We start from the raw sequence: 1,153,433 nt of genomic DNA on the forward strand, positions 1-1,153,433 counted from the left end.
GGCAATTTTTTTACAGAACACATAATGCAGAGATTTTTTGGGGGTATGTTATTTAATACCTAATGCTGTGCAATGCAAAATATAATTGTTCACTTTTTTTTTTAACTATTTTCTATTTTTTTTTTCGCCAAATTATATGCTTCTAGTCTTCTATACAATACAATATACGAACAATATTGTCAACAGTATCATATTTGAGCAGGTCGCTTGTCACCTAAACACTACAGCTCACAGGTTGGGAAAATCTGACATGAAAGTAGATAATACGCTTAAGTTTTATTTATATATATAATTTTCACGGGGCGTACAATATTGTCGACAGTATGATATTTGAGCAGGTCGCTTGTCACCTAAACACTACAGCTCACAGGTTGGGAAAATCTGACATGAAAGCAGATAATACGCTTATGCCTTATTTATATATAATTTTCACGGGGCGTACAATATTGTCAACAGTATTATATTTGAGCGGGTCGCTTGTCACCTAAACACTACAGCTCACAGGTTGGGAAAATCTGACATGAAAGCAGATAATACGCTTATGCCTTATTTATATATATAATTTTCACGGGGCGTACAATATTGTCAACAGTATTATATTTGAGCGGGTCGCTTGTCACCTAAACACTACAGCTCGCAGGTTGGGAAAATCTGACATGAAAGCAGATAATACGCTTATGCCTTATTTATATATAATTTTCACGGGGCGTACAATATTGTCAACAGTATTATATTTGAGCGGGTTGCTTGTCACCTAAACACTACAGCTCGCAGGTTGGTAAAATCTGACATGAAAGCAGATAATACGCTTAAGTTTTATTTATATATATAATTTTCACAGGGCGTACAATATTGTCAACAGTATTATATTTGAGCAGGTCGCTTGTCACCTAAACACTACAGCTCGCAGGTTGGGAAAATCTGACATGAAAGCAGATAATACGCTTATGCCTTATTTATATATAATTTTCACGGGGCGTACAATATTGTCAACAGTATCATATTTGAGCAGGTCGCTTGTCACCTAAACACTACAGCTCACAGGTTGGTAAAATCTGACATGAAAGCAGATAATACGCTTAAGTTTTATTTATATATATAATTTTCACGGGGCGTACAATATTGTCAACAGTATTATATTTGAGCAGGTCGCTTGTCACCTAAACACTACAGCTCGCAGGTTGGGAAAATCTGACATGAAAGCAGATAATACGCTTATGCCTTATTTATATATAATTTTCACGGGGCGTTCAATATTGTCAACAGTATTATATTTGAGCGGGTCGCTTGTCACCTAAACACTACAGCTCGCAGGTTGGGAAAATCTGACATGAAAGCAGATAATACGCTTATGCCTTATTTATATATAATTTTCACGGGGCGTACAATATTGTCAACAGTATTATATTTGAGCAGGTCGCTTGTCACCTAAACACTACAGCTCGCAGGTTGGGAAAATCTGACATGAAAGCAGATAATACGCTTATGCCTTATTTATATATATAATTTTTCACGAACGTACAATATTGTTAAGAGCGTTAGTTTCCGTAGAGCTCTCTTTTTCCATCTTTCCTCTATACAGTGAAGCTGTAGAAGACACAATTAGCTAACCTAGCATACAACATACCTTCCTAATTAATATGGATATTGTCACACATTCCTCTTATTTTATACTGTTGTAAATAGAAAAAATTATGTACGGTAAATATTTTGTACATTATAGGAAAAAAATGCAAAATATCCCCCAACTTTAATTCGAATCGAGTCGAATTTTTACATATTCTCACGCCGGCACATATTGTCCTAGTAGTTGTATTTACGGTGGGATAAACCCGAGAAAGTATGAACTCTCCTCAAGCAGGTTTGGCTATACTTAAAACTAGCTTAACATGGCCATATGAGTTTTTTGCTCTAGTGTGAAACCCCGTATAATCCAAGATTTTTGTAAAAAGCCCTCATGGATTCCATGAGAAAGTATGACCCCCTCAGATTGATGAGGCTACACTTATAAAAGGCACTTTTGTGAGATTGTTGTCCATAAATTTGTTAAAAATATGCCCCTCTTGTGGCCACACTTAAAACTAGGCCACCCACACACACACACACATATTTACTTCTGGTTTAAGTTCAATTGGGCACCAGCTTCAATTTGTTTATCTAATATTAAAACAATGTAATTCTTCTAGAATTGCTCCGTGACTCTCTCATTTCTTACGTCATAAACATATGATTTTTCACCTATGAGAATAACACTACAAATGGTGTCTTCAGGTAAAGCCTCATGGAATTCACAGATAATTTTAATGTTTGTCCTGTCATTCACCACAACCTGTTTCCTTTTTGAAGTGTTGATTACAAACATGGGTCTCCGTGCTTTGAATTCATCTGGTGAGTAATACATATCAGTACTGCCAGTAGTGACACGTTTGAAAGCCGAAAATGCCTCATATAATTTAAGAAAATCATCCTTGGACATGTCTAAATTGTAATTTTCTCTAGGAAATACCTCATTTCTGCCATTTTTAAGATATATGTTCTTGATGTTGCAGCTATCAAATTTACTTGAATTTTTTTCCTGATTGTTGTGTCTCCCAGTCTGAAACAGTACCACCACAAAATCAGGCATGTCGTATTGTATGCTGGAGAATGAATTTGTGGCATCAAACTCATAATAAGAACCAGATGCGGGCTTCTGTACGCATTGATATGTGTAAAATTGCAGAGGAATCTGTGGATTTTTTAGGATATCAGCTTTGTATTTAAGAGCATAACTGGCCTCATATTCAACAACCGGGATTCTTAGCTCCATAGTCTGAATAATGCATTTGCCTTCATCAGGTAAGGTATTAGGCAGAGATTCTCCTGTAGGGTTTAATGTGCTGTACCTCATCAAAGCATTGTTATCATTTGCAGCTCTTCTAAATGTGATTCTTAAACCACCCTTCCACATAATATCTTTGTAATCCGAGAAGAATCCTGGCAACAGGCGCATAGGGAACAGCACTGTGTGGTTTTTAGATAATATTTTATCACCAGCCTCAAATCCACCTATTTTGTAGTAAGAAGCCTCGGTTTTGGATAATTTTAGTGTGGCCAAAGCTGTGGAGGTAATGCCGGGATAATCCACTCTGTTTATAACAACGCCATGCTTTCTGATCTCAATTTCAGAGAACAGATGCGGCACAAAATTGTCCACCAATCTTATATTTGAATTTGCCGGATAATCTGTTCCATCGAGCTTTACAACATCAAATTTGATGTATAGATCTGCTCTGTGGGGGTGTATAAAGCCGTCCCCTACATCAAGATCAACCTCAATCTCTGTGTTGGGTTGATTTAAATTTGCAAATGTCCTCCTGTTTGGGGGGAATGATTGTAGCTCATAACTCTCAATATTTTCCATTGTATGTATTTTTATTTAAATGTTAATCTCTATGATTGCAGTTGTTGTGGCTCCAGCAAAATCAACTAATTCTTCTTTTTCATTAGTGACCATCAATTCAATGTAATCTATTCTATTATGGCACACAGGAAAATATAATGTTGGGGATGGATTGTAGATGATTGGCTCCATAAATTCGGAATTAGGTTTGAATGTTGCAATGATGCCGGTTTGTTTGTGAGTGCCTATGCCATTTGATTTGGTGATCATACCCTCAGCCACATTACAGTGAATATTCAGAGTCTCTATGGCCAAGAATTTAGGTATATTCATAGCAGTGTGTTTGATGGCCGCTTCAAGTTTTGTGTTGTTCTCAAAGCCTAACAGCTCTCCTATAGTACCCAGATCCACTGTTTCTGTGGCAGATACAATCTCTACTCTGTGAGTGACAGAATTTTGACTTAACACTACACCTCTGGGTAATTGAGCATTTAGAGTGGACAGATTATACTGCCCTGGAGTGATGACAATTTTTTGATCCCCTACTGCAATTGTGTTGTTGTGGTGTGTAATATTAGGTATCAAGTACATGCCATAAAATGCTCTGAGAGCTATTGTTTTGGGATACACTATGTTATCATGTAATTTGAGTTTCAATATTGAATTTTGGCTGGTGAGATGGAATACCCCCATGATGTTTTAAATACCACAAGGCCTTTTGAAAATTTTCAATTGATGGTTTATTTATTTGAGACATATATCTGAGAACAGATAAACACAAATGTCCACAATTAACATCTTTGAAGTTTTGAACACGGGCATTATTGTAATAAAGATTAGCTGAATTTAGATATTTTACTAAATTTTCAGGAGGAACACCTCCAAATGAATCAAACACAAATGCCTCATCTTTTAAATATTTAAGATAACAGATCCAGTGGGTGCCCTGATTTTTGTACTTATCCAAATTAACTATGCCACACTCTTTGTTGAGTGGTTGTTCTGGTAAAGAATCAGACATGTACACACCTCTAAAATTTTTGATGCCCAGTGGCTTGATTAAAGCTTCAATATCTTGGTTTGTAAGCGGCTCTTGTTTTTTTTAAACTTATTCATGGCTCTCTTAACACCTTTGCCTTTTTTCTCCATGGCCAGGTTATGGCGCCTCTGCTCATCTAATTCTGCCCTATTTTTCTTGGCATCTATTACTGTTTTTGCTATGGCAGCTGATCCCCCAGCCAAGCTCCCCACAGCCCCGAGAGCAGCTAAGATGGCAGGGATGGTAAATATGAATCCCCCCACATGTGATTTTTTCCTGGATTGTTGTAATTTTTTTAATTGGGGGGTACTAAGCAACAATTTCATACCATGTCCCTTGGCAATACAAGAGCTTTTTTTCTTGCGCTGCTTTTTGGTTAAAAGACTGTCAATAGTTTTAAGAGATTTGAGACCTGCATAAGGTATTTGATACATAACACCCTTGGCCTTCATTGTAGGTTTATTATATATATATTCACAACCCCCACCCCAGTTTTTGTTTGGTGCTCATAGCTATGGTGGTTCCCAATGCTGCTATTTTTTCACTCAAAGAAGCATCTTTGCTTACAAATCTACCAAATGCAGCCTCTTCTAATTTCTTGTCTGCAACATGTCTTTTGTCAAGATCAGTATGTGTGTTGTATGCTATGTCATGGTCTCTACAAGCAGCATCTAGGGGATTAACACCAGGATCCCCTCTGTTTAATCTATGATCCAATTTTGTACCTGGACCACAATACTGATAGCCTGGAATGTGTAGTTCAAATGGCAGCTTGTTTATAATGTCATTAACCAGGCCCCGACCCTCAGAAATATTCCAAAATTTGGGGGGTAGAGTATTAATAATTTTTATGAGATATCCAATGCCCTTAGTGTCATTCACTATAAAATTAGACAATTTTGTGCTTATCATGTCCATAATTCCAACCTTTTCATTGTAAAAATTGTGGTTGCCAGCATTTTCCTCCCCAGCTATCACCAATAACCTATCTACAAGTTTCCTGACATCATCAACCCACACAAATTCTTTAGGCAGGGTGTTGTATTGTTTGATTCCACTGCCAGTCTTGATCTGTGACCATATGGGCTTGATTAAATTATTGTATTTTGCCCCACTGCTAGACTTGACTCTTTTTTGTGTGGGATCATTGTTCTGGTATAGAGCATCTGATTTTATTAATATTTCTTTGTAATGTTCATAATCTTGATCTGTATAGCTGCCAGGCCTTTTCCTAGTCATCAGTTCCCACAACCCAGGTGTGCCGGGATATTTAACAAAACCACCTCTTTGTCCAAGATGAGATTCTGAATATACAATTATATCATCTCCCATAAATGTTACTCTGAAATTGCCAATTCTATGTATGATGCTACCATCAAGCTCTGTGTCAGCATATAAGCCAAAAACCTCATCTTTATTGTCTTTAGGTGTGGTTAAATATTTTTGAGCAAGAAGACCCAATTCAATAGGATCCTGAGTAGCTTCAATTCTTCTAGGAGCAATAGGACTAGGTGTATGAATGCTGGAAAGTGGGGTGAATGGATAATCTAATATGTTTCTTGCAGCTACAGGTACAAGCTCTGTGATCAAATCTTGATTTTGCTCTGTAACAGTTTTGATATTCTTACCTAAATTATTAATAGCATCAATTACAGGCTGTTCTGTTTGTTTGTGTTTTTCATAAATTCCTCGGTTCTGTGATTTCCATCCCTTAAATCTTTTTACAAGATAATCTCTTAACTTAAGATCATCAATGATTGGCCTTTTCATGGTTGTTTATATACGTCTCTACGTCTAGAAAATCGTTGATTTTATTTCTGTATTTGCCACTATTGGGTGTTCTTGTCATATCAATTGTGACAAACCCATAACTGTCCTGGTTCCAGTACTTGCTGCAAAACTTGGAAAAATCATTGTAGCTCAAGTCCCCACCTACATATTCATCATGTATGTGTTTGAGGTTGGTATGATCTTGATGAAACACACATATAAAATTGCTGTTGTCTCGGATTAGCTGCTTCGGTATTTTAGAAAAAGTCTGTGCCAGGTAGAAGCAATCAATGTTTTTGTGTCGGCCCTGTGTAAAGAAATTTCTAACCTTGTTTTGATTATCCAGTATAATGTCATCAAACACAACAACAGAATTATCGAGACATTCGTGAAGTGGCTTAACATCTGGTTCAAAAGTGGCAATATCCAATCCATCATATAGCTTCATCAACTGCTGATATTTTAATTGTTCCAAGCTCTTAGAGAAGACATACAAGTGCTTGTTTTTCCAGTCTAACCAGTTGGGTGCCAATAAAAAATTATCAACCATTAGTGTAGTTTTACCACATGCAGATGGCCCAACAATAAGACATCTAATATTTTCAGGCAGCAATTTGCCATTTCTTTTAATCTGCTGTTCAGGTTCTGGCAGCCTTTTTATAACATCCCAGGTGCTCATATTATCACTTTGTCTGCATCGATCCAGCTGTTTTCCGGATGACCCAGCCATTTGACAAGTAACTTGTTGTCTTTTCTGCGGATTATTTTTTCTATGAGATATGTGTCAGGCTGTTTAGTTTTGCTGAGCTCTTGTTCATAGAACCTGCCTTTGAGAATTTCTCCTCGGTGATCTTTTATTATATATGTGTTAAGGGTCCCGGGTTTAACTTGAACCACTGTAAAGAATTCAGTGCTCCAGTTTCTCGTAAAGCCTCTTTTGAATAAGTGCTTATATTTGCTGATTCTTACTTGATCCCCCACCCTGTATTTGGCCTTTCTTGTTGTTGGCTGGTATCTAGGATAATAAACAGTCCTGATCAATTTTTGCTCATCAGATGAAGTTACTTCAGAGGGTTTCATGTTGATTGTGGAATGGACCGAGTTGTTATATTTATGTAGAAGTTCTGGAAGAATATTAAGCCATTTATAATTACCTTGCAGGGTAAATTGTTTATACATAAGATTTTTTAGGGTTCTGTTGAATCTCTCTACAATTGAGGCTTTGAGATCACTGTAACTCGAATAATGTTTTATTGCCTGGCTTTTAATAAATTGTTGAAACACTAAATTATAAAATTCTTTGCCATTATCTGTTTGCAAATAGCGCGGTGATCTTCCTGAATGATTGATGATTGTCCTGAGGGCTTCTGTAACACATTTTCCAGTCTTGGATTTGAGTGGCACAGCCCAGGCAAATTTTGAAAATGTGTCTATGACAGTGAGTAGATACTTGTAGCCCTTGTTGATTTTGTCTAAGTTTTTCAACTGTCCACTTGCCATTTCAATCAAGTCGCTCTGCCATAAATCATCTATGCCCTTTGTGACTACTGGGAGTCTCTTAAAATTATGTCTGGCCTGTCTGTGTAATTCATCAACAACTAGACATAATATGTAAACAAGAATATTGCAACTATGGGGTGTTCAGCAGCTGATACTGCAGGATTTTCTAAATATAATTTGTCTCCTATTTGTATTTTAAATTCCAAAGTGCCATCATCTTCAGTATAGGCTGTTTCTAATGTATCGGGGTCTGTAAAATCCTCTAATTCTACACTGGTGATTTTTGGTTTGTTGTCAGCATTTGTTATTGATAAGGTGGGGTAGTGGTGTGCCTGTGGTTGAAGCCAATATTTGATCTTGATTGGTCTCAGTGTGCCCCCAACAAAAAACTGGTAATAAAATTGTGCAGGGGACAGCATATATATTTTGCCACCTGGTGTAAATGGAGAATCATATTCTTTGTTGGGGATGCTGTACAATTCAAGAATTACTGTATGTTTTGGATTCTCGATTATGCCTGTTATTTCTTTTTCTGCTGTGAGCAATCTGCTTGTTACAGATTCAAGGTGCTCATTGATGGTCCTAACAACATCATCGTGGCCTGGCTTGATTTTTATGTCCACAATAAGTTTCTTGTATTGTTGCACAATTTCTTGAAGCTGGGTGGCAAAAACAGACAGGGCATTTGCTTGATTGGATTCCATGGTCCCTAGCTGTTGCTTGATATTAGCTACAATTTGCTGTAAATTTTCAACAACTGCCAATTTTGAATTTTGAGCAGTAAGATCATGGACCTGTCTTCTGATATCCTCAAACAAGGCATGCAGTTCATTAATATGTTGATTGGTTGGTAGAGTGGCCACTGTCTGTGTGAGATGTTTGATCTCTGTCTGGATATTCTTGATATCTTCTGATTTCAATATGCGATTCACAGCTCTCTTAATATTTTTAAGTTCCTGTGATGTGGGAAGATTTGATACTGTATTTTGCAAAAATTCAAGTGCCAATTTTACATTGTTTAATTCAGAAGCATCAGCCACATTTTGCATAGCATTTTGGAGCAGGGCTATATCTGCCTGAGAGGGTGTGGATTGTTGTAAAATTTCAAGTTTTGTTTGGATATCATCGATCAAGTGATGAAAATGAGATAGTTCAGATTCAGTGTTGAGGTTTTCAAGCTTTGTGATTTGTTGCTGGACACTGACAAGGGTATCTACAATTCCAGGCAATCGGGATTCTAGTACATTTGCCAAATCACTTTGCACTGCTGCTATTGTACCTTCAAGATGGGTTATGGTACTTTGAATTTTTCCAAAATCTTCATATGTTTCAAGTTGCAGCTTAATATTTGCTACACTCCGAGTTATTGCACTCAAAGCATCAGAAGATGGCAAGTTGTTCATAAAATTTTCAAGTGTCTCAATTTTTTCTTTAACCTCGGCTATGGCATTGTGCAGAGGGTCCAGATTAGGTATTTGGAGTGACTGAATCTGTTCTTTTAGAGTGGAAATCACTAGATCAAAATCTTCTTGTGATTTTATGCTTTTGACAATTGTTTGGAGCTGTGCCTGGACATTATTTATCTGCTCTTCCAATTGTTGTTTCAATTGCTCGGAGTTGTTAGCCTGGGTCTTAAATTTGGCTTGAAGAGCTGCTACAGCTTCTTCTAAACTTTGAAAATTATCTAATGTTGCAAGGTCAGTATATTTCTGAAGCAGCAATTTGAGTTCAGAATCAATTTTAAGAAGAGGGTCCATGCATTGTGATTGCAAATTTGTAATTTCTAATTGAAGACTGGCATTGAGTGTGGTTTGTAAAGCTTGTAAATCACTTCTTAATTTCTTGACTCTGACATCAAGCATCAGAATCTCATCACTGTGATCTTCATGCCTTGTATGGCCAAATATATCATTAGGCATTTTTGTTTTAGTGGTTATTTATTATAGAGTATCTGATTCTTAATTCTATAAAAAAGGGTATAAGCTTGTCATATGACCCAGGGACCTCAATATATAAGCAGTCACCAGCAGAAACAGTATATACAGTGCCAGAAACCATGTTTGAGTGCTTGATTCTATAAATATTTCTCCCTACTGAAATCTTGACATCACCCTCAGGGGTTGTAATAAATTGCAATTGACCACCTACAGGTAATTGGTAATGATTTAAATTATTGTTAAATATGTACAATATTTTACCTGTTTCTTCATCAACATCTGTAAGTATGCTGTTCAGATGAATAATTAACAAGCCACTCAGTTTAGATATCATATCAGAAGAGGGTTGTGGTGTTGGCAGGTCCATAATAGCCTGTTTTTTGAACCCAAATAAGTTCATAGGCATGTTTATTTATTTCAAATCATGCTCTGTAATTGGGCATTGTTTCCCATTTTTCAAATCACAATGCCCCCAAGGTAAAGTATGTATGCCACATGATAAAATGCATCTCTTATCATCATGTGGGTCCAGGGCCACTTTTCTTACAACATTTGAAGTCAACAAGTGATCCTCACTCTGAATTCTATTTTCTGATGTTCTGATTGAATTCTGGGATTTGAGGCAATTTTTATAATCTTCAAATTGGAGATCTTTTTCAACAGCTACTTTGCCAATGCCCTTGGCCTTTTTGGCAACAGCGCCACTACATGTTTTAAAACTATACACCTTGGCACTTAACCCAGCAAATTCCACAATAGCGTCACCACATGTCTCATCTTTTAACTTGCCAGGTACCTTTTTGTTGTGGGGTTGAATTATTGTATGTTCACTGGTATCAAAGTATTGAAACAATTCAGGCTGTGACATATCTTGATAAACATCTTCTGTTTGAATATCAAGAATAAAACTATCCGTATCCATGTACAATAATTTTACACGATCACCATAAAAAGGTTTCAACACATCATAATATAATATTAACATATGTAATTTGGACAATTCCAATATCACAGCCCCTACATAAATAGGTTTATCAAACTTAATCTTTGTTTTCATCATGTTGAAAAGTGCCATGTGCTCATCATAAATTCTTCTATAATTGAAGTTGGGCTTTGCAACCAATTTTTTGCTCCGGCTGGGGTCAGTAATTATTTTAACATCGGTATGTTTCCTGACATTTTCAATTGTTTTGCCATACACTGAATTCACCATCAATTTAAACAATGCCTTATCAAATTGGCTCTTTGCAGATGTTCGAAGCTCTGTATTTGTATCAATGTATGGTTTCAACCATTCTGAGTGTCTGAACCTTAAGACTTTTCCAATTTTGGTCACTTGAACACCATGTTTCATCAGGAACTGGAGGTTTTTGTAATATGTAACATATCCCTGTTTTGGCTCCAGTGTCATCATGAGCTTCTTCTGTTTAGAGCCAGGTGAGCACTGAACCTCGGGAATTGGGGGCAGATCAGAAAATTTATTGTGCAAATGATCTGGAATTATCAAATCAACCTCTAAGAAGAGGCCATAGTCACTGTCATCAAAATCCTGAAGATCTTCAATATTGAAATCTTCAACCCACTCAAGCCCTGCATATGGCAGTTTTTGCATCATGGCATGACCATAGAGGCTGTTTGCATCCACATACAGTATATAATTTGATGGCCGTGCTGGATCATAATCAGGCAGCATAATATGCTTGTTATTTGCTCTGGCATATCTCTGGGAACATTGCACCATCCCTCCTCTTATACATTTCTCCATAAACAGATACATATCTTGATCTTGGATCAGATCCAATTGCATTTTAGTGTTCAAAAACATTGAAGACCATGCTAGGCCCGGGGCACTGTAAAAATACACTGGGTCCAGTCCATAATTTTGCATGGAAGATTTTCTGAATGCCTGCAATATATCAGCTAAGAGGGTGACATCAAGTTTCAAATATGCCATGTGATAATCACCAAATGTCTTGCATTTTAAATTGTTCCACATCAACTGAGCATGGTGATAATCTTCATCACTGATTCCAGATCCTCTGATTTTGCTGTAAAACTCTTCTTGTGGTGGCAGGGAACACTCATCAAATTTAGAAAAATCTGTAACATAGTCATATGGATATACACCCTTCCGCCTAATTAATTTCAGGTCCTGATTTGGAAACAATGCACGTGTGATTTTTAATTTATCATCAGGTAATTGAGAGGCCAGTGTAGCCAGGCTAGCAGATAAAAATCTGTAAGAATCAAGAAATCTTATGTGAATAGGAACACCATCAACTTTAATTATCTTGCTAATAGATATATATTTCTCATCATTTTCAGCTAAAATATTTAAATTCTGCTTCTCAAACCCCTCGTACCTGATCAGATGATGGAAATCATAATTGGATGCTCCATGGCAAAATATGGGGACAAATCTTGGTCTCTTGATCTTAATATTACAGCTATTACACAGGGCCTGTTTATATCGACCATCTGTATGAGAATGGTGATGTACCTTGATATTTGTATCTGAAAATTCAGAATCACATACCGGGCATTTTTCTGCATTGTTGAAATCTTCAATCTGTTCCTCTGTTAAAGGCAACATGGGTTTTGATTTTAATAAGATGTTATATGCTATGTCACGGCACTCATTTTCTATTCTATGTGCAAATATTTTGATGGCATCTGGTCCCATGTATGAAAATTCTTTACTAACAACACCATCCTGTACAACCACATAACAAAAGCTGGAAGGTTCATGCAGCTGGTATGGTGTAATTGAAGATTCTTCGGGATCTGGATTGCAGAATGCAAGAGATTTGAGATTTGATTCAGAATCCCAGACAATATATGCTGGGTGTTCCAACAAGGCTTCATACTTTTTGAATTTGCAATTTTCACTTGGATTGGGCATCACCATATGAACAGGTTTATGGTTGCCACAGTATTTCAGATGCTCAATTAACTTGTTTTTAGCAATTTCTGCATTCTCTTCCCGAACCCCCTTCACCATTTTTTGACCATAAAATACAGTTAAACATCTTCTGCACAACTTGAATATTTTTTTATATTTGTCTAGTTGTGTTCTGACTAAAGCTTCAAGATTATGTATCAGAGTGTAATGATATGTACCATCCTTTTCAATTAAGAGCAGATCAATCGGAATTGCAGATTCATCATCAAGTGTACTGATTCTGAGAGGATCTATCAAGCAATTGCCAGTGGAACAAGTAAATACATTAATAGATAATTGTTTGCCATCGATGTGCCTGGCCTTTTTTTCAAATTTATCAATATTCTGAACTGACATTGGATATTCCAAACCCTCCATTGCATCGTCAAAAATATGTTCATGCTGTTTGTAATAACTTATTCTCTCAGGATGCCTTGAAACTAGAAACAAAGCAGCTAATATACACCACAGAAAACATTTCTGGTCGGTATTTTCTATATTAACCACGGCTCTTCTGTTTTTAATATTGGCAGGTAATGGCACATAAGTGGAACCTTGTAATGGGCTGAATTCAGAAATATTAACATATAACTTGTGTGATGAACCGCATAGGCTCCATCCTGACTCTTTTGCTGCAAATTCAGAGTGTTTAATATTCAATTGATCCATCAATCTGCTTATTATTGTGTCTAAATTTGCATTTGAATATACCGGTACAGTTTCTGTTATGTGGGGCTGTGTAAATTTTGTAGCGTTTGGTTTCTTATATTGTACAAACAATTTGAGGGAGAGCTTATAAGAGCCATTTTGTGCATTTAGAATTGCCTGCACTTTAGGATTTATACTGTTCAAGAAATTCTCAATGCCGCATCTTGGCTCTGATACAAACCGGTGATCTCTTAATTGGCTATTAAAACTGCTACGGATAGGTTCATAGCGTGGCTGCTTTGCTGCTCTGGCATTAAGAGGTGCTTCGTGCCTTCTTTTCAGACCAGATGTGGATGGTTGTGCAGAGCAAGTATTTTTATGTGTATATGTGAAATATTCCATGTTATATTTTCTATTGCATTTGGGGCAAATTTTTGTGGGAGTTCTGTATTTGTCTGGGTTACAAATCTTTTGATGCTTGGCCCAATTGGGGCTGGATATATTTTTATTGCACTGATTACAATATTTTTGATTCGGCATTTTTGCTGTTGTTTATTATATACAATTTCCTGGGTTTCAAATCAAAATTCTATGCTGGATAAAAATATCAGTTGGGCTTCAGCACTGTACTTTGTGTGTGTGTATGTATATATGTGTGTATACACTTAATATTTTTGGCTTTGGTATTTATATACAATTTCTTGGGGTTCAAATCAAAACTCTATGCTGGATCAGTTGAGTTCAGCACTGTGCTTTGTGTGTGTGTGTATGTGTGTATGTGTATTAATATTTTTGGCTTTGGTATTTATATACAATTTCTTGGGGTTCAAATCAAAACTCTATACTAGATCAGTTGGGTTCAGCACTGTGCTTTGTATGTGTATGTATATATGACCTTACTTGGGTTATTCCGCCAAATTATATGCTTCAAGTCTCCTATACTTTGGTGGAGCCTGTTCAGGTTCTGCCCCCCCCCCCCACTTGTGGGTTCCACTGCCAATCCAGCAATGGTGAAGAATCTGCACTGTGCCCTGGCTTTTATAGTTTTACAGAGCCAATAGAAACACTGTGGGGGTGCATTCAGAAACATGAGCTATTCTCTAACATTTTTGCCGAAGTACTTTCTTCTGAGTGTATCCCGTTTTTCTGCTGAGCGTACATGCAATCCATACCGCAGCGCCATGCCTCAGCGCCGGGGAAGCGGAATTGTCTGGAACTAATCGATCAGAATAAAACTGCCGGAGCTCTAATAAGACTCAATGCAGGCAAATAGGACTGTGCACCGTGGAATAGAACTGTGCACCGTGCGGAAAGTATCGATCCCACCGCTTTGGGGCCGTCATGCGCACATATTGTTCAAGTATTGATCTTATACCCTCTCGGTGCTTGATTTTATATATGAACAGATTACAACAAATAAACTAAATGTAACAAATGCAAAATATCCCAGTTTCAATTCAATCCATTTATCTGAATCGAAGAAACCAACAATTCACATATCCCCATATCATTGTATGCTTGTCCTATTGGTACCTCTTTTGCTGTTGAGCAATTTTCTTGAAGAGGCAATTTTATTGAAAAAACCTAATAGAACAAGATACAGCGGTATGAGAAATATGTGAATTAAAGATATTTTAGTAATATACGACGTCTTAAGAAAGGAATATTCAGCTCCAAAGTACTTTGTCTAATGCTTGCTACCATTTCCCTATTACTGGCAAAAGAAGTTAAAAATATTGACATAATGAAAAAAATTGACTTGTTCCCAAGTGTTCACCGAGTTCAGGCATTTGCACATAGATGGCTCTGTTGTCACAGAGCAATTCTAGAAGAATTACATTGTTTTAATATTAGATAAACAAATTGAAGCTGGTGCCCAATTGAACTTAAACCAGAAGTAAATATGTGTGTGTGTGTGTGTGTGTGTGTGTGTGTGTGTGTGTGTGTGTGTGTGTGTGTGTGGTGGCCTAGTTTTAAGTGTGGCCACAAGAGGGGCATATTTTTAACAAATTTATGGACAACAATCTCACAAAAGTGCCTTTTATAAGTGTAGCCTCATCAATCTGAGGGGGTCATACTTTCTCATGGAATCCATGAGGGCTTTTTTACAAAAATCTTGGATTATACGGGGTTTCACACTAGAGCAAAAAACTCATATGGCCATGTTAAGCTAGTTTTAAGTATAGCCAAACCTGCTTGAGGAGAGTTCATACTTTCTCGGGTTTATCCCACCGTAAATACAACTACTTGTCCTATTTGCTTCTTTTACTTGCCTTGCTTAATTAACTCTCGCTAATTAGCATTTTTTTGGAAGAAGTCAACTAGAACAACATATGGCGGTATGAGAAATATGCAAATCAAGGAACATTTTAGCAATATATGGGCCCTAGCAATTAGCTTTATCGACTAAGAGTACTCTTTTAAACGTCTTTTGCTGATCGTATTACTAAACGAGGACGTTTAAAATTTTTGGGTGTTGAAAAAGTTTGACCCTACTTTTTATTTCTATTGTTTGCTAATAGATGGCGCTAATAATACCCCCTCCCCTCCCTCTCCCCTCTTCTCCTCTGCTGTATGACAAATAGCACAAACATAAAAATCAAGATTTTGGAGAGCAAAACATAAAATTTGCATGCATCTGGTGTCGAACTAGGAACTTTTATCTTTCGGGGAGTCAACATTATTTTTTACTCAGTCGTCATATAACATGAACATACGCAAATATTCACATGTGCTTTTTATTATTTTGTGTTCGGTAAGTACAAGTATATTCTTACATAAATTATTGTTTAATTTAATAAATTGTAAACTCGGAGCCTGCTATACTAACACTCCTTCTGTCTATTGAAAGCGAATGTTGCGTGCATACGGAAATAACACAGAAAAAAAAGCGGATGGAAGCAATTTAAAATCAGTAGAGCAAGGTCAGTATTACGAGAGCGTGAAAACATGTGCTTTCATTCAACTTCGAAAAATAAGAATAAATATATGCATACAGAACACATATGCTTTCTTTTCACAGTTGTAAAAACATATAAATTGTACATGAAGTAAGTTACGGGAAGGCTCTCTCTTTTATGTCTGTGTATATGTTGTACAATTAGGTACAAGTTGTTGTACAATTAGGTACAAATTGTTGTACAATTATTTTCCCCAGTTGTCCAGTTGGAGTTGGGGGGCATAACACTGGTACTATTTGTAATCACAGTGCTTACTCATGTATTTTGTTTAATATTTTATTTCAAATTCACTGTCAGAAACTAGTGTTGCGAGTTCCTGGATGTAGGTTTACCTACTCTGTTGGTTGTCACTGTCAAGCTTCCAGTATTCGTACAGCATAAAAAGCTATAACCCCCCTCTCAAAATATATACATTGTATACGCCAAGATGCCCAATAGCCTAGCAACACATCATGAAAAAACATGCCAAGAGGACCCAGTGGGTTTATAAGTCAGTGCTGCCAATTCCTATTTGTAGGTTAGCTTAGCCAGTGAAAGATCATATAGTAGAATTTTTGTAGAGTGGGTACGCAACACCGACGAGCCTCAAATAATGATTTCAAGCCTCAAATAATAATTTCGAGCCTCAAACAAAACATCCAATAAAATTGCCAGATGTAAACAGAGGGCAATAGACCCCCTCATAAAAGGCTACAGTAAACCCACAGTGTCGCCAACACTAGGCCCCTCAAAATATACATCATAAAAAGCTACGACGAGCCCCACACGATGATTCGAGCCTCAGTGAAAAAACCCAGTAGGTTAACAACACTGTCAAACTACGGCAGTGTTGCCAGATGTAAACAGAGGGCAATAGACCCCCCTCATAAAAGGCTACAGTAAAAAAACCCACAGTGTTGCCAACTCTGCCCCTCAAAATATACATCATAAAAAAGCTACGACTAGCTCCACATGATGATTCGAGCCTCAAAAAAAAATTCAGAACTCTCATGTACGCTGAGGCTAGTAAAGTTAACATACACCGTAAAAAGCTACGCCTCGCCCGAACACATGTACACTCACACAAAAAGCTAAAAAATTATACACCGTGAAAAACTACGCCGAGTTAAAAACACTGCTGGTGAGGTTAACATACACCATAAAAGGCTACGCCTCGCCCGAGTTGGCAACACTGCTTGTGAGGTTAACATACACCGTAAAAAGCTTCAAAATATCAGTTGGTGAAATTTTCGTGGGGTGAGTTGGCAACACTGAGCTCCAAATGATGATTCGAGCGCCAAATGAGGACTCAGAAATCTCTAAATGCTCCTACTCATAGCCAGATCTATCAGTCTCAAACCATTATCATTCGAAAATTCATGCAAAGTTTCCTTTCCTATAGTGTCTTGGAATGCTTCTTCGCGTCCAACCTTGGCATTAAAGTTTCCCATTATTATCTTAATGTCATGTTTTGGTATACGATCGATTACCTGATCCAGCTGCTGGTAGAATCCATCCTTTTCATCTTCTTCTGCCACTTCCGTTGGGGCATATACACATACTAAGGTAATGTTGAAGAACTTGGCTTTCATTCTCAGCGTACATAGCCTCTCATTTATTGGTTTGAAGTTCTTTACTACAGTTTTATATTTATTGTTTAGTAGGAATCCTGTGCCACCTCTTGTACTTTCACTGCTTCCACTATACATTAATGTATAATCCCCAGTAGATAACATTCCATTTCCTTGCCACCTGATCTCCTGCAATGCCGCTACTATTATTCTGTATTTCTTCATTTCCTCCTTTAGGTTTTGCAATGCACCTGGTTTACTTAATGTTCTAACGTTCCATGTGGCCAGGTATATATCATTCTTCCGTTTACGTAGTCCTTTAGCATGCCTGTGTCTTTCCATAGAATCCGTCCGGCTATCATTGTTTCTGAGTTCGGTAACAATGTTTGTTTTATGGGATAGGGTCGTTAACCCCATGCTCAACCCCCAACCTGGAGGACCAGGGTTTGTATCAGGTTTGCTCCTTTAGAACAGTTGCCATCACTACGGCTGAGGAATCCGCTCCATCCCCCTCGTAACCCTGAGGACGGGACCCTTAGCAGTTTCTACCTCCCGTGTCAGGAGGACCTGTAGCTCACGTCGGCAGGGGTGTTACTCCCTGAGATAGGACTGTCTCCAAGAGAGTTCCTACTCGTTACTGTTGTTTGGGACTGGGTAGGAATATTGGGATAGGATACAATAGGTAAGATGGGGTGTTGTAGAACGCCTTAGTCTGGCTTCTCTTCTGAGATCTGTCCAGCATGGGTGACCCTGCTGGTAGAAAATCTACCGCTGGCATAGCTCTCAGCCTCAACAAAGCACACAAACTCCTCCGCCCGCACGGTCAGTGCTGCTATAAGGCGGCGTTCCCTGGAGGGGACAGAAATATACAGTTATTCTATTTTGTTAATAAGTTTGACATACCTTGTTCAAGAAAAAGTTTAAAGTTAACTGAAAATATTAGTCATAAAGTTTATGTTGATTCACATCTCACATAAAGCTCTATTTTTTTTAATTTTGAAAACTGTTGAATCATTTATTGTATGGATTAACTTTAAATGGAAGAACAAAACAAAAACATAACCCCATTCCCGTATTTTCCACTGAATTATTTCGATCAAAGGTAGTTTTTACTTCGATTCCGTTCGAATACGCACTATTGCTCTTGTCTCCTCTTAAGGCGGGCGCTCTTCATGCTGGCAAGGGAAGTGGGGAGCGGGGAATATGCAGCAGACCAACCAGACAACAGCGGTGACGCCGAGAGTTACGACGTCACGGGTAGATGTGGTGCGTGCACCTCGTTATACAGGCTGCTGTGTTTCTCATCGCGCTGGATTGGTCGCTTCCCCGCTCGCCAGCATGTAGACCGCCTGCCTTTAGACTAGACAAGAGCTATAACTGAGATTTATTTCTGTTATTAATAATAAAAGTACTTTATGCTTTTATTAAACTTGAAATACACTATGCCAAGTCAATTTCGAGCCCTCCCAAATATCCCGACACCCATGCACATATAGAATTTGCGTAAGATGCTGAATTATCGTTTCAGTTTCGAATATTCAACCCCTTAGCATATACTGTTGGTACAGTCAACGGCAATAAAAATTGAGCATCTAGATCCTGAAATACTGACTTCCCTGCAATGCGTTACGTGTGTTGCCTAACTCTACAGCGCTGGTAGGAGTTGCCATTGACAATTTACTATTAAAATCAACTTATCGCCGTAGAGATAGGCAACAAACATAATGCCATTCAGGGATCTAGGTGTCCCATTTTTATTGCCGATGACTAAGTTCCATTTTCTAGAAAATCATTCTCTTCGAAGTTCCAAGAAACAATCGAACAGGTCTATCCCACGTCAGGACGTTGATGTAGAATTAATACTAACGGATTAACCATGACTTTCCAAGAAATATGTATGGAACATCAATTGTGGGGAAATATCACTCACGACCAAAAGGCTAGAATATTCAAATATGCGTGGAAAGCACCACTTTGTGAAACTGGACCTCACCAAGACTCCATCCGGCCTCGAACTTCACTAAAAGGGAGTTTCCATGGCAACCAACGGCTTCCTATCGTAGCCGTGCGGAACGAAAAATTTTCCCCTGCAGCATTTCGGATTGGGACTAAAAAAAACAACTTTAAACTTCATCCGAAATAAAAAAGAAAGAAAAATGTGCAGTTGGCAAAAGAATGGTCAACGTTTTTCAATCCAATTACGGCCCTTGTTAGGAAACATCTTTTTCTCCAGCTCATATATGCATTTGTCTCTCGTTAGGTGAACGAAATGTAAGCGTTCATTCGTATAATCCTTGTGATTTATATTTTAAAATCGTGAGCTCTTGAAACCAGCTTGAATTGAGTAAAATATTGGATAACTCAGGCAAAGAAGTTGGGCAAGGATTGTACAGGGTGTCTGACAAGTCACTATCAGAATTTAAGTATTATAGCTTCTTGATTTGCTAACCGATTCTTTTGAAACTAGTGTTATAGTATAGTATAATATGGTCAACATTGAGGACAGCCGACAATGTCGCCATTGAATACTGCATGGAACCACTTTCGCTCGCTTGTACTCGTTCGAGTCTCCCACGCTCGAGAGTCTACAATATTATCATTTTAATGTGATAATAATCGTAGACGCATGTAAGTAAAGTATCCATCCTGGCAGTTTCAGCCCACAATCATCCATTTCATTTTCATATACCACTCTATCTCTCTATATATAAAAATGGATGTATGTGTATCTTGAAACTAATGATTTTGCAATCATAAGCAACAACGCATCTTAACGTTAATCTTAACGTTGTAACTCGGGGTAAATTATTTGATATTTTTAAAAAAAATGTTGACAAAAGATAAAACTTGACCAAATACAAGAGAATATTAGATGCCTATTTCGGACACATGGAATCTTTACATCATGAACTACTAGGGTGAATCAAAACGTAAGTTACACCCGACCCGTGTTCCTGTACTAAGAGAGATAAAATAATCACGCTTGGTGGCAAAACTGTCTGGAATGTTGTCTTCACACACCAGAGGCAGCCGTGATTCAGCGGGTTTAGTATGCGAGTAGTCACAGTGTGAGTATGGCGCGTCGTATTGAGGTGGCGTCCACTCTGTTGAGGTGCACTCTGTTGTCCGATTTTTGTGGGTACAAAGGCATAATCGGAGTGAAATCCATAATCGAGGTGTATGGTGAGAATGCGATGTCACGCCCCATGATCGCAAAATGGTGCCAGATGTTCGAAGAGGGAGGATCGAACGTGAACGACGAACCGTGTGTCGGCGGCCTGCAACTGTGAACACTATCGACAACGCGGAGCGTGTGAATGCAATCATTTTTGTTAAAATTAAAGAGATTGCAAGTGAACTGAACATACCCTATGGTAGTGCGTCTATGCTGATTCGTGATCAGATGGGTTACCGTAAACTGCGCTCTCGCTGGGTGCCGCGCTTGTTAACCGACGGGCACAAAAATCAACGTTTTGATGCTGCGCTGTCATTTCTTCGGCGTCATTCCACGGATGGTCCGCAGTTTCTGAGTAAAATCATCATAGGAGATGAGTCCTGGGTGCACCAATACACTCCCTAGACAAAGAAGGCATCCATGGAATTGAGACACAAGGATTCGCCACCACCAAGAAAAGTAAAACCTGTCCAACGGTTCGAAAGGTCATGCTGACGATATTCTTCGATTCCGAAGGCGTTGTTTACAGTGAGTTTGTGCCCCGAGGAACATCAATCAATGCCGCAACGTACTGTGAGACTTTAAAGAAGCTGAGATAAGCCATTAAAGATCGAAGGTCCGGAAGATTGAGTGATGGGCTTGTTGTTCTTCACGACAACGCTACCCCTAATACAGCTGGTGTCACGCAGGATTTACTGCAGAAATTCAAGTGGGAAGTGTGGTCTCGCCCTCCCTATAGCCCCGATTTGGCACCCTGTGACTACCACCTTTTCGGTCCTCTCAAACAAGACCTATTAGGTCAGTGTTTCGCGTCAGATGAGGAAGTGCAGGAAGCAGTCTCAAAGAGGTTCAAAGAAATTGGACGGAATTTTTACGCACAAGGAATCGAAAAACTGGTCACACGATACGAAAAATGCTTGGAACACATCGGTGAGTATGTCTAGAAAAGTTAAATGTTCATGCGTTTTCGTCTAATATTTTTTTCTTTCTAATGTGTTTTGTTTGTTTTTTTACAGGGGGGTGTAACTTACTTTTTGATTCACCCACGTATTTCTGTTATTTATACTTTGTTACTTAACTTGTATTTTTTCGTAGGGACCGAATCACATGGAATTGTCCTAAACATTTCTCATTTTCAGCAACATCTTGAAGAAATGTGAACGCTACTCTTACCTTTATCATTATAATTGCCTCTGCAATTGAGCACACAACACTTATACACCATACCTTTTGTACATTTTGTACATTTAACCATATTTACTCGAATACAGTTCAAAAATTTTCATTACAATTCCATATTCACTAAAAAGGTCCAACATTGATTCCCAAGAAGTAACTCAAACATGGCGGCTATCTCGCCTCCAGTTGCTGACGCTTAGTCACGTGATCAGAGCAAGCCATCAGGCTTTCAGATAGAGAAGGTAATGGTAAGACACCCCTGGCACCCCTAGGGGTGGAGGTGGGAGGGGGTGACATGTAAAAATAATCGAGAACAACCGATATTAGTATGGAATCCATAGTTTTCGTGGTCGCTAAGGTGAATAGTGACACTCCTAATGCCGTTCAATGTATTTATTCTTGCTCTTGGAGGTGGAACTAAAAATGTTGTTCATAAATTGTTGTTAAATTTATATTATAGTGAATTTGTAAAAGATATTACTTTATAATTTGTATACTGTACTTATACTTTTAAATACCTGTAAATAAAATTAATTACATTTTACGCTATAGTTAGAATTCATTGAACACCCAGGTAACGCCGGGTAATCAGCTAGTTGGTAAGATAAACTAACAAATTAGCATGGAGATAATGATAATTTCACTGCATCTTTCACTTGGAAAGTGAGGGCCAACCAAGGTCCGTCGAAGCCCACTTTCCCCCGCTCTAGAAGGTCTGGTCATAACAGCTCTTTTTGTCAATCCCCGTGTTTACAACTTCGGCAGGGGTTCTGTGACGTCATCAGCATGATACTCTCTGCGTGTCTGCTATTTTCAGCACTGTAAAGCTTGCAACGCTCTTGTTTCTAAGAGAAAAAACACATACTGAAGAGCATCGCAAAACAACTTACACAGAATACATGAAAGTAATGGTGTACAGAAGAATTATAAGTATGTAAAAGCATAAACTTACCCACGGCTAATGCTGGAAAGAACTGGAAGAAGAGCAGCTCTGGGTCCATTGTTTTTGTTTCATGGCATTTCTCCTTTTTATTTCTTGGGTCCTGCGATTCAGATATCGAACTCGGAAAAATGTTCTTGCTCTACAAAACAACTTGAGGATCTTCGGATCTTCATGGGGAAACCGATTTTTCAGAATTTCCAACAGACTGCTTACTACTTTTGCTCCCCGATTTATTGTTTTTCCGTGGAACTGCCGGAATATTCCCTCACACTCTTTTATAACTTGCATCCAATTAGGAGAAGGAGACACAAGGCCACCCCGTGACAAAGTTTCTATCCATCCTCCACCCGATGAATTTGATGCACAAATTTCACCAGCTTCGACATTCCTACATTTTCTTGCGATTTAGCCCGCAACATACCGCAGAGCCTCCTTTTCTTCATTTCTCATCAAGTAAAGCATGTCACTGTTTTCATCTGGCAAGTCTACAGATGATGACGTAAAGGTCATTTGTTGTCTTTGGTCAGTTGTTTGAGAATCGACGAGACCATCAAACAATGAAGCAAGCATCGTGGTCTCCCCAGCATCTTCCACAGGAGCACTCCCAGGATGAGGCAGGCGGCAACCTAGTATCAATAAACGCAACCTTTTTTGTTCACGATAGTTTTCACTTTCTTCCGCTCCCTTGTTTTTAAAGCCACTTTTGACTGCAATACCTTCTTATACCTTGCTTGCCATTTTTTCAAATTGATTTTAAGGTTTTTGATTTCCTCATGACAATTATTTATATATGTCTTCAGCTTTTCATTTTCCCCACGAAGCACTTCCAATTGTTTTGTGTTTTCGATTTTTTCACTTTCTATTGAACAAACGAATGACAACACAGATAAAGGCTTTTGTTCTTGAGGTGGCACGCTGCTGTTCACTAATAATTGTTCACTTACCTTAGAGAGAATCCTTTTCCTAGCACATCTTGCCTTTGCACGTCTTGCACGAACGCTGTTGTCGTCACTGACCTGCACATGTGTGACTGGAAGTAACAATGTAGGAATGGCATCTTTCTTCAGTCTCTTCTTTGGTGTAATTCCTAATAATTCCGACTTTAAATCGCATTCATAACATTCTGGTGAAAAATGTGAAGAACAAATACTCGAGTTAGCAACCTGAAATTTGTCTTTTCGATAACATTTGCTCTCCCAGATTTTTCGGAACTTCTAGTTGGGAGGAAATTTATGGTAAACAATATCAAAATTTTTAGTTTTCCTGAGATAGTTTTCGACATGTGCTCACAGCACAGTTAGACATTATTATTATTATCACTCACATTACAATATGAAAACACAACAAAATGACTAAAAATACACGCGAATACACGAATACAAGAGCAATTAAAGAACACAGAAACACGTTTCCCCTGCTAAAACTAGCGGATACTAAACTTCCCCAGCGATCTGACATGTCTATGACGTCACAGTTTTACAACCACCTCGGCTTGCTCAAAAGGCGCGTTATGAACGGACCTTCCAAAGCGAGCGGCAAACACAGGTCAACGGACCTTGGGGCCAACTACCACAGACAAATAACGGTTATACGTTTTCTACCGGGCTTCGAGTGTATGCCGCTCGTTTTGGCGTTCGAGCGAAATGCTCTCTCTGCAGCACTCCAGTCCTCACAGGTATACAGTAAAACCTGGTTAATGCGGACCCCAATAAACCGGACAGGAAAGAGCAAAACAAATAAAAAATAATATATAAAAATAAAAGCGGAATGCAAGGTTTTAAATGTGGCTAGAAGTCAACAAGAGAACTTCCCAAAGATAAGGCAGTCAACCACTGATCAAATTCTGTTTCCCGCAGACTTTGTACTGTACTGTATAGTGTATTTAGGCCTATGCCCTTTAAATACACCATAATAAACGTGTTTTGTTGCTATAAACGGAGTTATAATGCACTTTCTACTGTTCTTTTAGGTTATTTTAGTTAATCCGGACTTTCGTTAAACAGGTCAACTTATCCCCCCATTAGTCCGCATTAACGAGGTTTTACTGTATTCACAAGGTGTTCACAGATATCCAGGTATCGAGGGTCTCATGAAAGGGAGCTCTCAAGATATGCAACTGCAACAATTTTCATGAAATATGTATCTTTTAAGCGATAGAAGACACATTACATCCAAAAACTGTTTCGTGAAGACTGTGACATGAGGATGGAATTTGCAGAAAATTTTCTGTCGGGGCATCTTGAATGGCCCCAACTGTTTGGCTACATTTTGTGATCGGATGAGGCTGTATTTTATGTTGAGGGATTGTGGTAAGAATCTTCACATTTATGTTTTATGGCACAGGGACGTCCGAATAGAACAGTATGATCCATTATCACATATTCCACACTTGTTATACTTCTTTGATTATGAAAATGTGTCGAGAATATTGGGGTTTATGCGGGTTTTGAATTCTGCCAAACAAACACTCAAGGAGTGGATTGTACAGCATCACTAGTTGGAACAGAACTGGTTAGCAAATAAAATAATTTATAATCATTTAAAAATAGGGGGCTACTTATCAGACACCCTGTAGGATAGGATGCATAAGTATTACGAAGCAAACTGTCCACTACAATGTTTATTATATTTGTTTTCCCCAACGCTGTGTAAACATATATGAATAAGATCTCCATCGCTTCTTACCAACTTACCAACCCCTCTCTTGTTCGATGTGATCAATTGCTTAGTCATTGAAACGTCAGAGAACGCATTTCTCTGCAATACCTTGCGTAATCAGTACGATTGGATTGATATTTCCTTAATCTCATCCCACGCCTGAGGATTCCGCAATTGTAAGTGGCCACTGACGTCACGATCACAGCAGAGGCCTTCACTATTAACCTTCGAACGAGAAAATACTTAAGAGAGATTTGATGAAACTCGCTCTTTCGAGATGGAAGAGTTTCTAATGTTTGTAATTTAATTCGAGATGTCACGTTGTCTTTGACTATTTTTGGTTCGTCTCAAGACAAAATAGGAGAGGAATATGGGAAGAACAAAGTTAAAACGCAGATAATATAAGTTACTTCAAAGCTGTGTTCAATGCATAAATCGGTAATGAACTATAAATTATATGTATAATCAATTTCGCAACTTGGTTTCAAATGTGTCTTCTCTGGATGTTAAGGTGAAAAGATATACGTGAAATAGTCTAAGGAACGGTTATTGCAATTCGTCATTAATAATTGTGCGCGAAGACTTCAGTGTTTTGGGTGGCTGCATTCATTTGGAACGTAATAATCGAACTAAAAATAAGTTATTGTTGACGAAGTGGATCTTGTTGCACTTGGAATGGAAAAGAACGAAACAGGTGTAAGGGTAATTGATGCGAACGATTTTTTTTAAAAATAGAAATCATTCAAGCAAAGGCAACTCCTTTTTTCGTCATTTCTTATTTGTTTTAGTTTAGTTTTTGTTTTAAGTCCACTTTATGCACTGTAAGGCTAATCGGGACTGGAACTACAATTTAAAGTAGTATCCGAACCACGATGTGCCTCCACGGATATCGAAACCGGGATCCCTTGATTACAAGGCGACGATGGAACCAATGCGCTATCGGGAAGGCCTTTTTGTTTGGTGTAATAAAATATGAAGACTTATATTATGTACCATAAACATAAATATAAGGCATGGGAGTCATTGTATATTTATTGCATTACAGTCAAGGATCACTGATCACTTCTGGTTAATGGCGAAGGAACACTCGCAAATAACACTCATGCCCAGGCCGGGATCCGAAACTGGGATCCCTGGCGTAGTAGCACGCTGTGCTAACCAGCCTTCCACACAGATCGGCTCAATAGGAAGTAACTCACAGCAGGATTGTTAGAAAGGTCCAGGAGCTCATAAATTCCAATGGGTTCTATTGGGTTCCGCTACAAGAACGGAATCTTTTTTTCTGGCATAATTTAAATTCGGTCCAAGTTGCCTATTCTTCCATTTCAATCAATACGGAACTTAAATCGCATTTAAATTGATCCGGAAAAAAGGTTCCTGGACCGAATTGAAATACTTTAAACACAAAAAGGTTCTTTAAGGTCTAGTACCCATTTTCACTCGCCCACCCGGCGTCGAACGACATGGGTACCAGGGGGAAACCCTGGGGGGTAAAGGCTATCAGGGGCGTGATGCTGATCACATCATACCAACTCACGACCGGATCAAGAAAGTGTGGGGCGTTACCCCCACATGGTGTGGTGCTAAGCACAGGGGAGCACTGTACTTCTTTTTTTTACCCATTTACACTTGATGATTTTCTCCTCCGGACGGGAATTTATTTACAATACATAGGTCTATAGATCTTTAACAACTCTGACTCACAGTTACTTCTCAAGTGCCAGTAACTGTTACTTAGTTGCTTTTAAAGTGAGTAACTGTAACTCTGCTACTTTGTGAACAGAGTAGCAACTGTAAGTCAGTTACTTTTAAAAAGTAAGTTTCTAAACACTGGCACAGACATGGCAGAAACCATGATACCTCATGACCATCTCAGAACACCTTGTCGCAAGTTTAAACTTTCGTTTCCCGATTTGCATCTACAACCACCATTTTTCCTCCACGTTCCACGATTAATAATGGTGTGAGAATGGCGGTCATGCCTGACGTTCCGAAATTAACATCGATTGGCCATCGCTCAAAGCCTTCGCCCTTTGACACGTGGCTAAACAAAGGAACACCGGAGCTATTTTTAGCCTTCTCCACGTGGAACGCACCACTCTTCCTGCGATCCCAATATTTTGTAGTCACGCAAATATCTCTCCCTCTACCTCACCCCAATTTCTCCCGTTCTGCCATTTATTTTCTCTTTCTCCTAACCTGTATGTTGGGCAAAGAGTTATGAGACAAGGGCGTATTTCAAGGAGGGTTCAGGAAGTCCAGATCCCACGAGAGCCTTACCCCTACTAAAATTAAATAATGAAAATATACGTCATTATCATTCGTTGTATAATAGAGGGTAGTAGTCCAGTTTAGACAGTTCACAAACCTCTTGTGGTGAGCTGAAGTGGTGAGCAGTGTTGCCAACTCCTCACTCGAAAAAATCACCAAGGTTTTTGTTTTTGGGTCTAACCTAACCTAAAGCAAGGAGCTGGCAACCTTGCTTGAGGTATTTTCTCGCAGTGTTGCCAACTCCTCACTCGAAAAAATCACCAAGGTTTTTTTTTCTTGGTCTAACGTAACCTAAAGCAAGGAGGTGGCAATCTTGCTTGAGGCTTGCCTTACAGTGCATAAAGCAAGGTTGCCAACCCACTGGTACTTTTGCTATAGCCTTTTACAAGAAAAAAAAAAAAAAAGAAAGGGAAGAGTTAAACAACCGACAGCTTACCCACAGCTTTTTTTGCTCTAACCTAACCTAAAGCAAGGAGCTGGCAACTTTGCTTGTGCAATCAACCCGGTCGATCGCCCTCAAGTGGAGATAAGCGTTGCCAACTCCTCACTCGAAAAAAAATCACCAAGGTTTTTTTTTGCTCTAACCTAACCTAAAGCAAGGAGGTGGCAATTTTGCTTGTGCAATCAACCCGGTTGATCGCCCTCAAGTAAAGATCAGCGTTGCCAACTTCTCACTCGAACAAAAAAAAATCACCATGTTTTTTTTTTTTGGTCTAACCTAGCCTAAAGCAAGGAGCTGGCAATTTTGCTTGAGGCTTGCCTTACAGCGCATAAAGCAATTTTTGCCAACCTACACACACTAAACAAGGAGAGCCGACAACAAATATGTACTGCCGTAAAAGAGAGAGAGATGGGTGGATGGTAATATAGTATGTGTGTGCGTGTGCGCGTATAATATGTAGCATTATTAACTAGAGTGTGTTGGCAATTTACTTACAACTAAAAAAAAAATAGAGATGCCAACTTTGCTATAAAATGAAGAGAGAGAGAGAGAGAGAGAGATTTATGGCTGGCAAGAGTAACGAGCGAATGCGCCATATCGTAATTTTCCAACTCCGTATATCGCGACCTTTGTAAACCTACCTCTCTCGGGGGAATATTGTAACGCAAACAAACAAACAAAATAATAATTGTTGTTTTTTAGGAGGCCTGGCCCCTATAACCTCGCCAGGGTGCGTGGTGCCCAACCAAAAATGTAAAAGTTTTCTAATGGCTGCGGTTATAGATTACCGCACCTCTGTAGAGTTTCACGTGTTTTTTTTTTTTTTCCCCCAAACTTCCATGAAACCCTACAGAGGACCTCCGTAATGCATGCAACGTGTACTAACGACTCTAGTGTTATTTGATGTTGTGATATTTTTGGATATAGAGTTTTATTGTGAGATATAGATAAAAATAATTATGTTTATTATAATATTTTCTTGATGAAGATGGAGAATATGTGTGTGTTACAAATAAAGTTGCATGTTTTTTTCTAGTGTGTGTGTATGTGTTTTTGATGTTTCGACAGCATCTGAAACGATAAAAAAAAAATTTTATTGTTAATTTTCACGTGTAAAAAAACAACAACAAATTTTTTTTGTGCAAATTTTCTGATTGTCTCGTGCTATAGTGCAAAAAAGATATTGTAGCTGATAGCTAATGAAATTAATATTTGTAAGTGATCTGAACTAGTGAAATTCGTATTGTGCTATTGTAACTGATTGTGCTAGTGCAGAAAATTTCTTATTGTGCAAGAAAATAGATGTTAAAAAACTTGTTAAAACTGCTCTGTGACCCTCTCGTTCTTCACGTCGTAGGCAAAGGACTTCTCTGCAATCAGGATGACACTGCATAGGGTATCCTCGGGCAAGGCATCGTGGGACTCGCAGACGACCTTGATGTTGGTTCGATCGTTGACCACAACCTTCTTCCTCTTAGATGTGTTGATGATGGTCATGGGCCTCCGGGCTTTGAATTCGCTGGGCGTGTAGTACATGTCCACGCTTCCCTCGGTCACGCGTTTGTAAGCTGTGTAAGCTTCGTAAAGTTTGAGGTAATCGTCTTTGGTTACGTCGAGGTTGTAATTCTCGCGCGGGAACACTTCGTTGCGACCGTTCTTCAGATAAACGTTCTTGATCTTGCAGTCGTCGAACTTGCTGGAATCTTTTTCCTGATTTTTGTCCCTCCCGGTCTGAAAAAGCACTACGACGAAATCTGGCATGTCGAACTGTATGTTGTTGAACTGCGTCGTCACGTCGAATTCCATGTGACTTCCCGACGCCATCTTCTGCACGCACTGGTAACCGTGAAAGTGAATCAACACCTGCGGACTTTTTAAGATCTCCGCTTTGTACTTGAGGGCGTAGTTCGTTTCGTATTCCACCACCGGCATTCTCAATTCCATGCTCCGGATGACGCACTTGGCCGCTTCGGGTAAAGTATTGGCTATCGGCGTGGTGCCGTCCGGACCCAAAGTAGCGTATCGCATCAGTGCGTCGTTGTCGTTGGCTGCTCTTCGAAATGTTACTCTCAGTCCTCCCTTCCACATGATCTCCTTGTAGTCCGAGAAGAAACCAGGCAGCAGACGCATGGGAAAGAGCACCGTGTGACTTCTCGTCGATATTTTGGTCCCGGCTTCGAATCCCCCGGCCTGGTAGTATGCTGCGTCCGTTTTGGATAATTTCAAAGTTCCCACTGCCGTCGACGTGATGCCTGGATAATCGATTCTGTCGATGACGGTGTTGTGTTTCCTCACCTCCACCTGCGAGAACAGGTGAGGCACGAAGTTGTCCACGAGTATCAAGTTTGCTGCTGCGGGAAACGTGTCTCCGCTTTCTTTCTTCACCACGTCGAATTGAAGGTAGAGGTCCGCTCTGTGAGGATGAATGAACCCATCGCCTACGTCAACGTCGTATTCGATCTCCCTGTTCGCCTCGTTGAGATTGGCGAACGTGCGACGGTTGGGAGGGAAAGATTGCAATTCGTAACTTTCGATTTGCTCCATTTTACATGTATGGTTATTTATTATACGTTGATCTCCACGATGGCCGTCGTAGTGGCACCTGCGAAATCCACCACGTCTCCTTTCTCGTTCGTCACCACCAACTCTATGTCGTCTATGCGGTTGCGACATACTGGAAAATAGATCGGCGAAGAGGGCGTGTAGATGATCGGTTCCATGAACTCGGAACTTGGTTTGAAAGTGGCTATGATTCCCGTCTGCTTGTGACTTCCTAACAATCCGTCCGAAGATTTCGTGATCATACCTTCGGCCACGTTACAGTGTACGTTCAGAGTCTCTATGGCCAAGAATTTAGGAATGTTGGTTGCTACGTGCTTGATGCCAGCTTCGAGTTTGGTGTCGTTCTCGAAACCTAAAAGTTCTCCCATGGTGCCCAGGTCCACGGTCTCCGTCGCGGATAGGATTTCCACTCTGTGCGTGACCGAATTTTGAGAAAGGTATGTGCCTTTGGGTAATTGAGCTTGCAAAGTGGAAAGATTGTATTGTCCTGGCGTGACGACGATGTGTTCGCTTCCGACGCTAATTTTGTTGTTGTGCTGGGTGACGTTAGGTATGAGGTACATGCTGTAGAATGCACGCAGAGCCACGGATTTAGGATAGACGATGTCGTCGTGCAGCGTGAGTTTCAAGATTGAAGATTCGCTCGTGAGATGGAACACGCCCATCCTAGTGATGCTGTTTGAGGTTCCACAATGCTTTCTGGAAATCCTCGATCGTAGGGTTATTTATTTTAGAGAGAAACGCGAGCACGGAGAGGCAGAGATGACCGCAGTTCACGTCTCCGAAATTTTGAATGCGTTCGTCGTTGTAGTATATGGAGGTTTTGTTCGTTTTCAGATAATGAATTAAATTTGCAGGTGGAACACCTCCGAAAGAATCGAAAACGAATGCTTTATCATTGTCGTTTTTGTGGTAACATATCCAATGCGTGCCTGGATTTTCTTGACCGTCCAAGTTGACTACTCCGCATTCTTTTTTTTTCACGGTTGAAGGTAACGAGTCGGACATGAAAACTCCTCTGAAGTGTTTGATTTGTAACGGTTCGATCAGAGATTCAATGTCTCGGTTGGTGAGTGCTTCTGTTTCTTTTTTTTAAACTTTTTCATCACGCCCTTCCCCTTCTTCTCCATGGCCAGATTGTGACGTTTCTGTTCTTCCAATTCCGCCTTGTTCTTCTTCGAGTCGATGACGGTTTTTGCGATGGCGGCACTTCCGCCGGCTAAACTTCCAACGGCCCCCAATGCTGCCAGGATGGCCGGGATGCTGAATATGAAACCTCCGATCTTTTGCTGTTTCCGCGAACGCTGCAATCTTTTCAATTGAGGTGTGCTGAGCAGCAATTTCATTCCGTGTCCTTTCGACAAGCAAGAACGTTTCTTCTCGCGTTGTTTCTTGGTGAGTAACCCATCGAGAGCACCTAGATTTTTTAGATTGGAGTATGGTATCTGGTACACGACACCCTTGGGCTTCATGTTGATGCTCTATGTGTTATTTTCACGGCATGTTATTTATATATATATTCTGAGATTTTTTTTGTGTAGTTTTTTTTACGGTATGTTATTTATATATTTTCAAGGCCTCGCAGTCGTTACACAAATTCTATTACGTGCTTCGTTTTCTTGCCAAGAAGTTCCTTTGTCCCCTTGTACACGATTCGAGTTTTGTTCTCGATTAAAATAGATAGCTTCTCGTCGGATAACATGTTAGCGTATCGATCTGGTAAAAATAGACTGTATTGTGCGTTGAGCAACAGGCGTACCTTGGGACCATACTGGGTAGAAACGATTGAACCGGAAGTTATCGTGTAAGGTTTGTCGACTTCCAATTCCTGAATTTTTACATACTCGACTGACAAATTTAGCATTTGTTTTAATGCTTGGAGATCACTTATTTTTTCGGTCGTCATATCAAAGAAAAATTTCAAAGTGTTAGAGAGAAATTTAATTGTTTTTCACGATGTGTGTTATTTATATATACTGAAGATTATTTTTTTTTCACGATGTGTGTTATTTATATATCAAGTTTTTTTTGGCACGTATATATATTATTATTTTTTTAACAGAGGAAGAAAGTTCGTGCTTCGGAAAACGCGAGGATGTGCGTAGTGATATCATCCTTCTCCTGCATAGACTTGTACCAATCATCAGTATACTGTCTTCTTCCCTGCATCGCCTCGTACAGTTCCTCCGACCTATCGTCCAATTTTTGCCCTGCAGCCGAAACCAGAATGTTGAGATCATCGCACCTCAGGCCGCTGATCTCCCGAAGAAGGTCCTTGAGAACCATTTCACAAGAGGTGCGAAATTCCGGCATCGTTCTTGCTATGTTTACAAGTTTATTAACATCTCCGTTTACTGCGTGTTTAAATATTTTACATAGTAGCTCGGGCGGCAAATCAGTTATGCAAGCCATGTTGTTTTTTTTTTACTGTATGTTATTTATATACCCCACCCCAATTTTTGTTTCGTGTTCATGGCGATGGTGGTGCCTAGTGCGGCGACCCGTTCACCCAGCGATGCGTCTCTGCTCACGAATCTTTCGAAAGCTGCGTGCTCTAACTTTCTGTCTGCTTCGTGACGTGCATCCAGATCCGTCTGCGTGGTGTTGTAGGCGATGTCGTGATCTTTGCATGCGGCGTCCAACGGATTCACACCCTTGTCTCCTCTCTCCAATCTTTTCTCGAGTTTGGTACCCGGTCCGCAGTACTGGTAGCCAGGTAAATGCATCTCGAAAGGTAACTTGTTGATGATGTCGTTCACGAGTCCCTTTCCTTCGGCAACGTTCCAGAATTTCGGAGGCAGCGTGTTGATGATTTTGATCAGGTAACCTATGCCCTTGTCGTCGTTCACGATGAAGTTGGAAAGTTTCGTGCTGATCATGTCCACGATGCCAACCTTCTCGTTGTAGAAATTACGGTTGCCTGCATTCTCTTCGCCGGCTATCACCAACAATCGGTCCACGAGTTTCCTAACGTCGTCCACCCAAACGAATTCTTTGGGTAACGTGTTGTAGCGTTTGACGCCGCTGCCTGTTTTGACCTGGTTCCAAATCGGTTTGATGAGATTCCTGTACTTCTCGCCGCTGCTCGATTTCACCCTATTCTGCGAGGCGTCGTTGTTCTGGTACAAGGCATCCGTCATGATCAGAATTTCCTTGTAACTCTGGTAATCTTCGTCGGTGTAATCTTTCGGCTGCTTTTTGGCGACGAGTTCCCACAGTCCAACCGTACCCGGATACCTGTTCCAACTATCCTTGTCGCCTAAATTGACTTTAATGTCGTTGCCTTCGAAGGTCACCTTCGATTTCCCAATCTTCCACACCACACCGCCGCCTTCGCTGGTTTCCATGCTGGGGTACAATCCGAACACTTCATCCTTGTCGAATTTCCCCGTGCTCAGGTAGTCTCGTGCCAAAGGTCCCAACTCGATCTTATCCGAAGACGACGACGTGCTGCCTATGGCTCGACGTCGTACAGGTGCATCCTTCAGTTCGAACGGCGTCGAAGGAATGCTCGAAATGGGTGTGGGTACGGCGTAACTTTTAGCTGCGAGCGGTACGAGTTCATTGATCAAATTTTTATTTTGTTCCGTGACACTTTTAATTTCTTTACCTAGACTGCTGATGGCATCGATCACGGGTTGATCCTGACGTTTCTTCTCTTCGTAGAATCCGCGATTCTCGGATTTCCAACCTTTGAAGCGTTTCGCGAGGTAATCGCGAAGCTTGAGATTTTCGTCTTCGATTTTTCGTTTCGTCATGACGTTATTTATACACGTCGTTTCTCACAACGTTGCAACGTTTAGAAAGTCGTTGATTTTGTTTCTGTATTTTCCGTCGTTGGGTTTCCTCGTCATGTCGATCGTCGCGAATCCGAAATCGTCACCGTTCCAGCAAGTAGAGCAGCCTTCCGAAAATTGATTGTAGTTCATGTCTCCGCCTACGTAGTCATCGTACGCATGCTTGAGGCTGGTGTGATCTTGACGAAACAAACATATGAAATTGGCGTTGTCGCGCACTAACTGTTTTGGAATTTTGGAAAACGTTTGAGCTAGGTAAAAACAATCCATTCCTTTGTGACGACCTTGCGTGAAAAAGTTGCGAATTTCATTTTGATTTTCCAGGATGGCGTCGTCGAACACAACGACTGAATTTTCACGACAATCGTCGAGTGGTTTTATTTCCGAGGCAAACGTTGCAATGTCCAGACCATCGTACAGTTTCATCAGTTGCTGGTATTTGGATTGCTCCAAACTTTTCGAGAACACGTACAGGTGCCTGTTCTTCCAATCTAACCAATTCGGTGCGAGGAGAAAATTGTCCACGAGCAGTGTCGTTTTCCCACACCCCGATGGACCTACGATCAGACAGCGGATGCTGTCGGGAAGCAACTCACCGTTCTTTTTTTTTTTTCTTGTTTGACTTTCCGGATCCGGTAGACGCTTCACCACGTTCCACGTACTCACAAGATCACTTCGTTCGCGTCGATCCAACTCTTTTCCGGAAGTCCCAGCCATTTGACAAACAGTTTGTCACCTTTCCTACGCAATACTTTCTCGATGAGGTACGTGTCGGGGTGTTTTGTTTTAGAGAGTTCCTTTTCGTAAAATCTTCCTTTCAAAATCTCGCCGCTACTATCTTTTATTATATACGTGTGTTGGGTTCCAGGTAGAACTCGAACCACCGTAAAAAGTTCCGTGCTCCAATTTTTTGTGAATCCCTTCTCGAAGGTGCGTTTGAATTTGCTGATCCTCACCTGGTCTCCAATTTTGTATTTAGCTTTTTTTGTCGTGGGAGTGTACTTTGGACAGTAAACGGTAGAAATTAAACGCTGCTCGTCAGATTTCGTAACGTCGGCTGGCTTCATGCCTATTGTTCTGTGTACCGTATCATTATAAATATCGACGAGTTCCGGCAGGATGTCGACCCATTTGTAATTTCCCCGAAGCGTGAATCGTTTCCACATGTGTGTTTTCAAGGTTCGATTGAATCTTTCCACGATGCTGGCTTTGATGTGACTGAAGCTCGAATAATGTCGAATGCCATGTTTTTGAATAAATTTTTGGAATACGGCGTTGTAAAATTCTTTACCGTTGTCCGTTTGCAGAAACCGTGGTCGTCTGCCACCGCTTTCGCGAAAAATTGTCTTGAATGCTTCCGTGACGCACGTTCCCGTTTTCGCCTTCAAAGGTAGAGTCCATGCGAATTTCGAAAACGTGTCTATGACGGTGAGAAGGTACTTGTTGCCCTTGTTCAATTTATGCACGTTTTTCAAATTGCCGCTACTCATCTCCACGAGGTCGCTTTGCCAGAGGTCGTCGATGCCCTTGGTTACCACAGCCAAACGTTCGTAGTTGCGGCGTGCAGGTTTATGCAATTCTTCGACGATGGCTTGCCTAGACATTTTTTTTAGAGATTACGTTTCAAGAGAAGCACAAGCGTGATGGGATTCAAAGAAGGTGGTACTTCACTCGTGTTTTGAATGATCAGCTTATCGCCGGCACTCACGTCGAAAACGGTGAGATCTTCGTCTTCGTGTATTTCATATATGTTGCGCGTTTCGTTCCAACGTGCCAGAGGAATGTTTCCTGCTTTCTGGACACCACGATTCGATATCAAAGTCATGGTGGGAACGCTAGCTTTTCTGCCGTGAGACCAGTACGAAAATTCGTTTATCTGAATCGTGCCATCGAGGAGAAACTTGTAGTACGGATGATAAGGATGCAACATGTACAGTTTGTTACCTTCGACGAACGTGGAGATTCTTTGTTGATTGGGTACGCTGTTGATTTCGATGGCTTGCAGAGAATGCAGTTTAGCGAATTTAGTGTCGACGCTAACGAGGTTACTGTGAACTTGTCCGAGTTTATTTTCGATGGGCAGCAAATGCTCGACTATGGTATCCGTTACGGTAGAAAACGACGGTTTGATTTTCACTTCCACGTTCAACTGCTTGTAGTTTTCGTTGAGTTCTTGCAACTTGGCACCGAAAGAGGTCAGCGTCGATTCCTGCGTGGATTCCAGCACTCCGACTTGATCTCTGATGTTGACGACGATGTTCTGAAGGTTCTCGACTTGATTCAATTTCGAGCTCTTCTCGGTAAGATCGTTCACGATGCTTCGCATCTCTGTAAACTGTGTGTGAAGGTCGGCGACGCTCTGCGAAGTGGGCAGCGTCGACACCAGCGAGGCAAGTTCGTCTCGAATCTGTTCCACGTTCGCCGTTTCCGTTTCTAGTCGTTTCAGCATTCGAGATATGTTTCTTTTCAAAGCGTGCAATTCTTTGGAGGTGGGGAGATTGGCCACCCTACTCTCGAGATCGCTCAATGAACTTTTGATGTCGCTCGAATCGGATAGTGCCGTCACCGCCGTTTTCAATTTTTCCAAATCTTCGCTCGAAGGTACGCTCGTCCGTAACGATTCCAAGTCACCCTGTATGTTGTCGAGTACGTGATGAAAATGAGCGAGATTCGTTTCGACGTTCAAATTTTCTAAATATTCGATCTTCTGCTGAACCGTGCTCAACGTGTCTTGAATGCTCGTCAACGCTCTCGCTTCGGCGTGAATATTTTTAATTTCTTCGTTGATCAATTCCAAGGACGCCTGAAGTGTAGCGATGGTGGTTTGAATGTGTTCGAAATCTTGATAGGCCTCCAATTGAATTTTTATGTTCGCGACGCTTTTACCGATGACCTGCAGTTCGTCCGACGATGGTAGGTTCGTCATTGTATCTTCCAAAGTCTGCAACTTGGATTTAATTTCTTCCAACGTGCTGGTGAATTCTTCTTGTAATTTGGAAACGACGACATGCAAGCGTTCTGCGTCTATATCGTTCACCACGGTTTGAAGTTCAGAGAAATTCTTTTCTATTGCGGAAGTTCGTTCTTCGATTTCGAGTTTCAATTTTTCCAAATCTTCATTTTTCGATTGAAATTGCTGTAATTTGGCCAAATCATTTTGAAGCGAATCCACGCTCAACTGTATATTTTGAACGCTGTCGTAAGAAGGTACGTCGACATAATTTTTTATCAGCGTTTTCAGTTCGGAATCGATTTTCAGAATGGGGTCGAGACATTGCGTTTGGAGCGTAGCGATTTCCGACTCTAAACTTTTGTTTAAGGTTTCCTGCAAAGCGATCAAATCGGTCCTCAACTTCTTAACTCGAATGTCCAACATGAGAATCTCTTCTGCGTGGTCCACACGCTTGGTGTTGCCGAAAATGTCGTTAGGCATTTTGTTAACGGTTATTTATAATAGGATAGACGATTCGTAATTCTACGAAGAGAGGAATAAGTTTGTCGTAATCTCCGAGGAGTTCCATGTAAAAATAATCTCCTGCAGACACATCGTACGTAATGTTAGAAAGCATCTTGTCGTGCTTGATTCGAAAAATGTTCTTGCCGGTAGAAATTTTGATTTCGCCTGCGTTCACCGGATTCACGGTGATTTGAAGTTTCCCGTCGATCGGAATTTCGTAGAAATGTAAATTGTTATTAAAAACATAAAACATCTTGCCCACATCGTCATTCAGTTTCGTCCAAATGCTGTTGAGATGAATGATCAACAGACCGTTGAGTTTAGGTAACACGGAAGGTAAGACTTCATGATCTGGTATGGTTTCCATAATGATCTGTTTTTTGAAACCGAACAAATTCATAGGCATGCTGGTTATTTAAGAATACGGTCAAAGTTTTTTTTTGTAATGACAGTCAAAGTGTTTTTTTTTTTTTTTTTTTGTTTTGTTTTGTTTTATGAATCTTCTGTTGAAGATGGACATATGTTGCAGGTTTTGCTTTCTGCTAAGCTATAGTGCCCCCACGGCAATGTGTGAATACCACACTTGAGGACGCACCTCTTATCGTCGTTGGGATCCAGGGCAATTTTTCTAACTTTGTTTGTGGTGATGATATGGTCGACGCTCTGGATACGCTGTTCTACTCTTAGAACCGACGATCTGGTCTTGAGGCAATCGACGAAGTCCTCGAATGCGAGATGCTCCCGAACCACCTGTCTGCCGACACCCTTGGCCTTCTTGGTAACGCTGCCCTCGGCTTTGATGGCATAGGCCTTGGCGCGAAGACCTGCAAACTCGAGAATTACATCACCGTCCTTCTCGTCTTTGAGTTTGCCAGGTACTTTTTTGTTTCGGGGCAGGATGCCGTACTGGTTCGGCTGGGGATAGCCCGAGGTGTCGAAGAGGTTAACCAAAGCTGGTGTCGTGACTATATCCCTGTATGCATCGGCTGAGTGGACGTGGTACACCAAGCTGTCCGTGTCCGTGTAGAGAAGCGAGATGTTGTGGCTATAATGTGGACGTAATATGTCGTAGCACGTCTCGAACATGTGCAGCTTGCTCAGGTCTAATACTGAGGCACCAACATAAATTGGCTTGTCGAGTTTTACCTCACCCTTCCTCATATGCACCAGAGCAAGCTGCTCGTTATAAATGGTCCTCGATTTGAATAACGGGTTCGCTACGAGCCTGCGACATTGTGCTTTCCTCGTTACCAATTTTATGTCCATGCGATTCCGTACATTCTCCATAGTTTTGCCAAACACCGCATTGTTCATAAGCTTGAAGAAATCCTTATCAAGCTCGGACGTGGCTGCGGTGCGGTGTTTGGTGTTGACTTCAATATATGGCTTCAACCATGGAGAATGCTCGAACTTGAGGATGCGGTGAACTGCGCAGACCGTGACCCCTCGCTGCATCAACCACCGGAGATTCTGGTAGTGCAGGACATAACGCTCTTTGGGCTCGAAATCCATGACGAGCTTCTTCTGGTTGGAATCGGGTGGACACTTGAACTCGGGTGTAGGGGGAAGATCGCAGAACAAATCCTGCAGCTTCTCGGAGAACTCAAGATCCACCTCGGCGAAGAACCCATGTTCCGAATCGTCGAAGCTTTCGACGTCGAAGTTGGAAGGGTCAGCCCACTCGAAGCCTCTAAAAGGGAGTGGCTGCATCATGGAGTGTCCGTAGAGGTTATTGACGTCCGTGTACATGATGTAGCTGGACGGTTGTGAGGGGTCGTAGCCGGTGGCCATGTGGTGATTGTTGGCGCGCGAGTGTCGCTGCGACACCTGGACCATTCCACCCCGCACGGCACGTTCCACAAACAGCATCATGTCCACGTCCGAAAGAAGCTCCAGCTCGATCTTCGTCACCAGAAACATGGCTGACCACGCCAGTCCGGGGAGACTGTAGAAGTAGGCAGGGTCCAGCTGGTAGATCTTCATGGCGGTCGCACGGAACGTCTGGAACACGTCGGCGAGGAGCGTCACATCAAGTCTGAGGTAGGCGTCGTGGTAGTCCCCGAGAGTTCGACAGCCCAGCTCGCGCCACATGGACTGGGCGTGGTGATATTCCTCGTCGGTGATGTTCGACCCTCGCAGCTGACTGTAGAACTTCGCCTGGGGAGGTAGCGTCGTCTCCGCGAACTTGGAAGGGTCTGTGACGTATTCGTAGGGATAGACTCCCTTACGCTTGAAGAGGCCGGCGTCCAAGTTCGGAAAATTTCCGGAGGTAATAAGCATTTGCTCGTCGCTAAGCTTCCCTGCGAGAGCATCGAGGCTGGCCGGGAGGAACCTCAGGGAGTCGAGGAAGCGAAGCTCGACGGTGGAGTGTGATCCTGAAATTCGCACCCACTTGCTCACACTGATGTAACGCTCCTCGTTCTGCGCCAGGACGTTGATTCGCATGTCGTCGTACCCAAGATGCTTGACGAGGTGGTGGAAGTCGTATCCCGAGCCATTGTGAAAAAACACAGGGATAAATCGCGGGTCCCGGGCCATGAGGTTGCATCCGTTGCACCAAGGACCAACATACCTACCGTTAAAGTGATCGTGGTGTTGGACTTTACGGTTGTTGGTGGTGTACTCCTTGACGCAGACAGGGCAAGCGATGGCCTCGTCGTGTCTACGTTGATCGTCGGGGGACAGTGGGAGTATAGATTTGGGGGCCAACAGTACCTTCCCTATCTCGTTGGCCTCGACAACCATCCTCTCGAGGAAGTGTTTGGCTGCGTCGGGACCACGGTACACGTAGGGCTCAGGAGCAATGTGCTGGTCACGTCGCACCACAACGTATGCATAACTCGAAGCCTCGTGGAGTTGGTAAGGGGTGGTGGAAGAAACTTCAGGGTCGGGATCGCAAGTGGACAGGGGTTTGAGGAAGGCCTCGAAATCCGCGATGATGATAGCGGGGTGCTCCACCATGGCACCGTGCATGTGGAAACGCTCCACGGTGCCAGGTTTGGGCAAGACTGTCACACCAGGCTCGTTGGCATTGCAGTAGATCTTATGGCTGGCAAGCTTCTCTCCAGCGATGTTGGGACCTCTGATGTGCTGATAATCCTGCTGTTTTTGATTGTCAAAAGTTGACAAGCACCTTCGACAAACTTCTATGCTACCATCATGCTTGCTTTTTTGGCTCGACACCAACCGGGAGAGCGAACGGATGAGGGTGTAGTGGTGATGGGTCTCGTCCTTGATAAGTAGGAGATGGATTTCCTGCGCACCATCAACGTTTACGTCACTCACCCGGATGGGGTACACCGCATTTTCGTCAGTGAGACCGTAAACGTTGATGGCCAACCGCGCACGAGCCTCGAACTTTCGAATATCCGTGACCTCTACCGGGTAGTCGATCCCAACCATCGCATCTTCCAGTTCCGACTCGTAGGGTAGGTAGTGGTTAACTCGGCGTGGTTGGTTTTTCCAGTGGACAGGGTGTAATGCTGCAAGCACCGACCAGAGAAAGCACTTGGCATCACTGTTTTGAATGTTCAGGACAGCCTTCTTTGCCGCAATGGTAGGTGGTAAGGGGACGTAGCTGGAGGCGGAGAGAGGTATGAACTTGCAAAGTTTGACGCACAGTTCGTGAGGCTCGCCACACAGCGAACCCCCCGAGCCTTTAGCTTGATGTTCTTCTTGTTTTGCCACCAGCTCATCGGCAAACTGGTTGTAGATGACCTCGAGGTTGTCGACATCCGCCAGATGCAGCGTCTTCGCCTTGGTGTTGTGGCAGAAGCTGTAAATTTCGTCGGACGGCTTCTTGTACTGGCAACGTAGCGATGCGTAGAATTTGGTGGAGTGCATTGCAAGCGCATCGCCGAGGATGGAAATGATTTTGGCTTGCACGTTCTCCAAAAAGCTACGCACGTCGCATGAGCCCTCCGAAGTGATGACAAAGTCCTCTAACAACCGCTCGAAAGCAGTCTGGTTAGCTTTCGCCACAGGCTTGACGCGTTTGGCGGATGGTGGCGAGTCGGCTTCCGCTTTCCTCTTGGTCGAGCTGGTCGACGGTTGGGGAACAGGTGCTCCGACGACAACTTTGCATGATGTTATATGCCTCTTCAAATTATTAATGGTAATAGGTATACCGCACCTGGACATGATTTTTTAGCGGTTACACGCTTACCAGGTGCGCAGGTACGACAATGTCTTGCAAAATGTGCGCTTGATATGGCTATCTTGCACACAGGGCAACTTTTCTCAGATTGCATTTTTTGGGGGGGGTATGTTTATTTATATGTGATCTGTTGGTGGTAGAGTGTTTACAAAAAAATACCTTGCGAGAAAAATTTTGTAGGCTAATTCTAATTAGTGTTAGTTTGAGGGGTTTATTTATATATGGGTGGCGTTGTTTTCCTCAAATATGTACTTTAATAAACCCTGTAAAAAATTTTAAAAAATATATAAGAAGTTTGAGAAAAAAAAAAACACGTGAAACTCTACAGAGGTGCGGTAATCTATAACCGCAGCCATTAGAAAACTTTTACATTTTTGGTTGGGCACCACGCACCCTGGCGAGGTTATAGGGGCCAGGCCTCCTAAAAAACAACAATTATTATTTTGTTTGTTTGTTTGCGTTACAATATTCCCCCGAGAGAGGTAGGTTTACAAAGGTCGCGATATACGGAGTTGGAAAATTACGATATGGCGCATTCGCTCGTTACTCTTGCCAGCCATAAATCTCTCTCTCTCTCTCTCTCTCTTCATTTTATAGCAAAGTTGGCATCTCTATTTTTTTTTAGTTGTAAGTAAATTGCCAACACACTCTAGTTAATAATGCTACATATTATACGCGCACACGCACACACATACTATATTACCATCCACCCATCTCTCTCTCTTTTACGGCAGTACATATTTGTTGTCGGCTCTCCTTGTTTAGTGTGTGTAGGTTGGCAAAAATTGCTTTATGCGCTGTAAGGCAAGCCTCAAGCAAAATTGCCAGCTCCTTGCTTTAGGCTAGGTTAGACCAAAAAAAAAAACCATGGTGATTTTTTTTGTTCGAGTGAGAAGTTGGCAACGCTGATCTTTACTTGAGGGCGATCAACCGGGTTGATTGCACAAGCAAAATTGCCACCTCCTTGCTTTAGGTTAGGTTAGAGCAAAAAAAAACCTTGGTGATTTTTTTTCGAGTGAGGAGTTGGCAACGCTTATCTCCACTTGAGGGCGATCGACCGGGTTGATTGCACAAGCAAAGTTGCCAGCTCCTTGCTTTAGGTTAGGTTAGAGCAAAAAAAGCTGTGGGTAAGCTGTCGGTTGTTTAACTCTTCCCTTTCTTTTTTTTTTTTTTTTCTTGTAAAAGGCTATAGCAAAAGTACCAGTGGGTTGGCAACCTTGCTTTATGCACTGTAAGGCAAGCCTCAAGCAAGATTGCCACCTCCTTGCTTTAGGTTACGTTAGACCAAGAAAAAAAACCTTGGTGATTTTTTCGAGTGAGGAGTTGGCAACACTGCGAGAAAATACCTCAAGCAAGGTTGCCAGCTCCTTGCTTTAGGTTAGGTTAGACCCAAAAACAAAAACCTTGGTGATTTTTTCGAGTGAGGAGTTGGCAACACTGCTCACCACTTCAGCTCACCACAAGAGGTTTGTGAACTGTCTAAACTGGACTACTGAGGGTTATTCACGGCTTTGAATAAGAATACTAAACCAAATTTATGCACACTACTACTTATAATAATATATTAATCAGGGACTCTACTTTCATCAACTGGATGTAACATCTTTTTTATTATTCAATACATATTCAATTCTTTATCTATTTGACATTAATTTACTTGCCAAAATATCTCTATTCTTATACGGTCTTTATATCTATTCATGTTAAATTAATAATAAAATATTAATGTACATATTAAATTTATAGACCAATAAATTATATTAAACATAATTATCATTTCTGAGATAATTGTTTTGGACCCCCCCCCCCCGAAATATATTTCTATGTAGGTGACTGTTATGAGGGATATAAAGCATAGAAAGAGGCATCTTAAAAAATAAAATCTCAAGTTAAGGTGTAACTACTATTATGAGTTTTATTCTATTGTCATTGAATTACATATTCAGAATGTCTATCGATATTACGTAATCAGGAACATGGGAGTAACTTGGAACCTAACTTTGGGGGAGCAGAATCGAACCTGGGGCATAACATTGGGGGTTTTCGATCGCATAAAAATTATTTGCTAAATTACTGTTGCGTTTGCAAAATGAAAAATAATATTTTTATTTATTACTTTGCCCATAACTTGTAAATTTTAACAAACCTGAAAATTGGGGAGGGCAAGTGCCAGCCGTCTTCCCGCCAAGTTACGCCTGTGATCAGAAACATCGTAACCCGTAGAGTGTGGGGTGACTTCATGCATTCAGTCATCCTTTCATCCATCCAAATATCCTACAGCTCGACCAAGATTAGAAAATCCCAGGCAAAGTCGTGCACTAAAGTGGACGGACAGTCATTTGTTTTCTCCTTTCGCTTCCCCTTCGATTGTGACAGAGTTTTGTCACAGGAATAATTTCCCTAACATGCTTCAATGCCAAAAACTTCAATAATGTTAAATATGACGTCCCTGCATTCCATGTGTACGGTTTTCCCCTACGTGATGAGCCGACCTCCGTGGGAGTGTTTAGCACAGCTCCCTACGACGCCAGGAATCCCGGATTAGATTCCCGATCTGGACATGGGTTTTCTTTCAAATTCAACTTCAAATTCTTTATTTACGTGGGCGAGGTTCAGCCTGAGGCTGTTCTGCCACGTAACCCGTGTCATCGATTACTTTTAAATTTACATTTCTTATACATATGTTATTACAGTATTAATACAGTGTACAATAAACTGTATGATTTAGTTACAAAATCTATTGATAAAGTAAAGGTAATAAATGTATGAATAAAATGATACAAAAATTGTGAAAAGACAACAACATAAAAATAAAATAAAATGAATAAGAAATAAATTTTAAAAAGAGATGTATTTGAAGACAATCTCTGCTCTGCCAAAAGAAAATTCTTTACTTCATTTCGGAAAGATTCTATTTTAGATATGCTCGACATGGTCTTAGGTAGGGCACTCCATATTTTTGCAGCAAAATATGAAAACGACGACTGATATGCCTGTGTGTTGCAGAGTGGAAGGTTAAATTTGAAATTATTTCTTGTATGGTGGCTGTGAATACTGGTGCGAGGGATCAACATGTCTGCCAGATAAGACGGCTTGCCAGATGTAATAATTTTATGTATAAGGCAATATTTATGCAGTAGTCGCCTACGGTACATATTGAGGATATTCTTATTATTTATGGAAGGTAAAATATGTTCACGCCTCGGGATGCAAAATATGAACCGCATGCACGCATTTTGGCATTTTTGAATTTTTGCTTGTAAAGTTTTATTTATTCTACCAGAGTACACTACGTCACAATAGTCGAGAAATGGATATAAGTGTTTCAACTATTCGCTGCTTGATTTCTGAAGATAATACTTTGTTAAATTTAAACAAGATTCTAAGTGTTCAAAAATGATTTATTGATTTGGCGGCAAATATGCTCATCCCATGATAGACGAGTGTCAAATATTAGTCCAAGACTTTTAACGACTTGAGCTCCAGGTATGACATCATCGTTTATTTGAAATTATGTGATCTTGTTATCTGTGTAGTGCCAAAACGGTACGTTTCTGGACATGGGTTCCTTATCAAAACTGGATCTACTAAGTCCCCTCCACAACCCTTAGAAGTATATAATAGGAATTCTGAATCACCCTGTATACTGTGGAGTAAAGAGAAGTAATAAGTCTTTAGTAGTTCACTGTGTGCGGGCATGGGGGTAGGTTACATATGCATTATATGATGTGTAAGTGCAGGCGCAATTGTTAACATATAAAGGTTAATGTAGTTGTTGGGACAATATTAAGTTCTTTAGTTTTTTCTTAAAAACATAAAATGCAATAATACTTTGAGGCTCAAAGCCTCTCAGAAAATGTTCTTCCATTCCCTTCACTGCAGTTTCTCTTGAGACTCGTTTCCACAGTTTATAACTTCACTAGGGAGCGAGTTCGTCACTTTCCGTTATTAACTCTCCGGGTCAATTTTCCTACTAAGGATGTTATTAACATATTAGTTCCTCGCGCTAATTACTACTTGCCGGCCCGGTTCCTTTGAGACAGACTAAATGAGTGCGTACAAAATGCATTCGTCCGAAATGAAAAAGAAGATGCATCGTCGGAAAATTTCTCTTACAGAGGCAAGAAGCATCCTACTGTGTATTTACAGTGAGTATCAAATTTTGTAGCTATAAATAGTCTATTTCAAAGTCTTCGGGTACAGTTATCTCGGGAAGTTCAACAGAAGTCCATTCCCCTATCTTCAAGTAGTTTGAAACACATTTCAAATTTCGACATTCTTTTGTTTGCCTGCAGCAAACTTGTATTCGTATTCAATTCGCCTTCCATAGTTTTTGCTAGGATGTCATTTGATTTCCATGTCCGAAGTTCCAAACTGGTTCATAATGGTCCATGTTGTGATGCATCTTTTGTGTGTTTCAGTTTTGTTTTAAGTACTCTTTTATGCACAAATAGGCTAATCGGGACTGGATCTGAAGTATAAGGTGGAATCCGAACCATTATGTGCCTCCGGGTATCAAACCTAGGGCTCCGAGGCTACAACGCGGCGACGTTAACGCTACGCCATCGAGGAGGTCCGATGAATGACTGAATGACTGAATTTGCAAGCAACGCTTTACTTAACGAGTGATGTGTTTGATTGAATGAATGTTTGAGTTTCATTTTATGTCCACTTGATGCACAGAAAGGCTAATCGGGACTAGACCTACAGTTTATATTGGAATCCGAACCACTATGTCTCTCCACCAGAAATCGCACCCGAGACCTATTGGTTGACTACAATGAGACGACGTTACCACTACGCCACCCCGGAGGCCAGAGTTGTGTGTATCTAGATGTAAACAATGATAGTCTACATCTACAGATATATAATGTACACTATGTAATACGTGAAAACGATGTAGCTAATCTAGATAAACAACATGGTAACGATGGAAGGATTAACAATAGGCGTTGTGTAGAAGTTAAACAGAGGCAATCTGCGTTTCGATTGTTGAAAGAGTGTAAGAAGCCGTCTTTTTTACAATTCCGAACAATTATGTGCTACGTAACAAACACATAAACTGTTTATATATACTGTTTATATAAACTGTATATAGACTGTTTTAAAAGTTTGTTACCAATAAACTGATTTATGAGAATATATCGAGATGTTCAACTAGGATATAGTCTGTTAGCATTTATAAGAAAGTGTAAAATGCGATTGTAAAGAGGAAAGTTTAATTTTATAATCTTACTAGGCCTATATTAACTATTGTGAAATAAGGGGGGTAGACATAAGATGTAGGAATATATTTATATAGGCTATCCCAAGAACGAAAAAATCCATGGACAAAAAATGATTTAAAAGCCATTGGGTCCAAAATAAAAGAATGAATGAATGAATACTGAAATAAGTGTCTCTTGCAATTGCCACGTGTTTGTTGTCTGCAATTTACCTTTTCCCAAATGTACAGTCACTGGCAATGAAAATGGGGCACCTATGCAAAGCGTTATGTATGTTGCATAACTGTACGGCGATTGCAGAACTTTCTGTTGAAAACTTGCTATTGCTCATCCCCTTAGAGTTAGGCAACACGCACAACGTCATGCAGAATGTTGAGGATTTCAGAAACTAGGTCTCCCATTTTTATTGCCGGTGACTGTACATGCCTGTCGTGGACTAACGTGATTAGCAAAATGACGCTTTCCAATAATTGTAACGAGTTACTTATTTAACCAAGTAACTGTAACTCGGTTATTTTAAAAAAAGTATCCGAACACTGGGAAACAGGTGTAACTTTTTGCACTTTTGTTTAACACCGAATTTGCTTGCAGTTCGGATGGCGATGCAAAAGTAGGAACAACCACAAAAGAAACTGGCAAGAAAGAATGAGCAGTAGCGTGATCGATCCGTCCACGTTATTGGCCCACATTAGTCTTCCGAGTCGGATTTCGCGTAGGTGATCCTTCACAGTCAAGATTCTGATACGAAGCATTGAATCTAGAAGCTTTGTAGGCTTTCGGGTTGTGCTACGCGCCTCGAATCTTTAAGGAAAATATATTGTTAGCAATAATGTTGAATATATATCTAAGACTTTAAAAAAAAGGACGGTCACGTCAGAAGAAATCTCTCCAACCCGAAATATCGAAAGCAATTGCTCTGGACTCGAGTTCCAGAACAGTTTGTTCATGTCAGTTTCGAGCGAATGTGTACAACTGTAATTTGAAAGCGACATCGTTTGGAGGAAGACGATATCTATTTTACTACGCGACTCTGGATGTTTTTCAATTTTCTGAATTTAAGTCACATTTCTTCATCTATAGGCAAAGTTTCGGCGGTGAGAATGAATTGATCCGGAGTGATTAGCACAACGCATTACGACGCCAGGAGTTCGAATACCGGCCACCAGGGCGTGGGTGTTCTTCGTGAGTGTCCCTTCATCGATTTTATCACATCATCACTCATTCTCATCTTCGCGATCAACAAACAGTGGCTGAAAAACGAAGTAAAATAAAGAAAACCAATCAATCAAAAAATGGAATTGATGCAAGGCCAGACTCGAACCAGCAACCACTCAGCGTTCTCTACTTCTATGTTGGATATTTTTGTCACTTTGCGTTATCCACGAAGATGAGAATGAATGATGAACTGATGAAATTGGCGATAGAACAACCATAAAGGTGCATCATTATCTGACCAGGGTTTTCAACCAGAGACCTCCGAGTTCATAGCACGTAAGAACTTTTTTCTCTTCTGTAACGTGCTGTGTACGCCAATGATTATGAACACTCATGTGGTCCTCCCCTGTGACGTAGTGCTGATTCCGTCACCTGGAAATCAAGGAGTGCCTGGTTCGATACACATAGTGGTTCGTATTTCGTTTGAAACTGTAGGTCCAGTCCCGATTAACCAATATATGCATGAACCGAACTCAAAATAAAATAAATAAAACTAAAAAATGAAACATTTTGCAGTGATAAATACATTTAGAGAATAGTACTTATCAAAGGTTACTACAAAACTGAAACAAACCTGTAATTATTCAGGCTTACTTTCTCGTCGTCACATTAGAAACTGTCGCACGTGTAGTCAATATGTACGCTTATCATATACATACCTTTACATAAAATCATAAAATCACCATTATCTGATATGCAATAATGACTTAATAGTCAAGCAATTCAATATACGGCTTCAATCTTAGATCTCTCCAATCACTAATGTTGCCAGAGAGTTTCGTTCTGGTTAGTTCAAAGGTGGTGACATACAATATTTGCAGGTAGAGTCTACTTTGTTTCGTTTGGCTACTTAGATTCCTTTCTCCCTCTCTCTCTCGCTATTTATCTATCCATCTCTTTCTTTTAACCTCCACAATTGTTTGTCATCCATGTTGAGAGACAATAACATGTTTTAATTTATGTTTTTAGATTTTGAGAAGCACGGTCTTTTTACGATGCCTCTGAGGAAGTTTTCAGTATCTCCTTACTTTTTAATATGCTGTGTATGTCCTGTGCACGTCTATTTAAAAGCCTTGCACTTTTAACCATTCTCATGGCTGCATTTACGCCCCGTTTTTAAATATGAGGCAAATATTTTAGATAAGGGGATTTTCCCCGTATTCTTGATGCAAAATGGCCAGATGTGCCTACACACTCAACAAAATATTAAATTATAATGAAAATCACTCTCCCCCTCTCTTTATTACTCTCTCTCTCTCTCTCTCTCTCTCTATTACTCTCTCTCTATTACTCTCTCTCTCTCTCTCTCTCTCTCTATTTCTTTCTGTCTCACAATCTCTCTCTCCCCCTTATCTCACATTTTCCCTCTTGTTTTGCCCTTCTCTCTCTATTTATTTTCCTTCCAACCTACGTCTCTCACTTTTTCCTTCTCTCTTCCTCTTCCTCCCTCCCCCCTCTCTCTCTCTGCAATCGCTCTCTTCTTCTACATAATTCTCTCCCTATATATACGGTATCTCTTTCTCTCTCTTTCGCTCTGTCTTTGTCTTTCTCTCTTTCTCCGTCTCTCTCTTTGTCTTTTTCTCTCTCGCTTTCTCTCTCTCTCCCTCCCTCTTCTCTCCTTATTATAAGTGATTCCGAAATGTTCTCATATCGGCTATTTGAGTTGCCTAGGACTCACTCTCCCCCGCCCCATTCTATTAAGAAACTTATAAACAAAAACCTTTCGTTTTTTTAATACTTAACAGCTACTTACAACATTATTCGTATGACCTTCAATTTTCTTATGTATGTTATCCACACTTGAGAGTGATTTGGTAACGTGTAAAACACCACGTGTTTCTAAGCATGAAATTTAACAGAGAAAAATACAATTCTCAATAATTGAAAAACCTTTAGCTAAACTTCGATGCGTGCCACAATCATAAAAAAAAAGATAGGTCGCAGATGAATGTGCCGGTGACGTCAATGTGACGCCTGCAAGACGACTTTCAATCAAGGAACGACAAGGTGCCATAAAAATCAGGGAAAGATGCGAAACCAATGAGGAAAATCGTCAGAGAAGGATGATTTTTTGTTCCCTGCCGGAAAAATAAAGTTGCCATTGTCTCGATTAGCTTTAGCGTTCGGTTAACTGAACCGGCAAAATCGAGAACCTTCTCTCTTGGCAAGAACAATCGTTCAAGAAAAGCAAGCCCTTCACTTTTAGGAAGGTTCTGCAGCCCTTTAGGAGTTTTCATGACTTTATTAACATTCAGGCAACCAAGCCGCTTTGAGCCGTTGGAATTTCCTCTGGAACGTTCCAGTAACGGCTTTGTTCTTGGCTTCTGGAAGCTAAGTACGAGTTCCAAAACTTGATTAGCATTTTTGATGCTGGAGACCCGATTCTCTGCTCCTGAGACAATACACAGAGCTTATGATTTCTCTCCTTAGGGAGCCGGATGTAAGAACGCCAAATCCCCAGTCAAGGACAGGCTGGTCTCAAAAGCAATGCACAGTAAACAGCATTTGCGTCAATCGTCTACCAAATATATTTAAAAATAGACCCCTTCTGTGCTCTTATTTCTTTTCAAGAGAATGCAAACAAGGTTTCCTTTCATTTAACCTGACGTTTTAAAAATGTCTTGGACAGGCATTGTAGGAGATATAAGGACACGTTTTTGCACTATGCACAGGTAGACTAATCGGGACTGGGCCTACGGTTTAAGGTACGATCTGAATCATTATGTGCCTCCACCGGTAAAGTGTTAAAGGAACCAAGGAAGATATGTACACACACACACACACACACAGGCGCACCCAGTAATTTTCTAGGGGAGGGGTAACCAAATGAAAAATATGAAAATTAAAAAAAAGTGGTGTGGTTCTTATTCTCAAGCAACAACTTTAGTATGGCATGAATTGGAAGTCCTACAAAAGTGTGCATTGTGCATTGATAAATGCTGCTGTGCAGTTACAAACAGTGATTCCTGTTATTTGAAAATGGTACAAAGATCAGAAATTTTCCAATATAAAATTGTGCAAAAATTTAATTTTCTGTGTTACATAATGGCCCAAGTGCGGCAATGCAGACACACACACATACTTTTTTTAGGCAGTGCACAAAGGTACGCCGCTCCTACACTTCCTTATAGGTTAGAATAAAACTAATAATATCATATTTTAACCAAAGGAAGCTGCATGTTTGTGTGTGAAACTACATGAATGCACGATCATTTATGAGCATACCACAACAACAATTTGGGTAGTTATTATGATGAACATAAAAACACACCAACTTGAAGAGTATTGAAACCTTTCTTACCACGCACACACACACATATAAAAATAGATTTGCATAAACTTTGTAGGTTAGAAGCTATCTATGCGGTGGCCCTAATGGCGTAGTGATAACGTAGTTGATTTGTAATCAAGGGGTCCCCGGTTATGTAACCAATGGAGGCACATAGTGATTCGAATCGGAGTTAAAGTTCTAGGTACAATCTCGATTAGCCTATCTGTGCATAAAGCGGACTTAAAACAAACTTTAACAAACTTAAAAAGTATGTAAACCGTTTTTAATGATCAGACAAAGCAATGGCCAAACAGATATATCAAGTCGTAACTCTCGCCTAGATTACGACATAGACTTGTATCCAAGAATTCTGGGTTCGATTCCCCCGCAGAGGCACATTATAGTGTTCAGAATATCAGCTGTAGATCTTTTCTCGGTTATCCTATCTGTGTATAAAGTAGATATGAAATACATAATCTCTATACTATTTATCAACTAGCAAGAGCAATTAAAATGACTGGAATAATAGTAACATCGTCGCCTTGTAATGAAGGTGTCCCGGGTTCAATACCCGGTGGTGGCACATAGAGTTTCGATTCCGGTTTAAAATGTAGGTCCAGTTCCAAACAAATAAGAACAATTCAAAGTAAGTTTTGTTTCAACAAACTATTATTAACTACTCATTGAATCTTGACTTATTATCAGTGAGCGGATCACAATTGCATAAGAGTACTTTCTTATCAGAGTTTGCTAATTGCCACTCTAAAATACTTGTTCCGACATGAACTTTGCTAAATTTAGTAACACACCCAATGCAATATCGTTACAGACAACCAAGTTGCAGTTGAGAGGATTACAAAATTAAGACCTCGTTGCAAAATTTCCGATACAGAATAGAAAAAATTGATGCCACGCACTAATGAAGTAGGCACGCTCGAGAAGTTTCTATAAAAGATAACTGGTTCAAAATAATGAAACATCCTACAAAGGTTTAAATTTAATGAGAGTCCAGAGTTTTTCTGAAGTTTTGAAGAGAAAGTGCTCCCCAGGGGAGTGGGGCGTAGGGGCAGTTGCATTATTCCGAGTTCTTGGATGTTTGGAAATGCTCTCCAACGGATATGTTTAAGCAGGGAACGGATTTAGAGGTAAATACCTTCATATGATGATAAAGTAAATGTTATTGTGTATTATCTTTACCAATCGTAATATGTACAGTAAGTTACATTGAATGATTTCGTTTATTTTACTTCGCTATCTACTACTTTTGGCTAATTGCAAAGATGAGTGATGATATGATGAAATTGATGAAGGGACACTGGCAAAGAACACACATGCCCAGGCCGGGACCTCTAGCGTCGTAGCGCGCTGTGATAACCACTCCATGCATGTACGCTCTAAAAATGCTCTTCGTATTTTCCAAACCTTTACATACCTTAGCTTTTAGCACATATTCCAGTTATTTATTTTTACATGTAATTTCCATATTTTCAAACATTCTCCGACATATATTCCATATTCATGCAATTAGTATAGTCGACGCGCTAGCTACGTTAACGACCGGCTGGCTTTGAAGTCGACGGAGCGCGCTCACCAGCTCCAACAATCACATTCAACGCACAGTGTTGCCACACATCTACTCTCCACATCTAATCTACACCACCTTGTCCTTCCGCGCACAACCATCTTCCCGCGGTCTCCACATTGAAGTTTGCAAACTACGGCAACAGCGTATCCGCAGTCATGTGACTGAGACTCCACGCGAAGTAAACAAGCAGAATGACAGCTGCGCCCATTGGCTCAAGGACACCACGTGGAGTAGACGAGCAGAATGACAGCTGCGCCCATTGACTGAAGGTTGAGTGTCATTGGACATAAACAACTCGCCCCCTAATTATCCCCACCCACGTTTGTGGCGGCGGATTCTTTAGTTCTTCGACGTTAACGAAGTAAACGCGTGGACTATACAGTACATTTTCCCTAAGGGAGAATTCATATCAAAGCGACAAGCGAGAGGCGACAGGTGTCGCTTGAGGATTTTAACAGTCGAACTCTGCCATGCCGCTACGGTGTGAAAAGTTGCTGCTGATTGACTCGATTGTCGCTTCGGTCTGAAATCTCCCTTATTATATTAAATATCTAAGGTTTTCCGTTCATCTGAATTCTGCTCGTTTTGCACTCCATGTTTATTTTAAATCTTGAGATTAGACAATGCATCTGTTATTCTAGTATTCTTGTCATCAAAATAGAATGAAAGCTCAAGCTTTCGCTGTGAAATTCGTTGATTATTTTAAATATACTCACATTACTTGGTGCGATATGAACGCAGTTTAGGGACAGCAGAAGGAGATTCACGTTTCAGCACTTAAAATAAAGTTAATCCATTGTTATGGTAACAGAAACTAAAGAACATTTTGTATTTGAAGTTTGAATAGCAATTAATGTCATGTAAGCCTAATTAATTTAATTTATATGGTGAACCGCTGCTTAATGAAAATTACCATATTCGCAATTGTAAACTCATATTTAATTCCATATGTTTATTAAAATAAATATATATATACATATCTAATACTTTTTAGTACAATTATATATTTGGTCTAGGAATTAATTCGTGCGCCTGGACAAGAGATGGCGTAACGAGCGTATCGTCCCACAATTCTGTGTATCCACACATGCGTTGAAAACTCCTGTCAGCGCGCATCGTTCGTAGTATAGGGCATTGATTGACGCGTCAACAACAGCATTTTGTAGTCAACTAAACATGGCGCAGTTCGTGCCAGATAAAGTGTTTTTGCGGGGTGTTCTGCTTCATTACTTTAACATGCAGAAAAGTGCTACCGAAAGTCATCGTATTTTGGTGGAAGTGTATGGTGACCATGCGCTAGCTGAGCGAACGTGTCAGAAGTGGTTTGCACGGTTTAGAAGTGGTGATTTCGGCCTGGAAGACCAAGAGCGATCTGGACAGCCAAAAAAATTTGAAGACGAAGAATTGAGAGCATTGCTCGATCAGGATTCGTGTCAAACGCAGGAAGAACTTGCAGAAGCATTAGGCGTTGATCAAACAACAGTTTCCAAACGCCTCAAAGCCATGGGAATGATTCAAAAGATGTCACATTGGGTTCCACATGAATTGAAAGACAGAGACGTTGAAAGACGAAAAACCATTTGCGAATTGCTGCTTCAAAGTCAGAAAAGAAAGGGGTTTTTGCATCACATTGTTACTGGGGATGAGAAGTGGATCCATTACGAGAACCCGAAACGAAAAAAGGCCTGGGTGAAGCCAGGTGAACCAGGTCCATCACAACCGAAACGAGATATTCACTGTGCAAAGGTTATGTTGTGCATATGGTGGGATATGAAAGGTGTAGTGTACTATGAGCTGCTGCAACCGGGTGCAACTATTAATGGAGAACGTTATCGACGACAATTAATGCGTTTGAAGCAAGCTCTGGCCAGGAAACGACCAGAATGGGAGAACAGACATGATAAACTTATTTTTCAACATGATAACGCTCGCCCACATGTCGCAAAACCGGTCAAAACCTATTTAGAAAATGTCGGATGGGAAGTTTTACCCCACCCGCCGTATTCACCAGACGTTGCTCCTTCGGACTACTACTTGTTCGATTGCTTGAATAACGATTTGATTGGACAGCGGTTCAAAGATATCGAAAAATGGGTCTCTGACTGGATCGCTTCAAAGGATGAGGACTTCTTTCGCCACGGAATCCGTAACTTGCCTGACAGATGGGCGAAAGTGGTGGCTCGCGGTGGACAATATTTTTCTTAAGGTATTTATGTATTTTGTGTTTGAACTACAGCTTCAATGTGTGCGTACCAACCGCACGAATTAATTCCTAGACCAAAATATATAAATCCGTTTCCTGTTTATAAGGCATTATGAGTGTAATCATTACAGAATTGTGTCCAAAGAAACAGTACTTTCTTTTCCTTTTTTTGTATTACGTTCCGTTTTAAATTAATATAGTCTAATCGTGACAGGACCTATAGTTAGAAGTGGGATTCAAACCACTGTGTAACGTTTTTTCGTCCAAAATCTAGTCCCTTGTTTACAAGGCTACGAAGTTACCAATACACCATAGGGAAACCCCGCGAGCTACAATAATATTTCTGATTAATAAATTGTGTTTACTCAGATGTGAACTGTTCATGTAACTTTAGGTGGTGAAAAAAATGGGCTATCTTGAGAAAACATTGGACACTAAGTGGGCATTCTGTCCAAAGCAGAAAGAGCAATTAATTCTCTGAGGTATGCTTGCCAGGCTAAACCTTAGCCTCCTCAAAGCCTTAGGTTGAATCTGATTGGTGAAATAAAGCAACTGAATCCTGTCTACGGGAAATTATTTCAATGCAACCACAATACCTTTAGTCTGTCTATGGTGATGCCGCTTCGAATTCACAGCTCACTGGTCTTCGTGTCTATCTCTCTCTCTCTCTCTCTCATCTATCTCTCTCATTCTCTCGCCGAACGATAATCGAATGGCTCCAGAAAGAAGTTGGGCAAGGAAGGAAGGAAGGCACCTGGGGGGAGGTATAGGATTCAATTGCTATTCAATGATTCTGCATTGCAGCAGAGGCGAACAGGATGGATTGAATTTCAGCGAGAATTGGAAGGAAGAGGAGAAGAAATTGAAGAATGAATTGACGGATGGAGATGAAACAAGGAAGCTTTTAGTTTGGTTTAGGGACGGGATCACAAACCTGAAGTTTCCCAGATGCTACTGCGGAGTTCTATTTGCCTCAGCGGCGAAAGTAAGAAAGAAAGGTAATAAAAGAAAGTAAAGAATAAATATATTCTTAAGTACTTCTAGTCAGCAACCCACAATTAGTTGGCTGGCAGGGCCACATCCACCCACTTAAAATTGATTTGTTCCGCATTATTATTTCGATTATTTCACTTTTTATTCAACTTTATTATTTCGATTATTTCACTTGTTATTCAACTTTATTATTTCGATTATTTCACTTGTAATTCAACTTTATAATTTCGATTATTTCACTTATTATTCAACTTTATTATTTCGATTATTCCACTTTATTACTTCTATTACTTCACTTATTATTTCCCTTTATTATTTCGATTATTCCACTTATTGTTCCTCTTTATTATTTCGATTATTCCTTTTTATCGTTTCGATTATTTCGCTTCGTTATTTCGATTATTTAACTTTATTATTTCGATTATTTCACTTTATAATTTTGATTACTCCACTTTAATATTTCGATTATTCCATTCCGGAATTTCGAATATTCCACTTTACTTGTTCGATTATTTCACTTTATCTGAAATTAGATTTGAAACTACGAAAACTAATTTTTGATCTCTTTCACCAGACATCGATTCTGGCTGTTTCTTCTTGACATTCGGGGTTGTTCACAAAAATTCTCTTTCCATTATGTACCTGCGTCATCATTCTTCAATCAGTTCCTTTTCTCCCTGAACAATAATAAATTGTTATTCAAGAAATGCTCCACAATACGGTGTAAAGAGGAGGAATTCCTGGTGATAAACAAGTTTCTCAAATATGGAAGAAGGAAGTCGTCTGCAGAAGATGTTCTCTGACGTCGTGTTTGCACTGAATGAAAGAGCCCCGAGGCCCCAAAAGAGAAAAAAGGGGTAAGGGAGGGGAGAACTCGATGGGAAGCCAGCAAAGAGTTTTGACAAACTCGTCTGAAGAGCTCTCAGGTAAAATCGTAAGTACGGAGCTCCATCTTCTGTTTACAGAAGGCCGCGAGGTGAAAATATCAGCGTTACTCTTCAGGCTTTCAGACGAAGTTCGTTAATCCACAGACCGAAATGCGAAGAGGAAATTATACAAGGAAGGCAACTTTCTTTATTTTTTTCAAATTCGATTTGTTTCCTTTCATCAACTTCTCAACCCACGTTGCGATTTAGAAGCATTCTTAGGACTTTTGTAAGGAATAGAAATACATGCACACACACACACATATTATGGCTGAGCCGGTACCGATGCCGATGTATCGGTATCGGAAAGTATGCGTTGGATCTACCGATACCAGCCGATACTTTTACAGCATTGTGGCCTGTCAGGGGGTCAGCAAAAATGACCCTCGACACTTTAAAGGAGTCTGATTATTCTCGAAAATATGTTAAATTGAAACTTGCTTTTCATTTTGCACAAAAAAAAACTGCATTTTGTGATTACGTGACATCTATTTTGATATTCTGATGTAATTCTTGAATATTCAAAGCAAATTTCTTGGTAAATTGATACATAGAATTGAAGAAGAATATTTACACACCAATAGTGATCAATATTTGGAACAATTTTTTATTATTGCAAATTTTCAATTATCAGTATCGGTGGGAATCGGCAAGAATATCGGTATTTCTATCGGTATCGGTTCAAAGTGGTATCGGCTCAGCCCTAAATATATATATATATATATATATATATATATATATATATATATATATAGTAACCCGTAGCTCTACAGCCCTTAAGGGCCTTGGGCTACCTCCCGACTGCCAGTCTCCCTTCCACAATCCTGCCTAGAGGTGTGGAGTTCTTCAACCGGTAATGGGGTGACGTGGGGTCTGCACGTCGAACCCTCGGCCGTTACAGGATATTTTTATGTCCGGGTTACGCTATTCACACTCACACACAGGGACGGCGAATTGCCCAATTGATTGCGCGCGTGAACAAATTCAAGACGTTGTAAGTGTTTAGGAAAATATGAATGCTTCAATAAGAAACAACATATTCTTGTCTTGACTCTGTGCATATTTCTCGCATGAATATTGTCGATATCAGAAAGGCTAACAAATTTTCCTAAAAGAAATTTCGCTGTTTTTGGATTTACATTAGTTAAGTTAGTAAGATAAGGAAAATCGTTAGGAAATATGTTGATGAATAATACCTATCAAATTAATCTCTTTTTTTTTTTAAACTTGAAACAAGATCCAATTAATACTTATGTAACTAGAAGTAGCGCAGCATCTGGCTATAGTCCAAGCGCACGTTTTCCGAGGTGGAGAGTAGAAAATCATAAAGAATAAAATAAATAAACTATCTTAAAACAACCAAACACGCAAATAAAAACACCCTCTTCGCGGTGTGGGAAAGAAAAACTAAATCGGGAGAGAGTGGGAGGGGAGAGAGAGAGTTTGTGAAACTCATATGTATACTTCATATCTGCCCACCCTAATTTGACAATATATGGTTACTGCCCACCCGATCAAAAGTTTCTAGCGCTGCACCTGTATACACACAAGCACAGTGGACTGTTTTTAATTCGAAGTCGAAGGGGACACTAAGAGAAATTCGAATTAACAAAAACATGCATTTTTGAAGAAAAATCAATAAATTCCTCAGCTTTAGAAAGAACCAATGGTGCTTATTGGTATGTTCCACTCACGGGATTGTTTACACCACTTATAAACACACTATCAATGTTTGGAAATTCACCGTCTCTTATACGTATCTTCTTTCCTCCAATACCAGCAAACATAAACTTTCTCTTCCCTACAGCTGTCTGAATCGTTGCCTAGAATTATCCGAATAAAAAGTTCGAAAATTCGAATTACATATCATTTTTTAACATCGGTTTTAATGTGAATTTCATGTATGTATATTGTACGCGTAAAAACAATTGTTTTAATCTCTTTTCCACACATATACACTTACATCCGAATATGCATACAGGGTGAGTCAAAAGTGTTTAATCGCGTCTGTAAAGAAACAAACGGGTTGGCACACCCCAATCCACTGTTCAGACACATGACGTGTGTGAGGGGAAAAACCGTTTAGGTCATGGTACCAATATGGCTGCCTTCTTGAAATCCGCCATCTTAGAGTCAAATTCATATTCTAAAATGAAAGGTGGTTATGTGACACGTTAAAATGGGCTAGAATTTGACGAGAAATACGATTATGAGTTCAGTTTTATTCATGATATTTAAGAGTAGTCACTGAAATACTCCACCGCCACCAACCAAGTATAAATTTTTGAAATGCCACACCCTGCATATAACCAAAGTTCTTACATATTTTTCGATGCATCTGAAATTTGTAATTTCGAAATTGATTCTTGAAAAGGATCTCTCCGAAAGGTGTTGGATCTGGGGAAGATGAATCCCATGCAGTTTGCATACCCAGCTTCTTCTCTACAACTACAGTAGAATCTTATCATCTCTGGCACAGAGAACAAAATTAATGACTTCCGTTCATAAGATACCAGCACCAATGTTATAAATACGGATCATATAAGAGAATATATGAAAAAAAATTACACAACGTGAAATCAAACACCAAAGCAATTATTGGGACTACGGTTGGATTGCTTTATCACCAGTGAAATAGAAGAAAATACGACCTTTTGGAGACGTCGATTCTTGTGTTTATTTTGTGAGCCACTTAATCGTGTTCATTACGATACCGTGGTTATCTATCCACCTTGACCTTCCTTCAGTATCCAATGTGAGGATTAATTTCGAGGGTGTTCATCCACTGCTAGATGACAGGAAGTGTATATGGTACGTTTTGGAAATATGGGGGAGGGTCAAATGAAAGCCTTAATTGGTTTTTATGTTTCATTTCGTAGATTTCTGTGAGTAGAGTTGCACAAGTTTGCTGCATTACAACACACACACATTGCTTATCTATAGTATGAATTAGTGTCTGTATATATGAAGACGAAGAATCTTTGAGATGCAAGTGCAGTCACTTATGAGGCACTGCGAAGGTTTTTCCATTCGTTTGAGGCCACTGTCAAGCTTTCTCCTCCATCCTTAAACCTTCTGGTGTGGTAAGCATGCATAGAGATATTAAATTTTCATTTGCCGGAGAATTTATATAAGCTTTAGTCTTACAGAGGGTAAGAAACCACTGCTCTTCGCTAGTGTGTGGAGGAAATACGATCTTTAAAATGACAAAAATGGCGTTTTGAAGCTCAGTTGATGTGTTATAGCCTTGAGCTCGATTTGTATATAACAGTTCATACCTCATGTAACTTTGAGCTGTAGTTTGTCCTATAAGTTTGGTCGTACTATTAAAGTTTTCATACGATTCTCCATATATTTTTTTGTGGTGATACATTATTAATAACAATAACAATTAAATGATTAAATTAAAAATAGTATACGAACCTCGGTGGCCAAGTCGGAAGAACGTCTAACTGACAAGAGTGGAAGAACTGGCTTCGATTACTGGAGACGGATGTAACTGCATACGGGGCTTGGTAGTATTCCAACAAGTACTTTTGGAGTACTCACTCTGAACGGTGGGACATGTATCCTACAAGAAAGATTGATAAGTTGTCCGATTGCCTATAAATGAAATTGCCTGTCTCCCTCCTCCCTTTATTTAGAAAGCTAGATAACAGCTACGAGGGCACTGCACTGGTCAAAGGTAACATTTAAAATATCCTGACTTTTAAACGTAACAGAGGCTGTGAAAATTGTGATATATCTTGAAATAACATAACTACACCCACAGCCCTGAATACGTCTATATACTGAAGGTTTCGAAATTACAATCTGAACTATATAGAGGTTGATCCAAGAGCGTACTGACCCATGGGGCAAATGGCTATATGATCCACACCGTAATAATAACTTGTGCCTCCTTGAATTGATTGATTTGCTTTACTTTACTTCGCTTCTTGTGCCACTTGTGGCTAATTTGCGAAGATGGGGATGAGTGATGATATGATGAAATTGATGAATGGACGCTCGCAAACATCCATGGCCAGACCGGGATTCGAATCCGGGACCCTTGGCGTGCTAGGGCGATGTGCTAACCACTCCGCCACGGAGGTCGGCTGTGCCTCTTTGAACTCGATACTCTTAAAAAAAAGAAGGGTAATACAGAATGGACATATTTAGTTATTCTTGTGAAATTTAGTAGAGAGCACATTCAACAACTAGTATTTAGAAATTCGTAAAAATGAAAAGATATTACAATTAGAATGTTTCTTATTTTACGTCACTTTTCTGTATCTTTAATCAAATCCGGGAGATTTCATTACATGAAACTGATGAAGGGTTCAAGATCTCAACACAAAAACTTAGATTAAGAAATTGTGAGGCGACCACTCAGCCATGAATTCTAAATAGGATCCCTTTACCAATAGTATTATTAGTGAAGCACAATTTGGAAAAAATAATAATATTACAGTAAAACCTCGTTTATCCGGACCCCGATAAGCTGAACTTTGCTTAATCCGGACAGGCAAAAGGTAAAGAAAAAGAAAAGAAAAGCAGAATGCAAGGTTTTAATGTGACTAGAAGTCAGCAACATAACTTCTTAAAGAAAAGGCAGTCAACCAGAGATGAAATTATGTTTCCCGCAGACTTTGTACTGTACTGTATAGTGTATTTAGGCCTATGCTCTTTAAATACACCATAATAAACGTGTTTTGTTGTGTTATTGTTTTAAAGCACTTTCTACTGTTCATTTAGGTTATTTCAGTTAATCCTTACTTTCGTTAAACCGGTCAACTTATCCCCACCATTAGTCCGGATTAACGAGGTTTTTACCGTATTCTGAAAGGAACAAATGTATCGTAATTGTAAAGTGCATGACAACGTGTAAGTTATATAACAATAAGTTGTAAACTCATATTTTTCTACAATAAAAGCAGGACATGTGAAAAGGAGGAAAATATATTATTATACAATTTGGTTAGAATTACAAAATTTAGCAAAGGTTCGAACCCATTTGCTTATATTTACCAAATAATTTACTCAAAATTATCAAATGTTTCCATGCGTTTCTGTTCAAGACAACCAAATAAAGTTTAACCAAATGTATTAGGTTAATGAAAACCGTTCTGATTTGAGAATATCATCTTTTGGATGTTCTATTGAAATTATCATGTGCAATATCTAGATTTAAAATTCAATCAACCATCAGGGGAAGCAAATCTGAACGGGAAAGTAAATAAAGGAACGCTGAAGAGGATAATTTCCTGTTACCTCGTCAATTTCTCCTCCCTGTTTTATGCGAACCGCAAATTTTGACTTCCAAGCACATCATGGGGGTTAACTTTTTTTTCTCCTCCACTGCCGGAACAGACAAAATCAATAGCGGATTACTCTGACGGGGCTTAATATGATGTGAACTTTAACCTTTTGTAAACGCCTCGTTTGATTCCGAAGTAAACCTAATGGGGAGTGTAACGGTCAGTTTGTCTTCCTTCGATTCCCCGAAATTTCCTAGCTGGAACATGTTTTTGCCGGCAGGATAATGGCGTAAAAATGATGAGCAAAGCCCGGATTTCTAAGTACTAACAACTGCCCACACAGGTAGCCAAAAAGCACTATGATTTGGGAAGAAGATGCGATAATAGGCACTATACTTCAGAACACTAAAATGCGAGCCTCATGGTCACGCGTAGCTCGGTGATGTTGCCATGTTGGCCTGACACTCTCTTATTTGCATTACAATATTTTATACGTTTACGTTATGATTTTATACTTTATTATGTTTTATATTTTTTCAATACTTTTCAGTAAATATATAAAATGAGAAAATAACAATATAAACTCTGAACGAAGACACAAAACATATAAAATACTGAGCACAATTCGAATCATCGATTTTTTTTAGCAACGAAAGTTCCATTTTGTTCTCCTGCCTTTTCAGCAGATTGACATTCTCCACGATCATAAAAACTATAACCAGACCCACACACTACTTCCTTCTGAAACTAATCTAATCCGATTATATTATTTTCTCTGTTGTAGTAGACGGTCTCCGTGGCGGAATGGTCAGCTCATCACGCTACGACGCTAGAGGTCACGGTTTCGCGGGGCATGGGTGTTATTTGTGAGTGTCCCTTCATCAATTGTCATCATATCATCCCTCATTCTCATCTTCGCGATTAGCCAAAAGTGCAGTAGCGGCTTCTGCACATTCGCACGTGCACACCCAAATAAATCTCTAATGCAATTAATTTTTATTATACTTATTCACTGAACACTGTCTCCTTCAAAACATCAAACGTTCCGACGCCCCATCGGCTTCGCTTTACCAGCGGCTGCCGCTGAGATCCGTTCGCTTCGCCCAAGTCGCCGTGTGCTCGTTTGCCGCTGTTTGCAGCATACAAGAAAAGAGAAGGGATTTGCTCTTCTAGCTTGGCAATATTATGGGCTTCACGAGCACTGCTAGCGCTGTGTTCACAATGCAGTGTTGCAATCCCGCTCCATTCGAGATCGTGTGGCGGACTAGAGGCAACCCACACATCATCGTAAATTAAGGTTGTTGTTTTTATTTTTTAAACAAGAATTTCTTATGTATCTTCGCCCACACTGTTCCGAGCATGGCAGGGGCAAGAAAGAAGGGAAGGAGAGAGGGAGACAACTGAAAGCGAATCGCGTTCTTTAAACAATGGCTTGCATTGCCTTTGCATATTAGTAGCGTCGAATAACATGGGTACCTGGGGGAAACCCTGGGGGGTAAAGGCGGTCAGGGGCGTGATGCTGATCACATCACCCCCACTCACGACCGGATCAAGAAAGTGTGGGGCGTTACTCCCACACCCCCTATACGCCTTCATGGCGTGGTGCTATGCACAGGGGAACACTTTACCTTTTTTACATTTTGGTCAAAATAAACTGTCCTTGTGGCGCTGTAGTCGAATTATCCACCCGCGCAGGGAGAACGTGAATCAGTCAGCTGTTTCCTTTGTGCGGCAAAATTGTTGCAACTTCAAAAGCTCGTTCCTGTTTCATTGCAAAGTGAGCATGATGAAAGGGAAAACTGCATAGCGAAAGCAGAGACGTAATATTTAACGTTGTTGAATGTTTGGAGAGAAGTTAGCAAAGCGCGCAGCGACTGCAGTAATAAGACAGATAAGGCGGAAGGGAAATAAAAATTCAAGCACGAAGCAGGGCAATGTTGACCGAGTGAGTACTATCACTTTCTTTAATATTTATTATTCTCTTGATTTTGTAGGTTTGGTCAGTCTGTCATATAAAGATTACAACTGATTTTCTGCATGCGGTCGTTGGACCGGCTACCTTGTTTGCAGGAGTGGCTCAAGATAAAATTTGCACCCGGGCGAGGTGGAATTTTGGCGCCCCCTACTTTCTTCCCTGATCCTTCTACTTTCCACCTTCCTCCAATATAAATCATAACCATGTTATATGTTTACGGTTTTAATGACGAAAAATAATAGCCTTATTTAAAAAATACTTTAATGCTGTTAAAGAACATGTTTATTGTAGGTATGCGTGTATTTGATACCTACATAATGACATCAAAACAATAATAATCTCTTAGCTTAAATTGCTACATTATTGTGCAATATACTTATTATGTTATTCAGCAGTAGCTTATTCAATTAATTCTTGTAAACAATAAATCCAACTCTTTTTAATATCAATAGCCACGTAATCGATGGAGGCACATAGTGGTTCGGACTCCTCCTCTGTAGGTCGTCTCTGTCACGTCCCGGAAAGGGTAGCACCAGTCCGGCTTAGGCCAGGGTAAAACATGAGATGCTCAGGGCAACTAAAACTGAATTATAACAAGGAATGAAAGGAAACAACTAATTTAACCGACTACAGAAGGTACGAACCGACATATATTCTGAAAACGTTGACATAATACATTTCAGATACTGGATTAATTCTCTTTATACAATTTCAGATTAAAATGTTCGCCTTTAAACATTCTTCCACTTTCTTCTTCTAATATATATATATATATTTCCACAGGCTTCTTCTTCTATGGATTAATCAGCTTCTTCTTATATACGAACTTCTTCTACGTTCTTCTTCTATGGCATGGGATGATGGTTTTCTTCTTCTGTAGGTTTCATCTTCTTATATGAAATTCCCCAGGCTTCTTCTTCTATACGGACTTCCATCTGCTTCTACTTCTAGGGATTAATCAGCTGTTACGTTCCTAGTAACTTTCCTCACCCTTTACTCCTATAGCCGGGAGCATTGAGGCTCTAAGGGTCTACACTGAAACCTATCTTCAGGATAGGTGCAGAACAAATCCAACCAACGTCGTGAAGTTTTAATGAAATGTTTATTTACTGCTTGAGTACTTACAGCCAGTGGTTAGGTAATTCATAACTTACTAGAAAGGTCAAACTAGGGTGGCCCAAACTTAGGTTTTACAGAAGAGCGGCTTGCACCTATTCACTTCTTCCTAAATTGGAACTTATATCCCATTCGGCTAACCTAGGTTTTACAGAAGAGCGGCATACACCTATTCACTTCTTCCTAGATTAGACCGTTCCTATTTGGCCAGTCTAGGTTTTACAGAAGAGCGGCTTGCACCTATTCACTTCTTCCTAGACTGACACCAGAACAGACCTCCTTGCAGACCAAACTGCTTCGTATTTATACCCGAAGTTCCAGCCTCGAACACCTGTCTTTAGGTAATTTCTTATTACAATATTCCAAGTTACAACAGAAGGATATTTGAAAAATACATAGTTTGGCTATTAATAATTTACAAAGAAAGTTTACATATTCATTTGAGTTAACAATTATTTCTTTAACGTTGATAAAATCTTACATTTTGGAATTATACAAATTTAAATGTTTCGCCATTATTTAATGACAATTAGGTTAGTTCATCAAACATGGATAATCTTTGATTGGCAAATCTATATTTACATCATAATAAATGCCCGTTGTCTTGAACGAGCCGACTTCATTAGATTGTTACAGAAAGGTGAATACATTAGTTCAACAACGCATTGATTGGCGCGTTCATATTTGCGTCATAACCCGAGCCATACAACATGTAGTATCATGGACATTAATAAGGACTCGAGGTAACACTATATAGATTTTTCTTTTAACATGGAATCTCAAAGTTACAAAATAAGTAAAGTCGTAACACAGCTTCTTCTTCTATGAGAAGATTCCACAGACTTACACTTCTATGGATTAATCACCTTCTTCTTCTATGCAACTTTTATGTTCTTCTTCTATGGAATGGACTGATGGTCTTCTTCTTCTATGGACTTCTCAGCTTCTTCTTTTATACGGAATTCCCCAAGCTTCTACTTCTATGGACTACTAGGCTTCTTCTTCTAGAGTCTTCTTCTATGGACTACTCGGCTTCTTCTTCTAGAGTATTCTTCTATGGACTACTCGGCTTCTTCTTCTAGAGGCTTCTTCTTCTGATAATTTTCTGCTTACATCTGCATGCGTGTATTCTCAGATTACAACCCTTTATCTGCATATACTTCTGGGATTACAACCCTTTATATGCATACATCAATTCTTCTGGGATTACAACCCTTTGTCTGCATACATTAATTCTTCTGGGATTACAACCCTTTATCTGCATACATCTATTCTTCTGGGATTACAACCCTTTGTCAGCATACGTTAATTCTTCTTGGGTTACAACCATCTAACTGCGTACATGTATTCTTCTTGGGTTACAACCATTTGTTTTCATGCGTTACTACCTCAAATAGTTATATGGCTCCCATAGGGCCGCTACCTAGCTTGCAGCGCCACCACCTAATAGGAGGAGAAAAATGGGGTAACCAAGGGGCGCCGCCTGTCCCGCGCTCACCTTGATCCGGGTCTGCAATATATGCGCCTACACGGAAGTGCTTGGTGGCTGCCTATGACTTGGTGCCACACCGGGGAAACAACCAAAAAGTCCTGCAAGAAATCTCATTCTTGCTCGAACAATAGATACAAAATCGTAATCACTTTCCGACTTCTTTAACTTCTACATACAGTATTATCATATAGGCTATACATGGTGATCATTTGTTTTTCTCGCCTTAATCCCATCTCATTATTATTCTCCGTTCATAAATTAAGATAAACATAATCCATTACAATATTTACAAGCACTTTCATTCCATTCTCACACTCATTGTTTCTTTAATCACCGTTCTTAATACATTCGTCGCGTACTGCCATCTATCGGCTATTATATCAAACATCCACTCATTTTCCTCACCATGCGGGCACGTGACATCTCTATTTGCTTTTCTGTGCATAGTGGACTTAAAAAATAAACTCATGCTTAGGATTTGACTCCAATCAAGAAGGATGCCCCGGGTAGTCGCCCTGCCCTGCTTGTTAGATGTATGCAAACAATATTCTTCTTCACTATTATCAGCAGAGCGAGAGAGAAATTTCTTACTAAATATTTTGCAAATCGAGAATAACATTGATTATTGTATACCGGCATTTCTATGTTTTTAGTGATTTTGTCAGGTTATCGAATGTTGAATTATCTATACCCAATAACATAGCTCATCTCGTGATCGTCGGAAAATTCACAGATATTTCATTAATACTTTTTACATTTTTCATGAAGTAAACTTCTTACATAGCTTCATTTTCAGTAAAAGGTGTCATAACTTGGGTTGGCGATACATTTAGCATCATTATGAACGCAAGAACGGGAAGGAGTATTTGAGAGGATGATAAAACACTTCTTCTGGACGCGAGGCTCAGGTGCACACCCATAAAGTCAGACCACCGGCCGCCGCTGCGAAAGTGGCAGAAAAGGGAGGTAAACTAAATCACTCAATCAATTTATTTTGTAGTATTTTAGTATGCCCCTTTGAATGCTTTGAACAGTCGTTCTGCACATTCCACATGCGTCTCTAGTCAGTTTTCGATTGATTGAAATTAATAATATATTTCTATTTCTGGAATTACAGATAACGTTTGAAAAAAATAGTACACATGTGCAATAACACTCTTACCTGGCTTACTGACAACGTGCCAGCCGAATTATTTCTATCGTTGCTATGCAGTACTAGGGTTATTTTCATTGTCTTCATCACTATTAGGACCCCGCTTTATCGAATCGTTGACATTGTCGGATGAAGCTACAACGCCGCCAGGCGGGGGGCAAAGAGGGGGAGCGGAAGGCGGTTGACCTTCAAGCTCACATTTTCGTGTCCCGCAGTTTAAAAATAAAAGGTCATGGGCAGCTGAAAAGTTCCCGGACTTTCCCTCTGCTCTCGCTCTGTTTCTCGCTTTCTCCTCTTTTCTACCGTTCACGCAACCTTGATCCACAGGTTCTCGAGACAGGCTGTACTCGCGAGTGTATGTCATTGGCACGATGGTCACTGAAGATCTGTTTTAGAACAACAGATCTCACGACGATCGTCACTGTTTCGCTGCCACCTACAGACGAAGATGCAGTCATCAGAGTGAAACAGAGTGTCGCCTCCCCGATCAAGACAGCATGCTTGCGTCAAACCCAAGAAAAGTTCATGAGTTCATACAGCCTGGACAGACTGTTAATGACCATATCTATGTGGAAGTCTTGCAGAGTTGTACGATGCAGTTCGGAGGAAATGGTGCGGAAAGTGGCAGGGAGAGTAGTTTTTGCATCGCGGTAACGCATCGAGCCACACATGTTCCAACCACCCTACTCTCCGGATCTCACTCCGAGTGACGTTTCCCTGTTCCCTACCCTGAAAATGAGCCCCAAAGGGGCGCGTTTTGCAGTAAAGTGAATGCGACGGCCGAACTCCGGAATATTGCCAAAAAGAAGCATTCCAACTGTGCTTCCAACAATGGCAGGACCTATGGAGCACGTTTGTATGTGCACAAAGGTCATATTTAGAAGGTGAATTGGTAAACGTTGCCATATGCCCTACCATTGCAGTGATATGGCACAATTTCGGGAACTAGTTGTTGTAAAATACGAACTTCTAATGTTGTGAATAATAAAAAAAATATATAATTCACCCCCTCCGATAAAAAATATCCGTTTTCCAAGGACTCGTAGAATCGATCTTAGTTCGTTCATTCGTTCATTGCTTTATGTGTCCATCACAGGACTGAAGTCCCATAATACGTTTAATTATGCTCTAAATGAGAAAAAGGTGTTCGCCTTGATCTTCGGCGTTTACCAGTGTAAAACGCAGATACAGTCGGGGCTGGCCTTAGGTGGGTGCAGGGCCTGGGAGATACAATATACGCACTGCTTTGCTCCCGAGAGAGACCTCCCTGTCAGAGGTCTTAAAAATAAGAAATTTTGTTCCTTAACCTTAAGTACAGATCTCTTATTATTAACAAACAATTAATTTATATTTCTAGAGCTAAAACAGATCATGTTGAAGTTCAAAACCAACAATTATGGAAGGCTAATAAAAGTTTCGAAAGTAATGTTTCTTTTCATTTCCGATGCACCATTGGTGCGAAGGTTCATTGTATTTATTTACAAAGCTATTATTTTACGTATCAAAGTGGCAATTTTGATTATATCCATCTGCATTCTATTTTGTTTACTTTTCATTGTAGTGAATTTACATTATTTCAAAAAATAATACAACTTGTACATTCACTTCATGATTTGAACGAATAGTGCATATGAACTATTTTTTATTCAAATATTGATTGATTTCGTTTATTTTACTTTGCTTTTGTGCCACTTTTGGCTAATTGGGAAGATAGGGATGAGTGATGATATGATGAAATTGATGAATGGACACTTACAAACACCCATGTGCAGGCTGGCATTCCAACCCGGGACCCCTGGCGTGGTAGCGCGATGTGCTAACCACTCCGCCAGGGGGGGAGGCTGATTCAAATATTTGAAATGAGTTTCATGGGTTAGTACTCTATTCAGAATATAATTTCAGTATTATTTTTTAATGTGTCAAAACAATCCATGATATCGATAGAAATCAGATTAGTTTCTTACGTGGAAGCACCATCGTCCTATAAACTCGTAATATACCGTACACATTATGTTAATCTGGTGCGGGGCCTCGGGCGAGTGTCCTAGTTGCCCCTCCTCAGGGCCGGCCCTGGATACAGTGACCCCTCTAGCTACTGCATTACCAAGAAGAAAAAAACACGAGGCATCCACGTGGAAGCTTTATGCGTGCTAGAGTTAAACTCCCCTTCTCTTATCGTTTCCTCACTATATGCAGATGATGGGTACGAATCAGTGTTTTCATTTCGTGCGTGAATAAATTTTTCTACCCGAACACCATCTCAAGAATTTTTTACGACCGGGCAATCCCAAACATGCGTGACGCACCTGGTGTTTGCTTCGCATCCACATCCATAAAAAATAAACGCAACAAGCGTCACTGAAATTTTGGGTAATCAATACTTTACCTGGAGAATCGATTTCCGGTTGGCGAGGAAACACGTGGACGAACTTTAGGAATATCTCCTTCAGGTAGACTCCTTACAGGAAGTTGCGTAACGAGAAGAAACGCAAAAGCAACGGTGAGGAATGGATTTGATTGTAGTCGTTGAAAGGATCTCATTGTTTTGAAGAGGGTAGGGTTGACATGCTAACTGATCAATCTGCCCAACTCTGTGGCTGAGTGGTTAGCACAACTCGTTACGACGTCATGAGTACCAGGTTCGAATCCCGGCCTGGACATGGATGTTCCTTGTAAATGTCACTTCGTAAGTTTCATGTATCACCACTCGTCCTCATCGTCACGATCAGCCTAAAGTGGCAGACAAGCGACGCTAAACAACAAAAAGTAAATCAAATCATTGATCAATTTAAGTGAAGGCAAAGAATAAGAATTGCTTAAAGTAGGTATACAGTGATGATTTAAATATGGAAGATGTTGTCGGAAAAATGACTACGTTGTTGCTGTACACACATCTGGAGGCTCTGCTCAAAGTTCCGCATTGCCCTTTTGCCAACATTTCGTCTGGCGCAGCTGTAATTCCTTCACGAATGGCAACTTTCAACTCGTCGACTGTACGAGGTTTGCGAACGTAGACTTTCGAATTGATGTAACCCCACAGAAAGACGTCGCAGACAAACAAATCAGGGCAGCGTGGGGGCCAAGAGATATCCTCGAAACGTAATATTACGTAGTGGGGAAACATCTTTCCGACATCATCTTCCTCACTCTATACTTATCCAAACTGCATTTCTTACAGATAGTTTTGGTGTTAATAAAACGTTTGTATCTTGAAAATCAAAGACGTTACACTTATTCGAAAAACATGCGTTCCTTTTAGGCCACCTTGTACTATAAGTCTCTACTAAGGAAAGACTGTCAGAACGAAAGCGATATAAACAAAACACCGTGACTTGTGAGAAAGTGATTTTTTGATTATCGATTATAATATATGTGCATGTACGTATATGTGTGTGTGTGTGTGTGTGTGTACATACATACATATAAATATAGGGCCTCCCCGATGGCGCAGTGGTAGCGTCGTCGCGTTGTAATCAAGGGTTCCCGGGTTCGATACCCTGTGGAGGCACAAGTGGTTCGGATCCCACTTTAAACTGTAGGCCCTGCTCCGATTAGCCTTACTGTGCATAAAGTGGACTTAAAACACCAACTCAACAACAACAAAATACATATAAATAGTGAAGTGCTGGCCTCTGTGGAGGAGTGGTTAGCACATCGCGCTAAGACGCTAGGGGTCCCGGGTTCGAATCATGGTCTGGGCATGGATGTTTCTGAGTGTCGATTCATCAATTTCATCATATCATCCCTCATTCCCATCTTTGCAAATTAGCCAAAAGTGGCACAAAAAGCGAAGTAAAATAAAGCAAATAAAAGCAAATAATAAATAAATAGTAAAGTAGAAAACAAAGACTGATTAGTGTTTCTTTTCTTGAAACCTTTCGCACTGTCACTACAAGGGGTGGAGTTCCGACATTTCCGACACCGCCATTTGCGATACTAAGGCAAAAACTGTTTTTTCCCGTCATAAGCGACACTGCTTGGATTTTCCCCTACGATTTCTAATTTGTTTACCAGAATTAGCGACATTTGCGTACGTGCAGCAGCAATAGCGTCTCTGAAGAAAGTATTTCCCGAGGCTCAGATCAGTGGTTGTAATTATCACTTTAACCAATGTTTGTGGCGAAAGGTGCAGGAGTTGGGACTGACAAACGATTACAAAACAGATCCAGACGTGCGGCTGTGTATAAGAATGTGTTCTGCTCTGGCTTACCTTCCTGTGGCTGACGTCGATGATGGATGGCTGTGTGTGTGATGGAAGATGCGCCAAACCACGACATATTGAGAAAAGTTTTTGGATAATTTCGTTGAACAGTGGATGAACAACTCTGTTTCCGACATTTCGATGTGGAACTGCTCCCAACAGGGGCGCAGGACTAACAATGCAGTTGAGGGATGGAACCATACAGTTAATGTATTTACGGAAAAGTCAAGTCCTAACGTGTAACAATTAGTGAAGACTTTAAGATTAGAAGCTGTGTACATACAACGACTACTTATGTGAGAGGAAGGCCTTGAATCTTAAAGGGAAACGTAGACGACGTCAGTACATTACATTAGATGAGAGAATACAAAGAGGGTTTGCCGACTATAGAGATCTTAAGCGCTTTTTGAGGAGAATGGCGTACGTTCAGAAATGTATGTTCATGTATGTAAAAACTTACTACAGTGCACATAAAAGGCAGATTCTTCAGCAGTCATACTTTTTCGTAAATTTCTCTAAGGTTATTGCTTAGTAATTAATGACATTCTGTACCATATTAAATGAGTAAACAAATATGTATAATTTGCACTGTACGTCTTGATAAACTGCTAACTTGTTAACTTGTAGTAATGACTATCAAAAATGGGTCAAAATTCCAAAGGAAAAAGGTCTAGTCTTGACACTTGTTTACGCAGGGGGAAGCTGATAGAGCTATAGCTCTCTCCGAAATTTTGAGAAAATAAAAATTTTCAAATAAAAGCAAAAAGAAATCGGCGAGAAAACAAAGTGGTAAGTGCAACCCCGCCTTAGTAATTACCCCCGATACCATTTTTGTCCTTGAATAACATTTAAAACTAAGGTTAGAAATGATTTTGCGAAATATTTAACAGTGTGAACGTAGCATAATACCAACCTTTACAAATCCAACCCTCTCCGAAAAAAAATTGCGTACGCTAAAGCGTCTTGGTGCGACCCCTAGTAGCGGTAATTCGTTAGGGGTGTTGCGAACAAAATTTAAAAACAGAATTGAAATATATTTATTATATTTTTCGGATGAGAGCTTTACCAAGCGACTGCAGAAAATAATTTTACTATCTTGAGCCCCAGTCTTTAAACTTTTCTGAATTCACCTTTGTCTCGCTGGTTCAGATAAACATAATTGTTTATGTACGGTTGATTACTAGTTTATATTACGATGTGGCTTCCAATTAAACAACTAATATTGATTTTCCTGTCCTCATGGGCGTACCTAAACATATCCAAAATTACTGAAATTATATTCTTAACAACGAACTGCATAAAAATCGTGTTCAAATATTTCAAACAAAAGCAGTTAATACATAGTGTTCGTTTAATTACAGAATGAAATCATGAAGTGAAAACATTATTTAATGTAAAGCAATGCAAATTACTATAGCCTAAAAAATTTAATGAAAAGTAAGCAAAAGAGAATTATAAAAAAATACCATTTCGATAGGTAAAATAAGATTGATTTGCTTTATTTCACTTCGCTTTTTGTGCCACTTTTGGCTAATTTTCGAAGATGGGGATGAGTGGTGATATGATGAAATTGATAAATGGACACTCACAAACATCCATGTCCAGGCCAGGATTCGAACCCGGAACCCCTGACGTCGTAGCGCAATGGGCAGGTAAAATAAGAGTTTGATACTGAACACGCCCAGGTTTGTAATTAAATACAATGAACGTCACACCCTGGCACGTCGGAAATCAAAAGAAACACTAATTTAGAAATTGTTTTTAGCCTCAGATAATTCCTGGTTTTAATATTCAATATGTTATGCTTATTGCTCTTAGGTAATATACATTGTTTATTAATTGTTATAATATGTATATTGTGATTATGTAGGAAACCTGTACTTTAGACTAAGGAACAAAAATTTGATTTTTTAAGACCTCTGAAAAAATTTTGGTTATTGCATGCCCAGAGCTTTCACCCATAGCTCTATAGGTTCTGTCTATTGTAGGGAAACTCAGTTTTGTTATTTTCAAAAATCCTCTCTTGAATGAATGTGTAATACAGGTATTCTCTCGTATACGTCATTCCTCGGATGTTTTGCGAAAGTCAGAGCGAGAGAGAAACGCAGGCAGCGTAAATAATTCTGTTTGTTCTGAATCAATGCTAGTTAGAAAGTGAGATAGACTGGCTGTAACGTAAACATTGTTTTCAGTTGACATCGCGTGCGAATCGAATCTGTTGAGAAACGAGACTGAATGGATTACGCCTACTGCTCTATTTGGCACCTCTGTTGCCTTCAGAACTGCGTTGACTAGGAAGACACAATGTCATTTAGTGTAGATTCGTTAAGTATAAAGGGAGCAATATTCTTCATATTCTCAATTAAGCGATTGTTAGAAATTCCAGAAAATATTTTGCAAGCATGGCTTGATTATTGTTTTCCCCGTCAGGTCTGTCGATGTTTTCCCGATGTTCATTGTTTTCATTTGTCTCAGTGAAATGTTTTCTTCTTTTTTATCATTGTTATCGTTAGTTTCTTACATTAGTCTATCTCTTTCTCTATGTGTGTCTCTTTGACTAAGACTTCTATTGTTCTCTCTTTCCCTCTACATCTCTCTCTCTTTCTCTCTCTCTCTCTCTCTCTCTCTCTCTCTGGTTACAACATCTGTTTTTCTTTTCTAACCCTTTCTTGCTCTTTCATCTCTTCGCATTTCTATCACTGTCATCTCCCTCTCTCTCACACTTTATATATCTGTCTCTTCTCTTTATCTATCTATCTCATCTCTCTATCATTAGCTATCTATCTCTCTCTCTCTCCCCCTCCCTCTACCAGTAAGTAAGATAGTAGCGAAGAAGCTAATACAGGAATCACCGCTAACAACCCTTAAGATAGTGAAACTGAGTATGCCACAACTTGAACTGATTCAATTCAATATCTTCTTCAGCAACTACTCTCGGATAATAATTTTAAGACTGATGAATTCAGAATCAAACAGAAATACAGTATCAAACGCAGGACGTGTTCATGCCTTTTCTCGCAAACAAAATATACACAATCAATAATCATTAATTGTAATACTTCTAAATATATACATAAAAACTTATTTGTGTTTGCGGTCTAAGTCTTCTCGAGTTCAATTAGAAACTACGAATTTCAGTAAAGCGTGACTTTAGCGATTAAATTTAAATCCTTTCACTTAGCATCCAGAGAAGGCACACATTTTGAAACAGAGTTGCCAAATTTAGCTCTTCCCCCACGTTACAAGTTAACAATTTAAGTGTCGTAAAGTAAATGTTGATAACGTTACTTCTATCTAAAAAGTAATTCTGCTACAGTATCAGCTACTTTCTTTTAAAAGTAACTAGTTACAGTTAAATTTCTCGAAGAATGTAACTCTTACTTCTAAACACTGATACAAGGTTTACATGCCAAGCAACCTTCATGTTGCGTATGTAGCAGAGGCTCTGTCGCCCTCGTACACGTGCCACATTACAATGGAAAAAAGTGAGAGGTGGGGAAGAAAAGAGGGGAGGGAAAAGACGCCTACCCCAAACGCGACTGCTCAGCTAGACGCTACATGAAACATGACAGCAGGCATCGATTTTCACTTGTCCTTTTTCCCTCGTCCTCACCTTTCACGTGAAAAGAGGGGGTTGAGAAAATATCACTGAAGGGTGTCTGCGAAGGGTGGTGAGGTCGGCCCTTCCGTGCAGGCAACAGGAAGGGTGTTCCAAGGTCGCCGGGGTATGCCGAGGATTTACGCTGGCGGCACGTGAACCAGTCCTCAGAGGAAGGGTTAGGAATTAATCGATCCGGGCTTCCAACCCTTGTTCTCCCAAGTTTCCCCCTTTTTACTCCTGTTCCGCTTTACTCTCAGTGTTTCCATAAGCGAATAAATGTTGCAATGTACTCGTTTATGGTGTCGCCGTATAGTTAGGCAACACACATAACGCCTTGCATTTCAGAATCTAGGTGTGTAATTTTTATTGCTGGTGACTGTACGTACACTCATCTCGATAGTTCCGCACTTCATTTCCTTATAGAGGTGGCCCTTTACGAAAACACCCAAATGTTAATCTCCGTTCCACGTAGTACACTCTGGACTGTATTTTGCAAACTAACAAGGCTCTGGCGTCTAGATTCACATATTCGCGCGTTATACATTCTTGACCGCTCAAATCTTCCACTTTACGTACCTAGGTATAAGGGTTGCCCAAATGAAAGTGAGACTCTTGGTATTTTTCTGTAATGATTTATTGGTTGGAATATTTGAACATACAGGAAGTAAAAGTGATCTATGGGTGACATATCCTCTACACATAGTCACCTTGTCTGTTCAAGCAAGTGTCCCAGTGCGTCATAAGGGTATGGATATCCTAATCGAAGAACGTTCGTGGTTGACTGCGGAACCAATCTTCACTTTTTCTCGACGAGAAGGGCTCATTGCTTTTGGATTAGCAACCACATACTGCACTACCCTAAACATTCTGAAATCGGCCCTCAACAAGACTAAGCGACCTGGCATGTTGTCAAATGGGGTTCTTCTGTTGCACGACAGCACACACACTCTCATGTTGTTTAGGGTAATTAGTATGTGGTTGCTTTGACAGTCCCACCTGCGTCCAGCTAATCCAAAAGCAATGGGCCCTTCTCGTCGAAGAAAAAATTGAAGATTGGTTATCCATACCTTTGTGACGCGCTGGGACACTTGCTTGAACAGACAAGGTGACTATGTGTAGAGGATATGACACCCAACAAAAGTAATTTAACCCACATCATCAAAACCAAATAATGAAAACAAGAATAAATTAAACACATTCCTATACACCCATGGATCACTTTTACTTCCTGTATGTTCATATATTCCAACCAATAAATCATTACAGAATAAACCAAGAGTCTCACTTTCATTTGGGCAACCCTTATATTTCCCATTAGATCAGAGATCTACTATAATCTTCTGTGGGGTTCGTGTTGCAGTCACTATATTGTTGTTATTGTTCCTTCAACTATCTCATCTTATCACCAGTCATTCTCATCTTTGCGATTATCCAAAAGTGACAGAAAAGCGAAGTAAAATAAACAAAATCATTCATTCGTTTCTTTATACACCATTATTGTTCAACGCAGTTTGACCGACATTATTTAATTACTTTTAAGTGTTTACCAGTGGCGTCTCGACCCTTGGGGCTTCCGGGGCTTAGCCCCTAAAGAAAAACGGACGTATTGACGTAATTATCAATCACCATAACGCATAACTATCACACAGTCTTTTAGAAGGCGATTTTTACCCACGTAAATTCATCGTCTGTTGCAATGGATACGACAGCGCTCCTAGCGGCATTGATGTCAATTATCGCTTTCCGGAGCACGTCGCAAAGGAAGGCGTGGCCTACACCCACCTACGCTACAGTCAAGGTCACATGCTAGCAGAGAGAGAAGGGAAGAGTGCAATGGATTTAAGTGCTGATTCGGGGCTAGCTCCGTTGCGTCGCGTCGATCTCGCGTGTTGTACTGTAGTGTTGTGGTGGCTTTCATTCGCTATGTTTGAGTGAGTTTGGCAGGGTTGATGTTCGAACACAAATTGATGAAGGACATAGGCTGTCAATTACAAGACACAATGAATTTGTCCGGGAAAATAGGCATATATTAAATAGAATTATCGATTGCTTAAAATTCTGTGATCGACATTAATTTGCTCTACGAGGACATGATGAAAGAGAACAATCTTTAAACAGAGGCATCTTCGCAGATTTATTATCCCTTCATAGAAGAGGGAAAACTAAAAAACTATTTTAAATTCTTTAAAAAAATAAGTCCAGTTTTGTAGTTTAGAAGAAGATAAATACCCGTTTTTTTTTGTAATTCATGTAATTTGTCATTACATTTTAAATTCTTTCAAAAAAGTAATTAAGTCCAGTTTTGTAGTCTAGAAGAAAAAAAATACCTATTTTTTGTAATTCATGTGAATTGTCATTATATTTTAAATTGTTTAAAAAATAAGCCCCTGCCAAATTTGAGGCCACGAGACGCCACTGGTATTTACTGTTTAACATGATTAGTATTTTGTATATTTTTCTACACAAACTGTTTGCTATTTTTGCCTATAAAAATTATTGAATTTTGAATCAAGATAATTTAAGTGTGTTCACAATTTACATATTACATTTCCTTTCCTATGAGCTTCACTGCATCAGTACATATATTTTGTTTCCTTTACTTTCCTTTCTTAGAGCCTAATAATGATTACAAGAGTTATGTGCTTTCACCAAAAGTAATTCCGATATTTACAAAAATCCTTATGTACATTATTCTATAAGTTATGTATTCAAATCGTGATTTAAATCAACCTGATTCAAATCAATTCACTTTGGTAGCAACCCTCATCTAGTAGGTCTGAGGTCGTCTCTGCCTCATTCAAGATAGTGAAACACAACTACCACAATTACATGGCAAAAGACTCAATCATTACCCATTGACGCATCCAAAGCTAACCTTACGAAAGAATCAATCACTTTAGGCAACGATAGGGCAGAATCAAAGGAACGAGACGGTTCCCTAAAGGTAATTAAGGAGAGGAAAGACGGTGGCAAATGCCTCCCACACTGCTCCTAATTGCACTATGGAGTAACTCAGTGTTTCTTGTTCCCGTTTGGAGAGATAACGTTCCTGTTCTTGATCATTGCGTGTTTCCGTCATTCCCATTTGTGTCTCTCTCATTTTGGGTTGCTTTTCTGCCACTTTTGCCCAAAAAAATTGACATTTTGAAATCTTTAAACATCTGTTGATCAAAAACAATTTTACCCAGAGAGTTCAAATTGGTGTCATTCTCTTATGTTTTAATGAGCTTTAATTTCAAATGCTGTATGACTGTGGTATTTGAATTTTGTAATTTTTCAAGAACTCAATTTTTTTGAAAATCTCAAAAATATTCCTTTCAATTATTTGAAAAAAATGTTTTAAAGACATCAATTAATTACATTTTATAATGGGCCGGCAATCGGTTTGAAACAGACCCATGTTCATGCAAGGAATATTTTTCCCAACCCTCAATAAAAATGCTGAAGTTCCGCAAGTGGCCAGAGTTGATAACCATGTCAGGTTTGCAAATGCTAATTAATTATCTTTTTTATTATAATGTGCATGAAATTTGTTAAATGTGTATACTTCTATGATAAAACCGTAACTATAAGCTGAGTGGTTGATGTTGAAATCTATTTTATAATTTTTGAATTTGTAAAATTTTGCATTTTTTCCCTCTTAATAGGTACTATGAATAAACAAAAAAGTCTTAAACATATAAATCCTAAATGTTCAATTTTTTATTGGATGAGTTGACATGGAATGACCTACGAACGAGGCCACGCGTACAACAGTGTCACCAATTAACTCCAAATTTCACAGAAACGATACAGCAATCCAGCATATTGCTTTGGCTTAGGAAGCTTTAAGAAAGATTTCAGACCGAAGCGACAAGAAGCAGACGACACGAGACATAGGGATATTTCACACCAAAGCTACAAGCAACACGAGTCCCATCCAGTATGTAGGAAAGCATTCACTGCGCATGCACAATCAACAGGCCGAAGCAACACGACGCACGCTATTGGGAAAACGGCCCAGTCCGAGCGACACGGGACATGTGCATTTTGCTCAAGCACTAAAATTGTAGTTTCACTTCTGGTTGGAAATTTTAAAAAAAATACTTTTAAAATATGTAAATCTTTTCAAAATTTCATCCTTAAGTTGTCTTTCCTCTGGAAAAAGTTTGGGTACTCCTTTGTTTCAAAGGTAAAGCATCATATTCATCCCTGCTTAAATTACCAACCACAACAACGTACATATACGCCGCTGACTTCTTGAAATTACAGCGATGCATGAAGTTTCTCCGCCGGCCCCCGTGGTGGAATGGTTAGTACATCGCGCTACGACACCATGTGTCCCGGGTTCGAATCCTGTCTTGGGTATGAATGTTTGTGAGTGTACATTCATGCTCTGAAATGCCAGACTGGGGTTCAGGACTTGGGTTCTGTGAGCGTATAATAAAAATACTTCGAAAGAGCAGCTGGAAAGCCAGAACGGAATCAACTATGACTCCACGATTAAGCATGCCTGTCTCACTGATCCGGGAATTGTCATTGATAAAGTTGTACGTGTAAATATAAGGGTGGAAACCAGAAACTGCACATTAATGGTAAATGTTATATTTTCAATGTACACAAATCGTTTAAAATTGTACATATAATGTAATATCACTTACGAGATTCACGTCCTCTGTTCTGGATCCCAAAACAGATATCATATCACATAAAAAAAGGTAAAGTGCTCCCCTGTGCTTAGCACCACGCCATGAAGGCGTATAGGGGGTGTGGGGGTAACGCCCCACACTTTCTTGATCCGGTCATGAGTGAAGATGATGTGATCAGCATCACGCCCCTAACCGCCTTTACTCCCAATGGTTTCGACGCTGGGTGGGCGCCGGGGCCGCTTCCAACGTTAGAAAAGATCCCGGATTTGAACCGGCCGGTGATCGAACCCGGGACCTTGAGCATGGTAGTCAGACGCGTTACCGACTGATCCACCGCGTCCAATAATAATATAATATAATAATAACATAATGTCAACAATTATTTTATATAGTATGTATACTATTGTAATCTATTACTTTACTTGTTACAAAATGCAACCAAATTGTAATAAATAGAGAAAATATAGTCGAAGGAACTGTTAAATTCAGAGCAACTGACGTCCTGGTATATTTTTAAGAATCAGTACAACAAGCGCACACCCTCGAATGTATGCGGGTGGAGGCGGGCTTACTTCAGGGATCCCCCCCTTGTCCATTGATCAATTTCGTCATATCATCACTCATCCCCATCTTTGCAAAGTAGCCAAAAGTGGCACAAGAAGCGAAGTAAAATAAAGTAAATCAAATCAATGAAGTTTCTCCAGTAAAAAGTTTGCAACACTGCTTCTTACTTTCATTGATCGTGACTACATCCCTGTATCAGTGGGGGGTTTAGGACGCGGGAAAATAAACGTAGCAAAGGAAGCGAGACGGGCGGGAAAAATCGACAGGGGATTGTTTCAAAACACCTTGCTCAGCTGAAGCTAAAAATAGAAAAAAAGGACGCAAAAAAATGGAAGGAGAAGAAAGTTTTGCGTGGGAGAAAGCAAACAGAAAATCGCAAGGAGCTAAGAAAATATAAAAAAGTTCAGTGAAAGCTATTTTGAGAGACAAATGCACGTCGCGTGAAAAGAGATGCCCTTTTTGACTGGAATGGATATGTGAGTCGGTATTTTACCAAAAAACTTTAAATATGTGTGTGTGTGGTGGGGGGTATATACAGGGAGAGAGAGAGTCAAATAAAAAACTTTAAAATCCAACAAACTGTATACAGCTCAAATTTACATGAGGTATCAACTGTTATTTATGAAACGACCTCAAGGCTACAACACTGATCAAGTGAGGTTTACAACGGCATTTTTGGCATTTTAAAGATGGTGTCTCCTCCACACTTTGAAGCCTAAAGCTTCTCCGACAGCAATGAAAATTCAATATATCTGCATGGTTACTGCACCAGGAGAAAGTTCGACAATGGCCTCAGTTCGCAGGCAGATGGGTGGAAAGCCCTTCGCAGTGGCTCGTCATAAGTGATTGCATTCTACAACTATATCAGCAATGGGTCGGTCCATGCTAAAATGCAGCAAACTTGTGCAATCCTTCATGCAGAAATGTACGAAACAAAAATAATGTAAGGTCTTAATTGGGCTCTCCATCGTGTATAAATATAATGTGGGTAGAGCATTGTTTCTGAACCGCCGGGTACCGGAACCGCCGGTACCGGACCCTGGTATAAATTATGCCTGGCCGCGAGAAGTTCTCCTGAACTTTGCGACTTGCAGCCCAAGCTGGCAATCACCTGGAAAGATGACCTTTCGTTCGGGCTTCACCACCGACAAGAAAAAAATCCTTTCTTGCCGGTGCTGGTGATAAATGAAGGTCGCTGAGAGAGGACTGTACCCCGTGCAGCCTCCAAATTTGTATTTTAACGATTTGGTCTTTTTCGAGTTTGAGTAATAGGAAATGGTTTCTCGACAGTAACGGTGAATGATCAATCGATCTACCCGGGGGGCGTGATATTTCCCACCTCCAAATTTGTAGTTGACGGACGGGCAACACGAATTTAGTTTGCGCAGCATTTTTCATTAACAAATATATTGAACTGTAAATATTCTGATTTTTTGGAATTTTGCTGTCTCCGAAATGGAACATGAAAATAAGCACTTGCCAAGTAAATTTAATGATACTGGCCAGAGGAAACTAAAAGATTCCATTGGTCGTTGTCAACTAATTTAAACCAAATTATAAATATGCCAACAAACCAAGACATCATCGAACTAATACTCTCTATAATTATTCCATAATTTATTTATTCATATTAAATTCCAAAGGTAGATATTAATTAGATCATGAAGTTAAAAGAAATAGAAATCTATTTACTACGAGTAAAATTGTTGGGATCGGGACATCGGCTTTTATCGCGCCGCAGGGTCACAAAGTTTGAGAACCACTGGGCTAGAGGACATTACGCGACAGCCACCGTTAAATACAGTCTTCCACTGATGATATATTGATTATTTCTCTAATAAGAACATATAACTAAATCTCATGATTATCAATTTCCCTGATTTAGTACTATTTTTTTTAATCCACTAACTCACCTCTAACCAATATGGCGTCATTTCACATCGAATACCCTAATCGACCAACCTGTATGTATTTACCTTGGTTATATTTACGCGGAGAACTGGCAACATGGCACTTGGATGCCATAACAAATGGTGCTGCCATCTGTTATCGAAAAGGTACCGCAAAATCGGCTTTAGTTCCCCCTTAATTGCAAGGAGAGTAATCCAATTACAGGTACGGTTAACCTAAAAGCAACAGCGAGTTACTGTTGTTGCGCTTCAGAATATTAACTTGTGGAGAATAATTCACGCGCACTCAAATAGAATACTACGCCTTCTGAGTAAGATAACAACCACACAAAACACCACAAGAACACAAAATAAAGAGCGAGTTACACAGAATGACAATCTTTCCATTACAAGTACAATTTCCTGCTTTCTCGAGGGTGTTCACTTTTATATCTTACGCCTAAACAGCAAAAGCGGATATTTTAATAGCTATGCGTTTTTATTATAATAATCTGCAGCTATAGATTGTGGGAGAGCTGTAGCCAAACACGATTTAAACTTAAGAAATATTAAGTCTTGAGAGCAGACTCAGACGAACTATAAAAAACTCATGTCGCTATCATATTATGGGCCTAAAGGGTATCAAAGTCAAGTTTAAGATCTCGTGTTGACATGTTGACATATAATCTAAAAATGATCAGTTCTGAAGCGAAGATAAGGCACAAAAGAAAGGCTGCGAAACAGCTGATAAATGTGTTGGCTTTACAGACCAAACAATAGCAGCTTGTATGACATTGAATACCAGAAATATAAACATTTGAACCGAATAACCCTTGTCTTATCAGTCTAAACATGTCCAGTTTTTCGTGGAGTATTGTCATTCAAACTTTGCACACTTTGTTGTTTAGAGAACTTCGACCTGCTGAATAGACAGAAAAAATAGGTTGATCTCAAGAAAATGTAACTGCATAATTTTGGTTAAGTGAATCATGTGGAAATGTGATCTTAAAAACGAAATGAGCATGTGTGTACAAAGTTCACAACAACAGGAACAAGGAAAGTTTCGAAGACGAGAGGTTATAAATGTAACAAATTATTTATTGCACGATGTCGTACCACAGGACGATTAAAGCTAGCAAAGGAAGAAGAGAGGTAGTGCGTGTCAAGAGGGGGTGGGGATTTTGAGGATAGCGTTGTATGGCACACCACGAAGAAGTCAGAAAAAACTACTAGAAGCTTTAGAAATGTGGCTATTGCAAAGAATGGGGTGTAGGAAATGGAGCAATGATGGGAGTAAACAAGAAAAGAAAAAAAAGTGGCTAGAACACGGGGCAAGAAGGAACTATCTGCTAAAAGACGCACTGGGAAGAATGTTTAAGGGAGAATTCTCACCGAAGCGACAGGCGACACATGTCGCTTGGGAACGAACAAAAACGTTTCACACCGTAGGGGCATGACAGGCCTGCGTTCGAATGATGAAATCCTTAAGTGGAATATGTCGCCTGTCGCTTCGATGTGAATTCTCCCTGAAAAGAAAGGATCCAGGGAAGAAGAAGATATCAGATGACAGATAATTTTAAATGAAGTTGATCCTATGCAGACAAGCGTAAATCCCAAGATCGGAAAGCCCGGAAGTTTCAGTGGAAAACCTGCCTACTAAGCCAGAGAACTATCAATGAATGAACGAATTGACAATATCACATGAAAAATTCTACTTCTTATTAACTTTGACACACACAGAGAGAGAGAGAGAGAGAGAGAGAGGGAGAGAGAGAGAGAGAGAGAGAGAGAGAGAGAGAGAGAGAGAGAGAGAGAGAGAGAGAGAGAGAGAGAGAGAGAGTTTGTGTGAGATGTCAAACAAGGTAAACTTCACGACCTAAACTTTTTTCTAACTTTCAAATAATTTTGTCGAACGAAGAATAGAAGAGTAACAGAAAAGAAGAGCAATGAACTTCAGCATTGGAGTAGCTACATATCGCGCTGTTTTGGGCGAGATTGGAATGTAAGCCCCCCCCCCACCCCCATTCATTCTTTAAATTTGAAATCTCAATGTGAGTCGATACAAAATCTTCAGGCAACATATGTCAAAAAAATTGGTCAAATTTAAATAACAATAATATAAAATACTGATTACGTATTAATATTAGGATTAGCACATTGTTTTCTCCATAGAGTCTTGAATGTAAAATTTTCAGTTGATTCGTATCTTTCCATATCTTGGAAGCAATTTAAGAAACATTGATTGTTATTTCCTTGCAAGATCAAATCATTATCATTTTGATCCTTTCTCGCGGAGCCACTAAAAGGCCTACTCTGCCTGTTTGGTAATCCGGCACTGTATATTAACATCAGTTGCAACACTTTTCCTTATATTAGCAGACACTAAATTCTGTGGAGTCAACAAAGTGCACGATTTGGCAACCTTCAGTGCGTATTTGATGCCTAGTACAGTGGGATCCATGAGTATCACCGTGCAAATTGTCCATGACTATTTTCATTAATTTTTCTCATGCATCCTACGTGTTTTTAAGCGATGGATTTTTATGTATGCTGGTGCAGAAGTTGTCTGCAGCTTGTTTTGAGTTTTCATTTAATTCTTGAAGCTCTTATTGGGTCTAATAAAGTGCACGAACATGGTGATGGACAATTTGAACGGTAACACTCATTGATCCCACTGTACAAGCGTAAACGATCACTTCCGAGTTTCATTTCATTAAAATGCATAACATGAACAATCACAGATCCGATACGAGAAGTTATTTTATTCATAGCTTATTTATAGCGGCGTAGCTTTTAAAATCAGACTGCTACCTCCCCGTTTATTTAAAATATTAAATATATGACGTATTAATTCAAATTGTAACTTTTACTAGAATTTAAAACCGAACAAGAATAGAATATTGTAGTTCTATCGCCCACAAAAATAACCTTTCCATCAATTTTTCTCACTTCTATTTATTACATTTTTTTTGTATAAGCGTCATGGAACGCGAGGCCCCGGGTGGTCGCCCACTTCACCCACCCCTTGCTACGCCTGTCAACTTCAGTATATTAACTGTTTGAAATTTTGAAAAATTGAAGAAAGCCAGTTGAATTGGACAATCATTCATCTGGTGTATCGCATAGAAGAGTGTCCCCAAGGCTACAATAATAAAGTGGCAATAACTATTATTTTCAGTTATATAAATAGTATTTTTTCTTATTATATCTATTATTCAAGTTTATGTAAATGGCTTGTAACCCTACAAAAAATTCTGGCGACAACAAGGGGGGCGGGGAGTCAAAAGGCCTTCGTGAGATAATCTTAGTAGAGATAATATTGCCAGTATAAATGCAATGTATATAAAATAATATCAAATATCAAAAAATACTATGACTTACCTGACCGAATCATGAATATACAGTTCTGAAATACTTCTTTCCATAATTAAACATTTCTTCTCATCTTTCGACTGGAATTATTTCTTCCCATCAGCAAACAGTTGCTGAGTCGCTCTACGATAGATATAATAGAGCAGATTTTTTTGGTTCAGAAATATTTAGAAATTATATGTTTGTATGTATGTATGTATATATATATTTATGCAGTTCTTAGGATCGGTTGGCATATTGTGAGACAGTCGACGGGAACTAGTGTGAGCACTTGCTTTGAGGCATTCTGCAAGTCAATATCATGTTTTCTTGTTCATGCTCTCTGTACTTTGCAGTATACAGTTACCCACAGGAATACATCAAACAATTATTTCAGACAAATATCATTTTTTGCAGTCAAACATAGCACACACCCTATCTCTTTCACGAATGGAGATAAGTCCAAAATGAGTTCGAATTGTCGTTTGTGGGAGGATTCTATCCTAAATTGATGTGTCATACATAGCTACCTACCCCTTTCCATTTGAAAATATTGTGTGATATCCAATATTGCGGAATCCAAGATGGCTGCCATGATGGCCACACTCACATTCAATGCAGTTTCCGCACCAATACCCACTTGCAACATGTGATTTTCCTCTGTTCACGCTTCTCGTTATTACTTGCCTGTCCCGATACTTTTGACTAGCCCTGTATAATTATTACAATATACAGGTGAATATACGAGATATTCGAGGTATACGAGATATTCGCATATTGTAATGTAACGTACACACAATTTGGAATTCAATAATATAAGTTGTACTTATTATTGTTGTTATCCCAGCTTATCTAATTGTATTTTAGTTATTTATATATCTTAAGGTAAACCGGGGTATTAAGGACCACGTGGCATTAAGGACCGTGTGCTAGGATTTCGTAAAAAGCTCAAAGAAATGCGAAGCAGCAGGCGTACCTGCCGTGTGCACGGTGTATGATCCTCTTTGGTTTATGTAAATAGTACTCTGCACACAAATGGCATGCAAGCTGCGTAGTTAAGACCGGGTAAGGAACCATTTAAAAGGCAGACGCGCGAAAACGCCATAAAGAACTGCTAAGCGGCTGTATGAAGTTAAAGGCGCATCCTGGAACGTCTACTACATTAACAGCTGCAGAAGAATCACAATTAGAGGAGTGCTTCATTCTATTTGCTCAGTGGGGTTTTGGAATGAACAAACAAGACTTGTGTGACGTAGTTCAAGATTATTGTGTTTCGAAAAAGAAGGACGTACCATTCAAAAGTGAAGCAGTCCTTGATACCTCTTAAGCTGGTCCTAATTGCCCCAGCAAAGGGGCAATTGGGACCATACAACCCAAGGTTATTAGAAGTATAGGTTGGGCCAATCCGTTGTTTACTCGTAATGACGAAACGACGGTAAGAGGTGAATTTATCCATGAAATGAATTCCAAATCTATGCGCTAGTGTTGCACTATGCAGATAGGAAACCATGCCAGAAACTGAACACACGAAATGGAGTACACAAATGAGCATTTCCACCCATTTACATTTTGTGGCTTCAGACAAATTGAAAATAAATATAGATAGGTACTTATTGTTATGCGGGACAGAATATTTTTGATCGGAACGGGAATTTTTTTTAAATCCCGACATTCGGGACGGGAAATATTCGCAATTTCTCGACTAGTCGGGAAATCTCAAATTCTCATTTTCACCTTAAGTGATTTTCTTTGCATTTCTGGAATGAAAAACTAACAATTTCCGATAAGTTCCAGACACTTGCAATGTAGAAAACGTCAAGAATTAATACCGTTTTAAAATGACCATTCGGTATTTCCCGACTGCTCGGGATCCAGAAATTTATTAGGGAAGTCATTTGCTGAAGTCGTGATAGGGACGGAATTTTTCTTTCCTATCCCGGTCCCGACTTTCAGAGATACCGCACACCACTTGTTATTATTATTTATTTTAGTTCAGCACAAGATACATCTTCCAAGTACGTTGAACATAATATATACGTTATATACGTTTTTCAAAAGGATTCTTCGGTCACCGAGCTTTGGATTCGTGTGGAAACGCTAACGTGAATCATGCTAATGCTAGAATCTGCAGTGCGCATTTCTGCCCAGAAGATTATGTACGTAATCTGAAAAGTCAACTTTTAGGTTTATATCGAAGAAAGATCCTTAAGCAAGATACCTTCGACTCCTTATTATGAGCAGGAATGTTGGGAGTACAATCCTGGTAAATACTTCGCCTATCATTTCTTTGCCATTGGTGTACAATTCTCTCTCGCTTTTTCCCTACATATTCACATAAAGCAATAAAAATACAAACTGCTAACTTTTCATTCCATTTTGGTTATTTATTAAACGGTACGTCTTTGTATTTATATTTGATAAATTTACTTTGCTCTTCCGGCCATTTAAATCAATTGAGATTATGAAGAAGTGATAAAATAGATGAATGTCCAATCACAGTTCCCCTTACTTACAAGAGCGACCACAAGAAAAAGAACCTTCCTCCTCTTCCGTTCAACTCGGACTATAAGAGAGCATGCTCCACTCTCCCCCTCCCCTCCACACTGGAGTACGGTGCACAGGAGTCGCGAGTCTGCGCAGGTTTCTTTGCTTGTGGTTCCACTATAATAGTAATATAAAATTGTACACTCACCTCACTTAGTTCTCCGGCAGTTTGTTTCTTTATACATCATATTTGGAGAAGATACAATTCAATCTATAGTTGTACGTACACTGTATATAACACACCTTATTACTGACTTCCTTGACCCTGGATGTACAGGGACAAGGAAAACAAAGAAATGAGCATAATTTTCTCTTCGGTGAAGATGTTGAACCTAAACAAAAAAAAAATCAAATAATGAATTCGACAATGTAAATTGATGAGATTTAGTAAATCATTTGATGAAGTGAACTAATTCTGAGTGGACTAATCGCAAACGACATAATCAGCTCAGATCCTATTACTTCTTCATGGTATTTGACGTAAAGTTCCCGCCCAACCGTTTGACGGCGTTAGTGGTTATCGCATCTCCTTTTCCACAGCCTGTAGTACACATCATTATCTAGACATTGTTCTTGTTCTGGTGTTTAATATCTGCATACTGCAACACTGTCGTTTTGTCATTTCACGTGAATTCATATTGAAGTGATGCATTCACTTGGCCGGTTACACGTCATCGCACGCAAAAACTTCAACCGTTACCATGGTTTTGGGCCAGGGCTGATACAACCTACCTTTCAGTTCATTGTTGTTTTGCCTTTGCATTATATTCCTACTAGTTTGTGTTGTCATTAATGTAAACTAGAAGATATACATTCCAGAATTTATCCAGTTTGTGTTTTCTTGAACAGCTCCTGATGAATTTCTTCAATGAAATATCAATTTGGTGGTCCTTAATACCCCGGTTTAGATAAATCGCGACGATATGGATGAAGAATGAATTGAGGAATAAATCGCAAAAGAATATAATTTCTGGAATTCGAACTAGTTTCCCTCTTTACTTTATTTCAAGAAAGAAAATATCCTGAAGGAATTACAAGTGAATTCAGTACAGAAACTGGTTAGCCTCTGAACACATATTTGAAACCAACTCCGTAAAAAAATCGAAATAGTGGCCGAAATGTATCTCATTTGTAAGGGGAACGAGGAGTGATCTATGTTCATTTTTCGAAGGTAGCAAAGCACAAGTAACATTTGTCGGCTGCTATGCATTTCAAAACACTCTAAAGTTGTTATGTTGTACAGTGGGATCCATGAGTATTACCGTGCAAATTGTCCATCACCATGTTCGTGCACTTTATTTGACCCAATAAGAGCTTCAAGAATTAAAAGAAAACTCAAAACAAGCTGTTGACAACTTCTGCACCAGCATACGTAAAAATCCATCGCTTAAAAACACATAGGATGTAAGAGAGAAATTAATGAAAATAGTCATGGACAATTTGCAGGGTAATACTCAAGGATCCCACTGTACATACAGTACATTACGAAAAGTTCTCAGTACTAGTTTGCTGCAAGAATATTGATTTGTTATCAGTGAATGATGACTAACTTTAGAATACGAAACTTCGGCATATTTTTATTTAAAGGAAAATTAATTTCTCAGATATATTATCTTTATCATTAGTGGTTTTCTGCGGTTTATTTTACTTGGAATTACATAACAGCAACAGACACGGAAGGCTAGCCTAAATATTTTTCAATTGCCTTTATGTATGTTTCTGACCGTGAATGAAATATAGATTGTACATGATTGACTTGCTAATAATGAGATCATAATTTGATGAAAAATCAGTGAAAAGATTTTACGAGATTCACACACAAAATTTGAAATATTCTCTGCATTTTCAACTATATATTTAACTTAGATAAACGTAAAAGATATGTTAGGAGTTTTTAGCAAAAGGCGATAGTAATTTTGAATTCAGAGCAATTTTGACGATCGTTGACAATCAAAAAAGTGAAATAATGTCAATCAGAATTATTTGCTTTAGAAAACTTGCATATACCATAATTATGTAAGAATATGTTTTTTAAATAACGTGATTAAATGAAAATACACATACCATTAAATATATTCCACAAAATTAAGTATAAAAACCTAAGAACTATTTTCTTAATTCCTCCTTCATGAAAAGGTTCTGGAAAATTCCACGCAGTGCTGGCAGCACTTCTTCCAAAGATTTTTCTCTTCACAAAAATGTAACATTTGCAGATCTCGTTTTGGAAATATGATTAAATAGTATAATATTGATAAGGAAATTTGATCTAATATTAGATTTATGTAATAGAGAATAGCTATAGCTGGAAAGAAATATACTTCAGAAAAGAAATAAATTTAGTGAATAGTTTCAGTCGATGCTTACGTGAAAAGCTTAATTCCTGACAACGAAGGGAAGCTACTGTGACAGTAGCGACATCTATGAGCTCAGTTTCAGGTTTCAAATCCTCCAACTGCATCTAACCAAGAATATCATAAAAATTACTACACTTTTGTTTTTCGGAGCTTTTTCAATTACAATTCACTTCTTTTCTTAATAATGATCTGCAATTGATTCCCAAATTCACTTCTTCCGAAATTCTTGTGAAATTCGGTAACTTTACAAAACTCAAGATGTTAATATAGGTTACTTTCACACTTGCACAGAGTTGTGCCTAGGACTTTTTTAAAGGGTGAGGTGAGGGGGTGGCGACGGTAATGGCAATGGTCTTGCACATATTTACCCGTCTTTACAATTTTCTTCCTTATCAAGAAAACATAATATAATCCAACAGTGGTGGCGATTAAGGGGAGCGTGGGGCAGTTGCCCCCACTTTTTGCATCTTTTGCCTACGCGCTATGATAAACCTTATCTACCAAGGTTAAATAAACTGTCTTTGTACCTCCAGTTTTTTTTTTACCCTGCTTGCCCCTCCATGGAAAAAATCTTGCGGACGTCCGTGATGCGACATGACACTTTTTTCTTTACCTTCACATATTTTTTCATGTTTTCATGTATCCAACTCTGTCCACAGTACTCATTGGAATGCATACCGAAGCAAAATCGCGTGTTGATATGAAATGCTGGAATTAGGCCAAATGCTAACTTTCCACCAGCAACGCTTCTTGCGCATTGTGCTAAATGGCTCTACACGTGGAGAAGCCACGTGGAACTTTTTCAAAAGGGTGACACGTGGGAACAGTGCCAGGTCGTGACTGGGCGATAGGTCCCCACGGCTCGGGACTTGTTAATGATTTATCGATAAACCTCTTTTATACTTTTCTTACCCCTTTCCATATCCCTGATATTGATCGCTCCCGCAAGAAACACGGACAAATTGGGCTTATGAATGGTGCCTTATTTAAATAAAAGGTTGAAGAAAGATAACTTTAAAAATATTGAAGTTGTTTTCACATGTCAGTAGCACTCAAGTCCATGCACAAAACTTTTTTTCAGGGAAGGGCAACTGAGTTATTAGGGGCTAACCCCTCTCTATAATCATCAATTGCAAAAAAAAAACACCCCCTCTCTTTTTTTAATGTTTAGTTCTTATATATTCTTGCATTGTTTTTTTTTATTATTAGCCTATATCTATTTGGATTATTTTACATATTTTTTGTCGAGTTTTGTTAAGATGATTTGATAACATGGAAACGTTTCGCATAAAAATAAGTAATAATTGATTGGCTTTATTATACTTCGCTTTTCTGCCACTTTTGGCTAATCGTGAAGATGAGGATAAGTATGATGAAATTTATGAAAATACACTCCCAAAGAACGCCAATACCCAGGCCGGGATTCAACACCGGAACCCCTGGAAAAAGTAATTATCAAATTGCAGTTTGTTGTGATCTTTAATGGAAAGAGACACATGTAACCAGGGCTCGAAATGGACCGGAGCGGACTGGAACGGCATTCCGGTTCGTGAATATTTGGAACCTTCCCGTTTCGTCTCGTCAGAAATGTCAATGCAGCGTTCTATTTCGTTTTTTTTTTTTTTTTGTTTTTTTAGATAATTCTTTAATTTTCCTTTTCAGTTTGAACTCAATTATTATAATACTCCTTAGCCTAATAGTAAATATTATAGCATTCATACAAGCTTACCTTAAACATGGAAATGTATTGTTTACGCGAGGGGCAGAGTATGACTGCGTCTGTGTTGCTTAAGTTGGATACAAGTACCGAGCGCTGGAACTGCAACTAAGCACACCATCTGCAAGATTTCGTATATTCATGGATTTTTCTTTATCAATGCTTTCCTGTCGTCCTATCTCCTTTGCCCCGATTAACCCAAAAGTAAAATTTCAAGTTCGTCAAACAATAAATCCAATGCTTGATCACAGGCAAAATAAAAATACTGAAATATATTTCACTTGCACAAATTGATTTTTTGCTACATATTATTAAGACAAAAGTATTGAGGATGTTCACATTTAATGATTTCTTTTATCTGTTTTGGGCGGGCTGACTACCATTCACGATTTCAGTCTGTTTAAATTTTAAAAAGAAGAAAATCCCAGAAGCCTCTTTTCCAACGTGTTTTGCGTTATTTTATATTTATAAATATTTTAATATTAAATATTAATTTTAATACAGCATGCCATTTCATTAGCTGTTAAAATCGTCGCGGTAGTAATTAAACACAGAAAAAGATAACACCGTGTTAACGGAAAGCTGAAGTGATTTATTTTACTTCGCATTTCTGTCACGTTTAGGTTTCGTATTTCCCATTCAAGCCCTGCATCATTCATCAAGTGTTTTTAATTTATTAGTCCACTCCACAAAGTACTTCATAATTCTATGTAAACAGTTCATTATGAATATTTCAATCAACTTCATGTCTAGAACCTTACATTTTGTGTGAGAAATGTCATATATGAAACGATGCAATGACCCAATGGAGGTTTACCCTTCAACCCCTCCTCTCACCTCTCTTGCCAATAACAACTACATGATAACCAAACACCATGGCCATCAATAGAGAAACAATTTTATTGTTACTAGTTATTTATTATGAACAAAAACTTATAAATTATAACCAGTAAGGTTTTCTGTGCAAATATTGACTTGATGTTCATGTAATATAATCATTGCAGCCCCAATAGTTCCCAAGATAATGTAGCAAAACCCACGAGAGAAAACAACAAAACCTATTCGGCATAACTATGCGGTTCGCGTGCATTATATACAGAAGGTGCAGACAAAGAGAGCATTGAATAAAGGCATTTTATTAGCACCTTTTCTTGCAGCTTTTTTGAAACCTTTACAGAACCTTTTTTACCCATTCCTGACCATAATTTTGCACCTTAAAATCCTTTCCCTACAAGCTGAACTCTCTCTCATAAAATCGTGTCTATCAAATAGACAGCAGATGGTCAGTATAAACAGTAAACAATCAGATCTTCTGAATATTGAAAGCGGAGTCCCCCAAGGTTCTGTTCTTGGTCCTTTCCTTTTTAACATTTATGTGAATGATCTACCCAGCTTCATACCCCATAAAACAGTTTTGTATGCAGACGATACTACTTTCCTCACAATTGGCAATAACAAATTCATACTTAAAGAACTGGACGAAGAAGTAGAAGAGAAGTCCACTCTCTGGTTTGAAACTAATCAATTGACTATTAATCAACACAAAACAGAGAAAATAATCTTCACCCTAAATAAGGACATTGAATGTACCTCAGTAAAGCTTCTTGGTCTACATCTAGATTCAAAATTATCCTGGGATGTGCAAACAAACAAATTATGCTACAAACTGGCCAGTCATCTTTTTATTAAATAAACTTAGATCCTGCGTAAGTGAAAATTTATTGGTACAATCTTATTATGCTTTTCTTCATAGCCACTTAACATATAGGGTTTTATTATGGGGTAACTCGTCAACTGCTGGCAATGTATTCATTTGGCAGAAAAAAGCAGTAAGAAATATGGCTGGAATATTCAACCAATCTGTTTCATGCAAACCTCTATTCAAACAATATAAAATAATGACTGTTCCATGTAAAAAGGTAAAGGTAAAGTGTTCCCCTGTGCTTAGCACCACGCCATGAAGGCGTATAGGGGGTGTGGGGGTAACGCCCCACACATTCTTGATCCGGTCGTGAGTGGGGGTGATGTGATCAGCATCACGCCCCTGACCGCCTTTACCCCCCAGGGTTTCCCCCAGGTACCCATGTTATTCGACGCTGGGTGGGCGCCGGGGACGCTTCCAACGTTAGAAAAGTTCCCGGATATGAACCGGCCGGGGATCGAACCCAGGACCTTTAGCATGGTAGTCAGACGCGTTACCGAATGAGCCACCGCAGCACCGACTGAGCCACCACTGTTCCATGCCTATACATATTTAGCTGCCTAATGTTTATCAAAGAAAATATTCATAAATTCCACATAAGACATTCTGTACACAGACACAACACAAGATTCAGTTATAAGTTGGACACACCATCAACCATGCTAAGCAAAGTACAAAATAATTACAAACACATGGGAATAAAACTCTTCAACCAGCTGCCAGGGACAGCTCACTATGCGCCTGTTGAAAAATTTAGAAGGGTGCTACAAGACTGGCTAAGAGAATGGGTTTTCTGCTCAATAGATTAATTTATTCTGCACTTAAAAGAAGATTTAAAATTCTAGAACTTTTAATATATGTAATACTATCCTTTCCATACTCACCCTATGTATTTATTATTTATGTAGGATTGTTTATGCTACTCTTGTATTGAGTTTTATATTTAGATATATATACACTATTCTTATATTATGTCTTATATTTGTATGTTTATACTATTCTTGTATCATGTTTTATATTTGTACCAATGACAACATCTATTGCATTCTTGTAATGCTTAATGATGAATAAACATATTGATATGACCAGTAGCTGCCATTGAGTGTCAAAACTGAGGGAGGCAAGGATGGTTTACTTTCTATTGGTAGACAAAGGTTAGCATTAAGAGTCTATAGTGCGGGGGTTAAAGTGGCAAGAAGTGGGGTGGCAATTCTTCTCAAGGTAGAGTACCTATATAATACAGGTATGCATCTAGAACTATGTATATTTGGGTAGGGGTTTGAAAATATCTCTCTCACATGTAGCAATAATAATAATAATTTATATAAGTTAATGATTAATATTATTATTAATGCATATTAATAATGTAATATGAAATAGGTAAATTAATTATAATAATTATTGTTATTATCACAAGAACAGATAAAAAGGTAATATAAGAATGATATATTATCGCATGTATCCATTATCTAGTTTATGTCTTATTTGTATATAAACAGTCATCCTACCAAAGAAATTATTGAATAACAAAAAGTTTGTTAGGTCCAGCCAGTGAAAGTAAAGTCCCTATCATTATATTTATACGTATTCTACTTAGTAGTAGTGATATGCATACATTTTCACAAGCACTGTCAATGTGAAGCTGTAAAATCACAATCTGACCTTATCTTTATGTGTAAGTTCTGGGGAAATAAATCAACTTATACAACATTAAACAAGTTTCTTTGCTTACTTAATTTTGGACTTGGTTAGTGTTTCTGGAGGTCCAGACACCCTTGGCCCCTGCCTACCCTGTCCTTGCTACAAAGGTATGGTCACTTTGGATTCGGTTTCAGCCGATCTTTTATACACTGGCATAAATGGCCGTTTAGTGCTGCATCGAGGGATTTTTGCTCGAGCATCCAATACATGCATGATGCTAGCGTATGGAATTGACAGCTTCTTTGCTCGAGCGAATAATGCTCGAACAGGCAAAACAATTGGTATACACTCGAAGCTCAGTCGTTCACGAATAACCGTAATTTGTTTGTGGTAGTAGACCCTCAAATATGAATCGTGATGCATTGAAATTGAACATAAGTAAACATAGTCATTATCTCCATGTTAAAATGTAGTTTAGTCTATCTTACCAATAGATAGCAATATATGAAAATGAATAATGATTATGGGCTGAAATTACAAGGGCGGATTTTTACACATACCATAAACATAAATTATTGTCACATTGAAATGATATTTGATTCTATATACTCAAGCTTGGGAGACTCGAATGATTGATTGATTGATTTGGTGTTTTAAGTCAACTTTAAAGACTGTAAGGCTAATTGGGACTGTACCTACAGTTTAAAGTGGGATCCGAACCACTATGTGCCTCCACTGGCTATCGAACCCGGGACCCCTTGATTACAAGGCGACGGGGACTCAAACGAGTATGATCGAGCAAAAGTGGTCACATTCAGTACTCTACTGGGCAGTTACATTGTGGAGCCGAGTTACTCTGGCATGCACGGACGTGCTTCACAACCACCAGTACAAACCAATCATTTTGCTTTTTTCAGCCGAATTCGCAAGAATTGTAGTACTGTACACTCTTCATACATGACTTCTTGCATTGTTTCACTTCAAACATTAATTTTGAACCAGTGAGTAACAATGGGTGTAATGTAAGGATCGAGATGAGATGGCATTTTCAGAAAAGTGACAAGTTCAAAACTTCTCTCCCATACATTACACTACGGAAAAAATGCATTTTTGAACACCTAGGATCGAGCTGTCCTCCATGGTAGAGTAGTACAAAGCCAGAAGTCTCAGGTTCAAACCCTGGTCAGGCATGGGTGCATTCTTGACCATTGTAAATAACTCAAAGAGAGAGCAATGTGATGTAAGGTAACCAAAAGAATAAAAACAAAAAAGAAAAATGGATTGAACTGAATGCATTCATGGACCCAACTGCTTAGCAGGCTCTGGCTATGAAAGTTTTGTTGCACCCTGTCATTGGCATGCTAAGGGGGGTTGGGAGCATAGGTCTGTGCACGGGGGTGGGGGAGGGCAAATGCCCCCCCCCCCAAATCATGGACGTCTGCAGGTTTTTTTCCATGAAGAGACAAGCAAGGTATTTTACCATGGGGCATATTACCCTGATAATAGTGTTGCCCCCTCAAAAAACACCTCTCAATTTTGAAATTCGCATTCCTGCATTCCCATTATAATAATTAATGTAAATTATTATGACTGAAATCAAATTAGACTTGTGAAAATGTACTTTTAGGTTGACATTCGTTTTCTAAGGGGAAATATGGCCATCCTTGCCCCCTTCCAGATGTTCATGCCCCTTATTATTATATTTTCACCTAGAAATTTAGGATAGAAGAATCTTATAGCCGTTATTAAACAATATTATACTCTTAAAGAAAAGGAAGCATTTCCAAGCCGATGAAAGTTCAAAGCAACTACAGGGGAAGGGGATGGTGGCGCAAACAGAGGGTTCAGGGGGCATTACCCCCAACCTTGGAGGGAAATCAACTTTAAGGGGCAAACATGGAAGTGAAAGAAAGCAAGAATAGCAGGAGAAAAGTGTACTCAAGATGGAATTAATTTTCACGTCTTTCTGCTCTCTCGATTTAAAATTTTATAAACATTTCGCAAAATATTCTTGTTCGCTTCGCTTGCAGTATCTGCTTTTCCTGCAGTATTATCAACTTCTGGATGCCGAAGATCTAAATGAAAAAAAAAATGTAAAACAGAATGCCATGGCGCTCCATGAAAATTTTTGTGCCATATTAAATCAATATTGTTTTCATTTTGCAAAAATTAGGATCTGAAAATTTCCTTGTTCGCTTCGTTCCCAATTTGTTGTCTATAATACATTGTAAATTACCAGGGAGGGAAGTACTGCTGCTAAACGGTTTTATCTTAAATGCATAAACAATTCTTTAAATCCTTAAATCTACGCATGAACAACTGTTTGGAGGAAAAGGAGCGCTCACATTTCATTTATATGATTTTTGCTGTTGGTTAGTTATGAGGTGTATGAATTGATTATGTATATATATGTGGGGGGGGGGTGTATATATACAAACACCTATCCAGGCAATAAAACAAACAGTGAGATAAAACTAGGTTTTTCTTTCCAGACTGAACTTTCATCAAGGCTTTTGCCCCCCCCCCCCACCCCCTAATCAGAGGGTCTGCGCACGCCTATGGTTGGGAGTTGGTGGACATCCTAACCCCCTTCCTCTTTTGACCTAGTATTCCTAAAAAAACAGAACATCAAAGGCAGGAAACGATGGCATAATGAGAGCGGACTATTAGAAAAGTATACATAACTGTCACTTTTAACACTTCAGGTTAATCATGAGAACGATGACAAATGGGTTAGATGAAACTGATACAGGAACAACTATGTATCAAATCTTGGACCCAGAACTTTTGGAAGCAAGATAATGAGTACTCAGCACACATGACCACTAAATGAATACTCTATGCACTTTTATCAGTGTACACTTATGTAACATATGTACATATAATTTGTTTAAAGTGAAAGTTTTGTAAAATAAAAATTATATGAATGCCCTTTCTGCACATACCTCGTAAATATTTTTTTTCTTTTTAAAAAATATGATTGATTGACTGATTTGCTTTATTTTACTTCGCTTTTTGTGTCACTTTTGGCTAATTTGCGAAGATGGAGATGAGTAATTATATGATAAAACTGATGAATTGACACTCACAAACATCCATGTCCAGGCTGGGATTCAAACCTGGGACCCCTGGCGTCGTAGCACGATGTGCCAACCACTCTGCCACGGGGGCCGGCTTAAAAATTAGGAAAGTGATGGGTAGTAACAGAAATACAAATTAACTCATTGTTAAATGAAAATAGCATATTGTGTGTAATTTTAATGAGACAAACAATAATAATTTTTCAGATTTATTAACATGTTTAATACTATACATTCAACCATCATTAAGAAGCACAGAGTTCAATACACTGTGAATATATACCCTGTAAAAAATACCATGACAGCACACCACTCATTCTCATGAAAGTTTATAGAAGATATAATAGAAATTACAACATTGGTTCCAGAGAGAATATCACGGCAGAGAAAAAAAATACACAACAAAGACCTGAAAATGTTTCAGAATGTAAATTGCAGATCACAGATATGGACATTTTACAACAAAGATTCAGCCAACACAATTGACATTACCGGTATCCAGTTTCCAAATAATACAAAGGTAAGACTTCGGAAAACTTCTGACTGGATGTCTACCACCAAAATTCATTTTAATACAATATTTACTTAGACATGGGTATTGTTAGAATTTTTTGTAGGGGAATGGGGGGGGGGAGTACAGGGCACTTGAATAGCAGAAATAGTAATTATTATCATCATCATGTTTTTTCATTATATTTTTAAATTCCATACAGTTTGTGTTCTAAAACGTGTAGTTATTGTATTATATCATTAACCTTTATGTTGAAGAAAGAGTTTTAAAAGTTACCGGGAAATTTTACTCATAAAAGATTATGTTGTGACCTCTTCTAATTTTTAGAATTTTGAAAACTGCAGAACCATCTATTCTTTGATCTAAATGGTAGATGAAAATATAACCTGGTTCTTGTATTTTACACTCAATTTTCTTGATTTAACGCATTTTTTACTTTGTTCTTCTGTTCGAGTACTATTTAACTGAACTTTTATCTGTTGTTAACAATAAAAATAACAAGCTTTCCTTTCTTTCTCTCTCTCTCATTCTGTTTTTCTGTACCTTGAAATAGGGAGAACTGATGGACCTGTTCAACTCCCTCCTCCTTTCCGACCAACATCCCAACGTCATTTAGTAATTATACTTATATATAAGAAAAAAAAAATCAAGCAAAAGAATCATACAAAATTCATAAACATTTGTCATTATAAGCAAAAATCATGCTTAATATTAATAATTCATGCACAGAAGTCAACTGGCCAAACAACATTTTTTGTGGAATACTATCGAAACTTGAGCAAGAATCCACACAAATGAATTTCATTCTAAAGTAAAAACTGTAATGTGCAATTGTATTCATGAACACAAAATAATTTCACAGTACAAAAATTTATTTTGCATATTTACCACAGTTTCTGTACCTTAAGGCTTACTTGATCTTGTATTTTCAAAGCAAATATGTATAGCATCCATCTATATTATATATTAAAAGAAAAAGACAGTCTTATTATGAACAATGATGCAATAGGCTAAATTCTTATTTTTTTTTTAACTTACTCCTAGAATGCAAGAATAATAGTGTAAATATATTCTCACTTTCCTAGGGTGACCATAATATTTTTGCCCAAAAATGGGACATCCCAAATAGGTCAGTTTACCCTCCCCCCTTAAAAATCGGTTAGGCCTAATTATAACATTATTATTGTTGAGTAAAGTATGGATCACACGAATGATACATCATAAACATGAATGAAATAAAAAGGTAATAATTATCATAATCTCGGTATAGCTTACATAGTGTCTCTGTAACCTTTGATGTTAGTCTTACACTCAAGCATTTATCAGAACAACCATTCTTTCTTGAGAACAGCATTATTCCATGACTGTACTGAAACTACATGTATGCTTCTAGACCATGCTCATTCACAGCTCTTATAACGGAATAAACAAAACCATACAACCTGTAATGTGAGCTAACAGTAAACTACTGTCTGTTAGAACATTCTCTATGACAATGAAACATTCTGATTGTTATAAAGTGTTCGAAACATAGTTTATCTGTTTGACCATGACGCTAGTTTAAAAATTGCATCAACATTTTTTTTTTAGATTGAAATGTTTCAAACTCCTACACTTTTATAAAATGGGACAAATAGTCATTTTTTAATAACATCAACAGTCTCTGAAACGGGACTGTCCCGGTCAAAATGGGACATATGGTCACCCTACACTTTCCATTTGTAATATGAAATAAGCCTATGATGCTTCAAAGTTATTTAAACAATTTAGACAATGATAATGGAATCCACACGGAAATTAGCCCGAATGATCTATGCAAAATAATTCTAATTTTTCAGTATTTGAAAAATCAAAGTGTCTTACTTCATTGAATGACATTTCCTAAAATGTCGATGCTGTAATAAGCCCAAACTCCAGTTAATTAAACACTTAAATTAAAAATTACGCTCATTATTAAAATTATTAATAATAATTTTCAGTTACGTTAAAATTATTAATAATAATTTTCAGTTACGTAATATTTGTGAATGGTATTACCTATTTTGATCAAGTATACTCATTGGAAATTTAAATATTGTTTCACATCAAATGTACACCATCAATAAATGTTGCACTAATATCAGTAAAAATACCCAGTACTATGTTACATATTCTGTTATATGAACATAGTGAACATAAATGGAGGGAAATACATAAACTGCTCCTCGTACCAATAAATTATATGCATACATTTCAGCTTATGCATTACAAACTGAACTAACACAAGCCCATACATAAAATTGATTTTAACTGGTTGCTTGACAAACTTCCGGCACAACAGAATTTCCTTATAACAGATACTGTCACAAGAAACTAAAAATTCAAATATGAATAAAAATTAGATCAGAGAGATTAACTGTTATCAGGTGATAGTTATACTGGTATATCTATTTACCCGTAAATTAGCTAATCCAATATCTTGTCACTTTATTACCATCTTTATCTATGTAAAGATATGTACCTTGGTTTTTAATGCAAGAAATGTGCAGTTTCATTTTCCAAGTCAAAACCCTTAGGAATCACCAAAAGGTTTCTCATGGAATGTTTGCTATTTAATATTGTTATTGATATTATTTTTAAAAAGGATCAGTAAAAAAATCATATTGGCCCCATTTCTAAAAGCCTATATAAAAAAAAAATATTTAATGAATTCCGGTGTGTGTGACAATCATTTTAATGCAATGAAAATTACTGTTAATATTGTCCTATATCGACAAACAAGAACATAACTTTCACAAAATGAAAAACCTTAAACCTACATCATTCATTGTTAACTGCAAATCCCAACAATAGCACAGCAGGAACTCAACATGAAAATACAGGAAAATTAACCCCCTGTTCCATTTCACTATAAACCATACATTGGTAGAACATTTCCAACACAAAAAAAAATCCACCACTTTGTAAATTGCAAGAAAAAATACTTAATAACAAAATTACAAGATGTTAACAGGGTAAAAACCAACAAAAAAGGATCACAGATGTAGACTACAGCTATTAAACTAAAAGCTGATTCGAATATCAATGAACACTAACCTTGTCCCATTGTTATGTGGGTAAAGCAATAACTTGAGGCCTGGTATTACTGTTGTACAATACTAGTAAAGGAATACTTTACTTGCTTCAAGCCAATCCTACTATAAATTATTTGTACTGCTACTCTTTTTAATATGATAATTCTACATTGTTGTGCTGTTTCTTATTTCAATGATGTTGCATTCACCAGAAGATTTGGACACAACTAAACAATATAATCAAAATCAATAAAAAATACTCAGTTATCTCTAAGTCTGTCCACAAAGCACAGGAGACTGGTGGGTGCTGGTCCAATCTGAACATGCATGTGAGATATACACACATATATATATTCTAGTGATGCTACATTTGTGATACTACCATGTCAAAATATCAGGCAGTACACTTTAAAAATAAATAAAGGAAGTTCACTACAGAAATACATAATCCTTCAAAATCCCTGGACAATTAAATTACCAAATTCAATGCAAGGGTTTCACGATCAACTCTCATTGTTTCAAATACCCTGAATTACATTTTTGTAACAGTGTGTGTCATTGTTGGAGAAAGTACCAGAAGATTGGTACAAATTTCTCTCATGACTTGAAATACAATAAAGACTAAACCTACAATTGTACTAGAATTCATTAATTATAATAATTCCTAATTACTATTTGAATGGCATTATTGCTGTAAATCCCTCAATTAAATCTAGTTCCTTGTACAATCAGGCTCAAAAGTTTCTGGGTTTCGCTTAATGCATTGTTATTTTTGAGGCTGTGGGTAATTAGTAGGATGGCAATTTGCAAACACTAAAAGTGGTTTGTGCTCTAATTGTGCTTTAGTTAGCTCAAAAAATAACAACACATAGCATATCCTTATTAGATATGACGAGTAAGGAAACTTTTGAATTTGACTGTATGTTGAATATACACATCAACAAACTAATAATATGTGTGCTTCGAATCTGTCAGGATTAGAAATTAACGTTTTTTTTTTTAAGAAAAGGTATAAGTGTGCCAATATCCCATGGCCAAAGAATGTAGTCATATACAGTAAAACCTCAATAATTCGGACCTCGATAAGCCAGACTTCGCTTAATCCGGACAGGCAAAAGGGAAGGGGGGGGGAAGCAGAATGCAAGATTTTAAATATAGCTAGAATTCAACAAGAGAACTTCCCAAAGAAAAGGAAGTCAACCACTGACGAAATTCTGTTTCCCGCAGACTTTGTACTGTACTGTATAGTGTATTTAGGCATATGCCCTTTAAATACAACATAATAAACGTGTTTTGTTGCTATAAACGGAGTTTTAATGCACTTTCTACTGTTCTTTTAGGTTATTTCAGTTAATCCGGACTTAAACCGGTCACCACCCCATTACTCCAGATTAACGAGGTTTTACTGTACATATAATGTCAGCAACCCTTTTAATTGAATGACGCAGTAATGCTCATCATACATTTTCAAGCAGGACCCAACTACTTCCCCAATGAATTCACAATGGATGGATGATATTCAACTTGACGTCATAACGCAGTGCATTTTGGAAAGAAACAGCATGAAGTTGTGCAGATTCGCGGGTGTTAAGGAAAAAGTATGAGAAGCTTTCTTACAGGGAGAAAATTTGCGATATTATATAGATATACATTTCTCATACGATCATGATAATCATATCATGAATCACTTTGGCATGTTATTTATTCAGGATCTGATCTGTTTGTAGAACATTTTGTGGTGAGTGAGATTTTCCGCAATGAATTGTGGGGCAGAAGTTGTTTGCTTAATATCATCCACTGGCTCAGCATTGAAAACCTACCCCAATGGCCATGAAACTAGAAAGAAACGTCCCGGTACTACATGCAGGGAATACAAAATGAGCCTGTAATATTTTATTTCCACACACAATTTGGTAATGATCAGTCACCATACAGCCTTGCATAGTTCAGGCAGTGCACATGCCTTTGTGTGTGGAAGGGAAGGGGGTAAGGAGGGCCTCTCAAAGGGCTGATTGTTCAATTTGTAGTATTTAAAAGATATAAAACTTTCTAAAGATGGGACTGAAAAGTGTGACCAATGTTTCCATGAAGAGCATAAGTTCATGTTAAGCATACAAAATGTCCTCAATAATGTAATATTAATCATCATTGGCATTGTCATCAAATAAATTGTTCAATAATCAATGGGTTCCCTGTTGAGTGTCAAACATTTTGAGCAATAAAAAATTAACACAATCAGAACAATGCAATATAATCAAGTAACCAGTGCAAAATATATTGGTGGAAGAGACTTGCTAAAATAGCAAGTAGAGTTCAAAAGAAGAGTCTGAATTAGCGCATTAAAAAAAAAACTATCTTACTATTTCTACAGTATTCATCTCAAGTGTGAAGATGTAACCATATTATTAGTATTTATTTCATTTATTTAATTTCTTGCATATTAACTGTGTTGGTATTAGCGTTACGTCTTGTTGCATTGTTACGTGTAAAATAAACTTGCCACTGGATACTACAAAGAAAAGTTATAAAATTTGATTTACATAGGACTCCACTTATTCTCTTCAGAGGGGGAAGGGTGCTTCAAAGCCAGTAAACCACCACTGCGGTAAGGCACGAACTTTCCCTCCAAAGGAAAAATGACAATGTCTTCACTGATTTTTCCAACAAATATTGATGTCATTTTGTATTACAAAGAAGGACTGGAAAGCAAGAGCTTCTTCCATGCCCCCTGAGTGTAGGCAAGAGCTGAACCAGCATCTACTCAAGCCAAAAAGTTGCCTGATACAACCATTACACTACTCGAACTACTGCCAATAGAAATAAAACCACAATAAAATAAAATTTTTAGGTTTTTGATAATCATGGATTGATGAATTTACATTAAAAGTTTTTCTTTATAATTGTCATGAAGTCATTATCACTGTAAAATAACAAATTTAAAAATTATAAATTGAAATAATACAGTTACTAGTGGAGACAACTGATCCACTGAATTCCATGCAATTCATACAGAAGAAATACACAATTTGTGCAATTCTAGGTGAAACAAAAACTTTCCAGATGAAAGCAAAAAAATACATGTAAAGTATTAATGACGAAGAAAGATTAATGAAGTATTGCCATACACTTTCAATCATTAAACATTAAGTCACCTTATCTTCGACATGCACTAGTGGTCGAATTTTAACATCAACAGCAGAATTAGGGTAAAATAATACAAAAAATTATCTAAGGGTATATCTTTCCAATTGTGCCATCAATAAGCATAACACAAGACTAAAACGAATGAGAAAATTGAAAACGTAGTTACTGCAGATTTTATGTTTTACAAACATAATTCTTGACACATGCTAGTTTGCTTGTACTTTTCCAACTTCAATGGAGGAGTTAAAGTACTTTCCAAGGTACACACAATATGAACTACATGTACAGATGAAGAATATAATAAAAGTATTCATGTAGAGAAGTAAAATTTTGCCTTTCACGATAAAGTTCAAAATAAATTTATATTTGCAACATCTGCAGTTTTGTTACAACAATCAAAATTAAACTAGTTAATTACATTACTCAAATTAATCAACGGAAAATCTGTTACAGCTATTTCATTTAGCTACAAATCTCAAATATATTTACCTGAATGATTACTTCGCTTTCACTTTAATAAATAAAAAAATCAATTTATTTCTCTGCTCTTTATTTATGCATTAAGTTAATTTACTGCTGACAGATTTCTTAGCACACATATAGTTTACCTTATACCTTTAAATATAATTAAATAATATGCAATGAAGAAAATATATCTACACCTGATACCAGTTGTGTGTATATAATTTCTTTGTAAAGCTTATTTTTGACAATACAACAGAACAAGTTGTACCTAATCACCAGTGCATCAATAGGTTCGTAACGAGTTTCAGAATCAACTTACCAAAACACACAACTTTTAATTATTTAATGTGCAACTATTGAAAATGAATAAACACACAATGACGTAAAATTTCATGCAGCTTTAAAATGATTCAAGACTTTCACACATTTAATTAAATGCTACAGAAGAACCAAACACTACATTCACTGGGAGGGGAAAAAAACCTTGCCTGGCAAAAGGCAAGTGCTAACTTATTCATATGTGTATTCTGAAGCAATGTATTATGCATAACTAAATATGCACACCCAGATTAACATAAAGCATATCAACCAACCTTACATATCCAAATCAAATATCAAATCATTCCTGAAACCAAGATTTTTCACGTCCTGGCTTGGCTTGTTGTCAGTCTTGACGGTATGGTCATCTGCTCTGAGGGTAGACTTCTGTGAATTTCCTTTGGCCTGATCGAGTTCCGGACTAAGGCTTCCTGGCATCAGATCTGCAGTTTGAGTGTCGTTCTTTCTACTGCCGCTAAACTGCTGGGGAAAATCTTCATTGCGATCTGATATTTCTTCAATCAAACACTTCTCAGTCGTTGCTTCAACTCCATGCAATTCTTCATAAATACTGTTCACAATGTCATCATCTTCATCTGTGAGGGATCCTATTTCCAGGCTTCCATTGGTTTCAATCCCTGCTTCCGTCTCTCCTTCAGAATTCTCACTCTCACTCATCCTGCGTGCACGTGCTCTCTTTTTATTACGAGCCTTTTTCTGATTCTTCCTCCTCTGGCCCAATATACTGGAATTTGTTCTGATAGAAAAGTACAAATAAAATCAAAATTCAATAAGACAAGGATAAGGAAGTCAGTAAATATATAATTGAACAATTCCACAAAAATGTCAACCTTGATGGTCAAAATTATATATCAGTGAAGAGCAATGTGCTGTTCATTGTTTTAAGGGAGAACATCTTTAGATTGTAAATATACAATACATGATGGATGCGTTAAACGTGGTTTAAGTATTACATACGTGAAGTTACACATTGCGAATTGGATAGTCTTTTTCAGATTAATTTCAAAGGCTTACATGGGATAAAACGAAAGAAGGACGTACCACTATCTTCCTCCTGATGCCATGCCCTCAGTGAGTGAAGACAGTGAGCCTTCGAACCAATTCGCACAATACATGTGTTTCTGAACTCTAAAATTTGACTGTAAACTATTACCTCATCAATAGAGCTCGGATTTTTATGTAATATCAAAGTACAAAATATGTACATAACTATGTAACAATAATTGATAAAATATGTACCTAAATATGTATTATCATAAGAATATGTAGCTAAATATGTAGTATTAAAGAATATGTAATATTAATAACAACTGAGTATCTAAGCAATTTCAAGAATTCTGCTAGATATATATTTTATTTGAACATATTCAACATAATTTTAAGGGCGTTAGTTGTTCACATTAAAATTTATATCAAATGTATATAACTCAAAAAAGCACAGCAACGTGTACATATTCAAGAAACCAATTTTGTCAATTATTAATTACTTTTCACTTCGCAAATTATTGTATAATATGAAAATATGTAAGAGAGCTCTTTGCAACTTTCGAAACAAATTGTAAAAAGAAGCATATACAGAAAGAACAATCAAATGAAAATACATAGCTACTTTTGCACTTTTTGTACTAGGGAACATATTGTGTAATTCGCTACGTACAGGAAAGTAGCTTTCTTGTCCACCAATGCTGTTTCTAGGTGCTTTTTGTAAACCTAAAAGAAAACGAATATATAACAAGAAGGTGCAGGAGAGGGGGGGGGGACTCCAGCATCTTTCGATAAATAACAGTTCCCTTTTTATTTTGTTATCTTCAGCCTGTCTTTCGACTTGGAAGTCAATTTTAGTAGAATGCAACAATCATCTAACGTCCTGCAGTCATTTGTGAGTTTTCTCTTAATTTGTTGGACAGCTTTTAAACAAAAATATTTTTTACTTTAAGCTACATACGTATTTCTGCTGTTAAAAATGTAAAAAAAAATATTTAAGTTTCATATGACCTAAAAATCCGCTCCCTAGTGTGGCTGTGTGGGAGCTCCTTGAATTTGCATTTACCAGAGAATTTTTAGAAACTTTTTGGCTACCAAAAGACAAGAAACACTGCTCGTCACTGGTGCAAGTGCATGGAGGAGGCGGCATTTTTAAAATGACAAAAATAGTGTTTTGATCAGTGTTGCAGCCTTGATGTCATTTTGTAAATAACAGATGATACCTAGGGAACGGAACTTTAGGTAAATAGATGTAAATAGATACTCCCTCGTTTTTGCCAAAATTCTGATCATACCCTTACATGTCAACACAGCTAATTTTATTTTATATAAAAGCACATATTTTCCAGTTTTCCGTATGTAAATACATATTTTGCAAATTTTCATTTTAAATACAGAAAATCACTTATTGACTTCAGCTACCTCGAAATCCTCAAAGAAAAAATGTTTATTCTCCGCACCTCTTTCATATCGAGAGTGCTAGGTTTCTTTCGTCTTTGAACACGCTCGCTGGCAGACTTCTGGTACCTTGTCTACGATCCTATTGGGGGAAAATATTACCCAGATGAGGCAAGCGTACAACGTAATGTAGAGCTTCGAGAGTGTTTCTGCTTTTGTCATGTTCTGATTCGGTGCTTGTGCAGCAGTGTGTGTTTTCTTGTGTGATATGCCAAAAGTTAAGCAAGTGTTTCATCTCGTTTGGAACAGTTCTGTAAAGAATATAAGGATGTGTTTTCAACTGATGGCAAAGTGTTATTTTGCTAACCGTGTGATAAATCTATCGCAGCTGATCAACATTCGTAAATTATGCAGCATTTAGGTAGCAACAAGCATGTTGTTGCTTCTTCACGTTTGAGCAGCAGACAGGCACTTATCGAGCAACAAACTCCATCTACTTCTGGGGAACCTTCAAAATTGTCCGCTTTTTCAATGGACTTGTGCAGAGTTTTTGTGTCTGCAGATATTCCACTGTTCAAATTAAAGAATCCTGATTTATGAAACTTTCTCACGAAATATACGAACTTCGAACCACCTGACGAATCAACGTCGTGAAAAACATATCTGAAAAGGTGTTACGAGCAAACCTTACAATATACTCGCCCACAATGTGTGCATCAAAATATTTGGGTATGTATTGACGAAACTACATACTCCACCGGTAGAAAAGTGAAAAATGTGATTGTGGGAGTGCTAAATAACGAAACTGTCTCAACGAAAAATTATTTGCTAGTGTGGAGAGAGCTAGCTGTAACGATAGCAAGGCTTTTTAACGAAACAATGCAGCCGGAAGGCATAAAATTTGACAATGTTCTTCTCCTCATGACAGATGCTGCAGCTTACATGAAAATAGCTGCAGTAGGCCTTGCCGTTAGCTACCCCAAAATGGTGCACGTTACATGTGTGGCTCATGCGTTATCATAGAATATGTGAAAAGATAAGAGCTCTTTATCCCAATATCGATAAACTGGTTTCAAATGGGTAGAAAGTTTTTATCAAGTCACTTAGAAGAATAGACATTTGTAAACTACACCAGTAGTTACATGACGGGGCACTTGTTTGGATGCAGCTGTATATTATGCCCAGAACTTTGAAAAATTTTCATCTGTCATAAATGATCTCAACAAAGAAGAAATAGAAATATAGAAATTCTGCAAGAACCGTTGAAGGATCCCTCCTTAAAAGTCGAACTGGCATACATCTCAACAAACCTGTCCTTTTTCTCTAATCCATACGAAAGCTTGAATTGTCCGCAAACACTTTGGCAGCATCCGTGGGTGAAGTCCGTATAGAAGAAACAAAACTGAAAGAACTCACTGGATCTAACGCACAAGTGCTAATGACTAAACATACAGAATTTTTTGGGAAATACCAAGGTTTTCAAACTTTGTGCCAAATTGCACGTGTTTTGGAAGGTGAAATAGAGGAAGAGGAAGCTTTGGAAAACTTCAGCGTTAGTGACATTTCGTACTTCAAATATACAAAAATTGTTTCTTGTGATGTGGAGCGATATTTCTCACAATATAAGATGCTTTTTAGAGATAATGGTCACAGATTTACAATGGAGAATTTGGAATTAACTATGGTGATCCACTGCAACTCTTCTAAAAAAAATAGCTCGCTAAGAGGTAAGCATTTAGAAACTGATTTCAGGTGTTTAAAATGCATGGAATATTTTGTTTCTGTTACCAAATGTTTTCTTATTTATTTTTGTCACATATTTTCCTGTTTCTTTTGCATATTTTCAACATTTATGACATAACAAAATGAATATTTCTGAGTTTTTTAGCACATAAAGTTCCGTTCCCTAATGATACCTCATGTAAATTTGAATAAAGCGTCGACTCTTACAGATGGACATGGTTAATTAAGAAGTTTAGAAAGAGCAGGAGGAGATGGGAGAAAAAGAACCTGAGCCGCCTGTAACTGGTTGCTATTAACCGTGGGTAATAATTATGGAACTTGGCCTGAAAAAATGCTTTATACAGTCTGTCATATATGCAACTTTTGTCAGACTTAAGATTTCCATTTGAGCCTTCATTGAACATATGCAAATATTCATTGTAAAAATTTAATTTGTTATATTTCTTTGAATTCAAGACCCCATTGAATGTTAGGTGTACTTAAATACTACTTCAGCTTTTGAGGGAAAAAAAATACTTCCAATTTAAAATGCATCACTACTTTGTTAGAACAATAACATACAGTACTACATATATACCATGGCCGTAGGCAGAAAAAAAATTCGGGGGGGGTTCATTCATAATTGTTCCCATGGGCGTCACCAGAAATTTGAATAATAGAGATAATAACAATAATTGTACAATAATAATTAAAATTTCATAATAATGAAACAATTTTATTCCATAATAATAATACTAATAATTATTATTATTATATTATTGTTATATCCTTGAGGGGGCTTACTCAATCCAGCAGATGAGTGAATATCCAGCACAAGTTTCTTTCTTTCTTTTTTTACGTTTCATACAGTGTGTACTGAAATGCACAATTATTATACTTCGTAATTAAACTTTAGATACCTTCAAGAGAAAAGCTTTAAAAGTTAGATGGAAATTTTAGTCATAAAGTTTTTGTTGTTTGACTTTAAAATTAAATTTTTGGAATTTTGAAAAGTGTGGAACCAGTTATTCTTTTTAAAAACTTAGCTTGGTGCATGGATTGTAACCTCAATCGCGAACGTAATGCGCTACAAAACTGGAGATCCTAGGTTTGAACTCCTATCAAGGGGGATTTTCGACTTTATCGGACAAGGAATTTAAAAGCTGGAAAGGGAATTTTGGGACAATCATAAGGGAATCTTCAGTCTATATTCCTTGTGACGCAGGAGCAACACTGGAAAGATGACAGCAGAAGTGATAATGGAGGGGTCGCGGGTTGGTTACGATTCTGAGAATAAATCCAGTTTCATTCAAGTTTCAGAATTCCAAATGTATGAAAATTCTAGCACGATCGTTTCAACATTGTCTCAATGTAGCCTATTTTTGTGATGCTTCGAAAAAAAAAATTGAAAATTTGTTACACATTTTGGTTTCTGAACTTCAATTAATCCAACATGTCAGAAGTTTCGGGGGGGGTTTGAACCCTAGAAACCCCCCCTCTAAATACGGCCATGATATATACTATAGTTACATTATTGTTAGATTTAGAATTAACAATACTACCATAAGAAAATTTTGTTAAGGGTGACTTTTATCAATACTGGTATTTCAGTAACACATTGAGGAAAAACTTTGATACTGAAATTGGCAAAGACTTCATTCTATATTACACTAATGCCCATACAGTGGAACCTCGATTTTACATTTTTCAGGGAACCAAGCTGAAAAATCTTCTGTCTTTAGATTCCTGCCAGGTAATACCATGAAAAGAAACTAACACGCCATATTGAAGACCTTACTATAGAGCTGGAACAACGGATACAGCAACAAATTTGGATATCATACAGGTCCTTTAATGCACTTCACATCATACAGGGTGGCTCAATAACTCACTTAACACCCCCAGTACAAGGCCACTGCGGCATGGAACATGAAAATGGTGATGACCAATCGTTATCAGGCCAAGGGGGAACCACACTGCCGCCACCTGCGTGGTCGGTGGCCATCTTGATATCCGCCATCTTGAATTCAACTTCAGAATTTTAAATGGGATTGGGGTGATATGATATATCAAATCAGGCTAGAATTTCACGAGAAATGCAATGGTGAAGGGGTTTTTTTATGTATCTTTAACCAGTAAAAAGTTATGACTGAATTCTTGTTTGCTCCTTTTTGAAGTGTTACAAAAATTCCTTAAAATTTGTTTAGCGCATCGGTAACACATCAAGAAAGTGATGTCTAGGGAGAGAAGTTCGCATGCCATTGCACAACATTTTAATCGGATACATACATGAAGAGCTGCGCATTATGAGTGGTTGTCGTGAACAATTTACAGTCTGACGCTTCCATTGAATTAAAAGTCCTTCACAGTGATAAGGCTAATGTTTATGTTCATAAGGAAGTTCATAAACAGAATATTCAATGCTCTTTATCTGATAACCCATTTTCGACAGATCAAAGCTGAATCGTTAGTGCTGGTAAGTTAATGGTGTGGCATGCTGTGTGGAACACGACTGTTAAGTCAATTTTTCATCAACAGAACCTTAAATGCTTAGGGCTACTTGGATTTGTTAAATAAACAGGTTTTTTCATCCTTGCTTATGGAAGAAGGTACTTTTACAGAGTTTTTTTCAATAGGGAGGAACACCAGAACACTATGGGAACGTTGTGAAGCAGTTTCTGTCCAAAGTTAGTTATCAGATGACAAGGGTCGCATATTCTGTTTATGAACTTCCTTATGAACATAAACATTAGCCTTGTCACTGTGAAGGACTTTTAATTCAATGGAAGCGCCACACTGTAAATTGTTCGCGACAGCCAGTGATAATGCGCAGCTCTTCATGAATGTATCCGATTAAAATCTTGTGCAATGGCATGAGAACTTCTTTCCCTAGACATCACTATGATCTCGATGCATTACCGATGTGCTAAACAAATTTTAAGGTATTTTTGTCACATCTCGAAAAGGAGCAAATTGGTACAAGAATTCGGTCATAACTTTTTACTGGTTAGAGATACATAAAAAAAAACCTTCACACCACTGCATTTCTCGTGAAATTCTAGCCTGATTTGATATATCATATCACACCCTTCCCATTTAAAATTCTGAAGTTGAATTCAAGATGGCGGACATCAAGATGACCACCGACCATGCGGGTGGAGTCAATGTGGTTCCCCCTTGGCCTGATAACGATTGGTCATCGCCATTTTCACGTCCCATGCCGCAGTGGCCTTGTACCCAAGTGTGTTAAGTGACTCTTTGAGCCATAACTTTGTGGTATTGTTAACTCTGCAACAATTAAAGTTAGGTGAAAACAAATGTCATAGTTGTTTTCCTGGTGAAATTCTAGCCAATTTTGATATGTCGCACGACCCCCTTCCGATTTAAATTTCTGAAGTTGATTTCAAGATGGCGGACATCAAGATGGCTGCCGACCATGCAGGTGACGTCAATACGGTTCCCCTTTGGCCAGGCAACGATTGATCATCGCCATTTTCACGTTTCATGCCGCAGTGGGCTTGTACTGGGGGTGTTAAGTGACTTATTGAGCCACCCAATACAACAATTAAATACGTTTGCACACACACTGATCAATACAAAAGTCCACATCTGACAGGCTAACTGAAAATGTCCTTCCTGCTGCCGCAAGCCGACATGCACCATGCCACTGTGTTATGAATATCGCACTCCCAGAATTCCGCTCGCTCACAAGAAGTTCCCATCGGGAGTAAAAAAAAAACAAATGAGGAGCAGAAAGCTAAATTACATACAATCTGGAAGTGGCACAATCTTGCTGAGAGCCCTTCGGTACACTCCATCCTTGGTGCGAACCACGACTACACGAACTAAATTGTCTTTCCCTGGAAACACTTCTTAATGCCCATTTTCCAGGATAATGGGGGTAGGATGTCTTCTTTCAGAAGCACAAGTAGTCCTGGTTGCAGGTTGGGCTGCGTGGTTGTCCACTTCTGATGCTGTTGCATACCGTGAAGATAATCTCGGGACCAGTTTATCCAAACCCTTTGTTGAAACTGTTCAACTTGTTGCCACCTGGAAAGTCTATTTTCCTTGAGATCAGTTAAGTCTGGTTGAGGAAAGGAAGAGAGTGGACCACCAATAAGAAAGTGGCCTGGAGTAAGGTAATTAAATTCTGGTCGAGAGTTTAAGCTAGCTTCGATTTGGCACAAAAGAGTTGACAGCTCTTCGTATGTCAGTACAGCATTCTTGGCGACTCTACGAAGATGGTACTTCATGGATTTTATGGCTCTTTCCCAGACACAACCGAATGATGGGCTACGTGGAGGTGAATTTTTCCACTGAAAGTTTTCTTGTGCTGCATACCTTTCAATATCTTCATTGAATTTTTGCAATTGAAATAGCAATTGAAGCTTCTGAAGTTCGTTCTTCGCTCCCTGAAATGTTGTAGCATTATCGCTGCGTGTATCAATCATTCATGCTCTGATGCAATTAGTAGACGGGCGAAGTGACTCTTTGGATGCAAAATGATTTGATGCTTGCTGCTGAATTTCAAGTCCCTATTTTCTAGCCTACCTCCAACACAAAGAATTCTCCGATTATCCAGAAAGGGGTGTAAGTCCTTGAGGATACTTTTGTTGGATACTTGCCCCTTGGCAGTGAGATCATTTATCTCTTGATGAAAGAACGAAATTTGTTAAGACACATGTTTGAGTGGCATCTTCAATGTCAATTGAAGTAAGTGGATCGCATTGTTTGTTACTTGCATTTTTACAATTGCGAATGAATCTTTTACAGAGCGCTACAATCCTTAACAATTTGAAACATTTAGAAAAATTGTTTATCATCACCTCTGATTGCAGATGAGACACCAGTGTTGTTACAGGAAGCTTTCATTATTTAGGAACATCTTTGTTGTTCAGACTTGTGTCAGATGAGCATGTTTCATTTTCTTGCAACCAAGCTGGACCATGAAACCATAGTGAATGATGAAGAATATCTTGAGGTTTAACTCCACGGGAGATTAAATCCGCTGGATTATCCTTGGATGAAACATGTCTCCATTGGTAGGTTTGAGTAAGTTCCTGAATTTGCGCTACTCTGTTGGATACAAAAGGCCTCCATATGCTTGCTGGCGATCTGAGCCATGCCAGAACTATTTTTGAATCTGATTAAGTCTCAAAATAGGCAGAATCTTGTTGAGTAATTTGGCCAATAAGACTGAAGTGCATAGTTCCAATCTAGAAAGAGTGGTTTTCTTGATCATGGCAACCCGTGATTTTGAGCACAGTAAGTGCACTTCGGTGTAACTTTCTTCGTTCGTTGAACGAACATACAAGCAACTGCCATAGTTTTTCTCCGATGCATCGGAAAAGCCATGCATTTGTATATTCTTGACACAACCAGGTGCTAGGATGAAAAGTGGTATTTGCATTTCACTGATGATTGATAGCTGCGAATGAAGATTAACCCATTCAACTTGCAGATTTTCTGGAAGAATATCTGGGTAATAACACTGGCTACTTGACGTTTGGTTGGTTTGTGTGACATCATGTTAACAGACCTTGTTCCAATGTTAATCATGAAAGTGTCTGCTGAGGGATTCCATGAAACTCCTAGAGTTTTCACAACTTCTGTATGAAAATGAATAAGATTTTGAGTCTCTCGGAGTGATTCTAGAATAGCGTTGAGTACTTCAGTGCTGTTGGAGCACCACTTTCGTAAGATGAATCCTCCTCTTTTGAGAAGTTCTGATAGATCTTGATAAAGTTGTAACGCACCTTGCATGCTACTGCTTCCTCCAACGTAATCATCAACATAAAAATCATGCTGTAACACTTGAGATGTGTGTGAGAAGTTAACTCCTTCGTCTTCGGCTAGATGTGTGTGAGAAGTTAACTGCTTCGTCTTCGGCTAATGGCTTCAGACATCTGATTGCTAAAAAGGCACTTGATGTAAGCCCATACGAGACTGTATTCAATTGAAATACTGTTATGAGTTCCTGAGGAGAGTTTCTCCACAGAATGCATTGCAGTGGCCTGTCATCTGGATGTATGTCTATCATTCTATACATTTTTGCTACATCAGAAACCAATGCCACCTTGCGAGTTCGGAATCTCAGAACAATGGAAAACAAATCTTCCTGTATGGTAGGTCCAACCATTGATTCACCGCTTGTTGAATTAATTAGGTCTTGTTCTCTCTTCAGGCTTCATGATGGTAAATAAACCTCTGCACCAAGCAGAATCTGTATTTTGCCCGACAAGCAAAAGTTTGGGTATGCTCCTGTGATCCTGTGAGGTAGAATACCCCCTCGTATCACATGGATGTACCATCGAATCTTTCAGAGATTCCATAATGGCAAATAATTTAAGTACTGATGCAAGAAAATGGATGTTAAATTTTTTGGTGTCTGGCAATTTTATCTTCATGTCAAGCCACAATCGCATAACTAAATAATTAATATCTTGATTACTATTCGTATCCTTAATTAAAAGAGTATTGGAAGTCTGGAAATGCTGAAACCGTTAGAAGAATGGGTTCAAACATTTGGTACTCAAGCTCCAAAGAGAGAAACCATGTACCGAATTCGTGACAAATGTGATAGACCCCATCTTGTTGCATTAAGAATTGAACCAGTGGTATCACATTTGTCACGAATGCAGTAAATGGTTTGTCTCTTTGGGGCTTGAGTACCACAGGATATTTCATACTGCCTCTAATTAAAAAACACAAACACCATAGTTATAATGAACACCATTGTTATAGTATAACCCTAACACAAACCCTATTCCACCTACTGTCCACCAACTTTTGGTTTGCTCTGTATATATTCGGATTGACGATGCCATTGAATGAAAAGTGCACCTAAATTTTTAACATCTGCAACTCAATAAAAAAGGTGCACCTTAGATCAGAAGAAATATGGTATGTATAAATATTTGGTTTCTGGACATACCTGTAAACCTGGCGGGATACAACCTCGCTGAAGCGAACAGTTTTTTTCACTTCGTCTCCCTCACACTCTTCTTCAGGAATGCAGTAATCCGACCCTGGGGACATAGCAATGAGCTCTTGTGATGAGCAGGCGTAGTCATCAATGCTCGACTCTGACAGGCTGCGACTCACTCTTACACGCTTCAAGATTCCCTTCCTTGCTGGACCAAATCTCTGCTGATCATTAAAATAATTACATATAAGAAAATAGCAAGATGTAAATTAATGCAAATCAAAAATTACAAATTATGTCACATTACCAAAATAATTTTGGTAAAAATAAGCAGAGTTTAATTTATTCTGTGTTTTACTTTAAACCAGAACAATCTTTTTTTTTCTTTAACACAAGTCACAAAACTTAATAATGTAAGTGAACAAAATGTGTGAAAGTTAGCTTAAATTACTACATGTAAACCCTGTCCCAGCTAACTGAGAAGCAGGGCCGCGTAGAGCGGCAGAGGAGGAGGAGGGAAATCGAGTAGTGAAATTGCAGCGTTGCCAACCATATGGTCCTCATCGTACGTGTACGGAAATTTCATGGTATGTATGGACTTACGGTACACACCTTAGTCCGTACGCTAAACGTACGGCTTGTCAAAATTTGCACTTGTTGTTTTATCCCTAATATTTCCCTAAGAAATTCTTAAACCAAGCATATGGAACTGGAGACAAAAATACGGTCCGTTTGCCATGTGCATATCGTATTATCGTTTTCAAAAGTTTGCAATGCTGCAGAGCGAAGTAGGGAAATTGGGTAACTCAAGTCATCCATTATGCAATCCCGTTTCTCTCACTGTTCATTGGTGGAGCCATCTTGCGTCACTACTTGTGCAGAGACTTGTTCTCGTTCGCCTAGTCTACAGTTAGCTGGTACAGGGTTTAGATTGCAGCACAAGCTTACCCAAAACTGATTAAGGGGAAATTGTGGAACAAAAATTAGAGCACTGTAAGGTTTGGAAAATTATGAACAACTAACAAGCGTTCTTGGGCAACTAGGCAGTTTAAATCAGCATTCTCATTGTGGCAGAGTTAAATAATTACCAAATTCAAGAGATTAACAAAAAGAAAGTACAGTAACTATTTAACAGGCAGTGGAAATAAATATGTGTGAGTGAGTATATTAAACATTTTTACATTCTTACAACGAATGAAATATTCAAATAAAATATGTGTAAGGTTTATTAAGTAAGAAATGAAATCCATTTTCAACCAAAGGAGAGTTTATTTTACATCTTACCTTAAGGGTTTTAGACTATATTCCAATTCAATTTCAAATTTAATCATAAACTTTCTTAAAAACAAAGAAATTGTCCCAAGTTTATCAAATACAATAAAACCTCTTATTTGTCTCATCTAAGAGATCAAACTGAACAAAAGGGGGACAAATTACAGATTCAGCAATGCAAGTGAGATAAAGTAATTTATGCTTGCATAAAAAAAGGATAAAGAAGGAAACTAGAAAACCCCAAAGGAAGGAAGTGACCCACACAAAACACTTCAACCCACTATACATTACCAAACTGTTGTTAACCTATGCGAAACAAAAGTGAAGAAGTGATATTGAGTCTGCATTGGGAGAGAGTAAGGTCTGTGCAATTACTCCCATCATAGAATAATTGAGAAGATGAGGGTGAATGGTGATGCAGAGAGATGGATGAAGGAAGAGTCACAAACAAATATGGACGACCCAACACAAGCCCCACCCAGGGAGGATTATACTGGTTGAGAGTCCAGACGCCAAAAGACTAGAACTTGACAGCGGCTGCCGAAAAATCAAAGCAAGCACAATGAAATCAAATATCCACTACAAGCAAGAAGAAGATGGAATAGAAGATAAGTAAAAGACACTCTCCACACGGAACAGCCAAGACAAATTAGTCAGTCAGTCAGAGGCTTGTTAGTCTGCAAAATTAAGTCCACGGTGTACCTATTAAAATAGTCAAGATGCATAGGATGGAGGATAGGAGTAAGGACATGTGGACGTCAAAGAGAAAGATGGTATGACAATATACTGCAAGATGTGAAACAAGCAGGTATAGGGACCTTGAGTAAAAAAGTTGGCAATAGAGAAGCGTCAAGGTAAAGTCTTTTGGCAGCAAAAGCTCAGCTAGGAGCGGTGCTGCTGTTAAGAAAAAGAAATTGAGGAGATTGAATTTAGATTCTGTACTGTGGTTGGTGCCCTCTGGGTCCTGGTGTTTCATTCATGGATGTTGTGCTTTTATGAAGAAGTGGATTCCAAGCATGACTGAGCTTAAGTCACTGTTGAGATTCATGACTCTCAGGGAATGGTTATGGGTTCATTTTACTCTTCTGTACCAGTAAGAGTCACATTTCTCTATGATTTTGGTGTCTGAAAATAAAATTCTATGGCCCTTGGGGATGCTGTGTTCTGGTAATCCTGACTTTTCTGGAAGAGTCTGATGTAACTTTTCTGTTTCTTTTGTAGCTATTATGATGCATCCATTAACAACTAACTAACTCTTTTTAATCTAATGGACTACGTTTCATATCCATATAATACTACAGGCAAAATTATTGTTTTGTATATTTTAACTTTCAGTTTCTTGGATATTATATGCAAGATAAAAGTTTATGAAGAGAAAAGTAACATGCATTTCCTGAATCAAGTCTGCTTTTTATTTCCTCTTTGATATCATTTTCATTTGTTCGTATTACTCCAAAGTACTTGAATTTGGAAACTGATTCAAATGAGTTCTTATCAATTATTAAATTTTAAATATTACCTAACACTTACTTTTGGCTTGTAAGCATATATTTAGTCGTCTTTTAGCTAACTTCCAAACCTATCTCTTCAACTGCTTTTTAAAAATATTTTAGCACTACAGTAAACCTCGTTAATCCAGACTAATGGGGGATATAAGTTGAACGGTTTAACGAAAGTTTGGATTAACTGAAATAACCTAAAAGAACAGTAGAAAGTGCATTAAAACTCCATTTATAGCAACAAAACACATTTTTATGGTGTATTTAAAGGGCATAGTCCTAAATACACTACACAGTACAGTACAAAGTCTGCAAGAACAGAATTTCATCAGTGGTTGACTGCCTTTTCTTTTTGGGAAGTTCTCTTGTTGACTTCTAGCCACATTCAAAACCTTACATTCTGCTTTTCTGTTTTTCCTTTTGCCTGTCCGGATTAAGCAAAGTCCAGCTTATCGGGGTCCAGCTTAACGAGGTTTTACTGTATGACTAATTGTATTTACATCATCCGCTAGTAAGTCTGCATCATCTGCATATGCTAACAACTGAGTCAGATCATTTAATGGTGCATCCTGTTCAATCTATGGTGTCCCACATTCACAGGAAATGCAGTATACTACTGGTATTCGAATTCCAGACTGAGTGGCAGTATACGGATGGTACCTTACCCACACCAGGCAAGAATTATGCTCAATTTCTCAGAGGTGTGTCCAATGAATGGGAAACTAGTTGTAATGATGTGTTCCTTCCTAGGAATGGTACGAAAAGAAGACTGTGCAGTGTGGAATCAATTCCTCTAAGAGTCAAGTTCCCATATGGAGCTAGTCCGGGATGTGGAGAATTGCTCCTTCTAAGGGCCACACAGTTGTCCATGGTTGGTCTCTGCTGTAAAAAAGCCTTGTCGATGTTTCTGATATTGTATCCGTTCTGTTCTACAGTGGATCCAAGATGGATCAATTCAGATTGTGGATTTTCCTAGCCCAAAATGTTTTCTATTATATGGGTTAGGGTGTTTAGAATGGCAAGATGTTGTGCCTTGCGATGGAAACTGAGGACATTCCAGTACAGGTTAGTGTGGGTAGGTTTCATATAGACACTGAGTGTGCCATCCAGTTTGCAGTGATTGGGATGTCCAGCAATGGGAGGAAGCCATTCTATCTCTATGGTGAACTTGATATTTGGGTGGTGGCTGTTGAGGAATTCGAGGAAGCTCTGTAATGCCAATATACCATGTGACCAAATGACAAAAAAATAATCAATGTATCTAAAGAAGCAGGATGGTGAGTGTGGGGGGTTCTTCGTGGATTAATGTTCAAAATATTCCATGTAGATGTTCACAATGGCTAGTGATAGTGGCTTGGTAACTTCATCCGATCATTTATAATATTCTCCATTGCAGAGAAAATATGTGGAAGTGAGCATGTGGCGAAAGAGATCAACTATGACTGGTGGGAAGTGGCTTCCCAAAAGTTGCAATGTGTCTCTGGTGAACAGCGAGACAAAATCAAGCTTACAAGGAACTCGTTGCATGCAAGCTTTAGTTTGTAGATTTCCTGGATGAATTCGTGACATGGATGTTCTCACTGCCCAACCAGAGGTTGAAGCAGGAATGTGAGGTATTTAACAAGGTGGTAGGTTGGACTGTCTATAGCAATAACTGTAGTTCCCACAAGTTATCAGGTTGGGTCGAAGATCTTCAGTTACGTTGCATTTCTTGAGGAGTAGGTCTGCGAAGGGGCAATTATCCACAAACCAAACCAGCAGCAGATGGGAACTGATTCATCAGTGTCCAGCCATCCGTAGGTAGCAACTGAAGTTAGGTGCCCCCAGCAGCAGATGGGAACTGATTCAACAGTGTCCAGCCATCCGTAGGTAGCAAATGAAGTTAGGTGCCCCATTACTACCGCAGTACCACCAATGGATACATCTGAAAGAATTCTTACTCAAGGTACTGCTCACAATCAAAGCCCTATTCAGGTCAGCCAAAAGAGATGTGGAACTCGGAATACTATGTGAATGTGGGGCACCTACATTGGACAAACACAAAGCACAATGAACAGCAATGAAAGGGGGCATAAAAGCTACATCAGACTCTTCCATCCAATGAAGTCAGGATATAACAGAACACAGCATCACCGAGGATCACAGAATTTTATTTTCAGGCACCAAAATCACAGTCAAATGTGTCGATTACTGGGACAGAAGTGTATAATAAGTCTTACGTGGGTTATAGACAGAAGCATTTCCTTTAACATTTTTACTAGCATAAATCTATGTAAATGCTTCTAAAAATTTTATAGCTGATAGTACTTTACTCAGAAACATTTCATGTAACATTTAGGTTAGCTTTTGCGATTACAATGTATAATATATACAGAACGAAAGGCAAATCGAGTTACACCATCTACTGTGAGTGCACGGTGTTTACAATTGAAACAACTAAAACATTTTTCCATATGTGTACTGTATACATTATAAAGTATGTATTTAAGCAGCACCATTGCATTGTAAGTAAAAACGTTTTGTAGAAAACTGTATTCCTCTTGGTTGAATAGTTATCGGCTTCTAAAAATGTGAAGTGATACATTGTTTACATCTCACTTGGCCGCCATTACATCTGCACTCATGAACTAGAGCTCACTTCTGATTGGTTATGCCCCGAAAAATGCTATGGAAATAGGACCGATTATATCTTTGAGAAATGCCGTGAAATATGCCATGGCATCTGAAATGCCATAAAATTTTTCACTTTACGTGGTAACATTTTGGACATTGCATAAATGTTAAGGAAAGTGGGCCTTAGCCATTGCCCGAGAAAGCACAACACTCAACAGAAATGTGGACTCTGCTCCTCGATTAAAGCTCAGCATCCTCAAATGAAACACTAGGATTTAGTTGATCGATTGATATTTATAGTATGCGCTTATCAGCACGTAGGCTATTTTTGCCCATCATGCAATATGGGTATAAGCACCTTAACTAAACAAAATTGAGAAAAGACTCCTAAGAAGAAAAGAAAATATGTCTGTTAAAAACTTCCTTACTCAAGTTAGAAAAGCCGGCCCCCATGGCAGAGTGGTTAGCACATTGTGCTACAATGCCAGGGGTCCCAGGTTCGAATCCTGGCCTCAGCATAGATGTTTGTGAGTGTCCATTCATCAATTTCATCACATCATCAATCATCCCCATCTTCACAAATTAGCCAAAAGTGGCACAAAACGCAAAGTAAAATAAAGCAAATCAATCAATTTAGAAAACTAAATCATTCATTCATTACTTAACCAGAACAACAACTGTACTATCTCTGAAGGCAAATCACCTTACCTAGGTTAAATCTGGGGCTCTCAAAGGGCACTCAGCACACAGAAGAACAAACACAACCCCACACTCCTGGGTGTGGGTCACTCATCCTTGACTTCATGATTCTGTTCATGTGATTGTGTAGGTAATACTCAACCCACGCATTATATTTTCTTGCATTTATTTGAGTGTCCTCTTAACTCACAAACTAAAATGTTCCTAAATGGATTTCTAGAAAGCAGGATCTACTACTGTCATTTTAAGGGGAAGTGTTTTTTAAAGTTGATTATTAAGGTAGATACGATGTTTGAAAAATATTATGAACAAGAATTTTCAGAAACCCATGTATTCTTTGTGGGGAATCAACTTCAACTTAAAGTAACGGCTAATGAAATGGAAGTTTTGACATTTCCACCTGCCAATTATTACTTCAGTCTGTCCTTCTTCTGTTGATATATTTTTCTATGCCATCGAAAGTTTGATATTCCCAAGAGAACAAATAAAATAATACTTCCATAAGAGCAATGGATTTCTCCTTGCCTCCTACAGCCATCCTGGCAGTGTTTGTTGCCAAACCTGATGCACATAAAAGAGCTAAATTCCACCGTAAACGGAGTAAAAACTTTTAAGGAGCTACATTTACGAAACTGGGGAAATTTTAGGTGTCAAATGAGTGGGGGTGTGGGTGAGGGGGTGCTGTTATTACCCTTAGCTTTAAAGTGAAGGCAATTTATTCTTGGTTTTCACCGTATAGATCCGGCGGCATCACCCATCTCAATAATCCACCGATGGTTGTATGAAATCTAAAATAAAGTATTCCCGGATAACAACATTACGGCCTCTTCACGTCAGCCAAGGCGCTATGAAAAAAGTAGCTGGGGATGTAAGAGGGGGTGCGGCGACGTAGCCAATATAACAATATCACGTCACACATACTTATAACATGTATACTTATGACTGAAGTTGTCTTTGTAAGCTGGAGCCAGTGATGGCATCATAGTGGGGCAGGGACGGGTGCCAAACCAATGCACGAAAGAACCAGATCTGGTTCCAAAAAAGTGAAGCTGGCAACAGTGATCGGCAGCCGAAGAGAGAAGGGCCTAGGGGAAATTGTCCCTGTCCCCTTTAAGCCACTTTAATGAGATGCAACAAACAATGGTTTTGAAAATTGATTTTCAGAAATCGATATGATCCAACCAGGGCTGGTTCTAGGTGTATGCAGGGCTTGGGGCATACAATATACGCTGGGCCTACAACTAAAAATTTTCAGAAATTTTTGTTCCTTAGTCTGGAGTACAGGTGTCCTAAATTATCACAGTTTAAACACTATTACAAAAACAAAGAACTAATTTATACCTTTTGTATTATTACCTACGAGCAATAAGAACATGTTGAAGGTTAAAGGTGAGAATTATGGGAGGCTAAAGTTTCTAAATTAGTGTATCTTTTCATTTCCGATGTGCCACTGGTACAACATTCATTATTGTATTTAATTACAAAACTGGGTGTATTGAATATCTATCGAAGTGGCAAGTTTTAATCATATCCAATAGCTAGAGGCATGCATATTTCGTTTTTGAGGGAAACACAAAATGTGACATAGCACATTGTGATGTTCACTTTTCAGATTTTTGAAAAGGTGTGACATAAATTTTCCTACTAAATTTTGTCACAAAATGATGTGAAATTATCTGCAAAAATCAAAATAAACTCTTAAATACAAAATTTAGAGTTTATTTACCGACAAGACACTATCTGAAGTCTGAATTATCCAGTGAGTTATGCAAATCATGGAAAATTGATTGATTTTGCTGAATATATTTGAGAAGCAAAAATGGACATCTTTACACAGTAAAAAAAAGTAAAGTGCTCCCCTGTGCATAGCACCATGCCATGAAGGCGTATAGGGGGTTTGGGGGTAACGCCCCACACTTTCTTCATCCGGTCGTGAGTGGGGGTGATGTGATCACCATCACGCCCCTGACCACCTTTACCCCTCAGGGTTTCCCCCAGGTACCCATGTTATTCGACACTGGGTGGGCGCCAGGGCCGTTTCCAACGTTAGACTTTACACAAGAATAAACTTAATGATCTGATAACTACATGAATGCACTATTAGAAGGGAAATGTTTATTTTGAGTACTAAGCGTAGATTTTAAAATCAAATTGAGGGTTATATTCAGAATTTTAACACTGAAATGCCAATTTACACTTTTGATCTCGAAGAATATGTAGCACTCTGTATCATAATGCTCTCTTGTTTACTTTTCACTAAATTTGGTATCCAAGGATGAGGAAGACCCTGATAGAGGGTTGAAAGGTCACGTTAAGTGTTTCTTTTTCTTTAATGAAATAAAGACTGCCTTAGTCAGCATATGTAGTGCTTTTTCTGTCATGGAAACAAGTGTGACGATTTTTATACTCCTCAAATAATTAAATTAAAATTATGTAAGATATCGTCGCAAGTCAGACTGCGTTTGCGATTTTCATCCTTCAATTGTTCGCCACAAATACTTCACGTAAAGGCCAGATGGTTCTGCCCTTCACCACAGTCCCTCCTAGTCATTGCGAAACAGCCACACACACTCTGTCCCTCGATGCACTTAAAGCAAAATAACTTGACAGTTGACCTCTTCGCAATGCACATGACATCAGAAGCAGCAAGTGGGGAATGGGAAATAGCGGTCAGAATTCTTCGTCATGGTTTTAATTCTACATGAACTGTACGTGGTACCTTGAGGCTTTCTACTACCTGTATTTATTGAGTATACGCCAATTGATGGAAAACGAGAATTGCTTGAATTGTCATTGCATCTAGGGTGTCCACAAAGCATTAGATTAATCCCGACCACAAGAGAGAAAGAATGAGCAGTTGTAGTTTCTACCATCTGTAATACCAATTTGAGATATGGGTTTCTTGTTGCAGAGAGGGGCCACGACATGCAGACCTGGCTGCTTCTTCCTACCTTCTCTCATGGTTGAATTATGATTCAACGTGGCGAAAGGACAGAACACGAAACAGGTATGTGTCAGTGACAAGTGGTGAACTAGATTCAACCAGATCCCCATTGCTCCGTTCAAAACCATCAAATTGCATCCAACGTTGTTACGTTCATACTGCATTAAAAGTTCGAACAAATTGTAGATTGTTGTACAAAGATTTAACCCTGTGTTATGAACTACTATTTATCTTAAAAGCGATTGCACATAGCAGATCTGGACTCCTTAGCTTTGAAATTCACTTCCTTTGCTTATTTAAGTAGTCGCATTATTATTCCCCACCACCCTTTTTACTTCTGATAGTTAAACTGCCAATTGCTACTAAACGCTTGTCTGTGTGTGTGTGCCGCGTTCTTATTTGTCAATATAGTTACAAGCAATAAAGTAGAATAAAATGACTAAACTGACTGAATTAGTGAAAGTGGAACATAGGCATGGTCCCAAAAGATTAGTCATGGTTGACCGTGAAAACGATATAGGCAACCAGTGGTGTGCACAGGATTTTCAAAAAGTAGTGTTTATATTCTGTTTTTTTTCTGTTAGTTGGCCCTCATTTTGCTATCTTTTCCTACTTTTGTGATATTTTTTTTTTTTAGGAATACTGGGCCAAAGGCTGGGGGGGGGGGTTATGACCCCCACCAACCCACCTTGGGCATGCCACTGTAGGTGATGTGCATTGATCTTAACAAAAGAGCAAAATACAGTTAACCCTATTGTTCCTTACAAAATTCTTATTAATAATAAATTAAATCAATTTGTCCTTTTACGAGGATCTGCAATGAGAGTCAGGTATTGAAATACAATTATGCATTTTGAGTAGTAATGTAAAAGACAGTTGCAATACACATATAACTTTAATGATCTTGAATGATTAAATACATATACAAGGTTTGATTTGTATACTAGTTAAGCATGAAGAAGTTTTAGATGTTAATGTATTAATATAGTCGAGTACGTATTTATGCTGGGAAGTGTATTTATAAATGAACTTTACATAATATTGAACATTTTTCAAGGTTTATATTTTTTATATTTGTTACTTGTTACCAGAGAGAGATCTGACTGTTAAGATGTTTATCCTCATGCAACTCAATTATAAATAAACATTAGTCAAAATCATACTACTATTTGTCACATAAATACTCCATGGTAAATGAAATATTTTTACGTAGACTTAGAAACGGTAATGAAGAAGTGAGTAGGATTGCAATTAATTTACTATTGCTGTTAAGACTTGTAATTGCATTACTGAATGTGTTGGACTGATCTTATCAATTAATTGAATGCAGTTTGACATATTCACTACTGAAGCATATTGGATTTGGTTGTAGCATCCCAATTCTTTGTGAGACTCAACAAGAGTTTTGAAGTGGTGCAGTGAGCTATTGCTTCACACCATACAGAGAGATTTTTGTACATACTAGTTTTCAGCTATCATACCCACAGCTTCTATTGTGCTCCAAAAACTACATGCCCAACTAGTACGTTACACAAGGCTTAATCTTGTTACTTAATACTTACCCAGTCATCACTTGATTCAGACACCGTTCTGAGCTTCTTTGGCTGAGCAGGCTCACTTAGCAACGATGGTGTAAAAACATCTTCCGATGTATTGCTGTCCCTACTCTCACCCGAACTATGGCGTTCTTTCTCATCTTCGTCTTTCATAAAGGAGTAGTCCTCATCACAGCTTGAACTGGCATTGCCATTTCCATTGGAATTTTCTGAGAGCTATTAAATACAAAGAGGAAGTGACTTATATAACTTTCATTAATAGAGTTAAAATACAATGTTATATTCACAGAAGCCCTAATAATACTGAAATTAAGTTTTATTTGTGTTTGTAACCACACAAAAGCTTAGAAACAAAATGAGGTACTGTCAACATAAATCTAGATGAAAGGTTTATTTTTATTAATATTATTTTGCACTATTAGTACCTCTCTAAATTAACTCTGTAATAGATGGTTATTGTATAATACAAAAAAATTAAAAATTCATATCCTGCTTTAGTACTCAATGTGTATACATTAGCTGTGCTGTATTAAATTAAATTAAAATTCTAAATAATCTACATATTTAGCATCGCTTTTCTGCCCCCTTTTGACTAATTGCGACGATGAGTATAAGTGATAAGATGAAATTGATGAAGCTACCCACTGTTATATATCATAGCATAACATTTCAAATATGTTGTTACTATTATGCATGGTTAACTGGCAGCTGTAGCTAAGTTTTATAGTCTGTGCATAGCAACTGTATGTGAACTTCGATTATGTGTGTCTTTATATGTTAAAAATGTAAATCCATCTTGTTATAAGTTACAGTATATCTATTTATGAAATTACGCTCTTGACATGTGTATTTCTTTTTATGTCATGAAGATTAAGACATAACAAAAATGGCAACAGGGATTAAAGAAATTAATAATAAGTACTGTAAGTAGAATTATAATCACTACTGTCGGATTAAAAATTAACCAGGAGACCTACATAAAAGCGAATTACATACATCAAAATTTAGCTTATTCAATTCTGCGTTAATCTATGCTAAACAATTTTTTCTCCCAGTATGCCTTCTATTTTTTTATCATCCTGAGAACAAAAAAAAAAAAAAAAAGTGCCACCTCTTTTTCAGTTTTGCAAGCTAGCTAGCATATATATATATATATATATAGGGGAGACCGGGGTAATTAGAACATGGGGTTATTGGAACATGTTAATGTAGAATAATTTAAAACGAAAAGACTGGTGTAATAACATTTCATACCTATGTACCTACACTAAACCTACATGCAGAAAATTTGTTATTGGAATAACTACACAAAAGTAAGTTTTATTTGACTTTTATTATACACCTGCAAAAAATGATGTGACGCATGTTTGGTGTTTCTCTGCTTCTGAATATACTGGATGTGAATGAAAGAACCCTTGCAAAATTTTCTTCACCCCTATAATAAAACATAAGGGCACACATCTTTTCATGTGAGTTTGGTTGTCTATGGGCAATTTGCCTGGTTTTTATAAGCAAAGTTCTTATTACCCCAAAAATTTCTGCAAAGGGGTTATTAGAACATTGCGTAATTTGCTTGATTTTGCTTGGGGTAATTAGAACAGTCATGGGGTAATAAGAACATCATCTTGAAATACCATGAAACGTAACTACTTTTGGAACAACCTGCTTTTAGACTGGAACAGAACCAATCCTGGTGCTCGTTTGCCGAAGTCTGTCTTTGCTCAGTACATAGGGAGAGTGTGGTCTAGGAGTTTCAAGAAATCATACCTAGTGTCGGGATTTAAAACTACTGGTCTGTTTCCACTGGATGAATCCATGTTTCCAGGTGAAGAATTTGACCCCCTTGCCCTAGCACGATTTCGTAATCAAAGTCAAGAAGACATACAACCTGGATCAACAGTTGTTGCTGATGTTCAGATGACTCAGAATTCACGAAATACAACTGCCTCCACTGACATCCCACCAGGAGCAGTTCAAGACCACTCCTTCCTCTTCCATTACTTCAACAGCAATGCCAACGCCTTCAGATGTTGAAAATGTTCTGAATAGAAGTACTACACCACCATCCCAGTATCTGTCTTTTGAACAATTCATCAGAGAATCTCTTAGTAAACAACACAGACCAAGCGGACAAAATCCAAGAACAATGTCTAGTGGTAATCTATCAAGAGTACGCCTTTCTGATCAGTATGGCGAAATTCTAACAACTGAAGATGCTATGCAGCGACTGAAAGAAATGTCTACTAGGCCTACCAGTGCCAAAAAAAGAAATCGCCCTACTCAGAAAAAAATACCCACAGGAAAGACCAAAAAAGACAAGAAAAGAATGTCCCTTCAATCCAGCTCTACTTCTTCAGAAAGTGAAATAGACCTATCTCTCAATGATGAAAACAGCACCGACATTGAAGATGACGTGGAGCCACAGGCCGAAAGTGAACCAGGCCCAGCAGCTGAAAATCAGCCAGGTTGTTGTTGTTGTTGTTGTATGTATGTATGTATGTATGTATGTATGTATGTATGTATGTATGTATGTATGTATGTATGTATGTATGTATGTATGTATGTATGTATGTATGTATGTATGTATGTATGTATGTATGTATGTATGTATGTATGTATGTATGTATGTATGTATGTATGTATGTATGTATGTATGTATGTATGTATGTATGTATGTATGTATGTATGTATGTATGTATGTATGTATGTATGTATGTATGTATGTATGTATGTATGTATGTATGTATGTATGTATGTATGTATGTATGTATGTATGTATGTATGTATGTATGTATGTATGTATGTATGTATGTATGTATGTATGTATGTATGTATGTATGTATGTATGTATGTATGTATGTATGTATGTATGTATGTATGTATGTATGTATGTATGTATGTATGTATGTATGTATGTATGTATGTATGTATGTATGTATGTATGTATGTATGTATGTATGTATGTATGTATGTATGTATGTATGTATGTATGTATGTATGTATGTATGTATGTATGTATGTATGTATGTATGTATGTATGTATGTATGTATGTATGTATGTATGTATGTATGTATGTATGTATGTATGTATGTATGTATGTATGTATGTATGTATGTATGTATGTATGTATGTATGTATGTATGTATGTATGTATGTATGTATGTATGTATGTATGTATGTATGTATGTATGTATGTATGTATGTATGTATGTATGTATGTATGTATGTATGTATGTATGTATGTATGTATGTATGTATGTATGTATGTATGTATGTATGTATGTATGTATGTATGTATGTATGTATGTATGTATGTATGTATGTATGTATGTATGTATGTATGTATGTATGTATGTATGTATGTATGTATGTATGTATGTATGTATGTATGTATGTATGTATGTATGTATGTATGTATGTATGTATGTATGTATGTATGTATGTATGTATGTATGTATGTATGTATGTATGTATGTATGTATGTATGTATGTATGTATGTATGTATGTATGTATGTATGTATGTATGTATGTATGTATGTATGTATGTATGTATGTATGTATGTATGTATGTATGTATGTATGTATGTATGTATGTATGTATGTATGTATGTATGTATGTATGTATGTATGTATGTATGTATGTATGTATGTATGTATGTATGTATGTATGTATGTATGTATGTATGTATGTATGTATGTATGTATGTATGTATGTATGTATGTATGTATGTATGTATGTATGTATGTATGTATGTATGTATGTATGTATGTATGTATGTATGTATGTATGTATGTATGTATGTATGTATGTATGTATGTATGTATGTATGTATGTATGTATGTATGTATGTATGTATGTATGTATGTATGTATGTATGTATGTATGTATGTATGTATGTATGTATGTATGTATGTATGTATGTATGTATGTATGTATGTATGTATGTATGTATGTATGTATGTATGTATGTATGTATGTATGTATGTATGTATGTATGTATGTATGTATGTATGTATGTATGTATGTATGTATGTATGTATGTATGTATGTATGTATGTATGTATGTATGTATGTATGTATGTATGTATGTATGTATGTATGTATGTATGTATGTATGTATGTATGTATGTATGTATGTATGTATGTATGTATGTATGTATGTATGTATGTATGTATGTATGTATGTATGTATGTATGTATGTATGTATGTATGTATGTATGTATGTATGTATGTATGTATGTATGTATGTATGTATGTATGTATGTATGTATGTATGTATGTATGTATGTATGTATGTATGTATGTATGTATGTCTTTCTTTCTTTCTTTCTTTCTTTCTTTCTTTCTTTCTTTCTTTCTTTCTTTCTTTCTTTCTTTCTTTCTTTTTCTTTCTTTCTCTCTTTCTTTCTTTCTTTCTTTCTTTGATAAAAAATGGATGCTCCAATCGTGATGAAATTTTAGTATGGTGTAAGCAGACAGGTTTTGAAAACAATTCTTAATTTTCAAATTTTTTAAATGTCTAAAAAACTGTTCTTTTCAATTTTGCAATTTGGAATTCAAACCCGGGACTCCTGGCACCATAGCATGCTGTGCTAACCTTCTGCCACGGAGGTTAGCAGATAATCTTCTCCAAGTACAATGCCACAAATAATATATTGTTCTCTATGGTGAGAAATTAATTCATAACAGTTTATTTGTGGAGCTGAGGGAAATATCAATGTTTATATGAGTATATGAGTGCCAGGACATAAATTTTGCACTCCAAATTCACAATGCCAACCTACAGGATTGTTGATCATATTTTTTTTTAGACTTGTTAATGAACTGTGAACTATGACTATATAAAGTTTTTTGAACATTTTCGTCAATTTTTCCAGCAATGGTTTTCTAAACTGTGGAACAAGACTTGTTATGGACTCTTTTAATAAAATATAGAAAAAAAAACATTAGAATTAGTATAGTTTTATATGTACATAATGACATAAAAATGTAGCATAATTATTACTTACTTCTGGCAGTGATTTTACATTCTTCTTGGAATTTCCTCTCTTGTTCTTTTGTCCATTGTTTTCCTTCTTGTCTTGCACACTGTCACTAGGTGTAACTTCAATCACTACCTTCCCATCAGTCTTGATTAACACATTGGTACCTATCTCTGAGGATCCATGTTCAGTTTCAGGCTGGAATAAATTGAATTAATACTGAATCAATACTCAATATATAACACACAGTGAAAAACATTATGGACATCAAATGAAAACCTTAATTAGTTTTTAATTTTTAATCTAGTAGATTTCTGCATGTAAAAATGCACAAGTTTGCTGCATTTTAGCATAGACCCATTGCTGATCCACATATATATTTTCAAGTCTGTGTTAGCCGCCACCATGTGCATGTGGATTGAGGCCATTATGGAACTTCCTCCTCTATTTGTAAAATTGCTGGCATGGTAAGCATGCATAAAGACATTGAATTTGCATTTGCCGTAGAATGTCTATAAGTCTTAGACTTCAAGAGGGCAAGAAACCACTGCTCTTCGCTGGTGCATGTGTATGCAGGAGGCGCCATCTTTAAAGTGACTCACTTGATCAGTGTTGCAGCCTTGAAGTCGTTTTGAAATAACAGTCAATACCTCATGTAAATTTGAGCTGCTTACAGTCTGTCCTGAAATTTTTGTCAGACTTGTTTCTTGCTTAGGATTGTAGAGTGACTAGTTATGTAAGATTGTTATGTTGTGTGTGTATGTTTATCTTGGCTCAAGAAAGTTCTGGGAAACTAGGATGAAATGCCGATAGAAAAATAAAATAGTATACTATTTTGCATTTATAAAAAGTGGTTATGCGAACATTAAGAAGAACCTAGATAACACAAGGTGAATGAAAAACCACATTGTCACCATATTACAAAGAAGATTGATTAATTGAATTAGGTTGTTTTACTTTGCTTTTCTGCCACTTTTGGCTAATTGAGATGATGAGGATGAGTGATGATATTATGAAATTGATGAAAGGACACTCACAAAGAACACCCATGCCCAGGCTGGGATTCAAACTTAGGACCCCTGGGACCAATACACCATGAAAGTTGGAATATTATAAAGAAGACTGTGATAGAAATTTCACTATATTTTGTGTAGCAATTAATTTTAAAATAAAATAAAAATACCTGAGCACTCTATACTGCGTGTACAAATTTCAAATATTCATTTCCTTTATTGCAAATCAGAGATGTTGATCAACCTCTCTTGTATGTTGAAATGTCATCTGATGCTAGTTAATAAAAAGAGTGAAAGAATTTATTGTATGAAATATTTATTGTAAAATGCAGTGAAAAAGCTTTTGTTACTCAATTGAAACACTGATATGGGTGTCAACTAATCCTCAGTTTATCCAGAATTTTCCTTAGGGAGGATATACAGTCAATCTTAGGGGTAAGGGTTGTAAAGGTATACCAAGAAATTGTTTTAACTTTTTGTGAAAAATTTTAGGGGGTGTTGGAAAAAATTACTAGGTGTTAGTAACACTTGGTTAAAGCAATGAATTAACTCCACACAGCCTTTTTAGGTCATTTCTCACTATTTTTTACCATTTTTATTGCATTTTTCTCCATTTTTTGGGCCTTTTTTTTCTCCTCCTTTGTTTTGTGAATTTTAAAATGCATTTTCTAACAATTTCCTGACATGGTCCTTTTAGCAAGTTCACCATTAACCCATTAACTGTGGCGGAGCTATACAGGGTATACACAAATGAATGGTGCGGTAATAAATGTCGATAAAAAATTTATTTTTCAACTTCCGTGGTTGCAGCAAACAGTGTTAGAAGCGGAAACTCAGTTTTTGATATGGGAGTTAAAATTACAATCTTTTTGATATGCCGATTCCAAATATGGCCTCCATCAAGTAAGGATTTTCCACAAAAAATCACATTCTCCCTTGGCTCCGTCGTGCACCGGATCTTACGCCATGCGATTTCTTTTATGGGGGTTTATTAAAGACAGGGTTTATGCACAACCAATGCCAACTTCCATCCAGCAACTTCGTGATTGGATAATGCTTGCAGTACCGGACATTACAGTGGACATGTTACACCGTGTCTGGAACGAGTTTGATTACTGCGTTGATGTGTGTCATATGAGCAGGAGAGCCCACATTGAAGTGTAATTTTAACTCACATATCAAAAACTGGGACAGTTTCAGCTTCTAACTGTGTTTGCTGCAACCACGTAAGTTGAAAAATATTTTTTATTGACATTTATAACCACACCATTCATTTGTGTATACCTGTATATACACATTCTAAAATTGGCCCATTTTTGCAGAGTATCTATATATAGACAGTATTTCAAAATTAACGGTTCTTGTATTGCGGAAAGTCATTTTTATAGACACATTTTCATGCTCTTATTAGTCTATGTGGGCTATTGGCAATAAAAAAATCCATTGTTGATGCTTTCTCAGTTCCGGAAAAATATTTTTTTGCAATATGGAATTACAGCTGCGGTGTTGTAGTTGGTAGAGTGTCTGACTGCAATGCGGTTCGACTCCTGGGGTGGATGTTCTGAGGTCAGAATTTTACCGGGCCAGTCTCTGCATAAAGCAGCTCTGGGGCTCACAGCCTCAAATCAAGGTGTACCTGGGGACAAACCTCGAGGGTAAAGGTGGGCGGAGCATGGTGCTGATAACATCACCTCCAAAATGTCCACGAGATCAAAAATATGTAGTGGGGGTGTGAGGCCCTACCCTCACATATCCTAAATGTGCCTTCAAGGCATGGTGTTGCTGGGGGGGACCTTACCTTTTTACTTTACCTAATATGGAATGTTTATTTGCAGTAGAGTCTATGTAAAGATTGTTTTCCTTAGCTTCATTTTGCGACAAGTCTTGTTATAGTTATTTTTTTGCATTATTTACGATGACACAAATTTGCAATTGCATCTACAGGGAGGTCACAAAGTAGGCGTACCCCCCCCCCCTTGCGTATTTTCGACACTACAATGGTTATGGTTGAATGCTTGATATGAACACATACCTGATGGTTTAAGTGTAATGAACATCGGTATGGAGACCTTCTTTTTCATAGCACAGCCGAACTCTGCACCATACTTTGGCACATTTCGTGATGCAAGTGTGAATAAGACCTTTTTCCGGGCAGTGACGTTTCCCTCAATATGTTCTGAGGGCCACGAAGAAGTCCCAGAAGTGGTTAATCAATGACACAGGTATGTGTTCATATCAAGTAATCCAACTATTACTATCCTAGTGTTGAATTTTTTTGTTGTGCTTCTCTTCAACGTTGCCACAGGGAAGGGGTTAATTGAAAATACAGACAATGGAAATGTACAATATTATTTTAACTGAAATGTTAGGCAATGCATTAAATAATTTATAGTGGTAAATTTATTTTTCCTCCAGAAAACTTAAAATAGCTACGTTGTGTGAAGCCTACTTTGAAGTTCTTTTGGTGGCCTCTATTATCGCTTTAATCGGTTGTTTTTAAAGTAAAATTAGTCACAAAATTTTAAAAAATAATAATAATCTGATGTACACGAAACAACCATATTTTCAGATGCTGGCAGACTACTGTATCATGGTAGATCTACTCTGAAAGAAGGTGAATGACTTATACAGAAAAACCTAGTGGTGTATTTTATGTAACCTTAAAGTACATATTAAGAAAACTAAATTAGCACTAAACTTCTTTTTCCCTTTGCTTCAGTAGTTTAAACCACCAAACAATGGGTTTTATCGAATTATTCAACTACTCTCTTGTAATTTATGAAAAATCAAGCTTTCATTTTCAGAGCAAAAATTATTTCAGGTAATTTTTAAAAATAAATTGGTCACTATTTAAGAATTTTAAGGTCATTCTATGGGTCATATGACATTTTTTAGGTCATCAACTTGCAAGCCCTAGTAATAACACAGCCCATTCAATCCATGGCAAGAGAATTAATACCGAAAATTACTGTTGGTCTAGATAATTGTGACAACAGAACTTAACAAAAACTATGTAAAAATTTTATGCAAACTATAATTATTACTATTTTGATCAAGTCAAAAACATCTATAACTCATTTATTTCGTCCTTTTTAACATTGCTACTTACTTATTCTGCATTGCGGAACATTCTATAAGGTGTAATTATGAATTTCTCACGAAAATAATTTCAATATTTCATATTATGAGTAATTATTGTTGTTCCATTTTTTCGCTTCCGTGACACACAATATGGCGCGAGCATTCTGGATCATTGTGCTTGTGTTTTGTCAATTTAGAGTGGGTATGCAGTGTTTCCAACCTTCTAAACCAAAAAAATACCTACTTCTGTGTTATTAATTTTCTATTTTTCCCCGTGTTTGAAATTATGCTAACACCTAAAATTTGGGGTCATATAACCATTGACAGTAAGGTTAGGTTAGGTTGGGTTAGGTTAGGTTAGGCAAGCATAGCTAAAATTTGGGGTCACGTCATCTTCTTGAAAAAACATGGGGTGGTTGGAAACAGTGACAGGGGGTTACGTCATCAAACGCACGGAACATCCGGTTCTCGTAAAGGAAGTACATGGAAGGAACGGCAATTGCGATATTTTTATACATATAAACATGAATTATCACTAAAAAAGATGAAACGATGACAGAAAAACCATTCGGGAACTTCAACAATGCTACGGAAAGTGATTTGCATAAGTAGTTTCTTCTGTAAAAATGAAGAAATCCGTTTTGACTATACCTGCCGCAAAATTAGTTTGGTATTGACACTTGTGAACCACGTGTTGAAATTGGATCTACGTCACTGCGGGAGGGTGGGTTGCTGGCATGCGAGCCAATCAAAATCTTCCCAGTGCTTCACCCAGGCCCTGGTTACCTAGCAACAGAAAACTTTTTTCTCGGTGTTGCCGCTTATCGGGCGATTCTTCCTGCGATCAGATTTCATGTTGTTGGGAGAGGACGTCTTGTTTGTTTGTTTAGTGTTTATTGAATTTAGAGTATTCTTTGTTGTACATAGCGTGTTATTTTAGTGTGTTATTTTTTGTACATAATTTTCTGTTTTCTCCTTGAGTGTGTCATGAGCTTGTGTGAAGAATGTCAAGCACAGGAGGCAATACTCAAGATGACAATGTACCAAAGAGGCCATGCACTAAAAGAAAAAGCAATTCTTCTCAAAGGACAAACGTGGGAGATGGTTTGTTCTGAGCGCAAATAATTTGAGCAAGAGAAAAACAATGGGGGTCCAATCATTTCTGTAAATAAAGTTCTGGACAGGACTGCTGCTGCTTTCGGCATGTCTAAGAACACTATTGTTACCATAGGGAAATAAAAATATAATATGGTAGAAATAAATAAATAAATAAATGTGAGGCTTCAAAATTGGAAACAGCAGGAAAGAAGAGGAATATCAGTAAACGCGTGACAAATTTAGATACTTTTCAGCAAGATACTATTCTCGCCATATTTACTCTTATTATAGGAGGAAAGATCATCCCACTGTTGGGAAACTGCACGTTTCGTTGAAAGATTCGGCATTTTTTCAAGGTGGGGAAATATCTTTAAGGACAGTCATAAAATATCTGGGATTCTCATACAAAAAAAAATAATGGACACAAAATAAAGTATGGAGGCATATGGAGATGTGGAGGTAGAGCTCCACACATTCTCGACCTCGACCTAGGCCATATTATGGAGGTGATGCGGTGATGTGGTTCACCAACCGCCTTTACCACAGGTTTGCCCCAGGTACTCACTTGGGCTGAGTCGACCCCGGAGCCGCTCGGGATATTTGAAAAAGTTCCACAAACCACCGCGGTAGTGTTGCCCACGAGACGAGACTTTGGCCTGTCTCGTCTTGTGGAAATGCTGTCTCGTCTCGAAAATATTCGTTTGTCTCATGACACATGGTCAATCTCGTCTCGTCTCGAATTTTTAAAAGCCTGTCCCGTCTCGTCCCGTGGGTCTCACGCGTGAAAGTCAGGCGCCCCACCAACTGGACTTTGTGCACTTCAGTTGCGGTATCGGGCAGAATTTAACGGCGACTTCGGAAAGAAATAATTATTGAAAGTGTATATACAGAATGGATTGAAAAGGTAACCTGTAAACAATGCTCGTTTCGTTAATTCGTTCATGTTGTAAGGGAGATGGAAATGAATAGAAAAAACAATAACACATTCATCATTGTTGTCATCATTGTTATTCCATTTTCCTCGAAAAACAGTAACACATTTCATCATTGTTGTTCCTTTTCATAACACGCTTTCCTCGACACAGCGTCAGACGGCTGCAGTGCGTACTGTACCGCATGATATGACAAAACCGTGACACTTGTTCCTTCAGCTCTCAATACCAAACTAATTTTGCGGCAGGTATAGTTCAAAGCGTTACCCTATAATTATGTAATATTATTTTGGCCCCATTGTTCCCATTGTTTATTTCCGAACTAATCGTGATACATAAACTTTTTTACATGGTTTAATTTCCATTTATGTATCTTAATACATTCAGAGTCATTTGTCTTGAATAAATGTCTGAGGAATGGAGCATGTGTTCTCTCGAAAAAACATGGAAAAATGTGTTTAAATGCTTGTAACAACCATGAACTACATGAGGAATAATTCTACAAAGCATGCAATACATACATGCACGAAAATTACTTGAGTCTTTGTGATTACTTGCTTGTTTTCTGGAGAACGAATTTTATCTTCTGTATACTCCTGTAAGATTACTTTTTCGAGCAGCGATTCGTTTTACATACATGGGGTTCAAAGAAGTACAACAGCCATAAATACTTGCATTTTTAGGTTAGGTGGTCAGGTTTACGGCTCTTAGCATTAAAATGAGGGCCGTAAATGTTTTCAACAACTGATCACGTAATATCTGGTCTCAAGTACAAACCCCCTTTCTAGCCTTGAAGAAAAATCTGCTCAAATTGCATGTCTGAGACGACTGTAAACCAAGAATAGCTACTCAGAACCAAGAACGTATACTCACATCAGCTACTTTTCAAATCATAACTACTTCTCAGGTAAATAATACTTAGGAAGCTTTTAACTATGCTAATTAGTTTCTCCAAGATCAAACTTCCTTCCACAATCCTCTCCAGTATGCGAGGCCTCTACGGTGGCGGTAGCAGCGTTGTCGCCTTTTAATCACGGGGTCCCAGGTTCGATACCCAGTGGAAGCACATGGTGGTTCAGATCAGACTTTAAACTGTAGGTCCAGCCCTGATTAGCCTTGCTGTGCATAAAGCGGACTTAAAACACCAACTCAATCAATCAATCTAGTATGCTAAAAGAGTTCCTACTACTCTATAAAACTTGCGAAAATCATTAAACATTGCTTTCATTGTAGAATTCTTCTAGGTTATAGTTGTTACAAGAATTTAATGCTTCTGGATAGCATCCACTTCCTCCATCAGATATTTATTTGTAGATTGATCAATGTTACAGTTATTACAGTTACAACCATAGTTTTATAAATGTTATAACAGTAACATTGATCAAACTACAAATAAATATCTGATGGAGCACATATTCTCCAAAAAATTAAGGCTATATGTTTTTAAAAAAAAAAAAAAAAAAACATGTTTAAATGCTTGTACAGGGTATTTACCAGTCAAGAAAATCATGTAAGTCAGAAAAAAGCAAAGAAAGGTCAAGGAATTATTCATGTGGTAAAGAATTTTTGCTATCACAATGATTGATTCATTAATTTAGTTTATTTTACTTCGCTTTCCTGCCTCTTTTGGCTAATCCCGAGCATGAGAATGAATGGAGGTTAAGATCATATTCAGTTTTTTATCTTAATCAGCCTTTTAGGATGGGTTTTTCATTAGATATTTTTCTTTTCATAATAGATAATTTCCAACTTTACCTAAGTAGGGGTCGATTAAATAAAGGTTAACAAAAAGTCATGAAAAAGTTAAGAATTCTTGAATTTGTTATTTTGCTAGACACTCTGTTGAAATAACCATAAACTAAAAGAATTACGTAAATATTTTGTTTTGGGGTACATACATATAATGATTTGTTGCACTCTCCTCAGTGCAGTGGAATTTCTCAGCTCCACACATTGCAATTTATAATGTAAAAAACTTCATTTCGAACCTATAAGTTCAAAACTTGGCCTGAATCTGCAGGGAGGAAAAGGGGTGAAATTAGTGGAAATTCTCTTAACCCATTTACATTCTTATTTTCTTTTCACTTTCATATTTTGCAATAACTAACAAAAATCTTTGATACTAATTTGCTATTCCACAAACAGATTTCTTCATTTTTACACAAGAAACTACTTACGGTAATAAGTTCCTGTAGCATTGTCTAACATCTGGAAGGTGTTTTCTCTCATGTGGGAATGCAGGCCTATCATAGCGGAAATTCATTATTTTTGTTGAAAATTAATTCTCCGACGCACAATAGCCTTTTGCACGAACACCTCCGTAGATTATCATAGTTAAAGGCAAGCATAGTTAAAATTTTGTTCGGAAAATAATGCAAAGAAGCTTAAAAAAAAATTTCACTTGACGAGTATTTTTTGGGTTACAAAGGTTGGAAACACTGCATCGACAAAACACAAGCACGACGCGTGATGATCTGCGAAGGTGTACGCGGCATACTGTTTCTTAAGGAAATGAAACAACGCAAATAAAGAAGTACTCTTAACGTGAAAAATTGACGTTACTTTCATCAAAAAAATGTGAATACACCTTCAAGAATGTTCCGCGAAGCAGATAGATAAGTATGAATGTTAAAAGTGGCGAAACGAACAAGTTACATGTGTTTGTGGAATAGTAAATTTTTACCAAGAACAGCACACAATAATTATTGGCATTACCTTGACAGGATGATCTCGACTCCACACTTACCATCCTTACCACATCGCCCCCTCTCCCTTTCCTAAAAAACGGTGAGAAAGATGAAGGAAACTTTAATAAAAATACAAAACTTACATACCTTGGCTTCAAGTAGCTTCACTTTAGCATGTGCTGGTTCTGGCAGGGTATATTTCTCCAAATTATCCTCGGACACTCCAACATAAATTTCACTGCAACTTTTCACCTTCGACTTGAAGCCTAGTGGAACTTGCACTATCACATTATTATCCCAAACTTCCACAGATGCATTTTCATCCTCAACTATCACATCAGTTAAAAGTTCAAAGCAAAATGAATAATGGAAAGGTACAAATCCGGAACCCATGGATGTGAAGCAAACATACATCAAATTTAAACCACACACTTGTTTTTGTACTGAATCAGGATCAACATTTTTAACTTGCAATGTAAATGCAATAACATTATCAAACACAATGCATGTATATGTTGGGAAATTATACTGTATATCTGGTTTATGGATGTGCACCTTTTTCAATCCATTTGCATTGCTGCTGTTTGTAGTCCGGTATGTTTCATCCACTCTACTTGAATCATTACTGGAACACACATTATTTTCAATCTCTTCAATTAAAGGAGATCTTTCGCAGTTATCATCTTCACCACTACTTGATTCAGTAGTCCGAAAATTAAGATCACTTTCAACACCACTGTCTTCTCGACTAAGATCCACAGTAGGTGGGCACTTTACAGGTAATGTTATCATAAGCTTTCTCTTGCTTTTATCAAATTTTGCATTTCCATCTTCTTCATTTACAGGGTACGGTAGTGTTAGTTGCAGCTCATATTTTGCTGGTTTTTCACTTTTAAGAGAAACTGATTTTTCAGTAACATCCAATTCTGCTTCAGCAGAAGAACTTAACAATGGCAAATCAATTTCAACTATTAATTCCTTTGGTCTTGTGGCATGCATTTTGGCAGTTTTGGAATTCTCACAATCCTGGATATCAACAGCATGCCTGTATTTTATCAGGTACTTTGGTCTTGTATACTGGGGCTTTACACATTTTTGCTTTGGCTTTTCAATCACTTCTGTGTCATTTTTCTTGTTATTGGCATTTGCAGAACTACCTTCTGGTTTTGGTGGTGGTGGATAAGGATATTTCAATAATAAATCATCAGCATTTAATTCTCTGGGGCCTTCTGCTGATAACTTCCTTATAACAGTTGCTTTAGGAAACCCCTTATATGCTACTTTCGGAAATTTAACATTTGTTCTATCAAGACTTACATGAAAATTTTGTTCAACAGCATCTAAAGCGGTATCGGTCATTAGTTTCTTAAATCCCTTATTTTTTTCTGCCAAAGAATGTGCATCTGGGTGGTATATAACGTCGTAGATTACACATTTATTTCCCTTTTTATCAAGATCTTCCTGCGGAGGTGCTTGGGCATAAGGTACCGACCACTTCAACCCTTGACGCCCAGATTCTGTACTAGGTACACTCTTCGGTTTACCAACATTAATATTCTTACAAACATTAATAAATGCCTTCTTCGTGCCGTCAACACTTGTTTTGATAACGTACCCCGGTTCTGGGTTTAAGAAGGTTACATCCACACCTCTTTCATTTTCAAGCTGAGTAATTTCTTCTTGATATCTTTTCCTGTTTTCGGGACTTCTAATTTCTTCAGCGTACTCACACAGTAGTTTCCGAAATTCCTCTTTTTTCAGTGCTTCCTGTATTTGTTGTACTTCTTCCCGGGTCAGATCAAGATCATCCCGGTCGTTCTCCATGTACCTCGCCATGTTTGTTTATTTTGTTCATTGAGTGCCTCCATTATCACTCAGCATTAGAGCAAAGTATCGTAGCAAGATCATAGAAGCCATTTAATGTTCAGTGATAGCAATCGCCATTTTTCCAAATATTCAACATCAACTATCTGAAGTTAACTCTGTGGCAGATGATATTTATCCTCGTTTATGTAAAATAAATCCTTTATATTATATTTTCCATATCTATTTACGTATAATTTTAAAAATAAATTTGCCTATCGGGGGTTAAGTATGAGAATATGAATTTCAATTGCTGTTCCCAACGCAACGAACTTTTAGTTCGTGATCTATAACTAAATCCTCTTTCAATGTTGTATGATACTGGAGAGTTTCGCTGCAGCCGAACCAGAGAAACTTCCTTGGAAACTTCTAGAGGGCATGAGCTGACGTGGGTAAAGTTACGTAAAAATATAATAAATAGTTTAAATGGTTTATTCGTGTTGCTGTTGTGACTACAAATTCGAAAAAAAAAAAAAAACGTTTTCTCTCAATGAAGTTGAATTTCACTGCATGTACATAAATGAAAAGTAATGTGTACAGTAAGAACATTTTATTTAGATTTTGATTTGATAACTAATCAGGTGATAGAATGAAGATTAACAGAAATAGAGGTCAGTGGTTGTGTTTTGTTCTTCAAGTTTTGTTATGATGAGGAAGGAAGTTAACTTGTTTGGTTGTCACAGCGTTGTCAACAGGGGCGGCGCGAGGAGGTGCTTGATTTTCTTCCGCACCCCCTAACCCTTGTCATGTCGTCATATTGAGTGCCGAATGTTGAGTATAGTGATGGGTCGTTCGTGAACGAGTCGTTCAAAAGTAACGACTCTCTCTTGTGAGCGGTGAACGACTCGTTCACCAGAATTGAACGACACGTTCAAAGAGTCGTATGTGTGCCACGACTCCTCCGCCCGCCAAGCAACTATTATTCCATTATTCCCTCTCCTTTCCACGAATTTTGCGAGGAAGGCGCATGCGCAAGTGTATACTCGCCTGGCGGCCGGAATTTTTGAAAGAAAGCAAGTCGATTCTGCGGGCAGCAAATGGGGACTGGAGAGGAGTGGGAGGGGGGTCCTCTCTGTTCCTTTTCCCTACCCCTAGTTGAGTAAAGCTGGCTGAAACGTGCCGTGTACGATGAGAGGGGAAGGAGCATGCTCGCGAGTCGACTCTTTCCTTCGTTCAAAGAGTCGTGGCACACTTTAGCGACTCTTTGAACGAAGGAAAGAGTCGACTCGCGAGTGTTGTTTGCGGAGAGAGAGCGCGCAACCTCAGCCCATGACGGGCAGCGAAGAACAGCCAACAAATTTGTCCTGTAGTTTCAAGTTCGGCCAAACCATTAGCGCTAAAATTACAAGAAATTAAATGTTAGTAAAAATATTAGGGGAGTCTTGTAAAAATTTTGAGAAGGTGTTAGGCACAGACCTCTTGATTACAATATTCCGATTAGCCTATTTTGAGTTGTTATTGTTTAAGTCCACTTTATGTGCAGATAGGATAGTCGGGACTGGACCTACAGTTTAAAGTGGGATCCGAACCTCCACTTTGTATTGAACACGGTGCCCCTTGATTACCGGCGACGTTATCACTACGCCATCGGGGAGACCCGATTAGCCTATTGGAGCATAAAAGTGGACTTATAACAATTTTTGCCAAGCAGACCATTTTAATACATGACAGCGTTAACCACTATGCTATTAGGGTGAATCAGAAAAGGGGGGCAGTAATTTATAATTTGCAACACAAAATACTTAGTGTGGAAAGCGATTGTTACTTTTAATTATTTTCTAAAGCGCCGGCCTCCATGGTGGAGTGGTTAGTACACCTCATTACTCGTCCTGATCTTCGCGATTACCCAAAAAAGTGACAGAAAAGCGAAGTAAAATAAACCAAATCAATCAACCAATCATTATTTTCTAAAGCAAGATCAAAGACAATAAACACCTTTTGTTTTCTGTTACTCCAAATCCAAAAATGACGTAATACAAGCAGCAAGCACAAGCAGGGCACGAGGCCGATATTCGGTGGAAACACATAGCGGCTCGGGATACCACTTTTGCCCAGGCTTTGCTCTTCTGCCACTTTGGCTAATCGCGAACATGAAAATCAGTGATGATATAATGAAATTGATGAAGTGACACTCAATTCCGAGATTCCTCTTAGCGCACTGTTCTAACCACTCCTCCACAGAGGCGACTGAAATTGTTGGAAGTGAATCAGTTTCACAAGTAGCAGGACATTACAAAATCGCAATGAAAACAGGGCCAACCCTTCCAAAGTTGGTGAGATGATGAGAGACACTCTGTGTAAAATGTACTGTCCGAGAATCTCGTCTCATTGGAGTAACGATACCGATTTATGCTTTGAAATCGATAAGCGAACAAGACCAGACAGGTGTTTTTAACTTGAAATCAAATCGCGAACAAGATATGCATTCTCATTCACGAGTTGAAACGATGTGCCAAGTCATCTTGTCTCACCACGATACTCGATCGAGTTGCTCTTCCGCTTCGTGCACATGTAAACCTTTTAATTTACACGTTCAATTTTATTTATCCAAGAAAACAAATCTGTTAACATGAGAATGAACAGAAGAAATAAGCTACTAGTTATTTTCCCATTAAGGAACAAACAAATTTTAAAATGCTATAATTTCTTATAAATTAGCATGGAGTAATTATATTTTATAATTTATTAATTCAATTTTAATATTTTAACTGCCTAACACGCTTTGTTGTATTTTATGCATCTTTTATACCTAATTACTTAGTATTGACAGCGAGTATGAATGAATTTTACGTACAGATAGGCTAATCGGGACTGGATCTACAGTTTAAAGTGGGATCCACCAGGTATCGTTACAAGGCAACGACGGAGGATGGATGGTGATTAGAGTAATTGACAAGAGGTTAAATACAGATTACCACTCATCTCTTGGCTGGGGTTCGAACCCGGAACTTTCGGTGTCAATAGGCTTACTTTGAGGAGGCCGACACCACTTATCTGTCACTCCAAGATTATTTCAAGCTGGCCAACATAGAAACCAAGAAACAAAGAACATGCACCATGGAGTATGTTTTATTTATGTTATTCAGCCATCCTTTCATTCCTTGTTAAATCCTGGTAAGGAAATCGCTTCCTGTCTCGGATTCGATCCTCTGTGGAGGCACCTTGCCCAGTGATTTAGACCCCAGTTTAAAATGTAGCTTCAATCCCGATTAGACTGAGCATATAGTGAACTTTAAACATTTTCTGACAAAATCGTTTTCATATGACGTGAAATATTTCATTAACATTAACGTGTAAATATTTTACTAATGAAAACAGCATTAAAGAATAAATATAGAAGTTTAATCATAAATCTCATCGTACATGATACTGCAAAAAAGCTTTTATTGAATGACTGCAGAATTAGGAACAACTACGTAAGATGGACATGGGTCATGTTCACGAGTGATATAAACAGCTGTTGCCATCTGCGGTGAGCCTACGTGTTAAGGTGTTTTACTAGTAGAAAGCAACATTAAAAAAATACATACGTATAATTTGGCCCGCTTTATAGAAATTCGATCATACATTATGATATTGGCAGAAACTTATATTGAATGACTGTAGAACAACAAAAAGCTATGGACATGGCTATGGGATGGACATGGATAATGTTCAAGAGCGATATATATTTCTTAAACACAGCTGTTAGCCATCCGCGGAGAGCGAGCGGGTGGATCCTACTTTAAACTGTAGATCCAGTCTGCTGGCGAGACTGCCGCACCCGCGCCTTGTGTAAGAGAGCTCGCGACTCGCGAGCGAACGATGAGTGAGGAGAAGAGTCGCTAAGGCGAGCGAGTCGTTAAGGTGCTTAATGACTCTTCGTGCCGACTCGCGAGTCGTGAACGATGAGGGAGGAGAAGAGTCGCTAAGGTGCTTAATGACTCTTCGTGCCGACTCGCGAGTCGTGAACGAATGATGAGGAAAGAGTCGTGGGACTGTGCTGTGACTCTTCGTGCTGTTTCAAGAGTCGTGAACGAGCGATGCTCGTGGAAATGCAAGCATGTGTCGCAGCGCAGATCTGGAGTGCATTTTGTTGCGATATTAAAACCAGTGATCGAATGCAAAAAAGGAAGAATATGTAAATGCACGTTATTACTAATAAAAGGTTGATATAATTATATAGCATTTCTGTGTATGCTATCGTACTGCATAATTTGCATTATCCGCAGTATGAAATGTAAACTGAAACAAGATACAAATATAGAAAATCTCACTCATGAGACAGAGTAATGAAAACAAGTATGTGCAATAAATTTTGTTTGTGTGTGTGTGTTTACTGTCTACACATATATGTATATCCACACACATACAGAATCGTATTTGTATTTTTCTTATTTTATGCCGCTTTTCTTCAAATTTTAAGTAATCGCGACGATGAGGATGATGCATGATGATATAGATGAAGGGACACTCGTAAAGAATATCCTTGCCCAGACCGGGACTAGAACCCGGGAACTTCTGTGGCAAGATCAAATGCCGATTACTTAAGAATCTTGGCCATCTAGTCGGCTACACGCACACACACATGCACAAAAATTCAATACAATTTATTAATCTTGAAGGACGTACGTTGTGTTCGTTTACTTAAATACAATCATCTGCTTCAACACCTCCTACCCCCTTCCCCCTCTTCAGGCATGTGTTTCGAGAAAAAGAAGCTTGGCGACTCTTTTGAACGACTCATTTGAACGACTCTTCTCAGTGAGCGAGCGCTCATGAGTCGACTCGCACAAATGAACGGCTTGAACCCATCACTAGTTGAGTACTGAAGTAAGACCGTTATTATTGCAACAGACAAGCACTGAAAGAGATGCCGATACACATACTTTCCTGTACTGGCGGCAGCTTCTAATTATAAAGAGCAGTGGTCGTTTTTAATTTCGTCAGCATTGTTGTTATGAATATTTATTCGTTTGTTTCTTCTATTCTATGGTTTCTTCAAGTGGTCTGGTTGGTTTTCGGTAATTGCCTAGAGCTTAATGTGAGTTGTTTATTTTCCTCCTGCTTGTTCTTCCTCGCACTGAAGCAAAAATTTCAGCTGCGTTCAAAGGTAAGGTATCGGGAAATTGTAGTTATTAATGCGAGTTGTAACGTGAATGGTAGTTTTCTTGTTAACACGTTCTATGTATTTGTTCCACGTAACATATCTAATTAGTAAACGTACTATTTCAGTTTTTTCTTTATTTATTAAAAAAAACTGTTAGGAAGATGCCCAATGTTCACGAAGAAATTTTACAGTTCGTTGTTGGATAGTGCGGCAGAAGGGATTTTCACGAAGACGAAGTTGCTGTGCCCTTCGCGTTCTGTCCTGAAGTAGCGGACGGAAGGTACATACTATGTATTTTGTAGTACCTCCATTGGTTACATTGAAAAGGTTCAAAAATGGTTTTTAAAGACAAGGGTAATTTCATTTTGTATTTCACTACATAGTTCAATAATGTATCTGAATGTTTGCACTGTATGACCACCAAGGGCGGATTAAAGTGGGGGGGGGGGCGTCGTTGGCGACTTCCACCGAGGACTTATTTTAATTTTTCACAAATAGCCAGACCCGATGGCTAAGTGGTTAGCACATCGCGCTGCGACGCCAGGGGTCCCGGGTTCGGATCCTGCTCGGGCATGGTTGTTTGTGAATGTCCATTCATCAATTTCATTACCCATCCCCATCTTCGTAAATTTTCCAAGAGGCACAAACCGCGAAGTAAAATAAAAACAAATCAATCAAAATCAATCAATCACAAATTGATAAATAATTTACACCTATATATGAAATATACCACATAGTGTCAGTTAAGAAACATAAATAGCGGAATAAAGGGAGATGGCGAGGGCGCCCCACTACCCGAGGGGCGACAGATCTTTATTCTTCAATAATATGTACAGTTGAAATGCAATAAGGCAAATATTGTACCTAGTCTTACCATAAATACTGTCACAAAGTTTTAAGTAAATTTACACAAAATGCTGAGAGATATTTTAATATCCTAATAACATTACTGAAATGGATGCATGATAAATAAAAATCACAAATCAATATTCAAAATGGCCACCCTTAGCACGCACACATTCCGTAAGTCTTTGTGGCCACGCATCAATTGAATTACGCAACACATCGACTGGAAAATCAGCAACTGCCTTCAGAAGAGACCGAGCGTTTTAAACTTTCAATATTGGGATATCTCTCCTTGCAAGCCATCTCCTGAAGCTTGTACAACAATTTGTAGTCCAAAGCAATGGCGCAGGAACGTTTTTCATTTGGGGGGGGGGGTACAAAATTCAGCCTCCCATATATATTCATTCATTCATTCATTGTTTTCTGCCTAATTGGCAGGTTTTTCACTGCAATCTCCAGCTTTCCCTGTTCTCTGCCTTACGCTTCGTAATAGCATACGACCCAGTTAATTTAATATCATCCATAAGCTGATATCTCTTTCTTCCACGGACTTTTCTTCCTTCAACCATTCCCTCCAAGGCATATATATATATATATATATATATATATATATATATATATATATATATATATATATATATATATATGTGTGTGTGTGTGTGTGTGTGTGTGTGTGTGTGTGTCCAATCAGCTGTAGCAATAATAATAATTAGGATAATTATATTTAATTAAATTAATATATTAATTAATTAAATATGTACATTAATTAATACTGTATTGTTATTATTACATGAATAAGTAAAAGAATGGAAATATAACAGCAAGTATTCATTATCTAGCGTACGTGTAGTTAAGATCGCCAAGATTTGCACAAAATCAACTGCCCTGGCAAGGAATTTAATGTCAGATAGAAAAAGAATTGAATATTTATTGAATAACAAAAAAAGGAGTTAGATCCAATTAACGAAAAGTAAAGTTCCTGATTAATATTTCATGGATATTATCATTAGTAGTGTGCATAAATCTTTGGAATCCTTCAAAGCCGTATGCGGCAAATTCCTTGCCTTCCAATAAGTTCAGCGGAGAAAACCATCGAGTATACAGGGTGCAGCAGATTTCATTCGTGAATAACAAAGCAACGATCGATGTTATGCAAAATTTTATTTCACAATTGGAAAGAACAAGGATTACCATTTTGTTTCCCATATGTACCGAGACAACTCCATGAACGCCCCTACTTTTTTGAGGAAGACGGCACGCTGTTAATGTAACGTCTGACCGTTATGTATGGATGTTACGCAACTTCCTGCAGCCGCAATCGAACGAACGTGGCAAATTGGCTGTGTGGTTCCAACAGGATGGTGCCACAGCACGCGTATCGATGAACGTGCTACGTGAAATTTTTCCAGGGCGTCTGATCTCACTTCGAAGTAACCTTCCATGGCCAACTCGTTCCCCCGAGCTCGCACCCTGCGAATTCTTTCTGTGGGAGCAGGCACGTATCCAGGAATTCCTTTCGGGGGGGCTTAACACCATTTTTTAAGGGGTATAGTAAGATCCTCACAATTGTATGTTTAAGATCAGTGATGGCAATTGGGTTCCAAAAGGGGGTGGGGGCGGACGGCGGTGCAAGGAAAGTTTACTTTCTCTTGGTAGACAAGGCTTAACATTAAGAGGCCATAATGTTGAGGCAAAAAATGGGGAGCAACTATCCCTTAAATCGTCGCCACTGTAAGGCTGTCAATTTAATCAGAACGTGAAATCGGAACATTTTTTACCACTCGACTCCTCTGTTTCCATGCATTAACATTGTTTGCCGGAACCATCTCAGTATGTGTGTTTGTCCATTTCTTCTCATCAAGCATAAAAACATCTATGGTGTCTTTGAGTGTTTTTACGAAGCTGTTACACATGCACGGGATGGACAATCCACTCGACAACGCGAGATTCAAATTGCGGGCTGCGAACTGGACGCAGACAGCTCTCGAATATTTCTCTCTGATTCGAGCCTGAACAGCACTAACGTGTCTTGTCCTCCCATGTTTGCAGCTCTTATAAAAACCGAAACCCACCAAATTGTTCAGATTCAGGCCTTAGCACTCACAAGTGTTCAAAAATGCCTGTCACAGCTTCCGGAGTCTTGTTTGTCATATACCGACACGAAACAAAGGAAGTCTTCCCGAATATAGCTGGATCACGAAAGAATTAATGCACAATGAAAACCCTTCCGTTCCCAACACATCTAATGTTTCGTCTCCCAGTATGATCAAATGCTTATTCATTTATCTCCAGTGACGTGCCCAAGGGAGGGTTGGTGAGGTCATAACCCCATTTGACCCAGTATTCCTTTTTTTAAAAGAAAAAAGAAAAAAGAAGAACGTCAAAGACAGGATAAAAATGGCAAAATCAGGACTGACCACCAAAAATAGTATGCGTAGGCCCTCTCCCTTCCGAAAATCCTGGGCACGCCACTCTTTATCTCTGACACATTTTTTTAAAAAATCAACTCACCAGAAGTTTTTATCATTCCGTATTGGAGATTGAAGTAAGATGCGTTCTTCCTACAGGTTTGGATATGATCCTTTAGGCTGCTGTCGTCTGCCTGCCTTCACACCTAACCTTAACAAGGCCCTAATTTTCCATCCTTGTGACTTGGATTATCAAGACTTAGGAAGGTTTCAGACCGAAAGGAACACGCGATACATGTTGATTGGAATGGGCCAATCAACAGCAACGTTTCACACCGTAGCGACACAAAAGACCACACAAATCTAATTTCGACTTGTGAAATCCTCAGGCGACACGGTGTGAAATCTCCCTTATTAGGCCACTGTCGTTGTCACCTCGAAGTAGTAGCTGTTGTTGACCACAGAAGAAAAAATTCTCCTCAATCAGTGGGAATGCTCCTCAGTTTTCTTCTCTCTCCTATATTTTCTGTGCTTGTTCACTATACAGGCAACACCTTACGATTTGATATACGCAGGACATGTACTATGTAGACATTTTAACGAGAAATCGGTTGAAGTCAAGGATGGCTAGGTGGCTCAGTTGGTAGAGTCCTGATTCGGGTCCTAGTAGAGCCTGCAATTTCCGCCTAAAATGTCTACATATGGAACATCTTCTTGCTTTCTCTTCTCGACATTCATAAAATTTTTGGCTGTCTCTTTATGGTAGTTAAGTGTTTGAATGTATTTTGAACCCAGTAGGCTTAAACAAAAGTATTTTTTTATACCATGAAATTCTCTGACTGCATATACGAAATTTATTTCTTGCAAAACTAAATCATCACTCAAAACTTTAATTTTCAGTTGATCTGCAGCTTATTTCTGTTTTAATAAACCACTCCAATATCCGGTACTGCTGAAATATTCACTTTAGAGAGAGAGAGAGAGAGAGAGAGAGAGAGAGAGAGAGAGAGAGAGGCGCCTTGATCTCTTCGGCCCTCGACCCGAACTAGCACTAAATTGAGGCCCCGGAAGTTCTACTGTCGTCAATGTCTTCATTTTCGAATCACTATCATTAATCGATTCTTTGTAGAGATGAACCGAAAAATTGAATCCGCGTATTTATATCCTAATTATATTCTAGAACGTTCCGCAGATAAAACGATTCGTTAATATTGCCAGTAGTTGACTCCTTCTCTCATTGAAGAACATACTCTCTCCCGCCTTCCAGAGATTAGAAATTACAACGAATCGCTCTACGTGTGGCGCTACCTTTGTTGTGCAGCTTCCAAATGCTGACAAGTTTCTACATAGTGCTCAAGTGCGCTGCGACAACACCGAAAGCGCAAGAAAAGTTTACGTGCAATATTATCAACAACTGGGTTATAGAACATTCTCTGTCTTGCCTCGATAATTGTCTATCTCCTTAAATCATCGTCACATTATTCAAAAAGCCAAAAACCTAATTTTATCTAGTGAAAAATAAAAATCCCGGGGGGGGGGGGGGGGGCTCGAGCCACCTCAGCCCCACCTTGGATAAGTACTATTAACAATAACAGGGTTATAGAACATTCTCCGTCTTGTCTCGATAATTATTTCTCCCAAATTATCATCACATTATTCAAGAAGCCAAAATCCTAATTTTATCGAGTGTAAACAGAAACATTTCCTGAAGGGGGGCTCGAGCCTCCTGATTCCCACCTTGGATACGTGCTATTGACAATAATAGGGTTATAGAACACTCTCCGTCTTGTCTCGATAATTATTTCTCTCAGATTTATAAATTTATTATCTTCACATTATTCAAGACGCCATAAATCTAATTTTATCTAGTGTAAAGTGAAAAATTTCCTGGGGAGAGGGTCGAGCCCCCTGTGCCCCATCTTGGATACGTGCTGTTATCAATAACAGGGTTACGGAACATTCTCCGTCTTGCCTCGATAATTATTTCTCTCCTTAAATTATTATCACATTATTTTATTTCACACCACAAGAAACCAAAAACCTCATTTTATCTAGTGTAAACCTAAAACTTTCGGGGGGGCTCGAGCCCCCTAAGCCCCCCCCTCTGGATACGTGCCTGTGTGGGAGTACCTGAAGACTAAAGTTTACCAAGGAAGTCCGAGGACAGCCAATGATCTGAAAGATAGTACCAGACAGGAAAGAGCGACAATACCGACCAGACATGACTAGGAGGGTAATGCAGAACTTCAGGCCGAGACTTCAGAAATGCGTACACTGTGCAGATCGGCACACAAATGGTGACTTGTGGCAATTTTGACAAAAAAATAATTGGAACATTTTGTTCTTTGCAAATGTGCAATAAAAAGTAAACCTTGTTCTTTCCAACTGTGCAATAAAGTTTTGCATAACATCTATCGTTGCTTTGTTATTCACAAATGAAATCCGGGAGATATTTCTGCCGCACCCTAACTTTTAATTGTTACGCTGTTCAAGCATGGTATTGGCATTGATGGAAATTGAGTATAACAAATGCTAAACAATTATATTTTGATAAATTACTTTCACTACTTGGTAAGTCTTTCAGGGGGAAGGGGTCCGGACCCCCTGGACCCCCACAAAAACGTCCTTGATACCTAGTTATAATGTGAAGCCATGAGAAATATTCTCTTTTAGAACAGCACACACGAATGTCCTGTTATTTAATGCAAAATATGCATACATATTTTTCGTTGTTTTTGTTAGAAATTAAGTTTTTAAAAAAACAACAGATTTTAAAATCAGATAACAATTCTGAAACATATAAGGCTAAGCTCTGGACCTCATTCTGGGCTTATTTGGATTTCACGGAACGAAAAATCAGGAGTGAGGGGGATCTTGAGCCACCCCAACCAGCAATAATCATCTCCCACCCACTGGATATAGAAACTACATTATATAGAGTTCCACTTCAGTTCCGTTCATTCTAATTTTCAAAGTCCCATAGCTACGCATAAAAATGTCTTTAAACAATTTATGGCAGATGTGTGCCACATCCATTGCCTTTTAGAAGCCATGTATTTGGTATTTTCTCAGACATCTATAGGCTGTTGTATTAAGAAAGAAAAAAATGAGTTCAGATGGTTCCCAATCAATTCGAAAGAAGTCTAACTTCGAAATATTTGTGAAAAATTTGACAAATCATTTATTTGTAATATAATTAGCTGCACCTAATGACGCTCTTCAAGTACTGAAAGTAATATCATTCGGTACATTTACAAAACCGAAATCCTTCAGCTCTCAGAAGTAGCAAGGAAGGCCGTACGCTCAAAAGTTTATTCTTTCTTTTCAATTTTTGGTGGACAATGTGAAGAGCCGGCCAAGGTTTATTTTCGTATGTAGTGGTATTAAATGCAGATACATGCATGTGTTTTAGGATGACATGTCAATTTCTCGTTTATGTGAAAATGTAAACTTTAATGTAAGCAGATGCATGTGCGCGTCACAGTTAAAGATTTTCGCATCTACAAAGAAAATCCAAAACACATTCCCACCTCGCCGTACTCCGTGGCGGAGGGGTTAGCATAGCGCGCTATGACGCCTGAGGTCCCAGGTTCGAATCCTGGCCTGCCCATGGGTGTTATTTTTTAGTGTCCACCAATTTCATCATATCATCATCACTCATCCTCATCTTCGCGATTAGCCAAAAGTAGCAGAAAGGCGAAGTAAAATAAACCAAATCAATCAATCAAATATTCCCATCTTACTCCCAGAGACCTTGTAAATCCAATCCAAAATCTACCAATAGAACCTGCAGTGAGTCTCATTTATCTCGTGCATTCATCTGACTAATGTAATTTTCTTACAATTTGACTTTAGAGTTTAACATAAAATGGCGTTGTGTTTGTGTTGCATTCGATATCACAATTAGATTTTAAGCAATTAATCTCCAATTATAAGTATACCTAATACATAGGTAAAAAGTAGTCCCCCCTCTAATAAAATCGCAAATTGCACCCTGTTTAAATGTCTAGGAAAGATTTCATTTCACCTAGGAATTATATCGCGATACGATGCGTCGAGAATTGTCACAGCCTCATCTCGTCTCCTGTGTGGTGAGGTCCTTCTCATTCTTGTTTGTACTTATTTTTCTTTCGGTTTCCACTCTGAAGTTATGAAAACTTATTCCAAATTCAACTCATTCTCAGATAGGCTAATCGGCACTCTATTTTTTAAAAAATATATATCTTAATATATAAGTTTAAGTATAGTTTTCCCAACACCCTCTTACAAATTCATGAAAAATATGGGTGAGGTAGAGGAATGTATTGTACCCCCCCCCCCTCCCCCAAGTTGGTCTGTCGTGTCTCGTCTCGTTCGTGTAAGTGTTCCGTTTCGGAAAATTCCATTAAAAATATTCAAAAGAAAATGGGGTCAGTCATATACTCTTCTGATGAAGATTTGTATCATATCTTCGAATCGAAGCGACCACTGCTTTAGAAATGTGTACCCCCCCCCCCTTACGCAAAGCAGCAATCGTCTGCAGCGTAATTGTCTGAGAGTCAATCTGATTCCATCGTCCCACACACATTTTAAACAATTTTCATCTCCTTAAAGAGGTTTCCAAGAACTTAGGTCAATGAACTAACTAGTAGCAAGCACAATGTAGTATAAGAAGTTTACAATTAAATGTTTTGAATTTCTGTGGTAAGGACTATAATGCTTAAAATTTATAAACAATAATACATTTTTTATTGGGCGAATTGATAATAGGTAATTTTAACAGTAGCACCTTCCGTCTGCTGTAAATTACGAAAGGGGGGTACAGGGGGTACAACTCGATTTACGGATTTAGGGGGGTACAATACCCCCCTTCAAAAATTTGCGGGGGTACAATGTACCCCTGTACCCCCCGTTCCTGCGCCACTGGTCCAAAGGGTATAGGTCTGGACTTGCAGAAGGCCAATCTTAAGTGGAAATGAAGTCTGGAACATTTGCTATGAGGGCACGCTCCATTTCTGTGAAAAAGGGGTGAAAACATCTGCCAAAGTGTACCAGCAGACAGTGCTTGAGAGACTAGTCAAGAATGTCAACAACACTCTCTTCCATGGTCAGAACTGGAGCTTCCAGCAGGATTCAGCCCCAGCATATGAGGCCCGAACAACACAGCAGTGGCTGGAGGCAAATGTTCCAGACTTAATTTCCACTTCGGATTGGCCTTCTGCAAGTCCGGACCTATACCCTTTGAAGTACAAATTGTGGTCCAAGCTTCAGGAGATGGCTTGCAAGAAGAGATATCCCAATATTGAAAGTTTAAAGCGGTCTCTTTTGAAGGCAGTTGCTCATTTTCCAGTCGATGTGTTGCGTAATTCAATTGATGCGTGTCCACAAAGACTTACGGAATGTGTGCGTGCTAAGGGTGGCCATTTTGAATAATGATTTATGATTTTGATTTGTCATGCATCCATTTCAGTAATGTTATTAGGATATTACAATATCTCTCAGCATTTTGTATCAATTTACTTAAAACTTTGTGACAGTATTTATGGTAAGACTAGGTAATATTTTACGAAGAACTACCGTTATGGGGGAGCAGGGAGTTTTACGGCGAGTTACTAAAAGAGGGGCGACGGAAGATAGGGACGATGAGATACAAGGGGCGAACAAAGATAAGAATGGCGAGTGATAGGGGCTACGAAAGATAGGATGCGACGGAGAGACAGGGGGCGAACAAAGATAAGAATGACGAAGAATGGGGGACGAGAGACAGGGGCAGACAAGGTTATCATATCTGGTTGCTCTTCGTCGTGGCTTCCTGTAGTTTCCGGTGTGCCCCAAGGAAGTTCTCTGTGGCCCCTGTGTTTCTCTCTCTTCATGCATGACATTCACGAATATATTTCTTCCGAATGTTCAGTATTATTGTATGCTGATGACTGCAAATTATTCCGAAACATTACCTCACTTCAAGACACATGCTATATCCAAGACAATCTCAAACACATTGAACGCTGGTGTCAAGACTGGAATCTCAAATTAAATCCGGATAAATCTGTTGTCATGAGGTTTACCCTAAAATCCAATAACACAGTGCCATCCTACAAGTTATGCAACCAGGTTATTCCGTTCGTACGACAGCACAAGGATCTTGGTGTCATTTTTGATAGCATACTGACTTTCAACCATCACATAGACTACATAACTTCGAAAGCGATGAAAACACTTGGACTAATTTACAGATTTACAGACATAACACACGTTTCTGCCCTCAAAACCTACTTTACATGTGTGTTGTTCCTATTCTTGAATATGGCTCCTGTATTTGGTCAATGGCATGTGAAAGCAATTTAAAGAAAACAAACAAAGTAGTAAGTTTCTTCGTCAGAATAGTCAACCACAGATGCCCAGCCCTTGCAAACTTCTCCAAACAAGAAATTCTATCCACTCTACAAATTCATGACCTTTCTCTTCGCCGTCAACTCTCAGATTTAACACTACTCTTCAGAATCTTTAATGGACAACTTTTCACCAGCGAACTTTTGCCACTTCTTAATATCAGAATCCCACGTCCCAACAGTAAATGCAACAACTTCTTTTACATTAAATCTTCAAGGCTATCTTTAGAACAAAGATCACTTCTCTACAGGCTACAAACCATTTACAACTCATTAAAAGACGCTCCGGGCTTCCATTTATCAAAGCAGACTTACAGAACCGCGTGCATAAAGCAGCTGAAGTGTAAATAATATTATATTTGCCCTAGTTGTTATTATTCTTGTTATATATGTATATGTGTATGTATGTGTCCATCTTATTATTTTGTTTATTTCTTTTCCGGTTGATATCCTGATGTAAAATGGATTTTTCTGTATTCAGGACTTTTCAAATAAATAAATAAGAATGACGAGAGATAGGGGCGACGAAATATAGGACGCGACGAATGATAAGGGGGCGAACAAAGATAAGAAATACGAAAGATAGGGGCGACGAAATATAGGAAGCGACGAATGATAAGAATGACGAAGGATGGGAGTGACAAAAGATAAGCGACGAATGATAGGAGGCGAACAAATATAAGAATGACGGGAAATAGGGGCGACGAATGATAAGGGGGCGAACAAATATAAGATTGATGAAGAATGGGGGTGACGAAAGAAGCGATGGATGATAAGGGGGCGAACAAAGGTAAGGCTGACGAAGGAAGGCGGAGGGGCGACGAAAGATAAGCACAAAATGAACTTAAAGGGAAGATAATATTACTAGGGTGAATCAAAGAAGTCTTGAGGTGACCGACCGCCCCTTCACAGAGGATCTAGAAAAGATTCCCGCCACCTCTGCCTCCTCATTCATTATTTTCATGCGCAGTCACTGTGGAATGGACGTAGCTAGGGCAGGGAGTGAGAGCAGCTGACATGTACCCCAGCATCAATAGGGCGATGATGAAAAAAAATTAGGCAAACTACAACTATCAATGTTAGTAGTTTGCTGCAAGGGAAGGGCGAATTAAAGGTTTGATGGGGCGACCATTCTTCTCCTGCGCCCTTGACAAGAACTTTTTTTTTGTGTTTAGTTATTGATAAATTTGCAAAGTTGGAATGAAATACATCAAACATTGTGGCATTCTATGACATACCCAAGAACTTAAAAATTAGCAACCATGGAAGGTGACACAGCAGTGCTTTTCTTGCCTATTGGAGCAAGACATAGATTAAACTGCTCCACTGTTCCAGACAGTAACATCTATTGTATAAAAAATCAATTTATTGTGATTTTTGAGAAATGTATTACAGTCTTTATTTTATTGAAGTTAAACAACTTAGAATGGTTGGTGTGCTCAGCAAACATTGTAGTATTTTATACAGTGCTATAAAAACCGGAGGTGCAATGCAAGTGTCGTTTCAAGCTTTGGGGCCGTGGGCGCCAGCTTTTAAAAAGAAATAGAATGAATATCCCTTTTCTTTTTGTTCCACAGTTAAATAAAGATGAAATTCGAGAAAACAATAATATATCACTTATTTAGTAACACAGGCTTGTACTAAACTAAGGTACGTGCAGCAGGACGCCGCAAAGTGGAATAGAGGGTTTCCGAGCCTGTAAAAAAATCGTTTCTTTGTCCTGCGGTCCTCCTTGATTTATCAAAATACGAACTTCAAAAGTGTACCAGCGACGTTAGTTCTAATCTTGTACACCCAATACATTCAGACACTATACAATGGAAGATATAACAACAGTGGCGTGCCCACTATTTTCGAAAGAGGGTGTACGTCCTTTTTTAGAAATATGACTCCCATCAACCCCCTCTGATCACAAAACTCGAGACCATTCGCGACGCTACTACTTTCATCCTACAACACGACTATTATTACACTTCTTTTCCGGATTTATTTACTGCTTGTTTGATCTTCCTTATTTTACCTGTGACTGTTACCTCTGCAGAACGTACACTTTGCAAACTTCAGACAATAAAATATTATCTGCGGAATATTGCTCCTTAGAAGAGATAAACAAACATGTCCGTTTTGAACAGTGAACACAGGCAAACGAACGGCCAAACGTTGAACACGCTGTGAAACACTTATCTCATGACAGAGCACGCACGCAAGCGAATATTTCAGGTTTTCAAATAATTATATTACGCTGAATTTAATATCGTTACTTATTTTTTGTATCTTGATTGTTCGATATGTGTTAAGTACACATTCATTACTTGTTTTGATGTAAAATGCAAACTTTCTTCAATGTACATCCGCCACACGATGTGGAATTTCTGACTTAAAAACATTACAAGCATGCAATTCATAATTGTAACCGCCCTCATAGTAAGGTGACCAGATTTTTAAAACATCAAAACGGGACAATTTTCATATTTTCCTTTAGGAAGAACGGGACTTCAAAATGTCCACATTTTAACAACTGTTTTTCATAAATACTTGTGTTTGATAATTAATTTACAATATAAATACTGTGTAAATAACTTACATAATATGGTGATGTGCACTGCACTCCAACCAAGCAGTCATTTAGCATTTGAAGTCATTCATTGATATTTTACCGATGAATGGATCTTCTTCAGAACTGAAGTTTTTGCGTTGCTTCCTGACAAGAAGAAGGGTACCTGCATTCGCCTATTTGAAGCTATCCTTAAAGTAGTACCGGAATGGGCTTTTAAACATTCTAAAAATAACTTAAAATGTCCATGGATTATCCGTACAGGTCCATGGTGTCCGTGGGTCACTTATGACCCCCTGTCGTGCATGCCGAGTATGAGGCTATACGGTAGGGCCCACCTCTATTTTCGTAGAGGTAGGTGCCAATTAAAGAGGGCGCAGTCCTGGCTGGTGCTAACAATGGACCTTATCGCACTGTAAAGCTAAGCAATGAACATTAGGTTTTAAAGCTTCATTAAAGGATGGTAGCCCTCGGACGAAACGCTACTCGGTCAGGTAACCGTAAGCTGCTTGTTCCTGGAATTCGGACGAAACGCTACGCCACGGTCCACAAACCATTCATGTAGGAAAACACTCGTTCAGTTGGGACATTAGTAAACAGAGAAGAAATTCCAATATTTTAAGAAAATCGAAATCTGAAATAATTTATACGCAATAATCGCTAGGTGATGTTTTTTCCAGTTTTAATTTTTCCAATAGTTGGCGTTCTGGCGTTACGTAGTAATTCTATGCCGATAAGTCGTTGTCACAAAAATGAGGACATTTTGGCGTCCCGTTTGATGTTATAAAAAAATCGGGTCGGAGTAAAAAAAGGACTGTCCCGACAAATATGGAACGTCTGGTTGTGTTACCTCATAGCGCTAGAAATACTATGGCTGTGTGGGTGGGGGGTGGGAGCAAAAGCATAACAAATGGTTGAGCCTCCAACGTTTTAGTTACTTACGACAGTGATTTTATGACATATGTGGTAGGACCGTAGTTTGTGAGGGAAGTGTGCTGGGCGCCGAACGTTGATTTACAAGCTGAAGTCAAAGTATAGCAGGAAGTAATTAGAATATTCCCTCGGCTTCAGCGATAAGTGGAAACAAGAGTTGTGTGAAAGATATTGATAAAATATCTTTATTCATTTGAATGAGATTTCTACATTTTCCGTGTTCTATATTAACTTAATAACCCCCCACCACCACCACACACACACACATATAACACTGTTAAACTTTTGTAAATGGACTTGCTTTATAAAGCTTCCGCTGATAACCCGTGACGCTCCTCCCGCCCCCCGGAGATCAATTCTGGCTAAGGGCCTGAAGTGAAATATGCTTGTGTATTTTTTAATTATATTAGTTTGTTTCTTCTGAGAAATAAATCTGTCTGCAAGTATACGTTGAAACTACTAAAATATAATTTTAAAAAACTGATATTTATTTCCCATATCTTCTTCCCACAAGAAGTAGCTGAAAGTTATTGAAAATACAAATTTGAGGTAGGAAATTGTAAATTTGCGCTTTATTTTTAACGAGAGTGCTACGAGCGCTGTTTAAAATCTAAAGTGCTTGTAATATCACCCTATAAGGGATTAAATAAAGATGGACACCAATCTTGTGATGCGAATTGCTCACCTCGAAAAGCCCAAATGAAAACAGCATGAAAAAATTATCGCAAACTGACTGCTGTGCAGTCACAAGTAATACGAGGCAAATGATTGATTGTGCCAGCAATCTGTTCTCAAACGTATGTTGTATTCCTGCTTTTCTTATTTTGCGTCACTTTTCTGCCTCTTTAGGCAAATTGTAACGATGAGCACGAATGATGGTTAGATGAAGGGGCACTCACAGAGAAACACCCATACCCACCACTATATGAAATTTATGGATACTCACAATGAAATGAAATTAAACACTGAAGCCCAGGCCAGGATTTGAACCTGAAATTTTCGGTGGGGTTGACCGCTCAACCACCTTGACCACTAAGGTAGGCTCATGTCTTAAAATCACAATGATTGGATTTCTTACCAGTGAACTCAATAAGAATGCCCTAGATAAACTTTTCTTGCAAACTTGTGCGGTGGAGAATTTTCATTTTAGAAAAGAGGAGTAATGTAAACAGGTAGACAAAGTCATCTATGATCTACAACCAATGTATAATTTAACGTGTAGATGATGGCCTTGTCTCATAGGCGTAGTTTCGTCCTTCCACTTGGGGAGTCTTAACTGGGTCTAATATTATTTATGCGAACTTCATCAAGGTCATTCTCCTTGTGAAACAGGCATGAACGTCCACAGGATTTTTTCTAGGGAGGGGCTTGTAATGTAGTTTTGTTCCAGAGGGTTTCTGCAATACTATTTCAATAATTTACATATATTACTGTGACTGAAATGAAATTATGTGTGTGTGAAATATATGATTTTTGGTTGACTTCCATTTTTCACGGGGGACGGCCGTCCTTCCGGATGTCCATGAAAACAGGTGATTCGCACACCATCTTATCCAAAAGAAATGGAATTGTGTTTATGCCGAGTGTTACTTCTATGGAAGGAATAAATACACTCTTATAGATGGTTGCAAATATATTAAAGAACACATTTCTTCTTTAGGAAAAAGAAGGTATAATTATAGTGCGTTATTATTGGTTAATACTGTGTTCTTAGTAATGAACAAATTATAATGCTGCAAGGCAAAGCACTGAGAAAAAAGGTAAAGTTCTCCCCTGTGCATAGCACCACGCCATGAAGGCGTATAGGGGGTGTGGGGGTAACGCCCCACACTTTCTTGATCCGGTCGTGAGTGGGGGTGATGTGATCGGCATCATGCCTCTGACGGCCTTTACGCCCCAGGGTTTCCCCCAGGTACACATGTTATTCGCCGCTTCCAACGTTAGAAAAGTTCCCGGATTTGAACCAGCCGGGGATCGAACCCGGGACCTTTAGCATGGTAGTCAGACACGTTACCGACTTTTTTTTTTTTCTTTTTAAATTTTCTTTATTGAAATTAGCTGCTTCTTACACAGATTTTACATTTGGACGTCAATTTCAAAGGATCACATGTAGGAAATTTGCATACAAGGCTTTACAGGTTATCTGATCATTGTGATAATATTGTTCACTGGCATAGAATTTGAATGACAGTTTTTGTACATGAGGTTGGTTGCCAAGCACATAATAGACATAATGTCCTATGAGAAATTGCACTGCACGTGTTCTTGTGAGAGGAAAATACTGAAACTCTGGAGTTAATATATGGTTCACCGTGAAGTCATTCGGAGAGCGGTGGCATATGATTCCAAGTAACTTCTTAAGGTGTTTCCAATGTTCCACGACTGTCACACATGTCGTCAGTCGATGCACTAAGGTGTCGTCCTGTGCACATTTGGTACAATGGGAGTTGTCTGCCGTAAGGTATCTCTGCAATCGTACTCTAGTGACGATAGCATCGTGTACAGTTAAGTACCATATGGAGCGCACTCGAGTGGGGAGGTTGGTCGCCGATATGTTTCTCCACACGATGTTCCAGCGCACACTGGGGAATAATGGGACAATACGCGGAATATGTTCCATCCGGTTTTGCAGCATTTTTGATAGAGATTTGACTGTTATATCAGAAGGATCCACACTTGGAAGGGACATCAACATGTAACAAATTTCCACTATGGTTGTTCGTAAATAGAGAAATTTAGTGGGTATAACACCTGGGTAAATTGGGGCACATAGTTCCACTTCATCCAGCATGGAGCGTAGCACACGAGCCGTAATGCTATCTTGATTCTGGACTATCATGGTGATATGGCGGTGCAAAAATAAGGCTTGCGCTTGTCGGTCGATACTCAGCAGGTTTAGTCCTCCAAGGCGAGTTGGTAGGCATAGTGTGTTATGAGCTACATGGAACAGGTGACCGTGCCAGAGAAAGCGTGTGATCATTCTCCGGATTCTCGCAGCCGTTTGGGTAGGCACGGGTAGTATTTGCGCCACATACCATAGTTTCGAGAGTGCATAAGTGTTGACATATTTGATTCTAGCGCTTAGTGACAGTTGGCGGAGTCGGTTGAAATGTAATACTGCTTGTATTTTGGGCACTATGGTTTGAAATGTGTGGTTGGAAGTCTCGACCAGGTTTCTCGAGAAATAGATCCCGAGTACTTTCAATACGTCCGTCACGTTCATTGGGACAGATTCTGTCCAGTTCCTTGCCATTGTCCCCAAGGGTAGTATATTTGATTTTCTCAGGTTGAGACACAAGCCTGTATTTACTCGTAATTGTTCCAAGATTTCCATTAGGTTAACATAATCCTGATGATCACGCACCGCCACTGTGACATCGTCGGCGTATGCAAAAACTCGGTAGGTCATGCCATACGCTTGTATTCCTTGTAGTCGTTGATTTATGTGGTGTAGGAAGGGACTAAGAGCTGTACAGAAGGCGAGGAGTGAAAAGGGGCAACCTTGCCTAACAGAGCGTTGAAGAACAAACGGCGAGGATAATGTTCCATTTACACACAAATGTACCCGAGCCTGGGTGTATAGGCTCTTTATCGCTTCTACGAAGGATTCTCCGCATCCAACCTGAGTTAAATGCCGAAATAGATAATGATGATACAATGAGTCAAATGCTCCTTTGAAGTCCAGGGCTACTAGAGCTGCTTCCGAGTCTGGGGCTTCATTCATTACAGTAACGATGTCTCGTATGCTAGTGAGAACGGTTGTTATATTCCCATTAGTTCCGTGCACAAATTGATGAGGGCCTAGTAGGGTAGCTGCATAGTGTTGTAGTCGGCGCGTTAATATTCGTGCCAATATTTTATAATCGGCACATAACAAAGTGATGGGGCGATAATGTTCAGGTGTTAAGGGATGTATCACTTTCGGGATTAAGACCATGACCCCTGTCGAGCTTGTACGACCTAACTTCTTCTGCTCAAAACAGGCATTGAGCCACCGCATAAGCAGGTCTGCCATGGTAGGCCAAAATGTTTGAAATAATTCAATCGGTAGTCCGTCTATGCCCGGGGTTTTTCCTTTTTGGGCTTGTTGGATGGCCGCTTCCACTTCTTCCTTAGTGAACGGTTGGTTTAAGATGGCTTCATCTTCCCCTGATAGCGTGGGGATATCGGGGTATGTCACGTGTTCTTCTTCCGCCTGGGGTGCCTTAAATTGTGCTGCATAGTGTTCATATAGGCATGCACGAATGTCTGAGGGTTGTGTGAGGCATTCGTTCCCTTGTTGCAATCTCGTTATGAGTTTCCTTTTCCCACTTCGCAGTTCTGCGCTTACATGGGCAATACTGGCTTGTTCTTGAGGGTCAATTGTTGGGAGACGACTTCTCACCACGAAACCTGCCATTCGCTCGTGGTGCATCCTCAGTAGGACCGATTGTATACGTTTCAGTTCCTGCAGGACTGGGTCGCCCCGTATGAGTTGTTTCGTCAACTCGTGGAGTACGCGATAATAGAAGTTGTATTTCTTATGGAAATCCGTATGCATCATACGTGTGTATGCTATACAAAAATGTTTGATTGACGGCTTCAGGAATGTGTCCCACCATGTGATGATATCAGTTTGGCGCCTGCTCATATTTTCCCATTCCTTCCACTTTTGTTTGAAGGCTGTTCGAAATTGTTCATCTTGGAGAACCCGACTATTAAGTTTCCAGTATCCCCGTCCCCGAACTGCAGTTTTGGCGTCGATTGCCATGTCTAGTTGCACACTGAGGTGGTCGGTGAAGCAAGTGGGAAAAATCTTTATAGATGACACTTTGGGTAATAAGTTCGCACTTACATAGAAACGGTCTAATCGACTGGCCGAGTCTGGACGTATGAAGGTGAATCCTTCCAGTTGTGGGTGCTTGGTTTCCCAGACATCTTTTAGGTGAAAGGCCTCGACCAGGGTAGAGAGACTAAGGGATGAGTTAAACCCTGGATATTGATCTTGTCGTCGTAACACACAGTTAAAATCCCCAGCAAGGACAATATGTTGATGGTTGCCCCCTAAAGCTGTCGCCACTTCTGTTGCATAGAAAGTGTTTCGTGCCTCGCGGGCCACTGATCCTGAAGGCGCATAGATATTACAAAACCAGATTTTACCTATTTCGACGCACGTAATTCGCCCAGAGGGATGCAGGAAAGTTTTGTTAACAGGTATACCTTGTCGTACCAAAATGGCAGTACCTGTGGCGTTGTATGTGAAATTATTATATATAGTGTAGTCGTGGCCACATGTAAAATCGTCTGTGCCGACCTCTTGAAGGAAAAGAAGATCGAGAGCACTTTGCTTTATATAATCGGTCAAGGCATGGTGTTTGACTGTAGAGGATAGTTTGTTCAGATTTAGTGTGACAAAATGATACACGGGAGCCGTCATATAACACACTAATGATATAAACAACCAAAACATTGCATGTACTTACAGGTTTCCTGAAGAATCGGTATTTAGAGTGGTCGTCATCGTGGGGTTGGGGGGTGTTTCCAAAGGGTTGGGCACAATTGGGGTCAGGGTATACTTCACTGGCGATGGTGAACGCTGTTCGTTCGTTTTCTTCGCCGGGTGGGTGAGATTCTGGTCTGTGCTACGTTGCTTCTTCCTCTTCTTCTTTCCCAGTATGGGTGAAGCTGGGGTCGGCAATGATGGGGGTTCTAGAGTCAGGTCCATGTTTGTCGTCTGCGAAGAATCTGCATCTACTGGTGGTGAGTTCTCGATGGTTTCCTCAGGAGTCATCTGCGTAGTATGGATAGTATCGTCATTGGCAGATACTGGAACCTCCATGGAATCGACACTAGGCAGGGTGCTGTTTTCTTCGGTCGGCGTTAAAGGGACACCTTGTATTATATCGGAACTGGCATCTACAGTTGATTCAGTTTGCGTCTTGGTTGTTGGAACTGGAAGTACTGACCGATCATTGTGTATCACTTCTTCAGCGCTGTTGAGGTTGAATGGGGCGGGTCGCACTCTCCCTGCGTACGAGTTATCACTTGTGCGTGCTGTTGGCCTCTGGCGACTAGGGCATTGGTTAAAGAAATGATCGACCGCGTCACAGTAGGAACACGTACGCTCTTGACCATTGTACGTGACCCAATATCGGCCGCCACTGATCGTAACATATGAAGGTATCGCACGGGACAAGTTCATCTTTTTAATTTTCTTCCGGTTCTCACTGGGTATATGTGGTCTTTCGAATACGTTTCGTCATCAAGGAATATCACCTGTCCATAGTTAGTTAGTACAGAATAAATTGCTTCATCTGACATTTCACTCGGCACGACGTGCAGCCGCACTATCACATGATTTTCATCTGCCCACGTCATTATCACTTCATGTTCGCCGTCATCGTCATTATACATATACACTCCTTTCGACTCGCGTAATAACTGTTCACCCGTTACTTTAGACAATAATTTCACAAAAACACATTTTCTATAATAGTCTACTTCTATACTTACAACCTGTTCTGGTTTCAGTTGCAATTTCGTACTTATCCAGCGATGTAGTTCATTTGACGTTGGCTTATATCTCACTTCTCTAAAGTTCAATTTCAACGTGTTCACTCGCTTAATGGCCATTTTCAAGACTTCAGTTTTGTTCGACTGGACGATTACGTAATACACGCACGCTGTCTCAATTACACGCTACGGGAGAGAGCACCGATCCAACTTCCTCCTTCCGCGGTTCGCGCGAGACTACTGAGCCACTGCAGTCAACCAAAAAGCACTGAGAAGCACTTGCAATTAGTTCCGTGGGGGGAAAAATATAAGATTTTACAGAAATTACATCATTGTCTTATCTAGGGGCTTTCTTTTGCCTTTCTGTATAAATTCCTGAATACTTCTTTGCAGTCCAATACAGTTTCTTTTTCTATGTCCAATAGTATCTTGCCTTATGGTTGACCTTAGACATAATTTCAGACGTCTCATTGCAGAAAAAGACTGTTCAGTTGTAGCAGAGGCGGCGCCAGAAATTTTTCACCGGGTGGGCAGAAGCTGTATATTGATAGATTAGGGTGGGCAGGTATAAATGTAAGGCCATATACATATATGTATCACATACATGTATATGTATCCCTTCCTCTCTTACACTCCCGATTTCCCTTTTCTTATTTACTCTTTAATGCCTTCTTATATCTTTCTCAGCTTGATAACTCTTTCTCCTTTTCACCTCCTCTCGTTCCATATACATATATGTATCACATACATGTATATGTATCCCTTCCTCTCTTACACTCCCGATTTCCCTTTTCTTATTTACTCTTTAATGCCTTCTTATATCTTTCTCAGCTTGATAACTCTTTCTCCTTTTCACCTCCTCTCGTTCCATTCTTCAAATGTTTCTCTTAACTGGCACACACACACAAACATGTGTGTTTGGTGTCTTTCATCTTTCTTTTCTAATATATTCTCGCATCTTGTTCCACTTCTTTGTCTCCGATGGACACAATTATTTCAAGGAAGTGTAGGTATACAGTCATACGTTCTCACATTCTTTCATTCATGTCAATGTAGTGAAATAAATGTGAATCGGGTGCATTACATTTTGTCCATCAAGTGCAAAACATACAAGGCAGATACTCAATTTTATATAGCTATCCGGCGACAGTGATGGAAAGTGTGATTGTAGACAATGGTGAAGAATGAAATTACTTTCTCGTAATTTAAATGCATGTTCCTGATCATTTAATATTCATCATATGAGTTTTTGACTGAAACTTCGTGGTTAATGATCACTTTTCTTGGCTTACAAGGTTATTGCAACTGACAAATATCTGAATGTATGTTTGCAGTAACGACGATCGGGTGCCAAAACTTGGGAGCAAGAACAGTTTCTTTTTTGGTAGAAAAGTCTTAGCATTAAGAGGCCATAGTGCAGATGAAATAAGTGGCATAATGTGGCTGGGGGAAACTCCCCCACTTGTTCCTCCAAATCGCCGCCACTGGATATTTGGATTAAAATTAATATCACACACACACACGCGAAAAAAAATTCTTTCTTCATTCTGCATAAAGTATCCCAAGGCTTATGAATGGCTATTTTGATAAGACATCGCCCAAAAGTAATAATCAAGTAACATTGAAAAATCTGTTAAGAATTGAAGAGATTATTTGCTTGTTAAGTTGCTATTCGTTTTCTGAAGTTAGTCTTCGTTACTCATGCGGGAGAAGTGATGCACGTGTGGTTAGATAAACACATGCACTGAGGTAACAAATAGTTTACATTTTGTAGAATGTGATTTCGGACACAAGGAATTCATCGAAATTGATCACCATACCCGGTAATTCATCTCTTTTTCACAGATGACTTGGGTTCTATGGCGCGACCTTTTCGAAAGCGCTCAAATGTCAACCTGTATCCTTCCCAGCATAACCTGGAAACTTTAATCTTGCAGGTGAACGAATCTCTGGCGCCTGGAACCACAGTCAAAATAATATTTTGTGGTGGGTTGTATTTTCAGTGTCTGCGTGCATTTGTTTTCGTCCTTCGCCACTTTCACCTAATCACCATTGAACCTCATCGTCGCCATTAGCCAAATTAGCAGAAAAGTGACTTCACATAGAAGAAATCAGTCGAATCAGCAACAACTTACTCTTTCAAAAGTGGAGTTTCATTAGTTCATATCCTTCGAAAGTTGAGGTGGTAGTTTCATTTTCAAATTGTTTCATTCTTGGATCAACGTGAACAATAATGTTGTTTTCCGAAAGTCTCAAATATTTGTATCTGGCAATACACACTCTTAAATGTGGTGATAAAATGACACGTTTCCTGTAAGTTCTCTCTGTATATTTTTTTTTCTCCAATTGCATAACGTTGTCTCCTTATAATGAATAGGTTCTGGCTTCTACTGCCAGCTCCCCTGGTGGAACCACAATGCACACTGGTTAGGACTCCACTTTAAACTGTAGGTTTAGTCCCGATTAGCCTTAAAGTGGATTTAAAAAGAAACAAACAAGTTTTTCGAATGGATACTTTGTGACACCTTTTTTTCTTTACTTCATCTGCATCTACAGATTCTGTCGATCTTTTCGGCTGAATCTCTGATGCTTCTAAAAGTTAAACCATTCTCATCGTGATTGATTAGTTCTCTGATGCCCTCAAAACAAAGCTTTCCTACTAACACTTTTCTTCTTTTAATTCTACGTAAGTTAATCACAAGAAATATCGCATCATTATGTAACTGATAGGCTATTATCAATTCAATAATTCTGTAGCTTTTTCCAAACCAACTTAACTGTTACATCACAGTTAATACACCTCGGTATTGTAGTGATTATTGTGATTACTTCTTATTAGTATTTATTAGCAGAACGAATACAAAGTTGTTTTTTGTATATCACGTAGATATTTGAAGATGACATGTATGTAAAATTTGTAATGAAATAAAGAAAGAGACACTCTGGAATTTCAATGTAGACGTAATTACAAAGTCGAAATAATTTATTGTGTTGCTGGAGGAAGCAACGCTGAGATGGGGTTTTTATTTGTTTATTTAGAGATTACTTTAATCGGGATTTATATATGTGAAGGCCCGGAGCTTACAACACCAAGACCCCACCCCAAACCCCTCCACAGTTTCAGTTATAACTTTTCGCCAAGCTACATGAGGTGGTTAGTTATACGTATTTCTACATTTTTTCATCACATCCGAAGTACCTAATTTTTTTCTTTATGCAGTACTTTTCCAAGCAGTTTTCCTCAGTGAAGGGCCAGAGCTGCAGCCCTCAAGGTCACCCTAAATCCTGATCTCATTTTGACCATACCCTGCATAATTTTGCACCTCCTAAGTCTACTAGCTGCTTCTAATCATAGAAGTATTCAATTGATGACAGTTTATTTGGTTTTAAGTTCTCTAGTATTTTTTGTTTTGCATTCTAATGACAAAGTTAAGACAGCTTTTTATGGGATGATGATATGTGAACATTTCTAGTATGCATAATATTCATGAGTAAAATATACAAGTAATGAATGCCAGAATATACTTATTTATTGAAACATTCACATATCCCCAAGTGTATGTACTTAGTGAATTTGATTGGGTGGGCAATCGGGTGGGCACAGGTGGGCGCTTGCCCACCCGTGCCCACCCCTGTCGCCGTCCCTGAGTTGTAGCCGAATATAATGGCATACACTGTGCAATATTCAACTTTTTTGTACAATAAATGAATATCTACCCAGGGTGCGATGTGTGCTCCCAGCCTTTTGCTTCCTCCAATTTACGCCATGCTTTCGAATATTCAGAAAATGTATACTGGAGAAATGAATTAGGGGAACGAAAAATTCCGAACTGTTACAAAATTGAGATCTTGGCAAATTATTTAATTATTCTCGACAGGCGCGCTGTTCTTGATCTGAACATTATGTTGGTGTAATGATAAAGTCGACCATTTATTAATGAGAAGGTCTGACTTAAACACATTATTAGAAAAGAGCATACTTATACTACTCGTAAATAATCGGATGAAGAATACAGAAAGTTGCAATTTGGGTGATGTATTTATTCAATTATCCTCTAAAAGTAAACTTTTAAAAGAGGGTTCACAACATAACAACTTTTCCCTCGCCAGGTAACTTCAAGAGGCCACCAAGTATGACAAGTTTTAAAAGATACATCCTTTAATTTTTTCCTAAATTCAATATTCTAAGTTTGTTCACCCGACGCCTGACTTTTACTATGAACAAACTCTTTAATAAAAACGAATATAATCACTCTGTCATCTTTGTTTAATTTCACAAACAGTATGAGCCACTGGCGTAAGCAGGACTTTTTTGGGGGTGGGGCTGGAATTGTAAGGGTGGATAGTACCTACACCCAACGGCGAAAGAAACAGTAGGCGAATTGTCCACCACCATTTTCATTCGGTCTATATTACACATTGTGATGACAATGAATGAAATAATGATGGCAATAAGCAGAACCAATATAGTTTCATTCGTTAAAACAACACAGGATGTAGAATAAAAAAATAATGAAAATGGCGGTGGACAATTTGCTTACCATTATCTTTGCCGTTGACTATACCTGCTTTCTAGGAAGTCATATATTTCGTATATTTAAAACTTTCCACTCTCAAACGTTAAATTTGGGGGTCAGTTTAAGGGGAGTTTAGATTTACCACTCTGGGTTTTTCTGAGTTCTTCATAGCTTTTATTTAAAAATGTTGAGAAAACTCAAAAATTCGGAAGGAGCTACATCCCTGAAGCATATCATTAGAAGTGATCCAGAAGATTCACCCGTCACTAAGAGAGTTGAACAACTCTCAACTGCACCACCCTAGCACAATGGAAGATGCAAATAAGTCCCGCGCATCTGCATACATATCGTGACATGGCGCAACGTACACAAAAGACTTGAAAAGGAGCGATTATGAACTGTAATGGTCACTTAATAAAGTGATTACGCGCGATTGAATCGCATTCATTTACACATTTACATTTACACGACATTCAGATGTACTTCTTTAAATGACTAGTACGCATGTACTAGTATGCAGGAACTGAATGACCAGTACGCACTTACTTTATGTAATTTCACTAATTTTTCTGACGCCTTTTTCACATGAGAACTGCTATTCTATTCAAGTCTTTACGGCTCTTTTTCATGTTTAAAAAAGTCAATTGTAGGAGGTCATTATTGAAAAACTCAATTTACAATATTCCCTGGCGCACGCAGAGGAGGCTAATGGGGCTACAGCCCCCCCCCCAAAAATTTTGAGAAAATCCATAGTTTTCAATGAAAGCAGTAAAGAACTCGGAAGAGACCAAATTGTTAACTAAAACCGCGATTACAATATTTTGTCTTTGAACAACATTTAAGACAAAGGTTAAGAATGGTAATTATGAAATATTTTACATTACGACCTCCGCCCCCGTTGGAAAGGAGATGCGTAATATCCAGCTTTACAATTCCAGCCCCCTCCGAAAAAGAAATCCTGCATATACCAGTGTGCCAAACTGCTATTGTTTGAATGCACTCCAAGGGGGAATATCAAGAGAAATAACTGTGATATATTATCTTTGAATTTTGAATTTATTGAACATAATTGAAAGTCTTTCCTTCAGTGTCACTGTCTCACCACAAGAGTACCACATGGAAGGTTCATGATGAATTTTCAATTTTTTTGTGTGTGCCTTTTCTCTTTCCTTATTATTTTGTGCATATGTCGCATGCGTTTGGGGGGATAATGGCAGGCTCTGATGGGCTTAGCCCCCCTAACCCCTACCTAACTACGCCTATGAGTGTCTATTCCTCTACTCGACTATTACAAATTATGATAAGTTGTTAAACTATATTCACAAAGTTCCGCGGGGAAACACTTATAGAGCAAACGTAATTTGCAGTTTGCTTGGATTCTGAAGAATAAATATTATGAAGATGACAGATTGTAAAAAAAAACAACCGCGAGAGCATTTTTTTGAGAAATCGTAATTTGAATCGTAGGTTTAAAAACTGGGATGATATTTATTATGCAAAAGCACTGAACGTATCCATAATTTTGACGTTCTTCACATTAATGCTGCTACAAACAACTCCCGCTCTCTGAGGGCCAGGGCCTACCAAGTAACTTTTCTTTGGGAAACCCGTGGGCCGTAGTCTGCGCATCGAGTCCCATCGCCGCTGTTTTCTGGCTTTAGAGACTACCACATCTTTTCAAGTATCTCCGCAATTGTTCTCACGATGCTGGGTAAGAAAGGTAAAGTGCTCCCCTGTGCTTAGCACCACACCATGAAGGCGTATAGGGGGTGTGGGGGTAACACCCCACGCTATCTTGATCCGGTCGTGAGTGGGGGTGATGTGATCAGCATCACGCCCCTGGCCGCCTTTACCCACCAGGGTTTCCCCCAGGTTTCCGCCGGGGCCGCTTCCAACGTTAGAAAAATTGCCCTATTTGAACCGGTCGGGGATCGAACCCGGGACCTTTAACGTGGTAGTCAGACGCGTTACCGCTTGAGCCACCGCGGCTGGGCCAACCCAAAATTTTGGGGGTTCCCGCCGGGACCGTGATCGCTCGCTCCAAAGCTAGAGCGCTTACCACTGTGTTACGAGAGAGCCCTCTTCACTTAGGTATGGACGGCGTAGGTTCGAATCCGCTGTTAATTCATCACATTCGGAATGACGTTTTATATGTACGACATGTTTTGTGAAATGGGGTAATGCATTAATCTTTTGGGTTTATTAAAGGACGCTCTACTGAGGATGCGGTCAATCGTGTGATAACATCTATAAACCAAACTCATTATAAGTATGTTACTGGAATTACAATTGACATTAGCGGAGCGTTCAATAATGTATGGTGGCCATACTTACTACAAGAACTAAGGAGGTTGCAGATTCCTAAGCCTCTATACAGTTTAATCTGTGATTACCTGAAAGACAGGAGAATACAGTTCGTTTGGGGACATGAGACGATCTGCAGGAGTGTCAACAAAGTCTGTCCTGGGGCCAGTCCTTTGGAATATAACCTTGGAACCACTACTGCTGGCTCTCAGCAGGATGGATGAGATCATAGATAGTGTTGCTTATGCAGATGATCTATTAATCATAACCGGATCGAACAATCGCAAAGGTTTGGAGTTCAATGCTAACAAGATCTTGAATCAAGTGGCCATTTGGTCTGAGGAATCTAAGTTGACCATAGCTAAGGAGAAGACATATCAAATCCTCCTTAAGGGAAAACTGGCTCGAGCGCCTATATTCAAGTTTCAGAACTCTTCAATTAAAAATGTTCAAGTCATCAAATACCTTGGAATTCAAATGGAAGCTCAAACGAGCCTAAGAGCTCATGTGAACAGTGTTACAGCTAAGGCCAAGTCAGCTTTACACAATATCTTAAACATGGGTAATACTGCATTTAAGATACCATTCAAGATCGCAATGCTGTATTATAAAGCGATATTTGTTACAACTATATGTTATGCATCTTCTACTTGGGCTTTCCTTTCTAGGAAGAAAGTTGTCCGGGACCGTCTGAGATCGGCACAGCGCAACGTCTTGTTGAGAATTCTTGGGGCCTTTCGCACAACGTCAACTATGTCAACTATAGTGCTAGCTGGTGTCTTGCCTCTTGATTTTGAGGTTCAAAGACACGCTTCTAGATATTGGTTTCGGAAGGGAGACCAAGCTAAGATATTCATGCTCTTGGGAATTAATGTGAATACCATGCAGGACATTGACCAGGTTCTACAAAGCAAATGGCAACAGGAGTGGAGACAATACTCGGGATCAGTACACACGAAGCTATATATGCCTGACGTTAAATTCTGGACAAAGAACTCACTCTTTAAACCAACTAAAGGATTGATACACCTCATTACAGGGCATGGCCCTTATAAGGCATATTTGAAACGCTTTGGCCTCAGTCTAGATGACCAGTGCCAAGTATGTAAGACTACTGATACTCCAGAACACGCTGTGTTTTATTGCAATAAATTTCAAGACCCCAAAATAAGGGAATTTAGAGCTAAGCTAGAACCAGACCTTGTAAGACAACAACTTACTTGTCAACGAACCTTTCCTACAATTAATGCTTTGGCTGAGCTGATATCTACGCTTGAGGAAATGGAATTCAAACACCATCAAGAGCCACGAGCCCGACAAGTGGTTCCAATATCATCATTTATTGAAAACATGGAACCCACTGGAACTAAGACTAGATCGAGCATGAGACTTGCTGCCCAATTAATGGGAGAAAGCAGCTCTGCACAAAATAATTGCTTAAATGAAATAAGATAGTATGAAGAAGGACCGGCTTCCCTGAATAGAAGAAAACACTACATTACATCCCTCAGAAGAGAACCTGACATACTAGAATTGGATGACTGAAACCACTATATATATTTCCAGTATCCAGATGCTGTCTACCAGTTGAGGACTGCGAGTAGAAGATTGAAGACAGAAGAGGAGGCTTGAGAACTCCCTATTCTTCGGGGATGTCTCTTCAATATAACTCTTATGAATATCTACTTGTCTTCTGATCTAAGGATTCCTCATTCATTAAGTGCCATTATTATTATCTTATTTATGGGATCTAAGGGTTCCTCTAATATCTTATTCTATATTCTCATTCTTATATTGTATTCTTATATATTCATTATTTTATTTCTATGTTATATGTATCTTTATATTTCATATCTTGCTTATTGTTTGAAGCTACTCAATTTCACAATATTAATTTTTCAAAAAACGTCTTGGTTTAAATCTTAGGTACCAAGACTCAGAGCACTTGCCTCTTCTCTCTTACGTACCTTCTGACCTCTCCTCTTACCAAGTTAATCCTTATACCCTATTCTGGGATACGGATACCACACTCAGATAAGATCAAGAAAGAAGATCTGAGTGAGAGGGTACCAAAAGTGAGAGTGGCGAGTGGAGGCGGAGGATCGCCGCTCCGTATCAATCTTTCGGGTTCCTGGAATGGAATTAACTTTAGAAAACGGTCACATAACATTGATGCTTCAGTTTCGCATTCTACATGTGTGACATTATGTGAAATTCATATATTTTTTTATATATTCAGCACTGCCCAATCATATACAGGGTGGCTACAGACAAGCAGAAATGAAATTCCCTGACTTTTCCAGGTTTTCAAGGACAAAATTTAGATTTTTCCCTGTTTTCATGTTGTTGTTTTTTTGCAAATGTAAATAAGAATGTCATACAGATCCAGGCATATTGATTGATTGATTTAGTTTATTTTACTTCGCGTTTTGTGCCTCTTGGCTAATTTGCGAAGATGGGGATGAGTGAGTGATGGAATTTATGAATGGACATTCACAAACAACCAAGCCCGAGCGGGATTCGAACCCGGGATCTTTGGCGTCGCAGCCGATGTGATAAGCACTTTTTTCTACAAAAGGGAATACCCCTATTCGGCAGTATCCCCCGTCATTCGCACATTCGTACACTTTCACACATGTCAATTTCCACTCTATTCACATTGTTTCTCATTATTCGGACCCATAGCGTTGCAGCGCGATGAGCTAACCACTCCCCCTTCCGTCATTCACACATTTTCTCTACTTTCACTTATATTAATATTACTATTTTCTCGGTTTTTCTCATTACATACAAACACAAACATCCATGTCCTAGCCGAGATTCGAACCCGGGACGTCTGGCATTGCAGCGCGCTGTGCTAACCACTCCGCCACAGAGGCCGACACCACTCGGCCACAGGGTCCAGCTGATTAGCTTCCACGAAATTGACTTCATTTCTATATGATTTGCATTCAAACTGCAAAATAGTGAAGCTAGGTAGGAATTATGGGATTTTTCATATGCAGCCAGTTTTTCAATAAAATATTTGATTATTTTTAAAGTTACGACTAAATGAGATTAGAGTGAAGTGATCGATGCAAAAAAGAATTTTGTAATTTTTCAATCTCAAACATGCAGTTATACTGGTGAAAAGGGTATATATGTATTGAAAATTAAATGCAAAGCAATTTACGTAATGGAAATCTACTGTATTGTAAAGGTGCGTGATTTAGCTAACCAAATATTAAAATAGGAACACGCTGTTGATAACAGCTTCCGAAAGTTTATGTACGAGGGGTGTCCAGAAAATAGTTCCAATGGCACCTGTATGCGGTGCTAGGAGTCGGAGCGCAACACGCATATGCAGGCATGAAGAAGTGTCATGTGTCTGTAATCTGTTGCAGTAAAACGCAGCCGTTTTAGGACAGTTCTAGGTTAAAGGTGGCAGCTCTCATACAGTCTCCCACCGACTGAGAGGTACGTGTGGTAATTAGATTTTGGCATACTCAGAATCCAGCATAGGGCCACAAGCATGTGCGTGAGGTTTAGTACGTATTTGCGTGACAGTTTGATATATTGGAATCGATTTTTGAGGAAGTTATTTTCCATTATTTCTCACTCGACAAATGCCGATGTCACGACTCCCCTGTGGTGGTAGGTGACCACTCGATCTTCACCAAAATGGCACCACTTAGCGTGGTGATTCAAAATACATCTCGCGCAACAAATGCTTAAAAAAATTCCCGTCCCGATCCCGACTTCGGGAAACGACTTCCCGACTTTTCGGGATCCCGAGCAGTCGGGAAATAGCGAATGGTCATTTTTAAAAGTCGTTAATTCTCGGCGTTTTCTGCATTGTAAATGTCTGGAACTTGTCGGAAATTGTTAGTTTTTGTACCAGAAGTGCATAAAGAATCACGTAAGGCGAAAATGACGTGTAGAACTCAAGATTTCCAGAGCTTCGGGAAATTTCGAACATTTCTCGTCCCGAAAATATCCCGAATTTGTCGAGAAATTGCGTTCCGAATGTCGGGATTTAAAAAATTCCCGTCCCGACTCAAGAAATTCTCTCCCGCTCAACCCTAGTAAATTGTTCTGAAAGAAGTTAAGAAAATCCTGGGAAATATTTGATTGAATGTGGCTGTTTTCTCTTGGATAAAAAGTTGGAAAACTTGTATGTTCTAGATACACATTTTATTTCTTTAAGCCTAAAAAAGAAAAAAATGTTGGATTTTCAGGTATTTTTCGTTGTTTAAGCCCATTTTTAAAATTCGCGAAATATGCCAACAATTCACATTTTATGCCAAATTCTCGTTATTTCGCTATTTTGAAAGGGTGAAAAATGTGTCCACCCATCACTGCACATTCATAAACACTACTTCGCAGCAAATACATTTTTCACTATTATCGCGTTTGCGAAAAATCAAGGTCCCTACTAATTGGAACTTACTTCCTGGACGCCCCTCGTATAAATCAGCAGATTGAAAGTGAAAATTTAGCAGGTCTGTCAGAGAAAAATTACTGAAGAAAGTTATATGCTTTTAGAATTGAATGATTCGAGTAATTCTGCTCCTCGGTGCAACATAATGGGAACCCACAACAAGGTAGTTTTCAGAAAAACGCGATTGAATATTTTAGAACTTCATTAATTTCGCAAATATAAGTTGAAGCTCTTGAAACTCTACTTACTGATAAAATGAACTTTCAAGAACCATATACCCTATAGTCCAAACATGAGACTCCATTAATCACGTTAAAAAGAAACAAAATTGATGTACATGTTGTGGGAAAACATGGACGTGGCATACCATTATATTGCAGAACCGATGGTTACCATGCTTGTGCTACAAAAGTTATCAAAGAAATATGTATGGTAATATGAATAATGCAAAAGGAACTATTATTTTATTTCGAAAAGCGAAGTACAAACCAATATTACTAATGTTTTATCTTAGCATGTGAGGATGATTGTCAGTTTCTATAATCTTAAGCAATCAGGATTGATGATATTAATACAAAATGAGCACAAATTGAGACAGTCTAATGATGTATAAAAACCTCTTTTACATTGTTTATTGTTTGGAATGATTAATATCTACAGTCAGTCTTCATCTTTAATTTGTGCATCAAAATGCAGATTGCAGAAGAAACAATGATACACTGGAGGCACGTACAACAGGAGATACTCTAAGTCCTCATGCTTCTTTACAAAAATTGGAACCTGAGAACTGTATTTACGTGCAAGTTTAGTAAAGTCGATCTTGGGTCTAGGTCCATGTTTGCCAAGGGGAATGTCATGCCATGTTTTCATATCACTGTAGGTGTTTTTAAATTTTACAGTCCAAGGATCATCCTTTGTAAACTGAAATGAACAAGCATCACGGAATTTTTAGCTCTAGACCATCAGTAGCAACTTTTCGTTTTGTAAAGTTTGAGGACAGTTCACTTATATGGAAGAAATCCATGTGTTCCATTATTCTATATGCTTTAACAAATGCAATATCTTCGTCAGAAATTTTGTTCACTCTTGTTCCATGTGTTCCTCATTTATCTTGAGGTGATGTGGTTTCTTCATTCAGTTGCAACTTTTTCTGGAGATTTTTCATTCTTCCCCGATGCTGTTGTAATCCTAAAATACTTAGGAAAGCTGTTTTACATACAATTACAGGTTCTCCGGAAGATCCTTTGAGTGAATACGTTATTGACCTCTGTCTTCTAGATTTTTTTCTTCTGTACATAGTGTCTCTTTACTGGAATCAATTTCATACAAGAGCAGATGTATGAATTTTGGAGATCAAAATTTATGAGTTTCCAAAACTCTGCAGACAACTTTTCTCTTTGACAGGCAGTCAATTCTTTGAAACACTTTCTAGAACACAAACAGTCTTCTCCTTGAATAACCGCTTTGACTTATTTCTTCGAAGATGATATGTACTCGCATCCACTGTTGCACAAAAGTTTTCATTTGTTCCTCTCCCACTAGTTGAGTTTACATTTTCTTTGGCGTTTCCTAGGCGACTTCCCTTGTGGATTAATCTGGAGACCGGATGGACCAGCAACTGCATCATCTGAGACCATGGGCACGATCTGCAATGAACAAACCGAAAAATTTCCCAGTAAATCAGGAGCAAGACAATGGTATTCAACACAACAATAATATATTGGTGTAATATAATGGTATGCCACAAAACTACTGGATTGACTATATAATAAACCCAATAATACATACACTTTCTTCGTCATCTGTGGAACTTCCATTGTTTCATGGTTTGTATGATGATTCACTATCTTCCAAATCACATTCTTCTTCCGGAAATTCACTTTCTAATTGCTCCGATAGACGCACACCCTTCACTGAATTGGTGGCCATCTTGCCTTGTGGGTTACCACTATCTTGCTACGAAAAAGTGATGATGGTATATATTAGTACACGCTAGAAAATGTAGATGGCAGTGTCGATTGCGAACTCTGACAATGCAGGACGAAAGGTAGGGTCATGTAAGTTTGCAAAACAACCATAACTCATTTTTTGTTAATTTGTGGGTTCCCATTATCTTGCACCGAGGGGCAGAATTGTGATATTAAAATATTTTCGTATTTAGTATTATAATTTTATTTCATAACATTGGACATTCCACGAGTTTAAACAGACAGAACCGAAGGAGTGTGTGTGTGTGGGGGGGGGGGGGGGGGTGAATTGCAATACGAGTGTTGCAGAAAACTTGAGGTTTGGAGCATAGGCATGTGCACGGGGGGCGGGGGGGCAATCGCAATATACTTTTAGGTTGATATTCATTTTCAAAGGGGGAGGTGTGGTCATCCTTGCACCCTTACAGACGTTCCATGCCCCTACATTATTATACTTTCACCTAAAAAATTTAGTGCAGAGGAATCTTATAGCTGATATTAAACGATATTATAGGAAAAATTAAGTATTTTCAAGCCCATGAAAGTTCAAAGCAACTATGGGGGAAGGCACAGACTTCAAAATTTATACAACTGAAAATACATTTCATAAAATTTTCTTGCTCGCTTCGTTTGCAATATCTGCTTTTCTTACAGTCTTGTCAACTTCATAGCCTTAGCTAGCGGGCGGTGGGAGTTGTCTCTGGGCACCGAACAATCTGAATGAGAAAAATTGTAAAAGAGAATCCCATGGTCTCCCATGGACATTTTTGGCCCTATGAAATCAATTCTGTTTTCAATTTGGAAAAATTTTCTTGCTCCCTTTGCTTGCAATCTGTTTTCTGTGATGAATTGTAAATTGCCAGAGAGAATTAAGAACAACTAAGTGCTTCATACAGTTTGGTTTGGAGAAAAAGGAGCGCACACATTTCAGATACCATTCATATCATTTTTGCTGTTGGTTTTTTATATATATGCGCGCGCGCCCACACACACAAATACCCAATGCAATAAAACTAAAACAGAGATAAAATGAGGTTTTTCTTCCCTGACTGAACTTTCAAGGCTTTTGCTCCCCCTAATCAGAGGGTCTGCGCACGCCTATGGTTTGGAGCATCATGCACTTGTCAAATTTATATGATGTTTACCAATGCAGATTTCTGTTTTACTTTTTCGTGACACCAATTTGTTGGATTCTTCTTGACATGGAATTAGAGTTCCATGTCATTGTAAACGAATGTTAACTTTGCAAAACCAGTATTATGCCTGGATGATGAAAGATAACCTTGGTACGCTTTTCTACATTGAATAAGAGTGAGCCAGAAGAGTAATAAAATTCCAGCAGCACATTTGCAGTGGTGCACCAGACTAAGACTCCATTTTTGTTGGATGTTGCATCCAATAAACGTCGTAAACAACGAAAAATGTCATACTGGAACATCCAAGAAACTGTCGGATGTCGCAGAATGACAAGTATCGAACTGCTACGTTCGACAAAAATCGTATGCATATAAGGAGACAAAAAGTTTGTTCAATGAAATGTCGTACCACACCAAACAAACTTGAATGTACAAGTCTTTGTTTATGCATGGAATTTTTGTCAGATGATGTAGTCTGAAGACAACCAACAAAAATCAATTCCATAAGAATGCCATGCATACAATTTTTGTCGCACGTTGTAATGAACATTTTGTCGAAGTTCAACATAAGTCGGACAGCAATATCTGACAAAAATCGTATGCATCAATGGAGCCTGAATGTTCATCCGACAAATGCTGTACCACGACATTCAACAAATTGTAGGATTGCTTAGCACCCTTTTTGTTTCCATGTTCCTTCAGAATGTCTGACAAAATGCCATACTATGACATCTGACAACTATCAGACGGTGCCACAGTGGTGATGTCCCCCCACCTTCCATCTGTAGTCTGTTCTGTCCCCTTACTACTTCCATACAGACAAGATCGATTGATTTTATTTTACTTCGCGTTTTGTACCTCTTGGCTAATTTGCGAAGATGGGGATGAGTGACGAAATTGATGAATGGACATTCACAAACAACCATGCCCAAGCGAGATTCGAACCCGGGACCCCTGGCATCGCAGCGTGATGTGCTAACCACTCAGCCACAGAGTCTGGCCATACAGACAAGAAAATGATAAGTCAATGCATTTTCCACATTTTGAGGCTTATCAATTTTTTCTGCCCCTCCGGAAATTTGTCTCTCTCCCTCCCCTCCCCATCACTGGTTTCTGTTCTGGCACCATGGTTGTGTTGTGCATAAAAGGGGCCTAAAAGGTGAGGTCGAGATTTAGCAACAAGATTTCCTGTTCCCATGCAGCGCTACATAACGACATCTTTCAAAGCAAACACCTGTCACATTCATTCCATTACATAAAAAAAGTCAATAAAGACAAAATTCCCTGACTTTTTTTGACCTCTCAAATTCCCTCACTTTTTCAGGTCCGTCGCCACCCTGATATAATTGTCTTAGAGGCATTATCTGGTCACTATATGACATTTGCAAACATACTCTTGCAGCAAGTCTTTTTAACGTTCCATCATGTCCATCACATGGGCTTTTTCCATGTACAGTGAAAAAAAAAGCCATTTAGCTCAGTGGCGTCTCCTGACCCTGAACTTCAGGCGTTGGCAAAGAAAGAATGTTAACCCCTCCCCCTCTCATTTCTGTGAACCAATATTACAAATTTTCTCCGTACCTTTTTGGTGTAATTTTATAAATATTTAGAAAAAACATTAGATTACATAAATTATTTTAAATGAAGTAAATACTTCATTTAAAGTATTAATATATTTGAAGGGTAAGGAGAAAATTAATATGTTTAATACTTCGCCATACAATTAATTTTTAAAGCACGAATTTGCAACCAGAGGGGTTGGTGGAACTCCTACCTATCACCCCTAAAAAAACACCGTGGACATAGGAATGACCCGTTCATTGAAAAATTGCTAAAATGCACATGCACATTCCCGGTTTTTCCCCTTACCCTTCATTTATCCTTCCAAAAAGTAAATTTTGAAAAATCAAATGCTCATTACTTAGAGTTACTTGAAATCCAGCTCTATTCTTCTTTCTTTAGATAGAAATGCGCTGATCACCGCCTCATAAAATTTGGATTTATCCCCTTCTCGCAGCTTAGAAAGTAATTCTTTCTCGATGGAGATAAGACTTAATTTCGTCATCCGGTTCTGAGTTTGAGTAGATCGGCAGAATATGTGGAATCCTCTTCAGTGATGAGAATGATCTCTCGACAGATGACGTCGTGGAAGAAATTGTTGCGATCGACACTGCTAATTTATACATTTCAGTAAACCCACCCACTAGATTCGTGTCCAGTAAGTAGATAATTTACAATCTCAATTGGTGTTTTCTCTGATCCTTCAGTGGAAGCATACCAAACAAAGTTCATTCTATAGTTTGGTTAATTTAAACAGACTGCCATAAATTTCCTGCAATTTATGTACGAGATGGTGAGGAAAGTTTTCTCTTTTATTCAAGTAGCCCCGTTTTGTGGGATTTAGTAAATCAAAATATTGCAATTTTTCAAATGATGCGAATCTAATTGTTATCTGGTTGCTGATATTATCAATGGTTTTTTAGTCTAGAATAATAAACCTGTCCAACAGTAAAATTTATTCACCACATCACACCCGCAAAGCCAGTCTGAAATTTCATAGAGTTCTTTTCGAAAATGTCTCTCAAAACCTTTTCCAGCACCACTTTTTCCTTCAACACATGTTGACATCGTGAGATTCGGACATGGTCGACCATTGTCAATCACTTGTTACTTCTCTGAATACGAAAGCGAAGAAAATGAATTACTCCCTCTGTCCCATAATTATTGTCCGGTACACTTTTGTTTGTTGTCCCATAATAATTGTCCGATAGGCAAACTGTGACATTGGTGTATACAGAAGAAGAAAATTAAACACGGGAATGAGTCATACAACGTTATTACTCAAGGATCAGTACAAATTTGCCGATCAAGTGTCCAAAATAACATAAATAAAAAGTCACCATTTTGGCATACCGGACTATAATTATGGGACAGAGGGAGTATTTAAATACTTTTGCACAACACTTTCACTATTCGCCATCTTAAAATAATCACATCACTTCACACCACACGTTTAAAAAATAATGCACAACAATCAGGAGCAAAACAACGCGGAACGCGGGGTGAATGAAAGCCAAACCGTTGGGAACAAATACAACGCCTTGAGAAGCTAACCAGTGCTAACCATGCTCGTGGGTGGCAGGGTGCGCATGCGCGGTCATGCTATGTTTTGGCAGTGGTAAGACGTTGGATTTCCTCGCAACGCCCTGCCCGTCACGGACCGATCTGCCTGCCTGACAACCACTGCGCGCTGCGCCGCGTTCGAAAACTACCGGGCGCTCGAGACTGACAATTGAAGAAAAACGCTCAAAATCGTAATTTATTAAAGTACAGATACTTTCTTTTTTATTTCATTTTCCTTTGGCTGTTGACACACGACTTACACACCCAGAGAAATCGCCACTGATTTAGCTGGTACAGAAAAATTATCATGGTAGACAACATTGATGAAGTTTTTGCGATTTTTGTAGTGTGCTGATGGTCCACCAGAAAAGTAAAATATCTTGGCCAGGTTGTCAGAAGCAAATTTATCCTTCAAAAATGTAATAAGTACTTTCTGGAATAAGTTAACTAATGCTGTATCATGTTTAAGACAATCTGATATGGCAACCAAATTTTCAGTTATGACTGTCGGGTGTTTCCATGTAAATTCATCCAGGCCATTTCACCCATCCCCGATTTTGATGAAAATCGGTATACTTACAGAACTTTTAATGCTGATTACAAAAATGACATATTTTTTTTAGATTGGTCAAGGGGTTCAGAAGTTACGTGCTTTTTAAAATCTCCATGTACGCCACTTGCAGCTCCACTTTGAATGACACACAGTGGGTTATAAATGATAGTATCTTCCCTCAGGTTTGCAGTAGAAACTTCAAGTTTGTTTTGTTTTGTTCAGAATAGTTTAAGAATAACCATGTATATTTATGTATAGTTTCATGTATTCTTTTAGAAAAATAAATGACTAACTTCAAGAGCAAATTTCGTGCAATGCCCCTCCTTCAATTTCCCCCCAATTTTATATGTAGGTAGCTCAGTGTGTGTACTAATGCCTATTGGAAAAATTGGGATGGGCGGTACAGACAGAGGATGATAAAAAAATAATTTGAATCAAATGACATTAAAAGTTAATCTCATTAAAAATGCTTATGTATTTAGCACAAAGCCTGAAGTACAATAGGTTTTAAGGTGTGATATTCAAAATTTCTGTTCACTATGTGTGAAGATAAGCATAGGCGTAACCTGGCGGGGGCAAAGTGAAGCATTTGCTCCCTCCCAAATTTATATTAAAATTTACAAATAATAATTGCAGTGGACCCCGATTTCAAGTTCCTCGATTTTACATTTTCGTGCATTTTAGATTCAATCTTGGTGGTCCCAACATAGTAAATTGCTAAGAAATTTTCCTCTGTTTTACATTTTCTGGCAAGAATTCTCGCTGCCTGTGACATTGTTCGAACGAGCACGGGGTTGTTCCAATGGGTATGCCAAAACTTTGTCCGACGATGTCATACCTGCAGCAAAACTGGGGGATGCCACTTTGAACAACTGTTGTGAATGTAGCAGCTTGTGAAACTTGTGCAGGTAATAAAAGTATTACATCTTCATACACCGATTTTCACTTATAACTTTTGACGAAGTAGTTTCCAGACCAGCGTTCCTTATCTCAAATTGATACATGTGCCCTTCTCCATCATCCATGAAAGAGAGATCAGCATGGAAACACCCTGTATATATAATGAAGAACATACTTGCTCCAAGCACCAATCTTCTTTATCCATAAAAATAGGACGAGTTCATGGAAATGTTTTAAAAGTAATTTTGGCAGAAGAAAAACAGATATCTACATAAATCACAGCTTTTGACTCGCTTTATTGCACAGTGTAAATATGTGCGAGAACAGAAAGTCAAAATTTCAATATGAACAAGATCAGATTCAGAAAACTTATGATGCACATGTTGAAATTTCTCACAGAATTTTTTGTACAACTCAGCAAAAAAAATTTCTTAGCCTTTTTAAATATTATTATTACACAAAAACTCTAAAGTGTTCACCCTGTTAACATTTATTTACAACTTAAGTTATCAGGTGGGGAAAAAATTTATTATACAAAACAAGCATCTTTCCAATTCAAATAGCACCCATTTTCATAACCGAACCTAAAAGATATTTCTGTCAGCTGCACTTACTAAACGTACAGCATGTGACAAAATTATTTACTCAAGTCATTTCTTTATCTCTTGTGACATATGTAGGCTTAAGAAAAAAAATATTAAAAATTTTGAGTGGTTAATGATTTATATTCCACTAGATATTTGTTATATATAAGTAAATATTTTTGTCACTCACTGTATCGTTTAGTGTACAAAAGTGGTCCAGATGCAAATTTAACATTAAATACCTGTGGATTAACGTCTCTTATCGGACACTTTCCCAGTAAAATATGAATGATTCATGGAGTGAAATTCTGATTAAATTTTCCTTACTAAACAACATGCGACTGTAAGCAGATTCCGGAAAAAAGTTTTTAGTGTCAGTTCATAGTTGATGAGAAAATCTACACTTCATATATTTTCAATTTTAATTTCATATGTTGCAATACAAGACTAACTGTAATATAAAGATATACTCTACCATAGTTTTCTGTTTGAATGACTTTATAACCTCAAATCAACTTTTTAAAAATTTTCCTAGCTTGTATTGTAAAAAATAAAAGACTGTAAAATGAGTATCAAATTTCTATTTACATTTTTCTTTCTTTGTGTAGCTTGGATTTCTTTTCTTGTCGTGAAGCCAGGCAACACTGCATGTCCATGCATTACAAAGTAAATGTTTCTGTAAATAATAATAGAACATCTAGGTTCCAGATAGGTGTGAGCGAACAGCATTTATAAAAAGAAAGATATTCAAGAAATATGAAAATTTGATTTGATTTGATTTAGTTTATTTTACTTTGCATTTTGTGCCTCTTGGCTAATTTGCGAAGATGGGGATGAGTGATGAAATGATGAAATGATGAAATTGATGAATGGACATTCACAAACAACCAAGCCCGACCGGGATTCGAACCCGGGACCCTTGGCGTCGCAGCGCGATGTGCTAACCACTCGGCCACAGGGTCGGGCAAATATGAAAATTATTATATCTTGAAGGATTGTTGTAATTTGCAAGTTATCTGAAAGTACTGAGAAAAATATACAAGTCCACTTTATGCACAGAAAGGCTAATCTGGACTGGAACTACAGTTTAAAGTGGGATCCGAACCAGTGTGTGCCTCCGCCAAGTATGGAACCTGGGACTCTTGATTATAAGGTAACACTGTTACAACTATGTCATCAGGAAGACCTAAAGTTACTATTTTGAATGATATTTTATGTAAATAAATATAATTAATAACCAAGTTTATCAATTATGAAATCAAAGCTAAATTTACTGGATGTTCGGATCTGGAAAAATTTTGCCAGAATTTCACTCCGATCAGTGACCTTGAACACTTGCATCTTCCTCTTGGTGCTTTTTTTAGTTGGTTTTCGTATTCCCATTGCTATCAATTCATGCAATCTGTGCTGAGTATGCTTCTCCGAGTGCACTCTTTTGTCATTATTTTTACCTGCGATTCCCTTGGATTAAACTTTTCCCGTTCTGTTGTGCATCAAATGTGAGCAGTCATATTAACAAATAAACTCAGTTATTCTCTTAAAACTTCTGAAGCAATTGTTTCATGAAATTGTAAAATCTATCATGCATTTTCTCTTAAAAAATAACATCTAAATGAGCATGACAGATGAATGCATTATTTTTTAAAACTTTTCTTTACAATCATTATTTATATTCTGTATAATCTATTGTGGCACCAAATGCCATTAGCTAAACTATCACTTTAATATCTCTGCATATTGACCAAGGAAAACCCCTGTGAACGATTGAGTACTTTGTATGTTGTAAACCAGAGACGCAATGTTGCATGGCACATAGAGAAGATCTATAGACAATTAAATCAACTTTTCAATGTTTCTTTCTCTTTTCACATTAATTACATCATAACATGTATATCATATATATATATATTATATATATTTGTATTTATATACATTTGAAAACATTGTTGTTTTTTATTTCTTCGCACTATGGTATAATTAAATGTCTACAATAATTCTAACAAATCTGGTCTCTTTGGTATGACTAGTCCATCACACACTTTGTTGTTGATTTCTTCCTTTTCTTCAATTTTTTTTTATTCCTTGTTCGCACACGTTTGCTACAAAGCTTTGTCAACATTATTTTTTCACAGCACTTGGTTACAAAAATACAAAATAAAAGGACCCACAAAATATACACCAATATGGCTCCAGGAATACACACAAGACTCGAACACATCCCATTACAGTTGTCACATGTATTCCACATGATTGTGTTGGCAATATTACAGAGATATTTATTATACATGTGCCAGTTATCCACAGGTTTTTCTTTTTTTATCATTTTTGAATTTTTTTTACTTATGGAGACTATAATGCTATCTATTAGTCTAGGTTACTTCTTTTGAGCTTTATAACAGGTGGTGAGTGCCTCAATGATTGTTCTTCACCTAATATTGATGTACATTGGTTTTTCTCAACAATTAAACATTTCAGCAACAATCACATACATAAAAATGACTATGTACTTTAAGAGTTACTGAACAGAACAAAATAAATTGTACTTTTTAGTAAACATTTCTAGTAAAAATGGCTAGAAATATGCCAATCAGTGGCTGCACTTATTATAGTACTTTCTTTCACAGAAAACAGGCAACAATTAATGCACATTAGATTTTTAACAGGCCTAATTAATTAAAACTCGTCATCTTTTGTGTTTCTGAAACAAACTAATAAAAAAGTTTTAAACAATCTCATGCTGTTCCACAAAGGTACAATAATAAAATCTACTCTGTCTTGCTAATTTCCACCACTGTATATACCAGAAGCTACAATTTCAGAAAACAACTATTTAAAAAACAAACAAATATAAACAATAAATGTCACACACAAGAACAAAATCACAGGCGTATTTTACGTGGTGAAGCTGTTGAAGCAAAGTGCGTCAGACTTCTTAAGGTTCATATAACATACACAAACTTAACACTTGGAGATAATGTTTAGTTCTGAATCTCATATTGGAGTTGGCAACACTGTGAAGTCCTGTAGTGCTGATTTTACTGTCTCGTACAAGGGCCTGTTCTCTTCACAATAACTATCTGTACAAAGAGTCTGCAACTTGGTTAAGTACGTATCAAAATTGTCATGTCCTATCTTCTCCTGGTTGTTTGGTAATCTCACGTGTTCCAGCAGAGTAATAACATTGTTGCGAAGGCTTTCGTAATATTCATTGAGATTATTATTTCTTTGAGCAATAACATTAGTCTCCTGAAAGAAGTAGAAAAAATATTTGTTAGCTTACATTATGTACTAGGAATGCAGTAATGTGTGATTTTTACAACTACCTGACTACACAGGATCAATGCCTACCAAGTGGGTTTTCATTTGATGACACGTTAACACAAGGGTGGGGATTTTTTTTTCTCGCTCAAGGGTGTACCTCAAGAGAACAGGGTACCTTTGTGCTCCCTCCCCCTTCCCCCAGTATTCATTATGTAAAGTTCCCCGTGCATATAGCACTGTGCCATGAAGGCACATTTAGGGGATGTGAGGGTAGGGCCCCACACGTTCTCGAACTTGGCTATTTTGGAGGTGATGTGATCAGCAACATACTCTGGCCACCTTTACCTCCCAGGTATCCAATGATTTGAGGCTGGGTAAGTCCCAGTGCCACTTTATGTAGGGACAAGGCCAGAAAAATTCCGACCTTAGATCACACATCGTGGGAATCGAAACTGCATCTCCTGCGTAGCAGTCAGATGCTCTTCAGACCACACCACTAAATTTTTGTTACACATAGGATTAGGAAAATAATGATGTCACAAGCTCTGTAGATCATGACTACATAACCCCTTAAGGGTCACCTTTCAGACTTCTAAACCCCCTCTGCAGCACATATGAATAAAAAGATGATAGGTATGAGCCTCCATAGTAACGTCACTGCCTTGTAATCAAGGGGTCCAAGGTTCAATACCTGTTGGTTCTGATTCCACTTTCAACTATGGGTTCAGTCTCGATTAGCATATATCTGTGCACAAAGTTGACTTAAACAAAAAAAAAAAGCTCAGACTCAAGATCATAGGTAAAAAAAATAATTATCGACCTCCTGCAAAAAGTTTATAATTCACCACTGATAGGACTTGGCATAATGGATAAGCAGCACCATTGTCCTGGAACCATACAGCATCACCATCTTTGCTAGTGCTATGGTGTATGGCACCATTCTAGATGCATTGCGCTATGTATCAAGGTGATGCCAATGTCATATTTTACCCTTTTTCTAAATCGTTCAACTTAATTGAATTGATACACAAACTTCAAAGTCTATAGTTTAATCATGGGATCAGTAGATCAGTAGATGATAGAGTTGGAACAGTGCTGATGATTCTACTGATCCAGTATTTATTATGAACAGCCTGTGAGAGTAACTTGCATTATGTTACTGGTCTAGTAAACTTGAAAGCAAAATTCATGATCACTATACATTAGATGTTTATTTCTCTATCGCAAAGCTTAACAAAGTCACCTGGTTCTGAAACCGTGAGCACAATTTTGCCATTTTGCATTATATTAGTGAAACATTGATTTTATTGGTATTGGCTGGGCCTCCTCGATGGCATAGTAGTAATGTCATCACTTTATACAAGGGTGTCGAAAATTTGATACACGTTGGAGGCACTTGAAAAATATTTTGTTTACAATCCTAATGAAATGAGTAATAATTATCAAAATTTCTACAAAACAGATTTTCTTATGAATTTCTACATGTCCTCAGTTTCCTTACAGAAGAAATCCTCATCTTTGGAAAACCTGCTTCCAATTCTGATGGCAAGAAGTTCTTGTCATAGGACGGAAATCCTTTTACTCAAGGTCGCCTGAGGTTGCGAATGAACCACGTGATATTCTCGCCAAGTCCTACTGGACAAAAAGTTAAGGAATTAATCTATCACTCAACAGTGACTATATAGTCAAAGCAAGAACGCGTGTGTATGTAATTACAAATCTTACCATTTTTCACGTTATTATTAATATTTTCTTTTTTAGTAGTATCATATTATCATCTTATGAAAATATTGAGTATTTTATAGTTCTCTTAACACATACATGAACTACTAGACGTTCCGATTTTTGTAAGCATCAAGACATATTTTGATTAACGTTGTTAAAGGTAAAAAAAAGGTAAAGTGGTCCCCTGTGCTTAGCCATGCCATGAAGGAATATAGGGGGTGTGGGGGTAACGCCCCACACTTTCTTGATCCGGTTGTGAGTGGGGGTGATGTGATCTGCATTACGCTCCTGACCACCTTTACCCCCCAGGGTTTGCCCCAGATACCCATGTCATGCGATGCTGGGTGGGCACCGGAGCCACTTCCAGGTAGAAAAATTCCCGGATTTGAACCGGTCAGGGATCGAACCTGGGACCTTTAGCATGGTAGTCAGATGCATTACCGACAGAGCCACCATGGCCACATTGATTAACATTGTTAGGCTCTTCAATATTGAAATGTTTCTGATAAAAGCAAACTAAAAAAAAAAATTCATGTTGAGGGAAAAAAACAACAGAGTTGAAAATATAAGATGCAACTCGCTTACGTCTTATAAAAAAATTATAACGAATATTGTAGCCAATGTTGTGCTTTCAAAAATTATTCTCAAACTCTTTGAAACAATAGTGGAAACAATAGGGCAGTTTTAATAATCACACATTATGAACTCCCCCCCCCCACACACACACACAAACAAAAAACAACAACTATTGGCTGAGTGAACATGCATTCAAAATGTCAGTATGAGTTTCTAAGTAGGATGCCTTAACCAACTACTCTAGCTATATCACTCTCTCTCTCCCCTCAAAATGCTCCTCCAGACCGGTAGGCACGTTTTGTACACACCCACTTCTTGCAACTTTACATTTCAAGAGGTCTTTTGTCATATTTCCCCATAAATTATAAGTTTGGTTTTCGGCCATTAATATTTTTATATCCTTACATATGTTAGTTTTGTGAGAATGTAACCAGCTCCTACAAGCCAAGAACTGAGTCGGGAAGACTGCCACAATGATCGACAGTGTTACAAACTGTGAAGTTTCTTTGTCGACATGGTAGAACACATAATTAAGAATAACACATGTCTTGTCTATGTGACCAAATACCCTATTGTTATTGTGTTCATTTCTGGCTATATATGCATTTTGTGTGTGTGTGTGCTTATGTGCATGCACATTTGTGTATTTCTTTTCAGAATACTTTGTATTAAAAAATTCAGCACGTAATGTTTATCAAGTTGAAAATGAATATTCATCATCATTTTTTTGGAGCCAACATACCAATCATCTTTCACCAAGTTTTACAAGACCGATCCTTCAAGTTATCTGCAGTAACAGCAATGTTGATGAATAAAGCACGAGCAAAGAATGTGTTGTGATATATATCAATTGCTTAATTATTTGTAATTATTCGTCAGAAATAAGTAAATACATCAAATACATATCTGTTGTAACATCACCAAGACTTCGACGTACTGGTGATGCTACTTTCTCGTACGTGAGGTTTGCTACACTGCCCTGCCTTGTCACATTGTGCAGATTTGGACTTTGAAATTTTCGAGGGTGGGTGGTTTTTTTTCGCTCAAGGGTATACTTGAGGGCAGAAAGTCAATACCTCATGTCCTAATCAGTGCATGAATTGAGGGCAGGAATGCTATCCCCCACCTGTTCATTTTCATAAAGCACACCTGTATTGCCTCCATTTTGATTCATACAAGCATCCTTCCTTCTTGTCAAATCATTAAGAACCAATTCAATTAGTCACAATGTTAATATTGTGATAAGAGTTTAAAAACTTTAATGTTTCCACAAAGTAAACCAAAACTTCATTTCTATTTTCACATTCTGCTCGCTTTTCACCAATAATTTAAAAATGTATTTTGCACTAAGGTCAGTTAATTAATTAATGCAATAGTTAATCATATACGAGGGCAACCTACAATGGCACCACCAGGTGGCCCGTGAATCACTAGGAAGCAGAGCATCACGCAGCGTGATTGGCATCCCCCCTACAACTACCACCACCACTGCCAAGGCCAACACTTCAGTTGAAGCTGAGTGACAGGTTTGTAGAGATGTCTGCTACAATCAACTCTCCTGCAAAGTGCGAGGTGCATAGTGTGATTCGATTTCTACAGGCAGAGGGGCACAATCAGTGTGGCTGCATACTGTGAGACATTGCCCAGACTACGCAGAGCCATTCAGAACAAACAGAGAAGCATGCTGTCTTCAGGCATTGTGTTGTTTCATGATAATGCCAGATTGCATGTTGCTGCGTCAACCCAAGACCTTCTTCAATGATTCCACTGGGAAGTGTTTGATCACCCTCCCTACAGCCCAGACCTGGTGCTGAGTGACTTCCACCTTTTCCTGGCGATGAAAAAGGGGTTGGGAGAACTGAGCTTCCACACCAACAAGGAGCTTCGGGACACCATGCAGACCTGGCTTAACAGACAGGCGGCACCTTTTTTTGCAGAGGGTATTGGAAAGCTGGTGCATCGGTGCGATAAATGTCTGAATCTTCTTGGTGATTATGTAGAAAAGTAGATTATACGTGTATGTAACTTTTGCCAATAAACCCATTTTGCTATTCACTGTGGTTTTGATTTCATGGCCTATCAGAGGTTAAAAAAAATAGCCCTCATATTTGGATTTTCCATAAGAAAAGATGTGTAAAATTATTTTCAATATTTTAACAAAACCTAAGATGTCTCAAGGGCTGGATTATTTATCATCTGCCTTACCCTTTAAACCAATCACTTTCTGCATGACACCTTTTCCGAAGTAGGTGTCATATTACACAAGGCTCTAGACATGATTGACTTGTATTGGGCAAGTACTTTGAGAACCTCAAGTTCTATAGAATGGCCACACAGTACTTTGCATAGTGAACCAAACATATTTATAAATTTCTCTTTCTTTGTGCACTAGTGATCATAGTGCAAAAAGATCTGAATTATAAACAGCTGAAAGGTGCACTGTATTGTGAGCAATAACATACACATGTGCACAAGTACTTTACTTTTTGATACTTAAAAACATTCTGGTTGAACTCAGTTAAGTTCTGTTTGCACAGCATCTAAATAAACTTAATTTATTTAAGATCTTTGTTGTCTACCATATACATTCCGACATGAATGCAAGGGCGGGTAGGGCTCCCCACATTCACAATCTCTGACATTTGGGCAGGTGATGTGATCAGCATCATGCTCCAATCACCTTTACCCTGGGCACCTAGTTATTAGGTCCTGCACCATGGCTGTACAGTCGAAGGCATCAGGCTTTGGGCTTAGGCACGTTGGTTCAGGTTTCCTGGGGGAGAAGTGTAACAACTTTTCTCCCGAGATTTTGGCCTGTGTATAGGACTGGTGGCCACCCACCATCTTGAGGAAATTGGGGAGCTACAAATGAGTAGCATAACCCAGTCATGGAAGCCTACAACAACAACTGGGGATTCATTGTGCTACCCTGTAACTGGTTGGATTATCACCCACTTCTGCTGAGGCATGTGGGACTGAGGGTGGCATTTGGTAGGCAGGCCTTGCCCCCCCCCCCCCCCCCCAGGGCTGCTGAGCTTGTAAAAATAATAATTGTAAACAACTATTAAAGTCTGCATGAACTCCACAGTCTTCATGCAGGGATATTTCTGGAAAATTATCGTTTGAAATCACCCACTCTGGGAATCAAACCTGGGTCCTCCTCCAGGTAGTTGTATGTTTCTACCGACTGTTTGGCTGCAGAAGATGCACCTAGCTCAAATGGATGAATTGAAATGCAAAATGTAAAGTAAGTAGAAATAACTGGAAAACTGTGCTGTGGATTTGTTATTGTAATTGTCTTGTTTTACATCACTTTTTGGCTAATAAGGACAATGACGATGAGTGATAATTATATAAAATTGTTGAAGGGACATTCACAAATATCGCCCATGCCCAGGCTAGGATTTGAACCTGGTAACTTCGGTGGCTAGATCGAATATCATCCACTTAACATGCTCAATGCTATGAGATTTAGATCTGCATTTTGCTTGTATGCATTCAGCTGTTTATTACCACTCACTTTGTTGTATGTTATTTATGAAGGCCATTAAAATTTAAAATAAATAATTCTGAAGTTGAAAGAATTGTTTTCATAGAACTTCCTTTCTTCTATGTTCCATTTGCCAATGAATACTTGTGTTCATAGTCACAACTTTCACAGAGAGACTTCAACATTGGACTGTCCCTTGTTTCTGCAGGATGATTCGAGGAACATAAAACGCACAGTAGTAGTTACTTACGAGAAATTTAGAAGATTTAGCACTTCCGCATTGCACAATTTAATGGTTCAATCCTATTAATTTCGAAGATCCACTGTCTTCATTCACAAAAGGGTACAGCGTTTGAAGCGGAAGTGCGAAATCTTCTAAATTTCACGTAAGTAATTTTAAACCGCGTTTACCACAACCATCATGAGCACAGTAGTAGATTTTGGAATTTTACAGATATCCAATCTAAAAGATTGTTGCATGGTAGCTTGTGATACCCGATGCACAGGCAATATCTGTACACAGTATGAAGTCAAACTGGCTTTTTCTACTTCCATGTTCTACATATAAATTAATCGGTATTTTCTATTACATAATTTCGTATTTTCTTCCAGTCACATATATTGTTTATATTTCATTGTAGCATTACTGCATTTGTCCTTGGAAACTTGATCATATAGGCTTTTCTTTTTGGATTGAACGACTTAACTTGCTTGTGTCAAGATGTCACTGTGACTGTCATAGGTTGACTTTGACTTTTGTTATATACATAATTTGTCTGTCACTTTTGGCTAATCACGACGATGAGGATCAGTGATGATATGATGTAAATGATGAAGGGACACTCACAATCAAACCTGGGACTCCTTGCATTGTTAGCAACCACTCTGCGACAGAGATTGGCGACTGTCATACACGCAACTGTCACACCACATGTAATCATGTTGCACCATGGTTGATCACCGTGCTATCTGTATGTGCTGGTAGGGTTTCCCATTAGCACCAAACACCTGTCCCACTTGTTCCCTGATTGCATTGTGTCGTTTACCTATGCATCTGTGTGACAATCATATATATAGTATTTGTGTTTCTGTATGGTTCTAAAATCTACCACTGTGCAGCTTTCTTCTTTCATCATCTTGAAGAAGTCCCACACCGTGGCTGTGTAGTCTAAGGCATAAGCTTTGGGCTCCAACTATGTTATGCACGCAGGTTCGAGTCTCCTGTGGGAAGCATAACAACCTTTCCTGAGATTTTGGCCGGTGTGTGGGACTGGTAACCACCCATCATCACAAGAAAACTGGGGAGCTAGGGATAAGCAGTGTACCTCTATCATAGAAAACCTACAACAATGACTGGGGGTTCCTCGTGCTGACCACATGTCACCTCGTATCTGGTGGTAGCTCGGTAGGTTGGGCTGTTATATCTCATATTGAAAAATATGTCCAAAGACAGCCTGATGGCATTCTTTTCCTTGTAAGACAAAACCTATAGCAGTCACCTAGTTGCATATATGAATTTAGGAGGTGAGTAAGAAACCATTCAGATTCTTCATGGAGCATTTTCAATTTTATATCATATTATGTTTTATACTGAGAGCCACAGAATAGATTTCAGCAACATAGAAATTAGTGCCAAATCATTCAACTATTGGGACTGTGTTATCAAAAAAGTAATAGCCGTTCATGGGAAAAAGCATATCAATTGCTACATGTGTCTCAAATGGGACCCAGCATGGCTGGCGATAGTCAACTGGCAGTGCGGATGCAGTAGACAAGGCTCTTAATTTGTCCACCAGCTACAATGGGAACCTCTCATTTCAAACATACATAAACCAGATTAAATGCTTAGCACTGCACTTCTACCCTGAAGATGAGAGTGACAGCTTTTGAAAGCTTTGAAACCCTTCTCGAACTCACCTAGTCAATAACCCTGGAGAATGATCATGGTGGAACATTGGTAAATTCTATATCAATACTTTTTCCATATCTGCACAAATTTAATTTATCTGATTGAAGTTTGTTTAAAGTCCATTTCATACACATAAGCCCATCTTTGACTGGACCTAGTTTAAAGTGGGATCTCAACCACTATGTGCCTCCACTGGTTATTGAACTCAGGACCCCCTTGATTGCAAGATGATGGTGCTATCACTACATCAGTGGGAAGGCCCTTATTTCCTTGACTTGAAAGGTGCAAAGAAAATCAAGATTAGATGTGATCTGGTGGATCACTTGGTGCTCAAGTGTAACACTCAATTATTTTTTATAGAGCTTACATAATAATATACTGTAATCTCAGTTGCTATTGAATATCATTAACCCTTTGAAGAGCAGATTCTAGAAGGAATGGGTTAAAATAGGAACCGTAATAATAACTCTTTCATAGCCATTTTTTCCCTGGTGTTCAGTTGTCTTGAAATTTGAATATTCTCAAACAAGTTTTGTGCTGAACATAAATAGTATGTCATTTCTTGTCATGAAATATTTAATGTGAAAATCATAGTCATATATAAATTGTCTTTGTCTTGCCTGACAAAATTTCTGTTATTAATTTTCAAATAAATTAAGATGCTTACTTGTGATTCCAAAGTAGATTTTGCCACCAGGATCTCAGAGGGAACAATAGTGGAATAGACCTATACATGATACTCTCCTATTACATATAATACTGTTTCAGATGAAGAAATTTCTATAAATCTGGAAAATCAGGAAGAAAGAATGAAGGGAAACATAAAAGAACCATATTGAATGCTGGAAATTTTCTTAAAACCTCCCTTCTTTTTTTCTCACAAATAGGAAGAAGTTTATGAGGAGACTATGCATATTAAAGGTCTATGAAAAGTTCAATGATAGAACACACCATTAAGGGAATATAAATTAGATGATGTTCATCAATGGATAATAACAAGAAACCATGTTGAAATGTTTTTAAAAGCTGTGAATTGTATAATTACAATATAAAAACAATGATTAAATATAATGCTCAGTCCAATTTACATTTTATGGTTTGAAGAGCAAAGACAAAGATTCACAAGTAAAAAAAAAAAAGCATACAGACTATATAAGATTTCAACAAAAGTAGATTACCTGCGTATTTAATGTACATAAGGCATGCCTTCAAAGGGTTAATGTGCGAATACTGTCACATAAATAACTGAGTGATTTTTATCACACTGTGCACTTCTTCATTCAAAACAATAGCACCATTTCCCACAATATCCTCATTTCCAAATGCAGCCTGCAAGCCAGTCTTTGCAATAGGTTTCAAAATCACACTTTAAGCTCGCGTCACCTCCATATCTTATGTAAACATCCATCTGTGTAGCGTCATCAGTCTAGGAAAAATCCAAAAATGTATAATAAGGGGCAATATTTGTTTTCACATCATGGTGCAATTGAAATCTCCATTCTGCCCTACCATACACATTTGTATCTTTGTTAATAATACTGCGTACACACATTAGTGAATTATTCCCTACGGCAGCATATTTATATGGTTGCTCATAGCCAATAATACATAATCTCATACAAGATTTTTTTTAGATACAGCTGAGTTATCACTATAATAAGCTAGGACAATAGTGCAGTTCTTGATTAAGTAATTCAATCGAAGTGACAAAATAAAATCCTATCAGATCAATATTATATAATTAAATCAATATACTAGGATTGCAACATAAGATGGTATATACGTACATGATAAAGGCATATTTACTAGAGTAAGCAAATCTTCAAATATAACAGTTGGTAGTATATATGACAATGAAGATTATATGCCACTCAGAAGCAGAGCACACACATATATAAAAATATGGTATAATAATTATTGCGATCCCACTTTAGATAACTCATTGTTTGAGGAGAAGGTGATAAACAACAATAAAATTATTGGTACCACCATACATGTAATGGACAATTTCAACTCTTGACGAAATAATGTTAAAAATATGAGGGAAGGATAATCTTTTGGAGCAACATAGTTGTGAAACGCTTAATTGTATCTGCAATTCTATTTACTATTTCTTTTCTATTAATTTTAAGAACTGACTGTCTTCATGATCTAACTTTCAAAGGGAATATGTATATATTACAACAAGGGCTGTCTTTTCTGTTCATTGCATATTAACCTTATCACACACACACACAAATACAGAAGGAAGTAACAGTAACACGGCAAGTTGGAAATACGAGGCGCAGCAAAATGGGATGTTCTGAATCTTCTTCCACAGCGGACATCCACACTTACCTTTCCCTTTATGTAACACCCCATCTTGTATTGTGGATACTGGCAGGAGTGAAAAAACATAACCAATACTTTCAAGTTTGTTCTTATATTTATTAACTTTGAAAATGAAAATTACCTCTGCTAAGACAATGGTGGCAGCACATTGACAAAAACAGTTTTGCAGTCTAAATTAGTCTTAATGGAGGTGTTTATATGAACTATTTATTCACATTATGGTACTTTAGATGCAGAAAGATATTTATATACACACAAAATGTACTTATGCTATGCAGATACGAAAATACATTTCATATGTAGTATATAAAAATGAACGACTTACTTTTTAAATGTTTTCCTTCGTGCTATTTTCCGGCTTTAGAAACATATCTGTATTCATAATTACAACACAATTTTTATTTACCATATTTTGAGCAGAAAATTTGTAGACACATACACCAACATACATTACCCTAACATATCTTAGGCTAATGTAGCTCAAAACAAAAATGAATAACAATGTAACTGAATAAAAAACAAAAAATTAAAGTCTTCATGAAGTGTTCTTTATTCTAATGAAGAAAATAAGTACAAGCCAACCAGCTCAGTGGCTGAGAATATTAAGTGGTTGATTCTTGATCTTGTCACCAAAGTTCCAAGTTTCGAGTTCCAGTCTGGGCTAGGGTGTTCTTTGTGAGTGCCCCTTCGTGAATTTAATTTAATCATCACTCATCCTTGTCACAAATAGCCAAGAGTGGCATAAAAGTGATGCAAAATAACAAAATTACAAATACAATAAGTACGAATAACGCTAGGTTACTAGCATAAGATAGCACGTAAGTTAATATTTCATTAAAGTTACTTTGGTTCCTAAATCACCAACATTAATGGAATATTATTCACTAATACTTTACGTTTTGTATTCTTCTTGCTTAATGTTGCTATTCTTCAACTTTTGGCTAACTGTGACTTAAAGCAGAACTCAAACTCACTTTCTGGTATCAAAACAAGGGAATACATAGGCACCGGGAAGAGAGGGAAAGGGTTTGAGCCAATCAGTAGATCTCACCTTGGAAACTGCTTTTATTAATTTTAAATTAGAAAAAAGCAATATGCTTACGATGTTCATGGTCAATAACAGAAATATAGTTCAATTAATTAGCATTCTAGGAGAATATCCAAAACAAAACAAAATGAGTTAGCTCAAAGAATTGAGTGCGAAATGAAGGAGCCAAGTCAGAACTCCATGTTTTTGTATTCTACCACTTAATCAAAAGAATAAATGGTTCTATGAGTTTTCAAAATTATAGAAGAGAGATTTTTAGGTGAGAGGTCACATGGTTATGGTCACAGCCTGCAAATTTACTAGCTTAAATTTATCTCTAACTTCCAAAGCTTTCCACTTAACATCGTGTGCAAATGTTAATTAAATATAGCATAACCAACCATTTCAATATATTGAGGGTGTGAAGTGTAAAAATAAATAAAAGCAACCCACTGGATATTCACTAATCTGGTGTATCGAGTAGAAGAGTCTCTCCAAGGATATAATAATAATAACATTAATAATAGTTTGGCACCAAAATTATTTATAGATATTAGTTGAAAATAATTATTATAGTTATTAATTTTTAATAATAATAATAATGTTGAATTTTGTATCAACAGCCTGACCTCTCCTACAAAAAAATCTGGCAACACCTGTGTGGACATCTTTTGTACAACAATGTACTTGACTAGAGAAGTTATGTACAGTTTTAATGCTTTATCTGAATGTTCCAAGAGAGTCCTCTGTGGTACAAACTAAAACTTTTATGGACAATTGTCTGTTGACGTCAGCCTAAATTACGAGGGAAATTCCGAAAGTTCGTGGATTGGCAACACTGCGCCGATTCTGTGTAAGCAGAGTCTGTGATTCTTGCACGTGAAGATAACCTGTGGTGTGCTTTGTTAATGTACGAGTGAACCAAAGCTCAGCTGTTGTTTGTTTGCTCGCTATAAAAGTCAAACTGCAGAGTGTATTACAATGGGGGATGAGATGATATACCCATAATTACCAGACAAAGGATCGCTATTGAATTTTGTGTGAAGTTACGCAAAAGTGGCCAGGAAACATTTGAGATGATCACAGAAGCTTACGATGACGAAGCAATGGGCAGATCGGCCGTATTCAAGTGGTGGAAGCATTTTAAGGAAGGTAAATGCAATGAGCAGGATAAGGCAAGAAGTTGGCGTCCATTAACATCAGTGAACAATGAGAACATTGTGAAAGCAGAGACATTGTTGAAAGAAGATAGACGTTTATCGATTCATGAATTGGCAGCTAAACTGAATGTTGGTGTAGCAAGATGTTATGAAACACCTGAAAATGTCTTGTGTTTGTGCACGTTCACTGAACTGCTTCATGAAGAATGGTTTCTCCTGCAGGATAACGCTAAGCCACATGTATCATGGCAAGCTATGGTAGCTTTGAAGAAAATTGGTGGGCAGTCTCTAGATAATCCTCCATACAGCCCAGACCTTGCACCCTGCGATTTATGAACGTTTCCAACACTTATGTAAGAGTTATGGAGAAGGAAGTATAGCACAGACCAACTGTCACATCCACTAACTTGCATCGACTCTCAGAAAATGCTCTGCAACATGTGTTTGAGAAGCTAGTGCATCGCTTGTATCAGTGTATAGAGTGTGAAGGGTGCTATTTCTAAAAGAAAACTCACACCAACCCTCGTACTGACTCGGACTCCAAATAGTGATCTCAGTCCACAAACTTTCGGAACAACCCTCGTATATGAAGTGAAACATAGCGAATCCTTTAAGGCACACAAAATTAAAACTGCAGATTACTGGTTATGAAGGCTAAGAATTTAAAATTAATCAAATTCCTTCACAGTTGATACACACACTGTTCAGACTGTTTTTGGCCGACAAAATTTCCTGAATTTTCCCATGTATTTTAAAGCAGCGTTGTACTGTATACTGCTTTAACATACTAATATATAAATGTTAATTCTTCGACATTGCATGCTAATCAAATGCAGTTTAATACTACTCTGAATGTTAGTGACAATTGATCTTATTACCATGTTAACTGGACATTATCCATTGATTAGTGCATATATATCTACGTGTGTGTGTATCAACAAGCTTGTTGGAGAAAAAATATATAATGTGCTTTTTCAGTCCCTTATCCTAGGAGCATAAAACCATCCAATTTCTTCAGATTTTGAGTGTTTTTCTGGATTCCCAACTCAGTAAGAACCCTGTAAACAGATTACATGTATTTCCAAGCTGATAATTCCAATTTTTTGTGCAATTTAACCCTTTTGATTTCAAAGACAGTTTTTTTAAAAATTGGCTTGCATAAAAATAATTCTAATTGAGTAATACTTTCACCATGATTCATTTTCCATTCAAAACCCAAATTAATACCCCCTTACACAGGTATTATCAATTCCTCATCCACAATTTTTATGCCACTGTGTGAAACTGTCAACAGCAACATTCAAACTCACGCACACATACATAGAGGGCCTCCCTGATGGCATAGTGGGAGCATCATCAGCTTGTAATCAAGGGGTCCTCGGTTTGATACCCAGTGGAGGCACATAGTGATTCGGATCCCATTTTAAACTGTAGGTCCAGTCCCAAATCAATCAATCATGCACACATACATACATACTACTACAGTAACGTACCCTGAATCAACAATCCCAAGATAAAGCTGTGGACCTACAAATTAACATACTACATATGCTGAGTTTCTGGCTGTACACTACGAGACAGAATTTCTTGCACTGTGAAATTACATTTGAAGCTTACCCCTTATAAACTATGTTGGATGAGAATGCCAATTCTCTGAAGGCTGCTTTGGCATGAAGCTATGGGATGTGACTGGGGTCACCGGTTGCTTGGAATGCAAGTGTTGCGATGGAAAATCTGCCAATGTACAGTGTGCAGACCTGTCTCTGTGTTCCAGACTGAAGTTGTCTGATTTAGCGAAGGGTGAGAACTTGCAATTTCTGTTCTGGAATACCACAGAATCGCTATTAGTGTATTGTATGTATGTATGCATGAATTCGAATGAGATGATTCTTTAATTTTTGAATATATATATACACATTCAGTTCTGAAGTGATATATAAACCTTCAACTGACTTTTATAAACTGCCTTTAGCATTATAATGGAAGATTCTAATTTTCCTGAAGTTTTTACTTTGACATTTTTGAAAAATCAAAGGCACTTAATAATAGTAAAATCTCTTTAGTAGTTTTTATTATTAATTTTGTTAGTTACACTGATATTTGTATATGTTGCTTTACAAAATACACTTGAATGGAAAATGGTTCATAACATATTACGATCAGTCTGACAATATTATTTGTCAATACTATATGCACTATAATTACATAGAACTGTCCCATGCTAATCTGGGCTCACAATGCAACACTTTTGTTTTAAAAATACCAGTTTGTACCACTACAATCTTCTCTTAGTACATTTAAAACACAAATATGAGTGCGCTAGTTTCTCAGACAAGCTTGTGCACTGTTCAGAAAATATTAATCCCTTTAAGAGGGTCGTTACTACTTGAGGTTATGAAAATTAAGTGGATATAACACATACAAATGATGATATAAAGTATTCCGTGGTAGTTACCATCCATGTATTATTTTAAGAGCTGAGCTGAATTATTTTAAAAACTTAATTTTGTGATCTTAATTCTCCTCGTCTGCAATTCGAATCTTCAAGTAAATACAAACTGGATATTTTTAACTGCTTATTCAAGTTATCCTATGATAAAGTATCTTGAAAGTGTATATATTTTATCATAATTTTTTTTTATTTGAAGGATGATTAGATTAAATGGACACATACAATGAAACACCCAGGCAAGGGCTTGAATGTGGAACCTTTGGTGGTAAGATTGAAAACCAATCACTCAATCTGCTCAGTCTCCAAGGTATCTTCTTTGAGAAGTATGTATTTTAAAGTTAGAGAGAGACAATGGTTAACGCTGCAAACATGCCCTAAACATAAGACAATTTATCCTAGTTTTGATATTAATAAAGCATTTAATAATGTAAGTAAGCTTGCTACAAGAGTACAATGGGAAGCTGTAAGCTTGCATGAGACTTGAATCAAGCCAACTAGTGTTAGTATCCTACTGGCTTTGACAAGCTACAAACAAGCTACCTCGAGCTTGCCACGAGCTTTTGTGCTATCTGGTTTATTAAGAATCCCATTCGCCATTATGTTATCCATCATGTATTTCCCTTTACTTTACCCACAGCTGTCTATGAATATCAACTGGTGGAACAGATGCTCATGAAATGGTCAGAAGGCGTAATGAACCAGACTTGCATCTAGAGGGAGGCTAGCAGTGTAGAGATTTGCCTGTGATAATTGATTTTACAAAAAAAAAATAATAAATTTCTATGATGTTATAATTATTCATGGCTGAAGGATAAATCATCACTGAATTCATATAAGTAGATACATTTGAAATCTGCCTCTTTTTTATTTCACCACATCCAGAATTTTCATCAAAGTGAAGATAGTCATAAATCTTTTTTTGTCTAAATTTATCTTGAGATTTATTTTTAAAATATGAAGGAATAGTAATATAATTGAAAGCAAAACTCACCTTATCCCCCTGTCTCAAATGGGCTTCCATGGCAGTAATGTCCGACCTGAGCCTCAGCATTTGGGACTCCACCCTGGCATTTTCTTTCTGAAGTTCGGTGATTTCCGCTTCTAGCGTAAGTAGGTCCTCACCGCCCGGAGTCTCCATCATACCTGCACAAGGAAACACTGACAGTTCTGTCCCAAGAACATACAGTGTTACAGCAGCATATTAATTCCAAGCCATCAGTAAAGTTCCAACCTTAAAACAAACTTACATGGTAATCTTGTGCAACACGAGAACAACTTCTTAAAATAACTCTTGACACAGTTGGCACATTTGCGCTAAATCTAGTAACATCTGCTGGATGTTTACTGACTGTTGTTCATGAGTTTCTTAGATCATTATTTTAGAATTTGGGGAGGAAACTTAAAAACAAGAACGGTAGTGAAATTGTGCATGATTAGTGGTGTATTATATAAATCTTCTTGACAGTCTCACATATTGAAATAAATATTTGAGAGGCTTGTCATAAATTTAAGGATTACCAATACTACTAATATTTTCATCATGTGTGTGTACCTACTTGCCTTACAGACAATCTGCGAGGCAAAGAACAATAAAATACACAAATATTATGTACATGAAATGTACTGGGGATCCACCCCCACCCTCTGATTCTAACACCCAGGCCTAGTAGTGTTGCTAACCCAATATGTGATGTCAAAAAAAAAAAAAAAAAAAAAAACAGGAATAATGTCTGGGACATGTAAGAATTTTTAACCTCTATTGCCTGCCTGCAACTCAACTTCAGAAGAACTCTTTCTGCAAAATTATCTCCTGGACAAATTTTGTTTTTGAAATGCTAGTTCAATGCAACAATATTGTACTAGTAACATTGAGTCACTGCTAAAATCTGGAAATCGATCATTAAGCAAATGAATTGCTGACATACTATATTCAATAGCTCCATTTCTGTTGAGCCAAATCCTGCCCCAAATCCAGGTTTCATGTCTCAGAGAACTCATCACAGGCACTGGAAATTACTGCGATATAATAGAAATTGACAGAACAAAATACATTATTATGAAAAGCATTCACATGGACGCAATTGTTATTTTATTCGTAAAGTTATGGTCCCGCACCATGGCCATGTGGTTTAAGGCATCATGCTTAAGACTCTGGCTAAGGGCTGCGCAGAGGTTTTAGTCTCCTGGGGGAAGCATAACAACTTTTCTCCTGAGATTTTGACCTCTGTATGGGACCGGTGACTACCCACCATCGTGAGAAAATTGGATAGCTATGAATGAGTAGCGTAATCTGGTTACGGTAACATACAACAATGGCTTGGTTCGTTGTGCTGACAACACGTCACCCCATAACTGATTTAATGATCTCTCACCTCAGCAGGTGGGAGTGAGATCGGCAGTAGGTAGGTAGGCCCTGGCCCTGACAGGCTGTTGCACCTTGGGTTATTAATTTGTGAAGTTTTGAAAACATAGGGATTAAACTTGCCAATGTTTCTGCTTAGAAGTGGATAGTCTCAAATGGTTTGGTGTTTCCATGGACGAAGAGTCCCAGAAAACACTTAATTTGCCCAAAGTGTTCTGGTTGCATGATATCCATATAAACAGGAACGTTGCACAGTGTAGAGGGTGCAGATAGACAATGATATTAGCCAGTAAACTTCTCCACTCTAGCTCACTATGCATCCTGTGTATCTTCATTGCAAAAACTCTTTAAGTTTGTCTCAAAGCATGGTCAGTTTACTTACAGAGCAGAAGATGTGATTCATTATATGTATAACCAAAATGTTGCAGTTACATCTGTATAATTATTGATCATTCTCACTTTTTCCTAGCCAGACAGTTCAATTAATGTTACTGTCATTATGCAGTAATTTTTATTTCCCCAAAATATAATTTTACTCAACGTTATTGCTTTTGTAATTATATTTTTGTGTGTTTTGTTTAGGTATGGATTTTTGCAGCTAATCCTGTATATCATGCAGAAAATTTTGGAACAATCACAACACAAAAGGAAAAAAAAAAAATACAGTGCCACTCAAAAAAGCTTGTGTTCTGCATAGACACACCAACGCAATGTCTCTAAACTGGTATGTGCAACTAAATTATGCACGCTTTCATGCATGCACAATATCCACACATATAACACACAAAACAAAACTGTGTGAGTGAAAACCAATTCTAGAATGAAAACAAATTTCTTTGCATAATAGAGTATATTTTTGTGTTTTTGTTGTAATAAGTAGAAGCAAGCCTCATACATAATGAGAATTTAAACCTAATAATTGTTTCTGAATCTGTTTCGTGATCTTAAATGTATGTTCGTATATTTTATTTTACAAATAAAAGAAAGAAAGAAAATTATAACACAGCATTATTATTTTCATTAGACAATATTGTTTTTAAAATTCTATATAACAACTGTCAAACTATTACAATATACAATAGTAGCCCATACTTAATATTATTTTTAATTTCTCAAAGATCACGCTTTGACACAGTTCCCTACGACTTTCTTGCATTACAAATATCAAGGTAAACACACACACAGAGACACATTTACATTGATATTCATTGTTTTTGGAAAATCCACGGAAACTGCGACAAATCATCATCTTCAAGAAAATAAAGCCATTTATAAGTGTGAACTATTTTTTTAAAAAATATAATTGAACAACTACAGATTATAGCTACTTCTTTCCAGTTATTATAATTTCATACAAATAAGGACATGTTGTCCTACATGTGTTTAAACTGAATGTTTGGACATAATTTCCTCCCATAAAGTGTTGAACTATGTAACTATGGATGAAGGAAAAATCAAACAACAAAGCACCACACCTAACTAGACTGCAATAAATTATTTTCTCGAAAAATAAATAACAAAGAGCTATTAAAAATCTCATGTGATGAATAATACAATTAGCAAAATGGAAATAAAAAGTGGACGATGCATAGCTTTTGTGCAGTAACTACTGTATAGGCTTGTACTCTTACCTTCAAAAATATACTGAATCTTCATAACTCATTGACAGGTAAGAGGCTGATCAGAAATGCAGAAAATGAAGCAAGAAAGGGAAATATGTTATTACTGAAGAGAAATTTTAGTAATGGTGTTTGTACAAGTGTTAAGGAACATTTTTTTTTAACAGAATGTGGGTTTATCTGATAAGCATGTGCTATGTGATGCTCTACAAACTAAAAGTTGAATTGGGTTTATCACAGAGCTCCTTTGAAGGATGTAGTGTGATGACATCTTAAATAATGCTTTCTACATTAATTCTGTTATTTCTGAAGAGATGACTGAAATGTTGATTGAGAAAGAAAATACAACTTGTAATTGTCTTAAGTTTTGGTATTATCTTTACACTACACTTATGATTAATGATGAAAACTTTGTTCTCACACTGGTGATATAATTCACCAACAGCATTTTTTCCAAAATTAATCACTTTGACTCATGTTGAGAAAGATTTGGCGTACACGTTAAACTTTCTTTTTACTGTGGATGAGAGATTTGATTGGTGAAAAAAGTATTTTTTTGTACATGTATGTGTTGGTGTATGCATGTGTGTGTAAAGGAATAAATAATTTCAGAACCCCAACAACCAAACAATAAGATTTCACGTTATATTTAAGTAGTACATGGTCAGCACAAGGTAATTAAAAAAAATGGCACAATTGCAGTTGCTAATTGCCAGTGGTGCCAACTTATATAGGCTTGTGGAACTCAAGCACAATCAATAATTCATCTATTATTACAGTTAATTTTAGAAATAATGTCCTTGTACTTAAGAAAACAAAATGTACATTCAAATAATTTCTGACTGACATAATAATGTATTACATCTCCAATATAATAATAATTCCTTTATTTAGCGGGCGAGGTTCAGCTTTTCAGTGCCCTATATTATTTACACTACCCTTGGTCGCATGGTTGTTAGGAAAGTAAGGGTTTACAACCAAGATAAGGATTAATAAGCACTAAAAACTCAGAATAGGGAAGCAAATGAAGCACCAGAAAATACAAGCATCGACAGATTTTTCATAATTTTCCTGAATTAGGCACTTCAAAAGCTGTTAACTTCTAAATGGGCACTTACGACTAAAATAGGCATAACATGCACTGTAAAATTCATGTATTCATTTCAGAAAGGACGTAAAATGTGTTTTAAATGTAAAACCCAACATTTTCTGGCTAAGGAAGAAAAAAGGCATTTTAGGGCCAATCTTTAGCTTACTTATGGCATATATTTTTGCTTAAAATTATAAATCAAATCTCTGAGTTCAGCCCAGCCAATGTTTTTTCAAAAGTTGGTGAAACTGCTAATCAATCCACTTAAATTGGTTGCGATTAACTACTTTGACTTGATCCGTGACTTTCACAAACACACAAAGAACGGTTTCTAACTTTCAAGAAATTATAGCCTCAAGAGGGGAAACCATAAATGACATATTACAATTATAAGACTGAGTTGAGGGAACAAAAACCAGGCAATGAATGCTGGAACAACTATCAACGTGGTCATGTATCAATCAGATATTAACATGCCAAACTTATAAAGTACACAAAAGCTTTGTACATGTATGTATATTCTTATCAGTTCAAAAAGAAAGCACATCAAAAGCACACACAGTAAAGTAAAGTAAAGACAATAAAAGTATTGATATTACTATTAATACCATCTGTCTATGTTTTAATAATGTTAAAAGATATGGGTTACTTTAAGACACGTCTGTTATTTGTCTGAAACATCACAATAATTATGTTGCCTCTTTGGGAAGTAATATAGTAGTAAGTATATGTAACTGCTTCTTTTCCCAGTCCTGATATCCTCCAAGTATTTCTTTTCTGCCACTTTTGGCTAATTGCAACAATGAGAACAAGTCATTGTGTGAGAACCAGAGGGACATAACTCCAATTCATAAAATTTACAGGAGATTGATTGAATTGTTGTTTTAAGTCAATTTTATGCACAGGAAGGCTAATCGGGACTGGACCTACAGTTTAAAGTGGGATCTGAACCACTATGTGTCTCCACCGGGTATCGAACCTGGGACCTCTTGATTACAAGGCAACAACGGTACATCTGCGCCATTGGGGAAGCCCCCAAAATTTACAGGAGAGAGGAAATAATGTATTCTTAGGAACATGTCTGACTTGAAAAGAGTAAATTGGAGATATGTGACTCCATCTTACTGCTCAGTATTGGAACTGGAGACATGTTAATCTGACTCCAAATGCAGCTCTTCAGAGGAGTTTATTTAAATAAAACTGCATTTTTGGAGTTACTTTCCTCTGGTTCTCACACGTCGAAGTGAATTATTAATGATGAGTGTGGTAAATGCAGTTTTAATATTGTATAGGTGATAATTTTTTTTACTTTAAAATAGGGCTGGGTAGACACTGACACTGATGTATCAGTAGCAGAAATTATTGGTTCAAATTCAATCACTGATTCTTATGAATGCTATTTCACAGTGTTCATATTCTGTGTGTATTACAAATGTATTGTTATTTTATTCTGTGCCAAAATTGTATGGTAAAAGTGAATTTTCAAAGTGGCAGCTATTTTAATGTTCCAATTATTGGCTAATCAAGTAAAAACTCAGTCAGAACTTTAATTGTTACACTATCCAAAGCATTATCATCTCAGCCCTATTTATAATTACAAATTCATTACAGGAATAAAATACTAGAGCAATTAAACATGCCAGCCTCTGTGCAGGAGTGGTTAACGCATCGCACTACGATGCCAGGTGTCCCGGGTTCGAATCCCAGCCTGGGAATGGGTGTTCTTTGTGAGCGTCCCTTCATCAATTTCATCATATCATCACTCATTCCCATTATCGCGATTAGCCAAAAGTAGCAGAAATGAGAAGTAAAATGACCCAAATCAATCGAACAACATTTCAATGTTGGTATGAATCCAAAAGCTGGACCTACCTGGACCTTTCGGATACATGTTGACCTCTTCAGGTGAGAATTTTGTCTTCTTTATTGCTTGGCCTGCCATTGGACAACCAGATAGACTCCTGTGCGTCAAGAAGGATCCATTGATGTGGCCTGTACCATCACATCCTGGTGTCGGACAATTCACACCTTCAAACTTCATAGCAGCCTTATGCTGTTCCGCACTCGAGCCATTCTCCAAAACTCGCAACTTGTTCCTGTTGGCAATCGGGCACCCTGAAGCACTGGAATCAAAATAGATTTGCTTGCTTCAAAGGGCGTGCCTTTAAAAATGTGATACTACATACTGCAGTACAAACTGTGAACCTATACTTATAAGTGGAGTGTAGGCATGGACTAGTAAAAAGCACATTGTGGAGATGAGTTATTGAAGAGTGCATTAGAGAAAACTAAAAGAGACTAAATAGGTAAGGCACTTCAGGCTTGGGTATATGTAAAGGATGTGCTCAGAAAGATCTTCCAGCAACAGCACACAGCCGATCTCTGTGACAGAATGGTTAGCACAGCATGCTACCACGTTATGAGTCCCGATTTCGAATCCCAGCATGGACATGGATGTTCTTTGTGAGTGTCCATTCATCAATTTCATCATATAACTAACTCATCCTCAACGTCGAGATTAGCCAAAATAAGCAGAAAAGTGACGCTAAATAAAAAAAATCATATCAAATCAAAGCTAGAGAATATACTATGTGAGGAATAGGAAAATGTGAGAACAGCAAAAATCTGGTCTAGGAAAAATAGGCAGTGGAAAGTGTGAGAAGATAAGATTTGAACAAAGTAGAAAGAGAGAATGATGATGAAATGTGTGATTAATATTTGTGTTTTTGTTATTGCTTTTCTACTACTTTGACTAATCACGCTGATGGTAAGTGATGACCAGTTTACAAGTAACACTTACTTTTTAAGGAATTCCAACTGTAACTAGCTCCTTTTAAAAGTAAGTGTCTATCTGTAACAGAGGTACTTTTTGCATTAGAAGTAACATTATCAAGTTACTTTTACAGTTGTTTCATGACTCTTGTTAACTTGAAAATTTCCAATGTGGGGTCAAGAGCTCAATTTGGCAATCTCTGTTTCCAACTATGTGTCTTCTCTGAAGGTAAATGGGTTACCTTGGAATCTCCTAAGGCAAGGAAGCTGGCCTCCTGTGCCTACCTAATTTAGAATATCCACACTTTATATTTCATTTCTAACTGTGCACAAAAAATTTGGCATTTTGTTATATTAATTTCAAATGTGCTAGTCCACGTAGAAAGAAGTCACTGTCAAGGAGAATGAAATAGGTGCAAGTAGAATTTATGCCACAGCATGCAAAGGACCATGGCAGCCATATGAACAATTTTTCGAATTAAAATCATTCAAGCAAGCTGAATTTGATGTAATAATATAAATATATGAAGACTTATATTATGTACCAGAATCATAAACAAAACACATGTAAGTCTTCATATATTTACTTACCGTATTTGCCAGCAGATAAGATGCACCCCTTTTTCGTACACATTTTTGAGGAGAAAGCTTTATCACTGAATATTATAATTAATTTACAATATTTCAAATATAAAGTAATATATAGGTCTGCTTTCAACAAATAATTTTACGTAATCTAACTGGGAAAGCATACATTTTATATTCTTCGTCAAACCCCAGACATTCCTTTCCAGAGTGAAATGAAGAGTCACTGAAACCTCTTCTAAATCGGAATCCGACTCCTCATGCAAAATAAATTGTCCTCTGTATCATCCAGTACATTACTAATGCCACACTTCTTAATTGATCTAGCCGCTGTCTTAGTTTTTACAGAAAAGTTCCCATGAGAAATGAAGGTACTCAAGAACTGAATATTGGCACATAAGACACAGCCTGTTTTTCAGACCTATGTTTAAAGGAAAAAAGTGAATCTTATACACTGGCAAATACAGTATTTACAATTAATAAACACTGATTGTGTGTAATTTGTTTGCAAGAAAAGTTCCAGAAGGAAGTAACGGTAAAAGTAACTTACAGTTACTTTTCAACTACCAGTAACTGTAACCCAGTCACTTGTAAAAAGTAACTTTCCGAATACTGGTGATGACTAGATGAAACTCATGATGGGGACACCCGCAAAGAACACTCAATCCCAGACCAGAATTCAATCATGCAACTTTTGGTGGAATAGATCACTCAAGGCAGTCAACAATTGAGGCAGAGATGAAGTGCATTGAAAACAGATGTAAAGGATTCTTAGCAATTATATTAACCTGTACAACACACAAAACGCAGATCAAGTGTAAACAAAACCCACACTTTCAAACATAATTTGTCAACTTAAATCTCGCCACAAAAATTCCGAAGTTAAAAATCCCAGCATGGGCATAGATGTTCTTTAGGAGTGTCCCTTCATCAATTTCTTCATCACTCATTCTCATCAGTGCAATGAGCAAAATTGGCAGAAAAGTGATGCTAAATGACAAAAATGCAAAAACTCAATCATATTTTCATTTGTATTATTGCAAGTCAAAAGTTTGATAAGTAATATAATTTTATATCTTCTATTTATTTTCTCTAACACATGCTTAATTGAAAGTAAAATAAACACATGCATCTTCTCAATTGAAAATTTTATTTAGCATGCCAAACTGTCCTTAAACTTTAACCAGACAATACAGATATTTAAATGAACACCAGACAATACAGATATTTAAATTTGATGAACTAATTCAATAACTAATGATATGTGTGATTCTAAAAGCAAACAAATAAAGAATATATAACAAATAAAATGATATTACACTTAAAGGTTACACACAGTGAACAAAAGTTTAAAGCAAACAGCTTCTATAAAAATCAACCTCTAGTGCTTTTATACCTACCTTCTGTGAGACAAAAATTTCCCTGTCGCATGCCCAGAACCATCACAGCCAGGTATAGGGCATCTATGTGAGCATGGGAGAATTTAAAGACACAAGTAAATACAGGAACATATTTAAGTCACTGATTGGTAGCAATGAAAGTTCAATTCTTGAACTCTGTCTTGTTACAAGTATCAAAAATTCAGTTTTAACTATATTTGTGGCTTGGTCAGTATGATGATTGCCATAATATGAATTACAGGGTGGCACATATTGTATCTATCAATACCAGTTGGCAACTCTGTCGGAATGCAGCTGTCCATGCGCAGAATTCTCCCATGCTTAGGCAGCTGCAAGTCTCGCAATCAGTCTGCCATGGAATGTTCGCCTGTTCACAAACAAATTGTGGCAGTTGAGGCATTAATCCGAACTGGTTCCATTCAAGAGATGCAGCAGGGGTGCAGAGATTATACCCACTTCAACCTGGTGACCTCTGTTTCTGCATGCTGTCATTGGCTCTCTATTGACTGACTCATCGTATCATGTGACTGGCACGAGCAGATAGCAACCCTCATTGAATCATTGTGCTACATCTCCTGAATGGAACTTATTCGGATGAACATCTCCACTGCCACAATTTGTGTCTGAACAGGTGAACTTTCCATGGCAGACTGATTCCGAGACTTGCAGCTGCCTAAGCATGCGAGACTTCTGCGCATGCACACCTGCATTCTGACAGGGTTGCCAACTGATATGTGTAGATACAATATGCGCCACCCTGTATGTTTTTATTCATAAAAGTAAGAACTAAATGGCAGAACTTTGTAGACTATTTATAGACTTACAAGTATATCAGATCAGTACAGCTATCAGTCATTTTATTGATAAACGGGTACAGCAACACTGATGAATCTATGGATCTGACACATTCCTAGTACAGGGTGTCTTAAAAAGAACTCTGGAGTTTTGTTTTAAAGTTGTTTAATTCATTCTGAATCATGCGTGTATGTAACATATTTTATGGAAGTAGAATGTTTCATTACCTTTAATGTAATTCAATGTGTGCACCATTTACAGCCCTACAGACATCAAACCGAGAGCCCACATTTGTGTAAGCATATCTATAGGAATTCCATCTATGGTTGTAGTTATTCTTTGGTGCAGGTGGTCAAGTGACTGGATTTTTCCTTCATACACAATGTCTTTACGTAGCACCAAAAGACCATTGCCATGAATTTGGGATTTTTACGGTAGCCAAGGAATGGGACCTGCTCCGGCTATTCATTTCCCTCGGAATCTTTTGCATGGCTTCTATGAACAGCTTAGCCATTGCTACTGTCTGATGGGGAATGTGTATAGTAAAACTTGCTTGTTTCCACACAGTACAAATCTCCAGATCAGATCCATGGATATTGTGAATATCCATTAGACGTCCACAGGATGTCTCATTTTGGATATTCGTAAGACTTCCATGGGATATCTCATCCTTTATTCAGAGAATGTCCTGACCTGGATATCCAGAGAATGTTCCATCCTGGATATCCATGAGATCTCCAGTGCTGGATAGTCATGGGATATGCAGTATATGTTCACATATTATTCAAAAATTAACATACATGTTTTGATATCCGTGGAAAGGTTCATTCACTATATGTTAGTATGCAAACTCTGTGATGCAGTTTAAAATAACTCACAAACTTCCTCCTTAAGAATCATGTCATTTAAATGCCCACTATCTCACCCAGCGAGTCACGTATGCACGCAAGATCAGCTGAAAGTTCCTTTGCTACCTTTGTTTCTTGCTTCTTCATACCAGTTGGGACGTTGCAGTGCTTAAATGCGTTAGTGAGGAATGAGCTCAAATTCGGCGCATATTCCTCTTATTATGAATATGCATGTGAATGTGTAACATTTTTTGTACGTGTAGATGTGTGTGTGTGTGTGTTTGTGTACATACATTCATGTGTCCGTGCTTGTATGTGTGTGCAAGACAGGGGAGTACTTGTTATAGACATATGTGTGTACGAGATCTTTGATATGCATAAATCTAGTTCAGGAATGTTCTATTCGAATCCAAAATATGTGTGAAAAATATCAGGATAATAAAAAATAATCACAACTCTTGGGCAAACTTCAGTTTTTATGTGGGAAAGGTTGGGTTTATGTTGAGCCAACGGTTGTTGCCAATTCTTGCCCAACCATGAAAAAGTGAGTCTAAACCAGTTTTAAAAACGAAAATTACATCTTTCAACAGTATGCTGTAAATTCCAGAGTGTAAATTAAGTCAAATGTAACAGTGTTTCTTCTCGAATATTTCCGTCACAGTACGTACTGGAAATATAATATTTTGTTAATGAAAGTACAAGCTATTTTTAACTTAAAGTCACTCACGAGTCCTTTCTCAGCTGCCATGGATGAAAGATATCTCTGTGCTCGGAATTACTTAGTTTGTCTCTGTTCAGCTGTAGCAGAAAAATAACATTCTTACAGGTATTCTTGTGAAGGTGTTTCAATATCCATATATGTAAATAAACAATGATATGTGTAAACTCTACAAAGTTTTTTGTGCTACCACTTGAAGGTACCTTAAAAACAATAATACTATATGCATGAGAAAGTGCTGCGTATTTTTTATTTTACACAAATAATTTGTGCTAGAGTTTATATTTGATCTCACAATAAATTAAATATTTCATAACACAAACCTATCTATACTTTAGTTTTCAGGACGTTGGCCCAATGTAAAAAAAAACAAAAACATATGGTCCAATGGTATGTTCTTACATTTGGCCAACTATTTTCAGTACGGTTGGCCCAATGTTGGGCCAACCACTTTTGGTTACTTAGGTCCAACACTAGTCCAGAATATATCCTTATGCACAATCAAATAAAAACATCCAGATAACATCCCGTTCATGTGAACCAAGTCACACTGATGTCCGAAAAATATATAAAAGTGATGCATAGAATGTCCAAAACATGTCCAAATATGTTATGGAATGTCCATAACATGTGCAGATATGATCCATAGAATATCCAAAAATGATGCACAAAATCTCCAAAATGTATTCAAAAATGATCCACAGAATAGAATCTCCAAAACATATCCAAAAATGATGAATAGAATCTCCAATCCAAAATGTATCCGAAAATGTTCCACAGAATTTCAAAAACATATCCAAAAAATATCAAGAGAATATCTAATCATATCCTTCCTGGATGTCCTGTGGTTGGACAAATGGATATCCAATGGATGTCTACTATCATGGATGTATCCATAGGATATCTGTAAGATGTCTTCTGGCTATTTGTGTGCTGTATGGGTTGTTGCTTCATGATTCCCTCAAAACACCATTGCATGCTGCAACAAAAATAAACCCCAGAGTTCTTTTTCAGATTGCAGCGTACAATACTTAGAAATTGTTAGGGAAAATATGACTCTCTTTGCTATTTATAATGAAATGTATGCAAATCAACCCAACTCACCGTAGAGGTTCAGAGTCCTGGCCATCTCTGGGCTTACTCTTGGGCTTGTTGGCTCTTGGACAACCAGACAGGCTACGATGGGATGAGTAATTCCCCGTTACATGACCTGAACCATCACACCCTGGTGTTGGACACTTAAGTTCTTGAGAATGAGCCTGGATTTGTGAGCGGTCTGCCCTGGGACATCCTGACAAACTGGAAGAAAACAAGGAACACAAAAAGTTAATCCAACGAACATCACACCGTGTAAAAAATGCACAGCTGACAACAAAAACACATCAAGTACAACATACATACACCACATTAAACGTACACGTATAGTAACATATAACTCCAGAAGGCAAGGACCTGATATCAGCGAATCATTCCAAAAGTTAAAAAAAGTTTCTGAGAAAAGGGTTTCCCCATGGAAGAATAAAAAAAAACTTGCATAGGATTTAACAGGGTGTTCATGAAATAAAGGTCTGTTCTCATTAATGACATACGTTTTTGAGTTTTTGGTTTTAAGTCCACTTTATGCACAGTAAGGTTAATCGAGACTGGACGTACAGTTTAAAGTGGAATCTGAACCACTTGTGCCTCCACTGGGTATCGCGCCCAGGATTCCTTGATTACAAGACGAAGACGTTACCACTACGCCATTGGGGAGGCTTTAATGACATGCATCTTTGCACATGCATGTGAACTGTGAAACACATCTGTGAAGGCAGATAATGCAAATTTTACTGCTGAGGAAGCATAAAGCTTGATACGATGTTATTCCATCTTATTTTTACAGAATAATGTGCCATTCAGTATTAGACTTATTGTCTTTAATTACTGTCATAGAATCCTTAACATGGCATTAAAAACTTCTTATGTCACGTGCCAGCAACATTCTTGTTAAAAACCATACAAAACAAAAAAGTGACTTTTATCATGTCTATTTGTTTTGTGTGGGTTTCTAACAAGAATTCTTTATATATTTATATCGATTTAATTTTCAAATGAAATCACTGGAAATAACTCGTTGATATTCAAAAAATTGTAATTCCACCTCAGAAGTCAGGGATAAATGTACAATTTTCAGCGCGCAAATGGAAAACAAGAAAAGGGGAAGGAAAGTTGCCAAGTGCCATCTCAAACAGACCCAAACTTTATGAACACCTTGCATGCTCAAGTGAACTGCTGCCCACTAAAGGAACTAAAATTTTGTTATGGTGGAACTTCATTGCCGTGTCTTTATGATAAAACATTGAACAACAAAATAAAACTACTGTTCACAAACAAACATACGACTGTTGAACGATTGATCAATTAAAAAAAAAAGGACTTTAAAGATGCAATTTTCTTTGAGCAAGTATGAATTGAACACAGAACTTCCAACAAATGGATTTTGGACTGACTATATAAACATTTAGCAAGCCACTACCATGTACACTTTATTGACCACCATAATAGTAAAAATTCTTGCCTTCTGTGGGTAGCGTAGTTCCCTGAGACATGACCCATGCCATCACAGCCTGGTGTAGGGCACTGAATCAGCTCCTTACCATCCCTTCCCCTTGGTGCAGGGCGGGCAAAATTGAAGGATTGCCTGCGTACATTTGTACTGTGCAATAATAAGATTGCATTTAATAATCTCAATAGGAAGCACCAAATAGGTTGAAATACAGAAGTTATTATGATAACTGAGAGAGACAGACAAAATATAGAGAGAGAAATAAAAAAGAAAATGTCATAATTCAGACAGAATATGTGGCAAATATGGAAACCTAGTGTCACCCTTATACTAAAGATTTAACAGCATCGAATGCTTATGGAAATATGTATGAAACCAAAGGACACAAACTCAAGAATTGCCGAAGGCAAATATTCTTCCAAATCAATTCTATCATCTTTATTAAATCATTATTTTTTCAGCCTTCTACATTTTCCCCCTTTAGAACAGCAACGTGGTATTAGTATAATCATAATACCTCTTCCCTATTGACATTACACATCCATATTCTCTCTCATAGTTCAGCCATATTTTGTAAATTTCTGTAATAGAATAACTTTAGATTTTTTTAAACAATATATTTAAACATTACTGGACACTTTGAAACATGACGGATGAGTCATACAATTATATCAGAGGGCATATCATCCCACAGAAGAAATTTCAATTACTAATATATCCAAAGTATAATGTTAAAAATATTAGCTGCTTTCATTTTTCTGAGTGGAAAAAATATTCCAAAGTTCACTGTCGTTCTATAAATTCTCTCAAAATTTTTAACAATTAATTCCATAGAATATCGGGTAACCATAAATGAAAATCATTTAAGAGAGACCTGATCACCAATTATTTGCTCTTCACAGGAAGCTGTGATAACAAGATATTCAGAGAGAGCATCATTCATTATTATTAACATAACCTAGAACTGGAATTTTAAATGATAATTTTTCTACTTTTAGTACCCATACTTCTGAGAAAGAATTCAATCTGAGATAAATCTTAATGATGTGTTGCAGAATTTGGAGGACATATCTGATGTAGAATGTGTGTGCGCACTGCATGGTACATTTCAAGACTGATTATGAACATTCGATATTCTTTCAGTAAAACAATCACAAACTGAAGACAAATTCCTGTTATTTATCACATCCTCTGGTTTGTTCTTGATCATGTTGTACAAAGATTTGGAAGAATATTTACCCCAGACAAAAGGTGGCTGTCCTAGCACTGAAAATAGAATAAAATTTATAACCAAACCTCTAGCCTGAAACATATGAAAATTAATCTTCAATATATACACAAAAACAGTTCAAATTGTTATAATGAGTAAAGCTAACCAATCCCTTTCACCAACATTTCAATGATGTCATAATACACAGAATATTTTCCAAGACAAAAATAAATGTAAAGAGGCTAAACTACAGTTAGTTACATACATACACCAGTTATGGATGTGCAAGGAACACATTACAGATTAGAGACATTCCATAACCCACCAATATTCCACCACTACCTTTTTCTTTAGATTATGTTCCACCAATCATACTTTAGTTCGATACATCTGAACAGACAATGCATACTGAAAGACCCCATGAAATGTGAATATTTTCAGTAAGTAGACAACAGTTGCACATCTAAAGCTCTACCAACAGTATTGAGATTTCATACTTTAGTTAACACCCAACAAGAACCCCCAGGTAACACTTCACAACCTAATATCTGTATCTGTTAACCACCCTCCTCTTTGCTTCAGATTCAAAAAAAAATCTTTCTAATCTTTCCAATACCATGGCCAGTAGATACAGTTCTTTATCTTAGGAGGGACTACTTTTGGTGTTCTTCTTTTGTGATGCCATTTAACGTTTTCAAAACACTTGGATTTGAGCCTGAAAGTCAAAACAACTGCACAGATTTAAAGAGGAAATATCTCTCTCTCTCTTAACACTGCAGTAGTCATGCAGAAAAAACTGTCATTATTGATTGTGTGGATCACAATTGTGATCCATAGAATATTTTTGTTTCTGCCCATTAATTGTCAAAATTTCTCTGCTTTTATAGGAAGAATGAACTTTTTGAAGTATTCTGGTTCGCTTAACAAAACGTTATGAGTTATTTCGCTCAACACATTACAGTAGAGAGTAAATTCTAAATCTAGTGCATTACATTTGAATTGGATGAAAGCAAACAAAAATATATATCTTAAAATTTTGCTTTTGTTATTACCTTTCTCAAAATGAGAAACAGGATTTTGGTGGTCTAGACACACAAAATGCTTATATTTACAACAGGTTTTAGAAACACGTACTTATATATATATATATATATATATATATATATATATGTAGAAATACTACGTGCCCGAAAACACTTCCATCAATGGTCACGTGGATGTATTTCAAATAATGGCTGAACGAACATAGTTCCTGTTCCAGGAAGGCAGACTGGGAGCCAAGGTCAAGAGTGTTGTCAAACTGCAGTAGCACTTGAAAATATACAAGTGGATCACTACTGTGATCCACACAACTACTGCAGTGTTAATTGTGTCATGTACTTCAGGTACATATGAATGGGTGTGTGAAGTTATCCTTTAGAAGGTAATTGTGATCACATTTAGTTTGTGTCTACTGCTTTATTTATCATTAGTTACACTAAAACTTTTCCAAGTTTTTTTTTTAAAAAAACTTTGTGTTCAATATAATTCTCTTGGAGAACATTTTTACCAGTTTATTTTTATCCTAATGTGTTCAAGCCCAGGGGAGGAATACATAAACAGATAAAAAAATATTCAAAATCTCAACTTTCTTCTAATGCATAGAATGATCAGGAATAATTTTAGGTCAGAATAAAGCTTTGGGTACTGGTGGCCATCCGTAAACCTGTGAGAAAGTGGAAAATTTTGCATGCTTTATGAAGTGTGTGTCTCGTATGAACATCTGTCGTAGTATTTAGTGAACTAAGAAAATTGTGATTTTATGTGGTATCAGTTATGATGTCATGACAATATTCTTCGAAAATTCATGTGTTTTGTGCATGTGGAACGAAATTTGCCTTTGAAAAACTGGTACAGGTTATGAGGAAAGCATATGCTAGTCATACATTGGTACTAAATATTTTGCATATTTGCGATTTCTGAATCTGGAAATAAATTTCAGGCTTCGTAAAGCATGTGTCACTTGATACATTTCACCCCTGCAACAACTTAACGGGAAGTGCACATTTTCAAGGTTTACATGTAATTTTGTTACAATGATTTTCTTCCATATGTGATCGATTCGATTTATTTGGCAAGAAGGTATTTGAAGATATTGGTAATTTTACATTGTTAGGTTAGGAATGTTGATTTGATGCTGATAGTAATTGTACATTATTCTTCAAATTTTCACGTGCTTTTGTGCACGTAGGATGAAATTTGCTTTTACAAACTGGTGAAAGTGGGCCATGATGCGAGGAATTGGACGTATGATGGTGATGCTTCCGTGCTAAATAAATAAAAAAAAAGCAAAGTGCTTCCCTGTGCTCTGCACCACCCCATAGAGGTGTATAGGGGGTTAGGGCCCCACACTTTCTTGATCTCGGCTGAGCTGGGGATGATGTGATCAGCACCACGTCCCTGGCTACCTTTACCCCCAGAGTTTCCTCCAGGTACCCACTTTATATGATGCCGGGTGGGCACCGGAGCCGCTTGAACAGGTTGAAAAAGTCCCAGTTCTCCCCTGCCGGGGATCAAATCTGGGTCTCTTGCATGGTAGTCAGACACCCTAACGACTGAGCTACTGTGGCTACATATCTCACTTATTTCTGGTTTCCAGGGATGTAAGGGCTGACCCTTCGACATAGTACACCCAAATGTCAAGCTCACTTCCACATAGTAGGCTACACCCTGGACTGAATTTTGCAGACTAACAAGGCTCTGGCATCTGGATCTATGGCCAGTATAATCCTTATAGGACTCTGTGTATGTGTGTTGCTCTGTGGTTTTGTCCTTGCATGTTCTGACCTAATACGATTTAGTAATACTACCACATTCCTTGTACTTTTCACTTTTCTGAACCAGGGTCTGATTCTATTGACATTAACTATGTTCTGATAAAAACTGCCTGCATTTTGAAATTCACTTTCACACCATTCCTTCCAGTTTTACTTCAATTTTTTTCTTCATTCTTGGTAAAAGGTCTGCGAACCATGTTTTCAGTTCTGGGACAGGTTGAATTTCCTTTGCTTGATTTTCATTCAAATCTACTACGTATATCGTTTCCCAAATTTTGGTAATGTGCCTTAACCCAGGTTAAATGAATTATCTTTCCTGTGTTCCTTAAATCCTGTAAAGTTTTTATGCAGTTTATAGTGTATGTAGAGCATTTAAATAATAAATCATTATTAGACTGTATTGATATTTAATACACTAATATTAGTATATTTTTCTCTTGCAATTTGTATGTATAAGTTAGTGTTTGGTAAATCGCATAAGCCTCAACAGTAAAAATGGAAAAATCTTCTGGTAAGTGTGTCAATATTGTATCATTTTAATGTACATCATATACGGCAGTCCTACACCTTGATTACTTTTCGATCCATCTGTGTAAATAAAATAATAATATTTCCATATAATCATATTTTGAATATTGTTTTGGAAAATAAACCTCTTTATATTCACAAACAGGATCATCTAGGGTATAAATGAGTTTTCTCCTTACTTTCAATAATTTATAATGTTCTTCATAAATTAGTATTCATCATATATCTGCAATCATCCTATATCTTCACAGTTTAACCAAGTCGAATAGAATATCATTAAATGGATGGATTTCATTTTTTCCTATAGCTCAGGGTCCATTCACACAGGGCCGCATTTACGTGCAGACTATCTAGGCTGCAGCCTATGGGCCTGCGCCACAAAGGGGCCCATACCACCAAAAGAAAAAAAAACTGTTTAAAATTTTTATTTTGAATAGACTAAAATACAATAAAATGTCTTTGTTTTAATACTGTGGTATTATATAATCATAGAAGACGTTTTTGACTTTTTGGAAGCACTTGATGTATATTTTACAGCTTCGACTAACAGATATAAAGTTCTAACAGATTGCTTTAAAAAAGCAGGAACTGAAAAATCCATTCTCGTGCCAAAAAGGACAACAACAACACGTTGGTCATGCCAAGCAGATTCTACAAAGGTCCTCTTGCGAGGCTATAAAGAAATAAAAAATGAACTTTTTGAAATTTCAGAGGACAAAGAAGATCAGGACAATCACGTGTTACTGCTCTAAGTTTGCATAACAAAATGTCAAAGATGGAAATGGGTCTCTACACAGTATTTTGGGATGACATCTTGGGACAAGTAAACAAAACTAGTGAAACTCTGCAGAACCCTACCTAGATTGGACGTGAACATAGCCGTCTCAGCACTGACATCACTAACAAGTTTCATAGGAACAAAACGGGATAATATGAAGAATATGTTGTGAAAGCTGCTGAATTCGCTGACGAACTGAGTATGAGAGTGAAACATAGCGCAAGTCAAAATAAACGTGCATTTGGCATCTCTTGACTGTGTCCAAGCACCAGAAGTTGAGCTGACCCCATCAGAAACATTTCGAATCCAGAGTTTACTTCCTGTCATAGATCAATTTGAATCTTCATTGCGGCAGAGGCTTAAGGCATACAAACTAGTTGATAACCGTTTTGGGTTTCTCAACAAGTTGGATACACAATGAAGAAATAATTGCAGGAGCTAAAAACTTAGTAGAAACATATAACAATCAATTGGGAAATGAACTTATTCAGTTCAAGGCTTTTTACCACGAGTTTCAAAAAGATGATGAGGAAAATGAAAAAGTCATTAGTCAGGAGAGGTGGATGTATAAACTCCTCCTAGAAAAAAAAGTCAAAGATTTTTTCCTAATATCGAGGTCGCTCTAAGAATGTACCTGTCACTTATGGTCACAAACAGGAGTGGAGAAACGTCATTTTCAAAATGGTGACAAACAGCAGTGGAGAAAGGTCATTTTCAAACTTGAAGTTGATCAAAACAAGCTTCGAACCTCATGTTAGAAAGCAGGCTCAACGTTTTGGCTTTGCTCAGCATTGAAAGTGATATTTTAAGACAACTAAGTTATGAATTTAGTATAAGTAGCTTCATTAGTATGAAGTGTAGGCACAAACCAATTAGCCACTAAGATTATTTGACACTTCCATTTTAAGTCTGATTGTTTGGAAAAGTACTGTATTTGAAGTAAATCTCGTAAGTAAAGTTTGCTTGTTTGTTACATTCCTTTTTTTTATCTTGCATTTGCCTAACATGTTTTTCTTAAAATTACAATATGTTATTCTTAAAATTAAAATATTATTTTCAATTGAAATATTATTTTCAAAAATTTGCTTAACATGTTTACTCAAAATTACAATATGTTATTTTTAAAATTAAAATCTTGTTTTCAATTGAAATATTATTTTAAAAAGAATTCCCCCCGGTAGGGCCCGCACCACAGGTTCAGTCTAGGGGTCTACAGATCCTAAATACGGCCCTGCATTCACTGCCTCCATAATATGTTTAAAACAAAAGTGTTTAAAACAATGTGTTTTATAGACCGTGTTAAAAATGTAAACATAAACATTGGTGTGGTCTTGCCCGGTCCCCCCGGAACTTCCGGTTTAGGCCAGTCCCCGTTGTTGCCAGTGCAGATTCGCCGGCATACGAAGTAAGAAATGAGCTCTTGTTTTCATCAGTTGTGCGATGATAGTCAAGAAAGGTATTTGTTAAAGTTCTATGAAGGAGTGGACGTCTAGAATCCGTCGGATGATCAACTGCAGAGCAGATTATTAAAATATAACGTGTCTTTGTGGCCGCCAGTTGTATAGCACACTACGTACATGCAAGTAGCTCATGTACACACACGACGAACGTTTAGATATATTGAATTATTTTGTAAATGGAAAAGTGAGGGAAAGATAATTCTATAAAACTAGTGATATTATTATATTATAAAGTATGCTTAAGTGAATCTTTGCCAACAAATCTGCAGAAGTAATGACACATAACAAATGCTAGTAAATATTTGTACTTTCAACGTCACCTTTCATCCTGAGGAATTTAGGGAAAACCTATGATATGGCATGCCACTTTCACTTGCACAAATTTACTTCAAGCAACAAGGGAGTTTTCAGAGTGAAGCGACAAGCAATATCGGGATTTCGCACAGAAGCATTCTATCTAAAGCAAACCATTCACCAGTCACGCTTGTGCAAATAACAGGCAACACAATGCGCGGTATTGATAAAACGGCCCAGTCCAAGCGACACCTCCAATTTGGTTTCCAAGAGAGACGTATCGCTGCAGTCTGAAAGCTTCCTTTCGAACCAATTCACCACTAGAAAATGCACGTGTCGCTTAGACTGGACTGTTGTTTTCTCAGTATCATACATCGTGTCGCCTCGCTCTGTTGTACTCGTATGCAAGGTGAATTGTTTCCTTTAGAGTAAAGAGGCTGTTGCTTGTCGCTTCGGTGTGTAATCTCCGTGCCACTTAAAATAAAGTGAATCTTCAGTGATCAATGAAGCTGCACGTGTCGTTAAGATTCCCAATGGCGTGTATTGTGCCGCCTGAGACTTGATTTCCCATGAGCGGTAAATGCTTATTTATAGACTAAATGGGCCTGTGTCGCTTGTTACTTCGGTACGAACCACTCCTGTCGCGTGTCGCTTCAGTTTGAAACCTCATTAAGAGGCGTGCTTTTCACCACAACCCAATACGCAAATAAACGATCAACATGCTTGTAACAAAATGCAAGTCGTAAAAATCCTTTCCGGGTACCAATCTTTTCTCGTTCTGCTTGTATCAACATGTTTCGTCTCTCTACGTCCTTCAGAAACTTACGAAGTGATACTTGACTCAATAAATTTGTTCCCGATTGAACTGTGCAACTATATGCTACACAGCTGACACTCTATTTCCTTGTAAAAGAACCTCCACTTTGCCCTTTCGTATTAACGTCCATAGCATCGTAAGCGTAACCGGATGTTCGAGGGGGACCAGACGAGTGCGCATGCTCCGCAGTAGCTCCGCCTTTAACACCGTCTATACATGTTATTTTTTTAGAAGTGTTTAAAACACATTTTGGTACTTGATATTTTATAGTCTGTGATAATTTCTTTTGTTTGACAACCCTGTCTTTTCATTGAATCTGTGTCAATTAATCCGTGCTTTACGGGTCTCACTTATCGCACAACACTTATCGTCACTTGAGCAACCTTATGTTCTGATATCATGAGAGAAAGCTTTTTAATTTTAGGCTAAATGCCTACGTTGTTAAGTTTTAGGCAGGCTAGCTATGTATGCACAAGGTAGCAAAACTGTTGTGCGACAAGATGGACCCGTGCTTTACTATAGAAGTCGAAACATCTCAGTTCTTTGTTTCGTATCGTCCTGTAAGTAAGCTGGTAACTATAATATCTGAATACACACTGCGTGATTTTGATCATGACGTGAATTTTTTTCTCTTGCGATACGATTCATTGGTTTGTATAACTGAATGAAGCGCAGACGCTTACTGTATAGGAAGCAGGAAATATTTCACCCTAATTTTTCCAGGACGAGGATAGTATTTCTATAATATTTAGTTTCTTGAAATTTAGATGAATATGAATCCTAACCTACTTCAACAGTGGCGGAAAAAGTGGAGCTATAACCTCCAACTTTTGTCCCTGCAGTAGAGTTGTGCGGGATCCCGAAAAGTCGGGACCGGGATTGAGAAAAAAAATCCCGTTCGGATCCCGACTTTTCGGGATCCAAAGCAGGAGGGAAATACCGAATGGTCATTTTAAAAAGTCGTCAATTCTCGTCATTTTCTTCATTGTAAATGTATGTCTGGAACGCATTGGAAATTGTTAGTTTTTGTACCAGAAGTGCAAAAACACGCACATAAGATGAAAATTACGTGTAGAATTCGAGATTTCAAGAGCTTAGGGAAATTTCGAACATATCCCGTCCCGAAAATTTCCCGACTTTGTCGGGAAATTGAGAATTTTCCCCGTCCCGAATGTCGGGATTTAAAGAATTTCCTGTCCCGACCCAAAAAATTCTGTCCCGCACACCCCTTCCCTGTAGTATGGTAAACCTTATCTCCAAACGGAAATAATCTGTCCTTGCCGCCACCGTACTTCAGTAATATAGTTTCAAAAAAATGAGTATTTTTCTTTAACGACTTTAACTATAATTTACTGGGAAAAGGTTTACTTTCTTTTGTTTAAAACATGTTTAAACGTGTTTTTTTAAACTCATGTTTAAAACTATGTTTAAAACAAAAGAAACATGTTTTATATAAAAAAAGTTTGGTTTGTTCTTTTTAAAAAAACACAAATTTTGCCAACCCTGCTCCATATATATTGCAACATTGGGTACTAAATTCCACCTTAGAATATTTCTCTTTCTTAAAACAAACATGGCCTAATTTGTAAGATATTTTAAAAGGAAGATGAAACAAAACGGTTTATCAGCTGTGACGTGCGAAGGGCATTATTACAACCTATACTTCTAATAACCTTGATTACAACTATAGCATGGCCAAGCATGGATGATGACAAACTTATATTTTATAGTTTTTTGTTCTTTATATGGTTGGAATATCTTTGGGAATCATATCTATTATTACGTCAATGCTTGGTTTACTGGAACGAAACCCAAGTCCCCGAAATATTGAAGTCAGGTTTTGACGCTGACTCGTACAGTAAATCACGTTTGTATGCTTTGGACATCGCTTCTTACATCGCAGTGAAGGAATTTGCAGGGATCGTCACACTGACTGGTTGCATTGTGTTTGATGGATTTTATATCTGTTGGAAAATGTCCGGGGATTTGGTGAGCCAAAAGTATAGTGAAGTGACTCGTGAAGTGTTACAAACTTTAGTTTTTGTATGTATTTTTGAAATATGTGAAATAGCATTAAGCCTCCCGTTTTCGCTATATTTTATTTTCGTGTTGGAGAACAGATATGGTTTCAACAAGCAAACGATTGGATATTATCTATCCGATGCCTGGAAAGCCTACGTCTTAGAAATGATAATCACCCTTCCTCTTGTTGTGGCAATGATATACATTGTAAACGCTGGTGGTCGCTTTATGCTTCTGTATTTATGGACATTTTCCATTTGTGTGATGCTGATTTTGTTTTTCTTGTACCCTATGTTAATAAGCCCTTTACTTGATATGTCCAAACCGTTACCTGATGGAGAGTTGAAGACTAAGATTCAGGAACTGACAAATCAAGTTGGTTTCCCTTTGTACGACATATACATAGAGGAAAATTCAAAACGGTCATCCCACAGCAATGCCTACTTTTACGGCTGCTGTAGAAGCAAGAGGATTGTTCTGTACGACACGCTTCTGAAGAAAGACTTGAGGAAGGATAAGGGCAAAGGGGAGAATGCTGAAAGTGATGTCAAGTGTCACAGTGACAAAGGCTGCAACACAGATGAAGTGGTTGCCATCGTGGCCCACGAACTCGGACACTGGAAATCCAACCATTCAATAAAGAGTGGACTTCTGACGGCAATCAGCGTGTTCTTGCTGCTTGTCTTGTACTCGCTGTTGTTCCAGTACAAACCCATGTACGAGGCTTTTGGTTTTCACTATGAAGCGCCGGTATTTGTAGGTTTTGTCCTGGTTGGATTGGTAGCTTCTCCTTATTGTTCAACCCTCGAGTTTTTGTCCAACATCATGAACCGCCAGTTCGAGTTCGAGGCCGATAGATTCACGAAGAAATTGGGTAAAGGCAAGGATCTGCGGTCGGCCTTGATGAAGCTATATGTGGACAATTTGTGCTTTCCTGTCAGCGATTGGATGTATTCAACTTGGCATAGTTCACATCCATCTCTTTTGGAGAGGCTTCAAGCTATTGACTCAGAATATTGAACTTTTTTAGACGTATTTATAAAATAAAATATTTTGTACTTTTATATCAAATACCTGTCAATGTCAGCTACATTATGTGCCTTCTATGCTAAACAATATATTAGTTGTATTTTTACACATTTTTATAATGTCTGTGTTTCCTTCAGAATGGTATGTCATATACGTGTATACGTTGTGGTGTGCAAAAAGGAAAGAAATCAGTTTTGAGAAAAGCTTGCTCTTAATAATTCCAGGGGTTTGCGATTTATATTCTCAACTAAAATCTATCACCATCGACAAGCGTATCTATTGCTTTAAGTTTAACTGCATAAAAGTGTCAAGTTTTGATCAGCAAGACACGAGATTTATACAGTACTATGTCTATTAATATCTCAAAATGAAAAGGAGGAGTATGGTAGACGTAAACGTACCGAAATTTCCCCTACGTAGTACTGAAGGAAGTCATTAAGGTTTATTTTAGAAATTTTACGTCGCTTTTCTACCTTTCCAGGATAATCGCGACTATGAAGACAAACGACGAAGACGAACATACCTCTCCCGTGATTGAACCCTGAATCATTGATTTCCGCTTCTGTAGTGAAGTGGATGGTTCAGTTTTTAAGGAGCGCGTAACATATAAAATAACCTTTTGCATTAACACGCACCCTTCTGCATGTTATATATTTTTAAGATTTAGAGAGATTGATTGATTTGCTTTATTTTACTTCGCTTTTGTGCCACATTTGGCTAATTTGCGAAGATGGGGATGAGTGATGACATGATAATATTGATGAATGGACACTCACAAACATCCATGCCCAGGCCAGGATTCGAACCCGGTACCCGCGATGTGCTAAACACTCAGCCACGGGGGGCGGCTAAGATTTGGATAGATAGATGCATTTGGCACTTGCGGGCATATGGATAAAGCCATTAATCTGCTTTCTTCCTTGAATCTTTTTAGAAACCAGTAAGTCGAATAGATTGACCAATCAAGGTTGACAAGTATTTCCATGCACAAGGGATGTAAGGGGGTGACTTTTCCTCTAAGTGCCCAATTGTTAACATCTCTTCCACGTAGTACACCGTGGACTGAATTTTGCAGACTAACGAGGCTCTGGCGTCTGAACTCATAGCCAGCCTCTCTGTGGCCTGTGCGGTGTCCTGTTCGTGTTTGTGATTGTTCTTTCATTTTTTCATCTTATCATGTTCAGTAGTGCAACCACAGGTGGGGGCAGGGAGGGCATTGCCCCTCAAACCTTGGGCTGAAATGAGTTCTAGAGGGTGCAAGGGGGGCAAACATTGACGGCCAAGTGTACCTGCAGGGGGAAATTACCGCTCATAACTTCAAATTTTATGCAAATAAAAATACTTTCCTAAAGTTTTCTTATTTTCCTGTAGTTTACGGTTATTACAAGCATAAGAAAACAGTTTTTTTTCTTTGTGACGTTTCAGGAGAACACACGCTCCTTTCATCAGACATTTATTTTCATTTTGACTAAAGATACAGTTATAACAATGGTTAGTAATTTTTAAACAAAAAGAATCTGTTATATAATGGATGTTGTCAATGTTACATTGTTGTAATATAGCAACTTAACTGTGAAAAAAACAGTCTATTTTATTTTTATTTTAGAATTTTTTTATAAATTATAAATTTAAATTATGAATCCCAAATATCATCAGGTAATTCAAATTCATCATTGTTTTCACAAAGTCTCTTGATGTTTTCTGTTACATTAAATTTTAAAGATGCTTGTAATAACCGTAAACTACAGGAAAATAATTCTATCATGCAAGCAATGCGTACATACAAAAACTAAAGTTTTCTTGCTCGCTTCTTTCGCAGTGCCTGCTTTTCTTAGTCTTATCATCAAGTTGTAAACCTTCGAGTTCAGCGGGAAGCAATTTAAGTAAAAGGCACACTAATTAATTAATTAAATAATGTCAAGGATAACTGCACTCAAGCCATAAGGAATAATAATAATATTATAATAAATATTGTCTCAGGGATCGTGTTTATACAGTTGGACCTTTAAAGCGAGGTAAATTTGTTTATATAGTTACATTATTCAATCTTGTAAATTACGTAACACAAGAAAATAGGTTTGAAATCTATATAATTAAATAAAATCAATTCACGTTATACAAGCTGCCCTCTCACACACAAACCACACACTCACTCACACATTCATCGCAGATAACACAATACTAATCCTACTACAAATACTTTTACTTTTCTGGAATAATATTATTGTTTAGCTTTCAGTTAAATACTGTGGTCAACAACTTTTCTTACTCAAAGTAATGTGAGTTTTAAAAGACTGATAATTACATTTACAATTACTCAAATGATTATTATTTATTTAGGGTTTGGATCAATTATAAAATTACTTTCTCAGTTGACAAATGAATCATTACGGCGAAATGTTAGTATGCGTAGTAGAAAATGTTTATGTCTATTTGGCTACGGAATATTGTGTAATCCAATATTTAGAATCACGCGCCGATATTATGGATAAAAATGCTTTTCTCACCTTACGGCTGGACTTGGGTCATTGCTACTTGGGGGGTCATCTCAGACGAACACTCGATTAACGGGATCACTTTCACTTCCAGAAATTAACGTACAGTTGTCAACCAGCATTTCTTTCATTTTTCCTTTCTCTGGTGTAATCTTAATTGAAGCCAGGATCTTCAGTTCGCACAACAATGGATTGGCATCTCAACAATGGTTTGTCATCTCAACAATGGATTGTCATCTCAACAATGGATTGGCATCTCAACAATGGATTGGGGCTTTGGGTAACACTAAGATCACTCGTTCTCTTTAGGTGGTTCAGACTTCTGCAACAGTCTCGTATGCTGATGTAACAACACGGTATTTTTTTTTACTTTAAAACAACACTTGAATGCAGTTTGATTTCAGGCTACTATTACGGATCAAAGTTACACTTCCACTGTTCACGATATCTCACACATTGAAATCAGAGCTCATCTGGTTACGAATGCGGCGGTTCGCTTCAAAGAGTTCGGGCGACGTTTCTAAGATGTTATGCAATAATCGGGCTATAATTTATCACGGCGGTAATCAAATTCTCGCGACGACAGATGGATTTTTGTCGCAGACGTAGGCGCGATCGGAAGGGGGAAAAACCCTTGCGGCTCTTTATCGTTCTACTCGCCCATAATGTGGTTGTTCAACGTGTCGAAAACTAACCAAGACACTTTCGCGAAATCAACTAGCGCGGATGCGCTCCGAACGAATATTCAACTAGCACTGTGTTTTCTTTCAGCCTCGCGCGGAGACTATATTGCCTGAATTCGGTGTTCCCTTTATGATTAAGTCCTTTTCTACTTTTTCTCCAGAAAAACTTGTTATCCGCCATCTACCCCTGTATGGTTGAAATGCACCCTTGACGAGATTAGGTGATTAACCCGTTCTTTGTCCATCAGCACGGAGAAGTGGCCCGGCTCAACGGGAAATGCTACCTTCTCAAGCGTCCTTTTGTTTTTTCTCCCGTGATTTTGATCCTCAATTACGGCCTTATCCTTCACTCGATTTTTATTAAACTTCGGAATCTTGACTTTTAGAATGTGTTTTACCATGGTCTTGAATTTCTGCTCAATCGGTCCACTAGATCAAAAGTTCCTTTTTTTCGTTAATGTCCATAAGAACATACACAACTGCTGTTTCCCGGACGATTCGTTGTAGCCAAATGTAACATTAAACATCATCCACTTGCACCTTGCCTTAGTTTAAATTATATTAAGTGTAGAATTATACTGAATACGTTTGTAAATTGGATTAATTTAATCTATAATTATTTTAATCAGATTTGTTAATCTGTTAGGCGTGATTTTCCGTTATAAAGTTCAGAACCGTAGCTAGGGGGCGGAGGTAGTCGGTCCAGGGTGCTGAACGATCTAAATGAAAATAAGTTGTAAGATTGATTGATTGATTTTTTTGTTTTAAGTGATTGATATTTTGTGTCAAGTCCACTTTACGCACAGAAAGGCTAATCGGGACTGGATCTACAGTTTAAAGTGGGATCCGATTCACTGTGCCATGTGCCTCCATCGGGTATCGAATCTGGGACCCCTTGATCACAAGGCGACGATGTTACCACTACACCATCGGGGAGGCACAAAAGTTGTAAAAGAGAGAATGCATTGGCGTCCCGTGAAATTATTTGCGCCCTATTAAATCAACAGATTACAGCCTGCAAAAAAATTGGATTCAAAAATTGTCAAAAAATTTCAAATGAAAGCAGTAAAAAAATGAAGGAAAACCAAAGTGATAAGTGAAAATCCACATTAAAATAAGCAAGATTATCTTTTTCGTCTTTGAACAACTCCTAAAAGGAAGGTTAAAATGATAATTTCGAAATATTTTATGGTGTGTAATGCCCAACCTCTAGAAAACACCCCCCACCCGTAACGCCAGAACTAGTATTTTATTTTTTGATCATCCCCATGCCCATCTCCTAGCGACTCTGAGGGTGAAATACAACGCACCCAAAAAGTCATATCGGAACGACGAGGCACTTGTAGCTTCACCGAGGGTCCTTATCCACGAAGCAGACCTCAATATTAAACGGAGGGGAGGATTGCGCACGCTACGTCACGCAATATGAGAAATTGCGAATGGGAAAGCAAACCGACCAATGGATTTCTGCGGCATCGATTGATATAAGGGCAAACACTCTCTTGCGCCCGCCCTGCGCTCATTTAAAGGGCACTTGGAAAGGGGGGGGGGGGATCAGGAAGGAAAATGTCCATCTTTGAGGTAAAGTGATGATACGATGTAGAAAAGATATATTCGTCTGAGACGGGTGTTCTATCTAATCTTCTTTACTTCTAATAAGAAGTCGGCTTTAGATCAATTTCGATTTATGCATAGGCAGATTAATCGAGTCTCGAATTAGGAAAGTCATAGTGCTCTTAAAAGCTTTTGCGACATGTTATTCTTATTTTTTTTTTTAGCTCTTCTGCCACTTTTGACTAATCGCGAAGATGAGGATGAGTGATGACATGATGAAATTGAAGGGACACTCACAAAGAACACCCATGTCCAGGCCGGTTCCGTAGCGCGCTGCGATAACCACTCCGTCACGTTGGTCGGCTTGTGTCATGTTATGGTTCATTGAAACTTGTTGCTTCCTGGCAGTGGTGGAGGAATTGTTGAGTTTGAAGTTTTTAGTTGTTTTAAGTTCACTTTATGCCCAGGTAGGTTAATTGGGACTGGATCTACAGTTTAAAGTGCCATCCGACAGACGCAAGACGATGCCGTTCAATTAGTGTCATATTTAGTAGCTAAAAGCAAACGTTTTCTTTGTCGGCATTATCTCATTGTACAAAAGAATCGAAACTGCGGCGAACTATTGTGACACTAGTTACCATAGTTGATTGCTCTCGGAAAACGTTTTGAGGATGTAGAATCTGTTTAAAATGGGCAGGAAAGCGATGGAATTAAACCTAGAACTTTATCGTTCCGTAATCGTATATGTTTTAAAAAACATGTTAGGAATTATTTTGAATATAGTCATAAAGTTTAAGAAAAATATAACATTATTTTGTAAATGTTGCTTTTCTATTGGCAGTATAAAGTTGTGCAAATTTTATCTAAAATAGATATGGAGGTTGAACTTTACTTAAAATGTGAAATATACATGTACGTTTATATTCAGAAAAAAAATCCCCAACCACTGCTTCCTGGATTCTTAAACTTTTTACGCAGTTATATAACAATTAGAGAAACGTAAGATTTATACCTAGTAATATAATACCACAACTCATATAATTTGAGAGCGTCAATTAGTTGGCTCACAACCTCGCCACCGAAAATAACTGTTTCTTCATTAATCACATCTAATGACTCATTCTCATCGTGGTGATTAGCACAATTGTCAAGAAAAGGTAAGTAAAATAACAAAAATATAACACGAAAGGTTCAACCAATATTAAATTAGTTTAGAATGTCAACTCTCTTGGAAACTATAAATTGTAAGACTGTATTTTTACATCAGATTAATCGTATCGCCAGAGTATGATGAACCTCTTGAGTGATCAAGCTCTTTGGTAATCAAATTGGGAAAAGTTAATCAGTTCCATGAGTGGTCATCGACTGCGAGGAAGTTTAAACTTCTTGAGGCAAAGCTGCGATGGTATCTGTGGTTCAAACCATTAGAGTTGAGAGCTGAAGTTCTTTGGCAGAGCTTGAGAAACCAGTGCTACTCAGTTTTCAGGAATGACTACCGCCGGATAAAGACGGTGAGTGGTGATGTAGATAGACCCGGTGTGACATCTGGTGGACAAGATACATGTTTAAAAAAAAGTGAGGTTGGAAAAAAAGTGAAGAATTTCCTATCTTTTAGAGACACCATTCGAATCCAGTATCAATCAACACAAGAGTAGTCGACTTTTGATGCCAGGGGGTTAAAAAAACAGGAGACAATTTTCAGATGGCGCTTGTAGGCAAATGAGGGGGTGTTAGGAGACAGACGGTAAACGTGAAAGGCCCAGATATCGGGGAACTTCTCGTCACATGTTTCCATTTCTGGGTTTTCCTTCTTCATTTCGTTAACTTGTCCTATTCATTCCTTCTACATCCTCTTCCCTACATTATCCCACACCCTTAAACTCTCTCTCTCTCTCGCTCGCTCTCTCGACAACCCATTTTGTTAATTAAAGTAATTACTCTTCCTCCTGAAATGCCAACCTTTCCTAATTGACACTGCAAGCCCTTCTTCTGAAGGGTCCACCCCCTTCCATCCGAAGGGCCGACCCTTTCTGCAGCTTTATAGGTTCATGTCTAGCTATCGGCACCATTTCCCACGATAGAGCGTCGTCTCCGTCCTAGCGCCCGGGGAGACAGAAATCTGCGACACGACCAAATCATCCCCTCAACCTCTCCCCCCCCCCCCCCCTCACTTGCAGTTCCATATGCCGAGCATCCTGCATCTAGCTTGGCTACGAAGGAGGTTTGATGGAGCTCCGAAAACAGGTTGTCAACAAAGAGGTAAGGCTGATTCAATATTCAAACTCGAAGGTGCCTCGGCATGAAGAAACGAAAGTATTCAAAAATATCTTCGGACCGATGTTACAAAGTACTGAAAATTCCTTGTAACATAGGCGCGTTTGTAATTCAGTACCTTAGAAATGTTGCTTTGAAGTGTACTATGTCAGAACCAAGATCAGATCGTCAGGCGCTACAGAAATTTTCTGTCGTAAGTTGAAAACGCTCACAAATTTGCAGAACCGACTGTTTTGGTTGTTTTTTTATTTCAATTTAGCCTTTAAAGTAACAACTCCACACATGTTAGCGCATACTTGTGAAAATAATTGCATCTATCTGTTAAAATTATGACACTCTTATTCTTCACAAAGTCAAGGTTCTCCACTTGAGGTCATCCGGTTATTTTCCTTTTCTTAAAATGTACACTTGATTACGCAAACGTATATTTTGCCATATTACAGTAAATACTTTATCTTACATTGTTCAACTTGAAGCTGCAAATTACCAGTATGAATAGTCCAAAGAATATACGCTCTTTGGAATAGCCTGGTGGTAGAGTGGCATTCTAAGTATTACATCACCATGTATAATCTCTTTAGCCTATTTTACGCAATGAGAACTTCAGAAACTAAAACAAAACGACAAACAAGCTGCCGATAACCTTTGCACAAGCATAAGTAAAAATTCGTTCTTTAAAAACATGATGCAAAAGAAATTTTAATGAAAATAATCATGGACAATTTGCTGAGCAAGACTTGTGCATTCCACTGTACGGCTTCATTCAAATACACGAGAGAAATTAAGTAAATAAGTCCAAAATGCTTATTGAACAAACACAGGGATATTAACCTGTAAACTTCTAACATTTCTCGATATAATTTCGACCAAGTGCCTAAAACTTACAGTATCGAAATCTTTGCAGATATGCTATAAGGACAGGCACCATCCCTTCGTTTTGTGTTATTCAAGTGAGTTCTCGAGGCACCCACCTTGAGCGTATTTTAGGAAATTCAAACGATGATGTATCATGTTGAATGCTTAACCAACGGAACGACTTACTGCAGTTGCTATACTACAATGTTACTGTCCCTTTAACTGGAATTATCTCCACTCTGTACATTTCCTTTCGGCGCAATCTCAACAGAAGGACCAGGTAACTCTTGAGCGTTCTTGAGAGAATACATCGACACAGTTGCGTACTACTATAAATTCAAAATACTCCTCACCTTAAACAGAAAGCCTTTCTTGCAGACAAAAAACGTACAGCACTGTCGTCATTTTCGAGACTGCACATGCGCAGGGAATTTCCAGAGTTTTCTCCCTAGCCTGGATTGTACTGCCATCTAGTGACACCTTTCGAAACTACCAGATACCTTTAACAGCCATCCCATAGCTGTTATGACTTATTTATTGGCGTCCCCTCGTACCTTCCCAGTTTTTCTTATATGGAGACGAGCCAAGTAGCTTTGGCACAGAACTCTAGGATACTTGGTTTGAACGCAGACTGATAGGCTAGGGTTCATATGTTCAGGGGTGCCCATACCCCCCAAGGCCAATGGCGCATCCCCCCAAATCATGTCATGCGTCCCCCAAAATCATATCATTCGCTCCCTCAAACCATATCGTAATCCCCACAAAGTCTTTAATTAGGACAACGTGTCTACCGAAAGTAACTTTATTCTTAGCATTACTGAACACCATACTTGATCTGCCCCTCCTCCCTAAACAGGGGTGCCCATCACTCAAGACCACCCCTAAAATCGTTCATTATAATCCCCCCAAAATAGTTTGGATGAATACGTAATAATTGATGTATTTTTGAATGAAATACCATGTTAAACTGTCCAAATTTTTTAATTGTTCGATTTTCGAAAAACTCAAAGCTGGCACATTGATTGGAAAAATATAGTAAATTAAAATAAGAAAATATGGATATAAATAGTATTTGTGAGTGGGTTTATAAAACTCACAATTTGAGTATTTAACACAAATTGTTGCACAACTTAAGATAAAGATAGAAAGTTCAACCTTGGCAAACCAAGTAACATGCTCCAGCCGTATGACCGATTCAATTATTGTTTGACGAGACATTACAGAACCCTAGCTACAAATTCTTAAGTTCAGGGCGATAATATAATACGGTTCCTCTTTCAAAGAACTCAACCACCCTGTTTTCTTGGGGGTAAATACAATTATTTTAGTAACCCATAACAATAATTACGTGGATTTTATCTTCAGTGCAAATTTAACTTGTTAGAGTAAAATATTCCTGTGACAAGAAGTTAGAAATGCGGATTCGATATATTTTTGTTCCAAATGATGCACCTGCTTTAAATTAAGCAGTATACCAACACTAAGCCTTATATTTTAAATAGTGGTGTTATTAATGAATATCGAGAATATCGCTTGTCTTGTAATGCATCTATAATAGCTATAAAACTTCATATTCACATAAGTAAAGCGCCAAACACGCATTTTCGCAACACACAATTTCGAGTGAAGTGAGCAAGAACAATTTTAAATCCATTTCTTTGCAGGCTTTCAGGACTATTAATGGGGTGTCAATATTTTCTTAGGATCCCGTTCGGGGTCGAAAACGTGTGGATACCATATCGCTAAATATAGTCCACAAAAATTTAATATTCGAACTCTCTCTACACTATAGAAATCCCTTGACAATCTAAGATTTAACACTTTATCGAGAGCTTCCTATCTCCCCCTTTAAATTTAGTACTCAATCCTATCACCAAAATTTCCATGCCTATTTTAGACTTACTGTTGATATTGAAGAGTGGATATTGCCTCCTCCAAAAAAATAATTCTCAGTCTCCACACCAGAATTTCAGCAACAGTCTGGGACAATAGTAATACACAAGAAATGGATACCCTCCCTCAATTCAATGCTCAATCCCCCTCTAACTAAAATACCCGCCATAATATAGGACCTAGAGTTGGTTACTGCCCCCCGTATAATTCAGAATCCCCCCCCCAGAACCCACTTGTCAATTAAGGCCTAATATGTAAGAGTTGGATATTTCTCCGCCCCTACACCTTCGATAATACCCGTACACACTTTCTTTTCTTCATCGAATGGATTAAATATGGTGCATTTAAAGTGTAAAATGTTTACATATATTTGGGTAAAATACATATAAACATTGAATTTTATCTTATTTGAAGGGAAGAAATACCCCCAAAAATCTCGATGGCGCAGCCTGCACCTTAAGCCCCTGTTCGCACTCCTGCACATGTTTCTGATTCTACTATTGTATAAAGTTATTGATTTATCATTATTTTACACTCTGTACATGGAAAAATAAAGCAACACAAGGATGGTGAAAGGAGCTTCGAGTACTCATATGTAAAGCCCTGCGGTTAAATTGTTCCGCAGACTTGATTTCGAACTCTCCTAGCTGAGCGGAAGGAACAAGAAACTCCTCATTGCCGATCTGATATAGTATAAATATACACGTCTGTGCATATTTATTTGGCTTATTCGCTGTGACGGCCAAGGGTTGCCGAGTTTAAGGTGTAGCTACAGCGTACAGAATTGCTTTCATTGGTTGTCACAGATACATCATGAATTACTCGACTTCAGGACCGAACACAGTTTCTGTTAGGCCTATTTCGTACTTACTGCTAATTGGTATAATTATTGATTAAATGAATCGAAATCAACATTTATAGGATAATAATGTATATTACTAAACAATTGTTAATGAAATTATGAAGGGAGTATTTTTATGGACTGTTACAGAACATTATTATTTCAGAAAGCCTCATTTACCTGAACATTCGATATTGGAATATGTTTTTCTACTAAAATATTTGCTGAATGATTAATGTACTTGTTTAAGAACATTGAAAGTACTTGCCATATAGGTGCTTCAAAGATAGCGCAATGGTAACTCCGTCAATTTGTAATGAAGGGGCTCTGGGTTAGATACCCGGTGGAGACACATTGTACAGTGATCGGATCCCAATTTAAACAGTAAGCCCAGTTCCAATTAGACCATATGTGTATAAATTGGACCTAAAACCTAACTCAAACAATGTTTGCCATATTGTACCCGTAAGCCTACGAATTGCTATTTTTTGCTCTGGTTTGTTTGTTGTAAAGGGTTTCTAAGTATGTCCATTGTTTTCTGTGATTATATTATGGTTGACTGTAAGACAAGGCACGAGCCTTAATCTGCGCTATGTAAAACAATAGTTATATAAATAGGTAATGAACTAGACTTTTGTTCCAAGCTGCAGATTTCTACAATTCCCAACCCTACTTATCTCTGTACACACAGAAACATCACAAATCTTCGTCCCTTAATGCAGGTATGGGCGACTCGCCTCATTTGTGAAAGAGTGCTCTCATATACACGCGTGCACAGAGCACTCGCTGCTCTTCACAAGTTCAGGCGAGTTGCCCAAACCCGCCTTAAACAAATAAGAGTATGGAAAAGAACCCGCACTCACCTGTCGTCCTTGCTAGACTGCTTCTCATGCTGCTGGGGGGGAGGGTGCTGTGGCGGGGGCATCGTGTAGCCCCCCAGGTTGCAGGGCGTCGTCGGTGAGTAGGCCGATGATACCGGAGCTGGGTAGCTTGGTGCGGGCGGGTACCCGCCACACGAGTACGCCGGGTACGGGGTGTAACTGTTGGCTGGGTACTCTGCCACGTTGTTCATGCCGTAGGTCGGGTGCGGGCTGATCGGGGCGTAACCTGTGAAAATAAAAGAAGCATCTGCTATAAATTAATTCTCACGAGTAAATTAGAACAACAGTTTATACAGCAATGACAAAAACCACAGAATTACAGAGCCAAAAACGACACAATTACATCAAATTACTATATTAGTTACACCAACAGCGTAATTCCAGACCTAACATTGGGGGTGGGGGGCAGAACATGAATCTCAAGTACCAGGAGGTTAACTAAAATATCCGTAACTTGCAAATTTAAATAAACTTGTAATTTTTTGTGGCCCTACACGTTACAAGTAATTATTCTCAAGCATGCTACAGTAGATGAATACAAACTACTGTATGTGTATTTTTATATTGATGATGATGTGAGAGACTTGACTCAGAGAGAATAATGCTATTATTGGACCCTGGATTTTTATGTAATATCAAAGTATAAAATATGTACATAAATATGTAACAATAATTGATAAGATATGTGCCTAAATATGTATTATCAAAAGGACATGTAGCTAAATATGTAGTATCAAAGAGTATGTAATATTAATAATAATCGAGTATCCAAACAATTTCAAGAATTCGGTAGGTATTTATTATATTTGAACATATTCAACATAATTTTAAGGATATATGTTGTTCAAATTAAAATTTAGTTCAAATTTATAAACTCCAAAAGCGCAGCAACGTGTATATATTTAAGAAATTTCCCACTGTACTGAGGCAAAGAGAGCTCTTTGTAACTTTCGAAACAAATTGTAAAAAAAAGCGTCTACAGAGAGAACAATCGAATGAAAATATATAGCTACTTTCGTGCTCTTTGTACAAGGGAACATATTGTGTAACCCATTACGTACAGGAAAGTAGCTTTCTTGTCCACCAATGGCAAGTTTCTAGGTGCTTTGCCTAAATATAAAAGCGAAACAAAAACATATAACCAGAAAAGGGGGGGGGGAGAGAAACTCCAGGTTGGCCTTCAACCTGTCTTGGCAGTTCGTTTTAGGTGAACGTAAGCCCTATGCATCTCATTGTATAGAAAATATGACATCACATGATCTTCGAAAATATAGGAAAAAGGATCAAGATAGGAAAAATAGGCCGAAATATGTTGTTTTATGTAAAGTAAAATAACAAATATGTAATATCCTGGCAAATATGTAAAACTATGTAACATAAAAATTATGCATAATCATTTCAGTTATATAATTAGTTGACAATTTCCTGTTTAAGGTATGTATCTAGAAAGGAATAGAATATGTACGGTAATTGCATACAAATCCGGGATCTATATTTCAAGATTTATTTGTTTCGTAAGGGAACTCTTATGGAGAATTCGATAGAATGAGTTGTTCTTAATCTTCGAGTAAGTTCTCTTGTAATCATATACAATTAGTACAGGCTGTAACAATATAACCGCACCACTTAACACAATGGAACGCAAACTGTGTTTTAGGTGATATTGTAGGCAATTATATACTGGCCATTAGTCTAGACGCCAGACCCTCATATTTTACTTTAGATTAATCCTGGGTCTTGTTCTATATGTCTGGTAATAATTAAAACCTTTTATCATTTATTTTCAGTAAAATAATCATTGCATGTTGATTTTGAACAAACTGACATTATTAATAATAAATCGCATTTCAACCACAATTTTTGCTAGCAAAACTCAATGTATCTGCTCAAACTATGAACAGGGAATAACAACAGCATTTCGCCGACCACCGTGCGGAGTGGTTAGCAGTGCTAACTTAGCACAGAGGTCGGCTGTTGGGGTAGAAGATGTGACCACCAATGCATAGAAGTGCACACGGAGTGGGGGTGGGGTCAAGTGGAGGGTCAATAACCCATTGAACATTAAGAGAAACATGAAGTAACAAGAAAAGAATCCATATGCCACATGGTACCATGAATTGGATGTTTTAACGGTGGTGAGTATGAGTATGAGTTCCCGCTAGCGCTGTGGTAATATAGACGCCTTGTAATCAACGCCTCCCGGGTTCGATACCCGGTAAAGTCACATAGTGTCTTCTTTATAGCTCCAACTTTAAACAGTACGTCCAGTTCCCTTCTGTGCATAAAGCAAAGTTAAAACAAAAACTCAACTACATCTGAAGTATAGATATTCGAAAGATCAGCCTAGCTATTCTTAGCTTTCTGGAAGCTTGTAGTCTAAAGTGAACAATGCTTTCTTTGCGGTAAATATTAATAATAATCATTTCATACTCTTTCCTTACAGCGACTTTTCTCTCTCTTCTCACCAGTTATTTACGTTATCTCTAATTATTATTTTCACATAAAATTAAATTTGAAACTATACCACCCCAAAATCTTGAATAATTGGAAGAACATATCTGAAAATTGTATTATGTGATTTTAATTCTGCTATGGAATAAGGTACAGGAAAACTGCTACTATGACCACATACATCAAATTAAGATTTAGCTACAAATATTTGCTTTTTAAAAAAACAATAAAAATACAAGACAAACAATTATTTTGACCCATCAAGCCCCACACACAGAAAACTAAATGCACCAAATCTATTTGATGGATCAGAAACGCATCAATTGATGCACTAACATATGTTTTTTTAGCTTTTCTCAAGATTCAAGTTTACAGTTTGATATATTTTTACATATCGATTGTAAAGTTAACGCCAAAGTGCATCATATGATGCAATTGAGTATTTCTTTCCTTATCGAGCTGTACTTTAATGCATCATTTCATGCACTTTACAGCATTTTTCTCGACGATGCATTTAAACATTTGGTCCGAACAACAGACTTTATGCATTTTTTTTCTTGAGCTCATGCATTTAGATTTCTCCGTGTAGATACGCAACTTCATATAAAATGGCTCACAGATAAATAAAAAGTGCATCACTTTAACACAAAATTCTGCCGCCATTTTGAAAAAAAAATACTCCAAAAAATAGACAAACGCTATTGCATTCATTCTGAAAGTTGCATCTCTGATCAAATTAGGCTACAATAACTCTGACATGTAGTTTGGTTGTAGAATAAAAAATGCAAGTCGCTCTTAATGAGATTGGTGGTGGCAACATCATATGTATGTATGTATGTATGTATGTGTGTGTGTGTTTTATATATATATATATATAAATGTTAAAGCACGCTGCTCCTGAAGGCAGCATTTGAGAAGGTCAGTTACTTTAATTACATTGGAAACGAAAAATGGAATGCATTTTTGCTTACAGTTTGTCTTCGCAACAGGAGAAAAAAAGGCACATTAAACTTAACAAGCACAGAGAGAGGAAAAAAGAGCAGTTCAAAACGCCGAAACTCAATTATAGCAATTAAGATGAGCGAGAACGTAACTTTCCCTCCCCCTTCCCTCCAACCCCCCAGTCGCGCCGCCCTCCGGCTGTCAGATACTCAATATTTTTTAATATCCTTTCCTCTACATTTCCCATTTAGTCTCGGACGTAACCACGGGGTTCAGTGGAAACTACAGGTAGCGGACTGACCACAACAGCTTATCAATGCAGAGTTTTCAATAATAGCCACCTAGGGAGCACTACTAGCAGCACAGGGAGTCGGCTGTGTCTTGTTGCATGAGGAATATCGATAAAAGCGCTGCGCATTTGTTTTTTTCCCGGTCCCTTTTAATTTTTTTTTGTTTCAGAATTTTGTTGGCAGAGCTGGGAGGAGGGGGGAGGGGGAGGGAACGTAACATCAGTATGGGGTGAACATGTTTGAACCCGAGGCGATGTTCTTTTATTTAGAGGCAGGGGACTAGCAGAAGGTTTCGATAGACCACAGTTGCCGAGTCGTTGGTTAAAATGAGCTCTCTTGGATCAGATCCCGTCAAAGAATGAGGCATGAAATTAAATAGGAAATCACAAAGCATATGAAAGCGGACGAAAAAGGCGCGCGGGGGCAGGCATAAAAAGGTATTTATTTAATTTTTTTCAGATTGGAGGAGGGGGAGGGGGGATATCCTTGCATAGCCGACGCAGACGAATGAATTGTTGCCGTTAAAACGTTATCACAACGTGCTCGCAACGTATGGCATGTTTTCTTCACCACCTTAAACAGAGTAGAAAGAGAATTTACAGAATCTTTTGGTGTAAATGAGTGGGCATGGAAAATATTAGGTGGGCTACTGCTTCCTACACTTCTGCCAGATACAGCCGATTGGCTTATCTGGACAAGAAATGAACACCGAAACAACCGTTCGTTATTCAGAGAGTTTGCAGACTAAGGCAGAAAGCTGTGACAAGCGACACTGGCGCCTCCAGTCCTAGAAAAAAATATTCACTGCCATGGGAGACCACCAAGACCGAGACGACGAAATGTACCATAGTGAGAAAACTACCCATTCCGAGCTACACGTAAGAGACAAGCGACTAGCTGATTGTCTTGTGGCTACGCTACGAAACGTAGCGTTCTTTACCGATACGCATCGCTCGTCGCTTCGGTCTGAAAGCACCCTTAGTGCTTCATGATAGCGTAGTGGTAATGTCGTCGCCTTGTAATCAAGAGATCCCGGGTATGATAGCAGGTAGAGGCACACAGTGGTTCTGATCCCACTTTCAACTGTAGGTCCAGTCCCGATTAACCTATATGCGCATAAAGTGAACTTAAAAACAAGCAACAAGCGACACTTTTCTCTTGGAAGGGAACACTCGGTAATCAATGCAACCTTTCGAACCTAAGCGACACGAAAAGCTGTTTCTCGCGCATGCGCGGTGAATGCTAGTTTATGGATTGAAGTGGCCCGTGTCGCTTGTCGCTTTGGTCTGAAAGCTGCCATCCTCACTATTTACCCTTATAGAAATAGAATACAGCATTGCGTGCAATTGCCACCCGTGACACGTAACAAACAGGCAGAGGCAATTTGAATTTACCACCGATGACGATGCATCGGTACCGGCCGGTACCAGTTGCATCAGTATCGGAAAGTGTCCGTTGGAACTTATTTACCGATATTTTCCCGACATTTTGAACTTTCAAGGGGTCTGCAAAAATGTCACGCGGCGTCTTATTATCTCCGAAATTATGCAAAATTCGAAATTTATTTTTATTTTGCATTAGTTTTTGTGTTAAAAAACTGAATTTTGTTATAACTAGGGCTCGGAAGTTGAAGACCTATAAATTGCCAAAAAAAGGCCCTATAAAAAGACCTTATATTGTCAAAAAAAGGACCTAAAAACTGAAAAAAGGACGTATAAATTTGATCCAAATTAATTAATAACTTCAGTTTTAATTACATATTAAATGAATATGGGCGGCACCTCCTTATCTGACTTAAGATCTTTGCAGGCGCGTGCTGTCTGGTCTTATACGCCGTGCTGAAAGCTTCAAAACAAGAGAAAGTTGCCAGTTACAGCGCGACCTTCTGGACAAGTTACGGTTAAAGGATCTTGTACCGTACCTGCTTCAGTCGTCCAAAAATGTGGTGATGAACTGATGATGATTCGAATTGAGAATGGGCAGTAAAAACGTAGTCGAAAGAAGGTGAAGTTGGAAAAAAAGCCGCTAAGACCTAAAAAAAGGCTAAAAAAGGACCAATAAGCCAAAAAACGCCGAAAAAGGCAAAAAAGGACAAATAAAACCCACCTTTTTCTGGCCTACAATGACCCAAAATGAACATATATTATGTTGGGCCTCGCCTTCGGACACTAGGGAAAAAAAGGATTATTCCTCAACTAACGAGCCCTAGTTATAACATATGATGTAATTTAATGTTCTTACGTGATTCTTGAATATTTTAAAGTAAAAATCTTGGCAAATTTATGCATACAATTAGAACAGAATACTTACACACTACTAATATTAATCAATATTAATTAATTAATTATTTCAATATTTAAGTATCGGTGAGGGTATCGGGTCAAAGTAGCATAGGCTCGGTCTTACTTAGAAAGGTTTTGAATCAGCGATCTTTTGAGTCTCAGCCCAGCATGATTGTCTATGGTCTGGCGACAAAGGTACATTTTGAAATATCGTAAATAAAAACCACTGGATACCAACGAACGCATTACTGTAAAAAATGGAGAGAGAGAAGGAGCCAGTGAAAAAAAGCACATCGTTGTTATTTTTCCCATGCTGAAACGTCCCCCCTGGGGAAAAGGGTTGCACACACTCCCTGACGTGCTGTTAGGAAACATAATTGACATATGGCTATCGTAATCTGCCCTCGGGGTTGATGCATGCTCCTGACAGCTATTTGAGTCTCTGGTGAACCAGCACTTGGTGGCCTACTTCGCGTGAACGCTTATTCTTTTCGTATACTCCACGGTCTTGAGTCTTTAACACCTTGGACATCTTATGTGTATCATAGTATATTAAGTAAATAAATTTATGTTAATTAGCATTTTGAAAGAAATAATGCATTTGCTCGATAATTGTAGTGTAAAAATAAATCATGTTAGAATTTGATATTTGATGTTTCCACGAGAGAGTATTCCAACTTATTTTTAAAATTGATTTTTATGTGAAGGGTCACGCGACCTAAACTTCTTGATTTTCTTAAATTTCTCTCAATTTTCTAAGTTTTCTCTTCATTGAGGTATAACTTATTTTATAAATAAAGAGTAGCATAAAATAAAATAATGTATATACAATATAGCTCAGTCGTTTAAGCATCTGACTACCATGCGAGAGCTCCGGGTTCGATTCCGGGGATTTTTTCCACCTGGTCAAGCGGCTCCGGTGCCCACCCAGCGTCGTATAAACTTGGTACCTGGAGGAAACTCTGAGGGGTAAAGTCGGCCAGGAGCGTCGTGCTGATCACATCACCTCCACCTTCGGCCGTGATGAAGAAAGTATGGGGCCCTAACTCCACAGTCCCAATACGCCTTCATGGCGTGGTGAAAGCACAGGGGAGCACTTTACTTCTTATACAATGACATAAACACGGTGAAGCGTATCGCATTAAAACACCAAATAAATCAATCAATCAAAGAAAATTAACACAGCCAATACTATTTCAGTAGCAGTGATGGAGATTATTGCAGACATTTTCACACACCTGACAATACTTTGTAATATGTAACTTTATTGTACACCTGAAAATTTATTTGCATATATTTTTGACGGATAAGTGGTAATATTCAAATATGCATTATGAGTGACTAGCTGAACGTGTGTTAAGTTTACACTATTGGACACCCCTTGTTGAGAATTTAGTGTACATCCTTGAAGAGAATTGTTATTCAAGAACGTGGACCACTGATAAAGTCAGAAGGACGTCCAGGAGAATAGATATAACATATTTTATCTATTCTGTGGTTCATTTGTCCTTTTTTGTAATGAATAGGATTTTTATAAAAGTGGAAAAAATAGTTTTCATGATTTCATTCTGAAATTTAGAATTTTTAAAAATCAGTAAATGCAACTAATTGAAATAAAAATTAATGGAATTATGAAAATGATCCTTTATCTATAACATTAAAAAAATTACATTGCTCGCTGCTAAATTAAGTAAGTACATTTTTTTCATAAATAGTTCTAAGTCGGTCAGGATATGGTAAGAAGTAAAACACATATTTCCATGGGTCAAAGTGTTAAAACAACACAACAAAGCATGTTTCGTCAGGGCAAATACCGTATTTCACCACCTAATCGTCGCAGATTTTATGCCAAAAATATGCCGGAATTACCGGTACTTAAAGGTAATTTATTATTAAACTTTCTTTGGTGCAAGATTAGGATGCACGGAATACTTGTGAATACACGTTACAATTGAATGTCCAAATCGACGCACATCTTCGTGACAGTTTAAGGAATATTTTTTCCGGTCTGAAAAAAGCTAACACGTTAGTTGTCACTGATTTGTGATTTACGGTCGAAATATTGCATTTGAAATGACTACAATGTTGCTAAGTACGGACCTTAAAAATGTAATATTCTGTGTCCAAAGATTCCGCGTCCCTATCATTGGTTTCGTTATCATGAAAGGTTACAAACCAATTTTTGGACCAAAAAGACAGGCTGCGACTATTATGCGGTAAAACACGGTAAGTCCTCTAGTTCTGAATTTATCAAGGTAACGCAAATTAACGTAGTACCGTTACAATTACTAATGTAATTTCGGTAATTCGAAACTTGCGTTACATGACTCTGAACCCTAAGCCCAGTTTCGATTGCGATCTGGGCAAAAAGACTGGACTACAGAGACCAAGCATTCTCACCAGGGCTCGAAATGGAAATTTTCACGATACGGAACGCTTTCTTTTGTTTCTATTAAAGCGACGAGATTACCGAATAGTGATATGACATACTGTACTAAAATTAATAATATACATAAACATCAAATAATGTAAAATAAAATTAATAATATGCATAAACATCAAATAATGCAAAATACATGGGACTCAAAAGCTATGGAGGCAAGGTGTCAAAATTGTGAGGGTAATGCCAATTTACTTTCCCATGGTACATAAGGTTTAGCATAGTGCAGGGCAAAAGTGGCAAAAACTGGGGGGCAACTGCTCCACCACGCCACCCTAATCGCCGCCACTGGACAAGAGGCTTCTGGAATATTCTTCTTTTTAAAATTTAAACAGACGGAAATGGCAGTCACCTCGCCCAAAAGGGTACAAATTGAATTAAATGTACAGTCACCGTCAATAAAAATTTGACATCTAGATCCTGAAATACTGGCTTCCCTGCAATGAGTTATGTGTGTTGCCTAACTCTACGGTGATGAGCAGACTTCGATAGCGACTTTTCGATACGAAGCTCTGCTGTTGTAATTCATGCTCTCTGTATTTGTCTAGGCAACATAGACGATGTCATACTCTGCTAAACCCCCTCGTGGCCAGAACACATCCCATTGCATAGGGTACGCTTACGTGAATGCTGAAATATGTACTATTAAAGAGTAATAATAGTTTAGTTAAAAACATGCGCCTGCATTCCAGTACAGCAAGGCCAGCAGTGTTGGCCCACAGTATTTCAGTTGCAAAATACTTTATTTTTACTTATTACTTTTCTATAATTATTTCCTATCGTCCCAAAGGAACGAACTTGTAGAACTAACAGTCAGTTCGTTTCCGAGATTTCAACCCTCAGCACCATCTTGTGGCGACTTGACAAAACATCTGTGTATTGCGACCAACACTCCGGACCAAGGGAAAGCAAGAAATTAAAACGGGACTCTGTGACCTTGAACCATCCAATAAAAGACCAGTTTCTATCCACGATATCTTTACCCCCAAATCAGCATTAGCTGAAATTCAATTGCAATACCATCAGAAAGGTCTGCTGCTGTAGCTATCGTAGTATTACAAACTGTACGGTTCAATAGCTACGTGCAGGGATTATTTTGTACCAATGTCATTGACAGCGTTGCGAAGCATTTAAAAAAAAGTATAATTGAAATCTTTGGAGCACAGTAGAGGCGCAAAAACTATGATTTTTGACAGAAGAATAACATATTATTGCATGAGCGTGATAGTTTGAAAAATCTTTTGCAAACATTGAAAGCAAAGGATATTTTTATCAAGAAATTACACGAGTTTGCAAAGACAGAGAAATACTACTTTCCACGTTCAAATATCCACCTATTAAAGATCGTTTTCAAGGTGCTAAGACCTTTAATATTCTTTATAGTTTCTTAATTTTTCAGGGCCTGCCTGTACATTGAAAAAATTCACGTCACTGGTTAAAACTGAAAAGAAAATGTAGTAATATATCTTTAAAAGAAAAAAAAAACGAACCGGAAAAGTCCGTTGTCATTTCTGACGAGACGGGACGGGAAGGTTCCAGACATTCACGGACCCGAAACGCCGTTTCGGTACATTTCGAGGCCTGGTACTAACACTTCAAGCAAAGGAAGAAAGAATTAGCGCAAGAGAAGGAGACAAAATGAGCTCCAGACCTGGATCTGGGTTCACGGGGCATGGCCTCACTGGCTCACCGTTGGCATCCCTGTAGCCGTCCAGGTAGTGTGAGCTGCTGTCCGGGGTCGACTCCCGGCTGAACCCGCTCTGCGCGCTGAACCCCACGGCCCTCGAGGCGCTGAAGTTGACTGGCTCGTTCGCCGTGGAGAAGTCCACGGGCTCTGTCTGCTCCTCGATGGAAGGCCCGAATCCCGAGGGAGGCTGTTGCGTGGTCACTCCTTCTCCCGGTCCTGCGGGATACATCGGGCTGTTGGCTCCACTGGAACAACAAAGGGAAGGCATGTTTTGAGTGCATGGCATGATTGATGTGGAGACAAAAATTGGCTCTCTCTTACCACAAATAAACTTCCATGGCTTTTCCCTTACCCAACGCAAACGTTCAAATATTTTCCCCTGCCACATAACTTTTCATGGATTTTTCTCTTACCACAAAACTTCCATGTTTTCTCTTACCGTACATAAGCTGTCATTTCCACAAAACATTTATTCAACATAAATTTTCATTTCTTTTCTCTTACCAAAGAAACTTCAATGGCATTTCTCTTACCGCATGTAAAGTTTCATTACCTTTGTAAATGCAAATAAGCTACCAAGGTTTTTGTCGTACCGCCGCGTAAAGTTTCATTAATTCTCTCTTACCACAAATACACTTTCCCGAGCCATTCTTCCGGGAATATAACATCCTAGCCGTGTGTATACCATACAGAATTGTCAAAATAAATAGGCCGATATTCACTACTAAAGTAACGATAACTGCAAGTTATTTTAAAAAGCAATAACTCTTGCTTTCCAAATGAGTAACTAAAACTTGAGCTACTTTTATTATTATTAGATATGGTGAATTGTTTTAGATATATATATTCCCTAAATGTGTACTACTAGAATCAATTTAAAAATATAATATTAATAATAATTTGAGCACAACAATGGCCAGATAAAGTATCACATGCATTATTTTTACAACTTTCTCATTAAGCATCATTATTTAAATTATCTTTTAAAGTTCTTATCAGTCCACCACCATTGTTACAATTTTATGATAGCAGGGAATTTTGTCAAGTCCTATATTTAGGAACCCTGTAAGATATATATAGCTCTGAAGAAATAACCACTATCAATATTCGATAAGAGCATCTGTAGAAATACATATGGACTAATAATAATAAAACAACAGCCATTTTTTGGCTGCAGAAGCTCATTACATTCCAGTTGCCTTGAGGCCCAGAATTGTGGCTGAAGAACAAGGGCGACATCTTCCGTTCGGAAACACAGAATTGCTTGTTTGTCTACGCCACTTCCTCCGAAAGGATTGAAGGTCCTTAAATATGCAGGGTGGAGGTTTGTATTAGGTCGTTAAGAGAAGAAAAAAAAACACAAGGTTAACCCATGCGGACATTGTTGTTCAAATATTCCCACCCATCTTTTCCTCCCGTCCTTTTTACCCTTATTTGAACGAGTTCCTAGATTTTAACCCTCTTTAGAATGGGCTAAAAAAAATATAATTAAAAGTACTCTGGAAGACTCAGGGAAGGAAAGGAGTTGAAGAATTTCTACCGGGGGAATTCGGAATTCGTTTTATCAACTTCTCTTTTGCACAACAAAATATGATGGAAAGTTGGGGTGTGGGGTGAGGCGTCGGCATTAACCCTCTCTCCCACAACTTTTTACCACGGCGATTTCGGTTCTTAAGGACACAGAGAGAGGAAGGGGGGGGGGGCGAGATGCACAGAATCTACGTCGGAAAGCATTGCTAACGCGTCACTGAGCGTATAGAAATGTCAATTTGGCTGTTCATCCTTTCGAAGTAGATTATAATAGAAACAGCAGGCACGAGGTCCCAGAAACTACCCCCTTGCCCTCTCTCTCTCCTCTTCGTTTTGATATTGGGGAGGAACTTATGAGAATTACGCCAGGGATGGAGAGAATATGGATTTTTCCTAAAGTGGAAAAAGGGGGTGAGGGGGGTTGGGATGGGACCAGTGGTTGTCCAAGTACGTACAGAAGAAGAAGAAGAAGTCAAACTTTTCTTCTTACGGATTCCTTTGCCAACAAAACGAAAAGTTTTGCGTTGGTTTTTAGGCGGAGCTAAAGATGGATTTGTAGGCAGAGATGGAATGAAGCAAAGACTCGCACAGGAGGGAACAAAAAAAAGTGAAATAATAGGAAAAAAAAGTGTACAGAATTAGGAGGAGGGAGAAAGACGGAGAGAGTCGCTTAAAATTCACTAAATTGAGGAATCGTATTTCTCCTTTGTGGTTATTCAAGGAAATGGCCTAATCAGGATAACAACACTTTCGAACAGAAAGGGGAGGTCCCTTGTTCTTCAATTATTTTCTTTGTACTCTCTGTATTTCACTTTCTTTTCTTCTTTTTTTCGATGCTAAGAGGATCTGGCGCGATAAGTTTGCAAGGGGAAAGAAGTCTGAACATGTGCGACCTGTAGCCTGCTTGATTTCAATGACAATTCTTTAACTTTACTGTGTGTATCTTGTATGGTGTGCAGTAGGAACCATGCATGTTAATGTCCATTAATTGGACATTATCCATTGTCTAGTGCTTTAAACTATACATAATCTAACACTACTTTTCGAGAGAGCTCCTCTTCTCTCGTCTTCAAGTGAACAAATTTCTTTTTGTCGGTGGTGGGAATCGAACCTACAACAGACATTTGATTTTTACTACAAATCCATTGCTCTAACCAACTATACCCTGTCCCATCTATCTCTGGACCAAAGCCGCGCATAGAGCCAGAGAAGGGGAGTAAATCGAGTGGGCAAAGCGAAGTAGTACACGCTGCTACGAAGGCCGGCAACTGCAGTCGCTCCCCCCCCCCCCCGCACTCAATTTCAATCCTTCTCAGGTATTCATTGGTGGAGCCGTCTCGCGTCACTACTTGAGCAGAGACTTGTTTTTGTTCGCCTGCTCCAGAGATACATGGGACAGGCTATAGTCGGGGTACGCCGTTGAGTAGTCAACAAACATAACTCCATAGAGGGAAGCGGGTATTCCAGGATCGAGGATTCCCATTTTTATTGACGGTGACTGTACATATTGTTTCCAAATACTATATAAACATAAAATAAAATTGCTACCGGTAATTTTCCTTCCCTCAATCTCTCTGATTATTGTATTTATTTTTCCTTTCCCCCCTTTGAACTTGGGTGCGGCTTATATTCGAGAGTGGATTATCTTTGGGCCAGGGTAAGCAGCTGATTGCATCCCTCCGCTCGCTTACGGTTGAAAATTCGACGACAGCGCGGGTGAGTTTATCTCATCCTAGTCGAACTTGATTGATTGATTGATTTGCTTTATTTTACTTCGCTTTTGTGCTACTTTTGGCTAATTACGAAGATGGTGATGAGTGATGACATGATGAAATTGATGAATGGACACTCACAAACATCCATGCCCAGGTCGGGATTCGAACCCCGAACTCCCTGGCGGCGTAGCACGATGTGCTAACCACTCAGCCACTGAGCCCGGATCGTAGTCAAACTGTATGCTGCATCGCAAGTTGAGTAAAGAATAAAGATCGCTGAAGACTCCCCCATTTTATTTACGCCATTCTGCTCAAAGAACAGGAAAAATATCAAAAACAACAAAGTGGGTGAGATTTCGTAACGGGCAATTGAAATCCCCATCTCCCTCCTTCCCCCATCACGCATATAAAACAGCCAGTTTTCCATTGGCAGAGCAGCACAACAATGGGCTAATGTCTTCTCCCCCGTGTTGGCGCATTGTGAGGTCCCATTAAGGCTGAAAATATTGTTCCAAGCTGGCAACGTCTTGTTTGGGGATGAGAAGTGACTCTTCTCCTCGCATTCCCCACGACTTTCGAGCTAACCACCGTAATTATACGACGTAAAGCCACGTCGAGTGCCAGAGTGTGTGACGGGAAGCTTCCAGTCGGTCGGTGTTTCACTTGCCAGAACATACGGTAAAGAGTCTAGGTTCTTTAGCTTTCTAGAGTTGGCAACACTATTTCCCGCCTAATCGCAAGCTTGCCACAAGATTGCGTGCTATCTGGGAAGTATCAGACACATAGAATCCTTTATAAATAAAGGTGTATCGTAATAAACAACTTTAAGAATTTATTTCGACTAAACTATATGGGATACAGCAATGTTATTTGTTGTGTATCAATCAGGTAACATTTCAAGTTTCTGTGAATATCTACAAATGTTCAATGTGGCTTCCACGAGTCATGCGACACACATCCCATCGAAATTCTAGTTCTTGCAACACTTCTCCCAAGAACTTCTTATTTTCTACCTTAGCTCTTGCATATTCTGCAGAAGTCTAGGGGTGTAAGGTCTGGGAACTTTAAAAACACAGCCTGCTTTTTCTGCACCTGTGAAAGTCGCACTACACCAGCCCAACAATGACCATGTTTACAAAAGTCTTGAGCATGTAAACAACACTTGAAGATTCTCTCATTGTTATACATGAAACCTCATTGTTGTTTCAGATAATGTTTTAATAATAAACGTAATATATTGTCCATTATGGTACACGCTGTACGCATTGTTAGGTGCGTGTCAGGTTGCGTAAGAGAGAAGAAAATGCACAATGCAACCAGAAGCTTCACATAGGCGTGGAGAATCTGGAGAATGATAGACCAAGAGTGGAAATGCACCTAAGAATTAACGATTGTCTACTCGTCTTACCTTGCAACCGTGGGCGGAACTCTGTTGATGCTGAGGTCCAGCGTCTGTCCTTGTGGGCTCGGCACCTGTGGGCTGGAGGTCAGGTGAGGGCTCGCTGCGGCCTGTGGGCTACCAACCACTCGCTGACCGCCCCCAAAATGCGGGCTCAGGTTTGCCTGACCGACGTACGAAGGCGCTAGCGACTGGGGTGTTTGTGGGCTGGATATCACCTGAAGGAGAGGAGAACGTAGCTATTAGGAACCCATTAAGTACACGTTAGCAATCCAGTAGCCATATTGATGTTTGTACAGTCACCGGCAATAAAAATGGGACACTTATATCCTGAAATACTCGCTTCCCTGCAAGGCGTCATATGTGGTGCCTAACTCTACGGCGGTGGTAAAAGTTAAGTTGCCATTGAAAATTTGCTATTATAATCCACTTATCGCCGTAAAGCTAGGCAACACACATAACACCTTGCAGGAAAACGAGCATTTCGGGATCTAGGTGTCCCATTTTTAATACCGGTGAGTGTACATTTGGATATTTTATCTCTAAAAGAACAAAGAAAGAAGTGGAGCTGTGACCATGATATGTCCCACAAATACTAATTAGAAATTGACATATATGGTATTACTATGATTATTTATCTTAATAGGGGGCTTACAATCAAGCCACACAATATTTCCTTACAAACAATCTTAATGCACATGGCTTGATGCATTATATAACAAAACTGCCTTTTCTTGTGTGTACATACTGCTTTCATTGTAGAAAAAAATCTCTTTAACTTTACGGTTTTTGCAAACACTTAAGCACACTTTTTGATGTAACATTTCAGAACACAAGCTCTCTTCATCAGACATTTATTTTTATTTGTATTAATACTACAGTTTATTTGTTTGTTTGTTAAATTTATCCCATTGTTATAACTGTAACATTTATGAAACTAAAAATAAATGTCTGATGAAGGCAGTGTGTGTTCTTCCGAAATGTTACATCGAAAAGCGTGTTAAGTGCTTGTAACAATCGTAAACTACAAGAGGAATAAATAACCTATTACTAAGGAAAATGAATCAATTTCAAGAAAGCACAGGAATGCATTATATAGTAACAATGTAAAAATAAAGAGAAATAGGGTGTGATATATATTTTGTGTGCAAAGAAAACAGACGTGTAAAGATATGTGGGTGTGGATATAAGTGTATATGAATTGTTGTAATGGGCTGTTCCTGGGATGAGAAAAAGATCGATCACTTTTAGCTATTTTACATAACGAAAACCTAACATACATAAGCCTGTCGTAGCAACAAATTTAATTTTAGTAGCTTCACCAGTTCTGAGAAGTCAGTATATATCGAAATGTGCAGTTACTGATTCGAACACATAAGTGGACGGTACATTACATTAATTTAGTTACGTAAACTTACATCTTCGGTCCATGAATTTTACGTATGAAGTGGCGGACTTTACTTATTAAAAATGTGTGTATTATTTCAGCCATGTATCTAAAGTTCCAACTGATAACATTTTGTATTTTTATCACGTCCGGTTTAGAAACGGCATGAAATGTTTATTCTTGTACTCACGAATAGTGTTTCACATATGTGAGTAGAGACTACCGTACCCTTTCACTTCTGTCCACAGTTATTCATTGTCGTCGCTTCCATTCACAGAAAACCTTGCAAACCGCGAGCAACTAACGATGACAAAACATGTTTGACATCTTTCTCTGTTTGTGCAGGCGGTGTTTATTTTATAGAAATTAAAAATTCAGTTACGAACTTGTACGTACATGCTTGCCAGAGACAAATGGGGGAGGCAGTGTAACATTTCGTCACAAACGAGCATGTGTGCACATCATACTTAAATTAAATATATGAGCTTGCGATCACAGCAAAGGCAGATCAAACAAAGATGATGTTTGCTGCAGTACACGCTGAAACTCAAAATACAAACAAACAATTTTATTTTTTTATTTAATTCGCAAAAAAGAGAGAAAGAAATACCTTGATGCTTACACGGTGTGTCTTGCGTCACAAATTAAACCCTGTTGACGTCTTCATCTTCGTCTTTTTCTGAAAAGCTGCGCGCTTTAGAAACGTCGTAGTGGGGAGGGAGCGGGAGTGCGTTATTTACAGCGACATATGCATTCGCGGCGACGTGCGTATTTGCAGTCGTTCGCCGCTCAGATCAAAAGGAATTCGTATTTCCTCCTTGTTTATAAAGAGAAAACCGGGGACCGATTCGGTTAATTGTGAAAACGCACGAGTCTTTTGAAGGGATCTCAAAAAGAAGTGAAGAGTAGGGGATGAAAATAAGAGTTTCCCAGAAAAAAATACCGGAGATGGAATGTATCCGATGCGAACAGCAGAAGACTATTTACCAGCGCATGTGGAGAAGAGAAAAAAACGCAAAGAAACTGAAAAAAGCGAACCCTCGTGGTGAAGAATAGAAAAACGAGAAACATCTTTCCTTTTTGCTGGTGCGTATGCATGTGTCCGCAATCCTTTACAAATACGCCCCCCTCCTTCTATCCTTCAATAACCTTACCAGCCTCTGGTATGCTTAAAGGCGAGTCGATGCGGTCTTCAAACATGCAGGGTCCCATCTTTGAAAGGCGGTTCAAACAGAGCTACTAGGACTGATGGAGTGAAAGTCTGAGCCCTGACCGTCAGATATCCCGCAATAGGATATCTCAAAAGACAGGGAAAGGAAATATAAGAGAGAGGGTTTTCGTACAGAAGCGGAAAAAGGTGAACACTCATAATTATGAACGCAAGAAGCAGACGTACACGGTATAGCATATCTACCCATGCAATATTTTAAGATCACCATAGATGACCTTTGAGAAACAAACAACGAAGAGAGAAAGAAACAGAGAGAAATATAATGAGTGTAAATAAAGCAAGAACAACAAAGAGAAAGAAAACGATAACGAAAAAGGAAGAAACTAAAAGAGGGACAGAGAAACGTAATGAGTGAAAATAAATATATCAACGCTAAAGAAAGAAAGACAAGAGGAGAACGACAAACAGTGAAATAAAGAGAAAAAGATAATGAACGGAAATAAGAAGTAAATGATAAAGAAAGAATGGAGAAGAACAAAGAGAAAGAAAACTAGAACAACAAGAAGAGAAAGGGATACGGAGAAACATAATGAGGGGAAATAAAGAAATAAATGATAAAGGAATAATGAAAAGGTGAACGAGAAAGAGAAAAAGAGAGAAGCATAATGAGTGGAGATAAAGAAAGAAATGATAAAGATAGAAAAGGGAGAAGAACAGAGAGAAAGAAAACGAGAATATCAAAGGGAGAAAGAAAGAAACTAATACAACGAGTTTAAATAAAGAAAGAAAGAAAGAAAAAGGAGAGCGATAGAGAGAAAGCAAGGAAAAGCGAAACATGAGTGGAAATAAATAAATTATATAGAATGAATGTAAAAATGGAGAACAACAAAGAGAAAGAAAGTAGGATAGAAAAAGAAGGAAAGAGATGAGGCGAATTGAAGAAATAAATGACGAAGGAAGAAAGGAAAAAGAGAGCAAGATAGAAAAAATTGAACATCAAGAAGGGAAAGAGAGAAAATAAACTAAAATAGAAATACATAAATATATGACAAAGAAAGAAAGAAAAAGGAGACCGAGGAAGAGAGAAACATAATGAGTAGTAATAAAGAAATAAATCATAATGAATGAAGGTAAAAAAGAAGAACAACAGAGAGAAAGATAAATATAATGAGTTGAAATAAAGAAATATATGATGAGGGAAGAAAGGAAAAGGAAGAACAATGAAGAGAGAGAAAAATAGAACACAAAGAATCAAAGATTAACATAAATAGAAATAAACAAAGGAAGAGAAATAGAGAACGAAAATGAGAAAGAAAACCAGAAAGACAAGGAGAGAATGAAAGGAAGTAAGGAAGAGAGAGTGGATCTTAGCGCTGACATCAAAGAAGAGCCCACATTTCGCGTCCATCCTAACGCCCAACCGAAGCCCTCTCGAAACTCCAGAGCTGTCTTAGGACCACAATACACGCAAGTGACTGATGTGGCATGGACGAGACACAACGAATCCCCAACATAGCCCGAAGTTAACTATCATTACGCGACAGAGGGATCTTCGTGCTTGTTCCGAGGGATCACATTAACGTTCGACAACCATGTTCCTCCCGCCCCCGTCATTTCCGGTCTCTTTACACGCTGTTCCCCCGATCGGAACAAGGTGCCGGCGACGCTGTGTTTCTGAGAGCTTGTCACTATGTATACCTCACGGTCCGGAACGACAGATAGGCGCCTTAGGCGGGCGGGCTTCGGAGGAGATCAAAATTCAGAGGTGCATGGCGCTCCAAGATGGGAAGTAGCTGCGAGCAGAGGGATTTTCTTGCCTGTTCTTGGAAACTTTTCGCCCCCTTCTCCCTCCAACAAAGAACTTCCAAAAAACTGAAAACTTCCCCCGCCCCCGTTCCTGCCGCGGGAAAATTTCAGGCTTCGGGAAGAAAGTTTCATACTCCTAGTCCATCCCCCGCACAACCTTCAACTCTTGAGGTGTTCCGGAGAGGCCGGTACGTGAAGATGATGAAGATGATGATGGCTTCCAGCTCGATCCCTTTTCGCTACCTGATTTTTAACCCCGTCCACGTCACTCCTTTTGTTTTCGCCTCTTTCACTCCCCTCCCTTTCCGCCCCTGCATCAGTTCGGTCGAAAATTTCCATCCGCCTTCCACTGTGCAAAAACCTTTTTGGTTCTGGGCGAGGTTTACATGCACAGGCCCAATCTTTGCATCCCGAAGGAGAAACAGTGTTGCCAACTTCTCGGCACTACAATTTTTTTTTCAAAACAAACGTGAAGGTACACACTTGTTACATTGAATTATTTATGCGTGATTTTGCTTAAGTGGAAAAAAATATGGTAAATTAGAGAACATGAATGCCTACCTATTTTCATTCGTCAAATGTCGCTACTATGGCGCTTTGGATGCACACCCAAAATTGAATAAATAATCTCATAACATTTCTCTAATGTTTCCAAAACGTAATACGCCACGTAAAAAATCTAACAAGAATTTAACGATAACAACGACCCAATTAACATGTAAAAAATCGAATAATTGCAATATCCAAAGGGTTAACACTCTCGCCCTTGTTGCTAGCGTCTGAGGTTCGATTCCCGGAGGAGCTTACAAAAAAATCGGTGTTGATCCAGCATTGTAAGGACAATTGGGGAGCTGCTTGAAAAAAATTAGCGTGCTCCGGTTTCGAAAGCAAGACAGCGGCGATGGGACTCGATGAGCTGACCACGTGTCACCAAATGAACAAGTCACTTGACGGGTCTTGGCTCTCAAGGGCTGTTGCGTCACGAAGAGTTTCGGTGATCAATACTATAGTGGGAATCTAAATATATCATGCTTCCACAATGCGAATCAAAATATTGCACTTTCTACAAGCCACGAACATGTTGAAAATTATCGTTAGTATTCTGTTAATATTTTAATTGCCCAAAATCACTTTGCTTGACACACGAACCTTTTGTCTAATGAAAAATTATTCACTTACAATGTCAATGACGTCCCATATTGTTTTTTTATTCTTCGCCTGCAAAGAAACTACACCTTATTACGGAAATCTCTGGAGTGAGCTAACGAAAACAAGTCCTCTGCGCAAGTAGTGACTCGAGAGGGCTCAACCAATGAATGCCTGAGAGGGCAAGTGAGTGCATGTAGAAGATTAATTGATTGATTTGCTTTGTTTTACTTCGCTTTTTGTGCCACTTTTGGCTAATTTGCGAAGATGGGGATGAGTGATGACAAGATGAACTTAATGAATGGACACTCAAGAGACATCCATGTCCAGGCCGGGATTCGAACCCAGGACCCCTGGGCTAACCACTCCGCCAAGGGGACCTACTGCATGGATAAGAAAACGCGGCTGCAGCTACCAGCCGTTTGCAGCAGCGCATACGGCTTTGTCTCGCACACTCGCTTTCTCCCCTTGTATACCGTTAGGCTTGGCTACGAAGATTTCAGAGACAAAGTGTGGTTTCAAGCATGTACATATGTATGACTGAAAATAGTGATCTTTTATTTTCAGTTTTCTACTCTCATATTTTAAATATAGCTTAAAGGTACAAAATTAGCAATGATTGAACGAATGAACCTTATTGTCTGTGGTACGTAACTAAGAGTTTTAGAGGCTCCCTTGAACACGAGGCCCACACGCGCACCTCTAGGTTCGCCACTGAACATCACTATGAAGAAATCTTGAAACTGATTTGTTGGCACCTAAGTGTCTGGTAGGAAATGGTATGAGAACTACAATGATTTCGTTTGATTACATATTTAATAACACAAAATTACCGATGAAATCTTAAGAATTCAATTTTTAACTAGAGTGCCACACACGTAAATTTGCCGTTGCGTAGAAACGAATTTTCGTTTCGTCTCCCTCTCTCTTAGCATCATGTGTTCTACCCTGCTCGAAAACCTTCGCTATTGTTGCCACATTGTCATTCCATTCCTGGACACACTCGCGCAAACATCATTGAAAACAATTGAATAGCGCTCCAGCTCGCGGTTCCCACCGTTCGGTAGGGACGCTGATGTGGCAATATAGCACGGCGTAGTGCTTGCTTCTTTTATGCAGTGCATGTTCATTGGCTAGCTAGTAACTAGTGTTGCCAACTGTAATAATGAAGCACTATTTCTGTCACGGAAGGGGAAAAGGCAGGTAAAGTGGCGGTGAGTTTTGTTGGATTGGAAGCACCATATTTTTATTTTATACTAAGTATTTGACCGGTTTGACGTTGTGTGCGTGTATTGCGTGTGTGTATGTAAAAGTGTGTGTTTGCTAATGAACGTTAAATTCCATAATGCCTCCAGTTCTGTCGAAGTTGAAATCAAAAACCTTGCATAGCCGAGCTCGGGAAATTCTAAGCAACGTGCACGAGTTCATGAAGGAGGAAGCCAGTCATGGTGTTAGCATCCCAATAAAGCATTTTGGCAACAGAGCAGCGAACAGCAGCAACAAATTGTTCATATTTCATAATTTTGGAATTATTCAAAATAAATAAATTATGTGGCTCCAACATCATTTCAACTCTGGCTCCGGCACGTGTTCTTGTAGAAATTGCATAGAGGAGGCTGTCATTTTTGCTGCTTAATGCGATACATATTGTTTTCTGTGTTAAAATTGCCATGCTTTGATGGGTGACCAAGTTCATAGCAGGGCCGGCGGAAGGGGAGGGCGAACCGTCCCATCGCCCAGAGCGGCAAAATTTGAAGAGAAGAAAAAAATAAGCCTATTGAAAACTGTGATCGAGCGAGATATTCTTTTGCGCTGAATAGTATTGAAATAGCATAAGAAGTCTCATTATTTATTTTATATTTTGATGTTTTAGTTAGGAATATATTGATTTTCAATTTTCCGTTGCTGCGTAATGACCGGGGGGGGGGGGTCGAAATAGAGCGGCATCTGCCGCCACCTCTCAGGGAGGCAAAATGACTAGCGCCGGCCCTGGTTCATAACAAAAGAAAAAGCCGCGCAGCTTATCGTCTAGTGGCAGTATATGTACTTGTTATTGTTGTGGAAGCCGGCATCCTTTGTAAATGTACAACAAAGGCAACCGACTGTCGCCGATCTCAGAGAGGAAATAATAATACTGCTTCAGGAGGAGTGTTATGGTGCAATTGTAGCGGTTTAACACGTTGGCATGTTATTATCTGCCGTTGCAGTTCCATACCAGTGTATACGGTTTTGGGAGTGAAAAGTTAGAACGCCACCAGTGCATTAATGCAATGAAAAATAATATATATATATTTTTTTATTTTGTTTGAAATCACTCAAATAAGGAATCGTATGAAGAAGTCTTCTTTGCAGCATTTTTGGTAATTTTACTTATGTGTTAGTTCATATTTTGCGAATTTTTAGTAGCTACATACAAAGCCACTTGTTAGTACATATTAATCCTAGTCCTGGTATAATGCATGACGTTTAAAACTCAACGTTAGATAGACCTGAATTCTCTAATTTTATTGTTGTACATAACAGCTGTGCATCGGCGCACTGCAGCGATTTTTCTATCTGCTCCATTAGCAACACTGCTTCTTTAGTTGTTTCGCGCATAGCACGGCAGAATTATCTGCGCTGGACTCTACTCAAACTTATTTTACTAAACAAACAATAAAAACAAACGTATATTGGAAGTGTTATCGTTCAGTTGGAACCGATGTTATCTTTTGAAGTGCAACAGTCGATCACAGGACAGTTAAGTCGGAGAAAAATACGATACTGGCAACACTGTTCCTATTATCAGCAGCCATGGGGAAGAAAGGTCAAACGCTAAAACCAGGGGGAGAAATTTCGTAACGTTATAATTACACGTTGAAAATATTAAAAAAAAAAAAAAAAATGAATGAAGCATCACTGTTGAAATCTGAACTCACCTGCGGGCTTGTGGATGTTACGCTGGACGTGGACAGGTCCATGACCGACCCTCCAGGGGACGTGGGTTCTGATGCCTTCATCTGCGGCGTGCTGCACTTCACAGACAAATTTATTGCTGAAGGGAACGAGGTCGGAATTGTAGTCCCGGATGGGTCGTAGTGATACATTGGCCTGAAAAGAGAGGGTTAAAAAAAAGGTTAAAACCCCAATCACTACCTTCAGCGGAACACAAGCAAAACAAAATGAAACAAAGAAGAGGAAAACCGGTAACGGAGTTTTTTTTAAAACAATATCACAATAGCAGTATCCTTTTGTGTTACGTTTCGTTCTCATTGTTGCTTCGCTGGGTTCTCTTTCCGTTATTTTAAGCGAAACTTGTTCAGATGCCGTTCGGTGAAGAGTGGGCGAAAGCAGCTTTCAATACTCGTGGACCCCACAAAGGGATGTTTGCTACCTGTTGTTTGAAATATCAGCCAATCCAGATTTTCCCTAATCTGAGGGATCTACGTTGGTCATATTTTGGTATTATTTATGGTGATTTAATTACGGACAATGTCTTGACTTTATCTCACTAACAATAATAATATCTTCGACTTTTCATCACAGGTGCCGAAAGGTGTAACAATGCGTGCTAGAATCAGTGATGTGCCGTACGCTACAAGTTTACGTCTACATGCGTTGTCTACACGTAATCTACGCGTAGGTAGATTACATTGGGTTGTAGTTTACATAGACTACGTAGACAATATAAAGTGCATTAAAATTAATTTTCAAGGCTTTGATGAGAGGAAAGTGACATTTTCAACTATATTTGTTCCTAACGAACTGACATGAATCCTATTTACAACAAAATGTATCTTCTCTTCTATCATCAACTATGGAAGAAGATAAATAGTATGCAAAATAAAAAAAAACAAATGGCAGTCATGAGGCAAAATTAGTCTTTTTCCCATAAAACACTAGAATATTTTAACTTAGGTTTTTTTTTCTAGGTGAGAAATTGTTCGAATTTGAAAGAAAGAGCATGAAAAGTTCTCCTCACACATCAGCAACTGATACGCAGTATAATTTTGTTTTACTTTCACTGCGTCCTTTGCTAAGTTGCCCCCTCTCGCCATGTTGTTTACATAGACTATTTTATACGTAGATGACGTAACCTACGTGTAGACTATTGTTGTTTACGCGAAGACGCACATCACTGGCTAGAATATAGTGCGACCTTTGATGTCGTATGCTAACAATTGAAACACTAATTTTTAATTGTGCATTTATTTCCAAGGAAATCAAAAGTACTTCTGACGGCAGATTTATTATTGTCACAAGCGTACGCAAGGGGGGGGGGGAAGATGATGGGGCTAAGCCCAAGAAATTGGGAATAAAAATTTAAATGAAAACAACAAAGAACTGGGAAAATCAAAGTGTTTAATGTAAACTCTCTTAAAATCACCCCGAATTATCGTTTCTGTCTTTTAACACTTTTTGAAACGAGGATTGAAAATGATAATTACGAAATATTTCATTGTGTCTCTTGCCCAGCTCACTTCGAAAAAAAATCCTGCGTGCCTAGCGGAAGTGTCAGACTTCACATAACACATTTTAAATGTATCATTTATGTTTTTATAATTTTCACTTCAATATTTCAATAATCCTATTATAGAATCATAATTGTTGTTTGGTTTAGGTAATAATTATTTATACATATATATAGGTGATCCACCTGCACCAAAAAATCCAGTGCCGCCACTGCCAAATTATCATACTTGCTTTATGAAAAGTTTTAAAATCTAATAGAAATATTTGTTACACATGTCACTACTATTTATGTGGGATAAAACCGTTCCATTTATCTTTGTTATTAGGTATGCTTGGATCTATTAGCGGGGATTCTTGAAATTACCGGTTAATTCACACACACGTTCTAGTGTATTATTATTCTTATTGCTACATCTCAAAACATTCATCAGGTTACAGCCAGGGCGGTTCTGTCACATCTGCTTTCCATTTTTGAATTTTATATTAGCTGACTACTTGGGCTTGACTCCACTAACTTTCTCTGACTTCCCAGGGTTCAATTTTAATTCTCTTCATTCCATAACTTGACTCCACTAATTTTATCTGACTTCCCGTGAATTCATCTTAATTTCCTCCTAATTTTCTAACCTAATTGCAATAATTTTCCCTGAGACGTGATTTAACAAGGTTCATTTTGTTAATCGTTCACGCGATTTATTTATACGCTCCTTAAAACTGTGACTTTCATGACTTGGGAATTACTTTCAATTTTATCCTAGTCAATAAATGTGTTAATTATTTTTGTTTTCTGCAGTGGAAGTATAATTTAGATCATACCTCCGGGTTATCACAACACGCTACGACACCAGAGGTCCCGGGTTCGAATCCAGGCATGGGTGTTTTTGTGAGTGTCCCTTCATCAATTTCATCATCCACAACTCATCCTCATCGTAGTAATTAACCAAAAGTGACAGAAAGACGACATAAAATAACATAATTCAATAAATAAAAGTTCAATTCCACTCTATCAATAATTTGATTCTGTTTTTGGATTGTTTCTAAAAGTATACGTCTTGCAAACTCTCACATAAAAATCACATTTTTGGATATTTGAAATCTCACAGAAGCATTTATTCTTTGGATCTGGTGGTGGCTCCTACATTTTGAACCCAATTCTTTGACCTAACTTTTTGTTTAGTTTCGGATATTCTGAATGAATGCTAATTATCTGAACATTTTCTGTTATTGACTATCATGAGAGTTTATGGATTTTTTAAGATTTAGAAAGAATAATGCCGATTTCCAGGGTGGAGGTCGACTGACCGGTTCGGAAGTCTTCACCCCCTTCCACCTAGGCTTGCCAACTCTCCCTGAATGACCGGTAGTCTCCCGGAATCAAACTCACTCTCCCGATCTGCCGGACAAATATTGTTAACTCACAGATTCACGAAATTTGGTATTATTATATTTTTCTTTTCTTTTGGTATGCATTTGCTAAAGAAAAAGAAGTATGTTTTTGCACACCAAAGAATTGAATTTTAACATTATTATCTTGAAGACTCGTGATTAATGAAAAATGAGTCATTGTTTAAGTAAATTTCATTGTTAAAGAAATAGTTTAAACACATTGTTGCATCATAAGAACTGAAGAAAACGAAAACAAGCATTCTTGGGTCTATATCTTGAGATTTCTTTATTTCCTTCCATACCCAATTTTGTTTAAATATATATATACATTTTGCTCCTAGTGGAATTAAGTGCGTTTAAGTGTTCGTGCTGTTGTACAAGGTTGTTAATACGAGTATTTATGGTATTCCGTAGTATAAATTTATGGCATTTCATTATGAAGAATTTCGTCATAATATTACGACTTAAGAAAATCTGTATACTGATTGTGTATATAGAACTGTGATTTCTAGGCTGTTTCCATCTAGTTGTTTCAATTTTTTGTATTCATAGATATCAGCTTAAGACATTAGTCTTCCAGAACATTGTAAACTAAAGGGTTTGAAGGCTGTAAGAAACTCCTGGAATTTTATTTTTTAAAGTTGGCAAGCCTACCTTACCCCCATCCTTAAGAAAAATTTGATATGATTCGTAAATCTAACATAATCTGTACTAACATTGAGCATGATATATTCATACTTCCCTTAAATTTTGTATTGTTCAAAGAATTTCCCTTTTCGCTTAAAATTAGGTACTGGTAGTACCTACCTTGGGTATATGGGTCCCGAATTGGCCTGCTGGTTCTGCGGCTCCGCCTTCATGATGGCCATCCCTGCATTCGTGACGGCGGCTGCAGCAGCCAGCTGCGCTTCATACGCCGTCCTGCTCTGGGCTGCGTCGGCCATCTGGGTGGGATACCCGGGCCCGTAGGCGGGCCTGGACTGCATCGGGTCGAAATTCGGTGGCCTCGTATTGTCGTACCTGTGCTGCTCGTACACGGGGTTCCCCCCGGACGCCGAACCGGGGTCGTAGGGCCTGCTGAGTGTGTCGTAGGGCCTTGCAGTCGCTCCCATCTCGTAGGGCCGCGGCACCATGGCGGCGCTGTAAGACCTTGTGGAATCCGCCCGGTAGAGGTCCGACCCGTCGCCCATGGAGTCGTACGGGGACCTCATCTGTCCGGTCTGGGACATTGGTCGCGGGTCCCCACCGTCCATACCCATCGAATAGGCCTGCTGGGGCAAGGATGATCGGGATCCTAATGTATCCAGACTGGACACGGAAGAGTTCGAGTCCTGGTTCATGTATGGATCGAACGCGGGTCTGCCCGGAATCGGAGTGTGGGGCGTCGACCTGCAAGAACTTGCCAGGGGAGAGCTGCTGTCTTCCGTCTTGGGAACCACCATTTCCGCGATTTTTGTTCCGTTGTTCCCGTTTCCGGAGCCGGGGTTGCTGCAGCTGCTGACCCCTTCCTGCTTGGGGACGATCTTCGGTGCCTCCCTGCTTCGACCGCCGGGATCCACACTGTCTGGAGTCTTCGGTTTCGGAACGATTGGCAGAGGCTTGTAGTACGGTGACGGGAAATCGGGCGTCGTGGTCTGTGGCTGCTGGGCTGGAGATTTTCCAAACTTGTCTCCGTCTTTGTCGTATGGCGACATTGTCGGCTGCATGCTGCTGTAGCCAACGCAAGGTTTCGTGTCAGCTGAAGTTGTGATTTGCTTTGAGAAACCCAATGGTTGGACGATGTAGTCTTGTTGACAGCTCACTGGAAGGCATAGACAACAGCGACAACGTAAACAAAATGAAACTACAAAAAACAAACTTTCCGTCAAAAGACATTTTGATATATTTGCATGAACCCTACCAGAATAGAGGAGTACTAACTATATTTTTCAGAATGAATATTTAATTCTCAAAAGATGTTACCTATCAAATAATTAGGAGACGTTTAGAGGAAGTCTTTTCTGTACTAGATACCTTCACGTAGTCGTGTATTTCACTACGAAGCCAGAAGTTTCTAATTCGAACTCTAGATAAGGCATTGGGTAAATCATTGTCTTCGTCCCATCATCCATAAGTTCATCTTTACCGTCGCGATTAATCAAATGGTTAGAAAAGCAACGTAAAATAACTGAAACAGAACAAGAATGGATGGATCTTGAAAAAGATATGTTGTATAGAAAGCAAACTTCAGATTATCAGCATTAACATTTCCAAAATGACAATATTTTTAATTATTAAAACTTAGCTTTAAACAATTAATTAATAATCAGCCAAAAAATGTCGAGTTATTTGAAAGCTTGTAGCGCTAATATTATGCATAAGAGCATGCAAAATATGTTTTACAAGTTACATATTAACATTTACTAACATCTAATTCTATGTACTACCTGATGTAGTGCAAAACATGAGAGCAATATAAGTTCAAAAAGAAACTAAGCATAAAATTTATCTCTGTGGAATATAAGTGACGTCAAATCAGAATTTCAAAGTTAGGAACCCAATAATTTTTAAGACGATATACATTGTACAATAAAGGAAATACAGAAGTGAAGACCGAGCTACATGAGCTCATTTAGTTATACTGGATTAACAAATTTTCGATTAATTTCTCTCATGTAGGAAGATCACAGAACAGAATTTTAAATATGAAGCGGAAGCTTTCACATATCTCAAGAATTTATATCAATGGCATGTTTGACAATGTCTGTTTATTTTAATCCAGCAGTACTTAAAAGTCCGAATAATCACGATATCCACCTCGTAGAACTAATATTTGTTATATGTCTCAGCACTTTGTGTTACCATGTCAATACATTGATCAAACATTAGTAATTATAATTTTTGTATTAAGGACTTTTTGATATATTTATATTATACTTGTCTTTAGCATGTGTATAGAATTATCATATATGTGCATGGATTTCTCGTACGCTACTAAAGTTATAAAACATCAGTCTAGTAAGTGTACGACTAGTCTCTGTTCGTCTATTAACCACAAGTAAACAGCTCTTTAGAATTATTTAACCATGAACTAATCATAGTTTTTATTTGTATCTAGCATGTAAATAGAATCCCTTCTGTTGCTATGCCTAGTGGAATTTAATGACATGAGTACAAGCTGTGTTCTGATAAATGTGTTTCCAATGCCAACTCCTTTCAAAATATAGTTAAAAACCTTTCATCCACATGAATTGAAATCAACAACCAAGCGTGATATAACCAAAATTTAAGAAATTTATAAGTTTCTCAAGATTATTGACTAAAAGAATAGGCTGAAAAGTCTTTAAAGTAGATGAAATCATTTTCAGAGGTTAACATACTTTTGACCCACAATAACGTATGAAAGACGATTCTTTTATGCCCAGTTTGTCCCATTTTGTAGTCCCACAACGATTACTAATACATTGAAACAGATAAAGCTATCAAATCTTTTAATTCTTCGTTCTTGAAATCAACACACAATATTCTGTTAAATTCCTGGTGCCAAAGTTAATCGTGGCCACAAAACGTCGCATGAGACAGGGATATAAATATTCTTTTGGTATTCGTCATGGCCTTACTTTTGAAAACTAATTAGACAGTTCGTAAAAGGAGAGCCAATTCCATGATAACTGTCGATCGTCACTCATATTCACACATCGCAATTGATTGGATCGAAGAGAAAGAATCGTTGTACACTTACACCACAGGAAAGATAAAAAAGCTACAGATAGAGGGGAGAGAAAGTAACAGTTTGCTCTCAACAGTAATAGCCGTGTCCTTGTACGTTGGCTAAAAGTTTCAGTTCAAGAAAGTAGCCAACGTGATAGAAGTCAACTGTAATGAAGACCTAGGTTCTTCTTTACAATTATGCATGGCTCCTGCACTGATATGAAGTTGAAGTAATAATTTGTAGTTTTTAAAACATAGAAACAAAGCTTTACAAGAGAACAGATGTTAAGGTCGATAGTTATAATTAGCATAAAACTAAGTTAATTTCAACAATGCACAAAAAGAATCTATGAATGACGTTTTAGTAAACGCCAAATAATTTATTCAGTTAAACTTGTAAGCAATTCGTAATGCCACTAACATAAATAAATGCTTAATTATGATATGCAAGTAAACTGGAAAACAATGGTTTCGAGCTATTGTTGCTAAATTAGACTGAAGCGTCATATTTTCTCATTGTTGCCGATTGTTTCCTACAAAATTTCATTGCCATGCAACAGTACCATCTCCAGTCTATGTACTATTTTGTGAGCGTGCAATGATGCCATATATTTTCCAAAGGTATGTTTTCATTTTTAAAAAAATCACTTCATATACCGATATAGTGTTGTTGTTTCAAATCTACTTTACGTTCAGAGGTTAACTAATCCTACAGTTTAAAATGGAATAGGAATTATTTTGCACTGTGGCTCTACTGGGGGATGGAACCGTGTTAGCTCTTGATTAATTGATTGAGTTGGTTTTTAAAGTCCACTTTATGTAGAGTAAGGCTAATCGGGACTGAACCTACAGTTTAAACGGAGATCCTAACCACTATGTGCCTCCACCAGGTATCGAACCTGGGACCACTTGATCACAAGGCGACGACGCTACCACTACGCCATCGGGGAGGCTGTTAACCCTTGATTTCAAGGCAATGCCATAACCACTAGCTATACCATTGGGAGTCCCGCACCGATAGTGTATTTGTGACAGAAACTACTCATGCAAAAAATTAAACGCGACACTTCTTGGAAATGTACATGTTCTGGTTGTAAACACGCCTCAAGCATCACAGCATTTTTAGTGTGACTGATTCTTAATACAGGCTCCAGAAAAATAGTATCCATCACTAGCAAGTCATATTAACAGCCAATCAACATGAAATTATATTATTCAAAAAGACGGTAGCTAATTATTGAATTCAGCTACTTATGTACTGTGACAAATACTTTTATCCCTTAGAATTGAACACTTGGGTATACGCAGTGTGGTAGGGTCCATAAACTAAATTTAATTATTTTTGTACTCAGCCTAACCTGTAGTTATATTCAATCGGGTAGTTACATTCGGCAACTCAATCTGATTACTTAAATCTCGAAATGCAGTGTAATTGAATTTAACATAGATGAACATTTCTCTTAACATGGTGTAGTTGAATCGGATCAATTAGTTATTTAGATTTCGAAATGAAGCGCAGTTAAGCGATAAGCTATATTGTTCTTGAAAAGCAGCGTTAAATAAGTTATTGTTTGGAAAAGAGTCTAGTTAAGAGAAGCAAATAAGTTATTTTTGTGAATATATAATTTTCCTCCTGTCGTAATCAGTCCAATTAAGCGAAACATAAGTTATCTTGCTCTAGTACCGTAGCGAAACAAATACGTTATCATCTTTCGTAACCTAGTGCAGCTGAGTCAAGCAACTAAAATAATCTTGTGAAATGAGGTTGAGTCAAATAAATAAGTTAACTTTTCTCCTACTAAAATGTGGTTGACTCAAAAAAAATCCGTTAATCATCTCGTAATCTAGTGTAACTGAGGCAAGGAAATAAATTGTCTGCTCTCGTAACATAGAGTAACTGAACCTCCTAGATGGCGTAGTGGTAACGTTGTCGCCTTGTAATCAAGGAGTACCCAGTGGATGCACATAGTGGTTCAGATTCCACATTAAACTGTAGTTTCAGTCCCAATTAGCCTATCTGTGCACAAAAGTGGACACAACTAAAAAAAAATGGGGTAACTGAGCCAAAACAAATAAGTTATCTTCTCTCATAACCAAGTGTAGCCGAGGCAAACAAATAAGTTTCCTTCCCTTCTACTTATTGTGGTAGCGCCAAACAAATAGGTTCTCTCATGAGTATATTCTCTCCGGCTATATACCAGGTAAGTTCTGTGAAGTTTTCCAAGCTTTCGAAAGATAACGTCACTCTCATCTTCAGGGTAGAAGTGAGTTCTAGAAAGGTTTCCAAGCTCTCGACAGCTAACATCACGGTTATCTTCAGGATAGAAGTGAGTTCTGGAAAGGTTTCCGAACTTTCAAGAGCTTACACCACTCTCATCTTCAGGGTAGAAGTGAGTTGCGGAAAGGTTTCCGAGCTCTCGACAGCTAACGTCACTGTCATCTTGAAGGTAGAAGTGAGTTCTGGAATAGTTTCCAAGCTTTCGAAATCTAACATAACTCTCAATTTCAGTGTAGAAGTGAATTCTGGAAAGTTTTCCAAGCTCTCGACAGCTAACGTCACGGTTATCTTCAGGATAGAAGTGAGTTCTGCAAAGGTTTCCGAAGTTTCAAGAGCTTACGCTACTCTCATCTTCAGGGTAGAAGTGAGTTCTGGAAAGGTTTCCAAGCTCTCGACAGTTAACGTCACGGTTATATTCAGGATAGAAGTGAGTTCTGGAAAGGTTTCCGAACTTTCAAGAGCTTACGCCACTTTCATCTTCAGAGTAGAAGTGAGTTCTGGAAAGGTTTCCGAAATTTCAAGAGCTTACGTCACTCTCATCTTCATGGTAGAAGTGAAGATGAAAGTGACGTTAGTACTCAAAAGTCTGGAAATCTTTCCAGAACTTACTTGGTTGATAGCCCGAGAGAATCTATTCATCATTCGTCTCCAGGAAAGCCTCAAGACTTACTGCAAATTATCTCCTCTCGTAATCAGCTGTACCTGAGCCAAACAAGTCATATCACAACGGAGCCTGCAAGAACAGGCTATTACTGTTGCCAGAAATCCGTACGGCTGCTCAAGAACAATACTGAAGAAGACACATCACAGATCCTCTCTTCGATCCTGCCACTTACCTGGGGTGCTACTACTACTTGATCCCTGCTGCTGCATCATGCTCATCTTCTGCTTCTGCTCACGAGCCGCCTGTTTACTCGCAGCTGCTAACGGGCATCCCGATAGGCTTCTGTGCGTATTTCTATTGCTGTTTACATGACCTCGGCCATTGCAACCAGGGGTTGGGCATTTGAGTATAGTCTCATGCATCGCCAGTACTGTTACATAGGACATTACAACAGAATCAATACCGAGTATCTACCCTTTCTCGCTTTAATTTTTTTGTATAAAATCACGAAGACTTTTAAATATAATAATTACAAAAACAGAAAGGGTGAAACGAAGGAATAAAGTGAATTGATAAAAATTTGTATCAATAAACAACAAACTAAATTATTGTACTGTGAGAAGAAGAAGACAAAGATAAGAAAAGAAAGAAGATTTTTTTTTTAATGTGAGTTTGTAATTTAATCATGTAATAATTAGCAATAGTACTGTTTCAAAATTTATTTCATTACTTTTGCACAACTGACTTTAATGTTATTAAATGATTTAAAAAGTTATATTAGATTGGAATACAATTAACACGGGCTCTTAAGCTTGAATCTTTCAATTTCTTTCTTCCAATGGAAAGTAAAGAAAACAAATGAAAAACAATAAGCGGTTGCAATCACTTTTCAACACAAAGTACTTATAACATATTTGTACATAATAAACAAGTATAAGCCAATAAATATCATTATAATTATAATTGAAGAGGAAAATATTCCAAAAGGAAAAAAATCACATTACGGAAGAAGAAATTGTCAAGTTTCACTTTTTTTAAAAATAATATTTTGTTCCTGATCAGGGAAACACAAAGGCGTATATACTCAACACTGGCCGATTCTGGTGCATGCCCTAAGAACAGATTCAGAAAAGTCACATTTTCTTTTCTTACAAAATGGAGTTTTAAAAAAAACAGTAACTGACTTTATCAGCACTTATTGTTGAGGTTTTAGCTCTAAGATGCCCGTACATACTATTTCGTACATGTGTATCATGGAAGAACATAGATCATAGAGAGCAAAAAAAAAGTAGTTGCCAACAGATAAAAAGTATAATACGCAAGCAACGTGTACTACTGGTCTATTATAATGAAATAATGTAAAACAAAATCGAACCAAGTTTTAAAACGCAACTAAACAAAATCATGCGACTACAACTAATTTCGGACTACACAAGAGAGAGAGAAAGAGAACAATCTTATGTAGAAGTAAGCTGAACTTACTTTCAGGAGTTACTTTATCCTTTCGTGGACAACCAGACAGGCTGAAAAGAAAGATAAATTGAATCATAACAAGAAGTTCAATTGACTGTACATTATACAGTTTCTACAATACACTCGTATTGGAGTTGCAAGTAATAATATAGCAGCTATATATTTCTTGAATTATGAATAAACAAACCAGAGTGCTATGCAGTTAAGTATAGCTACAAAATCCACTACGAAATGTAATAAAAATATGTTTCACAGTAGTTAAGTTCTACATTTCCTAAATTGGCACAGTTAATAGCATATTATCACTGACAAATGAGTGCATATTATTGCGCAAATACCCAATTCAGTATATCAAGTCCATTGCCGACTTCCTGAATTGCTTTTGTAAAAATAATATAAGTTTTTATTACGTGAGGTTAGCAGCACACAACATGACGTGATTTTTAGTTTATGAAATACGATAAATTCATAGATACGCATTCGCTTTTGATATAATATTCTAAATATGCTGAAATAGTATATGAGTAAATCACAAAGTGAATATTTGAATGTCAATACATTCAATATCTACTTATTTGTAAATAAACTTATTTAACATTCCAAAATTATTCATTTTGTAATTTACGTAGTTATATACTTTCTTTTGGAGGTAAACTGAGTTACAAATTATGAACGATATAATTATATATACAGGGTGTTTCTAAAGGTCGTTTACAACGCTTGGGAGGTGATTCCTCACACGAAAACAAGCAAAAAGTCTAAGTTCCATTTTTACGACTGAGGCTTCGTTTCCGAGATAGGACCCTCGCAAAAGGTGACAAAGTGATCGTCACACCTAACTGGGACGAATACTATAACAGATAGAGAGGCGGTTCCAAGGGAATCATAAAGGAATCGTATGTGCTCAGTCCGGAAGTCACTATGAAAAGTTCACTGCACGCATGCGCAATGGAGTCCTCAAAGGAATTGGGGATTTCCAGCAAGAACAATGCATTGAAAAGGTATGTAACGCAGCAAGAATTACCGTGACAATGAGAAATGCGTTCAAAACAACACATCCCAACCTCAAACATCAAAACATGAGCACCGAACACAAAATCCGAAAAGTTGAGCACGGTTGCATACCCCAGTTACACGCGAGGAATGAACGAATCATGTCATGTGGCATACGAGAGACACATTACTCCACCAGGAGGAGGGAAAGAAAAACGCAATATCAGATGATTGCGACAACGTGTATTTTTACACGCGACAACTACATAATATCCCCCCCCCCCCACACACACAACAAACAACAAATGCTACAATGTCTTATGCACAGACAGTGCGTGTCACTGTACACCAACTGAAGATGTCACTTTCACCACACAAAGGGGGTGGGGAGCAATACGAAAAGTGTTTGCACGTATCATTGTGACGTAAAAGAGACCAGTTTTGGAAGCGCTGCACAGGCAAGTCTGGCTCTCGTAGTCTACGTTTGACCTTCATGACTGCTGTTCCCGCGAGAGGAGCTGGAAGGGTTGGTTCTCTCCGGCAGTCGTTCCAGTCGTGTTGCAGGTGCTGGGATATGATCAGCAGTTCGCTCTAGGTTGTCATACGCATTGAAGAGTACTAGTATGTTGTATTGAAAGAAGTTGACGTTGTAGAGTGGGCAAGTCAAGTATCGCAACAATTGATCTGTGGTGTTCGTACGGTGATCCGGCCAATTTGTGCAGTGTTCCAGTGTTAAACAAAAACAATACTTTGCAGTTTCAGCTCCCTATTACACAGATGGCTGCATATACGACCCAGCAGCTAGCAGACATGCATCTCATGTATGAGGAGGCACGTGGTAATAGCTGTGAGGCAAGGTGTCTTTATGGAGAATGCTTTCCACATAGACATTTACCGTCTCACACCTTCTTCCAGGTAGTGGACAGTCGACTGCGTGAAACAGGGTCAGTGTTACCACCGCAGCAAGAAGTTGGAAGACCCTGAAGTGTACGCACACATCAGTTTGCAGAAGATGTGTTAACAGCGGTCGCAGAACATCCTGGCACCAGTACGCGAGTGCTCGCTCGGGCACGAAACACGTCTCATGTGAATGTTTGGCGAGTGTTGTCAGAGGAAGGAATGCACCCTTTTAAACTGCAGAAAGTACAAGAACTGTTACCTCGTGACTTTCGCCCTCATATGGAGTTTTGCCAATGGTTGTTGCATCAGCTGGACACAAACCCTCACTTTGGGGCAAACGTATTGTGGACAGATGAAGCCATTTTCACCAGGATGGATGTCTTCAATAGTAGAAACAGTCATGTATGGGACTTTGACAACCCACAAGCACTTTTTGTGGCCCATCACCAGCACAGGTTTTCAGTGAATGTGTGGTGCGGGATAGTACATGATCATTTAATTGGACCATACATTCTCCCTGTTCGCCTGAATGGTCGCACGTATCATGCATTTCTTAGTGAGGTTCTGCCTGAACTGTTGGAGACTGTACCTTTGGCACTGCGGCAAGAAATGTGGTACCAACACGATGGTGCACCAGCTCATTTCGATTGTAATGTACGACATTTCCTGCATGACGTGTTTTGCAATAGGTTAATTGGTAGGGATGAGCCTGTGCCTTGGTCACCGAGGTCGCCAGATCTCAACCCTCTCGATTTTTTTCTTCTGGGGAGAAATGAAAACCCTCGTATACGACACACCTGTCACATCAGCTGAGGACCTCGTTGCTCGCATCAACGTCGCCGCCGCGACGGTAGCAGATACACCTGGCTTGTTTGCTCATACTCGACAATCCTTGATTCGTCGCTGTCATCTCTGTGTAGAAGTAAACGGCAGACATTTGGAAAACTGTCTGTGATTATTGCCCTCGGCAAATCTCACTGAGAACACTCTTGGTATTGCTGCCCACCCCCTTTGTGTGGTGAAAGTGACATCTTCAGTTGGTGTACAGTGACACGGACTGTCTGTGCGTAAGATATTGTAGCATTTGTTGTTTGTTGTGTGTGGGGGGGGATATTACGTAGTTGTCGCGTGTTAAAATACACGTTGTCGCAATCATCTGATATTGTGTTTTTCTTTCCCTCCTCCTGGTGGAGTAATGTGTCTCTCGTATGCCACACGACATGATTCGTTCATTCCTCGCGTGTAACTGGGGTATGCAACCGCGCTCAACTTTTCGGATTTTGTGTTCGGTGCTCATGTTTTGATGTTTGAGGTTGGGATGTGTTGTCTTGAACGCATTTCTCATTGTCACGGTCCTTCTTGCTGCGTTACATACCCTTTCCATGTATTGTTCTTGCTGGAAATCCCCAATTCCTTTGAGGACTCCATTGCGCATGCGTGCAGTGAACTTTTCATAGTGACTTCCGGACTGAGCACATACGATTCCTTTATGATTCCCTTGGAACCGCCTCTCTATCTGTTATAGTATTCGTTCCAGTCAGGTGTGACGTTCACTTTGTCACCTTTTGCGAGGGTCCTATCTCGGAAACGAAGCCTCAGTCGTAAAAATGGAACTTAGACTTTTTGCTTGTTTTCGTGTGAGGAATCACCTCCCAAGCGTTGTAAACGACCTTTAGAAACACCCTGTATATATAATACAGATATCTTGATACTTCAAACATGGCTTTGCATTTACGCACTGGTGTGGTGGTGTGTGTGTGTGTGTGTTGCTTGTGAATGTACATTTGCTGAAACACACTTTCTGAAATATTTGTTTTTCAGATATGTAGCTTACAAAGAGGTGCATTGTAAATTATGAAAACTAATTTACATAACTTGCCTATTTGGTTTAAATAACCTGACGATGAGCAAATAAATATTATGAACAATTTCTCATTAATAATTTTCATGCAAACATTCGATTTTAATATACGAAAATTTCATAATATGTAAAACATGGCCTCACCGTTATAAATCAGCAGGGAAAAAATGATGTCGAGATAAGTGAAGTGCCAATTTTGTTATCTTTATGGTAGGTTTAAACAGATCTTTCATGCTGGTTCTTACCTTCGATGGTGGGAATATAGTCCAGTTACATGTCCTTGACCATCACAACCGGGTGTGGGACATTTACTGCCCTCTGAAAGGAAAATAAATGAAATGACATGGTTCCTAATTGAACTGAATAAACAATAACCTTCACACAAATGTAATGAAAATAGAAATAGTAATAAAAATAGATTCAGTTTCTACACTTTTATATGCTAGATACTATATTACACAGAAAATTTTCCGGAATATTCTAAAAAGGAAGAAATAATGTTATGGTATGCACAAGTTAACAAACATATGTGGCTTCGAAGAAATTTGAATTCACCATCCCTGAATTTTGGGCGCCACATGTTAATACATTCAAATCGGAGAGCGGCTATGACATTTTCCCATTTAAAAATTATTGAAATGGAGGAGAGAGAGAGCTAAATTAGCTTCTAGTCAGAAATATGCTGACACTATCAAAATTCATAGTGTATTATAACGCTTAAAAATTGAAGTGTTCAGCTTTATTAAGACACATTTTGCTACATCTTCTGTTCTTTAAATAGCATATAATTAGTGAACTATATCAAAATACTTATTAGTAAGTTTGTTACATAACTATAATCAATATATATATACAGGGTTCAGTACATGTTCTCTCACTTCACTGGTGGGTTAGATAGATAGATGAGTAAAGGTGTGGTGGTAAAAGGATTAAAGTACAGTCAAAAGCAATAAAAATTGGGCACCTAGATCATGGAATACTAGTTTCACTGCAATTTTCAATGGCAACTTCTCCAAATGACGTATAGTTATGCAAGAAACAAAACGTTTTGCAGGGAAGCAAGTATTTCAGGATCTAGATGTCTCATTTTCATTGCCGGTGAGTGTACATTTATTGGAATGGTCTTTGGCGGATATTGCAAGAAAGGTCGGCTGCACAAAAGAGAATTGGGTGCTTTAAAAGGGTCCAGTTAGAGATGATGATGTAAATCCCTGCCTAGAAGTGTATCTACGCCTTATTGGCAGTGAGGGCACGGGAGGGGAGGGGAGGGGAGGAGACGACATCTATTCTTGGACGCGGATGAAAATCACGCCGCGAGATTAGGGACATGAGCTCGTGACCGAGGCAGAAGGCAAGAGGCCGAAAGAGCGAATGCTGCCAAGTCTTAACACAGGCGAGCGTGAGTTCGTGCTCTGGGTAACTAACACACGGTAAGGCTCGTCGGCAAAGACTAAGTAGGAAGGAGAGAGGACGAGAGAAGGAGAGGGAGAGAGAGTCTATAGTCCACTGCAGGTGGAACAAAACCCAGGTCCGCAGGCAAGCATGCAACACACGTACCGGCAACTATTGAATAGTTAATTTCTATTCAAATGCGGGCAAGCTCCGTGCAGAAGGGTTCTCCCCCCCAAACCCCCTTTCCCCATCGTCGACCTTACGGTATGGAAAATAACTCGGGAGTTCCCTGGAGTGAATTACTCATTATCTTCGCGACGTTCCTGCCTTCATCCTCTGGCTTATGCTCAGCCTCTCCATCTGGTATGTGCCAGCCACATTGGGTTGCTTGTACATGACCTTAGCAGCCACGTTCGGGGATGTCGAACCGCTGTGAAATTTCTTCAGAGCCCTCTGAAAGCGTGCTTCAAACCGCTTCCTGTTGTCAACAACATTCTCAGTAATTTTTTAGCATTCCAGAAGATTTACAATACGCATATTGCTATTTTGTTTCCTAGATACATGTGACTTCCATACCTCGCACAGCTTAAAACACATTCTCTTAAGAGGAAGGACATAACACCATGTTTGTGTTTTAGTGTCTCGTGAAAACACACGTAATTTCAGGAGATAAAAACACATACTCCCGATCCTAGGTTCGATACCCGGTGGAGGTAATAGTGGTTCGGATCCCACTTTAAACAGGAGGTCCAGTCCCGATTTGCCTTACTGTGCACGAATTGGACTTGAAACATCAACTAAACAACAGCAACACATACTCCTGACCAGGCCCGTAGGCAGAATTTTATTTGGCGGGGGGGGGAGGGCATTACTTATCAGCAGCCGCAATCTAAAGGCAAAAAATGGGGGAGGCGGTGCAGAAGCCATGAAGATGAATTTCTCAGTATATTACAATTTACTGTACAAAATGTTTAATCTCTGACAAGGAAGTCAAATTAATTACCACAAGGGCCTTGAGCCTACCGACCCCGCCTGACTACGTGCCTGCTCCTCATGATCATCTGTGTATACTAGCGGTGAATCCAGACGTCAGAGCCTCACTATACTATATCCCGGGAATCTCTGAGGAAATGTCGCGCAAGAAGGGGAGATAGCAAGTGGTAGGAGCGAAGCAGTACACGCTGCTACGAAGGCTGGGAACGCTTTCCCCCTCCACGCAATCCAGTTTCCTCACGTTTTCATTGGTCAAGCCCTATCGAGTTACTACTTTCACAGAGTTTGCTAGCTTCAGAGATTCCCGGGACAGAGTATAGTTTGCATTTTGCGGACAGAACGTAACAAGAGCCTCACAGAGAACTTCACTGGCTGTGAGTCCAGATGCCAGGGCCTCGGTAGTATGTAAAATGCAGTCCAAGGTGAAATACGTAAAAGGAAGGTTGACATTTTGGTGTCTATGGAAAGGGTCTATTGAAACTGCTCTAGTGCGGGAAATACAATATCATTTATTTATCTGTTTGTTAAAATATGATTAAACTGAACAATAAGATCTGTAATAGACTTATATCTGCCAGAAGAACAAATCTCCCGCTGGACTCCACGCGGAAACTTTCCATAAACTAGCCACTGCTACTGATGTTTTCACCTACTTTCGCTTAGTGCGTTCCTAAAGCCAGTAAAATAACTAATTCCACTAGACTCACGAGTTCACTTGTTTATGTTCTATCCGTTCGTTTCGTTTTGACTTAAGAAACTCACTCTTATAGATCAAGACTCATTGAAAAATGAGTTGGAAGTCAAAGGTGGACTACTGTCCTTGTAGGAAGCAGTAACATTTAATATACCACTAAATACCATGCAAAATGCACATCCATTTAACTTGTTTTTTTCTTACGTAGAACTGTTAGGGAAAAATGCAGGCTCGACCAGGACTCGAACCAGGGTCTCTGGCATTCCGTGCCATTGCTCTACCACTGAGCTACCGAACCGGCCTGGCTTCGCCTGATTTTTCGCCTCCGCTGTTTTACCTGTGTGGAAGCGAAAAATCAGGCGAAGCCAGGCCGGCTCGGTAGCTCAGTGGTTGTCGACCTCCGTGGCGCAGAGCGCGCTACAACTCCAGGGGTTCCGGGTTCGAGTCACGGCTAAGGCATGGGTATTTGTGTTTGGCAGATGATAAGAAACTGTAACAATTGAAAAGTGTAAAAGTGAGAACAAGTGTGAATGGTGGAGGATACCTCCATGTAGGGGGTATTCCTTTTAAAAATTATATATATATATATATATATATAAAAAAAAAGTGGTAGAGCAATGGAACGGAATGCCAGGGACCCTGGTTCGAGTCCTGGTCGAGCCTGCATTTCTCGCTAACAGTTCTACGTAGCGCATCTCCTCTGTGTGCCTAATTTAATGTAGCTTTTTTTCTTGTTTTCCAGTCTCCCCCGCTGAACCCAACAGACTGAATGAAAAGCTTAATGTGAAAATGAATTAAATGTACCCCTACTGGGAAGCGAACCGACAACACCTTGCTCATTTGAAATTGATTGATTGATTCGGTTAATTTTACTTCCCTTTTCTGCTACTTTTGGCTAATCACGAAGACAGAAATGAATGATGATATGATGAAAGTGATGAATGGACACTCACGAACACCCATATGCCTAGCCGGGATTCGAAACTCGGACGAAATCGATGTAGCTCTCTATCATAAATTATTATAGTGTTCCCATCTTGATTACGATTCATTTCAAAACCCTATAAATTTGATTTATGTTATTTATCGTCGCTTTTCTAACACTTTTGGCTAATCGCGACAATGAAAATGAGTTATATAATGAAGCGACACTAACAATAAACACCCATGTCGTACCTCGCTGTGCTAACCATTCCTCCAACTTTGCGATGGCTAAGGGGGTGCTTGTGCCCACAAAATTTGCTAGTTATTAAGTTTTACAATTAGTGTTACTTTTGTTAACATAGAAACAAAGAAGTGAGCAATTTTTATGATTTCGCAAATTTAACAAATATTCTTATGGGATAAAAAAATGTTGATTCTCTCCTCCCAAATTTAAGCCACAAATTCAATTGTGCTCCCCCACAAAAGTAAAGTCCCAAGTTACGCCACTGATGACTGTAAATTTATAACAAGTTACACTCAGAATCCACCCCTCCGCTCACACACTAGCACATCAAGGTATATGCAAGCATTTCTTTCAAATTTCTCTTGAAAAAAGAAAGAGTCCCCCTGTCCTCTGAGGCTTCGAGACTAGGAACCTCGCATCCCACCCCTCTCCCCCTCCCCTCCTCTTTGTTTTCCGAACAAGTATCCTAGTTCTGTTTACTTCGCTAACTTTGTCCCACTTAGCAGAAAGTTGGAGACCGGCTTCCCATCTTCTTCCGTGGTACGAAGTTGAGATTGTTCTCAACTGCAGATCTCATAGATTCTCATCTGTTCTTCATCTTTTCCTGGAGTTCGAAACTTGGGAAATCCCGGAGACCTGTGTTTCTGCATTTGTCAAAACACTTTAAGAGTTAATGGTGACGTTTCAAGTTATCTAAGACCTCTAACTATGCCTTCCGAGGACTGTTTTCCGGTTATGAGGACTTCCGAGATGGTTTATATCCTTGTGATGAAAAAAAAGACTCTGGTATTTTCTCATGAGAATGGTTTGTGTCTGCCTCTATCTTTCTGATGTGCGTTGAGAGGTATCGAAATACATTACTACGGACATCTTAAACTTTACTCTTTTTAAAATACCAATTGTTTTTACCAAATACTGGAATTTCATTATATTTGTCGCATTTCACAAATTAGAATTTCATTATACTGTATTTACAGCATTCCACAAATTGAAATTTGATTATATTTATAGAATTCCAAAAATTGAAATTTCATTATACTCTATTTACAACATTCCACAAATTGAATTTCATAGCATTTACAGAATTCTAAAACTGAAATTTCATTACCCTGTGTTTACAACATTCCACAAATTGAAATTTCATTATATTTGCAGAATTAAATAAATATTAAAATTTCATTATACTGTATTTACAGCATTCCACAAATTGAAATTTGATTACATTTACAGAATTCCAAAAAATTGTTCACTATATTTACAGAATTCCACAAATTTAAATTTCATTATTCTGTATTTACAACATTCCACAAATTGAATTGAAAATGTCACTATATTTACAGGGATATGATATATTCTATAAACTTCTGAAAAATGTTCCACCCGAATACTTTCAATGATTTTAAATATAGTTCGGTCCAATTTCCGCACTCTTTTCTGCAATTTTCTATTTCATTCAGCATCTCAAGCCTTAATATTCGTACTATTATTGTCACAAAATTTACGTTACATGAGGAATTTGAAATTGAAATTGACCCGAAATGAATTAGTTCGGATCATATATATATATATATATATATATATATATATATATATATATATATATATATATATATATATATATATATACATATATATATATAATTTGAAAAAATATCCATGTATAAATTATGATATAACTCTCGCACGTATCATCCGTTGTTTTATGTTGATAATACAAAAAGTGGAATTTGAACAGAATGGAAAATGGTTTAAAATTTGCTGAACAGAAATCACTTTAATATTGATATGAATTTTCTACAACGAAGAAAAATCAAACAGAATCCAAACTCGTGACTACACGTTCTTTCAAAGTACGAAAAAATTAAAATAGTTTTCGCAAAGGATACCAGAGAATGCAAATAAATATGATATCTTTTCGCTCTTCCTTGTACATACATGAATGTACAGTTCCTTCAGTGAACAGATATTTGGGGAGGTTGGTTATTATTATAAATTAACATACAGGAGACCTCAAAAGGATAATGTTGAATTCATTAAATTAGGATCTGGTGTGCACTAGGTACGTGATCACATATCAGATAATATTATCTCTCGTTTTTGGACATTTTGAATGAAATTACATAATTTCAGAATTCTAAGCACTTTGTATGAGAAAAAAGATACCGCGACGAAAATTATTCACCTCTTTGCGGAATTTTTCCGGCAAAAAAGGGCTCGGTGATGAAAGTCTCTTTTATATATCACAAATGGCGCCTCTTGTGTTTACCGAAGATTACAGTAGCCCTCCTCCCTTCCCAACGTCCAAAGTAAATATTAACTTACCTTCTGCGAAATGCCTGTTAAACATTTGCTATCATAACAGGCACAGCAGAAATATCAGAGCCGAAAGGAGAGGGAGAAGAAAGAGAAAGGGGGATGGAAGGGGAGGGAAGGATGTGGAGAGGAAAAAAAGTGAGCATTACGAGTATTAAATGATTCTTAAATCGTTCCTTTCCGTTTCCTTTCAGAGGCACAAAAGAGAGAGAGAGAGAGAGAGAGAGAGAGAGAGAGAGTCTCGTCGAATGTACAGCCAAGAGATGAGAATCAGTGGCAAAGAAAAGAGAGGCCCAAAAGAGATCTCGTCAGAGAAGATTTTTTAGCTTGTTTAAAGAGCCGTGAAGATAAACGTTGTAAAGTGGACAAGAAAGGAGGAGTTAAATATAATTTTTGGATCTGTCGGCTTTAGTTCAAACTTCTATTTGTCTTTGTGCGGTAAAAATGTTTAACATTTGAGACTTTTTTTTTAAAAAAATGGTGCATTATAAAGTGACCATTTAAACAAAATGTAAAGCTTGCATAGTCCCATACAAACATAAAAACACTGAACTATTATATGGACTCGGGTCATTCAAGGGTATCGAGAAAACTGTGCAACCTATAATTGATACAACCTATAACCAACTAATTGAAGAGGGGTGTAAGATACTCCAACATTATCCCCTCTTTCACGAAGTCACCCTGGACTGAATGTTTGAACGCTATGAATGATCTGGCGTCTGGATCTGGAAACAGTATAATTCTCTGCGGTACTTGAGATGTGTCTGTGAATATCCTTTCATCCATATCATATACCATCCATCTGCATCGACGCAATTAGCCAAAAGAGACAGGAAAGCAACTTAAAATAAACGAATTCACAGACTAATTAATGCAATCCGTAATGTGTATGTGAACGTCTCAACAGACTACATCGTTTGAATTAATGAGAATTAAATACATTATCACAACATTATACGAAAGTTTAAAGAAAGAGTTTTAATGAGTCATTTCTTTATTGAAATTCTTTTATTGGAGGAATATAATTATTACCGCTTACATCTAAAGAGAATACCACCTAGAATAGTACGAAAGTTAAATACAAATCGTAATTATTTAATTATATTTTTTGAATAATTGCTTCTGTTGCATTAACTGGCAGAATATAATTTACTTAGTTCTTTATCTGACATATATGGAATGGTAAGCTACCTCCCTAGAGAAAAAAATCGAATTTTGAATATAAATTTTGTACCAAAAATCCCATTCTTGCATGTTGTCTTTAAGATATTGTAAGTCTCATATTATGTTGCATATTTCATTGTAATTTTAAATATATGAATGATATGCTGGAAAGTACCCAGTCGGATTAGAAATATCGTATTGTAACATATATTGTGTATTAGTTGATAATGTCTCGGAATTGGTTTCGGAAAATTCATGTAAACTAGAACTAGATTGGTAATTCTATATTAATTTGAGTTTTATTCTTTTATGAGATTTCGTCAACATGACGACTGGGAGTTATAATGTTTTTCCGAATGAGAGAATCTCTCTGGCTATCCCCACGATGCTCAAGGAACAAGAATTGAGCCACGGAAAAGAACAAAACAAGATTACATTAATGGATACTGCAATTCGCACGACTGTTTGGTTGATTGTCTTTTTGTTATTTAGCGTCTCTTTTCTGCCACTTTGACTAATCGCAACGATGAGGATGAGTGATGATATGATGAATTCGATGTAGGGACACTCACAAAGAACACGCATGCCCAGGCTGGGAATTCGAATTCTGGACCCTAGCATCCTAACGCGCTGTGCTAACCACTTATTTTTTTATTATTATAAAAAGGGAAACCCCTAAGCGACAGTCCTCCCCGCACATCAAACTCATATCAATTGATCTCAATTCTTTTTTTCATTCAGTTCGGACGTACAAAAACATCAATGTCTTACCCGGGATTCGAACCCGGAACCCCTCACGTCGTAGCGCGCTGTGCTGCTCCGCCAAGGTGGTTGGCCTGGTACGATTTTATCACCATTAAAGCATACGGTGCCGTGTACTAAGATTCAAGATCCAAGGTGCTTTTACTTTTCTGCAGTTTGCGCAATGATAGAACTGGCATTTAGTTCGCCAACAGATAAATAGTTCATGAGGACCCTTAGAGATATACACTACAATACATTCAAATATATCGGGTCATATACCATTCCAGGATATACTTTCCTATAGAGGGAACCAAGCCAATGAAGCCAATTACGAGTTCAGTATTCTTAAAGCTAAGTTTCTATTAAAAATTATACACTAAAAGATGAAAATATACACTAAAGCCGAAACAATACATGAAGATGTTACTGACAATAAAATGATCATTTGTTCTGAAAGATTACAGTTCTATTGTAAACATAAGCAACACTGGAGGATAAAGCATCCCATTCTTTAGATCGTAACCGCCACTGACGGAGAGATACGACAAATAAAGAAGAATTCTATTACGCTTTCCGCAAAAGAATCCCTACACCCTTTTTTCCCTCCCTACCACGAAGCTTGTATTTTTATTCCTTCCCATTTCTTGCCGAAGAATAGGGGAGAGAGGGGGAAAAAAGTCATGTAATAGACACACAGAGCACGCCCTGAAAAATATCCCCGCTGACATTTCGGCTTATAACGTGTATCTCCCGGAAGTAGCTATATAATTTCTCCAACTGACAGTCACGGCTGTAGTAGGTGGAGATAACGGAACTGCCCGCCAGATAGCGACACGCGAGGGAGCAACAAGTAGTTTCCCACAGCATCACGGAGCGCGGGAATCCTCTCTGCAGAATGGAGATATTTGCTCTTTCAGGATTTCGCCTTCTCAAATTCCTCACTGGGAGTAGAAGGGTGTACGTGTGAACATGCATGTCAAAGGAGCTCTATATCCCTTCTACCCATTCACATATGCTACAAGAGAGATTTGCAACATCGTTTATAGTAGACAAGAAGAAATGAAAAGAAGACATCTAGAGAAGGGAAGAAATATAGAAGAAAGAGGGATAGAGAAACATAGAGAAAGAGGAATATAGAAAGAAAGAGGAGCAGAGCAAGAAGAAAATATAGAAAGAAAGAATTACAGATGGAGAAACGGAGGAAGAAAAGAAAATATATAAATTAAGAAAAATAGAGAAACAGAGAGAAAAAGAACTATGGAAAGAAATATGGAGAAAACAGAGGAAGAAATAAATATAGGAAGAAGAAAAGAAAGCAAAATATAGAAAGATACAGAAACAGAGAACAAGAGAAAATATAGAAAGAAAGAAATATAGATAAACAGAGGAAGATAGAAAATATATAAAGATAAATAGAGGAAGATGGAAAGAAAGAAAGGTAGGGAACAGAGAGAAAAAATGGAATATGGAAAAATATGGAGAACTAGAGAAAAAATACATAGCCTATAGGAAGTAAAAAAAGAAAATTAAAAATAAAGAGAGAAACAGAGGAAGAAAAACAGGAACGGAGAAAGAAAGAATGATGTAGAAAAACATAGAGAAACAGAATGAGAAAGAAATATAGAAAGATATAGGAAGAAAGAAAAATGTAGAGTGAAGGAAGTACAAAAACAGAGGGAATTAGGAATATAGAAAGGAAATATAAATATAAATATGGAAACAGAAACAAAATAAAAATATGAAAAGAAAGAAAAATAGAGGAATAGAAAACATAAAAGGAAGGACAGATAGAAAAACAATGCACAAAGGAAAGAACAGATAGACCGAGAAACGGAGAAAGATAGCGGAAAATGCACATGGAAGAACAAGAAACAGAGAAGCAAGAAGAATGAAAGAGAAAGAAAAAAATGAGCTTAGAACTCTTAAATAATAGACAATCTTGTTGTCTACTAGTGGCACGATCGAAAGCTAAAAAAATAAGAACAAAACTGGAGCTGGAAATTCCTAGCTGCTGAAATACTTAGTTCACTTCTCGGACACGTGGGGGAGGGGGGAAGATGCTTGTAAGGATCAACATGGGGCCGCCTCGAGCGCTGGGGAAACTAATTTTTCATTAAATTCATTTAGTATTCGAATTGCACTAAAACTACTTAAAGATCCTTATTTGCACCGTTAAAAAATCGCGCCGGGAAAGATAAACAAGACGAACTCACTCTGCTTGCAAAGTTCTGTATGCAAGCAAAGTAGGTCCGTAACAAAAACGCAACGTGTGACCTTCATAAACGCCATTGCGGGTGCTTTACCATGCAATTTTGTGGCCACTCGCAGCTTGTGCCCTATGCGGAGGCGTCCTTAGCAACCACACAAAACACGGTGGAAACCTTCATCGGACTCTCCCCTCTGCGAAACCAGTAATTACCTTGCAAAATACCCCCTGCGACATCTGGGAGCCACACGTGTAAACTATGCAACGGAGAACTCCTGGCGAAGATTTCGTCTCTTCCGGACTTTCCCTAAACGGCTTTACGCATTTTTACAATCAACAGGCTTACTTGGAATGAAGAGAGATTGAATGAGAGTGTCCGAACATACTTTGAGAATGGTGTCGCAGATCAGTCTTGAACCCTTGGACTGGAAGCTAAAACCTTTCGGATTGTACTTCGATTGCAGCGCCAGTTTATCAGTAGATAAAACTAAGAACACGTGGTTTTTAAAAGGTTATAAACACTTACTTTTCACCATAGGAATCACATCGCATTGTAGAAAGTTCTTACACTTAAATTTCTACACAATACAAGAACTACACCCAACACGTGGCTGACTTTCGACTTCCATGATTTTAAACAATTGAACAAGCGAAAGAGAGTGCATTGTCGCCTACTGCATGCTGCGGGCTCGATTGCTTGTTTAATTGTCCCTTTTCGGACTGCACTAGGTAACGTTACTTCCGACAAGACCCCTACTTCAAGCTGCTTTTGGACCTCACGAACACAGCATATGTGCATGCCTAGGTCGGCTCAATATTTTTGAAATCGTTAAGAGATGGCACGTCAGGGTAGTGACTCATAAACAGAGGGGTACTTGGTATCCTTCAAATTTTGCGATGGAATATAGCACCTACTAAAGTCATCCATCAATATTATATACTCCTGCACCCCCATAATTAGTCTAACAAGTCTAAGATGCTACTGGTGGAGTAATTACATTTATATAATGCATAAAGTTTATATTCGTCGGACAAGAAGCCCTGTGTTTTCGGAAAAACTGATGGGGTTATATCTTAAAGTGATCGTGAATAAATCCTCTCAATACAAAGAGCTACGTTGGCTCAATTGGTATTCCCGGGGTGTGTAACCTAAATTTTTCGGCCCTCTCCTTGCTCTGGGGTTAATGGGCACCTGGGGGTAACAGTGGAGGTGCTGATAACATCACCTCAAAAGTGGCCGATATCGAGAATGCGTGCAGTCCTATCTCCACATACCATTGTCTTAATAACAAAATAAAGCATATTTTAAAAACACTAAGTTGCTGACCAAGGCAGTTTATTAAGATAAAAACACTTAACAGGTAACGTTTCAACCCTGTATCAGGGTCTTCCTCAGACGAAGAACTAAACTATTTTTTTTTGTCTCAGGAAGGCCCTGATACAGGGTTGAAACGTTACCTGTTAAGTGTTTTTATCTTAATAAACTGCCTTGGTCAGCAACTTAGTGTTTTTAATATGGAAACAAGGCTTAATTATATTACAAAAGCACATTTTGTATTCGAATTTTGGATTGTAATTTACGTCATGTAAGCCTAATTTCGAAATCCATTGTTTAGACCCGGTGGAGGCACATAGTGATTCGGATCCCACTTTAAACTGTAGGTCCAGTCCCGATTAGTCTTACTGTGCATAAAGTGGACTAAAAAGCACCAACTCAAACCAAACCATTTTTTAGATTTATCTTAATTAGCTTTTCTGCCACTTTTAGCTAATCGCGAAGATGAGGATGAGTGATGATACAATAAAATTGATGAAGGGACACTTTCAAACACTGATGCCCAGACCGGGATTCGAACCCGGGACCCCTGACACCATACATCAATTTAGACAACAGAAAATAAAGCGCATTTTGCATATTAATTTTGGTTTGCAATTATGTATTGTAGCCTAATGCATTTTATTTATCTAGGTGAGCCTGTAGTTTAAGGCAAATTGCCATTTTTCACAATTGTAAGTCCATATTAACTCCATATTTTGATTAAAATAGCCATATATATATTTACGTAACTAGTACTTTTTTGGTAAACAAAAATCCGTTCCTTGCAAATCACATAAGGTACACGGAATTGACTTTTCAAACTTTCATCCACTTTAAAATCAGTGATTGACAAGGGAAGGCAATGAAAATGTCCTCTCCGCCTATATATTTTATCCTCCAATCACAAGCCCTAACATCTTTACGTCCGCTGATGTATTAAATACGGCCTCCAATGTGCCATCGCATGGCAGAGGTCGCAATCACTCAACGTTGCAGTTGACAATTATTTTTCATGAGTGTCGCAACGGGCAAAGCGCTCGGGAAGGAAAAGAGGCGAATTTTTATTACTCCGAACTTCCGCTAGGGCTCCGATGAGCTAGCTTGATTTCGGCGATCAGCTAGAGGTAATAAAACCAAGTTTTATAAGATAGTTCGTTTAAAAGGGGGGCAAGTGGGGACGACAGAGGGAGAGGGGAAGAAGCGTAACGTTTCAAAAACAAAAGAGAAATGATCCCCGAAAGAGATTGACCCTTCGGAGGTAAACAAAGTCAACTCTCTCCCTCTTTTTTAGTTCCCTTAATATAATCCCAAATCCAGCCTTCTTCTAAACTCTTCTCCTATTCCATCCACTCATATCGCGGGGACCAAAAGCGAAAAACTTTTTCCAAGACGAGGTTTAAGGAAAGAAAAGGGAAAAAAATATCCGCGAATACTGCGCCACCTGGTTGGATAGGAAAAGTTAGAACTGGTAAACAATAACTGACAGTCTGAACTGTTTGTCTGAATGAAATAAGTGGAAAGGAAGAGAAGTATAGAAGGGAGCAAAAATTGAGAATATATAATGTGGCATGAGGATATCTTTCGCGGCTTCATATTGTTCCATCTTATTAACTCCAGAGTTATCTATTGAGAAGTTTCGAACTATCGAGTCTTCATGAACCACTCTGCACCACGAGTGAACAATACCGAGTACCGCCTGTGGCTGTATGTGCAGTGTGTCCGAGATTTCCCCGTACCCCTACTTGCATGTATCCTGTTGCGACTGTGTTGAAAATTGGCCGGTATTCGGTTGCTTGGGAATGATTTCGTTTTCGTGGTTGGCATCCCTACTCTGAGGGTCACACGGAACCGATCGAATTAGTATGTTAGTTGTTGCGCCATGGCTGATGTGAGCGGACATAGTCACAAAGCTGAGGAGCGGCTAGTGACGTGTGTGTGAGTGCACGTACGACAACGCACAAGTTCACAAGGTTATAATGTAAATAAATATACACATATAATAACTAATATGCCATGTACGTATATACAATATTAGCCAAATTATTGGACTCATTGTAAAAAAGAGCACATTTTCTTGTTTTGAAAGTGTTCTAACTAAACCAATTTAACGATTATTATTACTTTTAATGGGATTAAACTGTTTGTCTGCTTCGATATAATCTTGTTTCCCACAATCCTTTCTGTTACTGTGTTCCAAGAATAGATGGCAGCACGGTTCTTTGCACATTCGCAAAAAGGCCTGGAACAATATGTACATTGTTTACCGTGTTATGTATGCTATTTGTTTGGTTATAACAAAGGAAATAATATTAATTCCGACCATTGTAAGGTTGTTCTTTATTTGTATATCTGGAGAAATGTCATTTCATAGACCACATGCTTTGAAGTTTAGAAATAAGAGTGATAGGGGAGTTGTACAGAAGCAGTGATTAACATGGGCTCGAAAAGAGCCGAAGGTGGTCATACGAAGTACTGGCAGTACCTGCAGTGTGCATAACAATGCAGTGTGTATCACAAAACATAAAATCTGTCAACGTTTTCTACATAAAGTGAGTTTATCTCTGTTTCATTTTTTCAACCAATGAGTCCAATAACTTGGCCAATACTGGTCAGTGACCCTTCGTCAATTTCATCACTCATACTCATCGTCGCGATTAATCACAAGGGGCAGACAAGCGACGTAAATAACTTAATTCAATCAATCAATGAATGAAAATCCGGTACTTGATCCTACCATGATGCTTAATTTGTTTCTAGCATGGTGCCAAAAGGAAGGATGATCAGCATGAAACGGAACACTTTGTTTAGAAAAAGAAGCTATAACATATGCAAAAATAACCTTTAACCCTAATTAGACCTACATAGTAATCTGACTGTCTGCAGGAACGTTTTAAAATATAGAAATATAAAATAGTGTAGGTGTGTACGGGTGTTACAACTTAATCATTGACAGTAAAATAAAAGAAGAGCAAACTAATTGAGATGATCAAGAGTAATAGCGTTTCAAGGGGAAATAATGTGCTGCTCATTTATTATAAAATTTTATAAATATGACCTGCAACATTAACAAGAAAAGTTGGTAAATGTCTGTTATATCGGAGACACATTTCTAACGCATATTTTTAGTTTCAAATGGTTCGTACTTGCCAATTGTGTATTGCGGAACCTATTTCAAGGTGCCATTATGCTTTTTACACGAAAATAACTTCGATTTTTCACATTACGAGTAATTCTTTTGGTTTTTTTCTTCCGTTGCGGAACATAGAATATTTCGCGGACAGCTGTGGATCATCACGCGTCGTGCTTGTGTTTTGTCGATTTGGAGTGAGCATGCAGTGTTGCAACCTTCTTAACCGAAAAATACCTACTTTCGTGTTCATTATGTCATCACAAACCATTGACGGATAGCTCCAAAAACCATTCCCGATAGCCCCAAAAACCATTCACGATAGCCCCAAAAACCATTCACGATAGCCCAAAAACCATTCACGATAGCCCCAAAAACCATTCACGTTAGCCCCACGAACCATTTCCGGCAAGGGTAGGTTAGATTGGGTTAGGTTAGATAAGCATTGTTAAAAAAATAAAAATAAAAAAAATTCTGGTAAAAGAAAGGCACGTTTGGAAACACTTCTTCCTCTCGGGAGACTGCGTGGCTTTCGACACTCGCGCCATCTGCAGGTTCATAATGGAAACAACGGCATAATGTTGTCGCTTCGCACAAAAGGCTACTTTATTACATCAAAAGTGCTTATTTTCTGTTGTGCAGCATTCCATAGTGACAAAATACCTACACGAAGTTTGATAAATGCAAACAGAAACTCATTTCCGTACGTAGTTTCTCCTGTAAATTTGAAGAAAAGTGTCTCCGATATAACAGACATTTACCGAAAAGTTCTCGTAACCTGTGCTGTAATTTATGATTTAGGCATAGTTAGTATTTAGTAACTTAACGGAAAAGTTGTCACACTTATTGATGTGTTTGTACAGTAGATGCGTAGCAAGTATAATTACATAAAATGCGTGACACCTACATTTCAATTCGACAAAAATTTAAAGAAAAAATTGTCAAGTTTGTTAACAACAAAACATAAAATAGAATTACAAATTCGAGGTAGATTATGATCTGTCATAAGAGCGTACCGACAATGTGGCATAAGGGGCCGAATTCTGCCCTCACCTTGGACTTCAATTCCCGGATGAAAACAATTTAATTCCATATATTTTACTTTTCAAAACAGAACTCAAAATGACGTTCCTTTCTTTAACACTATTTTAAACGTTTAGGGTAAAGGTATATGACAGCACTCCCTTAAAAAAATACTGTATGATGGCTTAAGAGAGGGGGAGTGGGGTTACATTGTGATATATGCATTCTTGTAGAGAAATACTCACGTAAGCACTAGTTGAAACACATGCATATACTTGTTCAGTAGGATGAAATATTACTAGGGTAAGCCCCGTGCAAGAGGATTATTAGCTTCGGCATTTAGCCATCCGTAAATTACAACCTGTAAGTCTGGATGGCAAAAGTCGCCGTGATGAATGGGTGGGGAAAAGGGGTTAGCGGAACTGCAACGCTATCTGGCGTGGAGCTGGATTCTTGGCGCCAAATGTTGTCCATTGACTGAAAGCCAATCACCAAAGCAACTACGACGGTGTCCCGACAAGACTTAGTAGCGACAAAACGTACCACCCAGAGAAATAGATACCTGTGAAGGATCCACTAATAACTTCAAAATATTTACTCCGCGACAAAACGTACCTCTTCCGCGTATGTACGAGGCGAAGAAAAGGGTTCGAGAGGAAGACAAGCCAATTACCAAGATTTACAACGATACTCTAGGCAACCTACACGACAAAGGTTACGTTAGGTTAGGTTAAGTTAGAATAAGTTAGGTAAGGTTGTTTATGTTTGTGATGGATGGCTCGAGATACACTCTCAAACCCCCGAACCAGCGAAGCTAACTCTTTTCTTTGAATAGTTTGTTGCAAAACGCGGAAATTCCAATAACTATATAGCTATATATACATTATATAGTAATTTTGCCAGTTCAAAGCCTGGATAAAGTGTAATGGAAATCAGCAAAACTAGAGAAAATCGAAAAATCGTAATTTCGGAAAATGATTTTTGATGCGGTCCCATCAAGTGGTACGTTTTGTCACATCGCAAATATTTTGACACTCATTAGAAGACCCTTCGCAGGTAGCCGCCCAGGTGGTAGGTACGTTTTGTCGCTTTTCGCGATTGCTTTAAAGAACTCAGGGTAAAATGGGGCTGCTTCGAGTATTTTCTCTTACGAAACTACAGGAAGTTCACAGAAGGAGCTGATGGGGCTACAGTCCCTCCAGAAATTTTTAAAAAATCATTTCTTTTAATGTAACCGGAAAAGAACTTTGGGAAAATCACAGTAGTAAATGCAAACTCCCTTCAAAATGACCACTTATTACAATTTTTAAACAACTTTTAAAACGAAGGTTTAAAATCGTATTACGAAATATTTTATATTGTATCCCGCCCCTACTTAGAACACGGCTTTGCGTTAGGTGTCGTCCTAATTGCGAACACTTGCTGCCTGAATAGGAATACACTCGAAGGGCTGTGTCCTAATCGCGAACACATTTTTCTGCCTTGGGACCTACAACTTTCTCTCACGCTTCCCGAGTCTATTTAACGATTTATTTTAAAGCTACTCAGTTCCGGACTTGAGACTGGTCAGTGTTTTGTTGGATCATAGAAAATTCAACATGATTAAAGTAGTAGCCAAAGTATATATAATTTAATAATAAAAGTGGGGATTATTTTTTATAGGAATACGTACTGCACATTTCTTAACTGAAAAGAGCTTCGTCATTTAATATTACAATTATTAACTTTATCTAAATTTGAAATTCAAATTTCAAAACATGACATTGTTCTTAAATATTTAGGAATACCACCGATCTCCTTATACAGTACTTGTTAGTGCTCTTCTCCAAAAAACAAAAACATATTTTTTTCTTCCGTTTTACATCTTCCAGGCTCATTTCCATTATAAGAATCATGCCATTAGACTTCTCTGCCTCAGCCTTTAAGCTTTATATAAGGTCTTACACTTTCGAAAGCGACTACCTAGCTCACTTTTGATTTTGCTGTTCCATCCCTCCACTACATTACTTGTCCGGTGCTTCCTGTTGAAGCAGTTTCACATCACTTAAGGCATCAAGGGTTATCAAGTCGTTAACACACGAATGAAAGTCAGATTAAGTCGACAGACTGAAAGGATGAAATGATCTTAGAAGGATTTACAAAGCAGAAGTCAATCAGGTTGGCTATTGTTGTTAGTCAAACTAGCTGTCTCTCTGCGTCACTACATTATCTGGTTTTGAAAAGAAGTTTTCAGTTCCATGTGTTCGCAATTAGGACACGAAATTATTTATCATTTTTATGTGTTCGTAATTAGGACGATTAGGTGTTGTTCGCAATTAGGACTGCTCGCAATTAGGACACAACCAAATTCATGTGTTATACACAATTCCAGGCTTTTCCGGAAAAAAACTTTTTTTGTACCCTAAAATGACTTTGGTGACGTAAGAACATTCACTCAAGAATAATCTAAGGGAAGTTGCAGTAAGTGACAATTTCTACTTTGTTGTGCGCATGATGCAATTGGCGGGTAAAATGCGTATGTGAACTTAGCAACAAAAAGTAATGCAACAGTGTTGCAATATGCAGATATTAAACGCCTGAATACATGAAAAATATATGTTATATCAAAACGTATACTACGTATTACTTTAAATGAGAAAATGTAAGAGTTTAATATACGTATATATGACAAAGTCAACAAGGGTTACTGTAAGTCATTCCATGCGTTCAGTTGTGACAGCAACACTGCGAAACATGAAATTAATCACCTGGTCTAAGGTGGTGTAGAGGTTAACGTAGGTATCGAGATAGCTGGGAAACGAGTATTCAAATCCCGTTTTAGGAACTAATATATCCAGGCCCTACGATTTTCTCCACGATTATTTTTTTGACTATCAACTTCGATACTAATCTTTTGATCAGGGGCGTATATTCTAGGCTAGCTAGGGTCTTAGGAAGCTTATGAGTCTCAGAGACTAATATACAGAAGAAAAATCGATTGAAAAAATATCGGAATACATTTTTTCCACTTTGGAATTTTCCAAGGGACGGAGAATTTTGGATTCAACCATCCAGGGTAGATGCTTTACCATGGTAACGTGATTTTTGTTTAAAAAATGGAGGAATTGCTAAATATAAGAAAAGTGACACATGCCACGACTTCTCTCTCTCGTTGTAGGCGAATGTGGATGTTGTAAAATAATTCGTCTGCTTGTTGCGGGAATTTTATAGTAGGCAGGTCTTGTGTGTAGTGTAGTGAGTGAGTGGATTGTATTTTTGTGGTTACGGTTTAAAAAAGGTTCTAAGATGATTGAATCATATCTTAGAGCAAAGGCAAGTCAGCTTGAACAATTTGGTACAATATCTATCAAGAAATGCATCCTTTTGAATTTGAAAATTTACGCAAAAGAAGAGGACAATGTCGTTCCTGTTCAAATGACGTATTCGAGGCAAGAGGGTTTATTTTTTGTTATATTTTACACTCACATATAGGCCTACATAAATATTTCAGAAGAGTTCACTACTTCTTTTATAAAATACCATAAAATTCTTGAAACCCTTTCCTTTCCTGTTGTTCCATTAATGATACATTTTCATAATTATTTGTAAGGTTATGTATTTTAACCACAATGATACATCATTTCAAAAACTCAACAAGTTAACGAGAAAAAACCTCACATCCCCGCCAATTTTTGTCCATTCGAACACCAGGGTGTGGTGAGGTATCCAAAGTTTTTAACCAGGATACGCCACTGCTATTGATGACGTTAAAAGGCGAGGTAGAAAACACATACAAAGACGAAGAAAGGGAAGAGGGGGAGAGGGAAATATATTCTTCCCTCTTTAGCGGCACTGTACTCGGAAACTACAAAGCAGGAGGACCCCATGAGATGACGAAATCAAGTGAAGAGACTCCCACAAGACTCATAAATCTGTCGATTAACGAAGAGGCTCACGTAGCGCCTCTGGCGGTGAACCACACAACGAAAATAAGCCACGATTCCAGCTTTAATGATGTCACGTTTCGTAAACCAATTTGCAGGGAGAAACCAGAGAATTCCTCCCCCTCACGTTTACGCTGCTCCCTTAAGTCCTTCGGGAAGAAATTAAACGAAGTTCTGCTAAAATATCCCACAAGGTCGCGCTGCTATTGTGTCTGCCTTGCAACCAACTTTCTGTCTTGCAGACTTTTCGCGTTTTCTCATACCTTGAGGTCTCAGTCTTGCAGGATTCTGTAGTTTCTCTTTAAGCGACACCTCGTGTTCGATTCATACTCATCCTCTGAAGGTCTGTATGCGAGTAGCTCTTTTGTCTGATCAGCCTCTTGTCACTCGCAGAAAATCCATTGCGGAAACGCGTCTGGAATATGGCTCTGATCCATTGACACTCTTTCTCCCTTCTCTCTTTTCCATTCTCTCTCTCTCTCTCTCTCTCTCTCTCTCTCTATATATATATATATATGTGTGTGTGTGTGTGTGTGTGTGTGTGTGTGTGTGTGTGTGTGTGTGTGTGTGTGTGTGTGTGTGTATAGCTCCCTCTTCCCATATCTTTCCTCTCTCTTCTGCTCCTTTATCTCTTTTTCTGTCCTCTTTCTCGCTCTATCTTCTTCCTATTTCTCTCCTAGCATTTCCTTCCCCCTTTCTCATTCGCTCTCTCTCTTTCTCTCTCCTCTCTTCTTCCTCTTTTTCCTTTCTCCCTCCCCTATTTCCTTTCTTCTGTTTCTTTCTATACCACTTGTCATTTCCCCTTTTCTCTCTCTCTCTCTCCCCCTTCTCTTATCCTCCTTTCAATTTTATTACAATTTTTCTCTCCCCCTCTTCTTTTCCCCTCTAGACACCCACACCCACATACACTGAGAAAGAAATAAAGGAATAGAGAAAATAAAACAAGGAGAAAGACGAGAGCTCTGCTTCTCTCTCTCTCTCTCTCTCTCTCTCAGAGGAAACAGACAAAAGAAATAGGGAGATAAAGAAGAGAGGAGGGAGAGAGAATGAAAGAGAACAAGAGGAAAATAAACGATACCATGGAATGTTTGCATTCAGTTTTACTACCTCAATTTTCATCTCAACAGTAATACCAAAAATAATAAATGAATATACCTGAAGACGCAATTAAGCAGTCTATTTCCCCCTTACGCAGTGACCACATCCATATTTAAAGTGTAAAATTAATAATGTGGTAATGAGTATAACCTTACTGCCTGCAGGAAATAATAACAATACTGATTCACACTGTACAAGGGTAAATATACACAAATTTAATTGTTGTTCAGTAATAGAAGTATCACAGTAAATTCGACAATCAATACGCAAGTCCAGATTAGAGATTTCTGCTGCCACCTAGACTGCAACCACCATACCATATGTATATCTGTGACCAAGATCAAATGTACTTGGAGCGAATTTTTATTCCTTTTAGCCCCATGTGATTTGGAAATAAACAAACAAACACTACTCCTATGTACGAAATTTGATAAAAGAAACAGACGTTCCGTAATCTGAACCTTTCAACTTTTACTGGAAGAATTGAATACCTGACTACCACAACCTACACCCACCAATAGAAAACTTTTAGCAATTACTCATAGAGGACGCCAGTGTACATTGACACTATATATTATCACTCTGTCCAGATAAAAGCTACCTATCAGTAATGAGGTAAAAGGTAAAGTGTTCCCCTGTGCCTAGCACCACGCCATGAAGGCGTATAGGGGGTGTGGGGGTAACGCCCCACACTTTCTTGATCCGGTCGTGAGTGGGGGTGATGTGATCAGCATCACGCCCCTGACCGCCTTTACCCCCCAGGGTTTCCCCCAGGTACCCATGTTATTCGACGCTGGGTGGGCGCCGGGGCCGCTTCCATCGTTAGAAAAGTTCCCGGATTTGAACCGGCCGGGGATTGAACCCGGGACCTTTAGCATGGTAGTCAGACGCGTTACCGACTGAGCCACCGCGGCCACACCTATCAGTAATGAGGAAGATAATAATTTACTTAAAATTATTGCATGTACAGTTATCCTCTACACGACAATAAAAAACCCATCTATGTATTTCGAATTACAAAATTTGTAAATTTAATCTCATCATTATCGTGTCCATGAATTTTTTACTAGTTCAGTTTGTCGTGCGAGAGTATGCCTCGCGACAAGTTAAGTTTTCAGCCACTTTTCGCATATGAAGACCCAACGGGGAGCGCAGAATGGAGTTTCACTGCAATACTGCTGATTTTCTCGCTGTCTGTGATATGAGCAGCTCGGCGGTTAAAGCAAGACTTGCACGGGAGATGCTGAGCGCTCTTCTCGAGTGGATTAATACATTAAACATGCTGCAAACTTAACCTGTCGCGGAGCTTAGATAGATATGGTTGACCTTTCCATGGTACATTGAAATCTAATTCTTTTTCACAATGTACGAGGGTTATTTAAAAAAAAGTAATTACTGAACATGTCCTATGTGCAAAAATAAATATGTGCTACATCTCCCTATAGTCTGGACATGAGTTATTGTGACCATGACTTCTTTCGGAAGCTACAAGATTCTCTACGTAGACGTCGCTTGAAGACCACCAGTGACATAGTAGCCTCAGGGCGTTTCCTCAGTAATATACGCAAAAACAATTCCACTAACAGGGTCAGAAAAATTGACAGAAATTTGGTAACATGTGCTATACTCGGCCAGAGAGTATTACAAATGAATACAGTAACCTCGACTTCCACAATAATTACGTAGACTGTTATGAGCATGTAATATCTTTCTTTGGGGGGGGGGGTCCTTGTACTAGAGTCGACACGAGCTTTCTTCGTACGCGGTACCTTCTGGCAGTTACCCGTTGTTGCCGCATTTATCTGCAAAGAAACTTGCAGTCAAACAGTTGATTCGGCCTACGGCTTCCTGCCTTTTTGTGCAACAAGCGGCAACCTTAGTATCCATCCTCCCTAAAGTGGCCAGCAGGGAAACATGAGTTTGTCAACAAAACCGTTCTGAAATGTGAATGGACGTTAGATTGGTACAGTAACTATGATAGGCAACATATGCATATGAAACTAAAGAGGATAGCCTTACCTCTGTTGACAGAGCCGGGTGTTCCAGGTGACATGGGAGCGGAACGCGGGTCTACAGGTCTCTCCGGCATCTTTGGTCCGCTGTTCGTTCCAGGATTCGCTCCAAGGCTTCCAATTGTCTGCTGTGTCGAACATGTTGCAGGGGTGGCCGCTGGGCTGACAGACGAGGTGCTGCTCGGCATGGTCACCGCGCTGCTGGTGGAGCTGGTCACGTTGCCGACGGTGTTCACGCTGGTGACCGTCGAGACGCCTTCCCTAACGACGGTTTGGAGAGCCGTGGCGGCTCTGGAACCGACTCCAGCAGGCTGGAGAATGGTGTACTGTTTTGCCGACGACGGGGATGCCGGAGTCAGTGTCGTCAGCGTGGTTCCAGCTGGAGACTTTTGAGGAGATGCCGACTGGACTTCCGGGCTCTTGACGGCGTAAGGAGAATACGGCGATTGCGGATTGGAGGATTTCAGTTGGAGCAGACAGGCCGCTGCGTGCTTTTCGTCCAGAGATACCTTCTCCTGCTGGTTCGGGTACCCCACGAACGTTGCGCTTGCTGGAAAAGGGCCGATGGGAAGAGCGTGCGGTGGTAGGTTGCTAGCCAAGGGTGTTCTTGGAGGCTGCTGGTCTCCGCAAGAATCGGCAGGGACAGATGTCGACGTTGGAGAAACGCCACTAGAAGCGGTCGTCGTGATTGGCGCGTTTGAATTCCTGATAGAATCTATAAACGACGAACTTGATGACGTACTCGTTGCTGGCGATAGCTGCTTGGAAGGATCGCCGAACGACTGACTGCCACCAAGGTTCTCCTGTTTGATACTCTTCTTGGTCGACTCTTCTTGATCTGAAGCGTCGTCATCTTTCTCTGGATCTGGCATGACTATCTCCAGCTCGGCAGTCGAGTCGTCTACCAGCTCGTTGAAATCTGGCTCGTATCTCGAAACGGTACTATGCTGCGTCGACGACGCCTGTTCAGAGGCGTCCTTTCTGGATGCGTCGTCTTCACTACTATCCTTCTCCTGACTGGAATCTGAAGCATCCTTTCTCTGCGGGCTGGTCGTCGAAGTGACCTTATCCTTCCCCAGTATCCCTTCCAGCGTCGCCTTCTCTCCCTTGAACTCGCTGTCGCCTGCGCTGTCGCCAACTTGAGACTGAATCGTTTCGCACTCGTTCTCTATCTTGAGAAGATTCTCCAGGTCGTTTCCTTCACGTTGGTAGTACTGACCGTACTGTTCGTTCGAGTTGAGCAAGTGACCACCGCTGGCTTTTGGAGCCTTTGAGTTACCGTTATTGTTCGTTTTCGTTGTATTGTCCGCCTTAGCGTTCTTCTGCGAGTCTCCAGCGTTCGTAGATTTGTTCGCAGGATTGCCAGACGCTTCATTTTTCTGTGACGAACCTGACTTTTCGTCATGGTTCTTCTTCTGCTTCTGGGAATCGTCTCCAGCGCCTCCTGATCCTCTGGAGCTGCTCAGGGTGATCACATCCTTCAGCGAACACGACGCGGAGGAGTCTCTAGGTTTGACCTTCTCCTCGAACAGGTTCTCGAACATGGGACTCTCGAATCGATCATCACTGAACGACGACCCGGGCCAGCTTCCGGAGAGACTCTTGAGCGCAGCTTCCGTCTCTCGGATGAATTTCTGCTCATCGTCGTCCTCACCCTTGTCCCCACCGCCTTCCCTATCCTCGTCGGGTCTCCATGCGCGAGTGACCGGCTTGGAACTCGCCTGGGGCGGTTCCTTGTCGGAGTCCTGGTCCGTCTTTGTCATCTTTCTGCTCGGGCTCCTGCTAGGCGATCTGGAATGAGCCAATAAGGTCCTTTTCTTCTTCTCGCCTCCACCAATCGCGTTGCTGCTGTCCGGTTCCGTCACCACGCTGCACTGTTCCTGGCTGCTGTCCGGAGACGCTGCTCTGTTTGCCTTCTGTGTCTTTCTTTTCCTCTTCGTCACCGGAGAACTTGGACCCTCCTCCCTCTCGGAGCAGTCCGGGTCCTTGGTGGATTCCGGCATCGCCTCCTCGACGCTGGATTTCTTCGCCTGAGGTGAAGCCGAACTTAATTTCCCTTTTGTTTTCGTTCCCTCCGTCGAGATGGCGCCTTCGAATTTCCGTTTCTTCAGTTGCGTAGGGTGGGCATTGGAGCTGAAATGGCAGAGATTGCATTCATTAATATTTCTATTGCACCGGCAGCGTGACTTTTGCATTCCAATCCCCCCCCCTTTTCCACATTTCTTGTTTATTCCTCCCCCGTTTTAATATGGCCAACACAAAGGGGAACTGAACTCATTCCCCTTACAGATCTTAAGAATTCGCAAAGAGACATAAATTGATGGAGCGGGTACAGGATGACTTAAAAGAGATTTCACTTCGAGGAACTTAAGGAAGTACATCTGAATAGAAATTTTTATGAATGTAAGGCAAATACGTGGTTGGACAGGAAACCAAGCCTTCTCCTAAGTTAGTAATATAATGAAAACGGAAAGTAACGACATGTCATAACTATCCTTCACAATAAATGCTGGGAATGAATAAGCGCAGTAGAAAGAATAGTTTCAGACCATGTGACAGATAATCAGTGTTTGGAAGTAACTAGTTACAAGTAACAGTTACTTTTTTTGAGGAAATGTAACTAACTAGTTTATTTTAAAATCTAGTAGCACAGTTACTTTTTCCAATAGAAGTAACGTTTTAAAAATTACTTCTACAGTTACTTCATGACACTTAAGTTGCTATATAAGTGTCGTTCTAGTTTCTGCTGCGATAAAAATGTCCATCCTTTGTTACAACAACAATAAATATAAATATACAGGGTGTCTCAAAAGTAATAGCGCAAACTAACACAGGTGAAAGTACACGATAATAGAAGCAAACAAGGCTCAGTAAACTTGGGTATGCAAACGAGCAGTTTTCGAGATAATCGCGAATGTGTGGTTACAAGCCGTCATTGATTGCATTTTGTAAACACCGAGTGCTTTACTCCTTGCGCGGTCCGAGGTTTGCTCTTTGTTTACAAAATAGAACATTTCCGAGAGGTGCCGTTGCAATCAAACATTACAAGCCGTATTGTACCCACACATTCGCACACATTATTAGCATTTTACCAACTAGGACGACGTTTACAAACAATATAGTCAGTGGCGGCTTGTAATCACACATTCGCGATTATCTCGAAAACGGCTCGTTTGCAGACCCATGTTTACTGAGACTTCTTTCCTTCTATTATCATATACTTTCACCTGTGTCAGTTTGCACTATTACTTATGAGACACCCTGTATGTAGACTTATATTATGTATCAGTAACATTAGTAAAACATATGTCGTCACAAATTATTTTATTACAATCAATGATCGATTTGTGTAACTTGTTTGAAAGAAAATTTCAGTAGAAAGTAACTGTAACGGAGTTACTTTTTAAAATGAATAACTGTAACTGTAATTATGTTACTTTTTTAAGCAAATAACTCTAACTAGTTACCTTTTAAAAAGTAACTTTGCGGACATTGCTGAGAATGTCTGGCAAGATGAGGTCGGTTTTTGGTGCCCAACCTTTTACTAGAATTCTCCTAACCATTTGATGAGCATTACAATCGGTATATCTGTTCTTTTACAGGCTCATGATTAAAATTGTGAAGGCGAGAATAGAACATGCGCGTTAAAAGACAAAATGGCATAGGCCTATGGACAGGAAGTGGCATATGGGAGTCAAAATTGACGTCATAGGCCAATCAGCTTTCCCTTTGGGATACGAGTTCTGACATGACACGTCTTCTAGTGGGAGCTGGTAAAGATGATATTTTTTGCAATGATTAGAAATACTATACCACTGCAGCAGAATGAACAAAAGAAGCAACGATGCAATATTAATATGGTTTATTTGAAGTTAATGGAAGTTAATTAAGTTATGATGTTAAGGCCTCCCCAATGCGTCGTCGCCTTGTAATCAAGGAGTTCCGGGTTCGATACCCGGTGGAGGCTCATAGTGGTTAAGATGCCACTTTAAACTCTAGGTCCAGTCCCGATTAGCCATACTGTGTATAAACTGTACTTAAAATACCAACTCAACAAACCAACCATTAACGGATCTTAAATATCATAACAAAGAATAAACTTTCATTAAACAGAAAAATGTTGGTACTATACGTATATAACCTAACCCTGAAGAGTTTGAAAAAATACACTTTGTGAAAACAACACAATGTACACTGTACATTGCGCAGGGTGATGCAAAAGTAGGTTGAGATTTTACAGTAAAATACAAAACAAAGACTCTCAACCTACTTTTGCACCACCCAGTATATTATGTTGTTTTTGCAAAGTGAAATGGCATATATCTTTTGTATTTTACTGTGAAGTGTCATCCTACTTTCCCACCACCCTGAACAACAGAATCCTTTCAGTGAGTGGCAAATGTATATCAATACACATTCTAGTGAAAGTACACGCACTTTAGGTTAATAATTCGCTACACGATTATTAGTTAAAAAGTTACCCTTCAGGTAATGGAAAACGGGACTCGTATTACTGGGCCATTTGTATATTTGCAAATACCGTAGAGTTAAATTATTTCCGTATCATCAATAGCTGTTGTGCATTTGCAGCTTGGAAGAGAGTCATAACTCTGGAAGCCACCAATTAACAGCTGAGCCCCTGACGTCATCTCCACCCTGTAGCTATCGCTAACCCTCTTACTCACGGTATAGGCTGTTGGTAGGCTCGGTAGCTAGATTCGCACAGTTAGCTGGAGATGTTCCGAAAATGATCTGACTGACTGTACAAGATAAAGTGAATGAGAATACTAGAGACGTTTCAACATGAACAATTTGCCTACAACACCAACATGGCCTTTGCCAACTATAATATACTCTAGCCAACGTTCTGAATACCACCACTGTGCACATACATAATTACCTCATCACACACAAGACTTTCTTCGTCACCTATCATGCGTTTCATTCTCCACACAGTCTCAGCTTTTTGATCCAAACCTGGGATGAACAGTGATCCCAAAGTGGGTAGTACGCAGGTAAACATTTCAGACACTTCTCTTCGCCAAAAAATGTTGACTTGCGAGACACCAGATGGTACCGTGTTCTCTGATATACTGAATGTGACAGACTTTTACAATAATGTGCGACATGGTTAGTACGAACAGCAAGTTAGAACATGTTTTAACATGCCAGATTATGTATATTTCCATTCGTTGTTTTCTGTGTTTTTGGGAACTAAAATCTCTCTGATATTTGAACACCCATCTTTATGTATGTACATAGCAATGTAAAGAACCATATTTAAACCATGAAAATGGTACTAAATAGAACTTACGGAATAGCCGAAGTCAGGAAGATAATAATCAGAATATACATGATTGTTTCCATATGAGAGTGTATCGAACAGAAGCCGTATCAGTGCTAGAGCGCGTTAAGTGGCAGACTTTCAATCTCTTCACCGAAGTTCCTAGGTTGTAGGTTCGAATCCTGGCGTGGACAAGGGTGTTCTTTGTGAATGTCCCTCCATCAATTCCATCGCATCATCTTTATCGTCACTGCTGTTAACCAAACGTGGCGGAAAAGCGACGCTAAATAACAAAAAACGTACCGAACAGACATTTACGATCATCCCAACGAATCTTCAAAAGGAACTTAAATTTAGACAACTTATATCTCGGTGCGAAAGTAGTTCTCTTCACCGTCATTATTTCTTTCAGTGATGAACCAGAATTGTTTTCTCTAGCTACTGTAGCTCCTTACGTTTCCTTCAACACATGAAAGAATGTGGATCACCACTTCTAAGGGCATCCATAGTATATCCTTTCTAATTATGCATCAATTGTCGCTGTTATTAGATTTTGCGCGTGCGCAGCATTGCATCTACTTCTTGACTGATCCTCGTACATATGAAAATTCGAAACCACCTTTCGCATATATACAGATTACGCACAGAAATCCAATTAAAACTTATCTGGCTGCTAACATTGCCGACACCGACTGTTTTCTTCCACCCTGTCGTATTACTCGGTGGCGAAAAGAATACGCACATGTGTAGCGTCTGACGCAGCGAAAGGTTATCTTGTTTCCAGCTCTCCTGTCTGTTCCAGGACTGGAACGGTTGGCGTGGGGGAGGGAAGGGGGAGGGTGAGGAAGACTGGAGAAGGCATACCGCGGTGGGAACGCAACCCTCCGAGCACAAAACGTGGAGTTTCGCTCCCGCTATTCACCTTGCGTCAACAGCAATATATTACTAAACAACGCCTCAGGCGGGGGGAACTTATTAGCTAGCGGTTCCAGACGTCCAGATTAATTCTCGTGATTAAATTTCATAGGGTGGAAGAGAACACCGACGTAACCTCTTTCTCGTAACCACCCCCTTCCCTGGTTTCCATTCTTGACTCGCCAGAAACACCCCCTCGCATCCCTTCCCCTCACACCAGGTTGCTGCTACCTTGTTTTATCTTGCCAGTGTTGCCCCGAAGAACCTTCTGTTCTTCGACTTAAGATCTGCCAACACTAGGCCGATAGCGGGACAATAGGCTGACACGGAACTTAATACATTACCTGCTCTTTTGGTCAGTAAATGGTGGTGTGATGGGTAGGTATTGTCTGATTAACATGTACCAGCTAAGATTTCACTGGGGGAAGCGTATTGTCCTGTTGGCGTGTGTTCGCTGAGTGGACAAGCTCTCTCCCGTTTTTTCCTCAGTCTTAAGAAGCAAGTGATGTGATTCTACCTGATATAGGAGCCGAAGAAATAACGAACAATCAAGAAGGGGGTTACAATAGCCCAGGGTTTCATTGTACACTCAAGATCAGAAATAGGTTAGTGTGTAGAGAACGGCAAAGAAAGGTGGACTTGGGATATGACATAGATAGGCAACCCACATGACACAACAAACTGACACGTTGCTTGTCATGGAAGGATATAATTGTGATGTTTGGAAGCAATTGCAAATGGCTCTCGATTGAATTAAGCTATATTACGTCGCATTTCTGCCACTTTTGGCTAATCGCAACGAAGAGGATGAGCGATGTTATAATGAAATCTATGAATGGGCACTCACAGAGAATATCCATGTCCCGGTCGGGATTCGAATTAAGGACCCCTGGCGTCGTAACGCGTTGTGCTAACTACTCCGTCAAGGAGGTCGGCTCGAATGACTCTCGAGAACTCCTTAATTGATACCTTCACAAATCATTGTCTTGTGATATATTTTGTGTTGCTATTCACTAATAAACTATGGCGGTCATATCCTTAATGTTATGCAATGCGTAATTCTGTTGTGTAATTCGGGTTATCTGCATATTAGGATAAATCGGTTATTGAATCAAAGTTTAATTTCCTTTCGTAAGGAAGACAGAGATGCATTTAGAGACCAAAGAAAGAAAGATACAGTGAAACAGGAATAAAGATGCGAGAGAGAGAGATAGAAATTGATAGTTAAAAATAGGAGATAGGGAGAAAGAAGTAAGACAACAAAGAGAGAGAGAGATAAAGAAATAGAAAGTAAGAGGAAGAAAAGAAAATCTTAGTAGAGGGAAATTATTTCCGCAACAGCTTTGGCTGTTATGCATTTGAAGCTTCGGAACGAGTCACAACTCTTGAAGCAGCCAATCAACCATGCGAGACGCTGACGTCATCTCAACCCAGAACCTATTTCTAAGCCCTTTGCTCAGGCTCTACACACCCACTAGGCTCGTTAGACAGACTCGCTCAGTCTGCTGGAGATGTTCCGAAAGTAATTGGACTCTAGCAGCTCTATCCTTGCACCAACTCGAACATAATTCTCTCATGATGCTATTGTTTCATTAGTAACTCTACGTACAGTCATGAACATTTCTGAGTTGTATCAACTCCATTGACCTTCAACGGGACCATTAGAATCCAGCAGTCTCCGTGACTATACATGAGAGTTAAATATACATTTTCAAAACTATTAAGAAGAACCTAACATGACTTTAACATTGACAATATCAATCTGTGGCGAATTAGGATATTATTTCGGGGTTTGTTAAGATTCATTTTCTACTGTGTTGAAGTTCGTTGTAAGAAAGTTCGCTCTGTGGTGTACGAAACACGTGTGCACAAAATATAAGTGAGATCCTTAATAACTATTATCCTAAAACATCCTATATGAATACACCAATCCTAAACAAACTGAAAAAAAAATCGCGACTTGCCGTAAAAAAGGTAGGCAGTGGCAACAATGATTTCCAAAAGAGGCAACTACCTGCCCCGGCCCAGTTTTGTGGTGCCCTTGGTGGATGCAAGGGAAATGTATAATACTATGCAAGTCGCTGAGATTCTCTTGGCAAACCGCGCAGCATCCGAAAAGAGGATGCTTGTTGTGTTGGGTTTCTAGGTGACTGACATTTTTTCCCTTTGTTGCAAGAGTGGGGGGAGGTGGTGGGATGGGGAATGCCGGTGATGCATTCAGGGGAAAAAGGGGGAGAGTGGATTCCAGATAAGGGATGCTGGTGATGCAGGCTTTGCTGGAATTGAAAGACGACAAGGAGATTTTAGTTTTTATTTGCAAGGGGGAAGAGGCACAAGCAGTATTCGGAAGGTCGTGGGTTCAAATCCCTTTTACCTTTTTCGACCCAGGCGAATGCTTCCCGAGGCCAGAAACACTTCCTTTAACTTCTCTTAAATTATCCTCTGATCTAACCGCAATTGTCTAGCCGGTAGGGATTCTGACTGCCATGCGTGAGACCTGGGATTGGTGATCAAAGGAAGGAATTTTTCCGCCCGGATAAATCGGTTGTGAGGCTCACCCAGCCTCAAATCAGGTACCTGGGGAAAACTCTGCGTTGTAAAGGCGGTCGTAGCGTGGTGCTGATCACATCACCTCCAAAGTTACAAATATCGAGAATGTGCCTGGCCCTGGCCCCACATCCCCTATATGTGCCTTCATTGCACGGTGCTATATGCACGGATAACTTTACTTTTACCTATCTAACCGCAGTGGGTAACCGAACCATATATTACGGAGTTCCAAACCAGATTTCAAAAGACAACTTTCAACCAAAACACTTTATGTGACCGATATGTTTATTTTGCAATAAAATTGTATATTATAGTTCCATAGTCACGAATATTAGTACATTAATGGTTTAGGGCGTCTCTGATGGTCCAGGGTGGCCACTCTAGGACCACAAAAAAATTCAAGTATAATTTCCTGTTTTCAAGGCGAACTTTCCAAAAATTCAAAGCTACAGGAAGATATTTTCTCTACTTCAACCTTACCTATTACCGCCTCTCAACACTCACCCACACACATACCCACAAATATATTGACAATATAAAGGGACTGTGCGACTCCAATGTATCCAAAAATTCTAATTCAATTCAATTGAACGATATATATATTTAATTTAAGCTGCCACTTTACATTTGTCATTTCGCGCACTCGGACTAGAAATACATCTACAAACATAAGTTACAAATGTCACAGGATATAGTCATCTAGGAAAAATTGTTATTGTATAAGAATTTCAAACTCAAATTTACCGAATTAACTTCAAGATATATTTGCAATAATCTTCCGTCTGTCTGATAGATTGACCTGCAAAGGACACTAACAAAACAAACGCATTGAGAGAATTTTTATTTTCCTTCCTCGATACGAATAAAAGCTAAAATGTGAAAAGACTTGCCTCGGTGCATTTAAAAATATGTATAAATTGAAGGTGATTTGGATTAATAAAAGTTACAGTTTTTCACGTCTGCGGAGAAACATTTAAGCTGAATTCACGCATAAATCCCGGAGCCAATAATTGAGGGCTGAAAGTGGTAAACGTTGTAATTGCCAAAAGCAAAAGTGTTGGGAAATCGCATCGTTCCGCAGATCAGCTCGTAAGAACGTTCACACTAGCGACCTCTTTACACGCCCTTTGAACTACTTAGACGGCTACCAGCCACATATCACGTTTACCACATTATAAAGAATGGCACATTTCACAGTTTAACGTGGAAAATGGTGTTTGAATTATTTTGGCACTTACAGCGTTTACCAATTTTAGTCTTCAATTCACGCATAATTCCCGGAATTCAAGGAATTCCCGGTGAGTGGCCATCCTGCACACTGTTAACGTAATCAAAGGTTCGCGGGTTGTTTCCGCAGTTGTTCCCACTTTAACAACAGATGGCCAAGTCCTGATTAGCCTGTCTGTGTCAGTCACTGTCAACCATGTTTTTTGTTCTTGGGATGTTTTGACTTTTTGAAGCATGAACATGTCGTCTTCCTTGTTGAGGCTAGGCGAGAATAAATTCGACATTGACCTTTCCTGGGGTCTAAATGAAAATGGCCCCGCTGGAGAGGGGGGCATGGGGGGGGGGAGCGGAGCTCGCTTATTAAACCGTTACAGATGTCGACCCGCAGACTCCCCCTTGCCGTGTCCCAACTGATTAAAATCTTCCAATGATAAAAGCAAGAGACAATCGATTTGATCGATATATCGATACAGTTCATTGGCCCGCCACTTTAATTGAGCTCGGAAAATTTAATTAGTATCTCTGACTTAATTATTGGATTATACAAATAGTTTAACTGCATTTTAACTTAGAACCCGTAACCCGATCTTCTACACTGCTCTTTCTCCCTCTCCCTCTCCGTCTATTCAACTTGGGAGGAGAAAAAGGACGTTAACTCAAATTTGGGAATATAGCTAGTGTTTGTATGTGTTTATGAATGTGAATGCAACCGACTTCTCTGGTGGAGTAGTTAACAGCGCCACGACGCCAGGGGTTCCTTGCCTAGGCATGTACTTTGTGAGTGTCCATCAATTACATCATATCTTTATTCATCCTCATCGTCGCGATTAGCCAAAAAGTAGAAGAAAATCAACGCTAAATAACAAAAATCAAATCAAATCAATCATATCATCACTCATCCTCACCGTCTCGATTATCCGAAAGAGGTAGAAAAGCAACGCAAATTTAACAAAAATACAGAATGTGGTCTTGTACATTGCAAGCATTACATCTTATTATCACAGCAAAATGCGAGTGGTTGCCACACGACATTGCACCTCCTCATTTCTCAACTATTTTGCACGCGTACTTCATTTCGTATAAATAAAAATGGCTTAGTACCTGGCCACAAAGTAAACATCTAGTATACTTTCTCAGTGAGTAGTTGCTTTTCTGTTCACGTTCCACGCCTCCTCCGTGGCGGAGTGGTTAGCACAACGCGTTTCGACGCCAGGAGCCTCCGGTTCGAGTCCCGGACTGGGTTCTTTGTGAGAGTCTTTCATAAATATTATCATATCATCACTCCTTATATTTCCGATTAGCCCAAAGTGGCATAAAAGTGAAGTATAATAAACCAAATCAATCAATCAATCGATGTAGTGTCAAAAAGACCTAAGCTACTTCCAAATCTTAGAAGGTCCAAAGGTACATACAAACACACATTCGCGCGAATCGTCTTATATCCACACGTACACCGTCACATATAGTTAAATCACATTTGCATTACATTTGCTGGATGTAAATTGACACCAAACGGGAAGAGACCCATCTTGAGATTGGGCGTTTTCTTTTATTTTGAGCAATTCAAGTTCTCCGTCACTGCTAATTTAAATCTTCTTAATTGTTTAAATAGTATAATTGAATGCACTCTACATCCCACCCCCTACCTCCATGCCTTCTTCGTGTTTTGTTTCTTTAGCGTCTGATTTACGTCCATTATCAAAGGAAATTAGTAACTTCGTTTCGAGAGAGGCTACACTTTCTGCCGGAGGCAAAAAAAGAATGCTCCGCACTGGAACACGGCGTTTTGCTAAATGTGATTTTAATTGCCCGTTCAAGGGGAGATGCCGGTTATTCTCTTTTCTGAACAAGACACAGTGTACAGGAAGAAACTGGAAAATTTCTTGCGTTTTTCACTTCAGTATATGAATCAGTGAAACTTAACGATACCAACTTTGGCGAAGTCTGTTTGCATCAACTATCCACTGCTCAAGAAAATTGTCTTATCACATTTTTGGAAAGCAACGACCGTGACAAAGCGCACTACGACGCCAGGAATCCCGGGTTCGAATCCAGACGTTGTTTGCGAGTGTCCTTAATCAATTTCATCATATTATCACCCATCTTCGTTTTTGCGATTATCCACATTGGCAGAAAAGCGAAGTAAAATAAACCAAATCAATCAAGCAAAGATTTTTAACTACTAAATAATAGCTGATTCAAGTATGTTGAAGTATATTTATAAAGAAGTATTACTTGTATTTATAATTCCTATATTATATAATTTTTCAATAAAAATTTGAACCTTCTTTCCAACCTTAAATTTCAGATTATAATGCTGCAAATCCTTGCATTGTAAAGGAAATAACTGTTATAGAGCACAGGGTTTATCTAGAGTGGAGTCAAAATGACCATAAATTTGGGGGTTGAGGAAATTTTGGGAGGATGTTATGAGGGTTTGTAGATAGACCATATATTCTTTATAATTGGGGAAAACTCTAATGGGAACGTAAACAAGGATCTTACCCTTCAATTCTAAGCTGCAAGTAACTTGTCTTCAAGAGTGTCGGAGCTTTCAACATTATTGGACTAAAGGCCAGTTTGTTTTATGTCTATTTATGCTCAGATGGGCTAATTTGGAGAGGAATCACTGGCATCAAACTCGGGACCCCTTGATTACAAGGTTACCACTGTGACATCGGGTACGCTCTCTTGGACTGAGTCTTCTCTAATAGTAACCTATTAGTATGTATCTTCCTTGTTTCTAAGTAGTCTTTCATCCAATTTTTGGCTACTCCTGACGCTTAGGAGGAATGAGATTAGATTAAATTTATATGGAGACTCACACACAAGGAAACAGGAACGGTCCACGTCAGGGCTCGAACCTGGAACCTTTGATAGGCTGTGTGTTGACCGCCGAACGTGCTTAGTCGCCGAAGCGTCTATAGCTTATTCGTAAGTAAATCAGGAATGGAGAGTTAAGACTTGTTGATATGGGTCAGCATTAGGCACGAACTTCGTGGCGGAGTGGTTAGCACAGAGCGCTAGGAAGCCAGGGGTCCGCGGTCCGAATCTCGCCCTGGGCACTAGTTATCTCTGTGAGTGTCCTTTGATCATATCATCAGTCATCTTCATCGTCACGATTAGTCCAAAGTAGCAGAAAAGCAAAGTAAAATAAACCAAATCAATGGCTGTATAAGAAATGATAATATACAAGGATATAGAAACGCAGTAAACGCCGACAGATTAAGACAACTCCACATTGCAGTAGGTCCAGCAGACATCCCCTTCAGGAAGACTCACACAATTGAGATTAATGTCTTGGAGATGCAAGTGTGTGAAGCTGTTAAGGAGCACAAAGAGAAGAAAAGGAAAAACACTTCTCCATTCCCCTCTTCTCCTTCTACACAAAGAATGGTAGCGATCTCGTAAACGTTGCTAAAATACAGGAAGAAGTCCAGGGTCCAATAATTAGAACAAAGTGTTTGCCTGTGTCAAGCCGCGGAGCTACAGAGTGTATAAGGGTAACAGGGAGAGAGGGGAGAGGAATCCTGGGATAAGTTCATTCGAGGAGAGGAGATCTGGGGCGGGGGGGGGGGTGTAAAGAAGAAATACGCAGTGGTGGCCGCCGAGTTGGAAATTAGATAAACCTCGCACTCCCGGTTTCTTACCTTACACTTTCCTTCCAGAACTCCCGGCTTAAGACATTATCACTTTTCTTCTCATCCCTTGGAAGAGGAGGCGCTAAATCAGTGGAGCTGTGGAATGGCAAAGCCGACGGATTACGGCATTTAGGACGAACGCTCGTTTGTCTTTTTCGCGCCCAGGTCGTCGGATAAGTCAAGGAATTCTTGAAATGAAGTTGAATGAATCTCGGTGTAGCAGCTCCTGCTGGGGAAATTTCTCCCAATAGGAGTCGTTTTGAAAATCGTTCTCGAGGCAGCCTTGATGTATTGGCTGCGAATTCCTGATTGGATGATGATCTCAGAATCCGTTGGGAATCTCATTCAGTACCCTTCGCAGACAACTTTACTAGGAAATTTCTCCCCCCCCCACTGACTGTTTTGTGTGTATTGATCAACAATTATTACTCTCTGTCATTGGGTTAGGTGCGATCAGACAATACAAGAGTCAAATAGAAACCTTAAAACTCCAATAAAAATTGAAGGACAGACTGTATACGGTACAAATTTACATGAGGTATCAACTGTTATTTACAAAACGATCTCAAGGCTGCAACACTAATCAAGTGTGCTTCAAAATTCCATTTTTGTTATTAAAAGAGGAACATAAATTAAGAGTATTTGAAAAAAAAACATCCTTAGGAAAATATTTGGGCCTAAAAGGGATGAGGAGACAGGTGAGTGGAGAAGGTTACATAATGTAGAATTCACAATTTGTATTCCGGTCCAGATATTATTAGAATAATTAAATCAAGAAGACTTAGGTTGGCAGGCCATGTGGCACGAATGGGAGAGGAATGAAGAGTTTCCAGGATTCTTGTTATGAAACGTAATGGTAAGAGCCCTGTAGGAAGGCCAAGACGAAGATGGAGGGATAACGTTGAGATGGACCTAAAGGAAATCGGTAAGGATGGAAAAGATTGGATTGGATATGGACAGATGGAAGGCTTGTGTTGCTGCAGCCATGAACCTTCGGGTTTAAGAAGGCTAGAGAGTTAGTTAGTAGCCTCCAATACACAATACACACTTGCACCAGTGCCCTCCGTCAGCTTAAACTTACAGAAATTTCTCGGCAAATGAACATCCAATATTTCTGTGCATGCTTGCTTACAACAGCAGCAAGTTTACTACTGGAGGAGAAAGTTCGACAATGGACTAAGTTCTTAAACAGATGCCTGGAAAAGCCTTCGCAGTGGCTCATAAGTAACTGCACGTGAACCACAAACACTTATTCTTCTCAAGGTATACAGGCACTAACTCAAAGTTGGATATAATCTGTAGATCAGCAGTAGGCCTGTGCTAAAATGCAGCAAACTTATCCAACCATAAATAGAGAAATATACTAGATAAGAAACAAAGGCAAATTGAGGTTTCATTTCTCACTCTCCCTTGTAGAAAGACAGGAGTGAGGAAAATAAAAATAAAACATCTTCTATGTCCAGAATGGTGCTGGGTGTAAGGGGCGACCTTCTGCTGAGACATCCAAAAGGACAACCTCACTTTCAATGGTGCACATTGGTAACTGCAATGTTGCTGGCTAACGAGGCTCTGGCGATTGGACCTACGATTAGTATGATCCTCCGTAGGGCTGTGTTGTCCTTGTGTGTGCTGAGTGGCCCTTTAAAGCCTTAGATTTTAATTAAGTAAGGATATTTAAGTCCTCAGGATTATATAGTTTCAGCTCGTGTTCAGAATGAACGAATAAGTTAGTTTTACAAATTGAATAACGAAGTTTATAATATATATTCTTTTCTTCATAGAAGTCTGTTCTCAAATTTGACAATATAGCCTACTAGCCGATTACCCGGCGTTGCCCGGGTATTTATTTATCCCAATCTTCTATTAGACAAGAAAATAATGAATTCTACCTATAGTGTAAAATGTAACTAATTTTATTTACAGGTATTTAAAAGTATTAGTACACTATACAAAGTATCAAGTGATTTTTTTTAAAAATTCACTATATTATTAACTGAACTCGAAACTTGATTATAAACAACATTCTTAGTTTCACCTCCAGGAGCAAGAATAAATAAATTGAACGGCATTGGGAGTGTCACTACTTATCTTTGCGACCCCGAAAGCTATGGATTCCACACTAATATCGGTCGTTTTTGATTATCTTTACATGTAACCTCTTCCCACCCCCACCCCTAGGGGTGTCAGGAGTGTCTTACCGCCATAGTATTTCTTTCCAGATTGTAAGTCATGTGTGTACCAAGTTTGGTTGAAATTGCTCCAGGCGTTCGAGAGTTATGCCGGAACAAACATATATACACACATACATTCATTTTTATATATATACACATAGATCGATATGTAAGAGTGCCAAGGATATCAATGTCAATCAATAAATATGCAAATTTTATTGCTCCGTATAAACCACATACTTTGGTATTCATTGATTGATTTGGTTGATTTTACTTCGATTTTCTGAAACTTTTGGCTAATCGCGAAGATGAGAATGAGTGATGACATGATGAAATTGATGAAGGGACTCTCACAATATACACCAATGCCCAGGACGGAATTCGAACCTGGGACCCCTGGCGTCGTAGCGCACTGTGCTAACAACTCCGCCACGGAGATCGGCAAGGATCGAGATATAAACACGCAAGTGTTAACGTAATAACTCATTGAATATGCAGGTATAAAGAGGCTTAAAAATAATGGTACTAAAAACTCAGATTGCTGCGTTTTAGCGCAGAAAATTGCTATATCTAAAACATTATTTCGTCCCTGTTAAAGCCTTCCAATATTCTATACAAAGAAAGCTTTCCACGGACTTTGTCTTTGAAACACTCACCCCTGAAACCTCCGAGAAGTTTCTTGTCCCCCCTCTTCCTCCCGGCCCCTTTTCTCAGGACAGGTTAAATATTTTACGAGGCAACATCGACGAAGGAACTTCTGTTACAGCGACCGATGCTCGAGGAGGTGACCTTCTCCTTTGGCTCGAAGAACAAAACACGGTCCACTTGTACGGAGGAATCGATGATCGAGTAGGGAATCTTACCCCTTTTCACATACTCCAACCGTTGGAATTAGTTCTTACATGCTAATTCCAACACAAAGCTTTAAGGAGGATGGGAATAAGATGGGAAATTATCTTCTGAATAACGGACAGGCCTGGGTGAAAAATAAATATCCGTTATTAAGAAGTGTCCGCTATTCAGAAAAAAGTGTAGGATGTTACACAATAGGATAAACATATTACAGTACGTACTATACGAACATAATGTTTTTTTCCCTACATTCAAGGAACAAAATACTGTACTACATACGGTGAATTTAAATTTACTAAAGTATCCCTACATATTACAAATTTCAAAATAAAATAGAGTACACGTAGTGTAATCCTTCGTCAAATTACTGCATTCAAAATGACACACATCTCAAGATAACCACAAAGAATACTATCTGCACTTTAAAAAAGAAATTCTTTCGGTGTAACAATGCGCGCTAGTTCGAAATACTGGCAATTCCAGGAATTGCGACCGTTTTATTTCAGACTGTCCATTATTTAGAAACCTTATTTGCGTTGAGGAGGTAGTTTTCAGTTTCCGCGTCCGTTATTGAGAAGTAATATTGCCATTAAACCGCATGTATTTCCCCATGAATTTAAAAATGTCCGTAATTTAGAGGTGTCAGCTATTCAGAGATACATATTCACGTGGAAAAATGTATAGCATTGTACTGTCTACAAATGTAATGTAATGTAACTCAATTTATTAACTATGTTATTTAATCTTGTATTGTTTTCTTTTTATTTTCAGTCTTATGTATCTGCAATTACCAATAAAATAGTAGTGCACAACGATAACGGGGGAACCGTAATTCGAGCAAAAGACGTCCCAGTTTATTGAAGAGGCACTGGGACAAGCGTATGCCCTCGAATGCATACGGGTGGAGGTTTGGTTGTATTCGGGGGTTCCCCCCTTATATTCAGAGGTGTCAGTTAGGAGAAGTTTTACTGTAGTTTGACACACAGAGGTGATGTACTACGAAGAAATTTAATCGGGAAATGCAGACTCGACGAGGATTCGAACCAAGTTCTGTGGCATGTCGTGCCACTTATTTCCAACTTTGCATGTTTGATGTGAGATCCGTACTTTTTGTTGGTTAGCCGATAGATATACATAACAACAGTAGCGTGCCCGGAACTTTTATTCCTATTACAAATGCTACGTACAAAACTCGAAATGCAGCAGCCGAGACCGTGGTGGAGTGGTTAGCACAGCGCGCTACGAGGCCAGGGGTCTCGGGTTCGAATCCCGGCCTGGGCATGGATGTTCTATGTGAGTATCCCTTGAGCATATCATTACTAATCCTCATCGTCGCGATTACCTAAAAGGTGGCAGAAAAGCGAAGCAAAATAAACCAATGCAATGAATCGAAAAGCGTCATATCAACCTTAGTTGCATCAATTGAGACTGCTGAATGTGTGCTTTTGGTATCTTCGAAATCACCGTGTCTGATCATAATTTAAGCTCTATTAGTCAATCACAAGAATAGCAGTTGGTAAACATACCCTTCTATGCATTTGTTTGTGTTTTGGTGTGTCTAAAGTGCATCATTAAGCAGTACATGCACTTAAATGCGTTACTGCAGTCAATATACTTGCTTCAATAAACAAATGAGATGTTTTGTGTGCATATTTTTGCAATTTTTGCGTATCCGATACAGTTTTTGGTTCTAGAGAAGCATGGACGAAAAGGGGGAGGGCTATATTCCCCAGCACACTTCCTGGGAGGGCCTTCCCGATGGCGTTGTGGTTGTCGACTTGTAACCAAGTGGTCCCGGATTCGATACCCGGTGGAGGCATATTGCTTAGTGGTTACGATCCCACCTGTCCAATCGTAATTATCCTATCGCAGCATAAAGTGGTCTTAAAACTTTGATGTTCAATTCAATAAATAAGCAACTTAGAAGCTCCAGCACATTTGAAGTTATTGTTAATTATAGCTTCAAAGTTAATGTTTCAAACATTTGAAGCAAATTTATGAAACTGGAGCAATTTTATTAATACACATATCATCTCATAAGAATTATTATTTTTCATTCTTAGTTACTATAGTGATCATTAGAAAAAGTCCATGTGTAAAAATACCCCAGACATTATGTTTGGAATCCTTCATGGACTTTTCAAATCAGTATTTAAAACTAATAAATAGCTCTTAAGAATGAAGTCTGATTTTTTTTCCTACTCCTATTTGTGCATAAAGTGGAGTTGAAACAAAAACTCAAAACCTTGCTGCGCACGTCACTGCATGACAATTACTGGAATATGTCGGAATTCATTATAAGTTGTGGAGATTTTCTTCTCGTCTACCTTCCTTTCCAAGTATCCCCTTCAATATGATACCACAATCCGAAATATGAGTCATTGCTAAAGCTCTCTGAGCCCTCTTTGTTTCAGTTGTGTCCGAGGTTTGAGAAGAAGGGAGCAAGGTGCTTACCCACGAGCAACTGTACTTTCACCTGCTAATGAGATTTTATTTGCTTCTTAAATAACGTAATTGAATCATTCAAATGTGTGTTATTCACAAACAAAATACACATATCTTGCATAAAATTCCAAGTCTGAGTCAAATTTAACAAACAAATCCATTACAAATACGAAAATAGCGTGGCGGTACAACATCAGTTAGGTCTACATTATGTTGTACTTCTTTCGTTTCTTCCAAGAATTCTCCAGTTTCTCATTTCTTTCCGACTAATCTCTCGCAAGTTGAAGATCCCTTTCTGATGGAGAATCTCTTCATCTCTGGCGACGGGATGCGTCAGGGGACGCGTCAAATCAAAGCCGATTTTGATAATGTCGTAATGGGACATGACGTACCGTAAACCGCGCTGCATGTCTTGGGCTGCAGACAGCCTGTTAGGATGCGAGGAGACGACGAAATTTCAAGGATTCCCCGCCAATAAAAAATTCCCTCCTCAGACCGCGGGAGTAGATTGTGATGGATGCGATCGGGGAAGAGGTCCCCCTTGGTCTGTTTGAAGTGCGATTCTGCAACGTCTGGCAAAGTACCGAGGTATTTAGAGAGTACATTTGTTGTATTATACAATATTGGCCAAATTATTGGGCTCATTGTAAAAAAGAAGCACATTTCCTTGTTTTGAAAGTGTTCTAACTAAATAAATTTGACGATTGTTATAACGTTTTATGGGATTAAACTGTTTGTCTGCTTCGATATAATCTTGTTTCCCACAATCCTTTCTTCTACTGTGTCCCAACAATAGGTGACAGCACGATTCTTTGCACATTCACAAAAATGCCTGGAACAATACGTACATTATTTATCGTGTTATTTATGCTATTTTTTGTTATAACAAAGGAAATAATATTATTTCTGGTTGTAGTAAGGGTGTTCTTTATTTCTATCTTCGCAGCAACGCGTAATTTCATAAACCACGTTTAGAAGAAAAGAGTGAAAAAGAATTGTACACAAGCAGTGATTAAAATTAAAATCTCATACAAAAATTTAGCATCGAGTCGATAGAGTATCTGACTAGCACTTCGAAGGTTCAGGTTCGATACCAGAGCTGGAAGTTTTCAGGGGATATTTCGGTATATTACAAACAGTTCCTGAGCTCGTCAAACGTCTCCCCATGGGTAGATGAGGTGAAATTCAGACAGGAAATAAATGCGTTCATGAATCGAGAAGTTGATCTCACCATCTACACAGTGACTGAGATCAAGAATGAATGGAGGCCTAACTCATCCTCACCTTGGGATGCACTTTTGTTCTTGTTGGTTTGATGTTCTTGATGGTCTATTTGTGAGGGAACCCGAACAAACGTGCGATTTGGAAAATGTGAACATTTCTAAATGCTATAACTCACGGCATACAAGTGTATGTACAAACGAGAATTACCCAGGGTCTATAAGTGCTACTGTGTAGAAACTTACTTTGCATATCTACATTCAAACGCGAATAACTCAAGGCCTATAAGTGGTACGGTAAGCAAACCTACATTCAAACGTCGATAACTCAGAGTATACAGATTGATTGATTGATTTGGTGTTTTAAGTCCACTTTATGTACAATAAGGCTAATCGAGACTGGATCTACAGTTTAAAGTGGAATCCGAACCATTATGTGCCTCCAACGGGTATCGAACCTTGAACCCCTTCATTACAAGGCGACGACGCTATAACTGCGCCATCGTGGAGGCCCTCAGGGCATACAGAAGTGTATAAGTGAGAGGGTATACAAACGTATATTCAAACGTTAATACCCAGGGCCAACAAGTGGAACGGTATACAAATCTATGTGTAAATAAAAGCCATTAAAGCATTTTCAGGCTCCACTTGTCAACTATTTTACTTAGCGTTAGGTGGAGTTCGGCGTGATCTTAGATTTTTAACGTAACATATCAAACTAACGCACTATTCGCATATACTCATGCCCAAACGCAATCACATACGCACGCAAACACATTCGTTTGTTCAGTCGCCGTAAAAAGTCACAGGAGGGATATATTTTCCAATCAAATTTCATGCATATTTCTCACACATCAAACGTATGGAATTGGGTTTAATTCAGAGTAAATTGGTTGCAGACGTGCAAGGCACACGACCATTTTTGACGTTAAATGTACTTGTAATAATTAAATAACGCGATTCCAGTGGGACGCAGCATCATCGTGGGCGTTTGTTAAATCCGACTACGAATCGCCCGCGATGAAATAAATCGCGCAAGAACATCGCCCTCGGGAAATAAAATTCTTTGACCCTTCTGAGCCGAGGGTGAGGTCAAGGCTATAAGGCATTCGTCAAACCGACATAAAGAGGGAAGGGTAGCGAGAGAGATCGGGGAAGAGGCGGGGAGACGACAAGGCTCAATTGGTGCCACCCCCATGTTCGGGATCGTAAATCAGAAGCAACGGAAGACCAAAAATTGTTTAAGAAGTTAGTGGGTTTTTAGTGCCCATGCCCTTTTCAGCATCATCTAAAGCATTATAAATATGGATTCACAAATCAAGTTTAGTTAATCTGTTAATACTTTCGGCTTGTTTACGTAACGAGTTAATGTTAATTAGTATTTTCAATTACTTATCCATTTACAGCTAAGTTTAATTTTCGAACATACAGAATACATACTGTCTTTTTCTTTTTGTTTGGGGGAGCGGGGGGACTGAGAGTGTAAGGGACATTGTATAGTGGATAGTCAAATGTGTTAAAGTGCATCAGAATAATACATATTATATCGCAAATCTATATTTCTATATATATAAAAATGGATGTATGTGTGTGTGTATATGTTTGTTCCGGCATAACTCTCAAACGTCTGAAGAAATTTCAACCAAACTTGGTACACGTATGACTTACAATCTGGAAATAAATACTGTTGGGGTAAGACACCCCTGGCAGCTCTAGGGGTGGGTGTGGAAAGAGGTGACATGTAAAAATAATCGAAAACGACCGATATTAAATTCCGCACAAATCAGCCATGACTCTTTGCATCCCGCACAACGATAGTGTTTCTCGGGTTGTCTAACATTCAGGATGATATGAGTTTGTGTTGCTGTGACAATAATAAAAAAAAGACCGATATTAGTATAGAATCCATAGTTTTCCGGGTCGCTAAGATGATTAGTGACACTCCGAATGCCGTTTAACTCCAATGTCATCACCTATCGGAATGAAGGGGGCTCAGAGGGGGTGAAAAATGACCTACATTAGTGTCGAATCCATAGTTTTCGGACTCGGTAAGCTAATTGGTGACATTCACGATGAAATAAAATTACTTACATTTTACACTATAGTTAGAATTCATCATTTTCCTGTCTAATAGAAGATTGGGATAAATAAATACCCGGGCAACGCCGGGTAATCAGCTAGTAGTAAATAAAATATCATACTAGTAATAAATTAAAGGAGTTACTTAGTTTGTGCACATTTTTACCAATCAGCTTATAGTAGATTTGCTGAATTCATTATATTTCGCATTAGAAATTTGATCCTTGGAACTGGAGATACGAGTTGACGAACGTGTTAGCAAGTTCTTGAAGTATGCATGCTACACATCAGGAATATACGTATTTAAGAAGATCTAACATGTCATCCTTCTTGTCTGTTGTCACAAAGCACATGCTCTAGTCGTGTTTGTCTAGTCTCACGGGTGCTAAATTTTCAAGAGGTTGGGCTTATGAAAGTTCATTACATGAAAATCATTATCTGAGCTGAAACTCTCATTAAACCTCGTACAAAACAGTGCTGTCATTTTAATTTGCATTTACACAACTCATTAGTAGCACATTTCCTAAGTATTTTGTCTAGTAGCTCCTTCACGGATATAAAGTTTTTTCATACACAATGAAACGATTTTTCTTTTTTACATACTTAACTCTTAAAAAATTTATCCAAGCATCTGCTGAGAAAATATTCTTCTTACGACTGGATTCTTTAATCAAACCGAAGTCTGAATAATTATGAAAGTAGTTGTAACCAGGTACAGTAAAACCTCGTTTATCCGGACTAATGGGGGGGGGATAAGTTGACCGGTTTGACGAAAGTCCGGATTAACTGAAATAGCCTAACCTAAAAGAACAGTAGAAAGTGCATTAAAACTTCGTTTATAGCAACAAAACTAGTTTATTATGGTTTATTTAAAGGGCACAGGCCTAAATACACTATACAGTACAGACCATAGTCTGCAGGAAACAGAATTTCATCAGTGGTTCACTGCCTTTCCTTTGGGAAGTTCTCTTGTTGACTTCTAGCCACATTTAAAATCTTGCATTCTGTTTCATTTTTTTTCTTTTTTACCTTTTGCTTGTCCGGCTTATCGGGGTCCGGATTAATGAGGTTGTACTGTATTATAAATGTGCGGTTTATTACTGGGTGATGCATTAATTTCGTTAAAGAAATACACACGTTACAGTTTCGATTCTGCCTGCACCAGTCAGATGTGCAGTTATAAGGCATATACCCTTAGGTGTTTCTTGCTCTGAACAAAGGAGGAAAGCTGTTGGAGCACAAACATAGTGCTGCCTCTAGGAGCAAGAATTTGAAACTCAGGAGATAGATACTTCTAGCATTGAAATTTTGATACTTCACAATTCTAAGTTACACATGTAACTCCATTTTGATAAAAAGTGGAGTTACGCCTCTTGTGCTCTGAATCCCTCGTATGTCTGTGATTGTCTCTTCATCACCTCATCTTATCACCATTCATCCCCATTTTTCGCAATTAGCCAAAGTATCAGAAAAGCGAAGTATAATAAATTATATGGCCAAAAGTGAACTAACATCCACGTATGAGGTCAAATCCGAGAACGTGGCGCCAGAAACGATACAAAACAGAAACAAAAGAATGTCTCAAGAGATCTCTTTGTTGGAGGATCAATCCACTTAATTGCTCGCTTCCGTCGGCCACGTGATCTTCAGCAGACGTGGTTCATCACCGGATTGGACTGTCTGTCTCGAGATAAGACGAATATAGAAAAAATATAACTCCCACCAATTTAAGATTCCCAGGGTCTCGAGGGAGAGAGGAAACAGACTCCATCCAAGAAGAGTTTCTGAGAATGAAGTGCGTCGTCATTCTTTGAGACTCTGGTTTTGGTCCAACGTCAGAATCAATTTGTAGGAAGATGTGTCCTTCAGTTGTGGATGTCTACCCCTTGGGATTCTTTCCCAAGAAATAGATTACCAGAGAGATCCAATAATAGTTACGTGTATTGCCACGCTCATGGAATAAGAAAAGTTAAGTGGCAATCAAAGGAAACTAGAGAACAAATTATATCTTAATATTACTATTTCAGAACGTTCATGTAGTTAAACCTGTGTTTAGAATTGTATAGTACATATTCAAATTTCAGCGCGTTTTCTATTTGGAGGACATTAGAAAATGATGCAGATAAAGTCCAAGCTTCTTGGAAGAGTTAGTGGAAAAAAGCGATCACCACTATTCAGCATTTTGAGACAGTTACATTACGTATAATCATTAGCTTCCGGTGGCGGAGTGGTTACCACAGAACACTACGAGGGCCTCCCCGATAGCTCAGTGGTAGCGTCGTCGTGTTGAAATCAAGGGTTCCGGGTTCGATTCCCGGTGGAAGCACATAGTGGTTGGGATCCCACTTTAAACTGTAGGTTCAGTCCCGATTAGCCTTACTGTACACAAAGTGGACATGAAACACCAACTCCATCAATCCAAGCATCATACGACGCCATACATCACGGGTTGGACATAGTTATTCCTTGTGAGTGTTCCTTCATCAATTTCATTATAACATCACTCATCATCGTCGTCGTGATTAGCCAAAAGTGGCAGAAAAGGGAAGTAAAATAAACCAACTCTAGCCAACCTCCGAGGCGCAGTGGTTATCACAGAGCGCTGCGACGCCAGGGGTCCCAAGTTCGAATTCACACTTGGGTATAGGTATTCTTTGTGAATATCCTTTCATCAATTTCATCTCATCATCCCTCATCCTTATCGTTGCGATTAGCCAAAGGCGGCAGAAAAGCGATGCGAAATAACAAAAGTCAAACAAATCCAACCCAACAAATGTAATGGGCGAAATTAAGATCTGTATTCCTTTTTATAAACTTAGACATACGTGTTGCTTTAATTGATTGATTGATTGATTGAGTTGGTGTTTTAAGACGTGTTGCTTAAAGATTATATATTAAGTATATTATATATATATAAATGTATGTATGTGTGTGGGTCTGTGTGTTTGTGCATGTGTATTCATGTTTGTTCCGGCATAACTCTCGAACGCCCGGAGCAATTTCAACCAAACTTGGTACACGTATCACTTGCAATCTGGAAAGAATACTTTCGGAGGCAAGGGACCCCTGGCACACCTAGAGGAGAGGTGGGAAGGGGTGACATGTAAAAATAATCGAAAACGACCGATATTAAATTCCGCACAAACAGACATCCGTGACTCTATGCAATCCCGCACAACGATAGTGTTTCTCGGCTTGTCTAAAATTCAGGCTGATATGACTTTGTGTTGCGAAAACGCCCTATATTACTGTGGAATCCATAGTTTTCGGAATCGCTCCCAATGCCGTCCAACTCCAAGTTCATCACCTATCGGCATAGGGGGTAAGAGGGGGTGAAAAATAAAATGTTACAAATTACCTAGATTAGTGTCGAATCCATAGTTTTCGGAATCGCTAAGCTAATTGGTGACATTCACGATCACATTTAAAATTAGTTACATTTTACACTATAGTTAGAATTCATTATTTTCCTGTCTAATACAGGATTTGGATAAATAATACCCGGCCAACGCTGGGTAATCAGCTATTATATATGTATGTATGTGTGTGTGTATTATAGAAAGGGAAGAAATAAATGTGGTGTATGGGTATTATTAATCTTCTATGGAACAGATCTGGAGATATGTAGTGACAATGAAATGTGGTGCCTTCTGAAAGAGTTCACAGACTCCTGATTACAAGATATCATTGACCTGATAAGGTTACGAGTGGTCCCGTAGTTTTTCATAGAACGCCCCCCCCCTAAAGCGTTCACGGCTATATTTAGCGCCATTTTCCCGAGGAGGACCTCAACATCTCCTGACGAACAAAGCAGATGATATTTATGTCCTGATGAAGAGCGCAGGAAACAAAGACGGAGCGGGGCGTTCTCTCCCGACTCGACCGAAGACAATGTCACTTGGAGAACGTGGCATGGCGCCTGGCACAGAAAACGTGACGTAATTCGTACCAGGAAAGGTCCGCTGAAGGTGAAAGCTGAAAGAATTATGTAAAAAAATGTGATACTTTTAAAAAGAGGGTTCGCCCTATTTAGGGCTCCTAGAGAGGGAGCGAAGGTTTTTCACGTTGGCCCTTGCGAGCTGTCCTCAAGCGAAGCTCAGGGCAATATATCAGCCGAAAAACCATGTTACTAAGGTCTTCACTGGGGCAGATCCCGGAAGGGTACTTAACCAGAAGTTGGAAATGGAGTCAGACGCTTATTGGCCAATAAAAGGTATTCGATCTGCAGTGATGCCAGAACAAATTCCCGTTTAAGGGTTATGGAGCACATTTAGTATGTACTTCGTTAATTCTTGCTTATTGCTTACAATGGGGTTATATTTAAAGTTAAAATTTCTTGATTGATTGATTTAATTACGTCGCTTTTCTGCCACTTTTGGTTAATCGCGACGATGAGAATGAATTATGACAGGGTCAAATTGATGAAGGGGCACTCACAAAGAACATCCATGCCCACGCCGGGATTCGAATCCGGGACCCCTGGCGTCCTGTTGAGCTCAGATAACCGCCCCACCGGGGAGGACGATTGTAAAACTGTCTGTTGATATTGATGTACAGTATACAATATCATCTGCTTTTGATGCCACAGATTCAAGATGCAAATGATGAGTGATGGAGCGGCTGAGCATCACCAAAGTTACAGATAATAAAATACACTACATTATATTATTGAGAGTTTGAGTTTTTTTTAGTTTTTCTTTTAAGTCTAATTTACGCACGTCAGGGTAATCGAGACTGGACATAGAGTTTATGTGAGATCCGAACCACAAGGTGTCTCCATAGATATCAAAACCTGAACCCCTTCATTACAAAGTAACGACGTTTCCATTACACCATCGGGGAGACACACGAGTATTAAGAAAATGACAACAAATTAATTCTGAGACAGATAAAGAGAGAAGTGGAAAGAAGAAAGAGAAACAAAGGTTAGAGAACGATAAAGGTATTTGAGATAAGGTGATATTTCCCCGTAAACATTGAAGGAGACAAAATGGCCTAATGTCCCGACGCACCCACCAATTTTATTTAAATCAATAAATCAACAATAAAGGTAAATATATATTTTTTTAAATTTCACTTATAATAGCAAATGGACCTTCGCACAGAAAAGTTAATGCTCTAGGTGAAACAGAAAATGCATGAAGTCTGTAACTTAGATTAAATGTTTAAGAGCATCATGGAGAAAGATGCATCAAAACGCATCAAACTCTAAACCTGATTCTTGGCAAGATGCATCCCAAATGCTATTATTAACTATTATCCAAACGGCTCATTCCAAAAATACATAATTTAGTGCATCTATCGATGCGTTTCTGGTGCATCAAATAGATTTGATGCATTTAGTTTTCTGTATGTACAGAGTATTAAAGTGGGGTCCAAATCAATGTGCAATATGCCTCCACATGGAATCATACTCGAAACCACTGCAAATGAAGATGAAAACGATAGCCACAGAATCACCAGAGACAAACACAAAGGGAGATAACAAAGAGGAAGCGAAATGGAGATAGGAAAAGAAATGGAGACAGAGAAAGAGCGAGAGAGAGAAATATGGGAAAACAAAGAACTAGAGAAAGATAATACAACGGAAACAAATCTTGCTGAAAACCGAAAATTCTGGGCCACACAAAAGCAGTAAGAATATTGACAAATAATGTTTTTTTCGCTCTTTCCCTCAGTGACTTTGAGGTCGAATTCTTCTCAGTGTCTTAACGTTCACTTAGGTCAATATAATTCATGCTGGGTGTTAACCAGAGAGACATATAGATGAAGGAAAACGACAGCAATTTGTATATACTTTTCGCCTTTGCGTTAGACGCGTTGACAAAGTGAGAACATTCATCTGCCTGTTTCATTTTGCCTTTGTGAAGAAGCTTCGTGTCAACAAAGGTGACGTGATACAACTCGACATGCTACCGCTACCGGTTAACAAAATGTTTTATCTAGCATAAAGATTATGTCAGAAAAGTGACAACAAAGAGTTCAAAAATTGTTTTGCTTTAACCTTTACGAAAAAAGTTGGAGTCAACAAAAGTGTAAAGAAAAACTAAACACTTTTTTGTCAAATCTGAAAAGCTGAGAATTAATATCTATATTAATTCCATGAAGATCTTCTTAAGAGAAAAACTTCAAATAAATAGAGAGAAATCATTAATATCTCCCCCATATCCTCCAGTGGATCGAAACCCAGCTTACATGGATGTTATTTGTGAGTGTTCCTTCTTGAATTTCATTATATCATCACTCATACTCATCACTCAACGATTAACCTAAAGTGGCAGAAAAACTACGATAAAAACAAAATTGAAATCAGATAAACAATTGATCATGATAGATAGGGACGGTCAAAACAAAAACAGACACACGTAGTCGAGTAATTTTATTTTATCATCTCATCTGGGTGAGTCAAAATAACAGCAACTGAAGAATTTCCTTTCTATTTTTTTCAAACAGATGTGTCAGGAAAATGAAAAAAATATTTCTTTGTATTGTAATGAGAAGAGCAAGAAACTTATACAAGAATCGTATACACGGCTTTGTTGATAGCATTCTCCTAACCTTAAATTATTGTTTATAAGGAGGTCAACAAATGTAGACAACAAAGAGGAAACGAATTGGAGATAGAAAAGGAAATGGAGACAGAGGTGGTGATAAAGAGAAACCTGGAAACATAGAACAATCGAGAGAGAAAACGAAATGGAAAGGAAGAAAATAGAGATTCTGAGAAAGATAATAAAACAGAAATTAATGCACACAGAACAAACAGGTGAGAATTCTTGCTTAGTAAAAAAAAAAGACACTGGTCTCAAACATACACAATTAAAATATTCCTTTGTTTGTGACAATTACTCGTTGACCAGTATTGCGAGAATGTTTGGTAACACGGAGATGACAGGCTTTCTTGGATTCTTGTGGAAATTGAATTTGTGCTCATAACAGTATTTCCCCCCTTTCCTTCCTTTATTTAGGAGGGAAATTCCCTTCCTTGGCGCCTCTCCTCCCCGTGTTTTTCCCTCCCTCGACAATTTTGAAACTTCAGCTTAGGTGGAGCTGAGGGAAAATGGGTGTTAATCACGGCAAAAGACGCTGATGAAAATATGCTTCCACGCTCCCTTTAATTACGAGGTGGATTTTGACATGGTTTGGGAGACTGAGTTTCCGAGGGAAACGGGGTGAAGGGAGGGTCGAGCCATGTGATATATAGAACCTCCCTTCCTTCTTTTATCGATGGAGCATGATTTGTGGCAAACGACTGCTACCCCATCTGGCGCCCGGCAGAAGGCAAATTGCACGAAAAATGTCGCGGCGTCGATCTTCCTCCCACCTGGCGACAAGTGGAAGAATTACCCAAACGGTCCCCGCAGCCTTAATTTCCTAGGGAAGGGCGAGTGCTTTATTTAGCTAAGGCGTTTTTGGTCTCCGATGATCTTTATGCTTGGAGTAACGTGAATATATAAATTAATCATTGTCATTGGGTTGCTTACGTCAGAACAAAGTTTCGTCAATTTTATTCCTGTCTTTCTCTCTCTTCTTTTTCTAACTTGGTACACTTTGAGGTTTATTTTGTCACATTCATGATTTTAATACAAGTTTCTCCGTATCATTCACTGATACTGTTGATTCATGCACTCAGAAAAGATAAATAAACATTCAGTAAGGAGATTAAGTATTAAAAGTATCCACAATGAAGTAGAGAATTTATGGATGGCTTCAAAGTTCATTACAAGGTACATCAGTATCTTCCGATATGGTATTGTTCCTTGCATTGTTGGGCATTGTCTAAATTCCTCTTTTACCTTCATTTTCACAATCTTTTCACTGCTGTAATTTTATGCTCAATTTACATTTCCAATGATACTATACTCCAGGCGTATATTGAAAATGTAACCCGATCTCTTAGCTACTCAGATTGTATTAATCATCACGCAAGCAATTAAATCAGAGTCGGTCTCCTTATTTTTATTTGCAGTTTTCTCAGTTTCTGATTATTATCTCCGGCCACAGCTTTGGAGATAATAACCAGGGAATTATTTACACGTAACCGTAAGCATTTTCGGTTAGAGAAACAATGAAAGAAACGGTCCTGTAATTAGCATCCATTTTCCGCCAATCCAGAAGCGGAAATTCAATGGGTTTTTCTAAACTGCATCTATTCGGCACGCAACAGATCTATCTGTGTGAGAGAGGGAGAGAGAGTAACAGAACAAAAGAACATGAATGAAACTTTTCAGTCAAAGAGGAAAATCGCTCTCGCTTTTCCATATCCTCTTACTCGCTTAGAACCATTATGCCGTTCCCGTTGCCGTGGACACCCCGGCTAATTAACAACCCTTTAATTGAGATTCTTCAGCGCCCCATACGTGGTCACGTGATCCGCCGGATTACCCCTCTTTTTTTTCGGAAAGTGGCTGAAGAGCGAGGGGAGGTTGAAATGATCTGGAAGAGATTGGCGTGTGTGTGTGTTACCTCTCTCGGCCACAACAAGTTAAAAAAAGAACCAACAATGGCGAAAAAAGTAACGCTGAAAAAAATACCATTGGCCACTTTAACACTTGGATCACGATGAAAATTGAACGAGGCAAAATTATGGTTAATTGGGGTAATTTTGGGGCCCCCATTTTGTTGTTAGCGGACATCGGGGTGAGTGTTATAATTATTCTGATAACCGTGTGAATTCTTTTTCCGCTTCTATTAGGATGGGTAACATTCATGTAGATTATACGTAATCTGTGCAAGATTGGAGCACTTTGCGAATATAATATACACCATTCTTTGGGGAGAAAAAGGGTTTAAAAATCAGCGTTTGATACCTCTAAATGCTGGACGAATTGAATTACATAAAAATCTCTTTGTTAATGGGTACACATTTTCATGAGATAGTGGAGCGAGTCAACCAAAATTCAATTAACATTTCCACTGGTGGTAAAACTTGCGAAATTTAACAGCGGATTTCCATGCATTTTATAGGGTTTAATAATAATAGGATGTTTTAATGAGAGAAGAAGCATAAATTGCAATTATTATCATTCAATTGTTGTTTTATTTAGTAACGGCAACAAAACATGACTTTTTGTGTGGTGGATGAACGAAATATGTAATGATACAAAAATAGAAGAAGAACTGAGAGTAGAATAGCCGCGGTGGTCTAGTGGGTAGGGCAACTGACTGCTACGCGGGAGACACGGGTTTGATTCCTGGGGTGGGTGATCTAAGGTCGGAATTTTTTTGTCCTTGTCCCTGCGTAAACCGGCTCTGGGACTCACCCAGCCTCAAATCAATGGGTACCTGGGGGCAACCCTGGGTGAGGGGGGGTAAAGGCAGCCGGAGCGTGGTGCTGATCACATCACCTCTAAAATGTCCTAGATCGAGAATGTTTTGGGCCCAACGCCCCACATTCCACGGGGAATTTTACCTTTACCTTACTGAGAATAGAATGCACTTGCAATTGTTATCAAAGCTCAGACTTGGTTTCGTATTGTTATGTTGTTTAAATCTGGTAGCAATATGAAAATTTAACGTTTATTTACTTTCGTATAGTTCAGTGTCAATAGATTCCCACTTTGGGAAACAATTATGAAGAAATCGAAAGAGATATATTCAGGCAACCTTTCCTAGGGAAGGGTACTCAGGTGTCAATCGATCTTCCATGTAGTGTACCCTGGACTGAATTATTGTAAACTAACGAGACTTTGCGTTTGGACTCACAGCGCTTAGAATTCTCTGTGGGACTTGTGTTTGTGGTTTTCCATTTATCAGTCTCATCATCATTCATCACCATCGTCACGATTAGCTAAAGGTGGCAGAAAATTGACGTAAAATAAAGAAAATCAGTCAACCGGAAGAGACAATACTTTGTAATTATCTTGTCACATTTTATCTACATTATAATCGGAAGGAAAATTAGCGACATTAGTCTCTGGATCTTGTATAACGTGTCTAAATGATTGAAACAACATGAGACTAAGCATTTGTGGTAGTAACGTCACATGTAATATGTAAGTGATATTAAGATATCTTCAATTTGTATTTTGCAATAAATAAAGTAATATATTTTGCCAAGCAAAATTATCAATTGTCATTGTACAATCTATTAAACCGAATTGTTTTCATAAATTAATGTTATATTTTTATTTTGTGTACGTTCAATTTTGTGGCACATTATTGCGCAGTTAGTTCTGTCCTCTATTATTTTTTAAAACACGTTAAACATATATTTTGTTAAGGAGTATTCAAGCTAAACACCTATGAATGTCTTGGAGGGAATGTTATCAAATAAAAGCAGTCTATTTGTGTGTAGGTTTCCACGGAAACTGTAGATGAACTCTCCATTTTGTGAGGGGCTGTGCATCTTCCCATGCTGTGGAACGAAATGATTAGGTCAATTCCATTGTGACGGGTGTCACATTTAGACAAATGTACATTCATTCTTTAAATATATTTTAAGGATCTTCAAATATGTAACTCTATCATTTCATGTAATTTCATTCTCCTTGAGGAAAGTTATTTGATTTCAGAATATTTCTCCTCTATTTCAATTTTCAACTACAGAAAATATTTTTGTTTAATTGTGACGGGTGTAACACTTCCGTGACTTGACTTTTGGACCTTCCTTCGTATTTCAGAATACTCTGTGAAATATAAGGATTTACTGAAACAATTTTACTTTATTTCACAAAACAAACTTTACTCGACATTTGGATGCTTTTAGTTTCTAAAAATATTACAGCATACTTTTTAAAAAACATTTCTTGCCTGTGATGGGTGCGACAAATTTTGTGACGGGTGTGACGCAATGCACATTACTTACTTTGAAGGATTATGGAACATTGGAACAACTATGAAAATTATCATTAATAGATTCTTCAAATTAAGGTTTGTTTCAGAAATAAAGTATGATACTTCAGAGCTTAAGATATAGATATAATCAATGAGACAATTTGAACAAAATTAAAATTGATTTAGTTTTCTTATGGTAATGAAACTAAATTAAGTGGAGACACCACATATAATATCCCACTCCTACTGTAAAAAGTAATATGTTTGAAACAATATGTTATTTGAAAGCCATGAAGCTAATGTTTGTATTAATAATTCCAATTCTGCATAGTTTTCCATTTAATTTCATGCATAATAAATGATACTTTTAAAATAAAATTAACTTTGTCCACTTTCACATGGAACATTAATACATATCTGGTTATTTAAGACCAAAATCATATCTTAATGACATTTCTATTCCAGGAGAGAGAATTGAAGTACAATTGACGTGATCGGGATGAAATAGTGTCAAAGGCACATTTTCCTAATTGAGAGTGAACTGGATTTGAAAAAGGATTGGCAAGTAAACGTAAAAAAGTCTCAAACGTGGAGATTCGTGGCAAAGGATATTTATTTACCCACGAGTCCGTTGGTTCAAGTCTTGCTAATTGAAGGAGAAGCCGTGATAAATGATGCAAGCAGGGAAAGGAGGAGAACGGAACCACGAAAGAGACCGAGTGACGTAACAACAGGATTGCGTTGTTTGGGACAATTTATTCCATGCTGTTTAACTTTAATGGAACTCCGTCGAGGCAGCATGGAGGAGGGGGGTCAAGGAGGGGAGGAGGAACATACACGTAATGAAATCACGAATGTTCCCAGACGTAGCGTGCCCGTCACAGTGTATATGTGTGTTGCTTCGTAAGGAATGGATTCGTGACCCAAGATGATGACTTCGAAGCAATGACGAGTTAATAGGTTACATGAAGGACCCCCGCGTCTTCTTCTTCTTCTTCTCAGGGCCCCCCTTCCCCCTAGTTACCATATATTTATGCATACACACGAATCTTCCTTCTCCGAGGACTGGTGCCGTCTGCAGGGTGGTACTGCCCAATACGTTGCGGTCAGAAATAAGCTTTTCTGCCTCTCTCTCCGCATGGCGATTGCGGTTGTGTTATTTAGTGCCCTTCTCCCCTCCCCCTTGCTCGTTCTGCTTCCCTATTCCCTTACCTGCTTTGCGTGGATGTCGAACTTTCAGGATAAACCAATGCGAATATATTACGATTTATCTTCTTCCGTAGCCTGAAAACGAGTTTCTTGGAATGAGGGTAATTAACATTTTTCGACTGTTAACTTTCTCATGTCTTTGTCTCTTTGGTTGCCCATGAGCTGCTTAATAATTGTTTTAGAGAAAACGTAATGACCCTTCAGGATTTGACTTATGAAAGGAAGTATATTTTCAGAAATGTTTGGACAAGTTGGTAAAGGCTGACAAAGTTCGTGGCAAAAGTTTGTTTCAAGTACGCTTTATATTAGAAAAGGATAATAGCGACTCAAAATCACTTTTACGGAGTCACTGTACCATGTTTCAGATCTAGCCTACCTCGCCTTGTTGATTGAAGGTTCCAGTCTTATTTCAATAATATGCAATAAATGTTGCACCTCTATTTATACTTAATGATCATAATTTCCATCATATGCTCCAACAACCACGAAACCACGTAAATAATATTCAACCCATTTGTAGAGTAATTCTTTAATTCTATCAGCTGATAAAACGTGTGTTAAAAATAGCTAATTTTCTATGATTGTTCTGCATGTCTACCAGTAACATAACCTGAATTGAACATAAACTATCATCAAAATTTCAAACCTAAAGCTTTCATTCTTAATGATGTAAACAGAGATCTACAAAAAGGTACATTTATTTACAGAACATTCTGTATATACATCCGTAACACACCGATCAATGATGGTGTATAAATTCTTGCTTATGTACAAGACAAGTGATGTGTTCAGTGCTTTTTTTGATACAACAAAAACGGAAGTGACACGATAAGACTAGTATACATTTACTTCTGAACATCCATTGATGATACGGCAACGGCACTAGAGTATACACAGAACGTAACTGAGGGTATAAACGCCATGATTTTCACCATTGGAGATATGCTACAATAGAAGGTAATGTGATACACATTCGAAATACGAAATAATATTTTCGTGAGCACCCTGTATGATCAGTAGCTGACCATTTCAAAACCTCTAGAAATGAATGTAGGTATTCATTTTGTGCTCCGCTATTCCATTGTGAAAATTTCAATGTATTTCTCTTTGTTTCAATAAGTAGCGTATAGCGCTCCTCCAATAAGTACGTAACATTGTTACAGTGGTGTGCAATTTCCCAACAACTTGCGCAATGCGGATATACGTACATGTAGACAATGCATAGTTAAATTAGTATATAACGTATTGCACACTACACAATCGAAGTACGACTTCATAATGGAAAATGAAAAATGATATCGCTTTTTGACGATATGAAATTCCCAGGTCTTGAAAGTTTCTATTTAACAGAGTTGCAGCGGAAAAGAAGACTTGGGGATGGCTTTATAAAGAAAAGATTCCCAACTTATAGCTTCTCGAAAACTTCCCCATGGATAATAACGCAGATGAATAAATACATGAGGGGGCCTCGGGGCAAAGCAATATGTCATCCTGTGGTCGCCCAGTTCGTCGATCTTAAACTTGGGAAAAGGAAAGAGACTTAAACGATTTTTTTCTTGAATTCTAATCTTATAGAGTTGTAGTTCGTATGAACGATATTAACTTTGTATTGTTTCGTCATTCTTATACTTTATATGCCTGTTTATATTTCTGTTTAGGTTATTGACAGCAATTACATTGGACTATGAAGTGAAGACACATATGAGGGAACGAACAGAAATATAAATTAATATTTGAATCACGATTAGAACTCAGCTCATCTAGTTTCACACAGCCACCAAACTTTCCAGTTCCTTCCTGGCATGGGTGTTATTTGTGAATGTCACTTCATCAAGTTGATAATATCATCCTATTCCTCACGATTAGCCAAAAGTGCAGGAAAGGAGACACAATAAGAAGAAAATATAAATTAAATACTTCAAACGTTTCTTCTTAAGTCGTTACAAATTGGTTTGATTAGTTTTATAATCAAAGGTTCCCGCGTTTAAACCGCAGTGGAGACATGTTGCATAGTGCTTCGAGTGAAAATCTGCGAAGATCAGAACGGGTGATCTTGTATTGGCAAACACGATGTAAATTTGCAGGAAGTCCAGTCTTTTAAATGAGATGTCCTGACGTATATGCAACCCAAGTAGCACCAGTACACTTCGGGTTGCATAGAGAGCAGGCGTTTCGTCTTTCTATTAACCGCGAAACTAAATCTTTGTCCTTCCAAGTCAGCAATATCGAGATTCCCATGTTCATCTGCTTTAGGCACATATTAGCTAATTGGCGACTAGCCTATAGTTTAAAGTGGGATACGCACCAATATGTGCCTCCAATGGATGTCGAGGGCGTAAGACATCAACATTAATGATGGATTTGATAGTACTTGAGCGTCATTTACTGAACAATCCATATTTCAGGATTCATAGGCGTTCACAAATACAATAAGAATTTCTAATATTACGCGAATATGATTAAGGTTGTAGGTACTTGTCATATCGTCTGTTTCAACTACACACATTTTAAAGTAAAGGAAGAAAAGACGTAGTAAGTTCCGTTCTAGAGATCTCGATAGCAGAGGAAATCAAACGTCGCTTGGAAAGACATTAGTTCTTAACAGGCTATTACGTGAAGAGGAAATGTTATATTTGGCGTCGTGACTGTTAGTGCGGCAAGAGAACTGGAAGGTTTATAAGAACAATCAAATATTAGCCTCTTCAAATTGTATACTAGCCCAGTAAAATTTCATAAAATAGATGAAAAAGTGATTTTTGAAGATGTTCAGAATGTAACCCAGAAGAACATTAATATCTTCAAAATTCCGAGTTGAGATTTCACCGACATATGGTAAAATGGCGGCCAGTTTTAGCTTTTTAGTTCCATTAACAACTGGGGATAAGGGGAAAATGTAGACAAAAAAATTAATATTCCATGAAATGGAAAATAGGCGTTCCTATATGTTTTCGAATGACCAAGTCGGGTATTTTGAGACTTCTACAGTATCGATCTCTATAAAAATTCAGCTTTGATTTTTCCCGTTATTATGGAAAAAAATGTAATCTGATTGACCTAAATCCACATATTTGTTTATCCTGGATTTAAGTTAAGAAGGACTTTTTTCCGATAATTTTTCTTAGTCTTGCAGACTCTCAGCCCATATTTTTAGCAGTTTTTGTAGTCATAAAAATACGATAATAATTTATCTCATGCCTTAGGGTTGTTATCAATTTACTAGAAAGAGAATATATCGTCCAATGCTTTTAATGCTTTTGCAAGCCAATCAGAGGAAAAATGATCAAATCGCTTCACCGGATTACATCACCAGAGGAAAAAAAGAGAGTGAGAGAGGTAGTGGAATATGCAGGATTCTAGCCGGAGGAAAGCTGTAACGTTAACACGTATCACTTCGGAAGCGACATCTGGGTTTGTTGACACAGTGGCTCTCTCTCCACCACACCCCCACAGCGCCAATCTTTTCTCCCAGTGTTGAAACATTCCGTGTGAATGAAAAGGGGATGGGGAACGAAAAAAGAGAGAGAGAGTGAAGTGACTGCCAGAGAGAATAAAAGATGGTGTTCATGGTTTTTTACGGCTTAAAAAGAGTTAAATCACATCACGGCCACTTTACATACGCGGCTGTCCGGCAGATTTAACTAGCCGTCGAGTGCTGGAGGGCGCACGAGAAGATGATGAAAAAAAAAGTTGGCGGAAAGAGAGGCTCGAGTGGCTGGGGTGAGTGACACCTCTTCATGTGACATGCAACAGGTCGGCCGCGTGATGACCTGATACCTTTCCCCCTTTTTCTCTTTTTTCTTCCCCTCGCGTCACGAAAAAAAGTTCTCGGTATTTAATGACAGTATGTTTAAAGCATGGTTGCCAGTGGCCATGTTCTTATCACGAAAAATCTGTCACTACGATGGTCTAAGAAACACTGTTCGGTCTTTTTATTGTTGTTAACGTCGCGACACACTCGACTTTGGTTAGTCGAGATGAAGCAGACTAAAATGAGAAGAACATGGAAGATAGTGCTAATTTACATCCTTGCCTATACGACAGAAGCAGCACGTCCCCGATAATATAAATGATTTTGTGCTTGAGAAATTTTCATATTTTCAAAAAAATATTAAATACCCCCGTTGACGACCCTTTCTTCATGAAATGTTTCCAGCATTATACTAACAATACTTGCCGACCTCCGGGCGAAATGGTTAGTACAGAACGCTACTACGCCAGGGGCCCAGTAAGCGAATCCCGGCTGGGGATGGTGTTCTATGTGACTGTCCCTTCATCAATTTAATCCTATCACCACGCATCCACATCGTCACGATGAGCCAAAAGTGACAGAAAAGCGATGCTAAATAGCAAAAATCAAATCAAATTAACCATTCATTTACATCATTCGTATGAATATAAATGCAATGTTGCATAGTATTAAATTCTGAAACAATTATCATGTGGAAAAAATACAACACAAAATAAATCTAGTAATATGTAGAAGTACACTTTATTTTCAGTGTCCTCCATTATGTTCGGAAAGATTATTTGTACTGTCTGTACTCCATTCAGAAAAATTGCACAAAACAAAAGCAACTCATTATATTACTTGCCAGACCCACAGTGTCAACCTTCACCTTAGGCCTCAGATGTATGCTTAAAGTTCATTTATGGGAATGTAGGTGACCAAGAAAGATATTAGAATCAAAATAGAGAAAAACATGTTAAAGACAATTTCTCTGTTCTCCAGGATCCAAAATATTCAAGTGATTCAGATCCAAATTAAACTGTGATTCGAGTAACAAAGTGAATTTACGCTCTTCCGAATTTCTTAATGGAAAAATATTGGAGGGATTAGGATAAAGCCTATTTAACTGTCAATAAACCCAACATCACAATATACAAGTCGGCATTTGTATTAATATAACCTAGGGGTGTAAGGCACCCAAAATTCCATCTCGGTAACTGCTTTCTTTAGGCCAACGAGTCTCTGGCGACTGGGTCCACTGCCGGGAAAATCCTCTGTGAAGTCGTGTTGTCCTGCGTTTGTCCTTGTGTGTGCTGAGTGTCATTTTACAGACTCAGATTTCAACTATGAGATGGAGTTTCTATCCTCGGATCTCGTATAGTTTTTGTTCATTTAAATTAAGTAATAAATGAATGAAGTAGTTTTAAGAATCCAGTAAGGAAGTTTCTTAAGAGACATATTTTATTTTACTGTTATAGACCTGTCATTTTTTATAGTTAAGGAGCTCATCCATGTAGTGCAAAAATGGCCTATGTGCTCATGTTCCTATACTTTAATAGTCAATCAAACTCTCCATTGTGTCCTGAAAGGAAATGTTATTTCTACTGCTCGATATAACAGAATAGTTTTTGTTTGCTTTATTCACACTTCGCTTTCCTGCCACTTTACAAAGACAAGGATGAGTGATGATATGATGAAATTGGTGAAGAGATACCCATAAAAAAGATTCATGCCTAGGCCGAGATCCTAACAAGAGACCCTGGCGCGATATGGTGATGACCATTCTGCCCCGGAGATCAGCACAACAGAACAGTGGATATAGATAGCTTTGTATCGATTTAAATCGACTCTCCAGTACGTATACACATCATTACGTAAAATTGGTTCTGTGAACTTGAGACCACGAGAAAAAACATGCACCTGGCAACATCGATCCATTGAATGAGAATGAAAAAGAGACCGATAGAGGGAGGAAGGGAGTGAGTGAGAGAGAGAACAGATGATGGGCGTTGAAATTCCGACGGTCAAAATGTGATCCTTTTAACCCTCCCGCCATAATTCTCTCCAGTTTGGAGTGTTTATGTAAATGAGTACTTGGCAGCGCATACTAGCGGTGATGGCGAATGCTGATTCTACTCATCTCAACTGTCCATCTTCGTACGCGCTTAGAGAGGGAGCGAGATTTGGGCAAGGTGGGGAGGGAGGGGGATTCTAGGGGTCAGCGGAAAAGGTTGTGGGCTGCACTTACTTGATGATACGGTCGTTTCGCCACCCTTGGCAAGAAAATACTGCGGAAGGGATATATTAGCTTAGTAGTCCCAGATGGCTGCTAATGCATTTTAGTTGTGGTGGGGTGAGGGGCTACTGCCTACAAACGCCAATGTTTATTAAAGATGAGGATATATTTGAAAGGAAGATTTCCAACAATGTCTGTAGGAATGGTAAGGGAAATAAGTAAGAGAAGAAAATATAGTGTTTTGATGATACTATATGATATCATCTCCGTAAGAATCTTAACAGAACCTGACAACAACTTAAGAGTTAATGAGTTAAATGTTCTATGTGCGTCGGCGCGTATGGATATTTTGCACCCTTCAAAGTATACGAGGAAAAATCGTCTTATCTAAGATTTACCTTAGGAGTGTAAAGATCCCCTTGAGAAATATCTGCAAGGCTTTAAAGGGAGTGCACATGACATACGCAACACATTAAAATAGTTAAGAGAGACTGAAATTCTTCAGAAGGGGCCCGCTCATCTGAAAAACCTAATACCATTTATTAAAACACTGGCATTATCTCCCAAAGAGTTGGGAAGATAAAGACTTCGTCTGAGGAAAGTAAAGTTGGCACATCCAATGATAATATATATGCCGAACACTTAAAATAACATTACATGCACTGCAGTTAGTGACTATGGGTGAAAACATAGTACTTAATTATATCAAAATTTCCAACTTTATTAGTAGTTGTATTTGTGGTGGGATAAACCCGAGAAAGGAAGAGCTCCCCTCTAGCAGCTTTGCTATACTTAAAACTTGCTCAACATGAGCATATGAGCTTTTTGCTCAAGTGTGGAACTCTTGCCTAATCCAAGATTTTTGTAAAAATGCCCTCAAGAATTTTTCGGAAAGGAAGAGCTTTTTCGGAAAGGAAGAGAATTTTTCAGAAAAGAAGTGCCCCTCAGATTGATTTGTCTATACTTACAAAAGGCTCTTCTGTGAGATTGTTGTCCATAAATTTGTTAAAAATATGCCCCTCTTGACCACACTTAAAACTAGGCCACCCACACCCACACACACCCACACCCACCCACACCCACCCACACCCACCACACACACATATTTACTTCCGGTCCACTTCCGGTCTACTTCCGGTCTACTTCCGGTCCACTTCCGGTCTACTTCCGGTCCACTTCCGGTCCACTTCCGGTTTACTTCCGGTCTACTTCCGGTCCACTTCCGGTCCACTTCCGGTCTACTTCCGGTTTGCCTACTTCCGGTCCACTTGTGGCCAAGTTGTGGCCTATTTCTGCTTTTTTTATCCAGCATAAAGTTTTGAATTGAATCCCAAGAAATTGTATATAAATACCAAAGCCAAAAATATTCACACACATACACACATACACACACTAAATATACAAAACATACTGCTGAACCCAACTGATATTTTTTATTAAGCATAGAATTTTGATTTGAACCCCAAGAAATTTTATATAATATAGATACCTGAACATGCAAACATATTTTGAAAGAAGAAACATTGCAAGATATATAAAATCAGACCACCTGTTGGATTGTTTTAGGAAAAAATTTGAAAATCTATCAGAGTATGATTTTTTTAAAGTGCAAAATGAAACAGAGGCAAGATGGGTACTTGACAGTGATGTTGGGTTTGGGTATGTGAGCATAGAATTGGGTTCTGAATATGATGATTTTGAATCCAATACATACTGGCATAGAATTGATGCATACCTGTTGCATTGTTATTGGGGAAAATATGTTGCTTTTTTTACAAAAAGTACTTCAAGTTTAGAAAAATTTAGGTTTTACAAATTTTTCCATGATCATAGAATTTATACAAACAGCAGGTGGCCTGTTGATGACATAACATGGGACACAACAATTTCCATACTTGATGAGGCAGGAAAATTGGATGTAAATTCTGGTTTATATTTTAATGAGTTGATTATGTAGCTACAAAACTGGAACGTATGTTAAAACGTTTATAAAGGAACAATAGTGGAAAATATCAGAATCAGATTATTAGGGTATGTATTATTCACATCTTATCCATAACATATCAGCAAGGGTAAATAATATTTTCAAAGCAACCTACACAACACAGCTCTGTTAGAGATAGGGATTATGACAATAACAATATCAACAAGGCTCTATATCTATGTGTGAGACATGTACCTACACAACACAGCTCTGTTAGGGATTCATAACAATTCCATGCTGTAGAAATATCAGCAAGGCTCTATTAGATGTTATTTCCATAGTAATCACCTGTCCATAATAATTCCAAGCTCAGCAAGGCTCTGTATCTGTGTGGGATTTGTAATTGTTAGAGATAGGGATATTAAGTATAGAATTAATACTAAATATTATTTTATTTTCTGTGTCTGTATCTAATATCTATCTTCATGCCTTTCTATAATAATTCCAAGCTCAGTATTAAAGCTTCTTCCCAATAACAGCATCACCGCACAGCTCTATCAGGTATAGGAATATTGAGTATAGATTTATAAAATTTGTGTCTAATATCTATCTACATGGCAATCACCTATCTATAATAATTCCAAGCTCAGTATTAAAGCTTCTTCCCAATAACAGCATCACCACACAGCTCTGTCAGGTATAGGGATATTGAGTATAGATTTATAAAATTTGTATCTAATATCTATCTTCATGACAATCACTTTTCCATAATAATTCTAAGCACAGCAAGGATTTGTATCTGTGTAGGATTTGAATGCTGTTCTCAATAACACACCTATCTATAATAATTCTAAGCTCAGCAAGGATTTGTATTTGTGTAGGATTTGAATCCTCTCAATAACAACTTCACCGCACAGCTCTGTCAGGTATAGGGATATTGAGTATAGATTTATGGATAAATATTATTTACCTCTTCATGGCAATCACTTATCCATGATTTGAATCCTGTTCCCAATAACATTATGACCGCACAGCTCTGCCAAAAGGATATTTAGTATAGATTTACAAAAATTTATTTACTAGATATTATTTCATTCTCTGTGTTCTTTATGACAATTACCTATCTATAATAATTCCAAGCTCAGCAAGGCTCTGTATCTGTTTGTATTTGTGTCTAATATCTATCTTCATGACAATCACCTATCCATAATAATTCCGCTCTGTATCTGTGTAAGATTTGAATCCTGTTCCCAATAATTATATCACCGCACAGCTTTGTTAGGTATAGGGCAATCACCTATCCATGATTTGAATCCTGTTCCCAATAACAGCATCACTACACAGCTCTATTAAATATAGGGATATTGAGTATAGATTTATGGATAAATATTATTTCTATATCTATATCTAATATCTATCCTCATGGCAATCACCTATCCATAATAATTCCGCTCTATATCTGTGTAAGATTTAAAACTTGTTCCTAATAATATTAACCACACAGTTCTGTCAGGTATAGGGATATTGAGTATAGATTTATGGAAAATATTATTTCTGTGTCTGTATCTAATATCTATCTTCATGACAATCACCTATCCATGATTTGAATCCTGTTCCCAATAACAACATCACCGCACAACTCTGTCAGGTATAAGAATATTGAGTATAGATTTATGGAAAATATTATTTCTGTGTCTGTGTCTAATATCTATCCTCATGACAATCACCTATCCATGATTTGAAGCTTGTTCCCAATAATAGCATCACTGCATAGTTTTGTCAGGTATAGGGATATTATAAATTTAATGATAAATATTATTTCTGTGTCTGTGTCTAATATCTATCCTCATGGCAATCACCTATCTATGATTTGGATCCTGTTCCCAATAACAGCATCACAGCACAGTTCTATTAAATATAAATATATTATAAATTTATTGATACTGTGTTTGTGTCTAATAGGATATTGAATGTCTATCTTCATGGCAATCACTTATCTATAATAATTCCAAAGCTCTATATCTGTGTAAGATTTGAAGCTTGTTCCCAATAACAGCATCACTGCACGGTATAGGATATTGAGTATAAATTTATGGAAACTACAGCTCTGTTAAAAAATATTATCTAGATATTATTTCCGTGTCTGTATCTGTGTAATTGAATCTTGTACCTAAGTTCCAATTCCCAATAATAACATTATTGCACAGCTCTGTCATGTATAGGGATATTGAGTATCTATCTTCATGGCAATCACCTATCCATAATAATTCCAAGGCTCTGTATCTGTGTAGGATTTGAATCCTGTTCCCAATAACAACATCACCGCACAGCTCTGTTAATGAATATTTTTGTATCTGTATAATTGAATCTTGTACCTAATAACAAAAATATTGAGTATCTTCATGGTAATCACCTATCCATAATAGTTCCAAAATTTGAATCCTGTTCCCAATAATTATATCACTGGTATCTTCACTCTAAGCTCAGCAAGAATCTGTATTTGTGCGGGGATTTGAAGCTTGTTCCCAATAATTATATCACTGCACAGTTTTGTTCATGGCATAGTTCTAAGTTTAGCAAGGATCTGTATATTTGAATCCTGTTCCAATAACAGCATCACTGCACAGCTCTGTCAGGTATAGGGATATTGAGTATAGATTTATGGAAAACACAGCTCTGTTAAAATTGTTCCCAATAACAGCATCACTGCACAGCTCTGTCAGGTATAGGGATATTATTTCATGGCAATCACCTATCCATAATAGTTCTAAGCCCAGCAAAAATCTGTTTCTGTGTGGGATTTGAATCTTGTTCCCAATAACAGCATCACCGCACAGCTGTCAGGTATAGGGATATTGAGTATAGATTTATAGAAACCACAGTTCTGTATGCATTATTATTTATATCTGTGTCTGTGTAATTGAATTTTGTACCTAATAACAGCAGAAATATTGAGTATCTTCCATGACAATCACCTATTAAGCTCAGCAAGAATCTGTATCTGTGTAGGATTTGAATCCTGTTCCCAATAACAGCATTATTGCACAGGGATATTGAGTATCTAGATATAATTTCATGGCAAAAATTAATTCTTCACTCCTATCCATAAATCTGTGTAGGATTTGAATCCTGTTCCCAATAACAACATCACTGCACAGCTCTGTTAGGTTTAGGGACTAGATATTCATCATCACAACATGCAGCAGAGCTGTTCATAATTAATAAGATATAATTGTACTCAGAACAAACCTCTATACCAACAAATATTATAAACACATCACCTCTTGCTCAAATATATCATGCAAAAGCTGAGATAGACCCGCTTGTAGAATGGCTTCACTTTTATGAACTTCCAGACAGTTTGGATTCTGTTTCAAATTTAAGAAACCTGAAATACATAAGCTTTGGGAGTTTTGTTTGCAACCCGTACAATATTATTTTTCCTACATTTGTAGACAATATATTGCACAGTCCCGAACTGCTGAAGCTCCAATTGCAGTATAATTTTTTTGTATGATATGGAATCGTGGAAAAATAATTACTCCATTCCATCGCTTGGAATTATGATTTTATGCAGTGCGTGCCTTGTAATGGTACTTGTGATATTAATTGTATTAGAATAGGTGTGACAGAATCCAAGAACTTGACATGTTCCACAGCAATACTGTACTACAGAATCAATGCTGATCTTAAAAACAACATATTCCCACTCAAGGAACTTGAAATTGTTAGCAAAAAAAATATTTTGTATAAAAACTCTAATTATTTAAGTCCATCTTGTATTGAATAAGCCAGAATTGATATTGTTTTTAAGCAGGTACATAATCAACTCATTAAAATATAAACCAGAATTTACATCCAATTTTCCTGCCTCATCAAGTATGGAAATTGTTGTGTCCCATGTTATGTCATCAACAGGCCACCTGCTGTTTGTATAAATTCTATGATCATGGAAAAATTTGTAAAACCTAAATTTTTCTAAACTTGAAGTACTTTTTGTAAAAAAAGCAACATATTTTCCCCAATAACAATGCAACAGGTATGCATCAATTCTATGCCAGTATGTATTGGATTCAAAATCATCATATTCAGAACCCAATTCTATGCTCACATACCCAAACCCAACATCATTGTCAAGTACCCATCTTGCCTCTGTTTCATTTTGCACTTTAAAAAAATCATACTCTGATAGATTTTCAAATTTTTCCCTAAAACAATCCAACAGGTGGTCTGATTTTATATATCTTGCAATGTTTCTTCTTTCAAAATATGTTTGCATGTTCAGGTATCTATATTTCCTGGAAGATATTATTCTGATTGTTTTTTAACATTGAAACATTTGGTAAATATTTACTGCTGTTGAAATAGCCCAGCCTAACATGTAATATTGTTTGCAGGTTGATTCAAGATGCAAAAATATTTCCAGATACATCAAATCCAAATCTCTTGTTCCTGAATTTAAATTGAGATTCTCAAAATTGTAAAATATATTGTGTGCTCCATGATGTTCACATAATTTGTGGAGAGCCTGTTTCTGGAGCATAGGATCCAGCTCCTGGTCTACAAAATTACAAAATTTGGCCTTGCAATCTAAGTTATACAGGGCAATCAAAACTCTATGCTGGATAAAAAATATCAGTTGGGTTCAGCACTGTGCTTTGTATGTGTGTGTATGTGTGTATGTGTGTATACACTTAATATTTTTGGCATTGGTATTTATATACAATTTCTTGGGGTTCAAATCAAAACTCTATGCTGGATAAAAAATATCAGTTGGGTTCAGCACTGTGCTTTGTGTGTGTGTGTATGTGTGTATGTATATATGTGTGTGTGTGTGTGTGTGTGTGTATGTGTGTGTGTATGTGTGTTGATATTTTTGGCATTGGTATTTATATACAATTTCTTGGGGTTCAAATCAAAACTCTATGCTGGATAAAAAAAAAGCAGAAATAGGGCACAACTTGGCCACAAGTGGACCGGAAGTGAACCGGAAGTGGACCGGAAGTAGACCGGAAGTGGACCGGAAGTAAATATGTGTGGGTGTGTGTGGGTGTAGGTGGGTGTGGGTGTGTGTGGGTGTGGGTTTTATAAGCATCTTGGCTTAATTTTAAGTGTGGCCAAAAAAAAAATCAAGAGGGGCATATTTTTGACAGGTTTATGGACAACAATCTCACAGAAGTGCCTTTTGTAAGTGTAAACAAATCAATCTGAGGGGGTTCATACTTTCCGAGAAATTCCCGAGGGCATTTTTACAAAAATCTTGGATTAGACGGGGTTCCACACTTGAGCAAAAAACTCATATGGGCATGTTGAGCAAGTTTTAAGTGTAGACAAATCTGCCAGAGGGGGGTTCATACTTTCCTGAGTTTATAGTATAGCCAATTACACTACTCTAAGACCACTTCTGTATCTTCATTGATTCCCGAGATATGGGCAATTGAAAATTGTATGTTTGTAAGAAATAGGTTTTTGATTACTCACTGAGTTTAGAAGCACGAGTAAAGAAAATGTGACATTTCTACAATAATACGTATATTAAGCTGTCCGATGATTGGTGGCTATATTCACTGCGTGGATATTGAAAAAATTACAGCAAATCGCCCATTGACCAGACTACTATGAATTTCTTCAAGAACGTAACAAGTTCGACAGACAATATTTCTTTCAGAGGAAAGGTACAGGCAATTCGCTTATTGAGAAAACCCCTCTCCTTTCTGAAAGCGTTCTTTTTAATTTATCGCCTTACGTCGTCTACTTTCATTATCCTTTCGTCGTCTCATTCCTGTGCATGTTTCTTCTCCACCCCTCTCTAAATTTGCCAAACAGTCGCACATAATGATTCCTTGCTCGGAAATTAAAAATTTAATTTGGCAGTCTTTTCTCTCTCTCTCTCTCTCTCTCTCTCTTTCTTTCTCTATCGACTTTTATCTCTCTTTACCACTCTCTGTCTCCTTTTCTCTGTCTCTTTCTTTCTTCCTCTTCTTCTCTCTTCCCTATTTCTATTCTTCGCTCCCTCCCTCACCCTGTCCCCTACTCTTTCTTTTTCTCCCTTCCCTTCTCTTCATCTCTCCCCTATCTCTTATTCTTCTTCTCTTCCTATCTCCCTTTTCTCTATTTTTATCTTTCTCCGTTCTTCTCTCTCTCTCTTCGTCTTTCTCTCGCTTTTTATTTCTCTGTCTCTCTTTATATATATATATATATATATATATATATATATATATATATATATATATATATATCTTCGTCTTTCTCTGTCTTCTTCTTTCTTCTTCATCTCTCTTTATCTATCACTCGCTTTACCTCTCTTACCTTCTCTTTCTCTCTCTCCCTATCTCTCTCCCTGTCTCTCTATCTCTCTCTCGGAGATGTTACGAAAGAACAGGATGAGGAGACTGTATATATAAAAAAGAAAAAAACGAAAGAGAATATGCCTGCTACCTTTTAATGGTCCCGGCTTCTCTTTGTGACATTCATATCCTCCAGTACTCGGAGACTCGTCAGAGGCGAGGGGGTTGACTTACGCACGTTTTTATAGCAAAACATGTCCATAAAGGAGGATTTCCCATAACTTTTACCGGCGAGTCCGAAGTTCGGAGCGGACCAGAATCGGCACATCCAACTTTCTGCGCGGGTCTCCCCACCTCCTGATTTATTGCCGACAAGTGATATATGTTTGTATGATTTACGGGCCGAAATACCCTCCTCCTCCCCCTTGCCCTTTCGTCTTTTATGGAGAGCGGGCCGAAAGGGGGAAGGGGAGCGAGGGCAGTTGCATGCGAACTAATAATACCTTTCGCCAAGGATTGAAATCTGGTTCCGGCCAAGTTTTCGCAACGGATGTTTGTTACAAGTTTTTTCTCCAAGGAGAATAAAAATCTTCTCACATATTGAATAAGGACTCTGTGACTTTTTAATGCACTAAGGGGGAGGATTCCGAAATCTCAGCACGATTGTGACTTTTCTAAGTTTTTAGATCAGTCTTTCGGTGATGGCGGTGCGTACTACGTAGTTCTACAGGTGTACTCACCTGCTGACCTGTGGAGTGGTAAGTACAGCGCGCTACGACGCTAGGGGTGCCGGGTTCGAATCCCGAGCTGGGCATTGGTGTTCCTTGCGAGTGTTTTATCAATTTCATCATTTCATCACTTATCCTCATCGTCGCGATTAGCCAAAGGCGGCAAAAAATCGAAGTAAAATAAACCAAACTAATCAAGATACCTCGTTGGTCACGCGCGTTGAGAACTGGATTCAAGATCTAGTTATCGAAGGTTCGAATCCTGGAATCAGCATGGGTTGTTTTGTTTTCATTTACTTCATCATTCTGCCACTAATCGCGAAGATGAGGATGATATGTGATAAGATGAAGCTGATGAAAGAATAATCACAAGCACATGGACAGAACACAAGCCTCACAGCAACCGTGAGAGCAGACGCCAGAGTCTCGTTAGTCTGCAACAACACAGTTCAGTGTACGGCAGGTGGAAGTGAGATTGACATTTGAGTGTCTTCGCTGAGGGTCACCTCCTACACACCGGGTTTTTTTGAACCACCCTTCTTTAATTAAATCCAATATCCATTTGTGCTCGTCGAGGCAATTAGTCAAATGTGGCAGAATAGTGTCCCTAAGAAAGAAAAATACGTATAAGTCAATGTAGAATTCTGTAGACAGAGCATGTAATCCAGGTGTCTCGAATTCTTGTGCATTGTCTGTGTCCTCCTTAACACCTTGTAGGTAACTGTACGGAATAATTTAATTGCAGATATACTTCCTGTTGAAGTTCAGTGAATGTACAAGAAGCACTCTTATATTTCAGACTCACTGGTCTAGTTGGTATGGCGTCTGACTGCCACGCGAGAGACCTGTGTTCGATTGCAGGAATCAGTGATATTTTCCGTCAATGTCGATGCATACAGCAGCTCTGGGGTTCACCAAGCCTCACAAATTGTAAATGTGGGTTAAAGGCTGCAAAAGCGTGGTGTCGATCACATCATCTTCATAAAACAGCCAACAGCCTAACCTCCACACACCTGCTTTCCCTCAACTATTATTATTTGGATTCATAATAAAACAATGACCAAACTTCTCAGCGTAATAAACATATCGCTGTAATGAGAAACATACGGCTTACCTTTGCTCCTCTGAAGATGCTGCTTGCTGCACGCGACCTGCTCGGGTGACAGGACGGGATTTCTCTTCAACCTACGAAAGAAACAACATGGTTACTGTAACAGGAGATAATCAGACACTTACTTATTTTTTAATCTACTCTATTCTACAGCCAACGTTATTAATAACAACTAAAAACCTCATTGTTGTCTATTGGACATTTCATTATGCTAAAACGTCTTGAGAAAGGGACATAACACATGCCAAAAGTTCATTTAATTTTATTTGTATTTTATCTATTTCATTAACAGATCCGTTTGGCACATTGATGGCTGTGAAATCACTTGGAATGAGAAACATGTAATTTCGCAGTGTTGTTGAATAAGATTAATAGACTTTGCCGCTAGGCGCACATCAGATATAATAGATTGACAGATATTTTTTTTTCTCATTAACACTCAGAGATATATTACTGTAAAATACTTCCTTCGTCATAGAAATGTAAACGAATTCTAAATATTGACTTGAACGAACGATCAAATAACAAGGAATAGTAATGCTGCTATCAATCATAATTGATTCAGCTCTAATAAATTGTATTGTATTTGCTAGGTAACTGCATTAAAAGCTTGAAATTTGTGCATCTATACGTCTATACATGTACACTGCCATCTATACGTGTCATTGGATAAACTAAACTCCATTATGAAACAGCCTTTGCAAGTCAAGGCCTCTCAAACGGCTTTTCTTTGGGTGACGTGTGTTTAGAGTTTCATCCGGGATCGAACCCGAAACTCTATGCACCAGAGGTAAGAGCGCTAACCATTTCGCTAAGCGAGAACCCATACTTGTCATTAAGCAACCTTCAATTGAAGAGATTTCATTCGACTTTTGTTATTTAGCGTCGCTTTTCTGCCACTTTAGCTAATCGCAACTAAGACGATGAGTGAGTGATAATATATTGAAGTTGATGGACACTCACAAAGAACATCCATGCTCAGACCTGGATTCAAACCCGGGACCTCTGACGTCGTTGAGCGCTGCGATAACCACTCCGCCACGGAGGTTGGCTTCAATTCAAGCGGTCACACGAACATTGTTGTAATCAGCAAACACAATTTTTTCCCCCAGAAACAACCCGTCACTCTGGGTCGAATAGTTTCCTCACAATTGTTATTTAAAATCAGGAAGATTTCATGTTGACACCCTGTATAATTTTCTTCCAAACTAATGTTTCGCGATGTAGAAACTGCTTTCATCTATCAATAAAAGGTACAACTAATATTCAAGTGTTGACATCTCTGTCTCCAATAACGTTTGTTTTGTTGGCGTGGCTGTCTAAACTGTTCATTCTATTTCGAAAATTAATAGACTTCTCTTAACTTCTTACATGTTTGGCGACTCTTGGAAAGAGAAATCACAACACCAAAGCACAAAATATAAATATTAACATCTATTGGAACTCTTAGACGAAATGCAGGACATACCACTTTCGTCACCCAATCGTCACCCGTCAACTTTCCAACCAATCGAACATCCCGATGCGACAGCAGCTAGAGCTACAGTAATAAAAATAATAATAAGTATTATCATAATGTAGCGGGTGATATGAATTTCTTTTTATGGGACAATTCTCCACCGTAAGAATTCCCGTGGAACTGGTATGAGATGTTTGCGCGCTAACGGCTATGTCTTCTTGGAAAACGGTGGGTTTATGAAATGACCATAAACTTTATGGAGGGCGGTGGGGGCACACACACACACAGGTTATGATAGATTCCGGCTCGTGACAATGTGCTGGCTTAGGGCGACGGGGCCAACACTGTTAAAACGAGGCTTTACGATGCCTAAAAGTCAGTCACTTGTTAGAGGTTGACAGGCCACAAAAGTAAGGGTCGGCGCCTTCTTTTAGAAGACCCGATGACGCCATACAGGGCACGTTGTTGACAACAAGCAGGAAAGCGGGCAATCAATGATGGGATATTAACTGGATTCGATTATTATTACCGCTAGAAGATTTGTACGAGGCAATTCGGAGAGCAGGCAAACAGCCATTATGGCTTGTTAGAACTAGTTCAAGAGTGATTGGGGACGAATAACGTATGAAATCCCTACGCGAAATATTGGCCAGTGATCCCATCGTGTGTGTGTGTTTGCACGGTCTGGGGAAGGCAGTTTCTCCGTTAAGAACACGAGTCGCTTGTCTCCAAGACAACATGTTGTACCGTAGCTTGAAGGAACTTGGCATGTAACCTCGGTTGCATTCTGCATGTCCCATGGAAACGGACTAATTACGTGCATTCCCATGCAGCGTGACATTTCGGTACAGTGTGGATTGCTGTGCTTGTATCCCGAGGTTCATTTCGAAGTAACATGTCAAGAAAGAGAGAAAAAGAAAAATGAAACGAGAGGAGAGAAAGGGCGAGATTTCTGCCTCGTTCTCTCTCTCTCTCTCTCTCTCTCTCTCTCTCTCTCGCTGGCGATCTCCCTGGCGGAGTGGTTAGCACAGCGCGATACGATGCCAGGGTCCCCGGGTTCTAATTCCGCCCTTGGCATGGGTGTTCATTGTGAGTATTCATTAATTTAATGATATCATCACTCATCCTCATCTTCGCAATTATCCAAAAGTGAAAGTAAAGCGGAGCAAAATAAAGATAATAAACCTAGGAAACCTAGTAACCTAGGAAACAGAAAAGCGACGTAAAACAACCGAATAAAATGCATTTTGGAATTGTAACAAAAGTATGTGGCTATCTTCACAGAATGCCTATCCCTTCACATGTTATTTGGCTGCTTTACTGGGAGCGCCTCTCCGGTGGCGTAGTGCTAATGTCGTTGCCTTGTAATCAAGGAGTCTCGGGTTCGATTCCCTGTGGAGTCGCATGGGACGGTGGTTCCAATTCTACTTTAAACTACAGGGCCAGTCCCGATTAGGCTTTCTGTACATAAAGTGGCCTTTGAACAACAACTCTACTGGGAACACCGACCAAGAATATACACAATCACAGTGTTATGCTTGTGCGTTCCTTGTTTGGTACGGGTCTACCCACATCTTACCCTTCAGGAGGACTTTCTTTCGATCTCCCGCGAAACCACAGACAAAGGGAACGACAAGGGTCGAGCACCACTGTAATTCTGCAGTTGACAACACTTAAGCAGAAAGCAGTGTGGCTTTCGCGGCGTGAGGAGTTATTGGTTCCTTGGTGGTGCCAACAGCTTGGCTGCGAGGGCGCTTCTTGTGGACCGGGCGTCACGTGTGAGCCACAATAAATAACGCCCCCTTTCAGCCCCCCTCCTTTCGCCCTGCCTCCTTTCAACCCCGTCCGGCCATACATCACTTACCCATGCCTCGGGCTCTGATAGAATGATTTACATCCTCCTGAGGCTCGGCGCACGGCCCGCTGCCCCAGCATCCACCGCGCACTGGTTGCTTATCTTGAGGACCAAAGACTCCTGAAGGTTTCTCTATTCTCTTACAATGATGCTACAAATTGCATTGGAACGGCATCGATTAACTAACATGGGATTTGTGGAAGGAATGTTTCAAACAGACCAAATCTTCAGACGAACTAGAGCCTTGATAAAGATCTTAAACCGATATCTTTAATACTTTTACCAATTATAGGTATTTATACACTATAGTTTTTATAACTCTGAGGAAAATAAATATAAAAAGAAAGAGGTTAGGGAGGAACAAAGGAACAAAGCAGCCCCAGAAAGAGAGAGAAAGAGATACTCAAAGAAGTGGGTGAGGAGGAAAGGTACACAGAGAGAGACAGCAAAAGGAGAGATAAGGAGACGGATAGAGAAAGAATCCCAGAGAGATAGAGCTAGTTTACGAGGGATGTGGGAGGGGCTGGAGGGAGGGAATAAAGAGAAAGAAAGCAGAGGGAGAGAGAGAGGAGAGAGAGAGAGAGAGAGAGAGAGAGAGAGAGAGAGAGAGAGGGCGATAGAAAAAGAAACACCATAGAAATGAGATCGTTTAGGAGAGATGTGTGTGAGAGAGGAGACAGATTTTATTTTTGTTACATGGAGTCGTTTCTCTGACACTTTTGGTTGATTGCGAAGATAAGGATGAGTGATGATATTAAATTTATGAAGGCGCACTCACAAAGAACATCAATGTCCAGGCTGAGATTCGAACCAGCTGACTACTCGGCTACGGAGGCCGCGGCGAAATTTTTTTCTCGTGTGTTAGAGAGGGGCTATCTGTCTGGTGGCATTTCACCCTCTCGCCTCATCGGCATCATCATGTAGCCACAGATAATTTCATACAAACACACGCACACAGACACATAAACAAATCAATAACGAAAGAATTGATTCAAAAGTTATCAAATCAGTTATAAAAGTCACACCTTTCTTGTAAATGCAAGGAAGAGTTTACGAAATAAAGAAATGTTTTCACAATATTCGCTACGCTACTATTTTACAAAGAAGCTCAGCAACTGCTCTCATTAAAACTGACATTTTGTAACCCCAAAGAAATGTCTAAATCGCTCATAACAATTACTAAGTGTATGTGAACTGAAGTTATGTGAAGGCTAGCCCTCGATCGAAAGTTAGGTTAAGTTAGTTATTTTGAAACCCCCTCACTATTATAGGAAATAAGCATAGATGGCACTGTTTGTGTTTGTGTGCGTGGCAGATTCCTGAAGTTGTATTGAAAGAAATATATACAATAACTTCTGCAGTTAACAACTATAATTTATGTGGTGTGAACTGTATTATCATGGAGCTGAGATCATTACGATCTTCTTGCAAAGTGTAAAGAATGCACAAGTTCTTACTATAAACTATAATGCTGTATTATAACATATTACATACTCAAAAAACATTACACTGTCCTGCATTCCTGCATAATTGAAACTGCTTCCACGAGTTTGGTAGCTGAGTATTACAATAACAAACGAGAAATCCTTGAGTGAAATTATATTGAATACTGCAATGCTTCTGTTGAAACTAATTGCACTTCTCTGCACTGAATCAATTCACAATGATACAGATGCAGCACGACCACGCTAGGCCTATGCTATTTATGTCAACGACGCAACGGCTATCGGCTGTTGCCGAAGTGGATTCTCCACGGACACTAAACTGCAGCAAACTGCTGCCAAAAGAGCTGGTGACAACAAGACAACGCGCCAAAGAAATTGACCAATAGGAGTGCAGATTCTATAATTGATTGATTGATTTGCTTTTATTTTACTTCGCTTTTTGTGCCACTTTGGCTAATTTGCGAAGATGGGGATGAGCGATGATATGATGCGATTGATGAATGGATACTCACAAACATCCATACACAGGCACTATTCGAACCCGAGACCCCTGGCACAGCTTCTTACAGATTAGAGATACGCTGAATAGAATAGAAACAAAACGAAAAGAATTGAAACTGAACAGAAATAAACAAAACTTGCAATAATGAACACCACACAAAGGATCTTGCTGTAAATGAATTATTATAGGGAAAGAAAATTATATCGCACATAGTTCATTGCAGATAAATCTCTAACAACATATACACGTAATAACTGTGTAAAATGTATCAAATTAACCAAAAGTTATTAACGTGACTAATAAATAACTCTTAACAAAGATAAAACTTCATGTGGAAAAATGTGAAGGTAGAGCCTCACACATTCACATCTTGGCCATTTGTGAGCGTGTTGTTATCAATACCACGCTCTGGCCGCCTTTAATTCCAAGTTCGTCCCCCAGGTACCCATTTAGTAGAGGCTAGGTGAACCTCAGAGCCACTCCATAGGTACACCCAGAAAACAACGACGATGGGATGCATTGACAACGGATCACCCAGCTAAAGGCTGCTTGGTAGGACTTCGCCCTCAAGGACTGTTGCGTCAAGAAGTTTTCTTTTATTTGTACTCCATTCGTACGAACTCGATATTCAAACATCTTTTCGTTTAACGGCTGTTGAGGCACATTTCAAAATCTTCCATCACCTTCCCCTCAGGAAGACAGTGCAAAGACAATCCGGAATCGTGAGAGGAAAACGCAGGGAAACGAAGAGGAAATGGCAACATTGTGATGGATGCGAACGTCAGAGAAAAGAGACTGTCTTTTAAAAAGTTGATACTTTTGTTTCAAGCACGAGAAACATTTAATCAAAAAAGTTAGGCGCCTCATCCATTAAGACTGATTTTCATCCTCGTTTTGTGAGTACTTCTCCATCTTTTCTCACATTTGACAAGTCACGTGACATTTTGTTTTATGAATGGTTTCGTGAATGATTTGCACCTTACTTGTATCGTTCGTGTGGCTGTTGTAAGCTAAACTGTGGAATAGCATATTTGGTACCCGATGGTAAAGGTCATTATACACTTTCGAGGCTTTGAAGACTGCAGTGGGAAGTGTAAGGTTCGATCCTACTCTCAGGCACACTTCATCGTCCAGAGCTAAGAAAGAAAGGTTAATGTTTAAATCCTGGATAAAACATGGGAGTATGAGAGAAAGAGTGAGAGGGAGAAAGAGTAAAATGAGCAGTGTAAGAACGTTTGGAGAGTAAAGGAGAGAACAAATATAGAGTATGGGGAAGGAGGAGAAAGAATCAAAGGAAAAAGAGAGAAAGAATATAGGGGAAAGAGAGAAAGAGTGAGAGAGAAAAAGAAGGAAAGAGATAAATAAAAAGAGTAACAGAGAGAGAGAAAGAGAATAAGAAGAAAGAGTAACGGGAAGAGAGAGAGGAGAAAGTGTAAAGCGAAAGGTTAGAGATAACAAGAGATAATGTGTAAAGGTAGGAGAGAAAGAATAAGCATTAAGAGAGAGAGAGAGAGAGAGAGAGAGTGAGAAAGAGAGAGACAGAGTAAAGGGAAGAGAAATATAAAAGGTAAGACAGAGATAAAATAAAGTGCGAGAGAGAGGGGAGTTTGTTTATGGTTAAGACCACTCATGGGACAATCAGGACTGGATCTACAGTTAAAAGTGGGATGCAAACCAGTATATACAGCGGGTAAGCAGCCGAGCAAAAGAGGGAGAAAGAATAATGGGTAAGAGAGAAAGATGAAGAAAGAATAAAATAAAGAGAGAGAGAGAGAGAGACAGAGAATATGAGTAAGTTAGAAAGAAAAATGAGGGGACGATATCTTTATGTTTCTGCTTCCAGCCAATTCATTGTTATAGTAATCTTAACCTATCATCGGAAAATGTCGATATAAATATGCCACTTAAAACACTGAGTAAGAATACAATGTCCTTTTTATGAGTTCAGCACCATACAGCATATTACCCGTAAGAATTACATCCCATAAAAAATTTATTTGAACAGTTCAAATTGCGTAATTTACATTTATTATAAAATACGATAAAAAGTATTAGTCTTTCAAAATTTCAGAACCTCGACACTTAAAACTCCAACACATAAATAATAAAACATACACTTCATTATACAATTTAAATACAAGAACCATGTCATTCATTCAATGTTCTAGTCAGAAAGAATTCATTCGACTGTATGAAAAGTTGCCATAACGTCAATACACCCCGTAAAAGTCCAGAACATGAGACATCGACTTTCTACGTCAACAGTTAGCAAATATTCCCTCCAACGATTTGGAAACGTGTGCGTGGCCATTTAGTGTATTAATTTTCGTAAAAAAAAGAAGTGAAGTGAGAGCAGCGGACGCTGATTTACTGGTAGCAAAAACGATGGTCTACTCGCTTTTCAACCCCCCTCGCCCCACCCCTCCTCACACATACGCCGTAATCAAATCTCAGTCCGTACGCTGAATGGCGATTCGATCTTGTCTTGATTTTCTCCATTCGCAGAGCATCTACTCTCCCTCTCAGAAGACGAGTGCGTTGAATGAAGCGAAATTATTGCCTCTCCCAGATTTCCATGTGAGAAGCAGCATCCCGGTCCACGATGAAATTAACCTCAGTGGATTTTTCCCCTCACGTCTTCCCCTGAAGTAATACTGGTCAGCCATGGAGAAGCGCGTCTGCAAGCGGAAGCTTGAGTGATTTTGCGCCTTGAATAGTCATAAGGCAAAGGGTTGAATCATATGTTTCCTAGCCTCTGGCCCCTATAAGGGCCTGAGAGTTATCCACCCTCGCCCTTGTAAGGGCCTCGTCTTTTTTCCAGAATTCTAATGTACCTCCTGCATATTGTGTGTGATGTTCTTTTTTTTCTTTATTGTCTTGATTCAGCTGACAGGAAAGGTGCACCTCCGGGCCCTGATTACGACCGGTTGAGCACGGAAGGAGTTTCGTGATAATCTCGCTAGCAAAAGGGGAGCCATCGTAGCGCAATGTAATTGCATTTGCACGTGAAGAAACGCGAGGAGTGCGTCGAGATGAAGATATTGTTTTGCGTTTCGTGTACGCACTCTTTTGCATCTCTACCTGCAAGCTGGAGAACAAAAGTGACTGAAGCGATTGTCTTGAACGGCTTGAGATTTTTCACAGTTCGATTGCCGTGTAGGTAGCAGCACTGTCGAAACATTGAACAGACAGAAAACAGTTGAGTACCTCGGCTCTCTGAATTTTCGCAGCTGAACATACCTAAACCTGTTATGAAATACTGTTCTTGCTCTTTCATATAACAAGCCAGCAACATCTCACAAGAAAGGGTCCGTGTGGTTGTTGAATATTTCAACAATGCCAGTTTAGTTGGTGACGCGTGGTCCAATTTGATATGTTATGGACAATAACTAGAAATTTGGGTGAAAAATGCAGGGCGACTTGGAACCTCAGTTGGTAGGAAAATGGCACGGTATGCCAAAGACCTGGGTTCGAGTCTTGGTCGAGCTTGTATTTTTCACTAAAATTTATATCTTATATCACATCTCCTGCGTGTGCCAAATCGAAAGGTAATGAATAATAAGTAGCAGATAGAAAGGGGAGGGATGTGCTCTTAAGGAGACCATTGATATCGAGAGCAGAGAAGGTGAGATAAGGAACCATTTATGTTAGTTGTATAAACGCGAGTGGAACCTGCTACGTGCATTACAAAACAATGAAACAACCTGTGATCCTCAATTCCTTAGCTGTTTCGTAGGAAGAAACTGAACGAGGGAATAACTTATAGTTTTCGAACAGGTTAACAAGCAGCTGTGTGAAGAACAGCTCGTTTTTGAAGAGCTTAACACACTTGTGATAGATGAAGAAGGTACTGATGTTGAGGAAATGTGATGTCCAAGCGATACAAGTAGAATCCTTTAGTAGGATGACTTATCGAGGAAAATGTACCAAGAAATGAACTTCGTAGAAACCTCCGTGACGTTCCCACGAGATGACAAGTTTTGTCCAGTTTGTGGCCCTACTAGATAATCATTAAAGCAGTAGTTCTACTCCAACGTGTAACGTGTGAATAGCACTGATCAAGTTAACATCCAGAGGCTGCTGATGACCACCCAGTCTCCCCAGGCTGTCCACCAAGCTTCTATCAAGAAGATGGATTTTGCCCCTTGACTTCATCTTACTAAGTAAGTATATTACTAAGTATTCATTAATTATTATTATTATTATTATTATCATCATTATCAAAGCAGATCATACTCGTATCACTAACACTTTAGCTTGGGAACCTCCATATATGTAATAAATCTTGTTATGTTATTCTTATCTATGTGTCTAATAATGCTCTTCCCTAGAGAGGTACATGTTCCAGCAGCCTAAGCTGCTGTTAATTCTCTACCTTAAGAATAATGTTATATCTTACAATTTTCAAAAAATAGTCTGAAATAAGCTTTTCCCGTAACAATTGGCGCCACAACTGGAAAGAACAATATTAGCTGAAGAACATTTGGCCGATGCATACAAGATCTGGAGCCATTTGCCTGCCTGTATAAAGCATTCAACCATATGTAGGCAGATTACACTTACTACCCATAGCAGCTATAAATGTTGTAGATGTATTTTGATATCGTCTATCCAAGACGACACGACTACACTTGGGCCCTCTTTTTAGTCAGCTATGTACCAGGTCATGAATCAATTGATTCGCTGCAATTCCCCTCCAACTGTTCTTATTATGAATGTGAGGTTTACTTCTTGCTTATCCCTTTCTCAACTACTCTTCCACATATTCGTTTCGTTTTAAATTCCCTTTTCCTCATCTAACCTGAACTCACCTTTCAATGATCATATGTAAAATTACTGTTTCTTCTATTCTGCATAGCTCCTCCCTCTACTTATTTATGTTGGCCGTCTGATCATGGTGCTGATCACATCACATCCAATATAACAGCTCGAGAATATGTGCGACCCAGCCTGCACCCCCTCGACTATATGTATTAAGCAGCATTGTAGAATGCATCTTTACATAAGTATGTTTTACTTAGCTGAGCAGATAGATACATATACGAGTACATGAAGAAATCGATGCCGACGTCCGTGGCGTAGTTGTTAGCACAGCTCGGAATGACGCCAGAGGTTCCGGGTTCAAATCCCGGCTTGGGCATGGGTGTTTTAGTGTAACTTCATCAATTTCATCACATCATCATCATCTTTGAGTTAGCCAAAAGTGGCAGTAAAACGAATTAAAAGAAAAAAATAATCAATCAATCAATCAATAACAAAATGAACTAGTAATACACAGTATAAGTCAAATGTCCAGAGCATTATATAGGTTCAAAAAAATCTATCGACAACATCTCTTTAAATATGTTAAGGTTTCTTCGTCTAGTAATGCCATATATCAATTTTGCAAATGTGTCACATTTAAAAGTATCACCTCGTAATAGGTAGAAGGATTTTTATGACTGCATTCGTAGCTTTTGAATCTTTACATCAAAGCTACCAGCTTGCTGCAGAAGCTGCTACATAAAACGTATTGCCGTAAAAAAAGTAGTAGAAATTCGATAAAGATAGCTAAAAAAAAGAGGGGAGAAGACAAAAAAGCAGAAACACTTTGACAAACGAGGAAACATGCAAATGCTACACTAGACGCGCTCAAACAGGGTTTAAAAAAAGAGTGAAAAAGACGAATTTAGAGGCATTAATAAAACGGCCCCTGCATTTTGTACACACCCTCCCCCCCTCCTCTTGTTATTCGCCATAACCGCCCGCCATAACGTTTCAGTATCGGCGGGATCTTTTGAACCTTGAGCGATTGTGCTGCCCTCTGCCCCGCGGACCCCATCAAAATCGTTTACAACGTCGTATAACTGTGTTTTCTTCCCGGGGCTTTGTGGCCTGTAATGTAGAGGGTCCGCTGGCACTGATAAACGACATTCTAGTCTGGCAGAGAAACTTTTTATATTCTCCCTCTCAAACGCTTATTCAACGCCGTTCTCTGACATCTCTGCTTACTTGTGACACCACACATGCCCCCTGCATGAAGGTTACAAAAGCTGTAAACGACCAGGAAACATTGACGTCAAAAAACATGACATTTGTCCGGGCAGAGATAAAAAAAATATTACGTCTGTTCTCTTTTATCTGTACTTATTTTTTTTTACAAGAGAGCTCGACATCATATGAGAAATAAAGCAGCATTTAGCATATACCTTTATCCACTACGTTCTCATGCACGTGTGTGTGTATGGTAGCTGTCCGATAAATGATGAAAGAAGAAAATAGCACATGTCAGAATTAAGCATGTTCTAAAATGGCATCAACAAGTTCCTTCAGGTGAAAACTAGATTTTGCTGGCCTAAACTCGTTTGAGTACGACGATATTTGCCAAAACTGGATTCGTGTAAGCAGAACTAGACAAAACTATGGCAGGTTCTAGTTTCAACTGATCCTACAGTTGTAAAACAGGTCACAACAGTACGTTCAAATATGTTATGTTTACTCAGGTTCTGTTGTTTGCAAGAGAGACACCATATTTCGCAAATAACATCCGGAAAAGCGATTGATTGATTGATTTGCTTTATCTTACTTCGCTTTTTGTGCCACTTGTGGTTAATTTGCGAAGATGGAGATGAATGATGACATGATGAATGGACACTCACAAACATCCATGCCCAGACCGAGATTCGAACCGGGAACCCCTGGCGTAGTAGCGCGATGTACTAACCACTCCGCCACGGGGGCCGGCTTCCGGAAAAGCGAATTTTGACTATAGAAATTCTGTATTGTCTATGTCGACGATAGATTCTAGGCATCATCAGTGTTTCAAAGATAACCAATCTCGTTGCAGCATCATTGACAGACAATTTCCACAGGTAAATTGATTGATTGATTAATTTGGTTTATTTTACTTGGTTTTCTACTACTTGTGGCTAATCACGAAGATGAGGATGAGTGATGAAATGAAATTGATGAAGGGATACGCTCACAATGAACATCCATGCCTGGTGGGGGGGGATTCGAGCCCCGTCGTCGTAGCGCGCTGTGATAATCAGTTCGCCACGGAAGCCGGTTAAACTCGGATGCTGTTTGACAAAACTGGATTCAAGCTGGCACATTTACTTAGTTTTTAAGCCTACTTCATGTACAGAAAGGCTAATCGGGACTTGATCTACAGTTTGTAGTACTAACCGAACCACCATGTGCCTCCATCGGGCATGGAACCCGGAACCTCTTTATTACAAGGCAATGGTATTATCACTACACCATCGAAGAGGCCACTAGAGTGCGCAGAGGTAGAAAAAACTAGGACTGGTGATAATTTCAACCGCTCCTATAATTTCCAAGCTAGTTAAAGAAAAGTATGTTCAAATTGCATTAAGCTTAGGTGCTACTAATCATGGTTGCACCCAGCAGACACCAAATTTTATAAATGACGTCGGAAAAAGCTAATTTAGACCAGAGAAAGCAGGAATGGTCTACGTCTAAGTTAGATTCTTGGCACCATCAGTGTTTAAAGGCAACATATCTCATTCTAGTATCACTGAGTACAGTTTCCACAACTGAAGTTTTGTTGAGTTCCTAGATGAAGTTTGATCTGGTTTATAAGAAATCTATGAAATATCTGCCCTCTGTAATCCATACCAGACTTGCATGCAGCAGAGCACTGCTACGCCATTTAAAGCATGCTCGTTAAATTTTACGCATTTGACTTGAACAGGTGCCATATCGGATCAAGGGTCAGATATTCTGTTAAGGAGGAAGAAGGAAAGCTCCGTGGAGTTAACGCGTGGCATGTTACAGAGACATTTCTCAGAACGAACGAAAGTGCCAGGAGAACACACGTAAACATTCTATTACGAGTGCGATAATAATAAAACAAATGACTGGACTACCCTGCACCAATCGTTAAACGAATAGTGTGCACATATAAGGAAGTGTGACCATGTAACGAGTACATGGATTGAATTGGTTATTTTGCGTTGATTTTCTGCCACTTTGGCTAATCGCGACGATGAGGATGAGTGAGAATATGATGAAATTGATGAAGGATACTAACAAAGAAGACTCATGCCTTGGCCGGGATTCGAACTCGGAATTCCTGACGTCGTAGAGCGCTGTGCTAACCAGTCCATCACGAAAGTCGGCCCAGCAACTATTAACTTTAGCAATATTATAAATAAGAGGCGGTCAATATGCGCCAGATAACAGTTGGCTCGAAAATTATTAACTTAGAGGCCAAAAGGAAGAAATAAATTTAGGAAGGCAATATCGTCGATGGAATGATTAATTTTTATATTTACAGAACTGGCTTTCGTTACTGAGACTTGCAAGAGGAGGAACAAGAAGAAGTGTACTTAACTTGTTCCTACTTTAGGATTGATTGCGACTTGCGTATTGATTGATTTGGTTTATTTTACTTCACATTTCCACCACTTTTGTATAATCTCAAAGATGAAGATGAGTTACGATATGATTAAATGGGTGAAGAAAAGCCGGGATTCAAACCCAGGATCCCCGGCGTCGTGATAAACACTACGCCACGGAGGTAGGCGGAGCTTGGGGAATGGTGAACAAGAGAATAAAAATGGAATTAAGATACCATAAAGTGGAAAAAAGCGTTCATAACCTTCTGTAAATGTACCACTCCAACAGTTTGATGGATTGATGGAGGAAAACCTGTTTCTTCGAGTTTTATAAAGCGTTGCCCATAACAGATTATTGTTCGAAAAAAATACGCAAATTTGGTATCTGTCTTAAAGATAAGGGTTTCACAGCATTTTGCACTGTTGTAATAAGGGGCAAGATTCTTTACCAAAACGAAGAGGACTGTTACGCTAACGTTTTGTGAAATTCTCCTCGGCGAGAGCGTCTCAACGCCAACTCCGTTCCTGTAAGAGCTGCTAATTCTCTTCGCTCATTTCTTTATTCACGCCCACAAGGCCCCCCGAGGAAAAAAACTAGCAAGTAAAACAAAGAAGCGAAAACACGGCGCTCTTAAATTATGTACACCTTCGAAACAGGTAGAAAGTTCTCCCGCCGCGTATCGAACAGTTGAGAATCGAGGGGAGAGAACGAAACAGGCAGAGCGTATCTCATTTTTTGAGGAGGGGAAATATCCTGCTGATGGATGTGGAATTCCTCCCTGGACTTGTGGTTGTGACGGAAGTTTGTTTGCAGCATCTTCTCCATCTTTTCTGGCAAGAGTTTGCGAAGGTGCTGAAGGTGAGAAGGTAAATGGAGAACAAAACCTTCTGGGTTCGCAACGAGGATCAAGTCTTTGAACGACGATTGTAGGTTGTTTATTTATAAGTTATTATGTTGTTCCTATTTGCTCCTTCGAAGAAACTGTGGAAAGAATTGACAATATAGAGAAAGTCTGTAATTTGGTTAATTTTCGGTATACTAACTAATTTTGGCCTCCTAATCACGAATCTGTTGTAAAAAACCGGGGGTCACGTCTGGATGAAACATTGTTAGTTAGCCCCAAAAACCATTGACGTTAACCCCAAAAACCATCCACGGGTATCCCCACGAACCATTCACATGAGGTTAGGTTAGGCGTGTTGGGTTAGGTTCCATTAGCATTCATTTCACCCCTAAATTGATCGAAAAAATAGTGTTCGTACTAAAATTGAACATCATAAATCATTTTCTTGTAAAACAAAGGCGTGGTTAGAAACAATGACAGGAGATATTACATTTTCGTTCGTAAAACTACGCATATACACCTATATATATATATAAAATTCAATCGGCTTTTTTTAAAATTTCCAGATGTGTCCCCCGGTTTTTTACAACAGATTTGATTAGGAGGCTAAAATTAGTTAGTATACCGAACATACGGAGACTTTCTCTATATTGTCAATTCGCTCCGAAACTGTAGTACCAAAAAATAACGCTATAGATTAGAATAAATTAATAGTCATTCTTAAATAAGTTTTCCTAGTGTTGCAATGTAATGAGAGAGAAACAACTTTTAAATGTAGATTACAAGAAAATGCATTGCTCAACAGGATGTTTTAAATGCTTGTGTATTACTTCTGTTCATAAGACCATAACGTTACAAAGGAGGCAAAATTCATATGGTAGGCCAATCCACCCCACCTACCTTGAGATGCGTGTTCTGACATGATGGTCATGTGTGCTGCAAGTTTAGTGAACGATACAATATGTGTGTGTGACACAAGTGCAATAATTGGTTATATTTATTTTACTAAAGATGGTAATTTTTGTAATTATTACAAAACTGCACCTAAATAAAAAGACGAAGGATGCTTCAAAAACAAAAATATCTTTTGAATTTTAGTGATAAAAAAATGAGTGGGCCTTCTCAGGTAAGTACGTTTCTTGTACGCCACGGGTAAGCTACAGTTAATGTACAGGTAAGTGCAAAAGTGAATAGGACGTCGAAGTTAAAAACTATCCTTATACAAAAGCAACTCAAAGCACAAAGAAAGTGACATGTTGCATACATAATATGCAAGGCGTAACGCTGAGGCCGAAGACAAAAAAGGATAGTTTGACGTTTCATCTCCTCTGATGGTGGATAAACTATTTGTAGATTGATTTGCTTTGTTTCATTTCGCTTCATTTTTCTTACAACTTTTGTCTATGGCGAAGATGATAATGAATGGTGATGAGATGAGATGGATGATGGGACAATCACAAACACATGTGGATGACAGAAGATGAGCCCCACAGAGAATTATCCTGGCTGTAGATCTGGCGCCAGAGCCTCGTTAGTCTGCAAGGAAGAGAGACTGACATTGGGGTGTCTTTGGAAAGGTCACCCGTTAGATCCCTTAAACTATTTGTACTATCCCTTAAACTAAATAAGCTACTGAACCAGCCAATTTCTCTCCTTCCATCTTCTCTTCAACGCTTTCATCCTCATCAACCTTCTCTCCATACGACGTTCATCTTATATTTTCCAATTCTATTACACGCTTCTCTGTGGGGATGCTACGTGAGAAAATATGACCAAATTACTATCAGCATCAACGCCACCTAACAGGTAAGCTAGAGTGGTAATATAAGCCAAGAAAACATGCACATATCTGGGTTTTCCCCAGAGATCTCCGCAGAAACAAACAATTGATTACAGCCAGATTGCACAGGGAAACCACATCCTCCATTTCGCACGCGGAGAGAGAGAGATGGAGAGAAGAAACCTCCAGAATAAACATCAGCTCCTGTCCTTACGGGGGAAAGAAGAGCGTCTGGATTTCGTAATTCCGGAGTAAATGAGCCAGCCAGTGATTTGAGCTCCTCTCAGAGCTTGTGATGGAGGACGCCACGCTTCGCCACGTCACTTCTTGATCAACAGGAGACCACTGCGGCGCTCCCGTCTGATGGACCAAAAGACCGGTGTAAGACTCCCTCCCTCCACCCTCTCCCAACGCCCGCCCTACCTATCCTCTCCCTCCATCCCTTCCCAGATTAATGCTGATGAGCTAGATTGCTGTGGGACAGAATAATGTCTCTCCCTTATCCGTAATTTGCACACAAAGAGGAGGACGGTTGCTTGAGTCCACTGTAAGATTACAGAACGGGGAGAAGATGAGCAAGCTGGAAGATATCACACACCCGCGCCCTGAGCTATATCCCCCATCCTCCTTCTCTCTCTTCAATTCGCATCCTTTCACATTGCCCCCTGCTTCGCTTTTAAACCGCTGTGCACCGAATGGTATCTACGTAGTTTTCAAAAGCCTAGTCTGCAGTTTGCCAGGTAGTTGAAACAGACTGGAGGGTACATAGAAGAGTATCTCTGCGTAAAAAACTATAACAAAACTATTTCCCTCCTATGGGTTATAATTTGAAAAAGGCTGGCTCTTATCTTAATGGTTTGATATATATATATATATATATATATATATATATATATATATACACACACACACACACACATACACACACACACACACACACACACACACACACACACACACACACATATATATATATATATATATATATATATATATATATATATATATATATTTTGTTGCGTGACCGCAACATGGTGGAGATGTTGGGTAACGATCCCAGTACCTCTCACACCATGTTGCGTGACCCAAAGTTGCCACCTGGGATCGCAGGTCACCAAGGAATGTAGCTTAAAATGAAACGGCTGTGTACAAATTGAACAGCGCTGCCGGTCCAGCCGGTGAAGGGAATTGAGAGAAAAATTGGAAGAGCACTCTCTCTGTACTTACCTGGCCCAACTGCCGCTGGCTGACTGGTTCGTCGGTGGCATCTTGGTTCGATGGCCAGTGCAAGTCTGGACGACACCCCGCAGAATGTCCTGTTTTTATTTACAAGCGACACTTTTGTGTCGCACTTGCAGTGTTTTCTTCTTCATTACTTCCGGGATGCACACCTCTATTACGAAGACGAACCCAGTAGTGTCCTAGGAATTTCCTTATTTAGCCAGCGGCATGCACGATGTTGTTTGTTTGAATGGGTCAGCGTACTGTACAGAGAGAGCGATGTATTTCATGAGTTTTGAGTTTCACCAATTTTCCCTCATCAATATATTATACATATAATATGATATATACGAGGAAAGTCAGTAAATAGGTCACAAACTGATGTGGGAGAGCTGAAAATAGTAGTGGGTATTTTCTAAAGGTGTCAGCACTATCCAGCTTCATCATATTCAGGTAGCAGTCTATAGAAAGCAGACGCACGCATCGGTAGCTCAGTTTAAAAATGGCGACCGTACTCGAGGACTGTACCTGAAGATAGTACGGGTGGAGATGATTCGAGCTGACAGGCGAGTGACGATAGACAGCACAGTAACTGCAATAAGGATGTTCTCATGGTTTAGCTTATGACAAAATGCATGATCGTCTGAATTTCCGAAAAGTGTGCGCACTGTTGATGATAAAGATGTTGAACGTGATGTGCGACTGGGGCTGTGGGACAGCTTATGCAGCAGGTTTTGGGGGACTGAGAAAGCGATGGGAAAAGTGTATCAATGTTGTTGGAGATTATGTTGAAAAATAATAACGGCTTTTAAGTCAGTATCTCACTAATTAGTATATTTTTATTAAACGTTCGTGACCTACTTACTGACTTGTTCATGTATATACACACAAAAAGCTCGCGAACATACAATATATTTGTCCAAACGTCCTTGCAACACACTTGCCGAACACCCTGCTTGGGTAGCATTTTTCATCCATCCTCCAGGTTAGACTAGTGGAAAAGAGGGCAGGGGGAGAGAATGTAACGTTCCCCTGAGGTACCTTGCGGCTTCATAGTCTTTATCACCGCCTTCCTGCTCGTACATCGGACAGGGTCCCCGCGTCTCGCTTGTTGAGTCCAGAAAAGCCGATTCACAACCTGGACTCGCACTTCGCGGCACCGTATTTACCGAAAAACGACAAGGGTTTTCGGGGGTGGGAGGGAGACAGAGAGAGAGAGAGAGGCGGAGTGTGGAACCGCCGCAAAGGATGACGGGAAGCATGGTTCGAGTGACGTGTGCATCCGCTACGGTCGGTCGGCAGAGCTTCAAAAAGGCCTTGACTTGGGTTTCCCTCGCCTGCCGAGCATTGTTGTTGATATTTACCGTCTCGAAGCTGGCTGTGGGTTAACTGCACCCTCTCCCCGCACCCTTCCTTGCCGGGCGCGAATCAGTGAGGTGTGCAGAGTTTGTTTGTCGAGCAGGCGAACGTGACGGCCTCCGTTCGGGGGAGAGTTTGTGCCTTCTCTTCTCGGACCTAAACCGTGTTTGTTTTTCGGTCAGAAACTTTTGCGTGATTTTTTTTCCATTTCTCGTCTTTCTGAATGGACAAAATTACCGCCGACGTCACGCTTTGACTTGTGGGAACAATTTTCAAATAAAGGGAGGAAAAATCGGTCAACCCTTCTGCGAGCGGTCAAAGCAGAGGCAGTTTGCCTATTGGAGAATACTGTAGATCAGATTAGACCATATCACAGTTGGACGTTGACCTACAACACTAATAGAGATGTACAGTATTTCTGGTCCTGTCCTTTGTGCTACCAGACCACACTGTTTATATTCTACTTCCTCCCATCCATACAATACATCTTTGAACCCCAGCTTTACAAAAATAATCTGTGTATACCGTGTTTTACCGCATATTCGTCGCAGATTTTATGCCATTTTTTGAAAAGAAGTGAGCGCGACCATTATGTAAAGCCTATTTCTTTAGAAATTACTGGTACTTAAAAATAATTTATTACTACGTAAAATGTCTTTGGTGCAAGATTAGGATGCACGGAATGCTTGTGAATGTACATTAAAAATCAAATATACTCCAAATCGACGAACGTAATTTATTTGTAACAGTTTAGTGAATATGTTCCGGTCTGAAAAAATAAGTTAACATATTAGTTATTATTGATTTGTGCATTATAGTCGAAATATTACACTTGAGAAAATTTACCACATTTTTGAGATGTTCGGACTTAGAAAATTTAATCTTCTGTGTACGATCAGTTTCGTTATCTGACGCGTTGATACGACTATTACGTGACGAAAGGTTATAAACAAATTTTTGGACTGAAATATCAGGGTACGACGATTATGGGGTGAAATACGGTAAATTTTGAGTGGGTACTTTCAATACTCATTTTCAAAATATTTTAAAACTAATAGAAGACATTAGAAAGAACATATAGCCACCTTTGGCTAAGCGCGAAGATGAGGATAATTGGCGATATGATAAGGTGGATGAAGGGACAATCACAAACATACAAGAACAACATAACACGAGCCCTAAAGAGGTTTACAGTGGCTGTGAGTCTAGATGCAAGAGCCTCGCTATTTTGCAAAATAAAATCCATGATGTACTACGTGGAAGAGAGGTTGATATTTGGGTGCCTTATTTAACGGCGACACTTTACACCCCTATAATACGCACATGTTATAATAGTAAAGAAAAAAATCATATGTACGAGACATACAGAAGAAATGCAAATAGGAAGAAAGCTGCGATCCAGTTCAAGGAAGAAAGTTGCACGAGAACAAGGAATTGGAAATACAACTAGATGGTATTATGCACTGAAGAATATATTAACAAATTTAAAATATAATGCAGAAAGACAAACATACCTCGATTCAACATATGCTAACTTATTATAACATCATCACAACAATATGAGCATTTCTTACATAGAAATTTCACGTATTTTATACAAAACAGCTTGTATTTATCAAAACTAAAGTTGATATGGAGCAATTCCAGAATAATGACAACCTTGATGATACAGGGTGTTGCAAAAGTAGGTTAACAGTCTTTCCCTACTTGGCATATCTCAACTATCAACCTACTTTGGAACCACTCTGTATATCAGTGAAGAGCAATGTGCTGTATATTTTTTTAAGGAGAACACCTTTAGAACCAGAATTATAATACATGTGTTTCTAAACTCGAAAATTTGTTGGTAAAAGATATCAACTAACTTTGATTCAGAAAATCCCGATTCATAGGTTGCACTTGTGTCACCTTCAAATTTATTCTTATATAATGCTGGTAGAATATATTTGAAGAAATTTTGAAGGAAGACTTCTAACTGTAAATTCCCTGTGTAATATATTTTCATTATATGTTTCATGAATCATGTACATAGAAATGAAATATAAATAAAACTGTTTTTGAGGTGTCAGTCTTGACATTAGAATTGCTCAACACTCTATATTCATGAGGTATTTTATATTGTATAACTCTATAAATATTTACAGATGCAAGAATTGCTACAGAGTTAATCTTCGTTTAATATCAATGAGTATTTCGATCCTCCATTTTAAAGAAGTTTATTTTGGTAAGGTAAGAAAATATTGGATTTAATTTGCCGGTGTAGAATAGAAACTCAACGCTCGCTGTAAGCGACACAAAAGAACACCAAGACTCCACATTTCTGCAGAAATTTCGTCACGAATTCAAGAAGCTATTTAACCACCTGTCATCTTCACCTCTGGCGCTTCGTCATTCAGGGAGAATTCTAAATATAAACGAAGAAGGGAAGGCGCCCTTTCAAATTCAAAGCGGGTCTCCGCAAGCATTTAGGTTACACCTGTCAAAGCTGAGTTATGCCGCCCGTGGAAATAACCTGCGACTTTTCCTGAAGGGGAGAAAACTTTAATCTGGTTATTAAAAAACGTTTCCCCTATCAAGGAGAAGTGCCTTGAATTCGTGTTATTCTTTTTGAAGTTCAAGGTGAAGGATTACGTAGTTTAGCTTGAAAATCATTTCCATTTTGTGCACATTATAATAATTACTCCTTGTAGTTGTCGTAATAAACTTGATGACAGTAGTGACGTGAAATATCCTTTTTATATTTTGATTATTGTCTATTGATTTGATTTTTCTTCTTGGATTAATCGCCACGATCAAGATGCGATAAACACAAGGTACATCACATCGATGCCTGAACAGAGTTCGAATCTGGAACCTCAGGCTTCGTAGCGCGTAACTTTGTCCACTCCACCACAAAATCTAGGTTAGTAATGATTTCACAAAAGGTTAAAATTGTATTATACATTCTTATGAGTTAAAGCTGACCTCTTTTGTCTATCGAATGTGGTAACATAGAGTCTTCCGGAGGAAAACGGGGACTTCAATTCACGCAGACATTCTTTGCTCTTTCTTATCGTATATATAATATAATTTATCAATATTCACCTCCTATCAGCTAAGTGATAGAAATAGCGAAGTAAAAATATCTACAAAAATGAATATAAATTGTATTACGACATAATTTCTACGGCAACATTAGCGCGAAGGGTACGAATCTAAGAAGTCGGCCTACATGGCGGAGTGGTTAGCACAACGCGCTGCGACTCGATGGGTCTCGGGTTTGGCCTTGACGTGTGTTCTTTTATCTTTTTTTTAGAATACCTTTTCCTCAATTTCGTCATATCATCACTCATCCTCATTAGTCCAAAGTGACAAAAAATCGAAGTAAATGAAACCAAATCAATCTAAATGTATGAAAGGAATTTTCAAACTTAGACCCTGCTGTTTATGCAACCCAAACATCATTTGAATTAAAAGGGTTGCATAAGCTGAAGGAAAATGTGTGAATTATGAGAACAACTACAGAAAGCTGCTAAAAATGTGTTTTTTCTAAACATTTTCTTGTCATAGGTTATCATGTCTCCGATAACGCTGTCGCCTTGTAATCAAGGGATTCCAGTTCGTTGCCCTGTGGGGCTACATTTCATAGTGTTTCGATTTCCATTTTAAACTAATAGATCCAGTCCCAATTAGCCTGTTTAAGCATATCGTGGATTTGGACAAACTGTTTGTCACTACCTTTTTGCAGGATACTGAATGATGTTCTAAGTTCATATTAGAAGTGTTTCTGTTTATGCAAGAAAAATACCCTCTCCTGGGTAGCCGAGGACATTGGGCGATCTAGTCACTGTACGATCTAGCTTTTGACTGTATTTCCCAAATTCAGATTGCTTTCTTTTGTGAATATCCCTTCATCAAATCATTCTTATTCGTCATGGTCTCAATTAACCAAAAGTGTCAGAAAAGAGGAAAATGAAAAATTGAAATACAAAGCAGAGAACTCACATTATAAAAAGTGATTAGACAGTAGTAATTTTAGTTTTCCACTCCTTCAAGCTTCTAGCGTGAGCAACTATACAGGGTTGTCTTATATGACGGCCGATGAACCTCTATACACGGTACAGTGGAGAGTCACGTGACCGGAACAGCAAATCCAAGTCCCTTGTATCAAAGCTATAGCTGCAATCGATTGGGTTAGGTTATTTTATGTCGTTTTTCTGCATCTTTGTTAATCACCTTGTTGAGGATGAATGCCGATATGATGAAATTGGTGGAGAGCCACAAAGAATTGATTCTTCTTATTTCATTTCCTTTATTTTACTTCGCTATTTGTGCCACATTTGGCTAATTTGCGAAGATGGGAATGAGTGATGACATGATGAAATTGATGAATGGACACTCACAAACATCCATGCCAAGGCTGCGATTCGAACCCGGGACCCCTAGCGTCGTAACGCGATGTGCTAACCACTTCGCCAAGGGAGAGCCACAAAGAACACCAATGACCATGCCGGGATTAGGACACGGAACATCTGGCGTCGTAGCACGCTGTGCTAACCACTTCACCATGCAGAACGACATTCGTTCTAGCGAAGGCATAGCCACTTGCAATTCATGCGCCCTCAAATATGGCGATTTGTATAAATTTGCGTGTTACCCAAAAAGAAGTAGAAATCATTTTTTTTCTTGCAAGAGATAAGTGAATGTTGGGAAACCATCTTTATTTATCTCATACTAAAACTATTTACGTTATAAGTAAGTAGATGGTACACTTTAGTAAAGATGAGCCTTCTCACTAACAATACAGAAAGCCCAAGCTTACCGAAAACCCTAATTCTTCTCCTCCATTCTTCAGAGCCATCTACAGCCAGAGTCAAGAAGCAGCCCATGATTTTCCCACCTTACATTCCCTCCCTCTTCACCACTTACCCTTTACATGCCTTCCTCCTCCTTCCTTCCATTCTCCTATTCGCTCCCTCTCCGGAGAGAGAAGCCAGATCGATAAGGCTGAATAAATTAGTGGTAAACTGGGATATAAAATTTTGAATATGAATGGGAAATTTAGCATCCGTAATAAGCTCTTTGAGAAACAAAGCACAGCTGACGAGAACATATGTAGATGAAGGAGAAGTAAGCATCTCTCTCTCTCTCTCAGGAGTGGAACTGCTTGCTGGAAGGTGGAAGATCCAGTAGAGACGAGAGTTGCTAAAACGCGGGGGAGGACGTAAGATTTCTACGGCTGGGATACTTTTTCTTCATTTTCCTTGCTTTTTTCTTAAAAAAAACTGCAAAATTCTGAATGGAGGATAAGGTAGAAGTGTCGAGAGTGCGGGAAGAATGAAGACAGAGGGGTGAAAAAACAAGTAGTTCTCTTTTCACGTGAAGAACTGCGCCGAGAATATGCACCAGTTTCTTTTTTAAAAAGAAAGCGCCCATTGAAACTGGTACCCACGTTATTGTTTCGCGTCGTCAGAACAAGGGTTTAATAGCGAAAGTGAAATTTTCGCTGTTAATCCGTTTCGCACTTGTACTTTTCGCGCTCATTCCTTTGCGGTTATTCCGTTCGCGTTCAATCCGTTTCGCACTTAATCTTTTTGCTGTTATTCCTTCGCGCTTAGTTGGTTTCGCTGTATTTCCTTTCGCGCTTAATCCGTTTCGCTGTTGTTTCTCTCGCGCTTAATCCGTTTCGCTGTTGCTTCTTTCACGCTTAATCCGTTTGACAGTTGTTTCTCTCGCGCTTAATCCGTTTCGCTGTTGTTTCTGCTGTTGTTTCTTTCACGCTTAATCCGTCTCGCTGTTGTTTCTTTCGCGCTTAATCCGTTTCGCTGTTGTTTCTTTCACGCTTAATCTGTTTCGCTGTTGTTTCTTTCGCGCTTAATCCGTTTCGCTGTTGTTTCTTTCGTGCTTAATCCGTTTCGCTGTTGTTTCTTTCGCGTTTAATCCGTTTCGCTGTTGTTTCATTCGCGCCTAATCCGTTTCGCTGTTGTTTCTTTCGCACTTAATCCGTTTCGTTGTTTCTTTCGCGTTTTATCCGTTTCGCTGTTGTTTCTTCTGCGCTTATTCTGGTGGTAAAATTTGGTTTCACGCTTAATCCGTTTCGCCGTTGTTCCTATCGCGCTTATTCCGGTTCTCAATTTTTGTTTCGGAATTAATCCGTTTCGCTGTAATTCCTCTCGCTATTATTCCTTCGCGTTTTTTCCGTTGCGTTTAAACTTTTCGCGTTTGTTCCGTTCGCGCTTGTTCCGTTTCACTCTTGTTCCTTTCGCGTTTAATCCTGTGTTGTGTTTCGCTGTGTTATCTCGCCACATTTGCACCTGGTGTTGAACATTGGAACTATTTTTCTCGTCAGCATTCGCTTCCTCATGGTGTCCATAGCCTCTGTACCAAGTTTCACCGCAATACGTTGCTTCAAAAGGGCTCTAGAGGGCTCTGACTAGGACTACTTTAATTGTGACCATCCTGTATATAAATCAATCAAAAATCAAAAGGGATCGCTTAAAAACGATTCAAAGTTATGTGACACGAAGTAAGATTCGAAACTAATTAAATGAAACAGAGCCCGAAAAGCAACTCGAAACTAAGATGGTTACGAATGCAAGACTGGGTCTGATAATCGGGAACAACAGAACTCATGGATTCCGCCTTAGCAGACCTTTGCCCGTTCTATAAATCCATCTCTCCCCCTCCCCGGGTAGAGCATTTGTTTGTCTTCTCTCCGTCGGCAGATAAAGAAGGCAATGTCATGTCCCCTGTAAGATTCCTCTGACAGCTTACAGATGCCACTATTTGTTCCTTCCTGATATATTCTTCCTCTGTGGCCGCAGACTGATGTCTTTTTTGGTGGCGAGGGTGGTGGGAAAGGGAATGGATGAAGTCATATTTGCTTTGTCTTGCATCTCATTTCTCGTAAAACAACTGAGCAGATAAGATAACACAGGAGCATATAGGAGACTCTACTGCTACTATGTTTAATGTCTGCATCTAATTCATATTTATAAAACAGGGTGCTTATAAAGTCACTGTACATTTCAGTAATAGCGTGACGCAATATATTTCATTGGTAGACCTGTAGGATGCAGAACATTGTAATGACAAGGATATGGATATAAGGACACTTTATGTTGCTGCAACAGTGAACCTTCGGGTTTAGTAATGCCAGAGAGTTAGCTCAAAATAAAGCTAGTATACGAATGCGGATTTAACTTTCAATAGAAATAGCAATTGCGGAAACAACTGTGACTCTAATGTGCAATCTTAACACACACAAGTGCTGCGAAAATAATTTTTATAGAGAACGGAGCGGCGAAAATTCCCACACGCAATCCACTTTGATGTCGAGAGGAATGTCCCTGTCTTTATTCTCAATAATAGCGTCTTTAGAGACCTCGTGCTAAATATGTTTCACAAAACGAGGACTAGATGGCTCTTGGTGTCTTCATGCAACAGTTTCCGCTGATCCTCTCTAACCTTTCAGTGGCCGGAACGAGGCAATAAATCCACATTAACCGCCCCCTCCCCCACAGCCACCCCTCTCCGTCCGCCGCACCAAGTCTTGCAGCTAAGAAACCCGCCGCTTCTCTCTCTCTTGCAAATTCTCTCCACTTCTTCTGCAGTGGGGAAGGATGCTGGGCGGTTTTGAAGCAGATATGATTTGAGATTCTAAGATCCATCTCTCCATTTCGAGGATTTTGGGGTTAAGAGGAGATATAGCGAGATAAAGTGTTCGCTTGTTTTCATACATTCTACATCTCTCGTGCAAAATTGTGACTACTTATTTGCCATGAGGAAGACTGAATCTTGTAAAAACATTCTCAGAGTGCAAAATACTAGTACACATTACTTTGCTTTACTGGTGACGGATTGTGTAAATGACCAGATCATCTCTGGATTTGAAGTGTAATAAGATTAGGTTTATTTTATATCGCTTTTCTGCTTCTTTTGGGTAATCGTAAAGATAAGGGTGAGTGATGATGTGATGAAACTGATGAAGCGACACTCGCAAAGAATACCCATGTTCAGGCCGGGATTTGAACCCGGGATCCCTGGTGTTGTAGCACGCTGTGCTAACCATTCCGTAGATTACCTCTCGAGTCTGAACTGCCGACATCTTAGTCAGTTGATTGACTAAAGAGCAGGGGCAGAATCCAAATTTTACCTGCCTAGTTCTATTAAAGTGGTTCGACATTATAGTGACAGAGCATGTTAAGTAGCAGATTTTCGATCTTGCCACCGAAGTTCCCGGTTTCGAGTCCTGGCCTGGGCAAGGGAGGCCTTTGTGAGTGTCCCTTGATTAATTTCATATCATCACTTATCCTCATCGTCGCGATTAGACAACCGTGGCAGAAGAGCGACTCTAAATAACAAAATACAAGCAAAAATATAGATTAATGTTAGTGTGTCGTAAGGACGAAAATTAGGGCAGTATACGATATCCGACTGTTTGATTGATTAGTTAGGTTTATTTTGCTTTGCTTTTTTGAAACTTTTGGCTAATCGCGAAGGTGAGGATGAGTGATAATATGGACGAGTTAAAGTTACAGTGGTGTACGTCACTTTGTAAAAAAAATACTTAGACACAGGAACCAGATCGCGATAAGCCAATCTGTGAACAGAAAACGTGGAGTACGTCAGAAATTCATTCAACTGGCTACATATGACATTTGAAGTTCTAGTGATAAAGGAAACAGCTGTTGTGTTGATCAGCAGAGTGCTGTGAGTCAAACTCTGCTTTTTTCTTACAAAAGTGACTTACACCACTGTAAATTTAACCCGTCCATATGGTGAAATTGATTAAGAAATACAAAGAACAACAATACACAGGCCGGTATTCGAACTTAGGACCTTTGTCATTTTCGCGCGTTGATTGTTAACCACTCCACCTGAGAGACCAGAAATAAATTACCTTTTTAGTGCCGCTTTTATGCAACTTTCGACTAATCGCGGCGATGAGGATAAGTGGAACTGTAGTGACAGTCATGAAGGAACACTAAAAAAGAACCATACCCATACCAGGATTTGAACCCGGGAATTTCGGTGGCGAGATCAATAGTCGACCGCTTAACGCGTTCAGCTACCAGCAGTGTTCCCATTTTGAAAACAAAATGGATTGGCATCGTGAAAAATTTATAAAAGAAGTTCCGTGAATACTAATATTTGCTGAAATATGTGTCCTCCTTCGTGGCAGTGTGCTCTTAGGCGCTATTCTTTGGACTCCGACTGTGGGACGGTATAGGTTCGAATCTGCCTGGATTCAGTCTCTGGGTTCTCGGCCTGTGTATAGAACCGGTGGTAACCTACTATCGTGAGGAAATTGGGGAGCTACGAATGAGTAGTGTAAACCGGTCTGGGAAATCTCCCTCTCTGTGCTTTCGACGTGCTGACCCCACGTCACACCATTACCGGTTGAAGAACTCCACACCTCTAGGTAGGATTATGGGAGGGAGACTGGCAGTCGGGAGATAGGCCAAGGCCCTTCCAGGGATATAGGGTCACGGGTTATGTTTTATGTTATATGGTAAGTATATGCTGACTTGCCTCACCTTTTTCAAGGTCCATACATAGAGCGTACAGTAGACTTTTCGTTTCATATTCTTGACTAAGTGTGACATCCGATTGTAGTTGTCTCATTGATGATGATTCCAGACATCCCTGGAAGAAGGTTTGCAGCATTTGCAAAATATTACATAACGTTTAATGCTTCTGTATATTCTTGCACTCTAGAATTTTTAAGCTGAGGGTAAATACAATCACCTTTTCAACTTTTCTAGAAAGGTACTTGAGGTAGAAACACTGTAAACATCAATCCTAGACAATCACCATGCACAAAAACTTGCATTAAGCGCTAGATCACCATATGAATAGAAACTTGGCGCATTATAAAACTGCGCAGTTGGGAACACTGCATTCCTCCTTCGACCCTTAACAGATAAATAATGTATTTCTGGAATCATTTCTCCTCTTGCCGTCCTCGATCAGATAACTGCCTGGGTAGGAAGCGAGCAGGGGGTGGGGGAAGGGGGAACGGGAGAGTAATTGTAACGTTTTCGGGTGTTGGGAGTCCATTGTGAACGCCACACTCTCCTTATCAACAAGCCAAGCGCAAATTAGAGAGCAAGTGGAGAAATATGGCGAAACCTCCTCCTCGCAGATGAAAAGCGAAAGAAGGCCTCTGGAAATGAGCAACGGGTATCAGGGAGGAGAGGAATAGCCGGGAAAATAGAAAACAAACCACGTATCTAACTCTACGTTGGAAATTTACACTGGAAGATAAGGAACATTTTGCAAAGAGAAATTTGTTGAGACGATATTTATATTAAAAAATCGGCTGATGGTATCCGTGGCCGATAGGACATTCAATGAACACAAGATATTGGAGAAATAAGTTTCTATCAAATTTGTCTCGTTTGAAGAAAATTCAAGAAGTGGAGATAGCACGAAGTATTTCTCGTTTCTTTGAAATAATGTTTGCTGAATATAAGTTGGGTTGATGAAAACAGCTACATGTTAACATGCTCGATTCATTGAACAAACATGTGATTGGATCGTTACTACGCTAGGTCCTGTTAAAGTCGAAATTGTTTTTAAGCACAATTGATGCACTGACAGGTTATAGTAGGCAAGAATCACGCACGAAGCTTAAGGAAAGATGGCCAGAAATGAAGAGAGAGAGAGAGAGAGAGAGAGAGAGAGAGAGAGAGAGAGAGAGAGAGAGAGATAAACTAGAAAGAGCAAAGGAAACAAAGAAAGAACATTTCTTGAAAGGAAGATAGGTATCTAGGGAAACAGAAACAGGAACAAATGTAGAAAAAGAGAAACAGATGAAGAAATAAAATATAGAAAGACAAAGAGAAGCAGAGGAAGAAGGAAAATGTAGAATGAAAGAAATATAAAGAAATAGGACGAGAAACAAATGTAGAAAAAGAGAAAGAGAAACATGAAGAAATAAAATATAGAAAGACAAAGAGAAGCAGAGGAACAAGGAAAATGTAGAATGAAAGAAAGATAGAGTAACAGGGAAAGAATAATACAGAAAGAGAGAGAAACTGCACCTATAGTTTTAAAGTTGGATCCAAAGCACTGGGAATCGAAGCCTGGCTCCTTTGTTTCAAGTATTCTTGTTAAATTCACAGAAGGACCAATTTCAAAATCAACTTTTGTAATACCTTATGCAATCATGGCACGAGGGTTGTAAATGCGCGACCTTTTTGGAAGTTACCGAAATTCCTGTGAACTGCATTACCGCAGGTCACCGAGACTTTGGCGTTCATATCAACAGTCGGCCTAAACCTCTGCGAGATTTCTGTTTTCATCGTCAAAATTGCCTACCTCCGTGGCGGAGTGGTCAACATTGCACACGACGAAAATAACACCATTATTTAAAAAAAATAACACTAATTTTGGGGGAAAATAACTGAAAAATCAAGATCCATAATTATACATCATACCACAAATATTTTATATTTCCTAATATTCAATTAAAATTCCATAATAAATGTATCGAATTCATAATTGAGATCTAGGGAAATGTGAAGAATTTTCTAAGATTTTCCTATCCCAAACGGCTCTCGGTTCTAAGTTAATATGAGGTTTAAAATACTAAGTTTGCTTGAAATAAATCTGTGAAGCAATCATGGGAACATTCTCGAGTTAATGTCACATCGGAACACAGTCACAGTAACGCCCTCCTACGACACGCGAGAGACCCAAGAAATGTCGTCATGACAGTTTTCCCATTGGCTAAACATAATGCCCCCTTCTTCCTTGTTAGAAATTGGGTTATACTGCGTGTTGGATTTTTGTGCTCTAATGTAATTTGCTTATCTAAACTCGTGACGTAAATTTTATTATACCCCCCCTTAAAATCATCAGAACTTAAAAACCTAGAATTTATATTTACTTAAGGTTTGGTTTATACATATTTCCCTAACTCTGTAAACCGGACTAGGTGTGTTTGATAACACTAGTTCTTTTACAGTTTTATAATTATTTCTATCCATTTTCAAACTACCTTACTCTACTGGATTGATTGATTAATTTGCTTTATTTTACTTCGAGTTTCTTCCACTTTTGGCTCCTCGAAGATGAGGATGAGTGATGATTGATGAAGGGTCCATCACAAACAATATCCCTGCCCAGGCATGGATTCCATTGAATGATTCATTGCTTTGATTTATTTTATCTCGCTTTTCTGCCACTTTTGACTAATCGCGAAGATGAGGATGAGTAATGATATGATGAAATGGATGAAGGAGCCAGTCATCGAATTGGGCCGGTATGGCATACCGGTAGTAAATTAATATGCCCAAAAGCATACCGGCAATATTTCTTACTAAATTTACACTCATTTATTGGAGCTGATCGCACAAGTAGCTACGCAATGGCCAACATTGTACTCGCTCATTTCTCTCTCTCTCTCTCTCTCTCTCTCTCTCTCTATATATATATATATATATATATATATATATATATATATATATATATCTTTATCTTTCTTGCACGTTTAAGTTGTACCGTACAGCACTCTGCACTCTTCCCCCACTATCTTATGGCATGAGAAACGCAACAATAGTGTTTACAATTAAAATAGTAATTTAAATAAGTGCTGATAATATGAAGTTTGCTTCTTTCATCTAGAATTAAAATTATAACATTAACTGTTTGATTTGATTGATTAAAATCATTTAAAATGTTATAAAAAACCAGTCACGTATAGTAGATTGAAGTGTAAAAACAAACGCTTTAAGTTGTTGTTGGACTGTATAAATGTTTGTCTTTCGTCCAGTTGGTGTCATGGACTAACTTGTGAGACATATTCATAAACATACGGTGCGGTGATGATGATGGTGATTGTTTGATTTGCTTTATTTTACTTCGCTTTTGTGCTACTTTTGGCTAATTGCGAAGATGGGGATGAGTGATGATATGATGAAATTGATGAGTGGATGTCGAGGCCGGGATTCGACCCGGGACCCCTGGCTATATGCTAACCACTCCGCCATGGGAGCCGGCCATAAACTTACGATGATGATGAGTTGTAAAGTGACCATGTTAGTAGGACAGTATTCTATTTTCCAACTGTTGAACATTTGAAATGTATTCTAAATAACAAAATGAATATATTTGGCTCATTACAAAAGACAACAATATAGGGTGCAGTTCGTGTCAACAAATAAGGAGTGCATGTGGTGATAAAAGAGAGAGAATGAGAATCTACGTATTATTTAAGAAATCACAAAAAAAGGATTGCATAATTTAGAACTACATAATTTGTATTCATGCCCAGTTATTATTAGAATAATTAAATCAAGAAGACTTAGGTGGGCATGCCATGTGTCACGAATGGGAGAGGAAAGAGGAGTTTACAAGATTCTTGTTGGGAAACCTGATGATAAGAGACCTGTAGGAAGGCCAAGACGAAGATGGAGGGACAACGTTGAGATGGACCTAAGGGAAATCGGTAGGGATGGAAAAGAGTATACAGATCTTGCTCAAGATAGGGAAAGATGGAAGAAGGCCTGTGATGCTGCAGCCATGAACCTTCGGGTTTAAGAAGGCTATGGAGATCAATAGACAAACCTGTGTGTACGAGCACACCAGCAGTAATGTATTTCCAATTCGGCCACTAGAAGGGCACACAAACACAAAGAACACACATGTTCAGGGGACACCCGGCCTCGTAGCGCGATGTGCTAATCAGTCCACCACAAAGATCAGCTTGTGAGTCTGAGATTGATGTTACCTTGGTGTTATTGATAACATTAGTTCTTTCTCTATTTTATAATTGTTTCTATCTACTTACAAATTATCTGTGCTCTACAGGAGAAACAATAGATAAGAATATAGACTGAACTTTACACTTCTCCGCCCGGCGTTGTATAAAGAGAGATCCAACCACATACGTGACGTTTGAACAAAACGCACATTTGGCCGCCACTTGAGGGAAACAGACGGAACATATTATGCGCCTTCAGAGCTAACGTTATTTCTATTTGATCCTCTTGGGATCTACGCTGTCGCATTTTCTCTCTCTTCAGAAATTCGCTTGTCTTTTTTTTTCTCTCTCTCTCTCTTTTTTTTTGCTTTCCTCCTTATTTGAAAGATTCGATTGATCGTGTTTGGCATCTCTTAGGAACGCGGTGGAACAACCATTGGGTAAAGAAATCGTTTGGTTACCCCCAGAGCATTCTCCCGGTCTCTTCCTCCCGCTCCCTCACTCACACACAAACGATTCCGCGGAGGCAGTGTTGCTAACTGCGACGCAGCGTGTGAGCCAGCTGTCATTGCAAAGTGTTGAAGATTGTAGATGTTGGTATGAAGGTTTTGATTTGTTGTAGGTTTTAAATACTTGGGAAATATTACTAAAAGAAAAGCTCAAATTAATATTGAAGAAAGGATACAAGAACATAAATATGGCCTCTCCGAGGCGCAGTGGTAACGTCGTCGCCTTGTAATCAAGGGGTCCCGGGTTCGATACTCGATGGAGGCACAATGGTTCGGATCTCACTTTAAACTGTACGTCCAGTCCTGATTAGCCTAAGTGAAGTGGACTTAAAACAACAATTCAATCAATAACCTACATATGCTTAAAAGTAAATTAATTAGCAGATTGATTGGTTGGATACTGTAAGTTTTTTACGTCACTTTTCTGCCACTTTTGGCTAATCGCGACGATGAGGATGAGTGATGATATATTGAAATAATTGAAGAGACACTAACAAAGAATCGTTGTCGCATTATAATCACACTAAAACTAATTGCTAAGAGTTCTAAACCTGCCTTCCCTAACCTAATAATTCCACCTAGTTCTGATTAGCAGACATTCAGAAACTCTGCTATAACTTGTTACGACTCGTGGAGAAGAGACTTAGGCATTATGAAAAATGGGGAAAATTCTCTCAGATCGACCAAAATAAATAAATATATTATGGAAGATTTACGGATCAAATAATAGAATTACAGCAGAATGTAAAGAAAAAAACAGATAGCTTAATTAACGGAAAAGTCTAAAGTTTATAAATCACAGAAATGGTAGATGAGAGGTAGAAAGTAGAACATTAAAAACAAAACTGTTAGAAGATGCCGTTTCTGACCCAAAGATGGCGGAGATGTCGAAAATATTAAATACTGTTTCACTTATAATATTTACCGATTATTATAAATTTTGGAATATAATATTTCGGACAATAAATTACGTCCAATTAACGTGATATATTACTAAACTCAGTTCACTGTTAATCATATCGTATAAATAAATTTATTCTGATGATAACAAGGGAAAGAAGCAAAGGTTGTAGATAACTAAATGTGAAATAACCATTTTAATTATAATCGTAGACTCCTTCCTAGTGATCTATTTTTTCAAACACCTATTTCCCAATTAGCCTTACTGTACACAAAGTGGACTTAAAACACCACCAACCGAACACCTATATGACACACCATAAATTTTGTACAACAGCGTTAGTAGAGTATATTGAAGGTTGTTGCAATTTCTCTTGATGGACAGACAGACTTTTCCTGCGCTTTAAAGTGACATTCAAGCTTCTGGTATCTGCAGCTGCAAAAATCGAACCTTAGCAATGAGGACGCAGCAATGTTTGAAATAATTCCCGCACACATTTAATCATCATCGGCCCGATTTACCCATAAATAAACTAACTATCCAGAAACCGAAATGAGAAGCTACAGTGCCCAGAAGAGCAGCATATCGAAAGACCAAACGTTTGAAGAATCACCCTCAAAGATGTTGGCAACACTGATTCAGGCCGACGCACCCTCCTCTTTTTCTTCTCTCGCACACACAAGTCCATATACACACACATCCGCACGCACACATTCGCAACAAACATCTTTGACCATCATGATACGTCAGTTTAAATTGTGGCTCTCCTCGTCAAAGGTAGCAAGGATCCTCAACCTCCAACTCTTCGACCAAAGACTGGGGAGAGAAGGAGCTCGAAGCATCGAGAAGGAAAACTGATTGTACTCAAGGGACGTGTTAATAGAATTTTTAATACATCAATCTTTTTCGAAGTGTTTTATGTCTTTAGCCGGTTCCTGAGGCAGATGAAATTCACTTATCCTGATCCAATTTCTTCCGCAGGCAGTCTTTTTCATTTCTTCTTTCCTCCAGACACAAATCTTTAGAAGGAATCCGAGTATCTGTTCCACTGTGTCCGGCAGTAGGTGTTATTCCTAAACCGCTCATCTCCAATTAAGTGCTAGATGAACAGATGTGTTATCTTCGTTTTTAAGATAAGATGCTGTAACGACCGCCATGTTAGGCACATTTCAGTCATATATTTGAATTTATCTTTTTCGTATACTTTCAAGTTAAGAACTTGGATTAAATTATTTACACTTATTTGTTTTCATAATTCATGTATATATTTATGTTTTATCTTACGTTATAATATTATTCGCGTATTTTTGCAAACATTTATTCAGAATTTATAGGCTAATAATTATCCCAAATAATATATGCAACGTTTTAATTGTTTTTCAAATCCAAACTGGCTAGGATTATTTCTATCTTTCACGCAAATTTTGTTGTTTAACTAACTAACTCTCTAGCCTTCTTAAACCCGAAGGTTCATGGCTGCAGCAACTGGCCTTCCATCTGTCCCTATCTTGAGCAAGATCTATATACTCTTTTCCATCCCTACCGATTTCCTTTAGGTATATCTCAACGCTGTCCCTCCATTCGTCTTGGCCTTCCTACAGGTCCCTTACCATCAGGTTTCCCAAAAAGAATCCTGTAAACTCCTCTTTCCTCTCCCATTTGTTGTTTAAGCACAAGATAAATACATTTCCTCTTAATATCGATTTTTATTCAACAATGTACAAGGTTGAAGCAATTTGTCTTCGTTATAAATACGTAAACTAAATCTTTATTTAATCATTTTTATGTGCAAGGGCAAATATGAAATATTTGATAAAATCAGTTTCGTAATTTCTATATAGTTTAATATTGTAATACTATAGCAAAGTATTTCTCCCTCGGTTTCAATAAAATAACGTTTTTCTATTGGCTGTTTATGTTAGGAGTGGGGAATGACGCTACGTGTATATGGCGACGTCAAAAGTTGCAGGTTGACATTCTTAATTGTTTCCAACCACAACCTAAGCTTACTATCGCTATTTAGCATTAATCTGACATATAAATTATCAGTTTTTCTTGTGTTGTTTTTATGATATGAGTTTGTAGCATTGTACGAAAGAACAATCTGTTAAGCTGTGCCTCGCGCTTGAGGTAGCAGTCGAGGTCTTGCTGTTAACGGTAGAAGCGGTGCACGGTTTCTGTCGTGACAAATTTTACTAATCACTGCCTTCGAACGAGCAGGATCCAACATATCATGTGTTTGAACTGTGCGAAAAAGTATGTAACGCGCGCGATTCGGTATTGAAGGTTTGGACGTTTTTAAATTTAATGATTTAGTTTTATTTACTGTCACATGTCGGTGGTTTCCTTCCAGGGGAAGGGTGGATCGTCTTAATCCCGATCCCTGGGTGAGAACTCGTGCTTCCAACTGACCAGCCGGAGCAAGGAGAAGAGTGTTGCCAAATTCGTGACTCCTTACCGGGAGTTGCGATTGTGGTGGCACGTTGCAATGCCGAATGAATATGTTGCGCATGTGGCTTATGCTAAGCTTCTTTATCTTCTTCAAGAACTTACTACTTTGTTTACTTTATCAGAAAAAATGTGGTTCGCTTTTCCTGAAAAGAATATGAAAATGTACGTCAGGAGACCCATTGGTTCAAGTGTTCTTGATGATTTGGATGGAGGTTGGGTTGAAAATTAGTATGATTTTTTATGTTTCATATTTAGAGATAAAAGTAGGTCAGTGAGATTTTCGCTTATGAGAAATAGGACTGAAAGGAAGTCAGTGTGATTTTCGCCGTTGAGAAATAGGGCTGAAAGGAAGTAAGTGTGAATTTCGCCGTTGAGAAATAGGGCTGAAAGGAAGTCAGTGTGATTTTCACCGTTAGGAAATAAGGCTGAAAAGAAGTGTGATTTTCGCTTATGAGAAATAGGACTGAAAGGAAGTCAGTGTGATTTTCGCCGTTGAGAAATAGGGCTGAAAGGAAGTCAGTGTGCTTTTCGCCATTGAGAAATAGGGCTGAAAGGAAGTCAGTGTGATTTTCGCCGTTGAGAAATAGGGCTGAAAAGAAGTCAGTGTGATTTTCGCTGTTAGGAAATAGAGCTGAAAGTAAGTATGATTTTCGTATATGAGAAATAGGACTGAAAGGAAGTCAGTGTGATTTTTTCACCGTTGTAAGGTTGGGTTGAAAGAAAACTAGTGTTATGTTTTTGCTCTTAAGAGACAGGGCAAGTGTAAATCATTACAGTTTTACGGTAATGGATTACAGTTTTGGAACTTTGTGCTTAGACGAAGAAATAATAAAATTGACAAAGGTGTGCCAAGAGAAACAAAGTGTTGGGGAGAATTTCTCCCGAAATACGTTCTAAGTAATATCTCAGAGAAGTGAGACAAATGAATCAGATTTCAGAACCAAATAAAGTTACTTCAGCACCATGTAACATATATTGTTGTCTTTTTTTAAAAAAGGTCCGATATTTATTTCGACACACTCCTGGAAACAGATGACAACATGCTATGCCTTACGTAGGGAAAAACTCATAATGCCTAGCTTTACAGAGGTACGATAAACGCCAGGCAGCGAAACTGTGTGTATGTATGTTTGGGTAGAGAGAGAGAGGGGGATGGAAGGAGGGGGAGATGAAAGGAATATAAAATTCTGTCTCTATCATTGTTTCATTATTTCTCAGTTTCGTTTCTAAATTTCTCCCCAACAGAAACATCCCGCCTTTGAACTAAAAAATCAACAGTTAAATACCTTTAAAGTTCATTAAAGCGTATGCCTTCATAATCTTCTTATCTCCATTGTCCATATAAACAGGGTGATAGCATCAAAAAAATCCAATAAGTCTCTTTAAATTTTTTCAGATATAAGCCTTTACAGATGGTTGACGTCAAACGAAAGAAACCTAACATTGTGTGACTTTAGGCCGCTGGATGCCGAGAAGGGAAACTGGGGTCGGGGTGGAGGGATGTGACATCCCTGTTGCAACCAGAACACTTGCTAAATCGCATTTCATAATCTTTGCCAAGTTCGATCTGGGATTGTAAGAAGATTTTAAAATTTAAATTTAAACGGGACCAATTATGGACGCCGTGTTCAATATTTTATTATTTCTTTTTTCGCCGTCTCTGTCCCTCTCGTTGATTTCTAGACCGATCTCCGTTGCATAGATCAGTCGTGTTTCCTACATTGTATATTGGATGGATCTCCATCAATGAGTGATGATATTATGAAGTTGATGAAGGGAACACTTGCAAAGGACACACATGCACATACCGGTATTCGAATCAGAGACCCCTGGCGTCGTAGTGCGCTGTGCTAACCACTCCGCTACGGAGATCGGCTCCAGCGATGAAGGATAACAACAAACGCATTAAATAACAAGTGCTTGAACCACAATTTTCTGAATTGCTAGATTGAATACTTCATGTTTTTCTTCGATATTATTTACTTTGGAAAATTCTACTTATTAATTAAAATATATCTAGCATGTCTGCAAGGTCCATATTGGAACTGGTAAAAATGACTGTATTTTACTGTAAAATCACCGACAGCTAATGATGCTAAAAAAAATCTATCTGGAGAAACAGCAATAAATGACACCAAAAGAGCAGGGAAAGGAACGCATTAGTTCTTCGCCTTTCATTTGTTTCTGTGCAGCGCCCTCCAGTGGCAGTAAACTCTGTGTAATTTGAACATAAACTATTTATGTACTTGTACGTAAAATTATTTTACATTTTAATATCAATCTACGCCCCGCATCGTGTCCGTACGGTCTAAGGCGCAAACTTTGGGCTCCTGCTAAGGGACGCGCGCAGGTTCGAGTCTCCTGGGGGAATCGCAACAACTTTTCTCCTGAGATTTCGACCTGTGTATGGGACCGGTGGTCACCATCGTGAAGAAATTGGGGAGCTACGAATGAGTAGCGTAATCCGGTCATATAAAACCTACACGACTGACTTGGGAGTTCGCCGTGCTGACCACACGTCACCCCGTAATTTGTTGGATGAGAGGCCTGTTGTCAGTAGGTAGACACTGTCTCTCACGGGTTATTATTATATCAGTATACACCCCATAAGCTACAAACGATACAGTTTTACAAAAGGTCTGGTCGTCATGTACGGTGTTTGTAACTTACATGTTCCATTTAGGTAAAGGTAAAATTACCCGTGGAAGTAGCACCGTGCCATGAAGGCACACCTAGGGGATGTGGGGGTAAGGAACCACACATTCTCGATCTCGGCCAATTTGGAGGTGATGTGATCAGCACCACGCTCTTGCTGCCTTTACCCTACAGAGTTGCTCCCAGGTACCCATTGATTTGAGGCTGGGTGAGCCCTAAAGGCCGTAAAAATCCGACCTTAGGTCTCACAGCCAGGGTCACCCAAGTGGCAGTAGGTCAGACACCCTACCAACTAAACCACCGCGCTGTTTTCAGTGTCTCTTATTTATGATGAAGGAACTGAAAACGAACTTAGCTGCAACAACATCACTGTGAAGTTACGGAAATTCTTTTACGGTGTCTGCAATGGAGAAGAGATTTCTAAAGTAACACGTCGTAGGCCATTGTTTTCTAGCCTGCTGGTATCACCACAGACGAATGCTCCTATTGCAGCCTCTCTTTCGTTTGTCAGGGGCGGAGGGAGGGTGGGTATCCGTGGCGCAAAATTACTGCCTCTCGCAGCGAAACAGATCTTTCCAGTCAAACAAAGTTACTAACGGTTTACGGGGAATGATCCCAATCACGGGCCTCCCTCTTTTTTCTCTAAGCTTTCTTCTTTTCGTTTTCTGCCTCCTGCACGGAGCCTTTTTCGCAAGAAAGATGAAAAAGACGAAGGAAAAAGGGGAAAGAATACTAATTAATTATTCCGTCCGGCCGAAGGTGATTAGCATGCCAGTGGGTTGCTAGTGCGGGAGGGATAAGGGAGGGGGTTACACGTCTCCCCCCTTTTCTCCCACTTTGAACCATTTTTCTAATACGTCCTCGAAGTCCCTCCTCTGCCGCATGTCGAAGGACAATGGGGACGTTAATTAAGATTTCTATTATCCTTTGCTTTCCACGGCCCACTGCAGGCATCTAGGTTTTACTATGATCGAACACCAAGAACAAAGCAAGGGGGGAGAAATTGTAACGATATTCGCAGCACCAAAGACAAAGCGAAAAAAGAGGCAGGGTTGGAAACATGGCATGAAGAAGGAAGGGCTGAGGGGGGAGAATATGTAAGGTTATTTCTTTATCCATTATATTCGTAAACCTTCCACCGTCGCACTTGGCTTTTGTACGTCGGAAAGATTTCGCTAGGGGAGGAGGTGCATTGTATTTCTGTTCCACCCTCGCGAGGAACAGTTTGAGTAGGATAGGCAGAGCATGACTGCGGTTTAGTCAGTGAAACGGAAATGCCACGAGGCAGAACCAAACCGCCAAGCCTGCAGTAGCTTACGATACGAAGAGGGAGAGAGCGAGAGGAACCCTTGACCTAAAATATTTCGCTGGGAGCAAGGTGGAATGACTGCTAGCTTTTGCAACAAACTGCTGATAACTAGTATGCACAGAATATCCACCAATGGTGAAGAAATAGTTAATACCATGCCACCCTTTTTTTGGAGATGCGTAAGGAAATCTTCATCAAGTGAAAAACCTTTTCTTGGAGATAATAAGATGTAAAATCAGTGTTCTTTGAAGAATTTATTGGTGTATAAAATCACCCAAAATAACACGCGGATTTTTATTTCCTCTTTTGTACACTCAACGGCAAAAGAAACAGCAGGCGAATTGCCCATCAGCATTTTCCTTCGATCTGTGTTACACAATATGATTAGAATGAAGTGAAATAAAAACGTAAATAAGCAGAGGGCAGTATCTGCTTCGAATGAACAGATTTTCATTCCTTAAAACAACACAGGATGTAGAATAAAGAAACTGATTACAGAAACCATCGCCTACTATTATTTTTGCTGTTGACTGTACTTGTTGTTACGTTAGTCCAGTAACTATCTCTAAAACAATAATAATAATGTTGATCTTGGAATGATCTGGAATGTAACAGATGACCCTTTCTCAAGACACCAAAATGTCAACCTCTCGTCCACGCACTACATCCCTGATTGCATTTTGCAGACTAGCGAGGCTTTGGTGACTGGGCTTACACCTAGTATAATCCTCATTGGGGTTCGTGTTGTGTCTATATCTATATATGCTTACCATTGTCTCTTCAAGCATCTCATCTTCGCGATTAACCCAAAGTGTCAGAAAAACGAAGTAAAATAAAACAAATCAATTTTGAATTGGCCAATGATATATGGTGTCTTACGAGTAAATTAACTAACATATCAATTGTAATAAGTGTCTGCACTTAGCTTCAAAATCCACTTTCGGAAGTGCCATCATTCACTTCTCTAGCTATTATAGTTTGTGAAACTGGAATTGCTGACGATGAAACAAAGATAAGATAACTGTGGCAAATCATGCAATAGTAAGCTTGTATTTGGTCCTGCAGTACAACGGCTATACCCAATGCAGTTCAAGCCACACAGGAGGGTGTGGAGGAACGGTTCCCCAATATTCTCGATCTCCAACAGTGTGAAACCGCCTTCACACTCCAGGATTGCCACCGATTCTACCCCCAGAGCAGATGTATGCAGGGAAAATTCGTACCTGATATCAACCACCCCGAGAATCGAACCCTAGTCAATTGCAGTCATCGCCCTACGTACAGTACCACTGCTGTCACTGTGTTTAAATGATAAGTAGGTAAGGGACGCCAACATCATGTACTTCAATGTAGCTAGTGCATAAAGTGTGATTATCTCATTCTATTCGAGAAAAATCCTGTGATCATGCCACCTTTTCGCTGTCATCATGGGAACTGCCTTCCTTTACCACAGGCCTACTGGTCTTCCTCTAGTACCAGGCAGCGCCTTGTATCGCCAAAATAGCAGATCGAGAAATGTGGCCGTGAGTTGTCGTGCTGCAATCATCTTGAAGGGGCAAATCGTGGAAGAAATAGGGGCGAGGGAGGGGGAGGGAAACATATCGAGCCTGAGATTATCAGAACCACTCCACTATGACATGTAATGAAAGGTTCATATTGCGTCTTTTTCTCTTAGCTTTTATTGCGTCGAATCAAAAGCCCAGGAAGAAGAATTGCTTCTTCTGAACTTCGTTCCAACTTTATGAGGACTTTTGTCGTCGTCAAGTCAAAATAAAAATGTTCATCCAAATAAATGGCGGTGGTTTTGGAGAAGAAGACAATATTTCGACAAAGCTTACGGTGGGCGTGGCGTTATCGTAGTATTTGGCTTAAGGAATGTGCTTCTTTTAAACTTTAGCTCCTACAGATACTTCATATGGTAATATTTTGCATACAATATGAGTAAAACCCTAACAAACTAAACAAATCACCTCTAACTATAGTTGATTATTATGAAGAAATTAAGTGGAACTATAGCGGATTCAATAAATTAAGCTGATTACTATTTCAAGAAATTAACTGTATCTGTAGGTGATTACTGCTTGAAGGAATTAAGTAAAACTGTAGCAGATTACTGCATGAACGAATGAAGTGTGACTGCGGTTGATTACTATTTGAATAAATTAAGTGTAATAGTATCTGAATACTATTTGAAGAAATTAAGTGTAACAGTAGGTGATTACTATTTGAAGAAATTAAATGTTAAAAAACTGATTATTATTTGAAAAAACTAAGTGTAGTAGTAGCTGATTACTATTCAAGAAACTAATTGTATCTCTAGCTGATTACTATCTGATGCAATTAAGTGTAACTGTAGCTGATTACTATTTGATGAAATTTAGTGTAGCTGTAACTGATTACTATCCGATGAAATTAAGTGTGACTGTAGCTGATTACTATGTGATGAAATTAAGTGTAACTGTATCCGATTACTATTTGAGGAAATTAGTTGTTTTGTAGCTGAATAACACTTCTGAACATTAAACGTAATTATGATCGAGTTAATTTTTCTGTAAAACAAGTGTAACAGTAGGCAAGTTATTAATTACGTCTTACTGTAGCCAAGTTACCATTTCAAAAAATGAAGTGTAAATGGGTTACTATTTCAAGAAATCAAATATAGCCAAATTACTCTTTCTAGAAGCGGAATGGGAATGAGTGTTCTTTGTGTGTGTCCCTTCATCAGTGTCATCACATCATCACTCATCCTCATCTTCGCGATTAGCCAAAAGTGGAAGAAAAGCGAAGTAAAATAAAACAAATCAATCAATCAAATCTTGGTGTATCTATATCCAGTAACATGACTGATGAGTAGGCAGACAGCCGTTCAAAACACCAGCATACCAAAAGTTCAAATTCCAGCCTAGGAACTCTATAAATTCCAAATCACTTAAGACTGTCGAGGTGTACGGAAACACACCTGAATTTCACACGATCAAAGGAACCGACTTAAACCGCCCTCAGGGGGAAATCGACTTAAGGAGCAACCTCCCATCTCACCTCAGAGAAAGCAGAGGAAGCCGAAGAAAGGATAGAAAACAAAAAAAAAAAAAGAAAGAAAGAGCAAAGCGGAAATTAAAGAGTACAAGGACAAATGTTTACAGAGGGTAAGCAACTCGTCTAATTGTTACACGCTGTAATGCAATACTTCCGCACTGTCATTTGCCGTCAATGCCCAAAGATCATCCGTCATCATTAATTGTTGCTGCTTAACTTTCTCCTTTTTCGCGGCGCACTTTATCAGATCGTCATTTGTCATGACGTAAGGATCTTCCCGTCAATCGCCTCGAGTGGATACTTGAGGAGATGAAAGGGGTGAATGATATTTTTTCACGTTTTTTTTTATTCAATCTCTTCTTCCTCTTCCATCCACTTCTCGCGATCAAGCATCTCCTTCTTGGTGCGCTGCTTTCGAGCACAAAGGAGAGGATATGACCAGTGTTGCCAAATCATGATACAATTAGGGTCTAAATAAGAGGTGTTAAAGTCCTAGAGAAGCCACGAGGTCGTGATGTTTCACGGTAGAGGAATATACCAACGTTTTATGGGTTTCGGTGCATGTAGTTAAGGAGTTGATGTAGTCTTTATAAAATTAAGTAAATCTCAAAAACAGTTCCTTCTCGCTAGTCACAGTAGGTTTGTTTAAGCCAACTTTGTAGACTATTCGGTGCTGGCTCTATTGTTTAAAGCGGGGGTACGAACCACTGTACATGTGCATTCACCTGAGATCGAACCTGGGACCATCGATTACAATGGTAAGACCTAAGAACTAACAGAGATTCAAGAAAAAAACATCCTTATGCGATGCTCCAACTATCAATTTCTCAGAATCTAATGAAGACAGAAAGTTATAACATGGTGATCTGTGCTAGTGTTGCCAACTTTTGGTGGGTTTGACTCGGAGATTTGTTGTATAAATTTATAAAACACATAACACATGTGTCCTCCCTTACTTTCACAATAACGATAAGATCAGATCCAGTGTAAATAATACAGAACACTGACAAGTATCAAACTGAAGACCTGACAAATTATTATGAACAGAAAAATTAGTTGTGAAAATCGTTCTTTTTGTTAACGCGGGGACTTATTTTTGTTTCAATGCAGGACTTCTTATTAATATACATTTAAAAATGATATTCAACACCTCCAAAATTAAGTCCTTAGAATAAAACCCAGCCAAAAACGACATTCCACATAAAGCAAGACTGGAAATACAAGGAATAGTTATAGGTATTTTACTAATTAGGCCGCCTATGGAACGTAGGGAATATCCCATACGAGACATTTATTGGGTTGGTTCGAGCCCCACAGGCCCTATGGGTTGGCACCACTTGTCTGTATTCCTATATTAATTACCACGATTGTTCATCAAGGGTATGTGACTCGTCCATACATCGAGTCGACACTACTCGTATTTGTGATATGTTTCCCTTTTCGAAGGAGTCATGAGAGTTAAGAAAAAGTGCAAGAAGTAGGAGCCCAGTCTGTCCTGAGGTACGAGTGAATCAAGTGAGGCTGAATGAACTACTTGGATGATCTCGTTATTAGCGACACCGCAGGCGACGTGCGATTGTGCGTGGGTGTGTTGTATCCGGGAAGAGACCGGAAGTGGATTTCTTTCCCTCTCTCTCGGGCTGCTGGAAACTCGCCAGCAAAGCGAAAGAGAGATGGAGGAGGGGGGACTGAGGGAGGGGATATACCGAGGTGAGAAGGGGAAAGATATTTGTCACACTACAATCATCGACACAAGCCAGTTTACGGTAGTTTGTCCGTAGCTGTGTAACGTAGTGCTGTATAATTTTGCAGAAGTTAGCTGAGTTTTGTGCGTATGTATACGTCTGATTGGGTGTGTGTAGGGCGCAAATATAATTGAACCGGTCTTGATTTCTTAGATTCTTTAACAAGTTTTGTTAGCGTCGCTTTCCTGCAACTTCTGTCTAATCGCGACGATGAGGATGAATGATGAAACTGACAAAGGGACACTCATAAACGACATCCATGGCCAGGCAGGGTTTCGAACCCTGGACTCCTGGCGTCGTAGCGCCCTGTGCTAATCACTCCGCCATGGAGGGCGGCGGGTTAAATTTAGAATCGGCAATACAGAGTGCATGTGTGGGTTATACATTTGCGAAGCTACTAGCATAGAAACACTGTTGCCAGAAGCAACTATGGCGCTAGTTAAAAAGCAAATCTTAAAATTATCTTACAGAAAGATAAAGCTTATGTTGTGGAAAGAAACAATTGATGACCACGAGAGGGGGCAAATTAGAGTCTACTTTATGCTCAGATGGCCTAATCGGGACTGGATCTACAGTTTAAAGTTACATCCGAAGCTCTATGCAATGTGATTCTACTGGGGATGAAACCCTTCAACCTTTAACTATAAGGGGATAGCATTGACACTATATTAGGATCCGAGACTCATAAAAGGGTTGTTACTCAGATTCAACATGTGATTCCTGGTTTTCTTAGAAAATTTCGCAAAATTATAGTTGGTTCACGAAAGATGAATGATTTGAAATATTTCTCGTAGAGGTAGGCAAATTAGAACAGAGTTTCTGTTAAAATTTGTATCTTTCTTATAGATCAGTTTATAAACATACTTTCTGCGAAAGCTGTAGCTACGGTTTGTACTTGATTTTCAATTTAGGTGTGAAGCAAATGAAGGGCCAGGGGGAAAAACGATGAATGTTCATTCGAGACGATTTGCCAGGAAATGAAAAACAAAGTATTTCTTTTCATAAGTACGTTAACATATGCCAAAATAATAATGCATTTTTCAGGCACTTCTCATCGTTTCCCAACCAAGGCCGTTCTCATTCTTATAGTACAGCTTCTGAACTATCAGATGGCGCTGCGATCTCAAAATGGGCGAAAAATCGACATTCATCGTTTTTCCCCCTGGGTCTTCAAATATTAGAAGCTATTCTTACCTCACTCATTCACAGCTGTATTACAAAGTGAAGGGAATCAACTTTTAACTTCGTTATTGATTTACTTTGACAAGCAAAGAATGCAGGGTGTGTTGGAGGACCGGTTGCTCAGCGTAACATGCTACGACGCCAGAGACCCCAGATTGAATCACGGGTAAGACTTAGGTGTACCACTGCGTTTGTCCCATCATCCTATACTGAACGCAACTCCAACTGGCGGCTGACCTTGACGGCTATTTCTGGCCCTTTCTGTTACCCAATCGTCTTCGGGGGTGTGTGGCTCGATGCGCGTCAACAAACTCAGTTGCGAAGTAAAAGCTGATGAGGTCACATCGCTCTCCCGAAGCAACGTTGTCAAGCTTACTTCTATTTTTGCCAGTTGTCTATTTGCGTGTTTGCATGTGAAACTCCTCCCTCATGTAGGCCCACGTGTGCAGTTGTACCATTAACCCCCGCTGATTTTTGATGCTGACAATATCGTTGCCCGAGAAGACTCATTCTCGCTTTACGGTACGTTTGGCAACATGTTGTGGACTCTACGCTCATTTGTTTCGTCCCACGAACAACTTTCGGTACCTTGTGACTTGAAAATGCCCGATTTCAGTCGGAAAAAAATCAACTGATCGCTGATTCGCTGTTTTCCAACCGCCAGTTGGAGTTGCTTTCAGTATAGTCGTCCCGATTAACCGTAGGGGTAGTCAAGTGAATTAAACATACATAGAAGGACAGGCAAACAAGCAATATCCCTGTTTATTTCCAGACAAAATTTGCAACCATTCATCCTCTTTCTAAGTCTCTTTTATTTATTTATTTATTTATTTATTTATTTATTAATACCTTCAACAGAGGTATATCCTCCTATTACAGAAGGCGTACATATTAATATTAATGATAATAAATAATAATTACAAAATTACAGAATTACAATACAACTTCAATTACGATGGATACATATGCAATCTATTCACAAATTGTATTCATTACAGAAGTATAAACATACAGAACAGTTTATAAGTAAAATAAAAATAATAATAATAATAATAATAGCCTAATCATATAATCTTGAGTATATTACGTAAATTACTATGTATTAACATGTTATTATGTATTAACTATTGCATATTCGTACTTTCAAAAATTGTCTTTAATGTATTCTTGTAAGTCAAGAATGGCATTGAAAAATCTATGGAATGATTATAAATCATAATTTCATTATACATGTCACAAATTCTATTAATCGGGCAGCTCTTAAATTTTTGTGTTTTTGGAATTTTTGGGATGAACATATTTCTACAACGTAAATTAATCTTCCTTATATTAAACTGAAGTTGTCCAAGAAATAAACTATTATCTAATATGCCGTTTACCGTTTTGTACAGGAACAATTGATCTAACAATTTTCGCCTATTGCTAAGGGTTTCGAAATTAAATTCCAGAAGGAGGTCTCTGTAGGGCGTTGTCATTAGTGGTGGTCTATTATATTTTTTAAAATATAAATATCTTAGAAACTTTTTTTGAATTCTTTCGAGATTATTTTCATAAGATTTATAAAGAGGGGACCATATAATAGACGCATACTCAAGTTTACTTCTCACTATACTTTTATATACGGTTTTAATACAGTCAATATCTCTAAAATTCTTCGTACTTCTTATAACAAAACCTAGCGTTTTGTACGCGTTTTTAATCACAAGTGAGACATGTTGTTTAAAAGTCAGGTTAGAATCTAAATGGACACCGAGGTCTTTAACTATATCTGCCTGTGGAAGTACTTGACCATTAATGGAGTAAGTAGATTGAGAAGTAAACCTCTTATTCGTCAACTGCATGAAACAACATTTCTTGACATTAAAACTAAGATCGTTCACACAACTCCATTCATATAACACATCTAAGTCTGTTTGAAGTTTTAACGAATCCTCTCTGTTGTCAATTTGTTTGTATAGTTTTATATCGTCTGCGTACATAAGACATTTAGAGTTCTTAACATGAGACGGTAAATCATTCACAAACAAGCTGAATAACAGGGGTCCAAGATTTGATCCTTGAGGAACACCTGAATTCACTACATACTCAGCAGATGTAGATTGTTTGTATGATACATATTGTTTCCTTCCTTGAAGATATGATTTCATTAGATTTAAGAAATTAGTTGTTAAACCAAAACTAGATAATTTTCGCAAAAGTATGTCGTGGTTAATGTTGTCAAAGGCTTTTGCAAAGTCAATATAAATTGTATGCACCGTTGATCTACAGTAGAGTGCATCGAAAACATTTTGCACAAAATTTACTAAATTTGTTGTGGTAGACCTACAGGGATAGAAACCATGTTGACTATTGTGTATGTAACTTTTAACATGTTTAAATATTCTTGAATACAAGATTTGTTCCAAAACTTTTGCTGGTGCACATATTATGGCTATTGGCCTATAATTCTCAATTTTTGTATTTTCATTTGTTTTTAAAATAGGACAGACTGTTGTTAATTTCCATATCTTAGGAAAATTCTGCGTATTTATTATTAAATTATATATCAGACATAAAGGTATTTTGAATACCTCTGCACAAGCTTTGATTACATAAGGAGGAATTCCGTCTGGCCCACTGGTCTTTTTTGGTTTCAATTTTTTAATAGCATCCCAATATTCCTTGTCGGTAATTCTATTATTTGAAAGTGGATTAGATACCTGTAGTTCAACTTCCTCAATTATGTCATATGCACTTTCATAATCAGCATAAACAGATTTAAAGTAAGAAGCAAAGCTATTTACTATTTCTTGATTCGTTTGTAATATTGTATTACCGTACATCATACCTTGGTTTGAAATCATATTTCTACCCTTTTTATTTTTTACATAATTCCAAAACAGTCTACTGTTATACTTGATACTCTCCTCGGTTTCCCTTAGATACACGTTGTATGCTCTATTTATAAGTGTTTTTACTCTCTTACGAGTATCTTTATATTTTATTCTGCTATCATTATCATGTTCCATTCGTTTCCTGTAACACTCTTTAAGTCTTAACATATCCTTAATTTCTCGAGTAAACCAGGGAGGGTATTTACTGTTTGAGTGGATTCTCTTTGTTGGTACTGTAGAATTAAAAACAGAGTTAACTCTAAGATTGAAATATTCCACAGCGTCATTTACATTATTCATACTACTAATAGGTTCCCAATTTGTATCTCGAAACAGTTCATACATTCGGCGGAAATTTGCTTTTTCAAAATTTAACATTACAACTGGATTAGTTCTTGAAGTTTGTTTTGTTTTTGTATAATTCACATTTGCAATTAATGCCGGATGATGCATATCTTCTTTTACAAGAGGTAATTCGTCTGTATTTACTGTAACACAATCCCATATATTAGTTAAAATCAGATCAAGTGTTCTATTGTTTTTATTTATTATGTTATTAATAGAATGCAAGTCATAGAAAGACAAAAAATTATCTAAAGCTTTATATGAAGGTCCTCCCGTCTGCAGATTATAACTTGAATCTACAATGTATGGTAAATTGAAATCTCCAATAATAATAATATTGTTACCTTGTAATTCTTCATTGTTTTCGAATAAGTTATAGAAATACATGTAATCATCTACTGCTGAGGAAGGTGTGAAATACACAGTAATTATATAGTATATCTTATTATCTAAGGTCACTTTAACACAGATCATGTCTAGATTATTGCTTAATACAACATTGTTAGCTTTTATGTTTTGTTTAGTGGCAATTAATACTCCCCCACCTCTATTATTACTTTGTCTATCATGTCTAAATACCTTATAGTTCTCAGTAAACAATTCAGTACTGTACACACCGCTATGTAGCCACGTTTCTGTAATGGCAATTATGTCATAGCTACACATGGAAATGTTTAGAAAAAATTCCTGAGTTTTTGTGTTCAGGCCCCTCACATTTTGATAATAAATTGTGAAATACTTTTGTGAAGCCATTCCAAATTATACTAACTTATCAACATCTTCAATTGTTTTCAGAACAAAAATATCTCTATCACCTTCTCGTTTTCTTAATTTTATAGACCCTGAACCATCAACCCATAAGTATGCGTAGTTTTTCTCTCTTTTAACTTTCCTGGCATAGCCATAAATTTTCTTCCTGAGGGGAGTGAGACTTTGATTAATATATACAACATCGTTATTTGTGTAGCCCAGATGTGTACAGTTTAGATTTCTCTTAACTTTACGTCTTTCAATTATCTTATCTCTAACTACACGTCTAACAAACTTAACAATAATGCCTGCCGATTTCTGTTGCGGAAGTTTTTTCATTCTGTGACATATGTCAATCATTTCATTTTCTACCTTTACATCTAGTACTTGTCCTACTTTCTTTACAATTTCGTAGGGATCTTCATTCAAGTTTTCTGGTACACCATATATTTCAAGTGTATTTCTCCTACCATACTGTTCCAGATCATCTAGTTGTAGTTGTGTCTCCTTCAATTGCTTCTTTAATAACAGATTCTCACTTTCCAACACCTCTATCCGCCCTAAGCATGCACCTATACTCTCGGACTGTTTTTTTATTAGTTCGGCATTTTCATCTAATTTCTCGTGAGCAAGGTTTAGTGATTTTCCTAGTTCACGTTCCGTTTCTTCTTGCTGCTGCTTCAAGTTTTTAACTTCATTTGTAAGAGCCTGTAACAGTTCATAGACGTCCGTTAGGGATGGATTCACTACCTTAGCTGGTTCCTCCGCACTTTCAAGAAGTAGACTACTGCGCCGTTCTTTCATGCATTTTGTACATCGCCATTCCCTGTTTTCAGATTTTAAATATTCCACATCACTTTCCTTTAACTGCACACATTTCATATGATACCAATTGCAACAACCACTGCACTGTATTTTCGATGAAATATCCTGTCTTGATACAGGTTTAAAACATTCTGAGCAAGTACTCATATTCGGAGAAATCCGGCCAAAGCTCCAACCGTGCTGTATAAAAAATAGATGCACTAATCGACTTGTATACTGTTTGTTTACATTTGCAAGGACCACAAATTAGTTAATAAAGTACATAAAAAACGTATTTCCTTCCCATATTTTTATCTAGTTACAAAGTTAAGTACTTACTGCATTGTTTCACAGTATTATTTCATTTCAATAACGTGCACACACTGTAATATTTCACTAAATTTACGGAGCGACAACAGCCGTGATCCTACTCCATTTCTTCTTCTTCTTCTTCTTGCATGTATACCAAGAATATGTATTTGCGAGCACTGGCCAATGGGGCAACGGTCCTTTCAGAAATTTTTAGAAAATGAACATTATCAAATGAAAGTAGTATAGAACTCGGACAAACCGAAGTGGTAAAGTCAACCCCACCTTAAAACGACCCCGATTACAATTTTCGTCTTTGAAAAACGTTTAAAATTAAGATTAAAATTGGTCATTACGAAAGATGTTATAGTGTACCCCGCCCCCACTAGAACGCAACCATGTAATATCCATCTTTAGAATTCCAACCCTCTTCGAAGAGAAGTCCTACGTACACTCACGCACAAAAGCATTCTCGACACAGCGAAAAGGAAAAAGGGATTCTTTTCCAGCGACACTATTTACAAATGCACGATACCATGTTCTAGCATTTTCGTGAACAGCAAACAGGACAATATCCCTTCCTCCCTTTCCCGTCCAACACACTTTTGGGGTTGACGGTACAAGTCAAAAGGAAAACCAGGACTGCAATCAGGTGCACGCATAAACCCATACCGCAAAAATACCTGGATCTCCCCTTCGACCCCATTCCCCGTCCACTTCCCTACCCCATAAAGACCCTTATGTTCCTAATTGCCCTGCTAGTGGTCACGACACTGGACAGCCCAGCTATCGGTTCGTTCGTCTACGATCGATGGTGACATCTCGTGGCAAACACAAAATTTAAACGTGGAGTTGAGAAGGGGAACTTACGAGTCAGATTTATGAGAACAAAACATTGGAATTAAAAGAGAACGAGCTGAAATATTTCTCGCTCGTGTAGGGAACGTTGTTAGCTTGAGAAACGATACAAATTCTGCACCAGGAGCATTGGCGTATCAAGCGGGGACAAGGGGACACTTGCTCACTCTGAAAAGCGAATGGTGAAAACTTTTCACTCCGTTCATTGCGTGTTTTACGTGGAAAGTAAACTAAATATTATTCCCATGTCAAAAAATCCATAATAAAGGATAATAAAGCTTGACTCCTGGAGACAATTGTTGTTTTCCCCCACGATTTGTTCAACTTTACACTAGAAACAAGTCTAGGTACGCAGATGACTTGGAGAATGCTTTCTACATAAGGTTGATGAGTTTTAGATCAAACTCTTCCCTCGTATTTTGTTAAATGCGCCCAATATGCTGTATGACGCTCTTTAGTTTAATGACCATATTGGTTTTTCCTCGCTTCCCTTGTCAGCTTATAAGGCTCCCGCCGTAAGACTGAATGAGAGCTATAGCAAGCAAAGAAGTTACAATAATTTAAAAATAGGTAGTGATTTATGTGACTGGCGCTAACGCTAACGCCTTTTGTGCGAGCAGATCTGTAGGAACCTCCAAAATTGCAGTGTTCAGAAGCTTGGAGAGCTACTCGAAAAGAAATAGTATCAGGCGGCTTCGGTCTCAAGAGCCAGAAAACAGCGACGATGGGACTCGATTCTCTGACCACGCGTCACGCAGTCGCTTAGCAAGTCCTCAAAGGGTTGTGCCACGGAGTCTAGTTCATTGTTATAGTGGGGTATTAAAAGAGTGAAAAAAGGAAATGCTGTACCATGGCTATTCTGTCATAGGCTGCAAAAAATTGTGATTGTACCATCGTTGGTTGACTAAGGATGCTTCAAGAGCCGTTTCCCTCAGCAACTGGAGGAGACGGATCGGTACTGCAAGCGACTGGTGAAGACCGAAAGAAGGATGGAGTTGGGGAGGAAGGTCGGGAGAATTCGGATCACAGAGCGATCTGTCTTCCTGTAGAACTTTGATGGCGACTCACGCCGAACCTCTGAGCCGCCTTTGGAAACACGCAGGAATGTGTAGAGGTTACTGCCAGTGACGTGCGTAATGCGTAAACACTGTTTGATTTGGTTTCATTATTTTGTTATTTAGCGTTTCTCTTCCACTACTTTTGGTAATCACGACGATGAGGATGATTGATGATATAAGGGGTTCAGAGCACAACTGGTAACTCCACGTTTCATGAAAGTTGGGTTACATGCAGAGGCAAAAACATAAAATAAACTTGGGGAGGGGGATTTGTATCACAATATTTGATTTATATATATATATATATATGTTTGTGTGTGTGTGTGTGTGTGTTTGCACATATGACCCTCTACGTGATTTTGGGGGGTGAGAAAGTGCCTTGCCCCCCTAAGTCGGCGCCTATGGTTACATGTACAACTAAAAGAAATTGATGACTGGACATTCACAAAGAACACCCATGCCCAGCAGGCCGGGATTCGAACACAGGACACCTGGCGTCGTAGCCCACTCCGCCACTTAGGTCGGAGTGTAAACAATCGAACCTACGTAACCAGCATGGTGACCAGGTCAGACTTTACAGAAGTTGAAAATAGGTGTCGTTAATTTAACTGTTGAAGGGTTATGACAAATTAATATATAATCATCTTACAGTTACGAACAATACACACTTCCTGCTAAGTATCAAACGCAATGTATTAAATATTGGTATCAGTTCGTTATATCGGAGACACTTTAAAAACGGATATTTTGTGTTTCGTATGGTTCGTACTTACCAATTGTGTTTTGCGGAACATATTTGAAGGTGCTATTAAGGTTTTCACACGATTAGAATAGCCCCAAAAATCATTCCCGGATAGCCCCACGGACCATTCACAGAATGTTAGGTTAGGCAAACATAGTTAAAAAACGGCGTGGTTACGTTTTCGCTTAAATTGAAGCAACGGGAATTGATTTCCGGCTGAAATACATTGAAAGATGAAAGAAAATATCTCTAAGAACTTCGACAATGCTACAGAAACTGATTTCCGTAAGTAGTTTCTCCTGTAAATTTGAAGAAAAGTGTCTCCGATATAACGAACTGTTATCTAAATATTCAAGTGACTGATGAAAACAAAGACTGCTTATGTTACAACTTTACCTCCAATTTACGTATTCTCAACAACAATGCGAGACTTGTTGCCATAAATAGGATCGGTTTACTTTTGAATTCGAAGTAATGTGTTTCAGAAATTGCGTCTCTAAACTAAGCGTTTTAAATTACTTTATGTGTAGGTTACACATTATCTACGTATAGGCTACGTAAACTCACACCTTACATTACTGGTAATATCGATCCTTCTCAAAAACATTTCGCTCAATTTTCTTTCTTAAAAAATACTTGATATGTTTTCTTGTATTAAAGCTTCCCATTTGATAATCTGGATGTAATCCAAGATGGCGGCTTTCCAGAAGGCCGCCATGATACACACTAGCTCCATCTGGTGTGCCCCCACCACAATTACCCGTATCCGAAATTGCATCGCCCTTCGTCAACTTGTTTTCAAATTAAAAAGGGTGGTGCCGGACTTTTGCCTCATCCTGTCGTTAACTAGCCAGGTGTTCAGAAACACGTTGATGTAAGAGTGATCCTAGATTATGGATTTCTCTGCGAAAAGATAATTTCTAAAGAGACATATGAACGAACTGCATTAAATTCCTTAACAAAAGCATATTCTGAAACTTCTTTGTACGATATGATATTTTTGAGGCAAATAAGTCAGCTGAAATGTATGTAGTTGTTACTAAGATGAAATCCCATTCCATCCAGATTTCCCCATCAAACACGTACTTGGTTTTTCTATAACAAATTTAATATTAATATTCACTATGTTATTATGAGACTAAGAAAACTTCATCTCCCCAAGTCCCTTCGTAACTCCGGTACATATTAAACCAAAATGGCATTTCATATTCGCCTGTCATTTTACAATCCGTCTCCAATAAACAAGGAGACGCAATAGCATCAGTAACATCTATTATAATTCTTATAATTTCAGCATTCATCATTAAAGAAATTTTCAAGGACTACAATTCTACCCATTATATCAAAGGCAATTTTGAATTATGCTCGTAACTCTTATTTTATTAACCTGTACTGAGGCCCGAGTAATTCAAATATATATTTTAACAGGACAAATCCTAAGAAATGCATGTTATATAGAGGATGCTACATTTTGAAAACAGAGAGCATGCAGTAGTTATAACCATGTGCTGTATGTTATTGATACTTACACACTTTTAACAATTTAAATGTCTTCTCTTCTTCGAATTAGCGAATCCTCCATCGAAGGGTCTAAACACAAGATAAAATAAACATAAAAAATAAAAATATAATGGAATAAAAATAAATAACAAAAAAATATTAAAATAAATAAATAAACAATTATGGAAGAATAGTAACAAACAGAAATTAAACCAAATAAAATATTAACAAAATATATTCCTATTAGTTAAATTATTCACTTCAAACTTTGTACTTTCTCTGTGTATCGTCACCACAATCCTAAAATGGAAAGTACCTTGTAGTCAAATAAAATAAAAGTGGTGGACACATGATGTAAATTTGGTGTAAAAGTTTGCAATGACACGAAGGAAGCATGATACGTATCATAACATTTAGTTTGTCATTTACTAAATTAATTATATCAGGTATAATTGCAGTGGTTGTATGATTATGTGAGGCCATGAAGGCTGGTTATCCTCGTTGCACGGATGTTAAACCGGTTCTACGCGGAATTTGGGTAACTGACATCTGGAGGTAGCGATCTTAAAGGTCTACATGAACTTTGACTCGAGAGCAGCAGAAAGACGCTTGCAACAAAGCGTCTTTTGGGGACCCTGGTCTTTTGCCGCCCTGGTCCTTCGGTGACCCAGTTCTTAGTATTTTGGCGCCCTAGTCTTTTTGAGTTCTGTTCTATTGGCGCTCTTATTTTTTGAATGTTTCGATTTCTTAGTGTTCTGAATTTTTGTGTTCTTGATGCATAGATGTCACTGTCTCTTGACACTTGACATTTGTTACCAATTTCAGATTTGGTTCACAATACATGTGTTTATCATTAGCATAATTGCACAACGTTGTCACATAGCGTAATTATTAACATAGAACTGTAAAAGAAGAAGAGTCAATTATGAATGTAAAATGTACCAATGTAGAGCTAATATGTTTTCCAAACATTGCTGCTTATATCATACATGTAGCTTAGGTGCAAGTCTATACATGACATTTCGCCCGACCCTGTGGCCGAGTGGTTAGCACATCGCGCTGCGACGCCAAGGGTCCCGGGTTCGAATCTCGGTCGGGTTTGGTTGTTTGTGAATGTCCATTCATGAATTTCATCATTTCATCACTCATCCCCATCTTCGCAAATTAGCCAAGAGGCACAAAACGCGAAGTAAAATAAACTAAATCAATCAATCAATCAATCAATATACATGACATTTCATAGAACGCTCCACCTACTTTGAACGTTAGGTTTCCTGCGCATGCTCATCAGGCGTGCTTCTGCGCGTAACTCTCTACAGCAGCTTAGGCTCGTTTGCTAGCTTTGCAGGAAAGAGGGAGGTACATGTAACATTTCCTGTCTCCCTTGCTACATATCTTTATGAACTTCAGCGAACTCTTTTTCAGTTCAAAAATGGGTATTTTTTTACTTTTGAGTCACTTGAAGAAACAAGAAAGCAAATGAGATGTTTCAGAGTACCTCAGGATTATACGGCGTAGCTGTAGCGTAGATAAGGACAAGCTTATTTCCAGTCCTCAAGCAGAACTGAAGATCTTAATTGGGGCTCTATCCATCCCAACCCTTTTGTTTTTTGAGTAATTCACTTCCGTCATCTCGTGCAACAATGACGTGCCCTCCTCTCCCACCCTATGGTCCGTTACAATTCTTCCCCAGCGGCCTCTTTCTTTCCCCTATCTCCAAAAAAAAAGGAGCATCAATCCTGAGATGAGATCTGTTTGTCTCTTCGGAGCCAGTCTCCGCTTCCAAGCGCATTGACATGAAGATGTGTCAAGGGGCTGCTCAGAAGGGAGGGGGGAGGGGTTATAATCTTTGAAGGATTTCTCTGTGTAAAACTCTCTGACCTTCCGTTTGCAGACGCTGATCAAGTCTGATCGATCAACACCCACTGGGACCCCAGTCCGACGTAATGTTTGCATTGAACCAAGCCGGAATAAATCAGGAAAAGGAGACGGGAACGGCCATTTGAATGTAAGGAGAAGAGGAGAAGACACGCAGCTGCGAACGAAGGGGGAAGGGAGGAGAAATTAAGGGTCTGACAAGAAGGAAAAAAAGGGGGAGATCCGGATTTGAAGAAACGAAATTTTTCAATCTAAACACACTTGAGAAATGCCAATCAAATCAGGGGCTGCAATCGATACGGCTGCACTTGCACCAATCCCGCTGCACAACGAGCACACGGAACTGACTCCGTTTTTTATCCTTGAATGTATGGATGTCGATAACTCAATGCAAAGGTGTAATCTCGGTTGCATATATGTCAAGGCGAATCGATTTTTTTCTGTTCCTTTCTTTACGGCGACTTACAAAGCGATATTCTTTTTCAATTTCCACAGGGTGTCCGAGACATTGTATATCCATGGATTCGCATAAACTCTACTACTTTGCCGGCCCCCGTGGAGGAGTGGTTATTACATCACGCTACAACGCCAGTGGGTCTGGGTACGAATCCCAGCCTGAACATGGATGTTTGTGAGTGTTCATTCATGGATTTCATCATGTCATCACTCAACCCCATCTTCGAAAATTAGCCAAAAAGTGGCACAAAAAGCGAACTATAATAAAGCAAATCAATAAATAAAATTTACCTACCATAGTGGTGTTCGTTGGTACATGTGTGTTTCTGTGCATTTCACGGGGGTGGGGGAAAAATCACGTGACGAAACAAGAGCAAGGAGAGCAAACGAGGAAGGGAACGAAAAAAAGGGGGAGAGATGAAGAAAATACACATATATTTTATTTCCTCCGAAAGCGAGGCTAGAAAGGGGGAGAAAACGTAACGTTTCCTGCCTATCTGGATAACAACCCTCGTTTATAATCTTGTCACAAAAAAAGAAGAAAAACGGCAATTCTGAAAGGAGACAAGACGTCCCACGTAACACATACGATTTTTATCATAACGATCTCGATATTACCAATTCTGGAAGTTGTAATTTCCTCTCCGATACAGAGAACTGTTATGCATTTCTGACTTCGTATGTGTGGATGATCTACGTGTTGGTATTATTGATTCTCGTTGACCCATCTTTTCCTCTCTCTCTCTCATCTTTTTCCTGTGTACCTTGTAAAGATGCGGCATCATTAAAACTTTTGCTGCAGACCTCGTTATGTTGCCTTCTAGGAACGGTAACCAAACTTATTTTTTTTACACACTTTATGTACTTCCGGGCGATAATTACCAAGGTCCGCTTATAGCATCCATCTCCTTAAGGGAAAAAAGGGTTTGTTGGGGTGGACGGGGAGAGATCGCTCGTTTTCTGAAAGGTTTCTGGGGGAGGGGGATGCGCCTAAGCTTTGGGTTATGCGTGTAGGAAGACTCCTTAAAAATCTTGAAGATTTCTGGGGCAAATATGAAGATGCTGAGGATGCAACAGATTTACAGAGTGGGTTTTGTTTATTGTTATGATGAGCGGCCTACATACGTAAATATGTTACGCCTTGTTTACTTTTAACATGTATATGTTTTCTATGTTTGTTATTTTCACATTAATATGTTTTATTTGTTTGTGTTATCAAATTTATAGTTTTTGGATTTATGTGAATTAAAGATGATACCGGAAGTTGAAGCCATTTCCGGTTTCTAGACATTTTTGAAACTATCCAGTCTGACACAGATCTATCTGTTGTTGAATCAGTTGTCATGACAACAGTTTGCGATGAGAACAGAACGTTGATTTTTGTAATTGCGTTTGTGGCAATAATGTCATTATATCGCTGTGACTGATCTTAATTAACAAAAAAACGACAATAAACTTTGTGAGGAATTATGTTTTAAGTTTTTCAACAGCACGTCCTGAGAGGGCTCAGTGTAGCCGAAACCTAAAGGAGAGTCTCATAACCCTACGGAGCACGGTGATTGGGCAACTATCGTGACGTGGTAATGTTGTGGCTCGCACCAGAAGAACGTCACAAGTAGGCGTCTTCCAGATGGTGTAATGATAATGCTACAAACAAGGTGTTCCTGGTTCGATCCCGGTGAAGGCACATTGGACAGTGATTGGAATCCTACTTTAAACCGTAGGCCCAGTCCGGACCTAATATGACTATAAATTGGACTTAAAAATTGAGGCAATAACTAAAATAGATGATCATTCTCTAGGACGAATTCGGATCTCTCCGGTGGAGTATTGGTAATTTCGTCGCCTTGTAATCTAGGGGCCCATGATTGGATATCAGTGATTCGTATCCTACTTTAAACTGTATGTCCAGTCGACATTAGCCTATTTGTGCGTGAAATAGACTTGAAACAAACTCAAACTCAAAGCTAGGATGTTCGCAACACTGTAACCAAGTGGTTCCCGTGTTCGGTTATCAGTTGGAACCATTTCAATGGTTCTGATAACACGTTCTGTGAGATCAACCTTACCCGTGAATACACATAACCCTTTTATGTACGAAATGAAGAAATACTCTTCAATTTCTAACCTGTTTCTTTTGACAATACGGGACAATATAACACTAAGTACGTAATTCATTCTGGCACCATTTAATAGTTGTTCAACAATATTCATTTTTAGTACGTAACATTTTCGACAAGACTTTACGTCATTTAAGTTTAAAAAACTAAAGTTACCTCCAGATGCAACATGCCGCGAATGTTTATGGGAGATGTTGACGTAGGGGTCCCACATTCACAATCTAGGCCATTTGTGAAGCTCGTGTGATCAGCACCACGCTCTGGACCCCCAAGGTACCAATTTGTTAGAGGCTGGCTGAACCAAAGAGTCATTGCATGCTGGATAATTCACATCCACTAGGGGAATCGAACGCGGGTCTCCCGCACGGCATTCAGACGTCAAACCAACTGCACTACCGTGGTTATTTTTACATCATTTACTGTTCATCTTCGACATTTATAAATGTGATCTTGTAATTGGAAAAAATAAGAATCCCATAATTCCTGAGAGACAAATTTTCGAATTCAGATAAATCGCAATTGATCATATGAATACATTGAATTCTAACAGTGAGAATAAAGATTAAAGGAATTTTCTTATAGGAAGTCTTGAAGAATCTGTCATCACTTTGATAACTATAACCGTTCATCACCCATTTGAAAATGTGTGTATAGTGAGGGGCTATCCGATAGCGTAGTGGCAACGTCGTGGTCTTGTAAACAAGGGGTCCAGATGGCGCCACATAGTGGTTCGGATCCTACTTTTAACTGTAGATCCGGTCCAGATTAGCATATCTGCGCATAAAATGGACTTCGGAAACTCAAACTTATGCATGATGAAACAACAGAATGGGGAGTATGATAGTATCGATAGTTTATGGGATAATCTACTCTAAAACTTCGTTTCCTGTGTCGAAAAAGATGCCTGGAGACAGGTTGGAATGTCTCCTTCCTCATGGCTTCCGGTTCCCCAGTGCAAAATACCAATCCGTCTCTGTGTGCGAGGGAGACGCGGTTTCGATATCCGATTTCCTCCACGTCCATCACCAGAGCCATTCCTCAGTGGCGGGTATCTCAGGAACTACTTTCCCGACTGTAAGCTCCGATCTGGCATTATAGCCAAGAACAAGCATCCTTGTGATCTTCACGGAATGTTAGCCGAAGCGTCATATCAGCACGAGTTTCGCGTAGAAATGGATACAAATTTCCTTAACAAAGGAAAACAAAACTAAAAGATCAAATAATCAAGCTGAATGCTGAAATAAAACATCCCATACAATAAAAAACAGTAAGAACAACACTTACCTTACTCATAACAGATCTTGAGACTTCACGTTTTTTGCCCAGGAAATCTGAAAGATAAGCAAAAGATAGACAGTTAGTGCTACTTCATCCATAGTTTCTGCTTGTATCTTGTGATTGCGTGTACAATGTAAATTACATCATTTTGTAACTCCGAAAACGTGTTACATGTATTCTTATTCTTATGTACAGTCAGCGGAATTAAAAAGGGAACACCTATATCCTGAAATACTCGTTTCCCGCGTGTCTTTATGTGTGCTGCCTAACTTGCTGGCGAAGGCAGAAATTGCCGTTGAAGATTCGAAACTGAGGTTTGCTTATCGCCGTAGAGTTAGGCAACGCCATACAGCTTTTTCAGGATGTAGATGTTCCATTCTTATTGCCGGTGACTGTACATACACGAATAATTATATATCTAACATGTTTTCTGAGTTATGAAATGAATATTTTGTACTAGATAGATGCATCATAATGTATTATAGACATTTTATGTACCTCTATACGCCTCTAATCACCTGAAAGGCATATCCAAATGTTTTGCTCATAACAGAGAACGTGTGGTCTAACATGTTTTCCTTCCTTCTTTGGGAAACCTTACTTTTCCGGCAGATACCAAGCTATGTAGGGCCTCCCTGATTGTGCAGTGGTAGCGTCGTCGCCTTGTAATCGAAGGGGTCCCGGGTTCGTTACCTGGTGGAGGCACATAGTGGTTCGGATCTAACTTTAAACTGTAGGTGTAGTCCCAATTAGCCTTAATGTGCATAAAGTGGACTTAAAACACCAACTCAATCAATCAACCAAGCTCTGTAGGAACCTACAATTGTACAGCAAACCTAAACGTCAACGTGGCAACATAGTCCGCTTCTGTAGTTTTTATTGGTTCTTCTCCGTCTGGAAATAGGAACTGTAGAGCTGTTGCTAGCGTGGGAAGGAGAACACGTTAGACCAACCGTGGGATATACTGCATTTAGATTGGCTGTGTTTTCTTTCAAAATAACAACATAACACCGATTGCATAAGAATGGTTAAAAGTATCACAGACTACTACAGAAACGAGTGGATATGTTAACAGCCCAGGTAAGTTCTGGTAAGCCATTGTTGTGCAAATCCTCTTGAAGGAAAATCAAATTTGTCTACAGTTGCAAAAGCATCAAGAAGAAGATGAGTCAAAGGATCAGAAAATATTATCCTAAGACCCCAAAGGGAGCTAAGACAAAGATATTTGTGGTCCCGTGGAACATTCTTGGAGTCCTTCAGGATATAATTAGCCAACTAATGACCCACGGTTTTACCCAACCGTCCTGAATAACCCGTCGATCCGAGACTCACAGACATGTATCCAGAGGAGACGAATTGTCCACGATTTAAATATTTAATACTTCGGTCACGACAAAGAAGAAAAAAACGGATTTGAATACCATCATTAAGTGTAAGATATTTTTTCTTTGGGGAAAGTGAAGTTGTGCATAGATGTGATTAGCTTCGGCTTATATTACACTTGTGTCCCCGGCAGATCCGGACTGCTAATTAAGACAAGGAAGGAGGGGGAGATCTGCGGGGCCAGTCAAAGGGAGGGAGAAGGAAGGGATATTGATCACGAGTTGGAATGAAGGCGGTGGCAGGGGTGGCAGAAGGAGGCTGTCTGTTGAACGGAAAGGGGGGGACGATGTGGGAGAAAAGGCAGGAGTTGCCAATTTCATAACCTTCTCACTAATTTAGGGAGAATTTGCCGGTGGACTTTTTCTGCTGGATGTCTGGAGAATTCTTCACGGTGTGTATCAAATCCACTGCCAAAGAAGGATCTAGATAACCATTCCAATTTGCAAGGTGTATGCAACGGCGTGTCCAGGGAAAGGCTCAAGTAGTCCGAAAGTTTACAAAATTATCAAAGAGGTCGTTTGAAAAATACACTGGCACATACGGTGCTGATTACTATTATTAGTATTAGTAGTGGTGGTAGTAAAATTTGAATTTAAGCAACAATGTATAGAAATATTTATGTTTCCTTTATATTACGTTATTTTACTGCTAATCGCAGTATACAAAGAAACAACAGTGGATACAAATATTTCTATTTCCCCTCTTTTCTACTTCTTAGGATAATCGCAGTTTGTAAGCAAGCAAAAATGGATAGAAATATTTCTATTTTCTTCATTGTACATCGATTTTCAACTTCTTACGTTAATTGCAACGATGATGAACTCATGAAGTTGATGGGACAAAGAGGTTGATACATTCATGCCTCACCCAGAATTCGAACCTGGGATCTCTGGCTTTCTTAGCAGGTTACGCAAAACACAATGCCCCAATTTGCTTCCATTGGGGATCAAACCAGTGGGCCTTTGCTTACAAAGCGACAGAATTACCACTACGCCAATGGGGAGGCCTTTAATGGTGTGGAAACGAGGTGAATTGCCATACTTACGTATTACCTCGTAATAAATGCTTTTCTTAAATCCACCGTTGTATTGAATTGTCCGTCATTGATGCCTACCTTAACAAGGAGCTATATTCCCAATTCTTTTTTCCAATTGAGGTAGTCTATAGACTGAGAGATGGACCGATATTTACTGCTTTAGTGGCTCTTATATTATATATTACATATTGATCACCGCAGGACATCTTTGATAGCCTTCGAGTAAAAGTAACAAGTTTTTAGTTCCCCTGGTTTAGACTTCATGTCAACTGAATGTTAAAGCCAGGTTGACCCAATTAGATTAAATATTACCTAGGTAATATACAGGGTTATTCAAAAGGAAAGAGCAGATTTCAAATGTTTATTTCTCACGAACTATAAAAGATAGAAACACGTGCCATACATCAATGGCTAGAGGAAGGATCAAAGTTTTATAATCCTGCCTATTAGTTCCATTCAATACCTGCAACGGCGTTTTTCTTTACAGTTAATTTAGTTAGGAACGTGTGGCAGGAAATGGAGTACTGTTTTTATGTTTGTCCGGCAACACATGGTGCTCATGTTGAGTGCAAACATTATAACTTTCAACAATAAAACTTTGAACCATCCTCTATCCATTAATGTTTGGCACGTGTTTCTATCTTTTATAGTTCGTGATAAATAAACATTTGAAATCTGCTCTTTCTTTTAGAATAACCCTGTATATTGATGTGTGTGTAAACGGTAGTATTGTCCTCAACCAGGTACCTTGCAATTACGTAAGCAGTGTGTAAATTCAGCCAATGCTTGATTAGTATCTTAAATTAAGCAAACTAGAAATAATTTGTTCATCTCATGTTTTCTTGTTTTTAATCGCACTGTTAACCGCTACTTTTTAACACAATGTTACACATACAGGCGTACGCAGAGGGTGGGTGGCGGGGTTGATGGGACTACAGCTCCACCAGAAATTTTGAGGAAATCAACATTTTCAATTGAAAGCAGTAAAGGATTCCGGAAAAACAAAAGTGGTAAATGGAAATCCGCGTTAAAATGACCCTTCTTTTGTCTTTCAACAAAATTTCAATAAAGATTAAAAATGGTAATTACGAAATATTTTACAGGGCATAAGGCCACCCCTTAGAGCGCAGCTATGGAATATCTACCTTTACATTACCAGCCCCCTTGGGAAAAAAATCCTTCGTACGCTAGTACAGACATGTTTGTGTGTGTGTGTGCGCCTGTATGAATGTATATACTTTAATGTCCCGTAAACTTTAAAACTTTATTCGTACTTCGTAGAGAAGTAATGTCTTATGAAACGACACACAAGTTTTAGTTTTTCATGTTGACTTTATGGATCAGTGCATCCAACTAGTACAAATGTATCAAACTTTGACCTCTCGGTTATTTCAATTATGTTACATTTTCGTAGGATACTGTAATTAAAATCTCTTTCTCTCTTTCACTTCTCTCTCACTCCGTGTGTGAGTGTGTGTGCGTGTATGTACAAGATAAACAAAACATAACTACTTCTCATTTTTCAGTTGTCAATTCTATCTTTGTACCATCTCTACGCTTATACATACATGTACACACACACACACACACAAAATTTACAATATTCTACCGTTAAAATTTAACAGTCTACTTTTTAATTTACAAAAACGGGTCACAATATTGTTTATTAAATTTGAATATTTGAATGAGAAATAAAGATAAAAAATGATTATAAGTTACAGTTTTATGCAACATAAATATAATTTTAAAAATTCAATCGTTAAAATAATATTTAGTAGGATAACTATGTAATAACCGTAAATACTTTAAAAACGGTCATGGGTCATTTTTACGGCAGTTGGATGGCAGCGGAAATTGGCGGTATTGGACCGTTATTTCTCCAGCCAAAGTTTAACAGTGTAGTGGGGGGAACCATGTGCTAGGTAAGGACTTGTCATCAAGAGGAATGGACATTGGAAATTTGTGCTTTTCATCATAAGAATCCTGATTTCTTAATTTCGATTCTTGTTCAGAATGCTTTTCTTATTCATATTTGGGGATCTTAGATTTTTAACTCATCATCACAGCTAACCTTGAAGAGTGGTCATTTCAACATCAAGGTTTTGGGTTCATTTCCAAACCACGGGTTGGCAACAGTGACGAAGGCATCCAGCGACTAGAGAGGCCGAAGCCCAAGGCTTACGGCTGCGGCCATCTCCAATGATTTGGTGCAGCAAGACGTCTCCAAAATCTTGCTCATCTTCTCACAGCATACGAAGTCTTGATTGGCCACTGCCGAGGGATTGAGTTTCATATTCTTTCCTTGCCTCTCTTCGATTTCCTCTTTTTTCCCCTTCCTTCCTACGTTTCTTTTGCTCTCTTCTTCTTCTTCTTCCACCCTCCTTCCTCCTCGGTTTTAATTACCCCATCTACTGCCACTAGCGTTGGGTCCTGCGAGGTGAATGTAAATAACTGGGTGCTCACACACGAGTTGCGACGATCCTTGCCGAATTTTGCCGATCTCTCGATGGGGCGATCGGGAAATTTGCTGAAATGTGTATTGCTTGGAGGCTTCAGTGCTCGCTCCTTTGCGGGGTCGCTAGTCTTTTCAGCTTATTTTTAGAACATTTTAGAACGATTTTATCTTAGAAATGTGTTTATTTACTCTTATGTGGATGTTTTAGCAACGGCTCTGAATAATCATGCCGATATTCTAAATTCTGAACATTTAGAATCGAGTGTCGCTACTCTAGATCTTTGACGGAATACATTCAAGTATAATTCAGTCTTTTTCAGGATTAATTTACGTGAACGTCAGTGGCGAGATGAAAGTCGACCATTAACGCGGTTGGTCACCCATTCAATTTCTATACACATTTATTGTATACGTGTAAACCACTTTTGAAGATTTTATAATTATTATTTAGCGATCCTTTTCTCCGATCTTTGGTTAATTGCGGCGATGAGGATGAGTGATGATATGACGAAAGAAAACTCAGATAGAACGCCAATGCAGAGGCAAGGATTCGAAACAAGGATCCCTGGCGTCGTAACGAGCTGTACTAATCACTTCACCATGTGTAATTTTCATGTAGTTGCGTGTATTTATGTGCCACGGTAGCTCAGTCGTTAGGGCGTCTGACTACCATACGAGAGACCCGAATTCGATCACTGGCGGGGAGAATCTGGATTTTTTTCCACGTGTTCAAGCGGCTGCGGTCCCCAACCGGAGTCGTAACCTGGAGGAAACTCTGGGGGGGGTAAAGGCGGCCAGTGGCGTGGTGCAGATCGCATCACACCCACCGTCGGCCGTGATCAAGAAAGTGTGGAGCCCTAACTCCATACCTCCTATACGCCTTTATGGCGTGGCGCAAATCACAGGGAAGCATACGCTACGCGCATTTATACATCGTCTTCCGTGGCACAGGGCTTAGCATGATGTACCTGTCAGTTGCTCTGCTTTTGTATGCTTAGTAAGGCGTATTTAGTACATCATAAATATAGGTTAATAGGGCCTGAACCTACGGTTTAAATTAGGATTTACACTTGCCCTCACCGGGTGACGAAATAAAAACCTTGATTTCAAATTGGTGAGGCATATATTGTGACTGTTCTCTATGGCAGCACAAATCAATGTTTCTTATGTAAACTTAAAATATCTCATTCATATATGTTTTAAACTTCAAATGGCCATGTTTTATTAATGTGCATTATTGTAAAGTTTTTTAACTGCAATACGTTGCATAACGCTTTTGCGTTTGGCAACATTGACGTTCCCATACAAACAAAGAAATAACAGTTTGGGATATAGTGATGAAATGAATTTATCAAAACTAGATTTACTGCATTTTTCTTAAAATATCAACTCACAGAAGTTAGCTTCATATTCTCTAATTCCTGGATACTCGGCAGTTTAATATCAGCACACATATTACTAATCAGTAACGTCCATAGCACTGGTGTACGCAGGGGGAGGTGATGAGGCTACAGTCCCTCTAGAAATTTTTAGAAAATCATGATTTTCAAATGAAAGAAGTAAAGAACTCGTGAGAAAACCAAAGTGATAAACGCACACTTCAATTAAAATGACCTCAGAATATCACCTATGTCTCTCAACAACTTTTAAAACAACGTTAAAAACTTTATTTGCAAATATTTTATAGTTTAGCCCGCCCTTACATAGAAAGCAGCTATGTGACATTCACTTTTACAATCCTGCGTTCGGTAGTGGTCCATAGCATTATTCTTGCTCATCGCCCATTTCACCAATTCGCCATTAATCCTCATCGCGGCGACTGAGTCAAAGAGGCAGAAAAGCGACGAAAAGTAACTAAAATATGAAGGAAACTACATCACTGTAGGATCTACATGCATGTAAGCCGCGGAAGAAGACAACGTATGATAATAATGAACAAGATCTGCCATGATTCTTTTTAATTACATCTTTTTTTGTCCCCTCTGCTGTTGCAGGCTAAGGCATGTTCCCCTTTGCAACCTAAAGATGTCGCTGGTAGCTACAAAGGGATGTGTCTTCCTTTTTTTTCACAGACCGTTCTCCTTTCCCTCTTTGACTTTCATTTTTCCTTAGCGGAGCGACTCACCTCTCTCTCTCTCGTCTTGATTCTCTTTTCTTTCTCTCTCTCTCCCCTTCCTTTCCTCTCTTCTTTTCGTTTTGTACCTGGGCTTAATTAAATCTCTCCCATGAGGAGGAAATGACGTCACCAGGATCAAGTGACGCCTGCGGTCTTGATATGAAAATTACTTGTGCGATACGTCAACTCGTTCTTAGAAGAAGCGCACGAGAGTTAAGGGAACTGGCTAATGTTGCTTCTTTACGAAATATGTGCGGGGCAAGAAAACACGGGATCACATTCCGGAGAGTGCAACAAACTATTCGCATAGGAGTAAATATTTAATACAAGGACGCCTGTATCTGGCAACATTGGGAATTTGCTGTGCTGCCACCTTGCGAGAATTGTAGAAGTTTCATCGATAACTTGAACATATGTGAAAGGCATGTTTGATTGTTTTGATTTATTTTACTTCGGTTTTTGTGCCACTTTTGGCTAATTTGCGAAGATGGGGATGACTGATGATATGATGAAATTGATGAATGGACACTCTCATATATCCGTGTCCAAGCCTGGATTCGAACCCGGGACCCTTGACGTCGTAGCTCGATGTGCTAACCACTCCGCCACGGGGGCGGCTGAATGGTATGTTCCATACAAGTATATAGACCACAATCAATTATAGGACAGCTAAAAATTGTAGTTAATAGTTCGAAAACCTGTTATTAGATGTGAGTACTATCCAGCGAACTCATAGTTTAGAACAGAATAAGGTGCTGTATATCTTTTGTGCATGTTGATCTATGTTTCAAAATGGCAACTTTGCTTAAGAAATGAAGAACTCAAGAACATTTGTTCAGCTATGCCTTTTTGGTACAAAAGGAGTCACAAGTAACTGTATTACGGTTACTGTAATTAGATTTTTTTAAATAAAGGACTTGAAATATCTTTGAGAAATAACTTTGAGGTAAAATATGAGTAATGCTTAACTGCAGATCAATTGCTATAGGACGTTCTGTTTGTTTGGCCTAGAGTACAATGCATATATTCTCAGAAAGCGTAAACACAGAACTCAATTAGGAATACAAAATATATAGAAAAGACCTATCCTTACAATATATCTCTCCAAAGATATCTATGATGCAGGATTTGGTGCACTGATAAAGCATTGAGGAAAGTGTGCCGATTTTGCATTACACTTAAAATTGCCATCAATGTGAAATTCATACAGTAGCTATCGAGTCCAATCATTGACATAACCTCTGCACATTGGTATTATCTTTATTTAAGGCACTACGCCCGCCAACACACACTCACACACACACACACACACATGTGTGTGCTTTTTGAAAAATTTTTGGAGATACACTGAAAGTATTCCAAAATTCAAATTTTCAGGAGCTGTCTTCTACAAACTAATCATAAGATCACACAGAGATGAAACATGGTTTCCAGGATTTCTTTTATGACAAGTGACAACTGATCTTTGGAAGCATATTGAAAGGTAAATCTCTCACAAATAATAATCATCAAACTCTGGAGATAGTACAGAGAATAAGATCGAACAGCAATGCATAAGAGGAACTAACCGCTGGAGGTTTTCCAAAATTTTTATCTCCAACATTTCTCTCCAAAATTTTGAGAATGTAAGGCATAAAATCTTGGCCGATTTTATTTTTAGAGCAATTAACCTGTGAAAACATTACAGCTTCCACAGCATTGAGATCATAAACAGTAACTTTACTGTTATATTCTTAAAGACGGAAAGTTTTTGTGGCACGAATAATTGTCTCAAACCGGTAGAGCACCACATAATGTAAACGTCACAGCTCCGAAACAGGGGGCCGCACTACACAGGCAATTTAACAAAATTTAATCTGGACCTTTTGCTAGAGTCGAAAACGTCCGCTGGGCACGTACACGAGGACGAACCGGGGAAAAGTATCTCTCTACGTCATTTCCTGCTTGGCTGAGGAAGAGATTGGCATACGAGGAAGCGAAACGGGAGGGCGAAAGAGGAAAAGGGGGGACCGGATGATACTTCTGTCCTCAGAAAGTTTCTCCTCCAAGAGAGAGAGAGAGAGAGAGAGAGAGAGAGAGAGAGGAAGGGGGACCATAGTATACATGTCACGAGCCACGGACTGTCCGGCAAATTTCAAACTCCATTACGGACTAATTGTCCAACGTACAGTGCTGCACCGCAAGTATATGCGTAATGGGTGACAAGTGGGCAGGAGGGAGATGGAAAGAGGGAAAAATAGAGGGAGAAAGCAACGAAGCAGAGAGTGAGAACGAGGGAAGACAAAGTTGTGTGTGTGTATGTGTGTGGGCAGCTCTTTCAGCAAAAGAGAACTGCATGCGGTCCCCCATTATATAAAGTGACAGGGGCTTCGTTCTCTGGTCTTGGTATGCTGGGCTTCGAGTCCTTATTAGCCAATGGAAGAGTGCTGGCGGACGTTGTAGGTTCAGAACGAAGGTACTCGTGTTTCTTGTCTCAAAGATGCCCGGCTCCTTTAATTCGAATTTACAGTGTGCTCGACGAGTGTTAGGCATATTGTGGATCGAATGCAACAATGTCAGGACTATTCTTAGAAATGTTAGAATCAGAAAGTGAGGACGCCCAAGAGAGACACATACGAAGCTACAATAAAAGAGGGTGACGATCAGACAGACAGGGAGAGGAACAGAAGTTTCAAGAGAGGGGGAAACTGGAGGCACACATATCCAACCGTACAGAGAAAGAGAGAGAGAGACGGATGTATAAACGCACGAACACACGCAGAGTGAGATGGGGGGGCGTACAGAGAGGGAGGAAAAGAGACAGAGACGACCAGACAATGAGAAGGATAGAGAGAGATATACTGAGAAGGACTTACAGAGAGAAAGAAGGATACAGTGAGAGGGACGTGCAGAGAGAAAGAAGGAGACAGTGAGAGTGACGTGCAGTTAGAAAGAGAGAGAGAAAGAGAGATATAGTGAGAGGAACGTACAGAGAGAAATAGGAGACGGTGAGAGGAATGTGTATAGAGAAAGAGGGAGAGAGAAAGATAGTGAGAGTAACGTACAGGGAGAAAGAAGGAGACAGTGAGAGGAAAGGGCAGATAGAAAGAGAGATAGATAGTGAGGGAGAGATAGTGAGAGGGACGTTCAGAGAGAAAGAAGGAGACAGTGAGAGGAACGTGTAGATATAAAGAGAGAGAGAGAGATAGTGAGAGGGACGTACAGAGAGAAAGAAGACGACAGTGAGAGGGACGTGCAAAGAGAAAGATGGAGATACAGACCAACAGATAGTGAGAGGGACGTAGAGAGAGAGAGAGAGAGAGAGAGAGAGAGAGAGGGACAGACAGAGAGAGAGAGAGAGAGAGAGAGAAGGGTAAGAGATTTTACGACAAAGATGGAAACAGGCATACATACACAGATACACACAGAAAGAAACAGCCTAGCACAGACAGGCATGACACGCGACAAAGACATATAGATAGAGAACCAGGGATTAATGATAGGCACAAAGTGCGTGAAAGAAAGAATGAGAGGTTAACGTTTAAGAAACGCCCGAGTTCATTGAAGTTGAATTAAACGAAATATGAAGCTCTGGTTTCAGTGTCATGAAGAACGCAAAATAGAAGAAAGAGAGTTAGTGAGTGGGTGATATGACATAGATACTCAAGTTTAAAAACAATGAGAGATGGAAAATAGACACACCTACATCGAGACACACAGACAAAGACTAAGAGAATGAATACACAAAGAAAGAGAGAGAGAGAGAGAGAGAGAGAGAGAAAGAAAGAAAGAATGGCGTTTGTAAGGATCTAGATCAAAGAAACGTACAACTGAAAGAAACGAAGCACAGCAAATACCAAGCAGCAGTTAAAATTACTTTCAGTTGCTGCAATCCATAGGGCATTACTCATGACCCTTGCAATTCTAATACACTTTAATCTCACATATATAGCAAACCGAAATACGGGGAGGTTTAGTGCTGAAGCATTACCACTATGCAGGGTAATCCAGGCTTTGGACGCATTCATTCTTTTTTTCCTTTCTCAAGGCCCTGGAAAAGGAGAACGTTGTTTGTTGATTAAGAGATTGTGCCTTCTCTCCCTTGATGCTTTTTTTCCCCTTTCTGGCTCTTTCCACCTCCCCCTTCCTTCAAGATGAGAAGAGATACTCCGGAAGTCATCGATAGGGGAGTGTATCATGTCGATGTTGTCATGGCGAATGATCGGAGAACCCACAAAAGATCATCCGACTAGGTGGCGCTCTATTCTTCATTTTTGAGTCCTCTTACCCCCTTTTCTTCTGCGAGGGCTTAGCCGAAACAAGACGAAAAGAAGAGAAGGACAGACAGCTCGTCTCGGTTCCTCTTCTTCTCTCTGTGTGTGTCTGAGGAGGAGGGAGGATGCGTTATCACAAGCTGGGAGGATTCTCCTTCTCCAAGGTCTCCTTTGAATTATCACTCGTAACCCTTTTACAACCTATCAGGGAGCAGTAAAAGTGACTTTAACTGCTCTTGATAAGTGCTTGCTACTCATGATCTCCGAGGCATTAGATTTTCCCAGAGCAAATCGTTCCGCTCACTAAATCTGGCTAAATAAAAAGGCGTTATGCGAGATAAAACTTTTCATTTATCTCCAGAAAGCTCCAAAACACCCCAATCTCTCCTCTTCGGGACTGGGCAGTACGGAGGAACAAGATGCGGAATAAAGATTAAAAAGGAAAACACGAAGGAAGGATGGGGAGAGGAGGGAAGGAGTAGATTTTCTCAAAAGAGGACCCAGATTAAGGAAGGCGGATGGTTACGATCTACCTGATTGGTCACAACGGGGAAATGAGTCCGCCATTCGGCATCGTCCACTGGGGGCCAACTGCCAGCCCCCCCCCCCCTTCCCCCTCCTCAACGACATGATGGCCCCGTTACGAAAAGAAAGAACCCTAGAAATATGAAAGGGTATATATACTGGAGAAAGGAGAAATTAGACGCTTGCCGTTAAGTTCCGGATGCAGTACACAAGATGGCCGAGAGACCAAAAGAATATGAAAAAATAAAGAATACTTTTCATTCTCTTTATCTAATCCTTTGGATCAGTCTTGGTATTTGGACCTAAAAGGGATGCGGTGACGTGAGTGGAGAAGGTTACATGACTTAGAACTGCATAATTTTGTATTCATGACCAGATATTATTAGAGTAATTAAATGAAGAGGGTTTAGGTGGGCAGGCCATGTGGCACGAATGGGAGAGGAAAGAAGAGTTTGCAGGATTCTTGTTGGGAAAACTGATGGTAAGAGACGTGTTGGAGGGCCAAGATGAAGATGGAGGGATAATGTTGAGATGTACCTAAAGTAAATCGGCAAGAATAGAAAAAGATTGGATTGATAGGGACAGATGGAAAAATTATGTTGCTGCAGCCTTAAACCTTCGGGTCTAAGAAGACTAGGGAGTTAGTTAGTTAGTATATCTAATGCGGCGACAGTTCATCCATACAATAGTTCTCTGGCAGCAATATTAATGTGTATATTAGCTTCATGTTCCATGCAATAACAAGCATAATAAATACATTATGAAGTTTGTTGGTTGCATATATGTTTATTAAACTAGCAACACAATGATAGTGGAATGTTTACCACACACTTTCGATTATTGTTTATTCAGTAATATGCTCTTTTTCTGGATAAATGCCATTCGACTTTACATATATGTATGGCTTTATTTTAATGTTCTGCAGAAGACCAATAGTATACTATCGGACTTACATATGTAAGAGCTGAAATAATAATTCACCTTGGTGGTGGTATTCTATTTGATTTATAATAAAACAAGTTTTCGAAGTTGGGTAAGAGACTGCCAATAATTTTAACTTCAAGTGTATGCGGGGAAGATCCACTTATCTAAAGCCCTTACATCAAAATTTAAAAAAGGGTGTAAAAATCTCCTCGGGAAATGTTAAAGATGCAGGTTGTAAAAGAAATGCATAGGACAAACACAACACATTAAAAAAGGAAAGGATAGTTTAAAAACTACCTCAGAAACAATGGAAGAGACCAGCTCTTCTCAGAAAGCAAAACATTGGCTAAAACAGTGTAATCGTCTCCCAACATAGATAACAAATCGTTGGGACAGAACATTATAATACATAATCGATACTGGAAATGCAGTGAACACACATGGAAGCAATATACCAACCAGTAATATAGAAACGACATGCATTTCGAGATAACTTTAATTTTATCAGGCACAGGAGTGATTGCAATGCAAACGGCATTTAATCAAATATCTCTTCCGATAGATTTTTCTACAGATGCTTTATCTGCGTTGTGTTTAATTTATCGTTCATTGTGTGTTTCTGTTATAATTGATGTACATTTAACAGTATGGAACTCTGGAAGTTTTTACTAATGGAACTCACTCAATATGAGTTCTATTTGTAGGCTGGCAAATACCCAGTCGGTAATCCAGCACATCTGATGCTCTTCCTATGTACATCTGTCTACAATATACATGGATATTATCATATTCCAGCAAAAGATGCAGAGTGAAGACAGTTTTCGTTGTACTTCCAAACTATGTTTCAGTTACGCCCTTTTCCAAATAAACCTTCAATCGTAACAAAACTCGTAATACGTAATAACCACATGTCTGAAAACGTGTCACCGTTTGCTTTCATCTGTTCCAGTTTGAATATCGCACATGAAGCTCTAAACATGAAGTCATACTTGAGGGAACTCTAATTGTTTTCCAAAGCTTTTGGCGCACACGTAACGCAAGTCCATTGCTACAAAAGAGCCTGGAATCATAAAGACGCTGTGGTTCTTACTGGGACAGGCTGGCCGAACAATTCCAGCATAACTCGTCGACAAACAAGTGCACAATAATGCATTTCTGTTAAAATCATTGTTACGTCTTCCATTGTTGAAGATTCCAAAAAAAAAGCTTGAGTAGAATGACTTGGTGAGTTTTCAACGGCGTCATTAACACCTTACTAATTGCTCATTGTTGAGGAGCAGGCGCCACCTTTGTTTTTTTTTCCTTAACAAATCAGGCAGGGACGGAGACGCCATTTTTGCTTTGGAAATCTCAGAAGCACCTCAGCACTCATGTCCAAGGCAGTGCCTGAAGAAAGAAAAGGGTCTGGAGGGCTTTTCCGGAAAACTCAAATAGCCCTTGAATAGAATGTGAACATGTATGGTATCGTGTTGAACCTGGAAGTATTTCTTCCGTTTGGCTTTGTTGAATTTTCCTTTGGTCTGGCGGCTCGCCCCCTTTTTTTCATCCACCCTCCTTCGTGCTTTCTGCTTCTTTGATACGGATTCGTTGTAGCCCCCCGTTTGTTGGAAATTTCCGTGTGAAAGAGAGTCGTGGAATTGGAAGTCCTTCAGGGTGTGATATTGTAACGGTCGGCTCGGTGTAGCTTATTGCTCAAATTCTCTTTTCTCCTGCCTCCACTTTGGTTACCTCCAGAAATCCACCTTACTGGTCGGTCTACACGTTCCCCCCTTGTTACCAAGTGCCGAGATTGCTATTGTGTCGGACTCAATGACGAGACTTTGCTGTTACTTTGGTGCTCTAATCGCAGAGGCTACAATACGTTAGACAAAACTATACTGACCTGTGCTTCTGTGTGAGTACTTCTTCATGCGTGCCTAGCAATTGACTGTAGGCTTTAACTTGTTGAATGATGAAAACCACTTGTAACTACCTTTTACACATTGCTTTTTCTTGTCTAAATCTTTCTGTCGTGTTTCCACTTTCACTAAATTAATACTTCTTTTCCAATAATTTATTTGTACTTCTTTACTTTGTGCTGCCATCTATGTTTATTTTCCGAAACTCATTTCTCTCCATCTCGTGTTATTGTTTCAAATATGAAATATCTGGTTTGCAATAACTTCTTGAAGAACAAACATCTACATCAGGGGTTTCTAACTGGCGGCCCGCGATGCCTTTTTTTGCGGCCCGCGAAACCAGTTTGGACTTCCTGAAACAACTGGCGTTTCTAACAGATATCACAGGTCATATGAACGAACTGAACTTGAAACTGCAGATAAGAAACCAGCTGGTGTCAGATTAAATGGGAAACATAAATGGATTTCGTAATAAACTGAAGATTTTCAACGTTACTTTGGAGAGGAAAAACCTGGTCCATTTTTCCAAGCTGTCGGCGGCTAGCAGAAAATGAAGAAGCACTGGACTTTTCTGAATTCAGTGCAAATATTAAAGCAATAATGGATGAGTTTGACTCCAGATTTAAAGATTTTGAAGAACTTAAAAGCAGCATCCAGCTATTCAGCAATCCTCTTGGCGTTAACATCGAAGAACAAGAAGCTTCTCTCCAACTTGAATTGTGTGATTTGCAAGGCGATGTGTTCCTCCAAACTAGCCAAGAAAAGGGGCCAGAGTTTTTCAAATACCGTTCAAAGGAACATTTCCAAACCTTCGTAGTTTTGGGCAAAGAATGACATCGATGTTCAGCAGCACATACACGTGTGAAAGGGTTTTTTCTTCAATGAAGTTCATCAAGAACCGCTACAGAAGTCGACTGGCAGATTCTTCACCTTCCGAGACTTTCAAATACAGAAATTCAAGTGGACATTCCAACTTTAATACAAGAAGCAGATCGGTCTCAATTTTCACATTGAACACCTACTATGAAGGATTCTTATTTGTATGGTGTGTTTTTCATTTCTTTCAAATCATCCATAAGTATTGGGTTTTTGTGAAATAAATTCTAATTATACAATTTTGACTTGTGATTCCATTGTTTTTATTGCCTCATTTTAGAAATTTAGGTCATGCGTAAGTACTACATTTTCAGTTCAGTACTTACAGTTCTTGTAGTTTTTAATCCCCCCACCAAAAAAAAAGAATGCGGCCCGCCAATCAACTGCTGGATATAATTTTGGCCCTCGGACCTTTTGAAGTTGGAAACCACTGATCTACATAATCAAAATTAAGGTTTTGGCGCTACTCACAGAGGACACCCCAGTTTGGCGCTTCCTTGAAGACCGCCCTTAAGTCGCCCCTGCACATCAATCAGGTAGAGAAACAACCGTCTACGCTTGTTCCCTCACGGTCCGCACAGAGCGGAAACTTCCGTAAATGAATGAAGTTGTACCCCTGCTACTGCATAATAGACAGACTTGGACTTTGAACAGTACTTGTTAGTGATACTTGGACATTTTATCGATAATACTGTATTTAGAAAAGCTGAAAGAAGAAATTAGGTCATACTTTAAATAGGTAATAAATAAGCATAAAATATTTTGAAGTTTCATTGGCATTTGCCTTCTGCTCCCATAGTCTGTACCTGAGCCCCAGAGTGCTGTCCCAGCTGACACCTGGCGGGAAAAGTGGCTACTGTACTATTCGGGAACCTTTGATTCGGACAACTTGAACGACACAGGAAAACGATGAACAACAACATAATTGCGAGGTTGTGTATTCAGACACGGTATAATAATGAACTTGTGCAATAGATTAAGAAATAAATAGAAAGGAATTTGGTTGCCTTAACGTGGATTCCAACCTAGAATTTCGGGTTTCATACTGCAGAGGCCTGTTTTAACAATTGGAAACTTCATGGTATATTGTCGATTAAAATATTAACACGAAATTCCTTCCCAACAGTTATCGATTGATTGATTGGATTTATTTTAGTTTGCTTTTCTGCCACTTTTGGCTAATCGCGAAGATGAGGATGAGTGATGAAATTGATGAAGATACACTGACAAAGAACACCAATGCCCAGGTCGGGAAGCACGCTGTGATAACCACTCCGCCACGGAGATCTGCCTTTCAAGTTTTTCAGTCCATAATTTGATGTGCCATAAAACAACCCTTCGAAGCACTTGGTTAACATCATATCACATATCCTATCGACACTTGCCCCAAACATATGTGTTCGGGACTAATAACTAGTTATACTGAAGCACACTACCCTGAGGATAGAGTCAGAACCAGGTATATAGAAACTTAAGACTGTGGTTCAAACAGAAAAAAGTCAACATGCACCAGTCACCTCTGATCAGCTACAAAGGAGAATGCATTAATAACGTTTCGGAAGATTTTTTCATCTATGTTTGTAACAGTATAGTGTCATCTGCTTCACGATCAAGCAAATTTTTATTGCAATTATTCACAGTGGCGGGTTTTTGGGTTATTCACAAATAATTTCTAAAAACTACAAATGCACGGTAAAATATAGGACTAACTGTTAAAATGAGACAACTAATACTAACTTCCTGTATCATCCAATGATTTTAGAGAGAAAAGGGAAGCATTAACATGAAAATTTCCCTCAATATTCTTGGAGCAATGCCAGCAAGGCTCTTGAAAAACCTGAGGGATTTTTACAAGCACAGATCTGCGACATAAAGAAAAGCGTTTAAGGAGGTACAAGTACAAGACACCGCCGTTCTTCACGTCTTTACCTTAGAAGTGGTAAATCTCTTCTCAAATCCTCCTCCTTACTACCTCCGACAGATTGGTCCAATGGATGAAGTGGTGGGAGCAGAAAAAAAGGATGCGCAGGCGCCGTCCGATGACGTAGCACGATTGACTGTCACCAAGTGTCACCTGTCCATAGTTGCTGCCTGTGTTGCGTGGATCGCTGCCCTCCCAGTGTGCACTGTGCCATTCATCTGGCCGAAGGCCGGGCAAAGCCTCTCAGCGAAGTGGTGATCGATAGCCTTAGAGATGGCCGAACGACCCCCACCCCTTAACTCTCAAAGCTCCATCATGAAGGAGGCCTCCCCGCCCCAACCTGGTGGAGGAAGGGAGGCTGAGAACTCCTTAGCTTCCGTTGCCCAGCGCGAGGGCCCTCTCTCTCTCTCTCTCTCCGTGAGCTGGTTCATTACTTGCCCCCTTCATGAGTCCGACGAGCTGGGTTTATTATTAGGAAGCTCCTGATGTTTATAAAGGGGGATGCCTACATTGAGGATGTGTGGGTACGCGCTGAGACGTGTGTTGCTAGATTTAAGATGTATATTAGCCTACAGATACATCTATTCTCAGTTATGTTTGTACCAACGATATTAGAGGTCCTGTAGTCAGCACCACGCTCTGACTACCTTCGCACCAAAGTACCCATTAAGAATGAACATTGGTTGATTTATTTTACTTCGCTTCTCTGCCACTTCTGGTTAATCTTGAAGATGAGGATGAGTGATGATATGATTAAATGGATGACCGGACATTCACAAAACACACATGGACAGCTCAGGTGGTTTAAAATGTTTAAGGAGGTGACACAACCGATTTCAAAGTGAGATTGACCTGGACCTCCAGTCAGTATTCTAACGGAAGAAAACATCTACGCCATTACTGTCTGTGAGAAAAGAACGTCGAATAACGTTAAGAGTATTATCACAAAAACTGAAAATTTAATTGTGTGCCACCCACAGGTTGGCAACATAAACATTACCTATGAGACGTGTTATGTACCAGGTGGGTTCCAAGACTGGTCATACCCCAACAGGACGACCGCACATCGTAAATATTGTTTCTGAATATCTCGTGATATCATACGATGTGAAGTGTGTTCCGCATCCTCCCTATAGTCCAGATCTAGTCAATTTGAAGAAACGTCTTCGCGGGAGGCATGTTTCATCATCAGAAGCAGTAGTGAAGGCTGCGGAGGCGATTCTGTAGGACCTATCAAAAAAACGGGTCCCAACACGTCTTTGAAGACCGGCAAAAACTCTGGGACAAGTGCATCGCGTCCACTGTGGACTACTTTGATAATGACCATAAAAATTATGAGGATGAGTAAAGATATGTTGTCAAAATAATAATAATATTATTAATAATTCCTTATCGAACAGCCCTCCTATTCATTACTTCTCTTTTGTCACTTCCCGCTCCATTATTCCCACTACGACATCTAAGAAATAGTTTCTTTCGCATACGTTAGTTCTGGGGTTATTTTGACCGTTAATATATTGGTGGTAGCTGTGCAGCCAATAAAATAAGGTTCTACGACAATCAGATACATTGAATTGCATGGCTTTGTCACATGCAGTGCATTCCTATGCGCATGATTCCTGCACAGACACAATTGGAACAGCCAATAGGATTTCCCAGACGCAGTACCGGGGATTTCCCACCTTAAAAAAAATCTCTGTCAAAAGAAAATTATTTTAGCCCTGTTTCATCTCATTAAAAGAAAGCATACACAGTATTGGCCATATTATTGGCCTTATTAGTTGAAAAAATGAAACACACATAAACTCACTTTATGTAGAGAAATTTGAGAGATTTAATGTTTTGTGATACACACTGCATTGTCATACACACTACAAGAACTTTCAGTACTTGATATGACCACTTTTGGCGCTTTTTGAGCCCATTTTAGTCATTGTTTAATCCATTTCACTCTATTTTCTAAACTTCAAACTACATGGTTTCTCAAATTACGCATTGCTCAGAAGATACAAATAAAGAACATCCTTACAACATTTAGAATTAATATTACTTCCTTTGTTATAACAAAAAATAGCATAAATAACACGGTAAACAATGTTTCGATAACTCTTTTTATGTTTGAGTTTAGGTTTCTTAGAATATACAGTTTGTTTCTAAATAATGTGTAAATTTGAACATAAGATTTAATGATCTAGGTTAGAACCAATGTTCTGAGGCACGGCAATTGTTTAGTTTACTGACTGGCAATATATACAAATTTGCATACTAAAAAAAGTACCTCCCGAAATGAAATTACAAGTACGCCACTGAGTGGGCACCCCCCGCCTCTCCAAAGCAAGAAGCTTAAGTAGCACAGTGCTCAGAAGCTTCGTTGTTTCAGCGGACAGAGAATGTACTCTGTTTTATTTACATTTTTCACTTTATTCCACATTTACATTATCACCTCTTCATCTCTCTTCATAATCGTAATGATCATTACACGACAACCCATTTTAATATTCTTTATTACGTTCATAGCGATTTTTCGGGTATTGAAAGTAAAACAAATCAGGACCGAAACACTAACAGCTGTTTCTGCCTTTGTTTGTCGCGAACGGGAAAACGCCCAATTTCATTTCCCCACATCCTTGAGCTTAATTGAGGCAAGGAGAGGCAAAACAAACGCACATGTGTCAACGCGTTTCCGGACCTTTTACCTTCCACACGCACCGGGACGCGTGAGTAAAACCCGTCGCCTGCTCCAACTTTGTCAAATTAAAACATTTCTAGGAATTGGTCTGTCCACGAGAAATGGACCCCCAATGCGAATCAATTTTGTTCCGAATTGTTTCTCACCGCCGCCAGAAAAGGGAAGAGAGGGAGAGAGAGACAGACCCTAAAAGACGGAGCGACGCAGAGAGAGAGAGAGAGAGAGAGAGAGAGAGAGAGAGAGACGCGTATACGTTCGCACACACATACACACACACATACACACACACACAGACACGCAAGCACGCACGCAGTGGCGTCTAAAAGGAAAACGGGGAGACTTATTACCTGATTCAGTTCCCTGGCAACGGATTTCAGGGTTGCCGCCTGCAGAATGTCGCAGAAGCTGTGTACACTTGGGAGGAAACCTGGTCTCCAAGCTTAACAATGCAGAAACGTGAACTAAGTATCAACAACAATTCCAATTCTTACTGATAAGCAATCAAAACTAAGAGAGAATAGTTAGAAGTTTAGATAAAAAAAAATGTTATGGATTGTAATTTTCTTTTATATAATTCTAGATATGTCTAGGCTGTTCGGCTGACTTAAGTCAAAAACGCAATAACTGCATTCAGTTATTCTATTTTCATTCTTTAAATAGAAAACATTACAGACATAATATATATGTTGAATCATCACTGTTCAGAATCTGTACACTTACTCAATATAAAATTATGTTCATAATACTTTCATTAATTGAATCAGCGTCACTTTAAAGAGACCGACAAAAAATCGAAGTTTCTGGCTTAAGTGCTTTTTCCCTAACACCCTACATGTGCTAATACGACCTATATTTTAAATGTAAACCTTAGTCTGTTCTTGACTCCAGTCGAGTATTCGAATCCCGAACTCTTGCTTGACTCCATAGGTGTATAAGGCTTTTAATTTGCTACGTGATGGGAACTTTGAGAGATGGATCTTTAGGTCGGAACATAATTGCCCCTTCAATATTATGCAACGTGGCATACAGAGCAGTAATTTAATGCATACAACTCAGGATAACCAAAATATACACATTTCAATGATGCAATGGCACTATCAAACCAAAAATGTTTCCCTCGACATACTATGGTTAAAATGTAGTTAGGACACAAAGAGTAAATAATATAAATCGACAAAAAGTTTAGACTTTTACATCCATTACAATGTTTCTAAAGTCTTTACGTGTTTTGTACATATACTATTTGGTATAAAAGCAAAACCATTATGTTTTATCACTGTTTTCCCTAGTAATTACTAGTACCTAAGCGGTAAAAAAGCAAGCAAATATGACAATTCATCTAAAAGTTTCCAAAATATAAAGGCAAACGTAATTATTTGGGAAGATATCATTTTTGGTGAAAAAATTTCAGATTTTACAATCCCCAATACTCATTTTGTACTGTATTTGAATATGGATTATATTAAGTCTATTTTCTATCCATCTAGATGATGATGGATGATGAGGTTGATAGATGAAAGAACAAACATAAATAACCATAAATAAAAATCTTACCCAATATTGAACATAGCTTTTTTTGTACGTTATACAAAAACACCCCGCCAAGAGGCTAATAACTATAGGCTGATAATTTACAAATTTTTGAAATACATAATGTAAATTGAGTCTTGGGAATAAATGTCTTTGTCATTGCACGTGTATACGAAAACCAAAAAAGGAGATAACATACGCACTTGAACAATCATCACGTCTATTTTGAAAGATTAAAAGGGACATGTTTTCTTATTTGTCGGCAGCCATAGAAAAAAATCTTTTGAGAGTTGGAATGTAAATTCCCCTTCAATGTGTCACACAGAGCGGTAATTTAATGCATGCATCTCAGGATAACCAAGAAAACTTTAAACACTTCAACGATTCTCCGCCGTGCAACCTCGCACTAGAAAGTCTCAAAACCCACCGTCAGTGAATCCCTCAGAGAAAAATTACCTCCAGATTTAGAGCCATGGCCTGCAGGTTAGCATTACTGATGCAGCGCCGCGCCGGACCAAGTTAGGTCGGGGTTAGGCAAGTAGCTCATCCTGAAGAGTAGATGGGCCCGCAAGGCCATCCCTGCGCCAAGATATTTATTCATCTTCAGGAGGACCTGAAATTGTCGGTAGCGCCTCTGGTGAGCCACAGGCAAATGAATGCTTGAAGTTGGAAAAGCACAACTGTCTCCGCCGAGATTCATTTGGCCCGAGCTCGTCAGCAACATGCCCGACAATTACAAGAGCGAGAGAGACGGAGAGAGAAAGGGAGAGAGAGAGAGGGAAAGAGAGGAGAGGTAGAGAGAGAGAGATGCTGGAATCTGGAGAAGTAATTCTACGGTTTGGTCGGGGTGGGAAACTGCTTTTAGTAACGCTGGAACCTGTTTCCAGCAGGAGTTGTGAGGCTCCCGGCAGAAATCTACGCAAAAGTTTTTCTTCTTTTCTTTCCTCTACATACTTTGCACTTATTATTCCTTTGGTAGAAAGGAAAACGGGATAAGAGAGGGTGAAAGAAAATGGACTGAAAAAATATTCTCAAAAATATCTGCAGAGAGGTCGTAGAAGCGACTTTGTATACTTAAAGAAAGGTTGCTCATAATTTCCCCATGTACTTTAATATCATACAAGATTAATGTAAAAGTACATATGTAGATTTGTAGTATGTGTAAGTGGTTAACAAGCACTGATCTGGTGAACTGGATCATAAAATGTACAGTCACTGGCAAAAAAATTGGGCACCTACATCCTGAAATGCTGGTTTCCCTGCAAGGGTTTATGTGTGTTGCCTAATCCTAGGCGATAAGTGGATTTTAATGGTAAATTTTCAATGGCAACTTCTACCAATGCCGTAAAGAGAAATTCCAGAGAATGCCACAGGGAGCTGATGGAAATTGTGGGCAATAATGTCCTATCGTAGTATTCGCCTCTTTTGTACCGGTAATGCTCCTATGCTTTCAAACTTGTAAGTACACGTGACACGACACTATCTTTAAGGATGATTGCTCGCTTCCCTATCCTATACCTGGTAAAAACGATCTGCATTGTACATACATTCCACATTACAATACACTGTCCCTTTCCATTTGTATAGGCCTATTTCGGATTTTCGTGTTGGTCCCGTATTCTCGAGAAAAAAAAAACAGTTGTGATGACTTGTGCTCCAACCCTCATATATGACACCGTGTACGTCCACTTTATACGCTATGCACCTTTACTATTGTTATCTTTTACACATTGCATTGGATTGTATTATGAAATAAAATTAATAAGAAATAAAAATATAAGAAAAACGGGGAACCATAAAATTCCGCGGACGTGATGCCCTGGTTTATTTATTTTAAAGGTACCAGGACGCTAAGCGCATACCACCGAATGAATGCGGGTGGAGGTTGGGCTACGTTATCCCCCACTTTGTTGCCTTTGCTGAGACTTGAATTCAGGACCCCTGGTTGTATAACGTGGCTCACTATGGTTGGCCAGTACAGAATTTACTCGAACATATCGTTTTTATCATACATCTGAATAACTTTTGTTTGTGACAATGAGGTCACAAAGGCTTTTTGTAACTCTGCAGTGGTCGCGTGGTTCACAATAGTGCTACGTGCTACTGCAGTTTGGCAACACTCTTGACCTTAGCTCACAGCCTACCTTCCTGGTACAGACCAGGAACTATGTTCTTTCAGCCGTTATTTGAAATATCGTATCAATCCATAGGATTATTCTTTATTTTATTTAAACTTTCTCTAGAAGCTTCAATTCACTAAGTCTGTTCACTTGTTTACACCAGCTGCTCACTCCTCTCAGGTATTTGAATTGTGCACAGTCGAGTGTTAAGCAGACTTCCTGATGTATTGAGGTTACAGAGTTACAACAGGTAAACAGGTGGCAATATGTTTACAAGAATGGGAAGGTAAAAACTCATGTATCAGCGTATAGGATGTCTCCATCGACAGGGGTTTAGAGGAGCGGACAGACTGGCACTTTTCAAATTGATTGGAAACAGGGAAGAGGTCTTTGGAGAATTGGAAAGGTCAAAGTCACCACACAGGTAGAAAGGGTTGTCTCAAGGACCGGTTTTTCCTTGCTGCACCAATGGTGCCTTGTGAGTTATCAGTTCTTGTTCCCTCGCGGGGTATCATGTTGTGTACCCTGTGACTCCGGACTTCGCCGGCTATACCTTGAAATGGTATACCTTCTAATATTGTAGGAGGGACAAACTGAGAGTGAGCCATAGTTTCAACCTGTGTTGGGCCTGAATCACTAAAATCTTGAAGTTGGTCCTCTAATTGCCTTTCGCAAAGTTGTTTCTCTAATAATTGTTGCTGAAGGCGTCTAGTTAGAATTGGGCTACGCTTGAACTTGGGGGTTGAACTTGCACTTGGACCGGTAACATCAAGATTAATGCTTACAGACTCTTGAGCTATCTCTTCCTATACGCCGATACATGAGTTTTACCTTCCTATTATTGTAAACATAATGCTACCTGTTTACCTGTTGTAACTCTGTAACCTCAATACATCAGGAAGTCTGCTTAACATTCGACTGTGCACAATTCAAATACCTGAGAGGAGTGGACAGCTGGTGTAAACAAGTGAACGAACCTTGGTGAATTGAAGCTTCTAGAGAAAGTTTAAATAAAATAAAGAATAATCCTATGGATTGATACGATATATCCTTTTGTTGACCTGTTATTAGAGCTCATATTTCAGTGAAGCACATTAGTGACCCGCGGGACACTTGTCCGAATACGTAGTATTGCTATGTATACACGTACGTGTCTCTAAAATCTGTTAAAATATAAAGGGTTTTCCAATAAGAATGATATGATTTTGAAATGAACTGGCAACCATGCTTCAAATGTTATAACTGTCACTAGTTGTCATTCGTGTTTAGTATACTGTGACAATTCATCATGGCTAAGTCCACGCTTCAAGAACGTTTGGTTATTATCAAAAACTTTATGAAAAATGACGTTCTATTGAACTTGAAACAGATCATATTTTTGGGTAAAAAAATATCTTCTCAGATGAAGCTCATTTCTGGTTACGTGGATATGTTAACCAACAAAATTGTCGTTTTTGGTGTGAAAACAATCCACAAGAGATTCACGAGAAGCCCTTGCATCCGCAAAAGGTCACTAATGGTGTGGTTTATTGCATGGTGGCATCATCGGACCATTTTTTTTCAAAACGAGGTATGAGATGCAGTTACAGTGACTGGCGAGCGGTACCGATTGATGTTAAAAGATTTTTTGTGGCCATATTTAAATGAAATTGATTTGGAGGACACGTGGTTCCAACAAGACGGTGCCACATGTCACACTCCTAATGGCACTATCGACGTATTGCAAGAACAGTTTGGTGAATTTCAAGAAATGCAACTGTTAGTTGGCCTCCAAGAAGTTGTGACTTAACTCCTTTAGATTGCTTTTTGTGGTGTTATTTGAAATCTATAGTCTATGAAAACAGACCACGAATCCTTGATGCATTAAGATTAAACATCAAAAGCTGCATTCGTGATATTAGGCCCAAGTTATTGCACAAAGTCATAAAAAATTGGGTTCATCGAATTCACTCGTGTGTACAAAGTCGAGGTGGACACTTAAATGATGTGTTACTCAAAACATAATGTAATATACTATGCTTCAAAATAATATAAAAAGTTTGGTTGCATCTGAAATAGCTTTTATTTTATTTCGTTGTAAAATCATATCGTTCTTATTGGAAAACCCTATATAAGCAGTGGATGTGTCCAGACGACCAAAAACCTCTGTGTGATATTTTTGTGGCAAGGAAAATATCAAAAAAGGGATTCTAAGATATCTATTTTTGTATCGATTCATTACATCCAAATTGAATGCACCAGATTTAAAATACCCTCCCTCCTGTAATGTATTGAGTAAAATAACATATTTTTTGTCAAGTGAACCAAAATACTTCAAAAATGACATTCTCGTTATAAAACCAGATAAAGTTTGACAAATAGTGGGTAAAAACGATAATTTTCTATGGATGGCAGCGCGAATAATGACGAAGTTTTTTTTACGTGCGACCACTTTAGTGTTAATGAATAACATAACGTTTGCAGGCTAACACCAAACACCAGGAAGAAAACTGCCAGATCATTTTTGCGCCGCAGTTTGAAGCGACGACGAACACCCAAGCAAATACCCTTGATTGCTATACTCATCTGCAAAAGTTTCGTCGTAAATGGCCTCGTCGGGGGACACACATGACGAACACATCAGAGGCATCGATAAATTTCTCATAGCGCTAACGACGACAATTAAGGTCCGTCTCCACTCTCTCCCTCTCGCTCTCTCATGACGTAAATTTTCTGGAGGAGCATCTGGAATGAGTGGCCATCACCGAAGCCACTCACAGGAACCTTCCCCCGTGGCTATTAGCGAGGCGGAGATAGCCATCTGCAAAAGCCTTGGATCTCTGATCTCGCATCTTTCATAATTAACCCGCCTAGACGAACAACAGTCTCCGCTTATACTTATAACGCTCGAGGGTGGATTAAAAGAGGTCTACGAACAGAGCGGAAAGAAAGAAGGAAAAATAAGATTGAAGAGAGACATAACAATCCGAAGAGCCAATGCTAGGATGAGTTGCATAATGACGTTAATGGTGGTGTGATCAAGAAATTCCCGGACTGGTCGTAAATTGCAATGCCAAAAACCTTGTTTATGCGAGGTAAAGTTTCTAGGACATTATTTCGACTTAGCTCTGCTGAAATCTAGAAAGACATGTGCATTAATTTGTATTATTACTCTAATGTTGTGTACAAGGTGTTGCCGTACGATACCGACAGATGTTCACAGTAGCATGCAATGTTAATTGGACATTATCTAGTGCTTTGAACTATACTTATTGTAACACTATGTTTCAAGAGAGAACCTCTTCTCTCGTCTTCAGATGAACAAATTTATTTTTGCTAGTGGTGGGGATCGAATCGAACCCACGACAGACCTGTTATTTTGACTACAAATCCTTTGCTCTAACCAACTACTCCAGGGCGCCCCGAAGAATGAAACATTCTAGTCTTGGAAATACACGTTTTCTATCCTGCTTGTATGCAGCCATATGGTCCAAATTCATGGTTGCCACTGCCATTAATTTTCTTGTAGTATAACGTACAAGAAGCGATAACATATTACAGATACAGCAGCAGGGTGTAGTTACTGAATTTTATATTTCCCCCTCAGATGATACGTTGTACTTATGTATCACACTTTTGCGTTATTCTTATGACACTTGAATTAATTTTTATTAGTTAACTCATTCTTACATTCTGCCTTAGTGGGCAGCTTTTGTAGTACCTCCAGGATTATATCAGAGTAGGATCCAATTAATTTAATATCATCTATTTACTTCTTCCCGGAAAATTTCCATTAATTTATTCCTTGCAGCGTGTATTTTAGTACATGATCGGTTCCAGCAAGAAATTTCTGAGCCCTTCTCTCTTTTTTCCAAGTTATTAGAATTGGACACTCTCGGCTTATCTTTGCAAAACATGGGAGAGAGAGAAGCGAGAAGGAAGAGAGAGAGAGAGAGAGAGAGAGGGGGGGGACAATCGGAGAGAAAGAGATAAAGGGAGAGGATGTGAGAGAAAGAGAGAGATGAAGTGGAAAGGTAGAGAGGAAGATGGATAAAGCGAGAGATGGAGAGAGAAAAAGGGGGAAGGCGATCGATAGAAAGAAAGAGATAGTGGTGAAGAGAAAAAGAATGATAGGAAGGAGAGTGATAGAAAGCGAGAGAGAAAAAGAGAGTAAAATTAAAACTGAGAGAAAGCGAGAGCGAGAGAGTGAGAGGGGAAGAGACAGAAAGAAAGAAATAGAGAGAATGCGCGAATGAAAAAGCTAGAGAGAGAAATTACAAAGAAATGTTGATGCTTACAAACGGGATCCTTGGTGTCCCATCTTCTTAGCTAAAATTGACCACTGATGTCACCTTTAGAGCTTTAACAAATTACATCCTTGCTCCAAATTTCGTTCTATCTCTTTGAATGTTAAGTACAGATAGAAAAAAAAACACAATATAAAAAATACTGAAAGAAATTCAACATTTCCCTTTTCACTGCTTAGCGTTACGATTAGGTTCATTTTTACAGGATGCCAGATCGAAATTCATGACGGCGGGATTTGTGGGAGAGGACTTCTGTATTTATAGGTTTTGGCCATGTTGCAGGATCTATTAGAAGAAATTTGAATATTCGGAACTTTGTTTAGAACATCTCGTTTCAAACACATAGGAGGGGGTAAGAGTTACGCATCTAAACCGCCTATTTATACAATGGTGCGTTGAAAAAATATCGAAACCAAATTGAAAAAGTGGATTTTCCTCAGTTAACTGTCGTTGAAAAAGAAGGCATTTTACCAGCTTTTAATTGGAATGTCCGAAAAATGAGCAAAAGTTCCATATTATGATGAGACCTGGGATATTAATTGTATCTTGAGGTCAAGAAGGTTTACAAATTTTAGAAAATCCCGTCCAAATATATTTGGATTTTTCCGCTACCTGCGTATGTCGTTTGTTTTTATACTTGGGGGGGGGGGAGGTGTTGGTACGTCAGTATGGATACGTGGCAGGTAGGAAGGGGTAGGGGCGAGGGGAGGGTGATGATGGAGGAAGACGTAAGAAGGGAGGGGTGTTTCTTGCGGACGGGAAAGCCCGAGTTCTCCGACGAATGCTTCTCTGTTAATTACGGGCCTGTCACGAGCAGTGCGGCCGCGGGGGGCTGCACAAGAGGGGGCAGGGGGGCTGGGAAAAGGGGAGATTCGAGGAGGATTACCGGGGCCGGGTCACCGTCGTGTGAAGCCCGAGCTCGCGGATTAAGTGGGGGGGAGGATTCCGAGGAGGAAGAAGCGGGAGAGGGAAAGAATACAGAACAGCCGCCGCTCCATCGTAATTCTATTGGAGGGAAGCAAGTTAAGAATCGCTGTTGCATTTTTTCCCTTTTTTCTGGGGTATTGTTTCCACATTTCTCTCTCGAATAAAGACCAATACACGTCACTTCGTATGGCTACAGTCTAGGAAGGCACTTTTGGGGGAAACAAATCAAAGAAGGCATGTAATGTATGTTTATATATAACTGGTATATGTGTATATACACCTGAGTGCGTTATATATTAATAACACAGTCCAGCATGGATATATATTATCTCACGTGAGGTCTTGCTGAATTCGAAAATGAAATCAGTTTTAATATCAGGTTGATACACACACGCACACACACGTATCTCAAATTCACTGACTCTTTTGAAGAGTCTGACGTATTCCTAATAACACATTATTTCTTCTCTCCTGTAAATTTGATTAATTGGAGATACGAAAATGAGGAAAGTTTGGGAAAAAATATAAAGTATATCATACATTGTGATCTATTGCAAAAACATTATTGGGAGAAAAACTTTCTCTCGATACTACAGAACTTGAGCCGAATGTTATTGTTTACTTTAAATATGCTGCTCTTGTGTCAGCCGAGGTAGCAAGAACCTTTCCTCAGTACAAGGCTTTCCTGGCTGACAACTGGCAATCATTTTTATTTGAAAATTTACAGAAAGTATTCATTGTACATTGCAACTCAGGGTTCATAAAGTAAACTAAATGTGAAAATATCTCAGCATATGTTAAATATTGATGTTCGAAACAATTAAGTTGTAAGGGCATATTTTACAAATTATAGTGCATATATTTTAAAATTTTATTTGACATATTTTGTTGACTTTTATATCATGAAAATCCTAGTCTTACTCATTACTCTCAAAAAGGTTTCCATTAATTATTGAACTTAAAAGTGAATATTATCAACTAAGAAGTAAAAAAAAAAAGAAAAACGAGAAAATGGGGGAAAATTTCGATACGAAGAAGGTGCGACGGCAGAAAAGGGTAAAAAGAATCGGCAAAGTTCGCCCACACTCACGTGACCTCCTCTCAGACCCCTTCGTTTGGTATAAATCCGCCATTGCTCCGTTCCCTTTGCGTAACCGCAGGTGCTCCTCCACGAAAATTAATAAAAGCCCGGAGCAGGGGAAAACAAGATCGCGGAGGAATAAACGAGCTGGAAAGAGACGAACAAGCCGAAGGAAAGGAAGGGGAGGAAAAAACGAAAGGAAAGGAAGGACGGAAATTAATTCAAAACCCGATTCTGAAGTGAATTTTTATTGAGGGTGGGTTTAGGCAAAGAGGCTGGGATGAAGAAAGAGGGGGCGGGGGGTGTATGGATCCGGAAAACGCATGGGAACGGCGTCCGTGCGTAGCGTGAGTGTTGTCTTGAAAATGTGCGTGAAACCATCTGTCAGTTGACAAGAAGTTATTTGAAAATTGGTCGAGTTATGGTTACTTTCAATGCCTTGAAATAGTAACTCAGCTACAATTACATTTATTTTCACTTAAAGTTAAATCAGCTACGGTTACATTGAATTTCTCTTAAAATTAACTCAGCTACTGTTACATTGAATTTCACTTAAAATTTGCTTGGCTACAGTTGCATTAAATTTCGCTTAAAAATAACTTAGCTACAGTTACATTTGATTTAACTTAAAATTAAATCTACTACAATTACTTTTAACTTGAAATTAATTCAGCTACGGTTGTAGGATAATTTCACTTAATATTACCTCAGCTCCAGTTACCTTGGATTAGACTTAAATTTAACTCAGCTACAGTTGTATTGGATTTCACTTAAGTTCACTTAAAATTAACTCATCCACGGTACATTTAATTTCACTTAAAATTAACTCAGCTACAGTTACTTTAAATTTAAATTACAATTAACTTTGCTACAGTTACATCGAATTTCACTTAATATTAACTCAGCTACAGATACGTTGAATTTAACTTAAAATTAAAAATATTATACATATAATATTCACATCAGCATAATTACAAGTGTTAGTTTTAGGTCCAATTTCTGATCAAAATAATTAATCGGGACTGGTTCTTTAAAGAGGGAGCTGAACCACAGAACCCCAACCAAGGAAACTTTATGGTAGAATTAGTAGATATCTGTGCAACAAAAGTCGTTCTACGTTTTATTTGTATTGACAATGATTACAGAAAGAAGGAATTAGCTTGAGAATTCATTCCCTCCTGGAAAACTGTCACAAACATGAGAAATATTTGACCTAGCTCTTACATTGAGTCCATCAGTAGGCGTTGTTGCCTTGTAATCAACAAGCCTCGGATCTCATTTTCTGATGTTGACTTATTTAAGAGACTAGTAAATTTGGTCCATGTTAATGTATTTGTGCTATCTGACAAAGGAGCGATCGAACATTTTTTGTTAGTTGTAATATAATGCTACCAATACTTTTTTATAATAATCATCCCTTTTGGGAGGGACACGTACTAACGTGTCACTCCCGCCAAATCCGAATGCTTTGATTGGTTCTTCAGATGGCGCGCTTGCTAATGGCGGGAATCTTTGGCGCGAAGAAGAACAAAGACTTATACCGACTATAGTGTTACACGCTAACCTGCAGGCGACGACTTGAAAGTTGCTCCAAAATTTGTCAGCGTCGAACCTGGCAAAGCTTTTATTCCAACAAGGAAAGTCTCGAAGGGAAGTCCATCACTCTGATTGCAGCGCGAGGTCAGAAATGGCGGGAAGGACCAAAAACACAAGTCGAGATACGGACGACAAGGAAACCCAAAAAGCTTCCTCGAAGTTGCTGTTCTGGGGGCTGACTACATTCTATTGCATTATTTTTTTGTCTTTGGTTCCCTGGAGAAGGGGGGGGCTACAGTCCCCCGACTCCCTCCCCTCCTTTTGTCTCTAGGTCGCAGCCAGACCGTGAAGCCAAACCCTCCCGACTGCTGGAGAAGAAGGAAAGAGAGAGAGGGAGAGGGAGGGAGAGAGAGAGAGAGAGAGAGAGAGAGAAAGAGAGAGAGAGAGAGCAGGAACTAGCAGCAGCTATTCAGGTTGCCCCAGAACAATGTTGTCATTGGAACAACGCTCATGGTTGCTAGAGGACAAAGCTGCTACGCTCCCTGCTATGAACCCCCTCTCCTCCCTCGCCGACTTCCTTCGATTCAGAATCTGCTAGCCCTGCTGCAGCATCTGACCCTGCCAGAACGGAACTTCCTTCAGCCGGGGGAAGATGGTGTGACCGTTTACACAATGTACGTTCCATTGCCGGAGACGTGGTCTCCCCTGATGATCGTCACGGGGTCCCTCTGCGAGCGTCTGCGTTCGAGATCAAATTGTGGCTAAGGCCGTTAAAGAAGAAGGCAGCTTTATCAGCATGCTGTCTGTTCATCACGAATGCCCCTAAACTGTCGCAGTTAAACTTCATTTCTAAAGCATAACTCAGCTACACTTCATTTCTAGAAACAGTAACTCAACTACAACCCTACTTTGTTTCTAGAGACAATAACTCGACTACAGTTGCACTTCATTTCTAGAAACACTATCTCAGTTATGTCTTCAGTTATACTTCTTTTCCCGAACCAATAACTAAGCTACAGTTACAATCCAATTCTAGAAGCATAACTCGGTTACAGTTGAACTTTTTTTCTAGAAACAGTACCTCAACTTCATCTGGACTTTGCTTCTAGAAACAGTACCTCAACTTCATCTGGAATTTGCTTCTGGAAACAGTAACTCGGCTACAGTGGAACTTTATTTATAGAAACAGTAACTCAACTACAGTTGTATATCATTATAGAAGCACTAACTCAGCTATATCTACAGTTGTACTTCTATTCCAAATACAGTAACTCAGCTACAGTTGCACTTCAACTCTAGAAACATAACTTGACTACATTTTCATTTTATTTTTTGAAACCTAACACGGCTACAGTGGCACTTAATTTCTAGAAACAATAAACCAACCATGGTTCTTCATGATATCTAGAAGCACTAACTAAGCTATGTAGAAATTTTTGCGCAAAATGCAGACTCGGCCAGGACTCGAAAACACGGTCTCTGGCATACCATGTCATTGCTCTACCAGCTGAACTACCGAGTCAGCCCTGGTTTCACCTGCTTTGTTGCTGTTTTACCTGTTTGGAATTGTCTCTACCAGTGCAACAGAAACGGAATCTGTTGCTTTTGAAACACTGATGACGTTGACAATGCCTAGTTTCTCCCAGCCTTCTTAGGTGTGCCAAATCGTAATGCAACAACAGCTACATCTGCACTTGTATTTCTTTTCCAGAACAGTAACTCAGCTACGGTTGCACTTCATTTCTAAAAACAGTAACTCAGCTATGGTTGCACTTCATTTCTGAACACATTAACTCAACTACAGCTGTAACTCACTTCTAGAAGTAGTTTCTTCCGCCACAGGTGGAAATATTCTTCCCCCAACCACGACTTTCGAAATATGCACAGTGTTTGTATCAGAAGACTTTAGTCTACTTTTACCACTTATTGAAACACGGTGAACAGAAAGTACAACGTGCGCTTAGAAGAAAGTAGGAAGAGTCCAGAGGAGGTAGTGGTAAAAACAGGTGGGGAAGTGGAACTAAATTAATATGTGCCCCACAATGCACCGCCAGCGGTGGAAGAAAAGTTGGTGATCAGCGTAAATCTGTGAAACAAGGCCGCGCATAACGGTATAGAAGGAGGAGAAAGTGAGTGGGCGGAGCAAAGCAGTGCGCACTGCTGAAAACGGCTGGTAGATAAAGCTGCGTTTTCCCCTACATGCACCCACTTCTCCTCTCAAGCGTCCATTGGTCGAGCGTACTTGCGCAGAGACTTGTTTTCGTTGGCTTGCTCCAGAGATTACCGAGACAAGAGTGTAGGTATTCAGAAACTTGGAAAAAGCCGACAATCTAGACATATTACTTAAATAAGGGACTGTCCCTTAAGATATACAACTCTGGCAACCCTACTCCCAGGTCCTTAGATAAAGATAAAGTTCCCCTTGGATATAGCACAGTGTCATAAAGGCACATTTAGGTGATGTGCGGGTAGCGCCCCACACATTGTCGATCTCAGCCATTTTTGGAGGTGGTGTGATCAGCACCAAGCTCGGGTAGCCGGAAAAAATCCGACCTTAGATCACCCACGCCCTACCGACTAGACCATCGCAGATCCTATCACATCATCTTTTTGGACAAGTGAATCCTCTAATCTTTAATTGAAATCTATATATTGTCTACATGGCACTCCAATACTTGAAATATCATGAAAACCTTCAGATAACCTTCATCATCAAATTTCTCCCTCAATAAACAGTCATTGTTTTTCCCTGCGAAATGCATATTCCTCAGGCTGTCGCTCATAATTAACAACGCATCTGTACTTCCGACGCCCTCCCTCTCGACTTCGGCGTCTACTAAATCCTCCCTTAGAGTCGGGTTTTTTTCTCCCGGTTTTGCGGCGCTTTCTTGTGTGATCTCCCTCTCTCGCCTCTTTTCCCCTTCTTTGTGCTGCGGGGAAAGTGGCGTTCGGCCCAATGCCTTGTGTTCCACTCTTGGGCGGTGTTCAACTGCCACGAAGGCTGCAAAATGTAACGACGTGAAATATTGAGTACGTATCTCGATGGGAACTCCTTAATGCGCTTACCGGAGCCTTGCCTTGAGAGGGAGCAAAGTGCCAAGCAAATTTAACACTCACTGAAAGAAACCTTCATTAAACATCTCTCTCCCCCTTTTCCAGCCACCTTAATTCTGCCGGTACTTACGTATGTGTCGGAAAACATCCTGCGGAAAATAGAGAGAAAGAGAGTGCCGCAAACGTGGTAAAAATTACGCTCACGGCCCACTTTCCCCCGACGAAAATCCATAAAAGTTGAAAAATGCTTAGTTTCTTTCAAGTTTTCAACGGTTATCCTGAAACGTATGCAACCCGTCCAAATAAGGTGCAGCGTTTGTTGTATATCTTGGCAGGCGTTCTGGCATTGTATCTGAGGAGTCGATAAAGAAGTAACAAAGATATACAAAAATAGTAAAATACACCTATTCAGCACTACGTTAAGTAGAATACCGCTGGGAAATACTGTAGATAACCTTGATTTTCTTTTCTGAAGCGAAAGTTTACTTCCTATCAACTAAACTTTATAGAAAGTTGTCATGGACAACCTAAATATTATCACTTTGACCTGTCAAGCAGGAATAATTCACCGGGAACATATGAACAAGTTCAGGCACTATATCTTCTTAACACATTGTTATTTAAAAATAATAGGACAACCTCACTTCCACGAAGTACACTCATGTTGCACGACAGTGAGACTATGACGTCTGGCCAATGATGCTCCTCTGCCAGTATAATTATTTGTGGGGCTTGTGTTGCGTGCTATCCATGTGTTGATTGTCCTTTCATCAATTCGTCACATGACCATTCATCCTCATATTCGCTATTAGTCAAAAGTGACAGAAAAGCAAAGTAAAATAAGACAAATGAATCAATTAACAGTAGTGAGAGGAAAATAATGCAAGTTTTTATTCATTGCTCGTCTTATGTTTAAAAAATGATCTAATTTTACTGCAGTATTTAATTCAGTACATTTCTAACCATTAAGGAGCTTTAGAAATAGATATATGTTACCTCTTCAACAAAGTACTAGATAATCAACAATGAAAGAAAAATTATATTGAAATACACTAGGGGAGGGGGTGTTAAAGCTATTTGGTTCTCACAACTACTCTTTCATTTGAAACACGCGCAAATTTTGTTTTCATTTCAAGCGGTACGTTTTTAAAGCAAGGTCTTATTTGCTTAAAATTCTTCAAATTTCTATTAAAGTCCATAACCGAAAATCTGAAGATAATACTCCTATCTCGAAAAAAATGAGGAGAAAGGAAAAGCAGAAGCCCCAGCCATTTGGTTGCAAATTTTCTCCTATCCTCCGAGAGCATGCAACCACGTTCAGCAGCCTTGTGTTTTTGGGTTGCATAGCTTTCAGGCTGTTTGAATTTCCTGACGGCTGCCTTGATCGACTCCTGCTATCGTAGTGACTGTCGGTGTCCCTGACGAGGCGAAGACGTCCCGGCCCACTTGCGCCGGGGACTTCCAGATTAGAAATTCATTTGAATATTTCCGGCGGGCTCCAAAGAAGGGGGAATGGAAAGATGGGGGAGAAATATGGAGGTGGGGGGAAAGGAAAGATGACACTGGGGGAGGAGGTAAAGCTACTTGGGTAGACGTAAAGGGTTGGGTTCCGAGGGGAAGAGTTGGGGAAGGGGGTTGCGTCGAGATGAATATCTTCAGAAATCTATATAGGTTGTTTCATAGTTTCTGGTGCGGCATCGCCCGCGCGACGCGATCTCAAATCGGGCGAAGGATGGTTCTTTCAGGAATTCACTCTGAAAGGAAAACCAAGTAAAAGAGCACAGCGTTTCTTACGACTTCTCTCCAATGCGGAAAATAAATTAAATACAATCGTAATAAATAATATTGTACCACAGCCGAAGCACATGCAACACATGTCTGTGGCAACTCCTCGACTTTGGTTAAAGGGTTGTTCCCACTGCCTTCCCCTCTAAAAGGGCCCATGTCTCTTTATATTGGCTCCTTCAATTAAGAATAATCTGCATGAATTAAAGAACAGATCTCCTGGTTGTAATCGATATTCAGACTCGCAAATTACGTCGAATAGAATACTTTATCATGGCAGAAAATGAAAATTTCATAATGTCCGAGTACTTCGGGAAGGGGAAAGATGAACTTTAAATTTACCAAGGAACAACGTGATCAATAAATTGCTGGTATTCTGTGTGCTGACCAAAAACATGCCCCAACGAAGATTATTCCACTCAACATCAATTCGTTTAATATGTGTACATAAAGTTATGGTAGGTTCGAAGAAAGTCGGCATAGCGACTCGCCAATTGTGTATATTTTAGTGCAGAAAAACCTGTGAGCACAATAGTGTCTAATATATTCAACCGTAGGAAACATCCCAAAAGATACACGAAAATGGCCGTACATTCACTTCACTTCATGCCTATGCTACACGTGGACTGCCTTTGGAGGGGTCTGGTGCGGGGCAAACCAAGTTTGCATCAACCACCAAAACTAAATGCTAAGAGCTCTAAACCTGGCACTCACAACCTAACAATTCCTGACCTAAAATTCCGCTTAGGTCTAATAATGCATGTAAAAGGGCCAGATTTAAAGCTCTTAGCATTTAGTTTTTGGGCTTGTTGCAAGCTGGCTGTGCACCACACCGGTTTGGAGTCTTTGTGAATCATGCCTAGAGATATGTTGCTGCTGCGCGGATGATTTTATAAAATAACTTCAACCTTCTGTTAAGTTAAAGGACTAAGTTATAATCAACTGAAACCTCACAGCAGCACGTACCTCTAGACTTCATCACCGTGACTCCAAACTTCTAGCTCACGGTATACAGCTGCGAAATCAGCTTTCCTATCATTACAGGGAAATACCAATTATCTATAAGAAACCGGCTGAAGGACCTCGTCACTTGATCAAGGTAACCCAGGAGCAATCCATCTGCTCCTGTTACTCTTCCTTTCATTTCGTAACGATTAAATCTTTAATAGCCTCACGAGGTAGTCGATTTGATTGAGCTTTGAATGGCATTTTCCAGCAACCTTCGAGGAGCGCCATCGTCCGGCAGTTTCCTCCGATTGATTAGTCCTATTCTGGGATGGCTGTCGTGACCGCGTGTCTCGAAAGAAACCACACATTGATCGGAATGTTGCCCTTCTCGCAATCACGTCAGGTGACCTGACCCGGGTTCGGGTCACGCTCGCTTCGTCCCCTTCGGGTCTCACGAAGGTCCAATTCCCCGTGGATAACTTCGCAATGGAGACGTCACATGGGATCATGGACGTAACGATGTGAGGTAGTTTCATTTACCGATCTATGCAAATGGAAACTACAGGGTGATTCATATTAAACTGACACATTTCCTAATCAATGTCAAAGGCACAGCTTTACACGTCGTTCCATGCTCCTGGTCTTTCGTTCGAATATGCTGGTTGCTAATACCGGTAATATCTTTTGTAATGCTCTCCATCAATTCGTGCAATGTCCGAGGGCGTGTAGCGTATACTTTTTCCTTAAGATACCCCCACAGGAAGAATTCGAAAAGGATCAAGTCGGGTAATCTCGGTGGCCATACGTTTCAGGAAACTATCCGGTCCTCAAAGACACTTTTGATCAGCGCCATGGACTAATTTGGTGCATGGCATGTGGAGCCATCCTGTTGAAAATACCCTTTCCGCAGCTCTATGCTATGTGTTTCCGCACCATGAAAATTCGTAGCACATACTGCATTTTCACAGCGACTGAGGCAATATGGCAACGAAAACTACCAAACCCTGCACAGCTGCTCACTCTCTTGAGAATGTATATATCTCCAAGATGTCCCTCGTCATGTGAGACTAACAAGGAGTATTACGATGTAGTATTCCTGATATACGTATTCATACACACAAGACGGGAAACCGAAGACATTAATAACGCAAGAAATAAAAAAAAAGAAATGCGTCTGCGAAATATCTTCAAAGTGTGATACACACGTTGGTCAGTTATAGGAGTTGTCTTAGGTGAAATAGACGCACTATTGTTACGTAAAACAGTTCAGAGATTCGGTTATCAGTACGGATAAAATTTAGTATCTAGGATAGAACTTAGTCTAGGTTCAGCCCAGAGTCACTCATATTTGCACATGTTTACTTTAGAACACAGTTTCCCGAAACTTCCCTCTGTTAATGCGAATTTGTGTACCTCCTGGGCAATTTTGTTCGTCCATCTGTCCAAGTTAAATATTCATGTACCAGGAAACACCCGAGGTAATAGAGTTGACAGATGTGATGTTTCTACAGGTATTTCTAAGCATATCCGGAATGTCCTACTTTTGATATTTTCCAGTTATACTGGCATTTTTTTGCTCATTAAAACTTTACCTTTAAATATATAAAACATATTTCTCTACACGGAAAATTGCATAAGTATGTATACCCGATAATGTGTTACTGCAGTGTTGCCAGTAAATACCATAATCTATTTTTAATGCCTGGCTTAATTTTATTTTATTTGGTTTATTTTACTTCGTCTTTCTGCCAGGTTTGGCTAATCGCGGAGATGAGGATGATATGATGAAGCGACACTCACCAAGAACATCCATGCACAGGCCTGGATTCGAACCCTTGCCCCTGACGTCGTAGCGTGCTGTGCTAACCACTGCGCCGCGAAGATCGGCTCACTCCTGACTTGAAAATGTTGTTTTACCTTCTCTGTGGAGTGGTTAGCGTTTTGTGCTACGTCGGCAAGGAGTCCTTTGCTCGAATCATGAGTAAGGCATTGTATATTATCAAAAGTTAGACTTCAGGTGTACTCAGAACGAAACACAAAAATGATATATTTTTAATTAAGTGGGCAAGCAAGCCACTTATGTTGTTTTTACACCTCCGTTATCTTCATTGTCGATAAAACACTCAAGAGTATGACCAGTGTAGAATTTATTACAACACACTATAAAGGTGACATTTCAACCTTATAGCAATACATTCCTCTGGCTCTGAACCAAATTAAAATAATAAAAAATTCTACATTGGTCAACTCTTTTAGTGTTTTATTAAACATGGAAGCGAGGCTTAATAGGTTTATCATTTATTATTGAATTTACTGTACGATTGTATCAGTTAAGTTTATTATAATTATTATGATTGAGTACAACGTCAGAGTTAATAATATTATTTATGGAAGTGCATACGAAATTGTGATTGCAGAAAGCATTTTAATTTCCATAAAATCTCATGCATGAGATTACAACTGTGCTCAGCCTGTGTTAAGTGAATTGTCACACTTTAGTTTATAGAGCGCTATATTTGGGCATCTGCATGTAGTGTTCTTCATAAATAAATAAATTTCTACCTTCGCCTATTTAATCCTCGTTTTCACAATTAACATTGAGGGATTGTAAATGGTAGCAAAAATTAAAAAAATACATATATAAGCACTAAAGTGGTTTCGTGGTTTTTGGATATTTTCGTCGCTTTCTGCCTCTCTACGCTAATCGTTACGAATAACTCACAAAAAGAGGAGTAGGGAAAATACTTTCCCGGACCTTTCGCCTCTCATGGTCTTTCTACAACGCGGAACTAGTATAAATATTAAAAAAATCCACACATGATTGATTCTGACTTAGTCAAGCATTAAAAAAACACTATCGATTATTACGAGTACAAAATACGAAATCGGCGATCTTATTTCAACCTTAAAAGTTTTGTGCTATTTCCAGTGGATTTTCTCAAGTGGGGTTGGCAACAGTGCGAGCACAAAGACAAGTAGCAACCCTGCCTCCGTGCGTGAACGTGATTCGAAGCGCTCATGAGGGAGAGGTGGGAGGCAGGCGGTTGATTTGCATGGTAAGTAATTCATGTATATTAAACTACGACAGAAACCGAGACAAGATTTTTGAGAGGGTTATCCTCGCGGCGCAGGACATCTTAAGCGAAACCCGGCGAGAAGATGAATTTAGGTGTGATGTGATCATGGCTCGCTTGCCACCTGGCGATGGTGAGGCTCGCTCTCTACCTTGCCTCGCTCCGCCCTCGTTTTCAACACCGGGCGTCTATCAGGCACAATGGACTACCAACAGGTGGAAGCATCACGACGAGTAAAAGCTTTCCTTTTTTTTTTGTTCGTTACGTCACTGTACACTCACGCGCAGAAGTTGAACCAAGGTTTGCCATCATCTTTATCCTCTCACGCAGTCAACCAGAACCACGCAAAGAATGGTCACGTTGCACAACTTGCAGGTAACCAGTGTAATTGTCATTTGTTTCTACATGTAAAGCAGGAAATGACGTCAAGTATTTTACCATTACTTTATTCTAAAACCTTACACTGTGGTTGTATTTTCTACATTTAGCGTCGCTTTTATGCCACTCTTGGCTAATCGCGACAATGTGATGAAATTCATGAAGAAGACTCACAAAGAAAACCCATGCCCAGACTGTAATTCAAACGTGGTCCTTGGCGTCGAAATGCATTGTGCTAACCACTCCGCCACGGAGGTCGGCGTTCTCTCACTATTTCTTTACTATTATATGTCAAATTAATTTAATACTAATAATGTTAATATAACATGTGGTATTTTCGAATCGTGATGTATGTAGAAATATGTTATTTTTAGTGAAGTACGTAGTTTGAAGCTGTTTCAAGTGAATATGTAAATAATTAACTTAATTTAGAATAAATTGTGTGATACTTTTCAAACACTGTCATTTTTAGACTTTCAAATAAATTTTCCATTTTTCTTTTTAACCCTTAACTACTCTGATGGGGTCTGATAGACCCCAGTCGTCATGTATTTCTCTCTAAATTTAAAGCTACTCAGTAGATGGCTCTGATTTCTTGTTTACCCTCATAGTTTGAGTTGCACTTTCATTGTGTAAATGGAAAAAAAAATTACTGGCACGTTTCTGCAATATGAGTCGCTTGGGGTCTGAGGGACCCCACCAGAGTATAAGTGTAAGTACTTTTCATGAACATCGAGAATGAAAAACTACTCGATATAAGTTTTGTAGTCTTTCCTTTCATATATATTCAGTTTTTATGGACGAACGGTACAAGTTTCCTTGGTACTGTGCATGTGAATTTGCGAGTGAAAGGCAGGAAATGTGGTACACTACTTTGTTATGCAAGAAATGCATGTAAGGAGAAATAACCTACCGCTAATATAAAATTTAGATATATTTGTCTGTGGTAGGTATACATCTTGAACCTCATACTATATATGTATTGGTAAGTTAGTATTAAAAAATGTCAACATTGTATTTTGTACCAATTTGTGTTTGTAATAAAACATATAAACTTTAGTAAACCTTGAACTCTGTAAGTTTTGGTATGTTTGTAATAAAACAAGTAAACCTTATTCAACTGTGTACTCTATATGTATTGGTAAGTTTGAAATAAAACAAAAACACTAAATCAGCGTTGAAAATTTTAAGAAAATCATTCCAAACGTAAGAGAAACAATTGAGGTCTGTTAGACCCCACAGGAGTGTAAGCATAACTTATTTTCACCAGAGTGGTTAAGGGTTCCACTGTATGTCCAGATACTGTAAGGTTACGATGTCTGTACCCTTGATGCAAACTACGGTGATTTAAATATGCTACACTAGAGCCACGAGTGAGAGGTAAAATCATGATCGGACCAACAATTTAAAGCGAGATCAGTACAATAGAAATATGTTGCCATTAGAAATCGAATGCGACACCCGCTGATTACAACGCTATTGAGTAGATCAGGTTTTTTTCCAATTATTTCACGGGAGAACAACAAATACAACATGATAGAACAAATTCGTCTTTTTTGGTTAACTGTGACGGAAACAATGAGGAAAACCGGACAAATTCAACAATCTTGTTTCAACAAGACTGGAACCTAACTTATCCTTTTGAAATGTGAAATCTTATAATATTTAGCACGGTGTTTCTTGAAAACCAATAATCTATAGCAATAAAATAAATTTCAGTTCAATATTACTGTTCAGTTTTTGTCAATTAAAATATACACCCCTTCTCAACCAAAGCCTTACTCCAAGTTACTACGTACCCCGGAAGACTAACAATGATATATGTGGTAGTTATCTTGTTATTCTGAAAAAGTAGTAACAAGTAGATAAAAAGACTTGTCATGTGGGATTTTTACAGGCAGAGCAACATTATCGTACGAATTTTGTGTAGCCTGCTAGTCGCAACATTGCGCTTTTCTTAGCAACAATCAAGAATCTTACTTTTTGAACTACCCTCGTATATGAAAGAAAAACTCCCGGTTTAATGGGAATCGATCAACCATCATCAAGATTTTAAAACCATTCTCCAATCCTTCACTACCTCTTACGGACAATCTTTTACAGGAAATAACAGAAGAAGATACACAATAGATTCTTCAGATGAAGAGACAGATAACAGCTTCATAGAAGTTCCGAGCAAGGTTTCTGTTATTTTTTCCTTATCTTTGTAGAGTTCATGACACAAATTTCTCCACGGTACTTTAAAAATGGCCTGTGTTTTCCCACTTCCCTTTTAACATCTCTTTCCGGGTGCTAATACACTTAACTCTAATGGTGATGACTGCTACATTGGTTCTGGGTTTATTTATGAGGGCTGCTTTAGCATGCGAAAAGAGTGGTAACGGTGGGGCCTCATCCCAGCTTTTATCTTTTCAGTGTTGCAAACTGTTGGAATGTTTCGCCAGCTCGAGATGATTCTTGAATGGTGGTGACATGTAATGTGTTCTCTTGTCAGTGACGTCAACATCACACACACATAAGGATAAATTTACCGCCAGTCGAAGAGGTCTGCTGTACAACGTTTACCTAGTTATATTATACCAGGCACTTTTTATTAACATTTTTATCTTTGGAGTTAGATTTTTAAAATCTGTAGATAAGTTGCAAGTAAAATGTCCTATTTGGGCCAACAAAAACAGTGATTGCATAGGAGTCACTTTACTTCATGCCCGGTGGCGTAGTGGTAACGTTGTCGCCTTGTAATCAAGGGGTTCCGGGTTCGATACCCGGTGGAGGCACATGGCACAGTGGTTCGGACCCACCTTTAAACTGTAGGTCCAGTCCAGATTAGTCTGTCTGTACACAAAGTAGATTTAAAACAAAATTCAATTCAATTCAATCTGTGGTACCGCTGAATGGGTTTAACTTACAAGTGAACCTTGCTTCCTGATTGGGGTGTTCTGTTGAGGGAGTTGACAATGAGATGAAGTAACTATTATGGCTCCTTGCTACTGTTATGTAGCGCCTTTTTCTGCCACTTCTGGCTAACCGCGACAACGAAGGAACCAACACCCGGACTCGAAAACGGGAACTTCAATGGCAAGATCGAAAGTCGACCACTTACGCGCTCGGCCACAGAGCCGACTACTGATGAAGTGGAATATAATGTAAGAGACAAGCTATAAATAACTGTCACGTCAATTGTATAAAATTATTATATGAAATACTTTCGTTACTGCATTTTACACTTATTATTCACCTTGAACAAAAAGGCTACCAGTTTACGAGTTATTTAGAAATGTGTGCTGAGATCTTGATCTTTAAAAAAAAATAATATCCCTTCAAGTGTTCTGTAAGAACAGCAGAGCCACCTAGCGTCCAAATCGAAATTGGATTTGTCCCCAACGGCTTGGCTTCTGCTTTGTTCACCGAATAATTTTCTTCCCTCACATACTTGTCTTATTATCAAATCGCATACATTCCAGAAAAAGCTAAAAGTTAACACTCATTACCACTAACTTTAAGTACTTTTAAGCAATACAAAAGAAAAGAACTGTAAGTAATTATCATGTGAATTGTATAAAATGATCACATTAAATGCTTCCGTTACTGCTTGTTAAACTTATTTCCCACTTTGCATAAAAATCAGCTACCAGTTTATTAATTATTTTTAAATATGTGCTGTAATCTTTATCTTTATCAAAGTAATATCCCTTCAAACGTTCCGTGAAATCAGCAGAGCCACCTGGCGTCCAAATTGAAATTGGACTTGTTCCTAATACCTCAGATAAGCTCCCTTGGCTTTACCTTAAGTTTTGTTCACCGAATAATTTTCTTCCCTCACATACATTATCAAATCGCATCCATCATATATTGAGACCATTCCAGAAAAAAGAAAAACTTAGGAAATATTTCAAGAAAGTCATGCAAAGGTTAAGGGAAGTGAAGGAATAAGACTGCTGCCAGGGAAAAACGGTGGCTGTTAATTTCTTGGTGCCATGCTAAGATGTATTTGTGAGCGAGTGTTGCTGACAAGAACGTTAGGTGAAGTAAGAAATTTTTGGGGGATGGAGGGAAGATCAATAACGAAAATTATCTCCCCATTTCTTTTATCCTATCCAACACACCTCGTCCCCTCCCCTATCCTCTAGTTCTGAACACCCCCTCCCCCACCATCACGTGCTTGATGAAGTAAATCCATCGATCATTCAATTAGTTGGTCGATCAATCATTGACGCCATTTTACTTTCTCTCTCTTTTTTTTATCCACTCGCTTCTGCCCTAAAAATACAAAAGGGGTCTCCCTTTAGTCTGTTTCAGGAAGTCCCTTTCTTCCAGGGCTGGCGGAGCAGTGTACCGGAAGAAATGTTGACAAAGACGCCGAAACCTGCGATATCATGATCCCGGCTGAAGACGAACGAATTGAGAAGCCGGGCGACCACGTCGTTTGTGGAGGAGCATTTCCTGCGATGGAAGATGTAGCTCATTGAGGACCTGCAGAGAAACTCCAAATTTGGACATTAACGTTAATGGATGGATACACTGCCAATGTCTATATTAACAGCTTATTTTGTCTTGTACCCAGTGATGTGCGTTTAGGTGTAAACAACGTTAGTCTACATTCTACACGTAGACAATTTTATACACGTAGATGACGTAATCTATGTAAACAACATGGCGAAAGGTGATAACTTAGCAAAGAGCGCCGTATATAAAAAAACAAAATTATACTGCGCATCAGTTGTTGATGTGTGAGGAGAACATTTCATACGCTCCCTTCCAAATTCGAACAATTTCTCACCCAGGGAAAAACATAACGTAGGAAATATTCTAGTATTTTATGGGGAAAAGACTAATGTTGCCTCACGACTGCCATCTGTTAGGTTTTTTTTGCATACTATTTATCTTCTTCCATAGTTGATGATAGAAGAGAAGAGAAATTTTGTTGTAAATTTGATTCTTTTAAGTTCAATAGCAACCAATATAGTTGAAAATGTCACTTTCCTCTCATGATAGCTTTGAAAATTAATTTTAGTGCACTTTAGATTGTCTACGTAGTCTATGTAAACTACAACCCAATGTAATCTACGCGTAGATTACGTGTAGACAACGCATGTAGACGTAAACTTATAGTGTACAGCACATCACTGCTTGTACCCTACATCTATGTTTACACAGAATTTTTAAGCCTTCCAGTAGGAGACAAAAATATGAGTACTAGAGTGCTGCATGCTTCCATCCTCAAGCGTGCCGCGTTTGAGTGTGTACAATGGAATAAAAGGTAAAGTGCTCCCCTGTGCATAGCACCGCGCCATGAAGGCGTATAGGGGGTGTGGGGGTAACGCCCCATACTTTCTTGATCCGGTCGTGAGTGGAATATCATTTTAAATCGTAGACACATAGATAACAGCCTTGGTAGTTTCAGACCACAATCATTTTCACATATCATTGTGTATTGGTAAGAGAAGCTACATTTTAACACGGATATGTTCACTTAAGTTTCAATTTCACTGTCTTTCACTTCACGATCCATATTTCATGGCCCACTACCAGAGACAAATTACGATTATAAGTGTACTGCTAGGCTTCGAGTGTATACCGAGCCTGTTCGAGAGTTATTCGCTCGAGCGAAGCTCTCAATTCGGTACGCTATCTAGCGTTGTCCGTGCGAACTATTTGGTGCTCGAGCGAAATCTTCTCGCCGCAGCACTTTAGTGAGTACATAAAAATCTGAAGGCAAATACGTTGGTGGCTGTTTAGTAGTCGCCTCACGCTTTCGTTTCCTATCGATCCGGGTTCGAGCCCCGATCTGCTCATGATTGTTCCTTTGTAATGATTTGATTGATTGGTTTGTTTCATTTTACTTCGCTTTACTACTACTTTTGATTAATCTCAAAGATGAGGACCAATGCTGATGAGATGAAGGGACAATCACAAACATATATAGACGACACAACACGGGCCCCATAGAGGATTATACTGGCTGTGAGTCAAGACAGCAGAGCCTCGCTAGTCTGTAGAATCCCTACTAAATACAAGTTCTAAATCTCTGCCGACAAAGCACTATTTGATTTGATAGTTTACTAATAAAACAATAAGTAATCATGCTCTGTTACTATGCAGCTACTTTAATAAATCTTGATAAATAAAACATGAAAAAATTTATCTTACCGGTCTTGTCATCTGATGTAAATCTCTTATCCTTACCTGAAACCAAATAGAAAAATATAAGTCAACCACATGTACGTAGATGGCACGTTAAATAGTTCGTTTACGCTTTTAACTTAAATTGTGTTTAAAACAAAAGATGCAGGAAAAAGAATTGTAATATGTAACAACAAAGTGTTATACGTGTAAATATATTCAGTTATTTTAATGAAAATATTAATTAAATATTGACTTACAGTTATGGAAATGGCAATTTTTCATGACTAATTGTAATGCAAAATTCGAATAACTGTAGGTGAACCAATGGTGGGCAAAGCTAAACTTCTAGGGCAATTTACAAACCTCTAATGAGAGAAAAACTCAATATGCTGACCAAGGCAGAAATTTATTTTATTATAAAACATAAACTAAACGTAACATTTAAACCTTCTAGCAAAGTCTTCTTCATACTACGTACCAAGTACAAATGTTTACATAGTCTAAAGAAGACCTTGCTAGAAGGTTGAAACGCTACGTTTAGTTTATGTTTTATAATAAAATAAATTTCTGCCTTGGTCAGCATATTGAGTTCTTCATATCATGAAAACAAGGCTTAATGGTGCTCTAATGAGAGATACATTTCTGAAATTAAAAGAAATAACTCCCATAACTAATTAACAACGCGTACCAAATGCATATTTTGTAAAATTGCTCGCAACCTTTTTTTAAAAAAGAATTACATACCGTTACATTTGGGCCACCTTGGGAACAGGGGTCCCAAAGGTGGTCTACGGCTTATAGTTGCTTAGAAAAGATTGCTTGTGCTCAACATTTATTTATGTTTATTCACGTTTCTACAGTTTATTAGATAAAATTGGTGGCCTCAAACGTTTGATTGTCGACATGCATTATACACAGTAACGACCACTCCGTGGAGGAGTGCTTAGCAGCACCTAATACGCCAGAGGATCCATGTTCGAATCCAGACCTGGGTGAGTGTCTCTTTGTCAATTTCATCATATTTTCACTCATCTTCATCTTCGCGATTAGCCAAAAGTGCCAGAAAAGCGAAGTTAAATAAACCAAATCAGCCATGGGCCACCTTAGGAACTCACTTCTGGATTACATTTAAAAGAAAAAATAAGTGTCGTTGCTTTGACATAAAAAAAAAAAAAATTTTACAATGTAACTACATGATCAAAAAGATAATTAAATGAGCTTTCAAAATATGTGTAATATATGAACATTCGTTAATTTCAATTATGTACACATACACATTTCTGACTTACCTGAAAATAACAACGACGACTAATCTCCCCGCTCCCAAACACAATAACTTACATAAAATGGCTGCTGGCAGCTCGAGACAGTTGGGTACATTAAGGTATTGCCATTTGTTAGCTGTGTTAAATATTAATACGATTTTCATAGAGTGGGCCACCTTGGGAACGCGGGCTACCTTTGGCTCACCTCACTTTACTTTTTTTACAAAAAAAATGGATTACCAAACTAGGTTCACATAACATTAATTGTAATGTAAAATTCAAATACAAAAATTTACTTTATTTATTGTTAACCGAGTAGTAGATTACCGAACTTAAGTGCTGAAAAAAATCTTCTCCTGTTGTCCCTAAGGGACATTTCGTAACGTTACCAAATATACAATACTATTGTATGGTTCGAGAATTATTAAGACTTTTATCTCGGAGTTATTCACATAAATTATTATAGTAAGTTTTTCTACAAGACCACTATCTTTATTTTTCAAAAATAGATTTATTGATATATTATGAAAGTTTACACTATTTGGAGCATTTCTGAAAAATCCTGAAGTTGACAGGTGCCACCGTTCCCGAGATATATCAAATCAAAAATATCCAATATGGCGGACTCTTTTCAAGATGGCGGCCATCAACACGCAGATAGCGATTGGCTTCTCGACTGAACATGTCTTAAGTGGTATAACAATTGATTCTACCAAGTCTCATGCTTTTATCGAAAAGTCAATGATTCCAGACTTAACCGCCGGACTGTGATAAAGACACTTTCTTGGTGCTGTCCTTCATTTGGAGACACATTTTACGGCGCATCTTTCACTGATATATATTAAAACTGATATCGTTTTAAAGCTTATAAATTAGGCTACAACTTTTATTCCAAACAATGTTTTGTAATTTAATTTGTTCAAAAGTTACAAGGCAAAAACTTCAAAAAGTACTGAAAAAAATCACTTTTTGAAGATTATTTTCTTAAATTACGGCAAAACGATCAACATTATCGAAAAATTAAACAGAATCCTTTTTGTAGCCCATCTAATGAGGATCAAGACTAAAAAAGATAACCTGGCTACGATGATTGGTTACAGAAAAATAGGTCAATAACTGAGAGTCTGCGAAATTGATGTTCGGGGGTCACTGGGGGGGGGGGGGGAAGCGCCGCGAGTAGGGGCGGGGACTTTTGGGATTTTGCACAACTAGTAGTGTTCTAACAACTGACCAAAATTCAGCTTTTACGGAATTATTCCCGATATGAAACCTGTATTGACTGGACTATAATACGTATATGTATGAGTGTGGAGAATGAAAGTAGCATTTTTTGAGTTTACATACCATTATTCGCAAGGTAATACAAACTAATATTGATTATAGCATCGTCACAAGTACATATGTATTTACATGCAAATCCGTTGTGTGACTGCTAAAGGTGATTTCCGTAACACAGATTCAAGGATAACAGTCACACTGAACACATTACTGATAATTCCGTGAAAGTTTTGTGGTTTATTTATGTTGATTATGTTATTTGTTTTACTTCTAATTGGCCAATTTCAGCCAGACGCATATCTTTGACCGCATCGGTTCATGCGAGGATCCAGCGCTAGCAAAATCAGGAGAGGAAAGAAGGAAAAGCAAAATTCGGGAGGGAAAAGTGACCAAGAGTGCAAAAGTGGAAGGAGGAAGGGCCCAAAGCAAATCCGAAAGCGGTTCTAATGATGGCAATGATTTGCACAAACAAGCCTCACATTAGCAAGTTAAACGCTGAGGATTGCGGTCGGAGAAAAGAGAAAGAGGTGGGGAGGGAGAGAGAGAAATGGAATTTTCATTTTTCTCGGAGATTTCCCAAAACCCAGTCAGATCCAGAGGGGATGTTGAGAAGTGTGTGTATGTTGCTGCGTGTGTGTGTGTTTATATATACATATAAGTGTGTATGAGCATCTGCATGGAGAGGACTTTTAGTCGGAGAGAAGTGAAGGGAGGGGAAGAGAGAGAAGAGAGGAAGGGATGGTGGGAGGGAGAAAAGTTGATAAAGGTTTCAGGAGAGGGTGATACAGTGAAAAATCCTTCTCTGAGAAGACCCAGAAAGCTGGAAAAGCGCAGTCGGTGGACGGTTAGTGAATATGTGAATGTGGCGAGCATATTAGCATGTGTGTGTGTGTGAGTGAGAGAGAGATGGCGATACATGTACACAACCGTTTCTCTCTCGTACGCGAAAAGAGAAAAAGAAAATGGGAGAAAAGCGGAAGGGGAGGAAAATGATTTCGAAATGGAAGCGAGCTTTTCAGCCCGGATGCGAAAGAGGGGAGGGAGGGGGAGGAAAAATTGAAAGTAAGAGGGATTTTTTTTCTATTTATCCCCCCTCGCTCGCTTCCGAACATCAAGGTTAGAAAGAGAGGGATGGAGGGGTGGGAAAAACTGTTTGTGCGGTAAATAAAATTCACCGCAGAGGGCAAAGTAATAAGATCACATTTGTGGTCTAATGAGTATTCCGTTGCGTAAAGCGGCTGGGTTTTTGTGCGAGTCTGTAAGCCGACCAGGGGTAAAAAAAAGACATGAGGTGCATGATTTAGTAGGAGAGGCAAAGTAACCGTATTTAACCTGATCTGCGGTTCTGTCTATCAATCTCTCACTCTGGTGCCAACGAAGCGATATGCGAGCTCTCTCTCTTTCTCTCTCTCTCTCTCTGAGAGGAAAAGAGGGCTAGAAACACAAACAGGCATCTCTTGTACCAATTGCCGAAGCATTTCCGCGACAAATTTAAAAACGAGAGAGAGTGATTATTTTTTACGGAACAATTCTCTGATTGTATTTGAAACTTTATTTTATTGTTTTTCTGCCTCTTCTGACTAATTTTAAGGTTGAGGGTGAATGATAACTAGATGCAATTTCTGACTGATTCATTGATTTGGTCGATTTTACTCCGATTAACTGCCACTTTTGGCTAATCGTAGAGTGTATGAATGAGTGATGATATGGTAGAATTGTTGACATTTACAGGCCGGAATTCGAAGAAGAACCCCTGGCGTCAGAGCGTGCTGTACTAACCACTCTGCCACGGAGGTGGCTTTTGTAATGTGGATACTTCATGTTCTTCCTCTCTCTCTTTCTCTCTCTCTCTCTCTCTACCTTGCACACACACACACACACACACACACACACACACACACACAAACACATTTACATATAAATAATAATAACAAACCGTGGTGTAACCGTCCATGAGAGCCAGTACCAACCTACCGACTATCGGCCTCGCTCCCACCAGAGGTGGGAGACCATCCAGCCAGTTTAGGGGTGACGTGTGGTCTGCACGACGAAGAGTCGTTGTGGAAGGTTTTCTATGACCGGGTTACACTATCCACTCGCAACTCCCCAATATCCTCACAATGGCAGGTGCCCACCCGTTCCATACACGGGCCGAAATCTGAAGATAAAAGTTTTTACGCTTCATTCAGGAGACTCAAACCTGCGCGCATCCCGTAGCCGGAACTCAACGCATGACGCCTTAAGCTTAACGCCCACTGAGACGCGGCGAAATGCTGCAACAAACGCGTTTCCGGCGTCTCAGTGGGCGATAACCTTTAAGATAATTCCGGTTCCGCGCGTTTCCCTGTAGTGTGCGTTACACCATTTGATTTCAATAGAAGCAGACGACAGAAGATCTGTTGCCGCGTTTCTCCGTGTCTCAGTGAGCATTAAGCCTTAGACAGCGCGGCCACGCTGTGAGAACTATAGACGTATTAATCATATAATTGTGACGTGTGTGTTTAATACCCGGATGCTGCATAAGTATGTAGTTATTGAAATTTCCCTTTTGTTGGAAAAATTTGAAATGCCAAGTGTGTGTGTGCGTGTTACAAAATGTAAGTTAGACATAAAAATAGACACATGTCACATAACATCGACTGTTATTGTCGGAATGTTACAGAAAGAAATGGATAGATCGTGTAAGGGTTCCCGGAAAGCTACAGTAGCTTTAAATTGTCGAAATCCGTTTTATTAACACCACAAACACCATATCACTGCAGAGTCCGAAGGCGGTCAGGAAGGAGACCTCACTCATTTCCAAATTCTTCCTCTTGATGCTTTTCAAATTTCACCTCTGTGCACACACCAGCTTCACAACTCAACCATGACTTTCACCCAGTAAATGCCTTTGAATTTCAGAGCGAATCGCGATTAGAGCTGAACCGATGTCGATATATCGCTATCGGCTGATATTAACGCTATCGTTATCGGAAAGTATTTGTTGTATTTTATTCAACGATACCGGCTGATACTTTGCAGGCATTTTGGTCTATCGAGTCTAGTTATCCTGGAAGTTATGCAAAAATTCGAAGTTTCTATTGATTCTGCATCAATATTATGTGAAATAACCGTGCTTTTGTAATTCCATAATAGGGGTTTTGATGTAATTTTTGAATATTTTCAATCAAAACTCAGTTGATTTTTTATCGTGATTTTTGTTATTTAATGTCGCATTAATAGCCACTAATCACCCCGGGTTCGATACCCGGTGGAGGCACATAGTGGTTCGGATGTCACTTTAAACTGTAGTTCAATCCCGATTAGCTTATCTGTGCATAAAGTGAACTTAAAGCAACTCAATCAATCAGTCGGTTAATCACAACGATGAGGATGAGTGATTATATGATGAAATTGATGAAGGGACACTCACATTGATCACCCATGCCCAGGGGTTCGAAACCCGAACCCCTGGTGTGCCACATTTTGGTAAACTTTCGCTTATATATGGAGTGGAATATTCAGCCACTAATATTAACCAATATTTTTAACAATTGTTTGTTACAATTTTGAATTATCGGTATCGTTTTAAATTAGTATCGGCTGAGCCCCAATCAAGATATTGGAAGTCGTACAAGTATTTATATTCTTTCCAAGGTCATATTCTCTGCCTACGATACATTTTCCAAAGATTGAATTCCTTCCTACTTTTGGTTGTTACATGCGAGTAAGTTTCATTTTTTTTTCTAGATCGAAGTAGTTGCTTCCACTTCATTTCTGGAAACTTTGAAAACAACAAAACCTTAAACAAATCCTTCCTCGTTGCCTAGTGGAACCAGTTACTATGCAACAAAAGAAAGCACTCTAAATTTTGAGCTCTGAAAATCGCATCACAAATCGCTCACCCGCCCACAATTTTTACCACCGAATATTGCGTTTATTAAAGTTTGAAAAGGCAATCCCACAATGTCAATTTGTAGCCATTAAATCGGACTGTGGTTCCCAACATATAATAGCGCAATGGCGAGCGAAGTGGGTATAAAAAGAGACTTGATTGGTTAAAAATGCGGTTAGGAGGAAGGGAAAATAACATGGATGGAAAGGGTTGATATTCGTGCGGTAGACGGATTAAAAAAAAAAGGAATGGTTGGGTACGCACCTGCATGTATGTCTCTCTTAACGTACATGGAGCAACCAGTGTACAGTGCGTAAATAATATATGAAGTTCTGGATCGCTCTGTACAGTATACAATTACTGATTTTTCCCTTCCCCTAGTGCTAAGAGCCGCGTGTACGTTTGGATTCTGGTTTGAGTCCCCTCCCCCAACGATACCTTTACCGCATTCACAATTTTAACATGTTACCCTCCGCCGCAATCGATAGAACATGACATTCAAGTCTTTTCTGACGCCTCTTGCTTGTGTCCCGACCGCAGCCTCTCTCTGGAAAAAAATAGCGGTGGAAAATATTCTAGAAAAAGGGGATAAAAACGGCCGTGGACCATCAGCGAATGGAAACCGCATAAATAAAAATCCGTCAATTATTTCCGGCGCATAACCATTAACCTCCGACACAGAGTGCACATTTAGATTGTACGGAGAGGGAGAGGGGAGGAAGGGAGGGGGTGGCATAACCTTACATTTTCAATTAATACACTTCTTTCTCTACAGCATGGTATTGCATGTTCCGTTTGGAGAATGCTCTTTTTTAAGGAACATAGACTTCTGTTTTGGCAAGGTTCCCCACACCCCTATACGCCTTCATGGCGTGGTGCTATGCACAGGGGAGCACTTTACCTTTTTTCCCTTTTTCTCCGTGCATGTAGTACCGTGCTACGAATGCACATTTAGGGGATGGATGTAAGGGGGTAGAGCCCTACACATTGTCGATCTCAGTTATTTTTGAGATGTGATCAGCACCACGCGACTTCCGTTTTGCGACCCTTAATTTTAAAGTAAGACTTGTCTCCGACAGAGGGCAGTCCTGGTTTGTAAATTCAATAAAAGGCATCTTATTTATCTTCACATAGTCGCGATTAGTCAAGAATTGCAGAAAAGCAACGCTACATAACAATAATAATAAAAAATCACCTTTACGGTATGTGAGGTTACAATTCTAATGGAATGAAATTAAATCAAGGTTCTGAATAACTCTTTGCATAGGTCACTTCATAGCCACATTTCCTGAAACACAAAGAATAAGAAATAGTTTAAAATGCTATCCATCCATTCATTCAACACCGGGTCGACCTCCATGGCGGAAGGGTTAGCACAGTACGCTATGAGTTTCGGTCCCGGGTTCGAGTACCATCCTGTGCATGGGTATTCATTGTGATTCATGTATCATTCATATATCACTCTCCTCATCTGCGGGAATAGCCAAAAGTGCCATAAAAGCGAAGTAACATAAATCAATCAATCATTAGACACTGGCAGTGTCAGTTAGGTCAGAACAAGGTAAGGGAGTTGACATATGATAAGTACATATGAGAATAATGAAGCATGTGTGTGAAATTGCTTTACTTCTATGGTACTGATTGACTATTCAGTCTAAAATGGATTTTGCTGTACAGGAGAAATAGCTATACCACTCCGTGCGACAAATGAAACCAGTTTTCCTTTCAAAGAAAGTCTTCAGAAGTAATTTAAGTAGTGCAATAAATTTGTACGTTCATATATCTCGTATTTTGTGCTGTTTTTTACCTGTTAGGGTCGATTACGATGAATTGACGGTTACGTAAAACTTATCAATACATGAAAGGAACGAGTGGTCAAGTCGCTATTAGCCTTACTGTGCACAAAGTGGACTTAAAACATCAACTCATAACTCGTAACTCGTATTTCCAATCGAGGTTCGAAACCAATTCAGTACTATGTCCTGGAATCGTGACTCAACCACTCGTTGTAAATTGAATTGAAAGATGTTAATTTCATTCCTATACGAATGTCGCCATGTTTATAAGCAACTAGTTGTAAATTGTATTCTGAATTAAAGATTTTAGAATTACAACTTAATGCAATGTGTAAGTTACTATCTGATAAACCTGATGTAATAGAATGTCTTGCTATACTGAACGCAACTCCAACTGGCGGCTGGGAAACAGCGAATCACCGATCAGTTGAATTTTCTTCGACTGACATCGGGTATTTTCAAGTCACGTGGTAGCTAACGTTGTTCGCGGGACGAAACAAATGAGCGTTTGGTCCACCACATGTTCGCAACTGAGTTTGTTGACGCCCATCGAGCCACACACCACGAAGACAATTGGGTGACAGCAAGGGCCAGAAATAGCCGTCAAGGCCAGCCGCCAGATGGAATTGCGTTCAGTATAGTTGACTAATACTAATTTACTGAGGAGTAAACTGGGTAAAAAAAACCCTCATCAACCTAATTCTCTTTGAAAGGGTTTCTAAGTGCCAGGGCTTGCCTGCCAGTGCTTCTGATTACATAGTCCTACTCTAGACAGTTTTAACAGTTACGGCTAGACTAAGGAGATCACAACAATTCAGTAATTAAACCAGGGTTACATTCGTAGAAATGCAGGCTGATCCAGAAAAATAGCACGGTATGACAGAGACCCAAAAGAGTCTTGGTCAAGCCTGCATTTTTCTCTGTGTTCCAAAGAGTAGGGTCACAAAATTTGGTCCGTTAAAATCACCAGCACATGTCAAATTACTCAAAAAGTAGCCAAACAACTCCGTGCCTGGTGGGAGGTACGTAAGAAAAATATTACGAACATTCCGTTCACACGCTTCCGGAGCTGAGAGCTCAATCACACAGCACAGATATCACCAAGAGGAAGGCAAAAGTTGGAGCGGCAGAGGACCTAAATTAAGTGGTCTCGTTTGTCACACGTCTCCGTACGTCAACCTTTTTTTCCGTCGCTCGCGCATGCATAATTTTGATTCCGTCTTCTTTGACGCCTCGTTTGAACATGACTAAACTCGTCGATGCGATAATGTGCTCATCCTTGTTATTTCCCACAGGAAACCCTGACACACGTCACAACAGGGGGGGGGGGGGGAATTACGTACGGGAGCATTATCACTGCTTGTGAGGCTACAATGAGTGATTGAAGAGCGTTAAGTCACATGTCGCGTTGAACTGCGCGCTAAGATCAAAGGAGAGATTATGTGGTCTTCAATAAACCTATTGAGCCACGAAATTACTGGAGTGGACGGAAAAAAGCTAGTATTCCCATAGGGAGAAAAATACAAATTGAGATCTTGTTTTGATTCGTCCGAAGATTGGCGTAACGTGTTTGTCTGTATGGATTTACTTATGGCTTTGACGCTCAAGCCAATTACTTACAGGGTACAGGATGTATCCAATATATTATGTATAATTTATATTCATTGAGCATGTCTACTGAAGTACTCCATTGGACACTAAAATAAGTCCATTGTATTGACAGGGTGGTGTAGATTTACTAATTGCGGTAGCTAGGTGTAAGGTTGCCAGATAGTACCTTAAATTCAGTTCGTGTAAGATATTAATGTTCTTTGCAGGGTTGCCAGGTTATCAAGATGAAAATATGGGACACAATCGTAAGTTGAAAATTAGGGACAACATTGAAAGTTAAATGGAAGAAACACACATCAGCTAAAAACCGCATCGTGTGAACCTGCTTCTATAACAATGCCCCAAATTCAGTACGTCAATTCACGTTTCACCCACAGAAAGTACTGTACATACCTTGATGATATGTAGAGTATGTGCAACAGAGGCCAACACAGATAATGTCTGATAATTCAACAGCAATCTTAGTGGGTGAAACTGTGTGCGAGACGAAAGTGAAATGGCATTTGGCAAATGTATGAGTTTTTCAACCAATTTTTAAATCCTTATTTACGATTACATCTGAATGAGACTATTTCAGTTTGAGTTGGTGTTTAAAGTCCACTTTATGCACAGTAAGGCTAATCGGAACTGGACCTACAGTTCAAAGTGGGACCCGATCCACTACGCGCCTCCACCGGGTATCGAACCCGGGACACCTTGATTACAAGGTGACGACGTTACCACTGCGCCATCGGGGAGGCCCTTTAGTTTTGAGGTTGTCCCATTATTGATCTACAGGAAACGAACTGTTTAAAGGCTCAGCTGTTAAGTAAGAATTTCAATTTTGTTCCCATTTTCTGAATTCTGGCCCACTGTATGTTAGTTGCAGCCTTGAATCTGTGCTCCGTGGTGGCATACATACACATAAATGCTGTATTTCGAGGACTCGTGGCACGGAAAATGAGAAACAATATTAATGAAAGTTTCGTCCGTTTCTTACGGTAACACCCTGTATACACATAGTCGGTCCGATGAGTAGCTAACAAATTACGTGATTAAAGCCTGCTCGAAGATAGAGTAAAGTCGTCATGGGCTCCGCAGGAGGTGACATCACTCATTCGCTTTCCTCGACACCAAATCCTGCAATTCCATCCTCCGCACTGTCGCCTTCGGAACGCATCGCAACGCCCTCTTAGCGAGGCGACGCGTTCTGGGAGTACGTAACGAGGCCCCCGCGGTTTTCCGTCTAACTGGTTTGTGGGCAACCTGGGAAGGGTCGCGTTATTTGCAATGACGGGAAGGGGGAAAGCGAGCAAGAGGGACAACTGCTAACTGGCTCGAATTTATACAAGCTTTATGCAGAATACCCCTTCCCCATCAGATCGACCTACGCTGACGTATAAATTCAACGCATCCGCACCCACTGTACTACATTTGAAGTGCACTAGTGGAACTGTTATGGGGTGGAGGAAGAGGGGGTTGAAGCACTAGAATTCAGGGACGAGAGGTCCCTGAACGAATTTCTATAAGTACAACGATTCGTTTGCAATGAGTTTTAGCGCGGTGTGAGGAGCGATCCTATCCACAAGCACCTAAATGTCAACCTTCTTTTCACGTGTTACTCTCTGGACTGAAAGTTGCAGACTAGCGAGGCTCTGGCGTCTGTACTCACAGTATAATCCTCTGTGGACCCGTGTTGTGTGCTGTCCATGTACAGTCACTAGCAATAAAAATTGGCGCTAAGTGGATTTTAATAGTAAATTTTCAATGGCAACTTCTACCACCACCTTAGAGTTAGGCAACACACATAACGCCTGGCAGGAAGGCGAGTATTGCAGGATCTAGGTGTCCCATTTTTATTGGCGGTGACTGTACCTTTGTGACTTTCATAAATTTCATCTTAACACCATTCATCCTCATCTTCGCGATTAGCCAAAAGTGGCAGAAAAGCGAAGTAAAATAAATCAACTCAATCAATCAATGAGTTTTGCTTCAGTGCACAGACTAGCTAATCGGGAGTGGGCAAAGGCACGATCTGGACGATCATGTAATGGTAATCATGTAATCATCATGTAATGGTAATATACGAGGTTCCCACTAAAAGAGAAGAGGAGGATATTGCAGAAGAATTTTATGTCCTAAACGGCATTGAAGAGAACTTAAATATGACATTCGAGGAATTTAAGACCAAATTCAAGTTCAGATTCAAGACCGGACCGAGAAATAAGCCCGTATCTCACAGGGTGTATGAGGTTGATCCTGTAATCAGAAAACTCGTCCTAAATCAAAACAAGATACATTTGGCATACTTATCCTTGCCAATGAAAGACTACCTGGTTGTTCCAATGTGTGCTTCGTGTTGTGACTACGGGCACATAGCTAGGCACTGCAGGGGGGTGCAATGCTGCGACAGATGTGGAGCTGAGGGCCATCAAAGGGAGCAGTGTAGAAGAGAAAACCAAGAAAAAGTATGCATACCATGCTTACGTAGAAAAAGAACGTGCAACGCCACGCAGAAGGACTGTCCTACATTAAAATTCTTTCAGCAAAGGCTGATTGAAAGAACTAATTATGGACCCTAAACCAATAAAGAAAAGGAAAAACAACACCCCCAGTCGCCGACGCCGCAACGCGATAAGAGCGGCGGAGTATCATGAACGTAAGCAGAAAGAATTCATCAATTTATTAAATAATAAATTTCACATAGAACTCCCTCTCTACCTTAACCCTATGGATCCTCGAGAAATCATATATACCCCCCCTCACCAAAGCAACTTTTCGCTATATCCCTCCCCCTTATGTCAACCGACCAATTTTCAACACCACCAACCGATTTTTAGCAGAAACATACCAAACCTCGGATACTGCGCCTTTGTTCTCTCCCCTGTCTCTCTCATCAGCTACCCATCCTCTCCAGTTTCAATCTCGCCCCCTGAATCCATCTTTTTCACGCCACCACCTTCCCCCTCCCCCTCTTTTTCACACTCTTCTCTTGCCTCCCAGGAGGATCCTCTCTTTCAACAACAAGATAGTCCTCTACTTGAATATGATGTAACCGATTTAGCCGACTCTCCAACACAGCAAAAACCAAAACTAAATCCTAACGCAACGCCCTTTAATCCACAAAGGAAATATCCAAATTTCACAAACCCTGTAATTTTAGAACCAGAGAAGCCTGACACCCCAGACCCCTCCCCCACCCAAATTGATCCGTCCCCTATTTATCAAAAATTCGAAGTTAATCTCCAATTAAGCCGATTAGAGGAAAGAGACAACTTAATAACAGCTCTTCGGCTGCTTGTCCGGCTAAAGCATGATGGTGGCAAGTCCATCACATTCCCATATCCTGAGGTGGTGGACAAAATGATGCTCAGATGCAACAACATCCCGGTGGACCCAGACCTCTTACACAACTTGTTGAAGACTGCCTTCCAACGTAGAGACCTGGAACTGAATTTAAATGAGGTCTACGAGGACTTCGCTAGGGGATATGGAAGGGTTATACAAGATACTGCGAAACCATGGCCTTCATGGACCACAGTAGTAAGACATTAGAAAAAGAAAACAAGCTAAGAATCATCCAGGTGAACCTAAACGGAGCAAAATTGGCTACTGAGGAAATTTTCATCTATGCAAAAAGAAACCATATAGATATGCTGTTACTCCAGGAACCATATTTACAAAATGAACAACTAATACATGCACCAACTGATGCTACCTTAATCTATAATCCACACAGCAATACGAAAGCAGCAATTGTATCGTTCAATAAGAACATCACTATCCTCAAAATTTCGAATTTCTCAGACACGCATACAAATTGCATAGAAGTAAACTACGGAAAGATGAACTTCATCATAATAAACAGCTATTGCCAATATTGCCACAACATTGAAATCTACACTGCCCGCATTAGGAACGCCTGCCTGGCCAATGCCAAGAAGAAAATTCTTGTAACCCTCGACAGCAACTCTTCCTCTCCCCTTTGGTTCGGCAAGGAAACTGATGATAACGGAAAAAAGATGACCGACCTCATTGCAGAGTTGAATCTCAACATTGAAAACCTACCAGGGAATCCACCCACGTACAGGGGAAGAGCAGGGGCAAGCAGCAACATAGACCTAACCTTAACGAACAATCAAATGTCAGCGCTCATAGAAAACTGGGAGGTATATGATATGGTAACCACCAGCGACCATAATCTGATATCTTTTAATATAAAATTGGGAACCTCACTGGAAAACAAAAATGATCGAGCTATAACATACAACTGGAACAGGACGGATGCAAACATTCTTCTCGAAAACATAAATCTTCCTCAAAATCTAGGACCGGATAGAAGCATTGACGATTGGGCAACCCTGCTCACAAAAAATCTACAAATGGGCATTGCAGCATCCACACCGAGAAGAGGACAAAATATCCCAATCAGACCATGGTCGGCAAGGATGGATGTACTAAGAGCCAATATGCGGAAAAGCCGCAAGTTATACCAAAAACCTGTCATACAAGGCAATAGGAACCAATATCTCGAGGATTATCGTAGAGCAAAGGCTTTATACGCCAAAGAGCTTAAAGAACTCAAGCAGAAGAGATGGAAAAAATTTGTAGAGGGTAACCTGGAGCGGGATAAGTGGGGTCTCCCATACAGAATCATGACCAAAAAAATCAAACCTAGCCAAGGAATAACAACAATAAGAAAACCAGATGGCACCCTCACTAGAGACCTGAAAGAGACTGGAAAGGCCCTCCTTAGTGGACTCCTTCCGGATGATGATGAGGAAACTGACAATGAAAATAATGTAGCGACGAGAAGGGAAAACGAAGGATATCCGAACAACACACCTATAGTTCCTTTCGAACCGGAGGAGGTTGCCCGTGAACTGGCTACAATGAAGAGCAACAGGGCACCGGGCCCTGACGGCATTCCAGCTGGAGTCGTTAAATTGTCCTTGCCAAAAACGATTCATTTCATAACAGCATTGTTCAACCACTGTTTGGCAAACAAGAAATTCCCTACCCCATGGAAAGAGGGAAGGTTGGTAATAATAAAAAAGGATGGGAAGAAGGACGAAACAAGCCTGAAGTCATATAGACCGATTTGTCTACTCAACACCTTAGGGAAGTTGTTCGAGAAGATGATTAATAAGAGATTGCAGGAGTTTCTGATCATGATTGGAGGCTCTGGCCGCCAGTACGGTTTCACGAAGGGTCGCTCAACTGAAGATGCAGTAAATGAATTAAAGAAGGAGGCTCAAACATCAGACAAGAAGATAGTGGTGGCAGTATTCGCGGACATCAGCGGAGCCTTCGACAACCTATGGTGGCCGTGGCTATTCCTTACCCTCAGGAAGTTGAATTGTCCGTCAACAATAATCCAACTACTAGAAGATTACTTCAGGAACAGGAAGGTTCAACTAACCTTGAACGAGGAAACCTTCTCCAAAATTTCAACTAAGGGATGCCCTCAGGGGTCGGTGCTTGGACCTCATTTATGGAACCTTAACCTAGAACCCTGCCTTCGTGATCTCAGTAATAACAGTAACATTACAAAAGTTATTGCCTACGCGGATGACATAGCTATGGTATGTGCAGACGACTCCCGTGCTAAGGTTGAGCACAAAGTAAATGAAGCTCTAGAGGCCCTAAGAATATGGTGCAAGGAAGCCAAGCTAGAACTATCCGCAGAAAAGACAAAATACTTGTTTCTAAAGGGTAAAATTAGCACCAGGAGAAACCCATCGATAAAACTATCTGGCTCTACCATTCAAAGAGCAGAACATTTTGAATATCTTGGGGTAACCATAAGTGAGGGATTAAAATTCGATAGACACATACAAAAAATAACTACCAAAGCCGAAATCACAATGCAAAAACTCACCAGGTTGACATCATACCAAGCTAATCTAAATTCCAGCATAATGGAAGCATATACCAAGTCAATTTATGAAGCAATAGCCACATATGCGTCATCCACATGGATGGAGGGGTTGACACTGAAAAAGAACATCAGAATGCTCAGGTCCTCTCAACGTAGGATTCTTCTGCGAGTAACGGGGGCCTTCGGAACAGTCTCTACGGAGGCATTGCTTGCCCTTACGGGATACCTTCCGCTGGATCTAGAGGTCCGCTGGAGGGCGGCCAAATATTGGTTTAGGAAGGGAGACGAGGAAAACCTTACTAAATGTGTTGGAATTTTCTTGCCTACTCTACGGGAGATAAGAGAAAGATTCATGGATGCCTGGCAAGGGGAATGGGACGTTGCCCGGAATGGAAGAAGGACGTTCGGCTTCTTCCCAAATCTACGTCAAAACAAACTGATATCTGCTCATGCCACAAAGGGCTTAATGCACTTCCTGACAGGCCATGGCCCTTACGGAGAGCATCTACACCGGATAGGCAGCAGAACTTCTAAAAAATGCATTGCCTGCGAAGCTCCGGAAGATACCCCAGAGCACAAGGTCTTCTTCTGCCTAGGATCAGGTGAGAACATTAAAAACATGAGGAGGGAACTTCCAACATATGATATAACAATCCTGCTATCTAAGCAACAGATAGGAAGATTCAAGGCACTCGCAGACGCCGTGTCTTTGGAGGAGCTGGGAAGATTCGAGAAACAGCAAAGGCGACCACCCCAGCCAATACACATACCACAGACCCAATCTGCCATGGAAACCAGGAGAGGAACTGCTGGAAGGCCCCTTACTTCTCGTGCTTTGCCTCCTACTCCTGTAGAGGAGGAAGGTGAGGAGGAGGAGGAAGCACCCACCAATGTTTCCAGACGAAGGCACTGTGTGGTTTCCACTGGACGAAGGGGAGGCCTCAGAGCGGAGAAGAATTCGCCCCGTCCGATTACCAGGAGTAAGACATAAGGATTAAATGGAAAGAGAAATGGCTTCAAAACAAACTCACAACACCTAGCTGGCACACCAGCTACCATTCAAACGTCGGTACTCCGGCGTTATTCTCTAAACTACATATCATACAATCCAGTTATAAATTATAATCCATAAATCTCATTCAAAATTACATTCATTAATATTTCAAATACTTTTACCTTTTGTATTGTACTAACTCTATTTTATCAATCAATAATTCATATCTACTATGTTGCTTTCTGCTGAAGTGTATTCATTTCAGCAAACAGATATACAAGGCAGCAGGTAACTTTCTTCCACACACACAATACTACACACATTTTACAATTCCAAATGGGAACTGACCACGCATAATCGCATCAAACTATCTTCAAAATATGGGAGCTGGAGACCGACAGCGGAACACCTAGCCTCTGAGGTGAAGCATACCCATCCAACTGAATTAATATAACTCAAATCAATGGTCTTAAACCACATGCTGATCTACTGTCGCTCTCTGGCTCCCTATGCACTATTTGTAGCAAGAAAATTGTAATATGCAGGGCGCGTGAGCTCTCAACACTATAGATTTCGGATCCCGAAATCCGGTATATGTTAAACAATGCATACAAACACACAAGACTTATATCGTATTTTAAACATATTCCAGCGAAGGTTCATGTAAAAAATGAAATGTATAGATGTATTAACATTGTACTGTACTAATACCAATGTAATTATACTCAATTATATTTGTTATATATTATGTTATTAAATATTATTGTAATTGTCAAATTTTTATTTCCAGATTTATGTAAAATGCAAATTTCAAATAAAGTAATGGAGCGTAACAATAACGGGGGAACCGTAAAACGAGCAACTGCCGTCCCAGTTTTTTTCACAGAGGCACTGGGACATGCGCATACCCTCGAATGTATGCGGGTGGAGGTTAGGATACATTCGGGGGTTCCCCCCTTATTGTAGTTCGGGGGCAAAAGTGGCAAAAATTGGGGAGGGCAACTGCCCCACTCGCCCCCTGATCTCCGCCACTGCTAATACATGTAGAAGTAATACAACATAATGATGCGATAACATTGTAGAGCGATTTACACTTCATTAATAAGTAATTTTCTATATAATATTTGTTGCATGTTCTCCTTTATTTCATTATATTGTGACGATATATGTAAATTAAAAATCGTTCATGCAAGACCATTTTTATATACGCACAAGCAAAGAATACATATTGTCCAAGAAGCCACTGAAAATGAAAGCGCGTCACCCAATGATAACCAACCTTGTCCGTACTGGGCTCTTTAGTCCTTAAGGTTCGTCTGAACCATTGGCCGACATTTTCGAAATTTCCCATTTTCATAAACCGCCACGATATTCCAAAATCTGTTTTATTTTTCTGCCTAGAATTCATTCTAGGGCATTGACGTTAATCTTCGTGTGAATTACTTTCGTTCTTGTCTAGATATTCGCAGTAGTTGCATGGTTACACAAGCCTATTAAAGCATGTAGACAACAGCGAAATCAAGCCACAGGAAGATTGACCTAGAATGCTCTAGAAGGAATTCTAAGCAAACATATTTTTTTCAGATTTTGGAACATCATAGTGATTTTTAAAACGGGAGGAAATGTAGAAAACGTTTTTGTTGGTGCGGGACCAAGGTCCAGCCAAGCATTAAGAATGCAAATTTCATTTTCGCAAAATTTCAAGCGCTGAGTTCTTACAGATCTTGTATGTACAGATCATTCAACATTATCTTACTTCATAATCAGGATGTTTCCAAAAACTACAAGACTGTACTTGAAGCAAGCATCCTCCGAGTATTGTCTCGCAGATCAGTCTTGAAGCCTTGGACTGGAAGCGAAACTCTTTCGAATTGCACTTCGACTGCAGCGCCTCATACGACCAGTAGATAAAACTAAGAACACGCGGTTTCAACGATGTTATAAACACTAACTTTTGACTTTTAGAAAGTTCTCACACTTAAATCTCTACACAACAGAAGAACTACACCCAACACGTGGCTGACTTTCGACTTCCATGATTTCAAACAAGCGAACAAGAAGCGAACGACAGTGCATTGTCGCCTACTGCAAGTAATTGGCTTAACAGTAAGCAATATACGAACCGTAGGAATAGCTATAGGGCGAGTGCCCTTATTCGTATGATCCGTAATTATTACCGCAGTACTACTATATTTATCACTACCAGTTATAGCAGGAGCAATTACTATATTATTACCAGATCGAAATTTAAATACATCATCTTTTGACCCACCGGGAGGAAGTGATCCAATTCTATATCAACACCTATATTGATTCTTTGGACATCCAGAACTTTATATTCTAATTTTACCAGGATTGGGGATAATCTCCATTATTGTAACCCAAGAAAGAGGTAAAAAAGATACCTTTAGGGTTCTAGGAATATTTTTTGCAATAATAGCAATTGGATTCCTTGTCACATCCTTACTACTTTCAACGGTCAGTTCTTTGAATGTGGAAAATACCTTTAAAAATCAACAAAAAACAATCTCTCGCCTCTGTTTTCGAGGCACTGGGTTTCAATTCTTCTCAGGCATCTCTCTCTCCCTCTCTCTCTCTCTCTCTCTCTCTCTCTCTCTCTCTCTCTCTCTTTAGCATCTCCTCCTCCTCACTCCTACCGCATCTTCCCTTTTTTCCCCTTTCCTTAGACGATGCATTTTTTCAGTCGACTCCTTCAGGATAATGGGATCAAGTTTATCCCTCTTAGTTCCGCAAACGTCCAAGACACCAAAGCGCCTCGCCTCTTTCGGTTTGGTGTAGCGTGCCTCTTAATATTTAATATCCCTAATACTCTTCCCTCATCAACCTAAGGCGGGGTATGTCATTCAGGGAACCCTCCCAGCGCTAATGGCAACCCGGCACCCGCCTCAAATAACCCCCCGCCCCCTCCTTCCTTCCTCACCGTGGCAACCTTACCAACAAGTCTTCAGCCTGCCTCTTCACGTCACGGTGCGGCTTCTAAGAATTACTAGCAACAATAGACCAGGAGTGACAAATCGCGGTTTTGAAAACCTCGTCATTTTTTTACAGATACACGCGAGAGAAAGTGTGAGTAAATTTGTTAATTACATCAGCAGTTGCTAATGTGCTAATGATTTGCTTCAAGCGTGTTCAAGTTTGTGTATGACACAAAACGATTTGATTTGATATAATTTTTGTTATTTACAGTCTCTTTTCTGCCACTTTTGACTAATCGCAACGATGAGGATGACTAATGATAAGATGAAATTGATGAAGAGGCATTCACCCATGCCCAGGCTGGGATTCGCAACCGGCACCCCTGGCGTATAAGCGCTCTTTATTAACCACTTTGCCAAGGAGGTCGGTCCTCACTCACGAGACCAGACTCGTCCCGTCTCATCCCCATGCTCGTGTGTTGACGAGGTGTCAGTCTTAAGTTGTCCAAATTGTAAAAAAGAAGTAATTTCGACATTTCAAGCAAAGTCTCTATCTTTCTGTAGCCACTCCACCCAAATGCTTGCGAACATGCTTTCACGGCTTCCTCACCATCTTTTGTCTTCTATTTCTTCGGGTGTTCCTGTTTTTTAATTTTTGTCTTTCATTGTCGCTCTTCTGACACTTTTGACTGATCGCAACGATGAGGATGTGTGATGATTGATGAAATTAATGAAGGGACATTCACAGAGAATACCCATACCCAGGCCGTGAATCGAACCCGGGACCACCGGCGTTGTATCACGCTGTACTTACCACTCCGCCAGAGAGCTCGACTTTACTTCCGGTTGCGGCTATCCTATTGGTTACATAAGGAAATAACCAGTAGAGGCGATTGGGTACCAAAACTGTAAGGGAGGGACAAGGACAGTTTACTTTCTCTTGGTAGACAAGGCTTAGCATTAAGAGGCCATAGTGCGGTGGCAAAAGGTGCAAAACGTTGGAGGGGGGCAAGTGCCCCACACTTCTCCTTTGGAGATAAGGAGATAAACATCGACTAGAGCTTGAATGGCAAGCGTTAGAGAAATGTGAAAGATTTGATTCGAATTGTTATTTAGCGCCGCTTCCCTTTGACTATTGGCTAATCGTGCGATGACTCACAAAGAACACCCATGCCAGAGGTGGGATTCGAATACAGGATCCGTGACGTCGTAGCGCGCTCTGCTAAGCACTACGGTACGGACATTGCCTAGAAATATTAAAGAAACTTGCCAAAATGTCTGCAATTAATGGAAAGTATACATTATGATTAATGTCAACTCACTTAAGCGACAAAGATGGTATTGAGCTGGATGTAATTATTATGGATCCTTCGATAGAATCTCACCCAGGACCTTCGAAATCTTTACCAGATGGCTTTAAGAATAAATACATGTATCATCTGCATATAAATTGATGGCAGCTAAGAAAAAGAAAAGGTCTTCATAATTAGCTTTCATTTCGCGTTTTTTTCTTTCGAAAGTTATATTCTTGAAGTTATGCAAACGGGAACATTTCTGAATGATGTAGGTTGACTTGTACAGGGTGTGAATTTTTCATTTTTCTTGTACGCGACTGTACCAAGATGGTAGCAATCTTGTACTTAAATTCAGAATTCGACAATAGCACGATTTGATTTCTTCCTTAATATAGAAGTAGTTTAGCAATTCCAATGTTAATACAGTACCACGGAAATGTATTACTAATTGTGAAAGTATAGCATCCAGATTGTGTGTCGACAAGAGTATTGTTAGAAAGAGCAATTGCTTTTTTCCCCCATTGTTGGAGAGGGGAGGGGGAGGGAGAAGGGCCCGATTGGTGGCGCTCCCGGGATTATTCGTGTTAACTGTGAGGGGAGTCCCACAGCTATAACACGAGGCCCAGATCAAAGCGGAAACCAATTCGAGGGAAAACAGGACATCAGCAGGAGACAACGAGTGGGAAAAAAAACTGTCGGAAAAAGCGGTCTGGAATCACGGATCGACATTGGGGTTGTCGTCGGATAACAGCTCACGTACATCCTTGCATTTTTTTGTTACTTTGTTTGCAAAAGAGGTTTCTTGTTTTCGCAATCTTTTCTACGTAAAGAAATTGATGTAGAGAATTTGGAGATGGTATCAAAATATCGTAGTAATATGTCAAAGAGAATGGCTGTTGGGGGCTCAAATGAGAAGACAGAACGTCTATACAATTCAGTAAATTTTCTACTTGTATGCATTTCGAAACCAGAAACATTAATATGTTATTTCTGGCTTTAGTATGACAGTGACGCTTGAGACCCTGGTGCCATTCCAGGAGTATGTGAGAGAGAGATGGAGAGAGGGAGAGAAAGAGAGAAAAGAAAGAGGAAAGCAGAGACACAGAATGATAACGAGAAATAGAAAATCATTCTTCCTTCCTCATTCTTTTTCTCAAAGACAGAAAAGCAGAGGTAGAGGGAGAAAAAAAACAATGAAGTAAAGGAAAGATAGAAATAAATAAGGAAATAGAGAGAGAGAGAGAGAGAGAGAGAGAGAAAGAGTATAAAAGAAGACAGGGGGAGAGCAAAGAGAAAAATGGAAAAAATATATCTTCTTAGATAAAAAAAACAATGAAGTAAAAGAAAAATGGAAATAAATAAGGAAAGAGAGAAAGAAAGAGAGAGTATAAAAGGAGGAAGGGGAAGAGCAAAGGGAAAAAATGGAAAGATTCTATCTTTTTAGAGGAAAGAAGAGAGAGAGAGAGTAAGAAATAGAGAAAGAACTAGAAAATGAAGAAGAGAAGGCTCGTTTTCTTCCTTGGTTCTTTTTCTATCCTCTCTCTTTCGCTCTTTTCTCACTTTCTCTATATTCTCTCTCTCTCTCTCTCTCTCTCTCTCTCTCTCTCTCTCTCTCTTTCTTTCTCTCTATCTCTGGTTGGACTAAAATGAGCGCTTTTTCCAGCAAATGTACCTGCCTATGATACTCTCCATCAATCGATATCTGGGCAAACCTGGGAGGTTAAGGCAGCCCCATGGTGCTGATCCCATCACCTACAATATGACCGAAGTTGAGAATGTCTGCATCTCTACTTCCACACCTATACGCCTTTATGTAACGGTAAGCAATCACCGCGCATGCACGAACAACAGACCGAGGCGACACGATACACGCCATTGAAAAAACGATCCAGTCCAAGCGACACGTGCATATTGTCGCTTTGGACTGAAAGCTCCCTCAGACTAATATTGTAAGGAGAAACCATTTCGCGTAACAAAAAAATTGCCTGGAATAAAAATTACAAATTAAATTATACCCGGTTTTCGAAAAGTCACGCAATCGAGACTTTGGACGTATGAAACTTTTGTACAAAAAGCGATAGAGACATGAACCATGCACTGGGTATCAACTTTGTCTAATGTGGATACTTTCTAAACATTAAGGGAAAAAATGATCCTATACATGGACGTTCACTGTGGGGAAAAGTTTCTAAGGTGCAAAAAAGTTTCTGTACGAAGTAAAACGAAACATAAATAAAATACTTGCAATAATCTTCGATGTGTAACGATGGTCTGTGTGGGTATTTATCGAAATGCAGAACGAACGATACATTTTCCGTATTTTAATGACTATTTATGGGGTTAATTATGACATGTTCATAAAAAAGTATGTTTTTTGAAAGTACGAAGTGTACTGGCAACACTGGTCGTGTCAGAGGACAGTACCGGGTATACCCGACGTATGACTATGTTATTCAAACAATATCCAAATGAAAGAAAAGATTTGAAAATAGGTAGCTTAGTTTATTGTAAGATCTTGTACAGAGAGTTCGTGTGAATCTCCCACATTAATTCTCAACTCCAGGACGCTTGAGCTAAACCAAACTCTCCTTAACCCTTCGTTGTATCTACAATTAAGGAATCAAAGCATCCAATATAGGGCTGCTATGATTGGATTGACGAAATTCACTCCATTCGCCCAGACGGAGAAAAACCCACCCTTCCCGCCTCCAGAGCGTACAACACCTCTTAAAATTGATTCCGTCGAGTAGAAACCGCCCGAATTAGCCGTCTTCGCTTGAAAGGGAATGCCACTGTCTTATCCCTCCAACAAGCTTGTTCGATATATTGACTCTCAAAATAATGAAGTATATATATACACGCCTAGCCTCTTCCCAGTCGATAATTTACATTGTCAACTGTATTCGGAGAGAGAGAGGGTCGGGTTAAGACGAAGAAGGACAGATAGAAAAGCGAGAGAGAGAATGATATTTCTCATCTATCCCATTGTTCTTCACGTTGCCTTCTTCCAACAAGGTCAGACCAAAGAGTGGGGAGAGTGAGAGAGAGACGTGGCGGGAAGAAAAGGAGAATATGGCAGTGTTGCCGCTGGTGGAATAGAATTAAATTGCCCTGTTGTTCTCGCAGCGACGCTTTTAATGTCAAAAAACTAACATGAAGGGGTTTGTGCTGAGGAGCTCTGTAAGACTTAATGCGAGAGAAAGTCGACAATGTAGTGCGACTTGAGTCATCCTGCGTTTTCCTGGATTTCGTTTGAGTCGGTGTGCTATTTATAAACCACGAGTGCACGGATATCATTATGGTAGCAGACATTCTGGAGCTGTTGAAGGAAGAATCGTTCTTTTGAATTAGAATATCTACGTACAATGAAAAGAGACTAAGGTTTGCTTCCCCAGGCGGAGATAGCAAAACTAAATGGATGGATTTTCCTGAAATTTTATGGAACAATTAGTCAACAAGCTTGTGCAGAAGGATACGAACAAATATTGAAATTTTGAGGACGTATTACTCATATTAATGTTTGTATACTCAATTGTAATCAATTTGATAGAAATGCCAATTTTACTTAGTGTTTATACTCTCAAAATAAACCAATTTTATGGAAACATTATCTTTGCTCCGTGTGTATATTCTGAAATTTAACCAATTTTACATAAATGTTATATTTGCTCCCTGTATATATTCTTAAATTTAACCAATTTTAGAGCAATGTTATATTTGTTCCGTGTTTATATTCTCAAATTTAACCAATTTTAGAGAAATATTTTCTTTGTTGCGTGTTTATATTCTCAAATTTAACCATTTTTAGAGAAAAGTTATCTTTGCTCCGTGTCTATATTCTCAAATTTAACCAATTCTATAGAAATCTTAATTTTATTTCTTGTTTAAAAACTGAAAATTAACCAATTTCATGGAAACATTATTTTTTACACCGTGTTCATATACTCGAAATACACAATTTTAGAGAAATATGTATTATGAAGTCTGTGAACTCAAAATAAACAAATTTTTAGGAATTCGTGTTATTATACTTTAAAAAAACAATTTTATAGAAATTTTATTTTGGCACCTTTTTTATGTTCTCAAATAAATAAATAAACAGTTCCTTCACCATTAAATTTTCAATATACATATAATATTTCAATGTCTTTGAAAATATTAAAGATACAAGAATCAATTTAAAAGAAACAAAAGCAAGCTAAAATGAAGGCAATTTGCCTTCTACTGTGTGTAAACTAATTTTTTTACAAGAAAATAACTTTGAAACTTTCTGTATTGCAGAAGCCTCAGAAATATCAGTATCGGTGACGGCTAGTAAATACACAGCGACACGTGCGGAGATTCCGAGAACTTTATATTTCCTGCCAACCCTGGACGGAGCTTAGGAGATGAAGAAATCGTTTGGTTTGGGAGCTGTGAGCAATGCATTGGAGTTGAAAACCTGGCAACGTGTAAAGCTAAAACCGATCAAGCTTTAAAGGGAGAGGAATCCATCCGGAAGTTCAAAAGAAAACAAGACAGAGGCAAGGAGAGGAAAAAATGCGCTAGAAGGAAGTGGAGGAAAAAAAACAGCATCCAGGCAAATTACTTATCTTATTTCGCCAATAGGCAAATGTGGAATTTTTGATTATTCAAGATTGCGCCACAGACTTATCTAAATATCACTATTTTTCTCATGCAAATGGTACAATATTCATTGTTTTAATTAGTAATTATATGTGCAAACTTGAATTCTATATTCTGATATACAATGGAAAACATCAGTAGGCAGGATAAATGAAAGGATACTTGACAACTGTATTACACTCCTGTGCATATCTGAAATGTTATGAGATGAAAGGAAATAAATTCTTTCGTTGTGTCAAGCTTGCTCTCATTACTTTTCCGTTACCGTTACAGCAACAGTGATAGTTGGTGTTTTAAGTCCACTTTGTGCACAGTAAGGCTAATCGGGACTGGACCTACAGTTTAAAGTGGAATCCGAACCACTATGTGCCTCCACCGGGTATCGAACCGGGGACCCCTTGATTACAAGGCGACGATGCTACCACTGCACCATCGAGGAGACCCCCTTTACATCTTATTTCTAATGTAGCGTGATTGATTTTGTTTAATTTATTTAGCTTTTCTGTCGCTTTCAGCTATTCGCGAAGGTGAGGATGAGTGATTATATTATAAAATTTATGAAGGGACACACAAGTGAGCCCAGGCCGATATTCGAGCCAAGGACCGCTTTCGTCTAAGTGTGCTGTGCTAACCACTCCGTCACGGAGGTCGGTTATTTCTAATACAGGCTTTATATTAAAAAAAAAAAAAGAGTTATGGTTTATTTACACTTCAATTTTCCTTCCAGTGCAATTTTATTTTCATTATTAGTTTTCAGTGTTTTATAAAATCTAAAATTTGAAACAAAACTAAGTAGTGGTATTGATACTACGGACAGCACAACTTTTAAGTGTAGAAAAGGCGAGGCTATTTGATTGAACAATCAGATTTGCTTATACTTAAAACAAAGCCAAGAGAGGCCTGTACCCCAATTTTTCAGGTGTGATATGCTCTGATTTTTAAGAAATTCTGAATTTCTAGTGTAGAAAAGGCGAGGGCTCAACAGATAGATTTACCCGTACTTAAGACAAAGCCAAGAGGGGCCTATACCCCAATTCTTCCAGTGTGATATGCTCTTAATTTTAAGAATTTTGAATTCTAGTGTAGAAAGGGTGAAAGCCTCTCAGACAGATTTGCTTATACTTAAAATTAAGCCAAGTTCCCATATGATCTTATTGCTTATAGTGTGTTTTTCTGTCAAAATCCCAGGAATTGAATTTTAGTGTAGCTCAGATTGATTCTGCCATGTATATTAATATAAAGCTTATAGTTACTGGGTTCTGAGGCCCAGTGGAGTGTGGTGCATAGCCCCATGGTTTTTATTGCCTTGCAATCAGGAGGCCTCTGGGTTTGAGTCCTGATAAAATGTGAAGCCTCTCCTGATGGCAAAATGTTAATATTGTTGCTTTGTAAGCAAAAGGCTCGGGTTTGAGTCCTGATAAAATGCAAAGCCTCTCCTGATGGCAAAATGTTAATATTGTTGTCTTGTAAACAAGGGGCTTTGGGTTCGAGTCCTGATAGATTGAAATATATACAACTGCCCACACATAAGATATTCACTGCTAGCTGATAATACAGTTGAGGTTTGTATGTTGTACAACAGGATAATAGAACAAATATCTTCTAGAATTGCTCCGTGACTCTCTCATTTCTTACATCATAAACATATGATTTTTCACCTATGAGAATAACACTACAAATGGTGTCATCAGGTAATGCCTCATGGAATTCACAGATAATTTTAATGTTTGTCCTGTCATTAACCACAACCTGTTTTCTTTTTGAAGTGTTGATTACAAACATGGGTCTCTGTGTCTTGAATTCATCTGGTGAATAATACATGTCAGTACTGCCTGTAGTGACTCTCTTGAAAGCCGAAAAAGCCTCATATAATTTGAGAAAATCATCCTTGGACATGTCTAAATTGTAATTTTCTCTAGGAAAGACCTCATTTCTGCCATTTTTAAGATAAATGTTCTTGATGTTGCAGTTATCAAATCTACTTGAATTTTTTTCCTGATTATTGTGTCTTCCGGTCTGAAACAGTACCACCACGAAATCAGGCATGTCGTATTGTATGCTGGAGAATGAATTTGTAGCATCAAATTCATAATATGTACCAGATGCGGGCTTCTGTACGCATTGATATGTGTAAAATTGCAGAGGAATCTGTGGATTTTTTACTATATCAGCTTTGTATTTAAGAGCATAACTGGCCTCATATTCAACAACTGGGATTCTTAACTCCATAGTCTGAATAATGCATTTGCCCTCATCAGGTAGGGTATTAGGCAAAGCTTCCCCTGTAGAGTTTAATGTGCTGTACCTCATCAAAGCATTATTATCATTTGCAGCTCTTCTAAATGTAATTCTTAACCCGCCCTTCCACATAATATCTTTGTAATCTGAGAAGAATCCTGGCAACAGGCGCATGGGGAACAGTACAGTGTGGCTCTTGGTTAATATCTTATCACCAGCTTCAAATCCACCGATTCTGTAGTATGAAGCCTCGGTCTTGGATAATTTTAGAGTGGCCAAAGCTGTGGAGGTAATGCCGGGATAATCTATTCTGTTTATAACAACGCCATGCTTTCTGATCTCAATTTCAGAGAACAGATGCGGCACAAAATTGTCCACCAATCTTATATTTGAATTTGCCGGATAATCTGTACCATCGAGCTTTACAACATCAAATTTGATGTATAGATCTGCTCTGTGGGGGTGTATAAAGCCATCCCCTACATCAAGATCAACCTCGATTTCCGTATTGGGTTGATTTAAATTTGCAAATGTCCTCCTGTTTGGGGGGAATGATTGTAGCTCATAACTCTCAATATTTTCCATTGTATGTATTTTTATTTAAATATTAATCTCTATGATAGCAGTTGTTGTGGCTCCAGCAAAATCAACTAATTCTTCTTTTTCATTAGTGACCATCAATTCAATGTAATCTATTCTATTATGGCACACAGGAAAATATAATGTTGGGGATGGATTGTAGATGATTGGCTCCATAAATTCGGAATTAGGTTTGAATGTTGCAATGATGCCAGTTTGTTTGTGAGTGCCTATGCCATTTGATTTGGTGATCATACCCTCGGCCACATTACAGTGAATATTCAGAGTCTCTATGGCTAAGAATTTGGGTATATTCATAGCAGTGTGTTTGATGGCCGCTTCAAGTTTTGTGTTGTTCTCAAAGCCTAACAGCTCTCCTATAGTACCCAGATGCACTGTTTCTGTGGCAGATACAATCTCTACTCTGTGAGTGACAGAATTTTGACTTAACACTATACCTCTGGGTAATTGAGCATTTAGAGTGGACAGATTATACTGCCCTGGAGTGATGACAATTTTTTGATCCCCTACTGCAATTGTGTTGTTGTGGTGTGTAATATTAGGTATCAAGTACATGCCGTAAAATGCTCTGAGAGCTATTGTTTTGGGATACACTATGTCATCATGTAATTTGAGTTTCAATATTGAATTTTGGCTGGTGAGATGGAATACCCCCATGATGTTTCAGATACCACAAGGCCTTTTGAAAATTTTCAATTGATGGTTTATTTATTTGAGACATATATCTGAGAACAGATAAACACAAATGTCCGCAATTAACATCTTTGAAGTTTTGAAGACGGGCATTATTGTAATAAAGATTAGCTGATTTTAGATATTTTACTAAATTTTCAGGTGGAACACCTCCAAATGAATCAAACACAAATGCCTCATCGTTTAAATATTTAAGATAACAGATCCAGTGAGTGCCCTGATTTTTGTACTCATCCAAATTAACAATGCCACACTCTTTGTTGAGTGGTTGTTCCGGTAAAGAATCAGACATGTACACACCCCTAAAATGTTTGATGCCCAGTGGCTTGATCAAAGCTTCAATATCTTGGTTTGTAAGCGGCTCTTGTTTTTTTTAAACTTATTCATGGCTCTCTTAACACCTTTGCCTTTTTTCTCCATTGCCAGGTTATGGCGCTTCTGCTCATCTAATTCTGCCCTATTTTTCTTGGCATCTATCACTGTTTTTGCTATGGCAGCTGATCCCCCGGCCAAGCTCCCCACAGCCCCGAGAGCAGCTAAGATGGCAGGGATAGTAAATATGAAACCCCCTGTATGCAATTTTTTTCTTGATTGCTGTAATTTTTTTAATTGGGGGGTACTAAGTAACAATTTCATACCATGGCCCTTTGCAAGACAAGAGCTTTTTTTCTTGCGCTGCTTTTTGGTCAAAAGACTGTCAATAGTTTTAAGAGATTTGAGACCTGCATAAGGTATTTGATACATAACACCCTTGGCCTTCATTGTAGGTTTATTATATATATATTCACAGCCCCCACCCCAGTTTTTGTTTGGTGCTCATAGCTATGGTGGTTCCCAATGCTGATATTCTCTCACTTAAAGAAGCATCTTTGCTTACAAATCTACCAAATGCAGCCTCTTCTAATTTCTTGTCTGCAACATGTCTCTTGTCAAGATCAGAATGTGTGTTGTATGCTATGTCATGGTCTTTACAAGCAGCATCTAGGGGATTAACACCAGGATCCCCTCTGTTTAATCTATGGTCCAATTTTGTGCCTGGACCACAATACTGATAGCCTGGAATGTGTAGTTCAAATGGCAACTTGTTTATAATGTCATTAACCAGCCCCCGACCCTCAGAAATATTCCAAAATTTAGGTGGTAGAGTATTAATAATTTTTATGAGATATCCAATCCCTTTAGGGTCATTCACTATAAAATTAGACAATTTGGTGCTTATCATGTCCATAATTCCAACCTTTTCATTGTAAAAATTGTGGTTCCCAGCATTTTCCTCCCCAGCTATCACCAGCAACCTATCTACAAGTTTCCTGACATCATCAACCCAGACAAATTCTTTAGGCAGGGTGTTGTATTGTTTGATTCCACTGCCAGTCTTGATCTGTGACCATATGGGCTTGATTAAATTATTGTATTTTGCTCCACTGCTCGACTTGACTCTTTTTTGTGTAGGATCATTGTTCTGGTATAGAGCATCTGATTTTATTAATATTTCTTTGTAGTGTTCATAATCTTGATCTGTATAGCTGCCAGGCCTTTTCCTAGTCATCAGTTCCCACAATCCAGGTGTTCCGGGGTACTTAACAAAACCACCTTTTTCTCCGAGACGAGATTCTGAATATACAATTATATCATCTCCCATAAATGTTACTCTAAAATTGCCAATTCTATGAATGATGCTGCCGTCAAGCTCTGTGTCAGCATATAAGCCAAACACCTCATCTTTGTTGTCTTTAGGTGTGGTTAAATATTTTTGAGCAAGAAGACCCAATTCAATAGGATCCTGAGTAGCTTCAATTCTTCTAGGAGCAACAGGACTAGGTGTATGAATACTGGAAAGTGGGGTGAATGGATAATCTAATATGTTCCTTGCAGCTACAGGCACGAGCTCCGTGATCAAATCTTGATTTTGCTCTGTAACAGTTTTGATATTCTTACCTAAATTATTAATAGCATCAATTACAGGCTGTTCTGTTTGTTTGTGTTTTTCATAAATTCCACGGTTCTCTGATTTCCATCCCTTGAATCTTTTTACAAGATAATCTCTTAACTTAAGATCATCAATGACTGGTCGTTTCATGGTTATTTATATATGTTTCAACGTCTAGAAAATCGTTGATTTTATTTCTGTACTTGCCGCTATTAGGTGTTCTTGTCATATCAATTGTGACAAACCCATAACTGTCCTGGCTCCAGCACCTGCTGCAAAACTTAGAAAAATCATTGTAGCTCAAGTCCCCACCTACATATTCATCATGTATGTGTTTGAGGTTGGTATGATCTTGATGAAACACACATATAAAATTGCTGTTGTCTCGGATCAGCTGCTTCGGAATTTTAGAAAAAGTCTGTGCCAGGTAGAAGCAATCAATGTTTTTGTGCCGCCCCTGTGTAAAGAAATTTCTAACCTTGTTTTGATTATCCAGTATAACATCATCAAACACAACAACAGAATTATCGAGACATTCGTGAAGTGGCTTAACATCTGGTTCAAAAGTGGCTATATCCAATCCATCATATAGCTTCATCAGCTGCTGATATTTTAATTGTTCCAAGCTCTTAGAGAAGACATACAAGTGCCTGTTTTTCCAGTCTAACCAGTTGGGTGCCAATAAAAAATTATCAACCATTAGTGTAGTTTTACCACAAGCAGATGGCCCAACGATAAGACACCTAATATTATCAGGCAGCAGCACTCCATTTATCTTATTCTGTTGTTCAGGTTCTGGCAGCCTTTTTATAACATCCCAGGTGCTCATATTATCACTTTGTCTGCATCGATCCAGCTGTTTTCCGGATGACCCAGCCATTTGACAAATAACTTGTTGCCTTTTCTGCGGATGATTTTTTCTATGAGATATGTGTCAGGCTGTTTAGTTTTGCTGAGTTCTTGTTCATAGAACCTGCCTTTGAGAATTTCTCCTCGGTGATCTTTTATTATATATGTGTTAAGGGTCCCGGGTTTAACTTGAACCACTGTAAATAATTCGGTGCTCCAGTTTCTTGTAAAGCCTCTTTTGAATAAGTGCTTATATTTGCTGATTCTTACTTGATCACCTACCCTGAATTTGGCCTTTCTTGTTGTTGGCTGGTATCTAGGATAATAAACAGTCCTGATCAATTTTTGCTCATCAGATGAAGTTACTTCAGAGGGTTTCATGTTGATTGTGGAATGGACCGAGTTGTTATATTTATGTAGAAGTTCTGGAAGAATATTAAGCCATTTATAATTACCCTGCAGTGTAAATTGTTTATACATAAGATTTTTTAGAGTTCTGTTGAATCTCTCTACAATTGAGGCCTTGAGATCACTGTAACTCGAGTAATGTTTTATTGCTTGGCTTTTAATAAATTGTTGAAACACTGAATTATAAAATTCTTTGCCATTATCTGTTTGCAAATAGCGGGGTGATCTTCCTGAATGATTGATGATTGTCCTGATGGCTTCTGTAACACATGTTCCAGTCTTGGATTTGAGTGGCACAGCCCAGGCAAATTTTGAAAATGTATCTATGACAGTAAGTAGATACTTGTAGCCCTTGTTGATTTTGTCTAAGTTTTTCAACTGTCCAGTTGCCATTTCAATCAAGTCGCTCTGCCATAAATCATCTATGCCTTTTGTGACTACTGGGAGTCTCTTATAATTATGTCGGGCTTGTCTGTGTAATTCATCAACTATAATTTCTCTAGACATAATATGTAAACAAGAATATTGCAACTATGGGGTGTTCAGCAGCTGATACTACAGGATTTTCTAAATATAATTTGTCTCCTATTTGTATTTTAAATTCCAAAGTGCCATCATCTTCAGCATAAGATGTTTCTAATGTATTGGGGTCTGTAAAATCCTCTAACTCAACACTGGTGATTTTCGGTTTGTTGTCAGCATTTGTTATTGATAAGGTAGGGTAGTGGTGTGCCTGTGGTTGATGCCAATATTTGATCTTGATTGGTCTCAATGTGCCCCCAACAAAAAACTGGTAATAAAATTGTGCAGGGGACAGCATATATATTTTGCCACCTGGTGTAAATGGAGAATCATATTCTTTGTTGGGGATGCTGTACAATTCAAGAATTACTGTATGTTTAGGATTCTCGATTATGCCTGTTATTTCTTTTTCTGCTGTAAGCAATCTGCTTGTTACAGATTCAAGGTACTCATTGATGGTCCTAACAACATCATCATGGCCTGGCTTGATCTTTATGTCCACAATAAGTTTCTTGTATTGTTGCACAATCTCTTGAAGCTGCGTGGCAAAAACAGACAGAGCATTTGCTTGATTGGATTCCATGGTCCCTAGCTGCTGCTTGATATTAGCTACAATTTGTTGCAAATTTTCAACAACTGCCAATTTTGAATTTTGAGCAGTAAGATCATGGACCTGTCTTCTGATATCCTCAAACAGGGCATGCAGTTCATTAATATGTTGATTGGTTGGAAGAGTGGCCACTGTCTGAGTGAGTTGTTTGATCTCTGTCTGGATATTCTTGATATCTTCTGATTTCAATATTCTATTCACTGCCCTCTTAATATTTTTAAGTTCCTGTGATGTAGGAAGATTTGATACTGTATTTTGCAAAGATTCAAGTGCCAATTTCACATTATTTAATTCAGATGCATCAGCCACATTTTGCATAGCATTTTGGAGCAGGGCTATATCTGCCTGAGAGGGTGTGGATTGTTGTAAAATTTCAAGTTTTGTTTGGATATCATCTATCAAGTGATGAAAATGAGACAGTTCAGATTCAGTGTTGAGGTTTTCAAGCTTTGTGATTTGTTGCTGGACACTGACAAGAGTATCTACAATCCCAGGCAGGCGAGTTTCTTGTACATTTGCCAAATCACTTTGCACTGCTGCTATTGTACCTTCAAGATGGGTTATGGTACTTTGAATTTTTCCAAAATCTTCATATGTTTCAAGTTGCAGCTTAATATTTGCTACACTCCGAGTTATTGCACTCAAAGCATCAGAAGATGGCAAATTATTCATAAAATTTTCAAGCGTCACAATTTTTTCTTTAACCTCGGCTATGGCATTGTGTAGAGGATCCAGATTAGGTATCTGGAGTGATTGAATCTGTTCTTTTAGAGTGGAAATGACTAGATCAAAATCTTCTTCTGATTTTATGCTCTTGACAATTGTTTGGAGCTGTGCCTGGACATTATTTATTTGCTCTTCCAATTGTTGTTTCAATTGCTCGGAGTTGGTAGCCTGGGTCTTAAATTTGGATTGAAGAGCTGCTACAGCTTCTTCTAAACTTTGAAAATTATCTAATGTTGCCAGATCAGTATATTTTTGAAGCAGCAATTTGAGTTCAGAATCAATTTTAAGAAGAGGGTCCATGCATTGCGATTGCAAATTTGTAATTTCTAATTGAAGACTGGCATTGAGTGTGGTTTGTAAAGCTTGCAAATCACTTCTTAATTTCTTGACTCTGACATCAAGCATAAGAATCTCATCACTGTGATCTTCATGTCTTGTATGGCCAAATATATCATTAGGCATTTTGTTTTAATAGTTATTTATTATAGAGTATCTGATTCTTAATTCTATAAAAAAGGGTATAAGCTTGTCATAAGATCCAGGGACCTCAATATATAAGCAGTCACCAGCAGAAACAGTATATACAGTGCCAGAAACCATGTTTGAGTGCTTAATTCTATAAATATTTCTCCCTACTGAAATCTTGACATCACCCTCAGGGGTTGTAATAAATTGCAATTGCCCACCTACAGGTAATTGGTAATGATTTAAATTATTGTTAAATATGTACAATGTTTTGCCTGTTTCTTCATCAACATCTGTAAGTATGCTGTTCAGATGAATAATTAACAAGCCACTCAGTTTAGACATTACAGATTGTAAATCAGGAGAGGGTTGTGGTGTGGGCAGGTCCATAATAGCCTGTTTTTTGAACCCAAATAAGTTCATAGGCATGTTTATTTATTTCAAATCATGCTCTGGAATTGGGCATTGATTTCCACTTTTCAAATCACAATGCCCCCAAGGCAAAGTATGTGTGCCACATGATAAAATGCATCTCTTGTCATCATGTGGGTCCAGGGCCACTTTTGTTACAATATTTGAAGTCAATAAGTGATTCTCACTCTGAATTCTATTTTCTGATGTTCTAATTGAATTCTGTGATTTGATGCAATTTTTATAATCTTCAAATACAAGCTCTTTTTCCACAGTAACTCTGCCAATGCCCTTGGCCTTTTTGACAACAGCACTACATGTTTTAAAACTGTACATCTTGGCACTTAACCCAGCAAATTCCACAATAACATCGCCAAGTGTCTCATCTTTTAACTTGCCAGGCACCTTTTTGTTGTGGTGTTGTTGAATCTTTGTATGTTCAGTGGTATCAAAATATTTAAACAATTCAGGCTGTGACATATCTTGATAAACATCTTCTGTTTGAATTTCAAGAATAAAACTATCCGTGTCCATGTACAATAATTTTACACGATCACCGTAAAAAGGTTTCAGCACATCATAATACAATATTAACATATGTAATTTGGACAATTCCAATATCACAGCCCCTACATAAATAGGTTTATCAAACTTAATCTTTGTTTTCATCATGTTGAAAAGTGCCATGTGCTCATCATAAATTTTTCTGTAATTGAAATTAGGCTTTGCAACCAATTTTTTGCTCCGGCTGGGGTCAGTAATTATTTTAACATCGGTATGTTTTCTGACATTTTCAATAGTTTTGCCATAGACAGAATTCACCATCAATTTAAACAAGGCCTTATCAAATTCGCTTTTTGCAGATGTTCGAAGCTCTGTGTTTGTGTCAATGTATGGTTTCAGCCATTCTGAGTGCCTGAACCTCAAGACTTTGCCAACTTTGGTTACTTGAACACCATGTTTCATCAGGAACTGGAGGGTTTTGTAATATATGACATAGCCTTGTTTCGGCTCCAGGGTCATCATGAGCTTCTTCTGTTTAGAACCAGGTGGACACTGAACCTCGGGAATTGGGGGCAGATCAGAAAATTTATTGTGTAAATCATCTGGAAATATCAGATCAGTCTCTAAGAAGAGGCTATATTCACTGTCATCAAAATCTTTAAGATCTTCAATATTGAAATTATCAACCCACTCAAGCCCTGCATATGGCAGTTTTTGCATCATGGCGTGACCATAGAGGTTGTTTGCATCTACATAAAGTATATAATTTGATGGCCGTGCTGGATCATAATCAGGCATATGCTTGTTATTTGCTCTGGCATATCTCTGGGAACATTGCACCATCCCTCCTCTTATACATTTCTCCATAAACAGATACATATCTTGATCGTGGATTAGATCCAATTGCATTTTAGTTTTGAAAAACATTGCAGACCATGCTAGGCCCGGAGCACTGAAAAAATACACTGGGTCCAGTCCATAATTTTGCATGGAAGATTTTCTGAATGTCTGGATTATATCAGCTAAGAGGGTCACATCAAGTTTCAAATAAGCCATGTGATAATCACCAAATGTCTTGCATTTTAAACTTTTCCACATCAATTTGGCATGGTGATAATCTTCATCAGTAATTCCAGATCCTCTGATTTTGCTATAAAATGCTTCTTGTGGTGGCAGGGAACACTCATTAAATTTAGAAAAATCTGTAACATGGTCGTATGGATATACACCCTTCCGCCTAATTAATTTCAGGTCCTGATCTGGAAACAAGGCACGTGTGATTTTCAAGTCATCATCAGATAATTGAGTGGTCAGTGTGGCCAGGCTAGCAGATAAAAATCTGTAAGAATCAAGAAATCTTATGTGAATAGGAACACCATCAACTTTAATTATCTTGCTAATAGATATATATTTCTCATCATTTTCAGCTAAAATATTTAAATTCTGCTTCTCAAACCCCTCGTACCTGATCAAATGATGGAAATCATAATTGGATGCTCCATGGCAAAATATGGGGACAAATCTTGGTCTCTTGATCTGAATATTACAGCTATTACACAGGGCCTGTTTATATCGACCATCTGTATGAGAATGGTGATGAACCTTGATATTTGTATCTGAAAATTCACAATCACATACCGGGCATTTTTCTGCATTGTTGAAATCCTCAATCTGTTCCTCTGTTAAAGGCAACATAGGCTTTGATATTATTAAGATGTTAGATGCTATGTCACGGCACTCATTTTCTATTCTATGTGCAAATATTTTGATGGCATCTGGTCCCATGTATGAATATTCTTTAGTAACAACACCATCCTGTACAACCATATAACAAAAACTGGAAGGTTCATGTAGCTGGTATGGTGTACTTGAAGATTCTTCTGGATCTGGGCTACAGAATGCAAGAGATTTGAGGTTCGATTCGAAATCACAGACAATATATACAGGGTGTTCCAATAAGGCCTCATATTTTTTGAATTTGCAATTTTCACTTGGATTGGGCATCACCATATGAACAGGTTTATGGTTGCCACAATATTTCAGATGCTCAATTAACTTGTTTTTTGCAATTTCTGCATTTTTTTCACGAATCCCATTTACCATTTTTTGACCATCAAATACAGTTAAACATCTTCTGCACAACTTGAATATTGTATTGGATTTGTCTAGTTGTGTTCTCACTAAAGCTTGAAGATTATGTATTAGAGTGTAATGGTATGTATCATCCTCTTCAATTAAGAGCAGATCAATCGGAATTGCAGCTTCATCATCAATTATACTGATTCTGAGAGGTGCTATCGGGCAATTGCCAGTGGAACAAATAAAAACATTAATAGATAATTGTTTGCCGTTGATGTGCCTGGCCCTTTTTTCAAATTTATCAATATTCGGAATAGACATTGGATATTCTAAACCCTCCATTGCTTCGTCAAAAAGATGTTCATGGTGTTTGTAATAAGTTATTCTCTGAGGATTCCTTGAAACTGGATACAAAGCAGCTAATATACACCACAAAAAGCATTTCTGGTCGGTGTTTTCAATATTGACCACGGCTCTTTTGTTTTTGATATTAGCAGGCAATGGCAGATATGTAGATCCTTGTAATGGGCTGAATTCAGAAATATGAACATATAACTTGTGTGATGAACCGCATAGGCTCCATCCTGACTCTTTTGCCGCAAATTCAGAGTGTTTGATATTTAATTGATCTATCAAATTGCCTATTATTGTGTCTGAATTTGAATTTGAATATACCGGTACAGTTTCTGTTATGTGGGGCTGTCTAAATTTTGTGCCATTTGGTTTCTTATATTGTACAAACAATTTAAGGGACAACTTATAAGAGCCATTTTGTGCATTTAGAATTGCCTGGAGATTAGGATTTATACTGTTCAAGAAATTCTCAATGCCACATCTTGGCTCTGATACAAACCGGTGATCCCTTAATTGGCCGTTAAAACTGCTACGGATAGGTTCATGGCGTGGCTGCTTTGCTGCTCTGGCATTAAGAGGTGCTTCGTGCCTTCTTTTCAGACCAGATGTAGATGGTTGAGAGGGCAATGCTGATGACTGTGCAGAGCAAGTATCTTTATGTTTATATGTGAAATATTCCATGTTGTATTTTCTATTGCATTTGGGGCAAATTTTTGTGGGAGTTCTGCTTTTGTCTGGATTACAAATTTTTTGATGCTTGGCCCAATTGGGGCTGGATATATTTTTATTGCATTGATTACAATATTTTTGATTCGGCATTTTTGTTGTTGTTTATTATATACAATTTCCTGGGTTTCAATTCAAAACTTTATACTGGATAAAAATATCAGTTGGGGTTCAGCACTGTACTTTGTGTGTGTGTATGTATATATGTGTGTATACACTTAATATTTTTGGCTTTGGTATTTATATACAATTTCTTGGGGCTTCAAATCAAAACTTTATGCTGGATCAGTTGAGTTCAGCACTATGCTTTGTGTGTGTGTGTATGTGTGTATGTGTATTAATAGTTTTGGCTTTGGTATTTATATACAATTTCTTGGGGTTCAAATTCAAAACTCTATGCTGGATCAGTTGAGTTCAGCACTGTGCTTTGTATGTGTATGTATATATGACCTTACTTGGATTATTCCGCCAAATTATATGCTTCAAGTCTCCTATACTTTGGTGGAGCAGTGGGTTCCACTGCCAATCCAGCAATGGTGAAGAATCTGCACTGTACCCTGGCTTTTATAGTTTTACAGAGCCAATAGAAACACTGTGGGGGTACATTCAGAAACATGAGCTATTCTCTAACATTTTTGCCGAAGTACTTTCTTCTGAATGTATCCCGTTTTTCTGCTGAGCATACATGCAATCGAGACCGCAGCGCCTCCACGCTTAGGGGAGCGGAATTGTCTGGAACTAATTTGTAAAGGATCGCTGCTCCAAATATTGATCGACACGCCGGTGCTGGGCTCGAAATGAGCTGATCGCTGTGCAGAAAGTATCGATCCCACCGCTTTGGGGCCGTCATGCGCACATATTGTTCAAGTATTGATCTTATACTTTCTCGGGGCTTGATTTTATATATGAACAGATTACAACAAAGAAATTGAATATAACAAATGCAAAATATCCCAGTTTCTATTCAATCCTTTTATCTGAATTGAAGAAACCAACAATTCACATATCCCCATACCGCCATATGCTTGCCCTATTATTTTACTAATAGGCAATGTTCTCGAAGAGTCCTAATAGGCAATGTTCTCGAAGAGGCCTAATAGAACAAGATACAGCGGTATGAGAAATATGTGAATTAAAGATATTTTAGTAATATACGACGTCTAAGAAAGGAATATTCAGCTCCAAAGTACTTTGTTTATTGCTTGCCACCATTTCCCTATTACTGGCAAAAGAAGTTAAAAATGTTGACATAATGAAAAAAAATGGACTTGTTCCCAAGCATTCACCGAGTTCAGGCATTTGCACATAGATGGGTCTGTTGTCACGGAGCAATTCTAGAAGAATTACATTGTTTTAATATTAGATATGTAAATTGAACCTGGTGCCCAATTGAACTTAAACCAGAAATAAATATGTGTATGCGTGTATGTGTGTATGTGTGTGTGGGTGTGTATGTGTGTGTGTGTGTGTGTATGTGTGTGGGTGGGGGTGGGTAGGGGTGGGGGTGCATCTTGGCTTAGTTTTAAGTGCTGTGTTCAAAATAAAAATATAGTGGCTGGTAGCTGTATCCAAGCCCTATTATAATTTTTGTTTCTGCATTCTGTCACTAATTTTGATCCTAGGCCAGTAATATTTTATGGGGTGACTCTGCATGGCCCCCAGAGCAACATACTGAAATTTTGAAAAAATCGATTGTTTTATTTTTGCTATTTTCACTAATTTTGATCCTAGGCCAGTAATATTTTATGGGGTGACTCAGCATAGCCCCCTGAGCAACATACTCAAATTTTGAAAAAATCGATAATTTTTTGGATTTTGATTATCTCTGGAACCATGAATCCTAGAGACATGGGGTTTGTTGCTTTGGACTGGGCATGGCAAGATGCAACTTTTTGGTCTCTATAAATTTTTCAAAATATCTTGTTGTTCTCTAGATCTTGAATAACTTACCTATTTTTCAAGATAGAGGCATGGGAGTTGTTTATTTCAATTCTGGATGAGATTTAGAAGTTTTGTTAAAAAATCGATAATTTTTTGGATTTGAGATTTTTCAAAAACTATCAGTACTAGAGACTTGAAATTTTGTAGGCATATTTTAGACATGATTCTCTACATTTTATGTCTCTATAATTTTCCTGATATATGCAATACTTAAGCTGTAAATGTCCAATTTTTATAAATAGAATTTTCTGAAAAATGCAATATTAACAAAATTGTTAATATTTTGAAATCTATACACGCTAGGGCACTATAACAGTTACTATACTTAAGATATCATACAATATCAAGAGGGGCATATTTTTAACAAATTTATGGACAACAATCTCACAGAAGTGCCTTTTGTAAGTATAAACAAATCAATCTGAGAGGGTCATACTTTCTGAGGAAATTCCCGAGGGCATTTTCACAAAAATCTTAGATTAGACAAGATTCCACACTTGAACAAAAAGCTCATATGCTCATGTTAAGCTTGTTTTAAGTATAGCAAATCTGCTTGAGGGGGGGTTCATACTTTCTCGGGTTTATAGTACCGTAAATACAACTACTAAACTAATCTACCCATCTACCCATTACCACTGCTTACTTTAAATATTTCCACTTTCATTTACAGAACATCTATTGGTATTCTCAATTCAACTTTGCACAGGAATTTTCACTTTTTGTACTTCTACTAGTGGACATCCTCTAACTCTGTGCAACATCCTTCGAGAACTTCGTTTAAATAGTGTTAAATTCTAAGGATTTATATTTTTAAAATATCGAGGCGTCTATATCGATAATCTAGACATCCACGATACTGCTCTTATATGGATCAATGATGCCGATATTATCGTGATTATCCATATCGTCATTATTAAGGGGAGGTTGGGGGGAATCGGAAGCGGCTGGTATTGGAGATGAGTCGATTCAAGCATTTCCTGCTTGAGGCAGAACCTGTCATGAAACTGGTATGTTCACTGAATTAAAAGAGGTGAGACCTCGCCATTTTGAAATCCACTATTTAAATTTAGAATGAACTCAGTACACAGGCTAGAAAGTACCATTATATTTTATCTTTGGAGTTTTCTTTGTAAATTACTTTACTCCCAATATTATAAGGCTTAACCATTCATGAGGATATGTGGTCCTTATTGATGGTGCAATGGGTAGACCAGTCGCTTTATAATCAAGAGGTTTCGATAGGGAAAATGCTTCGGATCCCACTTTAAACTGTAGGTCCAGCTAACCTGAGCACAAAGTGTACTTAAAACAACTTCGAGATGAAAAATATTTGATGCAAAATGTATTGTTGGCAATCATAGAGGATTATAATGGTGATGGGCCCACACGCCAGAGCCTCGCTAGTCTGCAGAATGTAGTCCTGGGTGTACTATGTGGAAGTGAGGTTGACATTTGGGTGTCTTGAAAAACAGTCACCCCTTACACCCTTTGGTGGAAAAAGGTTCCGCCACTGTAATTGTTATTGAAAATCGTTAATGTAGGGTAGAACTGCCAATTCCTTAGACTCTGGTAGATCTCCTTGGCTGAGTAGCTAGCACAGCGTGCTACGATGCCCGGGTTCCAATCCCGGCATCCATTCATTAATTGTATCGTGTCACCACTCATCGCCATCGTCGAGATTAGCCAAAAGTGACAGAAAAGCGATGCTAAACAACATAAATCCAAATCAAACCAATCAAATCTTTAGGCGCTAACTCCTTTCTAGGACTTACATAAGACACATATCACTTTCCTTGTGTTCTTCGCAGGATATTTCCCCAACGAAGGCAAAAGGGAGCATCACCCTGTCCAGGTTCTCCAATCACAAAAGACGCCGGCTGATTTACAAGATATTCTACTTACAGCGCTGCGAATAGGAAACTCCAAAGAGAGGAAACTGAGGAAGATCAGGTTGAAGCATCATTTCCCCTCTCTTCCTGCTTCTCCAATTCATCTCGCGAAGCTGACAAACACAATTTCACCCACTCCTCAACACTCTCGCTTGCCCCCGATCGCAGTCTTAAAGAAAGAAGCATCGCGCCATTTCTTCCCCTTACCAAAGATAAAACGACAATCTTTTTTCCCTTTTTCTCGCTGTTCCTTTTCTTCTCCATCTACGTTTCTTTCTTTCCCCCCTTTTCTCTCCCTGCTAGTTTAAGGTTTATCTCCTCAAACATACTCCGGATCCTTTCACCTTCTTTGTACCCTGAGTCAAGTATCGAACTATCGAATAGAAATCGAACGGAAAGGATCGCATTTTCGCACACGGCCTGGCAAATTCTTTCGCGGATGTGCGAAATTTTAACCCTGTAAATTAGTTTCCGTGTCGTGTTTTTCACAGAAAATATATCCTACGTAGAAGGAGGCAACTGTTGCAACGACATGTAAAGAAGTGACGGTATTTTACCGTTAATACTTCCCAGTCAATCTACGGTACATTTACGGTGAATGTAACTCTAAATGTAATTAATTGTCTTGTTTGTTTGTTTGAGTTGGTGTTTTAAGTCCACTTTATGCACAGTAAGGCTAATTAGGACTGGATCTACAGTTTAAAGTGCCTCCACTGGGTGCCGAATTCAGGAAATGAATGTAATTGTCGAGAACACTTACATCCTGTAAAATAATCGAAGCTGACTTTATAATGTTGCTATATTCGGTGTTACTTTATCAGAGGGGTCTCCACGATAGCGTAGTGGTGATGTCATTGCATTGTAATCACGGGATCCCGAGTTCCATACATGGCGATTCAGATGCCACTTTAAACTGTACGTCCAGTTCCCATTAGTCTTTGTGTGAATAGAGTGGACTTAACAATTAAGCACAATGTATTAATGTATTAAGCTCAGGAGACTTGGATTTTGTTATGCCTTCAAGGAGTTTCTGTCTGCTCTTTAAATGTTTCTGTATACGTCATGGACACATTGTGGGTTGTAACAATTTCACTGAAAGTTAATGGAATTATTACAACGCAGAAGTGTCCATGACTGTACATGGGTATGTATGTATGTATATATTTATGTGATTGTGTGTATATATATATAGTTATACTTCAGAAAATATTATGTTTAGATAGATGCCCTGTATAAAATTTGTGCTAGTATTCTTTATGAAATTATTAGTTAGTGTAGTTGTGTTTATTTTGTATTTTATTGTTATAATTGGTATTTTTGAATTGTTATTAATCTATGTACACATTTTGTTATTGGAGCCAGAGCTCTGTTATAGGTGATAAATAAATAAACAAACAGAAATTCGCTTTTTCAGAGGCAATTTCATTAGCTGTCTAGCCTGTACAGATAACAATAAGTTTCCTGCTGGTTACAATTGCAAAGGAAACCTGAATAAATTGAAAGAATATTTTGATTTACATTTGCATCAGGACATGATGTAAAGTAAATTACTACTTTAGCAAGGAATATCGAAGCTGCTATTGTTGTTCTTTTTAAAATTTAAGGATGTGTTACCATAGGTTGAGATGCTGAAAGGAAGAAACTCTCCCGATTTCTTTATTGTTGTAACCCGTTCCACATATTAGTCGGTGTTTCTTTCGGATAAATCAAAGCCAAACGTAATTATGACTTATCCTATGGTTTCGTCATAGTACATTATGAAGGGTCAAAAGACAAAATGATACTTAATGCACAACAAAACATACACAATTAAGGCAAAATGAACAACTTCATTCAGTGAAGAAGAAATACCAAAAGAAAAGACAATACTTTTATTTTGTTTATTTGAAAATAACATTACCACGATGGCCTCCATTTCGTTCCACACATTATATCAACCATTGCTTAGGAATTTGAGCAACCTCTTCTCGGATCCTATATTTAATGTCATTGAGGGTACTTGGGGTTGGTTGGAAGATTCTTGCTTTCAAATACCCCCCCCTCACTAAAGAAAATACACGCGGACAGATCTGGTGATCTAGCGGGTCAACGAATATCCCCGTTATTTTTGTATTTTACAGTTAATTTGCGCTGTGTCTACGACTCCATCATAAGTGAATGGTAAAGCAGGGGCTGCAAGAAGGTGGTAGTCACATGACACGACAACTAGCTGTATCCAGTGTTGCAAAATCGCTTGATTCATTGCCGCGCACCCTTTAATCATTCGATCATACAAACCACTTTGGACTTGAGAAGTTGTTGGTTAACAACATACATTAATAGAAGGAGCTGAAAAAGAAGTGACGAAGGGTAGGTAATTGGTACAGCAAAAGCCAGTGTTGGCATAGAATACTGTTTATCTCTCAGTATTCATCATTGCAATCACTGTATTTAAACTGTTAATAATTGCTTGCAAAGAGCTAGGGGAAAATACCAAGAACTGCCTTTTAAGGTGTAATTCTATGTTTTTACTGAACGGATTTGAGTGGTGAATATTAGCGTATCCTGAAATAGCATACTTCATTAACCCTATCTGATTTTTGTTTTTATGTCCCACAGGAATTACCATTCTGAAAGCATTTCTTTACAAGTACAGAAGGCTCTGAACCGTATACTTGCAGAATTACAAACCACGGCAGTACACAAAGTGTGCTTCGTGTGTCTGATGGTTCTTCCTTTTATCTACTTTTCCATTTTGACCTGTAAATAATAAATGAACCGACCAACCCATTTTTCTGTTCGAATAAAGTGTCGTGTACTTGACAGCTATGTTTTAACAATCAAAGTTGCGTGTCTGCACGAGTATCTAGACGGAACAAACACAAAAGGGGGAAAGAAGAACAAGCTTTGGGGAAGGGGATGAGGGAAGAACGGATTGCTAATGGCCTGTTTTATTGTGTCTCTTGTTTGCGTGTTGATTATAACCTTCAGAAGCCATTTAACACATGACACTGGCTTAAGGTCAATACTCATGCGTTTTCTGCTTTCCTTTTTTGTGATTCAGTCGTTGATAGAAAGAAATTAGTTTCCATTGACTTCGGAGATTGGACCTCCAACCTTAATTCCCATATAAAGTTTATGTTATGAAATGTATATTTATTTATTTATAAAATTTATGGGGAATGACTTAATCTTTCTGGAAAAGTTCTAGGGAGAGCACTGTTTTATTGCTTACTAGAAAGTGATGGAATTTTGAAATCTTTCTTGACGAACTTCTATCAAATTCCAGGGCATTAAAGGAATGTTCTCATTATAATACATTATTAAAAAATATCTAATTGGTGCTCAGGCTACAATGACTCGTGATGTTGTGTGTGTGTGTATGTATGTGTGTTCAGTATATAAGCAAATTTCCATGCAAATGACATAATGTTTTGAGTTGATCTGAGGATGTACCTGTAATTTGCATTAGGTACACTCTCCTAGCATAAGTAACAAGCGTAATTGTTAATTGAAACTGGGCCCGACCCTGTGGCCGAGTGGTTAGCACATCGCGCTGCGACGCCAAGGGTCCCGGGTTCGAATCCCGGTCGGGCTTGGTTGTTTGTGAATGTCCATTCATCAATTTCATCATTTCATCACTCATCCCCATTTTCGCAAATTAGCCAAGAGGCACAAAACGCAAAGTAAAATAAACTAAATCAAATCAAAAATCAAAATAAAATCAATTGAAACTGGAAGAAAAGCTATCATTAATATTAGAATCGAGTCCTTTGCACACTAAAATATAAGCAGCTTTGACGAAATAACTATAGATAATATCAAGAAGAAACAGCATTTCCAAAAAAAGACATACTCATGATATGGTGTCGGGACACTCACAAATAAAACCCATGCCGAGATTCGGGCCCTGGACCGCTGGGGTCGTAGCGCGCTGTGTTAACCACTCCGTCAGGGAGGTCGACTGCATTTACTATAGTGGTATGGGGTACATACACAACGGACTCCTCTCAAGAAAGAGCATACACTTGGGCTTCACTGTATCATTTTCATCACCTCCTTTAGGAAGCATAGCTCTTCCGAGGAGTCAGGGTTCCGGCACGTGGGAGGCAGTAAAACTGGAAGGGTGGGTGGGAAGGGGGACTATTCTACTAAGTGGAGTCATTTCACTTACTAGCATCTCGATCTCTCTTCTTGATGCTATAAAAGCGAAATGACCTCCACGATCCATGCTTCACATCTCCATATTACCACACAAAGCAACAAATACATCTTGGAGATTTAAGGCGTGTTGCAGGAGACAAACGACTCAGCTCAAGAGTGGCACGCGGGATCTTCTTTTACACGCTTCTATTTCTCTTTTCCTACTTTTTCGGCGAAGGGAGAGTGAAAAATTCAAATAATTAGTCTTGTGGACGTATCAAGATAAAGGTGATACCTCCCTGCTGCCATCTCTAGGAGAAAATGTTCAACAGCGCGGAACACCACGGTCCCCCTTAAACCAGCCTCTTTTACACGTCCCCAGTGAGGCCGCGGATGGGAGAGACGGAACAGCGCTGGGCTGGGAAATATGTAAACTTAAGGAGATCGAACTTCGGGTGACAAATACGGAATTTGCATTTAAATAGGGTATTTTCCATCTGTGATATGCCGATATTAAACATCGTATTATTTAAATTGCAAACGGGTCTCAGGCTGTCACTATTTCCTTCTCTAATACAAATACGTCTCATCAGGGTTGGCCAGAGTGACACCTTGCGTGTACCTAAAAAAAGGAAAGTTTTTTTCCCTTTTCTGCCAGTCTTTCGGTCTCAACGAAAACACCCTCTGGTACTATCCCCTTCCAATCTCTCACTCGGCTCATTCTCCTCCCCTCTCTATCTTCCCTCTCCATGTCTTCCTGTATTCGAAATGTCTTTCTCTCCACACAGCTTCCATAGTGTCAGCCTCACCTCTGTAGAAAAGATAACGAGAACTAATTTATTAAAGGACTTTACACTGAAATGACAGGTGAGTACTGTCAATTTCAGCTGTTATTCAACCACACTGTAAAACGTTAACTAGTGAAATGACGATATCACTCCATTTCAGCAGCCATACAACTCCCCTGTAATAATTGACTGTTGAAATGATGGTCGAACTGTCAATTTCAGCTACAATCCAACTATACAATAAAAATTAACGTGAAATCACGATCGAGCGTTGTCAATTTCAGCAGCCATAAAACGACACTGTAAGAATTGACTTGAGAAATTTCTGTCTGACTCAATTTCCACTAGGGCCTCCCCCATGGCGCAGTGGTAGCATCATTGCCTTGTAATCAAGGGGTCCCGGGTTCGATACCAGGTGGAGGCACAAGTGGTTCGGATCCCACTTTAAACTGTAGGTCCAGTACCGATTAGCCTTACTGTGCATAAAGTGGACTTAAAACACCAACTCAATTTCCACTGCCATTCAACTACACACTTTAAAAATAAAGAATAACTGGCGCAATGACGGTCGAGCATTGTCAATTTCAGCCGCTATCCAACTACACTGCAAAAATTGACTGCTGAAATTACAGTCGAACACTGTCAATTTTAGCTGCCATCCGGCAAAATTAAACCGTAAAAATTGATTGATGAAATGATGATCGAACACTGTCAATTTCATCTGCCGTGCAAGTAAACTACACTGTAAAAACTGACAGGTGAAATGACAGTAGAACACTGTCAATTTCAGCTACAATCCAACAAAACTAAAAATTGAAGCGAAATCACGGTCGAGCATTGTCAAGCAATGAAGGTCTGACTCAATGTCCGCTGTCATTCAACTACACTGTAAAATTTCACTGGTGAAATGAAGGTTTGACTCAATTTCGCCTACTATTTTACCCGATTAGCCGTAATAAATCTGCAACTAAAACGAAATAAGCTGTTGTGCCCTCAAAACTGTTCTGGCAATTAAGATATATGAGCATTCATCTTTATTGGAATTCCTACTCTTTGCTGGCGCTTTCGGGAAATACAAAAAAAAATATCAAGATGCATAAAAGTTACGGAGAAGAAACCAAAAATTTTTGCAATATTTCTGTTCTTGCTTATGAAATCCGATACGACCTCCTGGTTTTTAAGTCCAATTTCAAAGGAATTTTTCACAAGGGAAGCCGAAACACAGGATGAAATTTCTGAATTGATTTTTTTTTTCAGGAAGGCGGAAGGGGAAGGAGAGAAGTCTTAGGATTCCTTTTAATTAAACTTCTAGTTTAATTGCTGCGGAGGATCAGCTTCGTATTCTTAAGATGGAAGCAACCATAGCTGATGTACTCTTGTTGGCGTTTCTGCACCTCCTGGTACTGCTGTGTGATCTTTGTTGCTTGCAAAAAACGTCCAATTACCACGTTGTTGGTGCTCGTGTAAGTAAATTAAGTCTCGTCATCTGTTTACCAGTTAAGATCTTATATCTGAGCGATTCTACTGCATACATTTTTCAGAAAGTAAACCATATCTGAGTTGTCGCTTACGAACTTGTAAAGGCAAACTTGCTGTCTTGATAACGAGAGCCAGTGTCGGCGATTGAGTTCCAAAACTGGGGGGGGGGGGGGGGGCAAGGTGCCAAAACGAGACGGGGCTAGGACAGTTTACTTTCCCTTGGTAGATAAGGTTTAGCATTATGCGGGGCAAAACTGGCAAAAAGTGGGGGGCAACTGCCCCTAATCGACGCCACTGATGAGAGCCGAACACCTTCCTTCCTCCCAATTATTATTATTATTCCAATTATGGAATTGGTAATAATTTATGCTTTCTGGCAGCCAAAAATTACCTTGAAATGTCGAATAAGTTCAGAATTTCTTTTTCAGATTACTATGTACAAAGTTTAAAAAATATTACTATGAACAGCATTATTCTGAATGGATAACACAGTTGAATATGTTTACTTTAGAAAAACAAGAAAATGAAAAAATAAACAGCTTTGTGCAGAAGATTGTCTTCTTTATTACACAGTGAATACTTTCTGGGGTGACTGTAATGCACAGATTGGCAAATAAGAAACATTTAAACCCACGATTGGTAAAGAAAGTCTTCATGAATTAAGTAATGATAATGGTATAAGATTGATTACTTTTGCAACCTCTAACTAACTAACTAACTCTCTAGCCTTCTTAAACCCGAAGGTTCATGGCTGCAGCAACACAGGCCTTCCATCTGTCCCTATCTTGTGCAAGATCTATATACTCTTTTCCATCCCTACCGATTTCCCTTAGGTCCATCTCGACGTTGTCCCTCCATCTTCGTCTTGGCCTTCCTACTGGTCTCTTACCATCAGGTTTCCCAACAAGAATACTGTAAACTCCTCTTTCCTCTCCCATTCGTGCCACATGGCCTGCCCACCTAAGTGTTCTTGATTTAATTATTCTAATAATGTCTGGACATGAATACAAATTATGCAGTTCTAAATTATGTAACCTTCTCCACTCACCTGTCTCCTCATCCCTTTTAGGTCCAAATATTTTCCTAAGGATCCTATTTTCAAATACTCTCAATTTATGTTCCTCTTTCAATGTAAGGGACCAAGTTTCACACCCATATAATACTACAGGCAAAATTACTGTTTTGTATATTTTAACTTTTAGTTTCTTAGATATTAAAAGAGAAGACAAAAGTTTATGAAGAGAGAAGTAACATGCATTTCCTGAATTAAGCCTACTTTTTATTTCCTCTTTAATATAATTCTCATTTGTTAATATTACTCCTAAATATTTGAATTTGGAAACTGTTTCAAACGAGTTGTTATCAATAATTAGATTTTGATTATTACCTAACACTTGGTTTCGGCCTGTAAGCATATATTTAGTTTTCTCTTTGTTAACTTCCAAACCTATCTCTTTAGCAGTTTTGAAAAATATTTTAGCATTATTCTTAATTTTATTCACATCATCCCCCAGTAAGTCTACATCATCTGCATATGCTAACAACTGAGTAACACCATTTAATTTTAGTCCTTCTTTAGTTTCGTTTACCTTCCTAACAGCATATTCTAAGGCAAAATTAAAGAGCAATGGAGATAATGCATCTCCTTGTTTTAACCCATCATGAATTGTAAATTTGTCAGACATATTAATACCCACACGAATTTTACTTTCTGTTTCACTGGTGCATACTTTTATCATACTAACAAGCTTCTTAGGTATTCCAAACTCTACTAATATATTATATAATTTATCTCTTTTGACCGAATCATATGCTTTTTTGAAATCAACGAATAGCTGATGGACATTTTGATTATATTCCCACTTTTTTTCAAGTATCTGTCTGATGTGAAAAATTTGATCTGTAGTTGATCTGTTGCGTTTAAATCCACATTGATAATCACCTATAATTTCATTAGCATATGGGGTTAGTCTTGTTAAAAGAATGTTAGATAATATTTTATATGTTGTTGAGAGTAGAGAAATTCCACGGTAATTATTGCAGTTCATTTTATCACCTGTTTTAAACACAGGAACAATTATGGATTCTTTCCACTGTTGATGGATTTCTTCTTTATTCCATATTAAACAAATTAATTTATGAATTTGACATATTAATGAATTTCCACCATATTTAATTAACTCAGCTGGTATTAAATCAATGCCAGGTGCTTTGTTATTCTTTAGTCTTTTAATAGCATCTTTAACTTCAGTCAAGTTAGGTTCTGGAACTAAAGGTTCTGCTGTGTGGACTTCATTTACTTCTGATTTATCTCCTACATGGACATTTAAAAGGTCATTAAAGTAGTTCTTCCATCTATTTAGAATATCGCTTGGGTCAGCTAGAAAATCACCGTCTTTATCTTTTATCAAATTTACTTTAGGTTGCCACCCCTTTCTAAACTCATTTACGCCTTTATATAAATCTCTGATATTTTTATTTTTGCTGTTTGCTTCAATTTCGTTAATTTTGCTTTTCAAGTAATCTCTTTTTTTACTTCTAAACGTGCGGTTAACTTCTCGCTTTATTCTATTATAATTGTTTAGATTTGTATCATCAGAGTTATTTAACCACCCAAGTCTAGCCTGATTTCTTATTTCTATTAGATTATGACATTCATTATCAAACCATGGCTTACTTTTTCTTGGTTTATGGTATCCTATACTTTCTTTAGCTGCTGATTCTATTGCATTACGTATGTGCTCCCAATTCTTATTTACGTCTGTTTCATTTATATTTTCATCATCATTTAAATCCTGCAAAACATCAAATCTATTTGACAGTTTAATTTGGTAATCTTTCTTAATTCTTTCATCAGTAAACTTTCCTGTATCAAATTTTAGAACTTTTAGATTCTGTTGCTTATGATTTATCACTGAGAGTCTTTCTCTTAATTTAGCAATTACTAAATAATGGTCACTGGCACAGTCAGCACCTCTATGTGTACGAACGTCAATTATACTAGTATGCCTTCTCTTATCAATGAGAATATGATCTATCTGATTATGAGTTTTACCATCTGGAGAAGACCAGGAATATTTATGGATATCTTTATGTTTAAAAGTGGTACTTTTCACAATTAAATTCTTTGAGGTTGCAAAAGTAATCAATCTTATACCATTATCATTACTTAATTCATGAAGACTTTCTTTACCAATCGTGGGTTTAAATGTCTCTTCTTTGCCAATCTGTGCATTACAGTCACCTAACAGAATTTTCATATCATACTGAGAAAATTTATCAAAGACCTGTTCTAACTCTGTATAAAAATCATCTTTAGTATTATCATCTTTATCTTCCGTTGGTGCATGTATGTTTATTAAAATAATTTTACACCACCTACCCTGTAAAACTGCAACCTCAAAGAATTTAATTGTGAAAAGTACCACTTTTAAACATAAAGATATCCATAAATATACCTGGTCTTCTCCAGATGGTAAAACTCATAATCAGATAGATCATATTCTCATTGATAAGAGAAGGCATACTAGTATAATTGACGTTCGTACACATAGAGCTGACTGTGCCAGTGACCATTATTTAGTAATTGCTAAATTAAGAGAAAGACTCTCAGTGATAAATCATAAGCAACAAAATCTAAAAGTTCTAAAATTTGATACAGGAAAGTTTACTGATGAAAGAATTAAGAAAGATTACCAAATTAAACTGTCAAATAGATTTGATGTTTTGCAGGATTTAAATGATGATGAAAATATAAATGAAACAGACGTAAATAAGAATTGGGAGCACATACGTAATGCAATAGAATCAGCAGCTAAAGAAAGTATAGGATACCATAAACCAAGAAAAAGTAAGCCATGGTTTGATAATGAATGTCATATTCTAATAGAAATAAGAAATCAGGCTAGACTTAGGTGGTTAAATAACTCTAATGATACAAATCTAAACAATTATAATAGAATAAAGCGAGAAGTTAACCGCACGTTTAGAAGTAAAAAAAGAGATTACTTGAAAAGCAAAATTCACGAAATTGAAACAAACAGCAAAAATAAAAATATCAGAGATTTATATAAAGGTGTAAATGAGTTTAGAAAGGGGTGGCAACCTAAAGTAAACTTGATAAAAGATAAAGACGGTGATTTTCTAGCTGACCCAAGCGATATTCTAAATAGATGGAAGAACTACTAATGACCTTTTAAATGTCCATGTAGGAGATAAATCAGAAGTAAATGAAGTCCACACAGCAGAACCTTTAGTTCCAGAACCTACCTTGACTGAAGTTAAAGATGCTATTAAAAGACTAAAGAATAACAAAGCACCTGGCATTGATTTAATACCAGCTGAGTTAATTAAATATGGTGGAAATTCATTAATATGTCAAATTCATAAATTAATTTGTTTAATATGCAATAAAGAAGAAATCCCTCAACAGTGGAAAGAATCCATAATTGTTCCTGTGTTTAAAAAAGGTGATAAAATGAACTGCAATAATTACCGTGGAATTTCTCTACTCTCAACAACATACAAAATATTGTCTAACATTCTTTTACCAAGACTAACACCATATGCTAATGAAATTATAGGTGATTATCAATGTGGATTTAAACGTAACAGATCAACTACAGATCAAATTTTTCACATCAGACAGACACTTGAAAAAAAGTGGGAATATAATCAAAATGTCCATCAGCTATTCATTGATTTCAAAAAAGCATATGATTCGGTCAAAAGAGATAAATTATATAATATATTAGTCGAGTTTGGAATACCTAAGAAGCTTGTTAGTATGATAAAAATATGCACCAGTGAAACAGAAAGTAAAATTCGTGTGGGTATTAATATGTCTGACAAATTTACAATTCATGATGGGTTAAAACAAGGAGATGCATTATCTCCATTGCTCTTTAATTTTGCCTTAGAATATGCTGTTAGGAAGGTAAACGAAACTAAAGAAGGACTAAAATTAAATGGTGTGACTCAGTTGTTAGCATATGCAGATGATGTAGACTTATTAGGGGATGATGTGATTACAATTAAGAATAATGCTAAAATATTTTTCAAAACTGATAAAGAGATAGGTTTGGAAGTTAACAAAGAGAAAACTAAATATATGCTTACAGGCCGAAACCAAGTGTTAGGTAATAATCAAAATCTAATTATTGATAACAACTCGTTTGAACCAGTTTCCAAATTCAAATACTTAGGAGTAATATCAACAAATAAAAATTATATTAAAGACGAAATAAAAAGTAGGCTTAATTCAGGAAATGCATGTTACTTCTCTCTTCATAAACTTTTGTCTTCTTATTTAATATCTAAGAAACTAAAAGTTAAAATATACAAAACCGTAATTTTGCCTATAGTATTATATGGATGTGAAACTTGGTCCCTTACATTGAAAGAGGAACATAAATGGAGAGTATTTGAAAATAAGATCCTTAGGAAAATATTTGGACCTAAAAGGGATGAGGAAACAGGTGAGTGGAGAAGGTTACATAATTTAGAACTACATAATTTGTATTCATGTCCAGACATTATTAGAATAATTAAATCAAGAAGACTTAGGTGGACAGGCCATGTGGCACGAATGGGAGAGGAAAGAGGAGTTTACAGGATTCTTGTTGGGAAACCTGATGGTAAGAGACCTGTAGGAAGACCAAGACGAAGATGGAGGGACAATGTTGAGATGGACCTAAGGGAAATCGGTAGAGATGGAAAAGAGTATATAGAACTTGCTCAAGATAGGGAAAGATGGAAGGCCTGTGTTGCTGCAGCCATGAATCTTCGGGTTTAAGAAGGCTAAGAAGTTAGTTAGTTAGTTAGAATACTTTCTGAATAATATATCTTATAAAATTCCTAACTGAGTGAAATAAGAGGAATTTTTCAATTCTAATATCTCTTGAAAAGGCCAGAGGTTTAATAGCTGAACTTGTGGAAAGCTACAATATGAAATTATGATGATGTATAAGATTGTATGATCTATTATATTATTTTATATTCATGTATCTTTTTAATATTGTAATTTTGTATCTCGCCATTTTGACATAATGATATACAGTCACCGGCAATACAAATGGGACTAGATCCTGAAATACTCTCTTCCCTGCAAGGCAAAACTTTACATCGGTAAGTGGATTTTAATAGCAAATTTTCAATTGGAACTTCCACCAACGCCGTAGATTTAGGCAACACACATGACGCCTAGCAGGGAGAAGTGATTATTTCAGGATTTAAGTTTCCCATTTTTATTGCCGCTGGATGTATTTGGTTGTCAAGCCGTGTTCACCACTTAAATAATAATAATAATAATAATAATAATAATAATAATAATAATAATAATAATAATAAAATTATTATTATTATTATTATTATTATGTTTATTATTTATTATTATTATTAGGTCCCCACGCTCCAGCCACTTTTAACCCCAGAAGTGCTTCAGGTTCACATATGTTCGAGACTGGGTGCACACCAGAGCCGTCTAATGCTGGAACATGCTCTGAAAGATTTTCACCGGAAATAACCCACCCTGAAAAATCTATCCAGAGACTCCCGCGTAGCAGCCAGACACCTTACCGCCGCGACTCTAGGGTAATACCAAACATTTTGCACCTTAGGTAGGATCTATCCTGGTTTCCATAACACCACACACATTTAAGTGCAAAAACTACTAATTGGACATTCCAGCTTTACATGTGTGACATTTCACACACAGAATGTAAGGTTCTATACATGAGATTGGATTAGAATATTCAAAATGAAATAATTTCATTTAATTATGAAATACTTTGTGGTGTCTGCTAAGAAATGAAAAAAAACTTGATTATGATGACATAGCCTGAATGCATTAAAATAATTAATGAAAATGTGTTACGTTTTGACGCTTTAAAGGTTGATTTAATTTGTCTGTGAAGCCTATAGGCTACAGGCGCCAGTAATTTTTGGTGATGATATTAAAATGATATATGAAAATTACATGCATTCACAAACATTTAAACCGTAATACAATTAAAATCACTAATAATTTCCAGATTGATAGGTTTGGAAGTTAGCAAAGAGAAAACAAAATATATGCTTACAGGCCGAAACCAAGTGTTAGGTAATAATCAAAATCTAATTATTGATAACAACTCGTTTGAACCAGTTTCCAAATTCAAGTACTTAAGAGTAATACTAACAAATTAAAATGATATTAAAGAGGAAATAAAAAGCAGGCTTAATTCAGGAAATGCATGCTACTTTTTCTCTTCATAAACATTTGTCGTCTCGTTTAATATCTAAGAACTAAAAGTTAAAATATACAAAACAGTAATTTTGCCTGTATTATTAGCTATATGGATGCGAAACTTGGTCCCTTACATTGAAAGAGGAACATAAATTGGGAGTATTTGAAAATAAGATCCTTAGGAAAATATTTGGACCTAAAAGGGATGAGAAGACAGATGAGTGGAGAAGATTACATAATTTAGAAGTACATAATTTGTATTCATGTCCAGATATTATAAGTGTGATTAAATCAAGAAGACTTAGGTGGGCAGGCCATGTGGCACGAATGGGTGAGGAAAGAAGAGTTTACAGGATTGTTGTTACGAAACCTGATGGTAAGAGACCTGTAGGAAGGCCAAGACGAAGATGGAGGGACAATGTTGAGATGGACCTAAGGGAAATCGGTAGAGATGGAAAAGAGTATATACGTATATCTTGCTCAGGATAGGGACAGATGGAAGGCCTGTGTTGCTGCAGCCATGAACCGTCGGCTTTAAGAAGGCTAGAGAGTTAGTTAGTTAATAATTTTCAGATTAATTCATTTCTCATTTTCATTCATTTCATTATTTACATGGAGTAGGACCACTTTTCGTGGAAAGTCCCCTAACATTTCCTTCTGATGCATCAAAGAGTACTTTTACCAGCTGATGTCCCTTTTGATGCACTAATAATGCATTAATTGACAAGATCAGACACAATCGTTTCAAAGGAATTAAAGGGAAAGTCACAATGAACATTCATGCCCAGGCTGAGATTCAAAACTGGAACTTCTGTCGTAACGCGCTGCGCTAACCACTCCGCCACGGAGGACGAAAGGTGCACACTAAGAATAATTTTTCAGACACAAGAATACACCTGACATCAGCGTGTATAACCCCCGTGCTGGAAGTGTGCTAATGCCTTCTTTCCCCATTGACGTCACTAAGACATAACATCCGCACAGAATCTTCAAAGTGTAAGCCTCACGTCCCTAAAGAGCCTTGTGTTTACGCGCCTCTGGAACTCTGGATATTTTTTTTTTCCTTTCTCATCCTTCCCTCCGTGCATGAATATTTAACAAGGAAACCGACTTAATCTGCGCCGTGGGAACGGAAAATAGCCAATATGAGATCTGAAGCTTCCTTGCCTATGTTGGCGCGACGTCAGCTGAGCGTCTATGTGATTTATGGAGCATAGGTTTAGAAAAAAAAGGTAGGAAGAGGGGTTTCCGCATGAGAGGAGATGATGTTAATAAAACATCGCCGCTATGTTACAGGAGACGTGACAGATTGGAATGTTCCCATCTTTACTTGCAGATTTTAACCTGTAATGGCGTTGAACGGATAGAGTTTAAGAAGGTAGCCTAGAACCACGGACAGATTTACAGTTGGAAGTTACCCTAAGAATTACAGTATTCTACAGTTAAAATTTAACAATCTGTTAATTTACAATGTAATTTGCTTAACCCTGTTGTAGTGTTCAAATTTTGCTTACTTTTGTAGTGAAATATGGCAACATTTGCTTTTCATAGCTTTTATTTTGTATTCTTTCCTTTTCTTTCCTAATTTTATTAGTAATAATAATACATTTATATATACATTAAAAGTTCATATAACGACTTCAGGTCATATTAGCCCGAACACACCATTAAGGGTATGTAGTGATAATAAAAAATGTTTTATATATATATATATATATATATATATATATATTAATTTGAATAACCAAGCAACCCACTATAAACATAATGTCACGGGAGTACAGCTTTGTGCAAAAATGAATACAAGAATTATATACACATAAAATATCGTTTCGGGTCAATATGACTCGATCACAACAGCAGGATTAAATATAAATGTTTTATCACGCATACAGATAGATGATGGTTATTTGTTGCAGTTGCGTCACCTGCAAATGTAATTTTAAAACTGAGTCGTTAAAATTGTATTAATTACGATAACAATGTAAAGGTCATTAAAATCGGTCATGGTCATTTTACAGTAGTTGGATGGGAGCAGAAGTAGACGGTCTGAAACAGACATTCTATAGTCAACACTTTACAGTGTGGGTCTAAGCTAAGTAGACCCAGGCTAAAAACACCTTAGTACAGTGGGATCCATGAGTATTATCTCGCAAATTGTCCATCACCATGTTCGTGCATTTTATTTGACCCAATAAGAAGTTCAAGAATTAAAAGAAAACTCAAGACAAGCTCCAGACAACTTCTGCACCACCATACATAAAAATCCATCGCATAATAACACATAGGATGCAAGAGAAAAATTAATGAAAATAGTCATGGACAATTTGCACGGTAATACTCATGGATCCCACTGTACAACCAGGCCCAGTAGATCCAGGTAAAGCATACCCTAGGCCTAGTAGACCCAGGTCAATTAGGCTCAGGCTTGCAGGCCCAATCCTAGGAGCTCACGAAATTGTTATATTGTACAATGAGCTTTCTTTCGTTTCAATTATTATTATTACGTTCATCAAGCATGTAACGAACCTGAGAGTTTAAGGATTTATATTTGTAAGAAGTTAAGATTTTTAAAATGTTTGTTACTTCAAATAATGTGCAAGCTGTCACAGACAACTATAGTTAGATTGATACAGTTATGGTTGGAACTTGTGTATATGTTTAGATATACGTCATAATCAGTTCGTGTTGACGTCACTTTCTCATCTCAGCAGAGGAAGTGAACCCACCTGAATGTTTTTCACCTGACGACAGACTCAGAAAACAGGTGAAGTTGAGAAATCAACAGAAACGTGGTAACGATTAATGGAATGCCCGAATAGCGTAATTGGTAATTATTTTCGTTTCATTCTGGCTATATTCGGAAATAATAATTAAGTACAGAAACTTTCGTGTATTTACGTTTCTCTTGTCCAACGTTAATTCTATATGCAAGTGTGTTTAGTGATTGTGATGTGAATTGAAATGTAAGCAAATCTGTACCTTGCTTGTAAGTCCATATACGATAGGAAATATAAGTGATTATAAAACTTCGTTTAACTTTGAATACTGTGTTGTATTTCTTTTCTACCCATCAAGCTCTGATGATTTGCAAAGATTCTCATGTTCCCGACTAAAGGAGTAGCGGACTAACTTTCTGACGACTGATGTCCACCTGGAGTACGTTGCAAGCAGCTGGTTAGCATCTTATGCTCCTTACGTAAACCGTGATTGAAATCAAAGGGTAGATACTAACTAACTAACTCTTTAGCCTTCTTAAACCCGAAGGTTCATGGCTGCAGCAACACAGGCCTTCCATCTTTCCCTATCTTGAGCAAGATCTATATACTCTTTTCCATCCCTACCGATTTCCTTTAGGTCCATCTCAACGTTGTCCCTCCATCTTCGTCTTGGCCTCCCTACAGGTCTCTTTCCATCAGGAAAGGGTAGATACACGAATTATAACATACCCGGACAGTCTACGAACGTTACGAGAAAGATCGTCAGAAGACATAAAAAGAAAACAGAAATTTTCTCCCTCATGTGGGAAAAAGGTCAGCTATCTAATTTTACCTGGATGAAGAGGGTACATAACAGCAAAACCAACAGATAAATATGTTCTTGCGATTCAACTTATAACAATGAACGCTTCAAACATATGGTAAAAATTGATTGGAATATTGTTTCGGTCCAATACACATTTACTCGTACTTTATCTTCACTGATACACTCATTCCAAATTATATTTTGCAAACAGGAAATATTTTCGAAAACCTTCACAAATCGGACAAAGTTGATTTCATATCCACAAAATCTTCAAGAGGTTTCACAAAAAGTAGGGCTCACAGACATAGAAAAAAAACAGTGGAATTACCAGAGAATTACGAGAACTAACAGTCAATCATAATATTAACATAAATATTTGTAACAAATTGCAGAGAGATAAATTTAGTTAAGTTTTGTTGAAGTTGGTGAGTGTCCTTATGAATCAATACTAAGATTGTTAATTACTGCTAAGGAGATAGTTACAGGGACAGTGAAAACAAGCAACACTTCATGATACTCAACATGATTGATTGATTTATTTTATTTTATTTACTTCGCGTTTTGTGCCTCTTGGCTAATTTGCGAAGATGGGAATGAGTGATGAAATGATGAAATTGATGAATGGACATTCACAAACAACCAAGCCCAAGCGGGATTCGAACCCGGGACCCTTGGAGTCGCAGCGCGATGTGCTAACCACTCGGCCACAGGGTCCGGCATGATACTCAACATGGCTATTATCGTGTCGATAGAGTGAATTCGCTAATTTTGTTTCCTCGATTGATTGATTGATTGATTTGGTTTATATTACAGTAAAACCTCGTTAATCCGGACTAATGGGATGATAAGCCACATTTAAAACCTTACATTCTGCTTTTTTTTTTTTCATTTTGCCTGTCCGGATTAAGCGAAGTCCGGCTTATCGGGGTTCGGATTAACGCGGTTTTACTGTACTCGCTTTTCTGCCACTTCTTGGCTAATCGTGAAGATGAGGATGAGTGATGTTATGATGAAGTTGATGAAAGGACACTCACAAAAAACACCCATTCCCAGGCCGGGTTTCTAACTAGGAACCACTGATATCGTAGCGCGCTGTGCTAACCACTCCGCCAGCGAGGTCGGCTTGTTGCCTTGAGAGAACCTCAGCCTGTGCAACACGAAAGCCTTTAATAGATCACTCCATCAACACCAATTTATCTTTCTAGACTGTCTTGTTCTCCAATTAAAGTTCTAAGTAACTGGATCGAATCGTTAACTTCTCACATGGCTAATGTAGCACATTATTTATTTCTTAATTGTTCTAGAAGTCAAGAATTAGACGACCAAAATTTTAACTCACATGACTGAGTTCACAGTTGAATATAAAACATCAATATGCAATTTTATCCTAAGAACAAAGTTTCTCTGATCAATATTCTTAATGTTTAAATTGTCAGTTGAGAATGTGTGACATGCCGAAGCGGAAATACAATACGGTCATTTGTACTAATGATCAATCCCAAGTAGTGCTCATTTGTAGCTAATTTAGAACACTCAACGAGGTAACAAATAGTCAATATGCTTTACTGCACGGTATCAATGAACTGAAGTAAAGCATCCAACATTTTGCAATATGCTGAATGAGTATGATTGAAGCGAATAAAAGACACGTGACCACTGTTGTCTGCATGATTGTTTCGTATTATGAGATTCCCGGATTCGAATTCCTGTTTGGTATGGGTGTTATTTGTGAGTGTCCCTTCATCGATTTCATCATATCACAACTCATCCTCATCGTTGTGATTGGCCAGAAGTGTCAGAAAAGTGAAGTAAAATAAAAGAAATCAATCAGCAATCAATTTCATCATATAACTACTCATCGTCATCGTCGCGATTAGCCAAAAGTGGTAGAAAAGCGACGGTAAATAATACAAATCAAGTCGTATTATGAGATTAAAATACACATAAGACTCTAAACTTTCTATATTCACAATACGACAGTGCAAAACCCAGCAGATACACAATTCATTTATGCAGCAAAATTGGCTTATTTTGAGTTTCTGTAGCGCCGAAACGGCGCACCAGTGACAAAATGGTACTGACGCAAATTGTTTGTGATATCCTCTATACGTTTCTGTGGGACGCGGACGTCATTATAATGACACCATACTTATATTTAGATAGTCATAATTTGTCGATCTTGCTCCAAAATGATTCTCTCTCTTTCTTGAGAGAAAGGGGGAAGAAAGAAAACAGCGAAAGAAAAAAGAGAGAGAAGCATCCGTAAATCTCTCTCTCCCCGTCTCTCATTCGTTCTTTTTCCCCTTCTTACATTTTCTATCTCTCCTTCATCTCTATATTTCTTTCTCACACTCTCCATTTCATTTTTTCTTTCTTTTCTCTTCTCCCTCTTTCTCCTCCTTTCTTTAACCAATCTTCCTCTCTCTTTCCCTTCTCCTCTCTCTCTCTGGTCTTTCTTTCTTTCTCCTTTTCTTTCTTTACTTCTTTCTTTTCTTCTTTCTATCTTTCTTTCTTCTCTTTTTCCTTTGTTCTTTCTTTATTGGAATTCCAAAAGTTATACGGAGTCAGCGCCACCTTTCAATTGCGTTTCTCCTTCATCTGTATATCATCATTCATACCTAACATTTCGATTATCCTAAAATGACAGAAGCATAACGCAAAATAACCAAGATACAAATAGAAAACGTTATTATAGTTATTGCTCCTTGCATCTCCCTGATCCCTGTTAGCCATGCGCCGCACCTGTGCGCAAAAATAGGAGGGCCATATAGTGCATTAGTAAGCAGCCTGTTCCCTGCCGCCCCTAATGTCTCCCTCTCGTCCTCTTCCTAACGAATCTAAATTATGGCGCTTTCCCCCGGAGCGACAGTCAAAGAGAAAGACAAGTTACTCGCATAAAACAACTACACTTGCGCGCATTTCGCGTTTCAACATGCACGCACGTGCGAAACTGCATGATGTATACGAACTCAATTAGCAACATGTCTCTCCCCAAGCTCCGGGCATTAATATAAAAGGACAAAACGCGTGTACGTGGAAGACGCGCGAATAACAAACGGTTACTGTTTTGTCAACACACGCATGTATCTCACCTTTGCTCGTTCGGAGAGACGCAAGCTGTACGTGAGCATGTAGCGATGGGCAGGCAGTGTGACAATTAGTTTTGCTAATCTTCTTCTCCCCTAAGAGAAAATCATGTTGAAAACAGGAACGCCTTTGTTTGTGGGTTGCTGCAAGGGACATGTGGACTATATAAGTGGATATATACGAAAAGATTCAGCTTCTCTCCTTCCTGCTCGTGTATCATGTGAGAAATAACATGCAATATATACAGGGTGAGTCATCTAATATTGTCACCGGAAATATTTCGTGAAAAACAATAAATACTTATTTTTACAGACATAACGTTATGAGAGGGGCTCATGGAATTAGTGGATGGAATACCTTCAATCACGTAAGGTACGTTTCTTTAAAATAGAAACCCCACATTATTTTAGCGCAATTGAAACTAGGAAAATAGACATTAAGAATGACGTTTGTTACATTGTAATACGTCAAGTAGTTCTGAAGTAATTGTAACATAAAGTTGGCGCATGAAACAAACATCTTAGAAGTTAATTCCTGTGTCGAAACAGATATGCTTCTCCTTTTGACTGTAAATTGATACAATCAAAACGGGAAATATGTGTGTTACGAAACACGAATGAACAGTCAAAAGAGAAAAGATGCCTGTAACGACACACGAATGAAGTCAAAAGGGGAAACATGTTTGTTACGACACACGAATGAACAGTCAACAGGGTAAACATGTTCGTTACGACACACGAATGGCTTCAAAGTGGAAACATGTTTGTTACACACACACACACACACACACACATTATATGTATATATATATATATATATATAAGGGATAAACATTACCTGTTACCAAAGTAGGGAAAGTAAATCCATATGTATTAATGACGTGGGGTATGAGGGGTGCCCCTTCCATGTAGTACACCCAATTGTCAACCTCACTTCCTGGACTGCATTTTGCAGACTAACGAGGCTCTGGCGTCTGGTCCTACGGCCAGTATAATCTTCGAAGGACTGTGTGTGTGTGTGTGTGTGTGTGTGTGTTGTTCTGTGTTTTGTCCTTGTGTGTGCTGAGTGCCCTTTTACAGCCTCTGCTTTTAATTGAAATCAGAATATTTTAGTTTCCGACATTGCAATTTTGTTATTAGTTACATTTTAGATAAGGTAAGGGGTTGAACCCCGTATCACGTGACGGGTTCAAAATAGCCTAGGTCTGGCTTTACTTACGTTTGTCCGAAACAATATGAATATTTTAAAAGGACAACGACCTTCGTGGATTCATTTGCAGACGATGTCCCCAAGAACCAGCGTGCTAAGTATCCCAGCGAGCACATCTAGCATTATGCTGACTCTGATTGCACAGAAGGGCAACCGAACACCAGGTCTTCGAGCCGGAGTGGAAACCACAAGCAACTGTCCCGCGTTCCCTGGGAACCATTTTACACTGCGCCCGTAGTTGCTTTGTCAATTTGGGCCCCCGTAACTCATTTTCGCCGTCGGAATTAGTAAACCGAACCGATCCTGTAGGCCCCTCTCTCGTACCTGCCTGACCAGCATAACCTTGCAGTTCCACACACCCTCAGGATAAATCCCTCCTTGTTCTGGATGGAAAGGAAAAAAGCGTGGAAGAGAAAAACCAGGGCTCTTTAAGAAGGAGAGAGAGAGAGAGAGAATGAAGGAAAAAAGAAATGGGGTTAAAGGTTGTACCTTTAACTACCTCCCCTTGCAATTCTACCTGCTGTGGCCCTTTATCCCCCCTCCCCTCCCCTCTCTTCTCCTTTCCGACCACTTCCCTCGTCTTAACTGAGTTGAGGAATGAAAAATTTAGATTGCATTAGAGACCCCTCTAGTAGTTGGAGCCGCCACTACAAATCAACTAATTAGCCGAGCCTCAGCCAAGGACGGAGCTGAAGGTTCAGTTCTCCAGCCTCTCCCCCTCTCTAGACACGTATAGTGTTGCCAACCTAGCTTATTTGAGTCCAGATTTATTATAAATGGAAAGACTGCTGTTGAAGAAAGAAAAATAAATCCTCCATGCCCCAGAAACTGCCTAGCATTTGAAAAAAATGTTCTATCTGCAATGCGCAGCCGTAATCCAGGTTGCATAGTGGTAAGGAAAGTTTATTTTTTCTCTACTTGTACAATCGGAAGACAATTGTCTGTGATACGGAATTATTAATTGATTGATTTGGTTTATTTTACTTTGCATTTTTTCCACATTTGGATAATCGTGAAGATGAAGATGAGTGACGATGTGATGGAATTGTTGAAGAGACACTCACAATGAACACCCAGGCCCCAGCACGAGGTCCTTGGCGTCGTAGAATGAGTGATGTGATCGCCACTCTAGCACGGAGGCCACCACGGGATTATTAAAGCACACTTTGAAATGCACTTATTTATATTTCTTTTCCGAAAAGAAGCCTGGTAATGGTAGGCTGTTTTTTAAGTAAGCATGTTCTTCAGTAAGTCCTTAAGAACGACATTTTACTGCTGACTGTACTAATCGGCTTTTCACATAAACTATCGTTAAGTCAAAAGCTAGTATAACTAAAATACATAAATCCTGTGTCTGACATAGGGCTCCAATATAAAAACTATTTTGTATGAACAGCCTATTTTTGGTGGTGACTGTACCATGCGAACGTACTGCAGTTTCTGATGTACAGTCACCAGCAATAAAAATGGGACACCTAGAGTACCATCGCCGTAACAACCAGGGTGGAGAATGCCTTAATGGCAGTCACCCGTTGTTGAGACCTTTACCTACGAAGAAACTTGCGGTCAAATTACCAATTAGGTCTACCGCTGCCCTCCCGGCGAAGGCAAGATGCGCCAAAATTGAAGCCAAAGCAGCCAGCAAGGAAATACGATTTTGTCAAAATAGCCGTTCTGTGCTGTGAATGGGGGCCCGGAAACAGTGTGGCTAGGGTATAGATCCTGAAATACTCGCTTCGCTGCAAAGCGTTATAAGTGTTGTCTAACTGTACGACGACAAGTGGATGTTAATAGCAAATTTCCAATGGCAACTTTTACTACCGCTGTAGAGTTAGGCAATACATATGACGCCTTGCAGCGAAGCTAGTACTTCAGGATGTAGGAGTCGCATTTGTATTGCCGGTGACTGTACAAAAATCACAAAAAAGAAGAAATGAGAAGATAAGAGAAGATCTAGAGCAAACATCAGTCGAATACAAACTGGCTACAAGACAAATGAAACGGTTTTAACATGTAACCAGAATGTAGGAGGAAAGGAAAGCTAACCAGTTTCTACATGCAAAACCAGAAGGAAGAAGACCAAGGGGTAGAGCAAGAAAGTTGCACGAGGACATGGTGGAAGAAATAGCAAGAAAACAAGAAGACATTCAACGAGATAATGAAGATGGCTAAGTCCAGAGAAAATTTTGAAATCATTGAGGCATCCACAAAGCTGTAAAGACAGAAGGAGCAGAAAAAGAAGAAGAAGAGGAGGATATGTCTTAAGCATCACTTTCTCGACAACCTCCGTGGCGGAGTGGTTAGCACAGCGCGCTACGACGCCAGGAGTCCCGGTTTCGCATCCAGACCTAGGCATGGGTGTTCTCTGTGAGTGTCCCTTGAATAATGATCACTCATTCTCATCTTCACGATTAGCCAAAAGTGGCAGATTAAGCGTAAAATAACCTAATTCAATCAAGCATCACACTCTCGAAACATGCGTCCAATTTTTCACATACACAAAAATGTGCGTTCCTCAAGAGGCGGACTGGAAACAAAGAAAATGTTATTTGATACTTCTTCCGCGAAGGGGTCTGGGTTCAATTGCCTGTGGAGGTATTCTTCAGGTCCACTCCCGGGAATTCAGACGTTACAGCCAGTTAAAATCGGCTGAGGGCAAGAATTACGAAAATAAAAACCTTTGGTCAAAGCACTTGCATTTTTCCAATCCCTGTATTTACCAAGACTACTGAAAGAAGAAACTTGACACAGAATTTAAATTTTCGTATTACTAAGCAATGACAATCCGAATGATAACATTATTTTAAATTTCCATTCATAGGAATTTAATGCTAAGATTTTCCTCGGTACAAGCACGAGGTGGTCAAGATAAGATAAGATCATGAAATAACAAACCGATGAAGTTTCTCTTCTCGGAAGCAATTCAGATGGTGACTTTTCGCTGTTTTCATTTGGAAACACTTAAGGGACTGCGTAGTACCACCTCAAGAACTCCCCTAAGAGCAACCCCGGAAGGAAGAGAGCGAAAACAGAGCGAAAAAGGGAAAGAGAACGATAAAGGTCCTTTGCAGTATAGTTAGATTACGTCAGTTTTTCACGTAAGTTTAGACGCTGATTGTGCTGCAACATAAGAAATATTGTTTAAATTTATATTAGCTACGTGCAGATTTTTCAATCCGAAAGACTTCCTCTCCGATGGCATGGTGCAAATGCCATCGCCTTGTTATCAAGGGGTACAGGGTTGGATGTCTGGTGAAGTCGATAGCGGTTCGGATCCAACTTTAAACTGTAGGTCCAGTCCTGATTGGCCTACCAGTTCATAAAGTAGGATTAAAACAAGAAGAAGTGCATCGATTTATTTTGTTTTTGTGTGAGGATTATTTACTGTTGCGTATCAGTTATTCAAAACGGAAGATAATATAAAGGAATAGGAACATATAGACTCAGTGGCAGTGCTATGTCTTGATATAACTTTGCCCTACAATAGTGCAAGGGGCTAATAAGCACTAAGCCAAAATCCGTCTAGGTGCCATGAGATACAGTCAGATCCATAGGTAGTGGGGAAAGAGCGACAGGTACCCGGATAGATAAAGAAGAGGGAGAGAGAGTAAGACATGCAGACAGAGAACGAGAGATACACAAAACAGAGATACAGTAGGGCGAGAGATACACAGAGAAAACAGAGAGAGAGGAAAAGTAGTGAGATAGATGCGCAAAAAAAAAGAATAGGAAGAGAGATATGCAGAGAAGGGAGATACATCCACAGAGGCAGAGATAGGTAGAGAGAGAGAGAGATATATATATAGATGGAGAGAGAGAGAGAGAGTAGAAGAGAGATACGCAGAAAAAAGAGCGAGTGAGACAGACAGACAGATATATACAGAGGTATAGAAACGGCGATTAGGAGAAGAGATACGCAGATAAAAGAGAGAGGGAGAGAGAGTTGGGAGAGAGAGAGAGAGAGAGATCAAGAGTAATACTCAGAGAAAAGAGAGAGAGATACCCAGAGGGAGAGATAGACAGACAGGGAATATGGAGAGAGATGCGCAGAGAGAAGAGAAGCATAGAAACAGTATATACAGAGGTAGGTGCATACAAAACGAAGATTAGAAGAGATACTCATATAAATGAGAGAACGAGAGAGAGAGAGAGAGAGAGAGAGAGAGCGCAGAAGAACAGATAAGAGAGTAGAGAAAAAAGTAGGGCAGAGAAAAGACAGAGTAAGACAGAGACTCAGACAGACAGATATACACTGAAGCAGAGATAGGCAGACAGAGATTAGGGGAGAGATATGCAGAGGAAAAAAGAGAGATGGGAGACAGTACGCAGAGAAAAGGGAGGGATAGATAGGCAGAGACAAAAAGGGAGAGAGAGCACTGAGAGAAAGAGAGAGACGGGCCTGGAGAGTACTGGAGCAGATAAAGATTCGTTGCCCCGGTGCCTTCCAAGTCCTCGCAAGCAGAGGTTCAGTTGGCAAGAGAAATTCCAATCCTTGCCTTCGCTCTGCTTCGTTGATCGTGCGTGAAAATATTAATTATCATTATTAACACTCCTGCTTTTCAGTTTTAATTTCATGATTCATCGTTTTCCAATATCTTGCAACGAACTCTCTTCGCCTTCTGGCCTTTTCGATTCTTCCCCACCACTTTCTCCTCTTCTGTTCCTTTTTTAATATTTTGTTCTTGAATGCTTTTACAGGTATTGGTGAAAAAATTGGAGAATTTTCCAGGAATATCTGGGAACATATCAAGAGGTGCAAGTAATATACATAAAACAAAGCATCCTATATGTAGTCTCTCTTCTTCTTTCTCTTGCTGGTCTGGATACCCAAAGCCAGTTATGTGACTACATACATGTGATCATTCCATCGACAATATGATCTTTCTAAATTGATTTTTCCTTTTGGCCTGCAATTTAATAATGTTCGAGGCAAACAGAACTTGATGATTCCACTTCAACTGTTTTTTTTATTTCTTCCACCTTGCATCGACCTTCCATTTATTTCAGATGTTTCTCCATTTGAATTATTTCGACCGCCGTGATGTAGTGGTCAGCAGTAGGCTACTTTCAACTCGTTATGCCGGCCTCTTTGGCGAAGTTGTTATTACTAGGGTTACCGGGTTTGAATCCCGGCCTATGCGACTGTCGCTTTATCAATTTCATCATATCATCACTCATCCTCATATTCGCGATAAACCAAGAGTGGCAGAAAAAGCGAAGTAAAATAAACTAAATCAACCAATCAACTCATTGCTAACGTTCACGTATTTAACTTAAGTATGTATTTCGGGTTCAAATCCCGGCTGGAAATGGGTGTTCTTTGTGAGTGTCCTTTCATCAGTTTCATCATATTATCACTCATCCTCATAGTCGTGATTAGCAAAAACCGACAGAGAAGCAAAGTAAAATAAACCAAATCAATCAATCAATCAACATTAAGGTAAAGCTGTTCGAAAAAGTGTTGATCCGATCATGCAAATAGTGGAATTGAATTGAATGGAAATCCGAACTTAAAAGTTTAATATAACTTGTAGCCGACTTCCGTGGCGGAGAGGTTAGCACAACACCACGACGCCAGAGATCTCGGATTCGAATCCAGGTCTGGATATGGGTGTTCTTTGTGAGTATCACTTCATCATTTCATCATATCATCACTCACACACATACGGCTTTTATTGCACACAATTTACAGATCAAGTTCATTGTCCATCTGCAGGCATTGACCGTATGATATCCGAATCTCCTGGATCTGTGATTGACAATGTGCACACTCTGAAGTATCTACCACAAGCTGTGCCCAGTTCAATATTGTTTCCTGTGTAGTGATGAACTCCAATTTTTTGCCAACATAGCATAGTACTCAATTTCTGATTTCCTTACTAGAGGAGAATTGTTGGCAATGATCAAAAGTTTTGCCTTTCCTTGCCGCAAAGTTCTCAATGTCTGCTTGTGGCCAAGGACGTATTTCTCAGACATCATTACCAACCGAGAGTTGATACCCTCCATCGCGTTTTTCTGCTTCTTCTGGGTAACCATTTTTTTGCTTTATTCAAGTCGTACCCTTCAACTCAGAGCAAACGCTCCTTAACTGTGGATGCGTAAAGATCCTGTTCAGGATCTTCGCCCCAAAAGTGTCAGAAAGCCGTATAATATGTATAAACCAAATCACTCAATTAGTAGAACGTGGAGAAATAATAAGGTTGTAGGAGAGAGAAGAATGTTGGAGAGAAATTGTGTATTGGAAAAATAAAGAGATACCAGCATACATGAATTTAGGAATACTTCTAGGATAAATTTAAGTGAAATGACAAAATGTGAAACTAAGATATTTCACAAAAAATTGACGTGAACTGCTTGTAGTAATAATAACTTGGACAGTGGCAGCAAACCAAGAACGCTCCACTGTTGAGCTGTTCTGAAGGACAGTGCAGAGGCATGTGCGTCGAAATCAAATTACGTCACCACGTTGTGGGACGTTAATATACACAAACACTTGCACCGGCTCCGTTTGTTGATTAGCTCGCAATCGTCGGCGACCGAATCTTGGAAACCCCAGAGTGAGGCTAAGACGGAGAATTATGCAGACGGGGAGAGAAGTTAGTTCCTCGGCTTGTGCAGGTATTAACACACATTTCTCACAGCGTCAACAGAATGAGAAAAGGCGCCAGGGCTTATTAATACGGGGGGAGGACTAAACTAGTAATTAAAAGACCATGTATTCGAAACAAGATAACAAAACTTGGGCCAGAACTCTCCGAGCACAAATCATTTTGCAGGATTGTCACCAGGGGTGGTTGAGGGATTAATCATCCCGCTTTTGCCCAAAGGAAAGGATAGCCGGGGTTTTAGCCCTCGGATTGAGGCTGGAAGCCCCCACGATGGAAGCGCACGCGCTCTGACTACCCGAAAAGGAGGAGGAGGAAGGCTGAAGGAAGGCCTGTAATGAGGGGATAAGAAGATAAGCAACAACAACAGAATTGGAAGCAGGCGCCGAGGGAGGAACGCACAGCCCTTGCTGCTTTGAGACCTTATGAAAAGCCTGGTGCCAGAGTGGTATTTCGTATGGATGGGTGCCTTGGGGTCATCACCAGCGGTTCTATGAAAAATGTAGTACGGTGTGTCTTGGCTTATATAACCTTCATTTTAATTCATGCTTTACGAAGGCTGCATCGAATTTCATAGTTGGCTTCATGAATCATCATCACTACATTTTAAAATGAAACAACATATCCACTGCGTCACGGGTCGCGGGTTCGAATCCCGGCGATGTCTATTCATCAATTTCACCATATCACCTCTCATACCCATTTTCGGAAATTAGCCAAAAGTGGGACAAAAAGCGAAGTAAAATGAAGCAAATCAATCAATCACTCAATCAAAACATATCCACTGAAATCATGAGGCGGATGCTATAGTAGGGACACGAACCAAACGCCCTTAGAATAATGTAAAGGTAAGGTAAAGTTTTCCACGCACAGTGCACCGTGCCATGAAGGCACGTACAGGAGGAATCTCGGCCATTTGTAAAGGTGATGTGATCAGCACCAGGCTACAATTGCCTTTACCCACAGGTATCCATTTATTCCAGGCTAAGTGAACCCGGGAGCCGCTATATGTAAGAACAAAGCCGGAAAATTTCCCACCTGAGATCACCCCTCCCCCTCCGGGAATCAAACCCAGGTCTCCTGCGTGACAGTCAGATGTCCTACCGACTACACCACCGCGGATCCAACTAAGAGTAACACTCCAATCCGCCATTGTTATTATCCATCACAATATCTAATCCTTACAGGATATACACTTATATTGGCACAACGTGCGAATTAACTATGTAATTATGGTTGCCTAACTGCAAGGATTTCTACATTCACCTTTAATTATTGTTTATACCTGAACCCAATTTCAATTCTGCTCGTGACAGTACACAGCAGTTAACACCACAAATATTGAAAATTAAAAGACATACTTAAGTTAAATACGTGGACGTTAGCAATGAGTTGATTGGTTGATTTAGTTTATTTTACTTCGCTTTTTCTGCCACTCTTGGCTTATCGCGAATATGAGGATGAGTGATGATATGATGAAATTGATAAATGGACAGTTACAAAGGCCGGGATTCACACCCGGGAACCCTAGTGATAACCACTCCGTCAAAGAGGCCGGCATAACGAGTTTAAAGTAGCCTACTGTAATTGAGCTCGAACCTGACAGGAACAGAATTAAGATAAATAGTAAAAGGAGAAAGTAGAAATGAATGTTCTAAAGGCACCATGTGAAAAATGCAGATAGAATCAAGGAAAACAAAAAAGAATGAAATCAAAAAAGTGAAGATGAATCACAAGTAATTATAAAGGTTCCTTAAACAAAAGCAATCATTCAAGTGTGTAAGATATTAAGAGTTGGGCGTGATTTATCTCCTAACAACTAATTGCTAAACGTTTAGCACAAATATAAAACAAAAGGCTACTTACATCCGTACGGGTTTTCATACAAAGAATAGTGTTGTTAAATTTGTCAACTTACCTAAAAGAGAAAAGAGAAATATTTGTTAGCAAAGAAAAGTAAAGTAATACTATTCATTTTGTAACAACTATATTCTATCAAACAAAATATTTCATAATTTTTTCTGTTGTAAGCTTTCTTACCTCCTCCGAAGTAAAAGTAGGCTTTCAGAAAATTGTACATTCGCCACTAGTTATATTATAAAGTAGGTAGAGGGTATTCATGTCCAGATATTATTAGAATTATTATATCAAGAAGACTTAGGTGGGCAGGACATGTGGTACGAATGGGAGAGGAAAGAATAGTTTACAGGATTCTTGTTGGGTAACCTGATGGTAAGAGACCAATAGGAAGGCCAAGACAAATATGGAGAGATAACGTTGCGATGGATCTAAAGGAAATCGGTAAGGATGGAAGAAAGAGTATATAGATCTTGCTCAGGATAGGGGCAGATCAAAGGCCTGTGTTAAGAAGGCTAGAGAGTTAGTTAGTTATGTAGGTAGAGAAAAATATTTTTAATACTGCAAGACGGTTTGGAAATTAAACCGAAATAAGTTCGCCTTTTTGTTTCATTTACTCGAATTGTATTGGATATTAAAATCTGTGGACTGAGAGTTTTTAATAGTATGGTACTTAGAAATTGTGTAACAAAAAGAGGTTGATTTGATTTGTTTGTGTTAAATGATATATACTCTTAGGTACACTCACCTGCAATAAAAATGGGACACCTAGATCCTGAAATACAGATAAAATGCTCTGTCTCTGTAATCTGTGCAGCAAGGCCGCGCATAACGGAAAGCGAAATAAGGGAGGAAAGTAGTGCGCGCTGCTGCAAACGGCTGGTAGCTGCACTCACCCTCTCACGAGTACATTTGCCGAGCCCCCTCGAGTTACTACTTGCGCAGAGACTTGTTTCTATTCGCTAGCTCCAGAGATTCCCGGAACAGAGTGTAGATTTCAGGAAAAAGTGTTATCAGTTTTCGTGGTAATATAAGCAAGCATTGGTTGAAGTTTTCATTCTCATCTACGTTAAGAACAATTCCGTTTAAAGTTTTCTAGATGGAAAAACCAAATGAAGAAATACGCATAAAAAATGTACACGTACAGTCACCTGCAATAAAAAAGGGACACCCGCTTCCCTGCAAGGCGTTATGTGTGTTGCCTAACTCTAAGCGAATGGTAGAAGTTGCCAATGAAAATTTGCTGTTAAATCTCTTATTCGCCGTACATTTAAGCAACATCGTACAGGGAAGCTTCAGGATCTAGGTTTCTCATTTTTATTGCCGTTGACTGTACATGTTGTCCGGTACATTTGGACCACTCATCATCATGAAAATCCTTTCTTGTGCACTTTTCTCGCTCTGGGACGGAAAATCGTTCCAATTCTTCTCAAATTTATTTAAGCTAGAGCACACTCAGTGAAACCATATCCTGACTCTTTCCCTATGATAGGATTTTCCTTAATGGCTTATACTTTGAGCTGAGTAGCGGCACTTGGAGCAAAAAGAGACAATCTTTTTGATGTGGTCCTTCAGCATCTGCGAAGCATGGCTCTTCATCCTCCCCAGAGCACTGCGAGATAAATTATCTTTTCTTTTTTGTCCGGAAAAAATTAGCACTTTTAATTTGCCGTGTAACCTTGGGTATTTCGCAGTTCAGTTTTTTTTGGAAAACCTCTAAGTTTAGCCATCAAACCGTGAAGCACTTCTCCTCTTAATTCACTCGTTAGATTTAACTTGGAGCTCTTCCCCTCCCCCCTCAACTCCATCTCCCCTGGAGTGGACGAGATTGTACAGGACCACTTAACTGTCTTTTGTGAGTCCGGCGTTTTGACGAGTAGCACGGCGGCGTTCTGCAACTCGGTGACCTCTCTCCCTCTCTCTCTCTCTCTCTCTCTCTCTCTCTCTCTCTCTCTCTCTCTGTCCCTCCTTGGTACTTTTTTAAACTACTTCTCCGCGTATGTGTGCGTTTCGTTCTCTCCTCTCTTTTTTCCCCCTATCTCTTTTTTTTCGTCCTTGTCTTACCCAGAGCTTGAAAACGAGGCAGCCGACTTCATGTCCCGCACGATGTTACAAGGTTCGTTGGGCAGGGTAAAGCAACGGCCTCCTAGTCTCGGAAAAAAAGCGTTCAACTACGGACGGGGCTTTGTAAAGTGATGTCTCCCCGTTTGGAAAAAAAAAAGAAAACCACTTGCCTGACCCTTCAGGGAACCCACACCTCAAAACCTCGCCACTGTTTGCTATCTAGAAGCACATTCACAACATTTTCCCGAGATTTAAAAACAATTTTCCACAAGCATTCCTATTAGTCAAATTGTCTCAATGTTAGCGCCTGGTGCCAAGCTGGGATCCGAGTTATCAGAACCCCAACAATAAGAAAAAATAATAAAGAATAACAATAAAAAATAACAAAAGCCAACATATCAGTAAACTTAGATGATAATGATGGTAAAATGATGGGATGATGTAATCAAGGGGTATCGAACATGTAAGTTCGAATCGCACTTTTGGGTGTAATAGGCACCCCCAATGTCAATTCCACTTGCACGTAACACTCTCCGATAACTGCAAAACTGAAGGCCAACGAGGCTCTGGCGACTAGACCTGAAGCCAGAAAATCCTCTGTAGGGCTTGTGTCGTCCATGTATGTGTGTGATTGTCCATTCATTCATCATATCACCCTTCATCCCCATCGTGGTGATTAGCCAAATGTTGCAGAATGTCATGTTATATAAACCAAATCAATCAATCAATCTCACTTTAAACAGTGGGTCCAGTCCCGGTTAGCCTAAATGGACTTTACCCAAACTCGATGGTAAAACGAAACACCGAGGTCCAACAGCAAACTGAAGATCAACCTGCCACAAATCCTAGGTTTGAATTCAGGCCTGGGCACGGAAGTGTCTCCTCATCAATTTGTAATATTCACCGTATTTTTTCATAGTCACTTTTAGTCAAAATGGTATAAAACCAACGAGAAATACGAAAAATACAAAACATGTATATTGAAACTCAAGGATCTCCTATTTGTATTTTCCCGTAATCAACGTGCCGGCTACAACTTTTTTCAAAACCTACACAATTCTACTCACTGGCGATATTACCGACCTCCGTGACGAAGTGGTTAGCACACCGCGCTACGACGCCATGAGTTCCGGGTTCGAATCCCGGCCTGAGGATGGGCGTTCTTTGCGAGTGTCTTTCATCGAATACATCTTATCATTACTCAACCTCATCGTCGCGATTAGTCAACAAAATCAGAAAAGCAACGCTAAAAAAAAAAAAAAAAAAAGCTCACGATGCTGGATCAACATTCAAATGTGGACTTACACCTCAATCGAACCAGCACATCTTTAGACCTTATGCTTGTCTATGATAATAAATTGTAGAATTCTGAAAATTTAATACGAAACCCATAGTTACAAGTAAACTCAACGAACGAAGATAGGAACTTCCCGGTTGGCGTAGTGGTAACATCGTCGCCTTGATTCGAACGCCACATTAAACTGTAAGTCCAGTCCAGATATATCTGTGTATAAAGTGGACTAAAAAAAACTGAAGAAGGCAGATATCTAATGCTACTAACGATTACATGGTATTTGAGTACATTTGTGACTTACTGTGATAATACGACCTTCCTTAAAGAAGTGGTTAGAACAGCGTGCTAGGAAACCAGTGGTCCTGGGTTCGAATCCCACGCTGGGCATGGATGTTGTTTGTGAGGGTCGCTTCATCAATTTCATCACATCACCACCACTCATCTTTATCGTCGCGATTAACCAAAAGCGCTAGAAAAGCGACGTAAAATATCCCAAATCAATCAATCTTATTCTGATAAATCCACCAGTGAGGTTTATCTAGTCGTTTAATAGCAAGAATGAAACAGACTGATAAAGCCTACTCTATCAAGAATAGAGAGGAGAGAATTGCGAACAATAACCATAGACCTTAAGAAAGTCTACAGTGCAACATCAAGAAGACGTTCTGCCGTACAGTGTAGTGGCGATACTAACTTTTCTAATTTTCACCTCACTTTGGTCCATGAAAACAGAACGAAACGGAGTAGAATCTATCGAACGTTCCGTAAAAGACACTGTAGCATTCTTCTAGAGCCACAGCCATTATCTAAGAAGAAATTTCTCAAACCACAGGAATACAGGAACCGCATCGACTTTTGTCGTGAAGGTTTCCTTCTCCGAGGATAAGTTTCAAAAGAGAAGGGGAGGAACGGAAAGAAATCAGCAACGGAGATGGGAGAAAATGGAAAGTAACCGAGAATATGAAGCAAGAATTAGTGGAAGGGGGAATGGTGGAACAGAAAGAAGTCAGAAAGGGACGAAGAAGGAAGTAAAAGGGGGAGAGAGAGAGAAGGAAAGAAGTTGAAAATTTTCGGCGACAAACACCGGTCTTCATATCCAAATGTTTTTCGCTCTTGCCTTTTCCAAAGTTCATTTTCTCCCAGAAATCTGTGCGCCGGATGACGGAAATTAAGTGTCAACATTGGCTGCTCGCCCGGAAGAGCTCTGCTCTCTGATTGGTCGACTGAAAAGAAACGCAAGGATCTCTGTCTCAAACCCAATCCGAGAGAAACACTCTCTTCACTGAGTTTGCTTATGTGACTTCCAGTTTCTTCTTCTCTTTCTTTTTTTTCTACCCTCCTCCCCAACCGGGACGGAAAAGGCAATGTTGCCAACGGTATGAAACTTTCACTGAGTTTCAATACTGTTTCCTCTGTTTTGTATTTTCGCTATTTTTGCATCATGGGTTAGTTTCTACTGTGAGGATGAATGATGATTACATGAAATTGACGAGGCCGTTTGCAAGCCGAGATTCGAACCCGGAACTCATACGTTCTTGATACAGATATAGCAAATAAAGTTCACATAATTTCTTACAGAAACCATACACTCAACCACACAATCTTACACCGGGCTAAAAAATAACACATGTAGGCTGGTACTAGCAAAACATGAAAGTAGTGGTATCACTTCTGCCTTGTAATCAAGCGGTTCCTGGTTCGATCCCAAGTAGAGGCACATAGGTGCCCATATCTCATTACAGCTAAACTGTAGATTTAGTCAAGATTAGATTGAATCAAATGTTCTTAAAAATCTTTGCGTAACTTTCGTTAAGTAACATATTTGTGATTTTGCACCTACTTGCCACAGAAGTATTAACCATAATTATTTTTAAATTCCATACTTTCTCTTTGATATAATTTCTTCATTTCATAAAGTTTCTGGATTCGAATCCCAACCTAATAATGGGTGCTCTTTGTAAGTGTCCATTCATAAATTTCATCTAATCATTACTCATCCTCATCGTCGCAGCCAAAATATGACAGGACGTAAAGTAACAACTAACTTAGGCCTCGCCGATGGCGTAGTGGTAACGTCGTTGCCTTATAATCAATGGGTCCCGGGTTCGATTCCCGGCGGAGGCACATTGCACAGTGGTTCGGATCCCACTTTAAACTGTAGGTTCAGTCCCGATTAGCCTATATGTGCATAAAGTGGACTTAAAACAATAACTCAACAACTAACTTAATATATTTGTTTGATAGATCATTGAAACACAGTGTATCCATTTTCTACCATAGCTACAAAATATATGTATACACTGAATACTTTCTGTTAATACACACACACACACACACACACACACACACACGCACACACACACATATATACATATATATATATATATATATATATATACATACATACATACATACACACACACACTATATATATATATATATATATAGCAGTGATGTAGCAGTGAAATGTACTCAACTTGGTTCTAAGGTTCTAAGGTTCGTGGATAACCCTCCTTACTTAATGTGTACATATATTATATGAGTACATGTACTACATATTACATATTTTAAGAATGAAGCCGGCTTGGATTTATTCTAGTTTCTATGAATGGTGTTTTAACCTTATATCAAATACCATACCCTGGCTGAGAAAGATACCTAACTATATCTTTCAACTAGTATTGATATGAGTGTCTCACAGACCACTGCTTATTAACACTCCATTCATCAACCCATGAAAGAAAAAGAAACAACAATTTATAGGATTGTATTTCTAGTGGAATATTTTATTAATCGCTGGCTCCACTGATTTTAGACGTTGACATTTCTGGTTCGAGATTATGAAGTACAAATGTATCTTTCCTCTCTGATCTCCTTTCCTCTCGATTCCATCTTCTTACCAGTGCAAAGCAGCTGTCTTCTTCAAAGATAAATTTGATAGGATTATTTCGGTATTTAAAAAAATATTCATAGGCTGTCAGTGATATAAGGGTTATGTAATCTTCGAAGAATAAATCCGTTCGATTTAAGATAGGTAAAAATACACACCACAAACTGTAATTTTTGAAAGAATACACACACTGAATCGAATGATTTCTTTGTATTTGTATCTTTAACTCCGTTTTTTATCTACTTAAATTAACACCCAAATTAGTGACACATCATAACACCTAGAATTACTGAGAGCAGTCATTTTGACTGTACTGTTTCGTTGAATTTGTAAGAGAATAACTCTATTACTAAATGTTTTCGATATTTGATACATTTCTTATAATTTTGTGCTATATAATACAGGTTAATTCAAAATGAATGGTGCATCTTTACACAGTAATTATGACGTTACTATTTATGATAGAAAATCAGACAATTCCTCAATATATAGAAGAAAATACTCACATGACTCACATTATAAAGATTCAACATGGGGACCACGTGTAACGCGGTAAGATCCAAATGACAATCAAGTATTTGCTATGCACGAGACAGAAGTCGTTGTCAACGGTTTCGGAGGCACTAACAATCTTTCGGAAGGATGAAACATATGCATTACTATCGAAACGCATGTCGAAATGTCTTTACACAACTGTGATTGAATCAGTTCTCGATAGCTCCAACACACAATACGCCTTCTACTGATCATTAGCCATTCTACGGTACTGGCGATCCTGGTGGAGCAAGGGCTAAGCTGAATCATCCAGTTAAGTGGGAATAAAACTTCCAGAGTATTTATTTATATTGAGGCCTTGCCTGATTTTCTATCATAAATAGTAACGTTACAATAACTGTGTAAAGTTGCACCATTCATTTTGAATACCCTGTATTCTGAAACAATAACTTCTTTATCGACATGTATACAATTTATCAAATACTACACATAGATCCCAAACTATACAGAATTTCCTTTTGACTCAAATAACGCATCAGATGTACTTTTCGTACATCAAACTGAGTGTGCACGGGTAGAAATTATACAGAGAAATGCATAAAAGTGTACTTTTCCAGCTGCTGTTTTGTGTTATGAACTAAAAATGCATCAATTGAACAGGGTTTTAAGACGCCTACACTCTGTCCCGATAATCTTTGGAGCAAGATAAGGAAAGCAAGTCCTCTGCACAAGTAGAACCCGACCAACGAAGGCGTGAAAGTGGATGTGAGTGCATGGAGGGGAAAACGCAGCTCCAGCTACAAACTTTGCTCGCTTTCTCCCCTTCTCTGCCGGTATGCACGACAACACAGATTCCCTAAACAAAGTGCCAACCTCACTTCCACGCAGCACACACAGGATTGCATTTTGCTGACTAACGAGGCTCTGGCGTCTGGATTCACAGCGAGTATAATCCTGTGCGGGGCTTGTGTTGTGCTGCAGTGGCGGCGATTATAGGGGGCGAGAGGGGCAGTTGCCACCCCCCACTTTTCGCCACTTTTGATCCCGCACTATGCTAAACCTTATCTACAAAGGGAAATATACCGTCTTTGCCCCCCCCCCGTGTTGACAACTTGCCCCTCCCCTCCGCCACCACTATCTATGTGTGTTTGTGATTGTCCTTTCATCAATTACATCTGGCAGGAAATCGAAGTAAAATATAACAAATCAACCATCCTATGAAGTATCAATTGAACAGATCGGACATGATAAGTGTGCCAACTGAAGCACCAAAAGTGTGCCAACCTTGAATTGATTCAGTTTGAGCTCTGAGTGCATAATCGTATTTCAAACTTGCAGGTGCAGAAGGTGACCCCCCAAAAAAAGCAATGCTTAGGCGTCTGGAACCATGACCAGTATAATACTCTATGGGACTTTGTTGTGTTGTCCATGTGTGTTTGTGATTCAGCTCTTTCATCCTTATCTTTGCAATTAGTAGGGCTACGATTTATATGACCTAAAATCACCAAAATATGCAAAATAAGAAATGCTCTTAAGATCTAAAATTTTAAAAAAATATGCACTATATTTTGAAAAATATGCCCTTCAACTGAAACTGTTTCAAACATCAATATATACTGCTGGACAAAATAAACCGGACACTTGCATTTTTTGTGATAACGCATAAATTCTGATTCGAAGGCTAAGTAAATGTTGCAGAAACTGAATTAAGTACGAATGCATAAACAAAGTCCGGGCCTATGAATGGTGCATATGGTACTACATGATCTGCCATACATTCTGTAATATATCATTGCAATTCGGATGTCAAATATTAAGGTGTCCGGTTTTCATTGTCCAGCAGTATATATATGTTGAGATATTTTCATATACTAATGTTAGTTCACTTTATGAGCGCTGAGTTGCAATGTACGTACAATGAATACTATTTGCAAATTTTCAAATAAAAATGGTCAGCCAGCAAAGCGTTGCACTGAGAGAAGCATATTTCTACTTCGGCTGACACAAGAGAAGCATATTTAACGTAAACAATGCCATTCGGGTCGAGTTCTGTAGGGAGAGAAAATTTTTCTCCCAAAAAAATTGTTGCAATACAGCTCAAATTAGCTACCCTTTGTTCTTTTTACAAAACCTTCCTCATTTTCATTCCATTAGAAAAGGAGCGTAAAAATATAAAAATATGCTCTATCACGTATAAATGGCCAAATATGCATAAATATGCCCTTAAAAAGCATCTTAATTTAATTAGTTTCTTCATAATATGAATTTCTATGTATTTAGGGAACACATCACCCTTACCAAAAAAAAATATGCTAAGTCATGAAAATCTTAGCCCTAGCAATTAGCCAAAAGTGGCAGAAACGCTAAGTAAAATATATCAATCAAAGCGACAAATATAATTTTTGCTTACACGTCGAGTTGCATGTGAGTTTAGAAGAACGATACAAACATAATTTTTGCTTACACGTCGAGTTGCATGTGAGTTTAGAAGAACGATACAAACATAATTTTTGCTTACACGTCGAGTTGCATGTGAGTTTAGAAGAACGATACAAACATAATTTTTGCTTACACGTCGAGTTGCATGTGAGTTTAAAAGAACGATACAAACACAATTTTTGCTTACACGTCGAGTTGCATGTGAGTTTAGAAGAACGATACAAACCTAAGCGCTTCGATTTCAGAGCAGCGGTAAAAATCAGGACAAACAATAAACAAAGGGAAGGAGGACAAGGAGACTGGAAATAGGAGATCGGAGAAAAATTCTCAAGAAGAAAAGAACGAGACGGGGGGGAGGGGATAGAAAGGGGGAGAAGGGTTAATTAAGGATGCAAGTGTCAGCAAAATCTGACTAGCTCGACGTTTGGTCTTTACAGTCCAGCTCTCCCGAAAAGAAGAAGGAAAAAAAAGAGGAAAATGAAAACTGTTGATGAACGCCCATTCTCTTAATACGATATTAATTAGCAACCGGTTGTGTACGGGGACGCTTAAATTTTTACAGACAATTAAATTTTCACTCGGGGTAAGAAAAAAATGTTTTCGGATCATGCCCCCTCCCCCTTCTCAAGTGTTTCCTTTATAGGATAACGCACTCTTGCCCCCCCTTTTCGTCTCTCAAGGTGAGGGGGAGGGGAGGGGCCTAATGGCGTTGATTCAATGCGTTATGTCCTGTGATTTAAGGCCCCCACTGTAGACTCCTAATTAAGCCTGTGTCGCCCAGCTTGTTTGGTAGGGATTCGCGACCAGGGGCTTTCACAGAAAACTCCCAATATCAGTAACCATGGCAACGAAGCTATGTAATTTAACCCTACGGAGGAAAAAAAGTTAATTTTCCAATGTAATGAATAATTTGTGTTTGAATTTGGCTTGAGGCTCGAAAAGGATAAGGAAGGAGAAGAAAGAAAGAGAGAGAGAGGGAGAGAGAGAGAGAGAGAGAGAGAGAGAGAGAGGAGAAGGGATACGGATAAATGTAGCTGCAGATGATCAATCATAGCAAGTTAAAAAGAGTGTCACGGGCCAGGCTAAGTTTTAAGGGCAAAACTGAAGGGGGGTGGGAGAGAAGTGAAGCTGGGTTTGAGGTTAAATTTAAGGGTAAGTCAAGGAATACAAATTGTGCACTCCGAGTCACCCTCCCCTACAACCCTCACTTCTTACTTCCCTTACATGATACAAGTCGCACAGATCACAACAAACAGGAAATTGTAACTTCAGCTAACAGGTGTTGGTGAAATCCTCTTCGCTTCGTGTTGTCTGCAATCAGTGGTTTCCATGGAAACGGAGAAGACCGCTTGCTTCCTTTTTTATATTTTTTTACCTTCAATGAAACTACCTGTCTTATTTATTTAGCTCTCCTGATTTGTCATTTGTGCCATTTATTTATATATTTATTTATTTATTCACTACGAAATTTTCAGATAACGTACATATATGTGTATAAATATACCTATATTAAATATAATATAGGTATAATAAATATTAAATATTATATCTATATGTTAATATAGAGTATTATAATATATTATGTAATATATATATATAAATATATAAATGTCAATTTTACTGTGAAATCAACACAAAAACATTAACAAAAGTAAATCAAAGATGGCACTATTTTATATTATTTATCAGCATTTTCTGATGGAATACTAAAATATATACTCTGAGGATAATTTATGGATTTGATTGATTTTATTATACTTTGTTTCTCTGCTACTTGTCACTAATCGCAATGGTGGGAATGAATAGTAATAAGATGAACTTCATGAGAGACTAATTACAAATACACATGGACACAACATAAGATCTGCAGAGAATTATGTGGGTCTGAAGGTAGGCACATCCAAGAGATGTAGTCGGTTGTCTAGTAGAAAATAGGTTACTAAAACTTGCTAATAGCACCAAACTTAACCCTCCTAACCAACTAACGTGTTTCACAATGACGATTATAATAATACCTACGATGTTAGGTTAGAGTTCTTAGCAACCGATTTTCGAGAAGTGTGCCTGAAAGCAGACCTGAATTATACTGGCAGCGAGACCTGATGTCAGACACTCGATAATCTGCAAGATGTAGTTTAGGGTGTACTGCGTGGGTGCTCCAGAAGAGTCGACCATTACATCTCTGTATAAGAGAGATATTTGTATTTCCAGTCTAGGTATTTCTGTGTAAAAGAGATACGTTGTTACGTGCTGTGCGCATAAGTTCAGTAAAACCTCGTTAATCCGGGATAATGGGGGAGATAAGTTTACCGGTTTAACGAAAGTCCGGATTAACTGAAATAACTAAAAGAACAGTAGAAAGTGCATTAAGTTTATAGCAACAAAACACGTTTATTATGCTGTATTTAAAGGGCATAGGCCTAAATACACTATACAGTACAGTACAAAGTCTGCGGGAAACAGAATTTCATCGGTGGTTGACTGCCTTTTCTTTGGGAAGTTCTCCTTTTGTTGACTAGCCACATTTAAAACCTTCCTTTTTCTTTTTGGGCCTTTTGCCTCTCCGGATTAACGAGGTTTTACTGTATTCGAAAGTGCAATTCCTGAAGGAGAGTGTTGTAGCGGATTTGACATTTGACAAACGGTAGCCGAATTACAACACTAAATTTGGAAACGAAGACTCATTTTCCAAAGTCTGAATATCGAATATGTGGTTCAGAATTCAAAGCTAAATTACCTGATGTCGTGGCATGCTCCAATAACCAAACATTTAGCCCGTCTAGTTAGCTACACTTTTTGACACTAGGTGCGATGCAGGTGTATCCCGGTGCCAGGGCTGGTGCAAGGAAATGACGTTCAACCAAGTATACGAGTAGCAGTGTTCAAATTCAGAAGATTCAACAAATGCCTGTCTGCTGCTTTAAATGACCATTTGATTAGTTAGCACGCACCACGTGATTATACACCACACAGTATCCGCATCTAGTTCGATGCACTTTTTTACTCTCTCTGTACTCGCGCATCTAGTTGGTTACACGGTGCAACACTGACTCGTCTACTACGTTGATTTGGTGTCAAATAGGGTACAGCATGTTTCAAAATGATTTGAACAATAAGAAATCGTTCCACTTTTCACCACATCCTCGTGTTTTGTTTGGCACGGTCATATTAGTTCGACGTTCTTCCGCCAGGTGGGAGAGTGACAAGTTGCAAGATGGCTGCCTGTGGTGCAGAAAAAGCTTTTTCCTTCCTTCAATTTCACGTTAGTCAGTCTGTTGTGAGTGTTCAACGTGAGTTTCGTACCAAATTTCGTAAAGAACCACCATCAAAGAACTCCATTCGCAATTGGTATCAACAATTCAAGACAACAGGATGCATTTGCAAGGAAAAATCGTCTGAGATGTCGAGAAAGTTCGAGTTTGTTTTCAACGCAGCCCTCAAAAGTCTAGTTGAGAACTTCAAATGTGTCGAACAACTGTGTGGTACGTAGAGTGTAAGGGTTTACACATGTATCCCTATCGAGTGCAGTTGTTACAACATTTAACACTTAATGATCACAAGTCCCGCAATGAATGATCACCGGACTTTACCCCCTGCGATTTCTTTGGGGTCGACGTGTCAAAGACATTGTGTACAAAACACCTCTACTCCCAAGATGTCCGTAAACTGAAAGAGCCCATTACTGTTACAGTGCAAACTGTTGATGAAAACATGCTGAAATGGGTCTCGGCAGAATTGGGCTACCGAACTGATGTATGCTGGGTAACAAAGGGGACTCACATTGAGCATTTGTGAGTTATAGTTTTACAATTATTAGCATTAAAACGTGGACAGTCAAAGTACTTATGTGTAAAATTTTAAGTCAATTGCATAATTAATAAAAAGAAGTATAAGAAATTGAAATCGTTCAAATCATTTTGAAACACGAGGTATTTGGTGTCTGTACCGCTTGTACTATGTCCTGGAGCGGCGCAGTGTATGGTATATGATCATGTGGTGCGTGGTAACTAATCAACGTTTAAAGAAACATACACCTCTATCCGTCTACTTGGTTGAACGTCATTTCCTCGCACTAGCCTGACACCGGAATACACCTGCACTACACCTAGTGTCAAAAAGTGCAGAGAACTAAACGAGGCTATTACACCGCTCCAGAACGTGGTGCAGACGCCAAATCAACGAAGTAGACGAGTTTGTGTTGCGCCGTGTAACCAACCAGACACGCAAGTACAGAGAGAGTTAAAAGTGCAGCGAAATAGACAAACAGAAGAATGACGCAACTAAAGCAATATTATTTCCTTCAGAACCTGTTGTGGGTATAGAACAAATATTCTGAACATGAAGATGCATACAAAACACTTCTACAGTAAGATACGTCGTATTAAGGACGGATGCAGCTATGTCGTTCTATCCTGCGTAGCTTTATCGACCTTCACAACGAATCCCCAAATATAAAGCCAGGGAGTGGATTTCTCCCCATAGTTTTATGTTAATGAGACAATTGTCTGTGCATCTCTTCCCCGCTTCTTCTATCGACTAGGCGTAAGAACTCGGTCAGAGTCTAAGACCCACGCGCCAAAGAAAGGTAAAATAAAAGACGACAATGCGGAGAAGAAGAAGATAGATCCAAAACGAACGACAATTTTGGATCTTGCATCGCCCATACATCCGACCCAATATCAAGAAAAGCTCTCGGTTTATACAAGGAAGACTACTTAGAGGGGATTCCCCGTACAGATGTAACTAGACGAACAAATGGAAAGAGCTCTGTCCAATAAATTTTCATCTCATGCAGCCTCTTTTTTTACCACGAGATGTCTCTCGCTTCGCAAAAAAATATACCTCCCGTCTCCACCTTTTTTTCAACATCCGGCACACAGAACGATAATCAGAGAAGAAAAATGCAAAAAAGGCTGAAAAATAGAGAAACAAAAAAGTCTTCTTTACTTAAAGAAGGTGCGAAAATCGCATTATAATGAACTGATCGCTAAGAGGATACAAACCGAAAGAAAGGAAAGAGAAGAGAGTCTGCTTTGAGATTCCAGAAGATTAAGAATCGAGAAAAGTAGGATATGCTGGAGAAAGTACAAAGCTAAATCCGCTTCTTTCAATAGTTGGAACGTTTAACTTTCCGCAGAGCCTTGACGATTTAGCAGAGATATATTTTTAATGAGGCTAATTGTCTTTATCTTTCTAATTCTGCTTTTCTCTGCGAGAGGGAAAATTTCTAAATCCATTGAAGATCTCTTCCCTGCCAAGCGGTATCTCCTTTCATTAAAATGAGAGGCGAGTGTCTAGGAAGAACTGTTACAGTCAAAAATTGAAACGCAGATTGTCAGTTCATGTGTAGGATCGATTGACTGAATTAAGTTATTTGAAGGGCTCCGGAGTAAGCATGGTAAGTGACATTTTGTTAATTTTAAGTTAGAAAGTAAGAAGAGCCATCCTTCAATTTTCGCGTGTAATTCCCATGTCATGCAATTTGCATTGGACTCCTTGAACGCTTCTGAAACTGGTAAACACAACACGAAAGCAATTTATCTACGGTATAGCTTCTAATAACCTTTCTTCTCGGCAAACTCCGTAATGAACAAAATGTCACTTACTATGTTTTACTCCCGAGCCCTTAAAATGTCGCTTTTCTTCCACTTTTGCCAATCGCGGCAATGTGATGAATTAAGTGACAGTTACAAACACATATGGACGATGCAACACAATTCCTACACCGTCATTGGCCTGCAGTTATCGGAGTGTACTACGTAGAAGGGAGGTTGTCTTTAGGGTGTAAAACGTCACCATAACTCTATCTAAGTAATATCCCTAGGATAATGGAGGATTGAAGTATAAACAAAGATATATATATAAATGGCATACACAAAAAAATACCCATTCCCAGATCAGGACTCCGAACTCAGATGGTGATATAGTTATTCGACATGTCAACGCGATCTGTCACCTATACGGTGATCCAAACTTCTCGTCCTGTTACTAAACAACCGGACATCCATTGCCAGCCTTATTGAAGTATGGCGACTAAGAAATTTGGGGGAGAATCACGTTTTTAGATTTGAACCAGCATGTTGTGGACAATTGGGGTAGCTTGTAGAAACTACTTCAAAACAGATAGGGTCTGTCCGATGGCTTAGTGGTAACGTCGTCGCCTTGAAATCAAGGAGTCCCACTTGAAACTGTAGGTCCAGCCCAGATTAGCCTTTCTGTGTTTATATTTTTAACTATATTATTTAGCTTTGTTTTTCATCTACTTTTGGCTAACCACGATGATGAGATCGAATGATGATATGGTAGGATTGATGAAGGGACACTAACAAATAACACCCGTTCCCTGATGTCGTAGTACGTTGTGCAAACAATTCCGCCACTGTGCATAAAGTGGACTTAGAAAATCAACAAAGCAAATAAAAGAGGTCACGCAATTACCAAAATCCATCCAATGGGAACCTTATTGGCAGGCTTTAGCGATGCAGTCTAGTTTCGGTACAAACTTTGCCGCTTTCACTCTGAATCACCCTGTATAATCAAGAGAGAAAAGAGTCCACGTGGCAGACACATTACCGTACAAGGTAACATAGTAGTTGTACACTTCTCCAATTACCTCAGCAACGTCGCCAAATCTAATCAATAACATGCAAAAACGTTAAGGCGGGGTCGTCACGGTGCCGGCGTATGTGTGCGGGGGCAATTTACTATTTTGGCATCGCTAATGTCTCCTTCTTTCCCTGCGGCACACCTTTTCCAGGCATTGCATTACCATTCGAAGCACTTTAGCGCTCTGTCTCTCGACGTCGTTCTTTCACGTCATTCCCGAACCCTCTGCCGCCACATGTAGGACACAAGCCTTCCTCCCCTCCGTCTCCAACAAACTCCATTGTATTTCCATTTTGTCTGAAGAAGTTGGCGAGGTGGTTGGAGGGGGAAGGGGGGCGGGTACTGTAACGTTAAGCATTTGCATAAAACCACCAGCTGCTTCCTTAAACTTCCTCTGAGGCTGTGCATGTGCGGTTTTCTCCACCTCTTCGGCGCGCGGCGACACTGTAGCCTTCTTCTTTTCCGGTAAAAAAAAAAAAGAGAGAAAAAATCATTTTTTTTCCAACCCCCCGCTCGGAGAATTTTCAGCAAGGGTAAAGCCGGTGGCCGAAGAGAAAACGAATTTTAAATCGCGTCGTTTTCGCAAAAGTTAAGGAAAACCCGCGAGATGGCGGTGGGAACAGCGGGCCCAACAGCGCCTTTTGTGGCTTCCTGTTGCCTTGTTGAGATTTTTACCTCTTCCCTTCTAACGGCTGAGAAAACTTCTCAACTTCGTTTGCTTTGGGTTGCTGTGCCTGGCTGGGTGAACGGTAAACCTCCAACGTAAAGTCTTCTGCGTAGGTAACCCAAATGCCTTTAAAACAGGGAGATTGTTTTTTTGTTTTTTTCAGCCGTAAGCAAGAAGGTATTTACCGATGCATAGGATTGAGAGCTAAAACCACAATGCATAAGTGTTGTGTGTTACTTGAAGGCACTGACAGAATTGTATCCTCATTACTGTACTGTACACAAAGTAATACTATTAAAACAGATGAGTACACTGGACACGTATAGCACAAAAGCTTCTTATTTATACAGTACATTAGTAACTACATTATCAATAGTAGTGAGACCTGCTTGCACTAATACCTCGTCTCGTGGCACCAACTTTTGAAAACCAATGGATGTTCTCAACTAAAAATATTTTAAAATTTTATATAAAATATTATATGTTAAATCCTTCACACTCCATTATGTGGATAACAATTTGCTGGGGTGTAAGGGGGTGCTCTTTTGAGAAGACCCTAAATATCAACCTCATTCCACGTAGTATACTCTGGCCTTTTCAGACTAACGAGGCTCTGGCGTCTCGATACAGCCAGTAATAATCATCTGTGGGGCGTGTGTTGTGTGCTGTCCATCTCGTGCGCTTGTGCTTGTCCCGTCATCTAATCTAATCACCATCCATCCTCATCCCCGCGATTATCCAAAAGAGGCAGAAAAGCAAAATAATATGAAACAAAGCAATCAGTGAAATCATAATTTTGCTAACAGTACTACGGTCACGAATAGTATAGATAATATATAGAACCTTCCCGATGATATGTAACGACGCCTTGTAGTCAATGGATCCCGTGATCGATATCCGATGGGGGCACACAGTAGTCCCATTTAAAACTTTAGATACAATCAATATTAAGTATGGATAATATAAAACAATACAAATAATGCCTTTACCGTCATAAATACACATTATCTTCTTCTTTGAATTTTGAAGCTGCATTTTCTTGTCTCTTGGTAAATTCGATGACTTCCATTCTGCACTTTGTCATTTTGCATCAGTAACAATGGAATTATAGGATTTTTTATTCCTATACGCAGGAGAGTTCGCTGCTCCATAGTGATAACAGCTGACATCGTTATACTTGCTTCACGACATTACACAGCATCTCCCAGCATGCCAAGCCGAAAATTATGTGGCGTTGCCAGACTAGATTATGGACTGCACCGTGATATGAATATGTTCGTTCACAGATGGCACTTTTGAAGCAAATCGGTCTCGCTATTTACTAGTCGGACTGTTCATATGACATACATCCGTATCTTGTTACACAATACGCAAAAGTATGAACTTTGAATAATATCGATCAATAACACATATATTTAGCTTCATAGCATTCTAGCACAGATAAGAACAAAGCTTTACAACTCATACATATATAAAAAAAAACGGACATAGTGACTAACGAAACAAACAACTAAAGCTTCACTCTGACTCGTAATGTTCTTTGGTTTTTTTTTATTGATTTGCTTTATTTAACTTCGCGTCTTGTGCCATTTTTGGCTAATTTACGAAGATGGGGATGAGTGACGATAATATGAAATTGATGCTCAGGCCAGGATTCGAACCCGGGACCTCTGCCTTCGTAGTGCGATGTGCTAACCACTCCGCCATGGGGGGAGGCTAATATTGTCTGGTGTACGACACGAATCATAAGGGATTAGTGACATGAACTGATTGTTTTTTATCAAAAACCCATGAATCGTTTGAACTTTGTGTTCTACATTAAATAAATTTTCCTCAAAACGAGTCACATACTAGCAATTTATGTACATCTTAGTTCCAACTCTTCTGAGTGCCTCCCGACGGCGTAGTGGAAACCTCGTCGCCTTGTAAACAAGGAGTCCCGGGTTTGATACCCGGTAGAGGCACATATTAATTCGGATCCTTCTTTAAACTATAGGCCCAGTCCCGATTTACTCTTCTTGAAAAGCAAACTCATACAAATCATTTCCTCTGAGAACCACTCACTTCATAAAACTGAGCAGAAGTGGACAGTTCGAAGATCGTGGTGTTGATCACGCAATTTTCTCCTGCCGTAGAGGTCAAGAAACCTTTACATCACGATTGGGTGATTATCGAAGAGGCACTTATTTCCTCTTGTAATCGGTTAGTGTCGGTCACCGAATATTGTTAGCTTAGTTGACGTGAGAAAGTAAAAGAACGAACGTTTGAGATAAATGAAAGATGATGAAATAGAATAAAACGCGATTGCCGGAAGAAATATGATACATCATGGTGCACAGATAAGATATGAAATCATGCTTCTATGGTTCACGAGTTTGTGCTCTTGCGTGCCCATATTTAAGATAGGGTTTAAAAGATCCAAACCCCTCCTATATATTTTAACCTTTCAATAACAAGGGTGTGTGGTAGGATAAATTTAACAAAAAGAAGTCATGGACGAAACCTACCCTATTTCTGGTCTTTAGACCCATAACCACTTCCAATTTCGCGAATATAGTTTGAATACCTTTAAAAAAAATATCTCATGCCAAAACAACCAAAGAAAATACATCAGTAATATAACCAGGCATGAACAAAGAAAATATATAAACTTCAAAGCTCTCTGGCTCTTCCATTAGGCCAGGAAGGTGGGTCAGTAGATTCCTGCTTCTGCTTGGAGTTCTAGACTCAATGGTCTGTCTGCCCAGACAGTTTCCGAAGTGAACTTTCTTCATCTTCAATTTACATATCAAATTCATAATTGACATCTGAGTCACCTGAACTTCCACCTTCATCACCACTTGCTTCTCCTTCATTTTGTATTTCTTCCTCGGTAATGAATCGCGAATTCATAGTCGTGGCTACATTAAAAGTTGGAACACAAACAACAAGGCACTGTCAAACAAGACACCTATGTGTACAATGCATCGGACCACTCAAACTCGTTCGAATCTCCCACGCTCGAGCGTGCTACGCTCGAATGTACCGCACTCGTCGTGGAATGATTGGCATCGTCCCGTATTTCAGAGTTTAATAAGCAGCACTGCCCACCTACAACCCATACATGGAAGGAAAAGCACCCTAAGCAATTACAATTCTAAATAATAATCTCATATGTTATGTAAGACTCAAATACAGCACATGTGAAAGTATGCAATATCTACAGACCAAAACGTAAAATGGATACACATGCTGACAGACCTGCTTAAGCAATTACAAATATCGTATCACAGGGAAAGAAGTACGTGTACATCAGTTCACTTACCGAAAAGGATAATCATATTCTGCGAAATAATAAAATGCAGCTATAGCATTCAATCGAACATAATTCCAATGTGAAAATAATCGCTGAAACATAAAATGTCAGTCTAGGTAGTTTCAGCCCATAATCATCTATTTCATTTTCACGTATCTCGGTAAGATACATAGAACTGCATTTTAACGTGGATATGATGACTATGCTCACTTATGTTTCAATGTCACTTCGTCCTTTAATTCACGATCCATATCATAGACACATGATGGAAATACGTGTACTAATAGGGTTCGAGAGTTCGAGTGTATTTCGTTCGTTCGATCGTTTTTCGCTCGAATGGAAGACCTATCAATTCTGCATGCCATCTAGTGTTGCCCGTGCAAACTATTTGCCGCTCGAGCGAAAAACGCTCATTGCAGCTCTCTAGTACACACCCTCAAACTTTATGCAACTACCAGCAGGCACGTTAGGCTAGGACACAAATGACTAGCTCCATGTCTACTTACATACTGGCTAGGTAGGTGCACAACATGTGAGAAACCTCTAACCGGTTTTCCCGAGCATACATGTAAAACAAGAACGTATGTGTCACATATGACACACCCTTGTTATTCAAAGGTTAACATTGTGTTGCTTGTCATTTGAGCCAGGTTCGCCCGTGACGCTTATCGCTTCTGTCGCTTGGATGTGAAACCACCGTGTCGCCTGTCTCTAAGGTCTGAAAGCTGTCTTAGGCTTCTCATGATCATCCTGCAAGAAAACGAACAGTGGGCAGTTGCTCCGTGCTTGCGTAACCTGTTGTGAAATTTCTTCCAAATTGAAATCATCTCCAACTATTAACAGTTGCTGCCGCGCCGTTGTTTGTTATCAAGATTCACCCTTAACACAAAGAGACCTCCGAGTTCGTTACTGGCGGGGGTTGCGATCCCTTCGCGGTTTCTCTAGTTGCCTGTCAATAAGCTTTTGCTATGCGGTCGCGTACAAACAAGCGACTACAACAGTGGGCCATCTTATTTTCGCATCCAACAGGTTGCGGATTTTGACGGAACTCCTGCCGTCCACGGCCTCTTCTGTTTCCTCCCCACGGTTTACAAATCCCAACCACCACCACCCCTTCCCCTCGCCACGTTTCCACTCTCTTAACCCTCCACCATAGAAGGTAAACCGGCAGTTTCCTTTGAAGCCAATGAACGCAGGCACAAAGTACCGGTTTCCCATGGCTTGTTGTTCAGGTGACGGAACCGCAGGTTGATGGTTGCGAAAGACAAAACAGAAACGTCTGAACCCCTTCTTCTGATGATGCCTCGCAGATGGCGTGCCACTCCCACGTAGTCTCCAGGCAACTATGCTTTTCTTCTTCGGTTCCCATTGCATAGCAACGTCTGCCGCAGCCCTATTAACCACAGAAGATTTTTCCAAGACTTCACCTTGCAGGGAACTAACCACACGCGCGCGCCTGTGTCAAAACACTCCTAACCTCAAGCTGAACCAACCGATGATCTTTTGACTTCTCGTCTCCAGGGCTACCGACAGACATCACGCATGAAAGTATGTCGCTCCCAGCCCCTTAAGAGGAAGAGATCCCCTGATAATAACTCATCAAGATATACAAGAGGTTCTTTGAGTTTATTAGGCAATAATCAGTTTCCATGCGAGGTAAAAGCCTCACAAAAGCCAAAGCTTGCCTCTTTCGCTCTGTCTCAATTTGCACATGTTAAAATTAGCTCCATAACCACTTTATCTGGAGAAAACTCGTTCCTGTTCGTGGGCTTAGTGTTTGGCTTTAACTATGATGACCCTTGGCGAACTTTGCAGCTATCTGGTAGTCGATAAGGATGCTGGAATAAACCTCACGACTAATTAGAACATCCTGATAATACGAGAATATCTTCCGTTAGATCTGAGAAAGAATAGAATTTCCAAAGCCCTTGGTAATGGCTGAAAGCAATTTGCACTTGACTTTTCCAGTGCCAGGAAGTTAATGATTGAGCGCCAGAAGTTCAAAAGTTACGATAAAAATGAGAATTTGGTTCCCAATTGATGTTTTTGTGTTTGTTACAATGAGCACACAGGAAAATATTTGGTTGCACGATTAAGTATTGTTTCCATGATAGAAAAACACTAAATATGCTAACCAAAGCAATCTTTAACTAACTAACTCTCTAGCATTTTTAAACTCCAGGTTTTATGGCTGCAGCAACACAAGCCTCCTTTACAAGGCAGTCTTTATTTCCGTAAAACAAAACAACAAAAAGCACACTTAACAAGTGACGTTTCAACCCTATATCAGGGTCTCCTTCAGACTCAGAAACAAACTAAAATTTAGTTTAGTTAGATTTTAGTTTGTTTCTGTTTTTTAACGGAAATAAAGTCAGCATATTTGATGTTTTTTCTATCAAGGAAAATATTTGGTATGACATGTAGAGCATTCAACTGAGTTTATAGAAATCAGAGTTATGAAGTTTTTCAAACTTGTAAAGCACACAAGCAAAATAAAATATGTTAGAATATCTGAAGAAATGCTTCATTTGTTGTTTTAAGTCCACTTTATGCACAGTAAGGCTAATCGGGACTGGACCTACAGTTTAAAGTGGGATCCAAAGTACTATGTGCCTCCCTTGGGTATCGAACCCGGGACCCCTTGACTACAAGGCAACGACGCTACCACTGCGCCATCGGGTAGACCCAGGATATCTAAAGAAAATACCAGATATTTGTCTTCTCGGTATTACGTGCAAATAGAGAACAATGTTTCTTCATCAATGTACTTCATCTCTGTACTAATTGGATTCTTGCCTGATCCATCCTTGTACTTCTAACTCGAACAGCAACCAAGTAATGATTCCAGAACAAGAAGAGAAGAAACAACGAAATCGTTCTTAAAGCTTGTACTTCCACCACCACCCCTGGCGTACTTGTTGGAAACTACTTCTTTAGTTCGAGATGACCCGCTGATAATATTGTTTTCCAAGGGGGGTCCGGAAGGAAGACACAGGCCCGAAGCGAGGTTCGCAGCTGTGGGGGCACTATTTTGTGTATTATCTCGACCAGACGGAAAACAGGGCGAGTGTGAGAACGGAGAGATTTCCGTTTGCTAGACATTTTTATCCTCTCGGTGGTTTGTTAAATAAGAACCAGGAGAAATGGTGTAGAAGAAGACAATTATATCTTTGCGCCATAACTCACATGTAATCTCTCCTGCCTCCTACTAGAGATGGGAGCTTGGGATAGCGGGAGCAAGAGAATAGTGGCTTTTCAGAAGGTTCAACGGGGGAGAAATTGGGATGGAGCAAGGGTGGAAGGGGGGGTTGAAAAGGAAAAGGGAACAAGGAAGGGTTGCTTGTAAACGGATCTTGAAAAGTGCAGTCCCTCGAAACCGCACTGAGTTGCATCAGCTTTTGAACGCAGCAATGTACCGAAAACGACACGGTCCACGTGCGTGTGTGGGATCTGAAAGAGGTGGCGTGGGGTAATCGGGGGAGCATGTTACCAAGAAAACAGAACACGTTTGCTGCTTCCAAAGTCTACCTATAATGGAAGACTTGCAGAGTTAACAACGATCTGTATGGGCTAATTGGAACGCAATTTCCCTCGCTTTCGACATGCCCGCACTCTTCCGGCGGAAACTTGCAAACTGAGTTTCGTATTGGCGCTATGGATGATTTGCTGCCGAGAATTGTAGCCAAAGATGGTAACAGACTGCGATACAGTATCTAATTCCCTGTAATTACGAACCAACGATGCTCTTAACAGGCAAACCAGAATGCGAAGAAGCGAGTTTGAAGGGACTGGTGGGAAGAGAGGGGAGAGGCATGCTGCAACAGGAACTGCGCAACCTCAGAGTGGGAGGTAAATCGAGGAAAATATCACCGCAAGGTAGTCTCTTGAGCACATAAAGATCAATTTGGAGCCCCGTCTTGTTACTTTAAAGGCCTTATTGACATTGGTAAAAACATCAACCGTGAATGTAACTTCATAAGAACATGTAGGCTCCTCTAAAATTGTGGAACGGGTTCAAGTTACCCCATTTCAAAACGCTTAATCCTTCGTTACCACACTATATTAATCGCCATAGGGATCTTATATGTATATATGTGTGTTTACATTATTCTTCCATGATATTTATCCGTCAAATAAATGTATTTTCGCACTCACTTATTGGTTGTTTATTCACATTCATAATATATAACGATCTTTTTCAGTGACAATTGTTTATAGTAAAAGCGTAGCAGTAGCGTCGTTGTAATCAAGGGGTCCCGGTTTCGATATATCTTAAAATTTAGGTCCAATTACAATTAAACTATCTGCATAAAGTAGACTTAGAAACACTTCGAAGGATTCTATTACTGCAAAAATGCTTATCATTGATTGATTGTTTTTTCTTCGCTTTTCTGCCATTTTTGGCTAATTACGAAGATGAGAATGAGTGATGATTTGATGAATTTGATGAGGGGACACTCACAAAGAACGCCCATGCCCAGGCCGGGATTCGAAACCTAGACACCAGGAGTCGCAGCGCGTTGTGAGAACCAGTCCGCCACGGAGCTCGGCGCAAAAGCTTACCAAAATGCAGGTATAACTAAAGTGTTCATGAACCAGAAGTGCCATATTTTCTACATCTTCAAAGTGGAGGCCGATCTGTAGGTTCAATATCATTCTCTCCTATGTCCAGTCCTACTTGTACTCATCGTAATTATCTACACGGTATTCCGTAAGTCTGGATGCATGCAAGTTTTCAACAGGATGGCGGCTCTCTGCATCACATGCTTACAGTGCGACACAACCTTAACACATATATTTGACTGTACGTCAAGAATAAATAAATTGGTCTCCAAGGAACCCAGATCTCACTCCGCTCAATTTGGTTTTGTGGGGCCACCAAAAAGGTCAAAATTCAGGGCATTCTCTTTTTCAAGAACGCACTGCGCAGGCGTATCAGTAAATATTTGGAACTGTAATGCAGAAAGTGTTACAGGAGGGGAGATTTCGTCTTCAACTCTATGTACGATACGATGGCGAACATTTTGAACAAACTCTGTAATTATACGTGTTTTTCTGCTATGGGTCAGAATTATGGGACATACTGTACAATCGGCTCTTCAGCAAAAATCCATTATAATTGTGATGGAAAATATCACAAAAATCCAAATGAATGATAGGAAGTCTTTCTGAAAATTTTAGGGACATTTATGGCAGTGTGCATGAGTGCGGATATTTTTGCCACCCTATATATAATATAGTTATTAAAAGGCTAAAGAATAACAAAGCACCTGGCATTGATTTAATACCAGCTGAGTTAATTAAATATGGTGGAAATTCATTTATATGTCAAATTCATAAATTAATTTGTTTAATATGGAATAAAGAAGAAATCCCTCAACAGTGGAAAGAATCCATAATTGTTCCTGTGTTTAAAAAAGGTGATAAAATGAACTGCAATAATTACCGTGCAATTTCTCTACTCTCAACAACATATAAAATATTATCTAACATTCTTTTAACAAGACTAACCCCATATGCTAATGAAATTATAGGTGATTATCAATGTGGATTTAAACGTAACAGATCAACTACCGATCAAATTTTTCACATCAGACAGACACTTGAAAAAAAGTGGGAATATAATCAAAATGTCCATCAGCTATTCATTGATTTAAAAAAAGCATATGATTCAGTCAAAAGAGATAAACTATATAATATATTAGTAGAGTTTGGAATACCTAAGAAGCTTGTTAGTATGATAAAAGTATGCACCAGTGAAACAGAAAGTAAAATTGGTGTGGGTATTAATATGTCTTACAAATTTACAATTCATGATGGGTTAAAACAAGGAGATGCATTATCTCCATTGCTCTTTAATTTTGCCTTAGAATATGCTGTTAGGAAGGTAAAAGAAACTAAAGAAGGACTAAAATTAAATGGTGTGACTCAGTTGTTAGCATATGCAGATGATGTAGACTTACTGGGGGATGATGTGAATACAATTAAGAATAATGCTAAAATATTTTTCAAAACTGCTAAAGAGATAGGTTTGGAAGTTAACAAAGAGAAAACTAAATATATGCTTACAGGCCGAAACCAAGTGTTAGGTAATAATCAAAATCTAATTATTGATAACAACTCGTTTGAACCAGTTTCCAAATTCAAATACTTAGGAGTAATATTAACAAATGAAAATTATATTAAAGAGGAAATAAAAAGTAGGCTTAATTCAGGAAATGCATGTTACTTCTCTCTTCATAAACTTTTGTCTTCTTGTTTAATATCTAAGAAACTAAAAGTTAAAATATACAAAACAGTAATTTTGCCTGTAGTATTATATGGATGTGACACTTGGTCCCTTACATTGAAAGAGGAACATAAATTGAGAGTATTTGAAAATAAGATCCTTAGGAAAATCTTTGGACCTAAAAGGGATGAGGAGACAGGTGAGTGGAGAAGGTTACATAATTTAGAACTACATAATTTGTATTCATGTCCAGATATTATTAGAATAATTAAATCAAGAAGACTTAGGTGGGCAGGCCATGTGGCACGAATGGGAGAGGAGAAAGGAGTTTACAGGATTCTTGTTGGGAAACCTGATGGTAAGAGACCTGTAGTAAAGCCAAGACGAAGATGGAGGGACAACGTTGAGATGGATCTAAGGGAAATCGGCAGGGATGGAAAAGAGTATATAGAACTTGCTCAAGATAGGGAAACATGGAAGGCCTGTGTTGCTGCAGCCATGAACCTTCGGGTTTAAGAAGGCTAGAGAGTTAGTTAGTTATAGTTATACCTGCAGTACATCCCTACTTATACTGAAGGTAGCTTGCAGATACACCAGCAGCATAGTAAACATTTCTGTCGCAACCAGTTTCTCATTGAAGCTATAAAAACAAAAAAAAACTACTGTATATGGCTTCAATCTCGAGTTAAACCTTGGACTGAGACAATGATAAGGACACTTTTATTGAACACTTGTAGTGAATGGCTCAATTATTGTCCTTGACTTTTCTGATTGCAGTTGGAGGGATTGAAGCTCGGAAGGCAGATCGCCTGGAAGATAGGGATAATTGCCTTTAACCACCGTTGCACACACGCGTGCGCAAACACGCACTTTTTCTGAAGCTAATGTAGCGTGAGACTTTAATCAGAGCACATATATGTGCATGTACATGTAAGCGGGCACGCAACAGACCAGATTTAAGGGAGTATAAGATATTTCTGTTGATCCTGGAAAGTTCCACACGATTTCGAGCATACGTGTATGGCAATATATGGTTGTGATTTACTTGATATTTTTCCACGGAGGAGCCGCTTGTAAAAAGTATAAGTCACGAAAGAACAGTTGAAGGGTAGCAACAATATATTACACGGCTACATGCGGAGATTGTAAAAGTCAGTCGTTTTCCATCAGCTATCTCATTCATGGGTGCGTCAAGGAAGAGGCTACTTGTTAGTTTCTTCTCGCTTTTATTTGCAATTCCTTACTACTTTCTGCTTTTGTTTCACTGTCATCTTTATATGTTTGTATCTTTCTATCTTCTTTTCTTAATCAGAGCATCTTTCTCCATCTATCTCTCACTTTTTGATTACGTATTTTTATAAAATAAGTCTTGAAGCTTTCCTGACCACGAATGAAGAAAATGTTCTCTCGGGCCTATCGACTAGATGAGTTGTGGAAAGGATTACAAGCTTTCGAGAGCTAACGTTACTCTCATCTTCACGGTAGAACTCTTTATTCTGTTTTCCTTCTGATGTTCTGTCTAATTATCCCCTTCTCTGTGACTATTTTCTTTTATTTCTCACCTTTCATTCCTTCTCTCTTTTTATTTGTCTTATCTGTCCCTATTTACTCTTTCTGTGTGCTTATTTCTTCCCTTTTCTTCTCTGTCTCTTTATCTGCCTATCTCTAATTAGTTTTGTTTAGTTTTTCATTCTTTACTGCCGACCTCCGTGGTGGAGTGGTTAGCACTGCGCGCTACGACTCTAGGACACTAATGATACCAGGTTCAAATCTCAGCGTGGGCATGGCTGTTCTTTGTGAGTGTCCCTTCACCAGTTTCATTATGTCTTTACCATTCTCATCTTCGGCATTATCCAAAAGATAGAAAAACGCAGTAAAATAAACCACATCAATCAAACAATCCATTTTTGTCCCTTTTTTACTGCGCCTGGCTTGCTCTTATTTCCTTTCCAATCTCTTTTATTTCATTTTCTATCTTTTCTTTCATATCTCTTCTTTTCAATTTCCATTCTTCGGAGAACAGAAATGTAAGTCACAATATCCCATTTTATAACATAATTTCTCGAATTAGACCATCACCCTATATATTTTTCGGGGAAGGTCCATGATCCGATTCCCAAATTTGGAAATCTTCGCTTCGAAGACTCTAAATACGTTGCACATTTTTCGAAAGCGTACTAACGTTCTCACAAGTGTAAACGCGACCGAAGAGTGGTGATGATCACATCACCCCCAAAAGTGTCCGAATTTTTTAATATGTGAGGCCCTATCTCCACATGGCCACGGACGTCATCACGGCATTTTGCAATATGCAAGGGGCAGCTTTACCGTTTTTCTTTTATATATGTACTAGTATATAGGTACATACGATTGACAGTCAAATAATAACCTTATTTATGGTGCACAAGTTTGCACAATATCAGTATAGATACATTGCTGATCTACATATATTTTCAATTCTTAGTTAGTGCATATATTTCTCAAGAATAAGAATCTTTGAGATGCAATGCAAGTGCAGTACTTATGAGCCACTGTAAAGGTCTTTCCACCTATCTGTGGCCTTCCGATGACGCAGTGGTAATGTCGTCGCCTTGTAATCAAGGGGTCCCGGGTTCGATACCCGGTGGAGGCACATAGTGGTTCGGATCCCACTTCAAGCTGTAGTTCCAGTCTCGATTAGTCTTACTGTGCATAAAGTGGACTTAAAACACCAGTTCAATCAATCAACAATCAATCTTTCCACCCTGGAGACCATTGTCGAAATTCATTCCCCATTCCTTCCCAAAACTTGCTGGTGTGGTTACCATGTATAGTGATATCGAATTTTCATTTGCCGGAGAATTTCTTTACGTTTTAGGCTTCCAGGGACCAATAAAACACTGCTCTTCACTGGTGCAAGTGGAAACAGTAGGCGCCATATTTAAATTGATATCAGTGTTGCAGCCTTGAGGTCGTTTTGTAATAAACAGTTGATACCTCAGGTAAATTTGAGTTGTATATAGTCTGTCTTATGATTTTTGTTGGACGTTTAAGGTTGTCATTTGACTATCCATCGTATATTCATGTTAAGAAGCATCAGGGTTCTTTAAATGCCTTTCATCAAATTACGTAACTTGAAACCCAATTAATCTCATTTCTGTCCAAACGATTAACAGCCACGTAGAAACAGATGAAATGCAAACTGACTCGAAACACTTAGTACAAGTATCTGCCGAGGGTGTCTCTGCATTTTTTAATGAGGGAACCAGAAAATCTTCTTAATAACGATCCTTTGCCACTTCCGTTTCCCTTTACACCCTTTTTTTTTCTAACCACCCACTTCATTTTTCTCCTTGTTTTCCTTTTCTTTTAAACACTCGTTTTCGTTTTTGAAACCGCTCCGTTGCACTCAATAACCCATCCAACCCTTCGAAGGGCCACTTGCGTAGGGAATTAAGGCCCGGCTCTTTTTTTTTCCTCCCCTTAGCGTGTGCACGGTGTTTGAAATTAGCCCCCTCGCGGACAAACAGACGAGCCGAACACTCCCCGGCCCTTGAAGGGTCGTCGGCTGCTGGTGAAAGGAGAGGATGGTGAGATTACTGGTTCCTTGACAGCCTCATTTCCATAGTGGAAAACCTCTTGAAGCGCGGTTCCAGCATCTCAAACCAGAGCGTGGTGGAAACGTTTATGCACGATGGGAACGGATGAGCGAAAAAATTAACGACTCCGAAAGAACTGGTTTTTGGAACAGTTCGTTCAGGTTCCTTAAGCTATTTTGAGGATTCTTCACTCGTTGTTAAGGTTTGAATTAGGGGTTGTGCCGAGTAAAGTTTCGATTTTATCTCGAGTCTCGAAGTAATCGATACATGCACGAACGTAGACAATTTTGTAAAAATATCAAAATCGAAAGGTTCCATCCTGAAGTGCGGTATGCTAAAGTCCGCGTCAAGTTATTTACGGGCCACCATAAGTTAGAAATAGATAGATAGGAAGAGATAGAGAGGGAGATAATAGCCAGAGAAGGAAAATGTGTGCATGTGCACGTAAACTAAATAAAAGAAGTGAACAAGAAAGTGTGTGTGTGTGTGTGTGTGTGTGTGTGTGTGTGTGAGAGAGAGAGAGAGAGAGAGAGAGAGAGAGAGAGAGAGAGAGAGAGAGAGAATGAGAATGCGTGTGAATGCATGTAAAAGAAATAAAAGAAGTGAAGAAGAAATAGAGAGAGAGAGAGAGAGAAAAATAATAGCCAGAGAATGAGAATGCGTGTGAGTGCATGTAAAATAAATAAAAGAAGTGAACAAGAAAGAGAGAGGGAGGGAGGGAGGGAGAGAGAGAGAAAGAGAGAGAAATAGTAGCCAGAGAAGGAGAATGCGTGTGAGTGCATGTAAAGGAAATAAAAGAAGTGAACAAGAAAGAGAGAGATAGAAACGAAACAAAAAAGAGAGACATGAAAGAGAAGAAAGAGATGAGACAGAAAAGAAATAATATAAAAAGAGAGGAAGATGATTTCATCGTAAGATAGAAATGTTTATATGTATATGTGAGTGTGTGTGTGTGTGTGGTAAAGAAATAAAGCATGGGAGCCAGATAGATAAATAAGAAGAAAGCAAAACTAAGAAGCAATAAATACAGACAGGTAGAAGAGAATGAAAGAAATTATATAGACAGTAGGAAATTTATATCTTACTCCAGGAGGGGTCTGCTGATCCCGTCTTGATCCTCCTGTGTGCCTATGGATACAATAATCTTTCAAAATATCCTACTAATAAAGACAATCATAAGACATAATATCCTGCGCATGATAAACAGCCATCCTTTGGTTTGTAGATAGTCGTGCATTAGAGCAAGGTTGATTTATGGAAATTCTAAAAGGATGTAATTTTTAGAATCTGGGATATACCGTACAATATAATAATATCGGTTTTTTTAAAAAGAGGTATTGTCGAAAACGACTTTGTTGGCCTGGATCAAAGATCAGCAGTATCCTCAATAAATAAAACAAATGTTATAAATAATATTAATAACAATTATCTCTACTGAGAGTTTTTTTCTGCTTATTAATATTACAACGACCAGAACATTTCTAAATACAAACGACTTCTTTTTTAAAAAAAAATTGACGAATGGAAACTTACTTATTTCTTAACGCACCCAAAATTTTACACGTAAATGCATACACAAATGCACTTTCTATTTCACCAGCCATGACTTGCTTCAGAAAAGGCGACCTGTCGTGACATTATTAATGATCGAATAAGAGGGTCAGTCCCCACTCCTTCCCTTCCCTCTAAACACTCAGGACGTGGACAGCACACGATACTCTCATCACCGAATCACAATTTGCGCCACGCTTGGTCACGAAACGAAACAAAATACCAGGAACACTAAAGCACAGTGTTGTTGATGGATTGATCGTTCTAATTTGGAAAGCAAAGTGTCACGAAGGGAGACACGAGAAGTGAATCGTGAAAAATGGAAGAGTAAATTCTTTTTTCCCGATAAATGGAGATTCTCGCAGAACCATAGACTCACACTTTCTTTTAATATCTTAACAGATATCTGGGTTTTTTGTGTTGTGACTTGAGAAACAACAGCACAAAATTTGAAATTTGGAATTGTCCTTACTAATTATTACTATTGGAAATTATTTCTGTTGTCGTGTCATATATTGCCTGAATATTATTTGTGATTATACCCTTGATAATTTGTAATGATATTCCACGTTCAAATACTTAAATACAACACTGTTCGGAAAGTAGATTTTTAAAAGTAACTGAGATACTTCGTCCAAAAAGTAACTCAGTTACAGTTACTCATTTTGAAAAGTAACTCAGATGCATTTACTGGTAATTGAAAAGTAACTGAAAGTTACGTTCTCCTGGAAATTTTTTGCAAACAAATTACACACAATCATTGATCATTAATTGAAACAAAATGAAGGTAAGAAGACTTACATGTGTTTTATTAATGTATCTTATTGATTTGCTTTATTTTACTTCGCATTTATTCCACTTTTGGCTAATCGCGAAGATGAGGATGAGTGATGACATGATGAAATTGATGAAGGTACACTCATAAAGAACACCCATGCTCAGGCCGCGATACAAACCCGGTACCCCTGGCATCGTAGGGCGTTGTTATAACCACTACGCCAAGGAGGCCGGCTTATTCGTGTATCTGATACCTAATGTAAATCTTAATATATTTATATTATTGCAACAATTAAATGATGCAAATGGAGTCGGTTTTACATGAATGATTTTGATTTTTAAAAAAATATTCGTATGTGAGGCATGGTACGTTGCATGTCGTGTCATTGATTCCACTTGGGCCTGTTTCTTCCTTTTCTATTCCAAGCTCGAGAAGATTCACTCCCTCGACAATGAGGTCTTCCTAGATCGACTACCACCTTCCATATGAATGCAGCAAATCCACTCAAAATGTTGTAGTCTTCGCTCGAAATAACGAATTGCTATAGAGCGTGGATGTTATAAACTTATCATGAAACGAAGCTTAGCTTCGTTGTATTAAGTGATTGCAGGAAAATCTTACTTAAATTTGAACAAACCCTTGACGTATCTTAGATTATACCTCACGCTTGACCATCCTTACATCCCTTCAGGTCCATATCTTCGTCTTGACCTTCCCACAGGTCTCTTACCACTACGTTCCTCAAATTCTATCCCCGATAGTTTATTCTTATGAAATTAGTACATGCAACTCAAAAGATGAGTTAGCATGGGCGTAACTTGGAGCATAACTTTGGGATGGCAAAATCGAACTTGGGACTTAACTTTCGGGGACAGAAACATATTTGGGATCTTAGGAGGCAAGAACAGACAAGTTTTGCATCCCATAAGAAGTCAAAAAGTATTTTGATAAATAATTTGCGCAATCATAAAAAAAGTAGTATTCAATACTTCGTTCCTCAGATCCCACGACGTTAACAAAAGTATCCTTAATTCTTGCATTTAGTAACATGAGAATTTTATGGGGCAACTGGCCCCCCTTGCCCCCTCCAAGTTACACCTATTCGAGTTAGGATGCCTCCTGACCACTCCTCAGGAGTTTGAGCTTTGTTTCTAAGTCCACTTTATGTACGAGTAAGAAAACAGGGACTGGAATAACAGTTTAAAGTTAGATCCGGAGCGCTAAATGCCTTCACCGGAAATTTAGCCCAGGACCCCTAAGAAGACGACGTTACCACTACGCCAACGGAGAGTAGACACAGCGCTAAAGGAATTTTTCTGAAGACGTGATGTGAGATATATCTTATTTCTTACCTCCTTGTGCATGCGCTTATACGTAAATGTTTGCGATTCTCAAAGACCGTTTCTTCTCTCTCTCTCTATCTCTCTCTCTCTCTCTCTCTCTCTCTCTCTTCTTAAACTTCTTTTCCTGTCGTTTCCTCTCGCGCTCGTTAAATATACAGTCATAAGACCTCATATCGGATGAGATATGCTAACAAAGAGCTTGTTTTTCGCTTTTTGCCAAAGAAGCAAACGCACCACCCGGTTCCTATGGCAACCGCACGCTAGTCAACGTTGATAAAGGCGATCTTGTTGTCTCTAAGGATGGGGGAGAAGACTCCGGTGTAAGATTAAGAAAACCTGTGGTCCACTTCTCTTGAATAACAAAATGCCGCCGCGGATGAAGATGATCTGGGGGTTGAGAATCTCCGAAGAACTGCCGGATGTTAATTGGCGTTTTGTTCCTTTTGGGTTCCGTGACGGAAAGGTGCGATCGGAGATTTCGAGCAGGGGAATTTTGTACGGCGTGTTTGCTTTGAAAGTAGTGGTTTTATACACTGTAAAAACGCTTTGCTCTGGCATATTTTTCTTTTGATTATTTACAGAAGTTTTCAAATGATAAACAGGTTGTCAGAGTCAAATCAATTTGCTTGTTTTCATGTTTTGAGGATGTGTGTGGTCTGTGGACAGTGTTGGAACTGAGGCAAACTAAAAGAAACATTATTAAATAGCATTTCGAGTACATCAGGTTCACAGATTACGCTTTCATTTCTTAGGATATCATTTGCAGCAATTTTCTGTATTTCTCGAAACAGGTTAACTGTTATAAGGGTTGCCAGAGCAAACAATATTTTCTGTCTCTGTTGACGGTTTTATGTTGTTTAGCTTTTGAAATGTTTCGTGGAATCACAGAAAAGGGTATACCCTTTTCTGTGGTGGAACTGAGTGCATTAAATATTACGGGTTAGATGGTCAGGCGATAGTGTGGTTGTTAAAAACAAATCCTTGGTCTATGTAGTAGTTCTGGGATTTCCAAGAGCACATAGAACAAATAACTAGTTTACTTATAAAGGGGTGACTTTTTCTGAAGGCACCACATTTCAGCCTCTATTCTATGCAGTAGTCTGGACTTTATTTTGCACACTAATGATGTTCTAGAATCTGGGCTCACATCCAGTATACTCTACTGTGTGGGCCCGTGCTCTGTCCTGTTCTCGTGTGTTTGTGATTGCCCTCTCTTCATCTTTTCACCAGCCATACCTCATCTTTGAAATTAGCGAAGTAAAATAAATAAAATTGAGCAATCAAACTTGTAGAGTTTGTAGAGCCAGTTGAGACACCAAAAAACAAGAAACTGATTGAGTGAGGGATATTTTTTGGGTTACAGCCATATTTAACAAACCTCTAAATACAGTAAAAATCGCTAATGGGGTGTGCAGGGCCATTTCATTTTCTACCATTCTTGTTCACCAGGGGCGCCTGCCACCCCTGCCCTTCTCCGGTGTCCTCACTGGATGGAAACCTTTTGCAACACCTAGCAATATATGTTGTTGTTTTCTATTACATCGTTGCTCAAGGGATGGCTTCAATTACGAGCCATGTCCAGAAAATAGTGCCCGTTTTGGTAATAAAAAACAGAACCAAAGAACTTAGTTGAAGAATTTTCTTTTTGCTCTGAAAGTAGACATCTTGTGCTATGGCATGGAGACACTTATCGTTCCGGAGAAAAGTTTTTGTATACCCTCGTCATACACTTTTGCCGCCAGTCCATTGGCGGAAGGATACGTAGACGGCAGAAGTGTATGACTAGGGTATACAAACACTTTTCTCCTGGTATGATAAGTGCTTCAATGCCTCAGTACCTATGTAGAAAAATACAGTAAAACCTTGTTAATCCGGATCCCGAGAAGCCGGACTTCGCTTAATCAGGACAGGCAAAATGCAAAAAAGAAAAAGCAGAATGCAAGGTTTTAAATCTGGCTAGAAGTCAATAAGAGAACTACCCAAAGAAAAGGCAGTCCACCACTGATGAAATTCCATTTCTCGCAGACTTTGTACTGTTCTGTATAGTGTATTTAGGCCTGTGCCCTTTAAATACACCATAATAAACGTGTTTTGTTGCTATAAACGGAGTTTTAATGCACTTTCTACTGTTCCTTTAGGTTATTTCAGTTAATCCGGACTTTCGTTAAACCGGTAAACTTACCCCCCACCCATTAGTCCGGATTAACGAGGTTTTATTGTAGTTCATAATATGTACAGTAACTGGCAATAGAAATGGGACACACAGATCCTGAAATGCTTGATTCCCTGCAAGACACTGTGTGTGTTGCCTAGCTCAACGGCGGCGATAAGTGAATAGCAATGGCAACTTCTAGCACCGCCGTAGAGTTATGCAATACACATAACGCTTTGTATGGAAGCGAGCATTTCAGGATCTGGGCATTCCATTTTAATTTCCGTTGACTGTACTTTCAGAGTAAGTAGGTTTGGATCAATTAACTTCACAATTACCATACAAGTACTACTTTCTGGACACGCCTCGTATTAAATAAAAAATAATCAAATGGTTTTCCTTTATGTAACCTGTGCAGTAGGAAACTTTCGTTTGCACATCGGTTCCATGCTGAATGCTCAAATCTTCACATTGTTGAATACGAACCAAGAACTTCGCCAATGGAGGGAAGGATGGGGTGAGAACGCCAAGCGGATTGGATCGGGTGCACTGAAATAAGCTTAATTACATTTAACGGACATTAAGCAACCTTTGGTTATTGCGGTAACAGCGGCACCCACTCCTTGGAGGAAACCTTCCCCCACCCACTCTTGCTCATCCAATCCCAGGGAGGGTGGCTTGAAGATGGGAGAAATAATATAGTTGTTGTTCCACCAGAACGATGAGAAACCGGTTAGTATTGAACGGGTAAGGATAGCAGTATCTGGTCTTACCGAAAATCCGTCCCCCACCCTCATCCGAAACCCCTGGTACCAATCTCTCTCTCTCTCTCTCTCTCTCTCTCTCTCTCTCTCTCTCTCTCTCTCTCTCTCTCTCTCTCTCTCTCTCTCTCTCTCCCCCCGTATCAGTTTTCGCGATCTACCGAACTGTATCTCACGCTTAACTTATGATCAACCGGAAACGGAAAACCTTGCTAGCAAGGCAAGTATCTGTGATACATAACCACAGTACGCTAAGCAAAGCATCCCTCTCCGGAGTCTGTTCCTCCCCCTCTCATCCCCCCGCTCTCCCTCCCTACGGTTCCCTGGGGGTAAATCGTTAGCAATATCTTGCCCAGTCAGCCGGATAATGTGACTTATGAACACCGCTGCAGTGACAATCCATAAGGATTGCAGGTTGGCTCCGGGACACGTGGATGCTGGATGAAGTGGGGGGGGGGGGAGGTGGAGGACAATCTGGCGCTGTTGCAAAATCCATGAGAGATGCACAAAGTTGCATCGGTGCAACAGAAAATAAGAAATTCCAATTTCCTTGCGTAGTATCTTGTTTTTCTCCATATTTTGTTACTATATTTCAGAAAACGTGTCAAGTACATATAATATACTTTCTTATGTAAATTTTACAATTGATTTACTTTAATTTGTAAAAATAAAGGTTCCATCTCTATTCTGTGAGAAGTTATAGCTACACGTTTAAACATTGCACTAAAAATTATGAGGGTGGACATATTTATGACGTCATTTTTCCTTAACCCGCAACGCGATTGTTTGGTACCTTTTGTGACAAATACAACTCAAGTAGTACTACCTATTCCAGCAAGTTACGTTGCATTCTTTTGAATGTCCAGGTTGACTTCCAAATATGCCTAATTTGACTGTACTAACATCCATAACCTACAGCGTTTCTCTAATTGTCCTGATGGGGATTCGATACTGGATCTTTTGGTTACTGATCATACTGTACTGTATACCACAATGAAACAGTCCATCTCAATACAAGAGAAGATACGTTCATACGATTGATTGAATGGTTTGGGTTAGTTTACTTCGCTTTCCTGCCACTTTTAGCAAATCGCGTAGTGTTGATACGATAAAACTGATGAAGGTACACTCACAATGCCCTTGGTGGTATTGGCACCCGGAGCCTCTGAAATCGTACTAAACATTCCCCCAAGGAGTACGACAAAACAAGTAGTTTCTGGTAAGCAAATATCTGTTTAAGTATGCGACAAGCAAATAATTGATCACCAGAACCAAATAGTGCCCATTAATTTAGATTTACGAAATAATTTGGCGAAAGTTAACAATTGTTTGCAGTTACCAAGAGGTTTAATCAAACATGTTTCGTTAATTCAGAAAAGGAGTGGAATCCTTGAAAGTTTTCAATCGAGAAAAATAGTAGGGGATGACACGTAACTAAAAGAGAAAAAAAGATAACATCGCATTACTAACAAGAAGCCAAAAAGAGCGAAGGGTTGGAAAAACAGCTTAGCTTTACAAAAAAGGGTTTCTGCCGCGGGATGAAAAAGATTCCTCCGCGGATATCGTGTCACAGGTCAGGAACGTTGTCACACGGCGTGACCGCACGACAATAAAAGAGGTGACGACAATTCTTTCGCGGGACAGAGTGACATCAATTCTCCGTGATGACGCGTGATGGCGCTAGAGGGAGCGCTCGTCGCCGGGAATAATGCAGCAGCCACTGAATGTTTCATTGTCCCCGGAGTGAGTGCCTCAGTCAATACTTCCCCCTGAAATGATCATCCTACGGCGAATTCCCTTTCGAAAATAAGAGTGGCGCAGCGGAAGGAGGGGAAGGGGGAATAATAAAAGAGAAAGAAAAGGAACGGGAGGATAAATCTCCCTCAAAAATTCGAATGTCACGCTTCATTCATCCGCAACAATAAATTATTTTTTTTTAGATTTTTTTCCCCTTTTACATCCTCATTTAAGGACGCTATAAAATCAGAACGAAAGGGCAATGTTGACATTTATATCTCGCACAATTACTCCTCTACATGGCGTTACGACTATTTAACCAATCGTGCGACCATTGCTAATAAAACTGGCGGAGCCTTGTTTGATTCCCAGAGGGAGGATTTTTTTTCGATGCCAAGTTGGTTCACTTGTCAGAAATTGTAAATATAACAAGTGGGAAGCTTTAGGGAAACTGTTTTGAAAAAGAGAAGAACACATTCTTTCAAATTACACCTATTATTCATATATTTATTTTATATACTTCATTTAACATTGCATGGTGAAGTTAAGGTTTTTGAGTCTTTTCTACCATTTAACCATGATTTATTGCGTATATGCAATAAAAAGAAATTAAAACAAAATTATTAAGTTACATACAAGAATAGAGCAGCGGTGGTCTTGTTGCGGTGACGCCACGGGTTCGAATTCTGGGTATGACAAGAATGTTTCGTGAAGATTTGGCACACAGAGGAGATGTACCAAGTAGAATTTTCAGCGAAAAATGCAGGGTCGACCAGGACTTAACCCGGGTCTCTGGCATACCGTGCCGTTGCTCTAGCACTGAGTTACCGAGTCGGCCTGGCTTCGCCTGATTTTTCGCTGCGACTGATTTATAACGTCGACGTCTACAGTGTTTCAAAGGCAACAGATACCGTTGCGGTAGGACTAGCAGAGACGGTTCCACAGAGGTAAAACAGCGTCAGCGAAAAATCAGGCGAAGCCAGTCCGGCTCGGTAGCTAAGTTGGTAATCGTCCTCCGTGGCGGAGTGGTCCGTGCAGCGCGCTACGAAGCCAGAGGTCCCGGGTTCGAATCCCGGTTAGGACATGGATGTTTGTGTTTGTTGGGGTATACTACCGAATAGGGGTATTCCTCTAAAAAAAAGTTGGTAGAGAAATGTTATGGTATGCCAGAGACCCGGTTCGAGTTCTGGTCGAGCCTGCGTCTTTCCATGAAAATTCTATGAAGAATGTTTCGGTTTGTCTGCCCTGTTGAATACTGAAGAATAAAGGTGAAAATTGATAACGAGAGACAAAAAGTTTAAATTAAAGTCGGTGAGAGTCTAATTGTCACGTAGGAGATCCGGGTTTAATTCCAGGGGTTTGTGATCTAAGGCTTGATGTTGTTAGCTAGTGTTGCCCACGGGACGAGACGGGACAGGCCTTTAAAAATTCGAGACGAGACTAGATTGACCATGTGTCATGAGACAAACGAATATTTTCGAAACGAGACAGCATTTCCACGAGACTCCACGAGACGAGACAGGGCAAAGTCTCGTCTCGTGGGCAACACTATTGTTAGCACAGCGCTACGACGCCAGGGGTTCCGGGTTCGAATCCCGGCCTGGGCATGGGTGTTCTTTGTGAGTGCCTTTTCATAAATATCACATTATCAGTCATCTTCGGGGTTAGCTAACTGTGGCTGAAAAGCGAAGTAAAATAAAGAAAATCAAATCAAACCGGTGATGGAGAGACATAGTGGCTAGGGTCCTACTTTAACTTGTAGGTCCATTCCCGATTAACCTTTCTGTGCATAAAGTGAACTTGAAAACAAGGGCAATATTGAAATAAATGCAATAGGACCAACCCTAAACGCCTGAATCTAATACCCAGATCTGTTGCTTATACTTATAAAGGAAGTTTATGGAATGGTCCATATAAGGGTTAGCGGCAAATAAGATTTTTACAGAAGGGATTCTGAATCCCCAGCCCTCCAGCGTGTCCATCCCGCCTTGTACATATTTCAAGCGCCTCACGAGTGACTGGATACAACAGAAAACTGCGATTTAAATGTGTTTTTTTTCCTCGCAACCGGAAGTACTATCAACGGCGTAGCAGGGAATTAAAATAACGCCGAATAAAACAGGACGAAGAAGGAAGGAAAGAGGGGAGGAGGGAGAGGAGAGATTCTTCCGTTCAAATGCCAACTTTCCTCCGGTCCCTTTGTACCCTGTTGTTCCCGGACATCAGGTTTTCCGGGGGAGGGGAGAGAAGGGATCTCCCTAAGGACCGAAAAAGAGTGCAAGAGGGGGGAGGGGATGAGGGAAAAAAGAGAGGAGAGGATGGACGCAACTCCCGGAAAGCTATTCCGGGTCCGAGTCCCCAACTGCTACATGTGACTGGGAAAATAGCACGGGTGCAGGGGGAAGGATGTATAGGGGAGTATCGCCTAAGTAACAGCCCTCGGGGAAAGTGCCCTGAGTTAGGGTTGCGGGGGGGATGCTCACGTCAAAGAGGAAAGGGGGGTCTTTCGGAAGGGGATGAGACGGGACAAGGCGTCGTCTTGACTCAATTGTGATGGACTTCTGTTCTCTTCATATCGTTAAACCTGGCTTCTAGGTTCTTCGGGGCATCTTTTTTTCTGATGTACATCTTTTGGTTCAATCCTGGTAATGGGTTTGTCGTCTCTGGATGCCATTCTCAATTCCAGTGTCTCAATCTCAAAAGGTTTATCCCAGGGCCGATATCGTCACAAGCTCTAACAAGGTTGAATGACGTAGGTTTGGACCAAAGTCTACTGATAGACGCTATCGAACAATGAATTTTCATAGCTATGTCAAGATTGTTTTATCTAATAGATTTCTGCATGCAGGGTGCACAAGTGTGCTCCATATAAGCACAGACCCATTGCTGATCTCAAATACATGTATTTTTAAGTTTGAGTTAGTACATGTACACAGTGTGCTGTGCGTATTAACGGGTAGGGGGATGTCGGGAATCCACCCCATTAAAAATATCCTGGCCTAAGAAAATTATTCTTATGCCTTCCAGGGATGTTTTTATCCCCTTCAAGCAAAATGGAATTGAAAGAACAAAGTATACCATGTCTTAACTATGTGACAAACACAACTGAAAAATTATTCGTGTCCATTATTGATCCAGTCATGAAAGATTTCGCTACCAAAAAGGATGCAGCTTTGTGGACAAAGAAGGATAAATGAACAACCTCACTTTCCACTATGTTTTTATGGCATAGTTCTGACATTTTACACGTTTTCATGGCATAGTTCTGATATTTTGCATGTTTTCGTGGCATATTTCTGATATTTTACATGTTTTCATGGCATAGTTCTGACATTTTACATGTTTTCATGGCATAATTCTGATATTTTACATGTTTTCATGACATATTCCTGATATTTTCCATGTTTTCATGGCATAGTTCTGACATTTTACATGTTTTCATGGCATAGTTATGATATTTTCCATGTTTTTATGGAATAGTTTTAACATTTTGCATGTTTTCATGGCATGGTTCTGAAATTTTGCATGTTTTCATGACATAGTTCTGATATTTTGCGTTTTCATGGCATACTTATGATATTTTGCATATTTTCATGCCATAGTTCTGATATTTTGCATGTTTTCATGGCATAGTTATGATATTTTACATGTCTTCATGGCATGGTTCTAAAATTCTGCATGTTTTCATGGCATACTTATGATATTTTGCATGTTTTCATGGCATACTTATGATATTTTGCATATTTTCATGGCATACTTATGATATTTTGCATGTTTTCATGGCATACTTATGATATTTTGCATGTTTTCATGCTATAGTTCTGACATTTTACATGTTTTCATGACATAGTTATGATATTTTCCATGTTTTTATGGAATAGTTCTAACATTTTACATGTTTTCATGGCATGGTTCTGAAATTTTGCAAGTTTTCATGACATAGTTCTGATATTTTACATGTATTGAAGTGTTCACAAGAAACTTGTAGGTAGGTTAGATAGACGTTAAGTTTGAACTTGGCAATAGAAATTTGGTCAAATTTAGTTATTAAATCAATAGCTTTTAGCATTGAGTTTGGGTTTTCTCACAATCGACATGTAGCGTGTGTTTCTGAATTACGTGTATCTTATCACAAGATTTAATGACCTATGTTAGACCCAATGTTCTAAGGTACTTAGAACCGAAAGACAAAAGTTTAGTTTACTGACTGGTAACATATACGAGTATACAAGTTTTAAATCCTCCGCCCAAGAAAGCTAGCTCCCAAAATTAATTTAAAAAATACGCCACTGAGTGAACATCCTTCCCCAAAGCAAAAGGCTTAATTCAGACAGTACCTGTATACCTCAAGAATAACAATCTTTGGGATGCACATGCAGTCACTTATGAGTAGGTTTCGGATAGTTATGCACTAAAATACCTTTAAATATGCATGCAAATATGATCTTAAAATGATCGCAATATGCTCTTTAAATGATGAAAATATGCATTTAAAATTTTAAAAATGTACATCAAAAAATTTATCAATAGCTCGTAACTACTTATCAATTCCACTGTTTAAAAAAATATGGTTTGGCTTACCTTATTGACAATTGACCATATTTTACATATTGTTTTTGTATATGTATCTTTATCATAAGTCCACTAACTGTTTCTGACTTCACTGAACTTCACGATTAGCAGAAGGTGGAATTTCACCAGCCACCGTAAAACTAACGATTCTCCCACTCGAAAACAACAGGTAGACAAAGGTTAAAATTACGCGCATTACCACTACACTGCATTAGTACCTGTTCTAGCACGGGCATTTCCAGAGGGACGTGACTCACCTGCGAACAAATATAACAAAACCGGCCTTGACTGCGAAGAACACCTGACAAATAAATCAGGTTTCAAAGGAAAGGAAATTACAAATTTTCAGACAGGAACGGCAAAATATGCATTTGTAAGAAAAAAATCGGTAAAATATGCAATATATCCTGAAGACACTGAAAATATGCATTTGCATATGTTATATGCAAAATGCACAACTATCCGAAGCCTACGTTATGAGTCACTGCGAAGGTTGTTCCACCCATCTGTCATTAGGTACAGATAAGTGCAGATATAAATAAGAACCGAAAAAATATCAACCTTACCACAAATAAATTGTCAAAAAAGAGAAGAGTAAACGTTTTGTTGTAAAAAAAAACTATTCATTTTAAGTAAGGTATTTGATTATTTTTACCTATCAAAATTAATGGCGGGGATAAGGTTAAATGTTGAACTGTTGAATTAGATGTATGAACGGACGCAATAAACGTAAATGTCCTTCTGAGGATTCGAATCGAGGACCCTTGAATTGGTAGGCATGGAGACAATTATTTGTAAAGAAAGATTAAGAAGGTGGTTTCAAAGAAGCAGACACGTCTTATCTGTAGAAAGAAGTGAGAAAAACAGGAAATCATAAGGGCTGTAATACGAAAATATAAGGAGAAAGGTTATTGAATCTGAATGGAATAGTTACAACCCACAAGTGCTCGTGACTGTACAATAAATAAGAGCAAATAGGAGACAATCTTTTACTGAGGAAAGTATTTGGTCCTTATTTATGAGAATTATAAGGAACGTGGTTGTGGAGCAGGGTGTGGTAATTCAGGAATGAAGCGAAAAATAACGAAGTGAATAATACTGCAGTCAGCAGTTGTCTGCGCGAAGGTGAAGCATCTGTGCTCAGTGGCAAAGTGATGGATTAGGACCCCTGCATCTGTTTCATCTGGCGCCTGCTCTCCGCTATCCGAAACCCCTCGTCTTCCACCCAATACAAGCTGACGGCCAGATTTTGGTACCGCTCGCGTGCAACCAGAAAAACCGTCAGGGTGATACATCCGCTCTGACTGAATATATCTGTCACAACTTCCTTTTATCCGTGTGAGAGGTCTTTTGGACGAAAAGAAAATGTTTTCTCAATTTTTACTTTGCTATATTTCCACTGCATCAGCAACATAATGCACCTGATCCCAATATGGCCTACCTAAGGTTTGCGATTATTTCTAATGGTGTACAAAGTCGGAAAGGTAAAACTAATTGCAAGATTCAAAAGAGAGAACATTTCTGGACGTTTACTGAAAATTGGAGTCAGTTCCAAATAATGACATGGGTGCAGTGAAAATTTTGTTAAAAAGTAACGTTTAGGCCATATTGAGTACATATGTACCCAATATGGCCTAGTAATATATTTTGTTCCTTCACATCAAAAATGCAACAGAAATTGTAAAGAAAGTACCTGCATGTTATTGCATAGGTAGATAAGGATATTAATACACTTATGTTTTATTTACATAACGACATAATGAGATTATACAACAAAATAACATCGTTATGTGCAAACATTCTTGCTATTTTTTACTCTTTCCAACACGGGTTTGCAGAGTGTAGCAACAACCAGCAGGCTGTTATTTTCAGCCCCCCAAATGGCGAAAACACAAGAAACTAATACGTCTGTTCACGATGACTGGATTGTAAGAGAAGTGTAGAAAGTGATAACTAGAGACCGCATTTTTATGTAATATCGAAGTACAAAATATGTACCTAAATATGTATTATCAAAAGCATATGTGGCTAAATATGTAGTATCACCGAATATATAATAATAATAATAATAATAATAGAGTATCTAAGCAATTTCAAGAATTCTGCTGGATATTTATTTTATTTCAATATATTCAACGTAATTTTAGACATAAGTTGTTCAAATTAAAATGTGTAACAAATTTATAAACTCAAAAAAGCACAGCAACGTGCACATATTTAAGAAACAAATTTTGTCAACTATTAATTACTTTTCACATCGCAAATTCTTGTGGAATATGTAAATATGTACGAGAGCTCTTCGTAACACACAAATTGTAAAGAAAAGCGTCTACAGAAAGAACAATCGAATGAAAATACATACTACTATTGTACTTCTTTGTACAAGGGAACATATTGTGTAACTCGCTACGTACAGGAAAGTAGCTTTCGTGTCCACCGATGACAAGTTTCTAGGTGATTTGTCTAAACCTAAAAGCGAAACGAAAATATGTATCCAGAAAAGGGGGAGGGGAAACAAACTCCAGCATCTTTCGATAAATAACAGTTAGAGTATTTTTTTTCTTCAGTCTGTCTTTCGACTTGGCAGTCAATTTTAGGTGACCGTAAGCACTGTGCAGTGTGCATCTCATTGATTGCAAAATATGGCATCACATGAGATACAAATATTCTTCAACAGGTTTCAGAGATCAAAAATATAAGAAAAAGGACCAAGATAGGAAAAATTGACGAAATATGTTGTTTTATGTAAAGTAAGTTAGGAAATATCTAAAATATGTAATATCCTGCCAAATATGTAAAAATATGTAACAAAACTTATGCAAAATGATGCTCAATGTATGTATCTAGAAAGGAATAGAATATGTAATTACATACAAATCCTAGCTCTAGTGATAACAATACATTCCTATACTTGGTAAATATTCATTCTTTTCTCGTCAAATAAGAACTACTTTCCTTTCTGACAGAACACTATTATTCGGGGGTGGTGATCTCAAACGTAAAAGCCCATAAGGTTCCATACTGTACTCTTCAGTTTGGATCACCTATACCTTCGTTTCGGTGGCCTTAATTTCACATCCGGTGTGAATGTGGCAACTAATCCCCTCGTAAATGAAAAAAAAACGAGCTCTGATTGGCTAGAAACAAAGCACGTAGTGACATCAGGGCTCCTCTGAGTGGATGGAAGGAGTCATGTGATGGCTTAGTGGCGTACAAACCTTCTGACGTATAGAAGCAAGTTAGGCTATGGATCGTAAAAACGCAACAAAAAGAGCAGCGTATGAAATCTAGAGAAGTTATTAAGATGGCGCTGTTCTTCATCGGTTTCGAAGACCCCCCTTACTTGGAATATTATCACCGTATCTTCGTTAATTAACAAATTAGTTAATAATTAATTAACATCTCACCAGACTGACTGCTGTCATTACAAACATAAATTAACAAGAATACAATGACAGTCTAGGAAACGCAGAATATAAGATTGGAGTATAAATGAGTCAGGTCACGTGTAATTTCTTTGATTTGAAATATGATATAAAGTGTCTTATTTTTGTAACTTTTGGTTAATCGCTACGATGGGAATGAGTGATGATATGATGAAACTGATGAAGGGACACTCATAAAAGGAACACCCTTGTCAAGGCCGGGATTCCAACCCGAGACGTGGTATCGCACTGAGCTAGCCACGCAAGTTTGCCCACTGCACCTCATAGCGCCTTCTAAAGCTGCTTACTTTAATGAACGATGACAAGTTATGTACAGTCACTGGCAATGAAAATGGGACATCTAGAACCTCAAATACTCGCTTACCTGCAAGGCGTTATGCGTGTTACCTAACTCTGAGACGGTGGTAGAAGCTGCCACTGGAAATTTGCTATTAAAATCCACTTATCGCCGTTGAGTTAGGCAACACGCATAACGCCTTGCAATAAGCGAGTATCTCAGGATCTAGGTGTCCAATTTTATTGCCGGTGACTGTACAGCTGAGAGGATAAATGTGATAATGTAGAAACAACTTATCTATTTGCACTCTGACCAACAGAAATAAGAGCACTTACGAACTGGAGATTTTCTTTGGGTGTCTTGAAAACAATAATATTTATCTGGCAACAGTTTTTGTTCTTTCAGAAACTGAAAGAAATTGAAAGAACAAATGACATTTTTTTACACTCTGAATCAATTGAGAAACAGGGGGAAACCAATATCTCGCCCCCCTATTCTATTGCAATTTTCAACTCTCGAGGTTTTCTTCGTGCAACTATTTGATCACTTGAAGGAATATTTTATGAGGGGTGGAAGGGGAGGAGTAGTGTAACGATTCGTTCATCTGAGATTCACGATTGTCCTTTTTTCTTCTTTTCTTTCCCTCCTTTGTCTTTTTCTTTTCTTCTCTTTCGGTTTGCTTGAATTATTTAACCACTCTGCCCTGCTTCTGCATACCACAATACCCTTTGCTCGCCCCCTACCCTCGTTCGTCGCGCGGCTCACTGGTTACGGAATGTGACTGTACGCTGCTGACTCGATTTAGCCAATTCAGTACAAAATAACTTCCATCGACCCGAAGAGAGGGGGGGGGAGGGAGAGGGGGAAAAAAGCAGGAAAAAGACGACGAAAAAATGTCACACTTCCCGACAGAGAGAGATGAAAACCAGTTACGGAAAAAAAAAGAGAGGGAAGAGAAAAAATCGTTTCGCGGCCTCGGACTGCTACTCCCACCTGTAGAGTTGCTGCGAACTGACAGTAAGGCCCTACCTGTGGCTGTTCGGTGTGAAGTGCGCAATAACCATTGTTGGTTTAGTATTTTTTGATGGCGTCAGCCTGTTTCTTAGTAGGCACTCAACATTTCCATGAACATCCACTTCTTTACGTCACGGCTATAATTACCTGTGCTTGCCTTCATCATGTAGCTCTTTTGCGTGGCTTGGTGGTTAACGTGGCACCCTACAATACCAGTAGTCCTAGGTTTAAATATTGGTTAGATACAGGGGGAGATTGCTAAAATTTGGGTCCATAAGCTACCCTTTGTTTTGGGCCCTGCCAACATTATTATTATTAATAGTTTTGTTATCATGGTATTCACTTCCACCAATTACATAAATAACCCGTAGCGCAACAGCCAGTGAGGGTCAGGGCCTACCTACAGACTGCTCACTCCCACTTTCCAGTTATGGGGTGACGTGTGGTCAGCACAACGAACCCTCAGTCGTTGTTGTAGATTTCCATTCGTAGCTTCCCAATTTCCTCATGATGGTGGGTGGCCAACGATCCCACACAGGCCGAGATCTCATAGACTCATAGAAACTCGAACCAAAGCATGACGTCTTAGACCCGGTGCGGGATCCACTAATTGCATGCTCTGTATTAGTAACACTTGCAAACCTTAAAATATAAACACATCTGATTCAAATTATTCATTGAACTTTGATAAAACAATATACTTAAATTTAACAAGATAACACTAACCTAAAACTGTTTAATTCTGGCTTTCATGGCAGCAAACTGATGAATGAGAGACTCAAAGCCAATGTCTTGCACGACATTCGCATTCGTTGTGAAGGATGCCAAACTATAAAGCATGGTATCCGACGCTGAATTTCTGCGGGCAGTTTTAATTCTTTTTAGAATACCGAACGAGCGTTCTCGACTGGCAGTTTATGGTAAAATACTCACGAAAATTCTCAGAGCAATATCAAGATTTTGGAAAAGCAATCCTTTTTCATGAAGAAAGCAAGTAAAACGACTTGACATGCAGTTTTATTGTGCTATTATCATGAATTTTAATAGTCGATGAACCCCTTCAGAGTCTCATTCTTGTGCTAGTTTATAGCGTATGATAGCCTAGTGCCAAATCCCCTCTGGTTAGGTATGGACTGTGTTTGTCTCTTCATCAATTCATCCTCATCGTTTCGATGAATGAAGGGAGGTAGAAACGTGAGGTGAGCCAGTGGAACAGCACCCGACAAGAAATGATCTGTTGCCTGCTGGCCTTTGTTGCCAAATGTATATTTCGTGGAAACATGGCGACACATAGATATTTTGAAGTAAACAATTTAAGAGTCGTCAAGTAACTATTAATAACGTTACTTCCACTGTAAGAATTAAACATTTTCCTTTGGGGGGGGGGGAATGCCCACTCCAAGGCTACCTGCAGGATTTTTTTGGAGGGTGGGGCATAGTAAGATTTCATATCTTGCCCTTCAGTCATCAAAACTTGTATTGTTGTTGTTGTTATTATTATTGACATTATAATAATATTATTGCTATATTATTATTACTTTACAAATCATAAAATTCAAATTGAATTGCAAATTCTTTCACGTTGAATACAAGTTCAGACTCGATTGATTTAAAATTCTTCGGTACATCGGCACGTATGGCCATTTTGCACCCTTCAATACAGGGTGTATCATAAGTAATAGCGCAAATTGACACAGTTGAATGTACACGATAATAGAAGCAAGAAAGTCTCAGTAAACATGGATCCGCAAACGAGCCGTTTGCGAGATAATTGCGAACGTGTGGTTACAAGCCGGCACCGACTTCGTTGATACTCAAAGGACAACATTCACGTAGTACACCGTGGATTGCATTTTGCAGACTAACGAGGCTCTGGCGCCTGTGAGACTTGTGTGCTGTCCATATATGTTTGTGATTGTCTTGTTTTATCTACTTGCCACTCATCCTCATCTTTGCAATTATCCAAGAGTGGCAGAAATGAGAAGTGAAATAAATCAAATCAATCAATAAGTTTTATTTTACTTCTGCGCAAGGGGAAATTCATTTCTCGCGTTGATCTGTCCACGAAGGATGAGTAGAGGAAGGGAAAAAATCTCTACCGGGGGAAAAAAAGAAGGCGGTAAGAAGGGAGATCGAGGCGCAAAGACTTATGGGAAGATCTCCCTTCATGTGACAGGGCTAGTGTGAGCGGCGCTATATCCTGACGTCACGCGATTTCTCGCTTTCAGTCATAGATTGAGCCCGTCATTTGGAGGAGAAGCCACGAGATCTCGACGTTCTTTTGTCCTCAGTGACATCTATCGCTCCCTCCCCCCTCTCTCCGCGTCTCTTCCAGTCCACACACACAGGCGGATGAGGCATGGGAAACGGATAAAGGCACGCCAACCTGACAAGGGTCCATAGACATGCGACCATCGGAATTGGGATTCAACCGTTTCGGTTTTCAGTTCATCGCGTGGTGGTCACGATGGGAACTATAGGGTGTTTATAAAGTTACTAGCAACTTCACAGTTTAATAGGAAAATGTGTAATTGGCAAATAGGAACAAACACTGGTTCATGTCATACACTAACTAAAAATGTTTTTATTGTTTGCAGTGCACAAGCACGTTTTCAAATATGGATCTTCTAGGTTCCTTCACAATATAACCTTGGGATTTTTGATAAGGTACGTCCAAGATGAAGTGAACCAAACTAAAGTGGGATGAGGTTATGAAGCACACCACTCGTACCGTTCCTCCCGTCGAGAAGAAGTTATTGTAACTCGGCGTCGAATAGGGCACAGCCATCTCACCCACAGTCACTTTCTGCAAGGGCTGGACACCGTAATGTGTCATGTGTGTAATATCATCTTAAGTGTTCGGCTCATTTTTATAGAATGTGCCGGTTCTAGAGAAATATTTGTAATCTTCCCAATTGTTGAGACATGACGACAGCGTTTCAACTGTTTTTAGCTTTGTGAGGAGAGCACGTCTCTTCCTCTGCATATGAAGACGTTTTTAGTCTGTCAGTACCATTTTAACGTGTTGTGTACAGTCACGGACACTTCTGTGTTGTAACAGTACCATTGACTTTATATTCACAATATTTACATAAATCGGACAATTCATTTTATTTCCCACAGATGGAGCTAAATACTTATGTAAACAGCTCACTGTGCTGTGATGTAACGAAAATATTTTCTTAAAATTCTAACCAACTCATATAATTAGGATTTACCTCAACAAGTATACTACCTCTCAGCAGAAGAAACTAAAAGCAAATTCGATTTTGCACTGTAAATAGCAGACAAATGCCATCATAAATTAAAAGTGCTTTCAAGTCAAGAGTTAAGCGGAATTCAGAAATATTGATTCTGAAATTGTAATTCGCCCGTAGCTTCTACGTCTGATATTATTGTATTTGACATATGCATTATTATACGTAAGCGGAATTGTTAGGTTAGGATAGGCAGGTTTAGACCTCTTAGGATTTAGTTTTAGCGTTTGGTAGCAGCTGGATGTATCCAACACCAGACCCGTGTTTTTCCGACAGTATGATTGTGAAGCTGCATTGGAGCTATTTTTATATGCTACACTTTTCACCCTGTAATCGCATGTTTTTACTTTATTTCTTCACAAGATTGTTTTGTATTGGTACAGGTAAATTAACCTCGACGTAAGATGATAAAACAATAAGAAGAAAGAGAGAAGGAGATTGATTGATTTCCTTTATTTAAGTTTCCTTTTCTAACACTTTTTACTAATCGCAAAGAAGAGGATGAGAGATGATAGGATGAAATTGATGAAGGGGCACTCACAAAGGACACCCTTGCCCAGACCGGGATTCGACCCAGAAACTCCTGGCGTCGTAGCGTGCTGTGCTAACCACTCCGCCACTGAGATAGGGGGAAATAGAAGAGAAAGAGAAAGGAAGCTTAACTGTCATCTAGGTACTCGCTTGGTTATTTCTGCCACTTTTGATTAATCGCGACGATGAGGATGAAAGCTGGTGATATGAAACTGAGGAAAGGATAATCACAAACACATACGGAGAGGACACCCAACAAAAGTTCCACAGGAGATTATACTGATTGTGGGTACAGTCGCCAGAGCCTCGTTAGCCTGCAAACATGCACTATAAGGTGGAACAGAGGTTGAAACTTGAGTAGCTTTTGAATAGACCACTCCTAACATTTCAGTATTCACTTGATCTTATAAAGGAAAAATATTTCTCAAGGTATCCAACTGCAGGGTTTAAACCCGAGTTTTCTCGCAAAAAAATCTAGTAATGTTAAACAGCAAACATTAAACATTTTAATACAAACGGCGTTAATAATATAACACAGGTGAGGAATAGACAAGGAAAATCGCCAGAAGCAAAATAATCGATTATCGGTTCCCGAAAAACCGATCCTCCTCCAATGGAAATGCCGTGACACAGAATAGCAGGCCCACAGATACACATTATCGTTTCATGTGACGTGCTGAAGGTCTTTCCCCGTCACGGCATGCATACATAGAGAGGCCTCCTATCTCGCGAGGCTCTGCAGTGATACCACCCTCAAATGCCACGAATAATGTTTGTTATTTAAAGGAGAAGGCGGTTGATGCCTTCAATATCGTTCTCGCTGCTGGGACGAGGCACGCTTTCTGATACGGCACGATCACAATTAGATTCTTAAAAAGAAATTGATATAAAAACACGCAGTGTTGCCATCTCATAAAAAATGGTTAAGTAGTTGAGGACTGGCCGAGAAAATTGCAAAGATGTGATGTTTTTATCGGCAATCCTTAAATATATGTAGCCGGTCTCCGTGTGGTTGGTACAGGGGTCCCGGGTTCGATTCCCGTTCTGAGCATGGGTGCTCTTTGTGAGAGAAAAACAAAGGAAACAAATCATCAATTTCATCATATCATGACTCATTTTCAACTTCGCAATTAGCCAAAAGTGGCAGAAGAGCGAAGTAAAGTAAACAAAATTGACAATAAACAACCAATAAGTTAAATATGTACACATACACACTAACATGTTACAGGAGAAGATAAACACTAACAATAATGGAGGCTCCAGCCCTTTTTCTCAGGAGACAGCCTCTTTTTTGGCAAATATGTTCTAAGAATGTCGTGAATCCAACTAAAATAAAGATACAAATTTTGATATGTGATAATAAAACATTTAGTTTATAAATTAATACAAGATTGGATTAGAAGTAATTAATTCTTGCGTCGGAGTGCTCTTCCTAAAAAGAGCTCAACTAGTAACAGCATCAATAACTACGCAGTACATTTTAATATAAGTCGTTCTCTCAAGTCAAATTGCATCTCACACAGAGTTCCAAGTTTTTCCTCTTTGTTTCCTTGCACTTAAAGCATGAATACAATACAAACAAAAATCGATTATTCATTCAGCAAAGAGTATGGGGAAGGAAATCTACTTCTTAAGTTCCTGGACCTTCATATCCTGCCCTCAAACGACGACCCATGCCGAAGAGGGGGAAAGGGGGCGCCTCCTCATTGCTTAAAGCTCCCTCCAACCTCAGCCATAATGCACACTAATCCAAAGACTTTGTCAAACTAAATCTCTACACGGCCTGATATTATTTACCGGTGCAGCGGCAGGCTAAAGACTGTAAGGTTGGTCTGAAACTTAATTTATGCCACAAATATTTCACGCAGCTACTACGCAAGATAGCTTTTGCCGGCCCCTGATATCGCTCCGCAGAGCCCCCGCCATAAATCTTCTCGTTCCTATGGACCAAAACGGGAGAAAGAGAATCTTCTTCCAATTACTCTTGTGGCTCCAATTATCGTCTCTTTATTTGCTTGCAAGGCACCGCTGTCACGGGCAAGTACAGTAAGCGCCTAAAGTTGTCGCAACAGAAAAACATGCTCACCAATGTTTGTTCTATCATAATTCGGTATCCTTAAATGGTATGCAACGTGTATATACAAAGTCGCATTGTGCTGCATACATGTAAGGGGCAAGTGAAATAAATTAAATCACCCGCTCTCACAACTTTAATCGCTGAGCGTACAATTGGCTACATATTGTCAATATGGCCTATTGTCTAATCTCGTCATCTTCGAAATTGCGATAGGCAGCCTGAGTAAGTGTTTCTTTTCTTGTCAGTAACAAATATGCACCTGTTCTCATTTTCATATTCGATTGGATGTGTCCACTTTATGCACGGTAAGGCTAATCGGGACTGAACCTACAATTTAAAGTGGTATGAGTACAACTGTGCCATGTGCTTCCACCGCGATTCGAATGCGGGACCACTTGATTAGAAGGCGACAACGTTAACACCGGGAAGGCCATTTTCACATTATAGCTTGTTAACAATTAACTATACTCTGTCTCGTTAATTTGTGGTGCATAAAGGAAGAGAAGATTAGAAAGCAAGTGGACGGAGGAAAGGAGTAAGCGCAGCTGCAGCTTCATTTCCCCTCCATGCACTCACTTTCCCTCTTAAGCGTTCATTGGTCGAGCCCTCTCGAACCACTACTTGCGCACAGAACTTGTCTTCGTTCGCTTGATCCACAGTGAACGGATATGTCACGATATAGCAATTTTAGCGACTATCTCTGGAGCAAGGCTACGCATAGCTGAAGAGAAGGGGAGGATCAAGTGGGCAGAGCGAAGCAGAACATGCTGCTGCAAATGCTGGTAACTGCAACCCTCCCCCACGCAATACCATTCCCTCTCACGTGTTCCATCACTTGCGCAGAAACTTGTTTTCGTTCGCTTGCTCCAGAGATAACCGGGATAGAGTATAGTGCTACCGCAACTAGATCTGTTGCATTTGAAACACTGATGACGTCGACGATACCTGATTTCTCCCAGCGTAAAGATGATTTTTTTTCTATAGAATCTCTACATAGTACATGTTCTGCGTGTACCAAATCTTCACGTAATTACACGATATCACTGAGCACATCTGTTGCGTCTGGATATAGGCACTTTGGAAAAAGTGTACCCACTCCTTTACCTATCCTCACCTGTTTACTAATAAATCTCAGTCTCATAATGTAATATCGTTCACTAAAGTCCGATGAATACGACGACAACTTTGCAAACTCAAAATTCACCCCCACCCCCACTTTCTTTCCCCTCTGTCTTCTCTGTTTTCAAAACATGTCAACATGGCATCATATTAAGAAATGACGTATCTCTCTTTTTAAATTACCTCGGACAATACCTTCGGTTGTTACGAATGAACTTTGATCCCGTGTTCTGCGTAAAGGTGGAGATGTCGGACCCTGTTATTGTTCTGACTTACCGGCAGGAGGGGGAGGTGTACTATGACGCAGGGGGTACGTTCACCCTCCTCCCCCCGTTGAAAGACATGCGGTGGAGATAATTAAGCCAAGTGAACAAAGTAATTAGAAAATAAACAAGCAGGTTGGAAGAAGAAATCCAGTTTTTACCTCCCTCGAGTTGAACAGCCGGAAAAAAATTACAAGATGTGTAAGCGAGTTCGTTGTTTTTTTCCTCTCTCCCTTTCGCCGGAAGCGCCTGTGTCTTTATTCCTGATCGTGTACAGGGAAGAGGGGAAGAGGGTAAGTACCCTGAAGTATTGTGTTTCGAAAAAGAAACGAGACAGCATTTTGCTTCTGGGTGTGTACCCTGAGATAATGCAGTGTATTTACGTTGAGATCTACTCACATGCATCTGTGTTGTGGTCAAAAGGGTGCAGTGGATGTACACTGAAGAGCAAAATTTCTTTACAATCTAGCCCTAAATGATCTTAAGAAGCACTATAGATAAGCCACAAAGACACACACACTTGTCCAGTAACTAAGATTTAAACCTAAACTGGATTTTGTTTTAAATCTCTATAGTTGAACAGTAAACCAACGATAGAAAAACTCTCCTACATTTTTTGCAGCCCTCACAAGTGTCCACTATGCCCACTCCTTGTCACACATCTACTCTGTAGCCCATTTATGCACACGTCCAACCCAGCATATGAGGAGAGAGCGTGCTAATCGTAGTGTAGATCATAGGGGTCCTGTGGTAGATATTTGGTCCTTGACGGAATTGCATTAAATTTGGTATGCAATGCAACGAAACTTAGTTTCCTTCCCTTAGTCGAATCCATAAAATTCCTTTCGCCTAACACTCAGAGAAGACACAGAGTTGGAAATAGAATTACTAAATTTTGCTCTTCTTCCAAGTTACAAATTTTCAAGTTAACAATATAAGTAACCGAAAAAGTAATTGTTGATAATATCACTTCTATTGCAAAAAAGTAACTCTGGTACAGTTACAGCTACTTACTTTCAAATTGACTACTTACAGTTAGAATTCCTAAGAAAGTAACTGTTACTTCCAAACGCCAACTTATTGTCACGCCTGCCAGTGAGATATATCGCAAATTAAACATAGTTTTGGTAGAATAACTAGTACAAATGCTTTGGAGAAATCAGCTATCAGGACAATTTGTGAAGTGAAGTTCAAAGCATCTATAAAAGGACATTTAGAAATGTGCCTATGGCGAAGAATGGAGAGTGTGAAATTGACGGACAAATTAAGAAATAGAACTGTGTTGGAAGGACTTGGTGAAAGATGAGCAATGCTGGAAGTGATAGAACCAAAAACTCAATATGCTGACCAAGGCAGAATTTATTTTATTTTAAAACATAAACTAAACGTTACGTTTCAACCTTCTAGCAAGGTTTTCTCCAGACTCTGCACCCAATACAAATGAAATAAGATACAAAACAGGAAGATATATATATCTCCACAAATATCACTCCCCTCAAGACACAAGATTATTGGAAAGTTGTTTATCTGGAACATTGCTTTCCAGGTGTTCTAGCAGGTGGTCTTCTTCTATCAAATGTTGTTTCACCTGACAGGCGATTGAGATAAACATTTCATTTCATCTGGAACGTGGTTGGACTCCTTACCTCACGTTCCTTTTCCTAATCGTTTCTATATTCATGTTAGAAAGGGTAGAAAGGACAAGAGCGAAAGAGAAGAGAAGAAGAAAGAGGAATGAAGAAAGAAAGTATAAGGAAAAAGAACGTGAGATATGGAGTCCAACCACGTTCCAGATGAAAGTAAATGTTTATCTAAATCGCCTGTCAGGTGAAACAGCAGTTGACAGAAGAAGGCCAGCTGCTGGAACACCTGGAAAGGAATGTTCCAGATAAACAACTTTCTAATAATCTTGTGTCTGGAGGGGAGTGATTTTTGTGTATATATATATATATCTTCCTGTTTTGTACCTTATTTCATTTGTATTTGGTACAGAGTCTGAAGAAGACCTTGCTAGAAGGTTGAAACGTAACGTTTAGTTTATGTTTTAAAATAAAATAAGTTCTGCCTTGGTCAGTATATTGAGTTTTTGGTTATCACGGAAACAAGGCTTAATGATGTTATAAGTGATAGAAATTGACTGGAACACTGGCTAAGAAGGAACTGTCTCATAAAAGATGCACTGAAACGAATGGTTAACGGTGAAAGGATCAGGGGATGAAGGGGATATTATATGATAAATGATGATAGGTTGATTCTATGATGACTATAGAGTAGCCGTGCAAGATCGGAAAGCCTGATGGTTACACTGAAGCCTATTCTGCATTTTTAATAGTAATTTTATTATAAATTTATACAAATATGAATATATTGAGAGAAGCCAAAATTAAATTACGTTCACTAACCTTTCCTAGTTCATTCCTGATTAATTGATTTGATTCATTTTGCGTTACTTTTCTGCCACTTCTGGATAATCGCAAAGATGATTATGAATGGCGATAAGATAATATTGATGAACGACAATCACAAACATATATGTACAGCACAGAAATCCCATAGGGTGGGTTCAGACGCCAGAGCCTCGTTAGTCTGCAATATGCAGTCCAGGGTGTATTGCGTTGAAGAAAGGTTGACTGTTTGGTGTTTGCAGAAAAGGTAACCCCGCTAATATATATGTATGATTTAAATGAAGTCCAGGAGGTTCAAGGTTCGATTCCCAGCTGGAAATATTGACTTCTATATTACGCTGAGCACAAACTTTGATGTGAATATCTCACTCATACTTAAATTGCACGATGGAACACATTTTTCAATCAGATTTTTCTCACAAGGTGGGGGGGACTTGAAGGATTCCAGTCTACCCTTTGTTTTGAGCGGCTCTTCCTTGTTTTCCTACTTCGCACGAAGAGACTTGACTCTGTAACGACAGCTTAAGTACAAAAGTTTCTGCCCGTTTGATTCTTCTCCTCTCTTTTTTTTCGTTCCCTGAATTAATGCAAGGGAAGGGGGAGAGGAGACAAAGGAAAGTATTAAATACCTGAAAGTTTCGCGTCTTATAAAAGGTGGGAGAATGGAATCGCTCTGAAAAACAGAAACAATAAGTCCGACTCTCTTAACACTAGGAAACAAGTCCCGGTAAATGAGATTTTTAAAAAAATCCGTGTCCGTAATTGTGGAAATTTTTACATGAACAACTTCTTCTTTTTCATATTTGTCTTTCATCGAAAAAAAGTGGGGGTGAATGTAACGTTGCGGAACTGAAAAGAGATTTAGATGCGAAAAAAAAGAAAAAAAGGGGTAGTGATTGATCAGCATGCAAAGGGGGATAAACAAGCACAATGACAAACGGAAAGAACTCGTAAAAGACATTTACTGTGATCGTCTACCTTTATTCATTTTTTCCTTCCATTTTTTTCCTGGAGAGAAAAGGTAATAAGAGGCATCTTTAATCTTGTAAATTTTCCCCAATTTTTTTCCCCTTCCTTGTCGGAATATTCCTCCTTTGTAACAATGCATGAGAAAGAATTCTTCCCTTCTCTCATATTTATTTCCTACTCCAGCTTACCTTTGTATTCTGGTCTTAGCGTCCTCACTGTCTTCGGATTGGGGCCACTCTTCGATTTGAAATACTGCTGCAAAGAAAAGAGAAGTATGTAAGATATTGAAAAGTGAAAAAAGGGGGGAACAAATAAAGTGAAAAGAAAATACAGTGCATTATTCTCTAGATAAAGTAGATTCGGGTTATGGAGGGGGGAGAAGGGTAACGTAGTAACCAATTCTAAAAAGAACAGAGGGGGGAAAGGAGCATCAGGGGAGCATGATACGAATGACAATCGGAGAGGGCGCAAAGACTCGCCGATCAGAGTTCATTTGTCATTCGGGTCACGGTCAAAGCTTTGACCTTCTGGCCATCAAAGGGACGAGAAATGAGAATGAAACTAATAATACTTATTGTAGACATGGTGGGCATTCAGAGGTCCTTTCTCAGTATTCTAGATGCGCGGTCCTCCAAGGAGGGTAAGGGATAGAGGTCGGCGGAGATGAAGAAGATATTAGAAAGAAAGCAACGGAAGGATGCAACAGAGGTTGGAAAAACATTAGTATCTCCGCGCATGGGTCGCGAAGCACTGCAAGTGAACGTCACTTATCACTGTTATGCGAGTTTTCTTAGCGGCAAGAAAACGTTGTGACTACCCATTCTGAAAATTACTTAACACATCTACAGAACGCTTTGAGTTTGATTTTTTTGCTTTATGCACATATAGACTAATCGGGACTCGACCTACAGTTTCAAGTGGGATCCGAAGCACCATGTGCCTCCACCGGTGTCGAACCCGCACCATTTAATTACTACGCTGTCGAGGAGGTCAAGTATTAAACTGCTTAGAGTATACTTACACAAGCTTCATCGCCAATTAATCCATTCTAGGTAAATCTTTGTGCCCAAGATCGTTGTAGTTCACTCACGATCTTGTTGTCTAGGATAACCAGTTCGGGTCTTGTTCTAGGCAATAATAAAAGTTCGTCAGTGTCTCTTCGCCAATTACATGCAGTCAACATTCATCTAGATGCCACAAATAACCAAAACGTACAGATAAAAATGTTTCAAAGTCCGTTATTTTCTCAGATAGGCTAATCGGGAGTGAATCTACAGTGTGAAGTGGGATCCGAACCACTGTATAATGTGCCTCCTACGGTATTCAAACTCGATACGCCCTCGACAGAAAAAAATTCTGACGATGCAACCATGGGAACACAACCACGAAACAATTGATCGAAAGGAATATATTCTGACGATGCAACCTGGGAACACAACCATGAAACAATTGTTCGGCAGGAATATATTTTGACGATGCAAAACCATGGGAACACAAACATTAAACAATTGTTCGACAGGAATATATTCTGACGATGCAACGATGGGAACACAAACATTAAACAATTGTTCGACAGGAATATATTCTGACGATGCAACCTGGGAACATAACTATAAAACAATTGTTCGACAGAAACATATTCTGACGATACAACCATGAGAACACAACTATGAAACGATTGTTTGAGAGGAAAATATTCTTACTATGTAACCATACAAACACAACTATGAAACAATTGTTCGACAGAAACATATTCTGGTGATGCAATCATGAGAACACAACTATGAAACAATTGTTTGAGAGAAACATATTCTGACGATCTAACCATGCGAAAACAATTATGAAACAATTGTTCGACACAAACATATTCTGACGATTCAACCATGAGAACACAACTACGAAACAATTGTTTGAGAGAACAATATACTGACGATGCAACCATACAAACACAACTATGAAACAATTGTTCGACAGAAACATATTCTGGCGATGCAAAGATGAGAACACAACTATGAAACAAATGTTTGGGAGAAACATACTCTAACGATGTGACCATACAAGCACAGCTACAAAACAATTGTCCGACAGAAACCTATTCTGACGGTGGAACAATGCGAAACACAACTATGAAACAATTGTTTGACCATACGAACACAACTATGAAACAATTGATCGACCATGCGAACACAACTATGAAACAATTGTTGAAAAAAACATATTCTGACTTAGACGAGGAGTTTCTCGCGACTGTCTCTCCAAATACTTCGCAGCGCCAAACGAGCTGCAGATAATATTTATTAATGTCAGAGCTCATCATAATAGAAGGTAGTGGGAGATTCTCAGTGTTTATCACGGCGGAGTGTGAGGAGGGGTCGTGCGTGGAGCGATAAGTGCGGAGGGACGCGGTCACCATCCATCTTCATCCCGAGTCGTCCTTCCTAATTTGTCCTGACTGGCAGCTATGTGGCCCTGGACTCAGGGATTGTTGAGCCCGGGATGTTTCTATAATTTTTTTACACTGGAAGTTCCTTTCTTCTTTTATCCTGTTCTACCAGTGTTTGGAAGTAACAGTTACGTTTCAAGGAATTCAAACTGTAACTTGTCAATTTAAAAAGTAACTAGCTGCAACTATAACAGAGTTACTTTTGCTATAGAAGTAAAGTTATCTTCCCTTCTTCTGTTCTATCAGTGTTTGGAAGTAACGGTTACTTTTTAAGGAATGCTAACTGTAACTAGCCAATTTGAAAAGTAACAAGCTGTAACTGTAACAGATTTGCTTGTTTGAATAGAAGTAACGTTCTAAATAGCTATTGTTATAGTTATTTTTCGATACTTAAATTGTTAAACTTGAAAATTTGCAACGTGAGGGAAATGAATTTGGTAACTCTGTGTCTTATCTGGATGTTAAGGTGACAGTATTTTCGTGACATCACATAAAAACTCGAAATTCGTCATTTCTAATTACGCGCGAAGACTTCAATGTTTTGGGTGGATTTCTGCATTCATTTGGAAGGCACTAGTCGAGCTAGAAATACTGCTTTGTTAATAAGATAGTTGTTTAAGGTGTGTGCATACATAGAGAGCATGGGCATGGGTCTTCTTTGAGAGTGTCCCCTCCTCAATTAGACCATTTGCATTTAGTCACAAGGGAAGAAAAGCAACGCTAAATAATAAACATGCAAACTTACTCTTGTATTTCCTTTCCATCTATGTTGCTGAATGTACGATCATTTGACGATAACTTAATTGTGCTGTGAAAGGTTCCAGGGTGTAACTGAAAAAATGTTATCGAAGATTCTTACTCAGGGTGTTTACAGAAATGACAAATCAAAAATTCTTGAGTTTCTCATGCCTTTTCTTTCCTTTTCCTTGACCTTTTTTTCCTATTTTTCTTAACATTTATTTAATCGCCCTTCTTTTTATGTATACGTAGTTGGAAATCCAGAAAATAGATATTTGTATTGAATATAAAAACCCCTAACAGAAGGTCGGTTAAGATGAAAACTAAAGCTGTACTTTAACAAAAGATTTAGACTTGTTTTAAAAATTAATGCATGTAAAAATCAATGCTTCAGACTTCATCCTGGATGGGGAATGGTTACATTACTTTATTTAAAATTTTTACAAAACTTCACACATACAAGAATGTAATTCTTAAGAAACAAAATGAACAAATCTTAATCACAACTCAATACAATTTTAGATTTCCAAATATTCAATTTTATAAAATCTCAGTACAGGTAGATAACAATGTGAATTCATTATAGCTACTGTAAAAATATAGCAAAAATTCTTGACCACAAGTATAATTTCTTGACTTTCTTGACCTATTTCTTGACCTTTTCTTGACTTTCTTGACATTCTTGACTGGTAGACAACCTGTTATTGCAAGATATTCACGATTTATCATGCAATCTGAAATACACATTATCTATTTACCAGTTTCCTTTTATCTATTCCAATACATTTTGTTAGGGGGGAACCCCTGAAGTAAGGCCGCCTCCACCCGCATACATTCGAGGGTATGTATACGCGTAATGTCCTAGTACCTTTAAATAAACCATGACGTCAGTTTCCTTGAATTTAACGGTTCCCACCCGCCTTTTCATTCTTTTAATTTTAATCATTATTTTCAATTTAATACATAAATACACAAATAAAAAAATAAGAAAAAGTATATTATTCTATACATACAATGGTACTTTCAAATTTATATTATTGTATTTACTCATTCTGAGGACCAGAACAGGTCTTTGGAAAAGTATTTTTTTTTATTTATTTAAGGATTTTACTTCATTTGGTAATTAGTTAAACTATTAGTAATGCGGTTTAATGTTGAGTTATTTTAATGTTACATTGTGGTTAGTTTTAGTTATTTAACTGTTGTTACTTTTGGTATGTTAAAAATAGGTATGACAACCATTCTGAAATCCAGAACAGTTAATGGTTTGAGTGGTTAAATAATATGATAGGCTTGTGGTTTTATAGAAACTTCTTTGGAGAGTTGGATTTGATTAGTCTATTCAAATACTACGTATCATGAGAGCATATTTTCGCTCCTCCAAACAGGTCCGTAGCCAGAATTTTATTTCGGAGGGTGGAGGGGTAGAATCCCTGTAGATGAATTTCTAAGTAAATTACAACATATTACAAAATACGTGTAATCCTGCTAAGAGAGTAAAATTAATTACCAATTTACACTATTTAAATGATACATTTGTAGGATTTCGGGGAGGACTTCAGCTCCCCTATGTCCCTGCATCCAGAGGTGTTATCTCAGAATGTAGTGTTAGACAATGGATTATAAGGTTTTAACATTTCAGTAACATTAAGACGAATGCTAGTATAATTATGGAGAGGCAGCCGATTTGACAGAGTGGAAGAATTTATCCATATTTCTTTGCACTACTTTCTTCCTTGGAATTCCGGCAAATCTGGCGTGGATTCTTTTAAAGATTTTTCTGGAACACGTAAACATTCCTATTATTCTGTTTTCGTGCTCGACAGCGCGTATTTGTCTGTGCGATTCGTGGGGAGATGGATCTATGACAATGTCAACGGCGGCAACTCCACTTCCGGCCAAGCCGATCGAGGCGACATCTACGAGAGGGAACAACCGACGGAACACAAGAGAGACAGCGAGGGGGAGGGAGGGGTGGGGGACAGAGACCCGCGGGCAAGCAGCTTCTGCCCGCATGATCCCAGGACTCCTGTGGGATTTCCTGTGGGGACCACATCGAGATAGCAAGTCCAAAAACAGCTCCATCCCGATATCGATTTTAGGATGGGCCGTTTCACAAGACATTCCAACCACGCTTGAACTGCTGGAGTTTAGTGGAAGAAAAGGAGAACGGAAGTGGCGGCGAAGAGGAGAGAGAGAGAGATGTCGCTAGTGTTATGGGTGGGGAGGGACAGAGAGAGAGAGAGAGAGAAGAAAAGATGCCGCTAAATCCAGTGATTCAAATTCCTCCAACAAGGGGTGACAGGAATTGAATATCTATTCATTCTCAAGGCTTCAAGACAATTCGTCGAGAGGAGCAGCGAGGATCAAAATCTTGGTGGAATCACTGTCCTGAGCGCCTCTTAAGTTATCTGGCTTTGAATTAAGAAAAATTCCCAAAACACTCAGAACGTGGACTGGAAATGTGTAGCAAAGACAACCTTTGTGGCGTGTACAGTAACATGCCAAAAAAATCGAATCAGCACAAAAGCACCCTGAAAATCACAAAGCCCGCAACACTCAACAAATTGACGTATTGCATACAATGCTAGGTTTAGGTTGCAACAACATTATTCTCTTGCGTGTTTTCTGCCTTTTACATCCTGTTCTTCTACTGGATTAGCCTGTATTACACAAGATGTACAGTCATTGACATTTCTGGGTTGCAATGATGCCATTGAAAGTCAATTAGGTTGTTACAACCTACAAGTGTCCCTGGCTGTACAAGATTGAAAGATGTTGAGATAATGATCCATTTGACATTGTCACTAACATAGTAAGAATTTATTGTATTCTTAAGGACATACAGTAAAACCTCGTTAATCCGGACCCCGATAAGCCGGACTTCGCTTAATCCGGACAGGCAAAAGGCCAAAAAAAAGCAGAATGTAAGGTTTTAAATGTGGCTAGAAGCCAACAATCGCATTCGTCATATTGCACCGTAACGGAATTCCCATGCTTTAAGTCAACGTCAACACACAAATTTTTGAAGTCGAACAACATTGAGCAACAAATTTGTAAAATAACACAGCCCCTATACTGTACTGTATAGTGTATTTAGGCTAATGCCCTTTAAATACACCATAATAAACGTGTTTTGTTGCTATAAACGGAGTTTTAGTGGACTTTCTACCGTTCTTTTATGTTATTTAAGTTAATCCGTACTTTCGTTAAACCGATCAACTTATCCCCCCATTAGTCCGGATTAACGAGGTTTTACTGTATTTCGTTCTAGAGATCAAAATCTCTCTTAATTAACTGGTTGAAAAACTCAATATGCTGACTAAGGCAGAAATTTATTGTATTAAAAACAAACTAAATGTAACGTTTCAACCTTCTAGCAAGGTCTTCTTCATACTCTGCACCAAGTACAAATGTAACAAGGTACAAAACATGACGATATATATACACAAAAATTACTGCCCTCCAGACTATTAGAAAGTTGTTCTGGAACATTCTAGCAGGTGGCTTTCCCTTGTCAACTGTACTTTCACCTGAAAGGCGATTTAGCTAAACATTTTTTCAGCCTCTTTCTCCTTCCTTCTTTCGCCTTTCAGGTGAAAGTACAGTTGACAAGGGAAAGCCACCTGCTAGAATGTTCCAGAACAACTTTCTAATAGTCTGGAGGGCAGTAATTTTTGTGTATATATATCGTCATGTTTTGTACTTTGTTACATTTGTACTTGATGCAGAGTCTGAAGAAAACCTTGCTAGAAGGTTGAAACGTTACGTTTAGTTTATGTCTTATAATAAAATAAATTTCTGCCTTGGTCAGCATATTGAGTTTTTCATATCATGGAAACAAGGCTTAATAGTGTTATAATTTAACTGGTTGATTAGAAATTGAAAGTTCTAAAAGCAATGTAAAACATAAAACAAAAGAAGTTACTTCCTATTCTAAATGGATTTCTTTCATGCCTACTTGGAAATAATTTCTTTTTGTAGTCCTGGTGATCAAGTATAGCATCTGACTGTCACAGGGGAAGCCCGGGTTCGAGTCCTAAGTTTCCATTTAATTTACACTAATATTGTGAGTAAAGCCGTGTTCTGTTATTACATAACATCAAGATGTAATTTGTGAATATTTGAAACAAAACTCTGTTAAATTGATGCTTACAACTAGTGGAATACTTACACACGCTTGATTTTTACAACTTTCAATTGTTACAATTTTCAAGAATCGGTATCAGTGTCGGTGCAATTGGTAAGTGATATAGGCTCAACTCTATTGGAAACTACAACATTTCAGCAAAATCCTATCTTGCTGACAAATAAATCGGATAACGAGCATTACCCCTTTGAGACACTGAAACCGTAAGACTAAAAACTAGATAGAAGTAGATTGACGTCGACGAGTAGACTAGAGGTCGCTGCTCGAACTGAAAGAAAATTCGGAAACTGGGAAATAGACGCCCCAGCAGACGGGTCCACTGGATCTCCCCCCCCCCAACTTCTCCCCCTCCCCATTCTTCTCCATCGATCCCGACAAACCGACGATATCAGCGATTTATTGGGGTAAGCAGAGTGTACTGGGGCCCGTATATTCCTTCCATGCAGGGTTTATGGCGTTGCTTCAACTGTGGAACCGAATCGTAACGTTCCTGTCGGCGGGAGGGGGGAGAGCCCTTGGAGAAGGGGTGGGGGGACAGCGTGGGGGGAGATGTGTCCTTCATCTTACGGAACCCCTTTTCACTTTTCTTTTGCATCGTTCTTGGGTTCAACCCTTCAAGCTGGCGACGTTGAAATGAGCATGTTATGTTCGTTTCATTTAGTTTTCTGCTCCACGGATTCGTACCTCAATTCTTCTCCCCCGTCAGTCCTTGCAATTAAATCAGCATTGTTACTTTTATTATGAATATTATCTTAATGTTATTTCATAGTCCTGTAAGGATAGATATACAGGGTGGGCACAAAGTCGCTTTTCCCAAAACAAGTATTTCTTCATTTATTGGGGAAAGCGACTTTGTGCCCACCCTGTATACTGCCATTGTTGACGGAGCTTCTAAAGCTAGCCAACCTCCGTAGAAGTTATCACAACAGTGCAGCCGAGTTTGAATCCCAGCCTGGGCATGGATGTTTTTTGTGAGTGTCACTTCATCAATTTTATCATATCATTGATCATCCTCATCGTCCGATTAGCTAAAAGTGACATAAAAGCGACGCTAAATAACACAAATCAAATCAAGCTACTGTAGCTGTAGCAGTAACGGAACTACATTTTGTGTAGCTGTAGTTTCGCTATAAAATTCCTGTAGCTTGCAACGAGAATTCCACAACAGCTACATTACTTCTCGCTTATTCCCTTAGTTTTATTCTAATTCTTTTATTTCCTCCCTTATGGGGTTGTCTTGATTCCCTCCCCATTTTATATGTATTTTTCTGTCTCTCGTACTCTTTTTCTCACGTTCTTAATAATTTATTTTCTTCATCTTTCTCTCTTACTCTCTTAGTTTTATTGTCCTTTGCTTTTCTCTCTTATGGGATTATCTATTTTCCTCATTCTTTCCCTGCTTCTTTTCTCATTTTATCTTTCTTTTTGTCTCTCTGGTACTATCATTTCTTTCATTCTTTGTCTTGCCACCTTTCTCTAAATTTTATTTTTCTTCTTTCCTTCTCCCTCTTCTTTTCCTGATTCATCTCTATTCTATTTTCTTTCTTTTAATTTTATTTTGTACTTTTGTCTTCCTCTCTCTCCCAATTTGTTTTTCATCATTTCTCTCTCTCTCTTTAACCCCAATCCCTTTTCTTTCTTTCTTTCTTTTCTTATCTCTCTCTCCTCTGCCTCATCCCCTTTCTTAAAATCTTTCGAACTTTGTATGAGTGAATCAGGGAATTATATTGTTAATTAACTTTATTTAAAACTTTCTCATGTTGTGCATTTGGGTAAGGAGAAAGGTGGGCTAAGACTAAAATAAAGTGGGCAAGAACCCACCCTGACCCTTCGATGATGACGCCGCTGATCTTCCCTTCCTTTGGCCTGAACCAGTTTGCTCGGCCGAGTCGCTAGGAAGAATCGTTTTGGGATCGAGTTTGGGTCGTGACACAAATCCATTTTTTCATTTTAATACCATAACAGACTGTGTCGTAATTTTTGTGCACTAATCGCTTCTAAAATACAGTTATTGTACTGATTTTTTTTTTAAAAAAAATACGCAGAATACTTGGAGGAAGGTGTTTAAAAATGCATATACATTACCAGAGTAGCCTTTTTGCTTTGAGCCCAAGCTAACTACCCGGAACAAAATAGAACGGACTCTAGAAAAAAAGAAAGAAAAAAGGAAGAAGGGTAAAAAAGAGACACAGATTGTCTTGCTCTTCTTTAAAAGCTCGTTTTCAACCGATTAAAGGCGTTTCGGCCACCTTCTAGCTAAAGAGAAAGGAACGGCGCGATAGAGAAAAAAGAACAAGAGAGAGAGAGAGGAAAAAACGGGAAAAAGCGATGGATACCGGTATTTATAAACACTAGCCTAACTCGCCCATTTCCTCATAGATGGCGGGCTCCTTCCTGCAATTTCTCGGGAGCTCTTTTCCTGCGTGTATAATTGGGGAGAGGTGGAAGCGTCTCTTATCGCGATCACTTACGCTTCTTTAGCTTCACGACTTCCCCCACCACCTTGAATCTCATTCACTATCGCGCATACAGCCTCCGCTGTAATCCAGTATCGCCTTTTTTTTTAGTCTTCTTTTCTTCTTACCCACCTCCATCCTATCACCCCCTCCCAAGCGCCTCCTTCGCTGCTGGGGATTTTTAAAGAGGACACAGTGAAGTGTTAAGCAGCTCTCGCGTACCTGTGTTGCATGAAGCATCATATCTTTTAACTTCTCAACCGTCACCAGTACATCGGAGGCTTCAAAATGGTAACCAAAACATCTATACTTGGTAATATAGGTATTCTGGATGCAAGGGCTGCCCTTCTTGGGTTCTGAGTTTGTTTTTAAGTCTACTTTATGCACAGGTAAGGTAATCGTGGCTGGACCTACAGTTTATTGTGGCATCAGAACCATCATGTACCTTTTACGAGTATCGAACGCGGGATAACTTGATTACAAGGCAACGATGTTATCACTACGCCATCCAAAATATCCATATGACCTCCGTGGCGTAGTGGTTAGCACAGTGCGCTACGAGACCAGGGGTCCCGGGTTCGAATCTCGGTCTGGGCATGGGTGCCAAAAGTGACAAAAAAGCGAAGTAAAGTAAATCAAATACATCAATCAATCAACCATGTGTCCTTTTTGGAAGGCGGCCAAATGTCAATCTCTTTTACACGTAGCACATCACAGACTAACAAGGCTCTGCCGCCTGGACGCACAGCAAGTATACTCCTCTGTGAGGCTGGTGTTGTGCCTTTCTACGTACATTTGTGATTGTTCTCTCATCTATTTTATCTTACCATCTTTCATCCTCATCTCAGCGACTAGCGAAAAGTGGAAGAAAAGCGTACTGAAATGAACAAAATCAATCCACACAGAAATTCATTCCGTTTGGTAATACCGAGAAAGATGGAAATATATCAAAAACACTATCATTTATATGGTTATTTAAAGGTTGATTTGTAGTCAAAGGTCACGGATTCGATACCCAGTGAAGGCACATGCACATTGGTTCGGATACCCACTTTAAACTGTAGGGCCAGTCCCGATTAGCCTTTCAGTGCATAAAGTGGACTTAAAACAACAATTCACATGGTTATTTAAAGCTCGATGATAGAATGACGTAGTGATGATATGATGAAACTGATCAAGGGATATTCACAAAGAACACGAATGACCAAACCTGGATTCGAACCTGGGACCAGTGATAACCACTCCGTCACGACGTTCTTAGTGTTACTTGAGTTAAAAGTACACATGTTTGTGTCACTTCACACATTGTGGATTCTGTTTGTAAGTGTCGGCGTGCGTATGGCACAGAAAGAGCATGGAAATTTTCTTTCAAAATTATTATTTCTCTCCAGCTGTACAGGATTTCGAACATTCTGACGTCATTTACGTTCTATACATATGTCTTAAAATTGATAGTTCCTTCCTTCAAAGAGTAGTGACTAATGTTTACGAAAGAAGGGGGGGGGGTCATATTTAAATGTGTCGCATTTCACTTCAAGGAACTGGTTAGCTTCCAACTAACTGTGCATAAAGTCGACATAACACAAACTTTATCAACAGCTTTTTTCCAGTTTCCATGCCACTGACCGTGATGAAATCAGACTCTGGACATCTTCTAAAGAATTTACTTTCAGAGCAACGAAAGCCAACCCCAATATTTCCGGTTGCGCCTTCAGAGAAATAAAAGTATCTCAGCTGGGTAATTTGCGATAAGAGATTTCTTTACTTTTTTTTTCCAGATGGAAACCCTGCGTTATTAAGAGAGTCAGGCCCTGGATACAGTTATCGGAGGATGTTAATTCCAGCTGGCATCTTTTTTTTCTTTTGGGATGCTGGGGACAAATTATGATGACGGAACGCTTCCATTTCATAAGTGCTTCCGCTGTGCTCAATGAACGCACGGACCTTCAAAGAAAGATCTTTTTACGTCTTAATGACCACCAGAGGGTAGGCAGAGCGTTGGCGGCGTCATCTTCTATGTGGAGACCAGAGGTATCTCTTTTCACAGCCATCTCCCATCATTAGCGTGTCATCGGCCAGGAGTGAGAAAAAAAGAGAGAGAGGAGAAGGTCCGCTGGTCTTAGAAGGAGAAGCTCGCCCCCAGGCTACGTGTAGGAAGAAAGTTTTTAACTTGTTCCATAACAAGGCATGCCCGAAGTCCATCAACGATCCGTCTCCTTCAACGTTTTTTTTCCAAAGCGATTTTTAACGATACGGAGAAGGGAGGAAAGACAGTGCGTCTACAAATAGGATTCTTTCGTTGGAGAGAGAGAGAGAGAGAGGGAGGTAGAGAAACAAATATACAGAAAGAAAGATAAACACACACGCGCATACAGAGATGGGGATAGAGACAGAGACATATACAGGGAAAGGGGCCAAAGAGAGAGAGAGACAGACAGAGAGAAAGAGAAAGAAAACACACAGAAAGAGAGAGAGAGAGAGAGAGAGAAAGAAACGCACACACACACAGACAAAGAAAGTGAGCGAGGGAGATGGAGAGAGAATTGATTGATTGATTTGGTTTATTTTACTTTGATTTTCTGCCACTTTTGGCTAATCGAAAAGAGATGAGAATGAATTATGATAAGATGAAATGGGTGAAATGACAATTACAAAAACATGCAAAAGACAACACCCAATACGAACCTCACGGAGGATTATTAGGAATACCCAATCCTAAGAAAAAGTTGTTTCACAAAATTAATAAGAACGGTTTCTTGACCCTTTTAAAATCTGCAAAGTAAGAGTTCCGTTTAAAAGCTTTCTACCCGCACCGTATTAAAATTTCATCATGATTAGACCACCCGTTTTTATTTATAGAATTTCAAAGGGAGCGATTGTTTATAAAACTAAAAAACGGCACTTTTTTGTTATCAAGATGATAAAAAAGAGAGAAGGTATACATAAAAATAATTGTTAGCATAGATTAACGCAGAGTTGAATAAGCTAAATTTTGATGTAACTTGTTTATATGTAGATCTTCTGGTTAATTTTTAATTGGAGTCTAAACTTGAGTATCCATAATTTTTAACCCGACAGCAGGTTAAATGTTGAGGATGTAAAGATATGGATAATAATATTAAGGAGAAAATGAAAGCAATAATTGCAGCTGGTAATCGAAGTTATTTCTCACTGTTAAAAGTTTTCAAATCTCGCAGGCTGAGTAGAAAATCAAAGTATATCAGGTAGTGGTAATGTCATTGGTGACATATGGAGCAGAGACATGGACTTTGGCGCTGGCAGATGAACTTTTGCGAAGATAGGAAAGACGTAAACTAAGGAAAACGTACGGGGTATTAAATGACGATGGACAGTGGCGAATGAGGAACAATAAAATCAAAGAACTCTACAATAAAAAATCACAGATAATTTCCGATATAAGAAGATGCATGAGACTGAGGTGGCTGGGGCATGTGGAAAGAATGCCTGAAGACAGAGCGGTTAAGAAGTTCTATAAAGGGAGACCAGGAGAGAGAAGATTAAGAGGAAGGACAAGGAAATGATGTTTGGAGGAGGTTGAGGAGGACCTTAGAAGGATGGAAGTAAGACGGTGGAGACGTAGAGCAGCAGCAGCCAACAAGGAGTCAGCACAAAACATAGAACAACACACAGCCCTGCAGAGGACTAAACTGGCCGTAGCCTCGTTGGCCTACAAGACTGCAGTTACTGTACGTGAAAGTGAGTTTGTCTTCTCTTGCACTCCAATTTTAGAAGTGAGACAACACACAACTAATACGGAGTGTTCTGGCAGACCACTGTTTTGATTTTGAACTTTGGGCAAGCTATTTTATTATTTTTAATTTATGATGCGTTTCTCGTGACTTGACATGATTGTAAAAAGCCATTGTAAAGATTTCAATTATCATTGTTTAGTTAAAAGAAACGTAACGTAATATGCCAATGGCTTCATTACTGTTTTTGAAATTCAGAATTCTAAATAAATCTACATTTATATGTTGTCAGACGATGTAATCTTTTGCTGAAATTGAAAATGAGTTATGAGCCAGCCCAACGAAACACAAAACACACGTGACAGCATGTAGTCAGCGTACCAACTGAAAGGAATGGAGAAGGGTTGGAAGAGTGCGAGAAATGAAGTAAAGTAGAAACTCAGGGAGGTCTAAGAGTAGTTAAGGGTTAAAAATAGGGCTGAACTGATACGGATGCAACTGCCTTGTGGTCAACGCTATTTGGAAATAAAAGAAACCATTCATTGTCAATTCTTGCTCCCCAACTCGTTGGGGTAAGAACGTGGATGTTTTTGAAACCAGCATTATTAACATGCCAGGCTCATTCTGCAGTTTCTGGAAAAGCGATTTTCTTCTTGTGCTCTACCCTTCTGTGTGACTTCTGGCCGATACCAACACTGCAGTGACTTGTTTTTATTGCAAATGACAGAGAAAAATGGACAGCAGGGCAAATACAGAGCCGAGAAAATGAGCATTAATATATATATATATACTGGGTGAGTCTTTTAAAAGAGGCCCCGTGGAAAATGTGCTCCTTGCTTGTAGGCAACCCTGTTACACCGAAGAGAAGAGCGGGGCAGAAAACAGTCCAGGATATCGGTGCCAAGCATATTCGACAACATGACATGACATGGCATATCCTGGACTGTTCTCTGCCCCGCTCTTCTCTTCGGTGTAACAGGGTTGCCTACAAGCAAGGAGCACATTTTCCACGGGGCCTCTTTTAAAAGACTCACCCAGTATATATCTGCATTCGTATATATTTGTACGTCGTTTTCCTCCCTCTCCAGGCTAATCCAAACGACAAGAATGTTGTTTACATGGAATTGGAGATCATTGATTGAGTTGGTGTTTTAAGTCCACCTTATGCACAATAAGGCTAATCGGGACTGGACCTACAGTTTAAAGTGGGATCCGAACCACTATGTGCCTCCACCAGGAATCAAACCCGGGACGCCACCCTTTGATTACAAGGCGACGACGCTAGAAATTGGGGGTCATGAAATGAAGCAGGGACACGTATAATTTTTCGGTGTAACTGCAACAATTTAATAAGGCTTGGAACATTTCAAAAACTTCTTCTTCCTCTTTTTGCATCCTCTGGGGATAAGAGAGAAGTTCACATAAAATGCCACAAGACATTTTAAAGTGCTATACTGCTACATGAGAAGAAAATTGGGAGTTACCTAATGTCATTAATGGAATGTGATGCGATGAGTTTTATGAATCAGTAACTAGCATTTGTTATTTTAAACTTGAATGATACAAGTATCGGTATCGGCATAGGTATCGGTTGGAATCGGTATCGGTATCGGTTCAGCCCTAGTATACAAGTATCGGTATCGGCATAGGTATCGGTTGGAATCGGTTAAGGTATCGGAATCGGTATCGGTATCGGTTCAGCCCTAGTTAAAAACGAAGTTAGTGTCAACTACGGTACGTATTTCCTGATTTTTCGAACAATTCTTTTCCACCGTAGAACTGACGGTACATATTAAAACCGATTTTTCCTCTCTTTTTTAGATGTAAGTGACAGGGAAAAGAGCGACGATGACTTCAGGGCAAAGCAAGCAAGCAAGCGAGTAGACAACCCGCCACAAAAGACCAAGGAGGAGGGGGGAATCGTCGTCGTAGTCCCATAAATTGCGATGCTTCTCTCTCTTTTCGACTTTGAATTGTAATTAACATTTGGTTCTCCCATTAGTGTAATTAAAGTGCCATTCCATAACCTAGTGGTACCTTATCTTATCGTCTCTTGCAAGAAGGCTCCCTGCTCTCATCGCAGAGGACGGGGAGTCCCCGCCAACCGCCCCCTTTTTCCTCCCTCCTAACCTCCCCCCCAGGGCAAGGCTGAGCGGGAGTACCCGGGTCATCAGGGATTTCTTCCCTACTATCTTTCTCCCTCTCTCTCTCCCCTCCCCTTCCATCACCCCGCCACCCACCATCCTTCTATCGCCCTGGCATGGGTTTAAAAGGTCGATCTCCAGCTTCTAAGGCGCTTGTATTGAGGCAATGAATGCTTTCTTCTTGAAAGTAAGCGTGCTTCCATTTTTGCACTTGGATTCCGTCTATCTTTTTTACGATGCTCATTACTGTCGTTGTGTTCTTCAGTAATGTACTTTTGTTACTTTACGTCGCTTTTATATTTATTGAATTAGGAATTTCTGAAATAAATGGAATATTATGCCGAACCTGTGCTATTGTCTTCACAGTCCATTAAAGGATATTCTACGAAATGCTTCGTTGCTTTACTTCATGATATCTGCTACAAATAATTGTTGAGATATTGTGCTCTGGAGAACATTCCAAGTTTTCGAGAGCTAACATAGCTCTCATCTTCAGGAAAAGAAGTGAAGATGTTCTCTCATGCTATCAATCAGATACATTCTGGAGACGATTCCAAGCTTTCAATGATTATTATCGATCTCATCTTCAGGGAAAGAAGTGAAGATGTTCCCTCATGCTATCAATTAGATACATTCCAGAGATGATTCCAAGCTTTCAATGATTATTATCGATCTCATCTTCAGGGAAAGAAGTGAAGATGTTCCCTCATGCTATCAATTAGATACATTCCAGAGATGATTCCAAGCTTTCAATGATTATTATGGATCTCATCTTCAGAGAAAGAAGTGAAGATCTTCTCTCATGCTATCAATCAGATACATTCTGGAGACGATTCCAAGCTTTCAAGGACTATCGTCGATCTCATCTTCAGGGAAAGAAGTGAAGATGTTCCCTCATGCTATCAATTAGATACATTCCAGAGATGATTCCAAGCTTTCAATGATTATTATCGATCTCATCTTCAGGGAAAGAAGTGAAGATGTTCCCTCATGCTATCAATTAGATACATTCCAGAGATGATTCCAAGCTTTCAATGATTATTATCGATCTCATCTTCAGGGAAAGAAGTGAAGATGTTCCCTCATGCTATCAATTAGATACATTCCAGAGATGATTCCAAGCTTTCAATGATTATTATCGATCTCATCTTCAGGGAAAGAAGTGAAGATCTTCTCTCATGCTATCAATCAGATACATTCTGGAGATGATTCCAAGCTTTCAATGATTATTATGGATCTCATCTTCAGAGAAAGAAGTGAAGATCTTCTCTCATGCTATCAATCAGATACATTCTGGAGATGATTCCAAGCTTTCAATGATTATTATGGATCTCATCTTCAGGGAAAGAAGTGAAGATGTTCTCTCATGCTATCAATCAGATACATTCTGGAGATGATTCCAAGCTTTCAATGATTATTATCGATCTCATCTTCAGGGAAAGAAGTGAAGATGTTCCCTCATGTTATCAATTAGATACATTCCAGAGATGATTCCAAGCTTTCAATGATTATTATGGATCTCATCTTCAGAGAAAGAAGTGAAGATGGTCCCTCATGCTATCAATTAGATACATTCCAGAGATGATTCCAAGCTTTCAATGATTATTATGGATCTCATCTTCAGGGAAAGAAGTGAAGATGTTCCCTCATGCTATCAATTAGATACATTCCAGAGATGATTCCAAGCTTTCAATGATTATTATCGATCTCATCTTCAGGGAAAGAAGTGAAGATGGTCCCTCATGCTATCAATTAGATACATTCCAGAGATGATTCCAAGCTTTCAATGATTATTATGGATCTCATCTTCAGAGAAAGAAGTGAAGATGTTCCCTCATGCTATCAATTAGATACATTCTGGAGATGATTCCAAGCTTTCAATGATTATTATCGATCTCATCTTCAGGGAAAGAAGTGAAGATGTTCCCTCATGTTATCAATTAGATACATTCCAGAGATGATTCCAAGCTTTCAATGATTATTATCGATCTCATCTTCAGGGAAAGAAGTGAAGATGTTCCCTCATGCTATCAATCAGATACATTCCAGAGACGATTCCAAGCTTTCAATGATTATTATGGATCTCATCTTCAGGGAAAGAAGTGAAGATGTTCCCTCATGCTATCAATCAGATACATTCCAGAGATGATTCCAAGCTTTCAATGATTATTATCGATCTCATCTTCAGGGAAAGAAGTGAAGATGTTCCCTCATGCTATCAATTAGATACATTCCAGAGATGATTCCAAGCTTTCAATGATTATTATCGATCTCATCTTCAGGGAAAGAAGTGAAGATCTTCTCTCATGCTATCAATCAGATACATTCTGGAGACGATTCCAAGCTTTCAATGATTATTATGGATCTCATCTTCAGGGAAAGAAGTGAAGATGTTCTCTCATGCTATCAATCAGATACATTCTGGAGATGATTCCAAGCTTTCAATGATTATTATCGATCTCATCTTCAGGGAAAGAAGTGAAGATGTTCCCTCATGCTATCAATTAGATACATTCCAGAGATGATTCCAAGCTTTCAATGATTATTATCGATCTCATCTTCAGGGAAAGAAGTGAAGATCTTCTCTCATGCTATCAATCAGATACATTCTGGAGACGATTCCAAGCTTTCAAGGACTATCGTCGATCTCATCTTCAGGGAAAGAAGTGAAGATGTTCCCTCATGCTATCAATTAGATACATTCCAGAGATGATTCCAAGCTTTCAATGATTATTATCGATCTCATCTTCAGGGAAAGAAGTGAAGATGTTCCCTCATGCTATCAATTAGATACATTCCAGAGATGATTCCAAGCTTTCAATGATTATTATCGATCTCATCTTCAGGGAAAGAAGTGAAGATGTTCCCTCATGCTATCAATTAGATACATTCCAGAGATGATTCCAAGCTTTCAATGATTATTATCGATCTCATCTTCAGGGAAAGAAGTGAAGATCTTCTCTCATGCTATCAATCAGATACATTCTGGAGACGATTCCAAGCTTTCAAGGACTATCGTCGATCTCATCTTCAGGGAAAGAAGTGAAGATGTTCCCTCATGCTATCAATTAGATACATTCCAGAGATGATTCCAAGCTTTCAGTGATTATTATCGATCTCATATTCAGAGAAAGAAGTGAATATAATCCGAGAGATAATCAATCAAACACATTCTGGAGGAGATTCCAAGATTTCGAGAACTAACGCGGGTTTCATCTTCGGGAAGTGAAGTGAAGTGAAGAGAGAGGTTCACCAGGGTTAACGACAAAACGTTAAACAAACGTTTAACCCGATTGTACTGTAGGAAAACTTTAATTCATTTTTACTAGGCATGTCTCTTTCTGGAAGGATGATGGTTGGAATCCTCATTATAAATCATCAAAATTGAAACTATTTCCTTGTTTTTGCTATAAACACAGAAGGCGACTGCATGTAATATATGTCTGGATTGTCTCTTTCCTTTATGGTAGGCTACCAATGGGAGAATAGGTTAGAATTTGCATTTTTCTTATTTCACGTCATTCTCATGCCACTTTTAGCTAACCACGGTGATGAGGATGAGTGATGATTATTGAAACTGATGATAAGAGACTCATGAGGCACATTGCTTAGGTTATTTTTATGTGTGTGATATACACACACACATACATAAATATGTGTGTATGTAGTATGTATATATATATATATATATATACACACACATACATATACATAGATACATACATATATGTATGCACCAAGCCAAATTTAACTGGGAAAGTCGTGTTGTTTTCTCTATTTCTTAGCCCGTCGGGAAAGTACCTGGGGACAGCAAATAACAGCTTGCGGACAGCTTTGCATGCGGGCAAAGGGACGACAAAACACCGCCCTTTCGTTCAATATTGCCTTTACCCCAACCTCAGTAAGGGTCCCCGAACGAAATCTTTTGAACTTTTTTTTTTCTTTACAGTGTGTCGTTATGCGTTCTTTCGTGCGGAGTGTTACGAGTAAATTGTTTCCTTCTGTCTCGTGGGGGTTGCGGGGGACCTGTCACTCAAAATGCCCTCCAGGAACGGGGCTGATAACACCAAACTGGCGATGGCTGTCGATAGCGCCTTGCGGAGTGTCAGATCCTGGCAACTTGTCGATGGGAACGGGGAAGCGCCTGGGGGCTCAGCACGCCAGGATAGGGGAGAGACTGACCAACAGGAAACTCCGCGATATGGTTCGACTGAGCCAACGGTCTTCAAAACCTCTTCAGCGGTGGTGGAACTTGCTGCTCGTACAGCTGACGGCAAAAGTAATACTACTATCGGATTAAAAATTATGGATACTCGAGTTTGGACTCCAATAAAAATTTACCGGTAGACCTACATAATTTGTATTTTTTTTATTTTAACGAAATTGGTCTTCTCACTATATTTTATCATGTAGTACACATTTTGTTTTTTTCTTATTTGTAATATTGTGTATATGTTACACATGATTACAAACTGCTATATTAGGCATGTATGCTGTTTTTCAGCAGTTAAATCAAATACTTAAATAAATAAAAGACGAGTTACATCAAAATTTAGTTTACTCAATTCTGCGTTAATCTATGCTAACCAATTTTTTTTCCGAGAATCGTCTTGATAACAAAAAAGCTGTTTTTTTAAAGTTTTGTAAACGATCGCTCCCTTTGAAATTCTATAAATAAAAAAAAAGGGTTGTCAGATGGTGATGAGATTTTAATACGGTGAGGCAGCAAGGTTTAAACATAATTCCAAATTTTCAGATATTTAAAATTGGTCAAAAAACCGTTCCTATCAATTTTGTGAAACAACTTTTTTGATACTCATAAAAATACAACATTGGGATGTATATTTTTGCGTTTGTTTTCAAACGCTATTATCATTGTCGACGCACATTGCGAAACAGATTTTATACAGATTTTTGTTCAACGGAGTAGAAATGTACGTGGAACGTTGCAACTGCAGCTGTAGTTTGTCGCTTGCGTGACGGTCGGGTTGCGCCGTTTCCTCAATACGTGCGTGCATCGTATCGCTTCGATTTGCTGCTCGCGCATGCGCGGTGAATGTTTTATTTTAGGCAGCTTTCGGACTGAAGCGACAAGTATCACGCGACACGTGTCGCTTGAGAATTTCACCAGTCGAACTCAATCTTGTGCAACCTGTCATGCCGTTACGATGTGAAACTTTGCTGTTGATTGGCTCCTTTCTAAGCAGCATTTTATGCGTGTTGCTTCCGTCTGAAATCTCCCTTACGGATAATTCACACGGAAGAGACAAGCGACAGTGGGAGTTCACACTAAAGAGACAAGCGACAGTGGGAGTTCACACTAAAGAGACAATCGACAGTGGGAGTTCACACTAAAGAGACAATCGACAGTGGGAGTTCACACTAAAGAGACAAGCGACAGTGGGAGTTCACACTAAAGAGACAAGCGACAAATGTCGCTGCAGTCTACAAGCAAAACATTCACCGTACATTCGTGAGCAATACACCAAGGCGACACGATGCACGGTATTAAGAACCCAGCACAGTCCGAGCGACACGTGCAGCTTGTCGTGCCGCTTCGGTCCGAAAAGTTGATTTCACTACTGAGTATTCACTTCCAAGTGACACGTGTCATTTGTCGCCTGCAGCTTGTCGCTTCGGCTAGACTTATCCACAAAAGTAACTGTTACTTTCAACTGCACACAAGTAACTGGTTACTTCCAAACACTGAAAATTCGTATACATTCTTGTCTCCAAGAGTCTAGCATAAAGTAACAACGAGGGCACAAATCGTTAACACATCACTTACGATGGAACAATGGAGCAAGGTTTAAAGTCAAAACCTTTAGGGGTCAATCCCCCTCCCCCCGATCCTCACACCCTTCCTCTGTGTCGGGTTTATAACCGTCTTGCCTGGGGCCAAACTATTTTAATTTTACATAGCGTTGAGCGTCAGGACGGCAGTTTATGATTCCAATAAAAATCCCCGTGATATCCGTTCATCAAAACCACAAGTTGCGCCTTGGGTTCCGTTTTATTCAGATGTTCCGACATTTTATTGCGAAGTAAATAAAAAATAACCGAACTAAGACACAGCGTAAAAGTCACTTTATATTGAGTCGTAATGTGGATTTTTTTTCGGTGGGGGAACCAAGTCGCTAAACATAAAGCATGTGAATAAGAGGGACAGTTTTTCCGGTTTGTAATGACAAAAAAAATCTTTCGCATCAAGTCTTTAAAACACTGGTGACGAGTGGTACGTGCTGTGCATCAACAGATGATGATAGATTAGTGGTGCAAGTAATTGTCCAGTATTGAGGAGATATTTTGTTCCATTCCGTTTGGGGATCTATTTCAATAGTTTTCAGCATAGGCGTAATTTGCAGATGGTAAGGAGGGGCACTTGCTCCCCAAAAATTTTTACTTTCTGTAACCTGGGGTTCATGTTCTGTCACCACTTCCCCCAGGCTAGGAGGTTCCATGTTACGCTGCTGGTTTTCAGATTCGTATAAGAATGATAGGCCCATTCCTCTGCATACATTTGTCTCAAAGAAGAATATTATCTTTCACCAAGTTTAGTTAAATGAACAGTAAATATGTGACATATGATATTGCAAATCTGAGGTTGTGAATTTCAGTTTGTTTGTGTGTGTATGTCAGTGTGCTTTAATGCTGGGATGGTATCTTTAACATTAGGCCACGGTCGCTTCGTACTCTTCTCTGACACTTTGCATCCAATGCCCTCTCACTTCCCTACCGTGGTTAACCTAGTGGTTCAATGTGACTGTAATGATTTCATGGTTGATTAATACTCCACGTTCGCTTTTATATGTAACTCTATAGTCTCGTAGGCAAGCATCACAGTCAGCGAACCAACACATCGAATACAGCATCCGGGTCTATTCTACTCCGATCTAGAAAGATCTCAGCCTCCCGCAGGGGCTCAGGCTTTTCGGAGGACATCTCGTTCATTCGACAGCCACATTTTCTCTCGCAGTTCGCTGTTCAATTGTTTTCTTCGGAGGCGCAGCTGGGTCAGAGCACCGTGGGTGAAGGATTACCACGGTCGGACCAAAGAGGGCGTTAAGGCATCTGGTCCACTTCCTCCAGAAATTACACGCACATTTTATACTGAACACTTGTGCTCATTCAAGTCCCTTCTGAAGGAAAAGGCGAGGAACAGCTCTCTTCTCTCGATTGGTTGTTCCTTAGAAGTAGCAGGAGATTGGCGCGTGACTTTTATTTCAGTGTATAGGATGGAAAAACCAGTGAGAAATGTACAAGCAACATTAGATACAAATCTATCTCTCTCTCTCTTCATCTTCTCTCTTGCTTTTATTCATTCCTTCATCCTTTTTTCATATTTCCTCCTCTTCTTCTTCTTCTTCTCTCTCTCTTTCACTCCCTTTCTATCCCTTCTTTCTCTCTCTCCTTCTCTCCCATCTATCTGACACTTTCTTTCTCTCTTTCCTTGTAGTCTACCTCTCTCTCTCTCTCTCTCTCTCTCTCTCTCTCTGTGTCTCTCCCTCTCTCTCTAGTCTATCTCTTTCTTTCTTTCTCTCTCTCTCCAGAGAGAGAGAGAGAGAGAGAGAGAGAGAGAGAGAGAGAGAGAGAGAGAAATAAGAAAGATGTGGTTTCTCGTGAGAGGGGGAATAATAGTTGAAAACCTGATGATTTATTGATTTGATTTGATTTATTTTACTTCGTTTTTCTGCAACTGTTGGCTAATCGCGGAGATAAGTATGAGTGACGATACGACATTTATGAAGAGACAAAGAACGCCCATGCCAAGTTTGCGATTCGAGCCCGGGACCCTTGGCGCCGTACCTCGCTGTGTAGAGTCCATGAGATTTCGAAATTTTTCATTCTTATCTGTCCTTGATGATAAACGACAATGCCGAACGATGCTAGGATGCGTTTTGAAGCAGGAGTTGCTACTGATATAACGTAATATAGAGTTTTTATATTTTGTGCACGACGTAGCTCCTGCTCAGTATGCTCAGGATGTAAAAGTGTGATTTTACGAAAATTTTATCAGATGAACGTGAAAGTGTGGATCCCACGACTGAACTATTTGTGACTTGTTTCTGTAAAAGACGACGTTTCTAAATCACAACCTTCGAATCTTTATGTTCTTGAAAAGAATCAGTTATACAGCTGTACTCACTTTGCGATACTAAAAGATTTCGAGCCGACCTCCGTGTAGGTGTAGTTATCAACACCAGGAGCCCCGGCCTTGAATCCAGGCCTAGGCATGGGTGTTCTCCGTGAGTGTATCTTCATCAGTTAAATCATATCATCACTCATCCTCATCTTCTCGATTAGCCACAAGTGGCAGAAAAGAGAAGTGAAGTAAACAAAAATCAATCAATCAATTAAATGATTACGAAATCATGTATAAAATGCGGGAGAATACAATGAGTTCCAACATCATATGGATTTGTGATTGTTTAGTTATTGAAATATTTATTTGTACTAACTAAAAAAAGACGCTACAATTTCAAAAATGGAGCGATATACGTAGCTAGATTGTCAGAACTTGTATTGGTTTGATTTGAGTTTTAAGTCCACTCGATGCACAGAAGGATAATCGGAACTGGACCTACAGTTTAAAATGAGATCCGAACCACTATGTGCCTTCCCCGGGTATCGAACCCGGGAGCCCTTGATTACAAGGCGACCACGTTGCCTCTACGTCATCGGGAGTCCAGATTCTCAGAACTACTTTCCTTCTACGCGCATTGATGAAGTGTTTGCGTGAAGACACGTGATAGAAATGTTTTTCTTCCCATTTCTGTTATGTTATGTTACTTTTTTACTTATTTGGTTATTCGTGGCTACGAGGATGAATGATGAACTTACGAAAATGATGAGACAAATGCCATTGTCTCGAGCGTAATGCCAGAGGTCCGTTAAGCTGATCAGCCAAGCCAGTGAATATTTTCTGTGCAGGCCAAACTATGCAAAAATATCGATTTCATTTTGATGAGGAGACCTGCACACACACACAGGCATATTATCAGCTGTGCATGCTTACTGGTGCATTACCGAAGATTTCTTGCAGATCTACATTTGAGTACATCACAGCTGCCCTTTCACACTGAAACGAGACAAGAAGAAGCACTTGATCCTCTTCTTCTCCCCTTTTCCAGCCTCCTCTTCTCCTTCGCGAGTCTGAAAGCCCAGTGCGAAGTCATGGGACAGGAGGAAGGGAAGCGGACAGATTCCCTCGGGAGCGACCCAGCATCCAACAGACCATTCCAACGGCCATTGAAGAGCCGTACTGGCGGCCGTTGATAGTATGTTAAGACGAAAAGAAGCTCTAACAACCACGTGAGGAATTGACTTTGCCGAAAGGAGATTCCGAGAATAAAGTAAGGGGTAAAACATGGAAGTGTCTTGCAGTTTCTTCTTTAAGCTCATTCGCTGTAAATTGCTTTGAAAATGTGCATTTGCAGACAAGTAGGACGGATGCAACATCAAGATATAGCCGAAGTTCTCCCTTATATAACGAGGAATGGGGATGAAAATTACCGATATGCAACCTCCTCGATCGCCAGTCAAGCTTACTACTTGTATATTGACAACCATTCCATCACCTAGAATAAATCTATATTATTATTTAATTGTCACTATCTCTAATATTTGTATCATGGATACCCCTGCTTGATCGCCATGAAATGTTTGTCTATTATTATCCCATTGTCTCTGCTTGATCTACAGAACCACTTCATCGATCTGTTTTATCTACATATCCGCTTCATCGATTATTATCAAGTTGTCTTCGTTTGATCTGAAGAGTCAATTTATCGATTATTATCCACTGTCTCCTTTTTATCTACAGAACTAATTAATCGATTACACTGTCTCTGCTTCATCTACAGAGCCACTTCACCGATTATTTCACACTGTCTCTGCTTCATCTACAGAGCCACTTCATCAATTATTATCCCACTATCTCTGTTTGTTCTACAGAGCCACTTCATCGATTATTATCCCACTATCTCTGTTTGTTCTACAGAGCCACTTCATCGATTATTATCCCACTGTCTCTGTTTGATCTACAGAGCCACTTCATCGATTATTATCCCACTATCTCTGTTTGTTCTACAGAGCCACTTCATCGATTATTATCCCACTGTCTCTGTTTGATCTACAGAGCCACTTCATCGATTATTATCCCACTGTCTCTGTTTGATCTACAGAGCCACTTCATCGATTATTATCCCACTGTCTCTGTTTGATCTACAGAGCCACTTCATCGATTATTATCCCACTGTCTCTGTTTGATCTACAGAGCCACTTCATCGATTATTATCCCACTATCTCTGTTTGATCTACAGAGCCACTTCATCGATTATTATCCCACTATCTCTGTTTGTTCTACAGAGCCACTTCATCGATTATTATCCCACTGTCTCTGTTTGATCTACAGAGCCACTTCATCGATTATTATCCCACTGTCTCTGTTTGATCTACAGAGCCACTTCATCGATTATTATCCCACTGTCTCTGTTTGATCTACAGAGCCACTTCATCGATTATTATCCCACTGTCTCTGTTTGATCTACAGAGCCACTTCATCGATTATTATCCCACTGTCTCTGTTTGATCTACAGAGCCACTTCATCGATTATTATCCCACTGTCTCTGTTTGATCTACAGAGCCACTTCATCGATTATTATCCCACTGTCTCTGTTTGATCTACAGAGCCACTTCATCGATTATTATCCCACTGTCTCTGTTTGATCTACAGAGCCACTTCATTGATTATTATCCCACTGTCTCTGTTTGATCTACAGAGCCACTTCATCGATTATTATCCCACTATCTCTGTTTGATCTACAGAGCCACTTCATCGATTATTATCCCACTATCTCTGTTTGATCTACAGAGCCACTTCATCGATTATTATCCCACTGTCTCTGTTTGATCTACAGAGCCACTTCATCGATTATTATCCCACTGTCTCTGTTTGATCTACAGAGCCACTTCATCGATTATTATCCCACTGTCTCTGTTTGATCTACAGAGCCACTTCATCGATTATTATCCCACTGTCTCTGTTTGATCTACAGAGCCACTTCATCGATTATTATCCCACTGTCTCTGTTTGATCTACAGAGCCACTTCATCGATTATTATCCCACTGTCTCTGTTTGATCTACAGAGCCACTTCATCGATTATTATCCCACTGTCTCTGTTTGATCTACAGAGCCACTTCATTGATTATTATCCCACTATCTCTGTTTGATCTACAGAGCCACTTCATCGATTATTATCCCACTGTCTCTGTTTGATCTACAGAGCCACTTCATTGATTATTATCCCACTATCTCTGTTTGATCTACAGAGCCACTTCATCGATTATTATCCCACTGTCTCTGTTTGATCTACAGAGCCACTTCATTGATTATTATCCCACTATCTCTGTTTGATCTACAGAGCCACTTCATTGATTATTATCCCACTATCTCTGTTTGATCTACAGAGCCACTTCATCGATTATTATCCCACTGTCTCTGTTTGATCTACAGAGCCACTTCATTGATTATTATCCCACTGTCTCTGTTTGATCTACAGAGCCACTTCATCGATTATTATCCCACTATCTCTGTTTGATCTACAGAGCCACTTCATCGATTATTATCCCACTATCTCTGTTTGATCTACAGAGCCACTTCATCGATTATTATCCCACTGTCTCTGTTTGATCTACAGAGCCACTTCATTGATTATTATCCCACTGTCTCTGTTTGATCTACAGAGCCACTTCATCGATTATTATCCCACTATCTCTGTTTGATCTACAGAGCCACTTCATCGATTATTATCCCACTATCTCTGTTTGATCTACAGAGCCACTTCATCGATTATTATCCCACTGTCTCTGTTTGATCTACAGAGCCACTTCATCGATTATTATCCCACTGTCTCTGTTTGATCTACAGAGCCACTTCATCGATTATTATCCCACTGTCTCTGTTTGATCTACAGAGCCACTTCATCGATTATTATCCCACTGTCTCTGTTTGATCTACAGAGCCACTTCATCGATTATTATCCCACTGTCTCTGTTTGATCTACAGAGCCACTTCATCGATTATTATCCCACTGTCTCTGTTTGATCTACAGAGCCACTTCATCGATTATTATCCCACTGTCTCTGTTTGATCTACAGAGCCACTTCATCGATTATTATCCCACTGTCTCTGTTTGATCTACAGAGCCACTTCATCGATTATTATCCCACTGTCTCTGTTTGATCTACAGAGCCACTTCATCGATTATTATCCCACTGTCTCTGTTTGATCTACAGAGCCACTTCATCGATTATTATCCCACTGTCTCTGTTTGATCTACAGAGCCACTTCATCGATTATTATCCCACTGTCTCTGTTTGATCTACAGAGCCACTTCATCGATTATTATCCCACTGTCTCTGTTTGATCTACAGAGCCACTTCATCGATTATTATCCCACTGTCTCTGTTTGATCTACAGAGCCACTTCATCGATTATTATCCCACTGTCTCTGTTTGATCTACAGAGCCACTTCATCGATTATTATCCCACTGTCTCTGTTTGATCTACAGAGCCACTTCATCGATTATTATCCCACTATCTCTGTTTGATCTACAGAGCCACTTCATCGATTATTATCCCACTATCTCTGTTTGATCTACAGAGCCACTTCATCGATTATTATCCCACTGTCTCTGTTTGATCTACAGAGCCACTTCATCGATTATTATCCCACTGTCTCTGTTTGATCTACAGAGCCACTTCATCGATTATTATCCCACTGTCTCTGTTTGATCTACAGAGCCACTTCATCGATTATTATCCCACTGTCTCTGTTTGATCTACAGAGCCACTTCATCGATTATTATCCCACTGTCTCTGTTTGATCTACAGAGCCACTTCATCGATTATTATCCCACTGTCTCTGTTTGATCTACAGAGCCACTTCATCGATTATTATCCCACTGTCTCTGTTTGATCTACAGAGCCACTTCATCGATTATTATCCCACTATCTCTGTTTGATCTACAGAGCCACTTCATCGATTATTATCCCACTGTCTCTGTTTGATCTACAGAGCCACTTCATCGATTATTATCCCACTATCTCTGTTTGATCTACAGAGCCACTTCATCGATTATTATCCCACTGTCTCTGTTTGATCTACAGAGCCACTTCATCGATTATTATCCCACTGTCTCTGTTTGATCTACAGAGCCACTTCATCGATTATTATCCCACTGTCTCTGTTTGATCTACAGAGCCACTTCATCGATTATTATCCCACTGTCTCTGTTTGATCTACAGAGCCACTTCATCGATTATTATCCCACTATCTCTGTTTGATCTACAGAGCCACTTCATCGATTATTATCCCACTATCTCTGTTTGATCTACAGAGCCACTTCATCGATTATTATCCCACTATCTCTGTTTGATCTACAGAGCCACTTCATTGATTATTATCCCACTGTCTCTGTTTGATCTACAGAGCCACTTCATCGATTATTATCCCACTGTCTCTGTTTGATCTACAGAGCCACTTCATCGATTATTATCCCACTGTCTCTGTTTGATCTACAGAGCCACTTCATCGATTATTATCCCACTGTCTCTGTTTGATCTACAGAGCCACTTCATCGATTATTATCCCACTGTCTCTGTTTGATCTACAGAGCCACTTCATCGATTATTATCCCACTGTCTCTGTTTGATCTACAGAGCCACTTCATCGATTATTATCCCACTGTCTCTGTTTGATCTACAGAGCCACTTCATCGATTATTATCCCACTGTCTCTGTTTGATCTACAGAGCCACTTCATCGATTATTATCCCACTGTCTCTGTTTGATCTACAGAGCCACTTCATCGATTATTATCCCACTGTCTCTGTTTGATCTACAGAGCCACTTCATCGATTATTATCCCACTATCTCTGTTTGATCTACAGAGCCACTTCATCGATTATTATCCCACTATCTCTGTTTGATCTACAGAGCCACTTCATCGATTATTATCCCACTGTCTCTGTTTGATCTACAGAGCCACTTCATCGATTATTATCCCACTATCTCTGTTTGATCTACAGAGCCACTTCATCGATTATTATCCCACTATCTCTGTTTGATCTACAGAGCCACTTCATCGATTATTATCCCACTGTCTCTGTTTGATCTACAGAGCCACTTCATCGATTATTATCCCACTGTCTCTGTTTGATCTACAGAGCCACTTCATCGATTATTATCCCACTGTCTCTGTTTGATCTACAGAGCCACTTCATCGATTATTATCCCACTGTCTCTGTTTGATCTACAGAGCCACTTCATCGATTATTATCCCACTGTCTCTGTTTGATCTACAGAGCCACTTCATCGATTATTATCCCACTGTCTCTGTTTGATCTACAGAGCCACTTCATCGATTATTATCCCACTGTCTCTGTTTGATCTACAGAGCCACTTCATCGATTATTATCCCACTGTCTCTGTTTGATCTACAGAGCCACTTCATTGATTATTATCCCACTATCTCTGTTTGATCTACAGAGCCACTTCATCGATTATTATCCCACTGTCTCTGTTTGATCTACAGAGCCACTTCATTGATTATTATCCCACTATCTCTGTTTGATCTACAGAGCCACTTCATCGATTATTATCCCACTGTCTCTGTTTGATCTACAGAGCCACTTCATTGATTATTATCCCACTATCTCTGTTTGATCTACAGAGCCACTTCATTGATTATTATCCCACTATCTCTGTTTGATCTACAGAGCCACTTCATCGATTATTATCCCACTGTCTCTGTTTGATCTACAGAGCCACTTCATTGATTATTATCCCACTGTCTCTGTTTGATCTACAGAGCCACTTCATCGATTATTATCCCACTGTCTCTGTTTGATCTACAGAGCCACTTCATTGATTATTATCCCACTATCTCTGTTTGATCTACAGAGCCACTTCATTGATTATTATCCCACTATCTCTGTTTGATCTACAGAGCCACTTCATCGATTATTATCCCACTGTCTCTGTTTGATCTACAGAGCCACTTCATTGATTATTATCCCACTGTCTCTGTTTGATCTACAGAGCCACTTCATTGATTATTATCCCACTATCTCTGTTTGATCTACAGAGCCACTTCATCGATTATTATCCCACTGTCTCTGTTTGATCTACAGAGCCACTTCATTGATTATTATCCCACTATCTCTGTTTGATCTACAGAGCCACTTCATCGATTATTATCCCACTATCTCTGTTTGATCTACAGAGCCACTTCATCGATTATTATCCCACTATCTCTGTTTGATCTACAGAGCCACTTCATCGATTATTATCCCACTGTCTCTGTTTGATCTACAGAGCCTCTTTATAGATTATTATCCCACTCTCCGTTATATCTACAGATCCTTTTCATCTGTTATTATCCCATTCTCACTTCCTATATTATTAAAAGACCAAACAAAACGATACATTAGATTTGTACCCGATAATAATCGAATACCAAGCGTTTATCATTCAGAGGTTTTTTTTGTTGCTAAAATTGGTTGAAATAGCTTGATTTTACAACTGCAAAGCAGGCTGAAAGAATTGTGCATTTGCTGACGATAGAAAAGAAATAACAGCTTCATAACTTTCGGATCACCCCTCCCATTCACATTCACAGCAACCCAGAGCTTATTAAAAAAAAGTGGTTTAATATAGGAGAACGTGAACGCGTTGTCGGTGAACAGGGAATATGCAATCTCAGGGAAAATTTAAATTAAAGGCACCACGAACAGAGAGGATGGGGGATGAGCATGTAAGGTTACTTTTTTCCAGCAAGGACGGAAACAAAATTCTATGATTAGATCAAGATGGGGAGAGAAGAGGGAGGGAGAGAAGAAGATTTCCTAATTGATGAAGTGAAATAATGTTGCACGCCAAGAAATCTCGCGCGCCGAAGATGAGAATTAGCTTCGAGAACATCGAGGACCGCAAGTTTGAAACATGGCACATCCCTTAAGGATATACCTTGCTAAAATATGAGAGGGCGAAAAATTACAGTCCCTCCACCACCACACACACACTTCACCTGAAAGACACGAGGAGAAGAGGGGGAAGAGGGAGGATTTGTAACGTTGTTACAAAACTTGTATTCACATATGACATCAGGGGATACAATTTTTTATCCTTTTTTTCCTGTCGTGATTAAGCGGTGCAACAGATACGAGACTTACAGCGCCGGGTTTCCTGAATTAGTTCCCTACATTGACCTCGTCTTCTCTCTCCCTCTTTCTCCAATTTCTTGCCTCTCCTTAGATCCCGTTCGTGCACAGACGAGCTTTTTATCCCCTAAGACACAGATTGGCGCTCAGCTTGCGTTCAATACCTCTTCCTACTAGGCCTGAAAGCAGCCAGAAACTTCCCCATTCTCTTATCCGCGCCCCCACGAGGCCCCGAGGGCGCAGAATCAATATATTAGGATCCTTATGGGACCGAACATTTTTATAGAAAGGCGTCTCCCAAGGAATGTTTAAATCTGTGACTGGGCTAAGGAAGAAGGGAAAAGAGAGGGAGAAATGAGATTATAAGCATGATCCCAGGTCGGTATATGTTCCACGCAGTAGGCAAATTGTTTTTGGAAATATGGTATCCTAGCGGTCTGCTTTTGCTTTAAAGAGTATACGCTCTTGGAAGTTACAAGTTGTAAAGGTTACCAGTCGATCTACCTCTGGTTGATGCACATTTTCTACAACTTATTTATTTTTTGTATACTGTACAGGCTAATATAGAGCTCATTGGTACAGTAGGTAGGACGTCTGACTGCCACGCGGTACACTGGGTTCGACCCCTGGGGTGGATGATTTCAAGAGGGATTTTTTTCAAGGTTCACCCAATCTATAATATTACACGAGTCAAAGACAACCTTAAAAGTCCAATAAACATTGTAGGAAAGACTGTATACAGGTTAAATTTGCATGAGGTACCAACTGCTATTTACCAAACGACCTCAAGGCTGCAACACTAACCAAGTAAAGGCCTCCACGATGGCGTAAATATAGCGTCGTCGCCTTGTAATCAAGGGGTCCCGGGTTCGATACCCAGCAGAGGCATCCCACTTTAAACTGTAGGTTCAGTCCCGATTAGCCTTACTGTGTATAAAGTGGACTTAAAACACCAACTCAAAACTAACCAAGTAAGCTTCAAAACACTATTTTTGTTATTTAAAGATTGCGCCTCCTATACACACTGGCACCAATGAAGAGGAGTGGTGTCTTCCTCCCTGTCAGCCTAAAACTTACAGAAATTTCTCGGCAAATGAAAATTCAATATCTCTATGCATGCTTACCACACCAGAAGGTTTAAGAACGGAGGAGAAAGTTCGACAATGGCCTTAGTTCGCAGGTAGATGGGCGGAAAGACCTTCGCAGTGGCTCATAAGTGACTGCACGTGGACCCCAAAGAATTCTTCTTCTTAAGGTATACAGGCACTAACTCAAAGTTGAATATAGTATATGTAGATGAGCAATAGGTCTGTGTTAAAATGCAGCAAACGTGTGCAACTCTACCCTACAGAAATCTACTACATAAGAAAGAAAAGCAAATTAAGGTTTTCATTCGACTCTACCTTGTACATGAGTACAAGGGGACAGCTCTAGTGGGTAAAGGCAAACGGAGCATGGTGCTGATCACATCACCTCCAGAAATAGCTGAGATAGTGTAGCGCCCTATATCCTTACGAGATATATGTTGCCTTCGATACGCAAAAGCTTGATTTGTATTCATCTACCTAGGTGAACGAACGTCTTGATATATCATGTGTATATCTTGTCACGGAAGGTTCCAGCTGAAAGTCCCTCATTTGTGTCCGTATCCCTTCATCCATTTCATCTAATAGCATTTTTTACTCATCGTCGTGATGCACCCAAGTAGCCAGAAAAGCGGTCTATTGTAAGCAAAATAGAAAATAAATGTTATGAACTTTTCCTTCTAATAATACTTACATCTTCTGATACAGTCCCACATGTAGAATTGCATCTTTCTTTCTACTTATTGTATTAACTCATGCAGGTTTCATAGTTTCTTTCCTTCTTATAATTTATCTGTCGATACATATTTTGGGGTGCAAGGAGTTACCCTTCAAGAAGAGACCCAAATATCCTCATTTCCACGTGGTGCACCCTGGACTACATTTGGCAGAGTGGCGAGGCTGTAGCGTCTGAATCCATGGCCATTATAATACTGTATGGTATGTGCTTCCGTGTGTGTTTATGATTGTACCTTTATGCATTTCATCTTCGCAATTAGAGAAAAAGTGGGAGAAACACGAAGTAAAATGAATCAATACATTAATTCATTCGATACATATTTTATATGATTTCTTTGTAATATTGTATCGATTTGGACACATTTGCCGGTAGGAAGATCGGTATTTGTCATTCACTTCTGCTTTATAATTGTTTCTTCCCGTTTCAACTGTATTAAAGCTGTAATAATTTTCTCAGTATTTTGTATTCAAATGTTTTAAGAACGTCCTTGTAACGAAAAGTTATCTGATCCAAAAGGTCTCACAAGATTGCCATATATAGGGTGGACCATATTGACTGGATACATTTCAAATCGATTTTTCTAGAAATGGAACAAGTTCATAATTTGTATTCATGTCCAGATATTATTAGAATGATTAAATCAAGAAGACTTAGGTGGGCAGGCCATGTGGCACGAATTGGAGAGGAAAGAAGAGTTTACAGGATTCTTGTTGGGAAACCTGATGGTAAGAGACCTGTAGGAAGACCAAGACGATGGAGGGATAATGTTGAGATGGACCTAAAGGAAATTGGTAGGGATGGAAAAGAGTATATAGATCTTGCTCAGGATAGGGACAAATGTTGTGCAGCTGTAGTCATGAACCTTCCTGTATGACTATTGGCGCCGTCTTGTTGCAGCCCCATTTATGTAAAAGAGAGTTGCCTCATTTTGGGAATGAAGGTGTCGTTGTGGAACTCAGTCCTTGTGCAATAATGATGGAACTTTCACTAGTGAGAACCTCTTCAACAACATAAGGAACTTTAAGAGGAGTCCACAGCACCACAATTAATTGGAGCAATGAAATGAAACATTAAACATCCAAAGCTCAGTCTTTCAAATACACTGCATTTGAAAAAATGTTAGAATATTACTACCCTCCGAAATTACAATATACGAAAATGTATTCCATCAGTATGGTGTACCCTATATTTTAAGCTTTTCATAGTAATGCTCTTTAATAATTCCACGCACTTCCTACACGCACATAGGAATGTGATGACATGCATTCAGACGCTGTTTATTTGCTAGTTTGTGTTTCGACCGGTCGATGGCGTGACGGTCGGATGAAAACGCGTCGTGGATTGAGAACAACCGGCCGAGATGACCCTCTTCAAGTCTCGAGAGGTAGGCTGGGTACGCCTCAAGAGACCCCCGCCCACTCATGACCACTAACGAAGGCCCTTTGTACCTAATGGCGAGCCAGACCCTATGTCTATAGGAGTGTACTTGTGAGGAGGGATGGAGAGGGGGGGGGCACGGCCGCTAATATCGCTGTTTGTGGTCTGCCGAGGGGTAGCCAGTCTCAGCGCCAGGCAAGAATCTTCCTCCTCCCTCTTTTTCTCAAGTTTTTTTGTGAATAGGAAGTGGAGGGGGTGGAAAAGGCGAATTGCGCTATCATTCTGTGTCCAAACATAAACCACGCTATCATGTCTTCCGAATGAGGGGGGAGTGTTTGTCCTCTGGTAGAAGCAAGAGCAAATATTTTTGGTGTTGAAACTCCATAGGATCATCAACGGCCTCAGATGAACATGCAAACGCTGGAATTAGGGAAACTACATCTACCATGTACATGCTAGGGGATGGGGGAAAGATAGGGGATAACAATAACCCCTTTCATGCTCCGAAGACGTGGAGGACAAGAAAAGGAAAGCAGAGAGCGAACTGGCGAAGAGGAAGAAAGAATCTTGCTGTCCAAGCAGAAAACTCCAGCGACACTAACGTCCATTTCGGTGAACTTCTTTCGGCCCCGAAAGGTCACTAGCTCGGTACATTATTCGGAGAAATATTCACCAGAGGGCACAAAGCATGGACCCACGTTGCTGTTCTGCGATAAATTAAGGCTCGGTTCTCTTTTTTTATCCCCAATTCACCCCCTACCCCCTCCGCTTGTTGACAACAGACCACGGGAGACTCCGACGAGGAATTTTGCATACGTGAAAGAAGATGGGGCCGTGCATTATCTTGTCGGAACCTTAAGGTCTATTAAGTACCCGATTAATGTTTCCCAGTTGCTGGTTCTTCTCTTCCTGTTGACCAACGGTTCACTAACCATTGGTGCCGTAACCTCCTTTCAGCCATCTAAAGTAGCACAGGAGGACATCTTCCCATAGATATTTGTTAGATCTCCTTGCATTGAACATCATTTACATTTGTAGTACTGATCATGGAATTTCAAATACGAGGGGTGTTCAGAAAGTAGGTCCTGACAGGTCTCTGAAAAATACACTCATATTGTCATCAGACCGAGAGACACAGGCCTCTGTAGATCATTTTTGCATACATTCTTGGTCACGACTACAAAGATTCCATTCGCCTTGAACATGTCTGTTGGCTTAATGAATGAAGAGAGAAAGTGTGCGGTGAAGTTCGACATTGGCGACGATCTGTAGCGATTGGTAGCGATTGACGACATAGTGTGTAATATCCAAAACAGGTTTCCAGTAGTTTAACGGGATTTTGTATGAAATTCTCACAAATAGCTTGAAGAGTCGGTACTGTGTAAGTGTATATGCTCAATGGAGAAGTTTCTTACTTTCTCTCTCTCTCTCTTTCTCTCTCTCTTCCTTTTTTCACCTTTCTCTATGGATCGAATACTTATAACTCGTGGCGCAACAGCCCGTTATGTACGAAGCCTCAGTCGTTGTAGGTTTCCTACGACCGGATTACGCTACTCATCCGTAGCTTCCTACCGGCCTCCGTGGCGGAGTGGTTAGCACATTGCGCTACGACGGCACGGGTCCCGGGTACGACTCCCGGCCTGGGCATGGATGTTGGCGAGTGTTTATTCATTAAATTCATCACATCATCACTCATCTCCATCTTTGCAAATTAGCCAAAAGTGGCACAGAAAGCCAAGTAAAATAAAGCAAATCAATCATTCGTAGCTTCCTCACCATGGTGGGTGGCCACCGGTCCTATACACAGGCCGAAATCTCATGTGAAAAGTTGTTACGTTTCCCCCAGGAGACCCAAACCTGCGGCGTTCCTTAGCCGGAGCCCAAAGTTGGCGCCTTAGACCGCACGGCCAATGTGCCGGACTCTATGGCGCGAATGGAAGCTCTTATTCTTGGTAAAGAATCAGACGACTGATTTCTACTACTAGGGTCTTGGAAAGGCCGTCTTAACATTTTAAAAATAAGAAAAAAGTATGTCTCTTCGGAAACGTACTTTTTGAACACCCTTCGTACATCCTATCTCAGCATATAGTCTAGCCTCATCCCTATTTCTTCCAACAAACTTCATAGATGCTTTCTATCAACATATCTGAGGAAATATTGTAAACGATGAATAGGTGATATATCCAATTGGCACGTTTGTCAATTTGTGTGCAGACCTCAATGGAGGAGTGGATAAGGCTGTGTGCTACAACGCAAAGGGTCCCGGGTTCAAATCCCGACTTGAGAATGGGTATTTTTTGTGAATGTCCCTTCATCAATATCACCACTTCATCTTCGAGATTAGCCAGAAGTGGCAGAAAAGCAATGTAAAATAAATCAAGTCAATCAACCAATCAATCGATCAGTCTACTTGTGCGAGTCAATAAGATCGACAATATTGAATTGGTCTTGATATATTAACAGATCAAAACAGGGCATTCCGGAGATCGCTGGATTAAATCTTGTGGCCCGCCATATTGAATGATTTTTTTCTTTGTTATTTCTCAATCAATCTTACTTTAAACTGTATGTTCAGTCCCGATTAACCTGTCAGAGCATAAAGTGCACTTTATGTAAACAAAGCTAGGATTTAAGTTCCAATCCGCCACTACAATAGTTAGCCATTCCATCACGAAACCTTAAATACGCCTCTGAATTAGTGTGAAAAACTGTATATCTATACAGAGCTCACAGCAGGTAGCAATTTGCATACTACAAGACTTTGAAATCAGTGTTGAGTTTCAAAAAAGAGTACCTTTTTCCGTTGTGCAGAAGGCAGCACTGTCGCTTGCTTTATATGCGGCTGTTTTCAAGCCACGGTTAATGAAATAAAGCAGTTGATGCTTGACACGCTGAGTGTCGCTTCAAAGCACCGTAAATGAATACGACCCTCAAGCCCTTCTCCCAAACTCCCCCTCCCTCCAGCGAGACGAAAAAGCAATAACAATTGTATCGAGTGAAAAAAAAAGTGGAGAGGACCATCCAGTAATCGAGCGTCAATAAACCCATCACAAGAGGGCGTGAATGTCAGATTTGCTTTTAAAAGCCGCTTCCGAGAGCAATCCCGTCCCTTCCTATGGCTTATATACTGTCGGACTACAAACGGCCTCTAGTGCGGGACAAATGACGTCATAAAGAATAAAATAACGCGCGGACAAGACACTGCGAAACGTGCCGGGTTAAACCCTCTTGGCTCTTGGCTGTTACGCGCGAAGAATGCAAAAGACGGGGAAAGGAACAAGTGGGAGATGGAGAAAGGAGAGATATCTCTACTTGCTCGCTTCTTTGCCCTTTCTTTCTTGAGGCAGAAGACAATTTGAAGACACGTAACTAGAAGAAACGCAGATTAATACGTCATACGAAACCACAGGAACGTTACTCCAAAAATGTGGTTTTAAGTTGAGTTGAAATAAACCCCTTTTAAGATCTCTGATTTGGAGACTTGGAGACAGATCGACAGATCTCCACTTCTGATCCTTAGCAGTAAGGTGGTAGACATTTACCTAAGAACATAGGCGTGCGTAGACCCTCTGATTTAGGCGGGGGAAGGGGGGGGCAAAAGTCTTGATGAAAGTTCAGTCGGAGAAGAAACCCTAATTCCATTTCATCGTTTTATTGTTTTGATGGGTACTAAACAGGGTACTAAACGTGTCCGGACACACTGAAAATCACTATTAGAAGAATTCCAGCCTCCGTGGAACTTTCGTCGGCTCGAAAATACTTTATTTTTTAAAGATAATAATATTGTTTAATAACGGTAATAAGATTTCTCTATACTTTTCTAAGTGAAAGTATTAGGAGGGCCACTGCCCCCCATTGCTCCCCCGTGCGCACGCCTATGCAATACATTATTTCTTCTCTAGTGTAAATCGGATAAATTGGAGTTAGGTCCATCTAGTTCTCAGACGACGAACCACCAACTGGGTATTTAAATAGGGTTGCTATACATACCGGAATGGTATAATTTATCCCGATGTCCGGAAATGTTTCTTTGGGACGCACCAATGTCCCGGAATCTGGTGGGAAAGGAAAGTGGTTAAGACTATATTTTCATATCCATTTAAATGCGTGGACATAATTTTACAGTGATCATTTTGCAAGAGTTTTAGAGTTACAAGAATGTGCTGCAGAGATCTTTGACTTCACGATGTGACCGGTCAGTGCACTTTCCGACAATTAGTAATGGTGCTACCTTTATTTTCTTCTGTTTACAGTGCTGAATTTCAGTTAAGTAAAATTCTCTTCTAATGTACATTAAACTGCTTACTACAAGCAGTCAGTGATCGGGTACCTATGTGTTCAGTCCACAGTTGACAAATAAAGTTTCGACATTGTGAGATCGCAGCTGAGTTAATTAGGTCACCGAAAAGGGGGCGTAAGTTTAATGATATATTTCGAAAAGAATTTGAGATTATTAGGAAGTGTAAAGAATATGATAATGAGATCGTCCGTAATAATTATGGTGTTCATACATACTACTTTATCGAGTCCAGAACCCATCTACTCCTCCCGTTTCCCCAACAGACTTCCGGTCATCGGTGTCCTGAATCTTCCCTATTGAAATACAGCAACCCTAAATTTAAAACAAGTATCCAATTAAAGTTCAGTAAGTTAGCATGGGAACGAAATAACAAAAGCAATTTGCTTTAGTTGGGAACAAATAGTGTAAAATGCAGGAACCAGGATATGTTTTATCATAGTCTACCATTTAATCCAAAGTATAAATGGTTCCACACTTTTCAAAATTAATAATATGAGATTTTTATGTGAGAGGCCACGCAAAATTAACTTTATCACAAAATTTTCCTCCAACTTTTAAAGGTTATTTTTAAAGACGTGTGAAAAAGTTAATAACAAAAGGACAAAAATAACTAGAATTCAATACCTAATTGTTTCATATATACAAAAATAATGAAAAATCGATATATTGGATACTCACTCAGCTGGTGGATATAGTAGAAAAGTCTCACCAAGGATATAGTAATAATAATTTGGAATAATAGTTATTATTTTAAAATAATAATCATAACAGTGATTAACCAAAAGGTTGCAGAAAAACGAGAATAAACAACAAAATTACAAATAGGGCGTGGGGAATGTTTCTAGCATCTCCTATGTTTCATTCTGATGTTGCACATCTCTATATTTCCCATCAACTTCTGTGTTTATTTGAAGACGATTAAAGTTGCACGAATATCGTCAACCACGCCTCTAAACAAAGTAGTTGCTTATTTATTTTAGATATTCCAAGAGAATACCTGCAGAGAATAAAGTGTCACGATGGGACTTGTTGCCCTCGGAAGAAGCATCGAGGATGGGAAAGCTGTGATGAGAGGCCAGGGCAGGCCGCGTGTTCCTTTTACTACCTCTTAACAGGGCTCCCATCAGCCTCTTGAGGATGTTTTATTGGTTGTATAAAACAGCACTACATTAACCGTGCACGGACCTCCCTTAAAGAGTTGCCAGACTCTCTCCTCCTGCAGTTTCTGTCTCAGAGATGGCAGCAGTAGCACTCTGGTGCAATATATGAATGCGAACATCTTGAATTCACAAAGAAAGGTACTGAAATACCATATTCAGATTTGAACATATGGCTTAAAGTTTAATATACAATACTTGATCAACGTAGTAAAGTACATTATGAGGCCCCAAACTGCAAATTAGATACCTTGTGTATAGTTATTATCAAAAATTGTACTAAGAAAATCCGTCATGTGATTTAACCATATGATCTATCAACCATCTTTGGGAGAAAATGTATAGTTATTTCAGTGATAATTCACATTATCTTAGCTCGACGACTTAGACCATGAATATTATATAGCGGTTTGGTGTCAACTCGAGATCTTGCTACCAAAGGTTCCAGATTCAAGTCCTAACTCACAACTTCATGCAAATATCTTCACTAATAGAACGTACTAACAAGAGAGGTTATATAAGTGTCCCCCTCCGATTTCCATGAAACTTGGCAGGTGTATAGAGGGGCACAAAGGAAGAAATCCGTGTTTCTTTGTTTCAGCTAAAAACTGTTTTAGGGTGGCGAAATCCACCTCAAATGTCAAGATGAGGACAAATTGAAATGAGGATCTGACACCGAAACCACATAAATATGGCATAGGAAGGACACCCACATATAATTGGAACACACACAGTACAAAGCTGTGTTTGCCAATAATATGCACTTCATATCTCAAGTGTCCCACTTGTGCATCTGCCAGTACTATTAGCACAGAACTTTAACCGCCATCGTCCTTCACGATAGCACTTGCGTTTGGTACCGACAATCCTACAGTTCTGTGCTGCGTGTGTTCCAATTATATGTGAGTGTTCTTCCGATGCCATATTTACGTGGTTTCGGGGTCAGATCCCAACTTCAATTTCTCCTCATCTTGACATATGAGGTTTTTTTCCCCTAAAACATTTTTTTTAGCTGAAACAAAAAAACACGTATTTCTTCCTTTGGGACCCTCTGCCAAGTTTCATGTAAATCTGAGGGGGACACTTAGATAACCTCCCTTGTAAGTAGCTAGTAAAAGTAATACAAGACATAATTTCACAAAAAACTATATCTTCCTGCTTATAATATAGTCAAGTAAAATTTCATTCACTAACATGTCCAGCGACCCAAAGGTTTGTGTCTAATTTCATTTTATTACTTGCAGTTGAACGTTACATAGGGTCATTTGAACGTGTGTCTACCGGAAATCTAGTAGGTTATAATATTCGAGAATTAAATTTTCCATTGCGATGTCTATGCATAAACCTTTTATGTATGTACATATGCATCGGATGGTATTTGAAGAAGCTAAAAGGGGATTTCCCTTGCTGTGGATGCATATTTTTCGGCATTCGGGGAATACTGCATATAGACAGAAACGGTGTAGTATTTGATACATCTGGATGTTAAATAAGTTATATACGTATATCCAATTAACTTGTAGACTATTTTTTGTAATTTAGCTTCGCTTTTCTGCAACTTTTAGCTTATCGCAGCGATGAGCATGAGTGATGATTAGATGAAGGAGCAGTCACAAAGATGGGTTACTTTCTCTTTTAAGTGCTGTATATACCACATTATGTTTGTATCCTTATACTGAGCAGTATATAAATAATTCTGGCTTATTTTCTTATTCAGCGGGAGAGTATATAAATATTTATTATTGCTTTGTCATATCTTCCCTTTAATTGTTTCAACATGTATTCCGTCTAATCTAATATTATCTTGAACTGAAATTGGTTCAATAGTTAAAATGAAATATAAGTTGAGGACTTAGAGATAGTTTATCCTTGAGTCAACCATTTTTAAATTTTGTATTGTAATTGTAAGTTTTATGCCGCTGTTAGTAAGTAGATTACTTTCAATATTATTATTACATATTCGAGTCGGAGGCCTCCCCGATGGCGCAATGGTAGCGTTGTCGCCTTGTAATCAACCGGTGGAGGTTTATAGTAGTTTGGGTCCCACTTTAAACTGTAGGTCCAGTCCCGATTAGCCTTACTGTGCAGAAAGTGGACCTAGAACACCAAATCAATATTCAAGTTGGCGGGTTCGAGACCCGGCATGGACATGAGTGTCCCTTGTGAGCGTTTCTTCATCAATTTCATCATATCACGACTCGTCCTCATCGTCGCGATTAGTCAAAAGTGGAAGAAAAACGACACTAAATAACAAAAATTAAACTAAATAAAATACTTCCTAAAAATGTGTGTAATATTCAGATTTTTTAATACCACAATGTATGTTTGTGTGCGTGTGTGAGTGTGTGTGTCACATTCTCTTGAGGTGGCACAAATAAACTAATCGGGTTTCGATCAATAATTTGAGGTGAGTTGTGATATCCGAAGCACTGAAATATCACCTATAGAGGAAATCGAACCAGCGATCCCTTGATTACAAGGCTATATCTTTTACACCAATCTCTTATCGCTAGCAGCAGAATGCCTTGGCGGGAAGCCACCTGCCGTTAAAACATTTCCCCTCCTGAAAATAAAACTAAGCATCCTCTGTTTTGAAAAATATACCTGGTTCTAGTGGGGGGTACATTTCGCCAACCCACGAGACGAACATCGTCGCAGAACCTATAAGGACGAAATATCCCGCCTGAAATCGCGTCTAGGTATGTTGTTGCCTCTGGTGGGATCATATCCTTTGAAGTATCGCTTATGTCGTGAAATCTGGCAACGCCGGAAAAAGCTCCTGCGGTTTTACGAGCCCGTAAAAGCGGCAAGAGGCCCGTTATCAAGAGTTTGGATAGTGGAGCTCTGGGCTCGAGACTAAACACAGACAACCGCGAACAAATATGACGGTATCTCGATATGCGAGGTACAAAACCACACGGCTGATCTTCGAAACAACAGATTTTTACCGAGCTTTCGACGTGGTGATGGGAGTGAACTGGACATCGTAAAGATTAGCAGCGGCATTATGGGAGTGTCATCAAGTTGTGTGATAACGGAATACCTTAAGCATTTGATCATTATTCGTTGGCGGTTAAACTAAACCGTATTGAGTTTGATAGGGGCTTAACATAGTCCCCAGAGCTTACGCGGGTAATTTCACTTATTTGTGCGTAAATGGTTGTTCGAGCGTTGTATGATAATTAACGATCAACAGAATAGGCATGTGTGTTTGTAATTAACGTATGAAACATCCGAGTTACCTGAAGCATCTACGTTGTCAATTTTTCTAAAGAGACAAATGTCATCAAATATAATGTACAGGGTGTTTCAGTCGCTCTTGGCTCGATTTTAGCTTATAAAAAAATCAAACTATTGGTCACAATGTCATGAAATTTGCTACGGACATACCTTGGTGTATGAGAAACATGTTGACGTCATTGGAGATAGGTCTACAGTCTCTGAAGCCCTTGCATGGGCATGCGCGTGCATCTAAATGATTCTGCTGCTAAATGCTAATCGTACGGACGTGTGCTTTCAGTCTGAGTTTTTGACCCTGTTGTGGCGCACCTGATCGTGGTTCGGTTCAAAGTTCGTGCTTACAATCAGTGATTCATGATTACAGTACAGTAAAAAAGCAGTAAAGTTATGAGTCAGTACTCAGTGGAGCAGCGGGTGTTTATCGTTCGCACGTACTGGAAAAGGGAGTCCATAAAGGCGTGCCTGCGACAATTTATTGCACAGTTTGGGGTCCGGAAACAACCGCCTGCAAAAGTTTCCATTCGATATTTGGTGAAGAAACTGGAAACAACATGTACAGAGTGGCATTGATACTAATGGCGACCATTTCCAACACTCGCTTTGACGTCACCAGCAAGGTATGTCCGTAGAAAATTTCATTACATTATGACCAATAGTTTGATTCTTATAAACTAAAATTGCACCCATACTGAAATCATCTACCACTTGGCCCCAAGCCGAAGTGGTGAGTACAAGAGTGGCAGAAGAGCGAAGTAAAATAAATGAAGTGAATCAACCAACCAATCAAGCAAATACCCAACCAAAGTTATAAACGATTCCTTCGTGAAAAATCTCTTTCAATTCCTTATTACCGCTCAGATAGGCTTTTTGGAACTGTGTTTACAGTTTAAAGGGAAATCCAAACACTGTGCCCCTAGCGATAATCAAGCCTGGGTCTCCTAGATGACAAGGAGAGCGGGTTAGAAACTACGCCATTTTGGGGTGTTAATTATACTGTAAAGACTAGCTGAGAACGGAAAACATTGTGCACAAACATTATGTCTAAACTGCAGGAAAATAATTATCAATTTAGACTAAAATATTCCTTATAGTAGTAGATAACTAACATGAACCTTCCATAAAAATCTACACGTAAGTTTCACAATTTGAGGTATGTATGAGGCTCTACGGTCCGGGATTCAAATCTTTAGCAAAGAAACTTCTCTTCATTCTTTATAATGTAGTTTAGTGTAGCTACATGAAGAACAAATGAAAGCACTTACATATTCTCCTACTTTGTAACTTTAGATTACTATTGTACACATTTCGTAGAGAAAATATCTTATGGAACGTGACAACTTCTTTTGGGAGAACATTGATCAGTGCGATTGTTATAGTCGCTTGTAATCACAAAAATGATGTAATCTCTCGTTTTTTTTCTACGCTACGATTTCTAGATAGAATACCTTGTCCATTAACTAAATTTGATTGACAACGTCCTTCACCTGTTCCGATGTTTTGCTCCTAATTTAATTGTTACGATGTCATCTTCAAGAGCCCTCTTATAGTTTGAATTGAGAGAAAAGAAAAGGGAAAATAACGAGTCAATTTCGAAACTTTTTTTTCCGATGCAAGGAGTAAACTTTTTAAGGTTTTTGTTTACAAATTTGAGTACTTTTAGGATTCTCCCCCGCATAATAATTGGCCTAATTTTTTTTTGTTGGAGCTTCCTCTTTCGACGCTATGAATTTGAGTCAATTTTCGCGCCTATCTTAACCTTATTTCTCTCTCCGTCTCCTTTATATCCTCTCCGGTGTCCCTTTTTCTGGCAGGGCACGGTGCCAAAACACGAGGGAAGTGACAGAGATTGAGGCCCCACCGGTCCATATCCCATCCTCCCTGCCTTCCTGTTTCCCCGGCACCTGAAAGAATGTAATGAAATTATCTTCCCTGTTATACACAGTTCGGTTTCTTTTTGTCCCGGAGTATCCAAGGAGCTTCTGGAAGTTTTTGCAGCGTTTCTCGAGCCGTGATAGTTCTAGCCATGAGGGAAGATGTTAGGGGAGGGCGAGAGGAAAGGATACTCGGCTAGTTTTCTTCTAAGAGGAGAGAGGAAAGGGGGGGGAGATTTATGGCAATGTAATGGAGCAAAGTGCTTCACAACTCGACGCAGCATCATCATTTTGTCGCTTCTTAAAGGGGCATAGGGGGCGTTCTTGTTACGGAATCGAATAAATTGGAAGTTTTCCCGTAACAGAATCCGGTGAGATAGACAGTCGGCAGAGATCATGCCAATTACTTCCAGCCCCGACGAGACAGAAGGAAAAGTCTGAAAGTGGAAGAACTGCAAATGCACCTTTTATTCCTCACCTGTTCTCAATTCCCCCGAAACAAAAAAGAAACGATTCTATTACAGGAACCCGCAGGTCTCGGAAATCCAGTCGCGACATTTATGGCAAATGGGAAACTTCCACCTTTATCCCTTCCGGGGTGGTTAAGGATGGGAAACTGATTGACAGAATGTCTGATAGGATGGGATCCGGATAACGTGAAATCCTACATTGCGATCTTTTCTCTTTCCAGATCTTATCTCGCAGGCGGCGGAAGGAGTGGTGGGAAAGGGAGAGAGATGAGCGTCCGTTGAAATGGAACAGCAGTTTATAAAAATAGCCTTACTTGTCACTTGAAACTCGAGTCGTTGGAAGAGGACACGCTAAGCGGGTGCTATGTTACAGGGAGGCTGTGTGGAACTCAGTTTCGCAGTAGACAACGGGGGACGTTTTAAGATTTGCTGCGCAGCATCTGAACGATCCATGAAGAGAGCTCACGAGACAACGTAGGATCCAAAGATTGACAACTAACCATAGCCATTAAACACAACAATAACATCTGGATAACACCATGAAACACAAGAATAGCATAAGAATAACACCGTAAAACAAGAATAACCACTAAATAATACCATGAATCACAACAATAACAGCTGTATAACTCCTAGAAACATAATAATAACATTCATTCTTGGTTTTGGACTTTTAACCACTGTGTTATTTTTTTTTTTAAAAAAAATACCAACGTTTCAGAGGCTGAATCTGCCTCCGTCTTCAGGGTAGCGTGTAGTCTGTTAAATCATATGGTGTCTATAAATGGTTGCCCTGGAGGATTATTCTCGGTGGCCAAGGCTCCACCTCTTCTGTCGGTCACAAGGACCTCTATTAACATGAATTTGCCAGGGAGGATTATCAGTGACCCAGGATCCACTTCGTCAGGTGGCCACGCCAAGAGCTATTTCTGTATGTAGGTTGCCAGGGACGATTATGTTGCGGTGGCCCAGGCTCCACCTTGTCAAAGGATTGATGTTGTAGGATATCAATCCTCAAAAAATGAAAATTCTCCTTCAGTGCCGCTTATGTGCTACTGTCAACTTAATGTATATAGAGGTTCCTTGTGACCGACAGACGAGGTGGAGCCTAGGCCACCGAGAATAATCCTCTAGGGCAACCACTTATAGACACCATATGATTTAACAGACTACACGCTACCCTGGAAACGGAGGCAGATTTAGCCTCCGAAACGTTGGTAATATTTTAAAAAAAATAACACAGTGGTTAAAAGTCCAAAACCAAGAATGAATAAATCACCACTGATTAGCTACAAAGAAGAATAAGAATGACATGTATATAACACCATGAAATATAATAATAGAAGCTTGGTAACACCGTGAAACATAAGATTAACCGCTGGATAACATCGTTGTACACATGAATAACCGCTGAATAACCCTACGAAATACAAGGAAAAATATATGAATAACACCATGAATCACACGAATAACAGCTGGATACCATCATAAAAGCCAAGCCGGATAACAGCATGAAACATAAGAATAACAGCTGGAAAATAACACACAGGTTACAATCGCTGTGGAATGCGCAACAATTTCTTGGATATTGAATACAATGCTGAATCACTATAGTGTTTCCTGCTTCTAACAGAGTGAGGCGTTCTTCTTCATTAATCGTGTAACATTTCATCTTCCTGTTTGTTAGTGAGTTCATAAAATAAAGATCAAATTCAAAGGCTTCTCAGGGTATATATATCTGGAAGAAACATTCGTGTCCACGATGTTAGATAATTGCTTATTCTCTATGAAACCTTCTTTGAGTTTTGTGCACAAAAAGGCTAAGCTGGACTACACTTACAGTTTAAAGTCGGATCCAAACCACTATGTACGTACCTCTGACGGGTATCGAATCCTGGACCCCTTAATTACAAGGCCACCAGAAGAAACTAAATAGGGTTTGTTTTGATGGAGAAGACCGAAAGAAATGCTCAGGACGGCAAGGGAAAAGGTGTGTTGAAGGAAGAAGGGGGATGATAGAGAACAACTTTTTGGGTGGCTTGATGGGACAAAAGGGACACCAGTGCTGAGAGTGAATATAAGGTCTTAAAACTGTATGTACGTACCTTCTTAGTAGCAGAATACTAGAACTTGTACTGATCCAGTCTCTATAGCCGTTACTCACAGACAGTTGGGACAGTAACTAGGTAACACGAGGTAATTTCGAAAATGCCCACAAATTTTATCAAAGCAATGTTCCCGCTGAAAGTTTAGAAATAATCTTCTTTCTTCCATCTTTCCTATTTAATGAAGATTGGGAAAGAAAAAGAATCGGGTACGATCAAGGGACATTTGCTTTTAGGAAGAAAACACTTTCAATTGCACGTCCTTGATACACGTGCCTCTCTTGTTCAATCGTTCGGAAAGACGGCACCCATTTTCTTGGACCTATGTCTGAATTTTCATTCAATCTCTCTCTCTCTCTCCTCATATCGCAGCTACTTCACATCACCATGCGGAAAACAATTTAGCTTGTTTGTCGCCACGGCAAAGGACGATGCAGCATTATTGGGTTATGCAACTACCCCCATCTCTCTCTCTCTCTCTCTCTCTCTCTTTATTACTTTACTTCTCCTCTCTCTCTCTCTTTCTCTCTCTGAGAGACAGAGATAAAAAGAAGTGGAGGGAGGGTGAAATAAAAGAGACAGGTGAGAGAGAAAAGATGAAGCAGGTGAGAAAATATAGAGGGAGACATAGAGAGGAGGAAAGAGAAAAAGAGAGGATATAAAGGCAGCGGTAAAGAGATAAAGGGAGACAGAGAAAGAATAGAAAAGAGAGAGAAGAAGAGAAATAGAGAACGTAAAATATGGAAGGGAAGAAAAATAGAACGAAAGAGAGAAGGAGAGAAAGATAGAACGTAAGAGAGAGAAGGAGAGAAATATAGAACAAAACAGAGAGAAGGGGAGAAATATAGAACGAATGAGAGTTCAGGAGAGACAGAGAAAAAAGATGAAAGAGAAAGAAAGATAGAACGAAAGAGACAGAGAATGAGAGAAAGAGGAAGTAAGAGAAAAGGAGAGAGATGGAGAGAAAGAAAGAGCGAGATCTCAGCTGGAGTTGTGACACTGCGATCCCTACCTGAGAAAAGAACCCTTCGTTTTCTTTCCCTGTAGCATCATGCGAGGCAGTGTTGCATCGTCAACCCCCGTTCTGAAACCTTGAAACCCCATCGCCTCCTCCATCAAGTTACCCTCCCCCCTTGCCTCTCCCCTCCCTGTTCACTTTGATCCACAACAATACCTCAGCTCCTGAATTTTCGACCTGTCTGATCAACAGGAGTGCATTTCTCTAATGAAACATCAAAGTTGGCTTTGTGCGCATCTCCCCACCGTGGCCGTTGCCAGTCCCAACATGGAAAACTCGTATACCGGTCGCCCGAAACTTCAGCCCTGGAGACATCCACTATACTCTTAGGGAAAATCTGCTTCCGCGTCAGGCCTATGGAAAAACAAAATTACCATCTGCTTACCGGTCGAAGGGCCAGTTTTTCCCTCTTCTATCCCTTTCTCTCTCTATTTTGAAACTAGATTCACTTTCCTATCCTTCCAGTTTTAGGAAACAATTGAAACACGATCGCTTCTCTGCTGCAAGAAACGGGTTTGGAAGACACAATTGTATAAAACGCACCTATCTTTCGTTTTGAAGCGACCAGAATCAAATAAAGTGCCTCCTTCTGCAAGTAGCCCCTGCTGAGTGTTTGCTATAAGTCCATTTTTTGCACAGATAGAATAATCGGGACTGGACCTACAGTTTAAAGTGTGATCGAAAACACCATGTGCCTCCACAGGATATCAAAACTGAGAACCCTTCATCACAAGGCAACGACGTTACCACTACGCTACCAGGAAGGCCTTGTAACATGTTCAGTAAAGTACCCTGCAGGTTTGGACTCAAACCCAGGGATACTGACAGACAGTTACATTAATTCAGAAATTATATCATTGCTATTTATGTCGTTTTTCTGCTTATCTACGGAAACCGCCGTGGCGGATTGGTTAGCACAGCGCGCTGTGACGCCAGTGGTCCCAGGTTCGAATCCCAGTCTGATCATGGTTATTCCTTGCGAGTGTCCCTTCATTAATTTTGTCATATTATCACTCATCTTCAGATTCGTGATTAGACCAAAAGTGGCAGAAGAGCAAAGAAAAATAAACCAATTGATTCAATTATTTAATCTTATTTACGTTCATCACGATGAGAATGTATAACGACCTAGTGAAAGAGATTCGACAAACATCACCATCGAAGCCAGACTTTGTAATTTATTACACGAACAACTACATCACGGAGGCTAGTTCTAGTCACGAGGAGTCTGGCGTTAAAAGTAGTTTTTAATCAATATAGCGAATATAGTACGAGTTATTGTGGTCTATTAGCTATGTGGTGTGATTGTCACCCAGTAGTATCGGGTTCGAATTTCCTGGATGGATGCTATTCAACGTCCCCTTAGATTTTCCTATGGCCATCTATTGTTCATGAAACTCGTGATAAAAAATCAGCGTCTCTTCCTATCATCTAATATAAAGATAGGAACAAGCAAGTGATGCAAGGAAACAAGAACCAATTAAAGTATATTTCTCTTTCCCTCTCCAGATAATCACGATACAAATCAGTAAGATCGTGATGGCGTGATGATAATATGTTTTCTTGTTATTGGTCTGTGCTTATGTTTTTTAGTTCTATTTCACAAAAGCTGTACAAAATAAATCATAAATATAACAAAAATATTAAGGCGTCTCATATTTTCCATTAGCTTTTTTTTCGAGCGAATTTGAAGCTCGAGTAACCATTTATTAATCAACAATATGGATAAACCTGTGAAGCTACGGCTGTAAGATGTGGAGATGACCACACTACTTCACCTATTTGTACATTGTGATTGGAGAATGTAATGCCACTCTGTTTTAAGCAGTATAAACATAGCGATTAGAATCTCTAGGTTTTCATTAGAAATGACTTCAATTAAAATAAATGCATGAACGCACACATGCGCTGTGTAAAAGATAACTATTGAAACAACAATAAAATCCATATTTAATAAGATAGATTTGACTGAAAATACACAAATTTAATGGTCAACCATATCACAGCATACGAAGCAAATAAAACGGAATAGTAGAAATCTAACAAAAAGCAATTATCAATAAATAGGTAATTAAATGGTAAAGAGATACGAAGACAAAAAGTGTGGAAAGAACTGTAGCATATGGATCCTAGCCCAACAAATATACCAATTTATCCTGTTCTTTATGCAACCCAAATAAAAGGAAAGTTATTTGGGTTGCGGAACGTCCAGGATAAAAAGTAAATTCGACTCGTGATCTCCACAATAAATATTGAGCACGAGTCGTGGGTTATCTATCCTTCATTAATTTTGTGTAATATTCGTTCATTATCATCGATGCCATAAACCTTAAGATTCAGAGAAATAACGCAAATCAGAAGCATTCAAAATGAATTTTAAAATAGGTTATGGAACAAAACCAAATCGCAAATCTTACAGGAAGAACACTAGTTATTTGGAGTCAATAGACTTTTTATCCCTAACCGGCCCCTTGGCGGAGTGGTTAGCACATCGCGCTACAACGCCAGTGGTCCCAGGTTCGAATCCTGGCCTGGGCATGGATATTTGTGAGTGTCTATTCATCAATTGAATCATATCATCACTCATCCCCATCTTCGCAAATTAGCCAAAAGTGGCACAAAAAGCGAAGTAAAATAAACCAAATCAAACCAAAAACTAAACTTCTTATCCCGACATATAGTTTTAAAGTTATTGTAAAGTTGTTCCCTCTGCACCGTGACACGAAGACATATAGAGAGGCGTGGAGGTAGACGCCACACATTCTTGATCTCGGCCACAGTGGAGGTTGTGTGATCAGCACCACACTCTTGCCGTATTTACCCCCATGTTTAACTAGAGGTTACATTTATTCGAGGCTGAATGAGACATAGAGCCGCTTAATGCAGGACCTATAAATCTCATTTCTACATTCTCACGTTGAATTGCTACGAGAAGAAGAGCGAGAAACTGATAAAATAAGTTACAAAACAAATACAAAGCAAGATAATGACTTGTCACGGATTAAAATCTAGACTCCCTGTCTTTTTCAGATCCTAAAATCAGACCCCAGAAAAATAGCAGTGCATGTGCTTATTAAAAGAGACCATTGGAAACAAATATATGGGAAATTTTTACTTCAAAAGTGGTTGATCTAAGGTGTAAACTTTTCGGCCTTGTCCCTGCATAAAGGGGCGCTGAGGTTCACTCAGCTCGAATAAACATGTATCTGGGGGGCAGCCCTAGGAAGTAAAAGCCGGCTGGAGTGTTGTGCTGATAACACCACCCCCAAAAATAGCCGAGATCGAGAATGTGTGTGGCCTTACTTCCACACATGTGCCTTCATAGCACGGTGTAATGTGCATGAGAGAAGAGTGTGTAGAGGAAGGGGTTGAGTTGTTGTTTTAAGTCCACTTTATGCACATATAGAATAATCGAGACGGGGCATACAATTTAAATGTGTAATTTGAATATCTCCAGGTATCGAACATGTACGTGCATGTGCATATGTATGTGTGTAGATGAAGTACGAAATATTGAGATAACAAATACGCACTTGCGAGAAAGGTACGATGATGTTAACTTCCCAATGCTACTCCAGTAAAGGAAGGGACAAGAACGGATATGTGGCACTCAACCGAAAGAGGAAGTTCACTGAAAAACCGGAAACAGCATTCCCAACACATGTGTTTCAGGGGATGAAACATATGAGACGTGCACTGAATGAGGAGGGTGGGGGTGGGGGGTTAAATGAAGGTCCCAAATGGCTGGGCACACATACGCTACCGGAACAATAGAAGAGCTCCATAAAGAACCGGACGGAGAACAAACCATATGCAAAGAAGCTGAATGCACGATACGGGAAGGAAAATACCACTTCACAGGATACATCCTCTTTGGTAAATGAAAATATATTCTTCGTGCTCTAGGCTAATATGTATAATTTGTCTTAGGATAAAGCAATCGTACTTTCTTATTATTTTTGTTATAACCTGGTTAGGTTAGGCCAACTTATTATACGAACATAAAGATCAGTATTGCTTACAGGTTGTTGCTAAAGCTTCGCTAGCTTAAATGATGACTTCTCTTAGGAATAATACGAAATATGAAAGAGAAACCTCTAGTCGTTAGCACAGCACCCTACGATACTAGCGATCCCGGGTTCGAATCCCAGTCTGGGCATAAGTGTTCTTTGAAAATATCCCTTCATAAATTTCATGACATCATCATCACTCATGCTTATCTTCGCGATCAGCCAAAAATCAGCAGTAGCTTTTATTCATTGCTATGTATTTGCATTACTTATCGCCATTTATTCTAGAGAATCTAAGTAACTAATGCCAATAAGCCGAACCACCTAGTAGACCAAAGCCCATGACCAGCAACAGGAGCAATTAGAGTAATAATACTCACTACAGGGATGATTTGATGATTTCATCAACAAAATAGACTATTATTAACCGTAATAATAAAATCTATAATGCTCACAATAATTCGATGATGACGAAAAATTTCACGAGAAGGAACATACTAAGGACTACAAACAAACCAAGTTATAATAGGATCACGATGGGGAACAATTTTATTTATTTTTTCAGACCTATTCTTCTTCGTATCATTTTTTGAGCATTTTTCCACAGAAAACTATCACTAACAATTGAACTAGAAATGACTACCCAGGGGAATTCCACAATTCAATCCGATACAAGTACCATTATTAAACACAGCAATTCTGCTAGCATCAGGAGTCACGGTAAACTGAATAGCTGAAACTTATTTCCACAAATAACCTTCGTGCAATTCTGATATTTTTGTGTGAATAAATTTATCAATGTTCGGTGTTCTCATTCTTACTCTATGGGGAATTGTTATTTTTGTGGCAAATAGTTTCCTGTTGGCTGACGGGAATTGGCTGTTTGAGTGGTGGACTGAGTGGACTAGACCCACAAAAAATTTTAAAGAAGAATTGTATTAAACAAAAAACTATTCTAAGATGGCGCTAATTGTTTTACAACTTACTATGCATATTAATAGTCATATACGCGTTTGGACTAGCAAGTATTGTAAAATATCTTGGAGTAATATTTATGGCGATTTAATACTATCAATTAAAATACTACTTCCTAATTCTAAAGATCATCTTATCGAGACACAGAAAGTTTCGCTTAGATCAATATATTCAACTATAAGATATTATAAAGCCATTATTTCAACCGACAAATTCATGATCTTAACCAATTGTGGAGAAGCCTGAAAACAAGCCAACCTTGATATCAGGAGAAATAGGAACAAGATGCTCAGACCACTCCTTACAGGAATAACGGTGTGAGACCGTTAATTTCAAGTGCCATAAAAATGAATATGACCATTTTAAAAGTAATAACGGTTCCCTAATTAATTAAACATCTCGGTTTTCAAAAAATATATTTATAGTGGACTCAACTGTACAATAATTACGCATGATAAAATTTTCAGATATAAATAAAATAACGGTTGCGTCCTAGTTTTGTATATTAACACAGATTTTCATTTTAACGGTAGGATATTTTAATTTTTTCTGTAACTTATAAAAGTGTAACTCAAAAATCTAATAGCGACAATGAGTGTATGTTTACATCAGATTGACAAGGGATACATCCGTGTCCAAGCCAGGAGTCAATCCCGGTACCTTTGGTGGAAAGTTCTTGGGCGGATCACATAACGCTGCCCATGTAGCGATTCTGTTACTCACGAATACAACGATTAATGTAAATTATTACAATTGTCATTGTCGTTCTTTAATTTACAGGGAATAGTTATGACATGAAGTTCTCTCTCGATCCAGCCTCGTGTAAAACACTGCCAATTTGAAGATCTGGTGGCAGTCGGTCAAGGGCACAGATTATCCTCCCCTTTCCCTCCCCCTAAACAACTTGTACCTCACCCTACTACCCTGAAACACTGCGTTTCTTCCCGATTTCGACAAACCTTCCCTCTCTCCGTCCGTTCAGCGTTTTCTTCATCGTAACTCGTAAGATTTGCATATTACGAGGTTAGCGTGATTTGCGCATGCGCGCTGCCAACGTTTCTTCTTTTCTTCTTTCCTTCCTCTTCCAATTCATGGATCGGTGCCTTTGATAAATGATGGGAGAGGCTGGTTCAACCAGGAATTATATCCCGGAATGAAAACGTAGAAGGCGACGGAGTTCTGGCTAAAGATCTTTCTCCAGAGTTGTCCAGCAGCATCCACAGAAGATGTTTTTGGTAATCTGTGCAGCTGCATACAATTCCGGCTATTATTGTTAGAGCGTTAAAGGATACAGAAAAGCTGAAAACCTTGAACAAAATACAAGCAAATAAATAAGAAACTTACATGCTGAAACAGGGTATGAAATTGTCGAAGTTAGGGACTAGATTTCATACCAGACTTCTCTATTGATCGCTTAACTAGGACACAAAGCAGAAACGTTTGCTTCTCAACTCTTCCTGGCCAAGATAACCAAGTACACAGAATGGGTTCCAGCCAATCACAATCAATTTTGAAACACGTGCGATGCCTTATGGGAGCAAACAGATTCAGTAAGGCCTGCTTTAGACGAAAGCAGTTTCCTTAGAATTTTCCTCATCATTTATGCCATGACCCAAATCCTACCGTGTAAAGTGAAAAATCGTATGGCATTTCAGATGCCGTGACATATTTCAAGGATAGAATCGGTCCTATTTCCGTATGTAATGGCGGCCGCGTGAGATGTAAACAATGTATCACTTCACATTTTTAAAAGCTGATAACTATTCAACCGAGAGGAATAAAGTTTCCTATAAAAAGGTTTTAGGTACTAATCAATGGCGCTGCTTAAATACATACTTTATAGTGTATACATTACACGTATGGAATGATATTTTAGTTGTTTCAATTGTAAACAACGTGCACTCACCATAGCTGGTGTAAATCGACGTGCCTTTCTTGCTGTATACAGGGTGATTCAGAATTCCTATTATACACTTCTAGGGGTTGTAGAGGGGCTTAGTAGATAAAATTTTGATAAGAAACCCATGTCCAGAAACGTACCGTTTTGGTACTACACAGATGACAAGATCACATAATTTCACATCTCCCGCTTCACGGTAGGCAACCCACATTGACGGAGGGCGACGTCATCAGTCACCTGATGTCATGTGTGCTGCTTCCAACGTTCTCTGTTTACAATCCGGTGTGCTTCGACCTTCACGTCAGTTGCTAGCCAGTCGTTGCGAAAGGCAGTACAGTATGGTTGAGTACACGTTTGTCGAGAACACCGACATGTTGTTAATTTACGGCGAAGCTGGACGTAATGGCAGAGCGGGAGATTTGAATTTATGTGATCTTGTCATCTGTGTAGTACCAAAACGATACGTTTCCGGACATGGGTTTCTTATCAAAACTTGATCTACTAAGCCCCTCTACAACCCCTAGAAGTGTGTAATAGGAATTCTGAATCACCCTGTATATTTATTATACATTGTAATCGCAAAAGCTAACCTAAATGTTACATGAAATGTTTCCGTGTTAAATACTATCTCCTATGAGATTCTTGGAAGTATTTATACTAACAAAAATGTCAAAGTAAATGCGTCCGTGCTCTTATTTTCGCGGTTTTTAAAACCTGATTAGGAAAAGTTTCAACTTCACAAGGATGGATGAAATTGGAATTACAGGGAAATGACAAGATGACTTAAGGATGATAGAAAATATAGTTGAATGGCATCCTTCGAAAACCTGCTGTATAAATGAACGAATCGTGTCTATACTAGGCAGTGCTGTATGAAGTAGAATTTGAAACTGAAACTTGCTGTTTAGTAACAACAGAGAAAAGGTAGTTTAACATACAGTCGGGAATCTCTGGAGCAAGCAAACGAAAACAAGTCCTCTGCGAACTCAGTCTCGAGAGGACTCAACCAATGAACACGTGAGAGGATAAATGAGTGCATGGAAGTGAAAACGGGCGCGCACTGTTTTGCACCATCCACTCACTTTCTCTCCTTCTATACCATTATGTGCGGCGAGACAGAGTGTAGATTAATATTTACTATAGCACGCGTATTGCTTAGTAATTCCTTTTGATTTAAATCCACAATTTCAGGTCTAGACAACTTGCAACACCAGAACCTATGAACTAGAATGTGCAGAACTTTTACTATTTGTACTACTTGCTCAGAAACTAGTTCTCAATGTACACGCTACTTAACACCATACTGAGTGCTAAACAGGATTGTTTCCATAACCACGGACGTCAGACAAGGGATGTATCCTCGTATATTCTAGAAACATTTACGGACCATGCATATGCACAATATTGGAATACAATATGTAACGATCTTTCTTTGAATGCAGCTAAATGCTATTCCGTTACTTATTCAAACAAAGAATGGTCTCAAATTTTCAATGGAAACTTAATAATACCCATCTTAAAAAATCGGAAATGGCAAAGGACTTAGGGATATATTTTGACTCTAAGCTAACTTTCACTCACCATATTAACAAAGCAATAAGCGACGCTTTCAAATTTATCGGGGTTTTCATTAGAATGGGCAGACGCTTTCGAAATATCCAAACACTTAAGCTATTATATTATTACTCTTTAGTACGCTCAAAACTTGAATTTGGGTCTGTTATATGGAACACTGACAGTATAGTACAGACTACAAAAATAGAGCAAGTACAATCGAAAATGTTACGTTACATGAAGTACAAACTTGAAGGCATTTACCCCAGATTTGACTCGTACAATAATCTAATTGACGAGTTCCGAATCCACAGGCTTGACTATCGAAGGACTATCGACCTGCTGCTGCTCTGGAAAATATATATGGAAAACTTCGCTCTCCTCTTTGGATCTCACAATTTAAATTACGTGTTCCTAACAATAAGACGCGACCTAATCATCAAGCATTTTTTTGTGAATAGAGCGCGAACAAACATTGTCAAGAAATCACCTATCTGGAGAATGAGTGTTCTCTACAATGCCTTAGAAATGCGTGACAAAAATATTGATTTATTCTGTATGTCTTATATGCAATTTATAAACGCTGTAATGAAAACACTCTCAAATAACGCTCACTGAAACATGTATGATAACCTGTAAAATGAACTCTCTAACTGGACAACAGCCTGTTGGGTTCATGTATGTAAATAAAAAATATGTTGCTGAAAATAATTCAAACGTAACAATGTTTATGCCAATAATTTAAAGCGTAGAGTATAAATAAAATAACATCTCTTAGTAAAATCGGAACATTGGTCAGTGAGATACAGCAATGTACAGGTTTTCAATTTATTTTCAATAAGAGCATTTTATATTTATACTTTATTAGTAGTTAGTTTGGTAAAAAAGTAAAATAAAAAAGTAAAGTGCTCCCCTGTGCATAGCACGACGCCATGAAGGCGTATGGGGGGTGTGAGGGTAACGCCCCACACTTTCTTGATCCGGTCGTGAGTGGGGGTGATGTGATCAGCATGTACCCATGTCATTCGACGCTGGGTGGGCGCCGGGGCCGCTTCCAACGTTAGAAAAGTTTCCTGATTTGAACCGGCCGGGGATCGAACCCGGGACATTTATCATGGTAGTCAGACGACTCTTTTTTGTATAAAAAGGAATACCCCTATGTAGAAGTATTCCCCATCATTCACGCGAATTTCACTCATATCAATTGGACTATTTTCTATATTTTTCTCAGGACAGACAAACACAAATACCCATGCCTTACCTGGGACTCAAACCTGAAACCTCTGGCGTCGTAGCGCACTGTGCTAACCACTCCGCCACGGAGGTCGACGACTGAGCCACCGCGGACAATAGTAGTTTGGTAACAATACTCTCTCATCTGACACAAATAAATAAAAATATCGAACTAAATCTGAGCCAAGCCGACGTCCGTGGCGGAGTGGTTAGCACTCCGCGCTAAGACACCAGAGGTCTCAGGTTCGAATCCCGGCCTGCACTTGGGTGTTTTTTTGTGAGTGTCCCTTCATCAATATCATCACTCTTCCTCATCTTTGCAATTAGCCAAACGTGGTATAAAAGCGAAATAAAATAAAACAAATCAATCAATCAATCAGAGCCAAATTAATCTTTCAAGAAAAGTCTTTGTCGTGGTGAGGATGGGGTTATCCAGAATCCCAGGGCACCTGCACCAGAAACTGAACCTACTTCCGCATTTCTTAAGCTTCTGGAAATATTCAAAATCAAACAACGATAAAAATCTATTGTTAGGACAGTACCAAAAGAAAACAGGTGGTGGTTACCCACTCTGAGATTGAGAAAATAGTTTTATTGAGGATTAATTTCTAAGAGGATCGTTGTGTTATGATTATGTGTCGTTAATGTTAATAGCGACATTGTATTATTGAAAGGGTGTTATTAGTGGTAAAGTTTTAATTAATTTAACTTTGATTATAACGTAAGATACCACGTTTTCATTTTTTCATTTCGTCCTGATTAGCGCAAACATAATTTTAAGGAGTGGCCCATAACACTACTGCGCAAGGAGATTGGGCAACTTACCGTGACGTAAAAATCTTGACTTGGAAAGGAACGTTACGCGTGATGATAAGAATAAATTAAGATTAGATTACATGGATGACATTGACAAAGAACACACATGTCCGTATCGGGACTCGAACCTGGGACCTTCATTGGAGAGATCAAAAGGCGAGGGTCTACACAAAAATTGTAACCTAATATGGTACAGTCGGCAATAAAAATGGAACGGCTAGATCCTATAAGGCGTTATGTGTGTTGCCTAACTCTATGGTGATGAGCAAACTTTAACAGCAACTCTTAAATAGAACTTTCACTAACGCCGTAGAGTTATGCAACACGTGTAACGCCGTGCCAATAAGCTATTATTTTAGGATATAGGTGATCACTCTTTATTGCAGGTGACTGTACATCAATGAAACACTATGCAATTTTAAGAGGGTAATCGTTTCCATGTTTTTAATTCGTCAATTGATCTTTGTAGCTTCTCAAAGAATATGTATTTTGTGATTTAGCGTTGCTTATTTGCCACTTTTGACTAAGCGCGAAGTTGGCGATGAGTGATGATTAGACGAAATTTATGAAGAGAACGCCAGTAGCGGGCGGTAACATAGTTGGCTTGAAATCGAAAGGTCCCGTGTTCGATAGCCGATGGAGCCATATAAACTGTAGGTCCATGCCCGATTAGCCTATCTGTGCATAAAGTTGACTTAAAACATATACTCAAACGAAAGGAGACTCACAAATAATATCCATGTACAGACCGGATGTTTGATTGATATAAACAGGTTATTTTACATCGCTTTCACGCTACTTTTGGCTAATTGCGACGATGAGGATGAGTGATGATATGATGGGGTGGCATGCACGAATAAAACTCATTCTCAGGCTGGGATTCTAATCCGGAACCCCTGGCGTCGCAGCGCGCTGTGCTAACCATTCCGCCACGGGACTGGAACCCGGACGATATCTTAAGTCGACCACTTAACAGGTTCAGCCACCAATTCGTCTTCAAAGAAGGGAAGGATGTTTTTGTGAAGAAAATACCTGATCGATTTGGTATATTTTACTTCGCTTTTCAGCCACTCTGGGCTAATCGCGAAGATGAAGATGAATGGCGATATGATGATACTGGTGAAGGGACACTCAGAAATAACACAAATGTACAGGTCAGGATTCGAACCCGGGACACTAACCACTCCGCCACGGAGGCCGGCAAAGTGAAGCTAAGTCAAAATCATTTCAAGGAACTACATCTTGTGAACGTGTGCTGTACGATAGGAAATGATGACGTATTTCTTCCTCATTTCATCGTACGATGCCTCACGGCTCTTCTTTACGTTGTCAGGTGACCTAGGTTCGATATCCGAAAATGTTCCCGGTGTATCTTCTCCCAACGATTCTCCTTACCTTAGAAAAGTCGAAAAGCGAGACGCTGGAAAGACATATGGCAAGGAACGGGATTCGGGATTTGTGGAAACAACTGTACGCCCATCACTTCCTCATGAGAGCCAAGAACAAAGCCATGGGTGTTTCCCACGCAGCCTCACCTTTCCCACATCTCGGCAGCTTTTTTTTCTCCTCCCCTTGGCTTCGGCACGCAAACTCGAAAGGCGGTCAGGTGAGAAACGCACCAGGCCGACTTCATAAGCTAGCAACACGAAAACAATTACGAAGGAGGACTAAACACAGATATATCTTTCTATCCTGGAGAGAAAAATATCAGCGGAAACATTTTTTCCCCTCTCCGTTCTGGAGATCCGGAGAAAAGGCGTATCTTGCGAAAAACAAGTCGCTCCGCCCACCGAAAAGAAGAGTGGATCGTCGGTCGCGCTGACGAATGACGTCAGAGGTGCTTGTCCTCCCACAGTGCTCCACCACCCACTCCTGAATCCTAGCAATTTCATCCGGGTCGTGCTTCGGCTAGTGTTGCCAACGTGAGCGCTTTTTTAAAATAGAGTTTTGTCTTTTGTTCTACGTAATAAAGAAAAGAAACAGATGTGAAATTATATGCTTAATTGTTTCGTGGGAGAAACAGTGTTGGCTGACAAATTGGTCCAGCGCGCAGACGCCGTACGTCTTCACGGAGGCAGGCGCTTCTCTTCCACCTCTTTCGTTAGGCCTACTTGGGTAGCAAGGCATAGAATTTACACCAGCTAATGCATCACTTATACACGAATGTGAACACTTAAAAGAACATATATTTATCGATCAGCAACACGTGTAACTAGCTACCTTTCATATTATTTAGCATCGCTTTTCTCCCTCCTTTGGTTAATCGCAACGATGAGGATCGGTGATGACATGAAGAAATGAAGGGACACTCACAAAGAGCACGCATGCCCACGACGGGATTCGAACCAAGGATCTTTGATTGAAAGATCAAAAGTCGAGCCCAAAACGTTCGGCCACCGAGCCGGCTAACCCCTTTCATTGATTGATTGACTGCTTTGGTTTATTTTACCTCACTTTTCTGCCTCTCTTGGATAATCGCGGAGATGAAGATGACTGATGATATAATGAAATCGGTGATAATCTGCTCACAAAGAATACCCAGATCGGGACTTTCTTCGCCTATCCATCAGTTACTGATTATTTCGTGTGTATCTTCTCTCGTCTTTTGCGTTCTTTATTAATAAATTCTATTTTTTCTGATCTTACTTTCCTCCCCATCTTATCTATTTTTCATAAAGGGACAGAGATTCGGATCCCACTTAAAAAATACCGTAGCCAGGTATCGGGTCCGAGCACCTACCGAAAGTTTGCCAAATTGCACTGCTCTTCAGTGCAAAAATTACAAAAAAATAAACATTTTTATAGATTTTTGGGTGCTGAATTTGAAAATGACATTAACTGCTGTTGATTGTATTTCGCTTATATTCAAGTTCTGCATGGATAACTTAAACCATCCTTAAATCTTGTATCGCATGCTCTATGTAAGGACCTTACCTGTATTATTCGAAATTGAAACAAAACCGACAAATATAAATTTATCATTTTTATTGCTGAAGTATTCCCTATCCCATTCACACAGAATTTTTCAAAGAATTTGATCAAAACTTCGACCCCACCCGAAAAAAGTGTACTGGCTACGGCACAACTCTTGGTTCAAGTTCAGGCCTCCCCGATGGCGCAGTGGTAGCGTCGTCGCCTTGTAATCAAGGGGACCTGGGTTTGATACCCGGTAGAGGCACATAGTGGTTCGGATCTCACTTTAAACTGTAGGTCCAGTCCTGATTAGCGTATCTGTGCATAAAGTGGACTTAAAACACCAAATCAATCAATCAAATCTTGCTTAAAGTTCATAATTCCTTCCTTGTCTACAGTTCACCTTTTCTTGAGTTTTTTTAAGTCCACTTTAAGCACAGTAAGGCTAATAGGGACTAGGATACAGTTTAAAGTAAAATCCGAACCACTATGGGCCTCCACCGCGTATTAAACCTGAGACACCTTGATTACAATACGACGAAGGTACCACTACGCCAGGAGAATTATACAGAGTGTTCACAAAGTTCCGGTACCATTAAAAATAAACATAGGTCGGAAACTAAATGCAATAGAACAATGCTGTTGATTGCAAAATGAGCTACAACTCTCCACGTTTATATGCCACACGCCTCAATGTGCGCCCCTCTAGTTGCTCTCAGAACATTAAGGCGGTAATCCACTTCCGCCCATACACGCCCCACCACATCACCAGTAACAGTTAGGATACTCTCCGTTATTATTCTTCGAAGAGTAGCAACATCTGGAACAGGAGTTCGGTAAACACAATCTTTGATATACCGCCGGAAGATGAAATCCAAGGGTGTGAAATCAGGAGAGCGCGGTGGCCAGAGAATAAGTCCATCACGGCCTATCCACCTGCCAGGGAAATGCCTATCCAGAACACCTCATACTACGTCCCAAATCTCTCGTAGTGTTGTCATTTTGGTCAATCACACCTGCAACAAACCGTCATTTTGCAATCAACAGCATTGTTCTATTGCATGTAGTTTCCGAGCTATGTTTTTAATGGTACCGGGATTTTATGAACACCTTGTATATTAATCACTGTTAAGTCCACAACGTAATGTTCTCCTTAAACTACTCAAAAAACTTTAAACTCATAGGAGAGGCCAGTTTACGATTGTCTATTCACACTAGTTTCTCCTACATTTTCCTCACCTATTTGCCAGTTCATGATTATTTTTGTATGTTTAAAGAATTCAAGAAAACAGTGAAACAGGCGCTGAAGAAAATCTTGCGAGAAGTGCATTTGGAAACACTGACTCCAGGTCACTTGCGGGGGGAGGAAAAGAAGCGACTGTGATACGAACTTCTCGCAGGCGGCGCCCGAACTCTTTCTCGAGGCATTTCTCAAGATGCCACAAGTGCAACGGATGCACAGTGGCGGACGAGTTTATTAAGAAGAGACCTCCTTTTCTCCAGCAGTTCCGAGCCACGTGTGTGCGGCGACACACGCTAAGCAGTGGTTGATAAAGAGGCCGGGGCTTAATTTAAGCAAATACCCAACAGACGGAGAGGGTGGATGAAATTGGACGCATGTGGAAGAAATCCGTGCGGGAAGAGACGGCAATCCACGCACTTGGCGCCGGGAAATCTGCGAGAAGAGGTAACGAAATAAGCTTCTCCGCCACCGCAGTCTGAATTTATTGGGGAAAGTTTTTCCCCCCAACATTGCAGATATATTAACAACTTTCAAGGTGCAGTCAACTAAGAGCACCGTGTCTTCTTCGTCTGGTGTTCCGTGGAACATACACGACACTTGCTGCAAGTTATTAATAAGAAGAAAATTTTTTCAGTTATTTTTTCGCCTTTCTTGGCTGAAGTCTTAAAGCCGAATCACACGGATCTGGTTTTCCAGTAGGAATGCCCTAGTTGGCGCTTGACTGGCTACCTGGCTGGAAATGATGGTTGGCAGGCTGGCTGCTAGACTGGTTTTGACGCCTAGACCGTGTTCGAATTGCAACTGACTTTCTCTGCTAGATTCTGTGGAACAGCCAATCAGAGGGAATGTTTTCTCATGTGAAGATAATCTGTGGGTTTGGGAAGGAAAGTTTCTGTCTCTGGTTTCCGAGTGTTGATTGCTTTTGTTCGCTGCTCGATGAAGGAAAAAGTAACAGAGATGATGTGGCATTCGTCTTCATTAATATTTAGGAATTTATCCACAGCGATGAGATTTGTACACGACAAACCCAAGTTCATTAAAAAGCTTTTTGGGTACACATTGATTACCATACACTCTTTCGAGCCAATTTCTAGCCCAGTACTACAACTTTATTAAATTGCTCGTCCATTTCTTTACATTATCTGCTCTGGGCAATGCCTTGTGGGAACAAAGTATAGCGACAAGTACGTTAACAAGTATCGTGTGAAGCAAAAACTATGAGATGAGTCCAAGTCCAACTGAAAAATCCAGCAAGAATTCTAGTCGTGTGATTCAGGCATTAGACTCTCATTGTTACATGAGTACGACGAGGAGTGTAAGGGGTGAGACTGCGCGTTTGTATGGTCATGCTTTTCGTTTGATTTGTGCTGAAATATTGTTTACTGAGCTCTCAGAAATTTACTGTATGTTGGCAAAGAATAGTGTGTCCTGTGTTACTATTTCCGTATGTTACTGTAGATTCATAACTTCAATAAAACATAATGAACAGAAACTGCGGAGTCTTATCCCATCTTACTCTACATGTAATAATAATAATGTAAATATTATGTTAATAAGATTAATGTCTAGTAATAATAATATTATTAAAATAGGTCAATTGATATTATTATTATTACATGAGCAAGTTAAAAGATAATATAGGAATATAGGTGCAACAATCTATATTTTGTGTACAAAAACGTTTCCATACCAAAGAAATGTACGAAGAAAATTAAATTTTTGATTTATTGAATACAAAAGAGGTTGATAGGTTCCGGTTGAATCAAAGTAAAGTCCATGACCGTTGTTTTTATGTGTATTATTATTAGTTGTGCAGAAATTCCCAACACAAATCTGTACGACCACAATCTAATTCGTATCTTTATGCAAGTTCTGTTGAAATAAATCAACTTCGTTATATGCAACTGTAGACAAGTATTTTGCTTATTTCATTTTTTATTTGGTAAGCCCATCACACGTGGGGAAAAGACCTCTAGAACCTCCTCTAAATACGTGCTTGACAGTGGCGTAAATGAAGCTGAAAAATGGGAGATAAAATTTGTTTTACCTTCCATTTATGAACAGAAATGGCAATATAGCCCGAAACTGTTATTTTTTAGTGGTGTCCACAGACAGAGGATTTTGTTTGAGTCTTTGCTTTGAGTGCACTTGATGCACAGAAAGACTAATCAGGACTGGACCTACAGTTTAAAATGGGATCCGAACCACTATGTGCTGCCAGCGGGTATCGAACCCGGAACCCCTTGGTCCCAGACAGAGGAGATCGGGCAGAAGGCTATATATCAGGAAAAGTATCTCAGGAGATACCGAAGGTTTATTGCTGCAGCAACACAAGCCTTCCATCTGTCCATATCCTGGGCAAGATTAATCCAATATTTCCCATCCTTACCAATTTCATTTAGGTGCATCTCAACGTTATTCCTCCATCCTCGTCTCGGCCTTCCTACAGGTCTCTATCAGGACAATTCTCAGAATTTAACACTCTCTATAGGACAGAAACATCTTGATTGTCTAAGACTGGTGGCCATCTTGGTGTAACTAACACCGCCCTTACTTCTCCAGCACCCTTTACGGAACAATACCCACGTACCAGAGGGAGACCCTTGGTGCACAATAACGCAAGACTTGTATGAGGAAGCAGGTTCTGACGGACATCGCAGAGGGAGCCCAGCGCTTCATATTCAGAAGCAAGAGCCTGTGTTTGCTTAGGGATTACTAACCCCAGAGCCTCGGGCATCGGCTTCGAATACACGGTAGCACCACTCTTCACCTCTCCTGAACTACTCCAGTAGGTCTTCTCAGCCAGTGGCGTAGTGGTGGTGGCGCTGGCCGCAGTCCACCCCTCAATCTTCTCTCCCCACCCACCACCCCCTCTTATCCCACATCGTCCTTCGCTTGGGTTCGTGTCCCTCTTTTGGGTCGCTTCTAGGAAAAGGGCCCCCCCTGAATGGGGGTTCATCAGATGAGATTATGCCTGCCAGCCCAAGCTATAGCAGTTCACCAGTTAAGGCATAAAGTACGTGGCTAGAGCGAGATGAGGTCCCTCGCTCCGCCCGTAATTACGAAGGGGGAAAATTAAGCACCGACGCAGCCGTCGGAAAGAGGGTGGAAGGGGGGAGTTAAGAGAGAGAGAAGGGGCCCTGGAAGCCTCCAAGCCTAGAAAAAAGTGCTGCCAACTCATGGCGGATGGAAATTACTAAGCTTGTCCATAAATAGCATTACGAGACGCTCACGGAGACAACTTTTATCATTGGAAATGAAAGCTTGTTGGGTTGGACTTACTTTATCGCCGACCTCCGTGGCGGACTGGTTAGCACAGCGCGCTATGATGCCCGGGTTCGAATCCCGTCCTGTTCCTTGTGAGTGTCCCTTCATCACTCATCCTCATCGTCGTAATTAGCCCAAAAGAGAAGAAAAGCAATAATGCGTAACGAAAATCAAATCAAAACAAATTTACTTTATCGGTCGGGCTATACCAGTAAGTCAGGCTCAATATTGAAGCCACGAAACAGAAGAAAAAAAGCAATGAATTTCCTTGGATTCGAATCCCTGACGAAAGTCCTAGACAGCACATCGGTTATCGCTTTCACCTTGTAATGAAGAGATACCACGTTCGATTCTCAGAAGGACTTGGATCTCACTTAAATCTAGATCCAGTCCTCATTAACCTTTGAATGATTCATTCACTAAAAACATTTTCTTTTGTAACGAGTTGCGCAAAAAAAAACACCACACAGCTTGGTGGAAAACCAAATTCTTAAATCTGCCACGCTTGAAGAAATGAATATCAGGGTCCGTGAGAGAGAGGTCAACGTAACATGCTAAAAAGTAAAAGGTTGCAGATTCGAAGCCTGGGTAAGGCATAGATGTATAGTGTGATTATTTAGAAAGTAAAGTCTGTAGTTAAGTAAATTATTCAAAAAATTATGGTACTCTAAAATGACAAAAATAAGGTATAGTTCATCCTTACTGTTGCGATTAACCCAAAAAGTAGAAATGCGACGTAAAATGATCGAAATAGAAATAAAGGTCTGAGATGACCTCGATCCACACTTGCACAAAAGTCTATGCTGTGGAACAGATTAGGCGAAGTTCGAACCCAGAACCTTCTATATCCAGATCGTAAGTCGACACTAAAACAGCTGAACCAACAAGATGGCTCTTAATTAAACTTGTATCTTTCGTGCTGTGAGCTTTTCCCTTCTTTAATAGGTCACATTTAAAAAAGGACTAAAATTCTTGCCAAAGCAACATTTGTCGGTCCAAATTATCACAGATGTTGTGTGATCTATAGCGTGGTCATTACGTCGTCCACCAAGTTTACAAGTCAGAAATGCCCACACAGAAGCAATTAATTAAACTCCTTAAAAATATTCACATATATATAATTTAAAATGTTGATGCTAAATTTATCCACATCCCTGAAGAATTCTTAAACCACTAAAAAAAAATAATAATTCCTTTACTTGTTAAAAACATAAGTGTCTTAGGTCCACTTTACTCAGATAGGTTAATCTGGACCGGAAATGAAGATTAAAGTGACATTTTTACCACTGTTCAGTATGCCTCCACCCAAGACCCCTTCACTAAAAATCGGCAGCGTTAACCACTATGCTATCGAAAAAGTCAACATTGTAATAAATTTAAGATTAATATTGGTTACAAGGTTGACGATAGCATAGTGGCTAAAGCTGTCGCCTTATAGGGAAGAAGTCTTGGTATATAATAGAATACGACATGAAATTAGTTCTCAGAGCAACGGTAGATCAAAGCATTAGACGATCAGAAAATGGTTACTGCATTAGTCCTTTAGTTACAAGTATGGCAACACTGCTCGAAACTGGAGCTGGAGGTCCGCGGTTTCATTTGCTTCTGCGACGCTTGGACGAGGGAAGAGAAGGATAAGGAGAAAGTGGAAGGAGGTGATGGCGAAGGAGGAGAGAGAGAGAGAGAGAGAGAGAGAAAGGAGAGGAGCGTAGACGTCACTGACGAAATGAGACGACGGCGCGAACAAGAACAGGATTATGATGACTGCCAATGACGATCACGATTTTATACACGAAAACCCCGACATAAACTTGTTTCAACCTCATATCCTGGGCGTTAAAAGGAAAATAACGTGGCCACAATCACGGCGTTGGCATGTGATTAAAAACAACTGAAGGGCGGGAGCGCGCCCGTTTAATGGGCAGTTGTTACCTGCAGAGAGTTTGGCTTTATCTCCGCCGACCAAGGAAGGTTCTTTTTCTCTTCGGATGCAGGCAGACACTTGGATTGGCCTTTTCTTCTTTCCTCTGCATCGTTCACCTTTCTTTATTACTTCCATTTTCCTTAATTTCGTTTTCGATGCACTGGGGTACTTACTTTTTTGCTTCTCCCTTTATCTGCCAGTTGTCTTTCTTCACGTATGCCCCAGTTTTCGGTTCAGTTTATTTCTTAATCTGTTTCATTCTTGCAGTTTTTTCCTTCGTCTCTTACAGACACTTGCATCTTCTATTTTACTTCTTATTACGTTTCACTTTTTTTTAGTAATTCCTTATTCTTGGGGTAAGAGCTGACTCTTTCTAAAAACCCAAATGTCAACCTCTTTTCCACGTAGTGCATCTTGCAGACTAACGAGGCTCTGGTGCCTGGACTTGTAGCCAGGATAATCCTCTGCGGGGTTCGTGTCGTGTCGTCTCTATATATTTGTGATGGTCCCTTCATCAACCTCATCTTATCATCAGCCATTCTCATCTTCTCGATTAGCCAAAAGTGTCAGAAAAGGGATGTAAAATATGCTAAATCAATCGATAAAGTTTCCTATTCTTATATTTAGTTTGAAATTCATCTCTCTCTCTCTCTCTCTCTCTCTCTCTCTCTCTCTCTCTCTCTCTCTCTCACACACACACACACACACACACACACACTCCTTTCTCTTTGTTCTGTCTTATTTTCTATCTTTTACTATACCCTTGACTTCTACTTTTTACCAATGTATTTGATTCTTGTTATTTAACGTCGCTTTTCTGACATGTTTGGCTAATCGCGACGATGAGAATGAGTGATGATATGATAAAATTGATGGAACGACTCTCACAAAGGATTCGAACCGGTGACCCCTGGCGTCGTAGCGCGTTGTGCTAACCACTCCGCTAGTGGCGTTGGCCTATTCGAATGTAGGCACCCACTTGAGATATAATGTAATTTCTCTTAGAATTTTACCTTAACGGTCCTCTTTTATTCTTTGGTTTGTTGTACTTTACCTTCAACACTGATACTTCTTTAATCCTCCATGATTCCTTAAGAGGAGAGACAGGTACTTGGATTATCTCCTACACGTGTAGTATTCACATTAACTGTCTTCCTTTCTTCTTTTCTCGCTTTCTCCTTACTGCATTAACTTCTGTTTATATTCATGCATTTCTATTCAGACAAGCACTTCAAACGACTGTTACTCTTTTTACATTTGAATGCTCTATCCACGTTTACGCTTCCTTCATAATCTCTTTCTTTCAATGACAACGTCTTGTTTCGCCATGTTATTTCTTATATGCTTATAACATATTTACTTTACTTTAATTTTTGGAAACTAAAATACTTGTCTGTACATAGCACTTCATTATAGAGGCAGATGGGATCTTTCTGTTGCTTAAATTACCGTGTATATGTTTGAGATAATTCGCAGAATTGTCTATCTCATAGTTGGAACAAGCTTATTAGTTTTGCTGCATTGAAATATCTCATATGCAATATTGCTTCCCACTTCTTGATCGTGAATTTAGATGTAATGTCCGCGCGTTTTAATGTTCGCAATAACTGCCACAAGTCGTTATGTACCATCACCAGAGAGTTGCGTACAATTCTCGAATGATTGAAACTCATCTCTTCATCTTCAGAGAGATGTCCTGATGAACGTTACATAATCCTCCCCTTGCGAACACAAATCGAATTCTCACAAGACAAGGACCACGTTCAAGGCATTGGAGATAGGACGAATTAGGAATGCCACGCAAGGCCTTACGGAGGGCAAATTTCACGTCATCCGAAATCGCCGCGCACTGACTTGAATTTCAGGACGGGAACCTTTGTCCTTTCAGAGGAGCACCTAATGACCGCCTGCGAGGTTGTGCGTGACCTTTCGCGAATGCAGCCACAACTAAGACAGACGTTTATCCCAGAGTCAAGAAGGGGAGGAGCTTTTTCTTCTTTTTCCTCGAGCCCCCCCTGCTCTAAATGAAAATCATAGTTGAGGGAGGGGGACACGATCAGATTTGCAAGGGAAAGGCGTGATTTGTGTACGAAAAGTTTCTCCGCTTTTCGCACACGATTCCGGGGCAACATTAATAATAAGCGCGCCACGTCGTGGAACTGAAAGGCAGAGAGGAAAAAAAGAGAGAGAGGATGATCCGGGGGAAAGATCATTGAAGAGAATTGGAGAGAGAGAGTGGGGAGAGGCCTAAGTAGCTTCGAGATGCGGTCGTCTAGGAAAACGACCGAGGAAAAGGTGAAAAAGAGATGAAGCAGAGAAGGTGGGGAGAGAGAAAAAGATGGAGATTTGCGGCGACTCGAAATTGTTTGAATATCGGATGCTGTAGAACCGTCTTTTCTATCTTTGGGATTCTGTTTGGATGTCTCCTTGACTGAGGAATAAAATTTTCTGCTAAAGACGTTTCTCGCTGGAGTTGAAGAGGTCAGTTCGTTTGTCGGTGGCTTCGTTTCCCGGGTGATTTGTCATCTCTTTCCGGGCCAGGTACCTTCTGCCCCTCAAACTTGTCGGTGTCGGTGCGATAGAAAAGGATCCTCTTCAAACATAGAGGAAAGAAGCGTGGGAGGGTGCTCACCCCTTGTTCTTTTCCCGAAGGCGAAAAAGTTCCCCATCTCTCCATCAGTGTGTGTTTGCATCTCGACAAGAAAAGTCCTCGTGCGGTGCCATTATACGCTCCCGCAGTGGCGCTCGATTCTAATGGTTGGCCAAAGTATCTTCGCATCCTCGACTCTGGTCTTTTTTGTCACCAAATCGTCAAGTACCATCTGGAAGCGCTCGTCACTCACCAGGTTCCAGAGCTATGAAAATTAGGTGATTTTGCATCCACAACTCACTTCCTCTACCGTTGACTACAGAAGAATTTAACAAAACATTTGCGTAGTATTTTATCCTTAAACAACGAGATGATTACTTCTGATTTCTCCAAAAATAAGTACCCAAGCTTAACTAGGGAAGCATGCACACTCAAAATACTTTGTGTTCCATGAAGATGGTAGTAGACGTGTGTGTGTTTATATGTTACATAGAATCTACATATGCATATGTAAGTAAGTCTGTGGGGGTTCACTTATGACGTAGTGGTAACGTCATCGCCTATTGGGTCTCGGATTCAATACTCGGTGGAGGGACTTAGTGGTTCGGATCCCACTTTAAACTGTTTCTGATTGCCACGTGAGGGACATGGGTTCGATTCACGTACTGGGTGATATCAAATGGGATGTTCTCCGTTACTGTCTAGTCTGGGGTACAGTATATCGTAATATTATTCCACAATGAACCAAATAATCTCTTTAACTGATTTTCTGTTCCATATTCTCTCTACTTCTCTATAAATTCTTGATTTTTGGAATTACTACCTGGCTAATTAAGGTGTCGTGAAAAAAAGGTCAAGATTGCTAAAGTATAATCTGAGAATGTGTCTATTATAGGTAATGCTCACAAGGGAGTGCTTATTTCTTGAATATGTTAGGGAGTTGCAAAAAGATGAAGGCAGAGAAAGTATAGGTGGGCAGAAACTAACTCATCCTTATTTACATCATTGTGTAAATAAGAAGACTATTCAACAACACGAGATACGAACTAGGCACTCCAATAGCACCACCAATAGCAGTCTGAGGTCATTACGTGGAAGGTGAGGGATAAAAAAAGAGATTCAGAGACGAAACCACGTGGAGGAATTCTTTCCCACAACCTTCCCCAAGGGCCATCCCCTACGTCTTTCACCAAAGAAATGGTGTGGAGCGCCTGATCGATATATCGCAACTCTCATTCACCCAATAAATGGATGGTATCGATTACTAACGGACGTCGATATTTCCACGATAGCAATTTTTGAGGGATTTCCGACCCTTCTCTTTCCTCTTCCTCTTTCTTCCATCCACTGAATTTGTCACCTTTAAACGGTCTGGAGTGTACGGTAGCAGTTTCGTTTGCTCACATCGTAATGTGAAATTAATTTGACTTTACCTACTTTTAGGTACACCGAAAATAATAAAGGTTGTTTACATGTGTTAATTTTAGACGCTTCTTTTTAACATGCACTTTTCTGCCTTTTGTGGCTAATCGCGAAGATGAGAATGAGTGGTGATTTGATAAAATTCATGAAAGGACACTCACAAAGAACACCCATGCACTTTCCGGGATCCGAACCGGAACTTCTGGCGTTGTAGGGCGCTTTGATAACCACTCCGCCACTGAGGTAGAAACCTCAGTAATAAGTAAAGTGACATCTGCCTCCTTGGTACAATACATAAAAAGTAAGCTAAATCCCGTGGTGGAACACCCGTCTAAGAGCCGAAGACGTGTCAAAGCGGCTTTTTCTTGGATGACACGTGGTCAACGCATACAGTTCCATTGTCCTCGTTTTCTGTCTTCAAGACCTTGGACCTCTACTTCTTCTTTTTAAATAGATCCTCACGATGCTGGGTAAACGTCGCAATTTTGGGGACTCCCACCGAAAATTGAACCCGGAACCACTAATACCAAAATCTAGAGCGATAACCATTTGGCAACGCAGAAGCCCTGTGCAAAATATACAATACTTAATTATCAAATATACGAGAGGAGATGAGAGTGATACTGTAAGCCTTGTTTTGTTGTGTGTGTGATTTCTTATCTATACATGCACAAGACATACAAAATACGTAGGTTCAAATTAAACAATATAACTTTAATACATGGAAGTCATTCACGTACATCTTACACACGGTTACTATAACAACCAATCAATAACATGCTATAGAATACAAATTCTTCTTCTTCCTCTATCATGCGTCTATCATCTCCTCCTGGAGTCTCTTTTTTTTATTGTTTTAAGTGCTGGTCTCACCGTATCTATCAGGAGGTCTCCTAAGTCTATTCAATCTTCTGATTGGTATGTGCCCAGCGTCTGTATATGGTTGGTTTTGGTTATCTCTTCCCTCTGCATCCTTCGGCTGTCCTGCTGGTATCGATTCAAGGTTTGGATCAGGTAGATCAGTTGATGAGGGGTTTGGTTCACATTCACGTTTTCGTAGCCACCTGACGTGTACCGTTCGTGTCGATCCGTCGAACAACTGCACTTTATATATCAGGCTGTTGCCAACTCTAGACAATACCATTCCTGGTACATGCTTCGGAGAATTTACCTTCGGGGTCTGCATCCAGACTGGATCATTCGGAAGATATGCAAGATAAGTTTTGTCAAGTGTCTTCCTCTCTACTCGGCCCCGCCGTGATCCAAGAAATGGTGGGCGATCCATTCGCCTTTCCCTCTCAGTCATATATTTATATCTCTTGTATCGCAGTTGGCCACTTTGCCTTGATTCATCCTTATCTCTCATTGCCTGTGTTCGAATTCCAGCTCTCTCTTCTCTCGCCTTCTGAGCCAACTGCCTCAGATGCTCTTCTTTATTCTCCTTTTCTTTCTGGTCAAGTTTCTTCTCCAGGTGTACTCTCAAACCTTCACTTTCCGGTATTTTAGTATTAATATCTGCGTTATCATTTTGTTCGGACCCCGTATTTGTGAACAATGTGTTACATTGTGCTAACAAGTTCCTCCAACCTGGATGAATACTGTCGAGCCATGAACGTCCAATCAACGGATAACGGAGATCTTCCTCACACAATATCACCTGTAATTTATACAATACATCATTCAATGATAAATCAATGAAAGCTTGACCTTTCAACTTCAACGTATTATTATTCACACCTCGTAACTTAAGTGTAGTGAATTGTGTTCGCCGATGAGGAAACATTTTTTTGAAAGACTTGCTATTGAACAGCGTAACTGTAGATCCAGTATCTAGTTCACATTGTACAATTCGTTTATCAATACACAGATTAACTACGCACGGTTCCGCTGACATAAGAACATTAGTGCCATCTACAACTTTTGTCTTTGGCTTGAAACTAACGCTCCTTACTTTTGAACGATTGAGCGTAGCATCTTCCACTTGTGAATTGTCTGTGCTTGATGAAATAGTGCAAGTATTATCTTTTGGCGGATGAGAATCACTAACTTCAACGTGCAATAAAGACAAACCATGAAATTCATTATGTATGCTTTGTTCACCAACAATAACGTCTAAAGGTTTAATATTCGACTTAGAAGTTTGATCCGAGGTAATTGTCTTACTCGTAAGTTTATGGTTCTTTTTCCTAAACTTGCATTTTACATGCCAATGACCTTTCTTTTTGCAAAATGAACATATCGAATATTTTGCTGGACAATGTCCAAGATCATGTCTTCTGGAACATCTATCACATTCTTCGGTGCTTTTATAACTTCTATTCTGAGGATTAACGAAGTTCTTTCTGTGTGCTTGCGAGGACTGAAAACATGGTTTCAATTTCTGTGTCCCAGAAAATGCAACTAGATTAGGACTATAATCTTTTTCACGATGTATGAACATTTGTGTTTCCCGTTCAATTAATTCCATTTCAAGCACAATATCTTGACATTTTGCTGGAGTCAATGTAGGTTCAGATAGTAATTTCTTTCTAATGGCGTCAGACCGAACGCCTACAATTATTTGCTCTACAATGGCTTCCTGTAAGTAATGGCCAAAACTACATTTTAGTGCTTGTTCCTTAACACGTACCATAAATCGTGTTGCATTCTCACCACTTTCCTGCGTGCATTGCCTGAACTTGAAACGTTCCACATATTTGTTTATTTTCTGGCCATAATGTTTAAGCAGATTGTCCTTGAGGATCAAATACGTTTGCCGTTCGACTGGTTCAGGTGCAAGTATAGTCTTCAACACTTTGAAAGCTTCAGACCCTATAACTGCAATCAGTATGGGTACCTTCCTGGCTTCATTAACATCATGAGCCAAGCAAGACTGTTCAAACCTCGTTAAATAATCTTCTATTTCTTCCGAATCTGGCCGGAACTCAGAGAATAAATTCAAACCGAACATATTCATAATTGTGGTCAACTAAATATCACAATATCTTAAACACAATCCGTATCACACTGATTTAAACTTTGTTCTTGTACAATTATTGTAATCAATATACAAACCGTGTAATCTTGGTTCTTACCGTAGAAATTGATCAAGCCGACACAATTTCTCCTTGCATAAACCTATGCTGGAATGATGATCGTCGTGTACTCTTCGCGACGTCTTCATCCATACTTCTTCTTACGAAGAATCACCAAGAATATCCTGTACGACTGCGCCATAGATGTAAGCCTTGTTTTGTTGTGTGTGTGATTTCTTATCTATACATGCACAAGACATACAAAATACGTAGGTTCAAATTAAACAATATAACTTTAATACATGGAAGTCATTCACGTACATCTTACACACGGTTACTATAACAACCAATCAATAACATGCTATAGAATACAAATTCTTCTTCTTCCTCTATCATGCGTCTATCAGATACTAGATCTCCAAACCTTTCCAGAACTCACATTTCGATATCCCGATAGAGTCTGTTCGTCATTGGTCAAAGTTACAATACGTTACAATGAAATAAATAAACGCTCGAAGTATATTACACGATTAAAACACCAGGTTTTATGTAAAAAATCCATTCCCTCTTTATCAGGTATTGACTCAATCATTTCGTAGAAAATGGAAGTTCCTATCACTGACCTGCATTTATTCTTTGCAATGTAGTTGTCGATGAAAGACATACAAGACTAGGAAGATTACATAATTCTATGGATTAACGTGGACACGACTTCAACCGTACGATCTGGTCTCATTCTATGGAAAGTATTAAGCTTTTTATAATTTGAGAAGACTAGTAATTTTCTTGATCAGAAATCTGCTGCAATCTAGGATGAAAAGAGCCTGTTTTCATTTCTCTAAATAAATTTTGTGGCAGACAAGCCCAGTAATTAAACGAGCTGTAGGTGAGAATGAGACACGGGAGTTCTTCATATTCACCTGCACACACCCAAAATATGCAAATAGTGAGTTTTACGAGCTACCCACGAAATAGGCTAGTAAAATGAACTAATGAGCGTCGAATGACATGGGTACCTGGAGGAAACCCTAGGGGGTAAAGGCGGTGAGGGGCGTGATGCTGATCACATCACCCCCACTTAAGACCGGATCAAGAAAGTGTGGGGCGTCACCCCCACACCCCCTATTCGCCTTCATGGCGTGGTGCTAAGCACAGGGGAGAACTTTACCTTTTTTTAAAAAATGAGCTAAACTTTAACATTAGGCAAATCCAGGCACTTGGCGCCCCTTTGGATGGGAGTGAGGTGAGATAAAGAGTAATTTGACATATCCAGCTTCTCCAAAAATAAACTGTCCAGACACTAAACTCAAAGATTATTCTTTAAAAAAATAATGCAAATGTTGTGATTTAGATCTACTTTCTGCTTTTAATTCTCTTAGTACTGATACTCCCTTGATGCCAAGAAAGAGTGTTATAAACCTTTCCGACTGTCAATTATTTCTCTTCACCATCTTTACCCACGCAGTTGCAAACCATCTTGATGAAGTCTTTTCGCCGACTGTGCTGCCATCTATGAAGTCTCGCTCACCTTAACTACACAACCACTGGGAGGCCCACCGGCTTGCCGTCTTCTCTACGTCCCCATTACCTGATGCAAATCAGCCTGATTTTAATTTTCCGTGTATTAAAATCTAGCGCAGCTGACGTTTTCGAATTTCGAGAATATCCGTGGGATTCGGAGTTGAAGAAACGGAGATAGAGAGGGAGAAAGAGGATAACATAGGCAAGGGAGGAAAATATGAAGACATTTGAAGTGAAATTCAGGAAAAATGAAAGGATTTTTAAAAGGAGGGGTGAAGTAACGGGAAGCATGTGTGTAAACTGATCGACACATTGTTAGATCTTTTATTGTTGTTTTCTACGTGTCTGCTTTAAAACGACTGCAATTGCTTCATTTGAAAGTTAACTTGTGGTCATGAGAGATTTACGTTTAAGTGACATTGTCAGTTCACACTTGTTATGTTGTTAGCAGGCCCGGTTCTACAGGAGGGGCGATAGAGGCTATTACCTCCTTAATTTACCCAAATATAAGAACCAAACATTGTAGTTAAACAATATGTAATAATGTTATCTATCAAACAGTGGCGTGCCCAGGATTTTCGAAAGGGAGTTACATATACTGTGTTTAGTAGTCAGCCCTCATTTTGCCATATTTTGCTGCCATGACGTTCTTCTTTAGAAATGCGAGCCCAAGGGGCGGTTATGACCACCACCACCTATCCATGGCCACGCCACTACTACCAAAATGTTATCTGTGTGTTATTCAAATTTCTTTCGATAGATGGGAAGACAGGAAGACAGACAGAGAGATGGATAGAGAGTCGACAGAATTAAAAATTAACATAATATGATGGGAGAGAATGCAAAAAATGAAACGCGTAATATCAAATTTTCACTATCTTAGGAAAAATGTTGATATTTTTATACTAAATTGTCTTGGGATTGTATCTTATATTCACAAAAGATGAATAACTTCTTGAAGAATGATAATCGAATCTAACTCAACGCTTCTGTTTCGCAGCGTGATACGATTGCGCCACAGAAGTATTATTCATGCTAAGTAAAGTGTGTTTACAATGGATTAGCCATTGGTTGCCATGCTTTCTACGTAACACCAAAATTGTACTTCACATCTGTATTTCATATCACTTGAAACCGAACCTTATGCAGATTCGTTTTCTTATCTTTTTAGTTACACATTTTCAGAAGTATAATTCCTACAAATAAGAACGCCTGGAGTCTGCGAGACGTGAAACAGAAGATAAGGTGCATTTTAATAACTATTTTCCTCGATAAATGTATAAGTAAAAAACAGATGCTGGTTTTTACTGACCATGTCGAAAAGTATAATATCATTCCTTAAAGCCAGCCTCCGTGGCGGAATGGGTAGCACATCGCGGTACGACGCCAGGGGTCTCGGGTTCGAATCCTGGCCAGGGCATGGATGTTTGTGAGTGTCCATTCATCAATTTCATCATATCATCACTCATCCCCATCTTCGCAAATTTGCCAAAAGAGGCACAAAAGGCGAAGTAAAATAAAGCAAATCAAATCATTCTTTAAAAAGTTAGTTATTAACAACAACAGCTATGAATATGAAAGTATAATCTTACGGGATTATTATGTATTCTTTCACGGGGCAAATCACAACAATAGATCACTTAAATTGGAAAAATTGCAAGTAACATGAAATAACCTTTCGGTTATCTTCTTTCATAAAATTCTGACTTTTTACAGCACTGATTATTCATCTATCGTGTTACAACATAATGTTTTAGGTAAAATTCAAATTAAACGTTCAATGTAATATCAGCGCGTCCACCATCGAATTCCTCATGTATATAAATAGGGGAACAGTTGCCTGTCTGCAATGCAATCGTGCTGCCATCTACAATTAACTTTGTCTAACCTGCCCTATTCAATAATATCGTCATATTATCGTCTCGTTTAGTCAAAATGGCAGAAAAGCGACGTAAAATAACTTGATCAAGTCTTCAGTTGTAGATCTTCAGATTTTATAGTTTTCAACTATTCTGATCAATTATTGGGTCTCATACAGACAAACCGATTGAGTTTATTTATTTTGCTTCGAGCTATTCTTTACTACGTCCAGCAGTCTATAATGGTTTGACTTTATACGTCATGTGGTTTCTAAAATATCGATAATTATAAGTGACACGGATGCACAGACAGAGCCCGCAATGATCTTGCATCTTTATTGATTATTATTGATTGTTTTTATTAATTGAATCAGAATTATAACAACAAATACATTGCACTCATTTCGGTACTGTACTTTTATTTTCTCTTATTATACAACTATGTATGTAGGCTATATGTGTTTAATATGTGTAATTATTACACAAGTCTTTGTTCTTGATTGATTGAGTTGATGTTTTAAGTCCACTGTATGCACAGAGAGGCTAATCGGGACTGAAGCTACAGTTTAAAGTGGGATCCGAACCACTATGTGCCTCCACAGGGTATCGAACCAGGGACTCCCTCTTCATTACAATGCAACTACGCTACCACTGCTTCATCGAGGAGGCCCAAGTCTTTGTTCTTGTATGGTGAAAGACAAGTGAAAGATTCCGATTGGTTAATTTGATTCTATGTGATTAAGTGATTGTATTATTGGTCTATGTATGTTAATTGTATTGGTTCTGCTTACATTGTCTTTATACCTAAACCAATATATTACAAGAGTCAAATGAAAACCTTAAAACCCCAATAAAAATTGTGGGACAGACTGTATACAGTACAAATTTACATGAGGTGTCAACTGTTATTTACAAAACGACCTCAAGGGTTCAACACTAATCAAGTGACCTTAAAAACGCCATTTTTGTAAATTTTAAATATGGCGCCTCCTATACACACTTGCACCAGTGAAGAGGAGTGGTGTCTTGCCCTCTGTCAGCCTAAACATCAGCCTGTCAGAAATTTCTCGGCAAATGAAAATTCAATATCTCTCTCTGTGCATGCAATATGCACAGCAAGGTTATCAATTGAGGAGAAAGTTCGAGAATGACCTCAGTTCGCAGGCAAATGGGTGGAAAGACCTTTGCAGTGGCTCATAAGTGACTGCACATGTATCAGCAGTAGGTCTGTGCTAGTTTGCAGCAAACTTGTTCAAACCTACATACAGCAATCTACTAGACAAGAAACCAAAACAAATGAAGGTGTTCATTTGACTCTCACTTGCACGAAGCCAGGGGTCCTGGGTTCGAATCCCAGCCTGGGCATGGATGTTTGTGAGTGTCCATTCCATCAATTTCATCATATTATCACTCATACCCATCTTCGCAGATTAGCCAAAAAGTGGCACAAAAAAGCGAAGTAAAATAAAGCAACTCAACGTTCAATGTTCTCACTTGCATATGCATGTTTAGCTGCCTTCTGTAGTTGGAGCTTTTACATCCGTTGAAGGTAATATTTGAATAAATAAACAAATAAATAAGATGTAAAAAAAATATCTGAAGTCAAATTCTCCATAAGTACCCTGTTGACTTTACGTCTGTTGCGACATTTAAACCTTTCGTTCCGACCGTAACGCTAATGACACAAGGTTCCGGGCTCGAAACACGTCCCCTCCTAACTGGTGAGAAGAGTAAGGTGCAGGCGGAAACGTCACGAAGCGAAGGCGGCCGGGATCAAGGAATGAACGACATCTGAGATTAACCTGACGAAGTGGCGGCTTTGGACGGGAGTGACAACGCATCACCCCCTCCAACAGCCAACCCCGTTCCTTCGGTACGGCTTGATCTGATCTTCTGTTTTCCCTCATGAATAATTATCTGGAAGGTCCGTTCTTCTTCTTGTTCCATTTCTCTCCTTCCTAACCCCCTTCCCCCCGATGCGTCCGATCGACAGGGTAACTTTTGGGGGGGGGGGAACTGAAGCAAGGGGGAAGAGGGAGTTTTCATTTTCCATTTTCTAGACACCGTGAAGTTAGTTTATTCTCTGCTGGTACTTGAAAGCGCCATTAAATTGTGTCACCTTTTTCATCCTTAAAGGAAAAAAATAATTAATTCCCATAACAACCATAATGTTATTCCCATGCATTCGCCGTGTTGTCTTGTCGCTGTAACTATTCAAGTATAAGGGACACTAGCTTTGATTTGGTTTGCCTTTTTGTTCTTTAGCCTCGCTTTTCTGCCACTTTTAACTAATCGCAACGATGAGGATGAGTGATCATATGATGGAATTGATGCAAGGTTCAGGCCGGTATTCGAACCCGGAACCCCTGTCGTCGCAGCGTGCTGTGATAACCAATCCGCCACGAAGGACAGCAAAGGATATCTCTGATCCATATAGTACACCCTGGACTCTGTGTTGCAGGCAAACGAGGCTCTGGCATCTGTACTTGGAGACAGGATAATCCATAGAAATTCTTGTGATGTCCATGTGTGTTTGTGATTCTACATTCATCAATCTCATCGTATCACCATTCATCCACATCGTCGCGATTAGCCAAAATCAGAAGACAGACGTATTCAATCAATCAATCAACTAGCTGAAGTGCAGTACTAGTTCGTGTATCGTTATATTTCTACCTCATTTATTTAAGGTTGCGTTAGACATTTGTCTGCGCTGTAAGATCGTTATTAAAATTTCATTTGCCTCGCAGGGAAGCGAGCATTTCAGGATCTAAGTGTACCATTTTTACTATCTCTGACTGTACCTGCTGTGACACTTAGAAACTGTAATTTGGTGGCGTTTAATGTGTTCAAGAATTGGCGATCGGTCCTTCGAGCGTCTTTAACATCGTGTTGCGTTCCAAAGGGTTTATTACCAACATGTAGTCCAAGCGATGTCCTAAAAAACGCGCACAATACTCCTACATGAATTCCATGTCCAGAAATTATTACAAAAACGCTATACATCAGATGGGAGTGAGTGGGGTATTAATTCACGCTTGCCTTAATGCAAATTTACCGCTTTGCAGGAACAAAATCGTTTCAAAAAAACTGTTTTTCCTCTTCTGCTTTTTTTTACCCCTTTCCTATGGAAACCATCCTTTACCGGCGATCTTTCTCCAAATCTTCTCGTCACAGCATCTTTAGATCTTCCCCTCCTTCAACAACAAAAAAACCGTCTTCCCACACTATCCCACGGGATGGGTTTTCCTCTCCCCCTTCTCTTTTTGTTTGTTTTTCTTTTCCTCTCGGGGGCCCCTGCCATTTTTCGTCCCGCTCAATACAGGTGTATTACAGAATTAAACGTGAAATATGTAGCGGTGGCGGCGCTATGATTTACGCCTAGCTTCATTAAATACGGCACTTCGCGTCCGTGGATGCTATCCAACCCAACGCCGAGCTTAGAGCGAAAAAGGGAGAGAGAGAGAGAGAACGCAAAAAGAAAACATAAGAGGAGAGAGAGAGAGAGAACGAACCGGAAAGCGGAGGCAATGTTTCCGGCAAACTACGCAAGAACTAATCTAGTTAGCATCCCGGTGGTCCCGCAAGGAAAAAGCGGCGAGGATCATTTTAAAGAGAGTGCTGGAAAAGAGGGGAGAGACAGAGGGAGAAAAGATTTCTGGGCGTTAGAAAACATTCACACGCCCGTGGCCGGAAGGTGTCGGGAGGATTAAGTGTTCGTTCTCTGACCCGGCCAGAGGAGGAAGGGGGGTGGGGTGAAACAGTGGCAAAAGAATCCCTCCCCCCTTTCATTCCTCTGAGGTTCATAAGTGTGAAATCACTTCACTCGGCATTGCGTGAATGTTACGTCTGTGGAACAGTGCGAATATCATGGCTACGCAACCTATTGGATCTCTGGAAGGGAAAGGAGGGAAGACACACAAATGATCAACCTCATTTCCACCACAGGCTGCATTTTGTAGACTAACGAGGCTCTGGCGTTTGGATTCTGTGGGACTTATGATCTGTACTGCTCATGTTTGTTTCAGTTTTTTTAAGTCCACTTTATACACAGAAAGGCTAATCGGAACTGGACCTACAGCTTAAAGTGGAAACCGAACCACTATATGCCTCCACTGGGTATCGAACCCTTGATTACAAGGCGACAACGTTACGACTACGCCATCAGAGAGGCCGTGTGTTTGTGATTGGCCTTTCATCATTTTCATCGTATCACCATCCATCTTCATCGTCGCGATTAGTGATGTATATTCAAGTAAATTAACTTTCAGATCTTGGTATCATTGTGGCTTGAAATCCAGGATCCTTGAGTTCGATCTTCCGTAGGTTGGATTCCATTACACTGTAGCTCCATTCCCCCATCATCAAACCATCAAATGGAAATGATACGACCTTTGTCAAGTTGTCATGCTATTCAACTACTACATGACATTTCATGGTGTTTATATAAAGGACATTGCCCATGGATATTTGAATGTTTGTTATTTTGCGTCGTGTATCTTCCACTTTGGTTAACCACGAGGATGTGCATGAGTAATGATTAGATGAAGATGATGAAGCGAGACTCACAAAGAACACCCATGCCCAAGCCGGGATTCGAACCCGGAACCCCTTGCGTCGCAGCACACTGTGCTCAGCACTCCACCACGTAGGTCCGTCCGTATTTTAAACAATTGAACTTAATGTTAATATTTTTCCCAGTGCAGCGGTTATAGAATTTTACATTTTATTATCTTTTCTTATCTTGTGTATATAGTTGACCTAGATAACCTTTGGAGTGCTGTATTTTGTTTCATCCTGTACGTGCCGACCTCTGTGGCGGAGTGGTTAGCAAAGGCACTACGACGCCAGAAGTCACGGTTTCGAAACACCGCCCTGGGCAAGGTTGTTCTTTGTGAGTGTCCCTTCATCCATTTCATCATATCACCACTCATCTTATCGATTAGCCAAAAGTTGCAGAAAAACGAAGTAAAATAAACCAAAGCAGACTTGGTTTTTAGTGACATTTCTGGCGGCAAAAATTTATAAGGGATGGCAACACTGGTTTTGTTCATACTTGGATTTGGTGACTGTCATTCCGACAAGTCTCCAGTAATCTTGTCCCACGGACGGAAGATTTCTTCGGACGCTTATTTTTCTTTTTCTCCTTCCTCCTTCATGTCGCATTTTCCCCTCCCTCTCCCCCCGCCGCCCCTCCTTCCACTTCCGCAGACCACTTTTCCTCCAAGTTTCTCCAACTAAAGGCAAAAAGGACGCCGAGAATGGGGTGCGAGGATGCGGAGGGCATATAGAGACGCTCAGGTTGGAGGAGGGGGTTGGAGCCCCTTACATTATCCTGCAATATGTCCTGTTTGCATTTTTACTGCCCATTCCCAGCGCAGGTAAAGTACTTTCATACGGTGTTGAATGGACCCGGAGCTCAGGAGAAGAATCCGGAGTTAGCCCGGAACGTGCCGCGCGGCATTAGTTGCCCAAGTGCACGCCGGGAGTTTTGCGAATATGGCTGTAGACGGACCTCCTCAAATTGGCTGGTCCTTCTCCAACTTATCGAATTTCTTGTCTTTCTTTTTTTTTTGGCCTCTTTTTTTCTCGTCCTGTTTCCTTCTTTCAAAATGTTATGGAAGGGGGTTGGATATGCCCCAGGGAAACCTTCTGAACCCCCTAGTTTTTTTTGTCTTAACACCCTTGACAAATTCCTTGCTCGAAGTTACAGCAATTTTCTTGTAGGAGTAAGCCAAGATTTTGTTCGAAGAACAGGGAAAAAACATTGAGACAATAGTGAGGAGGGAAAATGGTTGTAAAAGGGTCTTTTGGTGTAGTGAGAGAGTGCGTGTGTCTTGTGTGTATGTGTGCGTGTATATGGACACGAATAGCTCAAAAGAGACTTCAGAAGAAAAACGTGTGTTCCGACCACATAAAAACTTGGTGTTTCTTTCTAACCTTAGATGTTTCTATGTCTTTTCTATTCTGTCCCTCTTTCTCCCATGATGACGAATCAGGTAGGCATATGTTCTCGATATGCTATTAGTACCTGAGCCGACCTCCGTGGCTCCGTCAAGGGTACCGGGTTCCAATCCAAGCCTCGCCGTGGGTGCTCTTTGTGAGTGTCACTTCATCAGTTTTAAATCATCACTCATTCTCATTACGATTAGGTAAAGGTTTTGTGCTGTACAGTCACGGACACTTCTGGCTTGTAATGATCTCATTGAAAGTCAATAGCATTGCTACAACACAGAAGTGTCCGTGACTGTACATATATGTTTGTGATCGTCTCTTCACCCAGCTCATCTTATCACACTTGGAGGCACATTGCACGTGGCTCGGATCCCATTTTAAACTGTAGGTCCAGCCCAGATAGCCTATCTGTGTATAAAATGGACTTGAAACAACAATTCAATTCATCTTATCAGCATTCATCCTCATCTTTGCAATTAGCATAAAATAGCTGAAAATCGGAGTAAAGTTCCCCGTGCATGCAGCACCCTGCCATTAAGGCACACTTTACGGGATGTGCGGCCCCACGCATTCTCCACCTCGGACATTTTGAAGGTGATGTGATCAGCACCAAACGCCAGGAGCCTTTACCCCCAGGATACCAGTACTCATTGATTTGAGGCTGCGTGACGCCCAGAGCCGCCTTATGGGGAGACATGGCCGGAAAAATTCCGACCTTACATCATCCACCCAGGGAATTGAACCCGGGTCTCTCGTGTAGCAGTCAGACGCCCAACCAACTAAACCACCGCAGCTCCAAATCGAAAATCGAAGTCAATAAAGTAAATTAATGAGCCAATCGGCTCGGCGTGGGCATGTATCTTCAACAGCGTGTCTCTTCATCAATTTCATCTCATCAACATCGTCGCGATTCTCCACAAGTGGCTGTAAAGCGATTGTAAATTAATGCTGATGCTACCTTATTGAATAACGATAATAAAAGAACTAGAGCATTAGATTAAGCAGCAAAGACATCTGCAGGGGAAATTTTGGAACATCCGAAAGCTCTTTTCCCTCACTCCCCCCTTCGATTAACATTTCTTAAAACGTAACTTTCGGAATGGATTTGAAAACGAGAGCAGTGATGTCGAGACCTGATTTCTACGTCTCTCGGAGACAGGTCTCCGTTTTCCCTCCCTCCTCACTCTTTTGCTGGATCGTTCGCTTCTTATCCGTTGCTAGGCGCTGGTAGCAGACCCTGTCTTTCTGGTCCTCAGTCAATTTTCATCTGTAAATATTGAGCTAATCCCGTCTGAGAGGCAGCAGAGTGGTGTCAAGTGATTTCAGTGCGTCCCTGCACTTATTAAAACAAACGCCTCACTACTTTTCGGAGAGGGGTAACGAGTTCTTACCCCGTTCTTTTCATCCCTCCTTTTCCGGGCCCTCCTAGAGCTATTTCTTTCTCTCGTTCCCCTTTTCATCCCTTTCGCTCTCTCATTGCCACCCTCCATCCCCAGAAAATCCTGAGAGGGGGCTTGCTATTCATCCTGAGCCTTAGTCCAAATTTGATGAGGAGACACAACAGGTGTAGTACCGCACTTTCAAACCCTTCGTTGGAATCCTCACTCAAAGCTTTTTACAGATGAGCAAGACTTTATTTCGGAGGATTCACACGTTTAACCTTTAGAGAAATACAGGGCTGATGATTGTGTTTGCTCTGGTTTTAAACAAGATCTACAATTTTCCCGTTTCAGTGGGGCTCCACTTACTTCCCTGTATTTTCTATTAGTGGAAGGAACTAGTCAAAGAGATAGGTCACACTTTATTTATTGTAAGTGAAAAAACACCATATCGTTTTGGGAGATTATACAGGGTGATCATAAATAATTCTTCTCATTTGAAGCACATATTACTTACTTTTAGTGGAACAGGTGCACACAATTGGTACGGGCGGAAAGATATACTCATTTTTTTTTTTTTGTTGTTGTTGTTGGTCTATCTTGCAGCCATGTGGTATTCACTTAGGAGAGGCATCGGAGAAAATGGCTTCTGTCAAAAACGTTCCGGTGACTTAGAAGGTCAACTCTGGATAAGCTGAAAAATCGTATCTCATATGCTGTGAGGTTAGCGACAACGCACAAGCTGGAGTTGGTATGGCACAAACCAAATCACGTTGATGCTGTTCGTGTATCTCAAAGAGGTCACACAAAACACTTAGGCCTATAAGATACGACAGGAATTATAAACAGTTTTCGTTTAGATTGGCATACCGCTTACCACACTGGGGTTGTAATCTCAAAACATATGACCATTTGAAATCCGATGAATCGTTATGAAACACGCTGTATGTTATATAGAAATGTCAGCGACAATGCAGGCTCGATCAGGACTCGAACAGTCTCTTGCATACCGTACCATTGATCTACCAACTAAGCTACAGAGCCAGCCGTAGTTTCACCTGATTTTTCGCTCTTGCTATTTTGCCTGCGTCGAATTGTGCGCTACTACAAAGGGATCGGTTTCCTTTGAAACACTGTTATCGTCGACGGGTCCTAGTTTCTCCTGTGTGAGCCAAACAGTAAAAATCTTGTTAGTCAAGACAAAAGTGAAAATGAAATATGGTATCTTTTCACAAATTATTCTGTAAATATACATAATATACAAGCCGATTTCCGTGGTGGAGTGGTAGCACAGCGCACTAGAACGCCAGGGGTCCCGGATTCGAATTCCTGCCTGGGCATGAGTATTCTTTGCAAGTGCCCCTTCATCAATTTCACCATATCATCACTCATTCACATTTTCCCGATTAGTCAAATGTAGTAAAAAAGACAGAATTCAAAGGTTGCACCTGTGCGTGTGCACTTGCCATTAAGGCGTATGGGTTGAAGTGAAGTTAGAGCTCCACATATTCTTGATCTCGGCTATAGTTGGGATGATGTGATCAGCATCACGCCCTGCCGCCTTTACACCCAGGGTTTTCCCCCAGGTATCCATTTACGAGGATAGGTGGGTCTCAGAGCCGCACAAAAAAAGGGAAATGACTGGAAAAATTTCTGGTCCAGATGACCTGCCCCGTAATCCGAACCCGGTCTTTCACGTGGTAGCGAGATGCTCTACCAACTGACCTACCGCGGCTGCTTCTGTGGCAGAAAAGCAAAGTAAAATTAACCAAATAAATCAATCAATCAATAATATAAATTAAGTTCGTAGCCCCTTTGAAAAGCTCAATTATCAAGGGTAGAGGCACAAGTCATCTTTGAGTGTATTTCCTGGGCTTTCAAAACGAACGGAGTGTATACAAACTGTACCTTTTCTTGAATATACCTACAGTATTTCTAGCCCTAATGCATATTCAAGATGCTGGAGAAGTAGCTTGCAAAACTAATGGAAAGAACTGTGTGGAAAGCAAATTTGAAGTAGCCAAAGATACACTACAGAGAACTCCAGGTGATTTCCAAACTGAATGGCATCACCTTGCAAGGAGCGAAACTTTGAACGACCGCAAGCAGAACTCTTGGAAGATACATCGAAGTTTACTTTCTTTTTACAGCAACCGCCTTGGACTTACAAAGATCACAGAACCGTGGTCCGTCGCTTTTGAGTCTATCATTTTCGTATCTAAAAATTCAACCTCCACACACACACGCAAGCGCACGCACGCTGAGGGATCTCGCGCAACCAAACTCCTCCCAAGATCCGCTGTGCTAACTGACGGTATCAACTAATAAGGAGGGTAAAGTCAATATTGACCAAAACTAACCGCGGTTTCTTGCAACTTTGGTATTCGCAGCACTGCTTGCCTCATCGGAAAACCTCGGCAAACCTTCCTTTGGAAAGTTGCTTCCTCAGAACCAAGACGTGTACACCGCAAGGCGTGGCCAAGACTCCCGGCTGTTCTTCCAAGATGCGTTGACCACCGGCAAACTTCTTGTATGGACTTCCGAAGGGAAGAGGCATCTTTTTCTTTCGGTGCGGGGGAAGCTTTTCGGGCGCGAGGATGAAGTTTTCGGGTTCGGAAAGACGGGAAGGAAAGTTCTTTTCGCGCTCGGGAAGGAGTTTCCGAGTTTAGCTACGTTTGTACTTCTGCCCCGTACGCGGAGTTTTCAGCACGACGATGCAACGTCGCACATTCAGAAAGTCTGGAAAATAAATGTTTCCCAGTTGCTGAGGAAACTTCGAATTTGAGCAAGAGCAGTGAGACTTTGCTCTCAAACGTGTAAGTGAAGACAGAAAATACACTGTCTTTTTCTTTCGAGTGTAACAAAAAATCTTGTTGAATGCGCACAAGACATATATACACGCTTTATATACGTGTATACACAGTGCGCCACCCTCTCTCTGGGGAAACAAGCAGTGACGTATTCAAAACATATACATATATAGTATATTACATATGTACACCATTACACATTTTGCACAACAACCTATGAACCTTTCATTACAAATATGATGGCGTCGACCATTACCAAATACAATCATTATCATTTGTCACGGGTGTTATATTTTCCCATAATTTTTTAACCAAACTCAAATTATAAAAAATAAAAAATAAAACTTTGTTAGAGAAATTGAAGGATATATGCTGCCATGGGTGTTAGGAAATTTGTGAACTATTTTTGCAGGCGGAAAGCTTGATATAAAAAAAAACACTGGTCTCTAATGAACCTTACGATTTGAAATGTATATTGTGTTATGTATAAAAGACAAAGAAAATACTCAACGTTTTTACTTTAGAAAATATGAGTAAAATTAATATTAAAAACAAGTGTGTTAAAGTAATAAAAAGTTGATAAATTAAGAAAAATAATTCCCACATCTTGAGTTGTCATTGTTCTATATCGTGTGGAAGAGAGTGTAGGTTTTACAGCTCGTATGCTCGCATTTTATACTGTACGTCATTGTATTGCCTCTTTAGGCTAATAGAGACGATTAGAATGATTGATGAGATGTAAGTGATGAAATGACAAACACAAGCGAACAATCATGACCTGGACTGGACTTGCTTGAGTTTTCAAGTCCACTTTATGCACAAATAGGCTAATCGGGACTGAACCTACGGGTTTAAGTAGGGTCCGAACCACTAAGTGCCTCCACCGGGTACTGAATCCAAGATCCTTGGATTACAAAGCAACGACGTTACCAATACAACATCGGGGAAGAATCTGGACCAAACTCGAAACGGAACTCACCAATAATGTGAGAGCTACAAGTCTGGTGAACTGAATGCCATGAAAACATTTATATGAAGAATATTTAAGTTGTCCTACAGATTGACGTATAATGTACCACTCCGAACTTATACACTAGACTCACATTTGCTTATTTTTACAACATTTTTGGCCAAGATGCCGTTCGAACAACATTGAACAAAAATGCTGTGTAAAGAAGGCGAGCCCAAACATACGTCCATATAAAATCCGATTAATTATTTTGAAACATTCTGTATATTGACCAAAAAGCTTTGATTTCATTTCATGTCTTAAGTCTGTTTTATGCACAGTAAGGCTAATCGGAACTGGACCTACAGTTTAAAGTGAGATCCGAACCAATATGTGCCTCCACCGGGTATCGAACCCGGAACCCCTTGATTACAAAACGCCGACGCTACCACTGCGCCATCGGGGATGCTTGACCAAAAAGCCAAAAAATAGCAGAAATGGAATTAATAAATACTCTAAAACAGTTAGGCCACACTGGTCAGTTACCGTTTATACTTATTAGTACCGACGTATTGGTATCAGCCGATACCAGTGGCATTGGTGAGGGCCTCCCCCATGGCGCAGTGGTAGCGTCATTGCCTTGTAATCAAGGTGTCCCGGGTTCGATACCCGGTGGAGGTACAAGTGGTTCGGATCCCACTTTAAACTGTAGGTCCAGTCCCGATTAGCCTTACTGTGCATAAAGTGGACTTAAAACACCAACTCAAACCAAACAGTGGCATTGGTATCGGAAAATACAAGTCGGAATTTGTGTACCTTCACCAGTACGGTGTTTTTGTCGCGCGACACTTTCGAGGAGTTTAATTATCCTGGAAATTATGCAAAATTAAAGAGTTTTCTCTTATTTTGCAGCAATATTGTGTGGAAAATCTATATTTTGTCATTACATAAGAGGTATTTTTTAATATTCTGATTTAATTCTTGAATATTTTGAGGAAAACTGTGATAAATTGATGCTTATAATTGGAAAGGGATGATCACCCATAAATAAAATTCAATTCAATATTTTGTAACACCGTTAAGCCTTGTTTCCATGATATGAAAAACTCAATATGCTGACCAAGGCAGATATATATTCTATTATAAAACACAAACTAAAAGTAACGTTTCAACCTTCTAGATAGGTCTTCTTCAGACTCTGTACCAAGTACAAATGTAACAAGGTACAAAAAGGACGATATATATACACAAAAACTACTCCCCTCCAGACTATTAGAAAGTTGTTCTGGAACATTCTAGCAGGTGGCTTTCCGTTGCCAACTTTACTTTCACCTAAAAGGCTAAACATATTTTCTTCCATCTAGAATGTTGTTGGACTCTTTATCTCAAGCTCTTTTTCCTTCTTTCTTCTTCTCTCCTCTTTCTCTCTTGTCCTTTCCACTATCTCTAACACCTTCTTCCATTCTTTCTTTATCTTCAGTCTCCCATTTCAGTTCATTGTGTTTTCTTCACCTTTTTTTCTCCATTTCCTTGGCCAAAGAATGGAAGAAGGTGTTAGAGAGAGTTGAAAGGACAAGAGAGAAAGATTAGAGAAGAAGGAAGAAGAATGAAGGAAAAAGAGTCCAACAACATTCTAGATGGAAGAATATATGTTTAGCCTTTTAGGTTAAAATACAGTTGACAAGGGAAAGCCACCTGCTAGAATGTTCCAGAACAACTTTCTAATAGTCTGGAGGGGAGTAATGTTTGTGTATATATATCGTCCTTTTTGTACCTTGTTACATTTGTACTTGGTGCAGAGTCCGAAGAAGACCTTGCTAGAAGGTTGAAACGTTACGTTTAGTTTATGTTTTATAATAAAATAAATTTCTGCCTTTGTCAGCATATTGAGTTTTTCAATATTTTGAATAACTTTTAATTGTTAGAATTGTCAAGCCTAGGTATAGGCGTCGATTTGAATATCGGCTTAGCCCTACTTAATACTATTCGTTTCTCAAACTGCTACCTTAACCGTTAGGCCATACTTGTCAGTGGCTGCTTATGGTTATCCTTATCAGCTATCGGTATGAATATCCAGTGATCTACTTCATGACTATTCCAATAATAATTCCGTAACAATACTAGATTGTTTGAAGGGGCAAGACATTACCCAGCAATCCTTCAACTGCCTCCCCCCCTGGTGATAGTTCTTAGCACCAGAAGAAACCTTACTTTGGGTGGGAGGGGGGGAGAAGGTCTCGGAGTGGGCGACTTTGAAGACCAACCCTCAGCTCCTTGTTTCCACCCCATTCCTTAACCTTCCTCCTCTTGCCAAGAACTTGGGGTTGAATAATTAAAACCAGGACGTGGAAGAGGAAAAGAGGGGGAAAAGGAACAGGGACAGCTCGGAAAGGGCTGAGAAAGCAAAGGCGGATGAAGGGGAGAGAGAGGGGAGGCATTGTTGCCTTAGGGGAAAGGCCAACTCCACTTGCCTTCCAACACTGCCCGCTTCTCTATACGTACCTGTCATTATACTTGCTACGGGTATGAAATCAATGTTGCCAACTATAGGTCTTCATACATTTTGTGAAGCACATACAGTTCTGACAGATCTTTAGAGAAGTTTAATACTCATAAATTCTAGTAGATTACACTGTTGCGGAGCATATTTTCAGTCCCTAATACAAATTTAAGCCCAACTGCTTCTCATACTTTTTAAGGTACATTTGTAATTAATAATACGTTGCAAGGAAATTTTACCTTCACAGGCACAAATATAATTTCCAGAAATATTCTCCACGCTGTTAATAGTAGATATCTCTACTACCATCCTTCAAACGGTAACGAATCATCTTCGCTATTTTCTCTACTTACTTACTAACTCACTGCGTTCATCTTAGCGTATATAAGGTCATATCAATGTGATACTTTCTCATAGTTCTCTCACATTTGTAGATTATACTTTGGCAGGCATGCTCCAGCAGTGTTCCCCTATTGGGTTGAAGTCTGGATTGCGGGATGGCCAAGGAAGAGCAGGAATATCATTCCTCCAAAACCATGGCCTTGTGGCAAGTGGCATGCTTTAAGCAAAGTAAGGCTCGTGAAGCATGTTTTGTTTGATTCTCCTAACACAAGTGTGGTTACTCTAATAGATCTGCAACTTCTTTTCATCCCAATAACTTGCTACTTTATAGTTTCCGACATGGATATATGCTCATTGTTGATAGACTAAAGGAACTTCACTTCTACGCGTTCTGTTTTTTACAGATAACTGACGTCAGATATTCAAAACTGAGGCCAACAAGATGCTTATACTGCCATCTATGGTGCACAGCTTGAACAATAATTTTTAAATTGTGTTGGACTGGCTGGCTCAATGGCATGATTGCGTATAACATAATGAAACTTATAATTGTTTCTGGACGCATTTCGTAGGCACGCTTAAACAAAGTAACCAGCGATAACTCCATTATATAATTTTGGTTATTTAGCGTCGCTTTTCTTCCACTTTTGATTAATCGCGAAGATGAGGATACATGATGTCACCCATGCCCAGGCAGTGATTAGAACCCGGGATCCCTGTCATCGTAGCGCTGTGCTAGCCAATAATCTGGGACAAACTCTGATAAAATATCTTAAAATACATGAAACATTTTTTTATTGATTGATTTGTTGTTTTAAGTCCACTTTATACACAAGAAGGCTAATCGGGACTGGACCTACAGTTTAAAGTGGGATCCGAACCACTGTGCCGTGTGCCTCCACCGGGTATCGAACCCGGGACCCCTTGATTGCAATGCGACGACGTTTCCACTACGCCAATGAAACGTTTGGTAACGTTTGGTAACGCATTTAGAGCATAGGTGAAGTCCAAGGCAGGGAACAATGTTGGTCACTTCGTTGCTTTATCCTTGGTCAACAACAACGCTTCGGGCAAGCGCCGGCCTTCGTGGCGTTATGGTTAGAACAGTACGCAACGATGCCAGGGTTTACGGGTTCGAATTCCGACCTGGGCATGGGTGTTCTTTGCGAGTATCCCTTCATCAATTTCATTATATCATCCCTCATCCTCGTCTTCCTGATTAGCCACAAGTGGTAGAAAAGCAAACTAAAATAAAAGCAATCAACCAAGCTTCGGGTAGGCGTTCGCTGTTGATCCAAGAAGGTCGGGAAGACCAGACACATTACGTAAAGTTAGCTACCTTCTATTGCTACACTGTTGCGGCTGTTAGGTTTGGCAAAAGGTAAAAAAGGTAAAGTGTTCCCCTGTGCTTAGCACCACGCCATGAAGGCGTATAGGGGGTGTGGAGTAAAAACAAATGTCTCCATGGTAACAAACTTCACTTGATAGGTGATAGGACAACCTCTTCCTACCGGCCTATGAAAGTGACAGCTTGAAACTGTCATCCCTTGAATATTAACCTCCGCTGCACGATGGTTTCAAAAAATCACCAGATTTGGTGACAAATCACCGAGGCTGGAAACCAGTGGGAAACAGCATTTGTGCCTTCCTGCCCTTCGCTTCAACGGTCCTGCCTCATCATAGTCTCTCCACCACGAACCACCCAGAGAAACCGTCTCGTACTGCCTTTCCTCGCCGACCCGCTCCCAACCCCCCAACACCAAGTCTCCCCCTCCCCCTTTTCGAAGACTTCCATCCAGCACACTTCTGTTTCCCTCTAATTAGACTGGGTACGTCTGGAGTTACCAAAACGCGTGGCTCATATTGCAACGCGGGGATCTGGAACTCTGGAAAAACAAGACAAGGTGGGATAGGAAGGAGGATGGGTGGGTGGGTGGCTGGGCTTGCATTCTCCCGTGTTGCGGCGAAGACAACTTCGGGACTTCTCGCGCACACATGAACGCACGGTGCACATATGGGCGCACGCGCGGGTGATAAGCGAGAGACTGCAACAATCTCTCGCAAGACAAGATTCTATAATGAAGGTAGCGGATGTGCTAAATTTTCCGCTCATTCCAAAAACCGACCATTCTGTAAGCAACCTTCTGGAATTTCCTTGCGGGAGCAATTTCTTCCAAGGTTGCCAGGGGCAAAGACTCCTCGGGAAAATCTTTACCAGCTGTTCTTGTTATATTTTGTATTAATCTCCTGGTCATGCTTTTACTAATACCAAAACTAAGATGTAGCTGATTATCTTGCTTTGGCGCTATATCACTTTGCCATAATCAATCATCCATATCTAGTCAATACACGTTCCTTCCAGTTTTGAATTTTCATATGTCTGATCTAACACCCGTGGCGTGTGGTGACATTTATCATTGGAGAAGCAGTCCCCGAAATGTTAAGATGCTCAAGAATATTTAAAGTCTTTCTACCTTCAATACGATCTTTAATAAGTGACTACCAGAAGGTGAAAATTAGTCTTTCTTTGTGTTTGCAAACTCATGTCATTTCTTGATAAAAATATAATTTTCTTCAATGTTTTTCAATCGATCACGCTCATGCTTGTTATTCTTCTATGAAAAATAATAGTTCTGTGCTCCAAAAAATTAATTATAATTTCAAAAAAGTTCTTCACTGATCTACCTTAACTCTGGTAATGGCATTGGTACAAAATCCCACTACGTAGATATGTAACCATTCAGTTGGCATGGCTGCGGTAGCTACAGCACCAGACCGTACTGATGGTACTGCGATTGAACTTCAGCCCCTGCTGATTGGGGTTAAAGCTGGTTTGTTATTGGATGATTCAAGGTCACAGAGACCAGAATTCATTTCTTGCTTTCCCAAAGTCCGGAGTGTTGGGCGAAATACACATATATTTTGTCAAATCGGCACAAGATGGTGCTAAGGGTTGTCATCTAGAAAACGAACTCACTGAGAGGACCACAAGTTCATTCCTTTGATATGGGAATAAATAATTACAGAAAAAATAAAGTATTTTGCAACAGAAATACTGTGGGCCAGCACTGCTGGCCTTGCTGTACTGGAATGCACGCGTATGTCTAACACTGTCTATCCATCTTGTCTTAGGTGCCTCTATCAAGTATCGAATCCGGGACCCATTCATTACAAGGCCAATACGCCAGTTACATATTAGATTTTCTACTTTCTCTTTAGGCATTCTTTCAATATTATCATCAGTGGCCCCCACTTTTTACCACTTTTCCTCCCGCACTATGCTAAACATTATTTATCAAGGGAAAGTTAACTGTTCTTGCCCCCCCCCCCAGTTTTGGCACCTTCCCCCCAGTTTTGGACACCAATCACCGCCACTGGTTCGACATATACTTTCACCGTCATGTTTTCACGTCTTGCAAGTGGCGCTAGGGTTGCATGTTTAAATCATTTCTGAAGCATATAGTTCGCATATTTACCGTGAGCACAATTATCGTGGCTCAACAGTACAGTAACACTGGACTGTCTCATTGTGCAGACGGACGCAGACAGGTGAAGCCGATTCTGAGTACGAATAAGCAAATAAACACATAGCTGTTTCTTTTTTTAATTCCGAATGAAATTTGTTTAATATTATAGGTCACCTTTTAAAATTACATCGCTCTCATTAATAGTCTTCCAAAGAGCTTATTTTCTAGTTTCTTGTATTCGAAATGGAGATTTCACCTATTTGGAGCGTCTTATAAAATGGTCTTCCTTGTTACTGGCGTCTTCTAAAGTGGTTTTATCTATTTATAGCGGCTAGTGTCTTAGCTATTTGTGGAGTCTTGCAAAGTGTTTTCCATATTTTTAGCATCTTCTAAAGTGGTCTTCAATATTCGTAATGTCTTCTGAAGTGCTATTACCTATTTGCAGCGAATTCTAAAGTGGTCTTCCATTTTGTAGCATCTTCTTTCCTATTTGTAATGTCTCCAGGAAGTGTTCCCTATTCGTAACATCTTCTAAAGAGATTCGTTCGTAGTATCTCCTAAAGTCACCTTCAGGTTGTCTTTCCTATTCGTAACATCTTCTATATTAATCTTTCGCATTCGTAGGGTCTTCTAACGTCAGCTTCTCTATTTGTAGCGTCCTCTAAAGTGGTATTCCCTATTTGTAACGTCTTCAAAAGTGGTTCTTACTATTTCTGCTTATTTATATAGTCAAATATAATGTTCTACATATTTGTTTTCCTAAAGAGTTTCATAATAACTGTTTTTCTCAGTTTACAGGTACACCCTGGCTCTTGCTGTGTGTATTTTGGTATTAATAGTGTATGAAACATATTTTTTTTAAAAAATACTGTAATTTGTCTTCTGATGGTTAGGCAATATTTTGGTAATGCTGGTACTAAAACATTGAAAATATATATTTCTTGTGCCTGGCAACCCTGCTTCTTATCCTTGAAGAATCCCTTCTGCTAAGGACAGAAGCTCGTCAGCTCCCACTACTGGGAGTATGGTAAGAGGGTCTGAAGAAACCAGAACGGAGGGGGGCGGGGGGCTGGGGTTTCCTGGTAATTAGGCAGTGGCTCGATCAACAACCCCTGTGCCCACCGCAAATACTCCGGGTTCGACCCCCGAGGGGAACATACAAACCCACAACACTAGAGCCGAGCGTCTTTTCGGATCCGACACTAAGCGGAAGCGGAAGTTTACGGTTTAGGAAGAGGGCGAGTTTAACGTTTCCTGGGCGAAAAAGTTTTTTTTTTTTTTTTGTCTGCTTCTTAACCGACCACTGCTCTTGCCTACATCTTCCCCTTAGATTTTTTCGCCTAATTTCTCTTCCTCTCTTGGTTCTGTTGGGGAAACTTAGAAACCTCAGCGATTATCTTGGAGGGATGGGGAAGGGGTGTTCGCGAAGACGTGGAGGTGATGCTCTTACCGAATGCTGACGAATACATAACCACACATTCTGTGGCGGTGATTGGGTTCAAAAGGTGGGGGCAAGACAGTATGCTTGCCCTTAGTAGATAAGGTTTAGCATAGTGCGGGTGCAAATGTGGCAAAAAGTGGAGGGCAACTGCCTCCCCCACCGCCCCCACTAATCGCCGACACTGCATATATTCGATATTTCATCGATGGATTCACAGAGTACGCTTCATGCTACAAATATCACATTTCTATTCCGCCCTTCACCCATAAGAGATATTGGGCTCAAATTTTGAAAAACACATCGACCATTTTCATAGAATTATAACTAAAACGGGAAACAAGTAACATACCTAATTTTTTTCTGCTTAAACATTGGATGTGTCTTCCCTCTAAAAAAAATATAGCTCTGATATTCCACTAGTTCCCTTCCTTAAAAAAAATCCTAAACTTTGATTTTTGGTCAAATTCGAATATTAGTTTGCATTAGAGATGATAAAAAGAGGTAAACCTAATACTAGCACGTGGCCTAGAAGGCCTTGATAATCAGGTCCTACCTACCGACTGAAGGCCTCGCTCCCACCCGCCGAGGCAGGAGAACATCCAACCAGTTTCACTCGTGGTCAGCACGACGAACCCTCGGTCATTGTTGTAGGTTTCCGTGACCAGATTATAATACTTGTTCTAAGCTCCCCAATTCCACACGATGGTGAGAGGCCACCGGTCCCATACACAGGCGGATATCTCAGGAGAAAAGTTGCTATGCTTCTCCCATGAGGTTCGAACCTGTAAGCATCCTGTACCAGGAGCCCAAAGACTGACGCCGTAGACCGCGGGAACACGCTGCGGAACGTCAACATAGACTGTAGGTTAAGTGTACTGAAAATAATGTTTTATTACCCCAGGTTTCTACAATTTTTCTTAGTTATCAATTTTGTCGTAACTGTCTGCAAAGGCTAAAAATGCCGGTAGCCATGAAATGAAAATGACCGCCATTTTAAACGAAGTCCAACAGAAAAATAATAATCCGTTTTGAACTACCACTGCGCGAATTAAGCTTTTTACTTTGGGAGGGATGGCCACTCAGTGATTTCACAAAGGGAATGGTAGGTTTCTTGGGGTATGTAAACTGGTACAGTAAAACCTCGATAATCCGGACTAATGTGGGGATAAGTAGACCGGATTAACTGAAATAACCTAAAAGAACAGTAGAAAGTCTATTAAAACTCCGTTTATAGCAACAAAATACATTTATTATGGTGTATTTAAAGGGTATAGGCCTAAATATACTATACAGTACAGAACAAAGTCTGCGGAAAATATAATTTTATCAGTCGTTGACTGCCTTTTCTTTCAGAAGTTCTCTTGTTGACTTCTAGGCAAATTTAAAACCTTGCATTCTACTTTTTTTACCTTTGCCTGTCCGGATTAAGCGAAGTCCGGCTTATCGGGGTCCGGATTAACGAGGTTTTACTGCATATGTTATCACTCAGTAAACTAAACTACTGCCTTGCGGTTCTTACCACCTTAGAACAGTGGTTCTAACATTAGATTTTATGATGAGCTTTACAAGTTATTTAGAAACAGAATATTTTCATTCAAAGAAAATCCGAACTCATACTTTTTTAAAAATAAAAGCTATTGAACTAGTAGCACTGAGAAAACTTGACTAAATTTTTATTGACCAAGTTGAAATTTACGGTCCATCTAACCTATACCCTGTCCCAGCTAACTGTAGAGCAGAGCCGCGCGTAACGGCAGAGGAGGAGGAGGGAAATCGATTGGTGAAAGCGCAGCGTTGCCACCGTACGGTCCTGACCGTACATGTACGGACGTACGGTCCAGACCTTAGTCCGTACGCTAAATGCACGGCTTTTCAAAATTTGCACTACTAGTTTTATCCCTAATATTTCTCTAAGAAATTCTTAAACCAAGCGTACGGACCGGGAGATAAAAATATGGTCTGTTTGCCATGTGCGTACGGTATTATCCTTTTCTAAAGTTTGCAACGCTGACAGAGCGAAGCAGGGAAATGGGTATCTCCAGTCGCCCATTACGCAATTGTGTTTATCTCACTGTTCATTGGTGGAGCCGTCTCGCGTCACTACTTGCGCAGAGACTTGTTCTCGTTCGCCTGGTCTACAGTTAGCTGGTACGGGGTGTACCTTGATGTTTATTGTTGTTTTTTGGGGGAATCTCTGCACCCGATGACACTGTTAATAAGTAAACAATATGCTATTTGAAAATGGAACTTCGGAAGATAAATAGGATGCAAAAGTTTTAAATATTAAATAACGGTTTCCCGAATGATTTTTGTGTGGTGTTTGTTCCACTGTTAAAAAATGTACTGATGCTTTCGATTCTATTTTCTTTGAAGGGGATAAAAATAATATTTTTCCGGTGATAAAATGTTTGTGGGGGAAATCCCCAGCATCCCCCAGCTAATTCGCACACTGTGAACTACCCTGAATAATGGCTACATCAACACACATATATTTTAAAAAAATAGTCAAGCAACCAGTGCTGAACCATGTGGTACGGATTGACCCTCTTAGAAACAAGACATGAAACCGCGAATAACCGAATAAACTACCCACCTTGAACCGTAACGGAAGATCTGTGCATAAAAAACCGAAACCGTTTTTTCTCGCATTAAAAGTCAAAGCAAAGAGGTTGCCTAACCTCTTGGAAAGAACAACTTCATCATCGCACAATTTCCCTCCATGCAGTCGGTATCTCCTTTTAATGGCTTATTTCAACTGTTAATATTGCCGAAAAGAGGCTCCCGGGCTATGAATTATCTCTCCCTTCTGAATCGATACACACAATCCTGTTTATACCGATCCCTCCGAGAGTAGCATCCCGCCAGATTTCCTCTCTGTTTGGATTAAACGAAACTCTTAAGAAATTTCTTCAAAGATCTCAAGGAGAAGAATGGGTTACTGGATGTGAAAGACGTGATTGTATGTTTTCGTTCACAGTTTATACTGGCACATTGACAAAGAGGCCAATGAATGGTGAAACTAAATAGTTTATCACAAGCTGTCGCTGAGCTTATTTAAGTCTACTTTATGCACAGATAGGCCAATCGGGACTGAACCTAAAATTTAAAATGGGATCCGAACCCTAAGCACAGAAAAGTAAATGCTAGGGCATCGGTATCGGCCGATATCGGTGGTATCGGAAAGTATCGGTTGGAATTCATCTACCGATAGCAGCCGATAATTTCCCGGCATATTGGGTTTCACAGGGTCCGAAAAAATGTCGCGCAACATTTTCGCGAAGTCTGATTGTTTTGAAAATTATGCAAAATTCAAGCTTTCTATTTATTTTGCACAAACTTTGCACGAAAAACTCAATTTTTTATTACAAAACATCTATTTTAATATTCTGATGTAATTCTTGAATATTCTAAAGCAAATTTCGTGGTAAATTCATGCATATAATTGGAGAAGAATATTTACACACCAATATTGATCAATATTTTTAACAAATTTTAATTATTGCAATTTTCAAGTATCGGTATCGGTATCAGTAAGAGTATCGGCATTGGTATCGGTTAAAAGTAGTATCGGCTCAGTCCTATTAAGTGCATCATCTCAAACAAAGAAATGCATAACGTCTGTAGCTCAGACCAAATGTTTAAATGCATCAACGAAAAAAATGCATATCTTGATATAAAGTACAGGTCAACATAGAAATAAATACTCACTGGCATCATATGATGTACTCTGGCGTTACCTTTATAAACGATGTACAAAAATGCCAAAAGAGGCCAAAAAATACACTTTAGTGCATCAATCGATGCGTTTCTGGTGCATCATATAGATCTGTAGCTTTCTTTGCGTATCGAGTTTTAGTATTTAAGTCCACTTTATTTACTTAACAAGAAAAAGTACAAATTTCCACAACTGGTGTGCTTGACAAATCTGTACAATAGCAAGAGCATTTCGTTCGAGCGCCAAATAGTTCGCACGGGCGACGTTAGATAGCGTACGGAATCGACAGCTTCGCCGCTTAAGCGAATAACGCTCAAACAGGCAAAACGAGCGGTATACGTTCGAAGCTCAGTAGTAAACCTACAACCGTAATCTGTCTGTGGTCGTTGGCCCTCAAATATGGATCATGAAGTGAAAGACGCACAGAAATTTTAAACTTCAGAAAACATAGTTACTATCTCCATGTTGAAATGTAGTTTAGTCTTATCAATACATGATACATGAAAATGAAACACATGGTTGTGGGCTGAAACTGCCAGGACGGATACTTTACATGTATCTACGATTATTGTCACATTAAAATAAATATTCCATTGACTATTGGAGAAGAGTACGAGGGAGCGAAAGTGGTCACACACAGTACTCTAATATACACCAAAAAAGCTAAGGAAAGCCTTGAAAAATTTCACCGGATCAAGAAGATGCTTTCAAACTATAAGAGGCCGTGTTTTGCTTCAAGGATGGCTCGGGGAAGCAAATTTGGTCGACGATCACCTTTCTCATCTCTTTCCCTCAGCATCTCCCCCTTCCTCTTCCTCTCTCTCTCTTCTCCGTAAAGTATATGAGCGCCCCCTTCCAAATTAACGCTCGAATAAAAACCGTATGACGTTGACGTAGTCTGTAGCCAGGTAAGTCTCGGGGTTAATATTACTTGCAAGAAACCACACAGTGCCCATTACCGGGGTTCGGGACTGAATTATTAATTTCCACGGCGCATGTTCTTTTTCGGTACGCACAGACGGGAAAGTCTGCCAAGAAGAGGTGAGCGTGGGTTTTGTGTGAGGCGGCGAATTCCGGCTCTTTTTTTTTCGCCTGTGCAGGAAAGCGAAAATTTGAAAAGCTGTTTTACATGCACTTTTAGGAATTTCGTAAAGCCTCATGGAAAAGTGGTTAAGTATATGGTTTTGTTCAACTTAACTAAAGGTAAAGAAACTGATGTGTATACGTTGGAAATATATGGACAGGGAAAGCTGCAAATAACAAAAACAAAAACGTGAGGGCTGAAGATTACCAACCAGCTTTTCTTTGAGTGGCGCGTCACAGTCGAGTACCATCGCCGCTGTTATCTGGCTTTCAAGACCAGAGTCCTTTACTAAGTAGTTCCCCAACTTTACTCCAAATACTGGATGAACACCGAAATTTTGGAAGTCTTTCAGGGAACCGAACCCGAGACCGCTCGCACCAAAGGCGATTGCTCTAATCATATTTTTATTTCCACCTCCAGAATGGCGCAGTGGTAGCGTCGTCGCCTTGTAATCGCGGGTTTAATACCCGGTGGAGGTACGTAGTGGTTCGAATCCAATTTTAAACTATATCTCTAGTCCCGATTAGCCTTTTTCTGCATAAAGTGGACTTAAAACAAGCTCAAACAAACAACGACTAAGCATTGCACTGACAAATCAACAGAACATATATGCAAATGCGTAATTACTGTAGCATTTCAGCAATTCTAGTGGCGACAATAATGATTGAGGAGCAAGAAAAGGTTGTCGGAGAGACCATTTTCTGGGTATATAACCGATATAGTATTTGTTTAAGAATGTTTTATGTCTGTTTCGTTTCGGTTGAGATAATTTGGACGGTCTCTAGTAGACTGCTGCAGTGAGAAGATTTCGGTCGACCGCCAAGTAGTTCAAACGGACGACGCTAGATAGCGTGCGGAATTTATAGCTTCTTCGCTCGAGCGAATAACGCTCGAATAGGCAAAACGACCGGTATTCACTCGAAGCCCAGTAGTACACATGTAACCGTAATTTGTCCGTGGTGGAAGGTCCTCAAATATGGATCGTGTAGTAGAAGTCACAGTGAAATTGAAACTTAAGTGAACTTAGTCATTATCTCCATGTTAAAATGTAGTTCAGTCTATCTTACTAACACAGTGACATATGCAAATGAAATAGATGCTTGTGGGCTGAAACTGCCTCGACGGACAAAACTCGACGATTCTTGTCACATTAAAATGATAGAGAAAGAATTACTGAAGTATTGAACAAGCTGATATGCAATATCTGCATTAGCCTATATTAGCAATGCTATTTTGCAACAGTGCCCGACATTTCGGCTCCTGCTGCCACATAGTCAACCTGCAGGCTACCTCCCTGACGCAACAATGGAATAACTGGAACGTGTTGTTGAACACAAACCGTGCAATATGTAAATTAGCCTTGTGAACAAGCGCATCCGCCCTCTGGTTGCTTTCGCAATCTCCCGTAGAAATCGCCTCGGGTGGCCAAACGCGGAGCTTCCTTTCCGAGAACACGCCTTGCTTCGCATCGCAAAACAGAAGAATGTGTTGCGGCGCTGCGCGATCGCTGTTGTAGGCGTCGATGTAACTATACGGTACGAATGTAAAAACAGATTGCATGTTCCAACAGCAGGTAAAATTTTGCGAACCGTGAACATGTCTGTGTGTACGATACATCGTCAGAGAAAACACGGGCATGAATTATGTATTAAAGGTATTGGATGCGGTGCAGCTGCTGAAAGATGCTGTCTGCAAAGAAAGCGTGGAAGGGTGCAGATTATATCCTCGTTGGAGTGTCTACTTGAGTTCGATTACCATATTTACCCATTACCTTCACAACGGAGGTGAAAAAGTTAGATGGAAAAGAGATTAGTGAGAATGTATGTACCTACAGGGTGTTCCGTTGAAACCTCCCACATTTCAACTCATCATTGCTAAAAGTTATGAAACGTAATGGAATGCGAGTGGTACTAGACGAAAGAGAACTAACTAACTAAATTACTAACTCTCTAGCCTTCTTAAACCCGAAGGTTGATGGATGCAGCAACTCAGGCCTTCCATCTGTCCCTATCTTGAGCAAGATCTATATACTCTTTTCCACCCCTACCGATTTCCTTTAGGTCTTTGAGTTTCTTTTTCGTCTAGAAGCACTCGCATTCCATTATGTTTCATAACCTTTTAGCAATGATAAATCGAAATGTGGCAGGTTTGAACGCAACACCCTGTACTTCTGAATCCATCTTTGCTATAGAGAATATCAATTAGCCATGTTTCTGTCAGTTTTGTTAATGCGAGCATATCACTCATTAGTTGAACAGCTCTGTATCCAACAAAATCACAGGAACAGCAAACCAATAAACCATGTTGCTTTTATTACGCGTTTTTCCTTAAACAGGAAGTTCTCCGGTGCAGAAAACTCTTCCATCTGTTCATAAAACGTGTCGCTAGAAGCCAAAAACAAGTTTTCTCCAATTTAATGTATCTGTGAGTGATTGAATCTTCAAATACACAGTACGATGTGTTTGAGAAAAAAATTGTGTAAGTATTTGTTTGTTGACTACCTCTTGTACAACCATGCAGTTCCCGTAACCGAACACACGACACTATACGGCTTCCGTGACGTAGTGATCAATGTTACAGGCTATGAAGCCAGAGGACAAAGTTTCAAATCCCCTTGCCCCATCACATATTTAACTAGCTCATTCTGCATCATCGTCGTGATTAACTCAAGTGGTGCGAACGGACGAAAAGTAATGGAAATAGAAATGCTTAAATAATTAATTCCGTCTTCATCTGCTCCAACCACCATGGCGGAGAGGTTAACACAATGTGCTATGACGCCAGAGGTCCCAGGTTCTAATTGCCTCCAGGGCACGAGTGTTCTTCGTGAGTTTCTCCTCCTCGTATATCACTGATCCTTGCCGTCACGATTACCCAAAGTAGGAGAAGAGCTAAGTAAAATAAACCAAATCAATCTTCTTCACCTACTTCATCCATCTTTCTTTCATTTTCATTGTCGTAATGACCGTAAGACAAGCACAAAAACGAGACGCAAAATAAACAATATAAAGGATGATGATGAAATAACAATGAGAAAATTTAAATCTAAGACTCGCTGTTGCACAGAGCGTATTTGCCTGCCTGAGCTAACACAAGAATGGGCGCAACTCCAAATATAATTACAAATCATAACGAGCAGTTTAGAACAAAGAAGGCACTACATATGATAACATGTGCGAGCATCATACTAGAACAAGAATATGATACAGGGTCCTTCCTAATTACAATGGATATATAATGAGCGTTGGGTCTCTCTTTTCGAAGGAAAGGGGAATTTTAATCGCTGCACTGTTTTCTTTGTTCGCATCCGGTAGGCTTAAACTTTCAGAAGGCAGCGAAGGGAACGCCCAGTTCGCGTCATGAGTCAAGAAGAAATATTTATCGTCTCGACCAATTGTGCTTTGTAATTTGAGTCTCATTAGGGGAGATCTTTCACCGTATCCATGTTCAAACCTGAACACCTTTCGGCGGCGAAAGGGTATCGCCGTAAGTAATTCACACGGCCACGCAAGTTTGATGACCTGCTACTTGATCATTCGGCAAAAATTATACCCCTCGCGCCGACAAGGACTTTCTTCCTAACAGGTGGCATTTCTTCCAATAACAGACGGATGCGTTTGCAGAGTGGTTGTTTGAACAGGCAAGAGGGGAGAAGAGATTTCTTTTGAGACGCGTCCACGTCTTGGCGATAATTACACGGCTGCGCATGGTTTCTTTTGTCTCCTGCCTGCCCATTGCGGAGGTAATGAAGGCTTCCTTTGGGGGGTTCCCGCAAGGGAACCGAGGACGTGTTAAGGGATGAAAGACGTAATTGTGGTCATAATGCTCCTTTCATGAGGCACCGAAACGCGGGCCGATCCTCATTAACAATGCAAGGAGGACGCGGAATATGAATTTTTAAGGAGAAAGGTTTCGTGTCACGGGCACTCGTTCCCGAGACGGATGTCGGAACAGAGGCGCTGCTCTGGTCGTGGCTAAATAATGGATGCGGATGGATTGACCAGGTAGTGTTGTTAGAAGGTGTGGACGTTGCTAAGACAGTGGGCCTGCGGTGTGCCGCTCGCTCCCGTGCACGGTGAGCTATGAATGATAAAGTTCGGTTCGCGTGCAGGGAGGTCGCTGACAATGCGATGCGGTATGCCACTTTATTAGTTCTGCCGACCTCCTTGGTGGAGTGGTTAGCACAGCGCGCTACCACGCCAGATGTCCTGGATTCAGATCCCGGAATGGATATCCCTTATAAGTGTCCCTTCATCAATTTCATTGTAACATCACTCATCCTCATCTTCGTGATTAGCCAAAGAGTGGAAGAATAGCGAAGTAAAGTAAACCAAGACATCACTCAATCAACTTTTGTTACTTCTGCAAATCCTCCGTTTTCTCCTGTGTTATATATTGACCAGGCATAACCAAAACGACATGTTGTAGTTAATCTAGTTCCTGCAATAATAGACAATACCTTCTAGGCTTCAAACAGAACTACTGCCTTCGTAAAATATTAAAACGCGAAAAAATGACCGGTCCTCGTGGCGGAGTGGTTAGCACATCGCGCTACGACGCCAGCGGTCCCGGGTTCGAATCCCGGCCTGGACATGGATGTTTCTGAGTGTCCATTCATCAATTTCATCATATCATCACTCATCATCATCTTCGCAAATTAGCCAAAGTGGCACAAAAAGCGAAGTGAAATAAAGCAAATCAATCAATAAAAAAAAACACTACCCTTCTATAATATATACCGAAGATATTGTTTCTTTTCCTCAAATAAACTAATTGAACAGAAGCATACAGTTTAAAAACGGTATTTACCTAACAAGTAATGGAACGCGAGACCCTACGATTGTGATTTGATATGATTGTTTTATTTAGCGTCAATTTTCATACACTTTTGACTAATCGCGACGATGAGGATGAGTGATAAGGTGAAATTGATTTAAAAACACTCACAAAGAACAACGAGCCTCATTAGCCTGCAAGGATTCAGTCCAGAATGTACTACGTCGAAGAGACATTGAGATTTGGGTGCTTGCGGGAACAGCTTTAGCCATTATGCTATTGGTGAAATCTCATTCAGAACTGAAACCATTGTTGTTCCCCAATGTCACCGTATAATTGTTGATTCCATTTTGTGATAGGTGTCACGGTAACTAACCTTGTCGTGTGTGACGCTGGGTGTGTAAATGAATTCTACGATTTATAAGACCTTTGGAAACGGAAACATGCTTATAGTAACAGACTGTGTTTATTCTTTTACATATGGAGTAGGTTGTAAAATGTTTAGTGGCATTTGGTGTCAAAAAAATAATGCAAACTTATGTGGTGCATATCTTTTAAAGAATACTCGACACCTTAAGTTTGATCTGAGTGTGTCTGAATACACAACAAACCAATCATCATATTTGTCTTTGCAACTTGTCTCGTGACTAGATGTCCAACGAGATATCTCTGTTGGCACAGTGGGACGCTATAGCGTCATCGCCGTATAATCAAGTGGTCCCGGGTTCGATACCCGGTGGAGGCACATAGTGGTTCGGATCTCACTTTAAAATGTAGGCCCAGTCCCGATTAGCCTTACTGTGCATAAAGTGGACTTAAAACACCAAATCAATAAATCAGAAACAACAATAGATGTCCAACGGCAATTATTCCACAGTTTCTTAAATGATCAGAACCAGAGGGAAGAACAAGCAATGCTGCTCGTAAAATTACCTTCCAAGTGTTACAACTCAATGATATGAAGCTAAGAGTTAAGTATACACCCTTCTAAATCAAGAACATTAAAATCTACAACCAACCTCAAACTCAGAAGATTACATCAGGATTTCAGACAAAAAACATACAATGGCCGTAGGAAACAATCTTTAATTCATCCAACCGTTGCACACCAAGGGGTTGAGATGAAATTGGAGAGAGTACGGGAAAAGTGCATTTGCAGGGGAAATTATTTCATTGAGGACGCCGAACATGCCATCCCGAAAGGTGCAGAGCACAAATATAGTTTGTGGGTTTTGTTCCTTGTTCCAGAAAGGGGCCTTGTATTTGTAGACCTTCCATTGGCATCATTACCCTTGTTCACTGGCTTCATTGCAACGGGTACAGGGGGTGGGTTCGGGTCGACGTGGTTATGTTTGAAGTGGGCTGCCTACTGCCGCCAGCCGAAGGCATTCTGGGCTGCAGTGGTCGTCTCATCTTCTCCCTCCCCTTGAAAGGCAACCCCCCCTTTTCCATCCCCCAAACGAAAAGCCTTCATATCGTTTCTGAAGCCGACGTCATTCACGACTCATTGTTCTCTTTTCCCCAAAAACGAATGCCGGGCGGAAAAGTGGAAAAGCCGAATTCAATCCAACAACTACGGAGAGGGGGAGGAAACCGGGATGCAGACCAGTTTTACTCACCCAATTGACTACCGCCAACTCCTCTGCTTGTCCACTCAAACTCGAGTCCGGTTGACGTACCCTACATCAGGGCAGAGCCGAACAAAAAGATAGGCTTCGAACAAAGGCAGGAACCTACGAGGCGTGCATACTTAAAAAATTCACACGCGCCGGAACCATCTACAAGCATGCCCGACTACCAGATATGTTTCTGAACCCTAGGAAATTCCTAATTGAATTCGGTTCTTCACGTGGCTCCTTTTTTTTTCTCTGCCCTACCTACCTACCTACACGGTTCGCAGAGCAAATATGTGTCCGCGTATGATGTGATTAAGGCAAATTTCGAAACGCGCAAATAAAGGATAACAAAAGATTGAAAAATTCCGACATGAAGTATTCATGGAACGAGCATTTCGTGGGTTTGCCGTACACTTCCAAGTTGTATAATCAAGTAAATTGAGTGCGATACAGGTAGAACGGAGCAAAAAAAGAGCACAGCATACAGAGAGAGGGAAGGTAGACAATGTCGAAGGCTCTTGTTCATTCTGTTTCATGTAAGCGGTCTCTTAAATCATTATCGCAGTATTATTCCAGAACTCTGGATTCCGACCATCGTACCGCATGTTTTTCGATCTCCAGATATTTAAACATAGCACTACATATGTCACTTTGAATGTGTCACATATGTCATGTGTCATGAATGTGCCATGGGAGTGAACATGACAGTATGGTTCAAGTTAAAACTATATAACACTATACCTACATGGACACTAAATAAAAGTAGCTTCTAATCTTTGAAACAAAAATTTTGAGGAAGATATTTGAACGAATAAGGTAATAAAAGAAACACATATACAGATAGCTAATAGTGAACTAGATTCATTCATAAAATAAAGGAAAATGGTGAGAGTGGTAAAATCTCGTACCATAGCCTGCATTGGGCATATCGAAAGAATGGAACAAGCTCGAACTATCAAACGAATAACAAAATGAAAACCACTTCCATCCAGATTAAGAAGAAGACCAAAAAACAAATATAAACACCAATGTAGAAGCAAATTTAAGGAAAGTGAAAGTTACAACTTGGAGTCGGCAAGCACAAGAAAGAAAGATTTTTTTAGTTTGGTTGTAAATCCACTTTGTGCACAGACCGTAGACTAACCTGGGCAGGACCTTCAGGGTATCGCACCTGAGACACCCTGATTACAAGACGATGACGTTACATTTACTTCATCTAAGAGACTCGGAAGAACAGAAGCAACGGCACAATTTTGTTAAACTGGCCAAGACTCACAAAGGGTTGCAGTGCAGTACAAAGAGAAAACAATGTGTTATAATTTACTTCTCACGAGGATGAGGTTTCAAAGTTAGATTTTAAGCATCTTTTGTTTCCGTTTCCATAAGCAGCAATCGCACCCACGATCTCCAGAGTTGCTAACGCTTGCAATAATGGCCCTTTCTCTTGTGCAGGTATTCTTTAGGCTACCACGAATTCTACAGACATGCTATCTTTTTAAGCATTACTAACATCGTATCATCAGTTGGGAAGTATTTACCTCTCTTAAGACAGAACTGAACATCCACTGTAAATTCTAATAAAGTACTATAATTTAAAACAATACTTACGTCAGGACATGGTATTAACAGATCAGGTACATACCTGGAAAGAAGAAGAAAATAACATGTAGAAGCATTAAAACTGAAAAACGTAAAAGTCAAACAGAAAAATAATATGAACGTAGTTTATACAATAGTCAAAAGTTTTACAAACCTTTTTGCAGGTACACTGTATAGTCAGATTCGCCATAGATACCAGGTCTGGGTGTCTGCGTACGTATACTTGTCTCTTCATCAATTATGATTCATCATCAACATTGAGTGTGTGAGGATGGGTTCTAGTACTTCATACAGTAGGATTATCCCACACCAAAAATAGCATACATGGAATATGTTAGAGCATCATCTGCAAGTATATCAGCAAGGGGATTCATTGTTTATAGTAGAGCTAGAGAGGTAGAAGGAGATAGAAAGAAACTAAGAATAAACGAAAGAAAGAAAGACAAAGAAAGGAGATAATGAATGAAAATATGAGCAAAGAGAAAAAGAAATTAAGAAGAAGAAGGAGAAAATGAGGAAAGACACATACACGCAGAGAGAGAGAGAGAGAGAGAGAGGGAGAGAGTAGAGTAGACAAAAAATAGAAAGTGATCGATAAAAGGGGAGAGAGAAGAAATAGAGATAGAAAAGGAGCCAATGAGAGATTAGGAAAAGAAAAACGAAAAATAAGCGAGACAGTGAGAATGAGAGTAAGAGAAACTGAGAATGAAGGAAACAAGCGGAGAATCATCAAGAGAGTGAAAGAGACAGAGAGACAAGCAGAGAACGAATGAGATAGCAAAAGTGACGGAGAGAGAAGAGTGAGAGGCAAAATGAAAATGAACAAAAGAGCCGGAGGCAAACAGATAATGAAGAAAAATGTGGTAATCAAATGGAGAATGAAAGAGACAGCGAAAGAGAGTAAGGGAAAACGAAGAATGGATAAGATAACGAGAGAAGTAATAAGAATGAAACAAGATAAAAACGGAGAATGAACAAGATAGTAAAAGAGAGTGAGAGATAATCAGACAAGAACAAGAGAACGAAAGAGCGAAAGACAAACGGAGAATGAACAAGATATGGAAAGAGAGAAGGAGACTAACAGAGAATGAGAAACAAACGGATAAAGAAAAATAAATTATAAATCGGAGGAAGAGAAAGGATAATCTTTGGCAAACATGGCAAATGACGCAAAGCACACCTGAAAATATTATTTTCACTATAACCACAGGGAGATATAATGCAATACGTGTGACGTTAATTCTACTTCGATGCAATCTTGCTCTAAATATCTTCACTAGGCTTCCATGAAGCACACGGCAATCTGAAGAAATCGAATCCTTCAGGAAAAAGCTACTTTTAACTTTCGATACCTATTCATCCAACCCTGAGAATTTTTCTCTGCTCTTTTGTTTCTTTTCCGCCTTACAGAAAGTGGAAGCTGGGAAATACAAAAAAAAGTCAGAAGTTGGAAGGAGGATGAACGTCATTGCAATGCTGTCGACCTGCACGCCATCATGCGGGTGTTAACTCAGATTGCTGTGGCACTGCGTTGGTGCTGTTTCCTTGATGACGGGTCATGAGTGGCGTCGGGTTGGGAGGAGAGGGTGGGTTAAGGGGAGGGGGGTGCGACACGCCACGGTCTCAGAACGGCTAGTCCTAGCCTGGCACGGGATATCACCGTTATTGCGCCCCGGTCTTGAGGCCAATTAACAACTCAACCGCCGAAACTCTCAGGGCACGAACGTGCGTTTGCTTTGAAGAACAATCAGAGAGCACGTGGGAAATCGTATCGACGTGATTCGAAGCGAATGGCAGGTTTGGGAGGGTTGAGGGTGGGTGGAGGGTTATAAGGCATGCTCTCTCGCGTATGGAGGCTGGGAAAAACAAGATTCAAGCTGGCTGGAACACACTAACAAATAAAGTAATTGCAAAAGCATTCGTTTCCTGTTTAGTTACAAGTTCATTTCAACAGAAAACCACATTTAACGATGATCGCTTACGAATACATTATGCCTTGGCACAGGGAAAACAACGACAGATCGGACGATTGATTCAGATTTTACTTCGCTTTTCTCCCACTTTTTGGGTAATCACGATGATGAGGATAACATTGATGAAGGGACGCTCACGAAGAATGCCCAGGCTGGGATTCGAACCCAAGACCCCTGGCCTCGTAGCGCGATGTGCTAACCACTCCGAAACGGAGGTCGGCGACAAATCAGACGAAATCGGGCTGATTCGGTAACTCAGTTGGGTGTCGACCCCCGTGGCGGAGTAGTTAGAACAGCACACTAAGACTCACAGGTCCCGGGTTAGAATCCCTGGATGATTGTGTTTGTCCTGAATGGGCAATACAAGAAGTGAGTAAAACCTGTTGTAGCTTGGTAGAGGAATGTCACGATATGTCAGAGACACGTGTCCGAGTCCTGGTTGAGCTTTAATTTTTCAGACATGTTATGATGTTTGAATTCTAGTAAAATTTATGATTGATATAATGGTCTATTTTGTTATTTTGCGTTACTTTTCTGCCTCTTTAGGCTAAAAGCGATGATGAGGATGAATTATGATTAGTGCATCTGCAACAGCGTCCACATGACTAAGCCGGTACAGTCATGCATTGCGCCCTATAAAAGTCCAGCATCATAAAATATGCAACTATTATTTTTATACTTTGGTGTAAAACCTAGTTTTTCAGTCCAAGTCGCAACTATTTTTAATCAGGCTTGTTCAAGGTCCCGGAACTCATAAATTCTAACGCAGTGTTCTCAAACTGTGATACGCGTACCCTCCGGGGTACATGAACGAATTGAAGGGGGTACGCGATCAGCACGGAAGAGAAATGTCGAGAATACCAACGCGACAGCATTTTTGCCGAATTTGGACCGAATATCATTCTGCAAGTTTCAAGTGCTCAACCAGGTATCAGAAAACTGTGTCGGGCTATGCAGGAACATCCTTCTCACTAGAAACTTTGAGGATTTACAATAAAAAGTAGAAAATTGTGCTTGACAGTTTATTTACAAACTTATGTTTTATTCTTTACTTTTTTTTCAACAACTCTTGGGGAAAAAATATGTGAAAATTAAAGTTTTTTAAATATATTTCTTATCATGCATGTGTTTCACATTTTCATTCTTGTAACTAATCATGAAGATTAGACTGTAAATGTACAAACACCCAATAGAATAATAAACGTAGGATTCTAATGTTTATTTGTTAACCATTTTTCCACATACAGCCCGAATAACAATAGCTCTATTGCAAATACACGGCTCCAACATATCAAAAACGCCCAACCAATCAGGCAGCCAAAACAATTCCCCAAAACCCACTATTCGGAGAAAACTTATGGTAGAGATACATTAGACGTTTAGTTAACGACTAAAGGGTATACAATGAGAAAAAACGTTTCAGAACCCCTGTTATAATAGGTTCCATAACAAGACCGAAAACTTTTTCCTCACAGTTTATATTCGGTACAAGTTCCGTATTATTCTATTTCAATACCGAACATGGACCGTATTTAAATTCACCCGAAAAAAGTTTCCGGGACCAAATTAAAATACTTTAAAGATAAAAACGTTTTCTACGGTCCAGAACCTATTTACTCTGGCTGATTTTACCTCCCGGACCGGAATTGAAATTATTTACAATTCCTTGACTGTTAACAAGCCTGTTTTTAAGTGCTAATTACTGTCTTTGAAATATTAGCTTTTGCTGCAAAATGTCATTAGTGCAACACAAAATTTACGATAAAACAAGGGTGATGTTACACTGTGTTTGTTCTCATAAGCACAAGATCCACATTATGTTGTATCACAGAGAAAATAAGCAGAGTAAAGCTCCACTCACCTACAACCTTGGAGAAACTTTCCTGCTAAAAAATACATCACCTGATGCGAGCTTCTTTTGTTCAATCCGTCTCCTCATTGTAGAGAGAAAAGCGAATCTTGTGTTATTTGCAGCCCCCACCCTCTCCCCTTTTTGCTATACACGGGCCCTGTCTCCATCAATTAGACCCCGAACGGAAGACGACGCAAGACACCATTACAGATTCATTTCGCGGATGTCCCCTGACCGGAATAGCTCTTTTCCCTTCCGCCAGGTAAATGAGCTTGATGAAAGGGGAGGAGGGAGGGAGAGGGGAGGGGAGGGGGTGATAGACAATATGACAAGGCGAGCTAAGTGAGAAGTATCTGAATGGTGAAATGGAATGGCAGGTGTATCGGCGGAAGGATGCTGCGAGAATGAAGATGATGCTTTTAAGAGGAAACGCGGTGTAACTTCTTTAATATATGCATGATTTTCATTACCAATTACCCTGTTTTTCAGCTCTGGGGACATTTTTCTCGTATCTGTTTTTAATTCTCCCGTCATGCCTCGACACCCATAATTTTGATTTCCATATGTACATAAATACAAATAAATTTTGATAAGAATAATGCTGCAGGAAGAGCATTTCGCTCGAAAGCCAAATAGTTCGCAGAGATGACGCTAGATAGGGTAAGGAATCGAGAGCTTTCTTGATGGAGTGAAAATCGCTCGAACAGGCAAAACGAGCGGTTTACGCTCGAAGCCCGGTAGTACACGTATAACAGTAATTTGTCTGCGATAGATAGTAATATCATCGGTTAGTTTCAACATTACGATTGATACGTTGCTTGAGTGGCAAAGCGGGTTGAGAGCTGGACTCACAATCTAGCCACCTACGGTCCTGGGTTCAAATCCTGGAGTGGGCACGGCTGATTCATTGTCATTTCATCAATTACATCTAATCACCGTTCATTATCATTATCATCGTTGGGATTAACCGAAAGTGGCAGAAAAGCGACTCTAAATAACAAAAATACAAAACTATTGGTTGACTTTGACTACTAACAATTCCTTGCGTAGCTTGTGATGTTATTTACACACGGGCGCGCACACTCATACGCGCACGCGCGATTCATCTATATTTTTTTAGAAATTTGGAGCCACTCGCCGGGCTCCGTGGCGTAGTGGTAAGCACATCGTGCTACGACGCTAGAGGTTCCGGGTTCGAATCCCGGCCTGGGCATGGGTGTACTTTGTAGTGTCCCTTTATAAATTTCATCATATCTTCACGATTGGATAAAAAGTGGCAAAGAAAGGAGAAGTAAAATGAACCAAATCAATAAACAATCTTTAGAGAACTGACGTGCCTCTTTGTATTTTCGTTTTAGCAGAAATGCTCATTCTAGATAATGAAAGGTATATAATAAAGTCTACAATTGAAGAAATTCTCTAAAATAAAGGAACAACAATGATTTCAGTTCTGAATGAGGTTTCCCCAATAGCATAATGGCTAAAGCTGTTCCCGCAAGCACCCAAATCTTAATCTCTCTTCCACATAGTACATCCTGGACTGATTTCTTGCAGGCTAATGAGGCTCTGACGCCTGGTCTCATCACAAGTTTATTTTTCTGTGTGACTAGTGAACTGTTCGTATGGATTTGTGATTCTCCTTTCATAGTTTATATCTTATCACTATTCATCCCCGTATTCGCGATTAGCCAAAAGTTACAGAGAAGTGAAGGAAAACAAGACAGTTAATCAAAGCAAAGAAGGGATTTGGGCTGACTTCCGTGGCGGAGTGGTTAGCACAGCGCGCTACGAATCCCACCCTGGGAACAGTTGTTCTTTGTGAGTGTTTTTAAATCAATTTCACCTTATCACTCATCCTCATCGTCGCGATTAGTCAAAAGTGTATGAAAATTGACGCTAAATAAAAAAAATCATATCAAATCACAATCCTAGGGTCTCTGGTTCAATTACTTGTTAGGAAAAGACCGTTTTTAAACTGTATGCTTCGGTTCAATTAGTTTATTTGAGGAAAATATACAATATCTTCGGTAAATATTATGAAAGGGTAGTGTTTATTTTTGATTGATTGATTTGCTTTATTTCACGTCGCTTTTTGTGCCACTTTGGCTAAATTGCGAAGATGAGAATGAGTGATAATATGATGAAATTGATGAATGGACACTCAGAAACATTCATGTCCAGGCCGGGATTCCTGCAATAAAAGACAATACCTTCTAGGCTTGAAACAGAATTACTGCCCCTTACGTAAAATATTAAAGCGCGAAAAAGGCCGGTCTTCGTTGCGAAGTGGTTGTGACCAATTCCTATTTTTTTTATCAAGTACGTATCCTTACCTTCCTCGCTTTAACATTGCTACATTAGGTCCTCTCTCCTTTGTTAACATTCTGTCATAAACGTCGTTTATACAGCTCTATTTTTATTCTAGTTTACTTTGTACCCGTGTTGTCCTTCAATGAATATTTATTTTATTTTTGTATAACATTCAACCCGCCTCTAGGCATTTAGTTCCGCGCAGAACTAAATCTAATATGTTTTTCCTGGAACAAAACTCTCCTCGACTATGTGCAAACGCTCTCAGCCATGTTTTTCTATGCGTGTACCCACGGTACGAACATATGGGACAACACGTACCTTTGCAAGGTTCCCACAACCAGGGGTCCACCTTCATAAATCTCACCGTTACGCTCTCACGTGTACGGAGATTGGGAAAGGGTCGGAAGATGTTTATTGCGATTTCCCTACACCGTGCAGAGGCGACGTTGGGTCCTGGAAACATAATTGAGAAAACTGGTACCCCAAGTCCTCCTGTGTAACGCAAACTTTGATTAAGATCTCTGATCAAAACACATATTCCGCAGAGGATACACTCTGCTGCTACGGTGGCCACTAGATCTTGTTATTATGAAACGCAACGAGGCGTGAAGAGGGCAGCACCAGCAGAAAAGGGGGGAAGAACGGTAACTGCAAACTTGCCTAGTAAGGAGAGTAGAAAAAAAAAAGAAAAACGAACCCTGTTTTCTCCCTCGGTTTTCAATCCGCCGGACAACACGAAGTTGCCGTACTCTAAATTTCTAGTCTTGTGCCCAGAATCCTTTGCGTTCCCTCTTCGTCTCACCCTTCCTCTCTCTCCCTTGGTCTTTTCCTTTCTCCCCTCGGTTCTCCACCCCCTTTTCCATCGTAGCCGAGCAGGACTCCATTTTCCAGGCTAATGAGTTGGGAAAGCTCATTAATATTTACACGTATTTTGTCAGTGAGTGTAAGGTTCGGGTACCGTGACGAAGGAGATATTTTGGCGTTTCGTTCGGTGACAAAAGAAGGTCCATTCATACGTGCAATGTCGCGAAACCCTGCAATGATTATTTTAACACGTGCGATACGAGCGACCAATTTTACGTTGCCCGTAAAGCTTTCAAAAAGCGATAAAAGCGACACTCCTTACTTTATATAACCCGGTTAAGTCCTGAAATAAACCAATTGAGTTATTATTACGATATTCTGCAACTGATAACCACTACCTCTCTCCTCTCTTGAGACCCTTCTATGAAATCTGCTGCTCTGTTTAAGCTAAAAGTGCAAAGTAAATGTTCGTTAATTGTTTAGGTTTGATATCATAAGCGTAACTAAAAAGTATACTGGTTCAAAACGTGATAAAGAAGATTAGAACCGTGAATCACATGCTTTGAAGTGATACGTCATCATAATACTTGAGAGCAACGATCAAGATATCATTAATGTTTGGTCTCTATGTTAGTCAAAGCCATTTTACTTCATTTCAATTCTTTTTGAAATTATCGAAAGTTATATAAATTACAAATGAGAAAAATTCAATGTGTATATCGCAGCGACTTTTCGTACAGGATACGATTATTTTTTCATTCTATACAAACATTATGGAAACTACAATGTTCACAAAATTATATTAAAAGATCAACACATTTTTAACTGAAATTACTGTTTCTGTAATTGTTATATAGATGTCGCAGTAGATACACGTCAGTCTACGTGTCCAAGTTCTTATATTCTGTAATATATTTATAATTTAAATATAGTGTAAATTATGACGTCCTTTGCTTTTCCGCAGTAATGTAAACTTAGGATAAATTACAGAAAAAGTTGCGCATACATGATGTAATTATAATATTAAACCTCCATCGAATCTTCAGCCGACGTCAGATAAATTGTTGTCCAATAATCCTATTTTCTGAAAAACCGCTGATAGCGTAGTTAGAATTTCTTCTAGAGCATTATCTTGAATTTTCGTGTGTCTCGCCTATATATCTGTGTTACATAGCAATGAGTAAACCACACAACGATTCATGCAAATGCTGTAAAAGGAATTCTAAGCAGATGTAATTTTTCAAAATTTTGAATTTCATAGTGAGTTTTTCGAAAGCACAGGAATTTTCGAAAAACGGCTTTGCTGGCCTCAGCCAAAGGTCCAGTACGGACTTAATGTAAAAAGAAAGTTTATCCTTACGTCATCAACACACGGTCCAATATTATTAACCTAGAAAAAAGAAAAAAATTAGGGATGTCTTCCTCTTGTAACGTCAGCATCCATTTTCTGAAATTTAAACCCTAAAGTTGGAACGAGATGTTAAAACTTTTTGTTTTTTGATACGTTTAGAGACGAAACTCGTAGACTGAGAAATATGAATATACTTATATTTCAAACAGAAATGCTCAAGAAATGGCGCTATGTATTATACATATCGACCAGTTTGTTTTTTATCATAACGGCGAGAAAGTTGTAATTAGTGCTTATAATGAACAGCATTTATTAGTCTATTTCTTCCCAAACATATGGCTGGAAAATCTACACAGTGGCATTGTATGTAGCTTCTCCATTTCAAAGTGACGGTTTTATCTACGCGAAAAATAGAAGGGAGGCAGTTCATGTGAGTATGAAGGTGAGCGTCATTTTTTATGATTGTGAAAACCATTCGCAGAAAATTGCATGGAAATAACACAAAAGAAAACAATACGTTCTTTAAAGATTTGGCTGTTTTTTTTAAGAGTGAGACAATATTTTTTTCCAATTTTAAAGTATAAACGAGCCATTTTCAGTTTTACTGCACAGTTCCATTTCATAAACTGATACGGGAGGAGCTACACTGGAGCCAATATATTCCTTATTACGCAACAGCGACACCTGTGGGAGATGACTCCTGAAAATAGTTCACCTTGCATAAGTGTGAAAGGCGAGGCGAGAAAATATGACGCCAGATGGGAGAACACGCACCTCTCAATACAAACCTAAATAAACGAAGCAATAAAATCGAGAAGAAAGGATTTCTGGAACAAACAAGGTTCAAGTCATTTCATACTGAAGATTTTAGGTATCCAACTCCGTTTATTCAAGAAGGCTTGGATTCAACTTCAGTTGCTCACAAAATGCCCACGGAAATCAGTTTAGAGGCTTGATAGATTGATTTACTTTATTTCACTTCGTTTTTCTGCCACTTTTGGCTAACCGCAGATATGAGGATGAATGGTGATAAGGTGATATGGATGAAGGGATGATCACAAACATGTAGGAACGACACAAAATGAACCTCACAGAGGATTATAGTGGCTGTGAGTCACACGCCAGATCCTCGCTAGTCTGCAAACTGCAGCCCAGGGTGTAGTACATGGAAGGGAGATTTACATTGACTCCTTACACCCCGAGTTTAAATGAGAAAGAGAAGAACAAAGAATACTTCCTATCCAGCAGACATTACTCATAAAAACTCAATAATATTTCCAATAATACTAGTGTTTCCGAACACCGGAACTTGAAAATATTTGTTTCAATGTTAGTGACATTGTATTTGTATTGATAACATGTCATCTTCACTCATATTTCTTGCACCAAAAAGTCAACCTCACTTCACCTAGTACACCGCAAAACTGCTTCTTGCAGGCCAACGAGGCTGTGGCGCCTGAACCCACGCCCAGAATAACTGCAGAGGTCGTGTTGTCCTGTGTTTGTCCTTATGTGTATTGAGTGTTTCTTTACAGCCTCGTCTTTTAACTAGAGTAAGGAGATTTTATCCTCAGAGACGATATAGGTTTAGTTCTTATTAAGAAGACTATTTTTAGAAACTGATTTAGGAAGTTATTAAGACATATTTGATTTTCTTGTTAAGACCTTCACCTGTTTTGTTTCAGTTAAGTACTCGTATAGTGTGACGGGGAAAATAGCCTATATGCGGATGTGCCAATAACATAAGAATCAGTCGAAGCAGTTAGTCTTGCACGTACACTACGCTTGAAAAAGTGTCCCTACTCCGTATGGCTATGGTGGGGATCGAACCAATTACTAGCCTGTGAATCACTGCAAATTACTAGCGGCGATTGGTTGCCGAAACTGGGGGGAGGGGGCAAGGACAGTTTACTTTCTCTTGATATCAAAACTGGCAAAAATTGGTAACTTCCCCCACGCCCCTCTAATCGTCACGGCTGCTGATCAAGTAACCACTACCCTTTGAAAACTTGACTACTTGTTTTCTGAAAATGTCAACGAATAGGCTGTATCGAACAAAAAAGGCCAGCCTGAGAAGAAACAAATATTTTTCTGAGACGAATGTATGATATTCTCGCGTATTATATAAGTTGGCAGAATCTATCTCCTCCTCTAGGCACTTGAACTGACGCCTCATGTAATATTTACAGCAGAAGGAAAGGACGCTCGGTAACAACAACAACAATAATAAGCTCGTCTCTTCGGATGGATCCAGGAAAAAAGGGGGTGCAGAAGTATATTACGACAGACTCCAAATGCCAAGATGGATCCAATTTGAGTTGATACGGCTTTCGCTAAACATGCGCTCCCGAGAAAATGAAGAAAGAATTTTTATTTTCTTCGCGAAAAGTAGGATGGAAATATTCATGTCTGGAAATGAAGATGGGGGAGAAAGAATTCTTCCTTTTAAAAAATTCAGATGTTAACGTCTCTGTCATATTAGGAAGAAATGATGATATGAAGGTCATGTGCAAGTATGAGGAATGGAGGGATGATGTCTGCTGGAAAATCCTAATGATTTTCGAGATATAATTGAAGTGTAGGGTAACTGACGATGTTACGGGTGTCAAACTCTTCGTTTTATGCTTTCGTTGTTACCTTCTTACGGAAAGGTCGAGGACGGAGAATACACATACAACTTTACGCATCAAAGATGCTGATTCTGAGATACTCGAGACTTTCTAAAGATATGAATAAGGGTATAGGAAACTCAGGAGATTAAAAATCACGAACTAGTGGAAAGAATAGTTAAAAAAAGGCAAATACTAAAAAGTAAGAACAATGAACGGTTCTGCTTCAGTGGCTTAGTGGTTAGCATAATGTGTTGTGACGCAAGGTACAGTCACCGGCAATATAAATTGCCCACCTAGATCCTGAAATGTTAGCTTCCCTGCAATGCGTTATGTGTGTTGCCTAACTATACGGTGGTGGTAGAAGTTGCCATTGAAAATTTGCTATTAAAATACACTTATAGCCTTAGAGTTAGGCAACATACATAAGGCCTTGCAAGGAAGCTAATATTTCGGGATGTAGCTGGGCGTTTTTTTATTGCCGCTGACTGTACCTTTCGTTTTAATCCCAGGAAAGTTTCCAATTATTCTTCAACTCAACACCATTCTAAAGTGATTATTTTGTTCTTAAACTCATTTTACGCTAATCGGGACTGGACCTCCAGTTTAAAATGGGATCCGAACCACTATGGACACCATTGTAAAGCAGAAGAAAAAATCATACAACAATTCAATTGCAATGCACACAAAAGAAATTGGAGAATTTGTTTGGAAACTGTTTCTAATTCACCGTATGGATAGAAGAACAATTAAAATAATTGTAAACTTGAAATTTAAAAGTAAAAATATCATTAGCTAACTAACACATTAAAAACACAATGATCGATTCATTGTTTCGGTCACTTCTCTTTTCTGCCACTTTGGCTACTTGCGAAGATGAGGATGAACAATGGCATGATGACATTCATAAAGGGACACTCACAAAGAACACCCATGCTGGGATTCCGGCCAGGTCATAAGTGTTCTTTGTGAGTGTCCTTTCATCAATTTCACGATACCATCACTCATTCTCACCTTCACGATTAGCCAAAAGAGGCAGGAAAACTAAGTAAAATCAACCAAATCAATCAGGCATGCTTTTACGTCCCGTGTGACTTAAGATGTGATCATGTTCCCGACAATATTGAAAAGCAAACACCCAGAAATGTCCATACCATACCAGAAATTCTATAAAGGATCCGTATCTCCAAAGTATATTAAGCTAACCGATGGGCCAAGAAGATCGGAACGAGACAACAGATTGACGCTTAGCCCTGGACGTTGCAACTAAATAATCAACAGTTTCTATTACAACCTTGCTGGCGAAACAAGGCAAGATAAAGCAGACATCTTGCAAAGAACGAACCACCTCTCCGAATGACTTGTGTCTGCGGTAGAAGCCGCAAAACCATAGCTCCATGGTCTATGGGAATATTTTATTAATTCTCTCGGCCAGAAGGGTCTCCGGGGACGCCTTGCCCCAGCGACCACAAATTGCTAGTCCATTGCAACCCTCTGGTTCTATCATTCTTTTAAAAATAAGTGCTGGTGCTTATTAACAGAACAACTGCCCTGCACGAGCCATTCCTCGCTCAGTTTTATTACCTCTATCAGAGAGGATGTGTATTCTGTGTGCTTGTTTGTCTGTTAGTTTAACGGAGACAATAAAAAGTAGTGGATGAATGTTAATGATGTATCATGCAAGTGAAGGACAAAAATATTGTATATCAGAAATATCCCAGTTGTGTACCGAAATTTGGTAAATTGAATTGGAAGGAAAGGGTGTTTAGCACAGTGCGCTACGATACCAGCGATCCCGGGTTCGAATCCCGGCTTAAACATGGGTGTTCTTTGTGACTGTCACTTCATAAATTTCATCATATCATCACTCATTCTCATCGTTGGAATTAGCCAAAAGTGGAAGAAAAGCAAACCAAAAATCAAATCAAATTGGTTACACTTTTGACAACTGGAGAAACTATGAATTTTTGTAAACCGTAATGGTATAAGATATCAGGCGATTAAATCATTACCGAAGTGCAAATGTTGATAAAATCAGTCAGAATACTGGAAAGACTTCGTACTGAAGATATTACGAAGTGACTGAAAACAAGGAAAGTCAAGTACAAAGTCAATATCAAGAATGTGAATAAGAGTTTCCATAGATCAGATTTGAGATCCATATTTTCATGATTTGGGAGCGTTAATTATTTTAAACAGAAGTGTGAACGTTATTGTTTTCTTTAAGACAACACGTTACGAACAAAATTCGCATAACATTTTATACAGTTGCTGTAAGATGTTCAATAAATGTGTGATTTTGTTGAATCACTGTGTCTATTTATTTGACTACAACAGGTATATACCCATTTACAGTATTTAAGATAAAAGTACGAGATAAGTGTACATGAAGGAAAACACCAACCCATGTAGATGGTAACCTGTAGTTATTTGGTACCTTAGACAGTGAGGGTGTAAGCTGTCTCACCTTCTGTTAAAGTACCCAAAACCAGCCTCACTTCCCAGTAGTACACTCCAGTAACTACAATGTTGAAGACCAATGTGACGCTGGTGCCTGGGCAAGGATAATCCTCTGTAAGGCTGTGTTGTCCTGTGTTTGTTGAGTTCTTCTTTACGGCATCAGCTTTTTACTAGGGTATCTTATTCTCGGAGAACTATAGGTTTAGTAATGTATGAGTAAATTAGTTTTAAAAATTATATTGGTGATATTTTAACAGACATATTTAATTTACTTGTTAGGGACTTGTTCTCAATTTTGTTTTAGTTAAGATTCTTCTCCCCGTACTGTGTGACGGCCAAAAATAACCTGTGTGCTGATGTGCCCGCAATATCAAAATCAAATTAAATAAACCGTAGATAGTGAATATACGAATTGTACGTAAACTACGAAAAGTTATATAATTTGAATATTTGCGTTATTATTTTCAAATGTCAAGAATCACTGTCGTTTTGAGGGAACTGTAAGAATGTGATTTCTGAATTCTGTCATGCAGGACTTTATTAAAGATGCTACAGTCCTCTGCCCAAAAGAGTCAAGACGATTACCAGGTTGACCCATAACTTTTTATTTACAATTTGGTACTTACTCGTAGATAAATCAGGATGATATGGATACAACAGTAATAGATGAAATCAAATGAAGAAATATTGGATCATCCTTGACCTTGTGGGCACTAAGCCAGAATCTTCGGATAGGATTGTTTGATTTGGTTTATTTTACTTCGCTTTTCTGCCACTTTTGGCTAATCGCGAAGGCGAGGATGAGTAATGGCAGGATGAAATTGATGAAGATACCCTCAAGAAGAACACTCATTCCCAAGTCGGCATTCGAACCTGGGACCCCTGGCATCATAGGGTGCTGTGCTAACCATTACGTTACCGATGTCGCCTCTTTGGATAGGATATAGTGAGTCGAAAATGCAATTATTTTGACCATAAAAAGCCATTCACTTAGAATGTCGGTCTTTCGTCTAATAGGCATACCCTTTATTGATGACATTTATTAGGATATATATGACGAATAATCTTATCAGAAATTGAACATGACGATTTTCTACGGCCTCGTATGCTGAATATGCACTGATAGAATGAAAGAAGCGACACAAAAATGTACACAGAAGACAAGTTCAGTGGATGGTTGCCACTGTGTATGTAAAACTAGAAACTCACGTGGTCTCCAGAGTCAATGTGTGCTTTGTAAATGGCGTATAGAGTTTCTGCGACTTCTCCACTGAACTTTCTCCTTTTACACGTTCGCTTGTCCATAATGAAGGATTCCCCAGTGGAAGCAGAAAGGTGCTCTGGCTGCTTACATACCAAAGCAACGAGAAACCAAGAGGAGATAAAGTAAGGAAAAGGGAGAAAAAAATGTCGTTTGATTTTCAGGTTGCTCGAAAATGAAGAGAAAAAGAGGAAACGAAGGTTTTACCGCCGTGATGAAATATTAACCTCCCCAAGAAAGTGTCACCGCGGATTGGCGGTACGGGCTGAATAAATAAAAGCAGAACGTAAAGGAGACGGGAAAATCCGGAAAGCTTTTTTTTTCCTGAAAATGAAGGAGTAAGTTTCAGAGGCTTGCTTTACGTATAAAGGACACTCTTCTCTGCTCCCTTTTCTTTTGCTAATCCCGCATGTGTGTGTGTGCTTGTGTCGCGCGTCCACTCAGCATCGGGAAGACTTCTCAACGGACATCTCCTAAGAGACTCGAAGCTGAGACCCATCAAAGCGAACGTACACGGACTTTTACTCAAAATGTTTATACCAATGTTGATCCCTTGACTACATATGGAGGACCCGTGGCTAAACATGCCCATGTGGGGGCGGAAAAGGAATTAATTTCGACTCACCCCTTCTCCTCAGCTTACTCCTCTCGCAAAAGCTAAAAGTAGTTACCAGTTGGGGGGACCGGCCGTCCAGACGTTCAGGTATAAGGGTCCTCACGTCAAAACCCCTCCCTCGTGCCTGCGATTTTAGTAATTCCCTTTGAGCGGTGTCCGTCTCAGAGTTGGTGCTAACCGCAGAAGACCGCTGGCCACTTCTACTTCGGTTGCGTATGAAAGTGCCTGTGAAAGCGGGAGTTCTGAGGACGTTATATAAGTAAGCCCTGTTTCTCTGATTGTGGAGCGTTTTTTTAACTTCCTCCTCTTTCCGTGTGGTGGAGCAAAATATATTTCTTTCCTTCGTCTAGTCTCGGCTAAACATTCCACCTCTTTTGGGTGCCACATATGTTCGAGACATTTTTCCACACCTAGTCCCGTACCCAAGGGAAGGGCCTTCCACAACTGTGAAATTTTTTATTGTTAAACCATAAAATCTACGAACATAACATTGAATATTTTTCAGATTTTGTCGTTGCACAAATGAATGTGTTATTTGTGGATAGAGTTAGAAGTCTAGTCTGCAATATTTGATAAATTTATTCTTATAATAATTGATTCACTGCATCCCGATTTAGTCGGAACAGTCCATTTTTTTCAATCCCTGTCCCGACTCTGTTTGAACAACGAAAATTTCCTGTTTCTCGTTAACTCACATTTAAATATATTCTTCATTGTTATAATATTAAAGGGAATTTGAAAGCATTGTTACTTTGCGGAGTACATTATTATTCGAATACTTCTGACAAAAATGTAAACAATGAGCACCAATCTGTACATTGTGTAACAACCTTTCCCTGCAAGCGAATGTGTTGCTGATTGTTTGTCGTAATAATATTGCAACTATATAATTCTACGTCTAGCTTCATTGATTGATTGAATTAGATTATTTTAAGTCGCCTTTCTGGCACTTTTGACTAATCAAGAAGATGAGGATGAGTGATGATATGATAAAATTGATGAAGGGACACTCACAAAGACCATCCATGCCCAGTACGGGATTCAAACCTGCGCTGTGCTAGCCAAGATTGTGGGCCGTACGTCTGCAATACTACCATAACGTTACTAGTCACATGTGAAGAGCTAGGGTGTAAAACATAGTAAGTGACATTTTGGTCATATCTGAGTTCATTGAGAAAAAGGGTTATTAGAAGGTATACTGTAGATAAATTGTTTTCGTGTTTTGTTTACCAATTTCAGAAGGCTTCACTGGGTTCAAATTACATACTATGATTTGGAAATTACAATCAAAAATTGAAGGCTGGCATACTTTGCAACTCAAAAATGACCAAAATGTCAGTTAGCATGTTTTACACCCGTGCCCTTTAAGTAATACCCTCAATAGCATTTCGGATCTTCCCTTTTTCGGGTATGCCCCTTCCCCTCAAAAAATCCTGCGTGCGGGCCTGTTCACACTTGTATATATTTGTATTTCTATGCACGTTTTACGTGAAATAACTCTACAAATATATTCTTATATTTCCATTCCACGGCAATGATAATTCCTATTTTTCAGTGCACTAACGTAATTTTGCCTATTTTCCCTTTGTTTCTGGATTTGACATCCACGTTTCTACCATCTTGCCAAACAAATATATGAAATCAACTTCAAATATAAACATTTACGACATTGGCAATGCTTGATAATTAATGACAACGTACGATTCTAATCTCAACAGTTGTGTGAATACCTTGTCCTTTCATCGTGAGAATTATACAACCCATATGAGATTCTCTTGTAAAACACAAACTGCATATAACAGCCCAGCTTGGAGAAGGATACCTCAGCATCGCTTCCGTGTTTTCTTCACACTCCGTTACATCCTGCCAAATTCCTTCGATTTTTCAGGAGTTTTGTTCGTTGGGGGAGCGATGCTGGGGGTGGGGGATGGTAGGGGGAGCGACGAAGGAGCAGGGAGTTACTGCCCGAACACAACAAGACACTGAACACGATATCGGCATTTTCACGGTCTTTTCTTGCTGGTCAGTGTGGCAGTGAGAAGCAGGAAAGAACAGAAAAGGTGGACGATGAAACGAATCTTTAAGAATTTATGTTCTGGTCTTCGAGTGAATTAATAGATTGATGTCATCAGTAGCTGAAAGGTAACACGGGTGATGTAAATAGGAGGTATAATTGGAGGTTTAAAGCTGGAAGAAGTGCGCATCTCAGGAAAAAAACATAATTGGAATGTAAGAAACGAAAACTGCATCTCTTGCTGTCATATGACAATATTCATGAATATTGTACGCAAATATATACGAATATTGTCACATTCCAGCAAGAGATGTTGTTTCCGTTGGTTACCTACCAACTATGTTTTCTGACTTACGTCCTTCTTCCAGTTAACCCTTCAATTGAGGAAACCAGTTTAAAACACTCCAAAAAATTGGACCAACGTAGCTAAGATGAAATGAGCATGTACCTACACTTACACTGTTAGTAGTTATTGTAAAATTAAAATATTCTACCTTTAAAATTTAACAGTCTGCCCAGTAATTTACACAAACAGGATGCAAAAGGTGTTTTTCCGTGAGTGCATGCTCATTCATGTCATCGCCTTTCTGTGTTGTGGCCAGAGTGAAAAGTAAGCATAGAATCGGCAATTTTGAATATTCAATAGACAGACACTCATGCATATTATATAGCAGTAGGTCAATAGTACAAGATTTAGACATATAAGAAAAATTTGCAAATTTTTGTATGAATATTTTGTCGTCAACCTTCTTGGCGGAGTAGTTATCGCAGAGGCTACGACGTCAGGAGACCCAGTACTGTGGAAACTTGGTCCCGCGGATTGCCTATTAGCCTGCTTTTTATTTATTTGCAAATTTCACTTACACTCAGGTTTTTCTTATTCTGAAATACATTTCCTGTATTGTATAAAGTGTGCGATTTTTTTCCAGTCAACTTGTGAATGCGGGTACATTTCTTGCTCTCTGATTGGCTGTTGGGAAGTTACGGTGCTCTGATTGTGAGAATATCTTATTTCCTATTTTCAGTGCAAATTTGCTGCTTTCTAACCTAACCTAACGTACAGTGCAAATGAGATATTCTCACAATCAGAGCACCGTAACTTTCCAACAGCCAATCAAAGAGTAAGAAATGAACCCCCATTCACATGTTGACTGGAAAAAAAAAATAGCGCATCCAGTGCAGGCTAAGAGAAGAAATCCGACATAGCGACGATTACCAATAAAAAAAAACTCTTGGTGCACCGAGGAGCCCCCGACAGGAATTTCTGGTTCCCGCCTAGGACACGCTTCAAGCAAGGTTTCGTTTCTTTCTCCTCTGTCTTAGTTTCCATCACTTTCCTTGGGATTTGTTCTTCCACAGTTTATCGTATCGTTGGATTACTTCCTATTCGGTTACTGGACGTGTTCCTCGCTACGTTTTATAACTCGTTGTGTTGTTGGTAGTATGTCGATTTTCGAAGCGTTCCTTTCAAAATTAGAGGTACACGCCGTTTCGCAACAGAAAGCAATCAAATGCTACGATTTTTTGTTTTAAATCCACTACCTAATTACCTACAGTGTAAAGCAGGGTCCAAACCTATACTGGGTATCGAACCCGAGACCCCTTGACTGTACGAAGACGTTTTCGGTACTACATAGGGGAGGCAGATCAAATGTTATGTTAGGATGCAAGTATACAGGGGACAAAACGACTTTTGTTTAGCGTTCGGAACGACGAAGCGACGCACTGGCAAAAATTGCACAGAGATCAGTTTGTGTTTCGATGTCGTCTGTGCTCCTCGGAAGACATTCCATTTTAATCGTAGTGAAAGCTAGTCTCTAATATCGTGACAAAGATGACACACCCAAATTCAGAACTTTTCATCTGACTTTTGTATGGTATCTAGATATTTCATAGGATTGGTCTTTTATTGTATTTGTGGACTGTAAACCTACAAATCAACAAGGTTCCTCTTGGTTATTAAGTTCTGTATATGCCGGCGTATAAAACGCGCCAGCGCCGGCGGAAAACTATTTTTGAATACATTTTCTAGGAAAAATAACTTTATCACTGAATCTATAATTACTTTACAGTATTTCTAATATAAAGTAATACATAGGTCTACTTTCAACAAATAAATAACTTACCTAATCTGTCTAGAAAATAATACATATTAATCATCTTCATCACACGCCGCAAGAAAGAAATAGTCTAACTCAGAAGAGAGAAAAATTCCAGATATGAAGATAATCAAAAACTAAGTATGGGCGTGTAAGACGCACCCTGTTTTCAGGCATATTTTAAAAGGTAAAAAGTGCCTCTTATACGCCGGCAAATACGGTAGTTCATCTGGCAAACAATATTAGTTCAATTTAGAACAACGACGTTGTAATTGTAAAGAATCATTAAAGATTAGTGTTGGTTTAATTGATTGGTTGAGTTGCTATATTTTACTTCGCTTTTTGTGCCACTTTTGGCTAATTTTCTAAGATAAGTAATGACATGATGAATTTGATGAACGCAGACACTCACAAACTTCCATGCCGAGGCCGGGATTCGATCCCGGGACCCCTGACGTCGTAGCGCGACGTGATAACCACTCCGCCACAGGGGCCGGCTGACGGTCTCGTGATTGTCTCTCCACACGTTAACTAATTGGTGGAAACATGTATAACAAGTGTTGAATATAAATCAGACAAGAATTCATCTAAAATCTGCAATTTACGATATTTCATAAACTTCCATAAGAGGGTGGAACTGGAAAATTATATATCCATGAATTAATAAGAATGGATGGATTGCTCCAACGGTGCTTATATGATTCCCCAACGCACGTGTTTAAAAATTTACCGTGAAATTGGTAAGGGGGTGGAGTGTATAAGTGGGTAATCCCCGCGTTCTATTAGGAAATCTGTTCTTTATATCACATTAAGTAACCCATTAAATAATTTTCGAACTGGAAACCCTTACTTATGGATTGAGCAAACTCAGAGGTTGAGCTAATTGTGGGGGAGGTGCATACATAGGAGCTGCAATCGACCATGTACGTTGCTTCACGTTGTTTACGTCGAGATTCGAGAACAGCAAACAAAAGTTGTAAGATTCCCCACTCTGAACACGAGCCCCTGTCGTCGTGTTACACAGCCTGCGAATTATGCAACCCAAAACACGGTACTACACGGTGGGTTTCATAACATCAAGGATATCTTCGGATAGTGAACGAGCCGAGACGAAAACCTCACAAGACTTCTGCATACTGGGAAAATTCGCTAAGGTTTCTCATGAAACGGTTATAACTATTTAATATTTTTACAAAGGTTTTACATAGTTACAATAAAATAGTAATACTAACATACACACATACTTATATTCTGATGAACAAGGTCCTGGCCTTTATCAGCACATCCGATTCAATGAGTCGAACTCAGTGTAGGGGTGGTTATCTCAGTACGTGAGGGGTCCTAGGTTCGAATCCTAACCGGGGTATGAGTGTTATTTGTGAGAGTCCCTTCATCAATTTCATCATATCATCACTCATCCTGATCTTCGCGACGAGCCAAAAGTGACAGTGAATTAAACCAAATCAATGAACCGATTCATTGAACGGCAATTGGACATTCCAGCAACGAACCCAGGCTAATGCGACTTTGCATTGGAAGGGACTTAGTAGCAAAGTTTTTACGAGAATAGAATACATTCACTCATTAGAATAGATGTTACAAGTTATATTGTACAATTACAAGCTATCACAATACAATAAAAATGATAGTTCACAATGTTTTCCATTCATTAACAGTGGAGCGTACAATGACTAACACGTAGCTCGATTATACACATTAGTGAAATGTATTCATTCTTCACACAGATTCAATAACTAATTTCCCTTCAACACAATTTCATTATAAAATATTAACCATTTTAATTCTCTGAATATTCGTGACAATGGTGCTACATTAGTACATTAGCATGGAATGTTAATATCGATTGTCTAATGTAGGGATTCCCACTTTTGCGCTTCAAAGTCAGAATGTAGACTACTTGCAACGCTCAGTGTGGTTAGGTTGCTTGCCTTAAGTTTAAAAAATAACACATATTTCAGAAACATTTTATGTGTAAAAAAGTACTAAATAAGCACATATTTGGAACAATCATATCTTAAAACCATGTGTAGGCTAACAAGTAAGTGTCATTTCAGTGAAAAATTGGATCATTTCGTGGCGCCCCTGTAAGCCAGTCGCAGCGTCCTGGGGAACTTTGGGAACCATGGCCTAATGCTATAACTACGCTTACCCTAACACCTCATTTCTAGAGAGCGCCTTTTTCCAAGCCTTCAGGTAAGCAAATTCGCCAGTGGCAGAGATTGATCCTATGAGAGATCTGTGATTTTACTGCAAATCTGGTACACTAACCAACTTCCTTACGGCGACCTCCGGTCGATGATGACAACATGTCATAAATCTTGTTATAACTAATCCAACAATTACGATATTATTTCTTTCTAAACTCCTTAGGACTCCCAAAGTTGTCTATGTAGTAAATTATAGTTATTCTGATATTTTCGAAATATTAGAACTGCATATTATTGTTAAGTGGAGAAATATATGAATAAATTGAAATATATGTGAATAAATTATAATTCTAGTTCTAAAATGAGCGTCGAACTTTGAGGAAACTTTTGTTAAATATATTACGGTTTGGTGATCATTGTGTGGTAAATATATGGGATCGGTAAGGGTGGCAACAGTTGCTGCAGGCTAAGGATTTCAAATAATTACCAGAATAACAAGACTCAGTCACAAAATGTTGTTCTATATTTGTAGACCCGACAATAATACAGCGTGTCCACAACAACATTCCATGATTATAAACGACAACAAAATTTTAATTATGTATATTACAAAATTTATACCGATATCATTCGAAAGAACAGCTCAAAGAATTTTAGCGGATGTGTAATTGTTAACTACAACAATAGATGACAAAACAATAAAAGAATGAAAAAAAGGACAAAAATTAGCCAAAAGTAGCAAAAAAACACATTTTAGGATATAAGAGCAAATTAATGAAATGGACAATTTGCACAGTAATACTCATGGATCCCACTGTACAAACCTAAATATCCAGTAAACATAAACAATAACACAATTTGCTTCTAACAACAATGCCATTTACAATAACACATTAACAATCGAAAGATCTTTTGTCCACCATTACATTTCTTCTTATTATTGTTTGAAATTTCTTTGAAAAACTAAATATGCTGACCAAGGCAGTAATTTATTTTATTATAAATCAATAAACTAAACGTAAAGTTTATAATAAAAAAAATTACTGCCTTGCTCAGCATATTTAGTTTTTCATATGGAAACAAGGCTTAATGGTGTTATAAATGCAATTTCTTTGCAACACTCATTCATACAGCATTGTACAGTGGGATCCATGAGTATTGCCGTGCAAATTGTCCATGACGATTTTAATTAATGTTTCGCTCACATCCTAAAATGTGTTTTCTGTGCTACTTTTGGCTGTCTTTCCTTTTTTTCATTCTTTTATTGTTATGCCATCTATTGTTGTAGTTAATAATTACACACCCGCTAAAATTCTTTCAGCTGTTCTTTCGAATGATATCAGTATAAATTTTGTAATATACATAATTAAAATTTTGTGGTCGTTTATAATCACGGAATGTTTTTGTGAAAACGCTGTATACTTGGATATATATGCATGTCCTTCGTTGATTGAACAACACAGGAACCGGTAGATAAAAAAAAAACATGAGGAATAGTTTTGATTACATCTTTGCAATCATCAGATCGTGGCAAGGATAGGCAAAATATTTCATCCCGGCAAAGGGGATAACAAATCGCAGATATTACGTGAAGTTGATGAAACATGAAATCGCCATCTCGGAGACAAATTGGACGCAGAGAATCGAACAAAGGAAAAAGGTACGTAGGAAATTCGTAGATGGCAGTAGTTGTTTCATCTACAGCGGGAAAAGAACGAAGAAGGGGAGGGAGACATGTTTCGGACGGTTGTAGCAGATGAATCTTACTACCGGAGGATTATGTTCCGTTCCAATGAGGCAGGCGAAGACAAAAGACTGGAGACCTAAGGAGGCTGACGAGTTGTCGAACTGAATCATGGATCCTTTTTCCTCCCTCCATCCCCCATTGCCTCTTCCCACCCTCCGGTCCCAACCCATTGTTCCCCACCCTGCCTCCTCCACGGAAGTGTAAAACTACACTTCAATAGAACTTGTGATTGAAGGTCGACGAGATTACTTTCGATTAGGATCACGGAAAGGGGGGAGGGGCTTCCGTAACTGGAATTTCCTTATAAGGAAATAGTTTCTTTCAATATAGTAAGAATAAGAAGTGACGCACGAAGAGGCATTTTCATGAAAGGTGAAACGTAAAATCAATTTGTTATGTTAGAAATGACCGATATGACAACTTAGGACCAACTATATAATGCTTTCGTGACACTATCTGTTATGAATTGGAATACATTTTCATACTCCTGTAATTAAGAAATAACACCAACTGAAAAGTTTGGTATTTTACCATTCTTTGCACATCACACGTTTTCTTGTTTGCCTGTTCATTTTACATACATGTGGGTTCCGGTTCGAACTCCGGCCTGGGTATGTGTGAGTGTCCCTTCACCGATTTCATTTTATCATCTTTCATCCTTATCTTCGCAGTTAGCCAAAAATGACAAAAATTGAATGAAATATAATCCAATCACAGAAATTTGGTAATTATTACGTGAATGTGTGACGTTTTCTAAGGTAACAGTATACTTTTTATTAATATATAGATAACAATTACAACCTAAATCTCCAAAATATAACAGTTTGAGATACACGTCACTACTAAATTTGTAAAAATCAAGGCTTTCATATGGTTGTACATATAAATAAAGAAGAATAAAACGAACAGATATAAATCTTAGATATATATATAAGATACTTCTATTCACGTTAATTTATTATGATATCTTAACCATATTCAATATGTAAAAATTAGAATTAAGTAGAGAAAAATGTAGTGTTTCATTGACGATAGAAGATTGTACGGCATAATTCAATACGACGATCGTATTGCGAGAGATTTGTATTAGAGCTGATCAACACATATTACATTGAAGTTTCATATCTGTCTCTCTGTTAAACAATGTTTATTTATTTCTCAAATATCTTTGTTTTACTCTCACTACTTGTATTCTTAATCAACTGATGAATTTTGTCTGCTTCTTTATTCTCTCTTAGGCGTAGCAGTATATGTATAGTGCTAATTTCGACAGTCAAATTAGAATAAATAAACATGTTATACTCCATTTTGGAATGTTAAAAATAGTCACATTTCTAGAATGCCTCTTTCTCTCTCTCTCTCTCTCTCTCTCTCTCTCTCTCTCTCTCTCTCTCTCTCTCTCTCTCTCTCTCTCTCTCTCTCTCTCTCTCTCTGTTATTATCATTCTCTTACTGGAAATATACTCAGTACGGAAGCTGATAAAAATGGACAGTTTGGTTGTGTTTCTACTTAAACTTTTTGTTTACTTCAAAAGTGACGTCACTGCTGGTTCGTAGACCAACGCTGCTAATTGACACCACAACCTGTTATCCACCCACCTTGGAGGCTGCATTAAAAAGGCATGCAGCCACTACACAACAGAATCTAGTTCTGAATGACCGGCGCGATACTTAAAAGGTGGCGTTTTTTTCCGTGTCAATCCCAAATAATTAAGTTTTCAAAAGCACAAACGCGGAAACCGAGCCGAAAAAAAAGTCGAGTCGAAACAACTCAACGACAAGCTTAGAGAATCGAGGAAACATGATGCATTTGCGTACTCCGATGCGGTCTAACTCTCCGACATCTTGAAATTTTGATGACGTAACACGGAAACCACCTTGTTCGGCCGTCAGAGCGGGCTGGCAATAAAAGCCTAACGTCCGGAATGTGTCTTTGTGCCGGACTAAAATTTCCAACCGGATGCAGCGTGTACGTGTGTGCGTAAGTAAAGGGGGGTGGGAGGACAATTTCGCCTCGTTCACATCCTGCGAAACAACAAAAGCTGTAGGCCACCTAAACGCGAAGAGCATTGTAGTTCATAATTAGCAAAATTACCGCTTTAATTATTTTAGGTACAATGTAGCATTTTACTGGAGAAGCCACGTTAGCGTACAATATGCTTTTTTTCGTGTGCGTGTGTGTGCGTAATCATGAGACGCATGACGCTTGTCAAACAAAACTTGCGTAAAACTCGCGGCGCAATTTCACGAAAGGTCATACAGCACCGAATTTATTGTCAAGTAAATTAGGCTGGACTCATACAAGTTGGATACTCACGGCTCCGGGAGTGGGTACGCCCTCCGGTCAACAAATATTAATGCACATGCAGGAATAGCAACGTACCAAAACAAGGAGCACAGAAGCCGGAGTACAAATGGTTTTAATAATGTCCTTCCAAAAGGCACCGGTGGAACGTAAAAGGTAAAGTTGTCTCCTGTGATTAGCACCGTGACCCAAAGTCCATATGGGGGGGAGGGGGGGAGTAAATTAGCAATCGAAACACCCCCTCTCCCCGTAATGTCAGAAGTTTGCTGAATACAGTCAGAATTCTGTGTCACGAATGGGACAGCAGTTGTTCAATGTTTTTTCGTTTTTTATTAGCAAAACCAATGGCAATGTACGCTCGATAAACGTGTGGGACTATCACTTAGATCTAGTCACTGTCTCTTGAACATTACGTAGCGGAATCCACAACTTAGTTTTAAATAAGATAGTATTTATGAGGTTATAATACATGAGATTATTGGCTTGTATAGTCACGGACACTTGTGGGTTGTAGCTATTCAATTGACCGTTCTAACACAGAAATACCCGTTACTGTACAAGCAATCACACTGATAACAATTTTTTTTATCTTCGAGCTTCAGAACATTTTGAAACGTTTCACTCCATAACTCACCTCCGAGTTTTTACTACATACAGAACTAAGTAACTAACTCCCTAGCCTTCTTAAACCCGAAAGTTCATGGCTGCAGCAACACAGGCTTTCCATCTTTCCCTATCTTGAGCAAGTTCTATATACTCTTTTCCATCCCTACCGATTTCCCTTAGGTCCATCTCAACGTTGTCCCTCCATCTTCGTCTTGGTCTTCCTACAGGTCTCTTACCATCAGGTTTCCCAACAAGAATCCTGTAAATTCCTCTTTCCTCTCCCATTCGTGCCACATGGCCGGCCCACCTAAGTCTTCTTGATTTAATTATTCTAATAACATCTGGACATGAATACAAATTACATACAGTGCCTCGATATATTATTTGCATATTCTAAGCTGTCAATATACCGAAGTGTCGATTTGTTTTGAGTTTCTGTTTTAAGTCCAGTTTATGCACATATAGGATAATCGGGGCTGGACCTACAGTTTAAAGTGGAATCAGAATCACCGTGTGCCTTCACCGGGCACATTACAAGAGGACAACGTCATCGGGATGGCGAAAATAGCGATGCGTTTGTGTTATCAGAGATAAGAGAACTAGAAGAACGAAATTTTCTAGAGCTCCGAGAAAAATCTTGTAGATCAGTTAATCCAAAACCTAATATAATCATAATTTACGACTTTTGCTTTGAGTCGCTGCGGTCTAGTCACTATGGTGCCACTCGGGACATCCGGGTTCAATTCCCGGGGTGGTCGGACTTTTTTCGGGCTTTGTCCTAGCATAAAACTGCTCTGGGGCACCTGAGAGGTAAAGGCGATCGGAGCGTGGTGCTGCTCACATCACCTCCAACATGGCCGAGATCGATTGAATGTATGAGGCCCTATGCCCACTGGCATAGTGCGAAGTGCACGGGGAACTTTACCTTTACTCTTACTTTTGATTACATAACGAAGCACCTTCCTCTTCACTTAACCACAAATCTTTCATCACGTTTACTAATACAAAACTTAAAGGAATACAATCCATATAAGCGGGAAAGCACCGAAATAAATCTATTTCGTAATCATTTCCGCTAAAACCGTAATTCAAACATCTCATTTTAAGGACACCTTACCTAATATTATGTATATATGTATGTATGTTTGAGACTGCTTTAAATGTCTAGAAAGAACTGCATATTATATTTCCATGTATACTTCGTACACGTGTATGCTTACAGCAAATTATTTCCCCCTTCCAGGAAAAAATCTAGATCCGCCTATGGTTGGCACCGTATTTTGTTACTGCACCCAATCTTGTGAGAGAACCGCCTCCGTGGCGATGCAAGATGTAGCAGTAGCCGCCAACTCTAGCGTTTCCAGTTTTCGGCGTCCTCCACTAACCCCCTCTACTTCTCCAACACGAACCTCATCGCCATCTGTCACACAACGAGAAGGCCGCCGCGCTCGTGTCGCAGAAACAAGTTCTGGTTTAACATTGTGTACAACAGCCTACATCTCCTTGCTGTACCAGATGTAACCGCAGATATCTCGCGATTACAATTAGTCAACTTCAAGTCTGGGTGGAAATTCTGGCGAAACCACGCAAGGTGGGCGCAAGTGCGCCTGATTTTGATATTATCTAATGTATTTTAACTACTTCGCAGCATTTTTCAGCCCCATTTACTGGGGTTCTATGTTGAATTCAATTTCAAACAGCCTCACCCAAGATAAAGGTACATTAAAAAGACCAAATACAACAAAATATGTATTTCGCGCATCAACGGAGAAGAATACAGTCACCGGCAATAAAAATGGGACACCTAGATACTGAAATGCTAGCTTCCCTGCAAGACGTTATGTGTGTTGCCTAACTTTAGGATATTTTCAATGGCAACTTTTACCACCGCGTGACTGTACATTTATCAAAGATTTCTTGCAGTAGATTTGCAATGAAATATATACACCTACAAACAAAAAAAACTAAATGCATCAAATCCATTTAGTACATGATGCACTATTTGTTTTCCTTTGCCAAGAATCAGGTTCATAGTTTGCTGCATTTTTGTGAAGGTAATACCAAAGTGCATTTTTTTATGCACCTTTATGAATGTTTCTCGATGATGCACTTAAGCATTTAGTCTGAGCTACAGATTGTCTTTTTCGTTCACCTTGTAACGGGTGATCATTTTATCGTGCACATCATGATACTATACACTATAATTCCACTATGGACAATAGGACAGAGATACTCACATTTGATTTGATACATGAAATGTAGTTATGCACAAATTGTAACGTCTTACAGCAAGTGTTGGAAATGTCCATCTTCTTCCTGAAGGCAGGTAAGAACCATTCGCACCATATTTGTTGACACCCTTCGTAGGACATCAGGGCTAATGGAATTCATCTCTTGAGTAATGAATGGCTCGCTCCAGGTCTTGTAGAGTACCTGGGCTTGCTTGATATACACGTCTTTTTAAAAAAAAACAGAGAAAGAAGTCTGTGACGATAAGTCATGGGAACGAGGGGGCCACAGGCCCTTTGTGGTCAAGCGATACATATTCTTCTTCTTGTCAGCAACACTCCCGGTTTCGCGTGAAGTAAAATCGTTGGGTGCTCACACCCAGCCTAAATTTAGAGAAAATATTAACCCCCAACCCCAGACCAAGATGGTAGGTGATGGCAGCGTGCAGTTTGCAATACTGTCCTTGCCCCCTCCCCCGGTTATGGAACTTAATCGCCGCCACTGGATCGAAATAAATGAAAATTGACTTGTGTTTCGTAAATGGATTTATGGGCTCTCTGGCGGAGTGGCTAGCACAATACAAGGTACCAGGTTCGTATTCTTCATAAAACATGCATTATTATATTCATATTTCTTATTTTACATTATTTTATTATTTTTTTGTACTCTACAATTCGTTAACACAGAAAATCACACCTAGACAATCATCAACTACCTTTAAAACGAAACGAAAACGTGGTCACTCAATGTCAGTGTGCTAAAGACAAATGATAAAATGATCACACTGTATATGTACTTTTCTGTGTTTAACCAGATGATGATACGAGTATATACCAAGAAATAACAAATTCATTGTTGCCTAAATTCTTGAACTACTTCAATACAGAATTCTCTACGATTACAGCAATTTTCAGTATCACAATACTGATGATTGGCTTCTAATTCGTTCCTTTTTCTTCCAATGAATATATTACAGTACAACAGTACTTTATTTAATTGTATATCAATCTTTAATTATATATTTCAGTTGCAAGTCCAAAAGTCGACCAGAATGAGCTTGGTCATTCAGCTGCCATCTATTGGTCTATTCGACAGATCATTTAGACGCTTGTACTGGATCAGCATCTGCATGTAATGGTATCTATGTGTATGAGAACATCTCAGTGGCTCTAACCTCAGTTCAAAGTACACGTTGAGACTAGATTAGCCACTCTGCGAGGACAAAAATATCACCTTTAGGAGGGAGGTGGCAACGGTCTGAAAAGAGTAAAGCCGAAAGTTTAATTTAATTAAACAGCACCACTTCAAGAAAATGTAACGTATATTTCACCGCATAATCGTCGCAGAATATGTAATCCTTTTTTGCAAAAAGAGTTGCGTGCGATCATTATTTGAAGCTTTCTTTTTTAAAAAAAGAATATGTCGTTCTTACCGTTTCCTAAAGAACATTTGTTACTCAACAGGTTGCCCGAAATACTTGTAAATATACGTTAAAATTTAATATAGTACATAGCTTCTTCGTTACAGTTTAGCGAACATTATTGCACTCTGAAAAGAAGTTAATACATTATTTGTTAGTTATTTGTGCATCATAGTCGAAATAGCACAGTTTAGAAAATCTAATACAGAGAAGGGGATGAGCTTGCGATATTATTTTCTCAAGCGAAACTGTAACAAACGTGGCGAAAATTTTACTTTCGATTTGTGTCCAGAACTTCCTTGTAACCAACATGCCCCGGATTTGATTTCCGGTATGTACAGGGTGTTTCAGAAATATTTTCGTTTTAAAAACTGTTAAAATAAATACTCAATTCTTTTGTATAAAGATAATTTTATTACCAAAAGAAAGCTTAAACATTAAATTTTTATTTGTGGAAAAGAGTATTGGACAAATTGTGACCGTTCATGTTCTCACAGGGTGTGTTGCGAATAATGCGACGAACTGTCGACTTATGCAAATTTAAACAAGCTGCTTTTACGTATTGCTCAATTTAAATAATGCGGTCTCCGGTCTCATTATCATAGTGCTTCCAGTGTTTTCAAACTTTCTCACCCAATATTTAATTAAATTTGCGCTTGGGACGTCTCTCATTCCTGCCATTTTATAATGATCCTGGTACAAACGACGCACAACAACATAAAAATCATTATTTTAAAAAAACGCACGAGCACCAAAAGCACGTTGCTGCCCCGTAAAGCGCTCCATGGCAACTAAATATTAACAATGTTTGCCAAGCGTTTGCGTATCTCATTTCTCCGTAATGTGCGGGTTCAAAAAAAAATATTTCTGAGACACCCCTTATTTAAGTTCCTAGTAAATCTAGTACCGATTAATTAAATTTTGGTAAACTTTGATTTCTTTCTTTTACGAACTAGAAAAGAATTGCTCGAACATTTCATGTTAATTGTAATACACATATATCAAACTTATCCGTGTTCGGATGGGGCATATGCACATGTGTCCTTCACGCTAAATCCGACAAGGAGTATCGATATAGCACGCTACTTTTACTCCAAGATGTTAAATTACATGATTTGTATTTACCAGAACGTAGCGAAAAATATTATGGATGTTGTAATTTAATTTGCCGGCCGCCGTCGCGGAGTGATTACGACATGGCGCTACGACACCAGGCGTCCCGGGTTCCAATCCTGGCCTGGGCATGGATGTTTGTCAGTGTCCATTCATCAATTTCATCAGATCATTACTCATCCCTATTTTCGCAAATTAGCCAAAAGTGGCACAAAAAGCGAAGTAAAATAAAGCAAAGCAATCAATCAATCAATCTTTCTCTCTCTCTCTCTCTCTCTCTCTCTCTCTCTCTCTCTCTCTCTCTCTCTCTCTCTCTCTTTCTGTCTCTCTATCTTTCTGTCTCTTGCTCCTTCTCTATCTTTCTCTCTCTCTCTCTTTCTGTCCTTCACTCTCTCTCTCTGTCTCTCTTCCTCTCTCACTCTCTCTCTTTCTGTATCTCTCTTTTTCTCTCTCTTTCTGTATCTCTCTCCTTTTCCCCTTCTCTCTCTCACTGTCTCTCTCTCCTTTCTCTCTCTCTCTCTCTCTCCTTTCTCTCTCTCTCTCCTTTCTCTCTCTCTCTCTCTCTATATCTGTGTGTGTGTGTGTGTGTATGACTGTCTTTTTCTCCGGCACAGTGGTTTGGATTTCACTTTGAAGGTTCCGTCTCAATTAGTTAGTCTGATCACTAATTGGATCTAAAACAAACCCTTGTGATTGTGTTAGTGTAAATATTAAACACACACAGACACATACTAGGTCGAACTGACCTTCGTGGCGGAGTGGTTAGCTTAGCGCGCTACAACGCCAGAGGCCCCGGTTTGAATTTCGGCCTGGGCATGGGTTTCATTGCGATTGTCCTTTCATGAATTTAATAATTTCGCGATTAGCACAAAGTGGCAGAAATGCGAGTCAATCTAAACATGCGGGAAAAATCTGCACTTTATATTGCCATAGTTACATCCTATCGTAAGCTTACAGTATTCTGTTATCATCCCAGAAAAAAAGTTCTAGATCGATTCTAATATCACGCATAAGTAAGGCACAATGTTTTATGAAAAGCAGCAAGAAATGACTTACAACGGCCGCCTTAGGATGGGCGTTAATATGGCGCCCGAGCCCACGTTATGGGAGGGGACCGCGGCGCTCCGTCGTCGCAAATCCCGGCTTTTGCTCCGGCTCAGGCCTCCGCTCGCTACGGCGGTGCTCTTCCCTTCCACAATAAGCTCTAATTGATACAAATTAGTTCTGGTGTCGTCGGTAAATAATAGAACTAATTAGATCACAACCTGTATCAAGTGGCACTCATATTTTATAAACGAAATTCACTCCTTTCTAATTCAATAATTGGAAAGCAATCTAAGCGGAATGGTTGAGGAGGAGGAAAAAAATTCTAATTTGTATGTAATGAAGCAGAAGGAGGGGCTTAAGGGACAAAAATTCCATTCCTTGTTGACGTCATCGCTCCAACCCATTTTCTCCTCTTTATCCTTTATTTCTCGCTCTTCTTGCCGTCTCATTCCTCGGTTTTCTTTTTCGTCTCTCGCTCTCTTTTACGCTTCGTCTCTCTCTCTCTCTCTCTCTCTCTCTCTATCTCTCTCTCTCTCTCGGTGCTGGATTTCGTCAGGAGATGAAGTGCAACGTTGCAAAAGGAGGTAAGAAATGCTTGCGAGAATAATTGCGTAACGCTGAAGGTGTTAAATCCTGTTAAAGTGTCCCCCTTTTACAAGATGAAAGCCCTGTTACGATGTTATTCTCATATTTCGTAAGGTAGGAGAGGAAATAACTACATTTACTATGGACGTACAACATACTAAATTTCGGAAAATGTGTTTTTATTTCTCTAAGTCTATTATTTGTAATAGTCGCTTATATTGTTTCATTCTCTCCCTGTGCGAGAAGGTTGATTCAGCATTTCTTCCTCGGAATGATCTTCGTTACCTTATAGTCTAACGCTGACATGGCGACAGAAAAACAACAGCTACGTAAATTGGCTTTGAATTCCAAGGAAATGTCTTAAAGCCAGCATTGAGGATAATCATTAAATGTGGAAGCTTTCTGAAATCTTACTTGTGGTGTTTTCTCGATATACTTAACGTCGCTTAATTGTACACTTAGGCTAACCGCAATCCCTGAGAGGGATGCAATCGGACATAGAAGTGGAAGTAAGGATCCCCCCCAAACATATTGCCAATCCTTGACTACATCTTGTCCTCACTCGTGTATCAGAACATGTTATATGTACTCATATCATTTAATTTCTCTAAGATTACCCGTTGCTTGGAAAAGTCATTTTTTCCGACTTTTCGGGACACTGCGGGGGTGACCCCTGGGCCGATTCGGTTCACTACACCAAGCACAATCATGTGTATTCCTTAGGCATTTGTTCCCTTTTCATGTACATGTAAGCGAGCTTTGTTCTCAATTTTGTTTTCTCTTCTTGTGTGTGTTTCATTCTTTTTTTATTTAATGTGTCTTAAGTATCCAATGCGGTTGGTGGCAGAACAGCCGAAGACTGAACCTCGGCTTGCAATAAATAAAAATTGAATTGAATTTATCTTTCTTGCATGTTTTCCACTTGAAGACGAGAAACAATATACTCTCTCAAAATGTAGTGAGAGAATACATCGTAGGAAAGCAGGCAATGGATAACACCCTATTAAGTGTGAATTGTACAAAAACTATTGTCACCGCATTCAGACAAGTAGATATTGTACCCCATGATTAATAGTTGTATCTTGCATATACGTCTAAGAATGATTCTTTAACACGTTGTAAAAGCACTATAATATTTCCAATTATTCAGCAAGTATTGCTCAAGCAGGCAGCAACTCATGTGGCTTTTTCAGTAACTTCAGGAGAGTACTTGGTTGGTACACTTAACGAAACACAAGTCCTTGTCTCTTTTTCTTCATTCCCCACCACTTTCATATTTCTCATAATGATAGAGGTAGAAGTAATCAATGCTAAGTTAGTATTCTATGTTGGAGTTACAGTAATTTATTTTGCGTCTCGTTTCTAAACATTGAGAACTAGATACCAGGACAGAGAACATCCAAGAGTTGATCATGATATTGGAACGCAAGATACATTTCCTAGCAGAAAGTCACGCTAACCACTCTACCACGGAAATAGAGTTAGGGGGACAAGTAATCCGACATTATGTTGGCAACAGCATTGACTGATTTTCATTAGCGTGGCTTTTCTTCCACTTTTGACTAACCGAGACGATGACGATGAATGATGAAGGTTATGAAGGAACACAAAGAACAGTCATGTTCAGAACGAGATTTGAAACCGGAACCCCGAAGCACGCTGTGCTAACCACTCCGCCACGGAGGTCGACCAACAGCATTACGTTTCAAATGAAAAGGTGCAAAGAGATATACAGATCAGCTCCTGGTACCAGTCGTCCTGGCAGACAAAATCTGGAATTTCAGAGGAGGTTTGACTGAAGACATTACCCAGGGGACGCTGGGAAAATCCCGATTCTCGCATTCATCTTCCTTCGAGATGGATGCTCCACGTCACATCGTAAGATGCTGAAGAAGAAAGGTGCCAGAGGTGTGATTGATATTTGTCGCCATTTTGCCTTCTTTAAGGCGGACAAATTGACGCATATTTGTGCGATTCTGACGACCTGAAATTGCGGATTTATTTTCCACTTCGAAGGAAACCGTAGACCCTGACGGTGTGTTAGCATAGGGAACTCCAAACCTATTATAAGAGAGGGGTATAATTCACTTCCCCGTAGTACCGGTAACTGCTTCTTGCAGGACAACGAGGATAATCAGCTAGGATAATCTTCTGTAACGTTGTGTTCTCCCATGTGTATGCTGAGTACCACTTTACAGCCTCAAACTATGTTATGGAGATTTTATCATTAGAGGCAGTATAGATTTAGTTGTTAGTAGTGAATGACAGTATTATTAATAGTAATTGACTTAGTAAGATTTTAACATACATTTTTCTTGTGTGAAGATCCTGTATTGCATTTTGTTATAGTTATGGGGCTTATTCCCGTATTGAGTGACGTGCACAAATAGCCTATAGGCCTACAGTATGCTGACGTTCTCTTAATTTTAAAATCAATGGATTAATCTAGTGTTATCTATTTATTACAAGAGAACATTGGAAGTGAACTTAGCGCGGGATCCTACTGTATTTTTCTAAGTAAAACACAGAATTTAGACTTCATTTCAAAACAAAAATTCTGTCAAAATGCATCCACTTGTTGTTGAAGAAAGAAGATTCCCGCTCCCGCATAGCTAGATGGTTAGTGCTCAATCCTTTGGTGCGTGGTGTCCCGGGTTCGATTCCCGGTGGAAGCCCTCAACACTTCGTTGTTGACGTAGCGTCGTGATGACAATTGGGGAGCTACTTGAAAAGAACAGCGGGCACCGGTATCGAAAGCCAGGAAACAGCGGTGATGGTACTCGATCCTGTGACCACGCGTCGCCCAATGTAAAAGGCGCTCTGGCATGCCCTGGCCCTCAGAGGGCTGTAGCTATGGCAGTTTAGTTAGTAAATTGGAAGTGAATGACAAAAAAAATCAAAATATGAAAAATGAAAATAGCGTAGTTCTTAATAAAAGGATGATGAGACAGGTGAGTGCAGAAGGTTACATAATTTATAACTGCACAATTTATATTCCTGTCCAGATGTTTTTGGAATAATTAAAACAAGACGACTTAGGTGGACAGGCCATGTGGCATGAATAGGAGAGGAAAGAAGAGTTTACAGGATTCTTGTTGGGAAACCTGATGGTAAGAGACCTGTAGGAAGGCCAAGACGAAGATGGAGGGATAACGTTGAGATGGACCTAAAGAAAATCGGTAAGGATGGAAAGGATTGGATTGATCTTGCCCAGGATAGGGACAGATGGAAGGCTTGTGTTGCTGCAGCCATAAACTTTCAGGTTTAAGAAGGCTAGAGCGTTATCTAGCGTACTTCTTCGAGATGACTGTGAATCAGATCTGGTTATACTAAATGTTTCTGGGCATAACCTGTACAACAATAACCGGAAGTGGGGGAAGTAAAGTACCATAGATATGAAACGATTGAGTTTGGTATTTACCAAGAAAGTTCATCTTTTATTTCTTGTGTGTGTGTGTGTGTGAGCAATATGAGAAGTGTTGCAGAGAGATAGACGAGTCCCATTTCGATTACATATTTTGAACAGACTCCTACGTACTCGTCTCGTGAGTAGTTCCAAAAGGATATGACATAAGATCTTCCGAGGCAGCAACGTGGGGGAGACGCTCCCCCTCCCCCCTACCTCACACTTTGGTCTTTCTCCTCCACTAAGGCAGCTAGAAGTTGACAGGACTGGCGCCTGAAAGCAACATGAAGGAATGCAAGTTAATTACCAGCCGATAAAAACTAATCTGTGCCTTCCTTCACCGGCCCATGGTGGCTGCCACTATGGAATTTCCTTCACCAGAATTCAGAGTTGCCAACTCTTGTAAAACAGTATTACCATAAGGTGCAAAGAGGAGAATGATGCTGAGTTTGGAGTGTGGATATCTTCGAAAGGAGTATAAAGAAGATAATATGTTTTACGAAGCTCTCCGTGGAGGAGTGGACAGCGTAACGCGTCACGAAGCAAAGGTCACGTTATGAATATCCGGAGAAGTGCAAAGGCAACGTATAATAACCGAAATAGAGAGACAATACGGCAACACCTGTATTTGCATATCCCATGAGTGAAGAATAAGTTAATGTTACAATAGCCGTCAACCAGTTCATAAAAATGTACGGCCGTAGGTAAAATAAATTCAAGTTCTCCCTGTCAGAAATCTAACTCAAAAAAGCTACAAACATTATTAAACATATTTACGAAACTAGACGTACAAGTATCCAAGAACTTGTAAAATAATGGCCAAGAATATAATTATTTAACAGGGTCACTTACTAAAAACTCACATTTGTCTATATACAAAACATTATAATTAAATTTTATTCCAATTTCATATCAATCAATGTGCCGATTTTAATGTCCTCAGACAAACTTTTTTATCATCCCGACTCCTTGTCATCTATGTTTGAAGATTATGACAGTGTCTGAACAAATGTTTTTAACTTTTTGAAAAACGCTGGACTTTACCACTGTCTCTGAAGAAGTTTTTTTAAATTTCTCCCTACTTTTTCAAAGCTTTGTTTAATGTACCGTGTAGGTCCATTTACAACTTAAAATTTAACCTTTCTCTAGGAGCTTTTTGCATCCCTTTTGCAATTTTCAGGTAAGGATCAATCAATCAATCAATACTTTCATAGCAAAAATTGTCTTTTTGTTGTATAATTTTTAAAAACATACATTGTGCACCCATCGTAAGCTGATTCATGTTACCCAGTCAGTTCTGTAAATTGTTTTCTTGCGCAGGTTTTTTAACCGAGTTACAAATAAAAAGCCTTATGAAAGTATGTTCACATATTTTTATTGGATAAAAATCAATTTGATTCTGCCCGCCCTAATAGTTAAGCCGCCAAGTTCGATCCTCTCCACCTCCCTCAAGTTAAGTCCCACATTATGCCAAATTTTACAGGTCCTTTTTTAACTCGAAACATTGTCAGTGTTCTGGTGGTGTTAAAACAGTGTCAGTGTTCTGGTGGTGTTACAAACAGTGCATTTGTAGACATTCTCTAGTTGTCTTAAAGCGTTATTTCACTACACAACTAAGGATGTACCACAAGTCGCAAACGCCACTTCTTCGAGTCCAACATGGCGACGAAAAAATTTGCTTTGGAATTAACTGGCAATTGGCTTCTGTTCCCGGAGAATCAAAAACCCTTGAGAGGGAGAGAGAGAGAGAAGGAAAGACAGGGTAGGAAGAAGAGGGAGGGGGCATTTCGTTCCAAATTTGTCTGACGTTTGCCTTCCCTCTTTTCTGAAGGACTTTTTCTTGCTGGCAAACACAGGCTCCTTCATTTCCTCCCTTACCCCATGAAATTCCCTTCTCCAACACACAAGCCAAAGGTTCGCATCCAACCCCTTCTCCTTCTTCATTACGCGATAAAGAGTGCCATTAACATTCTTGATGCGGGATTGCAGATGTCACAGATTACAATCGAGGGGGGGAGTAAAGGGGTAGCTTCTTCAGCCACAGGGTAAAAAAGAATTAAGAGCCGCTATTGATTTTTTGAGTTCATGGTGTTGGAAATTTATCAAGCATTCTTAGTTATCCCTCTACCCTTTCCTCTAGGGAAGATAAACCCAAGATTGCCCTGCGATTGTCTAGGTTTACCCTCGCTTATCTTTTCACTGTGATTTGCAGGTGTTTAACTACTTGCAATGCATGTAATGTGGACACTGCATGGGGCCACTTTCGCTCGAAGATATTAGTTCAAGTTTCCCACGCTCGTGTGTATAGAATTAAATATAATTTCAATGTAAAATCCATCCTGGTAGTTTCAGCCCATTATCATCTATTCACTTTCATATATTGCTTTGTATGGGTAAGATAGACTAAACTACTTTTTAACGTGGAGATGATGATTATGTTCACTTAACTTTCAATTTTACAGCGTCTTTCACTTCACTCCATTACCACAGACAAATTACGGTTATACGTGTACAACTGGGCTTCGATTGCGTACTGCTCGTTGTGCCTGTTCGAGCGTTATTCGCTCGAACAAAGAAGCTGTCAATTCCCTATGCCATCTATTGTCATCCGTACGAACTATTAGACGACCGAGCAAAAAAACCTCGATGTAGAACTCTAGTGGACACATTAGCAAAGAAAATGGAATTCTATTGGTGATATTTTATTATCAAACTGTAAGTTATAGCACGTACTTCCATGTCGAACAAAATAAGGAAAGAACGTTTTCATCACAGGCATTAGAATAATCTTGACTGCAGTAACTATGTGTGTACAGGATGAAAGTTTTTGGTTGGGACGGGATTGAGAAGGAACATTTTTATAATCCCGTCGTTCTGGACTGAAACAATTCACAATTTCAGGCCAGTTTCTGGACGGGAAACTTTCGAAATTTACGGAGGCGGTGAAAATCCTGAATTCTATACACTAACCCTCCCAGCTTAAGTGACTATTTTTGCACCTCTGGAATAAAAACCGGTAATTTGAAAAAATGTTTGACACTTTTAGTGCACCATAACCACTTTCCAATACGACCCTTCGGAATTTCTGGACTTTTCTGGATTCCGAAAAGTCGGAAATCATTTCCCCAAGACGGCATCTGAGTTCGATGCGTTACAGGCAGTCATTTTGAATTATTTCTTTGACACGTAAAAACATGGATCATAGATGCCATGATGTAGAGCAGATTAAGCGGTCTCTGTTTTATATGTATGCATTATGAAAAAGTACAAAAATATAAAGAATTGTTCATCATCAAAGTGATGGATGTTTATGAAAAGGAAGCAAGGCGAAAAAATTGTCTATTTAAATAGTGGACTCAAGTCCGAATTTGTCAACAGAGCCAAAATATTTTCACTCAATTTCAATTTTATGATTTGTAAGAAAATAATAATAATAATAATAATATACAAGTTCTATGACTGAGAGGCAATGAAATCGTACTCTACCTCCCCTGAGAAAAAGTCCTGTGGGCGTCCTTGGTTTAAGTTCCATGTTCGGAGTACCTGAACCGGACTTCAAAGTATTAATTTATTAGTAGTGAATTATTTTGTAGGTTTCTAAATATCTTGGTCTTTATCTTACAAACCAAACTGAATTTTAAATATTACTGTACTATGGGAAAAAGCCAATTAATATATATTTGCAAATGTTTCCGTCGTTGCGGTATCTTAGGCTCCTCCTGGACAAAAGCCTAACTTTCAGGGAGAATATTATGGGTATCTCTGACATACTATATGGGATACATATATCCAGTGCTATGTATTCAGTTAATATGTTGCGCACAGACTAAATATCTACCGGATATTACTTCGTACGCTATAAGGAAGTGAGGTAGAAATGGTACACAATTTTAATTAAAATCAATCAATTTAAGGTGGGAATTTTCCTGTTAATATATTTTCATAAGTGGCTGTAGAGTCCACTCAGTCCTCTACAAGGTACCTGTGGATAAACAGATACACCCTCTACTGAGATCGGTAAAACAGATGCTTTTCGATACTTCAACGACGATACATGAAAGTGTACCTGAACACTCCCGTATGTTAAGGGTGATTTTACGTGATTTGTAGCTCTTATATTTTATCTTTTCCGTATCGAGTCTGACTTCCATGCGGAAGACCCGGGTTCGATTCCCGTGGTTACGGGTCCCCGATGGGCTTTTTTCCCAGCAATGTCTTCGCATAAAGTAGCTTTGAAGTTTATCCAGCCCCTAATAAATTAGTACCTGAGGGTTAACCTGGGAGGTAAAGGTTCTTCTTATCATACATATCACCTCCGTAAAGGACCGAGTTTATGAATGAATTGCATTTTATTCATGTTTCTGCTACATAAAGTCTCCATATAATTATATTATTACAATTAATAAACACAAATTGATTTACAATTTAAGTGTCGTAAAGTGTGACAGAAACTGTTGATAATGCTACTTATATTCCAAAAAGTAACTCTGTTACAGTTACAACCATTTACTGTTAAAAGTAGCACGTTTCAGTTAGAGTTTCTCGAAAAGTAACTACTTACTTCCAAACACTGACATGTTTGAAATGTAACGTTAGCCGATAGTAAAAACGAGGGGGGTTAGAGAAAAAGAGAGAGAAAGATTGATTGATTTTGTAAATCTTAAAAAATTGTGTACTCTTGTGTATGTTAAGTAGTTTTGACAATATCCATTATTCTATGATATTGTATCATTTTCTCAATAATTTCGTGTACCTTTTGCGAAAAATTACTTTATACACAAACCAATTTCAGCTAGGCACTGTCAACGTTAAAAAAAATGTTGATTCTCATGAACATTCACCTTCTGTGAATGGTGACAAGAGAGCCACTGAAATCCATAGCCGAATAATGTAATTTTTCGTGAAAGGAATTATTATACGTATATTTGTGTAAGAAGATAATTCCACTGTGCTTGTGCTATGAATTTATTTGTATGTATATATATATATAATTTGTATACTTTCCTGACATTACGTGCACTCTATATTTCTTATCATTCTCATAAAATTGTAAAATTCCAGAAATTGATTTTTATCTTTTGACGAATACAGCATATTTAAGCACTGCCTTGGACTTGTGACGTCACGGGTTAGGCAAACTTACGGGTGCACATATTTCGTAGCTGATATGCTTCACTGAACTATTGGTTTTACCATATTAGCACAGAACGGACTTAAAATGAATTTATCCCAAAATTGTATCTCACGTACACATGTAATATTTAATTACACGTATAGGAAATGTCAACGCAGCGAGTGGTGAATTCTATAAGCAGAAAATTCCATTATTTTTTTTATTTTTTCAACTGTTTTTTTTTTTGGTATGACCATGGGCAGTAAATGAAAAGTGTGTTTAGGACAGGCTTCATGTATATTTGACATGTTTTTCCCTAACTCGAGACAGGCATTTTTATTTTCCACCTCCGTCAGTATCCCTCCCTACCATTTTTAAAACACAAAGCTATAAATCTGTCGATGCGATCCTCAAAATCGGATTGACGCTAAAATATTTAAAGCATTGCGTCCCGATATCCACAGCTTTTTTTTCACTGTTGTTTTCACCTCCAGCACCACTGTACGCAAAAGGGCAAACAATGCGTGCGGTCATTAGCTATCGATGTTTCCGTTCCCGCTGATTATCTATTCCTTGACATCGGGACGTTTGGATACCGGGGGAATATATTTTTTAACCTATTCTGGAGAGAAATGAGACCGCCGCTTTGTTTAGTTCCTGATTCCATAGAGACGCTGTCCAGTCCATTCGTCTTGTCGTTGGTGTCGCAACACGATTTCCAGTACAAGAGAGAGGAGGGGGGATTTGTAACGTCCCCGATCCTCTTGTTGCGTTCGGTACACTTTTTTTTTTAAAAAAAAAAAAAAAAAAAGCTTTGTACGTGCGTGCGCCGTATGTGACATATCCGCGGTGAGTCAGCCGGGCGCAGTCCGTGATTTGCCGTACGCCGAATCGCATGCAATGTTCCAATCAAGAACTGACCCTGCGATTGTGTTTTGTTTCTTTTTTTTCTCCTCCGGCCCGATCGCTCACACAACGGCCCTCTCACATGCACACACGAAATCTTGTCCTCGTCGTGGTGTTTGGCGCCGATTAAACGATCGCTGATTATAGTGGATTCCGACCACGAACCCCGTCGGAGGGAGAACTAATCGAAATATAATAGGCTCCAAAATATGTTGCCTGCTTTTGAGGTACGCCACGGTATCAAGTACGTGCCAGTACATGTACAGAGCGATTGACAATCATCTTTTCGTTACAAACCTAACTATATAATCAATACCAAGAACAAACACAGCATTGCATTGTCAAAAAATCGTCTCTACCTTAGACCTGACAAATTGTACCCACACGAAATTATTTTCAATTTTGCCTCTAAAATCATGAAAAATGACCGTTTTCCTGCCACATTTGCCTTTAATATAGCCTAAAATATCCTTACAATCTATTGTGAAGGCTCTAGATATATATACGTGGGTGCAGACATTACTTGAATCCAAATTTAACGAGGTTTAGCGCTACACAGCACATGTTCAGTTCGAGTGTGATATTGCTTCACCTTAAAAAATTTAAAAAATCATCTGATCACAAATCATGAGAGACTGGTATTTCCTTAAAAAATACGATTGCAAAATTTAAGTGTTCCAAGTTAAAATAAATTTTATTTTATCACATTTGCATGGTTTTGAATCAGGGTATGACCGCTTTCTCACGATTTAAATATGAATCAATATTACAAGTAAAAACAAATTGCGAGCATCATACAACGGAAATAATTGTGCACACATCCATCATCTCTCAGTAGAGAAAGCATGTATTATATTGTTATAACGCATGTATTGCGAATTAATAATTATCAATTATAATTTGTTGAGTGGAAACTAGAAGGGAATGCAATCAAATACTTATTACTGAGAAAATATATTGTCGTGCGCGCGTGTAGCATATACGAGGTGAGTGAGCCGGACAAAGCTCGGATTTTCCGGACACCCGTACATGGGTAAACGTGAGCACCAGTTCTCCTTCTATGTGTGTGTGTATCATATAAGTATGCGTATGTATTTGTATAAATACATACGTACTCGTATATGTGTGCGAAACTAAAAGCTTAGATTTATAAAACACCTCATTGTCTTACTAACAACATATTTAGTATAGCTATTATTTTATTTTTGGTAATATTAGTTTTATTGATTTCCTCCTGCCCGGAATTTCTAACGATGACATTTTCGCTTGGCTAATTTTGGTTGCTTGTTGGTTGATTTGGTGTTTTAAGTCCTCTTTACGCAGAGTAAGGCTAATCGGGACTGGACCTACAGTTTAAAGTGGGATCCGAACCACTATATGCCTCCGCCGGGTATCGAACCCGGGACCGATTGATACAAGGCGACGACGCTACCACTGCGCCATCGGGGAGGCCCTGGATAATTTTGAGGCTAATACGTATAATTAACTTACTTTTATTCAGAGGGAACATTGTAAATCCAGATTATATTTTGTCATGCCTTTTTTGTGAGACAATATTTCGTCGCAAAAGTATTGAAGCGTGAAAAGCGTTTCTGTTCGGTTTAGAGCAGAAAACTAACATGAGTTCTACACATAATAATTTCCCCTGCCATGATAAATTTATAAATTCGAGAATTCTAGCCGGTTTCCGTGGCGGGGTGGTTAGCACATCGCGCTAGGACGCCAGGGGTCCCGGGTTAGAATCGCGGCCTAGGCTTGGATGTTTGTGAGTGTCCATTCACCAATTTTATATCATCACTCATCCCCATTTTTGCAATTAGCCAAAAGTGGCGCAAAAAGGGGATCAAACAATCGAGCATTCTAGATGAACATGAAGTAACTCACAAAAAATAATTGGTTTTCCAAGTGCAAAACGCTTAGTTTTGTTTGGATTCATGCGACAATATTTCTTCACGGAGCATAAAAAGAAGGCAGGAATTAAACAACATTAATTTATATAAATTATATCTTAATGTTTCTTCTTTTTACTTTACCTAAATGGTATTTCTACTTAATCTTTATGGGTCAAACATACTTACAATATAATTACAAATACTACAGAAAATAACAATATTTTATTAGACTGCATTTATATTAAATTATCTATAGTATTTATTTTGTAGTACTATAGAATACACTATATATAGTATACTAGACAAGTGTTGTATTATATATAGTATAGTACAGTAACATAATATTTTTCTGTAGCTATGTTACTTTGTTATAAGCCATTTAATATGTATTTTGTACTTTTTAAATGTTTTTATTGAGTAGAAGTTTTCTTAACATTAATAATAATACAATAATGCTGTATTTAGGTAATGAATCTATTTTCCACGTTGGAAATATTGTTTTTTTTTAATTATTAGATGTGTCTAAATTGAATTGTGACATCCGTAGCAACTTTTTTGTTTGTAGTGCATTAATTATACTTATCGAAGTGCAAACAGTGCGTAATACTCAGTATATGATAATAGGGATTGAAAAGCGATAGATAATAAACAGGATTTACATGTTAGAACAAACTTAATGTACAGATAAATTTTCATATTTTGTAATCTGTTTCATAGTCGTTAAGAATTCGTTATCTTTCTTTATCCAGTAAAAAAAATATCACATCAAATTTTTGCTCTAAGTTCGGAGCGAATCTCATCTGAAATAACATTAATTCTGATAGAATAGAATTACTGTAAGTACATATTCGAAGAATTAGAAATACACGTGACGAAGAGATTAGGTTAAAAACTGATGAAACATGTTCAAGACCAAACACATAACGAGATTCGGACATCCATACCTTACGTTACACCAACCAATAGTATATGAAAACCGCAATAGGAACATGAGATTAAATTTAGGTCAGAGTTTTAAACTCGTTCGCACATGTTCGCAATCAAGAATTGCTAGTCGAAATCTCCAAGATAATACACCAGTTACGTTATGTATTTTGAAATGGAATTTCATACTTGGTGTCCTTAAAATTATGAATTTGAATATATGTATCTTATACTGTATTTGTAAATATGACAAATGACCTTTGTTATTCATACCATGTTGATTTAGTCGATTGATTGGTTTAGTGTTTTAAGTCCACTTTATGCACAGTAAGGCTAATCGGGACTAGACCTACAGTTTAAAGTGGGATCCGAACCACTATTGCCTCCACCGGGTATCGAACCCGGGACCCCTTGATTACAAGGCGACGACGCTACCACCGCGCCATCGGGAAGGCCCTTCATACCATGTTGTTCGATATTGCAATTTAATAATCATTACATTTGTTTTTCTTTTCATGAAGGGTTATGTGAAACTGTAAATCTCGATTCCGCGCACCATATACATGTTATATATATATATATATATATATATATATATATATATATATATATATATATATATATATATATATATGTATGTGTGTGTGTGTCTTCTTTTGGTAATATTTTAAGTCGCTTTTCTACTACTTGGGTTAATCACGTCGCTAAGTGTAACTGTTGAACTAATGAAATGGTGATGATAGGAAAAATTCATTGATGCAGTCGTATCTGAGCAGAGTTAGATCCTGAATCCCAAGGCCACTCTGTCACGGAAGTCATTAAACTTAAAAAAAGAAAATTATAACATATTTATAAAACATTTCGTGAATTGGCTCCCATTCCTATAAATAACCAATCCCATTTCGAATTAAGTACGTTATACCCATGTGTATAAGAAGATATAATGGTAAATATAAAGCTACTCTGCGTATTGCAACATGTCATGATGGGCTCCACACATGTCTTCATATATTTATTTTATTAAGATTAACGATCATGATTTTTGTGTAATTTGTTTGCAAGAAAATTTCCAGCAGGAACTAATAGTTACTTTACAGGTACAAGTAACTGTATCTAAGTTACTTTTTAAGTGAGTAACTTTCCTAACACTGAAGCATATACTGTGAACGGTAGGAGGCTTAAACGTCGTTACGAAAATTCATTGCTTTTTCGTCAATGAACCACATGTCATGAATTATTCTGAGAATAACATCAGGGGACAATACCTGACTAATAAACTTATTCACATACATCCTAATAACTTCCTCCGCCATACTCTTACCATCAATTATTATATACCTCAATTCTTTACACTAGCCGTGTTTGCAGGTGGGGTTTTGGAGACATTATCCGGAATAAATTTGTAACATATTGGTATGGTATACAGGATAGTGTTAATTGCACCGGGTTATTTTCACCGATCAGTTCATTTTGTGCTAAGTGTGCCGATCTTAGAAATGTCCGATCTTGGTCTAAATTCATGTTAATAGTCTCTTAGCATATTCACCTTCTATTCGCCTGAACCAAATAATACCTAATCACAGTTCCCTACAAAATTACAATCCCAAACACTGAAATGGAAAAAATATGAAGAAAGGTTCCAAAGTCATCTAAATTGACGATATGTTTATCTTCCAAGAGTATACTATAGTTCACACATATAACTACGAGGATAAGGACGTTCCGTGTTCGTATCACCTTATCATGGATCGTAATCTAGCAGGCACGCATTGTTTGGCTTATATTTGTACAAGCACTTGCCTAAAAATTGAATATGTATGAGGCTGTATTGCATGACAGACAACACTTACATTATTACACAGTAACAGGTGTTAAATGATAGGCTTGGAAGCGAAACGGAAGTGCCTGTTACATACATGAATACTAAGTGGTGTTGATACAATCAGCACCTTACATCTAAACGGGAAACAGAAACTAAACGAAAATGATCTTGGTATAGGAAAATGTTATTGCTCGCGTAATGGATCCTTTTGTGTAATATTACTCGACGATTTCTGCAGATATACACTATTGTAATATCTTACGAAGATCTTCATATTTCATCGCAGATTTTGACGCCATCTTCGTTAAGTATTCTATGTTGTTATCTCCTTTGACATGTAAGAAAAACCCCAGCGACACTTGTTTTCAAATACTGAATTTTCAATAGTAAGTACTGCAATACCGAATTCGCTGCGCAAGTGCGTTTCCAATTCATAACAAAACACACTTTAGTCGATTCGCATTTACAATTTTTAAATATAATTAACAAAACGCTTCTAAACTTCTAAATACCAAATCTAAATCTCTTGCAACGTAGCCAATGCATAGCCTGAACCATAATCGACAAGTGGCGCGTGGTCAGCGGGTCGATTCCCATCTAATACTTTCATTTCGTTTTGCAGACAGCAATCATTTCTCGCTCTCGGGCTACAAATTACATTCGATAATTACTGTTTATACGGATGGTAATTATGTTAATTAGAAACAATTGGTGTCGATAGCAGTCATATATAAACTCTATCCCCGGAATTTGTTAATAATTGGGACATAGAGAGCTAGCTGTTTTACAACCCCTAGTATTTGTGTGCGAAGGAAACGCTGTGGATCACAAATCTGACGACGAACCGAAAAAAATAACAAAATCTCTTGAACATCATCAGATTGCATGTACCTAGTGTTAGTGTATTCATAATACCGATTAAATTCCTCTTTTTAAAACGAACATTCATTCAGTTTTGATTGAAGACGAGTGTATTATTTGAGAAAAGTAATTTGCAAAACATTGATCAGCAAAGAAAGGAAATTTCCAGCACGTTTATGTTTTCTGAATTGTAATTAGAGAGGAATTTCTATTAATCTCTCCGTTAATTTTCTGTACTATTGTTTCTAACATCACTAACTTTGTAAGATATGGTGGACATATTTGCCATACAGTTTTATTATGAGCAGATAAGAGAAAGGACCTGTCTTGCTTATTAACGACGCACTAGTATCAAACATGCACAGTAAATTTCGTCAAAAATGTCTTAAATTCCGTCTAGAGACTGATGAAATAAAATATGATATTAAATGAGAGATTTAAATTAATACGCTTCGCCGTGCCAAAGCAGCCATCAATCAAGAATCGGAATGGATATTTATATTGCTGAACATTCGGCCTTCGTACGAAATGAAGTGAATTTCGACTTTCATCCGACTTTGTTCCCGTCTCAAAAAACAAAATATCAGTAACACATGTAAATATGTTGCAGAAGCAGTTAGTAATACCGTTCCACAAGTGCGAATTCGTTCAGTAGTAAAGTTGTTGTACTGGATATACAATTTCTCACATAATGCAGTTTTATTTTACATTGATTTTTTTTCGCCTCTTCCGGTCTACCCTTGGTTATTCCGTATAGTCCTAGTTTTTTTGGAAAATCTTCATAATCTCTCATCTGTCTACCTCGATTTATCTGGAATTCGCTATGTGTGTATGTGTGTACTTACACATACTCGTGAGAAGAATACTAATACCCATAATTACTAATACCAATTTGTATAATTTAGTGTGTTATATAAACACATTGTGTTGTGTTAACGATGCTCGTTGTATGCTCAAACGTAAGCCAGTTGCGATATTTTGTGAAACAAAATAGAATCAATAGCGAAAATTCACACGAATAACATTCAAAATTATCTGTAGAATGTGCCCGAATTTGTTTTTAACACAAAACGAAATAATATATTAAAGATGCTTGCAAATCCAACGATGGTTTTGTAAAAAAGAGATCTTTTAGAATGGTATATAAGAGCGCGGAAACATTTCAATGGCGTTTCTAGAATATGTGGCATTCTACGTCGATGAACGTCGTAAAGCATCACGCGATAGCTCAGACACGCGAACGAGCTTGACTATGAATTCATCTAGATTTCGCTTAGTTTCGGAATCCTATAACGCACCACTCGTAAATGACAATATACTGTACATGCATATTGCATTCACCATTGGTGCAACTGCACTCAATGCAACATTTTTGTTGTTTATGGATTAGTATGAGGTGTACTTTTCCGCGAACAACTGTCAAACAAATAGGGTTCATAGTTTTTACTGAACAAGGCACTGATTTGTTTTATATTTAAACCGGAAATAGTTTCACTTCAGGAACTACCTTATAGTGGAATCGTACCAATAACAAACATTTTTTTAAAAAAAATTGGAGACTTATTTTGGACCTCTAAACATCATATATTACATATGTTTTAATTACATTAATATTGTATAAATCACTGGGCATATGATTTATATATCAATATAGTATTCAGTAGTATAGGCCAGATAAACACGAATTTTGGTTAAAAATTCAATACATATCCGAAATGCTTCAAGTATTATGAGTCATAGTAGTACAATTTATTTATATTTTACTAAAATGTGTGCTCGCATGTGTAATCTTTAAAAAAATATAATTCACAATGTTGTGCATTGGTATTATTCATCGAGAAATTCAACAAGAACTCGTCTCATTAAGGAAAACAACGCTAACCACTAGGCTGAGTGTATACGTTAAGTTGTTCTAATGTAGCGAAGTATGGATATCCTTACAAACAACTATTCAACACACAACATTAATTCACATTTTTGTTAAATATTACGGATTCTATTTGTATTCCGCCAATTCTTCTATGAACGTGGTATAATGATACATGTATGTCTAAGTAATAAACAGACCGATATTTTTATTCAACTTATATAATGGCGGAACGCATAATAAGCATTAGGTAGTATCTACATGCAGAACTATTACATTTAATGAAGTTAGATGGGAAATACTTGTGTCATTTAATAGGTGAGAATATGCCAAGCATATGCGTAAGTATTTAAAAATATTCGTAATCCACCAGACTGACGTGGATAGCAGTATATATATACCTATATGCAGGCAAACTTAATGAGCAGTATTTTCATTGCGCGACTAACTTGAAAATGTGAGTACGTAAAGTATAATAAACTTTGATAATAACTAAACAATATTTTTTTCGAAAGAAGAAAAACAAGGAATATTACAGCACGCTGCTGTTGAAGGAAACTTTTTTGTTCCCAATAATTGTGATGTGCGCACGTACAAAAATTGTTCCAATGAAGTAGTGCATGTAAAAATGCAATTATTATGAAAACAAAATCACACAGGGAATTATATTAGAAAAATCATCACTAAGACGCAGTGTGACCTGTCGTAGCACTTAGAATTCAAACTACAACATCCGTTAAACGAAAATAATACTAAACGTTACAAGTATCTTCTCGTGAATTCCATATAGAAATACAAATAAAGAGCTATTCTCCAATACATGTACGATGTAGCAAGTACGTCGTTGGGCATTTCCTAGCACAGAGTAAATCGCAGCGTCGATTAGGTCACGTGATACTCATCCTAACTCTGCAACTACATGGCATTGTTAGTGACCAATGTTCGGCAGGATACCGCTGAAATAAACAGACACACTAAACATATAGTTTCAAATGCAGGCGTGAAGGTAAAAAAATATGGCGACGTTCTCATGTAAAAGCAAGAATATTATGTTTATCACGTCTTACATACGCTTCATGCCCTAAGCCTACTAATATAGCCTGCATACGTATACAAAATCGTGCGCAGTTTAATACAATAATGTGACGCGCTTTCTCTTGTAGCAATCGCATATTGTATCCAATTGAACAATACTTATTTCATGCGATTATGTTCATTCCGAAGAGCTTATGTATTGATGTGTAAATTAATTTCAACATTGAAAGTCGTGTAAAATGTCACATGGATGAGAGATTATATATTTTTATCTACGTAAATTCTTTCACGACACAAGATAATTTTAATGTACCCTGTCGGAAACACTAATGTATTAAACCTTTGTCAAACTTTTAATAGTACAACATATTGCAGCATCCATCCGAAAATTATATGTATGTGTCTATTTAATAGAAAATTCTATGATTGTGCATTCCCATAAATATCAAAGTAGGAACCTGACGTATGTCTTCCGAACCGGAGAACAAACTAAATAAATCACATGTCTTGATAACGTTAGTTCCGATTCTGCATAGCATTTATGTGACACGTCTTGTTCCGAATTTCTAACTCTAGGAGTTGTACGTGTCTTCTCCGTTATCAATTGTCCTATGTGCGGAATACCCAGGTTCGAGTCCCTTGCAGCGCATCAGTGACTCTTCAAATTAAGCTGATTTCAAGTTAGCCTACAAGTATGAATCGGCTATTAGCATTGATATAAATATGAGCATTAGATCAATGAAATCACTTCATTATTGCAAACAAACAATATGAAGAAATTGTTTTAAAAGCTTGGAAGTATAGATTGGAAGATTATTTTTAGAACTACAAGCATGATATAAACAAGAATATTTCTAGTATTCGATACGGTATCTTATTGTCGTCAGTTGTTATACCCAGGGTTCCTTATCTAAATTAATTTTTATTTTTCCTATTTTAGGTTCTTTCTTTACCACTTTTTGGCTAATTGTGAGAATGAAGATGAACTGTATATACAATTAATGAATAAACATTCAAAAAAGAAGAAGAGATCGTGAATCAACAATTCAACGCGTTACGCTATCAAGGCCGCTCTCGTCATAGATCAAAACATATATATCTTGCGTTTACAATATCGATTCAGTTATATTTGCCTTCATAGTGATAAGAATGTTCATAATTAACCAAAAAATAATCGTCAATTTCAAGATGATTGAAGACACAAAATTGACGTTTTGCTACCTGGTATTCGTATCTGCGTTATTTAGGTCACTGTCTGCATGTACCTGTTAATCATGGCAACAACAGCAAGATATGAATAGATGATATACGGAAGAGCAAACACTGGATTCATCCTAAGGCAGCTCACGCTCCACCACGCGAAACGGTGAGCAACGTCTTTAACCGATTCGTAAAAGCAACAGAATCGATATGTAATGAAGGTCCAACCGAAATTACATCGACATTAAACTATCGTCAATACATTGTAATGGAACTTGAAGTAAGGCAAATGTTTTACAATACTGCAATGTCCTAACAAACGATACATGACAATAAACCCTGAACACGGAGGCAGATTCAGCCTCCGAAACGTAGGTAAATCTCTTTTAAAAAATAACAGTGGTTAAAAGTTCAAAAACTAGAATGAATTAGTTCGTTAGTTTTGAATTCTATTTAGGGTCCATGTAATTATGTTACCCTAATTTTTCGGTGAGGCCGCTCATACCAATCTAGTATGAGTTTCGTAAAATAGACATAATATCATAGCACTCCACTGCTATGAACACGGAATATGTCATAAATTTGGAAACAAACTCACAAATAACTGATATTTTCGTATTGATACTATACAGCCAAAATAAAAACTTTATTATATTGTTAATTTACACACGTTACATAATACATATTATATCATATTAAGAGTGCTGTACCGCATAGAGCACTAACGTTAATTGTAATAGGTATAAACTATCACCCCCCCCCCCCACACACACACACACACACAATTTGTGTCCTATGTAGAGGCAAAATACGTGGGGATGTCATAAGACTTTGAATCATATAATACGCATCAATATACTTTTCAGATTTATGTATTTATATACAGTGACAGTTTCATCCTCCAAGTTCCATTCACGCATAGAAAAAAACATTACATCAATGTTACCTCTGTCTTCCTTATTCTTCAATACCTGGTATTGAACCTTGGCATTTCAAGTTTGATTTTCAAGGCAGATATCTGCTTTGTGATTAATAAAAGATGTTACACAAGAAACATCTATTATTATCTGGACATTTACGGAAACGTAACGTTGTAGCAGTTGAGCCATAGCGATTCCAACGAGCGAATCGTAATAGAAAACAGAGGCGTTTAGGTAATATGTCGAAGTAAACTTATGGAAGGCTCTTTGGACTTACCACACAACCGAAAATTATAAATTTGTACTAAAACAAAAGCTATATGTGTCCAACCGCCAGTAAGAATTATATTTTATCATCTCTTTGATATAAAATTTTAATTTTTAGTTGCTCCCCACCCCCCGTACCAGCCATGAAAATATTAGTACCAGTCATAGCGAAGAGAATTCAAAGCATTTTATATACAGTAATAGCCAAATTATGAGAGTATCGAAATTCAAGTTGCATTCCTAAGTACTGTAAAAATGTAGGACATAAGATGACGAATAAGCGCACAATTTATAGTGCTGCACGCAATGTATATGATGTAAGAAAAATTCAGTTCATATGAACAGAATAAAGTTGAGTTCGTTATTTGAGTGTGTGTAAATATTTACATAAGCGGAAATTGTCAAATCGTGATTCATTAATGTGCAATGAAGCAAACAGATAAATGGGAAAATGACTATACAAAATTTACATTTTGAAGAGATCAAATAGCGTAAAGTTTCTATGCACAAACCTATTTTAAACTAGAAATATCAGTTTCAAATGATTACCTTCTCTGAATTATGTTACTGCTTATTTGTGTCCTATTTCTTCAATGGTGTAAGGGGTGACCTTCCACGTAGTACATCTAATTGTCAACCTCATTTCCACGTAGTCCACCCTGGACTGCATTTTGCAGATTAACGAGGCTCTGGTAAATGGTCCTATGGCCAGTATAATTCTGTGTGTTGTCCTGTTTTTTGTCCTTATGTGTGCTGAATGCCCGTTTACAGCCTCAGTTTTAACGGAATTCAGAATATGTTAAGACTTTAGTTATGCAACGTTAGAGTTGCTATTTGTAACGATAAGGGACTGGACTCCGTATAATGTGACGGGTACAAAGTAGCCCAAGTGCTGACGCACCCAAAATTTTAAAACCAAATTTTAAAAAAAAATCAAATACTTATTTCTTCATTCAAATAAAAAGTCGTTATTATTAGGTTTAAACAATACGTCTGAATGGCCTAGAAAACAAAATGTCTCGTTTCTTTTACATAGTTTTCATCCTCATTTAAATATATTTTGGTTAAATATACTACAGTGACTCAAATCTTAGTATAACTATACTTAAGTATATAATATTGATGATTTCCTAAGGAAAACGAACGTTTGACTACTTGCAAAAACTATCTGCAACATGTTTGTACGTATTAGTAAATGCCTCCTACACAACAAAAATTCAAAAAATATAACCTCTATTATATTATACATCGTACAAATATGCTGAGTTAATTGTTTTCAGATTCAGGCAATTACAAATATATTAGTTGGAAATGTAATCCAGCAAGGTGATAAAAGAAATCAGCTCATAAAAAGTATTTCAAACAAATTTTCATTATGCAATTTTACCATGGAGCTAGTAAGTTGTTAATGAACTTTTAGTAAAAAGTACCAAAAGTTGCAAAGTTACAAAATCTCAATTTGAATACAGGTTAATACGAAACAACCCCAAATTTGTCTTACACAAACGTTTCTGTAAGTTGTACAGGGCAGACAGGCATGAGAACGATTTCAAATTAGAAATATTATTTTTGGATTGCTATAAAGGCACGGGGATAAGTGTTGACATCGGAATAAATATAATGCTCTTCAAACGGAAGAATGTGTGACATGAATCTGCAGATATTTGCCAAATGACACCTTTCACATGTCTGAATTACTAATTTGCGTTTTTAAGAAATAATTTCAGTAGAAGAAGATTTGATAAAGTACAATTTATGAATTTAAACAGAACAAAACCGTTACGTTCTAATACAAGAAGCTTATTCGGCATTCAATAGGAATATAGGGATGGACTATTGCAAGGAACATAGAGATTTAATTCTTAAGAAGTACATTTTATATTATGTACCTCGCGTCATTTCTCTATATTTGAGTTTTACATCAAATGAAGTAGTAATATCAAACTACAAATTTGTGTACATGAAAAAAAAACATGTATGATTCAATATAAAAATGTTATCCAGCGTGCATACCGAATTGACTACATCTTTAGTATTGATTAAAGGGTAGATAATTAATTTACACCTGAACTAGTTCGGAGTACATAAATGCTTTTCTATTGAGTGACAATTTACTGTGTAGCCCTGTAAAATGATGCAGAGCGATCATTATGGCGCAAAAATGTGCGTCAAGTGGCACTTCATCGCAGCGAGCGATGCGATTTCGTTCCGGAAGCGCGCGCGACCTCCGTGCTGAAATGTGTTACGTCTGATTCGTTATATAGCCTTTGGTATTGCTTGGGTTGCAGGATATATACAGTTTATCAAATCATAGGAAAATATATTGAATGAATTGACAGTTTCTCCAACTATCACGCTAATATAAGCGGATATATGTGGATATGGAACTAGAAGCACCAACCACGCACAATCGCGGCTCGTACGTTCAGAAGTGCCCCTGCAAAAGCAACAAAATAATGGAACAATCCGTTTGCAGTGAACTTTTAACAGATATTAATGAAATATTAACGTAACATTAAATAAAATTAGAATTAAGCGCTGATCAATAAGAATGTTTTTTGTTTGCAACGTTGCCGAACGCACGACTAAATAAATATTTTGCACAAATACAAAGTAAACGCATTCATATTTTTTTTCTTTGTGCCATTCGAATATATTATGATTCACTTTGTTCTAATTTTCAATATTCAGCCTCATGGTGCAACCTATGTGACAGAGAGCTTTTCTTAAATATAGTAAGAAGTACTTACAATACCAACGCCAAACTGTACTCTTACAGCCAAATAAATACATAATTACATTTTAGGCAGTATTGAATGGGAATTGGTGGCATTTCAATAGGGCGCACGAGTGTCGCCGTACAGTCTCAAAAGGGGGAAAAAGAAATGAATAGCAAGTATAACTTTTAGCACCTAAAACAGACTAATCCAACTGAAAAAAATATATCGGATTCCTGTAAGGGAAATAATATGAACAGTATTTTACTCTTTGTGCGTTTGCACGCATTTGTGATTCCTGGTTTACTTAAAATTAAAGTTGAAAAACAATAACAATTAGAAATATTCGACATTGCAATCATATATGAAAGCTTCCGTTATGTGACTTATGCATCTACGGACATATTGTTATGTGAGTAATGTAGAGTACTGCTAATTTCTTAGTTATTTAGAGTGTGCGTATGTGTGTGTACGTTACTCTTACTTCTGAAAATGCTATGAAATTCTGACGAACGCAACACATGACGGGCGATTTTCAATTACTATTAAATAGTTCATAGACAATTAATTCTAAATATAAATCTCCATTTGGATATCAAATACACTATTCAAGTGGAAAATGTTAACATTTATAAATAAAAATTACTTCTAACACTATCACTTTGCAACTACTTGCTACTTATTTCAACTTCTAATAACTAAATACAATTCGAAAATCTAATATATTAGAATTTAAAATAATCTACAGTACTACAGAATTACATACCTTACGATCCTAAAAATACAAGTTTCAGGTTTTGTATATGTAAGCATTGTAAGTATCTATGCAATTGACACATATGTGTCAAGACCTAATTGAGAATTTTAATTCAGCATAGGACTGAAAATTTAGGGTCCAGTTATTTGTCGCTTGTATACAAGATTTTTTTCATGGAATTGATTGTGTTTATGTTCAAAGTTAAGAGACGCGTTAGAGAATGGTTAGAATATGGGGCAGATATCGAGATGTCTTTCGGAAAAGAGCGCCAAAGGAGTCGTATGTCAAGTATTCGATGGAGAATTACCTGAAAATGATAGGGCACCACAGCGAATGATTTCTGATATTGATTTCGTTCTGAGTCATTTCAAGTTACATCTTCGAGAACCATCACGAAAGAGAGAAAGCGAGGTTTTGGTCACGAAAGAGAGCTGAAGCGGTTCCATTGGATGCCGTGTCATGTATGAAGGTTTATGCTCTTCTAGAGAAAAAGCGTGCGTCAGTTTCGATCTTAGAAGAAATGATTGAACAGCGCATATATACCACACAAAACGACGGAGAGAATACAACACTGTACTGAAGAGTTACATAGCAATGTGTTAAGATACATAGAAGATCTCGGCGGACAAGACATGTCTTGTAAATTATATATACTTTTGTAAAGAATTTTGTGAGGTTTATTACTAGAAACAACACAAATAATGATAATAATATTCTAGTCCTAGAATTGAATCTTTCAACATTTAGATCGTGGGAAAAAGTCGAAGAATTGTCAAACTTCCTAAAATGCAAATACCTAAATTTTGACGAAAAAGGTCACCAATGTACAGACACAATAGGGTAAGAACTAAGAAAAAGTTGTAACAATTTTAGTAAAATCCAGAGAATTGAGTTATATGGCAGAAGTTCATTAGGCAATGGTTCAATGCTTCAAAGTCATGATTTAGATTAAAGCAAAAGCATCTAGAAATGATATCAAAGTACTGGAAAATTGTCCTTAACCATAGAGTCACTGGTAAAGATACTTGTGGAAGAGAAGTAAAGCCGAGTGCCAACTGTGTCCGTGGTCAGATCCAACGAATTTAATGACCACCGAATGCCTATGGATGTTTCTTTTGTCTGTAAAGTTAGGGTACATCTCCCTTCACCCCCTTCTACCCCCAAACCCTAAGTCGTTGAAGAAAGTTGTAGAGACATACTTGCGCTTGCGTTAAGTACCGCTGAAGTAGTAGAGGAGGAGGAAGAAAAAAAAAGTTTCCAAAACTGTCATAAACTTAGAGGAACTGAAACTGCGAAGTTTTCCATATTGACTCGCAAGAAGTAGTAACAAGAACAAGTATAGACAAGAAAGAGTGGGGGAGAGGCCGAGGGGGGGAAGTTAGGAAGTGAAAAAAACTTAAGTTTTTTGGCTAGTTCTTTGGAAAAGTTTTTTTCTCATCGCGCAACTTTTTTTCGTAATCGTGGTCCCCTGTCAGGGAAGAAAAAAAGATTAATTTGACGCTCTTATTGTGTACAGAGAAAATAATGTTTACCAGCAAGTTTTTTCTCCTTACCTCCAAGCCTTGGTCGCAGGAGCGGTTGAAACCATCGCACGGACGTCTTAGGAGTCGAATGGTCTTTGCTGGCGTTCCTACGTTGGTACTGGAATGCCTGCTGTTCGAGCTTGCCGCTACCTATGGGTCTTCGTACGCCGCCACGACGCTCGGTTGGTCGTCGGGACGGCAGCCTGCAGCCGATTGGAGCCGAAACGTTCCCGAGTGGAGCCGATGGAGCGTTGTGTAGAGCCTTCGAGAATGAAGGGAACCAGAGGCAGTATATACCACGTCTGTGCTGGTCCAACGTTGAGCGCAGTTTGTGGGGAATGGTGGACGCGCATAGCAGAAGCAGGGAGAGAGAGAGAGAGAGTGGGAAAGAGGGACATAGAGAGAGAGAGAGAGAGAGAGAGAGAGAGAGAGAGAGAAGGAGGAGGTTAGGGCCAAGCCAAGCCGAGCAGCTATTGATTCCTAAGGCGGGAGTAAGTGCAAGCAGTACGAAGTAAGGATTACACCAACTTTGCCTTACTGAAGAAGGATCAAGTGGTTGATGGGGGAGGGGGGTTTAACAGCAGCTACAAGGTTGGGGAGGAAGAAATCTGTGAAGGACACCCCCTTCAACCCTTCCATGTCGATCTCTGATCTACTGTCTTTACAGTAGAAACCTCATCATCTTTTACCCGATGCACTCCATGAATTTGTTTGGAGTTGTCCACTCCGGCGGTACAAGACGAATGGATCAATGACGGTAGACAGGGTGTAAACTACAGAGCAGGGTGCAACAATCAAAATTGCATTCCTGACCCTTTCTTTTCCTAATAACTAGGGCTCATATTTTTTTCTGAGCCTTGAAAACAATGCTAAACCTGGTATCAGTTCGTTTCCCTTCAGTTAGAACCAGAAAAAATTGTTTTCATTTGATTTTTTTTTTTTTTTGCATTTCCTGCCTTTTTTTGCTATTAGGCCACTTCAATATTTTTGCCGTTTTTGTTATATTTCTCATCATTTTTTAGGTTTATTTTTCTTCTTCCCTGTTGTTTCGTGAATTTAAAATGCATCTGCTAGTACAGTTACATGCTACATTTTCCTGAGATGGTCCTTTTAGAAAGTTCGCCGTTAATAGAAAATACGGTCAATGGAAAAGCACAATATTATTTTTACCCCCACACCCCCTATACGCCTTCATGGCGTGGTGCTATGCACAGGGGAACACTTTACCTTTTACCTTTACAATATTATTTTTAACTGAAATGTTTGGCAATGGATTAAATAATCAATCATGGTAAATTCATTTTTCCTCCAGCAAACGTAAAATACTTTGTGGGAAGCCTACTTTGAGTTTCAATTTCTGGACAGTATTATGGCCTTAATCTGTGGTTTTAAAGTACTATTAGTTAGAATATTTTTAGAGATGATAACCAGATGTACGCGAAACACAACTGTATCATCAGATGCTAGGCAACTACTGTATCATAGAAGGCCAACTCTGAAAGGTGGTGAATGACTTTAGAGGTAAGAAACCTTGCAGCGTATTATATGTAAACTTGAAGTAGAAATAAGCAAAACTACATTAACACTGAATTGCTTTTCTTCATTAGTTTAAACCACAAAATAACGGATTTTATCAAATTATTCAACGACTCTCGTGAAATTTACGAAAACAATCAAGCTTTCATTTACAGAGGGAAAATGATTTTTTGGGCATTTTTATTCATTTTTAGGGCAGTTTAAAATAATTTTAAGTTCTTTCTATAGGTTGCCTTTAGAGAGTTTTTAGTTTATTAACTTCCAACTATTAGTCATAACAAATCATAAATTATAAATTGGTGTATTCAGAATCTTTATTTCGAAACATCTAGTCCATGCACGGAGCTTCTCACAAATCAACATTCCAGCATGTAATAAAATTCAAAATTGACGGCTGGTGATAACATGTTTCTAAGTCTCAGAGGCATAAGATAATTACACTTAATCTCATTTTGCATATCCGTTTTGTCCATAAGAATTTGCGTGGTAAAGTGGTATGCATTCAGTATTTGCGCATGCGAGTTTCAATATTTTCCGCTAGATTCTTTCCGATTGATTTTCCTAGCTGAGATGAGAAATTTCATACTACATGTCCGTCACTGAAACGACTTGAAACTTGAAATAAATAATAAGCCGATCTAGGGAATATTTACATCCCTTTTCACTAAAAATTTTCTTTCCAAAATGTTACTGAAGGAAATTTATTTCAATTTTACATTTGAGAGTAAACTTAAAAATGATTTTAATACGTATGGATTAATTCTTCGCAGGGATCGAATACAATGTATTCTTATTACTGTTAAAGGTAAGGGGTCTATTCTCAAGATACAAAAAGTTTTATTGTTACTTTAGTTTGTAAAAATTGTTGACTGTCCCTAAAATTTCGCAGAACTTCAGCCCTTACTTTAGTGTAAATAATTTTTCCTATTATTTTGGAGGATATTTCTTTCAAGAATAGTTCAACCATCTGGCCTGTATGAATTCGACACGATAGATCAAATCGTTTACATGTGTTGTCGCTATTTACTAGTTCCATCCCTAACATTCTGTGAAATATCGAAAGTCATTCTCAATTTATAACTTGTGTGTGTGGGAATGGGATTGTGCCATGGACAGAGAGAATTTCTCTCTAGGATAAGTCCGTTTTAATGCACAAATTTACTACGGGTTTAATATATGCACCATGAACCTTAAGTACGCTGCTTACAATATCATGGTGCAACTGATATTACTAGAGCTAATTACTAACATTCGTGAACAAAAGTCACACAGAGTCAGTGCTTCGTTCCTGGTTAAAATAAATTCCTTATAATCATAAAAAATATTCATCCTACTTAACTATGTTGCACTCCGATGAAAACTATTTTCTATCTAATGCGCGAACAAAACTCGGATATGAAAAAAAATCATCATGGTGATTCTACGATTTTAAATTTTTGCCGACTTGTAAATGTTTTAGTAAAGAATGTCTTTAGGCAGAATTTACATTTAATTCATGGAATTCAAAGAATTCTCGCATGGTACATATTATTAGTACAGTAATCATGGTTATCTCGATAAAGTTGATATGGGGAATGCCAAACACATCCTAATTTGCCGAGAAAAAGTAACGCACAACCGCATAATATAAACTTAGGCAACTCAAGGCAAACTATCATAGTGTAGTACTCTAATCATCTAGCATCTAGAAACTAAACGCATCGGCTTTTATGATAATGGGCATGGTTGTAATAAAAACAAAAGGAAACCGTTCTTCAATTCAGGGGGCAGCAAATTAATACAAGTACTTACCACCTGCAGACCACTAGACATAATCATAATACGGCCGCACTCACCTGAAAATAGAAATTGCTCCACGTTAGTTTTGGTCTGGATACAAGCACAAGTATCGATATGTTAGCATACCATTATATCACAAAGAACTCGATGTAAAATATATTAGATTTAGAATGTTACGGCCTTACATCAAGTAGAGGTATAAATTCACCACCTTACAGAATAAATTCAATTAATGTGACATGTGAAGGTCTAATACATGTATTACACTTCCGGAGCTACCAATTCCGGCATTATTTTTGGGTTTTAAGTAATTTCCGGCCAATAACAATTCTGCATGTTTAAGTTTTTAGGAGAGATGTAAAGTTTCAAGACGTGGATATAATTATTTCTTTCGAAACACAGGAAAGGCATAACAATGTAAAATCCATAGTATTTCACATAATTATTATCTAATAGTATGTATTCTGAAACTACGTCTACTTTGACGTGTATTTAGCCGAGGTCTACCGTTGACAAAATCACAAACTCTTTACTGAGTTTCTGACTGCCTCGCTGCATGTTGTACTTTATGACTGAAATTGCCTGCAATACACTGAATTTTAAATGGTTAAGGAGAAAAGAAGAAAGAAAAGAAGACCATCACAGACAGTAACATTTATGATTAAGGGCTTATTAATCCCTTTCCGAACCTATCCTTTCGATTATACGACCTCCACAACAAAGAAATTTAACGGGTTGCCTACAGCTCAGGATAACAAACAGCGAAACACAGTATGACACGTTTCTCAAGCACTTTATGAAGAAATCTACAAGTCATCGCTCCAGATTACCCAGATGTCGTTTCAGTCATGTCCAATAATGATGACAACAATTTTTACATGAAGATAAGAAGACAAAAAGAAAAACAAAATTTTTCAATTCGAAAATTATATCTTTAATGGCACATACGGTTTATCCATTTGTTGCTAATCACTCAGTTGTCCAAGATTCAAAAAGATTTCCAAACCTAAGTTAAGAAATTTTTAACAAAAGAAAACATGTGACCATACAAACGCCACTAGAAAATCACTGTTCACCACTTATCTGCTGGGTCCTGTTGATTAATTTTTTCAGAAACCTACAGCATCATTTTCCACTGTACCTAGGCATTTATGCAGTACTGGAGAGTAGAACTTCCCATTTTGTGATTTTTGTGTCCACTATTTCTACGATTTTTGCTATCCACCATGCTTTCTTAGTAGTCATCATTATACCTCTTTCATTTCCTGGATAATTTTTTCCTTCCAGAACCAAAATACAGGCTAAGATATTTTGTTACAAAGTTTGTAATAACAACAATTGAATAGTTCTTGACAATATTGCATGAATTTACTTCATTATTGAACAATTTGAAAGGAAAATATTTTTTAAAAAGAATCGCTACTATGTAAAGCTATGATTTGCTGTGGTGAAAAATAGATGGCTCTGAACACATGACTATTTTCCTATCAGTCTTCTTTATTATTTCTGAATCTTTTACTGTGGTGAAAATATGTCAATATGTTGATCTTTTCTTACTTTCTAATTGCCATGGAGAGAAATCTATGTGATTGCCTTTTATTGAATTATGAGAAAGCTAATTCTTTCTTACCCAATGTCTCATATCGACATCATTTGTATGATATCGATATAACAGGAAAACAACCAGTGATATAGCCAGTGCGTATTTAGAGATCGGTTACTTCATTTGAACTCTCCAGCCTACTATTGTCTATTTTTGTGTGAGTAGGAAAAGGTTTATTATACATTTGCTTTGACTCATCTCACCCAACGGGTCGTTAGGTGCCGGGGCTTGCCTCGAGTTGATAGCTTCCTGGAGATGAGGCCTTCTCGAAAAGCTCCATTATCCATAACCAGAACTCTGCGATTTCGGAAAATTTCTATTGTAATGAAAATGTGACTTCCACATATATTTTTTTAAAATGCATTTCAAATTTCGAACTATAGATTTCAAATTATATCAGACAATTCCTGGAACTTAAGACAAATTTTTAATATTACATGTGTGGCAAACATCCATGAGATCAAACACGTTTGATTTTTAGACATAATCAGTGATATTGTAATTTGTTTCATTTTATTTCGTTTTTCTTCCACTTTTGGCTAATCGCGAAGGTGAGAATGAATTGTAATAAGATGGAATGGATGAAGGAACAAAAATATATATATAGGATTATACTATCTGCGAGAGATTCATTAGTATGTAAAATGAAGTCCAGGGTATACAGAATTACGTGGAAGAGAGATTTATGTTTAAGTGTCTTGAAAACCGACATCACAATGATACATATATGTATTGATAATATTCAAAAGTTTGTCAATTTTATGCACAGATAAACTAACCGGGACTAGGCCCACAGTTTAAAAGTGGGATCTACAACACTGTGCAATGTCTCCACCGAGTATCGAACACGTGGTCACTTGATTAGAAAGCAAACAGTTTGAAATTACAGTTCCACGAAACTATCGTAAATGTCTACGTAACAGCGAAGGAAATCGCACAAAGTTCCACTTCATCGTCCTAGAAAGAATTCTAAACCGATGCAATGTTTCAGGATTTGGAATACCATAGCGGTTTTTGCCAAAACAGAGGAATTTCCAAGAACGACTTTGCTATCACATACCAAAGTTCATGTCCGTCCTTAAGAACCATATATGTCATATCCATTGTAGCTCTCTGTCACAGCGCGCTATGGCGCCAGGGGTTCCGGGTTCGAATCCAGGCCTAGCTATTGGCGTTCTTTGTGGGTGTTACTTGATCATTCATTCTCATCTTCGCGATTAACCAAATGTGACAGAAGAAAGAAGTAAAATAAACCAAATCAAATCGTTAAATTGTACAATCTGAACGATTGTATTCATGAACGTTGATTAAGATTCTAGCTTTAAATTCAGATTTACCTCTGGTATAGCGAATTAAGACTTTGAACCTGGTCTCTCATTAACATCTCAAAATTCTATGAATGTTAGTGGCAAACGTGTCAATTGAACTTTATTAATCGCCTAGTGCTTTTAACTACACTATTCTAACACTATGTTTCCAGAACGCAACATGGTGTGGTTAGTTATCGCACTGGAGTAGTAGGAAAATCACAGTTCTGTCACAGGTTCGATCCGCACAGGAGCCCAAAGGAAATTTGTTTACTTGAAGTTGAGAGAAAAGGTGTCCTCTTGGATCACACTGTTAAAATAGTAAAGTTGAAACACTAGACAATGGATGTGCCCAATTAAGGTTGCATGCTAACGTAATATCTTGCTTATGAAACTACAGGGTTAATAAAAAACAAAAGCAGATTTCAAATTGTTATTTCCGACAAGCAAAACACGATAGAAACATAGCCCGCACATCATTGGATAGAATAAGGTTCAATGTTTTGTTGTACGACAATTGGTTTCATTCGGACACTAATATTGATTTATTGATTTGCATTATTTCACTTCGCTTTTTGTGCCACTTTTGGCTAATTTGCGAAGATGAGGATGAGTGATGATATGATAAAATTGATGAATGGAAACTCACAAAAATCCATGTCCAGGCCGGGATTCGAACCCGGAACCCATAGCGTCGTAGCGCGATGCACTAACAGTGATGTTTTTACTCGTTGTGGGTAAACGAAGACGTCACATGAAAAGTCATTCTGTGTGCTACAATTTGCGAAGTATTAATCCATTGTGCAAGTGCAACGTGAATTCCGCTGAAAATTCAATAAACATCCGCCTCAACATAAGCCAATATCAAACTTGGATCTTTCCTCTATCCAATGATGTGCGGATTATATTTCAGTCGTGTCTTGTTTGTAGGAAATAACATTTTGAAATCTTCTCTTTCTTCTTGACTAACCCGGTATTGTGGTGTGTATTGCTTCGCTTCTTCTCACTTTAAGGTTTAATCTCAGAAAATAATATGTATCTGACATTTAATTTTCGACACATATGTGATGCAATACGAAACACAGGTATTTGAAACAGAAACGGAACAATTTTACGTACCAGGTAAGGAAAAATGGTCAAAAATGTTTGAAAATTCCTGACGCATTGCAATAAATATAAACGCCCAACAAACATTTAATTTTTTTAGGCTCAGAAATGAAACACGCCTACGCCATTTTTTCCTAATATCGAAAACGTTGTTTATATTTAAATATTTACGTGTTAAAGCGGAATTAATTATACTCAAGGGTTGAGGAACGAAAGCGTGTAGTGAAATTTTTTTCCCCTTCGTCCAGCCCCACTCATTCCCTCCTCGTGATCCATAAATAACACCTCCAGGCCATGGGACCGCGTTTACGAAATGGCGTTTAGTGCAAGGCAGAAGGGAGACCTGGGGAATTTTAACACGATTCGATAACAAAACGCTAAAAAGTTCAGTGGCATTTTATGAATTTATTTGCCGGCGATTGGATTTTTTCCGTTCCCCAGAGACCAAGGAGATCGTGGCCCCTCTCCCGCCAGCAGTAGCCGGAGAACATACGCAGTGTTACATTCCGAACAGCGGTCCGGTTAATTCGCATGCAAATTCATTTTGTATCAGGGGCCACATCGATAAACACCGCGGAGAGAGGGAGCTGTCTCGGAGGCTAAGATATGAAATATTAATCTGCTGGCATGGCGACGGATGAAGGAAATATTATTTTTTTTGTTTGCCCTTTTTTTCTAACCGCTGGTTTGTGGAGCTAGTGTAGGGGAAGATTTGATTGAGACCTACAGGTAATGTAAGATGTGTAAGTGGGAGGATAACGGATCTTATAGCTCTTTTCAGTTCTTACGGCGGGCGCTCTAGAAGCTGGAAAGGGAAGTGGAAAGCGGGGAAGTGACCAATCCAGCGATGAGAATCGCAGCAGCCTGTAGAACGAGGCTCACGTAGTACTTATTTCCGCCACGTCGTATCTCTCGGCGCCACTGCTGTTCTCTGGTTGGTCTGCGATGAATTCCCAACTTCCCTTGCCAGCTTCTAGAGCGCCCGCCGTAAGAACTGAAAAGAGCTATAGCTATCAGGTCATCAGTGGCTACGACGACAGGGGTCCTGGGTTCGAATCCAGGTGTTCATTGTGAGTGTCTCTTCATCAATTTCATATCATTAATCATCGAGATTAGCCAAAGTAGAAAAAAGCGACGTTAAATAACAAAAAAATCAAAGGTTGTCAGTCTTTAGATTGGTGTGCTCCTGGTCTACACCTGTGCCTAACCTAAACCGTGTTTGGTCTAAGCTGTTGTTACTCACGAGTTTCCCTTTATTGGCTAATTGATTTTTTTGTATTTAACTTTGCTTTTCTGTCACTTGTGGATTGGATTTTATTCGAGTTTTTTTATTTAGCATCGCCGTTCTGCCACTTTTGGTTGATCGCAACGATGAGGATGATGTGATTAAATTGATGAAGAAACACTCACAAAGAGCATTCATGTCCAGGTCGGAATTCAAGCCCGGGACCCCTGGCGGCGAAGGCCACTTTCGGCTAATTGCAAAGAATGAATTCTGATAATATGAACTGAAGAAAGGAAAATCACAAAAATGAACAATGCACAACACGAGATCCACAGAGGTTTATGCTGGCTGAGAGTCCAGCCTGCAAAATGTATTAAGGAAATTGACATTTTTGCGCCTGCAGAAAGGGTCGCCGTACTGATCCTCAGATTCCGAATTCAGGTTATGAAACCTGAATTTAATTTTGGTTTATGGGATTGGTCCTCGCTAAACGTATGTAATCAATTACTATCTTAAATTTAATTTTTTGTACTATGCGAAATTGACCATGTTAATGAATGATTTCATAGAAGCACTCGTCACATACATTCACCTTGCATAACAATCGAAGAGCATTTATAGTGAAATTTTAAACAGCAAAATCTAAAAATTAATTCCATTGAAGCAATTGTCAATGAGTATGGGTAATTAACCCCAAAAATTGCCCTTTGTATTAAACTAATTTAATTGTACAAATTGGAATCAAAACAGTGCAAATAGAACCAAAATGACTGAAGAATATTCAAGGAATTATAAAATATGCAAATTTTAAAAGTAGGCATTCCAACGATTTCTATATAGTTTTATATCTGATCAGCAATAAACTAAGAAAATACCGAAAATGCAATAATGTTTTACCAAAAATAATCTTCGGTTTAAAATTATCTTCATTCAGGGTGAAAAGTAGAAAATTTTAATTTCCAAAATTTGAGATCTAGGAAATGATGTTAATTTTTTAAATTTCCCATATTGCACGACTTCAAATGTAAAAAGGACCAGGTGCTGTAACGAAAGCTTAGACAAACGCAATCTAAGAATAATGGTGTTGAGGAGTAACGTTCAATGGCAACGTTACAACCCAGAAGTGTCCGTGACTGTACAGTCAGTGGCAACAAAAGTGGGACACCTAAATGCTGAAATACTAGCTTCCCTGCAAGGCAGTTGCCTAACTTTACGGCGATAAGTGGATTGTAATAGCAAATTCGTATTGTCAATTTACACACATAACGTCTTTAGGGAAGCGAATATTCAGGATCTATGTGTGCTATTCTTATTACCGGCGACTGTACAAGGCAACACAAAATGTGTGTCGCACTGCATTCTTTCCGCTTTGCTGTCTTAATTTCGTGGATCGTCATCCCCTTCCCTCTCTCTCTCTCTCCCCACCCTCTTTTGTTATGTGGAGCAGAAGTGGAAAATTGTGGGAATCCAGGAAAAGAATGACATTGACTTTTCGCGTGACGCTGTTCTTTTTTTTTCTCCCTCCTTTCTCCGACTTGGCAACATAAGCAGGCACGAGAAGGCACGGAAGTACATGTTGGGGCAGAAGACACGGAGCAAAATTCTAGATGAAACTGGAAAGGGGGTGGAAAGGGGGAGGGAAGGGAGAAAAAGTGAACATCGTTTTGCGGGTAAAAGTTGTTACCTTATTGCTTTCTTAATAGCACCCAAATAACTCTCATACTTGTAGATAAAAATCGTAAACGTTTAAACGTTAAGATTTTTCGGATCGTAATAGCTTTCCTTGGATAAGGATCGAACGAGGGAAAGTTTATGGGAGAAGATTCTATTAAATATAATGAGTTGCTTCCCTTGGGCTATTAAGAAAACTTAAACCTGCCATTTGCACAATGTGATGGACAACAATGCGAGTCACGTGATTAATAACTGGAGCCAGGAGAGATCGTGTGCGTTGGGCACTGCGGGCTGATAAAGTTAAGTCGTTTCTTGAACTTATAAAGGTTAAAGGTTCGTTTAAGTTATCTCACGTGTGGTCGCTTGGGAAGGATATATGCTTTCTTGCCGTGCTTCTTATATTGATTCTAATATATTTTTCTAGATATCGGACTTTGTTCATAAACTTTAACATAGAAAAAGTGAGGCAGGTATGCAGGTTAATATGAACTTTTAAGAGGTGTATTAAAACGATTTTAAGTCCTTTGACAAAATATTTAACCCCGAAGATGTTGGCATCTGAAAAATTCGCTGTATACCTCACCTCCTACCTCCAATCTCTTCTTTCTTCCTTGTTCCCTTGTTCCCATAACATCGTATTTACGGAAGACGTGCTCTGAAACTTGAATATACCGGGTGACTACAATTAAAATTAGCCAATTTGGACCCCATTCCAAGTAATGGATTGCGGCACAATTTTGTATAAAGCCTATGGAGACTGTGGGGAAGAGAATGTTGATGAAAAAGTAGTCCAAATTGTCACCACGAGGTTGAATTGTGGTGCTGAATTAACAACAAGTAATTTGACTTTATGTAGGTACAAGAGTGTTCAATATGCGCCCTGTCAAAGTTAACGACCCTTTGGAAACGAAGAACAGTGTAATCAAGAGTCGCACGAAGCGTTCCCTGGGATGTTGCTCACTAAGCACCAAATTTCAGCGCCACATTTTACCTGTTGGTGAAATTTTGAACTATCTCTTTTAGGCCAGCATTCGTATCCACATGGTCTCTGTATCACGTTTCAGCGCAATCTGTTGCTTCGAACGGGGTACCAAAGGGCTCAGAGTGTGGCAACTTTTATTGTGGTCACTCGGTATAATTTTCTTCTTTGTTGCATCTACATTTAATTAAGTGTGATGCTGTTGTCTTCATTTCTTTGTACCTTCGCATCCTTAGCGATTTGTTTGAAACACTCCATCCTGGGTCCACCAATTGGTTATTTCCTTCTATTTTCTTTCAATTACTGTTTTAGTTATTGCTTCATATCTCAGAACATGGATTACCTTACTGCATATTCTTTAGATGATCAATGTTCACAAGCTTTTCTACGTGCACGTATGGAAAGATCCTCATTTGTTACTCTATCAATGTAATCTTCAACACTGTCCGGTAGTACCTCATTGGAAGGCATATTATAATATTGAGTATTGGACATTTCATGAAATAAATTTTCATGAGGGATTTTGACAATAAAACTACGTAATCAAAGTCCACATAATTTTCATGCCAATGTGTCATGTGAAAATGGAAGGTGGGTAAAATGCATACAAATGTACATGCAGTTATAGTTATAATTGGAGGATTTGTATTGTAGAAAATCAAATTGTTACCACAATCTAAACAGAGCCATCTATTGGGGAAATAATGGAACTACAAATTTTATTGCAAAATTAACAGTTAATATATTGCTGCTTTCAAAAAAAAAAAAAAAAACTTGTGGTAATGGATTTCATTTCTGGAATCATCATGCTGAAATTATTCAGAGGCAACAGTCATCTGTGACACATCAAAACCCATGTCGACCAGTGTTATTAGCAACAAATTATCAACATTAAGACAAAATCTCAAGAAAAAGTAGCCAAATTCCGTGGGGGAGTGGTTATCACAGCACTCTACCACGCCAGGGGTCACGGGTTCGAATCTCGACTTGGGTATGGCTATAATTTGTGAATGTCCCTTCATCAATTCCAAATTATTGATTATTATTAATTACTATTATTATAAATTATTATTGAATCACCACAGTATCACTCATCCTCATCGCCACGATTAGAAAAAAGTTGCAGAAAACCTCCACAATAGTGAAGTCATCCAGGTAATTTATTGATTGATTGATTTGGTGTTTTAAGTCCACTTGATGCACAGTAAGGCTAATCGAGACTGGACCTACAGTTTAAAGTGGGATCCGAACCATTATGTGCTTCCACCGGGTATCGAACCCGGGACCCCTTGATTACAAGGCGAAGACGCTACCACTGCGCCATCGGAGAGGCCCCTCATCCAGGTAATGAAGAAATACTAAAATATGATAAAATACAATAGAAATGTTCCAGTTTCCCTCTTGATACATCTTAACAGTTGATTTTCCTCTTGATGCAGTAAAAAAATCAAGAAATCAGAATTTTCGATCTAAGACAAACGAAGATACCGATTACAGGCAAAGTGCACCAAGTGATGAATTTGAAATGCACAAAATAAATGCAACGCACTTTTTTCTCTTTTTAGAACGTCTCAATTTTTGCTTCCCGGCGTCGTCAAGAGAAAAGGGAAAAGGGGCGGTTGGAAAAAGGGCCACTCCTTTTCTGGGAGGGCTCCCCCTACAGTCTGCACGGGTAGGGACTCCGACTGAGGTTACCCAAGCCTTTCCCCAAAAAGTCGCCGAGCTCAGAAGCGCAGCAGCGCCGCGAATGGCTCGAGGTGGAATCTATTAAGCGGATTAACCTCCGATGAAGCCAGCGTTTTCAGCTCCATGCGGCGCAGATTTGCGTTCCAATTTTTCTTTAATTTCAGACCAGGGGGAGGCTCTGAGAAACGATGGCGTAATCTGTGAAGTGACCGGGTTGCGGAGTTCTCCCGCTCTCTCCTTCATGCTCGCATTTTAGCGCACTTTTTCCCTCTTCCTCTCCCTCTCGCCTAAATCCAGCCTCTCTTCCCCTTTCCATCTTCTTTTTTCCCTCCTTCTCCCCTCACTCCTCAATTCTCCCCCTTCACTTTAGTCTGCTTTCGTCTTTCCTCGCAAGCATGGCGAAGTAAAATACCCACATACCCGTAATTCACGAGAACACAATGTGTAAAACTGGGCAGTGAATGTATTTCATAAAGGAGCGATATAATACTGTAAAAATTACAGTGGGACCTTCCAATCATGTTAACATTAGAAAATATATTGATCGTTACTCTGCTCCTACATAATGGTGGCGCAAAATTCATCATCCTATTTTAACTGACCTTTATTTTGACATCTTGTTGTTTTTATCAGCAGTGTTTTGTTAGTTAAATAGAATATACTCATGAAATGTATTGTGTGCGAAAATGAATACGTATATACCAGAAGAACGTGACACTTTTCCGGGCAGAGTAATATCCCGTTTTGGTAATTTGCCATGGCCGGCCAGGTCCCCCGATTTGTTTGCTCCAGATTTTTTCCTTTGGAGATATTTGAAGTCATTGGTTTATGTGAATAATCCAGAAACGTTACGGTAACTAAAGGAGAATATTCAGCATGAAATTCAAAACATTTCCCCGCAGATTCTTTCCAACACCACGGAAAAGGCAATAAAAAGAGCCACAATTTGCATGAATTCTAATGGCGGTCATTTATTGGATGTTATCTTTAAAAATTTAGGATATAAAACGTACAAGTATCAAGAAAAGTTTAACATAAAAAAACCTACTTTGTTTAATTTAAAACCCAAGCTATGGGCTAACAAAATCACGTGATGACTTTTGCGCCACCTTGTATTTACAGATATCACAAATGTTTCCCTCAAGACCTACTTTACAACGTGCCTTGCACCTGTATTTGGTCAATGGCCTGTGAGAGCAATATAACGAGAACAAAGCAGTAAATTTCTTCATCAGAATAGTTAAACATAGATGTACAACCCTTGCCAACGTTTCCAAACACGAATCTATCCACTCTTCAAATTCATGATCTTTCTCTTCTCCGTTAATTCGCCTTGTAATCAAGAGGTCCCGGGTTCGATACCCTGTGGAGGCACGTAGTGGATCCCAATTTAAACTGTAGGTCCAGTTCCAATTAGCCTTACTGTGCATAAAGTGGACTTAAAACACCAACGCAATCAATCAATCTAAAATCTTCTCCGTTAAGTTTCAGATCTGAGATTTACTTTCGTATGAAGAACTTTTTGCTAGCGAACTCTTTCCACTTCTTAATATCAGAAGCCCACATACCAAGAGCAAATTCAACACGAAATCTTTAAGACTATCCTTAGAACAAAGATCACTTATCTTTTTGACACAAACCATTTACAACTCATCAAAAGACGCTTCGATCTTCCATCTATACAAACAGACTTTCAATACGGCGTTGATCAGCGACTGAGGAGAAAATAATGTTTGTTTTTCTTTAGTTACTATTAATCTTCTTAGGTGGTGTGTGTGTGTTTGTGTGTGTTCATGCACGCATCTTATTTACTTGTTAGTTTCACTTCTTGTCTTGATATCCTAATGCAAAATGGATATGCATCGGTATCGGTATCGGATACCTGCCGATACTTTTCTGGCGCATTGGTCTTTCACGGTGCCGCAAAAAAGCCGCGCGACGTTTTTCGCGAAGTCTAATTATCTTGATAATCATGCAAAATTTGAACTTTCTTTTTTATTTAGCACAAATTATGAAAGAAAAACTGTATTTTTTATTACATCACATCTATTTTTAATATTCTGATGTAATTCTTGAATATTCTAAAGGAACTTTATTGGTAAATTTATGCATATAATTGGAGAATATTATTTATACACTAATATTGATAAATATCTTGAATTGATTTTCATTATTGTAATTTTCAGGTATCCGTTATCGGTGGGAATCTGTAAGAGTGTCGGTATCGTTTCAAAGTGGTATCGGCTCAGCCCTACTTTTTATATATTCACGATTCTTCAAATAAATGAATGACTGTATTGTTGTATTTACAGGACATTTCTTATTGCAAGAAATGATATCTATATTTTGGGTTCCGTTTAGTTTCATCTAGTACGAGCTGATCTGGTGTTAATCCAGCATCGTAAAGACACCTGGGGAACTTCTTGATAAGAAGTAGCAGACATCTAACATCAGATGTTAGAAGGGACGAGCTTCAAAGTGATGATCAGTTGTCCATTGTCAGGCCTCATATCTAACGAGAAGATATAAAATGGATTTGCGAAACATAAAAAAAAATGCGTCTTTACAAAATATTAGTCTTAAATGTTCCCATTGTCTAAAGGCCAGCCTTATTTAAGAGTATACATGGTCTCTGATGGGCACTTGTCTTTCTGTCTTTCGCCCACAAGTAAGATCGAAGGTTGATTGATTTGCTTCATTTTGCTTTGCTATTCTGCCACTTTTGGCTAATCGCGAAGGTGAGGATGAATGATGATATGATGAAGGGAGACTCACAAAGAACACACCATGCCCAAAACGAGATTTGAGCCTGGGACTCCTTGCGTCGAAGCGTGCTGTGCTAACCATTCTGCCGCGGAGGTAAGCTAGCATTTGGAAAGGTTTGTTGTCATTTTATAAGCGTTCACCTACAGTAACAGTGTTCGGAAAGTTACATTTTTAAAACAACTGAATTACTGTTAAAGTTAGTTGATTCGCAAGGTAATTGAGTAAATGTTATTATTTAAAAAGTAATTCAATTACAATTAGGCTACAGGTATTTGAAAAGAAACTACAACTTACTTTTACAGTTACTTTCTGCTGTAAACAGTTACACAAAATCAACCATCATTAATTGTAATAAATTAAATATATGAAGATTTGCATTTGCTTCATTATTCGTTTGATTATTTGAGTTTGATTTTAAGTTCACTTTATGCACAGAAAGGCTAATCGAGACTGGAGCTACATTAAAGACGATGTGCCTCCACCGGGTATCGAACCCGGAACCCCTTGATTACAAGGTGACAACGTTACAACTAAGCCACCTGGGAGGTTTCACAAGTGTTTTATTAATGTATCTGGTATATACGTCTGTTCTGCACTGTGTCCGTGCGGTCTAAGGCGTCAGGCTTTGGCTTCGGCTATTGGAAGCGCGCAGGTTCGAGTCTTCCCCAGGGCAGAAGCGTAACAACTTTTCTCCAAAGATTTCAGCCGCCAGCGTATGAGACCGGTGACCACCACGCATCGTCTTTCAAATTAGCACCCAGAGTTGGAAAGCGAGTTGCCAAATTTACTTCTTCCCCCACGTTACAAATTTTCAAGTTACGTGACACACATGGTGATGGAAATGAAAGCACAAATTGACCCGAAAAATAGGTTTCCGAATATTATTTGAAAAACTACACACATTTACCTGGGTCAACTGCGTAATGAATCACCCGGTACTTGTGATAACGCAAGCGATATTTGAAATTGTATGAAGTAACTGTCCTCCAAAGTTCTGTGAAAGTTAAAAATCTAGCAAAAACACTACATTTGTAGTCAAATGCTAACACAGGAAAAATTAAATCAAATAATGTCCCCATATATCTGAGGAAAAAATATCCTATCACATGCATGTGAAATTAAGGTAGTATATTGTTCCAACGAACTAATAAGAAGCAATAATTGTGTATCCAAATGGAGTGCGCGGCTTTTATTTCCAAACTTTGACCAAGCTTCCTTCATGAAAAATTTATATAAATGAGAATGTAGTGAATTAAAGCACTCAGAGCTAAGAAAAAGTAATACTCCATCCACCCCCTTTTTAAGGTAATATTCTAGTCACGAAATTACGTGCTTGTCAGTGTCCAGAAATCCATGCTGCAGTAATTTTACAGAGATTTCTCACAACTGCAGAATGGAAGCAGTTGCTTTTGTATTAGAAATACGTATTTGAACAGGAAGCAAATTCAGGCTGTTTGTTCGACGTAAAACGGTAGAAAAAGCCTCCTTTGTCTATTGCTGTAATACCTCCCGAAGAGTTATAAATAATCTAACGAAGTTTCATAACCAAACAGCGGCCGAGTTGACTCTCCCAGTCTGTAATTATTGAACCAAGAACGCAAAAATGGAAACAAAAAAGAGGCTAAGTTTCTCTGCCATTCGTAATGAGAAAACATTCGTTTTAAGTGGATCTTTAATGTACATTTAAGACGGCTTTTGAATTAGGCCGCCTCCATTCTACCGAAAAGCAAACGAAAGGCAACGTCAACTGTTTGATAATTAAAGGATGAGAAAGAGGAAGAGAGAAAAAAGGAGCCGACAGCGGTTTAACAAAAGAATGATGTATTTTAAAATTAGATAATATAATTACCGTTACTGTCTCACCCCTTTTTTCTCTAGTAGCATCAACTGTTTGGGTAGGTGTTGCTTCGGTTATTAAAAGTGAAAATTTGCCCACTTATTACTCAAAAGGTTACCTCCGGCTGAAAAAGTGTTCTCTCTTGACAGAAAAAGGAAGGTTAATCAAAACAAGAAAGTGGACTTTTCTACGTTAAGAATTCTTATCTAAACGATGCATTCTCTTTGGTTTATTAATAATATGTTTTAAAATATTCCTCAAGCTTTTGTGTGCGTCTTTATATTTTTAATTGGATTTGCTCATTACTTAAATATAAGCGTTTGTTTTTGTTTATAAGTCCACTTGATAAATGAAGGTATAATCGGGACTGGACCTACAGTCTAAAGTGGGATCAGAAACACTATACTCCGTCCCAGCTAACTGTTGAGCAGGCAAACGAAAGCAAGTCTTTGCGCAAGTAGTGACGCGAGACGGCTCCACCAATGAATACGTGAGAGGAACGGAATTGCGTGGAGAGGGGGAAAGCGACTGAAGTTACCAGGATTCCCATCAGCGTCTACTGCTTCGCTTTGGCCAATAGATTTCCCTCGCTTCTCTGACGCTATGAGCTGCCTTTCTCCACAGTTAGTCGGGACAGGGTATGTGTGCCTGCACCGTATCCGGCACTCCTTGATTTCAAGGCAACAACGTTACCACTGCGCCATCGGGGAAGTACCCTTAAATATGAGCGCGTAAATAAATACTATATATTTTCTTTTATATAAAGTGCGACATGTTACACGTTATTTGTGGGAAAAAGTTTTACAAGTTTTGTATTAAGTTAGTTAAATTAATATTAATTTTCAGCCTACTCTCTTTCTTCAGACAATTAACATTATCGTTACGAAGCCAGTTGCTTTAGTTTCGATTCCTTGGTTTTACTGTTATTCTTCTAGTTCTTCAAACCATATAATTGGTTGATTGATTGATTTAGTTTATTTTACTTCGATTTTCTACCACTTTTTGACTATTCGCAAAGATTAGGATGAAGGATAACAAGATGAATTGGATGAAAGGACAATCATAAACACGGGTGCGCAGGATACAACACAAGAGTATTATACTGACTGTGGGCCCCGACGCTAGAGAATCCTTAGTCCGATCACCTTGTCTGTTCATAAAATAGATTTAAACTTCTAAATCAAGGGCTTATGCTTTATTTTATTACTTCTACAATTTCATGGTATCAATTTTCAGATTCATCAGTTGAAATATTTGCAATTCCTGAAGGAAACTCGATTGAAGTGAAAATTGTGGGTACGGCAACAATTAGGCTATTTGCCCTTTACATTGTACCGGGACCAGTCCCTAACTAAAATCAACACTCGTCCCCGAGGGCTAAGGATCTCATTAAAATCTGAGTGAATTTTATTTTTTTGTTGCTGTGGGAGTGCCGTCACCTTTACTCCTATTTGAGTATTTCCCCCTTCTATTGGCGTTTGTTTTGTCTTGGCTTCTTTCCCTCTGCTACTGTCGCTCTAGGTTTTGGTCTTCTTTTAATTGTTAGAGGCTCACTGCGGTCTAGGGGTACGATGTATGAACTTAAAGATGGCCGCTGTTCCAATTTTGTTGAATCTGTGCCGTCAACGACTGTCCCAAAATTTGGTTGTTTCTCTTCTTATGCCCTCTTCTATAGGATCTAGCTACAGGTCTTCTTGTAAAGGGACACTTAGCACATATAAGAACAATCCACAGCTCGTAGTGCACCCCGATAACTGCTTCTTGCAGCCAGGATAACCCTTTGTGTACTTGTGTTGTCCTGCGTTTGTCCTTATTTGTGCTGTTTGCTCCTTTATAGCCTCAGATTTTAGTAGCTAAGGGAATTTTATCCTCGAAAACACTAAAAGTTTATTTTTCGTTTAGTAATGCACGAATGAATTAGTTTCAAAACTGAGTTAGTAATTTTTTTAATTGCCATGTTTTATTTTCTTCTCAGGGGCCTATCCTCACTTTTGTTTTAGTTAAGGAACTCATCTCTGTATTTCGCGACGGGCAAAAATAACATATGTACAGATATGGCCATAATTTCAAAATCAAGTAATCATCATGATGAAATTGATAAAGGGACACTCACAAAGATTACACGGGATTCGTACCCGGGACCTCTGGAGCCGTAACGCTGTGCAAGAACTTTCTGAAATGGTAACTGTAAACGAATTAACAATGAATGTAATGCATTAAACGGCAAATCAGCAGCAAAATATACGACATCGTGGGACTGGAGCGTTTCTCTACGACTACGGAGAGAGAGACGACAGCCAGGCAACAGCACCCACACGCGTCCGCTCACAAGGCACGCGGAAGCTCATCTCCCGAAGGTATCCGCCAAACACACACATCGAAACCCCTTTCACTGCGCATGCGCTATAAGCTCATCAATCGTTTCTTCTCCTCCCCCCTCAACACGAACGCCACTTTTATATCCCCCTTTCCCACTGATTCTTTTCCCCCAACTTTTTTTCCTCTCTTCGCGCGCGAGGGAGAGCATCTATCGCTCCCGCTCTTTCAACCTGCACGCACGATTTTTCCCATCATACGCAACACACATACACATGTGCGTAGCAAGTCAATCCGGATCGCAATGCCCCAATGCAATTGATTTGCTTTCGGGGCGATGTGTCACACTGGAAAACGACTACATAATCGGTCATGAGCATGTGTGGCGCTCCTGACCTACCCCATCGATTGTCACTGACCTATCTGAACTTGATTTTTCTTTCCTCTGGCTTCAACGAACATAGAGCGACAATCTCCGTAGCGGAATTATTAACGTAACGTGGCACAAAGACAGAGCACCCAAGTTCAAATCCTGATCAATCCGTGGCGTTTGTGTTATTAACAATTTCATGACTTCATCAGTCATCCTCAACGTAGCGATTAACCCAAGAGATTACGACATCTGTGGCAAAGTGGTTAACACAGTGCGCGCTACGATGACAGAGAATTCGGGTTCGAAACCCGCCCTAGACATGGGTGTTCCTTGTGGGTGTGGTTTCATCAATTATGAATCACCTTAAGTGTGTTTTGGTACACAATTTTACAACAAAATCTATACACTTAGTATTTTCTGGTACCTCGTATCATTTACGTTGTCTCTCTACTTTTGTTTTCGTCGCAACGATGAGGATGAGTGCTGATATGATGAAATCGATGAAGGGACAATCAGAAAGAATACCAATGCCAAGGTCGGAATTTGAACCCTGGACGCCTGGCGTTGTAGCACGATGTGATAATCAGGTCTGGACTCGAACCCAAAGACGACAGTGGCGAATCATAAGTTGCCCGCCCACAGCGCTCACAGCAGACCATTAAGAACTGAGTCGTGTGAGTCAGGTACACTTATCAAGAGAGTGCAAACCTGAACTCCAAGTTTTACCATCTCCTATAGATTGATTAAGTTGATTACAACTAAAATTGTGGGTGCATTAGCACGCAAGCTATTTGCACTGTCGCATTATACGAGCCCAGCCCCTTACCGTAGCTACAATCAACTAGTGTCTTTACCTAGGTTATTAGCTGAGGCGGTATTATTATTATTATTATTATTATTATTATTATTATTATTATTATTATAGACGTTTATACTGCTTTGAACAGCATTGTTACCTTATTACAGCAGTTTCACATTAAAAAGTAAATTCCATACTATTGCATGTTGAAGATATCTGATACGACATATAGTTACACATGATTAAAATCATTGTCACATGAACCTAAAGTAAGATAAATATAATAAAATACTAGGGAATTAAAACAATGAAGCCATTCGAAAGACATACACAATCAATAGATTTACTTAGAGAAATTATTCATTTGGTTGATCTACCTGATGAATGATAATAAAAGGATAATATAACAATTATTCAATATCTAGCCTTGATAGATATTAATTGTAAATTGTAGTGATTGAGTGATTGATTTTGGCTAATCGCAAAGATGAGGATGAGAGATGATATGATGAAATTGATGAAAGGATACTCACAATCACCCATGACCAGGCCGGTATTCCAACCCGGGACCCCTGTCGTTATAAGCGCGTTGTGCTAACCACGGAGACCGATAATTGTAATAAGAAACAGTAAAACATATTGTTTTTTTTTTTTTTTTTTTTTTTTTGCTTAAGATCCGCTAACAATAATGCACTATTATCCCTACGATTGTACTGATTCACTTTCAAGCATAGGGGCAAAACACAGAGTGACACTAGAAGAGATTATACTGGCCGTAGGTCCAGACGTCAGAGCCTCGTTGGCCTGTAAGACTGTGGTTGTACTACGTGGTTGACATTTGGTTGCCTTCTCTTAAGGTCACCCTTTACACCCTAACATCTCGCATCGAATTAGTTTATATCAGTACATCGCTAATACGTATGCAAGGCTCTGTAAACATAGAACTCACAAAAAAAATCAACAGGGAAAGATCCAGCGGATAAGACCCCGCACAATCAGGCTGACCTATCTCCACGTGTACATATGGTAAGGCCACCCTCTTTCAAACAAGCTCCTACTTGGATGCGTCCGTGGTTTGAGGGACTCCTCCGGGTAAAACTTAAGGACCCTGTTGCCGCTTGTGCTCACTTTATGTTTTGTGAAACGCCGACGGCCTTAAAGACGACGACGGCGGGAAACCGAAAAAGCAAAAAAAAAAAAAGGGAGGAGGAAGCAGAGGCAAAGAGAGAGAGAGAGAGAAAGAAAACGAGAGGAGTGCAAACCTGCTAGCTATTTAGATTACTCTGGGGTTGCCTCATCCTCCTCCCCTTCTCTCCCCTCCTTGGTTCAACTGCAAACCACAGATTCTTGTGTCAAGAGATGAGCATTCTGTGACCCTCAAAGACAGGAATGAGCAAGAAAGGACATAAGAGGCCTTCAAAGGAAGACACCAAGAGAGAGAGAGAGAGGAAGGAGGGATAAAGACCACGAGAGAGAGGTAAGGAGGAGTCTGAGGTGAATCCTTACTAGGAGAGCCTTGCAAGTGGAGAAATATCAGCCATAAATAGACTATCATCTTCCTCAGCTATTGAAGTTTCCATTTTTAAGATTGTCGTCGGGAGATGATGATCCCAATGCTGTAACTATGACCACGGTGTAAATTAACGTGGGTGGCAACACTAGCAGATATCATTTTACGCCTTGCCTGACCTGTATCTCTCCTATTTTAAGTCTCCTTGCTGCGTCTTGAACCTAACCGCTAGATAAGGATAAAATTGATGAATGAGCACTTACAAAGCAAACATGCCCGATGGCAAATGGCGAATTAACGTTTTCTGGTTTTGAGGGAAGTACAGTATTCAACCTCATCATGTAAACTGACACACCGTGAATGAATAATTTATTCACACATGTTACTAAATAATAATTACATTCATAAGTTTCAGACAAATACCGAACAACAATCAATATTTTCTATCTAATATATAAAAATGTGTGTATGTGTGTTTGTTCCGTGATAACTCTCGAACGCCTGGAGCGATTTCAACCAAACTTGGTACACATATCACTTGCACTGTGGAAAGAAATACTTTTGGAGGTAGTATGGAATCCATAGTTTTCGGGGTCGCTAAGATGAACAGTGACACTCATACTGCCGTTCACCTCCAAGTTCATTACCTATCGGCATAGGGGGTGAGAGGGGGTGCAAAATAAAATGTAAAAAATGACCTAGATAAGTGTCGAATACATAGTTTTCGGAGTCGCTAAGCTAATTCACGATGACATTTATAATCAAGTTTTCAGTTAAATTAATATTATAGTGAATTTAAAAAAGATTTTACTGTACTTATACTTTTAAATATCTGTAAATAAAATTAGTTGCATTTTACACTATATTAAGAATTAATTACTTTAATGTCTAATAGATGATTGGGATAAATAAATACCCGGACAACGCTGGGTAATCAGCTAGTGTTACAATAAAAATATCAGAATTTTGTGAAGCCTCCACGAGTCGCATGAAGGGCTGTCACACGTCGTGGCTTGGTTTGATTTGATTTGATTTCCTTTATTTTACTTCGCTTTTTTATACCACTTTTGGTTAATTTGCGAATATGGGGATGAGTGATGACATGATGAAATTGATGAATTGATACTCACAAACATCCATGCCTAGAAAGGGATTCGAACCCGGGACTCCTGGCGTCGTAAGGAGATGTTCTAACCACTCCGCCAGGGGGGCACGCTTACACGTCGTGGCATCAAATCCTTGTCACTGTCACTTTGGTAATTTATGAGAGTACATTTTTGAGCATGAAATCCCTACACAAGGTTAGTATTTGTACTTTCGTTATTCAGCGTCTCTTTTCTGCCACTTTGGCTAATCGGGACGATGAGGATGAGATTAAGTCCACTTAATGCACTGAAAGGCTAATGGGGACTGGACCTACAGCTTAAAGTAGAATCCGAAATACCATGTGCCTCGACCGGGTATCAAACTTCGGACCCCTTGATTACAAGACAGGGTTGTTAAAAGTCCAGGAATGTTAAATAAATTCAATTCCGTTCCAGGAGGGAAAATCAGCATGCGTAAAGAATGTTTTTATATTTAAGTAGGTATTCCAATACGGTCCAGGAACTTTCTTGGGATCAATTTAAATGCGGTCTAGGAATATTTTTTCCAGATCAATTTAAATACAGTCCATGAACATTTTTTCCAGATCAATTTAAATACGGTTCAGAAAAATTTTTCCACATCAATTTCAATACGGTTCAGGAAAATTTTTCCACATCAATTTCAATACGGTCCAGGAAAATTTTTCCAGATCAATTTCAATACAGTCCATGAACATTTTTTCCAGATCAATTTAAATACGGTTCAGGAAAATTTTTCCACATCAATTTCAATACGGTCCAGGAAAATTTTTCCAGATCAATTTCAATACGGTCCAGGAATATTTTTCCAGATCAATTTAAATACAGTCCATGAACATTTTTTCCAGATCAATTTAAATACGGTTCAGGAAAAATTTTCCACATCAATTTAAATAAGGTCCAGGAACCTTTCATCCTGATCAATTTAAATACCGTCCAGGAACATATTTTCCAGATCAATTCAAATACAGTCCAGAAACCTTTTTACGGATCAATTTAAAAACGAACCAGGAATCTTTCTTCCTTAAATACGGTCCTGGTACATTTTTTTCAGATCAATTCAAATACGGTTCACGTTCTGCATTGAAATGAAACAATATGATTTGATTTGATTTAGTTTATTTTACTTCGCGTTTTGTGCCTCTTGGCTAATTTGCAAAGATGGGGATGAGTGATGAAATGATGAAATTGATGAATGGACATTCACAAACAACCAAGCCCGACCGGGATTCGAACCCGGGACCCTTGGCGTCGCAGTGTTGAGACAATATGCAACTTGGGCCGAAACCAATTATGGAAACCAATAGAACCCATTAGAATTCATCAGTTCCTGGACCTTTAACGACCCTGTTACAAGGCGATGACGTTACCACTACGCCATCGGGGATGCACGATGAGTGATAATATCTTGAAATTGATGAAGGGACAATCACAAAGAATATCCATGCCCAGGCTCGAACCTTGAATCCCTGACGTCGTAGCGCGCTGTGCTTCTGGAGTGGCCGGTAAAAAAAAACGTCATCGCATCAACTTACACAAACGATGCATTGAAATCGTTCTGCTGTTTTCTTATCGCACCAATCAGGGCAGGTAGGGAAAAAATACACACAACGGACCGATCAGGGAAAGAACCACCCCTTGCTCCATCCCTTCCTGCCGTCGGAGCGGAAGTGGCCGGTCCTTCCTTAAGAAAACGCGCTCCCGACGAACTCCTTCACGCTTCTGTGTAGATTCGAGGAGGAGGAAAACAAAGAAGGAAGATCAAGTACCGGAGATGACGGGAGAAAGAGGGAGCGGGGAGAGAAAGAAGCGCAGAATCGAAGAAGGGTCACGCAGGGGTTACTTTCACCCCATCTAGTGCCGGAAGGAGACATCAAGCAACACGGAAATCCTGTTATCCAATACAATCGTATCCTCCGCAGAAGACACACACAAAAAATTATATATGGGATGCCTTTTTTTAATTCTTTTGTGTCCAAGAGGGGGCGTGGGAGACCGGATACACTCACAAAACCATATAAATGGGTAAGTTTCGTTGCTCCATTTCTAATTAAATTATACCTTCTGTAACCTATTCTTCGGAAGAGAACCAGAGGAACGGAACCCCAGAAATACAGTTTTCATTTTTGTTTTCTGAGTCAGATCTACATATTTCCACTCCTAATCGTTATAAGTAAAGTGGAGTCACTTATCTTCAATTTACTGACTCTTTTAAGAGTCATAATCCTAAGAATACATTATTTACTCTCTCTACCATCTATTGTACAGCACTTTTATGTATTATCCACACTGAAAACTACACAGTGTAAAGTGGATGTTGGGTCAGTATGCTTGGTTTGTAACACACTATAAACAACCAGACTCCAGTACGTAACTTATAACCTACCTACAACAAGTACAGAGCATATGAAACTGTGTCGCCAAACAAAATGAAAACTTTCACAAAATTTCGGAATGCGATTACAACCTTACGCATGTGAACATAATATTCACCCTGCTTCCAAACAGATGTGTGTGTGTGTGTGTGTGTGTGTGTGTGTGAGAGAGAGAGAGACAGAGAGAGAGAGAGAGAGAGAGTTTTGTGTATGTCTATGTATTGCTATTACCGTGGTTTGTCTGTTGCGAAGGATATATGTATGCTCATTGTTCTATGTGTTTATATGTAAATTGCGTATGTATATTACACCAGCTGATTATATCCGTATTTATTTATCCCAATCTTCTAATAGACAGGAAAATAATGAACTCTAACTATAGTGTGAAATGTTACTAATTTTATTTACAGGTATTTAAAAGTATAAGTACAGTGTACAAATTATAAAGTAAAATCTTTTACAAATTCACTATAACATTAATTTAACTCAAAACTTGATTATAACCAATATTTTTAGTTTCACCTCCAGAAGCAAGAATAAATAAATTGAACGGCATTGGGAGTGTCATTATTCATCTTAGCGACCCCGAAAACTATGGATTCCACACTAATATCGGTCGTTTTCGATTATTTTTACATGTCACCCCTTCCCAACCCCATCCCTAGGTGTGCCATGGGTGTCTTACCTCCACAGTATTTCTTTCCACATTGTAAGTGATATGTGTACCAAGTTTGGTTGAAATTGCTCCAGGCGTTCGAGAGTTATGCCGGAACAAACATACATATATACACACATACATCCATTTTTATATATGTAGAAGAAGATAGAAGAAGAAGATTGCTTATGTATAATTAATTTATATTATACTGTAAATTATGTAAATTATATTAAAATAATATGATTGAGTGTAAGACAGGGCTCGAGCTTTAATCTCCGCCATGTAAAACAATAGATAATCAAATATCGAAACTCATCCGCATCGTCGCGATTAACTGAAGTGTCAGAAAAGTGTCGCTAAATAACAAAAACACAAGTTCGTACTTTTTTTGTAGCCAGTAAAGTTGGTGATATTCTCGAAATCCATGCTTTCACAGCAGGATGAGTTTACTCCTGCTGTTCCAAAGTGGACTTAAAGAGAGTGTACTCAAGTAAGCATAACAGGAGGCTCGTTGAAAGCAAAATGAAAGTTAAAAAAATGGACAATATTGCACCCGTAGAATTGTGCTTAACAGACTCAAACCTAAATCTGGCTCTGTTTACGATAGTGCCATATTATTTACCATTTTTACCATATTACCGCTAGATTGCTCCTACATACCGCTATGAAGCGTGTGGAAAAGCTCTTGAAATTTCCAACATTTACGAAATCTGCATTGCACATTGTTTATTCGCTACAGTAACGCTTTTAAATATTCTCTCTCCACGATTTGAAGAGCAGTAAAAAACTTTCAAATTGTAGGCTTGATTAAAATTCAAGCTTTCCCATATCGCTGTACCTCGGCGACCGACCATTCGTCTGTTTGGCAGAGTTTAAAAAGGGAAAAAATACCGGTACCCATTAGAGAAGCAGTGCCTTATGTTGTTAAGCAACTACGTGCACAGGTTAGAGAATGCAATTGCCTTGGATTTCTCAAGATGTTTCTTTCTGGTCGGCGCTGGCTATATTCTTCCTCATCCCCCCTTTCTCCTCTTAATTCTCCGTTATATCTCTCTTTCTCTATTTCTTCATTCCGCCATCTCTCTCTCTCTCTCTCTCTCTCCGCATCCAACACAGCTGGTAATCCCCAGCTTCATAATGAGTATCTGTTTTACTGCGCCCATAAATACCACTTTTATAAAAATTATACACACGGCGTCCGCACAACGACGCCACGTGATGCCCGGATTTTGGGAAGATGGAGAGAGGGGTGGAGAAGAAGAGGAGGGGAAGATGGGGGAAGAAGAAGGTTGTCTGGAGGATGCCGGAGCGTCCGCTGTCTCGTTCGGGAAGGGACAAAGCAAGAAGAAGTTATTAGTGGATGAGGGACACTGGTGCACAGTTGCTGCGGCTCCAATGTTGCCTTTGGGACCTGCCTTCTGGCTGGATGCTGTGCAGCGTTCACAATAGGATATTTTCGAAACCATTGCAAGATCTGGGGGGGAAGGGATTATCAAAGCAGCTATTGCGAAGATTGGCGAGGGGTGTCGTGGATGTTCATGGAGATCTTGTTTCAGAATCCCCCCACTCCTCCCCTGTTCAAATTCTTGAGAAATTGTTTCTTTCCATTAAATTAGAAAGGAGGAAAGGTTTACCTTTGTTGCAGAAAAGTGAAATACGACATGCACATCTAAAACGCCTCTTGCTAATTGCTTGCAAGTGGTATAAACCGTATTGATTTAGGGGTTACAGAGCCTAATATTGCAGATGGAAATATTAGAGATGATGTTTGTTTCTAATTATTATTAGTAAACACACACTGCTTCGTAGAAAGAATGTGAGCACAGAATAGAATTGGTTCCTTTTCATCTCTTACTGTTGAGGAATATTGGGAAACTATATCGTACCACCTCCCACTAACTAACTAACTCTATATTCTTCTTAAACCCGAAGGTTCATTTCTGCAGCAACACAAGCCTTCCACCTGTGCAACGTCCCACCTACACACTATTACCACTCTCTAAACACTTCACTTAGGAGGACGGCAAAAGTCTACCCATATGCGCTAACTTTTTGTCAGTCGTAGAACATGGACTCAGAAATATCTCAGGGCTTGCTGGGTGTAAGGAAAGACTATACCAGCTTAATATATATATATTTATATGTTTATTATAATCTCAACATAAGGGTGTCCGTTAGCACACTTACCCACGTGTCTTTACCTGAAATCCTTACCACGCGCGCGCATTTACTTGTACCACCCACGTGCTTTTACCTGTACCACGCACGTTCTTTTACCTGTACCACCTTTGGTCTCGAAGAGAAAAGGGGGGCAGGGAACATCCAATTTATTCCTCGCTGTGAGGCGCCAGGGGGAGTATGGGGACCTAATTTTATTTAGGGCCTTGGTCGCCGCTGACGTCACGGGTTCCCCTGTAAAAGAGAGTAGGTTGTGCGTAGTACCCCAACCACAGCCGGGAATTGGCCGAAACCAATCGGTACTCCCGAATAACGGGCGCAGGGTAAAAGGATTAAAGGATGCCGCGACACCCCCGGCGTAAGCTGGGAATTGGCAAGCCAACCGGTGTCTCCTATGCAGGGACGGCAGGTTAGAAAGGAAGGTCCGGGTGCTCCCAGACAAGCCGGGCAGGTAGAACCTGGGCACCTATCAGCCTAAGCAAGCGGACCAGGTAGGTAGGTTGCTGCTAGGCTCTTCTTCTTCTTTCTCCGTCCTTCCTTCTGGGATGGCTTCTAGTTCTCAGGCTGGGAGGCCAGTTAACCCTGGATGTTTGCCTGTTGACATCAGGGAGCCAACTAAGCTCCGGTCTCGCTGCGCTGGGTTTTATACTCGCGGTGGCGCATGGGTGGTGAAAATTTTAAACTACAAGTACGCGTTGCTAACTCACTTTTTTTACATATTGCAAACTTCGTACTGAGGAATATCAAGGTTTTGACATTGAGAAATCACTAGTGGGAAAATCACTAGATGCACGTGACAATATAAACTAAAACTGTGTGCATTCAGACAATACAATTAATAATGAGCCTCGCAGGACTCTATTCTAAACAACACGTTGAACAATGTAAATGACAATAATTGATAACATTAAAAAGAATATTGTGACCACGCAGGGTCTAATAATGAGTGAAGCTAGTAAACGTAGAGGTGGAACCGTTAACGTTTACTGAATACATTTAAACTAAAAGCGTACGCCTCGCAGGGACATTCCGCTTAACTCTTTCATCAGATTAAAAAGAATATAGTGACCACGCAAGGTCTAATAATAATTAAATGGCGACCAAGCAGGGTCGTTACACCTGTCCCTATCCTTGGCAAGATCTACAGTTTATAGAGGAATCCGAACCACTATGTGCCTCCACTGGGTATCGAACATTTAATTACTAGTGACTTATGATTTCTCAGAAATGACGACATAAACTTTGCATTCCTCAGGAAGCAATGATTTCTTGTACACATTCTAAGCTATCTGAATACGACGTTAATAAAAAAAATAACGTCGGTTGCTTTCAGGATAAACGGCCATAGTAATTACGTTATTACAAGAAATATCAACGTTAAATCAGATTTACAGAGCTATGGACGTGAGAAAATGCATCCTGTAAATAAGGCAATAGTACAAAATTACAGAAATGCATGGAACATATTACTATATCCAGAGGCAGTAGCTATCAACATGTCAGTAACGGCAGTAAGTAGAGAGATAAAATTAATTTGTTCTGGAATAAAGTGACAATTAAATACTTTACAAATCAATTCAGGGCAATATCAAGTATAAATCTATCATTCTATTTAAACACCTTCAGTATCTTTAACACAAAATATATTTAAAAATCATTGAGTCATTGAGCAATCATCATTTTCCGACTTGTATTACACGCATTGTGAAAACTTGTGATGGTCCGGTATATGTCAAAAGTGACTATATTTCAGAAGTAGAGAAAGGTGTATAAAATTATTACTTCAGCCACTTCTGTTTTCTCTAGTAAATGATACATCTTTACGTGATATGCAATATGTTAACTTAGGAGTAATTTGAGTTGCCTATCTTCAAGGATGAAGAATTACAATAATTTTTACGCTAACTGTACCAAATTTTTACACCCCCTTTCAAAGTACTCGAGGATAAGCGAAAGAGGTATGAGGATGTAAAAATTACCCCAACCCACCTTCTGCTCACCCTAACCCTCCCAGCATCCCTAATAGGAGCAGATGCCGCAGACAGACAAGCTAATTTCTGGACATGATGCAACAACTCTCATACTCAACCCCACCACAAAATCTTCCAGCCCCGTCCGAAATTTCTCCCGCTTGTCTTCCCTTGCCCGGGCACTACAACAGATTCCGTTAACTTGCTTAGTGTCCGCAGGGCGGCAGCCGCTCTGTCAGAACCAGCATCCATCCCCTCCTCCTCCCCGCTGGACCGGGCGTGATATGGGGAAAGAGATAAGTCTTGCCTGGGCTCCTCTTGGTTGATGGACTACCCCTGTTATCAAGGCCAGGAGAGGAGCTACTATAAGGATGGGATCCGGGAGATTTATGAATGCAATCGCTGGAGTATTTCTCCTCTCAAGTTCTCCATTCTCTTGATTTTTCTTTATTGCTGCAGTGTCCGATCACCTCTAGTCAGACAGGCACCTGTTTCAGGAAGGTCCAGTTCTCTCTCTCTTTCTCATACATCTGGCGTCCCTCTCTTCCCCCTTTTTCTATTCTTTCGAATCTGGGAGATAAGGAAGTGGAGGTCCCGCTCTCGGCTTCATAACAAACCGCCACGGCCCTGGGGAAGTGGGTAAAGGAGGAAGAAAAAGAATTCTTCGGAGACTTGAAACTTAGCATGGAAAAGTATCCTAAAAGGAAGAATAGGAAAAGTTATGAAAGATTGGTCTAAATGAAAAGGACGGATTGAATAGGGCTAAGGGAGCGGAAAGTTGGTCGAACAATGGCGTGCTTTTTGTTTATCTCATTCCTTTCTCTATCTCCATACCGATGCAGCAATCAACAAAATAAGCCAAAAGAACAAACAGGAAAAGGAGGAATGATCTCCAAGGTCATCTTGTACGCCTCCATGGTATCATAACGTGCTCCGTTCCTTTGAATTACGATATCGTCGTCAATGTTAATATCAAAGCTTTCCCCGGTGCCTTGCACAGTGCCAAGACGGAACATAGGGCGGGTGTGGAGGTAAGGCGCCAACACGTTCTCGATGTCATTATTACTAGAGGTGATTTGATCTCTCTGGGTTGTTCTCAGGTAACGAAGACTGGGTGATCCCCAGAACGACTCTAAACAGAAGCATTATCGCACAAGTTTCCAACTGAAATCACCCACCTGGGAATCGAACACGGGTCAACTGCGTACAAGTCAGAAGCCATAACGACTGCAACACCGCGGCAAGATAAAATTAACTAAAACAACTACGTGTAAGCCTTAAGCCTATGTCCTACAGTTTACAGCCGGATTCGAACCAGCATGATCCTCCACCGGGTATCGAATTCGAACAAGACGATAACATTACCACTACGCCATAGGGGCGAAAGATAGAGAAATAAATTATTCGTTGAATAAAAGATTTTATTTACTTTACTTCACTTTTCTGTCACTTCTGGTTAATCGCGATGATGAGGATTAATGAAGATATGTTTCAAAACACACACGTCCCACAGATGAAGACGCCAGAGCCTCGTTAGTATGCACCAGTGATGTGCGTCTACGCGTAAACAACGATAGACTACATTCTACACGTAGACAATTTTATACACGTAGATTAGTAATCTATGTAAACAACATGGCGAAAGGTGATAACTTAGCACAGGGCGCCGTGGAATTAAAATAAAATTATACTACGTATCAGTTGCTGATGTGTAAGGATAACTTTTCATATTCTTTCTTCCAAATTCGAACAATTTCTCACCTATGAAGAAATCTAATATAGGAAATATTCTAGTGTTTTATGGGAAAAAGACCACTCTTGCCTCACGACTGCCATCTGTTGTTTTTTTCATACTATTTATATTCTTCAATAGTTGATGATGGAAGAGAAGATAAATTTTGTTGTTAATAGGATTCTTTTCAGTTCGTTAGGAACCCATATAGTCGAAAATGTCACTTTCCTTTCATGAAAGCCTTGAAAATTAATTTTAATGCAATTTAGATTGTCTACGTAGTCTATGTAAACTACAACCCAATGTAATCTAGCCGTGGATTATGTGATGATAACGCATGTAGACGTAAACGTATAGTCTACGGTACATCAATCAGCACATTGCAGTCCAGGTTGTATTACGTGGAAGGAAAGAGATAGAAAGAAAATAATATAATGAGAGAGGGAGAGAGCAAAAGTTAAAAAATATAGGGTAACATCCTTTTATATTGATTTTTGTTATATAGCGTCGCTTTTCTGTCAGTTTCGGCTAATCGTAACGATGAATGATGATATGATGACGTTGAGATCGGACGCTCACAAAGAACACCCGTGCCGGGCCCACCCCGGGATTAGATTCCGTGACCGGCCTCCGTGGCTGAGGTTAGTACAGCGCGTTACAACGTCGAATCCCGGTATTGGTTCTTGGTGCGTGCCCCTTCACCAATTTCATCTTATCATTACTCATTGTCGTTTTTTGTAAAGTGTTTTGCGAGGAGTGTAGCATTGTATGGTGCACAATCCTGAACTCTTCGAAGAGGTCAGGAAAAAGCAGCCAGAAGCTTTAGAAACGTGTCTACGGCGAAGATTAGAGGATGTGAAACTGGCAGGCAAAGTAAGGAAGAGAACTGTGTTGGAAACAGTTCGTGAATGAAGAGAAATACTGGAAGTAATCTTAAAGATGAAAATAAATTAGCCGCGACACTAGCTAAGGTTGATTGATTTGATTTATTTTACTAAGTTTTTCTTCCACTTTTGGGTAATCGCAAAGATAACGATGAGAGATGATATGGTGAATTTGATGAAGGGACTCTCACAAAGAATACACACGCCCAGGTCGTGATTCGAACCCGAGACTTCTACCGTCGTAGAACGAGAACACTATAGCTCTTTTCAGTTCTTACGGCGGGTGCTCTAGAAGCTGGTCGGGGAAGTGGGGAGCGGAGACCCACCAGACAACAGCAGTGGCGCAGAGAGACCCGACGCGGCCGGAAAAAATACTACGTGAAACTCGTTCTACTGGCCGCTACGTTTCTTATCGTGCTGGATTGGTCGCTTCCCCGCTCCCCACTTCCCCTGACAGCTTCTAGAGCGCCCGCCGTAAGAACTGAAAAGAGCTATAACTAAAACTGAACGCACTGGAAGGAATAGTTAACGCGGATAGAATCGAGAGAAGATACAGTCGATACATTATGTTAAATTTAGTGTGTCCCACACTGACATGAAACGTAAGCGTGTCCTCCCGTTTCGCCTTATTCCGTTTTCACCTCCCCCAATAGAATTTCAAATGATTTATGTGACATGAACTTTCTAAGGCGAAACAGGATATCCCATTTTGCCTTACACACAAAGAATTTCCCACCTGGGAATATTATTGACTTGAAGGGTAATTTATAATGGGAGCGTAGAGCTTGTGATGTTGCCTACCTTGGCTCCCATTGTCCTGTCGGTTAGGTTAGGTTAGGTTAGGTTCATAATACATTAATAATAATGACCCTTCATGTCGATAATATTCCCTCGTAGGAAATTGTTTGTGTGTAAGGCGAAACAGGATAAGGCGAAATGGAATGTCCTGTTTCGCCTTAGAAAGTTAGTGTCACATAAATCACGAGAAATTGTATTGGGGGAGGTGAAAACGTAATAAGGCGAAACGGGCCATAATGAACTTAGACGCAACGCGAAAATCCCTGCCTAATAAGGCAGAGAATTATGAATGAATGAAGTAATGTGTCGACTTGATTATAAACACTATTCCATTCATTTTCCCTCTGCAAAAATGGACAAAGTACAGTTACATAATCTGGCTACTTATGTTAATTTCGATCAAAGGGAAAGCTTGATAAAAACGCTCCTCCAGAAGGCCAAAAGCTTCAGCCTGCACAGAAACCTTGTGTAGTCAATACTTCTTTTAAAAAAAAAAAAAGAATGCCGAAGCGATCCCGTAAACGTCTGTCATCTCGCCTGTCTTCATTCTTCCCCCTCTGTTTCCTGGCCTTCTCTCTTCAGAATATCTGACGGATTTGGACGCCTCACTGACAGGGTTGCGTTGTTAAGGGCAGTTTCTCCATCCTCCCCCCAACGCCGAAACCTTTACATTATTCATGAAAACATCCTTTCATTCAGTAATTGTCCCCAGCTTTTTTCTCCTCTCCGCCTCTACTTTTTCTTTGGTTTTCCGGAAGACACCTCGCTGGATTTTTTAAGATTATTGTTTTCTTTTGTTTCAACAATGTTTTTGTTCCTTGTGGAATCCTTGTGGCAGGAGCATCAAGTTTCTTAAACGCATTCAGCTTTAGAGAGGTGAGCAAATAACAGTGAATCCAGGATTCCGATATCACGTTAGATCTTCGTTGTTTAAGACAGGGGAGAGGGGCGTTGCATGTAACGTTCCTTAGCTACGAAACGGAAAGGTATATAAATTATCAAATTCATGAATTAGTAGCTTCTCATTACTATGTTTAAGTCAATATTCTTATTTGATTTTTTGTTCCTGAGCGTCGCTTGGCTAATCGCGACTATGAGGACGAGTAATGTTATGATAAAATTGAAGGACACGCACAAAGAAAATCCATGCAGAGGCCGGGATTCGAACCCTGATCGCCTGGAATCGTTAGCGCGCTGCGCAAACAACTCTGCCAATGAGCTTAGCTAAATGAATTAAAGTTTGAGGTTTGGTTCTAAGTCCACTTTATGCACAGTAGGGCTAATCGGGACTGGACCGACAGTTTAAAGTGGCATCCGAACCACTTGTGCCTCCAAAGGGTATCAAACCCGGGACCCCTTGATTACAATGCAACAGCGTTGCCGTTACGCCAACGGGCGTAATAATAATCGAATGGATTTTATATATATATAAATATACAGGGTGTCATTTTAATGACGCCCACGGACCACGAAAACGTATAGAGGACATCAAAACAAGCAACTTTTCTTAGTAACATTTTTCTCGTTGGTACATCATTTCAGTGCTACAGTCGTTCAAAAAAGCCCATTTTACCGCCTGAATGCTGGCAACCACACACAACATTTGATTGCATTTGTGAAGTCATAACCCGTCGTGAAGCGATGCGTTACAGGGTTGCCAGACACACACATATTCTATGAAAAATGACATTGCTACAATCAACCACATTATGTGTAAAACAGAACGAGAAAACACGTTCTTTAACCTAACAGGAAGTAAACAAACGATACGAAAAATGGTAGAGAGAAAATAGAATTCAAGTGGAAGTGGTCATATCGAATTTTGTCTCAGCTTTCATGTCAAATATTTGCAAATCTAGTTACTAAGTTGGCATCTACAATTTAGTCTATCCACTTCGTCCTTCTGATACTAGTTGTCTGTGACACACTGAACAGATGACAAAATAGAAATGAAAGAACTCAAAATTCCAAAGGTAAGCAACACATACTATAATGTATATTCAGGGCACTATGGGGAAAGTGGCAAAGATGGTTGAAAATGCAGGGATATAAATAGTAGTAATACAAGCTCTCCGACGACTGTGTTTATCTATGCACCGGATACACATGTAATAGTTTGCAACTGTGAACATGGCAGTATATTCACTACTGATTCATCATTACATTGTTACTGTGGTTGTACGTGTTTTAGCCGTAATGTAACAACGTGAATCTCGGATACTTCCGTTATCAGCACAAAAGTACCAGAACGCATCTGGACACAAACCTGTAGATATCAACCTTGCAACGAGATTTGCTAATATTTGACATGTAGTTGGGCGTAAACAGCCACATGTAAGTTGTAAGTCCAATAAAATTTATTGTTGTTGATATTTGACATGTAGGCTGAGACAAAATCCGATATTGACACTTAATTTTGAATACATTTTTTTACCATTTCTCATATCGTTGGTTCACTTCCTCCTTCCCCTGAGATGACTGCTGATCTTCTGGCTGGTAGGCTATGATGTTCGGTCTACTGGACTTCGTTTTACAGCTAATAATGTGGTTGGTAGTTTGTCATTTTTCACAAAATTTGTGTATTTTCTTGCAACCCTGCCGTGCTCCGTTTCGCCGCAGAAAATGACGTTACCGATACGATCAAATGTTGTGTTGGGTTGCCAGCATCCAGGCGGGAAAATGTTACTGAGAAAAGTTGTTTGTATTTATATCCTCTATACGAATCTGTGGTCCGTGGGTGCCATATATATATATATATATATATATATATATATATATATATATATATATATATATACCTCCGTTTTCTCCCAGATAACCACAGAGGGAGCCACGCAGTAGCTGTTTGCATTGATATCGTCGCAATGTTTCCCGACGATATGCACCGTCACATTTTTTTAAAAAATTAGCCTACTAATATTTACAGTCCTTAAGCCTCACCCTGGAGTTCTGCAGCACTAATCTTGTTATTACCTCTAGTATCGCTGCGATTTCATAAAAAAATAGCATCTTGTCTTAGGCTTACGATAAAAGATTTCATAATGGCGTATCTAATGACAAATATTATTTTTTGTTCCTTGACTGTTTAAGTAGTTGTTTCAACTCCACCTTATGCACAAATAGGCTTGTCGGAATCGGACCTACAGTTTAAAATAGAATCCGAACCACTATGTGCTTCCAACGTGCATCAAACCCGAACCCTCTGATCACAAACCGACTGCGTTGCCACTACGTTATTAAGGAAACCGATCTTATTATTTTTTTGTACGTATTGTAAATCTTCCGATATTGTTCTTTAAAATAAAATTACACATATTGTTCTATGATTAATTGATTTGTTTGTTTTATTTTACTTTGCTTCTTTGACACTTTTACCTAATCGCGAAGATGAGGTTGAATTATGATTGATGAAACTGATGAAGGCGGACTCACAAAGAACAACAATTCCCAGGCTTGGATTCATGTCAGGCTATGACACCTGGCGTCATAGCGACCTGTGATAACAACTCCGCCACGGAAGACGGTTTATTGTTCTATCTTCTAGTGATTTACGTTCCAAAATCTGGATATAATTTTGCCAGACTATGTAAAAAATAAAAAGAGTGCTTCTTCAGTGATTACACTTGAGTTTCAGATCAATACGATCTTTCTTTCTACCATTCTTAAACCCGAAGGTTTATGGCTGCAGCAAAACAAGCCTTCTATCTGCAACTATCCTGGACAAGATCAATCTTTACCATCCTTACCGATTTGCTTTAGGTCCATCTCAACGTTATCCCTCCATTTTCGTCTTGGCTTTCCTACAGGTCTCTTACCATCAGGTTTCCCAACAAGAATCCTGTAAACTCTTGCCTCTTTCATTCCTGCCCCATGGCCTACCCATATAAGTCTTGAGAAAATCAACTTCTTACAAGCTTCTAAGTTCAAAACTGATCAGAGATAATAAACTCATTCTTGCCCGTGCCTGTATAATTTCTCATTTCAAAAGTATTTTCAGAGTGATGTAAATCAAACCTGAAGTTTAAGAGATAAAAATCGTGCTTTAAAAGATAATACTCGTTTTTCTCTACATTGTGCGCTATGAGACAAAGACGGGATGAATGTCAAGCAGGATACAGACGGAGCAGTAGCTGAGAGAAGCCGGTCCGTTGCAGGGAGATGACAAGCAAGGCTGGGACAAACCTTAAGAGCGTCTGCGAGGGAAAGGGTGGAAGAGGAGACTGTGTGCGCGTAGAGGAAGCAAGCAACCCATCGCTAATTCCCTCCTTAATTACTGCAGCGGCAACTAATGCCGCCAACACTCTTAAGGACTTGGGGGTCCAGATTGGACCAAATATTTCAGAACGGGTCGCTGCTAGTCTTGACGGCGCTACGGAAGCACCTCTGCGGATTCTGCTTTTCACCAACGCTCAACAAATTTGCTGAAAGGTTACACATGACTCATTCTCTTTTTTTAAAATTGCAATTCTCTCTTCGTGAAATTAACTACTTTTTGTACTTATACGAGTATTCTTGTTATTTTACGTCACTTTTGTCAATCGATACGACGAGGATGGATGATAAAATGTTGATAGGACAAACACAGCGATACATCACGCTTGGGCATATTAATATTTATGATTTACTCTACATGTTTATGGATATATTACGTATGTTTTAGTTATGTAATATGTAACGAACCTGAGAGTTTAAGATTTTATATTTGTAAGAAGTTAAGATTTTTTAAATGTTCGTTAATTCAAATAATGTGCAAGTTGTCACAGACAACTATAATTAGATTGATACAGTTGTGGTTTAAACTTGTGTATATGTTTAGAAATACGTCATAATCTGTTCGTGTTGACGTCACTTTCTCATCTCAGCAGAGGAAGTGAACCCCCTGAATGTTTTTCACCTGACGACAGACTCAGTTAGAAAACAGGTGAAGGTCAAGGTAACTTAATATATAAGGTAGCGCCATCCGAAAATTGCCGATCATGCACGAGCGCGTGACGTCTTATGGGAGGATCGGTTATGCTCGGTGCCCATTCGGTTATGTTCGTCCGGGGCTTGGACGAAGCAAACGGCCGCTATAATGTCTATGCGAGGTTCAGAGAGGGAAAGTGTTCTATTACTACTTTGAGGAGGGGGAATTATTAATTAACGAAACTTCGTGATGGTATTGAGGCATTCCTTTAATGATTAGTAACATGACTGATTGATTGAGTTGGTGTTTCAACAAGTCTACTTTATGCACAGAAAGGCTAATCGGGACTGGATCTACAGTTTAAAGTGGGATCCGAACTACTATGTCCCTCCACCGGGTATGGAACCCGGGATTCCTTGATTACAAGGCAACGACGCTACCATTGCACCATCGGGGAGGCACTAGTAGTAACATAATTGAAAACTCGCAAAAGTATTGTGAAAATCCATACTTTTCAAACTTTCTGATCGATGTGTTACAAAGATAGTTGCGCATGTTCTCATTTACCATGTCTTCATTCTATAATCATAGTATACTATAATTTTAACATGCTAAAGAAGAATTGCATGAATGAAAGAGTTAAAAAGGAAATGATCGTTTCATAGATTTATTTTGTTTATTTGTTTCACTCCGCTTTTCTGCCACTTTGGGCTAATCGCGAAGACAAGATAGTACAATGTCACGTAATTGCGTTCTAACGACAGTAAAGGAAATTACACTTCTTGAATAAAATGTATATTCCGGTTTTATAACATTATGTACACGATATTGAGCATTGTATGAAATAAATATAATGCCCATTAATGAAGTTTTACTACTTCGTTCAATTTAATATTTCACAAATATAATGTGGATGATTTTGTACCTTTCTACTCAGTGTAAACAATGGATGTCATACTCTCCTTTAGTGGAAAATTTTCTTTAAAACAATAAGCTCTTTGTGGTGTAGTTGACGAACTATATACTTGTGCCACGAGCTCGGCATATAGAATAGTTTTTCCTGGTTACAGACGACTAAAATGTATTTGGAAATGTAACAGGAAAATCCAAGACAAAGTCCAAAAATGAAAGTTTACTATTTAACGATTCATACCCTTGTACAGTCCTTCATTGTGATTTCTTGTAACTTATTTGCTATATTTTCATTTATGCTTCAGATATATTATCTTAACCTGTTCTAAATGTCACATGTACAAGGGAGAAGTATAATTATCAACATTATTAACCTAATGTCAGTAAACATCAAGTTAAATCTAATTAATGATTATCAATTAAATGGACAGAGTTAATAGAAAAACTATTCTCTGAAGAATTAATTATGTTCTTTGAATTCGTAATTTGGCCCAAGTTTAGATTGTAGGGTCATAATCTCTTCATTACACACAAAATCGCATGACAAGATTTCGGTACATGTGTACTATATGACTGTATGTATGCCAGAAGTAGATTGCCGTTGTCATGATAGGGACTTCATGAAATTTCTACATCTCACGCCCTATCCTCAAAGGCATTATAACTGTTTGATTTTTACCATTATCTGGCTTGTCCACCGCAAAGGAATATAAATTATATGGAATTGAAAACAAAAAAATGCAGTTATAGTGGCAACATTCTCCTGACTATACGTGAACTTACCGTGTTGTCCTTTGCATCTCGCTTTGGCTTTGCTTAATATTATCAATGAGCTAAATTTTCTGTGTGTTCGTAAATCCCTTCCTGTACGCTTGAATTAGTAGATTAGGTGAATTAGGTTTGGTGTTCTTAGCATCCAGTTTCGAGTAGGTTCGGCTAGTTAAGGGTGTTGCATTCGTATTTGTACACGTTCGCTCTTCGCTTGCACGTACACGTATTATAGCTTTTAATACGCAAAACTATTTCACACAACTGTAACTTATCAGCACGGTAACTTGTACAATCTCACTTTCATATCGAAAATTAACATTTTATGTAAATTACAAACTGGACTTGCGTTTTCAAGGTTTGGGTTTTTATTTACAACACAAATTTTGTAGCACGAAATGCCAATCTTACACTCTACTTCCTCATCCTGCTTTACGTAAAATTTCCGAAAATATGGAACTCAGAGACCAGAACATAATTAATACAAAATTAAATAAAACAAACTTTTAAACAAATTATTAGTGTAATGTGATTTACAATTAGAGAGAGTTCACACATATTTATTTTAAATCGGTTGCCATAACGTGTGAAGCCTGCCATTTCCGAGCCTAAGTATTGTATTTGAGTGTCACTGAACACTTTCCCCAAGATATTCGTGAGTGTTCTTGTTACATTGTCGGTTAGGTTATGTTGAAGATTTTGAACTTGTTTAATTTTTTTTTGGTTAAAGCAAGTTGCAAGAGCTTGTTCTTAATCTTTAACTTATTAATTTCTTTATGTAAACGTGTGCTGTTCTTCTGTAAGCGATTAATAGTGTTTTCCAACAACGAAACATTGCTAGCAGTTTTTGTACCTATGTCTATTTTTCTTTTTTTCGGCGACATAGTATTTAGCTTATTTAAGGAACGTTTCCTTATTTCACACCTTTCGTAGCGTACATCTCCACAGTCTTTATCAGCACATCCTAAAAATGATTCATGTTTTGAAGAGGAAGGTTCAGGGGAATTTGCTACACCACATTCTCTATTATTTTGCACTCTAAGTAATATGGTGTAATTTTACTGATGGCACTGCAGTTGGCTTCAGTACTTTCTTTGTTGGCAAACACAGAAGTTCTGCTCTTAAATCTCGCACATAGTCTTCTTTACAAAAATGGGCACTGCACACTCTCGCATTTTTAATATTAATATTATGTTCTCGATCACAAGCACGAATCCACTGTTTACTTACACGATTATCAGCTGGAAATCTATGATATTTTATATCACATCCTTTACTTTCTTGGTTGTTACTGCACAATTAGGCATGATTATAGGTGGAAGGAACAAAACAATCTCATTTTAAGAGAAATAATACAATAAAAATATATCGAATGCGACAAAATCAATAACCCTGCTTGTTCCGATTTTTGCGACGTGTTAGTAGCTAAATGTACCGCGCACCAAACTTACTGCACATAGCAACGAGCACCGTCAAACCCGATCCTCCCAGATGACGTAATGCATACGTACTTCACATAGCAACGAGCACCCCTGGGTGAAGGTGAGAAAACAACAGAAACGTGGTAACGATTAATGAATGCCCGAATAGTGTAATTGGTAATTATCGTTTCATTCTGGCTATACTCGAAAATAATAATTAAGTGCAGAGACTTTCGTGTATTTACGTTTGCCTTGTAAAACGTTAATTCTATATGCAAGTGTGTTTAGTGATTGTGATGTGATTTAATATGCTACAGAATTGTTCCTCTTCAGGCAGAATGTGATTATAAACCTGCGTTTAACTTCGAATCCTGTGTTGTGTTTCTTTTCTACCCAGCAAGCCCTGATGATGTGCAAAGACTCTCATGTTCCCGACTAAAGGAGTAGCGAACTAACTTTCTGACGACTGGTGTTCAACTGGAGTACCTTGCAAATAAATGTACAATTTAATTAGATCAATCCATAAACTTTTGCGTTCATGCACACGTTAATTAACCAAATGCAAACGAATAAGCATACAGTCACTGGCACTACTGTGTTGTAAAAATTCCATTGAAATTTAATGGAAGTGTTACAACTCATACGTTCCCGTGACTGTACAAGACCAATGACCTTTTTGTCATGGTATTTATTCCTTTTCTTCAGTGCATACAAACTGATATCTAGTAATAGAATTATTAAAGTTATTTCATTTCGCATTTCTGACATTTTTGGATATTTGCCAAGATAACGATGAATGATTACAAGATGAAATTTGTGAACGGGCAATTACAAACGCACATTGACAGAACAAAGTACTCGCTGAGTCCAGACGCCAGAACCTCGTTAGTCTGCAAAGTGCCGTACATGGTGTACTGCGCGGAAGTGAAGTTGGCATTGTGTATTTGGTGGAAATTATGAGTTTACACATAATGGGGATAGTTGGAATATAAGACGCACCGGCGCATAAGACACATTTTGGAGGGAAAAGCTTCATCAATGAATGTTATAATTGAAGGGCTCGAGTGTAAAACATGGTAAGTGACATTTTGGTCATTTCTGAGTTCATTAAGAAAAAATGTTAATAGAAATTATACTGTAGATTGTGACGAGCGCAATAGTTACAATGTTGTGTTGAGTTATGATGAGTTTTTTTAATGTGAATTTATGAACGTACGTGTTCAAAATGAAACAAATGACTATGGAATATAGTAAACCGTTTGTAAAAAGTTATGTACCATGTCTAAGTTATGAATTCAGAAATATTATTATTGAAATCTAGTTTTGTGTTGATAAAATGTGTAGGTGTCAAGATTTAGTGTTGCGTTTACCAATTTCACAAGGCTTCCATGAGTCCAATTCAAATTGTATGTCATGGCAATTTCACTGGAAAATTGAAGGATGGCACATTTTACGTTGCAACTCAAAAATTACTAAAATGTCATTTACAATGTTTTACACCCGAGCCCTTCAATTAATTTACAGTATTTCAAATATAAGGTAATAACAAATAACTTACCTAATCTAACTAGAAAAGTATACATTTTAATCTTCTTCGTCTCTAGAGCTAGGTGAATCGCAAATTGTCCTCTGTACCACCATCCAGTGCATTACTAATGCCACACTTCGTAAATATTTTAACCACTGTCTTAGTTTTCACAGCATCCAAATAAAGCTTTGAACCAGAACAGAGACCATTTCCAGAAATGAAGGCAATCGAAAACTGAGGATCGGTGGATAAGATGTACCCTGTTTTTCAGACCAATTTTTAGAGTGAAAAAGTGCGTCTTGTACGTCGGTAAATACGGTAAATTTCAATTTGTACTTTAATATATATTCACCAAATAATGGAAAGACGGACGGGATGTTGATAGGTAGTGAGAGATTTGAAGACCAGCAGCACAATACCAAACAGGAATAAGAGAAATGGAGAGGGAGAAGGGGAGGCGGAGAAACAATCAACGAAAGATGGAAATCAACTTTCCGTGATTGCGTCCGGCGTGAAAACAGGATATGTTGCATTAGCGAAAGCTGACGAAAAGGTGCTTATCGCATCCGAATAAACCAGTTAAGATACGGAAAACCGATTCCGATGCACGCAAAATTAAAATGACGCCAATTTGCATAAAGTAACGAGCAACGGGAAGTCCCTCCGCCCGAGAGCGAGGCTTGGGCCTTTTTCCAGTCGCACGAAGACTCCCGGTGCCGGCCCTGCGCACACGCACACACACAAACACAAAGACCGCATACGTCAGGTAATTGTTATGCATCTGATATGTATAAGATTGCTTCCGTTGGTTTTGCATTCGCATCCAATTTGGAATCAGCTATTCATACGGACGAGAGAAGGGTGTTTTTTTTTAGCACAATAAGGACGGTGTCGTATTTCCTTGCGTGCTGAAATAGGAAATTGACAAACACATAACTAAAAATCTGTTTCCGCGGAAACGGAAGTTCATCTTGGTCGCAGATCCCATTGTGGAGCAGCGCATAAGAAGGCAATCAGGCTATTCTCTCAAAACTTTTAATCGGTTGCCTATTTGTGGCCTTCCTCTTACGCTTTCTGTGCAAGTCGTAGAAAATTTCCATTGAGTGATTTGTACGTTACGTATTTATCTTTTCTTTTCGTCGCTCTGAGAGTTTGTACAGCCATTGCCAATTAAAACTGGATACCTAGATCCTGAAATACTTCCTTCACTGCATGCGGTCTACAAATAGCCTACCTAGAGCCTATTTTGCTACTTTTAATGTCAATCCACGGGCATAAAACTTCATTTTTTCTAGCCATAAATGACACAGCCGTGGTGGAAAGGAAATAGCCAATTCCCATCAAACTGTTTTTCCAACTTAAAATTTCTGCTCCTAGAAATGAGACAAGAATATTTGAAAGGGCCCCGGTGGCTCAGTCGGTAACGTGTCTGACTACCATGCTAAAGGTCCCGGGTTCGATCCCAAGCCGGTTCAAATCCGGGAACTTTTCTAACGTTGGAAGCGGCCCCGGCGCCCACCCAGCGTCGAATAACATGGGTACCTGGGGGAAACCTGGGGGGTAAAGGCGGTCAGGGGCGTGGTGCTGATCGCATCACCCCACTCAAGACCGGATCAAGAAATTGTGGGGCGTTACCCCCACATCCCCTATACGCCTTCATGGCGTGGTGCTAAGCACAGGGGAACACTTTACCTTTACCTTTTTATACTTGAAAAGAATTTCGCGTATTCCGCTCCAACATTTTTTCTAGCTTAAAATTTCTAGATCTAGAAATGAAACAAGGATGATTTTAAAGAAATACGTGTATCCCCATCGAACATTGAAATGCTTGATGGGCATACGTGGTGCTAGAAAATAAATTGCTAATTCCCAACAAAATGATGCGAAAAGAAATTAGGGAATTCCAATCGAGCAGTTTTACTACTTTATAATTCCTAGGATTAGAAACGACAGAAGAGTGATAGATAAAAAATTCGAGAATTTCCATCAAACTGTTTTTCGAGCATAAAATTCCTAGGTCTAGAAATGACAGAAAAATTATAAAAAAAAGATATTCGCAAATGACTATCGAATTATTTTCTAGCTTATAATTCCTAGGTCTAGAAACGACCCAAAGATGCTACAAAAGATTCGCGAATTCCAATCGAACAGTTTTGTAGCTTAATACTCCTAGGTCTAGAAATGACACGAGAATCGCGCCTCTCCATCAAACGCTGTTTAAGGTTAAAATACCTAGGTCTAGAAACGACATAGAGATGCTAGAAAAACTTTACGAATCTCCATCAAACAAGGCTTAAAATTCCTAGGCCTAGAAATTACACAGGTATACTAGAAAAACATTCGCGTATTTCCATCGAACGTTTTTACTATCGTAAATTCCCTAGGTCTAAAAACGACACAGGAATGCTAGAAAAGAATTCCTCATCGAACGTAAGCATGAACATAATACAGTCTTCTTGAGCACATCCTCGGAGAAATCGTGGTCCTTGGGATTAATCAGATTACAAGGTGAGCCGATGCATCGTTAATACGACACCGAGAACATCAAACACTCGGTAGGTAATAAGCAGCAGGTTCAAACGCCATATCGTCGAACGCTGCAACAATATTCAGTTACCGCTGCGATGACGACACTCGAAATTTTCATGAAATGGTTGTAAATAGAGGTTTCGGTATGCATGGAAGTGACTCGAGTGGGACGATAGCCTTGAAATAAAAGTACTGGAGCTTGAATATGAGAAATGTGTACGATATGTGGTGTATTGGTACATTTGTGAATACTTGGAAGTTGTTTGTGTTTCGGTCGTCAAAGCAACGGGAATTAACAAGGAACATGAAACGAACTGTTAGAAATGTATAAGGATAAAGCAGTTCTCGTTTGACGTACACTGTTAGCAGTTACTGTAAAATTTACACAATCCTACTGTTAAAATTTAACAATCTATCTCTGAAATCACAAAAACTGTTTCCTTATTTAGCTAAATTTGAATACTTTCCTGGTGTTTGACTTATCTAATCTCTCTCTCTCTCTCTCTCTCTCTCTCTCTCTCTCTCTCTCTCTCTCTCTCTCTCTCTCTCTCTCTCTCTCACTGTGTGTATTACCTTCCACGCTAGAGTTTCTATTATTCCTAGACAAGGTCGTCTGATATAAATCAAGGTTTAAATCTGGTATTTTTTTTAAAAAAATCACTGATATAAATCACTAAAAAAATCATTTATGGAATAATGTACATAAGCAATTTGTAGTTCTCAGAATCATTTTTGGTGAAAATACATTAAACTGATAATAATTCAATGGTGTGTATTAGGGCTTAAAATACTACAATATTCTCAAAGAAAAAGCAAGACAATAAAATATATGTACTGATGAGGTGATGCTCAGACGAAAGAAAAATATGATATGTAAACTGTAAACACACTTAAATTTCTCTTGATTTAAAATTCAATAACTTTTACAGGCGATGAAAGAATTTTGTGTAGAATAATATACAAAATACTAATCATGCTAAAACCGTAAATAGTGTCATTATCATCAAGCTGTTAATAAACATAGCAGCTGATAATTTGCAAACAAAGATTTTACAAAAATCACCTAAATTCAGCTACAAAGACTATAAACATATTTTAGTAAGTAGTATATCCAGAATGTTTCATTTTCACTGGAATAAAAGTTACTGAAATTAAATGTAGCTTCATTAACACACCCAACAAACGTTATCAGAAACAGAAAAATGTATATTTATACATATTTTTTTATTGGCTTTAATCGAACTGTTCAAATATTTTACAAGACCTTTCACCATTCTTTTTGTAATATATATATATATATATATATATATATATATATATATATATATAATGGATAAAAGCAAGGAGTGGAGGCACAAGTGGTTCGGATCCCACTTTAAACTGTAGGTCCAGTCCCGATTAGCATTACTGTGCATAAAGTGGACTTAAAACACCAACTCAAACCAAAAAGCAAGGAGGGCCAAAAGGGCTAAGTAAACATCAAAGAAGGTAAAAGGAAACACTCACCGGACAGTAGAAAAATTCAAAATTTTCGCTAATTTCATAGCATCATCGGTGTGAGGAGAAATAGCTGCTCCTCACACCGATGATGCTATGAAATTAGCGAAAATTTTGAATTTTTCTACTGTCCGGTGAGTGTTTCCTTTTACCTTCTTATATATATATATATATATATACGAGTATATGTACTACGCCGAAAAACATACAAGGAATATTAAGCATGCCTTTTTTAATAAAAAAATTAAAAATCAATTTAAATCAAAATCTATCATCCAAAAATTATATTTATCCAACCTGTCCCTAGATCTCTATAATACCTTTACTAGTCTGTGCTTATTTTCAAATTAGAATGTAGTTGTACGTCAGTGGTTGGCAGCTTTTGAGTTTTAAGATATCTCCAATTAATAGAATAGAATAGAGTTTATTTCTAGCATGAAATTCTACAGGAGTACAATTTTACAATAGTTGTACACCGCTCTCTTTTGACATTTTTCAACCTTCAATGGGGATCTTACGTGATTCTCTACACCATTAGAGGTTAATGAAACATTTACAACATTCAACCGTTAAAATTTAGCAGTCTGCATGTTAAACTACAAAAAACGGATCTGTCTTTAATTTAAATTTAAATATTGCATACTTCATAAATATAGATATTGATTATAGTACATTGCTATTGTGTTCTGTATAAATGTTTATTTTAAAATACAAATCATTAAAATTACATTAATTATGGTAATGGACGTTAAAACTTAAAAAAACGTCACGAATACTTTTTTTACAGTAGTGGGATGCTAAAATTAACGGTCTCAGACCGTCATTTCTTTCATCCATTTTTTACAGTGCATTGTACAACTTTTATTGAAAATTAATGTTCATGAAACGTTTTAAAAAAAAATGAGTATTAAATTACACTGTAAAATGTTGATTTGAGAAATGATGGTATAAGACCGTCAATTTCCGTTGACATCCTAATACTGTACAAAAGTGACCATGATCGCTTTTATAGTAGTAACAGTCATTTCATAGTTAACGTATTTTCAATAGCTCAGTTTTTACAAAAATGTATTTTTACAATTGTTACTTATAAGGGAGAGTCAAATGAAATCCTAATTTGTATTTGTTTCTTATGTAGTATATTTCTGTATGTAGTGTTGCACAAGTTTGCTGCATTTTAGCACAGATCTGTTGCTGATCTACATATATTTCAACTTTGAGTTTGTGCCTGTATACCTTAAGAAGAATAAGTCATTAGGATGCAAGTTCAGTTCCTTATGAGCCATCTTTCTGGAAACTGAGAACATTGTCGAGCTTTCTCCTCCATTAGTAAACTTGCTGGTTTGGTAAGCATGTACAGAAATATTGAATTTTCATTTGCCGATAAATTTCTGTAAGTTTTAGGTTGACAGAGGGCAAGAAACCAGTCCTCTTCACTGGTGCAAGTGTGTATTGGAACCGCCATCTTTAAAATATCAAAAATGACATTTTGTAGCTCACTTGATTAGTGTTGCAGCCTTCAGGTCGTTTTGTAAATAAGAGTTGATACCTCATGTAAATTAAAAGGCAGACTGTTAAATTTTAACTGTTATAACACTGTAAATTGGATGGTAACTTAACTGAGTAGGTTAGGTAATTCTCGAGGCTACATATCAGAATGGTAATTCAAAGGCTTCGAGTTCGAAATGCGAAGACACTGACGAGAAAGACAAGCCCTCACAATCAATCGTCAGAAAAAAAACACCGTAGAAGTATGATTTTTAAAAAAATAATTTGAGAACGAATCCTGCTCCGTGTTAGATGCCATGAAAAGTTAAAACGTTCCGTATGATTACTTTTAATGAATTTTTTGAGTTGCCTTCAGGCTATAATATGACACCTGCCTTTTTGAGGCACTTTACGGTCTCTGTCATTGTAATTAGAGAAATTAATATTCGCGAAGCCGCGTCGAAAGAAGAGAGAGAAAAGGGGAGAGAGAGAGAGAGCAAAGATAAGGAAGGGATGGGAGGAAAATCTCAACGGTTTTACCTAGGTAGAGACTGACGCAATTCAGAGGAATCTGATTGGTTGAAGACAAACACCGGGTCTGAAGCCGCATAAGTGGCTGAATTATTAATCAAAAACAAACACCAGGCCGCACCACCTCCGTCTAGCTCTTGATGAATGAAGAGCAAACAACACGGACAACAACGCCTCGCAACGGCCACGCAAGGAAACACGCAAGTCGGGACAACAGCTGCGAGGCGGCACCTTCAGGGTGCTATTGCAGCGTTTTCTTTTGAAGGCTGTTTCAGCCATTGCTTGGTAATTACACGTGTCTGCTTACGTTTCCTTGAATGTTGCCGAGATGGCCAGGAGAGTCATGTACAGTCACCGTCAAAAATGGTCGAAGTGCATTGTGGAACCTTAGTAAGCAGACAACACGAATCACGCAGATGATATCTTAGACTGTATAGCGTCTACGTGTGCAAAATTAACGTTAGACATGTTGGTGAATTGATTGGTCGATTGGATTAGGTAATTTTATTTTATGCCACTTTGGCTAATCGCGACGATGGGTGATTATACAATGGGATGGATGAGGAGACAATCCCAAATGCATATGGACGACACAACCAGTGATGTTTGGTCGAGTTAGCTGAGGGGATGTTTCTATGGCTGAACATGTTGACTATGAGACAAGTGGGAGGGATGCTTTGCGACAAGCTAGGGGTATGTCATCACTACACCTCGGATTTTTAGGTTCTAAAAAATGTTTTTTTAGGTTCCAAAAATAGGCTTTAAAAATCCTAAAAAATCCTGAAATAATTTTTAAAAATCCTAAAATAGGTTCTAAAAATCTTAAATTAGGCTCGAAAAATCCTAAACTAGGTTCCAAAAAACGTAAAATGGTACAAAATTACTGAAAACTACTGATTAGATACATTCGTTAATAACAAAATTTTACAAGAACCGTAAGAAATTTTAATATTATATATATATATATATATATATATATATATATATATATATATTAACCAAATATTAATTTTCTAAACAAATTGTTATTTCTTTACATCATTTTCAAATCTATCCACAAATTATTGTAATACTATGTTTGTGCTGTTAGCAAATGTTACTTGTTGATATGAAAAAATCAATTACGTATGTTTTATTTGCTGCACAATATCAGGGTGGCTAGTCACTTGGAATTAATGGGAATTATTCGTGAATGATTGACTCCGGGATTTATGCTTGAATTTTGGTAAAACATGAAAAAATTTACAAGCGGATGTTTTCTCTATTTCATTTCTTTCTCCATAGACGTGAAAATTTGCAACTTCTATTAATCCAAATCCCATTAAATGTATGCATATTTATAAATACCCTGAGGCAAGTTTCTCTCAGTTTAGCTTTATTTTTATTTTTATCGAGGAGGAATAAGGAAGCTGTATGGAAAATAAAACCACATTTTCTCAATCAGTTTACTTTGTTAATGTCTTCTGCAGAACAATCTATCTGACAGACAGACGATTATTGCAAAGTAAGATATCTTGAAGTTGATTAGGTAATTTTTTGGGTACATTGGAATGTTCGCCTTGAAAATCGGGAATTTTACTTGAATTTTATCATGGTCCTAGTGAGCACCCTGAATCTTTCTGCATGTTATCCACAGTCAAACTCCACCTTTTGTCTGTGAGGATAATTTTATGTGCTGAAAATTATCCTTGAACAGTAACAGAGTCAGTGGTGCAAATTTGAATGCTGAAATATTACTTCGCAAGGCGTGAATGCTAGAAACGGAAGTGACGAGAAAGTGAGCAAGACTACAGGGATCAGACGTTTGCACTTTGTACTGTGCAGGCAGTAGAGGCGATTGGGTGCCAAAACTGGAAAGTGGGGAAGGGGCAGTTTACTTTCTCTTAGTAGACCATGCTTAGCATTAAGATTCCTAGTTTCGGGGTCAAAAAGTGGGGGGAACTGTCCCCTCTAATCACCGCCATTGTGTACAGGTAACAGCGGCGTCAGACATTTTGTTTTGTTCAGAGCTTTGCACAACACCATAGACTTGCAGGGAGGGAAATCGACAGAGAACATGTTTCAAAACACTCCAGTCATTGAATTGCTTCCTTACCAAACCGATTAAATAACCCCTGTGAGCTATAAAAATCCTGTAAAACCTAAAAAAATAGAGAAACCTAAAAAAAGGTTTAATTTAGGCACATGTACCTGAAATAGGTTATATCAAGCAAAATAGGTTATATTAGGCACTATATAACTTCGCCAGTTGTTGCACTTTTTAATGAAACGCTTATTGTTATTTCTCATTTACCTGCAAAGGAGAAAATACGTTAAAAACCTAAAAGACGAGGACTAATCATCACCTGCAATCACCCCTTCACTTCGAGCACTGGACACAACACAATTCGAACAGAGCATTATCCTGGCGCCGGAGGTCCAGGTCCAGGCGCCAGAGCCTCGTTAGTCTGCAGGGTGTACCACATGGATAACCCGTTAAACCACGGAAGGAGATTCGAAGAGTGATTGTAACCTACAAGGGAGAATCACAATGACAACCTTAATTTGTTTTTATAATGTAGATTTCTGCGTGTGGGGTTGCACAAGTTTGCTACATTTAGCATAGAATCATTGCTGATCTACATATATTTTCAAGAATGAGTTAGTGCTTGTATACCTCAAGAAAAATAATCTGTGAGATACATGTGCAGTCACGTATGAGCAAATGCGAAGGTCTTTCCACTCATCTGACAGAGAACTGAGCCCCCCTCGAACCACTATCATAAATCCTCACCCCCCGAGGGTGAGGCTGAGGTCTGCCCTCATGACGGTGGCTCCGCGTATGGTGGTACACAGGTTCAAATCTTTCGTGTTCCTAACTGAAACCCTTTACTGGTTTTCCTTCTTCAGCCCAGGTGACTGCTGGGTTGATATCTTTAACGAAAGCCACAGATGTTTTCCACTTTACAATCGCAGTTAGGGTATTAGTATTAGTAACTTTACTGCGATACGTATGTTTGATTTGCTTGATTTTTGTTATTTAAAGTCGTTTTTCTTAACTTTTGGTTAATCGCGACGATGAGGATGAGTTACGATAAGATGAAATTAATGGACACTTAAAGAAGAACACCTATGCCCAGGCCGCGATTCGAATCCGCAACCCCTGGTGTCAACGTGCGCTGTGTTGACCACTCGGCCACGGAAGTCGGCTGATATCAATAAACAATATACATTGAATCAATTTACCGTAAAGAAAAGTCAAAAGACCCTTACCAAAGACAGCTAAAGGTCAACATCCCTTCCACGTAGTACACACTGCACTCCATTTCGCAGACTAGCGACGCTCTCGTGTCTGGATTTACAGTCCTATATGTTTGTGATTGTACCTTCATCCCTCTAATCTTATCACTATTCATCCTCACTTCGCGATTAGCCAAAAGTGGTAAAAAAAACTAGATAAATTAAACTATACCAATAAATGAACCAATTAAAAAGTCAAAAAATGAAAAGAACACTATATATCCTTACAGATAGGCAAGCCGAAGAGCAGTACAAAGAGACAGGTTGCATAACGTGCAAGAATATCCTTACGAACAGCACGGTAGCCACATGACAGCAAGAATTAAACTAAGATGTGCCTTCGAGAAATTGTCATCGAGACTGGTATCTTACACATGCTTGAATACTTCATATCAAGTGGATATAGTCTTGAGGAATCCTTTGCAAAGGGTCCTTGGAGCGTACTCTCCCTTCATATAAATCCTTTACTTTCATTGCATCACGACAAAGACAATGGGACGCGAGCAACGTACGCTGTGCATAAAATCGGAAAAGTCGTCCCACTTCCCCTTAAATAAAAGCTCATTTCGACGTCGCAAAGTGACAAGATTCTGCAAAGAGATTGGAAATGGGTGTAAAAGGGTTGGGGAGGGTACGTGAATGACGTGAGGTAACTTTCTGATAAGAAGGGCTGCAGCCAACCTTCTTTAACAAGAGAAGCAAGAAAGACAAGCAGTTTGCCTCGTAGGTGGGAGAAAGGAGCGAGTCTAGAGAGCGAGGAGAAGTGCCTACAATTGGATGGACAAACTGAATGGAGGCTCGCTCGCGCAGCCCCTTATGTACAGCTTCAGTCAAATTGAAACTGACAGAGATTAGGTACTGCTTGATTTCCGGCGTCTGATTTCGCCAAGAAGACGCATCTTCCTAAGGAGGCACGTTTCGAGACAAACACTGGAGACGCTATGGAAAAGATGATACCTCGTCTCAGAAATGCATTTTCTTACGGCAGGAGACAAAGGATGCTGTAGTTCTGGCTAGATGGAGTGCTTACTTGTTCTCCAGGTTTCGACACTGTTTGAAGAACAGTCCTTCTTTCTATCAAGGCATTTCTAGGTGTTCTTCCCCCATTTCTCGAGGAAAACTTTTACGAAATTCAAATTTGCAGGGACGCTTTGTCGCTTCCCTAGCCTCAGTTTCAAACAGACCCTTTTGTTCAGTAGGACATAAGTATACCTGATCGTATACATCTTACTGTATGACTGTTTCCAAATTTCCAATAAGTAACTATCTGAACCAAGAAAACCAACACGACTCTGTACTTAAATTCTATCCCAAATCAGGACACGCGGATCTTACTTTGTTAATATTTCTTCATTTAGAAATTAAATTGGAAACGGCTTTCCCATTCGACATTCAGATCGAATTGACAAGCGACGAATGACAAGCTACAAACAAGCGGCAACCGGTACAGGGATGTAAAAAAAGAATTCACTGCGCATGCGCTACAAACAAACCAAAGCAACACATCGCAGCCAGAGTGACACGCAAGCCACAAGCGACATGTTCCACTTCGGTGCGAAAAGATGATGTACAGTCACCGGTAATAAAATGGGACACCAGGAACACGATATATCCTTACACATACGCAAGCCCAAGAGCAGTACAAATAGACAGGTTGCATAATGTGTAAGGATATCATTATGAACAGCACGGTAGCCACGTGACAGAAAGAATTAAACCAAGATGTGCCTTCGAGAAATTGTCATCGAGACTGGTACCTTACACATGCTTGAATACTTTATATCAAGTGGATATAGAAGCATAGTCTTGAAGAACCATTTGCAAAGGATCTTTGGAGCGTACTCTTCCTTTATACTTGCATTGCAGCACGACAAAATAATGGGAAGCTTCCATGCAAGCCGTCATGTGTGTTAACAAAAACTACGCGGGTGATAGAAGTTGTATTGAAAGTTTGCTATTAAAATTAACTTATCGCCGTAGAGTTAGGCAAAACGCATAACGCCTTGCAGGAAAGCGAGTATTTTAGGAGCAAGGTATCCCATTTTTATTGGCAGTGACTGTACTTCTGAATATTCGTTTTCATGTGGCTTCTAGCTTGTGTCTGCAGGATCCCTTAAATGTCAATGTTGCCAATGCATATTCCTTTATCGCCGGTTGTAACGACCGCCATGTTAGGCAGATTTAAGTTGTATATTGGCATTTATTTTATTCGTATACTTTCAAGTTAAGAACTTGGGTTAAATTATTTATACTTAATTGTTTTTATAATTCATGTATGTATTCACGATTTATCTTATGTTATAATATTATTCGCGTATTTTTGCAATATTTATTCAGAATTCATAGGCTAATAATTATCCCAAATAATATATGCAACGTTTTCATTGTTTAAGCCCAAGTTAAATACATTGCTTTTAATATCGAGTTTTGTTCAACAATGTACAAAATTGAAGTAATTTGTCTTCGTTATAAACTAAATCTTTATTTAATCATTTTTATGTGCAAGAGCAAATATGATTTATTTGATAACATCAGTTTAGTTATTTCTATATAGTTTAATATTGTAATATTATAGCAAAGTATTTCTCCCTCGTTTTCAATAAAATATCGTATTCCTATTGGCTGTTTATGTTAGGAGTGGGGGAACCACGCTTCGTGTTCTTGGCGATGTAAAAACTTCCACGTTGGCATTTTTAATAGTTGCCAACCTGAACTTTAGCTTACTATCGCTAATTAACATTGATGTGTTATATAAATTATCAGTTTTCCTTGTGTTATTTTATGTTATGAGTTTGTATTGTAAGTTAGAACAATCTGATATGCTGCGCCTCGCGCTTGAGGTAGGCAGTTGAGGTCTTGCTATTAACGGTGCAGGCGGTGCGCGGAATCTGTCGTGATAAATAAGTTACTCATCACTGCCTACAAGCGAGCAGGACCCAACACATTATATTTGTTGCTTGTGCGAATAAGTATGTACGCGCGCGATTCGTGATTAAAGATTTTGGACATTTTAATTATAAAGTATTTGGCATTTTATTTACTGTCACGTGTCGCAATTCGGTGGTTTCCTTCCTGGACAAAAGGGTGGATCGTCTTAATCCCGATCCCTGGGTGAGAACTGGTGCTCCCAACTGACCAGCCGGAGCAAGGAACGGTGTGTTGCCAATTCGAATCTCCATTCCCTGGAGTTACGAGTGGTGGCACGTTGCATTGTTTTGTGGCGCCCAACGTGGGGCATTGCACGGTGTACATGAATATTGGTTTAAAGAAGGGCTTAAAATGTAGAAAATCTCTCCATATCTATTACCATTAAAACAATACTCCGTGGCGCAACATCCCTTTGAGAGTCAATCCCTCCCAATCGGTTTTCCATTTAGTGATTCGTACAGGCGCATCATCTCACATGGTCTCTGTTTTCTGATTTTCTACACTTGAGTAATCTACTATTTCTTCCAAATGGTTCTTGAAGTACCCTAACGATGCTGGATAAACACACAAAATGAACCTAGAAAAGCTAGAATCAAAGGCGAGTACGTTATCCTCTTGGCTACCCGTGAGCCGTATCTCGTATAATTACAACTAGAAAATCTTGAATTCATAACAACTTGTGAAACGTGCGAAATTTTTAATTCGTAGTTGCTTCGTAAAAAATTCTAAATTCAAATAAATTCTAAACTTTTGCACTACAAAATGGATAGTCGCCTCGATGTAGACATTCGCTCTCACCACCAAGGGATCCATGTTCGAGTTCCGGCCTGGCCATGGGAGCTCTTTGTGATTAACCTTCCATCAATTCTTTTACACACGTACATATGGTACAAGCACCGTTCATGGAAAACTCAGCATTTAATAAAAGAAAAAGAGTTGCCGCAATATAGTAGATAAGTCACCTGACATTCTTATAAAATGTAAATAGTGAGTTCTACAAAACAACAACGGTGATAGGTGCATTTTTTCCGATATATATTGTTTTACTCTTTTTCTCTTCTGTTAGACAGTAACCAGCCTTGGCTCCATCAGTTACTTTTTCGCTACTACCACAGGCGAACAAGATGCAAAAACATAAAAAACCTAACAATACGGTTCATTCGAAATACACATCTTAGAATAACTACCATACAATTTCTTGTTATTATTCTGTACCATGGATATAGGGTAATCTCAGTTCTTTTCTCATACCTGTTATAAAGGATAGTTCAGACGTTCCATTAAATATATATGTATGAACACTATTTATTTCTTGTTTAAATATGTACAGATGAATTACAAAGACAACAACCGCCTCATGATCCAAATTAGTTAAAATGCGATATTTTTTAAAAAATGTTCGTTCGTTGGCCTAGATCATCAGAACTATCTCTATTTAAATATGCTTACCCAGTGACCGCTAGCCTCCTAGACTAGCCACAGCCACTACTATAGCTCTTTTCAGTTCTTACGGCGGGCGCTCTAGAAGCTGCCAGGAGTACTTTTTTTCTGCCGCGTCGTGTCTCTGGGCGCTACTGCTGTTGTCTGGTTGGTCTGCGGCGTAATCCCCGCTCCCCACTTCCCCTGCAAGCTTCTAGAGCGTCCGCCGTAAGAACTGAAAAGAGCTGTAAAAACGCTGTTTATTTAATATAAAATTAAGACTTGGTGCAAACGAGATTTGTACGTTGGCCGAGACCATCAGTACTATCTCCATGAAAATGGTTGACCCGTGACCGCTAGCCTCCAAGACTAGCCACAGCCACTAGCGGCACCGAGAGAACTTTCCTAGGTCTCTCCTCTTGCACAAACAACGAAAAAATGTCAACCCCCGCTACTTAATAGAATCCGTTATATAGGCGGTGCGATTACATTAGAAACTGAATAACAAACATTACCTTCACCAACCCATAAAAATAATATTAATGAACATATACCAACATCCAATAAATAAACGGATCATGTACTGGTTCTACCATTACAATATAACATCAAAAAATGTCCAATATGGCGGACTCGTTTCAAGATGGCGGCGGTCAGCCCGCAGAAAACTCCTCCATATCTTAAATGGTATAACAATTAATCCTACCAAGTCTCTTTTACCAATTCAATAGCCGCCGAAATATGATAAAGAGCGTCGCTACCTGGAGACATATTTTGTGACATATCTTTGATTGTAAAGCTTATAAATTAGGCTGCAAATTTTATTCCAAAACTATTTCCTCCCGCTAAAGTTGTTTAAAAGTTACAAGGTAAAAACTGGCCTCCCCGATGGCGCAGTGGTAGCGTCGTCGCCTTGTAATCAAGGATCCGGTGGAGGCATATAGTGGTTCGGACCCCACTTTAAACTGTAGGTCCAGTCCCGATTAGCCTTACTGTGCATAAAGTGGACTTAAAACACCAAATCAATCAATCAACAAGGTGAAAAGTTTAAAAAGTACTTGAAAAATCACATGTTTTAAGGATTATTTGTTGAATTATGCAAAACTACTAACACTAGCGAAAAATGAAACAGAAGAATTTTAAATCGACCTAATGAGGATCAAGACTATAACCATTGTTTACGGAGATGTAAGTCTGTGAATCTGATGTTTGGGAAGACGCTGAGAAGGATGCACCCTGGATGGTGGCGGGCGGAGGGGAGGATATTTTGAGATTTTTACACTCCCAGTAGTGGTCTAGGAACTGACCAAGATTCATCTTTTACGGAGTTATTCCCAAAATTCGACTTCATTGACTGGGCTAACATGCAAGAAATAAAAGATAACTTGATGTACATCCGGTCACAAGTTCCTGCTTTCCCTAAAAGTCTCATCATGCCCATTAAGAAGACATGACGAAGCGGTAATTTCAACGTTCCCCTGAATCCCATTGTGTGGTCCCAAAGATGTTTGCCACGAAACAGAATATCAAAAAGGATACTTTTCCCCTTTCTGATCCGTTCCCCAGCGGATTAAGAAAGATGTTAACACGGGAGAGATGAAGAGAAGTTTACAAAAGATACTTACCAGAAGAGTAAAAAGAAGTTTCCAAGAAGAGGAGGAAAGTACTTACTAAAAGAACAAAGGAAGCCACTCATTGGCGTCTGTATCTTGTCCGTCTTCTTCAACGTTTTGCATTGTGCTTTGCACATCCCGCGTGAAATAATCGTGTAGACTATCCAACATTGTTTTCTTTTGTGATTCTTTCCAGCTTCTTATTTTTGATCACCCACCGTGCCTTTTGGAAAAGTGTTGAGCGCTACCTACAGCAGCGCGTCTCTTTAGAAAAAAAATGGCCGACAACCTTATACGAGTTCTAGCAACAGGGCACAATGGATGTTGGACACCGCCGACACGTCTCGGGCTTTTGATAAGATCAAGCGGCCTTACCTCTTGACATTTTCTTTTGTCTTCTCCCGAAGGAGAACTCAAAAGCTAACCAACTCTTTCTCTCTCTCTTTTCTCCAATTCCGTTTTCCCAAGCCGAGGAAACCTCAGCGGCTTTTCATATACAATTGTGACGTCAGATATAAAGGGGAAGGAAAACAGAAAGAACAAGATTTTCTTTCTCAATGCGCTCGCAAATCGATGAATTTGCATGGATAGCAGCAAGGGTTTTTTTTGCCACCCACCTCCGTATTGCCACGCAGTGTTGCCATCCTCCTGTATTAAAACTGTACTAATTGGAAGATGGTGAACGGTGTTCTTTTCCTAATATTATCTTACCTTACATTTAACACCTAATATAGGAATGAAAACACTAAAAGTAGCACAAAATATCAATAAATTTCACTACATTCGAGCCCAAAACTTCTAGGTTCGTAGCCTCAATATACTGATTTTACTTAAGAAGACCTGGTATAGCACTTTTCATTATTCGAAACCAAAAAAAAGACGATTAAGACTTATCAATGAAACCTGTCATTGATATATCATATTTCTTTGCCATATATACAGGGTGTTTCAAAATGATTTGACCATTAAACACACGTTCTATGAGCAATACAACATAATCACCGATCAAATATGCCGTGAAATACATTTGAACACATCCTAGGGTGACCATAATATTTTGACCCAAAAAACGGGACATCCCAAGGAGATCAGTTCACCCCTTCCCCTTTCCTGAAATATCAGTTAGGCCTAATTATAAAATTATTGTTATTATTAACGTATTGCTATTATTTATTAAAGGATAGATCACATAAATGATACATCATAAACAATTAATATAACATGATTTCCCCTTGTCAAAAGGTATTAATTATTATAATCTCGGTATGACTTACATAGTTTCTCGTCCATTCTGATCACCCTTTGATGTTAGTCCTACGCTGAGGTTGAGTAATGCCAGATGTATTTAGAATAACCAATTTTCTTGAGAGCAGCTTTATTCTTCACCAATCGTTTATAAATCTCCCCGAAAACCTTACCCTACTTATCAGACACACAACTCTAGATTTTTCTTTTGAGTTTGTGTCAAGAGGACGCAGGACATTTAAATTCCTTTTGCAATTCCGTAAAGAAACTGCATTCTCATTTTGCTCTCCAAATAACGGATCACGTATAAAACAATGCATCTTTTTAGCATGAAATGTGTCTTAAATTTAGACTTGGTTTTCAAGATAACTTCTAGACTTTTATAAAACGAGACAAATAATGGCTTTTTCATAATATGAACTGGACTGTCCCGGTCGAAACGGGACGTATGATCACCCTAACACATCCTTAAGTTAGAACACTACCCTAGTAGTTCTAAATTCTGTGGCCAGGTGCCAGGCTGACTAGTTGTAAAATCGCTGCCGTAACTGGTGAAACATTCTTGAACATGCTAACTACGTAGCTTATGCCATAGCTGACTCATGACAGTGCAGACTTTATCTATCAGCTCTATGGAGCCCAATGCTACTTCCACCCTAATGTAAGGGAGTTCCTTAACGTGAGATTGTCGCATCATATCTATGTATTGTGCGTGCAGCTAACAATTACCGTATTGACGTGTGCAGAGTAACCAAGGGTGTTCACATTGAGCATTTGTGAGTTAACTTCGCGATAACCATTGGAACTTAAACTTGTGAAATTGTATCTTATTTTGACAATTTATGAATAAAATATAACAATTTGACATCGTTCATTTACACATTTAGCTGTGTCAATTGATGCATTAAAAGTGAAAGTTTGTTATCTTCGAAATGATCTTGTCTGATCTTCCAAATTGATACATTTCAGTGCATCGCACTGAACTTCAACTCATAAAAATACCCTTTAATACATTCCTATGTGTATTTTGACAAACTAAAAGGTGCATCATTTCAGTTTATGCACGTTAACGTGTTATTGAAATCAAAATATATATATGTGTCAATTGACACGTTTTGGGTTATATGTGTAGCCTCATGATCAGTTATGCGTGCTAAAATGCAGTCTAGAAGAAATACTTTTCATTTCTCCGACATGTTACCACACAACTGTAAATACAGGAAGTTTATTTCCGCACTTACACTAAAAATACACCGTTTATGATAACTGTGTCATACAATGATCAAGCTTTTCGGGACATGCATCTACTCTATAATACCTGGCTATCTTCAGTGAACTGCTGTAAAGTGTTATCATCTACTCCTTTCACAATCAGTTGACTTCACTGGCGTACGCAGAATTATTTATCGGGGCGGGCTGGAATTGTAAATATGGACAGTAAATAGTTGGCTTCTATGGGGGGCATACCCAATACGATGTTTAGTATGTTTAGAAGTTTCCACTCTCAAAAATGGTAATCCGGGTTATGCTAAGGGGTGTTTGCTCTTCCCACTGGTTTCTCCAGAGTTCTTCACTGCCTTTATTTGTATCACCATCAGCCACCCCCCCCCCCCCCTTTGCGTACGCTAGTGGTTGACTTCGAGTCACAAACAAAGAATGACAAGTGCACAGTTTCTCAGTTTGGCGACTTACTAGGTCCTTCACTACAGTCAATTTCATAAATAAATGGGCGTTTTGGTTAACATCGTTGTCTTGTAATCAATGGTCCCAGGTGCGATACCCGGTGGAGACACAAGTGGTTCGGATTCCACCTTAAACTGTAGGTTGAGTACCGATTAGTCTTTCTGTGCATGAAGTGAACATAAAGCAACAACAATTCATAAATAAATGTTTCATGAAAGTCCAGTTTGTAAAATTTCTTACAGCAAACGATCTTACCATCTACAAGTTATCAATCACACAATTACAGTTATTATCATTTGATAATGACATTCGCGCTAAGAAAGACGTCGCCAAAATATCGCACACAGCACTAAAATCTCAGAGCGAGCGTAATCATTCTTGCAGTTGCTTACACGACACGACAAGATACGACAGGTAACAGTCGCATACGGAGGCGTGGCACTGGTGGACAGAAAGAAACGACCGCTATCGTTTCTGGCCGGAGCGGCAAGTACGTTGCTTACCCGTGTCTTACCACGGCATCTGTTGGCATTATTGAATACTTGCTCCAACAGCCCTTTTTTATATATTAGATTTAGTATTTATCCTCGTACACTTTGAAGGATGCATAATATCCACACCTGTCGAGAAACCCAAAAATGTCAACTCATTCTTTCATTATTTCTCAGCAAGGTAGCTACGCTAAATGACATTTGAATAGGTTAAATTTCGCTTTGCAAGATTATGCACGGGATATAATGTTGTTTTGTATTTATAAACTTTGTTATAATATTTAAATACACAACGCGCCCTTTTGTGTTCAAGTAATGTTGGAATTAACAACACTTCAACCAAGAAAAATAGTTTCTACAACGAAAAAGGAACAAAAAATCACGTCAAGATAAAAGAACGGCCTCTAGTAACATGACTGTACAAAACCTTAGTGTGTCACAGATCTTATACTATTCGAATTTTTCCATGTTTGGAGAAAATGTATGCTTCAAAATCCATGTTGGTAAGTTAGTTATGTATTTTCAAACAAACCGAGTGACCGAGTGCTAAGTGGCCGACTTTTGACTCTGTCACTGAAGTTACAGGGTTCGATTCCTGGTCTGGGAATGGGTGTTCTTTGTTAGTATCCCTTTGTCAATTTCGTCCATCCACATCGACGCGATTAGTCAGAAGTGTCAGAAAAACGACGCTAAGTAACAAAATCGCAAAGGCAATTTTATAACAACCTGTAACCTGTAGGGCTAGGGACTTCAGAACACAAATTAATTGTGTTAACATTTATGCATTTACCATATTGGTCTCCTCATAATTTTGTTAAAGTTCTATTATTAAAATAATTATAATTTAGTTGATTGACTGATTGCTTGATTTGGTTTATTTTTCACTTTTCTACCACTTTGACTAATCACGAAGATGAGGATAAGTTATAATATGATGAAGTTGATGAAGGGACACTCACAAAGAATACCCATATCCAGGCTGGGATTCAAACCGGGACCCCTGGTGTGGTAACGTTTTGCGCTAACCACTCCGCCACGGGGCTAGATATATACTCTAGATATGATGTTATTAAATATGTTTCAACATATTAGTTCAGAGTCTCCTTTCAATGCCTATATTCGATAACAAGTCTATTTTTTTATATTTTTTATTTTTTTGTTTCTATCATTCCTGAGTATTGTCCTGAAATGTTTTATTCTTCAAAACGTGGCTAAAAATTTTGCACTCTCATGGAGGAAAACGGATTCTTTATGAAACTTTTGGAACCCTCAACATGATTCTACTTCTAGTAGGCAATCGTTTCATTCCATACCGTTCGAATATTCGATTTGAAGTTCTCTTTCTGTGGCCGCGGTGGCTCAGTCGGTAACGCGTCTGACTACCATGCTCAAGGTCCCGGGTTCGATCCCCGGCCGGTTCAAATCCGGGAACTTTTCTAACGGTGGAAGCGGCCCCGGCGCCTACCCAGCGTCGAATAACATGGGTACCTGGGGGAAACCCTGGGGGGTAAAGGCGGTCAGGGGCGTGATGCTGATCACATCACCCCCACTCACGACCGGATCAAGAAAGTGTGGGGCGTTACCCCCACACCCCCTATACGCCTTCATGGCGTGGTGCTATGCACAGGGGAACACTTTACTTTTTACTTTACTTTTCTTTCTGTGCATCTGAATGTCGTAATGAAATGTCTTCGCAAATTCGATTGCAGCCGATGATATTTTCGCGGGAATGGTAACCCTGTTTTGTGATTACCTGAACGCCGAAATGAAATGGGACGAGGGCAGGGTTGACGAAGAGAGGAAACTAGAAGGAGGGATCTTTTTTATATTTTTTTTTCATAAAAAGGAAAGTTGAAAATCAAGTAAGAAATGGGAAGGGCTTCTTCGCTTCTTCATTTCCTTTTCTTAATCTGCACACAAGTACGAGAAATAAAACTCATCAAAACATTAATTGGAAAGAGGGGCTTCATTGACCTGGCGCTGCGAGTGAGAGAAGAAAACGAGAGGTTTTAAAAAAAATAAACAAAAAGAAATGCGTATGGAGGCGTTTGTTGCTGGAATGCTTGCAGGAACGCAGAACGTTCCTTGTGTTCCAGAGATTCTGTAATCCGTCTGGACAGGAACCGACTGTTGGAGAAAAAGGAACAGGAAGGGGGGTTGGGGAGGTAGAGAGAGGTTGAATAAGGTAATAGCGGCGAGCAGGTAGCGCCCGAAACGACCGGAGGTGCATGTTTCTCGCATTACTAAAATGAACCCCAGCAAGATTGTAGCAGGCGTGCGGGTTAATTATTCGAACCCCGGATTTATTTTCCTTCGGGGAGAGTGAAGTGGCTCGGATATGGTGTGCAGCCTTGAAAACAGAAAGTAGCTGCATTCCGCTCTTCTTCGCCCCGTTCCCGATACGAATGTGTGTGTGTGCGGGACAATGCGCATGAACGTTACACCTTCCTCCCCCTTATCGAATGTGCTAACTGCACCTCGACGTTGAGAAGTTTGTTCGATGTATATGTGTGTAGGTGTTTTGTATGTCATTCCATCTCTCTGACCACCTCCTTTCCCCGGTAAGAGCTGGCGGCAATCCACTTAACGTAGTTCTTTCGTATTTGCCATCCTGAAGGGCGAATCATTAACTAATTGGAAAAATTCCAACTGCCTACAACATGCGCATAATTGGCCGTTTGACAAGCGTCTCTCCGATCGAGAGGGATCCTGTGTAGCCGGATGGGTACCGCCGTCACCTTTCGTGCGAGCCGTCCTGGGTTTTATCACCGGTTGAGACAATTGGTAGGCTACTTGAAAATGATTTAACGGGCGCTAGTGTAAAATCCAAGATAAAAGCAGCAATTGTGTACGACGCTCTGATAAGACAACGAAAAGTCGTCTTGCAGGATTTAGTTAGGCTGTCGCGCTTCTGAAGCTTCGCCGATCCTTCTATTTCGATTATGTTACGTTGCCTTTCTACCTCTTGGGTTAAACGCGATGACGAGAATTGCTGAAGTTATGAGCCTTATGCAAGGTTACAACCTGATAATTCTATCTCTGTAGTATAATTAATGCTGACCACTTTTCCACCAAGGGCGAGATATACGAGGGCTGTAAATGTTGAAGTGGCAACACTGTCAGGAATAGGTGATAACACCGTGCATGTATAAGGAATTGAGCATTGTCAGTTGAGATGTGAGGAGTGTCAAAAGTGCTGTTGTGTGTGTGATAGGTTGAAATGATCACCATTTTGTCCACTGCCCTAAAGCATGCTTGTAGAACAGCGATTGTGGATGGCAACAATACCTAGCCGTATCTAATGGTAAAGCTCTTGCCACGAAAACAGTCCAGTCAAGGTCGAAGCTTTCCCTTGCTTCCTCCACACCCCTGGCCCTCCAGGATTGCCACACTTCTTCGAAGCTGTTCGGTCGACACTTCGCGCGTTGTACGTATGCGGTTGATTTCGTTGGTTGAAATTGTCGCTCATTAGCAACACTGTAGGTGGGTGGCGTGACCTTGACTGGACTGTTTTCGTAGCGAGAACTCTAGCACAATAGCAACAATAACAGACACCCAGCATGATCCAATTTTCCTCATGTTGATGTTCTCACTGACACATTCCGTACTCCTTAAGAAATGCACTTACCCATTGTACAACTGACAATGTTCAATGCGTGATAGCACATGTACGGTGTAATCATGTCTTTCTGACACTGTTGCCGCTTTTTAATTTATAGCCCAATTTAGAAGTGCCATTCGACCAGCAGGCCTTTTTTCAAACCACTCCGTAGGGTAACCACTGCACTCATCGAATAAAATCACACATATTAATTTTTGCTCATTTCCACGTGTTTTATAAGCACGTTTCCAAAAGTTAAGCACGCGACGGTAAAATCAACAAAAATGGAAAAGTACAGCTTTTATTAACACAACATTGCACATGAAGGTAGCAAATGTGTTTATGCATTAAAGAAAACAAGAATTGTGTACAAAGATGAAAAAATATTTACTTTTCGTAAGTTGCATGATGACGTCACATTTGGGTCATTAACATAATTATGTTTAAAGGCAAACAAACCAAACAAAACTTACATTAATATGGTATCTGACCACCCCGGACCTTCACACAAACTTTACAACGATTTCCCATGCTTTCAATGAGGTGATCAACCATCGCAGTTGCGAGCAATGCCAATTCCTCCATTAGGGAATTTTCCAACTCTCACAGACTGGCTGGAGGAGGTAAACGTGCAGAGACATCCCGAGCACATCCGAAAAGGTTTTCAATGGGATTAAGGTTGGGGGAATACGCCGGCCACTCCATACGAGAAATGCCCTCACTTTCCAGACATATTGGCTCGAAGGGGACGGTTATTATTATCCATAAGGAGGAAATCAGGACCAACTGCTGCAGCGTAGAGTCTCACAAGGACTTCATCCCGATACCGCGCAACCGTCACAGAACCGTATTCAAAGATGTGCAGCTCGGTGCGATATCCCATTGAAATTCCAGCCCACACCATTACGCTGCCACATCTGAATGCGTGATGTTCGATGATGTTCTTGGCCTGATTGCGTTCTCTTCAGACCCTTACACGCTTATCATCTGATTCCAGGGCAAATCTGGACTCGGTCCGTGAACAGGACGTTCCACCAATCCGAGACAGTCCAATTGACATGTTGACGACACCACTTTAATCTTGCCCCTCTGGCTTGGACGGTTAGTGCAACTCAAACACGTGGTCCTCGGGCGTACAATTCCTTCATGTAGAGCCTTCGGCACACAGAACTGGCAGATATTGTCTTACCAAGTGCCGCTGCAACCATGGATGTAACAGTTGTGGAGGTCGCTGGTCGATTCTGCTTGGCTACTATAGCAATATATCGATCATCAGAGGGGGCGGTAACCCTTGGACGACCGGACACAGGTCTCCGGACAACTGTTTGATTTGTTTGGAATTGTTTCCATAATCGATAAATTACCGAATGATCAACTCCAAAGAAAATAGCGACATCTTTGATTGACTGTCCTGCTTCAATGCGTCCGACAGCACGCCAGCGCTCACTATCTGTTATTCGTCTTCTTTCAGCCATAGAAACACGAATATTATCAAAAATAATCCTACCAAAGTTATAAACACTTCGTATCAGCTTTAAATGCACCTCAAACCCTTCAGAATGCTGGCGTCTTCAACGAAAGTGTGATGATTCTTGCACGAAATCCTCGCATTTATGCTATTTCAAGAGCACAGATTAAGCACCTAGGTACAGATGATTCACTCTCTACTTACAAAAAGGAAGCTACACATAAAAACTGACATCTCCATCCGCAGCGATTTTCAGCCACTCAAATTCAAATACGCTTTCGAACATTTGCATTGCGTGCTTAACTTTTGGAAGGCAGTGTACTTTAGTGTGTTCATCAAACAATCAAAATGAATGGATAAACTCGTGCTAAAAAGAATAAAATGGCATATGTATAGCTTACAGGATTCGAGGTGGGTAGTGCATTCCACTAATTACCCTACAACAGACGAGGAGTTGATATTTGAACCGAGATCCTACCGTTAGGGTTACTGTGAATGTGAGGTTGTTTCTATGCACAAAGCTACAATTACCATGCATGTCATTTTTGAGGCTTTTCTAGGTCTAAGGATGAAACTGGTGTTAGCTTGTACACGCTTGATATCATAATCTATAATCTATGTATTATGGTCAATACACCGAATGGTGCTCTTAAATCTTCTTGGTACGTATACATAACATTCCTCACGGTACGAGTCACCTTAAGCTGGAAGGAAACAGTAACAAACTGCATTACAGTTATGAAAACCCAATTCTCACAGGATATTGTCACATTACAGTTATGAAAACCCAATTTCACAGGATATTTTTACATTACAGTTATGAAAAACCAATTCTCACGTCAAATTGCCACATTACAGTTATGAAAAACCAATTCTCACGTCAAATTGCCACATTGCAGTTATGAAAACCCAATTCTCACAGGAGATTGCCACATTACAGTTATGAAGAAACAATTCTCACGTCAAATTGCCACATTGCAGTTATGAAAACCCAATTCTCACAGGAGATTGCCACATTGCCTTTACGGAAGCGCAATTCTCACAAGGAATTGTCATATTGCAGTTAAGCGAACCAATTCTCACAAGAAATTGCCATATTTCAGTTAAGCGAACCAATTCTCACAAGAAATTGCAATATTGCAGTTAAGCGAACCAATTCTCACACAAGTATACGTCATTTGTAGTAACGCAACACAATTCTCGCAACAAATTGTCACATTGCAGTCATGCAACACAATTCAAATCACAATTTCTCACATTGCAGTCATACAACACAATACACACAACAAATTTTTGCATTGAAATTAAACTTGAGTAGTGTAACTTCTCTACTGATTACGTCACCATGCCAACGACCAAACGCATATACTACAACCGTCAACGGTTGGATATATCACAGAGACTTCCTAAATATTAGATTTTTCTTCCCTTGAAAAACAACTGTAACGGCAATTTCATTATATCATCAATATACATTTTGATTTATTTTTCAAGGGATCATTGCTTATATGACTAACGTCGACTTAATTTATGGGGCGTGGATGTGTAGTTTAATTTTATTTTACTTTTTGTATTCATAATAGCTTTGTGTAACTTTATAAAACAATTAAGAACATTAACGTAATCTTATAACATAAACGAAATAATACTTCCACAAATTCTACCCAATATTGATCAACGAGTATGCTTGATGTTTATCAGGGTTTGTTGGGATACATGACATGCATGCATGTATGACGTATCCCGTTCCATCAACGTTTAATCCCTATTTTTCCACCACATTTCAAGGTCTCTGGCTTCAAGTTTTGCAGGGAAAGGGCAAAAGTGATTAAGAATGAAATCTCGGATAGGTTTGCTCGCAGCATCTTGATTTGTTCCAAGAGACGTTGTTAGGCAAACAAGAGATCATTATCTCATTCAGAGTATAAGAGAGAGGGAGAGATAGAGAGAGGAAGATGAGTTTCATAGCATTCAGGATCAAGTTTGGATGCTGCTCCTTCATTAAGACTTCTATTTTATTTAGACTTTTTTTGCCTTTCTTCTTCCTCTTTTCCAACTGGTTACCACACTTTGCATACTTCTAACTTCTTTTTTCCTTCAGTCTTCATTCGAGAACTGCTCTGTACTCGTCCAAGAACCAGCAATTTGCCTCTATTAGTCCTTTCGCCCACTTGAGATATCTCAGAAGACTTTTTTTTTCGATCAAGTTTCACTTGCCAGGGGGAGGAACACGTGACGTTACATTCAGGTTGCTGGCAAAAAAATCTAGATGGTGTGTTGTTTCTTTTAACCGATTTATCATCGTAACCAAATTATCCTAGGTTTGATTCCCAGTAAATATTATGTTTCTATTAGTTCATATTAAAAGGCAGCTACGTACATGTTATATAAACTAATGTATGCACACGTTAGGCTTCAGGTTTAATTTTGTTACGTTTCTTGATATTTTAGTTCTGAATTAAATCCACTATATAATCGACATAATTTCAATAAACTCAACTCTTACAGGTACTAGGTCAATTGCATCTTTGATAGGCGTGTTTATTGTAAAATATACTGAGGTTCCTCAATAAATACAATAAATAGGAGTAACAATAAAATATACTCAAGTAGAAAGTCTTGAACCAGTATGTCGAAGAGAGCAGCGAAGTAGAATTTCATTGAGTAAGCAAAAAATCAATATAAGGAAAAAATGAAGAAAGAAAGGCTTTCCAATGAAGAATCTAATCAAGATCCTGGATCAAAATACCAAGAAGCTAATATCGAGGAGAAATACTAATTTGATTACTATTTGAGTTAGCGTTTTAAGTCTACTTTATGCATAGTAAGAGTAATCGGGACTACAGTTTAAAGTGGGATCCGAACCACTATGTGCCTCCATTGGGTATCAAACCCGGGACCTCTTGAGTGGAGTACTTTGTTAAAGTATGAACCGCAGAGGTCCTTAGAATCCCTACTCTTGTCCAATACTCAAGTAAGAAGTAGGTTTCCATAACTACAGTGTGGCAATCTGTTGTGATATTTGGGTTTGCATAACTGCAATTTGGACATCTGTTGTGAAAATTGTGTTTCTATAACTGCGCTGTGGCAATCTGTCGGAGAATTGTGCTTTCATAACGGCAATGTGACAATCAATTGTGAAACTTGGTTTGCATAACTTCAGTCTAGCAATCTGTTGTGAGATTTGGGTTTGCATAACTGAAAAGTGGCAATCTGTTGTGAAAATTGTGTTTTCACACACACACACAATCTCGGAGGATAAAATCTCCATAGACCAGACAAAAGCTAGAGCTGTAAAAGAGCACTCAGCATACATAAGGACAACACACAGTCCTACAGAGGATTGCATTTGCTGTTAAGTTCAGGGCCTTGTTGATCTTCAAGACTGTAGTTACCGAGATGTGGAAGTGAGGTCACTTCGAAACAGCGGTCACCCGAGAGAGACAAGAGTCTATTCTTTCCGTCTAATCCACGCTAAGATACGCTAATCGGGACTGGGGCTACAGTTTAAAGTGCCACCGAACACCCGTGTAATGTGTCTCAAGCGAGGATCGAACCCTAGACCCCTTTATTACAAGGCAACAGCGTTACAACGACGCCATGAAGGAGGTATAGTAAGAAAGCGAATCAATGATTGCTTCTAAAGCATTCCTTCATGTGCTTTTAACGGTTTATAATTTTGACGGAAGAAACCTTAGTGTATATGTACACCAAAACTTCCATAGCAACTTCGTAAGATTTTGCTATTATCCTGAATGTGGAAATGCTAAAACGTAATGCAGATTCAACAACAAGGAAGGAAAATCTGTGCATTCTGACCCTCAAGCAAGAGGATAATGACCAGATTCTTCTGCTGCCATTGCTCCAAAGTCATGTGTGGTGAACACCAGTCTAAGTGTTGTTTTGAAGGCACACAAGACTTATAAAAATGTAATTTTGCATTCCTGCCATGCTATTCATGTATTTGGAAGTAAATACTAACTTTTGCAGTAATTATAATAGTTTTTGCAAAATTTAGGTTGCGTTTTAATACTGAAGAAATCAGTTGTTCAGCACACGAATGGTTAGCTTTAACGTTTCGCACAGAACACGTTAGTTGTCCAGGGTTAATAGCTAAAACTTAACCCACAGTAGCTCTGATAAGTAGTGGCTAATATGTTATAGTTGGTGTGCATGATAGTGTAGCTCTAGGACAAAGTACCCAAACATATTGTTGAAAGGTAAGATCGGTGGAACATGAAAAAAGATCATAAGCAGAATTTAAAGATTATTTGAAAGCAGAGGAGATGTGCGTAAATCTGAAGAGGTGGATATCACACAGAGTGGTTAAAAATCATGATTTTTATGTAAAAAAATATTTTTGTTATTTTTATTATTCAATTCGATTTTTTTATTTAAATCGATTATTTTTGAAACAAAATGCTTAAAACTGCTTGCATGATTTTTGGAACCATGGACATAGATATATGTTCCTTATAGAAAGGCTTTTTTCTAGTAAATGGCCATGTAAAATATTTGAACAGTTTGATTAAAGGAAATAAAAAATATACGTCAACATACATTTATCTGATACTGTAACTACTATGGAAATGTTTGTTGAGTTTGTTAATGAAACTAATAATAATTTCAGTAACTTTTCTTCCAGTGAAACTCAAACATTCTGGATGTACTCTATAATTGTAACTTAAAATATTAACTTAAATATTTTTATAGTCTTTGTACCTCAATTTTGGAGATTTTTTAATAGTAGTTCGAAAAGTTTCAGCTGCCATGAATATTTACAGTTTAATGATATTGACACTGATGTAACATGATTAGTATTTTGTATATTTTTCTACGCAAAATGTTTGCTATTTTTGCCCATAAAAGTATTGAATTTTAAATCAAGATAAATCCTGTGTTTACATTTTCTTTCGTATGAGCTTCACACCATCAGTATACACATTTTATTTCCTTTATTTTTATCTTAGAACCTAATAATCATCAATAAATTATTACGAGAGTAATGTACTTTCACCAAAAGTGTTTCTGATATATATAGACTCCTTATGTACATTAACCTATAAATTATTTATTTAGAGTCCTGATATCACATGACTGGCAAATGAAAGTAATGTTAAGAGACATCTTTAAAGATGAAACAAGATGAATTGATAATAAATGTCTGAAGCAATATCTTACGAATACTTGCTGTTGCACTCTTGAAAAGTGTAATAATGCATTCGAGCTTCCACTCTCCTTGCTTCAGTTTTAAAATAAGAAAAGCTATGGAACAGCTAACATAGTCATAAACGCAAGTACGATTAGTTACGGAGCAAATTAGCAAATCACTTAGATCTCTTTACTGCCCCCTGCGATCTCCGACAGTAATTCCGAACGTACGCCGTGATCGAGGGAGAAAAAAAAAAGAAAAGAAAAGTTCGAAAAGTGAAACGAACAAACAATCAGACAAACAAAACGTAAGTTGTCCAACGGCCTTGATTTACGTCTGTAATCTCCCGTCTGTTTGGTAGGTGGGGGTGAAGTGGGGAGGAGGGGTGGCGAGTGGGATGGGGACAATTCAATGAAATCGATCAACGAGCTGCCGCCGACGAGATGTCGAGAAGTCTCCAACTTTTAGGCACGGCAACCCTCCTTGCCCTCTCTCCCCCAATGCACCCCCTCCACACTCTTTCCCTTTCTCGTAATTCTTTCTTTTTCCCAGCAGTGTTACCTACCGGATGAAGCTTAATTTTGACCCTAAAGAAATGCCTTTACAAGCACCTAAGATAAGTGTATTGGAGCTGAGTATACGCACACTGGTTGGGTTTTAATCTGACTGTTCGGGATAACGTAAGACAGTATGAATCCTGAACTGACTTCTTCAATTCTGTCTTGGAGCTCAAACCTTCTTGTAGGAAATGCAGAACGGATATTTTACCGTACCAAACTGCCTCTAAGACCATTCTTCAGTTCAACTCAACTGCTAATTAATAGTGAATAACATACTGAATGTTCGACTCAGGGGCGGCGATTGGGAGCCAAGACTGGGGAGGGGCAAGGACAGTTTACTTTTCTTGGTAAACAAGACTTATCATTAAGACGCAACAGTGCAGGAGCAAAAATTGGCAAAACATGTAGGGAGGCAACACACCTCACCCACATAATCGCCGCCACTGGTTTGACTCTTACCTTTCAGCATTTCAAATCGCAACATAGTTTAGAAGAACATAATTTATTGAAAGATCTTAAAAATAATCTAAATCCCTGAATTTTTGTACACAACTCACAATATTATATTAATACTGTGAGTTAAATGCACGTACTAATGTCATAAATGCTTTCAATGTGACGCTCTCGACACATCTTATCACACTTAAGAACGAAAGTAAGATAATAAAAGTATAATGCATTTAAAATGATGATTGCCTATAAACACACAGACCATCTAGAAATTTATGCATGAAAATCCCAGTAAATTATAGTGTAAACATTCTGTGGCTTTACTGCTAGGGGAAAAAATAAAATTCTGTCCTATTCATAGAAGGGTAATGAACTTGAAATAAATTTGTGCTGTAAAAATCTACATTGCTACAAAATAAATAGGTACGGTACAATTTTCAAGATTGTGTAAAATGTTACTTGTTCTGGAGAAGGAGAAATTATTTACCTTTCACTTTGACTCTTGTGAGTAATTTGTTAACCTACTAATTTACATTGTCAAAGTGTCTATTGAATTGAGGTTGAGATTGTAAGTCTCGAAAGATAAGATCTCTGGAATTATTCCAAAGTGAATTAAGGATAGTCGAATCCTACCATTATGGTTTCTCTTTGAACCATCAACAAGACAACATATTCTAGATCTCAGTCAGAGATACCGATCTCCTTGGCGGAGTGGTTAGCACAGCGTGCCACGACGCCATGTGTCGCGAATTCGAATCCCGGCCTGGGCATGGGTGTTCTTAGTGAGTGTCCATTCATCAATTTCATCATATCATCAGCCACCATCATCGTCGCGATTAGCCTAAAGTGACAGAAAAGCAAAGCTAAATAACAAAAGAACAAATACAATCGATGACCATTTACATATATAGCCTTCCCGTACTGGTAACATCGTCGCTTTGTAATTAAGGGGTCCCTGGTTCGATACCCCGTGGAGGCACATAGTGGCTCCGATGCTACTTTAAACTGTAGGACGAGTTACAACTAGTCTTTCAGTGCATAAAGGGGACTTTAAACACAAACTCAAGTGCTGAAAATCTGTAATCGAGGATAAATATCCCTCCCACCTCAAGAGGAACCTCTTTCTTTCCAAATTCTGGAAGATGCTTTCCCAATTCCAAAATGCTGGCCTCTCTGGTGGAGTGGTTAGCACAGCGCGCTACGACGCCAGATATCTCGTGTTTGAATGTCAGCCTGGGCATGAGTGCTCTCAATGAGTGTCCCTTTATCAATTATATCATAACATCACACATCCTCACCGTCGTGTTTAGCCAAAAAAATCAGAGAAGCGATGTAAAATAACATTCTATCAAATCAATGAAATTATTCAGAAACTACCACTGGCCGATACCTGTCGTTGTCTTATATCCCCCCGCCCCTCCGAATTTCCCCAATTATATGTCTTTTCCCCAGAGAACGAATATCATAAAATGCAAAGAATTGTTTTGACAATCCGATTGTAACATCTTCCTCTGATTCCGCTCCTAAAATGATAAGAATGAAGTATTGGCAACACTGATCGTCAGCTTACAAAGATTTCTACCCCCCGTGCATTTGCTCCCCCTGCAGCCTGCGAGAGAAAAACCCGGTCAGCCAGCCACGGAGGGGGGACCATGCCCTTCCCCTCCTGTGGCAGTGTGGGAATTTCAATAAACTAGTCCTTTTCTTTCCATTTATCATCTCATTCCAAAACACTAGGGGATGGAAGGAAGAAATATCACAAATATGCAGAAATTCTAAAGCATTCCTGACCCTTCTTTGCCCTGTTCCTGGTTTTAGAGAGGAATTGAGGAAGATATGCAATTATAAGGTAGTTATGTTTCATGTTTTCAGCACGTGTGGAAAAAACTCATTTCGGAAAAATAAAAGAGTTCAATTGTTTCATGGCAAAATGTACGTACGTACGTACGTATTTTGAAGACTGATTTTGTACTGGAAGGAATTATATCTTTAGATATACGTATCCATGTCAATTTTTTAAAATTAAAGAAATGCTGAAACTTTATTCCATCTTGTGAGTCAACAATCAAAATTGTCATTTGGATAAAAATTCCAGTATTATACATAATTTAGTTAGAAGTTATTACTTCTATGGTATTTTACATACTGTTCGTTTATTTCAACTTTTTTATATTGTCTATTGTTTTGTATTGTTCCCCAACCTTGACCCCAAAAACAATTAATTTCTCCCTTAGCTTTTACATTTCCCCTTCAACACCACTGAAATATTTAAAGGTCAATTGCATTAATTTGTCAATTGTCTTAAATAATTTATTTTTCATAATTTGAAAATTCACAGAAAAAAATATTTATGTTTGTTATTAACTAAAGAGGTGTTTTATCTGTCTCACGCGTGACATAATATATTGCACCTGTAGCTATAAATCTGTGAACGTATTTTAAGGATAACTTTGTTTAATCAACAGTGTTTAGTTTCATCATTCATTGGACACAAACTGTAATAAAAATGTTGCTTTAGTATCAGTAGAATAGTTACTTTAATGTTAAAAATGTAATCTGTGTATCACACCCGTGGCAATGGAATGTCCAATATGTATTTTTGTTCATTACAATTTGCAGAAAAAATCAAGTTAGCAATTTTAATAATTATGTCATTAGGAATTAGGATATTAAGAGTGCCAGAGCGGTTGGAGAGAAAGCTGTATAAGGAATTTGTCCCACAGCATGAAAATCAGAATTGGATTCGGGCTACGGCGCTGGTTCGATTCTCCTGGGGGAAGCATAACAACTTTTCTCGTGAGATTTCGGCCTGTGTATGGGACCAGCGGCCACTCACCGTGGTGATTAAATTAGGGAGCTACGAATGTGTAGCCTACAAAAAAGACTGGGGTGGTGCTGACTACACGATACCCCGTAACTTGTTGGATGATCGCCCACCTCTACTGGTGCATGTGGAAGTGACCCTGGCCCACCGGGTATCGAACCCAGGACCATTCGATTACAATGCGACGAAGTTAACACTGCGCCTTTAGAGATATCGTTCATTATCTTAGAAGAGGAGGCTTTTCTCTTTCAGATAGATGATATATCTGTATGTCTGTCTGTCTGTCTCTCTCTCTCTCTCTCTACATGTGTGTGTGTGTGTGTGTGTGTGTGTGTGGTGTGTGTGTGTGTGTGTGTGTGTGTGTGTGTGTGATGGTGTGTGTGTGTGTGTGTGTGTGTGTCCCCTTCTCTTTCTTTCCCTCTACACTTGATTGCTTTTCGTCTTGATTAATATACGGTTACGAACACACTAACATCCTGCGATAAAACGTCATATGGGGAAATTTATCCCAAATGTGAAATTCCGAAACAATTCTAAATTTACTCAGCTAAAAGTCTTATGCTGATAAACAATGTTTTAATTTCTGTCGCCAATCTCGGTACGCTCTTCAAACAGCATCCACATATGTGCGAGGAAGACACAGTGAATTGTGTATCTTGTAGACACGTGCGAGATAAGCAATGTGCAATTTCACGCACGTGTGTATTGCATACGCACACAATCGCCATACCCTGCAATAATTTCCTACATGTGATTCAAAGCGTCCAAGATCCATACAGGCATCCCTGCTTCCGCTAAAACACGGATTCTGTTAAAATGCTCGGTTTTGTTCGAGCTGAAATTGGCAAGATGGGTGGATAAGAACGACGTTTTGTACGTCATGAAGGGGAAATGAAAGAAATCCGAAACGTTAGGGGAAAAAACTGTACCAATTTGGGAGATTTCAGTTACCAGTAATATCCTACCCGCAAACATATGCGTGAGTCATTACTTTTAACTGGAGAAGGGATAGAAGTATTTTTCCTTTCTAATTCGGAGAATATTGATGAAACATGTAGTTCCGAATCATCGCTTTGCCGGAAAAATCAGCTGAGATCATATATTTTTGTGTTAAGGACTGCGTTAGAGGTGTGGATTTCTAGTCCTGGGTGAGGTTTAGTTCAGAGCCTATTTTTTACTACAGGCCAAAGTACAATTAGCTTATATAGAAGCGAATTTTTCAAAAAAATACTCGACATTGGTCACTATTGTGATCCATTAAATATTATTGTTTTTACTAGGTCTTAGCCGATACCACTTTGAACCGATACCCACACCGATACCGATATTCTTACCGATTCCCACCGATACCGATATTCTTACCGATTCTCACCGATACCAATGCATGGAAACTGTAAGAATTAAAAGTTTTTTAAATATTCCACTCGAATTATAAGCACCAATTTACTGTATCCCATTTGAATATGATGAAACTAAACCAAAATACCTACAGGGTATCTTAGAATCTCACTTTTATTATTCTATTTCCACACAAGATTCACAAATTGGTCTCTTCATACATTTATAACAGATTGTTAGAAACATCTACAGTTGTTCAAAGTGGCGTCCCCCAGCTTCGCTGCAGGCATGACATCGTCGCACAAAGTTCTGGCGTACCCGTTGGAACAACCCCAGGGTCGTTCGAACAATGTCACACGCAGCGACCAGGAGATCCTTTTCAGCGTCGACAGGTGTCTCGTACACAAGACTTTTTACATGACCCCACAAGAAGAAATCAAGTTGTTGAACACGTTGTTGAACAACTGTTGTTATTGTAGCTGCTTGTGCAACTTGTGCAGGTAATAAAAGTATTATATCTTCATACACCGATTTTCCCTTATAACTTTCGACTAAGTCGTTTCCGGACCAGGGTTCGTTATCTCAAATTGATACATGTGGCCTTCTCCATTATCCCTGAAAGTTAGTATCATCAGCCCGGAAACACCCTGTATAAACGATGGGATACTATTAGCCTAATCTAGTACTATACACTTTTGGACACCATGTGTAGTGCAGGTATATCCCATGTCAGGCTGGTGCAAGGAAACTATGTTGAACCAAGTAGACGCTGTTTGCAAGAAAAGCGGTGTTGGAGTTAGGTACAATCAACAAGTACCTGTCTGCTGTTTTAAACATTCATTTGATTGGTTCACACGTAACATGTGACCACACACCACACTGTAAACCACTCCAGAACGATGCAGACACCAAATTAACAAAGTAGACGACTCTGTGTTTCACCGTGTAACAAACTAGACGCGTGATTACAAGGAGAGTCAAGAAGTGCAAGAAATTAGACAGCCATTGTGATTAGCACGAGCAGTCGCCGAGAGCCTGAGAGTTACTATAACCCGCTGAACTTAACAATCCACCGGGTTGCATAAGATTAAGGATGAAATTTAATTTGTGACTAATTGATGAAGGGTCACTCACAAAGAACAGGCGTATTCCCAGACCAGAATTCGAACACATCTAGCGTCGTAGTTTGCTGCGCTAACCACTCCGCCATGGAAGTCGGCACACTTCGTATGAGAATTATACTCTAAAAGCAAGAAAGGCAAATTTCAATCATATTTGAAACGTTTCTCTGTGACAATAGTTTCTACTGCCTTTTCATATTCATTGCACTTCAAGGAACACCCAAACACTTTACATATCGTATTATGCATTTATGTATATGAATTTTACCTTAAAATACCGCTCCGCCACAGAAGTCGGCACTGTAAAAGGAAAAACGTGCTCTGTTGACTCTCCACGTGCATTTCTATCGACACTAAAAATTTCACTAAACAAACGACTGTCTAAGACCGTCAATTTTTTCTACCATCCAACTACCGTTAAAATAATTATCCTGACCGTATATAAAATAATAACGGTCAAGGCATAGTAGTCCTAATTAATGTAACTTGAATTATTCAGTTTTAAACAATATATTTATGGTTTAAGCAACTAAGGTTTATAATCGTATTTATGCATGACAAAATATTCAAATTGAAGTACCGTTATGTACCGTTTTTATAAATTAATAGGCAGGCTGTTAAATTTTAATGGTATAATATTGTAAATTTTACGGTAAATTTTAACTGTGCAATGACGTTGATTTCCCTTGGACTTTTTCATATTTTGATAATATTTGTCTGTTTGGAGCAAGCATTAAGCTATTTTGCAATTCTTATACGTTCTTTTGAAATAGACAGTGCACATAACAGTAAAGAAAAGATTCAAAGAACGAATATTTAACCTCATGACATTAACAAGCACACGAGCAATCGGTCACTAATATGGCACGGCAATTTCTCCATCCAATTTGCACCCGCCCAGCATCTTCATCCTGGACCTCTGGTTTGGGAGAAGCTAACCAAATCTGACATACAAGTCCGGGGGCAGCATTAAGATCTCATCCGCGCAGGGGGGGACTAGTCCCCCAAGCGCGCAGCCAAACCTAGTGATGTATGACACCGTGATCCTGCCCGGCGTGTGGCCGACTATCAGGAGAAACTTCACGAGTCTTGGGGGATTGCGGTGGGGATCTTCGGGCGTCAGTATATAAAACAGAATCACTTATCCGCCACGGCCTGCCTTAATATCCACAGAGACGGGAACGAAAGTCTATGTCCAGAGTTAAATCCCCAAGTCCTTTACTGGATCACCTCTGGATGTTAGGAGTTGCTCCTTCGGTGTTCCCTTCAGGACTTAGTGGTTCTTTATACATATCTATCCCAGAAGTCTGTGCGGGAGGTTCTGGGAGAGACGTGTACAGGATTGCTCTCTCGCGTCTGTCCCTACGCTCGAAATGGCCGAATCGTTGGACGGAGTTAGTAAGATTGCTGGTATTAACCCGACACAGGGTAAGGTACCAGAAAACTCCTTGGGATTTATTGCCAGGAGTTAAATTCCCCAGCGCGACTAAAATCGAGGAAACTGTTTAGCGTCCTTGGAAATATATATTCCAGTCTTTACCTGTGATAACAGTTCGGGAATGCAAGGTCGTACATGTAAAATAAAATAACCTACTCTAAAATTAAGGTTCGGTCAAATTCTACATACTTTCTTTGATACGATTGTAAATGTGGGTATTGTGGGTCTCGAGGTTTTAGTGGACTTATACTGTATTGATTGATTAATTTAGTTTGTATTACTTCACTTTGCTGACACTTTGGCTAATCGTGACGATGAGGATGAATGGTTACGAGACGGATGAAGAGACAAACACGTATGGACGACACAATACGAGCCCCACAGAGAATTATACTGTCCATCGGTAAAGACGCCAGAGCCTTGCTAGTCTGCAAAATGCTGTCCAGGGTGAGCTACGTGGAGGGAGCTTGACATTTATGTGTCTTTGGAAAGGATCGCCACTTTACACCCCTGACTTACACTGAAATTGATTTTTAATTACCATTACCACCTAATGTTTGCCTTAGCTGTAAATAAAGAAGTTTTAGAAATGAGTTTCTAAATAAAACAAAGCAGATGCCTGTTCTAATGAGACAAACAATAATTGTAACCTTACACGATGCCATTTGTGAAACACACTAGTCACCTTCAAGTTTTCAATATTATGTCTGACAGGTGATCGAACACCTTGACGACGTTCGCATTCAAACAGCCTGATACCGTCCAATATCTCAATAGGAATGGTGTTGATTTTCATATGGATCATATTTTATAGCCCCTCAGTGTCATAAGATCGACTTGCAAATATTTTTCATTTTAGGTGACCCCCCCACATACATGAATTAAATCTGTAATAGCGACCGCACACTCGCTATTTTTATCAAATTCCGCAACCGTAACTCAGTATTGTAATCTATTCCTCGAACCCAAGTTGCAACAATTGGGTATTCTTAACAAATGACAGTATTGCCAACATCATGAGGAAAATTTTCCAGCAGCAAACAAAAACGCTCGTTTAATTGAAACATCCTTCATACAAAGTGTTTACAGAATAAACTACAGTAAGGCAGAAGTAAAGTAACGCCCTGATTATCGCAACGTAATTGATTTGATGATTGATTTAATGTATTTTACTTCTATTTTGTGCCACTTTTGGATAATTGCGAAGATGTGGATGATTGATGATGTGATGAAATTGATGAATGGACACTTACAAACACCCATGCCCAGACCGGTTTTCCCAGAGGTAGGACAAACACATTCACAATCTCGGGCATTTGGGAAGGTAATATGATGAGCGCCATGTTCCGGCCTCCTTTGCACCCCAGGAACCAATTTTAATAGAGACTGGGTGAACCTCAGAGCCACTTTTGTGAAGGACATTACATAAAAATTCCCACATGGCAGCAAATGTGCAAACCATTTAACATTATTGTGCAATCCAATGGCTCTTCCAATTTTATGAATACAAGTTCTCTTCTGATATTTACAAAATATTCAGGAACTAAATTTTTGGAAGTTTTGTATTCCTAGCCTCCGTAGTTATGTCTAAGCTACGCGATATCAAGTTGTGCCATTGTTACTTAGCTCACTCCGTAATCTACTTAACCTTGGAATACATATTCATCTGACCGTACACCCTACTAGGTTTACTGCAAGTATTATTACAAATACTTTATCAATAGATTTTGTAACTAAATCATACAGTTTATTGTACACTGTATTAATACTGTAATAACATAAGAAATGTAAATTTAAAAGTAATCGATGACACGGGTTAGGTGGCAGAACAGCCTCAGGCTGAACCTCGCCCACGCAACTAAAGAATTTGAATTTGAATTTGAATTTGAATCTACGAGTAAAAAGTAAAAAAAACTATATCTTTTGCAGTACTTTCGCAGTACTCTAATAGCTGAACTGTGTAACCCAATCAAGAACGAGTTTCAAATTTCACTTAAGCTCACCGCATACATCGGAAGAGATCCACATTGATTGCTTTCTGATTTCGTAAGCTAAGTGAAACCAGTCCATCTGAGCATTTTAAGAAGTACCGATTCATTGAAACTCAACTGTTGAATCACACCTTATCGATGGTGTATCGACGAAGCTGGAGAACGCATACGAGATTTTATAGGACGGTGTATCGTTTCCGTGACCCTTAAATGTTGCGGTGACTGCCCCGATGCTAAATTCCTAATCTTATGGGGATCTTGAGTAAGACGAAGGTTCTGCAATTTCCCACCCATTCCACCATCTTTATCGACGTCTCCTGTTCTCCTCTCGTCCTCCTCTCCACGCTCTTCTCTCTACCGTTTACTTCTTCCCTGTCGCGACAGTGGTTTCTGTCTGCAGATGCGGGCTGGACCAAACTGGAGTTGCTAGGCAACCTGCTTCAATCTGCCGTGGGTTCATCAGCTTGTCGCCATCGCCAAGGAGTGTGCATGGTCCGCCATAAGGGTTGTCAGGAGGGGCCAGCCCTTGGAAACAACTCCTTTCCTAAGACGCAACGCACTTTGAATGCTCTGTTTTGTGGCATCGAGTCCGGGGGATGTAAATATAAGGTCTAAGACGGTGTGAAGGGGAGACTCTCTCTCTCTCTCTCGCTAAGGAGCCATCCTGCGTGGGGCGGCGGGGAATATTGGGGACTAATTAGACGGCCACATCTTTTGGTGGCCTTGGGTTATTACCTGGATGCTGAAAGCGGTGAATTCAGTGCTTCCAAGAACCGGAATTCGTAGAAGTGTTCGACATTGAGTAAGGTTGCTCAAAGTGAATAACGCTCCGGTGAGGGTACTGGCCATTGCTCGAATCGCCAGTATTCAATTGGTACGGCTGTAAAGGGTGAGCCAAAAGTCACGCTCGTATATTGATGTAGTATTATACTTGTGAAAGAAAATACAGTAATCAATGGAGAACTGTATTGAACTTAACAACAGTGAAACAGGACAAGAATGTTTACACGATCAATGGTCAAACTTGTATCATGCTAGGTTTTGATTGATTGTTTGAATTAGGTTATCTTACGTCGCTTTTCGACAACTTTCTTTCTTAATCGCCACGGTGGGAGATGAATGATGATGGATTAAGGAACAATCACAACACATATAGGCGACGCAACACAATTTCTACAAAGAATTATCCTGGTTGCAGATCCACGCGTCAGAGCATCGTTAGTCTGCGAAATTCAGTGTAGGGTGTAATATGTTGAAGAGAGTTGGACGTCTTTTGAAATGGTAGCCCTTTACACTCCATCATTCTCTGTGCAGGAGTGGATTCGCAACCATGTACGTCGGTATGCCAGCGTCAGCATTTCGGTAGTGATCATTCTGAAGATACGAGTAATTTTCCGCTTCAAATAATTAATGGGATTCATATGAATTCCGCTAATATTTTCCATTACAAAGAATCACAGTTCTCTCGCGATGTTACGTCTGGAAGAGCAGGTTGTATCCACCATTGTTTATATAACACAAGACAACAGTAACCTCTGAAACACAAGGTGGATAACAAAAATGTTAAGTAACGCCACAAAGTTAACACTTTCCGTAATGAATAATAACATTATTTGAATTTGACACTCTATCAATCTATCGACGATTAAAAACTCTTGTCATAGTTTCTCAAAATCATGATGCATTTGCGTCAAACGAAAAATTAACAGAAAATACAAATATCGGAACATTTTCATGAAGAAGTAATTTCTATTCAACTTAACAGAAAATACAAATATCGGAACATTTTCATGAAGAAGGAATTTCGATTGAACTTAACAGAAAATACAAATATCGGAACATTTTCATGAAGATGGAATTTCTATTGAACTTAACAGAAAATACAAATATCGGAACATTTTCATGAAGATGGAATTTCTATTGAACTTAACAGAAAATACAAATATCGGAAGATTTTCATGAAGAAGGAATTTCGATTGAACTTAATACTGAAAGTACGTGAAAAAATATTTCGTTAATTTAACAAAAAAGTGGGAAAATACTGATGAATTGGTAGAAATATACTACGATAGTCTACAAATACTTATGTAATGATTAGGGCTAAACCGTTACCACATTGAACCGATACCGATATTCTTACCGATACCGATATTCTTACCGATTCCCACCGATACCGATGCTTGAAAGCTGTAACAATTAAAAGTTATTAAAAATATTACACTCCAATTATAAGCACCAATTTACCATATTTTGTTTCAAAATCATTTTAAACATTACATCAGAGTATAAACTATCTGTTACGTAATCACAAAATACAGTTTTTCACGTAATACTGGAATACATCAATGGAAGCTTCACATTTTGCATAATTTTCAGGATAATTAGATTCCGCTAAAGTGTCAGGCGGAATTTTTGCGAACAATCAATATGTCGGAAAAATATCGACCGACATCGGTAAATAGAACCCAACCTGTACTCTCCGATACCGATACCCCTGGTATTAGACGATACCGATGCATAGGCATCGGTATCTGCTCAGCCTAAGTAATGATAGAAGAATGGACTGATTTTGAAGGCGAAACCAATATATATGTATGAAACTGAAGCGAAATCTGAATCTTAAGCCCACTTTATGCACAGATGGGCTAATCGTCACTAGACCTACAGTTTTAAATAAGATCCAAACCGCTATGTGCTTCCACAAGGCGTCGAACCAGGGACCCCTTTATTAAAAAGCGTCAACGTTAGCACTACTTATTGGGAAGGGTCAGACTGGTATTCTGAAAAGAAAGAATGGTGAAATCCACAGATTTTCTAAAAACTTGATATGCTGATAGAAAAAGGTACTAGTAATGGTGTCGGTAATATCTACACTTGATTGATTGATTTGGTTTGCTTTACTTTGCTTTTCTGCCAATTTTGGCTAATCGCAAAGATGAAGATGAATGATGATATGGTGAGATTTATGAAGAGAGATTCACAAAAAATACCCATGCGTAGGCAGGGATTCGAACCCGACCGAGACTGCTGAACACAGAAAATTAAATGCATCATACCAATTGATGCACCAGAATGTATTGATTGATGCACCAAAGTGTGTTTTATGGCTTCTTCAAAGAATCCGATTCACATTTGATGCATTTGGGTTCATTTTTGTGTCATGAAATAAACACCAAAATGCATCATTTGATTGAAGTGAGGATTTATTTCAGTCGAGATGCACTTCAATGTATCAATTGATGCGTTCTGATGCACCTTGATGCGTTTTGATGCACCAGAATGCATCATCCACAAAGATGCAGGAAGGTGCATCAAGGAACATCAACTGAAGCATTGAAGTGCATCTCGACTGAAAGGAATCCGCACTTTAATCAAATGATGCACTTTGGTGTTTCCTTCACGACATACATAAATGCACACAAATGCATCAAATGTGAATCGGATTCTTTGAAGAAGCCGTATAACACACTTTAGTGCATCAATCGATGCATTCTGGTGCATCAATCGATATGATGCATTTAGTTTTCTGAGTGTGGAGTCGAAGCGCGCTGTGCTAACCATTCCGCAATGAAGATTGGCACTAATTATTGTTTTAAGTACACTTTATGTACAGAAAGGCTAATCGGGACTGGACCTATAGTTGAAAGTTGGATCCGAATCAGTATGTGCCTCCACCGGGAACTAATATCGAGAAGAAATTTTAGTGTAAGTCTATAAGTGGGTACTAATCATTTCAAAATTCAACTATATAGTTCGATGTTGCACACTTTATTTGCTTCATTGATTGATTGAGTTGGGTTTCAAGTCCACTTTATACACAGTAAGGCTACACTTTATTTGAGGAAAGGTTGGTAAAAAACTGGATCTAGCGGTTGGAAGAATTGGTTGCCCTTTTTGTCGGTACAACCATGTGGAAGGGGGGAAAGAAAGAAGCATTCTTTTTCTCTCTCGGCGGCGTTTTCCTTTCTTCCGTCCTCAAGTCCATTTAGAAGTTTGGAGAACTGTTGCAAGAAGGAAGAGGTCAGAGAAGAACATACGACTAGGTGGTTGAGACAAAAATAAGAAGAAAGGGCAATAAAATACAAGCGTCAATCTATTTGGGACACCTCTCCAGGAGGGAAGAAGAAGCGTCTATCGAGATGGTATGTTTTTTGGGTCTTGCCTAAAGAGAGTGCATCCGGAGAAAGACACAGATATCAATTACGCTGCCGGTGAATGTTTATCAACAGGACTTTTGCAAGAAGTATACGTGCATGTGTCTTCCATGGGAGATTGATTGGTTCAGTGCCCACTGAAGGCACATACTGGTTCGGATCACACTTTAAACTGTAGGTACAGTCCCTAATAGACCTTTCTGTGCATAAAGTGAATGAAACATCAAAATAAATCAACTAACAAAATGGATGAAAATGAGAATGAATGATGTTAAGATGAAATTAATGAGAGAACAATCACAAAAATAAATGAACAGCACACAACACAGATAATTATACTGGCCGTGATTCCAATCGTCAGACCCTCGTTAGCCTGTAACAATTCAGTCCCGGATATACTATGTGGACGTAAGGTTGACATTTGGGTGTTCTCATAAAGTGTCATCTTCATCTCTTACACACCTCCATGCAAGATATCGTCTTAGAAGAACTGTGAGGTGAAGAGGTGCTAAGATGTCAGCGATCCCAAGTTCAAATCCCGGCCTGGGCATGAGTGTTCTTTGTGAGCCTTCCCTCAACAATTTCATCATATCATCATTCATCTTCATGACTGGCCAAAAGTGACAGAAAGCGAAGAAAAATGAACTAAATCACTCGAGAACTATAAAGGTTATTTCAGAGAAAAATGTGTATTTGTACCATTGTTATTTTACGTCACTTTCCTGTCACTTTTGGCTAATCGCAACGATGAAGATGAGTGATGATAAGATTTAATAGAGAAAGGGACACTCACAAAGAGCCTTTCCGATAGCATAGTGGTAACGTCATCACCTCGCGGGTTCGATACCCACTGAAGGCACATAGTGGTTCGGATCCGACTTTAAACTGTACGTACAGTTCCTAATAGGCCTTTCTGTGCATAAAGTGAACGAAAAAAACAAAATAAATCAACTAACAAAGGCAGCTAATTCTCTGGATCTTTGATGACGAGATCACCGAGTTCGGCCATCGAAGCGACTTATTTCTTGTTTCTCTTCGGTTGGTTTTCTGTAATTGGCTATAACCATGAGTGATGATTACATGGAATTTATAAAATGGCAATCGCCAAGGAACAATCATGTAATATCGGGATCTGAAATCTGGAAGCTTCAAAAGTTAGATCGTAAGGCGATTAAAATACAACACAACAATGATAATTTTCCGCATGAAACAAATGTATTAAAGTATATTCTTTGCGAAGATTCCACCCCATAATTTTAGACAAGAATAACTATAACATATTGAAATTCGTTCTACTATCTAAATTTATATTTTTGTACAATATTGTGTATCCATGTGCCCCCAGATTTCAATACTACAGCGATTTTAATAAACACAAAATGTATATCAATTAGGATATATGATAACGTGAGAATGATGATGAGGCACAAGTCAGGTTACATAGGTGAATGGTCACCATGGTCGCCAAACCTAACGCCCCTGAATTTTAACTTGTGAGGACACGTAAAGCCCATCGTGTACTCTAAGAATATGAAGTACCTGGACCATCTCAAAGAAAGAATCAGAGGCACCATCTCCCAAACCACACTAGCGGACAACTGGGAACGTCGAATTGAAGCAAATGGTATGCACATTGAACACGTACTTTAACTGTAGCAGTTACATAGCACTCATATGTGTGTATGCATAATAAGGAGGAAGTTGCAATATTCGCTTTCAAGCTCGTAATATACACGTACACAAGAGTTCGCAAGTCTGTTGAATAAAGTCTCAATAAAATGTTCTCTACAACAGGGTCTCTCTAACATGTTCTTCTTCCGAAAAAGTTTCAATTAGTTTTAATCTTTGTCTGAATTGATTCAGCTTGTCTTTTAAGTCAACTTTATGCACAGTAAGGCTAATTGGGACTGCACCTTCAGTTTAAAGTGGGATCCGAACCACTATGAACCTCCACCCGTATCAAACCCGAGACCTATGGAATACAAAGCGGCGACGATAGCACTGCGCCATCGGGGAGGCCAAATCTTTGTCTGAAGAAGACCCTGGTATAAGGTGGAAACGTTACGTTTACAGCGTGTTATTTTTACAATAAATTCTGCCTTGGTCAGCATTTTGAAAGTTTTTTTATTAAATATCAGCTGATATTCAACACGCACTATTTCTCCTTTATATATTTCAAGCCACATAGAGCCTAGTCTTGGGAAAATATTACCGAAATCTTTAACAAAAATGGTAGGTGGGGGAGGGGGTGAAACAATAGCAAATTTCGCACCGATATGAATGTGTTAATCCAATAGCCTCTTTTCCACGCAAAAAGAGTAAGGGGAAAGAAGGCAGGCGTCTACAGCAATGTAACAATAGAACGGCGCAACATTATAATTGGAACTTGCCACGGGTCATAATTGGATGTAGACAGAAGGGGGATAGGAGAGAGAGGGAGAGAGAGAACGGAGGGAAGTAAGTTTTTGGAGAATACCAGAATATGGACTTTCTGGTGGGTAGGCAGTGCAGCAACTTCATCAACCCGTGAGCTCCCTGGATGCTGGTAGGTAATGATGGGACGTTAGAACGTGGATGGTTCAGCAGGAGAAGAGAAGGAGGGGGGAGGAGTTGAGATGAGTTGGCGGAACGGAGGGTGAGTTGAGGAAAAGGAAGAAGAGGGGGGAGGAAGGTGTAACACCTTACCTCATTCCTCTTTCGCCCACTAGAGCGCGTTACCTGTTTCGCCAGTCCCGACGCTGGTCGTTCCTTCGTAAGGATTGGAGCTATAAACCAGGTCGTCCGGTGGAGTTATCGCCTCGTTGCCTTCCCGTTTCGCCGCATGTTACGGTGCGAATTATAGCTAATTGTGCAGATTTTTTTCTCTCTCTCCCTCTCTCTTCTCCTCTCGTGTGTTCGTGGAAGGAGGGAATGCCAAAGTAGTAGGTAGCGTGGAATGAGTAAGCATGTTGTGGGGGGACAGGGATTTGTCGTTCTTTTTTCTGAGGCGATGTAAGAATGGTCCAGTGCGGTGGAAACTTCCCACCTGAAGACACGGGAAAACATTGCTTTTAGCCTAATTATGCTATGGTTATGGCGCTGGGAAGAGATGCTTAAGGGTACAGGAGCTTCTATCATTCGCGGAGCGTATCCTCTTGCAAATTCTCAAGGTAGACATGACGATCACTGTTTCTCCACTGGACTTACTTGATACGGAGACGCGAATGAATTGGGAATAATCTTAAATTCCCAGTATCGGTCTCGTATCGATATCTCGATCTCACCAATCTAAAGTTACATAGTAGGTAAGTCAGTAAGTAGGTCACAAACGTTTAGTAAAATAAGGGGTGTCTCAGAAATATTTTCCTTTTTAAATGAGAAAGGTCGCAAACGCTTGGCAACATTGTTAATATTTAGTTGCCTTGTAGCGCTTTACAGGACAGCAACATGCTTTTTGTGTTCGTGCGTTTTATAAAAATAATGATTCTTATGTTGTGCGTTGTTTGTACCGGCATCATTATAACCTGGTAGGAATGAGAGACGTCATAAGCGCAACTTTAGTTAAATATTGGGTGAGAAAGTTTGAAAACACTGGAAGCACTATGACGAGTAAACCACCGGGACGTCCAAGGTCATTAAGATCGAACAGAAACGTTTACCATATGCGCCAGTCTGTTAGTAAGGATCCTCGCCAATCGTCAAGACTGCGTGCAGCTTCTTTAAATTTGCATAAGTCGACAGTTCATCGCATTATTCGCAAGAATATGCATTTCCACCCATACAACATTGTTATTACACAACAGAAACACGTTTTTCCAGCAAGATGGAATGCGTCACTGAATGCTCTTCATCAGTTATTTCCAGAAAGGGTCATCAGTCGCAGAGGGAACATTAACTGGCCACCGAGAAGTCCCGATTTGACACCAGCAGATTCTTTCTTGAATAATCTTGGCAACTTTAACCTTTAACAGTAGCATAAATGAAGACACTACTTTTAGTGCTATATATGCACCAAATGAAGATGAAATAGCAGAAGAGAAATATAGATTTTACGAAGAGCTGCAGAGGACAGTGGATGACACCATGGGAGCTGTCTTTGTATTAGGTGACTTTAATGGTAGAGTTGGAAACACCATAGAAGGAATGGAAGGGCTGCTAGGGAAATACGGCGAGACGCACCAGAATAATAATGGGAGAAGATTACTAGATATGTGTGCAGGAAATGATTTTGTAATTACGAACACAATGTCCCCACATAAAGAAACACATATATATACAAGAGAAGTCCCCAGCCGAAAAGAAAAATCTATTATTGACTACATATTGACACAGAGGAAACAGTGGAGATTTATCTTAGATGCAAGAGCATATAGAGGTTACGAGATTGGAAGTGACCACTACTTAGTAATTATGTAATTACATATTAATATCAAGACCAAGGACCCTGGTGATAACAAAAGGAAACCTAAAGAAAGAATAAAGGTATATAAATTGAGAGAAGAGGCAAGACAAAAAGACTATCAAGAGGTGTCACGTGCCAGTTTCACACAACACAATGAATGTTGCAAGGAGAAATGGTTTCTCGGAATCGACAAGAAATGGCAGCACGCTATATGAAGAGGAGCAAAGGAAATTATAAAAACTTAGAGCGGAGAAGAGGGATTATATATATTATAGTAAATTGAGAAATATATAAAAGAAGAGTTCAAATACTATAAAAGAAGTAAATAGAATGATGTATATAGTAAATTAAAAGAATTAAGAATATGGCCGCATATGGAACGTTTAGGAAAGTTATTAAGTGAGTAAATGAAATTCAGAAATGCATCTCATCTCAATCTGTTTTTATTTTCCTGACGAGGAGAACATCGTCAGTGTTTTCGTTGTTTGTCCCCGGTGGCGCTGTGTCAAATTAGACGCCCCGAAGCACTTTACGGTTGCGCTTCTTTTTTAGTCGCACTGGGCCATTGGCAGCGCTTGCTATTAGCGATCCTGGTTATTCCCCTTTGGTCGTTAAATAGGAGGTGGCGCTGTTGTCAGATTAGACGCCCCTAAGAATCCTCTATAGCTTTGGTTCAATTCTCTACAAGGAATGCAGCATAATGATTTGTCTATATTATTGAGAAGAGATACGGTAAAGAGAAATATTTGCGATAAATGAAAGAAATAAGATTCTTTTCCAGTGGCAAAGAAGAATAGAAGAAATAAGAATTTGCTGCGGAAAGAATAAATAGAAGAATTTATCGAAAATATAAGAATATCTCGGCGGAATATAGAAGATAATAAGAATTGCTGCTGAAAGAAGAAATAAGAATTGATATGAATAGAGGAAATAAGAACAGCGATGAATAAAAAAGGGAATGACTATTTTTTGTAAATAGAAGAAAGAAGAAGACATGCATATATTTTGTTCATAGAAGAAATTGATAATAAAAGAATAAGAAGCCTTTTGATAATAAAAGACGAAGAAGCCTTACGATAATCAAAGAAGAAGAAGCCTTGTTGATAATAAAAGAAGAAGGAGCCTTTCCATATTAAAAGAAGAAGAAGCTTTTAAAAGAAGAAGAAGCCATTTAAAGAAGAAGAAGCTTTTTGATAATAAAAGAAGAAGAAGCCTTTTAAAAAAGGAAGCCATTTAAAAGAAGAATCCTTTTCCATATTAAAAGAAGAAGAAGCCTTTTGATGATAAAAGAAGAAGAAGCCTTTTAAAAAAGGAAGCCATTTAAAAGAAGAAGAATCCTTTTCCATATTAAAAGAAGAAGAAGCCTTTTGATGATAAAAGAAGAAAAGAAGAAGAAGCCTTGTCGATTATACATATATACATATATTTTCTCTGTATTTTGTATAGTTCTCAGAATATAGATCCGCATTTAACTATATTCTCTTGGCTATAAAACGCTTTCTTATTTGGAATTCTCAAACAAAGAACCTATCCCCCTGAGATTAAGATGTCTGTAGCCGTGATAAATAACATGTAAGTACGTACCCACAAGGGGCGTTGCATTAGTGGCGCCCAACGTGGGGCATTACATAAGTTCGTAGCATTAGTGGCGCCCAACGTTGCGGCTAGCAGAATTGTGAAAAAGAAAGCAAAGAGAGAGAAAGCCAAAATGGAGGAAGAAAATAAATTCGAGGACGAAAACGGAGAAACTATAGTGGAGGAAAAACAAGAGAAAATAGAAGAAATGACCGTGATGGAAACATGCCAGAAGTTATATAGAGGGATGATGGAGATGCTTGACGAAAGGAATAGAAAGTTAGAAGAGCACCATAGAGGGATGATGGAGATGCTAGACGAAAGAAATAGAAAAGTAGAAGAGCACCACACAAGGATGTTGGGATTGCTCGACAAAAGGGAGAGAATAATAGAAGGAACAATGCTGTCGATCAAGAGCACGAGTTTAGAAATGAATAGAAGAAGCGAGGATGAGGTTTCAGATATTAGAGAAGAAAATGAACGAAGAAATGAAAGTTCGAAAAGGAAAATTGGGGAAAGCCATTCTCAGACAGAAGTATCTGTTTCAAGAACAGAAGAAAATGACACCAAGACAGAAGTAGATGTTTCCAGAATAGCAGAAAACGAAGACAAGATAGAAGTAGCTGTTTCAAGAACAGAAGAAAATGAAAGCAAGAAAGAAGTAGATGTTTCCAGAATAGAAGAAAACGAAGACAAGATAAAAGTAGCTGTTTCAAGAACAGAAGAAAATGACAGCAAGAAAGAAGTAGATGTTTCCAGAATAGAAGAAAACGAAAACAAGATAGAAGTATCGGTTTCAAGAACAGAAGAAAATGAAAACAAGATAGAATTAGCCGTTTCAAGAACAGAAGAAGATGACAGCAAGACAGAAGTAGATGTTTCCAGAATAGAAGAAAACGAAAACAAGATAGAAGTATCGGTTTCAAGAACAGAAGAAGATGACAGCAAGACAGAAGTAGATGTTTCCAGAATAACAGAAAACGAAGATAAGATAGAAGTATCGGTTTCAAGAACAGAAGAAGATGACAGCAAGACAGAAGTAGATGTTTCCAGAATAACAGAAAACGAAGACAAGATAGAAGAAGCGAAGGTCTATATAGAAGATAGAAGTTGGAAGACGAAAGAGGAAAATTCCAATGACAAGCATGACAGCAAGATAGAAGAAGAAGCTATAAAGTTAGGCAAAGTAAACAAAGAAGAGACAGATAAGAAAATAGAAGAAGAAAAAGAGGAAAGTTCCAATGACGATCATAACGGCAAGATAGAAGAAGTAGCTATAAAGTTAAGAGAAGAAACCACTCAGGAACTTAAAGAGGTCAAAGAAGAGGAAGATAAGAAAATAGAAGAAGATGAAAGAGGAATAGCAAGGGATGAAAAATGTAGTTGTGAATGTAATGATGAAGAGATCAATGTCGAAATGAAGATGATAGAAGAAATTTCCAGTGACGAGTCTCTGACGGAGGAAGAAAATAAGCATAAGCCGAGCAGAAGATGTAAACAAAGAAGAAAGAGAAGTAAAATGAGATTTAGATATATTCACGTAAAGACATGGAAGAAGAGGAAGAGAAAGAAATTAAAAATAGAAAGTAACCTGAAGAAAGTTAAGAATACACTAAAAAGAGTCGACATAGATCAAATGGATTTTGATGCTACTTCGCCAAAGAGAAGGAAGAAGAAGACGAGACAGAAAAGACAAGGAAAGCATGCATTTGATGAAGATGTAGAACATAAGAAGAAGACTTGGCAGAAACCAGATTGGAAGAAGAGAGATATGAAAGTAATTTCTTTACTGGAAGAAAGTTGGAAGAGGAGGAAGAAGAATCTTGAGAAGAATAGAAAAGAAAATAGAAGAAAGAGAAGAAAAGAAGAGGAAGGAAAAGAGAAACAAGATAATAACAAGCAACGAGTATCTGAAAGAATCGGAAGGAACAAATATGACTGAATAGTGCAAAGGAAGGAGATGTTATGACTTATTTAGACTGGCAAGCAGACGTTTCTAGGATTAAAAAAAGTTCTCTGAAAAAGTTCCAGTTCTCTAGAAGAAAAATTCGTGGAATTATTAGTTTGGGGCAAATAATAATGATCTAATTGAAAGAAGAAAAATTTTAATTCTTTGATGTTTAGTTCCTGTAAAAAGATATATGTATAGATATGATAGTCATCGTTAGAGGAAAATCTATTCTGGAAGTGATATCTAAAGAAAGAATAATGAATGCTAATTTATGTCACCACCCCCATTGAACAATGAGACTGATAGTGAAAGATCAAACCTGTAAAAGAAGAGATGCCAAAGAAAGTAATATGGAAAATGGATGTAAACTTTTCAATATACGAACAGAAGAGAAAGAAGATAGAACAGTTAAGCACAGAAGGAAGTTAATTACGAAGAAAACTCTCAGGAAAAAGGAGAAGATAATATGAAAGAAGATCGAATAGTATCAGTAAAATGAATTATTTGCAAGCTTAGACGACTAAAGGTCATCGTGTATTTAGAAAAGTGTAAAACAAATGGGTTGTAATCCCAGAAGATAAAGAAAAATCGGTTGTATTCCGAGAACGGGTTGTAATCCCAGAAGTTAAAGAAGAATCGGTTGTATTCCGAGAATGGGTTGTAATCCCAGAAAATAAATATATCTAGATACATGCTGATATGAAATTAAGGCTGATGTGAAGAATTATTGTAGCTGATAAAAACACTTAGATGGTCAACTTAGAGAAGAGAGAGAGTTCTTTGAAACGGAAAAATCGGAGCTAACTGATAATCTGTAGAGAGGTTGCTGAAAGAAGAAAAGGGTGAAACGAAAATTACTATTTTGGCAGGACAACGTCAGGTAAAGACTATCTTGGAGAGAATAGACGAGCAGACTTGCAGGAGATGAACTATTGAAGAATTATATTTTGTGTCTTTAAATAACTTAAGATGTCACGAATATTTCCGGAACGGTGAAAAGATAACTAGAAACGAAAATAGAAACAAGAGATAAATCGAGAGATGAGGAAAAATGCTGCATGCCAGGAGATATAATTTCACAGTGAAAGTGAAAAGCAATGTAAGCTGTAGAAATGAGAACCAATGAGAAAAGTCAAACGAGATGTAGAGAAAGTGGAAAAATTTATCTATCTCCAAAAAATTTTTTCCAATATATAAATTTTTATCCTCAAGGAGGGGGATATTGTGTCACGTGCCAGTTTCACACAACACAATGAATGTTGCAAGGAGAAATGGTTTCTCGGAATCGACAAGAGATGGCAGCACGCTATATAAAGAGGAGCAAAGGAAATTATAAAAACTTAGAGCGGAGAAGAGGGATTATATATATTATAGTAAATTGAGAAATATATAAAAGAAGAGTTCAAATACTATAAAAGAAGTAAATAGAATGATGTATATAGTAAATTAAAAGAATTAAGAATATGGCCGCATATGGAACGTTTAGGAAAGTTATTAAGTGAGTAAATGAAATTCAGAAATGCATCTCATCTCAATCTGTTTTTATTTTCCTGACGAGGAGAACATCGTCAGTGTTTTCGTTGTTTGTCCCCGGTGGCGCTGTGTCAAATTAGACGCCCCGAAGCACTTTACGGTTGCGCTTCTTTTTTAGTCGCACTGGGCCATTGGCAGCGCTTGCTATTAGCGATCCTGGTTATTCCCCTTTGGTCGTTAAATAGGAGGTGGCGCTGTTGTCAGATTAGACGCCCCTAAGAATCCTCTATAGCTTTGGTTCAATTCTCTACAAGGAATGCAGCATAATGATTTGTCTATATTATTGAGAAGAGATACGGTAAAGAGAAATATTTGCGATAAATGAAAGAAATAAGATTCTTTTCCAGTGGCAAAGAAGAATAGAAGAAATAAGAATTTGCTGCGGAAAGAATAAATAGAAGAATTTATCGAAAATATAAGAATATCTCGGCGGAATATAGAAGATAATAAGAATTGCTGCTGAAAGAAGAAATAAGAATTGATATGAATAGAGGAAATAAGAACAGCGATGAATAAAAAAGGGAATGACTATTTTTTGTAAATAGAAGAAAGAAGAAGACATGCATATATTTTGTTCATAGAAGAAATTGATAATAAAAGAATAAGAAGCCTTTTGATAATAAAAGACGAAGAAGCCTTACGATAATCAAAGAAGAAGAAGCCTTGTTGATAATAAAAGAAGAAGGAGCCTTTCCATATTAAAAGAAGAAGAAGCTTTTAAAAGAAGAAGAAGCCATTTAAAGAAGAAGAAGCTTTTTGATAATAAAAGAAGAAGAAGCCTTTTAAAAAAGGAAGCCATTTAAAAGAAGAATCCTTTTCCATATTAAAAGAAGAAGAAGCCTTTTGATGATAAAAGAAGAAAAGAAGAAGAAGCCTTGTCGATTATACATATATATACATATATTCTCTGTATTTTGTATAGTTCTCAGAATATAGATCCGCATTTAACTATATCCTCTTGGCTATAAAACGCTTTCTTATTTGGAATTCTCAAACAAAGAACCTATCCCCCTGAGATTAAGATGTCTGTAGCCGTGGTAAATAACATGTAAGTACGTACCCACAAGGGGCGTTGCAGAGGCTGTGAAACAAAGGGTGGAAACATTGGAATGGTCCACTATGAGAGAAGATAAACTGGAAGAAATATGGTTTTGATATAAAGAGGCAATCTTAGGAGCGACGGCCGAAATCTGCGGGAAGTCCAGCGGAAAGCAACAACAGAGAAGAACAGCATGGTGGACGGAAGAGATAAAAGAAATGGTAAAGGAAAAGAAGCAACGGTGGAAAAAATACCTACTCACAAAACATTTAAGTGACTATGAAGCTTATAAACATCAAAAATTAGTAGTGAAGAATATAGTGAAAGATGAAAAACAACAGTCATGGGAAAAATTTGGAGAAGCAATGGAAGGAAACCTACAAAATAACCAAAAGCTGCTCTACAAAGTATTAAAATCGATGCGAACAGAGAAGCAATCTCCTCTTAAGTTCATAAAAGACAAAAGTGGTAACCTCCTCCGAAGTGAAAATGACATTATGGAGAGGTGGAAAGAATATTTCCAAGAATTGCTTGGAGGAAATATGGAAATTGGAGAAAAGGAGAAAGATCAGACTGAGGAAGAAAAACAGCAACACCAAGAGGAGGGAGAAACTGAAGAAGAAATAACTATGGAGGAGCTAAAAAGAGCACTAAAGAAAATGAAACTAGGCAAAGCTGCAGGACATGACCAGATATCACCTGAGATGCTTAAATTCATGGGCAAAAGTGGTCAAGACATACTACTTAAGATTATTAATCTAATTTGGAAAGCAAAGAAGATACCAGCTGAATGGGAGTGTAGTGTCATTGTGCCAATATTTAAAAAAGGAGATAATAGAGACTGCAAAAACCATCGTGGGATATCGCTATTGAGTGTGCCGGGGAAAGTATATGCGAGGATACTAGAAGATAGAATAAGGAAAGTGGTAGAGCCACAGCTAGACGAGACACAGTGCGGATTCCGACCAGGAAGAAGCACACAAGACCTCATATTTACCATCAGACAGATCAGTGAAAAACTGATGAGATATGGAAAGAGGCACATATGGCTTTCATAGATCTAGAGAAAGCCTTCGACAACATTCCGAGGGATGAAATATGGAAAATACTAAAACAAACAAATGTTAGCAATCAATTAATTACAGCAACGCAGAGTCTGTATAAGAAATGTAGAAACTATGTCCGCACCTGCAATGCAGAGTCTCAAGAGTTTGAGACTATAGTAGGACTTAAACAAGGATGTATCCTTAGCCCACTCCTCTTTATTACCTTAATGGATGATGTTATTAAATCATGCAATGGGAAGGTACAGAAATTCAAGCTGGGGTATAGGTTTTTAAAACCAATATATATAAACCATTGTGCCTTCGCCGATGACATACTAATATTGGGAGATTCCGAAAGAAATTTACAAAAGAACGTGAGAATTTGGGAAAAAGAGTTAAAAAAAGAGGGGCATGAAGATAAATGATAAAAAGACTCAGACCATGATGATGGCACGACAGCCAAATATACATCAGATTGCTTTGAATAATGGAACGACATTAGAACAGACTACAGATTTTAAATACCTCGGGGTTATAGTGCAACAAGATGGCAGAATGGATGGTGAAATTATAGCTCGATCCCAAGCCTCAGGGAGACTCTTTAATGCGCTAAAGAGAAATTTCCTAAATAATCCATTAGTGACCAAAACTACGAAAATCCGTGTGTATAAAGTGATATATTTACCTACATTACTTTATGGTAGTGAAACCTGGACATTGACAAATAAACATAGGAGTAAAATACAGGCTTCAGAAATGAGATTTCTCCGTAAAATAGAAGGGAAAACAAGAAGAGACAAAATTAGGAATCAGACCATTAGAGCTAGCCTGGGCATATCACCAGTGCTTGAGAGAATCGAACAGAACCAGTTACGATGGTTTGGGCACATACAAAGAATGGAAGACTCCAGAATAGCTAAACAAGCTTTGAATGCTAAGGAGCAAGACCACGCGGGAAACCCAGAAGAACATGGGAAGAAGATGTGAAGGTAGCTGTAGAGGCTAGAGGAGGAGAGTGGAGGAGAGCAAAGGAGCTGGCCCGAGACAGAATCCGATGGAAGACCCTCTGGGAAACCTCAACACCGCAAGGTAGAAGAGGATCGGCTAGGTAAGTAAGTAAGATTCTTTCTTATGGAGTTACCTTAAGAGTAAGGTATACACCCCAATGTCACAAAATTTGAGAGAATTGAAGCAAAGAATTACAGATGAAATCAATGCTATTCCTCGTACAATTCTTCGGCGAGTGATCGAAAACTTTAGTTCAAGAATAATTGAATGTGAAAATATGAACGGTCACCATTTGTCCAATACTCTTTTCCACAATAAAAATTTAATGTTTAAGCTTTCTTTTGGTAATAAATTTATCTTTATACAGTATTTATTTTAATAGTTCTAAATACTAAAATATTTCTGAGACACCCTTTCTATTAAGTGAGATAGGGACTTGAAAACCATTTTTATTTTTCTTAATATCCCCACGAACATTGATACACTTATCACATCGGATTATCAGTCCCCCAAAACCTACTGCATAAAAGTATTTCAGCTGCTGTCCCAGCCACAGTCGCACCTCACGTTCAACATCCGCGAAACGTTTGCCGCCACCATGCTCACACTTTGCAAAAATTAAAAGTATTAGGCGCATTCAGAAAGTAAGTTTCCCTGGGGTCGTGCACAAAAAGGAAACATTATTGCATTCAATGATTTCTTGCCACAGATACAGCACTTGTCCAGTTACTTGTCAACATAATTCCAGTCGGAATTGAGGCAGGCACTTGTCATAGCGTGAGACCAACTTCTGTATACCTGTGTCTTAGAAGTCCGCCGCCTGGGCGCCGAACCACTGTGTAACAGCCGTCTGAACCTCTTCGTCGCTGTGAAAATGTTGACCGGACAGGAACTTTTTCAGGTGCAAGAACAGTTGATAATCACTGGGAGCGAGATCCGGGGTGTACGATGGATAATCGAACACCTCCCAACCGAACCTGTCCAGAAGGGTTGCAGTGCGTCTAGCCATATGCGGCTTCGCATTGTCGTGCAGCATGATCACCCCGGCACTGAGCTTACCGCGTCGCGTATTCTGAATGGCTCCTCGCAATGTTCCCAGTGTTTCACAGTAACGGTTAGCGTTCACAGTCTTACCTCTGGGCAGAAAATCGATGAGCAGAATGAATTGTCTGTCCCAGAACACCCTGCACATCACTTTTCGCGCCCACACAGTCTGTTTGAACTTCATCCTGCATGGAGATCCACTGTGACGCCAATGCATGGACTGATGCTTGCTTTCTGGGTGGTGTATGAAACCCACGTTCCATCCCCTGCGATGATCCGGTTGAGAAAATCGTCATCATCATGGTAACGCTGCAGAAATGTCAGCGCCGTGTCCATGCGTTTTCCTTTGTGTTCGCGCGTCAGTTGCTTCGGCACCCACCAGACACACAATTTCCGGAACAAGATGCGCTTGGTAACAATGTCGTGCAACAACGACCGAGAAATCTGCGGGAAATGGCTGCTGAATTCCTTGATCGTGACGCGACGATCCTCCAATATGCGCTGCTCCACCTGCCCCACGGCGCTCGTCCTTAACGGCCGATGGCCGCCCACTGCGCTCGTCTTCATGCACATTTAGCCGGGCTTCAGTAAATGTCCTGCACCAACGACGCACCATCTGCTTGCTCATGACGTGTGGCCCATACATCTGGCACAGCTGACGATGAATTTCGAGCGGCTGTATGTTTTGTGCGTTCAAGAACTTGATCACCGAACACCGGTAGATGGAATAAGAACCGCTATGTTTCCTTGCTGCCCGACGCTACTGAGGACTTTCGGGAAGCGCCTTCTAAAACATTCACTAGCCATGGCATGTGCCTCTCAGACATGCAAAACCGGTTTCCATACGCATGGCCTGCCACCTGTGGGCGAATGGGAAACTTACTTTCTGTATGCGCCTAATATCATGCGTTTTGCTGTAGGTTAAACCATAAGATCACTCTAATGCTGTCTATTATCATTCGCCTGTCAGGTCGAATCATCTCCTCCTTCTCCACCCGTACCATCTCCACGTACAGTCCTCGAGTCGCCATTCCTAAACTGAGCTGCCCATGCGTGCGTCTGCTTTGTAGCGACTGCTAACAGAATATCATCAAACTGAATTGTGCTGCCACCTAATGACACCTTTAGAAACTACTCTTGACCTACTGATTTTTCCTCTTAAAAATCCTTATTATAATAATATAATAACCCGTGGCTCTAAGGGCCTTGGCCTATCTCCCGACTGCCAGTCTCCCTTCCACAATCCTACCTAGAGGAGTGGAGATCTGCAACCGGTAGTGGGGTGACGTGGGGTAAGCACGTCGAACCCCCAGCCGTTATAGGAGATATCCGTCACCGGGTTATGCTACTCACTCGTAGCTCCCCAATTTCCTCACGATGGTGGGTTGCTGCCGGTCCTATACCCAGGCCGAGAACCCACAGACTGCACCCAGGCGGACTCGAACCCATGCCGTCCCGCAGTCGGAGCCCAAAGCACAGCGCCTTAGACCGCACGGCCACGGAGGAGGACAAAAATGCTTATTAAAAGAAACTAAACAAAGAACATAAAAATGCCTTGTCGGACATTATGAGAAAAAAATATTGTTAATCAAATTAACATAGTTCCTTGGATCTTGTGAGGAATTGCGAAAAATAAATAGTTATTGACAATGTTTATCCTTCCATCTTTTGAGGAATTTGAGGAATAATGAAAATAAATAATTACTAATTAAATCAAAATATTTTCTTGAATAAGTGATAAAGGTGGAAGTGGATTACTATGTTAAATCAAAACAAATTAAATATTATGAATGAATAACTAAAGAGTTTGGAAAGTTAGGTGAAAAGTGCAGTAGTATTTCTCTTACAAATGATACAATAATATTGCCGTTACTGAAATATACAGGGTGTCCCAGAAGTCTTTCCCTGATTACAAACTTTATTCATATCCGCTACATGCAAGGTAGAGATGTGAAAGTGGTGCCAAAATGTTGGAAAACTAACCAAGTTTTTTTGTTGCAGGTTTGAGTAACGTGGCTGTAGTGTAGCAGTGTCAGTGTCCAGAAAACCGGAAATGTTCAGAAATCAGGAAAAAGCTCAGCATGTCCTCTGGTATCACGAGACCCGGTCACCAATAACAGTGCAGAGGAACTTTCAAATGTACAGAATTCTTTCGTGTAGAATATCTGCCATCAATAAGTTGGTATTTAAAAAATGGAATTTATCTTCATTCCCAAATACTGTCAAGTCCCAGAAACAGTGTATGGAAAGATGCCACCCGATGTCAAGAGCATTAATTCCGGATTCCTTGGCACTGACACAAGCTACACTACAGCCACATTACTGAAACCTGCAACAAATAAACTTGGTTACTTTTCCAACATTTTGGCACCACTTTCACATCTCTACATTGAATATAGCGGATATGAATAAAGTTTGTAATCAGGGAAAGACTTCTCGGACATCCGGTATTTATACCTATCAAAATTATTACTACATAATATTTCCTGTGTTTGTAAAGAGGAAACAGTGTTGCAAATGAGGCAGAACTTAAGTTACCGTCAATGTAAGTAATGTCAAAGGTTGATTTAGGTTTCTTATGCTCAGATGGGCTAATCGGGACTTGATCTACAGTTTAAAGTGGAATCCGAACTACTGTGCTATGTGCCTCCACCTGGATCGAACCCGGGACCCCTTTATTACAAAGCGACTACGCTATCACTAGTTCAGCGTTGCTGCATTAATAGTATGTAACTTTCATGACATTTCCATGGCTGAAACCATCAAGATACTTATATTTCGAAACAGATTCTCGCATTTTGGGAACCTGAATATACAAATTGAAAAATCCGAAACGGCTTAAAATTAATTGCAAAATTAGCTCTTGGTTACTCCAAGTGAGCAGAATTCTGTAAATTGAATAATAAACTTTGAATCACGGAATGCTGTCTTAAGAGATTGACAAACGATTGAATAATCGAGGCGCTTACTTCTTTCTGGAATTTCCCCTCCCTCTGTTCCAAGGGAGGCTTTGATATTCACTTACGTAAAGACTGCAACCCACCTCTTTCCACTGGGTGTCCTCGCTGTGACGTTAGTTTTCGGTGAAGGCTCTGATGAGATTCTTCTCACGAGCATCGAGGGGGGAGAAAGGGACACTCACGCTCAACATGTCATACAAACCCCCCTTGCTTTCCCACCCCTCTCAACACGCCGCCTGAATAACAAAGAGACGGCAAAAACCGCTTCTTTCTGCGAGTCGACGCTAATTCCAGCACAATTTGTTTCACAATCTTACGTCTGCGGTCTCCAGATTCATGATAGAAGTTTAAGGGGGGGGGGTGGTTAGGAAAGGGAGAAAAGGGGGAAACAGAGAGGGGTGGATTTCTGTAATTCTAATTTACATGGCTTAATTTAGCATCGGTAACTAACATGTATCTTACGTCACCTTATCAAAGTCCAATAAGGATCATTACGTCTTTCCTACACTTCTTGATACAATACAACAACAATATAGAGCACTGCCATTAAATCTATCCATTTGTTATTATGCATGCTTACAGGCCGAAACCACGTGTTAGGTAATAATCAAAATCAGGGTCACTACTCTAAGGCTATGATAAAACTCAAGTATAATTCCCTGTTTTCAACTTGAACTATCCAAAAATTCAAGGGTACAAACAGATGCTTTCTCTATTTCAACCTTACGTACTACCGCTTCTCACCACCCACACCCATAATACACACACATAATAGACAAACACAAGTCACAAATGATAAGAGATGTACTAACCTACGAAAAATTGTTAATTGTTATAAGAATTTGAAACACAAATTTACCTAACCGACTTCAAGATATCTTATCTTGAAATAATCTTCCGTTTGTCAGATGTTTTGTTCTGCAAACAACAGTAATAAAGTAAACTGATTAAGAGAATTCTGTTTTAATTTCCATGCAGTCTTTTTCCTCTTCCACGATAAAAATAAACACTAAACTTGACTCAACGCATTTATAAATATAAATTCAATGGGATTTGAATTAATAAAAGTTTCAATTTTTCACGTCTACGGAGAAAAATTTCACGTAAAATTCACGCATAATTCCAGGTATAATCCACGCATAATTCCCGGAATTCAAGAAATTCCCGGCGAGTAACCACCCTGAAAATGCAATTATTGATAACAACTCGTTTGAATCAGTTTCTAAATTCAATTACTTAGGAGTAATACTAACATATTAAATGATATTAAATGGCAACAAAAATCAGGCTTAATTCACGAAATGCGTGTTACTTTTCTCTTCATAAACTTTTATCTTCTCGTATAATATCTAAGAAACAAAAAGTTAAAATATACAAAACAGTAATTTTGCCTGTAGTGTTATATGGACGTGAAACTTGATCCCATACATTACAAGAAAGAAGAATTTACATGATTCTTGTTGGGAAACCTGATGGCAAGAGGTCTGTAGGAAAACCAAGACGAAAATGGAGGGATAATCTTGAGATCGACCTAATGGAAATTAGTTAGGATGGACAGATTGGATTGATCTTGCCCGGGATAGAGACAGATGGAAGGCTTGTGTTGCTGTCGCCATAAATCTTCGGGTTTAAGAATGCTAGAGAGTTAGTTAGTTTTGTCTTTATAGATCCACAACCATATTTCTAACGTCTTCGGGAAAGGGCACACAATGTCACAAGTCATACTGAATCCATTAAAGAAAATGTTATCAGTATAATGTCATATTGGACATGTGTAAAAATTCTTAACAGTAATGATCCAACATGTACGAGTATATCCTATCTGCAAATAACACTATTAAGCCTTGTGTTTCCATCTATGGATGAATGTATATATGTATGTTTCTTCCGGCATAACTCTCGAACGCCTGTTTAGCAATTTCAACCAAACTTGGTACATATCACTTACAATCTGGAAAGAAATGCTGTGCAGCCCTAGTGGTGGGCGTGGGAAGGTGACATAAAATAGTATTCTGTTGCGTGGCATTTTCGTGTGTCATATCCTGCAACTTATGCTTCCCGCTACATAGTCGGCGAATTTAGTTTCGTACACAGAAGGTACGAAATTGCTATAGTTTTCGGGGTCACTAAGAAGAACAGTGACACTCCTAATGCCGTTGAGGGGGAGAGGGGGTGAAACATGACCTAGATTAGTGTTTAGTCCATAGTTTTCGTAGTCGCTAAGCTAATTGGTGACATTCACGATAAATTGTGACACTCCCAATGCCGTTCAATTTATTTATTCTTGCTCCTGGAGGTGAAACTTAAACTGTTGTTTACAATCAAGTTTTGAGTTAAATTAATATTATAATGAATGTGTAAAAGATTTTACTTTATAATTTATATACTGTACATATACTTTTAAATACCTATAAATAAAATTAGTTACATTTTACACTATAGTTAGAATTCATTATTTTTCTGTCTAATAGAAGATTGGGATAAATAAATACCCGGGCAACGCCGGGTAATTAGCAGTGTTTAATAAAATACTAAAATTGCTGACCAAGGCAGAATTTATTGTCAAATAAACACACTATAGGTATACGTTACTTTTCAATCTTATAGCAAGGTCTTCTTCAGACTAACAAATTTGGTTCAGAGTCTGAAGAGCTATACCAGGGCGTCTACCAAAATAACAAATCCAGAATTCTTGACTTTCTCTTGACCTTTCTTTTCTTTTTATTGACCATTTCTCCCTTTTTCTTAATATTTATTTAATCGCCCCCTCCTTAGGTATAGTTTAAAATTAAGAAAATAGATATTTGTATTAAAAAAAAGCTACCGCAAGGTCGGTTAAGATGAAAACCGAAGATGTACTTGAAGAAGCGATTTAGACTTGCATTAACTATTAAGGCCACTTACATTATTTAATATTTGTACTAAAAACTATAAACATATAAGAATGTAATTTTTAAGAAACAAGGTAAAAAATTTTAACTGCGACTCAATAAAATTCTACATTTGCAAATAAAAATATTCAATTTTATCAAATCCCTGTACAGGTAAATGAAAATTCACTATACTGTAAAACAAATGCAAAAGATTCTTGACCACAAGCATAATTTCATGACGTTTTCTTGACTTTCTTAACCTACCTGTTGATTTCTTAACATTCTTGACTGGTAGACACCCCGTATAATGTTCAAACGTTACGTATGTAGTGTATTTATTTAACAATAAATTCTGCCTTGGTCAGCATCTTGTGTGTTTTTTCATATCTGTAACATTTGCTATAAAGTGATTAAACATAGGAAAAACTCTCGGTTGCAGAATTGAATTTTTGCTTTTTTTCTGAAGTGCCTAAATTTGAAACCTTGGGATGAAAACAGTGGTGCTGCTAAAGTGACGTAGGTAGTAAGTCGTTTGAGTTTTTTTCTTTTTAAGTTCACTTTAAGCAAAGACTGAACCTACATTTTAAATTGGAATACGATCCACTTTGTGCCTGGACCGGGTACCAAACCAGGAACCCCATGATTACAAGGAGACGATGTTACCACAAGACCATCGCGAAGAGGGGTAAAGTAGTTGCTTAGCTTACCCAAGCGAAGAGCTTCCAGAGCCACCACAACTTGTCTTGTCCATTTTCCAATAGTGAACATTTTCATAAAAAATTGAAGAAAATGACATTCTTTCCTAAGGTGTTCCCAATATTATTCTGTATTACTTTTGTTCACAAAATCATAAGGCACAATCATAGGAGGAAAAACTTACGCGGTGGGCCTATCAGCGCCTCTTCTTGGGATGTGTGTTCCGACATCACACTCGGACAAATGACTGTACAGTTCGTTCTTGTTTGTTAATGATGGTATTTTTGTAATTATTAAGTTATAATTATTATATAACTGCACATATATAAACAAAAAGAAAGTATTGATGCAAAAATTAATATGATTTTCTGAGTAGATAAAAAAATGTGTGTCACACTCGTGCAAGTAAGAGTAAATGATTGGTTCTTGTTTTCATTAATGATAGTAATTTTTGTAATTATTATATAATTACATCTATATAAATAGCAAATTAAGCAGTGATGCAATAAAAAACTGTTTCTTGAATTTTAGTGATAAAAAAAACGTGTGGGTCTGCTCCTCCCCTACATCCCATCTCAGGTTAGTAAATTTCTTGTACGGCACGGGGAAACTAGAGTTAACAACGCGGGAGTGAACAGCAGGGAAGAGAGGGAGCGTTAATATATCTTGTCGTTAGTCACATTCAAGCATAGAATCGTATTTATAAAAAAACATATTTAAATCTACAATTTACTCAACCTTAATTTACTTTACCGCTTTAAATTCTTAGAGCCTAATAATCACTATTAAATGATTACGAGATTAATGTACTTTCCCCAAATGTGATCCTGATATCTACAAAAACCTTATGTTCATTATTTTAAAAATTATTTATTTAAATATTGATTTAAATCAACCTGATTTCAATCAATCCATCTTGAATCTGATGCAACGTTTTACATGTATTTCAAACTATAACACCATTAAGCCTTGTTTCCATGATATTAAAAACTCAATATGCTGACCAAAGGCAGAAATTTGTTTTATTTTATAATAAAACATAAACTAAACGTAACTTTTCAACCTTCTAGCATGGTCTTCATCAGACTCTGAACCAAGTACAAATGTAACAAGGTACAAAACAGGACGATATATATAAACAGACATTACTCCCCTCCAGACAGAAAGTTGTTCTGGAACATTCTAGCAGGTGGCTTTCCCTTCTCAATTGTACTTTCACCTAAAAGGCTAAACATATTTTCTTATTTCATAATTCTACATTTTGCATAATGTTTGTGTATATATATATCGTCCTGTTTTGTATCTTGTTACATTTGTACTTGGTGCAGAGTCTGAAGAAGACCTTGCTAGAAGGTTGAAACGTTACGTTTAGTTTATGTTTTATAATAAAATAAATTTCTGCCTTGGTCAGCATATTGAGTTTTTGTATTTCAAAGCAAAATACAGGTAAACTAATGTTTATAATTAAAGCGCAATACTAACCCACTAATATTAATATTTTCAAAAACTATTTATGGTTACAGTTTCCAAACATCGGTATCGGTGGGAATCTGTGAGAGTGTCCGTTGAGCTCAGCCATAACTGAAATACAACAGTGTACAGTCACCGACAATAAAAATGGGACACTTATGATCCTGAAATACTCGCTACCCTAAAAGGCGTTATGTTTGTTGCCTACCTCTTAATAGCAAATTTTCAATATCAACTTCTGCCTCCGCCATAGAGTTAGGGAACACACATGACACCTAGTAGGGAAGCGAGGTGTACAATTTTCATTGCCCGTAACTGTACATTTTAATAAACCTGTAAATTTTGAGGGGTCCCCACCAAGTTTCCATCCAACACACACAAGATATCGTTACCAGCCATACCCTGAAAACCTATCCTAAGCATTTCCCAACTCCCGATAACACTATAAAAAGGGTTAACAACCTGCCACAGGAAGAGAAGTCAACGAGAACACGAAAGATCGAGATCGGGTCGCGAGAGCGCGACAGTGCCGGACGCGGAGAATCGACTACAGGGCCGCCCAGAAGCCTTGGCGCCCAAGCCGGGACCTGTCCAGAGGCGAGACACCTCAGGGTAGCCAGCGGAACCAACGCCCAACCGACCGTTCCAGCGTCCAGGCGATCCCGAGTTAAGTACCTACCAATTTATGGTGCTAATTCTTTCGCCCCTAAATTCTCCCTTCCATTATTCTATTGAAGTGCTATAGCTTACTGAATAAACTCAGTCAAATAGCTATTCCATTTGTGTTACGTTAATTACTTGCTCCACCTCTAATTCGTCGCCCGTTGGTCAACGGTCCTACCCTCAAGTACAGAGGGTAAAATCCGGTACGGCTAAGGTTTTAACGCCCTCAATTGTGTCTCCGGGGACCAGCCCTGGGACAGAACCTTAGCTCGTAACGATATGAACATGACAGTTAGGTATATGCAATGTAATGTAGCGTAACTGAGGCAATGTAACATCTCAGAAACATAGAAACTTTATCGGCTCTATGGGTTACCCCTGAGCAGTATACCAATCTAGAAGTGCTCTGACAATAACAATCTGAAGGCAGATTTCAGGAACCTGAAGAAAACGCGGAGAGACAGCGTCCGCTGAAATCCAACATCTTTTCATCTATTGCAGTTTATCCCAGCGCCTCCCACACCCCCAGGCAGAGGGACTCCCATCCCAACTCTCCCGCCGGAACCGAAGTTTCTCCCACTGAACAAGAAAGTTCCTTGCCCATCTGGGAAGATAAAAATGAAGAACGGCTCCCCGAAGACAGAAGATAACAATGACAAGGTTGTGGATCCATTCCTTCGGTTCCAGTTCTCGAAGCCAGGCTATAATTTCTCCTGTGTAGGACATGTAGTTTCGTGGGCTTCAGTAATTGATAATTTCGGCTGTCGTCCGATATATATAGAAAGGGAACGCTGCGGATTGTAGGAGAAGAATGAAATACGGCTCATATTAGAAGACTACAAACCATGCCACGTTTTCTGCAGGCTCCTCCATCGGATGAAATGTCTTCCTCTCGAGAAGATAGGAGTGGAGAGGAGATGACGGAAAAGCTTCGCTAAGTCATCCATTCTAATGGTCGCAATCGTGTGTGATGTAAGGACTTTGGTGGGGGGGGGGAATGTTGTAATGCCCTGAACATTACATTTTAATTGATGGACTTGGTGAAAGAACGTGGCAAGCCACACTTTTGACAAAGGTTTTGTTTTCGATCCAAGTGGTGTGGTGCTTTCGTATTCAACTATTTCAGTTTATATTTCCGTAAATTTCTAAGAGGTAGCAGAACCGTGTAATGGTGTTGAACACATGATTTTCCCTCTCCTTTTTGAGAAAAACAAGACAAGCCACTGCGTAAGATGACGTTATGCATGTTTCTCAATCCCAGGAGGAAATTGTTTAATTCTGACAAGTTGTTGCCTAACTCTACAGTTCCATTATAGACGATAGTGATGAAGACATTGACTATCGAATATCAGGTAATAACTTCGTCTTCAAGTCAAGTAAGTAAACGCAAAATAATCTGAGGCTTGTCATACGAGTATTATTGTGTCTGTAATTTATAAAACAATAAGGAGCCAAAAAATGGTTAAAAATTATTTACGTCATTAAATAGATCTCCTTTTAATCTGAAGCTCATCGGAGTGCATTCGTAAATTAACAACTATAGCTTGTTAGACATCTAGAAAAGCTTAATGTTGTAATAATTATTAAACTTATTCAGAGAATGTGGTTACTCACTCCTTTTACTTTTATCTTGATGCATCATTTTTCTCTTGATGCATTAAAGTGCATCACATTAACAGTTTCGATCAAAGACAAACCAAGAAACCAAATTACTCGTACGGTTCTTTCGATTTCATTTTACGTAATTATTTAGATTCGCTTTTCTGGCACCTTTGGTCAATAGCGACGATGAGGTTGGGACAGTCACATTAACAACCATGCCCATGCCGGGATTCGAACTTGGAACCCCTGACGTTCTAGCTTGCTGTGCTAACCATTCCGCCACGGAGGTCGGCGCACGGTTTTTCAATTGATGTATTATAAATGCATCAATTAAATTTGATGCATTTACTTTTCAACGTGTGTGCAATTTCTTTTCCAAAAAAGCTGAACGCTCGCTACTCTGTATAGAGAGATCACAGAGAACAGCAACATAACAGGAACGCTGTTATTATTCCTCTTCTTTTTACCAATTTTCTTCCATCTTTTCCTCTACCACTCTTTTCTGCTATCTCCACTCTCCCTCTCTCTCTCTCTCTCTCTCTTCGGATTATTGGAGAAACTTGTGGAGTTACATTAATTTCTCCATTTCTGCAATTTGTAGTTCGTCTTTGGGCAATTCTTAATGGCTGCACGAAGACCCCTCTCTCCTCGTAGGAAATTAGCGATTCCCAAAAGACAATGGAACACAATGCTTAGAAGCAAGCACTTTAAGGAGGAAAAATGCACGGGAGAGAGAGATATACACTGCTCGGGGATTGGTCCGCTGCACAGATAAGGTCCTTCAAGCTTTTTTCGCCAGAGGGCACGCAAGGCGCCCGATTTCCCATCTTTTCATAATCTCGTTCCTCCGTTCTGCTTCGTCTTTAGGAAAAAAGAACTTTTCCCAGTTAATAACCGGCTGTTCAATGGCGGGAAATAATTCATGGCTGTAGCAGCTAACTATTGCTGTAAATTTTAAAATAAGGCGAGAAACCTGGTTATGTTTTCTATCGGTTTTGCTCAATTTTGATTGGTGGATCTCCAAAGATCTGATTTTGCTGGGATTTTTCATGTGGATACCAGGTGTTTGAAAACTACACCCTTTCTCATCTTTAATGGTTGTTTATAATTGATTGTTTGATTCATTTGGTTTGTTTTACTTCGCTCATTGTAATCGCGAAGATGAGGATGAATGGTGATAAGATGAAATGGATGAATGGATCAGACACATATATGGATGATACAACAGTATGATTTTTTTACTAGTTTCCAGATAATCAGCTAACAGGTATCCAAACAATGAGGTAGAGGAGTATTCTTCTTGACAAGTGATTTGTATTTTTGTTATTTAGAACTTTATTGTGCAACATTTTGGCTAACGGGGACGATAAAGGTGAACGATTGTATGGTGAAATTGATGAAGGTACAGTCACAAAGATCACAAGATTTGAACCAAGGACCTTCGGTGGCGAGATCGAAAGTTGACCAGTCATTGCGCTCTGGAACCAAGCCGGGAAGTTCATACTTGTATACATTTACATGAGTTTTATAGAAATTTACAATTTCTTGGTAATCTTAAAAAGCTCAATACAATTTCTGTTAATTTGTGTCAAAACATCAAGAATAAAAATCTTTAATTGTAATGTGACAGTAAGTAAATATTTCAAATAATGAAAGTGATCATGGATTATTATACAGATGTATCAGCTTCATTTATAAACTGCGTAGCACTTTAAAACACTTAGACGACACAACTGGTTGTTTGACTTGATTTCAATTTTGTTATTTAGCGTCGCTTGAGCTTGGTTTTAAGTCCACTTTACGCACAGAAAGGCTAATAAAGACTGAACCTACAGTTTAAAGTAGGATCAGAACGACTATGTGCCTCCACAGGGTATCGAACCCGAGACCTCTTGATTATCCTATGTAGGAGGCAGTCGCTTCTCTGCCACTTTTGGGTAATCGCGACGATGGGGATTAGTAATAATGTGATTAATTTAATGAAGGGACACTCACAAAAAACGATGCCCAGGCCATGATTCGAAGCCAGGACCGCTGGAGTTGTAGCGTATTGTGATAGCCACTCCACCACAGAGGTCAGCACACAACTTGTTGTGAATCGTGAAATCACACACATTCACACACGTGTTAACACGCCGAAACTGCACGCCTCTACTAGATGGGTTTATTATTATCATTGCTTATACTGGTGGACAATTCGGCTTTGCTGCTCCTTTTGCCAAAAAGAAAACCGGCAAGATGGATCGACCACATTGGGTCAGAAGATAACACGCGCGGTGAATACAGCAGTAGTAGATCTCCCCGCTTGCGACTGATTTCTCTCCGCGATCCCGTCTTCTCGCTTTCGGAATGCGAGGCCCGGTTCCCTTGTAACAAAGGTCGTCACATATCGTTACGTGCCGCTCAGCTTATCTTTCCACCAGAAACCACGTACGTGCAGGCGATATCAATATTGTCACGGCAGGCTTCGCGGAAACCGTTCACAGCTTAGCAAATCCTTAGCGCCGGGTAAGCAGCTTCAAGATATTCGCTGCGAATAACGGGAGAAAATTAAAAATGTTTTATTTTTGTTTTATGCATACTCAAGCCAATATATGTACACAATTCTATTACGTAACTTCTCAGCAGTGTTCAAAAAGTAAAGTACCAAGGGGTTCAAGCATATATATATAAAGGGTTCAGAGAATACATATACTTGGAATTGAAAAACCGTTTAGAGCCTTCAATAAAGTAACTCCTAGATTTTAAAATCCGTCCCACTAAAATACAGTGAATTCTGCTCTCTTTTATTCAGAGCATCTTGCATCCTTTTTTCTAAAACTGTCTTCGATTGATTTGCTTTTTGGTTCATTTTATTTTACGTCACGTTTCTGCCACTTTCGACTAATCGCGGCAATGAGGATGAATCGTGATGAGATAAGATGGATGGAGCAGAATCACAAACACATATGGACGAGCAATCTCCACAGAGGATTACACCGGGTTCTGGATCCAAGCACCAGAGACTCATTATCTTGCAAAAAATGCAGCTCAGGTGATGTTGAAAGCGAAGTTAATTTTTGAGTGTCGTCAAAGAGTGTCAACCCGTCCACAATGGAGTTATGTCACCTGAGAAAGGGTGAATCTCTAACTTCATAACAGACTGATGGTTTCGAAATGAATACTAAATTGCAAACTATCAGCACTGGAAAGAAATCCTTGGGACAAGTTGTGGAGTGGTATTTTTGATGCAGCTTTCAGCGCAAGCACCAGTCTCCCCACGAAGGTAACACAAAGTTACATAACACCACCATTCGATTGACTGATTTGGTTTGTTTTACATCGCTTTTCTGCCACATTTGACTAATCGGGAAGATGAGGAAGACTGATAATTAGGAAAGGATTTTAAGGTACAGCACCTTTCCAAAAATATCGCTGTTTTCATACCGATCATTTGAGATATATATTTTAGGACATGAAATCAAGTAAAATGAACACACTTTGTTGCACCTTCTCGTGAGATTAACACATTTATCCCCTTTGTACCCCCTCTTTGAAGCTTCAGCACTTTTTCCTTCCTTTTATTTAAGGTTTTGTTAAAAAAAAATTGTCAGAAAAATAAATTTTGCTCTTCTTGAGCAGCTACATAAAATCCTATAGTCTCATTTTGTAGAATAGAACGACAGCTATATAATGGTATAATAAAATCATTGCAGGTCCAATAGTTCCCAAGATAATGTAGCAAAACCAGCGAGAGAAAGCACAAACTTCAAGAAAACCTATTCGGCAGAACCACAGTTCTCTACGCGGTCCGCGCGCAATTTATACAGAAAGCTGAGAAAAAGAGAGCATTGAATAAAGGAATTTTATCAGCACCTATTTTTGCACCTTTTTAAAAACATTTTCAGAAACATTTCTTCCCCTTTCCCGACCATAGTTTTGCACCTTAAAACCCGTTCCATAGTGATGATATAATGACAATGATGAAGGAACAATCACAAAGATCACTCAGGCTCAGAACAAGATACGAACCCGGGACCCCTGACGTCGTAACGCGCAGTGTTAATCACTCCACCATTCATATTCATGTTATGACATGGTAAGCGTTGTACTCTCTTTTGAAACATTTCGTTAGAAGTTAGAAGCCCATTGAAATTCTAAAGCAGTTTTTTGGAATTATTCGAAATCGGTCGACTAAATAAAAAAAAATGTTGCGTACGAAAGTTACTTGGAATAACAAGGCGTAACAAGAGCGACGTCATTTGACTTCCAGTAGGGCACGGTTCGACTCGTTCCACGCGGTGGACTGTTACAGTATCACCCCATATACCTTCCACACACACAAGATCATTTTAAAATCATTGAGCCATCAGCCTAGTCACTACAAACTCTTTCATACATGTCTACGTAGAACAATGTGGAATAGATAAATTCTAATCTGAGAAGAATTTAATTACATTAAATTCCCGTATATCCCTAAATATCGTATGTGAAAATGTAACTGAAAAAAAAAACAACGTAATCTTGTATCACAAAGTTTAGCTTCTTGGTTTAGGGTACAGTAAGGAAAAATACTGCTTGACTACGAAAACCTCCACCCGCCGTTCTATCTAACTTTCTTACCATGACAGGACACCATCCAACGTTGCAATAAACTTACGTGGAACGAACACCCACCACTAAAGGCATACTCACAGTTTTAGGGGAGAGTTCAGTCCCTCTCGGAAACAAAACAATACAAGTCATAATATCAACCATTATTAAAAATATATACCTACCGGTATGGAAATTCTGTAGCCTCTACGTGATTTAGAAAAGATGTACGTACCTGAAAGAAATAAAAAGATACGATTGTAATTGTATATAGGCACACAATGATATTTAGATACGTGATAAAGTTTGCAAAGTAAGAACAAGATCCAACAACAAATTCTACCGCAAGTGTATATTTCGATGCCTTACATTTTTCTACGTTTCGGGTACACCACAGTAATGAAGTTAAACTACGCACAACGAAAATAATGAAATAATAGCCATAAGTTAATATCTAAAGCGTATAAGTTATTCGGAATAGCAAGCAAGGCATTTTTCCCCCGAAAACGTTGCACAATCCCTTTTACATACTCATTGCGTTTGTAATTCTAGTTTTCGTGCCACGAACTTGCTGTACTTGTTATACTATACCAGGGATGGCCAACGCGTCGACCGCGGTCTACCAGTCGACCGGCAAGCCGCGACTGGTAGATGCTCTGTCATATTATACCGATTTTATTATGTATAGTCACAAAACATTTTATTACTTGTCTCTCTGTACTTTCAACTGTTGTATCAGGAAAAGAGCTTTGTTGTAACAGTCAATAAATAAGTAAATAAATAAATACGTACATAAAATAATCAATGTCAATTTTATAGTATTGGCCCTTTCCTTCCTTTTTTAGGCTCCCGTTGTGAGGTCTAATAAGATAAGTAGACCGCTAGTGATTCTTGAAATGTAAATTAGCTCTCAAACCAAAAAAGGTTGGTCACCGCTGTACTATACTATACTATATATATGTATATACTATAGGCCTCCCCAATGTCGTAGTGGTAACGTTGCCGCCTTGTATGGGTCCCGGGTTCGACTCCCGGTGAAGGTACATAGTCGTCAAACTGTAGGTCTGGTCCCAATGAGCCTTTCTGTGCATCAAGAGAACTTAAAACAGACAAGTTCAACTATAGCATACTATACTATATATATATATATATTTACAAAGGAAAGTAATGTAATGGATTATCATTTAGCATCACGCTACGAAGGTAGGGTTCCTAGTTTCGAATCCCGGGCTGAGCATAGGTGTTTCTGAGTGCCCATTCATAACTTTCATCATAGCATCACTCATCTCAATCTTAGCGATTAGCCAAAAGTGGCAGAAAAGCGAAGTAAAATAAAGCAAATCAATGAATCAATCAATTATAATTTAAATAAAATTAAACTGATCAAATATAAAATAATGAACTGGAAGTCTCCTTCCAGAAAAGCTTCTTGTGTCGAAGGTTCCGAGTTCGAATCCTGGCTTAGACATTGAACGTTCCTTTGTGGGTGTCTCTTAGTTTAATCTAATCATCAATCCTGGTTATTGTTGAGACTAGCGATCGCAGGAAATGGACTTAAGATAAAAAAAATATGGATGTACAGGTGGTTTAGGAACGTTATTAAATCTGTCAACTCATTTCCTATGCTGGTACACCCAACGGCGAAAGAAACAGTAGTCGAGTTGTCCATCACCATTTTCATTCGGTCTGTATTACACAATGTGATGACAATGAATTGAAATAATGAAGTCAACAAGCTTCTAAAGACCACAGTTTCATTTCTCAAACCAACACAGGAAGGAGAATACAGAATACAAAGGTAATGAAAATATTGGTGGACAAATGCCTACCATTATCTTTGCCGTTGACTGTACCATGCTCACGTGGAATATCTTGCGTATTTAAGTGTGTGTGTGCCTCCAGGCAATCGGTCACCTATAAGCATCCAAACTTTGGCCCCTAACTCTTGCAACATTACGTCTGGCATTCTCCCCCCCCCCAAAAACATTTTGGCCCGAATTCGTCCTCAGCATCCGTATCCCATTGATCATGAGAAGACCTCGGGGCATTCTTCGCTTAGGATATATTATGGGGACCTTGGAGGAACGAAGAAACTACGGCGATATAGCCTTTAGATTACGTCTTGCGGCAGCCCCTTTCCTGCGATTAGCCGAGAACCGGGAGGCTTCCGCTAAACGATATTTCCAGCCTGGTGGGAACTTTCTCCCGCGGGAACTTTCACCCTGCAGGGACCTCTTAGCGACAGACAGGGACGTCGTGGACCCCGGAAGATGAATGGGAGGGCGAACTGAGGGGCCAACAGCTGCTCCTCGAGGCGTGAGAGAGATGACAAATAGCCCCAATGGTGATAAACATCGGTGCTTAGCAACTAGCGCAACCGGAAAACTTTCCTTCAGGATCATCACGCGACATCTTGCAGGGAGGCTGACCGCCCGTCCGGGAGTCAAAAGTGGTAGCGTAGGGTTCCCGGGATGATGCTACGTACTGCACGGCTATAATAAAAAAATAAAAAAATAAAAATTAAAAATGGTGTGGTTTATCCTTACGGGTAGACAACCCACATTACATTTGCTGATGTGCAGATTGCATACAATCCAAGGATAAGCAAAAACAAAAATCATATCTATTCTCTCTTGCAACTAATAAAATAGCTCTTATTGGAGAGAGCATGTTACGGACTTGAGAACTACTTTTGGAACAAACCTGTGTCAATGTAGATAATGTCATTTACAAGATTGGTTGGTTGAGTTGTTGTTTTAAGTCCACTTTATGTACAGTAAGGCTAATCGGGACTGAACCTACAGTTTAAAGTACGTAGGTAACTTTATGTACTTTAAGTCCACTTTATGTACAGTAAGGCTAATCGGGACTGAACCTACAGTTTAAAGTGGGCTCCGAACCACTTGTGCCTCCACCGGGTATCGAACCCGGGATCCCTTGATTACAAGGCGGCGACGCTACCACTGCCGCATCGAGGAGGCCCTAATTTACAAGAGTTAATATTTTACACCCTGTCTCTGAAAATCGGTATTATTCTGTAGAAACGTTCAAAATATATGTACTTTTTCGGTTTTAGTTTTTGTTCTAAGTCCATTTGATGCACATGTGGGCTTATCGTGACTACATCTATAGTTTAATGACTTTAACACTGTAGGTAATGATGTATCGTAATGTGTTTCTCGAAAATCTGACACATTTACTTCAATTCAAAGACTTTTTATACACGGCCTCTTGAAATTTCATGTGAGGATTTTAATAAATGAGAGTTCTCTCTCTGACGCACTGAAAATGTTTAATTCATTCATTAAGAACGGTACTTTGTTGTCTATCTGTTTTGTCGAATATAAACACACCTGAATTCTCTACGCCTGAACAACAAATCTATAATGCCAGCAGACCCTATATAAGCATTCATGCTGCAGGATTCGAATCACAATCTCTGCAGTAGAAACCGTCCACTCTTTTCCCGCCTGTGAGACTCTCTTCAGTTCTTAATATGAATGGCGCACAATCGTCCCAGCAACCAAATAGTTTGAGATTCCCCCCTTTATACAGAGAGAACGGCCAAGCCATCTTCTTTGGAAGCCCAAGAATGTCCAAGTGTTTGTACACTTTTGATATAAATCTCCGAGAGCAATCTAACTTTGCTTGATGCTTGCGACCCTTGCGTTGCCTGTGTTAACCACTTAACTGACCCCACTGCAAAGTTTTCTTTGGGGTCAAGCGTCAAGAATGAGCCTGTTACAAAACTTTTAGGGTGAAAATTTGAAGTATTCTCTTCAATACAGAACAGAAACTATATGTGTTGTTAAAAAAGAGTAAAGCTGCCGTCTGCCCATTGCCACAATCAGTGAAGCCATGTGGGTATGGATGGAGGTAAGGGCCCATACATACACAATCTCGGTCATTTGGGAGGGTAACGTGATCAGCATCATGCTCCGGACACCTTACCCTCAGGGTTGTCGCCAGAGAAGCTGGGTGAAACACCATGGCTCCAGTTTTCTCCAATTATAATCAAATGCTCGGTTAATTGGACGAAAACTAAACAGAAAATATTATGAGACACTATAATACCATATAATACTAGATGCCTAAAATGTTTCCGCACCAAAAAATTTCGTAACTGTAGAAACTACTTTCCACAAAAAAAAAAAAACAGTTATACGTAAGAAAATAATAAGACTATATTACAAGTTTATAGATTATAAGAATGGGCATATCAGAAAGAAGTAAAGTGAAATGACAGAACTTTGCTGTGGTAAAAGGAATAGTTTTTCGGAAACCATGCAATGCATTTGCAATTTATGACTATCAATCATTACATAGGACTAACAATTTTATTCTAATGATAAAAAACTTTGATAAGAAGAATGATATATCATTATCGCTGTTACTGTTATACAATTTAGTATTATGGGATAGAATGGAATATATGAAAATCTTGTACGTTGATTCTCGTGTGTTGTTTATCACAAATGTATACATTTTTGTGTTTCTTCTGTTTAATTGTGTATGTGTTTGTTCTTCACACTAAGACCTCGTAACTTACAGCATAAAATTGTGCAATATATCAGAATTCTGTTTGTAGTGAACTTAAAATCATCTGTGAAATGAAAACAAGTATGTCATATGAGAAGATCTCGGATTATTAGGTTCTAAAATAGGAACTAAAAACCCTAAAATAGGTCCTAAAAATCCAAAAATAGGTTCTAAAATCCTGATATAGGTTCTAAAAATATTAAATTAGACTAAAAAATCCTCAAATAGGTTTCAAAAAACTTAAAATTGTTCAAAGTTCCTGAAAAATACTAATCGTGAACAATTGAAACAACATTTCAAAGTAACAGTGACAAATTTTAATAGATCATCCATCGATCCAAAACCATCAAATATTAATTTCCTAACCAAATTTTTATTTCTAGGAATCATTTTCAGAATTATCCACTAGTTATTGTAATACTAATACTTGTAATGTTAGCAAAAGTTACTTATCGATATGATATATGCACAATCTTTTTCATATTATCCACAGACAAAACCCCGCGATTTATCTATGTGGTGAAAATGATCTTTAAACAGAAGCATAGTCAGTGGTGCCAATTTGAATGCTGAAAAGTTACTTCGTCATGTCTGAATGCTAGAAAGTACCAAAAATAAGCAAGACCATACGGATCAGAAGTTTGCACTTTGAACTGTGCAGGCAACAGTGGCACCAGACATTTGCTTTGTTTAGAGCTTGAAAAACATTATGGATTTAGAGGGAGGAAAATTGACAGAGAGTGTGTTTCAAACAAGTTAATTATTGAATATTTTCATTACCAAACAGAACAATTACCTTTGTGTGATGTGAAAATCCTGAAAAACCCCTTAAAAAATACAAAAACATAAAGAAAGGTTTGATTTAAACGAAAAACCTAAAAAAGGTTCTAACAAGCAAAATAGATTATTTTAGGCACTACAAAACTTCATCAGGAATTGCGTTTTTTGATGGAACATTGACGTATCTTTTGTTATTTCTTATTTATCTAGAAAGGAAAAAATAGGTTAAAAAAGCTAAAATTCGAGTTCTATATATGAGGTACTTCCTACACATATTTCCAGAAAACTTCGGTGATTAATTTATTCCTTGACTTAGAAAATTCATATTGCTTCAAACCAAGAAGACTTACCTTTGTATCATGCTTTGGAAAGTACTAATAATATATTATCATTAAAAGCTGTTAAATATATTACACACATCTCCACATATATAGAAATGCAGTAACTTATTTTTTCCTGAAACCTGATACGGTCTGTGGAGAAAAGATAGGAACATAGAGTTGTCCCTTTTAAAAAATACATAGTTTCATAGAATTAAAAACTTCTTCATATGAAAAATTAGAAGATAGATGACGCCTAACTCAGAAAAAAAGAAGAGAAGTTAAGGATTTTTCCCATTATCCATGCATATGCATCATTTTGCCCCATTCGTTAAAAATTTAAAAAATTAAACTTCCTAAATATGCATGCATCCTTATAGCATCTCTGCAGTGTGGCGTCCCCTGAGAAACCCTCCATCTTCTCTTCTCATTCTCACCCTTTATGACCTCCCCCTTCCAATCTCATTCCTTCTATCCCCCCTTCCCCTTATCCTACTCCAAGGACCTCCTCCACGCCTCATTGCACAGGACCAAAACAAAACCCCACTTAATCTGTTTGCCTAACGATGTGTCCAGCCCATATCTTGCCCTCGTCGACCACGGAGACATCTGGTGGGAGAGAGGAGACACTCTTCTGCAGAAAGTATCCCCTTAAAGACAAAAGACGATCTTAAGACGAGAAAAGCGTACTCTGAAAGGATGGTGGGGGTACTCTTGTTTGGATAAGGATTTCCTTATGATCAACAGGTTTTTTTGTGCCTTTTTAAGGGAAAACGTATGAAATATAACCTACCTTACTTCATCAGCTTCAATCTCAGAGCTGAATTTCTTAACACTGACTGCACAACGGAGCATCACGAAACTGAACATGTTGTATTCTATAGCTAAAACGTATACCTTTGATATTTACATATCTCAGCCATAAATACGAGCGTCAACCCTTCCTCTGCGATAACTTATAAATTTTGTTAGCAGTCCTCCCTCCTTCCCCTTCCCCTGGTACCTTAATTACTATTGCGAGACGAATTGTTGGCTTCCGCTACAAGACCACGCACAAAATAAGGCAATTTTAATGACTAGGTTCATGGCATGGTTATTATTTTTGGTTATGCTGTAGTACAGTAGTTTTGCTTTTTTAATGCATTGCTTTAATAATAATTCGAGTTGTGGATATAGAGGTATATGTGCATATGCACATACACATACATATGGCCCTCATGGCAGAATGGTTAGCACGTCGCCCTACGACGCCAGAGGTCCCGGGTTCGAGTACTGGCCTGGGCATGGATGTGTGTGTGTGTGTGTGTGTCTATTCATCAATTTCATCATATCATCACTCATCCTCATCTTCGTAAATTAGCCAAAAGTGGGACAAAAAGCGAAGTAAAATAAAGCAAGTCAATCAATCAACATATACATATATAAAGAGTGTCCCAGAAGTAATTGGGGAACTGCGGCTGATTCTACTGATCTGCGTTTATTGAACTTGGTACATGTAGAAATAGAAATTGAAATAGTTTGTAGGAACAGTATGATTAGTATTACTATATTGAGAGTATAGTACATATTCTATAGCAAGTGTTCAAATAGCACACTGTTGCTTTCTAGACATTTGGTAGTTCTGGGACGAACTAATAAGCACACATTGGTACACAGATCTACGGGAATATTTGCACATGCTTGTACGTTTCAGTTCAATAAAATAAAAGTACTGTACTACAGCATAAGCAAAAATAATAACCTATTAAACAAACTCAATAAAATAAAACTACTGTACTACAGCATAAGCAAAAATAATAACCATGCCACGAGCCTTACCATAAAAATTTCAGAATTTTGTGCGTGGCCCTACAGTGCAAGTCCACAATTACTCTCGCAATAGTAAGCTACCAGTAAATAGAAAACACGTTTAAGTAAGTACAGTATATTAATACACGAGATCGCATACACATGTAACAACCATAGCTACATGTTATCACTTAGAATAAGTTCGTGATTTTTGTTTGCTTGTTTTTACATGGTCAATAAAATCTTCAATTTCATTTATTGCGTGGAACAAGTTACGCGTATTACTAACGATTTCTTAACATTCAACGCGCCACGCTTCGACATTGGGAACAACTTACCCTAATTAATCACAACTGACAACTGAGGGCAGGTAGGAACACTTTCACAAATCATTGGCTAGTGGCGATTCAATGACGAACAACTCCACACAAAAGGGGTGGGCAATTCAACCTTAGTGAGGAGTGTGTGGAGACTGCATACCAGCAAACAGAAACTTCCTCTTCGCTTTGACTGTCTCTGGAATTATCCAAATAAAGGTTTCACGATTCGAATTGCATATGGATTTTTAGCCTTGTAATCAAGGGGTCTGGGTTCGATACCCGTGGAGGCAGAAGTGGTTCGGATCTCACTTTAAAGTGTAGATCTAGTCCCGATTAGCCTTACTGTGCATAAAGTGGACTTAAAACACCAAATCAACCAACCATATGGATTTTTAATATTGGTTTTGACAGGAATTTCGAGGGGAATAAACTTCTGTTCCAATTACGGAAAAATTCGAATTAGAAAGAGACCGGTGTGTATATGTACGGCAAACTGCAACTATTGTCCTCCGTAGAGCTGTGTGTTCTGTGTTTTGTTCATATATGTGCTGAGTGCCCCATGACAACCTCATTTTTTAACATGTGTAATGGGATTTAAGCCAGAAACATGTTGGTTTTGGTTATAGCAATCGGCTTGGCCGTTATAACGCTTCGATCACATTGATAATGTTTTTATTTTGTTGTGGTATAAAAAATATATAATAATATTTTGCAACAGTGCGTGGCGTTACGAGAGGACTCCTATTAAGAGAATTGCCTGAGAAATCAGTCTTCAGATTTTCAGTTAAGTATATCTAATATTAACATTTTGTTAGATCGTTATTCTGTGATCATAACGGTAGATAGTTTGTCAATTGATTGGTCCATCATCGACTAGAAAGATAATTTCAGTTGAATTTATATATTCTCTCTATCATAAAGAAAGTACAACCTTGGTGACAATGAAGTTCGACCAGAAAGGAATACGTGATTAAATGCACAGAGACATAGGCGGTGGAATGGGTGACCCGCAGAAGTGACGCATGTGTGTAAGAGGAGGCGTGTGAGCAGGCAAGAATCGTGATCCCAGCATGTTGCACCCAACGGGGAACTATACGCGTGACATTGAACTTCGACCAGGCACCAGACCCATACGAAAAATTCCAGATAGTGGTGCATTCGACGGAAGCATGACGTCACGGACACGATAAGGGAGTCCGCCGTATATAAGCGCCTGCTGTGCACCAAGGAACCGCAGTGCATCATCACCATGGCCAGGGGCAAACCTATTGACAACACCGTGAGGAGAAGAGTGGTGGAGTTGCAACGGGATGGACTCAGTGAACGGGAAATAGGGCGCCAACTAAACTTACCCAAGTCAACCGTCCACTGCATCATCAAACACCACCAAAATACGGGTACTACAGAGCCAGGTAAGGCCCCCGGTCGAAAACGCCTGCTGAGCGTGCGTGACCTACGGATATTTAGGCGCTACATCCAGACCAACAGTCATGTTTCTATGGCCGAATTACGACTGTGGACTCGAGAACGCTTTCACATTGAAGTGTCAACCAGAACCATTCGCCGTTACCTACAGCGATGCGGTTACAGAGTGTACAAGGCGAAACGTAAACCCTTCCACTCCATGTTGAACAAAGGCAATCGACTACGGTGGGCACGAATGTTCCGGGGATGGACATTTCGGCAGTGGAACAGGGTTTTGTGGACGGACGAATCCATTTTCAATGTTGTGTACGGGAAAATATGGAAAACAGTCATTTGTCGGAAGGAGGAACAGAATGAAGCAAAATGTTATGCACGTCAGGTACAGAAACCTGCGTCAGTGATGGTATGGGGATGCATGACGGTATCTGGGGTTGGCCCTCTACACGTCTGTGAGGGCATTGTGAATGCACACGCCTATACACGCATACTGGAGCGGAATCTTCCCACAGTGTGAAGGCACCTGTTCCACAGGCGGCGTCTCATCTGTCAACACGACAATGCCAGGTCTCATACAGCGCGGCTGACAAGATATTGGTTGACTCGCCATCACGTGCGAACTCTGCCATGGCCACCATCGAGTCCCGACCTCTCGCCCATTGAGAATGTGTGGCGTGTTGTTAAGCGACGTGTGCAACAGAGGGGACCCACGACAGTGGCTGCTCTTATCGCCTGCCTGCAGGAGGAATGGCACCGCATCGATGTGGAATACCTTGAACGACTCGTCCGCAGCATGCCCGACGCATTGCCACAGTTATTCGCCGACGGGGCGGCGTCACACCATGGTAAACAGGATCCCCTCTAACAGTGGTCGAACTTCAATGTCACGTGTAGATGGACGAAAATGTTTTATTTTGTGTGGACACCATAGATTGCTGCGTTGCAGCGGAAATTTATGTTTACCTTTGTTCCATGTAGCCTGCTGAATAAAATATGTTCAGCATATGCATGTGTTCTCCTTCTTTCACAACGCACTCCTATATTTGTGACTGGTCGAACTTCATTGTCACTAAGGTTGTAAATCTCTCTCTCTCTCTCTCTCTCTCTCTCTCTCTCATGTGATCTTTCTCAATCACATAAAACATGTACTTACTGAAACTAGAATCTTGAATTATACATAAATAAATGTTGTAAATCAGATAACTGTAATGAAGCTACATATCTATGAAATAAATGTAAGTTTAATTTGATTAAATTGTTACGTTTTGAATACTGAAATACCGTTACTTCTCTAATATTTAGGACCTCCGATGGGACCAGGTTTTTGTTAGGAGTACATCACCGAAAGGCGGTTATAGCCTTCGATAATGTATACAATGGGTGGGTACGTATACTGCGAATATATATTGGAAAAAAGAATGATAAACTCTTTTCGTGTGTTATTGGAGCATTTATCACCAATCACTGAAAGATTATTCAGACCTGCAATAAATTAAAACTGAAAAGCTACAGTATCGTGAACACAATTAAGAAACAAAGCTAATTTTTTCTTATGTACTAAGCTCTCACGAGTCCACTCTCATCAAAGGAACACGATACAGCAGATAACCCTTTCGCAACACGAATCTATATTTTTTTCTCACCCTCCCTTAACAGCTCCTCTGCAGAGAATCTCTTCCCTTGTATCCCCCTCCTCCTTCAGCGTTCATTTGGATGTCTGTATATTTATCGGGAAGACGAGAATAAAAAAAGGGGAAGCCGGGACCAGTAATTTAACGCAAAATTCAACACATCATTAGGATTAACTCCTTCTTTTTTGTCTTTTTCTCGCCTTCTTTCTCTTCCTTTTGTTTCTTCCCCCTCTTCCTTTTTTTCCCTCCATCTTTGTACTTCTCATAATGCAGCAATCAAGGGTTCTCCGGATTGTTTATGGTGAAATCTTGATTTGAGTCTTTTTCCCTTACAGGAATTTTTCGCCAATCTTTTTCCTATCCTTTGTTTAACATTATTGTAGGGAGGGAGGTGAAAGATATTTAGCACCAACAAGAGGATGAGAGACAGATTTAAGAGAACGCAAGTGTTCCAAGAGTTATACAGTGTGTCCCAAAATGATTATCTCGGTTTCATAGTCGTTTAATTTCCCTTATAGCTATATATATATATATATATATATATACACACAAGGAGAAAGCTTATGTAGGAGTAAACAACAAATCAATAAGTTTACATAGTGAACCGTATAAATATTGAATGTGAGCACCTTTCGTGACACGGCACATATCCATCCGGTTTGTTCCCAAACAGGGGTCAGCATGTCCGGAGAGATAGATTGGAACTTAAACAAGTTGTTTGAAACATCGGTTATTTTGATCATTACATTGAGTGATACCTAATAAACAATCTGTATGATATATGTACCCAATCATGATCGCCCTACAAATGTTATCGGACAGAAGATCACTTCCAAATTGCCGTCGAAAAGCTCGCTCAACTGAAACAGCAAACACACCTTGCAAATTAATGATTGATTGATTTTACTTCGGTTTTAGTGCCACTTTTGGCTAATTTGCGAAGATGGGGATGAGTGATAACATGATGAAATTGATGAATGTACACTCACAAACATCCATGCCCAGGCCGGAATTCGAACCCGGGACCCCTGGCGTCGTAGAGCGATGTGCTAACCAGTCCGCCACGGGGGCCGCCTTGAAAATTCATGCTGACCCGTGTTTGTACTTATCAATATGTTATAAATAGAAGGTTGCGACTAGTTCTTTTCCTTTAGACATCAAAGTTATATTATTGTGGGCAATACTGGTCAAAAGCTTTAATGTAAATATGTAAATTCACTGTTCATGTCATTGGTAAAATACGCTGCAACACACTCCTTCAGAAATTCTGCTTTCCACTGTCACAGAAACCTATTTTAGGCAAATAAACCTAGGATGAAAATTTAAAAACGATTTGTCTTCTACGTACAACCAATATAATAACCCCCATCAACTGTTGAAATATTTTTCTGAGAGGCAGTGTGCGAGTTAACTGCGGAGGAAGGGGGCGCCAGGGATTAAAGTGTTCACAAGAAACTTGTAGCTAGGTTAGATGGACGTTAAGCTTGAACTTGGAAATATAAATTTGGTCAAGGTTTCGTTGTTACTAGTTCGATAGCTCTTTTGGTGCCTGAGTTTTGGTTTTCTTGGAAAGCAAATATACTAAGTGTTTCTAAATTACATGCAAATGTAGGTTAGAGCCAATGTTGTATGTCAAGGCAACAGGATAGTTTACTGACTGGTAATAAATGTGCATACCAAAACAAATCTACCTTCCAAAATGAAATCACAACACGTCACTCAGTGGGCAACCCCCCCCCCCCCCCAAAGCAAAAAGCTTAATTCGCACAATGCTCAGAGGGGCGTAAGGGTTGACTTTCCCGTAAGCACTCACTTGTCAACCTCACTTCCATGTACACCATGGACTGAATTCTTGCAGACTAACTATACTCCACACCCGGAGTCTCTGGAAAAAGCGACCGAAACACGGCCTTTCTCCATAGATTCCCGAGGCAGAGTGTAGTCAGGCTCTGGTGTCTAGACACAGCGAGGATAATCCTCTGTGTTACTTGTACGGTGTTGTGTCCATGTGTGTTTACTATTTTCCATTTATCAAATTCACCTTATCACTTTTTCATTTCGACCTGCAAATATAACAACTTATAGTTTCCTTGTGTTTGTATTTTAATTATTTCAAATCTCTTTCAAACCTCGCAATGCTGAGGATGAGTGATGATTAGATTAAATAGAACACCCAAGCTCAGGTCGAGATTCGAACTAGGGAACTTCGGTGGCGAGTTCGGAAATTGACCACTTAACCACAAAGATATGTACTAACTTTGTGTTTTGCATGCACAGTTAAAGCGCCATGTGACTAAATAGGGAATGAAAGTTAAGAAATTATATTTGTCGACTTCCCGTTTCTGCTTCTGATGAAAATATTAATTTGGTATCGCTGTAATCTACGAAGACTCCTCTTTCGATTTCAGAGAATTCCATGTTTCTACGCTAAATATTAATGATTCTATCGCAAGAAGTAGAAGGCAGGCGTTGATTTCTAACCACCATATTTGAATCTACAGTAATACGACGGCGATTTGCCGAAGATGCTAGAATGCTATCAGTCCCATTTGTATTCAGAATATGTTGCACTACAAGAATCTGCAGTAAAATAAACTGGGTGTCCTTAAATTTTAAATACCACCTCTCGTATTTGTATTTCTTGTTATCTTATGTTTGTTTTGTGGCTAATCGCGACGATGATTAGATAAAATTCATGAACGCCCATGACCAGGCCGGAACTGGAACCTGACAACTTCGATTGAGACTTCGCAAGTCTTAACATGTTCGGTCAATTCCCGCCTCTCGGTTTTAATTTTTGATTAGATTTTTGTTACGTAGCGTCGCTTTTCTGCCACTTTTCTAATCGCGACGATGAGGATGAGTGACGATGGGATAAAATTGGTAGAGGAATACTCCCGAAGAATGCCCACGTCCAGACTGGGATTATAACTGGGGACCTCTTGCGTCATAGAAAGAAAGACATGATGAGAATTTGAAAAGAGGATAAGTCTAAATCACCGTGGTGCTACATCTAAAACATAGCCAATAAGCGCATAAATCCCCAGTCCGAATAATACAATTGGTCGCTTTCCAGGAATTCTAAATACGCCCCTCTTCCCCTCCTTCGCCAAAGCGGAGAAATATGACGTAGTGTCGAACGCCCACATACATGGAGAAACAGGCTGCACTCCTCGGGAGCAAATGAAGCCATTTAGAGATGCAAATGTGACGGAGTGGAGGCTAAACATCGCAAGATGGAGAAGGGGCTGAGGAGAAAACTCTTTGTGTGAAGGAAGGAAGGGGGAGGAGGGTGGGTCTTCTTGCCTCTGGGACAAACAGGGAGAGAAGTACGACAGATGCCAGTTGGATGCTGGAAGAATAGTTCTAGCTTAACGCAGCCTCTGGATTCAGTTGTCTGTAACATGCTCTGTATTGTTGCTACGTGTGGGCCAAAATCATGCGTTGGACTTCAATATGTATAGACAGCAAGTAATATATTGAGTTTCGAGCATGGTAAAATCCGGTAGGTGGTATCAAATAATATCCAGTTCTCAGAATTAGTGCTATTTTCTCTAACTGAGTTTTCTCGACCATGTGTATGCACCGATATTGAGTTGTAAAACACGAATAATAATAAGTTACCATTGCCGTGGCGGAGTGGTTAGCACACCTCGCTGCGACACCAGGGGTCCCAGATTCGAATCTTGGTCTGGACATGGATGTTCTTTGCGAGTGTCCCTTCATCAATTTTAACACCATATCACTCATCCTCATCGTCGCGATTAGAGAGAAGTGGAAGAAAAGTGGCGCTCCATAGCAACAATATAAAAATCCACGAATAATAATAAGAAGAAATATTACAACCAACCCTGCTCAATACGGAAGAGAGGGAATAGAAAAAAATAAGTGATGAGGAATAAAAATATACAAAAATGTAGAGGATTAATAAGAAATGGCAATAATACAAGCACAGATCGAGAGTTACATACGATAATAATAGCAAAGTTGATTTTTGGTGAAGATAAAGTACAATATGAGTTAATACTTAGTACACAACAATAATGATAAACGAAATAATACAAATGACAAATAGAAATATTTTCCCAAGTGGTTTTTTACTACACTCTGTCCACGAAATCTCTGGAGCAGGCGAACGAAAACAAGTCCTCTGCGCAAGTAATGACTCGCGAGGCTAGCGCAATGAAGGCGCCAGAGGAGAAGTGAGTGCACTGAGGGGAAAACGCAGCTGCAGCTACCAACCGTTTGCAGCAGCGAGCACTGCTTTACTCCACCCACTCGTTTTCTTCCCTTCTCTACCATAATGCTCGGCTTAGGTCCGCAGATTCATGGGACGACCGCAGACATCTGGAGCAAAATCGGGAGAAAGATTTCAACTTGCAGACGAAGCAATCTTTTTTCACTAGGAGTGTGATTGCGTAGTCTATGTTGTTTGTACTTCTTATAATGTTAAAGACCAAAGTTTGCATGATCTCTGAAATCTTAGCGCTGTTTATATTACTACCGTACAGTACAGATGAAAAATAGTCTGGCAATAATTTACATCAGATCACACCTTTCCAGCCTGAACATGAACGTCTGACTTATCCACGATGACTGGATCCAAGACTATTTAAGTATTGTCACTTGACCTGTAGATCGTTGATCACAAGATGACAAGAAACTCCATTAAAACTCCCAGAAACCCAATAAGTAAATATTGTCTTTGATAAGTTTCCGCGCTGAGTTAGGGAAGTGGGGAAAATACGGGAGAAAAGAGAACAAATAATTTTTCAGGAACATTGGGTGGACTGCTTGCAATCTCCAATGTCCTCATTTATAGTAACAGCATCTGCTGTGGGAGAACAAAACACTCACGCCAGCACATTTCTTGGAGCCTCCTGAAAGCCTCTCTCTGGAAGATTGTAACCCTATCCTTGGGGCGCGGACCTCTCTAGCCCGTAATTTCATTACTCGGAGCCCAGATAAATGAGTGGCTAACTGTGGCAAGATGGTGCACACCCAGCCAAAAGAGATGGCGGCTTCCGTCTCCTAGGGAGTGGGGGGAAAGGAGACAACTGCAATAGCAGAGGTCAAAAAATAAAAGGAAGTCAGGGACGGGAAATGGGTGAGGAGACGAGAGTACAAAAAAAAAGAACAAGGAAAGTTTGTAACAGTGTCTCCATCTACGGTAAGAACCAATAACAATAACAAGCAGTAGATTACGATGAGTTCCAATATCCGCTGAGAACGTTACACTACTTCCCCCCTTTTCCAGCAGTGACGTCAATGCTTCATCTATAACTTCGTCTTGAAGGTATTAAATGTGGTGACAAAACATACGATGCCTTTAAGACTTTCATTTTTTCTCCTCCCCCTTACAGCTTCCGCACTCATCTCGAGCCATTTTTCCTCCCCGCTGCGATTTCTGGGATAATTGCGGTCCCTTGACTATTGTGACATCTGGTGGTGACTCCCTGAAGCTTCCTGTTCGTATAAGGGACAATGGAGACGCATTCTTCATCCTTCTTCTGCCAACAGGAGAACGCGGACCTGAAAATGGACCACAGATGTGACGTAATCACGCGGAACAATGACGGCATTGTCTACAGGAATGACGTACAATCTCTCAAGTGTCGTTATACATGACCTGGCTATGCTTCCATCCGCTGCAAATCGCACAGGGCTCATCCGAGAGTTCCTAGCCGTGAGAAAAATTGTCCTAAATTGAGAGGCAAAACATAAGGGCAGATACAATTAAGTGGTTGCAAACTTCCGTGTTGCCTTAGCCTTTAGAAAGGGCATTGTGGAGATCAAACAAATGTCTAGAAAAGCAATTGCTCTTGTGAAATCAAATTTCATCCCTACCTCGCCAAACAATTATGATTAAATTATTTATTTATTTTGTCTTATTTATCATAGCGGAATTAAGGCTGTGGGAGCTTTTCTTCCACTTAAGCATGGTTACAATCTACAGTATCTTCACTGGAATAAGTGGACACTGTGTACAGCCATGGAAAAAAAAATACTCCCCCCACAGAGCCTTATTACCAGTAGTCCTGTGAAAAAAGTATTTCTTTACACGACTGTACATAGCAGAATGGAAACGTAACGACAAAGGAAATTACACAGTGTAAAGTAATGTCATAAAGGGAAAAGAAAAGTAAACACAAAGGTCAAAAGTTGGCGAAAGGTACATATATACGTGGGCTGTTTAATAAGAATGATCATTTTCTTAGTCACATAATTTCCCGCGCTAAAATTTAATTTATGTTATATTGTTAGGTTGGAAGTTAGCAAAGAGACAACTAAATATATGCTTACAGGCTGAAACCAAGTGTTAGGTGATAATCAAAATCTAATTTTTGATAAGAACTCATTTGATCAAGTTTCCAAATTCAAGTACTTAGTAGTAATATTAAGAAATGAAAATTGTTATAATGAGGAAATAAAAAGCAGAGTTATTCAGGAAATGCGTGTTACTTTTCCCTTCATAGACTTTTATCTTCTCGTATAATATCTACTAAACTAAAAGTTAAAATATACAAAATAGTAATTTTGCCTGTAGTATTATATGGATTGCGAATTGGTCCCTTACATTGAAAGAGGAACATAAATTAAGAGTGTTTGAAAATAAAATCCTTAGAAAAATATTTGGACCTAAAAGGGATGAGGTGACAGGTGAGTGGAGAAGGTTACATCATCTAGAACTGCATAATTTGTATTCATGTCCAGATATTATTAGAATGATTAAATCAAGAAGACTTAGGTGGGTAGGCCATGTGGTACGAATGGAAGAGGAGAGACGAGGTTACAGGATTCTTGTTGGGAAACCTGATGGTAAGAGACCAAATAAGAAGGCCAAGACGAAGATGGAGAGAGAACGTTGAGATGGACCTAAAGGAAATCGGTAAGGATGGAAATGAGTGGATTGATCTTGCCCAGGATAGGGACAGATGGAAGGCTTGTGTTGCTACAGCCATAAACCTTCGGGTTTAAGAAGGCTAGAGAGTTAGTTAGTTATATTGTTAGGTTAATGTGTATTGTAGAAGTTGTAATAGTTTCATTATCTTGACTTCATTTGTGCTCCTGTGACGGTCATGCAGGTTGAGACGTGTTCACTTCCGCCTACGGCTGGTAACACGCGACGAACAATACGCTTCGTTCAAATCGTCTGAACAAATCGTCAGCTGAGGCCTATGAAATGCTACAGGAAGCCTATATAAAGTCTGTTCCCCGTTACAGCACAGTTCGAAGGTGGTTTTCAATGTTTAAAGAGGGAATACAATAAATTTGAAAGGAAGGTAGACCGGAGCTCCGATCAACAATCTTATTGAAGAAAACATCAACATCGCTGCTGTCATTCTGAGAGAAGAACGTCGAGTAACGTAAAGATTGCTATCAGAAGTACTGAACATGTAATTGGATACATCCACGCGTTGTCCTGTGGGTTCCAAGACCACGATAATGAACAACCGCACATAAAACTCATTGTTTCTGAATATCTCGCAAACGACGATGAGAAGTGTGATCCTCATCCTCCCTATAGTCCAGACCTAGCCGCATGTGACCTTTTTTTTCTCAATTTGAATAAACGTCATCGCGGGAGTCATTTTCCATCATCAGAAGCAGCAGTGAAGGCTGCGGAGGCGATTCCAAAGGACCTATCAAATAACGGCTTCCAGCATGTCTTTGAAGACTGGAAAAACGCCGGGACAAGTGCGTAGCATCCAATGGGAACTGCTTTGTCAAAGACCATCATGAAGATGAGTAAATGCATGTCGTGAAAATTAATGATCGTTCTTTATTGAACAGCCCTCGTACTATATATGTAATTACACGCACATACATACATGCCCGTCTCCTTTCGAAAATACTAGTGAATACAGGGTGTACGAATTGATACGACCTAATGGGAACTGTCTGTAACTCCACATGTATTTGATGTATCCAAATTAATTATACATAAATGAATATACATAGTCATAAAGTTTCTGTGAGTAAAGTAGGAATACATTTCTATATGCGCCCCACGACCACAGCCGATACTCGTTTTCCCGCCAGGTGGCCTGTAGCTTGTGTGATTGTCTCAATGGCAACTGTAATCCTTTCACGAAGCGGTTCCGTGGACCCCCCTGGTCGAATGCTTAGCACATCCCGCTAGGACGCTAGTGGTTCCGGGTTCGAATCCAGACTGGGCATGGATATTTATGAGTGTCCATTCATCAATTTCATCCTATCATCACTCATCCCCATCTTCGTAAATTAGCCAAAAGTGGAAGAAAAAGCGAATTAAAATAAAGCAAATCAATCACCAATCACGAAACGGTTTCAGAGATGTCACTTTCGTTGAATACGCCATGTCCTTAACATACCCCCACAGGAAAAAAAATCAAGGGGGGTAATATCAGGCGCATGTAGAAATATACTAAAACGTACTAATTCCTACTTTGCTCACAGAAACTTTATGGTTATATATATTCATTTATGTATAATTCATTTTGGATGCATCAAATACAACTTTTGTACATGTGGAGTTACAGACAGTTGCCATTAGGGCGTTTCAATTCGGTACCCTGTATTACAGCTTAGTGTGTCATGATAATTACCGTACGTCATGTGAGAAGCAGAGAGACGTAACTAAAAAATGTTGTTTTGAGTTTTGTTTATGAACTTCTTTGACAAGCTCTATCTTCACATCTAATCCTTAGCCGTAAGATGGAGTCACTTACCTCCAATTTACTAACTGTTTTCAATAGGCACATATATTCAAAAGGATGCATTATTATCTCTCTCCTTTAAATTGATTATATTGGAATTGCATCCCTCTGGTTCTTTTTTTTTTGTTGTTCTTACACCACTAATAGATGACTGATTTTAATGTCCTTTTCTGCAGTTGGTATGCATACTAGATATAAATTGATAGGTTTTTGCTTGATATAAAATATTCTACTTAACTCGTGGGATTTCGTATTGTACTATTTCTTGACTATTGAGCAAGCATTCCTTTGCCGGAAGCAATTTTTTGGTTATTCTAAACAAACTTTTTCTCTGTGTACATTTGAATGCAGCAACCTGCTAACACAACTCCAAGCAAAAGTTTATTTCTAGGGCAGAGCCAATACCACTTGAACTTATACCGATACTCTTATCGATTTCCAACGATACTGATGTTCATAATTGTAACAATTTAAAGTTGTTCAAAATATTTATTAATATTAGTGGCTAGTAATGCCCTCTATAAGTATGAACTTACCTGATTTTTTTTAGAATATTAAAAAATTACATCAGAATATTAAACTATAATAATTACATCCGAATATCAGCCGCGGTGGTCTAGTCGGTAGAGTGTCTAACTGCCACGCGGGAAACCCATGTTCGATTCCCGGTATGGATGATCTAAGGTCGGAGTTTTCCCGACCTTGTCCCCGCATAAAGCGGTTCATCCAGCAACCCTCGGGAATAAAGGCGGCCGGAGCGTGATGCTGATGCCATCTCTTCCAAAATGTCTTATATCGAGAATGTGTGGGGCCCTGGCCCTACCCCCATCGCCTAAATATGCCTTCAAGGCACGGTGCTACACACGGGGAACTTTACCTTTACATCAAAATATAAAAATTCCTGTATTGCAATCACAAAATAGTTTCACAACATAATATTCGGTACAACATCCATGGAAACTTCGAATTCGATTGATTGAGTAGGTGTTTTAAGTCCACTTTATGCACAGTAAGGTTAATCGGGACTACAGTTTTAAAGTGGGATCCGTACCACTATGTGCCTCTATCGGATATCGAAACCGGGACCCCTTGATTATAAGGCGACGACGCTACCACTGAGCCATCGGGGAGACAATTCGAATTCGAACGTTACACAACATCCAGAATAGCTATATTCGGCGAAAGCGTCCCGTGATATTTTTGCTGACCCTGAGAACCATCAAAATGCCGTAAAAATATCGACCAGTATCGGTAAATAAAATCGAACCGATACCGTTAGCATCGACCGATACCGATACATCAACATATCGGCTCAACTCTATTTAATTTGCATTCCGGAAAATGTTTCTATGTACGTATTTCAAAGCAGAGTTTTAAATGTTCGTGAGCCTACAAATTCTACTGGGTTGTATTTGGTTCCAAAACAGGACCGAAACCATTTTTTTTTGCTCAATTTTAATTCGGTCCAAGTTGCGTATTGTTTCATTTCAATACGGAACTTGGACCGGATATAAATTGATCAGGAAAAAAAGGTTCCTAGACCGTATGTTTAATTCATCAAAAAAAATGTTCCTGGACCGAATTGAAATACCTTGCAGATAAAAAGGTTCTTTACGGCCCAAAAGCAATTTACACTTGCTGAGTTTCTCTTCCGTACGGGAATTGAATTTATTTGAAATCCCTGGACCTGTAACAACCCTTCTTCAAAGTCATCAGTGGCAATATTGAGGGGAAAGAGGGAAGGAAGTGAGAATTACAAGTCCTTACCACAATATACAAAAAGCCCAAGTGCGATTTTCTTTTATCGCGTTTTGTCTTAAGGTTTTTCCTTTCTTCCTACCTCCTTAACCCGGTATAACTGCGTTTGGCTCTTAATATAAGTCCTTTCCGCCCACTTGCTGCACACTTACGCCGATTCCTCTGACGGAAGCACCGACCCGTGGATGGAATAAAAGCCACAGTGTATCATCGTGACAGGCCTATCCGGAAGCAACAATAGAGTCGGTCGCGACACGCTACCGGAGCGTTACAACCCGACTTCCCCTTCTTGAGAAGTTTTAATCATATCTTCGTTTGTGTGCGTGGTGTGGAAAAGGGGAGGGAGGTGCGTTTAAGGCATATGGGACTCTGCATATGTTAAACGTTCCAGGGTGAAATGGCCATTTAGTCAGTGCCGGCCAAGGGCTAACATCTCTGATATGTTGCAGTCTTTCTTTCTCTCTCTCTCACTCTCTTTCTCTTTTCCTCTTTTATTCTCGCTCCCTCATATCCTCCTCCCTCTCTCATACAGATCATCAAACACGCTGGTAATAAGATCCTATTTTACGCCACGATTTACGTAATTTCTCACAGAGCTCGTATTACAATGACTGCACTCTATAACCTGTAACCCATCCTTTGTTCACAACACCTACGTCGCGGAGTTGTTAGCAAAGCGCGCTACACCGTCAGAGGTCATGGGTTCGAATCCCCGCCTGTGTATGGGTGTTTTTCGTGAGTGTGCCTTCATGAATTTCATAAATTTATCACTCATCCTCACCGTCACAATTAGCCAACAGCAGCAGAAAATCGACGCTAAATAACAAAAATCAGATAAAAAATTAAATAAAATACATCTTGTGGGTTCCATGCAGTAGCGGCGATTAGGGGTGCGAGGGGGGCATTTTCCCCCTTCCCCCTTTTCGACACTTTTGCCCCAGCACTATGCTAAACCTTATCTACAAAGGGAAATATGCTGTCCTTGCCCTCCCGTTTTAGAACCCAATCACCGCCACTGTTTCCATGTAATATCTATTGCGTTTAATCACATTCATCCTCACCGTTGTGATTAGTCACAAGTCATTGAACATTGGGAACAACTAAATTTAACAAATATTTTGTTTCCGTTGCAATTATACCTAGGTATATATATTCCCTTTCGAGTGCCATCTCGCACAACAAGAAGCACTCAACTTTTCGCTTCTCAGAAGCCAAGGTTATGCCTCATATAGCGTTGCCTGCTCTACAGATTACCCAGCCAATTCAACAAGTTAACAGGCCAAATAGACATTTTTGAAAATCAGACACATTCCAAAAGGCTGTTGTACAAAAATATGTAAGGTTCTATATTGGATCTAATTTTCTTTTGTTTGTTGTATTTTTTTTATATATTTTTTTCCCACTGCTATACATTCCAATGTAAAATGGCGAACGCTGTATTTGGAATTCTTTGTTAAATAAATAAATAAAGATTGGATTCATCTTGCCCAGGATAGTAACGGCTTGTGTTGCTGCAGCCATAAATCTTCGGTTGTAAGAAGGCTAGAGGTTGATATTCGCAACTCTTCTTATGTCTGTTCAGATTTCGAATGCTAATAGACTTTCCACGATAGGGACAGGGTTGGGTTGGTAATAGAGAATTTTTCGGTTGACCGGTTCATATTGCCCGGTGTTTTGACATATTTGTTTTGGATATGAATTTACCACAATTGGGGCATTCAGTTTTAGCCATTGTTTTTTTATTTGGTATTTATATAAATTTTTCTGGATATACAACAACTCTAGAGAAGGTCGATATTTCAATCTCACTTGGAGATAATATATTTAGAACAAACATTTTTTTTAAAAAAATGGAGTTAATTAGTTGGATGCGATCTGGTATGCATAATTCCGCATGTTATAAATAGCATTATGATCATATGATTAAAGTCTGGCACAGTATCATCATGAATATATTATATATGTGCAATGGATCTTCATCGGTAGTAGTTTTCATAGCAAGAATATTAACGTATAACGTTTATTATGCATTTTATGTGGAGTTGGGATTCCTTGAGGTGACTGCCCGCAAAGAAAGGTGGTAAACAGATGAGGCCAGAAACATTTATTTCTAGGATTACCCCTAGGCCCACAAGATACAGCGATGTCCCACTACCCTCTGCTACACCCCTAAGGGGAAAAGTTGCAAGTATTGAAACCTCCCTTGCCATGGCAAGAAGGCAGAAAGGGGAACCTTCAAAATGTCCACTTCCAGGAAACCTTTGCGTCATTTGCTACGGTCAGCGAGGCAGACGTCGTATATATCCACCCCCCCCCCTCCCCCGAAACCGTCCGTGAGTTATGCTCGCTGAGGCACTGGGATTGCATGGTCTTGGGGGGAAATTTTGAGAGGAGTGCATCCCTTACGTCTCCGGAAAAAAAGAGGGGAAAAAATCCTGAGGAAGCATGACGTCGGTGTGACGTAGGGTCGGACGCGGATATAAATCCAGATCCTTGAGAAGGACATCCAGGAACAATTCCTAGAGATGAAGGCTCCATGAGGAGGGTGGAGGAGAGTGTCTGCTCAATGAATCATGGAGGTCCTATGAGGGGGCGGAGGGGAGATGCCTGCTACGTAGATAAAATGTTTCCCGCTCTCCTCCTCTCCTGTGAAGACTTGTTCCTGGACGTAAAAGTTCTGTGGAACCTGTAGGAAGTTTCCCAAAAACAAAAGGCAGACTAATTGGTGACTCCCCCTGGGGGTCCCAGAATCGGATCTCACCCTTTCACGTTTGTACAGGTGATTTGCAACGAGAAAGAAACCCCTTGATTCTTTCTATTCCCAAAATTCATCGTCTCCAAAAACAAAGGCAGTTCTAGGAAGCAGAATGTCACTAATGTTGATTCACTAATATCTACGTAATCAGGTACCATTTCGCTTTTGGCATTATCCTGTAATTGCTTTAGATGTGAGCCGTACGGTGAACGCAAGAGAAACAATGGTTTATTACATTCTAGCCAGCCTTCGTGCCAGGAGTATCGGGATCGACTTGCTTCCTAGTCTCTGTGAGTGTCCCTTCAGCTATTTCATCACATCATCACTCATTCTCCACGTCGTGATTAGCCAAAAGTGACAGAACAGCAAAGAAAAACAACAAATTAAATCAAATTTCTTACATTCTCTAAGGTCAGTGCGTGAGAATGAGAGAGAGAGAGAGATTGATTTGCTTTATTTTACTTCGCTTTTTTTGCCACTTCTTGGCTGATTTGCGAAGATAGGGATGAGTAATGATATGATGAAATTGATGAATGGATACTCGCAAACATCCATGCCCAGGCCTGGATTCGAACCCGGGACCTACATTTTTATACAGTTTCGAAGAAATCAATTAATCAATCGTTCATGTTTCGTACATTAAAAATATATACGGTGTTTTTAATTTTAACACTTTCAATATTATGTCCCCTAAAAATATATTATTCAGCAGTTTATCATTACCCAATTTTGCACTGATATTTCTGAGTTTGAAGAAACAAATGAAGATTAATTATAAGCACGATAGATACAGTCTGTTTTTTTTGTTCAATAATAGCCTTAATTTTAATAAGAATTTTATGATATGTTGCTCATTTATTTCAATTATCCGTCAATTAGATGGCTAACCACTCCGCCACGGAGTGAGAGAGAGACAAAATTCCCTAGTTCGTATGTTGTAATTATACGTCACACTCAAGACAGAAATAAAATTTAGAGAGTTATTATGCTAACTTGGCAGTTATAATTTACAATAAATAAACATATGACCATAGTGAAACAAATTAAACAGCGAAAAGAGCATTTTTCAAAAAAGAATTGCAAATTTTTAGTTCACCTATTAGTAGACTGTATCAGTTTATCAGGGAATCAGCAGCATCCTTTAGTAGATCTGTGTGTCTCTTTCTAGTTGTCAAGAACACATAATATCTCGCTAATTTGGTTTTGCATTAAGTTTATTGTGAAACTGTAGGCTAACCTATTTATTTGATCTGTATAGGCGTCAGTTTACTCAACATTGAAAAAAATATATTTTCAAACAACTAAACATTTCTGAGCAGGAGAAACAGGTATGTTTTACTAACTGATTGATTGATTTGGTGTTTTAAGTCTACTTTATGCACAGTAAGGCTAATCGGGACGGTACCTATAGTTTAAAGTGACATCCGTACCACTATGTGCCTCAATCGGGTATCGAACCCAGGACCTATTGATAACAAGGGGACGACGCTACCACTGCGCCATCGGGAAGGCCTTGTGTATCACAGACACACTTACAAAGTCACTGAGAATCCATCCTAAGACTGGGAGGCAATACCGTACATGACTTGTATTCTAACAAATACCTTTCAAAAATTTACATTGAGCATTTTGTTTTATGTAGTTAACTTCAAAGTTCAGAAAAAGATGCAAGAAGAGTAACGCAAACTGAATTTCAAACTATTCCCAATAATCCGTCTCCTCATGATTACGAGACAAGTTTCTTACTAATAGATATCCTACTAAAACTTACCATCAAATCTTCTTCAGAACCTAATATGCAGTTCTATTACTTTTATCACGTTTATATTCTTACATATGTTCCTCTCCCTATCTGTTATACCGGTATTTCGCCAGTGAATGTCTGTAGACTGCAAAAAGTAGTTCCAATTAAAAATAGTGATGTATTATTGTCATGATTTCATTGTTCAAAACACTTTATTCGTTCCCTTCTGTCAGAGAGCAGAAAACAGTTAAAATATAAAGATTAAAAGAGAGGATAAAATATTGGTCTAATTACGAACTTGGACATTCCGAAAAAGTCTGTTGGTCCTGATAATTGGCACAAATCTCTCTCTGACGTCATTTCTCCTTCTCTATGTCTCCAGCATGAAAATCTTTTGATGTATTACCAACGTAAGATCCCTTATTTCATTGTCAATGTCTTTAAAAATGCATTTAAAAAAATAGGTAATTAACTTATCGATATAAAATATTATTTAAATTAAACTTTGGCTTACTAATAAAAGGCTTCAGAGAATTGTTATTGCATGTATCAGCAAGCACTGAAATCGCGGTGAATGATAAAGGAATTTTCTCTGCATGTCAATGATGATGTGGGGTTAGCAAACATATTTAGGGTAGACAGGGAGATATGGGAGGTCATTTTCAGGTTCAAAACGTACCATATTATTCAACTTATCATCTCATACGTTAACCCTGTCAGGATGAGAAAAAAAGTACAACTGATGTAGATGTTCTTATGCTAAACTTTCATTGAATGTAAGTTATATTTTAAATGCAAGTCTTCTGAAATAAAATTAAAACTTTTGATATGTACTAATTATTACAACTTATACTTATTTATAGTTATGCAACAGTCTAACTGACGGATAACTGTAATAGGTGAACGACATATTATGAAGTTGTTATTAACATTAAGGCTCCCATCTATCGTACTTCTAATCAATCTTAGTTTGTTTCTTCAAACTCAGAAATATGAATGCAAAGAGGAGTAATGATAAACTATTGAATAATGTTTTTTTGGGGTCATAATATTAGAAGTGTTAACATTTAAAACACCGTATGTATGTTTAATGTACGAAACATGAACGATTGATTGATTTCTTCGCAACTGTATAAACATGTAAGACAAATTTGCAACGGACAACCATAGGCATGTACAGTGTAATTTATTTGAGGATTCCTTAATGGAAGTCTTAAATTGCCTATCGGGACAATGTTAGTCTACGTCATAACTTCATATTCTTTGTCACAGAATGAAGATGAAATCTTATCATTATAATCTCTGAGTATTCGTTATAACTGTAGCACAGGTTTTCCTTTCGTTGTGGCGATATTTATACTATTTAAATAACGAAATAAATAATTGAAAATCAATATTGGTGCAGAATAACCAACTCTATCAAGCGTAATACAATAAAAGGCTATATCTCTACAGATAATATCAACCGAACCACTCTTATTAAACAATTTAAATAAATGCAATTCATAATTACTTTTCGCCATCATTAAACCAATATCTTCTGTATATATGAAAATGCATGTGTGTATCGGGGGGGGGGGGTGTATGTGGGTGAGTATATATGTTTTTTTTCGGCATAACTCTCGAACTCCTGGGGTAATTTCAACCAAACTTGGTACACGTATCACTTGCAATCTGGAAAGAATATTTTTGGGGTAAGACACGCCTGGTACACCTAGGGGTGGGGTGGGGAGGGGTGAGATGCGAAAATAATCCAAATAAACTGATATTATTATAAATTCCGCACAGACAGACATCCGTGACTCTATGCAATCCCGCACAACGAAAGTGTTTCTCGGGTTGTCTAACATTCAGACTTTGTGTTCGAAAAATGACCGATATTAGTGTGGAATCCATAGTTTACGTGGTCGCTAAGATGAATAGTCACACTCCCAATGCCGTTCAACTCCAAGACACCCCTGGAACCCCTAGGGGTGGGAGTGGGAAGAGCGTGACATGTAAAACGACCGATATTAGTGTGGAATCCATAATTTACGGGATCGCTAAAATGAATAGTGACACTCCAAATGTCGTTCAACTCAAAGTTCATTTTGCACTATAGTTAGAATTCATTATTTTCCTGTCTAATAGAATATTGGGATAAATAAATACACGGGAAATGCCGGGTAATCAGCTAGTTATTAATAAATTGCAGAGATCCTCCATAAATCGGTTTGCATTTCTTGTTCTTGCGCGTGCTCTTTCGATCTCTACTGTAATCAGCTTGCTATTTATAAATTTAAATAAGCAAAGAAGCTTTGTGAGTTGAAGAAGTCTCGATGGGAGAGGGATATCTGAGTCGATTTGTGAAGGAGCTCTGTACGATTTATAAAATGAATGAATGAAGGCAGAAGCGTATTCTACGTGATTACTGATTATTATAGTAAACAATAACTCATTATCTTGTATCGAGAGAGTGAGGAGAGAGTGGGGCATCTGAGATGAAATGAAATTCATTGCTCGTTTTAGACACGGATAGTATGCTTATTATTTTAATGGTAATTTCTACATTTTTTAAGGAGATATTAGGCTCAGAAACAATACAAGATCATAATGTGGTTGACAACACTCCTCGGGAGCACAGAGAAGCGTAGGTTCTTCGTATTGTCAGTAATTATTATCTTCATCAAAGCATGAAAAACAACGAGCCCTCAGTTTTATCTACTGATCGTAATTGGCGCTGCAGTCGAAGTGCAATTCGAAAGACTTTCACTTCCAGTCCACGACTTCAAGACCGCACTCCAAGACCACACTCGGAGGATGCTCGCTTCAAGTATGGTCTTGCACCTTTCGGACACGACATCGGTCCGAAGGAACATTATTAACATTAACGAGTGATAATTAGTGAGCAATTATGACCGAACAAAAGCACATATTAACTTCAACAGTTATCCCTTCCCATCATTCTCAGAGTTAATTCCATGACGTGATTTTGATCAACTCTTACAAAGTTATACCGAAAGAGAGGGAGGGACGACAGAAATCAGCAGAGCACAAGAAAACTCCCCTAGCGAGATTTAATAATCTCCGCACGAAATTTTCGATGCATGCATTTTAAGTGCAATCGGAGACAATGTGACGTAGCGAACGTGTGAAGTTCCTTGTGACAAGAAACGTCCCAAGAAGGATCGTGATTAAAACTTGAGACTTTTGGAACAAATGCAGAAACAATGAAAACACGGTCGGAGAATAGAGGCGGTTCTCTTTTGTTGTCGAAAACAGTTTCGGAATCATCTTCCTCGAAAGTTTCTGCAGAGACTTTCCAATGAAGGACAGGGTATCCAACCTTAGAAACTATTCACCATTCTCATTGATGAAAACACGATATTAAAGCATCTGTCGTTTGGGAATGCATGATGGTGGCAGTATGTAAATATATAAATGCACATGAAGGATTGCACGCAGGCAACCTTATAATGTAAACAGAAGTTTAATAGTAACTATATAATAATTAGACCTTGGAATTTTAGGTTCGAAAAAGTGTGATTTAGGTTGTAAAAATTCTAAAATAGGTTCTAAAAATCCTAAAAATAGGCTCTAGAAATCCTGAAGAAGGTTTTAGAAAACTTAAATTGAAACAAAATTCCAGAAAAATGCTGATTAGATACAATCATTGAAAAAATTCACAACAACAGCAAGAAATTTTAGTAGATATATGCAACAACCAAATATTAATTTTCTAACCAAATTTTCATTTGTACAGTTTACAGAACAGTTTATTTTCAATTAGTAGACAAGGATTAGCATTAAGATTTCATAGTGTGGGGGGAACTGCCCCCTCTAATCGTCGCCACTGTGTGCAGGTAACAGTGGTGTCAGACATATTGTCTTGTTTAGAGCTTTGAAAAACATCATACATTTGGAGGGGGCGAAATCGCCAGAAAACCTCTTTCAAACACACCTCTCATTGAATTGTTTCGTCACAAACCGAGTAAATACTTCTGTGAAAGACAAATATCCTTTAAAACCCAAAGCAAAATTATAAAAATCTAAAAAAATGTCTAATTTAGGCACATAAGCCTAAAATAGGCACTAACAAGCAAAATAGGTTATTTTAGGCGATACAAAACTTCGTCAGTTGTTGCGTTTTTTAATGAAACGCCGATATAACTTGTTATTTCTTATTTTCCCGCAAAGGAAAAAATAGGTTAAAAACCTAAAATCCGAAGCCTAATAATAATAATATTAGTTTCATTGATTTGATTTGCTTTATTTTACTTTACATCTATATACAAAAAGGAAAAAATGAACAGAAAAAGCAAAAATTATCTTTGTTCGTTTATTCCTATGTTAAAATCGAAATACAATTGTTGCCTTCATAGTCCGCTTCTAATAGCTCCGGGAAAAATAATCAAGAACATGGGGTTGCTTCACACTTCGAAATCTCAAATCATGTTAAGTCATACTTCTACATTGGTTCTGATAACGAAACGCAGATCTCGTATTGTACTCGATACCTGCACAAAGGCACAAAAAAATATTTAAGTCAAATGACGGCGATAAAATGCCAACACGCATCATCTCCTCACCTTCTCAACATTATGTTCCCGATCACGTAACACCAGAAGTAATTTACCGTAATAAGCTCACTGGTAGTAATGGACAAATTAGGTAAATATACAAACGAAAACGAAAGTACAAAATACACACTTTGTAGGAGAAGGTATACGTTAATCAGCAGTGCCGGGCATTTCACCCACGGAAGAATTTATTCCAGTCAAAATAAAATTATTTTTATCCCTGCCAGGGATGTTATTGTCCCTCTCAAAAACATTGAACGTATATATTATACCATGTCTTAACTATGTAACAATCACAATGGAAAAACCATTCGTGTCCATTAATGATCCAGTCATAAAAGATTTTCCTACGAAAATTATTTACGGAAATTGTGGATAAAAGAAGAACACGGCACCATTCTGCAACTAAACAACTCAAAAAGATAAGACACAGCAGATTGTTTTCAACTTACGTTTTCGTGGCATAGTGGTTGTGTTTTACATTTATTAAAGTTCTTGGTTGATTAATTTGGTGTTCTAAGTCCACTTTATGCACAGTGCGGCAGTTGCCCCCTCACTTTCGCCACTTTTGCCCCTGCACTATGCTAAACCTTATCTACAACTCGAAATATACCGTCTTTGCCCCCAACGTTTTGGTACCTTGCCCCCCCCCCCTTCCGGATTTTTTAACCCAATCGCCGCTACTGATAAATGTTATCATAAGATTCAATTTCCTAGGCTAGAACCAATGTTCAAAGGTACTTACAACCGAAAGGTAGCAGTTTAGTTTACTGACTGCTAACATGCATACAAATTTGAAATCCCTCCGCAAAAAAAGACCTCCCAAAACGTAATCACAAATACACCACTCAGTGGGCATCCCTCCCCCACCCCCAAAAAGAAAGAAAGAATGCAGCCTATACCCTGGACTACGGCCCTGGGGTGAGCCAGATTTCTTGGCTGCTCTACTTATGGTAGAAGGAATGCAGCCAATACCCTGGACTACGGGCCTGGGGTGAGGCAGTATTCTTGGCTGCTCTACTTATGGTAGAACGAATGGAGCCAATACCCTGGACTACGGCCCTGGGGAGAGGCAGGATTCTTGGCTGCTCTACTCATGGTAGAAGGAATGCAGCCTATACCCTGGACTACGGCCCTGGGGTGAGGTAGGATTCTTGGCTGTTCTACTTATGGTAGAAGGAATGCAGCCTATTCCCTGGACTACGGCCGTGGAGTGAGGCAGGATTCTTGGCTGCTCTACTTATGGTAGAAGGAATGCAGCCTATTCCCTGGACTACGATCCTGGGGTGAGACAGGATTCTTGGCTGTTCTACTTATGGTAGAAGGAATGCAGCCTATTCCCTGGACTACGGCCCTTGAGTGAGGCAGTATTCTTGGCTGCTCTACTTATGGTAGAAGGAATGGAGCCAATACCCTGGACTACGGCCCTGGAGTGAGGCAGGATTCTTGGCTGCTCTACTTATGGTAGAAGGAATGCAGCCAATACCCTGGACTACGGGCCTGAGGTGAGGCAGTATTCTTGGCTGCTCTACTTATGGTAGAACGAATGGAGCCAATACCCTGGACTACGGCCCTGGGGAGAGGCAGGATTCTTGGCTGCTCTACTCTTGGTAGAAGGAATGCAGCCTATACCCTGGACTACGGCCCTGGGGTGAGGTAGGATTCTTGGCTGTTCTACTTATGGTAGAAGGAATGCAGCCTATTCCCTGGACTACGGCCCTTGAGTGAGGCAGTATTCTTGGCTGCTCTACTTATGGTAGAAGGAATGGAGCCAATACCCTGGACTACGGCCCTGGAGTGAGGCAGGATTCTTGGCTGCTCTACTTATGGTAGAAGGAATGCAGCCTATTCCCTGGACTACGATCCTGGGGTGAGACAGGATTCTTGGCTGCTCTACTTATGGTAGAAGGAATGCAGCCTATTCCCTGGACTACGGCCCTTGAGTGAGGCAGTATTCTTGGCAGCTTTACTTATGGTAGAAGGAATGCAGCCTATACCCTGGACTACGGCCCTGGGGTGAGGCAGGATTCTTGGCTGTTCTACCTATGGTAGAAGGAATGCAGCCTATTACCTGGACTACGGTCCTGGAGTGAGGCAGGATTCTTGGCTGCTCTACTTATGGTAGAAGGAATGCAGCCTATTCCCTGGACTACGATACTGGGGTGAGACAGGATTCTTGGCTGCTCTACTTATGGTAGAAGGAATGCAGCCTATTCCCTGGACTACGGCCCTTGAGTGAGGCAGTATTCTTGGCTGGTCTACTTATGGTAGAAGGAATGCAGCCTATACCCTGGACTACGGCCCTGGGGTGAGGCAGGATTCTTGGATGTTCTACTTATGGTAGAAGGAATGCAGCCCATACCCTGGACTACGGCCCTGGGGTGAGGCAGGATTCTTGGCTGTTCTACTTATGGTAGAAGGAATGCAGCCTATTCCCTGGACTACGGCCCTTGAGTGAGGCAGGATTCTTGGCTGCTCTACTTATGGTAGGAGGAATGCAGCCTATTCCCTGCACTACGGTCCTGGGGTGAGGTAGGATTCTTGGCTGTTCTACTTATGGTAGAAGGAATGCAGCCTATACCCTGGACTACGGTCCTTAGGTGAGGCAGGATTCTTGGCTGTTCTACTTACGGTAGAAGGAATGCAGCCTATTCCCTGGACTACGGCCCTTGAGTGAGGCAGTATTCTTGGCTGCTCTAATTATGGTAGAAAGAATGCAGCCTATACCCTGGACTACGGCCTGGAGTGAGGCAGTATTCTTGGCTGCTCTACTTATGGTAGAAGGAATGAAGCCAATACCCTGGACTACGGCCCTGGGGTGAGGCAGGATTCTTGGCTGCTCTACTTATGGTAGAAGGAATGCAGCCTATTCCCTGGACTACGGCCTGGAGTGAGGCAGTATTCTTGGTTGCTCTACTTATGGTAGAAGGAATGGAGCCAATTCCCTGGACTACGGTCCTTAGGTGAGGCAGGATTCTTGGCTGTTCTACTTATGGTAGAAGGAATGCAGCCTATTCCCTGGACTACGGCCCTTGAGTGAGACAGTATTCTTGGCTGCTCTACTTATGGTAGAAAGAATGCAGCCTATACCCTGGACTACGGCCTGGAGTGAGGCAGTATTCTTGACTGCTCTACTTATGGTAGAAGGAATGGAGCCAATACCCTGGACTACGGCCCTGGGGTGAGGCAGGATTCTTGGCTGCTCTACTTATGGTAGAAGGAATGCAGCCTATTCCCTGGACTACGGCCTGGAGTGAGGCAGTATTCTTGGCTGCTCTACTTATGGTAGAAGGAATGGAGCCAATACCCTGGACTACGGTCCTTAGGTGAGGCAGGATTCTTGGCTGTTCTACTTATGGTAGAAGGAATGCAGCCTATTCCCTGGACTACGGTCCTTGAGTGAGGCAGTATTCTTGGCTGCTCTACTTATGGTAGAAAGAATGCAGCCTATACCCTGGACTACGGCCTGGAGTGAGGCAGTATTCTTGACTGCTCTACTTATGGTAGAAGGAATGGAGCCAATACCCTGGACTACGGCCCTGGGGTGAGGCAGGATTCTTGGCTGCTCTACTTATGGTAGAAGGAATGCAGCCTATACCCTGGACTACGGCCTGGAGTGAGGCAGGATTCTTGGCTGCTCTACTTATGGTAGAAGGAATGGAGCCAATACCCTGGACTACGGCCCTGGGGAGAGGCAGGATTCTTGGCTGTTCTACTTATGGTAGAAGGAATGCAGCCTATTCCCTGGACTACGGCCCTTGAGTGAGGCAGTATTCTTGGCTGCTCTACTTATGGTAGAAGGAATGGAGCCAATACCCTGGACTACGGCCCTGGGGTGAGGCAGGATTCTTGGCTGCTCTACTTATGGTAGAAGGAATGGAGCCAATACCCTGGACTACGGCCCTTGAGTGAGGCAGTATTCTTGGCTGCTCTACTTATGGTAGAAGGAATGCAGCCTAAACCCTGGACTACGGACCTGTGGTGAGGCAGTATTCTTGACTGCTCTACTTATGGTAGTAGGAATGCAGCCTATACCCTGGACTACGGTCCTGGGGCGAGGCAGGATTCTTGGCTGTTCTACTTATGATAGAAGGAATGCAGCCTATTCCCTGGACTACGGCCCTTGAGTGAGGCAGTATTCTTGACTGCTCTACTTATGGTAGAAAGAATGCAGCCTATACCCTGGACTACGGCCTGGAGTGAGGCAGTATTCTTGGGTGCTCTACTTATGGTAGAAGGAATGCAGCCTATACCCTGGACTACGGACCTGTTGTGAGGCAGTATTCTTGGCTGGTCTACTTATGGTAGAAGGAATGCAACCTATACCCTGGACTACGGCCCTGGGGAGAGGCAGGATTCTTGGCTGCTCTACTTATGGTAGGAAGAATGCAGCCTAAAAATATTTTTTCCTAAATCGCTGATGGTTAGCTGAAACCTCTCTACTACTACTACTGTAATTGTGGATTGTAAAAGGAAATACTTAGCACGTACATTGCATAAACTAGAACACTGTATCAAACAATCATAATACGTTTTTAGGTTCATGCGTTTTACATATTTCTACCGACACCCCTCAGTTTCACCTACGTAACATTGTCACTATTGTTCATCAGATGATAGAAAACGGAAAATTGAAAATATAATCATCATCCAATTCAAGCTTCGTTGTTAGTTACGTTTACATAATTGTAAAGTATTAGTTTGGAATAATATCAGTATGTATTAGAAATTATCATTCATATTAAAAATTACAAAGCAATAGTTTAGTACAATATAAGTTAGTATAAGAAATTGATACATATGAGAATAATATTCCTGGCGTTGGCCTCTTTGTGTAGATTTTTGCTAAACACAATCATATCGAGATGTAAAATACACACACTGCCATCTCTGGAGAACTTTTGTTTATAATCTAAGTACTTTCACGTTTCTAAGTCCAAGCTTAGGCGTAACTTGGCAGGGGCAGGAGGGGCACTTGCCTACTTATATTTTTCAGGTTTATTAAAATTTTCAAGTTAAGAGCACTTTTGTTAATCCCTTGGACCTGAGGACTAAAGTAATAAAGAGTAATTTTTGTGAATTTGTAAATGTGAGTTATTTAGCAAAATAGCCACGGGAGCTTTTTTTATGAGATGAAAAATTTTCGTATTGTGAAGTTAATCCTCATGTCGTTAAATGTGATTCTGCTTCCCCAAAGTTGGGCTCCGAGTTACGCCCATGAGTCCAGGGGATTGGGGTCGTGAACGTATATATATATTTTTTAAAAGTTTAACATCCCCTGCCCTCGTCATGGTTTGATATTCGGAATACCCCTTTTCAGTTGGTGCTTACGTCATAATAGGCAGACACTCCTCAACGTTCAGGCTTGTAAGTCCACGGGCTCGGGCTGTGCGTTGATGAGTCAGTGCGTTAAAACGAGCTATTTTATATATTAAGATTTATGACTTTCCACTATGATAATTATTTTTGTATACTGCGTCCAGCATTACTTTGATCATACAATAAAATAACCTGGTTGTTCGGACACGCCTTATACACCGTATATGCACCTGGTAACTTATCTGACGGGAAGATGGAAACACTACCACGAAGATACCGTATGGGATGCTGGAAAATTGTATCCATATGATCTCATTTCAGCGTAAGAATTACAACGAAGGCTAGGGAGGCGGAACCTATAAAACAAGAGTGACTTTAAGATCCGAACGCTATATTCGTAAACTTTTGCCTCGCTTTTGACGAGACAGCGAAGGGAGGGTTTCGTTCTTGTGTCGGGGATGAGATCGGCGATGTTCGTCTGTTTCCTACGAGTGCCTCCTAGGGGAGCTCCGCCAGCCCTCAAACACGCACAAGATTTGAAAGTGTCGCAGAGAATTGAAGATCTCGGATCCTGCAAGTATTGTTGAAACAAAAGACTCTCTCCTCCTGCGGGTGAACATTGGCCAATGAGACAATCACGTCTTATCATTCCTCCCCTCTCCGTACCACACGACAGTCCAAAATATTTCAGGCATGCTGGATTACAAATATAATCAATCATTTCCTATATAACAGTTGTTACGGCTCTGTAACGTGTATGATTTGGAGAAGTTCATTAGTGTTTATATATTACGTAATTGTTATTTTGAAATATTTATGTGTTCCACGAATCAGCGCTAAACTGTAATGAAGTAACTAACCTGGATGTAATTGACTTATGGCCGCAAATTATCAACTAAATTTATTTTCCGTAAGATAAACTAAAAGATAGAAATGTATAATATCTAAACTTCTACAGTTTGTAACATTCATTGAACATATGTATAAATAATTTCGACTAAGGTAACTTTATTATGATGCTATAATTCTGTAATTAAATGGGGTTGGAGAGTAAACTCTCAGCTATAAACACTCAGAAATTTCGATAATAGAGTAGTGTATTTATTTGACAAAACGGTTCCTGGGTGGACTAGGGAATACACTTCCTGTGTGGACTATAGGTCTTTTCAGTTGTTACGGTGGGACATCTACAGGCTGGCAAGTGCAGTGGGGAGAGGGGAATACGCCGCAGAACAACCAGACAACAGCGGTGGCGCCGAGAACAATGGCGTGGCGGGAATAAGTACTACGTGAACCTCGTTCTACAGGCTGCTGGATTTCTTATCGGCCTGGATTGGTTGCTTCCCTTGCCAGCTTGTAGAGCGCCCGCCGTAAGAACTGAAAGAACCTATAGGAAGGAAACGTAGCACAGTAAACCTACTATTTCCTAATATGTCATTATCATGCAGCAGGAAAGCCGTTCAAACATCAGTCAAACTGCTGGAACGTGGTGGTGGATTTATATGTTGCCTTCGTTTGGCTATAGTGCCGCTCGAACGCGGTCCCTGTAGCGGAGGAAATCACACCGCTTGCCGGCGAAATCAGATGTGCATGATTCCTCAAATCAAGTGCATAGCAAGTTGATGACTTTCCAAGCCGAGGTTTCATCGAGTTTCTCTTCGGTAAGAACACTACAATAGAACTAACTCTGATGTCTCAACAACATGTTACTGAGAACGTCAGCCTGCCATCAATGTCGGTATTTTCATTCATACGGGCGGATCTGTCTGACCCCCAGGATCTGACTCGATATTGATAGTCCTAACGTGCATCAAATGTTTATGTTAATGCACTCGCTCGTACCAGTTCCGTTTTGAAAACAATCCAGTACAATTTATTTCAATACTGATTTTATTGTAGCAATAATACCGATAACAATGATGCAGAGCAGCTTACTTTATTTCTCTCGCATATATCTAATAATCACTTCATCTATTACGCAGTATTTTTATCGAGTTGTGGAACAAATTAGGTAATGTTTTGCATTAATAATCTCTAATATCAATAAAAGCTATTTAGAAACTTGTCACGTTTTTACATCTGGCAAACTGTGGAATAAAATGTATTTCTAAATTTGTCCATCTATTAATTGACAGCTCGTACCGTTACGAACACGTGTGAGTTGTAAGGACCACATGGATTTTCAGCTGTGTACATGATTGTACATTTCAGGCATGGCGTGGAAAGCATCGTTGCCTCCTGAAGACCTGCGGACAACAGGGTAAGAACCGAAGGATTAGATTAATCAAGATTGGGCCTACAGTTTTTTGGGTCCATTGATAAGATACTCAGTCTCCTGGTTTCAGTGTGGATGTAGTACTAAAGGATGAAATATGTCTCACTGATTTGTTCTCGCGCTCAACATGCGAGGAGTTCAATGTTAAACAAATGTAATTCTTGCACGATGAGACACCTCCACATTTAGCAAATCAGGTGCGACACAACTTAGATTTAAAATTTCGTGGATTGGACGCTGGGGTCCAGTGGAGTGGCAAGCACGATCTCCTGACCTGTCACCCCCTGTACTTCATACCTGTGGGGCCATGTGAAGGCATAAATATACAAGGTGAGTGCGTCTCAAGCAAATAATCCGAGGCTTGTACACTCCTGTTCACAACAAGTGGCACACTTTATTGGGTTGAACAGTTGAATGTGCCACTTTATCTGAACAGGAGTGCACATCTATAACTCTAGAGACTGCAGGTTGTTCAATATGTTCGGTCATCTTGAAATGTTGTGAATCTAGTGCAATGTCTATGTGTTGAGACTTTTGGCTCACCCTGTACCTCCTCTTAGTGAAACAAACCACCAGTGGAATACGGTAAAGCAGAGTTTCACGTATCCATAAGTAAAGTCCAGCAGCTTCGTCAGCGCTCGCCCCGACGCGTAGACATGGGCCTGCATCCATTATAACTGTTTAGGCCTCTTGCACGATAAAGGAGGAAGCCATACATATCTGACAGCGCTGAAGCAGGAGTTTGTCTTACGGAGTTTCGGGTTCTTCGAAGTGGGGGGAAGCTGTGTAACTGTAATTGTTGAGGCATGGACGGTGGGGGTCGCGGCATTTCGTCCTATCCTTTGTCTCAGCGCGGTTTCCTCTCAACTAGCCCCACATCGTCTTCCGTCGTTGAGAGCCTTCTCTTCTTCATCCTTTCTCTTCGCTTTATCCCCTACCCTCATCTCTCTCCGAGTGTACGTGTGTGTGTGTCTCTCTCTCTCTTGGGTCAGGATGGGACGAAGGAGCCTAAAGCGCAGACCGGTTATCTTCCGTGGATCCCGTCTTAGGCGGACGCCGCAGGCTAATGTGGTATCATAGTCGGTAATTAGTCGACTGAGAGTACAAGATAATGTACTTCAGCGGCATAAATCTTTCCGTGCCTCTCGTGGAATAGCTGTCTCTCTCTCTCCTCCACCTCTTCCCCTCTCTCTTCCTCCCCTTCCCTCTCTTCCCCTCTGAGTGCTAATCACACCAGAAGAAAGAAACACTGCGGGCGAGAAACTTTAAAAAAAAAAGAAAGGGGAATCTCTTTTGGTTCCTGAAAGTTTTTGACTTTCCCTCACGGATTGGTCCCGAGACGTGTCATTGGGCGGAGTTCTGAATGACTGTTTCAAGGATCCATTGGTCCCTTTCATTTATTACGTCACGGTGACCAGTGCGGAATCGAGTTATGCAAAGCCCTCAAAGTCACGTTCCGCAACAGTGTCGCGTATGTCTCGTTGTGTACCGTCTTTAACTTTTCAGAGTACGTCTCGATGCATAATGAATAGAGCGGGGAGTCGAAAAGGAGATTGTGGGATCCTTATTTTTTATTGGTGTAATCCTGTCTACGGGTCGGAAAGGAATCGGTCGGCTCATTCGGGACTCACTCCCTCACAACGTCACCTCCAATTTGCAATACTACTTTCGGCTGACATTATTCCCAAGTTCCTATTGGCAACCCTCATCTTCCTCTTAAGTATACGAAACCATGTCCATCCACCTGCCTTTGAGATGAAATATTCAAAACGAAGAACCTACATTAGGACCGGTATTACATCTGACCTCCAACACCTTAAGGGAGTGGGCAAATTTCAAGGTTGTGCTATTTGATTGACTATTCCATGCACCTATTGCGGCACAGAGTTCGAAACGTTACTTCTTAAAAGTGAGTTGCATTTCCGAGCTTTGGTTCGAAAGATCCCTGGTTCGATTCCTGGTGCGAACCCCCAAACTTTCAGCGTTGACGAGACGTCGTGAGGACAACTGAGGAGCTACTTGTAAAGAAGAAGCGGGGTCCGGTCTCGAAAGCCAGAAAACAGCGGCGATGGGATTCGATGTGCTGACCACGCGACACCCAATGAAAAAGTCGCTTTGGCCCTTAGAGGATTGTTGTAGCATAGAGTTAGCGAGTAATTATTACAGTTACAGTTAGTTGGTTCAAACGTAGCTGAATTACAACTACAGTTATTCAGTAATAACACTTATCAACACTCACACTTACCACCTTAACAAACTATACACAACATCCTATAACACTACACATCCGCCCGTGTGAAAGGAAATACCGACATCCATGACAGACAGAAATATGCTACGTTCCGACTGCATGGATATGTTCTCCATAACAGAGTTGCTCCATTGCAGTGCCCCGTAGTGAATTTACCGAAGAGAAACTTGTCGAAACCTCGGATACCAAATGCGCTATGTTCTTGAGTTGACGGGATACGTATATCCGATTTCGCCTGCAAGCGGAGTGCTTCCACCCACTACAAAGGCCATGTTCTAGCGGCACAATAGGCAAGTGAAGTCACTGAGTACGAAGACACAATTCTTACTTATTTTTTTCCTTGAAACTTGGATTTTGAGGGATTAGATTATAGGCGCGCACATATCGTTCTAATATACTTATTACTATCCTATTTCTTAGTGGTGACAAAGGCTTCCACGTCCTTAAAAATGAGTCTCCCCGATGGCTAAGGTAACGTCATCGCTTGTAAGACAGGGGTCCGGGTTCGATATCGGGTGGAGGAATATAGTGGTTCCAATCCAGTACTGATCTGTGTATAAAGTGGACTTTAAAAGAAATTCTGACGTTGGCCTCGACAATAAGTACGTCGCTACTATTTTGCTAAATGTTTTATCTCGCTATAAATCACTACGTTTTAGCCTTTAATAAGTCAATGGCGATGTCTGTTTTTTGCATCTATATTCTGTTATGGATCATATACGAATCACCAGTGCTTTTTTTTTTCTGGCGCTACGCAGCGCTACGCCGAACCGGCACCATTTCTTTCAGGTGGGAAAAAAAAGAAGTGTGTGTCTGTGTGCGTGTGTTTGCGTGTACCTACATGAATACACGAGACATGAAAGAAGCGGTGGATAATGAGAGAAGGGAAGAGCCACAGAGAGAGAGAGAAAGAAAGAGCGAAGCGAAAGGGGAGAGAGAAAGATATAAAGAAGTGAAAGAGAGCAAGAAATTAAGAAGCGAGAGAGAATGAAGTAGAGAAGAAATAGAGAAGCGAGAAAAAGAGACTGTGAAAGAAAGCCAAAGAGTGGAATAAAAAGAGAAGCGAGAGAGAAAGTAACAAAAGCGAAATTTAAGAGATAAGAAAAGATAACTAAAAGAAAATAGGAAATTGAAAAAACAAATACAAAGGGAGAGAAAAGGAAGAGGAGTAGCAGAAAACTAATAAGGAGAAAGAATAAAGGAGAAACTGACAGAAAATGAGAAGAAAAACATAGAAAAAGAAATGATCAAGAAGGGAGGAAAGTCAGAAGCTAGAAAGAAGATACAAGGGGAGAAAGAGACAAAATAGTTAGAAATAAAGGAAAAATACGCATTCTCAGTACAAGAAGGGGTCAAGCGCCCATGAGTTCTTAACATGAACACATTGACAAACTAAGCTAAAGAGTACCGGACCATTCCTTACCAGAAATAAAACCACTGCGAATTACAATGGAAAATCTTATCTTCTAAGAATTAAGCCCCTATCACACGGAACTGGATTTCTAGTAGGAATGCCCTAGTTGGCGCTGAACTAACTTTCTAGGTAGGAATCATGGCCGCCTGGCTGACTGTTTGACTGGTTTCGGAGGATTAGGACATGTTCTAATTGCTACTAGCTTTCCTCGACGGGATTCGGTGGAACAGCCATCAGAGCAAAGTTTCGCCATGTGAAGATAATCTGTGAGTGTGCAAAGGAGCGTTTTTGTCTGTGGCTTCCGAGTGTTACTCCAACAATGTATACAGCATGAAAGGCGCGTTGAGTTACACAATCTATGCCGAGTGCACGGTGTTTACATTTGAAACAACTAAAATTTTCTTCCATACGTGTACAGTAAACGTTGTAAAGTATGTATTTAAGCAGCGCCATTGTTTTGTACCTAATAACATTTTATACGAAACGTTATTCGTCTCGGTTGAATAGTTATCGGCTTTTAAAAATGTGAAGTGATACATTGTTTACATCTCACGCGGCCGCCATTAGAACTTCCCTCGTATGGGAACAAAAGTCTATCAACAAGTACGCTGATAAGTATCGTGTGAGGCGAAAACTAGGAAATTTGTAGCCAGTCCAGCGCCAACTAGGGCATACCTACTGGAAATCCAGTTCCGTGTGATGCGGGCTTTAGATCGAGAATGGGAGGATGGAGAAGTGAGTCCCAAGAAATGGAAATAACAAAAAATATAAACCCAACTTTTACGAGTCCAGTCCAGCATCTCCTCTACACGCACGTGCGACTTGCTTAAAACTACTAAGCGGTATCTATCATTACAATCCTGTCACGTTCTCGCATCGTCTGCAATACAAAGAATTCCGACACAGTACAAACCTGTTGCAAATCTCTCCTAGTATTTGCTCATATTGTGAACAGCACAGGCGCAAGAACAGTGTATTAAAAGCTGCCTTTATTCCTTAACGTACACATTCCGCCCAGAGGTAACGAGATCTTATGGAGAACCCAACTGGCAGCATCCACTCTTCCTAAATACTATCCGGTCCGCTGTTATTGTAGGCTGAACAATATCAAGATTTGTTTTCATTGCAACGAAAGCGCAAAGAAAACCAAAAGCACAAGAGAAGGGAAAGGAGAAAATAAGGTGAAGAAATGTTTAGATACTGCCGGAAGATGATCCTGGGATATTGTTTATGAAGCAAATTTCGTGAAGTCCTACGCCACTTGCACTCAAGGTGTTGGTGTTAAAGGAGATGATTCCCGGGGTTCTTTCGTACGGGAAGATCAGCCACGATTCGCTTTTATTACTCGATCCTCCAGGACGGTGAATTTCACTGATATTTTGAAAAACAAATCGGTTGTTTCCAAACCAATAGGTCATTCAGAAAGTATTTTGAATGCTAATCACGGAAAATACATTAATTTTTCTCCATGCAATGATTTTTCCCCGTCACCAAGGTCAATCAAACCACCAGAATTTTTAAACCTTTATAAACCTTATAAAGATGTATAAAAGTTTATAAAGTTCTATACCTTATGAAGGATTATAAAGGTTAATAAAATCTTTTACCTTATAAAGGATTACAAAGGTTTATAAAGTCTTATACCTTACAAAGGTTTATAAAGTTTAATAAAATCTTACATCTTAAAAAGGTTTACAAAGGTTTATAAAGTCCTATACCTTACAAAAGTTTTAAAGTTTAATAAAATCTTACATCTTAAAAAGGTTTACAAAGGTTTATAAATTCTTATACCTTACAAAGGTTTATGAAGGTTAATAAAATCTTACACCTTATAAAGGTTTATAAAGTCCTATCCTTATAAAAGTTTATAAAGGTTAATAAAATCTTACACCTTATAAAGGATTACAAAGGTTTATAAAGTCTTATACTTTACAAAGGTTTATAAAGTTTAATAAAATCTTACATCTAAAAAAGGTTTATAAAATCTTACACCTTATAAAGGTTTACAAAGTCTGTTGGGTTGATTGACCTTGGTGATGGAAAAAATCCTGGCATGGGGGAAAATGGATGTCTTTTCCGTGATAACCTTTGAAAATACTTTCTGAATCACCTATTGTAGTGGTTCTCAAACGGTGGTACGCGTACCCCCAGGGATACATGAACGACTTGAAGGAGGTACGCGATCAGCTCGGAAGAGAAATGTCGAGAATACACACACAACAACATTTTTACTGCTGGTATGTAGAGCAGGCTTCGATTTCAGACTTCATATATTTAACACTCAACAGGAAACTAAGGCTGATTTTGTCACTGACAATCTTATCTTTGTTTCATATGTTTTGAAATAAAATACTCGTTCGAAATCTATAATGGACTAAATTTGGAGCCGAGTCTCCTCTTGAAAGTTTCAAGTGCACAACCAGACATCAAGAAACTGTGTCCGGTTATGCAGGCACATCCTTCTCACTAGAAACTCTGAGGATTAACAATAAAAATCTAAGATTGTGCTTGACAATTGTTTGTAAACTTATTTTTTCTTTATTTTTTTCAACAATTGTGGAAAAAATAGATGAAAATTTTATATATATTTCTTAGCATGCATGTGTTTCACATTGTTATTCTTGTAACAAATCATACAGATTGTAAACGTAGTAACACCCAATAATTTAATAAACGTAGAATTATAATGTTGATTTCTTTACCATATTTTCACATACAGCTCGAATGCCACTTTGCTCGATTCCAGATACACGCCCCAAAATATCAAAAATTCCCCATCAATCAGGCAGCCAAAAAATTACTCAAAACCCTCTATTCGGAGAAAACCTTTGATGAGGGTACATTAGACTTTCGTTACGACTAAAGGGTACAATAAGAAAAAGTTTGAGAACCATTGACCTATTGGTTTGGAAACAACCGATTTTTTTTTTCGAAATGTCAACCGCGTAATTCACCGTCCTAGAAGATCGATTAATAAAAGCGAATCGCAGCTCATCTTCCGTTTAACATTGACTTTTAGATATTTTGTGAAGAAATCTTTTATGAGAAATTTCGTAAATAAAACTTACGTAACGAAAGTCCATAAAATGTTTATGCCAGTATTTAACGTGAAATGTGGATTCAATGTTTACAATTTAATATTCATTTATAGTTCAAAACTGGAGGATTTGTAATGTCAAAAATCAATATTTTACCAACATCTAAACAGAGCCATCTATAGTGGAAATAATGGAACTACATATTTTATTGGAAAATTAAGACAGTTAATATATTGCTGTTTTATGAAAAAACTAGACGTGATGGGTAAAAATGGATTTAATTTTAATAACTAGCATGTTGAAATTATTTAAGACAACAGTCATCAAAAACCCATGTCGACCGGTGTTGTCAATACAGGGTGTCCCAAAATAGTTCTGCCTTGAACGCAGATTCTAAGGATAGAGAGCGAAACAAATTACATGTCCAGCAACTGGTAATGCAACGTTTTCGAGTTCCATACATAGGAAAGAGTTGTAGAAAACGGTAGAGATGAATATCGAGAGAAGAGTATTTTATACTGGATGTCGGAAGTATGAAATGCAAGGGTGTAAGGGGTAACCATTTCCAAAAGCACTCTCTTCCACGTCATAACCTGGGCTTCATTTACAGACTAGCGATGCTCTGGCGTCTGGACTCAACCAGTATAATCCTTTGTGAGGGCTCGTGTTGTATTGTCCATATATGTTTGTGATTGTCCCTTCATCCATCTCATTAACATTCACAATCACTCCGTTCCTGCTCATTTTTTCGTTGTTATTTCCCTTCGCTCTTACGCCAATTGATTTATTAATTGAATTGATTTATTTTTCCCCGCTCTTCTGCTACTTTTGGCTAATCGCGAAGATGAGGAAGGATGGTGATAAGATTAAATTGATGAAAGGATAATGAAAAGCATGTGGAGTCAACAAGAGTCTGACAGAGGATTATACTGACCACGGATTCAGTCACCAGAGCCTCATTGCTTGTTTAAATGCAGTCCAGGTTGTGATGCGTGGAAGTGTGGTTGTCTTACACGTAGTACACTCTGGACAGAAGTTTGCAGACTAACGAGGGTCTGGCGTCTGGATCCGTGAACAGTATAATCTTCTGTGGAACTTTAGCTGTGTGCTATCCATGTGTGTTTGAGTTATTTTACTTTGCTTTTCTGCCACATTTGGCCAATTGCGAAGAAGAGGATGAGTGACGATATGATGAAATTGATGAAGGTAGGCTCACAAAGAACACCCATGCGCAAGCCGGTATTCGAACCTGTGACTCCTGGCGTCGGCAGGCTTTGCTACGCCATGCGTTCGTGACAACCGACTATTCCTTTAGCACTGATCCCGTTTCTGGTTTCGCATTTAATGCATATAGTGGTTATTCTTCGTGTCCTTATGAGCAGGAGGAACAGTTTGTGTCCTGCCAGACGCGAGGACCCTAAACTGCTCCTCTTCACCGCCATTTCCCCGCGTGGAGTTGGGAAAGAGGGGTCTGCGAGCTAGAGGAGGAAAACTTAGCATCACGCTTATAGGATAATTATATTACTTGCTGTCTTGGGAATACCAAACTTTTGATGGCGTAGGAAAGCACATGAACGGAAAGAGGGCACGTTGAAGATTTGATTTCTCGTTGGAAAAAGTCGAATATTCCAATTTGATTAGCCTTAACTTGAAGTTGAAGTAATTAACTTGTTAAAATCGCTCTTCCACTTGCAACATTGGGAGAAATGCATACTCTCTTGTGTAGTCTGGTTTCTTTATAGCAGCAGTGCCCATTCCGACCATGTACTGAAATAAATGCACCTCGTGCAAAGCTGTCACTCCTCGCTCAATCGAATTTTTAGTTTGTTTAGCGTTTAATCCTCTAGTGCTCGATCCTGCTGCACTCTGGTGTTCAACAACCCCAAACGAGCAGGATAACATGGCGTAGAAGTCACACTATCGACACAAAGGCAAAAGGGTGTCGTCTGGCGGTGTAAAAGTTGTCGCACCCGCTCATATGTGCAGTCTTGTCGGTCAGGGGTCGCAAAATTCTTGCGGCTCTTTCGGTCGCATTTTGTGGCCGACGAGTGGTCGTATAGATCGCAGCCATGCACTCTTCATGCGCCGCGACTGATAAACGGCAGCGGTTAGGGGCGTTCATTCCTCACTTAGCGGCTACAGAGAGAAAGGGGGGGGGTTGGATGGCGGGGGGAGGCTGAGGAAAAATAACCCAAGGACTGAAAAAGGTGCATTTTTTCTTCCCTCGGAATTCCTTGCCTCATTCTTTATATTAAATTAACAAATTTTTTTCCTTTCGGTGTTGCCGTTTTACCACATTTAATGTGTGCCCGACATTACTTAGGTCTATGTCTCACGTGGCGGCACTTTCTGGTTCGTAACGGGTCGCCATATTCACGAAAGCAATGATGCTATATATTTTGAAGCGTTTCCTCTGTGCGGTCTCAGCATCGAAACGGCAACATTTGCAGATACTCTACTGACTGACCACTAGAATCGAATCCACGAGAATCACTTGTGGTGTTTCTTTATATCGCTTCCATTATCTCCCGCATTTATGGTTGTGGTCCCAGGTTCGAATCCCTGTCTGACATTGATGTGAGGGTTCCTTCATCAATTCAATCATATCAGCGCTCATCCTGATTCGCGATTAGCCAAAAGTGGCTGCAAAGCGAAGTAAAACAAACCAAATAAATCAATTAATGATTTATCTTCATGTAATATTTATGCACATTTACAGCCCCAACTTTCTTCGTATGGATGCATGAGTCCAGGGCCTGATTCTTGTTATTTTGCACTCTTTGTAACTGAACATATGATTGATACGTATTTTATTTTCAAACATTTTAGCCTAATTCAGATGACGTCAGAGAGTATTGACGTGCCTGCGTATATACATCTTGGAACTCAAAATATCTATACTCATTACGATTTTTTTTTTTAAGTATAAAGTAGGGAGTATGATTTAATACAGAATGTAGCGCACGAAAACATAACGGGAAAGACCTACAGTTGTGTAAGATACGTAATTGCAATTTTAGAATAAATATGTTAATGTTATATTTAGTGTTATATTAAGTGTGTCTAACCCCGTGGTGATTTAACTTCACCTTAAATCCCCGTCTAAGATCCCCAGAATGTCTTCAATATCCCTAAAACATGTAAACATTCCTAAATTTTGGTCATTTTGGCTCTGAGTTTACCCTTACACCCAAGAAATGGAAAATTCCGCTTAAACCCCTGGCACATAATTTTTTTTCTGGCGCCTTCACTTAGAAATTATCTTTAAACGTCTGTCGGTAAATAGGAATCCCATGTATAGAGAGATGAATCCAGTTTGCGTCAGGCAAGAAATACAACATTCACCTCAAATATTCCTTTGTTTTACTCATCGCCAAAGGAAACTTTACTCATAACAATAATAATAATCATGAACCCAATAGTTGTTGTGACAGAATGCATCTTCTCAACCAATTGCTATCAAGATTTATATCTACGGAGAAGGCAGTTGGAATCGTCAAACGTACGCATGCAAATATGCAAAAACGACCAGGTCGCGATTGAAACCATCGTCAAGAGGTAGGACGTCACGATTGCCCGAGGCATTTACGGAGGAACGAGGGGTTGTAACATGCATGCCAGGATAGCTGGATTCCTTCCAAACATATCTCAACCTGGGTGGATCAGGCAGGGAAAAAAAAAGGGAAAGAGATGGAAGGAAGAAAATAGAACAGTGAGATGCCTCGTAGAACGATTTATAAGATACTAAAATTGGTGGAGCGTGTAATTCGCGCAGTTTCGTCTTCCCCCTGCGTTGAGACGACGGTCTTTTGCAATCCTTTTGGTAGTTCCTGTCATAGCCCTTGCTCACCAGTAGCCTCTTCCTCTTCTATTTTCTTGTTATTGCTTCCAAGGTCTTCACTCTACCTCGTTGCCTTCCCTTTCCTTAAGCCGTGCACTCTCTGTACCTTATATCAAGGCAGATTCTTGAAATCTATGATGTCCAATCTTTCTCCTGATATCATTAAACTTACCAATAGAGTCTGGATGATAGTGTTAACAGTTAAACGGAGCTGCTCTGAAAACGTATTGAGAATTTACAGCTCCATCAATCTTGATTGATTTGTTTTATTTTACTTCGCTTTTCTGCCACTTTTGATTAATTGCGAAGATGAGGCTGAGTAATGGCAGGAATCTTAAACATCCACCAGTTTTGGAACGCCAGTGTCTATTTTGCTGCTGTCGTTGGATTGAAACTGTATCAGTACTTCAACTACTTAACGCATCTGTATCAAAGACGATAAGAAGACCCTTTCATGTGTACAGTCACCGGCAATAAAAATGGGACTCCTACATCCTGAAATACTAGCTCCACTCTGTGTTGCCTAATTCTAAGTTGAAATTGCCATTGAAAATTTGTTATTAAAAACCACTTATTGCCGAAGAGTTACTGTTTCAGGATCTAGGTGTCCCACTTTTATTGCCGGTCAGTGTAGGTGCGTGAGAAAGGGGAACGATGATGATGAATGTTGATTATGTGAAATTACGAGAGCACAAAACACAAACCCCACAGCTGATTATATTGGCTGTGAGTCCAGACACCAAAGCCTCGTTAGTCTGCAGAATGCAATGGCCGACTTTTCACCAGTGTTGCTTTTCAAAATGCATGTGCAGATCTACTGGAACTTTATGAGTTTCCTTAATAGAAAATCAAAATCCTATTAGTCTAGCGTTATTAGTTTCAGAAGTACAAGGTGGCGCAAAAGTCATCACCTGATTTTCTTAGCCTATAGCTTGGAATTTAAATTAAACAAAGTAGGTTTTTGTGTTAAACTTTTATTTATACTTGTAAGTTTTATGTTCTCAATTTTTAAAGATAACATCCAATAAATAACCACCATTCGAATTTATGCAAATTTCGGATCTTTTTATTTCGTTGGTGGTGTTGGAAAGAATCTGCGGAGAAATGTTTTCAATTTCATGCTGAATATTGTCCTTTAATTGCTATAACGTCTCTGGTTTATTCACATAAACCAATGACTTCAAATATCCCCAAAGGAAAAAATCTGTAGCGGTCAAATCGGGGGACCTGACCGGCCATGGCAAATCACCAAAACGAGATATTACTCGGAAAAGTGTCACACAAAAGAATTAATGTTTCGCGGGCTGTATGTGCCAAAAATAGAAACCTAAATTTGAGATTACATCTCACCCCCCCCCCCCCCAATCCGTCAAATAGCAGCCCCGTGTTCCACTATTGGAGGGTCTGCTAACAGTTGGCTTAATCGAAGCTTGTTGCTAAACACATGTGTTCAGTAATTTTTAGATTATTGTGAGGCTGAACTTATCACAATGAAACTATAAATGGTCTCTGAATATTTATATTAGCGTTTTTAATAATTTGCTTTGAAATATTAATAATTTTTAATTAAAAATAATTTTAATCATTCACTGCAATATACGTGTTCCAAATTACAAAAAAGATCCTTAGGAAAATATTTGGGCCTAAAAAGGATGAGGAGACAGGTGAGTGGAGAAGGTTACATAATTTGTATTCATGTCCAGATATTATTAGAATGATTAATCAAGAAGATAGGCAGGCCATGTATGGGAGAGGGAAGAAGAGTTGAAGGCTAAAATTGGTAAACGCTGTAAGTGCCACAATAATTCAAACACCGTTCTCCACGTTAAAATGTGAAATGTGCCATGCTTTATAATGTGGTAAATGTGAAATGTGGCTGGTAGCCCTCTAAGTAGTTCAAAGGGCGTGTAAAGAGGTCACTAGTGTGCACGTTGTTACGGGCTGATGTGCGGAACGATGCGATTTCCCAACACTTTCGCTTTTGGCACTTACAACGTTTACCACTTTTAGTCTTCAGTTTACAGGATTCTTATTGGGAAACTTGATGGTAAGGGACCAGTGTGACGACCAAGACGAAGATGGAGATGGACCTAAAGGAAATCGGCAGGGATGGAAAAAGAGTATATAGATCTTGCTCAGGATAAGGACAGATGGAATGTCTGTGTTCCTGCAACCATTAACCTTCGGGTTTAAGAAGGCTAGAGAGTTAGTTAGTTAGTCAAATGACACTCGTCCACACAGGAAATATTTCAAGAATGCACAATTACTATTCTTGCTAACATTTACTGCGGGAAGCAGGATGAATCATTCTTTAGAAAATGAAAATGGTGATGGTCAAAGTTGAAAACAGCGTCCTTCAAATGTTTCCTCTCACCAGCTGATTCGAATATTTCTTCTAGATTAATATCAGAACATCTTTCGGGTTTTGGAGCATAAAATTCAACAATACTTTCCTTCCCTCAATGTGAACAAATATGATTGGATGTGCAATCCTTTTGCCGAACTAGAATCATTACAAGAGGCAGAAGAGTTGGCAGAACTTCAGGCTGATAGAACTTTCAAGCTCAAATTTAGGGAATTACAGTACTTGAGGTCTATATTTTGGCAAAAGAAGAGTTCTCTGTTATCAGAACATGTCCTGTCTACGCTATTGAAGTTTTCTAGAACCTAATTGTGCGAATAAGGATTCTCTGCAAACAATATTAAACGAGAGTGACTTTCTTCTGTCTGTCATTCCTCTCCGTATCGAACAACTGTGCAAAAATAAACAAGCCCATATTTCTCACTGAATTAATAAATAACGTTATTAAGTAATACATATCTTCGTTTCATATATGTTCCCTCTGTATAAAATACAGGGTGACTCATAATACTCTCTCCGGGGTTTCGAACGTTTATAATACAAGAACTATATCACATACAGCATAAAGGTGCATATCAATACATAAAGAATCTCTCCAAGTTTGCACTCGTAATATTGCCCATCATGTGTTTGTAGATATTGCCGCTAGGTGCCAGGTATAAGGCAGTTAACGCAAAGATGGCATGCTATGATGAACACAAAGCGTTCTGCGTCCTAGATTTCGCTAAATGAGTCGGTTTTGACGGTACAAGGGAGATTTCGTACGAAATATCGAACAGAAGCACCTACAGACAACAATTCGTGCGTGGTACGACAAGTTCAAGGAGAATGGCTGCCTGCACTATACAAAATAAACAGGCTCTGGAACTTGTTTTCAAAACTAATGTCTGCCGCGTCACCAGCGGTGCACATATCGAGCAACTCTTAAGGTTCCGAACTTGAAGAGATTCTTTGTGTACTGATATGCACCTTTTTGCTCTATGTGTTTTACTTATTGTACTATAAACGTTTAAAACCTCGGAGGGTATTATGAGTTACCCTGTCCTACTGCAGTTTATACTACACTTTTATAGTTCCTTAAGGTTAATAAATAACATTATTAAAATAGTTCAGATATTTATGGCTCTTTTGTGTATGTTCATGCCTTCTCATTTTAACAAAATGTATTTTTGTGGATTTTCGCGTTACACCTTTGAAAAATGGCTGGCTGTTCTATATTGAAGTGATTGTCCAGTCCACAAAGATGTGGAAGTTTCGAAGTACGATAGGGAAAGTTAAAATACCAATTTTCGATATTTCCTTTCTTTCATAATCGTGTATATGTGCGCCGGCCCCCGTACCAGAGTGGTTAGCACATCGCGCTACTACCGGCCTCGGCATAGGTATTTGTTTAGTGTCCATTCATCAATTTGATCATATCATCAATCATCCCCATCTTCGCGATTAGCCAAAAGTGGCAGAAAAGCGAAGTAAAACAAACCAAATCAATCAATCAATCACGTATATGTGCACGTATGTGTGTGTGTGGTCATTATTGTATTTAATTTCAAATTAGCTCTTCGGGGTGAGGTTCTTTTGGTTGGAATTCACTAACTAAACTCAGTGAATATTTCGAGAGCCAAGGCCTGTTGTAGTGAAGGAAAAATAATACAAATGATGTGTAATAAATTAAGAATGCTTTGCCTACTCTGTTCAGTTGCCACAGACCTAGAGACAGCTTCGTAAACCAGTACCTCAAATACGCTACTTTAATGATTGCAAGGTGTCTTCTGCTCGGAGGTGGAAGGAAACAGGCGAGAGAATAAATAGCCCTTCCGTTAGATAATTTCTTGTGCAGCTGGTTATCCACAATAGAGGGCTCAAACCCAAGACCACTCCTGCGGTTATCGTCGGCCCTTCGTGTGGTCCGCGGGACTAAATGGACCTGTCCGTCTCAGATGACGCGTCTCCGGAGCAACTGTTCTCCCTTCGGGAGCGGAAGACCTCCCAGAAACCGCTTGTCCACAAACACATCAGCCCAACCCTTCCTCGTCTCGCTGCATTTTTGCCCGACAGACACCGCCCGAAACTATCATGTAAATACACTCTCAAACTGTGGATACTGTATACGTGAGATTGTGAGAATTACATAGCATCCGCGACTAGAGAACACCTTTAATATACTAGAAGATGTAAGGCAACTTCCCAATTTCTTAACATAAGAACGGATGTTATGAACATGAATGTACGTAATCTAACCATTGGTTACTAACGCATTCTTGTCTACAATTACTTTGTTCTAACAGTGGATGGAGCATAGTCATCTGTCAACGAGTTACGTAAGAATGAGACAAAATAGTTCAATTAAAACATAGAACATCAACGTTAGTCGTCACTGGCATACGCAGGATTTTTTTCCGAGTGGGTTGGACTTGTAGCATTGATGGTGCATACCTGCGTTCATTCATTTGCGGATAAAAAATACAACATCCGTATAACTTATTATTATTATTATTATTATTAGCCTTTTATTATTATTACAATTAAGCCATAAACTATCTAATTTAATACAAATAATGGCTTGATGTCCTATATACCGTGTGTCCATTTCCTTGCTAGGCCGAGAGATCGGGAGAAGTGTGGCGGGCGGCGCTAGCGGAGATGCCGACATTTTCGACCAGTAACGTCCCGCTTATTTTTATGCACATATCTTTAGCATGCAGATATTTATATTAATATTGCAAAACGATCACTAAGCTGTGTTATAAGAGTTATTCAAAGTGATGTTCACCTACATTCACACATTCTTGGCATCGTTTGATGAAATTTAGATTCACACGAAAAAGTTTTTCTTCCGTAATTTGTTCTAACGTGAACTTTGCGGCTGGCATTTCAATCGCCTCATTTACATACACAACACACACACTGCAATTACACAAAGAAGTAGCACGGCAAGTAACCAAAAACCACACTCTTTCACACAGTGGAAATTAACACGCTCTTGGTTCAAGGTCTGTTCCTCACTCAATTCGCAGCTCTGTCCAGGGCACCTGTAGTCACGAAAAAAAGAACAAATCAAGCTCGGAGCTTTCAGACTGCAAACAATATCATATGGACAAACATGCATCTATTTATTTTAATGCAGAGTGAAATTTGAAGGGGGATAGGAAGGATTCCCGCCTCTGTATTGAACCATTAAACCTCTGGTTATGAATGACACATCTCAACCAGGGGTTATTATTTCCAACTTAGATGTGTGCGTAACTAGATAAATATTTTCGCATCAATAAAAAAAATCCAAACGTATTTTCACCTCACTAAAAAACTTTGTACATTCAATCGAAATTGTAACAATATCAACACCTGAATGTAAACGCGGGTTCAATGCTATGAATATATAATTGAATTTATTTTTGGTCCGAGAAATCATTTATAAGTTGAAACAATTTTAGAATGCAGTGGACCTCCAAATTTTCAAATTTATTAATATTTTCAAGTTAATGGTACTTTGTTAACCTTCCGAGACCTGAGAAGAAAAGTAATGAGCAACTTTTATGATTTCGCCAATCTAACAGATATTGAGCAAAATAGTTCTGGAGTTTATTTTTACGGGATAGATTTTTTTTATTCTTCCCCCTGCCCCAAAAGAAAAGTTAGGTCTCAAGTTACGTCCATTCGTGATGCTCAAGCGTATCTTCTTCATGTCCCAAGCGCTGTGCACTGAAGCAACAAATTTCAGTCCTTCGTATTCTTGTCATCCAAGGAAGAAAAGTACTTTCTCTTTAGCTGTAAAGCCGGCCCCCGTGGCGGAGTGGTTAGCACATCGCGCTATGACGCCAGGGGTCCTGGGTTCGATTCCCGGCCTGGGCATGGATGTTTGTGAGTGTCCATTCATCAATTTCATCATATCATCACTCATCCTCATCTTTGCAAATTAGCCAAAACTGGCACAAAAAGCGAAGTAAAATAAAGCAAATCAATCAATCTTTGGCTGAAAAGCCGCTTTCTATTGTAAGCATCAACAATGACGCCTTCTCTTTGTTGAAAGGCACCAATTGTACCAACACTAGGCGGCCCATTGTTATAATGTAATAATGATGTTCACTACTCTACTGAGATTAAATCCTTGCTTGGATCATAGGATACATTGCCGTTAACGTAAATCAATTACCGTGATACCCAGTTGTTGCTGTCATGATATGAGCTCCAATTACCATTTAAAACCTTCGTTTTTAAATTTATTAAAAGACAAAAATGGTTATCGTGTGTTATTTTAAGGAAGGGATTGCAATTGCAAATTACCACTTTGGGTTTTCCCGATTTCTTGGCAGCTTTCATTTGATTGTTTTATTTTCTGAAAATTTCGGGATGTTGTGGTCCTTTCAGCCCCTTCTGCGTACGCCAGTGTCAGTCCTGATCGTTGACACATATGGACATGCATGTTCTCACGAATACGAGTACATAAATTTCCTTTGGTTTGAGGTTTATCTACTCGAGCTAGGCACGCACGTCTACTACGTTCGAACAACACTGCACAGGTATCAGAGTGGACAGATATAATTTTCTTTCAAACTTATCATTAACAAAACACAAGCTCTGTTCCACCTTCTAGGTGTTTATATATTTGTTGAACATATATACACCGACCTTTGTAGAAAATACACTAACTTCATATAATGTATCATACTCGGCTCTATGAAATAAAATTCAGAACAAAAGTAACACCTTGATCCCTGAGGTTGACATATCTTGAAAGAGCTTTGTTACGTATTCTACTAATATTCAACAGGTTACTCTTGTGCATGTATATTATAGTAACATTTCGTAGTATTTAGTGTTAGTTTATTATATTCTGTCCATGTTTCCTTTAATTATTATTTTATTGTTTAGTGCTGCCATCTAATGCATTTCTTGTAAAATTTTAGTGCAATATGTTTATAATTATTTTCCACAATTACTTAGTAATTTTATCAGTGTGCAGGTTTAAGAGTTAATTATAACCAAGTTAAAGATAGCACCATTTTCGGTGAACAGTAAATATAACTCACATTATTTTAGATAACAAGTATCATTTTCATGTTAAACTATTAATATACTAAATTATTTGCTTTAAAAAGTGTAATCTTTCTTACATTTCTTACGAGCAAATTATTTCTGTCACATGATATATCAAAGTACAAAGGTTTATTTTCAAATTAATTACCTATAAAATTTCATTTTTAAACATGAATATCGGTGCTAATTTGAGATGGTCTTCAGTCAAAGCTAGAAGGGTCTCATTGATTGATTTGGCTTATTTCACTTCGATTTTCTGCCACTTTTGGCTAATCGCGAAGATGAAGATGACTGATGATAGAATGAAATTGATGAAGGGTGGCTCACACACACACACATACCTTGGCTGGAATTCGAACCTGGGACTCCTGGCGACGTAGCGCGCTGTGCTAACCAAACCGCCACAGAGGCCGGCAGAGTTAGGAGAGGGGACAGGGGGTATCGCTTACCATCCAGTTTTCAAGTTTGTGCACAGCAGTCTATATACCCGAGATAATTGTCCACCCTAGGAAAAAATAGTCGCTCACCCGCCTCTAGAATCTGCCTATCACACAGTCTCCAGTACAGAAAAGAACTTCTTGTTTGCAGTTCATGTTATGAGAGTTATATATCGCATCTAGAATAAAGTAAATGTAAAAGTAATTAGTTTACTTTTTAAAAGTAATTGTAACTGTTAGAGAAGTTACGTCTCAGAAAGATTATCCGTGAGTTACTTTTTACCAAAGTAACTGTATTGATATCAAAATTAAGGTAACTGTAAAACTAACTCAGGGTAACTTTTTTAAAAAAGTAACTGTAATTGAGTTACTTTTTGAGCAGAGTAACTATAACTATAAGGCAGTTATTTTTTAATAATTAACTTTCGGAACACTGAATTTATTTTTAACATATCCCAAACAAAGAAAATTGTAAGGTAATACTTTTGAAGGTGAAGAGAATGAGTTGCGGAAAATCTAAGGCAGAGAAGACAATGATGTGAAGGATGCAGTTTTAAGAGTGTCTGCTTGTGTTAGCGAGTGAGCGAGAGAGAGAGGGGGGAAGGGGAGAATCCCGGATAGACTAGGTAAAGCATACATGCTCGCTAGGAGGAGCTGCAGATGTTTAAAGCCCCGGCACCGAAATGATCCCTCCAAGATAATTCCAGCCAACCGTTGCCTGGAGAGAGGGAGATACAGGGAAGGACTTTTGGCATACTTGAGCCTCACACACGAAGGCCCGGTTCGAATTAAGAGGTGGCCCTTACCAGGGCCACACCTTATTACGGGGCCACTGGTTGTAATCTGGACGGACATGCGAGCGCGTGACCGGCCTTATAGTGGGCCTGGGATGAGGTTCTCCTAATCCGATTTCAGTCGGAACGTTGTCGTAGCCGTAATAAGTCGAAGATGGCGAAGTTAATCCGTTGTCAGCCTCCCGACCAAAATACCAATACAGAGGCACAGATGAAGGCAGGGTGGGGGGAAGGGGTTGAGGATGGTGAGGGGGAAGCTCTAACGCAGAGAGAGCTCTTAGAAGGGAGAAGGCCTAAAAGGAACCGCCGGCACAAGGGTAGCTTGGAGATCAGGCGAGCATCATTTGTGTCGAAAGTCTTCCTGCACGTTTCAACCACTGGCGTACGCAGGGTAGAGCTGGTGGGGCTACAGCCCCTCCAGGATTATTAAGAGAATCAAAATTTTGAAATCAAAATTCGAGAAAAACCATAGTGGTAATGCAAAATCACTTTAAAATGTCCCCCAATTACCATTTTGGTATTTGTACAATTTTAAAACGAAAGTTAAAAATGGTAATTGCGAAATATTTTATAGCGTATCCAGCCACTATGTAATATCCAAGCTTACTATTCCAACCCCCTCGGAAAAATCCTACGTGGCCTGGAAATTTTAACATCCACATGCTTGCCTCATAAATGTGGCTCCGTCCAAGTTTAAATTTCTGTAAAGTAAAAAGTAAAGTACTCCCCTGTGCTTTTCACAACGCCATGAAGGCGTATAGGGGTGTGGAGTCAGGGCTCCACACTTTCTTGATTTAAATTACTGTGGGTGCTTTAATTATTAGATTGATCTACAAAGGGCAAAATTTCGTTAAAGAAGCACATTTTCTGATTTTCCAGAAATTTTCAGATCATGTTTTAAACTTTCAGCTTACTTTAACGTGACTTACAGTGTTCATACGAATGTTCATAATAAAATACTAGCTCAAGTTGCAAGAGACACAATATTTAAAAAAGGAACAATCACGTAGGAAAACTTTTCGGGCAAGTTATTGTTTGTAAATGTTATAAATTATACAATGCAACTAAACAATATTCCCTGAGTATTTACAGGTCTTGGTGTTTTTTTAAGACCTTGCCTAATTTTTCCGTGAGTTCTTCTGTAATATGTTAAATTCTATTACTTTTCCACGATTTTCAGAATTTCCATGTCAGTGGTAACACAGCTAAACCTTATTTAGGACGATGATCAGTAATTCATGACGTCCAGGCCCTCTACGTATGTCAATGTTGCTCAACCTTCATGAGACTGCGGCCCGGTAAATTACTTTTTCAAAGTCGATGTCCCGATGCCAAGAATTTTACTCGTAAATGCCTTTGTAATTTTTTGACTTCATACATTATGTAATATGTACTCTTGAAATTAAATGTTAATAAATAATGACATAATCATAAATAGTAATAGTTATTTTATGTCTAGCCTTGTTGAAAAATATAAATATTTGTTAATGAATTTGCTGCGCAAATTCAATAGATATTTTTCAATAGCACTTCCCACAACTCAGTATAATTGCAACTGGTGGTTGAAAAACGCAGCTCTATGCTAACAACTGCAGCATAGAGACCACTGGTATACGTCTCACGTAGATCAGAATTGGAATTATAGAAGAATGAATCTATTTCTAAGAGGAGAGTATCATCTTTGATTGGCGCGTTAAACACGAAGCCAGTAGAGCCCGGATTTGTATGTACAAGTAATTACACATTCTATTCCTTTCTAGATACATATCTTGAACAGGAAACTGTCAACGAATTATATAACTGACATGGTTTTGCATAAGTTTTATGTTACATATTTTTACACATTTTGTTACATTTAGGTCGTTCGCCGGTCTAAACTGTTTGGCTACGAGAGGGGTTTAAACGTGAGAAGGGGGAATTATTAATGCTTCTTTGTCATTCACCTATTTATTATGTACAGGCCAAAAAGGTAAGGGGTGACACGCCTGAGCCGGGTTTGAACAACTAAACACTGATACTTAAATTACTAGTGTCATCACTGTACCTGATTGGTCCGTCGGCCTGATCGCGTCGGCGCTGTTAACGGTGTGTACTTTAGGCACTGCCCAACCTTTGCACGGACACACTCCACGAGTCGCACCACTTAGGCTACTCGCTTCCGCCTCTCTCGGCCACTAACTTCTGACGGTCCCGGCGACCTCTCGTCACCAGGGACTTGGCTGGTGTTTGCTGATTTCGCATTTAATGTCGGCTCGTGACAATCTGTCAGGGTATTATATATTTTTTATATTTACTAATTTACATACATTTACAACATATTTCGGTAATATTTTACTATCTTGACCCCTTTTCCTATATTCGATCTCTGAAACATGATGAAGAAAATTTCTACCTAATGTGAAGTCATATTTTCTAATCAAAGAGATGCACAGTGATTACGGTCACCTAAAATTAACTACCAAGTCGAAAGACAGGCTGAAGACAAAAAAAATTAAAAAATAATAAAAAAAAATACAGGAACTGTTATTCATCGAACGATGCTGGAGTTCCCCCTCCCCTCCTTCTGGTTACATATTTTAGTTTCGCTTTTAGGTTTAGGCAAAGCGCCTAGAAACTTGGCATCGGTTGACAAGAAAGCTACACTCCTGTACGTAAAGAGTTACGCAATATGTCCCCTTGTACAAAAAGTATCAAAGTAGCTATGTATTTTCATTCGATTGTTCTCTCTGTAGATGCATTTTTTTAAAAAATGTTTCAAAAGTTAGAAACAGCTCTCTTACATATTGTACGATATTAATTAGGACAGCTCTTGTTGAATGACCATCCTAATTAGCACCGCCAAGAGAACACTACGCCGAAAGTCTTTTTAATAAATTTATTGGACTATATGTGACCCCTGGAAACAGATACCTGGTGTATTGACCTGCGGTGTTGTCCTGCCTAGGGCTGTAAACACACACATGTTTACTGAACTTCAATCATCTCTGCATTGTCCATCACCAAACGGTCTATCGTAAACGTCTATCACAAATTGTGTCTATAACAAAACTGTTCATCACAACTGTCTCTGACAATTCTCTATTAAACTATCTATCGTAACTGTTCCGCAAGACTGAGCTTTCCTATCCCCCGACCGCACTATATATTTCTTACCAATATCCTGTCGGGGGACAAGCGGTTTTAGTAAAATGCTGAGTTATCCCTAGACAGAAAACGAGCTCGACAGAACCTTGGCAATATGTACATAGTTTACAATAATTTGAAATGTGAAAAGTAATTAATATGTACATGTTGCTGTGTTTTTTTGGGTTTATAAATTTGATACAAATTTTAATTTGAACAACTTATGCCCTTAAAATTATGTTTAATATGTTCAAATAAAATAAATATCTAGCAGAATTCTTGAAATTGCTTGGATATTCGATTCTTATTAATGTTACATATTCTTTGATACTACACATTTAGTTACATATCCTGTTGATAATACTTATTTAGGTACATATTTTATCAATTATTGTTACATATTTATGTACATATTTTGTATTTTGACATTACATAAAAATCCTGTGTCTATTGATAAGGTTAGAGTATTCAAATCACAATCATCATATCTGATATGCCTGGTGAAGAGTGCTGTAGTCCACGAGTTTTCAGAGGGTATACACTAAGATTAGTGAAACGTTATGGGGAGACCATGTTTCATTATCTTAGGCTTATGTTTCCATTACATATATGGATGGGATGATATCTATGAACTTCTGCAAAAAAAATGTCAGATTTCTGTAAATTTTCAAATAAGAATGACAAAAAAGGTATTTTTAAAATATGAAACGGGTATTTTAATGATTGCATTTGAACGCAAGGGATACAGTACAACACGAAAAACTTGGAAAAAATTCTTTGAAGACCACACTATTTATATTGAGCAATAAAAATCTTCTTCTGAAGCTGTTTATGCCTTTGTCTCTTTTTATACGTCACCATACTACTTGTCACAAGAACGTTTTCCACAAACTCTAGAATTAGCGTCATTTGCAGTGTATTTAACAGTAATAAGTAGTGATAGGATGCTTATAACTTAAAAATCATCATTAAAAATATGCACTATAATTTGAAAAATGTGTTCTTACAACTGATCAGTTTCAAAAATCAATATTTAACATATGCTGAGATATTTTCACGTACTATTTTTAGTTCACCATATGAGCCCTGAGTTGCAATGTACAATCAATACTTTCTGTAAATTTTCAAATAAGAATGATTGCCTATTGCCAGCCAGCAAAGCGTTGTACTGAGAAAAGCTTCTTTCTACTTTGGCTGACACAAGAGCAGCATATTTAAAATAAACAATGTAATTCGGCTGGAGGTCTGTAGTATTGCATTGCAATACGAGAGGAAGATAATTCATAATTTTGCAGAAAATAAACAGTGATCTACACTTCCAAGAAACTTAACAATAAGCAAATATTTTCTCAGGGTTATTTTGGACCAAATTTCTGATTTCGTTCCATTAGAAAAGAAGACTGGTTTTCACCATTTTCAGGAAGTAAACTGAGGTATAATTGTAAAACATTTAACAACTTAAGTAACGAATGAACTTCGAAAATGGCTGTACATTCCTTGAACATGCGAAAATATGCTGAATATGACTGAAAATCTATGAAAATATGCTCTATCACATAGAAATGGTCATATGTGCCTAATACAGGGTAAGTCAAAATGATGGACCTGATTTCAGACATTTATTCTGTGAAATATAATAAACAAATGTTATTGTGAGACATGTGCTAAGAAAGGTAAACTGTCAAAGTTTTTTTCAAACAAATCACAAGTGTTCTATGTGAGCACCTCGCGTAACACGGCACACATCAAACCGATAGTCTATCTAGCCAAACCTTGTGTAGCATGTCGCGGTCAATATCAACAATGGCTGCTGTGAGGCGGGCACGCAGGTCATCCAATGTTGTTGGAAGTGGTGGTACGTAAACATGATCCTTGACAAAACCCCACATGAAGAAATCACATGGGTCAAGTCAAGGAAACGAGGTGGCCTATGAAGGAGAGGTCGATCCTCCGGCCTATCCAACGTTGTTCCAATGCCCCATTGAGATGTTCCCGAACGCTACCATGGTAATGTATGTTCTTAAAAAGCATTTTAATCTAATTAGTTTCTTCATAATATGAATTGGGAACAAAGACATCACCCTTACCAAAAAACAAAATATACTAAGTCATGAAAATTCTAGCCCTTGTAATATGCTAACTGGAGAAATGACCTAATTACATATGAACGAAACGAAAGTAGAGGGTATACGAAGTGTTTCAGAAGGTGTATGCTAATGAGTAGGGTTAACCATAGGGTATACGGCGTGCAGACTCGACTACAGCAATGCTGGTGAGCTATACATAAGACCTTCTTGATCATGTGTGTTCGTCCATATTTGCTGAGAGTCCTATAACGACTGGACTGTTTTAGAAAATGCACTGATGAAGGTTTGAAGGGTTAAGAAAAGAACGCACTACATATGCCAATCGTGTCCAAGCTCTAATGCTACCAAGCCAAGCGCATGCTCACTATGTAAACATGGCAATTGACAAGTCCCTTGCATCTGGGCGACCAATTGCTACCGTGTTTCTCTTTGTGGGACTTCGCTCCGAAACGCCGAGAATAAAAATAGTCAAATATTCGCAACACGGAGGTAATCCCCCGGGCAGCGAACAGCCTCCCTTACGACCAGTGGCGGATAAGGTTTTGTTTTATGAGAGCGCGTCTCTTCGACTGCACAGACTCCAAACTGCAGTTCTCCCGCTGCGACGAGCGAGCAGTTAACACAGTTACCTGAACGACGTGAAAGGTAGGTTCCTCCAAAGAGAACGAAATCCTAGAGGAGAGAGAGAGAGAGAGGAAACGCACACAAACAGATTGCAACCCCTCCAGCGGTCACTTGGGGGGGAACAGGAAAGGCACGACGCGAAATGACTTGGTCTGACCGCTCGTTATGGGGGGCTTGCGAGTGTTGGTGACTTGGACGCTTGCACGGGAAGGGAACTTTTGCCCAAACAAGGCCCACGCCCCCACCCACTCCCCTCGGCCATCTCGCCGGTCCTGTCTTCTGCGCGAAAAGCCTCTTCTAGCATGGCGGTATGCGAGGTTTAAAAAAGGAGCCAGCGACCATTCTTTCCTTCTCTCTCTACTCCACCTCTCCCCCCCTCCCGTCCCTCTCTCGGGATGACACGGATGAGTTTGAAGCAGTTTCTCCACGTTTATTATCGCACGGATCAACTTCACACCGGTGCTGTCAACTGGACTTAGGTGCTTTAAAGCAGGTTGCGTAGGCACTGCTTTATTGACGTAGGAACTTTCTCTCCATAAAAAATCTTAAAACTTGTTTAATTTTGGTCCTAGTCTGTTGACGCTTTAGTGGCACTGAAGCACACACGTTTCAGATGGATATATGTAGTTTGTGATTATGTAGTCACGATTTTCTTACATTTCTCATTAATAGAATAATGTACAGTGTCTTCTTACTGGGAAAAATTACTTCCGGAACCTTGAATTCGCAAACTGGAAATGATTCTTTGGCCAAATGGATTAATCGTCACTGAAAAGTCATCCACAATAGATATTATCGTTCATAGTAAGGTAGATTTGTGAATATATTCCTGAAATTTGTTGATTGTCATTCTGTTGCAGACCACATATTCCGGAAATTTATATCTTTTTATCATTCCATTCCAGACCACATTGCATATGTTTTCATGAAATCACTCTTTTTATCATTCTGTTATATCTACATACATAATCCTGAAATTTTTGTTTTTATCATTCCGTTGCAGACCACATTGCATACATATTCCTCAAATTTCATATATGTATACATATTCCAGAAATTCTATTTTCAATAATTCTCTTCCAGGTCATATTTGCATATATTCCTCAAATTTTTGTTTCTTATCATTCTGTTACAGGTCGCATTTGCATATATATTCCTGAAATTTGTTTTTCATCATTCTCTTCCAGGTCATATTTGCATATATTCCTGAAATGTGTGTTCTTCATCATTTTCTTCCAGGTCATATTTGCATATATTCCTGAAATGTATGTTCTTCATTCTCTTCCAGGTCATATTTGCATATACTCCTGAAATTTCTGTTTTTCATCATTCTCTACCAGGTCACATTTGCATATATTCCTGAAATTTTTGTATTTTATCATTCTGTTACAGGTCACATTTGCATATATTCCTAAAATTTATGTTTTTCACCATTCTCTTCCAGGTCATATTTGCATATTCCTGAAATTTATGTTTTTCATCATTCTCTTCCAGGTCATATTTACATATATTCCTGAAATTTATGGTTTTTTTTCATTCTCTTGCAGGTTATATTGGTTACATTTGCATATATTCTTGAAATTTTTGTTTTTTATCATTTTCTTGCAGGTGACATTTGCATACAAATTCCTGAAATTTCTATTTTTTTTTTTGCCATTCTGTTGCAGGCCTCATTTTCATATATTCCTCTTTTTTTGTAATTTTATCATTCTGTTTCAGAGTAACATTGACATAGTAGCCAGAATACAGACAAAGAGAACGTCATTGTAGAATAGTCTGAGTTAGAGAGGCGACCAGATTCTCTTTACAACACTCCAAGATCTCCAAGTTTCAGGTTCGGAGACGAATTGGCCTCCAGAGTGTGAAGATTGGGGTCGAGAGATTCGTTCCTGAAACCCACACACGCACGAAATGCGGAGGGACACATCGATGCCCAATTTCAGCCATGTATGGGGGAGGGGGGACTTGCGAAAAGAACACAGGGGTTAGTACTTCATTGGTAAGTGAGGAATGCAAGGGAGATAGGGAAGGGAGAAGAAAGTCTTGTGGGAAATAACATTAGACTAAGGACAGTCCGCCGCTGAATGTAAACTGCTGTGAGGGATGATACTAAGGGAGGGAGAGGAACTTGCCGTGGAGGATCTTTCTTGTAGAGAGAAGACGGAAATTTAAACTATTTTCTTTAATCTAGGGGAATTTCCACGTTGAAACCTGCACGAGAAGTACAACAATGGTGTCATCTTAAACAAGAAAAATTACAAGATACGCGATGGGTGTCCAAAAAGCGAGTTCCGATAGCGTCTGTACCCTAGTGGTCAGAGCGTAACGCGCGTATGCAGGCGGGAAGAGGTGATATGTTGCTGGAATCTGGTGCAGTCAGCGCTGTGAAGGCTGTCATTTTAGGACAGCGCTAGGAAAAAGATGGCAGCTCTTGTATAGTTTCCTGTAGACTGCGAGGTATGCGCCATAATCAGATTTTTGAACGCTCAGAAGCAGACGCCGGCAGAGATCCACCAGCAATTGTGAGAGGTGTATGTATAAAACATCATAAGTGACAGTGTGGTCAGACGAACGTGCAGACGGAAGGCCGGTCGAACATGCACAACCCCCTTAGCGCACGCGGGACGATTTTAGTTACTTCAAGTGGGATCTTCGACCATCCCAAGTACAGCCCTGACCTCGCGCCTAGGGACTTTTTATCTCTTCCTTCAGATCAAACTGTTTCCAGCAGGACCATTTTTTGACGGCGAAACGGCTGCAACAAAATTCAGTGCCGTGCTAAGACACATGCCTGAACAACGGAAAGTAGGTTATGAGTAGAGACCGGATTTTAAAGGGAAAATTTTTCCTCTAAAAAGTACAAAAAAGAAAAATTATTGGCAAAAAAAGGACATGGTTTGTCATTTTAAATGAAAGCACGATTCATATATAAAAAGGGATACATTAAATTTATTGCACTTTTTACTTTACTTCATATATACGTATACATATGAATGGTATATATTGTGTTTTTATTTAAAATAATATTTTTAGTGGAGTGCAAATCTTCCTTGGAACAGCATACCGCATTTACTGTGACGCAGTAAAGTTAACACTATTCTTAAAAAACTTCACAATAAAAGTCTAAATCTAGCAGAGAAGTACACTTTCAACTCAACAGGCGTGCCGCTTACAGCGCGTTTGTTACTGCGTAAACCCCGATCGCATTGTTTCAACAATCGCTACAATGAACTCCCAAGAAGGTAGGGCACAAGGTGCTTGTTCTTTCCTTCCTCTAAACTGCACTAAATGGGCAATTGTTGAATGTTTTGTTCAGGGAAAAAACAGTCGTACAAAATATTTGACAGCATGTCAATAAAGGATCAAGGAAATGTTTTTAAAAAAGGGAGAAAAAGAAAACGTGGGCTGAAACACTTGTCAATACAGGGAACAGAAAAGAAAATACTTCATAGAAAGGGGAAAAATGCGAATGTGGGCTGAAAAGGGGAAAAAAGGAAGTCAAAACCATATAATTTTGTTGGTTGAAGATAATTATCAACACTGTTGTTATTTATTCCATGATCGTATTGAAAAATAAAAAAGGACTTCTCTTTAAAATCTGTTCTCTAATTGTTACATAATATTAATAGCAACAGCAACAAAGTGTGTGTGTGTTTATTTAAAGCTGAAGACAATTATTTCTTTAAGAAAATACAATTTTGTGTAATGTAGTTTTGCGGGATTTTCAGCTCTCCACAATAATATTGGATTCCTGTAGTGTACTATAAATACCATCTTCAATTGGATATATCTAGATTGATGGTGCTAAAGATTTGAAGACGATAGAGAATAAAGCTTGAAAGAAATTAAATCGGGTGGAACAGAGGCTCGTGATGGAGGGCTGATTTATTTATTTATTCTTACTTCGTTTTGCCACTTTTGTCTAATCGCAAAGATGAGGATGAGTGATGATGTGATGAAACTGATGAAGGGGCACTCACAAAGAACACCAATGTCGAGATTCAAACCTGGAACCCATGTCCTCGTAGCGCGCTGTGATAACCACTCCGCCACGGAGGTCGGCATTAGAAACTTGAAAATATAAAGAAAATGTGGAGGAATAGAAGCTATTGATGGAGAAGGATTAGAAGAAAGAGATTAAGATTAAGGACTAGGCTGGAACAGTGAGAATTAGAAATTTAAGATTTACTTAAATGTGTACTTATTCCGTTGAAGATAATCCACACGCACGCCCACAAGGGTCCAGAGGAGGAGACTAACAATAGCGTGCGAACCACGAAAAGAAGAGAGGAAGATGCAAGGAAGAAGCGAAGGATGAAAAGAATAGGAAATGAAATAACGAAGACGAAGGGGAAAACGAGAAGAAACCCATTGAATAATCTCTGCGTAAACTTTTCCGCGAAGTCCGGCAGGAGGCAGCACCAGGGGAACGAAGGTTTTCCTTTCAACGAATATCCTTCTCAAGTTTCTTGTTGGGGGAGAGAAACAGGTATTACGTATTCCGGATGTAGGTTTTGCAAGGTTCGTCTCTGAAACTTTCCCAAACTCCTGGTGTGCTATGACTCTGAGACGAAAAGCATCATGGGTATATTCCCCACCCCCTCCCGCCGCCTCCACCCCCTTAAGTTTCCATCCTGGTAACCTTCAAAGGAGCTAGCACCGCTCCGAGCGGACAAGAGAAACATAATGCGTATGTGAGGGGATTCGAGACAGAAGATGTTCAAGATGAATTACATTGCCTTCTGAAAAAATATGCACACATATATTTGTTCCTTATGAGCACGCATGCGTGCAAATTATGTGTGTATGTTGAAAAGTTTCTGTACCCAGAATTTAGGGCCGTCGTGATTGATTGATTGAGTTACTTCATTTAACATCGCATTTCTGCTTCTTTTGGCTAATCGCGACAATCTAAATGAATGGTTATGAAACTAAATGGATAAAGAAACGTTCACACATATACACAGTTCGACAATTAAATAATGACACTGAGTTCATAGTATAAAATAGGAACAAAACAATTGAATAGTATATGTATTTTATTCAAAGTACATTCCCTCTGAATCGATACAACGAGTGGCACGATCGAGAAACGACTGGAACGACCTCTGGTATGTCCCGAAGAGTCGATGTCACAGTCTCCGTTTCAACGGTAACTTCAGTTTGAAAAAATAAAAATAATCGCAGGGGGACAAATCTGGTGATTAAGGTGGGTGATGTAACACACACACTTGTTTCGGGCCAAAATTCTTGTACAACTACTGCCCGGTGAACTGGTGCATTAACAATTGACAAATTCGTGAAGAATAATACCTTTACTGTCGTAAAAGAACACCAAAATTGTCTTCACTTTTGACTTTTGCAGACGAACGACAATAAAATTGGACGCCCAGGTCTTGCTTCATCTTCTTTTGTTTCCACACCACTTTTAAATGGCTCATACTACCTGAATATCTGTGCACCAGATAAACAATTATCCCCATACACTTGACGCATCAATTCCACAGTCCCGGTCGCACGTTTGCAGAGTTTAAAACAGAATTTAATGTTCACTCTCTGCTCCATGCCGCAACAACGGTCTCCTACTACCAACATAAGATGGCGCCCTAGTTCCCGTCAAGCTTAGCGTGCAGCGATGCAATGTTGCCAGATTGTAGACAAAGGTTGGACATTTCAATGCTATGCAATGCATTGTTGATGGAATTTCTCTTTTCCTTACAATAAAATCAGTTTCATTATTTAATTGTCGGACTGTGTATATGGACTACAAAACACAAGCTCCAAAGAGGATTATACTGGTCATGGATCCAGGTGCCAGAGCTTCTTTGACCTGTAATATTGCAATTATGTGAAAACTAGGTTAATGTTTGTCACCCCTTACACCCGTACTATGACAAGCTGGGTATTGCACGTCCTTTAGAATTATTTACTCAAGAAATATTGTCCTTTACTGAAGAACACAAGACTTACAAATAAAGTTGGTACATTTACCTAGTAGAAATATAACTTAAAAATGGCAGTGAAAGGCTTAAGCCGTAAAATTGTAGGTTTTGAGGGAGAATACGTAATGGCTTGATTGTAACGAGGTTTATTTAACATCATGCCTGAAGGGCTTGAGACAACATGAATGGTAATAAATAGAATATAAACCCCAATTGAAATTCAATAATTGAAGTAACCAAGAAACAAATTTACAGAAAGCAAATTATACAATTAAATCTTCACATTATGATGTATTTCTTTCTAAGTCCCAACGACTCCCAACGACTTCCTGATACTTTATTTAACCAAAAGGGATTACAGTAATTTCAATTTAATATCCAATTTTAATATTCATTTTTCCCAAAAGACCTTTCTCAGAATAGAACAAAGTGTGCTGTGCTTTAACTAAAATATCCCAACTAAATACACTACTTAAAACAATTTAAAATACAAAACCACTACAAAAACTGCTATTCCCACCGGAGACTCGCTTTCCTCAGACCTCCAGTACTTCCTAGCCACGCGACTTTTTCTAATCAAAGCCATCTGGTGGCAAACCAACTAAACATTTCTCTTTTTACTCTCAAAGACCTTGCATATGAACCTTGCATATGGTTATAGTACACAGCATATGTGTATGCAATCAAATCAATGTTGATGCACTTTTATTGCATCAATTGAAACAGTTACAAGTGTCCAATTACTATAACACCATTAAGCCTTGTTTTCATGATTATAAAAAACTAAATATGCTGACCAAGGCAGTAAATTATTTTATTAAAAACATAAACTAAACGTAACGTTTCAACCTTCTAGCAAGGTCTTCATCAGACTCTGTATCAAGTACAAAACTTTTGTACTTGATACAGAGTCTGATGAAGACCTTGCTAGAAGTTTGAAACGTTACGTTTAGTTTATGTTTTTAATAAAATAAATTACTGCCTTGGTCAGCATATTTAGTTTTTCTTAAAAGTGTCATTTTGTTATCTTTGATATGATCTTGTTCGATCTTTCCAATTGATGCATTTTTAATGAATCGCACTAAAAACCAGCTGATAAAAGTACCCTTATATGCATTTCTGTGTGTATTTTGACACAACAAAAAGTGCATCATTTGCAGTTTATGGACGTTAATGTGTTATTGGAGTCAACACATGTGTGTCAATTGACAGGATTTGGGTTATTTGCGTATTCAATTTTATTCCGAATACCGCTTTCGAAGAGATTTGCTGGATAAACTAGTTACGTTTTCAAGGAATCAACTGTACCTACTAACTTACTTTTAAAAGTAAGTGTCTGTAACTGTAACAGAGGTACTTTTTCGAAATAGAAGTACCGTTATCAACTCTTACTTTGCGATACTCAAGTTGTTAACTTGAAATTCTGAAACGTCGGCGAGAGCTGTATTTGGCAACCCTGGTTCCAGGTATGTGTTTTCTCTGTGTGCTAAGGAGAAAGGATTTTCATAGTATGGACAAAGTCAAAAAAGCTAGGCTTCGTTTCATGTTAAATTTAGAACGCGCAGGCTTTATTGCAATTCATCACTTCTAATTGCACTCAACAGACTTCAGTGTTTTGATCAATCATTTATTTTTTTTTGTTGTGATAAGTATATGAAGCTGTACATTAAGTACCAAATACAACAGATGTAAGCCTTCACATATTTCCTATACGTTAATGACTATTGATTATGTATGACTCGTTTGCAAGAAACTTTCCATCAGAAAGTAACTTTAAATGTAATTGTAAGTGAGCTACTTTTTTAAAATGAGTAACTCAGTTCTTGAACAAAGTAACAGTAGGTGCAGCTCAGATCCATTTCAAAAGTAACTTTCCGAACACTGTGGAGAACAAGCATATTATTTAGTACACTAATGCGATTATTTGAAAGCGCAATGATGGTTATCTGTGGATGCTTCTCCGGAAAGAGAAGGGGACTTGGGGGGGGAGGGGAGATTAAAATTCCGATTCTCCGCGATTGGCTTCGGATGCTGCAGAATACGAAGACGGTCCGCGAAACTCTTCGCCATAAAACCCAAAGAGTTAAGCTAACCCTTCTGCATCAGGCCCCGGTTCCCACCGCAGGCCGCGGCAAGGCGCTCTCGCAAGCGGCCGCAACAGTAGGGCGCTTTTGGCGAAATTTCTCCTCGAGTCCGTTCCCGCTAATACTGAGTTAAACAACCAGAGCCGAGGACGGATTAGGCGATTTTTGCCCCCCGCGCGACAAGGAAATGCTTCTCAGGATGCTGCGGGGGTCGCTAATCCACGAGATAGCGCTCTTGCTCGAGGGAAAGTGCCTCCTCTCCCCCTCCAACGGTTGCGCATTTAAAATGTCTTCCGGACGGAGCCAGCTCCGCGGCGAAATAGGAACCCAAAAAAATGAAAACGATGGTCGAACTTTGTCTTAGAAATGACATGAAAAAAGTCTCCGAGAGAGGGAAAAAGTTCCCTTTCTGGTCATCTTCCGGTTAGCATCCTGTAACGTTACATGTCCTCCCCCTCCCCCTTTAAGCAACATCCCTGTACGTATACAACCGACGTCTTACTCTTTCCATAGAAGTTGCCATGGAGACTCTAACATGCAACATACCGAATGGTATAGGAAGTGGGGGAAAAAGGAATTGGGGATGTGAGAGAGAAGGAAGACAGATGGATACAGAGAGAGAGAGAGAGAGAGAAATGGAGAATTGTGAGTCGTGCGCGTCAATTTTAATTACCCGCCTTTTCAAGGAGATTTCATCCTTTTCTATTATCAATCCCGTCCTCTGAAACAAAAGACAGTTCGACACAATGGCCTCCGGAGTTGGACTTGTCAGGAGATGTTCATTAATTCTAGGATGCACTGTGTAAGGTTCAGATTTAGAAATCTGGGCGTCCGTTGAAGGTGGTACCGCTGCCCCCTCCTTCTTCTCCCTCCCTCCAATCCGAAAACTTTACATCACATTCTCTTCAGTCCCTCTCATCCCCTGTCTCCACCTCTGCACCTTCACCGTAACTCTTGCCTTTCGCCCAGATATTCATTTGCGGCGTGCTTTTTGTCTTCTCGTTTTGTCGGGAAACCCAGTAATTAGGTAACTTCTGTGTCTTTCTGGGAGCCGGTTTCCCGTGAAGAAAGGTGCGATAAAAAAAGGGTCGCTTACGCCACGCACGTATGACGGAATTTTCCGCGGATGCTGCACAATTGTCGCCTGGACCAATTCCTCCGCAGTTAGCGCGGCTATATCAAAAGGATCAGCCTGGGAAGCATCGTTACATCTTCCACAGCAACATTCGCTCAAAATCTTTCTTTCGGTTCCCGGCATCAGAAAAGACGCCAACAAGAGATTTTGGTGAGCCGTGCGGTCCTCCACCCAAGTAAACTTTGTATAACTGGCTAATTAGGGATGGAGAAGTTGTTATGTTTCCCCATTTAACCAAATGAAAATTGATGATTCCTCGAAACCATTTCTGTTTCGATTATAAGCTCTCTCTCCGGCAACCGAAAAAAAACACAATCGCGTCAAGTTCTCCTTCTCTATTAGAACCCACGCTAACGAACCCCCCACCCCCTTTCCTCTCAGTCTCCCGATGATGCTTCAGAGAACCCCGTCGGGAATACGGATACATCTCAACGCCCCGCGAAATGCGATTTAAACGGTAAGTACTGAAGTGGACGGTATAAAAAAAAGTCGCTCGGATATGAAATCCTTCCGAGCACTTATGGGCGCGAACAATGAAGTGTGCTTTCCGCAAATGTAATCACTGCAAAACTTTTCACTCTATCTCTCCTACTCTTATGTACACATACAGATCTAGGAATTATCAAAGTTTTATTTTCGCAGAAATGTGGGCGGATGTAAGGTAACTTTGGAGCCAATAGGAAACCGGCTTCGATTGGAAAAACACTACGTATTTCAATGAACTCGTGTCAGCTGCTATTTTTAGAAAATTTGTCCTAATTTCCAGAATCGGGAAGGTTGTCTATATTTCGAAAGCCTTACAACCGTTTAGAATTACTTGAGGAATATACAGCATAATCATCATGTGGATTTCATTTGCTGTTATGCACAAATAGAAAATATGGTCCCTACAGAGTGTTAGTTATTATCCTCCAGAATCTTTAAAATGAGGACACAATATTAATAAATTAAGCAGGTACTCATGAACATATAGCTGTGTATTCACTCATAAAGCAAGCATGTGTTGCATTTTGGTACGAATAAAGTTTAAACCAACAACTTCTTGTAAATACAAGATACAACACATACTTGTTTGTGTGTATGTTTCCTGAGAACACTCCATCGACGTGGTAATATAATAATATTTATTTTTGAGGTGGGTTTTTCAAGGCTCAGAATTTATGACGTCGGCATAGTTCAGCTTTCCGCCACGCGACTGATCTGCCATTCCGAGAGTATATAATAATCAGCGAGTCAATTTTTAGATCTTTCCAAGACGGCGTTGCTGAGACAACAGGCACAAGATCTACCAAACCCTTATACCTTTGAAGATCAGTTCTTAAGAGGAATGCATTCTGGATGCAATATTTCTGCTAATAGTGTTATTGTAATGAGTCTTGGGTAATACGGCTATTATCATGGTCCTGTGAGAAGCAATAAGATGATTTCTGTCGATGAGACGTCCAACGGTTGATCTTTGAAGACCTGGATGCTTTTGGCGCAAAGTCTGGCCACAGCCAGAGCTTCACAGCATCCCCAATTATGACGTCCTCTGTGTGCTCACTCGAAGCCGGCGGGAACGACGTAGTTTGAGGCCTATCGAAGGAGCAGAGAGAGAGAGAGTGCCGCGTACCAAGAGGTCACCATGTATTAGCCGTGCGTTTTCCTCCAGGCTGGGCGGGTTATTGAGACGATCCGGTAGCCATGGAAACAACATTCGCTGCTTGATACACACAAACACGGGTCAGTCGCCATGCCGAAGAAGGGTGTGTTGGACGAGGAAACAAAGAGGGGGAGGAGAGAGGGAGAGGCGATAAAGAAGGGAGGAAGCGAGAACCGGAACTTGTGTGCCAGAAGTGGAACGACTAAGACTGGTGGACCGTGGTGCTCTTTGTTGTGTCAACGTAAGGGTGACCAAGTGATCAGCTTTGAAAGCGGAGCGGAGGATGCGAGGGGAGAGGGGGTTGTTACTCCGGGGCTTGTTGCTGCAATTGTCTTACTGATGAAGTTGTTCTGATCCACTTCTCTTAGACCCTATCCGATATCTCTCTTCACCCTCTCTCTCCCCTTGTTTCGCTTTTCTCATTCTCTTTTTTCTATCTCTCTCCTCACTTTCTTTCCTTTCTCTTCCAATTCTCTCTCCCTCTATCTCTTTCATCCTTTCCCTCTCCTTCTCTCTTCTCATTATTTCGCACTCTCTCCTTATATCTGTCTCTCCTTTGTTTCTTTCTCTCTCTCTCATTATCCTTCTTCCTTTCCCTCCTCTTTCTGTACCCTCTCTCCCTTTCTATCTCTCTTTGTCTATTTCTCCTCCCTGTCTCTCTCTTTTATTTGTCTCTTTCTCTCTATCTATCTCACTCTCTCCCAAGAATCAGGCCGATTATATCTTAATCAATCATTACTTACTGAGTAGCATATTTAACTCACCAATTAACAACTCGCTAAGTTGAATAACCATCAGTTCGTACAAATAACACACATAAAGCAAATCGCACAACAAGTGAACTAATGAACTAACAAAACCAACGCATTTCCTGAAGCATTTCAGGAGGACTACTATCCTGAAGATTCAGGAATAACAACCATCCACTATCCTACTGATGATCAACTTCAGTACGATTTTTGCTGGTTTGCAGTAAACCACCCTTTTCTTGCATTTATACTGTACATTCTCCTACATCACCTTCCAATCTTCGAATATACCCTCTTATACTATTCTTACCCACCACCAGTGGCGGCGAGGGGGGGCATTTGCCCCCCACTTCTTGTCACTTTTACTCCTGCACTACGCTAATCCTTATCTACCAAGGGAAAGTAAACTGTCCTTGCCCCACAGTTTTGGCCCCTTGCCCCACCATTTTTGGAACCCAATCGCCGCCACTGCCCACCACCATTCAATTATTAACCATAGCTGATATACATGTACATTGTTGTGATCATGTACATACGTTGTATATGATTGCATGTTTAGCACCTTGTACAAGTCTTGAAGTCGTTTGAAGTTTGTCTTGAGTCAACTTTGTACATAGACAGGCTATTCGGGACTGGACATGAGATACGAATCGATACGTGTATTGGGTAAAGAATCTGGAAATCCTTGTTATAAGTCGACGACGTTGTCACTACGCCAGCTAAAAGACGTCATAAGGAAATACATAAAGCGAAGGGGGAAAATAACATAGGAGTCCATTATTCGGCTGTACACCTCAGTTATTGCACGAGAAAATGCAACCTGATGCCTTCAATTATCCCATTGATACCTACAGGAGTTCGATGAACAAAACACGCATATATACAGGAAGAGTTGGATAAAATTACCAAGCAAATAAGCTTACCATATCACTATCTGGAAGTTACTTGTTCTGTAATCATGCGTCCGTAACTTCAAAAATGATTATTACTTTAGTTCGGACATCCGAACTCAACTACTACTACTGAAAAATACTCACGAATAGCTGCGACAGATGGTTAAACAAAGTTTCAATACTCCGTGTAAACGTACCTGCAAGAAATTAAAAAGGCAATGGTCAATGTCATGGAATGTTAGCGTAACACGTGTGCATTCATTGATAAATATTTGGCAGAAACTCAAGAATTTGCAAGATACTAATACATATGGTAATTGCAAATTAGCTTGACGATGATGAATTCTGCAAAGTTGGAGCGTCACCCATGCTGCAGAGACTGCACCATCCCATGTGTCGTGTATATGTAGTAATGCTGTTTTTAAGTGTTGGGCATATTCTTTTCAAATATATTGATTTTTATTTCCTCGGACAGAGTTTTAACGTTCCCAATGATTTATCATCCATGTTGAGAGATGATGACAGTGTTTCAGAAAATGTTTTTTTTGCCTTTTGAGAAGAGCAGGTCACTTTAACTGCCTCTGAGGAAGTTTATTTCAGTAGGCCCATCTAGTTCGCTGCACCTTTTGAAGTAGTGCAGGCATGGGCGTAACTTGGGACTTAACTTTGGGTGGGGGAACTTGAGGCTAACTTTTGGGAGGGGGCAGAGTCGAAAAAAAAATTCATCCCATAAAAATAGTGTCCAGGATTATTTGCTAAATAACTGTTACATTTGCGAAATTATAAATATTATTATTATTACTTGTCTCCTCCGGTCTTAGGATGTTAACAAAAGTATCCTTAACTTGTAAATTTTAAGAACTCTGAAAATTTTGAGGGCGGGCAAGTGCCCCTCCTTGCCCCCGCCAAGTTACGTCTATGAGTGCAGGTATATCTCGTGTGAGGCTGAAGCAAGGAAATGACGTTCGACCAAGTAGACGGATAGCGGTGTTCAAGTTCAGAAGATTCAGCAAATGCCTGCCTGCTGCTTTAAACGTTCATTTGATTAGTTAGCACGCACCACGTGACCATACACCGCTCCAGAACGTAGTACAAACGGTGCAGACACAAAATGCACTACTACCAAATCAACGAAGTAGACGGGTCGGTGTTGCACCGCGTAACCAACTACATGTGTGAGTAGGGAGAGTCAAGAAGTCCTGCGAACTTTACATATGTAACGTGTTGTGTTTGTCTTACACCCCTTTCTTTATTTTAAAGTAAGGGTTATAGATAAGAGGGTTTTTCCTCGTATACTTAGAAGTGTCCAAATTGGCCATAAGAGCCGACATACCCAAAAATTTTAAACCACTCACTCACTCACCCTTCGGAAGATATGATGTAAATGTGACGTAATGTCAATCTCAGAATTGGCAAACTATATTGGCTGGAGAAATTACGGTTTAAGACCGTAAATTTCCCCTGTCACCGAACTTACATAATACCATAACCATGAATATTTTTAAAGTATTAAAAACAGTGTTGCCATCTTTCTCATGTACATTTTTTTTATTTTGATGATTACTGAAATAACACTGGCAGTTGGAAAATAATTGCTACGCAAACGTAAGGTCTGAGTTCAAAAAGCATTAACAATGAAACAATTAAGTATGCAATAGGTTTTAACTGTTACACATGTAGTCTAAAGTGGTTATATGTAAAGCAATTGTAGCCTTGAGGTTAACATGCTTCTTTAGCACTAAAGAAAATTGGCACAATTAAAACAATTTTGGCAAAGTTAAGGTTGCAAAAGCAGCCAGAAAATATAATTTCAGGAAGAGAAGGGCGAAAGCGCCACAATAAAAAAAAACTGCTTGCCTCGGGCGGGCAGTGGGTGGACCATGCCCGCGTCTATAATGGGAGTGGCAAGAAACAGGAGTGCAAAAGAGAAACATTTTTGTTCCTTGTTTCGCTTCCAACCCTTAACTTGATTCTTGGCAAAGTGAGGCATAAGAGAAACAGAAGGGGAGAGAGGGTGGGTGAAAAAAAAGGACCTTCCCATATTAAGTGCAGGACCTCACTAATTACTAAATCAGTAGAACAAAGTTTTGCAAGCGGTCATTCATTAAAAGTTTAAACGTCTTCCGCCACATGGAGAAGGAGGAAGCTGGTGCTCTTCAAGAATGGCTCCTTCTCCCTCTTTGTTGTAATTTGTTGACTCGCCAGAGGTGAAAGAATATTGGATGAGTTGTACCTTCTGGGAAGAGCCGTGGAAGTCAGGGTGGAAGGTCGAGAAGGAAAGGACAAGGAGATAGAGAGTGAGAGCATGTGCTCCAGGGCAGCTTCTGGCCATACTGAAGACGAAAGGTGCAAGGACGGGAGAAGAAACCTTCTGCGAGGGTCTGATAAGAATCTGAAGGGAGGGGAGAGTAGTTAGAGGAAGAGATGAATGTTTTTGAAGGACGGCTCAAGTTTCGTCTCTATTTAATTTTTCTTCTGTTCTCTCTCAAGATGCACTCTCTTCAGGGACGTGGCTAGTCTGATATGTTTGGTGAAGGGGGAGCCAAATTATATGTATTGCATGTTAAGTTCGTTATTGCTTATTTGCTATGTACTGCAATGTATTTTCATCTTCTAACTTCTCTTCACATTCATCTCAAAGTTCCTTTCATCAAATTTTCGTCATTGTAGTTTACTGAGCAAGTTTTCGTACTAGTATGACACGCATATTAATGAAAATGGTAAAAGTAATACTACTACTACTACTACTAATCATAATAATAATAATAAATTAAGACAAGAATATGTGTAGTGCGTTGACCTACCAACATCGTATGTAACTACTTGCAGAGTAACTTATGTGATATTTCTCACGCGTATCTCTCTCTCCCTCTCCCTCTCTCTCTCTCTTTCTCGCTCTATCTATCTATCTATCTATCTATCTATCTATCTATCTATTTCTATCTCTCTACATACATATGTATATATAAGTTTGTGTGTGTGTGTGTAAAGAAATGTATTTGTTACTTTTATATGTATTAGATACTTACATGGTAAAGGAATTAATTTGGTACTAAATGGTTAAAAATGTCAATAAATTACAAAATAGTTTAGATAAATACATGTATTTATTCAGTTTTTGTTTTCCATTAATATAAATAAATTACATTTGGTACTTATATTTGTCTTTCATTTTTTTTACTTTTATTTACCATATTCTGTTAATGGTCTCTTGTAAAAGATAGAGAGAGAGAGAGAGAGAGAGAGAGAGAGAGAGAGAAAGCATTCAACATTCACAATCACACACAGAGATAGACATTGTTCTTCGATATTGTCGTTACTAAAGTATTTCAAGTCAAAAATAATTGCTTATCATTGTTGTTATAACAGGAACTCTTCCCCCAGAAGTTTTTGGTGGTGAGGTGGAGGAACAAGATTGTTGGTTGGAAGAATACCCTTGTGCCTCCAGGATTTCGCACACTGATTGAAACCAAAATCATTTTAACACCACTGAAGTATAACGTTGACTGAAATGGGGTGCGGAAATCCTGGATCACTATCTGTGTTGCTTTAACACTATTTTTACAGTGAATATTATTTTGTAACAGTGTAAAAAAATATGTGAACTTTGGTGCAACCACACTGCGGCGGGCACTTGCCCCCTCCCCCCCCCACCAACACGCACACATTTTTTCTTTCATTTTTGCTCCAAGTCTATGCTAAACCTTATCTACCAAGGGAATGTCAACTGTCTTAGTGTCTTTGCCACTCAAATCTTGGCACCTTGCCTCCCCTTCCAGTTTTGGAACCCAATCGCCGCCACTGGTAATAATAATAATAACGGGTGGTTAACAGCAACAATGCAGATAAATGTTCAGAGCACAAGTGGAGTAAATAAAAGTGTAAAAACTTATCAATATTTCAGTGCTAGAAGTACGTATCTCCTAAGTTTCAAATTCTTGCTCATAGAGGCACCACTATGTTTGTGCTCCAATGGTTAAACAAAGTACTAAGTTATTTAAATATGCCTCTTTCTCAAAACTATCTTGAATGGAGTTTCGCCACTTTTGCTCTGAGTCCCTCAAGTGTGAAACAAATATTCCTGGATAAAGCAAGAATGAAATAGCTATTGCATTCTTGACTGCAATGGATAAAAAAGGGGGCAAATCCTGAAAAAAAAAAAAACGTCTTCACCCGCAATACTTTCAAGGATATGCTCTTCTTGTCCTGGTAACTTTAAAATAAACAAAGACGTCAGTTCCGCAGAATTTATCGGTTCTCCCGCTTTTTATTGCCCTTTATTGTTTTATTATATAAAGTAATTTACAATATGCATAAAGGTTTGTATGTGTACCATACTCATCTCTGGTAGCCAGTAATGAGCATGGTGTACACTGTTGGTTACATAGTTTTGTACATATAGTACTAAGTAAGTGTCTTGTATATTTTGTGTAATGAGTGTGTGTGTCGTGAACTTTCGTGCTTGTATTATTATTGAGTTTGAAGTCTGAGGGTTAAGTGGTTATCAATCATTAGGTAAAATATTTAATTGGCTATGGTTATTCAGGATATTGGCGTAGTTAAGAATAAATAGAGATTAGTCTAATTTAGGGTAAATTTTATATTTGATGTGTATACATAAGGAAATGAAATACATAAAAAAGGAAGAAGGAAAGAAGACACTGATAGGCATTAGATAAATATGAACTGCAATGGATTTTTGTCGTGCTGGGATATGTTGTACTACAATGATGCACGCCAGCCAAACCCATCGTCACAATGATGCATTTACATGACGCGGTGACTACAAAGTGATACATTTCCCTTTAATTCGCCGCATGCCTGCCACATCCGAAACTGACTCCTGCCCATACGAACCTCTTTCTTTCCACTTGGTTCGTGTGCCAAGCTGGTCGTCGTGTGAACTGTATCTGACGGGAGATCAGATTGTCGCTACGATGTCGCTAGTGGACACAGATTGTATCTATCGTACCCTTAATTCAGCATCAGTTAATTTCCTGATCCTTGACTTTTTTTACCAGAGGCATACGAACAGACGAAAATTGCTCACGCATACACGATATACCCTCACGAAGAAATAGTTAAAGCATGTGAAGATAAGGAAAGTTGGGTACAGGTTAAGTGGGAAGGAGAATTGCTTGAACTAAGATATCATAAGTGTGTGACCGGCTTGCTGAAATTGACTTCCTGGTTTGCAAAAAGAAAGGGCAAAAAATATTGTAGTAGTTAAGATAAATAAAACTGAAAAGGAACTTTTGCATTTGGCTTAAGAAGCTTAAAGTAAGTTTATCTGTCTCCGAAAACAGGACACAGGTCTTATGAGGATATCTGAGCGTGGTCGTATGGAAGTTTGCAGAATCCACCCTATAGAGGTGTAACTCGGCCACTCGCCCTAGGCCCTGCGCTTCAGGGGGTCTCGCTTCAGATAAAAGCAGTTGTTTGTTGCTTCCAATTAAGCAACAAACCTGTTTTTTTCCGGACTTCATGGATAACTTAGACATAGCCTAGTTCAAAATAACTAAAATTACCGATATCATTCTAAACAAAGAACTACATACATTAAAATCACGTTCAAACATTTCAATCAAAAATCGTTAATATGCACTATTCGTTTAATTAAATAATGAAATCAGGAAGTGAAAGAATAATTTTATGGGAAACAATGTAAATTTACTACAGCGTCAAAATTCAATGAAAAGTAAACAAAAGAGAATTTTATGTTATTTGAAATGATTAAGATTTGCCGCTTTGATTAGTAAAATAAAAGTTTAATATTGATTGACCACACCCAATTCTGTAATTAAAGTCACCAGTGCCACATCTGCTTATTGCTTAGATAGTAATATGAAATTAATAAATTGTAATCATGTTTGTATTGTTATTATGCAGGACATGCTGATCACATCACCCACACTCACGACCGGATCAAGAAAGTGTGGGGCGTTACCCCCACACCCCCTATAAGCCTTTATGGCGTGGTGCTATGCACAGGGGAGCACTTTACCTTTTTTTTTTTTAATTGTACTTCAGACTAAGGAACGAAAATATGATTGTTCTTACCTTTGAAAAATTTCGTCATAGGCCCCACGTGTCAACTGTATGCCCCAGGCCCCGCAACCATCTATGGCCATGGAAGTTTCAGTGGGAACAAATTGAACAAAAAATAAAGTTCGCCTAATATAAAATTTGGCTAACTTTTTCCTGGTCATTCCCGCTGAATAAAGTCTTCCATATGATCACGCTCAGATGTATCCTGTCTGCGGAAATAAATTTGTTTGTGCTCAGATAGGATAATCTGATATGCAGCTTATAGTACCTATCCGATCGTGTAGTGGTTACACAGTCGCTTTGCAATCAAAGAATCTCGGCTTCGATCCCCACTGGTGACATTGTACAGTGGTTTGGAACCCTCCAAAAAACTGTAAGCCCAGTTCCAAGTAACGTATCTGACCATAAAATGAACTTCAAACAAACTTTACCAAACTTACAGGTTATTTTTAGACTCCGAATCAGCTAAGTGTGTCCACACCAGGGTCTGAACCCAAGATCACTTCACACACGTATGTTGGCTGAGAGTAAAATCACAGGGAATAAATTATCGAAACTTGTCTATGTACACATAGGAGTGGCTTGAGACTTGACATTAAGATCGATCTGAACTACTAAAATTTAAATCTACTTCATTCAGAAAATTGTTGCTATTACGTCTTGTTACAAAGGACAGGAAATAACAACATGATACGCACCCACTTATTGTACCATTTTAAGTGTTTAAAACGTTAAATATCTATGATGACATAATATGTTTTGTTCAATTGGGTAGTCTGTTATGGTTATGGACTAACCTTAAAACATTTGATTGTGGGTTGTTAGGAGAGAGATATTATGAATGTTGCTGGATAATTCAAGTGATTTTGGAAATGTGAATGTGTTAATTTGTGTAGTCAAGAACTATTATGATCTTAATACAATTTTGTTTGTAATAAAGAGTTTAATTGCGAGTCCAAGTGTAATATATTAATATTAACTGTCATCTAAATATATTTTTGGTGTGCGAGAGTTAGTAAGGTTTGCGTAAACATATCCTTATTTGATTTCCCATTACCTGAGGGCTTCAAGTAGGCTCGCCGTTGAGGAATAAACGTAAGTTGAGCCATTGAGAATAATCCCGGGAACGTAACATACTTCGTTTAAAATCTTCTGTTGTACAGAACAGAAACATTCATGGAAAAGCATGAAAACAATGAAGTGGATTTTAACTCAAACTAAAGCACCGAAGTACCTCACAACTTCTGCAATCACTTCGCATTTGATGCCAAAAACCAATTGGTCCTTCAGCATTTCGAATGAACCAAATGCAAATTTAGCAGCTTGTTATTTTAAAGGAATAAATACGGCTATCTTTCGCCTTTCATTGTGTTATAATCCTTTCTTCTTACGCTTCTTTTTGGCTTCTAAGTGTTCTGCATGAACTTACTTAACTCCTCATAAGTCTTCTCCTAAACATTCTCAGGTGCTATTAAAGCGCTCAAAGTATCTTAACCTATTCCATCGAGGGTAGTGTACCAATACACATTCTCTATTCTCATCAGGACACTGTTTGCGGAACACGATTAGTCAAACCTCTCAAAGATAAGTTAGAATGTACCATTATTCCACCTGTTCAAAATAGTGTACACGGTTCCTAACTTGTCGCCAGTCGTGAATGATAACCATGGACAGACATATCGTGATTGGCAATAGCTCTGCAGGCAACATTACTGGTAATGAAAATATCCTTTGATCTGGTTTTCAGACTAGACAAGGCATATTCTCTGTGTTCTTGACCTTGAAATGAAGAGGCAATAGCACATGAAAAAGAACGTAGGCATCGACTATGCATTCACTGCTAGGGTATAAACAGTGACGCCAACGATTGAAAAACTTTGGGTGGACTGAAGTCCGAGATTTGTTTTATAATTTTATGCAATAATATATGTATAGTAGGCTGAGTATTTGCACTAAAATGCCTTTGTTCCATGCCAGAAAATGTAGACCTGTATATACGTATAAAAACCGTATTAGACGGTTTCTGAAAGGAAAAAATCAATTTTACAGTGCATGCTTTTGCTTGTTTCGAAGGTAGCTAGCTGCTATTTTAGTTCCTAATCCTGGAAAATGACAAAAGATATGACCATGTTTATCAATTTTAGTTGCAAATTTTGGTTTTTGGTGGCCTTCTTTGCCTGTCTATTTTGGAGAGTTTTTAGTACCTATCGTCCTGGCTCTATGCCCTTATCTTTCTTAACAACTATGTAACCACAAATAGTGTAAATAATATCGGACACTGAAAAGTATCATATTGGAGAGGTAACAAATTCTTATGAAATAATTTTGGTAATACTCTGTCAGTAGTTATTGATTGATTGATTGATTTACTTTATTTCACTTCGCTTTTTGTGCCACTTTTGGCTAATTTGCAAAGATGGGGATGAGTGATGACTTGATGAAATTAATGAATGAACACTCACAAATATCCATGCCCAGGCCGGAATTCGAACCCGGGACCCCTGGCGTTGAAGCTCGATGTGCTAACCACTCCGCCACGGCGGCCAGCCAAGTCAGTAATTAAGTTGGGATGTAAGGTCTGTTTGCTGAGGACGCCCAAATGTCTGAACTGCATTTTGCAGATCAGGAAGCTCTGCGTCTGAGCCCATGGCTAGTATAATCTAAGAACCTGTGTTTTTATCTGGTCATATGTGTTGTTGATTGTCCCTTTATTTCATCGCATCACTATCCATCCTGATCTTCCCAATCAGGCAAAAGTGGCCGAAACGCGAAGTAAAATAAATCCATTCATTCATTCAGTGTGAACGGGGACTTTATTTATAAAATTAAATATATCAACAAATTACTGGGTGGACTCGGGCCCCATAAGCGCCACTGGGTATGATCGCCGATCTTCTGAATGTGAATCCCTTGTTCCAACAATCCGCTATATGTTATATGTGGGGCAGACCTGTTTTTCCCATGCGTTGTCTGAGAACGTGTGATACATTTAATCGTTGAGGTTTCCTGCTGAGGGAGATAAAAGGGGGTTGGGAGGACAAGGATAGAGGAGGGAGGGGAAGAGGACCTTGACGTGAATGTGATTGATGGCGCATCTCCCCCTCCCCCTCCCCCCAAGAGCCCTGATGACAGAAGCGCTGGAGCAAGAAAGCTGCCATCGGATGGCAAACACACGAGGTTTTCTCCGCGCGGTGGTTTTGTCCTGTCGGCCTTTCTCTAGAGGACCTTAAACGCCATTTCCGGAATCATTAGGCGATTTTTCAGCTCCTCTTCTTCACCCACCCTCTCCGCTCGAAGTTCAGAGACAGAAATTAGCCCCAATGCAAGAAAACTGGCTCAGGAAAGGCGCCAGGGTAGATCCCGATCTACTTCCTAATCAGTTTTTGTTTCCATCTGTTGCAAGTTGAGAAACTCAGGTTTGCAATCTGGTATATGCAAGATGCGTTTAATGTTCCTGGTTGTAGGTTATGTTGGAATTAAAATTAAAGGCTTTGTTAAATCAGAATTAATTGATAGGCTGCTGGAAAGTAGGGTGTATCCCACAGGCACGAGCCTATATTCTATGCTGGCTAGTCTATCTACGAAACCTGAAACCTAGAGAGTGTTACATAAAAGGCATGGCATTTTCAATATATTATATTATGCATGTTGAACTGGCAGCTATGGCCAATTGCAATAGTCTGTGCATAACAACTACGTATTATGAACCTTGTTTATGTCTTTATGTGTTATAAAATTAAAATATATCTATTATATATAAAAATGGATGTATGTGTGTGGGTGTGTATATATGTTTGTTCCGGCATAACTCTCGAAGGCATGGAGCAATTTAAACCAAACTAGAATGCTTTGGGGTAAGACACCCCTGGCACCTCTAGGGGTGGGTGGGGTGGGAAAGTGTGATATGTAAAAATAATCCAAAACGACCGATATTAAGTTCCGCACAAACAGACATCCGTGACTCTATGCAATCCCGCACAACGATAATGTTTCTCGGGTTGTCTAACGTTCAGGCTGTGTAGCGAAACCAACCGATATTACTGCGTTTGTTAGAACCTGTCCCGGTTCCCGCGCTAGCTGGTCGCTGGCTTTTCTCCGTGCTGGGGAAAGTCAAAGCAAGGCAGACAATTAAAATACGCAACGTCCCAACAGCGTCTACGTAAGCGCCTCTCGTCTGGCTTCCATTCGCTCCTCGGTGCCCAGCAGACGATTTTTTCCTCGTTTCTCATTGGCACCGAAACTGTCGAGCGATCGCTAGCGCGGGAAATGGGACAGGTTCTAACAAACGCGGGTTTTTTTTATAGTGTGGAATCCATAGTTTTCCTAATGCGGTTCAACTTCAAGTTCATCACCTATCAGCATGAGGGGTGAGAGGGGGTGAAAAATAAAATGCCGAAAATTGCCTAGATTAGTGTCGAATCCATAGTTTTCGGAGTCTCTAAGCTAATTGGTGACATTTACGACGAAATAAAATTAGTTACATTTTACGCTATAGTTAGAATTAATTATTTTCCTGGATAATAGAAGATTGGGATAAATAAATACCCTGGCAACGCCGGGTAATCAACTAGTATTTTATAAAGTTCCACTCTTGACATGTGTATTTCTGTTTATGCCATGAAGATTAAGACATAACAGGGAGTAAAGACCAAGAAATAGATTAGAAAACTGTAAATAAAATTACTATTTTCAATAAGAAGAAACGCCGACCTTCGTGGTGGAGTGCTAAGCATAGCGTGCTACGACGCCAGGGGTCCCGGGTTCGAATCCCGGCCTGGGTAAGGGCTGTTCTTTCCGAGTGCCATTTCATCAATTTCACCATATGATCACTGATTCTCAACTTCTCCAAAAAGTGGCAAGAGAGCGAATTAAAATAAATCAAATCAACCAACTATATTAAGCCTTTGTACATATGATGAGCTTTCAATTAAAACTAAGGAAGACTGAGAAAAACTTGTTCACAAAACAAGTGTCCTTCCTTGTATTCCTCCGCGCTGATAGAGACCGCGTCAGATTTCAGCTTCCGCAGAAGAAATTAGCTAACTAGCCGCGGTGTGAAAACAAACCCCTTCAACATGCTTGATTGATAGTTCGCCTGGCAAGGACTTCCGAGCGTAGAAGAGAAAAAAAAATTAAAAAAAGAAAGAAACGCTTTAAAACAACAACTACATAAAGACCCTAATTAAAAGAAAGTTAACCAAGTGGAAAAAACTCTACTTCGGGCTGAAGAAAAGAAGGGAGTGAATATTGCTTTTTTTTACCTTTTACCTTTTTTATTGCCCTTTTCGCCAATGAAACGAGAAGGGGGTGAAATAGAGCAAAAAAAAAGGAAAGAAAATAAAGAAGAAATGAGGAGGGAGGAATCAGAAATCTTCGAGTCCGGTAACAAAGGAGAGTCTCTCTTACAGCTGCACGTAAGAGTCAGGGAGAAAGATAAAGTTTTAGAAGTAGTGGGAGGGGAGGAGAAGGTAAGAAACTGCGAAAACGCAACAGAAAAGGAAGGGTCAATAAAGCTAAACGTTTGTGGCATAATGAGGAAGCATCCTTCATATTAATTTCGCCTCCTTCGTCCGCCAAACCGACCATACATTTGCCTGGAAAAGCTACGTCTCATTGCACTGAAAGGCGCTTGAATATTGACTTCATAAATGCATGGTTCTCCTCTCCAGTGTCTCGTGATTAATTCTGTTTCTTCGAATGGTTAAGGCTGTACTGGTTGTTTCTCAAGAGGAAAACTCAAAAGAAGTAGAGATAATTGGAAGATAGGGAAAACACACAGACACAATATATATATATATATATATATATATATATATATATATATATATACAGGGTGATTGGTAATTCGACCTATTCCTGGAAAGGGGTAATACTAGAGCACATTTGAAACAAATTTGACCCTATGCACAGGGGGTCGGAAATCAATGGGTTTCGAGTTATTGCAGTTTGTAGATTTTCGTGACATATTCCGACTTGCGACCAAAAAACTACTAATTGTGAAAAACTACTACACCCTGGACACTTAATCGAAACGTTGCTAACAGCTGACGAATGAGTGACTACTGGGGAAAAAATTCATGCCCAAAATTCCCATACCCACAGAAAGAAACAGTCATTGGTGCACACGTCATGAAGAAATTTGGAAATTATCGTTTAAATCGAAGAGGATTACTCAAAAAATTGGTAACACACTTAGCGTAAAAATTACGGAAAAAACTTCCTCGTTTCATAAGCTCTCCAAAAAGATAAAAGTGTTGTCAACTGGCTCACGGGTTGGGGGAAAAATCTGAATAAATAGCGGAGAAGTGTTGTAGACTTCTTTGTAAAGTGAAAAGAAGTTGTCGGTTGTGAGAAATAAATGAACGAAAATGAGTGAAATAATAATGTTATTTACTATTCTCATGATTCCAGGTTGTCAGAATTAATTGTTACAAAAACTACAAATCCTGTTAAAATTGCCTCCCCGGTTACGTATGCAAGCACGCAGCCCGCGGCGTACTTAAGACACAGTCCGTCGCGTTGACACTCTGTCTCTTATGTCTCAATTATCTCTCTCTCAACTCTTCTTGGGAATCCACTGGTGTACTGTAGACTAACTCTTTCATGTGACCCGAAATGTAAAAGTCGCATGCTATTGAGGAGGGAGATCCTGTCAGAAGGATGGATTTTTGTCGATTTTTACTACATACCGACACTGAAGACCCCCATCACCTGACAAGAATTCTGTGGACGGACGAATCCAAATTCGACCGCAATGGTATTACGAATTTTAATAATTAGCATTTTGGGGCCCCTAAGGGTCATAACCCAAGAAAATCTAAAGAAAATGCTCACCAGAGAAAATTCTCACTAAATGTGTGGATGTGAATCATCCACAATCATGTGATCGGGCCATTCTTTCTGCCAAAAAACCTAAACGGCATTACCTACGAAAACTTCCTAAGGGAAGAATTGACGACGCTGCTGGAGGATGTGCCGCTCGCAACAAGATGGGGTATGATTTACCAACATGATGGCTGTCCAGCCCACTATTTCCGGGGTGTGCGACAGTGGCTGGACGACAATTATCCCATGCAATGGATTGGTCGATGCGGTCCGAAACCCTGGCCGGCGAGGAGTCCGGATTTGACGCCATGTGACTTTTGCATTTGGGGTCACATGAAAGAGTTGGTCTACGGTACACCAGTGGATTCCAAAGAAGAGTTGAGAGAGAGAATTGAGACATAAGAGACAGAGTTTCAACGCGAGTGACTGTGTCTGAAGTACGCCGCAGGCTGCGTGCTTGCATACGTAACCGGGGAGGCAATTTTAACAGGATTTGTAGTTTTTGTAACAGTTAATTCTGACAACCTGGAATCATGAGAATAGTAAATAACATTATTATTTCACTCATTTTCGTTCGTTTATTTCTCACAACCGACAACTTCTTTTCACTTTACAAAGAAGTCTACAACACGCCTTCTCATCTTTTTATTCAGATTTTTCTCCCAGCCCGTGTGCCAGTTGACAACATTTGTATCTTTTTGGAGAACGTATGAAACGAGGAAGTTTTTTTTGTAATTTTTATGCTAAGTGTGTTACCAATTTTTTGAGTAATCCTCTTCGATTTAAACGATAATTTCCAAATTTCTTCATGACGTGTGCACCAATGACTGTTTCTCTCTGTGGGTATGGGAATTTTGGGCATGAATTTTTCCCCAGTAGTCACTCATTCGTCAGCTGTTAGCAACGTGTCGATTAAGTGTCCAGGGTGTAGTAGTTTTTCACAATTAGTAGTTTTTTGGTCGCAAGTCGGAATATGTCACGAAAATCTACAAACTGCAATAACTCGAAACCCATTGATTTCCGACCCCCTGTGCATAGGGTCAAATTTGTTTCAAATGTGCTCTAGTATTACCCCTTTCCATTAATAGATCGAATTACCAATCACCCTGTATATATATACACACAGAGAGAGAGAAAGGTATAAATATAGATATATAGATACATACATACATACATACACGGGGTGGACCATTGGAGTTGATAATGCTAAATTTCTCACAAACGAAACGTTTTCGAAAAAAATGTTTCAAATAAAAGTTAATTGGCATTAAAGCGAAAAATTCATTTTTTTTAAATAGCAACCTAATTTTTTTTTGTTTGACATTCTTAATCCTCGTACATAAATAAACAACTTTTGTAGAAACCATTTTTCTATTGAGAGCGTATAGTTTCACAGATATTTGACAAGTTAGATGTGGTAACACAAATTCATACTGTTACATAAGCATCGATTTTTTTTTTTCGAATTATGTAAATCCCAAATTCCACTGACTCACTCACTGATATCAATTCTCACCACGAGGGAAGTCTCGGAGGTAAAAAATGTTTCATTACACCCCCCTCCACGAAATTCTCTCAAAACACCGAAAAAAATCAAATATCGCTCAATTTCAAAAGTTTTCAGGGTTAAAATAGACTCTTCCATGTTCCTAGCAAAATCCATTTCTAGGGGGTTAAAAAAAGATAAACTTTAAGTACTTAACATGCTATAAACAAGAGCTATACCAAATCTTCAGTCCAACATTACACAAGCAATTAAAACTACTGAACATAAAAATAGACATTCAGAAGAAAATTAACAATAAACCAGGCATGTAACATGAAAATGTATCGGACAGATAAAATCCAATTTCCTTTCACAAATTTTATGCATGATATATTTAATAGGAAGTGATGTATACTACCTAATATACAAGCCAGATCTAAAATATATAATCATCACCCTTTTGTCATTTGTTTGACTTTCGTCCATCTTGAGACGTCCCACTCGGCTGGTCCGCTTCTGGTATATTTTGAATTATTTTAATTGTTTAATTATGTTCAATCAGCATGTTATATTATTATTTTAACTTCGTGTGTGTTCGGAAATGTTCGGATGACTTACGAAGCTGGCTCGAACATTCTCTATAAATACGGTGTGTGCACCGCAATCTTGGCAGTTGCTCATCATATGTAGTAGTGTTCACATCGTTCCCCGCAACGTGGCTGCTCTGTGTGTCTCGATTAGCATCAGCATGAGGTTGGGCCCGAGTTGTTGGTCAATGATGTTGCCGTGGGGGAACACTGTATGTGATATTAGGATTTCTATCTTCTTGTTTCTATTTTATTTTTGGTTTATTGTCTTATATGATTTATTTTTTGATGACATAGTAGAGGCGCATCGCTCTCCGAAACGTGGCTGCTCTGTGGGCCTTGTTTAGTTTCGACCTGAGGTTGGGTCCGATCCGTTACCACTGAGTTGCCGGAGAGAACCGTGCGTGTGCCGTTAGAAGTTTATCCTACTTTTTCGTATTTTTAAGTCATTTTGTCTTTTTATTATTATTTATGCTTTCCTTAATATCGCTCTCTGCAACGTGGTCGCTCTGTGGGTTTTGTTTTAACTTCAGGCGAAGTTGGCGCCCGAGCCGTTTGACCATAGTGTTGCTGTGGGAGAGCTGTGAATGTGCTTTTAATTTGGTGGTCTGTAGTTCAAGACTTTCCTATTACTTTATGTGCCTTGGTCCGTGAAACTCTACATTCCGGGGTTAGACCCAGACACTACCACTAGTGTTGCAGTGACGGAGACATAGCTTTTGTTTCGTAGCTTCCATTCTTTTTCCTCTGTGTTCCTTAAGTATATTTTTACTTTTTTATTGGCGACGGGTAGGCCTGTTTTGGGGTTTGTATAGTTACCCGTTTGTTTGCCATAAAATTGAGAACATACTCCGAGATTCTAACTCGCGACCTACGATCACGCTAGCTACGCTAACATCCGACTTAAATAATATCCTTAGTAATTTTAAAGCTCGAGGAGAAAAGTGAACATTTTGTAATGCAAACATTTATAAAGATTAATATGTAATTTGGACTTTTATTTTGAAATATTATGCAAAGAACTGTTTTAAAGAAAAGAATGTTAATCTTGGAACAGATAACTGTGAATTTGACTTGTATTGTTGTCACGCTCCCGATGAAATGGGAAGCACATTGTTACGCATCAATGTTGACGCAGAAAGAAAAAGATAGAGCAGATATCCTTATCTTCAATCTACATACAGTATGTGTCCATTATTGTTATTTCTGTTAATCAACCCATTGTTGTTCGATGTGTTTTGTCTTTTATAAGAAATATAGGTAGCATCTCCCAAGTTTAAAGAGGGTTGTTCAAAAAGTAAAGAACATGGTTAATTATATCAATTTCGTACTTTAAAACCTTTACGATCTGGCTTTGCTCAAACGATTCTTTTCGTAAAACAACTTTACCAATTTGGAATTACATGCCCCACTATGCACATGTTTCGTCGTGCCCACACATATGGTTTTTCAATCGTCCGTTCCTGAGATGGCGTCACGGAAGATTCCACCTAGAAAGAGTCTCTACCTGCTCGACCACCGGCTAGCTTTTGAGGCCTAAACAGAAAATATATTATTTGGGAAAATGAGAGAAAATTGAGGCGCATCCTGAAGGAAAGGGGAAAATGAATAATTACTGGTGGCACGTAGAAGAAGGGTTCCCTTTCAGAAATGATGATGCGTTGACGTCTTTGGCACTGTCCGCTTTTTCGCATTTGTTTTTCTTCTTTGTGCATGATAATTAAATAGACGGCGCCGCGTGAGGGATAATTCCATGCCTAGTCGCCTTAGTGAAATAGTCGATGAGGAAAGATTTGGCGAAGCTAGGGTTTGGTGCCTGCCAGTTGAAATTTGGAATCGTATAGGTAATTTCGCGTAAGTTATCATCGTGATTACCGCCACCCAATCTTTCTCTCTTCCATCCTCCTTCTCCCATATCCTACTCGGATGTTTCCATCATCATCATCATCGTCGCCGCGACCAGGATATGTTCTACTGCCTTATTCCGTGTCAATCTGTTATGTATTTCCTACCCTCGCTGTTTTAAAATTAGATATAATACTTTCGTGTTTGCCATGTTTATTGTTATTTCCTTATGATCGGCATTATTGTTATTTCAAAATATGGGCCTGAGAATTTATTACATAGGCAAGGTGGGAATTTTCGGTGAATTCTAGGAATTATAGAGGCTATTGCAAAACAATTGAAGGGCGCGGGTGTAAAATATGGTAAGTGACATTTTGGTCACTTCTGAGTTCATTAAGAAAACAGGGTATTAGAAGCTATACTGTAGATAAATTGTTTTCGTGTTGTGTTTTCCAATTTCACAAGGCTTTACTGAGTCCAATGCAAATTGTATGACATGGTAATTTCACTCGAAAATTGAAGGATAGCTCTTTTTACTTTGTAACTAAAAAATTACCAAAATATCACTTACCATGTTTTACACCCGAGCTCTCCAATTATTCCCATTATGTTTGCAAATGTAAAATTGTCGAAAGAAGTAAGTGGTGCTATTGAATTCGTTTATAAAACAGCTATTGTAAAACGGACAGTATTTTACCGAGTTTATTATTAGGAAATGGACAACAATATACGAGGGCCATTGTTTTTTGTTCCGATGGACCATACACATAAGACAAGTGTAAGTAACAAAATGAATTTATTACCAAAAGTTATGTACATACCTGGTTACTTTTCGACATAATCGTCGTTAAGATACAGGCATTTGTCATATCGTGGGACGAGCTTTCCGATCTCCTCTGCGAAGAACGTTGCCGCCAGTGATGTGAGATGGGCCTGAACGTTGTTTTGAAGCTCCTCATTGGTGTGGAAGCTTTGTTCTCCTAGCCAGTTCTTCAATGCAGGGAAGAGATGAAAATCACTCGGCGCTGTAACCCAACACCTTCTGGAGCAGTTTAAAAGGGAAGTGTTTGATCACCCGGCGTATAGTCCCGACAACGCCGAGTGATTTTCATCTCTTTCCATGCATTGAAGAACTGGCTAGGAGGCCAAAGCTTCCACACCAATGAGGAGCTTCAACGTTCAGGTCCATCTCACATCACTGGCGGCAACATTCTTCGCAGAGGAGATCGGAAAGCTCGTCCCACGATATGACAAATGCCTGTATCTTAACGACGATTATGTCGAAAAGTAACCAGGTATGTACATAACTTTTGGTAATAAATTAATTTTGTTACTTACACTTGTCTTATTTTTATGGTTCATCGGAGGTTGAAAAAGAAATGGCCCTCGTATTTAGTATTTGTAAAATATTAGAGGACGTACGGACATAAGGTTGCGATCTAACATTACAAAGAAGCGAACGTACTCACTTGTTTCACTGACTTACTTATCTACTATATGCCGACATTTCTAAAGTGAGTACGAGCATTAGGGTACCCCATCTCAACATGCAAGAGCACAAGACGTGGTCGAAAGTCATGTCGAAAGTGTGCAAGTATACTATATTGTAGCGTGACGTCGGGTAAGGTACGGGATCGAGTCACGCCGGGACGTAGCTCAGATAAATACGATAGGTCTTAAGTTTGACTTGGCTAACCACCTCTACCCTTAAGGAAGCTGATGAAGGATTGTTGGGAGCGTGTGATGTTGAACGCTACTCACCCCTTGCTGTAGATCTGGCCCTCGGCTTCTGGCGTCGGCGATGGTGACGGTGACAGGTGCCCGCTGGAGAGATCGAAGATGACGATAAGAGACGGCAGGCAATTCGGCGACTTGTTTTATGGCTTGCAGATTCTTCGGCTGGCTTAATCCAGACTGCTTATGGACTTCTCGCTTGTTGCCGCCTCGTAGTGTCGCGATCTCTCAGCAGGCCGTCGTCCTCTTCTCGTCGATCAGTTTGGTGGTGATATTGGAGCGAAGTGAGAGATCGATTTACCGTCTCCAGGAGTTTTATACATTGGATTTGAGTCATAGGTTGGTGGACTTTGCATCTCCACTGTGCACCTGGGGTATCCCTGGATGCAGATGAAAATTTACAGTGGAGGTGCACTCACCGCTGGCGAGGGCCGTTGCCTTGCTGACTGTGCAGAGCTAAGTGGAAAATTCTTGTTGCTCGGCTCTGCATCCGGTGGAATGTGGGGTGAATGAGCGTTCAACTTGCGAGCTTCTGAGCGATGTTTGAGGCAAATTAATGTTTCTACCTTTATGCTCCCAATTCCTTCATCAATATATAGCTCAAAGCTAAGAGAAGCATTCTCGATTTTCTGTCCAATTGACAGACGTTAGTAAAAATAATGTCGTCTATTGCAAGTGAAAGGAAACAAACTACCTTTGTAGGAAAAAAATTGACGAATCAGATAATTAAGAGTCTTATCACTCTATGACCTGTAGGTTTGCCACCAGCTTGATAAAATGGCGCCAAAAATTCACCTTGAAAATTAAAAAAATATAATATCTCGAATAAAATGAAAGTGAAGGTAACGAAAATGAAAGAGCAGAAAATTTGCTAAATTATGGCTTTTGTCTGATATAGTTTCAATTATTTACTTACATTTTTAGAATTAGTGTTAACGTTGCTTTCTGACACAAATAACACATTTCTCTTTTTAACTTTCAAGGTGAATTTTTGGCGCCAATTTTCCAAGACGGCTGCGAACCTACAGGTCAGAGTTTTGTAGACTCTTCATAATCAGATTCGTCATATTTTTTATTTACTACAGAAGTAAGCTTGTTTCACTTCTGTTCGAATTAGTCCCTCGGATGGCCAAAAAATTCCATAACTACGTCTTTGATCATCAATCACGTTGGTGGCACATATCCTCACCCCTCTTTTCGCGCACGGAATGGTCTATACTTCGAGTCTCTGATGCACATAGTTCAGTAAACCTAACAAATGTTAATAGGCCTCATAGATGGCGTCGTGATAACGTTTTTCCTTGTAATTATGGAGATCTCGAGTTCGATCTCCAGCAAAGGCACATTGCACAGTGGTTTGGGTCCCATTTCAAAGTGTATATCCAGGCCCGATTAGCTTATCTGAGCACAAGGTGGACATCAAGAAAACTTAGAAGGATTATTAAAACACACTGTTTTTAAGGTACTTTCATTATATTATGAAGGTGGGTTTCAGAAAGAAAGTAGACAGGTAAGGCGTGAGTAAACTGGATATAATTTTATCATTATAATCAGTAATGTTATAATTAATGTTTAAAAATTCTAGGAATTGTATTATCACATCTAGTTTCCCTCACATCATATGTGCATGACTTTTATATAGCTTCCCCGATGGCGTAGTGGTAATGTCGTTGCTTTGTAATCAAGGAGTTCTGGTTTTGATACCTGGTTGAGCATATAGAGGCTCGCATCTCAATTTAAACTTTAGGTTCAGCCCCGCTTAGACTACCTGGACATAATTTAAACTTAAAACTAAAAAGCATGATTTATATATTATAATCCTGCATATTAAATACCCTGCCAGGAATTCTTCTTGATGTCAACAAGCTTTATACAAATGAATCCAGAATGTAGCATTGTTTGCCCACATAATTTTAAGAAAATTTAAATGACCTATTACGATTCCATCAAATATAATAATTATATTTATTGGAACTGTGCGTTACTTGATTAATTATTAGTTCTAAGTGTTAATATAATATTGCATAAGTTTGTGTAATTAATACATATTTCCTTTTATGTACACTGTATTTTTACATTGTATTTTTATGTAATATTAAATTCTTCTGCGCGTATATATTATTTTGTCAGCAATGGTAGGTTGTAGGAGCTGCCATGAGACCGAAACATGCCTTATAAATCAATATATTACCAACTTCTGTAGTGCAATGGCTATCACAGCGTGATACAACGCCAGGAGTCCTGAGTTCGAATCCTGACCTGGGTGTTCTTTGTCTCTCGGTCTCGTTTTCAATTTCATCATATCACCGCTCATCCTTATTGTTAATTGATTTGGCGTTTTAAGTCCACTTTATGCACAGTAAGGCTAATCGGGACGGGACCTACAGTTTAAAGTGGGATCCGAACCACTTGTGCCTCCACCGGGTATCGAACTCGGGAGCCCTTGATTACAAGGCGATGACGCTACCACTGCGCCATCGGGGAGGCTCCATCCTCATTGTTGCGATTAGCTTAACGTGGCAGAAAAGCGACGATAAATAACATAAATTAAAACAAATAAAGATATTTCTATTCTATGGCTGTTTCTAAAAATATTTTGTTCTTAGTATGGTTGAAGTCTTCATGATAGCGCAGTGGTTAACAATTTGTTTTTGTAACAAGGAGTATCGACTTCAATACATAGTGGATTAACAGTGTATAATGTGGCATTAAAACACTGCTATTTAAATTATTAATCCATCAATTTTTGTAACGGATACTTCCACTGCTTGAAGCATTCGTATAGTTGGAAGATATATAGTGATGAGGGATGAGGAAGTGCGGTAAGAAGAAATGAGGAATTTAAACCTGTCGAATTTTGCGAGAGAAACTACATCGACAAAATTCTCAAAAACCACAGCCCAAAATATGAAAGTGAGCATCCTTCTATCTTTATCTCCTTCTTTTCCATGATGCCGTAATTTTTGATCGCAAGGAACAAAGAGCCCGGCCCTTCAATGCAGTCACAATTACTGTAGCAGGCAGCTTCAGATCTCAACGGGAGTTCCGAAAATTCCAATCGAAGAGAGACAGTTGCCGGGAAACAAAGGCCTTTGTAGGACCAGGTGAAATTCCATTCGCAGACTCATCTCAATCTTTCTCTTTTTTCTCTCCTCCTCTCTCAACATCTATCATTTCCTTCTTTCGTAATTATCTCCTTTCATGCGATTCTTCTTTTTCATGCGTTTTTCTTGCTGCGCATCCGAATTTCAATCTTCGACTTTGGGCCTTTCGAGACGGCGTTTGGAAGTTGCTGCATTGAATAGCACGGACGGCGCACCCTGTGACGAGGAGGGGGGTTATAGAGGCATTGTCCTGCAAAAATGTAGAGATTGCATAGACATTGATAAAATGGACAATGAGACAAATGCAGTCGGATCCCACTTTAAACTGTAGGTCCAGTCCGGCTTAGCCTATCTGTGCATAAAGTGGACCTAAAATGAAACCCAGGTTTCGAACCATATACGGATCACTCCACCAAGTCTTATCATGTCTCTATGAAAATATTATAAAAATATATGTGTATACCTTAAGTGGCGAAAAGGAAAATTTTCTTGTGCGTATAGCCCGTCTACCTTAGTCCCGACATCTACTGGATGATCCCAGTGCCAAAACAGCAGTGGAAACAGGTTTCGTGAAAATCGTCTGCTTGAAGTTTCACACACAATACTTCAAAAAACGGTAAAAGGGAATCATATCCGTGACGCAACAGCTCTTGAGGGCAAGGGCCTACTTACCGACTGCCGGCCTCACTCCCACATGCCTCAGCAGAGGTGGGAGACGTGTGGTCAGCACAACGAACCTCCAGTCGTTGTTGTACGTTTCCATGACCGGGTCACGCTACTCATTCGAAGCTCCCCAATTTCCTCACTATGGTAGGGGGGTGTCCACCGGTGCCTCACACTAGCCGAAATCTGAGGAGAAAAGTTGTTACGCTTTCCCCAGGAGACTCGAATCAGCGCGTCCCTTAGGGCACGGTGCGGGGCGACAAGAAACAAAACCGAAGGCATACAACGAATTACGGGTCTGTAATCTTCAGCGTTGTTTCCTGCATTCTTCTACCTACTTCAACTATCACGTGTAGATTCGTCCTCTTGAGTTAATCTCGTCGGACCGTACCTAGAAATTCAACGCGTTGCCAAAAATGAGGATACTCTTTTTCTCATAATAAATATCCCTTGGACGGCTTGGTAATGTAAATTACTTACAAGTATTTCCATGTTCTGAATATGTGAAGTGCACGAATTACAGTTTTCATGTAGAATTATTATCCATTCTGTAACTTCACGGCCTGTGCTCTGAAAATATGCCTGTCTAAGCGCCCATCAGGGCCCTCGCCAAAGAGAACCAATCATGTACAGAAGAATATTTGTACGGCACCAATAAACCAAACATTATGGTTCAGCACTTTTCCTTTGTAGGTCGAAAATGTAAGATGAGAACGTATATTTTTTTTTACATATTCAAATTACAAAGACAGATTGCAGAGCCATAATGTTCTGTTTATTGGTTCTTGAACTTTGGAATTGTAATAATTACCGTTCACCTGCAAACAAAACTCAACATGACAAATATAGATTATCTTCGAAACGGCTACAATTGAATTTGCCATACGAACAACATTTTAATCAACAGGTTCTGTCGGGAGAGACATTTGATTGCAGAAAACTTGCTTTTGGCTTCTAGAATAAAGTAGTGACACGTTTTGTGAACACATGGAAGAATATTCTGCGCCGTTGAACTTACTGTTCCAGGAAAAACGTGTAAGAGACTGTGGAATTTGTATTTTGTTGAATGTAATGTTATTCGTGTGGCTGATTTAATTAGAGCTATGACCTCTCTACCACATTCATGTTGTAGGAAATGGGATTGGTTGTTACTTGAGGTTTTATGTTTTTTTCCTTCCATATGATTCATTTATCAGCCACATTTACTTTCGCCTATTGTGACCACACACACACACACACATTCGCAGAGTACATTTCTCCGCTTTGAAAAATCTCACACAGAGAAACCAGTCACAAGTGGGGACCGAGCTTCTTTTTATCCTTGGCGGAACGTGCGTCATTAGCTACCGGTTCCTTCCTTTTCCATCGACGAGACCGAAAATCGTTCCCTCTCCCCTGTCACACCATACAGAGGAAGTCGAAAAGCACCGCGGGCCTCGCTTTGAAGATTCCAGAAATTTAAGGTTAAAATACGGGCAGTCTGTTCCATATATCATGAACGGTAAAATACTTCTCCCTCAGTCCCCCTCCACGGCGTTCGGGATCAGGGCTAGCTTCTCCGCATACTTCTGCCTGCCACTAACCATTTTATCCAATGTAACTTCTTCAATAGACTGGAAGACTTACTTTCCTCTCTCTCTCTCTGTCTCTCTCTCTCTTTCTCTCTCTCTCTCTCTCTCTCTCTCTCTCTCTCTCTCTCTCTCTCTCTCTCTTCCCCATCCTCCTTCCTTTCTATTTCTACTTCAAGAACATCCCCCAGTACGTGGTCCAGGTCTTCAGTCCCAACAGATATCATCTCTCCGGGAGTCACGCCGTTGCCTAAACGTCCGGCGGCAGAAAAAAAGAAGATGAAAAAATGGAAGGACAACTTGGACATTGCCGACGCCCAAGTGAAGACAGAGAAAAGGAAGGGGGGGGGGAAGCGGCCAGCGAATGTAGTGGAAGTCACGCACATCCGCAATAGGTGGAACATAGAGAAATGAAAAAGCCCTTTGGAGGAACTGAAAGTTGAAGCCTTGTACAAACTTTAGCAAACGTCGTCCTAGGAGGTGGGAAATCTGGGCTGCAATTCGGACTCCTGTACTCTATCGGATCTTGATATGGCTCTAGACTTTTTCTAGGAGACTTTTTCTAGGAGACTTTTTCTAGGGTAGTAAATGCTTCCCTGTTGATAATGAATCTAAACGATTAGCAACATGACTATTTCAACTTTTATGCATATTTGGATACTACTGCTGGTTTTCTCTTCGCAGCTCCTTCTCCTAAATTACGGCCAGCGTTATTACTGGCCACCAATAGCACAAGAGCACTGCAAATTTCAAGAAAATGCTCGTCTGATTGGCTGTTGCGAGCGCCTGGCCTCCAATAGCATAAGAGCGCGGGCAGATTTCAACAACATGCTCGTCTGATTGGCTGTTTCGAGTGCCTGGCGTAATTCCGGGCCTCCAGTAGCATAAGAGCGCGGGAATATTTCAAGAGCATGCTCATCTGATTGGTTGTTTCGATCGCCTGGCGTAATTCCCGGCCACCAGTAGCATAAGACCGCAGGCAAATTTCAAGAACATTCTCGTCTGATTGGCTGTTTTGAGCACCTGGCCTCCAATAGCATAAGACCGCAGGCAAATTTCAAGGACATTCTCGTCTGATTGGCTGTTTCGAGCACTTGGCTTCCAATAGCATAAGAGAGCAGGCAGATTTCAAGAAAATGCTCGTCTCATTGGCTATTTCGAGTGCCTGTCCTCCAATAGCATAAGAGCGAAGGCAGATTTCAAGACCATGCTCATCTGATTGGCTGTTTTGAGCACCTGATTAGAACCGACTTACCAAAGCCATTTGGCAACATATTTCAAAGCACACACTACAATGCTAAATATACCCAATTGACAGATATTTTTTTCTTCGCTCCATTATTAGTCTAGTAAAAATAATGTCGCCTGGGGAACTAATCGCAACAGAAATGAAACAAACTGCCCCTATAGTAAGTAACGTGACGAAACCGATTTTTAAGAGCCTACCACTTTCTGACCTGTAGGTTTGCAGCCATCATGAAAATGGCGCCAAAAATCACCTTGAAAATTAAAAAATATAATATCTCAAAAACGGTGCACTGTACACAAAAAGTAAAGATAACCAAAATGAAAGAGTAGAAAATTTGCTAAATTATAGATTTTGTTTGATATAGCTACCATATATCTTAATAGAATTAGAAAGATTCAAATATTTTATTAAATTTTTAGAATTGTGAACTGACCAAGCACGAATAGACAACCACAATGAGTTTGAGGTGATTGAGATGCAGTGCATGAAACTGTCCTGCTTCGAGCCAAGGAGAACGCCACACCTGTCACCTTGTTCGCCCCCTTCTATCAGGCGAGCCGATTCGTAATTCACTGCCCTGTAGCGGCTATGAACTATTTATGGCGTCGCACTTTTCTTAAGGGTTGTTTCCCAAGACGGGATCTCAACTATTCATGAGATAAGTGCGGCTGGGACTTCCTTGCTGCGGTTGCAAGGGGGGGAAGGGGAGTGTCACTTATTGGCGGAAAAATTCCTTGTGAATAGCGAGGAGGTGCAGCGACCGTCAGGTGAAATGTTGGTGGCGAAAGGATTTTCTCTGTTTCATGTGTAAGATGATTCCCAGATACTAGCACAACAGGCAGCAATCAGGGTAATAGAAGAAGAGGACTTTGCTCAGAAGAAAAGGCAATGAAAGAATAAAAAATGTGCACTAGTACAACTACAAAATAAAAGTAGGCACTAAAATAGAACATGTGACATAAGAGACGAGAAATATGCAATACAAGAAAGAAAATATGTGCAATAGAAGAAAGATATCTAATATAGGGGACAAATATGCAATATCATAGGATGAATTAGACCTCGATGGCTTACTGGTAATGTAATTAAGGGGTCCCGGGTTCGATACCCGGTAGAGGCACATTACAAAGTTGTTCGGATCTTACTTTAAACTGTAGCTCCAGTACCGATTAGCGTGTCTCTGCATGAACTGGACTTAAAACAATAGTCAAACAAACAAACTGGCAAATGATGACTAAAAAATGTAAATAAGTAAAAATGAATGAAGGAAACTGTTTAATAAGAGAGGAACAATGTAACTCAACGATAAGAGATGTGTTTAGGAAAAGGATAAGAATTCGTTTTGTGGGAAGTGTGTACCAGAAGAGATAGGTGAAAGGATAAAAAAAGAAAAATGTAGCTACTATTACTTTGTCCACGAAAATAGACCAGTCAATCTGTCGGATCTTCCCCTTGTCTCCTCCACAACCCTGACCTTCCAGGGTTGCCACACTTCTTCTAAGCTGTTCAGTCGACACATCGCGCTTTGTACGTATGCGATTAATTTCGTCGGTTGAAATTGTTGCTTATTGGCAACACTGTAGGTGGGTGACGTGACCTTGACTGGACTATATTTATAGCTTCAGCTTTAAATGACGTATACAAAGCCAAAGAAATACAATTACAAGCGATTGACACGTTTAATGTGGAGACAGTGTAGTTATATAACCTTCTCATCATTCATAGGAATTTACTTAGCGGCCCAACACAAGAACATCTTCTCAACATTTCAAGAAAATTCGCAAATAGATCCTTGCGTAATCTCTCGGGTAGCAACTCATCTCAAAACGCAAACTTCTAGTTGTAACGACCCACGGACCAAGACACACAATGTTTTTGCGAACGAAATTAATACGTAACGACGAAAAGTCTGTCCCTTACGTTAAGTTAACTTGGAGTTCGTCAGGAATGCGATGATTAGGGTAGATAAAGCACAAAGATTCTTCTGGTCGCCACATCAATAGAAGCCGCAGGAGTGCCTCGAACAAGGATGCAATGAAGTGCATGGAGTGGTGTGATCGCTTCTTATGAAAGGAGACCAGCTAGCAACGCTTAGCTCATGCCACGGCAACAGAGTTCAACGTCCAAGTAACAGTTTGCTCCTCGGCATCTATTTGCGCAGAATTGTACATAGATGTTAAGCAACAATTCGAAATAACATGTGCCTTCTTCTTCGTGATAGAATATAACAAGAAATCACTACACTCGAGTTAAATCGGTTACACGAACAATGTTATAACCGCAAGTAAAAACAGTAAAACTTTCATCTTAGCATCTTAGCATCTTAGAATATGTGGTGATAATAGTTGCACTTATCATGCACAAAGTGAAATCTTTTCTATACCCTGAAACTCCCATTTGGGTAAATATCGTGTAAGAGAAAGTAATAGGACTGCTGTGTTTCTCCTGTTTTATATGAGGGTTGCCCAAATGAAAATGAGGCTCTTGTTTTTTTTGTTTGTTTTTTTCTGTAATGATTTAGTGGTTGGAATATATGAACAAAGATCAAGTAAAAGTGATCCATGGGTGGCATATCCTCTACACATAGTCACTTTGTCTGTTCAAGCAAGTGTCCGATCGCGTCACAAGGGTATGGATACCCTGAGAGAAGAACGTCCGTGATTGTCTGCGGAACAAATCTTCAACGGCGTCACGGACCTGAAACTGTAATCGGCCCTTTAATGTAATGTAACTGTAATGGGGTTCTTCAGTTGCACGACAACGCACGCCCTCATGTTGGACAAGTGTGCCGTGATCCGCTGGGAAGTCCTCGACCATCCTCCCTATAGCCCCGATCTCTCACCCTGCGACTACCACATCTTCGGGCCACTAAAAACATCTGAAGGGTCACCGGTTCGCCAACGATGCTGAGGTCCGTGACGCCGTTGAAGATTGGTTCCGCAGTCAACCATGGACGTTCTTCGCTCAGGGTATCCATACCCTTGTGACGCGCTGGGACACTTGCTTGAACAGACAAGGTGACTATGTGTAGAGGATATGTCAGCCATGGATCACTTTTACTTGCTCTATGTTCATATATTCCAACCAATAAATCATTACAGAAAAAACCCAAGACTCTCACTTTCATTTGGGTAACCCTTATACAATGCTGTTCGTGTAACCAATTCAATCAATTAGTTAAAATACAGGGTGTCTATAAAAACTAGTGTGTTTAAAAAAACATTTCAAATTAATTAAGTGAGCTGGAAGCCTAATCTTTGTCAAGATTGTTTAAGAACTTAAAACGTTCCATTTATACTTGTGTATTAATTTGATTGGTAGATTGATTTCCTTTACTTTACTTCGCTTTTGTGTTGCTGATAAGGATGAGTGATGATATGATGAAATTAATGAAGGGAGATTCACAGACCGGTATTCAAACCCGCGGCCCCTGGCATAACGCACCGCACTAACCACTCCGCCACGAAGGCTGGCGTTATCGTTATTTGGTGTCTTGTTCATATAGTGTTTTCGTGGATTGGAAGAGGAGAGATGATCCCATTACCACCACGAACTCCTGACATAACACCCCTTATTTTTTTCTATGTTGTGATGTGTTAGGAACTTTATGCACGCTGAGAGGATTCGTGACCTTCGTTATCTATAAGAAAGGATAGTCGTGGCCATAGTGACCACAACTACTAACATGAGATAGAGTATCGCTTGGTGTATGCATAGATACGAGCGGGGTGCACAGTGAAATTTACTAAATGCAGATACATTTTAATATATGCTTTTTCGTGTTATCTATAAGTGTAAGTTGACTTTGCTGTATCTAGTGTCAAATTTCTGTTGAAACCCTGTAGTCCTTTGGTTTAATTAAGTGACTGGTTTCGATAATATGGACATTTCAGAACATAGGCTATATTTGCCAGTCACTAAATGCGGTAATATATCCCTTAACAGAATTGAGTTCAGACCTCTAACAAGAAAATACACATTAAAAACTTCATTATCAAATTTTTAAAACTAACAAATTCATCTATTGCTTAGCACGAAAACTGAACTGGACTGGACTGAAATATCCTTAACTATTATTAGCTGAGGCACATAGAAGGACAAACACAGGACAACACAGCCCTGGCCGTAGGTTCAGACGCCAGAGCCTCGTTGGCCTGCAACATTGCAGTTACCAGGGTGTACTATTTGTATGCGAGTGCCTTGGGTGCCTTACTAGAAGGTCGTTCCTCACATTCCGGAGTTCTTTTGTAGACACGCGGTACTACGGGCACAGTATTATCCACAAACTATAACATCTACGTATATTCTGAACTCAAAGAAAGTTGAACTAAAGCATTACAGGACAAACGAAACCAAACTATATGGTGTAACATCATTTTGATGCAAAGTAACTTTCCATTAGGTGAGTATGATCAGCAATTGACTCCCATCGCCGCTGCTATTTCAGATCTGGGGGCCCCTACTACCTGTTTTCAAGTGTTTCCAGTTGACCCAACTACCCTGATTCAGCACTTAAATTTTTAGGGGGTCCAACAGGCGTTGGATTAATAAAGGTAGAATGGAGTAGCATCAACAGACAAATTTTAGAGAACTGGAAAGGTATACATTTAAGGTATAAACTGTAAATCCAAGACTGAAACGTGCCTAACATTGTTAATTTCATGTAATTTCTGTGTACAGTAAATCAGTTATGGTATTTTGAAAATGGGAAACGTTAAATGTCATACCTTATAGTACACATACCACTGATCTTTGAATAGGTAATTCCAAAGTAAAGAGAAATAGTAATCTTCATTAAAGGATGTCGTTAAATAGAATAGAGAATTATGAGTGCGAAAAATAGTATATGTGTGTTTACTACTGTTACTGTAAACATACATTGCACTATCCATTAACTATGGAAGAGATTTTAAAAATAACAGTTCGAAAGAAATAATTTCTTGAGGTCTGCTAAACGGTTGATAATGAATAGTAACATTAATAAAGCAGGGGAATCCAAAAGTACATTATTTCAACGAAATAGGTCACTATACAAAGGATACAAATTGATATATTGACGTCATATAAACCAACAATCACGGTTGAAGCGCTAATGCAAGTGACGCCCCGTTGGAAAGTTGACAACCAAGCATCATCATCTCCGAGCACTGCTGACCCGGCACGAAGGTCAAACAGAGAGTGTTGTTGGTTTTGCGTTCCAAGCTCGCACGTTTTCCTTAAGACCTCTACAGATTCTACGAACGAACAAGGTAGCACCTCCAAACTCTTGCGTTGACTTTGTTATGGCTAACCAACCGTGCATAACCAGTGTAACCCAGCTAGTTCTTGAGGGAGGCTGGGAAGGGGGAAGGGTTTTCTTCTTTGATCTCAAAGCAGAAACACCAGAAGAAGAAGAAGGTAAGGGAGGATGGAGAAAAGGACCTCGCTGGCTGCACAGCATGTTGCTAAACCTTGAGGATGAGATGTATACGCGTGTGTTGGTGTGTGCGTGTGTTTGCAAGAGAGATGGAGACGTGGAGGGGAGACTCGAAATGGTGGCGTACGCTGGCGCACGCATTGAAGACACGCACGCAAGCACTTTGGAAACTTTGGAGCGCTCTGCGACGGAAAAGAAATAATTGCGTCCGCAGCCGACGTCTTGCAAAGGAAATGTCCAAGACGTACGTGGTTTGGCACATCAGCCCATCGTTCTTGCTGATATAACCTATCAACACTCAACTCTCTCTCTCTCTCTCTCTCTCTCTCTCTCCGTGTGTGTTCAGATCACGTTCTGAATGTAGATAATGTTCACAGTTCATCGAAGCTTTACAATTTTGGCGCCCAACGTGGGTTGTACATTGAGTAAAGATACGTTACATATCAGCAAGAATCAAGGAGTGATGCGCCACTCACATAAGCATATTTCCTCGCGTCAAATTTTAAAGTACTTAACTAAAGAGATATTCTGAATGTAGATAATGCTTACAGTTCATCGATACTCTACAATTTTGGCGCCCAACGTGGGTTCTACGTTGAATGAAGATAAGTTATATATCAGCAAGAATGAAGGGCTAATACACCACTCACATATGCATATTTCCTCAAGTCAAATTTTGAAGTACTTATTCTAAAGAGATAGCATATTTTGTTCTTGCTGCTTTTAAATAATACAGCTGTGTTACAGCGCGGCTTCCATTGATAGATTTACACTTCAAGAGCAAAGAGTTGCCAGTCTTTAGAAATAACACGACTTATGTTTGTTTTATTAGACTTCGAGGATAAAAACCTAGCAGCAGTATCATCATTTTAGAGACTAGGTCTACCAGATGGATTTTCTGTGAGTGATTCTTGTGAAAAGTGTTGATTCCAATCCAAGATATTTTCTGATTATTTCTACGTATGAACTTTGTACTTCATAAGCAATAAGATTCCTCAATGCGGACTTCTCCCCAGCCCACCACTGTCTTTCAACGTACACATGGGCGTTGTCACCATGTAAGCCATGGTGAGCTCAGGCCTGCCGTGGAATTATTATATCCTATTTTTTTAATGACAATATCATAAACTGATTATAATCATTTTAATCTGGCAATCGTTCGAGCCTCTCCGATGGCGTAGTGATATCGCCATCGTCATCAACTTGTGATCAAGTGGTTCGTTTCCGATGGAGACAAGAAGTGGTTCTGATCCCACTTCAAATTGTAGGTTTAGACCCGATTAGCCTATCTGTGCACAAAATTGACTTAAAACAAACTTCATATTATATCATATTCTATTGACAATCGCTTATGGTAGGGGGAAAGAGAGAGGAAGGATAAATATACCAAGAGAGATAAAAAAGAGGATGAAAGGGAGGAAGAGAGATCCGAGAGAAAGAGATAAAAGAGAGAAGGATATGATAGAAGAGAGCACAGATAAAAATAGAGATAGGAAAGAGACAATAGTTAAGCTCGAGAGAGAGAGAATGAAAGAAAAATGGACAGAGAGAGAGAGAGAGAGAGAGAGAATTGGAGATAGAAAGAAGATTAGAAAATTGAAGACAGTGAATCGTAGTAGCCATAAGCACCGCAGCAGAACCCACTTGAATATACAGGGCTACTATAAATGATTCATCTGATTTCAGAACACTGTAATTTCCCAAAGTATTGCACATACAGATATGAGTGATACATGAAAATAACAGTCAACTCATCAAGTTTACATCGTGACACGCCAGTTGGCAGCAGCAGTGCAGTGCATGTACAAAATGGCGACAACCCGAGAAAAGAGTTTTTGTGTGTTGCAATATGCGAGATGTTCTGTTATTGCAGTGCAGCGTGCCTTCAGAAGAGAGAACGGAAAATAACCACCATGTAAACAGAGAATTCTGCGGTGGTATCGGCAGTTTAATGACACTGGATTGCTACAAAATGCATGGGTGGAACTCAACTACTGCTTGGATGTGTGACGTGTGGCCAGAGGGGCACATATAGAACATTTGTAGCTTGTGAGGAAAACTTGGTGAGTTTACAGTTATTTTCATGTATCATTCATATCTGTATGCAGGGCCGGATTAAGGTGGGTGCTATTGATGCTGCAGCATTAGGCCCATTCCTGAAATAGGCCCAGATGAAAACAGACGAAAATTTTCCGAAAGCTGAACAGTTTGCTTTTGCTATATTAACCTGAAAATAAATCTTAGAATGAAACTTGGAGCCCCAATTTCGGACGCCTAGACACAGCGTTACTTATTACACAGTTACTATTATTCTTTGCGCTGTGACGTAACTATAACGTCGTTGTGTTTATTGTTCACCGAAGATTTCAAGCATCAGGCCCAATTTCGTCTTAATCCGGCCCTGTCTGTTTGTGCAATACTTTGGAAAATACTGTGTTTTGAAATCGAGTGAATCATTTATAGTAGCCCTGTATATTAAGTGCTCATTAACCCACTCAAGCAAGAAATTTCTGCTGACGATACTGACCATACACAGACTTCCTTACACTCAGTATTGAGGTCATAGAGCTTCACATGGCTTTAACAGGTTTTACACAGTATTATCAACGTCTGTTCCGATACGAGGTGAAGTAGGGCCAAGATAATCGTGGGGTCGATCGTATCAAGTTCGATTAAGTGCATTTCATGTTTATCTTGTACGAATTGGCAGCGCATGCGACTCTGTGTGTAGGGCACACGCCTTATCTCGACGGGTACTTTTACTTGGTCCCCCCCCCTTCCCTTCCCCATGTACCTTTCAAGTGACATGCGGGGGGCGGTTGTGTCACGCGACGCAATGGACAATCATGCTATTTAGCCAAACCACAAATCACTTCTAACCCTTGCTGAGATCTTTCGTGACCGTCTCGGACAATGTTGTGATACTTTCAGTACAAACAGTATGCACAGTTTGAGAGTGGCAGGAAGGTTATACGTGTAGACAAGATAATCTGCATTAATTTCATCCGGAGCTTCTCTCGCTCATCATAATGGGAAAATAATGAAGTGATTGATTCAAATAAAGACCTCAAACTTTATCAAGTGTATGCTGAGATGGAGTAAGCAGGCAAGCAATTTGTTTCATCTTGCAATTCTTCAAGTTTATATTTTCAGAGGGTATTTCTCTGATTTCTAATTGTATAGTTTGTTATTTTAATCGGCACCTACAGGGATGGTAAAGGAGTGTCACTTAACCTACCCCTTGAAACAAGGAAATATTTTCTACTTATTCTTAACATCTGCATTTTATTGTAACTATTGTTAGTCTATTGTCTTCTTTTTAATTTTTCCCTCCATGTCAGTCTTCTATACCTTCTTAACTGCTTTCTCCGCCTTTCATCTTAATAATTTCTATTTGTTCTTCGTTGCTTTCTGTATCATAGGAAGCTGTCATGATGAAGCGACAAACTATATTGGTCCCTTCAGTCTGAATTTGAATTTGAATTTGAATTTGAATTTGAATTTGAATTTAAATTTTTGGGAGCGTCAGCACTTAGGCTATTTTGCTCCCGTCACATTATACGGGAGCCAGCCCCTTATCATTACAAATAACAACTCTAACGTTGCATAACTAAAAATGTTAAAATGTTCTGACTTCTGATAAAAGCTGAGGCTGTAAACGGGCACTCAGCACACACAAGGACAAAAACAGGACAACACACACAAAATTATACTGGCCATAGTGCCAGTCGCCAGAGCCTCGTTAGTCTCTTGTCCAGGGTGCACTACGTGGAAGTGAGGTTGACCTTTGGGCGCCTACGTGGAAGGTACCCCTTACACCCCTCAGTCTGAAACAAAGCATTCAGACCTAGGAAACACGCTACACGGTGTCACTCTCTGTCTTTATCTCTTCTCACATTTCACTACTTCTATCATTCTCTCTCTCTCTCTCTCTCTCTCTCTCTCTCTCTCTCTCTCTCTCTCGTCTCTCTCTCTCACACACACACACGCACAGACACACACACACACATTTATCTTCCTTCCTCTCTACCTGTCTTCATCTCCTCTCTGCCTTTCTCTATTCACATATTTCCCTCATTCTATCATTCTTTATCTCCATCTCTCTAACACACATACACATTCCTTCTATCTTACTCCCCCTCTCTCTTTAGCTTCCTCTATCAATCTATTTATATATCTATAAGATTATCTTTCTCTGTTCTCTTATTTCCCTAGTTTTATCATTCTTCATATCGTAACGAATTATAGAATTATACTTTCTCTAGAAGCTTCAATCTGACCGAGGGTCATTCACTTGTTTTCACCAGCTGTCTGCTCCTCTGAGGTATTTTAATTATGCAGAGTCAAGTGTGTACAGCCTTCGTGAAACTTTGGGAGTGACAAGAAGCAAACAGGTAAACATGCAGCAATCTGCTTACAGAATAGGAAGAATAAACTAGACGAATCGGCGTGGCGGAAGTCTCCACTGGTAGAGGATCAGATGAGAAGGCAGGCTGGATAAGGACACACTTTTGGAATTAACTTGAGACAGTCAGAAGGACTTTTGGGAGTCTTGGAAGGACAGTGGTCAGCCTTACTTAGGTTGAGAAGCGAGGAGAAGCCTGGAGAAAATCAGTACTATTTTACTCTTCGATCTTTGATTTGGTTATCTATCTTCTAACTTTAGACAAATATTTATCCCAACCTCACCATGTATGATTCAGGTTCAAAAGTTCTAAAAACCAAAGAGTGACTATTTGCCATTTCAGTTTGTTTTAGTTAGTGCATTTGTTTCAGGATTACCTCTTGCTGCTTAGCATCAGACTTGTCCTCATGACAAGTGCTTTCACCATCTGAGGATGAATGATAATTAAACTACATCACCCAGAAATCAATTTGGAGTGGCAGGTTCGATCCCGTCATTCGTGAAAATGATACGATATTTCTCTCTATCAATCTATCTTTCTTCCTTTTCCTGTTTGTCTTCATCTGCTTCTCTCTTTTCATTGCTGTCTCTCATTCTACCTCCTTTTCTCTCCCGTTCTCTTTACATCTCTGTGTTTATGATTCTTGCTAAACTAGAAATGATTCTTTGGCTATAATCATTTCACTGTTGGCTATCAATAGCCCACCTCCGCCCCCCCCCCCTTGTGACGTAGCCCTGGGGAAACTCAAATCCATATGATCCTGGCGCAGAACTCAAATTTTAAAGAAAGGCAACATTTTGCAAAGAACTAAAAGGAAAACATTGCTAACAAACTTACGATCCTTCCAACTTCCGTTCCGAGCGGGGGTGAGGAAGGGTTCGACGCTGGTGTCATCTGTTGCTAATCTAATCAAAGAGGCGTGTGATAGAACGCCGCTCGGATGAGAGTACTTGGCGCTGGGGCCATTTTGATGGCGAACGACTCCTGGAGTCATCGGTAATCCCATTTGACAAGTACATTTACCACAGCACAAGTAAGATCAATCATGAGGAAGGGGGCAGATACGTGGTGGAGCAGAAGGGAATGTACTGCATTAATTCTGGCGCTATAAGATTAAAGACTCGTTCTTCGGCTCCCGTTGCATAATTAGATCAACGGTAGATGTCACTTCGGGAGCTGGATGCACTGACAACGCTTTCCGAGGAGGAAGACCATCGCCATTTCTCTTGCGGGTCTTGGATTTAGTATCGTCATTCTGCCGCTAACCTCTCATGGCCAATATTGATAAGTTATCAAGATATGGGGACAACTGTAAGATTTACTGACCGCTCTTCTAAATGAAAATTCAGAAAAGAATTACAAATACGAGATTAGAAATTTCCCTGCGATAGCAGCAAAAAGAGCCCCCTTCTATTTACAATTCACTCCCTGCACTGGAGACGCAGTTGTGGGTAGGGTGTCTGACTGTCACGCAGGAGACCCAGGTTTGATCCCCAGGCTAGGTGATCTAAGGTCGGAATTCTTCCGGCCTTGTCGCCGTATAAAACGGCTCTGGGGCTCACCCAACCTGAACTAAATGGGTACTTGGGACAACCTTGGGGGTTCAAGGTGGCCGAAGCGTGGTGCTGATCACATGGCCAAGATCGATAGAATAACATCGAACAAAGTGCATGGAGAACTTTACCTTACTTACTCCCTACACTGAGGTTGGATACGCTACCCCTGGGCACATGAAGTGTTCGCCACTGTTGAAAGTATTCGATCCTAGAACATTTGCATTAGAATAGACAGGAAATGTTGGTAATCTCGTATCTATTTTTCAAAATCGTATTTTTGTCGGAACAGCCATAATCGCTAGCAACTTAAAAATATAGTTCAGCTCATTGTGTACACACTATCTAGACAGACAAGGTACAATAAAAACTGTACACTTCAGGAGAGGCCAATAAATTGCAATAGCTTAAGCTTCTGTAGTGGAGATTCCTAAACTTTCCGCGAAGAAAAGCATCCTCCAAATATTAAGTAACACTAAAATTTTGTACGCAGGACCCTATGCAAATGCTCATAGAACCTAGAGGGATGTAGTTGAATGTTATGTGATCAGCACAACACTCCGAGCGCCTTCTTGATAATGAAGTAGCTACCATCATCACTTTGTGATTAAAGGATCCCGGGTTTTAGTCGCGGCTGAATATTATTGTACAGGGTTAGAATCAAAATCTAACTTTTACTACATTCTGACGGTGATAAATTCTAGATAAGTCAATGGGAGAGTGGAAGTAGGTAAGTAGTGCAATTATAATTCCCTCCAACTTCAAGAAACCGATCATGGTTTTCTGATCAGACTCGGAACACCGTGTCTCCTCTGCCATAACTCTAATAGAAGAATAATTCGTCTTGTATTCCTAAGAGCAAGGCACTTTCATAAACCCCCTATATATAAATCTAGGTAATGGTACTAGTAGTAGTTATAAGATTGGATCTTCCCATGACAAAGTACTAATATTTCAGATAGAGAGTCTGGTATTATTTTGTTCTCGAGAATGCACTACTACAACGAAGAAAATATAGCAATTTTCTGTCCTGGATGCCAGTCTCGTAGGCGACGCACTCCTTAGACCTTGGGGAGCTTTCAGACCAAAGGAACACAGGAGTTCCACACCAAAGTGACAAGCGACACGGCCACCTCTAGTATGCAAAAAACATTCACTGCACACCAGACCGGCTTCCCCGATGGCGTAGTGGAAACGTCGTCGCATTGTAATCAAGGGGTCCCGGGTTCGATACCCGGTGGAGGTACATGGCAGAGTGTTTCGGATCCCACTTTAAACTGTAGGTCCGATCCCGATTAGCCTTCCTGTGCATAAAGTGGACTTGAATAAACAAATCAATCAATGCACACCAGACCGAGGCTACTCCATGCAGGATATTGAGAAAACTGCCCAGTAAGAGTGACACGTGCAGCTTCGGTACGAAAGGTTGCATTTATTTCGGATGGTTTGTTTCAAAGTGATACGTGTCGCGTCAGTGTGAAAGCTCTTAGGATCCAATATTTCTGTCTTCCGCATTTCCTACAAGGTTTACCCTGCAGCACTGGCGTACCTTAGGGGTGACCTGATGGGGCTAAAGCTCCTCCCGAAATGTCGGGAAAATCTTAAGTTTCAAACGAAACTCGAGGAAAATCAAAGTGGTAAGTGCCAAACTTCCTTCATTACCATTTTTGTCTTTGAACGGCTTTTAAAACGAAGGTTAAATGTGGTGATTGAAAAATCTTTTATAGTTTATCGCGCCTCTACCTAGAATGCAGAGTGGGTCAGCCGAATATAAACCGGATTTTGTTCAGTACAGCTGCACAAGCAAACGTAATTACTTAGAACCAAGCAGAGGTCGAAGTGGACGTGTTTGGGACTAGTTCTATACCACGCAATTCACATTCGAAACTTTCAGTCAGTAGCGAGCGCGATAAGTGAGCAGACAGTGTCGATCGCAGTTCACCAAGGTATTATTTTTAAATTACTCGCCATAGAAGGCGTAAAGCCGAGTGCAAAGATTAAAGCAGCAGTTCGGTAGTGGAACATTATCCAAAACCCTAGTGTTTGTGTGGCATGATAAGGTTCTTGATTGGACTTGAACACGTGCAAAATACGACTCATGCCCGGCGACCCAGAATAACCCTGAAGGCAGGCCACAATGAAGCAGTTCGGTAGCTGATTGAACAAGATCGACGCATAACTGTGGATGAAATTTGTAAAGGCATTGAAAGCCTACAAGTCCAAAAGACATGGCATCCCCTTCCGCAATGGCACCGGCCTACAAGGAGAATCCCGGTATTGGTTAGGGTGTTCTTTGGAACTGTCCCTTCATCAATTCCATCATATCATCACTCACCCTCAAAGTCGCGATTAGCCAAAAGTGGAAGAAAGGCAATGATAAGTATAGTGAGATTATTTCCGTAACATATCTGGCTGTTATGTATTTGCAGCTTTGAAGCGAGTTACAACTTCAGAGGCCACATATCAACAATTGAGCAGCTGACGTCATCTCAACCGAGCACCTATCACTAACCTTCTCTTTCACACTCTACGCTGTTGGTAGGCTCGCTAGATAGACTCAAGGAGTCAGCTAGAGATGTTCCGAAAATAATCGGACTCTAACAAAAATCAAATAGAATCAAACCATCTCTAGTGTCATTCTTCTGCAAGACAACGCGAGGCAACACTGGTGCTTCAACTCTAGAAAAAAATACAAAAATGCACTGGAATTCTCACAGGAATCAAAGCCGCATGCCACACATTCCTAGCACAAAGCCAAGCTTTCTTTCACAATTATCGGCAGTCTGAATTAGCCTAAGCGTTTGCCATTCCAAGGCAAGACATGCGACAACTTGACATTTCGGAAGTCGTCTGATAATAAAAAAACTTTCCCTCTCGGACAGCGCCTACTACAAGGGAAAGCAAACATAAATCCTTCTGTTTTCAGCATCCCCCTCCCCTCCTCTTCCACGGGATGCTTAAGAGTACGAGAGTTGATCAAAAGGCGTCCCGAAGGGGTCGTCATTCCGGTTGTTAACGGAGTAGGGCGATCGTGAGGTCCTGGGTCGTTCCGAGGTTATCTCCAGCGATAGCCGTCTCCGTGTCATCTCTCTTGTCGTCCGGGAAGAATATAAGAAAAGGGGGAGGACACTTTGTGGTTATGAGGGTGGTCTGGAAATAAGGAGAAGCGTTGTGCGGATCCTAATATACTGCCACTTCTGTTTACAGAGCGGGGCTGCACAAACTGACCGCTCTGCGTTATCAGTGAGCAAACGCTTTTTATTGACATGGCCCTTAGGACAAGGGAAAAAAGGAGAAGAGAAGTGAAATCGTCTTACGGAGCTGGATGGGCGTCAGGCCTTGCTGACGCATATAATGATCGGCTCTTGTGTTTCAGGGCGGGATTCAAAACAACTTCGATGGATTTCAGGTTAAGAGAAGGCTTTCGGAATTATTGTATGGAGGGGTCTTGAGGATGGAGTATTGGTTAGCGCTGTCGCTTTGTGACAGAGTTGTCATAGGTCCATGAGTTTTAAATAAATTCAATTCCGGTCTAGCAGAGAAAATCAGCGAGCATGAATGAGTTCTGAATCGCAAAGAATTTTCTTTTCCGGCTGAATTTAAATACGGCCAGGAACCTTTTTCCGGATGAATTTCTATACGGTCCAGGCAGGCACGTATCTAGAAATAATGTGTCGGGGGGGGGGGGGGTGGTCCGAACCTAGTGTCAGGAATAATAATAATGTTTAAATTAAAATAATTACATTAATCAAATTAATACTAATTACAATACATAAATTAATATTATATTAGTATTACACGAATAGGTAAAAATACTGTATAAGAGTGCATATTCATTACGTAGCTTACCTGTAGTTAAGATCGGAATAATTTACATAAGAAACAAGTGCCCTGGCAATGAAATTAATGTCAAATAAATGAATAATTGAATATTTATCGAATAACAAAAATGATATTATATGTAGCTGGAGAAAAGTAAGTTTCTGATTAATATTTTATGCATACTTTTTTTTTAGTAGCAGTGTACATAAATCTTCTGTGTAATGTCATTCAAAGCCGTATGATCCCAATATAATCCATGTCTTCCAATAAGTTCAGAAGAAATTATACAACAAAGGCTAAACAAATGTATTTTTCATTATTTAATTTTAATACTTGATAAGTCTCTCGGGGAGTCCGTATCCCCGGACCCCCGTAAATACGTCCTTGGGTCCAGGGGCCTTCTTTCCGGTGAATTTAAATACGGTCAAGGAACCTTTTCAGGATCAATTTAAATACGGTCCATGAACCATTTGGAATGAAGCAATACGTAACTTGTACCGAATTTAATTTGTGCTAGGAAAGAAGTTCCGGTCCTGCAGCGGAACCCAATAAAACCGATTAGAATGTAAGGGTTCCTGGACCTTAACAACCCTGCTTTGTGATCCACGGTATTTTCTTGTGTGCTTTTCTTGTAACTTTTTTGGCTAATTACGTCGATGAGGATTAATTGATTGATTCGTTTAGTTCATTTAACTTATCTTCTTTGTTACTTTTGGATAATCACGACGATGAGGTGAATGGTGATATGATGAAATTCATGAAGGGACGCGCACAAAGAAAAACTCTCATGCTTAGGTCGGGATTCTAACTCGGGACCACCCGCGTCGTACCGCGCTGTGATGACAATTCCTTCACGGAGATCGATTCGACGACGAACACAGAGAAACACTTATGCATCGACTCGAACCCTGTAGCTAGATTGTGAGTACAATCACTCAATCCTTCGTAAACAGGGGGTCCCGGGTTCGATGCCACATTGCACAGTTGCTTGATCTTACTTGAAACCGCAGGTCCCAAGTCCCAATTAGCCTCCCTGATCACAAAGTGATCGAAAACTACACCCTATCCTAGCTAACTGTAGAGCAGCGCCGCGCATATCGGCACAGGAGGAGGAAGGAAATCAAATGGTGAACGCTCAGTGTTGCCAACCGTACGGTCCTGACCGTACATGTACGGACGTACGGTCCAGACCTTAGTCCGTACGCTAAATGTACGTCTTGTTAAAATTTGCTCTTGCAGTTTTATTCCTAATATTCCCCTAAGAAATTATTAAACCAATCATACGGACATGGAGACAAAAATAAGGTCCGTTTTCCATTTACGTTCGGTATTATCCTTTTCAAAAGTTTGCAACGCTGCATAGGAAATCGGGTAACTCACGTCGCCCATTAAACAATCCCGTTTCTCTCACTGTTCATTGGTGGAGTCGTCTCGCGTCACTACTTGCGCAGAGACTTGTTCTCGTTCGCCTGGTCTACAGTTAGCTGGTACGAAGTTTATATACTAAAGCTTTTATTGACTGATAACACAATAGTATTGTAATGAAAGGCCTGGTCCTGCATATTTCGATAGACGAAACATGTTATCATGAATTTTGACGTTAGGTTTATACTTGTTTATACTTGTTTTTAAGATGAAGAACATGAGAAAACGATTTTATGCACAAAGCATTATGACCTTCAGAACCCAAGAATTAGGTGACTGTATCTTGCCAATCTGTAACTGTGGATTTAATAATAATGGATTTTACATAAAGAAGTTGCGAACGATATCTATTCATGGAGTAAAAATAGAATATATATTTTTTGTTTTTACATACAGGGTGATTCAGAATTACTATTACACACTTCTAGGGCTTGTGGAGGGGACTTAGTAGATCAAGTTTTGATAAGGAACCCATGTCAGGAAACGTATCGTTTTGGTACTACACAGATGACAAGATCACATAATTTCACATCTCCCGCTTCAAGGAGGGCGACGTCTTCAGTCACCTGATGCCATGTGTGCTGCTTTCAACGTCCTCTGTTTACAATCCGGTGTGCTTCGACCTTCACGTCAGTTGCTATTCAGTCGTTGCGGAAGACAGTATAGTACTGCCGAGATCACCGACATGTTGTTAATTTACGGCGAAGCTGGACGTAATGGAAGAGCTGCGCAACGTCTGTATGCAGAGCGTTTTCCGCATCGTGTCACTCCATCACATACCATTCTTGCTCGATTAGATGATGATGAAGATGTGAAATTATGTGATCTTGTCATCTGTGTAGTATCAAAAACGGTACGTTTCCGGACATTGGTTTCTTCTCAAAACTTGATCTACTAAGTCCCCTCCACAACCCCTAGAAGTGTGTAATAGTAATTCTGGATCACCCTGTATACTGTATGTTTATTCTTAAGAACTGACATCCTCTTCGAATCGAGTAAATCACAAGTACAGAAGCTTCTAGATTTAGCATATACAGGAGATACACTAACATTTGGCTAGACAAAACTGCATATTAAAACCACAAGTTGGATGGGTAAACGAATCAGAAAATAAATTTGTTAGTTTGGTGTGCAAGCCTAACTTGATTAACTTAATAAAGCCAATACGTGTGTATTCCATTACAGCAAGGCCGGTAGTACTGAACGGCACTATTACAGTTATAAAATATATTTTTATTTTTTTACCTTGAATTTTTCTGCAAATAATTTCTAACCTCTCAGAAGAATGAACTTGTAATCCTCTCAGTTAATTTCTTTTCGAGATGGAAACTCTTACCACCATCTTTTGGCGAATTGACGAAACAATTTTGCATTCACTTAATACCCTGGACTAAGCGGAAGTAGGACATGAAAATAGGATTAGGTGGCCTTGAACCATCCAATAAAAGACCAGCTTCTATGCACGATACCTTTACTCTCAATCGGCAGGGCTGAAATGCAGACCTTTTTGTTGTATATACTGTGAATATAACATATTATATATATGCATGAGGGTGATCGATTGACCAAAATAAATTGCGAAAGCAAAATACATTTTATCAAGAAATCACTCATGAGTTTGCAATGGCAGAAAAAGACAACCTTTCACTTTAAAATAGCCACTAAGTGGACCCAAAAACTAACATTTGAGAAACTTTTTGGATTGATATTTTTAAAATATAACTTCTTGGAAACTTCGACTGAAATGTAGCACATGCGAGGAGTATTGAGTGTTGGTTTGTTTTAAGCCCACTTTATCCACAGATAGGCTAATCGGGATTGAACTTACAGTTCAAAGTGTGATCGCAACCCGGGACTCCTTGATTACAAAGTGACGACGTCACCACTACGTCATCGAGAAAGCTCGCAAAAGCACGAGGAAGAAAATATAATAGATGAATGTTGAAGAAAGTAAAAATATAGAAGATTAGAAGCCAGAGATGACTAAAATATCTTGAAATACTCGTTGTTATTTCCATCAGTATAAGTAACTATATAGTATCATCAGGGCTCTGGGTTTGAATCCAGACTTTGGCATGAGTGTTCTGTGTGAATGTCCCTTCATCAATTTCATCATATCATCACACATTCTCTTAGTGGAAAGTAGCCAAAGGTGCAAAAAAGACGTTAAATAACTAAACTCAAATCAAGTAAGTTAAATTTTCTGGGTGTAATCAATACATAATACATGGATACATGGAGTATCCATGAATATTAAATGAAAGGACGTAAGTAACGGACCAATTAGATGAACTGCAGGAGTAAGATTAGTTTACTATAATACGAAGAGAGCATTATAAATTATAAATGATTTTTCCACCTTCCCAACCAATTAAATTTCTGATTTCATTTGTGTCAACTTTACGTTTCTTTAACGTGAGAATTGATTGGTCATTTAGAGCAACTTAGAAAAATAAGCATAAGAAAATTCATTTGAAGATGATGCCAGTGAAAGTCATATACTTAAAACATTAAATTCACTGGAGCGGTCTTATTAAGATAATGTTTCTTAGTGTCATATTGCTGTTATTATTCCAGTAATAAGACACTAATAAGTATACTATCAAAGCAAACCAGGAAACCTCACACAAGGCAGCAAAAGTACATGTACAGTAAACCATGTGAATGCGGGCGGGCTTACATAGAATACGCCCTCTAGAGACGAAGGTACACGAACACAAAAGACATAGGTCGAAAATAGCCGAACATGCATGGAACGAATCACATAGAATCCTGTTGAATAACGTAACAGTTATACACAAAAAACAAAATTGGAAAATGAGAAAAATCAAAGAAACAGCCCTCACAATGGTCAAGAAACCTATATATCATCCCACTATAGAATTGAAACAAATATGGCAATCTTTCATCAGAAAATTGAAATATTTTCATAAGTGGGTCAGACTTGGTTAGTGCAGTGGAGTTGGTTAGTGCACCGGAATTATAGTAAAATCACAGGTCTGTCGTAGGTTCGATTCCCATCACCGGCAAAAGAAACTTGTTCACCTGAAGACGAGAGAGGATGTGCTCTCTCTCCTCTCAAACAGTAGTATATGGATAAAAGCACTAGACAATTGATAATATCCAATTAACATTGCATGTTATTGACTGATTTTGTCTCTAATTCTAACCTTATTTTGGAAAAATATTTTTTGATCATTTTTTAAATCAATCGCTCAGGGACTAAGAGAAAACCCACAGTTGAAACAAATTATCCGAGTTTGTTTCAAGCCAACTTGATGCGCAGATAGACTAATCAGGACTAAACCTGGAGTTTGATTCAAATTCTGACATGTACCAGTAATTGAATCCTGATAGCGTTTACCACTATCGTATAACGAAGGAGAGGAGAGAGATCTAAAAGAAAGTACCGAGAAGATCACTTTGTAGTGAAAATACTGTAACTCTGGTCCGTTATTTTGCTGAGTTATGGCAAGTAGATGAATTATATTTGACCATTATGACTTGGTCATTGCGGACGCGTAATTCTAAACTACATGTATTCATCTAGTGAATGTAATACATGGTTTCGAATCTCTATAAATACGGATATGCATGCAGAAATTATCTTTATCACGTCGCTTTACCCTTATTTTTGAGGCGAGTTGGGAATTGAATCACGGCCGGAGTTCTTTGTGAGTGTCTCTTCATAGCTTTCATCATATCGTCAATGATTCTCATTTTCGCGATTAGCCAAAAGTGGCAAAAAAGCGAAATAAACTAAACCAAATCGATCGATCTTATTGTTTAGGTGTGACGGGTGACCTTTTGAGTAGAGTCACCCAAAAGTCAATCTCACGTCCACATAGTACATCCCGGGAACTAAATTTTGCAGGTAAACGACGATCTGCGCCATTATAACCCTCTGTGAGGCTTTTGTTGTGTCCTGTCCGTGTTTTCATTGATTGATTGATTGATTTCCTTTATTTTACTTCGCCTTTTGTGCCACTTTTGGCAAATTTGGGAAGATGTTGATGAGTGATGATATGATGAAATTGATGAATAGACATTCACAAACAACCATGCCCAGGCCAGGATTCGAACCCGGGACACCTGTCAATGTGTGTTTGTGATTATCCTTTCGTGTATTTCATCGTATCACCATTCAGCCTCATGTTTGCGATTAGCCCCAAAGTAACAGAAAGTAGCAGTATACATCTTATTGTTGCTATTATTGCTTTGGTTGAATATATATACTTCGACTCAGCAGAGAAAACATTTTGATCCAGAAGGTCCTAATTGTATGGAACTTTGTGCAAGAATGATTACGAGTCGGAAGTTGATGACCTATAAAATCTTAAGTAATGACCAGTAGAATGATCTTAATATTATTAAAAATGATCTAAAAATAATTTTCGATCTTGAAATAAATTACAGGAGAGTAGTTGAATAATTCAATAAAACACGTTCTTTTGTTGCTTTTACCTCTTTCTCTTTACTTGAAGCTTACATAAAATACACCATAAGGATTTTCTGTGTAAGTAATTCACCTCCTTTCAGAGTGGACCTCACACGATACATCAGATTATGAACACCCTGCATTTTTTAAGCTGTGATTAATTTTACTTTAAAACTACAAATTAGACCGATAATAGTGGCTAGCAAGGAGACCTCAATCTAGAATTCACATATGGAATGTTTAAGTTTAATGAAGGAAAAATAAATTTACCATAATTAATTATTTAATCCACTGACAAAGATTTCAGTTCAAATGATATTATGCTTTTGCACTTACAATTTTTCGATGAATAGACTATATCAGGAAATTTAAATATGTAAGTTATGTTAGCAAATGCATGTAAAATTCATGAAACAATGGGGAAGAAGCAAAAATAAACCTAAAAGTGTTGCATGAAAAAAAGCAACAAAAAAAATCTGAAAAATTACCTAAAAACTAAAAAAAAAGGCCGGAAAGTGCAAGAAAAGTGCAAAATAAAAACAATGTTTCCTGGTTCAAATTGAAGGGAAACAGATTACTAGCAGGTATAGCACTGTCTTGAAGGCCTAGTCCTAGTAATGATTAGACCTCGGGTTTTAGGTTTTTAACCTATTTTTTCCTTTACAGGTATGTAATAAATAAATAAGTTGTATCAGCGTTTCGTTAAAAAACGCAACAACTGTTGAAATTTTACTGTATAGTACCTAAAAGAAACTATTTTGCTTGGTAGAACCTATTTTAGGTTTAAGCGCCTAAATCAAGCATTTTTTTTAGGTTTTATATATGTTTTTAAAGGTTTTTACAGGATGTTTATGTCACACAGAGGCATTTGCTATAATTGGTCACGAAAAAATTCGATGACGAATGTGTTTAAAACGTACTCTGCGTCGATTTCCCTTCTTCCAAGTGCATGGTGATTTTTCAAAGCTCTAAACAAAGCAAAATGTCTGGTGCCACTGTTACCTGTACAATCCAAAGTGGTCTGATCTGTGTGCTCTTGCTTACTCTTACGTCACTTCGGTGCTTTGTGGCTATCAAGCCTTGCAAACTAATATTTCAGCATTGAAGTTGGCACCACTGACTATGTTTTTGTTGAAAGATTATTTTCAGCATATAAGATGATCCTCACAGACAAAATTGCGGAGTTTGACTGTGGATAACATGAAAAAAGATTGTTGCCTAACTATACGATGAAGAGTAGATTTTAATAAAACATTTCCAATGGTAAGTTCTGCCATCGCCGTATGGTTAGGCAACACACATAACGTTATGAAAGATAGTGCGTATTTCAGGATATAGGTGTCGCATTTCATACCTAATCTGTATTTTTCAGGAATTTTGAACTATTTTAAGATTCTTTAACCTACTTCAGGATTTTTCGAGCATGACTTAAGATTTTTAATACCTATTTTTAGGATTTTTCGAACCTATTTTAGGATTTTTAGAGCCTATTTTAGGAACCAAAAAGCACATTTTTTAGAATCTAAAAATCCGAGGTCTAGTAATGATTATCGTAGATTGCTACCTCAACCGCACAAGATACAGAAAAAAAAATCAGAAAATGCATTCAACGTTATTGTTCTGTCATTTGTCTGCGATGCAATTCCGTTAACAAAAGTTTGCGGCCGGCGCACATTTCTAGCTCGTTTTTTTTTTCCTTCTCTCTCTCTCGTTATTGTTTTTTCCTTTCTTTTTTTTCTCCTGCGCCGCTCGTCCAGCCTCCGAGCTGTCGTGAAGCGACGCCCGTCGCGAGGACCCGGACGAAGGTTCGAAGCCGCCCATTGGCTCGTCGCTTCCCGGCTCCCCGCCCACACCAGGCCTCCTCCACACGTCATGGCCCGAGCTCCCAGTCCCCTCCAACCCGTTTTGCACCTGACGCGATTCAACGTCCGGACACGGCGTGTAGCGGAGCGAGGACGAAGCCTCGAACCAGCCCTCCTCTTCTGCTCCGAGCGCCCAGCGCGCATCTTCCTCTTTCTCCCACTCTCTGGCGAACGGAGAAGAGTGCAGCTTCCGGTAAGGAGCCGTTAATGCAATCCCATCGCGGCGATGGAGAGTGCCGGATGATCCCAAGTCTGTGCATGGCAATGAGGGCAAGTAAACTAATGTAGTATTAGTGGGATTCGCATCTGGGAGATCGTAGGTAACAAAGATATGATGACGTCAGAAACTCAAAGGAGAATCTGATTCAAACGTCCTCAACCTGATTATCTAATTGGACACAAATCGTAAAAAAGTTAGTCCGCTGCTCCTTACGTCGAAACACGACACTGTTAACTCAAAAGGGAACCAATGAACACGTGCATGGGAACAGGATTGCGCTGCTTCTATCAGCGTGGACTGTTTCGCTCCGCCCACTTACTTCCTATCCTTCTGGGCGACCTTGCTGCAGAGATTCCCGAAACAGAGTATACATGGTTTTTCCTACTTCTTGGGTTAATTTCGTATGAGGACGAAAGACCAACTGATGATATAGACCATACCCATGCCTTCTCTAGTGTTCGAACCTGGTCCCCCCCTCTCTCTCTCTTTCTCTCTATCTGTCTTTCTCTCTCTATTTCTGCTTCTCACTTTTTCCTCCATTTTTTCTTTCTCTCTCTACTGGCTTCGTAGATCACTTACCTGGCTACTTTGGGGAAAGAGGCCGGTAAAAATCTTCATTTCAATCATTAATTAGTAGCAATATTTTTGCTGTAAACCATTCCACCCCTCATTGATACAAATCAAAATTTGCATATCTTACCTCTCTAAACAATTAATCCATCTAAAGATCCTCTTAAACCTTCGAAACGGATTAGCTACAAAGTAAGATCAGTGCAATCCAAGGAAAAAGTCGGAAAACCAAGAGGTTTTGGGTGGAAGTGGTTAACTGATTGGCAGATACCCTTGGAATCGGGTAACAAAAGTATCCGAGGAAACCTACGGAGAAATCTGAACTTCCCTTAGAATACATGTCTATTGGAAACCCTATCCTGCACAAAAACGCCGGACGAAACCAACAGTGGCTAATTAACGCTCTGGGAAACCAAGGCATGGAAGATGATTCCTTATCTACTTCATCAATCCATCATCATCGTCACGGTTAACCTAGATATGTACAAATGAACATAGAGTAAGCAACATACACGGGACTTGATTCTGGATCTTGTTCCTGTGTGCAAATGACCATACTCAGACGAACCCTCCTTCCATTTGAACCTTCTGGACCACGTTATAGATTTCTCCATTAGCAACCGGCTCTTACCCTCATCCCGCCTCAAGATCTAATGATTGATCTCCTACTTATGAGGCCGTAAATGTTGGTTCATTTGGATCGTTACAGCCTATACGTGGACCCTGCTTCCCTTTGCTGCAAGAAGGAGACTCTCTTCAGACAAACACAGCACCACTTTCCTTTTGTAGGGACACAAAAAGAAAATTGATTTCTTATAAATTCATCGTCACGATTAAGTTACGAGTAGGTAAACGCGAGACAACCAAACACATCAACGTTTAATCCACATTTCTCAAACTTAACTACACTTCCTGGTTAAAGGGCCTTTTGAGGACCATGGAATGGACCTTTTCAATTGATAACAGATGCTTAACGTGCCGAGTGCCATTTGCTGTTTCCTGACTTTCGAGACCGGAGCCCATGGACGTCGCCAGAATTTTTTGCGAGGGTGGAGGGGTTAGGCAGATGGACAAAAATTCTATAGTAGAAATAATAATTATCATGACCATCGCTATAATTTTACAATAACAACTATTATAAACTAATAGAAATGAATAAATTGTTTCAAATTGTATTATTATTATTATTATAGTATCGTTTGGGAGGCCCTTGCACTTGATCCACCACAGGAGCGAATATTGAGCCCAAGTATTTTTTTTGTTTCATTGTTTTTTTTCTTTTCATCTCCTACTGTTAGTGTACTGAAATGCACAGTTATTATGAGTATTTTGCTATTAACTTTGCGCACACCTCGTTCAAGAAAAGAAATGTTTAAAAGCTACGGGGGGGGGGGGGGATTTTAGTCATAATGTTGTGTGACCTCTCACATAAAAATCTAATTTTTGTAATTTCGTAAAGTGGGGAACTATTCATTTTACTTTGATTAATCTGTTCCAATACTAAATGAACTTTCCGTTAATAATAATAGACATAGAAAGTTTCTTGATTCTTTGTAACTTTAAATGAACGATGCCAATATCCAGAGGGGGAGGTCTACGAATCGGTTCGAACTCCTTCCATGTCAGACTCTAGTACTACGTGTACTTTCCAAGTATAGCTACCCAATCGTTCAGACAATGCTGGCCTCAAATTGAATTCCTTGAGCTCCCTCTTGAAATCGAGAGTTTGGGGTTCACCTTGTTTCACCTCAGCATGTATAAAGATGGGAATCATAGGCCTTATTTATCTGGGGACACTTTCTTCTCATATTAAAATACTTCAAAAAGGCCCAAAGTATATTTTATACCCCTAAATAACTCACTGCGATTGTTATTTTACATAGATAGTGAGAAAGAAATGTAACCTAAACATTAGTGATATTTCTCTAAAACCTAGTAATTTAGTAGATAATCTTAATGAATATAACTTTCAAAGTTATAAGAGATAATATGTATACCAAGAACTTACTTTTAAAGCAAGTTTCAAGGTTGCGTTTGCATTTATACTGAGTATAACCCTTCGCAAATCAAATTGCCAAACATTAGGCCTGCTGGTAATATTACTCAATCAGCGTGGGCCAAGGACGTCACTGGCCTCATGAAACTTTCCCGTTGTAATTTGGAAATTTTCGTGACTTAAAGAAAAATTTTGCTTCAAAATTTTAAAAAAAAACTCCAAAATATTTTGGAAATTTTGCATGTAGATCCTAATCGGATTCATTGTTTTAGTTATTGTACTTGTTTCAATATATACTGAGTATAAATGTGACATAAATAATTTAATATGTATATTAAAATTACTGCCTCGTATTAATGAAAATCTAATATGACACAGAAATCGTATATGTGTGTGGTTAATACGATACACGTATATTATGTAATATATACTTCCAGAAATCCATAAAACAGAATTCACACATACTGCTGGGCACAAACTGTCTCAAGAGAAACATTAATAAATATTAATACTACATAGCAAACCACACATTATTGATAATCTAAATTATAATAATAGAAAATATATATATATATATATATATATATATATATATATAAATTTAACCCTCCATACCCATCAGTCTAAATGAAATATGTTCCTGCTTGGGGAGAGATGTGGAATTGCACCTTTTGCAAAGGCCACCGACGGTCAGTCCAACTTCCTTGTTCCTGTTCTTCCATTGTAACCCCACTACCACGACCAACACAACTGTACAAATAAGAAGCGATATCAATTTAATCCATCCAATAAGGTATCTCTTCTTCAAGTTGATGCTGTTTTTAATTCACGTATAAGTTCTATTTTTAATAATCATAGCTAAAGTTATCTCGATTCGCTCATGACGTGTTACTCCCCCAACCCCTTTCTGCCCCTCGCCCTTCCTTAATGGTCGCCGTGACCTCTCGCCCTTTCCAAGCTCTCGTTGCTTCTCGGGATATGACGTCACGTACGTCCAGGTTATAGGTTTTTTTGGCAGAGAAGAGATGCGAAAATGTGTGGAAATCACAATAGTTTCGAACTGGTAACAAACAGGAGACGGGCGAAAACTTTTTTTTAATTGTCTGAGGCAAGCAGCGACTCCCCTTGGCTCATCGGGAAAATTAATCCCCCACAATTGTCCAAGCAAGTCCAGGCGGTATGGGAGGAGGTGGGGGAGAGGTTGCGACAGCCTGTGCTCAGCAGTACGTGTGAATTCTATTTTATGGGTTTTTGGAACTATGAGAAACACGTCAGATCTGTAAGGTGTAGAGAGATGGGTTCAGTGTTCGAATCTCAAGAACTAGCAAGATGTTTTGGATAGAAATTGTCATAAGATAACTTCATACTTAGATAGCTACTCCAGAATCTGAACCCATACAATGTTACACCACTGTGCATCGAACCTATAGTTTTCGCATTTTCTTGTGCTATTCAAAACTACAATTCGAAGCGCTTGGGTTTGTCAACCTGTAAACTCATAGCATCTAATTGTTGTTATCAAATAGCTTGCAATTGTTGAAATCAGTTCTGCACATTCTTATCTCCATTGTTGTTTGATTTTAATAAATGCTATCTTACATGGATGGTTTATAAAATGCCAAGACTAGATTAACTTCAAAATAACTAATACACAAAGCAACAAGTCACATAAGAGAATATATACTAATGCAATTGCTTACTGGAACACAAGTCAAGCAGTCTTCATGGCCCATATTCTGATGGGTGACTGTCGCAATACCAGGTTCCATATACAACAATGAATTGAGTAAACCACTTAGGAGAAGATCAAAAGAAATTCAAAGTCAAACATATGTAATAGAATAGCTATTTAGCATACGTCTAGTATAATATAACTCCTTGTTATGTCCTAATATGAATGACATAAACAGAAATAAACATCTCAAGATTGGAACTTCATAATAAATATATTCAAACTTTGTAACAAGGTGGATTACATGATTCAAACTTAAACATCCATAAGACATATAAACAAGATGCATAATCGTTGCTATGCACAGACTATGTACATTGGCCATAACTGCTAGTTCACCACATATAGGGTGACCAGATATTTGTTGACTAAAAAGAGTATAGTCTATAGGTTGAAGGTGCTCATGAATTTTGCTCTTTCACGGGGTCCGCAAAAATCCCGCGCGACTTCTTAACAGTCTAATTATCCTGAAAATTATGCAAATTTAAAACTTCCTTTTTATTTTACACTAATTTTGCACAAAAAACTATATTTTGTGACTACATAATATCTATTTTAATATTCTGATGCAATTCTTGAATATTCTAAAGCAAATTTCTTGATATGTTGATGCATATAATTGGAAGAGAATATTTACACACCAATATCGATCGATGTTTTAAACAAATTTTAATTATTGCGATTTTCAAGTATCTGTATCGTTATCGGTATCGGTTCAAAGTGGTATCGGCTGAGCCCTAATCATTATCATTAAATTCCAATCAATTTGAAATATGTTTTGCTTGTCGATGGAATATGAAAATGACACTTGAAATTGTTCATAGGAAATTCTTGAGTCAAGGAGTAAATACTTCAGTTTGTTGACATCTTGACGTTTTCCGTTCTGTAGATTTTAAGGCATTTTTATGCGTACAATAATGAATGAAATTAAATAGCAAGGAAAAGAGTATATTTGGGGATTTTTTGCAAATTGAAAAGAGTATAGAGTATATGAACCTCTAAAAGAGTATAATACTCTTAAAAAGAGTATGTCTGGTCACCCTAACCACATACAATAATGTATTTTATAATATATATCAATCTTCTCCCCTTCTAGAGAAAACAAACTTATGAGGGGTAAAACACTCTTGGCCTTTTTACTCTTTCAGATTTCTCTTCTTTAATCCTCGTCGCCATTTTGTTATGTCCTAATATGAATGACATAAACAGAAATAAACATCTCAAGATTGGAACTTCATAATAAATATATTCAAACTTTGTAACAAGGTGGATTACATGATTCAAACTTAAACATCCTGACACGCACCTTCTGCCTTTAGGGCTTTATGTTAGTCTTGTTATAACCCTTTTATCGGACTTCTCAAAGGCTTCTAAGGGTTAGTAGGACCAAGCCCTTGCAAGGTCTGTGGTGTAGGATTTATTTTCAAATTATTACCTATGTAGGTTTGAAATGAAAGATCCTTAAGATCTTTTACTCGAAGATTTATTTAAACTTCTGATGTTATACAAACACTTTTTCAAACAGACAATTCACCCGGTATAACTTGTAGGCCTAAACCTATTAGATATACCGAAGTTTATAACCCTGGTCTTTTGATGATGCAGGAGAACACCTTATTCAGAGTTGGGTTTGTGAATATCCGCCAAAATGGAGTACAAGTACACCAGCCAATCCGAAGATTGAAGCAAGATATTCCCCAACGTCCCCTGAACCATCAACCTTTCGGCAACCAGGAGAATGTCCCGTAGATTTACAAAAATCTAGCTCTTTTATATCATATTGTTGTTTACAATTTACCATGGTTATTCCATAGTTGTTTAGTATTTCCATAGTTTCAACATTTTTTCTGATTTAAGTTAAACAATTCATTCCTATTGTAACATCAACAATAACACATTTTTTAAAGAAAAGATTCCAACATAGATTAATATAATACAGATTGAATAGTTCTGTGCTTGAAAAAGTATGTGTTGACAGGGGCGACACATAGCGTTCCCCCACAAGAAAAAATTAAATTAAATATAAGTGAACGTTATTTAATTTTGTTTTTTAAACATCTTCTAGTCAAACAATCGTCAAATTAGTCTTTAACTCAGAAAACTTGAATCTTTTCCAAGGTGGTGAATACAGGTAGGTATAATGACCACTATGGTTTCCATAATTTCAGTAATTCCGATTTTCTCTCAGGAGTGCAATTTATCGTTTTTAAATTTTGGAAATTTTCCTTTCCAGAATCTTCTTGAGTCCATGGGTTTAGCAATTCCGCAGCATTGTTTCTGATCTCTTTTACTATAAATGGTCCAGTAAAACATTTTAAAAATTTGGAAATGACATTATCTTTAGCGGAACTTAGCTTGTGTGACTTTTTTAGCACCAAGTCCCCTTTAAGTAGCTCGTAGGCCCTAGGATTGCTCTTTTGTAGTCTTTGTTCCTTTCTTCGAAGATTATTAGACTGAGCATGGAAAAGTTTATCCTTCCATGGTAGTTCGTGAAAACCATCGTTTTGTGGCCAATTTATTTGTTTCAAAATGCTAATTTGCACCGGTTTATTGTAGAAAAGCTCTAAGGGAGCATACCCAGTTTCTCCTGACACAGAGCAATTCAATATCCAACAGATTTTCGATATAAATTTGTGCCAATCCTGATGTGAATTATGACAAAAGGTCCTAATTAACCTAACTATCTCCTGATTCGTTCTTTCCACAATGTTGCCCGCAGGGTGATAAGGAGTGGTGTGAACTGCTACAAGTGAGTGTTTTTTTGCAAACTCATACCATTTCTTCGAGGTGAATTGACTTCCTCGATCTGACAGTATATACTCCGGCTTAGGACAATGAAGTAAGTATCCGCTTTCTAATTTACTTATTATCTCCCTGGTGCTAGCTGTACGTAGTGGATATGCCATCATGAACCTACTTCCGAATTCTATCATAGTGAGCAGATAGTAATAGTAAGACGATTTTGGTAGTTTTCCGATCAAATCAATGGATAAGACTTCATGAGGCTTTCGATTTGTGGTGGTTAATTTTTGTTTGGATAGGCCTTTCTTATCAGGTTTGTTTTTAGAACAAGTTAAGCATTCTCGTATATACTGGGCTATTTCCATTTTCATGTTTTCCCAAAAGAATCTATCTTTTATTTTCTTGTAAGTTTTGTTGAAACCAAAATGTCCAGTATCGTCATGCTCGGACCTTAGTACTTCTCCTTTCAGTTGTGCAGGCACTACTAATCTTTTATACTTTCGTCCACTTTTTCCTTGGAAGAACAGTAAGTCGTAATGTAAGTTATACTTGGTTGAGTTTCCATCATTACTTCGGACCTCCTCCAGCTTAAGTTTACAAAATGGATCTTCCCGTTGTTCCCTTTTCCATTTGTCTAGTTCTATTTCCTCCAAAGGTTTTATAAGATTCCATACATTATAAGTCTGGTTCTCTCGAGTTAGTTCGGTAGGCTGATCTTCAGGAACAGGATATCGGCTAAGAACATCTGCTATCCCATTGTTTTGCCCTTGGATGTAGATTATCTCATATTCATATTGTTGCAATTTTAAAGCCCACCGTGTTAATCGAGCATTCCAGTTTCTACTGTTCTCCAGCCATACCAGATTTTTGTGGTCAGAATAGATCCTAAACTTTGTGCCGTAAAGGTATACTTTAAAATGTTCAATCCCAAATATGATGGCTAGGCATTCTATCTCTTGGGTTGTGTAATTTTTCTCAGCTGGTTTTAACTTTCTGCTGGCATATTGAATTATACTAATATCTTCTAAGTTTCCCTTTTGTTCCGTTTGTTCTTGGAACAATATTGAACCTAGCCCAATGCTAGAAGCATCACACATCAGCTGGAATGGCCGTGGGAAGTCTGGTTGAGCTAATGCAGGAAGTTTTACTAACTCCTGCTTTAGCGACTGAAAAACTCTTTCTTTTAGGTTGTCCCATTCCCATTGTCTACCCTTTTCTAGTAGTTCTTCTAGAACGGCAGTTTTTGACGCTAGGTCTCTCACAAACCTACGTCGCCAGTTAACTAAACCCAGAAATTGTTGCAGGTGTTTCCTCGTCTTTGGACGTGGAAATTTTAAGATGGCTTCATCCCTTTTGGGATCTATTCTGATGCACCTTCCTGACACAAGATGGCCTAAGTATTTTATCTCTGGTTTGGTAAATTCACATTTTTTTAACTTTATAGTGAATCCTTCACTCTGCAACTTTCCTAATACGAATTGTATGTGCTGAAAATGTTCTTCTAGAGTTTCGTCAAAAATGAGAAGGTCGTCTATATAGACAGTGAGAAAATCTTCTGTCCAAGGCTCAAAAAGGCTATGCATCGTGTGCATAAAAATGGCTACAGCGTTTGATAGTCCGAATGGCATCCTGGCGAAACACCACGCTCGACCTTTGTAGGAGAAGGCGGTGAACTTCTGGTGCTCTGGTTTAATAGGAACTTGAAGGTAACCTGAAGCCAGGTCAAAGCACGAAAAATATTTTTTACCCTGAAACTTTTGTAGAGCTTCTTGAAGTCGAGGCACCGTACTTTTAGGAACTATAATCGTTTTATTTAATTTCCTGAAGTCAATGCAGGGTCTTACTGATCCGTCGGGTTTGTCCACCACTAGCATTGGATTCATGTAAGGAGAGTTACAGTTTCGAATTACTCCCCATTCATTCCATTTATTTAACTCTTCTTCTAATTTTTCACGTTTCGACATCGGAACGGGATAAGGTAATGAAAACACTGGTTGGTTGGTGCTCAACAAAATTTCGCAGGTATGGTTTTTTGCAAGTCCTGGTTTGTCAGAGAATATAGAGCGATACTCAGTTAATATTCGAAATAGCTTCTCCTTCTCCCTTTGATCTAACAATTCTGGAGCAAATGCTTTCTTCTGCATATCTTCCTCGGATGCGGACCACTTGTCTAACTGAGATTCCTTTTCCGTCACTAATAGTTTTACATACGAAGTCTTATCATTTATTGCTTCAACACTATTTCCTCGACTATCTGGAATCAAAGTTTCTTCCACGACTTGTCCTTTTACCGTTAGATATAATTTGTTCGCACCTGCATCTAAATTGACTTTGTATCTTTTGAAGAAAGGATATCCGAATAATAAATCGGCTTCTAAATTCTTTACCACATAGACTTGGTCTTCAAAAGTGTGCCCTGCAATCTCAAAAAGAATGGTTCGGTATCCCACAATTCGGGACCTCTCATGTCCAACAAAATCTTTTAACCTTATTCCTGGACATCTTTGCAATTTCAAGCCTGGTAATCTCTCTCGGAGCTTTTCCCAAACATTATAGTTCATGACAGTGCACTCGCTTCCTGTATCCAAAGTACATCTTATTTTTAATCCTAAAACTTCTATTAGAATTTCTGGCTTCTTGCTGCAATTCCCAGTTACTTCGAAAACATTAAACAATTTATCTTCTTCCGAATTTGGATAAGAATTTATATCTAGATATAAAACATCTAAATTTTCATTAGTAATTAGTTTGTCTTCTTCGCTCCCACAAACATCAAGATTGTGTCGCGTTGTAGAAGGGAGAGCTTCATCTACAACGACCTCTGGTTTAAATTTGCTCGACTGGTAGAGGGAATATCCCAAGAAGGAGCTTTAATAGCGGAGGGAATTTCCCATACAGGTGCTCTAGGGTTCAAAGCACAGTCTTCTTGAATTTCGTCGGTCTGTATTCCACACTCTTTCTTACGAGACTGGTTCCAGTTTCTTTGATTCTGGTTCTTATTCCAGAATGTCCTTCTATTGGAATCCTTCCTTTGGAATCTTAGATTTCCATTAAACCTTTGGTTGATCGGTGTGGGCCTCTTATCTTCTTCTCCTCCATTCCTCCGGGATAGCTCTAGATTCCTTATTCGAGGTTGAGGATTTCTTCGTTCATCACTTCGTTGGTGATCGGCTTTCCATCCTTCCATTTGTTCAGACGCTTCGAACTTTCCCAGGAAATTCGTGAGTTGGTCTATGTTGGCGGGATCTCGAGTTAGTACCAGTTGTCGCACTCGTGAAGGTAATTGGCCAATGATTAAGTTTAACACTTCTGATTGGTTGATGGTTTCCGTCAGATTGCAGTATGCTGCATATACCTCCCAGCAATATTCTTCCAATGATAACCCTGCACCTTTGCTATAATGTTTATTCCTCAGGGTATTCATTTCCCTTTGTTTTGCTTCAGGTGATGCGTATTGCTTCCTAAAAGCAGAGCGGAAATGTTCAAAAGTTTTCCATCTTTTTTCGTTTGCCATAAAGCAAGCTTTGGCTTTACCCACCATTAGCGAAGGAAGGACTTTTAGTCGATACATCATGGGCATTTTCATTAAATCCATATAAGTATTTATCTCCTCCAAGTACCTTTCAGCAGATACTGAATTGATTTCTCCATTAAACTTGGTGAGGGAATTGACGTCAGACATTCGGAGAATCCGATTGGATGAATGGTTTAAGTAGGAATTATCTTCTACCATTTTTTCCGTAGCGTAGTCTCTAGTTCGTCTCATTCCGCCACTCCTTTTTCGTTTCTTCCTTTGGCATGGCTCAGAATGTTCAGGAGATTCGGAACTGGAAGAATTAGAGGAGCAAGAGGTTCATACACATATTTTCTTCGGCAGAGTTTCCATCTCTTCATTCCTATTCTCCCTGCCTAGCTGCAAGGTCTCCAACTTTGAGTTTAACGTTTTTATAATTTCCACTTGTTGTGTTTGGACCTCATTCGTTTTTCTTATTTCACCTTCCAAATTTACGGATATTTCCTTCTGACTTTCGTTCAGCTCAGTCATTTCTTGGTTCAAACTCTCTTGTAGCTGTTTATATCGGTCATCATCTGTCTGCCGATCTTCTCTCCTTCTTTCCACTAGTTCTTCATATTTTTCGTCTCTCTCTTTTCTGATTTCAGCTATCGCTTCGGATATTTCTTTTCCTAAATTTAATTTAAAATCTTCAAACATTTTCTTACTCGTTTCTCGTTCCCTTTCTCTTTCTGCTTTCTGTTCAGCCTCTTTTGCACCCAAGGTTTCAATCAAACGTGCGAACTTTTGGTCACTCATTTCTCGTTCTCTTTCTCTTTCTGCTTTCTGTTCAGCATCTCTTTCACCCAAGGTTTCAACCAAACGTGCGAACTTTTGGTCACTCATTTCTCGTTCTCTTTCTCTTTCTGCTTTCTGTTCAGCATCTCTTTCACCCAAGGTTTCAACCAAACGTGCGAACTTTTGGTCACTCATTTCTTGTTCTCTTTCCCTTTCTGCTTTCTGTTCAGCATCTCTTTCACCCAAGGTTTCAACCAAACGTGCGAACTTTTGGTCACTCATTTCTCGTTCTCTTTCTCTTTCTGCTTTCTGTTCCACATCTCGTTCACTCAACTTTTCGATCATACGTGCAAACTTTTGGTCATTTTCTTCTTTGTCCTTTAATCTTTGCTCTTTTTCTTCTTCCCTTTCTTTTAATCTTTGTTCTCTTTCTGCTTTCTGTTCCACATCTCGTTCACCCAATTTTTCGATTAAACGTACAAACTTTTGGTCATTTTCTTCCTTGTCTTTCTTGAAATCAGTCATAAAGGAGATCATCATTTCCCTCCAACTATCATCTGTTGGGGTTGGCGTAACTTGTTTTTCCACACACTGTCTACATTTAACGTCTACCTCCGCTGCTACGTCAGATCCTGAGGTTTGTGTGCGCAACTTTCATGAACGTATCTGTTGCAGCCGGAGCATGGTAATAAGGTTTCCTCCTTCTTTTCTTCATTCGTACAGCAAACGAGCCTCTCCTTTTGCTGTCTGGTCAAAGGTCTCTGGGAACCTATCATCTTTGCTTCTTCTGTTTCTGGAATAGGCTTCTTCTTCTGTTTCTGGAACAGGCTTCTTCTTCTGTTTCTGGAACAGGCTTCTTCTTCTGTTTCTGGAACAGGCTTCTTCTTCTGTTTCTGGAACAGGCTTCTTCTTCTTCTGCTGGGCCACGAAGATCCACAGGTGGTTGCTTCGATGGTCCTGTCACGGTCGCCAAAAATCACTGACACGCACCTTCTGCCTTTAGGGCTTTATGTTAGTCTTGTTATAACCCTTTTATCGGACTTCTCAAAGGCTTCTAAGGGTTAGTAGGACCAAGCCCTTGCAAGGTCTGTGGTGTAGGATTTATTTTCAAATTATTACCTATGTAGGTTTGAAATGAAAGATCCTTAAGATCTTTTACTCGAAGATTTATTTAAACTTCTGATGTTATACAAACACTTTTTCAAACAGACAATTCACCCGGTATAACTTGTAGGCCTAAACCTATTAGATATACCGAAGTTTATAACCCTGGTCTTTTGATGATGCAGGAGAACACCTTATTCAGAGTTGGGTTTGTGAATATCCGCCAAAATGGAGTACAAGTACACCAGCCAATCCGAAGATTGAAGCAAGATATTCCCCAACGTCCCCTGAACCATCAACCTTTCGGCAACCAGGAGAATGTCCCGTAGATTTACAAAAATCTAGCTCTTTTATATCATATTGTTGTTTACAATTTACCATGGTTATTCCATAGTTGTTTAGTATTTCCATAGTTTCAACATTTTTTCTGATTTAAGTTAAACAATTCATTCCTATTGTAACATCAACAATAACACATTTTTTAAAGAAAAGATTCCAACATAGATTAATATAATACAGATTGAATAGTTCTGTGCTTGAAAAAGTATGTGTTGACAGGGGCGACACAATCCATAAGACATATAAACAAGATGCATAATCGTTGCTATGCACAGACTATGTACATTGGCCATAACTGCTAGTTCACCACATACAATAATGTATTTTATAATATATATCAATCCTACAATGTAATACAATGTTAAATGCCTTATTAGCTCGACAGTAGTACAAAAGGGAAAATATCAAAACTAAACAAACCAAGACTGAGAAAAAAGGCAGCAAATAACAGAACTAGATAGAAGACAAATGTTGGTTTGATTGATTGATTGAGTTGGTGTTTTAAGTCCACTTCATGCACAGTAAGGCTAATCGGGACTGGATCTACAGTTTAACCCCTTCCCAGCGCCGACGTTGAAGGGAAGTACGACCGAAAAAAATCATGTGTATATAGATGAAACCGGAAATTTTCTGTCGTCGTAAATAATGCAAAAAATAACTATAAAAAGACTTGCTGTAAAATGAAGCTAAGGAAAACAAATAAACATTCCATATTAGGTAAGGTCAAAGATAAGGTTCCCCCTGCATGCAGCACCATGCTAGGTAGGCACATTTAGGGGATGTAGGGGGTATAACGCCCCACTACATATTCTCGATCTCAGCTATTTGGGATGTGATGTGATCAGCACCACGTTCCGGCCGCGTTTACCCTCCAGGGTTGCCCCCAAGTACACAATGATTTGATTTGACTACGCCGGTAAAATTCCGACCTCAGACCACCCACCCCACGAATCGAACGGGTCTCCTGCATGGCAGTCAACTAGATCACCGCGGTTCTAATTCCATATTGCAAAAAAAAGAGAAAAGAACAGAAACTGGCAAAGCATCAACAATGGATTTTTTGATGGCCAATAGCCCACATAGACTAATAATACCACGAAAAAGTGGTGTCTATAAAAATGACTTGCCGCAATACAGGAATCGTTAATTTTGAAATACCGTCTATACATAGACACTCAGCAAAAAAGGTCCAACTTTAGAGAGTCTATATATAGCTCCGCCGCATTTAATGGGTTAATGTAGGATCATAACTACTATGTGCCCCTACAGGGCATCGAACCCGCTAACACTGTGCAACAAACTCGTGGATCTTGCATTTTCTTATTCTATTCAAAAATACAGTTGGTAGCGCTTGGGTTTATTAATCTGGAAACTCATAGCATCTAGTTTTCTTATTTGTGTATTTTTGGACAAATGTTGCCGAAACTTCAATAAAAATGCAAAACCGCCATGATTACTCCTGTTCTGTCCTGTTCTCATGAGCTCTGCATTATATTAACACGAACGTTTGTTTTAGAGTTCGGTTAGAGCAAGAAAAAGTGAGAATTAAATATACTCAGTTGGAAACGTGTAAATTCGAGTTTCGCAACACTACCAGCTATGTTTATTATTAATTTCAGCCACTATGAAATTGCCACTCTTCATTCACGGGTGAATTTTTGCCAAATTCCCTTAGCGTTGTGTTTGGCATATTTTGGCAATGGTCTTCATTTTCGACGGAGAGGGTGTTGCAACAGGGAATCGAACCAACTGTCGAGAATATTTCATGTAACTGTTGCGTCCGTCATTCTCTTTCTGTGATCCTCATCATAAGAAAATTCATATTTTTCACTGTCTTGCATCGACACCCACACGTTTACATGTTTAATTGTTCTTGCACAAACATCAATGATGTTGGATAAGTGATTACATCGTCTTTAGATAAAGGTGGAGAGAGTGGTCATATCTCGAAGATTTCAGAAGGTACTCGATTTTTGTGCTTTTGAATGTCTTCTTGTATCATACAGAAGAATTTATCATGTGGATGCCTTCTTACGTACAAGGCTACTCAGACTCTCCTCATTAAACAGGCAATGTCATCAGGAGTAGGCAAAGGACCACAGCACGATGTCAGATGACTGCATATTTTTTTTTCTTCTTTCTTGCGACAGCAGTCTCTGACTTGTGCCTATCTCCTTTATTTCATTCTTCTTCTTCTTTCTCTGTTCCTCCCTCACCCCTCTCTTCTTTCTTTATTTCTTTCTACATCTTCTTTCTTTCTCTGTTCCTGTTTCTCTGTCTCATATCTTTATTTCCTTTCTCCTCTCGTGTTCTCTCTCTCTTCTCTTTCGTGTTCTCTCTCTCTTCTCTCTCGTTTTCTCTCTCTAAGTTCTATATTGCTCTTCCTTTCTTTCTCTCTCTCTCTCTCTCTCTCTAGGTTCTATATTTCTCCTCCATCCTTTATCTTTCTCTCATCTTTCTTCCTTCTCCTCTCTCTCTCTCTCTCTCTCTCTCTCTCTCTTTATCTCTCTAGGCTTTATATTTATCTTCCGTTGTCTCTCTCACATCTATATTTATTTTTCTCTCTCTCTCTCTCTCTCTAGGTTCTATATTTCTCCTCCTTCCTTTCTCTCTCTCTTCTTTATTTCTTCTTCCTCTCGTTCTCTTTCTCTCTCTCTCTTTATTTTCTTTCTCTGTCTTGTTTCTTTATTTCTTTTCTTCACATATTTTTCTGTCTCAGTCTGTTTCCGATCTCTCTCCTTCTATGAATCTTCCATCTCTTATTTTTCTCCCTTTCTCTATTTCTTTTCTCATACCCTCTCTCTCTCTCTCTCTCTCTCTCTCTCTCTCTCTCTCTCTCTCTCTCTCTTCAAACATCTATCTCTTTCGTCGCATGACAATTAATCATGAGCTGAATATATCAATCTTAAGGACACAATTTTTAATGTTGACCTCCTTGGAAAATTTTCTCCAAGGGCACTTGTCGTGGACACTCCGTATGACTAAGGCAATGCTTTCCCATATCATGTATAATGGCCTTTCTCAGTCTACGCTTAACTCACGAAATCCACTACAGCAGAGTCATCTGGTGTCGTCAGCACAATATAAGTGGAGAAAGAGAAAATATATATGTATAAGCCTTACCCTTACCCTTCTCCCTCCAGTACAATTCATCCTGGAATGTCCAAAGATCCGAACAACAAAAGGATTTATTCACATTCTGATGACATTCTTCTCCACAGTTTACTGTACGGCAAGGCGTTTCGAATTTCTTTCTTCATCTCTTTTATTCTCCCCTTCTCCTCTTCCTTCCCGTATTATTTTTCGTCCGAGGATGATCAGTCATTATTTTCCGGCACATTTAGCACATACTTCAAATTATTTTCGTGGAGAAGCTGTTATGCGTTCACAATGGAGAGGAACTGTTTAGGAGATGAGAGAATTTCCGCGGGTTTGTTTCCTTGAGTGAAGGCAATAAGGTTTTGGGAAGGGGTGGAGAGAGAGAGAGAGAGAGAGAGAGAGATAGAGATAGGAGAAAGAGGAGAAAAAAGCGGTGATAATAAGCCTTAAGGAAACCGCCAAAGGAAGCTCTCTCTCTCTCTCTCTCTCTCTCTCTCTCTCTCTCTCTCTCTCTCTCTCTCTCTCTCTCTCTCTCTCTCTCTCTCTCTCTCTCTCTCTCTTGGCGCTGAGTTCCTTTCTCGATTCAACGAGCACGAAAGGGCAAGATGGATGGACCGCGAAACACGGAAGGGGTGGAAAAATCTATACAACGAAGGTGACAATCTCAAGTCTCTCCCGTGTCGAGGCCACAGTGGGGAACACGAGCGGGGCGTATCCCCACGAGGAGGGGCGTGTTCGTATGACGTGTCTCGGAGGGACATTGCTTAAAGATGACTCCGGGGGATAAAGACGGTCCGTTTGAAGGAGCTAAGGAGGCTGTGATAGCGAGGATGTGTGTGAAGGAGGGGGAGGGGTGAACCCCATTCTCCTTTTCCCTCGTCTGTTTACAGTCCGGGTGCCCACCTGTTTCCTCTTTCTTCCCATTGCCATCCTGTGAGTTAAGCCCCATTTGTGGTCCCCATGTATGTACAGAGACGCATAAAAGTGGATAGATACATAGGTGCTGTCTTTATGGAAGCAAGGTACTATCTACCACAAAATTATATTATTGTTTACATAAATCTTCCCCCCAGAATATATTTGAAGTTGGTTCTTCGGGATGGAGATGCAAAATAAAATAAAATCCCAAAATAATTACATCACAGGAAATATCCCACGGGACAGTTCCGATTACCGGTGTAAGAGATGAAAGGCAATGAATATATAAACCTATTCACAGTAGTATCCCGATTATTTAAGTAACAAATGGAAAACATGAAATAAATAAAACTGCTTCCAGTATTATTCCAATTACTTAACCAAGAGATGGAAGACAAGGAATAAATAATTAAAACTACTTCCACGTTATTCCGATTACATAAGCAACAGATGGAAGACAAGGAATAAATAAATAAAACTACTTCCACTTTATTCCGATTACATAAGCAACAGATGGAAGACAAGAAAAAAAACTACTTCCACGTTATTCCGATTACTTAAGCAAAAGACGGAAGACAAGGAATAAATAAATAATACTACTTCCACGTTATTCCGATTACTTAAGCAACAAATGGAAGACAAGGAAAAAATAAATAAAACTACTACCACGTTATTCCGATTACTTAAGCAACAGATGAAAGACAAGGAATAAATAATTAAAACTATTTCCATGTTATTCCTATTACTTAAGCAACAGATGGAAAACGAAGAATAAAAAATGAAACTACTTCCACGTTATTCCGATTACTTAAGCAACAGATGGAAGACAAGGAATAAATCATTAAAACTACTTCCACGTTATTCGTATTACTTAAGCAACAGATGGAAGACAAAGAATAAATAAATGAAACTACTTCCACGTTATTCCGATTACTCATGCAACAGATGGAAGACAAGGAATTATCATTAAAACTACTTCCACGTTATTCCTATTACTTGAGCAACAGATGGAAGACAATGAATAAATCATTAAAACTACTACCACGTTATTCCGTTCACTTAAGCAACAGATGAAAGAAAACAAATAAATCTACTTGCAGTATTTTTCCGATTACATAAGCAACAGATGAAAGACAAAAAATAAATAAAACTACTTCCAGTATTATTCAAGACAAGGAATAAATAAAACTACTTCCCAGAAGACAAGGCATAAATGGAACTACTTTCAGGAAGACAAGGAATGAATAAAACTACTCCCAGTATAATTCCGATTACTTAAGTAAGACATGGAAAACATGAAAAAATAAAACTGCTTCCAGTATTATTCCGATTACTTAAGTAAGAGATGAAAGACGACAAATAATAAATAAATCTACTTGCAGTATTTTTCCGATTACTTGAGCAACAGATGAAAGACAAGGAATAAAACTACTCGTACTTCCAGGAAGACAAGGAATAAATGAAACTACTTTCAGGAAGACAAGGAATGAATAAAACTACTCCCAGTATTATTCCGATTACTTAAGTAAGAGATGGGAGACAAGGTACAAATAAACCTATTTCCCGTATCATTCCTATTACTGATGTAACTAGTAAATGTTTCTAAAAAATTTAATTTAATGTAGCCTGCAAAACAAGTGAATCACTGTACTGTAAATATGACGGTGTACAAAATATTTTGACCATTAAAGCCAGTTCAAACGAATGACAATTTAAACCATCTTGTTGCTCATACCGCTCATGTAAATTCTATATTACCCCTTTATCTTTATAGATGAGAATGAGAACAAAGGCATCCTAAAAGTAGCAACACTTTCAAATAAGAAATCAGGCAAATGTCTTGAATCTGTTGCGTAATAAATATAAACTATACGAATGATATTTTGGAACATTGTTCCAGAATTCTCTGAAACGCATGAAGCAGGAAATATTAATTGCAGTCGGTCCCGCTCGGTCGTGGAAAATGCGTTCATGTCCGCAGGGAAGGAATGCGTGGCGCGACACTTCAGGTATTTTAACATGCATGTTTGCTTTGGCTTGAAACACGAATCGTATTATTTACCGTGAAATAAATTTGATTGTGCCGAAACCAAGGCCGTAGGGCATTCTTTGGAACCAACACATGAAATGAAATAATTATATCAGTCGAAGTTGTGCTTTTTTAAGGTCAATTAGAATTGCACGGCTGTTGGAGACAATGAAACAACCTCATAGAGGAAGATGTTTCGGCTCATACATAACTAATCGACGTAGAGTGTCATTGCTGACGTACACACTACCACTTAATCATAATACTCGTATATTGATTTTAAAAGCACGAATGGGAGAGGAAAGAAGAGTATACAGGATTTTTGTTTGGAAACCTGGTGGTAAGAGACCTGTAGGATGCCTAGACGAAGATAGAGTGATAACATTGAGATGGTCCTGAAGGAAATCGGTAAGGATGGAAAAGATTGTATTGATCTTTCCCAGGATAGGGACAGATGGAAAGCTTGTGTTGCTACAGCCATAAACAGTTGGGTTTAAGAAGGGTAGAGAGTTAGTTTGATCATAAAAGCAGAAATCCGCCTTCATTTAAAAACGTTTTAATTTTTGTCTTGTTAAACAGACATACAATTATTTCCAGATATTCCTATATAAAACTGTCTGTTTTAAAACATACTCCGGTGGAATTTTGCAATAAGAAATAAATTTTAAGAAATTTCAAACTTCACGATTTAGTCAGAAAATATTTTCAGGCCAAACGCGCAGCTAAATATATAGAATTACAGTACCCGCCCAAATTATATCATATTCAGGTTTTATGATGATAACTTTTTGGTGAGTTATCCGATCTCTATGAAATTTTCAAAGCACTTTGAACTGTATATTACGTTACCATAGCCAGCGTGGTGTGCAATGGTAGAAAGCAGAATTGATTTTTTTCGCCGACTTTCGAAAATGGCGATTTTCCGTATTTTTGAATCTTCATTTTAGAAGTGTTTTTCGATCTCAATCTGTAATTGTTTTGTTGAAATGTATTATAATAATCATTTCCATTGATGGGTAAAACAAAGCAAGCACTCGATCTCACCAAGGCGCAACAAGATGCGATTGTGGCAGGCCATCGCCAAGGAAGGTCTCAGAAGGAGTTGGCAGAGCAGTTTTCGATCAGCCAGACGGCTGTGAGCAAACTTCTGAAGCAGTGGCGGGTCCACGGAGGATACGTGAAGAAGAGGAAGAATGGGAGACCAAGCATTACAGACCGTGTCGCGGATAGGAACATGCTGCGCTTGTCTCGGGAGAATCCCCGACTGACTGCGGTGAATATTAGACGGGAACTAGCGAGTCCAGAACATCGCCAGCCATCCATACGGACGATACAGAAGAGGCTGAAGGCTGCAGAACTGAATGGACGTCGGCCAGTTAAGAAACCGCTTGTCTCCAAGAAGAATAAGAAGGCACATGTCGAGTGGGCCAAGACACATCTGAACTGGACTCGTCGTGATTGGGATACCGTAACCTGGAGTGATGAATCCAAGTATCTACTGTGCGGGACTGATGGCATACAATGAGTACGACGTCCTACAGGCACCAGATTACACCATAAGTATCAGCTGCCTACAGTCAATCACGGTGGTGGATCGGTCATGGTGTGGGGTTGTTTCTCTTCCCTCGGCACTGGCCCCCTGGAACGCATCAATGGAATCATGGATCGGCATGTCTACAAGTACATCCTGGAGAACATCATGCTGCCATGGGCACGTCGCAGCATGGGCAGGAGATGGGTTTTCCAACAAGACAATCACCCTAAGCACCGATCAAAGGATGTCACAGAGTGGTTCGCGCGGCGCAGAGTGCCCGTTATGGAGTGGCCCAGCCAGAGTCCTGATCTCAATCCCATAGCACACCTCTGGGAGGAGCTCAGCCGACGTCTCCGAGGCACCAGAGCCACTTCTGCGGATGAGAAGTTCAGACAGCTGGAGAAGGAGTGGGAGAAGATCGACCAGTCTGTCATCGATACTCTCCTCAATTCCATGCCACGCAGATGCCAAGCTGCTATTAATAGCAAAGGATTTCCTGCGAAGTATTTACTGTTTGTTCACGTTGAAGTTGTTAGAGCACAGCAGACTAGGCATAGTAGGCTAATTTTGATGAATAGTTTTTTTGCTGTTTTGCCCAAAATGATAAAAAAAAATTCTGTAAAATTTGAAAATGAGTTTTCGATGCTGTACACATGTTTCAACTGTGTGATATACCTCAGTAATAATATGCCGAAACTAGCAGATGAATTGAAGTAGGCTCAAAAAAGTTATCCTCAAAAAAACAAAATATGATATAATTTAGGCGGGTACTGTACATACTCATTGGCACACGCGCCTATGTCCTACTTCAAGCTTGTTATATTTCCACTAAGTATCGAGCGAGTTAAGTGGTCGAGTTTCGGCCTAAGTTCCGGCTTTGGTCTGGGCATGGATTTACTTGGTTAATGTTCCTTCATCGATTTCATGCAATCATCGCCCATCCACATCGTCGTGATTATCCAAAAGTTACAGAAATGAGTTGGTTGGTTTGTTGGTTTAGTTGGTGTTTTAAGTCCACTCTATGCACAGTAATGCTAATTAGGACTGGACCTACAGTTTAAAGTGGGATTCGAATCACTATGTGCCTCCACCGGGTATCGAACCCGGGTCCCCAGTTACAGAAATGAGACGTAATGTAACAAGAGTACTTATTTCCACTGCACCACACATGTGTCAAAATCACTGCCACGAAAAACATTTCAGTATGTCGATTAAGCTTGATCGTAATTCAAACAATTGTTCCCGATGCTGACACATCAAACGTACAAAAGTCACGTTCTTAATCCAGCACGTAGACTCGTAGAGTATATGGCGGATAAGAAAAAATTACGAACTACGATAATCAAAACAAGTGCTAATTGGTTACAAAATTAACAGTGCTGGAAACATGTGTGTGTGCACACTCAAATGCCAGCTTCTTTCCACGTAGTACGTACATACAGACTGGAATTGGTTTCACACAGTATAACGAGGCTTGTAGAGACTACCACCCTTACAATGTTAAAAATTGATCGTGCGTCCCCCGTATTTATAAGTATCAAGAGTACCCTAAACTACAAAATCTTCAAAATAGCTGTATAAGATTTGCACTTAATGTCAAAAGAAGAGAACATATATCTCCGTACTTAAAGGGATTTAATTGGTTAAATGTTGAAAACAGCAGATCATATTTAGCACTGTCGTTACTCTTGAATAATTCGGAACAACAGAAAACCTAAATATTTCCATGACCAAATTGCCCCGTTCAACCAACAAAGTGATACTGATCACACGAGTTCCAACCATGAAGTAAATGAGAATGTATGGAATTACAGATGCATACATTTAAAGTTAATTAAAAATAAGGGATAAGAAGAAAAAATGAAGAATCTAATAGTAATTCAACTTAGAGGCTCACAAAACATCTATTTTGTTTCCGCAAAAGTGTCCAGCGTGAAGCATTATCCGCGAAGTTCACTTAATTCATGTATATTTCTCTCATCCTTCAAGTTATGCAACAAACACAACGGTTCTGTTTGTCGGGCTAGTATATCTCCCAGGCTATTACGATTCGTGGAATTGGCAGATACATTTTTTAACGTAATTTCTTGCTATTTGCTGCACCCGCACCGAAGTGACAAGTGACACGCGACACAAGTCACTTTGGAAAGGACCAATCAGAGCAACGTTTCACACTGTAGCAGTAGGACATACCGCACAAGCTTGCATTCGATTCGACAAGTGTCGCATGTCGCTGCGGCATGAAATCGCTCTTAGTGGGAACTGCATTTTTCGCTGAAATTTTTATGTAAATACAGTGCCGTTTTCTTGTAAAGCATAAGCAAGTGTGCTACAATCTTACACACGTTCATCAATGAGCACATAAAAGACAACACTGAATGGATGTATGGTATGACTGAAATTTACAGTGGGTATAAGAAGGGACAGAGTTCCATTCAAAATGCATGGAGAAATGAATGACTCGCAGTACACCGTTGCCAATTTATCAAAAAGTATCAGTTGCACTGGAAAGTATCGGTTACAATTTATTTACCGATACCTGTCGATACATTTCTGGTGTTTTCGTCTTTCAAGGAGGCCGCAAAAATGCCGAGCCACACATTCACAGAATCTAATTATCCTGAAAATTATGCTAAATTCTTGTTTTGTACTACTTTTGAGTGAATAACTAGCTTCTGTGTATATTTCAACAAAACTTTTGGCAAATTGATGTATATCATTGGAGTGGAATACTTACACATTAATATTAATAAATATTTTGAACATCTCTTATTACTATTTTCAAACATCGGTATCGGCATCGGTGGGAATCGATAAGAGTATCAGTTCCGGTATAGGTATCGGTTTGAGGTGGTATCGGCTCAACTCTAAGATATATATATATATATATATATATATGTATGTATGTATGTATATATGTACCAGAATTGATAGCGCAAACGGAAACGGTGAAAAGTACACGATAGTAGAAGCAAAAGAGTATCAGTAAACATGAGGTCTTAAACGAGCTGTTACCGAGATAATTCTGAATGTGTGGTTACGATCTGCTACTGACTTGATTGTACACATGGCAATCTTGTCTCCTTATGCACTCCGAGGTTTCTTTCTTTAAAACTGAACACTGTCGAAAGAGGGTCTTGTAAACAAACCATACGTCCTGTACAGGACGGAAGGCATAACAGCCACATCACTTGCAAAGTGCCAAGAGTACGATGTATACAAACAATCAAGTCAGTGGAGGAACATAACCCTACATTTCCGTTTGCACTATCACTTCTGGAACACTATATATATATATATATATATATATATATATATATATATATATATAGAGAGAGAGAGAGAGAGAGAGAGAGAGAGAGAGAGAGAGAGAGAGAGAGAGGGAGAGAGAGAGAGCTTGACTTGCGAGAGGTACGGGGATCGATGCCCCGCATCTCCACCATGATGCGTTCACTGGTTTATAATACGTAGCATAAACTACGGGGATCGTGTTTGTGAACTCTATGGGGTCAGATGGTAGAGCAAGGTTACGTTTTATGGTCCCCATACAATCTCGCTGACAGGCTACTGGCAGAGTGTGGAAAGATTTCAGGGGATATCGACGATGTACATCTTACCTCTCGGGTAAGCGGTTGAGTGTAGTCGTCAGGTGACAGAGCACGGAGTCCTGAGTTCGAAGGAACACGTCTTTTTACCATGGCTGGTGATGAAGCACACGCTGGTCTTGAAGAGGTAGCCCTTGAGAAGACTATTCGAATAACGGTCTGTCTGGCATACGGCTGCGACTTACAAGCCGTGGTACCGAAGATGGCCAACTCGCATGTGTGTTAGCGGTTGCCTTGGTGCTAGCTACCGATCGGTTTCCCGATCCGGGCTTGAGACCTGATAGAGTGAATAGGTCTACGCCTGGTAGCTGGTAGTTTACGTGAGGTGCTCCGGAATTCTCTAATTTGACTATAACCAAGACTTCAAGTGCCTAACTCTTTTAAGCTGCTGGCAAATACTTCCTACCTGCTTACTCAACTCTTCCGTATTTGCCAGCCGATGACGGGCTTGAACCCGGTAGTATCGAAGAATGCCGTGTCTCCTGACGTCATGAATTTCCGCTATTTGTGGAATGTTACCTTGTGTTGTAAGTTGTCGCTTGACCGAGCACTGATGTCTGGCGAGAGATTTTACCTTTTTACAGTCTCCCTTGAATCGTTCCACAAAATAAATAAATATATATATATATATATATATATATATATATATATATATATATATATAAAAAGTGTAAAGTGGCCGCGGTGGTTCAGTCGGTAACGCGTCTGACTACCATGCTCAAGTTCCCGGGTTCGATCGCCGGTCGGTTCAAATCCGGGAACTTTTCTAACGTTGGAAGCGGACCCGGCGCCCACCCAGCGTCGAATGACATGGGTACCTGGGGGCAACCCTGGGGGATAAAGGCGGTCAGAGGCGTGATGCTGATCACATCACCCCCACTCCCACACCCCCTATACGCCTTCATGGCGTGGTGCTAAGCACAGGGGAGCACTTTACCTTTATATATATATATATATATATATATATATATATATATATATGTGTGTGTGTGTGTGTGTGTGTGTGTGTGTGTGTGTGTGTGTGTGTGTGTGTGTGTGTGTGTGTGTGAACAAACAAACATACATACATAAACGCATATGAACCTGCAGAGAGAAGTCAAGTGCGTCTCCTCTGTTCCAGTCACGAGGCTTTTCCAGGTGGAGAGGGGGCGTGGGATTGACATCAGCTGTCGCCTGACTAGTCGCGGTCCCTTTCCATATCGTGCAGGCATCACCCGCTTCCCCTTCCGCAGTCATTATAGGGAACCTCAAGCACGCCACTAATGCACGCAGCATCCGGAATCTACAGACATTCCTTTCCCGTATACACGTCGAAGGTGCCATAAGAATTCCTGAAGACATTATCGCTAATGTTCATGTTTTATGAAAATTAACTTTTTCAAAATTATGATATGATCCCGTAATTGAGTTACAATGTGTTGTGTTTACATAAAATACATATTGACTGACATGAAAGGTCATCCTTTACACCTCTTTCCCAAGACGAATGCACCGATAAACTTAGTGAGACAGGTAGCTTTCCAAGGGGTACTTCCTTCCATCTTTATTTTCTTTCATTCATTCCTATTGTTCCTATCTTAAATTTCTTCCTTTCTCTCCTATTGTTTCTATCCTTATTCTCTTTATTTCCTTCCTATTGTGTCTATCCTTAATTTCTTCCTTTCTTCCCTATTGTTTATAACATTAATTTGTTCTTATCTTTCCTATTCTTTCTATCGTTAATGTATTCCTTCTTCCCCGTTGTGTTCATTATACTTTCTTCCCTATTATTTCTATATGTAGTTTCTTGCTTTCTTTCCCAATATCTTTAATTTCATTATTTCTCTCCTCCAGTTTCCGTGTTCAATTTCTTCCTTAATTTCTTCCTATCCTATTGTTTCCATCTCTAATTTCTATCTTTCCTATTGTCTCTATCTTACCCCTTTCCTATAGTTTCTACCTTTAATAACTCTCATTTCTTTCTTTCTTCTTATTGTTTCTGTCTTTAATTTCCTCCTTCCTTCTTATTGTTTCTATCTTTAATTTTTCCCCATCTTTCCTATAGTTTCTATCTTTAATTTCCTCCTTCCTTCTTACTGTTTCTATCTTTAATTTCATCCTTTCTCTCCTATTGTTTCTGTCTTAAATTTCTTCCATTCTTTTATAGTGGTTCTACATACAGTTGGTCCCTTTCTTACCTACTGCTTGTATCATAATTGTTATCCTCTACTTGTTGTATGAGAATTAGAGGGACATAACTCCAATTTATGAAATATATAGGGGAGAGGAAATAATATATTCTTTGGAATACAATAAATTGGAAATCCGGGACTCCATCTTAGTGCCAGGAATTAGAAGTGGAGACGTCTATTTTACTCCAAATGGAGCATTTCAGAGGAGATATGTTAAATATAACCGAAAACAGCATTTTTGGAGTTACTTTCCTCTGGTTCTCATGCAAGGTCCTATTGTTTCTCAATTTTACATTTTATTAAGTCCCTGGAAGAGATATAACGCGAAATCTAAATTACATGCTGTCGATAAAGAATGGGTGGATATTCATAATGAATATCAACCAGGCTGATATTGAAAAGTATTGCATTAACGTTAAGTGTTGCTCACTTTAGAATATACTGCATTCAAATTTATTTCATTTCTTTAAAAATATCAATGCTACGTGTGACTAAAAAGTGAGATGAATCACAGAAATTTTCGTTACAATCCGACGTTGAATTTATGATTTGAAACGGAATTATCATTAGAGACAGGCTGTGAAGACTCGCTGAATGAACTGTTATTCATTACAATTACCTCCGCAGTTTTACCCCCGACAAGAAGCAAATTCTGAACCTAAATGCATACACATTCTGAAGCGGACCTGTTAGGAAAAAAATGCCAGATCAAAAATTTGGTCCCAGTCCGTTGCAGCTTCTTGCAATACAAAAGAATCTCCCACAAGGCCGTGATAAAAAGGGGATGTTATCAAAACAGCAGTTTTAAAGCTTAAGCATTGAGACAGCGAAATAATATGTTCAATCCACGGTTGGCTTCGATAGAAACCTGCCAACTGCTGCCTTCTCTAGACAATCACCCGACTCCAATTTAAACTCTATTTTAAACTTGTTGTGAGAAACCTTCCAAGGTACCGCTGAAGCTTTCCTCCCTTCCCACAATGCCCTGTAAATTAACGGTTGATACCCGACGTAATTTATGCTTTCAAATGAGGCCCTTGTGAATGTCAGGAAATAGGTTACAAATTGCTGCACAATTATGTAAAACAATTTAATAATTGACCTCGTTTACATTAAAATTTGCAAAAGCATTAGTCTTTTAAAAGTCGTGAATATATTTTTAAGTCATATAGATAGAGAGGAATCAATGTAAGCTTTTGTCCAAGACGTAATTCCATTTTACTCATCCTCAGCTCTCGATGTACAGTCACAGGCAATAAAAATGGGACAACAAGATCCTGAAATACTCGCTTCCCTGCAAGGCGTTGTGTGTGTTGCCTAAATCTACGGCTGTAGTAAAAGTTCCCATTGAAAATTTGCTATTAAAGTTCACTTAACGCCTTGCAGGGAAGCGAGTATTTCACGATCTAGGGGTCCCATTTTTGCCGGTGACTGTACAACACAAAAGCATTTTGCATGTCAAGGATACATTTATATGATTTGATGTAGTTTTCGAGATGTAACATCGCTGTCAATTTTGGCTAAGCACAATAAGTATAAATGGTGATAACGTAACATACCCTACGGTATGTGGTATCGAATTGGGTTGATGTAGCTCACTGTTCATTCGTCCCTGATTATGGAGCAACTCGCTATTCATGGTAAGCTTGATGATGAGGTACGAGAGGTAATGACTACACACATATGAATCGCAAAACACAATACTTGAGTTTTAAACCCCTAAACACTGGATCAGAATGGCTGACGAAAGGTATACCTGTCTCTGTATAGCAGCTGAAGTTCTGCGAAGAATTGTTATGGTCGTGACTGTACAACAGAATCTGACTCGCGACTCGCTCCAACACGTTCTTCCTCCAATTGTACTTCTGCCTCTCTCTCTGCAATGCTCGTAACTCTTCTCTCAATGATCGTTCTAAAACTCGCTAATGTCCTCTATGCTACCAGACATTTATTCCGATCGAATTTACAGACAATGCCGAATCAATTACATGTAGTTTATTCCTTCATTGGAAATGTTTACACCTGTTGACAACGATGGCGATCAAGGAAGCTCGGCAATGTCTGACAAGGCATTCCTCGGATATTTCTAGATATGTCCTGTCTGGAAAAGTGATAGCTAAATGTATGGGATTTGGAGTTCTTTGTACTTAAACATTTCCAATGATTTTATAGATTGTTACGATAAGATGAGATGGATTACGGTACAGTCACAAACATATATGGAAGACACAGCACAAGCCCCCAGAGAATTAACTGGCTGAGGCCAGAGTGTACTACGTGGAAGGGCACTCAAACGCCAGCCTCTCTTGCACGTAGAACATCCTGAGCTGCATCCTTATACGATCTTTAAAGTTATATATCTTCTATTCCTAATGTATGTTATATTTTTGTTAAAGTTATGTGATGGAATCTTTATGTATTCCATATGAAATTTGGTGCAATAAATGTCTGACCTGTCGTTGGTTCAAATTATGGTCATTTTGGAATCGTAAGGTCCTGATCGAACGTGTACGGTTATTTTATGTTATATACGGTCGTACGGCCCTGTCCTCGGATTACAGGCTAAATATGGTCCTTGAGAGAAATTTAGATTTATTACAATCGGTAATGGTAAGCTACTATTGAACTGCGATCTATTGTTTGTGATTCTACTATTGCGAATGAGCATTAGAAATGCCCATCAACTGAAAAATATCAATATGAAGTTCATTCAATACTAATACTGAGAAACAAGTGCAACAAACTATAAGTATCATCACCCGAAATAAAGCGTTCAAAAAACATCTAGCCGAACAGACAATTTAGAAGATAATTTCTGACAACAGTTGCAAGGTTTTTAACGCATATTAATATGTTTAATGGTTCAAACTCGATAACAATACCTTCAATATACCAATATGTTAATACACACAGAGTGATGCATCGAAGGTATTCTTACATACACGTACAAGAAATGAAGCCGTGTTTGTCTAGTCGGTATATCGTCTGACTGCCATTGAGGAGACTCGTGTTCGATTCTTGTGGTAGGTAATTTTTCATAGTACGTCCTGGATACGGCTGATCGGGCCCTGTCCTCGGATTACATGCTAAATGGTCCTGGAAAGAAATTTAGATTTATTGGAATCGGTAATGGTAAGCTACTATTGAACTGCGATCTATTGTTTGTGATTCTACTATTGCGAATGAGCATTAGGAATGTCCATGCACTGAATATGAATGCGTAGGGCTCTTATCTTCACATCCCAATAGCCTTAATGGCCTAAATACGCGGTACAGGAGAGACACACATACGGTCCATCAACGCTCAACGAGATCCAAACTATCGCCCCTTAAAAACCTATAACCATCTTGGATTCCAGAATGGTTGTCCCTCCTATCCATAGCATAGCCTACCTTAATGACAACCAGATGACTAAAACTATAAACTAAAAAAGAAACTAATTCAAATTAATCTATACTACAAATAAGTCTAATTAACCACCAATCAAAGTAATATTTAGTAACTAAATAAACAATTGCAGAACCTGTTACGGTCACGAGAACGGATCAATTCAATAACATAATCTCAAAACCATTAAATGTATGGGTAGAATGTCCTATTTTATTTTTTCTTATTGTATTTGTATTTATATATGAAAACTGAAAATAAAGATGGAGGATAAAATGGCGGGGGAACCGTTTACATTCAGAAAACTGACGTCCTGGTTTATTTTAAGGCACATAACACTAAGGGCATACCTTCAGCCTTTTTGACAGTTTTGAAACCCTGAGTTGTGTGGCAAGGCTGATAAAGGTTAAGGTAATTTGTAATGATAATTCAAATAACCATCAAAAATGTATTCAATTATTTTGAGGAAAATCCATTTTCAGTCAATATTGCTAATAATTCTGTTATTGCAACGTCACAGGCTTTTTAAAAGCATACCAGTTCCTCGACAAGTACGGGAACGTCTGGAACAAAACGCATCATTACATCTCTAAAACGTGTGCCGTTTAAGTACACAGTCCGTCATCAGATCATTCTGGCAGGCGGCTCAGGAGTAAATAATGCTTCGGCGTTGAGATCATCCCGTTCCTTGCATGGACTTGGACCCCGCGTTCCCATCTGCATCTGCGGTCGGTCAGTGCGTGCATCAAAGGGAGAAGGATTTTTGCTGACTTTGCCTAATGAGGTAAACTGTATGTACAGAGGTTAGTTATTTCGGTGTAAAAAAAAACTGTCCGTCATAGCGAAGAATGGAGAACCCTCCTCTTTACCCTCTCTTGGAATGTACAGCATGTGTGTTCTCGTACATGTTGGGCACATGAGGGTAATGACGACTATGCGGTGTATGCAAAAAAAATGAGAGGTTTAGGAAACAAGCAGTGAAGCTAAAATGAGCCCAATGTTTGTATATGTGAGCATGCAGTCTCCAAATAGATGGGGAAGTTTCGTGTACGCATAGGAGAAGATATCTACGAGGGCGAGTCAAATTGAAACCTTATAGATTAGACAAGAATCATATGGTAGACTAACACAGCTCAAATGTACATATTGTATCGCCTCTCATTTACAAAACGACATCAAGGTTGAAACACTGAGCTTCAAAACGCCATTTTTATTATTTTAAAACTGGCGCCTCCTCCACACACTTGTACCATTAAGGATTTATTTATTGAATTAGGTTTTCTGGCGTTGTATTTTGCTACTTTTGGCTAATCACGACGATGACTATAAGGAATGAAATCATGAAATTGATGAAGATACTCTCACAAAGACACGTCTGGACTCCCAACCACACTTGTTTCATGTGCTGTCCAGGTGTGTTTATGTTTATTTCTTCATCCATTTCATCACATCAACACTCATCTTCGCATTTAGCATTTAGCCAAAAGTAGCTGAAAAGCGAATTAAATGTTAAAAAATCAACCAATCAATCAACGACGACCAGTGGTTTCGTATAAATTCTCCGGCAAATGAAAATTCGATCTATCTATACATGGTTAAGAAGGCACAAAGTTTACCAATGAAGGAGGAAGTTCGACAATTATTTCAGATAGGTGGAAAGTCCTTTCCAAAGGCGCATAAGTGACTGTACGTGAATCTCAATTATTATTATTATTATTATTATTATTACATGCTAAAGGTCCTGGGTTCGATTCCCGGCCGGTTCAAATCCGGGAACTTTTCTAACGTTGGAAGCGGCCCCGGCGCCCACCCAGTGTCGAATAACATGGGTACCTGGGGAAACCTGGGGGGTAAAGGCGGTCAGGGGCGTGGTGCTGATCACATCACCCCCACTCACGACCGGATCAAGAAAGTGTGGGGCGTTACCCCCACACCCCCTATACGCCTTCATGGCGTGGTGCTAAGCACAGGGGAACACTTTACCTTTTATTATTATTATTATTATTATTATTATTATTATTATTATTATTATTATTATCATCATCATCATCATCATCATCATCCAGGTACACAGGTACAGTGGCCGCGGTGGCTCAGTCGGTAACGCGTCTGACTACCATGCTCAAGGCACCGGGTTCGTTCCCCGGCCGGTTCAAATCCGGAAACTTTTCTAACGTTGGAAGCGGCCCTGGCGTCCACCCAGCGTCGAATGACATGGGTACCTAGGGGAAACCCTGGGGGTAAAGGCGGTCAGGGGTGTGATGCTGATCACATCCCCCTCCCACTTACGACCGGATCAAGAAAGTGTGGAGCGTTACTCCCACACCCCCTGTACGCCTTCATGGCGTGGTGCTAAGCACAGGGGAGCACTTCACCTTTTTTTAATTATTATTCTTCAGGTACACAGGCATTAACTTAGCCTTCAAACTATTTGAAGATATTCAATGGGTCTATGCTATGACTATTTAAAAACTTTTACCATCCTAGAATTGTTTGATTGATTGATTTGGTTAATTTTACGTCACTTTTCATCCACTTTTAGCTAATCGCGAAGATGGGAATGGGTGATGAAAAAATTAAATTGATGAAGGGTCACTTACAAAGCATACTCTTGCCCAGGCCGGTATTGAGCGCTCTAGCCACTTCACCACGGACACCGACTTACCATCCTTGAAGTTACGAAATAGAACTATGGGGAGGATTAAACCAGCGCCCTCACAGGATAAGATATTGATTGATTGGTTGAATTGCTTTATTTTACTTCGCTTCTTGTGCCACGTTCGGCTAATTTGCGAAGATGAGGATGAGTGATGATATGATGAAATTGATAAATGGACACTCACAAACATCCATGTCCAGGCCAGGATTCGAACCCGAGAACCCTGGCGTCGTAACGCGATGTGCTAACCACTCTTCCACGGGGGCCGGCACAGGATAAGAGAGAATGATAATATGGCAGTGGCATGTTCAGTGAAGTTAGACCATAATGCACACGTTACCACCCCCACAAGAAAAATCTCGGCACACCCCTCACAGCTTATAAACATGATTCGTCTTTTCCTTACATCCTGACGTAGAAGGGAGGTTAGGTGGAGAAGATCGAAGGAGGAAAAAGTAAATAGCTCTTGACCTGTGACGGCAGAGACTCCTAGGAGGAGGCCATGATTTACGGACATGGTGCGTGAATGCTATAATTATGATCATAAAGCTGACTTTATGACATCCCAGAGTCGTCATAAAGGAACGCTTCATTTGACGACCTTACAAACAGCGCCACTCTCCCCTCTTCATCCCTTGCTTCATTCAAACGCGAAACACACAATTCTTTTAGGTTACCCTTCCCCCAGCCTATCCTTGGCTTTTACAGGCCACGAAAGGACTGTATATTCTTATGGCGCATCGTAGCTGCTTGGTTATGTACAAAAGTATTTTTCTTTCGACTGCAGTGTTGCCAACGTGAAGCGACACTAATCCCTAGTTTTGGATTTCAAAATAAAATATTTCAGAGGCTGTTACTGTGGTAGTCACACAAATATTAAAAGTGATGCTAACGTGCTTCTGAGATAATTTAAGGTCAAATCATGAAACAAACTGCTTCACAACTTCTAGACGAAACATGAATTTGCTATGAGTTAGTGTAAATTTTCCAGGCAATAATCAAGATATATTTTAAGATACGTACGAGGAACCTTTGCTAAGGATTCCTGATATTGTAATAACTGATTTTAGACATTGAAGCTGCGTTTCAGCAACTTTGAGGATGTAGTGTTTGAGCTTTGTTTTAAGTCCACTCTTACGCACAGATAGGCTAATTTGGACTGGACCTACAGTTTAAAGTGAGATCTGAACCACTATGTGACTCCACCGGGTATCGAACGCGGAACCTGGGATGAAGTGTTAGATGAAGGAACATCCTTGTCCAGGGCAGGAGTCGAGCCCGTAACCTTCAGTTACAAGACTGTGAGACTTTCACTCAACGAATGACGACTACAGACAAAAATTCTGGCACGTTACAACAATCAGCTGATAGCAAGTGTTCACGAATTCCAATTGTCAAATTACTTCCTAAGCAAAGTGCGGCGTAATATGTGGTTATATATTAAATTATATATATTCAAAATGGATAAAAAGGCAGTTATTAAGATGTTATGTGCCATCATAACAGAGTTGATTCACAAGTTTTAGAAATGAGATATATTATTTATATTTTTATCACGGTTCAAATATCTCATACTTTTTGATTTGCAGACCTTTTGTTTACAGATGGAGTCCCGGAGCTCCAAGCTACCCTACATTCGGAACTGAATATATTCTGCCTTAAGTAAATGTCTTCTATATAAAGAGTAAAACTTGTCATGGGTTAGTTTTCTTATGATGAAACTCCTATAGGTATGTAATTGGATATATATCTGAAGATGTCAAATAAATAAATAATGTCCGATACCAAAGTTCACACGTCATAATTATACCTTGTGAATTTGATTGTTTAACTTATACATTATACCACCCCTTTGGCTCACAATGTCACCACCGAAGGTTAAGGGTGCGAGTCTCGCCTGAGTATGAATACTTCCTTGTGAATGCTCCTGAACCATTGTTAAACCCCATTAGCCAAATAGTGGCACAAAGGTGACTGCATATTAACACCAGATTTAGAACAATATATTGCTGGTAAGCAACACTGCCCGAAAAAAATTCTCTCTCCTGCTCGAAGCCAACATTCCTGCCTCTGGTAAAAAAAATAGAGGGAGGAAAAAAGAATTCGAGAAGAGGGGGGAATTATGATAAAAGTTACAGGCGTGGAAAACGAAAGACAATCTGGACACAGCCAGCAAGACTAAGGGAACAGAATTAATTATGTCCCAAGGTATAACTCTCGATATAAAAAACAAAAGACGGGGAGGACGCTTACAGCCAAGTGTGCTTCATAAAAGGGATAAAAAAGAGGGGACAGATCGTTGTTCAACTGTTTCTTCTGGATCGAAAGAGAGACAGTGACAAGCGTAATGAAGTCGTTGAGAGTTCTTGGGAGTCATTCGCAATGATCAATGTGAAGAATGGGTCTCTTTCGTTTCCTTCCCCCTCCCTTAATTTCTCCCATCAACAACAGAAGCAAAGGTTGTTCAACTGAGAGTCTGCTATGTTGTGAACATTTGGCTTGCCATGAGTAATTTCCTTTGTGCAATACGTGAACAATGCATATGGACCCACAATGACCCACCCCTCTAGAATTATCTCTGAGGGAGCTTGTTAAAAGATGAGTTTTTCAAAAAAGTTTTTTTTCAAATGGAAATGTATCATGTTTTATTTGGAAATTATGAAAAGTAACTCGGTTGAGTTTGAAGCTTCATGAAAGTCCAGTATGTTGTGCTTCTTCACGTGCCCCAGGGTGTAATGGGTGACCCTTTTCAAAGACACCCATATGCCAATTTCACTTCCACGTAGTACATCCTGGACTGTATTTTGCAGACTAATGAGGCTCTGACATTTCACGGCCAGTATAAGAGTCATTCCATATGAAATCAAGAAAGCCCACAACCTGACCATCTCCGATTTTCATGAACTTTGGGTAGTTGAAACTATGCATGGAACTTAGTAACTATGAAAATATAAAGTCTCGTGCGTCTTGTAATTGTTAAATTATTCAAGGTTAAAGTTCGCATAAATTGCCATTTTTGAGGCCGCTTAGTTATACTGAATGTGCTGTAACTCCACCCCTATTTCGCCTAGGAAGCTCAAATAAAGTTTATTGTACAGAGAATTGAACAAGCTTTCCAGTGATATACAACAAGCCTACCTTTGAATAACAATATAATTTTATCACGTGACCATGACCTTTGACCTTGAATATCTCAAAACACGTCATCACCAAAAATCGTGAAAAAAATATATTTGGTCCCTCATACCATACTTTAAAACATACCAAAAAATCATTCTGGGACTGTAATGGGATCAGAAGAAACAAAATAATATGTGTAACTATGTGACTGATAAAATACTCATTACATGAACTATGACGAGTCAAAACACCCCCTACAAAATGTAAAGGAGATATCCTGGTCATGAAAGAAATAGGTTAGGCACAGGAAGATCCCTAGCTGTATGTGTCAAGCGCAGGTCCGGCATATTGTTGACCACCATATTGAATTCAACGCAAAAATTTCAAAGGAAAGGGGGTGATGTGATATATCAAATCAGGCTAGAATTTCCTGCCACTAATCGATCGTATGTACAGTCACCGGCAATAAAATTGGACACCGATCCTGAAATACACGCTTCTCTACAAGACGTTACGTGTGTTGCCTAACTCTACGGCGATTTTAAGGCAAATTTTCAATAGCAAGTTCTGCCACCGCCACAGAGTTAGGCAACACACTTAACGTAACGCCTTGCAGGGAAGCGAAATATTTCAGTATCTACGTGTCCCATTTTTTTTGCCGGTGACTGTACCTCATATATATATATTTCTCGTGAAGCCTGGTAAACCCGCCGTATTTGTGAAAGAGCGCTTTCGTATACACAGTCACGGACACTTCTGAGTTGTTGAATTGTTGTTTCATCCACCATATGCACAGGTATGTTAATCTGGGCTGGACCCACAGTTTAAAGTGAGATCAGAACCACTATGTGTCTTCACCGGGTATCGAACCAAGGGCCCATTGATTACTTCTGAGTTGTAACGATAACATTAGAATTCTATGGGATTGTTGTAACCCAGAAGTGTCCGTGACTGTGTGTTTGTACTCTGCAGGGCGAGCAGCGGCACTGTAGCGTTGAGAAGAGATTCGCTCTTTTCACGTGTCGAACTCCGTGGTGGAGTGGTTAGCACTGCATACCACGACGCCAGGAATCCCGGTTTCGAATCCCGGCGTGGGCAGAGCTCTTATTTGTGATTATTCCTTCATCAATTTAAGAACACAGAGATGAACCCTCCATAACTCCAATGAGATCTCATCGAGGGAGACCTATAAGCAGCAGAGAGAGCAACGCACAGCTGTTCCATTCATCAGGAAAGAAGCAGGAAACAGATGACACGCAGACCAGCCAGGCTCCCAGATAAAAGCCATCAAGCTAACACAGGGAGGATTCGACTCAAAGCATAGGCTAATAATCACTACCACGAACAGATAACAACCCGTAACACCACGTAATACTTTTTGCGAGACACCCTCCTGGCGTCTCCAGGAATTCTCATTCCTCTGGCCTCCAGGAGATCCTTCTCGTACTGACATCCTCCAGCACCAACTACGGAGATACCAGTACGACACTTTCTTCCTTTATTTTTCCATTTATTTGTCTCGTAATTACTAATCTCTAGACTTCTTACTATCCCTTTACAAATTCATGGTGATGAACTTTCAATAGTAAATTAACAAGTAACAGAAGCTAATAAACTTCCTACCACACATTTCATTATGTACTCTATACTCACTTAACCTTTCTTTTACTAACTTGTTCTCTCTAACTTTAAAATTTAATAATTGCAGACCTACCATTTCCAAGCTTTAGCCTCGGATACACTGTAACCAAGTCTCTGGAATCATTGGTGTACGTACAAAAATTGAAATTGAAAATGAAGGATAAAGAGCAAAGATAAACGAAGGAATCCCGTAAATATTTCGCGTAACTCACGTTCCGGTATAATTTAAGTCAATAAACAATAGCCAAACCTCCGAATGTATGTGGGTGCAGGGGTGCATTGTTTGGGGGTTCTCCCTTCATTCGTTTCATCAGTTTCGTCACATACCAACATCACCCATCCTCACCTTCGCGATTAGCTTAACGTGGCAACGTTTTACAGGGAGATGTAAGAGGTGCCCTTTTCTGAAGATACTCAAATTCCAACCTTCCTTCCACGTAGTATACCCTGGGCTAACGAAGTCCTGGCGCTTGCACCTGTACTCAGGATAATTATCTGTAGGAATTATGTTGTGTTGTGCATATGTGTTTGCTCCTTTACCTATCTCATCGTATCACTATTCATCATCTTCGCGATTAGCTAAAAGTGGCAGATTAACGAAGTAAATTATATCAATTCCTTTAAGCTTTAGAGGCTTGGTATCTCGGTTGTGTTTCCACTGTGATAAAGCCTTTTGATGAAACGTCAGCAATTGTATTCTAGTGAAGTAAATTCAAAGATTGCTACTGTGACGAGCAACTTTGCAATGTAAATTTATGAACGCGCTTGTCTTACAACGTGAATTTATGAACGTGCATTCTAAAAATAACAATTGACGAACGAAAAAGGTACACAGATCGTAAACAGTTATGTACTGAACATGTGCAAGTGATGAACACAGAAATATTATTATTGAAATCTAGTTTTATTCTGATAACTTGTAGGTTTCACTACATGCTGAACATTTACTTGCGACTGAATTAAATATACCGTAAATAGAGGAAAGTGTGTGTTTAATTCTCGCCTACCAAATCTTCAACGGTGACGCATCTTACACAAACTTAAATCTCTCCGGGTTTCACCGTGCAACCAGCTTCCCACCTCATCAATACGACACAAATTCCCGGACAAGAAGAAATCGGAAAGGTTGGGGGAAGAGATATATGGATTTCTGAAGTGACGAGAAAGTTTTTTGAGGCGAACATGTCCGAAAATTTCATTTCTCCACGCACACCCTCCGTTCTCCCATGAATTCTTTCATTATTTTTATGCGTCTTGGATTTTTTTTCTTCTTCTTTCCTTTCTTCCTGAGCTTCTTTTTGGGTCCCTGGACTAAGGTCGTGGCCCCTCCTTTGACAAGTAGACACCCCATGAGATTCGCTTGGAGAAAACTTCCGCTGGAATTGAATATGGATACAAATTTCCTTCGAACGGACGGAAGGATGGACGGACGGACCGCCGACCGACAGGAAGCAAACAGGAAGATCCGTTCCTGCTCTACTTAAATCCTCCGACCACGAGCAGTGTTGCCACTGGTATGATATTTTTCGTTTATCTTTAAAAATAATATTGGATTTTATAGTTGGTTCTTTTATGTTGTTTTGTACCTCTGTTGGTTAATCTTGATCATGAGGATAAATACACTGACAAACATCCATGCCCAGGCCGGGATTCGAACCCGTGGCCCCTGGAGTCGTAGCGCGATGTGCTAACCACTCCGCCATGGAGGATGAATGGTGTAAGTTGAAATAGATGAAGGGACAATCACAAACACACATGGACAGCACAGAACAGAAATTCGAAATAAGTTTATACTGGCTTTGAGTCTAGTAATTGCAGTCCAGAATGTACTACGTGAAAGTGAGGTTGACATTTGGGCGTCTTGAGAAAGGTTCACCATTTACATCTCCTAAGAGAGATGGAAAACTGGCCAAATCACAAATATGTAGTCCTGGTTTGTCTGAAGAAGTACGAGGGGAAGTCAGTAAATAGGTCACAAACTGAGGTGGGATGGCTGAAAATAGTAGTGAGGAGTTTGTAAAGGCGTCATTAGGTGGCAGCACAATCCAGCTTGATGATATTCAGTTAGCAGTCGCTAGATAGCAGACGCACGCATGGGCAGCTCAGTTTAAAAATGGCGACCGTACTTGGGGAGATGGCACGGGTAGAGGAGATGATTCGAGATGACAGGCGAGTGACGACAGACAGCATAGCAACTGCATGCTCATGGTCTCATGGTTTCGCCTACAGCATAAAGCATGATCGCTTGAATTTCCCAAAAGTGTGCGCACGGTGGCGGCAAACATTTCACGGAAGATTGAGATGTTGAGCATGAAGTTCGATTGCGACTGGGACACCATTTCAAACACTTTCATGCAGCAGGTTTGTTTTGTCAGGTTTTGGGGGGACTGCTTAAACGATGGGACAAGTGTATGAATGTTGAAATGCAAAAAAACAGTTTTCAAGTCAGAATCGCACTTAGATCTGCCTTAGACGAAAGCATTTCCCTTAACATTTATACCATGGTCAAAATGCTACCGGTTTGAAGTGATGTGGCATTTCAGATGACATGTCATATTTCATGGCATTTCTCAAGGATAGAACCCTTCCTATTTCCGTAGCATAATCAATCAGAAGCGAGCTCTAGGTCACGAGCGCACTTGTAATGGCGGCCGAGTGATGGGTAAACAACGCATCACTTCACATTTTTAAAAGCCGATAACTATTCAACCGGGAGGAATAACGTTTCCTATAAAAAGCTTTTAGGTACAAAGCAATGGCACTGCTTAAATACATACTTTATAACGTATACAGTACACGTATGGAAGGATATTTCGGTTGTTTGAATTGCAAACATCGTGCACTCACCACAGATGATGTAACTCGAAATGCCTTTCGTGCTGTATGTATTATATATTGCAATCGCAAAAGCTAACCGACATGTAAAATGAAGTGCTTCCGTGTAATGTACTATCTGCTATAAGATTTTTAGAAGCATTTACATCCCATATATGCTAGCAAAAATGTTCAAGGTCGGTCTAAAGCGGACCTTAGTATTTTTTAACAAAGGTACGTGACCTACATACTGACTTTGCAAGGTACTAATGAAGAAAAACTTGTGAAAAATGGGTTATTGTCTCGTCCATGGACTTGCGAACGGACATCACAACTACTGTCGCCTGGTAACGCTGTCTCTGCTCGGCTGGTGGTGGCGTGGTGATAACAAAGGTTTCGGAAGCAGGGAGAAAGCCTGGAATACGTCGCGAGACCCAGAGCCTAGGAAATCTGACCCCGGGGTGTCGTTTCGACGTCCCACGGTCACTGCTCGAGAACGGACAAGACCTTCACTGCTCCCCTCCCCTCCCCTCCAACTCCTGAGTCTGAGATTTATTCCTCCCCGTCCAGCCGGCATACTAATGAAATATTGTATTCATAGGGAGGGGCAGGGGGATTTGGCCCCTTGGGTGGACGACCGAAGTTGACGACACAGGAATGATGGTTAGAGCCTGAAGCCGGAAGGATGGGGGGGGGGGGTAACTTCTGGCGTGAGGATAACTTTGGCAAGTGGACGTGTGTGCAGGGCCGGAGAAAAGACTCTTGTCCTTCCGGCGCCTCTTAGTCCTTAGCTGGTATTCATACGAGAGAGGGAAGCTACAAGGTATGTAAATAAGGCATGGCGGATGCTGGGTCTGGACCAAATTCTTGATCTCGAAACCTGGACCATGGTGCCATAGCTTCTTCCCTAGTAGAGGTGCCAGATGGGATTTTTCTATTATGTCAAGGCGTTAGTACACTTAGTACCATGGTGAAGATGAAAGTTAGATTGTAAATGCGTTCTTAAAAGAAAGAAAATTATGCTCTTTCTCTGTCTCTCTCGCTCTCTGTCTCTCTCGCTCTGTCTCTCTCGCTCTCTGTCTCTCACTCTCCTCCGTCTTTCTCTTCCTCTCTAACTTCCCAATATCTTCCTCCTTTTTTCTCTCCTTCTAGATTCTGTATTTCTTTTCCTTTGTTTCTCTCACTCTCTCTCTTCCCTAATTCCCCTACTACTTCTTCCCCCTCTCTCTCTCTTTCTCTTCCTCTCTAACTTCCCTATTTCTTCCTCTTTCTCTCTCTCTCTTTCTCTCTCTCTCTCTCTTTCTCTCTCTCTCTCTCTCTCTAGATTCTGCATTTGTTTTCCTTTCTTGCTTTTTCTCACTCCCTCTAGATTCTATAATTCCTTTCCTTTCTTTCTCTTTCTCTTTCTCTTTCTCTGTTTCGCTTCCTCATTTCCTTCCCCCTCTTTCTTGCTTTTATATTTCTCTTCTGTTATTTCACCTATAGAGCACCTTCCTAAACCCTTTGATCTGTATTGACAGGCGAAAAATGCTGCTGTCTAAGCAATCTCCTTGTTAGTATCTAGAAGAAAAGGGTTTATTCATGTAATATATTTTATCTTTCCAAAATGCAACTAACAATATTCGTGTGTTGTTGGATACGAATATGAAAGCAAAAATTTAAGCATATATGTGGTAGCTTCTATGGAACTAGGTCTTGCTGCGTGGTAAGTTTGAAGTTTGTTTTGGGTCCACTTTATGCACATTGAGGCTAATCGGGACTAGACCTCTAGTTTAAAGTGGGATCCGAACCATTATTTGCCTCGACCGGGTATCGAACCCGGTACATCTTGATGACAAGGTGAAATTCTCTTTATGGTAAACGGCCCTGTAAAATATTTGAGCAGTTTGATTAAATGAAATTTAAAAAATACATGAAAGTATACATCTTCCTGTTTCTGATGCTGCATACATGAACCTACTTGGAAATGTTTGTTGAGTGTGTTAATGAAACTATAATAATTTTAGTAACTTCCCTTCCAGTGAAAATAAAACATTCTGGATATACTATATAATTGTAACTTAAAATATTTTTATAGTCTTTGTAGCTGAATTTTGGCAATTTTTAATTATAGTTTGCAAAATGTCAGCTGCCATGTTTATTTACATTTTCACGATAATGACACTCCTTACGGTTTAACATGATTAGTATTTTGTATATATTATTTTACACAAAATGCTTGCTATTTTTGCCTGTAAAATTACTGAATTTTAAATTAAGATAAATTTAAGTGTGTTTAAAGTTATTACATTTCCTTTCGTATGAGCATCACGTCAACAGTATATATACTTGTATCCTTTCTTATCCTTTTTAAAACCTAATGAAAACCACTGAATGATTATGAGATTAATTTACTTTCATCAAAAGTGATTATGATATCTACAAAATTCTTATGTACATTATTCAATAAATTATTTCTTTAAAGTGATTTGAATCAGTGATTTTTCTAAAGAAAAATCACTCTATTTACGTAAATCTTGATTCCCACCTTGGTTACACCACAATATACCCGAAATCGTCGAAAACTCGTTACAGCGAAACTTCGTTAGCGACATAACGGCAATAACAAAAAGTACCCTCTCGTCGTAGACAGTTGTGCCAAGCGGCCGTAAAAAAAACACTGCATGTGATTTCGGGTTTAAAATTTAGATTTCAACAATCGCTGACAGATGGAGTTGGTGAAAGTATAAATGGAAGTGGCTCATCAAGGTTAACAAAAAATAAATTTGTGGAACTGCCTTAAATAAACAGGAGATAAATACCTCTGAAGAGAAAAGCTGTTGATCTGTGCGAGCACCCCATGAAGATACCACACATGGAGTTGGTCGAAACGGCAAAAGGTACGCTAACATCATGCGAAGTCACTCTGATAAATAACAAGAGGTACGATATTCATGTTACCTAAATCTTGAAAATGCACTGGAAAATAAACATAATAACAAATATCGTTAAAAATGTCATGTTTGTCAACGAATGGAGCGAGGTCATGCTATTGTTGGGGACGAGTTTATATACTAGTACGGCATGTGGGGAAATATGAGAGGAGATTTCATGTTAACTGTGAGAACGAAATAATGTACGTATTAATGCAATTGGACAGAATTCATGAAACCCGTATAAACTATTTAAGTTTAACAATCATAATTTTCAGATTTTTAATTAATGAAACATGTGAAATGGATTTCACGAAACATAGAAAATATACCGTGATAGGGACTCCCTGGCGTTTTTGCCTTGTAATCAAGGACATCCGGTTATTGCACAATGCTTAGGATTCCACCTTATTTATTTATTTGTTGAACTCAACAAGTACATACCTAATTACAGAGCCCATATACATAGTGAATACAGTTACATATATTTTTCTATAATTTTTGTGCTTGTTACTTTATCATACCATTTCATTATAGGAATTTTCAGTTCTTACGGCGGGCGCTCTACAATCTGGCAAGGAAAGTGGGGAGCGGGGAATTCGCCGCAGACTAACGAGACAACAGCGGTGGCGCCGAGAGATACGACGTGGCGAAAATAAGTACTACGTGAACCTCGTTCTACTAGCTGCTGCGTTTCTTATCTCGCTGGATTGGTCGCTTCACAGCTCCCCACTTCCCTTGCCAGCTTCTAGAGCGACCGCCGTAAGAACTGAAAAGACCTTTAGTAAATTATGTGTTTGAGGTCAATGTGTTAATAGTGGCATTTTTCTACTTAGTTCCTTTAGGTTCATAGAAAATATGCCAATGCTCTTGTTCTTGGTTAACTGGTGCATTCTCCATAATGGGGATTTCTTTTCAATATTCGATCTAGCCTTCTTGAGCAGATAAACTTCATTCTTAAGTCTCGTTTTCGTGGATGGCATTGGAAAATTAATCTGGGTGCGTATAAGCTCAGCATCTTAAACTGCAGGCCCAGTCCCGATTAGCCTGACTGAATAAATTCGATTTAACATTTGACAAACATTTTTGAACTGTTGATAATATGATAAAAATTGAGTGCCTGGTTGATTGTAAAAAGCACGTTCCGGCACTAAAGATACTAGCACTTGTAACAGTATAGCTACTCAACTCATTGTCAGATTTTCCAAAAAACGACGAAACATGTATTAACTACATAAAACCAGTAATTCTAGCCCCATTACTGCTACTAATATCTGAAGACGATAATACGTTTTCCATAACTGAATTACAAGTGCCATTCGCGTACATTACTTAATGGCATTTGGTTCCGAGAGGACTATGTTGCTTTTTCTTATCAAAAGAATATGCGATATTTGAGAAGAAGGGGGAGAGAACGTAACGTTGTTTTTACTCAAAGAATAAAACGCTCTCCTTTGTGAAGCTATTAAGCATTGTTTTAATGAGCGAAAGCTTCAGACGAACGAAATAAGTGGAAGGGAAGCGAAGATAGGAAACAAAAAAGTAGGGAGGAAAGAATTCGGACGCTGGGAAATTTAAGTGGTAAGTTGTGTACAGGCGCTTTGGATCTTTCCGTCCCAGAACTTAGCATATACAGGATTTGAAAGAGACTTAAGATTTTTCTCTCCCCTATTTTTTTTCCTCTTTGTCCTTAAACGTGGGGGTGGAAGTTTGGAATGCAGGGGTTAAAAAGCCCTCAAAGGCCGCCACCTTACCCCACCCCTCCCGCTCGAAAGACCTGGTCGAGTGAATTCTTTGTTCGCCTTCATTCTAATTTGCCAAACTGAAACATGATTTCTGCAAACAAAGCGGTAATTCTCGCTTTTAAAATAGTTTGCCATTCTTCGAATCTTCTTTTTATAAGGTTGAAGAGGGGTGGAAGGGGGCGAGGGAAGTGGGGTTCCTTCGTCTTAATTGCCAACGGTCTCCCCCTCTCCAGTTCATGGGCTTTAAAATGCCCTTCTCCTTTTCAACGAATTGAACCCGGCCACCGAACGCCCGTCACCTTGAACGCTCCATCTAACAGAAGAGTACACAGCTAGTTATTTTTAATGATCCACCGAGGTACTTATTAGGCGCTCTATGTCTATCTCCCTAATCAAACTAACCAACCGCCGGTTGTGTGCATGAAAAAAAGAGGGAGAAAGAAAAGAAAAGGTGGGGAAGAGCGGGGAAAAGACCTACGGAAATCGGGCCTTTTTATAAAAAAAATAATTTTAAGAAAATACATCATTTCCAATTAAAATTCATTAGAATACATTAAACTCTTTTCGTGTCTTCAATTTTCGAGATGGTTCTCTTTTTTTTATATTGTTTAAATGGGACGAGAATGTGGGTTGGGGGACGAAATTTTTAGATTTTTTTTATGCGAATCGGTCGTGAAGAGATGCCTAGGTCCCCCCCCCACTACTCTTTTTTATCTACGTGGAGAATTGGGAAGGATGTGTTCGAGTAGAATCGAAAGAAGGGGACACACCGAAAGGACGAACTTTTGCCTTGCTTTTACAGAACTTTCCCGAAACGGAGAAAAGAAGTGGGGGTCCTCGGAGTTGAAGGCAGAAATGCATGATGGGAAATAGTCGGTTTTTGAGATGGGGTTGGATAGGAAACAAGAGAGAGAGGGGGAAAAGGAGGAGGAAGAGGGGAGGGTTAGTATGCAAGAGTTTGGTTCCTGCTTTCAATGTACAGAGCTAAAGTCTAGCTACGGGGTCGGGAAGGGAGTGTACGTCAAACTCGATAGAAGCATTTTCTTTATACATTCTCCCTCTCCGTTTTTTTCCATCTATTTTTTCTTCATATATTCCAATTTCCATTTTCGTTTCCTTCGGTCTTGTCCTGACGGCTTCGGACCCAGGAGGACCAATGTCTAGTGCTGTCCTCTCGGGGGAAAGGGGAGAAATGCTCGTCACGGCGCAAATAAGGCTTTTCCTTCTGACTCCTATGACAAGTTTATTTGGTCCAGTTTTGACAGCAGGTGGTTGTTTGAGCGGTCCCGACATTGTCAATACTGGGTCAGAGTGTAGATATTTCATATTCCTGGCTCCGGACGTCACGGCGCTGGAGAGAAATAGACGGTTTCTCCATGTTTTGGAAAAAAGAAAAACCTCTCGTTGCTGGAAGAAAACAAGAAAAACTTTTCTGGGTGCACAGGGTTATAGCTTGTTCTGAATTCATCCCGTTTGTACTTATTAGTTTTTTTCTGGAGAGTACAAACACGCGATTTTATGCTATTCCTGCCCGGAACGAGTGAAATGAAATGTTTCAATATTTAGTTATCATTAAATTCGATTACGTTATCGGTAAATTCCCCAAAAATAGTGAAATAGAAAATAAAGACAAATGAAGAAAATATTCGCGGTAAAAGATTTGAAATTGTTGAGAGAGAAGTGGAAGGAAACGGAGGAAAAATCAGAAAATTAGGAGGAAACTTATGGAACGTCTCATTCTTTAGACATTATTAAATAATATCTGAAAAATGTGAACGCTTTCTCTGAAAAATTGCGAAAATTTGGAAGTATAAAATTCGTAAACAAGCGTTGATTCGAAAGTATTTCCTCTGTATGCTTATAGGAAATTATTTATAGCGCATGGTCCAATTCCTATTATCTATAACCAATGACTGTCTTTCGTGGAGTAGAAGGTAGCCTAGTAGGAGAGGTCGGATGACACCCTGTTAAATCCGAAGTTGTTCCAGATGTTTGTTATTTATTTTATTTAGGCTAGGGTTTTGATGTTATTTGTTTAATTTTGTCTGGTCTGTTAGAGCAAGCTCTTAATTTTGGATATCGTACCTGTAAAAGTTGAAGAAGACATCATTTACGGCATAAGTTAAGATAAAGGTTCTCCCTATGTTGAGACACTGAACCTTCCTTCCACGTAGTACACCCTGGTCTGCATTTTGCAGACTAGCCAGGCTCCGGTGTCTGGACTCACAGCCAGTATCTATTATTCTCGGTGGCTCGTGTTGTGTCGTCCCTCATCCATCCCACTTTAACGCTATTCATCCTCACCTTCGCGATAGCGCAGCTCCATCAAGCACATGTTTGATTAAAAGTGAAAAGGTGCTCTCAATAAAAGAGGGTAACGTTTAATGCACAGACAAAGCGCCTTTTCTTGCAATAATTTGTAAATTTATGAGTTATTTTTTTTATACCCTGAAAGATTGCTATTCCTGCTTTTAAAATATATATGTATAGTGTCGACCAGCCCGCAAATTCGCTCGACGACATGTATAATACACACAACGTCATCTGTTGAGGAATTTTGTTTGTAATATATTTGCGGTCCAGCTGTAAATGTACCAAAATAAGAAAAAAATACCACCCTTCTCTCCCCCTTTAATGGTTGAATTTCGCAAGAACCCTTCATGGTGCGTCAAAAACGTTCGATTTTCTAATCAAGAGATTTGGGCTGTAACGTATCAAAAATATAGAACGTTTCATGTTCCTTTCTCCCCCTTTAGGGACCAAATTTTGGAAAATACCTTCTTAGTATATGCTTTTGTCATACGTAAGATTCTGATTTCTAGATTTGGTTTATTTTACTTCGCTTTTCTGCCACTTCTGGCTAATCACGAAGATGAGAATGAGTGTGGACGTGATGAAATTGATTAAGGGGCACTCACAAACAATATCTATGTCCATGACGAGATTCAAACCCGGGTCCCCTGGCATCGTAGCCCTCTGTGCTATCCACTCCGCCACGGAGGTCGGCTTACGTCATTGGGTTGAGCGTTGATGAATCAGTGGGTGAGGACAAACTATTTTTTGTATTATGCTAATCCCATGTTCATGAAAAGTAGAATTACACCATTTGTGTTCTTAACCTCCCATAGCGTAGTGATATAGTCGTCGCCATGTAATCTAGGGATCCTGAGTTGAGGAGACACATAGTGGTTCGGACTCCACTCTAAACTACTAAACTACACGTCCATCGCGATTAGCCTATCCGTGCTTAAAGTGGACTTACAAACTCAACGAGAACAACCTTCCATATACGTTTGTGTGTGAGAAGGTGGAGAGAGAGAGAGAGAAAAACCAAAGCAAACGCAAAATCTAAACATGAAGATTAGACAAAAAAATCCTACGTTTTACTGTGTACCACGCTAACCTTTCACTGCGCAACGCTAGTAAAAATGGGAAGACAATGGATAAAAATTACTCGTGGAGAGAAAAAAATAACAATTTCTCAATCTTATTGTCCTCTTCCTGCAGAAAATTAAAACAAAAAACTGTTTCCCGTTGTGTGCCCCCTCTCCTCTTTCCAACGTTATCTCGCGACAATCATCTTTGATGACAATACCGTCGGCGGACGGAGAGAGAGAGAGAGAGAGAGAGGAACGACGAAGTCCCGTAGAAACTTGCCTTCCCTCTCCAATTTTATATCATTAGACTCCCATCTATGTAATTATTCGCAATACCGATATGGTACGAGAGTGACGTAGCGGGGGAGACGGGACTGGATTGTTTAAAGTGGCCATTAGTGTGCAGGAAAGAAAAAACTTCATAACACAATTTACCCTGGGATCGAGAAGAGCAGCACATCATTCATCCGTCTCGATGCTTGCCGGGAAAATTTTCTTAGACGTTTCAGTATGGAGCGGTGATGAGATGGCAGAAAGATGAAGCCATTGCTTCCTGGGACAAGTCCGTCCCACCTCCTTCGATGCGTGGGAGGGGAGGGGGAGCCTAGAAAGAACAATTTCCGTCCTTATCTACCTCCACTAGATTTATTTTACCCGTCATGCACGAGTTGAGTGAGTGGCATTCGGAACGTCCCGATTCGAACTTTAAGAAAAAAAATCTTGTATGTCATCTACTTTAGAAGTCTTATTCTGATTAGTCTGGTAAGTAGAACATACTTTTTTTGTAAAATTCATGAAGAAGGATGAAGCGTTTATAAAATATTCCACACAGTGTGAAAAGTAAGTAGAAATAACACATCATCAATCTAGGATGAAGTAGCGCCAAGCTTTCTGAAACCTCGGAAAATATGCAAACTACAGACTTCCCCGTAACCTAGCGCCACTGCTCAAATGCCAGGGTTTCAAATGCTGTGGTGGATTTTATAGTGGGTTTTCCTCAGTCAATCCGCACGAATGCTGAGAGAGTACCTTCAACTAGAACCACGCACAGTTAGTGCTTATTTTCCTTTATCCCGTGTTTTTGTATGGTTATTGTGGTAATTGATTGTCGAGCATTTTAAATAACTGACGGAGGACCATGATGTTTTAACTAAAACTCTGATATTTGAAATGTAAAACTGGTTCAATCGCTCGAATGCGAGACACGTATGATAACTATCGTTTTGTAATTGCAAATAAAATAACACACTTGACTTTCCACTTGATGTATTGTTTTGATACACAAACTACACTAAAACGTATATAATATGATCACACACACACACACTGCATGATGGCAGCTAGAATGTCTGTTTTTTTAGGATCGTTGACGAGGCTGTTCATGATTCTCCCTGGTGCTCAGTATGACATTATCACTCTCGTCTTCTACAACTGACGTTTCATCAGCTGGCGAGCACTGTATTCATTGACTGATTTAATTTATTTAACGTCGCATTTTGGTCGAATTTGGTAATTGCGACGTGGGTAAGATAAGTTGGATGAATGGATAATCACAAGCATATTTGGACGACACAACAAAAAACCCACAGACAATTATACTGGTCATGAGTCCAGACGGTCTCCATAAAAAGTTACCCTTACACCCTGAGAATCTCTATACAAATTTTAAGCCTTCCAGGGTGGGGGCAAAAAGCACTGCTCTTCACTGGTGCAAATGTGTGAAACTTGCGTCATCTTTAAAATGCTAAAATGGTATTTTGATCAGTGTCGCCTGCTCTGCTGTTTACTAACTTTGAGGTTCAATGTTGAGGCGCGAAGTTCCACCGGACACAAGCAGATGGTGCCAGGAAAAATTCAGAGTTATTCTCTACACAAGAACTTGTCGAGAGGAAGAGCTTTGGGAGTTCATATCCTTCCAATGAAACATCTTAAAACAGAAGTGCTAAAATGTGCATTGAAAATTGCTTTGTTTGTTTGCTACTTGTATATCGTCATATTTAAATCGCAAAGCTCTCCAATTCCTGTTCGCAGATGAAGTAAAAATATGAAAGCTTACAACTATGTCGAAATAATAATCTAGGGAAAGTATCGTCAAAAATTGGAAGTCTGGCAAATCACTAGAGGTATGAGATCCAGAAATTATGGTACCGGGATTGGAGAAAAAATCCCGTCCCATTACTGATTTCGGGATATCATTACCCGGTTTACGGGACCCCGAATAGTCGAGAAATTTCAAATGACAGGCTAAAATACTTAAATGTCGAAATTTCTTGGAAATGGTTGTTTTCATTCAAGAAATGTAAAAAACAGTCACTTGTCAATATAATAAACACACACGTACGACCACATGCTTTTCTCCTTATGCCCCTTGCAGATCGAGAAGAGTTTTCTTACACGGATTTTTAACTTTCAGGCTTTCAGGCAATTTCACTTATAATATAAAAGACAGTCAAAAATTAGAATTTATCATGTTTTTTATTAGTTGAAGAACATGCAAAACATCTTAAATATTTCAAGGAGAAAAGGTGTACAAAATGCATCTAACCAACTTGCAAAAACACCATGCCACATCACCCGACTGACTTGCCACCAAAACCACTTCCTTCTAAAATGTTTTTGTTATTTTCCCTACATGTAACCAATAAGTTATAATTTGTATATCATGATTGCCTCCATGCAAAACTAGTTTTTACACATCACTACTTATCTTTTCTGGTGTGCTGCCAGAAGATTTCTAATTGGTACATCTTGATTATCTCGATTTCACAACTGATGAGAAATAAAGTCGCACATGCAGAAAGGCAACAACCAATAGAAACATGCATAAAAGGAGAGACATAGGGTAAAACATTGCGGGTACTATTTCTGCCCGAAACTTCCATGAAAAATATAAAGAACTTAGCAACTTATGACGATTTATACACACACATACACATATATATATTGTACAATATGTTTGTGTGTGATAAATCGTCATAAGTTGCTAAGTTTTTTATATTTTATTATATTTTTTTATATATACATACATACATACACACACACACGCATACACACTAACACACATATTGTTAATGAAAATAATGATCCTTTTCAAAAACCCTCCAAATTTTTCTTCTGGCATTAAAGTTCCAGATTTCCCTTATTAGAAATGTGATTAGTGATATCTCTAGAGGTAAGACTATATGTTACAGGTTGTACATACAACGTCTAATCAGAAAAATGGCTAAATGTTCTAGGAATCGAGCCCTGATTTGAACAAAGAATTTTATATTCTGTGACTTTGTTGACATAATGATTTGTCAAGCTTATTTTTGCCTTTTCTGGTTTAAGATCTTAAATGTCTGTAGATCCACAATGAAAAAGAGATTGAATTATTCTGGCTGAATCTTGGATATAAACATCCATATCCATTTTGTCCTTCAAAATATTGAGCAGAACCTGTTGCCAGGTGCTTACGGAGGTCTACTCGAGCATGAGTCATCGGCAAGTCCAGTCACCTAGCAATACGTTGAAACACTTAACGACAATAGGGGAATTTATATCCTCTCCTATCACTCCTCTATGGATAAATTAGTCTAGTGGCCAGCTTCAGTTAAATTTCACCAGGAGGGTGGTAGTACTTTACAAGCAACGCAAATGACTTCATACGATTCACAGTCTATATACATAATCCTAAGTCATACATGTAGCTACTAAGTTAATGGGTAACCGAATGGTTAGAACTTTAGCTTTTAGCGCGAGCCCTTGGTTCGACTCCTAGTTGGAACTTCAGTAATGTCGGTGTTGCGTGGTAGGTAGATTGTAGACCAAAGCGACACGTGACACGCAGGATTCATATCGAAGTAATATGCACCCCTTCACACCGGAGAGACGCGGCAGATTTCGCTTCAGGATTTCACCAATCGAATGCAGGCTTGTGTATCTTGTGGTACAGCGCCTAGAATAACGTAGTGTGGAAAACGGCATGCTTCTGCGCTCTCAGGCTGGTTCCACTCGAAAATGATACCGCTAGAGGCGCTGGTGTCGGTACACGTGCTAGGCATTCGTCTGCTTATAATGGAAGTAAATGGAGTTTTCGCTGCAACGTCTGATTCTTTTACATGAAGCATTTCTATGAATGTGATAATTGCTATGATATTTGGTACAGTGGTCGCGAAGATATTAACGAACATTCTAGACAATCGACCACGTCCTGTTATCGTCATACTTTCGTTAATAATACGGGAGAAAAAATACGCGTGGAATGTTCTTGGCAACTAAATTTTTGTGTATGAATTAGGTTCATTATTATTATCATCATCATCATCATTTCTTTTAAAGATATACACACTGAAGCATTTGTATTTTGGATATTTATCTCTTTTCTTCTGCTTTAAACTAATCGCGGCGATGATGATAATGATGATTGCATGAAACGACAAGGGGAACCCCACAAAACTTTCTTAGTGCCATCGACATGAGTGTAAGGCAACTTTCAAACCAATGGGACAAGGGACACGGGATGTTCACACTGTCACACTAGTGACACACACTTCCAGATTGTAAAATAGCATTCATTGCACATGAGGGTCCCAACTAAGTGACAAGCGACATGGTGCCTTCAGTCTATTAGCAAGCGTTGCTTGCGAACAACAGATAGGCGACACGATAAATCGCACATTACAACAACAGATCTAGGCGACACGATAAGCCACACGTGTCGCTTTGTCGCTTCTGCGTCGCTCAAACTGGGCCATTTCCTCAATAGCTTGCAACATGTTGCCGTGGTTTGTTGTTCGCGCATACGCGATGCAATGAGTGTCTTGCTTTAGTGAGATTGCACACCAAAGCGACAAGCGGCACGCGACACTTATCGCTTGAGGTTTTCACCAACCGAACGCTGGCCTGTGCTTTCCGTCATGCCGCTACGATGTGAAATGTTGCTCTTGATTGGCTCCTTTCCAAGCAACATGTGTCACTTCGGTATGAAAGTTGCCTTGGACCGAATGACCCGTGTCGCTTTGGTGTGAAATCCTCGTATCGTTTGTCGCGTGTTGCTTTGGTGTAAAATCTCCTTGAGGAAACGGTGCAGTCAGAGCTTTTGTCCCTACGGTTCGAAAGGCTGCATTGATTTCCGACTGCTCGCTTTCAAGCGACATTTGTGGTTTGTCGCCTCGGTATGAAATATCTCTCAGGATACTATTTATATTCTAATAACATAGAAAAATAAACTCTAATACACAGTCCAAGACCTGACGTCCGGAATCACATTGCGATGTTTCTTCTTGTGTTACGCATGCTATTTATTTATTAATTTTATTTTACTTTTCTTTCCAAATTAATGCCATTTCTTGACTGCAAATCACTCCACAAATATAACTGTTTCCATCAATTCACTTACCGCCTTTCTAGAGAAACAAATCTACACAATATATTCCAAAAACTAACTAAGCCGCATTACTTTCATAACAAAATTAGCAGCTGTGTCGATCGCACTGCCATCTACTTGTCATCGTCTCGGGGAACCAGTTTCTTGGGTTGTTTTCCACACTACGTTATTCAAGGCGCTGTACTTGTGGTCTCGAGAAGCATCGTATGTAGCACTAGTAGTTTAGCTAATAACAAATAAGAAGATGTGGCGCAACAGCCCATTGAGAACCCGGGCCTACATACCGACTGCTGGCGTCACTACCTTCTGCCGTGGTGGGAGATCATCCAACCGGTTACGGAGTGCCGTGTGGTCAGCACGACGAACTCCAAGTCGTCGTTGTAGGTTTACATGATCGGGTTAGGCTACTCATTCGTAGCTCAACAATTTCCTCACGTTGGTGGGATCCCATACACAGGGCACAATCGGAGGAGAAAAGTTGTTACGCTTTCCCTAGGAGACTCGAACCTGCGCAGAGCATGACGCCTTAGACTGCGGGACCTGTATATGGAATACGTTGGGATATACATAAGATATTCTATAATCGAGGTGTCTGGTTTTGACATAAAGTTGCTATGTGCTGCCAGCTACACGTGATATACCAAAACTAACACTTATCGTGTCCGTCTATCTTGCTACGTGCTGTGTGCGTATATACGAGCTGACAATTGGCACGAGATTCCAAATCACGTCTCCATGAACTCCTAGATCCACCCAGCGAAAGTCTCTCCCAGCATCCCCAATGCAAATGCAGATGTTAAGGGGTAACAATAATCACCATTGAACTTCCATCATCAACCCTTCCTTTTCATGCGATGTTCGGACATTCCTATAATCCACCCCTGCCTCTCCTTTTTTTACCCTTCCTTTTTCTCTCTCCTGCTCCTCCTTCCTTTCTCTAACCGTTGCCATGGAAACAGAGACTTAATTATCGGGAGGAAGAGGTCTGAGCTAGCTTGAAGAGGCTCCGTGGAAAATCGTTCTATGCATGAAATGAAATTAACAGGACGTTATGTGCGGCGCACTTCTGGGAGGGGCGGGTGGGGACGTTTGCGGCGGGACGACGGTGTTTAAAAATACATAACACATGCGCACACGTGACGATACGTAAACAAGGATGCAGGAGGTGCACCTGAGGTCGGGGAGACTATATTTAAAGTGTGTCTTGTGGTAGGGAAATCATGCCCTGCTTTTGGGAGGCACAGGCATCACGTCATCGTGTTAGGGGGACGATATCAAGCAAACATAATGAATATCTTTTAATAATCCATTCTTAAATGAAACACAAATAAGCTACTTAGCTTTGTTTCCATGTTAGAAAACACTTAAGATGTTGACCAGGGAAGTCCTCACTACACAAGTAACGTTTCAACCCTATAACAGAGTTCTATTCTAACTAAAAGCCAAACATAAACAAACATCCATAGAAATCGAACCGAAAACCCTTTGATTACGAGGCGTTTTTTTCTTAATCTGAAGAAAACCCTGATATAGATTTGAAACGTAACTTGTGAAGTATTTTATTATAAAGAAATATATAATTACTAGAGTTCGGAAGTTGAGGAAAAATCCTTTTATTCCCTAGTGTCCTTCATTTTTGGTCATTGTAGGCCAGAACAAGGTGGGTTTGATTTGTCCTTTTTTTGCCTTTTTCGGCGTTTTTTGGCTTATTGGTCCTTTTTTTAGCCTTTTTTAAGTCTTAACGGCTTTTTTTGCAACTTCACCTTCTTTCGACTACGTTTTTACTTCCCATTCACAATTCGAATCATCATCAGTTCATCACCTCTTAAACATCCTTTCTGTAGTAAATAAATAAAAAAAGGAAAGAAATATACAAGGGTTGGATAAAAAGTAATGGCAACACTGTTATAATTGGTACTTGACTGTATTGGTAGAGGAGCACGTGTTACATTCCTTCAAAGTAATCGCCCCTCATCTCTACGACCTTCTGTCACACGTATGGAAGGTGTCGTTCACCGTTAGCGCGTCCATCTCTGTCGATGTTCCGCAGTGACCGCCCTATAGCACGTATGATGGCTTCGCGCGTGTCGTAGTGCTTCCCGCCCAGTGGTTCCTTCATTTTGACAAAACGGTCGTAATCACACGGTCCCATACCGGTGAATACGGCGTATGTTCCACTACCTCCCACTACCAGTTATGCAGGAGCGCCGTCACATTGTTCGCAGTGTGACACCTTGCATTGTCAAGCAGGATGATGGGACACCGTGCCGTCGCTTCCTTCTTAATGCGAGACGAAGGTGGTGTTGCAAGAAGGTGCAGAAGTAGGCTGCGTCGACCGTCTGCCTGAGAGACGTTGTTCTTCTTGCTTAAACATATTGTTAGGGCGCTTGCACTCTCGTCCTCTGCTTCAGAGCACTGCTGTTTTTGACTGAAAAACATACAATCGCTCCCACTCACTATACTTCCTCGTCTGACATGCCTTTATCAGCCACGAAACGCTTGTGGCGCTGTGACTCACCCCTTTCACGGGACAGCAGTGTTGCCATTACTTTTTATCCAACCCTTGTATTTGAACCATTCCTGAAACGAGAGAAAAAAACATTTTTGGACGACTGAAGCAGGTATGGTACAAGGTCCTTTAACCGTAACTTGTCTGGAAGATGGCAACTTTCTCTTGTTTTGAAGCTTTCAGCATAGTGTATACGACCAGACAGCACGCGCCTGCAAAGATCTAAGGTCAGATAAGGAGGGGCCCCCCATATTCATCAAATATGTAATTAAAACTGAAGTAATTAATTAATTTGAATCAAATTTATACGTCCTTTTTCCCGTTTTTAGGTCCTTTTTTTGACAATATAAGGTCTTTATATAGGTTTTTTTTGGCAATTTATAGGTCTTCAACTTCCGAGCCCTGGAATACCCTGGTCAGCATATTCAGAATTTTTCAATCATACGAGTTCACAACGCTACATTACACACTAATGTGTAATATTACTGACGAGCGTACTCTCTGTAGCGAAGTTTTTAGAAGAGCGCAATACTACAACAGGTGTCCTGGGTTCGAATCTCGGCCTGGGCATAGGTGTTCTTTGTGAGTGTCCCTTCATCAATTTCATCATATCATCACTCATACTCATCTTCGCGATTAAAAAGTTGGTAAGGGTATGCAAGTACTAAAATGGAAAGTTTAAGTACTAAAAGAATGCACTACAATTACAATAATGCACTGAAAGATGAGGTACAGGCATTTTAAGACTTGTTAGAAGGCTGGCTGAAGGGTGTGTAAATACTAAATCAGTAAATGGTGTATTGTAAGCACTAAGAGATATTACTTATGCACTGAAGAGCCAATATACTCTCTAGAGATGATCGAAATACTACAAAAGAAGATTTACACTCAAATAGATTATATAGGCACTAAGAAGTAAATATAGGTTGTGAACGAGAGGATATAGAGACTAAAATAAGTAATAACTAAACCAACTAAAATACATTAATCAATAGATATGTTGTCATCATACGTGAGAAGTCAGCTAATATGATGTCACAGGTGGAGTTAAGATTATATTCGTAACATATCTATCTGTTGCATTTGCACTATGTACAGCAGAATTAGCCTACCTGTGCATAAAACTGAACTTAAAAACTCAAACTCGTATATAATTTTTTCTTTGCATATATCCGTTTTACCACTCACTTTATTTCTCTCTCCTTTTCTCTCACTCTACCTTTCTATTCCCTGTTTTCCATATTTCCTTTTCTTTCTCTCTTTCCCCCTCTTACTTCCTGTTTTTTATCTCTTTGTGTCACTTTCTCTATTTCTCCTCTTCCTGCATATTTCTCCTCCTCTCTTTTTCCTGTTTTCCATCTTTCTCTTCTTCATTCTATCTGTCTTTCTTTATTCCAATCTTTTTATCTCTTTATATTACTTTTTCCTTTTTGTCTCTCTCTCTCTCTATTCCTTCTTTCCTCTGGTTATCTGCCAATATCTTCTTCATACTTCCTTTTTCTGTTTTTCTATATTATTATTTCATTGCTTTCTCTCTCCCCTTACTTTTCGTCGTTTTTCAACTCTTTATCTCACAATCTACTCTCACTCATACCATCTCTCTCTTTCTTTAATTTTCCTGTTTTCTCTCTCTCTCTCTCTCTCTCTCTCTCTCTCTCTCTCTCTCTCTCTCTCTCTCTCTCTCTCTCTCTTCTTGCATCTGTTTTTATCTCATTATATCACTTTCCACTTGTTCTGTCTCCTGTATTCTCTCTCTCTCTCTCTTTCTTCTCTTTATCCATCTGTATGTGAGATTCTTCCTCTACTATATTAGGTGGGAAGAAGGGTGTGTTAAGGCCATTTCATGTTGGGCTGGAGCCCACCCCTAGCCCACCCTCTATCGACACCTCTGCACAACACAATCTCTATCTCGAATACAGAAGAAGGTGACTTGATAATCGTGGGTAATCCCGAGTGTACTAAACATTGAAGATAAAATTTTAGACAGCACCAGAAATCAGACCAAATCGCCCACCTTGAACTTACCTCCCGAATCAGCGGAGGGAAACCTTTCACAGCGTACTGAATCGTTCTTCGCTTCGAAGAAGAAGAAGAAGAAGGTTAACCTCGTGATTGAAACCGGAGAGCAGAGTCGCCGTACCAAGCTCCATTCTTTTCCGTTAGTGCCCAGCGAGGCGTCGACAACACCCCCTAACGGCCAATTCTTCTATTACAAGGGAGTGGTGGTTGATTCTGAATTACTATGTTACAATCTTCCTCCCTTCCGTAACATAGACTTTTTTTTCCTCTTTCCCTCTTTTTTTTTTCTTCCCGCGAGGAAGCTGGCGCCCGATTGCGTGTATAGCTTCCGGTCCAACCATCCCTACTATCAACATTTTCTCGCCATTTTTCCCGTTTCTTGGCCTTCTTTTATTTGCTCAATTTTTGTCCCCTTTTCGTTTGATCGCCAGTGTTGCCAGTCACTCAAGTCCTGCAAACGAGTTTTCTTTATTTGAGTTTTATCTCACTTTATGCACAGATTGACTAATCGGGACTGGGTCAACAGTTTCAAGTGAGATTTGAACCGTTACGTGCCTCCAGCGGGTATCGTACAGGGACTCCTTGATTACAAGACGACAAAAACGATTCACAGCATATGTACGTACGCAAGCACCACAAAGGGCCTCCCCGATGGCGGAGTGGTAGCGTCATCGCCTTGTAATCAAGGGGTTCCGGGTTCGAAACCAGGTGGAGGCACATAGTGGTTCGGATCCCACTTTAAACTATTTATTCAATCCAGATTAGCCTTTCTGTGCATAAAATGGACTTAAAAAACAATTCAACAACAACATAACGGTAACAATATAGGCAAAGTGTCCTAGTTACATGTCTTAACACGAAATTGTTAGACAAATAGTCGCATCATAATCAAATGTAATTAAACAGATTCAGCTTTAAATCTATTAACTCCAAATTGAAATTCATTTCATCGTAATTAATACTTCCTCACTAACCTATTCATCTTTTCTTTTCCACATTACTCTTGCACCACCCGACTAATAATAATATTTTAAAAAAAGGGTAAAGTGCTCCCCTGTGCATAGCACCACGCAATGAAGGCGTATAGAGGGTGTGGGGGCAACGCCCCACACTTTCTTGATCCGGTCGTGATCTGCATCACGCTCCTGACCGCCTTTACCCCCCAGGGTTTCCCCCAGGTACCCATGTTACTCGACGTTGGGTGGGCGTCGGGGCCGCTTCCAACGTTAGAAAAGTTCCCGGATTTCAACCGGCCGGGGATCGAACCCGGGACCTTTAGCATGGTAGTCAGACGCGTTACCGACTGAGCCACCGCGGCCATAATATTATTATAATAATATTAAAAAGATTCAAATTAGTATGAAACCAAACCTGTCCTAGAAACTAGAACAAGCTTGGTCAAAAATCATGTTCTACTATTATTGCATTACTATTGTAATTAAATTAAAAAGGCTGAAAGACAGGTTGAGACAACATAGGGATGATGTACGACTTAAGAGAGAGAGAAATGCAATATTTAAACACACGAGAGAAACAGGACATGACATAGAGTGGGATGAGGCTACGCAGATAGGAAGGGAGAAGAGAATGCTAGTGAGAAAATGGAAGGAAGCCAAGGAAATAGAGAAGAAAGGTGAAGAAGACACAATGAACTGGAATGGGGGACCGAAGTTAAACAAAGAATGGAAGAAGATGTTAGAAAGAGTGGAAAGGACAAGAGAGAAAGAGGAGAGGAGAAGGAAGAAAAATGAAGGGAAAAGAGCGTGAGATTAAAAGTCCAACCACATTCTATATGGAAGTAATTGTGTTTAGCCTTTTAGGTGAAAGTAAAGTTGGCAAGTGAAAGTCACCTGCTAGAAAGTTCCAAACAACTTTCTAAATAGTCTGGAGGGAGTAATGGTTGTGTATATATAATACCCTGTTTTTGTATCTTGTTACTTTTGTACTTGATACAGAGTCTGAAGAAGACCTTGCTAGAAGGTTGAAACGTTACGTTTAGTTTATGTTTTTAATAAAATAAATTACTGCCTTGGTCAGCATATTTAGTTTTTGGTAGTTAGGTACGTCCTCACTTCGCCATCGACTTCTAGCTTCGTTACTTAACGATCGTGTGAGAACTTTCTCTTGTGCAATTCCCGACAGAATTAGAAACCGTCTCTAAATCCATCGTTAATACCATAGAACTACCAATCAAAATTGAGGAGCACACTGGCCAGCTAGTGGTCAGCACATCGTGCTACTATGCCAGGGGTCCTGGGTTCGAATCCTGGCCTGGGCATGGAAGTTTGTGAGTGTCCATTCATCAATTTCATCATATCATCATTCATCCCCAACTTCGCAAATTTGCCAAAAGTGGCACAAGAAGCGAAGTAAAATAAAGCAAATCAATCACACTGGCCAGCTGAAGTAGGAAGTAGAAGAAGAAGAAAGACAATACATTTTTGACTGTTTATTCTAGGCAGCTTATAGAAGAAAAAGATTCGATCAATACAGCTATATAAATGACTGGGGCGAATATTTTATTTGTTGAGTCAGGTGAGGAGTCTTCTAATTATTATTGTTATAAATAAATAATTCGTATGTCTAAATTTCCTACTGTGATACTTTTATTTTACTTTCACAACCGAAGCGAATACTATTTTGAAGTAAACACTGAACAGCTACATACGTACTACGTACTCTCTCGTTTGTTGGCTGTAAACAAATAGACCGTGCTCTGTGTACCACCGCTGTAAATAAATCTGATAGTGTTCTAATGATATATAAATTATGAATTGTAATTAGTTCTTCATGGACTTCAAAGTCAATTTCACAATAAGTATTTTAGAAGCAAAGAAGTGTCAATGAAATATAAATATAATATGGTAACTTAATGTAAACACCACAATTTTCGGACTTTGAATATTGTGAAGTTTATGTGATTTATTTGACTAGTTTGTATTAGGGAATATATTTCAAAACCGTACGAGAAGGGTTTCATTAGAATATGCAACTTCTATCGTAATATATTGGTAATGCATAAGGAGACAAATTTATGGTAAATAAAACCTGAGGAGAGCGGTAAATAAAATTTTAGATCAGCGGTATATACCAGCGGTGGAAAAAAAACAGACTAATTTTATCGCTGCTACAGCTAGCAAGTTCAATGAAACTGGAAGTTGAGTAGACATTCGGGGGAAGAAAGGCATGCAGCTTAACAGGGAGCGAAGTTTTCGAACTGAGATTATGTGCATGGGAAATCCCAATTTGAAGCGTCTTCCTGATGTGATCGAAGATAAAACGTTCTTCAGCTGCAAGTGGTAGGAAACTTTAGGCAAACATTTCGTTACAAATCGACAGTTTGCGCGCACAACTCGATTGCCGGTTTTTGCGTTTTTTCTACTTAATTTGATAATATTTCACGGTTATTTCGCGAAAAAGCGTTCATTTCGTGGAAAAGCACACATTTCGCATTATTTCGCGAATAAAACTCATGCATATTTCATCATTGGGGTGTAGTTACGTCCAGAATGTTCAAAATTGCATCTTTTTTTCACATTTCGCGATTTTGCGCATCGCGAAAATTCAATGTCCAATGCAACTTTATGCTAGTGTGTCCGTAAAGTGGTATATCAATTTGAAATAACAACTGTTATATACTCACATTGACTGCCACGGGTTACATGTGGTGTATTTTTCAACAGTGTCAATGATATTCTCCTATTCTTTTAAGAGAAAACATTATTTTCTCAAATCTTCAGCAGTTATTAGCATCTAAACTTGCGAAGTGGTATACCGTGTTTGTGTAATCGCAATTTTTAAAGATGCGATTTTAAGGATCGTGTGATACCCCTTTTGTTGTCTTCGAGAATTGAAGACGTAAAAAATGTTATGGTAGTTTCGAGTCGGAGGTGGGTCGGAAAGCATAAATACACTAATATTTTTCTATCAATGCTAAGAGAACTAAACCTACCTAGTTAGCCTAACAACTTCGGCATTTAGCCTAAAATTAAAAAAAGGATTCTCCCCGTGACGTCAGAAACAAAGGTTGCTCAAGTGTTGTGCGATAAGAGAGACACACAAAAATTCTGTTCATCTGAAGACGAAAGAAAACATAGATCTCTCGAAGCGTAGTCTTAGAATAAGCGTAGTAGAAGTACTCGATAATGGATGATAATCAATTAACATTGCATGTTAATACAGAACTATTGTCATTATCATTCCGAGAAGGACTTTGTTTCATTATTATTAACATTGCATCAATATAGTTTGTGCAGCTATAGTATCTAGCCTATGGAGTATATGTGAGTGTTGGTAGCCTACGATCGTGTTAAATGTTAAGTTCGCTTTATTCTCAGATAGGCACCGTGCCTACAATTTAGAGTGGGAGGCACACACCACTGTGCAAAGTACCTCAGCCAGGAATCGAATCCGGACCACCTGATTGCAAGGTGGTAGAATTACCACAACGTCATCGTAAAAAGGACCGTCGTTATCACTGGTGTTATAAAATCCTGACCAGAATCTCGTACGTGATATGTAACATTGCTAAGGTTGCTACAATCGTTTAAATATGCAAGAGAAATCAAGCAGTTAAGCATAATAAATGTGTTCTACAAAGAAAATTTATACTATACCCTGTCCCAGCTAACTGTAGAGCAAGGCCGCGCACAGCGTCAGACAAGCAAGGGAAATCGATTGGCCAGAGTGAAGCAGTACACGCCGCTCGAAGGCTGGTAACAGAAGTCGCTTTTTCCCCTTTACGCAATTCTGTCCCTCTCACGTGTTTATTGGTGGAGCCTTCTTGCGTCACTACTCGCGCAGAGACTTGTTTCGTTCGTCTGCTCCAGAGTTAGCTGGAACAGAGTATAGTTAATCTGATTGATTGATTGGTTTTATTTAACTTCGCTTTTCTGCCACTCATGGCTAATAGCAAAGATGAGGATGAATTGTGATAGGATGAAATTAGTGAAAGGACAATTGCAAACACAGATGGTCAGCACACAACGCAAATCCCACAGAGGATTATACTGACTGTGAGTACAGTTTGTCTGCAAATGCAGTCCGGGGTGTACTACGTGGATGAGAGGTTGGCAAAGGGTCACCTATTAGTCGGGTGCTAATACAAAGTACATTGGTCCAGTTCCAAGCATTCGGGAAATTCCGGCTTAGTTCGTCTCGAGTCGTTCTTCTCCGGTGTGCTCTACCTGGCGACTTTTATGTTCGCCGTGATGAAGGGATGGGTCCTTCAACGCAGCCCATTTGGGAGCTGGCCGTGTTTCACCGAGTCTCCATCAGCGAAGCGTTTAAACTACTGGCCTCTCCTCTCTACCCCCTCCCCGTGCCACGCTGCATCCCTTGGGATCGCATCTACGTACCCTTGGGGATTTTCCTCCCGAAAGGCTGTACGGGAACCGGGAATGGGAGGGCGGAAAAAAATCTCCACAAACAAGTTTATCTGTATTGTAGTGGATTTTCGGATTTGTTCTGTTCTATCCCACCTTGTAAGCCAGGACCTAGAAACGGTGAAGAGTTTTAGGTTCCCTCCCCCCCCCCCTCCCTGGTGTGTGCAGTTTCTCTAATATAAATTATAATTAATGTCGCGAATGCATAGAAAAAGTTGAAAAGATATTCTGATATGACGTTATTACATCGTTTAACGACGCCTTGCAATCAAGGGGTCCCGGGTTCGATACCAGGTGGAAACACATAGTGGTTCGGATCCCACTTTAAACTGTAGGTCCAGTCCCGATTAGCCTTTCTTTGCATAAAGTGGATTTAAAGCAACAAATCAATCAATCATTTAAGGATAAAGACTTCAATTTGCTTGAGTGACATTGTTAAGGGGGGAGGGGGCATTGGCTCCTCGAAAATTCGCCGAGGCACCCAGAAAATTTTCTATGGCTTAGAGGACAAGAAAGAAACTTCAAAATTATCTTTAGAGCGAAAATTATCATGTCGATAACAATCTGATTTCAGTTTTATTGTACTTCTTAGGATATGCATAATGTCAAATATAAATGTAATAATATATATTTAAAATAAAATATATTTAGAACATCAGAAGAATGCATTAGACAGACCAAAGAAATCCTTTTGTTCAATTTGGTTTAATATTAATACTAAATAAAACATTATCTTTTAATGGGTGTTGTGAATTGAAATGATCATCTCCAGAAAACAAAACTAAATACGGTAGAAACTCGATAACTTCTCTTTCGATGGACCAATGTTCCGTATAGTCTGAGAAAAGGAATCTAAACAAAAGTAAAAAAATAAATAAAAACTTCGCTGAGTTAGAGTATTAACCAGACACGACATCTACAGACAATCTGTTACTCATTGTTATTTTGTTTATCTGTTATTCATTGTTATTCTGTTAATTGTTATTGACACTGATGATCGGAAACTATGCTACGTCCTGAAGCAGAGTACCTCTTCCAACTTCTTTATCCTCTTTAATATTGGCACCAGATATAACAATTTTATTTATAATTCTTAGCCTTTTCAAAATTTGCAATTTGATGTAACAATATGAATGAGACTTATTTTTGGGGGGCATTTGGTGTAGCTGGTTTAACAGTCAAATCCAATCCAGAATGAATGAATCTTTCAATATTGTTTAACTATTTCTAGCAATGTCAGTACACAATTCATAAAAATATATTAACGCCGTTGTTTACATAGTGTAGCTTTCTTGTGATATTGTATTTTCTCGACTCTTTGGATTTTTCCTAAGTTATTCCGTAGAGGTCTCGTATCAGTTCCGTCCACCTCGAATTATCATGGCGCCACTGTGGACCAACACAGAGTCTGGTAGCAATATCTTCTGCCTTTGAAAGTCCACTTAATTTCGTTTCGACAACTTACAAAATCCATACGACCAATTCGTTTCCCTTACCTAAAAATTAGTACCTTTCCCATCCGCATCAATCCGGGGAGGCAGCACAGGATATGTAAAGGATAATATAAGAAGTGGATGAAAACTTTTCTAAAAGTTAGTTGTTTGTTCTGCTCCGGAGGAGAAGTTACGGAGTACAGGAGGAGGGATGGGGTAACTCCAGCACGCATCCATTTTTCAGTTCCTTAATTAATTAATTGGAGGTATATGGGAGACCGAGTTTCTCCTATAGAAACACCCCAGCAAAATTTCATAAAATTATTAAGATTTCCACCAGAGACTTGGTCCAAGAATCTTGAGACTTTATGGTTTTGGGCTAAATTTCATTAGCCTCTGTGGTCTCACACGTTATAATTGAGAAAATGTTAGTGAGGTAAGGAGAGGCAAGAGTAGGTGCATGGGGGATGTAGGAGAAGGAGTGGAGAAGATGGAGAGAGAAGTTTTGAGGTAGGAAATTGAAAAGAACCGAATCTATATAGATCAGAAATAAAGCAAGGCTCTACCAGACATGGAAAAAGGAAGATGTTGGGAGGTTTTTTTTTTTTTTTTTTTTCAAATAAAGTTTTTCAGCCTAATGAGTCGTGTTTTTGCTTAGTTTGTTTGCACGTGGATGGAAGGCGAGAGGGAGAATTAGATCAGGCATATTAAAGTCGTTTATTAGCTTAGGTTGCCTAATTATTCTGATCGAAACTCTGAGGGTAGTATCAGTGTGACAGTTGAAAATTCTCATTCACAACTATTATGAACTTACTTAGTGGTGACATTTTTAAGGTATTCGGAACATTGATACATAATTCTTTTGTCCAAAATGTTGTCGAAACAACATCTATGAATGATGATAGAAACGATCCGGGGGATGGATTTTGACCTATCTAAAAATATCAATAAAATAATCTAAAAAAATGACTTAAAAATGTTGTCTTTATTTCAGGGTATCACAATTATTACGGCATAGTTCTTATTTCTGTAACGTTAGAACTGAAATTTCAAGGTGTATGAATGTTAAGTATAAAAATCTGTAAAAATCTTAACTTATTCAAAATTATTGCAGTAGGCAATGTCGAGCGCCATGTTGCTTTGTTCCTACAATCACGTGGCGATAGAATTTTTGTTTTCATTGTTACAGGCGATAAATGTCAGTTCCTGGCTAACAATGAGTGAGTGAAATTTAATGAAATTACATTAATTTTTTTCAATTACGCCAACAAGAAACCAGCAAAAGAAGTGAAACGCGAGAAATTACCTAAAAATGACGTAAAACTTGAAAAAATAACAGAAAAATGACATAAAACTTGAAAAAATTACCTAGCATTAAAAAAATATATAAAATATGACGAAAAATGTACAATAAAATTAATATTTTTATAATCAGAGATTCATATTCAGGATTGTAATACTTCAGAGTAATGCATACTACATAAGAAAAAAAAAGATGACATGTCATCAAAATCCGGGCCCTGGTTATCACAGTGATTGTGAAAGGTGAAGAAGAAACATGGAATTACGACAATTACACTCACATTGTCCAAAGAGGCATGTAAAACTTAACTTAGGCACCCACAAATAAATTAGTCCTGCGCACGCTTATGCTTGAGATATTTGAGTCATACGTTCATACATCCATACATATATACGTGCGCGCGACTGTGTGTGTGTATTTTCTGTACAGTAGCCTATCTCTAATATGATTCAAATTGAAACTTTGAAACAATTTTTATTTCTTCAAAAACAATGCTGACAGGATGTGAACCAATATTGTTAATTTGGCAACCACCTGAAAAGATGGCTTCCCGTTTGCGTTTCGATTGCAATAAAAGAAAATAAAAAAAAGTGGCGGTGAGCGATCAAGTACTGCAGGGGCGGCGACTTCCTTGCTGCCTCCAAGGGGCCGGAAGGGTGAAGCAAAGTCCCGCTTAATGATGTTCAGTGTACATTCTGCAATGACAGGTTCAATAATGGGAAGGAAGATGTGGTACTGACTGATAAGTGTCTCCAATGCTGCTGCTGTTGCAAGAAGCGTTTCTATGAATTTTCAACCTGGTCAAAGAGTTGAAAGGATTTTGAACAAGAAAAGGAATGTTATTTGGAAAGAAAAAAGTCTGATGTGAAATCAGGCAATGTGTATATTTTGTGGAAGAAGAGCGCTCATAAATCCTTGTCACAACGATAGTTTGAAGTCGGGGGTTTTAACTGTTCGATCAGTACAGTTCAAGGACAGAATCGTCAAGTTTGTCATGATAATGCCACTATTTTACATCTTAAAGCGCCACATGCTGTTTATCAATGTGTCCAACAAATTTCCGTATTGGGAAAGATATCCCAAAGTCAGTGGCGGCGATTGGGTTCCAAAACCGAGGGGCAAGGTGCCAAAACTGGGAGGGCAAATACATTATATTTGCTTTTGTAGATAAGGTTTGGCATAGTGCATGGGCAAAAGTCGCGAAAAGTGTGTGGGGGGAAAACTGCCCTCCTAATCGACGCCACTGCCCAAAGCAGTTTACTTCTGCTCGTGAAGAAAACTGCTTTGGAATATCCACGAAGCAGAAATCAGTGAGAGGGCCTCCAGACGACATAAGAACCGAATTCTTTCAGAAAGTCAGTAAGTTTTTAGAATCTTGAAGATCAACTACAACAGTAATTGATTTTTCTGATACAATGCAAGGATACCTAGATGTGACTGACTCACCCATCAGGTATACTGTCACAGTGTTTCATAATCTTTAAATTATGAATATAAATTAAATATATTTTTTTCCATTTTTTATTTATGTAGTACAATACACCTTTTAGTTTATAAATTATGCTGTAACTTTCAACGTCAACTACAAACTGAAGTACACGACGTCGCGCAGGATCCAGCCAAGTTGATACATGCATATAAACAGGGTGATTTGGAAAAGCTTGCAAAAAGGATACAGGAAATAGGTGATGCCCCACTGAACAATTTCAGATAGGGAACCTACGGTCGGAAAAGATTCAGTTGGGGGACATCGCAGGCCAGAGCCTCTTCATCCAATCAGCGAAGAGGAAAGGTAACATCCAGAAGGATGCAGTAGAAAATTAAACCTTTCGTAAAATTTTCTACACCATTTCACAGAATGTAGCACACAAACCATTTGGGTTCTAACTTTTTCCTTGCTTTGACATTATTTTCAGCCAGTTGCCTCTGCTGATAGTGATTATGAAAGTATTTGTGGGTCAGCCCAACAGTTTCGAAATGATTAAGGAATAGGTTTTCCTTTGCCGCCATTTTCCAAGATGGCGGACTTTCCCCAAATAGATGTGCAGCGGATTGTTTGAACAGAGAAAATTACATATTTTGGAACATTCTGGTATAAAAATTATTTGTGTTGCAATAATTTCGTTGTGAAATCGTTTATTTTCTCTACTGTATGTAACTGAAGTCCCAAACACTATCACTACACAATGAACGCCATTACTCGTTAAGGTTAAGTTTCTCATATCGCATTCGCTTAAATTTAAATAAAAGAAATCTCCACATTCTATTCTTTCGAGAGAGCAAGAAGGACCCACTCTTTCTGTTTAACTTCCGGTATTCTTCTCCCGGTCTTGATTTTTCTTTTCGGCTTTCTTTTTTTTTCAGTTCCCTGTCACCGCTATAACAACGCCATCTACTGAGAGGGAGCCGTTACATAACCTGCCGACCTCGAAACAGCTCGCCCCCTCTATAAATCTTTGATGCCCGAACTCTGCATTATAAGCCGGATTACAAATCTTTCCGTTCGAAATGGAGTCGCTAGTGTCGCCGATCCTATCCGATCGATCACTAGATAGAGACCAGAGGAAAAGAAGCACGCAAAAAAAAGAAGGGGGAAATAAGAGGGACGTGGAAAAAAAAAAGGAAAAGGAGAGCATGGTAAACAGTAGTGCGTGAAATTTATAGCACGAAGGGGTACGGCAGAGGGGGAAAAGGGGGGACAAGGGTGGAATTGGGGTTGGGGAGGGGAGGGGGTGGGTTCGACCTTCTAGGATTGTGTAGGTACGCGAAAGTAGGTAGCTAATAGTGTGAACTGACACATTAATTTTAAAGGCGTCACTCCTCTCACTGGAGCGGGGGTGGTGTAGGAGTAAACATTTTAGTGAGGCCTATTTGGGATAGCAGAAACGGTACATCCCAGTTTTGACTTGTTGGCGCCTCTAGTGTCAGTTTTTAAAAGTTCCAGTTACTCATATTGAGAAGTAAGTCACACTTGCTTTAAAATGTAACTTGGGGTGTAAGGGGTGACCTTTCAGAGGGCACCAGAATGTCAACCTCCCTTCCACGCACTGGCGTACTCAGAGTTGGGCTGATGGGGCTACAGCCCCCTCCGAAATGTTGAGAAAATCAGTGAAACATTGAATTAACTCGGGAAAAGTAGTTAAAGTGACCCCCGATTGTTATTTGTGAGAGTGGAAAGTTCTAAATATACGAAATATCGTATTGTGTATTCCGTCTCCCTATAAAGCATCTATGTACAGTCATGGACACTCCTGAGTTGAAATGATCCCATTGAAAGTCAATGGGGGTTATTATAAGCCAGGATTTGTCTGTGACTGTACCAGGGTGGATAAAAACATGACTTTTATTTAAAAAATAATTAAAATTTCAATCGATATTTTTTAATTTTTTAAAGAAAAACGCTTAAAATTGCTTGTTTGATTTTGGAACCATACCATACCATACGGGGTGGGCACAAAGTCGCTTTCCCCAAATATTTTATTTCTTCATTTATTGGGAATGCGACTTTGTGCCCACCCTGTACTATATTTTTATAGAGAGACTTTTTCTAGTAACCGGCTCTGTAAAATATTTGAACAGCTTGATTAAAGCAAATAAAAAAATACGTAAATATACATTTCTCTGTTTCTGATACTGTACCTACTATGGAAATGCTTGTTGAGTGTGTAAATGAAACTAATAATAATTTCATTAACTTTTCTTCCAGTGAAAATAAAACATTCTGGATGTACTCTATAATTGTAACTTAATATATTAATTTAAATATATTTATAGTCTTTGTAGCTGAAATTTGGAGATTATTTAATGATAGTTTGAATAATATCAGCTGCCATGTTTAGTTACAGTTTAGTGATAATGACACTATTTATTTTTTAACATGATTAGTAGTTTATATATTTTTCTACGTAAAATGTTTGCTATTGTTGCTCATAAAAATTATTGAATTTTAAATCAAGATAAATGTGCTTACATTTCCTTTAGTATGAGCTTAACACCATCACACATATATTTTATTTCCTTTATTTTCCTATCTTAGAGCCTAATAAACACCATTAAATGAAACGAGATTAATGTACTTTCACCAAAAGTGATTCTGATATCTACAAAATCCTTATGTACATTATTCTATAAATTATTTATTTTAATCGCGATTTAAATCAAGCTGATTTAAATCAGTCCACCTTGGACTGTACTATGCACCTTTACATTCATGGCCCCGCGAAATAAAAAATCCTGCGTACGCTAGTGCTTCCACGTAGTACACCCTGAATTTTGCAGACTATCGTGGCTCTGGCGTCTGGACTCACAGCCAGTATAATCCGTTCATGTTTGTGTCGTTCATATTGACTTGTTTTATTTTACATCTCTCTTCTGCCACCTTTGGTTAATCGTGAAGATCAGGATGAATGGTGATAATTAAGGCTCGGATAATTATGCATTTCGCATATTGCATATGCAAATGCATACTTAAGGATTTCTAACTAAAAATGCATATTTTGGATGAAAATAAGTTGATGTGCATATTTTTGTACCCACAACCAACACCGAGCATATACTGTATTTATTTTTCATCTCCTCGCTTCTCTTCTCTTTTCTTTTAACTTTTCTCTGTCCTTCTTCTTTCCTTTTTACCTGGATTGTATGAAATGTGGCAAGTACGTCTTTCCTGAAAGATTCCATTCGTCGATTAGAAAACAAAGGGTTACAACTTCAAACAAGCATCAAAATTATAGAAGACGTTAAAGAGGCCCTCGCCCAGGTTGAAGATCCTGTGTATGTACAGAAATTGGATGCAGTATTTAAATAGAACAGTGGGTTTGCAACAATGGTGAAAGTTTGCAAAATTCTGCATACAAATGGACAACGTGTGGATGATCTGAAACTTGATGTCTCTGTGTTGCCCTAAAATACAGTCCACTTGTATCTTGCGTAGTGGAACGTGTGTTTTCTGAATATAAGACTATTCTAGTTGAAAACAGAAGGAGTTTCAAGTTTGAAAATTTAAGACATCATGTTGTTATCAAATGCAATCATGATCGTGCTGTAATGTATTGTGCTTCATTTAACGCAGAACCATATTAATTGGAAAAAATTGTGTACCGAATGAGCATTCAGAATAATGCATATTCATTGCCTGGCATGTAATCTTTCATAGTTTGTAATATACAGTATTTATAAATTAAACGGGTTTTTAAAGTGCATATTTAAGTGCATATTTTACACTTTTTAGTTCATATTTGCATGCATATTTTGCGTTTTTTAAGTGCATAACTATCCGAGCACTAGTGATAATGTTTCTAATATTATTATCCAGCTTATCTTACTGTCTGTATTTATACTTCTTATCTCATGAATATCGTATTGCTGAATGAAATGACATCAGCTTATAATCATTAACAAATATACAACATTTGTATTAATCACACACATTATAATTTCATTACTTGTATATGTATCAACAGTAAATAAAGACGAAGATATTTTGTGTTGATATTTCAAGGTCACATGCATTTTGTCTCTTATTATTGAAGTGGGCGCGTGCAGATTTTGGCAGCGCAGGGGAGCACGACAGCTAAAAGTTCGAAAACCCGACCTCTAAGGAATCGTATTTGAACAGCTTATTTACCTACAACTTGAGTATGCTACATAAATAAGCAGCATTTTTCTAACTTATAAACGTAAAAAATAAAGTTGTACGTGTCAGAAACAATTTGTTCTCTATTCAAACAACAACTAATCCTCAGACTCCTCCAGTGTGTGTGCGTGTGCTGACTAGAATTATGTGCAAACATCGAATATATGTTTCTACAAGAGTCGCCATATTAAAAGTGAAAAATCATAAAATATGTAAGTATATTGTTATTTCTAATAAATATTTCAATATAACAATATGTTACACTTATTTATGCAGAAACTATGGCGAATTGTCTCAGAGTAATGTACTATCTTATCCTTTAAATAATTAATAATTTTATGCCATCTGATGAGTAAAGAGCGAATTAAGGAAAAAACGCTTATCTTACTGACAGTTTCCAATTAGAAAATATGTCATTTTCGTGAACTTGATCGAAAAATTAGTTGCCAGATTTGAAAGTGTTGCATTGAACAAATATTTAACTTGTTTCAGAAGTAATTCGAATGGCCTATTACCTCTCTTTTGACAGTGGGTATTTATTATGTTTGTAAAGCAAACACAATAATGAAAACGGAATGTTCGAGTACCAGAACGGCACTAAGGCTGGACTTGCCACACTTAGAGATCATCACTACAACCCGGATTCTTATGTAATATCAAAGTACAAAATATGTACATAAATATGTAACAATAATTGATAAAATATGTACCTAAATATGTATTATCAAAAGGATATGTAGTTAAATATGTAGTATCAGAGAAAATGTAATATTAATAATAATCGAGTATCCAAGCAATTTCAAGAATTCTGCTATATATTTATTTTATTTGAACATATTCAACGTAATTTTAAAGACATAAGTTATTCAAATTAAAATGTGTATCAAATTTATAAACTCAAAAAAGCACAGCAACGTACACATATTTAAGAAACCAATTTTGTCAACTATTAATTACTTCTCACATCGTAAATTATTGTAGAATATGTAAATATGTACGAGAACTCTTCGTAAGTTTCGAAATAAATTGTAAAAAAAAGTGTCTACAGAAAGAACAATCGAATGAAAATACATAGCTACTTTTGTACTTTTTTGTACAAGGAAACATATTGTGTAACTCGCTACGTACAGGAAAGTAGCTTTCTTGTCCACCGATGCCAAATTTCTTGGTGCTTTGCCTAAACCTAAAAGCGAAACTAAAATATGTAACCAGATAGGGGAGGGGAGACAAAAGCCAGCGCCATTATATTTTTTTTCCTTTGGGTCTTCAGCTTGTTTTCAGACTTGGCAGTCAATTTTAGGTTACCGTAATCACTGTGAATCTCATTGATTAGAAAATATGACATCACATGAGATACAAATTTTCTTCATCATGTTTCAGAGATAGGAAAAAGGATCAAGATAGGAAAAAATTGCCGAAATATGTTGTTTTATGTAAAGTAAATTAGCAAATATGCAAAATATGTAATATCCTGACAAATATGTAAAAATATGTAACAAAACTTATACAAAATGATATGAGTTACATAATTCGTTGACATTTTCGTGTTCAAGGTATGTATCTAGAAAGGAATAGAATATGTAATTACATACAAACCCTAGCTCTAATCATCACACATCGAGACATTTGGAACAACTTTGAGCAATCACGCCAATCCAGCGCATCGGTCCTCAACATTGGTGGAAGCCATCTATACCGGTTCGTACATAGACTCCTAAGGTTACGATTTTATCTTCAGTCACATGTCGAACAAAGCCACTCGAAGAACTTTTTCTCAGGGGGAGCAGAGTAAGATATGAAATCTTACCCTGCAGTCACAGAAATATATTTTACTTTTATTATTGTTATTATTATTATAAGTTTATAAATCATAATGTTGAAATTGGCTTGAAAATATTTTGACGTTGTTAACAAATTCAGATTTGAGTCCACTATTTAAATAGAAACTGGATTCCCCTTGCTTCCTTTCCATAAACATCTCTTCCATGAACAATTCCTGACTTCTAGCCATCCCGCATACCCCTAGTTAATTAAGACAGTCAACATGATTTTTATGTCTCTGGTGAAATCGTTCTCTCGTTGTTTTGTTGGACATGGCAGTTAATTGTTGTGATTTACAGCTTGAGATTTTGTTTTAAGTCCACTTTTTGCATAAAAAGCTAATCAGGACTGGACCTACAGTTGAAACGGCTGCCAGATCCAAACGCAAGCCTGAAAAAAAAATCAATGTCGGTTTTGAACACTTGAAAGATGTTGAAATATGTGGTTAAATAATTAATAATTTTAAAAATGGTGATGAGACACGGGTTGGCTTAAATGGTATGAAATACTCAATTACTACTAACTCCCAACCGCACAACAGCATGTATCAAGGGGCAAGGTACACCAGGAGTCCACACTATAGCTCACTCTGTACTGCAGACAAGAATTAAAGTAAAACATAAACTAACAAATTTCCTGGGGAAATACGAAGACATACGAATTAGCAATTTCTCATATGTAAATTTATATTATCATTATAAGGTTAATTTGACAGTATAATTGAACTGAAGGGATACGCAAACCAATCTAAGTGTCTCACATTTTAAAATATTGTAAATATTGTTCATTTATAATAAGACGGTTTAAATATTTATAATCAGTGTCTAATTAACAGGGATTTATTCCCACAAAATTTTCATCCTCTGCAGAAGGGAAAAATTAATCCCTGCCAGGGATGTTCTTATTCCACCCTCCCCAAATAAAATGGAATTGAAAGCATATACCATTTCTTAATTGTGGAACATATACCACTGAAATATCGAGAAAATAGTTATTGCACCTTTAATACAACTGCATCCTACTTTACATCTGAAGTTCTATTTTTCAATAGCACATTTTTTTACAGTTTACGTTATCGTTGGGTGCATGGGTTTTACAGAGAGATCCAAGACTAACACCGTTATTCTGACCATTGTTAACTACGAAAACAAACAGCCAAGGCAAATAGATTGATTTCGCTAGTTTTATTTCTTGGAAGTGAATTGCATTTTGGAACAGTTTTCCTCAGTGTTACTAGTTCAATAACCCCTTTGGAACAGTTTTTCTCAGGGTCACTAGTTCAATAACTCTTTTGGAACAGTTTTTCTCAGTGTCACTAGTTCACTAACTATTTTGGAACAGTTTTTCTCAGTGTCACTAGTTCAATAACTCTTTTGGAACAGTTTTTCTCAGTGTCACTAGTTCAATAACTCTTTTGGAACAGTTTTTCTCAGTGTCACTAGTTCAATAATTCTTTTGGAACAGTTTTTCTCAGTGTTACTAGTTCAATAACTCTTTTGGAACAGTTTTTCTCAGTGTTACTAGTTCAATAACTCTTTTGGAACAGTTTTTCTCAGTGTTACTAGTACAATAACTCTCTTGTGTGTTCTTAGAACGTAAATACACTAAGTGTTTCTAAATTACGTGTAAGTGTTAGAATAAGATTTAATGTCTTGGTAAGAACCATTGTTCTAAGGTACTTAGAACTTCAAAGCAATACTAACTGGCGTATAATATTATTGATCTTAATGTATGTAATATGTCCTTGTTCATAGTATTAGCTAAAACATATCCCTGAACTAGTTGGGAAGAAAATAATGTAATGTCGAGGAAAGTTTGTGGTTAGCACATTGCGCTGCAACGCCAAGGGTCCCGGGTTCGAATCCCGGTCGGGCTTGGTTGTTTGTGAATGTCCATTCATCAATTTCATCATTTCATCACTCATCCCCATCTTCGCAAATTAGCCAAGAGGCACAAAACGCGAAGTAAAATAAACTAAATCAAATCAAAAAATCGAGGAAAGTTTATCTCTTGTATTGAATAAAAAAACATTTTTGTCTCTGGATATTCAATACAAGTTTACCTCTTGTAGTGAATAATTAAATGTTTGTCTTTGGGGATGTTTTTCAAAGTTTATTTAAAGTCCATGCACAGATAGGCTAATGGGGCCTCTCCGATGGCGCAGTACTAGCGTCATTGACTTGTAATCAAGGGGTCTCAGGTTCGAAATCCGGTGAAGGAACATGGCACAGTGGTTCGGATTCAACTTTAAACTGTAGGTCCACTATCGATTAGCTTTACTTTGCATAAAGTGGACTTAAAACATCAAATCAACAACATATAGGCTAATCGGGGTTGGACCTACAGTTAAAAGTGAGTTCCGAATCACTATGTGCCTTCACTGGAGAGCAAACCAGGAGTCTCTTGTTTACAAGGCGACAGCGTCATCAGGGAGGTCCATAAATGTTAACTGCTAATGGATAAAACTTGTTCTTAGGCAAAATACGACAACCCTGAAATCAACATTTCTAGGTACCCAAAAGGAAGTACACCATCCTTAACGTGCTCTGATTACGGCAGCGTAAAGTTATTTGCACGGAATGTTTAAGTGACGTACGAATAGAAGTTGACAACTCCACTTTAGAAGCTAGGGAAAGCCAGGTTCAGCGGAGCAAAAGGAGTGTCCAGCGAAAAAAAAGAGGAGAGGAGGACAAAGTTGCAGAAGTAGAAGGACGAAAAAAACAGTAAAGGGGGAAAAGGAAAACGAAAATACGAGAGTAGTGTGGAGATATATGAGGGTCCTGAGCAAATTGTTCGACCAAACTTGCTTCAGGGTCTCATGGGCCGGTCACTGCAATACTTCACCTGGCCTCGGCCCACGGCGGGCCCTTCACATCACTCACGGTCGCGCAGACACGATGGGCCGACTTTCATTTCCCCGACACACCTACGACCCCACCTTATCTTTCCCACCCTCTTCCTCCTCCTAGATTGGGGGATAAAAAAAGAGAGAGGGATGCACTACTCCCCTTCAATCTGAACAAGGTACGACTCTGGGCATTTATTCAAAAGGCATCTCTCTCTTTCTCTTCGTCCTTCAGAGGACCAAAACTAAAAAAAAAAGGTTGTCCGGTCCTGTGACCGAATCCTTATAAAACACAGGGCCTGTCCATTCTATTCAATTTCCAGCGATTTTCGTGGAGCATTCGGAAGTATCACTGGAGATTTATGCACGGCGTCGTCTCGGTTTAAGAGAGATGAAGGTGGATCAGGGTATCCTCAGTAGGACTTAATCTTTCGAAAGAAAAATAAGCGTCGCAACTGTTGATACTGTAGCGCCAAGATACCTGTGCCCTCGGAAAATATGCGAACTACGGACTATCAAGCCACTGCTTACAGACCAGAGATACATATATGGTGGCAGATAAGTACAAGCTTTCCAGTGGCATTACATAAATAATGACAAAACTACTCGTAAAAGTATGGCAATTACTTGTTACGCGCTTGTCTTATTTGATAAAGTTAAGAAAACAATAGGGAAGAAGAAAGAAAAATGTATAAGGTGTCACATACAAAGGTTGAAAATTAAAAGAGTAAATACGACCAGAAAGGTAGATATCCAATGTACTAATCATTATGATGTAAATGAAAGAATGCCAATTAAAAATTAAAGGATGTTGAAGAACTAACCTTTATGTATATAACTCATGGTGGAATGTTTAAAATTTATATTTCTTGATGTACAAATATTTGTTAATTCAAAAAGATATGTCAAAACTTTTTAAATAAGTTATCAAAACTTGCTAATATATATACGAGACTGCATAACACGGGTATAAATAAATACGCCTAGATTTTGCTACTCATTTTTAGTTTATTTTTAGCCACGCCTCGCGTTTATCTGTCTCAAGATAAAGTGTTGAGAAGTCTCAGCACCTAAAGGTGAAAATACTGATTAATTCTCGTGTTGTCAGCCTGCAGACAAAGTGATGGTGACTCCAGCGTTTCGGGAATCTCTGCCTAAGTCCCTCAGGTACGAACTCAGTATTGTTGTATACCAAAGTTTCCAGAGACTAAAGTACAAGATACCAGTCTTTCATAACAAATTCAGTAAATACACGGAATTCAGATCTCATGCTGCTTCTACCCTGATGTACTCAGACTGACTTCAATAATAAACCTTTATCAAAACCCGGCGGTCAGAGGTTTCCTTGAAGCCCACCTGAGAAGGTTTCACTGTAGACCCTTAGTCTCTCCATGTTCCCGACTACAGGAGCAGAGGGAAGATAACTGTCAAGGAACGTAACATACTAATCCTCCATTAGGGTGAACGATAAGATATCAACGTAATGTTGAGTTTATGAAATATGTCTCGTGACGCCAGACTTGGGATAGTGACCCTGTTTTTCGTTATTCCTTTCTTACATGTGGCAGGAAGAGTGGGATGTGGTAACGAGAAAACAAGCTTCACGCTATTAAGTCCACCATAGGTGCATGGTATTCCTCGTCTCGTCCCTCACGTCGAGAGGTTCTTCTAACTCGACTGCGGATTGGACACAGACGTCTCACCCATGGTCACTTGTTGCAAGGGCTGGACACTCCAACGTGTCGTGTTTGTAATGTCGTTTTACGTGTTCGCCACATACTTCGTGAATGTGCCGATTTGCTTTCCTCAGGCAGACTTTTAAGCTTCCCAACTGTATACCATTTCTGGTTGGAGATGACGATAGTGTTTTAACAAATGTTCTTATCTCTTTACGAAGAGATGGTTTCTCCCACTCTGTGCAAAGTATAGGTCCAGCTCCGATTAACCTGTCTGTAGAAAATGTGGACTTACAAAACAAACTCACACGAACAATAAACTTTTACACGACATCAAAGCACATTGCGGAATACAGGACAGTCCTGGCTGGTATTATTCACTTCCGGAAAACTTGAATTCTGTTGATGGTTCAATATAGCACCATTTTTTTTACAAACATATTTTCCACCAAATGTCATTTCCTCGGGATATTTAGTAAAACCTTGTGCATTTTAAGAAGGGAAAATGTCTAGATAGAAACATGGCCTTTTTAATATTAATTCTTGCCTCCAGCGTTTCCAGTCCAGACACCACAAGTCCTGGAGCAGAGGAATTTTGCGGATTCAGTGGAAAGATACCTCGTCGGAGATCTCTCTGTATGCATGGACCGTACGAGGCATGAACTTAAACTCCTCCTTTTAGACTCGGAAGTTGGGAGGCAGCGTGCCCAATATCCTGTTTATTCAGTTTACGGGGAAAGGCATTATCATGGACAAGGGAACACCTGACCGAAGAGGAACAGACGCTCCCGAAACTCCAGAAGTTTCCAGTTTCTGCGGGTCATCTTCCAGAGATGGAACATATATACGTGCTCGCTGGAGAAAACGCATTCTATAAGGAACGAGAGATGAATTTCTCTGGAGCGGCTCGTGTCCTAAATATATTAGAAAGGGGTGGAAGGAATGAAAAGAGGAAGGGGCGGACAAACACGTCCCGAAGCTAAAGCAACAACTGGCGAAACAAGAAAGATGTAGAGAGGAGGGGGAAGTTGGAGCAGGACCCTCCCTACCTCCTCGTTCCCAACTCCGAAAAGTTTGTTCGTCTGTTTTGCTCGGTAACTTCTCGAGTTGCCGTAACTCCCCTGTCTTACCTGGACTGTAACAACCCTCGCAATTCATTACGTCACTCGTGTTCACACCCCGGTTCCCCTTGTCTTGCATTGTCGTCTTCTGTTACGTGTCCTCTCCTCCACTGACCCTCTCATTACACGGTCTAAGGAATACAAGGAAACATTAACCATTGGAATTTTGCAGGTTGGCGTGGTCATCTGCAGACAAGGACGTGGTCATCTGACCCTCCCCTTCCGAGAAACTTAACTAGTACTAAAATCAACAAGCAAAATACTTATTTAGTTAATTATAATAGGAGATGCAGTATTGAAAGACCAATTTGTACTGAATATGTAACCAGAGCCGATCTCATGGGGGGAAAGGGGAGCAACTCACTCGCTCGAGACTATGCGCTTCGGGGGGGGGGGGGCGCACCAGATAAAAATAGTTGCTCTTGTACGGTATTATTCTAAATAAAGTAACAATCGTGTTCACTCAAAAGTAGTTTAATTATGGTATAAAATCACGAAGTGAAAATATGGCCTTATACAAGAAGCGGTGTAAATTCAGTCAAAATTCAATTCTCCCACTTTAAATTGTAGGTCCAGTCCCGATTAGCCTATGGTGCATAAAGTGGACTTAAAACAACAATTCAATTCAAGTCAAAATTCATTGAAGACAAAACAAAAGTGAATTATGATAGAGAATGGTATTGGATCTGATTGAATATAACCACTTTGACACGTAATATAATAGTTTGATATTATTAACACACCCAGTTCTGTGATTAAACATAATGAAAGTCGCATCAGTGCTGCTTCGGAAATGAAAAGAAACAATAATTTGGAAACTTTTACTTGTCTCTCGTAACACTTGGTTTAAACCTTCAACATTTTCTACTTATTGCTCTTAGGTAATAACACAAAATGTATTAATTATTTTTATTAATTGAAATAATGTTTATTCTGTGGTTAAACAGGGCATTTGTACTTGAGACTAAGAGATAGAAATCTATGATTTTTCATACCCCTGAAAAATGTTGGTTATGGGTTTCGCGTTCATTTATTGTCTCAGGGGTGTAAAGAGTGACCTTCCAAATAGTACATCCTGGACTTCATTTTGCAGACGAACAAGGCTCTGGCGACTGGCCCCATGGCCAGTATAATTTTTTGTGTTGTCCTGTGTTTTGTCCTTGTGTGTGCTGAGTGCCTCCTTACAGTCTCAGCTTCTAACCGAAGTCCGAATATTTTAGTTACAACACGACGTTACAGTAATGTTATTTGTTATGGTAAGGGACTGGACCCCGTATAAAGTGAGGGGTTGCAACGTCCCTCTAGTGCACTTCTTAAAATAAACTTATACCACGGCTACAGATATATCTTAATCACAGGAGATAGGTTCTTTATTCGAGAATTCCAAATAAGAAAGCGTTTTATAGCCAAGAGAATATAGTTAAATGCGGATCTATATTCTGAAAACTGTACACAATAGAGAAAATATATAGCGAAGCTTGTATATACATTGAAGTGTGTGTGAATAATTGGAAGGAAATCTTCTTTCTTCTCGCAATTTTTGGGAAAAAGGCTTCCTCTTCTTCTCTTCCTTCTATTTTGGGAAAAGACTTCTTCTTCTTTTCTTCCTTCTATTTTTGGAAAAAGGCTTATTCTTCTTTTCTTTCTTCTAATTTATTGTATTTCCTATTAAAGCGTAATCTTATTTATTACATATATGCGCTCGCTTTCCCCGCTCCTTTAGCATTATACAAACGACACAAGCTATACTTATTGAAATATTAGGGGGCGACTAAACTGACAGTTGCGCCACCTCCTATATAACGACCAAAAGCTCAGGATCGCTAACAGCAAGCGCTGCCTATGGCCCAGTGCGTCTAATAAGGAGCGCAACCGTAAGTGCTTCGGGGCGTCTAATTGAACACAGCGCCACCGAGGGACGGACAAACACAAAAGCTGACGATGTTCTCCTCGTCAGAGGTATTAAATCAAATTTTGATCACTAGGACCAAAAAGGAGATACATTTCTGAATTCATTTGCTCACTTATTAACTTCCATAATTGTTTCATATACGAGCATATTCTTATTTATCTTAATTGGCTATTTACAACATTTTATTCACTCCTTCTATAATTTTTATACTCTTCCTTTATGTATTTTGCATTTACTATAATATATATAATCACTCTTCCCTGCTCCTAGTTTCTACAATGAACTCTGCTATTCTTTATATGTGATGCTGCCATCTATCGTCGCTCTCGGGAAACATTTCTTCCTTGCATTTTTCATTGTGTCGTCGGAACTAGCACGTGACAGGGTGCAAAATAGCCTAAGTGTTAACGCACCCAAAATTTTAAATTCAAAATTCAATAATTCAAAATTTATTGCCTCAGGCCACACACCCACGCACGGACTGTAACAGCCGGAAAACAACAAAACAAAAACAATGCAAGATGACCCTGAATAAAAGTTAAACATATATTATTAACGATTGTCGGAAATTGTGTTCCGGCAAAAAAAAAGTCGACATTCGGAGACAGAGTATTATAAGATATAAACTGATAAGCAATGAATTGTCCCCCGTGGGTTCTGTGCTCTGCTAACTAACGCGCTAAGACGAACCCATCCTAGGCATCGATGTTAATTTTTGTTTGCCCCTTTATGAGTTTCATGCATCATCATTAACAAGTTTAACATGAAGAAACTACATAAAACAAGAAAAATATCTTATGCAATATGTATGTAAATAATAATAATAAATATGTAAATATCATGTTCACCTGAACCAATCGTAAACAATAAACTTCTACATATGAATATGAATACGGGCAATTTTAATTCCATGAACACTTGAAAACCAATCTGTGCTAGTAAATAAGAGTGTGTTTGCTAAGTTCAACTCACAACTCACTCTCAACACCTTTATTGGTGTAAATAAGATACTGTTTTCTGGTACTAACTCTCAACCACTTTATGGATGTAAATAATAATATATTTACTGACACAAACTCTAAACCACTCTGTGGATGTAAATATGAACACGATTACTGTCACCAATACTGAACCACTTTATGGATATAAATAAGAATATGTTTACTGACACCAACTCTCAACCGATTTATGGATGTACAAAAGTGCATATTTTCTGATACCAATTCCAAACCACTTTATGGATGTAAATAATAATATATTTACTTACACCAACACTAAACCACTTTGTGGATGTAAAATAATATATTTACTGACACCAACTCTAAACCACTTTATGGATGTAAACAATAATATATTTACTGACGCCAACTCTAAACCACTTTATGGATGTAAACAATAATATATTTACTGACACCAACTCTAAACCACTTTATGTATGTGAATTAGAACAAGTTTCCTCACGCCAACACTCAACCACTTTAAAAATATATATAAGAATATTTTTACTGACACCAATTCTAAACCACTTTATGGATGTAAATAAGAATATGTTTACTGACACCAACTCTAAACTCGTTGGTCATCAAATACGAAAATGTGTACTCGAAACATATTGCAACTTATTTCACACACAACACGCAGCTACAGGAGTGAATCCATTTAAACATATACTTAATAGCATGAGGTAGAGTGAAAAGGATAGAGACGAAAAGACGCACTTAAAAAGGAAGAGGTCGTGTTTGATTTTTGTAACAACCATCCTTCACACTCCAGCCTGCAGAGATTCCAGGTTTTTACTGACTCCGGCGGAGGCCGTATTTCTCGTCCCTGGCTCCAGCAAGATGAACGGCTTTCCCGCGAGGCCTCCGGGTTTTTATGGCAATGTTTTGGCGGTAGATCGCCTTAGGGCCCAAGAAATGCCGCATTCATGGGAGACAATAAAATTCCAGTCATGAATATTGTGTTAATAATCGTCCTAATCTGCAGCCCGACGGGAAGGGGGATAAAAAGGGAAGTGGAGGGAAGAAGGAGATGTGAAGAAAACCATGGAGAAAGCAGAAGATATTTGGCAGCGCCTTTGACCATGCCGCTGGTGCCAGGATGTTAAAGCGGAGAAGAAGAGGCTGGAGAGCGTAATCCTTATCCTCACACGATGTTTTTGTCTAAGTCGTCAGAAGTCACCACTGTTCTACGTGGAACGAGAGAAAGCTAAGTACGGGGTCAAAAAACATTAAAATGATTAGAAATTAGATGCTAACGTAGAGATGAAAAAATATATTCGTTTTCTTCTCTTTTCATTCAACCTTTCTGGTTTTTCATCGTTGTTGGGAGTGTTTTAACAAATATTTTTAGCTTTTTACCAAGAGCTGGTCTCTTCCACTGTCTGTGAGGAAATTTTTAATTGATTAGTACATTTTAATGTGTTGCGATTGTCTCGTGCATGTCTCTTTACAAGCTCGTCCCTTTTAACCTATCTAAAGGGGTTTCTTACACCCCTTGTTTTAAACTTTTAAGTAAGAATGTTTGATAAGGGGCTACTTCTCCGTATACATTGAAGAGTGCAAAATGGCCACATGTGCCGACGCAGCTATTATAAATCTATCAATCATCTTTTCTGCTCCATTAGACTAAGTGCAACGATGAGAATGAATGATGATTAGATATTGATGTAAATACTGTAAAACCTCTCCTAACGGACATCTCTGAATAGCGGACACCTCTATATTACGGACATTTTTAAATTCCCCGGCAGAAATACATGGGGTTTAATGGCAATTTTACTTCTCACTAACGGACATTCTTAATAACGGACGCGGACACTGAAAACTACTCCCAAACGCAAATAAAACTTCTTAATAACGGACAGCCTGAAAGAAAACGGTCGCAATTCCTGGAATTCGACACAACAATGGCTAGTATTTCGAACTAGCGCGCATTGTTTCATGTTACATCGAACGTATTTCTTTTTAAAAGTGCAGACAGTAGACAGTATTCTTTGTAGTTATCTTGTGAAGTGTGTGTCACTTCTGCTACGATGCTAATGTATGTAGGGATACTTTAGTAAATTTAAATTCACCGTATGTAGTACGGTGAAGTATTTTGTTCCTTGAATGTAGAAAAAGAAACATTATGTTCGTAAAGTACGTACTGTAATATGCTTATCCTATTGTGTAACATCCTACACTTTTTTCTGAATAGCGGATACTTCTTATTAACGGATATTTATTTCTTCCCCAGGCCTGTCCGTTATTGAGAAGTTTTACTGTACATTCACAAATAAACTATCTTGCCTAGGCCAGACCTCGAACTCAGATCATACGGGACCATAGAGATTGATTGGTTGAGTTGGTTTATTTTACCTCGCTTTTCTGCCACTTTTGGCTAATCGCGAAGATAAAAATGTGGAAATATGATTTAGTGAATGGACAGTCACAATGAACATCCATGCCCAGGCCGGGTTCGAACCCGATACTCCTCGCGTCCTGGTGCAAACCACTCCGACAAGAAATTCTGTTAGTGATTATTCAACTTTTTAAGTTGTAACCTAAATCATCCCCTCCTCGTGATTAGTCAAGAGTGACAGAAAAGTGACGTATAGTAACAAAGTTCAAAATTCTAAGTGTACCCTATGCCAACCTATGAAACTTCCCCACCTCTACAATTTGCACAATTGGTGAGACGCTCGGATAGATCTTCGGAAGACGCCAGCAGACCAGTTTCCGAAATTTCGTCGCCTTTCGAAAATCCGCTACGTTACTGCAATTTCTGAGAAATGGCACTTGCTTAGAATTCCTTGCAGAGGATTCACGTCTATCTTCGTGGGGTCTGCTTTCGCTGGTTTCTAGATTTTCGTAGTAGTTTTGCAGGCTTACGTAAGCACGATTCATTTCATTTACTTCGCTCTTCTCCCACGTTTGGCTAATCTCGCAGATGAGAATGAATGGTGATAATATGAAATTGATGACAGGTCAATCACAAACACACGTGGACAAGACAACTAAAGCCACGGGCTGTGGATTCACACAGGAGAACCTTATTAGTCTACAAAATGCAGTCCAGGGTCTATCACACATAGAAGTAAATGCATCATATCGATTGTCTTTCCTTGTTTCCTTCTTTCTTTTCCTTCTTTCGTTCTTTCCTTCTTTCTTTCTTTCCTTCTTGAGAGAAGGAAAGAAAGAGATTAGCAAAGGAAGAACGAAAGAAAGAAAGTAAGAAAGAAGGAGAGAAGGAAAGAAAGAAAGAAGGAAAGAAAGAAAGAAAGAAAGAAGGATGCATTAACGTGTGCTTTATGGCCTCTGCGAAGAATCAGATTCACATTTGATGCATTTTGGTGGATATTTATATATCTTAAAAGAAACACAAAAGTGCATCGTATGACGGAAGTGAGATTTCTTTCAGTCGAGATGCACTTAAATGGATCAGTTGATGCTACAGACGAAATATTGAACAGCAACATCGAAAAAGATGCAGGAAGATGCATCAAAACGTATCAACTGATGCATTAAAGTGCATCTGGACTGAAGGAAATTCTCACTTGCATCATGTGGTGCACTCTGGTGTTTCTTTCACGATATACCAAAATGCATCAGATGTAAATCTGATTCTTCGCAGAGACCATAAAACACACTTTAGTGTATCAATCGATGCGTTCTGGTGCATCAATCAATATGATGCATTTATATCTCTGTGTGTACTACGTGGAAGAAAGGCCCATGAACAGTACCTAGGTATATTACAGTATCTGTGTGTTCAAATTGATTCCTTTATATGAATTTTACCAGAAGTATGTTCTTGCACAAAGTTCATAGTATACCTAAAAGAAGCAGAAACGGCGAAGAGAGTAAAAAGAAGAAAGTCAAGAATATAAGGCAAACTAAAGTATCTGACAAACCCTTCTTGGAAACTTCTTTCAAAGTTTCCTTGTTTTTAGGCAGGGAAAGGAAAAGGGGGGACTTTTCAAACATTGATAGAGGAACAAGACGGAAATCTGCCGAACAGTCTGCACTAATTCCGAATACGAGTCAGAAACATGGGGTTGCCATTTACGGAAAGCAAAGACAGATCCGATGGTTTTTATGGATCGGAAGAAAGGAAGGGGACGGAAAACGAAGGATGGAAGGAAGCAAGAATCGGAAGAAAGAGGTAAAGGATGAAAGCGAATGGCAATCAGGCTCTTTCATTCAAACAGGAGACAGTCTGAATTAGGGGGACGTCAGCTCCCCCTCCCTCCCCCCCCCCCATCCCTTTATGTACACAAGTTTATCATGAATCAGCTGTCTAGATAAATCTCTTCTCTGTCTGAAAAATAAATGAACTGTTCTATTGCCTCGGTAGCGGGACAGGAATGTCCTGTTCTTTAACCGTTGCATTCCGTTGCCAATACTGAGGAATACAGAACTTCACAAGTGCAGTTACCAGGGCGCCTCGTTTTTTCGGAATTATTTTATTTCAAAAAGTAGTGTTCTTATTTTTCTTTCTGGGTGCCATTTCTTATTAAAAAATCGCTTTTTTACCTTGACATACGTTTTCCTAGCATTATTGTTACTGCTATACTGTGCCCCAATATATAGTTGACGCATTTACTTGGTTAACGTGTAAGATCTGAAGCGAGATGCCGCCACGAACGTGGGTGGGGATAAATAGCGGGCGAGTTGTTTTCGTCCAATCACACTCAAACTTCAGCCAATGGGCGCAGCTGTCATTCTGCTCGTCTACTCCACGAGGAGTCCTTGAGCCAATGGGCGCAGCTGTCATTTTGCTCGTCTACTCCACGTGGAATCTCAACCGTGCTGTGAATGTATTGTTGGAGCTGGTGGGCGTGCTCCGTCGACTTCAAGCCAGCCGCTCGTTAACGTAGCTAGCGCGTCGACTATACTAGTTTTCACACTCCGTATTTCATTTGTTTTTTTCTTCACTTTTTATCTTTGGACTCTCCCTAAAGAAAATATACGTTACGTTATTCCGAATGGTCCGATTTTCTTTTTTTATTCCAAGTAGTACCGACCAGTTCGAATTATTGAGACTCTACTGTATATCATTCCTGACTGTGCCGACCTTTGTCATATTTGCTTGGCTAAGTTTATATTATTTATCATCTCTTTTCTGACACTTTGACTAATCGGTACGATGGTGATGATATGATGAAACTGATGAAAGGAAGCTCACAAGGAACACGCATGACCAGACCGGGATTACCCCGGGATCCCTAGCGTCGTACCACGCTGTGCTAACCACTCCGCCAAAGAGGTCGGATAAAGTAATGTTACACGTTAGTGAGATTCAAGCATATTCTTGGATTTTTAAAATATATTTATTTTGTTTGCTTGGAAATTGTCCACCTCAACATAATCACGTCATGCATATCGTCAAATTTCCTCCCAGTTTGGTACTCCGGAAACGTCCCCACCCGCTCCTCCCAAAGTGCGCCGCACATATCTTCCTGTTAATTTCATTTCATGCATTGAACAATTTTCCACGGAGCCTCTTCAAGCTAGCTCAGACCTCCTTCTCCAAGAACACCCATGCCCATGGTGGGATTCGAACCCGGGACCCCCGTAGCGCTCTGTGATAACCACTCCTCCATGTACTTCGGCTACATGCAAAGGGAAAAAAATATACAATTACATAGAAAGCAGGGCTCCGCCATACCAAGCACCACTTTCCACGCTTTTCTTCTTAGCAATCCAGCAATTTTTTATCCCTGCCTATAAATTCGTCATGTAATCAAACGATACATTACACGAGAGCGATTCTGCAACCTGATGAACATCTAAGAGACCCTCTATTCTTCTCAAGAACACGATCTCTTTCTCCATTATTCCTCTTTACTGTCCTCCACCACCCCTTCCTCCTTATCCCTTCTTCCTTGCCTTGCGGGAACATCCTATCTCCTGCCGCAGTCGGCGTCGCCAGATAAAAAGAAGAGAAAAAGGTGGAAGGGGGAGAGAGAGGAGCATGCGATCCTCTAAAATAAAGAGGAAGGAATTATCCCCGCCTTCGGAACGGCCAATAATTAAACTAAATCTGAGCATTATCAGAGCCAAACAGACATTCCAATTTACATCGACCCAATATTTAGTAAACGCAGACGCACTTTCTTTACGGATGAGGGCGCTATTCGCCCTTTTTTTCATCCCTCTCCTGGAGGATAGGGTTAAGAATAAGGAAGCAAGGACAGGCAAGGTGAAGGAAAGTAGTTAGCAGAAGAGTAATGAGGGGATGAGGTAAGAGTGGTTCTTTAAGGATAAGTATTGATAAAACTGTACGGACGTTAATTCTCGTCGCACGGCGGATATATACCTACCATTGAGATTTTCCAGTGCAATATTATATGTTTGTTATTACTGCGATATGTGGTTTGTTTCTTTCTCTGTTAGGAAGATTAGGCAAGGTGTTGGCGAAAGTATTAAAAAAACTAGCATGATTTTCAAAGGGTCTACTGACTTCACGGACAAACGACAATGAAAGTTCAAAAAAATATGTTTAGACAGGATAGAACTTTGTTCTAACGGAGTATTAGCATTCAAAAAATGATGTACTGTATTTAGATGCGTATCAACTACAATGAAAAATCCGTCAAACTTCATCCACTCTAAAGAACTCAAATCAACTCTAGAGAAAGTAGTTCTAGCAAAGGAAAATCCTACAGGTTAGTCAATTAACCATTTAGTAAAGGTAAAGGTAAAGTGCTCCCCTGTGAATAGCACCACGCCATGACGGCGTATAGTGGTGTGGGGGTAACACCCCACACTTTCTGGATCCGGTCGTGAGTGGGGGTGATGTGATCAGCATCACGCCCCTGACCGCCTTTACCCCCCAGGGTTTCCCCCAGGTACCCATGTTATTCGACGCTGGGTGGGAATACATTTAGTAAGATTACACAATTGCATCATGATGCAAATTACGTCTTGACATAAGAAAAGTATTGTATTTTAAAACCAATAGTTCAAATATCATCCAACTCTATTATTAATTGTATTTACTTAAGAACATGCGTAACAGTTTCCGCCAGACTCTTCCCTCGAGTCAGTGTTGCCAACTTAGCTCTTCTGGGGCCAGATCTGGCTCTCTCGTGCACTCGTTTGGATGTGAACTGGGGCATCCGCTCCATGCCCCACTATGATGCCATCACTGGCTCCGGCCCACATAGACCAACTTTTGTCATGAGTATACATTTTGCACGTGACGTGATATTGTTGGCTGCGTCACCCCACGCAACGGTAATAATAGCAGCGCCCTTTGACACCTAAAATTAAAGTTACACTAGGAGGCACTTTATCCAGCCTTCGTAAATCTAGCTCCTTGAAAGTCAGTTTTATAACTCAATTTAATGTGAAATTTCGCATTTTAATGCACATCAGGTTTGGCAGCACTGCCAGGATGGCCGTAGGAGGCAAGGAGAAATGCATTGCGCTTATGGTAGTATTATTTTATTGTTCTCTTGGGAATATAAAACTTCCGATGGCATAGAAAAAGATATCAACGGAAAGATGTGATTGACAATCGGAAAAGTCGAATCTTCCATTTGATTACCAGTAACTTGATGTTGTAATTGATTCCCCATAAGGAATACATCGGATTTCGAAAATTCTTATTCATCATGTTTTTCAAACATCGTGTCTAGCTTAATGATCGATATAAAAAACGCATCCACTTGCAACATGGGGGGAAATTCATACTAGATTTTTTTTAGTAGCAGTGCCCATTCCGGGGATATTGAAATAAATGTACACATGGTGTGTAACTGTAACTCCTCACCTTAAAGTTTCAGACACAGTACTCAAAGCCCATTTTATACTGAAACTGTACGAACAGGAAAACAACAACAAAACAAAGCAATACAAGATGGGAAAGAAAAAAATAAAAGTTACACATACATTCTTAACGATTGTCCGAAACTTGATTCTGGCAAGAAAATGTCAATATTTGGGAACACGTGCGGGGAAGCCTATAGACAGGAGGCCGCTTTAGAAGGGAGAGCCTCGTAGTGGGATTGTGAAATAACTTTACGTTGCGGGTTCGTCGTGTGGGCACTTGTAGATTAAACTGGTTGATTAGGAACTAGTTTTAATTTTAGCATTGATGTTTTTATGCAAAACTTTCATGTCTGCTAGTTCGCAACGAGTGTTTGGTGGCTGGTTTGATTGATTTGTTGTTTTACGTAGACCACCTTATGCGCAGAAAGGCCATTTGGGACTGAAGGTTCAGGTTAAAGTTGGATCCGAACCACTATGCCACGTGCCAACACCAGGTATGGAATCCGGGACCGCTTGATTACAAGGCGACGACGTTGTAATTGTGTAATGGCTGGATATTCAAAACAGACACATTATCTGTTTAATGGAGGTGCCTGGGAGAAGATATTCAATAGGGAGCACTGGCTAAGGGGTAACAATTTTTCACTCCACTGTGAGAATTGTCAATTTTGTGTGTGTTTGTTTTTAACGCCAGTTGTTTCCTTTGAGTGGACTTAATAGTGAAGGAAGAGCATGCAGTTACAATTTTAAAAATTTCTACAGGCTGCATAACTGGAGGAAGGAAGAGCATTTGGAAGCACAAAAGCCGAAGCTGGTGCCTACCAATAATATCTGTTGCCTTCAGAATGCTGGGAAATTCCTGCGGAGGAACAATACCTCTTCGGAAGGGGGTATTGATCAGAAATCAACCCGCTAAAAACAACGGCTCCTTGGAATCAGAGAGAATCTTAAGGAATTTCCTAGAGGCCGGTAGTGGCTAAGTACGAAGCCGCTCTCTGGAGAAATAATAAGTTTAAAAAAAAGAACGCCTAATGTCTCTGGTCTCTTATTAATGAAAATCTCCTCAAGAGGCTTGGCCCATTGAGGTCGGTCCCTCAAACTATGTTTGGTATGTTCATCACTCTCGAAAAGGGGCCAAAACCATAGAAAGCTCTTCTGGATGGAGCAAAGAACAATGGGAGAATGGCTTCTGTATTCAAAGGGTTCAGTGGGGGAGAGGAGGGGGGATGAAGGAGCGAAACCTCTTCAGTCACCACCACCTTACGATGCTTGGGTACATTGTCGCGCTCTTCTGACTACAAATACCAAGGGCTGCTATTGTTGTTTTGGTGGTGCAGGCCCCTTCCGCCCCCCCCTTCTCCACCACTTTCTAAGGGTATGGCTAGGAATGAGCACACCCCTTCCCCCCCTTTCTTCCGGTTCCTAACAAGAAATTCTCCTGGTCTTCCTTCGGGCTCTCTGGAAAGCGAAAGACCCAGTGGTCCCTCTATGGCTCCTTGCTGTAAGATGGGTTTGATTTCCTGCCTCAAGATTACTCTCAAATGCAATTCTGCTTATGTACACCAGAGAGAGCGCTTGTTTGGGAAGTGACTTGGTTCCTCACCAAGGCTATAGATAATTGCATTGGGCCTCCGTTCAAGGAGCCGCTGTCTAATGCATCGTCTTCAAGGACTGTCAGTGTTATTATATTATGAGCAGGTAGTATCTCTACAACACCAGGGTTCTAGTTGCGAACCCTGTAAAATATATGTATATGTGCTTATTGCATTTTGTATTTCATCAATTCGCAACACTCGTTGTTGCTATTAATCTAGAAAAGTTGGAAACTTACGTAAAGTAATCTAAAATAGAAATTGTATGATTAAGTGTGATCTACGTAGATCTCAAAGTAATGGTTTTGTTTTCATTTTGTCGCAAGAAGTCGAATTTTTCCATTTGCTATAATATAGAATAGTATGAAATAGTGACGTATTTGCCTCTATGTGCCTGTATATCTTTTCTCTACCTACCTCCCTCCTCTCTCTCACTCTCCCTTTCTCTTTCCCCTCTGTGTGCGTGTGTGTGTGTGTCCTTTTCTCTGTGCTTGTTTCTCGGTTTTTTTCCTCCTCTTATCTCTCTCTCTCTCTCTCTCTCTCTCTGACGGGAGGTGTCACAGGTTCGAATCCCGGCCTGGACATGGGTGTGCTTTGTAAGTGTTCCTTCCTTCCTCATCTTCGCGATTAGCCAAAAGTCATCAGAAAAGCGAAGAAAATTAAACAAAATCAACTAATCTCTCTCTTTTTCATTCTCCTGGTTTCAAATTTATTTTCTCTTCTCTTTTTGATGCTCCTTCTTCCTCTCTAGCTTCTTCTCTATTTCTCTAGCCTGTGTTGAGACAAAATTTTAAAAAATCAAGGTTTTTCTAGGGTCTCCCTGATGGTGTAGTGGTAACGTCGTCCCCTTGAAATCAAGGGGTCCCGGGTTCGATACCCGGTGGGGGCACATGACACAGTGGTTCGAATCCAACTTTAAACGGTAGATCCAGTACCGAGTAGTCCATCTGTGTATAAAGTGGACTTAAAAGAGTAATTCATCATCATCATCATCAAAGCTTTTTCTGTTTCGCTCACCCGCTTTCTCTGCACCCTCTCCCTCTGTCTTTCTATCTCTAACTCACTCTCTGGCTTTTCCTATTGCTCTCCTTTCCTCCTTCTTTCCCACTCTCTGTCCCTCACTCTCGCGTTTCTCTATCTTTATATTGCCTTCTCTCCTCTCTCCCTCCCTGACTCACATTTATGGTAAATCGCTTTTGTAACAGAAAATCATGCCAAAACAATACTTGATGGTCAAATGGTGCAACTTCATTCTAAGCTCTAGATTCGTTTCAGAAGACGTACCTAAAAAAACACACACAATTGCCGCCTCCTTTCGCCGCGCGCGGGAAGCTGCGGAGAGAAGGTAGGCGCCTTCAAGCACTGGGGAAAGCAGTGAAGCGGAAGACCCTACATAGTGGATTCAATGGTAAATCCCGGATCCCAGAAAATCCCACAGCGGATCCGTGGCGGATGCAGGAGTATCCCAAGAGGACGTGGCCTCATCAGACCTTCGCCCCTCTTCTCTCGCAGTCCTTAACCCTCTCCAAAAACCTGAAGAGAAGGTGGCTGGGCTCCTTTGCCCCCACCCACCGGTGGCAATTATACCCTCCCCCCACCCGGCGCCTTGGCTTAAGGCAGCCACAGCCAGATGCAAATCACCCTACCTTACCATCCCTCTTTCCAGACCTTTATCCCTTTTAAAACCCACTTATGGGCTGCCCAGAGGTGGATGGGGAGAAGCTATGTAATGTCCTGTATAAAGCTTACTGCGCAGAGAACGGGAGGCTAAACCATTGAAGCCAAGCCGCTATATGAACAGACGGCGGCGGTCTATGCTGAACAGGCGTGGCTGTTCTTAAAACAGCTCCTCGGCGGTTAACTTTCTGAAAGCTGTTCTGCGGAGCGTCTTCGCCCCCTTTCGAACTTGCTGGAGGGGAAAAAAAAACAATGCATCGAGTGCAAGGGTGTATTCTAGTAATGGGCTCAGCGTTTCTCTTAATGCTTTGAGCGTCTAATTTTCGCAGCAGAAACAAAGCTTAGAAAGTCAATGTGTTTTGTATATTTGGTGTTGTGAACAAGAATCAATATTAAGGTGTGTATAAACAGTTACATATGAGAGAGAGAAATACAAAGTCCTTAGGATTCAAGATGGCGACTATCTTTTCAAAATGGAGGATTGTTTACCTCAGTTATGAGCATATAACGTGCCGTTCCCTACATTTTCGAGGGCACTGTATTCGCTGGGACCGAGTGAAATGTCGTAAATTAAAAATTTGTCATTAAAATACACATTTCAATTTATAAAATAAGTTAATATGGACAAAAATAGTATAGCAATGAGACTAAGACAGATATATTTGGTAACAAACCATGTGCACTAGAGGACCTTCTGCACAACAGTGTCAAAAATGACAGCAGGACACACCTTGTTTGGGTGTCAGCAAGGTAGCTCATATTCTACAAGAACAGAAAAGGGAACAGGCCTCGCCGATGGCGTAGTGGTAACGTCGTCGCCTTATAGTTAATAGGCCGTCCTTACATTAATGGGTATCCTAGGTCAAATCTTTCCTATATTTGTGACACTCTAGCCTTGGAAGTAAATTCTCAGGCTTATTTCTTTTCTTGCTGTGATTAATTGTTAATCCAGACGCTGTAGAACAGATTGTAGTTCACTAAAAAAAAAATAATGGTTCTAACTTGTGATCAATGGATTGAATTCTCCATAGAGGTGCATTCCACGTAAGTTCTGTATGTTGTATATTTGCTATATATTGTCGCATTTCTGCCACTTTTGGAAACGATGAGGATGAGTGATGATAAAATCAAATTGATGAAGGAACAGTTACAAGTAATTACCATGCCCAGACCGGGACTTGATCCGGGAATTTTGGTGGCGAGATCGAAATGCACAGCGGTGCTGATTGCACTTCGAAATGTACTTGTGGTGCCTGCGTGCTCTAGTTCCCCTCCTGCCTGAAGACAAGTCAGTAAGTAACAAGGTGGATAGCCTTGACTTCCGCGTTGACGGTGAATGAAACAGGCACGTAGTCGAGGGTTAGTGCTTGGTTGTGAATAGTAAATGATCAGTTTCAGTTGCAAGTAACGGATGTCTAGTGTGAGAATGGAGGAGGTGACCATATAGCAGCAGCTGATGGTATGTGTTTCTTTTATGTATTGGCCAGATTTATCCAGTAAATAACAAATCAAATCTAGTAACCCCAAGGGTCTCTGTACAGTACGTCCAGTACTGATTAGCTTATCGGACCAGGAATTGGACCCAAAATAAACCCTTGTGTGTGTGTGTGGGTGTGGGTGGGTGTGTGGGTGTGTGTGGGGGGGGGTGTGGGTGTGGGTGTGTGTGTGTGTGTGTGTGTGTGAGAGAGAGAGAGAGAGAGAGAGAAAGAAAGAGTGAGTGAGTGAGTGAGGAAAAGCGAGAGGAGACTGTATTTAATATAGCTACGTATTAAAATCTACCCATTATGCAGGATGATTCTCTCAATAGAGACCCCAAACTATTGTCTATATAGAAAACATGTTATTGAGACAATGTCCTGAAAATTTATATACTTTTGCCTTCAAATATGCAAAACAGAACCTGTTCATAATCGATGCTCAAAATGGTCTCCTTGACATCCAATCACACTTGAATGCATTTCAGCAAATTCTGCAATACTTTTCTCAAAGTGTCGATGATAACGGCTTGAATGTGTTGGCGTTTAGTGTCTTTGAGTTCTTCGATTGTGCGGGATTTATTTTTGCACACTTTGCCCTTCAATAGACCCCAAAGAAAGAAGTCGGCAGGCGTTAGATCGGGATCTCTGCGTGGTCAAAGGTTTTCTGATATAATTCTGTCTCTTAAACAACTTTTCTCCAAAGTTATATCTTAGCATATCCTTACTTACAACCATTGTATTTTTCTGGCAATACGCAATGGTACGCCGTACCGGCACCTTTTTATAGATGATATAACAATATTTTATTCTAATGAAAGAAGTGTTAGCGTGTGTGTCGGTGGGTGTGTAACTATATGGTTAAGCGATAGTTTATGAAAATACCACACTATTTTGAGTAGTTCTGGTGATGAACACAATAACAAACGAACTTTAATAGTACCGAAACCTTTCTTCCCAGAGAAAAGACACTCCGTTAACATATCCTATACCCATGGACGTCCGCAGGATTATTTCCAGGGAGAAACAAGCTGGGTATTTTCCCGGGGGGGGGGGGGGGGGAGGCAAAGGAGGCTTGTTTATCTCGATAACAGTGATACCCCATCGAAACACACTGCTTCAGTCTGAAATTATCACGTTTCTTTAACACGCTTATAATAATGTACATTAATTACTATGACTATACGCCTTCATGGCGTGGTGCTAAGCACAGGGGAACACTTTACTTTTTTTACTTTTAATTCCTATGACTGAAATGAATTTATGTGTGAAATAAATACTTTTGGGTGGACACTCATTTTCCGGGGGGCCGTGCCTCCCCTTGCAGTCCCTTCCGGACGTCCATGTCCATGCCTGTACCCTCCCAGGAAAAAAAATATATTACCTCCGCATATGATCGCGGGCGTAAAAAGTTACGAAAATATAAGTACACAACAACTACTGCACGAACCATAGCATGGATGACGAATACGAAAGAACTACTTTTTGTTGTTAGTTTCTTCCATAACTACCATGGCGCTACTGTTGATAGCAAAATTGTATTCACATTTACAGCGGCCTGGATAGTAAAACGCACCTGCGTACAACACGCAGAAAGAAACCTACGTCACAGACCTTGTAAATTGGACAGTGGCAAGAGTTTCTAGAATAAAAATGCCTGCGGAATAAGGAACTATTTTTTTCCTCGTACAAACACGGTACAAAAGCATGGACCCGGTATCAAAATGCGCTTACGGCCAACTTAAATAAACATTACTTTCCTCCTTTGATTCGAGAAGTTTACAAGGGTTCTTGCCTTTTGTTGCGCCTCACCTTCCAGCAGTAAGAAAGAGGAGGAAGAGGAAGGAGGGGAGGAAAGATGGCAACGAACGAAAGGAGAGCAACCTCTCGAGGAGGAACGGTTCGCGTACAGCTTCTCCGAGGGGGTAACAGACGAAATGCAAATTGCTTTCTCGTTTGGGACACCAAGAGGCTGGGAGGTTTCGGGCTTATGAACGGGGATCAGCATGTATGAAATTTCCATTAGGCCACTTCTAACTTTCTGGGCGTGACTGCGGGGGAGTAGGAGGGGCTCGGGCCAAAAAGGCGGGTCTATGTAGGAGCAAGGAGCTGGTCTCTGGCCAAGGTGCGGATGTAAAAAAAAGGCATCTTCTAGAGAAGGGGGGGGGGAGGAAAAGATAAATATGCTTAATACCCTCCAGAGTACATTAGCGCATTACACAATAAAAGTCATAAGCTGGTTTCCTTAAGGGCTCATGTCTGCAGAAAAGTAAGACCTTTTTATCTTTTTGGAGACGTTAGAAAAACAAGTATTTTGACTTTACAGTGCACATATACTAGTGCCTAGAAGTAATGGTTCCTTTTGTCTTAGAAATTCTGTTACTTTTAAAAGGAAGTAGCTGTAACTATAATGAAGTTACTTTATGACACTTTTATTGGTAACTTAAAATGTAAATTGGTAACATGAGGGAAGAGAGATATTTGGCAACACTGTTTCGAACTGTGTGTCTTCTCTGGATGCTAAGGTGAAATAATTTTTGTGGAATAGCCCCTACCAAGCTTTATTACAGTGAGTCATTTCTAATTTCTAAGACAGTGTTTTGTTTGGATTACCGCATTAATTTAAAATATGGCAGTCGAGCCAGAAATAAGCTATTGTTGAGGAAGTGAACATTGTTCAGCTTTGAATGGAAGGTAAACAGGTATAATTGAAGACGATTTTTCAACTTAAAAATCGACTCCTTATCCTGTCATTTATTTGTTGTAATAATACTTACGTAACAGATACATAAATAAACCACATGTATGTTTTCATATATTCATTACAATAAATTAGATGTTGTTGGATGTTGGGAGTAGTAAAACATACAAACCAGAACCAAGGACGAACAACACAACACACAATGACATCATCAAGCAGACTGGTGCGGTAAACCACAAACTAGCAACACCTAGCGGCACGACCTGCAACTAAAATGCACGCGATTATTAATTGGTACTCTAGCATTTGTAAACTTAACCTCAGCTATTCCCGTATTCAGTTCCTAAACATGATTCGCAAGAAAATACTGCGATTGGACACCTTATCTGACGGGACGAATATTTGTTCCCAAACGCTCAGCTAAGCATTGGAAGACATGACGTATCTGCCACACGTTGCTGTCACTTCGTCCTTAAGCACGCCGTGTCAATCGGCGACGAAACGACCACTTCCGTAGCTCCTTGACCTCGTACCTTTCAGATTCCATCGCATTCCTTCCTTTCCACCCCGTCAGCTGACGTCACTTCGGAGGTAAGATCCCCAGACATCCACGTGGCTCCATGGAGAAACTTCGAGGGAAAAAAAGAGATGCCGAACAGAAAATTCCAAAATCTCCACAACTCTGTGCCTTTCTTTTATTTATTTCTCCCCACCCCCCGCACCTTCCTTCTTATATTTTTCCTCCAACCATCCCTTCTGCCCATTCAGGTTTTTGCACTGTAAATTCCTCTATGCTACCTTGAAGGCGTCCGTCGAAGGGAAAAGGGGAATGAAAATAAGGAAGTGTGTGTGTGTATATATATATATATATATATATATAGAGAGAGAGAGAGAGAGAGAGAGAGAGAGAGAGAGAGAGAGAGAGTGAGACCCAAAAAGTCGGAATTCCTTGTCCCCCCCTCCCGCTGAGAAACTTGAAGGAATAGCAACTGCCGCGATTCATGAATCTTTCATGCGCGTTTTAAACCCGTCTTCATCGTCCTTCTAGTACTTTGGTGCCATCTAGCGAGAAGCAGGAGAAAAGGGAAAAAAGAGACCATCTCCTTAAGCTTCTGGATCAATATGAAAAGTCAGGTGCCACTGTCTCACATATTACTGAGAAGGCCTCTTGTGGCTCACATAACTGCACGCCGCTGTTTCCGTGGAAGTAAAAGGAGTGGATTTAGAGTTCTTCTGGCAGCTTCAAGGCGTTGATCTAATTTTTACAATATTGCCTGAGCGGTGCTGTCCCTGTAGTATACGGATTTAGATAGATATGTAGACAAATTAAAAAGTGACTTGTAAGTAGATATGCGGACATTCCTAAACAGTAAGTGAATTAAACTTTTTGCTCACGGGGGGGGGGGGAAGAAACGTGCTCTCGTTTGGAGACAGTCGAGCTCCGTGACGGAGGGGTCTCGGGTGCGAATAACGGCCTGGGTGTTCTTTGTGTGTTCCTTCATCAATTTCATCATATCATCACTCATCCTGATGATCGCGATTAACCAAAGCGGAAGAAAAACTACACCAAATAATAAAAATACAAATATTTTTTTGAGAACAGATGAAAACATATTATTATTATTAGTCGTAGTAGTAGTAATAGTAGCAGAAGTAATAATAGTATGATTTATTATTGCTAACGATGATTAGGGCCTCCCCGATGACGAAATAACACGACGTGGCCTTGTAATTAGGGGGTCTCGGGTTAGATCGCTGGTGGAGGCACATTACACAGTTGTTCGAATCCCACTTCAAATTCGATTAACCTACCTGAAGACATAGTCGACTTAAGAAATATTTACAATGACTAGCTATATTAGATATTTACGATCTCTGCAGACTGTCTTCGGAATTAGCAACACTGAATTAGTCTATAAACATTCACTCCATGTTATACAACACAGGCGTTTTCATGAATGCCATACAAATCCCCAAATGTCAGCTATACTCACATCAGCCACGTAGCAGATATCCTCCAACACCTATACTTAAATTACGATTACTTCATTGCGTTAGGCGACTGGAATATCAACATGTTAAGAAATAACGAAACTGCTTCAGAGTATAATGAAGGAAGTTCACGGGAAACAATTAATTACCAAACCAACCAGAGTGACAGCGACGACAAAGTCAATAATTGATTTAATTGTAAAGCAAATTGGGCAGAGCGAGATACCACGAATTACAGATCACCATATAACATACTCCATATTTGACCTGTACGCACCAAAACAATTTCAAAAATTTATCAAAATTGTCGACTTGGACAAGTTTCGAAAAGACGCGGAAAATGTGGAATGGTATATAATCAAAAGAAACGACGACGTAGATGCAGCGGTGAAGGCCTTGGATGATAACATTATCAGATTAATAGATAAGCACGCCGCCCAGCAAATACCTCGTGTAAACAAACCTCGCGTCCCCTGGATTTCAAATCGAGTAAGGGAATTCTGGAAGTTCATCGACTACTTTCATCTGAGGTACGTAAATACTTTAGAAACAGAGCCAAAAAAGCAGTCAGAAACGCAAAATTTAAAACCTATAACGAAACTGTAAATATGAATGTAAAAAATGCTAAAAACCTATCGTCTAAACTCAGAAGCCAGGGATTTTTAACAAATAGAAAGAGTAATGCGCTCTCTTCAGATACATTTCGGCCGAATGCGGTAAACGAGTTCTTTGTTAACCCGAGTGCACCCTCAGATAGCAATGCAACAGTGATTGATGAAACTAATACTTATCTCCAGCAACCCAACAATGACACGTTCTTTTTTACCCCAGTAAGTAGCGAACAAGTAAGTAACATTTTTAACAAAATGAAATCAAAAGCGTGCGGTTATGATGGCATAAACCTAACTGTTTTACAATACTGCATCCCCTTTTGCTTAGAAGCTCTTACGCACGTTATTAATCTTTCTCTTTCCAAAGGTTGGTTCCCTCAAGAGTGGAAAAAATTGGAAGTAACACCTATACCTAAAAAATCTAACCCCACAGAAATTAAAGATCTAAGACCTATTAGCATTCTATCCACAATGTCCAAAATACTTGAAAAAGTAATTTATGAACAAATACTTCCAGATATTCAAGGTTTCCTACCTCACTTTCAATCTGGTTTTAGGAAAGTGCGTAGTACTTGTACTGCGCTGGTAGATATCGTAGAAAATATAAGTAAAGGAATAGATGAAAATAAAGTTACATTGTTAGTCTTGTTCGACTATTCAAGAGTGTTCGACTCGGCTATTGGCCAAACTGTATCACTATGGCGTTACCGGAAACGCGTTAAAATGGTTTCGATCATATCTCGGCAACAGAAAATAACGTGTGAAATATCGGGAACCGGAAGTCACATACTCTGCATCGTTAGTTGTTCAACAAGGCGTCCCTCAAGGAAGTATATTGGGTCCACTACTATACATGATTTAAGTAGCTGATTTCTACCTCGCTGTCCAATATTGCCACTACATCAGTATGCTGACGATTCCCAAATCTATATTCAGTGCAATACAGAAAACTAATATAATGCGATGACCAAACTACAATGTGATCTTTATGCTATAACAAATTGGTCACGGAGAAACTCCCTTCACTGAAATATATCAAAATCTTGCTTCATGACCATAGAAACTCATGGTACCCATAAAAAAACTTCACAAAAACGCACCTTCTCCTCCAACTCTTGGCAGTATACCGCTAAGCGAAGTGGATACAAGCAAAAACTTGAGGATAGTGTTCGATAGACACTTAAATTGGGAGGCACAAGTCTAATTTATTGTGAAAAACTGTATGGGGAAACTTAAATCTTTGTATCATTTAAAACATACTCTGGACGCTAATGTTAAAGATCGTCTTATGCAAGCACTCGTCCTATCCACATTAGACTATTGCGCTCCAGTGTACAGTAATATATCCCAGGGCCTAAACTATAAACTTCAAAAAATTCAGATGTGTTGTATACGTTTTATATTTAACCTAAACAGAAAGGAACATGTATCCCCATATTTAAAGAAACTTTCTTGGCTAAACATTAACAATAGAAGAAAATACTTAACACTCACATTGATACACAAAATTACAGAGTGGCCCCAAAATACTTATCCGATAAGGTCTGTTCTCGTAGAACATCAGCCGAACATAATATCCGCAAGAAGCACAATCTAAAAATCCCCAAACATAAAACCGCCACATATAACAAGACCTTCATTGGATCCTACAGGGATTAGGGAATGGAACAAACTGCCTCCACCATTGGCTAACATTATTTGCCATCAAAGTTTTAAGAAAAATCTAAAGAACTTACTATTGTCCCAACAACTACATTAACCTTCATATGTTAACAATTGCACCTGGACTTGTAAATCATATAATGCTCCCCCCCCCCTCGCACGCACAATGATCTACCGAAGAATTATTACTTATCTTTACTCTATAGTATATATACTAATCTATTCAATGTATTATTTTATCATTGTATAATCTGTATATTATCTTTATTGTATTATCATGATCATTATGTGTTTTTTTTCTTTTTGTTTTTATTCGTTTTTTTGTATCTTTGACAAACGTTGTTGTAAGAACGGCCCATGAGGCCGAAACACGCCTGCTTAAATAAAGACCATTCTATTCTATGCTATTTAAGTGCTATTTTTCTATTTCTTTGTCACTTCCTTCTTAGGTTTTGATTTTCTTAGTTAGGGTAGCTTTTCTGCCACTTTCGGTTAATCGCGAAGATGAGGATGAGTGATGATATGATGAAATTAAAAACGGAACACTCACAAAGAATATGCCCAGGCCGGGATTCCAACCCGAGACCCCTGGAGTTGTAGCGCTCTGTGATAACCGCTCCGCCACGGAAGTCGGCTACAAACTTATCACTTGAGCAGCTTGTTTGATTTGAGCAATATTTCACTAGTCCCGCGAAATGGTTAAGGTAGCGCGCAACAAAACAGAGATTCTGGGTTCGAATCCAGAATAAAGCACGAAGCCATCATCGAGATTAACCCAAAGGGGCATAAAAGCGACGCGAACAAAAAAAAAATAGAACATGTTCAGCAAAATCCCTCCACGAAATTTAAGCACCGAAAGAATATCTTGATCTTCCTGGCTCCCTTCTTGTTCTCTCCTTTAAAGTGTCCACACTGTCGTCGCCCCGTGGACGCAGGCCCTTACTCCCCCCCCCCCCAACTTCCCCCCCAGCCTCTCCCTTTTCCTTCGCGGCGCACCACGTTTACCATTCACGGGACGTTCAATCAAAGTTAATTAGAATAGAATTCCGGAAATAATTAAATTTTGGTTGCTGCCTTGGGGCCATCGCATCTCAGCGCTATGCATTAAAAATGGCTCCGGCGCCCCCCGGCTCTAGGTTTGACCCCGGCCGACCTTCCCTTCGCCGACAGCATTCAGCACTGTTAGAGGCTCTCTCTCATTTCGTTCGACATTACTTCGCCAGCCCTGCTTTCTCTCCCCCCCTTTTTTCAGTCTCTTTTTTTTAACATCCTTCCCTCCATTTTCATCTCCATTTTCTTTAACATTGGATATTACGACGGATAATTATGAGGAGGAAGAGGGGAGGGTTCGTTCTGACGTCTTGTGAGAAATTCAGTTGTTGCTGCTAGACAATGTATCCAATAAGCTTATGCGTACGTTTAACCCTGCATCGTTGTCCAATGAACACGTCTTAGGTAACTTGCAGACCGTAGCGACACGAGAAAAGCCACACGTAGAATTCAAACCGAAGCGATAAGCGACACCAACTTCTTAAGTGAAAGGCAAAACAACATGATAAGCGCGCTTCGACGCCAGGGGTCTCAGGTTCGAATCCAAGTCTGGGCATGGATGTTGTATGCGCGTGTCCCTTCATTAATTTCATCACTCATCCTCATACATTCTACTAAAAGTGGCCGAAAAGCGAAGTAAAATCAATCAATTCAATCAGAAGACCGAAGAGACAGGATGCACGGTGTTGAGAAAACGGCCAAGTCCGAGCGACACGTGTGTCTCTTCTGTTCGGAATGTTCCATTGATTACTGAAGGTTCACTTCGAAGCGACAAGTGCCTCCTTTAGAGAGGTTTCAGACCGAAGCGACACATGTCGCTTGGGAACGAGCCAATCAACAGGAACGTTTCACACCGTAGCGACTTCACAGGCCACGGAAGCCTACGTTCGATTGGTGAAATCTTCAAGCGACACGTGTCGGCTATCGCTTCGCTTCGTGCTAATTCTCCCTTGGAGAGGTTTAAGACCGAAGCTACACGCGACAGACGACAACTGACAAGTCTCCCTTCAGTCTCAGGCGAAACATTCAACGCGCATGAGAGAACAACAGACCGAGGTGGCAGTATTGGGAAAACGTCCCAGTCCGAGCGACACCTGTAGCTTGTCCTTCTTAGTTTCTGAAGGTTGCATTCATTCTGAATGTTCGTTTTCAAGCGACGCTTGGCGCTGATCCCGACAACAGAAAAGTAAATATTTCGGATTGAAATTCGTAACAAGACCCGACACTGTTTCTATATTTATTCGCAGCTCTTCTACTTTTGGATAATCGCAACGATGAGTATAAGCGATTGAAACGTCACAGGAGTTAAGAATGTCGATGAACAGTGCTTTCGTTCTGGGTATTGCCGCTCGAGAGCGTGCCCGTGTGGCGGCTGGGACCAGACAAGACGAGACTTACCCTTCGAGACGCAGTCGATAACGAGACAGACACGAAACAAGACGAGAGCGCCTCAAGTCACGCCTCGTTTCGATACCATTCCTAGAAATTACGGATGTCATGTTATCAGGTGCGGCTGAAGATAAAAATTTCACCCGGGAGAGGTGAATTTTTGGCCACCCTGCTTCCCCATCCCCATACCTTAGCTCTGCTATTCCTCACCTTCGCGTCCTCCGTGGCGGAGTAGTTAACACAGATCCATAGTACGCAAGGGGTCCCGGGTTCGAATACAGGGCTGGGCATGGGTGTTGATTGTGAGTGTCCCTTCTTCAATTTCATCATATCGTCCATCACTCATGTTCGCGATTAGCCAAAAGTGGAGGAAAAGCAAAGTAAAATAAACCAATTCAATCAATAAATACCGGGTGAATCAAAAGTCCCAGCACACCCTAATAAGTAGAAAACGGAAGGAAAAATGAAAGATCTGGGGTCGCAAGCAAAGAATGGGGCTGGGAGCTAACCTTTTGAGGTAAGTAAGGAATGTGGCCGCCATCTTGGATCCAAGTCAAAATTTTCAAGTGGAAAGGGCATATCAAAATGCATTGAAATTTTCTCAGGAATTAATTTCCGTTAAGACATTAAACCTATCACCAGGTTATATATGTACAGTTATAATGACGAAAAATAATAACCTTTGTTTTACAGAACACGTTTATTGTAGGTATGTGCTTATCATATTTTAAACTTACATAATTACATCAAATAACAATAACCTCATAGCATAAATTGCTACATGATCTTGCAATATACTTAATTTTGCGCAGCAGTAACTTCAATTAATTCTTGTCAAGAATAAATCCAACTCTCTTTTAAACCAAATAGCCACGCACCCAGAGTGGTTCGACTTCCACTTTAAACTGTAGGTCCAGACCCGATTAGCCTCTCTGTGCATAAAGTTAACTTAAAAATAAACTCAAACAAGCAAATAGCCACTCTTATATAATCATAAATAAGGTTTTGACGCTAATCAAGTGGGACTTGGCGCCCCCGAGAGCGGCGCCCCGGGTTGTCGCTCAGGTCGCGCGGCTTTTAGGCCGCCTATGGATGTTACCTTTACCTAAAAAATAAGCAAAGTTATGAAAATCTTGGCTCCAGTACTAATGAATTGCTCACATGGAGTATTGAAATTTGTTCAAACCAAAGTCGTTCTAAGGGGGGAGAACATGTCACATCAATACTTGGGTAGAAAAAAAGAACAACGCAAATACTTCTTCCCCTATCAAGCTTCCCAGTAAGGCGATGTTCCGTGCATAATTATGCCAGCATCTGCGAGGGAACCTAGGGTTGGTTGTGGCCTCGGATTGGACCTTTACGAAGCAAGGAAGGAGAGGGGAAAAAAAGGGCAAAGAAGGTGAAGGTTTACTACATGATAATGTGTTTCACCGGTGTACGGAATTGTTGCCCTCCCTCCTCTTCTTACCATATCCTCCTTTTCCTCTTTTTTACCCTTTTTTACTCCCCAAGACCTCAATCCAGGCTGCAGCAAACTTTTAATCCGAGCAGAAGCAAAACAAGTTGCTGGAAAGTCTGGTGTGGCTTGCCCGCGAACCTCCAGGGACCTTGAGTAGACTCGCTCGCAGTCTGCGTCCTCATGGGTAGGAAGGTTCTCAAGCAAGTTGTTGTGTTTTGGCAAATATTTTGACGAGAAAAAAAATATATTTTCGTTTCATGTAAAGCATAATCTGAAGTGAGCGTGCAGCTTCTTGTTGAATCTTTTCAATCTTATGGGCTGGATATTAACTCAAAGTTTTTCCCCCCAAATTTCCTTTCTTTTTGAAAAACCGCTACAATATTCAAGAAATCTGAAAAATTTCTTCTAGTTCAGCTGTTGTCTATCCGTGATAGAAAACAGACATGTGGGCCAAACCACAAGAAGTCTGACTTGAATGTTCTAGAGCAATGCTTCTCCACCTTTTCAGTCCAGGAATTCATGGGACCCACAAGAATGGGCGCCGGCAGAATTACTTGTAGGGGTGTGCACCCAGTTCATAATCATATTTTTGCTAACATCGAGTACTTTAAGAAGCCCTCTTTTGCGCTTGCTTAAACAAATTACTCATACTTCATTATAGAAAAGTAAATATTCATGTGGCACACAGATAATTAAGAACTCATTGCTGCGACCGAAAAAACGACAGATATCGGATTCCTTTGAGTTAAACATTAGAGAGATGCCGGTAAATAGCGATGGCAGAGCGCGAGTAACAGAGTTCAGACTATACAAAGAAAATGAGTGGGATTTAAATTGTTAAAACAATACATCTTAGTAATTTAAATGTAATAGGATTTTAAGACACAGTAAATAAATTTTCGAGCCCAACTTCGCGAGCCACCAAACCATGGAGCTAAGAAGGGGAAGGAGCAAGCATCGCGCGATTTTTCTGAAGCCGGGTCACGTGACAGGACGAAGCGGAGGCAGACTAAGACATTTGTAGTCGCCATAAGAACGTATGTAATTTTGTGTACTTTTTAATGCGAATTATGGAGCAATGGTGGCTTGTTCAGCATATGGCTGTACCAACAGAAGCAACAGGAAAACTGAAGGAATAATATTCCATAAGCAAATAACGCTAGTCATCGTTTGTTTTGTAGTATTTAAGTGTAAAGTAAACCTCGAGTTTGCGTTTGTAGTTGGAGCCTACTTCCATGCTCCTTCCAGCCGCGTGCGCTTGCAGCAGCCGATGCGATGTTCTCCTGTCTGTTGAAGTCATTGGTTGAAGTAAATGCGGCCATCTTATGCAGACAAACTTGGCTTCAAAACGAAAGCAAGGAGTGATACGAGGCTGCAGGCACCTGCACCAAACCTCCCTTCGGGACCCAGCAGTGGGTGGCGCCCCATAGGTTGTAGGAATTAAAGACGGAAGCAATTTTTCAGACTTTAGATCATAACGGTTTTTCGAGAGAAGACTGACTTGCTTCTGACGAGGCACACACGTAATCCAACCTTACTTCCACGTAGAACATCCAGACAACTGTATAGTCTTGCAGGCCAACGAGGCTCTGGCGCCTAGATCCACAGCCAGTGTTGCCCCGTCTTTTCCCTTACCTGTACTTAGTGCTCTTTTACAGGCTCAGTTTTCAACTAAGCTATGGAGATTTTATACTCTGAAACAGTTCTTGATAGGGGGTCTATGACAGTATTAGTTTTAGAAATTTAGTGAGGACAGGACTGTAGTCGAGGGTATAAGGCGGTATACGCCGTATACCCTCTGGTAAACGTTACTAATTAGCGTATACCTTCAATAGCTTCATTTATATTTGGGGTATTCTATTGTCACGGGTGAGACATGTAAACTACAAGTACATATTCTGTTTCTAATCATTTAACCTGATGTCTTCATCTTTTCAACTTGATCGTACCATGACGACAAAGGTGAAATGAAGGATGTTTCATAAAGTACGCAGGTTTTAAATCGCTTGTCATTATTTGTTTGAAGGTTGGCAACACTGTTCTTATCATTTTGATCATTAACTGAACAATTGCTGTTTTTGTTATTTTTTTTTCTTCAGAAGTGAAGTTGCCAAAGTAGTGGCCTGCTCTGGATAAACTGTATACCGTGAATATGTGATTTCCAATGTGTTTTCAAAATAACGACACGTTGCTCGATAGTGAACCTCTCAATGGCAACTCCACTGAACATCTAAAAAAAATGCTCAATTAATAATCAAAATGATAAAAGATAACGAAAATGATAATAACAGTGTTGCCAACCTTAAAACAAAAAAAAATACATTTAAAACCTGCGCACTTTATGAAACACCCTATAGAACAATCATGGATAGTCGGCCATGCCTTGCACGTGATTCGAACCCATAACCATTAACGTTGCAGCCTGTTCACAAACAACTGCACCACTTGTTTAGTCGTTACGCGGTAATAGATACATAACTATGCAGTGAATGTTGCTACACAAAAAGTATTCCTTGTTCATTGCACTGTGTCATGAAGGGACATAGAAAACGTGAATATAGAAGTCAGCAGGTTGTTAATTTCTGTCATAATAGAGGTGATGTTATTATCACTATGCTCCGGCTGCAAACACCCTCAGACACCCAACATGGGTGATCCGCAGGACATCGACAGAAAATTCCTACAAAATACGAAACCCGGATAATCAGCTTCCCCACAGACTGGTCCACAGCAATGTTATGGCCTCATGATTTAGACATGCTTGATCTTACGTTTCTATTCTTCCAGTTTAACGACAACGGCGAGGATAGAGGACCAAATAGGTTGGATATTTCCTGCATAGGATTGCACAATATACAATATTAGGTTCAGGATTCCAACGTTCAAGCAAAGATGAGTCCTGATTGCGTTAAAAATTCAATTATTTATACGTACTTACCGCCTGAGGACAAATATGATGACGTCAACTGTTGATAATTAACTTGCACTTACCTAGAAAATAAACGAAACATATACTTTATTTCCAGTACCATTTCTATATTCGTTATTTTCAGTACAAGGTCAAAAATCAAGACTTATTTCTTTTATATGTTATTATTTGATTATTGAACACAAGAACTATACCCTGTCCCAGCTAACTGTGGAGCTTGGCCGCGCATAGCGTCAGAGAAGCGAAGGAAATCGAGTGGCCAGAGCGATCACGCTGCTGGGAAGGCTGGTAACTGCAGTAGCTTTCCCCCGCTCCACGCAATTCCGTTCCTCTCACGTGTTCATTGGTGGAGCCGTCTCGCGTCACTACTTGCGCAGAGACTTGTTTTCGTTTGCCTGCTCCACAGTTAGCTGGGACAGAGTATAGGAATTTATTAAATGAACAGCTGGCAACCTTGCAAATAATTATTCAGAAAGTATATCAATGCATTTCGGTCAGTTTACTAGATTCAGCAGTACTCTAAAACCACCCACTTGTCATTTCAACTATGAATTCGTCACTCTCGGAATCAGATGTATTCTTTCATGGATTCCTATGAGATTTATCACCTTTGCTTTTATTAGGAGAGAGGACGAAGAAGCACAGAATGACGCATATTGTATCCACCAATATCAGTTGGTAACACTGTCCGAACGAAATCGCGCATGCGCAGGAATCTTCCATGCTTAGGTAGCTGCAAACTGCTTGTTATGGAGATGAAGGTTCACGAGTACCCGTTTGCATGTATTTTGCCATATACCTCGAGCTTCTGCCTGCTGCCCGATGCTTTCAATATGGTAGAAGTTGTCATGTGGGGTTTCAACTGGGAGTTCACTGCTCTTGTGCGCTGTAGGGCCAACCGCAACTGATGTACCGCGTGGCAAGAATTAAAGAGGCCTCAGAAGCCCGTTAGAGTCAACGAATTTCGCTGAAACTAGATACAAAGGCTATGGAGACCATGGGAAAGCGAATGCTGACGAAAAAATAGTTCAATTTTTCACCACCAGGTGAAAATGTGGCGCTGAAAACTGGGACACAGTGAACAACATCCAGGGAAACTCTTCGTGCGACCATTGATCACACTGCCTTACTCTTCCAAAGGGTCATTCACGTTAACAGGGCGACTATTAAACACCCGGTTTCGATATGAACTCAAATTACTGGTGGCTGCTACTTCAGCGCCACATTTCAACCTAGTGGTGAAACTTTGAACTATATATATATTTTTTTTTATCAGAATTGGCTTCCCCTTGTTCTACATAGCCTCTGTACAAGGACGTATTTAGGGGGTTCACGGGGTCCTGATCCCCCGAAAGACTTACCAAGTACTAAAATTAAGTAATAAAAATATCAGCATTTGTTGCATAATCGATGGATATTAATTTCCGCTGAACTTTTTAGAAGGCAAGGATTATATTGGGATCGCTTTGAATGATATTACAAAGAAGATTTATGTACACTACTACTCAAAATAATATGTATAAAATATTAATCAGAAACTTACTTTTCTCCAACTAGTTGTAACATCATTTTGTTATTCGATAAATATTCAATTTTTCATCTATTTGCCATTAATTTCATTGCCAGGGCTCTTGTTTTTATGCAAATTATTCCGATCTTAAATACAGTTAAGCTACGTAATGAATATGCGCTGTTATATCTATATTCTTATACAGTCTTTTTACCTATTCGTGTAATAATAATTAATGTATTGTAATTAGTATTAATTTGATTGAATATAATTATTTTAAATTACACATTATTATTATTATTATTATTATTATTATTCCTGAGACACTTGGTTCGGACCCCCCCCGAAACATACGTGCCTCCCTCTGTACCAAGTTTCACCGCAATCCATTGCGTTGACCTAGCTCCAGAGGGCTCTGAGTACGTGAAACTTAATTCTAAGCGCCACATTTCCACCTGCTGGTGAAAATTTGAACTATTTCTTTTTTGGTCGGTATTCGCTTCCACATTATCTCCATAACCTCTACACCAAATGACAGTGTAATCCGTTGCTTCGAGCGGGCTCCAGAATGTTCTAAATAGGGTAACTTTAAGTGTGCCCACCCATAATGCTGGTGCAGAGATTGTCAGCAGCCTGTTTAGCATTTTGGTACGATTCTTGAAGCTCTCGACGCAAAAAAACAAAGCGAATAAATTAATTGGTACTGCGTTCAACGCTGAATCACAAAATAGTCTTCAAGACCTGGTTTCCGGTTCGATTCTCGTCCTACGGGGGTGCGAAGAAGAGATTTGGGAAGAGAGGATGGCCATACAGGGGGCCCCCTCATGTTATAAAGCACCGCGAACCGCTCCTAAAAGGAATATGGTACAGGACACATCTGCAAGGGACAATCGCGATTTTACAAGCTGTTACAACAACTTGCCGTCCTTGGAACGTTCCTCACCAGCGACCAAAAATCCCCTTGCGTGTAGGAATATGTACGATAGTTATAGCAGCCATTCGGAAGATAATTGCGGCCCAATAAAAGCCAGTTGTAAAGCTCCGAAAGAGGAGGGGGAGGGGTTGTGTAAAATCGAATCATGGAGGGGCAATAGAGAAGCGATCCCATGCGATGGTCCGTGTTAAGTACGAGGACTTGCGGTTCCTATCGAACGCGTGGTGCTTGTATTTCCGAAAGGACTTCGCCAGGAATTCTTCTAATGTAAGACATTTTCGCCACGTGCGGCTGCCAATTGTAATTGTAATTGTAATTTATTCTCGTTCTGTGGACTACATTGTTGATATTTCTCTCTGCAGTAGTACAGAACACTTCATCTTGTTTAAATTTACATATAACATATTACAGTATGATTATAGTACAAATACATCCACTTGATTACATATTTGGGATGTACAGGATGAGGCAATAGTCCGGCACCACCATTTTAATTAGAAAACGACTTCAGAGGGCGATGAAATTTCGGATATGGGTAATTGGGATGGGAGCACACCAGATGGGGCTAGTGTGTATCATGGCGGCCATCTTGGAATTAGATCCAGATTTTCAAATGGGAAAGGGATCATGCAGCATATCATTTCACATGTGCTTTCTCTCAGAAATAAGAATATGCAGTTACTTTTCAGCATAATTAAAAGTTTCATACATGTTGTTGATTGATTGATTTAGTTTATTTTACTTCGCGTGTTGTGCCTCTTAGCTAATTTGCGAAAATTGGGATGAGTGATGAAATGATTAAATTGATGAATGGACATTCACAAACAACCAAGCCCGAGCGGCATTCGAACCCGGGACCCTTGGCGTCGGAACCACTCGGCCACAGGGTCCGGCATACATGTTGTTATATATATTGTTATCAAATTGATTATGTACATGGGTGATATAGAGAAAGCAGTTTTAGATATGCTGTAGAAATTCTTCTATGCTCTAGGGTGATGTTTCTAAGATATGTTCTTTTTGTTTTTGAATAGCTTAAGATATCTTTCTTATTTTTTACCCATCGGCAAATTGCTGTATTACCAGCCACGGTAATATAATAACTTATGTGGGTTCGATTTCATATAAAATAACTCAAAATATTACAACATGGCTAACTCCATGTTTGACAACCAATTCACTCTTAATGCTCTGAGACCGTAACAAAATATTTTCATATTTTCGTATGATTTCCGTGTGCCCTAAAGTAATGTATTCGAGTCAACACGGCATGATTTACGGTAATCCGTAAGTTATTGCTCATTGTATGATTGGTTTAGTTCAATGAACAATGGAATTTCGGCCACTTTGGTCTACTCAAGGGGATGAATGATGATAAAATAAGATGGATTAAGGAACAATCAAGATATGGACAACGAAACAAAAAAGTGGGAACCCTTGAAAAGTCTTCCATCCTATCGCATACATTCAGAGGTATGTTCTTATTGTCCTGGCGCCGTTTAAAATAAACCAGAATGTCAGTTTTTCCTGAATCTACTTGTTTCCATTTTATGCATATTGATGATAGGGGAAACCGGGGTATTGCCGAACACTGCAGCTTGATGGCAAATTATTGAATGATTATGAAACTTTTAAGCCCTGCTTAGATTCTAAGGAATCCTTAATACCTTCCCTTCAAAATTAACTCGGTAACATTGTTCCCTAACTTTTTGATTTACACAAGAAACTAAGAAAAAGGCACACCTGTCATGTTGGGCATTGCCCTGATTTTTCGGGGTAATGCCGAACATCGTGGTCGCCATTACCCCTTACGAAACACAGTTATTATGAAGAAAAATGAAATGTTTTAAAGTATATTTTTACCAAAGTATATGTTCACATTGAAGAATAAACATTACACATAAAATATATCAGGCCACAAAAGCTGTTCGCCATTACCTATTTTTGGGCCTTGTCTTCATTATCACCACACGTCCTGTCTATAATAGAGAATCGTAGTGTGATTGAAAATTGCCTAAAGAAATGTTCAATCTACAAGAGTATACTTTAAAAAAATAACATTCTACACTTATCTCGAAGTAAATACAGCACATACATTACAAGCAACAATCTTTGTCCACTGGCTTCGATGTCTCGCAGAATAATGACGAGGAGCAGCTTAACACATTGTCCGTGACAGGCGCTAGATGGCGGCACCAATCAGATCACTTTTATCGAAGCAGAAAACCTGCTGTTCGCCATTGCATCTGTGTTCAGGATTACCCAGGTTTCCCTAATAATAGTACAGTGCTTATTTTTGGAAGTTAGAAAAAAAACTGTTTACAACATGTAATCTTATAGCTCGACCACAAGGAAAAAAACCTTCCGTCCAAAGCGTTCGCGCAACTTCCCTGCCGTTATCGGTGTTCGGGGCAGTGTTGCCAGGTCAGATTTGAAAAATTCGGGAGATTGTTCCTTGGAAACCAGAAGTTCTGCTACAAAATACGATGATCTAATAGAAGCGGATGAACGACGTTCTTGGGGTGGGGGGAGACGGAATAGTTGTGCGCACTGGGGGGGCAAGGGGGAGTGGCGCGCATTGTTTACGGTGTAAACGTCACAGATACTTTTGTAACAATGGTGCTAAACCCAGCACCTTGTGTTTGGCGAAAATATACCGAAGATCTCCATTTCAGGAGTGGACATGTTTCAAACAAAAGAAAGTAAACCGCCCGAAGGAACCGACCAACATCTTTCATCTCTTCCGCATTTTCCGGTTAGAGGGTGCGTGGAAAACACCCTCAAATTTGCCCTTTCTCAGCATCGACACAAGGGGTTGGGATGCCTCTATTATCGCGAGGAATTTTTATGACAGGAAATGGTAGAAAGTTGTGTTCACAGATGAAGCTAACGTGCCGCCTTTCGTTGTCAGCGATTTTCCACAATCTTTCAAGTCGAATGCTAACAATAACAAATCAATTTGCCTTCTGCTGGTGTTCGGTGTTCGATAGGGGTGGGCACGCGTCCTGCACCATAATGAAAAAAATGCATTACGTATGTGAAATATATTTGGTGAATTAGACAGCATGTCTTCCTCAATAATTCAAGATAGCAACGCTTATGCTAAGGTGCCACCCTCCTCCCCATCTGCTAGAAATACACACACACACCCACAAACACATACTTGTATAACATAATTTGCCCACGCTACGAAGTCAGTGTTTCTACCTAGTAAGTCAAGGACGTTTTTCACTGTGTCTGTGTCACTTCATCCATTTCATCAGTTTTTCATTCATCCATATTGTCGTACTTACCCGTAGAGGCACAAAAGCGACGTAAAGTAACTAAAATAGAAATAGAGTTTAGGGTGGGATAAAATACAGCCATCTAAAAATAGTAATGTAGTAAAAGTAATAAAATAATTTCCTAGCACAATTGAGTAGCGTTTGACATAATTTCACAGTTCAAACAGCACTTTTCACGGCTGAGTGGAGTTCCACTCCACATCTCCCCTCCATATTCAAGTAAAGATGAGCAGGAAACCGTTGGAGGTTCCATAGCAATAGTTTATTAAGGAATTCTCCCGAGAAATCAATAGGCCTGGCAACGCTGACGTGAGCCGGCTGAATGTTCCTTCCCCCCTGCCCTTTCCCGCACCCGCCGGCGCGATGTGCTTCTGCGCAGGTTTTTTTGCTTGTGGTTCCACTATAGTAATTGATGGTAAGATAGTAGATAAACATACGTGATTGCTAATGGTGTAGTCAAGAGTGGTGGTACGTAAGTTATGTCAGTTATGCGGTTGTTCATTCCGTGTTTAATTAACATAATATTTGTATGATATAAAACGGAATTTTATCTATCTATATATATATACATAAAATAGATGTAGTATGTGTGTGTGTGTGTTTGTTCCGACATAACTCTCGAACACCTGGAGCAATTTTAACCAAACTTGGTACACGTATCACTTGCAATCTGGATAAATACTTTTGGGGTAAGACACCCCTGGCACCCCTAGGGATGGGTTGGGAAGGGGTGACATGTAAAAATAACCGAGATCGACCGATATTAAATTCCGCACAAACAGAAATCCGTGACTCTATGCAATCCCGCACAACGATAGTGTTTCTCGGGTTGTCTAACATTCAGGCTGTGTTGCGAATGGAATCCATAGTTTGCGTGACACTCCCAATGCGGTTCAACTTCAACTTCATCACCTATCGGCAGAGGGAGAAGGGTGAAAAATAAAATGCCACAAATGGCCTAGATTAGTGTCGAATCCATAGTTTTCGGAGTCGCTAAGCTAATTGTTGACATTCACGATCACATTTAAAATTAGTTACATTTTACACTATACTTAGAATTAATTATTTTCCTGTCTAATACAAGATTGGGATAATTAAATACCCGGGCAACGCCGGGTAATCAGCTAGTATTCTATAAAGGTTTAGAATTACGGTCAATTAGAGTACATGTTGATGATGATTCTGTGTTTCATTCCGGTCACCAGAATCAAACACGGTTTGCAACGTAAAGTGTTGATAAATGAAGTTAAACCAGCACGTAAGTGTATGTGATGAGTGTCGCATGATGAGCCAATATAATATGTATCTACTATATGAATGATATAGGGTAGTTACATACATGTTATGTTGCATGTATAATGTAGTGATGATATGATGAAGACACACCCAGAAAGAACACTCATGATCAGGCCGGATTTCGAACCCGGAACATCTGGCATCGTAGCGCGGTGTGCTAACTACTCCGGCACGAAGGTCGACATATATAAACAACATGACACATCCTCAAAGAGCATTATACTAGCTGTGAGTCCAGACGGCAGAGCCTCGTTAGACCAGGCTTTACTATGTGGAAGATAGGCTAACATTCGGGTATCTTCACAAAAGGCCACACATAGCCTCCGCAATGACGTAGTGGTAACGTCGTCGCCTCGTAATCAAGAGTTCCCGGATTCAATACCAGGTGGAGGCACAAGTGGCTCGGATCCTACGTTAAACTGTTTGTCCAGTCCCAATCGGACTTCCTGTGCATAAAGTGGATTTGAAACCAAAACTCAACAAAAGGCCCCAGCTTACACCACCACAGAAAATGCTGCATATGAAAGTAAATAACGAATCCATTACTAGTTCATTCGAAACGTATGTTCGAGACTGATAAACGCCTTCTAAGCATAAATAATATAGATGCTACGACCTTTCAGTTTCGAAGAGGAAATAGATTAGAAAGGAACGTGATATAGCCCATTTAGATTCATTCCTTGACACAAGAAAGAGACGTAACCAAAATACTGAGAGGTACAAGTGTTCATTAAGCATGGAAGCAACCTCCGCTGGCATTCGCTGTCCCGCTTGTAACTCTTCCCGCTGCCCGGGAATGGATTAGTCTTCAGGGGGTTGGTAGGGTAACAGCACCCTCAAGGATCCGCAACACGAAAGCATGCACACCCCCTCTACGCACACACGGAGCAAAAGAGAGACACAAAAGGAAGCAGGACTTGAGAAATCTTCTCACACCTCTTCTTCTTGATTCCCCCCTTCTCATCCTCTTCCTCCTGTATCCGCTACATGGTTAATGGCGGTCTCGAGGAGGCCTTATAAACAGGACCCGTTCTGATTGTTGAGAAAACAGGTCTTGTCTGCGCAGCATGCTAATGACCCACCCCCGTTCTTCGGATGTTAATAATACCATCACGCCGGGACTCTGAAAATTTCCATTGCCTATCCTCCCCCCTCTGCTTGTTTCTTGTAAATCTCTTCGCCTTCAGATGAATCCCCATCCTTTTGTCTCGAAGCCGCTCTCATTTTCGGCCATTCGCATGCAAACTTGACCAGCGCTAGTAATTGGTTAGCAACACTCGTCATATTTTACAGAGTAACTTATGTCCCGCGTTTGTACCCCCTGATCCGCTCTTCCTATCCGAAGACGATGCCCACCGCTCTACCTAAATTCCGAGAAAGTTTCACTTTGGGTCCGGAAACTTTGTCAGATTTATAGGAAAACGGGAGAAATATTAAGGCGACTGAAAAACGAAGCGCGCAACTCCCTCCCCCACCAACGCTCTTCCTCTTGCTGTTTTCCTGTCCCCAGAGAAGGCCTTGAAACCATCACTAAGAATGTAAGCATAAAAACTGCTTCCGAGCCGAGAGTGGTTCACCTTAATATAGATGGAAACACTTGCACAGGTGTATAAGATAAACTCTAAAACTTATATGGAGTGAGATGGTTATTCAGTGCATACTGTATAAATTACTGTTGTGTTACAGCAAGTGCATTAGAATTTCCAACAGCGTTTCACTGTAAAAGAATTGTACAGAGATAATGTATTATTCTATCTCCGAAGTCGACAGAGAATCTACATATAGAATAGAAAATGCATCAAAACAAAGTTGATATTTTTTTTTTTTTTGCAGAAGCATTTGGTTCGGTTAAACATGTAATTTTGGTTGATTTGAAATGGATTTATCTTTTCTTGTCAATTGATGCATCTCAGTGCATCACACTGAACAGCAACTGATACTGATGCATTTTTATGTATTTTAATGTACCGAAAGTGCATCATTAGCAGTTTATGCACTTTAATGCGTTACTGAAGTCAAAAAAATTAGGCATATTGGTGTCAGTTGACACATTTTGAGTTCATTGTGTACTTTTGCTGTTGAAAATAATCAATATCCTGTTAGTAAAGGTATTGCTTATAGAATAAGTGGTTTGCATTTAGGAATAACATTTATTCCATTAACATGTGTTGAACAGCATAGCTCACAGAGCTGAAATATCGCTGGTAAAACATTAACGATGCAACTCATAACTACATATTAACAATTTATCATCGTGTCAGAAGTGTGAGAAGTAGCCATTTCCGGAAGGTCCTGAAAGGTCAACCTCTCTTTACCGAAATGAATTCTGCAAAATGCATTACAGACTAATGAGGGTCTGGCCACAGCAAGTTTAAGCCTCTGTGCGTTTGTGTTTTGTACTTTACACCTCTGAAGTTCTAGCTCTTAAGATTTTAGATCTATTGTAGACACCAGGAAAATCTTACATGCCAAACAGCGCAAATATCATAACAGACAAATTGCCAATATTACGTGGATGGATCAGAAAAAAAAGTTACAACAAGCATTCTGTGAATGCACGAAAAAGAAGGTAAGTAATTGGTTTACCCGAAGGTGCAACAGATGGCGTCATATAGGAGTGGCGAGTTTCGACAACTTTACGTTTACCATCTGTAGCGTAGTAGCCGATGCAATGGCGAGACGTTTGCAGAATTGGCTTGTCGTGAAAGTGCGAAATGGCATATGCTTCTTGTGGGTGAGGAATGTTCCGGCAGCGGAAATTCATCGTCAACTCGTGGAAGTGGAAGTGTATGGTGGGAGTCTTAAGAGCAGACAGCATGTTGCGAAATGGTGTAGGTCATTTGACGTACTAACGGCCAGGTATGTTAAGTGAGGATGTCATCTTCATGACAATGCAAGAGCCCACACGGCTCGCCAGACTCAAAAGTTGCTGCAACGTTTCAGGTGGGAAGTGTGGAACCACTCTCCATACAACCCGGACTTGGCCCCCAGTGACTTTTTCCTTTTCCCCAGCTGAAAGCGCACTTGTCTGGAACACGGTCCTCGTCCGACGATGACGTCCAGGCAGCTGCCAGGAAATGGTTCAATGAGCAGGGACATGATTTCTACCAAGACGGCATCAACAAGTTGGTCCAATGGTCTGATAAATGTCTCAATCGCCTTGGCGATTACGTGGAAAAGTTATGTGTGTGTAGCCTTCTTAGAATACATCATCAATAAATACCAGGTCATACTGTGGTTTTTACATTTGTTGTTGTAACCTTTTCTTTCTGATCCATCCACGTAGATATTATAAAGAAATTTGTATCGTTGTTCTGGCCGGAAACTCCAGAAAGGGTTAGAATGAATGTGAGAAAGAATGAGTTACAGATTTGGGTGTGACAGCCATTTTGCACCCTTGTAAGTGTGCGAGGGAAAATCCTCTTATCTAAAACTACCCGAAATTAAAAAAAAGGGTGTGAAGAGCCCCTTCAGAAGGATTGAAGCAAGGCTGTAAAGGCACCTACACGGGACAAACACAACACATTAAAAATATAAGAATACACTAAAAACTTCCTCAGAAACAGTGCAAAAAGGTTCTCTCTCCTCAAAACAGCTAAAAAAATCATTTGTTAAAACATCATCATCCCAGCATGGATGATAAACAGGTCTAAAAGTTTGTCGGAGATAACTAAAATCGGCACATACGAATATACTGAACAAAAACTACTAATATTTGTAGTGCTGGACAGTAGAGGCGATTAGTAGGGGGCGGGGTGGGGAAGTTGCTCCCTCCACTTTTTGCCCCCGCACTGTAATCTTTAATGCTAATAAGCCTTTTATACCAAGAGAAAATAAACAATGCTTGCCCTCCCAGTTTTGACACTCATTCGCCGCTACTGGTACTGGGTTACAGATTTCACAGGTTTGCATTCACATGCAATGAAAAATATAATGAGGCTCAAATAGCATGTTACGTACCCAATCGGCCTAATACTGGTAAATTGTTACTAAGTTGAAACAGAGATGGCAGCACTATGAAAGTAAAAAGGTAGATCGCTGTATTATAGACAAATGATAGTATATTTAGGCGTAAAAGTAAATTACAAAGATGAACAATAATAAAATAGAATGTAAGAAAAAGAAAAGATATAAAGACGGTCAAATTAATAAAGATAATGGCAAAATTAGCAAAGTGCTTATATGCAAATATATGCGAAATATAAAGAAGTGCAAAGACTAAATAATGTGTAACAATGTCCTTTGGGATTGGATCGGTTAGTTCTTATGAACTTTCCAGCCTGATCATTACCAGTGCGTAGTTAGAGATCGGTTAGTTCATTGAACTCTCCAGCCTAATTATTGCCTATTTTTGTGGGAGCAGGAAAAGGTTTATTATCCATTTTGCCTTGATTCATCTCACTCAACGGGCCGCTAGGTGCCGTGGCTTGCCTCGAGTTGATAGCTTCCTGGAGATAAGGCCTTGCTCGAAAAGGTTTATTATCCAATGTGTAACAATGAATGAAAACAAATTGAGAAATTTGTGTTTGCGAACAGATTCCTAATCTGTTGGCTCATTACGAACCCCACTGTGGAAATTTTAACGCACCAGTGGCAGCGCGTTCCAGTCGTGACCCACAGTACTTTTTTGTTTGCACGTCACAATCGCGGCTGCGCGTTTCAGCCGTTTGCACCGAGTACACATTTTGGTCGTATATATTAGTAGCAGCGCGTTCCAGCCAACGCCGCAAGGGTTGGGAAAAGTTAGATATCGGAACCTAAATGCTGAAGGTTAGGTGTATCTAGAAGTAACGACGCTAGTTTTGGACTTGCTGATAACGCATAACATAAAATCTTATAAGAGGCCACGAATAGATCTTTTATATAGACTACCACCTTCAAAGTTAAGGAAGGAAGTCCAGATCCAGAAGGAAGCCCACACAAGCATATAATGGAAGAATAGACGATCAATTGTGAATGTGAAAGTGACGACAAACGGATAAGAACTGTAATTTGAATCAAGAATAAATTAATTGAATCTTATGTAAAAGTCCGATTAACATATATATTAATATATGCTCACGTGTTTTCAACTATATTATTAATGTAAAAAATGAAGATATTATATGATTTATTAATTGTCTCCATTGGAAGGCTCACTGTCTGGTTTACTTTCTAAAAAAGAACCCAACCCTGTAGATATTAGCCGTCGTATAAAAAGATTTGCACCATCAGAAGGTAGCAAGCATAATGATTGAAGCTACGTCAAAATGGGGCATATCATCGTATCTGTCGTGAAATTCCAGTCCATTATGTTATGTGAAGAAATGGTCACTTTATATTTAATAAAATGAAATTGACTCCAAGATTTAGGATTTCAAGATAGCCGCCATATTGGTAACACACCCTAACAAGTTTCCCTCCTTACCACTTTTTGGGAGTTAGAGTACTAATGAACTGGACTTTATGTCAGCTATAAAAATAATAAGAATTATTTTGCTTTCAGGAGGGTTAACTGAACGGTTCGACCCCCCCCCCCCTCTCTCTCTCTCTAACGATGGCAATGCTTGTGAGATATACGAACGTCCAGTGCAATTGCTGTACTTCCTCACGTCGCAAACCTTCCCTCTGAAAGTGGGGACAACAATAAGAAGACGAGCAATGCTCGCAGATGCGTCCATTGTCACAGCATCCTCGGAAGATGCATCTCGACCCTGGACCCTTTTCTCTCTCTCCACCCCCACCCCCTTGCAATTTAGTTTTCGAGCGCGGGTGTCATGTGCTCGTGTGAGGACATCCGCCATACGGTCGGGCCAGAAAGTGAATTGTGGACATTTCCTAGACCGTACAAGGCACGTCTTGAGGTTTTTTCCTCTCTCTCAGCCACCGTCATCCTCTCTCTCTCGCCCCTCTCCATGGCGAAGCATCTGCGTGACAGGCCCAGCCGCGTCGTCTTGCCGACCAGAACCCGGTAATTACTAAGGAGTCAGGGTGCATGTTGCGGGTAGCAGGCTTCCTACAGTTTTCCTCCTCCTCTTTCTCTTTCCCTTCCTCTTCCTACATGCAGCCTCTCCAGAAAGTTCCGCGGACAGTGTTGCTAACTTCAGGTAAATAGTCTTCAAGGTAAGGAGACGAAATCTTATGTTTTCCGTCAATTAACAAATATTCCAAAAGATGTTAGCTCGATCTTGAAATCGATAGTTCTTGTGTAAAAACGATTGTTTGCTTGTTGAAATTATTGTGGGCGTAACACCACCTAGGGCTATTTACGCGATGAGAAATCCACTTATCGAATATATCAGCCTCACAAAAAAAATTGAAATATCCTTACGAACGCAAGGAGAAACTGATATGCTAATTAATATTATTAAAAGACCAAATTCTTAAAAATAGCATCTCTCTGATCTTGACCAGTGTTCGGAAAGTCGCTTTTTTAAAAGTAACTACGGCACAGTCATAGTTACTTGCTTCAAAAAGTAATTTAGTTGCAGTAACTTTAAAAAGTAACTCAGTTACAGTAAGTTACTTTCTGTTGAAAATTTTCCTGCAAACGAATTACACGCCACCATTGATAATAAATTGCAATAAAATAAATATATGAAAACATAAATGTTATATTTATTGTTTGTGGTACATAATAATGTTTATACCTAGTCTTACCATAAATACTGTCCCAAAGTTATAAGTAAATAGACACAAAATGGTGAGAGATATTGTAATATCAGAATAACATGAGGTGCATGGATGCATTATGAACCAAAATCACAAATAATTATTCGACATGGCCACTTTTAGCACTGACACACTTCTGAAGTCTTCGTGGCCACGCATCAATTGAATTACGCAACACATCGACTGGAAAATGAGCAACTGCCTTCAGAAGAGACCGACCGCTTTAAACTTTCAATATTGGGATGTCTCTTCTTCCAAGCCATCTCCTGAAGCTTGGACCACAATTTGTAGTCCAAAGGGTATAGGTCCGGACTTGCAGAAGGCCAATCTGAAGTGGAAATGAAGTCTGGAACATTTGCTATGAGGGCACGCTCCATTTCTGTGAAAAAGGGGTAAAAATATCAGCCAAAGTGTACCAGCAGACAGTGCTTGAGAAACTATGCAAGAAGCTTACCGACACCATCTTCCATGGAGAGAACTGGAGCTTCCAGCAGGACTCAGCCCCAGCACACAAAGCACGCACTACCCAGCAGTGGTTGGAGGCAAATGTTCCTGACTTCATTTCCACGTCAGATTGGTCCTCTGCCAGTCCAGACTTAAACCCTTCGGACTACAAATTGTGGTCCAAGCTTCAGGAGATGGCTTGCAAGAAGAGACATCCCAATATCGACAGTTTAAAGCGGTCTCTTCAGAAGGCAGCTGCGGAGTTTCCACTTGATGTGTTGCGTAATTCCATTGATGAGTGGCCACGAAGACTTCAGAAGTGTGTCAGTGCTAAAGGTGGCCATTTCGAATAATTATTTGTGATTTTGGTTCATAATGCATCCATGCATCTCATGTTATTCTGATATTACAATATCTCTCACCATTTTGTGTCTATTTACTTACAACTTTGGGACAGTATTTATGGTAAGACTAGGTACATATTATTATTACACGAAATATGTGATATAACAAAGAGTCAGATTAGCTTGAACGGTTCTTAATTAGAAAAATCATTCGTATGCCGGCCACAGTATTTTGAACGTAGATGCATTGTTTCCACTTGCATCACATGATGTTAATAAGGCACATAAATTACTGGGATTTATTATTAGAAATACTAAGTTTCAGAAGTATACTGTCTCGCAACCATATACAACAGTATTGTAAGAAGTAGGCTTGAATATGCTTCCATTATATGGTCACCAATGTATAAATCTCATGAAAATGCCGTAGAGAGAAAATAGAATTTTTTTGAGATATTTATATTATATAAAATATAAGCCACTGCAACAAAATATGACATATAAAAGTTTGTTACAATTTAATTTTAAGAGTCTTTGTAATAGACGGGATATTCTATATCAATTATACTTGTATAAAACTATAAACTGTATATTGGACAACATTATTGTCAGCCAACTGCAATTCTATACGAGACAAAATTTTCTGATTCCTAAAAAAAAAAAAACTCAGAAATATAAGAGCAGTCCATTAAGTAGAATGTGTGATTTGTATAATAAGCTTTCAATTAATAACCAAAGCTTAGATTTAACATTGCCTTTCAAACTTTACAAAACATTGATTGAATCAAAAGTATAATAAATAATAACAAATATATTGTAATCATTTCGGTAGAACTATTTTATCTTCTAGTTTATTCTACAATTATGTACAAATACTATATTCAATATATGTAATTATTACACAACTAATTTGTACTTGTATTCAAGTAAAAGATCCCGCTGAATTAATTTGATTACTTGCGATTATGAAATTGATTAATTGTACTATCGGTCTATGTATGTATGTATGTATGTATGCTAATTATATTGGTTCTGTTTATGTTTTGTGTGTGTGTGTGTGTTTATAAACTTATCTTTTGTAAGATTGCTTATCTGCCTTCTGTAATTGGAGGACTTGCCTCTGTTGAGGTAACCAGACTACCACGTTCCACATAAATGCAGAAATCCAGCCAAAACACTTAAATTCTCGCGCGTAATTATAAATGAATGCAATAAAACATGGTTGTTCTAAATTTAGCATCCAACGAAACCTAGCTTCCTTTGGTTATTCCACCAACTTAAAGTTCCACCAGAGCAGACACAACCAATTGCCAAATGTAGTTCTTCCTCCAAATGACAAACTTTCAAGTTAACAATTTAAGTGTAGAAAAGTAACTTTAAAAATAACTGTTGATAACATTCATACCATTTCACTCCACGTAGTATCTATACCCTGGACTGCATTTTGCAGACTAACGAGGCTCTGGCGTCTGGAATCATGACAAGTTCTATGACACTTGTGGTGTGTGCTGTCGATATGTGTCTGTATTATGTCTTCATCTCGTTCATCTTTTCACCATTCATCCTCATCTTCGCAATATGCCCCAAAAAAGTGGCAGAAAAGCGAAGTAAAATAAACCAATTCAATCACTGCTATTTTAGAAAAGTTACTCTGCTACAGTTACAGTTGATTGTTTTTAATAAGTAGCTAATTACAGTTAAGAATCTTTTAAAAAAAAGTAACTTTTACTCGTAACTAGTTACTGTCAAGCACTGATTCCTGTATAGTTAGGGGAAGCAAAGATAGCCTACATTCACTTGAATCCTCAATAAGCAATTCTAAACAGGAGTAATTTTTCACAATCTGTAATATCGTGGTGGTTTTTCGAAAAGAGAGGAATTTTAAAAAAAGACTTTGCTGTCGGAAACTGAAGATGCAGCATGCCAAGACATTAAAACCTTTTGCTAGAAACGAAACACTGTAAAAACTCTAGACAGAATTCGTTAAGGAAGTAAACTAGAAATATATTAAAACCATCATGAGACAAGACAAATGGTGTATCTATCAAAATATTGTTTGTTATTTGGTGTCGCTTTTCTACACTTTTGGCTAATCGTGACGAAGAAGATGAGTAATATTATGATGAAATTGATATAGGGGCACTCACAAAGAACATCCGTACCCAGGCCGGAATTCAAAACACCACTATTCACCAGTAACCAGTTTGCGCTATAAAATCAAATACTTTGAGTAAAACTGAAGAAAAATCTCCTCAAGATGCTGTCCAAAGTAGTCTTCATCGTAAAGTGTTTTATTTTGCAACATCTTTAGTGTTTTTCTGACACGGAAATAAGGCTTAATCGTCTTGCAATTATCTCCTGACACGGATAAGATCAGCAAAGTCAGTACATTCGGCTAAAAAAGTGTTGTACATTCAAAATAATACCAAAGGACAATCGCAGCGTAAGATCCATACCGCGTAATGAATTTTGAGCGAGGTGGCAATGACCGATACGTAGACGTGTAAGAGTAACATCGTCACTGGGGCAGGCACGTAAAGACTTCCAATATTTAATGGTCGTTTTTAAGGCGTAAGACGCTATGAAGGAAACATGTTTGAACCCCGGACAAGACATGGAAGTATGATTCTGTGTGTCCCACGATCGATCGAAGAGGTATAGAAACGACGTAAAATAGGCGAAATAGAAAACAAAGAAGGAAAGCTACAGGAGGACAAGATTAGCGTCAAAGGACATGAACTGGAGAAAAATTCATGAATGTTTCGGTATGAGTTTTGTTGATAATAATCTGTTATTAGTTAATTATTAATATTCAGTACCTTCACTAAAAAAAATATTGTGACTCCCCTCTGCACTTACTCTCAGATAGCGTTGTTGGAAAAAACACAGTTTACTCGCATGTTATTACCAAATGTACGTGTTTGTCATGCATGGTAGATTCAATACGATTCATACTACATGGAAGAGTTAGTAGAAAGTAAATTCAATACGTTTCATACTACATGGAGTACTTTGACTTGTGGTGGAAGAAGCAGGAGAAAGTAAATTCAATACGTTTCATACTACATGGAGTGCTCTGACTTGCGATGGAAGAGTTAGGTGAAAGTAAGAAAAACATTTTCAAAAATAAAACTCTGTGTGGGGGAAAGAGGCTGAGTGCATTAGGGAAATGAAAACTTCCACAGTACGTACAAGCAAATTCCTTACCCTACGATCATGAAAACTTTCTTTTCTGTCTTTCTATTTCGGTCAATGTAAGTCTTCCGTCTATCTCTTACGTTTATCTTAACGATGAGGATAAAGTGATGATGGGAAAACGACAATGATATATTCATCCCTTAAACAGCGTTTAACCAGGGACTTCCGGCTCCGTAGTACGTTGCGTTGCCCACTCCACTACGAGGAGTGTATAAAGTTTAAAGAAATCTACATTTTACGCTTAGACGGTGTAGGCTACTTTATTCACGTAGACAATGTAATGTATGGTGGGAAGCATTGGTTTAACAGATGGCGCTGTATTAGTAAAACAGAATTTCAAGATCTATCAATTGTTGAAGTGTGAACATTACCTTGTACTCCTATTTACAACTGCGAACAATTCTTCAACAATGAATAAACGCAATATAAGAAATATTCTAGAGTTTTAAGGAGAAAATACTAATTTGCCTCAAAACTGCCACTATTTATTTTCCTAACTTTTAGCTTTCCTTCACAGTCGATGTAAAAGTGCGAGAATTTCTTGTTTTTAAGTTCTAATTTTCCGCTGTAAGAATAAACAGCACTGAAAATTAATGTTTAGTGTGCTTTAGACTGTGTACATAGACTGTGTAAATTGTAATCCAATGTAAACTATGCGAAAATTGAGTGTAGAAAACGTATGTAAACATAAGTTAAGCGTATAGTCTACCTTTGCGTGCGCGCACGGACCTCGCTGAAAGCAATTCTGAGTTATAACTAGAACATGGCCTCCGAGCGAAACTACAGTATGAAATCCTCGTTTACTTTACCCATTTCCAATTCATCAGTATTTTCTTGCAGGCAGTCAGGAGTCTTCATTGACACTGAACGAAGAAACATGATTTGCTCGTCTGTTTGTAGTTTCTCTGAATGATAGTGACAGTGGACATTATCCATTGTCTACTGATTCTGATGCTACTGTTACTACTACTCGTACTTTCACGAAACGTAGTGTTAGAAGAGGCGTAAATAATAGAAGCACTAGGCAATGGATAATGTCCAATTGACATTGTATGCCTTAATTTTGTTAAAAACATGCCAAATGCTGCCTAAAGATTGTGGATGCTAGTGACTCTACTGGAGATATGTTTTGGCGACTAGTCTGTCAGTTCAGCCACAATTACAGAGTTTGTTTTAAGTCCACTTAATGCAAAGAAAGGTTAATGGGGACTAGACCTATAGTTTAAAATGGTATCCGAATCACTATGTTATTCCATCGCACCCGGGACCCATTGATTTCAAGATCACGACGTTACTACTACGCCACCGGGGGGATCAAAGCCACAATTACAGTACATATTTCTTTTACATAAAAATAAAATTTACTGAGGTTTAGTAATTTTGCGTTTATCCACATCCAATTCTTCGAGAGACATTACAAATAAAGTTTTATTAGAACAGAAAATATAATACATTGAAGCACACGCCCTTTAGCTAAAACTTCAACGAATCATCGAGGAATTTCTTTTATCAAAAGTTGGTTACAATGTGATAAATTCAAACAAAACTCGGACATTACTATTAGAAATCTCCATATCACTTATTGATTTACATTCATTTGTTTCTACTGTTTTGTCAAGCTCAAAATTCATATAAATTTGTAAAGCGTAATTTCATATTTTCAATCATAAATATAGTATATCATATTAATTGAACATAATATACTGCTGGACAAAAAAAACCGGACACTTGCATTTTTTGTGATAACGCAATGGGTCAATAAAAGCTCTGGTACAAGGGCTAACTAAATGTTGCAGAAACTGAATTAAGTACGAATGCATAAACAAAGTCCGAGCCTATGAATGGTGCATATGGTACTACATGATCTGCCGAACATTCTGTAATATACCTGCGAGCTGTTATTGCAATTCAGATGTCAAATATTAAAGTGTCCGGTTTTCATTGTCCAGCAGTATATAATCAAATAGAAATTGATAATAATAGAAATATATGATACATAATTCGTATTAAGCAAAAATTAAACAATAAACAACAAATCTAAATCTTTGGGTGAGTCACAACTTGAATTTAATTTATGTGAAAGTAATATTGATCAATATAGTACTATATGTGCAGCGGGCATAATGTCGGTCAATTAATTTACAAGTAGGCCAACTGATTGAATAAAATCACTTCATATTAAATGACAATAAGTTTAAATTTGGATTGTGAACATTTAACTCGCGCGTTCGGTCTGTGATTGATTGAAATTAACAGTATTGGTGGGGCCAGCACTAAGGATATTTCGCATCCGTTACTTTTTACGGAGACTAGCCTTATCAAAAATAAGATGTTGGGAAGGTTACACGAATTGAAACAAAAATAATGCTTCTGTGTAATTCGTGTAACACAAAACCCCATAAAGGATTATAGCTGTGATTCTATCTGCCAGACCCTTGTTGAAATAAAAGAATGTAGCTTCTAAGGTAGTCTATGTGTATGTGGAAGATAAGTTGATTCTTGGTTACTTTTCAAGATTTTCTTGTGTCCTTATTATTGGATAATGTCCAATTATTGGATCCCTTGTATGAACTGATAAACATATCTTTGGTTAAATTGCCCAGAGTCACGGATAAAGTTTCAGGGTGTATGGGACTTCAAGACGAGAATGGCACTATCTGCCTTAATGTGGTGTTGCTACGATTGATTTATTTGCTTTATTTTACTTCGCTTTTTGTGCCACTATTGGCTAATTTGCGAATATGGCGAATGAGTCATGATATGATGAAATTGATGAATGGACACTCACAAACATCCATGCCCAGACTGGGATTCGAACCCGGGACCCCTGGCGTCGTAGCGCGATGTGCTAACCACTCCGCAACGGGAGCCGGCAGTGTTGCTACGAAATTCGGTTATTTATCCTTTAGGAAATTATTTATATTTTCATGGGCATGTAGCTCATTTATTATAGTTTCTTATAACGAATTGGTCCACTTATTAAACAATTCAAACAATGAAAGCGTCCCTCTTCTAATTTTGTATGTAGGCTACGAGGAATGAATAAAAGGTAATGTCTCCGAATTTGCAACTCATCAATAGATGGCAACATTGAGGTCTCACTTAGTCCTTGATTTCACTCGGTTAATGTTGTCAAGCACGAAGTAAGACTTGGGTTCTGACAATAATTGTTGTTGTGTATAACTAATTGCACTCATAACAAAATCTACGAGGAATGATCTAAAAGTGAGCCCACATCCTGAAAATTCCAGTAGTTAGTTGTACACAATCTGCATCAGTTAATGTCACATAGAGGAATATCTTCAACAGTGAGAAGTTGGAAATTCATCACAGTATATTCCTTAAACCGCACCCGAGAATAAACATTGTAGGTCTCCATTTCACAAGAGATATAGAAACTAAATACACAGTTTCTACTCACAAACCGAAACATGGGGGAAAGTGTCAAGGAATTAGTGAAGACCAATAGTATCTCAATTCGGCCATCTGTTGATCAGTTGTAAAGTCGGAGGCATAACGTTTTACCCGTCCTCGCATGTACTGTATGTGTATGATGTTTGAGTGCACTAACGTATGCAGATTTTTTCAGATGGGACTGGAAATGTAAAGGTGGATATTACCAGATATGTGTGTTATAAGAGGAGCAGGATACACCATAAAATATCTCGTAATTACCATTTTTAACCTTCGATTAAAAATTTATTCAAATACTAGAATGGTAATTGTGGATCATTTTTTGATGCGTTTACCACTTTGGTTTTTCCCCGAATTCTTTAGTGCTTTAATTTGAAAAACATGATTTTCTCAAAATTTCGAGAGAGGCCCAATCAGCTACCCCTTTGCATACGCCAGTGTTTGTGTATGTTTAGAATACTTATGAATTAGTCATAATAATCATTGAATGTTATGTTATATGAAGGAACATGTGAAGTTTTGATAACATTTCATTTCTCAATTGTAACAACCCAGAGGAAATTGGTGTCCAAGAGGAGGAACTGCTTCATTTTTCCATGTGGATGTGTGTATTATTATAAATGCTAATTAACTTAACATTTATAAAATGTAACAATACATATCAAATTATTAATAAATTGACTAGAGTAAAAGTAATTGAATTGTTGTCTTAAGTCCACTTTATTCACAGAAAGACTAATTGGGACTGGACCTACAGTTTAAAGTGGAATCCGAACCACTGGGCAATGTATCTCCAATGGGTATCGAACCCAGGACCCCTTGATTACAAAACGACGATGTTACCACCACACCATCGGGGAGGTCCTAGAACTAAAGTAACTGCGATTACAAAATAAATCTCCTAGTGCTCCTGGCTAACCCGTAACGCAGTAGCGTAAGCAGGATTTACTTTCGGAAGGGACTTACATTACATACCTGCCTTCTAGAATGGGTCACGATACACAATAGAATATTTCTAAATTACCATTTTTTTAACCTTCTATCTAAAAGTTGTTCAAAGACAAAACTTGAAATTAGGGGCCATTTTAAGGGGATTTGTATTTACCAGTTTGTTTTTTCACCGATTTGAAAATTTTGAATTTCCTAAAATTCCGGTGGGGGTAGAAGCCACATAAGGTCACCTCTGCCAATGCCAGTGTCATGTCATGTCATGTGGCGGTATGATTGTCCAAGGGTGTAAATCGACTGTATGTTATACTAGGTCATTTAAATATGACCAGGGCTGATTTGATTGATTGATTTGGTGTTCTAAGTCTACTTTATGCACAGTAAGGCTAGTAAGGCTAATCAGTACTGGACCTACAGTTTAAAGTGTGATCCGAACCACTTGTGCCTCCACCAGGTACCGAACCCAGGACCCTTTGATTACAAGGCGACAACTGATTTTTTTTGTACCAAATCTTTTGTTGTCAAATACTTATTTGCACATGTCACCCTTCAAAGTACTCCCCTCCAGAGTCCACACATTCTTTTTCCAATGTTCTGGAAACATCTTAATGCCCTCTTCATAAAAGTTTTTCGGTTGGCTCCCGAACGCTGCCGATGACGACGTCGTTATCCGCAAACCGCATGCCTTCCAAGTCTGATTTTTTGCCTTCCAAACAGGTAGAAATCACTTGGGGCCAAATCGGGACTATATGGCGGGTGTGGCGAAAGGACCCATTTCAATTTGCTGAGGGTTGCCATAGTTGTTTTGGCTGTATGAGGCCGTGTGTTGCCTTGATGGAAGGTTACCCGTTTTCGACCTCTCTTCCGCTTGGATCGGATCTTTTCCTACACTTCTGTTGTCAGGAGTTCTGAGTAATAAGCTGCAGTGACTGTTCTGACATCTGTAAGAAAGTCTAGATGGATAACCCCCTGAAAGTCCCCAAAAAACGTTGCCATCACTTTTCCTACCGAACGGGTCGTCCGCGCTTTCTTGCGTCTGGGAGAACCGGTATGCCATCACTCACGTGATGATCATGCGGTTCATTCTCCACGCGCTCTCTTCCTTCTCTGAAGTACTTACACCACTCAAACACACGGGTTCGTGAGAGACACTCTTCCCCATACTGTTGTTTGAGTTTCTGCAAAATTTCATATGGCTGGACGTTTTCTCCAACGAGAAATTTGATCACAATGCGTTGTTCCACGCTCCGCGGCACCTTCTGTTCGCTCATCACTCTAGCAACACTCAGACACGACTGAGCAGGTTCTAACCTGCGCGGGAGGGAGGGTGGGGGTTGTGGCTCTATTCTCCCTAGGACGCACACCTGCTGCGCATGACAGGTTGTTTGAAAAAATCAGTCCCGTTCATATTTGAATGACCTAGAATAATACCTGGGAAGATGGATAGCTGTTTATTGGAACAGAAGGTGTTTTGTTTAATATGGAGTTAGTTATTAAAGTTTAGTGATATTTTAGATCTAGGATTTTTTTCTTTACAATCGTGTGATGCTTCTCTCTGGAAGTGAACACGACAGCTAGAGTCCAATCTGGATACACAACATCCAGGGGAGGCGCCAGGGGGCGCGAGGGGGTGCAAGCAGCCCCTTCAGCACCCCCTACATTCAACTGAAAACACTAACCCTTATGCCATGTCGTCATATTGACCGTCGAATGTTGAATACTGAAGTAAGACTGTTACTATCGTATGAAACAGACAAGCACTTTTAAGAAAGTACATATATATGCTTTTCTGTACTGGCGGCAGCCTCTATGAAGATCAGCTGCTATTTTTTTCCTTTCGTCAGCATTGTCATTATGAATTTTTCTTCTTCTTGTTTCTTCAAGTGGTGTGTTTGAGGATGTCGATAATTGCCTATAACGTAATATGAGTTAAGTGGGTTTTTTTCTTGTTCTTTATTGCGTTGTTGATAAACGTTTTATTTTCCGCCTACTTGTTCTTTCTCTCACTGGAGCAAAAATTTCAGCTGTTTTCAATTTAATTTCAATCAGTGGCGGCGATTAGGGTAGCAGTTGCGCCCCGCTTTTTGCTATTTTTACTCCCGCACTATACTAAACATTATCTACCTAGTGAAAGTAAACTGTCGTTCCTCCCCCAGTTTTGGAAGGTTGCATGCGTGTCTAATGTTTTTCAAATTTTCAACATCGCACCCCCTAAATTTATTTCCGCACCCTCTCAGCACCCCTAGGTGATTAATCCTGGCGCCACCTCTGACAACATCCCAGAAATATGTAACGAGGAACAAGCTTTTGGTTATCAAGGTCGTTTTGATGCATGACGTCCCTCGCACCGCCTCTCCCGTCGAAAAAAGGCCATTTAACCATAGGCGCCGATTTCGTCAGAGATCTCGGAGGGGGCAAAGCTAAGCATAGCATAAATACCGATTTTTTTTTGTTTTGCGGGGGGCAAGTTGTTTTTTTTATTTATAAAAATGTATATGCACTGCATAAATATTCACTAAACACGATGCAGGGTACGAAATCAGCTGGACCCAAGGCATGGACACGCTGTGGATGGTAAGGTAGCAGCTTCTGCTCCCTCAGAACTTTCCAAACAGTACTATGGGTCACACCAATTTTACGTGTTGTACTAATGGATGGTTGTCCTTCCACCCTATCCAGGAGGGCTTCTTCAAGGTCGGGTGTCCTTGCAGTTCTTGCTCATGGAATTGAGGTCGCACTTGACCCGTTTCCCGTAATCGTTGGAAAAGTCTGGGAAACATGGTGTGTGCTGGATGTCTGCACCGTGGATAAGTGGTCCGATACAACCTTTCTGCTTCCCTAAGTTCCCATTTGCTCGTCCATACACAATTTGCTCGTCCATACAAAAACACCATATCTGCCAGTTCCTCTAGAGCATACTAAATTGCACTGATTGCTGCCGCGACACTCGTGCTTCTAAACTGCACACGTCGAATCTGACGTTACGTCTTCTCCAGGGCATGCGCGGTGGATTCTTTCCCCTTTCTTTTATGGTTTCCCTTCGCATTGTGCGTGGTTGCCTGCCCTTCGAAGGTTTTGACTTGAAGCTTTTGACTGGGGCATTTCCGGACCAGGGTTCCCCATCTCATTTTGTTGGCGTTTGTTCCCTTCCATCATCCCTGCAAGTCTGTAACATGGTCACAGGAACAGCCTGTATACAGCACGAAAGGCACGTCGAGTTGAACCATTATTGTTAGTGCACGGTTTACAATTGAATCAACGAAGATATTCTTCCATGGTTACACTGTATGCGCTTTGAAGTATGCATTTCAACAGCGCAATTGATTTCTACCTAAAACATGTTTATACGAAACGTTATTACTCTCGGTTGAATAGTTACCGTATTTTAAAAATTTGAAGTGACACATTGTTTTCATCTCACGCGGCCGCCATTAAATCTGCACTAGTGACCTAGAACCCGCTTCTGATTGGTTATTCTACGAAAATGCTACGGCATGTTATCCTTGAGAAATGTCATGTCATATGCCATGGCATCTGAAATGCCATAATCTTTGTCACTTCACACGGTAGCATTTTGGTCATGGCGTAAATGTTAAGAAAAATGCTAAGGAAAATGCTTTCCTCTAAATCGGGCCTTAGTAGGGTGCAAAATGGCTATAAGTGTTGACACACCCAAAAAGTTTAACTCATTCATTCATTCAGTAGCTAATCTCTACCTTAACGCCATCAAAGGCATGGACTAAAGATCTGAAGCCGGTGCCACCTTAACGGCATGCACATAATCCGTCGAACAGGTTGGTAACACTGCCATGTGGGATGGGGGTTGGTCGGGAGGGTGAAGAAAAGGCTAAATCACGGCCTCTCTTCCACGAGAAACGACGACGGCTGCGGACCTCAAGCAGCCCCAAACTTCGAGGTCGGCGCAATATGGTGGCAGTAGCTGCGGAGGTGGAGGAAGTAGGGGCGAGGGGGGGAGAAAGACCCTTTTCCTTACCCCGGGAGAATTTAATTACAACGAGGCCGGAAATAAAGTCGCCATTGTCACCGGCCAACACAAAGCTCCTATTTGTCACGAAAACCATGAGAGAAGCCCCTTGAAGGCCTCGTTTCCCTGGATAAACTCTTACACCCCCTCTACCAACCCCCTTCCACCCCTCCCCCGCTCCGTCATGCGCCGCTAGGCCTAATTGTTCTCCGCGAGATGACCGGGACGAAGAACTGGAACGACGAGGCGAGCTCAAGACACGTTCTTGACCGTAGGGGGGGCAGGAATAAACTAACGGAAGGATGGATGCAACAATGTCCACCGTTCCTTCTGCATTGTTGAGCGCGCGTCGCCTCGGCCAAGTTTTGCATGTATTTCCGCCCTGGTGACGCCTTTGCTCGAGTGCCAGGTTCGGATCCTGGCCTCCTAAAACTGGTTGGCGACAAGAAAATAAACTGCAGTGCAACCTTGGACGCACTAATTGGAGGGGAAAGCAGTTGCTGCTGTTGTTTTATGCCCACTTTATGCACAGATAGGCTAATCGTGACTGGACCTACAATTTAAAGTGGAATCCAAATCACTATGTGCCTCCATCGGGTATCGAACCCGGGTCCCCTTGATTACAATGAGACCACTACGCTATCGGGAAGGCCCTGAGAGGAAGGGATGTATTTCTCCGGATATAATAACTCAATACCCTTACTTAAAAACCGGAAACAAGCGTACATCCTGTACTACAATCCACTGTACGAAGGAGAGGCATAAGAAAAATTATTTATTTTTGTTTTACCCATTAGATTTCTGAATGTACGTTTGTTGGGAAACCTCCCCGATGGCGTAATGGTAACGTCGTCGCCTTATAATAAAGGAGTCTGGGGTTCGATACCCGGTGAAGGCACATAATGATTCGGATCCTAGTTTCAACTGTGGGTCCAGTCCTGATTAGCCTATCTGTGCATAAAGTGAACTTAAAACAAACTCAAACTAACAAGCATGTAACTTTGCTGCAGTTTAGCATAGAACGCTTGCTGATCTACATACATATAGTGTCTGTATACCTGAAGCAGAATATTTAGGATGCACGTGCATTCATGGGCTTACCTAGACATTTCCAGGGGCTGGTACAAGCAACACTTTTTTCCAGAGAACGGAAAAACACTTTTCCAGAAAGGGCGATGTTTCATTCTGAATTATTTGAAAAGGGAATAACATTTATTTTACTTTCCACGCAGAAAGGAACAAAGAACAGTATGGAATTGTTCAACATTTGTTTTCCAGAGTGGGCCAAGTACCCACCTTGCCACCCCTCTGGATCCGTCCCTACGTGCAATCACTTATAGCCACTCTCATGGTCTTTCCACCGATCTGGCTGTGAACTGGCGCCACTTCTCCAATACTTTTTGATGTGGTAAGCATGCAAAGAGATACTGAATTTTCATTTGTGGGATAATTCTATACGTTTTAGACTCTCAGATGGCAATAAACCACTAATCTTCTCTGGTGCAAGTTTGTGAAAAAGGGAAAAGAATTGTATTTCGAAGTTCACTTTGTTTCTTGGGGTCTTGAGAGCATTTTGTTACCGTTAATACCTCATGTATATTTGAACTGTATCGAGTCTGTCACGTAATTCTTGTCGATCTTTTAAGGTCTTTTTCATTTCATTCTCTTTCGTACAACAACAACATACATCCAATTAAAAATGTATATATTTTTCATGTAATGAGAAGAATCTCGATCACATTTGAGAGGTATGTTTTGTTCATAAAAAGAGCCATCTTGTGACCTGAAAACTTATTAATGTTCCTAATGCTAAGCGGGTTCAAGTTAGCCTCACCTCTTATTGTTATTAAATCTCATAAAAACTGTACGTTTGGAAGATGCCTTATTCTTATTAAAACATGAAAAAGGTATGTTTCGGGGATACTGATTTTTTAATGAGTCATAATTGTATTCTGCTTCAAGATTACAGCATAATGCTTCGCAATCAGTTTAAATATTAAAAAATAATACACGTATTGGGATCCACTAATGCTTAAACATTCTTTCAAATGGGTAAAAAAAGAAAGAGCAATGTGTTGCCTGTTATGTGTTCGCTGTTGTCACATTCTGTTCAAAACATAGTTTTGTTCACATTATATTCTACTGTTGAGCTCTAAGTTTGCTCTGTAAAACTAATAAAAATGTAATGGGTCCTAAATATCAGCAATAAAAAGTAAAGTTTTTGTTTTTAATTGTATTTGTATGTGTTTGAGTTATTTAACATTGCATTTCTGTCACTTTTGGCTAATAGTTATGATGTGGATCAGTGATGATTAGATGAAATTGATGATGAGGCACTCACCAAAAACACCCATGCCCTGGCCTAGATTCCACCCCGGGAGCTTTGGTGGCGGGATCGAAAGTTGATCAGCTTGGCCACGTAGCTGACTTTTTATATTGAACTGATATCTAGTAATGGTAACGAGAGGTCTAGACCATCGTTTCTCAACTTATGGGGCGCGACCCACTGCTGGGTTCCGAGGGGGCGTTTGGTGGGTGGCCAAGTCGGGTTCGAAAATGTATTTACTGTGTCTTAAAGACCTCTAAAAATCACCATACATAATCATTATTTTCGTTTTAGATGAGGTCCACCTTGACCCTCATTGATAGTTTGCGTAGATTCCATGTTTTTGCTTCAAGTTGAAAAGGTTAACTACTACTTTCAACACTTAAGCCTGTGAAACACCAGTTACTTGCTTTGAAAATTACGAGGAACTTACTAATCCTATTGTTGTCTGAATATTGATGACAGTGGTTGTTAATTAGTAGTTTTGCCTATTCTGACGTGGTAAGAAACTGTGTGGGGGGTGTGCGCGCACGCGCTCGCGTGGGAGTATTGGGTTCGATTCCCAGGGTAGGTGATGGGAATGATTTCAACCATGTCCCTATATAGAGCGGCTCTGGGGTTCACCCATCCTCTAATAAATGGGTACCTGAGGGGAGGGGTTGAAGGCGACCGGAGCGTCATGTTCATCACGTCACGTAAACAAGTGGATGTAATTGTGAATGTGAAAGTCCTACCTTAACATCCCTCTATGTGCCTTCACGGTATGTTGTAATGTGAAGATGGTAGCTTTGGTTTATCTATTCGCCTTACACACACACACACACACACACATACTGTGTGTACGTGCATGCGCGCGCACGCGCTCTCTGATACAGTAAAACCTGTCTATCCCGGAACATGATGGTTCCGAGCAAAATTTTCCGTCTTAACAGTTTTCCTTCTAATACAGGGTTGACTTTATATACAGTATAGAGCGCTGCAGGAAATAATGTAAATATACGTAGATTTACATTTCGCATTACTTATAATGTAGAGTACCAATGCATGCACGTACATGAAAAAAAATGCGATACATTCGCAATAAGGATAGCAGAGATTACAATTATGTAACTACACAACATGTTGGTACACTTTTTACAGTATTGTAAGAACGTACAGTACGTACTTATGTATCTTTTCGAACCCGGGATCCCTGTCGTCGTAGCGCGATGTGCATAGAGGGAAAGAGAAAGATTGAAAGATGGAATAAAAGTGAAGAAAAAAGAAAGAAGCAAAGAGAGATAACAAGAAAAATAGAAAGATGACGAAAGGACAGAGGAGAAATAGACAAAGAAAGGTGGAGAAAGAGGGTAAGAGATGAAAGAAAGAAACCGAATCGTAACAGCTATGAGTATTGTAGCGCATTCTTTCATATCGACAATGTTACCGATAAGCGAGTGGCAACAGAAGCGTGTTCCACTTAAAGTATTGCATTGTTGCGAGCGAAAAATAATAAAGGAAGAAATTTCCGTCTTACTGAGAATATAAACATCTCATTGGTCTTTAAATGGTGTTCTGTTACCGCGTTAAGGAGGTTTCGCAGGTCATTTTCAGGTATAAAATCGGTCCGTTCTGGGGACTTTTTTTCCGTATTTACAGGTTTCCTTCTTATAGAGGTTCCGGGATATTGTGACTGACCCAAAGATGTTCATTTATTTCATTTATATTTATTGTTTAATTTTGTGTTTAAAATGCATTATGATATTTATGTTGTTATGTTCCAAAACGTTGTTGAATTAATAAGATGTATAATTAATTATTGATAATGTGAAATTACGATGTATAAATTTCTATACATATTTTGAGCATAGCAACAAGAAACAAAACACAGTAGATCAATAAGTGAAAAATATATTGAAATTATATATAGTGAGTAGTGTAAGTTAGTTGTTTCAAAATAGTACTTAGTAGGTATGGTCTTTTTTTACCAATTGAATATCACTTTTTGACATACTTTGACAATTTTTTGTCGATGTTTTAGCGTTTAGCGATGTTTTAGTACAAATTTTCACTATACTCATTTTTCCCCCACTCGTACTTGGTAGGTATATCATGATGTTACGTGATACAACTTAACCTATCCTTTTTTTACGATTATTTAATTTTTTTACGATCCTAAGTGATATAACTTAACCTATCATTTTTTTTATTTAGGTACTGTTTGAACGTTATTATTTGAGGATCATATTTTGTAGGTATTTTTTTCATCAATCGAATATAAGTTTTTGACATATTTTGACAATTTTTTGTGGATGTTATAGCGTTTAGCGATGTTTTAGTACAAATTTTCACTATACTCATTTTTCCCCCACTCGTACTTGGTAGGTATATCACGATGTTACGTGATATAACTTAACCTATCTTTTTTTTTTACGATTTTTTTTAATTTTCTTACGATCCTAAGTGATATAACTTAACCTATCATTTTTTTTATTTACGCACCGAACTAACCTACAAGGGGGACTCCGTTTGTTTTAATATTTCAGTATTATAAGGTTTTCACAAATTTTATATAACCTAAAATGTGTTGGATGTTGATTTTTAGTATGTGGCAATTTTTTATGAATTTAAAACTGCTCCGTGACCCTCTCGTTCTTCACGTCGTAGGCGAAGGACTTCTCTGCAATCAGGATGACACTGCATAGGGTATCCTCGGGCAAGGCGTCGTGGAACTCGCAGACGACCTTGATGTTGGTTCGATCGTTGACCACAACCTTCTTTCTCTTAGATGTGTTGATGACGGTCATGGGTCTCCGTGCTTTGAACTCGCTGGGCGTGTAGTACATGTCCACGCTTCCCTCGGTCACGCGTTTGTAAGCCGAGAACGCTTCGTAAAGTTTGAGGTAATCGTTTTTGGTCACGTCGAGGTTGTAATTCTCGCGCGGGAACACTTCGTTGCGTCCGTTCTTCAGATAAACGTTCTTGATCTTGCAGTCGTCGAACTTGCTGGAATCTTTTTCCTGATTCTTGTCCCTCCCGGTCTGAAAAAGCACTACGACGAAATCTGGCATGTCGAACTGTATGTTGTTGAACTGCGTCGTCACGTCGAATTCCATGTGACTTCCCGACGCCATTTTCTGCACGCACTGGTAACCGTGAAAGTGAATCAACACCTGCGGACTTTTTAAAATCTCCGCTTTGTACTTGAGGGCGTAGTTCGTTTCGTATTCCACCACCGGCATTCTCAATTCCATGCTCCGGATGACGCATTTCGCCGCTTCGGGTAAAGTGTTGGCTATCGGCGTGGTGCCGTCCGGACCCAAAGTAGCGTATCGCATCAGTGCGTCGTTGTCGTTGGCCGCTCTTCGAAACGTGACCCTCAGTCCTCCCTTCCACATGATCTCCTTGTAGTCCGAGAAGAAACCAGGCAGCAGACGCATGGGAAAGAGCACCGTGTGACTTCTCGTCGATATTTTGGTTCCGGCTTCGAATCCCCCGGCCTGGTAGTACGCTGCGTCCGTTTTGGATAATTTCAAAGTTCCCACCGCCGTCGACGTGATGCCTGGATAATCTATTCTGTCGATGACGGTGTTGTGTTTCCTCACCTCCACCTGCGAGAACAGGTGAGGCACGAAGTTGTCCACGAGTATCAAGTTTGCTGCTGCGGGAAACGCGTCTCCGCTTTCCTTCTTCACCACGTCGAATTGAAGGTAGAGGTCTGCTCTGTGAGGATGAATGAACCCGTCGCCTACGTCCACGTCGTATTCGATCTCCCTGTTCGCCTCGTTCAGATTGGCGAACGTGCGACGGTTGGGAGGGAAAGATTGCAATTCGTAACTTTCGATTTGCTCCATTTTACATGTATGGTTATTTATTATACGTTGATCTCCACGATGGCCGTCGTAGTGGCACCTGCGAAATCCACCACGTCTCCTTTCTCGTTCGTCACCACCAACTCTATGTCGTCTATGCGGTTGCGACATACTGGAAAATAGATCGGCGAAGAGGGCGTGTAGATGATCGGTTCCATGAACTCGGAACTTGGTTTGAAAGTGGCTATGATTCCCGTCTGCTTGTGACTTCCTAACAATCCGTCCGAAGATTTCGTGATCATACCTTCGGCCACGTTGCAGTGTACGTTCAGAGTCTCTATGGCCAAGAATTTAGGAATGTTGGTTGCTACGTGCTTGATGCCAGCTTCGAGTTTGGTGTTGTTCTCGAAACCTAAAAGTTCTCCTATGGTGCCCAGGTCCACGGTCTCCGTCGCGGATAGGATTTCCACTCTGTGCGTGACCGAATTTTGAGAAAGGTATGTGCCTTTGGGTAATTGAGCTTGCAAAGTGGAAAGATTGTATTGTCCTGGCGTGACAACGATGTGTTCGCTTCCGACGCTAATTTTGTTGTTGTGCTGGGTGACGTTAGGTATGAGGTACATGCTGTAGAATGCACGCAGAGCCACGGATTTAGGATAGACGATGTCGTCGTGCAGCGTGAGTTTCAAGATTGAAGATTCGCTCGTGAGATGGAACACGCCCATTCTAGTGATGCTGTTTGAGGTTCCACAATGCTTTCTGGAAATCCTCGATCGTAGGGTTATTTATTTTAGAGAGAAACGCGAGCACGGAGAGGCAGAGATGACCGCAGTTCACGTCTCCGAAATCTTGAATGCGTTCGTCGTTGTAGTATATGGAGGTTTTGTTCGTTTTCAGATAATAGACTAAATTTGCAGGTGGAACACCTCCGAAAGAATCGAAAACGAATGCTTTATCATCATTTTTGTGGTAACATATCCAATGCGTGCCTGGATTTTCTTGACCGTCCAAGTTGACTACTCCGCATTCTTTTTTTTTCACGGTTGAAGGTAACGAGTCGGACATGAAAACTCCTCTGAAGTGTTTGATTTGTAACGGTTCGATCAGAGATTCAATGTCTCGGTTGGTGAGTGCTTCTGTTTCTTTTTTTTAAACTTTTTCATCACGCCCTTCCCCTTCTTCTCCATGGCCAGATTGTGACGTTTCTGTTCTTCCAATTCCGCCTTGTTCTTCTTCGAGTCGATGACGGTTTTTGCGATGGCGGCACTTCCGCCGGCTAAACTTCCAACGGCCCCCAATGCTGCCAGGATGGCCGGGATGCTGAATATGAAACCTCCGACCTTTTGCTGTTTCCGCGAACGCTGCAATCTTTTCAATTGAGGTGTGCTGAGCAGCAATTTCATTCCATGTCCTTTGCTCAAGCAAGAACGTTTCTTCTCGCGTTGTTTCTTGGTGAGTAACCCATCGAGAGCACCTAGATTTTTTAGATTGGAGTATGGTATCTGGTACACAACACCCTTGGGCTTCATGTTGATGCTCTATGTGTTATTTTCACGGTATGTTATTTATATATATATTCTGAGATTTTTTCTTGTGTAGTTTTTTACGGTATGTTATTTATATATTTTCAAGGCCTCGCTGTCGTTACACAAATTCTATTACGTGCTTCGTTTTCTTGCCAAGAAGTTCCTTTGTCCCCTTGTACACGATTCGAGTTTTGTTCTCGATTAAAATAGATAGCTTCTCGTCGGATAACATGTTAGCGTATCGATCTGGTAAAAATAGACTGTATTGTGCGTTGAGCAACAGGCGTACCTTGGGACCATACTGGGTAGAAACAATTGAACCGGAAGTTATCGTGTAAGGTTTGTCGACTTCCAATTCCTGAATTTTTACATACTCGACTGACAAATTTAGCATTTGTTTTAATGCTTGGAGATCACTTATTTTTTCGGTCGTCATATCAAGAAAAATTTCAAAGTGTTAGAGAGAAATTTAATTGTTTTTCACAATGTGTGTTATTTATATATACCGAAGATTATTTTTTTTTCACGATGTGTGTTATTTATATATCAAGTTTTTTTTTTTACTGGATGTTATTTATATACCCCACCCCAATTTTTGTTTTGTGTTCATGGCGATGGTGGTACCTAGTGCGGCGACCCGTTCACCCAGCGATGCATCTCTGCTCACGAACCTTTCGAAAGCTGCGTGCTCTAACTTTCTGTCTGCTTCGTGACGTGCGTCCAGATCCGTCTGCGTGGTGTTGTAGGCGATGTCGTGATCTTTGCATGCCGCGTCCAACGGATTCACACCCTTGTCTCCTCTCTCCAATCTTTTCTCGAGTTTGGTACCCGGTCCGCAGTACTGGTAGCCAGGTAGATGCATCTCGAAAGGTAACTTGTTGATGATGTCGTTCACGAGTCCTTTTCCTTCGGCCACGTTCCAGAATTTCGGAGGCAGCGTGTTGATGATTTTGATCAGGTAACCTATGCCCTTGTCGTCGTTCACGATGAAGTTGGAAAGTTTCGTGCTGATCATGTCCACGATGCCAACCTTCTCGTTGTAGAAATTACGGTTACCTGCATTCTCTTCGCCGGCTATCACCAACAATCGATCCACGAGTTTCCTAACGTCGTCCACCCAAACAAATTCTTTGGGTAACGTGTTGTAGCGTTTGACGCCGCTGCCTGTTTTGACCTGGTTCCAAATCGGTTTGATGAGATTCCTGTACTTCTCGCCGCTGCTCGATTTCACCCTATTCTGCGAGGCGTCGTTGTTCTGGTACAAGGCATCCGTCATGATCAGAATTTCCTTGTAACTTTGGTAATCTTCGTCGGTGTAATCTTTTGGCTGCTTTTTGGCGACGAGTTCCCACAGTCCCACCGTACCCGGATACCTGTTCCAACTATCCTTGTCGCCTAAATTGACTTTAATGTCGTTGCCTTCGAAGGTCACCTTCGATTTCCCAATCTTCCACACCACACCACCACCCTCGCTGGTTTCCATGCTGGGATACAATCCGAACACTTCATCCTTGTCGAATTTCCCCGTGCTCAGGTAGTCTCGTGCCAAAGGTCCCAACTCGATTTTATCCGAAGACGAGGACGTGCTACCAATAGCTCGACGTCGTGCCGGTGCATCCTTCAGTTCGAACGGCGTCGAAGGAATGCTCGAAATGGGTGTGGGTACGGCGTAACTTTTAGCTGCGAGCGGTACGAGTTCATTGATCAAATTTTTATTTTGTTCCGTGACACTTTTAATTTCTTTACCTAGACTGCTGATGGCATCGATCACAGGTTGATCCTGACGTTTCTTCTCTTCGTAGAATCCTCGATTCTCGGATTTCCAACCTTTGAAGCGTTTCGCGAGGTAATCGCGAAGCTTGAGATTTTCGTCTTCGATTTTTCGTTTCGTCATGACGTTATTTATACACGTCGTTTCTCACAACGTTGCAACGTTTAGAAAGTCGTTGATTTTGTTTCTGTATTTTCCGTCGTTGGGTTTCCTCGTCATGTCGATCGTCGCGAATCCGAAATCGTCACCGTTCCAGCAAGTAGAGCAGCAGCGTTCCGAAAATTGATTGTAGTTCATGTCTCCGCCTACGTAGTCATCGTACGCGTGCTTGAGGTTGGTGTGATCTTGACGAAACAAACATATGAAATTAGCGTTGTCGCGTACTAACTGTTTTGGAATTTTGGAAAACGTTTGAGCTAGGTAAAAACAATCCATTCCTTTGTGACGACCTTGCGTGAAAAAGTTGCGAATTTCATTTTGATTTTCCAGGATGGCGTCGTCGAACACGACGACTGAATTTTCACGACAATCGTCGAGTGGTTTTATTTCCGAGGCAAACGTTGCAATGTCCAGACCATCGTACAGTTTCATCAGTTGCTGGTATTTGGATTGCTCCAAACTTTTCGAGAACACGTACAGGTGCCTGTTCTTCCAATCTAACCAATTCGGTGCGAGGAGAAAATTGTCCACGAGCAGTGTCGTTTTCCCACACCCCGATGGACCTACGATCAGACAGCGGATGCTGTCGGGAAGCAACTTGCCGTTCTTTTTCTTCGTTTGACTTTCTGGATCCGGTAGACGCTTCACCACGTTCCACGTACTTACAAGATCACTTCGTCCGCGTCGATCCAACTCTTTTCCGGAAGTCCCAGCCATTTGACAAACAGTTTGTCACCTTTCCTACGCAATACTTTCTCGATGAGGTACGTGTCGGGGTGTTTTGTTTTAGAGAGTTCCTCTTCGTAAAATCTTCCTTTCAAAATCTCGTCGCTACTATCTTTTATTATATACGTGTGTCGGTTTCCAGGTAAAACTCGAACCACCGTAAAGAGTTCCGTGCTCCAATTTTTTGTGAATCCCTTCTCGAAGGTGCGTTTGAATTTGCTGATCCTCACCCGGTCTCCAATTTTGTATTTAGCTTTTTTTGTCGTGGGTGTGTACTTTGGACAGTAAACTGTAGAAATTAAACGCTGCTCGTCAGACTTGGTAACGTCAACTGGCTTCATGCCTATCGTTCTGTGTACCGTATCATTATAGGTGTCGACGAGTTCCGGCAGGATGTCGACCCATTTGTAATTTCCCCGAAGCGTGAATCGTTTCCACATGTGTGTTTTCAAGGTTCGATTGAATCTTTCCACGATGCTGGCTTTGATGTGACTGAAGGTCGAATAATGTCGAATGCCATGTTTTTGAATAAACTTTTGGAATACGGCGTTGTAAAATTCTTTACCATTGTCCGTTTGCAGAAACCGTGGTCGTCTGCCACCGCTTTTGCGAAAAATTAATTTGAATGCTTCCGTGACGCACGTTCCCGTTTTCGCCTTCAAAGGTAGAGCCCATGCGAATTTCGAAAACGTGTCTATGACGGTGAGGAGGTACTTGTTGCCCTTGTTCAATTTATGTACGTTTTTCAAATTGCCGCTACTCATCTCCACGAGGTCACTTTGCCAGAGGTCGTCGATGCCCTTGGTTACCACAGCCAAACGTTCGTAGTTGCGGCGTGCAGGTTTATGCAATTCTTCGACGATGGCTTGCCTAGACATTTTTTGTTTAGAGATTACGTTTCAAGAGAAGCACAAGCGTGATAGGATTCAAAGAAGGTGGCACTTCGCTCGTGTTTTGAATGATCAGCTTATCGCCGGCACTCACGTCGAAAACGGTGAGATCTTCGTCTTCGTGTATTTCATATATGTTGCGCGTTTCGTTCCAACGTGCCAGAGGAATGTTTCCTGCTTTCTGGACACCACGATTCGATATCAAAGTCATGGTGGGAACGCTAGCTTTTCTGCCGTGAGACCAGTACGAAAATTCGTTTATCTGAATCGTGCCATCGAGGAGAAACTTGTAGTACGGATGATAAGGATGCAACATGTACAGTTTGTTACCTTCGACGAACGTGGAGATTCTTTGTTGATTGGGTACGCTGTTGATTTCGATGGCTTGCAGAGAATGCAGTTTAGCGAATTTAGTGTCGACGCTAACGAGGTTACTGTGAACTTGTCCGAGTTTATTTTCGATGGGCAGCAAATGCTCGACTATGGTATCCGTTACGGCAGAAAACGACGGTTTGATTTTCACTTCCACGTTCAACTGCTTGTAGTTTTCGTTGAGTTCTTGCAACTTGGCACCGAAAGAGGCCTGCGTCGATTCCTGCGTGGATTCCAGCACTCCAACTTGATCTCTGATGTTGACGACGATGCTCTGAAGGTTCTCGACTTGATTCAATTTCGAGCTCTTCTCGGTAAGATCGTTCACGATGCTTCGCATCTCTGTAAACTGCGTGTGAAGGTCGGCGACGCTCTGCGAAGTGGGCAGCGTCGACACCAGCGAACTAATTTCGTCTCGAATCTGTTCCACGTTCGCCGTTTCTGTTTCTAGTCGTTTCAGCATTCGAGATATGTTTCTTTTCAAAGCGTGCAATTCTTTGGAGGTGGGGAGATTGGCCACTTTACTCTCGAGATCGCTCAATGAACTTTTGATGTCGCCCGAATCGGATAGTGCCGTCACCGCCGTTTTCAATTTTTCCAAATCTTCGCTCGAAGGCACGCTCGTCCGTAACGATTCCAAGTCACCCTGTATGTTGTCGAGTACGTGATGAAAATGAGCGAGATTCGTTTCGACGTTCAAATTTTCTAAATATTCGATCTTCTGCTGAACCGTGCTCAACGTGTCTTGAATGCTCGTCAACGCTCTCGCTTCAGCGTGAATATTTTTAATTTCTTCGTTGATCAATTCCAAGGACGCCTGAAGCGTAGCGATGGTGGTTTGAATGTGTTCGAAATCTCGATAGGCCTCCAATTGAATTTTTATGTTCGCGACGCTTTTACCGATGACCTGCAGTTCGTCCGACGATGGTAGGTTCGTCATGGTATCTTCCAAAGTCTGCAACTTGGATTTAATTTCTTCCAACGTGCTGGTGAATTCTTCTTGTAATTTGGAAACAACGACATGCAAGCGTTCTACATCAATATCGTTCACGACGGTTTGAAGTTCAGAGAAATTTTTTTCTATTGCGGAAGTTCGTTCTTCGATTTCGAGTTTCAATTTTTCCAAATCTTCACTTTTCGATTGAAATTGCTGTAATTTGGCCAAATCATTTTGAAGCGAATCCACGCTCAACTGTATATTTTGAACGTTGTCGTAAGAAGGTACGTCGACATAATTTTTTATGAGCGTTTTCAGTTCGGAATCGATTTTCAGAATGGGGTCGAGACATTGCGTTTGGAGCGTAGCGATTTCCGACTCTAAACTTTTGTTTAAGGTTTCCTGCAAAGCGATCAAATCGGTCCTCAACTTCTTAACTCGAATGTCCAACATGAGAATCTCTTCTGCGTGGTCCACACGCTTGGTGTTGCCGAAAATATCGTTAGGCATTTTTGGTTAACGGTTATTTATAATAGGATAGACGATTCGTAATTCTACGAAGAGAGGAATGAGTTTGTCGTAATCTCCGAGGAGTTCCACGTACAGGTAATCTCCTGCGGAAACATCGTACGTAATGTTAGAAAGCATCTTGTCGTGCTTGATTCGAAAAATGTTCTTGCCGGTAGAAATTTTGATTTCGCCTGCGTTTTCCGGATTCACGGTGATTTGAAGTTTCCCGTCGATCGGAATTTCGTAGAAATCTAAATTGTTATTAAAAACATAAAACATCTTGCCCACATCGTCATTCAGTTTCGTCCAAATGCTGTTGAGGTGAATGATCAACAGACCGTTGAGTTTAGGTAACACGGAAGGTAAGACTTCATGATCTGGTATGGTTTCCATAACGATCTGTTTTTTGAAACCGAACAAATTCATAGGCATGCTGGTTATTTATTCTCACAACGTTGCAACGTTTAGAAAGTCGTTGATTTTGTTTCTGTATTTTCCGTCGTTGGGTTTCCTCGTCACGTCGATCGTCGCGAATCCGAAATCGTCACTGTTCCAGCAAGAAGAGCAACGTTTTGAAAATTGATTGATCAACAGGCCGTTGAGTTTAGATAACATGGAAGGTAGAAATTCATGATCTGCCTTGCGGTGTACAGTCTCCATTGTTTGCTTTCGAAAACCAAAGAGATTCATTGTCCTTGCTAGTTCTTTATTGTGTATGTGATAATTTGAGACAGTCAAAGTTTTTTTTATTTTAGTTATAGTTATTTAAGTTCATTTTTTTTCAATTGCATTGCCTACAATTTTTACTATTTTCTAAACGATAGTGTCCCCAAGGCAACGTGTGGATCCGCACGACGATAAAAGATGTATTTTGTCTTGTGGAATCCACACGTTGCCTTGGGGACACTATCGTTTAGAAAATAGTAAAAATTGTAGGCAATGCAATTGAAAAAAAATGAACTTAAATAACTATAACTAAAATAAAAAAAACTTTGACTGTCTCAAATTATCACATACACAATAAAGAACTAGCAAGGACAATGAATCTCTTTGGTTTTCGAAAGCAAACAATGGAGACTGTACACCGCAAGGCAGATCATGAATTTCTACCTTCCATGTTATCTAAACTCAACGGCCTGTTGATCAATCAATTTTCAAAACGTTGCTCTTCTTGCTGGAACAGTGACGATTTCGGATTCGCGACGATCGACGTGACGAGGAAACCCAACGACGGAAAATACAGAAACAAAATCAACGACTTTCTAAACGTTGCAACGTTGTGAGAATAAATAACCAGCATGCCTATGAATTTGTTCGGTTTCAAAAAACAGATCATTATGGAAACCATACCAGATCATGAAGTCTTACCTTCCGTGTTACCTAAACTCAACGGTCTGTTGATCATTCACCTCAACAGCATTTGGACGAAACTGAATGACGATGTGGGCAAGATGTTTTATGTTTTTAATAACAATTTAGATTTCTACGAAATTCCGATCGACGGGAAACTTCAAATCACCGTGAATCCGGAAAACGCAGGCGAAATCAAAATTTCTACCGGCAAGAACATTTTTCGAATCAAGCACGACAAGATGCTTTCTAACATTACGTACGATGTTTCCGCAGGAGATTACCTGTACGTGGAACTCCTCGGAGATTACGACAAACTCATTCCTCTCTTCGTAGAATTACGAATCGTCTATCCTATTATAAATAACCGTTAACCAAAAATGCCTAACGATATTTTCGGCAACACCAAGCGTGTGGACCACGCAGAAGAGATTCTCATGTTGGACATTCGAGTTAAGAAGTTGAGGACCGATTTGATCGCTTTGCAGGAAACCTTAAACAAAAGTTTAGAGTCGGAAATCGCTACGCTCCAAACGCAATGTCTCGACCCCATTCTGAAAATCGATTCCGAACTGAAAACGCTCATAAAAAATTATGTCGACGTACCTTCTTACGACAACGTTCAAAATATACAGTTGAGCGTGGATTCGCTTCAAAATGATTTGGCCAAATTACAGCAATTTCAATCGAAAAATGAAGATTTGGAAAAATTGAAACTCGAAATCGAAGAACGAACTTCCGCAATAGAAAAAAATTTCTCTGAACTTCAAACCGTCGTGAACGATATTGATGTAGAACGCTTGCATGTCGTTGTTTCCAAATTACAAGAAGAATTCACCAGCACGTTGGAAGAAATTAAATCCAAGTTGCAGACTTTGGAAGATACCATGACGAACCTACCATCGTCGGACGAACTGCAGGTCATCGGTAAAAGCGTCGCGAACATAAAAATTCAATTGGAGGCCTATCGAGATTTCGAACACATTCAAACCACCATCGCTACGCTTCAGGCGTCCTTGGAATTGATCAACGAAGAAATTAAAAATATTCACGCTGAAGCGAGAGCGTTGACGAGCATTCAAGACACGTTGAGCACGGTTCAGCAGAAGATCGAATATTTAGAAAATTTGAACGTCGAAACGAATCTCGCTCATTTTCATCACGTACTCGACAACATACAGGGTGACTTGGAATCGTTACGGACGAGCGTGCCTTCGAGCGAAGATTTGGAAAAATTGAAAACGGCGGTGACGGCACTATCCGATTCGGGCGACATCAAAAGTTCATTGAGCGATCTCGAGAGTAAAGTGGCCAATCTCCCCACCTCCAAAGAATTGCACGCTTTGAAAAGAAACATATCTCGAATGCTGAAACGACTAGAAACAGAAACGGCGAACGTGGAACAGATTCGAGACGAAATTAGTTCGCTGGTGTCGACGCTGCCCACTTCGCAGAGCGTCGCCGACCTTCACACGCAGTTTACAGAGATGCGAAGCATCGTGAACGATCTTACCGAGAAGAGCTCGAAATTGAATCAAGTCGAGAACCTTCAGAGCATCGTCGTCAACATCAGAGATCAAGTTGGAGTGCTGGAATCCACGCAGGAATCGACGCAGGCCTCTTTCGGTGCCAAGTTGCAAGAACTCAACGAAAACTACAAGCAGTTGAACGTGGAAGTGAAAATCAAACCGTCGTTTTCTGCCGTAACGGATACCATAGTCGAGCATTTGCTGCCCATCGAAAATAAACTCGGACAAGTTCACAGTAACCTCGTTAGCGTCGACACTAAATTCGCTAAACTGCATTCTCTGCAAGCCATCGAAATCAACAGCGTACCCAATCAACAAAGAATCTCCACGTTCGTCGAAGGTAACAAACTGTACATGTTGCATCCTTATCATCCGTACTACAAGTTTCTCCTCGATGGCACGATTCAGATAAACGAATTTTCGTACTGGTCTCACGGCAGAAAAGCTAGCGTTCCCACCATGACTTTGATATCGAATCGTGGTGTCCAGAAAGCAGGAAACATTCCTCTGGCACGTTGGAACGAAACGCGCAACATATATGAAATACACGAAGACGAAGATCTCACCGTTTTCGACGTGAGTGCCGGCGATAAGCTGATCATTCAAAACACGAGCGAAGTGCCACCTTCTTTGAATCCTATCACGCTTGTGCTTCTCTTGAAACGTAATCTCTAAACAAAAAATGTCTAGGCAAGCCATCGTCGAAGAATTGCATAAACCTGCACGCCGCAACTACGAACGTTTGGCTGTGGTAACCAAGGGCATCGACGACCTCTGGCAAAGTGACCTCGTGGAGATGAGTAGCGGCAATTTGAAAAACGTACATAAATTGAACAAGGGCAACAAGTACCTCCTCACCGTCATAGACACGTTTTCGAAATTCGCATGGGCTCTACCTTTGAAGGCGAAAACGGGAACGTGCGTCACGGAAGCATTCAAATTAATTTTTCGCAAAAGCGGTGGCAGACGACCACGGTTTCTGCAAACGGACAATGGTAAAGAATTTTACAACGCCGTATTCCAAAAGTTTATTCAAAAACATGGCATTCGACATTATTCGACCTTCAGTCACATCAAAGCCAGCATCGTGGAAAGATTCAATCGAACCTTGAAAACACACATGTGGAAACGATTCACGCTTCGGGGAAATTACAAATGGGTCGACATCCTGCCGGAACTCGTCGACACCTATAATGATACGGTACACAGAACGATAGGCATGAAGCCAGTTGACGTTACCAAGTCTGACGAGCAGCGTTTAATTTCTACAGTTTACTGTCCAAAGTACACACCCACGACAAAAAAAGCTAAATACAAAATTGGAGACCGGGTGAGGATCAGCAAATTCAAACGCACCTTCGAGAAGGGATTCACAAAAAATTGGAGCACGGAACTCTTTACGGTGGTTCGAGTTTTACCTGGAAACCGACACACGTATATAATAAAAGATAGTAGCGACGAGATTTTGAAAGGAAGATTTTACGAAGAGGAACTCTCTAAAACAAAACACCCCGACACGTACCTCATCGAGAAAGTATTGCGTAGGAAAGGTGACAAACTGTTTGTCAAATGGCTGGGACTTCCGGAAAAGAGTTGGATCGACGCGGACGAAGTGATCTTGTAAGTACGTGGAACGTGGTGAAGCGTCTACCGGATCCAGAAAGTCAAACGAAGAAAAAGAACGGCAAGTTGCTTCCCGACAGCATCCGCTGTCTGATCGTAGGTCCATCGGGGTGTGGGAAAACGACACTGCTCGTGGACAATTTTCTCCTCGCACCGAATTGGTTAGATTGGAAGAACAGGCACCTGTACGTGTTCTCGAAAAGTTTGGAGCAATCCAAATACCAGCAACTGATGAAACTGTACGATGGTCTGGACATTGCAACGTTTGCCTCGGAAATAAAACCACTCGACGATTGTCGTGAAAATTCAGTCGTCGTGTTCGACGACGCCATCCTGGAAAATCAAAATGAAATTCGCAACTTTTTCACGCAAGGTCGTCACAAAGGAATGGATTGTTTTTACCTAGCTCAAACGTTTTCCAAAATTCCAAAACAG

General features: G+C 39.2%; 2 protein-coding genes, 1 non-coding gene and 2 pseudogenes across 13 annotated transcripts; 1 reads left to right on the forward strand and 4 right to left on the reverse strand.

Annotated features, from left to right (window-relative positions):
• Positions 1-107,382: 107,382 nt before the first annotated feature.
• Positions 107,383-144,783, reverse strand: Nop17l (PIH1 domain-containing protein Nop17-like). Of its 2 annotated transcripts, none has more exons than XM_083130535.1 (5): positions 143,102-144,783; positions 134,171-134,341; positions 129,164-129,373; positions 118,584-118,795; positions 107,383-108,281 (listed from the first exon to the last, which is right to left on the reverse strand). In XM_083130535.1, exons 1-5 carry the CDS (start codon positions 144,776-144,778, stop codon positions 107,801-107,803), a joined length of 2,751 nt encoding a protein of 916 aa, XP_082986661.1. In that variant the 5' UTR covers positions 144,779-144,783; the 3' UTR covers positions 107,383-107,800. The 2 variants fall into 2 exon arrangements, with proteins under 2 accessions (XP_082986661.1, XP_082986653.1); XM_083130527.1 differs by having other exon boundaries at positions 118,584-118,798.
• A 43,870-nt stretch (positions 144,784-188,653) lies between these two features.
• Positions 188,654-763,113, reverse strand: LOC145994416 (uncharacterized). 10 transcript variants are annotated; one of them, XR_014442353.1, is made up of 19 exons: positions 762,829-763,113; positions 594,102-594,168; positions 416,813-416,859; positions 355,553-355,623; positions 305,175-307,300; positions 282,235-282,307; positions 278,245-278,285; positions 276,995-277,192; positions 270,998-271,991; positions 267,271-267,442; positions 258,852-259,060; positions 254,163-254,443; positions 244,089-244,353; positions 220,236-220,430; positions 216,771-216,833; positions 213,886-214,136; positions 207,934-208,109; positions 201,151-201,398; positions 192,176-192,257 (listed from the first exon to the last, which is right to left on the reverse strand). XR_014442353.1 is itself a non-coding variant. In XM_083130571.1 (18 exons), the coding sequence occupies exons 3-18, from the start codon at positions 416,819-416,821 to the stop codon at positions 192,003-192,005; spliced, it is 5,340 nt and encodes a 1,779-aa protein (XP_082986697.1). In that variant the 5' UTR covers positions 416,822-416,859; positions 594,102-594,168; positions 762,829-763,113; the 3' UTR covers positions 188,654-192,002. The 10 variants fall into 10 exon arrangements, 9 of the variants coding, with proteins under 9 accessions (XP_082986697.1, XP_082986689.1, XP_082986673.1 ...); XM_083130571.1 differs by lacking the exon at positions 201,151-201,398 and having other exon boundaries at positions 188,654-192,257; positions 254,202-254,443; XM_083130563.1 differs by lacking the exon at positions 201,151-201,398 and having other exon boundaries at positions 188,654-192,257; positions 207,934-208,085.
• Positions 231,211-232,743, forward strand: LOC145994467 (CAAX prenyl protease 1 homolog pseudogene; annotated as a pseudogene).
• On the reverse strand, positions 285,296-285,366 carry TRNAS-GGA (transfer RNA serine (anticodon GGA)). Its single transcript has one exon. It is a non-coding gene; the product is annotated as a tRNA-Ser (tRNA).
• Positions 533,320-533,729, reverse strand: LOC145989972 (large ribosomal subunit protein eL30 pseudogene; annotated as a pseudogene).
• Positions 763,114-1,153,433: the final 390,320 nt, after the last annotated feature.

The sequence above is a fragment of the Lepisma saccharinum genome, chromosome 1, assembly GCF_977018435.1.
Source record: "Lepisma saccharinum chromosome 1, izLepSacc3.1, whole genome shotgun sequence".
In the NCBI taxonomy this organism is placed as follows: Eukaryota; Metazoa; Arthropoda; class Insecta; order Zygentoma; family Lepismatidae; genus Lepisma; species Lepisma saccharinum.

Coding starts and splice junctions, on each gene's coding strand:
- LOC145994416 (XM_083130547.1), bottom strand. Junction 244,354..254,162: donor CCCCGTGAACCCAGATCCAG/GTCTGGAGCTCA, acceptor AATTTATAGCAG/ATGCTTCTTTTATTTTCACA. Junction 208,110..213,885: donor CATGTATCCGAAAGGTCCAG/GTAGGTCCAGCT, acceptor TTCTTGGGACAG/AACTGTCAGTGTTTCCTTGT.
- Nop17l (XM_083130527.1), bottom strand. CDS start 144,778: ATGGAGAACGACCGGGATGATCTTGATCTGACCCGGGAAGAAGTACAA. Junction 134,342..143,101: donor TGAAGCTACTTGAAGCCAAG/GTATGTAAGTTT, acceptor AATTTATTCCAG/CCTGAAACTGAACATGGATC. Junction 129,374..134,170: donor ATGTAAAATCACTGCCAGAA/GTAAGTAATAAT, acceptor TGTATTTAATAG/CTCTCAGAAAATTCCAATGG.